A 954,044-nucleotide genomic window follows, 5' to 3' on the forward strand; every position below is an offset into this window, starting at 1 on the left:
AATGTACCACGCACTTGGCTAGCTGAGTAAGCTTACTCAGCTGCCCAATGGAAACGCGCTGGGGAGGGGGTGTTCACATGCAGACCCCTGTCTTCTCCCAGAAAACATGGGCAAGGGAAAGGGCGGGGGTGAGATACCATTCTGTGCGACTTTGCACAGCCACCATCAGGTCTGAATTAGGCCCTGAGTCACACTCACTGCTGATGTGGTGCGATGTTTGTTAGCACAGTTCTGATTCAGAAATGTATTAGTGTGACAGGAGGGTGGCAGTGGGGATGAAAGTGACATTGGAGGTCATATTCAGAATCTGCAAAGTGGGCATCTTAGTCCAGCAAAGGGCTTTGTCGTCGCATTAGCAAAAAGGCGTCTATGTACTAAGCCTTGAAAGAGAAAGTGCATGGAGATAAAGTACCAGTCAATCAACTCCTAACTGCCATGTTGCAACACTGCCAACACAGGATGAGGTTTGAAACAGGACAGTTAGGAGCTGGTTGGTTGGTACTTTGGGGCCAATGTATTAAGCCTGGAGAAGTGATAAAGTGGAAAGTGATAACTCACCAGCCAATCAGCTTCTGTCTAGTTACAGGCTGGGTTTGAAAATGACAGTTCGGAGCTGACTGGCTGGTTTGCTATCACCTTCCACTGTATTACTTCTAAAGGTCTTAATACATCTGCCCCTTTATCTCTTTCCAAGCCTTAGTACATAGACCCCACAGTCAGAGATGTTACAGCAGCAAAAGTCACTGATATGGACAAGGCTGCATCCAACTCAGAGTCAGCCCCACTTTGTCACAGTGCCCACCATGCTGTTGCTGTAACTATATATAGGGCCCCTAGGCAATTGCCCTAGGTAACCTATTGCTAATCCAGCAATGTCAACAGTTGTTTAAAGCTACCATTATTAGCGGCAGATATTGCTGAAATCCAGTAATTGCTGTGAACTACAAGCCATACCAAGTGCCTCACTGATTCCTGGTAAAGAATTAGAAAAAGAAGTTCATTTTGTCCCCTATGTGAAGGCAGAGGGTGTTCTACGTTTCCCAGGTACACAAAATTCCCTCTGTGTAAAGCTGCAAATTTGTTGCACATTTCAGTCTTGGGCCACCCATCATCAGATCCCACCCCCCAAAAAAATAAAATAAAAAAAATTAAATGTCCACCACCCATCTCAGATTTTTACCAAAAAATTTTTAGTTGAGAGGATGTCAAAACAACTATTTTTGCCAAATATCTCTACTGTCTGACAATTAGTTGATTAAATATTGATTTCTCTAACGTCCTAAGTGGATGCTGGGGACTCCGTAAGGACCATGGGGAATAGCGGCTCCGCAGGAGACTGGGCACATCTAAAGAAAGCTTTAGGACTATCTGGTGTGCACTGGCTCCTCCCCCTATGACCCTCCTCCAAGCCTCAGTTAGATCTCTGTGCCCGAACGAGAAGGGTGCACACTAGGGGCTCTCCTGAGCTTCTTAGTGAAAGTTTTAGATTAGGTTTTTTATTTTCAGTGAGACCTGCTGGCAACAGGCTCACTGCATCGAGGGACTAAGGGGAGAAGAAGCGAACTCACCTGCGTGCAGAGTGGATTGGGCTTCTTAGGCTACTGGACATTAGCTCCAGAGGGACGATCACAGGCCCAGCTTGGATGGGTCCCAGAGCCGCGCCGCCGGCCCCCTTACAGAGCCAGAAGAGGTCCGGAAAATCGGCGGCAGAAGACGTCCTGTCTTCAACAAGGTAGCGCACAGCACTGCAGCTGTGCGCCATTGCTCTCAGCACACTTCACACTTCGGTCACTGAGGGTGCAGGGCGCTGGGGGGGGGGCGCCCTGAGACGCAATAAAAACACCTTGGATGGCAAAAAAAAATGCATCACATATAGCTCCTGGGCTATATGGATGCATTTAACCCCTGCCAGAATCCATAAAAAAGCAGGAGAAAAGTACGCGAAAAAGGGGCGGAGCCTATCTCCTCAGCACACTGGCGCCATTTTCCCTCACAGCTCCGTTGGAGGGAAGCTCCCTGTCTCTCCCCTGCAGTCACTACACTACAGAAAGGGTTAAAAAAAAGAGAGGGGGGCACTAATTAGGCGCAGTATTAACTATACAGCAGCTATAAGGGGAAAAACACTTATATAAGGTTATCCCTGTATATATATAGCGCTCTGGTGTGTGCTGGCAAACTCTCCCTCTGTCTCCCCAAAGGGCTAGTGGGGTCCTGTCCTCTATCAGAGCATTCCCTGTGTGTGTGCTGTATGTCGGTACTTTTGTGTCGACATGTATGAGGAGAAAAATGATGTGGAGACGGAGCAGATTGCCTGTAATAGTGATGTTACCCCCTAGGGGGTCGACACCTGAGTGGATGAACTGTTGGAAGGAATTACGTGACAGTGTCAGCTCTGTATAAAAGACAGTGGTTGACATGAGACAGCCGGCTACTCAGCTTGTGCCTGTCCAGACGTCTCATAGGCCGTCAGGGGCTCTAAAGCGCCCGTTACCTCAGATGGCAGATATAGACGCCGACACGGATACTGACTCCAGTGTCGACGGTGAAGAGACGAATGTGACTTCCAGTAGGGCCACACGTTACATGATTGAGGCAATGAAAAATGTTTTACACATTTCTGATAATACGAGTACCACCAAAAAAAGGGGTATTATGTTCGGTGAGGAAAAACTACCTGTAGTTTTCCTGAATCTGAGAAATTAAATGAGGTGTGTGATGATGCGTGGGTTTCCCCCGATAACAACGGATAATTTCTAAAATGTTATTGGCATTATATCCTTTCCCGCCAGAGGTTAGGGTGCGTTGGGAAACACCCCCTAGGGGGGATAAAGCGCTCACACGCTTGTAAGGGCTCTACCTTCGCCTGAGATGGCCGCCCTTAAGGATCCTGCTGATAGAAAGCAGGAGGGTATCCTAAAAGGTATTTACACACATGCTGGTGTTATACTGCGACCAGCAATCGCCTCAGCCTGGATGTGCAGTGCTGGGTTGGAGTGGTCGGATTCCCTGACTGAAAATATTGATACCCTAGATAGGGACAGTATATTTTTGCCTATAGAGCATTTAAAAGATGCATTTTTATATATGCGTGATGCACAGCGGAATATTTGCCGACTGGCATCAAGTCTAAGCGCGTTGTCCATTTCTACCAGTAGAGGGTTATGGACACGTCAGTGGTCAGGTGATGCGTATTCCAAACGGCATTTGGAAGTATTGCTTTATTAAGGGAGGAGTTATTTGGGGTCGGTCTTTCAGACCTGGTGGCCACGGCAACAGCTGGGAATTCCACGTTTGTACCCCAGGTCGCCTCTCAACATGAGAAGACGCCGTATTATCAGGCGCAGTCTTTTCGTGGACAAGCGGGCAAAAGGTTCCTCATTTCTGCCCCGTGACAGAGGGAGAGGAAAAAGGCTGCAGAAATCAGCCAGTTCCCAGGAACAGAAACCCTCTCCCGCCTCTGCCAAGCCCTCAGTATACGCTGGGGCTTTACAAGCAGAATCAGGCACGGTGGGGGGCCCGTCTCAATGAATTTCAGCGCGCAGTGGGCTCACTCGCAAGTAGACCCCTGGATCCTTCAGGTGATATCTCAGGGGTACAAATTAGAATTCGAGACGTCTCCCCCTCGCCGTTTCCTAAAGTCGGCTTTACCAATGAATCCTTCTGACAGGGAGACAGTTTTGGAAGCCATTCACAAGCTGTATTCCCAGCAGGTGATAATCAAGATACCCCTCCTGCAACAGGGAACGGGGTATTATTCCACACTGTTGTGGTACCGAAGCCGGACGGCTCGGTGAGACCGATTCTAAATCTAAAATCTTTGAACACTTACGTACAGAGGTTCAAATTCAAGATTGAGTCACTCAGAGCAGTGATTGCGAACCTGGAAGAAGGGGACTACATGATGTCTCGGGACATCAAGGATGCTTACCTTCATGTCAAAATTTACCCTTCTCACCAAGGGTACCTCAGGTTTATGGTACAGAACTGTCACTATCAGTTCAGACGCTGCCGTATGGATGGTACACGGCACCCCGGGTCTTTACCAAGGTAATGACCGAAATGATGATATTCCTTCGAAGGAAGTGAATTTTAGTTATCCCTTCCTTGGACAATTCCCTGATAAGGGTAAGATCCAGGGAACAGTTGGAGGTCGGTGTAGCACTATCTCAGGTAGTGTTGCGGCAGCACGATTGGATTCTCAATATTCCAAAATCGCACCTGGTTCCGACGACGTGTCTTCTGTTCCTAGGGATGATCCTGGACACAGTCCAGAAAAAGGTGTTTCTCCCGGAGGAGAAAGCCAGGGAGTTATCCGAGCTAGTCAGGAACCTCCTAAAACCGAGCCAAGTCTCAGTGCATCAATGCACAAGGGTTCTGGGTAAAATGGTGGCTTCCTACGAAGCAATCCCATTCGGCAGATTCCACGCAAGAACTTTCCAGTGGGACCTGCTGGACAAATGGTCCGGATAGCATCTTCAGATGCATCAGCGGATAACCCTGTCACCAAGGACAAGGGTGTCCCTCCTGTGGTGGTTGCAGAGTGCTCATCTTCTAGAGGGCCGCAGATTAGGCATTCAGGACTGGGTCCTGGTGACCACGGATGCCAGCCTGCGAGGCTGGGGAGCAGTCACACAGGGAAGGAATATCCAGGGCTTATGGTCAAGCCTGGAGACATCACTTCACATAAATATCCTGAAGCTAAGGGACATTTACAATGCTCTAAGCTTAGCAAGACCTCTGCTTCAAGGTCAGCCGGTGTTGACCCAGTCGGACAACATCACGGCAGTCACCCACGTAAACAGACAGGGTGGCACAAGAAGCAGGAGGGCAATGGCAGAAGCTGCAAGGATTCTTCGCTGGGCGGAAAATCATGTGATAGCACTGTCAGCAGTATTCATTCCGGGAGTGGACAACTGGGAAGCAGACTTCCTCAGCACGACCTCCACCCGGGAGAGTGGGGACTTCACCCAGAAGTCTTCCACATGATTAAAAACTCGACAGGTATTGCGCCAGGTCCAGGGACCCTCAGGCAATAAGCTGTAGACGCTCTGGTAACACTGTGGGTGTACCAGTCAGGGTATGTGTTCCCTCCTCTGCCTCTCATACCCAAGGTACTGAGATTGATAAGATGGAGAGGAGTAAGCACTATATTCGTGGTTCCGGATTGGCCAAGAAGGACTTGGTAACCGGAACTTCAAGAGATGCTCACGGAGGATCCGTGGCCTCTACCTCTAAGAAGGGACCTGCTCCAGCAAGGACCCTGTCTGTTCCAAGACTTACCGCGGCTGCGTTTGACGGCATGGCGGTTGAACGCCGGATCCTGAAGGAAAAAAGGCATTCCGGATGAAGTCATCCCTATCCTGATCAAAGCCAGGAAGGATGTAACCGCAAAAACATTATCACCGCAATTGGCGAAAATATGTTGCGTGGTGCGAGGCCAGTAAGGCCCGACGGAGGAAATTCAACTGGGTCGATTCCTACATTTCCTGCAAACAGGAGTGTCTATGGGCCTGAAATTGGGGTCCATTAAGGTTCAAATTTCGGCCCTGTCAATTTTCTTCCAAAAAGAACTAGCTTCAGTCCCTGAAGTTCAGACGTTTGTAAAAGGGGTACTGCATATACAGCCTCCTTTTGTGCCTCCAGTGGCACTTTGGGATCTCAATGTAGTTTTGGGTTCCAAAAGTCACATTGGTTTGAACCACTTAAATCTGTGGAGTTAAAATATCTCACATGGAAAGTGGTCATGCTGTTGGCCCTGGCCTGGGCCAGGCGCGTGTCAGAATTGGCGGCTTTATCCTAAAAAAGCCCTTATCTGATTTTCCATTCGGACAGGGCGGAATTGAGGACTCGTCCTCAGTTTCTCCCCAAGGTGGTTTCAGCGTCTCACCTGAAACAACCTATTGGTGGTGCCTGCGGCTACTAGGGACTTGGAGGCCTCCAAGTTGCTAGACGTTGTCAGTGCCCTGAAAATATATGTTTCCAGGACGGCTGGAGTCAGGAAATCTGACTCGCTGTTTATCCTGTGTGCACCCAACAAGCTGGGTGCTCCTGCTTCTAAGCAGACTATTGCTCGTTGGATTTGTAGTACAATTCAGCTTGCACATTCTGTGGCAGGCCTGCCACAGCCAAAAATCTGTAAATGCCCACTCCACAAGGAAGGTGGGCTCATCTTGGGCGGCTGCCCGAGGGGTCTCGGCTTTACAACTTTGCCGAGCAGCTACTTGGTCAGGAGCAAATACGTTTGTAAAATTCTACAAAATTGATATCCTGGCTGAGGAGGACCTGGAGTTCTCTCATTTGGTGCTGCAGTCATCCGCACTCTCCCGCCCGTTTGGGAGCTTTGGTATAATCCCCATGGTCCTTACGGAGTCCCCAGCATCCACTTAGGACGTTAGAGAAAATAAGAATTTACTTACCGATAATTCTATTTCTCATAGTCCGTAGTGGATGCTGGGCGCCCATCCCAAGTGCGGATTGTCTGCAATACTTGTACATAGTTATTGTTACAAAAATCGGGTTATTATTGTTGTGAGCCATCTTTCAGAGGCTCCTCTGTTATCATGCTGTTAACTGGGTTCAGATCACAGGTTATACGGTGTGATTGGTGTGGCTGGTATGAGTCTTACCCGGGATTCAAAATCCTTCCTTATTGTGTACGCTCGTCCGGGCACAGTATCCTAACTGAGGCTTGGAGGAGGGTCATAGGGGGAGGAGCCAGTGCACACCAGATAGTCCTAAAGCTTTCTTTAGATGTGCCCAGTCTCCTGCGGAGCCGCTATTCCCCATGGTCCTTACGGAGTCCCCAGCATCCACTACGGACTATGAGAAATAGAATTATCGGTAAGTAAATTCTTATTTTTTCAATGTATTAAATTATTTACTCATTTCGGCTTCTTTATCCAGTTTATTTGAAGTATCACGGGTGTTTATAAGGAATCACCACAAAATTTGGACCCCTAAGGTAACTTTTCCTCCCGAATCCAAACCAAATTACTTTATCTGCCTCATGTTTTGCATTACAGCACAAACGCACGTTTTTCAAATAGAATTATAAATGCTAGGTTCAGTCATCATTAGGGAAACCATTTTTTGGGTGGGTGCTTAAAAAATGTATACATTACGATCACAGGGAAAAAAAATCAGCAATGTACTCAGTTTCATAGTGGAGAAAAAAAAATCATCAAGTTGACGCTTGATTATTGATGTACCTCAAACATAAAATTTACACACTGTTAAAAACCATGCCATACCGCATTTGTAGTGCTGTTGATGATGCAACAGCCCATCTGTATACAACTAAGTCGCAGGCTGAATACCTATGCCAGCTGAAGAAAACTATTCGCCTAGAAACAGAAGCTTTTGTATTACAGGTTGAGTATCCCTTATCCAAAATCCCACATTTTTGGGTCCCCTACTGAGATAATGACATATATATTATGTGTGTATATACTGTAGATATATTATATAGATATAGAATATGCAACCTGTACTAGATTTTGCGGAAAATGATTAATTTGTGTGTCAGGATGCAATTCAAGGATTCAACTGGGACACTTCACAAGCAACACTCCACCCATTTGTTGTATATTTTAGGCAAGATGATTGTGACGCTTTAAACTGTGTGAGCCTGTGCATTATTAGCGATAGCAAATGACCATGTAGCCATAACTGTGCATGCCTTCTTTACGGTAGTTATGAAACACTTAGTGAAACTATTACCAAAATTAGTATGTTCACTACTTTAGTGATGGTGCTAGTGCACAATACAAGAACTGCAAAAACTTTTTGAACTTATGCTTCCATAAGGATGACTTTAACATTTAAGCAGAATGGAATTTTTTGCCACATCTCATGGTAAGAATCCGTGTGATGGCATTGGAGGGACATTTAAACGTCTAGCCACAAACACCAGTCTGGAAGCAGTGGAAACCCATCACATCTTGACACCTTTGGACCTGTATAGCTGGGCAAATTAAAAATGTACATAGCACAAGGTTTTTTTTACGTGTCACAAAACAAAATAGAAGACGGCAAAACCAAGCTGCATAGCAGCCTAGAAACAGCAAAGACTGTGGCAGGAACATGTACTCATCACAGATTTCGGCCTATTAGTAATGATGAGCTACACATATCCCGATTGTCATCAGACAACATGAAGACAGCAGGAACCAGAGTTAGTGTTACTATGACCAGAGTCACAAAAAATTTAGACAAAAGTGATTTGCAATCTGGAACATACATAGCAGCAGTGTATGATAACATCTGGTACATTGGGTATATCATTCAATGTAATTTGGAGGAACTAGATGTGCTAGTACACTTTATGAAATGAAACCAATCAACAAATGTGCTGTCAAGGCCTTCAAGAGATAAGTGCTTTGTTCCTTTTATTTATGTCCTTTATGTAACAAAAGTGCCTACTATCCAAGGAAGTACTGGAAGGCAGTATAAACTTTCTGCTGAAAGTTTAAGGAAAATTACAGACCGTTACAACAGGTTTCAAACAAGGGAAAAATAATGAGATTGTTGACTTAACTTCAGTTATGGACTCAAGTTATGTTAAAGGTTTTAAAATTAAATGTTTTTTTTTTGTCAATTATGAATGCGGTACAACAGCAAATCGAACATCAACTTCATTATTATTTTTTCTCCACTATTAAACAGAGTACCATGCCAATTTGTTTTTATGGTAGTAATGTATCCCTTTTTTAAGCACCCCTAAAAAATGGTATCCCTAATGTCGACTGAACCCAGCGTTTTTAATTCTATTAAAAGAAACATGCATTTTTCCCGTAACGCAAAACATGAGGTAGATAAAGTAATTTGGTTTAGATTTTTGGATTCCCTTCATTGCCCACTTGACTCAATCCCTTCCCACCTCCTCTGTTCTTTTCCTCCAGACCCCTGCTCCCACATTGCCCACCTGCTCAACCATCTTCTCTTTTCAGGAATTTTCACATTCTACATTAGTTTAAGAGGGAGCAAATGAGGACGAGGAAGCAGAAGAGGAAACAAAAGAGGAAGTGTTAGCAAAATAGTAAGAGGGAGTGAAAAAGAGGAAGTGGAAGCAAAGGAAGCAAAAGAGAAGAAGAGGAAGACAAAGCAAGGGGAAGAGGAAGCAAAAGAGTAAGCACCAAAAAAGTGGAAGCAAAAGAGGAAGTGGAAGTGAAGAAAAGTAAGCACAATGCCCCTGCCCCCACATTGTCCACCTGCTCAACCATCTTCTCTTTTCAGTTTAAGATAAGGAAGCAAGAGGAAGAGGGTGAGGAAGAGTAAGCAAAAGAGGAAACAAAAAATGGAGGAAGCAAAAAAGGAAGAGCAAGAAGGAAGCAGGAAGTGGAAGAAGGAAGCAAAAGAGAAAGAGGAAACGGAAGAGGAAGGCAAATAGGAAGCGGAAGCAAAAAGTGAAACAGGAAGTGGAAGACGAAGCAAGGGGAAAGGGAAGCAAAAAAGGAAGAGGAAGCCCCAAAAAAGGGAAGCAAAAGAAAAGAAAGTAGAAGAGGAAGCAAAGTAAGCACATTGCTCCTGCTCCCACATTGCCCACCTGCTCAACCATCTATGCTTTTAAGATGAGGAAACAAGAGGAAGAGGGTGAGGAGGAAGGAGAAGTGGAGGAAAGAAAGCGAGAGAAAGTAGAAGAAAAAAGGAAGAGGAAGCAAAAGAAGAGGAAGTGGAAGAGGAAGCAAAAAGGAAGTGGAAAAGGAGGAGGTTGAGGAGGAAGAAGCAGCAAATGAAAAAGAAAGCAAATGAGGAAGCTCCTTTTCCTCATTTGCTTTCTCTCATTTGCTTCCTCTGCCAGGAGGAAAAAGGAAGCGAGGGAGTAAGTGGAGGAAGAGCAAGGGGTAAGCAAGATAAAAGGAGGAAGTGGAAGAAGGAAGCAAGAGAAGAAAAGCAAAAGAGAAAGTGGAAGCAAATGAGGAAGTCGAGGAAAGAGGAAGCAAAAGAGGAAGTGGAAGCAAAAGGATTTGAAAGCGGCAAACGAGGAAGAAAAAAGGAAGTGGAAGCCATAGAAGAAAAGTGTGAAGATTAAGAGGAAGCAAATGAGGAAGAGTAAGCGGAAGTGGAGGAAAGAGGAAGAGAAAGCAAAAAGGAAGTGAAAGAGGAAGTGGTAGCCAACGAGGAAGTGGAAGACAGACATCCATCCCCCCGCATGTCTGAGAAGTGGAAGAGGATGAAGAGTAAGGAGGAAGTAAAAGATGAAGGAGGAAGTGGAAGAAGGAAGCAAAAATGAAGTAAAAAAAAAAAAGAGGAAGTGGAAGCAAAATAAGAGAAGTGGAAGCAAAAAAGAGAAAGCAAAAAAAGGAAGCAAAAGAGGAAGAGGACGTCTGTGAGACTCAGAAGGTGGCAGGACACGATTAAGCAGTTCACAAAGCCACATACCCTGCACCTCTCCCACCAGTATCTCCAGTAAAACGTTGGCAAGTATGACAAGCACCAAAATAGAAAATAGAAAACCATCATAGAAGTTTAAACATTTATGGCAAGAGGCAGAACTACCAAGGCATTAAAGCATGAATCCGCTACTGTGTTTATAGTTGGGGTTGTGTACATTCCCTTGTCACAGTTCTGTGCAGGAACAGTAGAAATACAGACAACTGACTCATGCAAAAAACAGTTGTACTTGGATATAACAACCAAGATCCCGTATTTATCAAGGACTTCATTGACCCAGCGCAACAAACACAAACTGACACAATGAGAGAACAAGTAAATCAAAACTCTGAGCCGTGAGCTTATTTGTGAGCTTATTTGGAGTTACAAACTCAAGTACAACCAGGATAAACAGGAGACTCTCAAGCAATATTTGCTCACTTGTGCAGATGAAAGCCCACAAAGTATAAATATGGTGTATATTTCTCAAAAGGAATAGTTATAGTGAATTATTAAATAACTAAGCTCATTACAAATGAGATGGGCCTAAAATAAAAAACAATTTATGACTAGTCTTTAATCTGTGTTGAATTCTGCACAAATAGCCAAGTCCTGTTATTGGCTACTTCCATGGAAGGGAAAAACAATTCTAGCTCTACATCAATCAGGTGGTGAAGTTGCCCGAACCCTCTGGAGGTGCTTAGGATAATTTCCAAAGAAAAAGTAAATGTTGCAGTATATAAAGGATACAAATTACACACTAATCTAGCCCCTACCAAACTATTACCTTTGCTTATTTCAATGTTTAGGAAAGAAGTTAAAACCTAAAAATGCCCAGTTAGTCTAAAATGCAACTGGTCTTACGTATAAGAACAATAAATAAAATTTACAAATACAGTATATCATATACAAGTGAAGCAAACTTCATCACAAAAGCAATTTCATTTGATAAAGAACATTAACACTTGCAGATGCACACTACACCTTCCCAAAAATAAATTATTTTAAGACCTCATGTTGTTTACATAAATATTTACCTTAGCAATTGTTCCATAGTAATAAAATAAGAATTTACTTACCGATAATTCTATTTCTCATAGTCCGTAGTGGATGCTGGGGACTCCGAAAGGACCATGGGGAATAGTGGCTCCGCAGGAGACTGGGCACAAAAGTAAAAGCTTTAGGACTACCTGGTGTGCACTGGCTCCTCCCCCTATGACCCTCCTCCAAGCCTCAGTTAGGATACTGTGCCCGGACGAGCGTACACAATAAGGAAGGATTTTGAATCCCGGGTAAGACTCATACCAGCCACACCAATCACACCGTACAACTTGTGATTTGAACCCAGTTAACAGCATGATAACAGAGGAGCCTCTGAAAAGATGGCTCACAACAATAATAACCCGATTTTTGTAACAATAACTATGTACAAGTATTGCAGACAATCCGCACTTGGGATGGGCGCCCAGCATCCACTACGGACTATGAGAAATAGAATTATCGGTAAGTAAATTCTTATTTTCTCTAACGTCCTAGTGGATGCTGGGGACTCCGAAAGGACCATGGGGATTATACCAAAGCTCCCAAACGGGCGGGAGAGTGCGGATGACTCTGCAGCACCGAATGAGAGAACTCCAGGTCCTCCTCAGCCAGGGTATCAAATTTGTAGAATTTAGCACCTGACCAAGTAGCTGCTCGGCAAAGTTGTAAAGCCGAGACCCCTCGGGCAGCCGCCCAAGATGAGCCCACTTTCCGTGTGGAATGGGCTTTTACAGATTTTGGCTGTGGCAGGCCTGCCACAGAATGTGCAAGCTGAATTGTACTACAAATCCAACGAGCAATCGTCTGCTTAGAAGCAGGGGCACCCAGCTTGTTGGGTGCATACAGGATAAACAGCGAGTCAGATTTTCTGACTCCAGCCGTCCTGGAAACATATTTTCAGGGCCCTGACTACGTCCAGCAACTTGGAATCCTCCAAGTCCCTAGTAGCCGCAGGCACCACAATAGGCTGGTTTAAGTGAAATGCTGAAACCACCTTAGGGAGAAATTGAGGACGAGTCCTCAATTCTGCCCTGTCCGTATGAAAAATTAGGTAAGGGCTTTTATAGGATAAAGCCGCCAATTCTGATACACGCCTGGCTGAAGCCAGGGCTAACAGCATTACCACTTTCCATGTGAGATATTTTAAGTCCACAGTGGTGAGTGGTTCAAACCAATGTGATTTTAGGAATCCCAAAACTACATTGAGATCCCAAGGTGCCACTGGAGGCACAAAAGGAGGCTGTATATGCAGTACCCCCTTGACAAACGTCTGAACTTCAGGAACTGAAGCTAGTTCTTTTTGGAAGAATATTGACAGGGCCGAAATTTGAACCTTAATGGACCCTAATTTGAGGCCCATAGACAGTCCTGTTTGCAGGAAATGCAGGAATCGACCCAGTTGAAATTACTCTGTAGGGGCCTTCCTGGCCTCACACCACGCAACATATTTACGCCAAATACGGTGATAATGTTGCACAGTTACATCCTTCCTGGCTTTGATCAGGGTAGGGCTAACTTCATCCGGAATGCCTTTTTCCTTCAGGATCCGGCGTTCAACCGCCATGCCGTCAAACGCAGCCGCGGTAAGTCTTGGAACAGACATGGTCCCTGCTGGAGCAAGTCCTTTCTTAGAGGTAGAGGCCACGGGTCTTCCGTGAGCATCTCTTGAATTTCCGGGTACCAAGTCCTTCTTGGCCAATCCGGAGCCACGAGTATAGTCTTTACACCTCTCCTTCTTATGATTCTCAGTACCTTGGGTATGAGAGGCAGAGGAGGGAACATATATACTGACTGGTACACCCACGGTGTTACCAGAGCGTCCACAGCTATTGCCTGAGGGTCCCTTGACCTGGCGCAATATCTGTCCAGTTTTTTGTTGAGGCGGGACGCCATCATGTCCACCTTTGGTTTTTCCCAACGGTTCACAATCATGTGGAAGACTTCTGGGTGAAGTCCCCACTCCCCCGGGTGAAGATCGTGTCTGCTGAGGAAGTCTGCTTCCCAGTTGTCCACTCCCGGAATGAACACTGCTGACAGTGCTATCACATGATTTTCCACCCAGCGAAGAATCCTTGCAACTTCCGTCATTGCCCTCCTGCTTCTTGTGCCGCCCTGTCTGTTTACGTGGGCGACTGCCGTGATGTTGTCCGACTGGATCAACACCGGCTGACCCTGAAGCAGAGGCCTTGCCTGACTTAGGGCATTGTAAATGGCCCTTAGTTCCAGGATATTTATGTGAAGTGACGTTTCCATGCTTGACCACAAGCCCTGGAAATTTTTTCCCTGTGTGACTGCTCCCCAGCCTCTCAGGCTGGCATCCGTGGTCACCAGGACCCAATCCTGAATGCCGAATCTGCGGCCCTCTAGGAGATGAGCACTCTGTAACCACCACAGGAGAGACACCCTTGTCCTTGGAGACAGGGTTATCCGCTGATGCATTTGAAGATGCGATCCGGACCATTTGTCCAGCAGATCCCACTGAAAAGTTCTTGCGTGGAATCTGCCGAATGGAATCGCTTCGTAAGAAGCCACCATCTTTCCCAGGACCCTTGTGCATTGATGCACTGACACTTGGCCTGGTCTTAGGAGGTTCCTGACTAGGTCGGATAACTCCCTGGCTTTCTCCTCCGGGAGAAACACCTTTTTCTGGACTGTGTCCAGAATCATCCCTAGGAACAGCAGACGTGTCGTCGGAATGAGCTGCGATTTTGGAATATTTAGAATCCACCCGTGCTGTCGTAGTACTACTTGAGATAGTGCTACTCCGACTTCTAACTGTTCTCTGGACCTTGCCCTTATCAGGAGATCGTCCAAGTAAGGGATAATTAAGACGCCTTTTCTTCGAAGAAGAATCATCATTTCGGCCATTACCTTGGTAAAGACCCGGGGTGCCGTGGACAATCCAAACGGCAGCGTCTGAAACTGATAGTGACAGTTCTGTACCACAAACCTGAGGTACCCTTGGTGAGAAGGGCAAATTGGGACATGGAGGTAAGCATCCTTGATGTCCAGAGACACCATGTAGTCCCCTTCTTCCAGGTTCGCTATCACTGCTCTGAGTGACTCCATCTTGAACTTGAACCTTTTTATGTAAGTGTTCAAGGATTTCAGATTTAAAATGGGTCTCACCGAGCCGTCCGGCTTCGGTACCACAAACAGCGTGGAATAATACCCCTTTCCCTGTTGTAGGAGGGGTACCTTGATTATCACCTGCTGGGAATACAGCTTGTGAATGGCTTCCAATACCGCCTCCCTGTCGGGGGGAGACTTTGGTAAAGCAGACTTCAGGAACCGGCGAGGGGGAGACGTCTCGAATTCCAATTTGTACCCCTGAGATACTACCTGCAGGATCCAGGGGTCCACTTGCGAGTGAGCCCACTGCGCGCTGAAATTCTTGAGACGGGCCCCCAACGTGCCTGAGTCCGCTTGTAAGGCCCCAGCGTCATGCTGAGGACTTGGCAGAAGCGGGGGAGGGCTTCTGTTCGTGGGAAGAGGCTGTCTGCTGCAGTCTTTTTCCCCTTCCTCTGCCCCGGGGCAGATATGAGTGGCCTTTTGCCCGCTTGCCCTTATGGGGACGAAAGGACTGAGCCTGAAAAGACGGTATCTTTTTCTGCTGCGAGGTGACTCGGGGTAAAAAGGTGGATTTTCCAGCCGTTGCCGTGGCCACCAGGTCCGATAGACCGACCCCAAATAACTCCTCCCCTTTATACGGCAATACTTCCATATGCCGTTTGGAATCCGCATCCCCTGACCACTGTCGCGTCCATAATCCTCTTCTGGCAGAAATGGACATCGCACTTACTCTTGATGCCAGAGTGCAAATATCCCTCTGTGCATCTCGCATATATAGAAATGCATCCTTTAAATGCTCTATAGTCAATAATATATTGTCCCTGTCCAGGGTATCAATATTTTCAGTCAGGGAATCCGACCAAGCCACCCCAGCACTGCACATCCAGGCTGAGGCGATTGCTGGTCGCAGTATAATACCAGTATGTGTGTATATACGTTTAAGGATATTTTCCAGCTTTCTATCAGCTGTTCCTTGAGGGCGGCCGTATCAGGGGACGGTAACGCCACTTGTTTTGATAAGCGCGTGAGCGCCTTATCTACGCTAGGGGGTGTTTCCCAACGCGCCCTAACCTCTGGCGGGAAAGGGTATAGTGCCAATAACTTTTTAGAAATTAGCAGTTTTTTATCGGGGGAAACCCACGCTTCATCACACACCTCATTTAATTCATCTGATTCGGGAAAAACTACGGGTAGTTTTTTCACACCCCACATAATACCCTTTTTTGTGGTACTTGTAGTATCAGAAATGTTCAAAACCTCCTTCATTGCCGTGATCATGTAACGTGTGGCCCTACTGGAAAATACGTTTGTTTCCTCACCGTCGACACTGGAGTCAGTGTCCGTGTCTGTGTCTGTATCGACCTGAGGTAACGGGCGCTTTAGAGCCCCTGACGGTGTTTGAGACGCCTGTACAGGTATTAACTGATTTGCCGGCTGTCTCATGTCGTCAACAGTCTTTTGTAAAGTGCTGACACTATCACGTAATTCTTTCCATAAGACCATCCAGTCAGGTGTCGACTCCCTAGGGGGTGACATCACTAACACAGGCAATTGCTCCGCCTCCACACCATTTTCCTCCTCATACATGTCGACACAACGTACCGACACACAGCACACACACAGGGAATGCTCTGATAGAGGACAGGACCCCACTAGTCCTTTGGGGAGACAGAGAGAGAGTTTGCCAGCACACACCAGAGCGCTATATATATACAGGGATAACCTTATATAAGTGTTTTTCCCTAATATAGCTGCTGTATATATTTATATGCCAATTTAGTGCCCCCCCTCTCTTGTTTTACCCTGTTTCTGTAGTGCAGGACTGCAGGGGAGAGTCAGGGAGCCTTCCTCCAACGGAGCTGTGAGGAAAAAATGGCGCCAGTGTGCTGAGGAGATAGGCTCCGCCCCTTTTTCGGCGGCCTTTCTCCCGCTTTTTTATGTAAAAATAGGCAGGGGTTAAATACATCCATATAGCCCAGGAGCTATATGTGATGTATTTTTTTGCCAAAAAGGTGTTTTTATTGCGTCTCAGGGCGCTCCCCCCCAGCGCCCTGCACCCTCAGTGACCGGAGTGTGAAGTGTGCTGAGAGCAATGGCGCACAGCTGCGGTGCTGTGCGCTACCTTAGTGAAGACAGGACGTCTTCTGCCGCCGATTTTCCGGACCTCTTCAGTCTTCTGGCTCTGTAAGGGGGACGGCGGCGCGGCTCCGGGACCCATCCATGGCTGGGCCTGTGATCGTCCCTCTGGAGCTAATGTCCAGTAGCCTAAGAAGCCCAATCCACTCTGCACGCAGGTGAGTTCGCTTCTTCTCCCCTTAGTCCCTCGATGCAGTGAGCCTGTTGCCAGCAGGTCTCACTGAAAATAAAAAAAACCTATTTAAACTTTTACTCTAAGCAGCTCAGGAGAGCCACCTAGATTGCATCCTTCTCGTTCGGGCACAAAGATCTAACTGAGGCTTGGAGGAGGGTCATAGGGGGAGGAGCCAGTGCACACCAGGTAGTCCTAAAGCTTTTACTTTTGTGCCCAGTCTCCTGCGGAGCCGCTATTCCCCATGGTCCTTTCGGAGTCCCCAGCATCCACTAGGACGTTAGAGAAAAAGTGTTTAACTTAAGCATCGCTTTGGGTCAAACACAGGATAAAAATAAAATTATTTTAAAGAAATGAGGTCTGTGACAATTAATATAGCTATGCCTCATTTCCCATGTCAAATATGTACTTTATACCCATAGCCATATACATTCAATTCATCCGTTTGTTCATTCTCCATAACATGTCCATTACTGCTCACCCAATACTGTGTTTAAATCAACCTTAATATTGTTAATATATGCAACTGTGTTATGTTATCTGTTACCCTTTAGATAATGTATTCATGTTAGACCTAGTTTCCTATTGTTTTCATACACCACAGTGGACACTCAAAGGGTGAGTCATATAAGGTACCATTGTCCTTTTTTGTTTACTCCCTATTGTCCAACAGTGAGCTGACCAGACATGGTGGCTCTCTGGCTGATGTAATCGCCTTGATTAGAATATGTTTTGTATTCCAGTGCTGTAAGATCCTAAGACAAAGAAGTCACACACACCACTGCAATATGAGGCTTCTGGGGTATAAGTAGAGCTACCCAGAGAGTTGAAGAGTTGAGATTCTCTGCTCCTGACTAAGAAGTAATGCTCTGTCAGAAGTTTGTAGTGGGAATTGTCGTGTGGAATTGGATTACAGAGGTGTGCTGAACGGTTTATAACCCATTCTGTTCAATAAACCACTGTTGGTTTTTCATCTACCACTGTGCCTGAGTGATTTGGAACCCGGTATCTTCACAATTATCATCCATCTTGAGGAGACTAATTCTGCATAAAAACAAATAACTATTAACCATTAATCTGTGTGGGGTTGTCTCCCAACCAGATTAACATACCCCATAAAGTTCTGTGCGTAAAATGAGTAGTCAGACCGGCAATGATCCAGATGTTGGGTGCTTAAACAGGGCTTCCATCAGAAACTGTGGGGCCCGGTACAAAAAATGATAATAGGAAGCCCCTTTCCCCCTCATACAGCATGGTTGTACCGCTTTGAGTCCAGGTGAGAAACACCCGCTCTCAGGAGCGTGACATTTTTTAAGAAACATTTTTTTAAGACACATTTGTTTTTTGTTTTTAACAGTGGCCTAGATACTGCCCAACTTTCTTTTTGGACACAGATAACCTGCTCCACTTGCTGGCTGGACACAGATGACAGCGCTGCCCAGATACTGCACCACTTGCGTACTATACGGAAGGCCTAGTAACACAACGCGCGGCTGCTGAAACGCAGTGAGTGAACGCAGCCAGTCTACTCATAGTTGCCATCAGGAACAGATGTTCTCCCACATCTGTTCCTGTCGGCAACAATGAGCCCTTCATTTTACAGTGGGGGAGGGATCTGCTCTGCCTTCCAGTCTGATAGTACTAGACAGCAGGGAAATTTTGCAGACCAGACTACCTGAGAAATGAAGTGCATGTTGAACACGTGTGTGTGTGTGTGTGTGTGTGTGTGTGTGTGTGTGTGTGTGTGTGTGTGTGTGAATATATATTTTACCCGCACTCAATAGCTCATTAAATAGACATCCAGATGGTGCTCCACTGCAAGTAGATCAATCCATAGATAAAGGCACAATAAAGGAGGGCACTCATCGCATTTCTAAAAAAAAAAAAAAAAAATTAGCAGATAATTTATTCATAGGAGACATTCACAGGTTAGGTTAACGTTTCGATCAATAGCATGATCGTTTGAGACATATTCTCCATAGAATATGCAACCGAGGAATAAATGACCTGCTAAGCTTTTTTTTTTTTTTTTTAGAAAAGCAGTGTGTGCCCTCCGTGAGAGAGAGAGAGAGAGCGAGAGAGCGAGAGAGCAAGAGTATACACACTATATATATATATATATATATATATATATATATATATATATATATATATATATATATATATATATATATAATGCAAAGTAGGACTGGCACTCCAATATAATCCACCACGGAGTAGAGGCCCAGGTGCCCGTGTGAAGAAAATTGAATACGGAAGGCAGGAACACGGCACTCACAGGACTTAATGAACATGCATCAGGCAGGATCAAAGAAGCTGACTGGACAGCATCATTATCGGTGTCAACGTTTCATTTAATTCTAAATTTCGTCATATATATATATATATATCGATCTATCTAATGTTGCGCTCAATGGGCAGACACATAGGGCCTAATTCAGACTGGATCGCCTCAGCGGCAGCGATTGCATTCTGAAGCCCTTTGTGGAGTGCGCACGCACCCTGGGAGCCCAGTGAGAGGCGGTCACAGGGCGGGAGGGGACGTGCCAACGACATTAGGCAGGGTACAGTCCGGACAACGTAGACGTGTCAAGACCGCTGTGGCACGTCACCCAGGACGCGGCTGGTAGCCGCCTGCCAGCGCAGCCGTCGACATTTTAAATGTCGGTATTTTAAATGTCAGTATTTTAAATGTCAGTATTGGACCTTATCTGTATTTTGACTGTCGGTCAATTGTTGCTGGTATTTTGACCATCGGGATTTTGATTGTAGGTATTTCATACTAAACACCCACAAGAAACGTTGGGTAGTTATAATGAATGTTGACATGCTAAGCAGCCTCATGCTAACCTGATGCATATCGACAGGAGAACTGTCTACTTAACATACCACACCCATTCAGTTTAGTACTTAAAAGCTTTTCTTGTATAGATGTATGACTGCTATTAGCAGCTCTTTTATATTTACCAGCGCTTCCAGCAATGACATTCCCAGCAACAGTGTCATCTGTTTATTACCACCTTGGAGCTCCTGTGGGTGTTATGTCAGCTCACTACAAAGCAGAAGACAAAGACTCCTAGCTGTATCCAGCAGTAATGAGGACGGAGGAAGGAAACCTGTAATTCCAGCAGAATATTCATGCGCTACCAAATCAACACTAATTAAAAACAGAACATTATACTGAATTTTTGCAGAACAAAAAAAGAAAAAGACCGCTAGCACATTAAAGCCAATGATTTATTGAACCGGACTTGATTAATTCTCATTATTTAACTAAAATGCAGAAATGCTACATTTGCAACGGTTAACTATATAAATATCACATAGAGGCAATTCTCTGTGTGACGCATGGGACATTTACATACATTCAAGTATGTCAACGGTTTCTATACCACAAGTATTTACAATGTGATCTGGGTACGATATTAGCCCTGAAGATCACATTGCAGAATGTGATCACATTGGGAGAATGCATTATCCTGCACCCACAGGCCTGTCCCTGCAATGTGCTGTAAAGGATGCCGATGCTTCTGAGCATGCGCAGTACTGCTGACTACACATGCACAGCAGCCATTTCTGGTGGAGGGTACCCCATAGGCTATACAACAGGCTACCGCAATCTACAGATGGTGGTAGCTGTGCGGGGGCAATACTGGGAATGCTTTGAGTTCCAGATGTTGGTAAACCTGGCAGCATCGCATCCCCGACAGAAGCCTATGGGGGATGCGGCTGCCAGCGGGAACGGAGTGATTGCAGCAGATACCAAAGATACCTGCTGCGGTCTCTGTTATACATTCAAGAGATACTTAATATTTCCTGTAAACCGATTAAGCAGCATATATACAATAATAAATGGCCTCCTAAGACTTACATACTCCCTTGGTAGAAAATATACAAAAAAAAAACAAAACACATTACAGTAAGTCATTCCTTCCGGAATTTAGAACTCTGTGATGCCAAATAATAAGATTTTAAACCTACCGGTAAATCTTTTTCTCCTAGTCCGTAGAGGATGCTGGGGACTCCGTAAGGACCATGGGCACTATAAAGAACTTTTAAATGGGTGTGCACTGGCTCCTCCCTCTATGTCCATCCTCCAGACCTCAGTTAGAGAAACTGTGCCCAGAGGAGATGGACAATACGAGGAAAGGATTTTGTTAATCTAAGGGCAAGATTCATACCAGCCCACACCATCCACACCATATAACCTGGAATATACGCAACCAGTTAACAGTATGAACAAAACATCATCAGCTAAAGACTTATCTCAACTGTAACATAACCCTTATGTAAGCAACAACTATATACAAGCCTTGCAGATTTTGTCCGCACAGGGACGGGCGCCCAGCATCCTCTACGGACTAGGAGAAAAAGATTTACAGGTAGGTTTAAAATCTCATTTTCTCTTACGTCCTAGAGGATGCTGGGGACTCCATAAGGACCATGGGGTTTATACCAAAGCTCCAGACCGGGCAGGAGAGTGCGGACGACTCTGCAGCACCGACTGAGCAAACGCAAGGTCCTCATTAGCCAGGGTATCAAACTTATAGCAAAAAAAGAGTAACATATTGATAGCCATCTAGTTGCTAAATGATTGGAGAGTTGACCTTCTTAAATGAGTTTCAAATTAGCTTTTATTAGCCACACATGGCAGCACTTCTATTAATGCTATATATAGGATCAACACAGTGGAGGTGGTATACCTTTGAAAAAGTCACGTTAACCGTGACGAAACGCGTTAGGCTCCTCCCCCTTTTTTTACTCTGAATCACCAGCACCGCAGTTTCAAGGAACTCTGTCTACAGCGGTGATCTCCTTAATCTGCATGGTAGCTATACTGCTACCTCTACACGGCACCATCCCGCACTGTTAGACGGCTGCAATCGGCAGCGGGACTCGTCAGCATCTATCATCAGACGGCTGTCCCCGGCAGTGGGAAAAACGACAGCCTACATTACCACTCTAAAGCAACACCGGGTTGTGAGACAGCACCAGCATTTATCACCCAAAACGGCTAATTGGCCGTGGGACAACACTCCAGCTTCACACAAACCAGCACAACGATTCTGGATAACATCTGTGAACCTTCACCGCAATTAGCGGCTTCAGCGTGTGCTTCCTTGATGTCCTGGAAGACGTGTTAATACCTATGCTTAGGGCACAAAAAGGATTTCCACCAGCCCAAGGTAACACACAGGGAATTACCCTGTATCCGGGACTCCTAATATAACAGCTAATCAGCATGATTATTCCTTAATCAAGTCTCTCTTCCTAAAACATCATACGGTGGGCTCCACACAGGACTATACCGAGGACGCTCGGTAGTACCAGCCCACAGGAGAGGTAAAATTGTATACTGCTTATTGCACACCTGACTGCTGGGCCCCTCATTTTTCTGTCTCAGATTATTGGTGAAATAAACCTATAGGTTGCTGTCTCCATCCATATTGCAGATAGTTATATTGTAACCGTTTAGTTACATCGCTGCTACAATTTTTAAAATAAGTTTCAATTCTATACTTAGAATTAGGTGAACACCACACTTAAATCTCTATTGATACTGTGTGTTCATTCTATGGTGTTTCAGAGTACAATTTGTCATTTATTATGTTTTATATGATTTATTTTAAATGTTGTTAATGTATTTTTTATTGTAATAAATCCATTTTATTTAGAAGGTGGTCAGCTCTCCGTGATTTATACCCAATTGTAAAGCACCTTAAGCGCAGCCGATATTTCTCCCTTTTATCAAACTTATAGAACTTTGCAAAAGTGTTTGTACCCGACCAGGTAGCTGCTCGGCAAAGCTGTAAAGCAGAGACGCCACGGGCAGCCGCCCAAGAAGAGCCCACGTTCCTAGTGGAATGGGCCTTTACCGAAATTGGTAACGGAAATCCAGCCGTAGAATGAGCCTGCTGAATCTTGTTACAGATCCAGCGAGCAATAGTCTACTTCGAAGCAGGAGCGCCAACTTTGTTGGTTGCATACAGGACAAACAGTGCTTCTGTTTTCCTAACCCGAGCCGTCCTGGCTACATAGATTTTAAAGGCCCTGACGACATCCAGGGACTTGGAATCCTCCAAGTCACCCGTACCCACAGGCACCACAATAGGTTGGTTCATATGAAATGAAGAAACCACCTTAGGCAAAAATTGAGGACGAGTCCTCAACTCTGCTCTATCCACATGGAAAATCAAATAGGGGATCTTGTGAGACAAGGCCGCCAATTCGTACATTCGCCTTGCAGATGCAAAGGCCAACAACATGACCACCTTCCAAGTGAGAAATTTAAAATTCAACCGTTTGAAGAGGTTCAAACCAATGAGACTTCAGGAACCGTAACACCACGTTAAGGTCCCATGGTGCCACTGGGGGTACAAAAGGAGGCTGGATGTGCAGCACTCCCTTTACAAAAGTCTGGACTTCCGGAAGAGAAGCAAATTCCTTCTGAAAGAAAATAGACGGGGCCGAAATCTGTACCTTAATGGAGCCTAATTTTAGGCCCATATCCACTCCTGCCTGTAGAAAGTGGAGAAAACGGCCCAGATGGAAATCTTCCGTAGGAGCATTCTTGACTTCACACCAAGATACATACTTCCTCCAGATACGGTGATAATGTTTCGCCGTCACCTCTTTCCTAGCATTTATCAGAGTAGGGATGACTTCCTCCGGAATAGCTAGGATTCGGTGTTCAACGTAACCGCGGTAAGTCTTGGAACACGCAGGGCCCCTGTTGCAACAGGTCCTCCCTGAGAGGAAGAGGCCACAGATCTTCTGTGAGCATCTCAATACCAGGCCCTTCGAGGCCAATCTGGAACAATGAGTATTGTTTGCACTCTTTTTTGTCTTATGATTCTCAATATTTTGGAGATGAGAGGAAGAGGGGGGGGAATACATAGACCGACTGAAACACTCATGGTGTCACCAGGGCGTCCACCTCTACTGCCTGAGGGTCCCTTGACCTGGCACAATACCTCCGAAGCTTCATGTTGAGGCGGGACGCCATCATATCTATGTCAGGAATTCCCCAAAGACTTGTTATCTCTGTAAAAACTTCTTGGTGGAGGCCCCACTCTCCTGGATGGAGATCGTGTCTGCTGAGGAAGTCTGCTTCCCAGTTGTCCACTCCTGGAATGAAGACCGCTGACAGAGCGCTTACGTGATTTTCCGCCCAGCGAAGAATCCTGGTGGTTTCCGCCATTGCCACTCTGCTCCTTGTCCCGCCTTGGCGGTTTACATGAGCCACGGCTGTGACATTGTCTGATTAAATCAGAACCGGTAGGTCGCGAAGAAGATTCTCTGCTTGTCATAGGCCGTTGTATATGGCCCTCAATTCCAGTACGTTGATGTGTAGACAAGCCTCCTGGCTTGACCATAGCCCCTGAAAATTTCTTCCTTGTGTGACTGCTCCCCATCCTCGGAGGCTCGCGTCCATGGTCACCAGAACCCAGTCTTGAATGCCGAACCTGCGACCCTCTAGAGCAGGGATGGGGAACCTTCGGTCCTCCAGCTGTTGTTGAACTACACAAACCAGCATGCCTTTCTACAGTTTTGCTATTTGGCCATGCTAAAGCTGTTGCAGGGCATGCTGGGATGTGTAGTTCAACAACAGCTGGAGGACCAAAAGGTTCCCCATCCCTGCTCTAGAAGGTGAGCACTTTGCAGCCACCACATGAGAGACACCCTGGCCCTGGGGGACAGGCTTATCTTCTGATGTATTTGTAGATGGGACCCGGACCACTTGTCCAGGAGGTCCCACTGAAACGTCCTTGCACGAAACCTTCCAAAGGGGATGGCCTCGTAGGCTGCCACCATTTTCCCCAGAACTCGAGTGCATTGATGAACAGACACTCTTTTTGGTTTTAGCAGGTCTCTGACCATGTTCTGGAGGTCCCGGGCTTTTTCCATCGGGAGAAAAACCCTCTTCTCTTCCGTGTCCAGGATCATGCCTAGGAATGATAGTCGAGTCGTTGGAATCAATTGTGACTTTGGCAGATTGAGAATCCAACCGTGTTGTTGTAGCACTCTCAGGGAGAGCGACACGCTCTTCTGCAATTGATCTCTCGATCTCGCTTTTATCAGGAGTTCGTCCAAGTATGGGATAATTGTGACTCCCTGCCTGCGCAGGAGCACCATCATCTCCGCCATCACCTTGGTGGAAATCCTCGGGGCCGTGGAAAGCCCAAACGGCAACGTCTGAAAATGGTAATGACAGTCCTGTACAGCGAATCTCAGATACGCCTGATGAGGAGGATATATGGGGACATGAAGGTATGCATCCTTTATGTCGAGTGACACCATAAAAATCCCCCCTTCCAGACTGGAGATCACAGACCGGAGTGATTCCATCTTGAATTTGAATTTTCAAGTACAGGTTTAGGGATTTTAGATTTAAAATGGGTCTGACCGAACCATCCGGCTTCGGGACCACGAACAGGGTTGAATAGTACCCTTTCCCCTGTTGGCCTAGGGGAACCTTGACAATCACTTGCTGTTGACACAGCTTTTGAATTGCAGCTAACACTACTTCCCTCTCTGGGGGAGAAGCTGGCAAGGCCGACTTGAAAAATCGGCGAGGGGGCACCTCTTCGATTTCCAGTTTGTAGCCTTGGGATACAATATCCATCGCCCAAGGATCCACGTCTGACAGGACCCAGACCTGGCTGAAGAGTCAAAGACGTGCCCCCACCGGTGCGGACTCCCTCAGTGGAGCCCCAGCGTCATGCGGTGGATTTAGTAGAAGCCGGGGAGGACTGTTGCTCCTGTGAACTAGCCGAAGCAGGCGTTCTTTTCCCTCTACCCTTACATCTGGCGAGGAAGGATGAGCCCCGACCTCTTCTGGACTTATGCGACTGAAAGTACTGCATCTGATATTGTGGAGTTTTCTTTTGCTGTGGGGGAACAAACAGCAAAAAGGTAGATTTACCCGCGGTAGCTGTGGAAACCAGGTCCGCGAGACCTTCCCCAAATAAAACCTCACCCTTGTAAGGCAAAACCTCCATATGCTTCTTTGAGTCTGCATCACCCGTCCATTGGCGGGTCCACAGGGCTCGCCTAACAGAAATTGCCATGGCGTTGGCTCTCGAACCTAGCAGACCAACGTCTCTTTGAGCGTCCCTCATATACAAGACTGTGTCTTTAATGTGACCTAAGGTCAATAAAATGGTATCCCTGTCTAGGGTATCAAGGTCAGCTGACAAGGTATCTGTCCAAGCTTCAACCGCACTACACACATATGCCGATGCTATTGCCGGTCTGAGTAAAGCACCCGTATGCGCATAAATAGATTTTAAAGTAGTTTCCCGTCTGCGATCAGCAGGATCCTTGAGGGCTGCCGTGTCCGGAGACGGTAGCGCCACCTTCTTGGACAGGCGCGTTAAAGCCTTGTCCACCCTGGATGAGGATTCCCAACATACCCTGTCCTGTGCAGGGAAAGGATACGCCATAAGAATCCTTTTGGGAATCGGCAGTTTTTTATCTGGAGTTTCCCAAGCTTTTTCAAATAACTCGTTCAGCTCATGAGATGGGGGAAAGGTTACCTCAGGTTTCTTTTCCTTATACATGCGCACCCTCGTGTCAGGGACAGAGGGGTCATCTGTGATATGCAAAACATCTTTTATTGCAATAATCATATAATGAATACTTTTGGCCACCCTTGGGTGTAACCTCACATCATCGTAGTCGACACTGGAGTCAGAATCCTTGTCGGTATCAGTGTCTGCTATTTGTGATAGGGGACGTTTTTGAGACCCAGGAGGGCCCTGAGACCCAGTCGAAGCCGTGGATTGTGCTTTTTCCCTGGCCTCTGCTTTGTCCAGTCTCTTATGTAATAAGGTCACATTTGCATTTAAACCATTCCACATGTCCATCCAATCATGAGTCGGCATTGCCGACGGAGACACCACAATCATCTGCTCCACCTCCTCCTTAGCTGAGCCTTCCGCATCAGACATGCCGACACACTCGTACCGACACCCCCAGACACACAGGGATATAGTTATAAGGAGACAGTTCCCCAAAAAGGCCCTTTGGAGAGACAGAGAGAGAGTATGCCAGCACACACCCAGCGCCAACTGACACTGGAAACAATTTCCCAGATATAGCGCTATATATATATATATATATATATATATATATATATATATATATATATATATATATATATATATATATATATATATATATATATATATACACACACACACACACACACACACATATGCACATCCGGCACTCTGTACAGCAATGTAAATGCCTGGGTGCCCTCCTAAAGATAATGCAGTATCTGTACCTTCCCCACCTGTGGCTCAGGTGTATCTGGCAAAGGACAAGAGGCGGCACTCCAAGGTCTTGAAAAAACTTTTATATGCAAAGCATAGTGCAAAACAAGGCAATAAAGTGCAACAAATAGAGAGACATGGTGGGACATGGTGGTCTTACGACGTTTCAAGGCATCAAGCCTTTTCCTCAGGTAAGGATACCCATGTAGCGTGTAGTGTGGTTCTTTTCTTCTGCACACTACACGCTACATGGGTATCCTTACCTGAGGAAAAGGCTTGATGCCTTGAAACGTCGTAAGACCACCATGTCTCTCTATTTGTTGCACTTTATTGCCTTGTTTTGCACTATGCTTTGCATATAAAAGTTTTTTCAAGACCTTGGAGTGCCGCCTCTTGTCCTTTGCCAGATACACCTGAGCCACAGGTGGGGAAGGTACAGATACTCTAATATATATATATATATATATATATAATTTACTGTGTAATACACTCTCTGCGCCTTACAAGTGCCCCCCCCCCCTCTTTTCAGCCCTGTGTCACCGTGTTCAGCAGGGGAGAGACCGTGGAGCCAGCTTCTCTGCAGATCTCTGTGTAGAAAATGGCGCTGGTTAGTGCTGAGGGACCAAGCTCCACCGCCTCCAGCGGCAGGCTTCGGTCCCGCTCTAAGTATAAAAACTGGCGGGGGATTTATATAATAACTGCCTCCGCAGCCCATAAACTTATAAATGCCAGATTGAGAGGTTTTTATTGCTGCCCAGGGCGCCCCACCTGCGCCATGAACCCATCAGTGCCTGCTAGTGTGTGCTGTGTGTGGGAGCAATGGCGCGCAGCGGCTTACCTCAGGGAAGATCTGAAGTCTTCTGCCGCCTAAGAAGTCTTCTTTCTTCTTATACTCACCCGGCTTCTATCTTCCGACTCTGTGAGGACGACGGCGGCGCGGCTCTGGGACGAACGGCGAGGGGAGACCTGCGTTCCGACTCCCTCTGCTGCTAATGGTGTCCAGTAGCCTAAGAAGCAGAGCCTAAGAAGCAGAGTTTATCACTTAAGTAGGTCTGCTTCTCTCTCCTCAGTCCCATGATGCAGGGAGCCTGTTGCCAGCAGTGCTCCCTGAAAATAAAAAACCTAACAAAATTCTTTTTCAGAGAAACTCAGGAGAGCTCCCCTGTAATGCACCCAATCTCCTCTGGGCACAGGATCTAACTGAGGTCTGGAGGAGGGGCATAGAGGGAGGAGCCAGTGCACACCCATTCAAAAGTTTTTTATAGTGCCCATGTCTCCTGCGGAGCCCGTCTATACCCCATGGTCCTTACGGAGTCCCCAGCATCCTCTAGGACGTAAGAGAAATTCTCTATAAAGCACTACAGAGTATGTGTGTGCTATATATATATATATATATATATATATATATATATATATATATATATATATATATATATATATATATATATATATATATATATCTGGTAATAAAAAATAATAACTGTTCCTACTCAATAGCTATTAGGTTATTAAGCCCAGATAATAATGGATAATGGTAATTGCATTTGGTATCTGTACGGTCAATAGCACAATTCGTCATAATATTACAAGCTGCTTATTTTGCTTAATGGCTTCTATAATGGTTAGGGAAAAAAGGGGATGCTTAGTAAACAGAACCTAAACATAGAAATAAGGTTCTTCTGTGTGCAGATGTGCACAGAAATATCCCCAGTGGTCAAATTATACAAAAATACTTTCATAGCATTTCTAAACCAGTATTATTCCAATGTTTTAGTGCACAAGCAAATATATCCTTCTGTTTCTGCAAAATCCACTACGTAGGTTTACACAGAATGAGGGTCAAATGTATTGACAATTTAAATAAGAGCATTAGTTTACTCTGTGCCCCAAACGTCTGCAGTTGTTTTAGAATTAGTTTCAGTCTATAGCAAAAAAAAAATGTGAATGGAGAACACTCTGATTTTTACAACACATTTAAATAATCATTAAAGTTAACTGTATATATTTCATGCATCATTAAGTAATGAAGGAATAAATCCTCATATGATATCTGGTTGCCAGGCAGCAAAAGAGAATGACTCATGGATTGGCTACATTGGTTTAGTCGACGCAATGATATAGTGACTAAATGGGTGAATATATGGAACCCATAAGGGATATACATTTACAATAATAAAACAAAGATCAGCCCTGTGTAATGTACATATACACAGTGAGGAGTTTTTACAAACATTGCTCAAGTGTACAAATAAGCACTTCAGTTACACAAACCAATGCCACGTTTGTATTCATTGTCTAAAGGCGGGTACACACTACGCGACAGGGAATTGCCAACGGTGAACGGCTATATATTACTGATGATACCGCTACACACTGAACGTTATCATTCAACGAAAACGTTTAGTGACGTCTCCGCCGGCATTCCCGAACATGCAGCTCTGTCCGACATTTACAGGTTGAGCGGCATGTCAGCTCAATATTGGTGAACGCTGAACGGAAGCGTGCAACATTCATTGTTCACCAATAAAACCCCCACAGAGTGGACGATTTCAGGATAATATTAAAATCGATAACGACATACTGTAAATGTCATTATCGTTTATTTTTTAGCCAGAAATCGCCGCCTAGTGTGTAACATGCACAAGCTAGATAATTGTTGTTCGTTACAATAAAGCAGATGTGTACTTCCAGGGAACATTAAAAATAACCCTCAATAACAAGTGTTACGGATTATCCATTGAAATAATCTGTGATTTATGACATTACAGATTAGTTAACAATTTCTAAGAAGATTAACAATGCAATATTTCAGAACACAGTTTTACTATAGTTCTTTGGCCAAATCCACAAAACAATAGCAGAAAACAAAATTTCCTGCTGAAGCTTAATATAATTTTCCAACCAGTAGCTATCATGTCTCAGGAGATTATAAACATGTTGTCTAAATTGTAAAAACTGTACAAGTGTAGTATTAAAAGATAAAGCATCAAATAAAAGTAACGTTGGAAAAGAAAAAAAATCATAAAAACTAGGGAAAATAAGGCAGTGGGAACGTTCCTCAGCAAAGTGAGACACGACTAACAAAGGTTATTACTGTTCTTCATAGAATATCATTTAGAGCTAAGTAAGAAGATTTCACTTTTAACCTTCATTGTATTCCATCTGGAAAGCAGATTATAGGACTAAGCTGTTTACAGAGTGTTTGAAGTTTAAAGATCCAATGACCATACTGTTCCTATGGACTGCAGATAGGCACAAGAAGGTGCTACTCCCAGACACACATGTATGCGTATGTATGTATGTATGTATGTAATAATGTCTTTTTTTTATTTATAGTAACGAGTAGTAGAACTGGACAATGTTAAAAAAAAACAAAAAAAAAACCCCCAAGACTAAGGGGTGTATTCAATGCTTGTCGGATCCATTCCGACAGAAAGGAACCGACAATGCAGTATTCAATTAGCGGCTAAATCAGATACAGGATTTGGTCGTTCCCGACAATGCCAATCAGACTTTTTTTAAAAGTCGGATTGACATTGTCGGAAACGGGGCTAAGACCTGTCGGATTTTGCCGCAAATCCGACAAAACACTTAAGTCGCCGATACACGTGCTTGCCGACAAGTCCGATTTTTTTATTTGTCGGATAAACAGGAGAATGATTGAATAGGTCGAATCTGGATTCAAACCTTAAACTCCCGTTAATACGACAAGTCTGGAAATCCGACTTGAATTGAATACACCCCTAAGGGTATGCATGCTGCACTTTCTGTACAATATAGCTGAACTGCTTCCGCAGTAAACTTGTAACATGGGAACTGTAATGCCCTTCCCTTGCATTTGTCACTGGAGCAGAAAGTTAAAAGGGCCCATATACCAGACAAGTGTCAGGACAATTCCCTGTTGTGCCGAAGCCTGGGTCGGGGGAGCGGGAAAACCCAACATGTTGGAAATCCTTGATTCACGGATTCTCACCAAAAAATGATTATGGTTGGCGATTTAGGGATTTTTAACATGCTGTTTTTGGCGATTCCCCGATGAACCAGTGGATCGAATCACCAGAATGGTTGGGCTGTAGATTTGTAAAGCCCACACTAGCGCCTATGAACTCAGTACATGTCTAGCCTGACCCACCCATACCCAAACAGTACATTTTTAATTAACTACTACAGAGGTGCAGCTAGGGTGGGGGCAGGCAGGGATTGTCAGAAGGAGAAAGATGCTAGCAGGTGACCCAGAGTAGCAGATGCCTAAGCAGAGTAGGTGTGCCAGCCAACAGTTATCCCTTTCCCGTGGCAGTGTTCTGCAACAATTGGTGGCACGACATATGCCTGTCTGTACATGGCCCCACCTCCTCCTCACTGACAACAGCAGCAGCCTCCGTGGGACCTGCCTGTCAGACAGTTGCTTCTTGAGTACTGCTGTGCGGTTGCTACAGTTGAAGGACAGCTCAGCAGAAGTGATCTCCAACAGGTTAGGCCAGTGGTTCCCAAATATTTTTGAATCATGGCACCCTAGAGTATCAGGCCATAAGTTACTTATTGAGAAATTTGGAAAGAAGTATTAAATTAAGTAAATTGTGTTTATATGTCATACGTAGGTTCATCTGTGTGGTGAGGGACAAGATTTGCTTCTGTTTGTCAACATATTTTATGATTGACAGCCACTAGCACTGGTTTTGCCTATTAAATTGCTCATAAACAATTTTAATTGGTCCTGGACCACCAAATCCAGGGTATCCCTGCAAGTTTCCCAAAACACCCCAGGTTGTTAAGGCACACAGATTGAGAACCACTGGGTTAGGGTATGAAGGGGGGCAGGATGGTTTACTATAGTTTATTATAGGTCGTATTAAGAAGTACACGGGTAAAGAGTTATTTAACAGGGTTGAATAGAACTAAAGGGTTTTTTTCTTTTATAATGAGACTGAAAAATTTAATTTGGAGTCTAATGCTGTCTGTAGTATATGGTGGTCCTTGATGCGGTCTGTAGAATATAGCAGTCATTTACTGTAGGTAGCTGATGACTACTATCCACTGGAATGGCAGTGGGGTTTTGGTTTGGTTTGGTGAGGAGGGTGCCGTGTAGTGTTTACCCCAAGTGACAGAAAGGCTAGCATTACCCCCTGCCACATTAAAATTACACAGGGATGGGCTATGAAACGTGCATTTACAATGACAGGCAGAAAAAGGGTTAACTGTTCTTCGGAGCTATGTGTCGCTTCCTTGTATGAAAAAGAAATAAGGTGACATTTCAATAGTGACATTACACTGGGCAAGTAGACATGATGCCCTATGCAGTGCAGCATATTACTTGATATGCATCTAAAAAAGCCCTATATATGAAATGGTGTGTATTCCAGCGCAAGAACCTTCTATGGTAACTGTGTAGGAAAGATAACAAAAATGTATATTATTGTGGTAAATAAAAAGTTTTATTAATTGAACAGATGGCCATCACCTGGTTAATATATGGTACATTGACAACAAGAAAAAGAAGAGATGGAAAAAGGGATAGAACAGAAAAGGAAAAAAGTGAAAGGGAATAAAAAAAAATTCAAATATAAAAAATAAAATAAAGTATATATGAAAATAAAAAATAAAAAAATTCTTTAGATGCTTTCAAAAAATGTCCAGCAAAAAAACTATTGAAACACCAGTATAAAATTCATAGGTGTGAAATAAAAGTCACAATTGATGTACAAATTTTCAGGTATCCTGGTACTAACCGTTTCCCATATAGTAGATACAAATAAAAAATGTAAACATATACGTCACTTGTCCACGTCAGGTTTGTGATACAGGTTGAGTATCCCATATCCAAATATTCCGAAATACAGACTTTTTCGAGTGAGACTGAGATAGTGAAACCTTTGTTTTCTGATGGCTCAATGTACACAAACTTTGTTTAATACACAAAATTATTAAAAATATTGTATTAAATTACCTTCAGGCTGTGTGTATAAGGTGTATATGAAACATAAATTAATTGTGTGACTGTACACACACTTTGTTTAATACACAAAGTTATAAAAAAATATTGGCTAAAATTACCTTCAGGCTGTGTGTATAAGGTGTATATGAAACATAAATGCATTCTGTGCTTAGATTTAGGTCCCATCACCATGATATCTCATTATGGTATGCAATTATTCCAAAATACGGACAAATCCGATATCCAAAATACTTCTGGTCCCAAGCATTTTGGATAAGGGATACTCAACCTGTAAATGGTACAATCCGTACATTGTATGTCTCAATCGACGGAGGGGTGTTTTGCCGGCAAAACTGGTGTCCATATGACCTAAGTCGTGGAAAATCCAAGCTCCTCTCACCAGGATAGTACCATTTTTAAAAAACAGGATTTTAATTACCTACCGGTAAATACTTCTTTCGTAGTCCCTAGGGGATACTGGGAATCCATTTAGTACTATGAGGCGTATAGACGGGTCCACTTGGAGCCATGGGCACTATATAAGTTTGATTAGGTGTGCTGGCTCCTCCCTCTATGCCCCGCCTACCAGACTCAGTTTAGAAAATGTGCCCGAGGAGACTAACATACTTTGAGAGAAGAATATAGCTCAGGAAAGTGGCGAGAATACGAACCAGCACACACAGTACAAAAGGATAGCCATGCTAACCAAACTTGAAAACAGGAACAGCAACAGCTGAACCAAACCAGAATACTTAACCAAGTAACAGTGCAGGAAGAACGAAGCACCGGGCGGGCGCCCAGTATCCCCTATGGACTACGAGAAACGGATTTACCAGTACATAATTAAAATCCTATTTTCTCTTACTTCCTTGGGGATACTGTGAACCCATTTACTACCATGGGGAAGTACCAAAGCTCCCAAACCGGGTGAAAGAGTGCTGAGGGGTTCCTGCATAACTGATTGACTAAACTGAAGGTCACCAGAGGCCAAAGTATCGAACTTGTAGAACTTGGCAAACGTGTTTGAACCCGACCAAGTAGCTGTTCGGCAGAGCTGTAAAGTCGATACCCCCCCGGGCAACCGCCCAGGAGGAAGCCACCGACCTAGTAGAGTGGGCTTGTACCGATTTTGGAATCGGCAAACCTGCCGTGGAATAAGCATACTGGAGAGGGAGCCTGATCCAGCGTGTAAATTGACTGCTTTGAAGCGGGACACCCAAACTTCTTGGGGCCATAAAGAATGAACAGCGAGTCCGATTTCCTGTGACGAGCTGTCCTCTTCACACACACCTTCAAAGCCCTTACAACGTCCAAAGACTTTGAAGTAGCAGAGGTGTCTGTAACCACAATAGGTTGGTTGATGTGAAATGCGGACACCACTTTAGGAAGAAATTGCTGACGACTCCTAAGTTCAGCTCTGCCCTCATGAAAAATCAAGTAAGGGCTCTTGCAAGACAACGCCCCCAGTTCCGTCACACGTCTTGCTGAAGCCAAGGCCAACAGTGTGACTGTCTTCCACGTAAGATACTTTACATCAACCTCCTGTAACTGTTCAAATCATTCTGATTGAAGGAACTGCAGCACCAAATTGAGATCCCAAGGTGCCGTAGGAGGCACAAAGGGAGGTTGGATGTGCAGAACACATTTCAAGAACGTCTGAACCTCAGGGAGAGAAGCCAACTGCTTCTGAAAGAAAATAGACGAGGACAAAATCTGAACTTTTATGGAGCCTAGGCGTAGGCCCACATCCACTCCCAACTGCAGGAAAAGCAGGAAACGTCCCAGATGAAATTCCACCGTAGAATATTGTCTGCTCTCACACCAAGAGACATATTTCTTCCAGATACGATGGTAATGTTTAGACGTTACCCCCTTTCTCGCTTGGACCATAGTCAGGATGACCTTGTCAGGAATCCCTCTCCTGGTTAAGATCAGCCATTCGTTAAACGTAGCTGTGGTAAGTCTTGATAGACAAACGGGCCCTGTTGCAGAAGATCCTCTCGAAGGGGCAGAGGTCACGGATCTTCGATCAGCATTTCCAGAAGATCCGCAAACCAGGCCCTTCAAAGGTTAGTCCGGAGCAATGAGAATTTCTTGAACCTTTTCCCTTTTGATTCTTTTAGAATTCTTGGGATCAGAGGAATGGAAGGAAACAGGTATACCAGCTGGTAGACCCACGGAGCTGTTAGGGCGTCCACAGCCACTGCCTGTGGGTCCCTCAACCTGGAACAATACTGCTTGAGCTTCTTGTTGAGTCAATATGCCATCATGTCAATTTGTGGGAAACCCCACCGACGCGTCAGCCACTGGAACACCTCCAGGTGGAGGCCCCATTCCCCCGGGTGCAGGTCGTGTCTGCCGAGGAAGTCTGCTTCCCAGTTGTCTACTCCCGGAATGAAGATTGCAGACAATGCCACAGCGTGTTTTTCTGCCCAGAGTAGAATTCTTGACACCTCTGACATTGCGGCCCTGCTTTTTTGTTCCGTCCTGTTGGCTGATGTAAGACACCACTGTCACATTGTCCGACTGTACTTGAATGGTCCGATTCTGAAGAGATGAGGCTTGCAAAAGGGCATTGTACATAGCCCTGAGTTCCAGGATGTTTATTGGAAGAACGATTTCCTGACTTGACCATCTTCCTTGAAACTTCAGCCCCTGGGTGACTGCACCCTAACCTCTGAGGCTTGCATCCGTGGTTAGCAGAATCCAGTTCTGAATCCCGAAACTTTGACCCTCCACTAGGTGGGAAGTTTGTAGCCACCACAGGAAGGAAATCCTGGCCTTCTGCAACAGACAAATCTGCTGATGCATGTGAAGATGCGATCCGGACCATTTGTCTAACAGATCCAGCTGGAAGGCCCTAGCATGAAACCTTCCGTACTGAATTGCTTCGTAAGAAGCCACCATTTTCCCCAGAAGGCGGATGCACAGATGTACTGAAATTCGGGTTGTCTTCAAGACAGCCCGAACCATCGACTGTATCACCATTGCTTTTTTCCAAGGGAAGGAACACTCTGAGACTCTGTGTCCAGTACCATTCCCAGGAAATGAAGTTTCTGCGTTGTTTCTAGGTGAGATTTTGGGAAGTTCAGAATCCATCCATGATCCAGGAGTACTCTGGTCGTGAAACCGATGTTCTCCAACAACTGCTCCCTGGACGCAGTCTTTATCAGGAGATCGTCCAGGGAAGAAATTACGTTTACTCCCTGTCTGCAGAACAACATCATCATCTCTGCCACCACTTTGGTGAAAACCCTTGGTGCCGTGGAGAGACCAAATGGCAGGGCCTGAAACTGGTAGTGACAGTCCTGCAGTGCAAATCGCAGATAAGCCTGATGAGGTGGCCAGATCGGAATGTGCAGGTACGAATCCTTGACATCCAGAGACGCTAGGAATTCCCCCCACTTCCAGACCTGAGATCACCGCTCTCAGAGACTCCATCTTGAACACTCTTAATTATAGGCTCAAGGACTTGAGATTCAGAATCGGTCTTACCAAACCGTCCGGTTTCGTTACTGCAAACAAGCTGGAATAGTATCCCTTGTTTGTAGATGGGGAGGAACTGTAACAATGACTTGCGTCTGTAACAGTTTTTGTATAGCTTCTTGTAAGGTTACTCTTGCTTCTTGTGAAACTGGTAAGACCGATTTGAAGAATCGGTGAGGTGGGAGATCCTGGAACTCCAGCCTGTAGCCCTGGGATATAAGGTCTATGATCCAGGGATCCTGGAAGATCTTGTCCAGGTGTGACTGAAGAATTTTAGCCGACCTCCCACCTGCCTGTCTCCCAGGCCTCACGGTCCACAGTCATGTGGAAAGTTGTGAGGAGACAGAGCCTGAGCTCTGTTCCTGTGAACCAGCAGGCGCTGGTTTGCACGGTTTACCTCTAGCACCGCTGGCAGCGGTAGAAGAACCTCTGGCCTTGACCCTAAATTTGGTAGTCTGAAAAGAGTAGGCCTTCCTGGCTGGTGGAGCTGCAGAAGGTAGATAAGTGGACTTACCCGCAGTAGCTCGTGAAAGCCACTTGTCAAGTTTGTCACCAAATAAGGCCTCCTCTATATAATCCCGCCTCCAGGCACTGTGAGCTCAGTTTTAGTTAACCAGTCCAATGCAGAAGCAGGTAAAAGAGAAGGCAGATGTTAGTTAAATAGAACCACGTTCTCACGACAGGAGAAGGGACCAGCGGCTAATGCCATACAAACCCAAAGAAGCAAAGTACGTCATGGTGAGCGCCCTGTGGAACCCAGTGTACCCCGCAGAAAGATTTAACCAGGGTAAGTCTACCATAAATCTCCTTTTCTGCAGCGGGTACACTGTGTTCCACAGGGAATACATCAGGGATGTCCTAAAGCAGTTCCTCAAGGGAGGGGTTGCACCTTAGCGGGTATGAGAACCCAGCATCCAAAGGAAGCAACCTGGGAGGCAGAAGTATCAAAGGCATAGAACCTAATGAACGTGTTCATTGAGGACCACGTAGCCGCCTTGCACAATTTTTCTGTGTACGTGCCACTGCGGGCCGCCCAAGAAGGTCCAACAGACCGAGTAGAATGGACCTTGATAGCAGCAGGAGCAGGGAGCCCAGCCTGTGCATAAACTTGTGCAATCACCATTCTAATCCATCTGGCCAAGGTTTGCTTATTTGCAGGCCAGCCACGTTTGTGAAAACCAAACAGTACAAAAAGGGTATCTGACCTCCTGATAAAGGCAGTCTTCTCCACATAAACAAGGAAAGCCCTTAGCACATCCAAAGACCGCTCTTTGGAGGACAAATCAGAAGAATCTCTTAGTTAGTTAAGGTGAAAAGATGACACCACCTTAGGCAAATAACCGGGACGAGTTCGGAGAACTGCACGGTCATGATGAAATATCAAAAAGGGTGGACAGGACAGAGCGCCTAAGTCCAACACCCTTCTGGCAGAGGCAATAGCCAATAAGAAAAGTACCTTAGCCATAAGCCATTTAAGGTCCACAGACTCAAGAGGTTCAAATGGAGACTCTTGCAGGGCATTCAGACAAACAGACAAATCCCATGGAGCCACAGGAAGGACACAGGGAGGCTGAATCTGCAGTACGCCCTGAGTGAGTGAATGTATGAACGTCCGGTATAGACGCAATTTTTCTCTGAAACCACACCGACAAGGAAGATATGTGAACCTTGAGGGAGGCCAGACAAAGTCCTAAATCCAGGTCTTGTTGCAAAAAAGCCGGAAGTCTAGAAGTACTAAACTTGTAAGCATCGTAATTCTTAGCAACACACCAGGTGAAGTAAGAATTCCAGACCCTATAATAAATCCGTGCAGAAGCAGGTTTGCGGGCCTTTAGCATAGTTTGGATAACTATGCCTCGGAGAATCCTTTGTCTCTCAATAGTGAAGCTTCAAGATCCACGCCGCCAAAGCCAGTCTCGCCAGGTCCGGGTAGACACGAGGGCCCTGAACGAGGAGGTCTGGGCGTTGAAGTAGAAGAGGACGCTCTATCAACAGACCCTGCAGGTCTGAGAACCAATGCAGTCTGGCCCACGCAGGAGCTACTAGAAGTAGTATTCCTCCTTCTTGCTTGAATTTCCGTAGTACGCTGGGCAGGAGTGACACAGGAGGGAACACGTAGGGCAGCCGAAAGTTCCATGGAATTGCCAGTGCGTCCACGAACGCTGCTTGAGGATGCCATGTTCTTGATCCGAAGACCGGAACTTTGTGATTGTCTCAAGACGTCATCAGGTCTACATCTGGTAGGCCCCACTTGTCCACTAGGAGTTGAAAGACTTCCTGGTGAAGACTCCACTCTCCGGCGTGCACTTGCCGACGACTGAGGAAGTCCGCTTCCTAGTTGAGGACCCCCGGAATGAACACTGCCGATATTGCTGGCAGATGGCGTTCCGCCCATCGAAGGATTTTTGACACTTCCATCATAGCCATGCGGCTTTGAGTGCCGCCTTGATGATTTATGTAAGCCACCGTGGTTGTGTTATCTGATTGTACTTGAACAGGCCTGTTCTGTATCAGAGGGAGGGCAAGGGTCAAAGCATTGAACATATATGAAATGTGAATTCTAGTTAATTATATTTCTAGACCTGATGTACAGACTGTCTTGAAAAAGATTTGTGAACGAACCGAAACGTTGACTATGAAGGCACCCTTTGACCAGATTAAACTTTCTGAACTAAAGCATTGAGTGACCTTTTTCTGCGAGAGTGCACCCTCCACAATGTGGTAGATGCGGTATAGAAATGGCCATTGGGAGCACCCGCCTAACTGAACTATATATTGATGTGATTACAGGATACGCCGTGGATTACATACACACACTATATATATATATATATATATATATATATATATATATATATATATATATATATATATATATATATATATATATATATATATATATATATATATGTAGTTGGGGGGAGGGGGTTTAGCGACCAATGGTGTCTATAGGAATCACACTTTAAGTGTATATTTTCAAAGTAAAATACAATTTATTAGTGTGTACAATTTTAAAAAAAAAAATGACAAGAAACTTTTTATAAAAAAATGACAGAAAACTTCTTCTAAAAAAATGGGATAAAAACTATACATACAGAACTATAAAATACATGGTATTTTGGTACCAACAGGAAATGATGTCATAATTGATACCATATTAGTATGGGTATAAATAGATGCCTGGTCCCAGTCTGCCAACACCCCTTGATGAAGTCTTAAGGACGAAACGCGTTGGGCTATCTGGCAGTGACTACATACCAAGTTAAGGAATCTTTTTTACTATTTATTCACTTTTAACTGGTATTTTATAGTTCTGTATGTATAGTTTTTATCCCATTTTTTTAGAAGAAGTTTTCTGTCATTTTTTTATAAAAAGTTTCTTGTCATTTTTTTTTTTTTAAATTGTACACACTAATAAATTGTATTTTACTTTGAAAATATACACTTAAAGTGTGATTCCTATAGACACCATTGGTCGCTAAACCCCCTCCCCCCAACTACATGTATTTTTTTACACAGGGAACCGCCATCCCTGTTAGGGGGTAAGCAGACGCCCTTTTTTAAAATTCTAGGGAGTGTCAGATAAATATTGTCTTTATCTATATCTAACGTTGATGAACACAAGTGGCGCAGTAATTTTTTCTATTTTTATATATATATATATATATATATATATATATATATATATATATATATATACACACACACACACACACACACATACATACATACACACACACATATACATACACACACACACACACACACACATATACTTATATATATATTCAACCCCTAAACGGCAGCCAAACACCGCTGGCCCACCCAGTTCAGATGCTGTGCGAAAACGCACAGCAGCGATCAGGTCTGAATTAGCCCCAAAGTGCTAACATATAAAACACAGCACTGTACATTAACTGGAACATAACACACATATAGAGGCGTATTCAATTATTGCAGATTTTAATCGTCAATTTTTGTCAGTTTTTAGGGCGAATTAGATTCACCCCATTCAATGCCCGTGCCAATTTTTTGACTGGTCCAAAAATCTACAACAGCCAAAAACCAAGTGGATCGGCAAATTTGCCGCCGATCCACGTGTTTTGTCGAATTTGCAGGCAAAAAAAGTGAAATGGCATGAGCGAAAAGGGATTAAAAAATGGGTGAAAATGCTCACTATTGAATACTCAACCTCGAATTGGTGACGTTTTTTCGGCTAGCAAAAAAACGGCACTTAATTAAATACCCCCATACAATACAAAATGAATTTATGTTTGTACACAATGCTAATTTTTTTTGCAACGGAGCGATTATCTGCAGACTGCACATGTGCCGCGAGCACACGGCACACGTGTAAATGTACTTTCTAATTGCACTTGCACTGACATTTCATATGCAGACTGATTGACAGGACGGGACCGTTTGGGAAGAGTTAATGTGGTGGCAGCGAAATCGCAGGCGCATCAAGGCTGTTTTAGGCATGTATCTGCCTTCAGCTGCGACCATCTACTTGGAGAAACATGTTTCGCTACTGCCGTGGCCTGTCTGTGTAGCCATAGTACAAACCCTAGGAGTCGATGTTCCTCGTTATTTCTTCAGTGCTGCGTATAAGTATGTAATTGCAGAGGACTTTGAGATCACTCTGGTGGGATCCATCTTCTTTCCTGGGCGGCAGCTTCACTTGGTGCAACCGAGAAAATATATAGTGTGAGGACTCCTCTTTGGTGTCCATTCAGGAAAAGAGGAATTACAATATGACATTATCTAAGAAATCAACAAATAGAAATTATTTTGGCGCTAACACAAATCTGCAACAATGCACTGAGAACAAAGACATCTACTGATCCTCCAGGAGAGAACCCTTTACGTTTTCCTCTCCTAGAGGATCAAAGAGAAACACGCTCCTCTTATTACTGAATGAAAAGGGCATCTTTATCATGATATATATTTGTATTCAATGTATTATTTATTGCACAATTGCGTTAGCACCAAACAAAATCTCTATTTGTTTCTTTCTTAGATAATATCTCCATTACTTCGGTGAAGATCCTAGAAGGAGGCTGTCCAAATCAGAGACACATGAATTGGAAATGGCAACCAAGTACAAAGAATCCACAAAAGCTTATTATGTTGGAGTTATGAAAGAAATGTGGAGAGAAGCATCTTGTAGATCCACTGAGGTAAGAAAGTCTACTTCCTCTACTCCATGGAGAATGGACTGTACCGACTCCATGCAGAAAGCAAATGATTCAACAACCTCAGATCAAACACTGGGGGTAGTTTAGACCCGATCGCATGCTGGATTTTTTGCGGCGGTGTGATCAGCCCTGAACTGCGCATGCGTATGCGCCGCAATGCGTCGGCCGCCGGCGACGGGGATCACCGGACAGCAACGGATTTTACGAAGAAAGCGATGGCACCGGCAATCGCAAGAAGATTGACTGGAAGAGGCCGTTTGTGTGTGTCAACTGACCATCTCCAGGGAGTGTCCGAAGAAACGCAGGCGTGTCCAGCAGTTATAAAATAAGATTTTACTCACCGGTAAATCTATTTCTCGTAGTCCGTAGTGGATGCTGGGACTCCGTAAGGACCATGGGGAATAGCGGCTCCGCAGGAGACTGGGCACAACTAAGAAAGCTTTAGGACTAACTGGTGTGCACTGGCTCCTCCCACTATGACCCTCCTCCAGACCTCAGTTAGAATACTGTGCCCGGAAGAGCTGACACAATAAGGAAGGATTTTGAATCCCGGGTAAGACTCATACCAGCCACACCAATCACACCGTATAACTCGTGATATTATACCCAGTTAACAGTATGAACATAACAGAGCCTCTCAACAGATGGCTCAACAATAATAAGATTTTACTTACCGATAAATCTATTTCTCGTAGTCCGTAGTGGATGCTGGGGACTCCGTCAGGACCATGGGGATATAGCGGCTCCGCAGGAGACAGGGCACAATAATAAAAGCTTTAGGATCAGGTGGTGTGCACTGGCTCCTCCCCCTATGACCCTCCTCCAAGCCTCAGTTAGGATACTGTGCCCGGACGAGCGTGCATAATAAGGAAGGATATTGAATCCCGGGTAAGACTCATACCAGCCACACCAATCACACCGTACAACCTGTGATCTGAACCCAGTTAACAGTATGATAACAACGAAGGAGCCTCTGAAAAGATGGCTCACAACAAGAATAACCCGATTTTTGTAACAATAACTATGTACAAGTATTGCAGACAATCCGCACTTGGGATGGGCGCCCAGCATCCACTACGGACTACGAGAAATAGATTTATCGGTAAGTAAAATCTTATTTTCTCTGACGTCCTAGTGGATGCTGGGGACTCCGTCAGGACCATGGGGATTATACCAAAGCTCCCAAACGGGCGGGAGAGTGCGGATGACCCTGCAGCACCGAATGAGAGAACTCCATGTCCTCCTCAGCCAGGGTATCAAATTTGTAGAATTTAGCAAACGTGTTTTCCCCTGACCAAGTAACTGCTCGGCAAAGTTGTAAAGCCGAGACCCCTCGGGCAGTCGCCCAAGATGAGCCCCCTTCCTTTTGGAATGGGCTTTTACCGATTTTGGCTGTGGCAGGCCTGCCACAGAATGTGTAAACTGAATTGTATTACAAATCCAGCGAGCAATCGTCTGCTTAGAAGCAGGAGCACCCATCTTGTTGGGTGCATACAGGCTAAACAGCGAGTCAGATTTTCTGACTCCAGCCTTCCTGGAAACATATTTTTCAGGGCCCTGACAACGTCAAGTAACTTGGAGTCCTCCAAGTCCCTAGTACCCGCAGGTACCACAATAGGTTGGTTCATGTGAAAAACAGAAAACACCTTAAGGAGAAATTGAGGACGAGTCCTCAATTCTGCCCTGTCAGAATGAAAAATTAAGTAAGGGCTTTATATATGATAAAGCCGCCAATTCTGACACACGCCTGGCTGAAGCCAGGGCTAATAGCATCGTCACCTTCCATGTGAGATATTTTAAGTCCACAGTGGTGAGTGGTTCAAACCAATGTGACTTTAGGAAACTCAAAACAATATTGAGATCCCAAGGTGCCACTGGGGCACAAAAGGAGGCTGTATATGCAGTACCCCTTTTACAAACATCTGAACGTCAGGCACTAAAGCCAGTTCTTTTTGGAAGAAATTCGACAGGGCCGAAATTTGAACCTTAATGGACCCTAATTTTAGGCCCATAGACAGTCCTGTTTTCAGGAAATGTAGGAAACGACCCAGTTGGAATTCCTCTGTAGGGGCCTTCTTGGCCTCACACCACGCAACATATCTTCGCCAAATGCGGTGAAAATGTTTTGCGGTTACATCCTTCCTGTCTTCGACCAGGGTAGGGATGACTTCATCTGGAATGCCCTTTCAGGATCCGGCGTTCAACCGCCATGCCGTCAAACGCGGCCGCGGTAAGTCTTGGAACAGACAAGGCCCCTGCTGGAGCAGGTCCTTTCTTAAAGGTAGAGGCCACGGGTCTTCCGTGAACATCTCTTGAAGTTTCGGGTACCAAGTCCTTCTTGGCCAATCCGGAACCACGAGTATCATTCTTACTCATCTCCCTCTTATGATTCTCAGTACTTTTTGTATGAGAGGCATAGGAGGGAACACATACTCTGACTGGTACATCCACAGTGTTACCAGAGCGTCCACCGCTATTGCCTGAGGGTCCCTTGACCTGGCGCAATATCTAGTTTTTTTTTGTTCAGGCAGGACGCCATCATGTCCACCTTTGGTTTTTCACAACGGTTTACAATCATGTGGAAGACTTCCCGATGAAGTCCCCACTCTCCCGGGTGGAGGTCATGCCTGCTGAGAAAGTCTGCTTCCCAGTTTTCCACTCCCGGAATGAACACTGCTGAGAGTGTTATCGCATGATTTTTCGCCCAGCGAAGAATCCTTGCAGTTTCTGCCATTTCCCTCCTGCTTCTTGTGCCGCCCTGTCTGTTTACGTGGGCGACTGCCGTGATGTTGTCCCACTGGATCAATACCGGCTGACCTTGAAGCAGAGGTCTTGCTAAGCTTAGAGCATTGTAAATTGCCCTTAGCTCCAGTATATTTATGTGGAGAGATGTCTCCAGACTCGATCACACTCTCTGGAAATTTTTTCCTTGTGTGACTGCTCCCCAGCCACTCAGGCTGGCATCCGTGGTCACCAGGACCCAGTCCTGAATGCCGAATCTGCGGCCCTTTCATAGATGAGCACTCTGCAGCCACCGCAGAAGAAACACCCTTGTCCTTGGAGACAGGGTTATCCGCTGATGCATCTGAAGATGCGATCCGGACCATTTTTCCAGCAGATCCCACGTAAAGGTTCTTGCGTGAAATCTACCGAATGGGATCGCTTTGTAAGAAACCACCATTTTTCACAGGATCCTTGTGCAATGATGCACTGATACTTTTCCTGGTTTTAGGAGGTTCCTGACTAGCTCGGATAACTCCCTGGCTTTCTTCTCCGGGAGAAAACATCCTTTTCTGGACTGTGTCCAGAATCATCCCTAGGAACAGTAGACGTGTCGTCAGAAAAAACTGCGATTTTGGAATATTTAGAATCCACTCGTGCTGTCGTAGAACTACTTAAGATAGTGCTACTCCGACCTCCAACTGTTCTCTGGACCTTGCCCTTATCAGGAAAGCGTCCATATTTCTTTTAAGAAGAATCATCATTTCGGCCATTACCTTGGTAAAGACCCGGGGTGCCGTGGACAATCCAAACGGCAGCGTCTGAACTGATAGTGACAGTTCTGTACCACGAACCTGAGGTACCCTTGGTGAGAAGGGCAAATTTGGACATGTAGGTAAGCGTCCCTGATATCCAGTGACACCATATCGTCCCCTTCTTCCTGGTTCGCTATCACTGCTCTGAGTGACTCCATCTTGATTTGAACGCTTGTATGTAAGTGTTCAAATATTTCAGATCTCACCTAGCCGTCTGGCTTCAGTACCACAATATAGTGTGGAATAATACCCCTTCCCTTGTTGTAGAAGGGGTACTTTGATTATCACCTGCTGGGAATACAGCCTGTGAATTGTTCCCAATACTGCCTCCCTGTCGGAGGGAGACGTTGGTAAAGCAGACTTCAGGAACTTGTGAGGGGGAGACGTCTCGAATTTCCAATGTACACCTGGGATACTACGTGTAGGATCCAGGAGTCCACTTGTGAGTGAGCCCACTGCGTGCTGAAACTCTTGAGATGACCCCCTACCGCACCTGAGTCCGCTTGTACGGCCCCAGCGTCATGCTGCGGACTTGGCAGAAGCTGTGGAGGGCTTCTGTTCCTGGGAATGGGCTGCCTGCTGCAGTCTTCTTCCCTTTCCTCTACCCCTGGGCAGATATGACTGGCCCTTTTGCCCGCCTGCCCTTATGGGGACGAAAGGACTGAGACTGAAAAGACTGTGTCCTTTTCTGCTGAGATGTGACTTGGGGTAACAAAAGGTGGATTTTTCAGCTGTTGCCATGGCCACCAGGTCCGATGGACCGCCCCTTTATACGGCAATACTTCCATGTGCCGTCTGGAATCTGCATCACCTGACCACTGTCGTCTGGCAGATATGGACATCACATTTACTCTTGATGCCAGAATGCAAATATCCCTCTGCGCATCTCGCATATATAGAAATGCATCCTTAAAATGCTCTATAGTCAATAAAATCTTGTCCCTGTCAAGGGTATCAATATTTTCAGTCAGGAAATCCGACCAAGCCCCCTCAGCGCTGCACATCCAGGCTGAGGCGATTGCTGGTCGTAGTATAACACCAGTATATGTGTATATACTTTTAGGATATTTTTCAGCTTCCTATCAGCTGGCTCCTTGAGGGCTGCCGTATCTGGAGACGGTAACGCCACTTGTTTTTATAAGCGTGTGAGCGCCTTATTCACCCTAAGGTGTGTTTCCCAACTCGCCCTAACTTCTGGCGGGAAAGGGTATACCGCCAATAATTTTCTATCGGAGGAAACCCACGTATCATCACACACTTCATTTAATTTATCTGATTCAGGAAAAACTACAAGTAGTTTATTCACACCCTACATAATACCCTTATTTGTGGTACTTGTAGTATCAGAAATATGTAACACCTCCTTCATTGCCCTTAACATGAAACGTGTGGCCCTAAAGGAAAATACGTTTGTTTCTTCACCGTCGACACTGGAGTCGGTGTCCGTGTCTGTGTCGACCGACTGAGGTAAATGGGCGTTTTTACAAGCCCCTGACGGTGTCTGAGACGCCTGGACAGGTACTAATTTGTTTGCCGGCCGTCTCATGTCGTCAACCGACCTTACAGCGTGTTGACATTATCACGTAATTCCTAAATAAGCCATCCATTCCAGTGTCGACTCCCTAGAGAGTGACATCACCAATACAGGCAATTTGCTCCGCCTCCTCACCAACATCGTCCTCCTACATGTCGACACACACGTACCGACACACAGCACACACACAGGGAATGCTCTGACAGAGGACAGGACCCCACTAGCCCTTTGGGGAGACAGAGGGAGAGTTTGCCAGCACACACCAAAAACGCTATAATTATACAGGGACAACCCCTTATACAAGTGTTTTCCCTTATAGCATTTTTATATATGTAATCATATCGCCAAATAAGTGCCCCCCCTCTCTGTTTTAACCCTGTTTCTGTAGTGCAGTGCAGGGGAGAGCCTGGGAGCCTTCCTCACAGCAGAGCTGAGCAGGAAAATGGCGCCGTGTGCTGAGGAGAATAGGCCCCGCCCCCTTTTTGGCGGGCTCTTCTCCCGGAGTTTGTGAGATCTGGCAGGGGTTAAATACATCCATATAGCCTCAAGGGCTATATGTGATGTATTTTAGCCATAAAAAAGGTATTATACATTGCTGCCCAGGGCGCCCCCCCCCCAGCGCCCTGCACCCTCAGTGACAGTTGGTGACTGTTGGTGAAGTGTGCTGACAACAATGGCGCACAGCTGCAGTGCTGTGCGCTACCTTATGAAGACTGAAAGTCTTCTGCCGCCTGTTTCTGGACCTCTTCAACTTCGGCATCTGCAAGGGGGGTCGGCGGCACGGCTCCGGGACGAACCCCAGGGTGAGACCTGTGTTCCGACTCCCTCTGGAGCTAATGGTGTCCAGTAGCCTAAGAAGCAAATCCATCCTGCACGCAGGTGAGTTTACTTCTCTCCCCTAAGTCCCTCGTAGCAGTGAGCCTGTTGCCAGCAGGACTCACTGAAAATAAAAAACCTAACTTAAACTTTTATTCTAAGCAGCTCAGGAGAGCCACCTAGATTGCACCCTTCTCGTCGGGCACAAAAATCTAACTGAGGCTTGGAGGAGGGTCATAGGGGGAGGAGCCAGTGCACACCACCTGATCCTAAAGCTTTTATTATTGTGCCCTGTCTCCTGCGGAGCCGCTATATCCCCATGGTCCTGACGGAGTCCCCAGCATCCACTAGGACGTCAGAGAAAACCCTTTAGTTAACAATAACTATATACAAGTATTGCAGACAGTCCGCACTTGGGACGGGCGCCCAGCATCCACTACGGACTACGAGAAATAGATTTACCGGTGAGTATAATCTTATTTTCTCTGACGTCCTAAGTGGATGCTGGGACTCCGTAAGGACCATGGGGATTATACCAAAGCTCCCAAACGGGCGGGAGAGTGCGGATGACTCTGCAGCACCGAATGAGAGAACTCAAGGTCCTCCTCAGCCAGGGTATCAAATTTGTAGAATTTTGCAAACGTGTTTGCCCCTGACCAAGTAGCAGCTCGGCAAAGTTGTAAAGCCGAGACCCCTCGGGCAGCCGCCCAAGAAGAGCCCACTTTCCTCGTGGAATGGGCTTTTACAGATTTAGGCTGCGGCAGGCCAGCCGCAGAATGCGCAAGCTAAATTGTGCTACAAATCCAGCGAGCAATAGTCTGCTTCGAAGCAGGAGTACCCAGTTTGTTGGGTGTATACAGGATAAATAGCGAGTCAGTCTTCCTGACTCCAGACGTCCTGGAAACATAAATTTTCAAGGCCCTGACTACGTCCAGTAACTTGGAGTCCTCCAAGTCCCTAGTAGCCGCAGGCACAACAATAGGTTGGTTCAAGTGAAAAGCTGATACCACCTTAGGGAGAAACTGGGGACGAGTCCTCAATTCTGCCCTATCCATATGGAAAATCAAATGGGGGCTTTTACATGACAAAGCCGCCAATTCTGACACTCGCCTAGCCGAAGCCAAGGCCAAAAGCATGACCACCTTCCACGTGAGTTATTTTAAATCCACGGTTTTAAGTGGCTCAAACCAATGTGACTTCAGGAAACCCAACACCACGTTGAGGTCCCACGGTGCCACTGGAGGCACAAAAGGAGGCTGAATATGCAGCACTCCCTTAACAAATGTCTGAACTTCAGGCAGTGAAGCCAGTTCTTTTTGGAAGAAAATCGACAGAGCCGAAATCTGGACCTTAATGGAACCCAGTTTTAGGCCCATAGTCACCCCTGACTGTAGGAAGTGCAGAAATCGACCCAGCTGAAATTCCTCCGTTGGGGCCTTCCTGGCCTCACACCACGCAACATATTTTCGCCATATGCGGTGATAATGTTGTACGGTTACATCTTTTCTAGCTTTAATGAGCGTAGGAATTACTTCCTCTGGAATACCCTTTTCTTTTAGGATCCGGTGTTCAACCGCCATGCCGTCAAACGCAGCCGCGGTAAGTCTTGGAACAGACAGGGCCCCTGCAGCAGCAGGTCCTGTCTGAGCGGCAGAGGCCATGGGTCCTCTGAGATCAATTCTTGAAGTTCCGGGTACCAAGCTCTTCTTGGCCAATCCGGAACAATGAGTATAGTTCTTACTCCTCTTTTCCTTATTATCCTCAGTACCTTGGGTATGAGAGGAAGAGGGGGGAACACATAAACCGACCGGTACACGGTGTCATTAGAGCGTCTACAGCTATCGCCTGAGGGTCCCTTGACCTGGCGAAATATTTTTCTAACTTTTTGTTTAGGCGGGACGCCATCATGTCCACCTGTGGCCTTTCCCAACGGTTTACAATCAGTTGGAAGACTTCTGGATGAAGTCCCCACTCTCCCGGGTGGAGGTCGTGCCTGCTGAGGAAGTCTGCTTCCCAGTTGTCCACTCCCGGAATGAACACTGCTGACAGTGCCAACACGTGACTTTCCGCCCATCGGAGAATCCTTGTGGCTTCTGCCATCGCCGTCCTGCTTCTTGTGCCGCCCTGTCGGTTTACATGGGCGACTGCCGTGATGTTGTCTGACTGGATCAGAACCGGCTGGTTTTGAAGCAGGGGTTTTGCCTGACTTAGGGCATTGTAAATGGCCCTCAGTTCCAGAACATTTATGTGTAGGGAAGTCTCCTGACTTGACCAAAGTCCTTGGAAGTTTCTTCCCTGTGTGACTGCCCCCCAGCCTCGAAGGCTGGCATCCGTGGTCACCAGGACCCAGTCCTGTATGCCGAATCTGCGGCCCTCTTGAAGATGAGCACTTTGCAGCCACCACAGCAGAGATACCCTGGTCCTTGGAGACAGGGTTATCAACCGATGCATCTGAAGATGCGATCCGGACCACTTGTCCAACAGGTCCCACTGAAAAGTTCTGGCATGGAACCTGCCAAATGGAATTGCTTCGTAGGAAGCTACCATCTTTCCCAGGACTCACGTGCAGTGATGCACCGACACCTGTTTTGGTTTCAGGAGGCCTCTGACTAGAGATGACAGCTCCTTGGCTTTCTCCTCTGGGAGAAACACTTATTTCTGGACTGTGTCCAGAATCATCCCCAGGAACAGTAGACGTGTCGCAGGGACCAGCTGTGACTTTGGAATATTTAGAATCCAACCGTGCTGGTGTAGCACCTCCTGAGATAGTGCTACGCCGACCAACAACTGCTCCCTGGACCTCGCCTTTATCAGGAGATCGTCCAAGTATGGGATAATTAAAACTCCCTTTTTTCGAAGGAGTATCATCATTTCGGCCATTACCTTGGTAAATATACCCTCGGTGCCGTGGACAGGCCGAACGGCAACGTCTGGAATTGGTAATGACAATCCTGTACCACAAATTTAGACCCGATCGCACGCTGGATTTTTTGCAGCGGTGTGATCACCAGACAGCAACGGATTTTACGAAGAAAGCGATGGCACCGGCAATCGCAAGAAGATTGACTGGAAGAGGCCGTTTGTGTGTGTCAACTGACCATCTCCAGGGAGTGTCCGAAGAAACGCAATCGTGTCCAGCAGTTATAAAGGAGGGTTCCCGACGTCAGCTCCAGGCCGGATCATCGCAGCGGCTGAATAAGTCCTGAGCTGTGCAGAGACTGCACAAACTTTTGTTTGTGCAGCTCTCTGCACATGCATTCGCACCCCTGCACAGCGAATACCCCCTCCCCCTGTAGGCGGCGACTACCTGGTCGCAGCAGTGCAAAAAACATCTGCTTGCGACCAGGTCTGAATTAGGCCCACTAACGGAATCCAGGTGATGCTCTTTCAACCAGCAAAAGCTTGGAATAGAAGCCCTCTGTGTTAAAGGAACAGGAGAAATGATTACCGTACTTCCTCCAGTCTGTAAACTGTTCTGCAATGCCTCCAAGTTTGACCAGAGAGGACAGGATTGTGGATTTCAATAAAAATATTACCTGTATGTACAGAATTAGATTTTGTATCCTTTAATTATGTCACAAACTCAGATCTTGAGTGATGCATGTCTCTATATACTTTTGACATCCTGTCACTCACGTGACTCTGTTTCAAGTACCAAACAGCTGAAAGTGCTTCTGCCCTGGCTGTGATTTCTCTGAAGTGTTTGCGAAGACAAACTTTCAGTATTCCTCCCAGGATGCAGTCAATATACTGGTTGTCGAGATCCCGGCGATCAGGAGACAGATGTCAGAATCCCGACAGACTCCCAGTATTTTCACTCGATTGGTGGGTTCACTCCACCAAGCAAGTTGGAATAGAACCTGTTGCGAGCTAAGTGAGCCTCCAGGCCTGATGCGTGGCAAGTGGATGCCCTGCCAGGATTCCGGTAGACGGGATGCCGCTGTCGGTACAGTGACAGCCGGAACCCAGTCTGCCGTTATATGTATCCCTTCCTCCCTATCCCGTAGCAACTTATGGGATTTTCCTGCACAAAAAGGAAAGTATCCAATAAATAGAAGTGTAGTAAAACGGGGTTTTAACGGTGTGCCTCCATTCATGGCTGCAGCCATAAGCTTCCCTGCCACCAGGTGATTGTTCAAAGTGAAGCGTCACAAAGAAAATAAGAATATTGAAGCAAAAAAAAAAAAAATTAAGTTAACATTGTCTATTTATTGGGTGTTTCTTAGGAAGAGTTTCTATCCCTACTCTAAGTTCCCCGGAGACAGAAGCTATAGCCACTCCAGACTTCAGTATTGTTCCCAAGGAAACGTGAAGTCTCTTAAAGCAGCGTTCCACAGTATTTCCATATCCATAGGCAAATTATCTTGGAATAGAAATACAGAAAGAAGTGATGAATCTCCATTCCAATGTTTGCTACTTGGAAGTAGCAACTAACATCCCCAAATTGCTAGGTCTCTGCCTGCACACTGCTGGATAAAGGGACCACCCAGACTCACTGGGAACAGGTATGTAACTTACTTAGAAAATAACAGAACAATACACACCATGCCTCACTCAGCGAAACGTGATAGAGACACCATAGGGAAGGAAGAGTCACACTAAAGACCTTCTGGTGGTTGGGTACGATATCCTGGCATACGGGATGCCTGTGGTAAGAAGACTGTCCCTGCATCCCGATGTTTAGAATCCTGACAGGGACTAGGTAAGTGTACTTACCTGCTCCCAATGCCCCCTAACCCTCCCTTTCCACAGCCTAAACCTACTTCCCCACCCACCCAGAGCCTAACCCTCCCTGGTGGTGCCTAAACACCTAGCCCCCCCTCCCCGCAGCCTAACCATAAATCTCCCCAGGGGGTGCCTAAACCTAACCCCGCAGCCTTACCCTAACCCCCTCTCCATATCTTACCTGAACTCAGCCCCGGTAAACGCTCTTTCAGGAACCCAGCGGTCGGGATTCCTGTGCCAGGATTGTGATCCCTATTGGGATGCCGCCATCAGCATTCTGAGCAGTGTTGGGAATCTGGCGTCAATATTTTGACTGATGGGATCCTGACCGGATCTTCTGGGGGTGTTTATTTTTCCAGTCTTATTACTCCTCTAAGGTGTTACACCGTTTGGTATGGCTGTGATGGTGTTGAACAGGAAATAGGTCTGTTACATTAATATATATTGCTAGCCAACTATGAACTCTCCTTTGGAATATGATGTTCCATTTAACTTTGTAGGTCTTAAATGTCATTACTCCAAATCTGTTGTTTGTGTTAACAAATTCATGGTATACAGGCCCAGATTTATCATGCCTTGGAGAGTGATAAATAGCACAGTGATAAAGTACCAAGCAACCAGCTCCTAACTGCCATATTACAGTGTTTGAAAAATGACAGGAACTGGTTGGCTGGTACTTTATCACCGTGCTATTTATCACTCTCCAAGGTTGATAACTAGGGCCACAATGTTATTTTCTTATTCCCTGCAATGCAGCTTGCTTTAAAAGTGACACCTTGCTCACCTTAAGTAAATATAAGACAACATGAACACTGCAGACAAATCTGGGGTAACTGGATTGCTTTTAACTGGTCTACACTCACTTTACACAAAACTACCTCGATCACAGTAGCCATGCATTGTACTGTAATAATAACATTAAGGTACATTGTTCTAGAACAGGTCAGTGCCAAAACACACTAACTGTTGCCTGCTGCTGATCTGTCACCCTACCTTTTTTTGCGGGCTGTAATGTTATGCAAAAAATGTTAAAGGGGGGAAAGCCCATAGCAACCAATCAGATGTCTCCTTCCCAAACTGTACAAGAAAATGGACAGTTGGAAACCAACGGATTGGCAAGACTGCATTTACTGCACATACCTGTGGGGTCCCCCTACAATCCTCCAGTCCTGAATCATTATTTTAGATATTTTTTACCAGTGGGGGAAATAAAGTACCAACCAACCAGCTCCTAACTTATTTGTTCAAACACAGCCTGTAACATGGAAGTTATGAGCAGATTGGTTAGTACTTTATCTCTCTCCAACCTTTGCTAAATCTCCCCCAGTGTCTTACACTAACCAGCATCTCCATCATGTAGCGTAACTTGTATTTTATGTATCCCTAGCAGTGTTAAATGTTTTTTGTCCCACAAAACTGTACATGCAACAAACAGAAAAATACCTTTCAGAAGCTGGTTGAGATCCATTGCATCCTGCAAGGTCTTTGGGTCAGCTCTGCCATTAATAACAGGATCTGTAGGCAAAAGGCAGAAAGTACAATAATAGTACACCGTAGACGCATTGCAGCTTACAGCATCAAACAGCAAGTTGATGTCCCATCACTCACTACCAGGGTCTATGTACTAAGACATGGGGGCAGATGTATTAAGCGCGGAGAAGTGATAAACCAGTAATAAGTGCAAGGTGATAACGCACCAGCCAATCAGCTCCAATATGTAAATTGCCAGTTAGGAGCTTATTGGCTGGTGCGTTATCACCTTGCACTTATCACTGTTTTATCTCTTCTTCAGGCTTAATACATCTGCCTCATGGAGAGATATAAACTACCAATCAACCAGCTCCTAACAGTCATTTCTCAACACACAACCTATAACATGTCAGTTAGGAGCTGATTGTCTGGTACGGTATCTCTCTCCAAGGCTTAGTACATAAACCCCTTAATATAACCTCCTACTAAAGGTTGTGTTTCATCATAAACAAAAACAAAGGTCTTGCCTACTAATAGGCACAATTACATGGATGTACCAACATAGAACATGCCAAGTAGAATTACCATATATTTCTTGGCTGACGTTCTCTTGCCGCTTAACTTTACTCTTCAATGCTTCACTAGTGGCTGCTATATCAAATGACTGTATTGGGCTGATGTCAGGCGTGGAAAGAGGAGTAACATCAGTGACGGTGTCCTCTGACTCATCCGTATGGTCCTTTGTAGGTTGCTTAGAGAACCTGCGCTCAGGAGACCCCAGGGAGAAAAGTGTTCTCTCTTTTAACGATATATGAGGTTTTGATTTGTGGTCATCTGATGCAGTATCTGAAAACTCGGTGTCAGAGCTGGAGATGGAAGAAGGAAAGTCCCTGCTGTATTTTGTATTTTTTTTTCCAATGTTGGTTTGCTTTGCAGTTTTGGGCCTTAAACTTCGACTCTCCTCCTCACTGCTGTCATCTTCATCAGGGTAATAATTGTCTTCAAACTCATGCCTTATCTGGGGAATGCCTGTTGGAATTGTTGTTCCAAATCTTGAACTCTGTGCAGAACTTCTTCCGGATTTTACTGCACTACTGGGTCTGGAGGAATCCGGAGAGGACATAGGCTCCTTTGATTTCTCTTTACTCACTTCTTTGCCTGCACCATGATTTGTTTCAGCTACTCTTTTACTCTCCCCTGATCCAAAAGCCTGCGTATGCTCACGCTTGCTGGGTTCTGATGTACTGATAACTTGTCGTCCGGCTTCATCATCTGCATCACTGTCAAAAAAGGAGTGATCGACCTCCCCCTCATCAGAAAGGTTATCATACCGATCCATGATGCAATAATACCTCAGAACCTACAAACAGGATAAAAATAAGAATTTACTTACCGATAATTCTATTTCTCGGAGTCCGTAGTGGATGCTGGGGTTCCTGAAAGGACCATGGGGAATAGCGGCTCCGCAGGAGACAGGGGGGAATAGCGGCTCCGCAGGAGACAGGGCACAAAAAAGTAAAGCTTTACTAGGTCAGGTGGTGTGCACTGGCTCCTCCCCCTATGACCCTCCTCCAGACTCCAGTTAGGTACTGTGCCCGGACGAGCATACACAATAAGGGAGGCATTTTGAATCCCGGGTAAGACTCATACCAGCCACACCAATCACACCGTACAACTTGTGATCTAAACCCAGTTAACAGTATGATAACAGAAAGAGCCTCTTAAAGATGGCTCCTTAAACAATAACCCGAATTAGTTAACAATAACTATGTACAAGTATTGCAGATAATCCGCACTTGGGATGGGCGCCCAGCATCCACTACGGACTCCGAGAAATAGAATTATCGGTAAGTAAATTCTTATTTTCTCTATCGTCCTTGTGGATGCTGGGGTTCCTGAAAGGACCATGGGGATTATACCAAAGCTCCCAAACGGGCGGGAGAGTGCGGATGACTCTGCAGCACCGAATGAGAGAATTCCAAGTCCTCTTTTGCCAGGGTATCAAATTTGTAGAATTTTACAAACGTGTTTTCCCCCGACCACGTAGCTGCTCGGCAGAGTTGTAATGCCGAGACCCCTCGGGCAGCCGCCCAAGATGAGCCCACCTTCCTTGTGGAATGGGCCTTAACAGATTTAGGCTGTGGCAGGCCTGCCACAGAATGTGCAAGTTGAATTGTGCTACAAATCCAACGAGCAATCGACTGCTTAGAAGCAGGTGCTCCCAACTTGTTGGGTGCATACAGTATAAACAGCGAGTCAGACTTTCTGACTCCAGCCGTCCTTGAAATGTATATTTTTAAGGCTCTGACAACGTCCAACAACTTGGAGTCCTCCAAGTCGCTAGTGGTCGCAGGCACCACAATAGGTTGGTTCAGGTGAAATGCTGACACCACTTTAGGAAGAAAATGCGGACGAGTCCGCAGTTCTGCCCTATCCGAATGGAAAATTAGATAAGGGCTTTTATAAGATAAAGCCGCCAATTCAGATACTCTCCTGGCAGAAGCCAGGGCCAGTAACATAGTCACTTTCCATGTGAGATATTTCAAATCCACCTTTTTCAATGGTTCAAACCAATGGGATTTGAGGAAATCTAAAACTACATTTAGATCCCACGGTGCCACCGGAGGCACCACAGGAGGCTGTATATGCAGTACTCCTTTGACAAAAGTCTGGACCTCAGGGACTGAGGCCAATTCTTTTTGGAAGAATATTGACAGGGCCGAAATTTAAACCTTAATAGATCCCAATTTGAGACCCATAGACCATCCTGATTGCAGGAAATGTAGGAAACGACCCAGTTGAAATTCCTCCGTCGGAACACTCCGATCCTCGCACCACGCGACATATTTTCGCCAAATGCGGTGATAATGTGACTTCCTTCCTTGCCTTAATCAAGGTAGGAATGACTTCTTCTGGAATGCCTTTCCCTTTTAGGATCTGGCGTTCAACCGCCATGCCGTCAAACGCAGCCGCGGTAAGTCTTGAAAGAGACAGGGACCCTGTTGGAGCAGGTCCCTTCTCAGAGGTAGAGGCCACGGTTCGTCCGTGAGCATTTCTTGAAGTTCCGGGTACCAAGTCCTTCTCGGCCAATCCGGAACCACTAGTATTGTTCTTACTCCTCTTTGCCGTATAATCTTCAATACCTTTGGTATGAGCGGCAGAGGAGGAAACACATATACTGACTGGTACACCCAAGGAGTTACCAGCGCGTCCACAGCTATTGCCTGTGGATCTCTTGACCTGGCGCAATATTTGTCCAGTTTCTTGTTGAGGCGAGACGCCATCATGTCTACAATTGGTCTTTCCCAACGGTCTATTAACATGTGGAAGACCTCTGGATGTAGACCCCACTCTCCCGGATGAAGATCGTGTCTGCTGAGGAAGTCTGCTTCCCAGTTGTCCACGCCCGGGATGAACACTGCTGACAGTGCTATCACGTGATTCTCCGCCCAGCGAAGAATCTTGGCAGCTTCTGCCATTGCACTCCTGCTTCTTGTGCCGCCCTGTCTGTTTACATGGGCGACCGCCGTGATGTTGTCCGACTGAATCAACACCGGCTTTCCTTGCAGGAGAGGTTCCGCCTGGCTTAGAGCATTGTAGATTGCTCTTAGTTCCAGAATGTTTATGTGAAGAGACTTTTCCAGGCTCGTCCATACTCCCTGGAAGTTTCTTCCTTGTGTGACTGCTCCCCAGCCTCTCAGGCTGGCGTCCGTGGTCACCAAGATCCAATCCTGAATGCCGAATCTGCGGCCTTCTAATAGGTGAGCCTTCTGCAACCACCACAGAAGAGACACCCTTGTCTTTGGTGACAGGGTTATTCGCAGGTGCATCTGAAGATGTGACCCTGACCATTTGTCCAACAGATCCCTTTGGAAAATTCTTGCATGGAATCTGCCGAATGGAATTGCTTCGTAAGAAGCCACCATTTTCCCCAGGACTCTTGTGCATTGATGCACTGACACCTTTCCTGGTTTTAGGAGGTTCCTGACCAGGTCGGATAACTCCTTTGCTTTTTCCTCGGGAAGGAAAAATAAGAATTTACTTACCGATAATTCTATTTCTCGGAGTCCGTAGTGGATGCTGGGGTTCCTGAAAGGACCATGGGGAATAGCGGCTCCGCAGGAGACAGGGCACAAAAAAGTAAAGCTTTACTAGGTCAGGTGGTGTGCACTGGCTCCTCCCCCTATGACCCTCCTCCAGACTCCAGTTAGGTACTGTGCCCGGACGAGCATACACAATAAGGGAGGCATTTTGAATCCCGGGTAAGACTCATACCAGCCACACCAATCACACCGTACAACTTGTGATCTAAACCCAGTTAACAGTATGACAACAGAAAGGGCCTCTTAAAGATGGCTCCTTAACAATAACCCGAATTAGTTAACAATAACTATGTACAAGTATTGCAGATAATCCGCACTTGGGATGGGCGCCCAGCATCCACTACGGACTCCGAGAAATAGAATTATCGGTAAGTAAATTCTTATTTTCTCTATCGTCCTAAGTGGATGCTGGGGTTCCTGAAAGGACCATGGGGATTATACCAAAGCTCCCAAACGGGCGGGAGAGTGCGGATGACTCTGCAGCACCGAATGAGAGAACTCCAGGTCCTCCTTTGCCAGGGTATCAAATTTGTAAAATTTTACAAACGTGTTCTCCCCCGACCACGTAGCTGCTCGGCAGAGTTGTAATGCCGAGACCCCTCGGGCAGCCGCCCAAGATGAGCCCACCTTCCTTGTGGAGTGGGCTTTTACAGTTTTAGGCTGTGGCAGGCCTGCCACAGAATGTGCAAGTTGAATTGTGTTACAAATCCAACGAGCAATCGACTGCTTAGAAGCAGGTGCGCCCAACTTGTTGGGTGCATACAATATAAACAGCGAGTCAGATTTTCTGACTCCAGCCGTCCTTGCAATGTATATTTTTAAGGCTCTGACAACGTCCAACAACTTGGAGTCCTCCAAGTCGCTAGTGGCCGCAGGCACCACAATAGGTTGGTTCAGATGAAATGCTGATACCACTTTAGGGAGAAAATGCGGACGAGTCCGCAGTTCTGCCCTATCCGAATGGAAGATTAGATAAGGACTTTTATAAGATAAAGCCGCCAATTCAGATACTCTCCTGGCAGAGGCCAGGGCTAGTAACATAGTCACTTTCAATGTGAGATATTTCAAATCCACCTTTTTCAATGGTTCAAACCAATGGGATTTGAGGAAATCTAAAACTACATTTAGATCCCACGGTGCCACCGGAGGCACCACAGGAGGCTGTATATGCAGTACTCCCTTGACAAAAGTCTGGACCTCAGGGACAGAGGCCAATTCTTTTTGGAAGAATATTGACAGGGCCGAAATTTGAACCTTAATGGATCCCAATTTGAGACCCATAAATAATCCTGATTGCAGGAAATGTAGGAAACGACCCAGTTGGAATTCCTCCGTCGGAACCCTCCGATCCTCGCACCACGCTACATATTTTCGCCAAATGCGGTGATAATGTTTCACGGTGACTTCCTTCCGTGCCTTAATCAAGGTAGGAATGACTTCTTCTGGAATGCCTTTCCCTTTTAGGATCTGGCGTTCAACCGCCATGCCGTCAAACGCAGCCGCGGTAAGTCTTGAAAAAGACAGGGACCCTGCTGTAGCAGGTCCCTTCTCAGAGGTAGAGGCCACGGTTCGTCCGTGAGCATCTCTTGAAGTTCCGGATACCAAGTCCTTCTCGGCCAATCCGGAACCACTAGTATTGTTCTTACTCTTCTTTGCCGTATGATCTTCAATACCTTTGGTATGAGCGGCAGAGGAGGAAACACATACACTGACTGGTACACCCAAGGAGTTACCAGTGCGTCCACAGCTATTGCCTGTGGATCTCTTGACCTGGCGCAATATTTGTCCAGTTTCTTGTTGAGGCGAGACGCCATCATGTCTACAATTGGTCTTTCCCAACGGTCTATTAACATGTTGAAGACTTCTGGATGTAGACCCCACTCTCCCGGATGAAGATCGTGTCTGCTGAGGAAGTCTGCTTCCCAGTTGTCCACGCCCGGGATGAACACTGCTGACAGTGCTATCACGTGATTCTCCGCCCAGCGAAGAATCTTGGCAGCTTCTGCCATTGCACTCCTGCTTCTTGTGCCGCCCTGCCTGTTTACATGGGCGACCGCCGTGATGTTGTCCGACTGAATCAACACCGGCTTTCCTTGCAGGAGAAGTTCCGCCTGGCTTAGAGCATTGTAGATTGCTCTTAGTTCCAGAATGTTTATGTGAAGAGACTTTTCCAGACTCGTCCATACTCCCTGGAAGTTTCTTCCTTGTGTGACTGCTCCCCAGCCTCTCAGGCTGGCGTCCGTGGTCACCAGGATCCAATCCTGAATGCCGAATCTGCGGCCTTCTAATAGGTGAGCCTTCTGCAACCACCACAGAAGTGACACCCTTGTCTTTGGTGACAGGGTTATTCGCAGGTGCATCTGCAGATGCGACCCTGACCATTTGTCCAACAGATCCCTTTGGAATATTCTTGCATGGAATCTGCCGAATGGAATTGCTTCGTAAGAAGCCACCATTTTTCCCAGGACTCTTGTGCATTGATGTACTGACACTTTTCCTGGTTTTAGGAGGTTCCTGACCAGATCGGATAACTCCTTGGCTTTTTCCTCTGGAAGGAAAACCTTTTTCTGAACCGTGTCCAGAATCATTCCTAGGAACAGCAGACGAGTTGTCGGGATTAAATGGGATTTTGGAATATTCAGAATCCACCCGTGTTGTCTTAGCACCTCTTGAGATAGTGCTAAAGCTGTCTCCAGCTGTTCTCTGGACCTTGCCCTTATTAGGAGATCGTCCAAGTATGGGATAACTAATACGCCTTTTCTTCGAAGAAGAATCATCATCTCGGCCATTACCTTGGTAAAGACCCGAGGCGCCGTGGACAATCCGAACGGCAGCGTCTGAAACTGATAGTGACAGTTTTGAACAATGAACCTGAGGTACCCCTGGTGTGCGGGGTAAATCGGAACGTGTAGATACGCATCCTTGATGTCCAAGGATACCATAAAGTCCCCTTCTTCCAGGTTCGCTATCACTGCTCTGAGTGACTCCATCTTGAACTTGAACTTTTTTATGTAGAGGTTCAAGGACTTCAGATTTAGAATAGGCCTTACCGAGCCATCCGGCTTCGGTACCACAAATAGAGTGGAATAATACCCCTTTCCTTGTTGTAATAGGGGTACTTTGACTATCACCTGCTGAGCGTACAGCTTGTGAATGGCTTCCAACACCCTCTCCCTTTCGGAAGAGACGGTTGGTAAGGCAGACTTCAGGAAACGATGAGGAGGATCCGTCTCTAATTCCAACCTGTACCCCTGAGATATTATCTGCAGGATCCAGGGGTCTACCTGCGAGTGAGCCCACTGCGCGCTGTAATTTTTGAGACGGCCCCCCACTGTCCCCGAGTCCGCTTGAGAGGCCCCAGCGTCATGCTGAGGTTTTTGCAGGAGCCGGGGAGGGCTTCTGTTCCTGGGAAGGAGCTGCCTGTTGGTGTCTCTTCCCTCTTCCTCTGCCTCGTGGCAGGTACGACAAGCCCTTTGCTCTCTTATTTTTGTAGGAGCGAAAAGGCTGCGGTTGAAAGGTCGGTGCCTTTCTCTGTTGGGGAGTGACTTGAGGTAAAAAAGTGGATTTCCCGGCAGTAGCCGTGGCCACCAAGTCTGATAGACCAACTCCAAATAACTCCTCCCCTTTATACGGCAAAACCTCCATGTGACGTTTTGAATCCGCATCGCCTGTCCACTGTCGTGTCCATAAGGCTCTTCTGGCTGAAATGGACATAGCACTCACCCGAGATGCCAGTGTGCAAATATCCCTCTGTGCATCACGCATATAGATAAATGCATCCTTTATTTGTTCTAACGACAGTAAAACATTGTCCCTATCTAGGGTATCAATATTTTCAATCAGGGATTCTGACCAAACTACTCCAGCACTGCACATCCAGGCAGTTGCTATAGCTGGTCGTAGTATAACACCTGCATGTGTGTATATATTCTTTTGAATAACTTCCATCTTTCTATCTGATGGATCCTTAAGTGCGGCCGTCTCAGGAGAGGGTAACGCCACTTGTTTGGATAAGCGTGTGAGCGCCTTGTCCACCTTAGGGGGTGTTTCCCAGCGCGCCCTAACCTCTGGCGGGAAAGGGTATAATGCCAATAACTTTTTTTGAAATTATCAACTTTTTATCAGGAGCAACCCACGCTTCATCACACACGTCATTTAATTCTTCTGATTCAGGAAAAACTGTTTGTAGTTTTTTCACACCATACATAATACCCTGTTTTACGGTATCTGTAGTATCAGCTAAATGTAACGTCTCCTTCATTGCCAAAATCATATAACGTGTGGCCCTACTGGAAAATACGTTTGAATTTCTACCGTCGTCACTGGAATCAGTGCCCGTGTCTGGGTCTGTGTCGACCGACTGAGGCAAAGGGCGTTTTATAGCCCCTGACGGTGTTTGAGGCGCCTGGACAGGCATTAATTGATTGTCCGGCCGCCTCATGTCCTCAACTGACTGTTTAAGGGAAGATAAACCATCACGTAATTCCACAAATAAAGGCATCCATTCTGGTGTCGACCCCCTGGGGGGTGACATCTGCATATTTGGCAATTGCTCCGCCTCCACACCAATATCGTCCTCATACATGTCGACACCACGTACCGACACACACCGCAAACTCACAGGGAATGCTCTAATGAAGACAGGACCCACTAGCCCTTTTGGGGAGACAGAGGGAGAGTCTGCCAGCACACACCACAAAGCGCTATATATACAAGGGATATCCTTATATTAAGTGCTCCCTTATAGCTGCTTTAATATATATATATATAGCCATTAATGTGCCCCCCCTCTCTGTTTTACCCTGTTTCTGTAGTGCAGTGCAGGGGAGAGACCTGGGAGCCGTTCTGACCAGCGGAGCTGTGACAGAAAATGGCGCCGTGTGCTGAGGAGATAGGCCCCGCCCCTTTTTCGGCGGGTTCTTCTCCCGCTATTTTTCCAGTCAGGCAGGGGTTAAATATCTCCATATAGCCCCTATGGGCTATATGTGAGGTATTTTTAGCCTTGTATAAGGTTTATATTTGCCTCTCAGAGCGCCCCCCCCCAGCGCTCTGCACCCTCAGTGACTGCCCAGTGAAGTGTGCTGAGAGGAAAATGGCGCACAGCTGCAGTGCTGTGCGCTACCTTATGAAGACTGAGGAGTCTTCAGCCGCCGGTTTCCGGACCTCTTCACGCTTCAGCATCTGCAAGGGGGTCGGCGGCGCGGCTCCGGGACCGGACTCCACGGCTGGGCCTGTGTTCGATCCCTCTGGAGCTAATGGTGTCCAGTAGCCAAGCAGCAAATCCACTCTGCATGCAGGTGAGTTTACTACTTTCCCCCTAAGTCCCACGTTGCAGTGATCCTGTTGCCAGCAGGACTCACTGTAAAGAAAAAAACCTAAACTAAACTTTCTCTAAGCAGCTCTTTAGGAGAGCCACCTAGATTGCACCCTTCTCGTTCGGGCACAAAATCTAACTGGAGTCTGGAGGAGGGTCATAGGGGGAGGAGCCAGTGCACACCACCTGACCTAGTAAAGCTTTACTTTTTTGTGCCCTGTCTCCTGCGGAGCCGCTATTCCCCATGGTCCTTTCAGGAACCCCAGCATCCACTTAGGACGATAGAGAAACCTTTTTCTGAACCGTGTCCAGAATCATTCCTAGGAACAGCAGACGAGTTGTCGGGATTAATTGGGATTTTGGAATATTCAGAATCCACCCGTGTTGTCTTAGCACCTCTTGAGATAGTGCTAATCTTGTCTCCAGCTGTTCTCTGGACCTTGCCCTTATTAGGAGATCGTCCAAGTATGGGATAACTAATACGCCTTTTCTTCGAAGAAGAATCATCATCTCGGCCATTACCTTGGTAAAGACCCGAGGCGCCGTGGACAATCCGAACGGCAGCGTCTGAAACTGATAGTGACAGTTTTGAACAATGAATTCGCTATCACTGCTCTGAGTGACTCCATCTTGAACTTGAACTTTTTTATGTAGAGGTTCAAGGACTTCAGATTTAGAATAGGCCTTACCGAGCCATCCGGCTTCGGTACCACAAATAGAGTGGAATAATACCCCTTTCCTTGTTGTAATAGGGGTACTTTGACTATCACCTGCTGAGCGTACAGCTTGTGAATGGCTTCCAACACCCTCTCCCTTTCGGAAGAGACGGTTGGTAAGGCAGACTTCAGGAAACGATGAGGAGGATCCGTCTCTAATTCCAACCTGTACCCCTGAGATATTATCTGCAGGATCCAGGGGTCTACCTGCGAGTGAGCCCACTGCGCGCTGTAATTTTTGAGACGGCCCCCCACTGTCCCCGAGTCCGCTTGAGAGGCCCCAGCGTCATGCTGAGGTTTTTGCAGGAGCCGGGGAGGGCTTCTGTTCCTGGGAAGGAGCTGCCTGTTGGTGTCTCTTCCCTCTTCCTCTGCCTCGTGGCAGGTACGACAAGCCCTTTGCTCTCTTATTTTTGTAGGAGCGAAAAGGGTGCGGTTGAAAGGTCGGTGCCTTTCTCTGTTGGGGAGTGACTTGAGGTAAAAAAGTGGATTTCCCGGCAGTAGCCGTGGCCACCAAGTCTGATAGACCAACTCCAAATAACTCCTCCCCTTTATACGGCAAAACCTCCATGTGACGTTTTGAATCCGCATCGCCTGTCCACTGTCGTGTCCATAAGGCTCTTCTGGCTGAAATGGACATAGCACTCACCCGAGATGCCAGTGTGCAAATATCCCTCTGTGCATCACGCATATAGATAAATGCATCCTTTATTTGTTCTAACGACAGTAAAACATTGTCCCTATCTAGGGTATCAATATTTTCAATCAGGGATTCTGACCAAACTACTCCAGCACTGCACATCCAGGCAGTTGCTATAGCTGGTCGTAGTATAACACCTGCATGTGTGTATATATTCTTTTGAATAACTTCCATCTTTCTATCTGATGGATCCTTAAGTGCGGCCGTCTCAGGAGAGGGTAACGCCACTTGTTTGGATAAGCGTGTGAGCGCCTTGTCCACCTTAGGGGGTGTTTCCCAGCGCGCCCTAACCTCTGGCGGGAAAGGGTATAATGCCAATAACTTTTTTGAAATTATCAACTTTTTATCAGGAGCAACCCACGCTTCATCACACACGTCATTTAATTCTTCTGATTCAGGAAAAACGGTTTGTAGTTTTTTCACACCATACATAATACCCTGTTTTACGGTATCTGTAGTATCAGCTAAATGTAACGTCTCCTTCATTGCCAAAATCATATAACGTGTGGCCCTACTGGAAAATACGTTTGAATGTCTACCGTCGTCACTGGAATCAGTGCCCGTGTCTGGGTCTGTGTCGACCGACTGAGGCAAAGGGCGTTTTACAGCCCCTGACGGTGTTTGAGGCGCCTGGACAGGCATTAATTGATTGTCCGGCCGCCTCATGTCCTCAACTGACTGTTTAAGGGAAGATAAACCATCACGTAATTCCACAAATAAAGGCATCCATTCTGGTGTCGACCCCCTGGGGGGTGACATCTGCATATTTGGCAATTGCTCCGCCTCCACACCAATATCGTCCTCATACATGTCGACACCACGTACCGACACACACCGCAAACTCACAGGGAATGCTCTAATGAAGACAGGACCCACTAGCCCTTTTGGGGAGACAGAGGGAGAGTCTGCCAGCACACACCACAAAGCGCTATATATACAAGGGATATCCTTATATTAAGTGCTCCCTTATAGCTGCTTTAATATATATATATATAGCCATTAATGTGCCCCCCCTCTCTGTTTTACCCTGTTTCTGTAGTGCAGTGCAGGGGAGAGACCTGGGAGCCGTTCTGACCAGCGGAGCTGTGACAGAAAATGGCGCCGTGTGCTGAGGAGATAGGCCCCGCCCCTTTTTCGGCGGGTTCTTCTCCCGCTATTTTTCCAGTCAGGCAGGGGTTAAATATCTCCATATAGCCCCTATGGGCTATATGTGAGGTATTTTTAGCCTTGTATAAGGTTTATATTTGCCTCTCAGAGCGCCCCCCCCCCAGCGCTCTGCACCCTCAGTGACTGCCCAGTGAAGTGTGCTGAGAGGAAAATGGCGCACAGCTGCAGTGCTGTGCGCTACCTTATGAAGACTGAGGAGTCTTCAGCCGCCGGTTTCCGGACCTCTTCACGCTTCAGCATCTGCAAGGGGGTCGGCGGCGCGGCTCCGGGACCGGACTCCACGGCTGGGCCTGTGTTCGATCCCTCTGGAGCTAATGGTGTCCAGTAGCCAAGCAGCAAATCCACTCTGCATGCAGGTGAGTTTACTACTTTCCCCCTAAGTCCCACGTTGCAGTGATCCTGTTGCCAGCAGGACTCACTGTAAAGAAAAAAACCTAAACTAAACTTTCTCTAAGCAGCTCTTTAGGAGAGCCACCTAGATTGCACCCTTCTCGTTCGGGCACAAAATCTGGAGTCTGGAGGAGGGTCATAGGGGGAGGAGCCAGTGCACACCACCTGACCTAGTAAAGCTTTACTTTTTTGTGCCCTGTCTCCTGCGGAGCCGCTATTCCCCCCTGTCTCCTGCGGAGCCGCTATTCCCCATGGTCCTTTCAGGAACCCCAGCATCCACTTAGGACGATAGAGAAAAAAGAAATACATAAATGGTCATTCAAATGTTTCTGTACTGTACTGAGATGCAAATTAACTACTCCTCAGAAGAGATGCGGTAGCTTCAATGACAGCAGAAAGCAGAGTCCTCTCTCCTGGGCAATAGTAACCCTAGACACATTTTTAAAGGGACTCTGGGGCTGATTTAGAGGTGGACGCTATAGCTACAGCTGCTGCATCTTTGTACAACACTGAAGGAAATGGCTTTTAATAAAGGAGTGCCCTAAAAGAAGGAAACACTTCCCAACTGCATGGAACCGAGGAGGTCACCACTGGAAAGCTGCCACCATAGTAAAATAATATTTTTGGAATCAGATTGTACATAAGACCCTGCAATCACATACTGAACTTCCAATATTATTAAAATGCAAATAATTTATAACAGATTCACATTAAAAGAATATATATTTTTCTTCTCAAAAGTAAGCTGAATACTACTCCTCACACGTCTGCTACCCTATGCCAGTGTGGCACTTCAGAAAATCCAGGCCTGCCAAACCTGCATGGCTGCCTTCCAGGTACACAGGAGCAACATTTTCTGATGTGCCCTACATCAGTGGCGGGGTTCCCACTAGGAAAGAACCTATGGGCCCCATTACGTGGGGGTGGCAAAGCAGACTGCTCCTTCACCCCTCAGCATCAGAGCAACTATTAGGCAGTGCAAGAAGGGGGGGGGGGGGGGGGATAGCGACATGTTGCCTTCTGCTTGTCTGGACTCCAGAGGCATCTGCTTTGGAACGTCCTACTCCTTCATAGAGGGAGAGGAGCCTGAGCTAGCAGTGACATGATGAATATGTGGTGACTGGTGAGAGGGAGCTCAGCTTGCTGAACTGCAGCGCCTCTGGAGCTAGAATGGGAGTCGCAAGTGAAAGCTTTGGCTAGAAGAATCAGTGATTAGAGTTTACCTGTATTCAAATTGAAATACTGGATTTATTTGGAGGGGATGGTGGGTAATAATGTTGTATCTAGGGGTGGCTTAACCCCTAAAACCACCTCTGCTCTACATGCTGCAAATATAAGTCAATTATTACATTAATTCTAACAAAAGTAATTCAAATGATAATAACTGAATGCCACCTCGATGTAACATGTTAAGAGAGTAACCAGTGTATGATTAGAATAGGGGGAGAGAGAGCGGTGTGTATTATGTGGGCAGTGTGTGTATTATGAGGGCAGCGTGTGCGGGGTGACTATTCCAAATAGATTTTGACATGGACCCAGGGGGTTATGGGAAAGGTCCTTAGCGCGAAAAGAATCTAGACGCTACCGTGCCTGCACTGACAGCAGTCACGCTGCAGCAGCAATGTGGGGACAGGGAGGACGCATCCCGTCACCATGGAGACTACAGCAGTGGAGAGGCGGCGCCGCGTACACTCACTGACACCACAATGATCGTAACCCGAGCCCTGCTCATAGTGTGCACGGCGCTGTGTGCTCCTCATCCCGCCCGTTACCTGCAAAGCCAGCCGATCCGCGACCTCTATATGCGGGAGATGAGGGTGTGCGGTGCCAGGGAGCCCGCACGCTGCTGCTCAGACGCCCGTTGTGCTGTCACCACAACCCTGCTTCGCTCAGCTACATACCGCGGCTCTTGCAGAACCTATCACATTAGCCCCTTAAACACGCTACGCCACTTCCGGACTGTTGGGCGGGGCATAAACGACTGTCACCATTTTTCTTGTGGGCAAAGGCAAACAACCAGTTCCTAAGCTTTCTCTGCGCAGTTCTTCTGGGGCCTAATGGCAAACGGAGTAGTTGCGCTGTAATATTCGCAGTTTTAATTGAAAGTGTGAGTCTGGAATAAGAATAATGGGGCAGCTGTATTAACCTGGAGTAGGCATAAGGAAATGATAAACGCACCAGGCAATCAGCTCCTGTTAATTTACATATTATAATACATGAGTGATGGTAATGTAGGTATTCCCTTCTGCATCTCCCAACAGTCGCCCTTTAGCTGGGAGTGGGACAGTCCTGACTCCTGACTGTATGCGTCTTTGCCCCAGTGGTCTGAATGTTGGACTGTATGGGCTATTTCACACTAGCCGGTTTTGACTGGATAGCAAAAAGCCGGACAAAAGTCAGTTTTTTTGCCGGCCGGCAGTGCCTTTCACATACAATGGTTTGAGTCGAGTTTATTGCTGTGCGCATGTACTGCAGCAGCAAAAAAAAACAAAACCATTGTGTGTGAAAATGGCGATTCATACACATATACTCCACTGCCTTCAGGGATGTCACAGCCGCAGCCTGGCAGCCGTCCTATTCAGTGGATAGATCCAGGTGCAATACAGCGACAGGGCCATGTCCGTGCCGTGTGAAAGGACCCGATGAGCTTAGGGCTATTACACACGCTCCGGGCAGCGCTGGCCGGCAAAATACCGGACGGCTTTTTGCCACGGCCGTGCTGCTGAGACACATGCAGAGCAATGTGTCAATCCACACGGCACGGCCGCGGCACGGCTGCCGGCTTGCAGCTGGAAATATCCACTGAAAGGTCCAGCTGCCATGCCGAGGCTGTGCCGTTCTAACAGGCAGTGAGTTACGTGTGTGAATGGGCACTTCGCATGGGAACAATTTTTTTGTTTACATATTCTAACACATATTAATATTATCCTTTATTTACATAAGAGGAGTATGGGATTTAACCCCATCAGCACCATGCAGGCTGTTCATTTGCACATTGCCTGACAAGTAGGGCTGGTGGGGAAGCAGTTCACTTCCCGACGGACGGGATCCCGGCGGTCAATATACCGACGCCGTGATCCCGAAGAACGCCGCAATTCTGACGCCTAGATTACTGACGCTGCACAGTTTACCGGCATCACAATACCGACAGCTGGAATCCCAAACGTCTATTCAGCATCCTGCCGTGGTGGGAGGTTAGGTTTTGGCATGAGAAGGGGGGTTAGGGTGCAGGGCCGGGAAGGTTAGGGTTAAGTACCGGGGAGGGAGGGTTAGGTTTAGGCACTTAGAAGGGGTGGTCAGGGTTAGGCAGCAAGCGGGGAGGGGGCAGAGGAGGGTTAGGGTACTTTAGAGGGGGCTGCCAGGATTCCGATGGTCGGAATGCCGCTGTCGGTATCCTGACTGCCAGCATCCTGTCCATCAGGAAATCATACTGAACCCGGCTGGTGATAGAGGATGAAGACAGATATATAGCTCAGGATGGGGAGACGTATACATGTCCCAGATGTGTGCAGCTAGGCCAGGGCGTTACACCTCCCACTCAGGATCTTTATTCCCCTCTTGTCTCTCGAGAATTTATTGCCATCTAAGTGACAGATTCCCCTGTTATCTTTGAGAGCGAGCGAGAGATGGAAAATGGATGGATAAATAGTATACTGATAAGACGCCTTGGGCCAGATGCATCATCGCTTGGAAAGTGATAAAATGGAGAGTGAAAAAGTACCAGCCAATCAGCTCCTAACTGCCATTTTTCAAACACAGCCTGTGACATGGCAGGAGCTGATTGGCTGGTACATTTTCACTCTCCATTTTATCACTTTCCAAGCGATGATGCATCTGGCCCATAGTATGATGAGAGGAAGGAGGGACAGGGAAGCTGATGCTGATCATCCCTGCAGCACAGCTACTGGGGTACCACTCTTGGCCATTGTGTGCAGTTTTCTTACTGAAATTGTCACTCTTACTACAGTCGTCACTGCTCAGCTCCCTTTATAGATAGATTAGTATTTCATACACTTAAACCTTACTCGACAAATGTTCTATAAAATTGTGAAAACTGTATCAAAATCTGTCCAGCGGGTCTTGAGATTACCCAAACAGACAGACGTCTACCTGGGACTTTATTTTATATATACAGAGGTTAGAGATGAGCATCTCGGTTCTTGTTCAGTTTTTCCCCGCCTGGTTTGAATACATTCATGTGGCCGCTCGCAGTAGCGGATCTTGCCACGGGCAAGCAGGACTTTTGGAGGGCGCCGCACCATGGCAAGATCCGCCACTGCTGTGCCCTCCGCTGCCCGCTGTGTCCCTCGGCTGTGTCTCCTGTGAAGGGAACTAGACGCATAGCGTCTAGTTTCCCTTCGTGGAGAGGACCTTTGCTGAGCGGTGCGCGATGACGTCATTGCGCACCGCTCAGCATTTAAGCGGCACTACTACTGTACAGGGGGCGTAATTGACCACGCCCCCTCTATTAAGCCACGCCCCTGTTGCCTGCCCAGGGCACAGAGCGGGCTTGAACCGGCCCTGGCTGCTCGTCATCATGGAGATGCATCATCATTGTGGAACTCCCTGCTCTCACTTGATTTAGGTCGCATATGCAATACATGTGATCTAAATCACACTAGAGCCGGGAACTTCATAATGATAACACAGTATCTCAGGAATATGACACGCAAGTCACATGCATGGCTTCAATCCTGGAGTAAAATAACAAACAAAAACCGCCCTCTCATCTCTGTTTATGATTGCAGTCAATTGTGTTGAAACACCCTTCTCATCACTTAGATAAACACAGGGGATTGCAATCATACAGTAAATAAAATGGGAAGTCCAGGAGTACAGGAATTTGAACCTACCTGAAGAGGTCATTATGATGTGACCATATGCCCATTATGATGTTATTAAGAAATAATTAATTCTGTTGTAATTCTGTTGTAAATAATAACAGTATTACAACAAGTTGCATTGTAATTCTTTACAATGTACAAAAACACTGTAGCATGTCTAAGAGGTCAATTCAATTAGACATGGAAGAGTGAGAGTAATCGTAATGCCATGGAAACGCTGCCAATGGCACTGCAACCCACCTCCATCACAGCTCAACCTCACCCCAGACTTGTGGATTTTTGTATGCAGTATTTGGACCAAACATCCTTTAGTCTGGAGGTACTGTAAGTGTGCCATATAGTCACGGATGTGGACAAGAGTAACTTGCACCTAATTGACTTGATCCCTAAATGTTGAAAGGTATGAAATACATAGTATATTTCTCTTACGTCCTAGAGGATGCTGGTGATAATGTCGATATTATCTTAAACCATAAAGCTATACCTCTAAACACACTCTTACCATTGAGCCGCTGCGGCCGCTAGACTTAATACACACGCTACGCACTTCGTACGCTATTTGCGTACAGAGTCCCGTACGTCGTACGTACTTTGCGTACACACGCCGCGCTGGGTGTTCAGAGTACGCACAGCGCGCGCACACTCTTGATAAACTTTAAACCTTATTCGTGATGCAATGCAATGTTATTCTTACACTCTAAACCTTGTGCCGAAAAGCACTGTAATGATGATACACCTTAAACCTTTTACGCAGCGCTGAAGGTATAAAGTACCCGCTATGCGCACACACCTTATCAATACTCTTTAAACCTTATACAGTTAAATACGCTTTAAACCCTAGCAGGGAAATGAGGACACAACACCGATATGTAGTTAACCGCTGGGTTCTAAGGCCACAGTGGATTATTTGAAAGGGGATAACAGTACAAGTTATACACTACAGAGCTAACAAGATAAATCTAAAACAGAATAATGGCTACAGTCAATGTACATACGTGAGAATGTTCGCTTGCGCAACCTGGACCAGTCCTCCGCATATCAGGTAGATAGCGTTCAGAGTCTTCTGACCAGCCAGGCAGCAACAGGCTTTTTATACACAACTTCCATATACAATACAATGGTCACTGTAATCCCTTTGTCTATTGGACACAGAGATGCATCTCTACATTACAGGAGAGGTCATAGGTTGATTTGAAAAGGTGGGCGATGTCTTTCTCAACTGCTCTTGTGGGTGGTATCCTCTGGATTCCCGCCGCATACATAATATACAGTAAATACAGTTTATATCTATATTCTACTTCTGCACATAACTATACGCAGGAACATGCAATCTTTCTCTAACCAACACCAGAATGTTACCCTTAAAATACCCTACAGCTGGATACTAGACATCACCTACCAACCTTTGTCTGTCCCTTCCTATCATGCAAAGGTGAATCCCTTAGTCCTGGAATCATTTAAACTGTTGATACTTGCTGATGTGGTGTAGGGGAGCTATGTGTACAAAATGCACTATTTGGGTTAAATATGTAATGTTCTGATAACCCTCTATGCGCTCACAAACTCCGCCGTAAATACCCATACCACGCGCATGATCGCAGGAGCGATCCTACGCAAATTGCGGATATGTGCACGCACGGTGGAATAAGTGCACGCGCAGCGGGCATGTCTGTGTGGTTAGTAAATGATGTATGCATTACAATATTTTTCGACTTTGACAGTCCACCCTTTGGCAGTCAACAATAACTGCCACTATCTAAACATTAAACAGAAAAATATGCAATACATATCTACAGATGATGAGGAGAGGTGTAGGTGGGAAATGTATGACCTAGTGAGATAGTAAAAGCATGTATGTATGAATCCATGTCTGAGGGGCATGTATCATCGTGCCGTATATGTTCTAGATAAGCTTCGAGGTATTGCGAAGTATACATTAAATCCTTCTCATCCCGTATTAAGGGTCTGTAAGTGGGCCAACAAACACTACCGAGCTCTTTTCGGCTTCTTGTTCCAACAAATGGGGTGCACATTTAGATGATGATACATGGAGGGGGAACATATGTGAATGCTAATATATGTGGATATCACCTGTCGACTATGTGTGTCATTAACTGAAGGTTGTAGAGATGAAGATAAGACACATATGTACAATACATTCACATAACATTTGCATAATCATTCTTGGGTGTTGATCGAAGTCTTTTCCGGATGGGTGTACGTTTGCTGAGGGAGAAACACAGGAAAAACGGGTGAAAGAAAAGGGCCGTGGAATTCATTTGCAATCCTTATCACAACATCGTTTCTATAGATGGGTCATAAATTAAATCTGCTGCTGTACCAATGCCCCCGCTCCTTAAACTCATCAATTTTGTACTGCGCTTGCGCCGCATTAAAATTCGAATACACCTAAATATCAAACCAATAATTATGACGACTCCCAGGATACAAAGGAGAAACTTTCCTACACTCATAATAAAATTTTGAGCCCATTCTCCTAAACCTGAGAACCAATTGCGTGGGTTCAATCATGAGACCCAGCCGGTCAGTTCATTACTCACAGCAGTCAGGGTAAGGTTGTGTCTCCTTCGGAACTCCCACTTTAACTGCAAGATATCGTCCATCTTTTGATCAATGATCTCAGTTGGGTCATCAGTGCTGTTTGTAATATACGTGCAGCACTTCACACCATATTGAGTTGCCAATGTGACACAGTACCCTCCCGTCACGGCTGTGATATAATTGAGGACCATCCTGTGCTGGATCAGTTCCGCTTTGTAAGCTTGCAACTCCCTTCCCGTATACCTGAAGATGTCGTCATACATCTCAGTGATATTATCTATCACGTTCGCTAGCGCATGGATGTACCTATAATTTATAATTCCTCTGGCAGTACGGGTGATATCTAATGCGAGAACGAATTGAATCCCGGTGGATTCGTGGATCAAATCAGAGGCTACGTGCTCTGTCCTATCTATGAGGTGTCTTTTAACGATGTGTTCATAATGAGTATGAGTATAAGGAGCCTGGGCACTGCGGTGAACGTCTTTCATCTTATCATGGGTTATGGTCATAACCTCTGGCAACACTCTTCCAATGTAACACAATCCCTCTGAGTTTGGGGTAAGCCACTTATACGCCTTCCTCCCACATATGAAATAAGCATCATCAGGGAGAACATATGGGACAGAATATGACATTACCATATTGCAAACTTTCCAAGTGAAAAATCCTATCCCTAACTCTCTCATCTGTTCAGTACACGTATTAGGCTGTATGATATGCGCACAATACCCTGGTGATACTTCTCCAACCCGCATGGTCTTACTTCCTTGAGTATACCTGTACCGAAAATACCTTCCACTGTAGGCTATTTGACGTATAAGTTCAGAGTCTACGGGTATCCTATCAGCTCTGTGCGAGAATGCCATGGTTTGGTTATTCCATGTCACCTCCCAATTTCCCGGCTTTCGGGAATTGGAAATGTTGAAACATACTAAGGATCTATCTACATGGTACTGGTGGAGCTTTAAACTAGGGGGCCTAGAAATATTAAATTTCTTGTCCACCGGTCTCCCACCCCGTAATTCAAGTACCTCATCTATTGCTAAAGGATACGGTACTAGTCCTGACTTGCTCTGACCTTGAGGTACTTGTGAGCACACCCAGCATTCTGTCTGGTTTAAGACCTTACCCACTAGTGAGTGTTAGTCACTCAATGGATGACGGTCCATGTTGATATTAAGGCTGGACTGACATCTCTGGATGCACCCATCCTCAACTAGGTTTTCACAATTCCTACAGATGCAATCTTCCTCAGCCAATAACCCTTCACAGTGCCTCCTAGTTTCCTGACTACCAGATCGTTTTCTGATACTCGCCTTTGCTCGATGGACGTGTTGCTCTTGGAATTCTACAAATCTGTCCTTGCCATCAGAACCCATTCCAGATCCTTTCTCGACCTCTCTGGTACTCTCACCGAAACAGACTGATCTCGTCAACAACAGGATTAACAGGAAAACCCGGAACGCAGTCTCTTGCGGTAAGTCCATCTTGTTAAGGGGAGAGAAAGGGAACAAGAAGGGGGAGGAAAGGAAGGTAATGGGAGATGGAGAAAATAATAAAAAGGAAAAAGAAAACTGGTGCGACAACCGCCTCTGATCTTGTTGCTCTCCGCGCTCAGGTGCCATGACAACAGTCCTGCCTCTCAGCCTTCCTGGAACAGACACTCCAGTGATACGATGTTCTCTCCGAGTCAGCGACCTTTCTATAGGGAACATAAATCTTGCATTACAATGTGTTTAACTGTTGTGTATTATCAGTTGTGTGAAGTAAACCATCCGTGGAAAATGAAAAAGAGAGAGGAAATAATAAAAAGAAAATTTGTCAGATTTACGTTCACCATCAGGCTGTCACATCATCAGGTCTATCGGTATCTATGCACAGTCTCCCTTCACCAGTATTTCCACTCTCCACCCTTTGTGCATGGCCAGGCACAGTGATGCTGGTGAGATATACTGGGTTTGGGCAGACCTCTGAAAAGACCGAGTAGACATGTGACGTTTGAGCTGTAAATCTGTCGGTGAACATCAGAGATGAAGAGGAACCTTTGAAGACAAATCACAGAGTTTAGTAACAAAGAAGATTTTACAAAGTTTGACATCTGGATTGGGCACTACGGGGAATGGTTCCCTAATTAGGCTGTTCCCTTAAAAAAAAAAAAAATTCTATGTGTGTTATATCTCTACTGGGACTATCCCAGCCATCAATCCAGTGTCTTGTCCATTCTAAGTTCATAGGGAACCCGGTATCTTTGAGATAATTTCCTCTACCTGTAATGGACATGCTTCTAAAACAGTGAAATGCAATATTAGTCTTCGTGGGTATTTTAACATATTTTGTGCTTCCTGGGTGGGAGCACTCTATATGTATACCATCTCTAACAAAACTCCTGTTAAATTACTTAGAGGTCACTTCTGCTAGAGAAAGAGAAGCAGAAGTTTAGAAGCCTCCTCCTAATCTCCGTAAGTTCTGTCAAAAGGGTAAAGTTGCATTTATTCTGTTCTTCCCATTAACCGAATCTGTGTTTTTCTATACTGTATCGTGATTCCTTACTATATGTCCCTTGATCCCGTCTATGTGTTTAATAACGTGGCTTATTTATTCTGTCTAGGGGTCTATATTGGCTATGTGCTCTACTACTCTTACAATCTTTAGCAAAATGTCCTTCATTTATACAAATGTAACATATCCTCGGTCTTTTGTTACTACTAGGGTTTTGGGGTTTGGGCTGATGAGACTTTGGTGTAAGAGCCTGCATACTTTCAGTCCTCAGCCTCTCCTCTTGCAGTTTTCTACGCCTAGCAATATTCCTATGGTGTTCAATTGCGCACTCTCTAAGGCAAGCTACTGTGACCCCTCTCCAACCAGGCAAAGAGGTTTGTACTCTGTCCCTCACTGTTTTATTGAGTCCGTCCATCAGCGCAGAGACAGCCACCTCTCTGTAATTTTTATCGTTCCCTGCATCCGATACCCCTATGTATCTATCCATTATGTGTAGGGCCCGATGGAAATATTCAGATGCCATTTCATTTTCCCTCTGCTTTATGGAGAAAATTTTCCTCCACTTAGCAGTTGTGGGGAAATCCAACTCTAGTTGTCTGTTAATTCGTTCTATATTTTCCTGATTGTTTCTGTAAGTCATAGGACTATCCGACTCTAATCTACAATCAGTGATGAATTTTTGGGTGTCAATATTAGGGGGTAGGCATGCTTTCAAAAATGTCCGCCAATGTTGGTTTGTCAGTTCATACACATTACCCAGATCTCTGATAAATTTCTGACATCTGGCTAAATGCTTCCGAGGGTCGGGGAATTCTGAAATGATTGATCGCAGCTCATCTCTGGGCCACGGGCAATACATTGCATTATTCTTGGTGAGGACTACTTCCTGACTATCGGTTCCCCCATTGGCAGTTACTATTTCCAAGACAGGGTGTAATCCTACCATTCCGTTCCTAATCTGTTTACTGTGTGGTGTTGTTTCTGTGCAATGAACTGTCTCATACTTACCGGTAGCTGTGACCTCACCCGTTCTTTCATTGGGGAATATTGTTACTGCACTACCTGGTTGGACAGGTCCCACCTGAGTTTCCTGCAACATGAGTGCTTGGAGGAGAGCTGCGATTTGGCTGAATCCTTCATCTTCCTGTGACCTAAAACCTTGGAGAGACTTCAAAACAGGATACATTTTGCAAAAGTTAGGGTTAATACATTGCTCTTTCATATTACTATCATTTACGGATGTATCATTGACTGTAGCCTTCTGTTCCCCTTCGACCTGTGTCGACAATGGTGTGTTTGTGTTCTCATTCCCGCTAGGTTTGGAACCGGCTGCATATGTTAATTTCCCTTGCATATCGCCCTCTTGCTGCCATAAATGTAAACAGTTTGTCTGACCCTTTGTTTTCGGAATTTTATCAGACATATCCTAAACCTTAAATTCTGCAACACCTCTGGTTCAAAACTGCCTACCTTAGGGAATGGTTCCCTATCTTCCGCAGTCATACGTTCCCATTCATTGCAAAAAACTTCAGTGTGTGATCCATGCTTCTCAAACATTATGTACCTCGCTGACCCCCTGGGCCGCGGAATATCAACCTGAACCCTGGTTGAACGTCCCTTACTTGAGCAACTGGCCCCCATATTTTGCAGGTATTGCCTTCTCAGCTAATTCCTACAAAAAACCAAAATACTCAATATAAGGCAACGGTGAAAATTCAACGAGTGCTCTCACCCACTCACGCCCACATTGGCCAATACTACCATACGCTGTTGATAGCGCAGGCAATGTACCCAACCTAGGGCCCCTGTGTAACCTCTATTTACTGGAAGTATATGGGAGTGACTTACCCTTCCCAGTAAATATTGGTTGTTGGAGATTTCCTGAGTGACCAGCGAAACTCCCTTAAAACAATTTTTTTTTTACACAAATCACGCTTGCGTATGCTACACCCAGCGCTAATGATCCCCTCGATTTTACGCAAAGCTCGTAAAAAGGGTATCACGTTGCGCTACGTATTGCACTCACGAACGCGCGGTACAATCGCACAGCGTATAGGTAACTGTTACTTATCCGCCGTACGACCAATGGAATCGTTTTTCAGGCTGCGAAACCTCAGCCGAAGCGTATCAATCAAATGGCCTATATGGGTTTCTTCGCTAACCCCTTTTGGCTGCGGCACCTAAACAAAACCTCACTGACCTTTTGGTCTGTGGTACTCTAAACCTTCGCTGACCTTCTGGCCTGCGGTATCTGCTACCTTGCTTCTTTGTACTTTAATCTATGTTAACGTGAGCAAGCCAGTCTCACGCCACCAAGTGTCCACTCACCTGGTGTGGTCTCCTACGGGATCCCGAATTCCCTGGGTCCACAAAACCTTTATTGTTTGCACACTCACGCTCGTTCACTCAAATACACTTTGATTTTTCTGTACAGAAAATTAACTTTCATTCAGGTGAACAGCCTTAGTACCAGAGGTAATACAGTAAAAAAGGTTTTATTTAAACTAAATCTTGGACACTGAGCAATTTGTGCTATTACCGCGTGGCTACCGTTTCGCGCCTAAACTAAACAATGCTATTGTGTAATTTGTACTTAGTGGCCGTATCCTTACGCACGTTGCGTAAACACGCGATCGTGTGTACGTCTTTACGTTGCATACGCAGTCCCGTACTTTGTCCGAGACACGTGTACAAAGACCGTACGTCCGTAATAGTACAAATCCCACACTTCTATAAATGTAAGCGATATTACCTATAATCGTTTACTTAACACAACACAGTATCTTTCTTTATAAACCTGTTTAACTAGGCCAGACTGTATTTATGTTTTACGTTTCACTCCCTTAATATCTAGTCTATGTTTTAACTAAATAGCAACAAATTTCTCAGCACAGGTCAAAATGGATCTAGTAATCAATACTAATGGCAACAATGCGAGCAGATATGCAAAGTACAAAATACAGGTGTATGCGTGTGATGTGTGCGCATTTGGCGCCAAACAGAAATTCAGACTTTAAAAATAGCTTTGCGTATTTACCTTACGGATCCCACCAGCATCCCTACAAACCATGCAGAGCAGACGCTTATCTTATCAGCAATTGAGATAGGATGTACCAGAGTATCCTACGACCAGGAAAAGGCTTACGTAGGATACCTGTCCGCCCTTTGCTGATAGATAAAGTCTGCTGTACCCTGCTAGGCTGTGGGTATGAGGAAAAACAGGACGAGCCCCCAATTGATAATGTCAATATTATCTTAAACCATAAAGCTATACCTAGCCGCTAGACTTAATACACACGCTACGCACTTTGTACGCTATTTGTGTACAGAGTCCCGTACGTCGTACGTACTTTGCGTACACACGCCGCGCTGGGTGTACAGAGTACGCACAGCGCGCGCACACTCTTGATAAACTTTAAACCTTATTCGTGATGCAATGCAATGTTATTCTTACACTCTAAACCTTGTGCCGAAAAGCACTGTAATGATGATACACCTTAAACCTTTACGCAGCGCTGAAGGTATAAAGTACCCGCTATGCGCACACACCTTATCAATACTCTTTAAACCTTATACAGTTAAATACGCTTTAAACCCTAGCAGGGAAATGAGGACACAACACAGATATGTAGTTAACCGCTGGGTTCTAAGGCCACAGTGGATTATTTGAAAGGGGATAACAGTACAGGTTATACACTACAGAGCTAACAAGATAAATCTAAAACAGAATAATGGCTACAGTCAATGTACATACGTGAGAATGTTCGCTTGCGCAACCTGGACCAGTCCTCCGCATATCAGGTAGATAGCGTTCAGAGTCTTCTGACCAGCCAGGCAGCAACAGGCTTTTTATACACAACTTCCATATACAATACAATGGTCACTGTAATCCCTTTGTCTATTGGACACAGAGATGCATCTCTACATTACAGGAGAGGTCATAGGTTGATTTGAAAAGGTGGGCGATGTCTTTCTCAACTGCTCTTGTGGGTGGTATCCTCTGGATTCCCGCCGCATACATAATATACAGTAAATACAGTTTATATCTATATTCTACTTCTGCACATAACTATACGCAGGAACATGCAATCTTTCTCTAACCAACACCGGAATGTTACCCTTAAAATACCCTACAGCTGGATACTAGACATCACCTTATAACCTTAGTCTGTCCCTTCCTATCATGCAAAGGTGAATCCCTTAGTCCTGGAATCATTTAAACTGTTGATACTTGCTGATGTGGTGTAGGGGAGCTATGTGTACAAAATGCACTATTTGGGTTAAATATGTAATGTTCTGATAACCCTCTATGCGCTCACAAACTCCGCCGTAAATACCCATACCACGCGCATGATCGCAGGAGCGATCCTACGCAAATTGCGGATATGTGCAAGCACGGCGGAATAAGTGCACGCGCAGCGGGCATGTGTGTGTGGTTAGTAAATGATGTATGCATTACAATATTTTTCGACTTTGACACTAGGGACTCCGTAAGGACCATGGGGTATAGACGGGCTCCGCAGGAGACATGGGCACTATAAAGAACTTTGAGTATGGGTGTGCACTGGCTCCTCCCTCTATGCCCCTCCTCCAGACCTCAGTTAGATCCTGTGCCCAGAGGAGACTGGGTGCATTACAGAGGAGCTCTCCAGAGTTTCTCTAAATAAAGAATTTTGTTAGGTTTTTTATTTTCAGGGAGCACTGCTGGCAACAGGCTCCCTGCATCGTGGGACTGACGAGAGAGAAGCAGACCTACTTAGATGATAGGCTCTGCTTCTTAGGCTACTGGACACCATTAGCTCCAGAGGGAGTCGGAACGCAGGTCTCACCCCGCAGTTCGTCCCAGAGCCGCGCCGCCGTCCTCCTCGCAGAGCCAGAATATAGAAGCCGGGTGAGTATAAGAAGAAAAGAAGACTTCAAGGCGGCAGAAGACTTCAGATCTTCACTGAGGTAACTCTGCGCGCCATTGCTCCCACACAAGACACACACGGAACAGGCACTGATATGGGTTCAGGGCGCAGGGGGGGCGCCCTGGGCAGCAATAAACCTCGGGTATGGCTTTTCTGGGTACATTAGGCTGCGGAGTCAGTAAATGTAAAGATCCCCCGCCATTTTTACATATTGAAGCGGGTCCGAAGCCCGCCGCTGGAGGGGGCGGAGCTTGATCCCTCAGCACTAACAGCGCCATTTTCTCCACAGAACGCTGCAGAGAAGCTGGCTCCCCGGACTCTCCCCTGCTGAACTCGGTGACAGAGGGCTGAAAAAGAGGGGGGGGGGCATTTTCTAGGCGCAGTGAGTGTTTTACACATTGTTTGTGAATAAAAAGCGCTATCTGGGTGATCTTCCAGTATTTACTAGGCGCTGGGTGTGTGCTGGCATACTCTCTCTCTGTCTCTCCAAAGGGCCTTGTTGGGGAATTGTCCCCTTATAGATATATCCCTGTGCGGGTGGGGGTGTCGGTACGTGCGTGTCGGCATGTCTGAGGCGGAAGGCTCGTCCAAGGAGGAGGTGGAGCGAATGAGTGGTGTGTCTCCGTCGGCAACGCCGACTCATGAATGGATGGACATGTGGCATATGTTAAATACAAGTGTGGCCTCATTACATAAGAGACTGGGCTTGGCAGAGTCCAGGGAAAAAGCTGGGAGTCAATCCATAGATTGGTCTAGATCACAGGGCCCGTCTGGGTCTCAAAAACGTCCCCTATCCCAAATAGCTGACACTGATACCGACACGGATTCTGATTCCAGTGTCGACTACGATGATGCAAGATTGCACCCAAGGGTGGCTAAAGGTATTCAGTGTATGATTATTGCAATGAAAGAGGTTTTGCATATCACAGATGACCCCTCTGTCCCGGACACGAGGGTGCTCATGTATAAGGAGAAGAAACCTGAGGTCACCTTTCCCTCATCTCTTGAGCTGAACGAGTTGTTTGAAAAAGCTTGGGAAACTCCAGATAAAAAACTGCAGATTCCCAAAAGGATTCTTATGGCGTATCCTTTCCCTGCTCAGGACAGGGTGCGTTGGGAATCCTCTCCCAGGGTGGACAAGGCTTTGACACGCCTGTCCAAGAAGGTGGCGCTACCGTCTCCGGACACGGCAGCCCTCAAGGATCCTTCTGATCGCAGACAGGAGACTACTTTAAAGTCTTTATGCACATACAGGTGTTTTGCTCAGACCGGCAATAGCATCGGCATGGGTATGTAGCGCAGTTGCGGCATGGACGGATACCTTGTCAGATGGCCTTGATACCCTAGACAGGGATACCATTTTATTAATATTAGCTCACATTAAAGACGCAGTCTTATTTATGAGGGACGCTCAAAGAAACATTGGGCTGCTGGGTTCCAGAGCCAATGCCATGGCTATTTCTGCGAGACGAGCTCTATGGACCCGCCAATGGACGGGTGACGCAGACTCCAAAAAACATATGGAGGTTTTACCTTACAAGGGTGAAGTGTTGTTTGGGGAGGGGCTCGCGGACCTGGTTTCCACAGCTACCGCGGGTAAATCTACCTTTTTACCTTTTGTTCCCCAACAGCAAAAGAAAACTCCACAGTATCAGATGCATTCCTTTCGGTCGCATAAGGCCAGAAGAGGTCGGGGCTCCTCTTTCCTTGCCAGAGGTAAGGGTAAAGGGAAAAGAACACCTGCGTTGGCTAGCTCCCAGGAGCAAAAGTCCTCCCCGGCTTCTACAAAATCCACCGCATGACGCTGGGGCTCCCCTAAGGGAGTCCGCACCGGTGGGGGCACGTCTTTGACTTTTCAGCCGAATCTGGGTTCTTTCAGAAGTGGATCCTTGGGCAATCGAAATTGTTTCCCAGGGTTACAAGCTGGAATTCGAAGAGGTGCCCCCCCCCCCCGCCGATTTTTCAAGTCGGCCCTGCCTGCTTCGCCACCGGAAAGGGAGGTAGTGTTAGCTGCAATTCCAAAGCTGTGTCAACAGCAAGTGGTGGTCAAGGTTCCCCTGGATCAACCTGGAAAAGGGTATTATTCAACCCTCTTTGTGGTCCCGAAACCGGATGGTTCGGTCAGACCCATTTTAAATCTAAAATCCCTAAACCTGTACTTAAAAAAGTTCAAATTCGGGGGCGTGGCCTGGCAAGTGAGCTGAGAGGAGGCGATTTCAGCGAGCTCCTGCTGGCCCTGCTCTTTTTCTAGCTTTAAAAAGTGAATTGGGGGCATACACACACCTGCAAGGAAGTGTACCCTCTCCCTATCATACCTGGGACTGGAGGGTCTGGACTGCAGAGCCGGGGAGCCCTTTTCAGGGTTCCTGCAGGTTGCGGCCTTCCCCTCCACAAGAAGCCGGGGACTGAAGTAGGACTCCCTCCCCCCTCCTCCCCCCGCCCGGAGACGCGATTGTGCGGGCTGTCAGAAGAGGGGACCTGGATGTGCACACGCCTGTGAAAACTGAGCACCGACCGGTGATTTCCTCGGAGCCTGAGACGTGCTGATATCGGGACTGAGGGGAGCTGGCGGCGGCGGCTCCGTACGGCGGGTGAGTCCTCTCCTGCGGGCTTACTCCGGCGCAGCATCGGAGAACCTTCCCCCCCCCCCCGCCGCTGTCCCTACCCCCCTCGACTTGCCTGTTACAGCCGGGTACGTGCCGCGGAATCGGGGAGCGGACCCTGGAGCTCCCGCGGTTGGCGGCCTAGCAGCTTCCCACAAGCCGGGACCTGGATTTTACCGCCGGGCCGGCGAGGTCCGCGGTTCAGGCTCCCCACCCTCACCCTCTCTCCTGAGTACCCTCACCTTCGCTCCTGAGCACTCAGCACGCCGCAGCTCACCTTAGTGGAGGCCTCCCTGCTGCCCTTGAACTGGACCACGCCGTAGGCCGTGCGACTTGACGGAGCTGAGGGACGCCCGGCGGCCATCTTGGAGGGGTCTCAGGGTCTCAGATCTCCCCTGGGTTCCCTTAGTAGCACCCTCTGACCCCCGGGACGCCTGTTGGATACCCCAAAGCATAAATATCTCCACACAGCCTCACAATACACTGCTGTGAAGCTCACTGCACTGCTACTGGGAGAATACCCCTGCATGAGCACTCTCTCTCCCCAGCAGTATATCCTCAGATTGAGATCTCACGGGGACAAGCTGCCCATACCAAGTCCTCTCCGATAGGTCTGTAACACTCCAACCTATATCCCTGTGTTTCTAAAAGCACCTCTGTGGTGCTTTCTCTTGCACCTCTGCATATTACAGCGAGGGGACAGCACGGCAGACCCAGAAGACATACGGAAGTACTTACCCCAGAAGACCGGCCCGCTGTGGCCCTATCCCAACATCTGAGCCACACTCAGTGCTCCCCTTGGAGACCCCCCTGACATCAAACGGCGGGTCAGTTCACTGCCGGGTGGATGAGGGAATACCTCACTCTGCTCTCACCTCTACCCCCTGAACACCCAACTAAACACCCTGCGGAGTCGTCGACCCCCCCCTGGCATCCACACACACTACGCCGGCAGGGCCTTGGGCATCCCTAAAAGAAATCCCGGTCCCCGGTGGACCCCAAACCTGCTGGAACCTGAGAGCGTACATTCACTGCGCTGAGGCTCGGCCATTACCTACAGGACATGGCACGCCCGACTGGGCCCGTTTGACCATCCTCTCCAAAGCGTCTAGCATGTGATCTCGATATGTACTACACTTGGTCTCGTGTGTGATCCTAATGATATAGGAGCTTCCCTCATCCTTCCCAGGTGTTGACAAGTAACCTACCCCACCTCCGCCACTATGCCTAAAGGGGGGAAAAAGTCGAACGCCCATAACCTGGTGGGCTACTTCAAGAACCCTGCTCCATCCTCCACCCGGAGAGCAACCTCACCCCCACCCACCCCAGCGATATCTGACAAAGACTCAGACGATGACTCTTCCTCCACTCCCGCCACAAAGGCTGATGTCGCCCTTCTCCTATCCGAGATGCGTAATATTAAAAAATCAATACGTGCAGAGGTACAAGAGGCTATCTCGGGTCTAAAATCGGACGTGGATAGCCTGGGCACCAGAGTAGATGCCATCGAAAGAAAACAGGAAGAGCTTATCGCCTTCCAACAAGAATCAGAACAGGAGATATCTCAAATGCGTACGGATGTTATGCTCCTAGCGGACAAACAAGAAGATTTGGACAACAGGGGGCGCCGGAACAATCTTAGAATTCGTAACGTCCCCGAGACGATAGAACAAAACCACCTCACGGACTATCTACTCCGCCTCTTCCGTTCTCTCGCTCCCTCCGTCCCAGACGATATGCTTCTTTTGGACAGGGCTCACAGGGCTCTACGTCCTAGATCCCAAGATGCTGAAACACCAAGAGACGTAATCCTCCGCTTTCATTATTTCGCGGTCAAAGACCAAGTCTACGCCAAAACTAGGAGGATGTCGACGATTCCGTTCGAAGGCTCCGATCTCTTGATCTTCCAGGACTTGTCGCCGGTCACGCTGAACAGACGGAGGGAATTAAAAGACATAACCAAAGCCCTAAGAGATCATAATATCCGATACAGATGGGGCTTCCCCTTTGCACTCCAAGTTAGAGCAGATGGTAAATTCCTCTCCGCTAGATCTCCAGATGAGGCACTTCAACTACTACACCAACTGAACATCTCCGGCCCCCCGACCACCCCTCATCACTCTCCCCCAGTCAACACCTCCCCTTCTCTCACAGCTCCAGCCTCAGAATGGACCACCGTCAGATCTGCTTCACACACCTCCCCAGATACATGAATTACCATGTATAGATGTCCAGGATAGGACTTGTGACCACACGAGTCCACAACGGACTACAGGGGGTCTTTCCGCACTATGCCAAGATCCCCATACGGTGTAGAGCCTTGGACTAAGATAATGTTTACCATTCAATGCCTTGTTGATCCTGTTGTGGGGGGACCTGTCCGGGCCCTCGGGGCCGGGGTTCTTCGTGGCTGGCCGCGTGGGCTTCGGTCCCGGGAGGCCCGTATGGGGTGAGTTTTGTTTTTTCTTGTTCTCCTTTTTTACCTCACACAGGTCTTAATATTATAGTTGTTAATATGCGTTCAACATGCCATGTTTACCCCCAGTCCTACTAATGCTGTTACCCTCCCCCCCCCTTCCCCCCTTCCCTTTAAGCTCCCCTAGCTTATTGTTCGCACTGCGTACATTTAAATATAGTATGATCACACACGGGACCCGGTCTCCTCTCTGAGCAGCTGGGTTCACCCACCCCCCATTCGACCTCTAGGGTCGACGTCGGACGACCTAGACCTGCGGGTCTGTCTTTCCCTTGGGTCCGACTGACGAGAATGGATTCCCTCCGCCCTTTAACCACTGATGTTAATGTATGCTTGTTCTACATCTGTTCTCCTACCCTCTCTCTTCCCTTCTTCCTGAGCCTCTTTCCTTTTCCTTCCCCCCTATCTTTCGGAACTCCGCTGGCGCGCTTCCACATGAAAAGTGCTCTGCCCTCAAACCATGGTCCTTAGGATAATCACATTGAACACGAAAGGTCTAAATAGCCCACGCAAACGCTCCCTTTTATCTCAATCCCTTAAGCAACTTAAAGGCGATATCGTTTTTCTACAGGAGACCCACTTCTCAGGTAAATCACACCCAGCACTTAAGTCCAAACACTTCCCGCACACTTTCCATGCTTGCGACCCCATACACAAGAAGAAAGGGGTCTCTGTACTCTTTGCTAATCATTTAGATTTCATCCCCTCTGAAATACTGAGCGACCCTGAAGGCAGATACTTGTTGCTTGTAGGGTTGTTAAACGGGACTCCCTATACATTCCTAAATGTCTATGCTCCAAACCAGACCCAGGCTCCCTTTTTCCACTCCTTAAATAGCCTCTTAGCCCTACACAGACGCGGTAATGTGGTATTAGGGGGGGATTTTAATGTGACTTTAGACAGCGCTCTGGACAGATCTAAACCTCTGCCCAGATCCATGCGCCCCTCACACACGCGCAATGCAACTGCTTTGAACCTCCTGCTGTCACGGCACCTTCTCTTCGATGCATGGAGAGTAAAAGAGCCAACTGCCAAAGACTACACTTACTATTCCCCCATATGCGATGTTTACACGAGATTAGACATGATTTTCCTGAGTTCGGAGCCTGCACAAAGTATCATTGACACCTCCATTCACCCCAACACGTGGTCAGATCACGGCCCGGTCACGGTAGATGTCGCAGGCCCACACCCACCCGCTCGCCACCCTGTGTGGAGATTGAACGATAGACTCCTTCTTAATCCCCAAACGAAAGCCCACATAGCCGCCGAAATCTCCCACTACTTTGAGACAAACACATCCCCGTCTGTCCCCCCTATGTTACTCTGGGACGCTCACAAAGCGGTCATACGCGGATACCTGATCAGTGCCTCCTCTTATAACAAGAAGGCCAGATCCAAACGCATCCGGGAACTCACGGACATGCTTGGCTCCCTCTCACTGAAACACAAAAAAACAGGGTCCGAAACGGACCTCTCCGCCCTATCTGCGGTCAGAGGTGAGTTAAACATGCTCCTGACGACGAAGGTGGAGACCAGCTTGAAGTGGCTCAACCAATCCTTTTACGAAAAAGGAGATAAAGCTGATCGGCTGCTAGCCTCTAGGCTCCGGGCTAAACTTACAAGGAATAACGTTATGTCTATTCAGCATCCCTCTGGTGTGAAGACTAGGGACCCCAAACGCATTACTGACACTTTCTCTCGCTTCTACGAGAAACTATACAACGCCCATAAGACCACCCAGACGAAACCAGACTTTATTGGGGCTATCCGTGCCTTCCTATCCCAATGCCATCTCCCTCGTTTAAACCCATCGGTCTCAGCCGAACTGAATTCGGAGATATCCGAAGAAGAAATTGCCACTGTTGTCAAATCCCTAAAACTTAGCAAAGCTCCTGGCCCAGACGGCTTTACGGCCGCATATTACAAGACCTTTCTCCCCCAACTTACCCCTCACCTCTCAGCCCTTTTCAATGCTGTCTTGCAGGGAGCTTCTTTCTCCAAAACGGCACTGGAGGCCAAGATAATAGTCATCCCTAAGGAGGGTAAGGACACATCTATTTGCGCTAACTATAGGCCTATATCATTACTTAACTCAGATATCAAGATCTATGCCAAAATATTAGCTCTCCGCCTAAATAGAGTCTTACCCCACCTTATCCATAACGACCAGGTAGGATTTATCCCCGGCCGTCAAGCACGAGACAACACGAGACGAATTATTAGCCTGACCCACTATATCAACCTTACACACACCCCTGCTCTCTTGCTTTCTCTGGACGCGGAGAAAGCATTTGACAGAATAGGGTGGCCCTTTATGTTTGAAACTCTTGCACATCTGGGCTTTCAGGGGGAATTCCTTACAGGGATACAAGCCTTATATTCGACCCCTTCCGCTAGGGTATCTATAAACGGAGTACAATCTGACCCTTTGGACATCTCCAACGGTACCAGACAGGGCTGCCCACTCTCACCCCTGATCTTTGCCTTAGTGATAGAACCATTAGCAGCCCGAATCCGAGCCTCGCCCGACATCGGGGGACTAGGAGTAGGGGACTCTGTCTACAAGATTTCCTTGTTCGCAGACGACGTCCTCCTATCACTTTCCTCACCTCACACATCTCTGCCGAACCTTTTTACTCTCCTATCTGAATACGGAAAGCTATCGGGCTACAAAGTCAACTGGTCCAAGACGGAAGCTCTCCCCTTCCACATCTCCCCTCCCCAAATAGCTAACATGCAAAACAACTTCAAATTCACCTGGTGCACCTCTAAAATTCGATATCTGGGGGTCTATATTACGAGCCGCTATGGAGACTTGTTTAAGGAAAATTTCTCGCCCTTGCTTAAAAATCTTAAGGCCGATCTCCATAAATGGCAATCACTAATCATATCTTGGTTAGGCCGTATCATAGCTCTGAAAATGAATATTATCCCCCGCCTCCTCTATCTATTCCAAACGCTACCAGTGAAAGTGCCGGACTCGGTACTGGCACAAATTCATACGTGGTTGCTACGTTTTGTGTGGAGAAATAAAACTCCTAGGATAGGGTTCTCTACCCTCCGCAGATCAGTACAAGAAGGGGGGAGAGGATTCCCAGATATTCGTCTTTACTATCTGGCTACCCATCTCAGCCAAGCGGTTGCATGGTTCGCCCCTACGCAGTCCATACGTTGGCTCCAGTTAGAGAGGACACTTAGCCGCACTCCTCTATCGTCTCTACTCCTATCCCCTCCTAAATCTAGGCCTCCCCATTTGCAACTCCACCCGGTTCTGGAATTCACCTGTCAGATCTGGGACTATTGTACACGCCATTTCCACATGCTATCAGCCCCTTCGGCGCTTACTCCACTGTGGGGCAACCCTTCGTTCGTCCCAGGCCATTCCATGGCCCGCTCGCACTCATGGTCGACACATAACATCCGCTTTGTTCTAGATGTATTGTCCGAAGGGGCCTGCACACCCTTACCGGATGCGAATCCTTTTACATATCTCCAGGTGAGACACTTTGTCTCGTCCTTAACAAGCACATCCCCATTCCAACCTCTCTCCACCCTGGAGTCCTATTGCTATTACAAACCGCTCACTCGTGGAATCATCTCCCAACTGTACTCCCTTCTCCAGGTAGGGGATAAGGAGACGACCCCGGCTTTTATACTCAAGTGGGAGCAGGACCTTGGCCCGATACCAGATGATTATGATTGGTCAGATGTCTTTACGGCTGCCGCAAAATCCTCGATTTCAACCCTAGTTAAGGAAAACGCATATAAAATCTTATATAGGTGGTATCTAGTCCCCTCTAGACTTCACAAAATGTTTCCCTCCTCCCAGCCATTGTGCTGGAGAGGTTGCGGCGGACACGGCTCTTTCCTCCATATATGGTGGACATGCCCTAAAATCGAGCTATTCTGGGATTCGCCCACTTGTTGAGCAAAGTGCTCCAGACCCGGATACCCAAAGATCCTTGGTCCTTTCTGCTAGGCCTCCCCATTGCCAATGCACCTCCGAACTCCGGTAAATTACTGACACAGATCCTGAACGCGGCTAGATGCGCAATTGCCCTAAACTGGAAAAAGAAGGAGTCCCCCCCTATACAACAGGTTATCAACAAAATATGGTACTTCGCAAGCATGGAAAAAATCACTGCATACCTCCATAACAGATCTTTTCAGTTCCTTCAAATATGGGAACTTTGGTTTGACTCACAGGCCCCCGCACACGGAGCTCGATCCCCCGGGAGCTCGACGGCCCTACTATTATGACACCTGTACTCTACTAGCCTGACAAGTAGCTCAGAGGATATCCTCAACATATCCTTTTCGTGTTCCCCGAGTAGCACTTTCCATTTAGTACTAGCGCCATGCGCGTACCAGCGCAAATTAGGGGCGTACCAGCGGCATTTCCCTGACCCTGCCACCTCTCCTCCTACTCTATTCCCTCCCCATCTCCCCTGTCTCTTTTTCTCGCCTCTCAGGTTCTATCTCTTTAGTCTCTACCCTCCTACAGTTATAATTACGAACCTGTGTGTCGGTTCCCACCCATCTGAATAGTCTCTGTCTACCCTGAGACATAACTCTTTGCTGTTTTTTTACATTGTGGGAACCACATGTTCTTTATTTTTAAGGTTATGTTTCTGTCATCGGTAATGTAATGTTAGACAGAACAGCCCATCCCATGTAAGGGGGAAGGCTGCAGTAATGTTTGTAACCTGTAAAGTTTATACCCTGAAAATTAAAATAAACAATTTAAAAAAAAAAAAAAGTTCAAATTCAAGATGGAATCGCTCCGAGCGGTCATATCCAGCCTGGAAGGGGGGGATTTTATGGTGTCATTAGACATAAAGGACGCATACCTTCATGTCCCCATATACCCTCCTCATCAGGAGTACCTGAGATTCGCTGTACAGGACTGTCATTACCAGTTTCAGACGTTGCCGTTTGGGCTTTCCACGGCCCCGAGGATTTTCACCAAGGTAATGGCAGAGATGGTGGTGCTCCTGCGCAGGCAGGGAGTCACAATTATCCCATACTTGGATGATCTCCTGATAAAGGCGAGATCAAGAGACAAACTGCTGGAGAGCGTGTCGCTCTCCTTGAAAGTGCTCCAACAGCACGGTTGGATTCTCAATCTGCCAAAGTCACAATTGGTTCCAACGACTCGGCTATCGTTCCTAGGCATGATTCTGGAAACGGAACAAAAGAGGGTTTTTCTCCCAATGGAAAAAGCCCAGGAACTCAAGAACATGGTCAGAGACCTGTTAAAACCGAAGAGAGTGTCGTTCCATCAATGCACGAGTACTGGGAAAAATGGTGGCAACCTACGAGGCCATCCCCTTCGGAAGGTTTCATGCGAGGACATTTCAGTGGGACCTTCTGGACAAGTGGTCCGGGTCCCATCTTCAAATTCATCAACAAATAAGCCTGTCCCCCAGGGCCAGGGTGTCGCTTCTGTGGTGGCTACAGAGTGCTCACCTCCTAGAGGGTCGCAGGTTCGGCATTCAAGACTGGGTTCTGGTGACCATGGACGCGAGCCTCCGAGGATGGGGAGCAGTCACACAAGGAAGAAATTTTCAGGGACTATGGTCAAGCCAGGAGGCTTGTCTACACATCAACATACTGGAGTTGAGGGCCATATACAACGGCCTACGACAAGCGGAGAATCTTCTTCGGGGCCTCCCGGTTCTGATTCAATCAGACAACGTCACAGCCGTGGCTCATGTAAACCGCCAGGGCGGGACAAGGAGCAGAGTGGCGATGGCGGAAGCCACCAGGATTCTTCGCTGAGCAGAAAATCACGTAAGCGCTCCGTCAGCTGTCTTCATTCCGGGAGTGGACAACTGGGAAGCAGATTTCCTCAGCAGACACGATCTCCATCCAGGAGAGTGGGGACTACATCAAGAAGTTTTTGCAGAGATAACAAATCTTTGGGAAATTCCTCAAATAGACATGATGGCGTCACGCCTCAACAAGAAGCTTCAACGGTATTGCGCCAGGTCTCGGGACCCTCAGGCAGTAGCAGTAGACCCCCTAGTGACACCATGGGTGTTTCGGTCGGTCTATGTGTTTCCTCCTCTTCCTCTCATCTCAAAAATGTTGAGACTCATAAGGCAAAGGAGAGTGCAGGCAATACTCATTGTTCCAGATTGGCCTCGAAGGGCCTGGTACTCAGATCTTCAGGAAATGCTCACAGAAGATCCGTGGCCTCTTCCTCTCAGAGAGGACCTGTTACAGCAGGGGCCATGTGTGTTCCAAGACTTACCGCGGTTACGTTTGACGGCATGGCGGTTGAGCACAGAATCCTAGCGGAAAAAGGTATTCCGGAGGAAGTCATCTCTACTCTACCAAAGGCTAGAAAAGAGGTGACGGCAAAGCATTATCACCGTATTTGGAGGAAATATGTTTCTTGGTGTGAAGCCAAGAATGCTCCTACGGAAGATTTCCATCTGGGCCGATTTCTCCACTTTTTACAGACAGGAGTGGATATGGGCCTGAAGTTAGGCTCCATTAAGGTACAGATTTCGGCCTTATCTATCTTCTTTCAGAGGGAATTAGCTTCTCTCCCAGAAGTCCAAACGTTTGTGAAGGGAGTGCTGCACATCCAGCCCCCCTTTGTGCTCCCAGTGGCACCGTGGGACCTTAACGTGGTCTTAAACTTTCTGAAGTCTCACTGGTTTGAACCTCTTCAAACAGTTGAATTAAAATTTCTCACATGGAAGGTGGTCATGTTATTGGCCTTGGCATCTGCAAGGCGGGTGTCCGAATTGGCGGCCTTGTCCCACAAGAGCCCCTATTTGATTTTCCATGAGGATAGAGCTGAGTTGAGGACACAACCTCAATTTTTGCCTAAAGTGGTTTCTTCTTTTCACATGAACCAACCTATTGTGGTGCCTGTGGCTAAGGGGGACTGGGAGGACTCCAAGTCCCTGGATGTGGTCAGAGCCTTAAAGATTTATGTAGCCAGGACGGCTAGGATTAGGAAAACAGAGGCTCTGTTTGTCTTGTATGCAGCCAACAAGGTTGGCGCTCCTGCTTCTAAGCAGACTATTGCTCACTGGATCTGTAACACGATTCAGCAGGCTCATTCTATGGCTGGATTGCAGTTACCTAATTCAGTAAAGGCCCATTCCACTAGGAAGGTGGGCTCTTCTTGGGCGGCTGCCCGAGGCGTCTCGGCATTACAGCTTTGCCGAGCAGCAACTTGGTCGGGTTCAAACACTTTTTCTAAATTCTACAAGTTTGATACCCTGGCTGAGGAGGACCTTGCGTTTGCTCAGTCGGTGCTGCAGAGTCATCCGCACTCTCCCGCCCGGTTTGGAGCTTTGGTATAAACCCCATGGTCCTTACGGAGTCCCCAGCATCCTCTAGGACGTAAGAGGAAATAAGATTTTAAACCTACCGGTAAATCTTTTTCTCCTAGTCCGTAAAGGATGCTGGGCGCCCGTCCCAGTGCGGACTAAATCTGCAAGACTTGTATATAGTTGTTGCTTTCATAAGGGTTATGTTGCAGTTGGAATCGGTCTTTGACTGATGCTGTGTTTTGTTCATACTGTTGACTGGTTGTGTATATTCCAGGTTATATGGTATGATTGGTGTGGGCTGGTATGAATCTTGCCCTTAGATTAACAAAATCCTTTCCTCATATTGTCCATCTCCTCTGGGCACAGTTCTTTAACTGAGGTCTGGAGGAGGGGCATAGAGGGAGGAGCCAGTGCACACCCATACTAAAAGTTCTTTATAGTGCCCATGTCTCCTGCGGAGCCCGTCTATACCCCATGGTCCTTACGGAGTCCCCAGCATCCTCTACGGACTAGGAGAAAAAGATTTACCGGTAGGTTTAAAATCTTATTTTAATTTCTCTTTTTCTCTTACGTCCTAGGGGATACTGGGAATCCATTTAGTACCATGGGGTACAGACGGGTCCACTAGGAGCCATGGGCACTATAGAAGTTTGAATGTGTGTGCTGGCTCTTCCCTCTATGCCCCTCCTGCAGACTAAGTTTAGAAAATGTGCCCAGAGGAGCCGGTCATATCTCTGGAAGCTCCTGATGAGATTTCTACATTTATTTTAAAAGTTTGTTATTTTCAGGCAGGACTGGATGGCACCAGCCTGCCTGCTTCGAGGGACTTAGGGTAGTGGGTCACGGCCCAACCCCACAAAGGGTTAATGATCCCGTTCCCCGCTGACTGGACGCTAGCTCCTGGTGGAACTATTTGCATGCCACACCACGGTGAGCGTACATTCCAGCAGCATGCCGCCACCCCTAACAGAGCCAAAAGAAAGAAGAGTGGTGAGAACTAAGCTGGCATTTCGGTTAGCGGGTCGCTGGCCATTATGGTGGCATGAGGGTACGGAGACGAATGGCTTCTAAACAGGGCAGACTGAGTCTCCCGACGAAGTACACTATAGTGTACACAGTACCCAGACTGGCACTACAGCCATAAAAGGGGGATTACTCCATTTTATGCACACAGACACATAAGCCAGTATAAAGAAGAGCGGGAAGACCGCACACCACTGAAGGGGCGGGGCTTCACTATGAGCGGATCCAGCAGCTCACAAGCACCATTTTCCCTACTGCAGCTGACACAGATGCTGACTGTAAGGGACGCGCAGCTCCTCCAGAAATCCTCCAGTTTACCTCATTGGTACCTGGGGGTTATAGCATGGGGGGAGCGGTTTACTAGTGTACTAAGTCCCTAATCTAGGTACTTAGTCTGCGACCCAGCTAAGCTTGGCATTAATGATAAGGGCGCCATGTGCTGGTTCCATACTCTCTCTGTGTCTCTCTGGAAGGGCTCTTTGTGGGTTAATTGTGCATCTAACCTTTTCCTGTGTGTGTGCTGTTACTACTGCAGGATGTCAGGCAAAGAGTGTGTTTCATGTAAGGCACAGTGTTCCTCTTCTCCAGGGGGTTCACTATTGTGTACTCAGTGTAGTATCCCTTCCCAGGCTAGTGGGGCAGAGCCAGCATGGCTGGACTCCATTAGGGGAATGATTTCCAATATTTCGATAAAATTATCTTGTAATGAGAAAGAGACACAATACTTATGGCAGTCTGTGGATGAGTTTATGAAAAAGGACCCAGACCAGCATCTCAGTCCTCTGCAAAAACGTACTTTGGCCCATATACTGCATTCTAGCTCTGATGATGAAGGGTCAGAAATGGAGGAAGGTGAGGTGGACACAGATGTAGGGGAGGGTACTCTGTCACAGGGTGTAGAGGCTCTCATAGATGCTATCAAAGAAGTTCTAAATATCCCTGATAAGGTGACAGAGGAGAGTGAGGAATCTTACTTTAATATTAAGAAAAAATCCTCAGGCACTTTTCCTGTGTCAAAAGAACTAAATACCCTGTTTGAAGAACCGTGGGTTAATCCAGATAAGAAATTTCAATTCCCAGGCAGTTGTTATCATCTTTTCCTTTTCCCCCTGAGGATAGGAAAAAATGGGAAAGTCCACCGATAGTGGATGCGTCAGTCTCCTGGCTCTCACGTAAAATTGTGCTACCTGTGCCTGGTGCAGCCTCCCTAAAAGATGCTGCTGATCGCAAGATTGAGACTACACTCAAATCTTTGTATACTGCTGCTGGGGTGGCCCAGAGATCTACTATAGCACGTGGGTGGATTACAAGAGCTATTTCTAAATGGTCAGGTAATTTAATTGAGGGGTTAGACACCTTAGCTCCAGAGGAAGTTATTTTGCTCCTGCAATATATACAAGACTCTGCAAACTTAATGTGGAAGCCATAAAAGAAATGTTTGCTTAATGCACGCACTACAGCTATGGCAGTGTCGGTAAGCAGAGGATTATGGCTATGTCAGGGAACTACTGACGCAGACTCAAAGGAAATGAGTGGAAGGCCTACCTTTCACAGGAGAGGCCTTATTTGAAGATGAGCTCAACAAATGGATCTCCCGAGCTACTGCGGGTAAGTCAGTCCACATACCTACTTTCTGCAGATCAGCCAGCTAGGAAGGCCTACTCAGGACCTAATCCACAGTCCTTTCAGACTGCCAAGTTTAGGGGCAAGGCCAGAGGTTCTTCTACTGCTGCAAGAGGTGCTAGAGGTAAACCACGCAAACCAGCGACTGCTGGTTCACAGGAACAGGGCTCAGGCTCTGCTTCCTCAAAACCCTCCGCATGACGGTGACCACGATGCCTGGAAGACATGAGCGTGGGAGCCCGGCTAAAATTCTTCAGTCACATCTGGACAGGATCATGCCAGGATCCCTGGGTCATAGACCTTATATCCCAAGTCTACAGACTGGAGTTCCAGGAGCTCCCACCTCACAGATTCTTCAAATCAGGCTTACCAGTTTCACAAGAGGCGAGAGTAAACTACCACGACGCCATTCAAAAACTGTAACAGACCCAGGTCATTATTGTCTTGATAGAGGTTATTCACCGAAACGCGTTGACACAGGAGTGTGAGTAGCTTCATACCTTCCAGCTGATGTTTGTTACTTTCTTTTGTTTTTAACTTTGCATGTTTTTTGATGTTGGTGCAACTTTTATTCACATTGCGTGTGGATTTTTGTAAGATGTTTTTATACGGAACATTTTATGGATTTTTAATCCAATAAATATTGCTTTTTCTGACTACCATGGACCTGAGTGCTCCAGTGCTTTGTATGAAGATTTTCACCAGCCTTGTAAAAGATACCTTTATGGGAGCACCAACACACTATGAACTGTGAGTTTTGTTATGATTCTGATACTCAGGTCAGGGGTGATCTTATACGGTAGGACCTGAATACCAGAACGTAATGCTGGGAAAGGGGAATGGAAAGGGAATAGCCCCTGGCACCCTATCTCCGTTGTCTCGCCCGTGCTGTCAGTACACTCTTGCGAGACTATGGTTGCTTGAGCCCATGGCAGCCGCGTTTGAAGGGCGGATTACGTCTGCCCAACTCCGATGCCCCCTCAGGTCTTAATGAGAGACAAAGAGTGAACCGAGACAGGGTGATAACAAGGGGCCCTCTAACTGAACAACAAAGCCAGGGGCTACTAACAAAGCTGAAACTAAAGTATGCACGGATTTCCGCCAGGGAAAAGAACAACAAAATACTCCACTTGTCCACTCTCCTACACGGCACCGCCGAGTACCGGAGAGGACTGTGGAAGCGGATACCTCCGCAAATGCTCCAATAACAGAAAACAATATAAAGCAATTTAGGCCGCAACTCGCGGCGGAGCCGCCACTCACGAAACCAAGCAAGATCCTCTATCGACTGCCACAGGTAAACGAGGACCAGAAGAACTCCTTAGGATAGGACGGCTACTCCAAGACTCAGGAACTCAGAGAACTGGAAAGACCGGGCACAGCAGACCAGGAACAGACGTTCACCAAACATGAGCAGCATGCAGGAAGCTATCACCGGCGTCTGTGTGAGGCACTGAGGAGGCTTAAAACAGGGAACCCTCCAATCAGAGTCCAGAGCCTAATTACCCAAAATGTCGTGCAGCTGCCTTGCTGCACGACCAGAGAACACGTGTGAGTGCATATTAATTAAACACCAGCAACGGGGAACGCGGTCCGCCTGTGGCGTCCCCGTTGCTATGGACCCGGCGGCTCGACACGCACGCGTCCTGGTGTTGCTAGGGACCCGGCGGCTCAGCGCGCACGGCGTCCTAGCGTTGCTAGGGACCCGGTGGCTCAGCGCGCACGGCGTCCCTAGCGTTGCCAGGCGCCGTGCAGAAGGGGAGAAGGTGCAGCGGCCGGCTACGGACCGCTGCGCCTAACAGTACCCCCCCCTTGAGGAGGGGTTAAAGAACCCCTAAAGCCAGGTTTCCGAGGAAATTCCTGAAAAAATAATCTCTTGAGTCTAGGGGCATGTAGATCCCCATCCAGGACCCAAGACCTTTCCTCCGGACCATAGCCCTTCCAGTGAACCAAAAAATAAAGTCGGCCCCGAGAAACTTTTGAATCTAAAACCTTTTCAACCAAGAACTCCTATTGCCCCTGAACATCCACTTGAGATCTACCCTGGGAGGTCTTCCGAGGAAATCTCCTGGAAGAAAATATTGTTTCAACAGGGAACAGTGGAAAGTATTTCCAATTCTGAGAGATCTTGGCAAGCGTAGCCGAAAAGCAACTGGGTTGACCTTCTTAATGATAAGAAACGGTCCAATAAATTTGGGTCCCAGTCTAGCCGAGGGTTGTCGGAGCTTGATGTTGCGAGTTGACAACCATACCTTATCTCCCACCTTAAAAGTGCAAGGACGTCGGAGCCTATCAGAAAATGTATTTTCTCGGAAGGCAGCTTTTCTGAGGGCAAGGTGCACTTTTCTCCAAATTGCTCTGAGGTGGGAGGTTAAGGTCAACGAGGAAACTGGAGAATGATGGAAAAAAGAGTTGGCTCTAGGATGAAAACCAAAGACTGAAAAGAATGGGGACTCCTTGGTGGAGGAATGACAAGAGTTATTATAAGCAAATTCGGCCAATGGAAGAAACTCGGACCAATCATTCTGGAGTTTGGCCGAATACAAGCGTAAGTATTGTTTTAATGACTGGTTGACTCGTTCGGTTTGCCCATTAGACTGTGGATGGTAACCAGATGTTAAAGACAGTCTCATCTTCAATGATGCACAAAAACGTTTCCAGAATCGTGCGATGAATTGCGGACCCCGATCAGAGACAATATCAGTGGGCAAACCATGGAGCCTGAACACATGGCGAAGGAACAAAACTGCCAACCCTTGAGCAGAGGGTAATCGGGGAAGAGCAATGAAATGAGCCATTTTACTAAAACGGTCCACCACCACCCAAATGACTCGAAATCCGGCTGAAAGGGGAAGGTCTACCACGAAATCCATGGAAATATGAGACCATGGCCTGAGAGGAATGGCTAAAGGCATGAGTTGCCCAATAGGCAACGAACGAGGGACCTTATGCTGTGCACAAACCTGACAGGAATGGACAAATTCCTTAACGTCTTTAGAAAGACTAGGCCACCACACTGAGCGAGAGACTAACTCCAAGGTTTTAGTGATACCTGGATGCCCCGAGACTTTGTTGTCATGAAACTCAGTTAAAACAGTGCCTCTCAAAAATTCAGGGACAAAAAGACGACCAGCAGGAGTTAGCCTAGGAGCTTGGTGTTGAAGCTGGTTTAACTGAGTAAATAAATCCTGTGTGAGGCCTGCCCGGATGACTGAAGATTGAACTATGGGGGTAGTAACAGGATTGCTATTGTGAACCGGAAGAAAGCAACGTGACAGGGCATCAGCTTTCGTATTCTTGGAACCAGGCCTGAAGGTGATAATAAACCTGAAACGAGTAAAGAACAATGCCCAACGTGCCTGCCGAGCATTAAGCCGTTTAGCTGACTCAATATATTGCAGGTTGTTATGGTCAGTAAATACAGTAATAGTATGCCTAGCTCCCTCCAGCTAATGCCTCCACTCCTCGAAAGCCCATTTTACTGCCAGTAATTCCCGATTACCAACGTCATAGTTGGATTCTGCGGAGGAGAATTTCCTGGACATGAAGGCACAAGGATGTAGTTCTTGAGACTCCGGATCTTCCTGAGAAAGGATAGCCCCCACTCCAACCTCTGAGGCATCAACCTCCACAGTAAAGGGAAGCTCTGGATTAGGATGTCTGAGGACAGGAGCCGAGACAAAGGCCTGCTTCAAGGCCCGGAAGGCAAACTCAGCTTCAGGCGACCAATTGGAAGGATCCGCTCCTTTTTTAGTCAAAGCTACTATGGGAGCGACCAGGTCAGAAAAAGTATGAATGAACCGCCTACAATAATTTGCAAACCCTAAAAAGCGCTGAATTGCTTTTAAATTAGTGGGTTGCGCCCAATTAAGAATGGCCTGGAGTTTTTTCGGTTCCATGCAAAATCCCTGGGGAGCAATAACGTACCCCAAGAAAGACACTTCTGTGATGTGAAAATCACACTTCTCAAGCTTAGCATATAAATGATTCTCTCGTAGCTTTTGAAGAACCAGACGCACCTGGGTAACATGTTGTTCTATAGACTCAGAGTATATCAAAATGTCGTCTAAATAAACGACCACGAACTTCCCAAGGAAGTCACGGAGAACATCGTTGATGAGGTCTTGAAAAACCGCCGGAGCATTTGACAGGCCAAACGGCATCACCAGGTAATCATAGTGACCCGACTGAGTGCTGAATGCCGTCTTCCACTCATCCCCAGATTTTATTCGGATGAGGTTGTAAGCTCCCCTCAGATCGATTTTTGAAAAGATCACGGCGGAGCGTAACTGATCAAAAAGCACTGAAATCAGTGGCAAAGGATAGGTGTTCTTCACAGAGATTTTATTCAGAGCCCTAAAGTCAAGGCATGGTCTAAGCGACCCATCTTTTTTCTCAACAAAGAAAAACCCTGCACTCAACGGAGATTTTGAAGGCCTAATAAAGCCTTTCTTAAGGCTTTCCTGAATGTAATTATTCATGGCCGTGGTTTCTGGTCCGGACAGGGCATATAATCTCCCCTTAGGTAAAGTGGCACCTGGTACTAACTCGATTGCACAGTCATAGGACCGATGGGGAGGCAGAATGTCCGCATTGCCTTTGGAGAACACATCGGCAAAATCCTGATATTCCACAGGAATAAGTTCTGGGACGATTGCCGCAACCCGGACTGGATGAGAAATACATTCCTTAACACAAAAAGGACTCCATTGGGAAATCTCCCCAGACCGCCAATCAATGGTGGGATTATGAAAGGTAAGCCAAGGGTGACCCAAAACTACAGGGACTGCCGGACAATGTGTAAGGTAGAATTCTATATCTTCTGAATGTAAGGCCCCTACTGTAAGTAATACTGGAGGTGTGCGGTGAGTAATTATCCCATTGGAAAGCGGACCCCCATCTAACCCGTGCATGGTGATACGTCTATCCAAGGGAATCTGTGGAATGCCTAAGGCCTTAGCCCAAGCTAAGTCCATAAAATTTCCTGCAGCTCCACTGTCGACGAAGGCCGACACTAATGAACCGAAGCTGCCAAAGGAAATTTTAACAGGAACTAATAGAGAGTCATTTGAGGAGATAAGCTGCAAACCCAAGTGAACCCCCTCACAATTCACTTGGTCAGAGCGTTTCCCGACTTGTTCGGGCAGTTGCGAGCAATATGTCTCTTACCACCACAGTACAAACAGAGACCAGAACTTAATCTTCTGGTTCTTTCCTCTGGGGACAGCCGGGAGAGACCCATCTGCATGGGCTCCTCGACGTCCTCAGGAAAGGTATAAACACTAGGACTAGGCCTAAAAGTTGTTCCTCTTTCAGCCCTCCGCTCTCGGAGACGACGATCTATTTTAATTGCAAGCTCCATGAGTTTGTCGAGAGTCTCAGGAGCGGGGTACAGAAGGAGACTGTCTTTAATAAGTTCTGACAAACCGAGACGAAACTGACTGCGCAGGGCCGGGTCATTCCAGCCACAGTCGTTCGACCAACGGCGGAATTCGGTACAATACACCTCTGCTGGATTTTTACCTTGTTTAAGAGCACGCAGGTGACTCTCAGCTGACGCCTCTCTATCAGGGTCATCATACAACAGGCCTAACGATTTAAAAAAGGCGTCTACTGATAACAAAGCAGGATCTTCCGTTCTTAACCCAAACGCCCAGGTCTGTGGATCACCCTGGAGCAATGACATAACAATCCCAACCCGCTGAGACTCAGTACCAGAGGACTTAGGCTTTAAACGAAAATAAAGCTTACAAGCTTCCTTAAAATTAAAAATATCTTTTCGGTTACCCGAAAAACGGTCGGGTAAATGCATCTTTGGTTCTAGGACCACACTCGGGGAGGCTCGCAAAAGATCTTCCTGCGATCTCACCCGAAGAGAAAGGTCCTGAACCATCTGAGTTAGTTCTTGAATTTGGTTAACCAAAAGCTGACCGGGATTTGGTCCTAACCCTGCCGGATTCATGAAGCCGGATTTTACTCTCACCAAAACAGAATGGGGAAAAATAAAACCCCCTTTTTTTTTTTTTTTTTTTTTTAAGTTCTGGCCGGTGATAATGTTATGATTCTGATACTCAGGTCAGGGGTGATCTTATACGGTAGGACCTGAATACCAGAACGTAATGCTGGGAAAGGGGAATGGAAAGGGAATAGCCCCTGGCACCCTATCTCCGTTGTCTCGCCCGTGCTGTCAGTACACTCTTGCGAGACTATGGTTGCTTGGGCCCATGGCAGCCGCGTTTGAAGGGCGGATTACGTCTGCCCAACTCCGATGCCCCCTCAGGTCTTAATGAGAGACAAAGAGTGAACCGAGACAGGGTGATAACAAGGGGCGCTCTAACTGAACAGCAAAGCCAGGGGCTACTAACAAAGCTGAAACTAAAGTATGCACGGATTTCCGCCAGGGAAAAGAACAACAAAATACTCCACTTGTCCACTCTCCTACACGGCACCGCCGAGTACCGAAGAGGACTGTGGAAGCGGATACCTCCGCAAATGCTCCAATAACAGAAAACAATATAAAGCGGTTTAGGCCGCAACTCGCGGCGGAGCCGCCACTCACGAAAACCAAGCAAGATCCTCTATCGACTGCCACAGGTAAACGAGGACCAGAAGAACTCCTTAGGATAGGACGGCTACTCCAAGACTCAGGAACTCAGAGAACTGGAAAGACCGGCACAGCAGACCAGGAACAGACGTTCACCAAACATGAGCAGCATGCAGGAAGCTATCACCGGCGTCTGTTTGAGGCACTGAGGAGGCTTAAAACAGGGAACCCTCCAATCAGAGTCCAGAGCCTAATTACCCAAAATGTCGTGCAGCTGCCTTGCTGCACGACCAGAGAACACGTGTGAGTGCATATTAATTAAACACCAGCAACGGGGAACGCGGTCCGCCTGTGGCGTCCCCGTTGCTATGGACCCGGCGGCTCGACACGCACGCGTTCTGGCGTTGCTAGGGACCCGGCGGTTCAGTGCGCACGGCGTCCTAGCGTTGCTAGGGACCCGGCGGCTCAGCGCGCACGGCGTCCCTAGCGTTGCCAGGCGCCGTGCAGAAGGGGAGAAGGTGCAGCGGCCGGCTACGGACCACTGCGCCTAACAAGTTTGGGTACGCCATACCTTTAACAGGCCTCCAAAAAGATACCTTGATGTGTTTTCTTCCCCTCCTTCTGTTGTGAGTGTTGGGGTACGCTCCTGAATATTACAAATCCTTGGGTAATACCACTAAACTGGTTTTGCATCTAGAGAGTGAAAGACACCAGAGCGGTTTCTAAAGTGATTGGGGCACTATTTGGTTTTAAAGATACCTTGATGTGTGTACTCCCTCTACCTTCTGTGTGAGTGGGGTACGCCTTTGATTAAGTCCCTAAAACCCCATATTCTTACTCCCTGGTTGTTAAGGATATACTACACATTGTTTTGTTTGTTATCATATCTTTTCATATTGGGACACATGTCCCGGACATACATTATGAGAAAAAGAACCTAGGACAACATTCAACACAAAGATACCTTGATGCGTTTACCACCCTCCCTCTTGCTGTGAGTGTTGGGGTACGCCTTCTAATTATTGTAAGCTGACTACTTTTGGGTAACATCACCTGACTGGTTTGCACTTCAGAGAATGAAAGACACCAGACGGGACTTTTAAAGGAATCAGGGCACTACTCGGTTAAAAGATACCTTGATGTGTATACTCCCTCTATCCTTTGTGTGAGTGCGGTACGCCCTTGAGCAGCTTCTAAAAATCTGTATACTCACCTCGTTACTTGTTTAAGAACAAACTACACATTGTATTTCTTTTGTTATAATTTTTTCTGGGGTACCCATTCCGGATATATATCACCTGAAGAAGAATTGGAAATACGAGAAATTCTCTGCACCTCTCCTAAAAAGGGATGTATTAGCTTCTTTCCTATTAAAAGCACCGTATGTTATACAGGTCCAAAATTTGTGTTGTGTGGCATTATTCCAGTTCTACCTCATCTACACAACAAGGGTTACTATTCCAGCTTGTTTGTAGTACCGAAACCGGACGGTTCAGTAAGACCGATTCTGAACCTCAAGTCATTGAACCCGTACTTACGTGTGTTCAAATTCAAGATGGAGTCGTTGAAAGCGGTAATCTCAGGTCTGGAGGAAGGGGAATTCCTAGCATCTCTGGATGTCAAAGATGCGTACCTTCACATTCCGATCTGGCCACCTCATCAGGCTTATCTACGGTTTGCACTGCAGGACTGCCACTACCAGTTTCAGGCCCTGCCATTTGGTCTCTCCACGGCACTGAGGGTGTTCACCAAAGTGATGGCAGAGATGATGATGTTGCTCTGCAGACAGGGAGTGAACATAGTTCCGTAATTGGACAATCTTCAGATAAAGGCACCGTCCAGGAAACAGCTGTTGTAGAACATTGCATCTCTCAACCAGACTACTCCTGGATCATGTGTGGATTCTGAACCTGCCAAAATCTCACCTAGAACCAACACAAAGGCTTAAGTTCCTGGGAATGATACTCGACACAGAGTCTCAGAAAGTATTCCTTCCCTTGGAAAAGGCAATGGTAATCCAGTTGATGGTTCGGGCCATCTTGAAGCCGACCCGAATCTCAGTGCATCTCTGCATACGCCTTCTGGGGGAAATGGTGGCTTCTTACGAAGCAATTCAGTACGGAAGGTTTCATGTGAGGCCCTTCCAGCTGGATCTGTTGGACAAATGGTCCGGATCGCATCTTCACATGCACCAGAGGATTCGTCTGTCACCAAAAGCCAGGATCTCCCTCTTGTGGTGGCTACAGACTTCTCACCTAGTCGAGGGTTGGAAGTTCGGTATTCAGAATTGGATTCTGCTAATCACAGACGCAAGCCTTAGAGGTTGGGGAGCAGTCACCCAGGGGTGCAATTTCAGGGAAGATGGTCAAGCCAGGAAGTCATCCTTCCAATAAACATCCTGGAACTCAGGGCTATCTACAACGCCCTTCTGCAGGACTCATCTCTTTTTCAGAATCAGGCCATTTAGGTCCAGTTGGACAATGTGACGGCAGTAACATACATACACCGACCGGGCGGAACGAAAAGCAGAGCTGCACTGTCAGAGGTGTCAAGAATTCTCCTTTGGGCTGAAAAACACGCCGTGGCATTGTCGGCGGTCTTCATTCTGGGAGTAGACAACTAGGAAGCAGACTTCCTCAGCAGACACGATCTGCACTTGGGGGAATGGAGCCTCCACCCGGAGGTGTTCCGGTGGTTAACACGTCGGTGGGGGTATCCACAAATAGACATGATGGCCTCTCGACTCAACAAGAAGCTCAAGTGGTATTGTTTCAGGTCGAGGGACCCACAGGCAGTAGCGGTAGACGCCCTGACAACTCCGTGGGTTTACCAGCTGGTGTACTTGTTTCCTCCCATTTCTCTGATCCCAATAATTCTAAAAAGAATAAAAAGGGAAAAGGTTCAAGCAATCCGGACTGGCCACGAAGGGCCTGGCATGCGGATCTTCTCAAGATGCTGACAGAAGATCCGTGGCCTCTTCGAGAGGATCTTCTGCAGCAGGTGCTCGTTCGTCTATAAAGACTTACCACGGCTATGTTTAACGGCATGGAAGTTGAACGGTTGATTCTAGCCTGGAGAGGGATTCCTGACAAGGTCATTCCGACTATGATCCAAGCCAGAAAGGGGGTAACGTCTAAACATTATCATCGTATCTGGAAGAAATATGTCTCTTGGTGTGAGAGCAGACAATATTCTGCGGTGAAATTTCCTCTAGGACGTTTCCTGCTTTTTCTGCAGTCGGGAGTAGATGTGGGCCTATGCCTAGGCTCCATTAAAGTTTAGATTTCGTCCTTGTTTATTTTCTTTCAGAAACAATTGGCTTCTCTCCCTGAGGTCCAGATGTTCTTGAAAGGTGTTCTGCACTTACAACCTCCTTTTGTGCCTCCTACGGCACCTTGGGATCTTAATTTGGTTTTGCAGTTCCTTTAATACGACTGGTTTGAACCGTTGCAGGAGGTAGACGTAAAGTTCCTTATGTGTAAGACCGTCACACTGTTGGCCTTAGCTTCAGCAAGACGTGTATCAGAGCTGGGGGCGTTGTCTCACAAAAGCCCCTACTTAATTTTACATGACGACAGAGCTGAACTCAGGACTCGTCAGCAATGTCTTCCTAAGGTGGTGTCCGCGTTTCACATCAACCAACCTATTGTGGTTCCGGCTGTTACGGACGCCTCTGCTACTTCAGAGTCTTTACATGTCGTAAGGGCTTTGAAGGTCTATGTGAAGAGAACAGCTCGTCACAGGAAATCTGACTCGCTGTTCGTTCTTTATGATCCCAATAAAATTGGGTGTCCTGCTTCGAAACAGTCCATTGCACGCTGGATCAGGCTCACTATCCAGCATGCTTATTCTACGGCAGGTTTGCTGATTCCAAAATCTGTTCAAGCCCACTCTACTAGGTCGGTGGGTTCTTCTTGGGCGGCTGCCCGGGGTGTCTCGGATTTACAGCTCTGCCGAGCAGCTACTTGGTCTGGTTCGAACACGTTTGCAAAGTTTTACAAGTTTGATACTTTGGCCTCTGAAGACCTTCAGTTTGGACAATCAGTTCTACAGGAACCTCAGCACTCTCCCACCCGGTTTGGGAGCTTTGGTACTTCCCCATGGTACTAAATGTATTCCCAGTATCCCCTAGGATGTAAGAGAAAATAGGACTTTAATTACCTACCGGTAAATCCTTTTCTCATAGTCCATAGAGGATACTGGGCGCCCGTCCGGTGCTTCGTTCTTTCTGCACTGTTACTTGGTTACGTAATGTTGTTTGCTTCAGCTGTTGCTGTCCTTGTTTGCAAGTTTGGTTAGCGTGGCTTTCCTCTTGTTCTGGTTGTGCTGGTTCGAATTCTCACCACTTTCTTTTTCTATATCCTTCTCTCAAAGTATGTCAGTCTACTCGGGCACAGTTTCCTAGACTGAGTCTGGTAGGATGGGCATAGAGGGAGGAGCCAGCACACACATTCAAACTTCTGTAGTGCCCATGGCTCCTAGTGGACCCGTCTATACCCCATGGTACTAAATGGATTCCCAGTATCCCCTACGGACTACAAGAAAAGTATTTACTGGTAGGTAATTAAAATCCTATTTTTAGTGGTTCAGTGCATACAGTCTGTAACATACAGTACTGTGCAATCGTTTTATGTAGGTGTTGAAAAAATGCTGCAAAGTAAGAATGCTTTCAAAAATAGAAGTGTTTTAAATATTTTTTTCAATTAACAAAATGCAAAGTGAATGAATAGAAGACAAATCTAAATCAAATCAATATTTGGTTTTACTGCCTCTTTGCCTTCAACACAGCATCAATTCTACTAGGCACACTTGCACACAGTTTTTAAAATAACTCGGCAGGGAGGTTGTTCCAAACATCTTGTTCCAAAGATCTTCTGTGGATCAGGCTTGGTCAAATCTTTCTGTCTCTTTATGTAATTCCAGACTCGATGATGTTGAGATCAGGGCTCTTTGGGGGCGATATCATCACTTCCAGGACTTTTTGTTTTTCTTTAAGTTGAAGATAATTCTTAATGACATTGGATGTATGTTTGGGGTCATTGTCCTTCTGCAGAATAAATTTAGAGAGAATCAGACGCCTCCATGATGGTATTGCATTAAACTTATTTCATACAGCCAGGATGATCCTCTATATAATTCATAGATTAAACATATATATGAGGAGATAGAGTAGAACATATTGGGGGTCATTCCGAGTTGTTCGCTCGCAAGCTGCTTTTAGCAGCTTTGCACACGCTAAGCCGCCGCCTACTGGAAGTGAATCTTAGCTTCTCAAAATTGCGAACGAATAGACACTTCTTAGCAGTTTCTGAGTAGCTCCAGACTTACTCGGCATCTGCGATCAGTTCAGTGCTTGTCGTTCCTGGTTTGACGTCACAAACACACCCAGCGTTCGCCCAGACACTCCTCCGTTTCTCCAGCCACTCCTGCGTTTTTCCCAGAAACGGTAGCGTTTTTTCACACACACCCATAAAACGGCCAGTTTCCGCCCAGAAACACCCACTTCCTGTCAATCACATTACGATCACCAGAACGAAGAAAAAACCTTGTAATGCCGTGAGTAAAAAACCTAACTGCATAGCAAATTTACTTGGCGCAGTCGCACTGCGGACATTGTACATGCGCATTAGCGACTAATCGCTCCGTTGCGAGAAAAAAATAACGAGCGAACAACTCGGAATGACCCCCCTTGTGCACTGTTTTGTTGATTAACACTGCAATACAATCAAAGACTGTGAAAAAAATCCAGCTATAATTAGGAATGCCCCATTAATCAATACTGCAGATAAATAGCAGCAAAAAAAAAAAAAAAAAAAGTACATGAACAGAACAAATAAAGTAGAGCACTTATCTGTCCATAGAGGAATCCAGGTACAGTATCACAATCCCAGTGCGTTTTGTCTACGTGGAAGACTTCAGAGGATAACAGTAAACCTAATGCCTGTATTTATAACAAGCTAAAAAAACAAAACACAAAGTATATTCACATGTGGGCCTATTAGTGACATCACTTCCTGTGATGTAATTTCTGGTGTTAATAAAACATTAGTAGTTAGTCTTCTCTTTGTTGCATTAGTTTCCTCAATAACATACACTGCTCAAAAAAATAAAGGGAACACTAAAATAACACATCCTAGATCTGAATGAATGAAATATTCTTATTAAATACGTTGTTCTTTACATAGTTGAATGTGCTGACAACAAAATCACACAAAAATGATCAATGGAAATCAAATTTATTAACCCATGGAGGTCTGGATTTGGAGCCACACTCAAAATTAAAATGGAAAAACACACTACAGGCTGATCCAACTTTGATGTGATGTCCTTAAAACAAGTCAAAATGAGGCTCAGTAGTGTGTGTGGCCTCCACGTGCCTGTATGACCTCCCTACATCGCCTGGGCATGCTCCTGATGAGGTGGCGGATGGTCTCCTGGGGGATCTCCTCCCAGACCTGGACTAAAGCATCCGCCAACTCCTGGACAGTCTGTGGTGCAATGTGGCGTTGGTGGATGGAGCGAGACATGATGTCCCAGATCAGGGGTGTATCTACCTATTGGCCAGGATGGCACTCGCCAGAGGCGCCAGGCAAGGAGGGGGCGCCGTCTGGCAGTGCCATCCATGGCCAGGGGGTAGAACCAAGTAGTACTGTCAGACTTGATGACTGTCTGTTGGTGCCGGCGCCAGTGTCTGGCACCAGTGCCCTGCACCTTGCTTGTAATCAGACTCAACATAAACTACAGCTCCAAGTAGCCCTTGTTGCTGGGAGCTCCCCTCACCAAGGGGTGCTAGGAGCTGTAGTTTACTTTGAGTCTGATTGATCACTAGTGCGGAGCTGTGCCGCTGGACACTGGCGCCGGCAGTGACAAACAGTCACCATGTACAGTCAGAGCCGGATTATGGGGAGGGTAAGGGGGGTAGGGGGGTTTGAGGCACAGGACTGCACTGCCCTGCATTGGGCTAGGGCAGTGGATGGAGTGGAAACACGGCACTCACTGCCAGGCAGGCCAGCAGCATGGAGGAGAGGGAGAGAGGACAATGAGCTACTAGAGTACATGCAGTCAGCATACCCTGTCTGTAATGTGGGGGCTGGGGGGGATACTATATAGTCTGTCTGTATGTGTGTCTGTGACTGAATTTATGTATGTGTGTGACTATGTATGTATGTACTGTATGTTTGTGTGTGTATAAGTATCTACTGTATTTATGTGTGTATTAGTGTGTGACTATGTATGTGAATAAGTGTGTAACTATGTATGTATGTGACTGTATTTGTATCTACTGCATGTGTGACTGTACTGTATATCATATGTATGTGTTTTGTGTGTGACTATGTATGTAAGTGTATACTGTATGTGTGTGCCTATGGCCAGGATCAGATATACTAATGGCAAATGTGGTTTGACCACATTCCCCATATAAAATAAGAAATATATTTATTAGCACTGGTCCACATTTCCATTTTCTATTTGCATTCCCCATATGCCCTGTATAGATGGTGTTTTGTATAGGGGTACGACTGTGTGGCGTAACGTGAATAAGAGACACTACTGTACGGTGTAATGTGAGTAATGAACACTGCTGTGTGGTGTAATGTGAATAAGAGACACTACTGTGCGGTGTAATGTGAGTAATGAACACTACTGTGCGGTGTAATGTGATACTGTGCATCATAATTTGAATTCGAAGTACTAATGTGTGGCCATGCCCCTTTCCCAATAAGGCCATTCCTTTTTTGACACGCCTTCCTTATTTCAAATATGTGTATGCATGTGTATGTGTGTGGGGGGGGAAGGGGGGTCACTAGCCCCTGACTTTGCCAGGGGCGCTCAGACCCCTAGATACACCCCTGTCCCAGATGTGCTCAATTGAATTCAGGTCTGGGGAACGGGCGGGCCAGTCCATAGCATCAATGCCTTCGTCTTGCAGGAACTACTGACACACTCCAGCCACAATGCATTGTCTTGCATTAGGAGGAACCCAGGGCCAACCGCACCAGCATATGGTCTCACAAGGGGTCTGAGGATCTCATCTCGGTACCTAATAGCAGTCAGGCTACCTCTGGCGAGCACATGGAGGGCTGTGCGGCCCCCCAAAGAAATGCCACCCCACACCATTACTGACCCACTGCCAAACCGGTCATGCTGGAGGATGTTGTAGGCAGCAGAACGTTCTCCTTAGCGTCTCCAGACTCTGTTACGTCTGTCACATGTGCTCAGTGAGAACCTGCTTTCATCTGTGAAAAGTACAGGGCGCCAGTGGCGAATTTGCCAATCTTGGTGTTCTCTGGCAAATGCCAAATGTCCTGCACGGTGTTGGGCTGTACGCACAACCCCCACCTGTGGACGTCGGGCCCTCATACCACCCTCATGGAGTCTGTTTCTGATCGTTTGAGTAGACACATGCACATTTATGGTTTGCTGGAGGTCATTTTGCAAGGCCCTGGCAGTGCTCCTCCTGTTCCTCCTTGCACAAAGGCGGAGTTAGCGGTCCTGCTGCTGGGTTGTTGTCCTCCTACGGCCTCCTCCACATCTCCTGATGTACTGGCCTGTCTCCTGGTAGCGCCTCCATGCTCTGGACACTACGCTGACAGACACAGCAAACCTTCTTGCCACAGCTCGCATTGATGTGCCATCCTGGATGAGCTGCACTACCTAAACCACTTGTGTGGGTTGTAGACTCCGTCTCATGCTACCACTAGAGTGAAAGCACCGCCAGCTTTCAAAAGTGACCAAAACATCAGCCAGAAAGCATAGGAGCTGAGAAGTGGTCTTTGGTCACCACCTGCAGAACCATGGCCGGATTAACAATGGGGCGGATGGAGCTGCAGCTCCAAGCCCCCCATTGAAAATAGGCCCACAGACCTCCCTGCAGTGCAGGCAGTAGCCAGTGCTGACAGGAGAAAAATATTTCCTGTCAGCACATACAGCAGCTCACTCACCTCCGGCTGCTCATTCGTCCCCACCCCAAACTGGTCAGCCTGTGTCCTGACCTCTTCGTGTTGCAAGGCGACGGGGCTTCGGACGGGCACGGGGGTGGAGCCTCGGAAATAGCACCGAGACAGCAGCCTCCTGTCAAGACCCTTCCCCTCTTTCATGAGGGATGTTATTGTTGGAAAGCTGCAGCAGAAATGGTATGCTGCAGCAAAAGCATTTATGTTTTGATGGACGACGGGGCGGGGCTTCGGACAGGCGTGGGTGCGGAGCCTTGGAGAAAGCTCCGAGGCTCCGCCCTCATGTCCGTCCGAAGCCCCGCCCCCTCTTCCATCAAACCATAAATGCTTTTGCTGCAGCTTACCATACCTGCTGCAGCTTCCCAACAATAACATGCCTCATGAAAGAGGGGAAGGGTCTTGACAGGAGGCTGCTGTCTTTTAGGAGAGCTGGGTCCCTGGATGTCAGAGCTGAGAGGGCATGCAAAACCATGTGAGTAGCAGCCCACACCAGGCCATGAGGTCTCCTATGTAAGTGGTGTCTATGTCAGTAAGTTTTGAGGGGTGTGTGTGTGTGTCACTAAGTAAGTAGTGTCTGTCAGTGAGTAGTGTCAGTGTCAGTAGGTTTTGTGTTGTGTATGTGTCAGTAAGTAGTGTCAGTGTCAGTAAGTTTTGTATTGTGTCTGTGTCAGTAAGTTTTGCATTGTGTGTGTCAGTAAGTAGTGTCTGTCAGTAAGTGGTGTCTGTGTAAGTTTTGTGTTGTGCCGTGTGTGTCAGTATGTTTTGCGTTGTGTGTGTGTGTCAGTCAGTCCTGCAAGTGTGGCGGTACGCTCCGGTACGGCGTACCATTAAGAGTGTGTCTGCCAGTACGCCATACCCCCGCCACACTGTAAAACACCACCACCAAGCTCTTAGATCTTGCTCGGAGGCGCCGCCAGCACCTTCTTTCTTTTCCAGGAAAAGGACTGCTGGAAGCATGAAAGTGATGTCATCACCCTCCCGCACCTGGCAGACTGGCAGAGAAAAAGTGACGGTGGGGTGCCGGGCCAGCGGTGTGTGGGTGGTATTCAGTATACCAGTTGTTGGGATCCCGGCGCACAGTATACCGGCGCCGGAATCCAGACAACCGGCATACCGACACCTTTTCTCCCTCTTGGGGGTTCACGACCCCCCTGGAGGGAGGATAGCCTGGCGCTTACGCAAGCCACCGTGCCCGCAGCATGGCGAGCGCAGCGAGCCCTCAAGGGGCTCATTTGCGCTCGCCCTGCTGTAGGGAAGCCGGCGGTCGGGATCCCGGCGCCGGTATGCTGGCCGCCGGGGACCCGGCCGCCGGCAACTCATACTACACCCCGGTGAGTAACTCTAATGGTCGAGACCCCTGCTCACAAGTACAATGAGGCGACACTCCCGAGTTTTGTTGGTGCAGTAAGATTTATTGATCCAGATCTTACTTAATAAATCTTACTTCACCAGCAAGACTCGGGAGTGCAGCCTCATTGTACTCTATCCACAGCTTGAAAAACCTAAGGAGGGCACTGGAGCAAATATTCACATCATAACAGGATGAGTGCTGGGTACACAGCTTATATATAATATTTTTTATTCTATAACCAGTGTCACATCGTGCTGTCCTTGTCTCTGTAGTCCGCAGGGACAGGGGGTGTCTGTGCCATGGATTCACATAATATATAACCACTCCACCTAGTGTCACATGGTCACATCCCTTAATGACAAGTGACCACGCCCACGGCGCGCAGGCACAGTACCACTGAGAAAAAAATTCTGTGTGCAGCACTGGTGTCAGTAAGAAGTGTCTGTCAGTAAGTAGTGTTTGTGTCAGTACATTTTTCATGGTGTCTGTGTCAGTAAGTTTTGGGTTGTGTTTGTGTGTCAGTAAGTAGTATTTTTGTCAGTATGTTTTGCATTGTGTGTGTGTGTCTGTCAGTAAGTGGTGTCTATGTCAGTTAGTTTTGTGTTTTGTGTGTGTGTGTGTGTGTGTGTGTGTGTGTGTGTCAGTAAGTAGTGTCTGTCAGTAGGTTTTGTACTGTGTGTGTCAGTAAGTAGTGTCTGCCAGTAGGTTTTGTACTGTGTGTGTCAGTAAGTAGTGTCTGTCAGTAAGTGGTGGGTGTCTGTGTCAGTAATACCCCTTTCACACCGCAAAAATAACCTGGTATAGACCGGGTATATTGCCGGTTCGACACGTTTCAATGTGCGTTGTGAAAGGGGTCTTGGGCGAATTCCGGGTTGCCTGACCCGGTAATTCAACCCGGGAATAAAGCAACCCGGGACCTGTTCACTGCATAGGGAGTGGCGGCGCGGAGATGATCTCATCTCCCAGCGCCGCCTCCGCACCCGCCCCTGATGCCGACTCCATCTCTGCCCACGGATGACAACCCGACCCAGCAAATTGCCGGGTCGAGTTGGCGGTGTGTAGGGTCCAATGCCGGGTCCCACCCAGGAATGGACCCATTTCCAATTCCCAGTCGGGACCCGGCATTGTGATGTGAGAGCGGTATAAGTATTGTGTTGTGTGTGTGTGTGTCAGTAAGTAATGTATGTGTCTGTAAGTTTATCTGTGTTGTGCGTGTGTGTCAGTCAGTAATATCTATCATTAAGTGGTGTCTGTGTCGGTAAGTTTTGTGTTGTGCGTGTGTGTGTTAGTAAGTAGTGTCTGTCAGTAAGTGGTGATTGTGTCAGTAAGCTTTGTGTTGTGTGTGTGTGCGTGTGTGTGTGTCAGTAAGTAGTGTCTGTCAGTAAGTGGTGACTGTGTTACTCACATGGCATAGGCCACACACCCTATTTAGACCACACCCACACCACACTGATCACACCCCCACATCACTAGTCACACCACTGCAGCGCTTCACACCTCCTGCCGAGGCACACAATAGGCCCTTCCTAAATTTCAGCTCCAGGCCCATATGGACCTTAATCTGGCACTGTGCAGAATAACTCCTTTATTGGGGGTGTCTTGCTAATTGCCTATAATTCCCACCTGTTGTCTATTCCGTTTGCACAACAGCATGTGAAATTGATTGTCAATCAGTGTTGCTTCCTAAGTGGACAGTTTGATTTCACAGAAGTGTGATTGACTTGGAGTTACATTGTGTTGTTTAAGTGTTCCCTTTATTTTTTTGAGCAGTGTATTTTAAACATATGTGTATTAAAACGAAAGCAAAGAATATGGGGGGTAATTCCAAGTTGATCGCAGCAGGAATTCTGTTAGCAACTGGGCAAAACCATGTGCACTGCAGGGGAGGCAGATATAACATGTGCAGAGAGAGTTAGCTTTGGGTGTGGTGTGTTCAATCTGCAATCTAATTTGCAGTGTAAAAATAAAGCAGCCAGTATTTACCCTGCACAGAAATAAAATAACCCACCCAAATCTAACTCTCTCTGCAAATGTTATATCTGCCACACCTGCAGTGCACATGGTTTTGCCCAACTGCTAAAAAGTTTCCTGCTGCGATCAACTTGGAATTACCCCCATGGGGCCTAATTCTGAGTTGATCGCAGCAACAATTTTGTTAGCAGTTGGGCAAAACCATGTGCACTGCAGGGGGGACAGATATAACATGTGCAGAGAGAGTTAGATTTGCGTGGGGTGTGTTCAAACTGAAATATAAATTGCAGTGTAAAAATAAAGCAGCCAGTATTTACCCTGCACAGAAACAATATAACCAACCCAAATCTAACTCTCTCTGCAAATGTTATATCTGCCCCCCCCTGCAGTGCACATGGTTTTGCCCAGTTACTAACAAACTTGCTGCTGCGATCAACTCAGAATTACCCCCATACTGTATATGTATTATTTAGCATTTCATGTAAAATTTTACTTTTTATGTATTGCAAATTTCTGTATATGTACAATTTCACATCTTTATTTTCAGTTACACATTTATATACTTTAAGGGGGTCATTCCGAGTTGTTCATTCATTATTTATTTGTCGCAACGGAGCGATTAGTCGCTAATGCGCATGCGCAATGTCCGCAGTGCGACTGCGCCAAGTAAATTTGCTATGCAGTTAGGTATTTTACTCACGGCATTACGAGGTTTTTTCTTCGTTCTGGTGATCGTAATGTGATTGACAGGAAGTGGGTGTTTCTGGGCGGAAACTGGCCGTTTTATGGGTGTGTGTGAAAAAACGCTACCGTTCCTGGGAAAACGCGGGAGTGGCTGGAGAAACGGAGGAGTGTCTGGGCGAACGCTGGGTGTGTTTGTGACGTCAAACCAGGAACGACAAGCACTGAACTGATCGCAGATGCCGAGTAAGTCTGGAGCTACTCAGAAACTGCTAAGAAGTGTCTATTCGCAATTCTGCTAATCTTTCGTTCGCAATTTTGAGAAGCTAAGATTCACTCCCAGTAGGCGGCGGCTTTGCGTGTGCAAAGCTGCTAAAAGCAGCTTGCGAGCGAACAACTCGGAATGACCCCCTAAGTGTAGTCCTAAAGGGGCCTACACATGGGCCCTCATTCCGAGTTGTTCGCTCGGTAATTTTCTTCGCATCGCAGCGATTTTCCGCTAATTGCGCATGCGCATGCGCAATGTTCACACTGCGACTGCGCCAAGTAAATTTCCTAAGAAGTTTGGTATTTTACTCACGGCATTACAAGGTTTTTTCTTCGTTCTGGTGATCGTAATGTGATTGACAGGAAGTGGGTGTTTCTGGGCGGAAACAGGCCGTTTTATGGGTGTGTGCGATCACCAGAACGAAGAAAAAACCTTGTAATGCCGTGAGTAAAATACCTAACTGCATAGCAAATTTACTTGGCGCAGTCGCACTGCGGATATTGCGCGTGCGATAAAAATATAACGAGTGAACAACTCGGAATGACCCCCTATGTTTGCTACCGATATGAGTAACTTACTTGATGACAGTGGGCCTAATTCAGACCTAATTCACAATTTTCAGCAATCTGTGGCTGCTCAAGGTCCATACTGCGCACACGCAGAACGGGCCTTGCAATCTCATCCGCACTTCCCCTCTGCCACTGCCTGATTGACATGCAGCAGCGTTGGGGGGTGGGGAGAGGGCGGTGGGAGTCCTGCATTCCCAGAAACAGGGGTTGCAGTGCTGGGGATCGCAGCAACATGCAGGAGGCGTCTCTTCTTCTGAGATATCTCCTGCATGCCCCTCCTGGAGATCGGACGGAAATACAAAGCTGATTGCATGCATCATTGCATTTCCATCATCTCTGACTCAGGTCCAGTGTGCAGGTGCCAATACTCTTCTTTGTTGCAGTTGTGTCAACATTGGAAGTCCTGGCAGAGGTGTAACCAATAGAGGGTGCAGGGGCAGTTAGCACTCCCCCAGCTGAATATCTTCCCCTATCTATGCCTGCCCCTGTATTATCAGCAGGGTCGTAAGTAGGTTTGTGTGAGTGGTGATTTTGCCCAGTGTGTATAGCAACGTTGTTGCCCCACGGCACCTGCATTTGGCTTGCAGGGTGTGCAATTATTTCAGCTGTGGGGCCTTTTTGCAGGTTTTGTTGAACTGTCAAGGGTCGCAAGTCGGGAGCCTGGTCACATTCCCCTGTCAGTATGTGTGTAACTGTGTATGTATATATGATATGCACAGTGTTGAATGAGCACCCACCTATGATGTCAGGCATGACACCTGGACTTGCATGGTTCATAAGAAACCCACCCATGTGCACTGTGGTGCGGTTTCTGCCGCGTCAGTTAAAGGGACTGAACTGTATACTTTAAGCTTACAAAAAACATGTTTTGCCCTCCAAAACCTACTAATCCTCAATACAGGTGTGGAAGGGTGGCAAATAACTCTGTGGGGGTGTATGTATCAAATGCAGTCATGTATGGTAGTGGCCATTTGATCGGTTGGATATGGCCTAGAGACTAGATGTAGTCAAGTTGTGAGGGACTTTTTTGCCATCTGTTTGGAGAATGGCTATGGGTTTGAGAGAGTGAATGCCCCTATGCCAGATTTACAATTTGTATTTCCTTATTTGTGATAACCATGTCTATTTATATTGTTTTTGGATTAAAACTTGACCAAACCTTTGCCAATGGGCATTTATTTTTCTCCCACATGAAGTTATATGATCAAGAATACTTCTATACTAAGTATTGCATCTTAATACCTTGAGATGCAATGGCCTATCAATATCTGTTACGCAGCATATAATTGCACATTTATGATTTCCACTTTATTCTCAGTACTACACAATATTGCTTTTTCTCCTTTTACACTCATGAGTATAAACAAGGTTCTTGGAAACTACAATACATAATCCCAATTTATTTCCTGAGAATTTCCATCTACAGTAGGGTGACTGATAAACCTGTTTTCTCTATCGTCCTAAGTGGATGCTGGGGTTCCTGAAAAGACCATGGGGAATAGCGGCTCCGCAGGAGACAGGGCACAAAAGTAAAGCTTTTACAGGTCAGGTGGTGTGTACTGGCTCCTCCCCCCATGACCCTCCTCCAGACTCCAGTTAGATTTTTGTGCCCGGCCGAGAAGGGTGCAATTCTAGGTGGCTCTCATAAAGAGCTGCTTAGAGAGTTTAGCTTAGGTTTTTTATTTTACAGTGATTCCTGCTGGCAACAGGATCACTGCAACGAGGGACAGAGGGGAGAAGAAGTGAACTCACCTGCGTGCAGGATGGATTGGCTTCTTGGCTACTGGACATGAAGCTCCAGAGGGACGATCACAGGTACAGCCTGGATGGTCACCGGAGCCACGCCGCCGGCCCCCTCACAGATGCTGAAGCAAGAAGAGGTCCAGAATCGGCGGCTGAAGACTCCTGCAGTCTTCTTAAGGTAGCGCACAGCACTGCAGCTGTGCGCCATTTTCCTCTCAGCACACTTCACACGGCAGTCACTGAGGGTGCAGGGCGCTGGGAGGGGGGCGCCCTGGGAGGCAAATGAAAACCTTTAAAAAGGCTAAAAATACCTCACATATAGCCCCAGAGGCTATATGGAGATATTTACCCCTGCCTAAATGTACTAAATAGCGGGAGACGAGCCCGCCGGAAAAGGGGCGGGGCCTATCTCCTCAGCACACTGCGCCATTTTCTGTCACAGCTCCGCTGGTCAGGAAGGCTCCCAGGTCTCTCCCCTGCACTGCACTACAGAAACAGGGTATAACAGAGAGGGGGGGCAAAATAAATGGCAATATATTAATATAAAAGCAGCTATAAGGGAGCACTTAATCATAAGGCTATCCCTGTCATATATAGCGCTTTTTGGTGTGTGCTGGCAGACTCTCCCTCTGTCTCCCCAAAGGGCTAGTGGGTCCTGTCTTCGTATAGAGCATTCCCTGTGTGTCTGCTGTGTGTCGGTACGTGTGTGTCGACATGTATGAGGACGTTATTGGTGTGGAGGCGGAGCAATTGCCAAATATGAGGATGTCACCTCCTAGGGGGTCGACACCAGAATGGATGCCTTTATTTGTGGAATTACGGGATAGCGTCAACTCGCTTAAGCAGTCGTTTACCGACATGAGGCGGCCGGACACTCAATTAGTGCCTGTCCAGGCGCCTCAAACACCGTCAGGGGCTGTAAAACGCCCCTTGCCTCAGTCGGTCGACACAGACCCAGACACAGGCACTGATTCCGGTGGTGAAGGTGACGAATCAACCGTATTTTCCAGTAGGGCCACACGTTATATGATTTTGGCAATAAAGGAGATGTTACATTTAGCTGATACTACAGGTACCACTAAACAGGGTATTATGTGGGGTGTGAAAAAACTACCAGTAGTTTTTACCGAATCAGAAGAATTAAATGACGTGTGTGATGAAGCGTGGGGTGCCCCGATAAAAAACTGCTAATTTCAAAGAAGTTATTGGCTTTATACCCTTTCCCGCCAGAGGTTAGGGAGCGCTGGGAAACACCTCCTAGGGTGGACAAAGCGCTAACACGCTTATCAAAACAAGTGGCGTTACCCTCTCCTGAGACGGCCGCACTTAAAGATCCATCAGATAGGAGGATGGAAAATATCCAAAAAGGTATATACACACATGCAGGTGTTATACTACGACCAGCTATTGCGACTGCCTGGATGTGCAGTGCTGGGGTAGTTTGGTCAGAGTCCCTGATCGAAAATATTGATACCCTGGACAGGGACAATATTTTACTGTCGTTAGAACAAATAAAGGATGCATTTCTTTATATGCGTGATGCACAGAGAGATATCTGCACACTGGCATCACGGGTAAGTGCTATGTCCATTTCGGCCAGAAGAGCTTTATGGACACGACAGTGGACAGGCGATGCGTAGAGGAGTTATTTGGGGTCGGTCTATCGGATTTGGTGGCCACGGCTACGGCCGGGAAATCCACCTTTCTACCTCAAGTCACTCCCCAACAGAAAAAGGCACCGACCTTTCAACCGCAGCCCTTTCGTTCCTTTAAAAATAAGAGAGCAAAGGGCTATTCATATCTGCCACGAGGCAGAGGACGAGGGAAGAGACAGCAACAGGCAGCTCCTTCCCAGGAACAGAAGCCCTCCCCGGCTTCTACAAAAGCCTCAGCATGACGCTGGGGCTTCGCAAGCGGACTCGGGGGCGGTAGGCGGTCGTCTCAAGAATTACAGCGCGCAGTGGGCTCACTCGCAGGTAAATCCCTGGATCCTGCAGATAATATCTCAGGGGTACAGGTTGAAATTAGAGACAGAGCCACCTCGCCGTTTCCTGAAGTCTGCTTTACCAACGTCCCCCTCAGAAAGGGAGATGGTTTTGGAAGCCATTCACAAGCTGTATTCTCAGCAGGTGATAGTCAAGGTACCTCTTCTACAACAAGGGAAGGGGTATTATTCCACTCTTTTTGTGGTACCGAAGCCGGATGGCTCGGTAAGGCCTATTCTAAATCTGAAGTCCTTGAACCTGTACATAAAGAAGTTCAAGTTCAAGATGGAGTCACTCAGAGCAGTGATAGCGAACCTGGAAGAAGGGGACTTTATGGTATCCTTGGACATCAAGGATGCGTATCTCCACGTTCAAATTACCCCTCACACCAGGGGTACCTCAGGTTCGTTGTACAAAACTGTCACTATCAGTTTCAGACGCTGCCGTTTGGTTTGTCCACGGCACCTCGGGTCTTTACAAAGGTAATGGCCGAGATAATATTTCTTCTTCGAAGAAAAGGCGTATTAATTATCCCATACTTGGACGATCTCCTAATAAGGGCAAGGTCCAGAGAACAGCTAGAGATGGGTTTAGCACTATCTCAAGAGGTGCTAAAGCAGCACGGATGGATTCTGAATATTCCAAAATCCCAATTAATGCCGACAACTCGTCTGCTGTTCCTGGGGATGATTCTGGACACAGTTCAGAAAAAGGTTTTTCTTCCCGAAGAAAAAGCCAAGGAGTTATCTGACCTGGTCAGGAACCTCCTAAAACCAGGAAAGGTGTCTGTACATCAATGCACAAGAGTCCTGGGAAAAAATGGTAGCTTCTTACGAAGCAATCCCTTTCGGCAGATTCCATGCAAAGGGATCTGTTGGACAAATGGTCAGGGTCGCATCTTCAGATGCACCTGCGGATAACCCTGTCGCCGAGGACAAGGGTATCCCTTCTGTGGTGGTTGCAGGAGGCTCATCTATTGGAGGGCCGCAGATTCGGCATGCAGGATTGGATCCTGGTGACCACGGATGCCAGCCTGAGAGGCTGGGGAGCAGTCACACAGGGAAGAAATTTCCAGGGAGTGTGGTCGAGCCTGAAAAAGTCTCTTCACATAAGCATTCTGGAACTAAGAGCAATCTACAATGCTCTAAGCCAGGCGGAACCTCTGCTTCAAGGAAGACCGGTGTTGATCCAGTCGGACAACATCACGGCAGTCGCCCATGTAAACAGACAGGGCGGCACAAGAAGCAGGAGGGCAATGGCAGAAGCTGCCAGGATCCTTCGCTGGGCGGAGAATCACGTGATAGCACTGTCAGCAGTATTCATCCCGGGCGTGGACAACTGGGAAGCAGACTTCCTCAGCAGACACGACCTTCACCCGGGAGAGTGGGTACTTCATCCAGAAGTTTTCCACATGCTATTAAACCGTTGGGTAAAACCAATGGTGGACATGATGGCGTCTCGCCTCAACAAAACACTGGACAGGTATTGCGCCAGGTCAAGAGATCCGCAGGCAATAGCTGTGGACGCGCTGGTAACACCTTGGGTGTACCAGTCGGTATATGTGTTTCCTCCTCTGCCTCTCATACCAAAGGTATTGAGGATTATACGGCAAAGAGGAGTAAGACTAGTGGCTCCGGATTGGCCAAGAAGGACTTGGTACCCGGAACTTCAAGAGATGGTCACGGACGATCCGTGGCCTCTACTTCTGAGAAGGGACCTGCTTCAGCAGGGTCCTTGTCTTTTTCAAGACTTACCGCGGCTGCGTTTGACGGCATGGCGTTTGAATGCCAGATCCTAAAAGGAAAAGGCATTCCAGAAGAAGTCATTCCTACCTTGATAAAGGCAAGGAAGGAAGCCACCGCGAAGCATTATCGCCGTATTTGGCGAAAATATGTTGCGTGGTGCGAGCAGCGGAGTGCTCTGATGGAGGAATTTCAACTGGGTCGTTTTCCTACATTTCCTGCAATCAGGATTGTCTATGGGTCTCAAATTGGGATCTATTAAGGTTCAAATTTCGGCCCTATCAATATTCTTCCAAAAAGAATTGGCCTCAGTCCCTGAGGTCCAGATTTTTATCAAAGGAGTACTGCATATACAGCCTCCTGTGGTGCCTAAGGTGGCACCGTGGGATCTAAATGTAGTTTTAGATTTCCTCAAATCCAATTGGTTTGAACCACTAAAGAATGTGGATTTGAAATATCTCACATGGAAAGTGACTATGTTACTGGCCCTGGCTTCGGCCGGGAGAGTATCTGAACTGGCGGCTTTGTTTTATAAAAGCCCTTATTTAATTTTCCATTCGACATAGGGCAGAGCTGCGGACGCGTCCGCATTTTCTCCCTAAGGTGGTATCAGCGTTTCACCTGAACCAGCCTATTGTAGTGCCTGCGGCTACAGACGACTTGAAGGACTCCAAGTTGTTGGACGTTGTCAGAGCCTTAAAAATATACATTTAAAGGACGGCTGGAGTCAGAAAATCTGACTCGCTGTTTATACTGTATGCACCCAACAAGTTGGGTGCACCTGCTTCTAAGCAGTCGATTGCTCGTTGGATTTGTAACAAAATTCAACTTGTACATTCTGTGGCAGGCCTGCCACAGCCTAAATCTGTTAAGGCCCATTCCGCAAGGAAGGTGGGCTCATCTTGGGCGGCTGCCCGAGGGGTCTCGGCATTACAACTCTGCCGAGCAGCTACGTGGTCAGGGGAGAACACGTTTGTAAATTTTTACAAATTTGATACCCTGGCATAGGAGGACCTGGAGTTCTCTCATTCGGTGCTGCAGAGTCATCCGCACTCTCCCGCCCGTTTGGGAGCTTTGGTATAATCCCCATGGTCTTTTCAGGAACCCCAGCATCCACTTAGGACGATAGAGAAAATAAGAATTTACTTACCGATAATTCTATTTCTCGGAGTCCGTAGTGGATGCTGGGCGCCCATCCCAAGTGCGGATTATCTGCAATACTTGTACATAGTTATTGTTAACTAATTCGGGTTATTGTTTAGGAAGCCATCTTTCAGAGGCTCCTCTGTTATCATACTGTTAACTGGGTTTAGATCACAAGTTGTACGGTGTGATTGGTGTGGCTGGTATGAGTCTTACCCGGGATTCAAAATCCTCCCTTATTGTGTACGCTCGTCCGGGCACAGTACCTAACTGGAGTCTGGAGGAGGGTCATGGGGGGAGGAGCCAGTACACACCACCTGACCTGTAAAAGCTTTACTTTTGTGCCCTGTCTCCTGCGGAGCCGCTATTCCCCATGGTCTTTTCAGGAACCCCAGCATCCACTACGGACTCCGAGAAATAGAATTATCGGTAAGTAAATTCTTATTTTTTTTTCTCACCTCCTGTTACGCACACCAGTGCTAACAGGAGTATACCGGTGTATGAACAGAGAGGGAAGCGAAGCAAACGAACTCACAGACAGTATAACATAACATACACAGGAGGTGATGGAATAACTAATAAACACAAAGTGAACGGAGAAGCCCAAGGGCTCAGGAATTGGGTGTCTCCCTAGTGTCAGAAATGCTCAGATGGAATAGAGCGGACAATGAAGCGAGGTGTAGTGATTTAACATGTGGAGCACCTGAAATGATGTTGCTAAGAGCAACAGAAAAAACCCCAAAGGGTTACCAACGGGTGTGGGAATAAACTCCTTGGTCAGAGTTAGAAATATAGACACAAGGAGAGTATCCGCAATCCTAACCCCCACTTGCAGGGCACAGGTTCAGCTTACTGCCACTAAACTGACACCTGGACGCCCTGCACAGTGAGGGAGGATTAAGCAAGCAGGTCTGAGAGTACAGCCGCAAACCTGCTGGGTTCACAGAATAGCAAAAGAACCCCAGCAGGTCAAACAACTGACTCCAGTCTTACTGCTAGGTCCGGATTGGCAGAATTAAGTACCGAATCCCAAGGCCTATTCGCAGTAAGCAACAAGTAAATACAAAGTCACACAGTACTAGCTAACTCTCTGGAACTGACTAACAAACAAAGATTCAGCAGCATTTGCCTAGCCTGAGAGGATGGTTTATATAGCAGGTGCTGTCCACGCCCCACTCAGACCTCACAGACTGTGAGCACAAAACCAGCGCCGAATTCCCTGCCGTGCACAGAGCCTGTAACCACTACACAGTAAAAACCCGGACCGGAGTATCAGCTGCGCTCAGGTTACTTCGCTAACACTTGCCTCCCGGTTGCCATGGCGACGTGGCAGCACAGAGCAGGAGATCCTAACAGTACCCCTCCTCTGACGAGGGGTCAAAGAACCCCTACCACCGGGTTTATCGGGGAACTGCGAGAAGAAAGAGCGTATCAGTCTGGGGGCATGAAGATCACAACTGCGCACCCACGACCGCTCCTCCGGGCCATACCCCTTCCAGTGCACCAAAAATGACAGCCGACCCCGAACCATCTTGGAGTCAAGAACCCTTTCAACTACAAACTCCCTCTGACCCCGTATCAGAAGAGGAGAAGGTCTTCCACTGGAAGAAGGATTACTAACCGCCAGTTTTAAAAGGGAACAATGAAATGTTTTATTGATACCCAATGAACGGGGCAGATCTAACTGAAATGCCACCGGATTGATAACCCTGGTGATCTTATAAGGGCCGATGAACCGGGGGCCTAACTTATGAGATGGCTGTCTCAACTTCAAATTCTTGGTGGACAACCAGACGAAGTCTCCTAATTTGAAGCTGCAGGGTCTTCTCCGCTTATCAAAAACCCTTTTGGTCACTAATGACACAGACACAAGGGCTTTCTTCACTTTCCTCCAAATACCCCTAAGGACCGAAACAACAGAGGAACCACCAGGCGTGGAATCCAGGGGGTCAAAAGAATTGGCCTTAGGATGATGCCCATACACACAAAGGAAGGGAGAGATCCCTGTAGCAGAGTGAGCCGCGTTGTTATAGGCAAACTCCGCCATGGACAGATGAGCAACCCAGTCAGTATGACACTTGGAGACATAACACCTGAGGAACTGCTCCAAGGACTGGTTCACCCTCTCAGTCTGCCCATTAGACTGTGGATGGTAGCCTGACGACAAGCTCACAGAAATCTGGAGATCAGAACAAAATGCCCTCCAGAATTTGGCCACAAACTGGGATCCACGGTCAGAGACCACATCAAGTGGCAACCCGTGGAGGCGCACAACATGCTGCATAAATAACTCAGACAGGCGTCTGGCCGATGGCAACCCAACCAGTGGAACGAAATGCGCCATCTTCGAAAACCTGTCAACGACAACCCAAATGGCTCTCATCCCGAGGATTTGGGCAAGTCCACCACAAAATCCATGGAAATGTGGGTCCATGGCTTAGACGGAATAGAGAGTGAATGTAATGGGCCGACAGGAACCCCTCTAGGAGTTTTATTTCGGGCACAAACGTCACATGCCCGAACCCACTGATCCACATCCCTAGCCACCGAGGGCCACCACACCGCCCTAGACAGCAACTCCCGAGTTCTGGCAATACCCGGATGCCCTGCCGACCTCTTGGCATGGAATTCCAGGAACACTCGCTGTCTTAACCTAGGAGGCACAAACAAGAGACCTGCCGGAAGGTCTGGAGGAGCCTGCTCCTGTGCTCTAAGGACTAATGACAAGAGGTCCTGGGTAATGCCCACTTTAATACATGATGGGGACACAATGGGCAATGGCTCCTCGGTGGTCTCTTGAACTGGAGCAAAACTCTGCGAGAGCGCATCAGCCTTGATGTTTTTTGACCCAGGGCGATATGTTATCAAAAAATTAAAGCGAGCAAAAAACAAAGCCCATCATGCCTGCCTGGCATTGAGCCGCTTCGCAGACTCTAAATATGCCAGATTCTTATGGTCGGTGAGAATTGAGACCACAAACTTAGCCCCCTCGAGCCAGTGTCTCCACTCCCCGAGTGCATCCTTTATAGCCAACAATTCCTGGTTACCCACATCATAATTCATCTCGGCAGACGAAAATTTACGGGAAAAGTAAGCACAGGGATGAAGGCGATTATCAGACACCCCCATCTGAGAGAGCACTGCCCCAATACCTATCTCAGAAGCATCCACTTCTACCACAAAAGGACGCTCTGGATCTGGGTGTCGCAGCACCTTGGCCGAGACAAATGCCCTTTTGAGATGGGCAAAGGCCGCTTTGGCCTCACAAGACCAGTGAGCAATATCCGCCCCTTTCTTAGTGAGTGCCACCAAGGGGGCCACTATAGACGAAAATCCAGCGATAAACCGTCTATAAATATTCGCAAAGCCCAGAAAACGCTGAAGCGCCTTCAAACTAGTGGGCTGCACCCAATCCAGGACTGCCTGTACCTTAGAACCCTCCATTTGGAAACCTTCTGAGGAGATAATATACCCTAGAAATGCGATTTGCTGGACTTCAAACTCGCACTTCTCCAGCTTCGCCCCAAGCTGGTGGTCTCTGAGTTTCTGGAGGACTAAGCGTACATGCTTCCGATGTTCCTCCAGGGAATGAGAGAAGATTAGGATGTCATCTAGATAAACAACTAAGAATCTATCCAAATATTTCCTGAGCACATCGTTCATGAATTCCTGGAAGACTGCCGGGGCATTAGAGAGCCCAAAAGGCATCACCAAATATTCATAATGCCCTGAGTGGGTATTAAAGGCAGTCTTCCATTCATCCCCCTCTCTTATTCGGATTAGATTGTAAGCACCGCGTAGGTCAATCTTAGAAGAAATGGTGGCAGTACGAAGCTGGTCAAACAAAACCGAAATGAGAGGCAGTGGGTACGAGTTTTTAATCGTGTGTTAGGGTCTCCTGCTCTGTGCTGCCACGTCGTCATGGCAACCGGGAGACAAGTGCTAGCGGAGTAACCTGAGCGTAGCTGATACTCCGGTTCGGGTCTTTTGCTGTGCAGTGGTTACAGGCTCTGTGCACGGCAGGGGATCCGGTGCTGGTTTTTGTGCTCACAGTCTGTGAGGTCTGAGTGGGGCGTGGACAGCACCTGCTATATAAACCCTCTTCTCAGGTTAGGCAGATGCTGCTGAATCTTTGTTGGTTAGTCAGTTCCTGAAAGCTAGCTAGTACTGTGTAAACTTTGTATTTGTTTGTTGCTTACTGCAAATAGGCCTTGGGATTTGGTATTACACTCTGCCAATCCAGACCTAGCAGTAAGACTGGAGTCAGTCGTTTAACCTGCTGGGGTTCTTTGCTACTCTGTGAACCTAGCAAGTTTGCGGCTGTATTCTCAGACTTGCCTGCCAAAATCCTTTCTCACTGTGCAAGGTGTTCAGGTGTCAGTTTAGTGGCAGTAAGCTGAACAAGTGCACTGCAAGTGAGGACTAGGATTGTGGAGACTCTCCTTGTGTCTATTATTCCATCTCTGACCAAGGAGTTTACTGCCACACCCGTTGGTAACCCTTTAGGGTTTTGCTGTTGCCCTTAGCAACAGCATTTCGGGTTCTCTACGTATTAAATCACTACATCTCGCTTCTTTCCATCTGAGCATTCCTAATACTAGGGAGACACCCAGTTTCTTAGCCTTTGGGCTTCTCTGTTCACTTTGTGTTTATTTTGTTACCCTATCACCTTCTGTGTATGTAATGTCATATTCCCCAGTCTGTCTGTGAGTTCATTTGTTTTGCATCCCTCACCGTTCAGACACCAGTACATTCCTGCTGGCACTGGTGTGCATAACATCGTGATACGGTTCAATTCCCTGAAGTCGATGCAGGGTCGCAACGAACCATCCTTTTTACCCACGAAGAAGAACCCCGACCCAACTGGGGACTGTGAGGGTCTGATAAATCCCTTAGCCAAGTTCTCCTGAATGTACTCTGCCATAGCCTGAGTCTCAGGACGTGACAGGGAGTACAACCTGCTCTTGGGAAGCTTAGCATCCGGCAACAAATCAATGGCACAGTCATAGGGGCGATGGGGAGGTAGTACCTCCGCAACTTTTTTGGAGAACACATCCGCAAAATCTGCATAACATCCTGGCAATCCTGGCAAACTTAGCTGCGAGAGCCTGACTGGAAGGCTCAAGCAACTCCTGAAACAATCACTACCCCAACTAAGAATCTCCCCAGAGACCCAGTCAAATTGAGGGTTATGGGCCCTTAACCAGGGTAACCCCAAAACCAATGGGGCAAAAGAACAGACAGTCACATAAAAAGACAATTTTTCAGAGTGTGTGGCTCCAATAAACAAAGGAATTTGGCTGGTGCAGGAGGTAATTTTACCCTGGGACAATGGTTCCCCGTTTAACCCACAGATCTCAATCTCTGATGCCAAAGGTACTGAGGGAACAGAGTGTTCCAGGGCGAATTGACGGTCCATGAAAACCCCATCGGCCCCACTGTCAACAAAGGCCTCAGTCTTGACAGTTTGACCGAGGATCTCCAAAGTCACCGGAATGAGAAAAGTCTTTTTGGGAAATTCTGACTTCTGGCCTGACAGGATATTTCCCATCACCCTCAGGCCCTGAAGTTTTCCGTTTTTTTCTGGGCATGATACTACAACATGACCTTTATTCCCACAGTACAAACACAAACCCTGATGTCTCCTCCGCGTCTTCTCACGCGAGGAGAGGCGGGTAGCCCCAATCTGCATAGGCTCCTCGGAATATTCCTCAGAGTCTGAGGTTCCCTTGGGAAAAAAGGAAACTGCGGTCTCCCTTTCAAGCCTACGCTCTCTCAGCCGTCTATCCACCCGGATGGATAACTGCATGAGCTGATCTAAGCTATCAGGCGAGGGATATTGTACCAGTTGGTCCTATATCTGGTCAGAAAGGCCCCTTCGGTACTGGTTTCTCAGGGCTGGGTCATTCCACTGGGTATCATGAGCCAACCTCCGAAACTCCGTACTATAAACCTCAGCTGGCCGTCGCCCTTGCTTAAGAACCGTAATCTGAGCCTCGGCTGAAGCCATCTTGTCAGGGTCATAATACAAAATGCCCAGTGCCGTAAAAAAAGCATCAACACTTTTAAGCGACGGACAGTCAGGCTGTAACCCATATGCCCAGACCTGTGGGTCTCCTTGTAGCAAGGAAATCACCATGCCCACCCGCTGAATCTCCGACCCAGAAGACTGGGGCCTAAGCCTGAAATATAGCTTACGGCTCTCCTTGAAACAAAAGAACTGCGAGCGATCTCCAGAAAAACGATCCGGGAGATTTACTTTCGGCTCCTTAATCCCTGAACTTGCCGCTGCTGCTGCGGGAGCTCCGCTAGCGGCCTGCGGGGTGTTCATTTTAATGGACATCTCATTAAATTGTCGAGTCAGGACCTGCACCTGATCGACCACCTGTTGCAAAGTATTTTGAGGGGTATGCTCCATATTCCCACAAAATTTCAACAGGAGTAGGGCTGCTGAATATGTTACGCACACTAGTGCTAACAGGAGTATACCGGTGTATGAACAGAGAGGGAAGCGAAGCAAACGAACTCACAGACAGTATAACATAACATACACAGGAGGTGATGGAATAACTAATAAACACAAAGTGAACGGAGAAGCCCAAGGGCTCAGGAATTGGGTGTCTCCCTAGTGTCAGAAATGCTCAGATGGAATAGAGCGGACAATGAAGCGAGGTGTAGTGATTTAACATGTGGAGCACCTGAAATGATGTTGCTAAGAGCAACAGAAAAAACCCCAAAGGGTTACCAACGGGTGTGGGAATAAACTCCTTGGTCAGAGATAGAAATATAGACACAAGGAGAGTATCCACAATCCTAACCCCCACTTGCAGGGCACAGGTTCAGCTTACTGCCACTAAACTGACACCTGGACGCCCTGCACAGTGAGGGAGGATTAAGCAAGCAGGTCTGAGAGTACAGCCGCAAACCTGCTGGGTTCACAGAATAGCAAAAGAACCCCAGCAGGTCAAACAACTGACTCCAGTCTTACTGCTAGGTCCGGATTGGCAGAATGAAGTACCGAATCCCAAGGCCTATTCGCAGTAAGCAACAAGTAAATACAAAGTCACACAGTACTAGCTAACTCTCTGGAACTGACTAACAAACAAAGTTTCAGCAGCATTTGCCTAGCCTGAGAGGATGGTTTATATAGCAGGTGCTGTCCACGCCCCACTCAGACCTCACAGACTGTGAGCACAAAACCAGCGCCGGATTCCCTGCCGTGCACAGAGCCTGTAACCACGACACAGTAAAAACCCGGACCGGAGTATCAGCTGCGCTCAGGTTACTTCGCTAACACTTGCCTCCCGGTTGCCATGGCGACGTGGCAGCACAGAGCAGGAGATCCTAACACCTACCGTTTGAAATCTATTGCTTCTGCAGTCCGTCATTCAGCTCTGTTTGCAGTTTACAGATAATGCAGCTGTGTGTATGCCCAATATGCGGGTGCCCACAGTCACTAACAAAGTCACCCGGTTTTCTTTCCTGCACGACCAACCGGGCAATGAAGCTAGCAACATGGTTTATGCTAATGAAGGACGGATCAGTGATCGTTTCCATCCTTCATTAGATCGTTCTGATGTGTACCATGGTAACGATATGTTGGCCCGTCAGCCAGCATATTGTCCCCGTACACATCGTCTCAGTGTGTACCCAGCTATAGCCTCTCGGGTTTGGCCACTGTGAGGTGGACATTGAAGGCTTGGAAGAGGTGCTGTGAGCTGGTTATTGTATATTACTATGCTTCCTATGTCTTATATCACTCACTAGGATAGTCTCTGTTTGTCAGACAGGGCTTGCAGGTGATGTAAAAGGAAAGATAGGGCTCAACTGACCAGATGTACAGTTTATCAGCAGCCACTTGTAAAGGGGGATACACACGGAGAGATCCGTGCTTAGTTTCTAAGCAATCTAACTAGATTGCTTAGAAATCAAGCACGGATCTTTCCATGTGTATGCCCCATAGCGATAGCGATTTGCAGTCCCGAGCATCGCTATCGCCGGTACTAGATTGGCCTGCATGCAGAGACAATCTAGTGTCATCGCCAGGGCCATAACTAGGTCTGTGCCAGTGGTGCCTGGCATACAGCGCAGGACCACCGGCAAACCCCGACTGGCTGCTCCGCCGCTGCCACACTTTGGGGTTTGGCCCTCGTCCCCCCGCCGTCACTGCCAGGTGCCCAGCTGCATTGTCCAGCTAGCTCTCACATAGGTAGCTGGGCAGCGCTGCAGCTCCCCCTCCGCTCCCCAGCCCACCCCCAATGCCCTGCGCTGCAAAGAGCGCAGCGTAGGGGTGGAAGAGGAGAGCATAGGTATGCTGGCTCGTCACAGGTGGTGAGTATAACACACACTCACACTCTCTCTCAGAATGTGTAAAAAATAGGAGGACTGCCTGCCATAATGTGTAAAAAATGGGGACTGCATGCCGTAATATGTACAAAGGGGGACTCTGCCTGCCATAATGTGTAAAAGGGAGCTCTACTTGCCGTATCGATCTAAAAGAGGGACTCTGCCTGACGTACTGAGTAAAAGGGGACTCTACCTGCCGTACTGTGTAAAAGGAGACCTGCTGTAATGTGTAAAAGGGAGCTCTGTGGCCACACCCCTTCCCCAGAAGCCACGCCCCTATATTTTTGGTGCGCATCTACGGCTACAGTGCGCACTGGCCCTGGTTTGTATATGGGGGGGGCGGGCACCGATGCTGTATCTTGCACACAGCGCTAAACTGTTACTGCTTGGTGAAATGAGTGTTCCCCTCATCCACCCCCCACCCCTTCGCTCAGCACACATCGTGCTGTGTGCTGAGAAGGGGGGGGGGGGGAGTTGTGTGCTGAGCGTTCGTGCTACATCGCTCAGCACACATCTCTGGGAGAAACTTCCCCGTCTGTACTGGGCTTACGAGATGTATGCCAGCCTCTAAGAGGTTAACACAAAAGAAATATGCAAGTGGCGCTTAATGATACATACATAAAACAATGTATTTAAAAGTATAAAGACATGTATTACAACAATATATTCATAAACCTCCCATACACCATAGCAGCTATTATACAATGGCAACAAATGACACCATATTGTTCTGATATAGGCTGGTGAATTAATATCATATAGACAGTTTGGTGCCTGGATTTAGTTACAAAGGCACCAGCTTAGTAAAACGGTTCTTCTGGTTGACACCTTTGGCTATCCTGTACATTTTCCCTTCCCCCATACTATGTCTTTCATGTGTCCACATATTTTACTGCATCTGTCCCCGATTGATTCTATATTTGTGTCACTAGTCCTATTTAATAAGTTTGCCCCCTAGGCAGCAACATGTATCTATCATATTTTTTGTATCTACACCACCTTTTTCCTTAATCATGTATGCCTGGTGTTTGCCTCATACCAGGCTCCTATTATACCTGAATATTTCCACATTAGGGGGCGTGTCCCGTATCATGTATATTGCTTAATTTATCCATTATTGTGCGCCATTTAAGTATATTTATGGTCCTGTCATCTATGGTGAGTGACCGATTCCTAGTTATGGTTACCCCCGTTGTTGTCATGGTTACTGACTATGTCACGTAACACCAATGGCGGACCATACAACTGTGTTCTATTACACCGTTGCTCTGGTGACCACGGATGCCCATGACGTACTTCCGGTGTTCCTGGAAGTGACGCGCGCCGTTCAAGGCAGTGGAGCGCACAGGCCTGTACTAAGGGACGCGCCTTGCACCTAACCACAGCCTGACCTCCGGTTCTCACACTACTACATTTGAAGGAATACGTAGTGATTATTAACACGTATACCATCAATTTAATAGACGTTATATAGCACTTCCGGACAGACCGGAAGTGACGTTTGCGCTCCAGGCTGTGGAACGCAAGACCGTCCCAGTGGTACGGGCTTGGCACCCATTCTCAGCCTGTACATAGGTATTTTACAGGGGCCTGGGAGGCATAATCCTCAGTTCCAGTCCCACGCTTTGTACCTGTTTAGGTAATTTGGCTTTGACTACCGCATTGACGCTGTTGACTAGCTGTAGTACCTTGAAAAAGGTCCCGGAAGGGGACCGAAATGTTGGTGAGTTTTCATACCTGTGGAACTGTTTGATGATGGGTTTTTTTCATTTTTTTCTATTAAAATTATTTGGCGATTGGAATTCAAGTCTGGAGAGTGCTATCATTTCCACTATTGTGGAAAACACTGCACTGTACTATGGGTCCCTCCCCTATGTGGGTTGGACTCTGATTTGGCACCCTATCTACTGTTCAGGTTCGGTGAGAGTGAGGGATACTCTGCATACATTTAGATATAGCTCAGTATACCTGTGCCATATCTTTTCCTGCACCCACCATCTATCATATTATTGTATTAGTGGTTATTGGTACTATTGTATTTAATCTTACACCAGGATATATATACATAGATACTAGCCTGTTGTTTGTGTTATTGTCTATCTTTCTCACCTCTGGTGTGGTCATTGATGGGTTGCTGACATCCTTAGTTCCACAGTCATACCACACTGGGCATGCCCAATTCCATCTGAACTTGTAAGCTAAGCAGTGTTGGGCCTGGTCAGTACTTGGATGGGAGACCTCTTGGAATACCAGGTACTGTAGTTACTGTTTTGTGGCTTTCTGTCTCTAATATTTTAGACGAAAAACACACTAGTATGGCGCAGAGCCAACTTGGCTTTTTGGATGACAATCAACTCTACCTCTACACAGGCAGAACATGGTGTTATATCCTTAACTGATGATGACGCCAACAAAGTCCTCTTTGATCAATTAGACTTTGACACAATACCTGCTGAGACACCTGCAGACTTATATCACCAGCTTCTCAGATTGAGAAGGAGGGAGGTTGATCTCACCCTACATGGGCAGTTTCTGTCTGAATAGCACAGGAAAAAGCAGATACTGTACCCAGGGACTTCAGGGTCAACAACATTCCCGCACTAGGTAGAAATAGCCCTGCTTTTTTGCAGCCGCTGGTGCAGAGTGTTGAACATATGTTCACTTGATTTGATGCTTCTGGTTGTTGAGGAGGTTGGTTCCGAACTACATAAGGTCAAAACACAAATAGATGCTTTTAATATCACACATTTGGTGACCATTAGGAATGACAAAACCTGCAATCTAATTGAAAAACTAAGGGCGCAGATTGACTCCTATAAAAAAGAATTTTGATTATCAGAACCACACAGTTTATAGGTGGCTACTAGGAGACTCCATACAAAATAGACCCCAGAGACCTTATAGGCAACCTCGACAAGGACAGAGACAATTCCAGACAGTGGACACTGGCTCTACGGCCTCCGCCTCTGACACCGACTACTCAGGCACCCGGCCTTCTCAGAGTTCTTTTTTAGGCCAGTGAACCACCGCAGATTTACTCCCCTCCACAGGGAGCGCAGACCCCACCCAAGGAAGAGGAGACATGTGGTGAAGGTGTCGCAACAAAACACAGACTTAGTGTTTAATCTGTCTAGTAGACAACTTGACAATGCCTCCATTAAACTACTATCCAGGGGGCTCTCCTTTGTCCCCACTTGTCCACATAACCGTTGATACTGCTGTAGACATGTATAAGATTGTCCGGAAACTTAGATTACGAGAACATTTCGCCACTGACATAGGTACCACCACAGCCAGCTTTCCGCAAGCCATCCATGTTTGACCCAACTTCCTCCAATCTAAGCATAAAAACTTTTGTCCTCCTAGTCGAACATGATATCCATTCAGCCATACCCAACAAATGCTTTGACAATCTGTCTAAAGCTGAAAGACAGGCATTGACTACTTTAAAACAAGACACTAGCATTGTCATCAGACCCGCTGACAAAGGGGGTGCTATCGTGGTACAGGATTGGTCAGACTACCCAAGATTCTCAGACAACTATTAGATGACATGACCTACACTTGTCAGAACACTAACCCCATCTTAAACTTCAAAATCCTTGTTGATCGTGTACTACAAAAGGGCATCAGATCTGGATCGATAAGAACACTCTTGATTTTCTTACTGTTGATTACCCAGTTTGTCCCATCATATACACCCTCCCCAAGATTCACAAAACCCTCTCACCCACCTGGCAGGCCGATTATTTTGGCAAGGAACTCATTGTTGCAACCGCTAGCAATATATGTTGATTCCTTTCTACAACCCATAGTACACCAGAAAGATAGCTACATACGGGACATGTCTGATTTTTTACACAAACTCTCTCAGCTCCACCTGACGACGGACAATACCCGGTTAGCCACTATGGACGTCGGCTCTCTCTATACCATGATTCCTCATGAACAAGGCTTGCAATCACTTGAAAGAGCACTAAACCAACAACCTCCCATTGGTCCACCCATTGGATTTATACTTGAGCTGGCAGGACTTGTCTTGAAATACAACCACTTTACATATCAGGATAAGTACTATATACAATGCTCAGGGACAGCGATGGTCCTCAAATCCTGTTCTATAAACGTTTTATTGACGACGTGTTCCTGCTCTGCAAAGGGTCGGTTGACTCATTTAATGAGATGGTCATGACATTGAATGGTCTAGATATCCTGGTTAAATTCACCCACCAGGTTGATGAACATCAGATTAACTTCTTGGATATCACATTAACACTTGAAGGTAACACCATCCAACCCAGACTTTTTAGGAATCCAATGGACAGAAATACGTTACTCTTATCCATCATTCAACACCCACCGGCACTTAAGGACAATTTACCCATTTCGAAATTCTTGAGGGTGATGAGGAATAATTCCAAAAGTGAGACAATGGAAGAACAACTCCAAGAGATGACACTCCGTTTTCACGAGCAAGGTTACAGCATGAAAAATATCCATCAATGGGGGTAATTCCAAGTTGATCGCAGCAGGATTTTTGATAGCAATTGGGCAAAACCATGTGCACTGCAGGGGAGGCAGATATAACATGTGTAGAGAGAGTAAGATTTGGGTGGGTTATTTTGTTTTTGTGCAGGGTAAATACTGGCTGCTTTATTTTTACACTGCAAATTAGATTGCAGATTGAACACACCCCACCCAAATCTAACTCTCTCTGCACATGTTATATCTGCCTCCCCTGCAGTGCACATGGTTTTGCCCAATTGCTAACAAAAATCCTGCTGCAATCAACTTGGAATTACCCCCAATGTCTCCAGAAGGCCAGAAATAAATTTCACTCCTCGACATCCTGTCCAAACCCACCTATGGGACCTGATCGGATGGTATTCACTACCACCTATGACAATTTTTCCAAAACTGGCCGATCATTGCCACTGATGCACACCTCTAGTTGAAAAAAAGTCATCCACCAATGATGGCTTACCGTAAAGCTCCTAACCTTAAGCAACTCCTGCTTAGACCTATGGCTAGTCCTAGCAGGACCAACACTACTACTTAGTTACATGAGAGAAAACCTGGCTGTTTCAAATGCACTGGATGTGTTACTTGTACAAGCATGCTGACAGGCCCTTCTTTTTCACATCCACATTCCGGAAGGCCTATCAATATTACATTTAAACTACATTGCACCATGGACCACGTAATCTACATATTGACCTGTCCTTGTGGTCTCTAGTATGTGGGGATGACCATGAGGCGATTCCGAGACCGGATGGCGAATCACCGGACTTCTATACACCAGGCTTTAGAATCTGCGACAGCGGAACAACCTGCTCCATGGCACTTCTTGAACCATCGACATCAGGTCTCCAACCTGCGCTGTAAACTCATTTGGAGGGAATTCAAATGTTTGAAAAGTCAGTTGGGTGTCTGCTTTTTTGTATCTCATAGACAGGAAAAAACAGACACCCAACCGACTTTTCAAACATTTGAATTCCCCCCATTGACTGGATTTCTCCAGCGACCTGTGGTGGTGATCGTGCCCTTCTGCTGCGCAAGAAGGAAAGCTATTGGATTTATCGACTTGATACAATAGCCCCCAGGGGCATGAATGAGAACAATCCATTATCCATTTTTCTTAAGTAGCGACATATTAGGATCCCAAATGGATCACTCCCGGTCTTGTTTCCCATGATATGAGATATGCTGTTTATTCTGTTTTGCAAAACTTTTACTTCATTTATCCCCATGATTGGATTTTACTCTTTATCTGCATTCTTTTGACAGTTTGGTGCCTGGATTTAGTTACAAAGGCACCAGCTTAGTAAAATGGTTCTTCTGGTTGACGCCTTTGGCTATCCTGTACATTTCCCTTCCCCCATAATAGGTCTTTCATGTGTCCACATACTTACTGCATCTGTCTCCGATTGATTCTATATTTGTGTCAATAGTCCTATTTAATAAGTTTGCCCCCTAGGCAGCAACATATATCTATCATATTTTTTGTATCTACACCACCTTTCGCCTTAATCATGTATGCCTAGTGTTTGCCTCATCCCAGGCTCCTGTTATACCTGAATATTTCCACATTAGGGGACGTGTCCCGTATCATGTATATTGCTTCATTTATCCATTATTGTGCGCCATTTAAGTATATTTATGGTCCCGTCGTCTATGGTGAGTGACCGATTCCTAGTTATATTTATCCCCGTTGTTGTCATGGTTACTGACTCGTTTATTGACTGTCACGTAACACCAATGGTGGACCATACAACTGTGTTCTATTACACCGTTGCTCTGGTGCCCACGAATGCCCATGACGTACTTCCAGTATTCCCGGAAGTGACGCATGCGGCTCACGGCGGTGGAGTGCACAGGCCCGTACTACGGGACGCACCTGACGCCTAACCACTGCCTGAACTATGGTTATCACACTACTACATTTGAAGGAATAAGTAATGATTATTAACACTTATACCATCAATTTAATAGACGTTATATAGCACTTCCGGACAGACCGGAAGTGACGTTTGCGTTCCAGGTTGTGGAACGCAAGGCCGTCCCAGCGGGGCGGGCTTTGTGCCCATTCTCAGCCTGTACATAGGTATTTAACAAGGGCCTGGTAGGCATGATCCTCAGTTCCAGTCTCACGCTTTGTACCTGTTTAGGTCTTTTGGCTTTGACTAACGCATTGACGCTGTTGACTTGCTGTAGTACCTTGATAAAGGTCTGGACGGGGACCGAAACGTTGGTGAGCTTTCATACCTGTGGAACCGTTTGATGGTGTGATTTTTCAATTTTTTTCTATTAAAATTATTTGGCTATTGGAATTCAAGTCTGTAGAGTGCTATCATTTCCACTATTGTGGAAAACACTGCACTATATAGTGCAGGGGTGTCCAAACTTTTTGCAAAGAAGGCCACATTTGGTGAGGTGAAAATGTGTGGGGGCCAACCAGATACACAAATGCCCCCCAGCAGTGCTGCCAGATACACAAATGCCCCCAGCAGTGCTGCCAGATACACAAATGCCCCCAGTGCTGCCAGATACACAAATGCCCCCACAGTGCTGCCAGATACACATTATATGCCCCCAGCAGTGCTGCCAGATACACATTATATGCCCCCAGCAGTGCTGCCAGATACAAATTATATGCCCCCAGCAGTGCTGCCAGATATAAAAATGCCCCCACAGTGCTACCAGATACACATTATATGCCCCCAGCAGTGCTGCCAGATACACAAATGCCCCATTATATGCCCCCAGCAGTGCTGCCAGATACATATTATATGCCCCCAGCAGTGCTGCCAGATACACAAATGCCCCCACAATGCAGCCAGATACACATTATATGCCCCCAGTAGTTCTGCCAGATACACATTATATGCCCCCAGCAGTGCTGCCAGATACACATTATATGCCCCCCAGCAGTGCAGCCAGATACACAAATGCCCCCACAGTGCTGCCAGATACACATTATTTGCCCCCAGCAGTTCTGCCAGATACACATTATATGCCCCCATGGTGCTGCCAGATACATATTATATGCCCCCAGCAGTGCTGCCAGATACACAAATGCCCCCAGCAGTGCTGCCAGATACACATTATATGCCCTCACAGTGCTGCCAGATACACATTATATGCCCCCAGCAGTGTTGCCAGATACACATTATATGCCCCCCACAGTGCTACCAGATACACATTATATGCCCCCACAGTGCTGCCAGATACACATTATATGCCCTCACAGTGTTGCCAGATACAAATTATATGCCCCCACAGTACTGCCAGATACACAAATGCCCTCACAGTGCTGCCAGATACACATTATATGGCCCCACAGTGCTGCCAGATACACATTATATGCCCCCAGCAGTGCTGCCAGATACACAAATGCCCCCAGTGCCAGATACACATTATATGCCCCCAGCAGTGCTGCCAGATACACAAATGCCCCCAGCAGTGCTGCCAGATACACAAATGCCCCCAGTGCCAGATACACATTATATGCCCCCAGCAGTGCTACCAGATACACATTGGAGAACAACTTACAAGTGAGAATGCTTTAGCCCAGAACACCTATGAGGGGGTGAAGCACTGAGCTTATTGAGACCGCTGATCACCGCACACTGCTGCGGAGCTACAGTAAAGATGGCCACCATGATGATCTTCGCTGGTGTCTCCTTTTATAGATCCATACAGACAGGAAGGCTGGATTTGTCTCGGCGGGAGAGGCAACCCCAGCCCTCCTGTCTCACCAGACCAGCCTATAGTCTGCACTCAGAGGAGGGGAAGATAGCTGTCAGTCACTGTGTAGCGCGGCTGACAGCAACAGGCGGGGAGTGTCAGTGTGGCGGGGTGCAGCAGTCTGCAAAGGCAGTGTGCCTGAGAGCTGAGGGTTGCACGTTTGCTGCGGGCCGGTGGAAATGTGAGCATGGGCCGCAATTGGCCCCCGGGCCGGACTTTTGGACATGCCTGATATAGTGGAACAAAGTATTCACTGTCAATTGATCAGCTTAGAACAGTCACTCTGGATGGAAAGAGGTTGGATGGCTATCTCCAACGGTATCCAGTCTCTAGGTCGACCATACTTAGGTCGACAGTCATTAGGTCGACCACTATTGGTCGACATGCATTAGATCGACATGGTTTCTTTGTAAACATAGTCCCTAGGTCGACATGTACTAGGTTGACATGACAAAAGATTGATATGTTTTTCACAATTTTTTTTTTCTTTTTCATGCCTTACGATCCACGTGGACTACAATCGGGAACGGTAACCTGTGCCGAGCGCAGTGGTAGCGTAGCGAGGCATCTTGGGGGTAATTTAGATCTGATCGTAGCAGCAAATTTGTTAGCAGTTGGGCAAAACCATGTGCACTGCAGGGGGGGGGGCAGATATAACATGTGCAGAGAGAGATAGATTTGGGTGAGGTGTGTTCAAACTGCAATCTAAATTGCAGTGTAAAAATAAAGCAGCCAGTATTTACTCTGCACAGAAACAAAATAACCCACCCAAATCTTACTCTCTCTGCACATGTTATATCTGCCCCCGCCCCTGCAGTGCACATGGTTTTGCCCTACTGCTAACAAATTTTCTGCTACAATCAGGTCTGAATCACCCCCCTTGCCCGAAGCAAGGCGAGTGAAGCGAGCCATGTGAGGGCACACCGTGCACTAATTGGGGTTCCCGGTCACTGTACGAAAAAAACGACACCCAATTTAAAAAAAAAAAACCTGTCGACCTTTTGTCTTGTCGATCTTGATCATGTCGACCTAATGCTTGTGTGGACCTATTTTGGGTGTCGACTTAGTCACTATCGACCAATAGTGGTCGACCTAGACACTGTCGACCTAAGTGTGGTCGACCCTATGAACCACACGCATCTCCAACAACGGTATTCAGTTTGTAGTGAAAGTAGTAGATGAATAGTTATCAGTGGACCCTATTCAGTAAGGATTGCAAATTCTGCTTATGGGATCAGTATGAGATCCCAACAGCCGGGATCCTGTCGGCGGGCGCAGCGTGTCCCCTTGTGGGCTAGCTGCGCTCGCCACGTCTCGGGCCCGTTGTGGACCACCACCCAAGTGAGGGAACTAGCCAGCAGTCCGGATTCCAGCGTTGGTATCCTGACCGCCAGGATCCCGACTGGCGGTTAATTGACTGCCTCCCTGCTGTTAATCCCAGGACACCTCCGGCTCCAGACCCAGAAACTGAATGCCAGCCTCCTGCGTTCTGTGACAACAGGTACTGTACAAATATGATGCACAGATCATTGGGAAGCACAGGTGGTGTACATTCAGCACAGTTAGTGTAAGTCAGGCAGGACAGATGGAGTGCAGTCAGACAGCACAGACATTGCACATGCAGGACAGGTGTAGTACATTCAGGCAGCACGGGTGGTGCACAGTCAGGAAGCATGGGTGGTGTGCAGTCAGGCAGCACGGGTGGTGCGCAGTCAGGCAACATGGGTGGCGTGCAGTCAGGCAGCACAGATAGTGCACAGGCAGGACAGGTGTAGTGCATTCAGGCAGCATAGGTGGTACACAGTCAGGCAGGACAGGTGGTGCACGGTCAGACAGCAAGGGTGGTGCGCAGTCAGACAGGACAGGTAAAGCGCAGTCAAGCAGGATGGGTGGTGCACAGGCAGGACAGGTGGAGTGCAGTCAGGCAGAACAGGTGGTGCACAGTCAGGCAGCATGGGTGGTGTGCAGGCAGGACAGGTGGTGCACTGTTAGGCAGGACAGGTGGTGCACAGTCAGGCAGCAAGGATGGTGCGCAGTCAGACAGGACAGGTGGTGCGCAGTCATGCAGGACGGGTGGTGCACAGTCAGGCAGGATAGGTGGAGCGCAGTCAGGCAGAACAGATAGTGCGCAGTCAGGCAGGACAGATAGTGCGCAGACAGGACAGGTGGTGCACAGGCAGGACAGGTGGAGTGCAGTCAGGCAGGACAGGTGGTGTGCACACAGGACAGGTGGTGCACGGTCAGGCAGGACAGGGGATGCACAGTCAGACAGCAAGGGTGGTGCGCAGTCAGAGCGGGATGGGTGGTGCGCAGTCAGGCAGGACAGGTGGAGTGCAGTCAGGTAGCACGGGTGGTGCGCAGGCAAGACAGGTGGTGCGCTTGCTGAACTGGAATTTAAGAATGCCCCCCTGCATATGCAGGATGGCTGCATATGCAGGTGCACCGCCGTCATCTGTTTCTTCGGATCGGCTGCATGTGACGCCCCAAAAACGGTCCAGACATGCATCTGTTGTCCGGACCACACCCCAGCAACGCCACGTCAATGCCCCCCTGATGGGCGTCACTGTCCATCACAGTGCTATCACATCCTTCAGGGATGCAATTGAGCTTTGAAGGTCCGGGAACACGCTTGCACACATTCCCGAAAATTGCTAATTTGCTGAATTAGGCCCATAGTACGCAGACAGGACAGGTGGTGCAAAGTCAGGACAGATACAGTGCAGTCAGGCAGGACAGGTGGTGCACACTGCACAGTCAGGACCAGGGCCGGCTCCAGGCATGTTCGAATAGAGCGGACGCGCAGGGCGCCACCCTTAATGGGCGCCGCGCGCTGGCGCCGCCATATTCGAAGCTGGAGCCGGCCCTGTGCAGTGTTGGCCCGGCCGTGACCTCTTGGGTGCGCTACGCATGCTGCGCGGCGCCTAACGTCAGACGCCGGCGCCGCACAGCGCGCATAGCGCACACAAGCGCCTTGGAGGCCGCCCGCCCGCACGCACCTGCACCCGGACTCGCCCGCCCGCACTCCGACAGCAGTACTCCTCCCCCTCTCAGCGCCGCAGGTATTTGGAGGGGGGCACATTTATGGATGGCACTGTGGGGTCACATCTGCACTGTGGGGGCATTTATCTGGCACTGTGGGGGCATATCTGCACTGTAGGGGCATTTATCTGGCACTGTGGGGGCATATCTGCACTGTGGGGGCATTTATCTGGCACTGTGGGGGCATATCTGCACTGTGGGGGCATTTATCTGGCACTGTGGGGGCATACCTGGCACTGTGGGGGCATTTCTGTATCTAGCACTGTTGGGGCATTTCTGTATCTGGCACTGTGGGGGCATTTCTGTATCTGGCACTGTAGGGGCATTTATGTATCTGGCACTGTGGGGGCATTTATGGCACTGTGGGGGCATTTCTGTATCTGGCACTGCTGGGGGGCATGTCATGTGTAGCTGGCACGGCTGGGGAGCATATCATGTAGTGTTCCCGCTAGGCGTCTGTGGCTAGGCAATGAGTCTCAGTGCTCTGCCTGGCGCAAAGTGTCTAACGTGCTCTGCCTGGCGCAAAGTGTCTAACGTGCTCTGCCTGGCGCAAAGTGTCTAGGAGGTTCTACCTGGTGCAGTGTGTATTAACTGCACTACTGTGTGGTGTAATGCGAATTGCCACTATTATGTGGCCACGCACCTTTCCCACGAAGCAACGCCCCTACATTTTTGCTGCGCGCCTTCGGCGCGCACTGTCCATGCTTTGCCATGTAGGTAGATGAGCACAAAGCATTACAGTATGTACATCATTTTACCCTCCTAACTTAAAAATGTGCCCTCCCTGTGATCAGCACCCTGCCCTAAAAAGTGAACACTATCATGTGTAGCTGGCACTGCTGGGGGGTATATTGTGTGTAGCTGGCACTGCTGGGGGGCATGTCATGTCTATCTGGCACTGCACATTATGTGTATCTGACACTATACTGGAGACATTGTGTGTAAGGAACACTACTGTGGCTGTTATGTGTAAGGCTGCTAATTGTGTGCGTAGAGGGTGTGTGAAAATATATTTATAGTGTAATAATATGAAGTTATGAAGCCACGCCCACTTTCCTGGAGCACGCGCGCCTTCGGCACGCGCATGGGGGGGGGGGCGTTTTTACATGTTCTCGCTCAGGGTACTAGTAGGCCTGGAGCCGGCCCTGGTCAGGACAGATAGTGCGCACTTAGGCAGGACAGGTGGAGTGTAATCAGGCAGGACAGATGGTATGGTAGATGCTAGATAGTGCCCAGTCAGGCAGGACAGGTGGAGAGCACTGCAGGCAGGACAGATGGTTTGCAGTCACGCAGTATTGGTGGAGTGCAGGCAGGCAGGATAGATAGTGCGTAACACACACACACACACACACACACACACACACACACAGTGCCTCCTCCTCACAGCGGGGCTGGGCGGGGAGAGGCTGGAGAACGGCTGACAGACACGGGGCTTAGGGAGGAGACTGCTGCTGCTGCTGGGGAGAGTGAGCGAAGGAGAAGCCGGCTCGGAGCTGCAGCAGCCGCCGCCGCCAGTGGGAGATGAGCCGCTCGGCCGCGGCGGGGGATGGTGGAGCGCTATGAATGTGAATGGGAGCCATGGCGCCGCCGGCGGGGCAGAGGAGCCGGGCAGTGACCCGGGCGGTGACATGGAGCCCGGCTTGGTGAATCATGCCATCTGCAGGAGGAGGGGAGGACCGGGCATCCCTCCCCCGTGCACGCAGCTCATCCTCGGGCCACACTGCTGCGCTGAGGACGCTAAGAAGGCAGCATGGAGCCGGTGCTCACAGAACAGCGCGGACCAGAGCTCAGCGCCCCGCTGCCCCCAGTCTCCGTCCTCTCGCCTCATGCTGGCCGCCGTCTTCGGGCTGCTGCTCCTGTCACTACTACACCTGGGGCAGCAGCAGGCCGGGCAGGGCGGCGGGGCGTCTGGGGGGGAGCTGCGGCTCACTTCCCTGCTGCTGCGCTGCGCCGTCTACATGGGATGCGCTCTGTGCGCTCTGCTGCTCGGCTCCCTCTGCGCCCTGCACTGCTCCGGCCGCCCCACTGCCCTGCCGGACTTCACCCGAGCCAGGACCACGGGACAGGTGAGCACTGCCGGGGATCTGTACACTGCTGCTGGCCTCACTGCAAGGGCTTGACCTATAATTACGCAGTGACCGTAATCCTGTGGCTGTCAGTGTCTACCATTATCATCCTCGTCCCACAGCGAGGGGCTGACTGACGGTCATTGCACGGAAACACAAGAGTGGCATATCATTTATGTGTGTATTATAGATCTATATTACAGCAAAGGGTCGGTGTACTATATGCTGAACTTTAGCCTCTAGTATAGTACACTGACAGCACATGCAGCTGTATCTGCTCATCTAGCGGTGTAGGTGATGGTCTTTGGGATGCTACAGCTTCTGTAGGGTAAAGGCATGCAACTAATAAGGAACACTATTGAGTATACATACTGTGTAGCTAGGGGAAGTGTGAGGTGTGATGAAAGTGATATAACTTCCAGAGGTTGTAATTTATTACATATAAGACCATCCTGTATATTATACATGATCACAGCATCCTTCTATTGCCACTGCTTCTGTGTGACTCCTATTTCTGCCTGTATTCTTGGCACTGGGTTTCTATACTGTACTTGAGTACAGTACTTTGAGTTGTAAAATGTTGCTATGCACATGAGATTTTATAAATATGTAAGATGGTCATAACTTATATAATGATATGTTATATGGTTTCCGGTCTTTAAACAGTGTCTTGAGTTGACCATTAGTGTTTTCCAGCTACATAGCAGTACAAACTCCAGACCTCCGAGTGCTGCTCTGGATGGGTACGTTCTGTATGTGATGCTTTGATGGAAGCTGAGTTAAAGGTATACAGTGTTTGTCACTAACTCATGGCTGCCGTCGATGTCATTAATTAATGACTTTGGGCTTTATATGCTTCAACCAGATGTTGTGACTCTGGGCAAAGCGTCATTGATAATTATGACAGTATTTTTAAGTAATCTCAACAGTTGTGATATCTGATAGTTTTCATTGTGTGAATGTGCTGGAGAATTATTCATGTATTGTATTCCTAATCAATCCTATGCAGGGTTGTTTAACAGATTTGTGTATTCATTACTCGTTGACTGTATTTAAAAATCATTTGTCTGGTATAAAATGACCTCTTATTTACTTCAGAACTGCATAGTAAAGAGATTGTTTAATGTTAGCATCCCTAACATTGCTCATGTCTTTAATGCATGTAATACATGAGGGAGCTTTGGGGTATGTCAGTCATTTTCTGAATGTCAGGACAGCCCTGTGTACAGAGAAAATAATTCAGTTGTTCAGTATTATACCCCTTTCACACCGCACAAATAACCTGGTATCGACCTGGCATATTGCCGGGTCGACACGGGTCGGTGTGTACGGTGTGAAAGCAACTTGGTCGAAATCCCGGGTCGCCTGACCTAGTAATTCAACCCAGGAGTAAAGAAGTGTTATTCCCGGGTTAAATACCGGGTCAGTTGCAGTGTGAACGGGCTCCCGGGTCGATGCGACCCGGGACCCGTTCACTACATAGGGAAGAGGCGACGCGGAGATGAGCTCGTCTCCCAGCGCCGCTACCGGCTCCGCCCCCCACCGCTATGGCAACAGGCCCGGCATATTGCCAGGTCTGGAAGCCAGCAGGTTAGTTCCAATGCTGGATCCCACCCGGAAAGGACCCGTTTCCAATTCCCGGGTGGGATCTGGCATTGGCGGTGTGAAAGGGGTATTACACTTTTCAGACCACCAGCTTAAGGGGTATTACACTTTTCAGACCACCAGCTTGTAACCTGGGTTATTGCACATGACCGTGCATAACCCGGGTTGCTGTGCGGTCTAAAAGGGCCCAGGGGAAATATCCCTGGTTGAGCGACCCGGTATTTCAACCCTGGTAGTGACCCGGGTTGGATACTCTTTAAACTCTGGTCACTGTGCAGTGTGAACGGGTTGCTGGGTCCTTGCGACCCGTTTCCCATTCACACTGTATGGATGGGCAGCGATTGTAGATCATATGATCTCCATGTTCCGCTTCCGGATGAGTCACTGCTGACGTCACCAACCTGGTAATATGCCGGGCTGATGACATCTGTGTGAAAGGGGCCAGAGGTGGGTCGTGCCGAGGAAGCACAGTGTATGGCTCCCTGGTGTGACCCGCTTATTGCGGTCTGAAAGGGGTATATATGAAACCAATATGCCACCATGTTTTACTGCCATTGAGATGTGTAGAATAATAAAATACTGAAAATTATACCAAAACCCACAGTAAGATGACTGTTACTTTACAATTTTTCAAGTACATAAAAATAAGGTAAAATACTGTGAAAAATATTTGGTACTGTCCACTTTCTGTACTGTACGTTATTTATTATTATTAATAATACTGGTCTTTAGAAGTGACATTGTACATTAATTTATGCCTATTAAATAAGGGATTTACGAATGGGAAAATGCGGTAAAACCCCCACGACTCTCTGCGCATGCGTAGACGGACTAGGGACATCGTTGCTTCTATTGATGGTGACTAAATCATTGATGGCAGACAACTATTCTGTGCATTATCATTCACGATTTTACCATCGTTGATTAACAGATGTTTCTGTGTGAGAGCTGGGGGCGGGGATAAGCTGTGAGTGACGGCTCAGCATGTGAAAGGCGAGACATCCCATTCCCGCATCTCACACACAGTGTAAACGGCGTTGGCAGTGCAGGGCTGCTGGCTAATAGTTTTCCTTCTCCTCCCCACTGTTTTCTAGGCTATCAGGCAAACTAGGGATGGTTATCGACCATCGATGATTCCTAATCATTAATGGTTTATGGCTGATGTCGAATGCTTTTGCCACCGATGGCAGAGAACCAGATGGTTTCCCTCCATCGATGGCAAAGCATAAAGGAATATGTATATTTTTTATTTTTTTGCAAGGTGCCGGGACTCAGATCATAGCTCCACCCCTGACACCCGCAAAGCCCCACACCCGGGCTGTGATTGGCCCGCTGGTCATTCACAGAAATAGCAGGGATGACCACCGATGGGTGAAACCATCAAAAGGTCTCCCATAGCATATTTTGCAACCATTGATGATGAGCACACCGATGGCCATCCCTAAGGCAAACAGCTACCATCAGTGGTGTATAACCATCTGGTTGACCACGCCTTTCGGAGATCCTGTCCTTGCATGTGCTGGATTATACATCCAGATGATATGATCGCATATAACAATGTGATCCTGGGTGGTAAGATCCCGCCCAGATCACATTTATTATGCAGTCTATGATAAATGGCCCCCATAGAATTGCTGGGATGGTAAATTCTAGATACATACCACTAGAGCTTTTATCTAGCAATTGACTAAGCGTACATAGGGATTATACTTTCCAATTAGATCTACTTTTCATGTTTAAGAGTATAAAGATGAATTTTCCTTTCATTTGTATTTAATGGACACATAGGCCAGGATGTAATTGGAGCCGATAATAACGCATCACATCAGACATTTATAAATGTGTCTGTCCGAGTTCCGGAAAATAATGTAATGGCGTTTGACCGTTTCCCTTCCTCGGCGTCTCGGATCCAAGGTGTCGCGGTATTTAGACTAGAAAACGGCTGATATTTTCGGACCAACCAAAATGTGTCTCTTACTATAGGAGGACCACAGTGTCAGAGAATGTCACCCATTGTCCCCCAAAAGTCTTATGATTAAAGCAGCACACACCCTAAATAATCCCCAGTCCTCCAGGACGCACAAGCGGTTTATGCTGATTTAAATGATATGCGGCATGGCTATAGTCAGTTTGTTGTGACTGTATTTAATTATGTTAGTGTTTGGCTGGACTACACTGTAGCATAACATGTATGCAAATACAGTTACTATTACACACAGAATATAGGAATGCTGCATGTCATTTTAAACAGTAGGGGCTGCTTATGCGTACTATCCACAGTGCTTCGTTTTAGAAGCAAAATGATGCGAATAGGACGCACAAGCAGCTCTGACTATTTAAAATGATATGCAGCTTGCTTAAATTCTGTATGTAATAACAACTGTATTTGCATACAAAATACTATGCTACAGTGTATTCCAGCCAAACACTGTAACATAATTAGATAGTCACAATTACACTGAATATAGCCTTACCACATAAGCTGCTTTTGTGACTTAGTACAGTCCTTTACGTCTATGACGCATTTTATAACCTTTTCATAACAAACTCGGCTGAAAAACCACCTCTAAATTCTTTGAGAGTTTTAGAGCTGTTTTGTGTCCGACTTGCAATATCGGACTTCATTACATTGGTCAAGTTGTATACCTAACATGGGCAAAACATCTGGATCCGACATTTTATCCGAAAAAGCCGCTATGCGGCCACTAATACATTAGCCGACTTTTCAAAGTGCCCGATGTTTGCAGCAATATCCGCAAACAACACACATTTTGCCGTTATCGTCTCCCATTACTTCTTGGCCATTGAGGTTATTGGGCTGTATTTCAAATTAGATATCCTATTTTTTATTTTATTTTTTAACTGAAATCTTGATTCAAGTGGTTTGAGGTGCAGTTACTTGTATACTTGTGTAAGCAGACATTTCTGTGACACTATTACTGTGAACCGCAACTCCAGTGACTAAGTTCCTGAGACAGTGGATATAGGATAGCTTGTAAAGTCACTGCACTATGAAAACATTAAAGAGGACTGGACAAAGTTGCTATGACAACTAAAAATTGTGCACTGGATAAAGTCACCATGCCAAGGCCATAATATCCCTTTAATTCAGGACACTTATGATTTACACAGGTTCTGTGGCTGGCTGACTTCAAGTCTGCATTTCACCTGGGTTTAATCAGCCTGTGGAAATCTAAAGTGTGCCAGATTAAAGCATTAATATGGCAAGCCTAACCATGCTTATTGTGCTACCTCTTCTCCTTTATCAGAGACAGGCTGTAGATCATAGGCCCAAATGTAGTATGCTTGCTAGCGTTAGAACGAGGTCATGGAATTTTGTCCTAATGTACATACTAACTGCTTCCGTTCCTCCCCTCCAGCAACTGTAAACTCCAATGATATCATAACTGTGGCATCCTAAATACTCTGGCTGTGGCAGTAGCCATATCGGTGCACAGCTCCGGATGTTTTGTCTGTAAGATCCCAGCAGGTGCACTGAGTGGGGGAGTGTTCATTAGGAGGCAGACTGTTGTGATTCTAGTTGTGGGATACAGCCTTGGGCAGAGGTTCCAAAATGTGGTCCTCAAGGCACTCTAATGGTCCAGGTTTTAAATATATCCATGCTTGGGCACAGGTGACTTAAGGGTCAATAGGGTCTTTGTACTAAGCTTTGGAGAGAGATAAAGTGTCAACCATCCAGCTCCTGTCTTTTTTCAAACAGCCTATAATATGGCAGCTAGGAGCTGATTGGCTGGTACATTCTCAGTCCACTTTTTCTCTCTTCAAGACTTAGTAAACAGACCCCTTAATTAGTGCTGAACCATTGATATCTTTAAAACCTGGGGGATCATTTATCAACGAGTAATAAAACTCGTGAGTGATAAACTCGTTGTGTCTGATAAATGGTGCTCAAGCCTATCAACTTCCAAAGCGCACATCGTCGGCGACCTAGTGTGTACACATTGGAAGATTTTAATGATGTGTCGTTCCGATCCATTGGAATCAGCCATATCGTTAACAGTGTCGTCGAGTGTGTACCCGGCATTATCACTCGTTGCTAAATGGCCCTCCTGGAATGTTGGGGTGCTCTGAGGACTGTTTTGGTGGGCGCACAGACTACTGTATTACTTTGTTGTTGTGGTCACAGGGCTGGTGTAACTAATTGTGGGGAATATATGGCTGTGCATTGGACATTGAATATCTGCTATCCTGAAATGCCCAAGAGATTATCAAACTAGGACTCCTGAGAGAACAGACTCCTATTTTCCTTACAGTACACATACCTGCCTGCAAGCTTGGTAGGACGTGTTGTGATTAGGTAAATTGTCATTAGGTATGATGTACCTTAATGAAGCCTGAATGGGTAGGTGGCTGGTAATTAAGATGTATGAATACTGTCATCAAGTTGTGGACACTCATAGGCAAACGCAGGGGGTGGGGGTTTCTGGTTGCCCGCACTACCATGGTAATGCTGACTTTGCCGTGAAACAGCAAATAGCTTTGCATGTAAGAAGCTGCAAGTAAATTTTTCTTATGCCAGTGGGGGTTTTAAAAACAAATTGAGTCACGCATTCAGTGTTTTAGACACCCTCTAACAATGCATACAGTATGCCTAATTTGTCTATACAAAAGGCTATTATTTTAAGCAACAGTGTTTTTAAATTTCCCCCACAAACGCTCTAATACCCCCTTTCCACTGCCACAATATCCTGGGTCACGGCTTGGTGTGGAAGGGTCTCTGGAAAATAAAGGGTAGACTGCAATGTAAATGGGTGAGCCTATTGAGAGCCGGCTCACTGCCATTTGGAGATTACTTCCTCTCCAAGCGCCGGCAGAGGGAACACGTGCCACTTACCCGGGTCCAGCCTGCGGTGTGAACAGGGTTTCAAGCTGCTGTGATACGGCTTGAAACCATGTTCAATTACCCAGGCTGGACCTGAGTTTTTGGTGGAAAAGGGGAATCGGTTAAATAGTTAGCTTGGTTCCAGAAATATCTGCTGTTATGCTGTGGTATTGTCCTTCCCATCAGTGAAGATTGTGGTTTTGTTTCAGCCTGTTTTTTTTTTTTACAGTGGGTAACCAGATTATGGGCCTCTGTACAGTACACTAGCTACGAGGGTATGTGGATCTGCAATAAACTTGCCAGTGGATTAGGGTCCACTGCATGGTACATTAGTATTAGGATTATAGGGCTTGTTCATCAAGAGAGAGAAACATTAGATGATGGGTCTTTAAATGTTATGTTGGTTGTCCAATAGTGGGAATATGATAAAACGGTCCTCTGTTTATGGGATTTTACTCCTTATTCTGGTCTCTAGTTCCTTATTGTGTGGATAGAGAACAGATTTTCAGCGGGATGGCAGAGCCACATAACCTGGTAGCTAGTGTACGGTACAGAGGCCCATAATACTTTACCATGCAAAACATTTAGCAGCCAACGTATGGTCAGGAATGCCCAAAGTAAAGACAAAAAAAAAAAAGTTGCTTTGTTTGCATATATTTTCTTTTTTAAATGTTTTCCTCATTATTTTTCACTTTAGTTTTAGCAAAATGTTAAAAAAAATTTTTTTGCCAGCTCATGCATGTGTTCCTTGACATCTGACTAGCCTGGCAAGTGGTAAGATTACTCTCACTGCTGCCGGGCAGAGAGCAGGGCATTGAGGCCATCAACCATGGTTGTTCTTATTTCATAAAAAGCAGTAAAGAAGACTTTCACTTGCTGCAATAAAGTGTGATAGAAAAATCCTTACATTTAAAAAAACCAAACATCTGCCTATATCTACCTAAAAATACTTGTGCAGGTTCCCTGATGTGCAGGAATCTGCGTCTGAGCTTGCAACTGCTGGTAAAGACTGGATGCCTGTAGCATGTTCTTCCTTGGGGATTCTTGTCCTCCTCTTAAAGCTTCTTCAGTCCTTCCAAGAATAAGCTGTTTAATTTTATTATTATTAATTATTATTAATTTAATTTTCAAGCTGCATTACTTTCCCAAGACAAACATAACTCATTTAATGATACTTTAAAAGATCTTTCATATCAATTAAAGATGTCATAATTTTCTCCTTTGCTTTTTTTTGTTTTGTTTTACCTCTCATTAACCTGACATTACATAGGGGCAAGGTGAGCATACTGTTTTCTCAGGTTCTTTGACACCTTTGAATATATTCCTCCAGAGTAGAGCCCAGCGGTCTCTTCAGTAATGTTAAGGGCCCTACACACTGGCAGATAACACTGCACGATATGAACGTTCTCGTTCATTAATGAATGAGAACTCGTTCATATCGTGCAGTGTGTAGGCACCAACGATGAACGATGCGAGGCCCTGCGCTCGTTCATCGTTAGTGCCACATTGCTTATGCATGAAGGCCAATATGGATGAGATTGTCCATATTAGCATGCATTGCTATGGCGCCAGGTGACGGGGGAGTGAAGAAACTTCACTCCCCCCTGCTGCTGGGTCGCCTGTCTGCCGTATCAGCAGTCGGGCAGCTCGAAGGTGGGTCGCCCGGTCTGTAGGGCCTTTTAGTTTAAACAGGTGTGGATCTAATTTTACCTGGGGCTCATGCAGTGGGCCCCATTTTTGGTCAACCTGTGTAAGAAACATTTTCTGCGCTTTATACATTTGTGGTTCTCCCAGATCTTTGACTGACATATACAGTAATTGGCAGCGCTCGGCTAATGCTGTGAATGTACACATTAACAAGCCAAGAAGCTGTCACTCAGCCTACAGATACCCATCCCTACATTGCACATTAGCTAAGTGCTTTTTCATAATTTTTATCCTTTCTGCTGCAGGGTACACTGGGCTCCACAAGGAATGGACAATGGGGTGTAGAGTAGGATCTTGATCCGAGGCACCAACAGGCTCAAAGCTTTGACTGTTCCCAGAATGCATAGTGCCGCCTCCTATATCACCCCGCCTCCCTGCACAGGATCTCAGTTTTGTAGTTGGTGCTGCAGTAGCAGGCACTTAACAGAGGGGCTGCTCCAGGCAGCCCTAAGCAGAGCTTTTTTTCTGAGGAAAAAAGTAAAGACTTCAAGGGCAGCAGCAGTGTTACATGTCAGTGGACATTCACGGCTGCAGCTCCGGCTCTCCCCAGCGGTGCTGTATACTCCCGAGCCCTGGTTGCCGGGTAACTACAGCAGGAGGCTCCGGTTTTCTTCTTGTCAGGCACACACGACGGGGGCTCTCCGGGATCGCGTGGCCGCGCTTCGGGAGGTGGTAAGTGGGTCCCGTTTGCGGGACCCGGTCTTTATCGCGATCCGGCGCGGTCAGTGGGAGGTGGGCCGCGCACGCAGGCGGTGGACACTGGCAGTACAGGCGATCCCACTAGATCACCAGGGCATGGGACAGGTCAGGTTTTCTCTATAAACCGCTTTATTAGAGCCCGCAGTACCCGGTGGTTTTGCCAGTAGGGGGATAGAGCTTGGACCTGAAGCCCCTTTCCCAGCCCCAGGGCGCCATTTTCTGCAACTGTTACCGCCCTGGAGCTGCATATCTGTCTCTCCCTCACTCCCTGGCAGTGTCTGCGGCGGCTCACTGTTCCTGGGAATGCTTGGGCAAATCCTCCTATGTAAAGCCGCCTGGTTGTCAGTGCTGTGACTTTACAAGACAGTATTCTACCTGCCTTTTTTAGTCAGTGTTAGTTAAGAAAGAGTGCATTTAGTCAGGGTTTCCTAGTACAATTACCCTGTGATATACATCCAGTTCTTACTGTGTACTGTTATATCTATTGTTATATAGCTGTGTAAGCTAGTCCAGTGCAGTATTATTGTTATATTATATTTCTCTATCGTCCTAGTGGATGCTGGGGTTCCTGAAAGGACCATGGGGAATAGCGGCTCCGCAGGAGACAGGGCACAAAAAGTAAAGCTTTAGGATCAGGTGGTGTGCACTGGCTCCTCCCCCTATGACCCTCCTCCAAGCCAGTTAGATTTTTGTGCCCGGCCGAGAAGGGTGCAATCTAGGTGGCTCTCCTAAAGAGCTGCTTAGGAAAGTTTAGCTTAGGTTTTTTATTTTACAGTGAGTCCTGCTGGCAACAGGATCACTGCAACGAGGGACTTAGGGGAGAAGAAGTGAACTCACCTGCGTGCAGGATGGATTGGCTTCTTGGCTACTGGACATCAGCTCCAGAGGGACGATCACAGGTACAGCCTGGATGGTCACCGGAGCCTTGCCGCCGGCCCCCTTGCAGATGCTGAAGTAAGAAGAGGTCCAGAATCGGCGGCAGAAGACTCCTCAGTCTTCTAAAGGTAGCGCACAGCACTGCAGCTGTGCGCCATTTTCCTCTCAGCACACTTCACACGGCAGTCACTGAGGGTGCAGGGCGCTGGGAGGGGGGCGCCCTGGGAGGCAAATGAATACCTATTTTGGCTAAAAATACCTCACATATAGCCTCCGGAGGCTATATGGAGATATTTAACCCCTGCCAGAATCCGTTAAGAGCGGGAGACGAGGCCGCCGAAAAAGGGGCGGGGCCTATCTCCTCAGCACACAGCGCCATTTTCCCTCACAGAAAGGCTGGAGGGAAGGCTCCCAGGCTCTCCCCTGCACTGCACTACAGAAACAGGGTTAAAACAGAGAGGGGGGGCACTAATTTGGCGATATGCTTATATATATATTAAGATGCTATAAGGGAAAACACTTATATAAGGTTGTCCCTATATAATTATAGCGTTTTTGGTGTGTGCTGGCAAACTCTCCCTCTGTCTCTCCAAAGGGCTAGTGGGTCCTGTCCTCTATCAGAGCATTCCCTGTGTGTGTGCTGTGTGTCGGTACGTGTGTGTCGACAGGTAGGAGGACGATGTTGGTGAGGAGGCGGAGCAATTGCCTGTAATGGTGATGTCACTCTCTAGGGAGTCGACACCGGAATGGATGGCTTATTTAGGAAATTACGTGATAATGTCAACACGCTGCAAGGTCGGTTGACGACATGAGACGGCCGACAAACAATTAGTACGGTCCAGACGTCTCAAAAACACCGTCAAGGGTTTTAAAACGCCCGTTTACTTTAGTCGGTCGACACAGACACAGACAGGGACACTGAATCCAGTGTCGACGGTGAATAAACAAACGTATTCCTTATTAGGGCCACACGTTAAAGGCAATGAAGGAGGTGTTACGTATTTCTGATACTACAAGTACCACAAAAGAGGGTATTATGTGGGATGTGAAAAAACTACCATAGTTTTTCCTGAATCAGATAAATTAAATAAAGTGTGTGATGATACGTGGGTTCCCCCCGATAGAAAATTATGGGCGGTATACCCTTTCCCGCCAGAAGTTAGGGCGCGTTGGGAAACACCCTTTAAGGTGGATAAGGCGCTCACACGCTTATCAAAACAAGTGGCGGTACCGTCTATAGATAGGGCCGTCCTCAAGGACCAGCTGACAAGGCTGGAAAATATAATAAAAAGTATATACACACATACTGGTGTTATACTGCGGCCAGCGATCGCCTCAGCCTGGATGTGCAGAGCTAGGGTGGCTTGGTCGGATTCCCTGACTAAAAATATTGATACCCTTGACAGGGACAGTATTTTATTGACTATAGAGCATTTCTATATATGCGAGATGCACAGAGGGATATTTGCACTCTGGCATCATGAATAAACGCGATGTCCATAACTGCCAGAAGATGTTATGGACACGACAGTGGTCAGGTGATGCAGATTCCAAACGGCACAGTATGGCCGTATACAGGAAGAGGACTTGTTTGGGGTCGGTCCATCGGACCTGGTGGTCACGGCAACTGCTGGAAAATCCACCGTTTTTTACCCTAAGTCACATCTCTGCAGAAAAAGACACCGTCTTTTCAGCCTCAGTCCTCTCGTCCCTATAAAATCATATCTGCCCAGGGATAGAGGAAAGGGAAGAAGACTGCAGCAGGCAGCCCATTCCCAGGAACAGAAGCGTTCCACCGCGTCTGACAAGTTCTCAGCATGGCGCTGAGACCGTACAGGACCCCTGGATCCTACAAGTAGTATCCCGGGGGTACAGATGGGAATGTCGAGACGTTTCCCCTTCGCAGGCTCCTGAAGTCTGCTTTACCAAGTCTCCCTCCGACAAGGAGGTAGTATGGGAAAAAATTCACAAGCTGTATTCCCAGCAGGTGATAATTAAATTACCCCTCCTACTACAGAAAAGGGGTATTATTCCACACTATATTGTGGTACTGAAGCCAGAAGGCTAGGTGAGACTTATTCTAAAAAATTTTTTTTGAACACTTACAAAGGTTCAAATTAAGATGAAGTCACTCAGAGCAGTGATAACGAACCAGGAATAAGGGGACTATATAGTGTCCCGGGACATCAGGGATGCTTACCTCTATGTCCCAAATTTGCCCTTCTCACTAAGGGTACCTCAGGTTCGTGGTGCAGAACTGTCACTATCAGTTTCAGACGCTGCCGTTTGGATTGTCCACGGCACCCTGGGGTCTTTACCAAGGTAATGGCCGAATTGATGATTCTTCTTCGAAGAAAAGGCGTCTTAATTATCCCTTACTTGGACGATCTCCTGATAGGGGCATAGTCCAGGGAACAGTTGGAGGTCGGAGTAGCACTATCTCGGATACTGCTACAATCAGCACGGGTGGATTCTAAATATTCCAAAATCGCAGCTGATCCCGACGACACGTCTGCTGTGCCTAGGGATGATTCTGGACACAGTCCAGAAAAAGGTGTTTCTCCCGGAAGAGAAAGCCAGGGAGTTATCCGAGCAAGTCAGGAACCTCCTAAAAACAGTGCATCATTGCACAAGGGTCCTGGTAAAAATGGTGGCTTCCTACGAAGCAATTCCATTCGGCAGATTTCACGTAAGAACTTTTCAGTGGGATCTGCTAGACAAATGGTCCGGATCGCATCTTCAGATGCATCAGCGGATAACCCAATATCCAAGGACAAGGGTGTCTCTCCTGTGGTGGTTATAGAGTGCTCATCTTCTAGAGGGCAGCAGATTCGGCATTCGGAATTGGATGCTGGTAACCACGGAGCCCAGCCTGAGAGGCTGGGGAGCAGTCACACAAGGAAAAAATTTCCAGGGAGTGTGATCAAGTATGGAGACTTTTCTCCACATAAATATACTGGAGCTAAGGGTAAATTTATAATGCTCTAAGCTTAGCAAGACCTCTGCTTCAAGGTCAGCCGGTATTGATCCAGTGGGAAAAACATCACGGCAGTCGCCCACGTAAACAGACAGGGCGACACAAGAAGCAGGAGGGCAATGGCAGAAACTGCAAGGACTTTTCGCTGGGCGGAAAATCATGTGATAACACTGTCAGCAGTTTTTCATCCCGGGAATGGAAACTGGGAAGCAGACTTCCTCAGCACGACCTCCACCCGGGAGAGTGGAAACTTCATTGAGAAGTTTTTTCCACATGATTGTAAACCGTTGGGAAATACCAAAGGTGGACATGATGGCGTCCCGTCTGAACAAAAAACGGGACAGGTATTGCGCCAGGTCAAGAGACCCTCAGGCAATAGATGTGGACGTTCTGGTAACACCGTGGGTGTACCAGTCGGTGTATGTGTTCCCTCCTCTGCTTCTCATACCTAAGGTGCTGAGAATTATAAGACGTAGAGGAGTAAGAACTATACTCATGGCTCCGGATTGGCCAAGAAGGACTTGGTACCCGGAACTTCAAGAGATGCTTACAGAGGTCTTATGGCCTCTGCCGCTAAGAGGGGACTTGCTTCAGCAAGTACCATGTCTGTTCCAAGACTTACCGCATCTGCGTTTGTCGGCATGGCGATGGAAAGCCGGATCCTAAGGGAAAAAAGGCATTCCGGAAGAGGTCATTCCTACCCTGGTCAAAGCCAGAAAGGAGGTGACCGCACAACATTATCACCACGTGTGGCGAAAATATGTTGCGTGGTGTGAGGCCAGGAAGGCCCCACAAAGAAATTTCAACTCGGTCGTTTCCTGCATTTCCTGCAAACAGGAGTGTCTATGGGCCTCAAATTGGGGTCCATTAAGGTTCAAATTCGGCCCTGTAAATTTTCTTCCAGAAAGAATTGGCTTCAGTTCCTGATGTCCAGAAGTTTGTCAAGGGAGTATTGCATATACAAACCCCTTTTTTGTGCCTCCAGTGGCACTGTGGGATCTCAACGTAGTTCTGGGATTCCTCAAATCACATTGGTTTAAAACCAGTCAAATATGTGGATTTGAAGCATCTCACATAAAAAGTGACCATGCTCTTGGCCCTGGCCTGGACCAGGCGAGTGTCAAATTGGTGGTTTTTTCTCAAAAAAGCCCATATCTGTTTGTCCATTCGGACAGGGCAGAGCTGCGGACTCGTCCCCAGTTCTCTCCCTAAGGTGGTGTCAGTGTTTCACCTGAACCAGCTTATTGTGGTGCCTTGCACCTACTAGGGACTTGGAGGACTCCAAGTTGCTAGGAGTTGTCAGGGCCCTGAAAATATGTTCCTGGACAGCTGGAGTCAGAGAATCTGACTCGCTGTTTATACTGTATGCACCCAACAAGTTGGGTGCGCCTGCTTCTAAGCAGGCGATTGCTCGTTGGATTTGTAACACAATTCAACTTGCACATTCTGAGGCAGGCCTGCCACAGTCTAAATCGGTTAAGGCCCATTCCACAAGGAAGGTGGGCTCATCTTGGGCGGCTGCCCGAGAGGTCTCGGCATTACAACTCTGCCGAGCAGCTACGTGGTCAGGGGAGAACACGTTTGTAAAATTCTACAAATTTGATATCCTGGCAAAAGAGGACCTGGAGTTCTCTCATTCGGTGCTGCAGAGTCATCCGCACTCTCCCGCCCGTTTGGGAGCTTTGGTATAATCCCCATGGTCCTTTCAGGAACCCCAGCATCCACTAGGACGATAGAGAAAATAAGAATTTACTTACCGATAATTCTATTTCTCGGAGTCCGTAGTGGATGCTGGGCGCCCATCCCAAGTGCGGATTATCTGCAATACTTGTACATAGTTACAAAAATCGGGTTATTATTGTTGTGAGCCATCTTTTCAGAGGCTCCGCTGTTATCATACTGTTAACTGGGTTTAGATCACAAGTTGTACGGTGTGATTGGTGTGGCTGGTATGAGTCTTACCCGGGATTCAAAATTCCTCCCTTATTGTGTACGCTCGTCCGGGCACAGTACCTAACTGGCTTGGAGGAGGGTCATAGGGGGAGGAGCCAGTGCACACCACCTGATCCTAAAGCTTTACTTTTTGTGCCCTGTCTCCTGCGGAGCCGCTATTCCCCATGGTCCTTTCAGGAACCCCAGCATCCACTACGGACTCCGAGAAATAGAATTATCGGTAAGTAAATTCTTATTATTATAACCTCTGCATTGTACAAACTGACTATTTGTGTGTGCATTTGATAGCTGAGTGGTGTCCATTTCGTGTCTTTCTCTCAACCTGCTATCCCTATATTCTATAACCTGCGGGGGCTTGGTGCGTCAGGTTTTATCTAATATAGGATTTTCACAAAGATATACTGTATTACGTATTTTTCTCTGTGATTTAGTCACAAATATCTCTAATTTATCTCTGCTGGTGCTGACTACACTGCGCAGGGGTTTGGGCTAGGGGTATTGTGCTGCTGACAAATTGTACTGTGTTACCTGATACTGCAAGTTATATCATGTCTGCTTATAAGGGTAACGGTTCTGGGGCCGAACACACTGCCGGTGTTGCTGAAGCCGCAGATACCTATGAGGAGAATATAGCAGCTTTGGGCTCTGGTTCTGGGGACTCCTTGCCCCCCAGTGAGACGGTGGCAAATAATGACCCGCCGTGGGCCGCTTTTTCCACGCTTCTGCATACGCTAGTTCATAAACTAACACCCCCTATGGCACCCCCAATGCCGGTGCAACCATTTGTGGTCCCTGCAGCTAAGCTGCCGTGGGCGGACGATTTATCTGCTCAAATAAAGAAGTTGAACCAGTCCCTGACTACTAAAAAGTCTGACCGTCGCGCGCCTACATCCAGGGGGTCCTCTAAGCGAGCGCTTGTCTCCTCACAATCCACTGCTGTCACTCAGGGGCAAACGCAGGATTTTTACAGGGGGGTTTCCTATATAAATACATATATATATATATATATATATATATATATATATATATATATATATATATATATATATATATATATATATATATATATATATATATATATTTCTCTAACGTCCTAGTGGATGCTGGGAACTCCGTAAGGACCATGGGGAATAGCGGGCTCCGAAGGAGGCTGGGCACTCTAGAAAGATTTTAGACTACCTGGTGTGCACTGGCTCCTCCCACTATGACCCTCCTCCAAGCCTCAGTTAGATTTCGTGCCCGGCCGAGGTTGGATGCACACTAGGGGCTCTCCTGAGCTCTTAGAAAGTTATAGTCTTAGAATTTTTTTTTTCCAGTGAGACCTGCTGGCAACAGGCTCACTGCAGCGAGGGACTAAGGGGAGAAGAAGCGAACTCGCCTGCTTGCAGCCGGATTGGGCTTCTTAGGCTACTGGACACCATTAGCTCCAGAGGGATCGACCGCAGGCCCAGCCTTGATGTTCGGTCCCGGAGCCGCGCCGCCGTCCCCCTTACAGAGCCAGAAGCAGGAAGATGGTCCGGAAAATCGGCGGCATGAAGACATCCTGTCTTCACCAAGGTAGCGCACAGCACTGCAGCTGTGCGCCATTGCTCCTCATACACACTTCACACTCCGGTCACTGAGGGTGCAGGGCGCTGGGGGGGGGCGCCCTGAGGCAGCAATAAAAACACCTTGGCTGGCTAAAATACCTCAATATATAGCCCCTGGGGCTATATATGAGGTAAATACCCCTGCCAGAATCCCAAAAAAAGCGGGAGAATAGGCCGCGAAAAAGGGGCGGAGCCTATCTCCTCAGCACACTGGCGCCATTTTTCCCTCACCGCTCGGCTGGAAGGAAGCTCCCTGGCTCTTCCCTGCATTTCTACAGTACAGTAAGAGGGAAAAGAGAGGGGGGGCACTAAATTGGCACTGTATACAGTATAAGCAGCTATTAGGGACATAACTCAGTTAGTCCCTGTATATATATAGCGCTCTGGTGTGTGCTGGCATACTCTTACTCTGTCCCCCCAAAGGGCTTTTGTGGGTCCTGTCCTCTATTTGAGCATTCCCTGTGTGTGTGGAGTGTGTCGGTACGGCTGTGTCGACATGTTTGAGGAGGATAATGATGTGGAGGGGGAGCAGATGCCTTTAGCAGAGATGTCACCCCCTGCGGGGCAGACACCTGAGTGGATGGTATTATGGCAAGAAATGAGTGCACGTATAGACTCCTTACATAAAAAATTTGACGACATGCCGACTGTGGGACAGCCGAGTCTTCAGCTCGTGCCTGTCCAAGGGTCTCAAAAGTCATCAGGGGCTCTAAAACGCCCGTTATCTCAGGTGGCACAAGTAGATGTCGACACGGATACTGACGCCAGTGTCGACGACGACGAGTCAAATTTAATGCCCGTTAAGGCCATTCGCTGCATGATTGAGGCAATGAAAGAGGTGTTAAATATTTCTGATTTACATCCAGGTACCACAAAAAAGGGTATTATGTTTGGGGAGAAAAAACTACCTGTAGTTTTTCCCCCGTCAGATGAATTAAATGAAGTGTGTGAAGAAGCGTGGGCTTCCCCTGATAAGAAATTGGTGATTCCTAAGAAATTACTAATGGCGTTCCCTTTCCCGCCAGAGGATAGGTTACGTTGGGAAACACCCCCGAGGGTGGATAAAGCGCTCACACGTTTGTCAAAAAAGGTGGCACTACCGTCCCAGGATACGGCCGCCCTTAAGGAACCTGCTGATAGAAGGCAGGAGGCGATCCTGAAGTCTGTATATACACACTCAGGCATTATACTCAGACCAGCAATTGCGTCAGCTTGGATGTGTAGTGCTGCCGCTGCATGGTCAGATAACCTGTCAGAAAATATTGACACACTAGACAGAGACACGATCCTGTTAACAATTGACCATATAAAAGACTCAGTCTTATACATGAGAGATGCACAGAGGGAAATCTGCCGGCTGGCATCTAAAGTAAGTGCACTATCTATCTCTGCTAGGAGATGCTTATGGACTCGCCAGTGGACTGGAGATGCAGATTCCAAAAGGCACATGGAAGTTTTGCCTTATAAAGGGGAGGAATTATTTGGGGATGGTCTCTCCGACCTAGTTTCCACAGCAACGTCTGGGAAGTCAGCATTTTTACCCCATGTCCCCTCACAGCCTAAGAAGGCGCCATTTTATCAGGTTGTCCTTTCGATCCCAGAAAAACAAGCGGGGAAAAGGAGGGTCTTTTCTGTCAAGAGGCAGAGGCAGGGGAAAAAGGCTGCAGCAAACAGCAGGTTCCCAGGAACAAAAGTCCTCCCCCGCTTCCTCTTCCAAGTCCGCCGCATGACGGTGGGGCTTCACAAGCGGAGCCAGGTACGGTGGGGGCCCGCCTCAGGAATTTCAGCGATCAGTGGGTTCGCTCACAGGTGGATCCCTGGATCCTTCAAATAGTATCTCAGGGATACAGGCTGGAATTCGAGGCGATTCCACCCCGCCGTTTCCTAAAATCCGCCTTGCCGATTGCTCCCTCAGACAGGGAGGCAGTGCTAGCGGCAATTCACAAGCTGTATTCCCAGCAGGTGATAATCAAGGTACCCCTACTTCAACAAGGCCGGGGTTACTATTCCACACTATTTGTGGTACCGAAACCGGACGGTTCGGTGAGACCCATTCTAAATTTGAAGTCCTTGAACACATACATAAAAAAATTCAAATTCAAGATGGAATCGCTCAGGGCGGTTATTGCAAGCCTGGACGAGGGGGATTACATGGTATCCCTGGACATCAAGGATGCTTACCTGCATGTCCCCATTTACAATTCTCACCAGGAGTACCTCAGATTTGTGGTACAGGATTGCCATTGCCAATTCCAGACGCTGCCGTTTGGACTCTCCACGGCACCGAGGATATTTACCAAGGTTATGGCGGAAATGATGATACTCCTTCGAAAAAAGGGAGTTTTAATTATCCCATACTTGGACGATCTCCTAATAAAGGCACGATCCAAGGAACAGTTGTTAGTGGGAGTAGCACTATCTCAGGAAGTGCTGAGCCAGCACGGTTGGATTCTGAATATCCCAAAGTCACAGCTGGTCCCCACGACACGTCTAATGTTCCTGGGAATGATTCTGGACACGGCCCAGAAAAAAGTGTTTCTCCCGGAGGAGAAAGCCAGGGAGTTGTCTTCTCTAGTCAGAGACCTCCTAAAACCAAAACAGGTATCGGTGCATCACTGCACGCGGGTCCTGGGAAAGATGGTAGCTTCTTACGAAGCAATTCCATTCGGCAGGTTCCATGCCAGAATCTTTCAGTGGAACCTGTTGGACAAGTGGTCCGGATCGCATCTTCAGATGCATCGTTTAATAACCCTGTCTCCACGAACCAGGGTGTCTCTTCTGTGGTGGCTGAACAGTGCTCATCTTCTGGAGGGCCGCAGATTCGGCATACAGGACTGGGTCCTGGTGACCACGGATGCCAGCCTACGAGGCTGGGGGGCAGTCACAAAGGGAAGAAATTTCCAGGGACTATGGTCAAGTCAGGAGACTGCCCTTCACATAAATATTCTGGAACTAAGGGCCATTTACAATGCCCTAAGTCAAGCAAAATCCCTGCTCCTACACCAGCCGGTGCTGATCCAGTCAGACAACATCACGGCAATCGCCCATGTGAATCGACAGGGCGGCACAAGAAGCAGGACGGCGATGGCAGAAGCCACAAAAATTCTCCGATGGGCGGAGAATCATGTACTAGCACTGTCAGCAGTGTTCATCCCGGGAGTGGACAACTGGGAAGCAGACTTTCTCAGCAGGCACGACCTCCACCCGGGAGAGTGGGGACTTCATCCAGAAGTCTTCCAAATGATTGTAAATCAATGGGATCGTCCACAGGTGGACATGATGGCGTCCCGCATAAACAAAAAACTAGAGAAGTATTGCGCCAGGTCAAGAGACCCTCAGGCGATAGCGGTGGACGCCCTAGTGACACCGTGGGTGTACCGGTCAGTGTATGTGTTCCCTCCTCTACCTCTCATACCAAAGGTACTGAGAATAATAAGAAAGCGAGGAGTAAACACAATTCTCGTGGTTCCGGATTGGCCAAGAAGAGCGTGGTACCCGGAACTTCAAGAGATGATCTCAGAGGACCCTTGGTCCCTGCCGCTCAGACAGGACCTGCTACAGCAGGGCCCCTGTCTGTTCCAAGACTTACCGCGGCTGCGTTTGACGGCATGGCGGTTGAACGCCGGATCCTGAAGGAAAAGGGCATTCCGGAGGAAGTCATTCCTACGCTTATTAAAGCCAGGAAAGATGTTACGGCAAAACATTATCACCGCATATGGCGGAAATATGTTGCATGGTGCGAGGCCAAAAAGGCCCCAACAGAGGAATTTCAACTGGGTCGATTTCTGCATTTCCTGCAAGCAGGAGTGAATATGGGCCTAAAACTAGGCTCCATTAAAGTACAGATCTCGGCTCTGTCGATTTTCTTTCAAAAGGAACTAGCTTCAGTACCTGAAGTTCAGACATTTGTGAAAGGAGTGCTGCATATTCAGCCCCCATTTGTGCCTCCTGTGGCACCGTGGGATCTCAACGTGATGTTGAATTTCTTGAAATCACATTGGTTTGAGCCACTAAAAACCGTGGATCTGAAATATCTCACGTGAAAAGTGGTCATGTTATTGGCCCTGGCATCAGCCAGGCGAGTGTCAGAATTGGCGGCTTTATCATGTAAAAGCCCTTATCTGATTTTTCATATGGATAGGGCAGAATTGAGGACTCGTCCCCAGTTTCTCCCTAAGGTGGGGTCAGCGTTTCACCTGAACCAGCCTATTGTGGTGCCTGCGGCTACTAAGGATTTGGAGGACTCCAAGTTGCTAGACGTTGTCAGGGCCCTGAAAATATATGTTTCCAGGACGGCTGGAGTCAGAAAATCTGACTCGCTGTTTATCCTATATGCACCCAACAAGCTGGGTGCTCCTGCTTCTAAGCAGACTATTGCTCGTTGGATTTGTAGTACAATTCAGCTTGCACATACTGTGGCAGGCCTGCCACAGCCTAAATCTGTCAATGCCCATTCCACAAGGAAGGTGGGCTCATCTTGGGCGGCTGCCCGAGGGGTCTCTGCTTTACAACTTTGCAGAGCAGCTACTTGGTCAGGGGCAAACACGTTTGCAAAATTCTATAAATTTGATACCCTGGCTGAGGAGGACCTGGAGTTCTCTCATTCGGTGCTGCAGAGTCATCCGCACTCTCCCGCCCGTTTGGGAGCTTTGGTATAATCCCCATGGTCCTTACGGAGTTCCCAGCATCCACTAGGACGTTAGAGAAAATAAGAATTTACTCACCGGTAATTCTATTTCTCGTAGTCCGTAGTGGATGCTGGGCGCCCATCCCAAGTGCGGTCTATCTGCAATACTTGTACATAGTTATTGTTAACTAAATCGGGTTATTGTTGAGCCATCTGTTGAGAGGCTCTATCGTTTCATACTGTTAACTGTGTTTCATATCACGAGTTGTTCGGTGTGATTGGTGTGGCTGGTATGAGTCTTACCCGGGATTCAAAATCCTTCCTTATTGTGTACGCTCGTCCGGGCACAGTACCTAACTGAGGCTTGGAGGAGGGTCATAGTGGGAGGAGCCAGTGCACACCAGGTAGTCTAAGATCTTTCTAGAGTGCCCAGCCTCCTTCGGAGCCCGCTATTCCCCATGGTCCTTACGGAGTTCCCAGCATCCACTACGGACTACGAGAAACAGAATTACCGGTGAGTAAATTCTTATTATATATATATATATATATATATATATATATATGTATGTATGTATGTATGTATGTATGTATATATATATATATATATATATATATATATATATATATATATATATGTATGTGTATATATATATATATATATATATATATAAATACATACACTATAAATATATATAGTGTATGTCCCCACGATTCCAGACCAAGGAGTGCTATGTATGTATGTGTGTATATATATATATATATATATATATATATATGGCACTCCCTTGATAGCACCAACCTTCGCTCATACACACAGACACGGCACTCCCTTGATAGCACCAACCTTCGCTCATACACACACACATATAGCACAAATGTATGTCACAAACACACTCCCATATAGCTTTATATAGCACACCTGAATGTCATAAATACACACACACAGTTACAGTATATGCAGTAAATATACATTTATGTTACACACACAGACACATTGTCACACGCACACACCTCTTTCACAATAAGGTTAAAAAAACAAAACAAAGCCACCATCATTTAGAGAAAATAAACCACCATGATTTATTAAAGTAACCCCCCCTCCCCCATAAAACCCCTGCCCACATCCCCAGGCCTCTGATTCTAAATATACTGTACACTCTTTTGCAGAGTGGAATACAGTGTCTGAGCACTGACCCGGCCAGCATCAGACCCCCTTCCACTCCTCCCCCTCGGGACCCATCAGCACCCCCCAACTTGTGAGACACACACCTGGTGGCTTGCTGCAGAGTCCGTGGAGCCTCACCTGGCCAGCTCTCTGCATCAAAGCTCCATGGTAGCTTCCTGATGCTGACAAGAGCTGTGCGCTGCAGCTCCCTCTTGTGTCCATTCAGCCAGCGTCTCAGTGTATTGGAGGAGGTAGCTGCCGCAATAAATAAATATCGGTCAGCGATGCGATGGATCGGTGGGCAGGGGGGGTTTCCAGGTACTCGGAAACCCCCCCTGCGTGCGCGTATGTCACTGACACCTCGTCGGATGAAGACGGCACTTACACTGATCCCACAGGTTCTGACTCAGATACGGCTGATGGGGAGGGTGGTTCACATGTGGATGTTCCTGATCTTTTGGAGGCTATTAAATGAATTTTACAGATTACAGATGATCCCGAGCCATCCGTTCCTCCTAAGAAACCAGATAGGTTCAAGCGTCAGAAGGTGATTAAACAAGTTTTACCTCACTGACCACCTAGTGGATATACGTCAGGAACCCTGAGAAAACTCGGGTACGAAGTTTGTGGCTCAAAAGAAGATGCTGGCTCGCTATCCCCTCGCACCAGCGCTGTCGAAGAATTGGGAAACGCCTCCTCCAGTAGACTCGCATGTGGCTAGGATGGTGGTTTCCTCAGCTCTACCTGTCACTACCGTCACGTCTCTAAAAGAGCCTACGGATAAACGTGTGGATGGTTGTCTGAAAGCGATTTACACTCTTATGGGTGCTGCACAAAGGCCCACTATTGCAGCAACATGGGCTGCAGAGGCCATTGAAGCATGGGCCTTGGAGTTAGATGCTGAAATCTCCTCTGACCATGCTAGACAATGCTTGTCTTATATTGTCACAGCTTCTCGTTATATTAAAGAGGCGGCTTCTGATGCCGGTATCCTGGCAACCAAGGCCTCTACTACGTCAGACCTGGCTCGCCGGATATTGTGGCTGAGATCCTGGTCTGTGGATCTGGACTCTAGAAAATCCCTGGAGGTACTCCCTTTTAAGGGAGATATTCTGTTTGGGGAGGATTTAAATAAGATTGTGGCTGACTTGGCTACTGCCAAAACTGCCAAGTACCGCTCCTTCTGTGTCGAAGGCTAAAGGTACTTCCTTTCGCCCCTTTCGTCCTTCAGGTAAAGCAAAAGGTCAGGTGTACAACAAGCAGGCCCGCACTTCCAAACCTGGTAAGCCTAAGCCCAAAAGAGCCTGGGCCAGCTTCCAAGACAGATAAGCCTGCCGCATGACGGGGCGGGCCTCCCTCTGGGGGATCCCAGGGTGGGGGGCCGGCTTCTAGGGTATACCCAGGAATGGTTGAAGACCACTTCAGATGCCTGGGTACGGGAAGTCGTTACTCGAGGTTACGCCATAGCCTTCAAAAACCGCCCACCTCATCGATTTTGCCAGACAGATGTCCCGTTGGACAAGACAAAGGCAAACACTCTACATTCGGTGGTACAGACCCTCCTGGATATAGGAGTCGTAGTACAGGTGCCTCTTGCGCAGAGGGGCCGGGGTACTATTCTCCGCTGTTTCTAGTCCTGAAACCGAACGGGTCCTCCCTGCCCATTCTCAACCTCAAGGCATTGAACAAGTTTGTGAAGGTTTCCAAGTTCCGGATGGAAACCCTTCGCTCTATAGTTCTGGCCTTGGAACCTGGGGACTTCATGGTCTCCCTGGATATACAGGATGCTTACCTGCATATTCCTATAGCAGTGTCTCATCAGTAATACCTGAGATTTGCGATTGGCAACTGCCATTACCAGTTTCGGGCATTACCTTTTGTATTAACAACGGCTCCGCGAGTCTTTACAAAAGTCATGGCGGTGATGACGGTGGTACTCCGCCATCAAGGGGTCAGGATACTGCCGTTTTTGGACGACTTGTTAATCCTGGCAAATTCCCCAGAACTTCTCCTGCGTCATCTAGATGTGACGGTCCGGTTTCTGCAAGCCCACGGGTGGCTCATCAACTGGAAGAAGTCATCCCTGATCCCTGCTCAGAGCATGGTGCATCTGGGAGCACTATTGGACACTCACAACCAGTGGTTGTTCCTGTCTCAGGAGAAAGTCCTGAAACTTCAGGACATTATTCGTTGCTTCCTATCTCGTCCGCAAGTGTCGATACATTCGGCGATGCAGGTGCTGGGCCTCATGGTGTCAGCATTCGACATGGTGGAGTACGCTCAATTTCACTCTCGCCCTCTCCAGAGGCTGATTCTAGCCAAATGGGACGGCCTGCCTCACCGGATCAGGTCTCAAATGATCCCATTAACTCCGGAGGTCTGTCTGTCGCTGCTCTGGTGGCTCCGGGACCAACAACTGTGCAGGGGCCGTCCGTTCTGGATATCCGACTGGGTCCTGTTGACGACAGATGCCAGTCTAAGAGGTTGGGGCGCGGTGCTGGAGCAACACTCCCTTCAGGGGCGGTGGACCAAGGAGGAGTCCCTCTTCTCGATCAATATTCTGGAGTTGCGGGTGGTCTTCAATGCCTTGAACCTAGCCCAGCATTTAATTCAGAACCGTCCTGTTCAAGTACAGTCGGACAACACCACCACAGTGGCTTACATAAATCATCAAGGCGGCACTCAAAGCCGCCTAGCAGTGAAGGAAGTCTCACGGATTCTACAGTGGGCAGAACGCCATCTACCGGCCATATCGGCAATATTCATTCCGGGAGTCCTGAATTGGGAAGCGGACTTTCTCAGTCGTCAGGACGTGCATGCCGGCGAGTGGGCCCTCCATCTAGAAGTGTTTCAACTCCTAGTGGAAAGGTGGGGCCTTCCAGACGTAGATCTGATGGCGTCTCGACACAATCACAAGGTTCCGGTCTTCGGAGCAAGGACAAGGGATCCTCAAGCAACATTCGTTGATGCGCTGGCGGTACTGTGGAGGTTTCGGCTGCCGTACGTGTTCCCTCCGGTGTCACTCCTGCCCAGGGTAATTTGGAAGTTCAAGCAAGAAAAAGGAATCCTGCTTCTCATAGTTCCAGCATGGCCCAGACGGCACTGTTTCTTAGACCTGCAGGGCCTATCGTCAGAGCGTCCAATTTATTTATTTATTAGCAGTTTTTTTATATAGCGCAGAACAACAGTTATAGAACAATACTGGGCAAAGACAGACAGAGGTAGGAAGACCCTGCTCGCAAGCTTACAATCTATAGGGAAATAGGCATTGATACACAAGGATAGATGCTACCTGTTACATAATGGTTCCCCAGATTGCTAGGTTCTTAATGGGTTGTATGATATGATCACCCAGCAATGTTGGAAGACAAAATGTGAGTTTATGTGGACTGTACAGAGGGGATGTAACTTAATAGGGAAGCATTGAAGGTTATGTGTGTGGGTCTGAAATTTGGTAGGCTTGTCTGAAGAGGTGAGTTTTCAGGGAACGTTTAAAGGTTTGGAGACTAGAGGAGAGTTTTATTGTGCGTGGGAGTGCATTCCACAGAGTGGGTGAAGCCCGGGTAAAGTCCTGTAATTTTGAGTGGGAACAGGTAATACATGTGGATGAGAGACGCAGATCTTGAGCGGAAAGGTCTGGTAGGGAGATATTTTGAGATGAGTGAGGAGATGTATGATGGTGCAGTTTGGTTAATAGCCTTGTATGTAAGTAAAAGTATTTTATATTTGACACGGTAGAATACCGGTAACCAATGGAGGGACTGACAGAGCGGATCAGCAGATGAAGAACGTCTGGCGAGGAAGATTAGCCTTGCAGCTGCATTTAAAATGGATTGAAGTGGTGAGAGCCTATGTTTGGGAAGACCAGTAAGGAGACTATTACAATAATCAATGCGGGAGATGATGAGTGCATGGATTAGAGTTTTTGCAGTGTCTTGTGTAAGATAAGGGCGTATTTTGGATATGTTTTTAAGGTGCATGTAACATGATTTAGAGACAGATTGAATGTGTGGAACAAAGGACAGTTCAGAGTCAAGGGTGACACCTAGGCAACGAGCTTGTGGGGTAGGGTGGATAGTTGCATTGTCAACAGTTATGGAGATATCAGGTTGGTAACTACTCTTAGCTGGTGGGAAAATAATTCTGTTTTGGAAATGTTGAGTTTGAGGTGGCGAGATGACATCCAAGATGAAATGGCAAACAGGCATCCAGTGACACGAGCCAATACAGATGGTGACAAATCTGGGGAGGATAGGTAGATTTGAGTATCATCGGCGTACAAATGATACTAAAATCCAAAGGAGCTGATTAGTTTACCAAGAGAGGAGGTATAGATTGAGAAAAGCAGAGGACCTAAGACTGAGCCTTGCGGTACTCCAACTGATAGAGGTAGAGAAGAGGAGGTAGAATCAGAGAAGTGAACACTGAAAGAGCGATTAGATAGTTAGTATGAGAACCAAGAAAGGGCTGTGTCCTGAAGACCTAGGGATTGTAGTGTTTGTATGAGAAGAGAGTGGTCAACAGTGTCAAAAGCAGCAGAGAGAGCTAGAAGAATAAGTAGTGTGTAATGGCCTTTTGATCTAGCAGTGACTAGATCATTCACTACTTTGGTCCGTGCCATCTCTGTGGAGTGTTGGGCACGAAAGCCTGACTGAAGTGGGTCCAATAAGTTGTGGGAGTTAAGAAAGTGTGTAAGGCGAGTGTAGGCAAGTCTCTCAAGTAGCTTGGAGGGACTGGGTAGCTGAGAAATGGGACGGTAGTTAGAGAGTGTGTTTGGGTCAGAGTTGTGTTTTTTTAGAATGGGAGTAATGACTGCATGTTTAAACAGAGAGGGAAAGATACCAGTAGAGAGAGAGAGAGATTACAGATTTTAGTTAAGGTTGGGATAAGCACAGGAGACAAAGTTTTACTGACCTGTGAGGGTTTAGGATCAAGAGGAGAGGTAGTGGAGTAGGAGGATGAAAAGAGTGTTGATACTTCATCTTCACTTGTGGGATCAAATGAAGAGAAAGTGCCAGAGGGTTCAGGTAGGGAATTGAGCAGGTCACTGGCTGAGTTAGAGCATATCATGTCGTCTCGGATTTTATCAATCTTATCCTTGAAATAGGAAGCAAGTTCTTGTGCACTGATAGTAGCTAGTGGGGGAGGTGAGGGAGAGTAAAGAAGTGATTTAAATGTATTAAAAAGTCGCTTGGGGTTGGTGGCATGACACGAGATGAGAGATTGGAAATATGTTTGTTTGGCAGTGTCCAGGGCCTGACGATAGGAGTGGTAGGTAGTCTTATATGTGAGAAAGTCACTTGGATTCTGAGATTTCCGCCACTGACGTTCTGCTTTACGTGACTGTTTTTGTAGGTGTCTTGTTGATTTAGAGTGCCATGGTTGGCATCTAAGCCTACGTGGAGTGTGATTCTACTTCCACAACGCCCAGACCTCCTCGTTCAGGGCCCCTGTGTCTACCAGGACCTAGCCCGGCTGTCTTTGACGGCGTGGCTCTTGAAGCTTCAGTCTTGAGGGCTAAAGGGTTTTCTGAGGCGGTCATTCAAACTATGTTGCGGGCCCGGAAACCGGCTTCGGCTCGGATTCACTATAGGGTCTGGCATTCTTACTTTGTTTGGTGCGCATTTAACGATTATGACGCTTCCAAGTTTAGTATAGCCAGGTTGTTGGCTTTTCTTCAGCAGGGCCTGGACTTAGGCCTGGGTCTGGCCTCCCTCAAGGTTCAAATATCTGCCTTGTCGGTGTGGTTTCAGAGAAAAATTGCGACCTTACCTGATGTGCATACCTTTACTCAGGGCGTGTTGCGTATCTAACCTCCCTATGTCCCGCCTGTGGCTCCTTGGGACTTGTCGGTGGTTTTGGAGGTGTTACAAGAGTCTCCGTTTGAACCTCTTGGTTTAGCTGACCTTAAGTGGCTTTCCCTTAAGGTGGTGTTTCTGCTGGCTATTGCTTCAGCTATAAGAGTGCCTTGTCCTGTAGTTCCCCATATCTGATATTTCACCGTGACTGGGCGGTTCTTAGGACTCATCCCGGCTATCTCCCTAAGGTGGTTTCTTTGTTCCACCTTAATCAGGAGATTGTAGTTCCGTCACTTGTTTCTCCTGATCTGTCTCCCAAAGAGCGGTCTTTGGATGTGGTACGGGTAGCTATATGAAGAGAACTGCTCCTATTAGGAAATCTGATTCTCTTTTTGTTGTGTTTGGATTTCACAAACGTGGCGGGCCTGCTCACAAGCAAACTTTGGCCAGGTGGATTAGAATGGTGATTGCACATGCTTATGTGAAGGCTGGTCTCTCTGCTCCTGATCATATTAAGGCCCATTCTACTCGGTCTGTTGGACCTTCTTGGGCGGCCCAACGTGGTGCGACCCTTGAACAATTGTGCAAGGCGGCTACGTGGTCCACTGTGAACAAGTTCATAAGGTTCTATACCTTTGATACTGCCGCTTCCCAGGATGCTTCCTTTGGACGCCGGGTTCTTGTACCCGCTACAGTGCGTCCCCTCCCATAAGGAACTGCTTTAGGACATCCCCATTGTCCATTCCTTGTGGAGCCCAGTGTACCCCGCAGCAGAAATGAGTTTTGTGGTAAGAACTTACCTTTGTTAAAACTCTTTCTGCGAGGTACACTGGGCTCCACAAGGCGCCCACCCTGACGCACTTAGCTTCTTTGGGTTGGTATGGCAATAGCCGCTGACACGTCTCCTGTCGTGAGAATGCGGTGTTGCGGCTACTAACCGTTGTCGTCTCTCTTCCTGCTACTGCATTGGACTGGTTAACTAAAAACTGAGATCCTGTGCAGGGAGGCGGGGTGATATAGGAGGCGGCGCTATCCATTCTGGGAACAGTCAAAGCTTTGAGCCTGTTGGTGCCTCGGAACAAGATCCTACTCTGACCCCATTGTCCATTCCTTGTGGAGCCCAGTGTACCTCGCAGAAAGAGTTTTAACAAAGGTAAGTTCTTACCATAAAACTCATTTTATATGGTGCCACAAGGGATCCGCAGCACCCAAATATAGAGTACATAAATATAATCCAAACAGGAAAAGAGTGACTTACAGTTGAAGACAAAATAGGACAAGCACCGGGTTTAGAAAGGGATGTAGTTATGTGACCGGCGGTCACAACACCTCCCCCTCATCCCGCACCCTCACAATCCCAACGGACAGCATGCCGACCAACAGGGACTATTCCCACTAGTGGGTGTCCACAAGGGGCTTGTTGCGCTCGAGCGCCCCCCGCCCCTCTCCGCCGGCATGCTGCTGCTGGGATCCCGCCGGAGGTTACCGCTGGTCAGGCATATCACACCCTTTAGAAACATAGCTGTGTCAGCAGGCGTCACTGACATAAGTATCAGATTGGCAGAGAACTGCGAGATTTGGTGCAGTAGAAGATTATTTAAGTAAGAAAAGGATAAGCACATGAGGGAAGAGGGCCCTGCTCATAAGAGCTTACATGATAAAAAAAAATAATCATTTTTTTTTGTGTATAATTGGTTAATTTGATTGCCCTTTAATATTGAAATGAGGAACACTTGAAGGTCTGCATTTGATGTTGGGATGGTTTATTAAAAAGTATACCCCTGCTTTTCATTTTTTACTTTTATTATGTGAAACAATAATCTTTTCTGCACTTTCTGCCTTTTTTTTTTTTTTTTTAAATAAGAGTATCCCAAAGAGCTAAATTCCGGAGTGTGCTTCTGTATCCTGCTCATCACTCCGCCCTGTTATGTATTTACCCTGTGTGACACACTTAACCCTTTCATATCCTGTGGTTGTTTGCAATTCACTGTTAAGACAATTTTCCACGTACATGAAATGCTTCTGTTGTAGGAATCATTTTTCATTTAGTTTCTAGATCTAAATATATATATATTCTCTCTCTCTCTCTCTCTCTCTCTCTCTCTCATGGTTTATAGGGAAGCCAGTCCCGGGCCATTTTTTTTTTCAATCCCAGGAAAAATTACCTAGGTGGCCGCCCCCTTGCCCTGCCCCGCACATATAACTCACCATAACGGGTGGGCGGGAAACATCGTGTGAACGCTGCTGGTGTCTCCCAGTAGCAGTTAACAGCGCAGCGTGACCTCTCGCGCTGCGCTGGGGACCCGGAAGCAGGAAGCCGGGCAGCGTTTGAGTGTCCTGTGGATGCTCAACGCTGATCCCTCAATCCCCGGGATTGGAAGATACAATCCCGGGATTGAATCCCGGCCATTTTTGGCCCTAAATCCCGGGATCCCGCCGATCCCGATCCTGGGATTGGCCACCATAATGGCTTATCTCCCATAGTGTAACCTTCGCAGTACGCCCAATATGGCTGCCTCACCTGGTGCACTCGTGGATGAAATTAAAAATACAGTACAAGGACCTGATGGTTATGGTGTTACCCCACTAAGCATTAGGATACTGAAAACGGCCATTTTGTGTCATCTCTTCTAGAAGTAACTTGTTCCACCCAGGGCAATCTTACATAGTGCGCCCACCATGGCTGCCTCATCTGGTACCTTTCTTGGGTAGATTAAACTGAATGCACAATGCTTATACTATGCAATAAGGTTTTTGCACGCTCTAGGTTTCTGTTGCTGTTACTTGTGTCTGTGTAGTCTTTTATGTTCTGTAATACCAAATCCTTGTTCAATGTGCCTTGTTTCTGATTCGTGAAAAGCTACGGAGTCCTACGGGAGAAAAGCGCTATATAAATAAAATTATTTATATGTTTTTAAATAAATTGTGTAATATCCTGCAAATTGATTACTAAGTATAGTGATATTTATTATGTGCACTTTAGGCTAGGTTTGAGGCATTCGGTTCTGGTATGAATGGTCGACCACTATTGGTCGACATTCATTAGGTCGACCACTATTGGTTGACATAGTCATGGTCAACATGGATTAATAGTCGACACATGAAAATGGTCACCGTGGGACAGGTCTACACATGAAAAGATCTACATGAATTTTTTAACTGTTTTTGGTGTCATTTTTTTTCTGTAACACGACCAGGAACCCCAATTAGTGTACCGCATCCCCTTGCCTCGCTCCACCACCGTTGTGCTTGGCACAGGTTACCCTTCCCAATCGTAGTTCACATGGTAAAGTATTAAAAAGTTTAAAAAAAAAAATGTTAGAAAAAAAAAAAAGCCATGTCGACCTTTTCAAGCGTTGCCCTGCCATGTGTCGACCATGTTCATGTGTTGACCATTTGTCCATGTCGACCATGTCAATGTCGACCAATAGTGGTCGACCTAATGACTGTCGACCATGCAAACTTAAACCAAGGCAGTCATGGGAATATAATTTTTATTTGTTTGTTTTAATTATATTTTATTGTTTATTTACTAACATTGCATTTCCAACATTTATACTGACATTTATATTTCCTGCAAGGGTTGCTATCATCCAAGAAGTTGTTCATCTAAATGCAACCAGGCTGTGTTACATTTTGTCTGGATCTAATAGGAAAGAAAATGGTAAAATCCACTTTGTGCGGCTCTGAGGTTATAGTAGCGTATTTCATATGCTGATGTTACACAGACCTTAAAACTAAAGTTTCTGATTCTGAGCTGGGAGCAAAGGAAAACAGGTTTCCAGTCTTTAGGTCGACACTCATTAGGTCGAGCACTTTTGGTCAACATGGTCACTAGGCTGACACATGAAAAGGTTGACATGAGATCTAAAATTTTTTTTTTACTTTTTCATTCTTTACGATCCACGTGGATTACGATTGGGAATAGAAAAAGAAAACGTCAACATTTAAAAAAAAAAAAAAAGCAACAACCATGTGGACCTAATGACCGTGTCGACCTAGTCACTGTCGACCTAGTGATCCACACCCGATAAAAGAGTAACCTTGCACTTGGACAAGCCTCGCTGCAATTCGAGGAGTGCAGATACATTTAGTCTTGAATGCAGGGTAAATAACGGCTGTTTTTGCATGTAGCCCACAGATGCTGGACAGCTTTATTTATACACTGCACTGCAGATGTTTCCAAGCTTAGCTTGGCTGCGACTAGGCACATCCGCTATTCGTTTTCTATGGTGCTTGCACTTGTTCATATACATTGCGGGTAAACGGAGCCCGGCTCTTCTGTAGATTTAATTTGGACACCCCCATCCCAAATCTAAATCTCAAGGCACTTTCAAATGTGTCCCAACAGCTGTGTAACATGGTTTCTCTAACGTCCTAGTGGATGCTGGGAACTCCGAAAGGACCATGGGGAATAGCGGCTCCGCAGGAGACTGGGCACAACTAAAAGAAAGCTTTTAGACTACCTGGTGTGCACTGGCTCCTCCCACTATGACCCTCCTCCAAGCCTCAGTTAGATTTCTGTGCCCGGCCGAGCTGGATGCACACTAGGGGCTCTCCTGAGCTCCTAGAAAAAAAGTTTATTTTAGGTTTTTTATTTTACAGTGGGACCTGCTGGCAACAGGCTCACTGCATCGAGGGACTAAGGGGAGAAGAAGCGAACCTACCTGCTTGCAGCTAGCTTGGGCTTCTTAGGCTACTGGACATAATTAGCTCCAGAGGGATCGACCGCATGGAACTGGCCTTGGTGTTCGTTCCCGGAGCCGCGCCGCCGTCCCCCTTACAGAGCCAGAAGCAAGAAGAGGTCCGGAAAATTGGCGGCAGAAGACATCAGTCTTCACCCTAGGTAGCGCACAGCACTGCAGCTGTGCGCCATTGCTCCTCATGCACACTTCACACTCCGGTCACTGAGGGTGCAGGGCGCTGGGGGGGGGGCGCCCTGAGCAGCAATAAAAACACCTTGGCTGGCAAATATATCACAATATATAGCCCCAGAGGCTATATATGTGATAAATACCCCTGCCAGAATCCATAAAAAAGCGGGAGAAAAGTCCGCAAAAAAGGGGCGGAGCTATCTCCCTCGGCACACTGGCGCCATTTTCTCTTCACAGTGCAGCTGGAAGACAGCTCCCCAGGCTCTCCCCTGTAGTTTGCAAGGCTCAAAGGGTTAAAAAGAGAGGGGGGAAGGGGCACTAAATTTAGGCGCAATATTGTATATACAAGCAGCTATTGGGAAAAATTAACTCAATATAGTGTTAATCCCTAAATTATATAGCGCTCTGGTATGTGCTGGCATACTCTCTCTGTCTCCCCAAAGGGCTGTGTGGGGTCCTGTCCTCAGTCAGAGCATTCCCTGTGTGTGTGCGGTGTGTCGGTACGGCTGTGTCGACACGTTTGAGGAGGCTTATGTGATGGCAGAGCAGATGCCGATAAATGTGATGTCGCCCCCTGTGGGGCCGACACCAGAGTGGATGGATAGGTGGAAGGTATAAACCGACAGTGTCAACTCCTTACATAAAAGGCTGGATGACGTAACAGCTATGGGACAGCCGGCTTCTCAGCCCGCGCCTGCCCAGGCGTCTCAAAGGCCATCAGGGGCTCAAAAACGCCCGCTCCCTCAGATGGCAGACACAGATGTCGACACGGAGTCTGACTCCAGTGTCGACGAGGTTGAGACATATACACAATCCACTAGGAACATCCGTTACATGATCCCGGCAATAAAAAATGTGTTACACATTTCTGACATTAACCCAAGTACCACTAAAAAAGGGTTTTATGTTTGGGGAGAAAAAGCAGGCAGTGTTTTGTTCCCCCATCAAATGAGTGAATGAAGTGTGAAAAAGCGTGGGTTCCCCCGATAAGAAACTGGTAATTTCTAAAAAGTTACTGATGGCGTACCCTTTCCCGCCAGAGGATAAGTTACGCTGGGAGATATCCCCTAGGGTGGATAAGGCGCTCACACGTTTGTCAAAAAAGGTGGCACTGCCGTCTTAGGATACGGCCACTTTGAAGGTACCTGCTGATAAAAAGCAGGAGGCTATCCTGAAGTCTGTATTTACACACTCAGGTACTAGACTGAGACCTGCAGATAGTGCTGCTGCAGCGTGGTCTGTAACCCTGTCAAACAGGGATACTATTTTGCGAACATAAGACGTCGTCTTATATATGAGGGATGCACAGAGGGATATTTTGGAATTAATGCAATGTCCATTCTGTCAGGAGGGTATTAGAGACCCGACACTGGACAGGTGATGCTGACTTTAAAAGGCACATAGAGCCTTATAAGGGTGAGGAATTGTTTGGGGATGGTCTCTGGGACCTCGTATCCACAGCAACAGCTGGGAAGAAAATTTTTTACCTCAGGTTTCCTCACAGCCTAAGAAAGCACTGTATTATCAGGTACAGTCCTTTCGGCTTCAGAAAAGCAAGCGGGTAAAAGGCGCTTCCTTTCTGCACAGAGACGAGGGAAGAGGGAAAAAGCTGCACCAGTCAGCCAGTTCCCAGAATCAAAATTCTTCCCCCGCTTCCTCTGAGTCCACCGCATGACGCGGGGGCTCCACAGGCGTAGCCAGGTACGGTGGGGGGCCGCCTCAAAAATTTCAGCTATCAGTGGGCTCGCTCACAGGTGGATCCCTGGATCCTTCAAGTAGTATCTCGGGGGTACAAGCTGGAATTCGAGGCGTCTCCCCCCCCGCCGTTTCCTCAAATCTGCCTTGCCGACAACTCCCTCAGGCAGGGAGGCTGTGCTAGAGGCAATTCACAAGCTGTATTCCCAGCAGGTGATAGTCAAGGTGCCCCTACTTCAACAAGGACGGGGTTACTATTCCACACTGTTTGTGGTACCGAAACCGGACGGTTCGGTGAGACCCATTTTAAATTTGAAATCCTTGAACACATACATAAAAAAATTCAAGTTCAAGATGGAATCGCTCAGGGCGGTTATTGCAAGCCTGGAGGAGGGGGATTACATGGTATCCCTGGACATCAAGGAGGCTTACCTACATGTCCTTATTTACCATCCTCACCAGGAGTACCTCAGATTTGTGGTACAGGATTGCCATTACCAATTCCAAACACTGCCGTTTGGACTGTCCACGGCACCGAGGGTCTTTACCAAGGTAATGGCAGAAATGATGATACTCCTTCGAAAGAGGGAGTTTTAATTATCCCGTACTTGGACGATCTCCTTATAAAGGCGAGGTCCAAGGAGCAGTTGTTGGTCGGAGTAGCACTATCTCGGGAAGTGCTACAACAGCACGGATGGATTCTATACATTCCAAAGTCACAGCTGGTTCCTACCACACGCCTACTGTTCCTGGGGATGGTTCTGGACACAGAACAGAAAAAAGTGTTTCTCCTGCAGGAGAAAGCCAAGGAGCTGTCATCTCTAGTCAGAGACCTCCTGAAACCAAAACAGGTATCGGTGCATCACTGCACACGAGTCCTGGGAAAAATGGTAGCTTCATACGAAGCAATCCCATTCGGCAGGTTCCATGCAAGAACATTTCAGTGGGACCTCTTGGACAAGTGGTCGGGATCGCATCTTCAGATGCATCGGCTGATAACCCTGTCTCCAAGGACCATGGTATCTCTACTGTGGTGGCTGCAGAGTGCTCATCTTCAAGAGGGCCGCAGATTCGGCATACAGGACTGGGTCCTGGTAACCACGGATGCCAGCCTTCGAGGCTGGGGGGCAGTCACACAGGGAAGAAATTTCCAAGGACTTTGGTCAAGTCAGGAGTCGTCCCTACACATAAATATTCTGGAACTGAGGGCCATTTACAATGCCCTAAGTCTGGCAAGGCCTCTGCTTCAAAACCAGCCGGTACTGATCCAATCAGACAACATCACGGCAGTCGCCCATGTAAACTGACAGGGCGGCACAAGAAGCAGGATGGCGATGGCAGAAGCCACAAGGATTCTCCGATGGGCGGAAAATCACGTCTTAGCACTGTCAGCAGTGTTCATTCCGGGAGTGGACAACTGGGAAGCAGACTTCCTCAGCAGACACGACCTACACCCGGGAGAGTGGGGACTTCATCCAGAAGTCTGCCAACTGTTGGTAAACCGTTGGGAAAGGCCACAGGTGGACATGATGGCGTCCCGCCTAAACAAAAAACTAGATATTGCGCCAGGTCAAGGGACCCTCAGGCAATAGCTGTGGACGCTCTAGTGACACCGTGGGTGTACCAGTCGGTTTATGTATTCCCTCCTCTGCCTCTCATACCAAAGGTACTGAGAATAATAAGAAAACTAGGAGTAAGAACGATACTCGTGGTTCCGGATGGGCCAAGAAGAGCTTGGTACCCAGAACTTCAAGAAATGATATCAGAGGACCCATGGCCTCTACCGCTCAGACAGGATCTGCTACAGCAGGGGCCCTGTCTGTTCCAAGACTTACCGCGGCTGCGTTTGACGGCATGGCGGTTGAATTCCGGATCCTAAAGGAAAAGGGCATTCCGGAGGAAGTCATTCCTACGCTGATAAAAGCCAGGAAAGAAGTAACCGCAAACCATTATCACCGTATTTGGCGAAAATATGTTGCGTGGTGTGAGGCCAGGAAGGCCCCAACAGAGGAATTTCAGCTGGGTCGTTTTCTGCACTTCCTACAGTCAGGAGTGACTATGGGCCTAAACTTGGGTTCCATTAAGGTCCAGATTTCGGCTCTGTCGATTTTCTTCCAGAAAGAACTGGCTTCACTGCCTGGAGTTCAGACATTTGTAAAGGGAGTGCTGCATATTCAGCCCCCTTTTGTGCCTCCTGTGGCACCTTGGGATCTCAACGTGGTGTTGAGTTTCCTAAAATCACATTGGTTTGAGCCACTTAAAACTGTGGATTTGAAATATCTCACGTGGAAAGTGGTCATGTTATTGGCCTTGGCTTCGGCCAGCCGTGTGTCAGAATGGGCGGCTTTGTCATGTAAAAGCCCTTATCTGATTTTCCATATGGATAGGGCAGAATTGAGGACTCGTCCCCAGTTTCTCCCTAAGGTGGTATCAGCTTTTCACTTGAACCAACCTATTGTAGTGCCTGCGGCTACTAGGGACTTGGAAGATTCCAAGTTACTGGACGTAGTCAGGGCCTTAAAAAATTATATTTCCAGGACGGCTGGAGTCGGGAAAACTGACTCGCTTTTTATCCTGTAGGCACCCAACAAAATAGGTGCTCCTGCTTCTAAGCAGACTATTGCTCGCTGAATTTGTAGCACAATTCAGCTGGAGCATTCTGCGGCTGGATTGCCGCATCCTAAATCAGTAAAAGCCCATTCCACGAGGAAAGTGGGCTCATCTTGGGCGGCTGCCCGAGGGGTCTCGGCTTTACAAATTTGCCGAGCTGCAACTTGGTCAGGGGCAAAACACGTTTGCTAAATTCTACAAATTTGATACCCTGGCTGAGGAGGACCTTGAGTTCTCTTTCGGTGCTGCAGAGTCATCCGCACTCTCCCGCCCGTTTGGGAGCTTTGGTATAATCCCCATGGTCCTTTCGGAGTTCCCAGCATCCACTAGGACGTTAGAGAAAATAAGATTTTACTCACCGGTAAATCTTTTTCTTGTAGTCCGTAGTGGATGCTGGGCGCCCATCCCAAGTGCGGATTGTCTGCAATACTTGTATATAGTTATTGTTAACAAAAGGGTTATTGTTATGAGCCATCTGTTGAGAGGCTCAGTTATGTTTCATACTGTTAACTGGGTATTGTATCACGAGTTATACGGTGTGATTGGTGTGGCTGGTATGAGTCTTACCCGGGATTCAAAATCCTTCCTTATTGTGTCAGCTCTTCCGGGCACAGTATCCTAACTGAGGCTTGGAGGAGGGTCATAGTGGGAGGAGCCAGTGCACACCAGGTAGTCTAAAAGCTTTCTTTTAGTTGTGCCCAGTCTCCTGCGGAGCCGCTATTCCCCATGGTCCTTTCGAAGTTCCCAGAATCCACTACGGACTACGAGAAATAGATTTACCGGTGAGTAAAATCTTATTTTTGCCAATGGTGCAAAGTGGCTCCTTTTTTTTTTTTGTTTTTTTTGTTTCTGTTCCCAACTCCGAATCATCCCCAAACACTGTGACTGTTCAAATGCATCCTATTCCATCACAAAATAAACATCCCGGAGCTTATAAGGCTCAATAACTAAAGGGATAATATGCGACAAAAGCAGGGTTCCAAAGTTTAGATAGACAATATGAAGGTTTCCCACGTATGGTTGACATGCATTCGGTCGACACTGGGAAAAGTCGACAGGTACAAAAGGTTGACGGGTTCAAATGGTCGACATGGCAATTGTTGACACGCATATGGTCGACGCAACGTTTCTTTTTTCATTTTTATTTTAATACACCTTTCTCATACTTTTCATCCACGTGGACTACGATTGGGAATAGTAACCTGCCCACAGCCGCGAGCCATGCAAGAGGATACTGACACTAATTCCTTGTGCTCTAACTGTGAAGACAACACTACAAAAATGTGTTGACCATTCCCCATGTCAACCTTTTGTACCTGTCAACCTTTTCATGTATCAACCTTTTATCAGTGTCAGTCTAATGCATGTCGACCAAATGACTGCCCACCTAGACACTGTAGATCTTCTATACAACATCCACAAAAGAACAACCAGTAAATGTGCATTGATAAGAAGTCCGTTTTGACTATGTAGTCTAAGGGGGTAATTCAGAGTTGATCGCAGCAGTAAATTTGTTAGCAGTTGGGCAAAACCATGTGCAATGCAGGTGTGGCAGATACAACATGTGCAGAGAGAGTTAGATTTGGGTGTGGTGTGTTCAAACTGAAATCTAAATTGCAGTGTAAAATAAAGCAGCCAGTATTTACCCTGCACAGAAACAAAATAACCCACCCAAATCTAACTTTATCTGCAAATGTTATATCTGCCCCACCTGCAGTGCACATGGTTTTGCCCAACTGCTAACAAATGTGCTGGTGCGATCAACTCAGAATTACCCCCTAAGTCTTTTGTTTCCTTAGTATGATTTGCTGTGCGTTTTTGCATTATAATGAAACATGAATGGATTGTATTCTAGCCGTTATAGGGGTATATGCAATTGCGGTCGAATTTCCGCAAATGTCGAAAAACGGGGCATTTTCGACACAAAAAAAAAAATTCGACAATGCAATACAGTACTTTTCGACAAAAAAACTGACGTTTCAGATTCAACTTTTTGAAATTCGACAGTTGTCAAATTCGACATGTCTGCAATGGTAAAAATGCGGCTTTTCGACAAAAGTATATTCAATTGAAGAACGTCGATTCGACAACAGTGCTTTTCGACAGTAATTTCGTCAATTTCATTCCGCCTCACTTTGCTGGCGGAATCTAATAAAATTTTTTAAAAACATTTTTTTTTTGTGTGTGCGTTTTTTTATTGCTAATAGCATATCTATTTATATTAGAAGGGATTATGTACTTGGTTTGTCTATTAGGGGAGACAAGTATTATTTATATATTTTTTAAAAGAATATATATTTTTTTAACTGACTAAAATAATATGGAGAGATCAGAGCATGGTTTTCAGTGGGAAGGGGTGGGAATGGTTTAAAATCAAGAAAAAAAAATGCGTGGGGTCCCCCCTCCTAAGCATAACCAGCCTCGAGCTCTTTGAGACGGTCCTGGTTGTAAAAATACGGGGGAAAAATGACAGGGGATCCCCCGTATTTTCACAACCAGCACCGGGCTCTGTGTCCGGTCCTGGTGCCAAATATACGGGGGACAAAAAGCGTAGGGGTCCCCCGTATTTTTAACACCAGCACCGGGCTCCACTAGTCGGAGAGATAATGCCACAGCCGGGGGACACTTTTATATCGGTCCCTGCGGCCGTGGCATTAATATATCGGTCCCTGCGGCCGTGGCATTAAATAACTAGTCACCCCTGGCCGGGGTACCCTGGAGGAGTGGGGACCCCTTAAGTCAGCCGCTTAAAGAGCCCGAGGCTGGTTATGCTTAGGAGGGGGGGACCCCACGCAATTTTTTTTCTGGGTTTTTTTAAACATTTTTGTACCGTCCAAAAAGTCGACTACAGGACGCACATATCCGTCAATTGGTCCGTTTTTCGACAGCGGGACTGTCAAATCCGTTTTTTATTGAATATGTCGAATTCGGGTCCCGGCGGGAGGGTATGTGACTGTCGAATTTAAAAACTGTCGAATTCCAGCCGGAATTCGACCGCAATTGCATATACCCCATAGTGTTTGTAAGATATTGGTGTGGATCATTAGATTGACAGGGTTGGAAGGTCGACATGTGCTGGGTCAAAAGGTTGACATGAGTTTCTTTTTTTTGGTGTCGTATTCTTCATAGAGTGACCGGGAACCCCAATTAGTGCTTTGTGTCCCCTCGCATGGCTCGCTTCGCTCGCCATGCTTCGGACAATACCGTTCCAATGGTAGTCCACGTGGATTGTTAAGTATGAAAGTTCAAAAAAATATTATTTAAAAAAACAAACTTGTGTCAACCTTTTGACCTAGAAACCCTGTCGACCTTCCAACCCTGTCGACCTAGTGACTGTCGACCTAAATATTGTCGACCTTAAGACCGGATCCCAGATATTACATAGACCAGCGCTTTAATTCAGCATTTGCTGATTTACATTCCACACACATCGCCTCCTTTCCTTCCCCTCACAAAGGCCTCTGAGTGTTGTGATTAGCATGGGAAGGATTAAGAGGGGCTATCAAGCACTTAAAACTGAAGGAACATCGTGTATTTTGGAAGAAGCAATTGATTTGCAAAAATACTGAAAAAGCATGGAAATGAGCTTGTGCTTAATTTCCCTAGTAAGGATGGCTTCATATCTGTAACCCATAATTACTATTGTAGTGAAATAGCAGTGGGCAGTCCTAGATGTAAAAGCATTTTTTTTCATGTAGGGTTTTCAAATCTGCCACTCCCATTCTGTACAGAAGATTTCCAGGTAATTTACATAGGCAAATTTAGCCGATTCTTCATTGTGTGTTTTTAATATGACAAGGTCTGTGCATTCACAGGGCAGCTGGTTTTGTTCTAAAGTTCTCATTAGAGGACCTGTTAAAAATGATCTCGACTCAAGCATATGCAGAATGAGACCTGGAATTGCTCATGCAGAATTCAGGTTCCTTCTAGTTCAAAAGAGCATTGAAAATAATTCAAAACTTGGCGGTGATTGTATCAAGTGTTGAGAAGCCTTTTTTTTTTTTTTCCCTGCTTTTTTTTTTTTTTTGCTGAAAAATGGTTTTCCTGCTTCTCTGTGTGTAAGAAAAGGCATTTAGTGGAGAAATCAGATGTCTCAAGCAGCGCTTTACTGCGCAATAACGCTGCAGCCGCCATAACAGTCCTGTCATATGCTAAGCAGCGACAAGCTGAGCTTTTTGTTGCTTGTTACAAATACATCTGTGGGTGGAGTTCTGCTTGACATCAGTGCTTCCTTTACACCAGAGCCATTATGTATAAGTGCGCCGTAGTAAAGTGAGCCTGCATGCTTTGTATGTGTGGCTGTATTGTCTTGCAAATGCACATTAGGAATCAGAATTGCTATTACCTAGTAACAGAAGATTGAGTTCTCAGAGGGGTCTATTTATCATTCAATATTTGCAGCATATCCCCAAAAGCACCTGAAAATATTAAGTATCACCCCAGTGTACCAGCAGATATTTCCGGATCTGTCAAGGTCCCTCCATATCAGTCAGCAGCTACATCTATGGTTTCTATGGGGGCTGCGAGGCCGTCATATTTACCCTGCAGCTAACACCATCTTCAGATGGCATTAGCCTTTGTAGCCTATGAGCCACATTTCACAAAAATGACCATCCTGACTGGCAATGGAGAGTGTAATGAGAGTCTCGATAGAACACGTCACAGGCACGAGCATCCTTTCGTAGTCCCTGCGTGTGAGATTTGATACATTCGGGCTGCATATTATTTCTTATTGCAGCAAATAGGAATTGCAATTATCTGTTCTAAAATCTGATAATCGATAAATATGCCTCAGACTTTGTAATGGCACAAGTTGTTAATAGTAAAAAAAAATTTGTTTTACTTTTTATTTTATATTTTGTTTAATTTAATTTTGTTTGGTGGCTTCTGTGATTCAGGGCAATTTCAGATGCCCAATGTGCCCCTTACCTGGTTGCAAGCCAACGGATATGATACTCAATTAGCTACTGGGAAAAAAAAAAAAGACTATGCTTAAAAAGCATCTAAGTAATGAGGGCATTATACAATTGATACAAATATATATATATAACAATAAAACAAACGGAAAAAAATAATATAAAGAAAATTATAAATAAATAAAAGTGGTCCAAATTCAATTGGATACCTTAATTGGAGGTTTGCAGTGTCCACTGTAATGAGATGGAAATAATTTCAAACAATGGTGTAGATGTATTAACCTGGAGAAGGCATAAGGATGTGATAAACCGGTGATAAGTGCAAGCTGATAACACACCAGCCAGTCCGCTCCTAACTGTCAATTTGCATATTGGAGCTGATTGGCTGGTGCATTTATCGCCTTGCACTTATCACTGGTTTATCACTTCCTTATGCCTTCTCCAGGTAAATACATCTGCCCCTCTGTGTGAGAAAAGTCAGTGTGTTCCTGATTGAAAAGTTGCTGCTGTCACCCTGATGTGGGTATTTGGTAATGCTAGGTAAATATCCGCATGGATGAGTTTAATTGATTATACAGGAGCATGTGGGATAAGTGTGATAAATCTGCCACTGTATTTATAGTGGGTAGAGTACAAAGCTCATGCCCAAATTTCTGTAATGTTCTTTCTCCCTGACAGTTGTCCTGGGTGTTCTGGTCATCGGAATAGTCTCTTTAGGAGACTAATGAGGGGGAGCTGGCGCCAAGAGCTACTCTGCTGATAATCCTTTTACTGGATTTACCAGTACCGCTTCAGTGCATGTGCACTGTGGCTCATGCGAGTTTAGTTAAAAGCTGTACTGCCATCTAATTGCAAAGTTTTACTCCCTGGTTCCTACCCTTCTTGAAGTCCCTGAGAATGCATCATGCTACTGGTCTTCCCAAGGCTCCATAGCTTATCTCAAAATCCAAGGCTATGTGATTGTAGTGTGTGCAGGAAGACCGGTAAGCCGCAACAATCACAGATTGCAGCTTCTGGTTGGGCTGTCTAAAGGAGCCCTATGCGGGTACGGGGAACGAGCAGGTGAGGAAAACGTAACAGTAGTGTGATAATGTAGCTTTAAATAGGGAAGTGACATATACTGTGCCAGTAGGTTTGGCAGTGCAGGTAAGCTGATGTCTTATGATGCAGTGTAAAGAACGTGAATATTGAAAGAAAGCAGTTGCAAAGCACACAGGCTGATGCAGTGTTGAACGCAAGTCAGCCATAATTGCTCCAGTAAGTTGGCATGAAGGATCATGGCCAGTTGCTGATTTTTTTCGCTATTAAACCAAAGCGGTTTAGGGCCCGGCAGGGAGGTGAGCTGTCTTGACTAATGAGACAGTGAGAAGACGGTGTTGCGAGTTGTAGACGCAGCCTCCGGGTGATGGAAGCCTCTCCCACAGGGTGACTGTGCAATTGCTCTTCCGGGTCCCACTCTGTGCAGGCAGCTATGAGACATGGCAGCAGCTCCACTGGCTAGGATTCCCATGCCCTGTGCCTGCCTCTTCTGGTACATAGGCGTGTTAGCAGCCTTCTGGTGGGATGCAGTGATCGTATGGTTCCTGCTGTGCGGGGTCTTGGTACTGGGAAGTGGAGTGCAGGTGAGTCTCTCCATGAGGTCAGAGCGGCGAGGTGAGGGGATACAGGCACCCTGAACTGGGGCTTTGGGGATGGGGTGGGAGAGCAGGGAATGAAGCATGGAATCATTGGGGAGATAGGGAGAGACAGACTGGGGGGGGGGGGGGGGGGGAGAAAGGAGATAGGGAGAGGCAGACTGGGGGGGGGGTGGGAGAGAGGGAGAGGCAGACTGGGGGGGGGGTGGGAGGAAGGAGAGAGGGAGAGGCAGACTGGGGGGGGGTGGGAGGAAGGAGAGAGGGAGAGGCAGACTGGGGGGGGGGTGGGAGGAAGGAGAGAGGGAGAGGCAGACTGGGGGGGGGGTGAGGAAGGAGAGAGGGAGAGGTAGACTGGGGGGGGTGGGAGGAAGGAGAGGGGGAGGAGCAGACTGGGGGGTGTGGGAGGAAGGAGAGAGGGAGGGGCAGACTGGGGGGGGGATGTGGGAGGAAGGAGAGAGAGAGGGTCAGACTGGGGGGGATGTGGGAGGAAGGAGAGAGAAAGGGGCAGACGGGGGGGGGTGGAATGAAGGAGAGAGGGAGAAGGCAGACTGGGGGGATGGGAGGAAGGAGAGAGGGAGAGGCAGACTGGGGGGATGTGGGAGGAAAGAGGGAGAGGCAGACTGGGGGGGTGTAGGAGGGAGGAGAGAGGGAGAGGCAGACTGGGGGTGGGGGGTGGGAGGAAGGAGAGAGGGAGAGGCAGACTGGGGGGTGTGGGAAGAAGGAGAGAGGGAGAGGCAGACTGGGGCTGGGGTGTGGGAGGAAGGAGAGAGGAAGAGGCAGACTGGGGCTGGGGTGTGGGAGGAAGGAGAGAGGGAGAGGCAGACTGGGGCGGGGGTGTGGGAGGAAGGAGAGAGGGAGAGGCAGACTGGTGTGTGTGTCTGTCCGGGCGGGTGTTTGGGCAGAGATATCCGTGTATTGGATCCCAACATTTCTGTTGAAGGCCCTGTGCGTGGCAAAGCAAGGTGTTTTTTTTTGGTTAAAGTTTTTATTGGAAACTTTAACAATTCAGATTTTCTTTAAAAAATTATACCATAAGAAATGCCCTAAAGAACCTGCAGGCTGTTGGTTGGTAGTCTATTTAGTTGTAGTACAGATGTATGACGTTAGTGACTTTATAATTTCATCTAGCTGCAAATGTTTTTTCTCTATCGTCCTAGTGGATGCTGGGGTTCCTGAAAGGACCATGGGGAATAGCGGCTCCGCAGGAGACAGGGCACAAAAAGTAAAGCTTTAGGATCAGGTGGTGTGCACTGGCTCCTCCCCCTATGACCCTCCTCCAAGCCAGTTAGATTTTTGTGCCCGGCCGAGAAGGGTGCAATCTAGGTGGCTCTCCTAAAGAGCTGCTTAGGAAAGTTTAGCTTAGGTTTTTTATTTTACAGTGAGTCCTGCTGGCAACAGGATCACTGCAACGAGGGACTTAGGGGAGAAGAAGTGAACTCACCTGCGTGCAGGATGGATTGGCTTCTTGGCTACTGGACATCAGCTCCAGAGGGACGATCACAGGTACAGCCTGGATGGTCACCGGAGCCTTGCCGCCGGCCCCCTTGCAGATGCTGAAGTAAGAAGAGGTCCAGAATCGGCGGCAGAAGACTCCTCAGTCTTCTAAAGGTAGCGCACAGCACTGCAGCTGTGCGCCATTTTCCTCTCAGCACACTTCACACGGCAGTCACTGAGGGTGCAGGGCGCTGGGAGGGGGGCGCCCTGGGAGGCAAAATGAATACCTATTTTGGCTAAAAATACCTCACATATAGCCTCCGGAGGCTATATGGAGATATTTAACCCCTGCCAGAATCCGTTAAGAGCGGGAGACGAGGCTGCCGAAAAAGGGGCGGGGCCTATCTCCTCAGCACACAGCGCCATTTTCCCTCACAGAAAGGCTGGAGGGAAGGCTCCCAGGCTCTCCCCTGCACTGCACTACAGAAACAGGGTTAAAACAGAGAGGGGGGGCACTAATTTGGCGATATGCTTATATATATATATTAAGATGCTATAAGGGAAAACACTTATATAAGGTTGTCCCTATATAATTATAGCGTTTTTGGTGTGTGCTGGCAAACTCTCCCTCTGTCTCTCCAAAGGGCTAGTGGGTCCTGTCCTCTATCAGAGCATTCCCTGTGTGTGTGCTGTGTGTCGGTACGTGTGTGTCGACAGGTAGGAGGACGATGTTGGTGAGGAGGCGGAGCAATTGCCTGTAATGGTGATGTCACTCTCTAGGGAGTCGACACCGGAATGGATGGCTTATTTAGGAAATTACGTGATAATGTCAACACGCTGCAAGGTCGGTTGACGACATGAGACGGCCGACAAACAATTAGTACGGTCCAGACGTCTCAAAAACACCGTCAAGGGTTTTTAAAACGCCCGTTTACTTTAGTCGGTCGACACAGACACAGACAGGGACACTGAATCCAGTGTCGACGGTGAATAAACAAACGTATTCCTTATTAGGGCCACACGTTAAAGGCAATGAAGGAGGTGTTACGTATTTCTGATACTACAAGTACCACAAAAGAGGGTATTATGTGGGATGTGAAAAAACTACCATAGTTTTTCCTGAATCAGATAAATTAAATAAAGTGTGTGATGATGCGTGGGTTCCCCCCGATAGAAAATTATGGGCGGTATACCCTTTCCCGCCAGAAGTTAGGGCGCGTTGGGAAGCACCCCTTAAGGTGGATAAGGCGCTCACACGCTTATCAAAACAAGTGGCGGTACCGTCTATAGATAGGGCCGTCCTCAAGGACCAGCTGACAAGGCTGGAAAATATAATAAAAAGTATATACACACATACTGGTGTTATACTGCGGCCAGCGATCGCCTCAGCCTGGATGTGCAGAGCTAGGGTGGCTTGGTCGGATTCCCTGACTAAAAATATTGATACCCTTGACAGGGACAGTATTTTATTGACTATAGAGCATTTCTATATATGCGAGATGCACAGAGGGATATTTGCACTCTGGCATCATGAATAAACGCGATGTCCATAACTGCCAGAAGATGTTATGGACACGACAGTGGTCAGGTGATGCAGATTCCAAACGGCACAGTATGGCCGTATAAAGGAAGAGGACTTGTTTGGGGTCGGTCCATCGGACCTGGTGGTCACGGCAACTGCTGGAAAATCCACCGTTTTTTACCCTAAGTCGCATCTCTGCAGAAAAAGACACCGTCTTTTCAGCCTCAGTCCTCTCGTCCCTATAAGATCATATCTGCCCAGGGATAGAGGAAAGGGAAGAAGACTGCAGCAGGCAGCCCATTCCCAGGAACAGAAGCGTTCCACCGCGTCTGACAAGTTCTCAGCATGGCGCTGAGACCGTACAGGACCCCTGGATCCTACAAGTAGTATCCCGGGGGTACAGATGGGAATGTCGAGACGTTTCCCCTTCGCAGGCTCCTGAAGTCTGCTTTACCAAGTCTCCCTCCGACAAGGAGGTAGTATGGGAAAAAATTCACAAGCTGTATTCCCAGCAGGTGATAATTAAATTACCCCTCCTACTACAGAAAAGGGGTATTATTCCACACTATATTGTGGTACTGAAGCCAGAAGGCTAGGTGAGACTTATTCTAAAAATTTTTTTTTGAACACTTACAAAGGTTCAAATTAAGATGAAGTCACTCAGAGCAGTGATAACGAACCAGGAAGAAGGGGACTATATAGTGTCCCGGGACATCAGGGATGCTTACCTCTATGTCCCAAATTTGCCCTTCTCACTAAGGGTACCTCAGGTTCGTGGTGCAGAACTGTCACTATCAGTTTCAGACGCTGCCGTTTGGATTGTCCACGGCACCCCGGGGTCTTTACCAAGGTAATGGCCGAATTGATGATTCTTCTTCGAAGAAAAGGCGTCTTAATTATCCCTTACTTGGACGATCTCCTGATAGGGGCATAGTCCAGGGAACAGTTGGAGGTCGGAGTAGCACTATCTCGGATACTGCTACAATCAGCACGGGTGGATTCTAAATATTCCAAAATCGCAGCTGATCCCGACGACACGTCTGCTGTGCCTAGGGATGATTCTGGACACAGTCCAGAAAAAGGTGTTTCTCCCGGAAGAGAAAGCCAGGGAGTTATCCGAGCAAGTCAGGAACCTCCTAAAAACAGTGCATCATTGCACAAGGGTCCTGGTAAAAATGGTGGCTTCCTACGAAGCAATTCCATTCGGCAGATTTCACGTAAGAACTTTTCAGTGGGATCTGCTGGACAAATGGTCCGGATCGCATCTTCAGATGCATCAGCGGATAACCCAATATCCAAGGACAAGGGTGTCTCTCCTGTGGTGGTTATAGAGTGCTCATCTTCTAGAGGGCCGCAGATTCGGCATTCAGGATTGGATGCTGGTAACCACGGAGCCCAGCCTGAGAGGCTGGGGAGCAGTCACACAAGGGAAAAATTTCCAGGGAGTGTGATCAAGTATGGAGACTTTTCTCCACATAAAAATACTGGAGCTAAGGGTAAATTTATAATGCTCTAAGCTTAGCAAGACCTCTGCTTCAAGGTCAGCCGGTATTGATCCAGTGGGAAAAACATCACGGCAGTCGCCCACGTAAACAGACAGGGCGACACAAGAAGCAGGAGGGCAATGGCAGAAACTGCAAGGACTTTTCGCTGGGCGGAAAATCATGTGATAACACTGTCAGCAGTTTTTCATCCCGGGAATGGAAACTGGGAAGCAGACTTCCTCAGCACGACCTCCACCCGGGAGAGTGGAAACTTCATTGAGAAGTTTTTTCCACAGGATTGTAAACCGTTGGGAAATACCAAAGGTGGACATGATGGCGTCCCGTCTGAACAAAAAACGGGACAGGTATTGCGCCAGGTCAAGAGACCCTCAGGCAATAGATGTGGACGTTCTGGTAACACCGTGGGTGTACCAGTCGGTGTATGTGTTCCCTCCTCTGTTTCTCATACCTAAGGTGCTGAGAATTATAAGATGTAGAGGAGTAAGAACTATACTCATGGCTCCGGATTGGTCAAGAAGGACTTGGTACCCGGAACTTCAAGAGATGCTTACAGAGGTCTTATGGCCTCTGCCGCTAAGAAGGGACTTGCTTCAGCAAGTACCATGTCTGTTCCAAGACTTACCGCAGCTGCGTTTGTCGGCATGGCGATGGAAAGCCGGATCCTAAGGGAAAAAAGGCATTCCGGAAGAGGTCATTCCTACCCTGGTCAAAGCCAGAAAGGAGGTGACCGCACAACATTATCACCACGTGTGGCGAAAATATGTTGCGTGGTGTGAGGCCAGGAAGGCCCCACAAAGAAATTTCAACTCGGTCGTTTCCTGCATTTCCTGCAAACAGGAGTGTCTTTGGGCCTCAAATTGGGGTCCATTAAGGTTCAAATTCGGCCCTGTAAATTTTCTTCCAGAAAGAATTGGCTTCAGTTCCTGAAGTCCAGAAGTTTGTCAAGGGAGTATTGCATATACAAACCCCTTTTTTGTGCCTCCAGTGGCACTGTGAGATCTCAACGTAGTTCTGGGATTCCTCAAATCACATTGGTTTAAAACCAGTCAAATATGTGGATTTGAAGCATCTCACATAAAAAGTGACCATGCTCTTGGCCCTGGCCTGGACCAGGCGAGTGTCAAATTGGTGGTTTTTTCTCAAAAAAGCCCATATCTGTTTGTCCATTCGGACAGGGCAGAGCTGCGGACTCGTCCCCAGTTCTCTCCCTAAGGTGGTGTCAGTGTTTCACCTGAACCAGCTTATTGTGGTGCCTTGCACCTACTAGGGACTTGGAGGACTCCAAGTTGCTAGAAGTTGTCAGGGCCCTGAAAATATGTTCCAGGACAGCTGGAGTCAGAAAATCTGACTCGCTGTTTATACTGTATGCACCCAACAAGTTGGGTGCGCCTGCTTCTAAGCAGTCGATTGCTCGTTGGATTTGTAACACAATTCAACTTGCACATTCTGAGGCAGGCCTGCCACAGTCTAAATCGGTTAAGGCCCATTCCACAAGGAAGGTGGGCTCATCTTGGGCGGCTGCCCGAGAGGTCTCGGCATTACAACTCTGCCGAGCAGCTACGTGGTCAGGGGAGAACACGTTTGTAAAATTCTACAAATTTGATATCCTGGCAAAAGAGGACCTGGAGTTCTCTCATTCGGTGCTGCAGAGTCATCCGCACTCTCCCGCCCGTTTGGGAGCTTTGGTATAATCCCCATGGTCCTTTCAGGAACCCCAGCATCCACTAGGACGATAGAGAAAATAAGAATTTACTTACCGATAATTCTATTTCTCGGAGTCCGTAGTGGATGCTGGGCGCCCATCCCAAGTGCGGATTATCTGCAATACTTGTACATAGTTACAAAAATCGGGTTATTATTGTTGTGAGCCATCTTTTCAGAGGCTCCGCTGTTATCATACTGTTAACTGGGTTTAGATCACAAGTTGTACGGTGTGATTGGTGTGGCTGGTATGAGTCTTACCCGGGATTCAAAATTCCTCCCTTATTGTGTACGCTCGTCCGGGCACAGTACCTAACTGGCTTGGAGGAGGGTCATAGGGGGAGGAGCCAGTGCACACCACCTGATCCTAAAGCTTTACTTTTTGTGCCCTGTCTCCTGCGGAGCCGCTATTCCCCATGGTCCTTTCAGGAACCCCAGCATCCACTACGGACTCCGAGAAATAGAATTATCGGTAAGTAAATTCTTATTTTTACACTGGGTACTAGATATCTTTAACATGAGCTGTCTATAGTCCCATAATAGAATTGGTGGTGTTAGTGGCGATAAATTGCAGTACGTGTACAGAAAACAATTTTCTAAAGTTAAACGCAGAGCATTTTATGGCATTCCTATCTGTGTCGACAATATATGTGAAACACTATGAGATCAATAAATCTCTATTATGCCTGGTTTCCCTTGTGGTTATGTCTTGTGGAAAAAACAAAGAGGTTTTGAACAATCCTGGAATCTTAATAACAAAACAAACAAATCAGATGTTCCATGAAAATAAATTCTATCAGTTCCTTGGTCTGGCTGTACTGAGCAAATATTTCATTTAGTTGGTCGTTTCTGCTCCGCAAAAATTGTCACAAATTGTAAATCTTTATTAGAACGGCTGGTTCCTTTTCATGTGATTTCATTTTTGTGTTCTTGGTGCTAGATGACATACATGTTATAGTAGATTTGATTTATTTATATCTCAACACGAAACCACAGATATTTAACTTTCTACCGTCATTGCTATTGTAGTTGATCACCCGGGCCAGGTGGGGCCCAGGCCAGCTGTGAGGTACTAAGCCACTAACTGACCACACAAGGACTTCTACCCAGAAGTATTTATATTTCTCTATCGTCCTAAGTGGATGCTGGGGTTCCTGAAAGGACCATGGGGAATAGCGGGCTCCGCAGGAGACAGGGCACAAAAAAGTAAAGCTTTTACCAGATCAGGTGGTGTGCACTGGCTCCTCCCCCTATGACCCTCCTCCAGACTCCAGTTAGATTTTGTGCCCGAACGAGAAGGGTGCAATCTAGGTGGCTCTCCTAAAGAGCTGCTTAGAGAAAGTTTAGCTTAGGTTTTTTACTTTACAGTGAGTCCTGCTGGCAACAGGATCACTGCAACGAGGGACTTAGGGGAGAAGTAGTGAACTCACCTGCGTGCAGAGTGGATTTGCTGCTTGGCTACTGGACACTAGCTCCAGAGGGACGATCACAGGTACAGCCTGGATGGTCACCGGAGCCGCGCCGCCGGCCCCCTTGCAGACGCTGAAGAGAGAAGAGGTCCAAAATCGGCGGCTGAAGACTCCTGAGTCTTCATAAAGGTAGCGCACAGCACTGCAGCTGTGCGCCATTTTCCTCTCAGCACACTTCACACAACAGTCACTGAGGGTGCAGAGCGCTGGGGGGGGCGCTCTGAGAGGCAAATAAAAACCTTATTAGAGGCAAAAAATACCTCACATATAGCCCACAGAGGCTATATGGAGATATTTAACCCCTGCCTAACTTCAAAAATAGCGGGAGACGAGCCCGCCGAAAAAGGGGCGGGGCCTATCTCCTCAGCACACAGCGCCATTTTCTCTCACAGAAAAGCTGGAGAGAAGGCTCCCAGGCTCTCCCCTGCACTGCACTACAGAAACAGGGTTAAAACAGAGAGGGGGGGCACTGATTTTGGCGATATTGTATATATATAAAAGATGCTATAAGGGAGAAACACTTATATAAGGTTGTCCCTATATAATTATAGCGTTTTTGGTGTGTGCTGGCAGACTCTCCCTCTGTCTCCCCAAAGGGCTAGTGGGTCCTGTCCTCTGTCAGAGCATTCCCGGTGTGTGTGCTGTGTGTCGGTACGTGTGTGTCGACATGTATGAGGACGATGTTGGTGAGGAGGCGGAGAAATTGCCTGTAATGGTGATGTCACTCTCTAGGGAGTCGACACCGGAATGGATGGCTTATTTAGAGAATTACGTGAGAATGTCAACACGCTGCAAGGTCGGTTGACGACATGAGACGGCCGACAATCTATTAGGACCGGTCCAGGCGTCTCAGAAACACCGTCAGGGGTTTTTAAAAAAACGCCCATTTACCTCAGTCGGTCGACACAGACACAGACACGGACACTGAATACAGTGTCGACGGTGAATAAACAAACGTATTTCTCATTAGGGCCACACGTTAAGGGCAATGAAGGAGGTGTTACGTGTTTCTGATACTACAAGTACCACAAGAAAGGGTATTATGTGGGAGTGAAAAAACTACCTGTAGTTTTTCCTGAATCAGATAAAATAAAATGAAGTGTGTGATGATGCGTAGGGTTACCCCGATAGCAAATATTGGCGTTATACCCTTTCCCGCCAGAAATTAGGGTACGTTGGGAAACACCCCTTAGGGTGATAAGGCGCTCACACGCTTATCAAGTGGCGTTACCGTCTCCAGATACGGCCGCCCTCAAGGAGCCAGCTGATAGGAAGCTGGAAAAATATCCTAAAAAGTATATACACACATACGGTGGTTATACTGCGACCAGCGATCGCCATCAGCCTGGAGATGCAGTGCTGGGTTGGCTTGGTCGGATTCCCTGACTGAAAATATTTTATTCATGTACAGCATTTAATAGGATGCATTCTATATATATGTATGTGAGATGCACAGAGGGATATTTGCTCTCTGGCATCAAGATAAGTGCGTTGTCCATATCTCCCAGAAGATGTCAGGGACACGACAGTGGTCAGGTGATACAGATCCCATACGGCAGATGGAAGTATTGCTGTATAAAGGGAAGGAGTTATTTGGGGGTCGGTCCATCGGACCTGGGGACCACAGCAACAGCTGGGAAATCCAACCTTTTTTACCCCAAGTTACATCTCAGCTAAAAAAGACACCGTCTTTTCAGCCTCAATCTTTCCTTTCCCATGAGGGCATGCAGGCAAAAGGCCAGTCATATCTGCCCAGACATAGAGGTAAGGGAAGTAGACTGCAGCAGGCAGCCCTTTCCCAGGAAAAGAAGCCCTCCACCGCGTCTGCCAAGTCCTCAGCATGACGCTGGGGCCGTGCAAGCGGACTCAAGGTGGGGGGGTAGTCTCAAGAGTCTCAGGGCGCAGTGGGATCACTCGCAAGTTGACCCCTAGATCGTACGAGTATTATCCCAGGGGTAAAGATTGGAGAGTCGAGACATCTTCTCCTCGCAGGTTCCTGAAGTCTGCTTTACCAACGGCTCCCTCCGACAGGGAGGCAGCATTGGAAACAATTCACAAGCTGTATATCCAGCAGGTGATAATCAAAGTACCCCTCCTACGACAAGGAAAAGGGTATTATTTTTCCACACTATATTGTGGTACTGAAGCCAGACGGCTTGGTGACACATAGTCTAAATCAAAAATGTTTTGAACACTTACATAAAAGGTTCAAATCGAGATAAAGTCACTCAGAGCAGTGATAGCGAACCGGAAAAAAGGGGACTATATGGTGTCCCTGGACATCAAGGATTACCTCCATGTCCAAATTTTGTCCTTCTCATCAAGGGTACCTCTGGTTCGTGGTACAGAACTGTCAATATCAGTTTCAGACGATGCCGTTTGAATTATCCACGGCACCCCGGGCCTTTTTACCAAGGTAATGGCCGAAAAGATGTTTCTTCAAAGAAAAAAGGCATCTAAATTATCCCTTACTTGCACGACCTAAAAAGGGCAAGTTCCAGAGAACAGTTGGAGGTCGGAAGAGCACTATCTAAAGTAGTTCTTCGACGGCACGACTGGATTCTAAATATTCCAAGAATCGCAGCTGTTTTCCGACGATACGTCTGCTGTTCCTAGGGATGATTCTGGACACGGTTCAGAAAAAGGTTTTTCTTCCCGAGGAAAAAGCCAAGGAGTTATCCGACCTGTCAGGAACCTCCTAAAACCAGGAAAGGTGTCTGTACATCAATGCACAAGAGTCCTGGGAAAAATGGTGGCTTTTTACGAAGAAATTCCATTCGGCAGATTCCATGCAAGAATTTTCCAAAGGGATCTGTTGGACAAATGGTCAGGGTCGCATCCTCAGATGCACCTGCGAATAACCCTGTCGCCAAGGACAAGGGTATATCTTCTGTGGTGGTTGCAAAAGGCTCATCTATTGGAGGGCCGCAGATTCGGCATACAGGATTTGATCCTGGTGACCACGGACGCCAGCCTGAGAGGTTGGGGAGCAGTCACACAAGGAAGAAACTTCCAGGGGGTATGGACGAACCTGGAAAAGTCTCTTCACATAAACATTCTGGTACTAAGAGCAATCTAAAATGCTCTAAGCCAGGCGGAACCACTCCTGCAAGGAAAACCGGTGTTGATTCAGTCGGACAACATCACGGCGGTCGCCCATGTAAACAGACAGGGCGGCACAAGAAGCAGGAGTGCAATGGCAGAAGCTACCAAGATTCTTCGCTGGGCGGAGAATCACGTAATAGCACTGTCAGCAGTGTTCTTCCCGGGCGTGGACAACTGGGAAGCAGACTTCCTCAGCAGACACGATATTCACCCGGGAGAGGGGGGTCTTCATCCAGAAGTCTTCCACATGCTAGTAAACTGTTGGGAAAGACCAATGGTAGACATGATGGCGTCTCGCCTCAACAAGAAACTGGACAAGTATTGCGCCAGGTCAAGAGATCCACAGGCAATAGCTGTGGACGCACTGGTAACACCTTGGGTGTACAAATCAGTATATGTGTTTCCTCCTCTGCCTCTCATACCAAAGGTATTGAAGATTATACGGTGAGGAGGAGTAAGAACAATACTAGTGGCTCCGGATTGGCCAAGAAGGACTTGGTACCCGGAACTTCAAGAGTTGGTCACGGACGACCCGTGCCCTCTACTTCTGAGAAGGGACCTGCTACAACAGGGTCCCTGTCTCTTTCAAGACTTACCGCGGCTGCGTTTGACGGCATGGCGGTTGAACGCCAGATCCTAAAAGGGAAAGGCATTCCAGAAGAAGTCATTCCTACCTTGATTAAGGCAAGGAAGGAAGTCACCGCGAAACATTATCACCGCATTTGGCGAAAATATGTCGCGTGGTGCGAGGATCGGAGTGTTCCGACGGAGGAATTTCAACTGGGTCGTTTCCTACATTTCCTACAATCAGGATTGTCTATGGGTCTCAAATTGAGATCTATTAAGGTTCAAATTTCGGCCCTGTCAATATTCTTCCAAAAAGAATTGGCCTCAGTTCCTGAGGTACAGACTTTTGTTAAAGGAGTACTGCATATACAGCCTCCTGTGGTGCCTCCGGTGGCACCGTGGGATCTAAATGTAGTTTTAGATTTCCTCAAATCCCATTGGTTTGAACCATTGAAAAAGGTGGATTTTAAATATCTCACATGGAAAGTGACTATGTTACTGGCCCTGGCTTCCGCCAGGAGAGTATCTGAATTGGCGGCTTTATCTTATAAAAGCCCTTATCTAATCTTCCATTCGGATAGGGCAGAACTGAGGACTCGTCCGCATTTTCTCCCTAAGGTGGTATCAGCGTTTCACCTGAACCAACCTATTGTGGTGCCTGCGGCCACTGGCGACTTGGAGGACTCCAAGTTGTTGGACGTTGTCAGAGCCTTAAAAATATACATTTCAAGGACGGCTGAAGTCAGAAAATCTGACTCGCTGTTGATACTATATGCACCCAACAAGTTGGGTGCCCCTGCTTCTAAGCAGACGATTGCTCGTTGGATTTGTAACACAATTCAACTTGCTCATTCTGTGGCAGGCCTGCCACAGCCTAAATCTGTTAAGGCCCATTCCACAAGGAAGGTGGGCTCATCTTGGGCGGCTGCCCGAGGGGTCTCGGCATTACAATTCTGCCGAGCAGCTACGTGGTCGGGGGAAAACACGTTTGTAAAATTCTACAAATTTGATACCCTGGCAAAAGAGGACTTGGAATTCTCTCATTCGGTGCTGCAGAGTCATCCGCACTCTCCCGCCCGTTTGGGAGCTTTGGTATAATCCCCATGGTCCTTTCAGGAACCCCAGCATCCACTTAGGACGATAGAGAAAATAAGAATTTACTTACCGATAATTCTATTTCTCGGAGTCCGTAGTGGATGCTGGGCGCCCATCCCAAGTGCGGATTATCTGCAATACTGTACATAGTTATTGTTAACAAATTCGGGTTATATTGTTAAGGAGCCATCTTTAAGAGGCTCTTTCTGTTATCATACTGTTAACTGGGTTTAGATCACAAGTTGTACGGTGTGATTGGTGTGGCTGGTATGAGTCTTACCCGGGATTCAAATTGCCTCCCTTATTGTGTACGCTCGTCCGGGCACAGTACCTAACTGGAGTCTGGAGGAGGGTCATAGGGGGAGGAGCCAGTGCACACCACCTGATCTGGTAAAAGCTTTACTTTTTTGTGCCCTGTCTCCTGCGGAGCCCGCTATTCCCCATGGTCCTTTCAGGAACCCCAGCATCCACTACGGACTCCGAGAAATAGAATTATCGGTAAGTAAATTCTTATTAATGTTTTTAATGTAATGTATTTATAAATAGCAGCCAAGCTGTTTAATTGCAACAACTGTGGGTATGTATCCTATACTTTTCTATCACAATGAATGTGCTCTCCTATCTCCCTTACGTCCACCATGTTAGAAATGTATTCTGCTTCTTTTCTCAATGCCCGTGGCGGTATATGGTGAGCAGTAAGCACGTCAAAACCACTATGTACACAGGCTTCATGCCGATATCCTCACAGTGTCACCATGTGAAATATCAACATTCAGGGATTACCAATGGTTAGGTGCTGCCGGGAGGGTTAGGGTCAGGTAGCAGTGAGAGGCTTGTGTTAGGCTGTGGGAAGGGGATCAGGGTTATGTTGCGGAGAGAGGTCATGATAAGCCTGGGGGTGGGAAAGGAAAGATAGAGGTTAAGATTAGGCACTCGGGGGAGGGATAGGGGGTAGAATACTCACCGGAACATCACTGCTCAGAGGTTGCGTCTAGAACTGCTCCCTGGGACCTGGAAGACTACACTGCCACCCGGACCAAGTAAGTGACTGCTAGGCCACCAGGGATGTTAGGTCATCATTCATGACATCTGTGTAGACATGAATGTTGACATGGTAACTGTCGGAATGTTTATGTTGACCTAATACATGTTGACCTGACATGCCTCATCCGTGACTTGTGATAGCCTGTTACTGTGTCCTATGATTGATTCTTATTTCATACACACCTAATTGTAGGAAGCACATATTTCAGTTGGGTTTTAGGTGGTGTACACACATTTTAAGATCTGTTAGGCTATTTGGTTTAAGTTGGTGTCGTGGGGTGCTGGCTAAATGCGAAGTAGTGCAAAATTAGTACATTTCCTTCTGAAACGGCTAAAATAGATCCTTCCTTGCTCAGGTGTGCAGGTTAGTTTCACTATGCCGAGTGTGTAGAGTCATTCCGATAGACAATGTGGTACGTAGAAGACTGCTCTGATGTCTTGGTACGTTCTTGTGAATAGTCTGGTCACACACACTGCACTATTGTATAAATTACCCCAAATCACAGTGCGTATGGCTGGGCTCTTCACTTTCCAGAGGATAGTATGAGTGAAATATAATGAATTATTGTGGGACATGTTAAAAAAATACTATAGGTCACGTCTACTGACCGTTCAGAACTCCGGTTGCCTAGCCAGGGCACAAGGGGGCAGATGTATTAACATGGAGAAGGCAGAAGGAAGTGATAAACCAGTGATATGTGCAAGGTGATAAAGGCACCAGCCAATCAGCTCCAATATGTAAATTAACAGTTAGGATCTGATTGGCTGGTGCCTTTATCACCTTGCACATATCACTGGTTTATCACTGCCTTAGGCCTTCTCCAGGTTAATACATCTGCCCCTGAGTGACAGAATCTTGTCCAATATGGGCACAAGCCTGGTTACTCTGGGCCTGTTGCTTGGCTCTTTTGCTGAAAGGCTGTGTGTGGTCAGAGTAATAAGTAGAGATAAAAACTAGCAGCCAGGGGTGATTGTTCCCGGGTCTCAGTATTTCCCAATGTTGTATGTGCCCCCTGATTCTTCTACTGACTCTGACCTCTGAAGCCTATAAAAAGATTTATGAAATTAATTGCTTCAACAGTGTCTTTTCAGCACTGAATAGATTACCGTGGTAACCTTAGGGATATTGTATACTCTTATTTTATTTATTTTTGCCACAGTCTTTCAAAGTTCAAAAGAAGGAAAAATCTTTTAGTAAATGTTAAGCTGGCGAGTTTATATAATCAATATAATATATGTAGAATGTACACTAATGTATGACTTTGTGATTTAGTTGACTTTCTTTTTAGACTACTTAAAAAGCAAACTGATTTATTTTATACTAGCACCATGTCCATTTTTGTAATAACCATGAATGATTGATGCCTCTACTTTCCCTGTCCCAGTGTCACGCCTTTCTCTCTTTCTAATCTGTATAACCGCTGTCTGCATTCTTTCCACACTTTATCTGTATATCCTTCACCCATTTATCTTTCAAAGTAGTCTTACTATTCTCTACATATTGGTGTATGTATGTGTGTGTATATATATATATATATATATATATATATATATATATATATATATATAAAAACAATATTATATACACACACACAATTTTTTTTTCTTCAGCCAAATCTATCAGTTATGTATTGTGAGTTTTTCCGTGCTTCCCATAAAGTTGCTCTGCAAAATTGGTGAAGATTGTCTACAGTAACAGATGGTTATATGCACATTTGGATGTTGCTCCAGTATGAATCACTACCAACTTAATCTATAACTTGGTGACCATTTACACTGACTTTAAGGAGGTAATCCTAATAGCCGCAAACAGCTCGCGGGGGTTTGAGTTGCCGTTGCGATGGAGTGTAAACACTGGCACCCGAACTTGCCCCCCTCGCAGCCCCTTCTAGTGCTTAGCTTGCACATTTTTGCTATAGCAACTTACGGGCAAAGCCGCATTTGGGGGTTGTACAGGGGTTAAATACCCCATGCCCCCTTTTTATAAGGGTCCCCCCCCCCCCATCCCTTAAATACAGAACTGCACTGCGAGCTGGAGAAGGGATCAGCTTGCACACGTTGCTCACAGTGATGTGGTTGTGGTCAGACTCTACACTAGCTGTGCAGCTTACCTCTGCCTGGAGGCAGGGCTTAATGCCGGAAGCATCAGGAGGTGCAGCTTAAGGTGAGGAGGTGGGGCATATATCTGGACGGTGCTTACACCAAGCGCAGTCAGGTACGTATTCCATGCGGTTTTCTACCCAGATTCTGTATGTATTTGCTGATACACACTTGGGCTTCTGTTTATCTCCCCATTTTTACTTTCCACTAATCTGTTTCCACTGCCCATTCTCATCTTCCCCTTTATCTTTATCTTTATCCCTTTGTCCTCTGACTCACCCTCACTTCACCTGTACTCTAATTCTTACATTCTCACCAACCAGGGCCGGGACTAGGGTGAGGCAGCAGAGGCAGCTGCCTTAGGCAAAATGGGACTTGTGGGCTCTGGTCCAGATCTGGGTCTTGTAGTGGCAGAACTAGCAGTGGAGCTGGTGCATTGCATCTCAACCTGCCGCCATGAAGGAGCCTACAGCCTCCGTCACTATAATGAGTCATTCTGACTCTATTACAGTACGCCGTCGCTGCACTTTGGGCCATAGCAGAGAAGGGATGCAGGGCCTAATTCAGCATGGAACGCTGCTCCGACAGTGTTAGCATACTGAAGCTTTCTGCAGTGTGTGCTCATGCAGAAGCCGCACTGCGCATGCACACGCAGTGAGATGCAACGGTATTTCTCTAACGTCCTAAGTGGATGCTGGGGACTCCGTAAGGACCATGGGGAATAGCGGCTCCGCAGGAGACTGGGCACATCTAAAGAAAGCTTTAGGACTATCTGGTGTGCACTGGCTCCTCCCCCTATGACCCTCCTCCAAGCCTCAGTTAGATTTTTGTGCCCGAACGAGAAGGGTGCAGTCTAGGTGGCTCTCCTGAGCTGCTTAGAAAAAAGTTTAGTTTTAGGTTTTTTATTTTCAGTGAGACCTGCTGGCAACAGGCTCACTGCATCGAGGGACTAAGGGGAGAAGAAGCGAACTCACCTGCGTGCAGAGTGGATTGGGCTTCTTAGGCTACTGGACATTAGCTCCAGAGGGACGATCACAGGCCCAGCTTGGATGGGTCCCAGAGCCGCGCCGCCGTCCCCCTTACAGAGCCAGAAGGCAGAAGAGGTCCGGAAAATCGGCGGCAGAAGACGTCCTGTCTTCAACAAGGTAGCGCACAGCACTGCAGCTGTGCGCCATTGCTCTCAGCACACTTCACACTCCGGTCACTGAGGGTGCAGGGCGCTGGGGGGGGCGCCCTGAGACGCAATAATAAACACCTTGGATGGCAAAAAATGCATCACATATAGCTCCTGGGCTATATGGATGCATTTAACCCCTGCCAAAATACATAAAAAAACGGGAGATAAGGCCGCCGATAAGGGGGCGGAGCCTCTCCTCAGCACACTGGCGCCATTTTCCCTCACAGCTCCGTTGGAGGGAAGCTCCCTGGCTCTCCCCTGCAGTCACTACACTACAGAAAGGGTTAAAAAAGAGAGGGGGGCACAAATTAGGCGCAGTATTAACTATACAGCAGCTATAAGGGGAAAAACACTTATATAAGGTTATCCCTGTATATATATAGCGCTCTGGTGTGTGCTGGCAAACTCTCCCTCTGTCTCCCCAAAGGGCTAGTGGGGTCCTGTCCTCTATCAGAGCATTTCCTGTGCGTGTGCTGTATGTCGGTACTTTTGTGTCGACATGTATGAGGAGAAAAATGATGTGGAGACGGAGCAGATTGCCTGTAATAGTGATGTCACCCCCTAGGGGGTCGACACCTGAGTGGATGAACTGTTGGAAGGAATTACGTGACAGTGTCAGCTCTGTATAAAAGACAGTGGTTGACATGAGACAGCCGGCTACTCAGCTTGTGCCTGTCCAGACGTCTCATAGGCCGTCAGGGGCTCTAAAGCGCCCGTTACCTCAGATGGCAGATATAGACGCCGACACGGATACTGACTCCAGTGTCGACGTTGAAGAGACAAATGTGACTTCCAGTAGGGCCACACGTTACATGATTGAGGCAATGAAAAATGTTTTACACATTTCTGATAATACGAGTACCACCAAAAAGGGGTATTATGTTCGGTGAGGAAAAACTACCTGTAGTTTTCCTGAATCTGAGAAATTAAATGAGGTGTGTGATGATGCGTGGGTTTCCCCCGATAACAACTGATAATTTCTAAAATGTTATTGGCATTATATCCTTTCCCGCCAGAGGTTAGGGTGCGTTGGGAAACACCCCCTAGGGTGGATAAAGCGCTCACACGCTTGTAAGGGCTCTATCCTCTCCTGAGATGGCCGCCCTTAAGGATCCTGCTGATAGAAAGCAGGAGGGTATCCTAAAATGTATTTACACACATACTGGTGTTATACTGCGACCAGCAATCGCCTCAGCCTGGATGTGCAGTGCTGGGTTGGCGTGGTCGGATTCCCTGACTGAAAATATTGATACCCTAGATAGGGACAGTATATTTTTGCCTATAGAGCATTTGAAAGATGCATTTCTATATATGAGTGATGCACAGCGGAATATTTGCCGACTGGCATCAAGTCTAAGTGCGTTGTCCATTTCTACCAGTAGAGGGTTATGGACACGTCAGTGGTCAGGTGATGCGTATTCCAAACGGCATTTGGAAGTATTGCCTTATTAAGGGAGGAGTTATTTGGGGTCGGTCTTTCAGACCTGGTGGCCACGGCAACAGCTGGGAAATCCACGTTTGTACCCCAGGTCGCCTCTCAACATGAGAAGACGCCGTATTATCAGGCGCAGTCTTTTCGTGGATAAGCGGGCAAAAGGTTCCTCATTTCTGCCCCGTGACAGAGGGAGAAAAAAAAGGCTGCAGAAATCAGCCAGTTCCCAGGAACAGAAACCCTCTCCCGCCTCTGCCAAGCCCTCAGTATACGCTGGGGCTTTAAAAGCAGAATCAGGCACGGTGGGGGGCCCGTCTCAATGAATTTCAGCGCGCAGTGGGCTCACTCGCAAGTAGACCCCTGGATCCTTCAGGTGATATCTCAGGGGTACAAATTAGAATTCGAGACGTCTCCCCCTCGCCGTTTCCTAAAGTCGGCTTTACCGATGTCTCCTTCTGACAGGGAGACAGTTTTGGAAGCCATTCACAAGCTGTATTCCCAGCAGGTGATAATCAAGATACCCCTCCTGCAACAGGGAACGGGGTATTATTCCACACTGTTGTGGTACCGAAGCCGGACGGCTCGGTGAGACCGATTCTAAATCTAAAATCTTTGAACACTTACATACAGAGGTTCAAATTCAAGATTGAGTCACTCAGAGCAGTGATTGCGAACCTGGAAGAAGGGGACTACATGATGTCTCGGGACATCAAGGATGCTTACCTTCATGTCAAAATTTACCCTTCTCACCAAGGGTACCTCAGGTTTATGGTACAGAACTGTCACTATCAGTTCAGACGCTGCCGTATGGATGGTCCACGGCACCCCGGGTCTTTACCAAGGTAATGGCCAAAATGATGATTCTTCTTCGAAGAAAAGGCGTCTTAATTATCCCTTACTTGGACGATTCCCTGATAAGGGTAAGATCCAGGGAACAGTTGGAGGTCGGTGTAGCACTATCTCAGGTAGTGTTGCTGCAGCACGGTTGGATTCTCAATATTCCAAAATCGCAGCTGGTTCCGACGACTTGTCTTCTGTTCCTAGGGATGATCCTGGACACAGTCCAGAAAAAGGTGTTTCTCCCGGAGGAGAAAGCCAGGGAGTTATCCGAGCTAGTCAGGAACCTCCTAAAACCGAGCCAAGTCTCAGTGCATCAATGCACAAGGGTTCTGGAAAAAATGGTGGCTTCCTACGAAGCAATCCCATTCGGCAGATTCCACGCAAGAACTTTCCAGTGGGACCTGCTGGACAAATGGTCCGGGTCGCATCTTCAGATGCATCAGCAGATAACCCTGTCACCAAGGACAAGGGTGTCCCTCCTGTGGTGGTTGCAGAGTGCTCATCTTCTAGAGGGCCGCAGATTCGGCATTCAGGACTGGGTCCTGGTAACCACGGATGCCAGCCTGCGAGGCTGGGGAGCAGTCACACAGGGAAGGAATATCCAGGACTTATGGTCAAGCCTGGAGACATCACTTCACATAAATATCCTGAAGCTAAGGGACATTTACAATGCTCTAAGCTTAGCAATACCTCTGCTTCAAGGTCAGCCGGTGTTGATCCAGTCGGACAACATCACGGCAGTCACCCACGTAAACAGACAGGGTGGCACAAGAAGCAGGAGGGCAATGGCAGAAGCTGCAAGGATTCTTCGCTGGGCGGAAAATCATGTGATAGCACTGTCAGCAGTATTCATTCCGGGAGTGGACAACTGGGAAGCAGACTTCCTCAGCACGACCTCCACCCGGGAGAGTGGGGACTTCACCCAGAAGTCTTCCACATGATTATAAACCGTTGGGAAAAACTCGACAGGTATTGCGCCAGGTCCAGGGACCCTCAGGCAATAGCTGTAGACGCTCTGGTAACACCGTGGGTGTACCAGTCAGGGTATGTGTTCCCTCCTCTGCCTCTCATACCCAAGGTACTGAGATTGATAAGATGGAGAGGAGTAAGCACTATATTCGTGGCTCCGGATTGGCCAAGAAGGATTTGGTAACCGGAACTTCAAGAGATGCTCACGGAGGATCCGTGGCCTCTACCTCTAAGAAGGGACCTGCTCCAGCAAGGACCCTGTCTGTTCCAAGACTTACCGCGGCTGCGTTTGACGGCATGGCGTTTGAACGCCGGATCCTGAAGGAAAAAAGGCATTCCGGATGAAGTCATCCCTATCCTGATCAAAGCCAGGAAGGATGTAACCGCAAAAACATTATCACCGCAATTGGCGAAAATATGTTGCGTGGTGCGAGGCCAGTAAGGCCCGACGGTGGAAATTCAACTGGGTCGATTCCTACATTTCCTGCAAACAGGAGTGTCTATGGGCCTGAAATTGGGGTCCATTAAGGTTCAAATTTCGGCCCTGTCAATTTTCTTCCAAAAAGATCTAGCTTCAGTCCCTGAAGTTCAGACGTTTGTAAAAGGGGTACTGCATATACAGCCTCCTTTTGTGCCTCCAGTGGCACTTTGGGATCTCAATGTAGTTTTGGGTTCCAAAAGTCACATTGGTTTGAACCACTTAAATCTGTGGAGTTAACATATCTCACATGGAAAGTGGTCATGCTGTTGGCCCTGGCCTGGGCCAGGCGTGTGTCAGAATTGGCGGCTTTATCCTGAAAAAGCCCTTATCTGATGTTCCATTCGGACAGGGCGGAATTGAGGACTCGTCCTCAGTTTCTCCCTAAGGTGGTTTCAGCGTTTCACCTGAACCAACCTATTTGTGGTGCCTGCGGCTACTAGGGACTTGGAGGACTCCAAGTTGCTAGACGTTGTCAGGGCCCTGAAAATATATGTTTCCAGGAGGGCTGGAGTCAGGAAATCTGACTCGCTGTTTATCCTGTATGCACCCAACATGCTGGGTGCTCCTGCTTCTAAGCAGACTATTGCTCGTTGGATTTGTAGTACAATTCAGCTTGCACATTCTGTGGCAGGCCTGCCACAGCCAAAAATCTGTAAATGCCCACTCCACAAGGAAGGTGGGCTCATCTTGGGCGGCTGCCCGAGGGGTCTCTGCTTTACAACTTTGCCGAGCAGCTACTTGGTCAGGAGCAAATACGTTTGTAAAATTCTACAAAATTGATATCCTGGCTGAGGAGGACCCGGAGTTCTCTCATTTGGTGCTGCAGAGTCATCCGCACTCTCCCGCCCGTTTGGGAGCTTTGGTATAATCCCCATGGTCCTTACGGAGTCCCCAGCATCCACTTAGGACGTTAGAGAAAATAAGAATTTACTTACCGATAATTCTATTTCTCATAGTCCGTAGTGGATGCTGGGCGCCCATCCCAAGTGCGGATTGTCTGCAATACTTGTACATAGTTATTGTTACAAAAATCGGGTTATTATTGTTGTGAGCCATCTTTCAGAGGCTCCTCTGTTATCATGCTGTTAACTGGGTTCAGATCACAGGTTATACGGTGTGGCTGGTATGAGTCTTACCCGGGATTCAAAATCCTTCCTTATTGTGTACGCTCGTCCGGGCACAGTATCCTAACTGAGACTTGGAGGAGGGTCATAGGGGGAGGAGCCAGTGCACACCAGATAGTCCTAAAGCTTTCTTTAGATGTGCCCAGTCTCCTGCGGAGCCGCTATTCCCCATGGTCCTTACGGAGTCCCCAGCATCCACTACGGACTATGAGAAATAGAATTATCGGTAAGTAAATTCTTATTTTAACATGTGAGAACGCCTCTGCCTGATTGACAGGTGTTGCGGGGTGGGAGGGGCTGTTGTAGCAGCGTTTTAGGTGATCGATCCAGGCAACGCAGGCAAGTCCGGACTGTTTCTAGGGCGGGCTGTGGCGGCTGCATGACACGCAGCCGCTGCAAACCTAAACATGGAGGGTAGCCGTCTGCCTGCCTTTGTGGGGGTGCGGGTTTGGTGGCCAGTAACCGGCATGCGGGGCAGACTTGCCCTATGCTGTGCGTCCCCCCGCATGTCAGAGTAAAGAGTTGTAGGTGTGCGAATTAGGCCCGCGGTCCAGTAGGAGGAAAGGAGCAGGAGGGAATGGTGCCCGAATCTCTTTTCTTCCGAGTCCTCTGCACTTTCTTTCCCTGCAAGGAGGAGCCGTCCTCCATGCTCTGCAGCTGTGCCATGGTCACAGGGAAGTAAATTGTAATATATTTGTCACCTACTGCCTGCCACTCTTTGCCAGTTACCCACTGCCTCTCCCCATTATTCTCTGCCATTCACCCACTGCCTCTCTCCGCCACCCACTGCCTTTCCCTGTCATCCTCTCCTTATCACCCACTGCATCTTCCTGTCACCTACTGCCTCTACCTGTCACTCACTGCCTCTCCCTGTCAGCATCTGCTTCTCCCTGTTAACCCTCTGTCTGTCACTCACGGCCTCTGCTCATCATCCACTGCCTCTGTCTGTCACACTCTGCCTTCTGTCTGTCAGCCTCTCCTTCTTTTCACACTCTCCCTCTCCCCATCACCTGCTGCCTCTACCTGTCACCCTCTACATCTCCTTGTCACTCACTGCCATGTGGCATATTATAAACTTGGGGTAGGGCAGAGGAGGTGGGGTCCAAAGCAGAATTTTGCACCACTGGTGTCATGTCTGCATGTCATAGCTTCTTATGCCCTTTTAATGGGTTTTCTCTGACGTCCTAGTGGATGCTGGGGACTCCGAAAGGACCATGGGGAATAGCGGCTCCGCAGGAGACTGGGCACAAAAGTAAAAGCTTTAAGACTACCTGGTGTGCACTGGCTCCTCCCCCTATGACCCTCCTCCAAGCCTCAGTTAGATTTTTGTGCCCGAACGAGAAGGGTGCAGTCTAGGTGGCTCTCCTGAGCTGCTTAGAAAAAAGTTTAGTTTTAGGTTTTTTATTTTCAGTGAGACCTGCTGGCAACAGGCTCACTGCATCGAGGGACTAAGGGGAGAAGAAGCGAACTCACCTGCGTGCAGAGTGGATTGGGCTTCTTAGGCTACTGGACATTAGCTCCAGAGGGACGATCACAGGCCCAGCCATGGATGGGTCCCAGAGCCGCGCCGCCGTCCCCCTTACAGAGCCAGAAGAGCAGAAGAGGTCCGGAAAAATCGGCGGCAGAAGACGTCCTGTCTTCAATAAGGTAGCGCACAGCACCGCAGCTGTGCGCCATTGCTCTCAGCACACTTCACACTCCGGTCACTGAGGGTGCAGGGCGCTGGGTGGGGGCGCCCTGAGACGCAATATAAACACCTTAGGGGGCAAAAAATGCATCACATATAGCTCCTGGGCTATATGGATGCATTTAACTCATGCCTGTTTTTCCATAAAAAAGCGGGAGAACGGCCGCCGAGAAGGGGGCGGAGCCTATCTCCTCAGCACACTGGCGCCATTTTTCCTCACAGCTCCGTTGGAGGGAAGCTCCCTGACTCTCCCCTGCAGTCCTGCACTACAGAAACAGGGTAAAACAAGAGAGGGGGGGCACTAAATTGGCAGATAAATCTATACAGCAGCTATATAAGGGAAAAACACTTATATAAGGTTATCCCTGTATATATATAGCGCTCTGGTGTGTGCTGGCAAACTCTCCCTCTGTCTCCCCAAAGGGCTAGTGGGGTCCTGTCCTCTATCAGAGCATTCCCTGTGTGTGTGCTGTGTGTCGGTACGTTGTGTCGACATGTATGAGGAGGAAAATGGTATGGAGGCGGAGCAATTGCCTGTATTAGTGATGTCACCCCCTAGGGAGTCGACACCTGACTGGATGGTCTTATGGAAGGAATTACGTGATAGTGTCAGCACTTTACAAAAGACTGTTGACGACATGAGACAGCCGGCAAATCAGTTAATACCTGTACAGGCGTCTCAAACACCGTCAGGGGCTCTAAAGCGCCCGTTACCTCAGGTGGTCGACACAGACCCAGACACGGACACTGACTCCAGTGTCGACGGTGAGGAAACAAACGTATTTTCCAGTAGGGCCACACGTTACATGATCACGGCAATGAAGGAGGTTTTGAACATTTCTGATACTACAAGTACCACAAAAAAGGGTATTATGTGGGGTGTGAAAAAACTACCCGTAGTTTTTCCTGAATCAGATGAATTAAATGAGGTGTGTGATGAAGCGTGGGTTTCCCCCGATAATAAATTGCTAATTTCTAAAAAATTATTGGCATTATACCCTTTCCCGCCAGAGGTTAGGGCGCGTTGGGAAACACCCCCTAGGGTGGATAAGGCGCTCACACGCTTATCAAAAAAACAAGTGGCGTTACCGTCTCCTGATACGGCCGCCCTCAAGGAACCAGCTGATAGGAAGCTGGAAAATATCCTAAAAAGTATATACACACATACTGGTATTATACTGCGACCAGCAATCGCCTCAGCCTGGATGTGCAGTGCTGGGGTGGCTTGGTCGGATTCCCCGACTGAAAATATTGATACCCTGGACAGGGACAATATATTATTGACTATAGAGCATTTAAAGGATGCATTTCTATATATGAGAGATGCACAGAGGGATATTTGCACTCTGGCATCAAGAGTAAGTGTGCTGTCCATTTCTGCCAGAAGAGGGTTATGGACGCGACAGTGGTCAGGTGATGCGGATTCCAAACGGCATATGGAAGTATTGCCGTATAAAGGGGAGGAGTTATTTGGGGTCGGTCTATCGGACCTGGTGGCCACGGCAACGGCTGGGAAATCCACCTTTTTACCCCAGGTCACCTCTCAGCAGAAAAAGACACCGTCTTTTCAGGCTCAGTCCTTTCGTCCCCATAAGGGCAAGCGGGCAAAAGGCCACTTGTATCTGCCCCGGGGCAGAGGAAGGGGAATAAGACTGCAGCAGACAGCCTCTTCCCAGGAACAGAAGCCCTCCCCCGCTTCTGCCAAGTCCTCAGCATGACGCTGGGGCCTTACAAGCGGACTCAGGCACGGTGGGGGCCCGTCTCAAGAATTTCAGCGCGCAGTGGGCTCACTCGCAAGTGGACCCCTGGATCCTGCAGGTAGTATCTCAGGGGTACAAATTGGAATTCGAGACGTCTCCCCCTCGCCGGTTCCTGAAGTCTGCTTTACCAACGTCTCCCCCCGACAGGGAGTCGGTATTGGAAGCCATTCACAAGCTGTATTCCCAGCAGGTGATAATCAAGGTACCCCTCCTACAACAGGGAAAGGGGTATTATTCCACGCTGTTTGTGTTACCGAAGCCGGACGGCTCGGTGAGACCTATTTTAAATCTGAAATCCTTGAACACTTACATACAAAGGTTCAAATTCAAGATGGAATCACTCAGAGCAGTGATAGCGAACATGGAAGAAGGGGACTATATGGTATCTCTGGACATCAAGGATGCTTACCTCCATGTCCCAATTTGCCCTTCTCACCAAGGGTACCTCAGGTTTGTGGTACAGAACTGTCACTATCAGTTTCAGACGCTGCCGTTTGGATTGTCCACGGCACCCCGGGTCTTTACCAAGGTAATGGCCGAAATGATGATTCTTCTTCGAAGAAAAGGCGTCTTAATTATCCCTTACTTGGACGATCTCCTGATAAGGGCAAGGTCCAGAGAACAGTTAGAGGTCGGAGTAGCACTATGTCAAGTAGTACTACGACAGCACGGATGGATTCTAAATATTCCAAAATCACAGCTGATTCCGACGACACGTCTGCTGTTCCTAGGGATGATTCTGGACACAGTACAGAAAAAGGTGTTTCTCCCGGAGGAGAAAGCCAGGGAGTTATCCGACCTAGTCAGGAACCTCCTAAAACCAGGCCAAGTGTCAGTGCATCAATGCACAAGGGTCCTGGGAAAAATGGTGGCTTCTTACGAAGCGGTTCCATTCGGCAGATTCCACGCAAGAACTTTTCAGTGGGATCTGCTGGACAAATGGTCCGGATCGCATCTTCAAATGCATCAGCGGATAACTCTGTCTCCAAGGACAAGGGTGTCTCTCCTGTGGTGGTTGCAGAGTGCTCATCTTCTAGAGGGCCGCAGATTCGGCATTCAGGACTGGGTCCTGGTGACCACGGATGCCAGCCTGAGAGGCTGGGGAGCAGTCACACAGGGAAAAAATTTCCAGGGCTTGTGGTCAAGCATGGAAACGTCACTTCACATAAATATCCTGGAACTAAGGGCCATTTACAATGCCCTAAGTCAGGCAAGGCCTCTGCTTCAGGGTCAGCCGGTGCTGATCCAGTCGGACAACATCACGGCAGTCGCCCACGTAAACAGACAGGGCGGCACAAGAAGCAGGAGGGCAATGACGGAAGTTGCAAGGATTCTTCGCTGGGCGGAAAATCATGTGATAGCACTGTCAGCAGTGTTCATTCCGGGAGTGGACAGCTGGGAAGCAGACTTCCTCAGCAGACACGATCTCCACCCGGGGGAGTGGGGACTTCACCCAGAAGTCTTCCACATGATTGTGAACCGTTGGGAAAAACCAAAGGTGGACATGATGGCGTCCCGCCTCAACAAAAAACTGGACAGATATTGCGCCAGGTCAAGGGACCCTCAGGCAATAGCTGTGGACGCTCTGGTAACACCGTGGGTGTACCAGTCAGTGTATGTGTTCCCTCCTCTTCCTCTCATACCCAAGGTACTGAGAATCATAAGAAGGAGAGGAGTAAGGACTATACTCGTGGCTCCGGATTGGCCAAGAAGGACTTGGTACCTGGAACTTCAAGAGATGCTCACGGAAGACCCGTGGCCTCTACCTCTAAGAAAGGACCTGCTCCAGCAGGGACCATGTCTCTTTTCCAATACTTACCTTGGCTGCGTTTGACGGCATGGCGGTTGAACGCCGGATCCTGAAGGAAAAAGGCATTCCGGATGAAGTCATCCCTACCCTGATCAAAGCCAGGAAGGATGTAACTGTGCAACATTATCACCGTATTTGGCGTAAATATGTTGCGTGGTGTGAGGCCAGGAAGGCCCCTACAGAGGAATTTCAACTGGGTCGTTTCCTGCATTTCCTGCAAACAGGACTGTCTATGGGCCTAAAATTAGGGTCCATTAAGGTTCAAATTTCGGCCCTGTCAATATTCTTCCAAAAAGAACTAGCTTCAGTTCCTGAAGTTCAGACGTTTGTCAAGGGGGTACTGCATATACAGCCTCCTTTTGTGCCTCCAGTGGCACCTTGGGATCTCAATGTAGTTTTGGGGTTCCTAAAATCACATTGGTTTGAACCACTCACCACTGTGGACTTAAAATATCTCACATGGAAAGTGGTAATGCTGTTAGCCCTGGCCTCAGCCAGGCGTGTCTCAGAATTGGCAGCTTTATCCTATAAAAGCCCTTACCTAATTTTTCATACGGACAGGGCAGAATTGAGGACTCGTCCTCAATTTCTCCCTAAGGTGGTTTCAGCATTTCACTTAAACCAGCCTATTGTGGTGCCTGCGGCTACTAGGGACTTGGAGGATTCCAAGTTGCTGGACGTAGTCAGGGCCCTGAAAATATATGTTTCCAGGACGGCTGGAGTCAGAAAATCTGACTCGCTGTTTATCCTGTATGCACCCAACAAGCTGGGTGCTCCTGCTTCTAAGCAGACTATTGCTCGTTGGATTTGTAGTACAATTCAGCTTGCACATTCTGTGGCAGGCCTGCCACAGCCAAAATCTGTAAAAGCCCATTCCACACGGAAAGTGGGCTCATCTTGGGCGGCTGCCCGAGGGGTCTCGGCTTTACAACTTTGCCGAGCAGCTACTTGGTCAGGGGCAAACACGTTTGCTAAATTCTACAAATTTGATACCCTGGCTGAGGAGGACCTGGAGTTCTCTCATTCGGTGCTGCAGAGTCATCCGCACTCTCCCGCCCGTTTGGGAGCTTTGGTATAATCCCCATGGTCCTTTCGGAGTCCCCAGCATCCACTAGGACGTCAGAGAAAATAAGAATTTACTTACCGATAATTCTATTTCTCATAGTCCGTAGTGGATGCTGGGCGCCCATCCCAAGTGCGGATTGTCTGCAATACTTGTACATAGTTATTGTTACAAAAAATCGGGTTATTATTGTTGTGAGCCATCTTTTCAGAGGCTCCTCTGTTATCATGCTGTTAACTGGGTTCAGATCACAAGTTGTACGGTGTGATTGGTGTGGCTGGTATGAGTCTTACCCGGGATTCAAAATCCTTCCTTATTGTGTACGCTCGTCCGGGCACAGTATCCTAACTGAGGCTTGGAGGAGGGTCATAGGGGGAGGAGCCAGTGCACACCAGGTAGTCTTAAAGCTTTTACTTTTGTGCCCAGTCTCCTGCGGAGCCGCTATTCCCCATGGTCCTTTCGGAGTCCCCAGCATCCACTACGGACTATGAGAAATAGAATTATCGGTAAGTAAATTCTTATTTTCTAGTCCTCAGGGAACAGAAAAAAAGTGGTGGCCACACAGCATTACTTCAGTGATGCCATCTGTATAGGAGTAGAGAGGTATGGATGCAGATTAGCATGTTGCTGTCTTTTTACAGCATGGACCATTTCTCCTTTTACCCATATTTTCTTTCCGTTCTCTCCCATTTCTGTTTCTGTCCCTTCTTAGTCTTTCTGATCTCATGTACCCTCATTTTAGCCGAATCTCCTTTATCTTTCCTCGCCTGTGCTTTACTTTTTATCCATCCCCTGAAAGGCTACAGGCATTTAGGGGCTGGATCTGAGCATGTCTCAGAAAAAGGAGATGCGTCGCCTCCATTTCTGGGGCATGCCAAAACCAGCCCTCAGACGCAGATTCACTGGCATTTGGGTTCCCAATGCCTTACTCCAGCACTGCTTAAGATGGCTGTGAACAAAAATCTGTGAGTACAGCGGTAATGTACGTGCGAAATACAGCCACACTTACTTGCACTGGGAGCGTTTTGTGGGCAATTGGATTTCCCCCTAAGAAACTGGACCATTTCTCTTGTAAGATTACAATGTGTGAGACTTTTTTCTAGTTGTAATCCAGTGTCGTTTTGATTGAAAAAACAAAAACAAATAGTCATATGAAAAGTTTATATATTGTGCGAAAAGGTGCAGTAATAGCCTCTTAGAACAGTACATGGTTATGCAAATATATAGCAAAAGTTCCTTGACATTTATAGTAGCCACAAATTTCACACAATAGGCAGTATTCAATTCTTTTCACCCCCTTCCACACGCGTTCTGTTTCTGCTGACAGGCGTGGTATCTTCATTTTGTTAGACAGTAGATCACTCTGCGGTCTGTCTCCATTCCCAGCACTAGAGGCAGCTTCCCTGCTCTAGTGTTTTCCCTCTTAGTGTCAGCTCAGTGCAGGAGGAGGTGCTTAGCTTCCTCACAGTCTGAGAGAGTTTTCCTGGGAGAGACAACTGCACTGACGTGCAGCTTCTGCTCTCCTGGGTGTGTGACCTTGTCTACCCCGCAGACACGCACCCTGTGTGTATGCAGCCACATCCTGTGTGTACTAAATCACTATGTCACCGCTGTACAGCATCACATGTATACTGCGAGTTCCTGCTGCTGCTGCAGAACATCTTCTCTATACTACAAGCTGTTTTCTCTGTTTACTGAATAAACCAATCATCCTGGTTAAGTGCCATTGTGTGGACTAACATCCCTATCCTACACCGCAACACTCTGCCAACACATTTCAGCTTGCTACCTCTGGGGTAGCGAGGCACCAAACCCTTTGTGCAGCTAGTTCTGATTGCTATGGGTGCGATATGTTCAATAATGGGGATCACTTTAGAAAGGAGCTTGGGTGTGATATATCATTTGAATACTGCATTTAAGTAAACAAATTGCAATGCTGGCCAAAATATCTTTCAGGGTTGGCATATATGTTGCAAACGAAAAACATGACATACTGGAAAACATCACATAACAATTGCAGTATTAAGGAGAGAAACCCGAAAATAAGAATTTTTAGCTAAAATCTTGAAATTGAGGTATAAAAGGACCTTTAATCACTTTCTAGGTACTAGTATTGATTTTGTAATGCAGCGGCCAATATTTTGTGCCCTCTAGACAGTAATTTAATGCGCTGTAACATTAGTAAGATCATGAGCAAAGTTCAAAGGGTATGTACAGAAATCTCTTGTCTCATTTCGGTATGGCGTCTGAGTTGCTATGGTAGAAGCTACCAAGCATAAAGTCCACTTTTGATGTGTTTTTTGTTTTGGTAATTATGGTCTAAATGAAGACGTGTTTTTTGGAATTCAAAACCTGACTTAGTAGTCAAACCATCATTGTTATAGTATTTGGTAGTTTCTTAAGACACATTTTTAATAATAAAAAAAATATAATAATTTGCAAACATGTATGCTCCATGTATGTAATCACTTGGCACACATCTATATGAAAAGCAGATTTGCAGCTAACAAATTTGACACCATAGTCTACTATTTTGTGTGTGTGTGTGTATACCAGGCTCGTATCATCAAGGCACTGTAGCCTTGGACCTGGTGTTCTCAGCTTCAGTGTTCTACAACACATTTCATCCGTTTATAATTCTAGGTATTTGGATTATACAAATGAATGGAAGGCAAAGTATGACAATGTGGTAAATAGATAATTTAAATAAACAACTAATGTAGTTTATAAGTCAACAATACAAAAAAAAATAGAAAAATAATTCCAAATGCCTAATGTAAAGCAAAAATTAAGTTATTAAAATACTAAACAAAAAAGGTACAGACTAGAACAACAAATAGAATGGGCAGCACGGATGGTGTACTGGTTAGCATTACTGTTCACCCTGAGGTTATGGGTTCCATTCCCAGCATGACCCTAACTCTGTGGAGTTTGTATATTCTCCCTGTTCTTACGTGGCTTTCCTCCGGCTGCTTTGGTTTCCTCCCAAAGTCCAAAAATATACTGGTAGGCGAATTGGTTCTATCAAAATGAACCCTAGCGTGTAAGTTTGTACGTGTACATGGGCACACTAGATGGGCAGAGTGGTTCTTATCTGCCATCAAATTATGTGTTAAAATGAATTTAAAGTAGTAGAACTTCATTGGTTAGCTGTATGGTCCTAGTCCCACCAATCAATAAGGGTACATATATATGTTAAAGATCAAAATAAATAAAACCTTTTTTTATCTGCAACTTTGGAATGTACCCTGGCTTATGTTAAACATTTGCATGTGACCGCCTTTTGATTTGAAGGGAATATATAAACCAACAACCAGCAACAAAAAAAGGGGGGGGGGGGGTGATAATGATGGAAACTTTAAAATATATAAAAGGTTTTAACAGGGAGCAAAACATTTTTCAAATGAAGTCACTGGAGGAAAATTTGAGGAAAAATTACTTCATGGAAAGGGTAGTGGATAAGTGGAATAGCCTCCGATCAGAGGTGGTACAGGCTAAGATAGTAGAGCAATTTAAACATGCTTGGTTTATAGGCATAAGGATATCCTTACAATGACCTAATGGCGTGTACACATGGTGCGTTGTGCTGTACAGGCCAACATTGACTGTTCGATGTGGCTGGAGCCCGGCCCCACCAATAAAGTCAATGTTGGGCTGCCTGCACAGTATAATTTTCCTTGCGATGCCAATCCCGTGGTACCGCACATCGGCATCACAAGGACTATACACACGGTGCGATATGCACTATATTTTCTTACGATTTTGACTATATTGTCAAAATCGTAAGAAAAATAGCACAGTTTGTACACACCTTATAGATCAAATAGGGTTGAGTTTATTAAGTTTTCTCTTACGTCCTAGAGGATACTGGGGACTCCAAAAGGACCATGGGGTATAGACGGGATCCGCAGGAGACATGGGCACACTAAAAAGACTTTGACTGGGTGTGAACTGGCTCCTCCCTCTATGCCCCTCCCCCAGACCTCAGTTAGATTCTGTGCCCAGGAGTGACTGGACACACACTAGGGAAGCTCTACTGAGTTTCTCTGGAAAAGACTTATGTTAGGCTTTTTTATTTTCAGGGAGACCTGCTGGCTACAGGCTCCCTGCATCGTGGGACTGAGGGGAGAGAAGTCAGACCTACTTCTTAGTTAAGAGCTCTGCTTCTTAGGCTACTGGACACCATTAGCTCCAGAGGGTTCTATCACTTGGTTTGCCTAGCTGCTTGTTCCCGGAGCCGCGCCGTCACCCCCCTCACAGAAGCCAGAAGAAAGAAGCCAGGTGAGTATTAGAAGAACCGAAGACATCAGACGGCAGAAGACTTAAGTAACGGTACAGCGCAGCCATGCTCCCACACACATCACCAACGGCACTTAAAGGGTGCAGGGCGCTGTGGGGGAGCGCCCTGCGCAGCAGTTACTGGGGTCAATTTTACCTGGCAGAAGGCATATTTGGTGCCTGGGCACCGTATACAATATCCCCGCCAGTAAAAAAAAAAATCAAATTTGAGCGCGACTACAGCGCGTCGGGAAGGGGCGGGGCTTAGCCGCACAGCTCTCCAGCGCCATTTTCTCTCTCCACAGCCGCTGCAGAGACGCTGGCCCGTACCTCCAAGCTCCTTCCAAGTAACAAGGGAGCAAAACGGGGGGGGGGGGGGGGCACATGGGCGCTGGGGTGTGAGCTGGCATACTCCCTCTGTGTTTCTCTCTGCAGGCTTCCCTGTGAGTCTGTCCCCTTGATTTGGCTGGTGTGGGTGTGTCGGTACTACGTGTCGACATGTCTGAGGCTGATTGTTCCTCCCCGGAGGAAGTTACTGGGGGCGCAGAAAAGGATTTGGGCATGACTCTGTCGGCACAGCCGACTGCTGATTGGGTGAATATGTTGAGTACACTGAATGCAAATGTGGCTTTATTGTCTAAGAGGCTGGATAAATCTGATTCTCAGACACAAACATGGAGGAAAGCCATGGAGGACGCTTTGGCTCAGGTACAGACCCCCTCAGTGTCTCAGAAACGTTAATTTACCCAGATGGTAGATACAGATACCGACACGGATTCTGATTCCGATGTCGATTTCAATGAGGCTACTTTGCACCCAAGGGTAGTTAGGAGTATTCAGTACATGATTGTGGCTATTAAAGATGTTTTACATATCTCTGAGACACCTGCTGTTCCAGACACAAGGGTTTGCTTATTTAAAGGGAAAAAGCCTGAGGTGAAGTCTCCCCCCTCTCATGAAATGAACGCTCTTCGTGAAAAGGCTTGGGAGTCGCCGGACAAGAGGTGGCAGATTCCCAAGAGAATTTTTATGGCATATCCTTTCCCCTCTGATGACAGGGAGAAATGGGAGTCTTCTCCCAATGTCGACAAGGCTCTGTCCCGATTGTCCTTTCCCGCTACAAAGGGTAGAGGAAGGGGAAAGAGGTCGCCTGCAGTGTCAGGCGCCCAGGACCAAAAGTCCACACCCGCCTCTAGCAAGTCCACCGCATGACGCTGGGGCTCCCCTGCTGGAGTCCGTGCCGGTGTGGGGCCGTCTCCAATTCTACAGTCAGGTCTGGTTTCAATCGGCCCTGGATCCTTGGGTTTTAGACACAGTGTCCCAAGGGTACAAACTGGAGTTTCAGGAGATGCCCCCCTGCCGCTTTTTCAAGACGGCCCTTCCAGTTTCTCTTCCAGAAATAGTAGTAGTAAATGCTGCGATACAAAAGCTGTGTCAACAGAGGGTTGTTGTACCGGTTCCCCCGTCCCAGCGGGGGGGGAAGGGTTCTTTTCGAGCCTCTTTGTGGTGCTGAAGCCGGACGGCTCGGTCAGACCGATTCTGAACCTAAAATCCCTCAATCCATACTTGAAAACTTTCAAGTTCAAGATGGAATCTCTTCTAGCTGTGATCTCCAGCTTAGAAGGGGGGGATTTTATGGCGTCAGTCGACACAAAGGATGCCTACTTACACGTCCCGATATATCCTCATCAGGCCTTCCTGAGATTTGTGGTGCAGGATTGTCATTACCAATTTCAGACGTTGCCGTTTGGGCTTTCCACGGCCCGAGGGTTTTCAGCAAGGTTATGGCGGAAATGATGGTACTCCTTCGCAAGCAAGGGGTCACAATTATCCCGTACTTGGACGATCTCCTGATAAAGGCGAGATCAAAAGAACAATTGCTAAGAAATGTGGAACTCTCCCTGTCTGTTCTGCGACATCACGGTTGGATTATAAATTTGCCAAAGTCTCAGTTGATCCCGACAACTCTGCTGCCCTTCCTGGGCATGATCCTGGACACGGAGCTACGGATAGTGTTTCTTACTGAGGACAAAGCTCTGGAAATACAGACCATGGTCAAGGAGCTTCTGAGACCGACAAGAGTTTTGATTCATCAATGCACTCGAGTGCTCGGGAAGATGGTTGCGGCTTACGAAGCCATTCCGTTTGGCAGGTTTCATTCCCGCGTATTTCAGTGGGATCTGCTGAACAAATGGTCCGGGTCTCACCTGCACATGTACCGGAAAATAAGTCTATCTTCCAGGGACATGATTTCTCTCCTGTGGTGGCTGCAATGCTCTCATCTTCTAGAGGGATGCCGAGTCGGAATCCAGGACTGGGTCCTGCTGACCACAGATGCAAGTCTCCGAGGCTGGGGCGCAGTCACGCAAGGAAGTTTCCAGGGAAAATGGTCAAGCCAGGAATCTTGTCTCCACATAAATGTTCTCGAGTTAAGAGCCATTTACAACGGCCTCCTGCAAGCGAAGAACCTTTTTCAGGGTCTCCCTGTCCTGATCCAGTCGGACAACATAACAGCGGTGGCGTACGTTAACCGCCAAGGCGGAACAAGGAGCAGGGCGGCAATGGCGGAAGCCACAAGAATTCTCCGCAGCACGTGAGCGCTCTGTCAGCAGTCTTCCTCCCGGGCGTGGACAACTGGGAAGCGGACTTCCTCAGTAGACACGATCTCCATCCAGGAGAGTGGGCTCTTCATCAAGAGGTATTTGCAGAAGTGACAAGGCGTTGGGGAATTCCTCAGATAGACATGATGGCGTCTCGCCTCAACAAGAAGCTTCCGAAGTATTGTTCCAGGTCGAAGGACCCCCAAGCCTGTGCGGTGGACGACCTGGTGACTCCGCGGGTGTTTCAGTCGGTGTATGTGTTCCCTCTGCTTCCTCTCATTCCAAAGGTGTTGAGGATCATAAGACGAACAAGGGTTCAGGCTATACTCGTCGCTCTAGATTGGCCACGGAGGGCCTGGTATCCGGATCTTCAGGAATTTCTAGTGGAAGATCCCTGGCCGCTTCCTCTAAGAGAGGACCTGTTACTGCAGGGGCCCTGCGTGTTTCTGGACTTGCCGCGGCTGCGTTTGACGGCGTGGAAGTTGAACGCCAATTCCTGGCTCGGAAGGGTATTCCCGGGGAGGTCATCCCCACTCTCCTTAAAGCTAGGAAGGAGGTCACGGCGAAACATTATCACCGTATTTGGAGAAAGTATGTGTCGTGGTGTGAAGCCAAAGCAGCTCCTGCGAAGGAGTTTCACTTGGGTCGTTTCCTCCATTTTTTGCAGGCAGGCGTGGATGCAGGCCTGAAATTGGGTTGCATCAAAGTGCAGATTTCGGCTTTATCTATTTTCTTTCAAAAAGAATTGGCCGTCCTTCCTGAGGTTCAGACTTTTGTGAAGGGAGTGCTGCATATCCATCCTCCATTTGTGCCACCCGTGGCGCCGTGGGATCTTGAGGTGGTGTTGCAGTTTCTTATGTCCCACTGGTTTGAACCTTTGCATAAGGTTGAGTTAAAGTTGGTGTCTGCCAGACGAGTGTCTGAGTTGGCGGCTTTGTCTCACAAGAGCCCATATTTGATTTTTCATGTGGATAGAGCGGAATTGAGGACTCGTCAACAATTTCTGCCGAAGGCGGTTTCTTCGGTTCACATAAATCAACCTATTGTGGTACCTGTGGCTACGGATGCTGTGGCAGTCCCAAAATCTCTTGATGTTGTAAGAGCTTTGAAAATTTATGTCGCCAGAACGGCTCTTACTAGGAAAACAGAGGCTCTGTTTGTCCTGTATGCTTCCAACAAGATTGGAAATCCTGCTTCTAAGCAGACTATTGCACGCTGGATTTGTAATACGATTCAGCACGCTCATTCTTCGGCTGAGCTACCGTTGCCGAAGTCAGTAAAGGCCCATTCTACCAGGAAGGTGGGCTCATCTTGGGCGGCTGCCCGAGGGGTCTCGGCTCTTCAACTTTGCCGAGCAGCTACATGGTCGGGTTCAAACACTTTTGCTAAGTTCTACAAGTTTGATACCCTGGCTGATGAGGACCTCATGTTTGCTCAATCGGTGCTGCAGAGTCGTCCGCACTCTCCTGCCCGGTCTGGAGCTTTGGTATAGACCCCATGGTCCTTTTGGAGTCCCCATCATCCTCTAGAACGTAAGAGAAAATAGGATTTTAATACCTACTGGTAAATACTTTTCTCCTAGCCCGTAGAGGATGCTGGGCGCCCATCCCAGTGCGGACTGTTCCTTGCAGTTGTATTGATACTGGTTATTTTCGGTTACACGAAGTTTGTGTATCCGTTATGTTCAGCTTGTTGCTGTGGTTAGTTCATACTGTTATCTGGTTTCCTGCTAATCCAGTTGTATGGTATGTTTGTGGTGTGGGCTGGTATGGTTCTCGCCCTTAGTTTAACAAAAATCCTTTCCTCGAAATGTCCGTCTCTCCTGGGCACAGTTCCTATAACTGAGGTCTGGGGGAAGGGCATAGAGGGAGGAGCCAGTTCACACCCAGTCAAACTCTTTTTAGTGTGCCCATGTCTCCTTGATCCCGTCTATACCCCATGGTCCTTTTGGAGTCCCCAGCATCCTCTACGGACTAGGAGAAAAGGATTTACCGGTAGGTATTAAAATCCTATTATAAATGACTAGATTGGCCAAGTGGTTCTTATCTGCCATCAAATTCTGTGTTTCTATGTAAATGGAGATTTCTTCCTGTAGGTGTACTTATCAAGACATGGAGCCCATCACGTCTAGTTTCACTTGATTCTTCCCCTATTCCAATTGCTTTGCATGTTTACCTATTTCAGTGGTTCCCAAACGATGTCCTCAAGGACCCCCAGCAGTTCATGCTTTCCAGATCACCTAGCAGGTGTACTGATGTATTCATTAATCACTGACACATTTTAAAAGAGCCACAGTTGGAGATAATTATTTAACTTATGATTCTGTGAGACTTGAACTGTTGAGGACCGAGTTTGGGAACCACTGGTCTATACCTTGACATTCTTGACTATTCTGTAAACCGTTCCCACTTCATGAACAGTGCTGACAAAACCTGCAAGTTGGCCCCACCAATGCTGCAAGTCCTTGAATTATCACTTGACTTATTTTATTTATAAGCTTTATGAGCCAAAGTCTACTTATCACAAGTTAAAAGGTGGGGTGCACAAATAATAAGAGTCCTTCTTCTTCTTTTCACATTAATCAATGTAAACCAAACACCAGTTATTAATTTACAGTATGCAGTCTAACTACTGTATATGTGTTGTCAGAAATGTTTGTTATATTAAAGCCATCCCATATTGCATTAAGTTCTTACCAAATAAGGTCTAAATGAGAATACATGAGACACACAATGTTCTGGCCTTTTCTCCCATCTCATCAAGCATAACACCTGAAGTCAATTCCCAAACTACTTGGGATTCGCCAATAATGATTTCTATCCTCATCCTTACTTTTATCCTACCACTTTATATGAAACGCCTCTAGCTTAGATCAGGGTGATATAATGTACTTTCGTCCCAAATTTTACATTTACCCAAGTGAGTCTTTCAAGAAAGAAATCATTTCACAAACATTGAAGCAAGAACTGGTTTATACTTCTGTTTGTTTTCAATACTACCATACCTTCTCATCTCAATACAGCACTTTACACTGTGAATTTCCATTATTTTAAATAAACATTTCAATGCCAGCGTTAAAATATACTGCGGACGCATGGTGCATCTTATTACCACATACGATAATAGTGCGCTGAACGTCGCAGCACTATGTCCCTTAAGAGAATGCAAAGTACTCGCACACATGGTTTGCTGAGGTCCAACGCTCAGATATATGTATTGTGTGTATTTGATATTAAAAGTTATGCATACAAAATAACATGTACAGTATATCATTCAGTATAACTTAAATATAAGATAGGGTTACAGTTACATAAAAATCAGTCACACCCAGTATACGTCACCCCATGCTCAGTGGACAGTCGTCTCCATTTTAGAATCGGCACCAACAGAGCTTCCTGGGTGAGGGGGAAAACTGATATACTGTGTATTGGGGAAGGTACATGTCTGGGGCTAAGTCTTCTGCTATTGGTCCAGGGGAGGGAGGTCTCTCATTCATTGTGTGATATTGGTCAGTTCATATGCAAGCAATGTCCAGTTTCAAGATGTAGTAATAGGGGTCAGCCACTGGTTTTCTGCACACATGCTTTCTTCAGTAAGTCCTTTGTTCCCATAAGAGTGACTTTAGATTTCATGCATTTTATCATAACTAATCGTTGCAATGTGCTACAATTTACCCATAGCTATCAAATTAATCCACACATTCTCCTGATCATTTCGACACCAAGCATGATATAATTAACTTGTTCCATCCCAATAATACATATATATCTGGTTTTACACTCTGTTATATAATTACAATTCAATACAAGTCTGGTGCTAAACATGTTTGTCTGTGTTGTGTGAATATGTGTTGAATATGTCTTGTGGCTTCTCTGTGCGAATGCTACCGTATATACTCTTGCCATGCGTTGTTACGCAAGGCTCGTGTACCGTGCGTGTATGCGTACGCACGGCGATTACGCGCACGTACAGAGGCCACTCTGTTTGGAGTTTACATGTACTGTGTATGTAATATTTTTGACTTCGACAACACTTACTGTTAGTCCTCTTAAATTTCGCGCTTACACGTGCCTGAGAAGCAATGGCTTATATTAGACACCCCTTAGTAAATCTATCCATAGATGTCTTTATAGAAGAGCTAATAATAACAGCACACATACATGCAGACCCTGAAAGATCTTCTGAGTCTGTAATATAGCCTACAGTTTGCAGAGTGCAATCAACAAGGGGAAAAGTATGCGGACAACGGCAAGTCAGCCATTATCGCCCAAAAGCAGTGTCCCACCTCATAAAAACATAGAATTTCACAGCAGATGAGAACCACTTGGCCCATCTAGTCTGCCCATGTACACACACACACTTACATACTACAATTTTTGTACCTACCAGTATATTTTTGTACTGTGTGAGGAAACCTGGAGTACCCGGAGGAAACCCATGCAAGCACTGGTGGAGTATACAAATTCCACGCAGTTAGGGTCGTGGTGGGAATCGATGGAAGCACTGTGGGGCAGTAATGCTAACCATTACACCATCCGTATGAATGCAGATCCCTGTAGCCATGTACCCTGTAGCAGCAAAGGAAGGACCAGTTCCATGTTAATGCACCGTGTTTGGATAAAATGTCCAAGAACAAGAACATATGAATGTAATTGAGTGTGCGCAGACTTCTGGGCATGTGATGTGTGTTATGTCAGGTAGGCCATTCCTGTGCTATGCCGATTGCTCCTTTTTAATTTGCATTTTGTGACTTCTGATTTTTGTTTGCAAGTCTATGATTTTAGATATAATTGTTATCACTGTGGCTATAACTCGAATCTCATGCTAGGAGAACATGCACAGCATGGTATTAAATAATGATGGTGTCTAATGAATCCGCTCAGTCAGCAATGTTCTTTAGTTGGTTTTATTAGCATCCCTCGTAGCTGCCATCAGCGTGGCAGGCTTTCTAATTTTGTTGTTGTGCATATATAATCACTGCTCTTTAATTTACGCAGTACGTTTCTAGTTTTTTGTTTATGACCATTATTTTCCACTTGCAGCTTCCGTTTTCCTCACAGACTTTTTATCTGGTGTGAAGAAAAAAAAAATCATATATATTTATAACTTATAATTCGGCATACCTTCTTTTATTAGAAATCATTCTTTGTGTCTACTATTTTACAGACATGGCTGATTTTGGAATTTCCTCTTCTCCAGCTTATTGCTTCTCACTTTTTGCTATGCTATGAACAGTAGACAACTCAATAGCTTGACGTAGTCTGTCTCGTTTTGTGCGCTATTCTTAAAGGGCCTTTCCACTTCATATTTTAACATTTGTTCCCTTTTATTGTATATTGGTCCTACTCTGGGTTCCCCACCCTTACTTGTATCGGACTCTGTCATAGCAGAGACAACTTCCGACCATCTTTGGTGAAACATCATTTTTACGTAGCACCTGATCCTAGTCCAGTATTACACTGGGAATAAACATTAGCTTATGTTCAAATAGTCTGCTGCACATTTGAGTGGGGTAAATGTCAGTAAGGTTTGGAGTAGCAATGTACATTAAAGCTACAATTATACAAGCAAAATTAAACCAGAGGAGGAGATGTACTAAAGTGTGCTCACAAGAGGCCTCATAAATGATAAAACATTATGCTGTTGTACAGGACTGGACAGTCCAGATCGTCATGCACGTTGGCATTGAGCAAAGCATCCTGGCATACATAGCATGCTGTCCTTTTTTTATTCTTCTTGGCTGTGGACAGTAGCTTTACACATAGATTTACACAAGAAAAGCACCGCTTATTGCACAATGAATGTGAAATGGAATCACCAGGAGCCACTTCTAATGGTTACCATAACTTTGCGTTTCATGCCATGTCTGCTCTCTACCTGGAAAGTTTTATTATTAGAGCTAATGGCTACTGCTGGGTTACGTTATGCAATTATCAAGCCGATCCGTTGTTTATTAGTAAATTGGGTCAATAATTAGATAATTTGTGGTCAGTCCAGGCTACACACTATCGGTCTGTTGGACATGCCGAATCTTCCAGCGTGTTCAGCAGATCCGATTATTTGTGTGCTGCAAGCTGGCCGCATAGGGCAGTGTATGCTATTCCCTGCCCAACCGACCAACATTTCTCCTGTTCATTCACCGGGAAGAAAAGGGGAAATGTCTCCTCCCCAGGAGAGGTAAGCATATATATCAAAGTTTGGTGGGAGATAAAGTACCAACCTTTCTCTAACGTCCTAGTGGATGCTGGGGATTCCGTCAGGACCATGGGGAATAGCGGCTCCGCAGGAGACAGGGCACAAAAGCAAGCTTTTAGGATCACATGGTGTGCACTGGCTCCTCCCCCTATGACCCTCCTCCAAGCCTCTGTTAGGTTTTTGTGCCCGTCCGAGTAGGGTGCAATCTAGGTGGCTCTCTTAAAGAGTTACTTAGAAAAAGTTTTTAGGTTCTTTATTTTCAGTGAGTCCTGCTGGCAACAGGCTCACTGCATCAAGGGACTTAGGGGAGAGATTTTCAACTCACCTGCGTGCAGGATGGATTGGATTCTTAGGCTACTGGACACCATTAGCTCCAGAGGGAGTCGGAACACAGGGCTCGCCCTGGGGTTCGTCCCGGAGCCGCGCCGCCGACCCCCCTTGCAGATGCTGAAGATGAAGAGGTCCGGAACCAGGCGGCAGAAGACTTTCAGTCTTCATCAGGTAGCGCACAGCACTGCAGCTGTGCGCCATTGTTGTCAGCACACTTCTCACAGCAGTCACGGAGGGTGCAGGGCGCTGGGGGGGGGGCGCCCTGGGCAGCAATGTATAATACCTGTATGGCGAAAAATACATCACATATAGCCCTTGAGGCTATATGGATGTATTTAACCCCTGCCAGATATCAAAAACTCCGGAGAAGAAGCCCGCCGAAAAGGGGGCGGGGCCTATTCTCCTCAGCACACAGCGCCATTTTCCCTCACAGAAATGCTGGTGGGAAGGCTCCCAGGCTCTCCCCTGCACTGCACTACAGAAACAGGGTTAAAACAGAGAGGGGGGGCACTGATTTGGCGATATGTACATATATTAAAATGCTATAAGGGAGGAACACTTATATAAAGGTTGTCCCTGGATAATTATAGCGTTTTGGTGTGTGCTGGCAAACTCTCCCTCTGTCTCCCCAAAGGGCTAGTGGGTCCTGTCCTCTATCAGAGCATTCCCTATGTGTGTGCTGTATGTCGGTACGTGTGTGTCGACATGTATGAGGTAAATGTTGGTGAGGAGGCGGAGCAAATTGCCTGTAATGGTGATGTCACTCTCTAGGGAGTCGACACCGGAATGGATGGCTTATTTATGGAATTACGTGATAATGTCAACACGCTGTAAGCCGGTTGACGACATGAGAGGGCCGGCGAACAAATTAGTATCTGTCCAGGCGTCTCAAACACCGTCAGGGGCTGTAAAATGCCCATTTACCTCAGTCGGTCGACACAGACCCAGACAAGGACACTGATTTCAGTGTCGACGGTGAAGAAACAAACGTATTTTCCTTTAGGGCCACACGTTAAGGGCAATGAAGGAGGTGTTACATATTTCTGATACTCCAAGTACCACAAAAAAGGGTATTATGTGTGAGGTGAAAAAACTACCTGTAGTTTTTCCTGAATCAGATAAATTATATGAAGTGTGTGATGATGCGTGGGTTTCCCCCGATAGAAAATTATTGGCGGTATACCTTTTCCCGCCAGAAGTTAAGGCGCGTTGGGAAACACCCCTCAGGGTGGATAAGGCGCTCACACGCTTATCAGAACAAGTGACGGTACCATCTACAGATAGGACCGTACTTAAGGAGCCAGCTAATAGGAGGCTGAAAAATATCCTAAAGTGTATACACACACATGCTGGTGTTATGCTGTGACCAGCGATCGCCTCAGCCTGGATGTGCAGACCTGAGGTGGCTTGGTCGGATTCCCTGACTAAAAATATTGATACCCTTGACAGGGACAGTATTTTATTGACTATAGAGCATTTAAAGGATGCATTTCTATATATGCGAGATGCACAGAGGGATATTGCACTCTGGCATCAAGAGTAAATGCGATGTCCATATCTGCAAGAAGATGTTTATGGACACGACAGTGGTCAGGTGATGCAGATTCCAAACGGCACAAAGATGTATTGCCGTATAAAGGGGAGGAGTTATTTGGGGTCGGTCCATGGGACCTGGTGGCCACGGCAACTGCTGGAAAATCCACCGTTATTTACCCTAAGTCACATCTCTGCAGAAAAAGACACCGTCTTTTCAGCCTCAGTCTTTTCGTCCCTATAAGAGTCATATCTGCCCAGGGATAGAGAAAAGGGAAGAAGACTGCAGCAGGCAGCCCATTCCCAGGAATAGAAGCCCTTCGCCGCTTCTACTAAGTTCTCAGCATGACGCTGGGACCGTACAGGACCCCTGGATCCTACAAGTAGTATCCAAGGGGTACAGATTGGAATGTCGAGGCGTTTCCCCCCTCGCAGGTTCCTGTAGTCTGCTGTACCAATGTCTCCCTCCGACAGGGAGGCAGTATTGAAAATAATTCACAAGCTGTATTCCCAGCAGGTGATAATAAAAATACCCCTCCTACAACAAGGAAAGGGGTATTGTTCCACACTATATGGTGGTACTGAAGCCAGAAGGCTAGGTGAGACCGATTCTAAATCAAAAATTTTTTTTGAACACTTACAAAGGTTCAAATTCAGATGGAGTCACTCAGAGCAGTGATAGCAAACAAGGGGACTATATAGTGTCCCGGGACATCAGGGATGCTTACCTCCATGTCCCAAAAAATTTGCTTTCTCACCAAGGGTACCTCAGGTTCGTGGTACAGAACTGTCACTATCAGTTTCAGACGATGCCGTTGGATTGTCCAAGGCACCCCGGGTCCTTACCAAGGTAATGACCGAAATGAGGATTCGTCGTCAAAGAGAATGGACGACCTCCTGATAAGAACAAGGTCCAGAGAACAGTTGGAGGTCGGAGTAGCACTATCTCAAGTAGTTCTACGACAGCACGGGTGGATTCTAAATATTCCATAACCGCAGTTGTTCCGACGACACGTCTGCTGGTCCTAGGGATGATTCTGGACACAGTCCAGGAAAAGGTGTTTCTCCCAGAGGAGAAAGCCAGGGAGTTATCCGAGCTAATCGGGATCCTCCTAAAACCAGGAAAAGTGTCAGTGCATCATTGCACAAGAGTCCTGGTAAAAATGGTGGCTTATTACGAAGCGCTTCCATTCGGCAGATTTCACACAAGAACTCTTCAGTGGGATCTGCTGGACAAATGGTCCGGATCGCATCTTCAGATGCATCAGCGGATAACCCTATATCCAAGGACAAGGGTGTCTCTCCTGTGGTGATTACAGAGTGCTCATCTTCTAGAGGGCCGCAGATTCGGCATTCAGGATTGGATGCTGGTAACCACGGAGGCCAGCCTGAGAGGCTGGGGAGCAGTCACACAGGAAAAAAAAAAAAATTTCCAGGGAGTGTGATCAAGTCTGGAGAATTCTCTCCACATAAATATACTGGAGCTAAGAGCAAATTTATAATGCTCTAAGTTTAGCAAGGCCTCTGCTTCAAGGTCAGCCGGTATTGATCCAGTGGGATAACATCACGGCAGTCGCCCACGTAAACAGAAAGGGCGGCACAAGAAGCAGGAGGGCAGTGGTCAAAACTGCAAGGATTTTTCGCTAGGCGGAAAATCATGTGTTAGCACTGTCAGCAGTGTTCATTCCGGGAGTGGATGACTGGGAAGCAGACTTCCTCAGCAGGCACGACCTCCACCCGGGAGAGTGGGAACTTCATCGGGAAGTTTTCCGCATGATTGTGAACCGTTGGGAAAGACCAAAGGTGGACATGATGGCGTCCCGCCCGAACAAAAAACGTGACAGGTATTGCGCCAGGTCACGAGACCTTCAGGCGATAGCTGTGGACGTCCTGGTAACACCGTGGGTGTAACAGTCGGTGTATGTGTTCCCTCCTCTGTTTCTCATAACCAAGGTATTGAGAATTATAAGACGTAGAGGAGTAAGAACTATACTCGTGGCTCCGGATTGGCCAAGAGGGACTTGGTACCCGGAACTTCAAGAGATGCTCACAGAGGACTAATGGCCTCGGGAGCTAAGATGGGATTTGCTTTCAGCAAGAACCATGTCTGTTCCAAGAGGAACCGTGGCATCTGCCTCTAAGAAAGGACCTGCTCCAGCAGGGACCTTGTCTGTTCCAAGACTTACCGCGACTGCGTTTGACGGCATGGCGGTTTGAACGCCGGATCCTAAGGGAAAAGGCATTCCGGAAGAAGTCATACCTACCCTGGTCAAAGCCAGGAAGGAGGTGACCGTACAACGTTATCACCACATGTGGTGAAAATATATTGCGTGGGTGAGGCCAGGAAGGCCCCACGAAAAAATTTCGACTAGGTCGATTTCTGCACTTCCTGAAAACAGGAGTGTCTATGAGCCTCAAATTGGGGTCCATTAAGGTTCAAGTTTCGGCCCTGTAGATTTTCTTCCAGAAAAAATTGGCTTCAATTCCTGAAGTCCAGACGTTTGTCAAGGGAGTATTGCATATACAGCCCCTTGTGTGCCTCCAGTGGCACCGTGGGATCTCAACGTAGTGTTGGGATTCCTAAAATCATATTGGTTTGAACCGCTCAAATCTGTGGATTTGAAATATCTCACATGGAAAGTGACCATGTTGTGGCCCTGGCCTCGGCCAGACGATTGTCAGAATTGGGGGCTTTGTCTTAAAAAAGCCCATATTTGTTTTTCCAGTCGGACAAGGCAGAACTGCGGACTCGTCCCCAGTTTCTTCCTAAGGTGGTGTCAGCGTTTCACCTGAAACAACATATTGTGGTGCCTGCGGCTACTAGGGACTTGGAGGACTCCAAGTTGCTAGACGTTGTCGGGGCCCTAAAAATATATATATATATATATATATATATATATATATATATATATATATATATTTCCAGGACGGCTGGAGTCAGAAATTCTGACTTGCTGTTTATATTGTATGCACCCAAAAAGCTGGGTGCTCCTGCTTCTAAGCAGACTATTGCTTGTTGGATTTGTAGTACAATTCAGCTTGCACATTCTGTGGCAGGCCTGCCACAGCCAAAATCTGTAAGTGCCCATTCCACAAGGAAGGTGGGCTCATCTTGGGCGGATGCCCGAGGGGGTCTCGGCTTTAAATTTTGCCGAGCAGTTACGTGGTCAGGGGGGAACACGTTTGTAAAATTCTACAAATTTGATACCCTGGCTGAGGAGGACCTGGAGTTCTCTCATTCGGTGCTGCAGAGTCATCCGCACTCTCCCGCCCGTTTGGGAGCTTTGGTATAATCCCCATGGTCCTGACGGAATCCCCAGCATCCACTAGGACGTTAGAGAAAATAAGATTTTACTTACCGATAAATCTATTTCTCGTAGTCCGTAGTGGATGCTGGGCGCCCATCCCAAGTGCGGATTGTCTGCATTACTTGTACATAGTTATTGTTACAAAAATCGGGTTATTATTGTTGTGAGCCATCTTTTTTAGAGGCTACTTCATTGTTATCATACTGTTAACTGGGTTCAGATCACAAGTTGTACGGTGTGATTGGTGTGGCTGGTATGAGTCTTACCCGGGATTCAAGATCCTTCCTTATTGTGTACGCTCGTCCGGGCACAGTACCTAACTGAGGCTTGGAGGAGGGTCATAGGGGGAGGAGCCAGTGCACACCATGTGATCCTAAAAGCTTGCTTTTGTGCCCTGTCTCCTGCGGAGCCGCTATTCCCCATGGTCCTGACGGAATCCCCAGCATCCACTACGGACTACGAGAAATAGATTTATCGGTAAGTAAAATCTTATTATCAGCTCCTGTAATTTTTCAAACACAGCCCGTAAATGACAGAAGCGGATTAGTTAGGACTTTGGGGCAGATGTATTAAGCCTGGAGAAGTGATAAAGCAGTGATAAGTGCAAGGTGATAACACACCAGCCAATCAGTTCCAATATATAAATTGGCAGTTAGGAGCTGATTGGCTGGTGCGTTATCACCTTGCACTTATTACTGCTTTAGCACCGCTTTATTACTAATCCAGGTTTAATACAGGTGCCCCTTTATCTCTCCACTTCATCTTTTACCAAGCATAAATCTCCCCCAGTGTATGGCCACGATATCTGCTGGGTTTCATGCTGTTAAATAACATTTCTGTTGGCGTAAGCCCAGCATTAGGTGGAAAACATTTCCATTACTCCATATTAGCTTTTATACAAATGCTTTTGGCCATAGCTTTTAACTTTTTTTTCTCTGACGTCCTAGTGGATGCTGGGAACTCCGTAAGGACCATGGGGATAGCAGCTCCGCAGGAGACTGGGCACAACTAAAAGAAAGCTTTTAGACTACCTGGTGTGCACTGGCTCCTCCCACTATGACCCTCCTCCAAGCCTCAGTTAGATTTCTGTGCCCGGCCGAGCTGGATGCACACTAGGGGCTCTCCTGAGCTCCTAGAAAGAAAGTTTATTTTAGGTTTTTTATTTTACAGTGAGACCTGCTGGCAACAGGCTCACTGCATCGAGGGACTAAGGGGAGAAGAAGCGAACCTACCTGCTTGCAGCTAGCTTGGGCTTCTTAGGCTACTGGACACCATTAGCTCCAGAGGAATCGACCGCATGGAACTGGCCTTGGTGTTCGTTCCCGGAGCCGCGCCGCCGTCCCCCTTACAGAGCCAGAAGCAAGAAGAGGTCCGGAAAATCGGCGGCAGAAGACATCAGTCTTCACCAAGGTAGCGCGCAGCACTGCAGCTGTGCGCCATTGCTCCTCATGCACACTTCACACTCCGGTCACTGAGGGTGCAGGGCGCTGGGGGGGGCGCCCTGAGCAGCAATAAAAACACCTTGGCTGGCAAATATATCACAATATATAGCCCCAGAGGCTATATATGTGATAAATACCCCTGCCAGAATCCATAAAAAAGCGGGAGAAAAGTCCGCGAAAAAGGGGCGGAGCTATCTCTCTCAGCACACTGGCGCCATTTTCTCTTCACAGTACAGCTGGAAGACAGCTCCCCAGGCTCTCCCCTGTAGTTTGCAGGCTCAAAGGGTTAAAAAGAGAGGGGGGGGGCACTAAATTTAGGCGCAATATTGTATATACAAGCAGCTATTGGGAAAAATTCACTCAATATAGTGTTAATCCCTAAATTATATAGCGCTCTGGTGTGTGCTGGCATACTCTCTCTCTGTCTCCCCAAAGGGCTGTGTGGGGTTCTGTCCTCAGTCAGAGCATTCCCTGTGTGTGTGCTGTGTGTCGGTACGGCTGTGTCGACACGTTTGATGAGGAGGCTTATGTGATGGCAGAGCAGATAACGATAAATGTGATGTCGCCCCCTGTGGGGCCGACACCAGAGTGGATGGATAGGTGGAAGGTATAAACCGACAGTGTCAACTCCTTACATAAAAGGCTGGATGACGTAACAGCTATGGGACAGCCAGCTTCTCAGCCCGCGCCTGCCCAGGCGTCTCAAAGGCCATCAGGGGCTCAAAAACGCCCGCTCCCTCAGATGGCAGACACAGATGTCGACACGGAGTCTGACTCCAGTGTTGACGAGGTTGAGACATATACACAATCCACTAGGAACATCCGTTACATGATCCCGGCAATAAAAAATGTGTTACACATTTCTGACATTAACCCAAGTACCACTAAAAAAGGGTTTTATGTTTGGGGAGAAAAAGCAGGCAGTGTTTTGTTCCCCCATCAAATGAGTGAATGAAGTGTGAAAAAGCGTGGGTTCCCCCGATAAGAAACTGGTAATTTCTAAAAAGTTACTGATGGCGTACCCTTTCCCGCCAGAGGATAAGTTACGCTGGGAGATATCCCCTAGGGTGGATAAGGCGCTCACACGTTTGTCAAAAAAGGTGGCACTGCCGTCTTAGGATACGGCCACTTTGAAGGTACCTGCTGATAAAAAGCAGGAGGCTATCCTGAAGTCTGTATTTACACACTCAGGTACTAGACTGAGACCTGCAGATAGTGCTGCTGCAGCGTGGTCTGTAACCCTGTCAAACAGGGATACTATTTTGCGAACATAAGACGTCGTCTTATATATGAGGGATGCACAGAGGGATATTTTGCCGGCTGGCATCCAGAATTAATGCAATGTCCTTTCTGTCAGGATGGTATTAGAGACCCGACACTGGACAGGTGATGCTGACTTTAAAAGGCACATAGAGCCTTATAAGGGTGAGGAATTGTTTGGGGATGGTCTCTGGGACCTCGTATCCACAGCAACAGCTGGGAAGAAATTTTTTTTACCTCAGGTTTCCTCACAGCCTAAGAAAGCACTGTATTATCAAAGGCGCTTCCTTTCTGCACAGAGACGAGGGAAGAGGGAAAAAGCTGCACCAGTCAGCCAGTTCCCAGAATCAAAATTCTTCCCCCGCTTCCTCTGAGTCCACCGCATGACGCGGGGGCTCCACAGGCGTAGCCAGGTACGGTGGGGGGCCGCCTCAAAAATTTCAGCGATCAGTGGGATCGCTCACAGGTGGATCCCTGGATCCTTCAAGTAGTATCTCAGGGGTACAAGCTGGAATTCGAGGTGTCTCCCCCCCGCCGTTTCCTCAAATCTGCCTTGCCGACAACTCCCTCAGGCAGGGAGGCTGTGCTAGAGGCAATTCACAAGCTGTATTCCCAGCAGGTGATAGTCAAGGTGCCCCTACTTCAACAAGGACGGGGTTACTATTCCACACTGTTTGTGGTACCGAAACCGGACGGTTTGGTGAGACCCATTTTAAATTTGAAATCCTTTAACACATACATAAAAAAATTCAAGTTCAAGATGGAATCGCTCAGGGCGATTATTGCAAGCCTGGAGGAGGGGGATTACATGGTATCCCTGGACATCAAGGATGCTTACCTACATGTCCCCATTTACCATCCTCACCAGGAGTACCTCAGATTTGGGGTACAGGATTGCCATTACCAATTCCAAACACTGCCGTTTGGACTGTCCACGGCACCGAGGGTCTTTACCAAGGTAATGGCAGAAATGATGATACTCCTTCGAAAAAAGGGAGTTTTAATTATCCCGTACTTGGACGATCTCCTTATAAAGGCAAGGTCCAAGGAGCAGTTGTTGGTCGGAGTAGCACTATCTCGGGGAGTGCTACAACAGCACGGATGGATTCTATACATTCCAAAGTCACAGCTGGTTCCTACAACACGCCTACTGTTCCTGGGAATGGTTCTGGACACAGAACAGAAAAAAGTGTTTCTCCCGCAGGAGAAAGCCGAGGAGCTGTCATCTCTAGTCAGAGACCTCCTGAAACCAAAACAGGTATCGGTGCATCACTGCACACGAGTCCTGGGAAAAATGGTAGCTTCTTACGAAGCAAAATTCCATTCGGCAGGTTCCATGCAAGCACCTTTCAGTGGGACCTCTTGGACAAGTGGTCGGGATCGCATCTTCAGATGCATCGGCTGATAACCCTGTCTCCAAGGACCAGGGTATCTCTACTGTGGTGGCTGCAGAGTGCTCATCTTCAAGAGGGCCGCAGATTCGGCATACAGGACTGGGTCCTGGTAACCACGGATGCCAGCCTTCGAGGCTGGGGGGCAGTCACACAGGGAAGAAATTTCCAAGGACTTAGGTCAAGTCAGGAGTCGTCCCTACACATAAATATTCTGGAACTGAGGGCCATTTACAATGCCCTAAGTCTGGCAAGGCCTCTGCTTCAAAACCAGCCGGTACTGATCCAATCAGACAACATCACGGCAGTCGCCCTTATAAACCGACAGGGCGGCACAAGAAGCAGGATGGCGATGGCAGAAGCCACAAGGATTCTCCGATGGGCGGAGAATCACGTCTTAGCACTGTCAGCAGTGTTCATTCCGGGAGTGGACAACTGGGAAGCAGACTTCCTCAGCAGACACGACCTCCACCCGGGAGAGTGGGGACTTCATCCAGAAGTCTTCCAACTGTTGGTAAACCGTTGGGAAAGGCCACAGGTGGACATGATGGCCTCCCGCCTAAACAAAAAACTAGATATTGCGCCAGGTCAAGGGACCCTCAGGCAATAGCTGTGGACGCTCTAGTGACACCGTGGGTGTACCGGTCGGTTTATGTATTCCCTCCTCTGCCTCTCATACCAAAGGTACTGAGAATAATAAGAAAACGAGGAGTAAGAACGATACTCGTGGTTCCGGATGGGCCAAGAAGAGCTTGGTACCCAGAACTTCAAGAAATTATATCAGAGGACCCATGGCCTCTACCGCTCAGACAGGATCTGCTACAGCAGGGGCCCTGTCTGTTCCAAGACTTAACGCGGCTGCGTTTGACGGCATGGCGGTTGAATTCCGGATCCTAAAGGAAAAAGGCATTCCGGAGGAAGTCATTCCTACGCTGATAAAAGCCAGGAAAGAAGTAACCGCAAACCATTATCACCGTATTTGGCGAAAATATGTTGCGTGGTGTGAGGCCAGGAAGGCCCCAACAGAGGAATTTCAGCTGGGTCGTTTTCTGCACTTCCTACAGTCAGGAGTGACTATGGGCCTAAACTTGGGTTCCATTAAGGTCCAGATTTCGGCTCTGTCGATTTTCTTCCAGAAAGAATTGGCTTCACTGCCTGGAGTTCAGACATTTGTAAAGGGAGTGCTACATATTCAGCCCCCTTTTGTGCCTCCTATGGCACCTTGGGATCTCAAACGTGGTATTGAGTTTCCTAAAATCACATTGGTTTGAGCCACTTAAAACTGTGGATTTGAAATATCTCACGTGGAAAGTGGTCATGTTATTGGCCTTGGCTTCGGCCAGGCGTGTGTCAGAATTGGCGGCTTTGTCATGTAAAAGCCCTTATCTGATTTTCCATATGGATAGGGCAGAATTGAGGACTCGTCCCCAGTTTCTCCCTAAGGTGGTATCAGCTTTTCACTTAAACCAACTTATTGTAGTGCCTGCGGCTACTAGGGACTTGGAAGATTCCACGTTACTGGACGTAGTCAGGGCCTTAAAAATTTATATTTCCAGGACGGCTGGAGTCAGGAAAACTGACTCGCTTTTTATCCTGTATGCACCCAACAAAATAGGTGCTCCTGCTTCTAAGCAGACTATTGCTCGCTGAATTTGTAGCACAATTCAGCTGGAGCATTCTGCGGCTGGATTGCCGCATCCTAAATCAGTAAAAGCCCATTCCACGAGGAAAGTGGGCTCATCTTGGGCGGCTGCCCGAGGGGTCTCGGCTTTATAACTTTGCCGAGCTGCAACTTGGTCAGGGGCAAACACGTTTGCAAAATTCTACAAATTTGATACCCTGGCTGAGGAGGACCTTGAGTTCTCTCATTCGGTGCTGCAGTCATCCGCACTCTCCCGCCCGTTTGGGAGCTTTGGTATAATCCCCATGGTCCTTACGGAGTTCCCAGCATCCACTAGGACGTCAGAGAAAATAAGATTTTACTCACCGGTAATTCTATTTCTCGTAGTCCGTAGTGGATGCTGGGCGCCCATCCCAAGTGCGGATTGTCTGCAATACTTGTATGTAGTTATTGCCTAACTAAGGGTTATTGTTGAGCCATCTGTTGAGAGGCTCAGTTATATTTCATACTGTTAACTGGGTATAGTATCACAAGTTATACGGTGTGATTGGTGTGGCTGGTATGAGTCTTACCCGGGATTCAAAATCCTTCCTTATTGTGTCAGCTCTTCCGGGCACAGTATCCTAACTGAGGCTTGGAGGAGGGTCATAATGGGAGGAGCCAGTGCACACCAGGTAGTCTAAAAGCTTTCTTTTAGTTGTGCCCAGTCTCCTGCGGAGCCGCTATCCCCATGGTCCTTACGGAGTTCCCAGCATCCACTACGGACTACGAGAAATAGATTTACCGGTGAGTAAAATCTTATCTTTTTTTATTGGACAAATATGTCCAAACTTGCACATGTATGCCATGCCAGAGAAAACCATGCATTTTTCTTGGCAGGACCAAGATAGGGTTGGGGGTGGAATAGAAATCGGTATATAAATGAAATTGCCTCGTATGAAAAGAGAGTAAGGTAAAAAAAAAATATGTATGTTTAGTAGTAGTAAACAGTAGGGTATTAATAAGCTAAAGAAAGTCACCAGGCTCCTCTTATCACTAATGGGTAATTCTGACATTTTGCTAAAGGCAGAACAAGTAAGTACTGCAAGAGGTATGCAGTAAAGGGTATTTGCATGCCTGCCTCCCATTTCTTCCATCATTTCAACACTGCTCATGAGTTAGGGCGCTCAGTAGTGAGTGTCGACTGCCTGAGCGCATGTCTGTACTGACCATTGGTTGAAACACAAGTCCACCCTTAATATATTCTAACTTTTGACTTGTTGTTTGGTAAATACTCTTGTTTATGTTTTATGGTGATTTCCAGATGCGTCATGTGATGAGTCTATCTCCTCCTGACATCTACAGTATGTCTGTATGGTCAGTTAGTTTCTGTGCTGTTTATTGTCCTAATGTGCTGAAATCATATGTTAGATCAAAGAGCCTGGCAGAGTGCATGATGGAATGTTTTGAGGCTATTTCCATGGAAAACAGTACTACAAAGACATTAACACTGACTAAAGTACAAATGTGTGTAGGACATGTGATTTTGTGTTGAATAACCCGTCTCACACACAGACTGACACAGGGATATATATAGGGGTAATTCAGACCTGATTGCTGGGCTGCAAACTTTGCTGTCCTGCGTTTGGAAAGTCGCCACCCCAAGGGGCACTCTAAATTTGCCGTGCAAGTGTGCGATCCTATGTGTATGCCAAGCTGCTAAAATTCACAGGTAAACCGCCGGAGCGGTTTACCTGAAAGTGCAGTTTAGTGAATTTGTGCAGTCTCTGCGCATCCCAGGACTTACTCCTACAGTACAATGAGAACAGGCTGATCGGGGCCTGAGCTGACGTCAGACACCCTCCCTGAAAACCCTTGGGCACGCCTGCGTTTTTCCGGACACTCCCAGTAGACGGTCAGTTACCACCCATAACTGGCTTCCTCCAGTCAGTCAGCTTGCGAACACCCATGCGATCGGACCAGTGATGCCCTTTGCTGCTGTCCGACGCAGTTAGGACCTGATTGCCCGCTGTGTGAAACCGCACAGCATCGATCAGGTCTGAATCGCCCCCATAGTTTACAATGAACAGTTGTTAGTGAGTTATGCTTTTGGCCAGGCATAGACAGCCTTTGACACTCTGGGCCTCATTGAGAGGTGGAAGCAAAGTGTTTGCAATTCTGATATTTGTATAGTTGAGCCATTATTGTTGTACTGCGCATTTGTCCTGATGACCTTGTGATGGCGATCGCAATGTGAAGTTGTATGCAGAGTGATTGACGAGCAGTGTGTTTCTGTGGAAAGTAGCGGGGAAGGATGGTGCCTCAGAAGCATAAATTTTGGAGGCGTGTCTCAGCCTGTGACTGCGTTGCCAAATGCAGTTGTAAAGGTACCGGCGGTTTACCTGCGACCTGATCAGAGGTCCGATGTTGCGACTGATGATTAGTTTTTGTATGGAAGCGGCGGATCAGAGACTCAGTCAGTGGGCATCTCTGTACAGATTTCTGCAGCTGCATCATTAGCATAATTCCTTTGATCCGTTGCATTCGAGTCATCTCTGAATCAGGCCCTGTCTCTGTACACAAGGCAAGTTATATTTACTATTTGCATGGCCAGATCGCAAAGTGGGCCTATTAGTGTGCTTGACCGCATACAAAGATATATAGTAGTATACCCATACAAACATCAATTTTTGATTGGATTATTTTTTTGCATCAATTGATTAGACCAGAGGTTCTCAAACGTGGTCCTCAAGGCACCCCAACGGTCCAGGTTTTGGGTAAATTCATGCTTGGCCACAGGTGACTTAATTAGCACCTCAGTGAATTTGATTTAACCATCTGTGCTGTGCAATTGCTATACCTAAAACTGGACTGTTGCGGTGCTTTGAGGAGCGCATTTGAGAACACACTGGCCTGAAAATTAATTGGGGAAAATCTCATATTCTTCCTCTTAGGGGCTCCAGCCTGGCTTCTCCTCCTATATCTTTTCCTCTCCGTTGTGGGGACCAATTTAAGTACTTGGGCATTTGGATTACCAATTCTACACAAGATTTAACTTAAATATACATCCCTTGTTTTCATTGCTTCAGGCAAAATCTCGGTTTTGCATTACTGGCCAAGTTACCCTAGTTAAGATGGTGGTCCAAAATAAATTTCTATGTGTACTACAACGATTCCCCATTTTTACATCAATTTCAGTATTTTAGAAATTGCATAGCATGGTCTCCTCTCAGGTCTGGATCGATCGACATCCCCAAATTCAGCTAAATACTATCACATAGGTCCAGGCAAACAGGGTTCTTGGCCCTTTACAATTTTCATCTATACTAGTATGCAGCTCAGTTGGAACACCTGCGGGTGAGGCTGCAGGGTGACCCAGTTAATTATCTGGTGTGCACGTTGGTTTTCCAGGACTCACCGGGTCATAGTCCTTAAAGGACCTGCTTGCGGGGAGATCTCTGCATACAGAGGTATGGTACAAGGCCACCCTTGTTTATTCAGGCAGTAAAATTTGGGGTTTAATTACTAGGTTTATGAAGTATGAGGGGTTGGATACAATGCCGTCATATGGAATTCCAAATCACTGACTGAACTGTCTTCCATACAGACTGATACGGTTTGGGGTCCCAGGGGTGTGTGTTCGTTGGGTCAACTGTACGATAACTTTATCTTGAAACTTTTTACTCAGTTGCGTAGTGAATTCAGTTTACTTTCTTCATATTTTTACAGATGCCTTCAACTACGACATACTTTGCCTACACAGTTCTCTGATGATCCCCAATTTATATTGTAATCCCCTTTTTAACTTTTTTTTTTTCTAGTCTCTCAGTTTGAGTGGAACACTGCTGTATGTACTACTTCCTAATGTCTGCCTATCATTGAATAGATCTTCCACACCTTAAATATTGCTGGGAGGCTGATGTGGGCTCCATGAGTGATGATTCATGGAATTTTGATCTGCCATTAACACACGGTTATACAGCCCCTATCGGGTTCCAGCAGATACAGTTCTTTATACTACATAGGACCTACCACGCTTCCAATAGATTGATGAAGTTTGCTGGACGGGCAACTGATGTTTGTTCCAAATGTAGCAACTCTTTGGGCACTTTTTGGCATTGTGATGAATGGTTTTTGGAATAATGTCACTGAGGCTATTAATCGCACAAGTATGTCTTATTCCATACTCACCTCTAGGGTGTCTGCTCTGGAGATCTTGGTGTCTGACATTCTAGACCAGTAGTTCTCAAACTCGGTCCTCAGGACCCCACACGGTTCACGTTTTCCATGTCACCCAGCAGGTGCACTGTGTATCACCAACTGTCACATTTTAAAAATCTACAGGTGACCTGCGAAACATGAACCGTGTGGGGTCCCGAGGACCGAGTTTGAGAACCTGTGTTCTAGACCAATATACTACCCTATATGTTGCTAATCTTTGTTTGCCTGCAAAGGTGGTTCTAGCCAGATTCTGGATAGCACACTCCAGTCACGATTTTGTGGTTTGGGTATCTACACACTTGGTGGTGTATGGCATTTTCTGTGTGATAAACTGCTATTCTTAGGGATACAGATTATGGCTTCACTGTGAACTAGTGACCCCATGAAGATGTAATGCCTCAATGATTCTTTGTGCATTGTTAGTATGAATAATAGTTTCAGCTGACAATATGGCTACCTCTAATGTGTGTAGGTGACTGGTCCACTTTAACATCACTTGTAGTAGAACATAAGGTATAAGCTGTAATAAAACAGTGTAATCATTCTGTTTCAGATTTTGCATTCGGTGAATTTGCATGAACCCATCCAGCTGAGGCGAGTGGTTTTATGTCACAGCATGGATAAAGCTCTAAAGGAAGGTAAGCAAGGTTCATCTCCCGTTACTCCTTCTCTGGCCTTTTTTATTTTTTTATTTTTTATTTTTTTTAATGTTATCCTGAAGAATTTAATTGGTTCCGATTGCTTCTCTACAGTAGCCTGCAGGCAACTTTATAGCAAGTTGGAAATAGCTCGGTGTGCCCAAACATGTATCACAGTAGCAATGAGGAGACTGGAAAATAAGTTGAGGTGGCATAAAGTACTGTACACATAAGAAAATAAATACATACGGCTTTATTACCGCCAGGTCCTGAAAAACCATTTTATTTATGGGCTCTACACACTGGCCGATTACACTGAAAGATATAAACGATCTCGTTCATTAATGAACGAGATATCGTTCATATCTTTCAGTGTGTAGATACCAACGATCGATGCGTGGCCCCGTGCTTGTTCATCGTTGGTGCCGGCTTGTTTAAACATACAAGCCAATATGGACAATCTTGTCCATATTAGCATGCAGGGCTATGGGGCCGGGTGACAGGGGGAGTAAAGAAACGTCACCCCCCTCACCCCCGCCGCCTGGTCGCCCATCGGCAAGTGTGTAGGGCCCTTTAGTCTAACCCTGTAAACATAACCGGAGACCAGTGCTGCTGAAGAATGACTTTACGCTTTGACCTATGTCTCTAAATTTCATTGTAATTTATCAGACCATGTAATTTAGTGACCTCTGATCTGGAGTACAAAGGCTAATGAAGAATATACAAACTTATAAATGATGATTTAGTTTATACTTGCAACATAATATCAGGAGGCTGAGCTTTGGGTTGCTGGTGGATCATAGGAGCAATATTTGTGCTGAGACAATACATGTCTGTGCAAGTAATTTTGGGGGATGGGTATGAGCATGCCAATTATTTGGTTTCCTATGCCATGTTCTCTCAGTAAAAATGATGTGTACAGGCAAGGCTTGCATCAGAAATTGTCGGGCCCACGACCAACAAAATAGGCAGAGCCCCCCTGGTGGTGAGGAACGGGGTGCAAAGGTGGGCGGAGCTGTGGACATTGTGGGTGTGGCTACTGAGCGCGTCCTTTACAGTGACTATACTACAAGCCCTCATCCCCACGCACTAACAATGTGCTAAGCACACGGACATTGCACTTGTTCTGGGGACCAGTAAGCGGGATGCAGCTAGAGGTTTTATCCCCATACCGGACTGACCTTTGCAAAGGGACGTTTCTCATATATAGGAGATCATAGGCTCTGGGTGTTGACCCTATGTTAAAGGTGTTCCCTAAAAGTTCACCCTATACCCACTCCTAGAGGATACCCCTAATAGTGGGGGTATACTAATGAGGAAGAAGGTATACACTGAAGAGGGTAGTAACAAGTGCCCAACCTGACAAGTGAGCGCTGTGACTCCTCTGATTTTAATAAAATACACTCACATTTCAGTGCAGAATCCGGTGTATTCACTAAAGATTACCATTCACACATGTGACATAACATCACCACTTCCTGCTCTCTCATGTTCCAAAGTCAAACCAAACATTATCAAATTAAATACACTACGGATTAACCTACCAGTAATATATTTTAGCACGCACACAACAGACTTTACTATCCACCCCTCCCCTCACTTCCCTATCCTTGGTTGCGCTGTACCACATTCACATTCTATCTCAAGAAGGTTGGACACCTTCGTGTACAACAGCACCACCAGTCTTTTACTTACCAGTGAGCACAATCCTCTACAACAATAGGGTATGTAAAAGGCAGAAATGCGCACATTAACAGACTAGATAGAAACATAAATATTCTCTCATGCAGCTGCCGTATGTGCTCTCATATAGCAGTACCACCCCATTGATCTCAGTCCAAAGCTCCCGTCAGGACACACTTGCCTACTCTCCTGGAACGGCCAGGAGACTCCCAAAAATCGGGTAGCGCTCCGCTCCCGGCCTCCCGGACGTGTGGTCAAGTCTCCTGGCCAAGCGCCATCAGCCCGCATCCCCCGCTCACCCCCCGCATTGTCCAGTAACCTCCCATGCCACTGGCCAAAGTGGGCGGTCCAGGGGTGCCAGATGATGCGATTCTCGCAGAATCACTGGCAGGCACACGATGACTCAATAACACCCCCGATTCTGCCTTAAGTTGGATCATTTACACCGCCACGTCCCCTGACACCGTGCCTTGCACCTCCCATTGCCTACCTGGCTGTCCACTACCGAGAGAGTGGAGATAAATCCAACCACTCCATGTTCATTAAATCAGGGACACTAGAAAATCTGGAAAAAAATGTACATTGCACTGCCATAATGTCAGCAATGTCTTACAGTGCCTGTAATGCAGATATGGTTGGGAAAGAGTTTATACACAGAGTGGTGGGTTTGGGGGAGCAGAGCCAGTTGAAGGGTATAAATCTAGACCTGGCAGGGCACCTGGGCAGGGTCCCCCTTCCTCCTGTATGGAGCAGCTGCTTGCTAGACTCTGGTGCATGCACTGTGCTTCACTGACACGATTGGCACATCTTCTATTGACACCCACATACCAGATGCACGCTGGAAGTGTATTAACTGAGGCAGTTTGGCTGTAGCGTCCCTAGTACAACTATTCTAACCCCCTGCGCAATTGTGGCCCACTAGGCTCTGTCCCCTCAGGAAAGGGCAGAGCTTTAAATCCGTGAAGCCCTCTGGGGAATAATAAAACCTGATCCAGTCCAACCCTGGACATAGGATATCACCCAGCAGCTGCCATCAGAGACTCCAATCTCTCCAGCACAGCGGGAAGTACTTGCTGGGGAGGAGGAGCTACAGTATGAGGGGGTGGAGTTATCCAGAAGAGTGTAACATCCCGCGTAAGTAGAAGAAATCCGTAATGCTATCTGCTCTTATCTCTATGGGGCGTATTCATTTAGTGCCGGTTCTTTTGTCCAGACGAAAAACGGCACTTTTCGGCTGTTTATAGGTCGAATTTACATTCGACCTATTCAGTGCCCGTGCTGGTTTTTTGACTGGAGGAAAAAACTGTCACGGACGAAAAACACGTGGATTGGCGAATTCACCGCCGATCCACGTGTTTTGGCGTATTTGCGGGTGTTTTCGCCCGTTTTTGGGTCCATTTTCATCCATGCCGATTTGTCCACAAAAAAAAGAAAAGGCATGGGCGAAAAGTGACTCCAAAATGGGCGAAAACGACCGCAATTGAATACCACTAATGTCGAATTACTGCCAATTTTTTGGCTAGCCCAAGAAAACTGCACTAAATGAATACGCCCCTAAGGCTGTGGCTGCCTGCTAGTGCACCTGCTGCAGCAGGCTGGCGGCCCAGCACTAATCCACAGTTTCACAACGCTTCCATTCGGGCACTCTCTCTGTCCGGGCCCGGAACTCTTGTGCTGGCTGTACTCGCTTGATGGCGGCCCTGTTAGAGATTACATTCTGTATAATAGATCAGTAATTAAGTATGTTGCATGAACAATTTCCTATAGTCTGCTGTGCACAGGCATATCATTGTAAATTTGATTGGTGGGTTAATATTCCCAGCAGTGTTCTTAGTTATTGTTCATACAGTATTTGTATTAGGGAAATGATGATCCTTGTGGTGTGTGACATCCCTGCATGTTTCTCTAAGAAAAGTGAAAAGGTTGCGGCTGAGCCCCCCAATTCAATTCAAGCCCATAGTTTTTAGAACACCGGAGAGTCCTTCATATTGTGAGCACATTACGAGAACCAGTGACATTCCCCTTTAGATAAAGAAATTAAAAGCTTGCAACAATATATTTCAAGAGGCATCTGCAAGTGTTTCCATTCACCGACATCACAGTATTTATGCTGCAGCTTTAACTTCGTCAACGTAACGAGGAGATGAAAAATCAGCGGGGTATTGGGGTGGCAGAGGGTAGAAACATAAACAGCAGGCTTGCACTTTAATATAGCTCAACAGAGGAGTAGGACAATGGAGGATTATGTTCTGGAGTGGAGAATTTAAGCAAAATCAGTCCTGTCATGGCGGTGTGAGAAGTGGAGAGTGGTCCTTAGCTTATCACAGGCTTATTAGGTGCATGTGTGTGTTTATGCTTATGTTATTTCTGTGTAGCAATGAATGAGTCCTGGCGTTACACAAGATATGGATCACCATTCATGCCAGAGCTGAGCCTGTAGAGAGAGATGAAACAATGCTCTTGGTGAAACACACTTTGCACACACCCACTCAATACACTTTATTCTCTTGTGCATAACAGAACAGGCTAAATCTGCTGTCATGTGACACATGGTGCTCATTCCCAGGTTTTAGGATTCGTCTGGAGTTTGCTTTGTACATTAAATAACAGTATTTTCTTAGTAGCAAATATAGCAATATAGAAACATTTAATGTTTTATGTTTATTGATTTCATGACCAGGCTAAGCTTGTGTGTTGTGTTTATAGAGATGTGCTCTTCCCACATAAAACCTTTTGAGCGGTGCTGTAGCTTTAAGCTCCCAACTATGTTCTTTCAAGTTGATTGAAATCTTCATTTTGGGTAGGATTGTGAAAGTTTCTGACTTTCCATTATGACGCAAGAAATTGGGAATGCTTTTCAGCAGTGAACAGTATTGGCTATGTTTAGTGGATTGAAGTGTTTGAACTGTGGCGTCATCTCTGCAGCATGGAGTATGTGCAAAGCTCTAATCTGTAGCTCTTGATTGAAGTGTTTCTGTTTGCTGCATCTAGCTCAGGTGTGTCCTGTTTCTACCCCCTGCCTATGAGCTGTTTCCTAGCTGCTGCATGTTGTCTTAGGGTAGTTAAGCCTGACCTAAACAGCGACGCTGTCCCATGGAAAATCTTAATATGAAATAACAGCAGTGACTGCAGATGTTTTTGCAGCGGCACATTTCCATCCACTCACACAGATCTATGTTATTCCATTCAAGGTGTACGGTGGAAAAACTTTTTTTTCTTTTACTAGTGGTAGTAAAATATTTGGGTTCTTACGTTTGAGAGTACAGAAAGTCTAGAAAATATTTGTCGTGTTCCTAATGTTAACCTGTAGACTCAAAGGAGGCATCAAACTGGCAAAGCTTTTATCTTTAATACATATTTGCTTTTACTGTGCTGGTTCTACTACACTTTTTACTTACCTTGTTATGATAGAACAGAAAAACAAAAAGACATTGGCAGTAATGTGTAAGGTCACTTTATTAGGAACCAGTTGTGTTGATGTTGCCATGGACAACGTAAAGCACAGATGATAGACCAACTGCAATGTGGCTCATTCTGAGTTGGGAGTAAAGAATATAAAAAAAAACTCCCTAAGAAACACTGCAAAACCGAGCTGCACTACAGGTGGGGCAGTAACGTTGCAGAACCGAGCTGCACTGCAGGTGGGGCAGTAACGTTGCAGAACCGAGCTGCACTGCAGGTGGAGCGGTAATGTTGCAGAACCGAGCTGCAGTGCGGGTGGGGCGGTAACGTTGCAGAACCGAGCTGCAGTGCGGGTGGGGCGGTAACGTTGCAGAACCGAGCTGCACTGCAGGTGGAGCGGTAATGTTGCAGAACCGAGCTGCAGTGCGAGTGGGGCGGTAACGTTGCAGAACCGAGCTGCAGTGCGGGTGGGGCGGTAACGTTGCAGAACCGAGCTGCAGTGCAGGTGGGGCGGTAACGTTGCAGAACCGAGCTGCAGTGCGGGTGGGGCGGTAACGCTGCAGAACCGAGCTGCAGTGCGGGTGGGGCGGTAACGTTGCAGAACCGAGCTGCAATGCGGGTGGGGCGGTAATGTTGCAGAACCAAGCTGCACTGCAGGTAGGGCAGTAATGTTGCAGAACCGAGCTGCACTGCGGGTGGGGCGGTAACATTGCAGAACCGAGCTGCACTGCAGGTAGGGCGGTAATGTTGCAGTTTTAAAATACACAGAGTTTTAGATTTCAGGGAGGCAGGTCCAGAATCGAATATAAAGTGCAGAGTAGAAATAAAGCTGTCCAGCATTAGTGGGCTGCATGCACAGAAGGGCGCACCTGGCATTGCCATATGGTTTGTCCAAGAACAAAGTTATTTGCTTTTTTATTTCTCTTACGTCCTAGAGGATGCTGGGGACTCCGTAAGGACCATGGGGTATAGACGGGCTCCGCAGGAGATAGTGCACCTAAAAAGAACTTTGACTATGGGTGTGCACTGGCTCCTCCCTCTATGCCCCTCCTCCAGACCTCAGTTAGATCTTGTGCCCAGAGGAGAATGGGTGCACTGCAGAGAGCTCTCCAGAGTTTTCTGTGGAAAAAGAATTTTGTTAGGTTTTTTATTTTCAGGGAGTCCTGTTGGCAACAGGCTCCCTGCATCGTGGGACCGAGGAGAGAGAAGCAGAGCTGGCTTGTCAAGTTGGGCACTGCTTCTAAGGCTACTGGACACCATTAGCTCCAGGGGGAGTCGGAACACAGGTCTCACCTGGGGTTCGTCCCAGAGCCGCGCCGCCGTCGTCCTCCTCACAGATGCCGAAGATAGAAGCCGGGTGAGTATGAGAAGGCAGAAGACATCATAGGCGGCAGAAGACTTCAGATCTCCATGAGGTAAGGCTGCGCGCCATTGCTCCCAGTCACACACACACAGAGCAGCACTGAAGGGTGCAGGGCGCAGGGGGGGGGGGGCGCCCTGGGCAGCAATAAACCTCACATTTGGGCACTGACAAGGTAGATTAGGCTGCTGGGCAGTAATTCTACGATCCCCCGCCATTTTCTATTAAAAAATCACCGGGACCGAAGCCCGCCGTCGGGTTGGCGGAGCTTGATCCCCAGCACTAACCAGCGCCATTTTCTCCACAGAAGCTGCATGAGGAAAACGCTGGCTCCCTGGTCTCTCCCCTGCTGAACTTCACAGGCTGGAAAAAAGAGGAGGGGGGCACATTAGCGACGCAGTGAGTGAGAATTGGCATATTATATATAAAAAAGCGCTATCTGGACATATTTTTCCAGTGTTTTTAAGCGCTGGTGTGTGCTGGCATTCTGTCTCTCCTTAGGACCTGGTTGGGGTTTTGTCCCCTTATAGGTTAATCCCTGTGTGTGTGGGGTGTCGGTACGTGTGTGTCGACATGTCTGAGGCGGAAGGCTTCTCCAAGGAGGAGGTGGAGCAAATGAGTGGCGTGTCCCCGTCGGTTGTGCCGACTCCAGATTGGATGGACATGTGGCATATGTTGAATGCAAGTGTGGCATCTTTACATAAAAGGCTTGATAAGGCTGATTTAGGGGGAACATTAGGGGGTCAATCCTCAGATTGGACCGACTCACAGGGCCCGTCGGGGTCTCAAAAGCGTCCCTTAACACAAGACACTACTACCGACACGGATTCTGATTCCAGTGTCGACTATGACGAAGTAAAATTGCACCCTAGGGTGACTAAAACCATTCAGTGTATGATAGTGGCAATAAGGGATGTGTTGCATATTGTGGATGAACCCTCGGTCCCCGACACAAGGGTACACATGTTTAAGGAAAAGAAACAGATTATTAATTTTCCCACATCTCATGAATTAAATGAGTTCTTTGGAAAAGCTTGGGAGACTCCGGATAAGAGACCGCAGATCCCCAAAAGAATTTATATGACATACCCTTTCCCTAAGCAGGACAGGGAGATTTGGGAATCACCCCCCACTGTGGACAAGGCCCTGACGCGCTTGTCCAAGAAAGTGGCGCTACCGTCTCCTGACACAGCGGCCCTTAAGGACCCTGCAGATCGCAGGCAAGAAACTACCTTAAAGTGTATTTATTCTCATACGGGTGCTGTGCGAAGACCGAAAATTGCGTCGGCATGGGTGTGTAGCGCAATTGCAGCTTGGACAGATGAGCTGACAGATCAATTTGATAATATGGATAAGGATACTATATTCCTAACTCTAGCCCATATTAAAGACGCAGTCTTATTTATGAGGGATGCTCAAAGGGACATTGGATTGCTAGCTTCTAGGGCCAATGCCATGTCTATCTCGGCGAGAAGATCCTTATGGACTCGCCAATGGACGGGTGATGCGGATTCCAAGAAACATATGGAAGTACTACCCTACAAGGGTGATGTATTGTTTGGGGATGGGCTGACGGACCTGGTTTCCACAGCTACAGCAGGTAAATCAAATTTTTTACCATATATTCCCCAACACCAAAAGAAAGTAACACCCTATCAGATGCAGTCCTATCGGTCGCATAAGTCCAAAAGAGGTCGGGGATCCTCTTTCCTCGCCAGAAGTAAGGACAGAGGCAAGAGAGCACCTGCTGCGGCAGGTGCCCAGGAACCAAAGTCCTCCCCGGCTGCTCCAAAACCCACAACATGACGCTGGGGCTCCCCTGAGGGAGTCCGCACCGGTGGGGGCACGTCTTCGACTTTTCAGTCAGGCCTGGGTCAGTTCGGACCTGAATCCCTGGGTGTTGGAAATAGTTTCCCAGGGTTACAAATTGGAATTCGAGGAGGTGCCCCCGCGCCGATTTTTCAAATCGGCCCTACTAGCTTCCACATCGGAAAGGGATGTAGTGTTAGCTGCAATTTAAACGCTGTGTATACAGCAAGTGATAATCAAGGTTCCCCTGCACCAGCAGGGAAGAGGTTACTATTCAACCCTATTTGTGGTCCCGAAACCGGACGGTTCGGTCAGACTTATTTTGAATCTGAAATCCCTAAACCTGTACATAAGAAGATTCAAATTCAAAATGGAATCTCTCCGAGCGATAATAGCCAACATGGAGGAGGGGGAGTTTATGGTGTCTCTGGACATAAAGGATGCGTACCTTCATGTCCCCATATATGCCCCCCATCAGGAATACCTGAGATTCGCTGTACAGGATTGTCATTACCAATTTTAGACGTTGCCGTTTGGACTCTCCACTGCCCCCGAAGATTTTCACCAAGATAATGGCGGAAATGATGGTGGTCCTGCGCAAGCATGGAGTCACAATTATCCCATACTTGGACGATCTCCTGATAAAAGCGAGATCAGGGGAGAAATTGCTGAACAGTGTGGCGCTCTCGTTGAGAGTGCTCCAGCAACACGGTTGGATTCTAAATCTACCGAAGTCACAGTTGATTCCGACAACTTGACTACCGTTCCTAGGTATGATACTGGATACGGAACAAATGAAGGTCTTCCTCCCAATAGAGAGAGCCCAAGACATACAGAACATGGTCAGAGACCTGCTAAAACCGAAAAGGGTGTCAGTTCACCAATGCACTCGAGTTCTTGGAAAATGGTGGCGGCCTACGAGGCCATTTCCTTCGGAAGGTTCCATGCAAGGACTTTTCAATGGGACCTTCTGGACAAGTGGTCCGGGTCCCATCTGCACTTACATCGGAAAATAACTCTGTCCCCAGGGACCAGAGTGTCCCTCCTGTGGTGGTTGCAAAGTGCTCACCTCCTGGAGGGTCGCAGGTTCGGAATTCAGGATTGGATCCTGGTTACCACGGACGCGAGCCTCCGAGGATGGGGAGCGGTCACACAGGGAAAAAAAATTTCAGGGTCTTTGGTCAGACCAGGAGTCCTGTCTACACATCAATGTGTTGGAACTCAGGGCCATTTACAACGGCCTTCGACAAGCGGAGAGTTTTCTTCGAAACCTGCTGGTTCTGATTCAATCAGACAATGTCACAGCAGTGGCTCATGTGAACCGCCAAGGCGGGACAAAAAGCAGAGTCGCGATGGCGGAAGCCACAAGGATCCTTCGCTGGGCGGAGAATCATGTAAGCGCTCTGTCAGCTGTCTTCATTCCGGGAGTGGACAACTGGGAAGCAGACTTCCTCAGCAGACACGATCTCCATCCAGGAGAGTGGGGACTTCATCAAGAAGTCTTTACAGACATAACACGTCTTTGGGGAACTCCTCAAATAGACATGATGACGTCACGCCTCAACAAAAAACTTCAGAGGTACTGCGCCAGGTCTCGGGACCCACAGGCAATAGCAGTGGACGCTCTGGTAACACAGTGGGTGTTCAAATCGGTCTACGTGTTTCCTCCTCTTCCTCTCATCACAAAAGTGTTGAGGATCATAAGACGAAGAAGAGTACGAACGATACTCGTTGTCCCAGACTGGCCTCGAAGGGCCTGGTACTCGGACCTACAAGAGATGCTCACAGGAGATCCCTGGCCTCTTCCTCTGAGGGAAGACCTGTTGCAGCAGGGTCCCTGTGTATTTCAAGACTTACCGCGGTTACGTTTGACGGCATGGCGGTTGATGGAGGTCATCCCTACGTTAATAAAGGCTAGGAAGGAGGTGACGATAAAACATTATCACCATATCTGGCGAAAGTATGTGTCTTGGTGTGAGACCAAGAATGCACCTACGGAAGATTTTCATCTGGGTCGTCTTCTCCACTTCCTACAGACAGGAGTGGATATGGGCCTGAAATTAGGCTCTGTTAAGGTACAGATTTCGGCCCTCTCGATTTTCTTTCAGAAGGAATTGGCTTCTCTTCCAGAAGTCCAGACGTTTGTAAAGGGAGTGCTGCACATCCAGCCCCCTTTTGTGCCTCCAGTGGCACCATGGGACCTGAACGTGGTGTTGCAGTTCCTAAAATCACACTGGTTTGAACTGCTGAACAAGGTTGAGTTGAAATTTCTTACCTGGAAGGTGGTCATGTTGTTGGCCTTAGCATCAGCAAGGCGAGTGTCAGAATTGGCGGCTTTGTCACACAAGAGCCCCTACTTGATTTTTCATGTGGATCGAGCTGAATTGAGGACACATCCGTAATTTTTGCCTAAAGTGGTTTCTTCTTTCTATATGAATCAACCTATTGTGGTGCCTGTGGCTACAAGTGACCTGGAGGATTCCAGATCCCTGGACGTAGTCAGGGCCTTAAAAATTTATGTTGCCAGGACGGCTAGAATTAGGAAAACAGAGGCTCTGTTTATCCTGTATGCGGCCAATAAGATTGGCGCTCCTGCTTCGAAGCAGACTATTGCTCGCTGGCTCTCTAATACGATTTCAGCAGGCTCACTCTATGGCTGGATTGCCGGTACCAAACTAGGAAGGTGGGCTCTTCTTGGGCGGCTGCCCGAGGCGTCTCGGCATTACAACTTTGTCGAGCGGCGACTTGGTCGGGGTCAAACACTTTTGCTAAATTCTACAAGTTTGATACCCTGGCTGATGAGGACCAAGCGTTTGCTCAGTCGGTGCTGCAGAGTCATACGCACTCTCCCGCCCGATTGGATGCTTTGGTATAAACCCCATGGTCCTTACGGAGTCCCCAGCATCCTCTAGGACGTAAGAGAAAATAAGATTTTAAACCTACCGGTAAATCTATTTCTCTTAGTCCGTAGAGGATGCTGGGCGCCCGTCCCAGTGCGGAAACTCTGCAAGACTTGTATATAGTTGTTGCTTACATAAGGGTTATGTTACAGTTGACATCGGTCTTGGACCGTTACTGTAGTTTGTTCATACTGTTAACCGGTTATGTATGTTCCAGGTTACATGGTATGATTTTTGTGGGCTGATATGAATCTTGCCCTTGGATTGCTAAATCCTTCCTTGTATTGTCCATCTCCTCTGGGCACAGTTCTCTAACTGAGGTCTGGAGGAGGGGCATAGAGGGAGGAGCCAGTGCACACCCATAGTCAAAGTTCTTTAGGTGCCCGTCTATACCCCATGGTCCTTACGGAGTCCCCAGCATCATCTACGGACTAGGAGAATTAGATTTACCGGTAGGTTTAAAATCTTATTTTTTGCTTTGCTCACAACTCAGAATCGGTCCCATTGTGTCTTATACAGTAGCTGTACCAAATAGTTTGTTCCATGTTATCACAGACGAGCATGCATGGACATATATTCAAACATCCTTTGTTTTTATTCTACACTTATCTAGGGTACCCAGTGTTATAACCCACTTTACACCACCAGCAGAATCTGCATTGCAGGAGTACGGATTTGTGCAGGGTCAGACTGACCCACTGGTGTAACATAGAAACATAGAATTTGACGGCAGATAAGAACCACTTAGCCCATCTAGTGTACAGGAGAAATACCCTGTAGGCCCCACTGTCCAGATAGTGCGCTCAAATTGTTCATTGTTATCCTATTAGTGGGTTAGATCCATGGTCGAATGGCTGTCCAAGCCTCTGTGCGGGCTGGCCATGCCATTTAAGCATGGTCCCCTATCACTGCATTCCCCTGGTGGGTCCTTAATGCCCTAGTTTGACACAGGATCTGATACTAAGTAGAAGGAAATGATGCTGTGTTTTCCAGTCACGTATTGCATGTGTTCCTTGGCCCAATGGAATGGCACTTTTTGTGGGTAGTTTTGCAGACTTTAGAAGTTTTTTGGTTCATTGGCAGCCACACTTAAGACTTGTGCTGGCAGAACACTAGTACAGGCAGCTGTATCCATTCTGACTCCAGTCATCAGAGTTATGCGAGTCCCATTATATAGGAGATTTTCTTTTGGCCCATCACAGACATAATGCAATTGCTGCAAGTACTGTACTGTACATTGTTACTATAATACAAGTTTCCCCATTCAGAGCTGTCTGTAGCTGTAATGAATAGGTGCAATGTCACGAAATGTAGTAAGTATACTATTTAAGTAATTGGAGAAGGGATCAGTGTAAGAAAAAAAAGGTTCTGCCAAAATCACATGCATAAAAAGGTACCTACAATTGAATAACTAAGAGAAGCCTAAAATTGCATTATATTTTTTTTTGTCTGTGTTAAAACCGAAAAAAAAAAAATGTATTTTTAAATTTGGTGGCATTATGCCTATTAGAGCTACATAAAACTCTGAGTAGAGAAACATTAATTATGACCACGTGGTACGTCAGTTACTTGCAACTGATTAGACAATTATCACAATTCAACTTGGGATGACCATGGGTTCTCTACTGGGGGAGAACGAGGGTCCTGAGGTGGATATATTAGTAGATGGGGTTTAATTCTTTTACAGTGTCATTGAAAAAGAATATTCATAGACTTTGATATATAATCATTAGATACAAAAAGATACTTTATTGATCGGCTCCCTTTATCCAGAGTACTCTTCTTCTCTCTCTTCTGCTCTCTAAAGCGTGCACAGTCCTTGCTGCACACTGAGAACTTGATCTGTACAAGTGGCTCATGTTTGCCAAATGTAATAAAGTTCTGGAAAGATTGTGATTTGTATTCACTTGACATGAAATGACCCAGAGTTATTACTACTTATTAGGAGCATTTGGAGCTTGACAGACTGAATAATTGTTTGTGGAGCTCTCTTACAACATTATACAAGTTGTCATTCAACTTTAACCTAGATTTAGCCAGCATTCAGGAAAGTAGTTCCATAAATGTAGGACAAATGTATTAATATCACCAAAGTATAAATGTAGGACAGGACACAGATGAGTTAACTCTGGCCAGAGAAAAGGAAACTGTATTGTTGAATGAAACGCATAAAGTATTTCTACAGCAGTAGAATACATGATATAATAAGTAACAAATACGGAGAACGCTGTATCCACCATCAAAGTTATTACTAATAAACACTGCACATTATGTCCCTTTGGTGCTAATGTATTAATAATCTTACCACTGCTGCGATTTTTAACAATGCATATCGTGACGGGGGATGCGGTCAATTTACCTACAATCAAAGAACCGACGGTCAAAATCCCAACCACCATTGACCGACTGTCAAAATACCGACATTTACGATGTCGACAAGTCAAAAGGTCAACATGAGTTTTTCATTGAAACAGACTTGTTCATACTTTACCATCCCAGTGGACCTGGATGGGGAATATAATAGCGTGCCAAACGCAGCGAGCCATGCGTGAAGACGCAGTATACTTACAGTATATGGTGTCCATGTCAAACTATGCCGACATACACACCAAAAGACAATGAAAACCTCTTGTTGGCTTTTTGACCTGTTGACATTTTAAATGTCGGTATTTTGACCTTTTCAGCATTCTAAATGTTGGTATTTTGACCGTGTCTTTATTTAGACCTTGTCGGGAATTTGACCATCGGTCAAATGCTGTCGGGATTTTGATTATAGGTAGTTCATACTGATCCCCGTGTTTTCATTTTGTATGAAAATATCCCTGCTATGTACTAAAATTAACTCACAGGGACAACGGTGGTGATAACCACTGTCCCTGTGAGTTCTTTCCCCGCCATATTGGAGGAGTCTTCAACATTTATGAAAGACTCCTCTGAGGAATGGCACTGCACATGGGCACAGCACAGTGTGCACTGCGAGAAGGACTGAAAGGTCCCTTTGCTGCAAGTAAATTTCCATAAGCTTAAAGCTGTTAACACTAAAATGTATTAAACTAACTGGGCCAAACTGTGGTCTGCATTGTTAGTTACTTTTCTAGGAGATTTCTGTGCAAGGCTATTAGTACATAGCAACAAATCCTACAACTATGGAGATACTGCAGGTTTAACCTAATTTTATGAATGAAACACTTGATAAATAGCCTGCTTAGCTCTTAAAGTATCCTCAAAAGCTTTTCAACTGAATAAAATCTGCTGTTCATTGTCATTGCCTGGGATTTGGCACTGCTCTGCTTTGCTCACTGATAGAGAAGTGTGCGAAAAGCAGCAAAAGTAACCCATATTTTCCAATAATAAAAGATGACCTTTTTAATTTTGGTTATGCTGTAAAATACCCTTTTTATCAGTCTAATGGGCCCTACATACGGTGATGTGCCGCCGAGGTGGCCGATATGGCCAACAGGGTGAGTGACGGGGGGAGTGAAGAAACTTTACTCCCCCCCCCCGTCCCGTCACCCGGGTACACAGCACTGCATGCTTATTTGGACGAGATTGTCCATATTGGCCTGCATGCATAAGCGACCCGGCACCAACGATGAACGAGTGTGGGGGCCGCGCGTCATGTATCGTTGGTGCCTGCACACTGAACGATATGAACGAGTTCTCGTTCATTAATGAACGAGAACATTCATATCGTTTAGTAGTATCGGCAAGTGTGTAGGGCCCTTAACTTAACATGAAGCATGTTTAATAACATTCACCATCACGTTGGGTAAACGAAAAATAGAAGATAAATAGACCCATTATAGCAAATCTCAGATTGAGCTGTTGTGTGACTGCCCTTCTAGATATGTCAAAACTGTTCGGAGGAGGCATTTCTTCTTTTAAGCTTTTTCCCTGTGTTGGTTAACCTGCAGTAGCTACCTTTTGCTGCTCAATATTTTATTTCTATTCAGTCAAATGTAGAATTTACAGTGCGTAATGTCAATAGTTGGAATGCAGGTCCAAGACTGTATCTGTGAAACTTGGTACCCCTGCTTTTTGGTCGATAGGCACAATGTCACCGCAGCTTTGCTTATATCTAGCAGCTGACAACAGAAGCAACCTATCAGCTGCTTATTCATGTTCAACAATAAAGAAAGCAGTGTCCGAAGGGTATTGCCACCCCTGACATTCCCATAATGAAAGCTGGGTTTGGCCTTGCTTACTGTTCATATTTCTAGTATAATAGGACAGCATGGAGAACATCTGAGACGAGTAACACTCCCAAGCTTGTTTGAATGATTTCTTGTAAAGATTGCATTCCCATTCTTCTCCGCTGCAGCACAACAACCTTCTGCAGATGAGCTTAATTGAGTTAGAGGAGCAGCTTGCTGACTGTGATACAGTTTTCTTGATGTTGGCGCATAGCTGACATTTTATTTGTAGTTTGCAGAGTAATAGGCAGTGACAGCACTGTGAGGTTGCTCCCGTACAGCTGTGTGTCTCATTCCTGCGCTCATTATATCTTGTTAATTTTACATTCTTTCCACAGTCTTTTTTTTCTTTTTCTTTGTTTACTGTGTAAAACAAATCAAAGCTCAGTGGTTACTGTGAGTAATATTTATACTGTGCTGGTTGTAAATGGGGCCCTCCAAAACACATTGTGGCCCGTTATTTTTTAATCAAGTATATTTATTAGTTACACACACACACACACACACACACACACACACACACACACACACACACACACACACACACACACACACACACACACACACTCCCGTTTAAAAGCCAGAGTCAAACAAACCGATATGAGAGAATGAGCATCGTGACAATAATAATGATAATACCAAAAACCTAGATAAAGACTTGATGACACACTCATAATCTACATTGTGGACAATGCAAAATCCCATGCTCCTCAACACAAGACGTAAAGAAAGTGAGTGGGAAGCCCCACTGGAGTCCATTACACAAGGCAACCTCCTCCATCGCCCCCATATCGACCATAAGATAAATACCATGGCGACTTTTATTGATGATATTTATCCAAGGCTTTCCTAGCGGTATAAAGCTCTCTCTCGTGGTTCATCATATCATTCACTAATGCTATCCATTAATAATGGTCAGGAGGAAGAGTAGCAAACCAGTGTCTAGCCACAAAAACCTTGGCCAGTGTCAGCAGTTTAAAAGCATATCTATAAATAATAACATAAAATGACTTTTCCATGGATACACTAAGACTACATGAGGGTCCAATGGAGGCAGAGCAGGAACAGTATCACCTATGTAACCCCAAACTCTGGACTAGAACAGTTAGACCTCGCCACATTCCCACAAGAGGTGCCAATAAGCAGCATCGGAAACACCACATTGCAGAGAACTGAAGTCTGAATAAAGACCCACAGAGTGGGGTATAATGTATTCTATGGATAACATAGAAGTGTATATGTTGATATCTAATGCACTCCATACCGTTCCTGGTGCAGCCAGCTATCTTGGACCACTGCTCCTACCAGATAGTTGGATGCACCTGGACATAGGACAGAGATGGGCTTTCACCTCCTAGTGAGAAAAGCAGTGTCTTAACGGGAGTAACAGCTACAGGAAGGAATGTGTCCCAAAACTGGGCATGTAAAAGCATGGTATAACTGCAGATAGTTGTGACTTTGGAATTCCAATTTCATTTGCACAAAACTTTTAAGAAGTGAGTCTTGATAAACAGAACCGGAGCTGGCTGGTTGGTACTTTATCTTCATCCACTTTCTCTCTTTCAAGGGCTTAGTATATCTGCTAGTCTTTAGGAACACAAGACACTCAAACTTCCAGGTACTTAAAGCAATCAGACCACTGCAGTGAATCAAGGCAACCGACCCCTAGGAACATCCCCGAAGAGATGTTTTAAAGCGGCAATCATTTGCAAGGCAAAACCATGCCTTGTTAATGACTGTCTCTTTAAAAAAAAAAGTCAGAGTTTGGCCTGCGTCCTGCACCTCCAGCAAACTCGAACGCCATTACATCCTGCTGAAAATATGAGATTTATTCTAATTAATGGTAAGGTCCAAGTAGAAACCAAAAGCATTCACTACAAGCAGAAGATTACTTATTTACTAATATAGTTGAATATACGCAAGTCTTACTAGGTTGCATGTTATGGGATGCTAATTTTGGACACACTTTGCGTAAAAGCTGTTGCATGTGTAAAATGCAACTGATAAAATGTCTAATTTGATGCAGTTCTGCAATGGTAGCATACTGTATGCACATACGTTATAGAATTAGAAAACAATAATTTGTCAGGTTGATGCTAGGATAAAACAGAAGTATATACAATTGTTTAAATCTAGGAGTTATGGCTGGACCGTGTTGGATCAAGATTTTACTAAGCAACGGGTTTGCTGTGGTTTAGAAACAGATGGGACCTGCTACAGATTGATGGGATCTAAGCCAAAATCTAGCATTTACTTAAACCATTATCTCACTGCAAACATGCTGCAGTTTTCAAGCACTGCACAGATTCATAGGATCCATGCAAGCTTCTAGATTCATATATCTATTTAAAAAAAAATAGGGTCCCTCCAAGTTGTTAACCTGCCCTAAGCCTTAAAGCCTAGACTGGTACTTGAAGAATTGGGGGGGACAAAGAGTGTTGTATCCCTATAATTTTCCACTAACCAGCGTTAGGCTTGACCAACCAAGGCTTCTAAAACCATAGAGGGGAGACCTGCAGTGTACAGATCCCCTACCATGGTTCCGGTTAGCACCTGGCTTGGGGAATAGGTAAAAAAATATGTGGGTTCCCCTCTGTGGTATAACCTGCTCTATTGCAGATAGCACTAGGGCTATTCTCCATACCCAAGGGGAGGCGAGAACTAGCATCCTTAACCAATTAACTGACTATTTATTTTGCAAAAAAACACTCTGAAATGTTTTTTTAGTGAGTGAATTAGGTGAAGAACATGAATTTAACCCTATCCCAAATGATTTTAGTTAAAAAAAAAAAAAAAAAAAAAAAAAGAAAGAAAAAAAAAAAGAAACATTTTTTAATTTAGCTTGGGATGGTTAATTTACACTCCCCAGCCGCTGCCGTTGCAGCTGCTGGAGGGGGGGGGGGGGGGGATCCTGCCGTGCTGACTGATCGGCAGCACGGAAATCAGTAGGGGAGAGTGCAGGGAGGCAGAGGGACCTTCCGGTCCCTATGACAGCAGCAGCGGAGGGAAGTTTCTCTTCCCTGCCGCTGTTAACACACTCTATCTGACTGGTCGCATCCTGTGCGACCAGGTCAGATAGAGCACTTGCTGATATGGTCGCATCTGATGCGACCATGCCAGGCAAGTGGTTAAGTAGGATGGGGAGTTTTAATAAACATGACTACTGATTGAACTGGTCTTAACTTAATTTCAGTCTACACTGTATCTTCATTGCCAGTTGGGATTGTATTCATAGGACTGCAATACATCCACAAAGTCAGTGCAGTTCAGTAGATTATCTGATAGTGACCTTTTGAAAGAAAAGTATTTTTGTACTCACTAAAACAAAATTCTAACAAGTTGCTTCCAGTATACCTCCCAACCTTCCTGATTTCGGCAAGACACTCCCTATTAAGGATGGACATTGAAAGCGGATAGCTAGCAACCATCAAATTGTGGGTTTTCGATGGTTGCCAGCCATTGGATGTATCTTTCTGAATTGTCCATCCGATGGTTGACTTTTTTTCAACTGTGGACACCCGGAAGTGGGGTCCATCACTCAGTGTATGTGTGCAATGTAGGAGGCCGCCGGTCACAATACCGACCCCTACATATCGACCCCTGACAATCTCTGCAGTCGGCGTGCCAACTAGCAGGGACTATTCCCACTCGTGGGTGTCCACGACACACACAGAGTGGGAATAGAATCTGTGGCGAGTGCAGCGAGCCCGCAAGGGGCTTTATTGCACTCGCCCCCACCGCCGGCATTCTGCGGCATCGGAATGCTGACCGCCGGGATCCCGGCTGCAATACGTGTGCAAAGCTGTAACTGCTTTTACATACAGCATAGCCATCAATGGATATACCGTCGAATGGTTTTGATGTGATGGCTTCAAGCATTGCTTGATTGATTTGGTAAAGAGTTTTTCTACCAAATGGTGAAAAGGAATCAGGCGCTACTGGATGTTGCGTTTCTAATGCTGCTGCTAAAAAATTGGGATAGTCAAACCCAAAACCACATACAAATAAACAAACACACTAGCAGCGCTAACAGAATAATTGATTAATAAATAACTCATTCAATATGAACAATTAATCAAAAAGCTGCCTATCTAGTGGAGTCCGTTCCTATTTCTCTAACGTCCTAAGTGGATGCTGGGGACTCTGTCAGGACCATGGGGTTTAGCGGCTCCGCAGGAGACAGGGCACAATAATAAAAGCTTTAGGATCAGGTGGTGTGCACTGGCTCCTCCCCCTATGACCCTCCTCCAAGCCTCAGTTAGATCTTTGTGCCCGGCCGAGAAGGGTGCAATCTAGGTGGCTCTCCTGAGCTGCTTAGAATAAAAGTTTAAGTTAGGTTTTTTATTTTCAGTGAGTCCTGCTGGCAACAGGCTCACTGCTACGAGGGACTTAGGGGAGAGAAGTAAACTCACCTGCGTGCAGGATGGATTTGCTTCTTAGGCTACTGGACACCATTAGCTCCAGAGGGAGTCGGAACACAGGTCTCACCCTGGGGTTCGTCCCGGAGCCGTGCCGCCGACCCCCCTTGCAGATGCCGAAGTTGAAGAGGTCCAGAGGTCCAGAAACAGGCGGCAGAAGACTTCCAGTCTTCATAAGGTAGCGCACAGCACTGCAGCTGTGCGCCATTGTTGTCAGCACACTTCATACCAGCGGTCACTGAGGGTGCAGGGCGCTGGGGGGGGCGCCCTGGGCAGCAATGTATTATACCTTTTTTATGGCTAAAATACATCACATATAGCCCTTGAGGCTATATGGATGTATTTAACCCCTGCCAGATCTCACAAACTCCGGGAGAAGAGCCCGCCGTTTTAGGGGGCGGGGCCTATTCTCCTCAGCACACGGCGCCATTTTCCTGCTCAGCGCTGCTGTGAGGAAGGCTCCCAGGCTCTCCCCTGCACTGCACTACAGAAACAGGGTTAAAACCGAGAGGGGGGGCACTTATTTGGCGATATGATTACATATGTGAAAATGCTATAAGGGAAAACACTTGTATAAGGGGTTGTCCCTGTATAATTATAGCATTTTTGGTGTGTGCTGGCAAACTCTCCCTCTGTCTCCCCAAAGGGCTAGTGGGGTCCTGTCCTCTATCAGAGCATTCCCTGTGTGTGTGCTGTGTGTCGGTACGTGTGTGTCGACATGTAGGAGGACGATGTTGGTGAGGAGGCGGAGCAAATTGCCTGTATTGGTGATGTCACTCTCTAGGGAGTCGACACCGGAATGGATGGCTTATTTAGGAATTACGTGATAATGTCAACACGATGCAAGGTCGGTTGACGACATGAGACGGCCGGCAAACAAATTAGTACCTGTCCAGGCGTCTCAGACACCGTCAGGGGCTTGTAAAAACGCCCATTTACCTCAGTTGGTCGACACAGACACAGACACGGACACTGACTTCAGTGTCGACGGTGAAGAAACAAACGTATTTTCCTTTAGGGCCACACGTTACATGTTAAGGGCAATGAAGGAGGTGTTACATATTTCTGATACTACAAGTACCACAAATAAGGGTATTATGTAGGGTGGGAATAATCTACTTGTAGTTTTTCCTGAATCAGATAAATTAAAGTGTGTGATGATACGTGGGTTTCCTCCGATAGAAAATTATTGGAGGTATACCCTTTCCCGCCAGAAGTGAGGGCGAGTTGGGAAACACACCTTAGGGTGGATAAGGCGCTCACACGCTTATAAAAACAAGTGGCGTTACCGTCTCCAGATACGGCCGCCCTCAAAGAGCCAGCTGATAGGAAGCTGAAAAATATCCTAAAAAGTATATACACACATACTGGTGTTATACTACGACCAGCAATCGCCTCAGCCTGGATGTGCAGCGCTGGGGGGGCTTGGTCGGATTTCCTGACTGAAAATATTGATACCCTTGACAGGAACAATATTTTATTGACTATAGAGCATTTTAAGGATGCATTTCTATATATGCGAGATGCGCAGAGGGATATTTGCATTCTGGCATCAAGAGTAGATGTGATGTCCATATCTGCCAGACGATGTTTATAGACACGACAGTGGTCAGGTGATGCAGATTCCAGACGGCACATGGAAGTATTCCCGTATAAAGGGGCGGTCCATCGGACCTGGTGGCCATGGCAACAGCTGGAAAATCCACTTTTGTTACCCCAAGTCACATCTCAGCAGAAAAGGACACAGTCTTTTCAGTCTCAGTCCTTTCGTACCCAAAAAGGCAGGCGGGCAAAAGGCCAGTCATATCTGCCCAGGGTTAGAGGAAAGGGAAGAAGACTGCAGCAGGCAGCCCATTCCCAGGAACAGAAGTCCTCCACAGCTTCTGCCAAGTCCGCAGCATGACGCTGGGGCCATACAAGCGGACTCAGGTGCGGGGGGGGGTCATCTCAAGAGTTTCAGCACGCAGTGGGCTTACTCGCAAGTGGACTCCTGGATCCTACACGTAGTATCCCAGGTGTACATTGGAAATTCGAGACGTCTTCCCCTCACAAGTTCCTGAAGTCTGCTTTACCAACGTCTCCCTCCGACAGGGAGGCAGTATTGGAAAGAAATTCACAGGCTGTATTCCCAGCAGGTGATAATCAAAGTACCCCTCCTACAACAAGGGAAGGGGTATTATTCCACACTATATTGTGGTACTGAAGCCAAACGGCTCGGTGAGATCTAAAAGATTTGAACAATTACATACAAGGGTTCAAATCAAGATGGAGTCACTCAGAGCAGTGATAGCGAACCAGGACGATATGGTGTCACTGGATATCAGGGACGCTTACCTACATGTCCAAATTTTGCCCTTCTCACCAAGGGTATCTCAGGTTCGTGGTACAGAACTGTCACTATCAGTTCAGACGCTGCCGTTTGGATTGTCCACGGCACCCCGGGTCTTTACCATGGTAATGGCCGAAATGATGATTCTTCCTAAAAGAAATATGGACGCTTTCCTGATAAGGGCAAGGTCCAGAGAACAGTTGGCGGTCGGAGTAGCACTATCTCAAGTAGTTCTACGACAGCACGAGTGGATTCTAAATATTCCAAAATCGCAGCTTTTTCCGACGACACGTCTAATGTTCCTAGGAATGATTCTGGACACAGTCCAGAAAAGGATGTTTTCTCCCGGAGAAGAAGACCAGGGAGTTATCCGAGCTAGTCAGGAACCTCCTAAAACCAGGAAAAGTATCAGTGCATCATTGCACAAGGGTCCTGTGAAAAATGGTGGTTTCTTACAAAGCGATCCCATTCGGTAGATTTCACGCAAGAACCTTTCAGTGGAATCTGCTGGGAAAATGGTCCGGATCGCATCTTCAGATGCATCAGCGGACAACCCTGTCTCCAAGGACAAGGGTGTTTTCTTCTGCGGTGGCTGCAGAGTGCTCATCTATGAAAGGGCCGCAGATTCGACATTCAGGACTGGGTCCTGGTGACCACGGATGCCAGCCTGAGTGGCTGGGGAGCAGTCACACAAGGAAAAAATTTCCAGGGAGTGTGATCAAGTCTGGAGACTTCTCTCCACATAAATATACTGGAGCTAAGGGCAATTTACAAGGCTCTAAGCTTAGCAAGACCTCTGCTTCAAGGTCAGCCGGTATTGATCCAGTGGGACAACATCACGGCAGTCGCCCACGTAAACAGACAGGGCGGCACATGAAGCAGGAGGGAAATGGCAGAAACTGCAAGGATTCTTCGCTGGGCGAAAAATCATGTGATAACACTCTCAGCAGTGTTAATTCCGGGAATGGAAAACTGGGAAGCAAACTTCCTCAGCAGGCATAACCTCCACCCGGGAGAGTGGGGACTTCAGCGGGAAGTCTTCCACATGATTGTAAACCGTTGGGAAAAACCAAAGGTGGACATGATGGCGTCCCGCCTGAACAAAAAACTAGACAAATATTGCGCCAGGTCAAGGGACCCTCAGGCAATAGCGGTGGACGCTCTGGTAACACTGTGGGTGTACCAGTCAGGGTATGTGTTCCCTCCTATGCATCTCATACCAAAAGTACTGAGAATCATAAGAAGGAGATGAGTAAGAACGATACTCGTGGTTCCGGATGGGTCAAGAAGGACTTGGTACCCGGAACTTCAAGAGATGCTCACGGAAGAACCGTGGCCTCTACCTTTAAGAAAGGACCTGCTCCAGCAGGGGCCTTGTCTGTTCCAAGACTTACCGCGGCTGCGTTTGACGGCATGGCAGTTGAACGCCGGATCCTGAAAGGGCATTCCAGATGAAGTCATCCCTACCCTGGTCGAAGCCAGGAAGGATGTAACCGCAAAACATTTTCACCGCATTTGGCGAAAATATGTTGCGTGGTGTGAGGCCAAGAAGGTCCCTACAGAGGAATTCCAACTGGGTCGTTTCCTACATTTCCTGAAAACAGGACTGTCTATGGGCCTAAAATTAGGGTCCATTAAGGTTCAAATTTCGACCCTGTCAAATTTCTTCCAGAAAGAACTGGCTTCAGTGCCTGAAGTTCAGACGTTTGTAAAAGGGGTACTGCATATACAGCCTTCTTTTGTGCCCCCAGTGGCACCTTGGGATCTCAATGTTGTTTTGAGTTTCCTAAAGTCACATTGGTGATCCACTCACCACTGTGGAATTAAAATATTTCACATGAAAGGTGAAGATTCTATTAGCCCTGGCTTCAGCCAGGCGTGTGTCAGAATGGGCGGCTTTATCATATAAAAGCCCTTACTTAATTTTTCATTCTGACAGGGCAGAATTGAGGACTCGTCCTCAATTTCTCCTTAAGGTGTTTTCTGTTTTTCACATGAACCAACCTATTGTGGTACCTGCGGCTACTAGGGACTTGGAGGACTCCAAGTTACTTGACGTTGTCAGGGCCCTGAAAATATATGTTTCCAGGACGACTGGAGTCAGAAAATCTGACTCGCTGTTTAGCCTGTATGCACCCAACAAGATGGGTGTTCCTGCTTCTAAGCAGACGATTGCTTGCTGGATTTGTAGTACAATTCAGCTTGCACATTCTGTGGCAGGCTTGCCACAGCCAAAATCAGTAAAAGCCCATTCCACAAGGAAGTGGGCTCATCTTGGGCGGCTGCCCGAGGGGTCTCGGCTTTACAACTTTGCCGAGCTGCTACTTGGTCAGGGGCACACCCTGACTGAGGAGGACCTGGAGTTCTCTCATTCGGTGCTGCAGAGTCATCCGCACTCTCCCGCCCGTTTGGGAGCTTTGGTATAATCCCCATGGTCCTGACGGAGTCCCCAGCATCCACTTAGGACGTTAGAGAAAATAAGAATTTACTTACCGATAATTCTATTTCTCGTAGTCCGTAGTGGATGCTGGGCGCCCATCCCAAGTGCGGATTGTCTGCAATACTTGTACATAGTTATTGTTACAAAAATCGGGTTATTCTTGTTGTGAGCCATCTTTTCAGAGGCTCCTTCGTTGTTATCATACTGTTAACTGGGTTCAGATCACAGGTTGTACGGTGTGATTGGTGTGGCTGGTATGAGTCTTACCCGGGATTCAATATCCTTCCTTATTATGCACGCTCGTCCGGGCACAGTATCCTAACTGCGGCTTGGAGGAGGGTCATAGGGGGAGGAGCCAGTGCACACCACCTGATCCTAAAGCTTTTATTATTGTGCCCTGTCTCCTGCGGAGCCGCTAAACCCCATGGTCCTGACGGAGTCCCCAGCATCCACTACGGACTACGAGAAATAGAATAATCGGTAAGTAAATTCTTATTTTAAAGTGGACTGGTAGAGAATTTTTTGATTAATTGTTCATATTGAATGAGTGGCCATGCTATGGTTTTTTAAATGTGTTTTAACAATATGTCTAATTAAATTGTGATCAGTTTTTTTCTCACTCAATCCTTCTTATTTATTAATCAATTATTCCGTTAGCGCTGCTAGTGTGTTTGTTTATTTGATTGATTTGGTGCCTGAAGCCAGGCAACCATTCGATGCCGGGCTTTCGTTGTCCACCACTATTCCCTGTTTGATCATGGTCCGGGATGTATAGTCCTGATCACAGGTCATTTGGGAAAGTCTGTATGCATTACAGAGCAGCAATGAAAGGGTTACAGGAAGGTAGATGCTAGATCCAAGTGGGCTAAAGGACCTCTGACGTTACAAACTGTGACCCACAAGGGCAGGGGGAGGAGCAAGGTCGTGGGCTAGCAGTTTCTCCATCCATGTCAACATCTATTCCCTTTAGTAACCTGGTGGCAAGCGGAGCAACCAGTCTTGCTCCTCCCCTGCTGTCACTGGTCATGTTGTTGCGACGTCAGAGGTCCTTTAGCTTGGTAGAATTTAGCTTTAACCATTACAGGAGGGAGACTGGCACTAGACATGGTTCAGCACACTCCCCTGGGCATGTGGCCACGCCCCCTCAGTGAGATGGACTCGCTTTACCCTCTGTCATAGCCACACCTCCTTTTCCGAGATGCCCACATCCGATGTAGGGAGCTATGAATTTAAGGTCTGTCCAGCATTTAGGAAATACAGATGCATGTTTCTGACAGCGATCCATAGATTACTTGGTTAAGGACCAACTAAATTGCTATAAACATAGTGTGGTGCACTCTGGTTTGCACGGACTTCTTTCCTGGCTCTGGTGGTATTCTGCTGGGATATGGGATCTGCTAATCAGATGTATATGAAGCAGTGTATAATGAAATGCTTATATGGTCTTGTAGCAATTGGAATAGAGATTGCACTTTACAACATAGGGGTATATGCAATTAGCGGCGAATCGCGGCAATTTTTCGGCCGTTTTTTAATTCGACCGTTGAATTCCGGCAAGTGGGTGCCGAAATTCAACATATTCAATAAAAAACGGATTAGACAGTCCCGCTGTCGAAAAACGTCCGATTTGACGGATTTTGATCCGATTTTTAAAAACCGGGAAAAAACGGTAAACCCGAAAAAAAATGGCGTGGGGTCCCCCCTCCAAAGCATAACCAGCCTCGGGCTCTTCGAGCCGGTCCTGGTTCTAAAAATCCGGGGGGGAAAATGACAGGGGATCCCCCGTATTTTTAAAACCAGCACCGGGCTCTGCGCCTGGTGCTGGTGCAAAAAATACGGGTGACAAAAAGAGTAGGGGTCCCCCGTATTTTTTACACCAGCATCGGGCTCCACTAGCTGGACAGATAATGCCACAGCCGGGGGTCACTTTTATACAGCGCCCTGCGGCCGTGGCATTAAATATCCAACTAGTCACCCCTGGCCGGGGTACCCTGGGGGAGTGGGGACCCCTTCAATCAAGGGGTCCCCCCCCCCAGCCACCCAAGGGTGAAGCCGAGGCTGTCCCCCCCCCCCCCCCCCCATCCAAGGGCTGCGGATGGGGGGCTGATAGCCTTGAGAAAAATGAAAGAATATTGTTTTTCCCCAGTAGTACTACAAGTCCCAGCAAGCCTCCCCCGCAAGCTGGTACTTGGAGAACCACAAGTACCAGCATGCGGGAGAAAAACGGGCCCGCTGGTACCTGTAGTTCTACTGGAAAAAAAATACCCAAATAAAAACAGGACACGCACACCGTGGTAGTAAAACTTTATTACACACATGTCGACATACACATACTTACCTATGTTCACACGCCGACCTCTGTCCACTTGTCCAAGTAGAATCCACGTGTACCTGTGAATAAAATTATACTCACCTCAATCCAGTGTCCAGGTTATAATCCACGTACTTGTCAAAAAAAGAAAAAAAACGAACACCCGGACCAAACGGACTGAAAGGGGTCCCATGTTTACACATGGGACCCCTTTCCACGAATGCAGAGACCCCCTGTGACTACTGTCACAGAAAGGTCTCTTCAGCCAATCAGCGAGCGCAACGTCCTGGCACTCTGCTGATTGGCTATGCGCGTCTGAGCTGTCAGACAGCGCATCGCAAAGCCTCTCCATTATATTCAATGGTGGGAACTTTGCGTCAGCGGTGAGGTCACCCGCGGTCAGCGGCTGACCGCGGGTAACCCCACCGCTACCCGCAAAGTTCCCACCATTGAAACTAATGGAGGGAGCTGTGCGATGTGCTGTCTGACAGCAGACGCGCATACAGCCAATCAGGTGAGTGCCACGAAGTAGCGCTTCCTGATTGGCTGAAGGGACCTTCTGTGACAGCAGTCACGTGGGGTTCCGGCATTCGTGGAAAGGGGTCCCATGTGTAAACATGGGACCCCTTTCAGTCCGTTTGGTCCGGGTGTTCGTTTTTTTTCTTTTTTTGACAAGTACGTGGATTATAACCTGGACACTGGATTGAGGTGAGTATAATTTTATTCACAGGTACACGTGGATTGGACAAGTGGACAGAGGTCGGCGTGTGAACATAGGTAAGTATGTGTGTAATAAAGTTTTACTATCACGGTGTGCGTGTCCTGTTTTTATTTGGGTATTTTTTCCCCAGTAGAACTACAGGTACCAGCGGGCCCGTTTTTCTCCCGCATGCTGGTACTTGTGGTTCTCCAAGTACCAGCTTGCGGGGGAGGCTTGCTGGGACTTGTAGTACTACTGGAAAAACCAATATTCTTACACTTTTCTCAAGGCTATCAGCCCCCCATCCGCAGCCCTTGGATGGGGGGGACAGCCTCTGGCTTCACCCCTGGCCCTTGGGTGGCTGGGGGGGGGGACCCCTTGATTGAAGGGGTCCCCACTCCCCCAGGGTACCCCGGCCAGGGGTGACTAGTTGGATATTTAATGCCACGGCCGCAGGGCGCTGTATGAAAGTGACCCCCGGCTGTGGCATTATTTGTCCAGCTAGTGGAGCCCGATGCTGGTGTAAAAAATACGGGGGACCCCTACTCTTTTTGTCCCCCGTATTTTTTGCACCAGGCGCAGAGCCCGGTGCTGGTTTTAAAAATACAGGGGATCCCCTGTCATTCCCCCCCCCCCGGATTTTTAGAACAAGGACCGGCTCGAAGAGCCCGAGGCTGGTTATGCTTTGGAGGGGGGACCCCACGCCATTTTTTTTTCGGGATTTTACCATTCCATTTAAAAAATAAAAAAATTAAAAATAATAATATTTTTAAAAATATATAAATAATACTTGTGCCTCCAAAATAGACAAACCAATTACCTAATCCCTTCTAATATAAATAGATATGCTATTACCAATAAAAAAAACACCCCAAAAAACATGTTTTAAATTTTTTTTATTAGATTCCCCCACCAAAGTGTGGCGGATTGAAAATGACGAATTTACTGTCTAAAAGCACTGTTGTCGAATTTCCAAACTTCAATTGAATATACTTTTGGCGAATTGCCGCATTTGTACCATTGCAGAAATGTCGAATTTGACAAATGTCGAATTTCAAAAAGTCGAATTTTGAAAGTCCGTTTTTTTTGACAAAGTACTGAATTGCATTGTCGATATTTTTTTTTTGGCAAAAAAGTCCAGTTTTTCGACAATTTCGGGAATTCGACCGCAATTGCATATACCCCATAGTATTGTAATACTTCAAGTGTAAATAGAAATGGTTGATGAGTGTTTATTGTGAGCATTGTCTGGTTGCTGCAGCTATAGTATCCCCAATGGTTAATAGAAGACTGGCCGCTTATTTTAATTAACTACTATTAGAATGAGGCTCAGGTAATGCTGATTACAGTAAGTCGTTGAAGGAAAAGGAAAGGAACAGGTCTTAAAACATAAAGGTCCTGCATCTCTACTGTAGCCCATATCTCCACTAACAGCATTTATGCAGCACAGGACTCATTTTCCAGCAGACGAATCCAATTTGTGTTACTGTGATTATGTAGTGATGTGCACTGAACATCCGTACACGCTGATAAGGATTCCCGACCGGGTTTCTGTCTAAATACCAAGCCACGGCTGGTGCCTGGAATGATGGCATTTCATTCAAGATATAGCTTGTTTTCATCCCAATCTTTGTTTTAGTATGTGATTACTGAATGCGACAGAGAAATGGTCCGTGAACAGAGAGAGTTCATGTAGGAAGCCATAACTATAAATAATCAATTATAAACGTGTGAGCATGTAGTTGTGTGGCACCACAATGATGAAGCCACAAACTGTAGTGTGACTTTTATGCCCCTTCCACCGCTGAATGCATCTTTGGCTGGACACTATTACACTTGCAGCAGGGAAAGCATTAATTGTACCCTGAGTGCTGCCTCTGGCAGGGATACACTGGCCAATCAGCAAAAGGCGTATGGATCCCAGGGAGGAACAGTCGGTTTGTGCTGTGGCAGTTATAGCTGTGTTCTGGGACAGTTGGCAGTTGGGCAGCGGCCATCTTAGGAGGACAGACAGCAGCTCGGAGCAGAGGCAGCTGGTGGTGTGTAACAGAAGTGCTGCGCAATTTACGGAGAGCCATCTTATATTCCCAGTGACCGGAAATCATCACTGTAGCAACTGATCAGTAATACCAGCCTCCTGCGAGATATCGCGCTGTTTTCGGTGGTGCTGGCTGACAGGCATCTGATGGGGCGGAGAAGTGACAGGCTCTACTGACTGTGTGGTTGGGAACTAGGTGACACACCATACCCTCCCTTTTGAAGGACAGCCCTGGAGGTAGCCCTACTTTGAAGTGACAGATGGTGGGAGGAGCAGAGACAGTATCTTGCTGCAGACAGAGATCAGCGCACAGTGATTAACTGAGGCCAACCTAATTCTTGTAACGCAGGTCGGTAACACTGCTGCACTAACAATGCAGCACAAGCTTCCTCAGGGATAGAAAGAGAGGTTCAGCTACAGTTCAAGGCAATGTCATGACTAAGTTGTTCAGGGGTAAGCAGACATTCCCTAGCAGAGCAGCGTGCATCTCCCTGTCAGTCCTCGCACAGAGAACAGTGGCTGCAACTAATTCATTTGACGACCTCTGTCTAGGTGACGCTGGTAGTAGTTTTCGGCCTGAAGAGGGTGCAGGAGTCTGAGGTTCCATCGTTGCCTTGAACTGTAGCTGACAAATACGGTGTAAGTTGTTGTGTGTTCCCGATAAATTGGCTGCTCTGTAAAGTAACTGTTAGTTGAAGCTGCGTTTCTTATGGCACTTAAGCAGTTTACGATCTCTAAATTAATCTTGCTTTGTGTATACACTATCGGATATAATGTACTGTAAGCAGCAATGTAAAACAGTTGCTGTCCCTCTTAGAAGCACTCTCCCTCTCTGTGTATCCCTGTGGAAGCTTGTGATGCATTGTTAGTGCAGCAGTGTTACCCACCTGCATTACAGGGGTTAGGTTGGCCCCAGTTAATCACTGTGCGCTGACCTCTGTCTGCAGCTGCAGCAAGATACTGTCTCTGCTCCTCCCACCATCCTACCACCAGGGCTGTCCTTCAAAAGAGAGGGTATGTGTGTCACCTAGTTTACAACCACACAGTCAGTAGAGCCTGTCACTGCTCCGCCCCATCAGATGCCTGTCAGCCAGCACCACCGAAAACAGCGCAATATCTCGCAGGAGGCTGGTATTACTGATCAGTTGCTACAGTGATGATTTCCGGTCACTGGGAATATAAGATGGCTCTCCGTAAATTGCGCAGCACTTCTGTTACACACCACCAGCTGCCTCTGCTCCGAGCTGCTGTCTGTCCTCCTAAGATGGCCGCTGCCCAACTGCCAACTGTCCCAGAACACAGCTATAACTGCCACAGCACAAACTGACTGTTCCTCCCTGGGATCCATACGCCTCTTCCTGACTGGCCAGTGTCTCCCTGCCAGAGGCAGCACTCAGGGTACAATTAACGCTTTCCCTGCTGCAAGTTTAACAGCATACCCTCTAACATTTTACACATAAAAATCGGTACAAATTAGAAAAGGGGGCGTGGTCACATCCCTTTTCCTATACTTTCAATGGAAGTTTGGAGAGCCAAAAATCTGTACAGACCCTAAAAAAAAAAAAAGGTGCAGTTGGAGGGTATGTAATGGTGTCCAGCCAAGGATGCATTCAGCAGGGGAAGGGACATAAAAGTCGCACTACAGTTTATGCCTTCACCATTGCGGTGCCACAGTTGGTTTCTTATACGGAGCAAGAAACCCCTGTGTTGTGTGAATTTGGCAGCGCTAGCTGTCATGTTGGCAGTTCTTTGTTTTCTGTTACAGGAAATGACTGACACTGAACTGTGTCTTCTAGGAGAGAACTATTCTTTAAGGAACTATGATGCATTGTGTACTGAACTGTGAGCCAGTTAATAGCACATTCAGTCAGTTCACTTAATCAATCATTTCCACCAGCTCATATAACCAATATTGGAAAGACAATGGAAATGCAGCGATTGATGTATTATTCTAGGGTAATATCTTGCTTTCAGAAGATAAATTATCTGCTATGTGACCAAATTAAATTCCAGGCCAGGCTTGTTGCAAAATCGATGAATAATGTACTTCCCGACACAATATGCTTGTATTTTCTTTTTGCTTTGTAATGTTTTATTCCAGTGAAGATGATGCATGCTGTACATTTCTGTACAGCTGCATGCAATTCAAGTTATTATGCTAGGTAAATGCTGACATATTTGCCTTTTACAATGTACAGCACGTTTTTCTGGTAATTTGTATGTAGGGTTAGCTGTCACCCAAGGCAGAATATGGCCTCTGCTGTGTCCAGCCCTGCTATCACTCAAGGTGATGTCACTGTGCTATTTACAACGTCCTAGCAACAGCGATGTGAAATGTCATTTTGTTTGTGAAATAAGGCTTGTGACATTACTGCGGATCCCCTCTCACACAGCCCTCAGCAGTCGCTCCATATTGCTTTCAGTCTGTTGCTCAAGACCTTTACTAGGAGAATGAAGCAAGGGGCTTGATGCATAGTTGGGAAAAAAGCAGTAAAGGCCCATACACACTTGCCGAGAAAATGAGCGATGTTGCTCATTTTCCCTTTTCCTGAGCGACGTTGCTCATTTTCCCTTTTCCTGAGCGATGTTGCTCATTTTCCCTTTTCCTGAGCGACGTTGCTCATTTTCTCAGCAAGTGTGTATGCCGCCAGCAACAATCGATGTGCGTCCTCGCAGGTCAGCAACGATCGTCGCTGTCGGAAGTGCATGGATGCTCTATCTAGACTGTTGTGTACGTGCACGGCCAGCCGCTGCGTGACATCACTGAGTGATATGAAAGGTCAGTGTGTACGGGCGCCCGCCATCCGCCCGGCCCAGGAGGGGAAACACTAGACGACGTCACTCATAGAGCGACGTCGTCTAGTGTGTATGGACCTTAACTGTGCACCTGGACAAAACATGTTACACTGCAAATGTAGCTAATACATTTTATTATTGTGTGCAGGGTAAATACTGGCTGATTTTACATGTAGCCCACAAATACTGGACAGCTTTATTTTTACGCAGCAATTTAAACACCCCTCTAACGGCTAAATGTGCACATTTTACATCTACCCCACCTGACAGTGCATCATAGTTTTCCCCAGGTGCACAGATACTTGCTATTTTTTGTTTTAGGTGGCCCAATGATCGAGCGGCTGATTAGATAAGATAGACAGGGCCAGATAGGTGAGCATGAAGAATTTGCCCGCCAAGCTTTGACTGTGTCGGCGGTCCCTGCAGCCAGTATACGGGTGGTCAGAGGTTTACCCGTACGCACAGCCAAACATGCTGATACACCTAACTGCAGTGAAGAAACGAGAACAGCGCTGCTAAAAGTTAAACTTTTAAAAGTGTATAAATTATAAATAAAATATAAAAAAGGAATTTTAGGATTTTAAAATATCTATACATACGCTTCCTGCAGCTGTAAAATGTCCAGGTACAGTAGTTCCTGGTGAATACCAAATGGAATGAATAAAAAAAAAAAAAAGCCAACAGCACAATGACCATATATTAAATTAGCTCTCTCAAACCGAGTGGGTTTACAAAATTTATTATACTTGTAATTAAAAAAAAGTTTGACCCTTATAGGCAACACATAATGAATTTACAAGCTGGAGTAAGGATTAATTATTAAAAGATATATAGAGATGTACCAGTAATACAAAGTCTCTGCCCTGCCAAAGAAGAGACTTTGTTTTAATGGTACATCTCTATATACATGGACGAGTCACATTATTGTAACCGCTGTGTGCAGCACAGACAGCAGCTTGACGTTCGCTGAACTGTCATTCTAGACACGTCTGGTGGGCCCCAGGTTCATTTTGATGGTAAACTGCTCCACTGTAGCGTGTCGGTTGGCCCTCACGCACCTTCATAGCAGACTTTCACCTCTCGCATCAGTGGCATGTGGTGCTCCGCAGTTTCCACGTCGGTTATTCACAATGGTGCCATTTATCCAGTCACGATACACTTTCACCACTGCAACACTCGAATAGTTCACAATCTGCGCGGTTTCAGAAATTCTGCCTCCTTTGACTCAAAAGCCGATAATCATCCCTATTTCTCATACGTCCTAGAGGATGCTGGGGTCCACTTCATGACCATGGGGTATAGACTGTTCCGCAGGAGCCATGGGCACTCTTAAGACTTTTCAATGGGTGTGAACTGACTCCTCCCTCTATGCCCCTCCTCCAGACCTCCGTTTTAGAAATGTGCCCAGGCAGACTGGATGCACTCTGAGGAGCTCTACTGAGTTTCTCTGAGAAGACTTATGTTAGGTTTTGTATTTTCAGGGAGAACTGCTGGCAACAGACTCCCTGCTTCGTGGGACTGAGGGGGCAGAAGTAGGAACCAACTTCCTGAAGTTTCATGGCTCTGCTTCTGGCTGACAGGACACCATTAGCTCCTGAAGGGAACTGAACGCTAGCCGTGCCTAGATGCTCACTCCCACAGCACGCCGCCACCCCCCCACAGAGCCAGAAGGCAGAAGACAGGGGAGTAGAAGAAGACAGATCTTCTATCAAGAAAAGTGATGGCTGAGGTACAGCACGGCTGGCGGGAGCGCAGTGCGCCATTGCTGCCCACACACACAGGCACTGCAGTGTGCAGGAAGCGGGGGGGGGGGGGGGGGTGCGGCGCCGCTGCCCCGCCGCCCCCCCCGCCCTGGGCAGCAAAAACACCTATAAACAGGCAAAAAAGGGGCATAAGATGCCCAGGCACAGCCCTACCCCCGCCAGTATAAATATTATGAAGTTTCTGAGGTAAAAAGGGCGGAGCTTCTTCCTCAGGCAGCCAGCATACTGCTCAGTGCCATGTTCTCTCTCCTCAGGCTGCAGAGACATCGCTGGTCCTCCTTCACTTCTGACTACAAGTATCATGGTGCAAAACGGGGGTGGGGCACAAGCAAATTTGGTGCTTTACAAGTGTGTTTTACTGTGTAAAAAGCGCTGCATGTCAGTGGGCATTCTGTGTTCACAGGCATTAGATACTGGCGCTTGGGTTGTGAACTGGCTGCTCCTAAACTGTGTCCCTCTGACAGATTTTACTGTGGGTATGTCCCCTATAAGTCCCAGTGTGTGTGTGTTGTACACGTGTGTAAGACATGTCAGAGGCAGGGAGTTCCTCCCCGGAGGAAACCATTTTAGGGACACAGAAGTGTAATGTGGTGGCGCTGCCGGCACACCAAGAGCCTGCATGGGTGAAAGAAATACGTGATAGTATGCATCATATCAATAGGAGATTAGATAAGTCTGAATCTCATGCTGAGTGCTGGAGAATATCTGTGGAGTATGTGATTTTTCAGGGCTCTGTTCTTCCATCCGCAGGCGACCCCTCTGGGTCACATAAGAGACCATTTGCGAATATTGTGAATACTGATACCGACACGGACACTGATTCTTGTCTCGACGATAGTGACTCCAGAGAAATAGATCATAAATTGACAAAGAATATACAATATATGATTGTGGCTATTAGGGAAGTTCTGGAAGTCACAGAAGCCACTCCTGCACCTCAGGAGAAGACTTATTTTTATAAAGAAAAGAAATCTAAGGTCACTTTCCCTCCTTGCCACGAGCTTAATACACTCTTTGAAGGGATGTGGGTGAATCCCGAAAATAAATTTCGTATTCCCAAGAGAATTCAGATAGCTTATCCTTTCCCGGTGGAGGACAGGAAAAAATGGGAGTCACTCCCTGTTAGATAGTGCACTGTCCAGGTTGACAAAGAAGGTAATTCTTCCTGCACCTGTCACGGCTTCACTAAAAGAGCCGGCAGACCGAAAGATGGAAACTACATTGAAATCCATTTATGTTACCAATGGTACGCTGCTCAGGCCCACAATTGCTTGCGCGTGGGTGAGTCGCGCTATTGATAAATGGTCAGAAAGCGTGTAATCAGAAATTGACACGATTGATAAAGATGAGATACTCCTTAAGTTAGGGAATATCAAAGACGCTGCCGCATACATGCTAGAAGCGATGAAAGATATTGGACTCTTGAGTTCACAAGCCGCTACCATGGCAGTATCGGCTCGGCGGGCGTTGTGGATTCGCCAGTGGAACGCGGATGCAGATTCCAAAAGAAATATGGAGGCTCTCCCATATAAAGGTGAGGCCTTATTTGGCGATGGACTGGATGCGTTAGTCTCTGCCGCTACCGCAGGTAAGTCAACGTTTTTGCCCTCTGCGCCTGCACCGGCAAAAAAGACATATCACCCGCACATGCAGTCCTTTCGGCCCAATAAATACAAAAAAGCGAGAGGTTCCCCCTTCTTTGTGGGTAGGGGAAAGGGAAAGAAGTCCACAGCAGCTTCAGGTTCCCAGGAGCAGAAGTCTACCCCTACTTCTGCCAAATCTTCAGCATGACGCTGGTGCTCCTTTGCAGGAGGCCGCTCGGGTGGGGGCACGTCTCCAAACTGTTTGGCCAAGGTTGGATTCTGTCTGGCCTGGATCCTTGGGTGTTGCAAATAGTGTCCCAGGGATACAAGCTGGAGTTTCAAGACGTTCCCCCATGCTGATTTTTCAAATCGACCTTGCCAGCTTCTCTTCCAGAAAGGGAAGCAGTAACAGCGGCAATCCAAAAATTATGTCAGGATCAGGTCATAGTCCTGGTACCTTTGTCACAACAAGGGGAGGGGTTTTATTCAAGCCTTTTTGTAGTTCCGAAGCCGGACGGCTCCGTCAGACCGATCCTAAACCTGAAAAATCTGAATCTCTACTTGAAACGATTCAAGTTCAAAATGGAATCACTGAGGGCAGTGATTTCCAGTCTGGAGGAGGGGGACTACATGGTGTCTGTAGACATAAAAGATGCTTACCTGCATGTTCCCATTTATCCTCCTCACCAGGCTTATCTGAGATTCGCGGTTCAGGATTGCCATTACCAATTCCAGACGTTACCTTTCGGTCTCTCTACGGCGCCGAGGGTATTCACCAAAGTGATGGCGGAGATGATGGTTCTCCTGCGTCAAAAAGGAGTCAATATAATTCCTTATCTAGACGATCTCCTGATAAAGGCGAGATCCAGGGAGCAGTTGTTACAAAACATAACACTCTCCCTGTCAATACTCCAACAACACGGTTGGATCATAAATTATCCTAAGTCACAGTTGGAACCGACGACAAGATTGTCTTTTCTCTGACGTCCTAGTGGATGCTGGGAACTCCGTAAGGACCATGGGGAATAGACCCGCTCCGCAGGAGACTGGGCACTCTAAAAGAAAGATTAGGTACTATCTGGTGTGCACTGGCTCCTCCCACCATGACCCTCCTCCAGACCTCAGTTAGATTTCTGTGCCCGGCCGAGCTGGATGCACACTAGGGGCTCTCCTGAGCTCCTAGAAAGAAAGTATATTTTAGGTTTTTTATTTTACAGTGAGACCTGCTGGCAACAGGCTCACTGCATCGAGGGACTAAGGGGAGAAGAAGCGAACCTACCTGCTTGCAGCTAGCTTGGGCTTCTTAGACTACTGGACACCATTAGCTCCAGAGGGATCGACCGCAGGACCCGTCCTTGGTGTTCGTTCCCGGAGCCGCGCCGCCGTCCCCCTTACAGAGCCAAAAGCAAGAAGATGGTCCGGAAAATCGGCAGTAGAAGACTTTAGTCTTCACCAAGGTAGCGCACAGCACTGCAGCTGTACGCCATTGCTCCTCATGTACACCTCACACTCCGGTCACTGATGGGTGCAGGGCGCTGGGGGGGGGCGCCCTGAGGGCAATATAAACACCTTGGCTGGCAAAATAATCACAATATATAGCCCCAGAGGCTATATATGTGATAAATACCCCTGCCAGAATCCATAAAAAAGCGGGAGAAAAGTCCGCGAAAAAGGGGCGGAGCTATCTCCCTCAGCACACTGGCGCCATTTTCTCTTCACAGTGCAGCTGGAAGACAGCTCCCCAGGCTCTCCCTTGTAGTTTTCAGGCTCAAAGGGTTAAAAAGAGAGGGGGGGCACTAAATTTAGGCGCAATATTGTATATACAAGCAGCTATTGGGGAAAATTCACTCAGTTATAGTGTTAATCCCCACATTATATAGCGCTCTGGTGTGTGCTGGCATACTCTATCTCTGTCTCCCCAAAGGGTTTTGTGGGGTCCTGTCCTCAGTCAGAGCATTCCCTGTGTGTGTGCGGTGTGTCGGTACGGCTGTGTCGACATGTTTGATGAGGAGGCTTATGTGGTGACGGAGCAGATGCCGATAAATGTGATGTCGCCCCCTGTGGGGCCGACACCAGAGTGGATGGATAGGTGGAAGGTATTAACCGACAGTGTCAACTCCTTACATAAAAGGCTGGATGACGTAACAGCTATGGGACAGCCGGCTTTTCAGCCCGCGCCTGCCCAGGCGTCTCAAAGGCCATCAGGGGCTCAAAAACGCCCGCTCCCTCAGATGGCAGACACAGATGTCGACACGGAGTCTGACTCCAGTGTCGACGAGGTTGAGACATATACACAATCCACTAGGAACATCCGTGACTTGATCCCGGCAATAAAAAATGTGTTACACATTTCTGACATAAACCCAAGTACCACTAAAAAAAAAAAAAAAAAAAAAAAAAAAAAGGGTTTTATGTTTGGGGAGAAAAAGCAGGTAGTGTTTTGTTCCCCCATCAGATGAGTGAATGAAGTGTGTGAAAAAGCGTGGGTTCCCCCGATAAGAAACTGGTCATTTCTAAAAAGTTACTGATGGTGTACCCTTTCCCGCCAGAGGAGAAGTTACGCTGGAAGATATCCCCTAGGGTGGATAAGGCGCTCACACGTTTGTCAAAAAAGGTGGCACTGCCGTCTTAGGATACGGCCACTTTGAAGGTACCTGTTGATAAAAAGCAGGAGGCTATCCTGAAGTCTGTATTTACACACTCAGGTACTAGACTGAGACCTGCAGATAGGGCTGCTGCAGCGTGGTCTGTGACCCTGTCAAACAGGGATACTAGTTTGCTAACATAAGAGCATATTAAAGACGTCGTCTTATATATGAGGGATGCACAGAGGGATATTTTGCCGGCTGGCATCCAGAATTAATGTAATGTCCATTCTGTCAGGAGGGTATTAGAGACCCGACACTGGACAGGTGATTCTGATTTTAAAAGGCGCATAGAGATTCTGCCTTATAAGGGTGAGGAATTGTTTGGGGATGGTCTCTGGGACCTCGTATCCACAGCAACAGCTGGGAAGAAAATTTTTTACCTCAGGTTTCCTCACAGCCTAAGAAAGCACTGTATTATCAGGTACAGTCCTTTCGGCTTCAGAAAAGCAAGCGGGTCAAAGGCGCTTCCTTTCTGCACAGAGACAAGGGAAGAGGGAAAAAGCTGCACCAGTCAGCCAGTTCCCAGAATCAAAATTCTTCCCCCGCTTCCTCTGAGTCCACCGCATGACGCGGGGGCTCCACAGGCGTAGCCAGGTACGGTGGGGGGCCGCCTCAAAAAAATAAATAAATTTCAGCAATCAGTGGGCTCGCTCACAGGTGGATCCCTGTTTCCTTCAAGTAGTATCTCAGGGGTACAAGCTGGAATTCGAGGCGTCTCCCCCCCCGCCGTTTTCCTCAAATCTGCCTTGCCGACAATTCCCTCGGGCAGGGAGGCTGTGCTAGAGGCAATTCACAAGCTGTATTCCCAGCAGGTGATAGTCAAGGTGCCCCTACTTCAACAAGGAGGGGGTTACTATTCCACACTGTTTGTGGTACCGAAACCGGACGGTTCGGTGAGACCCATTTTAAATTTGAAATCCTTGAACACATACATAAAAAATTCAAGTTCAAGATGGAATCGCTCAGGGCGGTTATTGCAAGCCTGGACGAGGGGGATTACATGGTATCCCTGGACATCAAGGATGCTTACCTGCATGTCCCCATTTACCATCCTCACCAGGAGTACCTCAGATTTGTGGTACAGGATTGCCATTACCAATTCCAGACACTGCCGTTTGGACTGTCCACGGCACCGAGGGTGTTTACCAAGGTAATGGCAGAAATGATGAAACTCCTTCAAAAAAAAGGGAGTTATAATTATCCCGTACTTGGACGATCTCCTTATAAAGGCGAGGTCCAAGGAGCAGTTGTTGATCGGAGTAGCACTATCTCGGGAAGTGCTACAACAGCACAGATGGATTCTAAACATTCCAAAGTCACAGCTGGTTCCTTCCACACGCCTACTGTTCCTGGAGATGGTTCTGGACACAGAACAGAAAAAAGTGTTTCTCCCGCAGGAGAAAGCCAAGGAGCTGTCATCTCTAGTCAGAGACCTCCTGAAACCAAAACAGGTATCGGTGTATCACTGCACACGAGTCCTGGGAAAAATGGTAGCTTCATACGAAGCAATCCCATTCGGCAGGTTCCATGCAAGAACCTTTCAGTGGGACCTCTTTGACAAGTGGTCGGGATCGCATCTTCAGATGCATCGGCTGATAACCCTGTCTCCAAGGACCAGGGTGTCTCTGCTGTGGTGGCTGCAGAGTGCTCATCTTCTAGAGGGCCGCAGATTCGGCATACAGGACTGGGTCCTGGTGACCACGGATGCCAGCCTTCGAGGCTGGGGGGCAGTCACACAGGGAAGAAATTTCCAAGGACTTTGGTCAAGTCAGAAGTCGTCCCTACACATAAATGTTCTGGAACTGAGGGCCATTTACAATGCCCTAAGTCAGGCAAGGCCCCTGCTTCAAAACCAGCCGATACTGATCCAATCAGACAACATCACGGCAGTCGCCCATGTAAACAGACAGGGCGGCACAAGAAGCAGGATGGCGATGGCAGAGGCCACAAGGATTCTCCGATGGGCGGAAAATCACGTCTTAGCACTGTCAGCAGTGTTCATTCCGGGAGTGGACAACTGGGAAGCAGACTTTCTCAGCAGACACGACCTACACCCGGGAGAGTGGGGACTTCATCCAGAAGTCTTCCAACTGTTGGTAAACCGTTGGGAAAGGCCACAGGTGGACATGATGGCATCCCGCCTCAACAAAAAGCTAAAGTGATATTGCGCCAGGTCAAGGGACCCTCAGGCAATAGCTGTGGACGCTCTAGTGACACCGTGGGTGTACCAGTCGGTTTATGTGTTCCCTCCTCTGCCTCTCATACCAAAGGTACTGAGAATAATAAAAAGGCGAGGAGTAAGAACGATACTCGTGGTTCCGGATGGGCCAAGAAGAGCTTGGTACCCAGAACTTCAAGAAATGATATCAGAGGACCCATGGCCTCTACCGCTCAGACAGGATCTGCTACAGCAGGGGCCCTGTCTGTTCCAAGACTTACCGCGGCTGCGTTTGACGGCATGGCGGTTGAATTCCGGATCCTAAAGGAAAAGGGCATTCCGGAAGAAGTAATTCCTACGCTGATAAAAGCCAGGAAAGATGTAACCGCAAACCATTATCACCGTATTTGGCGAAAATATTTTGCTTGGTGTGAGGCCAGGAAGGCCCCAACAGAGGAATTTCAGCTGGGTCGTTTTCTGCACTTCCTACAGTCGGGAGTGACCATGGGCCTAAAATTGGGTTCCATTAAGGTCCAGATTTCGGCTCTGTCGATTTTCTTCCAGAAAGAACTGGCTTCACTGCCTGAAGTTCAGACATTTGTAAAGGGAGTGCTACATATTCATCCCCCTTTTGTGCCTCCTGTGGCACCTTGGGATCTCAACGTGGCGTTGAGTTTCCTAAAATCACATTGGTTTGAGCCACTTAAGACTGTGGATCTGAAATATCTCACGTGGAAAGTGGTCATGTTATTGGCCTTGGCTTCGGCCAGGCGTGTGTCAGAATTGGCGGCTCTGTCATGTAAAAGCCCTTATCTGATTTTCCATATGGATAGGGCAGAATTGAGGACTCGTCCCCAGTTTCTCCCTAAGGTGGTATCAGCTTTTCACTTGAACCAACCTATTGTAGTGCCTGCGGCTACTAGGGACTTGGAGGATTCCAAGTTACTGGACGTAGTCAGGGCCTTGAAAATTTATGTTTCCAGGACGGCTGGAGTCAGGAAAACTGACTCGCTTTTTATCCTGTATGCACCCAACAAAATAGGTGCTCCTGCTTCTAAGCAGACTATTGCTCGCTGGATTTGTAGCACAATTCAGCTGACGCATTCTGCGGCTGGATTGCCGCATCCTAAATCAGTTAAAGCCCATTCCACGAGGAACGTGGGCTCATCTTGGGCGGCTGCCCGAGGGGTCTCGGCTTTACAACTTTGCCGAGCTGCAACTTGGTCAGGGGCAAACACGTTTGCTAAATTCTACAAATTTGATACCCTGGCTGAGGAGGACCTTGAGTTCTCTCATTCGGTGCTGCAGAGTCATCCGCACTCTCCCGCCCGTTTGGGAGCTTTGGTATAATCCCCATGGTCCTTACGGAGTTCCCAGCATCCACTAGGACGTCAGAGAAAATAAGATTTTACTCACCGGTAAATCTATTTCTCGTAGTCCGTAGTGGATGCTGGGCGCCCATCCCAAGTGCGGATTGTCTGCAATACTTGTATATAGTTATTGCCTAACTAAAGGGTTATTGTTGAGCCATCTGTTGAGAGGCTCAGTTATATTTCATACTGTTAACTGGGTATAGTATCACGAGTTATACGGTGTGATTGGTGTGGCTGGTATGAGTCTTACCCGGGATTCAAAATCCTTCCTTATTGTGTCAGCTCTTCCGGGCACAGTATCCTAACTGAGGTCTGGAGGAGGGTCATGGTGGGAGGAGCCAGTGCACACCAGATAGTACCTAATCTTTCTTTTAGAGTGCCCAGTCTCCTGCGGATCCCGTCTATTCCCCATGGTCCTTACGGAGTTCCCAGCATCCACTACGGACTACGAGAAATAGATTTACCGGTGAGTAAAATCTTATTTTCTCTGGATGATTCTGGACACAGAAGTTCAGAGAGTATTTCTTCCGGTGGAAAAAGCTCTGGAAATCCAGAAAATGGTAAAACAGATATTGAAACCATCGAGTGTGTCGATCCATCAGTGCATTCTGTTGTTGGGGAAGATGGTGGCGGCCTACGAGGCCATACAGTTTGGCAGGTTCCATGCCAGGGTATTCCAGTGGGATCTGTTGGACAAGTGGTCGGGATCCCACCTACACAGGCACCGGAAGATAATCCTGTCGTTCTCACCTATTAGAGGGACGCAGGTTCGGGATTCAGGACTGGCTCCTGGTAACCACGGATGCAAGTCTCCGAGGCTGGGGAGCTGTCACTCAGGGAGAAAGCTTCCAGGGAAAATGGTCAAATCAGGAAGCCTGCCTTAACATAAACGTGCTGGAATTGAGAGCCATTTACAACGGCCTTCAACAAGCAGTACATCTTCTTCAAGATCATCCCGTGCAGATCCAGTCGGACAATGTAACAGCAGTCGCGTACATAAATTGGCAGGGCGGAACGAAAAGCAGAGCGGCAATGTCAGAGGTGACGAAGATCCTCCTCTGGGCAGAAAGACATGTAAAGGCTCTGTCGGCAATTTTCATTCGGGAGTAGACAACTGGGAAGCAGACTTCCTCAGCAGACACGATCTCCATTCAGGAGAGTGGGGCCTACACCAAGAAGTCTTCACAGAGGTGACAAGTCTTTGGGGAGTTCCTCAAGTAGACATGATGGCATCTCGTCTCAACAAGAAGCTTCAGAAATATTGTTCCAGGTCGAGAGACCCTCAAGCAATAGCAGTGGATGCACTGGTGACCCTGTGGGTGTTCCGGTGGGTGTATGTCTTCCCTCCACTTCCGCTGATCCCAAAAGTGCTCAGGATCATAAGATGAACAAGAGTTCGAGCAATCTTCATTGCCCCAGACTGGCCAAGGAGGGCTTGGTACCCAGATCTTCAGGAATTGCTCATAGAAGATCCTCGGACTCTTCCTCTTCACGAGGACCGGCTGCAGCAGGGGCCGTGCGTGTATCAAGACTTACCGCAGCTACGTTTGACGGCATGGCTGTTGAGCGCCGGATCCTAGCCCGAAAGGGTGTTCCTAAGGAAGTCATCCCCACCCTTATTCAGCCCAGGAAAGGAGTAACGTCGAAACATTACCACCGTATTTGGAGAAAATATGTGTCTTGGTGTGAATACAAGTAGGTTCCTATGGAAGAGTTTGAGTTGGGACTTTTTCTCCATTTTCTGCAGGCTGGTGTGGAGGCGGGCCTACGATTGGGATCAATCAAGGTCCAGGTTTCGGCCTTATCAGTGTTCTTCCAAAAACAATTGGCCTCTCTTCCAGAGGTTCAGACCTTCGTGAAAGGGGTTCTGCACATCCAGCCTCCATTTGTCCCTCCAGTGGCACCATGGGACCTTAACGCGATGTTGCAGTTCCTTCAATCAGATTGGTTTGAGCCTCTGCAAGAGATAGAATTGAAGTTTCTCACTTGGAAAGTGGTGATGCTTTTGGCATTATCATCCGCGCGGCGGGTGTCTGAATTGGGGGGCCTTGTCCCACAAGAGCTCTTACCTGATCTTTCATGAAGATAGGGCAGAGTTGAGGACTCGTCAACATTTTCTTCCGAAGGTGGTTTCATCTTTCCACATAAACCAACCTATTGTGGTGCCAGTAGTTACTGACACGTTCACTGAGTCAAAGTCGCTAGATGTGGTTAGGGCTTTGAAGATTTGTCGCTAGAACAGCTCGAATACGGAAAACAGAGTTTTTTTTTTGTCCTGTATGCTCCCAACAAGATTGGGTGTCCTGCTTCCAAGCAGACTATTGCGTGTTGGATCAGAAGTACGATTCAGCATGCTCATACTACGGCTGGATTGCCGTTACCGACGTCGGTGAAGGCTCATTCCACTAGGAAGGTGGGCTCATCCTGGGCGGTGCTGCAGGGTCATCCGCACTCTCCCGCCCGTACTGGAGCTTGGTATAAACCCCATGGTCATGAAGTGGACCCCAGCATCCTCTAGAACGTATGAGAAAACAGGATTTTGATACCTACTGGTAAATCCTTTTCTCCTAGTCCGTAGAGGATGCTGGGCACCCGTCCCAGTGCGTACTTTACCTGCAGTTTTGTTATTAGAGTTACACAAGTTGTATTATATTAGTTTCAGCATGTTGCTGTAATTGGTTCATGCCTGTTGGCGTGTGTCATGTTGAATGCAATATTGTGCGGCATGGTTGAGAGGTGGGCTGGTATGTATCTCACCACTAGTTTAAAGTAAATCCTTTCCTCAAAATGTCCGTCTCCTTGGGCACAGTTCCTATAACTGAGGTCTGGAGGAGGGGCACAGAGGGAGGAGCCAGTTCACACCCAATGAAAAGTCTTAAGCGTGCCCATGGCTCCTGCGGAACCGTCTATACCCCATGGTCATGAAGTGGACCCCAGCATCCTTTTACCCATGACGGCAGAGAGTGATATGTGTACAGACAGCCTATCGCAAACCTTATATACCAGCCAACCCATGACACGTGACATACTTCATGGGCTTACGCGCTGCCGACGTTAATTGTAAGAGGTGGTCATAATAATGTGTCTTGACCTTGTATCTTTTAATAATTAATCCAGCTCATAAATTCATTGTGTATGTATTACCGATAAGGGTGAAACGTTTTTAATTATTACCTTAATACATTTTGGCATTTAATAAATTAATATTTAATTTGCTTTTTTAATATATGCTCATTGCCCTGTTGGATTTTGTTATTTATTCCATGCTGATATATCTGCAAGATATAGAGGCAGTAGTAAAGGGCCGATGGGCAGATATATTGGGTGTATACACCCGGCGTTTGGCTTGCAATACATCAGTCATCAATACGATGACCCAGTTTCCCGGGTGAATGTTGGAATTTGGTCTCTTCCCCCCCAGCCGCCCCCCCCCCCCAAAATAAATAGATAAATGGTAAAAAGAAATAAGGTGTATATGGATCCCATCTCACAGGCAAGCACCAGCGTCGGGTGCATCGTCCCTTGATGCGCCACAGATTGAGCAGTAGCCATCCTGTCCCCTATTGCAGGTGATAGCAGGGCTCCCGGGACACAGCCAATTAACTCTGCAGCGGGTGCACCACAGAGCTCTATTGGAAGAGGAGTGGTCACACTTAGATCCCGCTATGAACCACACAGGTGCTGCTGTACATGCAGATGGCCCTGCAGGGCTTAGAGCCCGGAGGCAGGCGTCTCCGTTTCCTCTGGAAGTTACGCTCCCAGAGTGAGATATCTATCGGTGTGGAATCCCACCTCAGAATCAGGCCCATGATTACATTAACAAATCTGTGCAGTAGAATGTACTGTGTAATTGCATGTGTGTGATATTTGCATTTATTTAATTGCTTCAACCACAGTTAGTAATTACATAAATGATCATGTGCAGATGGCCTACTTTTACTTAATCGGTCCCATTCATTGCCAGGTCAGCAAAACATTAATGCTGAACTTTGAGGTAACGTGTCATCAGGGGGAAAATGTGGGGTAGATACTGTAGCAGTGCAGCTGCATCGCCTTGATGTGCTGAGCGTGTCAGTATTTCCTTATATAAAACCAGTTTTGCTCTAATACCTGTTTAATATTTAATGTGGTTATAAAGCTGATTCAACTACTCTCATTTCCCCATTTGAATTTCCTCTTTCAGAGTGTGAGTGAACATTAATTTTCAGTCATGAACTCAGCCAAGTCTTGCAGTTGTCCCTTGTACAGTATATTTATTTCAGATAATGTACTAGAATATCAAATTATTGTCTCTGCCTCCACTGCTGTTGTGTGGGATATGTTTAGAGCCTTCCTATAGGAGCCTTATTAAAAAGAGTAGCCAAATTAAAATTGTTCTATTGAAGGAAAGATCTTGAACTGTGGGAACTGTGCGGTCAGCGGTGAGGTTACTGACCGCGAGTAACCTCACTGCTGACCACAAAGTTCCCACCATTGAAGACAATGGAGCGGCTGTGCAGTGCGCTGTCTGACAGCTCAGACGCGCATATCCAATCAGGAGAGTGCCACGACGTGGCGCTCCCTGATTGGCTAAAGGGACCCTCTGTGACAGGAGTCACGGGGGGTCTCAGCATTCGGGGAAAGGGGTCCCATGTGTAAACATGGGACCACTTTCAGTGTGTGGATCGGGTATGCGGTTTGTTATTTTGCCAAGTACGTGGATTACAAAAAAGAACAGGACAGCTACACTGGATTTAGGTGAGTATAATTTTATTTTCAGGTACACCGTCAATTCTACTTGGAGAAGTGGACAGAGGTCGGCGTGTGAACATAGGTAAGTATGTGTGTGTCGGCATGTATGTAATAAAGTTTTACTTTCACGGTGTGCGTGTCCTGTTTTTATTTGGGTATTTCTCTGACGTCCTGGTGGATGCTGGGGACTCCGTAAGGACCAAGGGGAATAGACGGGCTTCGCAGGAGACTGGGCACTCTAAAGAAAGATTTAGTACTATCTGGTGTGCACTGGCTCCTCCCTCTATGCCCCTCCTCCAGACCTCAGTTAGAATCTGTGCCCAGCCAGAGCTGGGTGCTCCTAGTAGGCTCTCCTGAGCTTGCTAGAAAGAAAGCAACAGACTCACTGCTACGTGGGACTGAGGGGAGAGAAGCAAACCTACCTGCGTGCAGCTAGCTTGTGCTTCTTAGGCTACTGGACACCATTAGCTCCAGAGGGTTCGAACACAGGGCCTGACCTCGATCGTCCAGTTAGAATCTGTGCCCGGACAGAGCTGGGTGCTTTTAGTGAGCTCTCCTGAGCTTGCTAATAAGAAAGTATTTTAGTTAGGTTTTTTTTATTTTCAGAGAGCTTCTGCTGGCAACAGACTCTCTGCTACGTGGGACTGAGGGGAGAGAAGCAAACCTACTAACTGCGGCTAGGTTGCACTTCTTAGGCTACTGGACACCATTAGCTCCAGGGGGATCGAACACAGGAACTTAACCTTGGTCGTCCATTCCCGGAGCCGCGCCGCCGTCCCCCTCGCAGAGCCAGAAGACAGAAGCCGGCAGAAGCGGAGAAGACATCGAAATCGGCGGCAGAAGACTCCTGTCTTCACATGAGGTAGCGCACAGCACTGCAGCTGTGCGCCATTGCGCCCACACTAACCCACACACTCCGGTCACTGTAGGGTGCAGGGCGCAGGGGGGGGGGGGGGCGCCCTGGGCAGCAATTGATACCTCCTGGCGAAAGCTGCATATAGACAGTGGGACACTGTTATATGTATGAGCCCCCGCCATATATTTTACAAAAAATCGCGGGACAGAAACCCGCCGCTGAGGGGGCGGGGCCTTCTTCCTCAGCACTCACCAGCTCCATTTTCCTTCCACAGCTCCGCTGAGAGGAAGCTCCCCAGGCTCTCCCCTGCAGAATCACGGTAGAAGGGTAAAAAAGAGAGGGGGGGCACATAAATTTAGGCGCATTATTCATAATACAGCAGCTACTGGGTAAACACTAAGTTACTGTGTAATCCCTGGGTTATATAGCGCTGGGGTGTGTGCTGGCATACTCTCTCTCTGTCTCTCCAAAAGGCCTTGTGGGGGTCCTGTCCTCATTTAGAGCTTCCCCTGTGTGTGTGGTGTGTCGGTACGTGTGTGTCGACATGTTTGACGAAGAGGGCTATGTGGAGGCAGAGCAAGTGCAGTTGACTGACGTGTCGCCGCCGACGGTGCCGACACCTGATTGGATGGATATGTGGAAGGTGTTAAATGATAATGTAAGCTCCTTACATAAAAGGTTGGATAAAGCTGATACCTCGGGCCAGTCAGGGTCTCAACCCATGCCTGATCCTACAGCGCAGAGGCCCTCAGGGTCTCAAAAGCAACCCACTATCCAAAGTGGTTGACACAGATGTCGACACGGATTCTGACTCCAGTGTCGACGACGATGATGCAAAATTGCAACCGAAAATGACAAAGGCTATACGTTACATGATTATAGCGATGAAGGATGTTTTACACATATCAGAGGTAAACCCTGTCCCTGACAAGAGGGTTTATATGTATGGGGAGAAAAAGCAAGAGGTGACTTTTCCCCCTTCACATGAGTTAAATGAGTTATGTGAAAGAGCGTGGGATTCCTCAGATAAGAAAGTCCTTATTTCCAAAAGGTTACTTATGGCGTACCCTTTCCCGCCAGAGGACAGGGTGCGCTGGGAATCCTCCCCTAGGGTAGATAAAGCTCTCACACGCTTATCTAAGAAGGTGGCCCTGCCGTCGCAGGATACGGCCACCCTAAAGGATCCTGCAGATAGAAAGCAGGAAAGTATCCTGAAATCTGTTTATACACATTCAGGGACTCTACTGAGGCCGGCAATTGCGTCGGCGTGGATGTGTAGTGCTGTAGCAGCGTGGACAGATAATGTCTGAGGAAATGGATACCTTGGACAGGGATACCATTATGCTGACCCTGGGGCATATAAAAGACACTGTCCTATATATGAGGGATGCCCAGAGGGACATTTGCCTACTGGGCTCTAGAATTAATGCAATGTCAATTTCTGCCAGGAGGGTCCTGTGGACTCGGCAGTGGACAGGTGATGCCGACTCCAAAAAATACATGGAGGTGTTACCTTACAAGGGTGAGGAATTGTTTGGGGATGGTCTCTCGGACCTGGTTTCCACAGCTACTGCTGGGAAGTCAAACTTTTTGCCATATATTACCTCACAACCTAAGAAAGCACCGTATTACCAAATGCAGTCCTTTCGCGCACAAAGAAGCAAGAAGGTCAGAGGTGCTTCCTTTCTTGCTAGAGGCAGGGGTAGAGGAAAAAAGCTGCACCTTACAGCTAGTTCCCAGGAACAGAAGTCCTCCCCGGCTTCCACTAAATCCACCGCATGATGATGGGGTTCCACGGGTGGAGCCAGGAGCGGTGGGGGCGCGTCTCCGACATTTCAGCCACCAGTGGGTTCGCTCACAGGTGGATCCCTGGGCCATACAGATTGTGTCTCAGGGATACAAGCTGGAATTCGAGGTGATGCCCCCTCAACGTTACCTAAAATCGGCCCTGCCAGCTTCCCCCATAGAAAGGGAAGTAGTGGTAGCGGCAATTCACAAGCTATTTCTCCAGCAGGTGGTGGTAAAGGTTCCCCTTCTTCAACAGGGAAAGGGATACTATTCCACAATGTTTGTGGTACCGAAACCGGACGGTTCGGTCAGCCCTATATTAAATTTAAAGTCCCTGAACATTTATCTGAAAAGATTCAAGTTCAAAATGGAATCGCTCAGAGCGGTCATTGCAAGCCTGGAAGAGGGGGATTTTATGGTGTCTCTGGACATCAAGGATGCTTACTTGCATGTCCCCATGTATCCGCCTCATCAGGAGTACCTCAGATTTGTGGTACAGGATTGTCATTACCAATTCCAGACGTTGCCGTTTGGGCTCTCCACGGCACCGAGAATATTTACCAAGGTAATGGCAGAAATGATGGTGATCCTGAGAAAGCAAGGAGTCAGTTAGCCCATACTTGGACGATCTCCTCATAAAGGCGAGGTCAAGGGAGCAGTTGCAGATCAGCGTAGCGCACTCTCAGGAAGTGTTGCAGCAGCATGGCTGGATTCTGAATATCCCAAAGTCGCAGCTGATTCCTACGACGCATCTGCCCTTTCTGGGCATGATTCTGGACACAGACCAGAAGAAGGTGTTTCTCCCGACAGAGAAGGCTCAAGAGCTTGTGACTCTAGTCAGAGACCTCTTAAAACCGAAACAGGTGTCAGTGCATCACTGCACGCGAGTCCTGGGAAAGATGGTGGCATCGTACGAAGCCATTCCCTTCAGCAGGTTCCATGCGAGGATCTTTCAATGGGATCTGTTGGACAAATGGTCCGGATCGCATCTTCAGATGCATCGGCTGATCACCCTGTCCCCCAGGGCCAGGGTGTCTCTTCTGTGGTGGCTACAGAGTGCTCACCTTCTCGAGGGCCGCAGGTTCGGCATACAGGACTGGGTCCTGGTGACCACGGATGCGAGCCTCCGAGGGTGGGGGGCAGTCACTCAGGGAAGAAACTTCCAAGGGTTGTGGTCAAGTCAGGAGGCTTGTCTGCACATAAATATCCTGGAACTAAGGGCCATATTCAACGCCCTGAGTCAAGCGGAGCCCCTGCTTCGCAACCAACCGGTGCTGATTCAGTCAGACAACATCACCGCGGTGGCTCATGTAAACCGCCAGGGCGGCACAAGAAGCAGAGTCGCGATGGCGGAAGCCACCAGGATTCTTCGGTGGGCGGAGAATCACGTGCAAGCACTGTCAGCAGTGTTCATTCCGGGGGTGAACAACTGGGAAGCAGACTTCCTCAGCAGGCACGAAATTCACCCGGGAGAGTGGGGACACGAAGTCTTCATTCAGATTACAAATCGATGGGAATTGCCACAGGTAGACATGATGGCGTCCCGTCTCAACAAAAAGCTACAACGGTATTGCGCCAGGTCAAGAGACCCTCAGGCGATAGCTGTGGACGCACTAGTGACACCGTGGGTGTTCCAGTCGGTGTATGTGTTTCCTCCTCTTCCTCTCATACCCAAGGTGCGGAGAATCGTAAGAAGAAGAGGAGTGCGAACAATACTCATTGTTCCGGATTGGCCAAGAAGGCCTTGGTACCCGGAACTGCAAGAAATGCTCACAGAGGACCCATTGCCTCTGCCTCTCAGACAGGACCTGTTGCAACAGGGGCCCTGCCTGTTCCAAGACTTACCGCGGCTGCGTTTGACGGCATGGCGGTTGAACGCCGGATCCTAGCGGAAAAAGGCATTCCGGAGGAAGTTATTCCTACGCTGATAAAGGCTAGGAAGGACGTGACAGCAAAGCATTATCACCGCATATGGCGAAAATATGTTGCTTGGTGTGAGGCCAGGAAGGCCCCTACAGAGGAATTCCAACTGGACTTTCTACAGTCTGGAGTGACTGGGCTTGAAGTTGGGATCCATAAAGGTCCAGATTTCGGCCCTATCCATTTTCTTTCAAAAGGAAGTGGCGTCTCTTCCTGAAGTTCAGACGTTTGTTAAGGGAGTGCTGCATATGCAGCCCCCTTTTGTGCCACCAGTGGCACCTTGGGATCTCAACGTGGTGTTGGGTTTCCTAAAATCCCACTGGTTTGAACCACTTAAGATCGTGGAGCTAAAGTATCTCACGTGGAAGGTGGTCATGCTTGGCATTAGCTTCGGCTAGGCGTGTGTCAGATTTGGCGGCTTTGTCATGTAAAAGCCCCTATCTGGTTTTTCATATGGACAGGGCAGAATTGCGGACTCGTCCCCAATTTCTGCCAAAGGTGGTGTCATCTTTTCATTTGAACCAACCTATTCTAGTGCCTGCGGCTACTCGTGACTTGGAGGATTCCAGGTTACTAGATGTAGTCAGGGCTTTGAAGGTTTACGTAGCCAGAATGGCTGGAGTCAGGAAAACTGACTCGCTGTTTATCCTATATGCCCCCAACAAGTTGGGTGCTCCTGCTTCAAAGCAAACCGTTGCCCGCTGGATCTGTAACACGATTCAGCAGGCTCATCCTGCGGCTGGATTGCCGCATCCAAAATCAGTGAAAGCCCATTCCACAAGGAAGGTTGGCTCTTCTTGGGCGGCTGCCCGAGGGGTCTCGGCATTACAGCTTTGCCGAGCTGCTACTTGGTCGGGTTAAAACACATTTGCAAAATTCTACAAGTTTGATACCCTGGCTGAGGAGGACCTTGAGTTTGCCCATTCGGTGCTGCAGAGTCATCCGCACTCTCCCGCCCGTTTGGGAGCTTTGGTATAATCCCCATGGTCCTTACGGAGTCCCCAGCATCCACTAGGACGTTAGAGAAAATAAGATTTTACTCACCGGTAAATCTATTTCTCGTAGTCCGTAGTGGATGCTGGGCGCCCGTCCCAAGTGCGGACTTTCTGCAATACGTGTATATAGTTATTGCTTAATAAAGGGTTATGTTATGTTGGCATCCATTGTTGATGCCCTGTTGTTGTTCATACTGTTGACTGGATAAGTGTATCACAAGTTATACGGTGTGGCTGGTATGAGTCTTACCCGGGATTCCAAAATCCTTTCCTTATGATGTCTGCTCTTCCGGGCACAGTTTCCTTAACTGAGGTCTGGAGGAGGGGCATAGAGGGAGGAGCCAGTGCACACCAGATAGTACTAAATCTTTCTTTAGAGTGCCCAGTCTCCTGCGGAGCCCGTCTATTCCCCATGGTCCTTACGGAGTCCCCAGCATCCACTACGGACTACGAGAAATAGATTTACCGGTGAGTAAAATCTTATTTTTTTTGCAGTAGAACTACAGGTACCAGCGGGCCCGTTTCCCCCCCGCATGCTGGTACTTGTGGTTCTCCAAGTACCAGCTTGCGGGGGAGGCTTGCTGGGACTTGTAGTTCTTCTGCAAAAAACAATATTCTTTTATTTCTCTAACGTCCTAAGTGGATGCTGGGGACTCCGTCAGGACCATGGGGAATAGCGGCTCCGCAGGAGACAGGGCACAAAACAAAGCTTTAGGATTAGGTGGTGTGTACTGGCTCCTCCCCCTATGACCCTCCTCCAAGCCTCAGTTAGGTTTTTGTGCCCGTCCGAGCAGGGTGCAATCTAGGTGGCTCTCTTAAAGAGCTGCTTAGAAAAAGTTTTTTAGGTTTTTTATTTTCAGTGAGTCCTGCTGGCAACAGGCTCACTGCATCGAGGGACTTAGGGGAGAGAATTTCAACTCACCTGCGTGCAGGATGGATTGGATTCTTAGGCTACTGGACACCATTAGCTCCAGAGGGAGTCGGAACACAGGTCTCACCCTGGGGTTCGTCCCGGAGCCGCGCCGCCGACCCCCCTTACAGATGCTGAAGATTGAAGGTCCGGAAACGGGCGGCAGAAGGCTCTTCAGTCTTCATGAAGGTAGCGCACAGCACTGCAGCTGTGCGCCATTGTTGTCACACACTTCACACCAAGCGGTCACGGAGGGTGCAGGGCGCTGCTGGGGGCGCCCTGGGCAGCAATATTTTAATACCTTAAGGCAAAAGAATACATCACATATAGCCATTAAGGCTATATGTATGTATTCAACCCATGCCAGTTATCTAAATCTACGGGAGGAAAGCCCGCCGAAATAGGGGGCGGGGCTTATTCTCCTCAGCACACAGCGCCATTTTCCTGCTCAGCTCCGCTGTGAGGAAGGCTCCCAGGACTCTCCCCTGCACTGCACTACAGAAACAGGGTAAAACAGAGAGGGGGGGCATTTTTTGGCGATATATTGGATATATTTAAGCTGCTATAAGGAACAACACTTATATAAGGTTGTTCCCATATATATTATAGCGCTTGGGTGTGTGCTGGCAAACTCTCCCTCTGTCTCCCCAAAGGGCTAGTGGGGTCCTGTCTTCGATAAGAGCATTCCCTGTGTGTCTGCTGTGTGTCGGTACGTGTGTGTCGACATGTATGAGGACGATGTTGGCGTGGAGGCAGAGCAATTGCCGATAATGGTGATGTCACCCCCCAGGGAGTCGACACCGGAATGGATGGCTTTGTTTATGGAATTACGTGATAATGTCAGCACATTACAAAAATCAGTTGACGACATGAGACGGCCGGCAAACCAGTTAGTACCTGACCAGGCGTCTCAGACACCGTCAGGGGCTGTAAAGCGCCCTTTACCTCAGTCGGTCGACACAGACCCAGACACAGACACTGAATCTAGTGTCGACGGTGATGAAACAAACGTATTTTCAAGTAGGGCCACACGTTATATGATCACGGCAATGAAGGAGGCTTTGCATATCTCTGATACTGCAAGTACCACAAAAAGGGGTATTATGTGGGGGGTGAAAAAACTACCTGTAGTTTTTCCTGAATCAGAGGAATTAAATGATGTATGTGATGAAGCGTGGGTTAACCCAGATAGAAAAATGCTAATTTCAAAAAAGTTATTAGCATTATACCCTTTCCCGCCAGAGGTTAGGGCGCGCTGGGAAACACCCCCTAGGGTGGATAAGGCGCTCACACGCTTATCAAAACAAGTGGCGTTACCGTCTCTTGATACGGCCGCCCTCAAGGATCCAGCGGATAGGAGACTGGAAACTACCCTAAAAAGTATATACACACATACTGGTGTTATACTGCGACCGGCCATCGCCTCAGCCTGGATGTGCAGTGCTGGGGTCGTCTGGTTGGATTCCCTGACTGAAAATATTGATACCTTGGATAGGGACAGTATTTTATTGACTATAGAGCAATTAAAGGATGCTTTCCTTTATATGCGAGATGCGCAGAGAGATATTTGCACTCTGGCATCGAGAGTAAATGCGATGTCCATATCTGCCAGAAGGAGTTTATGGACGCGACAGTGGTCAGGTGATGCGGATTCCAAACGACATATGGAAGTATTGCCGTATAAAGGGGAGGAATTATTTGGCGTCGGTCTATCGGATCTGGTGGCCACGGCAACTGCCGGAAAATCCACCTTTTTACCTCAGACCCCCTCCCAACAGAAAAAGACACCGTCTTTTCAGCCGCAGTCCTTTCGTTCCTATAAGAACAAGCGGACAAAAGGACAGTCATATCTGCCTCGGGGCAGAGGAAGGGGTAAGAGAGGGCAGCAAGCAGCCCCTGCCCAGGAACAGAAGCCCTCCCAGGGTTCTGCAAAGCCCTCAGCATGACGCTGGGGCCTTACAAGCGGACTCAGGAGCGGTGGGGGGTCGACTCAAGAATTTCAGCGCACAGTGGGCTTGCTCACAGGTGGACCCCTGGATTCTGCAGGTAGTATCTCAGGGTTACAGGTTGGAATTCGAGAAGTCTCCCCCTCGTCGGTTCCTAAAGTCTGCTTTGCCAACGTCTCCCTCAGACAGGGCGACGGTATTGGAAGCCATTCACAAGCTGTTTTCTCAGCAGGTGATAGTCAAGGTACCCCTCCTACAACAGGGAAAGGGGTATTACTCCACGCTATTTGTGGTACCGAAGCCGGACGGCTCGGTAAGACCTATTCTAAATCTGAAATCTTTGAACCTGTACATACAAAAATTCAAGTTCAAGATGGAGTCACTCAGAGCAGTGATAGCGAATCTGGAAGAAGGGGACTTTATGGTGTCCCTGGACATAAAGGATGCTTACCTGCATGTCCCAATTTGCCCTTCACATCAAGGGTACCTCAGGTTCGTGGTGCAAAACTGTCATTATCAGTTTCAGACGCTGCCGTTTGGATTGTCCACGGCACCTCGGGTCTTTACCAAGGTAATGGCCGAAATGATGATTCTTCTGCGAAGAAGAGGCGTATTAATTATCCCTTACTTGGACGATCTCCTGATAAGGGCAAGGTCCAGAGAACAGCTGGAGGACGGAGTAGCACTAACCCAAGTAGTGCTGCAACAACACGGGTGGATTCTGAATTTTCCAAAATCTCAGTTGACCCCGACAACACGTCTGCTGTTCCTGGGAATGATTCTGGACACGGTTCAGAAAAAGGTGTTTCTTCCGGAGGAGAAAGCCAGGGAGTTATCCGAACTTGTCAGGAACCTCCTAAAACCAGGGACAGTGTCTGTGCATCAATGCACAAGAGTCCTGGGAAAGATGGTGGCTTCTTACGAAGCGATTCCATTCGGCAGATTCCACGCACGAACTTTTCAGTGGGATCTGCTGGACAAATGGTCTGGATCGCATCTGCAGATGCATCAGCGGATAACCTTATCGCCACGGACAAGGGTGTCTCTTCTGTGGTGGTTGCAGAGTGCTCATCTGTTAGAGGGCCGCAGATTCGGCATACAGGACTGGGTCCTGGTGACCACGGATGCCAGTCTGAGAGGCTGGGGAGCGGTCACACAAGGAAGAAACTTCCAGGGAGTATGGTCAAGCCTGGAGATGTCTCTTCACATAAATATACTGGAGCTAAGAGCGATTTACAATGCTCTAAGTCTGGCAAAACCCCTGCTTCAGGGTCAGCCGGTGTTGATCCAGTCGGACAACATCACGGCAGTCGCCCACGTAAACAGACAGGGCGGCACAAGAAGCAGGACAGCAATGGCAGAAGCTGCAAGGATTCTTCGCTGGGCGGAAGATCATGTGATAGCACTGTCAGCAGTATTCATTCCGGGAGTGGACAACTGGGAAGCAGACTTCCTCAGCAGACACGATCTACACACGGGAGAGTGGGGACTTCATCCAGAAGTCTTCCACATGATTGTGAACCGTTGGGAAAAACCAATGGTGGATATGATGGCGTCCCGCCTCAACAAAAAACTGGACAGGTATTGCGCCAGGTCAAGAGATCCTCAGGCAATAGCTGTAGACGCTCTGGTAACACCGTGGGTGTTCCAGTCAGTGTATGTGTTCCCTCCTCTGCCTCTCATACCAAAAGTACTGAGAATTATACGGCAAAAGGGAGTAAGAACGATACTAGTGGCTCCGGATTGGCCAAGAAGAACTTGGTACCCGGAACTTCAAGAGATGCTCACGGAGGATCCGTGGCCTCTACCTCTAAGACGGGACCTGCTTCAGCAGGGACCGTGTCTATTCCAAGACTTACCGCGGCTGCGTTTGACGGCATGGCGGTTGAACGCCGAATTCTAAAGGAAAAAGGCATTCCGGAAGAGGTCATTCCTACACTGGTAAAAGCCAGGAAGGAGGTGACTGCACAACATTATCACCGCATTTGGAGAAAATATGTTGCGTGGTGTGAGGCCAGGAAGGCCCCCACGGAGGAATTTCAACTGGGTCGATTCCTACATTTCCTGCAAACAGGATTGTCTATGGGCCTCAAATTGGGGTCCGTTAAGGTTCAAATTTCGGCCCTGTCGATTTTCTTCCAGAAAGAATTGGCTTCAGTTCCTGAAGTCCAGACTTTTGTAAAAGGAGTACTACATATACAGCCCCCGGTTGTGCCCCCAGTGGCACCGTGGGATCTTAATGTAGTCTTGGATTTTCTCAAATCCCATTGGTTTGAGCCGCTCAAATCGGTGGAGCTGAAGTATCTTACATGGAAAGTAACCATGCTACTGGCCCTGGCTTCAGCCAGGAGAGTATCAGAATTGGCGGCTTTGTCATATAAGAGCCCATATCTGATTTTCCATACGGACAGGGCAGAACTGCGGACGCGTCCTCATTTTCTGCCTAAGGTGGTGTCAGCGTTTCACCTGAACCAGCCTATTGTGGTGCCTGCGGCTACTAACGAGTTGGAGGATTCCAAGTTGTTGGACGTGGTCCGGGCATTGAAAATATATATTTCAAGAACGGCGGGAGTCAGAAAGTCTGACTCACTGCTTATATTGTATGCACCCAACAAGATGGGTGCTCCTGCTTCTAAGCAGACGATTGCTCGTTGGATTTGTAGCACAATTCAACTTGCACATTCTGTGGCAGGCTTGCCACAACCTAAATCTGTCAAGGCCCATTCCACAAGGAAAGTGGGCTCATCCTGGGCGGCTGCCCGGGGAGTCTCGGCATTACAACTCTGCCGAGCTGCTACTTGGTCAGGGGCAAACACGTTTGCAAAATTCTACAAATTTGATACCCTGGCTGAGGAGGACCTTGAGTTCTCTCATTCGGTGCTGCAGAGTCATCCGCACTCTCCCGCCCGTTTGGGAGCTTTGGTATAATCCCCATGGTCCTGACGGAGTCCCCAGCATCCACTTAGGACGTTAGAGAAAATAAGAATTTACTTACCGATAATTCTATTTCTCGTAGTCCGTAGTGGATGCTTGGCGCCCATCCCAAGTGCGGATTGTCTGCAATACTTGTACATAGTTATTGTTACAAAAAAATCGGGTTGTTATTTGTTGTGAGCCGTCTGTTCAGAGGCTCCTACGTTTGTCATACTGTTAACTGGGTTCAGATCACAAGTTATACGGTGTGATTGGTGTGGCTGGTATGAGTCTTACCCGGGGTTCAATATCCTTCCTTATTGTGTACGCTCGTCCGGGCACAGTATCCTAACTGAGGCTTGGAGGAGGGTCATAGGGGGAGGAGCCAGTACACACCACCTAATCCTAAAGCTTTGTTTTGCGCCCTGTCTCCTGCGGAGCCGCTATTCCCCATGGTCCTGACGGAGTCCCCAGCATCCACTACGGACTACGAGAAATAGAATTATCGGTAAGTAAATTATTATTTTTACACAAGGCTTTCAGCCCCCCGTCCGCAGCCCATGGATGGGGGGGACAGCCTCGGGCTTCACCCCTGGCCCTTGGGTGGCTGGAGGGGGGGACCCCTTGATTTAAGGGGTCCCCACTCCTTCAGGGTACCCCGGCCAGGGGTGACTAGTTGGGGATTTAATGCCACGGTCGCAGGGACCGGTATAAAAGTGTCCCCCGGCTGTGGCATTATCTCTCCAGCTAGTGGAGCCCGGTGCTGGTGTTAACAATACGGGGGACCCCTACGCTTTTTGTCCCCCGTATTTTTTGCAGCAGGACCGGACGCAGAACCCGGTGCGGTTTCTAAAAATACGGGGGATCCCCTGTCAATTTCCCCCCGTATTTTTACAACCAGGACCGGCTCAAAGAGCCCGAGGCTGGTTATGCTTAGGAGGGGGGACCCCACGCATTTTTTTTTCAGGATTTTAACCCATTCCCACCCCTTCCCACTGAAAACCATGCTCTCTCTATTATTAGTCCGTTAAAAAAAAAAAAATCTTTTAAAAAATATATAAATAATACTTGTGTCTCCTAATAGACAAACCAAGTACATAATCCCTTCTAATATAAATAGATATGCTATTAGCAATAAAAAAAAACACACAAAAAAACATGTTTTTAACATTTTTATTAGATTCCGCCAGCAAAGTGAGGCGGAATGAAATTGACGAAATTACTGTCGAAAAGCACGGTTGTCGAATCGACAGTCTTCAATTGAATATTCTTTTGTCGAAAAGCCGCATTTTTACCACTGCAGACATGTCGAATTTTAAAAATGTCGAATTGCAAAAAGTCGAATCTGAAACTTTTTGTCGAAAAGTACTGTTATTGCATTGTCGAATCCAATTCGACATGTTTTTTTTTGTCGAAAATGCCCCGTTTTTCGACTTTTGCGGCAATTCGACCGCAATTGCATATACCCCAGTGTATTTACTCCTCTGGGTTATCCCAGGGCAGCAACTTGGGGGGCTAAGGGGGCATGCGCCCCGGGTGCAGCATTTGAGGGTGTGCTGAGGAGTTACAGAGGAGCATGTGTGTGTGTGTTTTTTTTTTTTTACCGGCAGTGCTTTCCTGCTCCAGTGAGAAAGCAGATGGCTCCCGGGGCAATGTCTCTGACCCACCTGTCTGCCCACAGCTAGCTCCAATGCTTTGTGGGTGAACTCCAGTACCTGGGAACTCTCCTATTCTGGCTACTGTCTTAAACTCTCTTCTTTGTCATGCAGTGCTGCAACTAGCGTGCCAGTGCACCATGCAAGCTATAGAAGCGAGCTGTTGGTGTTGTGTTTTGAGCAGGCTATGATCCCGGCTGCATGCCCTGCACCAACCGATAACAAGCTGCTGGCTACACACCACTGATAGGATATGTTGCCCCAGGTTTTGCTTGTTAACAGGTGCAGTCACCGATGTTACAGAGAGCAAAGACTCACTTTGACAGTGGAAACTAACAGCCTGGACAACCACCAACTCTCAGAGAATCACTACAGCAGCTTTGTGGTGAATTTAAAGACGGACTTTATTAGCGGCACTATGCTCCCAGTTAGCAGTATCAACCACCGCTTTGCCTCCCAGATGGGGGGATTTGGTGTAGCACTGTAGCTTATAGGTGAATGTAGTGTACTATATAGGATATGTAGTGTATTAATGTATTGCAGTTTATAGGGGCCTGTAGTGCACTGATGTGGTGTAGCATATAATGGGATGTAGTGTAGCATATAGGGTATGTAGTGCAGTGTATAGGGGCAATTAGTATAGTGATTGTAGTAAAGTGGATAGGGAAATGTAGTGCAGTGATGAAGTGTTTTTACAGTAGGGCCAAATTACTGCCTTGCCCCGGGTGACGAAAATCCTAGTTTCGGCCCTGGTTATCCTGTGACTTATAGATTGGTAAATGCTCAATTAGCTTAGTGATATCATTCAGGTGCTCGAAAGGAAGGGGTATTTCTGAGCAAGAAAAAAAGCAATTGTTTCCCCAGCACACTGAATGGATAACAGTAACCAGATATAAATCCCACATGATAATAGAATTCAGAGATCTTCGTTACACATATTTGCGCAAATGTGTGGTTAAGCCCCAAAGCCGCATCAAGGCCTCTCTGTATATTTGGGGTCCCTAGCGCTATATCTAGGTGCAGGGTGTGGCACCCCAAAACACCAGAATGAGCCAGAAAGCACAGCGTGACATACCAGTGTAAAAAACTATAGTGTTAATAAATTAGTATTTAGGAAGCCGAAGCTATAGAGGGGGTGATACAAACATGAAATGTAATTAAAATAGAGAAATAGTGTTAGAAAATTAATAAGTGAAAAGTGTTAATAGAATGTAAAGGTATGCCACACTAAAGCCATCCAGCTCAGCCAGTCCAGAGGCACCACACCTCACACCTCCATTACCCCAATCTGGGTCTAATATTAACCAGCAAGGAGTCACATGATAATGGCTCCTTACTAAAATATGTCTAAGCTAAGAGCTACTTACCTTGGAGCAACCCCATAATGCTCCATGTGGCATGTCAGGGCCTGCACCTCCTCCTAATGCAGAAACCTCTCTGCCTCTCACAACAGACATATAGATTGGTAAATGCTCAATTAGCTTAGTGATATCATTCAGGTGCTCGAAAGGAAGGGGTATTTCTGAGCAAGAAAAAAAGCAATTGTTTCCCCAGCACACTGAATGGATAACAGTAACCAGATATAAATCCCACATGATAATAGAATTCAGAGATCTTCGTTACACATATTTGCGCAAATGTGTGGTTAAGCCCCAAAGCCGCATCAAGGCCTCTCTGTATATTTGGGGTCCCTAGCGCTATATCTAGGTGCAGGGTGTGGCACCCCAAAACACCAGAAGCCGAAGCTATAGAGGGGCTTCCTAAATACTAATTTATTAACACTATAGTTTTTTACACTGGTATGTCACGCTGTGCTTTCTGGCTCATTCTGGTGTTTTGGGGTGCCACACCCTGCACCTAGATATAGCGCTAGGGACCCCAAATATACAGAGAGGCCTTGATGCGGCTTTGGGGCTTAACCACACATTTGCGCAAATGTGTAACGAAGATCTCTGAATTCTATTATCATGTGGGATTTATATCTGGTTACTGTTATCCATTCAGTGTGCTGGGGAAACAATTGCTTTTTATCCTGTGACTTAACAGATTTTGTCACAGCTGCTGGTCTTCCAACTTTTTCTGCAGGGTCCAGAGATTTTTTAGATGCACCCCTTACGACAGAGGAAATACACCTAGCAATAAAATCTTTCACTGGTGGCAAGGAACCGGAGATTGATGGCATCACCCTAGAGGTCCACAAAAAGAATGTTGTTTTTATCTCTAAATAAATGCATCTTTTTAATACCCTGTTTGAGGACATGTTTTCTGAATCTATGTCTGAGGCAGTAATTGTGGTACTCCCCTTTTGGGATTTGTCCTAGCTTCATCAAGTGAGTCCAATTACCCTTTAAGGCTCCTAGTTCTAGTAAACTGTTATGTTTCCCACTCCTTTCCTCTGTTTTGGGTGACGACACCAGGATTTCCCTGGTCAACGGCTCTATTTGCCCTGGCAATTGAACCGTCGGCATGTATCTTACACTCACTTCCTGATGTAGTGGGTCTCTGAGTAGGAAACAGAACGGATACTGTAACTTTATATGCCGACGATCTATCCCACATTCTTCCACTTCGGGGATCCTGCCCAGTTTCACCTAGTGTTTCACTTCCTCTTACATGGGTTGACCATTTTATCTCCGCATCTGGGTTACTAATGCTCCTCAGGATTTTGTGCCCTTAATGTCCAACCATTATTGGTATATATCTGTGTGAAATTTTGTTTCTGGATTAAATTACCCCTCATGATAACTGTGCGAGTTAATTATATCAAGATAGTGGTCCTGCCTAAATTTTTTTATGTGCTCCTACAGTCTCCCATTTCTTTTCCTATTTTTAGTTTCTCTAACGTCCTAGAGGATGCTGGGACTCCGTAAGGACCATAGGGATAGACTGGCTCCGCAGGAGACACGGGCACTTTAAGAAAAACTTTGACTCTGGGTTTGCACTGGCTCCTCCCTCTATGCCCCTCCTCCAGACCTCAGTTTGATACTGTGCCCAGTGGAGACTGGGTGCATTTCAGGAGCTCTCCTGAGTTTCCTGTAAGAAAGCATTTTTGTTAGGTTTTTTATTTTCAGGGAGCCTGCTGGCAACAGACTCCCTGCATCGAGGGACTGAGGGGAGAGAAACAGACCCACTTCTCTGAGTTCAGGGCTCTGTTTCTTAGGCTACTGGACACCATTAGCTCCAGAGGGATCGGTACGCAGGTCTCACCCTCGCCGTCCGTCTCAGAGCCGCGCCGCCGTCCTCCTCGCAGAGCCGGAAGAAAGAAGCCGGGTGAGTATGTGAGGAAAAGACCCATCTGAGGCGGCAGAAGACACTTGAATCTTCACTGAGGTAACGCACAGCACTGCAGCTGTGCGCCATTGCTCCCCTTCACCTCACACACTCCGGTCACTGTAAAGGTGCAGGGCGCGGGGGGGGGGGGGGCGCGCCCTGGGCAGCAATATAAACCTCTCTTATGGCACAGATGTATATATACATGTACAGCTGGGCACTGTACATGTAAACAAAGAGCCCCCGCCATGTATTAAAAAAATTGAGCGAGACAGAAGCCCGCCACCAAGGGGGCGGGGCTTCTCCCTCAGCACTCACCAGCGCCATTTTTTCTCCACAGCACCGCTGAGAGGAAGCTCCCTGGACTCTCCCCTGCTTGACACACGGTTACAGAGGGTTTTAAAGTAGAGGGGGAGGCACATAATTGGCGCAGATACATAAAACAGCGCTGCTGGGTAAACATTAATTTACTGTGTTATTCCTGGGTCATATAGCGCTGGGGTGTGTGCTGGCATACTCTCTGTCTCTCCAAAGGGCCTGGTGGGGAACCTGTCTTCAGAAAAGAGCTTCCCTGTGTATGTGTGGTGTGTCGGTACGTGTGTGTCGACATGTCTGAGGTTGAGGGCTCACCTAAGGAGGAGGGGGAGTTTATGAATGTTAGGTCTCCGTCGGCGGTGCCGACGCCGGACTGGATGGATATGTGGAATGTTTTAAGTGCAAATGTTAATTTATTGCACAAAAGGCTAGACAAAGCCGAAGCTGGGGCACAGTCAGGGAGTCAACCCATGCCTGTCCCTGTGTCGCCGGGACCTTCGGGGTCTCAGAAGCGCCCACTATCCCAAATAGTTAACACGGATTCAGACTCCAGTGTCGATTACGATGATACAAAATTACAGCCAAAGGTGGCTAAAGGTATTCGATATATGATTATCGCAATAAAAGATGTGTTGCATATCACTGAGGAACCCCCTGTCCCTGACACGAGGGTACACGTGTAAAAGGAAAGAAACCTGAGGTCTCCTTTCCCTCCTCACATGAGCTGAACGAAGTATGTGAAAAAGCGTGGGAAACTCCAGACAAAAAACTGCAGATTCCCAAAAAGATCCTAACAGCGTATCCTTTCCCGTCGCAGGACAGGATACGGTGGGAATCCTCCCCTAGGGTGGACAAGGCCTTGACGCGCTTATCAAAAAAGATAGCGCTTCCATCCCAAGATACGGCTTCCCTCAAGGATCCTGCTGACCGCAAGCAGGAGGTTACCCTGAAGTCCATTTACACACATTCTGGTACGTTACTCAGACCGGCTATTGCGTCGGCCTGGGTTTGTAGTGCTGTAGCAGCTTGGACAGATTCCTTATCAACGGATATTGAGACTCTTGATAAGGATACCATTTTATTGACCCTAGGGCATATAAAAGATGCGGTCTTCTATATGAGGGATGCTCAAAGAGACATTAGTTTACTGGGTTCCAGGACAAACGCTATGTCTATTTCTGCTAGGCGTGTCTTATGGACCCGACAGTGGACTGGTGATGCCGACTCCAAGAGACATATGGAGTTGTTGCCTAACAAGGGTGAGGAATTGTTTGGAGAGGGACTCTCTGACCTCGTCTCCACGGCTACGGCAGGTAAATCAAAATTTTTGCCATATATTCCCTCACAATCTAAGAAAGCGCCTCATTACCAAATGCAGTCCTTTCGTTCCAATAAAAGCAAGAGAGCACGTGGATCGTGCTTTCTTGCCAGAGGTAAGGGCAGAAGGAAAAAGCTGCATACCACAGCTAGTTCCCAGGAACAGAAGTCCTCCCCGGCCTCTGCAAAATCCACCGCATGACGCTGGGGCTCCCCTGAGGGAGTCAGCTCCTGTGGGGGCACGTCTTCGACTGTTCAGCCACGTCTGGGTCCACTCACAGGTGGATCCATTAGCAATAGAAATAGTTTCCCAGGGTTACAAGCTGGAATTCGAAGAAGTGCCTCCTCGCCGGTTTTTCAAATCGGCCCTACCGAAACAACCCCTGGAAAGGGAGATAGTGTTTACATGCGATTCACAAATTGTGTCTTTGACAAGTGGTGGTAGAGGTTCCCCTGCTTCAAAGAGGGCAGGGGTACTACTCAACTCTGTTTGTGGTTCCGAAACCGGACGGTTCGGTCAAACCCATTTTAAATTTAAAATCCCTGAACCTTTACTTAAAACGGTTCAAGTTCAAGATGGAATCGTTCAGGGCGGTCATCGCCAGCCTAGAAGGGGGAGATTTTTTGGTATCTCTGGACATAAAGGATGCATACCTGCATGTCCCCATATATCCTCCTCATCAGGCATACCTGAGATTTGCGGTACAGGATTGTCATTACCAATTTCAGACGTTGCCGTTTGGGCTTTCCACGGCCCCGAGTATTTTCACCAAGGTAATGGCGGAAATTATGGTGCTCCTGCGCAAGCAGGGTGTCACAATTATCCCGTACTTGGACGATCTCCTCATAAAAGCGAGATCACGGGAGAAGTTGCTGAACAGCGTATCACTTTCACTGAATGTGTTACAGCGACACGGTTGTATTCTCAATATTCCAAAGTCGCAGCTGAATCCTACAACTCGTCTGCCCTTCTTGGGCATGATTCTGGACACAGACCAGAAAAGGGTTTTTCTTCCGACGGAAAAAGCGCAGGAACTCATGACTCTCATGAGTTCTTATATATACTTTCAGTTATATTATATTGCTGCTTAGATGGCTCATTTGCAGATTTTGCTACAGGGTGACCCAGTAAATTGATTTTGGGGACTATTTACCAGTGGCAGTTCCAGAGGTGGGGCTGCAGCGCAATCCGGAATTTAAATAAGGGAGCCACACCAACTGCCACTCCAAACACTGTCAAAGATCGCCGACCGCTACACACTGGCAGGTGGTGTGACTCCCCTATTCAAATTTTGGACAGCACTGCAGCCCCACCTCTGGAGCCGCCACTGCTATTTACGAAATAGAACAAAAAAGAGATGGGGGCGCCGCTGGTATACTTTGGAACAAATATTAATCTTTTGTATAATTAACACTCAATTAGCGGTATTCATTACTAAAAAATTTTTTTCATCAGATCATAAAATCAAAACAATAAAATATAATATATAAAAAGGGGGTAACCATGTGAAATTTCACTCAATAAAAGCCTTTTCTTTAGGCTACACAATTGCCTTATTTCATCACATATAATGCATAAAGTAATCCGGATAGTGAGTTTATAAGGGCCAGAAAAATAGTTCTATTTGCGCATTGAAAAAGTGAAAAATGCTCCTTAGTTCTGTTTCTTCACAGGTGCCGCTGTATAATGTATTAGAACAGCTGAATCAATGACCTTTTGTTAGATGTTTAAAAAGTCTGATGATCACACAGTCTTTCTTTTATAATGGTTACCTGGGTCCCCACAACACTGTTGCTTTCCTCTTTACCCACTCCTACTGGTCCTGCCAGCATTTTACAGCATTGGAGGAGGGGGGAAATGTTAGTGTTATCCGTGGTCCCGGTCTCTTCACTGACGTCGGCAATCTTTGTAAGACTTATCTGCACAGCAGCAACACGTTCAGCCTCTCGTAACGCGTTTCTCTGCCTTTTACTTCAGCGGCTTCCTCAGACACTAGACTCTGATGCATTGGAACCAAATCCAAATGTGAACTTCTCTCACTACAGCTTTCCAGCTCATATTTTGTAAGTTCTGTGTTGTTCCCTTTCTGTTTCTTGGGACTATTTGCATTTATATATCTGTGTCATTTTGTAATAATTATTGTAATTATTATGCTTTGGAGATCAGTTTAAAATCCTTAATTTTAATGTAATTTTTGGTGGTTCTTTCAATTAACCTGTAAGCCTGTAGGATTGCTAAAGTACATGCTACATATGTGTGACATTGAGTAGTAATGATTGTGGTAATATAATCGTCGACTGTAATGGCTTCAAATTAACCCTTCACTATGACAGCGAAGTTGTGTCTTTACCATGAGTGCTGATGTGCACATAAGCTCAAGCAGCGGTTTCAGATTGCCGTATCTGGGTACTGGCTGGATTTGTAATACAAGCAATTTATTGCATTAAATGTCTAAAACACTATTTTTTGAGGGGGTTATGACATGGTACAGATGTGTTCTCATACACCTAGACTCAATACACCATGCAGCACAAGCAACTGGCGTGAATGAGACGTCAGATACCATGGTGGCTTGGCTTGCTCCGAACAACTTTTTTTACCCTAAAATGCGTCTTATTTGCCAGTGGGTGCGTCTTCACTAATTTATTTGATATGCACTACGAATTGTTTTCGAAGCACAATGGAACTTGGCGTGGGAAAAACGCAGCCACTGCATCTTAGTACAGATTCACACTCTGTCACATACAAATACTGTATACAAGTGTCGCATATTAAATTAATCATTGCAGTCCCATGAAGCGGTTTGTCCCTTGAAGATGCTTAGCTTGACTTGCCGAGAAGGGCTGTTTGGCATGACTTCTCAACAGTGAATGCGTCTGCTACGAACATGTATACAGCAATTTAGGGTTTGGTTTGCACACATTTTCATGGTTTAGTAATGAAGGTAATTATTAAAGGTGTAATTAGGCAACTCTGGTGCTGTTGGCAAAAGCAGTTTCTTTGGGAAATCTGTATCAAGTCAAAATCCCGCTTAAACATTTCCAAGGGAATCCCATAAATCTGAGCACTCTAAAGATATAAGACAGATATTTGATTAAAAACACTTTCTCTGACGTCCTAGTGGATGCTGGGAACTCCGTAAGGACCATGGGGAATAGCGGCTCCGCAGGAGACTGGGCACAACTAAAAGAAAGCTTTTAGACTACCTGGTGTGCACTGGCTCCTCCCACTATGACCCTCCTCCAAGCCTCAGTTAGATTTCTGTGCCCGGCCGAGCTGGATGCACACTAGGGGCTCTCCTGAGCTCCTAGAAAGAAAGTTTATTTTAGGTTTTTTATTTTACAGTGAGACCTGCTGGCAACAGGCTCACTGCATCGAGGGACTAAGGGGAGAAGAAGCGAACCTACCTGCTTGCAGCTAGCTTGGGCTTCTTAGGCTACTGGACACCATTAGCTCCAGAGGGATCGACCGCATGGAACTGGCCTTGGTGTTCGTTCCCGGAGCCGCACCGCCGTCCCCCTTACAGAGCCAGAAGCAAGAAGAGGTCCGGAAAATCGGCGGCAGAATACATCAGTCTTCACCAAGGTAGCGCACAGCACTGCAGCTGTGCGCCATTGCTCCTCATGCACACTTCACACTCCGGTCACTGAGGGTGCAGGGCGCTGGGGGGGGCGCCCTGAGCAGCAATAAAAACACCTTGGCTGGCAAATGTATCACAATATATAGCCCCAGAGGCTATATATGTGATAAATACCCCTGCCAGAATCCATAAAAAAGCGGGAGAAAAGTCCGCGAAAAAGGGGTGGAGCTATCTCCCTCAGCACACTGGCGCCATTTTCTCTTCACAGTGCAGCTGGAAGACAGCTCCCCAGGCTCTCCCCTGTAGTTTGCAGGCTCAAAGGGTTAAAAAGAGAGGGGGGGCGCTAAATTTAGGCGCAATATTGTATATACAAGCAGCTATTGGGAAAAATTCACTCAATATAGTGTTAATCCCTAAATTATATAGCGCTCTGGTGTGTGCTGGCATACTCTCTCTCTGTCTCCCCAAAGGGCTGTGTGGGGTCCTGTCCTCAGTCAGAGCATTCCCTGTGTGTGTGCGGTGTGTCGGTACGGCTGTGTCGACACGTTTGATGAGGAGGCTTATGTGATGGCAGAGCAGATGCCGATAAATGTGATGTCGCCCCCTGTGGGGCCGACACCAGAGTGGATGGATAGGTGGAAGGTATAAACCGACAGTGTCAATTCCTTACATAAAAGGCTGGATGACGTAACAGCTATGGGACAGCCGGCTTCTCAGCCCGCGCCTGCCCAGGCGTCTCAAAGGCCATCAGGGGCTCAAAAACGCCCGCTCCCTCAGATGGCAGACACAGATGTCGACACGGAGTCTGACTCCAGTGTCGACGAGGTTGAGACATATACACAATCCACTAGGAACATCCGTTACATGATCCCGGCAATAAAAAATGTGTTACACATTTCTGACATTAACCCAAGTACCACTAAAAAAGGGTTTTATGTTTGGGGAGAAAAAGCAGGCAGTGTTTTGTTCCCCCATCAAATGAGTGAATGAAGTGTGAAAAAGCGTGGGTTCCCCCGATAAGTAACTGGTAATTTCTAAAAAGTTACTGATGGCGTACCCTTTCCCGCCAGAGGATAAGTTACGCTGGGAGATATCCCCTAGGGTGGATAAGGCGCTCACACGTTTGTCAAAAAAGGTGGCACTGCCGTCTTAGGATTCGGCCACTTTGAAGGTACCTGCTGATAAAAAGCAGGAGGCTATCCTGAAGTCTGTATTTACACACTCAGGTACTAGACTGAGACCTGCAGATAGTGCTGCTGCAGCGTGGTCTGTAACCCTGTCAAACAGGGATACTATTTTGCGAACATAAGACGTCGTCTTATATATGAGGGATGCACAGAGGGATATTTTGCCGGCTGGCATCCAGAATTAATGCAATGTCCATTCTGTCAGGAGGGTATTAGAGACCCGACACTGGACAGGTGATGCTGACTTTAAAAGGCACATAGAGCCTTATAAGGGTGAGGAATTGTTTGGGGATGGTCTCTGGGACCTCGTATCCACAGCAGCAGCTGGGAAGAAAAACTTTTACCTCAGGTTTCCTCACAGCCTAAGAAAGCACTGTATTATCAGGTACAGTCCTTTCGGCTTCAGAAAAGCAAGCGGGTCAAAGGCGCTTCCTTTCTGCACAGAGACGAGGGAAGAGGGAAAAAGCTGCACCAGTCAGCCAGTTCCCAGAATCAAAATTCTTCCCACGCTTCCTCTGAGTCCACCGCATGACGCGGGGGCTCCACAGGCGTAGCCAGGTACGGTGGGGGGCCGCCTCAAAAATTTCAGCGATCAGTGGGCTCGCTCACAGGTGGATCCCTGGATCCTTCAAGTAGTATCTCAGGGGTACAAGCTGGAATTCGAGGCGTCTCCCCCCCGCCGTTTCCTCAAATCTGCCTTGCCGACAACTCCCTCAGGCAGGGAGGCTGTGCTAGAGGCAATTCACAAGCTGTATTCCCAGCAGGTGATAGTCAAGGTGCCCCTCCTACAACAAGGACGGGGTTACTGTTCCACACTGTTTGTGGTACCGAAACCGGACGGTTCGGTGAGACCCATTTTAAATTTGAAATCCTTGAACACATACATAAAAAAATTCAAGTTCAAGATGGAATCGCTCAGGGCGGTTATTGCAAGCCTGGACGAGGGGGATTACATGGTATCCCTGGACATCAAGGATGCTTACCTACATGTCCCCATTTACCATCCTCACCAGGAGTACCTCAGATTTGTGGTACAGGATTGCCATTACCAATTCCAAACACTGCCGTTTGGACTGTCCACGGCACCGAGGGTCTTTACCAAGGTAATGGCAGAAATGATGATACTCCTTCGAAAAAAGGGAGTTTTAATTATCCCGTACTTGGACGATCTCCTTATAAAGGCGAGGTCCAAGGAGCAGTTGTTGGTCGGAGTAGCACTATCTCGGGAAGTGCTACAACAGCACGGATGGATTCTATACATTCCAAAGTCACAGCTGGTTCCTACAACACGCCTACTGTTCCGGGGGATGGTTCTGGACACAGAACAGAAAAAAGTGTTTCTCCCGCAGGAGAAAGCCAAGGAGCTGTCATCTCTAGTCAGAGACCTCCTGAAACCAAAACAGGTATCGGTGCATCACTGCACACGAGTCCTGGGAAAAATGGTAGTTTCTTACGAAGCAAAATTCCATTCGGCAGGTTCCATGCAAGAACCTTTCAGTGGGACCTCTTGGACAAGTGGTCGGGATCGCATCTTCAGATGCATCGGCTGATAACCCTGTCTCCAAGGACCAGGGTGTATCTACTGTGGTGGCTGCAGAGTGCTCATCTTCAAGAGGGCCGCAGATTCGGCATACAGGACTGGGTCCTGGTAACCACGGATGCCAGCCTTCGAGGCTGGGGGGCAGTCACACAGGGAAGAAATTTCCAAGGACTTTGGTCAAGTCAGGAGTCGTCCCTACACATAAATATTCTGGAACTGAGGGCCATTTACAATGCCCTAAGTCTGGCAAGGCCTCTGCTTCAAAACCAGCCGGTACTGATCCAATCAGACAACATCACGGCAGTCGCCCTTGTAAACCGACAGGGCGGCACAAGAAGCAGGATGGCGATGGCAGAAGCCACAAGGATTCTCCGATGGGCGGAGAATCACGTCTTAGCACTGTCAGCAGTGTTCATTCCGGGAGTGGACAACTGGGAAGCAGACTTCCTCAGCAGACACGACCTACACCCGGGAGAGTGGGGACTTCATCCAGAAGTCTTCCAACTGTTGGTAAACCGTTGGGAAAGGCCACAGGTGGACATGATGGCGTCCCGCCTAAACAAAAAACTAGATATTGCGCCAGGTCAAGGGACCCTCAGGCAATAGCTGTGGACGCTCTAGTGACACCGTGGGTGTACCAGTCGGTTTATGTATTCCCTCCTCTGCCTCTTATACCAAAGGTACTGAGAATAATAAGAAAACGAGGAGTAAGAACGATACTCGTGGTTCCGGATGGGCCAAGAAGAGCTTGGTACCCAGAACTTCAAGAAATGATATCAGAGGACCCATGGCCTCTACCGCTCAGACAGGATCTGCTACAGCAGGGGCCCTGTCTGTTCCAAGACTTACCGCGGCTGCGTTTGACGGCATGGCGGTTGAATTCCGGATCCTAAAGGAAAAAGGCATTCCGGAGGAAGTCATTCCTACGCTGATAAAAGCCAGGAAAGAAGTAACCGCAAACCATTATCACCGTATTTGGCGAAAATATGTTGCGTGGTGTGAGGCCAGGAAGGCCCCAACAGAGGAATTTCAGCTGGGTCGTTTTCTGCACTTCCTACAGTCAGGAGTGACTATGGGCCTAAACTTGGGTTCCATTAAGGTCCAGATTTCGGCTCTGTCGATTTTCTTCCAGAAAGAACTGGCTTCCCTGCCTGGAGTTCAGACATTTGTAAAGGGAGTGCTACATATTCAGCCCCCTTTTGTGCCTCCTGTGGCACCTTGGGATCTCAACGTGGCGTTGAGTTTCCTAAAATCACATTGGTTTGAGCCACTTAAAACTGTGGATTTGAAATATCTCACGTGGAAAGTGGTCATGTTATTGGCCTTGGCTTCGGCCAGGCGTGTGTCAGAATTGGCGGCTTTGTCATGTAAAAGCCCTTATCTGATTTTCCATATGGATAGGGCAGAATTGAGGACTCGTCCCCAGTTTCTCCCTAAGGTGGTATCAGCTTTTCACTTAAACCAACCTATTGTAGTGCCTGCGGCTACTAGGGACTTGGAAGATTCCATGTTACTGGACGTAGTCAGGGCCTTAAAAATTTATATTTCCAGGACGGCTGGAGTCAGGAAAACTGACTCGCTTTTTATCCTGTAGGCACCCAACAAAATAGGTGCTCCTGCTTCTAAGCAGACTATTGCTCGCTGAATTTGTAGCACAATTCAGCTGGAGCATTCTGCGGCTGGATTGCCGCATCCTAAATCAGTAAAAGCCCATTCCACGAGGAAAGTGGGCTCATCTTGGGCGGCTGCCCGAGGGGTCTCGGCTTTATAAGTTTGCCGAACTGCAACTTGGTCAGGGGCAAACACGTTTGCAAAATTCTACAAATTTGATACCCTGGCTGAGGAGGACCTTGAGTTCTCTCATTCGGTGCTGCAGAGTCATCCGTACTCTCCCGCATCCACTAGGACGTCAGAGAAAATAAGATTTTACTCACCGGTAAATCTATTTCTCTATCGTCCTAGTGGATGCTGGGGTTCCTGAAAGGACCATGGGGAATAGCGGCTCCGCAGGAGACAGGGCACAAAAAGTAAAGCTTTAGGATCAGGTGGTGTGCACTGGCTCCTCCCCCTATGACCCTCCTCCAAGCCAGTTAGATTTTTGTGCCCGGCCGAGAAGGGTGCAATCTAGGTGGCTCTCCTAAAGAGCTGCTTAGGAAAGTTTAGCTTAGGTTTTTTATTTTACAGTGAGTCCTGCTGGCAACAGGATCACTGCAACGAGGGACTTAGGGGAGAAGAAGTGAACTCACCTGCGTGCAGGATGGATTGGCTTCTTGGCTACTGGACATCAGCTCCAGAGGGACGATCACAGGTACAGCCTGGATGGTCACCGGAGCCTTGCCGCCGGCCCCCTTGCAGATGCTGAAGTAAGAAGAGGTCCAGAATCGGCGGCAGAAGACTCCTCAGTCTTCTAAAGGTAGCGCACAGCACTGCAGCTGTGCGCCATTTTCCTCTCAGCACACTTCACACGGCAGTCACTGAGGGTGCAGGGCGCTGGGAGGGGGGCGCCCTGGGAGGCAAATGAATACCTATTTTGGCTAAAAATACCTCACATATAGCCTCCGGAGGCTATATAGAGATATTTAACCCCTGCCAGAATCCGTTAAGAGCGGGAGACGAGGCCGCCGAAAAAGGGGCGGGGCCTATCTCCTCAGCACACAGCGCCATTTTCCCTCACAGAAAGGCTGGAGGGAAGGCTCCCAGGCTCTCCCCTGCACTGCACTACAGAAACAGGGTTAAAACAGAGAGGGGGGGGCACTAATTTGGCGATATGCTTATATATATATATTAAGATGCTATAAGGGAAAACACTTATATAAGGTTGTCCCTATATAATTATAGCGTTTTTGGTGTGTGCTGGCAAACTCTCCCTCTGTCTCTCCAAAGGGCTAGTGGGTCCTGTCCTCTATCAGAGCATTCCCTGTGTGTGTGCTGTGTGTCGGTACGTGTGTGTCGACAGGTAGGAGGACGATGTTGGTGAGGAGGCGGAGCAATTGCCTGTAATGGTGATGTCACTCTCTAGGGAGTCGACACCGGAATGGATGGCTTATTTAGGAAATTACGTGATAATGTCAACACGCTGCAAAGTCGGTTGACGACATGAGACGGCCGACAAACAATTAGTACGGTCCAGACGTCTCAAAAACACCGTCAAGGGTTTTAAAACGCCCGTTTACTTTAGTCGGTCGACACAGACACAGACAGGGACACTGAATCCAGTGTCGACGGTGAATAAACAAACGTATTCCTTATTAGGGCCACACGTTAAAGGCAATGAAGGAGGTGTTACGTATTTCTGATACTACAAGTACCACAAAAGAGGGTATTATGTGGGATGTGAAAAAACTACCATAGTTTTTCCTGAATCAGATAAATTAAATAAAGTGTGTGATGATGCGTGGGTTCCCCCCGATAGAAAATTATGGGCGGTATACCCTTTCCCGCCAGAAGGTAGGGCGCGTTGGGAAACACCCCTTAAGGTGGATAAGGCGCTCACACGCTTATCAAAACAAGTGGCGGTACCGTCTATAGATAGGGCCGTCCTCAAGGACCAGCTGACAAGGCTGGAAAATATAATAAAAAGTATATACACACATACTGGTGTTATACTGCGGCCAGCGATCGCCTCAGCCTGGATGTGCAGAGCTAGGGTGGCTTGGTCGGATTCCCTGACTAAAAATATTGATACCCTTGACAGGGACAGTATTTTATTGACTATAGAGCATTTCTATATATGCGAGATGCACAGAGGGATATTTGCACTCTGGCATCATGAATAAACGCGATGTCCATAACTGCCAGAAGATGTTATGGACACGACAGTGGTCAGGTGATGCAGATTCCAAACGGCACAGTATGGCCGTATAAAGGAAGAGGACTTGTTTGGGGTCGGTCCATCGGACCTGGTGGTCACGGCAACTGCTGGAAAATCCACCGTTTTTTACCCTAAGTCACATCTCTGCAGAAAAAGACACCGTCTTTTCAGCCTCAGTCCTCTCGTCCCTATAAGATCATATCTGCCCAGGGATAGAGGAAAGGGAAGAAGACTGCAGCAGGCAGCCCATTCCCAGGAACAGAAGCGTTCCACCGCGTCTGACAAGTTCTCAGCATGGCGCTGAGACCGTACAGGACCCCTGGATCCTACAAGTAGTATCCCGGGGGTACAGATGGGAATGTCGAGACGTTTCCCCTTCGCAGGCTCCTGAAGTCTGCTTTACCAAGTCTCCCTCCGACAAGGAGGTAGTATGGGAAAAAATTCACAAGCTGTATTCCCAGCAGGTGATAATTAAATTACCCCTCCTACTACAGAAAAGGGGTATTATTCCACACTATATTGTGGTACTGAAGCCAGAAGGCTAGGTGAGACTTATTCTAAAAAAATTTTTTTGAACACTTACAAAGGTTCAAATTAAGATGAAGTCACTCAGAGCAGTGATAACGAACCAGGAAGAAGGGGACTATATAGTGTCCCGGGACATCAGGGATGCTTACCTCTATGTCCCAAATTTGCCCTTCTCACTAAGGGTACCTCAGGTTCGTGGTGCAGAACTGTCACTATCAGTTTCAGACGCTGCCGTTTGGATTGTCCACGGCACCCCGGGGTCTTTACCAAGGTAATGGCCGAATTGATGATTCTTCTTCGAAGAAAAGGCGTCTTAATTATCCCTTACTTGGACGATCTCCTGATAGGGGCATAGTCCAGGGAACAGTTGGAGGTCGGAGTAGCACTATCTCGGATACTGCTACAATCAGCACGGGTGGATTCTAAATATTCCAAAATCGCAGCTGATCCCGACGACACGTCTGCTGTGCCTAGGGATGATTCTGGACACAGTCCAGAAAAAGGTGTTTCTCCCGGAAGAGAAAGCCAGGGAGTTATCCGAGCAAGTCAGGAACCTCCTAAAAACAGTGCATCATTGCACAAGGGTCCTGGTAAAGATGGTGGCTTCCTACGAAGCAATTCCATTCGGCAGATTTCACGTAAGAACTTTTCAGTGGGATCTGCTGGACAAATGGTCCGGATCGCATCTTCAGATGCATCAGCGGATAACCCAATATCCAAGGACAAGGGTGTCTCTCCTGTGGTGGTTATAGAGTGCTCATCTTCTAGAGGGCCGCAGATTCGGCATTCAGGATTGGATGCTGGTAACCACGGAGCCCAGCCTGAGAGGCTGGGGAGCAGTCACACAAGGGAAAAATTTCCAGGGAGTGTGATCAAGTATGGAGACTTTTCTCCACATAAATATACTGGAGCTAAGGGTAAATTTATAATGCTCTAAGCTTAGCAAGACCTCTGCTTCAAGGTCAGCCGGTATTGATCCAGTGGGAAAAACATCACGGCAGTCGCCCACGTAAACAGACAGGGCGACACAAGAAGCAGGAGGGCAATGGCAGAAACTGCAAGGATTTTTCGCTGGGCGGAAAATCATGTGATAACACTGTCAGCAGTTTTTCATCCCGGGAATGGAAACTGGGAAGCAGACTTCCTCAGCACGACCTCCACCCGGGAGAGTGGAAACTTCATTGAGAAGTTTTTTCCACATGATTGTAAACCGTTGGGAAATACCAAAGGTGGACATGATGGCGTCCCGTCTGAACAAAAAACGGGACAGGTATTGCGCCAGGTCAAGAGACCCTCAGGCAATAGATGTGGACGTTCTGCTAACACCGTGGGTGTACCAGTCGGTGTATGTGTTCCCTCCTCTGCTTCTCATACCTAAGGTGCTGAGAATTATAAGACGTAGAGGAGTAAGAACTATACTCATGGCTCCGGATTGGCCAAGAAGGACTTGGTACCCGGAACTTCAAGAGATGCTTACAGAGGTCTTATGGCCTCTGCCGCTAAGAAGGGACTTGCTTCAGCAAGTACCATGTCTGTTCCAAGACTTACCGCAGCTGCGTTTGTCGGCATGGCGATGGAAAGCCGGATCCTAAGGGAAAAAAGGCATTCCGGAAGAGGTCATTCCTACCCTGGTCAAAGCCAGAAAGGAGGTGACCGCACAACATTATCACCACGTGTGGCGAAAATATGTTGCGTGGTGTGAGGCCAGGAAGGCCCCACAAAGAAATTTCAACTCGGTCGTTTCCTGCATTTCCTGCAAACAGGAGTGTCTATGGGCCTCAAATTGGGGTCCATTAAGGTTCAAATTCGGCCCTGTAAATTTTCTTCCAGAAAGAATTGGCTTCAGTTCCTGAAGTCCAGAAGTTTGTCAAGGGAGTATTGCATATACAAACCCCTTTTTTGTGCCTCCAGTGGCACTGTGGGATCTCAACGTAGTTCTGGGATTCCTCAAATCACATTGGTTTAAAACCAGTCAAATATGTGGATTTGAAGCATCTCACATAAAAAGTGACCATGCTCTTGGCCCTGGCCTGGACCAGGCGAGTGTCAAATTGGTGGTTTTTTCTCAAAAAAGCCCATATCTGTTTGTCCATTCGGACAGGGCAGAGCTGTGGACTCGTCCCCAGTTCTCTCCCTAAGGTGGTGTCAGTGTTTCACCTGAACCAGCTTATTGTGGTGCCTTCCACCTACTAGGGACTTGGAGGACTCCAAGTTGCTAGAAGTTGTCAGGGCCCTGAAAATATGTTCCAGGACAGCTGGAGTCAGAAAATCTGACTCGCTGTTTATACTGTATGCACCCAACAAGTTGGGTGCGCCTGCTTCTAAGCAGTCGATTGCTCGTTGGATTTGTAACACAATTCAACTTGCACATTCTGAGGCAGGCCTGCCACAGTCTAAATCGGTTAAGGCCCATTCCACAAGGAAGGTGGGCTCATCTTGGGCGGCTGCCCGAGAGGTCTCGGCATTACAACTCTGCCGAGCAGCTACGTGGTCAGGGGAGAACACGTTTGTAAAATTCTACAAATTTGATATCCTGGCAAAAGAGGACCTGGAGTTCTCTCATTCGGTGCTGCAGAGTCATCCGCACTCTCCCGCCCGTTTGGGAGCTTTGGTATAATCCCCATGGTCCTTTCAGGAACCCCAGCATCCACTAGGACGATAGAGAAAATAAGAATTTACTTACCGATAATTCTATTTCTCGGAGTCCGTAGTGGATGCTGGGCGCCCATCCCAAGTGCGGATTATCTGCAATACTTGTACATAGTTACAAAAATCGGGTTATTATTGTTGTGAGCCATCTTTTCAGAGGCTCCGCTGTTATCATACTGTTAACTGGGTTTAGATCACAAGTTGTACGGTGTGATTGGTGTGGCTGGTATGAGTCTTACCCGGGATTCAAAATTCCTCCCTTATTGTGTACGCTCGTCCGGGCACAGTACCTAACTGGCTTGGAGGAGGGTCATAGGGGGAGGAGCCAGTGCACACCACCTGATCCTAAAGCTTTACTTTTTGTGCCCTGTCTCCTGCGGAGCCGCTATTCCCCATGGTCCTTTCAGGAACCCCAGCATCCACTACGGACTCCGAGAAATAGAATTATCGGTAAGTAAATTCTTATTTTCTCGTAGTCCGTAGTGGATGCTGGGCGCCCATCCCAAGTGCGGATTGTCTGCAATACTTGTATGTAGTTATTGCCTAACTAAGGGTTATTGTTGAGCCATCTGTTGAGAGGCTCCGTTATATTTTATACTGTTAACTGGGTATAGTATCACAAGTTATACGGTGTGATTGGTGTGGCTGGTATGAGTCTTACCCGGGATTCAAAATCCTTCCTTATTGTGTCAGCTCTTCGGGGCACAGTATCCTAACTGAGGCTTGGAGGAGGGTCATAGTGGGAGGAGCCAGTGCACACCAGGTAGTCTAAAAGCTTTCTTTTAGTTGTGCCCAGTCTCCTGCGGAGCCGCTATTCCCCATGGTCCTTACGGAGTTCCCAGCATCCACTACGGACTACGAGAAATAGATTTACCGGTGAGTAAATTCTTATTTTTGGCTTCGAGTGCTGGTACCAATGAAGATAAACATTTTTTATTAATAGTATATATTAGGTCAATCGTACAATTGGTTTAATCAGGACTTGTTGGCTAAGGATGATATAAACTAAATACTGGGTGAGTAGAGAAGGGAAAATTAAGGAGCACTATTCATGAAGCAGTGAAAAGTGTGGAGAAGTTGCCCATGGCAACCAATCAGCGTTGAGGTAACATTTTATAAAATGCATTCTATGAAATTATACGTAGCAGCTGATTTGTTGCTATGGGCAACTTCTCTACTGGATCACTTCTCCACACTTTTCACTGCTTCATGAATTAGACCCCTTTGTCTGTTTGGCAACTCCAAATTTTGAAATATTTAATAATGAGATTCAAGTCTTCAGCTTGCATAAAGTTTATTCTGTGCTTCACAATTACCACTATCATGTTAGAAAGACTTGTTGCCATATTGAAAAGAAACCTGTAATTTATTGTTGACTAATTACTTGAAGAAGTGTTCAGTTTCTTGCATTATTGTGGTGTCAGTTTGATGGGGCCTGGCGTTGAGGATTTCAGGGCTTTATGATTCTCAAATAATTTCTGCAGTAAATTATGAATAAATAAGAGTCCATCTCTTTGAAAGCAGTTTCAAAGGGGTCAAATAATATGAAGAACTTGTATAGTTTTTCATAATAGTCCTCTATTCTATGCGAGTTGTAGGTTTTGACATTTCCTACATTTTTCTTTTTTTTTAATCACCCAGGCATTGGCATATCTATAATGGGTGCAAAGTACACCCATAAAATTATACCTGCACCTCTGGAGTCCCGCAGCGGATAGCGCTGCAGACAGAAATCACCAGGAAAATGGTAGCCACTTTCTTGGTGATTTGCACATGTGCATTAGAGATGTCCCCAGGAACAAAGCACAGCATCATATTCCCGGAGACCAGCGCAGTAGACACTGGCACAAAGCCAGAGTGTACAGCGCTGTCCGAGAGGAGGGGGCCTGCACACAGGCCCTCTCCTCTCTTATAACGCCCCTGCTTCCAGTGGCAGTTAATCTCAACTCTGGTCTTCAGCGGGGACGGGGCATAATCAGGGCAAAAAAACATAGTAAGACATTAGAAAGGGAGATGGTGCAAACCGAAGTGGGGGAATAAAATAAAATAAAAAGTAGTGTAAATAAAATAGTGAATGAAAGGAAAGAGTAACGGACAATAAAGTAGGACAGTAAACAAAACGAGATCACAATAAACAGAATTCCAATCAGATCAACAGTCCCTTCACCCTGTGAAGATCACAAATCAAAGAATCCCTTCCAACTTTCTTCAGGTCCATGTTGGCAAATATTGAATGCTTGCTCTGCTAAGCAGAGCAGAGAGTGAGAGGGACCTCCCAACCTTCACACCCATCGCATTACAGTGCCCGAAAAGCGGCACTCTTTTGCCAGAACCTGGAGGTATGCTCTGTAGCCAGATCTTTATATAAAGGCAGACACTAGACACACCTGCTATCACCCTTGATGCTACTGGGAACACATGACCTACACTAAACTCTACCCACAGCCTTCAGATTTAGGCCTAAATTTATCAAGCCTTGGAGAGTGGTAAATTGCACAGTGATAAAGTACCTGCCAATCAGCTCCTAACTGCCATGTTACAGGCTGTGTTGGAAAAATGACAGTTGGGAGCTGATTACGTTGGTACATTATCATTGTGCAATTGATCACTATCCAAGGCTTGATAAATAAGGGCTTTAAGACCTTATTCAGTAAGGATTGCAAAATTTGCAAATCACAATCTGGCTAATTTGCAGCATTCGAAATTGCGCACATGCGAATAATAGCGACAGAAAATGCATACACATCGTGATTGCAATGCAGACGGTTTGACTAACAGGAATCCATCGTTTCTGGGCGGAAACCTGCAGTTTTCTGGGTGTGTCTGAAAAAACGCAAGCGTGCCCAGGCGCTTTTAAGGAGGGCCTCTGATGTCAGCGATAACCACTTCCAGCCTCTTGTTTAGCAAAAATTGAGGACGACCTTGCCTGGCGCAGATAGGAAAAATCTTCGATGTTTCGGTAATTGCGTATGGTTTTGCGATCAGCCCACATATTGCAATGCATACGCAATTTCTGCAATGGGCGTTTTTTCTCTATTTCTGGCAAGCAACTACTTGAGCGCAGCAACTGCTTTTTAGCAGAAATTGCAATCCTTACTGAATAAGATCCTTAATCTCTGTTTCATTTCAATCATTCCGTTGTACTTAGTGGTGGAGATGCACATTATGGCCCAGGTTTATCAAGCCATGGAGAGTGATAAATCACACGGTGATAAAGTACCAGCCAAAATCAGCTCCTAACTGCCTTGTTACAGGCTGCGTTTGAAAAATGTCAGGAGCTGATTGGTTGGTAGTTTATCTCCGTGCTATATATCACTGTCCAGGGCTTGATAAATGAGGCATATGATATATGTCTAAATTAAAAAATGCTGTATTTCTTCTTATTTAAGGTACTTTTATTTATTTAATTTTTTATATGTTGTACTGTCCATGATTAAAGTCTTAATAAAAAAACATTGAAACATTGGGTAATCTGTGAGTGCTACCTTATATACAGTGTGTGCGTAGATATATTAAAGAAAAATGTGTATGCATATTCATAAATAAAAGAAAGATACAAAAATTTCCCCCACATCATAATGCAGAAATACACGATAAACCACTGGCCATTTCACTGCATTTCTAATAACTATGGACCTACCACTGAACAATGAGTGTCCTTGTATAGGTTCAAACATTCATGTGTTTTTAAGTTGAGAACCGTTGTACCAGTGAGTGTACTTTACAGCATTCCCTGCCAGTTTCTACTCCATTCTTAATTTTTTTTTCCAGAAACTATGGTGCTTTGTGTAATTCAGGGCCACCACTGTTCATTCTAAATGGATAGCCTTCTGTTTGCGTTCCCATTGTAAAGATTGCTGTTGATTGCTGTTTGAATATAATCTTTCTCTAACGTCCTAAGTGGATGCTGGGGACTCCGTCAGGACCATGGGGAATAGCGGCTCCGCAGGAGACAGGGCACAAAAATAAAGCTTTAGGATTAGGTGGTGTGTACTGGCTCCTCCCCCTATGACCCTCCTCCAAGCCTCAGTTAGGTTTTTGTGCCCGTCCGAGCAGGGTGCAATCTAGGTGGCTCTCCTAAAGAGCTGCTTAGAAAAAGTTTTTAGGTTTTTTATTTTCAGTGAGTCCTGCTGGCAACAGGCTCACTGCATCGAGGGACTTAGGGGAGAGAATTTCAACTCACCTGCGTGCAGGATGGATTGGATTCTTAGGCTACTGGACACCATTAGCTCCAGAGGGAGTCGGAACACAGGTCTCACCCTGGGGTTCGTCCCGGAGCCGCGCCGCCGACCCCCCTTACAGATGCTGAAGATTGAAGGTCCGGAAACAGGCGGCAGAAGGCTCTTCAGTCTTCATGAAGGTAGCGCACAGCACTGCAGCTGTGCGCCATTGTTGTCACACACTTCACACCAAGCGGTCACGGAGGGTGCAGGGCGCTGCTGGGGGCGCCCTGGGCAGCAATATTTAATACCTTTATGGCAAAAGAATACATCACATATAGCCATTGAGGCTATATGTGTGTATTTAACCCATGCCAGTTATCTAAAACTACGGGAGAAAAGCCCGCCGAAATAGGGGGCGGGGCTTATTCTCCTCAGCACACAGCGCCATTTTCCTGCTCAGCTCCGCTGTGAGGAAGGCTCCCAGGACTCTCCCCTGCACTGCACTACAGAAACAGGGTAAAACAGAGAGGGGGGGGGGGCATTTTTTTGGCGATATTTTGATATATTTAAGCTGCTATAAAGAACAACACTTATATAAGGTTGTTCCCATATATATTATAGCGCTTGGGTGTGTGCTGGCAAACTCTCCCTCTGTCTCCCCAAAGGGCTAGTGGGGTCCTGTCTTCGATAAGAGCATTCCCTGTGTGTCTGCTGTGTGTCGGTACGTGTGTGTCGACATGTATGAGGACGATGTTGGTGTGGAGGCAGAGCAATTGCCGATAATGGTGATGTCACCCCCCAGGGAGTCGACACCGGAATGGATGGCTTTGTTTATGGAATTACGTGATAATGTCAGCACATTACAAAAATCAGTTGACGACATGAGACGGCCGGCAAACCAGTTAGTACCTGCCCAGGCGTCTCAGACACCGTCAGGGGCTGTAAAGCGCCCTTTACCTCAGTCGGTCGACACAGACCCAGACACAGACACTGAATCTAGTGTCGACGGTGATGAAACAAACGTATTTTCAAGTAGGGCCACACGTTATATGATCACGGCAATGAAGGAGGCTTTGCATATCTCTGATACTGCAAGTACCACAAAAAGGGGTATTGTGTGGGGGGTGAAAAAACTACCTGTAGTTTTTCCTGAATCAGAGGAATTAAATGATGTATGTGATGAAGCGTGGGTTAACCCAGATAGAAAAGTGCTAATTTCAAAAAAGTTATTAGCATTATACCCTTTCCCGCCAGAGGTTAGGGCGCGCTGGGAAACACCCCCTAGGGTGGATAAGGCGCTCACACGCTTATCAAAACAAGTGGCGTTACCGTCTCCTGATACGGCCGCCCTCAGGGATCCAGCTGATAGGAGACTGGAAACTACCCTAAAAAGTATATACACACATACTGGTGTTATACTGCGACCAGCCATCGCCTCAGCCTGGATGTGCAGTGCTGGGGTCGTCTGGTTGGATTCCCTGACTGAAAATATTGATACCCTGGATAGGGACAGTATTTTATTGACTACAGAGCAATTAAAGGATGCTTTCCTTTATATGCGAGATGCGCAGAGAGATATTTGCACTCTGGCATCGAGAGTAAATGCGATGTCCATATCTGCCAGAAGGAGTTTATGGACGCGACAGTGGTCAGGTGATGCGGATTCCAAACGACATATGGAAGTATTGCCGTATAAAGGGGAGGAATTATTTGGCGTCGGTCTATCGGATCTGGTGGCCACGGCAACTGCCGGAAAATCCACCTTTTTACCTCAGACCCCCTCCCAACAGAAAAAGACACCGTCTTTTCAGCCGCAGTCCTTTCGGTCCTATAAGAACAAGCGGACAAAAGGACAGTCATATCTGCCTCGGGGCAGAGGAAGGGGTAAGAGAGGGCAGCAAGCAGCCCCTGCCCAGGAACAGAAGCCCTCCCAGGGTTCTGCAAAGCCCTCAGCATGACGCTGGGGCCTTACAAGCGGACTCAGGAGCGGTGGGGGGTCGACTCAAGAATTTCAGCGCACAGTGGGCTTGCTCACAGGTGGACCCCTGGATTCTGCAGGTAGTATCTCAGGGTTACAGGTTGGAATTCGAGAAGTCTCCCCCTCGCCGGTTCCTAAAGTCTGCTTTGCCAACGTCTCCCTCAGACAGGGCGACGGTATTGGAAGCCATTCACAAGCTGTTTTCTCAGCAGGTGATAGTCAAGGTACCCCTCCTACAACAGGGAAAGGGGTATTACTCCACGCTATTTGTGGTACCGAAGCCGGACGGCTCGGTAAGACCTATTCTAAATCTGAAATCTTTGAACCTGTACATACAAAAATTCAAGTTCAAGATGGAGTCACTCAGAGCAGTGATAGCGAATCTGGAAGAAGGGGACTTTATGGTATCCCTGGACATAAAGGATGCTTACCTACATGTCCCAATTTGCCCTTCACATCAAGGGTACCTCAGGTTCGTGGTGCAAAACTGTCATTATCAGTTTCAGACGCTGCCGTTTGGATTGTCCACGGCACCTCGGGTCTTTACCAAGGTAATGGCCGAAATGATGATTCTTCTGCGAAGAAGAGGCGTATTAATTATCCCTTACTTGGACGATCTCCTGATAAGGGCAAGGTCCAGAGAACAGCTGGAGGACGGAGTAGCACTAACCCAACTAGTGCTGCAACAACACGGGTGGATTCTGAATTTTCCAAAATCTCAGTAGACCCCGACGACACGTCTGCTGTTCCTGGGAATGATTCTGGACACGGTTCAGAAAAAGGTGTTTCTTCCGGAGGAGAAAGCCAGGGAGTTATCCGAACTTGTCAGGAACCTCCTAAAACCAGGGAAAGTGTCTGTGCATCAATGCACAAGAGTCATGGGAAAGATGGTGGCTTCTTACGAAGCGATTCCATTCGGCAGATTCCACGCACGAACTTTTCAGTGGGATCTGCTGGACAAATGGTCCGGATCGCATCTGCAGATGCATCAGCGGATAACCTTATCGCCACGGACAAGGGTGTCTCTTCTGTGGTGGTTACAGAGTGCTCATCTGTTAGAGGGCCGCAGATTCGGCATACAGGACTGGGTCCTGGTGACCACGGATGCCAGTCTGAGAGGCTGGGGAGCGGTCACACAGGGAAGAAACTTCCAGGGAGTATGGTCAAGCCTGGAGATGTCTCTTCACATAAATATACTGGAGCTAAGAGCGATTTACAATGCTCTAAGTCTGGCAAAACCCCTGCTTCAGGGTCAGCCGGTGTTGATCCAGTCGGACAACATCACGGCAGTCGCCCACGTAAACAGACAGGGCGGCACAAGAAGCAGGACAGCAATGGCAGAAGCTGCAAGGATTCTTCGCTGGGCGGAAGATCATGTGATAGCACTGTCAGCAGTATTCATTCCGGGAGTGGACAACTGGGAAGCAGACTTCCTCAGCAGACACGATCTACACCCGGGAGAGTGGGGACTTCATCCAGAAGTCTTCCACATGATTGTGAACCGTTGGGAAAAACCAATGGTGGATATGATGGCGTCCCGCCTCAACAAAAAACTGGACAGGTATTGCGCCAGGTCAAGAGACCCTCAGGCAATAGCTGTGGACGCTCTGGTAACACCGTGGGTGTTCCAGTCAGTGTATGTGTTCCCTCCTCTGCCTCTCATACCAAAGGTACTGAGAATTATACGGCAAAAGGGAGTAAGAACGATACTAGTGGCTCCGGATTGGCCAAGAAGAACTTGGTACCCGGAACTTCAAGAGATGCTCACGGAGGATCCGTGGCCTCTACCTCTAAGACCGGACCTGCTTCAGCAGGGACCGTGTCTATTCCAAGACTTACCGCGGCTGCGTTTGACGGCATGGCGGTTGAACGCCGAATTCTAAGGGAAAAAGGCATTCCGGAAGAGGTTATTCCTACACTGGTAAAAGCCAGGAAGGAGGTGACTGCACAACATTATCACCGCATTTGGAGAAAATATGTTGCGTGGTGTGAGGCCAGGAAGGCCCCCACGGAGGAATTTCAACTGGGTCGATTCCTACATTTCCTGCAAACAGGATTGTCTATGGGCCTCAAATTGGGGTCCATTAAGGTTCAAATTTCGGCCCTGTCGATTTTCTTCCAGAAAGAATTGGCTTCAGTTCCTGAAGTCCAGACTTTTGTAAAAGGAGTACTACATATACAGCCCCCGGTTGTGCCCCCAGTGGCACCGTGGGATCTTAATGTAGTCTTGGATTTTCTCAAATCCCATTGGTTTGAGCCGCTCAAATCGGTGGAGTTGAAGTATCTTACATGGAAAGTACCCATGCTACTGGCCCTGGCTTCAGCCAGGAGAGTATCAGAATTGGCGGCTTTATCATATAAGAGCCCATATCTGATTTTCCATACGGACAGGGCAGAACTGCGGACACGTCCTCATTTTCTGCCTAAGGTGGTGTCAGCGTTTCACCTGAACCAGCCTATTGTGGTGCCTGCGGCTACTAACGATTTGGAGGATTCCAAGTTGTTGGACGTGGTCCGGGCATTGAAAATATATATTTCAAGAACGGCGGGAGTCAGAAAGTCTGACTCACTGTTTATATTGTATGCACCCAACAAGATGGGTGCTCCTGCTTCTAAGCAGACGATTGCTCGTTGGATTTGTAGCACAATTCAACTTGCACATTTTGTGGCAGGCTTGCCACAACCTAAATCTGTCAAGGCCCATTCCACAAGGAAAGTGGGCTCATCCTGGGCTGCTGCCCGGGGGGTCTCGGCATTACAACTCTGCCGAGCTGCTACTTGGTCAGGGGCAAACACATTTGCAAAATTCTACAAATTTGATACCCTGGCTGAGGAGGACCTTGAGTTCTCTCATTCGGTGCTGCAGAGTCATCCGCACTCTCCCGCCCGTTTGGGAGCTTTGGTATAATCCCCATGGTCCTGACGGAGTCCCCAGCATCCACTTAGGACGTTAGAGAAAATAAGAATTTACTTACCGATAATTCTATTTCTCGTAGTCCGTAGTGGATGCTGGGCGCCCATCCCAAGTGCGGATTGTCTGCAATACTTGTACATAGTTATTGTTACAAACAAATTCGGGTTGTTATTGTTGTGAGCCGTCTGTTCAGAGGCTCCTACGTTTGTCATACTGTTAACTGGGTTCAGATCACAAGTTATACGGTGTGATTGGTGTGGCTGGTATGAGTCTTACCCGGGATTCAATATCCTTCCTTATTGTGTACGCTCGTCCGGGCACAGTATCCTAACTGAGGCTTGGAGGAGGGTCATAGGGGGAGGAGCCAGTACACACCACCTAATCCTAAAGCTTTATTTTTGTGCCCTGTCTCCTGCGGAGCCGCTATTCCCCATGGTCCTGACGGAGTCCCCAGCATCCACTACGGACTACGAGAAATAGAATTATCGGTAAGTAAATTCTTATTTTTTTGGTATACAGTCCAGAGACTTGAAGAGTATTGTGCTTAGTCCATTTTATAGGTTGTCTTTCATCATAAACCGGCAAAGTCGAATAATATTAGTGAACGTTTCTTTTTGGTGGTCACAGCAATCCACACGGAAGGAACTAGGTTTGTTTTCTGTATATTTTTTAACTGAAGGACGATGTTTGGAAATGTACATAGTGTGATGCTAAGCTTCTTGTCTGTTCAGGGCGGAGTTCCTACAGTATATAAAATTCTGGCTAAAGTAACGCTCACAATAAACATTATGCGCTTTAGCTGCATTATCTCAGTGCTGAGACACATCATGTATCGCAGCGATATAGGTTGTGCTGGAAAGTTTCAAAAGTTCAGTCACTTTAGAGGTCTTGTGGTAATTTGCCTCTGCAGTAACCTATGTGTCTCTGTATCGCATCAGCACATGTAACGCATCTGTAGTGGAGAGGTCTTGTGGTAGTTGGCCCTTCCAGTAATCTGTGTGTCTCTGTATTACATCAGCACATGTAATGTGTTCTGTAGTGGAGAGGTCTTGTGGTAGTTGTCCCCTCCAGCAATCTGTGTTTCTCTGTATCGCATCAGCACATGTAATGCGTTCCGTAGTGCATAGGTCTTGTGGTAGTTGGCCCTTCCAGTAATCTGTGTGTCTCTATATCGCATCAGCACATGTAATGCGTTCTGTAGTGGAGAGATCTAGTGGTAGTTGGCCCCTCCAGCAATCTGTGTTTCTCTGTATCGCATCAGCACTAGAGATGAGCGGGTTCGGTTCCTCGGAATCCGAACCCGCCCGAACTTCATGTTTTTTTTCACGGGTCCGAGCGACTCGGATCTTCCCGCCTTGCTCGGTTAACCCGAGCGCGCCCGAACGTCATCATGACGCTGTCGGATTCTCGCGAGGCTCGGATTCTATCGCGAGACTCGGATTCTATATAAGGAGCCGCGCGTCGCCGCCATTTTCACTCGTGCATTGAGATTGATAGGGAGAGGACGTGTCTGGCGTCCTCTCCATTAGAATAGAGATAGATTAGATAGAGAGAGAGAGATTGTGCAGAGTCGCAGACAGAGTTAGTTTACCACAGTCAGTGACCAGTGCAGTTGCTAGTTAACTTTTATTTAATATAATATATCCGTTCACTTCTCTCTGCTATATCCGTTCTCTGCCTGAAAAAAAAAACGATACACAGCACAGTCAGTCACACAGTGTGACTCAGTCTGTGTGCACTCAGCTCAGCCCAGTGTGCTGCACAGTCATCAATGTATAAATTAAAAGCTTATAATTAATTGTGGGGGAGACTGGGGAGCACTGCAGGTTGTTAGCAGGAGCCAGGAGTACAATTATATTAATTAACAGTGCACACTTTTGCTGCAGGAGTGGTGACCAGTGCCTGACCACCAGTATAGTATTGTTGTATACTACTAATATCTCTTTAAATATCAACCAGTCTATATTAGCAGCAGACACAGTACAGTGCGGTAGTTCACGGCTGTGGCTACCTCTGTGTCGGCACACGGCAGGCAGTCCGTCCGACCAGAATTGTATTATTTATTATTATATACCTACCACCTAACCGTGGTTTTTTTTTCATTCTTTATACCGTCATAGTGTCATCCTAATTGTTACGAGTATACTACTATCTCTTTATCAACCAGTGTACAGTGCGGTAGTTCACGGCTGTGGCTACCTCTGTGTCGGCACACGGCAGGCAGTCCGTCCGACCAGAATTGTATTATTTATTATTATATACCTACCACCTAACCGTGGTTTTTTTTTCATTCTTTATACCGTCATAGTGTCATCCTAATTGTTACGAGTATACTACTATCTCTTTATCAACCAGTGTACAGTGCGGTAGTTCACGGCTGTGGCTACCTCTGTGTCGGCACACGGCAGGCAGTCCGTCCGACCAGAATTGTATTATTTATTATTATATACCTACCACCTAACCGTGGTTTTTTTTTTCATTCTTTATACCGTCATAGTGTCATCCTAATTGTTACGAGTATACTACTATCTCTTTATCAACCAGTGTACAGTGCGGTAGTTCACGGCTGTGGCTACCTCTGTGTCGGCACACGGCAGGCAGTCCGTCCGACCAGAATTGTATTATTTATTATTATATACCTACCACCTAACCGTGGTTTTTTTTTCATTCTTTATACCGTCATAGTGTCATCCTAATTGTTACGAGTATACTACTATCTCTTTATCAACCAGTGTACAGTGCGGTAGTTCACGGCTGTGGCTACCTCTGTGTCGGCACACGGCAGGCAGTCCGTCCGACCAGAATTGTATTATTTATTATTATATACCTACCACCTAACCGTGTTTTTTTTTTCATTCTTTATACCGTCATAGTGTCATCCTAATTGTTACGAGTATACTACTATCTCTTTATCAACCAGTGTACAGTGCGGTAGTTCACGGCTGTGGCTACCTCTGTGTCGGCACACGGCAGGCAGTCCGTCCGACCAGAATTGTATTATTTATTATTATATACCTACCACCTAACCGTGGTTTTTTTTTTCATTCTTTATACCGTCATAGTGTCATCCTAATTGTTACGAGTATACTACTATCTCTTTATCAACCAGTGTACAGTGCGGTAGTTCACGGCTGTGGCTACCTCTGTGTCGGCACACGGCAGGCAGTCCGTCCGACCAGAATTGTATTATTTATTATTATATACCTACCACCTAACCGTGGTTTTTTTTTTCATTCTTTATACCGTCATAGTGTCATCCTAATTGTTACGAGTATACTACTATCTCTTTATCAACCAGTGTACAGTGCGGTAGTTCACGGCTGTGGCTACCTCTGTGTCGGCACACGGCAGGCAGTCCGTCCGACCAGAATTGTATTATTTATTATTATATACCTACCACCTAACCGTGGTTTTTTTTTTCATTCTTTATACCGTCATAGTGTCATCCTAATTGTTACGAGTATACTACTATCTCTTTATCAACCAGTGTACAGTGCGGTAGTTCACGGCTGTGGCTACCTCTGTGTCGGCACACGGCAGGCAGTCCGTCCGACCAGAATTGTATTATTTATTATTATATACCTACCACCTAACCGTGGTTTTTTTTTTCATTCTTTATACCGTCATAGTGTCATCCTAATTGTTACGAGTATACTACTATCTCTTTATCAACCAGTGTACAGTGCGGTAGTTCACGGCTGTGGCTACCTCTGTGTCGGCAGTCGGCAGGCAGTCCGTCCATCCATAATTGTATTATTATTATAATATATACCACCTAACCGTGGTTTTTTTATACCACCTAACCGTGGCAGTCCGTCCATAATTGTATACTAGTATCCAATCCATCCATCTCCATTGTTTACCTGAGGTGCGTTTTAGTTCTGCCTATAAAATATGGAGAACAAAAAAGTTGAGGTTCCAAAATTAGGGAAAGATCAAGATCCACTTCCACCTCGTGCTGAAGCTGCTGCCACTAGTCATGGCCGAGACGATGAAATGCCAGCAACGTCGTCTGCCAAGGCCGATGCCCAATGTCATAGTACAGAGCATGTCAAATCCAAAACACCAAATATCAGAAAAAAAAGGACTCCAAAACCTAAAATAAAATTGTCGGAGGAGAAGCGTAAACTTGCCAATATGCCATTTACCACACGGAGTGGCAAGGAACGGCTGAGGCCCTGGCCTATGTTCATGGCTAGTGGTTCAGCTTCACATGAGGATGGAAGCACTCAGCCTCTCGCTAGAAAACTGAAAAGACTCAAGCTGGCAAAAGCACCGCAAAGAACTGTGCGTTCTTTGAAATCCCAAATCCACAAGGAGAGTCCAATTGTGTCGTTTGCGATGCCTGACCTTCCCAACACTGGACGTGAAGAGCATGCGCCTTCCACTATTTGCATGCCCCCTGCAAGTGCTGGAAGGAGCACCCGCAGTCCAGTTCCTGATAGTCAGATTGAAGATGTCAGTGTTGAAGTACACCAGGATGAGGAGGATATGGGTGTTGCTGGCGCTGGGGAGGAAATTGACCAGGAGGATTCTGATGGTGAGGTGGTTTGTTTAAGTCAGGCACCCGGGGAGACACCTGTTGTCCGTGGGAGGAATATGGCCGTTGACATGCCAGGTGAAAATACCAAAAAAATCAGCTCTTCGGTGTGGAGGTATTTCACCACAAATGCGGACAACAGGTGTCAAGCCGTGTGTTCCCTTTGTCAAGCTGTAATAAGTAGGGGTAAGGACGTTAACCACCTCGGAACATCCTCCCTTATACGTCACCTGCAGCGCATTCATAATAAGTCAGTGACAAGTTCAAAAACTTTGGGTGACAGCGGAAGCAGTCCACTGACCAGTAAATCCCTTCCTCTTGTAACCAAGCTCACGCAAACCACCCCACCAACTCCCTCAGTGTCAATTTCCTCCTTCCCCAGGAATGCCAATAGTCCTGCAGGCCATGTCACTGGCAAGTCTGACGAGTCCTCTCCTGCCTGGGATTCCTCCGATGCATCCTTGCGTGTAACGCCTACTGCTGCTGGCGCTGCTGTTGTTGCCGCTGGGAGTCGATGGTCATCCCAGAGGGGAAGTCGTAAGCCCACTTGTACTACTTCCAGTAAGCAATTGACTGTTCAACAGTCCTTTGCGAGGAAGATGAAATATCACAGCAGTCATCCTACTGCAAAGCGGATAACTGAGGCCTTGGCATCCTGGGTGGTGAGAAACGTGGTTCCGGTATCCATCATTACTGCAGAGCCAACTAGAGACTTGTTGGAGGTACTGTGTCCCCGGTACCAAATACCATCTAGGTTCCATTTCTCTAGGCAGGCGATACCGAAAATGTACACAGACCTCAGAAAAAGAGTCACCAGTGTCCTAAAAAATGCAGCTGTACCCAATGTCCACTTAACCACGGACATGTGGACAAGTGGAGCAGGGCAGGGTCAGGACTATATGACTGTGACAGCCCACTGGGTAGATGTATGGACTCCCGCCGCAAGAACAGCAGCGGCGGCACCAGTAGCAGCATCTCGCAAACGCCAACTCTTTCCTAGGCAGGCTACGCTTTGTATCACCGCTTTCCAGAATACGCACACAGCTGAAAACCTCTTACGGCAACTGAGGAAGATCATCGCGGAATGGCTTACCCCAATTGGACTCTCCTGTGGATTTGTGGCATCGGACAACGCCAGCAATATTGTGTGTGCATTAAATCTGGGCCAATTCCAGCACGTCCCATGTTTTGCACATACCTTGAATTTGGTGGTGCAGAATTTTTTAAAAAACGACAGGGGCGTGCAAGAGATGCTGTCGGTGGCCAGAAGAATTGCGGGACACTTTCGGCGTACAGGCACCACGTACAGAAAACTGGAGCACCACCAAAAACTACTGAACCTGCCCTGCCATCATCTGAAGCAAGAAGTGGTAACGAGGTGGAATTCAACCCTCTATATGCTTCAGAGGTTGGAGGAGCAGCAAAAGGCCATTCAAGCCTATACAATTGAGCACGATATAGTAGGTGGAATGCACCTGTCTCAAGTGCAGTGGAGAATGATTTCAACGTTGTGCAAGGTTCTGATGCCCTTTGAACTTGCCACACGTGAAGTCAGTTCAGACACTGCCAGCCTGAGTCAGGTCATTCCCCTCATCAGGCTTTTGCAGAAGAAGCTGGAGGCATTGAAGGAGGAGCTAACACGGAGCGATTCCGCTAGGCATGTGGGACTTGTGGATGCAGCCCTTAATTCGCTTAACAAGGATTCACGGGTGGTCAATCTGTTGAAATCAGAGCACTACATTTTGGCCACCGTGCTCGATCCTAGATTTAAAGCCTACCTTGGATCTCTCTTTCCGGCAGACACAGGTCTGCTGGGGTTGAAAGACCTGCTGGTGACAAAATTGTCAAGTCAAGCGGAACGCGACCTGTCAACATCTCCTCCTTCACATTCTCCCGCAACTGGGGGTGCGAGGAAAAGGCTCAGAATTCCGAGCCCACCCGCTGGCGGTGATGCAGGGCAGTCTGGAGCGACTGCTGATGCTGACATCTGGTCCGGACTGAAGGACCTGACAACGATTACGGACATGTCGTCTACTGTCACTGCATATGATTCTCTCAACATTGATAGAATGGTGGAGGATTATATGAGTGACCGCATCCAAGTAGGCACGTCACACAGTCCGTACTTATACTGGCAGGAAAAAGAGGCAATTTGGAGGCCCTTGCACAAACTGGCTTTATTCTACCTAAGTTGCCCTCCCACAAGTGTGTACTCCGAAAGAGTGTTTAGTGCCGCCGCTCACCTTGTCAGCAATCGGCGTACGAGGTTACATCCAGAAAATGTGGAGAAGATGATGTTCATTAAAATGAATTATAATCAATTCCTCCGCGGAGACATTGACCAGCAGCAATTGCCTCCACAAAGTACACAGGGAGCTGAGATGGTGGATTCCAGTGGGGACGAATTGATAATCTGTGAGGAGGGGGATGTACACGGTGATATATCGGAGGGTGAAGATGAGGTGGACATCTTGCCTCTGTAGAGCCAGTTTGTGCAAGGAGAGATTAATTGCTTCTTTTTTTTTGGGGGGGGGGTCCAAACCAACCCGTCATATCAGTCACAGTCGTGTGGCAGACCCTGTCACTGAAATGATGGGTTGGTTAAAGTGTGCATGTCCTGTTTTGTTTATACAACATAAGGGTGGGTGGGAGGGCCCAAGGATAATTCCATCTTGCACCTCTTTTTTCTTTTCTTTTTCTTTGCATCATGTGCTGATTGGGGTGGGTTTTTTGGAAGGGACACCCTGCGTGACACTGCAGTGCCACTCCTAGATGGGCCCGGTGTTTGTGTCGGCCACTAGGGTCGCTAATCTTACTCACACAGCTACCTCATTGCGCCTCTTTTTTTCTTTGCGTCATGTGCTGTTTGGGGAGGGTTTTTTGGAAGGGACATCCTGCGTGACACTGCAGTGCCACTCCTAGATGTGCCCGGTGTTTGTGTCGGCCACTAGGGTCGCTAATCTTAATCACACAGTCAGCTACCTCATTGCGCCTCTTTTTTTCTTTGCGTCATGTGCTGTTTGGGGAGGGTTTTTTGGAAGGGCCATCCTGCGTGACACTGCAGTGCCACTCCTAGATGGGCCCGGTGTTTGTGTCGGCCACTAGGGTCGCTAATCTTACTCACACAGCTACCTCATTGCGCCTCTTTTTTTCTTTGCGTCATGTGCTGTTTGGGGAGGGTTTTTTGGAAGGGACATCCTGCGTGACACTGCAGTGCCACTCCTAGATGGGCCCGGTGTTTGTGTCGGCCACTAGGGTCGCTTATCTTACTCACACAGCGACCTCGGTGCAAATTTTAGGACTAAAAATAATATTGTGAGGTGTGAGGTATTCAGAATAGACTGAAAATGAGTGTAAATTATGGTTTTTGAGGTTAATAATACTTTGGGATCAAAATGACCCCCAAATTCTATGATTTAAGCTGTTTTTTAGTGTTTTTTGAAAAAAACACCCGAATCCAAAACACACCCGAATCCGACAAAAAAAATTCGGTGAGGTTTTGCCAAAACGCGTTCGAACCCAAAACACGGCCGCGGAACCGAACCCAAAACCAAAACACAAAACCCGAAAAATTTCAGGCGCTCATCTCTAATCAGCACATGTAATGCGTTCTGTAGTGGAGAGATCTAGTGGTAGTTGGCCCCTCCAGCAACCTATGTGTCTCTGTATCGCAGCAGCACATGTAATGCGTTCTGTAGTGGAGAGATCTTGTGGTAGTTGGCCCCTCCAGCAACCTATGTGTCTCTGTATCGCATCAGCACATGTAATGCGTTCTGTAGTGGAGAGATCTTGTGGTAGTTGGCCCCTCCAGCAACCTATGTGTCTCTGTATCGCAGCAGCACATGTAATGCGTTCTGTAGTGGAGAGATCTTGTGGTAGTTGGCCCTTCAGTAATCTGTGTGTCTCTGTATCGCTTCAGCACATGTAGTGTGTTCCGTAGTGGAGAGATCTTGTAGTAGTTGGCCCCTCCAGTAATATCTGCGTCTCTGTATCGCTTCAGCACATGTAATGTGTTCCGTAGTGGAGAGGTCTTGTGGTAGTTGGCCCCTCCAGCAACCTATGTGTCTCTATATCGCATCAGCACATGTAATGCGTTCTGTAGTGGAGAGATCTTGTTGTAGTTGTCCCTTCCAGTAATCTGTGTGTCTCTGTATCGCATCAGCACATGTAATGCGTTCTGTAGTGGAGAGGTCTTGTGGTAGTTGGCCCCTCCAGCAACCTATGTGTCTCTATATCGCATCAGCACAAGTAGTGTGTTCGTAGTGCAGAGGTCTTGTGGTAGTTGGCCCTTCCAGTAAACTGTGTGTCTCTGTATCGCTTCAGCACATGTAATGCGTTCTTTACTTTTCAGAGCATGGCCCTGATGCACATATAAAAGACAATACAATCTGGTTGGACATAGGATATTATGTTTTGGGAGCATTATCAATTTTTTAAAGCAGCTTTTTGTATATAGGTAAAAAGCAGCATACAGTATATCATATGTTGATTCGTATAGCTGACTAGTTGTTTCCTAGGGTGGTGTGTAATTTGTTGATATGGTCGTAGTCGTCAGTGACCACTTTGACATACATCATGTCCACTTAAGACTGTCAGCAAACGGTCCCTGTTGGTCTAGAGGTGACTTACCTGGTATGGCGGCGCCAGCGTTTTATTCTGGTCCGGTTGTGACGTCATGATTACTTCCACCAGTCAGTATACCTAAACCCTAACCGTCCTCTCCTGTAGTCTAACCTTTCGCAGCGTAAATGTATAACTTTGGTCCCTGCAGACTGTTGACCTTGTGGACATGTTCACACTCTGGAGATACTGATACATGTTGACAGCATAACTGTTGGCATTGACTGCATCCCTCTTCCATTGCTTCCCCTGAGTATACACTGTCAGACTGCCAGCATTATGTGTCATCCTGACACCTATCCGATATTATGGCCAGATCTTCCACAGTGTAAGACCACAGGATATCTGTGCTCCTCCCCTGGGTAGGAGACATTTCCCTGTTCCACCGCTGTTAAGGAACAGGGCTAATGTCCGCTGGTCAGTCTGCTGCAGCAGCAAATACACTACCCTATGCGGCTGACTTGACACTTGAAATTATCGGATGGATGTGCTGGACAATCCGACATGTCTGACCGATCAATATTTTCGGATCATTTGCTTAAATACACTACACAATTATCATATCAGGCGGATCAGCCAAGTAACTGTGTAGTGTATACTCAGCATTACAAATGTCGACTGTTACGTTTTACCTAGCAGATGGAAAAACAGAAGTTGTTGAAGTAGCTCTTTCCCTTGCAAACAAATGTGAGAGTGTTTGTAAGCCCAAGAATACCACTGCTTCAGATATACAAGTATAGCAACAGCCTTGGGCTGTTAACATGAACCCCACAGACCACAGAATTATTTGCCTGGATCAAGTTAACGGTCAGCAGTCAGTGTGACGTTTCAGCAACACCCCCAAACACATGGGCAATGCAGTGATTATAGTGGAAGGGCCATCACCAGCTGCTTGTCATGGGGCACCTTCCAATCTTAATCAGAAAATAGAGGGACTATGGTAAATAGGCTACATTTAATGACACCTTCCCTGTACTTTATAGAGCAAGTTTACTATGGTGTTAAACTACAAGAGTAGCCAATGGTATGATAATCTACTGGTTGAATCTGTGCAAAAGCACATAGCCGTGAATTCTGTGATGAGTTGCAAAATAAATTGTTAGAGAGAGATGCAATCTGTTATCCATGCTGTTATGTAGTACATAAATATTGAAAAGCAAAAATATAAAACTGTCCTATAATCTACAGTTATGCACAGATCTTAGAAAGTGAATCCTACATACATAATCGTTTACATGTTTCTATAAACAATTTCAAGACCATGCAAAAAGAGAGAAACCACCTAAGTGGTTTATTACTGGTGCTTGATAGGGAGGTTCACCACAGCAGCTAAACACAAGGGGTTGGTCAGACCCCACAGAAATGATATACAAGCACAAAGAAATGTAGCGCTAATTGGTCATTAATGAGAAAGGTTGGTCACAATATCCACATGATTTAATATTAATAAGAGCAGAGTTCATAGAACATAATAGTGCACAATCAATATAAATAATAGTAAAATCAATTCTAATAAAAAGAGTGCTACTCCCATTCATTGGTATGAAGATCGAGAAACTTGAAAACGTTGCGTGAACGCAACGAAACGCGTCGGTGAGACCTACTGCTGTGTGTCTACTCCCACCATTTGGAAGCTTTGAGGATCAAGACCTGAACCAAGTCCGTGGATATTCACTTCCCAATTGGATCCATTCTTTGAGGGACCTTTTACACCGTGGAAAAACGGAACCATCACCACCGTAAAGGGACTGCTCTCTGCGGACGCTGATCCGCTTAAACGCCTTCAAAAAGACATTGGTGGTAACTATACAAACACGGTTGTGATTTGCCTTGGCCATTTTGGGACCCTCAGGGACTGCTTTAAAAGGAACAGGTCTAATCAACTATATAGTTTCTCGATCTTCATACCAATGAATGGGAGTAGCACTCTCTTTTTATTAGAATTGATTTTACTATTATTATTTATATTGATTGTGCACTATTATGTTCTACTATTATGTTCTATGAACTCTGCTCTTATTAATATTAAATCATGTGGATATTGTGACCGACCTTTCTCATTAATGACCAATTTCAAGACCATATGAAACTAGAACTGTTCTTGTGATAGGCATAAAACTCACCTGGGAAGGGACTGATGGGTGTGGTATAGCACACAGACAGTTATTAGGTAGACACCATATGGTCATAAGTCAGACAATAAAAAATATATACTTTTTTTTGTGTTTTCAAACATTTTTAACCCAAATTTGGTGAAATTCGTCCCCTCGCGGGTTCGCTGCGCTCGCCGGGCTTTGGGCTCGGTGTCTCGCTTCGCTTGCCACAACTTTAGTAAAAGGTGATGGTTTGTGACATGGATGGTAAATGAGGCAAAAGTTGTAAAAAAAAAAACCCCACAGACCTAATGACTGTCTGTCTTTTAACTGTCTATCTATAGACTGGAACCCAGGACTGATATGAATGATAAATTATACTCTATACAACGCTGCATAAATTGGTAAGAATAATATTAACATACAAATAATGAAGACAGTATTTGCATCTAAGATATAAAGCAAACAATTTAACCTTGTGCACACAGAACACATCACAGTAAAAATGGTTAAATGTAGTTCTCCTACAGAATAAACAAACATGAAGGCAAATACACATCTATTAAAGCAGGTTTCTTTGCAGATGACAGTAGGTTACTTAAGGAGGGTTATAACAACGAGATTTATGGTAAGAACTTACCTTTGTTAAATCTCTTTCTGCGAGGTACACTGGGCTCCACAAGGATAGACATTGGGGTGTAGAGTAGGATCTTGATCCGAGGCACCAACAGGCTCAAAGCTTTGACTGTTCCCAGAATGCACAGCGCCGCCTCCTCTATAACCCCGCCTCCCTGCACAGGAGCTCAGTTTTTAGTTAACCAGCCCAATGCAGTAGCAGGAAAAGAGACGACAACGGTTAGTAGCCACATACACCACACTCTCACGACAAGAGAAGTGTCGGCGGCTAATGCCATACCAACCCAAAGAAGCTAAGTGCGTCAGGGTGGGCGCCTTGTGGAGCCCAGTGTACCTCGCAGGAAGAGATTTAACAAAGGTAAGTTCTTACCATAAATCTCGTTTTCTGCTGCGGGGTACACTGGGCTCCACAAGGATAGACATTGGAGATGTCCTAAAGCAGTTCCTTATGGGAGGGGACGCACTGTAGCGGGCACAAGAACCCTGTGTCCAAAGGAAGCATCCTGGGAAGCGGCAGTATCGAAGGCATAGAACCTTTTGAACGTGTTCACAGATGACCACGTAGCCGCCTTGCACAATTGTTCAAGGGTCACACCACGGCGGGCCGCCCAAGAAGGTCCCGCAGACCGAGCAGAATGGGCCGTAATGTGAGCAGGAGCCGACCGACCAGCCCTCACATAAGCATGTGCAATCACCATTCTAATCCATCTGGCCAAAGTTTGCTTGTGAGCAGGCCAACCCCGTTTGTGAAATCCAAACAGCACAAAGAGAGAATCAGATTTCCTAACAGAAGCAGTTCTCTTCACATAGATACGGAGAGCCCGTACCACATCCAAAGTCCTCTCTTTGGAAGACAGATCAGGAGAAACAAGTGCGGGAACCACAATCTCCTGGTTAAGGTGAAACGAAGAAACCACCTTAGGTAACTTTCCGGGACGAGTCCTAAGAACCGCCCGGTCACTGTGAAATATCAGATATGGGGAACTACAGGACAAGGCACCCAAATCCGACACTCTTCTAGCTGAGGCAATAGCCAGCAGAAACACCACCTTAAGGGGAAGCCACTTAAGATCAGCTGAACCAAGAGGTTCAAACGGAGACTCTTGTAACGCCTCCAAAACCACCGACAAGTCCCAAGGAGCCACAGGCGGGACATATGGAGGTTTGATACGTAACACACCCTGAGTAAAGATATGCACATCAGGTAAGGTCGCAATTTTTCTCTGAAACCACACCGACAAGGCAGATATTTGAACTTTGAGGGAGGCCAGACGCAGGCCTAAGTCCAGGCCCTTCGGAAGAAAAGCCAACAACTTGGCTATACTAAACTTGGAAGCGTCATAATCATTAGACGCGCACCAAACAAAGTAAGAATGCCAGACCCTATAGTAAATCCGAGCCGAAGCCGGTTTCCGTGCCTGCAACATAGTTTGAATGACCGCCTCAGAAAACCCTTTAGCCCTTAAGACGGAAGCTTCAAGAGCCACGCCGTCAAAGACAGCCGGGCTAGGTCCTGGTAGACATAGGGGCCCTGAACGAGGAGGTCTTGGCGTTGTTGAAGTAGAATTGGACGCTCTGACGATAGGCCTTGCAGCTCTGAGAACCAGTGCCGTCTGGGCCACGCTGGAGCTATGAGAAGCAGATGTCCTTTTTCTTGCTTGAACTTCTGGGCAGGAGTGACACCGGAGGTAACACGTGCGGCAGCCGAAACCTCCACGACACCGCCAGCGCATCCACGAATGCTGCTTGAGGATCCCTTGTCCTTGCTCCAAAGACCGGAACCTTGTGACTGTGTCGAGGCGCCATCAGATCTACGTCTTGAAGGCCCCACTTTTCCACTAGGAAATGAAACACTTCTGGATGGAGGCTCCACTCGCCGGCATGTACGTCCTGACGACTGAGAAAGTCTGCTTCCCAATTCAGGACTCCCGGAATGAATATTGCCGATATGGCCGGTAGATGGCGTTCCGCCCAATGTAGAATCCGTGAGACTTCATTTATTGTCAAACGGCTTCGAGTGCCGCCTTGATGATTTATGTAAGCCACTGTGGTAGCGTTGTCCGACTGTACTTGAACAGGGCGGTTCTGAATTAAATGCTGGGCCAGGTTCAACGCGTTGAAGACCGCCCGCAATTCCAGAATGTTGATCGAGAGGAGGGATTCCTCCTTGGTCCACCGACCCTGAAGGGAGTGTTGCTCCAGCACCACGCCCCAACCTCTTAGACTGGCATCTGTCGTCAACAGGACCCAGTTGGATATCCAGAATGGACGGCCCCTGTACAATTGTCGGTACTGGACCCACCAGAGCAGCGACAGACGGACCTCCGGAGTCAATGAGATCATGTGAGACCTGATCCGGTGAGGCAGGCCGTCCCACTTGGCTAGAATCAGCCTCTGGAGGGGGCGAGAATGGAATTGAGCATACTCCACCATGTCGAATGCTGATACCATGAGGCCCAGCACCTGCATCGCTGAATGTATCGACACTTGCGGACGAGAAAGGAAGCAACGAATCCTGTCCTGAAGCTTCAGGACTTTCTCCTGAGACGAGAACAACCGCTGGTTGTGAGTGTCCAGTAGCGCTCCCAGGTGCACCATACTCTGAGCAGGGACCAGGGAGGATTTCTTCCAGTTGATGAGCCACCCGTGGGCTTGTAGAAACCGGACCGTCATATTTAGATGACGTAGGAGAATTTCTGGGGAATTTGCCAGGATTAACAAGTCGTCCAGATACAGCAGTATCCTGACCCCTTGACGGCGGAGTACCACCGTCATCACCGCCATGACTTTGGTGAAGACTCGCGGAGCCGTAGTTAAATCAAAAGGTAACGCCCGAAACTGGTAATGGAGGTTGCCAATCGAAAACCTGAGGTATTGCTGATGCGACTCTGCTATAGGAATATGCAGGTAAGCATACTGTATGTCCAGGGAGACCATGTAGTCCCCAGGTTCCAAGGCCAGAACTATAGAGCGAAGGGTTTCCATACGGAACTTGGAAACCTTCACAAACCTGTTCAATGCCTTGAGGTTGAGAATGGGCCAGGAGGACCCATTCGGTTTCGGGACTAGAAACAGCGGAGAATAGTACCCCCGGCCCCTCTGCGCAAGAGGCACCTGTACTACGACTCCTGTATCCAGGAGGGTCTGTACCACCGAATGTAGAGTGTTTGCCTTTGTCTGGTCCAATGGGACGTCTGTTCAGAAAAATCGATGAGGGGGTCGGTTTTTGAAGGCTATGGCGTAACCTCGAGTGACGACTTCCCGTACCCAGGAATCTGAAGTAGTCTTCAACCATTCCTGGGTAAACCGTAGAAGCCCGCCCCGTCATGCGGCAGGCTTATCGGTCTTGGAAGCTGGCTGACGGGCCGCCCATGCTCTTTTGGGCTTTGGCTTACCAGGTTTGGAAGTGCCGGCCTGCTTGTTGTACGCCTGACCTTTTGCTTTACCTGAAGGACGAAAGGGGCGAAAGGAAGTACCTTTAGCCTTCGACACAGAAGGAGCGGTACTTGGCAGATAGGCAGTTTTGGCAGTAGCAAAGTCAGCCACTGTCTTATTTAATTCCTCCCCAAACAGAATATCTCCCTTGAAAGGGAGTACCTCCAGGGTTTTTCTAGAGTCCAGATCCACAGACCAGGATCTCAGCCACAATATCCGGCGAGCCAGGACTGACGTAGTAGAGGCCCTGGCTACTAGGATACCGGCATCAGAAGCCGCCTCTTTAATATAGCGAGAAGCTGTGACAATATATGACAAGCATTGTCTAGCATGGTCAGAGGAGATTTCAGCCTCTAACTCCAAGGCCCATGCTTCAATAGCCTCTGCCGCCCATGTTGCTGCAATAGTGGGCCTTTGTGCAGCACCCGTGAGGGTGTAAATCGCTTTCAGACAACCTGCAGGGACCACATATGGCTGTACCGGCATAGGGGGTCCCATAGGGGGTGTTAGTTTATTAACTAGCGTATGTAGAAGCGTGGAAAAAGCGGCCCATGGTGGGTCATTATGTACTCCCATTGCCACAGTCCCACTGGGGGGCAAGGAGCCCCCAGAACCAGAGCCTCCAGCTGCTATATTTTCCTCATAGAGGTCTGTGGCTTCGGCAACACCTGTAGTGTGTTCAGCCCCAGAACAGTTACCCTCAGAAGCAGACATGATATAACTTGCAGTATCAGGTAACACATTAAAATTATCAGCAGCACAATACCTCTTACCCAAACCCCTGCGCAGTGTAGTCAGCACTAGCAGAGATAAAGGAGAGATACGGTGACAAAATCACAGAGAAAAATACATATTAAAGTATATCTTTGTGAAAATCCTATATCAATATAAAACCTGACGCACCAAGCCCCCTCAGGTTATAGAATATAGGGATAGCAAGTTGAGTGAAAGACACGAAATGGACACCACTCTGGTAGCTAATGCACACACAGATAGTCACAGTTTGTACAATGCAGAGGTTATTACTAACCATAATACTGCACTGGACTAGCTTTTATATATAAATATATATATATATATATTATAGTCAATAGATATTATAGTCAATAGATATAACACTGCACAGTAAGAACTGGATGTATATCACAGGGTAATTGTACTAGAAAACCCTGACTAATTGCACTCTTTCTTAACTAGCACTATCTAAAAAGGCAGGTAGAATACTTAAGTGTCATGTAAAGTCACAGCACTGACGACCAGGCGGCTTTACACAGGAGGATTTGCCCAAGCAGTCCCAGGAACAGTGAAGCTGAGAGAAATGGCGCCCAGACACGACAGGGAGTAAGGGAGAGACAGATATGCAGCTCCAGGGCAAGAACATTTGCGGGAAATGGCGCCCTGGGGCTGGGGTAGGGGCTCCAGGTTTAAGCCTTATCCCCCTGCTGGCAAAACCACCGGGTACTGTGGGCTACTATTAAAATGGCTTTAAGGGAAAACCTGACCTGCACCCATGCCCTGGTGATCTAGTGGGATCGCCTGTACTGTCAGTGTCCACCGCCAGCGCGCGCGGCCCGCCTCCCACTGACCACGCCGGATCACGATAAAGTACGGGTCCCGCAAGCGGGACCCACTCACCACCTCCCGAAGCGCGGCCACGCGATCCCGGAGAGCCCCCGTCGTGTGTGCCTGACCATGGAAGAAAACCGGGGCCTCCTGCTGTAGTTACCCGGCAACCAGGGCTCGGGAGTGTACAGCGCCGCTGGGGAGAGCTGGAGCTGCAACAGTGAATGTCTCTGACATTTACACACCGCTGCTGCCCTTGTAGTCTTCACTTTTTCTTCAAAAAAGCTCTTCTTAGGGCTGCCTGGAGCAGCCCCTCTGTTATGTGCCTGCTTACTGCAGCACCAACTACAAAACTGAGCTCCTGTGCAGGGAGGCGGGGTTATAGAGGAGGCGGCGCTATGCATTCAGGGAACAGTCAAAGCTTTTCAGCCTGTTGGTGCTTCGGATCAAGATCCTACTCTACACCCCTATGTCTATCCTTGTGGAGCCCAGTGTACCCCGCAGCAGAAATTATTGATTAAAAGTTAGCGGATGCCCTTCTTCCAAAATACCCAATAACTACATTGTTGTACACTTTCCCGAAGATACATAAGGGGATAACCCCTCCCCCGGGATGTCCGATCGTCTCAGCAAAGGGGTCTTTGTCACAACCAGCTTCTATTTACTTGGACTCGGTATTACAGCCTTTGGTCCAGCAGAATAGAAATTTTATTTTGGACACAACCATGTTTCTTAACAAACTGGCCACACTGCACGATGTTCCAGATGGTTCCTGGATGATTTGTGCAGACGTGGACAGTTTGTATACGGTGATACCTCTTGAAGCAGGTTTACGTGCTCTTAAAGTTTTTTTTGCCGAAAGTGGTGTCTATGATGATGCATTCATTGCATTTTGTGTGGTCCTTTTGGAATTTATTCTTAAGAAAAAATATTTTCTGTTCGATAGAAAGTATTATATACAGTTAAGTGGATGCTCAATGGGCTCGGCGGTAGCCCCGGTAGTTGCTAATATTTTTATGTTTTATATCGAGCAGAAGATATTTTTTTCTAATCCTAGTGTATTATCACATATCATCTTATACACTCGTTTTATAGACGACCTATTCATTGTTTGGACAGGGTCTGAAGATACATTTCGTAATCTGATTGAAACTAATAACATTAGTGATTGCCTGATTAAGTTTACACTTAGAATGAGCCAGGACCACATAGACTTCCTAGATGTTGGTATCAGGTTAAGGTGTAATCAATTCATAACGTCTGTATATGTGAAATCTACAAATCGTAACACATTGTTACAATATAACAGCTGTGATCCTTCTAATCTGAAAAATTAATTACCATATTCACAGATGCTTAGAATATGGAGGATTAACTCTGATATTGGTACAGCTAATTTACAGATAGATACATTGATCGAGAAACTGATAGCAAGGGGTTACCCTAAAAAAGATCTTATGCAGACCAAGTATAGAGTGCTGGAAATAGACTGTAAAACACTTATGCAGAAATCCAATACTAAGAAAACGAATGCCACAGTGTCCACCGCAAGCGGGACCCCCTTACCACCTCCCGAAGCACGTCCACGCGATCCCGGAGAGCCCCCGTCGTGTGTACCTGACTGTGAAGAAAACCGGAGCCTCCTGCTGTAGTTACCCGGCAACCAGGGCTCGGGAGTGTACAGCGCCGCTGGGGAGAGTTGGAGCTGCAGCAGTGAATGTCTTCTGACATTTACCACCACTGCTGCACTTGTAGTCTTCACTTTTTTCTTCAAAAAAAACTCTTCTTAGGGCTGCCTGGAGCAGCCCCTCTGTTATGTGCCTGCTTACTGCAGCACCAACTACAAAACTGAGCTCCTGTGCAGGGAGGCGGGGTTATAGAGGAGGCGGCGCTGTGCATTCTGGGAACAGTCAAAGCTTTGAGCCTGTTAGTGCCTCGGATCAAGATCCTACTCTACACCCCAATGTCTATCCTTGTGGAGCCCAGTGTACCCCGCAGCAGAAAGAAAGATAATGCACCATTTGCCAGCTCTGTCACAGAACATGTCATGGTATTACAATGAGGGGGTGGGTCTACAAGGGACCAGGAGACAGTGTGGCTCTGTTGTGGCTTGCTTTCGGCACTACAACCTTGGTGCTCGGACTCTCAAAGTAGATTTTTTAGGCAACAGTGCAATGTTCCAAGCACCCTGCTTGCCAAATACAGGTGCCTCAGGGCTGCGAGGGAGCCACCCATAGTCCCTTAGTGGTGGCACCGCTCGCCCCCCTTCCCCTTCTATTTATGGCCCTGTAGTTAGGTCTTGGATATGGTGCTGCCTTTGCATTCTTTATAAACATTGAGTACTAAATCTAAACATAAGAAGCATAGACTTAATAGTTAGGCAGAGCAGATGAACATGACCTGAAAAATAAATTGTATTATATTTTATGAATTTTATTAGATCTTTTCTACACACTCCAGTCCACAGTAATAGCTTTAATAAAGTACATTAGACCGCAGTCTTCATTTATTGTTTATGGAAGCTGATTGTGGCATATAAAAACAAGATTTGTTGTACAGACTCTTCCACCACCTTGCCAACCAACCACCAATCAAATACAAGATTCAAAATGATTACTGAACTATTAAGAGCTTAATGTTGGCTGTAGAAATTTGCATTCTGAGCATTCTGTGCTCTTCTTATTCCTTTTTACACAGCAGTTACCGCAAGTGACCTCAGACCAGAATTACTTTGTCATCTCCAGTCCTAACCTTTCCAAGATAGTGCATGTCTGATTTCTAACCACTGCTCCAGATACTGTCACCTTGACATTTTAAATAATAGCAACATGTTTTTGGTAGTGATCAAGTTCCAAGAGACTGTCAGATCTTGATAATATTAAACTCCATGAAAGTGTGTTCTTGTACTGTTAAAAAATGTAAATGGAAATGAATATATGAATCCAGTAGTACTAGTTTTCTTCTCTCCCCATTCCTAGTGGTTTTCCATGGGCCAACATGTCCTGTTGGAGCACCACTAAGGTATGTCATGTACACAAATGCCACATGGGACCCTAGTGCCCCCCACAGTCTCTTATTCCCGTCTCAGTGATAATGCTTGTAACTAGTGAATTGATCGTTTAAACGCCGATAAATATTATTTCATCCTATGGTTTCCTTAGCTGGAGAGGGGGCTACTTAAAGAGCAACTACATTTCTTTAAATTAAGACAGAACACGTTATTTTATTACCCTGTGCATCCCAGGTCAGGAAAAAGCTAGTTTACCGTGTTTTAACTTAATGGACGCCACCCAATACACAGTCTTTAGGTGGAGCTTCTCTTTGTAAGTTTGAGTATTCAATAATTTTAGCAGCCATATGAAAAGCTTAGATATGATATGGGTTAACAAATAAGTGCACATGTTCTTTTTCTTCTTAGTGAAGAATATATCTTATTTTGGTCTTGCTCTGTATAGCTGGTAAGCTGGGCGCCGGGATCCCGACAGCCGGCCAAGCATAGTAGACCTGTGCTGGGTGGAACACGATATACGGGCTTTTCGGGATCCCGGCGCTCAGCATACCAGCGCCGGAATAATGACAGCCGGTATACCGACGACTGTTCTCCCTCTTGGGGTGTCCACAACACCCCTGGAGGGAGAATAAATAGTCTGGCGCGCCACCGCCCCGCTGCCGGCATTCCGGCAGTCGGGATCCAGGCGCCGGTAAGCTGTGAGCCGGGATCCCGACAGCCGGCCAAGCATAGTAGACCTATCTGTGCTAAGTGTCAGTGTTTTACATTCATCTGTTTGTATTTTCCAGTGTTTGACTACAGCTACCGGGACTATATTCTATCATGGTATGGAGATCTAAGCAAGGATGACGGTCAGCTTTACCATCTGCTTTCTGATGACTTCTGGGATTTGGCCAGACAAGTGCGCAGCCGGCTTGCTCACATTGATATTGTAAGAGTGGTCTGCAACGATGTGGTGAAAAATCTGCTTACACACTTCTGTGACCTCAAGGCTGCAAACACTAGGTAACAAACTGGAGTTGAACACCTCTTGTACATGTTATATCGGCGTGTAGCAATGTAGTCTGGTCTGTGGAGATGACACTAAAGGAGTTTTCTCTAACGTCCTAGTGGATGCTGGGACTCCGTCAGGACCATGGGGAATAGCGGGCTCCGCAGGAGACAGGGCACATCTAAATAAAGCTTTTAGGATCACATGGTGCGTACTGGCTCCTCCCCCTATGACCCTCCTCCAAGCCTCAGTTAGGTTTTTGTGCCCGTCCGAGAAGGGTGCAATCTAGGTGGCTCTCCTAAAGAGCTGCTTAGAAAAAGTTTTTTTAGGTTTAAATCTCAGTGAATCCTGCTGGCAACAGGATCACTGCATCGAGGGACTTAGGGGAGAGATTTCCAACTCACCTGCGTGCAGGATGGATTGGAGTCTTAGGCTACTGGACACTTAGCTCCAGAGGGAGTCGGAACACAGGTCCTCCTGGGGTTCGTCCCGGAGCCGCGCCGCCGATCCCCCTTACAGACGCTGAAGACGGAGGTCCGGAAAGCAGGCGGCAGAAGACTCCTCAGTCTTCATGAAGGTAGCGCACAGCACTGCAGCTGTGCGCCATTGTTGCTACACGTCTCACTGATTCAGTCACGGAGGGTGCAGGGCACTGCTGGGGGCGCCCTGGGCAGCAATATTAAATACCTTTAGTGGCAAAATAAATACATCACATATAGCCATTAAGGCTATATGTATGTATTTAACCCAGGCCAGTTTTCTTAAAACCCGGGAGAAAAGCCCGCCGAAAAAGGGGCGGAGCTTATTCTCCTCAGCACTCAGCGCCATTTTCCTGCTCAGCTCCGCTGGTGAGGAAGGCTCCCAGGACTCTCCCCTGCACTGCACTACAGAAACAGGGTAACAAAGAGAAGGGGGGCATAATTTGGCGATATTGATATATTAAAAGCGCTTATATCAAAAACAACACCTTCTAGGGTTGTTTATATACATTTATAGCGCTTTTGGTGTGTGCTGGCAAACTCTCCCTCTGTCTCCCCAAAGGGCTAAGAGGGTCCTGTCTTCGATTAGAGCATTCCCTGTGTGGCTGCTGTGTGTCGGTACGTGTGTGTCGACATGTATGAGGACGATGTTGGTGTGGAGGCAGAGCAATTGCCGGTAATGGTGATGTCACCCCCTAGGGAGTCGACACCGGAATGGATGGCTTTAGTTATGGAATTACGTGATAATGTTAGCACATTACAAAAGTCAGTTGACGAAATGAGACGGCCGGAAAACCAGTTAGTACCGGCTCAGGCGTCTCAGACACCGTCAGGGGCTGTAAAACGTCCCTTACCTCAGTCAGTCGACACGGGTACCGACACAGATGAATCTAGTGTCGACGGTGAAGAAACAAACGTATTTTCCAATAGGGCCACACGTTATATGATCACGGCAATGAAGGAGGCTTTGCAGATCTCTGATACTGCTGGTACCTCAAAGAGGGGTATTATGTGAGGGGTGAAAAAACTACCTGTAGCTTTTCCAGAATCAGAGGAATTGAATGACGTGTGTGACGAAGCGTGGGTTAACCCAGATAGAAAACTGCTAATTTCCAAGAAGTTATTGGCATTATACCCTTTCCCACCAGAGGTTAGGGCGCGCTGGGAAACACCCCCTAGGGTGGATAAGGCGCTCACACGTTTATCAAAGCAAGTGGCGTTGCCGTCTCCTGATACGGCCGCCCTCAAGGATCCAGCAGATAGGAGGCTGGAAACTACACTGAAGAGTATATACACACATACTGGTGTTATACTGCGACCGGCAGTAGCCTCAGCCTGGATGTGCAGTGCTGGGGTAGTGTGGTTGGATTCTCTGACTGAAAATATTGATACCCTGGATAGGGACAGTATTTTATTGACTCTAGAGCAATTAAAGGATGCTTTTCTTTATATGCGAGATGCTCAGAGGGATATTTGTACTCTAGCATCAAGAGTAAGCGCGATGTCCATATCTGCCAGAAGAAGTTTATGGACGCGACAGTGGTCAGGTGATGCGGATTCCAAAAGGCATATGGAAGTATTGCCATATAAAGGAGAGGAATTATTTGGGGTCGGTCTTTCGGACCTGGTGGCCACGGCAACTGCCGGCAAATCCACTTTTTTACCTCAGACCCCCTCCCAACAGAAAAAGACACCGTCTTTTCAGCCGCAGTCCTTTCGCTCCTATAAAAACAAGCGACCAAAAGGACAGTCTTATCTGCCGCGAGGCAGAGGAAAGGGTAAGAGAGGGCAGCAAGCAGCCCCTGCCCAGGACCAGAAGCCCGCCCCGGGTTCTACAAAGCCATCAGCATGACGCTGGGGCTTTACAAGCGGACTCAGGAGCGGTGGGGGGTCGACTCAAGATTTTCAGCAATCAGTGGGCTCGCTCACAAGTGGACCCGTGGATCCTGCAGATAATATCTCAGGGTTACATGTTGGAGTTCGAAAGGTCTCCCCCTCGCCGGTTCCTAAAGTCTGCTTTACCAACGTCTCCCTCAGAAAGGACGTCGGTTTTGGAAGCCATTCACAAGCTGTATTCTCAGCAGGTGATAGTCAAGGTACCCCTCCTACAACAGGGAAAGGGGTATTATTCCACACTATTTGTGGTACCGAAGCCGGACGGTTCGGTAAGACCTATTCTAAACCTGAAATCCTTGAACCTGTACATACAGAAATTCAAGTTCAAGATGGAGTCACTCAGAGCAGTGATAGCGAATCTGGAAGAAGGGGACTTCATGGTGTCCCTGGACATAAAAGATGCTTATCTGCATGTCCCAATTTACCCCTCACACCAAGGGTATCTCAGGTTCGTGATACAAGACTGTCATTATCAGTTTCAAACGCTGCCGTTTGGTTTGTCCACGGCCCCTCGGGTCTTTACCAAGGTAATGACCGAAATGATGGTTCTTCTACGAAGAAAAGGCGTATTAATTATCCCTTACTTGGACGATCTCCTGATAAGGGCAAAGTCCAGAGAACAGCTGGAAGTCGGTGTAGCACTATCCCAGGTAGTGCTTCAGCAACACGGGTGGATTCTGAATCTTCCAAAATCTCAATTGACCCCGACAACTCGTCTGCTGTTCCTGGGAATGATTCTGGACACGGTTCAGAAAAAGGTGTTTCTCCCGGAGGAGAAAGCAAGGGAGTTATCCGAACTTGTCAGGAACCTCCTAAAACCAGGAACTGTCAGTACATCAATGCACAAGAGTCCTGGGAAAGATGGTGGCTTCTTACGAAGCGATTCCATTCGGCAGATTCCATGCACGGACATTTCAGTGGGATCTGCTGGACAAATGGTCCGGATCGCATCTGCACATGCATCAGCGGATAACACTGTCACCAAGAACAAGGTTGTCTCTCCTGTGGTGGTTGCAGAGTGCTCATCTGTTAGAGGGCCGCAGATTCGGCATACAGGACTGGGTCCTGGTGACTACGGATGCCAGCCTACGAGGCTGGGGAGCAGTCACACAGGGAAGAAACTTCCAGGGCGTATGGTCAAACCTGGAGACGTCCCTTCACATAAATATACTGGAGCTAAGAGCGATCTACAATGCTCTAAGCCTGGCAAAATCGCTGCTTCAGGGTCAGCCGGTGTTGATCCAGTCGGACAACATCACGGCAGTCGCCCACGTAAACCGACAAGGCGGCACGAGAAGCAGAAGAGCAATGACAGAAGCTGCAAGGATTCTGCGCTGGGCGGAGAATCATGTCATAGCACTGTCAGCAGTGTTCATCCCGGGAGTGGACAACTGGGAAGCAGACTTCCTCAGCAGACACGACCTTCACCCGGGAGAGTGGGGACTTCATCCAGAAGTCTTCCACATGATTGTGAACCGTTGGGAAAGACCAAAGGTGGACATGATGGCGTCTCGCCTCAACAAAAAATTGGACAGATATTGCGCCAGGTCAAGAGACCCTCAGGCAATAGCTGTGGACGCTCTGGTAACACCGTGGGTGTACCAGTCAGTGTATGTGTTCCCTCCTCTGCCTCTCATACCAAAGGTACTGAGAATTATACGGAAAAGAGGAGTAAGAACAATACTGGTGGCTCCGGACTGGCCAAGAAGAACTTGGTATCCGGAACTTCAAGAGATGCTCACGGAGGATCCATGGCCTCTACCTCTAAGAAGGGATCTGCTTCAGCAGGGACCTTGTATGTTCCAAGACTTACCGCGTCTGCGTTTGACGGCATGGCGGTTGAACGCCGGATTCTAAAAGAAAAGGGCATTCCAGAGGAAGTTATTCCTACCTTGATTAAGGCTAGAAAGGAAGTGACTGTACAACATTATCACCGCATTTGGCGAAAATATGTTGCGTGGTGTGAGGCCAAGAAGGCTCCAACGGAAGAATTTCAATTGGGTCGATTCTTACATTTCCTGCAAGCAGGATTGTCTATGGGCCTAAAATTGGGGTCCATTAAAGTTCAAATTTCGGCCTTATCAATCTTCTTCCAGAAGGAATTGGCATCAGTGCCTGAAGTACAAACTTTTGTCAAAGGTGTACTACATATACAACCCCCAATAGTGCCTCCAGTGGCACCGTGGGATTTGAACGTAGTTTTGAATTTTCTCAAATCTCATTGGTTTGAGCCTCTAAAATCGGTAGATTTAAAATACCTTACATGGAAGGTAACCATACTATTGGCCCTGGCTTCAGCCAGGAGAGTTTCAGAGTTGGCGGCTTTATCATACAAAAGCCCATATCTGATTTTCCATTCGGACAGGGCAGAACTGCGGACACGTCCTCATTTTCTCCCTAAGGTGGTTTCGGCTTTTCACTTGAACCAGCCTATTGTGGTGCCTGCGGCTACTAGCGACTTGGAGGACTCCAAGTTACTGGACGTTGTCAGAGCATTAAAAATATATATTTCAAGGACAGCTGGAGTCAGAAAATCTGACTCGTTGTTTATATTGTATGCACCCAACAAGATGGGTGCTCCTGCGTCTAAACAGACGATTGCACGTTGGATCTGTAGCACAATCCAACTTGCACATTCTGTGGCAGGCCTGCCACAGTCTAAATCTGTAAAGGCCCACTCCACAAGGAAAGTGGGCTCATCTTGGGCGGCTGCCCGAGGGGTCTCGGCATTACAACTTTGCCGAGCAGCTACGTGGTCAGGGGAGAACACGTTTGTAAAATTTTACAAATTTGATACTCTGGCTAAGGAGGACCTGGAGTTCTCTCATTCGGTGCTGCAGAGTCATCCGCACTCTCCCGCCCGTTTGGGAGCTTTGGTATAATCCCCATGGTCCTGACGGAGTCCCAGCATCCACTAGGACGTTAGAGAAAATAAGAATTTACTTACCGATAATTCTATTTCTCATAGTCCGTAGTGGATGCTGGGCGCCCATCCCAAGTGCGGATTGTCTGCAATACTTGTACATAGTTATTGTTACAAAGATCGGGTTATTACTATTGTTGTGAGCCATCTTTTCAGAGGCTACTTCGTTTTTTGTTATCATACTGTTAACTGGGTTCAGATCACAAGTTGTACGGTGTGATTGGTGTGGCTGGTATGAGTCTTACCCGGGATTCAAGATCCTTCCTTATTGTGTACGCTCGTCCGGGCACAGTACCTAACTGAGGCTTGGAGGAGGGTCATAGGGGGAGGAGCCAGTACGCACCATGTGATCCTAAAAGCTTTATTTAGATGTGCCCTGTCTCCTGCGGAGCCCGCTATTCCCCATGGTCCTGACGGAGTCCCAGCATCCACTACGGACTATGAGAAATAGAATTATCGGTAAGTAAATTCTTATTTTACCCCAGCCTGCCTCTTGTACTCTACAGAATAGGGGTCTGAGCCTTTCAGCTCTTGCTGGACTTGAGGCATGGGGTTTGGGGGGTCCTGGGCTGGGAGTCTGAGCCTGAATCTCAAACTCTCCTCATTGTTGTCTTCCACTTAAACAGAGTTTTGTGAAATAATTCTGCCCAGTGATGCCACTCCCTACATTGTAGTAATACTGTATATTATGAATTTAGTTTATTTTTTATAAGGCTTATCAGACATGGACAAATTTCTACTTCGAAAACGCAGAACAAAAAAAAGGCTGTATTGGTGTTTTAATTCTATTTGAGTTAAAATGATGTGAAATTGATCCACACACTCATTATAGACCGCAGCGAAACAGAGATTAAAATGACAGACATAACATACATTAAAGTGCAAATGTGAATGTGCATACATTAAAGTGACTAATTTTGTATTAATGAAGCAATAGCAATGATTATTCCGCTCTCCACAACTTATCTGAAGAATAAATGATTTTGATGGTGACATATTGAACACCTTTGATGAATTGGTGAAGTTCACGCTTAGATAAAAGGAAATATATGGACGCCCAAAACATGATGCATATTTAATTGGTCTAGGATTCCAACACTCATACACTAATGTGGGGTTATTGATAATTAGAACTCATTATACTCCCCCGTAGGATAATATTGATTGGTATTACTGGGGTCACCTTAGCTTGTATCATTAACCCACAATAATGAAGGTGCCCTCCTTCTAGGGAATATTCTATGAACACTAGCCTCAAGGTGACCAGTAACCAACTAAACCTTGTTTCACTGCAGTCTATGATCAGTGTGTGAATCAATTTCACATCATTTTAACTCAAATAGAATTAAAAGTAAAATTTTAAAGAAATAGGAGCATTTGTTCTTTGTGCACCGACAATACAGCCATTTCGTTGTTCTGTATATGCTATTGCTGCAATTGGTAAGCACCCCTGATGTTGGCAATTACAAACTATTGTGATCGGAGCACTATTCTAAAATAAGTGTTTTGGTCTTACCACAGTTTAATCTCACTAATTGTGAGTGTGCAGATACAACATCATATCCTGTATGTAGAAAATGCACAGTATAAGATGATGACAATGGATCAGTAATAACTGGCCCTAGTTCTGGTACAGGTAAGGGGCATACACACGGTGCGATTTTAACTACCGATATAGACTATATAGTCCATATCGGTATTAAACATAGTGCATATCGCACCTTGTGTATACAGCTTGCAGTGCCGATGCACCATCCCACGGGGTCTGCATCGCAAGTAAAATTAGACTGGGCAGGTAAGTCAGTTTTGACTATAAAGTGTACAATCTATTGTATAGTCAAACTGACCATAGCAAAAATCGCACAGAGCCAAAATCACACCGTGTATATAGTCATTATCAGTGGATTTGGTCTCTGGGGTGATCAAGGGAAATCGCATAGTGCAAATCTGCCAGATGGGCAGAATCTCACCGTGTGTATGCACCTTTAGTGTTCGTTCTAAAACCATTGTGCACCAGTACAATGAAGACTGCTTTTTGTGTTCGTATTCATTTAACTGTTGTAATGATAAAACATCTCCTTAAAAAACAAACTGATGGCGTGCCTTGCCAATTGTGTGCCAAGAGTTTAGAAAGGTTGAAAATCACTAGGTCTACGCTGTCGATCAGCCATTTTAAAGGAGCAATGGATCATGCGCTAAGGCAATGGTTCCCAAACTTTCTTGGCAACCTAGAGTATCGGCATTTTTTTTTCACGGCATCCCTAGGATAAAACCTTTTTTATTAATAAATTAATCAATTTATTTAGAAATTGTAATACATGTATTTCAGTATTTAATTTATTTAATGCAGTTATAAATAAAACTGTCACTGGTGTCTGATCACTTGTACAGATGCTAAAATCACATTAGCTGTGAGGCTGTGTGGATGATTTGCCATAATGCTACATGACAATAACAGAATGTGAAACCTGTGCACTGTCTGTTCATAATTACCCTTTCCCTACACGCACGGCTGATTACGTAGTGACTTAGTGCCTGGGTTCCCTGTGTTTACATGACCCAAATCACCAACAGTAGCAGCCATAGGAGGAAAAAACCTGTCCTCCTTCCCCACAACAGGAAGGCACAGGCGTCCTGGGTCTCGCATACATACAGTACAGGGTCCCCTCCGTGTCTTAGGTCTCATTATTTTAAACTTTCTAACTACAGGAGATGATTTCTCATGATCTTGTCTATAGCAATTAAATGTCTGTTCAGTGACTAGATGTACTGTATGTATTTATGTAGTCAATTATGGATAGATTGTGCTAAAGATAATACGTTGTACTTAACATTTAAATGTGTAAAAAATACTGTGTATCTGTTGCCATAAATATAATATATATAAAACCAGTATGATATGAAAGTACTGGTGTGAAAAATTGTTTAGAAACATACAAAGGTTTTACATAATTACCGTAGACCAGGGGTGGCTGGACTTTTGGAGTTGGCAATCTACTTTGATCTGTGGAAAAAATGGATAATAGTAACTTGCGCCCCAACAACTACTCAGGCTCCGATCCTAAGATCACTACTTAACATAATCAGAACAACAAGAAAAAATGGAAAGGCTCCTAAAGCGCTGTTTTCTATGTGTACAAGTTTCTTTCTGTTGATATTTTTGAAGCCTGCATCAGGATCCACTAGCCAGGACATTATTCACAGCCAAGGGACACTTTTATCTAGGTCCTTGCGGCCATGGTATTACCCCCCAAAACTAGTCACCCCTGGCTAGGGTTCCCTGGGGGGGTGGGGACCCCTAAAATCAAGGTGTCCCCCCTCCAGGCACCCAAGGGCCAGGGGTGAAATTCTAGGCTGCCCCACCCATCCCTGGGTGGTGGATGGAGAGCTCATAGCCTTTAAAAGTGTAAACATTTTTATAATGTCTTTTGCTGTGGAACTACAAGTCCCAGCAAGCCTCCCCCCACATGCTGGTACTTGGAGAACCGCAAGTACCAGCTTGCGGGGAATTAGCGGGCCCTCTTGTACCTGTAGTTCCACAACGAAAAAAATACCCCCCCCCAAAAAAAACAAACAAACCCAAAACACACACCGTGAAAGTACAAGTTTAATACACAACCATGCACACTTATACACTCACACGTACTTACCTAGTATTCCACGGAGCCCATCAGTCCCCTTGTCAACATAGAATCCATTGGGTTACCTGAGATAATCCCAACAATATACTCACCTATAACCCAGTGCAGATCGGTCCTCTTCTGTCCATGTAGGCATCCGCAGGGTTAAAAAAACAAACAAACCCCAAAAACTCGGTCAACGCCACTAAAGGGGATCCATGTTTACACATGGATCCCCTTTCCCCGAATGCTCGGACCCCCCATGACTGCTGTCACTAGAGGACCCGGCAGCCAATCAGGGAGCGCCACGTCATAGCGCTCTCCTGATTGGCTGTGCGCTCCTGGCCTGTCAGTCTGGCGGAGCGCATCGGCTATAATGGAGGATCGCGGTCCTCCATTATAGTCTATGGTGGGAAAATTGCGGTCTGCGGCTAACTGCGAGGTTAATAACTCTTGTGGGTGTTTTTGTTTTTTTAACCCTGTGGATGCCCACACGTACAAAAGATGACCGATCTTCACTGGATTATAGGCGAGTATATTGTTTTTTTTTTTCCACTGGTACCCCAATGGATTCTACGTTGACAAGAGGACCGATGGTCTCTATGGGATACTAGGTAAGTATGTGTGACTGTGTAAATGTGCATGTTTGTGTATTAAACTTGTACTTTCACGGTGGGTGTGTGTGGGTGTTTTTTTTTTTTTTTGGGATGGGGGGGGGATTTCTTTTGTTGTGGAATTACAGGTACCAGCGGGCCTGTAAATTCCCTGCTTGCTGGTTCTTGTGTTTTGCCAAGTACCAGCATGCAGGGGAGGCTTGCTGGGACTTGTACAGCAAAAGACAATATTCTATTTTTTACTCTTTTGAAGGCTATCGGCCCTCCATCCCCCACCCAGGGATGGGGGGGGCACAACAGCCTCAGGCTTCAGCTCTGGCCCTTAGGTGACTGGAGGGGGGACCTTTGATTTAAGGGGTCCCCACTCCCCCAGTGAACCCTAGCCAGAGGTGACAATTTGGGGGGGAAGGGGTATAACACCACGGCCGCAGGGACCTACATAAGTGTCCCCCAGCTGTGGCATTATCTCCCTGGCTAGTGGGGCCCGGTGCTGGTTTTAAAAATACGGTGGACCCCTACGTCTTTGTCCCCCGTATTTTTGGATCCGGGACCGGTCCAAGAGCCTGGTGCTGGTTGTGTAAATATTGGGGAACCATACTCAATTTCCCCCCAGTATTTTAACAACCAGGACTGGCTCAAAGAGCCCGAGGCTGTTTAGGCTTAGGAGGGAGGACCCCACGCAATTTTTATTTCACCTCTTTCGCACGCATTTGCATAGAGAAGCATGCATGGATCTCACTGATCCGTGCATGACTATCAAAACACGCCAGCAAAAAGTAGGTCTATTTGAAGGCTCCATTTCTGTACGAATTCCATCCTTTCCCGGCTGTGTGGATATTGTCGGCAGTGATTGAGAATACAAATTCTTAGTAAATTCCCGTGTTGTATAAAATAACAGCCGCATTTGACCGATGGTCTATTGATTCGTATTTGTGTGATCGGCGGTGTATCTCAATACGAATAGCCCCAACACTGCCGAGATTTGAGTTTACTAAATTCCCAAAATGACACTTCTAAAAAAAAAAAAAACTTGAATGGAATTGGGACCTTAGTAAATTTCAACCGATGTATCTGTTTCTGTCTCAATGCACAAGTTGCAGATCTTGCTTTAAGCTTAGCTTGATTGTCAGTACAGTAATTACACACATACAAAATTGTTTTAATGAGCCATAGCGTATATCTGATGCTAATATTTCTATTTCTCTAACCAAGTAGGAATTTAAAATAAAGTGCTTTTTCCCATGATTGCGAGAAATCTAATCAATAATGACCTTTACAAACTATTTCAGACGAGACGTATTGCTTCTTTTCCTTCTATTGATCTCTGGTTCTCATTAGCTGAAGTTAGTATTTATGAGTGTTTATGACATTTTACAGCGAGAGAGTAGAACCAATAGGCTTTTTATTTCCCCCTCAAACACACAGAAAATTATTCCTATTTACATTGTCCTGCTAATACAGTGCCGTATCTTTATGCGTGATGGCTTCATCATGATTAGACTCTGGAAAAAACTGAAACGAACACAAAATAGAACAGAAATACTGCATCCATCGTAATAGCCGTGCCCCATCATAAACACATCACCCCCATTTATTACCATGCATCCATAAACAACGCACTCTGCCATCTCTTAAGTTGAGTTCACAACTAAACGACTGTGTGACTCGGGAATGCGATGTAACAATTTATCGCATTTTCATACACACTACACAATTTACTGTACGACAACACTATATATCATTACATGCATAATGTAACAACACTGCTAATCCCACAGCAGCATCACAGTTTATATGCAGCACATCAGATGGGACGATGGGACCACCCAGGGTGGATTAGAGGGTACACACTATACGCTGGTATTTATGAGCCGTTGCGATCGCAACGTCGTTCAATATATTGCATAGTGTGTATCCTGCTTTAGATTGTGAGCTCATTGGATCAAACAACCTTCTGCTTCACATCATCGTATGTAATTTGTTTGACCATGAGCCCCTTACTGTACAGCATTGTGGAATATGTATGCGCTGATGTGAATATAAATATAATAATGGCAATGTACATATGTACGTATAGTAGAGAATATAGTTTGTAAGCTCCCCTAGAGCAGGGGCTGCTGTGAATGGCTTAAGTATTCTCTGTAAAGTCATGCGTGCTATGTGCATGCTATATAAATGACAAATAATAATAATATTAAATAATAAGTTTAGATTTTCTAATAAAATTAACCACTCTTGTTTGTTTTAATAATATGGTAATTCATTTTTAGGTATTTTTATTTTAGTTTTTTGTCCGTAACCCACACAGTTCCAAATTGCCTTTTGCACAATGTTTCTCTATCATCCATAAGGGATACTGGTGACCTTAGTACAATGGGGTATAGAAGGGGTCCAAAGGAGCTGGTGCACTTTAAATTTCTCCCACAGGGTATGCTGGCTCCTCCCCTCTATGTCCTCCCTTACAGCTCAGTTTAGAAAAATGTGCCCTCGGGAGAGGATGCACACTCTGGAGCTCCAGAGAGTTTTTCTTCAGGTTAGTTTCTGTTTGTTATTTTCAGGTAAGCTGTTTGGGCAACAGCTTACCTGCACCGAGGGACACTGGGGGATGACCGATACTGGCCTCGTTTAGAGGTGCTGACAGGGTAACGGTCCTGAGGGTCGGTATACCGCAGGCATTGCGCTCTCGTGCACACACCCGCAGCACGCCACACTCCCCCAGTACAGAGCCTGAAGGTCGGCAGAGTGGTGAGTGACAACTGGGGACCCCGCTAGGGGGGAACTGGTTCCTATGTGCAGCATGAACACTGGGCAGGCATATGGACGCCCCTGTCAGTGATCCCATAACCCCCTTGCGTACACTGGCAGCTATAGTGAAAATTGGTGATTGTTCCTTATTCTACTCACTTTGGGAACATTTGCCAGTATAAATATCAGCATAGCTCCGGCACCATTATAAGGGGCGGAGCTTCCTCAGAGCGGGACCAGTGGCTTCTTCGCCCAGTTTTCCACACACAGCGCTGCTGCAGGACTGCCAGCTCCTCCAAGGGATCCTCCACGGTCAGACACTGGTACAGGGGTGTAGTTAAGGGGTAGAGCCCGCTGTAAGACCTATATATTAGTCTCCTCAAGCACTATATACAAAATTGCCTCACTTCGAACTATATAATTGTTAGTTCTCAGGCTGGTGCTGGTCCCTCCTCTCTGAGTAGCTCCACACACAATAGTCTGGGCAGGCTTGCTTGCACCTGTTGTACTCTGTTTGTGTGTGAATGTTAATGTCCTCTGTCAGCATGGCGAAAAAAAGCTGTGTGCACTGTTTGTCACACCAGGTTTTCCCCCTCTCATACAGTTTCTCTCATGCAGTCAGCCCTCACAAGATAGTGGTGCTTCAGGGGGTGATTTGCAGGAGCCTGCGTGGCTCAGCTCTATAAGATCTGTGATTGCTGACATGTCAAATGAACGGACTACTGCTAGACCAGAAAGGTAGCAGTTACAACAGGCTATGGCTGCTCTGGCAACAGATAGGGCAGACAGTAGATGTTTCCCCCTCTATCAAATCCGTTACCCCACAAAAGGGCGTTACCTGATATCCTCTCAGAATCTGAGGAGGAGCTACCAGAGGTAGAGGAGGGGGAAGAGCTGGAATCTAATACTGAATTAGATGATTCCTCTGCAGCACAAGGAGTAGACTTAATTATCATTGCTATAAGGGATTTCTTAAATATTCCTGGGAATGAGACAGATGTGCAGCAATCCTTTTTTCTCATCACAGAAAAAGCTACAGGTCACATTTCCTGACTAAGGAACTGGGTGATCTTTTTAGAGAGCCATGGGCAAACCCTGATAAGAAATTCCAGGTATCAAAGAAATGGATGGCCACCTTCCCTTTTGCACAAGAGGGGCAAAAGGTCCGGGTAACGCCCCCCTGCTGTCAATACATCAGTATCGCATCTGTACTGCCGGTTCCTGGGGCTACGGCCTTTAAAGGAACCCGCAGACAGGAAAATAGAAACTACTTTAAAATCTATTTATGTTGCAGTGGGGACCTCCCAGAGGCCTGTTATTGCAGGTTGTTGGGTGACACATGCCATTCATACTTGGGCCGGTAACATCCAAGAGGGCCTTGCTGGGGACTAGTCCCTAGCTGATACGGTGATACTAATTCAGCACATACAGGAGTCTGCCCGCTTCCTCTGTGATACCATCAAAGGTATTGGGATAATAAATGCCCTTACTGCCACCATGGTGGTTTCCGCACGTAGAGCGTTGTGGTTACGTCAGTGGGTGGCAGTTGCGGAGTCAAAAAAGAGTGTGGAAGCCTTACCCTTCACAGGAGATTGGCTGTTTGGGGGGGTGAGTTATACCTGGATTTCGGAGGCTACTACTGGTAAGTCCATGTACCTTCCCTTGGCTGCTCCACCGGCTAGACGTTCTTACACTGGGCCGTCTCTACAGTCCTTTCAGACACCGCGCTTTAAAGGTAAGGCGCGAGGTTCCTCAAATGCCGGCACAAGATTCAAGAGCCAAGTCCGTAAACCTGCCACCTCCGCTTCCCAGGAACAGGGCGTCAACTCTGTCTCCTCCAAACCCTCGGCATGACGGTTTACCTCTACTCCATGGGAACCTCAGGGCGGGAGCTCGTCTGAAATTCTTCAGCTCCTGCCAGGACGCCTGGGTAAAAGATCTGATCTCCCAAGGCTACAAGCTGGAATTCGAAAGTCTTCTACCAATCAGGTATTTCAAGTCGGGTTTTTTTACCAGCTACACGAGGCCATTTAAAAGTTAGCCCAGACCCAGGTCATTGTTCCTGTGCCACCTCAACAACGCGACGAGGGATACTACTGAAGCCTTTTTGTGGTACCAAAACTGGACGGTTCAGTAAGACCCATTTTCAACCACAAATCGTTAAACCCATGTCTGCGGGTTTTCTGGTTCAAAATGTAGATTCTGAGAGCAGTGATCTCAGGTCTGGAGGAGGGAGAGTTCTTGGTCTCCCTGGATATAAAGTATGCGTACCTCCATATACCGATATGGCCGCCTTATCAAGCTTACCTCAGGTTTGCTCTGCTGCAGGAACATTACCAGTTCCAGGTGCTGCCCTTCAGCCTATCCACGGCCCCAAAGGTTTTCACCAAAGTGATGGCAGAAATAATGTTCCAACTCAGGATTCAAGGTGTGAACATTGTCCCCTACCTGGACGATCTGCTGATCAAAGCAAGATCGAAGGAAGTATTGCTGGACAGCATCTATCGCACTACATCCCTGCTATCATGCCACGGGTGGATTCTGAACTTTCAAAAGTCCCACCTGGAGCCAACCAAGCATCTCCACTTTCTCGGAATGATCCTGGACACGGTGGCTCAGAAGGTCTTCCTCCCTATGGACAAGGTGAATGCAATTCAGGAGTTGGTTTGGGCCGTTCTGCAGAAGCACCGGGTCTCGCTACATCTCTGCACCCGTCTGTTGGGGAAGATGGTGGCCTCCTTCAAGGCCATTCAATTTGGCAGATTCCATACGAGGGTATTTCAACTGGATCTCCTGAAGAAATGGTCGGGTTCACATCTGCAGATGCTCCAGGTCATACGTCTCTCACTGCAGGCCAGGATCTCCCTCCTGTGGTGGTTACAATCCTCTAACCTCTTGGAGGGGCAGAGCTTCGGATTCTCTAGACCACAGATCGGGTTTTTTACCAGCTTCAAGAGGCTGGAGCCTTTGGGGCTGGGGAGTGGTAACCCAGGGACAACAGTTCCAGGGCCGGTGGTCACTCCTCGAAAGCCACCTCCCTATAAACATACTGGAACTCAGAGCAATCTACAATGCTCTCTACAGGCAGCTCATCTGCTCCAAGGCCTGGCCATTCAGGTACAGTCGGACAACGCTATGGCTGTGGCTTACGTCCTCGGCAAGGTGGAAAAAAGAGCAGGACCTGCATGAGGGAGGTATTCAAGATTCTCCGCTGGGCCGAACAGAATGCAAGGGCGGTGTCGGCCATATTCATTCCAGGAGTCGACAACTGGGAAGCAGACTTCCTCAGCCGTCACGACCTCCACCCAGGAGAATGGGGTCTTCACCTTCAGCTGTTTCAACTGATAACAGATCTGTGGGGCTGTTCACAGATCGATCTGATGGCTTATTGGCTCAACAACAAGCTTCAGTGCTATTGTTCCAGAGCGAGGGACCCTCTGGCATTGGCAGTGGATGCGTTGACGACTCCATGGGATTACCAGCTGGTGTACCTGTTTCCTCTGATTCCGTTGCCCCCCAAGGTTCTAAAGCGAATCAAGAGAGGGAGCTCAGGTGATTCTCATCTCCCCAGACTGGCCTCGGAGGGTTTGGTACGCGGATTTTCTGGAGATGGCCATAGAAAAACCCTGGCCCCTTCCGCGAAGGGAAGATATTTTTCAACAAGTACCGTTTGTCTACCCGGACTTACGGCGCTTCGTTTGACGGCATAGCGGTTGAGCGGAACATTCTAGCTGAGAAGGGCTTTCCGGGCAAAGTTATTACCACCATGATTCAAGCCAGAAAACCGGTTACGTCAAAGCAAAACCACCATATCTGGAAACGATACGTCTCCTGGTGTGAGGGCCGAAAGTATCCTCTTGCGGATTTCAACATGGTGCGCTTTTTGCGCTTATTACAGGCTGGTGTGGATATGGGCCTGAGGTTGGGCTCCATAAAGGTCCTGATCTCGGCATTTTCCATTATCTTTCAGAAGAAATTGTCTGCTTTGCCTTTAGTCCAGACCTTCCTGCAGGGTGTACTGCACATCCAACCTCCTTTTGTACCGCCCATGGCACCTTGGGATTTAAACGTGGTTTTGTCCTTTCTACAGTCCTCTTGGTTTGAACATCTGATGTCGGTGGAGGACAAATACCTTTACATGGAAGAAGGTTATGAGCCTAGCCTTGGCTTGCGCGAGGCGTGTCTCCGAATTTTGTGCTTTGTCCTGTAAAAGTCCCTACTTGGTCTTTCATGAGGACAGAGCGGAACTCCAGACTCGACAACAGTTCCTACCTAAGGTGACATCTGCATTCCACTTGAATCAGCCTACTGTGGTTCCGGCGGCTTAAGCCTCTTCCTCAATTCCTGAGTCATTGGATGTGGTGTGAGCCCTAAGAATTTATATCAAGAGGGCTGCTGCTGTCAGAAAATCGGATTCCCTCTTTGTGCTGTATGATGCTCTCAAAAAGGGTCGTCCTGCTTCAAAGCAGTCCATTGCCCATTGGATTAGGCTTACTGTTCAACAGGCCTACGCTTCGGCGGCCTTGCCTATTCCTCGGTCTGTCACGGCCCACTCCACAAGGCCTGTGGGTTCCTCCTGGGCGGCTGCCCGGGTAGTTTTGGCCCTACAACTGTGTCTGGCCGCTACCTGGTCATGAACAAACACGTTTTTTAAGCTTTACAGGTTTGATACCCTGTCTGCAGAGGATGTCCAGTTTGGATGTACAGTGTTGCAGACAGTCTTAGCACGTTCCCACCCTGTTTGGGAGCTTTGGGACGTCCCCATTGTACTAAGGTCCCAAGTATCCCTTATGGATGATAGAGAAAGGAGGATTTTAATTACCTACCGGTAAATCCTTTTCTCGTAGTCTTTCCGGCAAGGTTTTGTTCTTGTGTGAAGTTGTTTCAACAGCTGTTTCTGTTGTGTTTTGCTAGTTGTTGCTAGCTCATTGTTGTGTTGTGTGCTAGTTCGTTAAGTCTCACCACTCGTTTGTCATGTATCCTCCTCTCAAGTATGTACATCTCCTTCGGGTACAGTTTTTCTAGACTGAGCTGTAGGAGAGGGCATAGAGGGGAGGATTCAGCACACCCTGTGAAGACATTTAAAGTGCATCAGCTCCTTTGGGCCCCTTCTATACCCCATTGTACTAAGGTCCACAGTATCCCTTATGGACTACGAGTAAAGGTTTTACCGGTAGGTATTAAAATCCTCTTATTTTCTGCAATGAGAAATGCGATTGTAGAGTTTATAATGGAGTATTATCTGTGTTTTTCATTTAACTTCAGTTTCTTTGCTTTCTCTTTTGTTACTTTTTCTTTCAGACAGGATGAACAGCCAAGACCCTTTGCCCCTTCATCCCTGCTTAAGAAACACAGAGGAAGAGCTGCGGTACCTGCAGAAGTGTGCACAGGTGCTAGTTCTCTGCTTGGTGCCCACTCGGGATGCCCAGTCTCACAGCTTACGCATAGTTCTTTCTGAAATACTTGCCACTAAGGGTATGTTCCAGGAAGAAAATCCATTGCATGTGTTCTTTCCCAAAATATAACCATCATCAAAGATTATAAGGTGCACAGGTTCTGCAGTGTCATACACAGTCATAGTATACACAGATATATGAAATAGGGATGAGGACAGAGTTTTCACAGTAGTCATTAGTATGGCATAACTCTTGAAAGGTTACTTTCTGAACAGTCTGAAGTGTGTGTTTTAACCCGAGGGAAGTCATGGTTGTCTATATTTTTCCAATATAGACGCATTTTATCTTTATTTCAGTTCTTACCTACTGTACTTAATACAGTGTCCAAACATTTACAAAAGTGTGCTTACGTCTACTGTGTTGAATATCTCCAGTGTATAATTGGGCAGCATTGTGATGTATGTAGCGATATCTGTAAATCGGGCCAGTAACGCTATCAGTTGCCCCCAAATTATTTAAGTTTTCAACAAATAGATCATTTTTGGAACAGCCTCTGAGGCAGAATGACAGCATAGAGCTTGAGGCAATTAGCCTAGGCAAAAAAAAAAAGCTTTTCTGTATTTTTAGGGCGATTGGGGATTCGCCCTATCCAATAGCAGGGCCGGATTTTCTCCTAGGCAAAATATTCAGCAGGAGCGAAAAATATGTGGATCGGCGGATCCATTTATTTTCGCACGTGCGCCGGCAATAATGCGGGCTGTTTTTACCAATTTTGAGGCATTTTTCGCAAATACCTTTTCACTTAAAACAAAAAGATGAAAAGGCATTGGCGATAATGCCTTAAAAATGGGCGAAATATGTCTGTAATTGATTCAATTCAACAGCTCCAAAATGATTGGCGCCAATTGCACACCCCACATAGTATTCTGAGTATCTTTTCTTTATACAGGTTGAGTATCCCTTATCCAAAATGCTTGGGACCAGAAGTATTTTGGATATCTGATTTTTCCGTATTTCGGAATAACTGCATACCATAATGAATTATTGTGGGGATGGGACCTAAGTCTAAGCATGGAATACCTTTATGTTTCATGTACACCTTATACACACAGCCTGAAGGTCATTTTAGCCAATATTTATAATAACTTTGTGCATTAAACAAAGTTTATGTACATTGAGCCATCAGAAATCAAAGGTTTCACTATCTCACCCTCACTCCAAAAATTCCGTATTTCGGAATATTCCATATTTCGTAATATTTGGATATGGGATACTCAACCTGTAATGTGTTTCTATTTTCTGCATTGGGGTCAGTTCAATTACCCGCAAAGTACGCATGTCATCTTCGCAGTGGCAGTTTCCACTGCGCTGCTGGGACCGCAACTCGTGCCCCTCGCAGCCTGGACTAGCGCATTTTTTAAAACTGTGACTCAGATGGTGCCTTGAGTAGTGTGTGTGTGTATAATTGAATAAACCCTATAGAGCATAACAATAATGTGTGCATATCCTGAAACTGGGACGTAACCGTGATTACAGTTCTAATTCTAGGCTAGTGATATTCAACTGTATGTTGAATATCACTGCTGTGAAACTACACATCCCACCATGCCTTACCACCGTTCGGGTGTTAGGGCATGCTAAATCTGTGGCAGGGCATGTTGTGCAGCTGCACATTTAATACTACTGTCCTAGACTGTCTTACCCAGTTGTGTTTTGTTATTACACTTGGCTACTCCAACCATCCTTTGCTAGGTTAGAGATTTTTAGCTGGTACTAAGAAGGTCAAGACTTTTCAAGTATGTATCTCAGGTGACCTTCATCTTGCTGTGTCCTGATTTTGTTTCTTTAGTGCTGAAGCCCTTGGTGGAGCTGCTGAGTGATCCGGATTATATTAATCAGATGCTGCTCAGCCAGCTGGAATACAGGGAGCAGGTGAATGAACGTCACAAGAAGACCTATACATATGCCCCATCTTATGAGGAATTCATCAAACTGATCACAAACAGCTCTGACATTGAGTTCCTGAAACAGCTAAGGTACCTGGCTCTCAGAATGATTTAAAACGCTTTTAAATTGAGGTATACGGAAGATATTGGCATGAAACAGAAAATGGTGGCTAAAAGTAATGGGGACACCACTGTACACTGGGGAGCAAGCAAGGTCTTCCACAGGTGTGGTTTTAGTAAATGTCATTCCAGCACACGTCATGAAATGTCCATTAACTGGTAATTACAACTATTGTAACCAGTTCATTGCTGGATGGTTCCCCTCAAGTTTTACAATTTGATGCTATTTACCTGGTTAACAAGGAAAAACTGTTGTTACAGTACATGAATAAAAATATTTTTATTTTCTGTGTCCAATATAGTGAAATACAGACAAAATTAGGAAACATTATTACAGGTCTAGTTACATTTCCCGCCGTTACTCAGCAATTTTAACCATTCTCTGAAATGTGTCCCCTCCATAACTATCCCAAGTTCTTGCTAACAGAAATACAGATAAATGTACCACCAGGGGCAGCCTTGGGGTAAACTACAAGGATAACCTGAAATCCCAAACAGAAATGATATATGTGCAGACAGTGTGTATAAAACCCTTGGCGCCAACCATGTATAAAAGATATAAAAACAATATACTTCTGTCTTTGTGCACTTTTCAGAACAGCTTTTTCATGAATTTCTTCTATGTCTTAAGTGGTTTGCATTTACAGTATGTGTGTCTTATCTTTCTCTTCTATGCACAAAATAAACAGTTTACTATTCTGAAAAGTGCATTGAGAGAATTCTATAGTTTTTCTTTTAGACATTATTTGGCGCCAAGGCTTACATACACACTGTCTGCATACCTTGTCCAAAGAGATTATCTACATTATTATCTCTGCATTATTTATTTATTTTTCAGTAGCATTTTTCTTAATTGATGCATGAACATAAAATATTGAAGCATCACAGATGTTATATAGACAGCTGAATGTTAGAGTACATCAGGAAAAATAAAACATTCAAATACAGTACATAAGTAATTGCTATGCATATATTTAAGGACAAGAAGGATAAGGAATTTAATCCCAAACCCACCTAAACCAGAGTAGTGTTGACATTAATCGGAGGTCGGAAGAGCACATTCGTGTCTCCTACCATAGCGTATGTTTGAAGCAATTCCGAAGCTGGTTTTTGAGCATAGGGGACAGAGTATCAATGTAACTCTCCCATGTATTGAAGAAGCGTTCCGTAGATGTTTCTTTTTTTAGGGAGGCCTCCAGCCAGTCCATCTAAAATATATAGAATAGTTTCACCATAAAAAAGAGAAAATGGTGGTATGGGGTGGGTTGTGCATTATTTTTATAATAATCCAAGTAATACCACATGAGGTGCATGAGAAACCAGAATACCAGTCTTGCCAATACAACAAATTATCTTGACCAAAAATGAAGTTATCTAATGTGTTTGGCAGTGAAGGAGTCAAAAATGTACCTAGAGCCCAGGCACAATTGTGGGATTTCTAAAGAGGGGTTTCATAACTTTCAGAGGTGATGGGGCCAGCACATATAGGGTTGTTACTTAAACAGGTGCTAGACCTCCTCCTGCCCACTCCATTCTCTCTTGCAATGACGTATGCATCCCTGTTTTCTGCCTGCGGTTTACCTTTTGTGCTTTGCTGCATTACAGAGTAGTAAAAGAGGAGACGTATCTCTGCTGTCTAGACAAAGTTCTGCCTATGTAGGAGAGTGAGACTAAAAAAAAAAAATGTCTCTTCCCTGTTATTCATTTGCTACTCTACCTCTTCCATGCAAAAAAAAACCCCTGCAGATATTATCGTTCTCTTCTGTTTACATTATATTCAAGCCAGATTTCAATGTTCTTTCATTTTAAGGTGGCCTGTAGAAATGTATGATTAATTGTATGACTATATGGGGTCAATTCAGTTACCCGTGAAGGGCTCGAGTTGTCTTTGCAACTGCGTTTTGATGCCGTTGCCAGCACGGCATCTCACAGCCTGGACTTGCACGTTTTTGCTTGCAGTTCTTTTCTGCTACGACCAACAATCCGCGAGTCCAGGGGCACTATAAGTGTGGCAAAACGCCACTTTTACTTTAAGACACGAGAGGATTGTCCATAATTGAATCGACCCCTATGAGTGTATGAATAACTTTCTGTTAGTGTATATGTACAAGGCAATGCCCACTACATGCATTGTACTGACTAGCACATCCGGTCCACCAGGGACACCCCTGTTACATTACTGGCAATTTGAAAACTGTGCCACTTTGTTTTCAGGATAGACCACTGATAAGGGGGGTCGTGCTAAGGTGTATACTTTTTTCCTTTGCTATTCCCGTCCTTTTCTCTGTCTGATTCTATTGCTTGTATTATATTACTATATTTCATATCTTTGAAGCAAATGTATAATTTTCCTTTTATAAGCAAACCCGCAGAGGTTGCATCTAGACATATATATCTTTAAGTCATTAGGAATATTCTGTTCATATAAGAATGCACGCCAGTCATATAGAATGTAAATCATAAGAATGTATTTCAACAAACAATTGCTACACATAGAATTCACTTTTATCATTAAACAGTATTGGTCAAATACAATGCAAGTCACCATATAATAGTTTCACAGATTCAAACTATATAAGAAACAAATAGGATGAAAGGAGTGTGAGAGATGTATGTACTGTACTGTATGTGTATTTATTACTGGGGAGATATTTACTCAAAGCACTCGGCTAAATCCGAGATTTATTGATATATATTGGACAATATATATCTTAAATAAATACCTTATGGTATTGGTTTTGGTATATGTATGTATGTGTGTGTGTGTGGGTGGGTGGGGGAGGGGCAGCATGTGGCTGCATTGTCCACAGACCGCATGGGACAGAAGCTAGACTCCATTTTGGGAAAACTCCCATAATTCCAAAGTCTGTAACATATGGTTCAAAAGGGAATGGCAGCAGCCATTTTAGATTTGCAAGTCCAAACACATGGCATTCTTTGTTACACCATAATCACATAGCAGAAGCCATAAGACTCCACTATATTGCAAAACGTATAAGCTTCAACATAATGCATATGTGCTGATATTACAATTCCAAGCCATCTAATCACCTTTCACAATTCCAAGCCAAAACAGTATCTCAATAACCAGAGCATATTGTATGCTGTCCATATTATATGAACCATCACAAGACCAGATCACCAGGTAACCACAAGTATCAGCCTGCCATTGCTACAAGCACATGCTATATTTCAGCAAGATGCACTATATAAAACCACTACAATCTGTTATAAATCACCATCCACAAATGTATACCAGGAATGCTATGCTACAGATTGTCTACTGTTCCAATTCATTACAGATTTCATAGAGTATTATCACCAACACATAACAATCACATGATTGCACAAGTACTATTAACCTTAAAGTCAAATGTATTTACATATTTAACTATTCTATGCCAATAAGCCATGTGTATACAATACTTAGCCTTAGTAAGGAGATCAGTCCTGGTGATGAGCAAGCCATGCTTCTGAGAGCTAGATTGATTCTGAGTGAGTCTGTAGCAGTGTGTGTGCCAGTGTGGGAGTCTGGAAAGAGAGTGAGCTCTGTGATTTCAAGTGGGTACAGTATATCATACCTGTAGGTGTGTCTTTCACAGCATGTGGGCTAGCTGTATCAGTGAGCTGAGCTGGCCATGTGAGCTTGGTTATTTAAATGCTAATTAGCCAAGGCTACAGTGTAGGGATGTTAATTCGGCTTCAGGTTACAGTAGCCAATATTATCAATTCATTCCTTCCTTGTATGATAATATTGTCCCTAAAATGTATATAATGGAGTTACTCTGTAACAACCACTGATCGTAAAAAGATATTCCATCACCCCCGTCCTATCCTCCTATAATGATCCATATACTGTAGTTTTTCTTCATCCTCGTACACTATTTATTGCATTTACATCCATGGATTAGACTCAAATCAGGGCAGTATATATGAGTGGTTTGTATGTTATCGTAGTCACTGCCATTTCTTGCTGTGGACGAGCAGCACTTTGTCCCCTTACTGCTCCTCTCCTCCCTCCTCTTCCCAAGTACTCCACTCAGGTGGTGGAATTTCGAGGAATGACTCGGTTCCGTCATGACGTCACGATGCTACAGTGTCATTCCGTGATATCTCCCCCCATCCCGATCGGCGTACTCTGGAAGAGACCGCCAGCATTGCCCTTGACAAAGAGCACTCCCCTTGACAACGAACACTCCCCTTGGCAACGAGCATGGATCTCAAAGCATAGCGCCCCCCAGCATTCCCCTTGGCAACGAGCATTCCCCTTGGCAATGAGGACTTCCCTTGGCAACGAGCATGGATGCCAGAGCATAAAACCATTGGCAACGAGCATGACACCCAGATTGTGAAACCCCTGGCAACAAGCATGACACCCAGCGCATGATACCCCTGGCAATGAGCATGACACCCAGCGAGTGAAACCGCTGGCAATGAGCAGGTAATTTAAAAGTAATTAGGAGCTTTACTGTAGGGCATAGTTTATTACGGGCATTGCGGTGTATGGCATAGTATGGTGCAAAGGGCATTACTGTGTAGGGTTTAATATGGTGGAATTTTTTTTTATTCCCGTGGTGGCCGAGGTCTGTTGTTGCAGGGTGAAAAACTGGGGTGTAAGGTCGTTGCAAGGCAACACACTTTTTTTTTTTTTACAGAGGCTATGCCCATTTTAATGAGAACACGCCCCCTCACGGGGTTCGCAAATTCTTTATGCCTAGGGGAGGGGGAGTGGGGCAGGGGCATTTTTAATGTCCTATATGGGGGGGGGGGGAGTACAAATTTTTTACTTTTCGCAATGGGAGCCAAATTGTCTAGAAACGGCCCTGATCTTAGTTTTGCTCTCACAGCAAACAAAAAAAACATACTGGTACATTAATTAGCTATGGACAAAACGAACCGTAGTGTGGTAGAGTCTGTCATCTTTACTGGAGAAAGGACTAAGGCGAATTAGTGAATAATTAATAAGCATTATTTGTGAAGCGCTTGCAACATGTTGGTGTTCTAGAAATAAAGTGTGCATATATACCACACACATAAATAAATACCACACCTGCCTTCTGTCTCTTAGGGCAACGGTCTTAACCCTGCAGCTCTCCAGCTGTCTTAGGGTCTTGTGTTGTGTCAGATATAACTGATACGTATGCTGCCCGTTTATTGGTGATAAAAGCATTTGCGCTCCATGTACTGATGTGTTGATATTGTCAAGTAGAATGTGATTACATTGCTCTGTGATTTTCATTTGAGGTAAAACTAGCGGCTGTGTCCAGAGCTGCTGATGGCAGTAATCATCTTTCATTTGTCTCCTTCAAAGGTTTGATTTGATATAACTATAATCTGAGAGGCGCACACAAAGACTGCCGCTGTTCAGTATATACACCTACAGTAAATAGCATTTTTTCATTATTACCCAACTGCTCAAAATTTACAACACATTCATTTTGAGGTAATCTGTCAAAAGTGCTACTTAAATTGCTGTTGGTTTTAAGACACAATTTGATTTGCTGGATTTATGTTGTCCTAGTTACTGTCTTCTTACATGGAGGCAAATATTGGACCTTGTGTATTGAGCTGCACATTCTGTTCTTTGGCGGCCCAGCCACTGTTTCAGTCTTGTCCCTACTCCTGTGGGAAATTTGTCAAACCTTCAAAACAGGACAAGTTTAAGTATTGCCCATAGCAACGAGCCAGAGTTTAGCTATCCTTTATCTACTGTATTTAATACAATGATAGCTAATATTTGATTGGTTGCCATTGACAACACATTTACTTGTTTTTAGAAGGTTTGACACTTCTACCCTTATTTGTCTAGCTAGACTCGAAAATGAGGATTTTTGGTGGTCAATATCTGTATCTATAGCTTGAAAAAAATATTTTAGAAAAATGTTGACGTATGTCCCCGTGAAACTAGCCCCATTCACTTCTATTGTTTGTCAAATTCATGGGAGAAAGTAAAAATGTACCTATTGTAGACAAAGTTGACCTCGTCTAGCATTTGGAGCATAGCAAAAAAAATAAAACTCGGTAAGGCTAATGGGGGGATGGGATGGGATCTGGGGAAGGGGGGGGGGGCGGTGGAGGGGGGGATTTGTTTCCTTGGCAACAGTCTTTCTTTAGGAGCAAGTACTATTTTTATTTACTTTTTTCTCCGGCAGGGTCTACAGTTTATCCACAGGATAACTTTGGGATATGATCACGCGACAGCGGATTTGCACCAAACTGTCAAAGTTTTCGGCCTCCCAGCATGCAACGGGCCCGTCTTCTGGTTCAGATAAATCAGTTTTTTGTTTGGTGCGGCAGGAGCCGGACCATGGTCAATGGACTGCTGGTTTTTAGCAGCCATAAGCTTTATTATTTTATTTTTATAGTCTTACTAATTTTCTGGAGCGATCTTGTCTAAAAAGCGTCTTATACGTACCTTAGAAAGAGTCGCTCCAACAACGCTTACCCATGTGTACAGTGCTGTTTTGGCGGGCGTCTGTGTAGGATGTACTAGCAAGTCCAGCAGACCAGGCTGTGGCTGGAACATGGGGAAGAAGGTAAGGCATCGGTTCCTCTTAGTAAGGGAACATGGGCACAGCTGCACTGTTTCGGGAGGAGACTACGAACAGTCGCTGACGTGGCTGCCACCTCGGGTGCCTTAGGGATCATAGGCTCCAGGGGCGGAATGAGGTAGCTATCCCTAGGGTTGATGTCGGCAGTGGGGAGTAAAATGCTTCCTTGGTCGTCCCTCCACCTGGGTCATGACCAGTTTCCTCTGAGTTTCCCGCCATGAACTGAGTTCCTGCTTCCGCCTGAGACGCTGTGTATCTAAAGGACCCAGTCGCAGCATAGGCGGCTGTGTGACTGGTGCGTCAGTGTTCACTTGGGTGTCTGCATTCACTAGGTTCATGGGGCGAGTTAGACACTAATAGCGTCTGGATCCACTCAGCGTTCGCTAACGTGTTGATCAATTTTGGAAGTGGGGTGAAGTCTCCCTGTATCCCACTCTCCTGAGCCGGGTGATACAGCACTAAGTCTCTATCTACCTTTGAGTACAAATAGTTGGATAAGTGCCTGATGCATACGAGTCTGAAAACTATTGCTGCTGTTTTTTTTCGCTGTGCAACCGAATACGTTTAAAACTCCTATATAAGGTAATGCAGTAATATGTCTCCTACATACTTTGAAATGTATTTGTAGTTGATTATGTGTTCATATTGCTTATTATACTAATGTATAACCTGGGACTTATTGCTAGTGTGTTTGCTTACTTTACTATAATTCTGTCAGTTTTCTGTGTATTCCTTTCCTCAATGCTGGTGTAAAGCAGGGTAGGGTCAGATTGTATGTTACTTTAACAAATTTTAAAGTGATTACAGTCACAAATTGTGTAGTTAACACTGTACAGGTGGGTGATTTATTTATCATGTATAAGAGCGGCAAGGGTGAGGAAAATACACTTTCCATAGCAGCACCAACACTCATTTCATGTTTGCCTTGCAAAACTGGGTTAACCTCTCAGGATCTGGTTCAAAATGGACTATGTGCAAATTGTTTTAGCTTTCACTGGAGCCTCTTAAATAATCTGAGGCAGGCACAGAATCAAGTTGAACCCCCATGGGCTACTTTTGCACATACATTATCCAGTATAGCTGAGCGGATAATGCCAGCTCCTATACCAGGGATAGGTTACCCTGTTAACCCCTACATGCAATTTTCCACCTGGGGTTTATTACATCCAGCAGGGAAAGCGGCAGCCTCTCAACAAAAACGGGCTGAATGGCCGGTGGTAAGTAAATCATATAGATATGAAACAACTTCTTCACAGTCTACACATTTTTCAGATGAGTACTCGTCGGAGGATGAGGACCCATCAACTCTGGGTCTGCATACGGAGACGAATAGGAAGGCCTCAGCTCAGTGGACATACCTGAGCTGATTAGTGCGATGAAAGCCATTCTATCCTTAGAGGAGGCTGCAGAGTCTGTGTTTAAAATCTAAGGCACCTGTGTTTAAACATCCTAAAACAGTTATGACTGAGTTTCCTGGGTCAGAACAGCTGACGGAAATTATGCAAGAGGTTTGGGTTATGCCCAGTAAGAAGTTAAGAATTCCAAGGAAATGGAATTCCAGTTATCCTCTTCCGGCTGGGGACTATTTGAAAATGGAGGTGGCTCCCAAAGTTGATACGCATGTCATTCGACTGGTGCGAAAATCTACATTTCCTCTGCCATCAACATCATTAAATGATGTCATGGATAGGAGAATCGATGGTTTTCTGAAAACCATTTTTTCCATGTTTGGGGCAATCATTAGACTAGCCATGGCTTCAGCCTGTATGGCAAAAGCAGTGGCAGCCTGGGCTGATGCTTTAGAGGAGGATCTTTCAATAACATCTAGAGAGCAAAAATCTCATATTGCACATATCAAACAGGCATCGTCGTTTATGGAAGAAGCAGCCTTGGATATGGGTACAATTGCCTCTCGGGCATCAGCCTCAGCAGTACCAGCTCGCAGAACGGTTTGGCTGCATACATGGAAAACTGACTCAGAATCCAAAAAGGTTATGGAGTCTTTGCCTTTTACTGGAGATATTCTTTTTGGTAAAGAATTTTAACAGTATTTTGGAGTCAGAAGCAGACACATTCAAGCGTAGATTTCCTGCTTCTCTGCCCTTTCGAAATCAAGAAAAAGCAAAAGGAAAGGGTGATGGCAAACAGTCCCAATCCAACAAATCTAGTAAGACTAAAAAGCATTGGGCTACCAGAAGACCGGCTTCCAAATCAGTACATAAGCCATCAGCCTGATGGTGCAGGCCTCCACCTGGGGGAACCCAGGGTGGGAGGCCGACTTCTTCAGTTTGCATAGATCTGGCAGCAGTCTACCACAGATGCCTGGGTGCAAGAAGCGGTATCTCACGGTTACGCACTTACTTTCAAGAAACACCCTCCTCAAAGGTTTTTTTGTACCAGCCCGTCTTCAGTAGAATCGAAGGCCAGGGCTTTGCAAGATGCAGTTCAGAAGTTGCTTCAGTCAGGAGTGATAATTCCAATTCCCCCTGCACAACGAGGACAAGGTTTTATTCCAACCTGTTTCTGGTCCAGAAGCCAAATGGTCCATTCCGGCCCATACTCAATCTCAAAGTACTGAACAAGTACATTTGGTGCCTCAGTTTCATATGGAAACTTTACGTTCCATCATTTTGTCCATGGAGCCGGAGGATTTTATGGTATCCCTGGATATACAGGATGCTTACCTACATGTTCCTATAGCACTGTCCCATCAGCGCTATCTCAGGTTTTCTATCCGCAGCATCATTTTCATTCAGGCCCTACTATTTGAACTGGCCACAGCTCCCAGAATATTCACCAAAATTATGGTGGTGATGGCATCTTATCTCCGTCAGCAGGGGCCAAGGATTTTTTCATAGCTCGACAACTTATTAATCCTGACACTCTCAGGAATTGCTTCAGTGTCATCTACAACAGACAATAGCTTGTTTACAGAGACACTGTTAAATTGGGCAAAGTCGTCCCTGGTTTTGTCACAACGGATGACTCATTTGTGGGCTGTACTGGATTCAAGTCTTCAGAGAGTATTTCTACCTCTGAACAAAATATCCAAAATTCAGTCAAGGATTCAGGATGTGCTACACAGTCAAAGGGTATCCATTCACGCCGCAATGCGTGTGATGGGGTTGATGGTGTCAACATTTGACATGGAGTATGCTCCGTTCCATTCAAGGCCTCTCCAACGTCTGATCTTTTCCAAATGGAATGGTTGTCATCAGACCATAAAAACGCAGACTATGGTCCTTCCTCTGGGAGTAAGGAGGTCATTAGCCTGGTGGCTACAGACATGCCATCTGGACAAAGGGAGACCCTTTTGGATATCAGACTAGGAAATTCTGACCAATGGATGCCAGTCTTCAGGGTTGGGGAGCAGTGGCAGGAAGGAGTTGCTTCCAGAGGCAGTGGACCAAGGAAAAAAGTTCCCTGCCAATAAATATATTGGAACTTTGGGCCATAAATATGGCACTTGTTTAGGCAAATGATTTCCTTCAGGGGAAACCAGTCCAAATCCGCTCTGACCATGCAATTGCAGTAGCATATCTCAATCATCAGGGAGGATCTCGCAGCCAGAATGCAATGAAGAAGGTAAGTCACACATTAAAGTGGGCAGAACTTCATCTTGCAGCCTTGTCCACAGTGTTCATTCTGGGAGTCCTAAACCGGTAAGCGGATTTTCTCGGTCGACACGCCATTCATGCAAACGAATGAGCTTTACACCCAGTGGCCTTCCAAAATCTGGTAGACAAATGGGGGGAATAGTTCTCATGGCGTTATGCCAGAACAACAAAGTTCCCGCATATGGGTGAAGAACAAAGGATCTCAGAGCAATCTTTGTGGATGCCCTGTCGGTGAGGTGGGACTTTCGTCTGGCCTATGTGTTTCCACCAATCGCCCTGTTACCCAGGGTAATGCGAAAGTTAAAACAAGGAAAGGGCGCCGTGATACTAATGGCTGCGGCTTCGTCCAGAAGACTTTAGTACACAGATCTGCAAAGGATGTGGATGCTCCAGTCTTACTCAATCAACGTCCAGATCTACGGTCTCAGGTTCCTTGCTATCACAAGCACCTGGATCAACTGTCTTTGATGGCGTGGCTCTTGAGACTTCCATCCTGAAAGCAAGAGGATTCTCACAACAGGTAATTCAAACAATGCTCAGAGCAAGGAAACTTTCCTCAGCTCGCATTTATCACCAAATATAGCAAGCCTGTATTCAATGGTACAGTGACCGGAAAATTGACCCTAGGGCGTTTTAGAGTTTCCAGGGTCTTGGCATTCCTTCAGGCAGGAATGGACAAAGGTCTAACGGTGGCTTCCTTGAGAGTGCAAGTGTCAGCATTGACTGTATGGTTCCAAAAGAAAATAGCTAACCTACAGGATGTACACACTTTTTTTTCCAGGGAACGCTGCACATTCAACCTCCTTTTGTTCCTCCTACAGTACCTTGGGACATAAGTTTAGTCCTAAAGGCCCTTCGAGTTACCGTATTTGAACCACTTAAATGAGTGGATCTTAAATGGTTGACAGCTAAAGTACTCTTTTTACTAGCTATTGCTTCAGCTAGAAGAGTTTCAGATTTAGGGGCATTGTTATGTTGCCCTCCTTTTCTGATTTTTTTTTCTTCCCCAGATAGAGCGATTCTCAGAACCAAATTCGGGTATCTTCCTAAGGTGGTGTCTAAATTCCGCCTTAACGAAGAAATTGTAGTTCCGGCCTTCCAAGGGCTGGACATTTCTGTGGGAGATGCATCGTTGGACGTAGTCCATGCCTTAAGGATCTACGTGGATCGTACCAGTGCCATCAGAAAGACAGATTCTCTCTTCATTCTCTACGGATTTCACAAGAGAGGATGGCCAGCTGATAAGCAGACACTGGCGAGGTGGCTTCGGATGACAATTTCAGAAGCATACTCTCAAGCTGATCTCCCTGTTCTGGCTAATGTCTCTGCTCACTCTACTCGTAAGGTAGGTCCGTCATGGGCAGCACAACGTGGTGCTTCAGCAGAACAAATATGTAAGAAAGTCATATGGTCTTCCGTTAACACATTCATTATACATTATGCCTTTGATACCTTTGCCTCTCAGGATGCTGAATTTGGGCAAAGGATTCTCCTATCTAATCAGGAGCGTCCCCACCACTAAATTGCTTTGGGACATCCCAATGTTATCCTGTGGACCCTGCCGGGGAAATAATCGTTATGGTAAAACTTACCGTTGATAATGCTATTTCTGCTGCGGGGTACACTGGGCTCCACAAGGAATCGACAATGGGTGTAGAGTAGGATCTTGATCCGAGGCACCAACAGGCTCAAAGCTTTGACTGTTCCCAGAATGCACAGCGCTGCCTCCTCTATAACCCCGCCTCCCTGCACAGGAGCTCAGTTTTGTAAGTTGGTGCTGCAGTAAGCAGGCACTTAACAGAGGGGCTGCTCCAAGCCCTAAGAAAAGCTTTTTATGAGGTAAAAAGTGAAGACTTCAAGGGCAGAGGTGGTGGTAAATGTCTTGTGACATTCACTGCTGCAGTTCCAGCTCTCCCTAGCAGCGCTGTACACTCCCGAGCCCTGGTTGCCGGGTACCAACAGCGGAGGCTCCGGTTTTCTTCACGTTAGATACACACGGCTGGGGCTCTCCAGGATCGCGTGGCCGCGCTTCGGGAGGTGGTAAGTGGGTCCCGCTTGCGGGACCCGGTCTTTATCGCGATCCGGCGCGGTCAGTGGGAGGCGGGCCGCGCGCGCTGGCGGAGGACACTGTGGATACAGGCGATCCCACTAGATCACCAGGGCATGGGCGCAGGTCAGGTTTTCTCTCTAAACCAATTCTTATATCGCCCACAGTACCCGGTGGTTTTGCCAGCAGAGGGGATAAGGCTTAGACCTGAATCCCCTCCCCCAGCCCCAGGGCGCCATTTCTAGCAAGTGTTCCCGCCCTGGAGCTGCATCTCTGTCTTTTCCACACTCCCTGTCAGTGTCTGCGGCGCCATTATCCCTCAGCTCACTGTTCCTGGGACTGCTTGGGCAAATCCTCCTATGTAAAGCCGCCTGGTTGTCAGTGCTGTGACTTTACATGACATTTAAGTATTCTACCTGCCTTTTTTAGTCCGTGTTAGTAAGAAAGAGTGCACTTAGTCAGGGTTTTATAGTACAATTACCCTGTGATATACATCCAGTTCTTACTTTGTACTGTTATATCTATTGTTATATAGCTGTGTAAGCTAGTCCAGTGCAGTATTATTGTCAGTAATAACCTCTGCATTGTACAAACTGTGACTATCTGTGTGTGCATCTGATAGCTGAGTGTTGTCCATTTCGTGTCTTTCACTCAACTTGCTATCCCTATATTCTATAACCTGAGGGGGCTTGGTGCGTCAGGTTTTATCTAATATAGGATTTTCACAAAGATATACTGTATTACCTATTTTTCTCTGTGATTTAGTCACCATATCTCTCCTTTATCTCTGCTGGTGCTGACTACACTGCGCAGGGGTTTGGGTTTAGAGGTATAGTGCTGCTGATAATTGTACTGTGTTACCTCATACTGCAAGTTATATCATGTCTGCTTCTGAGGGTAACGGTTCTGGGGCTGAACACACTGCCGGTGTTGCTGAAGCCACAGATCCATATGAGGAGAATATAGCAGCTGTGGGCTCTGGTTCTGGGGGCTCCTTGCCCCCCAGTGGGACTGTGGCAACGGAGGCACATACTGACCCACCGTGGGCCGCTTTTTCCACGCTTCTGCATACGCTAGTTCATAAACTAACACCCCCTATGGGACCCCCAATGCCGGTACAAACGTATGTGGTCCCTGCAGCTAACCCGCCGTGGGCGGACGATTTATCTGCTCAGTTAAAGAAGTTGAACCAGTCCCTGACTACTAAAAAGTCTGACCATCGCTCGCCTAAGTCCAAGGGGTCCTCTAAGCGAGCGCTTGTCTCCTCACAATCCACTGCTGTCACTGACACCTCGTCTGATGAAGACGGCACGTATACTGACCCCACGGGTTCTGACTCAGATACGGCTGATGGGGAGGGTAGTTCACATGTGGATGTTCCTGATCTTATGGAGGCTATTAAGTTAACTCTACAGATTACGGATGATCCCGAGCCATCCGTCCCTCCTAAGAAACCAGATAGGTTCAAGCATCAGAAAGTGGTTAAACAAGTTTTACCTCACTCTGACCACCTAGTGGATATACGTCAGGAACCCTGGGAAAACCCGGGTACGAAGTTTGTGCCTCACAAGAAAATGATGGCTCGCTATCCCCTCGCGCCAGAGCTGTCTAAGAATTGGGTAACGCCTCCTCCAGTGGACTCGCATGTGGCTAGGATGGTGGTTTCCTCAGCTCTACCTGTCACTACCGTCACGTCTCTAAAAGAGCCTACGGATAAGCGTGTGGAGGGTTGTCTGAAAGCGATTTACACCCTCACGGATGCTGCGCAAAGGCCCACTATTGCAGCTACATGGGCTGCCGAGGCTATTGAAGCGTGGACCTTGGAGTTAGATACTGAAATCTCCTCTGACCATGCTAGACAATGCTTGTCATATATTGTCACAGCTTCTCGCTATATTAAAAAGGCGGCTTTGGATGCCGGTGTCCTAGAAGCCAAGGCCTCTACTACGTCAGTCCTGGCTCGCCGGATATTATGGCTGAGATCCTGGTCTGTGGATCTGGACTCTAGAAAAACCCTGGAGGTACTCCTTCAAGGGAGATATTCTGTTTGGGGAGGACTTAAATAAGATAGTGGCTGACTTGGCTACTGCTAAAACTGCCTGTCTACCAAATACCGCTCCTTCTGTGTTGAAGGCTAAAGGTACGTCCTTTCGCCCTTCAGGTAAAGCAAAAGGTCAGGCGTACCACAAGCAGGCCCGCACTTCCAAACCTGGTAAGCCGAAGCCCAAAAGAGCCTGGGCTGCCCATCAGCCAACTTCCAAGACCGATAAGCCTGCCGCATGACGGGGCGGGACTCCCCCTGGGGGTTCCCAGGGTGGGGGTCCGGCTTCTAGGGTATACCCAGGAATGGTTGAAGACCACTTCAGATGCCTGGGTACGGGAAGTCGTCACTCGAGGTTACGCCATAGCCTTCAAAAACCGACCCCCTCATCGATTTTGCCAGACAGACGTCCCGTCGGACCAGACAAAGGCAAACACTCTGCATTCGGTGGTACAGACCCTCCTGGATACAGGAGTCGTAGTACAGGTGCTTCTTGCTCAGAGGGGCCGGGGGTACTATTCTCCGCTGTTTCTAGTCCCGAAACCGAATGGATCCTCCCGGCCCATTCTCAACCTCAAGGCATTGAACAGGTTTGTGAAGGTTTCAAAGTTCCGTATGGAAACCGTTCGCTCTATAGTTCTGGCCTTGGAACCTGGGGACTACATGGTCTCCCTGGATATACAGGATGCTTACCTGCATATTCCTATAGTAGCGTCACATCAACAATACCTGAGGTTCGCTATTGGCAACCTTCATTACCAGTTTCGGGCGTTACCTTTTGGTTTGCAACGGCTCCGCGAGTCTTCACCAAAGTAATGGCGGTGCTGATGGTGGTACTCCGCCGTCAAGGGGTCAGGATACTGCCGTACCTGGACGACTTGTTAATCCTGGCAAATTCCCCAGAACTTCTCCTGTGTCATCTGGATATGACGGTCCGGTTTCTACAAGCCCACGGGTGGCTCATCAACTGGAAGAAATCCTCCCTGGTCCCTGCTCAGAGCATGATGCACCTGGGAGCGCTATTGGACACTCACAACCAGCGGTTGTTCTTGTCTCAGGAGAAAGTCCTGAAGCTTCAGGACAGGATTCTTTGCTTTCTTTCTCGTCCGAAAGTGTCGATACATTCAGCAATGCAGGTGCTGGGCCTCATGGTCTCGGCATTCGACATGGTGGAGTATGCTCAATTCCATTCTCGCCCCCTCCAGAGGCTGATTCTAGCCAAGTGGGACGGCCTGCCTCACCGGATCAGGTCTCACATGATCTTATTGACTCCGGAGGTCCATCTGTCGCTACTTTGGTGGCTCCGGGACCAGAGTTGTGCAGGGGCCGTCCCTTCTGGATATCCAACTGGGTCTTGTTGACGACAGATGCCAGTCTAAGAGGTTGGGGCGCGGTACTGGAGCAACACTCCCTTCAGGGTCGGTGGACCAAGGAGGAGTCTCTCTTCTCGATCCACATTCTGGAAGTGCGGGCGGTCTTCAATGCGTTGAACCTGGCCCAGCATTTAATTTAGGACCGTCCTGTTTAAATACAGTCGGACAACGCCACCACTGTGGCTTACATAAATCATCACTCGAAGCCGTTCAGCAATGAAGGAAGTCTCATGGATTTTACGTTGGGCGGAACGCCATCTACTGGCCATATCGGCAATATTCATTCCGGGAGTCCTGAATTGGGAAGCGGACTTTCTCAGTCGTCAGGACGTGCATGCCGGCGAGTGGAGCCTCCATCCAGAAGTGTTTCAACTCCTAGTGGAAAAGTGGGGTCTTCCAGATGTAGATCTGATGGCATCTCTACACAATCACAAGGTTCCGGTCTCCAGAGCAAGGACAAGGGATCCTCAAGCAGCATTCGTGGATGCGCTGGCGGTGCCGTGGAGGTTTCGGCTGCCGTACGTGTTCCCTCCGGTGTCACTGCTGCCCAGGGTAATTCGGAAGTTCAAGCAAGAAAAAGGAAATCTGCTTCTTATAGCTCCGTCGTGGCCCAGACGGCACTGGTTCTCAGACCTGCAAGGCCTATTGTCAGAGCGTCCACTTCTGCTTCCACAACGCCCAGACCTCCTCGTTCAGGGCCCCTGTGTCTACCAGGACCTAGCCCGGCTGTCTTTGACGGCGTGGCTCTTAAAGCTTTAGTCTTGAGGGCTAAGGGTTTTTCTGAAAAGGTCATTAAAACTATGTTGCGGGCCCGTAAACCGGCTTCTGCTCGGATTTACTATAGTGTCTGGCATTCCTACTTTGTTTGGTGTGCATCTAATAATTATGACGCTTCCAAGTTTAGTAGAGCCAAACTGTTGGCTTTTCTGCAGCAGGGCCTAGATTTAGGCCTGCGTCTGGCCTCCCTCAAGGTTCATATTTCTGCCTTGTCGGTGTTTCAGAGAAAAATTGCGACTTTACCTGATGATCATACTTTCACTCAGGGGGGTAAATTTACTAAGATTCGTATTTTCCCGTTTCAGGTCAAAGTTCAATCACGAATGACATCGACAGTGTAAAATTGCAACTTTTTGAATTGATTACGTCTAATTTACTAAGCTGCCGTATTTAGCCTTTTCGGGTTTTCCGATGTCGATGTCATTCGTTTTTTTTTTCTGTTTTTTACGGCAGTGATTAGCAAAACACTGCCGACTTTTTTACAATGAATCTCGGCCGGATCTGTGTGATCCGTGCTGGGGTTCATTTTTTTTTTTTTTTTTAAATTAAACACTGTAAAATCCAAAAAAAAAATTGCGTGGGGTCCCCCCTCCTAAGCATAACCAGCCTCGGGCTCTTTGAGCCGATCCTGGTTGCAAAAATATGGGGGGAAAAAAGACAGGGGTTCCCCCATATTTAAGCAACCAGCATCGGGCTCTGCGCCTGGTCCTGGTTCCAAAAATACGGGGGACAAAAAGAGTAGGGGTCCCCCGTATTTCTAAAACCAGCACCGGGCTCCACTAGCTGGACAGATAATGCCACAGCCGGGGGTCACTTTGATATAGTGCCCTGCGGCCGTGGCATCAAAAATCCAACTAGTCACCCCTGGCCGGGTGGGAACTTTCTGCTCAGCGGTGACGTCACTTTAGGTCAACCGCAGGGCAGAAAGTTCCCACCATTGGTTACAATGGAGCGCATAGGCGCTACATTGTAACACTGCCGTGTGCCGCCTGTCAGACAGTACAGGAGCACACAGCCGATCAGGAGGGTGCTACAACGTAGCGCTCCCTGATTGGCTGAAGAAACCCACTTAGACATCAGTCAGAGTGGGTTTCTGGCATTCGGGGAAAGGAGTCCCATGTGAAAACATGGGGCCCCTTTCAGTTCGTGGCTCGGCTTTCCGTTTTGTTATTTTATTCAAGTACCTGGATTACAAATGGTTGCCCCGAGGACCCTGGGACCCGGGATCTGGTGAGTAGAATTTATTCAACAGGTACCCCTTGGATTCTACTGGAGAAGAGGACAGACCCTCGTGTGAACATAAGGTAAGTATGTATGTATGTTTGTGTGCATGTATGTAATAAATCTTTACTTTCACGGTGTGTGTGTCTTGTCTTTTTTTGGGTATTTTTTTAGTAGTAGTACTACAGGTACCAGCGGGCCTGTTTTTCCGCCGCATGCTGGTACTTGTGGTTCTCCAAGTACCAGCATGCGGGGGAGGCTTGCTGGGCCTTGTAGTACTGCTACTAAAAACAATATCTTTTCATTATCACAAAAGGCTATCAGCCTCCCCATCCGCAGCCCATTGGATGGGGGGGGGACAGCCTCGGGCTTCACCCCTGGCCCTTGGGTGACTGGGGAGGGGGGGACCCCTTGATTGAAGGGGTCCCCACTTCCCCAGGGTACCCCGGCCAGGGGTGACTAGTTGGATTTTTTATGCCACGGCCGCAGGGCACTATATAAAAGTGACCCCCGGCTGTGGCATTATCTGTCCAGCTAGTGGAGCCCGGTGCTGGTTTTAAAAATACGGGGGACCCCTACTCTTTTTGTCCCCCGTATTTTTGGAACCAGGACCAGGCGCAGAGCCCGATGCTGGTTGCTTAAATATGGGGGAACCCCTGTCAATTTTTTCCCCATATTTCTGCAACCAGGATCGGCTCAAAGAGCCCGAGGCTGGTTATGCTTAGGAGGGGGGACCCCACGCAATTTTTTTAAATAAAATAACCACTTTCCCACCCCTTCCCACTGATATACATGCACGGATTTCATGGATCCCTGCATGCCTATACAATCACGGATTAAAAAAGCAGGTCTGTTTTTTTTTTTTTAGCACTTTTTCTCTGACGTCCTAGTGGATGCTGGGGACTCCGTAAGGACCATGGGGGAATAGCGGCTCCGCAGGAGACTGGGCACATCTAAAGAAAGCTTTAGGATCACCTGGTGTGCACTGGCTCCTCCCCCTATGACCCTCCTCCAGTTAGATTTCTGTGCCCGACGAGAAGGGTGCACACTAGGGGCTCTCCTGAGCTCTTTGTGAAAGTTTTAGTTTAGGTTTATATTTTCAGTGAGACCTGCTGGCAACAGGCTCACTGCATCGAGGGACTAAGGGGAGAAGAAGCGAACTCACCTGCGTGCAGAGTGGATTGGGCTTCTTAGGCTACTGGACATTAGCTCCAGAGGGACGATCACAGGTTCAGCCTGGATGGGTCACCGGAGCCGCGCCGCCGTCCCCCTTACAGAGCCAGAAGAGCGAAGAGGTCCGTAAAAATCGGCGGCAGAAGACGATCCTGTCTTCAGATAAGGTAGCGCACAGCACCGCAGCTGTGCGCCATTGCTCTCAGCACACTTCACACTCCGGTCACTGAGGGTGCAGGGCGCTGGGGGGGGCAGCGCCCTGAGACGCAATAAATCGATAAAAAACCTTATATGGCTAAAATAAATGCATCACATATAACTCCTGGGCTATATGGATGCATTTAACCCCTGCCAAAACATGCAGAAAAAGGATGATAAGGACGCCGAGAAAGGGGCGGAGCCTATCTCCTCAGCACACTGGCGCCATTTTCCCTCACAGCTCAGTTGGAGGGAAGCTCCCTGGCTCTCCCCTGCAGTCACTACACTACAGAAAGGGGTTAAAAAAGAGAGGGGGGCACAAATTAGGCGCAGTATATAACAATACAGCAGCTATAAAGGGAAAAACACTTATATAAGGTTATCCCTGTATATATATATATATATATATATAGCGCTCTGGTGTGTGCTGGCAAACTCTCCCTCTGTCTCCCCAAAGGGCTAGTGGGGTCCTGTCCTCTATCAGAGCATTCCCTGTGTGTGTGCTGTGTGTCGGTACGTTGGTGTCGACATGTATGAGGAGAAAAATGATGAGGAGACGGAGTAGAGTGTCTGAAATAGTGTTGTCACCCCCTAGGGGGTCGACACCTGAGTGGATGTACTGTTGAAATTGCGTGACAGTGTCAGCTTTGTATAAAAGACAGTGGTTAACATGAGACAGCCGGCTACTCAGCTTGTGCATGTCCAGACGTCTCATACAGGGGCCCTAAAGCGCCCGTTACCTCAGATACAGACGCCGACAAGGGTACTGACTCCTGTGTCGACGTTGAAGAGACAACCGTGATTTCCAATAGGGCCACACATTGCATGATTGAGGCAATGGAAAAAGTTTACACTTTTCTGATAATATGAATACCACCAAAAAAAAAAAAAAGGGGGTATTATGTTTGGTGAGGAAAAACTTCCTGTAGTTTTCCTGAATCTGAGAAATAAAATGAGGTGTGTGATGATGCGTGGGTTTCCCCCCGATAACAATTGATAATTTCTAAAAAGTTATTGGCAGTATACCTTTTCCCGCCAGAGGTTAGGGTGCGTTGGGAAACACCCCCTAGGGTGGATAAAGCGCTCACACGCTTGTAAAAACAAGGGCTCTACCCTCTCCTGAGATGGCCGCCCTTAAGGATCCTGCTGATAGAAAGCAGGAGCGTATCCTAAAATGTATTTACACATATATGCATGATGCACAGCGGAATATTTGCCGACTGGCATCAAGTATAAGTGCGTTGTCCAATTATTCCAGTAAAGTGGTCAGGTGATGCGGATTCCAAACGGCATTTGGAAGTATTGCCTTAAAAGAGGGGATGTACCCCAGGTCGCCTCTCAAAATAAGACGCCGTATTATCAGGCGCAGTCCTGGTTGGCAAGCGGACAAAAGGGTTCCTCTTTTCTGCTCGTGACAGAGGGAGAGGAAAATGGCTGCAGAGATCAGCCAGTTCCAAGGAACAGAAACCCTTTTCCGCCTCTGCCAAGCCCTCAGTATGACGCTAGGGCTTTACAAGTTCAGGCACGGTGGGGTCCCGTTCTCAATGAATTTCAGTGGGCTCACTCGCAAGTAGACCCCTGGATCCTTCAGATAATATTTCAGGGGTACAAATTGGAATTCGAGACGTATTCCCCTCGCCGTTTCCAAAAGTCTGTTTTACCGACGTCTCCCGCTGACAGGGAGGCAGTTTTGGAAGCCATTCACAAGCTGTATTTCCAGCAGGTGATAATCAAGGTACCCCTCCTGCAACAGGGAACGGGGTATTATTCCACACTATTGTGGTACCGAAGCCAGACGGCTCGGTGAGACCGATTTTAAAATCTAAAATCTAAAATCTTTGAACACTTGCATACAGAGGTTCAAATTCAAAATTGAGTCACTCAGAGCAGTGATTGCAAACCTGGAAGAAGGGGACTACATGATGTCTCGGGACATCAAGGATGCTTACCTTCATGTCAAAATTTACCCTTCTCACCAAGGGTATTTCAGGTTATGGTACAGAACTGTATCAGTTCGGACGCTGCCGTAGGGATGGTCCACGGCACCCCGGGTCTTTACTGAAGTAATGACCGAAATGATGATATTCCTTCGAAGGAAGGGAATTTTAGTTATCCTTTACTTGGACGATTCCCTGATAAGGGTAAGATCCAGGGAACAGTTGGAGATCGGTGTAGCACTATATCAGGTAGTGTTGCGGCAGCACGATTGGATTTTCAATATTCCAAAATCGCAGCTGATTCCGACGACTTGTCTTCTGTTCCTAGGGATGATTCTGGACATAGTCCAGAAAGAAGGTGCTTCTCCCGGAGGAGAAAGCCAGGGAGTTATCCGAGCTAGTCAGGAACCTCCTAAAACCGAACCAAGTCTCAGTGCATCAATGCACAAGGGTTCTGGGTAAAAATGGTGGCTTCCTACGAAGCAATCCCATTCGGCAGATTCCACGCACAGTGGAACCTTCTGGACAAATGGTCCGGGTCGCATCTTCAGATGCTTCAGCGGATAACCCTGTCACCAGGGACAAGGGTATCCCTCCTGTGGTGGTTGCAGAGTGCTCATCTTCTAGAGGGCCGCAGATTCGGCATTCGGGACTGGGTCCTGGTGGCCACGGATGCCAGCCTGCGAGGCTGGGGAGCAGTCACACAGGGAAGGAATTTCCAGGGCTTATGGTCAAGCCTGGAGACATCTCTTCATATAAACATTCTGGAACTAAGGGCCATTTACAATGCCCTAAGTCAAGCGAAACCCCTGCTTCAGGGTCAGGCGGTATTGATCCAATCGGACAACATCACGTCAGTCGCCCACGTAAACAGACAGGGCGGCACGAGAAGCAGGAGGGCAATGGCAGAAGCTGCAAGGATTTTAGCTGGGCGGAAAATCATGTGATAGCACTGTCAGCAGTGTTCATTCCGGGAGTGGACAACTGGGAAGCAGACTTCCTCAGCAGACACGACCTTCACCCGGGAGAGTGGGGACTTCACCCAGAAGTCTTCCACCTGATTGTAAACCGTTGGGAAAAACAAAAGGTGGACATAATGGCGTCCCGTCTAAACAAAAAACTAGACAGATATTGCGCCAGGTCAAGGGACCCTCAGGCAATAACGGTGGACGCTCTGGTAACACCGTGGGTGTACCAGTCAGTGTATGTGTTCCCTCCTCTGCCCCTCATACCAAAAGTACTGAGAATCATAAGAAGGAGAGGAGTAAGAACTATACTCGTGGTTCCGGATTGGCCAAGTAGGACTTGGTATCCGGAACTTCAAGAGATGCTCACGGACGAACCGTGGCCTCTACCTCTAAGAAAGGACCTGCTCCAGCAAGGGCCTTGTCTGTTCCAAGACTTACCGCGGCTGCGTTTGACGGCATGGCGGTTGAATGCCGGATCCTGAAGATCCCTACCCTGGTCAAGGCCAGGAAAGACGTAACCGCAAAACATTATCACCGCATTTGGCGAAAATATGTTGCGTGGGGTGAGGCCAAGAAGGCAAGATTGGTTGGGTTTGGAGAGCGGACACAAATGGGCGCAAATGCAGCCAAGGTATTAAAAGGCCTAGATAAATGTCACCACATTTAAAGTAAGAGATATTCAATAAAAAAGTTTAAGCCTTTTTACACCCTTAGCGCAATTCACAAAATAACGTCCCTTCTTATCTTTTTTGGATGTCAAGCTTCCTCCTCGTTCTTCTTCTAGGGAGGAGACTCTGATCCGTGTATTCCAGCACAATATGAAAGAAAAAGACAACCACCAATGTGCAGGATCTTCTTTCACAGATAGTCTCTATATATAGTGTCTCTATAGTAAGGTACAAGCTTCAGCATACCAAACATCCGTTTGGACAAATAGCAATATGTGATTTAAAAATCTTTTATCTTCTGTTTCTTTTATATTCGTGTAGTATAGTGATTTAAAGTGAAGGATAGTCCAATCTGGAACGTACCCAAAACTCACACATTAAGTGTAGACCATAAACACATCTAGGTATCTTTGGGGTATATTGCGTACCCGAACTCACAGTGTATAACGTGGAATCACTCGTATAAAGGTATCTTTTAACAGGGATGATTCGATATTCCTTTTCTCTCTTGGAGATCTCATGTGCTCAGTGTAGATATAGAAAGAAAAAGAAAATGCAATTTTCGTGCAGAATATTTTTGATAAAAGTGAAAAAAAGTGCTCAAAGGGTAAGTCCTTCACCACTTTCCTTTATGTGTGAGATCCACCCCAAAAAAAAGGGGGAGGGGAAATTAATCAGTTTAACGACCCATGAAAGGGAGTCCACTGGAATGCGTACCCAACACTCACACAGCCAATGCTGGTTCTAAACGTATCTAGGTATCTTTGGGATCAATTCATATAGCGTACCCGAACTCACAGTGTAGAGCGTCTGGTGGTTCGTATAAAGGTATCTTTAGGGGCCCAGTAATGCTCTTCCAATAAATCTTCAACCATTCATGGAGTCACTCGAGCAGGAAAGTAAAATAAAACAAAAAGAAAATACTGTGTAGTACGTTCTAAAAGAAATGGATTTAATGGTATCGCTAAAACTGAAGCGTACCTCACTCACACTTCATAAGAGTATTATATACACATCAAGGTATCTTTAAACACTTCTCATATCGATTAGGTGCATTCAAACCAGAAATAGGTGCTCAAGAGAGAAGCTGATCATGGGGAAGTGCGTACCAACACTCACAAGGAAAATGAGGGAATCAAGCATATCAAGGTTTCTTTAACATATGAAGTCTCTTCAAACATTCCGTACCCCAACTCACACTCTGTGATGTAGTGCTGCTCCTATCAAGGTATCTTTCTCAGATGGTCAAAAAAATGCCCCCTTCTCCAATGATTTTCTTCTGACACAACATATGTCCACCATTTGTTCCATAAAAACCAGTAATTTATTTAAACAGAATGAAAAATCCAAATTCCAAAAAAGGACAAGATATCCCAATAAAGACAGAACAATAAAAATAAAAATAAAAAATAAAAAAATAAAAAAATTAAAAAACAGTTTTCCAGCTAAAATAGCTAATGGCTACTCACACTCCTGAGGCAGTATCAACGCGTTTCGGTCATGTGACCTTTATCAAGATAAAGGTCACATGACCGAAACGCGTTGATACTGCCTCAGGAGTGTGAGTAGCCATTAGCTATTTTAGCTGGAAAACTGTTTTTTAATTTTTTAATTTTTTATTTTTATTTTTATTGGCCCTCATTCCGAGTTGTTCGCTCGGAGTTTTTCATCGCATCGCAGTGAGAATTCTCTTAGTGCGCATGCGCAATGTTCGCACTGCGACTGCGCCAAGTAACTTTACTATGATGAAAGTAAGTTTACTCACGGCATTTTCATCGCTCCGACGTTCGCATTGTGATTGACAGGAAATGGGTGTTACTGGGCGGATGCACGGCGTTTTAGGGGCGTGTGGCTGGAAACGCTACCGTTTCCGGAAAAAACGCAGGAGTGGCCGGAGAAACGGTGGGAGTGCCTGGGCGAACGCTGGGTGTGTTTATGACGTCAGCCAGGAACGAAAAGCACTGAACTGATCGCACAGGCAGAGTAAGTCTGAAGCTACTCAGAAACTGCTAACTCGTTTGTAATCGCAATATTGCGCGTACGTCGGTCGCAATTTTAAGAAGCTAAGATTCACTCCCAGTAGGCGGCGGCTTAGCGTGTGTAACTCTGCTACATTCGCCTTGCGAGCGAACAACTCGGAATGAGGGCCATTGTTCTGTCTTTATTGGGATATCTTGTCCTTTTTTGGAATTTGGATTTTTCATTCTGTTTAAATAAATTACTGGTTTTTATGGAACAAATGGTGGACATATGTTGTGTCAGAAGAAAATCATTGGAGAAGGGGGCATTTTTTTGACCATCTGAGAAAGATACCTTGATAGGAGCAGCACTACATCACAGAGTGTGAGTTGGGGTACGGAATGTTTGAAGAGACTTCATATGTTAAAGAAACCTTGATATGCTTGATTCCCTCATTTTCCTTGTGAGTGTTGGTACGCACTTCCCCATGATCAGCTTCTCTCTTGAGCACCTATTTCTGGTTTGAATGCACCTAATCGATATGAGAAGTGTTTAAAGATACCTTGATGTGTATATAATACTCTTATGAAGTGTGAGTGAGGTACGCTTCAGTTTTAGCGATACCATTAAATCCATTTCTTTTAGAACGTACTACACAGTATTTTCTTTTTGTTTTATTTTACTTTCCTGCTCGAGTGACTCCATGAATGGTTGAAGATTTATTGGAAGAGCATTACTGGGCCCCTAAAGATACCTTTATACGAACCACCAGACGCTCTACACTGTGAGTTCGGGTACGCTATATGAATTGATCCCAAAGATACCTAGATACGTTTAGAACCAGCATTGGCTGTGTGAGTGTTGGGTACGCATTCCAGTGGACTCCCTTTCATGGGTCGTTAAACTGATTAATTTCCCCTCCCCCTTTTTTTTGGGGTGGATCTCACACATAAAGGAAAGTGGTGAAGGACTTACCCTTTGAGCACTTTTTTTCACTTTTATCAAAAATATTCTGCACGAAAATTGCATTTTCTTTTTCTTTCTATATCTACACTGAGCACATGAGATCTCCAAGAGAGAAAAGGAATATCGAATCATCCCTGTTAAAAGATACCTTTATACGAGTGATTCCACGTTATACACTGTGAGTTCGGGTACGCAATATACCCCAAAGATACCTAGATGTGTTTATGGTCTACACTTAATGTGTGAGTTTTGGGTACGTTCCAGATTGGACTATCCTTCACTTTAAATCACTATACTACACGAATATAAAAGAAACAGAAGATAAAAGATTTTTAAATCACATATTGCTATTTGTCCAAACGGATGTTTGGTATGCTGAAGCTTGTACCTTACTATAGAGACACTATATATAGAGACTATCTGTGAAAGAAGATCCTGCACATTGGTGGTTGTCTTTTTCTTTCATATTGTGCTGGAATACACGGATCAGAGTCTCCTCCCTAGAAGAAGAACGAGGAGGAAGCTTGACATCCAAAAAAGATAAGAAGGGACGTTATTTTGTGAATTGCGCTAAGGGTGTAAAAAGGCTTAAACTTTTTTATTGAGGCCAAGAAGGCCCCTACAGAGGAATTTCAACTGGGTCGTTTCCTCCATTTCCTGCAAACAGGACTGTCTATGGGCCTAAAATTAGGGTCCATTAAGGTTCAAATTTCGGCCCTGTCGATTTTCTTCCAAAAAGAACTGGCTTCAGTGCCTGAAGTTCAGACATTTGTAAAAGGGGTGCTGCATATACAGTCTCCTTTTGTGCCTCCAGTGGCACCTTGGGGATCTCAATGTTGTGTTGAGTTTCCTAAAGTCACATTGGTTTGAACCACTCACCACTGTATACTTAAAATATCTCACTTAATATTTCATTCTGAAAGGGCAGAATTGAGGACTCGTCCTCAAATTTTCTACCTAAGGTGGTTTCTGCATTTCACATGAACCAACCTATTGTGGTGCCTGCGGCTACTAAGGACTTGGAGGATTCCAAGTTGCTTGACGTGGTCAGGACCCTGAAAATACATGTTTCCAGGACGGCTGGAGTCAGAAAATCTGACTCGCTGTTTATCCTGTATGCACCCAACAAACTGGGTGCTCCTGCTTCTAAGCAGACGATTGCTCGTTGGATTTGTAGTACAATTCAGCTTGCACATTCTGTGGCAGGCCTGCCACAGCCAAAAATCTTAAAATGCCCACTCCACAAGGAAGGTGGGCTCATCTTGGGCAGCTGCCCGAGGGGTCTCGGCTTTACAACTTTGCCGAGCAGTTACTTGGTCAGGAGCAAATACGTTTGTAAAATTCTACAAATTTGATACCCTGGCTAAAGAGGACCTGGAGTTCTCTCATTCGGTGCTGCAGAGTCATCCGCACTCTCCCGCCCGTTTGGGAGCTTTGGTATAATCCCCATGGTCCTTACGGAGTCCCCAGCATCCACTAGGACGTCAGAGAAAATAAGAATTTACTTACCGATAATTCTATTTCTCGTAGTCCGTAGTGGATGCTGGGCGCCCATCCCAAGTGCGGATTGTCTGCAATACTGGTACATAATTATTGTTACCAAAAAATTCGGGTTATTGTTGTAGTGAGCCATCTTTTCTAGAGGCTCCTCTATTATCATGCTGTTAACTGGGTTCAGATCACAAGTTGTACAGTGTGATTGGTGTGGCTGGTATGAGTCTTACCCGGGATTCAAAATCCTTCCTTATTGTGTACGCTCGTCCGGGCACAGTATCCTAACTGAGGCTTGGAGGAGGGTCATAGGGGGAGGAGCCAGTGCACACCAGGTGATCCTAAAGCTTTCTTTAGATGTGCCCAGTCTCCTGCGGAGCCGCTATTCCCCCATGGTCCTTACGGAGTCCCCAGCATCCACTACGGACTACGAGAAATAGAATTATCGGTAAGTAAATTCTTATTTTTACGAGTTGTAATTTTTCACGGCAGTGTTTTTTTTTTTTTTTGCTTTGCACTTCTTAGTAAATTACCGAGATTCATACTTAAACAGCCGCGTTTTGACCGATGGCGTATTCATTTGTATTTTTTTTGTTGGACTTCCATAAAATTACGAATGCCCTCATCACTGCCGTGATTATTGCTTAGTAAATTACCGAGATGACACTTTGATGAAAAAACGGCATCTCGGTCAAAATCGGGACCTTAGTAAATTTACCCCAGGGTGTGTTGCGTATCCAACCTCCCTATGTCCCGCCTGTTGCTCCTTGGGACTTGTCGGTGGTTTTGGAGGCGTTGCAGGAGCCTCCGTTTGAACCCCTGGGTTCAGCTGACCTTAAGTGGCTTTCCCTTAAGGTGGTGGTCTTGCTGGCTATTGCCTCTGCTAGAAGAGTGTCGGATCTGGGTGCCTTGTCTTGTAGTTCCCCATATCTGATTTTTCACCGTGACCGGGCGGTTCTTAGGACTCGTCCCGGATATTTACCTAAGGTGGTTTCTTCGTTCCACCTTAATCAGGAGATTGTGGTTCCGGCCTTTGTCTCTCCTGATCTGTCTCCCAACGAGAGGTCTTTGGATGTGGTACGTGCTCTCCGTATCTACGTTAAGAGAACTGCTTCTATTCGAAAATATGATTCTCTCTTTGTTTTGTTTGGATTTCACAAACGTGGCTGGCCTGCTCACAAGCAGACCCTGGCCAGATGGATTAGAATGGTGATTACACATGCTTATGTGATGGCTGGTCTATCAGCTCCTACTCACATTACGGCCCATTCTACTCGGTCTGTTGGACCTTCTTGGGCGGACCAACGTGGTGCGATCCTTGAACAATTGTGCAAGGCGGCTACGTGGTCCTCCGGGAACACGTTCATAAGGTTCTATGCCTTCGATACTGCCGCTTCCCAGGATGCTTCCTTTTGACGCCAGGTTCTTGTGCCCGCTACAGTGCGTCCCCTCCCATAAGGAACTGCTTTAGGACATCCCCATTGTCCAATCCTTGTGGAGCCCAGTGTACCCCGCAGCAGAAAACGAGATTTATGGTAAGAACTTACCTTTGTTAAATCTCTTTCTGCGAGGTACACTGGGCTCCACAAGGCGCCCACCCTGACGCACTTAGCTTCTTTGAGTTGGTATTGCATTAGCCGCTGACACTTCTCTTGTCGTGAGAGTGTGGTGTATGTGGCTACTAACCGTTGTTGTCTCTTTTCCTGCTACTGCATTGGGCTGGTTAACTAAAAACTGTGCTCCTGTGCAGGGAAGCGGGGTTATATAGGAGGTGGCGCTGTGCATTCTGGGAACAGTCAAAGCTTTGAGCCTGTTGGTGCCTCGGATCAAGATCCTACTCTACACCCATTGTCCAATCCTTGTGGAGCCCAGTGTACCTCGCAGAAAGAGATTTAACAAAGGTAAGTTCTTCCCATAAATCTCGTTTTCTCCTAAGTCCACAGGATCCACAGGAATCCCACCCTGACGCACCTGATTTGAGGATCCTTTTCACTCACTAACCTCTTCCTTCTTGTACGGAAGGGTGTGCATGTGTGTTCTTCTCTCCTGATTAGGGTTATCTATGGTGCTCGTGCCTTGAGCTTTGGAATACAACGGATTTTGGTGAGCCAGGAGATGGGGATATATGGACGGGTCCGTTGCATGCTGGGAGGCCGAAAGATTTGACCATTTGGAGTAAATCCGCTGTCACGTCATCATATCCCAGTGTTATCCTGTGGATTTAGTAGAAATACCGTTATCAACGGTAAGTTCTTAACATAATTTATATATAAGCTTCTGTTGTGTGCACATCTAAAATTGAATGTAGCATCATCAACGGTAAGTTTTACCATAACTATTATATTTTGATGCCCCTCTTACTCTAAATAAAGCACCTATACCCTGAGTACATAAATATTAAAGAGAATTATGCCTATTAATTCACGAAAAGCATCCTGAAACATATGCCTTACCGGTTCCTAGTCAGTGGGTCGGCTGAATTTTGATTCTCCTTCACAAATCCCCACCTCCACAGTGTACAGGCAACTTGTATAATTTTTAATTTTGTCTTCTTTTTTTTTATTGCTACTTTTGCTTTTGTGTGTTTTGTTTCTTCTAAATAAATTATTTTTTTATTTCCTTCCCAGTATATAGTACTTTGTCATATTAACAATGGTGGTTTTAATCACCTTGGTTAATTGATTACAGTTGTAGTCGTGGAAACTGCTCACTGATGAAAAAGCAATGCAGATGTTCGTTAGTCATAGGAGGCTGTGTTCCATAGTGCTCAGTAGTTTTCTGTAAGGTTATAGGTACACTGTATTTAAATCTTGGCTAGGTCTTCTGTAAAATGACAATAATAAACACTATTTGAAGCACTTTTTTTTAATTTTTTTTTAGGTTTAGTGTCATACAAGGCACTATAAGGGCTGATTCTGTCTTATGCTAATGCCACGGCTGATTTAATGAATACGAAGATGCCCACTTGCAGCATTTCAGTTCAGTCTCTGTTTGTCTGTAGACACACCATTATACTCACAATCAAAACTTGCATTAGCGCCATGGAAGGTACAGATTTTCAGCCTGCCGAGGGCTGCCGGAGTGAGCGTTCATGCGTTTTTGGACGCAGCTGCTTACAGGGTTATACCCAGTCTGCTAAGCCACCCCCTTTTACCATCCAGGAACGCCAACTGACTTCCATAGTCCGTGCGTCCGATTCTATTTCTCTTACGTCCTAGAGGATGCTGGGGTCCATATTAGTACCATGGGGTATAGACTGGTCCACTAGGAGCCATGGGCACTTTAAGACTTTATTAGTGTGGGCTGGCTCCTCCCTCTATGCCCCTCCTACCAGACTCGGTTTAGAAAATGTGCCCGGAGGAGACAGTCACAGCTAGGGAAGCTCCTAGAGCTTCTTTAGTTGTATTTTTTTTTTTAAAGTGTAATAGCACAGGGAGGCTGCTGGTAACATCCTTCCTGCGTCGTGGGACTTAGGTGGGGAGTAGTGTCCAACCCTCAGAGGTTAATGGCCACTATCTCCGCTGCAAGGACACTGAGCTCCTGAGGGTGTTGATCGTTAGCCCCCAAGGCGACCGCTCACTCCCGCATCATGCTGCCACCCCGTAACAGAGCCAGAAGATTACTGTGGTGAGTGTGTCACTGGTGACCTGACAAGCAGGGAGCTGGTGTGTATGGTGGCATCAGGGTGGGAGCGCAGTACTGACACTGCGCTCTGGAGGATCAGCGGTACACAGGTGCGGCGCTGTGAGTGGCGCCCTGGGCCAGTGCTATACCCTACAAAACTGGTCACTCAGGCTAACAGGGACATATGTACTACTGCTAGCGCCATTTACCTCAGGCCAGTATAAACATCCAAAGTGCTTTGAAGGATCCGGCAGACCGCAAGATTGAAACTATGCTTAATTCCATATACACTGCTTCAGGAGTGGCGTTAAGACCCACTATTGCCTGTGCATGGATTTCTAAAGCCATAGTTAAGTGGTCAGGCACATTACTAAAGGATTTGGATGCAATGGATAGAAGTGACATTGAATTGTTTTTTACGTCACCTACAGGAATCTGCGGGTTTCATGGTGAAGGCCATGGAGGACCTGTGTTATCTGACTGCAAGGACATCGTCCATGGCTGTCTCAGCACGCAAGGGACTCTGGCTACACCAATGGTCTGCAGACGCGGAATCCAGGAGAAGTGTGGAGAACCTACACTTCTCAGATCAGGCTTTATTTGGGGAAGCATTGGATGCGTGGATCTCCACGGCAAACTCTGGTAAGTCAGCCTTTCTTCCGTCAGCCCCTCAGACGGCGAAGAAACCTTTTTCTACGTCCTTTCTGCAGTCCTTTCGGTCTGCAGAACCTAAAAAGTCCAAGACTCCTACCACTTTCTGGGCGAGCAAAATCCAAACAACCGGCACCTGCAGGTTCCCAAGACCACAAACCTGCCTCTGTGACCTCACAATCACCAGCATGACGATGGACCTCCCTGCCTGGAGAACGGGCAGGTGGGAGCGAGGCTCAGACGTTTCAGTCACGTGTGGGTGTCATCCGGTCTGGATCCCTGGAAACAGGATATTGTGCCCCAGGGGTACAAACCGGAGTTTCAAGAACTCCCACCCCACAAGTTCTTCAAATCAGGCCTGCCAGCTTTGCTGACTGGAAGGGCTATCCTTCAGGAAGCCATTCACAAATTGGAAAGGTCAGATGTAATTGTTCCAGTTCCACCTCATCTGGTAAACCAGGGTTACTATTCAAACCTGTTTGTGGTACCGAAACCGGATGGTTCAGTCAGGCCAATTTTGAACCTGAAGTCGCTAAAGCCTTATCTGAGGGAATTCAAGTTCAAAAATGAGTCTCTGAGAGCGGTGATCTCCGGTCTGGAGGAGGGAGAGTTTCTGGTGTCCTTGAACATCAAGGATGCGTACCTCCACAGGCCGCCACACCAGGCCTATCTCAGATTTGGACTGTCAGTATCAGTTCCAGTGCCTGATACTGACAGTCCAACAGCACTGCATTCGGCCTCTCTACAGCACCAAGGGTATTCACCAATGTAATGGCAGAGATGATGATTCTCCTCCGCAGGCAGGGGACGATCTGCTGATAAAGGCATCTTCCAGGGAAAGGTTATTGCAGTCCATTGCTCTCACGACTCGACTGCTCGGGAATCATTGCTGGATCCTGAATCTTCCAAAGTCACATTTGGAGCCGATAAGAAGATTGTCTTTCCTGGGGATGATCCTCGACACGGAAGTGCAGAGGGTATTTCTACCGGTGGAAAAGCCGTTGGTGATCTAAACTATGGTCCGGGATGTCTTGAAGCCTACCCGGGTATCGGTTCATCAGATGGTTGCCTCCTATGAGGTTTTGCAGTACGGAAGATTTCATACACAGTCCTTCCAACTGGATCTTCTGGACAAGTGGTCGGGATCTCATCTGCACATGCACCAGAGGATTCGTCTGTCGCCAGAAGCCAGGATTTCACTTCTATGTTTACTACAATTGCCTCACCTTCTTGAGGGCCGCAACTTCGGGATTCAGAATTGGATCTTTCTAACCACGGATGCAAGTCTCAGAGGTTGGGGCACAGTCACTCAATGGGAAACCTTCCAAGGAAGGTGGTCAAGTCTGGAAGCCGGCCTGCCGATAAACATTCTGAAACTAAGAGCCGTCTACAACGGTCTTCTCCAAGCGGCCCATCTTCTGAGAAATCGGGCCATTCAAGTGCAGTCGGACAATGTGACAACGGTGGCTTACATAAACCGACAGGGCGGAACGAAGAGCAGAGCTGCAATGGCAGAGGTAACAAGAATCATCCCTTGGGCTGAAAAGCACGCTTTGGCGCTGTCAGCAATCTTCATTCCGGGAGTAGAAAACTGGGAAGCGGACTTCCTCAGCAGACACTATCTCCATCCAGGGGAGTGAGGCCTCCATCCGGAGGTGTTCCAGGAAGTAACAGATCTTTGGTGCGTACCCCAGATCGACATGATGGCCTCTCGTTTCAACAAGAAGCTTCGGCGGTATTGTTCCAGGTCGAGGGACCCGCAAGCAGTGGCGGTGGACGCCCTAGTGACTCCGTGGGTGTTCCAGTCGGTGTACGTGTTTCCTCCACTTCCACTCATCCCAAGAGTTCTAAAGCTAATAAGGAGAACAAGGGTTCAAGCGATCCTCATTGCTCCAGACTGGCCAAGAAGGGCTTGGTACGCAAATCGTCTGGATCTACTGCAAGAAGAGCCGAGGCCTCTTCCTCTTTGGGAGGACCTGTTGCAGCAGGTGCCGTTCGCCAATCAAGACTTACCGTGGCTACGTTTGACGGCATGAGGTTGAACGCCTGATACTAGCTCGAAAGGGCATTCCGAACAAGCCTATTCCTACCCTGATACAGACTAGGAAAGGAGTAACGTCTAAACATTACTATCGCATTTGGAAAAAATATGCATCTTGGTGTGAGTCCAAGAAATTTCCTGCGGTGGAGTTTCAACTGGGACGGTTTCTCCTCTTCCTACAACCTGATGTGGATATGGGCCTGAGGTTGGGATCTGTGAAGTTCCAGATTTCGTCCCTATCCATTTTCTTCCAAAAACAATTGGCTGCCCTCCCTGAGGTTCAGACCTTTTTGAATGGAGTTCTGCACATCCAACCTCCCTTTCTACTGCCTACGGCACCTTGGGACCTTAACGTGATGTTGCAGTTCCTCCAATTGGACTGGTTCGTTCCTCTACAGGAGGTTGAGGTCAAATTTCTCACGTTGAAGGCTGTCATGTTGTTGGCTTTAGCTTCTGTTAGACGTGTCGGAGTTGGGGGCTTTGTCCTGTAAAAGCCCATACTTGATCTTCCACGAAGATAGAGCTGAGCTCTGGACACGTCAGCAGTTTATTCCGAAGGTTGTGTCGGCATTTCATATCAACCAACCTATTGTGGTGCCAGTGGCTACTGACGACTCAATTTCATCAAAGTCCTTGGATGTTGTAAGGGCTCTAAAAATCTATGTGAAGAGGACTGCTCGTTACAGAAAATCGGACTCTCTGTTTGTCCTGTATGATCCCAAGAAACTTGGGTGTCCTGCTTCTAAGCAGACGATCTCTCACTGGATTAGGTTCACTATCCAGCATGCGTATTCTACGGCAGGCTTGCAGTGTCCTACGTCTGTCAAGGCCCACTCTACTCGTACGGTGGGGCCTTCCTGGGTCGCTGCCCACGGTGTCTCAGCGTTACAACTTTGGCCTCTGATGATCTGAAGTTCAGTCAATCAGTTCTGCAGGAGCCTCCGCGCTCTCCCTCCCGTTCTGGGAGCTTTGGTACATCCCCATGGTACTAATATGGACCCCAGCATCCTCTAGGACGTAAGAGAAAATAGGATTTTGGTTACCTACCGGTAAATCCTTTTCTCGTAGTCCGTAGAGGATGCTGGGCGCCCACCCAGCGCTTCATTTTCCTACAATTGTTATATGGTTCAGTACAACTTTGTTTTTAGTTAAGTACTGCATTGTTACTTGGTAAGTAATGTTTTCAGCGGTTGCTGAGTTTTCAAGATAAGCTTGATGTGGCTTGTATGTGTGAGCTGGTATGAATCTCGTCACTATCTGTGTTAAATCCTTCTCTCGAAGATGTCTGTCTCCTCGGGCACAGTTTCTAGACTGAGTCTTGTAGGAGGGGTTTAGAGGGAGGAGCCAGCCCACACTCCCAAACTAAGTGCCAATGCCTCCTGGTGGACCCGTCTATACCCCATGGTACTAATGTGGACCCCAGCATCCTCTATGGAATATGAGAAAAGGATTTACCAGTAGGTAACCAAAATCCTATTTTAATTACCTACCGGTAAATCCTTTTCGCGTAGAGGATGCTGGGTGCCCGCCCAGCGCTTCGTGATCCTGCAGTGATTACTTGGTTCAGTACTGCTTTGTTCGTGGTTAAGTACTGTTTGTTACTTGGTTAAGTATTCTCGTTCAGCTGTTGCTGAATTTTCAAGCTGGTTAGCTAGGTTTGCCTTGTATGTGTGAGCTGGTGTGAATCTCGCCACTATCTGTGTAAAATCCTTCTCTCTAAGTTGTCCCTCTCCTCGGGCATAGTTTCTAGACTGAGTCTGGTAGGCGGGGCATAGAGGGAGGAGCCAGCCCACACTCTTAAAGTCTTAAAGTGCCCATGGCTCCTAGTGGACCAGTCTATATACCATGGTACTAATATGGACCCCAGCATCCTCTACGGACTACGAGAAAAGTATTTACCGGTAGGTAATTAAAATACTATTTTCGCATCTCTGACGCTATTAGGGCTCATGTGCTGTGTGACTGGGAAGCATGTGCAGACCTTACAAATTGGCTAACAGCGTGGTTCTCCGTGTCAGGCCCTATGTGTGTAAGTCCTTCATGAACTTTAGTCTTTTCCTTTTCTTAACAAAATACCATCTTTACATACAGTACAGGAAGACCCATACTTTAGCAATGGTGCATGCAAAAGACAAATAGTAACGTGACTTAGAATGAAAAGGATTCATTCAGTTGATCTTTGGTCTTTTGAAACCATTGATGCCATGCACTGGTCCATTCTGCATATGTAATGAGCTATTTAATAATTGTATGTTTTATATACAATTGCGTGTTAATCACATAAATACTGTTTCTTCTAGAGCAGTGATTTTCAACCTTTTTCAATTCGCAGCACACCGAACAAGATCTGAAAATTGCCAAGGCACACCATCTGTACCCCACGGAAAAACAACACACACAAGGGGAAATAAAACAAACATATATTGGTCCCCAAGGGGAAAAACACACATCCATTGTCCCCAACAGTAATTAAAACACACTGCCCCCCTGCAGTAATGCCACCACACACTGTCCCCCTGCAGTAATGCCACCACACACTGCCCCCCTGCATTAATGTCAGCACACACTGCCCCCCTGTAGTAATGCAAGCACACACTGCCCCCTTGTAGTAATGCCAGCACACACTGCTCCCCTGCAGTAATGCCAGCACACACTGCCCCCCTGCAGTAATGCCAGCACACACTGCCCCCCTGCAGTAATGCCAGCACACACTGCCCCCCTGCAGTAATGCCACCACACACTGCCCCCCTGCAGTAATTCCTCCACACCCTGCAGTATTGCCACCACACACTGCCACCCTGCAGTATTGCCACCACACACTGCCACCCTGCAGTAATGCCAGCACACACTGCCCCCCTGTAGTAATGCCAGCACACACCGCCTCCCTGCAGTAATGCTACCACACACTGCCCCCCTGCAGTATTGCCACCACACACTACCACACTGCAGTATTGCCACCACACACTGCCACCCTGCAGTAATGCCAGCACACACTGCCCCCCTGCAGTAATGCCAGCACACACTGCCCCCCTGCAGTAATGCCAGCACACACTGCCCCCCTGCAGTAATGCCACCACACACTGCCACCCTGCAGTATTGCCACCACACACTGTCACCCTGCAGTAATGCCACCACACACTGCCACCCTGCAGTAATGCCACCACACACACTGTCTGCTATATTGAAAAAGCACTGGCTAGTAAAAAAAAACCACTGGTCCAAACCTTTTAATGTTTTTTTTCCCCATCAGCGGTGGGAGTGGCGGGAGCAGTGAGGAGCGGATTCAGCGGAGCAGCATGAGCGGGATGGCGGCACGGTGTATGTGACCTATGAATCACACCACGTCGTAGGGGTCACTGGCCGGGCCACAGAAGAGCTGCCTGTGCTGCCTAATAGTGATACTGTTAGTGTATTGTATCACTATTGGGCAGCTCAGCGGGCACATCACAGTGTATATAGTGCAGACGGCAGCTGCTGGGTGCGGGCAGAAGGCGTTCCTGGCGGCGGCACATCTGATAACCGCTGGTGGCACACCAGTGTGCCGCGGCACAGCGGTTGAAAAACGCTGTTCTGTTCTTTGTGTTTCAAAATAGTTTGTTTTATGAGTAATAAATGTATTTTTGCATATAGTAGAAGATTTGTAATGATATTATCATTGTATGACTTCTCTACAAAACTCAGCGCTGTTTTTTCTGTTTTTGTTTTTACTGGTGGGTTAGCAACCTTTATTGTTTTAATTTTTTGTACATTTTCCTTGTGTCCAGCACCTTGTGGTTTCTTTGGTTGTTTGCACTCAAAATCATAGCGTCTAATTTAACTTCATATGCTGGTTGCTGAAATTGATTGTCGCAACCCATGATAATTTGAATAGAATTTTTCTTTGAAATAGTCTGTAAAAAAACTCAATAACTAACTTTGCTTAACTATAAGTGTTACCATGGAACTTCTGGTCTGCACTAATTGTTTCTAGGGTTACAGGTCTTGTTACAGCCTGGTACTAAGTGGTGGTAGCAAACATATTACTACAGGTTTTAACGCTAGTAAAACATGTGATTTCTGCTGCGGGGTTCACTGGGCTCCACAAGGATTAACATCGGGTGTAGAGTTGGATCTTGATTCGAGGCACCAACAGACTCAAAGCTTTAACTGTTCCCAAGATGCACAGCGCCGCCTCCTCTATAACCCCGCCTCTGTGCACAGGAGCTCAGTTTGTAAGTTGGTGCCATGCAGTAAGCAGGCATATCAACAGGAGGGCTGCTCATGCAGCCCTAAGAAAAGCTCATTTCAGATGAAAGAATATCTGATGACTTCAAGGGCTGCAGCAGTGTTAGATGTCAGTCAGACATCCCCTGCTGCAGCTCCATCACTCCCCCAGCGGTGCAATATACTGGTTGCCGGGTCACTGCAGCGGAGGCTCCGGTGTTCTTCATATGTTAATCACACACACGCCGCTGTCTCCCGGATCGCGTGGCCGCATTAGAAGGGGAGGTAAGGGTTCTCTTTGGAACGCTGTAATCGCGATCCAGCACACCCGTGGGAGGTGGGCCGCGCGCTAGCGTGGACACTGTAAAGGGCAGCCGCTCCACTAGCCTTCGGGACACAGGGCACAGGTATGGTTTTTGTCTCTGTGAAAAACCTTTTCATTACAGCCCGCAGCTCCCGGTGGGGAAGCAGGCAAGGGGATAAGGCCTGGCCTATAGCCCCTCCCCCATCCCCAGGGCACCATTTATGTAAATGTTCCTGCCCTGGAGCTGCATGTATATCTCCCTCCCTCCCTGTCAGCTGCCATTACACGGAGCTGCGCTGTTCCTGGGACTGCTGGGGCAAATCCTCCTCCGTAAAGCGCCTGCTCGTCAGCGCTGTGCATTTTACAGGACACTTAAGTATTCTACCTGTCAGTGAACAGTGTTAGTTAAGAAAGCGTGCATACAGTCAGGGTTGTGTGGTACAAACACCCTGTGATATATATCCAGTACTTACTGTGTTATGTTATATCTACTGTTTACATATATATCTATATACTGTAGCTATACTGAGTATCACTTTGTATTGGTAGTCCAGTGCAGTTTTATTGTTTGGAATAACTTCTGCATTGTACATTTGTGACTATGTGTGTGTGTGCATGTAGCTGCTGCGTGGCTTCCATCTCGTGTATTTCACTCAGCTTGCTACTCCTATATCCTGTAACCTGAGGGGGCTAATTGCGTCAGGTTTATTAACTGGTATAGGTATTTCACAAGATATACTTATTGTGTGTTTTTCTTTGTGATTTATAGTAACCATATATCTCTTGGATTCCTGGTTTGTGCTGACACACTACACTGGGAGTTCTTGCTAGGTATATTGGGGGTCATTCAGAGTTGATCGTAGCTGTGCTAAATTTAGCACAGCTACGATCATGAACTCAGACATGCGGGGGGACGCCCAGCACATGGCTAGTTCGCCCCGCATGTTAATGCCGCCTATCCCCCGCAGAAGTGCAAAGGCATCACACAGTGGTGATGCCTTTGCACTTCAAGAGTAGCTCCCGGCCAGCACAGCTTTAGTGTGCTGGCCGAGAGCTACTCTTCGCTCCCCGGCCCACAGTGGCTGCGTGTGACGTCCCACAGCCGCTGCGGGCCACTCCTCGCACGGTCCGGCCACGCCTGCGTTGGCTGGACCGCACCCACAAAATGGCGGGCAAACACTGCCGTTTCGCCCCCTCCCGCCCATCGACTGCCTCTGCCTGTCAATCAGGCAGAGGCGATCGTAGCGCAGCGACAGGCGGTGACGGTGCATGCGCATTTCTGACCCGATTGCTACGCTGCGAAAAACTGCAGCGTGCGATCGGGTCAGAATGACCCCCATTGCTGCTACTATTGTACTGGTTTGCCTGATATTGAACTTATCATTATGTCAGGCAACGGAACTGGGGCTTCTCCCACATTGCATCGTGGTGATGCTGCAGACACTTTTGGGGACAACATGGCAGCAGAGAGTTCAGGTTCAGGGGGGTTCCTTACCTCCCAGTGGTTCTTTAGCACCGGGGGCCACTAATGACCCATCTTGGGCTACCTTCTCCACGTTATTAAATACGCTGGTAACAAAACTTACGCTCCCTGTGGGACCTCCTATGCCAGTACAGCAGTTTATGGTGACTGCAGTCAATTCGCCATGGGTAGATCAAATCTCATCTCGGTTACAGCACTTGAACCGATCACTGACTAAAAATAAGTCTCACTCTCGCCCGCCTAAGACTAAGAAGTCTTCTAAATGTTCCGCTACGTCCTCACAATCCACCGCTGTTCCGGACACATCCTCTGAGGAGGATGGTGCATATACTGACCCCACAGACACTGACTCAGATGCTTCTGATGGGGAAGGGAAGTCACTGGTGGATGTCCCTGATTTGATTGAGGCTATCAGGCTCATTCTTCAGGTCTCTGATGATCCTGAGCCTGAGACTGTCTCTAAAAATCCGGACAGATTTAAACGTAACAAGGTGGTTAAACAAGTTTTACCTCATTCTCAACACCTGGCTGACATACGTCAGGAATCCTGGGAAAATCCGGGAACAAAATTCACACTGCATAAGAGACTGTTGTCTCGCTATCCTCTCTGCGGAGCTATGTAAGAATTGGGAAACTCCTCTGCCTGTAGATTCTCATGTTGCACGCAAGGTAGTTTCCTCAGCTCTGCCAGTGACTACCGTCACCTCTCTGAAGGAACCGATGGATAGACGTGTGGAGGGTTGTTTGAAAGCGATTCACACCCTAACGGGGGCTGTGCATAGACCAACCATTGCAGCGAGATGGGCTGCTGAAGCTGTTGAAGCATGGGCTCAGGAGCTGGAGGCGGAGCTGCCTTCCAACGCTTCTGATCATGCCAGACAATCTCTCTCATATATTGCCACGGCTTCTCTTTATCTTAAGGAGATGGCTTCCGATGCCGGGGTGCTGGCGGCCAAGGCTGCCACTACGTCCATCTTGGCTCGACGTATCCTTTGGTTGAGATCCTGGTCGGTGGATATGAATTATAAGAAAACCCTGGAAGTGCTTCCTTTTAAGGGAGACATTCTTTTTGGAGAAGACCTCAATAAGATTGTGGCTGGCCTGGCTTCTGCTAAAACAGCTTGCCTACCAAGTACGGCTCCTTCCGCCTAGAAGGCTAAAAGTACTTTCTCTCGGCCCTTTCGTCCTCCAGGTAAAGCAAAAGGTCAGGCGTACCCAAAACAAGCTCGTACTTCCAAACCTGCCAAGCCCTGACCAAAGCCTGCCTGGGCCGCCCGTCAGCCTGCTTCCAAAACTGACAAGCCTGCCGCATAACGGTGCGGGCCTCCCCCTGGGGGATCCCAGGATGATGGGCCGGCTTCTAGGTTTTGCCCGGGAATGGTTGAAGACCACTTCCGATGCCTGAGTAAGGGAAGTCGTCACTCTAGGTTACGCCGTATCCTTCAAGAATCATCCCCCTCATCGATTTTGCCTGACAGATGTCCCTTTGGTACGGGTGAAGGCAAACACTCTTCATTCGGTTGTACAGTCCCTCTTGACCACAGGAGTGGTAGTACAGGTGCCTCTGGCTCAGAGAGGCAAGGGGTTCTATTCACCGCTGTTTCTAGTCCCAAAAACTAACTGGTCCTCGCGGCCCATTCTCAATCTCAAGTCCTTGAACAAGTATGTGAGGGTCTCCAAGTTTCGTATGGAAACTCTACGCTCTATTGTTCTGGCCTTGGAGCCTGGGGCATATATGGTCTCCCTGGACACACAGGATGCCTACCTGCATATTCCTATTGCAATTTCACATCAGCAGTACCTGAGGTTTGCGGTGGGCAAACTTCATTACCAATTTTGGGCGTTACCTTTTGGTTTGACAACGGCTCCGTGAGTTTTCACCAAAGTAATGGCGGTAATGACGGCTGTACTCTGCCGTCAAGGGGTCAGGATCCTGCCGTACCTGGACGATTTGTTGATCCTCTCAAATTCCCCTGGAATTCTCCTGCGTTATCTAGATCTGGCTGTCCAGTTCATGAAAGCCCACGGGTGGCTGGTCAACTGGAAGAAATCTTCTCTGGTTCCTGCTCGGAGCGTGGTGCACCTGGGAGCATTATTGGACACACTCAACCAGTGGTTGTTCTTGTCTCAGGAGAAAGTCCTGAAGCTTCAGGACAGGATTCGATGCTTCCTATCTCGTCCGCAAGTGTCAATACATTCGGCAATGCAGGTGCTAGGTCTCATGGTGTCGGCTTTCGACATGAAGTATGCTTAATTCCATTCTCGTCCTCTGCAGAAGTTAATTCTTGCCAAGTGGGACGGCCTGCCTCACCGGATCAGATCTCAAATGATCTCCTTGTCTCCTGAGGTCCGCCTGTCACTGAGCTGGTGGCTTCAGGACCATCGATTGAGCAGGGATCGTCCCTTCTGGATATCCAACTGGGTCCTGCTGACGACGGATGCCAGTCTGAGAGGTTGGGGCACGGTGTTGGAACAACGCTCCTTCAGGGTCGGTGGACTGAGGAGGAGTCTCAACTCCCGATAAACATTCTGGCACTGTGGGCGGTGTTCAATGCACTGAACCTGGCCCAGCATTTGATATAGAACAGACCAGTTCAAGTACAATCTGACAACGCCACCACGGTGGCGTACATCTATCGTCAAGGCGGCACTCGAAGCCGCGTGGCAATGAGGGAAGTATCACAAATTCTTCAGTGAGCAGAACGCCATCTGCCGGCCATATCCGCAGTGTTCATTCCAGGGGTCCTAAACTGGGAAGTGGACTTTTTCAGTCGTCGGGATGTACATGCCGGAGAGTGGAGCCTCCATCCAGAGGTGTTTCAATTTCTAGTGGACAAGTAGGGCCTTCCTTATGTGGACCTGATGGCGTCTCGACACAATCACAAGGTTCCGGTCTTCGGAGCAAGGATAAGGGATCCTCAAGCAACGTTAGTGGACGCCTGGAATTCCATGGAACCTTCGGCTGCCGTACGTGTTCCCTCCGGTTTCACTCCTGCCCAGAGTAATAAGGAAGTGCAGAGTACAAAAATGAATAAAACCAGTGGCGCAAACAGAGATGAACATGCATGGGTTTATAACACCACAACCTGATTCGCTTCTCTACGGATGTGATTGTCGATTCCTTAGTGTTATTGTATCTGCTCCCGATATTTACCTCAAAAGAGAAGGATTATAGTGCAACACTGTTTGGTAAAAAGAAATCCCAATTTATTTATATTCCACTCACATGAAGGAATTAAAACAATACGTATATAGGGTTTCACGATGCAACCAGAACAGTGGTCCCTTCCCATATTTCTCTGGATCAACACCTCGGAGGAAATAGATTTAGTGCAACACTGCGGGATTTTTTCTTACAGTTTTAATAAAATCACACTCACATTTAACAAAAGAAATCACAGCATAAAAGCATAGGGGATTTCTGGTCCTCACAAACTCCGGAAATGAGTTCCAAAAAGGCCTGGATATCCACATCCGATGGTCGAGTTCCAGTTCCACCCCTCAAAAGTTCCATGATAAAAGGCACCTTGCTTAACGCGTTTCGGACCTACAAGTTTATGGTCCTTCCTCAGAAGCATGGTGCACCTTATGTCCAACTCGGTATTTATACCTTAAAACCAATTAGTTGCTCCTCCAGGTTCCTGTGTTTCTGGGCGCCAAAACGAGCCGCGATCGCTCTCCTCCGTCACTTCCGTGCGTTCCACCGCGCACTTCCGGCGGTGGCGGAAGTGACGTATCGTCTCCACATGCGTTCCACCAGCGAGCGGAGAATCCCGTATTTTACGGAAGAGAGGCTCTTTTCTCAAACACTGCGGCTACTTAGAGATCATTTCACATCACTCGTCCCAAGTTGTTAAGAGGCACAATCCAGCATCACAGGAAGCGGTGGTCCTCAAAAAATAATAAAAAAAGTTACATATTATGACAAACTTAAACACGAGAGAAGAGGAATATATAGATAATATAATAAGACAAAAAATAAATCTAAGAAGGGGATAACTTTCTAAAGGGAAAACACAATCACAAGAAATGCTTCAACTCGAAGTCTCTATTGAGACCTTGGGGTACTAATGTTTTTAATTGAAATATCCACCGCATTTCGGCTTTAGACAATCTCAAATCTATATCTCTACATTTCCATGTTGGTTTTACTTGTTGTATTCCCCAAAACGATTTAATAAAGCATTCCTTCGATTTATGTTTTTCTTTGAAATGGGCAGATAGAGTATGCGACTCAAGCCCTTTTTTCACATTATAGATGTGTTCAGCCATCCTTGTTTTCAAAGTTCTCGTGGTTTTACCTATGTACATTAAATTACATGAGCATTTTACTGCATAGATAACGTACTTCGAGTTACAAGTAATAAAATCCCTGATTGGGTATATTTTCCCATTAACATTAAACTCTTTAATTTTAGAGGGATTATTTTCTGTTAGTCTACACATCGCACAGAGACCACAGCGATGGAAACCTTGGATCCTAACACTTGTACTTTTCTCATCTTCAACCGAACTGCGGACTACTTTGCTCTTAATGTTCGGTGCTCTACGGTATATAAAGGAGGGTTTTTCAGGAAGTTCTTTACCAATTATCGGATCCCTTTGAAGTAGTGGCCAATTCTTTCTATTACAATTTTCAATCTCCCTAGAATTGGAACTAAATCTACTTATAAAGGACCAGTTACACTTATTCTTATTTGTCGCTTTCTTAGCATTTATCTTAAGTAAAGACGATCTTTCCACTTCATCTAATCTCTTCTTCGCCTTTTCTAAAGCCTCCTTTTATAACCCTTTTCTAGAAATCTATTTCGTGTTTCTTCTATTTGTTCTTGACACACTTCAGGTTCTGAGCAGTTTCTTTTTATTCTACTTTACTGACCAAAAGGAATCCCACTCAGCCAGCTCTCATGGTGTAAGCTATCTCTCTCTCTCTCGCTCTCTCTGTGTGTATATATATATATATAACTATTACAATCAGTGGATTTTCGATAATTCCTTGAATGTATAGCTCCATTTTTTATATAGATACACAAATCCAGAAAAGCAATATCACTCTTACTTTTTTGGAAAGTTGGGGATATATTAAAGTCATTGATATTCAACGACTCACAAAAAGTATTCAATTCCTCATCTGAACCGTTCCAAACAAAGAAAATATCGTCTATTAACCTTTGCCAGGATACCAGGCCTGCCCCGCCCCCCTGCTGGCCCCCAGGCCATATATAATTGTCCTCCCAGTATGACATGAAAAGGTTAGCATAACTGGGGGCATTCCTGGTACCCATGGCGGTTCCTATAGACTGAACATAGTAGACCCCATCAAAGAAAAAATAATTATTTTTTTTTAAATAAACTCTATTCCTCTCAGAATAAAGTCTTTAGTGTTCATATCAAGAGTACTTTTGTTAAGCAAGAAAGAAACCGCTTCTGAACCCTTCTCTGCATTAATAACAGTTTAGAGTGTGCTAACATCAGCACTACAAAGGGTGTAATTCTCGCTCCAATCCATATTTCCAATTCTATTTAAGACATCCTTGGTGTCCCTCAAATAGGCTCGTGTCTGTTTTACTAAGGGATGTAAAAAACCATCGATAACTGCAGACAGGTTACTCGTAATGCTATTTGTTCCGGAGATTATGGGTCTGCCGGGGGGGTGGGGTGGGGGGGGGGGGGGTGTTTAGGATCCTTATGTAGTTTCGGGAGAACATAAATAGTGGGTATGGAGGGGGTCTTGATATTTATAAAGTCCGACTCACTTTGGGTTATGACTCCCTTTTCTACTGCTTTCGAGGTAAAATCTAGGAGTGTTTTCATAATTCTATCTGTAGGGTCCCCTTTTAATTTCATATAGGTGTTCCCACCTTTTAATTGTTTAAAAATCTCATCCATATAGACCTCTCTATCTAAAAGAACTATACAAAGAAAATATAGTGGTCGACCTAATGACTGTCAACCATAACATGGTCGACCATGTGAACGGATACCTTTTTTCACATTATAGATGTGTTCAGCCATCCTTGTTTTCAAAGTTCTCGTGGTTTTACCTATGTACATTAAATCACATGAGCATTTTACTGCATAGATAACATACTTCGAGTTACAAGTAATAAAATCCCTGATTGGGTATATTTTCCCATTAACATTAAACTCTTTAATTTCAGAGGGATTATTTTCTGTTAGTCTACACATCGCACAGAGACCACAGCGATGGAAACCTTGGATCCTAACACTTGTACGTTTCTCATCTTCAACCGAACTGCAGACTACTTTGCTCTTAATGTTCGGTGCTCTACGGTATATAAAGGAGGGTTTTTCAGGAAGTTCTTTACCAATTGTCGGATCCCTTTGAAGTAGTGGCCAATTCTTTCTAATACAATTTTCCATCTCCCTAGAATTGGAACTAAATCTACTTATAAAGGACCAGTTACACTTATTCTTATTTGTCGCTTTCTCTGCATTTATCTTAAGTAAAGACGATCTTTCCACTTCATCTGGTGATAAAACCGGCGTATAAAGGTCGACACATGAAAAGGTCGACATGAGTTTTTTTACTTTTGGGGAAGTTTTCCATACTTTACGATCCACGTGGACTACGATTGGAACGGTAATCTGTGCCGAGCGAAGCGGTAGCGGAGCGAAGGCACCATGCCCGTAGCATGGCGAGCGAAGCGGTGCACTAATTGGGGTTCCCAGTCACTTTACGCAAAAAACGACACCAAAAAAAAGGTAAAAAACTAATGTCGACCTTTTCACGTGTCGACCTTTCATGCGTCGACCATTTTCATGTGTCGACCATGTGTCAATGTCGACCATGTCAATGTCGACCAATAGTGGTCGACCTAATGACTGTCGACCATAACATGGTCGACCATTCATACCGGAACCGTGAAAAAAGGGCTTGAGTCACATACTCTATCTGCCCATTTCAAAGAAAAACATAAATCGAAGGAATGCTTTATTAAATCGTTTTGGGGAATACAACAAGTAAAACCAACATGGAGATGTAGAGATATAGATTTGAGATTGTCTAAAGCCGAAATGCGGTGGATATTTCAATTAAAAACATTAGTACCCCAAGGTCTCAATGGAGACTTCGAGTTGAAGCATTTCCTGTGATTGTGTTTTCCCTTTAGAAAGTTATCCCCTTTTTAGATTTATTTTTTGTCTAATTATATTATCTATATATTCCTCTTCTCTCGTGTTTTAGTTTGTCATAATATGTAATTTTTTTTTTATTTTTTGAGGACCACCGCTTCCTGTGATGCTGGATTGTGCCTCTTAACAACTTGGGACGAGTGATGTGAAATGATCTCTAAGTAGCCGCAGTGTTTGAGAAAAGAGCCTCTCTTCCGTAAAATACGGGATTCTCCGCTCGCTGGTGGAATGCATGTGGAAACGATACGTCACTTCCGCCACCGCCGTAAGTGCGCGGTGGAACGCACGGAAGTGACGGAGGAGAGCGATCGCGGCTCGTTTTGGCGCCCAGAAACACAGGAACCTGGAGGAGCAACTAATTGGTTTTAAGGTATAAATACAGAGTTGGACATAAGGTGCACCATGCTTCTGAGGAAGGACCATAAACTTGTAGGTCCGAAACGCGTTAAGCAAGGTGCCTTTTATCGTGGAACTTTTGAGGGGTGGAACTGGAACTTGACCATCGGATGTGGATATCCAGGCCTTTTTGGGACTCATTTCCGGAGTTTGTGAGGACCAGAAATCCCCTATGCTTTTATGCTGTGATTTCTTTTGTTAAATGTGAGTGTGATTTTATTAAAACTGTAAGAAAAAAATCCCACAGTGTTGCAGTAAATCTATTTCCTCCGAGGTGTTGATCCAGAGAAATACGGGAAGGGACCACTGTTCCGGTTGCATCGTGAAACCCTATATACGCATTGTTTTAATTCCTTCATGTGAGTGGAATATAAATAAATTGGGATTTCTTTTTACCAAACAGTGTTGCACTATAATCCTTCTCTTTTGAGGTCAATATCGGGAGCAGATACAATAACACTAAGGAATCGACAATCACATCCGTAGAGAAGCGAATCAGGTTGTGGTGTTATAAACCTATGCATGTTCATCTCTGTTTGCGCCACTGGTTTTATTCATTTTTGTACTCTGCACTTTTCTTCGGCTTTGGGGAACCCTTTGTTTAAAACTTGGCTGCACCTAGAGTGTTTATTGCGCAAAAATCAGGTTTCTCCCTCTACAATAAGGAAGTTCAAGCAAGAAGGAGGAATCCTAGTTCTGATCGCTCCAGCGTGGCCCAGACGTCATTGGTTCTCTGATCTACAAGGCCTCTCGCTAGATCGTCCCCTTCTACTTCCACAACGACCAGACCTCCTCGTTCAGGGCCCTTTTGTTTACCAGGACTTGGCCCGTCTGGCTTTGACGGCGTGGCTCTTGAAGCTTCCGTCTTGAGGTCCAAGGGTTTTTCTGAGGTGGTCGTTCAAAGTATGTTGAAGGCCCGTAAGCTGGCTTCTGCTCGGATTTACTATAGGGTCTGGAATTCTTACTTTACTTGGTGTGCGTCTCATAATCATGACTTTTTCAAGTTTAGTATGGTCAAACTGTTGGCCTTCCTACAACAGGGCCTGGATTTAGGCCTTCGTCTGGCCTCCCTCAAGGTTCACATTTCTGCCTTGTTGGTTTGGTTTCAGAGAGAGATTACTACCCTACCGGATGTTCATACTTACACTGTTGGGTGTGTTGCGGATTCAGCCTCCTTATGTACCGCCTGTGGCCCCTTGGGATTTGTCGGTGGTTTTGGAGGCTTTGCAAGAGTCTCCGTTTGAACCTCTTGCATCTGCAGACCTTAAGTTACTTTCCCTTTAAAGTTTTGTTTTTGCTGGCTATCGCGTCAGCTAGAAGGGTCTCGGACTTGGGTACCTTGTCCTGTAAGTCCCCCTATCTGATTTTTTCACCGTGACCGGGCGGTTCTTAGAACGTGTCCGGATTATCTACCCAAGGTTGTGCCTTCCTTCCACCTTGATCAGGAGATTGTGGTTCCGGCCTTTAGTTTTACTGAGTTGTCTTCCAAAGTGCAGTCTTTAAATGTGGTTCGGGCTCTCCGTATCTATGTGAAGCGAACTGCCTCCATTAGGAAGTCTGATTCTCTCTTTGTGCTGTTTGGATTTCACAAACGTGGCTGGCCTGCTAACAAGCAGACCTTGGCCAGATGGATTAGAATGGTGATTGCACATGCTTATGTACAGGCTGGTCTGCCAGCTCCTGCTACCATCAAAGCCCATTCTACTCGGTCTGTTGGACTTTCTTGGGCGGCCCGCCGTGGTGTGACCCTTGAACAATTGTGCAAGGCGGCTACGTGGTCCTCAGTGAACACATTCATAAGGTTCTATGCCTTCGATACTTCCACCTCCCAGGATGCTTCCTTTTGACGCCGGGTTCTTGTGCGCGCTACAGTGCGTCCCCTCCCATATGGAACTGCTTTAGGACCTCCCTGATGTTAATCCTTGTGGAGCCCAGTGTACCCCGCAGCAGAAAACGAGATTTATGGTAAGAACTTACCCTTGTTAAATCTCTTTCTGCAAGGTACACTGGGCTCCACAAGGCGCCCACGCTGACGCACTTGGCTTCTTTGAGTTGGTATGGCATTAGCCGCTGATACCCTCTCCTGTAGTGAGCGTGTGGTGTATGTGGCTACTCACTATTGTCGTCTCTGGTACCTGCTACTGCATTGGACTGGTTAACGAAACTGAGATCCTGTGCATGGAGGCGGGGTTCTAGATTAGGCGGCGCTGTGCATCTTGGGAACAGTCAAAGCTTTGAGCCTGTTGGTGCCTCGGATCAAGATCCTACTCTACACCCGATGTTAATCCTTGTGGAGCCCAGTGTACCTCGCAGAAAGATTTAACAGCGGTCAGTTCTTACCATAAATCTCATTCCCCCCCCCCCCAACGTTATACTTCAGACACTTGTTTTTTTGGTAGACATATTGTTTACTTTAGTTTTCTTTACCTCAAACATCAGATCTGCTGTGTAGGTACAACTGTATAACTCTACCTTAACTTTTGTATTTAGTGATGTTATTTTGTATAATATTATATGTGTATGAAAAATGAAATCTCTTAAGGTGGGTACACACTGGCCGATATATCGGCCGTTCTATTCAACGTCCGATATATCGCGGGTCCGTATGCCAATGTGAACGGGCGATATGTCTGTGAACTCCGTCGTTCACAGACATATCACGTCGGCCCCGCAGCACAGCCGACGGGCAATATATCTACTGATGTATTGGCGCATCGCTGTGTGTGTGTGTACGGGCGACCATCCGGCCGCCCGTACACATGGTGCGGTGGCCGGCAGTGATTGGCAGCTGAACTGGGCGGCTGTGTATACACGCCCGCCCAGTTCATGATATCAGTCCCCGACGGATCGGGCAGTGTGTATGCACAGCACACTGCCCGATCCGTCCATAGATATATCTGCAGATCAATTGATCTGCAGATATATCTATCAGTGTGTACCCACCTTTAAAGTGGTCTACAAACACTGAATTAAAACATGTAACCACAATATTTTCTTACTGCTTTTTAGGTATCAGATTGTTGTTGAAATAATTCAAGCAACTACAATCGGAAGCTTTCCACAGATGAAAAGACAAAAAGGTGAGACGTTTATTAATAGTAATATTAGCTACATCTTCTAATTGGCAAAAACCCGTTAACCATTTGTGAGTTAAGAGATTATGGTGGACAGTTACCAAACCACCTAAAGAGGACAAGGGGAGGTGTTGGCTATAGCAAGTAATCAGATTCTAGCTATCATTTTATATCATGTAATAGATAATTTTGGGATCTCTTCATGAAGCAGTGAAGAGTGGAGAAGTGAGCCTGTGGAGAAGTTGCCCATGGCAACCAATCAGCTGCTCCGTACAATTGTGTAGTATGCAAATTACGACTGTTACTTCAATGTTGATTGGTTGCCATGGGCAACTTCTCCACTGGCTCACTACTCCACACTTTTCACTGCTTCATAAATAGACCCCTTATTGCTAGAATCTTATTGGTTGCAAAAGGCAGCATCTCCTCTTGTCCTCTTTAGAAGGTGTGACAAATCTCTTCTATGTCTGGCCATGCACCTTGAGCAAATAAAATGACTGAAGTGGATTTTGTCTTCAGTAAATGTCACTGTGCCTGTATGAAAGCCGGTAGATGACAATGTATTACATATGCTGCTTGTAAGGTTACATATGTTTTATCTACGAGACTGTCAGTTTATATTAAGGGTTTGTTGGGGACATACTGCATTTGCTTATTTTGTAAATAGAAGAGTTGAGAAAGAGAGAGGGTATAACTCTAGAGCAGGGGTGGCCAAACAGTCGATCGCGATCGACTGGTCGATCGCGGACATGCGACCAGTCGATCGCGGACATGCGACCAGTCGATCGCGATCCGCCGCCCAGCCACCCGAAGCCGCGCCTCTCCTGCCTGCCGCTCTGCCTCCTCAGTCTGGTCTGCGGCATGACCTTCAGGCTGTGTGTATAAGGTGTATATGAAACATAAATGAATTGTGTGACTGTAGATACACTTTGTTCAATGCACAAAGTTACAAAAAATATTGGCTATAATGACCTTCAGGCTGTGTGGATAAGGTGTACATGAAACATAAATGCATCCTGTGCTTAGATTTAGGTCCCATCACCATGATATCTCATTATGGTATGCAATTATTCCAAAAGACGGAAAAATCTGATATCCAAAATACCTCTGGTCCCAAGCATTTTGGATAAGGGATACTCAACCTGTACATTGTTTTAGGTGTACACAAATGGTTCCTCTTCTGTGTTGAGGAGGCATACATACTCTAAAGGTGCATATACACTGGGCATTTTTATCCCAGCGTGCCAGCGATGTGTCCACGGTGGTGGTGGTGGTGGTGGGGGGGGGGCGGAGCGGGGGGGGGGGGGGGGGGGGCGGAGCACGGAGCACTTTCCACAGTAGAAGACTGTACAGCCCAACAGACGGCTGCGGCCAGCGATGATGCTGGAGTGCGCATCACCGCTTACCGCCCGGCCATACACACTGACCGAATTTGAGCTCAAAGTGGCTGAAAATACCAGAAGTGATCTACTTTGAGCTCAAAATCAGCTAGTGTGTATGGTCCTTTATACATTCTGTTCTGAAAGGGATTTGAACACTGAGGGCCTGATTCTGATTGGGGAATGAAGTAAGGAAGAGCAAGTAATTGTGTATGTGGGTAAAACCATACTGCACTGCAGATGAGGCAGATTTAAAACGTGCTTAGAGATTAATAGGCCCTACACACTGGCCGATCCGCCGCCGAGCTGCCCGGCGGCGGATACGGCCGACGGGCGACCCGGCGGCGGGGAAGCAGTGACGGGGGGAGTGAAGTTTCTTCACTCCCCCCGTCACACGGCTCCATAGAACTGCAGGCAAATATGGACGAGATCGTCCATATTGGCCTGCATGTACAGCCAACGGGGGACCAGCGATGAACGAGCGCGGGGGCCGCACATCGTTCATCGCTGGAGCCTCCACACTGCACGATATGAACGTTATCTCGTTCATTAATGAACGAGATCGTTCATATCGTGCAGTCATGTCGGCCAGTGTGTAGGGCCCATTAGTTTTGAGAGGCGTGTCCAAACTGAAATCTGTTAATTATTAATATCTATATTACAATTGCAGTGTAAAAATAAAGCTTTCCAGTATTTTTGGGCTTTATGCAAAAACATCCAGTAAAAGACATTCATGTATTTGCACCATTTGCATTGTCCAGGTGCACAGTTACTTTCTCTTTCTTACTTTATTCACATATCAGAATCGGGTCCTGAGTTCCTCATGTCTCATTAGAGATTCATTGTTGTGAGTTATTTTACAACAGATTTGTTAGGGAAACCTTGTTTTGTGGGGGTAATTCCAAGTTGATCGCAGCAGGATTTTAACAGATATAACATGTGCAGAGAGAGTTAGATTTGGGTGGGTTATTTTGTTTCTGTGCAGAGTAAATACTGCCTGCTTTATTTTTACACTGCAATTTAGATTTCAGTTTGAACACACCCCATCTAAATCTAACTCTCTCTGCACATGTTATATCTGCCCCCCCCTGCAGTGCACATAGTTTTGCCCAACTGCTAAAAAAAATTCCTGCTGTGACCAACTTGGAATTACCCCCTATGAGAGGTGAGTGTATTGAGATGTTTGCTGTTTACCAATAGTTAAACCTGTGTTTTAAGTGCAAATCTACAAATCTGAGGGCGTCTGTACATGATCAGATGTAGCTGGACCTCAGGGTCTGGGTCTATGGCCAGTTTGGACACAATAAACACATAACACATCTGTTTGTTTGAAACCTGTCCTAGTTTCATTAAAGTAATATCAGAGCATTAGCTTGTCTGACTCATGTGTAGGGTAAATGCAATAAGTATGGAGTTAGAATCATATTTGTAATATTTATTTCTAGTACTCCACAAGGCATACTTGCCAACTCTCCTGAAATGGCTGGTAGGCTCCCGAAAAACCGGTGACGCTCCTGACCCCATAGAAGTGGGCATGTCTCCCGGACAGCTGTCACCTGCCTGTACCCCACTGCAGCCGCACACAAGCTCCCGCAGCCGGGAGGTTGTGTGCGGACGTTTGTGTCGTACCACGCCCCCCCCGCCATGCCTAGCTGGCCACCTTCTCACAGGGCGGGCATCCAGAATATCGGCAAGTATGCCACAAGGGATCTGCAGTGCCGTACTAAGAACATACAGTACTATATAAGCATAGGACATAAAGTGCATACGAGAGTACAGACATTATAGGACAAAACCAATATTTCCATGGCAATTACTAGCAAATTCGTGCTTGCTGCATCTGTACTCCACTAATAACATACATACTTTTATCTTTTTACATAAGTTTCTCTTACGTCCTAGAGGATGCTGGGGTCCACATCAGTAGCATGGGGTATAGACTGGTCCACCAGGAGCCATTGGCACTTTAAGAGTTTGAGAGTGTGGGCTGGCTCCTCCCTCCCCCCAGACTCAGTTTAGAAAATGTGCCCAGAGGAGCCGGTCACAGCTAGGGGAGCTCTACAGAGCTTCTTTAGAAAAAGTTTTTTTTTTGTTTTTTTTTTAGTGTTTGTTATTTTACAGGGAGTCTGTTGGCAACAGCCTCCCTGCTTCGTGGGACTAAGGGGGGGAGGGGGGGGGGGAGTAGTGTCCACCCTGTGGGGTCTGAGCCAGTATCTCCGCTGAAAGGACACAGCTCCTGAGGGGATTGATCGTTCCCCACCACAGGGGATCGCTCACCCCAGCAGCATGCCGCCACCCCCTGACAGAGCCAGAAGATTGGTGGCGAGTGAGTCACCGACCCCCCCCTAGCAAGCGGGGGGCCAGTGTGAAGATGGCGGCAACAGGGTATGGAGCACAGTACTAACTGCGCTTCGGGGCTCAGCGGTACATAGTGCGGCGCTGTGAGGGGCGACCTGAGCCAGCGCCTACACTGGTCACACAGCCTGTCGGGGTCGGGATCTCTGCCAGCATAATACCTCAGGCCACTATAATCCTATGAAGAGCGGGAAGACAGTGCCATTTTCCTGCCTGCACAACGCTGTCAGTGAAGAGCAAGTCCCTCCTGAACAACTCCAGCTATCTCTCACTGTACCAGGGGGTTGTAGAAGGGGGGAGGCTGTATACAGTCTGTGTAACCTATTAAGGTGCACAGTCAGCGCTGGTTGGGGTCTCCCTTTACCTTAAAAGCGCTGTGTGTGGGTTGGCTCTAATCTCTGTCTCTCTCTTGCCATTCTTGGGGTGAAATTCTGTCTGCCCTTCCGTGTGTGTGTGTGTGTGTGTGTGTGTGTGTGTGTGTGGAGTGTCTGTGGTCTCCATTAAGCTATGTCCAGGGACTCTGTGTCATATGCCGCAGAGGATATGTCCTCTCAGGATGATCCCATTCCATGTAATCAGGATTGCACTGTTTTAGCACAGTTACCAGCAAGGGAGCCTGAGTGGTTATCCTCTATCAAATCTATGATTTCTCCAATTTCTACAAGGGTTACACACAATGAGTCTGCAACTCAGGCTTTACAGAGCTCTATGGCAGTCTGGCCCAGTTCTGTTACCTCAGGGCCCCCTGCTGTATATTCCCTAAAACGTGCTCTTGCACAGATTATACAAGATGACACGGATACCGATTCTGACACTGAGGATGGTGATGGGGATGTGTTGAGGGGGGCAGCATGTCTTGCAAAAGGGGTGCAGTTGATGAAAGAGGCCATTAGGGATGTGTTGAATATTACTGATGCAACACCTGTGCAGGTTGAGGAGGCTTATTTTACTGAAAATAAGAAAGCCTCGCTAACCTTCCCTGCATCCAAAGAATTAAATGCTATATTTGAAAAAGCATGGGAAAACCCTGAGAAAAAATTCCAGATCCCTAAAAGGGTCCTGGTGACGTTTCCTTTCCCTGTGGAGGATAGAAAACAAATGGGAGAACCCGCCCATTGTTGGACGCGTCTGTATCCAGACTCTCAAAAAAGGTGGTTTTACCTGTTCCAGGATCCACCGCCTTGAAAGTGCCGGCTGATCGTAAAATTGATAATACGCTCAAATCCATGTACACGGCTTCAGGGGCTATATTACGTCCCAATATTGCCAGTGCTTGGATTGACAAAGCTATAGTAAAGTGGTCAGGCACATTACTTGAAAATTTGAATACTATGGATAAATCTGATGTTGAATTGTTTTTTCGTAACATTCAGGATTCGGCAGGATTTCTCGTAGAATCCATGAAAGACCTGGGTTCCATGGCTGCGGGAATTTCTTCCATGTCTGTCTCAGCTCGTCGAGGACTGTGGATGCGACAGTGGTCTGCCGATGCGGACTCCAGGAGAAGTGTGGAGGCCCTACCCTACACAGGTCAGGCTCTATTTAGGGAAGCGTTAGATGCGTGGATCTCCACGGCTACGGTGGGTAAGTCACCTTTTCTTCCCTCAGCTGCACCTGCTACAAAGAAACCCTTTTCTTCAACTGCATCACAGCCCTTTCGGGCTGCCAAGCCACGAAAGGCAAGACCGTCCAACACCTTCTTTAGGGGAGAAGAACAGGAGCAGGAACAGAAACCTGAAGCAGGAACAGAAACCTGCTTCAGGTACGCCGAAGTCCTCCGCATGACGGTGGACTGCACTCCCTGGAGGTGGGGCCGGTGGGAGCGAGACTCAGGCTTTTCTGTCACGTCTGGTTGTCGTACAGCCTGAATCACTGGTTGCAAGATATCGTGACCAAGGGGTATAGGCTGGAATTTCAACATCTCCCTCCTTACGGATTCTTCAAATCAGGCTTACCAGCTTTGCTGGCAGACAGGGCTGTTCTGCAGGCAGCCGTCCAGAAGTTGGTGGAGGCACAGGTTATTGTACAGGTCCCTCCTCATCTGCAAAACAAAGGTTACTATTCGAACCTTTTTGTGGTACCGAAACCGGATGGTTCGATCAGGCCCATTCTGAACCTAAAATCGCTAAATCCCTTTCTGAAGGAGTTCAAGTTCAAAATGGAATCTCTAAGGGCGGTGATATTAAGTCTGGAAGAGGGGGAATTCCTGGTATCCCTGAATATCAAGGATGCGTACCTCCACATTCCGATTTGGCCACCGCATCAGGCTTATCTCTGATTCGCACTGTTGGACTGTTACTATCAGTGTCAGGCTCTGCCATTCGGCCTCTCCACAGCACCGAGGGTTTTCACTAAGGTGATGACAGAAATGATGGGTCTCCTCCGCAGACGGGGTGAACATAATTCCATATCTGGACGATCTGCTGATAAAGGCTCTGTCCAAGGAGAAGCTGTTACACTCCATCCTTCTCACGACCCATCTACTCAGGGAACACAGTTGGATCCTGAATCTTCCAAAATCAAATTTGCAACCAACCAGGTTGTCCTTTCTGGGAATGATCCTTGACACGTAAGTGCAGAGGATGTTTTTTCCAGAGGAAAAAGCGTTGGTGATACAAGCAATGGTCCGGGATGTCCTAAAGCCAGCCCGGGTGCCGGTTCATCAGTGCATTCGCCTTCTGGGGAAGATGGTGGCCTCTTACGAGGCTCTACAGTATGGGAGGTTTCATGCTCGGTCTTTCCAATTGGATCTCCTGGACAAGTGGTCGGCATCCCATCTACATATGTACCAGAGGATAAGTCTGTCACCAAATGCCAGGATTTCACTCCTATGGTGGTTGCAACTACCTCACCTTCTGGAGGGCTGCAGGTTCGGGATTCAGGACTGGGTCCTTCTAACTACGGATGCAAGTCTCTGAGGCTGGGGCGCAGTCACTCAAGGGGAGACCTTCCAAGGAAGGTGGTCAAGTCTGGAAGCCGGCCTGCGGATAAACATTCTAGAACTAAGAGCCGTCTACAACGGTCTTCTCAAAGCCGCCCATCTTCTGAGAAATCAGGTAATTCAAGTGCAGTCGGACAATGTAACGACAGTGGCTTACATCAACCGACAGGGCGGAACGAAGAGCAGAGCTGCAATGTCAGAGGTAACGAGAGTCATCCTCTGGGCAGAAAAACACGTGTTGGCGCTGTCAGCAATCTTCATTCCGGGAGTAGACAACTGGGAAGCGGACTTCCTCAGCAGAAACTATCTCCATCCAGGAGAGTGGGTACTCCATCCGGAGGTGTTTACGGAGGTAACAGATCTTTGGGGTGTACCTCAAATCGATATAATGGCCTCTTGTCTCAACAAGAAGCTTTGGCGATATTGTTCCAGGTCGAGGGACCCGCAAGCAGTGGCGGTGGATGCCCTGGTGACTCCGTGGGTGTTCCAGTCGGTGTACCTGTTTCCTCCACTTCCACTCATCCCAAGAGTTCTAAAGCTCATAAGGAGAATAAGTGTTCAAGCGATCCTCATTGCTCCAGACTGGCCAAGAAGGGCTTGGTACTCGGATCTTCTGGATCTACTGCAAGAAGAGCCGAGGCCTCTTCCTCTTCCTCTGTTGCAGCAGGGGCCGTTCGCCTATCAAGACTTACTGCGGCTACGTTTGACGGCATGGAGGTTGAACGCCTGATACTAGCTCGGAAGGGCATTCCGAACAAGGTTATTCCTACCCTGATACAGGCTAGGAAAGGAGTTGCGTCTAAACATAAACATCGTATTTGGAAAAATTATGTATCTTGGTGTGACGCTTCCTACGTTGGAGTTTCAACTGGGACGTTTTCTCCTCTTCCTGCAAGCAGGTGTGGATATGGGCCTGAGTTTGGGATCCATAAAGGTACAAATTTCGGCCCTATCCATTTTCTTCCAAAAACAATTGGCTGCCCTCCTTGAGGTTCAGGCTTTTTTTGAAGGGAGTTCTGCACATCCAACCTCCCTTTTGTGCCACCTATGGCCCTCTGGGATCTTAACATGGTGTTGCAGTTCCTCTAGTTGGACTGATTTGAGCCTCTACAGGAGGTTGAAGTCAAGTTTCTCACGTGGAAGGCTGTCACTTTGTTGGCCTTAGCTTCTTCTAGACGGGTGTCAGAGTTGGGGGCTTTGTCCTGTAGAAGCCCATACTTGATCTTCCATGAAGATAGGGCTGATCTTCGGACACGTCAGCAGTTTCTTCCGATGGTTGTGTCGGCATTTCATATCAACCAACCTATTGTGGTGCCAGTTGCTACTGACTCCTCAATTTCATCAAAGTCCTTGGATGTTGTAAGGGCTCTGAAAATCTATGTGAAGAGGACTGCTCGTTACAGAAAATCGGACTCTGTTTGTCCTGTATGATCCCAAGAAACTTGGGTGTCCTGCTTCTATGCAGACAGTCTCTCGCTGGATCAGGTTCACTATCCAGCATGTGTATTCTATGGCAGGCTTGCTGTGTCCTACGTCTGTTAAGGCCCACTCTACTCGTAAGGTGGGTTCTTCCTGGTCGGCTGCCCGGGGTGTCCTGGCTACTTAGTCTGGGTCGAACACGTTTGCAAAGTTTTACAAGTTCGATACTTTGGCTGCTGAGGACCTAAAGTTTAGTCAATCAGTTCTGCAGGAGCCTCCGCACTCTACCTCCCGATATGGGAGCTTTGGTAAATTCCCATGGTACTAATGTGGACCCCAGCATCCTCTAGGACGTAAGAGAAAATAGGATTTTGGTTACCTACCTGTAAATCCTTTTCTCGTAATCCGTAGAGGATGCTGGGCGTCTGCCCAGCGCTTCGTTTTCCTGCTATCGTTATTTGGTTCAGTACAACTTCGTTTTAGTTGAGTTCTGCATTGTTACTTGGTAAGTAATGTTTCAGCGGTTGCTGCGTTTCAAGCTAGTTAGCTTGATTTGCCTTGTATGTGTGAGCTGGTGTGAATCTCGCCACTATCTGTGTTAAATCCTTCTCTCGAAGATGTCCGTCTCCTCGGGCACAGTTTCTAGCATTCTTATGGGGAGGACATATAAAGTCCAAAGGACACTGCACAGGCATGGAGAAACCAATTAAGGAATAATAATGAAACCAACCATTCAGAAAAGGAATTTATTATCAGGACCGAAAAGGGTCCTTTATAAGATAGATAGGGGTTGGAGGTGCGCCACTAAGCTAAGTTGCAGTATTTTTTTCTAGAGGTTATTAGTGTTAGCCACTAGTGGGCCTGTCACTAAAAATGGGGCTTAGTGTGTGGCGCACTCTTTTGAAATAATTGTTCTATATATAAAACATATTAACTTTTATTTCCATAATTAAAAATAATCACCATAAACAGGCATAATGTTTGATCTGATAGCCTGAAAGTGCAAGGATTGATAAAGAAAGAATTGCCTATAAGACTAGAACCTCAAAAATGGTATCAACGTCCAGTAATTTTATGTTACTGGGTCAAAAAATGGTATTAACATACAATAAATGTTATGCTAGGCAAGAAAAGTACAACCAATTTAATAAGCCAAGTGAAATATTGTTAAAATTAATCAGTGCTATTTAGCTACTGTTAAGCTCCCTTTAGATTAAGTGATACTTTCTATAATATTATCGTCCAAATAGCTTTCTAAAAGAGGAGTTCATATTTTCACAGAGATCCTCTATATGTGCCTTTCCAAGTAATTCCCGTGTTAATTCCAGGGAGTAAAAGGAGAAAAGAAAGGAGCCCAATAGGTAAATTCAAGGTTTTGTAACATTCAGTCACCCTTTACACCAGTCTACTGTTCAAGACTGCAGTAACAGTGTTTATGTAGTTTGATACAATTTGCATCCACCATTCTGCAACAATGTGTGGCTGACAAGACAGTGCATATAGGAGACCAGATATTAGATAAACTGTCTCAAATATTCACGTCCGAGGAGCGCCTATCTGTGAGAATATTCAAAATATGTATGTATGAATATCTCATACATCCGTGTCACAAAGGAAGCTGAGGGTGCAAAAGAAATGTATAAACACACATATAAATCTCTATGATACATTTCTACCAATTTGTCATTGCGGCCCACATGCATCTAGTACAGATTGAAAAAAAAAAAGGAAAAAACAGAAGCGCTAATAGATTCCTTGTTAAAAGAATTTTTATTTTTTGACTTTTTACAGCTATTGCTAGATAGCTTTTTAACTTACCTAAATATCTAATTATACATTAAAAATATTACTTTTTATATATATATTATAAAATATCTGGCCAGTTTTATAAAACAACAAAAATGACAAAACAATATTAACACATACACAATTGGATGCTCTTCTCCGTGCGGAGAGATGGACAGTTAAATACAATTAGATCACACTGTTTCCTTCTGATATTAGCAGGTTAACCAGCCTCAGGAATGATACATAGTTGCTCATTCAGCTTGTGCTTTAGAGCCTTTAGGATTTTGTAACTGTGTTACAGATGGATTTTTAGTACACAGTTTCTTGCTCAGAGTGTTAGCTATTATTCACAAGTCCACGCTCTTATAGATTGTGATACATCTTTGCTTTCAAATGTATTGAGCCATGTATACAGTCTCTGTAGCTGTTCCTTTCCACTTAAATAGTATAGATGATTTTAATACACAACAGTGATGAATAAGTTAGTTGTAATTTAGCATGTAAAGCCAAAATGTAAGCTTCATTCACGTCAGTATGGAGTTTTTACAGCTCAGCTGATGTTTTTAGAGCTGATACACAGCAACGACCACTTAATTGCTCATAAGTTGCGGTGATAGAAACTTTTACTGCACTTCCGCTGATATTATAGCATGGCCATGTTGTATAGAAATAGTTACCACACAGCCTCCTGGGTTAAAGTCCTTGTCGCTCCCGGCTCTGGTACTCGAATACCTTTTCAAGAGCCTTATCCGGAGGTCTCTGGATATTTCCCAGCGTAGTGAGGCAAGTTCGTGGTATAGTTCTCTTAAGTAAGTAGAAACCAAACGATGAGACGCGTTTCTCCGCCTTTAAAACTCAGCGGCTTCCTCAGTCAGATATTTTTAATCACTGCCGCTCTGCTCGTTTTTATCCCCGGCATCTCTCAAATGCGCCTGCGTGTATTACCTGCGCTCCAAGCCTCATTTGCCGTCTTACAGCTGTAAATCGTTTCACGGGGCTGACGCAGAGTGCTCAATCACACTCCCGAATCCATTGCTATACGGGTATTTAACAGCTGTTGATGAAACTCATTTGTGTCCGCACACATATTTCAGTCCTTTGCTTATAACAAGTATACTATTTATACACATCTCATATGGACCATCAAATGCCGGTAATCAGAGCGGAGTCCTAGTAAATTTTAAATCATACATACATATATACCTAAAAAATATAAATATATAGGAATAACTATAAGACCCATTCTCTAGCCAAACTCATATATACTAGAGAGAAACCTTTTAAAGAAGGAGGGCACAACATATACCAATATAATTTATTTATTATTGATTTATTTTTTATCTATTATCTATATTTCATTTTATCAATAATTTTCTACTGTTTGATGCATTGTTCTAAAGAACCATTTGTATTGTATTTAATAATATAGACACTACATTATAATGTTTAAATCTAATTAACAAATCCAGAGTAAATATATATACAGACTAATCTCAGAGACATTTCTTATCTACATAAATAGCTGTCTAGCATATCACACAAGGGATACTCCATTTATGTATACACATGGGGTAGATACACACATACTATGTATATAGTGCATCAGCACTACCCTTCTGTCATATTTTAATGTTACCCCAAATACCTTACCTACTGCTTATTCTATGGGTTCTAACCCCCCCATTTAACAAGTATTACATAATGAATCTGATCACCATGTTTTAACTAATATGGTTCAACTCAACAGTATCGTTTAAGCCATCAGGAACTAACGTAGCTAGTCTAAATATCCAATATGCTTCCCTACGACATAGGGTATTAAATCTATCTCCCCCCGTGCAGTGCATCTAATATGTTCAATACCTAGTACTTTAATATTGCTAGGTGTATAGAGCTCACAATGTGCAGTATGGTTGGACAGAGGATGTGTTCGCACATTTTTGTTTATATTTCTCCAGTGCTCCATAAATCTAGTGTGGAGCATCCTGGTTGTGCGCCCCACATATTGTTTGCCACAACCACACTGGACCATATATATCACAAACTTAGATCTACAATTTATAAAACTTTTTATTTGAAATTTTTCCCCATTCTGGTTTGAAACAAATTCAGTAGTTTTTCTATCCGTATGTACACACGTATTGCACGTAGAACTCCCACACTTGTGAAAGCTTAAGGGTCTAGTGGGTATCCAAGTATTCCCTGCCTGTGTATGCTCTAGCTTCCTCTGATTAAAATGACTAGTAGTTAATCTCCTTTTTCATAGTCTATTTTGTCTCTGTTCATTTTCTGTTCTTTTCTGTATATAAGGGTCTGTTCAAACTCCTCAATTTTCTTATTTACTTTTAGATCTCTATTTTTAAATTCTGGATGTGTCTCAAAATCCTTCAACAAATTTTGTGTCTGTTCTATTTCGACCTGAAGGTTCTGAACTTTTTCTTCTCTATATTTAATCAACAATTTCATAAGGTTCTTAGAACATGCATCCAATATTTGATTCCAGTCATTGGTGAATTTAGGGTCCTCTCCAAAGGTTGAATTTTTTAGAATTCTCAAACCCCTTGGAATTATATCACCATCCAAATATTTTATAGAAAACAAGTGGATCAATTGTTTGATTCATTCTTAGAACAAGGTTATCCCAAAGAAGTTCTAAATAGGGCCTTAAGGGAAGTAGAAGGTATGGAAAGAAGTACATTGCCGAGTATGGAGAGTAAAAATTCTAAATCTACACATGAAAAGATGGATATAGATAATGGGGCTAAGCAAGATAGATCATCTGTATTTATAACAAAATTTAATAATTATTCTTATGATATAAAAAAAATAATCAAAAAGAACTCTGAACTTTTGAAGCTGGATATAGTACTTAGAAAGTCAGTTAACCTTGAGGGGAAAGTAATCTTTAGGAAGTCGGACAATCTAAAACAAAGATTAACTACTAGTCATTTTAATCAGAGGAAGCTAGAGCATACACAGGCAGGGAATACTTGGATACCCACTAGACCCTTAGGCTTTCACAAGTGTGGGAGTTCTACGTGCAATACGTGTGTACATACGGATAGAAAAACTACTGAATTTGTTTCAAACCAGAATGGGGAAAAATTTCAAATAAAAAGTTTTATAAATTGTAGATCTAAGTTTGTGATATATATGGTCCAGTGTGGTTGTGGCAAACAATATGTGGGGCGCACAACCAGGATGCTCCACACTAGATTTATGGAGCACTGGAGAAATATAAACAAAAATGTGCGAACACATCCTCTGTCCAACCATACTGCACATTGTGATCTCTATACACCTAGCAATATTAAAGTACTAGGTATTGAACATATTAGATGCACTGCACGGGGGGGAGATAGATTTAATACCCTATGTCGTAGGGAAGCATATTGGATATTTAGACTAGCTACGTTAGTTCCTGATGGCTTAAACGATACTGTTGAGTTGAACCATATTAGTTAAAACATGGTGATAAGATTCATTATGTAATACTTGTTAAATGGGGGGTTAGAACCCATAGAATAAGCAGTAGGTAAGGTATTTGGGGTTACATTAAAATATGACAGAAGGGTAGTGCTGATGCACTATATACATATTATGTGTGTATCTACCCCATGTGTATACATAAATGGAGTATCCCTTGTGTGATATGCTAGACAGCTATTTATGTAGATAAGAAATGTCTCTGAGATTAGTCTGTATATATATTTACTCTGGATTTGTTAATTAGATCTAAACATTATAATGTAGTGTCTATATTATTAAATACAATACAAATGGTTCTTTAGAACAATGCATCAAACAGAAAATTATTAATGAAATATAGATAATAGATAAAAAATAAATCAATAATAAATAAATTATATTGGTATATGTTGTGCCCTCCTTCTTTAAAAGGTTTCTCTCTAGTATATATGAGTTTGGCTAGAGAATGGGTCTTATAGTTATTCCTATATATTTATATTTTTTATGTATATATGTATGTATGATTTAAAATTTACTAGGACTCCGCTCTGATTACCGGCATTTGATGGTCCATATGAGATGTGTATAAATAGTATACTTGTTATAAGCAAAGGACTGAAATATGTGTGCGGACACAAATGAGTTTCATCAACAGCTGTTAAATACCCGTATAGCAATGGATTCGGGAGTGTGATTGAGCACTCTGCGTCAGCCCCGTGAAACGATTTACAGCTGTAAGACGGCAAATGAGGCTTGGAGCGCAGGTAATACACGCAGGCGCATTTGAGAGATGCCGGGGATAAAAACGAGCAGAGCGGCAGTGATTAAAAATATCTGACTGAGGAAGCCGCTGAGTTTTAAAGGCGGAGAAACGCGTCTCATCGTTTGGTTTCTACTTACCTAAGAGAACTATACCACGAACTTGCCTCACTACGCTGGGAAATATCCAGATACCTCCGGATAAGGCTCTTGAAAAGGTATTCGAGCACCAGAGCCGGGAGCGACAAGGACTTTAACCCAGGAGGCTGTGTGGTAACTATTTCTATACAACATGGCCATGCTATAATATCAGCGGAAGTGCAGTAAAAGTTTCTATCACCGCAACTTATGAGCAATTTAGTGGTCGTTGCTGTGTATCAGCTCTAAAAACATCAGCTGAGCTGTACAAACTCCATACTGCCGTGAATGAAGCTTACATTTTGGCTTTACATGCTAAATTACAACTAACTTATTCATCACTGTTGTGTATTAAAATCATCTATACTATTTAAGTGGAAAGGAACAGCTACAGAGACTGTATACATGGCTCAATACATTTGAAAGCAAAGATGTGTCACAATCTATAAGAGCGTGGACTTGTGAATAATAGCTAACACTCTGAGCAAGAAACTGTGTACTAAAAATCCATCTGTAACACAGTTACAAAATCCTAAAGGCTCTAAAGCACAAGCTGAATGAGCAACTATGTATCATTCCTGAGGCTGGTTAACCTGCTAATATCAGAATGAAACAGTGATCTATTTGTATTTAACTGTCCATCTCTCCGCACGGAGAAGAGCATCCAATTGTGTATGTGTTAATATTGTTTTGTCGTTGTTGTTTTATAAAACTGGCCAGATTTTTTATAATATATATATAAAAAGTAATATTTTTAATGTATAATTAGATATTTAGGTAAGTTAAGGAGCTATCTAGCAATAGCTGTAAAAAGTAAAAAATAAAAATTCTTTTAACAAGGAATCTATTAGCGCTTCTGTTTTTTACTTTTTTTTTTCTTCTAAGAGTATTATGTTAAGGAGGTAGAGAAGCCCCCTTTATTTACAGTTGAGCTGCTTCTAGATTCTTATAAGAAAATTAAGTTTATAAGGTCAAAAAATACTATAAGACATATATATGCAGTAATTGTTAATTACCAATCAGCGCCAGGGGGTCACTTTGCTGTGCCTTCTTTTGTTTGTTGTTTAATAAGTAGTACAGGTTGAGTATCCCTTATCCAAAATGCTTGGGACCAGAGGTATTTTGGATATCAGATTTTTCCGTATTTTGGAATAATCGCATACCATAATGAGATATCATGGTGATGGGACCTAAGTCGAAGCACAGAATGCATTTATGTTACATATACACCTTATACACACAGCCTGAAGGTAATTTTACCCAATATTTTTTACAACTTTGTGCATTAAAAAAAGTGTGTGTACATTCACACAAATCATTTATGTTTCATATACACCTTATACACACAGCCTGAAGGTCATTTAATACAATATTATTAATAACTTTGTGTATTAAACAAAGTTTGTGTACATTGAGCCATCAAAAAACAAAGGTTTCACTATTTCACTCTCACTCAAAAAAGTCCGTATTTCGGAATATTCCGTATTTCGGAATATTTGGATATGGGATACTCAACCTGTATCAGAACAGTGCATAAGGAGACCAGATATTAGATAAGCTGTCTCAAATATTCACGTTCGAGGAGCGCCTATCTGAGAATATTCAAAATATGTATATATGGATATCTCATACATCCGTGTCACAAAAAAAGCGAAGGGTGCAAAAGAAATGTATAGACACACATATAAATCTATATGATAAATATTCTACCAATTTGTCATTGCGGCCCACATGCATCTGGTATCAGAACATATATGTGAGCACAGATGGCAGTTCTGTGTTCTGATAAAATTAAGACCTGACAAAATGGAAATGATCTGTTTTTTTAGCTCCAAAATACCATTATAATTCCTTCCTTTGGATGGTAAAGATTGTATGGCTAATACTTATATTCGTGCGGAACTGTAGGAATTTCTCTCCTTAGAAATTAATCTCTTTGGTACAAGAAGTATCTATGACAAATAATCAACAATTGCAGTTATTCTCTGGCTCACTTATTTGAATTAAATGTCAGCACGTCAAATTTAATTCAATTGTCCTTGAGTGATAACTCCAGCTTTATATAGGCACATTGGCTACAGAGTTGAATTTAAGCATATTATGCCCTATCCTTGCCAGACCACTGTAGTAATAAAATTATATGAAAAACAAAATTTCACCAAGAGGTCTAAGACCTAGATTGTTCCCGGCGTTCAATCTGATTTCGGATAATTTGAATAAAGAATGGGAGAATTGTCTGCTTAAATGTTCTCAGGAATTGATGAACATACTGGCGAAACATGACAACCTGGTCTTGGAAGAGTGTGATAAGGAAATAGAAAGACTTAGTAAAAGTCTGAAGGTCTGGGAAAAAGACACTCAGTTTCAGAAGTTATTTGAGAAACAAGAGAAGGAATTGGAAAGCTATGAGGACACTATTATTGAAAGGAAAAAGAACAAATACCTACGGGATAAAAGGGACTTTCTGAGTAATAACATCTTCAAGTGGAATAACAAGAAATTGAGAGCTGCCACCCCCAAACCAAGGTATCAGTAAATGTATACATCATCAGAAATAGAGTCCTCAGGAGGGGAGGACACCTATGAGTCCAGTAATACAGACCTCAGAAAACAATTCCATCCTGAACAGGACCCTTTTTTAGGGGCTACGAGGGGGGCCAGGGGCCGCCCCGCAAAAGGAAGACACGGAGGGGGACAAAGGGGAAATTACGATCCCCAAAGATGGGAAACTCCAATCACACACAGATACCCGAGAAGGAAGATAAACAACAGGAAATACTGACGGAGGAATCTTCCCTCAAAATTATCAACCTCTCGGAACACACACCAACAGAAGATCAGAATGCTGTCCTAAGGAAAGGTCTATCCTTTGCCCCACAAAAGAGCTTTAACCGCTTTCAGTGGGAAAAAGATACTAAACTATTCTGCCGAAAGTTATTATTGACCAAGTTCTATGCCAATAAAACAATGGAACAAACAGAAAGACTGACCACATCCTCATCTTTAGTATCGCAAGGTATACATAATACTCGGGATCATGAGGGGATGGATGTCTCTGAGGAACTCACGGAACAAGATCAAGAAATGATCTCGATACTAGAAGAGCTTTCCATGGAAAGTACTCCGAGAGAAACCCAAACAGGAACCAGAACCATCTGTAAGAAAAGATCAACCTTCTTCCCACAAGACCAGATATGTCCAGAGGTGAAGATCTTTATGGATATGGTCAGCAGAGATCTGGATGGGATACGTAAAAGGGGATCCAGATACAAGGATAACCTTACTAAAGGGGAGCGTAGAGCCCTTAATGAGATCAACAAATGGGAGGATGTGGTCGTAAAACCCTCCGACAAAGGGGGTAATATCGTCATATGGCCGAAAGAAATGTACATCCGGGAGGCCATGAAGCAACTCAGTGATTCTCGATGTTACATTAAGACACTATTTAATCCCACTGACAACTGTAAGATAACTCTAAATCGAATCATTGAGAAAGCTTTGAAAGACTGATCACACAACAGGAATATGATTTCCTGCGGGTGGACCATCCTAGGACTCCGACGTTCTACCTCCTACCTAAGGTGCATAAAGACCTAAGTAACCCCCCAGGAAGACCAATAGTATCTGGCATAGGTGGTGTATCAGAGAAGGCTAGTATCTTCATTGATACTCACTTGCGGAAACATGTAACTGCTCTGTCCTCCTACACACGTGACACGGGTGATGTAATTGCGAAACTACATGATGTAAAATTAGAGGATAATTATCTTTTGGTTGGTCTTGACGTGGAGTCACACTATAGCAGCATTGACCACGCAAAAGTCCTCGCTGCGGTGGAATACTTAATTCAAATGGAGGGACCTAGTGACTTCAATTCCTTCCTATTGCAATTACTGCATTTTGTTCTTCACAAGAACATCTTTACATTTGCCGACGCTTTCTTCACCCAGATACGTGGAACAGCCATGGACGCAGCGTGCGCACCCACTTACGCCAACCTATATCTGGGCTGGTGGGAGAAGGAGGTTGTGTTCAATGAGATTAATGAACCTTTTACCAGGAAAATAATAACTTGGATGCGTTATATAGACGACATTTACATTATCTGGGAGGGTGACGATAAGACACTGAAAGAATTCATTCAGCGGTTGAATAACAACGATTTGAATCTCAAACTCACATATAAAATTAGTAGAGAATCTATTCCATTCCTGGACCTCAGAATCTATAGGGACAAAAATGAAATGCTGGCGACAGAACTCTATAGGAAAAAGACCGCTACCAATAGTTTATTACTCAGTACCAGCTCACACTTACCAGCTACTGTCCAGAATATCCCTAGGGAGGAGTTCCTTAGATTGAGACGAAACTGTTCAGATAATGATACATACAAAATCAAAAGTAAGGAACTGACTGGAAGACTAAGAGAGCGAGGATACAGTATGAGGTGTATTAAAAAAGCCAGCAGACACCTTCTTAACATTGATAGGCAATCTATCATCTTCCAAGAGAGTAAAAGATCAAAACAATTGAAAGACTCTTCGATCAAACCCGAAATACGATTTGTAGGTGACTTCTGCCAAGAATGGAAGGAAATTAGAGGGATCATTAACAAACATTGGCCTCTATTGCTCAACGACTCAGATTTGGCTAATAATCTTGGTCCAACAGTAGCGATGAGCTGGAAAAAGTCACCCAATATTGGGCACAAATTGGTTAGAAGTCATTTTTGTCGTCTTCCAAAACGAGAGGATAAAATCAAAGGCACGTACCCATGTGGATCATGTGCAGTGTGTGCACATGTAGAAACAAGGCCTGTTGTTAAGGATAGAGATGGAGAGAAGCTACAAATGAAGGAGTTCTCCAATTGTCAAACTACTAATGTCATTTACTGCATCCAATGCCCATGCAAGATGTTGTACGTAGGTATGACCACTAGAATGGTCAAAATACGTATAATGGAACATATAGGCAATATCAGGAACGTTGAAGCAGACTCAATGAGATTTAGGAGAATTACCTCCGTTGCAAAACATTTCCAACGTAAACACTCCAAGTCTCCTCAAGAATTGAGATTCTTCTGTCTTGAGAGATTGCGTATGGGCATTAGAGGTGGAAACATCCCCAGAGAATTGCAAAAATTGGAAAGCAAGTGGATTTTTAAATTGAATACAATGGCACCAAAAGGCCTAAACGAAAACATCAATTATGGGGTCTTTCTTCCAACTTGAATTCCACGTCTCCTCTATCTTCAGGAACTTATTAACCAGACACACACTTTTTGGCCTTTTGTTCCCTTGAATCCCCTATAGCCTTCCTCCTTTACTCTCTTTCCGCCATCTCTTTTTCTGTCTATCATATCATATATATCTGTTACAGTTACTAATAACATTTCCTCTCCTTCTTTATCTTATTATATTATGTCTCCTTCCAGTCCCTATGATGGGAACAGCAATAACTCCAAACAAATATCTCTTAAAGCTTTTTAGCGTATCTTATTATGAGTACTGTATATAGTCCTACTTATCTCTAATCTGATCTAATTTATAAATGACCCAGTTGGGCTATGCTTATACTCTATGTAATAACTGATCTCTATATTAATACATGCTGCAATTTTGCCCAACCATTGGTCTGTTTAAGTATATCTTAGAGCATATTTGTTATAATTATTAGTCTAATTATATATCTATGCTGACAGCTGTTTAATGATATATCCCTTTAGCTGAGTGTAAGCACCGTTTGTAAAACTAACACCAAGTCTAATCAATTGACGAACACAGTTAGACCATAACATATATCCTTTAGCTTAATGTAAGCACTACCTGTAAAACTAATACTAAGTCTAATCAATTGACAAACACAATTAGCCCATAACATGTAATTGAACTCAGGAATATATCCTAGTATCGGGGTATTAGTAAAAAAAAAATTTCCCTTCCCCCCCTTCCTTTTCCTTCTTTCCTTCAAATGGTCCTGTTTCCAGTCAATTTTACGATTCTCATGACATAGTCCAATATTTCAACAACAATCTATATAATGTATTACTAATAGTTTAGATTTGTTAAACATATCTCACACTCTTTTGCTTTTATTACATATTTTTATTATATTCTCAATTTATTTAGTTTTTGAATGGTAATTTTTAATTTTAAACAACCAATTTTTATTCTATATTACTAACTCAATTACATTAAGATAATCAAATTATATTAGTCCTTACCCCTCCTGTCCCTTTATTATCAATTTAATCATCACATGCCCCATCCCCCAATAAACAACATGTCTCTAATGAGCAACTAATCAATACAGTCAGCACTTCTATGTCATCACTAACAGGGATATATTATTCATATCCCTTTGTTTACACACTCAAGTTATCACAAAAGTGATCACTGTATTTAGTTACACCACAGTCATGCTATCACAATTCTTTATATAATCACATCCTTTCATAGTAATGCATGGTAATTTCTCTTTACTCACCCAGCACTAACACTATTATATATATATATATATATATATATATATATATGTATAATGTTTGTGTGTTTCTTTTTGAGACACATTCTTACTACACTGTTTTTCAGAGGGAGGCTTGAGTATTAGGCTCATTTAGCACGTCACAGCATTTCCACACACTCTGTACTGACTTAATTATTATATGTGCATATGATTAATATGTGTTATTCTTAAACACACCCTTTTTAAATGTTTCATTCCGGAGGGTGATGGGATTACTAAATTTAATCAGCCTGTCCCAGAGTTTCAAATGACCCTCTTACCATATCTATTTTTATTACAAGAGAATTGTCAGTCTTTCTATTCTCTCCATTATCAAATTAGACACAGATGTATGAATTTTACTTTTGACTAAAGAGTATAATTATACCATCTGGGACATACCATTCACATATTTAACACTTAATAAGTCGTTCGCTTATCTGTGCTAGCATCGTATTGATGGCTTTCTTATATTTAATTACCTATGGACTATACACTAACCAACTATTGGTAAATTGCATATTATGCTACTAATTTAACAGTTGAAATGACATTTACAAAAAGAGTCAGCTCCTAGGATATATAAACTTAACATCTTTTCAGCCTTCCCACCTGACTCATAATGTTTGAGCGATAGGAAATTGACTAATTGCCCCCAGACCTTTAGCTGTCAGTCTAATTAGATTATCCTAATTACTAGTTAATTATGACATTCACAATGCTGGCTTTAAATGAGACGCTCACCCCACTGACGTCACTGATGTGAACAAGCCAACTGCGAAACGTACGTCATCATCCTCTTACTAGCGGGACGTGGGCGCGCAACTAATACAGAGGTACGGGAATTCTACCCGACCCGGCGTCCGGCTCCTGCAGCAGCTCCCTGCCAATACACAGAGATCTGACTCTATCTTGGATCGAGGCGCAACCAGCACACGGAGGGGACCACTAACCAATTAACGGGACGTGAACGCACATCTAATACTGAGGTACGGGGATTACACCCGACCCGGCGTCCGGCTCCCGCTCCCTGTAAACACACCAAGTTCTGACTCCACCTTGGATCGAGTTGAATCCAGCATACAGAGGGACAGGAACTCTATCACCTGACGTCCCTTGGAACCTCTCTTTCGCCCAAACCACCGGAGGAATTGATCTCTTAAAGGCACATCAAGTGGCAATTATCAGGTATTCAGGGTGCTCTCTTATCCACTGTATAACACCTGCAGGCCCCCCTGCAATGCACCAATGCAACAGGGGTGTTAGACGTGGACAGCAGAAGCAGCACGCACTGCTCTTTCCTTCCAGTTCCAGGTGGACGGTACTTCCCCGCTCTCATCGTTCCTATTCACTGCTCATAGTGGCACATGGGACGAAAGTAGAAAGGGAATCCGTTCTCACACACCTGGCACTCTTTTGCACTTTAGTTTAAAATCTTGCAGAAAGTACTATATGGTCATATATGTGATTTATTACTACAGTGGTCTGGCAAGGATAGGGCATAATATGCTTAAATTCAACTCTGTAGCCAATGTGCCTATATAAAGCTGGAGTTATCACTCAAGGACAATTGAATTAAATTTGACGTGCTGACATTTAATTCAAATAAGTGAGCCAGAGAATAACTGCAATTGTTGATCATTTGTCATAGATACTTCTTGTACCAAAGAGATAAATTTCTAAGGAGAGAAATTCCTACAGTTCCGCACGAATATAAGTATTAGCCATACAATCTTTACCATCCAAAGGAAGGAATTATAATGGTATTTTGGAGCTAAAAAAACGGATCATTTCCATTTTGTCAGGTCTTAATTTTATCAGAACACAGAACTGCCATCTGTGCTCACATATATGTTCTGATACCAGATGCATGTGGGCCGCAATGACAAATTGGTAGAATATTTATCATAGAGATTTATATGTGTGTCTATACATTTCTTTTGCACCCTTAGCTTTTTTTGTGACACGGATGTATGAGATATCCATACATACATATTTTGAATATTCTCACAGATAGGCGCTCCTCGAACGTGAATATTTGAGACAGCTTATCTAATATCTGGTCTCCTTATGCACTGTTCTGATACTAGATGCATGTGGGCCGCAATGACAAATTGGTAGAAATTTATCATAGAGATTTATATGTGTGTTTATACATTTCTTTTGCACCCTCAGCTTCCTTTGTGACACGGATGTATGAGATATTCATACATACATATTTTGAATATTCTCACAGATAGGCGCTCCTCGGACGTGAATATTTGAGACAGTTTATCTAATATCTGGTCTCCTATATGCACTGTCTTGTCAGCCACACATTGTTGCAGAATGGTGGATGCAAATTGTATCAAACTACATAAACACTGTTACTGCAGTCTTGAACAGTAGACTGGTGTAAAGGGTGACTGAATGTTACAAAACCTTGAATTTACCTATTGGGCTCCTTTCTTTTCTCCTTTTACTCCCTGGAATTAACACGGGAATTACTTGGAAAGGCACATATAGAGGATCTCTGTGAAAATATGAACTCCTCTTTTAGAAAGCTATTTGGACGATAATATTATAGAAAGTATCACTTAATCTAAAGGGAGCTTAACAGTAGCTAAATAGCACTGATTAATTTTAACAATATTTCACTTGGCTTATTAAATTGGTTGTACTTTTCTTGCCTAGCATAACATTTATTGTATGTTAATACCATTTTTTGGCCCCGTAACATAAAATTACTGGACGTTGATACCATTTTTGAGGTTCTAGTCTTATAGGCAATTCTTTCTTTATCAATCCTTGCACTTTCAGGCTATCAGATCAAACATTATGCCTGTTTATGGTGATTATTTTTAATTATGGAAATAAAAGTTAATATGTTTTATATATAGAACAATTATTTCAAAAGAGTGCGCCACACACTAAGCCCCCTTTTTAGTGATAGGCCCACTAGTGGCTAACACTAATAACCTCTAGAAAAAAATACAGTTTCTAGCATGTCTGGTAGGGTAGAGTCTGGTAGGAGGAGCCAGCCCACACTCTCAAACTCTTAAAGTGCCAATGGCTCCTGGTGGACCCATCTATGCCCCATGGTACTAATGTGGACCCCAGCATGCTCTACGGACTACGAGAAAAGTATTTACCAGTAGGTAACCAAAATTCTGTTTTTTTTCTACACAGTACTGAGGTATGTGATATTTTTCTGTTATGCAGAAAGCTTCATCATTTATATTATGTGTAATTGTACTGCTGAGATTTAGATAAAACAAATTGTGCCAGGCCCCCGATGTAACAATCCATGTAAAGCCAATCAAACTTTAATGAATATCCTGAACCACACAAGGAATTATGGTTTACAGCTGTGTATTTTATCTGTACCTGGTTTTCTGGCCCATGTTCAGCACAATGACGACTGTCCGTATTTACCATGAGTCTGAATTACTGCTCATGATTAAACAAGTGGACAATTGAGGATAATGAAACGGAGAAGCTGCATTTTATTTGTTTCCCACATACGCCACAGTCACGTTACCCTGCTGGGCCAGCTCACTCTCTGTGGGGACATAATTTATGTTGCTACAATAGATTCTGGGCTCTGTCATTATCTGCAAACCAGTGACAGACCTTTCTCCTGAATCTTCTCTACAAAGTAAGAGCGAAAATTGCACAAACGAGAATTGCACATGTGGAGAAATGTTACAACATGGAGCTACTATGTTTTTAAATTCCGGCCTAGGGGGCTGCCACGGCTGCAGCTTAGGTCAGCACTGACCAAGTTGGGCTCAGGGAAGAAATAAAGGGGAAAAAACAAATGCTCATGCGTCGCTGGAGGGAAGAAGTAAAGGGGTAAAAACAAATGTGCATGCGTAGCTGAAATATAACGGCGTCTATCGGCTGCATAGTGTGCAGCCAATATAAGCACATTACAGACAGTGATCAGTAACACAGTGCAGGTTTCCTGCTGGCAGCTCTGTGCTAACCACACTCCAGACTGGCAGTCCCACTGTCAGGGTTGAGGTTCCTCCCTTGAGACTGCAAGCCCTGTGTGAGATTAGAAAGTAGGGCTTCCAATTGGAAGCCACTACACTGCCAGTATATGTAGGTCAGCTCCTGTTCCCTGCTGTGCCCGCCACCCACCACTGATTTATACTAGAGGCTAAATACAGAGGGTTTTTTTTCTTTTTTACATTCTCAGAGTATACTTTTTTCTTTTTTTGCTTCAACTTAAAAACTTGTTTTGCCTGACATTCCCAATATTAAGCAGCAATTTAATTGTCTGAGCAATACAAATTAGGTACGAAACAGAGTTAAAATAAGATTTTACTTACCGATAAATCTATTTCTCGGAGTCCGTAGTGGATGCTGGGGTTCCTGAAAGGACCATGGGGAATAGCGGCTCCGCAGGAGACAGGGCACAAAAAGTAAAGCTTTTCCAGATCAGGTGGTGTGCACTGGCTCCTCCCCCTATGACCCTCCTCCAGACTCCAGTTAGGTACTGTGCCCGGACGAGCGTACACAATAAGGGAGGATTTTGAATCCCGGGTAAGACTCATACCAGCCACACCAATCACACCGTACAACTTGTGATCTAAACCCAGTTAACAGTATGATAACAGCGGAGCCTCTGAAAGATGGCTTCCTTCAACAATAACCCGAATTTGTTAACAATAACTATTTACAATTATTGCAGATAATCCGCACTTGGGATGGGCGCCCAGCATCCACTACGGACTCCGAGAAATAGATTTATCGGTAAGTAAAATCTTATTTTCTCTATCGTCCTAGTGGATGCTGGGGTTCCTGAAAGGACCATGGGGATTATACCAAAGCTCCCAAACGGGCGGGAGAGTGCGGATGACTCTGCAGCACCGAATGAGAGAACTCCAGGTCCTCCTTAGCCAGAGTATCAAATTTGTAAAATTTTACAAACGTGTTCTCCCCTGACCACGTAGCTGCTCGGCAAAGTTGTAATGCCGAGACCCCTCGGGCAGCCGCCCAAGATGAGCCCACCTTCCTTGTGGAGTGGGCCTTTACAGATTTAGGCTGTGGCAGGCCTGCCACAGAATGTGCAAGTTGGATTGTGCTACAGATCCAACGAGCAATCGTCTGCTTAGACGCAGGAGCACCCATCTTGTTGGGTGCATACAATATAAACAACGAGTCAGATTTTCTGACTCCAGCTGTCCTTGCAATATATATTTTTAATGCTCTGACAACGTCCAGTAACTTGGAGTCCTCCAAGTCACTTGTAGCCGCAGGCACTACAATAGGCTGGTTCAGATGAAATGCTGACACCACCTTAGGGAGAAAATGCGGACGAGTCCGCAGTTCTGCCCTGTCCGAATGGAAAATCAGATATGGGCTTTTGTAAGATAAAGCTGCCAGTTCTGACACTCTCCTGGCCGAAGCCAGGGCTAGAAGCATGGTCACTTTCCATGTGAGATATTTCAAATCCACCTTTTTTAGTGGTTCAAACCAATGAGATTTTAGAAAGTCCAAAACCACATTGAGATCCCACGGTGCCACTGGAGGCACCACAGGAGGCTGTATATGCAGCACTCCCTTAACAAAGGTCTGGACTTCAGGGACTGAAGCCAATTCTTTTTGAAAGAAAATCGACAGGGCCGAAATTTGAACCTTAATAGATCCCAATTTGAGACCCATAGACAATCCTGATTGCAGGAAATGTAGGAATCGACCCAGTTGAAATTCCTCCGTCGGAGCACTCCGATCTTCGCACCACGCAACATATTTTCGCCAAATTCGGTGATAATGTTGCACGGTTACTTCCTTCCTTGCTTTAATCAAAGTAGGAATGACTTCTTCCGGCATGCCTTTTTCCTTTAGGATCCGGCGTTCAACCGCCATGCCGTCAAACGCAGCCGCGGTAAGTCTTGAAACAGACAGGGACCCTGCTGAAGCAAATCCCTCCTTAGAGGTAGAGGCCACGGATCTTCCGTGATCATCTCTTGAAGTTCCGGGTACCAAGTCCTTCTTGGCCAATCCGGAACCACTAGTATCGTTCTTACGCCTCTTTGCCGTATAATTCTCAATACTTTTGGTATGAGAGGCAGAGGAGGAAACACATACACCGACTGGTACACCCAAGGCGTTACCAGCGCGTCCACAGCTATTGCCTGCGGATCTCTTGACCTGGCGCAATACCTGTCCAGTTTTTTGTTGAGGCGAGACGCCATCATGTCCACCATTGGTCTTTCCCAACGGGTTACCAGCATGTGGAAGACTTCTGGATGAAGTCCCCACTCTCCCGGGTGAAGATCGTGTCTGCTGAGGAAGTCTGCTTCCCAGTTGTCCACTCCCGGGATGAACACTGCTGACAGTGCTATCACATGATTCTCTGCCCAGCGAAGAATCCTTGCAGCTTCTGCCATTGCACTCCTGCTTCTTGTGCCGCCCTGTCTGTTCACATGGGCGACTGCCGTGATGTTGTCCGACTGGATCAACACCGGTTTTCCCTGAAGCAGAGGTTCTGCCTGGCTTAGAGCATTGTAGATTGCTCTTAGTTCCAGAATGTTTATGTGAAGAGACGTTTCCAGGCTCGTCCATACTCCCTGGAAGTTTCTTCCTTGTGTGACTGCTCCCCAGCCTCTCAGGCTGGCGTCCGTGGTCACCAGGATCCAATCCTGTATGCCGAATCTGCGGCCCTCCAATAGATGAGCACTCTGCAACCACCACAGAAGAGACACCCTTGTCCTTGGAGACAGGGTTATCCGCAGGTGCATCTGAAGATGCGACCCTGACCATTTGTCCAACAGATCCCTTTGGAAAATTCTTGCGTGGAATCTGCCGAATGGAATTGCTTCGTAAGAAGCCACCATTTTTCCCAGGACTCTTGTGCATTGATGTACAGACACCTTTCCTGGTTTTAGGAGGTTCCTGACAAGCTCGGATAACTCCTTGGCTTTTTCCTCCGGGAGAAAAACCTTTTTCTGAACCGTGTCCAGAATCATCCCTAGGAACAGCAGACGAGTTGTCGGCATTAACTGGGATTTTGGAATATTCAGAATCCACCCGTGCTGTTTTAGCACTTCTTGAGACAGTGCTAATCCCATCTCTAGCTGTTCTCTGGACCTTGCTCTTATTAGGAGATCGTCCAAGTATGGGATAATTAATATGCCTTTTCTTCGAAGAAGAATCATCATCTCGGCCATTACCTTTGTAAAGACCCGAGGTGCCGTGGACAATCCGAACGGCAGCGTCTGAAACTGATAGTGACAGTTTTGTACAACGAACCTGAGATACCCCTGGTGTGAGGGGTAAATTGGAACGTGGAGATACGCATCCTTGATGTCCAAGGATACCATAAAATCCCCCTCTTCCAGGTTCGCTATCACTGCTCTGAGTGACTCCATTTTGAACTTGAACTTCTTTATGTACAGGTTCAAGGACTTCAGATTTAGAATAGGCCTTACCGAGCCATCCGGCTTCGGTACCACAAAAAGAGTGGAATAATACCCCTTCCCTTGTTGTAGAAGAGGTACCTTGACTATCACCTGCTGAGAGTACAGCTTGTGAATGGCTTCCAAAACCGTCTCCCTTTCGGAGGGGGACGTTGGTAAAGCAGACTTCAGGAAACGGCGAGGTGGATCTGTCTCTAATTCCAACCTGTACCCCTGAGATATTATCTGCAGGATCCAGGGATCTACTTGCGAGTGAGCCCACTGCGCGCTATAATTTTTGAGACGAACGCCCACCGTCCCCGAGTCCGCTTGAGAAGCCCCAGCGTCATGCTGAGGCTTTTGTAGAAGCCGGGGAGGGCTTCTGTTCCTGGGAAGGAGCTGCCTGTTGCTGTCTCTTCCCTCGACCTCTGCCTCGTGGCAGATATGAATAGCCCTTTGCTCTCTTATTTTTAAAGGAACGAAAGGGCTGCGGTTGAAAAGTCGGTGCCTTTTTCTGTTGGGGAGTGACTTGAGGTAGAAAGGTGGATTTCCCGGCTGTAGCCGTGGCCACCAAATCTGATAGACCGACTCCAAATAACTCCTCCCCTTTATACGGCAAAACTTCCATATGCCGTTTTGAATCCGCATCGCCTGTCCACTGTCGCGTCCATAAAGCTCTTCTGGCCGAAATGGACATAGCACTTACCCGTGATGCCAGTGTGCAGATATCCCTCTGTGCATCACGCATATAAAGAAATGCATCCTTTATTTGTTCTAACGACAGTAAAATATTGTCCCTGTCCAGGGTATCAATATTTTCAATCAGGGACTCTGACCAAACTACCCCAGCACTGCACATCCAGGCAGTCGCTATAGCTGGTCGTAGTATAACACCTGCATGTGTGTATATACTTTTTTGGATATTTTCCATCCTCCTATCTGATGGATCTTTAAGTGCGGCCGTCTCAGGAGAGGGTAACGCCACTTGTTTAGATAAGCGTGTTAGCGCCTTGTCCACCCTAGGAGATGTTTCCCAGCGCTCCCTAACCTCTGGCGGGAAAGGGTATAATGCCAATAATTTCTTTGAAATTATCAGCTTTTTATCAGGAGCAACCCACGCTTCATTACACACGTCATTTAATTCTTCTGATTCAGGAAAAACTATAGGTAGTTTTTTCACACCCCACATAATACCCTGTTTAGTGGTACCTGTAGTATCAGCTAAATGTAACGCCTCCTTCATTGCCAAAATCATATAACGTGTGGCCCTACTGGAAAATACGGTTGATTCGTCACCGTCACCACTGGAGTCAGTGCCTGTGTCTGGGTCTGTGTCGACCGACTGAGGCAAAGGGCGTTTTACAGCCCCTGACGGTGTTTGAGTCGCCTGGACAGGCACTAATTGATTGTCCGGCCGTCTCATGTCGTCAAACGACTGCTTTAGCGTGTTGACACTATCCCGTAGTTCCATAAATAAAGGCATCCATTCTGGTGTCGACTCCCTAGGGGGTGACATCCTCATATTTGGCAATTGCTCCGCCTCCACACCAATATCGTCCTCATACATGTCGACACACACGTACCGACACACAGCAGACACACAGGGAATGCTCCTAACGAAGACAGGACCCACTAGCCCTTTGGGGAGACAGAGGGAGAGTTTGCCAGCACACACCAAAAGCGCTATATATAACAGGGATAGCCTTATAATAAGTGCTCCCTTATAGCTGCTTTATATATATAAAAATATCGCCATAAATTTGCCCCCCCTCTCTGTTTTACCCTGTTTCTGTAGTGCAGTGCAGGGGAGAGACCTGGGAGCCGTCCTGACCAGCGGAGCTGTGAGAGGAAATGGCGCCGTGTGCTGAGGAGATAGGCCCCGCCCCTTTTTTGGCGGGCTCGTCTCCCGCTATTTAGTGAATCCAGGCAGGGGTTAAATATCTCCATATAGCCTCTGGGGGCTATATGTGAGGTATTTTTAGCCTTTATATAGGTTACATTTGCCTCCCAGGGCGCCCCCCCCCCCAGCGCCCTGCACCCTCAGTGACTGCGTGTGAAGTGTGCTGAGAGGAAAATGGCGCACAGCTGCAGTGCTGTGCGCTACCTTTAGAAGACTGCAGGAGTCTTCAGCCGCCGATTTTGGACCTCTTCTGACTTCAGCATCTGCAAGGGGGCCGGCGGCGCGGCTCCGGTGACCATCCAGGCTGTACCTGTGATCGTCCCTCTGGAGCTGATGTCCAGTAGCCAAGAAGCCAATCCATCCTGCACGCAGGTGAGTTCACTTCTTCTCCCCTCAGTCCCTCGTTGCAGTGATCCTGTTGCCAGCAGGACTCACTGTAAAATAAAAAACCTAAGCTAAACTTTTTCTAAGCAGCTCTTTAGGAGAGCCACCTAGATTGCACCCTTCTCGGCCGGGCACAAAAATCTAACTGGAGTCTGGAGGAGGGTCATAGGGGGAGGAGCCAGTGCACACCACCTGATCTGGAAAAGCTTTACTTTTTGTGCCCTGTCTCCTGCGGAGCCGCTATTCCCCATGGTCCTTTCAGGAACCCCAGCATCCACTAGGACGATAGAGAAAGATAAATTTTATTATTATTATTATTATTATTATTACTACTACTACTATTATTAACGGTTATTTATATAGCATGTACAAATTATTCAGCAATTTACAGAGAGTGTTAACCATTCACATCAATCCCTGTCCCAGTGGAGCTTTCAACCGATTTTCCCTACCTCATGGACACGCACATACTAGGGATAAATTTGTCCATGCCTTGTTCCCAGAGACTTTTCTACTCTTCAAATCTCTGCAAAATGGCCGCCACACAATTCCTTTTGATTTGTGCTGCTGCAGCGCCGATGCCGGACTTTGCAAAGGTAAATATTTAAATATGAGTGCAAGGTGTGTGGAGTGGGCCCCCATGGACCCAGGGTCCCGTGTGCACCACTCGCCCTGCACCTGCTATAGACACACCAATGGTTACAGCACTGAAATCAATCTGTGTATTTGAGCATTCACATGTATATAGGATGTGTGAAGAACTGGACCGGTTGAAAGCAACCAATCAGCTTTGAGAGAGTATTTATCAAGTACATTCTATAAAATGATAGGCTGATTAGTTGCCATGGCAACTTCTCCACTGGTCCACTTCTCTACTATTTCCACTGCTTAATACTTCATCTCTTTAGACCTGTCTTTGATTTAGAAAGTTCACAACACAAACCTTAATACTGTATATCCAGGAAATATCCGAGGGAAGAACATATCTTTATGAAATGACTTTATATATCCGACTTGTTTTAGTTCAGTAGATTTGTTTTTTTACTGTTATGTTTTGATATGACTTTTGTTGGGAGGACAAATTGGGCAAAATCACTACAGTATTTAATTACTTTTAATAATGGTTTATAAACATTAATGCCAAGATGAAGATCCACTTCTGCATTTACTTTTAAAATCATATTTAATAATTGCATACAGACAGTAATAAAGAAACACTTAAGTGCAATTAGCAGGGTTAAAATGCCACTGTGTAAATGACGTCAAATAATTTACAGCTTGTTCAGATGTAATATGGTAATAGCAATGTGAAGCTGACAGCTACATTAATCTGCATAATAGTTATTCTATTTCTGCATACTCCATAATTAGTCATTTTCCATGTTACGTATGCTATACACAAACAGCATATGGAACCATATATAAAAAGGTGTTCATGATGTAACTGCCAGGAAAAGGATTTTAAGCACTAGCATTAAATATTACAGATCTGATCAAAGTAAATAATGCTAACCCTTATCAATATACGTATAGTTGTAGTAGAATAGCTTGTGCAACCATTATTCCAACGATGGTATACTATGCTTGAAGCTACATTGTCACAGACAGTGTGCTGTGCAATCCATTTAATGTACACCAAAGTGTAATCTATACAGTACCTAGCTATTCTCGTTAGAATAAATTATAGACCTTTTTGTCTATGGAAAACAGAGCTGTTGCCTGCAACTTGGATCACGACTAGGGTGTGCTTCCCAACCACTAGGTATGTTTAGAACAGATAATGCACCATAGACTGGTTTTAATTGTTGCCTCCACTGTGTGTACCTGTTGTATACAGGCAGGTGTCACTCAGAAGTCTCTCAGGTAATCTATTAATTTTTTATTAATAAAATTAAATAACAAATTTACATTTCAGTCAAAATGTGAAAAAAAACCTCCACAGCAAACAGAATTCACTTGTGAAACCCCTTATGCCAGTAGTTCTCAAACTGTGTGCCGCGGCACCCTGGGGTGCTGCAAGGCTGTTGCATGGGTTCCTTGGGTTGGTGGTCAAGGACCAAATCAAATTATTTATGGCTAAAGTGATGGGCAAAACCATTGCTGGTGGCTGCCAATCATATAACATGTTTAATAACAGAAGTACAACTGTACACATTGGTGTTTCTATAATGGGTGCAGTGTGTGCGGTGCACACTGGCCCCTGAGTCCAGGGGGGGGGGGGGGGGGCATACCGCGCACCACTGCACTAATTTCTCCTATACTTGCCTTTCCGGAGTCCATCGCTGACCGTGTGTGGGCCCCCTCCTCTCTCGTAGCCGTCGCTGCTAGCGCATTGACCACTAGAGACTCTGGCACAGTGCCAGAGTCTACAGCGCATGCGGAAAAATGTGCGGCGGCGCCCAGAGTCTACAGAGCTCAGAGCGCTAGCAGCGGCGCGACGGCTACGGGAGAGGAGGGGACCCTCACACGGAGTCTGCCCACAGGTCCCCTCCTCCCTAGAGACGCCCCTGACTACACCACCACATAACTTAACCTAAGGATGACAAGTATGCACAATTTACTTAATTTTATATATTTTTTTTCCAAATATATCAATAATAAACTTTTATCCTAGGGGTGCCATGAAAAAACATGCTGATACTCTAGGGCAGTGTTTTTCAACTACTGCGCCGTGGCACACTAGTGTGCCCTGAGCAGTTTCCATGTGTGCCGCCATAAAGCACAGCCAGGCACGTCAGTGTTTTGCCGCTACTGAGCCCCTGGAACGACCAATACTGGTGGGTTTAGTGGTTGCAGAGCCAGTTCTAATTTTGGGCCCAAGCAGTGTTGAGGTCTTCTGGCTTTCACAGATGTGGCTCAGGCGTTACCTATGGAGAAGCTGCGACATGACATCCTAGGACACGCAACTGCACCATGCATCACCATTATATTTGAGTGTGCCTTGGTAATTTTTAAATCCTGTTCAGGCAGAGCCGGCCCTAACCAATATGATGCCCTAGGCAAGATTTTGGCTGGTGTCCCCTAGCACCACCGCTGGTTCTGCCTCTGACCTTGCACCTCTTTCCCAGCACCATCACCCCTCACCCATAGCAGTCCTTGTACCCCCTATATTTTAAATAGGAACAGTTCGCACATTTGACGCACAGCCCAAAAAGGGGCATCTTCTTGCTGGGAAGGGGCATGTCCACACAATAGTAACCCCAATTCCAATTACGCCACACAGTACTGCAACTTTATTCACATTTTATCTTGTTATAGTGTCCATAATTCATATTACATCCCACAGTAGTATCACTTTACCTTATAAACATTACTCCTCACAGTAGAGCCCCTTCACATTACGTCACACTGAATTGCTCCTTATTCACATTACACCACACCATATTGCTCTTTATTCACATTAGACGACACAGTAGTGCCCTTTCTATATGCAACGCCACATAGTAGAGCACCTTATACACATAATGCCACACATTAGTAATGCATTTATACACAATTCCACACAGTAATGCCCCTTACACATGAGACACATTAATGTCCTTATAAACATAATGCACCTTACACATTATGACAACCTTTATTAATGCCCTTTTACACATAATGTCCCTTACACATATGCTGCACATTATTAATGCCCCTATACACATAATGACACACATACAGTAGTACCTGTTACACACATGCCACACATTATGAATGCCCTTATACACATAATGACACACATAGTGGCTCTTTACACATATGTTGCACATTATTAATGCATTTTTACATGACACACATAATGCTCCTTACACATATTCTGAACACTACTGCACAACCAACCCACTCACATGCACACAGCACTCACATTTCCACTAACACTGTCACCTCTGCCTCTGCTTGGACACTGATGTGTCCTCACAAATCTTGCATCAATGCTAACGTCGGGCACCTTTTTTTTAATGAAAATGCATCTTATTTGCATTGCTATGTGGCTAGGATGCACAAGCAGCTTCTGCTGATTAAACTGATATGCAGCATGGCTATGTACTGTGTGAGACTGTGGCTGTATCTGCATATGAAATGCTACATACAGAATATAGGCATGCCACATATCATTTTAATCAGCAGAAGCTGATGATGCCCCTAGGCATTTCAAATGCCCTAGGCAATTGCCTAGTTTGCCTATGCCTATGGCTGGCTCTGTGTTCAGGGTGCCGCGAGTTGTGAAAGGTTGAAAATCTCTGCTCTAGGGTGCCGTGATTCAAGGAAGTGTGGAAACTACTGCCTTGTGCACTTGATCGGTGTTTATAATACAGTAAATGCCAGGACATGTGAATGTAAAGGGCTTTGCTCTCAGCCAGTTTTGCCCCAGAATGGTTCTTCTTCGGGAGAGGAGTGTGGGAATCATAGTTCAATGGGAATGTGTAGCCCATCCGTAGCATAGTCCCCTTGTCTGTCTACTTAGTAAGCAAGGTTTTTATTGCGTGTAAGAACCGCTGGCTTTTGTGAGCTAATTCCACACGAGACACTCTAGATTTTATTTTTACCATAGAAGTTGGTTCGACCTTGTTTGGCTGCTTTACCAATAGCTTCTTTACAAACTATAGATAGAAAAGTAATCATGATTGTGATCATCAATGCTGGTAGCCGGTAGTATGGGGTTATTTATTGTGTCAGTCATTTTCATAACCCCATCTTTATTATAGAATTTACCAAAACTTTCTTCAAGATCTTTGTAGATCTCAAAATCATTCAGCATCCAGTAAGGGGCAAAAGAAAGGCTTTTCAGGACATACAGTTAGAGAATGGGCTGTGGATGCACTGAAGGACTTCATTATCTGTCTCCGTTGAGTTTAGGTTCTTTGGTTGAGGGTATTGCCTGTTCCTTGTCTACCTCTGTGTCGTTTTTTAAGGGGAAAAAGAGTAGAAGACAGTAGAATAAAAAGATGGACAAATTTCCTCCTATTTTGATCGTATGTTGCTGTGTTTTGTTGGTGACGGAATAAGTTTTAGTTGTATTAATGTTCTCCTAATGATCAATCTTAGAATTTTGAACCTGGATACTTAAAATCTGTGTTTTGACTTAATAATTCTTATAGATCTAGTTGGTGAAGTTAAGTTGTTATTTCTCTTACGTCCTAGAGGATGCTGTGGTCCATATTAGTACCATGGAGTATAGACTGGTCCACCAATGCATATTAGTACCATGGAGTATAGACGGGTCCTCCAGGAGCCATTGGCACTTTAAGAGTTTAACAGTGTGGGCTGGCTCCTCCCTCTATGCTCCTCCTACCAGACTCAGTTTAGAAAATGTGCCCGGAGGAGCCGGTCACAGCTAGGGGAGCTCTACAGAGCTTCTGTAGTAAAAGTTTTTTTAGAGTTCGTTATTTTACAGGGAGGCTGTTGGCAACAGCCTCTCTGCATCGAGGGACTGAGGGAGGGAGCAATGTCCGCCCTGCGTGGTCTGAACCACAGTCTCCGCTGACTGGACACTGAGCTCTAGAGGGGATAGATCGCTCCCCGCCGCAGGGGAACGCTCACCCTGGCCGCATGCCGCCACCCCCTTGCAGAGCTGAAGTGTGGCGAGTGAGTCATCGGCTCCCTGGCAAGCGTGGAGCCGATGTGAAGATGGCGGCTACAGGGTAGGGAGCGCAGTACTGACTGCGCTCCGGGGGCTCAGCGGTACATGGTGCGGTGCTGTGAGGGGCACCCTGAGCCGGTGCCTTAACCCTACACTGACCACAAAGCCTGTCTAGGTCCTCGGATCTCAGCCAGCACAAAATCCTCAGGCCAGTATAATCTTTGAAGAGCGGGAAGACCGCGCCATTAAGGGGGTGGAGCTTCTCAGAGCGGACCCAGCAGCATTCAGCGCCATTTCCCTGCCTGCAGACATTCTGCCTGTGAAGAGCAGTCCCTCCAGAGCAACTCCAGCTATCTGTACGGTACCAGGGGGTTGTAGAAGGGAGGGGAGGCTGTGTATAGGCTGTGTCACCTATTAAGAGACACAGTCAGCGCTGGTTAAGGGTCTCCCTATACCTGTATAGCGCTGTGTGTGGGTTGGCTCCAATCTTTGTCTCTCTGCCATTCTTGGGGGGGAAACTGTGTCTGCCCTGTAACCTGTGTGTATCAGTGACGTACGGTGAGGTGAGGCAGAGCCTTTCCTGTCATACTTAAAATTTGTACCAGAGTTTTGATTGTATAAAGTATATGAAAAATACAAAGAATATGTTTGAAATATCTTCTTTGTATTATTCTAATCATTTTTATAGCCAAAACTCTGGAGTAAAAAGTCTATGGCAGGTGAGGCAGTGCCTCACCTGGCTAACTTTTCCGCACATCTCTGATCAAAACTCACCAAATTTCCAGGAGTTTATACTGCTGCACCTGCGTATAATGCTCAGATGTACCCTTTGGCTCATATTTTGTGTGTAAATCTAGCACTGGTGCTAGCTAGTGCCTCCTTAGCCTTTTAGCTCACCGCACGTCACAGGTGTGTATGTGGGGTGTGCAAGCAACCATGTCTAGAGTCTCATATGCTGCAGAGGCTATATCTTTTCAGGAAGATCCCATCCCATGTAATCAGGATTGCACTGTTGTAGCGCAGATCCCGGCTAGGGAACCGGAGTGGTTAGCCTCTCTTAGGGGGGCTATTTCTCAGATTTCTTGAAAGGGTTGCAAGGACTGAGCATGCAACTCAGGTATTGCAGTCCTCTATGGCAGTATGGTCCGATACTGCTCCCCCGGGGCCCCCTGCGGTGCATTCTCACAAACATGCTCTTGTCCAAATTACGCAGGATGACACGGATACCGATTCTGTCACAGCAGACGGTGATGGGGATGTGTCATGGGAGACGGCATCACTTGCTAAGGGGGTGCAGTTGATGATTGAGGCCATGCGGGATGTGTTAAATATTTCTGACGCACCTCCTGAGCAGGTTGAGGAGGCTTTTTTCACAGACAGTAAAAAAGCCCTTCTCACCTTCCCTGCTTCTAAGGAATTAAATGCCGTTTTTGAAAAGGCCTGGGAGAACCCGGAGAAAAAATTCCAGATCCCTAAGAGGGTTCTGGTTGCTTTGCCCTTCCCGGAGGACGATAGAAAAAAATGGGAGTCCCCGCCTATAGTTGACGCCTTTGTTTCCAGGCTGTCAAAACAAGTGGTTTTGCCTGTCCCGGGAGCTACCGCGTTGAAAGACCCGGCGGATCACAAGGTGGATGCTACGCTCAAATCCATATACACGGCTTCAGGGGCGATACTGCGGCCTACTATTGCCTGTGCATGGATTTCAAAAGCAATAGCAAAGTGGTCAATCACTCTGCAGGAGGACTTGACTACGATGGATAAAGGTGACGTTGATTTGTTTTTACGTAACTTACAGGATTCTGCAGGGTTTCTGGTGGAATCCATGAAGGATCTGGGTTCCATGGCTGTGGGGATCTCCTCCATGTCCGTCTCTGCTCGCAGGGGTCTCTGCGCCAATTGTCTGCGGACGCTGAATCCAGGAAGAGTGTGGAGAGCCTACCCTATACAGGTCAGGCTCTGGTTGGGGAGGCGCTGGATGCGTGGATTGCCACAGCTACAGCGGGTAAGTCTCCTTTTCTCCCCTCAGCTGCACCGGCTACGAAGAAGCCTTTTTCTCCCAACACGTCAGTCTTTTCGGCCCACTAGGACTAGAAAGAACAAGCCCTCTCACACCTTCTTTAGAGGTGGTCGGGCCAAATCCAAAAAGCCTGCTCCCGCAGGTTCCCAGGACCAGAAGCCTGCTTCTGGTGCCTCAAAGTCCTCAGCATGACGGTGGACCGCACAGCCTGGAAGTAGGTCAGGTGGGAGCGAGACTCCGGCATTTCAGCCACGTCTGGGTGTCGTCCGGCCTGGAAACAGGATATTGTGTCCTGGGGGTATAGGCTGAAGTTTCACTCTCCCACCTTACAGATTCCCCAAATCAGTCTTGCCGGCAGGCAGAGCTATTTTACTGGACGCTATCCGAAAATTGGTATTGTTGGAGGTCATTGTTCCAGTTTCACCTCCTCGGTTGAACAAGGGTTACTATTTGAACCTTTTTGTGGTACCGAAGCCGGATGGTTCAGTCAGGCCAATTCTGAACTTGAAATCATTGAACCCTTATCTCAGGGACTTCAAATTCAAAATGGAGTCTCTGTGAGCGGTTATCTCAGTACTGACAGAGGGGCAGTTCCTGGTGTCCCTGGACATCAAGGATGCGTACCTCCACATTCCCATTTGGTCATCGCATCAGGCTTACCTCAGGTTCACTACCAGTTCACTATCAGTTTCAGGCACTGCCATTCGGTCTCTCCACAGCACCGAGGATTTTCACCAAGGTGATGGCAGAGATGATGGTTCTCCTCCGCAAGCAGGGGGTGAACATAATTCCGTATCTGGACGACCTGTTGATCAAGGCATTGTCCAGGGAGAAGTTATTAAGATCCATTGCTCTCACGACGCATCTGCTCAAGGAGCATGGTTGGATCCTGAACCTTCCAAAGTCTTATCTGGAGCCGACAAGAAGGCTGTCTTTCCTGGGGATGATCCTCGACACAGAGTTGCAGAGGGTATTTCTATCGGTGGAGAAAGCGTTGGTGATTCAAACAATGGTCCGGGATGTCTTGAAGCGGGCTCGTGTATCGGTTCTTCAGTGCATCCGCCTTCTGGGGAAGATGGTTGCTTCCTTTTTTTTTTTTTTTAATTCAACAATTTTTATTAGATTTTTTATAGAAATACAAGAACAGGGAAGACCTTCATGATACAGACATACCAAAAACCGGAGAGAAACCGGTATAGTTACAATAATCCATCGTAAAGTGCTTTTAAGCCACATCAGTGAAATCACAGATACATAGTCGGTAATTGTAGGCTTGAGTGAGAGGTAAAGGATAAACAATCGTAACCTACATGAGGTCTAGGAAATGATGAAGACATTACCGACGTGCGTCTCAGCGTAAGAAATCACCATATACCTAAGGCTAAGCATACAATTCTACCTGAGGATTCACAGGACATCAGTATACCCGAGAGGTCAGTAAAGAAGACAGACAGGGGGGGGGGGAGAAACAAATGGGGAAAACAATACAAGTATAATCATATCATGAATGAGTAGCGGCCAAAGAAGTCTTAAGTAAAAATATTAAAGAAGTAATTCAGGCATGGTTAGCCATTCTAACCAAAGAGAAGGTTCAGTACCCATATGGCATCAGACTAAACATACAGCATGGGGTATTAAAATTAATATAATTGCATTTCCTAAGAAAACAGCAGGAGGTCCCAAAGGAACAGTACATGGGCCTAGGTTGTCAAGAGGCCCTATCAATTTGTCTATATAGATACCACGTTGTGGTCTCAAAAAGTTTATAAATGAACGACTGTACATTCGGGTCTAGAGTATCAATATACTTCTCCCACTTCTTGGCAAACCGCCTGACCCCCAATTCAATATCAGGAAGAGTAGCACGCCTCTCAAAATAAATAATCCGGAGGGTCATGTGTTTCACAGCCATCAAAGAAGGGGTGGACGGTTTGATACAATTATTAAGAATTTGTTTCTTGGCAATTGTCAGGATAACAGAGAGTACCGGAACAATATCTATATCTTCAGGCCCAAGAGACCACTCCCTAAAATCAAGTAGCAAACAAGCCTTCAGGCGTTTTATTAACCGTAAGTTAAATACTGTGTTGAGATAAGCGACAACCTTGTACCAAAACTTAGATATTTTCCGGCAAGACCACATATTGTGGTACAAGGTGGCACTCTGCGCAGTACATTTGATGCAACAGCCAGTGTCGTCTGGGACCATGTGTGCCCTCTGATTAGGTGCTATATATGCCCTTTGGAGCGTCTTCAAGTGAACCTCTTGCAAAGAGGCAGAGTATAAGAACCTAAATGTGGGTAAAATGTTATCTAACAATTCAGCGCACGATCCCATATTGGGGATATCTCTGGACCATGAAGACAACGCGGAATTCCAGAGCCGGTCTCTATATGAGACCCTAGAGGTGTTTCTGAAGTAACTAAGATGGTAAGGACAATCTTTAGTAATCACCATTAAGGTGCGCAGCGGGTCTGTGGTAGCCTCAGAAATCATTGGGTGAGACTGGGATTGAGCAAAGTGTCTAGCTTGCAAGTACATAAAAAATTCCCAGTGGGAAATACCGAATTTTATCTGGATATCAGAGAAAGAAAGCACTGCGTTGCCTCCTGGGTCGTATATGTCTCTAATAGCTGCGATCCCCTTTTCTCTCTAACTCAAAAATTGTGCGTTATCAAGGCCAGGAAGGAAACATGGGTTACCCCAAAACGTAGTGTGAAGAGAGGTGTCAGGTTTTCTGTTTTCTCTGGGCTGTAGTGTGAGTGGCCTGCCATGCTCGATATGTATGCCAAAATAAAACATTATGTTTTATCTCAGATGGGAGACGGGAGTTTGGGGTGTGTAAGAGTGCAGCAGGGGAGAAAGGATGGAATACGGCCAGTTCAAGTGGCAAGTTCGTAAATACTGATCTGCCCCAAAGCCAGTCTGTGATATACCGGTAAATCGCTGCTCTACTAAATAGGACAGGATCCGGGATTCCCATACCTCCCTCTTCACGTAATAGCTGCAACCTAGCATAGGGGACTCTTGGTCGTTTACCTGCCCATAGAAATCTAGTGAAACACTGTTTAAGAAAAAGGACATCCTTCTCAACAAGGGCAATAGGGAGCATAAGAAGAAAATAAGCAATCTTGGGAAAAACAACAGATTTAATAACTTCTGCGCGATTCATAAGAGACAAGGGCAGAGACGCCCAGTCTGTGAGGATTTTAGACACCTTGGACAAAATAGGACCAAAATTAACCGCATATAGGTCCGGGAGGGAAGTAGGGATCGGAACCCCTAAATATCTAAGACTATCTCGAGCCACTGGAAATCGGGACAGGACCGGGTGTAATGGAAAGAGGGAAGAGTCTCCTGAAAGGAGGAGAAGCTCGGATTTAGATATATTAATTTTGTATCCCGCAAAGGAACCAAATTGTTCAATCAGGGAGAAAATCGCAGGGATGGACGTATCAGGATGAGAAATAAATAGAAGCATGTCGTCAGCATACAGTGATAATTTTACCGTGGTGTCCATTATTTTTATGCCTGTAAATCTGGGAGAATTTCTCAGGGAGACAGCTAGGGGTTCTAAAGCTAAGGCAAATAATAAAGGTGACAAGGGGCAGCCCTGACGTGTGCCACTCTGGATAAGAAAAGGGGATGAGAGGATACCATTCCCCAAAACTTGAGTGGAGGGAGATTCATATAATCGGGAAATAAGAGAGACAAAGTCCTCAGGTGCACCAAAGCGGTGGAGCGTTTCATACAGATGGTCCCAGGTGACCAGGTCGAACGCCTTTTCGGCATCAAGTGACAATAATACATTAGTGTTAGTGGGTTTGGAAAGCTGAAAGGCCTGCATAACAGTCAAGACCTTTCGGATATTGCTCACTGATTGCCGACCCCAGACCAATCCAGTCTGGTCTGTATGAACTATATCAGGGATTATGAATTTGAGTCTATTAGAGAGGATTTTAGTGAACAATTTATAATCCGTGTTTAGAAGGGAGATCGGACAATAACAACTGGGAGACTCAGGATCCCGGCCGGGCTTCGGGATAACCTTTATGACTGCGGAATTCAAATATTGGGGCAAGGAAGCACCCCTGCATAAAAGAATTAAATAATACAGAAAGAGGTTCGCACAGTCTAGTAGATAGAATTTTATAGTAGTCATTGGCGAAACCGTCAGGGCCCGGAGTCTTCCCAGTTTTCAGTCCAGCTATTGCTAGAGAAACTTCCTCAGTGGTGATAGGTGCAAGAAGAGAGGTACAGTGCTACTCTGACATTTGAGGCAGATCAGTAGAAGACCAAAAGCTAGACTTGTGGGTCTGGTTAATAACAAGACGTGCATAAAGAGTAGTATAAAAAGACTGTAGCACCTCAGCAATCTCGGCTGAGGTCCGTACTCTGTCCCCACCTTGGGTGAGCAGAGAGTGAATGACCACTTTAGGGTGTCTGCCTTTTAACAAACGGGATAACAGTTTGCCAGACTTGTTGCCATATCTGTAAATGCCACAGTCTCTTGAAAATGAATATTTAGCTTCCATTTGAGAAAGGAGGGTATCAAACAGTGTTTTTTGTGTAAGGTACCGTTCCCTAGTAGAAGGGGAGGGGGAGGATTTAAATTCCTGAAAAGAGTGAGTAAGAGCCGCCTGGGCTTCCAAATATTGTGAGTTTAAATCTAAATCCCTTTTTTTACTATAGGACATAATGTGCCCCCTAATAACTGATTTTGACGCCTGCCAGAAAAGAGCAGGATCATCGCTCAGAGTTTCTCCATTGTGCGTAAGATAATCCAGCCACGCTGCATCTAATGAGGAGTGGAATTTCAGAGAGCCGCTTAAATGAGAGTGGAAGTGCCAGGAGCGAAAAGGGGATTTTTCTGAGAGGAGCATCAATTTCATCCAGCATAAAGCATGGTCCGAAATACAGATATCCTCAATTTTAGAGTCAGCCACTTTTGAGAAAAAGGAGTCGGATAACAGCAGATAATCAATCCTCGAGAACGTGTGGTGTGCAGCTGAGAGGCATGTAAATTCTCTTTCTAATGGGTAGCATGCGCGCCACACATCCACTAAGGACAACTGCGAGCAAATATATGGGATACCAATACGTGGTAACGAGGGGGGAGCACGAGGGGGGAGCGCGAGGGTGGGGGGGTTTATCCAAGGTTGGAGAGGAATATAAATTAAAATCTCCACCCAGCATTATGGGAATTTCAGAGTAGCTTAGTAGCTTAGTGACCATACTCGTATAAAATTGCTTAGAGTACTGATTGGGGGCATAAATATTACAAAGTAGGAACCTGGATGCATACAATGTGACATCTGCCAGTACATACCGACCCTGAGTGTCATCTAAAATCGCATGGACAGAGATAGGGACCGTGTGCCGTGCTAAAATAATCACTCCCCTAGCCTTAGAAGAGAAGGAGGAAGAGGCTACCACAAACCAACCCATAGTGTTCAGTTTTACCACCTCATTTGGCATAAGGTGAGATTCCTGAATGAAAACAACATCCATCCCCACTTTCCGAAGAGAGAGCAAAATCTTTCTGCGTTTAGCTGGGGAGTTGATCCCTCCCACATTCCACGTGCCGACACTCAAACTAGCCATGCATCAAATGAACTGGGAAAACCTGAAAACCTGTGCAGTAACCATAATATCTACAGTCGCCGAAAAACAGATACAAAACATAACGGGGTGGACACATAGGGAGAAGAAAGGGAGGGTTAGAAGAAAAGAGGGACAGAGACATAGAAAACACACAAAATATAACATTAACATTGTGAAAGAAAGTCCTGCTAAGGACAATCATAACTTCAGAAAACGAGAACAACCGGTTCAAGCAAGCACAGAGGCCGTCATAGACCGCCAATGAGCCAGCCAGAATTTGAAAACCTGAGGAAAAAATGAGGGAGGGGGCGCCCTTACCCACCCTCGGCAACATAATATATGAAAATATACATAGGAAAAATAACAAGAATGTATCAGAGAACACAGAGCATGTTACAGAAAAAGAAAAACGCAGCCTGTCACATAAGAAGAAGGGGGAGATATCTCCGCTAAGCATATATAAGCATTCTAGAAAGTGATAAAGCCTAATATTTATCCTATATTAAACACTATAAAAGGTTAAGAGACACAGTACGCAATTGGCGTATGGGGTACCGTAAGGGTACGTATTTAGCGTAGCATACGCTTGGCCGTGATCGAGACGCACATGCGGCACGCTCGCTCACAGCTTAATGCGTGGTGTCGAGCACGCTATAGGCGAGCGACAACCGTAATTCTACGCTATCAGCGTAGCGGACGCTCGAGACCACGAGGAGATCACGAGCGGCGCTGACGCTCACAAGATGACAATCAGTAAACCTTGAATGTAACACACAGAAAGGATACCCTTATACTGTAAATCTTGTACTGAAACACTGTAGCGATATAACGCTGCTTAACCTTGTATACACTAAAGCTGTTTGAGCGATCGAGACGCTCCTATTACCCACTGCAATGTAATGAATACAAGATACCGTGCTAAGGATCCAACACCTTTACTAACGAGCTTTTAGTTATATTGAAAAGAGAAACAGTTAACAAGTCATACACTACAGGCTAACATATAATTCTAACAGGATATCTAGACAGAAATATACGCAAATAGTAAACGATCGCAAATACAAATACATAGACTAAGAATGAATGGCTAACATTACACGGGTAACAAAGTGGCAACAGAGAAACATACCATACGGGGAACACTCGCAGGCGCAACCGGAATCCAGTCCTTCAATTATCAGCAATAACTGTTGAAGAGAGAGTACTGGCCGGTCTGGGGACAATGACCCTTATATACACAACATACAGTGTACTTCAAAGGGGCCTACAATCTCATTGTTCATTGGACACAGGAATGTCTCCTCGCATCATATCAAAAGGTCATAGGTTAGTTTGAACAGGTGGGCTGTGACTATTTTAAACAGCTCAGGTGGGTGGGAATCCCTGGATTCCCGCCGCATGGATAATGAACTGCAAATATAGAATATGTCCAGAAACTACTAATGGTCATAACTACACGCAGGAGCGATTAATCTTTACCTAACCAACACCGGATTATTGCTACTAAAATACTCTTCGGTTAGGTACCAGACACAGCTGTTCAACCTTAATCAGACCCCTTGTACCACGTAAAGAGGGATTCCCGAGTCCGTGAACAAGTCACATTAACCAAACTTACAGTTATCATTAAGGGGAACATTATCTATAAAACGAGCTATTTGGTTCTATTATTAAACGATTGAGTCGCCCGCTAGACGCACACAAAGTCTACCGTAAATGCACATACCACGCGCTCGAGCGCATGGCCGAGGCGCCATCACGCGGCAGCGTATATCCACACGCACGGGAGAGAATGTGCACGTGCAGCAGGCACGCGCATGAGGTGCATATATGGCAACGTGCAGCGTGATATTTTTCTGACTTTGACAAAAGATTACATAGCCACAAAAAGATAACAGTTGAATAAGAAAAATCTAACATATAAAACAAGGCAAAAAGGTTCAGCACGCTGTATAAGACAAAAGTCTCTTTTTTTGGGGGAAAAACACCTGCAGTAGATTCTACAGCAATAATTAAATTGGCAGACCTAACCGGAAACAGAGAAGTCCAGGAGCAATACTCGGCCATCTCGATCCAGGGTGTCATCCGCCTGAGAGAAGTCGTCATCTGCCTTGGATGCCTCGGAAACATAAGCCTCTGCATCTGCAAGATTTGTATAGTCCCGGAAAGAATTTCCATCAAACAGGCGTAGTCTTGCAGGGAAGAGCAGAGCAAATTTTTTATTCGTTTTACCAAACGGGAGCAAAGGGGGGTAAATTCCCGACGTGCCCGGGAAACCTCCGCGGAGTAGTCCTGGAAAATGGCCAACAGTGTTTTTTGTGTAAGGTACCGTTCCCTTGTAGAAGGGGAGGGGGAGGATTTAAATTCCTGAAAAGAGTGAGTAAGAGCCGCCTGGGCTTCCAAATATTGTGAGTTTAAATCTAAATCCCTTTTTTTACTATAGGACATAATGTGCCCCCTAATAACTGATTTTGACGCCTGCCAGAAAAGAGCAGGATCATCGCTCAGAGTTTCTCCATTGTGCGTATGATAATCCAGCCACGCTGCATCTAATGAGGAGTGGAATTTCAGAGAGCCGCTTAAATGAGAGGGGAAGTGCCAGGAGCGAAAAGGGGATTTTTCTGAGAGGAGCATCAATTTCATCCAGCATAAAGCATGGTCCGAAATACAGATATCCTCAATTTTAGAGTCAGCCACTTTTGAGAAAAAGGAGTCGGATAACAGCAGATAATCAATCCTCGAGAACGTGTGGTGCGCAGCTGAGAGGCATGTAAATTCTCTTTCTAATGGGTAGCATGCGCGCCACACATCCACTAAGGACAACTGCGAGCAAATATATGGGATACCAATACGTGGTAACGATGGGGGAGCGCGAGGGGGGGGGATTTATCCAAGGTTGGAGAGGAATATAAATTAAAATCTCCACCCAGGATTATGGGAATTTCAGAGTAGCTTAGTAGCTTAGTGACCATACTCGTATAAAATTGCTTAGAGTACTGATTTGGGGCATAAATATTACAAAGTAGGAACCTGGATGCATACAATGTGACATCTGCCAGTACATACCGACCCTGAGTGTCATCTAAAATCGCATGGACAGAGATAGGGACCGTGTGCCGTGCTAAAATAATCACTCCCCTAGCCTTAGAAGAGAAGGAGGAAGAGGCTACCACAAACCAACCCATAGTGTTCAGTTTTACCACCTCATTTGGCATAAGGTGAGATTCCTGAATGAAAACAACATCCATCCCACTTTCCGAAGAGAGAGCAAAATCTTTCTGCGTTTAGCTGGGGAGTTGATCCCTCCCACATTCCACGTGCCGACACTCAAACTAGCCATGCATCAAATGAACTGGGAAAACCTGAAAACCTGTGCAGTAACCATAATATCTACAGCCGCCGAAAAACGGATACAAAACATAACGGGGTGGACACATAGGGAGAAGAAAGGGAGGGTTAGAAGAAAAGAGGGACAGAGACATAGAAAACACACAAAATATAACATTAACATTGTGAAAGAAAGTCCTGCTAAGGACAATCATAACTTCAGAAAACGAGAACAACCGGTTCAAGCAAGCACAGAGGCCGTCATAGACCGCCAATGAGCCAGCCAGAATTTGAAAACCTGAGGAAAAAATGAGGGAGGGGGCGCCCTTACCCACCCTCGGCAACATAATATATGAAAATATACATAGGAAAAATAACAAGAAAGTATCAGAGAACACAGAGCATGTTACAGAAAAAGAAAAACGCAGCCTGTCACATAAGAAGGGGGAGATATCTCCGCTAAGCATATATAAGCATTCTAGAAAGATTACATAGCCACAAAAAGATAACAGATGAATAAGAAAAATATAACATATAAAACAAGGCAAAAGGGTTCAGCACGCTGTATAAGACAAAAGTCTCTTTTTTTGGGGAAAAACACCTGCAGTAGATTCTACAGCAATAATTAAATTGGCAGACCTAACCGGAAACAGAGAAGTCCAGGAGCAATACTCGGCCATCTCGATCCAGGGTGTCATCCGCCTGAGAGGAGTCGTCATCTGCCTTGGATGCCTCGGAAACATAAGCCTCTGCATCTGCAAGATTTGTATAGTCCCGGAAAGAATTTCCATCAAACAGGCGTAGTCTTGCAGGGAAGAGCAGAGCAAATTTTTTATTCGCCTTTACCAAACGGGAGCAAAGGGGGGTAAATTCCCGACGTGCCCGGGAAACCTCCGCGGAGTAGTCCTGGAAAATGGCCAAACGAGCTCCCTCCCATTGTAAATTCCTATGCCTCCTGGATGCCGTCCATATTGCCTCCTTATGGAGAAAGTTCAGACATTTAAATATAACCACACGTGGTCTGCTATTAGGTGAAGAACGTGGGGGACCCAGTCTGTGGGCTCTCTCGATAACTAAGCCAGTGCATTCATCTCGGATATGCAGTAAATCAAGGAGGGACGTTTGTAAAAAAGAGTCAAATCAGGACCTTTCAGTGACTCAGGGAGCCCCAGCACCCGAAGATTCGATCTCCTCGATCTATTTTCAAGATCGTCAACCTTGTTCAGCAGCTGGAAGTGAGATTTCTGGAGCTCATCATATCTGTGCTTAAGATCCCCAACATCCTGAAAAGTCTCCCCCAGCCTTTGTTCATTTGTAAGAACAGTCTTAGATAACTGCTTGATTTGGGATTTTAGATCTTTTACTGCCTGCTGCATTTTAGCAGCATGTGCATCCATGATAGGCTCCATGGCATCCCTAACAGCTCTCACTACATCAGCATAAGTCACTGGAGAGGCAGGGGAACAGTCAGGCTCACCTGAGGGAGAAATGTGTTTTGCAGAAGCCTGTTTAATGCTGCCAGCAGCCTGCAGACTCGTTTGTGTTAGGTGCGGCGGCCATCTTGGATTCCCCCGGTCGTTTTTCAGACCTCGATCTCTGAGCTTTAGGGGGCATGGGGGAGGACAGAAACCTTTCCATCCAATCCCCAGCACCTTCCCACAGGTAGTGTGCGCCAGGCGCGGAGAAAAGCAGCGAGCGGGAGGCGCTGTGTGCTCCGGTTACCGAGGGTGCAGGAGAGCTGCAGCAATCAGCTTCTCCTCACATGGGCGCCGGAACCGGAAGTCCCCCAGATGGTTGCTTCCTACGGGGCTCTGCAGTACGGAAGGTTTCATGCTCGGTCCTTTCAACTGTATCTCTTGGACCAGTGGAAAGTGGTCAAGTCGGGAATCCCTTTTTCAGATAAACATCCTGGAGCTAAGAGCCGTATACAACGGCCTTCTTCAAGCGGCACACCTTCTACAGGATCGGGCTGTTCAGGTGCAGTCGGACAACGTGACCACAGTGGCCTACGTAAACCGACAAGGCGGAACGAAGAGCAGGGCTGCAATGTCAGAGGTGACAAGAATCCTCCTCTGGGCAGAAAGGCATGCTGTAGCGATGTCCGCAATCTTCATTCCGGGAGTAGACAACTGGGAAGCGGACTTCCTCAGCAGACACGATCTCCATCCAGGAGAGTGGGGCCTCCACCCGGAGCTGTTCGAGGAGGTAACCGGTTGGTGGGGGGTTCCTCATATAGACATGATGGCCTCCCGCCTCAACAAGAAGCTGCGGAGGTACTGTTCCAGGTCGAGAGACCTACAAGCAGTGGCAGTGGACGCACTGGTAACACCGTGGGTGTTCCCGTCAGTGTATGCGTTCCCTCCACTTCCTCTCATTCTAAGAGTTCTACAGCTTGTAAAAAGAATAAAAGTTCTGGCAATCCTTATTGCTCCGGACTAGCCAAGTAGGGTTTGGTACGCGGATCTACTGGATCTCCTGCTTGAAGATCCAAGGCCTCTGCCTCTTCGGGAGGATCTTCTACTACAGGGGCCATTCGCTTATCAAGACTTACCACGGCTACATTTGACGGCATGGCGGTTGAGTGCCAGATCTTAACTCGGAAGGGTATTCCGAGCGAGGTTATTCCTACCCTGATACAGGCTAGGAAGGGGGTAACGTCTAAACATTACCATCGAATTTGGAAAAAGTATGTGTCTTGGTGTGAATCCAAGAAGTTTCCTGCGCTGGAGTTTCAACTTGGACGGTTTCTCCTTTTCTTGCAAGCAGGTGTGGATGTGGGCCTGAGATTGGGCTCCATCAAGGTCCAGATTTCGGCCTTATCCATTTTCTTCCAGAAACAATTGGCTGTCCTTCCTGAGGTTCAGACCTTTTTGAAAGGGGTTGTGCACATCCAGCCCCCTTTTCTGGCGCCAATGGCTCCATGGGATCTGGATGTGGTGTTGCAGTTCCTGCAATCGAATTGGTTTGAGCCTTTACAGAAGATTGAAATCAAGTTTCTCACGTGGAAGGCGGTGACTTTGTTGGCCTTGGCTTCTGCTCGACGTGTGTCGGAATTAGGGGCTTTGTCCTGTAAAAGTCCCTATCTGGTCTTCCATGAAGATAGGGCGGAACTCAGGACTCGTCCACAGTTCCTTCCTAAGGTTATGTTGGCCTTTCATGTCATCCAACCTATTATGGTGCCAGTGGCTACTGACTCCTCAATTGCTTCAAAGGCCTTGGATGTTGTGAGGACTTTGAAGATTTATGTGAAGAGGACTGCTCGTCTCAGAAAATCTGACGGGTTTGAACATGTTTGCTAAGTTTTACAAGTTTTTGTTACTTTGGCCTCTGATGACCTCAAGGTTGGTCAAGCAGTTCTGCAGAAGCCTGCGCGCGCTCCCTCCCGTTCTGGAAGCTTTGGTACATCCCCATGGTGCAAATATGGACCCCAGCATCCTCTAGGACGTAAGAGAAAATAGGATTTTAATTACCTACCGGTAAATCCTTTTCTAGTAGTCCGTAGAGGATGCTGGGCGCCCACCCAGCGCTTCTTTATCCTGCAGTGGTCATTTGGTTCAGTACTACCTGGTTCCTAGGTAAGTTCTGTGTTCGATCCTGTTTCAGTACTGTTGCGGAGTTCTCCGGCCTATTGGCCGGATTTGCCTTGTTGTGTGAGCTGATATGAATCTCACCACTATCTGTGTATTTCCTTCTCTCGAAGTATGTCGTCTCCTCGGGCACAGTTTCTAGACTGAGTCTGGTAGGAGGGGCATAGAGGGAGGAGCCAGCCCACACTCTCAAACTGTTCAAGTGCCAATGGCTTCTTGTGGACCCATCTATACCCCATGGTACTAATATGGACCCCAGCATCCTCTACAGACTACGAGAAAAGTATATACCGGTAGGTAATTAAAATCCTATTATCTCTTCTCCCCATTTGAACTGATTTTGTCCCTTAAAGTGCTACTTTATTGATATGATTTGTCTTAAAGTTCAGTTATCTATTTGGCTTCTATATTGTACTTTTTCATTTAATAGGGTAATGTCTGTATTACCCACGGAAAGAAAGAATGGAGATGCACTCTCCAAACAATAATAAGAATTTAAATTAATTTTGCAATTAAACGAGCCTACCGGGCCCAGGTAACTACATCATTGGGTAAGACATTCTAAAGGTTCAAGGACACCCCCAAACCAGCCCAGTCAAACCACCGCAAGGCATCACACTAGTGAGAGATAGCAAGTAAAGTGCTAGATACGAGAGAGCAACTAAGTGTGTTAGGCATATTATGTGCATTTGTGGCATTGTCTGTCCGTTTCTTTTATGCTGTATGTTATTTTATACCCTTTTGTATGGCATTTGTTTGGCACTATGGAACTTTGTGGCACATTATACATAAAATAATGTTAATATTGAGTTGTAAAAGGTAAGCCAGAATTGGTTTTGGTTTTGTGATGGGTTTGCCATGTTATTAGTTTAGTACTTAATGATTTTGATTAAACTTTTTTTTTTTTTTTTATGTTACGAAGTGTGTACTGTATATGATTTCAGTTCTTTGTCTCAAATAAATCTTGTGAGGTTTATAAAGCAATTTTCAATGATTTCCCATTTTTGAGTGATCTTTGTATTATCAGTGTTGTGAGATGGTGATTTAGTTATACCCCATTCCCTGGAAACACTATTTACATTTAATGTATTCTAGAATTATAATGTTCTACCATAAACAGATTTATTTTGTAATAATGTGCTAAGCTGATTGATGTTCGTAATTATGCCAGTATCAGAGATGGCATAGTAGGAAGCAGATTTCTGAAATACGAATGCAATCTTATCACTGCTGTCATTTCCAGAACTTAAATATATAAGCAGCTGACTTACACCAGGATCCGTGAAAGGACAGTATTTCACAAACAGCAGTGTTCACAAAATACAAAATACAATATGCAATATTCTAACTTTTGCAATAGCATGTGGTGCGATTGCTGAGGGCACGTATGACTCGTTAGTAGTAATGTTCACAAGCCAACCACATTAATATGCAAGAGAATATTAATGATTAATTACCCTTTTGAGTGGCAAAAAAGTGCTTGTAAAATACACTAAAAATGCAGAGAATGTATTTAAATATAAACCTATATAGTAAGGTAGTGCGCTCTTGAGTATAAAAGTCACTTGGGTTAGAGTTATGTTTCCACCTATGGCTTGTTGTCTTTTTCTGCTTTACTCAATGAAATCCAGTGGAACAATTGATGACTTGTATATTAAGGTGTTTTCAGTTATGCCGGGTGTAGGTGGGGGTAAGGTTAATTCTATGCTTCTCGATTTCTGTCTTAGTTTAAATACACACTTGGTGATTTTGTAAAATACGGAACTGAAAAAGCGGTGTCTGCCTTTTGTATTAATGTGATATTACTGCCAGGTATGCCTGTGCCCCACATGGCAGAGCATGCAAATCTAATCTCTATATTAAACTGTGTTCAGCTGTCCATAATCACATTCCAAATGGCACATCGCAGCACAGGCGACCAGATGTCACTTTCTAATGAATTAACATAGAAAACCATAGCTGTAATAGACATTGAAAGCATCCTCATTAGATGCGGAGAGTAAAGTCAATTGAACATTTCTGCCTAAAGCAAGTCTTCTTGATTACTTACAAATATTGTATGTTAGTGAGTGTAATAAACAGGATGTACATACTTGAAAACCATTTACAGGAACACTTGGCTTTAAGGCTGGTGTGGATCTTTGTGTTATGTGGACGTCCTTTTAAATACTTTGTGTTATTTTAACTTGCCCAACAAAGAGAATAAATATAAAAATAACATTTTGTATTTGTAAGCCAAAACAAGAAAAGACAATTGGCAACTTAATGATGTTTAAAATCGGATCTAGCCTACACAGACGTTCCAGTGTACAAATAAGGCGATCGGGGCAAATGCCATAATAATCCTGTGGCATTAGAGGATACCTACATTGTGAATTGGGCCTGGAGGAACAGCCATCGATAAACCCTGGGAAAGCAGTAATAATGTGCTACGGGATCAGTATGGGATCCGGCCATACGGGATGCCGGTTCTCACTATACCGACAGCAGCATCCTGTCCGCCAGAATGTTGACAGCATGGCGAGTGCATCGAGGCCCCTTCACTCGCCACGGGTTACACTCTCCCTCTGTGGGTGTCGTGGACACCCACAGAGGGAGAATCACCTACCTCACCGGTATTCCCTGTTGGGATTTTGGCGTCTGTATTGCGACCACCGGATACAGAGGCTTTTTTTTAAACGCAAACCAGTGCTACTCGTACCCCAAGTTTTCAAAAAGTTTTGGGAATCATTTTAAATTTGGTGTGCTGTGTTTTTGCTACTGTCATTTAAACCCATGCACAGTATGCACACTGTTCTTCAAGATTTCTTTGAATATTTTCCATAATATCCCTCAGGACATACGGTAACGCTAGGCTTTACTCCTGATGCACCCTTTTAGCTGGTATGTTGAAGAGTGTGCTGCTGGTATGTTAAAGAGTGTGATCAATTTTAACAGTTTTATTCAGTTTTATTCATTCAGGTAGTATGCAAGACTCTAAAGGCACACTCAAGACTTGCAACTTGACCTGTGTAACCACTTTCTACTTCATTCACAAAGGAACAAACTCCTATCTTAATGTCTAGGGCACCTCTACATTTTTATTGCCCATTTATGATACTCTCTAGAGAATGTCACATCTTGGGTGAACCTGAAGAGAATGTTGCAAAGTGCCACCTAAAAGCAAAAGGCTGTGTCACTCAGTCTCACCATAATGTGGCTCCAAGGCTTCTTGGGTTTAATTAGAAAATAGAGGCATTAGACATATTAAGGTATAAAGTGATCACCTTCTTTGTCACAGACTGTGGTGCTCAGGGCAGATGGCGCTTTATCCTTTCTCTGACTGCACTCATATAGCTGATGCCTTTCAGCCTACATGATAGCTGGTGAGCATTGCAATAACTGTTAACACCTTTCCTCTTGTGGCCACTACTGTACATCAAAGTTCTTTATAGGTGCTCCAGTCAGTTTTCCAAGTGTGACTTCCATTCTACCTGCTTTTCAGACACTTTGAATTGTGACCAATAGTTCCTACATCTCTCTCATTAAGGATATTAACTTGAGCCAGTCCCTCAGAGGAACTTGTGAGAATCATCTTTTGGCGACCATTTCACACCTCCGAGGCATCACAGTTGCAATCAAAGTTATTTCTGTTGCACTATTTTAAACAATATTTCCTTTGCTTTTATCTCAGTGTTAGTGGAAAGGTGCATGTAAGTAACTGGCAGACCCAGTCGGCATTAACCACAAATTACACTAATGTTTTTGCCAACTTAACTCATGTTGAGCGCCAGTTAAACTCTATTATGGGTGGTCAGGTGTAGGAAGAGTGTAGGGAAGTACGGGGTGGTGTAATGGAGTGTAGGGAAGTACGGGTGGTGTAATGGTTAGCATTACTACCTCACACCGCTGAAGTCATGGGTTTGTTTTCCCATCATGGCCCTGTGTGAAGTTTGTATATTGTCCCCGTGCTTGCGTGGGTTTCCTTTGGGTACTCTGGTTTCCTCCCACACCCCAAAAATATACTGGTAGGTTAATTGGATGTCAACAAAAATTAACCCTAGTTTGCGTGTGTACATGTGCTTAGGGCAGACTAAATGGGGCAAGTGGTTCTTATCTGCCATCAAAAGTCTATAATTAAAGCTGCAGTTACAACGATTTTTAACCAAGTTGTTTAACAATAAAGATATAATGGATAAAAAAAATCTATGATTTTATTCTAAGAGGGCTGCACTGTGATTCTCAGCTGTAGGCCCACATACTTCGTCCGTCGATTGCCAACATTTTCCAAGCCTCACTGGCTGGGTTGTGTGAATCGGGAATATTAAACATGTTTAAAAATTCTGGTTCCCTGATCTTGACCAAAAATGGTCCGGATTGGCAAACTGGGGATTTTTAATATGTTTAATTTCCTAGATTCCCCGACAGATCCACTATCATCACTGGGTGTTGGTGAAACAGGTCCACTGATGTATGTTTAATCAGGATGTTTCCACCAGTAGATGTCACAGTGTGATGTGAGAGGAAATAAGAGACGTTCACTTAGATATCATTTCCATGCTTTACTAAACATGATAATAAGGTAAGAGAGTGGATTTGGCAAACTGACAATTGTTTTCTCTCCTTGTGGCTTTGTCTCCAAACTGCAGTTAGTAGAATGAGCTTGCAATAGTATACCACTCACCTACTATTTGCGGCAGCCTAATCTGGCTTCTAGGGGCTGCAGCAGATGCAGTCCCAAGAAGCTGACTTGTTGTTCTGTGTGCATGCAGACATTTGCAGACCACCCTGCCACACAAAGTAGGAGCTGCCACTGCTTGGACATCAGGAATAAAACTTACTCTCACCAGGAGTCTACAGGACAGGACCCAGTACAGCTAGTCGAACCTCCATTTTAAAACCTGAGGTGCTGCTTTATAGATTTTTTTTTTTTTCTGAAGGGTGCACAGGTCCTACAAGGGTCACTGCACCTGACATATTTAGATGCACCTGGTCCACAACAAAGTGGGCCTGGAAATTGTTTAGCTATATACAGTATGTTACTGTTATTATTACATCATGCTTTAGTCACCCAGATACAGGTATAAGAAAGGTAAAATTCCAGTGTTAGGTTCTGTTTTTTAACTGTAGACAAGTCACTTTGGGGAAGATTTACTAAGCAGTGATAAAAATGGAGAAGTGAGCCAATGGAGACGTTGCCAATGGCAACCAATCAGCATTGACGTAACACTTATAATTTGCATACTATAAAGGTATACAGAGCAGCTGATTGGTTGCCATGGGCACGTCTCCACTGGCTCACTTCCCCACTTTTACCACTGCTTAGTACATGTCCCTCTTTGTCTCCCACTGTCAAAGGAAACAGAAAACTAACCTGTAAACTCAAACTGAAAAAAAAAAAAAAAAAAACATACCAATTCTTTAAGCTGTGCTTGATAATATAACAGGCTGTGTATACAAAATAAATTAGAATGTTTGTTCTCTTGATGTCGGCTAACAATTCATTGGTCAGTGGATGGAGCTGCATTAACCACAGTGTAGGTCTCTCATGTACAGTGCATGCAGCTGTATTATTGTCAGGAAAAACAAACAACTGCATAAATGGTATCGTACTATTCAGAGCAATGTGTGTTTCTGGTACTGAGCTTTAGTGACAGAACATTAACGTTCAAGTAAGGGGATGTAGTTCTTTCATGATGCCTATATTAGCTTTATTGCCAGATTCTCGGAACTTCCCTGGAATTAAAACTTTTTTTGTGCCAGCACTTTTCTAGTATATGTATGGTTTTATGGAGCTTGTATCAGTAAGTTTGAGACAGTCATACACTGTGCAATTATCTGGATGATTAGCCAATTATCTGCTGATATAGCCTATGGCCATTAATTGCACAGTGGCCGAAATCGAGCATCAATTATCAGTCTGATGGCCATGAAAAATCTTTCAGATACAATAATTGGTGTTCGGATCTGACCGTGGATACACTCCCCATCAGACAGATCATCTAACCGTGCATGGCAAATGTCAGATAATTGGTCTGTCTGTCTAATGGTGAGTTTGATCTTACAGTGTATGTTCAGCATAAGCGCCCAAGTTGTGTGCGTGTCACATTACAGACAACTAGTGATGGCTGAAAGCTTTTTTTATTTTTTTTATTTCCTGTTTAAAATAAAATCAAGGACCAGGCTGCCCAATAAGATCTAAAATTTGAACAGACTCTAACATGCTACTGCATTTCTCATACGTCCTAGAGGATGCTGGGGATGCTTCAAGAACCATGGGGTATAGACGGGATCCGCAGGAGACATAGGCACACTTTAAGACTTTGGGTGTGAACTGGCTCCTCCCTCTATGCCCCTCCTCCAGATTCCAGTTTAAGTAACTGTGCCCAGGGAGACGGACATTTCGAGGAAAGAATTTGTTAAACCACGGTGAGCATTATACCAGCTCACACCTCAGTATGCCTCCGAACGTGGCATTCAATAGAACGCCAGTCGACGGCATGAAGAATATGCAGCAATACGCTGACATAAAGCGTAACACAACCTGTGTGTGTAAACACAACCAATAACAGCAAAACGCATGCCATGGCATGAACATCATCAGCAACGGGCTGACTTAAACACAACACACCATGTGTGTAAACATACCCAATAACTGCAGATATAGTACGCACTGGGACGGGTGCCCAGCATCCTCTATGGACTAAGAGAAAAGGATTTACTGGTAGGTATTAAAATCCTATTTTCTCATACGTCCTAGAGGATGCTGGGGATGCTATAAGAACCATGGGGTTTATACCAAAGCTCTAGAACGGGCGGGAGAGTGCGGACGAACTGGTTCCTCCCTCTATGCCCCTCCTCCAGACTCCAGTTTAGATTCTGTGCCCAGAGAGACTGGTCACACACAGGGGAGCTCTACTGAGTTTCTCTGAAAAGACCTTTATGTTAGGTTTATTATTTTCAGGGAGACCTGCTGGCTACAGGCTCCCTGCTTCGTGGGAGTGAGGGGAGAGAAGCAGACCTACTTCTTCTGCGTTCAAGGGCTCTGCTTCTTAGGCTACTGGACACCATTAGCTCCAGAGGGTTCGATCACTTTGTATGCCTAGCTGCCTGTTCCCGGAGCCGCGCCGTCACCCCCCTCACAGAGCCGGAAGAAAGAAGCCGGGTGAGTATAAAGAAGAAAAGAAGACTTCAGTGACGGCAGAAGACTTCAGTGTTGAGGTACCGTGCAGCGGTCGCGCTGCGCGCTATGCTCCCACACACACAGCGGCACTGGCAGGGTGCAGGGCGCAGGGGGGGCGCCCTGGGCAGCATGGACACTGAAGCTTCTTAAACTGGCAAATATGTGTATTATACGTGCCTAGGCACTAAATATAGACCCCCGCCAGTATAAATGTGAATTTGAGCGGGACTGAAGCGCGCCGGTGAGGGGGCGTGGCTTAGCCCTCACAGCACTTCCAGCGCCATTTTCTCCTCACAGAGACGCTGGTCCTTCCTGAACACTAATGTATAGATCAAAGTGGAAAACGAGGAAGGGGGGGGGGGGGTACAGTGGTTTGGTGTAATATAAATTGAATAAAAACACTTTATCATGGGCGCTGGGGGAAATGAGCTGGTAAATCTCCTTCTGTGTTTCCATGGCATAATGTACTGGAGTCTATCCCTTATAGCCAGTGTAATGTCGGTGGGTGTTGGTACATGTGTGTTGGCATATTTGAGGCTGGGGGCATGACTATATCGGTGCTGTCGACTCCAAATGGTACTTGATACATGTAAATATGTCAACATGTCGGTAGTGGTATATTTTTCCCCAGAGAAAACTATATGGGAGACACAGACGTGGGGGGTGTCCCTGTCGGCACCAACAATATCTGACTGGGTGGATATGGACATGATAATATGATGTATATCAGATAGATCTATACCTATATGTAATATGTTGTATAGTATGATTATATAGGTCTGTGGCACGAGCACAGTCGTGATAATATTTATGGAGGGAGTCCTATTCATAGAATTGATTTCTCTCAGACCCCACAGGGTCGCAAAAATTTTATTTTGCCAAGTTCTACTCCCTGGGATCGACTCGAAAATCTTTCTTAGGTCGACCATAATGTTTCCTGATCAGATCCTCAAAAATTGGCATTCAGTACCTGTTCATACACATTAGAATGTATTGATGTCACTAGGGACCTTGCTGTTCCTGACAAAAAACATATATATGTAGGTATGTGTATATATATATATATATATATATATATATGTGTGTGTGTATATATATATATATATATATATATATATATAGATATATGTGTGTGTATAGGTGCATTGGACGGTATATATGATGTATATAAAGATATTTATAATGAATGCTGAGGTAAAGTTGTCCTTCTCAATGGATAGAAGGTGAGAGTCACCCCCTGTTCTGCACGGGGCCCTGTCACAAAGGATCGTATGCAGGAAGATATGCGATACTCTGTGTCTGCATGTACGTTGTTTATACTTGCATTACATGCGCATGGGGGAGTAGTTGTATGCAACTTAAGTTGAGTCATGTCTATATCATTGCAGCATACTGCCGTGCGACTACAGGGGATATAGGACTCTTCTTTTCGCGGGCCACTTCCATGGCGGTCTCGATTAGAAGGGCGTTGTGAATTCATCAATGGAATGCTGAGGCTGACTCTGAGAAGAACTGGAGTATCTTCCCTATGAAGGTGAAACCTGGTTTGGGGATGGCTTTGTTAAGTTGATCTCGGCAGATACTACTGGTAAGTCTACCTTTTGACCGATGTTCCCTCACGACGGTTGGTGACGCATTTTTGTAGGATGCAGTCATTTCGACCGAATGGATACTGTTTTCCCTTTCTTTGCAGGTAGAGGAAGGTGAAAAAGGTAAGAGGTCAGCAGACTTTTCAAGTTCGCAGAAACAGAAATCATTCTCTGTTTCTTCCACATCCACCGCATGTCGCTGGGTCTATCTTGTGGGAGCCCACACCGGTGGGACCACGTCTAATACTCTTCAGTCAGTCCTGGAACGGATATGGACCAGTGAGTTTAAGAATAGAGTCCCAATGGGGACATACTGGAGTTTCCAGACCATTCTCCTCACTGATTTTTTAAAATAAACCTTTCCAATTCTCCCCTGGACTGGGAGGTAGTATGCGACGCCATACAAGAGTTGGGTCAGGATCAGGTCATTGTCCTGCTGTCCCGGTCAAAAAAAAAGGATAAAAGCTGTTGTTCAAGCTTTTTCGTGCTTCTGAGGGCGGAAGGCTCGGTCAGAACAATTCCAAACTATTTCTACTTAAGAAGTGGAACTACATGATGGAATCTCTCTGGACAGGGATCTCCAATCTGATAAGGAGAAAGTGGGTCTAAATACAGTTCTTCCGCATTAGGCTTACCTGGTTTGCTATTCGGGAGTCCGTTCCAATTCACCGGAGTGATGGCGGTATGATAGTTTTCTTCAATAGTAAAAGAATCATTATTACTCGGTACTGGGACGTTCTCCTGCGTACGGGGAGGACAAGAAACAAGTGGTGCAAAACGTTGTTTTTTTCCTGACGGATCTTCAACAAAGTGGTTGGCCCCTGAACTTGCCAGTATCACGGTTGATCCCAACGGCGCGGTTGTAGGCGTTGGGAAAAATGTTAGATACAAAACTGTTGAGAGTTTGTTTCTTTCAATGAAAAGAACTCTGAAGATCCGGAATCGGGTCAGCTCTACAACAGTGTCAATCCATCAATACGTTCCATGGATGAAAAAGAGGGTTGCGGCCTACGAGGCCATTCAGTGAGCAGGTTAAATGCCAGAGTGGTTTTTAGCTGGACCAATTTGTACATGTGGTCCGGGTCTCGCCTGCACATACACCGGACAATATTCTTATCTTCCAAGACCAGAATTTCTCTCCTGTGGTGGCTGCTCAGTTCTCACCTCCTAGAGGGACGAAGGTTCGCGATCCAGGATGGGATCCTGGTGTCCATGGAGGCAAGTCTCCAGGACGGGGGAGCAGTCATTCAGGGGGAAACGAATTTTCAGGGAAAATGGTCTAGCCCGGAAGCTTGTCTGCACATAAACATTCTGGAACTTGTTCGTGGTCTGCCCGGATTAATTCAATCGGACAACATACAGCAGTGGCGTATATACACCGTCAGGGCGGATCAGATGCAGAGCGGAGATGGCAGAAGCCACAAAAGTTTTCCGCTGGGCGGAAAGGCATGTAAACGCTCTGTCAGCAGTCTTCATTTCGGGTGGGGACAACTGGGGAACAGGCTTCCTCAGCAGACACGATCTCCATTCAGGAGAGTGGGGTCTGCAGCAAGAGGTCTTTGCAGAGGTGTCAAGGTGTTGGGGAATTCCTCACATAGACATGTTGACGTTTCACCTCAACAAAAAACTTAAAAGATATTGTTCCAGGTCGAGGGACCCTCAAGTAATAGAGGTGGACACCCTGGTGACACCGTGGGTGTTTTCAGTCTGTCTAGGTGTTCCCTCCACTTCCAATCAATACAGATCATAAGAGGAACAAGGGTTCAGGTGATACTCATTGTTCCAGACTGGCCAAGGAGGGCCTGGTATCCAGATTTTCAGGAGTGGCTCATGGAAGATCCCTGGCCTCTTCCTCTTCGAGAGGTCCTGTTACAACAGGGACCGTGCGTATATCAAGATTTACCGTGGCTGCGTTTGACGGTGTGGCGGTTGAACGCCGAATCATAGCCCAGAAGGGTATTCCCAGTGAAGTCATTCCCACACTTCTTTAGGCTAGAAAAGAAGTAACGGCAAAGCATTACCACCGTATTTGGAGGTAATATGTGTCTTGGTGTGAATCCAAGAAAGCTCCTACGGAGGATTTTCAGCTCGGGCGGTTGCTTCATATTTTTTACAAGCAAGTGTGGATGCGGGCCTAAAGTTAGGCTCCATTAAAGTACGAATTTCGTCTCTATCAATTTTCTTTCAGAAGTAATTGGCCTCCCTTCCAGAAATACAGACCTTCTTGAAAGGCGTGTTACACATCCAACTTCCCTTTGTGCCCCCCTGTGGCTCCATGGGATCTTAATGTGCTGTTGCAGTTCCTGCAATCTCATTGGTTTGAACCTTTACATAAGGTTGCATTAAAATTCTATACTTGGAAAGTGGTCATGATTTTGGCCTTAGCATCCGCAAGGCGCGTATCTGAATTGGCGGCTTTGTCTCACAAAAGCCCCTATTTAATCTTCCATGCTGATAGAGCGGAGTTGAGAACTCGTCAGCAATTTCTACCAAAAGTGGTTTCACGTAAACCAGCCTATTGTGGTGCCAGTGACTACTGACACCTTGGCGAAATCTAAGCCTCTCGATGTGGTCAGAGCTTTAAAAATCTATGTAGCCAGAACTGCTCATATTAGGAAAACAGAGGCTCTGTTTGTCCTATGGGCTCCCAACAAGATTGGGGCTCCTGCTTCCAAGCAGACTATTGCGCGCTGGATCTGTAATACGATTCAGAGGGCTCATTCTACGGCAGGATTGCCGTTACCAAAATTGGTGAAGGCCCATTCTACTAGAAAGGTGGGCTCCTCCTGGGCGACTGGCCGAGGGGTCTCAGCATTACAGCTTTGCTGAGCTGCTACTTGGTCGGGATCAAACACCTTTACGAAGTTACAGGTTTGGTACCCTGGCTGATGTGGACCTCTTGTTTGGTCAAACGGTGCTGCAGAGTCGTCCGCACTCTCCCGCCCATTCTAGAACTTTGGTATAAACCCCATTGTTCTTATAGCATCCCCAGCATCCTCTAGGACGTGTGAGAAAATAGGATTTTAATACCTACCGGTAAATCCTTTTCTCTTAGTCCATAGAGGATGCTGGGCACCCGTCCCAGTGCGTACTGTATCTGCAGTTATGGGGTATGTTTACACCCATGGTGTGTTGTGTTTAAGTCAGCCTGTTGCTGATGATGTTCATGCCATGGCATGCGTTTTGCTTTTATTGGTTGTGTTTACACACAGAGGTTGTGTTACGCTATATGTCAGCTTATTGCTGCATATTTTTCATGCCGTTGACTGGCGTTCTATTGAATGCCACGTTCGGAGGCATACTGAGGTGTGAGCTGGTATATTGCTCACCGTGGTTTAGCAATAAATTCTTTCCTCGAAATGTCCGTCTCCCTGGGCACAGTTACTTAAACTGGAGTCTGGAGGAGGGGCATAGAGGGAGGAGCCAGTTCACACCCAATCAAAGTCTTAAAGTGTGCCTATGTTTCCTGCGGATCCCGTCTATACCCCATGGTTCTTGAAGCATCCCCAACATCCTCTACGGACTAAGAGAAAAGGATTTACCTGTAGGTATTAAACTCCTATTTTTACTATCTTTAATTGTAAACTGTACATACATTTTACTTCATCCTTCACAATCCTTCCCTTTAGCCAGATTGGAAGGAGAACGTTTTCTATGTTTACAGGACAACTGGATAAGACGGCTCATCACTGACCTAAAGCACAGTGCTTTGAGGGGTTTTTTGGGGAGTGGTAGAAAACTTGGATGGAGACATTGTTGACAAGATTGCGAGAATTAAACTGAGAAAACATTACAGGCTTGAGTATGTCTGTAGTAGTGGATTGGCCCTCAGAATTCTGCTATGAGGCCCTATAATTTATTGTGGTTCTGTCTTCTGATTTTAGAACCCCAGCTTCCAGTAATGTCCTTTAGATTGGGTTATTTGTGTGTCATACATTTATTTTTTGTCAGAAGAATTTCTTGTTTAAGATTATTTTCAGGATGTTTTAATGATGGTGTTTTTCTCTTCACGTAAACCTGATTGAAGGTCAATTTTAATTAGAAACATTTTTGCTTTTTAATTACGCTCCAATCTATATCGCTGTCTCGTTACTTTTAAATTAGATCTAGAGAACATTTTCTACAATGTACTGAGCTAATTTCTGATGGCTTAATTTTATCATTGCCTTCCAAAGCCAGCTGCTGCCCTTTCTAATGGTGTCTCCACAGTATACCAGCAACATTATGCAAGTGCTCCCACATTCCAGTCAGTGACCCCCACAGCTCCTGTGCCTACAAATACCAGCATATGGCCCCAAAACAGTGTGCCTGCAACAGTGCCCTACATCCCAGGCTGCACCCATACAATATTTTTTTTGTTGTCTTATTTGAATAAAAAAATAAAAAAAATTATTATTATGAGGCTTATGATATAATTGAGAGTATCCTAAAATAAGTTTTAACACTTTTGCTCAGAAAAATAAACACCAACTACCATAGTGGAATTTTAAAATTGTTTTATCTGCAGGCCCAGAACTACTTTTGAGTTGAGTCATTTCTGACAAGCCTCAATATAGGGTTTAGTATTCACACTGTGCCAGACTCAAATCTGTTTAGTCGACACCATGGGATTCTTATGAGATGGTTTGAGGGGGGGGGACCTTTAAGAGACTGTCCTCCTTTCTCCCAGGCACTTTCATTACCACTAGAAGTCATATCTGCCTCTTGTCACCTAAATAAGCTAATGTGACTGACTTGTCAGCTTGTGGCAAATTGGAAACTTCCCCATCATTGCAGACTTTTTCAATGGAGTCTATTATATCTATTCGAAGTTTATGACTAGCATATTCCGTCACTCTTCAAAGACCTTCACTGAGGTTTAGCAATGAGCTTTGTGTTTCAATAACTTGCCTCCCATTTTCTTGGTCCATCCTCGTTTTATGCAGTCTGCTACTGTGTGTTAAGCCATATAGTTAACCTGTTCCATGTCTACTTAACCTTAACCGGTATGTAATGACACTGTCCCATCCCCTTTATTTCTCTTTCCACCCCACCCCCCATTCCTTAGAAAGGCTCTAATAAAATGTAAAAAATTAATAGCATATACCTTTGCAGTTATTCACTGATGCCTTTTCAACTCGTTCATGACACCCTGATCTTGTTGACATGTTTCTCATTATACCATACATGGAATATAGAGTTTCTATAGGGCTCTATCGTTTGCTGATCAGCTTTTGAATAAATTCTTTAAAGAAAATTTTTTTTATTTTGAGGAGCCCTAAAGCAGTGAGAATGCTGGTTACCTTAAAGTAATATACTACTACCTTCATTCTCCTGAATGTAATATTTATAACCGCAAACATAAAATGAAGCCTATTATAGTGGATCTAAGAACTGTTATGAAAGCTTCCCATAATTTTTTTTCTATTGGCTCCTAATACCTTTTTTGTTCCCATAGACTTGTTAGCGACTTATATAATAACATTGAATTTTAGATGTGCCTCTTGGTTGGCAAGATTGAATGGAAAGTTTGACCTACAGTAAATAAACTGAATATCTCTTATTCTTCTATAAACCTTTTCCAGCAACTTCTAATTTCAAGTATCAAAAACAGGTTGAATCTCCAATATCCGATAAAACCAATATCCAAAATATTCAGAAATCCAAACATTTGAAGATAGAAATGTTCTGTACTTTTATTGCATACATATTTTAGCTATACATTTAGATTGTAAGAAATGCCAGATTAACAATGAGCTGGCCGAGACTACAGCTAAACATATAAATATAGGCCCCCCACCTCACCCACTTTCTTTCGCTATGTTCAAAGAGAAATTATTTTATGGTTTTAAAATGGATTGGGTAGAATCTTCCCTCTATAAGATATTTAGACAGAACAGTTTTTCTCAATTTGGGAGGTTTAAATATAAAATATTAAATATTAAATATAAACAACACTTTAAATATTGATATTAAAAGACAAGTCCAACATTGTTTTTAATAAACACAATGGTACAAAACAAGACTGGTATTACAAGACCCCCCCAATTGTTTACACTTGAGATACGGTTGGTGCAGAGCCTAGACAAACATGGCTCCTTTCGTTTCCCACCTTTTTCCCCTTTTCTTACCTCCCTTCTCTCCTATTCTTCCTTTTATTTATTTTCTTTTTTTATTGAAGTCATTACTTCATTTTTCTTTTCATACTGGTGTGAAAATAAGTTGTGAAGTGTCTGCCTTAACGCCTTAAGTTAGGTGCATGCACTGGCTTAATTGATGATGTTGAAGGAGACCCTAAGACAGATAACATTGCCTTTGAACTTCGCTTATTCAGCTTTTACTGACCAAACCATGTTGGGTATAAATAGGCCCATTATGATTAGAGCTGGATGGCCACCAGTCACACAACTAGCCACACAGTCTGCCATAAATCATTTGTACTATCTGTTTAACCAATAAATGACGCAATTTTTCTACTGTAACATTATAAGCACCAATGTCTCACTAAATATGTAAGGGATGTACATACCCACATGGCACTGGCCACACCCACACAGCACTTTTTACACCTCTTCTGCTAGTCACAATAGGCCCTTAGTCATTTCCAGCTCCAGGCCTTTGTGGCTCTTAATCCTGCCCTGATTGTAAACTTGCCAGCAGGACCAGTTTACAGCTAAGTGTGGAATTCAATTAGCCCTTATACTTTTTTTGGGCGCAAACAGTTTTTGCATTTTTAGTTTTTAGCTTTGGGCAATTCAATTAGAGTCCATTTTTGCACCCAAAAATGTTTTGCTTTCAAGCGAAAACACAGAATCCGTGATAAATTCACGGATCTATGTGTTTTCACTGCGCGTTTCGCGAAAACGGAATCATTATCTGGGATTTTTTTCAGAGCTGCTAATTGAATTCCCCCATAGTCTGTCTGTTATTACCCAGTCTTGTTTTATACCCAGTTGTAACATGCAACAGATTATGGTGGTGCTCTATAAAGAACTGTTAATAATAAATGTTAATAAGTATCTGGATACTGGAGAAAATTTGCCTTCCCTCTATTATCACAGTATTTTTGGAAGCAGAGAATTTGTGAGTGCAGGAGACTTGCACACGTCTTTCAGAGACTCCTGAAAGTCACAGTATGTAATGCCAGAGCCTATGGAGAATATGCAGGCAAAAAAACGTTTATGAAACTACTTTTCTATTCGAATAACAAAAACAAGGTTTCACCACTCCAAATAACACACACGTGTGTATGTGTGTGTGTGTATATATATGTATATATATATATGTGTGTGTGTGTGTGTGTGTGTGTGTGTATATATATATATATATATATATATATATATATATATATATATTCTGTACGTATATTTTCAGTTTATATTGCTATCAGAGTCGAAGGATGTTTTCATAGGTTTTGGGTGGGACTTAGCAAACCTTCTAAAGAGGGCTAGCGGAGACGTTGCCCATTGCAACCAATATCATTCTAGCAATCATTTAACGGTTACTTTCTATAAAATGATAGCTAGAATCTGATTCGCTGCTGTGTGCTGCTTTTCCAGATGCCTTCCTTATAAGATTTGGTAAATCTTTCCCCTTTTGAGACAGCTTTTTAACACCAAAAGGTAATGCTAGAGTGTACAAGGCTTGAATGAAGAAAGCCTTTCTGGAGCATGGAAATTCAAACCAAAAGGCTGAGACCAGGAAGCATACACTAAAGACAGCTAAAGCTGGCTACACACTAGAGCAGTGGTTCTCAAACTCAGGGGCAGATGTATTAACCTGGAGAAGGCATAAGGAAGTGATAAACCAGTGATAAGTGCAAGCTGATAACGCACAAGCCAATCAACTCCTAACTGTTAATTTACATATTGGCGCTGACTGGCTGGTGCGTTTATCACCTTGCACTTATCACTGGTTTATCACTTCCTTATGTCTTCTCCAGATGAATACATCTGCCCCTCAGTACCCCAAACAGTTCATGGTTTTCAAGTCACCTAGCAAGTGCGCAGGTGTATTCATTACTCACTGACACATTTTAAAAGATCCACAGGTGGAGCTAATTATTTCACTTGTCATTCTGGGAGGAAACCTGGAAAACATGAACTGTTTGGTGTCCTGAGGACAGAGTTTGAGAACCTATGCTCTATAATGATATATAGTTTATTTGAGTGCCAAACGATATAGGTGTTGCGCCGGCATGTGTGTACACCTGATATGTCTGTAAACAATGTTATTCACAGACTTCTTGCGTCGACCATGCAGCACAGCCAATGACGATGTACAGTATCTGAAAGATGTATTGGTTCATCTGTATGAGTGTACAAGCGACGCTGCGACTGCCCGTACACTGGCTGCAGGGACCGTCAACACTGACATCACAACTGGGTGGGTAACTTCAAATACCTGCCCAGTTGTGATGTCTGTACAGACGCATCGAGCGGCCGGCTGGTAAATGTATATGCTTACCAAGGCTGCTATGTAGGCGATCTGTTGGCTTATTGTGTACCCACCCTTATTGTAATCTAGAATTTGTAATGTTTGTTAAAATAATCCCATGTGTTAACCTTCCTCGGTACTCAAAGGACCACTTAACCATAAAATTGAAATGTTTATGTATGAGCCATTTCGCTGCTGAGTTTTTCAACTTGTTAACGCTCGTCACATTCCCAATATCGCTGATTTTTATGCTTTTTTTCAGAAAATACAGGTCTTTTTGCTAAATCTAACACATCAAGTAAAATGTAACCAATGTGGCCTAAAAAAATGTATTTGTATTTTTTTTACTGAAATTTTAAGTCAATCAAAAGCAAACATTATTTATTTATTTATTTATTTCTTAAAAACACAACAAAGAAATCAGTTTTTTTGTTTCTACAGTAATCACCTTTCCAAAATAGCAAACAGCAGGTGTCTTCATGTAGGTTTACAGCCAAAAAAATCTGCACTTGATTTTTTTTTCTTTTATCTATATCTTTTGTTAATTTAAACTCTTGAATAATACTGTAGAGTGTAGACCAACAACATTTCCCATTTTGTAAAATAGATAGCCTGCTGCATTAAATGAGGCCACATTTTTCATATAATACAAGATAAGGGAGATCTGGGCTTTAAATCTCCCTCAACTGTGGATAATTTTATATTTTTTGTGTGGAGGGTACCTTAGTATTTGAAAGATGAGTCTACCCAAAGCAATCTTTTTTGTGTTTCTATAGCGCTGGGCAACATAAGCTAGTGATCACCAGATAATAGTTGTTAAGGGGGCCACATCATTTGAAAGAGGGGACTTGCCTCTTTCATATGTTGCTGCTGCCACATTTAGAGATGATTTTTTTGGCGTGATAGGTATGTAAAGCCCTCCCACCAATATATACGGAAAATGTCTACTTTCTATACCACAGTGTAACATTGTCACAGATAAGATAATAGCTATTAGTGGTCCACATAATTTGTGGGGAGGGGACTTACGGCTTAGTATCTGGTGTCATTAGTATCTGGTGATCACCAGTCTATAATTACTAAGGGGCCACATAATTTGAAGAAATGGATCCTCCTCTTTCTAAAATGAGCAACTCAATTATTGATAACCATGTTGTCGAAAGAGGTTCTCCCATGCCTGGACTACATCGTAATGTGTAGTGCAATCTTCAGACTTTAACTTTTTCTGAGCACACCATTTGAAAGTAGACAATATTTCATTTTGCAGTGTGGCAGTATTTTCACATTACAATGCGTTTTAGGGGGTTTCATCACCTGTAGCTATTATCATTCATAGTGAGTATTTGCAGTAGCCCAGTAGGAACCTGGCATTTACACTGCCTGCCATGTAAAGGAGAGGTATTAGGAGAGGGTAAATGCTTCCTGGGGCAGGTATAAGCTGGGAGCAGAAAATAACCATGTGACACCACCATCGCCTACTCCCCCACTATGTTTTCAGGCGTTGGGTATGGGATGCCGGCAGCCGGGATCCCGGCAGTCAGTATACAGACGCTGGAATCCCGACCGCTATAATGCCGGCAGGTGGGGTGAACGCAACAAAGCGCTGCGGGCTTGGTGGCTCACGGTGCTCGCCACAGGTCCTATTCCCACTCTGCGGGTGTCGTGGACACCCACGAGTGGGAATAGCTCATTGTTAGCCGGGATTCTGGCTGGCGGCATTGTCATTGGTCAGGATTCCTGACCGCTGGGATCCCGACTGCCGGCATTGTAACTACATAGCCTTTTCAGTTGTCAGTGTTGCAGTTAAATCTGGAGGAAACTCTTCCTGTGCGAAACTCGCTTGACTGTCCAAAAATGAATAGATGTGAGGATTTTCCCAGGGTAGTTTTGGCATTCCAGCCTGATAAAGGTGAGTGACGTAGTCTGGAATGGGCAAGGTTTGGGCAGATGGGATTGTGGTTTTGGTGGATATGGGTGTTGGCTGACTTATGGCTCGCACATGTAACTTTATGTACTGTATGCTGTGTTTGGATGCTATCAAATTCACATTGCTTGAATAAAAGGGTCAGTATTAGCTTTTATTAGCCATTTTTCTGTTTTAAATATGTTTTTTTTTTGTTTTGTTATTTTTTAGAAATACACCAAGTTAGCAGTGTATGCAAATACAAGTTAAAGCATGTGTGATATCACTACTACTGACACTCTAGTAAGTTATGTGCACTTGTGAGTTCCGGTGTGGGGCACACAGCGTATCATTTGCTGCTGCACATAATGCATGAGTTTCAGCGCAGACTGCATGGATTCGGTGTTGAACATAGACATTTATTTTTGCAAAGCTGTTGGCATACTGTAGTTAGTGCATGTAACACTAATAAAATCAAATGTCTGCATGGACACTGTAAAGCAGCAAATGTGGTTCTCAAGGCACCTTAACAGTTCAAGTTTTAAAGATATCCATGTTGAAGCACAGGTATCTTAATTAGTGCCTTACGCTGTTTGATTCTAACATCTGCACAATAATGGATAGCCTTAAAACCTGTACTGATAGGGTGCCTTGAGGACAGAGAAGAACAGCATACTGTAGGTATGGTTTTTGCATCGCATTGTTAAATAAACCCATAATATTTTTTTCTAATATATATAAAACTAGACAACCGAAATGTCTTCTTGCATCTCTGTGAAAGAAAGATCGAACCTCGGATTAATCAAATGTTCATTATGCAGTTTGTTGAAGAGAGAGAGATGAATTAGGATGAGAACAGGCTGAATCTGCCTTTCGCCCAGGTTTGTGAGAGTCAGGCAGACATAGTCCTGCCAGCAGTCTGTGCAAATCACGCACCAGTGGCTACCAACAGCTAAACGTAGAGGGGTGAGCAGAGGCCATGATTGATGCAAACACATCACATTTTCTTTCTGTGGGCAGTAAGCTACAGTACACATCAATCACTACTGCTGCTGCTGCTCCTCCTCTTATTTTACTGTGGGTTGTTTTGTTTTTTTTGTAGAATGGTGCACTGAAGGCATTTATAGCAATAGATAACACAATACACAAAGCCATAATAAACAAAACATTAGTAAACAACATTGCATGCAGTCTCAGACATTGTAACCTGTAACAGGAAAGTGAATTAACACTATTGGCGAAGTTATTCGTCAGTCAACTTTTTCCCATGTTTTAAGGTGAATTATCGGAATACGGTTAAGATGCCGGCTGGCGGTATCCCGGCAGTGTGCATACCAACGCCTGAATCCCTACAACCATCAAAATGCTGACTGCAGAATCCCGATAGGGTCAGGAGACCTGTGTCGGAATCCCGGCAACTGGCATCCCAACCATCAGTATGGCAGTTGGTAGCGTGCGGTATAGAACCGTAAGGGGAAGGGGGGTAGGTTTAGGCACCACCTGGGGGCGTTAGGTTTAGACTGTGGGGGGCTCGGGGTTTAGGGTTAGGTACCACCGTGGGGGAAGGTTAGGTTTAGGCACTAAGAGGGAGGGTTAAAGTCAGGCTGTGGGGAATGGGGTTTAGGTTTAGGCTCCACGTGGGGGAGTTTAGGGTTAGGCTGCGGGAAGGGATGGTAAGGGGGGGTAGGGTAAAGGGGGGTAACAGCCTTGCCTCGCCCCTGGCGGGATTTCACAGATCCCAGCATCAGTATTGTGACTGCCAGCAGCTTGTCTGGCAGTCAATCATACTGAACCCGAGTTAAGGGTCAACAAAAGAATCAAGTAGGACCAGGGATATGGGGGAGCAGAATGACATACATCCACTAGAGTGGGTTCTGTAAGCGAGTGTTATTATTGGCATTACTTTTTAACATAACAAGGGTCATCCTAGAAGAGGGTCAAGTTTACAGCATAATCAAAGGTTGGTTGTGAAGAGAATTGAGAGCGTTCCTCAGGACACTAGTAATATATTCCGTTTGGTACACATGCCAGACGTAGGTGCTTACCATCGCTAGTATTGAAGAATGAGGCGTTTCCAGGGCACTGCTATCTGGCATGTGACCTCACTAATAACATGCCTGAGGTCGCCAGGGGGTAATCAAATGTTTTTTAGGTCATATGGGCGTAAAACACGGAGATGTGATAAAGTGGTGAGGAGATAATAACTAAATAACTAAACCTTCCCTGCACTAATTTGTACACTTAGACTAAATTTAAATAGTATATTTAGAATCTTTTTAGATTATTGCTGCACGCAGGTTTGTGGAATTAGAAACCATTTTGGATGGAATCAGTAGAAATGTTCCATCTCCAGCTTCAAATAAAAACGTATAATATTATATTAATATCGGTGATCACATCAGCTCATGTACAGGCGTCTATGACTCATCGTTTCCTAGGCACTCCCCCAGATCAGTCTCATTGAGAGCTGCCACACTGACCAAGCAGACAGTTGTTAATTTCCCTATTTTGAGCATACGGTTCATATTGTAACAAGTTGGAATCCGTTATTAAATAGAACAGAGTGATTCCGTAAAGTGGAGAGTCTGGTCTTCTTCTTAGTCTGGGTAGATAGCCGGGCTCAAATTCAATATAATATCCTTACCCGATCTAGGGTGGTTGGGGTATTGGGGTTACCTCAATTTAGATTCTGTTATTATGCAGCCCAATTGTCAGACTTATAGCTTAGGTTGCAGGATACCTCCGAGGATACTTTACGCTTGTTACTCATCACTCAAGTGGCAACTGGACACATGCTCTTACAGGCACTTCTTAGCAGCAGAGAGCTTCGGTCATGTCCCCTGTTGGTTATGCAGTTAAAATTTGGACTTTAGTCAATAAAATATTGCTTTTTCAGGTCAATGACACCAACGCTCCGCTATGGAACGCTAGGCCACTGCTGGAATTATACTCCCTACAGTAGAGTATTGTGGGGGTAGTAGAGGTGTGTTGACGTTGAGACAACTGTATGATGGCAATTTGTTTACGGTCTTTACTCAGTTGTGTCCTGAATATCCGCTTCCTTCCACGCTATTTTATGGCTTACTGCAACTCAGACATGCGTTAGCAGCCGTGTACTCTCGGGGGAACTTCCTCGTATACAAGACTCCCTGCTTAGATTGTATGTATAATACTGGTCTAAGACCAAATATACTTGTGTAAGATTTTTTTCATTATTATATTAAACCTATTTTATAGCATATATAGCTGCAATTTATCATATTGTCTATATGAGTGCTACTTATCCCACCTTGTGCGTTTTCTTTCCAGTTTATCATAGCTGGTTCCAGACTTTTTTGTAGCTGCTGATATTTAAATGCTAAAAAATACTCCACCTACCTACTTTATCACAGATTGCATGCTTTGCGCACTCTCAGGTTCATTATTTTTCTGTTGGACTGGAAGAGATAGGGCTGTTACACACTACCCGGTTTACACTTGATGGCAAAAAGCCAGACAAACTTTGTCCGGCTTTTTGCCATCCAGCAGGATCTTTCACATACAACGGCTTTGAGCCGTGTGTAATGCTGTGCGCATGCACAGCGGCGGCGGCTAAAAAAAACTGTTGTGTGTGAAAGCTCCCCTTCACCCACGGTTCTCTGCCAACAAAGATGGCATGGCCCCGGCCCGGCAGCCGGACCTTGCAGTGGATATTTCCGGCTGCAACCCGGCAGCCGGGCCGTGTCGTGTGAAAGGACCCTACCCCTTACACTGTTAATTACAATACTGGCACAGGAAAAAGCCATCCGGCTTTTTCCCGCCCGGCAAAATCCGGCGAGTGTGTAACAGCACAAAGTGTTGTTGACAAAAGAAACAAAGACCAGCACAGCAGCATTTGTTCTCTGTTCTGAAAACAATAACGTTTTGTTCAAGATGGGGGGAAAATATAGCTGGAAGTTTGTCATTACTAATCAGTATACATGTGCTATTTATGAAGGAGTCTGACAGTAGTACAAAAACAGAAGGTTACAGTAGGTGTACTGATTCCACAGTCTTGGTATGTATATTATAAATTACTAATTTATGATTAAACCATTTATCATTATTAATGCCTGTTTAATAAATGCATAGCTGCGAACAGTCCCAGATTTGAAAGATCTGTTCTTTGAAATGTCTTTTTTTTTTATATTTTTTTTTTATTTATTTTTTTATAGTATAGCATTACAACTGTCAAAATGCATCTCTGTTTGCATGGTAGATTTCATTCTTATCATCTGATCCTACTCTCCAGGTTTAATAGTCTAAAATAATAAATTCATGAATTTTGTAGTTTGTTCTTTTGTACCTTTTATTTATTGTACTGTCAGCAAACCCATTCCAGCAACAAAAGTAGTGAATAATACATGTCAAACTAGTTCAGAGCATCAAGAACCCTGTGAAAAGACATTAGAGTACTATAGTGGAAATGTTGATTTTTCTTCCCTTTATAGAGGGGATTAAGGTGCAGACTAAAATATAACTGTATGGTTAGACACTTAAGGGGGACATTTACTAAGCAGTGATAAAAGTGGAGATGTGAGCCAGTGGAGAAGTTGCCCATGGCAACCAATCAGCATTGACGTAACATTTATAATTTACATACTATAAAAGTATACAGAGCAGCTGATTGGTGGCCACGGACAACTTCTCCATTGGCTCACTTATCCACTTTAATTACTGCTTAGTAAATGTTCCCCTAAATATGTTAAGCTATTTTTCTTTTTGTTGGGTCTGCATACAACATTGTAGGCTACACAGACATTCTAATAAAGTAAATTGTGCTTTCAGTGTTACATGATATGTTGTCCGTGATTTTGTATTCTTATTTCTCTGACGTCCTAGTGGATGCTGGGGACTCCGTAAGGACCATGGGGGATAGACGGCTCCGCAGGAGACTGGGCACAATTAAAGAAAGATTCAGGACTATCTGGTGTGCACTGGCTCCTCCCCCTATGACCCTCCTCCAGACCTCAGTTAGATTTCTGTGCCCGGCCGAGCTGGATGCACACTAGGAGGCTCTCCTGAGCTCCTAGAAAGAAAGTATAATTAATTTTTTTTATTTTACAGTGAGACCTGCTGGCAACAGGCTCACTGCAACGAGGGACTAAGGGGAGAAGAAGCGAACCTACCTAACTGGTGGTAGCTTGGGCTTCTTAGGCTACTGGACACCATTAGCTCCAGAGGGATCGCACACAGGACCCGACCTCGTCGTCCGGTCCCGGAGCCGCGCCGCCGTCCCCCTTACAGAGCCAGAAGCAAGAAGTGTCCGGAAAATCGGCGGCTGAAGACTTCTGTCTTCTCCAAGGTAGCGCACAGCACTGCAGCTGTGCGCCATTGCTCCTCATGCACACCACACACTCCGGTCGCTGATGGGTGCAGGGCGCTGGGGGGGGGGCGCCCTGAGCAGCAATATTAACACCTTGGCTGGCAAAACTGACACCATATATAGCCCTAGAGGTTATATAGGTGTAAATTACCCCTGCCAGATTTACACAAACAGCGGGAGAAAGCCCGCCGAAAAAGGGGCGGAGCCATCTTCCTCAGCACACTGGCGCCATTTTCCCTCACAGCTCCGCTGGAAGGATCGCTCCCTGGCTCTCCCCTGCAGTCCTGCACTACAGAAAGGGTAAAAAGAGAGGGGGGGCAATAAATTTAGGCGCAGTATATAAAATATAAGCAGCTATAGGGGAAAACACTCTGTATAGTGATATCCCTGTGTTATATAGCGCTCTGGTGTGTGCTGGCATACTCTCCCTCTGTCTCCCCAAAGGGCTTTGTGGGGTCCTGTCCTCTGTCAGAGCATTCCCTGTGTGTGTGCTGTGTGTCGGTACTGATGTGTCGACATGTATGATGAGGATAATGATGTGGAGGCAGAGCAAATGCCTGTGAATGTGATGTCACCCCCTGCGGGGTCGACACCTGTGTGGATGGACTTATGGAAGGAATTACGTGACAGTGTCAGCTCCTTACATAAAAGGTTTGACGACATAGGACAGCCGGCTACTCAGCTTGTGCCTGTCCAAGCGTCTCAAATGTCATCAGGGGCTTTAAAACGCCCGCTACCTCAGATGGCAGACACAGATGTTGACACGGATACCGACTCCAGTGTCGACGACGATGAGACTAGTGTACCTTCCAATAGGGCCACCCGTTACATGATTGAGGCAATGAAAAATGTGTTACACATTTCTGATAGTACCCCAGGTACCACAAAAAAAGGGTATTATGTTTGGTGAGAAAAAACTACCAGTAGTTTTTCCTGCATCTGAGGAATTAAATGAGGTGTGAGAGGAAGCGTGGATTTCCCCCGATAAGAAATCGATAATTTCTAAACGGTTATTGGCAGCGTACCCTTTCCCGCCAGAGGATAGGTCACGTTGGGAAACACCCCCTAGGGTAGATAAAGCGCTTACACGTTTATCAAAAAAGGTGGCACTACCGTCTCCGGATACGGCCGCCCTAAAGGAACCTGCTGAGAGAAAGCAGGAGGCTACCCTAAAAGCTATATATACACACACGGGCATTATATTGCGACCAGCAATTGCATCGGCATGGATGTGCAGTGCTGCTGCTGCGTGGTCAGATTCCCTGTCGGATAATATTGATACTCTGGATAGGGACAATATTTTGCTGGCAATAGAGCATATAAAAGACGCTGTGATGCACAGAGGGATATTTGCCGGCTGGCATCAAAAATAAGCGCAATGTCCATTGCCGCCAGAAGGGGGTTATGGACTCGGCAGTGGTCAGGTGATGCCGATTCAAAAAGGCACATGGAAGTTTTGCCTTATAAGGGGGTGGAACTGTTTGGGGATGGTCTTTCAGATCTCGTTTCCACAGCTACGGCTGGGAAATCGACATTTTTGCCACAAGCTACCCCACAGCAAAAGAAAGCACCGTATTATCAGGTACAGTCCTTTCGGCCCCATAAAAACAAGAGGGCTAGAGGCGCATCCTTTCTGCCGAGAGGCAAAGGTAGAGGGAAAAAGCTGCAGCATACAGCCAGTTCCCAAGAGCAGAAGTCCTCCCCCGCGTCCGGTAAGTCCACAGCATGACGCTGGGGCTTCACGGGCGGACCCGGGTACGGTGGGGGCCCGTCTCAGAAATTTCAGCGCACAGTGGGCTCTCTCACAGGTGGATCCCTGGATCCTTCAAGTAGTATCTCAGGGATACAGGCTGGAATTCGAGGCGTCTCCCCCCCGCCGTTTCCTAAAATCTGCCTTACCAGCAACTCCCTCTGCCAGGGAGGCAGTGTTGGTGGCTATCCAAAAACTGTATTCACAGCAAGTGATTGTCAAGGTACCCCTCCTTCAACAAGGAAAGGGTTACTATTCCACAATGTTTGTGGTACCGAAACGGACGGTTCGGTGAGGCCCATCTTAAATTTAAAATCCTTGAACACTTATGTCAAAAGGTTCAAGTTCAAGATGGAATCGCTCAGGGCGGTTATTGCGAGCCTGGTCGAGGGGGATTACATGGTCGCCCTGGACATCAAGGATGCGTACCTGCATGTCCCCATTTACCCTCCTCACCAGGAGTACCTCAGGTTTGTGGTACAGGACTGTCACTATCAGTTCCAGACGCTGCCATTTGGGTTATCCACGCCACCGAGGGTCTTTACCAAGGTAATGGCCGAAATGATGATACTCCTTCGGAAGAAGGGGGTTTTAATTATCCCGTACTTGGACGATCTCCTGATAAAGGCGAGGTCCAAGGAACAGTTGTTAGTGGGGGTAGCACTTTCTCGGGAAGTGCTGCAGCAGCACGGCTGGATTCTCAATATCCCAAAGTCACAGCTGGTCCCGACGACACGTCTTCTGTTCCTGGGAATGATTCTGGACACAGACCAGAAAAAAGTGTTTCTTCCAGTGGAAAAAGCCGAGGAGTTGTCATCTCTAGTCAGAAACCTCCTAAAACCAGGACAGGTGTCGGTACATCAATGCACGCGAGTCCTGTGAAAAATGGTAGCTTCGTACGAAGCAATTCCATTCGGAAGGTTCCACGCAATGATTTTCCAGTGGGACCTGTTGGACCAATGGTCCGGGTCGCATCTCCAGATGCAGCAGCGGATAACCCTGTCGGCAAGGACCAGGGTGTCACTACTGTGGTGGCTGCAGAGGGCTCATCTACTAGAGGGCCGCAGATTCAGAATACAGGACTGGGTCCTGGTGACCACGGATGCCAGCCTTCGGGGCTGGGGAGCAGTCACTCAGGGAAGAAATTTCCAAGGGCTGTGGTCAAATCAGGAGATTTCACTACACATAAATATCCTGGAGCTAAGAGCCATTTACAATGCCCTATGCCAAGCAAGTCCCCTGCTTCAAAACAAACCGGTTCTGATCCAATCAGACAACATCACGGCGGTCGCCCATGTAAACAGACAGGGCGGCACAAGAAGCAGGAGGGCAATGGCAGAAGCCACAAGGATTCTCCGATGGGTGGAAAATCACGTGCTAGCACTGTCAGCAGTGTTCATTCCGGGTGTGGACAACTGGGAAGCAGACTTCCTCAGCAGACACGACCTTCACCCGGGAGAGTGGGGGCTTCATCCAGAGGTCTTCCGATTGATTGATTGATTGTAAACCGTTGGGAAAGACCACAGGTGGATATGATGGCGTCCCGCCTCAACAAAAAGCTAAAAAGATATTGCGCCAGGTCAAGGGACCCTCAGGCGATAGCTGTGGACGCTCTAGTGACACCGTGGGTGTACCAGTCGGTTTACGTGTTTCCCCCTCTGCCTCTTATTCCCAAGGTGCTGAGAATAATACGAAGGGGAAGAGTGAGAACTATACTCGTGGTTCCGGATTGGCAAAGAAGAACTTGGTACCCGGAACTTCAAGAGATGCTCTCAGAGGACCCATGGCCTCTACCGCTAAGGCGGGACCTGCTGCAGCAGGGGCCCTGCCTGTTCCAAGACTTACCGCGGCTGCGTTTGACGGCATGGCGGTTGAACGCCGGATCCTGAAGGAAAAAGGTATTCCGGAGGAAGTCATTCCTACCCTGATCAAGGCCAGGAAGGATGTGACTGCAACCCACTATCACCGCATTTGGCGGAAATATGTGGCTTGGTGTGAGGCCAGGAAGGCCCCAACGGAGGAATTTTAACTGGGTCGTTTTCTGCATTTCCTGCAAGCAGGGGTGACGATGGGCCTCAAATTGGGGTCCATTAAGGTCCAGATTTCGGCTCTGTCGATTTTCTTTCAAAAGGAACTGGCTTCGTTGCCTGAAGTTCAGACTTTTGTCAAGGGAGTTCTGCATATTCAGCCTCCTTACGTGCCTCCTGTGGCACCTTGGGATCTCAATGTGGTTTTGGGATTCCTGAGGTCACATTGGTTCGAGCCACTTAAAACCGTGGATTTGAAATATCTCACGTGGAAAGTGGTCATGTTGTTGGCCCTGGCTTCGGCCAGGCGTGTTTCAGAATTGGCGGCTTTGTCGTGTAAAAGCCCTTATCTGATTTTCCATATGGATAGAGCAGAGTTGAGGACTCGTCCTCAGTTTCTCCCGAAGGTGGTATCAGCGTTTCACTTGAATCAACCTATTGTGGTGCCTGCGGCTACTAGGGACTTGGAGGATTCCAAGTTGCTGGACGTAGTCAGGGCCCTGAAAATTTATGTTTCCAGGACGGCTGGAGTCGGGAAAACTGATTCGCTGTTTATCCTGTATGCACCCAATAAGCTGGGTGCTCCTGCTTCTAAGCAGACCATTGCTCGCTGGATTTGTAACACTATTCAGCTTGCGCATTCTGCGGTAGGACTACTGCAGCCAAAATCAGTAAAAGCCCACTCCACAAGGAAGGTGGGCTCATCTTGGGCGGCTGCCCGAGGGGTCTCGGCACTGCAACTTTGCCGAGCGGCTACTTGGTCAGGGTTTAACACTTTTGTTAAATTTTACAAATTTGATACCCTGGCTGAGGAGGACCTTGAGTTTGCTCATTCGGTGCTGCAGAGTCATCCGCACTCTCCCGCCCGTTTGGGAGCTTTGGTATAATCCCCATGGTCCTTACGGAGTCCCCAGCATCCACTAGGACGTCGGAGTAAATAAGAATTTACTCACCGGTAATTCTATTTCTCGTAGTCCGTAGTGGATGCTGGGCGCCCATCCCAAGTGCGGATTGTCTGCAATACTTGTAAATAGTTATTGTTCCACAAATCGGGTTGTTATTGCGAGCCATCTGTTCAGAGGCTCCGTTGTTATCATACTGTTAACCGGGGTTCATATCACGAGTTGTACGGTGTGATTGGTGTGGCTGGTATGAGTCTTACCCGGGATTCAAAATCCTTCCTTATTGTGTCAGCTCTTCCGGGCACAGTATCTTAACTGAGGTCTGGAGGAGGGTCATAGGGGGAGGAGCCAGTGCACACCAGATTGTCCTGAATCTTTCTTTAATTGTGCCCAGTCTCCTGCGGAGCCGTCTATTCCCCATGGCCCTTACGGAGTCCCCAGCATCCACTTCGGACTACGAGAAATAGAATTACCGGTGAGTAAATTCTTATTTTATTTTGCTTTGGCATAGTGGTTAGAATTGATTTTGGTATTTTTAGCACTTTTACCCAGTCTTTAAAAAAAATATACAATATAAACACACAGAGGGAACACATATCCGATCATTGTCAGGATTCATATAAGCTGGACCGAGCAGTGTTATACATTTTATTTAATAAGAAGTTGAATTTTGATGTGTTGTGTAAACCGCATTGGCTGCCACAGCTTCAATGTGGCTGTTGTCTACCTTAGAATTGGTGTGAGTGCTACTGTATGGCCATGTAATAAAAATCTTGGAAGGAATAGCAAAATGACAAAGTCCTCAAGATTCTTGTAAAGCGTTTTAGTGGTGATAATCACCTACTTAAGGTATTTGATTTGGGCCCACTAGTCCTTCCAAAGTCTTCAGAGACGCAGCACTCGCTTTGGGTATGTGATTGCGTTCTAACACTGATCTGCTACAGAAGAGTTTCCCAAACTCAGCCATTACAGTCCAGGTTTTAAGAATATCCATACTTGAGTCCAGATGGTTAAATCAAATTGACTGAGGTACTGATTAAGTCACCTGTTCTCTAGCATGGATATTCCTAAAACCTGGATTGTAATGGCAGAGTTTAGGAAACACTGGGTAATTCAGACATGATCGTAGCAGCAAATTTGTTAGCAGTTGGGCAAAACCATGTGCAATGCAGGGGGTAAGGGGGGGGGGGGCTGATAGAACATGTACAGAGAAAGTAAAGGCCAATATACACGGGAGAGATGTGTGCTGAGCGAACCGCTCAGCACACATCTCTCCCGCCCAGTGGTGCAAGTGTGTGGGTACGGCGGACCCTTAAGAATTTAGCCGTGGGTACGCTGTACCCACACCGACGGGCTGCCGCTCCCCGTCCCTCCCTCCCTCTGCTGCTCCTCGCTGCACTGCCGCTGATGTGAGGGGAGGAGAGCGCAGCCTGCGCCTCTCCTGCCCCTCAGTGTCTTCGTTTAATTCAACGCCGCCCGTGAGCCAATCCGAGCTCACGGACCGGCAGCCAAGGCTGCCGGACCGCAAGCTTTGATTGGCTCACGGATCGGCGCTGAATTGATCTGAGCCCACCCGCACCTGCCGGACACTGAGGGGAAGGAAAGGCGCAGGCTGCGCTCTCCTCCCCTCACACACACAGGAAAGCAGCAGCGGTGAGCAGCAGGGGAGGGTTGGGGGGAAGCTTCTTGTACACCTGGCACTGGGGGGATATCTGGCAATGGGGGGCATATCTGGCAATGGGGGGGGACATGTGTATCTGGCACTGGGGGGGGCATATCTGGCACTGGGGCCATATCTGGCACTGCGGGGACATGTGTATCTGGCACTGTGGCCATATCTGGCACTGCGGGGACATATGTATCTGGCACTGAGGGCATATCTGGCACTGGGGCGACGTGTATCTGGCACTGTGGGTGCATTTCTGTATCTGGCACTGGGGGGCAATGTATATCTGACACAGTGGGGGCATTTGTGTATCTGGCACTGTGGGGCAATGTGTATCTGGCACTGTGGGGCAATGTATATCTGGCACTCCGGGGGCATTTGTGTATCTGGCACTGTGGGGCAATGTGTATCTGGCACTGTGAGGCAATGTATATCTGGCACTCTGGGGGCATTTGTGTATCTGGCACTGTGGGACAATGTGTATCTGGCACTGTGGGGCAATGTGTATCTGGCACTGTGGGGCAATGTGTATCTGGCACTGTGGGGCAATGTGTATCTGGCACTGTGGGGCAATGTGTATCTGGCACTGTGGGGCAATGTGTATCTGGCACTGTGGGGCAATGTGTATCTGGCACTGTGGGGCAATGTATATCTGGCACAGTGAGGCAATGTGTATCTGGCACTGTGGGGCAGTATATATCTGGCACTGTGGGGCAATATATATCTGGCACTATTGGGGTCATATGTGTATCTGCCCCTCCCCCCATACGTGTATCACACCCCCATTTTCATTGGCCACGCCCATGTGGCATTTGGCCACACCCATTTTTGGCGCACGCGCCTTCGCGCCCGCATACAGTACCCGTAAGACATTTTTTCTACTTGCACCACTGCTTCCGCTGCTCAACACAGCGCGATGTGTGCTGAGCGATGCGGGGGAGGACGGGGTGAAATGAGCGACGTGCTAGATTGAGCCTGCATGCAGGCTCAATGTAGTCAGATTGCTTAGATTTTAAGCATGGAACTCTCCGTGAGTACCTCCCTTTAGATTTGGGTGGGGTGTGTTCAAACTGAAATTTAAATTGCAGTTTAAAAATAAATCAGGCAGTGAGATTGTTTGTCTTCTACTTTTTATTTTTGCTGCTTTTTCTTTGAGAGTAACAGGGAGTTAGACCTTACAAACAATATGGGAGGGGCTGTGATTGGGGACCTCACTCAGTGCATGTCGTGCAAGATGTATGCACACCTGGAGCTATCGGCCCAGTGTGATTACATCTGCACGAGGTGTGTGCGAACTGTTGCCCTGGAAGCCCAGGTAACTGATCTAGAGCAAACCGTTACGCGACTGTGGGAGATTCACAATCTCGAGCGTAGTTTAGACAGAACGGTGGAGGAGTTGCAGGAGGGGTCACTGGTAGAAGAGGATGATGATCAGGTAGCCAGTTGGGTCACAGTTAGAAGGAAGAAAAAGAGGGGGAGGCTCCACATCTCCGAACTATCAAACCCGAACAAATTTGCCCGATTGGACGAGTAATCGGAGGATGATAGTGAAGAAATGACGGTGCCGGAGGAGACTGCTCCCTCTAGCATCCAGAGGAGCGGTCCCTCTGGCGCGGTTGGGATAAAAGATAAAGAGGTACCTAGTCAGATGGTGGTGTTAGGGGATTCTATCATCAGGAAGGCAGATAGGGCAATCTGCTACCGGGACCGTGATCGCCGTACAGTCTGTTGTCTCCCGGGTGCTCGGGTACGGCACATCGCGGACCGGGTAGATAGATTGTTGGGAGGGGCTGGGAAAGACCCGGCGGTCTTGGTGCACGTTGGCACCAATGACAAAGTTAGCGGAAGGTGGGATGTCCTTAAGAAAGACTATAGGGACTTAGGAAAGAAACTGAAGGCAAGGACATCTAAGGTAATATTCTCGGAATTATTACCCGTGCCACGCGCTAGTCCAGGGAGGCAGTGGGAGATTAGGGAGGTAAATGTGTGGCTTAGGGATTGGTGCAGGAAAGAGGGGTTTGTGTTCCTGGAACACTGGGCGGACTTCTCAGTCAGGCACCATCTCTTTTGTCATGACGGATTGCACCTGAATGAGGAGGGGGCAGCGGTGCTGGGGGGAAGGATGGTTAGAAGGTTGGAGGAGATTTTAAACTAGGAGCCTGGGGGGAGGGTTTAGCTAGAAACTACGGGTCATGCAGTGAGAATAGTGGGGATGGCGGTAGTAAACGAAATGGGGGAGAAGTTGGGGGGAGGGTAAGAGCAGGCGGTAAGGTTACTAACATGGTGTCACAACTGAGGGCCTGAGCTGACGGGAGGCAGCCTCAGTTGTAGGGGCTGAGGTGTAGTGAAACCTGGGAGGTTGTATCAGACCCCTGGACATGTAAGTTACACGTAGAGAGATTGCCCGAAGGCGTGACCACGACAACCAAGATAAAAGTCAATCATGTTTATTTGACAAACTCCATGCAACACAGCAGTAATAAAAGAGAAACGTAAAATCAGCAGTAATATAACACAGTTCCTGGGTACTATAGGATGGCAATGGCCACAGGGCTCTGGTAGTATGGGTACAGTTCTTATTGACCTCTAGATGGAAAGTCCTTACCAGACCCGACTGTAGTAATGGAGATAGCCCAGGATCATACCAGCTGATGTTCCATGGGAAGCTGGGCTGCTGTAGATAAAGTGGCTGCTGTGGGTACTGGTTGGAACCAAACAGATGTAGACACGGAGTGGATACTGGATGGAACCAGCCAAATAATAAATGAAGCTTGAGAGCGATGAAATACAAATGATAAATGAAGCTTGAGAACGGTGAAATATTAGTACCGGTGGTAAATGGAAATCTGCAGAAATGGTACCGGCACTTTAAGAAGAGCTGATCTCTGCTGGAAGCTAAATGCTGGAAGCAGGTGAATCTGTAGCTGGAAACAGATGAGTCCCAGAGGACTGGAGAGTCAGGCTGCACTGCAGGTGGTAGACTGGAGCAGGTCTCTTTAGTGGAAGCTTGGAGACAGGAACTGGAACCTGGAAAACAACCACAGGAGAGAGACAGACTGGAACAAGGTATGACAAACAAAGCACTGACGATTTCCTGGCCCAGGCACAGGATACTTATACCTGCAGCAATGCAGGCATTGGCTGGGCAATTATGCAGATTTCCAGAGGCAGTGGATTGGTGGAACTGAGACATGTGATGGGATCCAACATGGCTGCGCCCATGTTAGAACTTGGAGGGAAAGCTGGTTTGGAAACCATGTGGAACATAACAGTAATGGCGGCGCCGGCCGCAGAGGACAGGAGACGCCATGCAGGATTCAAACACGGCGCCGCTGTGACAGCGTCTCAGCGTGACAGGAGGGATATGCAGAATGTGGACACAGATGAGATCCGGCCTTGGAACGCTGAGCCAGCCTCAGGAGACATCTGAAAGGCAAGTAATGGCGTCCAGATACCCGGATCGTGACACATGGGTACTAAAAGTGATTTTACCAAAGCACTAACCAATGACGATTACAGGTCATCATTGCTACATAAGGTGAAAGATGTCCCTAACGCAAGGGAAAATACTTATCTTAGTTGTATGTATGTAAACGCCAGAAGCATTACTGGTAAAAAGGGTGAACTAGAAATACTTGCAGCAAGCAAACAGTATGATATTATAGGCATTACTGAAACTTGGTGGGATGAATCTCATGATTGGACAGTCAATCTGGAGGGCTATACACTGTTTAGGAGAGACAGACTAAATAAAAAGGGTGGAGGGGTGTGTCTTTACGTAAAGCCGTTTTTAAAACCTGATATACGGGAAGATATTCAGGTGGGGACTGTAGACACTGTCGAGACATTATGGGTAGAAATTGCATGCGGGGAAAAAGGAATAAAAAAGTTAGTATTGGGTGTATGCTATAGGCCGCCTGGTATCAACGCATCTGATGAGGAATTGTTACTAAAGCAAATTGAAAGAGCAACAGGAGTAGGAGACATAGTAGTGATGGGAGATTTTAACTATCCAGAGATAAACTGGAAAAACGATTCATGTGATACTGCTAGGGGAAATATGTTTTTAAACACACTTAATGATAACTACTTAGTCCAACTAATTGAGGAACCAACTAGGTACAATGCAATCTTAGACCTGGTATTAACAAACAATGGGGATTTGGTATCAGGTATTATAAGGGGAACCCATAGGAAACAGCGACCACAATATGGTCACATTCAATATCAGTTTCCATAAACAGCCCTATACTGGCTCAACTAGGACTCTAAACTTTAGCAAAGCAAATTTTGAAAAGATGAGGGTATTTTTCAGGGATATTGAATGGGAAGGTTTGTTTTTAGGAAAAAATACTACGGAGAAATGGGAGGTACTAAAATTCCTGCTAGCTAAAAATACACTCAAATTTATTCCTATGAGTAGCAAAAAAAGGAATAAAAATCATAAACCGATGTGGCTTAACAAAAAGATTAAGGAACTTATGGGCAAGAAAAGGCGAGCATTTAAAAAATACAAATCTGACGGGGAAGCAGAGTCATTTCAGCACTAAAAGGAATGTAACAAAATTTGCAAAAAGGAAATAAGAGCGGCTAAAGTAGAAACTGAAAAACTAGTAGCAAAGGAAAGCAAAGCGAATCCCAAAAAATTCTTTAAATACATTAATAGCAAGAGATTAAAGAAGGAGAGTATAGGCCCTTTAAAAGACAAGTTGGGAGTCTTAAGCAAAAATGATAATGACATAGCGGACACACTAAATTAGTTTTTTTCAACAGTATTCACTAGAGAGGACCCATTTCAGGGACTGACACACAATCTCAATAATGAAAATATCCCACTGATAGGTACTTATTTAAGCGAGGAAGTAGTCTGTGACCGATTAAAACATTTAAAGATTAATAAATCACCAGGGCCCGATGGTATTCACCCAAGGGTTCTAATGGAGCTTCACTCTGAACTGGCAAAACCACTATCTTTGATCTTTAAGGATTCAGTTATATCAGGTATGCTTCCCAAAGACTGGCGTATAGCGGAAGTAGTGCCTATATTCAAAAAGGGAAGTAAAGCTGAACCAGGTAATTATAGACCAGTTAGTCTTACATCTATAGTGGGGAAAGTATTGGAAGGTATTCTAAGAGATAGTATTCAGAAGTTCCTTGAAGTCAATAAGGTCATTAAAAGGAATCAACATGGGTTTATGAAGGACAGATCCTGTCAAACCAACTTACTTGGCTTTTATGAAACAGTAAGCGCAAACCTAGATCAGGGTAAAGACGTGGATGTAATCTTTTTAGACTTTGCCAAAGCGTTCGATACTGTACCACACATGAGACTTATCTACAAGCTACAAGAATCAGGGCTAGGAAGCACAATATGCACTTGGGTCAAAAACTGGTAAGATAATAGGGAGCAGCGCGTTGTGGTTAATGGATCTTTTTCAACTTGGACTGAAGTGCTAAGTGGTGTGCCGCAAGGCTCAGTATTAGGACCGCTATTGTTCAATATTTTCATTAACGACCTAACAGAAGGTCTAGAGAGCATGGTGTCAATTTTTGCAGATGATACTAAATTGTGTAAGGCTATAAATACAGAGGAGGATGCCGAGTCTCTTCAGAACGACTTAGTTAAATTAGAAGCATGGGCAGCCAAATGGAGAATGCGCTTCAACACAGACAAGGTAATGCACTGTGGTAACAAGAACAAAAATTACACCTACCTACTAAATGGGGTAAAATTAGGGGATTCTGTACTGGAAAAGGACTTAGGTGTCCTCATAGATAGCAAGCTAAGCAGTAGTACCCAAAGTAGGACTGCAGCAAAGAAGGCTAATAAGATATTAGCATGCATAAAACGGGGTATTGATCCTAGGGACGAGAGTATTATACTCCCGTTATATAAATCACTAGTGAGGCCACACCTTGAATACTGTGTACAATTCTGGGCACCGTACTACAAAAAGGATATCCTGGAGCTTAAAAAGGTACAGAGGAGGGCGACCAAACTAATTAAGGGCATGGAGACGATGGAATACAAGGAAAGGCTTGAAAGACTAGGCATGTTTACATTGGAAAAGCGGAGACTAAGAGGGGATATGATCAACATCTACAAATATATAAGGGGACAATACACAGAGCTTGCGCGAGACCTGTTTTTGGTTAGATCAACACAGAGGACTCGTGGACACTCGTTCAGGTTAGAGGAGAGGAGATTCCGCACAATACGGCGTAAAGGCTTTTTCACGGTAAGGACAATACGTGTTTGGAATTCCCTGCCCGAGGGAGTTGTAATGGCGGAATCTGTCAACACCTTTAAGAATGGGTTAGATAAATTCCTAATGGATAAGGATATCCAGGGGTATGGTGCATAGTCATGCATTATAGTTACTATAAATAGGGATAAAATGCAACGGCTGACAGCAGCATCAGTCAGAAATTTTAGTCAAATCATCATGCATAGGAGACCACAAATAGGTTGAACTCGATGGACAATTGTCTTTTTTCAACCTCAGATACTAGGTTACTATGTTACTATGTATTTACTCTGCACAGAGACAAAATAACCCACCCAAAACTAACTCTCTCTGCAAATGTTATACCTGCCACACCTGCAGTGCACATGGTTTTGCCCAACTGCTAACAAATTTGCTGTTAGGGTCAGGTCTGAATTACCCCCACTGTGCTACAGTAATCATCAGATAGTTGATCACCAAGGGCACATACTGTACAATTTGTACCAACTCAATTAATCGGGATCAGTACTAAATCCCACTGGACGGGATCCCGGCGGTCGAAATACCGACGCCGGAATCCCGACCACACAATCCCGACAGGAGTGGCGAGCGGAACGCATCCCCTTGCGGGCACACTATTATATTCTCCCTCTATGGGTGTCGTGGACACCCACGGAGGGAGAATGTCGGGATTGTGCCGGTTGGGATTCCGGCGTCAGTATTTCGACTGCCGGGATTCCGTCCGGCGGGATCTTGACTGCATCCCAATTATTCCTATCTACTTATGCTTCTTTAGGGTGCAATGTTCTGTGCTTCTTTGTTCTGTCAAGAATATGTTCTCATAGTTTGCCATCATGTTGGCTGAGCTGTAGTAGAATATGTAGTGGTACTTATGGTGCCTGTAGGCTTAAAGCACTTGAAGCAGGTATTTAAATCACATATATCACACACAGTATGTGACATTGTGCTCACTATATTAGTGGATTCACTTGTGGTTGTTTTTTTTTTTTTTTTTTTGCTTCTGTGTTTAATTTTGGGAGGGCCAAATGTTCTTTGGGTCATATCATGCATTGTTAGTAATGGAGTGTGGACAATCAGTATGGTGGTGTGTTTAGATCTTATACGTCTAATCCCTAAGTGTTTTGCTGTTGTCTATTAGATCCCAAGGGTAAAGAGACAGCAGCCATGAAAGCAGACCTCCTGAGGGCGCGTAATATGAAGAGGTACATCAATCAGCTGACTGTGGCCAAAAAGCAGTGTGAGAAAAGAATCAAACTCCTTGGTGGTCCAGCTTACGACCAGCAAGATGATGGAACAGCAGACGATTCAGATTGTCCCCAAAACCAGAAGGTACAATTAGACATTCAAGATTTATTAAATCATTGTGTAGTTTACCAGACACCTAATAGACAGCAGTCATTTTATAGTTGGTACTAATACACAATTCAGTTTCAAAATAAAAATAAATAAAAACAGAAGTCTTAATAATTTGCAACCAGAATATACTCCCCTAAACCAATAACACCACCAGTATCCCCTCCCCAGCACCCTGATAGTTAATACATACAGTATCCGTATCCAAGTATAGCCTGACACAACCATTCTCCATGTCACAGAACATTTTTGTAAATACAGTAAGTATTAACACAACAGATGTATTATACCCATACATATCATGCGGGTGTAACGCTTCCTGCTTCATCTCTTTCCTGAAAGGAAGCAGAAAGCACTAGTGATGAGATGTATACATAGCTCTCTTTGTGCATGGCTCCTCTTTCTTTTTCCCCTTATTGCACCTGTCCGTTCCTATTACATATATAGGTGTATTTAAACACCCAAAACTCCCGGCGTAATAGATTATAAATTAATTTCACTTGTGTTCTAGAATCACTAGCAGCATAGACCAGGCTTTGCAAGAGCCTGAATAGAAAACTAAATAAATAAAGAAAGTGTCAATGCGCTTCAGTGCGTAACAACACAATGATTAATAAATGGATGTCTGTTTTCACTCAGAAAAACCAGGAGACTTGTTTATAATATAAAAAATATTTTACTAATACAAAATATCACATTTAATAATGTAACAGTAATCCAAAAAATGTAACCATAAAAATTTTAACAGTTCTAAGCTGTCACCTATCATTTAATATGTTGCAGTATATACTGGTTCTAATAAAATTGAATTCAGCCGTTAGATACAAATTGTGATATCCTCTTATTATATAGAGAGTATTCAAATAGCTCTTCTAATTGCCGCTAGGGCCATAGATTGAATTCTAATTGTTGAAGCAAAGATATATAACATTGTCTCCAATATACTCTAACACTGGCGTCCCAGTGCAGAGTGTGTTCTCCCTTGTGTTACCCGATCAAGCGGGATTATATTTACCCCCTTTGTGGAAATGTCCTCTGGTATTGCACTATAGCACAAGTGCAAGCATGTAATCCCCGAGGATCCAGAGAGTCCAGCTGGTGGGCAGCGTATAAGCACACAGTGGGAGACAGCGGAGAGAGTGTACCTGGTGGTCGGCACTACACCAAGCGCAGTCCAAAGACCACCGCACTCGGACAGCCTCAGATGTATCGGGTGTCCTCAGTGAGCGGCACACGTCACAGGTTGCAGCGGCTCAGCAAAGACGGACACGGCACAGGCAGCACAGGTCTGGATACCAACAACGGCTGATTTGTTCAAACTAACGAGACACCGGCAAGTGATGACATCAGCGCATTTCGTCCCGTTAATTCTCGGGACTTCCTCAAGACTACCTCATCAGTAGGGAGCAGCCCTTTTATCTACCCCCTGACGAGCAACTGAAATCACCGGTGTAACACAATCGATCATTAAGCTTAATGCACGTTTTAAAATTGGTTTAACATCTTTACATATGCTGATGCTTTTTACACTTATTACTGTTATTATTTATTAAATAAAAATAATAATAATAAAAAGAAATTAGAATTGAATAATAACCATAACAAGTCTCCTGGATTTCATTCAATAGGTATCTATATATATATATATATATATATCTATATTTAAATAATTGGGGGTATCCCTGAATAGTTTTATTGTATTTTACCTATTGAATGAAATCCAGGAGACTTGTTACAATGCACAAGCCCACTTTCCTGCAACACTTAATTATTGTACTTTGCTCTGGATCATCTGGGGAAAAAGGTGTATTAATCAAGACTGTCCATCTCCATGCTGTTATTATTATTATTATTATTATTATTTTCTTCTGTTATTACAAAGAAAAAAAGAGATGCTTATGACATGAGAAGTGCTGCGAGGTGATGGACTGCACACAGTGTACCCTAGAGAATAAAGTCATTAGATTCTGTCTGATGTGAAAAAGCACTATTTGTAGCTGCACAAAATAATGTTCGTAAAAAGAACAGAGATTGTCATGAAATTCCATAGAGGGCAGAAACTGCATTGCCACAAATAGGTCATAGAACCCACAAATGGGCAGTATTGGCTGCTATGACGTCAGCATGTTAGAAGGTGTTTGAACAAGTAATAACCACTCAGGTAACCTTAAAGGGATATTCACGTCGGACAGATTTTAATATCCATTTACCTATTAACACTCTCCTGATTAGTTGGACTTTATTCTATACATTACTGTTGAAATGTGAATCTTTTTATGGCCTAAGGCATTTCTATGGCATCAGAGTTTTCAGCAAACCCAGCTAAGGCAAAAACAAAATTGCAATAGCAACCCTTGCATAGCATTGAGTCTGTGTGCAAATGTGCAGTGTTTACTTGTCTAACGCTAAATGGAACTGATGCAGATTTGGTTGCACAGTGGGTGTAAATGACTCTAAAAAGAAGCACATACAAGAATAGTGCAATTCCACCCACACGCAGGGCTTGAGATGCATTCTGGTTAGGAACCGTAGCATACGCTAGGTACATGTCAAACTTTTATGTCCCATTTACAGTGGCATAGCGAGGCCAGGGTGAGCAGGGCGCGTTCCCTGGGCACCAGGACAGAGAGGGCGCTTACTAGGGAAGATGGCGAGCCGCCCAGGGCTAAGTGGGAGAATGATGATTGAGGCGACGTGCCATGAAACCACGCCCATTCCCAGCCAGCCACACCCTCTTTCAATGCACACGCGCCTTCATTGCGCACAAAGATATTCATATTTCTCTGACGTCCTAGTGGATGCTGGGAACTCCGTAAGGACCATGGGGAATAGACGGGCTCCGCAGGAGACTGGGCACTCTATAAGAAAGATTTGGTACTATCTGGTGTGCACTGGCTCCTCCCTCTATGCCCCTCCTCCAGACCTCAGTTAGATTTCTGTGCCCGGCCCGAGCTGGTTGCACACTAGGAGCTCTCCTGAGCTTCTAGAAAGAAAGTTTAAATTAGGTTTTTTATTTTACAGTGAGACCTGCTGGCAACAGGCTCACTGCATCGAGGGACTAAGGGGAGAAGAAGCGAACCTACCTGCTTGCAGCTAGCTTGGGCTTCTTAGGCTACTGGACACCATTAGCTCCAGAGGGATCGACCGCAGGACCCGTCCTTGGTGTTCGTTCCCGGAGCCGCGCCGCCGTCCCCCTTACAGAGCCAGAAGCATGAAGATGGTCCTGAAAATCGGCGGCAGAAGACTTCAGTCTTCACCAAGGTAGCGCACAGCACTGCAGCTGTGCGCCATTGCTCCTCATACACACTTCACACTCCGGTCACTGAGGGTGCAGGGCGCTGGGGGGGGGGGCGCTCTGAGCAGCAATAAAAACACCTTGGCTGGCAAAATAGCCACAATATATAGCCCCAAAGGCTATATATGTGGTAATTACCCCTGCCAGAATACAGAAAAAAGCGGGAGAAAAGTCCGCCGAAAAAGGGGCGGAGCCATCTCCCTCAGCACACCGGCGCCATTTTCTCTTCACAGTGTAGCTGGAAGACAGCTCCCCAGGCTCTCCCCTGTAGTTTTCAGGCTCAAAGGGTTAAAAAGAGAGGGGGGGCACTAAATTTAGGCGCAATATTGTTTATACTAGCAGCTATTGGGGAAAATTCACTCAGTGATAGTGTTTATCCCTACATTATATAGCACTCCGGTGTGTGCTGGCATACTCTCTCTCTGTCTCCCCAAAGGGCTGTGTGGGGTCCTGTCCTCAGTCAGAGCATTCCCTGTGTGTGTGCGGTGTGTCGGTACGGCTGTGTCGACATGTTTGATGAGGAGGCTTATGTGGAGGCGGAGCAGATGCCGATAAATGAGATGTCGCCCCCTGTGGGCCGACACCAGAGTGGATGGATAGGTGGAAGGTATTAACAGACAGTGTCAACTCCTTACATAAAGGCTGGATGACGTAACAGCTATGGGACAGCCGGCTTTTCAGCCCGCGCCTGCCCAGGCGTCTCAAAGGCCATCAGGGGCTTAAAAACGCCCGCTCCCTCAGATGGCAGACACAGATGTCGACATAGAGTCTGACTCCAGTGTCGACGAGGTTGAGACATATACACAATCCACTAGGAACATCCGTTACATGATCCCGGCAACAAAAAATGTGTTACACATTTCTGACATTAACCCAAGTACCACTAAAAACAAAAAAGGGTTTTATGTGTGGGGAGAAAAAGCAGGCAGTGTTTTGTTCCCCCATCAAATGAGTGAATGAGGTGTGAAAAAGCGTGGGTTCCCCCGATAAGAAACTGGTAATTTCTAAAAAGTTACTGATGGCGTACCCTTTCCCGTCAGAGGATAAGTTACGCTTGGAGATATCCCCTAGGGTGGATAAGGCGCTCACACGTTTGTCAAAGGTGGCACTGCCGTCTTAGGATACGGCCACTTTGAAGGTACCTGCTGATAAATAGCAGGAGGCTATCCTGAAGTCTGTATTACACACTCAGGTACTAGACTGAGATCTGCAGATAGTGCTACTGCAGCGTGGTCTGTAACCCTTTCAAACAGGGATACTATTTTGCGAACATAAGACGTCGTCTTATATATGAGGGATGCACAGAGGGATATTTTGCCGGCTGGCATCCAGAATTATTGCACTGTCCATTCTGTCAGGAGGGTATTAGAGACCCGACACTGGACAGGTGATGCTGACTTTAAAAGGCACATTAAGCCTTATAAGGGTGAGGAATTGTTTGGGGATGGTCTCTGGGACCTCGTATCCACAGCAACAGCTGGGATGAAAATTTTTTACCTCAGGTTTCCTCACAGCCTAAGAAAAGCACTGTATTATCAGGTACAGTCCTTTCGGCTTCAGAAAAGCAAGCGGGTCAACGGCGCTTCCTTTCTGCACAGAGACGAGGGAAGAGGGAAAAAGCTGCACCAGTCAGCCAGTTCCCAGAATCAAAATTCTTCCCCCGCTTCCTCTGAGTCCACCGCATGACGCGGGGGCTCCACAGGCGTAACCAGGTACGGTGGGGGGCCGCCTCAAAAATTTCAGCGATCAGTGGGCTCGCTCACAGGTGGATCCCTGGATCCTTTTCAAGTAGTATCTCAGGGGTACAAGCTGGAATTCGAGGCGTCTCCCCCCCGCCGTCTCCTCAAATCTGCCTTGCCGACAACTCCCTCAGGCAGGGAGGCTGTGCTAGAGGCAATTCACAAGCTGTATTCCCAGCGGGTGATAGTCAAGGTGCCCCTACTTCAACAAGGACGGGGTTACTATTCCACACTGGTTGTGGTACCGAAACCGGACGGTTCGGTGAGACCCATTTTAAATTTGAAATCCTTGAACACATACAAATTCAAGTTCAAGATGGAATCGCTCAGGGCGGTTATTGCAAGCCTGGAGGAGGGGGATTACATGGTATCCTTGGACATCAAGGATGCTTACCTACATGTCCCCATTTACCATCCTCATCAGGAGTACCTCAGATTTGTGGTACAGGATTGCCATTACCAATTCCAAACACTGCCGTTTGGACTGTCCACGGCACCGAGGGTCTTTACCAAGGTAATGGCAGAAATGATGATACTCCTTCAAAAAAAGGGAGTTTGAATTATCCCGTACTTGGACGATCTCCTTATAAAGGCGAGGTCCAAGGAGCAGTTGTTGGTCGGAGTAGCACTATCTCGGGAAGTGCTACAACAGCACGGATGGATTCTATACATTCCAAAGTCACAGCTGGTTCCTACCGCACGCCTACTGTTCCTGGGGATGGTTCTGGACACAGAACAGAAAAAAAGTGTTTCTCCTGCAGGAGAAAGCCAAGGAGCTGTCATCTCTAGTCAGAGACCTCCTGAAACCAAAACAGGTATCGGTGCATCACTGCACACGAGTCCTGGGAAAAATGGTAGCTTCTTACGAAGCAAAATTCCATTCGGCAGGTTCCATACAAGAACCTTTTAGTGGGACCTCTTGAACAAGTGGTCGGGATCGCATCTTCAGATGCATCGGCTGATAACCCTGTCTCCAAGGACCAGGGTATCTCTACTGTGGTGGCTGCAGAGTGCTCATCTTCAAGAGGGCCGCAGATTCGGCATACAGGACAGGGTCCTGGTAACCACGGATGCCAGCCTTCGAGGCTGGGGGGCAGTCACACAGGGAAGAAACTTCCAAGGACTTTGGTCAAGTCAGGAGTCGTCCCTACACATAAATATTCTGGAACTGAGGGCCATTTACAATGCCCTAAGTCTGGCAAGGCCTCTGCTTCAAAACCAGCCGGTACTGATCCAATCAGACAACATCACGGCAGTCGCCCATGTAAACCGACAGGGCGGCACAAGAAGCAGGATGGCGATGGCAGAAGCCACAAGGATTCTCCGATGGGCGGAAAATCACGTCTTAGCACTGTCAGCAGTGTTCATTCCGGGAGTGGACAACTGGGAAGCAGGCTTCCTCAGCAGACACGACCGACACCCGGGAGAGTGGGGACTTCATCCAGAAGTCTTCCAACTGTTGGTAAACCGTTGGGAAAGGCCACAGGTGGACATGATGGCGTCCCGCCTAAACAAAAAACTAGATATTGCGCCAGGTCAAGGGACCCTCAGGCAATAGCTGTGGACGCTCTAGTGACATCGTGGGTGTACCAGTCGGTTTATGTATTCCCTCCTCTGCCTCTCATACCAAGGGTACTGAGAATAATAAGAAAACGAGGAGGAAGAACGATACTCGTGGTTTCGGATGGGCCAAGAAGAGCTTGGTACCCAGAACTTACAGAGATAATATCAGAGGACCCATGGCCTCTACCGCTCAGACAGGATCTGCTACAGCAGGGGCCCTGTCTGTTCCAAGACTTACCGCGGCTGCGTTGGACGGCATGGCGGTTGAATTCCGGATCCTAAAGCAAAAGGGCATTCCGGAGGAAGTCATTCCTACGCTGATAAAAGCCAGGAAAGAAGTAACCGCAAACCATTATCACCGTATTTGGCGAAAATATGTTGCGTGGTGTGAGGCCAGGAAGGCCCCAACAGAGGAATTTCAGCTGGGTCGTTTTCTGCACTTCCTACAGTCGGGAGTGACTATGGGCCTAAAATTGGGTTCCATTAAGGTCCAGATTTCGGCTCTGTCGATTTTCTTCCAGAAAGAACTGGCTTCACTGCCTGAAGTTCAGACTTTTTTAAAGGGTGTGCTACATATTCATGCCCCCTTTTGTGCCTCCTGTGGCACCGTGGGATCTCAACGTGGTGTTGAGTTTCCTGAAATCACATTGGTTTGAGCCACTTAAAACTGTGGATCTGAAATATCTCACGTGAAAAGTGGTCATGTTATTGGCCTTGGCTCCGGCCAGGCGTGTGTCAAAATTGGCGGCTTTGTCATGTAAAAGCCCTTATCTGATTTTCCATATGGATAGGGCAGAATTGAAGACTCGTCCCCAGTTTCTCCCTAAGGTGGTATCAGCTTTTCACTTGAACCAACCTATTGTAGTGCCTGCGGCTACTAGGGACTTGGAAGATTCCAAGTTACTGGACGTAGTCAGGGCCTTAAAAAATTATATTTCCAGGACGGCTGGAGTCAGGAAAACTGACTCGCTTCTTATCCTGTAGGCACCCAACAGAATAGGTGCTCCTGCTTCTAAGCAGACTATTGCTCGCTGAATTTGTAGCACAATTCAGCTGGAGCATTCTGCGGCTGGATTGCCGCATCCTAAATCAGTGAAAGCCCATTCCACGAGGAAGGGGGCTCATCTTGGGCAGCTGCCCGAGGGGTCTCGGCTTTACAACTTTGCCGAGCTGCAACTTGGTCAGGGGCAAACACGTTTGCTAAATTCTACAAATTTGATACCCTGGCTGAGGAGGACCTTGAGTTCTCTCATTCGGTACTGCAGAGTCATCCGCACTCTCCCGCCCGTTTGGGAGCTTTGGTATAATCCCCATGGTCCTTACGGAGTTCCCAGCATCCACTAGGACGTCAGAGAAAATAAGATTTTACTCACCGGTAAATCTATTTCTCGTAGTCCGTAGTGGATGCTGGGCGCCCATCCCAAGTGCGGATTGTCTGCAATACTTGTATGTAGTTATTGCCTAACTAAGGGTTATTGTTGAGCCATCTGTTGAGAGGCTCTGTTATATTTCATACTGTTAACTGGGTATAGTATCACGAGTTATACGGTGTGATTGGTGTGGCTGGTATGAGTCTTACCCTGGATTCAAAATCCTTCCTTATTGTGTCAGCTCTTCCGGGCACAGTATCCTAACTGAGGTCTGGAGGAGGGGCATAGAGGGAGGAGCCAGTGCACACCAGATAGTACCAAATCTTTCTTATAGAGTGCCCAGTCTCCTGCGGAGCCCGTCTATTCCCCATGGTCCTTACGGAGTCCCAGCATCCACTACGGACTACGAGAAATAGATTTACCGGTGAGTAAAATCTTTTTTCCAATATGGAGGGGGTGCGGCACTGTTTTCCAGAGTGCCCTGGATGTCAGTAGCCCCTGTTACACCTCTGCCCACTTGTGCTTTTTAAACTATTTCTGTTTTAAGTAATTCTTCTAATAGCAAGAAACAACTCCCTGTCTGATGTATGCAAAAAAATAAAAGTGCTTATATAAGCTCACAAAAGCACAACCTATGCCCAAGTAAAGTAAAACACGCCAGTTGATGTTAGTGGAGCATTTGTAGACAGCCAATCACTAGTTTTGATGACTGTCATCCTCCGCTATTTTCACGCGCCCCTGACCACAAGCGCGATATGCTAAGGACTATGTGCATTTTTATCCTGGTTTGCAAGTGTTTGCTGTTACATAAAACTTCTTACTGTATTTGTCCTATTTTAGAACAACCATATTTGGCCCATCCAGGCACAGAATCTGTGGCAGAATCACACAAATCTGCATAGGTGTATATGCATACTGATAAAGTTCCTTTTTAATAAGAACTTTTTTTTTAACCAAATTAAAACATTTATATTTAAACCTCCCCTCCCATTACCTTATTCGTTCTTACGTGTTTTCACACTGTACTATCTAAGGCCAGTGTTTTTCTTCTATGTGTTTTTACTTTAAATTCAGGGAATTTGGAACCTATCTATTCCTCCTTCAGGTGTTAACAGAAGTGATACCTGAACTTAAAATCTGACCAAAATCGTGTTCCGTGAAGGTACAGTACCCCACTACTTACATACCCCACAAAAGCAGGTTCACCTAACATACACTCAAGCATTCATATGATGATTAACAAGGTTGTAACAGTTTCAGTAAAAAGAGCAGCAAAAGGAAACATTGTAAATAAATAATTCAATATCCGGTCAAAAGTATATTTCTCTGGCTGGGTCCACAGGATTATCCACAGGATAACATTGGGATATGGTTGAGCAACAGCGGAAATGGCACCAACACGGTCACAAGCTTTCTGGCCTCCCAGGATGCATTGGGGCCTCACCATATAGTCCCACTCACTGACTCAGTCAAATCAGTTTTTTGTTTGGTGCGGCAGGAAGCCGGACCATGGTCACAGGGCTGCTGAGATAAAGCAGCCTGAAGCTTTTATTATTTTATTTTTATAGACTTACTATGTTTTTTTTAGAGCGACGTTTCCTAACAGCGTCTTAAACGCATACTGGGAAGAGTCGCTCCGACAACTCCCCACCGGGTCGCAACAACGCTTACCTTCGCGGTAATAGTGCTGTCTCAACGGGCGTCTGTGTCGGATGTTCTAGCAGGTCCAGCAGACGTAACCAGGCTGTGTCCGGAGCATGGGGGGGACGGTAAGTCTATGGATTTCCTCTTACTAGGGGGGTCCGGACACAGCTACACTGTATTGGTGGAGACTACAAACAGTGTGTTGATGCGCCGAACATCTCGAGTGCGACAGCGCTACGCTCTAGGGATCATAGGCGCCAGGACTAGGTATAGGCCGCGATCCTTAAGGTTTAAGTCAACAGGGGGATTCAGATGCTCTCCTGGCCGCCCCTCCTCCGAGTTCATGACCTGTTACCGCGCATCTCCCGTCCATGAATTAAATGACCTCACTTCCGTCTCAGACGCTACCACGAGGGTACTCGGTCGCAGCTTAGACGCTGCGGTTGTGTACATTAGAGATCCCACCTAGACCGAGTCGCAGGCCTTAGCGTCTGCATACACGTGGAAGTCGCTGAGCGTCCGTGTTCGTCAGTGAGCGACTGTGTCCGTTATCAGGAGCGGTAGTGTACATCAGTAGCGTCTGAATCCACTCAGCGTCTTACGAGCGCATTTGCTTGGATATGGAAGTGTGGTGAGTCTCCCTGTATCCCGCTCTACAGAGGAAGGGTATACAGTATTGTTAGTATGAATTGTTAATTTTTAGTACATATTGCATATGAGATCTGTGTATTACTGTGTTTTCTGCATGTTATGTTGAAAAAAGAACCAGTTAAAAACAGAAGTACAATTTTCCTACTTACTTGTAAGTTGTTATGGGGGTTGTATTCTCATATGACAATGTCTAATGCCTTAACATGTGACTGACTGCTAGTATGTGTGCTGACTTTTCTATGTAACGTCAGTCCTGTTCTGACCCTCAATTCAGGTGCACGGCTTTGGTCAGATTGATTTCACTTCTATATACTCATATATTGGTGATTTTCAGTCACAAATTGTGTAGTCATTAACAGATTATTACCATGTCTGTGAGCGGCAAAAGTGACGAGGAGAATTTATCAAGCACTCCTACATCCCTAACATGCTTATCTTGTAAGACAGGGTTAATTGGTATGGACCAATTGGTCACTTATATGGGGTTGTGTGCAAACTGTTTTGCTTTTCAGCAAAGTAAAAAACAGGATTTGGTTCAACCACCAACAGAGCCACAATGGAATATGTTCACAAAGACTTTATCCTCAATAGCGGACAGGTTAACTCCGGTAACACCACCTCAAGGGTTAGGTTACACTATTAACCCATACATGCAGCTTCCTACAGCTTGGTTCCAGTAGCCTCTACAAGCAACCAAGAGACAGGTAAGACTAAGACAGATACGTCTATGTGGCAGATTACACAAGATGATACAACAGATGATGATACAGTATATTCAAATACTCCGTATGATGATCAGTCGCAGAGTTTTAGTTCAGAGGATGTAGCTGAACTTATTGATGCTGTGAAGGCTGTTCTCTCTTTGCAAGAGCCAGCCAAGGCAGTGTTAAAATCTAAAGCACCTGTTTTTAAACGAACAAAATCAGTTAAAACTGAATTCCCAGCGTCAGATGAGCTGACTGAAATGATGGATGAGTCTTGGGCGATGCCCAGTAAGAAATAGAAGATTCCGAAAAGGTGGAATTCTTATTATCCATTTCCAGCTGCGGATTGTTCAAAAAGAGAAGTTCCTCCAAAAGTAGATGCACATGTTCTGCGACTTGTGCATGAATCTGCTTTACCACTGTCATCTACCTCACTAAATGATGTCACAGACAGAAGGGTAGATAGTTTCTTGAAAAATTTATTTTCTCTAGTAGGAGCAGTGGTAAGACCTGCTATGGCTTCGGCCTGGGTAGCAAAGGCAATGGGCGAATGGATAGAGGAACTAGAGAATGACATCTCTTCTCCTAATAGGGAGCAAGAGTATCATTTAAGCCGTTTAAGACAATCTGCCCAATATTTGGAAGAAGCAGCAATTGATATGGGTACAGTTGCTTCTAAAGCTTCAGCCTTGACAGTAGCCGCTTGCAGAGCAGTTTGGCTACGTACCTGGAAAGCAGATGCGGAATCCAAGAAAGAATTGGAAGCATTGCCTTTCATTGGTAATATATTGTTTGGGAAACCATTATCTGATATCCTAGAATCAGAGGCTGAATCAAAGAAGGTCAGATTTCCGGCTACTTATAACCCTAAGTCTAAGGGTTCAAAGTTTTGCTCATTTCGTTGGCAAAGCAAAAGCTAAAGAGGAGCCTAAGCAACCCCAGTTCAAAACCAGGGATAGGAAGCAGTGGGCTAGCAAAAAGCCAGCTTCCAAGCCTGAACAGTAACCATCAGCCTGAAGAGACGGGCCTCCGCCTGGAGGATTCCAGGGTTGGGGGCCGACTTCTTCATTTTGCACACATATGGCAACAGTCAGCAACAGATGCTTGGCTGCAGAAGGTGGTATCTCAGGGGTATGGGTTTCCATTCAGGAGGCAGCCTCCTCAAAGATTTTTTTGTACTAACCCATCTCGTATAGAGTCGAAGGCCAATGCCCTGCAAGAAGCAGTCCAAAAATTGCTGCAGTCAGGTGTGATTGTCCCAGTACCTCCATCACAAAGGGGACAGGGGTTTTACTCCAATCTATTTCTAATCCAGAAGCCAAATGGGTCATATCGACCAATTCTCAATCTGAAAATGTTGAACAAATACATTTGGATCCTAAGGTTCCACATGGAGATGTTACGCTCCATAATGTTGGCTATGGAACTGGGAGATTACATGGTATCTCTGGATGTATGGGATGCTTACCTACATGTTCCTATAGCACTGTCTCATCAGTGTTACCTCAGGTTTGCCATCCACCAGGAACATTTTCAGTTCCAAGCCTTGCCCTTCGGGCTATCAACAGCACCCAGGTTGTTTACCAAAATTATGGTGGTTATGGCAGCTTGTCTGCGCAAACAGGGGATAAGAATATTCCCATACCTCGATGACCTGTTAATCTTAGCACATTCGCAAGATTTACTGTTGAGCCATCTTCAACAGACAATAGTTTGTTTACAGAGACACGGGTGGCTCATAAATTGGGAAAAGTCGTCTCTGAATCCGTCACAGCGGATGGTTCATTTGGGGGCCATATTTGATTCAGACCTACAGAAAGTTCTCTTACCAGAGAAAAAGATAGTCACGGTGCAGGTCATGGCTCGGGAAGCGTTGCACGCCCAGACAATGTCAGTCCATGCAGTAATGCGACTGCTGGGTCTGATGTTATCAACCTTCGACATGGTGGAATATGCGCAATTCCACTCCAGACCATTGCAGCACTTTATTCTGACCAAATGGAACAGAAATCATCAGACAATTAAAAAGCAGATGATAAAGTTTCTAGTAAACGTAAAAAGGTCTCTAGCGTGCTGGCTACAGACAGACCATTTAAACAAGGGGAGACCCTTTTGGATAAAAGAGTGGCAAGTCCTGACAACAGATGCCAGCCTGCAAGGCTGGGGTGCGGTACTCGGAAGCCTTTGGTTCCAGGGAAAATGGACCGCAAGGGAAAGTCGCCTGCCAATAAATCTGTTGGAAATAAGGGACATTTACTTGGCTCTAGTTCAGGCAAAGGACAGTCTGCAAGGAAGACCGGTCCAGATTCGCTCAGACAATGCAACAGCAGTAGCGTACCTCAATCATCAAGGAGGAACTCACAGCAAAATATTGATGGAGGAAGTAACTCCCATTTTAAGATGGGCAGAACTCCAACTTCCAGCATTGTCAGCAGTGTTTGTCCCAGGTGTACTGAACTGGGAAGCGGATTTTCTTAGTCGACACACCATTCAGGAAACCGAATGGGCAGTACACCCAGAAGTGTTTCAGGTAATAGTGAACAGATGGGTTCTACCAGAGATAGACCTCATGGCATCTCGTCTAAACAACAAAGTTCCGAAGTACGGATCGAGAACAAAGGATCCCAGACCGGTCTTTGTAGACGCACTGTCAGTAGAATGGAAATTTCATCTGGCATATCTGTTCCCTCCAATATCTCTGTTACCCAGAGTAGTGAGAAAAATAAAGCAAGCAGAGGGAGCCATAATTCTAATAGTTCCAGCTTGGCCAAGAAGGCATTGGTACACAGATCTATTGAGGATGTCCGTGGAAGCACCGTTACTGCTCCCTCAACGTCCAGATCTGCTAATACAGGGTCCTTGTTGTCACAGTCATCTGGATCGCCTGTCTTTGACGGCGTGGCTGTTGAAACCTCTATCTTAGAAGCTAGAGGAGTTTCGAAACAAGTAATCCAAACTATGCTTCTTCAGCTCGTGTGTATCATAGAATATGGCAAGCCTATATTCATTGGTCTACTGAAAAAAGTTTTAATCCAAGATCTTTCAAAGTATCCAGGATTTTGGATTTCCTTCAAGCAGGATCGGATAAAGGTCTGAAGGTAGCTTCCTTGAGAGTTCAAGTATCGGCATTGACGGTATGGTTTCAGCGAAAGATAGCTGAATTACAGGATGTACGTACTTTCTTTTCAGGGAGTTGTACATATTCAATCTCCATTTGTTCCTCCTGCAGCTCCCTGGGATTTGAATTTAGTTCTTAAATTCCTCCAGGGTCCTCCGTTTGAACCGCTTAAGAGAGCAGATCTTAAATGGTTAACGGTTAAATTACTTTTTCTACTGGCAATGGCGTCAGCCAGAAGAGTGTCAGGAAAGGAGACTTACACGATAACGCTCCTAAATCTTAAGTTTTTTTCCAGACAGAGCAGTTCTCAGAACGAGATCTGGTTATCTTCCAAAGGTAGTTTCAAAGTTTCACCTGAATGAAGAGATTGTAGTTCCAGCTTTTCAGGTATCGGGACTATCTGCGGGAGAAGCGTCGCTGGACGTAGTCCGAGCTTTAAGAATCTACATAGATCGTACTAGTGCCATCAGGAAAACAGATTCTCTCTTCATCCTCTACGGATTTCATAGAAGAGGATGGCCTGCTAGTAAACAGACGCTGGCGAGATGGCTCCGAATGGTAATATCAGAAGCTTATTCTCATGCGGATCTCCCTACTCCGGCTAATGTCTCTGCACACTCTGCACGTAAGGTAGGTCCTTCATGGGCAGCACAACAGGGCGCTTCAGCAGAACAGATATGTAGGGCAGCCACATGGTCTTCCATAAACCCATTCATTAGACATTATGCCTTGGATACTTTCGCCTCTCATGATGCAGACTTCGGGCGAAAGGTCCTCCTGTGTAATCAGGAGCGTCTCCACCACTAAAATTGGCTTTGGGAATCCCATTGTTATCCTGAGGATAATCCTGTGGACCCAGCCAGAGAAATAGACGTTATGGTAAGAACTTACCGTTGATAACGTGATTTCTCTTATGTCCACAGGGATCCCTCCCTGACGCACCTGATTTGAGGATCTTGCCAATCACTAAACCTCTTCCCTTGTGTATGGAAGGGTGTGCATGTGTGTTCTTATCGCCTAAATAGGTTTCTCCCTGATGCTCCTGCCTAAATCGCTGTGGAAAGAACTGTTTGGACTGAGTCAGTGGGCGGGACTATATGGTGAGGCCCCGATGCATCCTGGGAGGCCAGAAAGCTTGTGACCGTGTTGGTGCCATTTCCGCTGTCGCTCAACCATATCCCAATGTTATCCTGTGGATACCTGTGGACATAAGAGAAATCACGTTATCAACGGTAAGTTCTTACCATAACGTCTATTTTACTTATAAGTAATAATTGAATTAACATAAAAAAATTAAGAGTTCAAGTACAAAATAATACAAAGGAAAAAGTTAGAATTGTGTGTGTCTGCAGTATGCCATCTAGAACTTCCCTCTAAGTTCTTCTTCTCCCCTCTCAGCCCACTTTTGTAATATTGTTACTTGTTTGTCCGATTCATAACCTTGGCAGCAGAAAAGCCTCAAAATAAACTGGCAAGAGGGGATATAAGTGCCTAGGCACTGTCCTAACCCCCGCCAGTATATATATATATATATATATATATATATATATATATATATATATATATATTTAAAAAAAGCGGGACTGAAGTGCCCCATTAAGGTATATGTATTCAGTCGGTATATGTATTCCCTCCGTTTTCTCTCATTCCAAAAGTTCTGGGATCATAAAAAGTACAGAGATTCGAGCGATCCTCATTGTCCCAGACTGGCCAAGGAGAGCTTGGTATCCAGATCTCAGGAATTACTCATAGGAGATCCCTGGCCTCTTCCTTTGCGCGAGGACCTGTTGCAGCAGGGGCCGTGCGTGTATTTGGACTTGCCGTGGCTACGTTTGACGACTTGGCTGTTGAACGCCAAATCCTAGCTCGTGGGGTATTCCCAGTGAAGTCGTTCCCACACTTATTCGGGCTAGAAAAGGGGTAACGTCTAAACATTACCACCGTATTTGGAGAAAATATGTTTCTTGGTGTGAATCCAAGAAGGCTCCTACGGCAGAGTTTCAGCTAGGACGTTTTCTCCATTTTCTACAAGCAGGTGTGGATGCGGGCCTAAAATTGGGCTCAATTAAGGTACAGATTATAGCCTTATCGGTTTTCTTTCAGAATCCATTGCCTCCATTCCAGAAGTTCAGACTTTCGTGAAGGGTGTGTTGCACCTCCAACCTCCATTTGTGTTCCCAGTGGCACCATGGGATCTTAATGTGGTGTTGCAGTTCCTTCAATCACATTGGTTTGCACCTTTACGTAAGGTGGAGTTGAAATTCCTCACTTGGAAAGTTGTCATCATGTTGGCCTTGGCATCTGCAAGGCGGGTGTCTGAGTTAGCGGCCTTGTCTCACAAGAGCCCTTATTTGATTTTGCATGAAGATAGAGCAGAGTTGGGAACTCGTCAACAATTTCTACCGAAGGTACTTTCTTCCTTCCACATGTACTAACATTGTGGTGCCTGTGGCTACTGACGCCTTCGCTGAGTCAAAGTCTCTGCATGTGGTCAGAGTGTTGAAAATTTATGTCGACAGAACGGCTCCGTTTGGGAAAACAGGCTCGGTTTGTCCTGTTTGCTCCCAATAAGATTGGGTGTCCTGCTTCCAAGCAGAACGTTGCGCACTGGATCTGTGGTACGATTCAGCATACTCATTCCACGGCAGGATTGCCGTTATCGAAATAGGTGAAGGCCCATTCTACTAGAATGGTGGACTCGTCCGAGACGGATGCCCGGGGGGTCTCGGCATTGCAACTTTGCAGAGCAGCTATTTAGCAAACACTTTGGCTAAGTTTTACAAGTTTGATACCTTGGCCGATGTTGACCTCAAGTTTGGTCATTCGGTGCTGCAGAGTCGTCCGCACTCTCCCGCCCGTTCTAGAGCTTTGGTATAACCCCATGGTTCATAATGTGACCCCAGCATCCTCTAGGACGTATGAGAAAATAGGATTTTAATACCTACCGGTAAATCCTTTTCTCTTAGTCCGTAGAGGATGCTGGGCCCCCGTCCCAGTGCGTACTGTATCTGCAGTTATAACTTGTGGTACACACATGTTGTGTACGGTTCTGGTCAGCATGTTGCTGCAATTGTTCATGCCATTGGCTTGTGTTCTATTGAATGCCACGGTCTGCGGCATGCTAAAGGTGTGAGCTGGTAAGATGCTCACCTTGGTTTAACAATAATAAATCCTTTCCTCTAAATGTCCGTCTCCCTGGGCACAGTTCCTTAAATTGGAGTCTGGAGGAGGGGCATAGAGGGAGGTGCCAGTTCACACCCTTTGAAAGTCTTAATGTGCCCATGTCTCCTGTGGATCCCGTCTATACCCCATGGTTCTTAATGTGACCCCAGCACCCTCTACGGCCTAAGAGAAAAGGATTTACCGGTAGGTATTAAAATCCTATTTCTCTGACGTCCTAAGTGGATGCTGGGACTCCGTAAGGACCATGGGGAATAGCGGCTCCGCAGGAGACTGGGCACAACTATAAAGAAAACTTTAGGTCTAACTGGTGTGCACTGGCTCCTCCCACTATGACCCTCCTCCAGACTTCAGTTAGAATCTTGTGCCCGGCTGAGCTGGATGCACACTAGGGGCTCTCCTGAGCTCCTAGAAAGAAAGTATATTTAGGTTTTTTATTTTACAGTGGGATCTGCTGGCAACAGACTCACTGCAGCGAGGGACTAAGGGGAGAAGAAGCGAACCTACCTAACAGGTGGTAGTTTGGGCTTCTCCGGCTACTGGACACCATTAGCTCCAGAGGGATCGACCGCAGGACCCGACCTTGGTGTTCGTTCCCGGAGCCGCGCCGCCATCCCCCTTACAGAGCCAGAAGCATGAAGAGGTCCGGAAAATCGGCGGCAGAAGACTTCGGTCTTCACCAAGGTCGCGCACAGCACTGCAGCTGTGCGCCATTGCTCCTCATGTACACCTCACACTCCGGTCACTGATGGGTGCAGGGCGCTGGGGGGGGGGGCGCCCTGAGGGCAATATATGACACCTTGGCTGGCAAATCTACATCATATATAGTCCTAGAGGCTATATAGATGTAAAAATACCCCTGCCAGTATTCCAGAAAAAGCGGGAGAAGTCCGCCGGAAAAGGGGCGGGGCCATCTCCCTCAGCACACTGGCGCCATTTTTACCTCACAGCTCCGCTGGAAGGAAGCACCCTGGCTCTCCCCTGCAGTCTGAACACTACAGAAGGGTAAAAAAGAGAGGGGGGGGGCACTAAATTTAGGCGCAGGATAGATAGATATATATATTGATATATAAAAAGCAGCTATAAGGGAAAACACTCATTTATAGTGGCATCCCTGTTATATAGCGCTCTGGTGTGTGCTGGCATACTCTCTCTCTGTCTACCCAAAGGGCTTTGTGGGGTCCTGTCCTCTGTCAGAGCATTCCCTGTGTGTTTGCGGTGTGTCGGTACGGCTGTGTCGACATGTTTGATGAGGAGGCTTATGTGGAGGCGGAGCAGATGCCTGTAAATGTGATGTCACCCCCTGCGGGGTCGACACCTGAGTGGATGGTGCTGTGGAAGGAATTACGCGACAGTGTCGACTCCTTGCATAAAAGGTTTGACGACATACCTAATGTGGGACAGCCGGCTTCTCAGCCTGTGCCTGCCCAGGCGTCTCAAAAGCCATCAGGGGCTCTAAAACGCCCACTACCTCAGATGGCAGACACAGATGTCATCACGGATACTGACTCCAGTGTCGACGACGATGAGACTAATGTAACTTCCAGTAGGGCCACAAGTTACATGATTGAGGCAATGAAAAATGTGTTGCACATTTCTGATGTTACCCCCGGTACCACAAAAAAGGGTATAATGTTTGGAGAGAAAAAACTACCAGTAGCTTTTCCTCCATCTGAGGAGTTAAATGAAGTGTGTGAAGAAGCGTGGGCTTCCCCTGATAAAAAGCTGGTAATTTCTAAGAGGTTACTAATGGCGTACCCTTTCCCGCCAGAGGATAGGTCACGCTGGGAAACATCCCCTAGGGTGGATAAAGCGCTCACACGCTTGTTGTCAAAGAAGGTGGCACTACCGTCTCCGGATACGGCCGCCCTGAAGGAATCTGCTGATAGAAAGCAGGAGGCTATCCTGAAATCTATATATACACACACAGGTGTTATGCTGAGACCGGCTATTGCTTCAGCCTGGATGTGCAGTGCTGCTGTTGCATGGTCAGATTCCCTGTCAGAAAATATAGATACCCTAGACAGGGACACTATATTGCTAACCATAGAGCATATAAAAGACGCACTTTTATACATGAGGGATGCACAGAGGGATATTTGCCGGCTGGCATCCAAAATTAGTGCAATGTCCATTTCTGCCAGGAGAGGGTTATGGACTCGACAGTGGACAGGAGATGCAGATTCCAAAAGACACATGGAAGTTCTGCCTTATAAGGGTGAGGAGTTGTTCGGGGATGGTCTCTCGGACCTCGTTTCCACAGCAACAGCTGGGAAGTCTACATTTTTACCCCATGTTCCCTCACAACCAAGGAAAGCACCGTATTATCAGGTACAGTCCTTTCGGCCCAATAGGGGCAAGCGGGTTAAAGGCGCGTCCTTTCTGCCCAGAGGCAGAGGTAGGGGAAAGAAGCTGCAGCATACAGCCAGTTCCCAGGAGCAAAAGTCCTCCCCCGCTTCCTCTAAGTCCACAGCATGACGCTGGGGCTCCACAGGCGGAGCCAGGTACGGTGGGGGCCCGTCTCAAATATTTCAGCAATCAGTGGGCTCGCTCACGGGTGGATCCCTGGATTTTTCAGATAGTATCTCGGGTACAAGCTGGAATTCGAGACGTCTCCTCCCCGCCATTTCCTTAAATCTGCCTTGCCAACCACTCCCTCAGGCAGGGAGGCAGTGTTACAGGCAATTCACAAGCTGTATTCACAACAGGTGATAGTAAAGGTACCCCTACTTCAACAAGGAAGGGGTTACTATTCCACAATGTTTGTGGCACCGAAACCGGACGGTTCGGTGAGACCCATTTTAAATTTGAAATCCTTGAACACATATATAAAAAAATTCAAGTTCAAGATGGAATCGTTCAGGGCGGTTATTGCAAGCCTGGATGAGGGGGATTACATGGTATCACTGGACATCAAGGATGCTTACCTGCATGTCCCCATTTACCATCCTCACCAAGAGTACCTCAGATTTGTGGTACAGGATTGTCATTACCAATTCCAGACGTTGCCGTTCGGTCTATCCACGGCTAGGAGGGTCTTTACCAAGGTAATGGCCGAAATTATGATACTCCTTCGAAAGAAGGGAGTTTTAATTATCCCGTACTTGGACGATCTCCTGATAAAGGCGAGGTCCAGAGAGCAGTTGTTGGTTGGGGTAGCACTATCTCGGGAAGTGCTACAACAGCACGGCTGGATTCTAAACATTCCAAAGTCACAGCTGGTCCCTACGACACGTCTACTGTTCCTGGGGATGGTTCTGGACACAGAACAGAAAAAAGTGTTTCTCCCGGAGGAGAAGGCCAAGGAGCTGTCATCTCTAGTCAGAGGCCTCCTAAAACCAAAACAGGTGTCGGTGCATCACTGCACGCGGATCCTGGGAAAAATGGTAGCTTCCTACGAAGTGATTCCATTTGGCAGGTTTCATGCAAGAACCTTTCAGTGGGACCTGTTGGACAAGTGGTCCGGATCGCATCTTCAGATGCATCGATTGATAACCCTGTCTCCAAGGACAAAGGTGTCTCTGCTGTGGTGGCTGCAGAGTGCTCATCTTCAAGAGGTCCGCAGATTCGGCATACAGGACTGGGTCCTGGTGACCACGGATGCTAGCCTTCGAGGCTGGGGGGCAGTCACGCAGGGAAGAAACGTCCAAGGACTATGGTCAAGTCAGGAGACTTCCCTGCACATAAATATTCTGGAACTAAGGGCCATTTACAATGCCCTAAGTCAGGCAAAACCCCTGCTTCAAAACCAGCCGGTACTGATCCAGTCAGACAACATCACGGCGGTCGCCCATGTAAACCGACAGGGTGGCACGAGAAGCAGGACGGCGATGGCAGAAGCCACAAGGATTCTCCGATGGGCGGAAAATCACGTGTTAGCACTGTCAGCATTGTTCATTCCGGGAGTGGACAACTGGGAAGCAGACTTCCTCAGCAGGCACGACCTCCACCCGGGAGAGTGGGGACTTCACCCAGAAGTCTTCCTAATGATTGTAAACCGTTGGGAAAGGCCACAGGTGGACATGATGGCGTCCCGCCTAAACAAAAAGCTAGAAAAGTATTGCGCCAGGTCAAGAGACCCGCAGGCGATAGCTGTGGACGCTCTAGTGACACCGTGGGTGTACCGGTCGGTTTATGTGTTCCCTCCTCTTCCTCTCATACCAAAGGTACTGAGGATAATACGGAGAAGAGGAGTAAGAACTATACTCATTGTTCCGGATTGGCCAAGAAGAGCTTGGTACCCGGAACTTCAAGAAATGATGTCAGAGGACCCATGGCCTCTACCGCTCAGACAAGACCTGCTGCTGCAGGGGCCCTGTCTGTTCCAAGACTTACCGTGGCTGCGTTTGACGGCATGGCGGTTGAACACCGGATCCTGAAGGAAAAGGGCATTCCGGAGGAAGTAATTCCTACGCTGATTAAGGCTAGGAAAGAAGTAACCGCAAACCATTATCACCGCATATGGCGAAAATATGTTGCGTGGTGTGAGGCCAGGAAGGCCCCAACGGAGGAATTTCAGCTGGGTCGTTTCCTGCACTTCCTACAGTCAGGGGTGACTATGGGCCTTAAATTGGGTTAAATTAAGGTCCAGATTTCGGCTCTATCGATTTTCTTCCAGAGTGAACTGGCTTCACTACCTGAAGTTCAGACTTTTGTTAAGGGAGTGCTGCATATTCAGCCCCCTTTTGTGCCTCCAGTGGCACCTTGGGATCTCAACGTGGTGTTGGATTTCCTAAAGTCACATTGGTTTGAGCCACTGAAAACCGTGGATTTGAAATATCTCGCGTGGAAAGTGGTCATGTTGTTGGCCTTGGCTTCGGCCAGGCGTGTATCAGAATTGGCGGCTTTGTCACATAAAAGCCCTTATCTGATTTTCCATATGGATAGGGCAGAATTGAGGACTCGTCCCCAGTTTCTCCCTAAAGTGGTATCAGCGTTTCATCTGAACCAACCTATTGTGGTGCCTGCGGCTACAAAAGACTTGGAGGCTTCCAAGTTGTTGGACGTAGTCAGGGCCCTGAAAATATGTTTCCAGGACAGCTGGAGTCAGAAAGACTGACTCGCTATTTATCCTGTATGCGCCCAACAAGTTGGGTGCACCTGCTTCAAAGCAGACTATTGCTCGCTGGATCTGTAGTACGATTCAGCTTGCACATTCTGCGGCTGGACTGCCGCATCCTAAATCAGTGAAAGCCCATTCCACGAGGAAGGTGGGCTCTTCTTGGGCGGCTGCCCGAGGGGTCTCGGCTCTTCAACTTTGCCGAGCAGCTACTTGGTCGGGGTCAAACACGTTTGCTAAATTCTACAAGTTTGACACCCTGGCTGAGGAGGACCTAGAGTTTGCCCATTCGGTGCTGCAGAGTCATCCGCACTCTCCCACCCGTTTGGGAGCTTTGGTATAATCCCCATGGTCCTTACGGAGTCCCAGCATCCACTTAGGACGTCAGAGAAAATAAGAATTTACTCACCGGTAGTTCTATTTTCTCGTAGTCCGTAGTGGATGCTGGGCGCCCATCCCAAGTGCGGATTGTCTGCAATACTTGTATATAGTTATTGCTTAACTAAAGGGTTATTGTTGAGCCAAACCCTATTGAGAGGCTCAGTTGTTATCATACTGTTAACTGGGTATTGTATCACGAGTTATACGGTGTGATTGGTGTGGCTGGTATGAGTCTTACCCGGGATTCAAAATCCTTCCTTATTGTGTAAGCCCTACCGGGCACAGTATCCTAACTGAAGTCTGGAGGAGGGTCATAGTGGGAGGAGCCAGTGCACACCAGTTAGACCTAAAGTTTTCTTTATAGTTGTGCCGAGTCTCCTGCGGAGCAGCTATTCCCCATGGTCCTTACGGAGTCCCAGCATCCACTACGGACTACGAGAAATAGAATTACCGGTGAGTAAATTCTTATTTTTCTTTATTTTTCTGTTCTTCAATATCTATCCTTTTATTACCACATTCCTAGCCATAATTGTTTTTACTGTTAAATTATAATTAATATTTCTATTTCTAATACATACTATCATAAAACGTACCAAAGCATATCTTTTAACATCAATGCTTGTTTTTATCACCATGTATATATTCATATGTATTTATGTATCTAGGTGTGTATATACTGTGTGTGTGTGTGTGTGTGTGTGTGTGTGTATGTATGTATATATATATATATATATATATATATATATATAGTTGCTGGATTCTTATGAATAAGAATAAAGGGCGGCACTCCAATAGTTGCGTAGAAAAGTTTAAACTTTAGTGAATCATCTCGTCATTGTCAACGTTTCAAGACCCGTGGGCCTTTTCATCAGGACATTTACAAGCTGTAAAACGTAGATCAGAGTGAAGCATACAGACCTGACGAGATGGATCACTAAAGTTTACACTTTTCTACGCAACTATTGGAGTGCCGCCCTTTATTCTTATTCATAAGAATCCAGCAACTATCTTATCTATCTGGGAAGGCACCAGCTATTTTATGCTTTTTCATCCAGAGTGCCAAGCAACAGTACGTGTGTTTTTATATATATATTACTAAAAAAATCTTTTTCAAATCTAAGCATACTTTACCAACGCACTTATTTTTAATCTTAGTTTAAACGGAACTCTATATCATGACACCCACTCTGTGGAATGTTTAAGATCATGGACATTTTGATTATGGTTTATAGGTGTCATTCTAGATATTTTTAGTATTATATTGTATGTAGGCACTTTGTATTAGTAATGCACACTGTGATATATATGTAATTTTTGGATATGACTTGAAATGTTATATATACTTCCTCCATTAGGTCTCCTACTGACCCCAGCACCTATTCACTTAGTAATGATATTTTTTGCTTAGAAAAGGGGTCAATAATTATTGACAGGATCAACACTCCGTTTTTTCATATATTGGTACCTTTACATTCAGTCACCTGGATGTGGCTCTATATTGCTATACAATAATATACTTATGAGGTATAGGATATGTAATAATGTGTACATGATGGATATACACGTATACACCATTTTTCACTGTAGCCATGACAACCGAGCCCTGATTACAAACATTGTTTAGCAAGACCGTAAGATCGTAACCGGAAGTGACGCGTCTACAACAGGATGTCCTGTGCGTTCCAATTGAGCTCAGTGGAACGCAGAGTGACATTTCCTGCTTGCTCCCCGAACGGACGCGGCTATCACGAGCCGTGACGCGGGGACCACCCGTGCAGCACACAGGAAACACGATGTGTCCTGTTTGGACAAAGTGGAACGCACGCCAACACACCTGATGGCTGGTATTAATAACTAACGCGGTACCACTCCGGTCTCGGGTAAGTACCAAGTATATGAGGGGTTTCTTTTGGTGATCCATTATTGTAGAGAAGGCTGGTGCATTCCTTCTCCCCCTTCTTTTTCATACTTTTCCAGGCATTTAGTTATGGTATGCCTGTGATTAATTAGGTTGATTTAATTGCATGTGCTGTGGGTATATTAGGAGGCCTATTAGGCATTGACTACTAGACACTGGTGTATATGTACAGATGCAAATCTCTGTACTTGCTGCTATCGCTGTATTTTCCTGACGATGATCCTGAGGGATCGAAACGTTGAAGAAAGAAATTTTGTCTGAAATCGCCTTGTTAAGTATGAATTAAAGTTTACAATTTTACGTGCAATACTCTGGTGAGTGCCCCTTTACATTGTCTTTCTATAAGTTGATGCCCGGACTGATACTCTGGACTTCTTGGGAGTCACCCCAGTTGATGTCATATATCTTTATGTGCGAGTGCGACCTCTTCTGGAACTGTATTTTGAACAAAGTCTTCGGTACATGGACATTGTTTTAGGTCTGTCACCCACACTTTTTCTGCCTTGGATGACATTCACATATCACCGTCAATCTAGTGGTTTTTATGTGGAAGTTTCCCCTGAAGCATTTTTTAAGGGGTATACCTCCTTTTTAATTGTGTTTTTTTCTTTTTTGTCACTTATGAGTGCGTTGGCTTATATGCTCCTCGGTGCCTCATCACATTATATGTTACTTGGTGAGGTTTGATAGTGGTTGATTTATGATTCTATGTTGATTTGCTAGTACCCAATGAATTAGTGACATACTCTGGGTAAAGATATTTTCAATCTGTGTTTTGAAACAGTATATCAAAGTATTAGACATTGCTGGTATATTTAGGTCCATGTCTCAATCAACCAATATTGCCTTTGATGAGAATTTATTACAAGCAGCTGAGAGTGGTCTTGTGTCCTTGACCGATGAGGATGCTGATAAGATCTATTTTGATCACTTGGATTTCAAAAAATTACCAACTGAAAAAACAATTGATATATATCATAAATTGCTCAGATTGAAACGGAGAGAGATAGAACTGACCCTGCACGGTCAGTTTCTATCGGAGTATCATAGAACTAAAAAGATACCACGTGGTTTTCGGGTAGCTAATATACCCACCATTGGCCGCACCAGTGCTCTCTTTTGCAGTAAATGGTGCGGCGTATTGAATAAATGCTCCTTGGATCTCATCCTTCTAGTAATAGAAGAGGTGGGATCTGAGGTGGCTAAAGTACGTGAGGAAATTTCAGTTCTAGATAAAGCTAGCCTAGCCACGTTTAAAGCAGATAAATCTGACAATTGGTGTGACAAACTTAAAACCTCCGTCGAATCCTTTCGGGACGAGCTAGTAGCCTTTAAGAGAAAAAAATTGCAGACAGTCACCAATGATTATGCCAATCATCAGGTATACCGCTGGTTGACTGGCAATATTCAAGGCACCCGCCGCCAGAGGTCTCAGAGATATTTTAGACAAAGGGGCTTTGATAGGTTTGAAGCTACTACCTCGCCCTCTACCTCTGAGACTGACAATTCCACCACTCGCCCTCCAAGTGGTTTTTTAGATCACCATACAGTAGGCACGGCACAACGAGGAGGCCCCACCCGAGGCGAGGGAGTTATAAAGAGAAGAGGAAGGCGGAGACGCCGGAATTAAATTTAGTCTTCAATTTGTCTTCCCATGCATTATCCTCAGGTGAAGAGTCACTGCTCTCCTTAGGTATGTCATTCGTCCCCACATCAAAACATGATAGTTTTAACCTATCAGTAGACCAATATAAGTTTGGGCGCAAACTAAGACTAAAAGAATTTTTTCGCAATAACCAAGGGAACTCACTGGTAGAGCATGATGCTAGTATCTTACGTAAGCCTAGCCTATTTGATCCCCAATGTTCCAACTCGAGTATACGCACTTTTTTGAGATTAGTCGAATTGGACATTGATAATGACAAAGACACACTAACTCACAGTAATTTGTCACCTAACCAATGGAAGGCATTGAGAGCACTTAGGGATAATCCATCAATTGTTATACGTCCCGCCGATAAGGGCGGGGCGGTTGTTGTTCAAAACCTTTGTGATTATGATCATGAAATTAAACGTCAATTATCTGACACGGCCACATACACTAGATGCACTGGCAATCCCATCCCCCGTATCAAGAGGATGGTTGACAACTGTCTGGATAGGGCTGTCAATTACGGTTGGCTTACTGAACAGATCGTAGGTTTTCTTAAGGTTGACCATCCGGTCTGTCCAGTAATATATACTTTGCCGAAAGTGCACAAAACCATGACAGATCCCCCTGGCAGACCTATCATCTCTGCCAGGGGTTCCCTGCTGCAGCCCCTGTCTATGTTTGTAGATAGTTTCTTGCAAGGACTTGTCCAGTTTATCCCAAGCTACCTAAGGGACACGGGGGACTTTCTGGACAAAATCCTGACCTTAGATGACTTACCGGATGACACACTATTGTGTACACTAGATGTGTCATCCTTGTTTACTATCATTCCGCACCAACAGGGGATCGAAGCTGTTAGAAAATTTATGACGATTCATAGACCATGTGGGCCCATCGGGCCACCGGTAGAATTTATTCTAGAGCTACTGGAACTTATTCTTGTACATAATCACTTCATGTATGATAATACCTTTTACATCCAATGTGCAGGGACGGCTATGGGGTCCAATGTGGCCCCAATCTATGCTGGAGTATTTATGCATGAATATGAGACAAAGCATATCATTCCAAATTTTGGTGAGAATATTCTTTACTATAAAAGATACATTGATGATGTCTTTCTCTTGTGGAGAGGCACTGAGGAGCACTTTCATAGTATGCTTAGTACACTTAATTCATTAGATAGTAGTGTCCGCTTCACTGGACAATGTAGTCGCATCAAGATTCAATTTCTAGACGTGATGATTGAAAGAGATGGTCTCAGATTAAGTACCACCCTTTACCGTAAAGACACGGATAGAAATACCATATTACACGCCAAGAGCAATCATCCACCTCATTTGAAGAACAGTTTGCCGATTTCACAATTTATGCGTGTCATTAGAAATAATTCCGACCCGGTTGTTGCAGAAACACAGCTGGTGGAAATGAGTCAACGTTTCTTTGAAAGGGGCTATGACCGTAAAACCATCGAAGGATGCCTCACCAGAGCACGTAAAAATATACGCAAAAAGAAACAGAAACAAGGTGATCGTATGATTTTTGTGACACAATATGACCAGAAATCGTCTAATGTTGCCAAGACGATCAAAAAACACTGGCCGATTGTCTCTACAGATCCCTCATTAACCACCTTCAACACTGGAAGCCAAATAATGGCGTACAGGAGAGGAAGAAACCTTAAACAACTCCTGATGCACCCCAGTAGGTCGACCTCTGTGAATGACAACACGTGGCTGATGACCCAGAAACCAGGTTGCATTAAATGCACAGGATGCACTACATGCCGTTCAATGGTCCCTGGAATTAATTTCCCACATCCTCATACAGGAAGGCCTATCCGAATACGTTACAAATTACATTGCCGTATGGATCATGTGATTTACCTTCTCACCTGCCCATGTGGACTGGCATATGTGGGAATGACATCTTGTATGTTTAGGGAACGGATGGCCAACCACAGGATGACGATCAGACAGGCTTTGTCTACAGGGACGACGGATAAGCCTGTTGCGCAACACTTTATCACTGCTGGACATCAATTGGCCACATTACAATGTCGCATAATAGATTGGGTACCACCCCTGCCACGAGGTGGTGACAGGGTGCTGATCCTTAGAAAACTGGAAGCAAGATGGATCTATCGTCTGGGCACCATTTCGCCCAATGGTCTGAATGAAAACAACCCCCTAAGCGTTTTCTTACGCTGACCCAAAGATCCTATTCAGTTTTAGTATTACTAAAAAAATCTTTTTCAAATCTAAGCATACTTTACCAACGCACTTATTTTTAATCTTAGTTTAAACGGAACTCTATATCATGACACCCACTCTGTGGAATGTTTAAGATCATGGACATTTTGATTATGGTTTATAGGTGTCATTCTAGATATTTTTAGTATTATATTGTATGTAGGCACTTTGTATTAGTAATGCACACTGTGATATATATGTAATTTTTGGATATGACTTGAAATGTTATATATACTTCCTCCATTAGGTCTCCTACTGACCCCAGCACCAGCAGTTATTCACTTAGTAATGATATTTTTTGCTTAGAAAAGGGGTCAATAATTATTGACCGGATCAACACTCCGTTTTTTCATATATTGGTACCTTTACATTCAGTCACCTGGATGTGGCTCTATATTGCTATACAATAATATACTTATGAGGTATAGGATATGTAATAATGTGTACATGATGGATATACACGTATACACCATTTTTCACTGTAGCCATGACAACCGAGCCCTGATTACAAACATTGTTTAGCAAGACCGTAAGATCGTAACCGGAAGTGACGCGTCTACAACAGGATGTCCTGTGTGTTCCAATTGAGCTCAGTGGAACGCAGAGTGACATTTCCTGCTTGCTCCCCGAACGGACGCGGCTATCACGAGCCGTGACGCGGGGACCACCCGTGCAGCACACAGGAAACACGATGTGTCCTGTTTGGACAAAGTGGAACGCACGCCAACACACCTGATGGCTGGTATTAATAACTAACGCGGTACCACTCCGGTCTCGGGTAAGTACCAAGTATATGAGGGGTTTCTTTTGGTGATCCATTATTGTAGAGAAGGCTGGTGCATTCCTTCTCCCCCTTCTTTTTCATACTTTTCCAGGCATTTAGTTATGGTATGCCTGTGATTAATTAGGTTGATTTAATTGCATGTGCTGTGGGTATATTAGGAGGCCTATTAGGCATTGACTACTAGACACTGGTGTATATGTACAGATGCAAATCTCTGTACTTGCTGCTATCGCTGTATTTTCCTGACGATGATCCTGAGGGATCGAAACGTTGAAGAAAGAAATTTTGTCTGAAATCGCCTTGTTAAGTATGAATTAAAGTTTACAATTTTACGTGCAATACTCTGGTGAGTGCCCCTTTACATTGTCTTTCTATATATATATATATATATATATATGTATATACATACATACACCCACACACAAACAAAAAAACAATTGCGCTTAGTGTGTAGCTTTATAGAATTGCTTGAATTTTATTTTTAATCCTCATATGTGTTCAATGGATATTCCTCCACGGTGTGGGTTAATATATACGTTGTCACCTGTAACTATACCCTCACACCAGAAATACACTCCAAAAGAATGGCCGAATGGCCTGAATGAAATGATACCAAATATTTTTATTAAAAAAATACATGATAAAATTTCATATGTTCACATGAACATTGTAAAAATACATCGAGATACAGCCAAGGAATTTTGCCAGTTTCAACAGTTGAAAGTATCAAACCACCCACTTGTGAGCTCAACAGGGTGTGATGGTGAACTGAACAAGACACTGTAATTGATTTAACCCAACGCGTTTCGTCAGAACGACTCCTCAGGGGTTTATATATGGTATCACTATAAAATAAAGCGGGTGGTCAGATAATCCATTAAGACTTAATAGTCTGAAGAAGTTTTTGTAAAAATGGGAGGGGGGGGGGAGAAATACATACCAAAGACAGGAAGATATAAATCCTTCATGGATATAAACATTCATATTCCTTATATATATATATATATATATATATATATATATATATACAGGTACACCACCGATTTTCCGGCAACCGATGATCCGGAACCTCTTTTAATCCGGACAATTTTGATTTGTCCGGATTACAGGGGGTTAGAGACCTCCTTTAATCCGGAACATTTTCTGCGCATGGGCGTAACACGCAATACGCGCAAGTGTCAGTGGGTACAGCTTCCACGGACACTGCAGGTGACACAGCAAGCATCAGTGGGGCTGTTATGGCGTCCAAGGTCACAGCAAGTACCGCACATGGGCGGAAGACACAGCGCACACAAGTGTCAGTGAGTACAGCATCTGAGGGCACTGCAGGTGACACAGCAAGCATCAGTGGGCCTGTTATGGCGTTCAATGTCACAGCAAGTACCGCACATGGGCGGAAGACACAGCGCACACAAGTGTCAGTGAGTACAGCTTCTGAGGGCACTGCAGGTGACACAGCAAGCAACAGTGGGGCTGTTATCGCGTCCAATGTCACAGCAAGTACCACACATGGGCGGAAGACACAGCGCACACAAGTGTCAGTGAGTTCAGCTTCTGAGGGCACTGCAGGTGATACAGCAAGCAACAGTGGGGCTGTTATGGCGTCCAAGGTCACAGCAAGTACCGCACATGGGCGGAAGACACAGCGCACACAAGTGTCAATGAGTACAGCTTCTGAGGGCACTGCAGGTGACACAGCAAGCAACAGTGGGGCTGTTATGGCGTCCAATGTCACAGCAAGTACCGCACATGGGCGGAAAACACAGCGCACACAAGTGTCAGTGAGTACAGCTTCTGAGGGCACTGCAGGTGACACAGCAAGCAACAGTGGGGCTGTTATGGCGTCCGCAGACAGTTCAAGTGACAGTAGTGCTGCTATGCCTTCCAAGAACAGTGATTGTATAATAGTGGTATAAAGCGTAAACACAAGTCTATATCGGTGCAGGCAAAAGTTGAGATATTACGAAAACTGGACCGCAGTGTTTCAGTGAAGAAGCTGTGTGATACATACGGTCTCGGTTCCTCAACAGTGTATGACATAAAAAAACACAGGGAGAAAATATTACAGTTCTTTGCAGAAAGTCAATCTAAGAAGCAAATGAGCATTAGGAAAACTATGAAATCTGGTAAAAGCACTGAGCTTGATCGAGTGTTGTTGGAATGGTTTCGACAACGTCGGAGTGATGGTGTAGACTTGTCAGGCATCATGGTACAGGAACAAGCTAAGTTGTATCATAAAGCACTAAAACTTGACTATGAGTGTGATTACAGTGAAGGATGGCTGCATAGGTTTAAGTCACGTCATGGAATTTCGATGCGCAAAGTGTGTAGTGAAAAACGGTCTGCAAACCATGAAGCAGCTGATGACTATGTGGATGAGTTTGCAAAGCTTGTGGCTGATGAAAACCTCTCCCCCCAGCAAGTTTATAATGCCGATGAAACTGCACTGTATTGGCGATGTACCCCTAGGAAAACTTTATCAATGGAGGATGAAGAAGCCCCCACAGGGTTTAAACAATCTATGGACAGAGTTACTGTCCTAGGTTGCTCCAATGCTGCCGGAACTCACCGATGCAAGCCACTAGTGATCGGAAAAAGTAAATGCCCTAGGGCTTTAAAAGGTGTTAAAGTGTATCCTGTAATTTATCGTGCAAATAAAAATGGATGGATTACCACCGAGTTAATGCTAGAGTGGTTTGAAAAGTATTTTGTGGCAGAAGCCAGAGCACACTGCACATCTGTAGGCCTATCAGAGGACTGCAAAATACTTCTTATTCTGGACAACTGTTCAGCTCACCCTAGAGCTGAACTGCTGCGCAAGAATAACGTGTTTACAGCATACTTACCACCAAACTGTACATCTCTTATCCAACCACAAGATCAAGGAATATTGCGCTCTATGAAGGCCAAGTATCGTACACTTTTCATGAAACGCATGCTAGATGTGGTGAATTCAGGCAAGCCTATTGAGTCGTTTATCAAAGACTTTAACATGAAAGGTGTACTTTGGTTTGTTGCTAGTGCCTGGGAGAATGTAAATTCGTTAACACTAAAGAATGGTTGGCATAAGTTGTGGCCTGCCATGGTGTTTGAAAATGCACCTGATGAAGATCCCAGTATTGCCTTCACAGGATTTCGTGTAGCAAATGATGATGAATGTGTTCTTGAGTTACTTGAATATGCAAAAACTTGTACTGCAACTGCTGCCAACAACCTATCAAGTAGGCTGAACGAAGAAAATCTGGCAGAGTGGATGGAGGTTGACGTTGAAACACCTGTTGTGCGTCACTGTACTGACTCTGAAATTATAGATATGGTTTTGAATCCTGCAAAAATCACTGAAAGTGACGATGGTGACAGTGAAGACGAAAATGTTATTGAAATCCCCACTGGTATTGACAAGCTGATTGAGATGATAAGTGAGCTAATCAAAGGACTAGAACAACGTAACTTTGTGACAGAACAAGAGCTAATGCATTTTCACTTGATGAAAGAAAAACTGTACAGGGAAAGGTCAAAACTTATGAAACAACCTCGCCTTGATGTCATGTTTAAGAAGCTATGCAAGAATGTGCCTAAGAGCAGTACCTGTTCTCTAGCATCTCCAATTCCTCCAAGTTCTAGATCAGGTCCCTGTTCCCCAGACATCCCATGTGCAACTGTCCCACCTGAAATACTTCTTCAAGACCACGCTGATGATTAGGTTGTAGTGGGAGTTGGACTGTGGAAGGTTTAGAGTTGGGCTGTGGAAGGTATAGGGTAGGTTGTTGGGCTGTGGAAGTTATAGGGTAGGTTGTAATAGGAGTTGGGCTGTGGAAGGTTTAGAGTTGGGCTGTGGAAGGTATAGGGTAGGTTGTTGGGCTGTGGAAGTTATAGGGTAGGTTGTAATAGGAGTTGGGCTGTGGAAGGTTTAGAGTTGGGCTGTGGAAGGTTTAGAGTTGGGCTGTGGAAGGTATAGGGTAGGTTGTTGGGCTGTGGAAGGTATAGGGTAGGTTGTTGGGCTGTGGAAGTTATAGGGTAGGTTGTAATAGGAGTTGGGCTGTGGAAGGTTTAGAGTTGGGCTGTGGAAGGTTTAGAGTTGGGCTGTGGAAGGTTTAGAGTTGGGCTGTGGAAGGTATAGGGTAGGTTGTTGGGCTGTGGAAGTTATAGGGTAGGTTGTAATAGGAGTTGGGCTGTGGAAGGTTTAGAGTTGGGCTGTGGAAGGTTTAGAGTTGGGCTGTGGAAGGTATAGGGTAGGTTGTTGGGCTGTGGAAGGTTTAGAGTTGGGCTGTGGAAGGTATAGGGTAGGTTGTAGTGGGAGTTGGGCTGTGGGAGGGTAAGAGTTAGTGTCATTTTGCATGAGGTTTAGTACTTTCCTTGTAGTTACTGTTTCACTTACTGTTAATGGTTGTTCAAAACGAACCTGATACCTGTTTTGCTTATAAACAGTTTTGCATACACTACTGTGTTTATTCATTCATTAACATTATACTGTAGCATATATTTATTGCTTTAGAAATGTTCTGAAGGTGCAAAATTAGTTTCCACCGTTAATCCGGCAAAATTGATAATCCGGCACGGCACTGGAACCGAGGATGCCGGAAAATCGGTGGTGTACCTGTGTGTGTGTGTGTGTGTATATATATATATATATATATATATATATATATATATATATATATATAGTAAAAATCTCTGCTAAAGAGTTGCAATGATTAAATCCAATGGTCCACCCAAAATGGTTGTAGAGCAGTGGAACCTACGAATATTATTAAAATTAATATCAGAGCATATTCTTACTGGGAGCTATCAGATACGGTGTCTTTTGGATGATTTTATACATACCATGCATAAAGACCTTTCTTATGAATATTCGGTTCTTTACATTGAGACTAATTGTGATTTCTCTAACGTCCTAGTGGATGCTGGGGACTCCGTAAGGACCATGGGGAATAGACGGGCTCCGCAGGAGACAGGGCACTTTAAGAAAGAATTAGGATACTGGTGTGCACTGGCTCCTCCCTCTATGTCCCTCCTCCAGACATCAGTTTGAATCTGTGCCCGGACGAGCTGGGTGCACCTTAGTGAGCTCTCCTGAGCTTGCTAAAAAGAAAGTATTTTGTTAGGATTTTTTATTTTCAGAGAGATCTGCTGGCAACAGACTCTCTGCTACGTGGGACTGAGGGGAGAGAAGCAGCCCTACTCACTAGAAGATAGGTCCTGCTTCTTAGGCTACTGGACACCATTAGCTCCAGAGGGATCGTACACAGGAACGCACCCTTGGTCGTCCGATCCCGGAGCCGCGCCGCCGTCCCCCTCGCAGAGCCAGAAGACGGAAGACGGCGTGAGAAGCAAGAAGACTTCGAAATCGGCGGCAGAAGACTCCAGTCTTCATATGAGGCAGCTGTGCGCCATTGCTCCCACACTAAACCCACACACTCCGGTCACTGTAGGGCGCAGGGGGGGGGGGGCGCCGCGCCCTGGGCAGCAATTGGGAACCTCTTGGCAAAAAGCAGCATATGTACAGTTGGGCACTGTATATATGCATGAGCCCCCGCCATTATTTTACACACAAAACGCAGGACAGAAGCCCGCCGCTGAGGGGGCGGGGCTTCTTCCTCAGCACTCACCAGCGCCATTTTCTCTCCACAGCTCCGCTGAGAGGAAGCTCCCCAGGCTCTCCCCTGCAGAATCACGGTAGAAAGAGTGTAAAAAGAGAGGGGGGGCACATAAATTTGGCGCAAAAAGCAGTATATACAGCAGCTCCTGGGTTAACACTAAGTTACTGTGTGATTCCTGGGTCATATAGCGCTGGGGTGTGTGCTGGCATACTCTCTCTGTCTCTCCAAAAGGCCTTGTGGGGGAACTGTCTTCAAATAGAGCATCCCCTGTGTGTGTGGTGTGTCGGTACGCTTGTGTCGGCATGTTTGACGAGGAAGGCTATGTGGAAACAGAGCGGGTGCAAATGAATGTGGGGTCGCCGCCGACACCCGATTGGATGGATATGTGGAAGGTTTTAAATGATAATGTTAATTCCTTGCATAAAAGGTTGGATAAAGCTGACTCCTTGGGACAGTCAGGGTCTCAAACCATGCCTGATCCTACAGCGCAGGGGCCGTCAGGGTCTCAGAAGCGCCCACTATCCCAAATTGTTGACACAGATATCGACACGGATTCTGACTCCAGTGTCGATGGCGATGATGCAAAGTTGCAGCCTAAAATGGCTAAAGCCATCCGCTACATGATTATAACAATGAAAGATGTGTTACACATCACAGAGGAAACCCCAGTCCCTGACAAGAGGGTTTATATGTATGGGGAAAAAAGGCAAGAGGTGACCTCTCCCCCTTCACATGAGTTAAATGAGTTATGTGAAAAGGCTTAGGAATCTCCAGATAGAAAACTGAGGATTTCCAAACGGTTGCTTATGGCGTATCCTTTCCCGCCAACGGACAGGTTATGCTGGGAATCCTCCCCTAGGGTAGACAAAGCTTTAACACGCTTATCCAAGAGGATAGCCCTGCCGTCACAGATGCTGCGGATAGAAAGCAGGAGGGTATCCTGAAGTCCATTTATACACATGCAGGTACCCTACTAAGGCCGGCAATTGCGTCGGCCTGGATGTGTAGTGCTGTAGCAGCATGGACAGATACCTTATCTGAGGAACTTGACACCGTGGGTGTTCCAGTCGGTTTATGTGTTTCCTCCTCTTCTTCTCATACCCAAGGTGCTGAGAATCATAAGAAAAAGAGGAGTGAGAACAATACTCATTGTTCTGGATTGGCCAAGAAGGACTTGGTATCCAGAGCTGCAAGAAATGCTCACAGAGGACCCATGGCCTCTGCCTCTAAGACAGGATCTGTTGCAACAGGGGCCCTGTCTGTTCCAAGACTTACCGCGTCTGCGTTTGATGGCATGGCGGTTGAACGCCGGATCCTAGCAGAGAAAGGCATTCTGGATGAGGTTATTCCTACGCTGATAAAGGCTAGGAAGGACGTGACGGCTAAACATTATCACCGTATATGGCGAAAATATGTTGCTTGGTGTGAGGCCAGGAATGCCCCTACAGAGGAATTCCAGCTGGGCCGTTTCCTTCACTTCCTACAGTCGGGAGTGACTTTGGGCCTAAAATTGGGGTCCATTAAGGTCCAGATTTCGGCCCTATCCAAGTTCAGACGTTTGTAATGGGAGTGCTGCATATTCAGCCCTCGTTTGTGCCTCCAGTGGCACCTTGGGATCTTAATGTGGTGTTGAGTTTCCTGAAATCACACTGGTTTGAGCCACTTAAATCCGTGGAGTTAAAATATCTCACGTGGAAGGTGGTCATGCTATTAGCCTTTGCTTCGGCTAGGCGTGTGTCAGAATTGGTGGCTTTGTCACATAAAAGCCCCTATCTGGTTTTCCATATGGACAGGGCAGAATTGCGGACACGTCCGCAATTTCTGCCAAAAGTGGTGTCATCTTTTCATATGAACCAACCTATTGTGGTGCCTGTGGCTACTCGTGACTTGGAGGATTCCGAGTTACTAGATGTAGTCAGGGCTTTGAAGATTTATGTAGCCAGAACGGCTAGAGTCAAGAAAACTGAGTTGCTGTTTATCCTGTATGCATCCAACAAGCTGGGTGCTCATGCTTCAAAGCAAACTATTGCTCGCTGGATCTGTAACACGATTCAGCAGGCTCATTCTGCGGCTGGATTGCCGCTGCCAAAATCAGTGAAAGCCCACTCCATAAGGAAGGTGGGCTCTTCTTGGGCGGCTGCCCGAGGGGTCTCGGCATTACAGCTTTGCCGAGCGGCTACTTGGTCAGGTTCAAACACTTTTGCAAAGTTCTACAAGTTTGATACCTTGGCTGAGGAGGACCTTGTGTTTGCTCATTCGGTGCGGCAGAGTCATCCGCACTCTCCCGCCCGTTTGGGAGCTTTGGTATAATCCCCATGGTCCTTACGGAGTCCCCAGCATCCACTAGGACGTTGGAGAAAATAAGATTTTACTTACCGGTAAATCTATTTCTCGTAGTCCGTAGTGGATGCTGGGCGCCCGTCCCAAGTGCGGACTTCTTCTACAATACTTGTATATAGTTATTGCTTAAATAAGGGTTATGTTATGTTTGCATCAGGGTTTATCTGATGCTCTGTTGTTGTTTATCACGAGTTATACGGTGTGATTGGTGTGGCTGGTATGAGTCTTACCCTGGATTCCAAAATCCTTTCCTTGTACTGTCCGCTCTTCCGGGCACAGTTTCCTTAACTGAGGTCTGGAGGAGGGACATAGAGGGAGGAGCCAGTGCACACCAGTATCCTAATTCTTTCTTAAAGTGCCCTGTCTCCTGCGGAGCCCGTCTATTCCCCATGGTCCTTACGGAGTCCCCAGCATCCACTACGGACTACGAGAAATAGATTTACCGGTAAGTAAAATCTTATTTTCTGCACGGGCAAATATCCTTTCTGGACAGGGTCCTTATACTGAGCACTAGAAAGTATTCAACAATTTTTCTCTTATTATACATCAACTACTATACATAGAGATTGTTCTTATTGTAGTGTGGAAATTCGATATACAGATGGAGCCTCAATTATCTTGGCTGGCTAAGGCGTTAGACGCGATCAGGCATACGCAGCGTGCCTGGGCGCAAGGAGGCGTGCCTAGTCTTAGGGAGGTGCTCAGAGCATTTGGCTTTACCTTTAAGGGGTATATTCAATTGAAGCTATTCAATGCCTATCTCAATTCGACTTTAAAAAGTCGAATTGAGATGGACTGAAGAGGGGGGAGACTAGCGGGCAAACGGGGGACAGCTGCGCTGCAGGAGGATGTGGCACAGCTGCCAGACCTCACGGCAGCGTCCCTGGCTCCAGCATGCGGGACTCCACTTGCTGGAGCCGGGTGGACGCTGCCGTGAGCGGCGGCTTTGCCACATCCTCCTGCAGCGTTGTGCTGTAGCACTGCTGTCCCCTGTCTGCCCTCGACTCTCCCCCCTCTCTTCCTTTCAGATCCCTCATATCAGTTCGACTTTTTTTTTAAGTCGAACTGATATGGTCGAAACAGGTTTTGGCCCCGTTTTCGACAGAAGCACACGGATCAGCAGCTATTCCGCCGATCCACGTGCTTTTCGACAAGTTGAATTCCTCGACTTGTCGAATAATTTGGGTTTAGATTGAATAGGGCGGTACCCCTTCCGACCTAAAAAAAAGTCAAAAACTGCAGTCTTGTCGACAGACGGCAGCTTTCGACTTCAATTGTATGTACCCCTAAGTGTAATACCTGCGATCATCCACCAGATGTCTCTTTTTAAAATCACCATTACGCATGCGTGTGGTCTCCATTAAAATACAATACCAAAACACATAGTAAGAACTACTTTACTGGTGCGTCTCATTACGCTACAATATGCTACAGTATGTCATACAGTATATTACAGTGTACAGACATAAATACAGTAGTGCAGTATATACAGACGCAAACGAACGTGATAAAGCCATAGTATAGTCCATTGACGTTAGGAATATGTGAGCGTCCAAGTCCCGCAGGCAAATCGACAAATAAAACCAGTAGTGTACACAGACGCAAACGAACGTGTTACAGGTACATTGTGGTCTGTTGATGTTAGGGATATTGTATGTTAGCGTCCAAATCCCGTAGCCATTTTGGCATAATCAAAACCAACTTACTCCTCTGTCATTTGGCGGTGGCATGTCCGAGTGGTGAAGTGTTCCGCTTCCCTTGCTTAGAGTCCCGGGTTCGATTCCCAAAGTGTGAATGCATGGTAATTTTTTCCAGACACTTGATTATTATTTTTTATTTTTGTATCTATTGTACTGTACTATACTTACACATTCAATAGAAGTATGCACACAAGTTTTACATAAATCAGGGCAAAGCTGCAGGAGCGTATATACTGTAAAATACACAGCAGCTACGAGGATGAGGTTCTGTGCACCGTACGGTACACATACAATTCTGTAGCAGGGCAAACTCTATTGAAGTGGCTACCACCCGTGACCCCTTGCCTCGTAAAAGCCCTCCGCTATCGTGCCAATGACTGCATAGGTTTTGCAAGTTACAGGGCAATGCTGTAGGAGCGTCACAATACCCTAGTTAAAATACAGAGGGGCGATCGGGATAAGCGAGCTCTACTGTATGCACATTATGATACACCGAACTCGATCGCATAGGAAGTTGACAAAATGGGTGTCGCCCGACTCCCCTCGCCTCGTGGCAGCCCTCTGCTATGGAGCGAATGACTGCATAGGTTTTGCAGGCTACAGGGTAATGTTGAAGGAGCGTCTGAATGCCCTATCTAAAATACACAGGGGCGATAGGGCTAGGCAAGCTATATGCACATTACGATACACCGGACTTGAACGCATAACAAGTTGACAAAATGGCTGCGGCCCGACTCCCTCGCCTCGTGGCAGCCCTCAGCTATGGCCCCGCCCTGACGTGTTTCGCCACGTCAGAGGGTGTGACCTAGTGCGCGCTAAGCTTCCCTTATCAGTAGCCTGTTAGCCAATAATGAAGCCACATAGCCATTGATTGACAGACGTACTAAAGCACATCCATTTAACATTATAGGCGTTCTCAAGACGCCAACAAAAGCATTTTAAAAATAAGACAATATATATTTTTATATATATATATATATATATATATATATATATATATATATATACCAGGTGTGTTGGAGGATCAGTCGACCCCAACAGAGGGCACTCACCAGTCCATATAGATTTTAAAAGCTTTATTGATACATTACAGTCTCCAGTAGTGTGTCGACGTTTCGGCCCCTAGGGCCTTTCTCAAGACAGTCAGAAAGGACATCCAAACAGCATGCCAGTTACACACATACTGACACTGCCTACCGGGTCCCCTTATATAGCACATCATATTCCAATCAATAATGCAATCAACCCAAACAGGTCACATGCTGTGTAATTCAGACCCATACTCTGCATATAGTATAACATCAAAACTCACAAAACATCATAGAGACCATAATCCATATTGCCGGGGTAGACATAGTCAGCACAGATCAGCAATTCAAAACAGCTGAGGACGCTGAGCCGCGCCCGGAACTACTGGAAGCGCGTCATACGCGTCACTCGTTGTCATAGCTACAGTGATCGAGTCATTCGTGTCATCAGTAACCAAGGCAGCGCAACGCACATCTATCCACACCATGGACACTGATCACGTGCCCACCGTTCATGGGAACACACCATATGTGTCACCCGTTACCAAGGTAACCCCAACACACTGTGGAGCGCAAACCCGGAAGCGCCGAACAACCAACGTGCGTTCCACCAGTGCTCCTAGCCGCGCTCCACAGTGCTGGGCTCCAACCAGCCTAGAGCCAGCAATATATCACAATCCACTATAGAGGTTAATAAGTAACACAAAGACTAATACCTTATAGACCCATAAACTCAACTCTATTTATATACTGAACCTCCGATGCGGTATAGCAACATATTAATCAGACATAAGATATAAACTTTATGTCAGCAGCAGAGTAATAAGCATAGATGGTCTTTAGTTAACACTATAGGCACGGATCATCTATACAAATTAATCCAATATTACATTCACACCACATCGATGATTACGGCAATATCATACTACATCAATTAAATATTAGAATAAGAAATGCAGGAGCAGGGATATAGCAGTACTTATGAGCTGTAAATGTAAACAATATATTAGAGGTAGTCTGCCAAATATCGTACACATCTTACCAATTATCATATCAATCCTATACTCCCTCGGCGAAATCCCACCAATCGGATATAGGGATTGAATATAGGACACATCAATATAATTATATAACAGACAACCAAAAATATGATGCTATAGAAGAGGACCCGGCAAAAGCAATACACCCATTAGTACCCCCAACATAAAATCTCCATATATGGTGATCAATATCACCCAAACAGAGAATAGCAACGTTAAAAAAAACACACAATATACCAATACCAATAACCCTGTGCCTCTGGAAAAAGGGTCACAAATTGACCCATAACAAATGCTATCTAATGAATGAATATACTAAGTGGGTTATGTTCATTAAGACCGCACGGGGTGATAGTGTCCAACCTATGGATCCACCTCGCCTCACACTTCAGGGTCAAAACACGATCTCCACCCCGCAGGGGTTCAGGAATGTGGTCAATGACCATACAACGTAATGAAGCTACTTGATGATTTGCAAGGAGGAAATGTTTGGCGACTGGTTTGTCGGTCACACCTGATTCAATGGCCTGTCGGATGGAATATCTATGGTTTGCCATCCTGTCCCTGAAGGATCTCTTGGTCATCCCCGTATAGTAGAGTCCACAGGGGCAGATAACTATATAGACCACAAAGGCACTAGTGCAGGTAAGGTTATATTAGATGGATATTCTAGTGCCATTATGCGGATGGCGAAAGTCCTTACCACTGATCATAGAATTACAAGTGGTGCACCCCTTGCATTTAAAGCATCCAGTCCTCCCAGAGCGTAACCAACTTGAGGGCCCAACATTGGGTTGCAAAGTGGGGCGCATCAAGAGTTGTCGCAAATTAAGACCTCGTTTATAAGCGCACATCGGGGGTTTAACACCGCGTAATTTCAAACTCGAATCAGTGGTTAGTAGTGGCCAATTCTGTTCATATATCTTCTTAGTGATCTGTGAAGTATGATCATATGTACTCACATGTATCATGCGATTATCAGTAGCCTTCTTGGGCAATTTATCCTTTGGGTGATTGAAGCGATGGTATGCTTTATTAATACATCTCTCGAGTGTATTAGGTGAGTACCCTCGTTGTAGAAACCTGGATTTCATCTCGTTGATCTGTAACTGAGCAAGTTCACTTGAAGAGTTAATCCTGAGCACCCTCAAGAACTGGGAAATCGGTAGACTTTCCTTCAGAGTGGGAGGGTGTTGGCTCGTAGCCTGTAACAAAGTGTTCCGATCCGTTTGCTTACGGAACAGAGTGGTACCCAGTCGGTAACCCTCCCTCCAGACCGTTACATCCAAAAAATTAACGGAGTGTAGATCCACACTATAAGTAAACCTAATTGGTTCGTCTAGCGCATTGAGTTTCAGCCATACTAGTCACTTCGTCCCCAGTGCCAGACCACAGCAGAAAGACGACATCAATAAATCTGACATATATCAAACATTTATGTCCAAATTGGCGAAAGATGTAATTACGCTCATATGTGGCCATGTACAAATTGGATTATGCCGGCGCCAGATTGGAACCCATGGCCGTGCCATTGATTTGGGAAAAAAATGTTGAACCATACATGAAGTAGTTCTGCTTCAATACCAACTCAACCAAGCTAGTCAGAAATTCAATAGGTGGTTGTCTATGGGCAGCTTCAATCAAGTGACGTCTAATAGCATCAATACCTTCCCTATGTGGTATTACTGTCAACGGTTACCAACCATACTTCACCATCAGGGAATACAAAATCTTTTATCTTATGAAGAAAATCGGTGGTATCACGAACATAGCTAGTGGTATTGAGCACTAAAGGTTGCAAGAATTGGTCCACATACACCGCAAGCGGCTGTAAAAGAGACCCCCGGGCAGATATAATTGGTCTGCCCGGAGAGTATTCAAGTCGCTTGTGGATTTTAGGCAGTGTATGACGCGCTTCCGGTAGTTCCGGGCGCGCGGCTCAGCGTCCTCAGCTGTTTTGAGTTGCTGATCAGCACAGATGATGTCGACTATGTCTACCCCGGCAATATGGATTATGGTCTCTATGATGTTTTGTGAGTTTTGATGTTATACTATATGCAGAGTATGGGTCTTAATTACACAGCATGTGACCTGTTTGGGTTGATTGCATTATTGATTGGAATATGATGTGCTATATAAGGGGACCCGGTAGGCAGTGTCAGTATGTGTGTAACTGGCATGCTGTTTGGATGTCCTTTCTGACTGTCTTGAGAAAGGCCCTAGGGAGGGGCCGAAACGTCGACACACTACTGGTGACTGTAATGTATCAATAAAGCTTTTAAAATCTATATGGACTGGTGAGTGCCCTCTGTTGGGGTCGACTGATCCTCCAACACACCTGGTATATGTGAAACCTCTTGGGGTTATCATGAGGAGCACCCCACGCTGATGGCTTATGGGACGTGAGTGCGGATATCTCTATGGAACGGTCTATGGATCCAGTGCTACGAGCTAGGATTCCTTTGTCAAGCACCCGTTATCTTATGATGTGTCTTTGGATTGGTGACTATATTTGATTTATTACTGCTTTTTCAGTGGGACATTCTAGTATGCCTAATGTTTAGCATACTGGCATCATTAGCCACCTATTGTACCTACTTCTGTAGGTTTAAAAAAAAAAAAAAATTTTTGGTATAAACCCTGTGCCTCTTGGTTTTGTCCTTACCAGTGCCAGACTACAGCAGAAATATTAAAGTGTTGTTGTTTGTTTCCTACTTTTTCTTCTCTTCTCTTCTCTTGCTTCCCTCTTCTCTTGTACTTTAAATATTGTGTAATATGTCGCAAGTAGGGACTAATGTGGTCGATGAGGACTTGTTGAGAGTGGCTGAGAGCAACTTTTTATCCCTCACAGACGATGATGCTGAGAGGATCTACTTTGATCATGTTGAATTCACTGAATTACCAGCTGAAACCCCAGCTGATTTATAAGCGAAATTGTTGAGAATGAGGAAACGTGAAACTGACCTTGTATTACATGGTCAATTCCTTAGCGAATACCATCGAGCCAAAAGGATACCTAGGGGTTTCAGGGTACAGAATGTACCTACGCTGGGTCATAATAACTCAGCTTTTTGTGCTAAGTGGTGCTCAGTCCTCAACAAGTGTTCATCCGACCTTATTTTATTGGTCATTGAAGAGGTTAGTACAGAGTTAAAGAAATTACGTGGTGAGATTGAAACGTTTAAGGGTCTATACATTAAGAAGCTGACTAGTGATAAAACTGAACCATGGCTTGATCGCCTGAAAAGTCAGATTGATGTATATCAGCAGGAACTGTTACAGTTCAAGAGGAAAAAACTTGAAACTGTCAACACAGACTATAAATTACATACAGTATACAGATGGTTAACAGGCAATCATGGTGACTCAAGGGGTAGGCGGTTTTTCCGCCAATATAGACCGAGAGATTTCACACAGGGAGGTGTCACTTCAGCACAATCATCTTCTGACGGTGAGACTACTGACTAATGATGGTAGACGATTTAGACAACAACATTTTTTAGAGACAGGTACACATGTATATCCCCCCTCCCGAAGAAGAGGCGGGTCCGGAGCCACCAGAGGCGGGGCAGACACCATAAGAAGAAGTGGCCGGAAACCCAAGATTCCAGCCTGATCTTTAATCTCTCATCACATACACTCACTGAAGCTGAATCCTCTGTTTTGTCATTAGGTTTGTCTTTCATTCCTACGACTACACATGATCCGTTTTCCTGGACTGTTGATAACTATAAATTTAGTCGTAAGTTACGCCTCAGGGAACAGTTTGGCACTAATTCTTTACAGAATCAGGTAGCTTTATCAAAATGTAAGAAACCTAGCCAAAATGATCCTAGGTCTTACAATGCTAGTATTAAGACCTTTATACGGATGGCAGAAACTGAGAAACAAGCTATTACTGATATGAGACCTAAATATTACAATCTGTCCATTTCCCAGAGAGAAGCACTTAAATCTCTCAAGAATAACAAGGATATCACCATTTGCCCCGCTGATAAAGGCGGGGCAGTGGTGATACAAGATTGGGTACAATATGATAAGGAAATTCGACGTCAATTAGCTGACAACACCACATATATGCGTCTAAGTGGTAACCCTACTAATAAAATAAAATCGCTTATTGATAATACCATCGATCTTGGCTTGCAGGCAGGGTGGATTGATAGTGATACAGCTGGTTATTTAAAGGTTGAACATCCTATAACCCCTATTATTTATACACTGCCTAAAATCCACAAGCGACTTGAAGACCCTCCGGGCAGACCAATTATATCTGCCCGGGGGTCTCTTTTACAGCCGCTTGCGGTGTATGTGGACCAATTCTTGCAACCTTTAGTGCTCAATACCATTAGCTATGTTTGTGATACCACCGATTTTCTTCATAAGATAAAAGATTTTGTATTCCCTGATGGTGAAGTATGGTTGGTGACCCTTGATATACAGTCTTTATATACAGTAATACCACATAGGGAAGGTATTGATGCTATTAGACGTCACTTAATTGAAGCTGCCCATAGACAACCACCTATTGAATTTCTGACTAGCTTGGTTGAGTTGGTATTGAAGCAGAACTACTTCATGTATGGTTCAACATTTTTTTCCCAAATCAATGGCACGGCCATGGGTTCCAATCTGGCGCCGGCATACGCCAATTTGTACATGGCCACATATGAGCGTAATTATATCTTTCACCAATTTGGACATAAATGTTTGATATATGTCAGATTTATTGATGATGTATTTCTGCTGTGGTCTGGCACTGGGGACAAAGTGACTAGTATGGTTGAAACTCTTAACGCGCTAGACGAACCAATTAGGTTTACTTATAGTATGGATCTACACTGCATTAATTTTTTGGATGTAACGGTCTGGAGGGAGGGTTACCGACTGGGTACCACTCTGTTCCGTAAGCAAACGGATCGGAACACTTTGTTACAGGCTACGAGCCAACACCCTCCCACTCTGAAGGAAAGTCTACCGATTTCCCAGTTCTTGAGGGTGCTCAGGATTAACTCTTTAAGTGAACTTGCTCAGTTACAGATCAACGAGATGAAATCCAGGTTTCTACAACGAGGGTACTCACCTAATACACTCGAGAGATGTATCAATAAAGCATACCATTGCTTCAATCACCCAAAGGATAAATTGCCCAAGAAGGCTACTGATAATCGCATGATACATGTGAGTACATATGATCATACTTCACAGATCACTAAGAAGATATATGAACAGAATTGGCCACTACTAACCACTGATTCGAGTTTGAAATTACGTGGTGTTAAACCCCCGATGTGCGCTTATAAACGAGGTCCCAATTTGCGACAACTCTTGATGCGCCCCACTTTGCAACCCAATGTTGGGCCCTCAAGTTGGTTAAGCTCTGGGAGGACTGGATGCTTTAAATGCAAGGGGTGCACCACTTGTAATTCTATGATCAGTGGTAAGGATTTTCGCCATCCGCATAATGGCACTAGAATATCCATCAAATATAACCTTACCTGCACTAGTGCCTTTGTGGTCTATATAGTTATCTGCCCCTGTGGACTCTACTATACGGGGATGACCAAGAGATCCTTCAGGGACAGGATGGCAAACCATAGATATTCCATCCGACAGGCCATTGAATCAGGTGTGACCGACAAACCAGTCGCCAAACATTTCCTCCTTGCAAATCATCAAGTAGCTTCATTACGTTGTATGGTCATTGACCACATTCCTGAACCCCTGCGGGGTGGAGATCGTGTTTTAACCCTGAAGAAGTGTGAGGCGAGGTGGATCCATAGGTTGGACACTATCACCCCGCGCGGTCTTAATGAACATAACCCACTTAGTATATTCATTCATTAGATAGCATTTGTTATGGGTCAATTTGTGACCCTTTTTCCAGAGGCACAGGGTTATTGGTATTGGTATATTGTGTGTTTTTTTAATGTTGCTATTCTCTGTTTGGGTGATATTGATCACCATATATGGAGATTTTATGTTGGGGGTACTAATGGGTGTATTGCTTTTGCCGGGTCCTCTTCTATAGCATCATATTTTTGGTTGTCTGTTATATAATTATATTGATGTGTCCTATATTCAATCCCTATATCCGATTGGTGGGATTTCGCCGAGGGAGTATAGGATTGATATGATAATTGGTACGATGTGTACGATATTTGGCAGACTACCTCTAATATATTGTTTACATTTACAGCTCATAAGTACTGCTATATTCCTGCTCCTGCATTTCTTATTCTAATATTTAATTGATGTAGTATGATATTGCCGTAATCATCGATGTGGTGTGAATGTAATATTGGATTAATTTGTATAGATGATCCGTGCCTATAGTGTTAACTAAAGACCATCTATGCTAATTACTCTGCAGCTGACATAAAGTTTATATCTTATGTCTGATTAATATGTTGCTATACCGCATCGGAGGTTCAGTATATAAACAGAGTTGAGTTTATGGGTCTATAAGGTATTAGTCTTTGTGTTACTAATTAACCTCTATAGTGGATTGTGATATATTGCTGGCTCTAGGCTGGTTGGAGCCCAGCACTGTGGAGCGCGGCTAGGAGCACTGGTGGAACGCACGTTGGTTGTTCGGCGCTTCCGGGTTTGCGCTCCACAGTGTGTTGGGGTTACCTTGGTAACGGGTGACACATATGGTGTGTTCCCATGAGCGGTGGGCACGTGATCAGTGTCCATGGTGTGGATAGATGTGCGTTGCGCTGCCTTGGTTACTGATGACACGAATGACTCGATCACTGTAGCTATGACAACGAGTGACGCGTATGACGCGCTTCTGGTAGTTCTGGGCGCGCGGCTCAGCGTCCTCAGCTGTTTTGAATTGCTGATCTGTGCTGACTATGTCTACCCCGGCAATATGGATTATGGTCTCTATGATGTTTTGTGAGTTTTGATGTTATACTATATGCAGAGTATGGGTCTGAATTACACAGCATGTGACCTGTTTGGGTTGATTGCATTATTGATTGGAATATGATGTGCTATATAAGGGGACCCGGTAGGCAGTGTCAGTATGTGTGTAACTGGCATGCTGTTTGGATGTCCTTTCTGACTGTCTTGAGAAAGGCCCTAGGGGCCGAAACGTCGACACACTACTGGTGACTGTAATGTATCAATAAAGCTTTTAAAATCTATATGGACTGGTGAGTGCCCTCTGTTGGGGTCGACTGATCCTCCAACACACCTGGTATATGTGAAACCTCTTGGGGTTATCATGAGGATCACCCCACGCTGATGGCTTATGGGACGTGAGTGCGGACATCTCTATGGAACTATATATATATATATATATATATATATATATATATATAAAATAGAGTGCAATAGAGCGCCTGATAGTGTTTATATATTAAAATATTATTGTACAGCCAGTTCACCCTGTGAGGTGTGTAAAGTGCAAATTTAAAAAAAAAAGAACAACTTAGCTCCTTGGAGGCAGCTTCGATCAGATGACGCTTTAGAACATGTAAGTTAAAAAACAAAAGAAGAACATAGTGTGTATTGTTTTTACAGAGTTAAAAAAGCACCTTGAAGAAGTCCTCTGCTAAAGGACGAAACGCGTTGGGATTGGGATTTGCTGCTCACCTGATACTTCTAACATTGGACAGATAAGCCGTTTTTATGTTTTTATCTCGTACGTATGATACCTGCATTTGCTACAGGATTTTAAATTGAATCTCTGGCTACGAAATTGCTGTTTATACGACATTTCCAATCATGGATAGATAAGATACCTAATTGTTTTTATCTTGTACGTTTGCTACCTGCCTTTGCGTCAGGATTGTTATAATAAATTGTGTTTTTTATTTGTATTCTGACAAACTTCTGTATGGCTATTGGGACCAGCAAGGTTCCTACTTTAAGAGTTTTATGTGCATTTTTAACTCTGTAAAAACAATACACACTATGTTCTTCTTTTGTTTTTTAACTTACATGTTCTAATATATAAACACTATCAGGCGCTCTATTGCACTCTATTTTTTATCTATTTCCCCTGTACTGGGCATGAGCTGCCACCCATTGATTTATGGGGTGTGTTACAAATATCTCTAACTAATTCCATAACAATTTATTAGTGTGTCATACTTAGGATTGGTCTAGGCGCTATTCTTCATTTGTTTTATATATATATATATATATATATAGTTTGCATGTCTAAATAATACCCCTTTCACACCACACAAATAACCCGGCATCGGTGATCGTGCGGTGTGAAAGCGCCATGTCGGAAATCCCGGGTCGACTGACCCGGCAATTCAACCCGGGAATAAAGCAGTGTTATACCCGGGTTGAATACCGGGTCAGTGGCAGCGTAAACGGGCTCCCGAGTCGATGCGACCCGGGACTAGTTTACTACAACAGGGAGAGGCGGCGCGGAGATGATCTCATTTCCCAGCGCCGCCCCCGCTGCTATAGCAACCTGCCCGGCATATTGCCGGGCCGGTGAAACCAGCAGCAGCGTCCAATGCTGGTTCCCGCTGGGAATTGGTAACGGATCCTTCCCGGGTGGGATCCGGCATTGGCAGTGTGAAAAGGGTATAACTTAGAGACGATATACGTCTTATATCAAAGCACATACAAATTAGTTTTTACAACAATACATAAAAAATAAAAAAACAAGTCAAAGGTCACACAAAAACATATCTTGAAAACTGCTTCATGTTTCATGTATTACAGAGGGGTAAACAGTTCTAGGTTTCATTGTTTAAGCAAAGCATCCAATTAAACTACTTATGAATATTACCCATCTATTAGAAAAAGCCACAAAGTTTATAATACACAACATTTAATTACCGTATATACTCGAGTATAAGCCGACTTTTTCAGCACTTTTTTTGTGCTGAAAAAGCCCCCTCGGCTTATACCCGAGTCAGTGGAAGGAGGGACACGGAGGGCACAGCGTGCGGCTCTCCTGTGTCCCTCCTGCGTCTCGGTCGGCGTGTCTGTGTTAAATGAACTGCCCGTTCGTGAGCTCTGATTGGCTCACGAACCGGCACTTCATTTAATACACACACGCCACTGGAGACAGAGACGCAGGAGGGGACACAGGAGAGCCGCTCGCTGTGCCCTCCGTGTCCCTCCTTCAGAAGACAACGCGGGAGCGATGGAGGGTAAGTACCCTTCCTGGCACTGTGGGGCATATCTGGCAGCATGAGGGCACAGTGGGGCATATCTGGCAGCATGAGGGCACATCTGGCACTATGGGGCATATCTGGCAGCATGAGGGCACATCTGGCACTGGGGCATATCTGACACTGTGGGGCATATCTGGCACTGTGGGGCATATCTGGCAGCATGAGGGCACATCTGGCAGCATGAGGGCATATCTGGCACTGTGGGGCATATCTGGCAGCATGAGGGCATATCTGGCACTGTGGGGCATATCTGGCAGCATGAGGGCATATCTGGCACTATGGGGCATATCTGGCAGTATGAGGGCATATCTGGCACTGAGGGCTGTGTACGGCTAGAGCTGCATTTCCCACCCTAGGCTTATACTCAAGTCAATGAGTTTTCCCAGGTTTTTGTGGTAAAATTAGGTGACTCGGCTTATATTCGGGTCGACTTATACTCGAGTATATACGGTATCTATGAAGGGTGTTATTTTATAGCCTTCATTTAAACCTGCAGGGGATAGAGTATTGAGAGTCGGTATCCAATAAGTCTCTTTTCAACAGTTGTCTTTCACGATCACCGCCTCTTTTGCGAACAGCTACTAGCTCAATGCCTTTTATTTTTAACCCATTAGGGTTCATATTATGGCATAGTTTGAAATGCCTAGGGACACTATGTGTTAGAACACTATTCTTTAATATTACTCAAATGTTCTAATGCTCTTATTTTCAGGGGACATTTTGTTTTCCTATATATTGACTATTACAGGGACACGTCAACATATATATACAACAAATGTTTTACAGTTAATAAAACTCTTGATAACAAGCGGGTTCTTATTTCTTACTCCATGATTAGTGATTTGAGACCCCATAATTAGCGATTTGAGGCGGGACCGAGGCACATACCTGGATCGGCTCCAGCAGTACACACTGGTAAATCACGAGTCGCGACCCGTGATTGGTTGTTAGCGGGACGAGTTTGCCTGGGTCTTGTTTGTTACAAACGATGTACTATGGAGCGCCCCCTTTCCTGTTGTCTTTGACTATATATATATATATATATATATATATATAATGAGAGAGAGACGGGTGGTAGGCGGCTCTCCTGGGACTTTTAAATGAAAGTATACTGGAAACCAAATAAAGCTTTATCTGGTTTCCAGTATACTTTCATTTAAAAGTCCTAGGAGTGCCGCCTACCATCCAAATCTATTCACAGCAGCTCCCTGCATAGGAGGGCACCGGGCACCTCAAACACCTTCACCGGGAGTGCCGAGCAACAGTTGTTTGTAATATATATATATATATATATATATATAATAAAATAAAAAAAGTTTATAAGAAAATCAAGTTTTATTTCTTCATTCCATCCAGGAATTCTGTTCTCCGTATCTGAGCTTCTCAGGAAGACGTGCCCACTCTGGACATGTTATGTTTAAATACTGTAGACAAAATGAATTTTCTTCTCAAGATCTCGTAGAACACAATATCTATCCATGTCTTCATACATTTCAATTAAGTATATCAATATTCCCAAGAGGTTGTTGGTACCATTTTTACAAATGTAACGGTGCAGTATCTGCCCTCCTCTCCCCATTGTGTCTACCAATATACCCTATAGATAGGTTCAGTATGGTATGCTGGCGGTCGTGCTCCCGGCGACCAGCATACCGGCGCCGGGAGCCCGACTGCGGGCTTACCGACAGTGTGGCGAGCGCAAATGAGCCCCTTGCATGCTCGCCAAGCGCTCCACACTATTTTATTCTCCCTCCAGGGGGGTCGTGGACCCCCACGAGGGAGAATAAGTGTCGGTATGCCAGCTGTCGGGATTCCGGCGCCGGTATACTGTGCGCCGGGATCCCGTCAGTCGGCATACTGAAGACCACCCCTATAGATTGTAAAGTCATGTGAGCAGGGGCCTCTCCTTTTTCTCTAACGTCCTAAGTGGATGCTGGGGACTCCGTAAGGACCATGGGGGAATAGCGGCTCCGCAGGAGACTGGGCACAAAAGTAAAGCTTTAGAACTACCTGGTGTGCACTGGCTCCTCCCCCTATGACCCTCCTCCAAGCCTCAGTTAGATTTTTGTGCCCGAACGAGAAGGGTGCACACTAGGTGGCTCTCCTGAGCTGCTTAGTGAAAAGTTTAGTTTTAGGTTTTTTATTTTCAGTGAGACCTGCTGGCAACAGGCTCACTGCATCGAGGGACTAAGGGGAGAAGAAGCGAACTCACCTGCGTGCAGAGTGGATTGGGCTTCTTAGGCTACTGGACATTAGCTCCAGAGGGACGATCACAGGCCCAGCCATGGATGGGTCCCAGAGCCGCGCCGCCGGCCCCCTTACAGAGCCAGAAGACAGAAGAGGTCCGGAAAATCGGCGGCAGAAGACGTCCTGTCTTCAACAAGGTAGCGCACAGCACTGCAGCTGTGCGCCATTGCTCTCAGCAAACTTCACACTCCGGTCACTGAGGGTGCAGGGCGCTGGGGGGGGCGCCCTGAGACGCAATAAAAACACCTTGGATGGCAAAAAATGCATCACATATAGCTCCTGGGCTATATGGATGAATTTAACCCCTGCCAGAATACATAGAAAAACGGGAGATAAGGCCGCCGATAAGGGGGCGGAGCCTATCTCCTCAGCACACTGGCGCCATTTTCCCTCACAGCTCCGTTGGAGGGAAGCTCCCTGGCTCTCCCCTGCAGTCACTACACTACAGAAAGGGTTAAAAAAGAGAAGGGGGGCACTAATTACGCGCAGTATTAAAGATACAGCAGCTATAAGGGGAAAAACACTTATATAAGGTTATCCCTGTATATATATAGCGCTCTGGTGTGTGCTGGCAAACTCTCCCTTTGTCTCCCCAAAGGGCTAGTGGGGTCCTGTCCTCTATCAGAGCATTCCCTGTGTGTGTGCTGTATGTCGGTACGTTTGTGTCGACATGTATGAGGAGAAAAATGATGTGGAGACTGAGCAGATTGCCTGTAATAGTGATGTCACCCCCTAGGGGGTCGACACCTGAGTGGATGAACTGTTGGAAGGAATTACGTGACAGTGTCAGCTCTGTATAAAAGACAGTGGTTGACATGAGACAGCCGGCTACTCAGCTTGTGCCTGTCCAGACGTCTCATAGGCCGTCAGGGGCTCTAAAGCGCCCGTTACCTCAGATGGCAGATATAGACGCCGACACGGATACTGACTCCAGTGTCGACGGTGAAGAGACAAATGTGACTTCCAGTAGGGCCACACGTTACATGATTGAGGCAATGAAAAATGTTTTACACATTTCTGATAATACGAGTACCACCAAAAAGGGGTATTATGTTCGGTGAGGAAAAACTACCTGTAGTTTTCCTGAATCTGAGAAATTAAATGAGGTGTGTGATGATGCGTGGTTTTCCCCCGATAACAACTGATAATTTCTAAAATGTTATTGTCATTATATCCTTTCCCGCCAGAGGTTAGGGTGCGTTGGGAAACACCCCCTAGGGTGGATAAAGCGCTCACACGCTTGTAAGAAAAGGTCTCTACACTCTCCTGAGATGGCCGCCCTTAAGGATCCTGCTGATAGAAAGCAGGAGGGCATCCTAAAAGGTATTTACACACATACTGGTGTTATACTGCGACCAGCAATCGCCTCAGCCTGGATGTGCAGTGCTGGGTTGGCGTGGTCGGATTCCCTGACTGAAAATATTGATACCCTAGATAGGGACAGTATATTATTGCCTATAGAGCATTTAAAAGATGCATTTCTATATATGCGTGATGCACAGCGGAATATTTGCCGACTGGCATCAAGTCTAAGTGCGTTGTCCATTTCTACCAGTAGAGGGTTATGGACACGACAGTGGTCAGGTGATGCGGATTCCAAACGGCATTTGGAAGTATTGCCTTATTAAGGGGAGGAGTTATTTGGGGTCGGTCTTTCAGACCTGGTGGCCACGGCAACAGCTGGGAAATCCACGTTTGTACCCCAGGTCGCCTCTCAACATGAGAAGACGCCGTATTATCAGGCGCAGTCTTTTCGTGGGCAAGCGGGCAAAAGGTTCCTCATTTCTGCCCCGTGACAGAGGGAGAGGAAAAAGGCTGCAGAAATCAGCCAGTTCCCAGGAACAGAAACCTTCTCCCGCCTCTGCCAAGCCCTCAGTATGACGCTGGGGCTTTACAAGCAGAATAAGGCACGGTGGGGGCCCGTCTCAATGAATTTCAGCGCGCAGTGGGCTCACTCGCAAGTAGACCCCTGGATCCTTCAGGTGATATCTCAGGGGTACAAATTGGAATTCGAGACGTCTCCCCCTCGCCGTTTCCTAAAGTCGGCTTTACCGATGTCTCCTTCTGACAGGGAGACAGTTTAGGAAGCCATTCACAAGCTGTATTCCCAGCAGGTGATAATCAAGGTACCCCTCCTGCAACAGGGAACGGGGTATTATTCCACACTGTTGTGGTACCGAAGCCGGACGGCTCGGTGAGACCGATTCTAAATCTAGAATGTTTGAACACTTACATACAGAGGTTCAAATTCAAGATTGAGTCACTCAGAGCAGTGATTGCGAACCTGGAAGAAGAGGACTACATGATGTCTCGGTACATCAAGGATGCTTACCTTCATGTCCCAATTTACCCTTCTCACCAAGGGTACCTCAGGTTTATGGTACAGAACTGTCACTATCCGTTTCAGACGCTGCCGTATGGATGGTCCACGGCACCCCGGGTCTTTACCAAGGTAATGGCCAAAATGATGATACTCCTTCAAAGGAAGGGAATTTTAGTTATCCCTTACTTGGACGATTCCCTGATAAGGGTAAGATCCAGGGAACAGTTGGAGGTCGGTGTAGCACTATCTCAGGTAGTGTTGCGGCAGCACGATTGGATTCTCAATATTCCAAAATCGCAGCTGATTCCGACGACTCGTCTTCTGTTCTTAGGGATGATCCTGGACACAGTTCAGAAAAAGGTGTTTCTCCCGGAGGAGAAAGTAAGGGAGTTATCCGAGCTAGTCGGGAACCTCCTATAACCGAGCCAAGTCTCAGTACATCAATGAGATGGTTCTGGAAAAAAAAATGGTGGCTTCCTATGAAGCAATCCCATGCGGCAGATTCCACGCAAGAACTTTCCAGTGGGACCTGCTGGACAAATGGTCTGGGTCGCATCTTCAGATGCATCAGCGGATAACCCTGTCACCAAGCACAAGGGTGTCTCTCCTGTGGTGGTTGCAGAGTGCTCATCTTCTAGAGGGCCGCACATTCAGGACTGGGTCCTGGTGACCACGGATGCCAGCCTGCGAGGCTGGGGAGCAGTCACACAGGGAAGGAATTTCCAGAGCTTATGGTCAAGCCTGGAGACATCACTTCACATAAATATCCTGAAGCTAAGGGCCATTTACAATGCTCTAAGCTCAGCAAGACCTCTGCTTCAAGGTCACACGGAGTTGATCCATTCGGACAACATCACGGCAGTCACCCACGTAAACAGACAGGGTGACACAAGAAGCAGAAGGGCAATGGCAGAAGCTGCAAGGATTCTTCGCTGGGCGGAAAATCATGTGATAGCACTGTCAGCAGTATTCATTCCGGGAGTGTACAACTGGGAAGCAGACTTCCTCAGCAGACACGACCTCCACCCGGGAGAGTGGGGACTTCACCCAGAAGTCTTCCACATGTTTATAAAACTCGACAAGTATTGCGCCAGGTCAAGGGACCCTCAGGCAATAGCTGTAGACGCTCTGGTAACACAGTGGGTGTACCAGTCAGTGTATGTGTTCCCTCCTCTGCCTCTCATAACCAAGGTACTGAGAATTATAAGATGGAGAGGAGTAAGCACTATATTCGTGGCTCCGGATTGGCCAAGAAGGACTTGGTAACCGGAACTTCAAGAGATGCTCACGGAGGATACGTGGCCTCTACCTCTAAGAAGGGACCTGCTCCAGCAAGGACCCTGTCTGTTCCAAGACTTACCGCGGCTGCGTTTAACGGCAGGGCGGTTGAACGCCGGATCCTGAAGGAAAAAGGCATTCCGGATGAAGTCATCCCTATCCTGATCAAAGCCAGGAAAGATATAACTGCAAAACATTATCACCGCATTTGGCGAAAATATGTTGCGTGGTGCGAGGCCAGTAAGGCCCCGACGGAGGAATTTTCAACTAGGTCGATTCCTACATTTCCTGCAAACAGGAGTGTCTATGGGCCTGAAATGGGGGTCCATTAAGGTTCAAATTTCGGCCCTGTCAATTTTCTTCCAAAAAGAACTAGCTTCAGTCCCTGAAGTTCAGACGTTTGTGAAAGGGGTACTGTATATACAGCCTCCTTTTGTGCCTCCAGTGGCACCTTGGGATCTAAATGTAGTTTTTGGGTTCCAAAAGTCACATTGGTTTGAACCACTTAAATATGTGGAGTTAAAATATCTCACATGGAAAGTGGTCATGCTGTTGGCCCTGGCCTGGGCCAGGTGCGTGTCAGAATTGGCGGCTTTATCCTGTAAAAGCCCTCATTTGATTTTGCATTTGGACAGGGCGGAATTGAGGACTTGTCCTCAGTTTCTCCCTAAGGTGGTTTTCAGCGTTTCACCTGAATCAACCTATTGTGGTGCCTGCGGCTACTAGGGACTTGGAGGACTCCAAGTTGCTAGACGTTGTCAGAGCCCTGGAAATATAGGTTTCCAGGACGGCTGGAGTCAGAAAATCTGACTCGTTGTTTATTCTGTATGCACCCAACAAGCTGGGTGCTCCTGCTTCTAAGCAGACTATTGCTTGTTGGATTTGTAGTACAATTCAGCTTGCACATTCTGTGGCAGGCCTGCCACAGCCAAAATCTGTAAAAGCCCATTCCACAAGGAAGGTGGGCTCATCTTGGGCGGCTGCCCGAGGGGTCTCGGCTTTACAACTTTGCCGAGCAGCTACTTGGTCAGGAGCAAATACGTTTGTAAAATTCTACAAATTTGATACCCTGGCTGAGGAGGACCGGGAGTTCTCTCATTGGTGCTGCAGAGTCATCCGCACTCTCCCGCCCGTTTGGGAGCTTTGGTATAATCCCCATGGTCCTTACGGAGTCCCCAGCATCCACTTAGGACGTTAGAGAAAATAAGAATTTACTTACCGATAATTCTATTTCTCGTAGTCCGTAGTGGATGCTGGGCGCCCATCCCAAGTGCGGATTGTCTGCAATACTGGTACATAGTTATTGTTACCAAAAAATCGGGTTATTGCTGTAGTGAGCCACCTTTTCTAGAGGCTCCTCTGTTATCATGCTGTTAACTGGGTTTAGATCACAAGTTATATGGTGTGATTGGTGTGGCTGGTATGAGTCTTACCCGGGATTCAAAATCCTTCCTTATTGTGTACGCTCGTCCGGGCACAGTATCCTAGCTGAGGCTTGGAGGAGGGTCATAGGGGGAGGAGCCAGTGCACACCAGGTAGTTCTAAAGCTTTACTTTTGTGCCCAGTCTCCTGCGGAGCCGCTATTCCCCCATGGTCCTTACGGAGTCCCCAGCATCCACTACGGACTACGAGAAATAGAATTATCGGTAAGTAAATTCTTATTTTTTCTTCTCTGCATAATTATACTAACTGTAAACTGTAATGATGAATGTGTATGAACTTATATACTGTCTGCCTTAGTCTGTCCTTATGTATCTTATTGTTAGGTTTTTTCTCTTGTATGGTGCTCTGGAAACCTTGTGGTGACTCTTAAATAAAAGATGATAAGAATAAAGTGGTATCCTATTTTTTGGGTTGGACCCCAAATGGGCATAGGTGAGTAGTTAGGGTTGGATTCAATAAGCCATGGTAATTTAAATGCAGGCTAATTGGTCTGCTAGGGATATTCATTTACAGCCCACGATAAGCTTGCAGGTTGCACTTAGCGCAGATTTCTGTTCAAGCTTAAGGGAGGCCTGAACAGAAATCTGCGGTAAGTGCCATTTATCACGGGTGCAGCAAATGTGTTAACCCATTGCTGAACCTATGAGTCAACGTGTGTTAGCAGCAAATTTACTGCGCTTGAAAAAATGGGTTGGAATTAAATGGCCTCAGGCATAAAAACTACATAATAGAATCCAACCCTTAACCTCTCTCTGCTCAGAAATAAATGGTGACAAAACAATAGTGCTTTCGCTGCTTGTATAGAAGAAGGGGACCGGTATATATTTGCGTTGGTCAAGGTATTACTTTGGGATGAGTATATAATACAAAGTTGCTAAGTGTTTTCAAAAAATGTCTATTTTTTATTTTTATTTTTATTTTCAAAATGTTTACTTGGTCAACATCCAGTTAACTTTTTTTTGCCACGAAATGTAAATGAGTAAGCGAAGGGCTCTAGATCTGGGTGATTGCTATTTAAGTCACTATAATAATATACAGTAGTGGATGACCTTGCTGGTAAGAAAGTGGAATGTTTGTGTGTTTATTTACTGTAATAATGCTTCTCATGGGGATTTTGTTAAGTCTGTGCAGGTGTATAGTGGAATGATACTACCCTTATTGGATAGTTGCGACATGGTATCTGGAGACATTGCAGTAGCAATGACGTCAGAGAAAAAGACCCCTTCTCTTCTTGGGGCAGTTATGATTTGAAGACTAAAATGTTCATTATTAACTAACCTTTGCATATAAATGTGTAAAATGAATTGATAACTGAGAATCCTGGATTATCCTGATTTAAATGCATTTTCTTGGTTGTGCATGAACTCTCTTGCTGAAGACTTTTTTGTGTGTGTGTTAATATTTCAGATTATTCAGTTTGATGACATTTTGGCTAATCCGTCATTCAGAGATCATTTTAGAACGTACATGGAGAAGATTGATAAGAGGGTTCTAATCAGCTTCTGGGAGTCTGTGGAATACTTGAAGAATGCAAACAAGGTAAAATTAGCAAATATCTCATGGGCTAATTGGAACAATATTATGGGAGGCATGTAAGTCACGTGTACCTAGTATTTTTTTTTTTTTACATTTTTGCAGGATCGCTGTTAAAAGTGGAAGAATTTGAGAATGTTCTTAAAAATATCAATGTCAAAACTACTATGGAATTTTACTACATTTATTGGTAAACATATTGGCCACTGTAGCGGCAACTTTTTGTGGCACTGAATTGTCCCGCAAGCAATTGCTTGTGCGTGGTGGAGCTTCTGTCACTACAAGCACCAGGATACCTGTGGCTGCCAGCATCCACTGTTGAAGATCCAGATAGAAACCCTCACACACCCCCCCTCCTTCCCTCCCCAAACAATAACAGACACACACAATGGGGGTAAAAAAAAAATAGACACTCCAAATCCGTTTTTTCACCACTTTATGAAATCACTAAGGGGGGTATCCGATTACATCCGTTAAATCATCGGGTTTTAAAAAAGCCAATTTTTCACTTTTTCCCAATGTTTCACCAATATATTTGTACAGGCTGTCCTATTAGAGCCTCTGTAAAAAAAAAATATATATATTTTCTCCCGAAAACACATAGGTTCATTGAAATCTGTGTGTTTTCGCTGGCCGCAGCAATCGGGCTGCTTTTTAAGGATTTGGTTTTGCTGCCTGAGACAGGTTAAACAAAATCCCTGATAAGCTGTCTCGCTGCTGTTTATCGGGCCAATTGGATAGCACCGGGCGACACAGTTACCTGCGGTAATTAAATACTGCACTAAATCTTTCCAGGTTTAGGTGTACAGTACTTCCTGTGGTGTTTGCCTGTACTTTACTGATTCCAGTAGAACATATTTACGGTACATTAACAGAATGCACCAACATTACTTCTCTGTACTAATCTCAAATATCTAAGCGAACTGCTTGCTCTACACCAGCAATGCTTCTCTCCCACATCCTTTACTTGCTGCTGACCCCGTAACAAGACTATTTTCTTTGTTCAACCTGCGTCCACTTTGTTGAATTGCCCTTATTGTACAAGACTTGCACCTAGCAACCAGTAGTCCTTGAAAATGTACTGTTTTGGGCAATCTTCCAAATTATATGAAACAACCTCCTCACTTCCTCAAACTTACATTTATATATTTTTATACTCCAATGGCCCTCTGACTTCTAAGCCAACATTAATATGTAATTGGGTCGTATAGCCCAGGTATGCACTTTTTCCCATTGTAATCTGTCTGATCCAATGTAAAACCTGTAGAATATAATCTCATGAATCAAATCCCTATTGTGTTACAGATTCTCTACTGGGATCCTTTAACTCTTAGGGGCTGATTGTGAGTTGGACGCAGTGATATCGGGCACAGTAGAGCGATGTTTTTCACCTGTGCGTGCGTCTGAGTTGAACCGCACATGCTCACCAATTTTATACGTACACTGGCAGTACAGATTTGGATGCGCAGTAGCAGAAATGTTAGGAGAATGGGATGTAACAGGCTTGCTAAAATCATGCACAGAGGTGCATCTGCGTGTCAGAGAAGTGTCATGGAAAGTGGTTGTGTACAAAGACGCTGACCCCTCACATAGGAGGACATACGCAGAAGAAGAAACGGCAGTGTCGTTGTAATTGCTGCAGGCTCTAACACACAACGCATGAAGTTGATTAGATTGTTTCCTTTTTTTCTCTTTATAGTCTGAAATACCTCAATTAGTTGGTGAAATTTACCAGAACTACTTTGTGGAGAGCAGAGAAATCCAAGTAGAGAAAGCACTTTATAAAGAAATCCAGCAGAGTCTTGTTGGGAACAAGGGGATTGAGGTGTTCAACAAGATTCAGGCTGATGTGTATGAGATGCTGAAGGACCGGTTCTACCCCTCATTCATCGTTAGTGATTTGTATGACCAGCTGATTCGGAAAGAAGACAAGTTCTCCTGCTTATGTGTCTCGGACGATAAAGATGAATCAGTGAGTCCAGTATAATATAACATAAATGATTATCACCAACTTTAATCACAGATGGCAGCTCTGACTAGTTTTGAGTGGAGAATTTATGTTCATTCATCAGTTAAACCATTCTGTACAGATGAAAAACAGATTAAATATATTATTATTAGCAGGCTGTTAGTGTAATTTAGTTGTATCCATGAAACACTTTGAGATAATGTACATTTGCTGCTATACAAGGATTTTATCCAACATGTTCACCTGTATAGTTGTAATTGCCACCTGGTGGTAAACTCTTTTTCTAGGTTCCCAGGGTAGTTCTTTCTCAGGCCTAGCTGTTGTAACTGTCTTCATGCACTAAAGCTGTAAATCTCAGATGCTTCACTAATACCCCTTTCAGATCTCCAATGCCGGATCCCACCCGGGAATTGGAAACGGGTTCTTCCTGGGTGGGACCGGCACTGGCGCCTCTGCGCTGGCTTCCCGACTCTGCAATATGCCGGGTCGGTTGCCATAGTGGCAGGGGCGGAGTGGAGGCGGCGCTGGGAGATGAGCTCATGTCCGCGCCGCCTCTCCCTATGTAGTAAAAGGGTCCCGGGTTGCATCGACCCGGGAATCCATTTGCGCTGCCACTGACCTGGTATTCAAACCGGGAATAACCCTTCTTATTACCCGGGTTGAATTACCGGGTCAGGCGACCTGGGAATTCTCCTCTAAGGCCCCTTTCACAACGCACACTGCCCTGTGTGAACCCGGAATATGCCGGCTCGATACCGGGTTATTTTTTGTGATGTGAAAGTGGTATTAGTTTAAAACTACTGTTTTCTCTAATACAAGTAGAATTGTTCACTGTTAACTCGACCATCTACTGACAGGTAATTGATCAACTGCATAAAAGTAGAAGGGCAAAGACACCTTAGGTTAAAGAATTAATTTGGTAGTGGAAGCATAGTTTCTACCTTCTACCGTATCTTACTAAGATCAAACAGGTTGCACCGCAGATTAATCGGCCTTTGAAATCTCTATCCTTCACATTCAAGGTCGCTGTTTGCTTTTGTAGTTTTGTATTTTTCTTATCCTCACTTCACACAGTTCTCCTTTAATAAAAAAAAATTTTTCTTCAAAATGTTGAAATCATATAAAGATCTGTACTGATTGGTACACATACTGTAGAAAAACACCAGGAGATGGGGCATTACAGCACAAATAAAATGTGCTCTGTTCCTCAAATAACTCTTCAAATCACAGCAGCTGCCCTGGCACTGGCTATAGACGCAGGAAAGTCTTTTCACAGAGTGGCCTAGCCCTTTATGTTTCAGGTTCTTTGCGATAAATGGTAACTTCTTTAGCGGTATCACAATGCTGTATCATAAGTCCTTTGTCACAGGCTTTCCTATAGGATTTGTACTATCATATCTGCAGTGGCACTAGAGAGGACTGACCTCTTTCTGGGGTATTATATTCACTTAAAATGGAACCACTGACAAAAATCCTGTTTTAAGAGGAACTACAGCTGGCCTTCAGGAGCACAAGATGTATTGCTTCTCATAGCTAAACCTACGTATATTCTTCCCTACTATACGCAAAGAGCTCCATAAGTTTAGGAAGCTTTGAGATTTTGGAATAGATTAATTATAGCCTACCTAACATTTTGTTACTTTCAGATACAACATCCTTATTCTAATATTTATGCATTTCAAACGTACTGTATACACAACCAAGTACACTACTATTCCATAAACAGCCTGTCAAGGACCCACATGAGATTCAATGGGGAGCAGACAAAGGGGAGACTACCCTGAAGATAGGTCAACTTTCAGGCACAATGTTGTGGAAAGCTAATTTTCGGTTCATATAAATTAAAATTCATACAAAATATTTCAGGGTTGTATCCCATTGTATTTAAACATCTTTTCTCTTACGTCCTAGAGGATACTGGGAAACCATTTAGTACCATGGGGTATAGACTGGTCAACTAGGAGCCTTGGGCACTTTAAGAATCTTATAGTGTGCGCTGGCTCTTCCCTCTATGCCCCTCCTACCAGACTCAGTTTAGAAAATGTGCCCGGGGGAGCCGGTCACGTCGCTGGAAGCTCCAGAAGAGTTTTCTGCATTTATTTTGTTTGTTATTTTCAGGCAGGCTGGGTGGCACCATCCTGCCTTCTTTGTGGGACTTAGGGGGGGGAACGGCCCAACCTCTTGAAAGGTTAATGGTCCCATTTCCCGCTGACAGGACACAAGCTCCTGAGGGAACTATTTGCACGTCCCACCACGGTAATGGTACATTCCCGCAGCACACCGCCACCCTTAACAGAGCCAGAAGATAGAAGAGTGGTGGAGTACTAAGCCAGCGTCCCGGTTAGCGGGTCGCCGGTCATTATGGCGGCATGAGGGTATGAAGACGCACAGCTTCTACGGGGGCGGCGGAGTCTCCAGACTCAGTACACAGTGCGAACGCACCGCTTCTGAGGGAGGGAACTGAGTCTAAGTACACTACGGGTGTACACAGTACGCAGACTGGCATTATAGACTTAAAAGGCGTCTGACTCCATTTTAAACACTAAAAATCACTTCAGCCAGTATAATAAAGCGTGAAGACGGCGCGCCATTGACGGTGCGGGGCTTCACTATGACCGGATCCAGCAGCTCACCAGCACCATTTTCCCTCTGCAGTGGACACAGACGCTGACTGACAGGGACGCGCAGCTCCTCCGGAGAGACTCCAGATTACCTCAGCGGTACCAGGGGGTCATAGGAGGGGGGAGCGCTTACTAGTGTACCAAGTCCCTAATCTGGGGACTTAGTCTGTGGCCCAACTAAGCTTGGCATTAGCAGTAAGGGCGCTGTGTGCTGGTTCCAGGCTATCTCTGTGTCTCTCTTGAAGGGCTCTTTGTGGGTTAATTGTGCACTTAACCTGTTCCTGTGTGTGTGTGCTGTCACAGTATGTTAGACAAAGAGTGTGTTTCATGTAAGGCACAGTGTTCCTCTTCTCCACGGGGTTCCCTACAGTGTACCCTCCCAGGCTAGCGGGGCAGAACCAGCTTGGCTGGATTCCATTAGGGGAATGATCTCTAATATTTCTACTAAATTGTCCCGCAATGAGAAAGAGACGCAATACTTAAGACAATCGATGACTGAGTTTATGAACAGAGACTCAGTACCCAAACCAGCGTCTCAGTCCCCCGCCATTTGTCCGCAAAACGTCCCGTGGCCCATATCCTGCAATCTGACTCTAATGAGGGGTCAGACATGGAGGAGGGGGGAGGTGGACGAAGAGGTGGGGGAGGCTACTCTGTCACAGGGAGTAGAGGCTCTCATAGAAACAATTAGAGAGGTTCTGCATATCCCTGATAAGGTAACAGAGGAGACTGAGGAATCTTATTTTAATATAAAAAATAAATCCTCAGCCACTTTTCCTGTGTCAAAGTAACTAAATACCCTATTTGAAGAACCGTGGGTTAATCCTGATAGGAAATTTCAAATCCCTAAAAGGTTGATATCATCTTTTCCCTTTCCTCCTGAGGACAGAAAAAAAAATGGGAAAATCCACTGATAGTAGATGCATCAGTATCTAGGCCGTCACAGAAAATTGTATTGCATGTCTCTGGTGCAGCCTCCCTAAAAGACACGGCTTATCGTAGAATTGAGAATCGCCTCAAATCTTTGTATACAGCTGCTGGGGTTGCCAGGAGATCCACTATAGAATGTGGGTGGATTACTAAGGCCATCGCAAAATGATCGGTTAACCAGCCACCAGTAATAATAACAATAAGCAGTAACTACACTAGTAAGCAGCCATCAGTAGTAATAATAATAAGCAGTAATTTTCCTAGTAATCAGCCATCAGTAATGGTAATAAGCAGTAACTATCCTAGTAATCAGCCACCAGCAATAATAATAAGCAGTAACTATCCTAGTAATCAGCTACCTGTAATAGTAATAAGTAGTAACTATCCTAGTAATCAGCCACCAGTAATAGTAATAAGCAGTAACTATCCTAGTAACCAGCCACCAGTAGTAATCATAATAAGCAGTAACTATCCTAGTAATCAGCCACCGGTAATAGTAATAAGCAGTAGCTATCCTAGTAATCAGCCACTGGTAATAGTAATAAGCAGTAGTTATCCTAGTAATCAGCCACCAGTAGTAGTAATAATAATAAGCAGTAGCTATCCTAGTAATCAGCCACCGGTAATAGTAATAAGCAGTAGCTATCCTAGTGATCGGCTACTGGTAATAGTAATAAGCAGTAACTATCCTAGTAATCAGCCACTGGTAATAGTAATAAGCAGTATCTATCCTTGTAATCAGCCACCAGTAATAGTAATAAGCAGTATCTATCCTAGTAATCAGCCACCGGTAATAGTAATAAGCAGGTAGCTATCCTAGTAATCAGCCACTGGTAATAGTAATAAGCAGTAACTATCCTAGTAATCAACCACTGGTAATAGTAATAAGCAGGTAGCTATCCTAGTAATCAGCCACTGGTAATAGTAATAAGCAGTAACTATCCTAGTAATAAGCAGTATCTATCCTTGTAATCAACCACCAGTAATAGTAATAAGCAGTATCTATCCTAGTAATCAGCCACCGGTAATAGTAATAAGCAGGTAGCTATCCTAGTAATCAGCCACTGGTAATAGTAATAAACAGTAACTATCCTAGTAATCAGCCACTGGTAATAGTAATAAGCAGTAACTATCCTAGTAATCAGCCACTGGTAATAGTAATAAGCAGTAGCTATCCTAGTATATCAGCCACTGGTAATAGTAATAAGCAGTAACTATCCTAGTAATAAGCCACCGGTAATAGTAATAAGCAGGTAGCTATCCTAGTAATCAGCCACTGGTAATAGTAATAAACCGTAACTATCCTAGTAATCAGCCACTGGTAATAGTAATAAGCAGTAACTATCCTAGTAATAAGCCACCGGTAATAGTAATAAGCAGGTAGCTATCCTAGTAATCAGCCACTGGTAATAGTAATAAACCGTAACTATCCTAGTAATCAGCCACTGGTAATAGTAATAAGCAGTAACTATCCTAGTAATAAGCCACCGGTAATAGTAATAAGCAGGTAGCTATCCTAGTAATCAGCCACTGGTAATAGTAATAAACAGTAACTATCCTAGTAATCAGCCACTGGTAATAGTAATAAGCAGTAACTATCCTAGTAATCAGCCACTGGTAATAGTAATAAGCAGTAGCTATCCTAGTATATCAGCCACTGGTAATAGTAATAAGCAGTTGCTATCCTAGTAATAAGCCACCAGTAATAGCCACTGGTAATAGTAATAAACAGTAACTATCCTAGTAATCAGCCACTGGTAATAGTAATAAGCAGTAACTATCCTAGTAATCAGCCACTGGTAATAGTAATAAGCAGTAGCTATCCTAGTATATCAGCCACTGGTAATAGTAATAAGCAGTTGCTATCCTAGTAATCAGCCACCAGTAATAGCAATAATAAGATTTTACTCACCGGTAAATCTATTTCTCGTAGTCCGTAGTGGATGCTGGGACTCCGTTAGGACCATGGGGAATAGCGGCTCCGCAGGAGACTGGGCACAACTAAAGAAAGCTTTAGGACTACCTGGTGTGCACTGGCTCCTCCCACTATAACCCTCCTCCAGACCTCCGTTAGGATACTGTGCCCGAAAGAGCTGACACAATAAGAACAGAGACTCAGTACCCAAACCAGCGTCTCAGTCCCCAGCCACACCAATCACACCGTATAACTCGTGATACTATACCCAGTTAACAGTATGAAATATAACTGAGCCTCTCAACAGATGGCTCAACAATAATCCTTTAGTTAGGCAATAACTATATACAAGTATTGCAGACAATCCGCACTTGGGATGGGCGCCCAGCATCCACTACGGACTACGAGAAATAGATTTACCGGTGAGTAAAATCTTATTTTCTCTGACGTCCTAAGTGGATGCTGGGACTCCGTAAGGACCATGGGGATTATACCAAAGCTCCCAAACGGGCGGGAGTGTGCGGATGACTCTGCAGCACCGAATGAGCAAACTCTAGGTCCTCCTCAGCCAGGGTATCAAACTTGTAGACTCTTGCAAAAGTGTTTGAACCCGACCAAGTAACAGCTCGGCAAATTTGTAAAGCCGAGACCCCTTGGACAGCCGCCCAAGAAGAGCCCACTTTCCTCGTGGAATGGGCTTTTACAGATTTAGGGTGCGGCAGTCCAGCCGCAGAATGTGCAAGTTGAATCGTGCTACAGATCCAGCGAGCAATAGTCTGCTTAGAAGCAGGAGCACCGAGCTTGTCGGGTGCATACAGGATAAATAGCGAGTCAGTTTTCCTGACTCCAGCCGTCCTGGAAACATATTTTTCAGGGCCCTGACTACGTCCAGTAACTTGGAATCCTCCAAGTCCCAAGTTGCCGCAGGCACCACAATAGGTTGGTTCACATGAAAAACTGATACCACCTTAGGAAGGAATTGGGAACGAGTCCTCAATTCCGCCCTATCCATATAAAAAAATTAGATAAGGGCTTTTGCATGATAAAGCCGCTAATTCTGATACACGCCTGGCCGACGCCAAGGCCAACAGCATGACCACTTTCCACGTGAGGTATTTTAGCTCCACGGATTTAAGTGGCTCAACCCAATGCGACTTCAGGAAATCCAACACCACGTTGAGATCCCATGGTGCCACTGGAGGCACAAACGGGGGCTGACTATGCAGCACTCCCTTAACAAAAGTCTGAACTTCAGGCAGTAAATTCAGTTCTACTTTTGAAGAAAATCGATAGAGCCGAAATCTGGACCTTAATGGAACCTAATTTTAGGCCCATAGTCACCCCTGACTGTAGGAAGTGCAGAAATCGACCTAGCTGAAATTCCTCCGTTGGGGCCTTCCTGGCCTCACAGCACGCAACATATTTCCGCCATATGCGGTGATAATGGTTTGCGTTCACTTCTTTCCTAGCTTTAATTAGCGTAGGAATAACTTCCTCCGGAATGCCCTTTTCCTTCAGGATCCGGCGTTCAACCGCCATGCCGTCAAACACAGCCGCGGTACGTCTTGGAACAGACAGGCCCCCTGCTGCAGCAGGTCCTGTCTGAGCGGCAGAGGCCATGGGTCCTCTGAGATCATTTCTTGGAGTTCTGGGTACCAAGCTCTTCTTGGCCAATCCGGAACAATGAGTATAGTTCTTACTCCTCTCCTTCTTATTATTCTCATTACCCTGGGTATGAGAGGCAGAGAAGGGAACACATACACCGACTGGTACCCCCACGGTGTTACCAGAGCGTCCACAGCTATCGCCTGAGGGTCCCTTGACCTGGCGCAATATCTTTTTAGCTTTTTGTTGAGGCGGGACGCCATCATGTCCACCTGTGGCCTTTCCCAACGGTGTACAATCATTTGGAAGACTTCTGGATGAAGTCCCCACTCTCCCGGGTGGAGGTTGTGTTTGCTGAGAAAGTCTGCTTCCCAGTTATCCACTCCGGGAATGAACACTGCTGACAGTGCTAACACATGATTTTCCGCCCATCGGAGAATCCTTGTGGCTTCTGCCATCGCCATCCTGCTTCTTGTGCCGCCCTGTCGGTTTACATGAGCGACCGCCGTGATGTTGTCTGACTGGATCAGCACCGGCCGGTGTTGAAGCAGGGGTCTAGCCTGACCTAGGGCATTGTAAATGGCCCTTAGTTCCAGAATATTTTTGTGTAGGGAAGTCTCCTGACTTGTCCATAGTCCTTGGAAGTTTCTTCCCTGTGAGACTGCCCCCCCAGCCTCGAAGGCTGGCATCCGTGGTCACCAGGACCCAGTCCTGTATGCCGAATCTGCGGCCCTCTAGAAGATGAGCACTCTGCAGCCACCACAACAGCGACACCCTGGCCCTTGGAGACAGGGTTATCCGCCGATGCATCTGAAGATGCGACCCGGACCACTTGTCCAACAGATCCCACTGGAAGATCCTTGCATGGGACCTGGCGAATGGAATTTCTTCGTAAGAAGCTACCATCTTTCCCAGGGCTCGCGTGCATTGATGCACCGACACCTGTATTTGTATTAGGAGGTCTCTGTCTAGAGACGACAACTCCTTGGACTTCTCCTCCGGGAGAAACCCTTTTTTCTTGTTCTGTGTCCAGAACCATACCCAGGAACAGTAGACGCGTCGTAGGAACCAGCTGCGACTTTGGAATATTCAGAATCCAGCCGTGCTGTTGTAGCACTTCCCGAGATAGTGCTACTCCGACGAACAACTGCTCCCTGGACCTTGCCTTTATAAGGAGATCGTCCAAGTACGGGATAATTATTGGTAAATACCCTCGGTGCCGGGGACAGACCAACGGCAACGTCTGGAATTGGTAATGACAATCCTGGTGAAGAGGGTAAATAGGGACATGCAGGTAAGCATCCTTGATGTCCAGTGATACCATGAAATTCTCCAGGCTTGCAATAATCGCCCTGAGCGATTCCATTTTGAACTTGAACCTTCGTATATAAGTGTTCAAGGCTTTCAATTTTAGAATGGGTCTCACCGAACCGTCTGGTTTCGGTACCACTAACATTTTGGAATAGTAACCCCGGCCTTGTTGAAGGAGGGGTACCTTGATTTCACCTGCTGGAAGTACAGCTTGTGAATTGCCGCCAGTACTACCTCCCTTTCTCCGAGGGCAGCAGGCAAGGCTGATGTGAGGTAACGGCGAGGGGGAGTCGCCTTGAACTCCAGCTTGTATCCCTGTGATACTACTTGCAGAACCTAGGGATCCACCTGTGGGCAAGCCCACTGGTCCCTGAAGTTCCCGAGACGCGCCCCCACCGCACCTGTCTCCACCTGTGGAGCCCCAGCGTCATGCGGTGGACTCAGAGGAAGCGGGGGAAGATTTTTGATCTTGGGAATTGGCTGTCTGGTGCAGCTTTTTCCTTCTTCCCTTCTCTCTGTGCAGAAAGGAAGCGCCTTAGACCCGCTTGCTTTTCTGAAGCCGAAAGGACTGTACCTGAAAATACGGTGCTTTCTTAGGCTGTGAGGAAACCTGAGGTAAAAAAAAATGTATTTATTTTTTTTCTTCCCAGCTGTTGCTGTGGATACGAGGTCCCAGAGACCATCCCCAAACAATTCCTCACCCTTATAAGGCAGAATCTCCATGTTCCTTTTAAAGTCAGCATCACCTGTCCACTGCCGGGTCTCTAATACCCTCCTGGCAGAATGGACATTGCATTAATTCTGGATGCCAGCCGGCAAATATCCCTCTGTGCATCCCTCATATATAAGACGACGTCTTTAAAATGCTCTATGTTAGCAAAATATTATCCCTGTCTAGGGTATTTTATCTGACAGGGTATCGGACCACGCTGCAGCAGCACTATTCATGCTGAGGCAATTGCAGGTCTCCGTATAGTACCTGAGTGTGTATATACAGACTTCAGGATAGCCTCCTGCTTTTTGTCAACAGGCTCCTTCAAAGTGGCCGTATCCTAAGACGGCAGTGCCACCTTTTTTGACAAACGTGTGAGCGCCTTATCCACCCTAGGGGATATCTCCCAACGTGACCTATCCTCTGGCGGGAAAGGGTACGCCAGCAGTAACTTTTTAGAAATTACCAGGTTCTTATCGGGGGAACCCACGCTTCTTTACACACTTCATTCACTCATCTGATGGGGGAACAAAACACTGGCTGCTTTTTCTCCCCAAACATAAAACCCCTTTTATGTGGTACTTGGGTTAATGTCAGAAATGTGTAACACATTTTTCATTGCCGAGATCATGCAACGGATGTTCCTAGTGGATTGTGTATATGTCTCAACCTCGTCGACACTGGAGTCAGACTCCGTGTCGACATCTGTGTCTGCCATCTGAGGTAACGGCCGTTTTTTGAGCCCCTGATGGCCTTTGAGACGCCTGGGCAGGCACGGGCTGAGAAGCCGGCTGTCCCACAGCTGTTACGTCATCCAGCCTTTTATGTAAGGAGTTGACATTGTCGGTTAATACCTTCCACCTATCCATCCACTCTGGTGTCTGCCCCACAGGGGGCAACATCCCATTTATCGGCCTCTGCTCCGCCTCCACGTAACCTTCCTCATCCAACATGTCGACACAGCCGTACCGACACACCGCACACACACAGGGAATGCTCTGACTGAGGACAGGACCCCACAAAGTCCTTTGGGGAGACAGAGAGAGAGTATGCCAGCACACACCAGAGCGCTATATAATGCAGGGATTAACACTATTACTGAGTGATTTTTCCCCCAATAGCTGCTTGTATACACATATTGCGCCTAAATTTGGTGCCCCCCCTCTCTTTTTAACCCTTTGAGCCTGAAAACTACAGGGGAGAGCCTGGGGAGCTGTCTTCCAGCTGCACTGTGAAGAAAAAATGGCGCCAGTGTGCTGAGGGAGATAGCCCCGCCCCTCTTTCAGCTGACTTTTCTCCCGCTTTTTTCATGGATTCTGGCAGGGGTAATTTATCACATATATAGCCCTGGGACTATATATTGTGATGATTTGCCAGCCAAGGTGTTTATATTGCCCTCAGGGCGCCCCCCCCCCCCCCCAGCGCCCTGCACCCATCAGTGACCGGAGTGTGAGGTGTGCATGAGGAGCAATGGCGCACAGCTGCAGTGCTGTGCGCTACCTTGTTGAAGACAGAAGTCTTCTGCCGCCGATTTTCCGGAACACTTCTTGCTTCTGGCTCTGTAAGGGGGCCGGCGGCGCGGCTCCGGGACCGAACATCGAGGTCGGGTCCTGTGGTTGATCCCTCTGGAGCTAATGGTGTCCAGTAGCCTAAGAAGCCCAAGCTTACCACCAGTTAGGTAGGTTCGCTTCTTCTCCCCTTAGTCCCTCGCTGCAGTGAGCCTGTTGCCAGCAGATCTCACTGTAAAATAAAAAACCTAAATATACTTTCTTTCTAGGAGCTCAGGAGAGCCCCTAGTGTGCATCCAGCTCAGCCGGGCACAAGATTCTAACTGAGGTCTGGAGGAGGGTCATAGTGGGAGGAGCCAGTGCACACCAGGTAGTCCTAAAGCTTTCTTTAGTTGTGCCCAGTCTCCTGCGGAGCCGCTATTCCCCATGGTCCTTACGGAGTCCCAGCATCCACTTAGGACGTCAGAGAAAAGCAGTAACTATCTTAGTAATCAGCCACCAGTAATAGAAGTGATCTGAAACTACTGGGCAGTACGGACGGTGTGATGGTTAGCATTACTGCCTCACAGCACTGAGGTTATGGGTTCGATTCCCACCATGGCCTTAACTGTGTGGAGTTTGTATATTCTCCCCGTACTTGCGTGGGTTTCCTCCGGTTTCCTCCCACAATCCAAAAATATACTGGTAGGTTAATTGGCTATCGACAAAATTAACCCTAGCGTGAATGTGTCTGTGTGTATATGTGATAGGGAATATAGAATGTAAGCTCCACTGGGGCAGGGACTGATGTGAATGGGCAAAATATTATCTGTACAGCGCTGTGGAATATGTGTGCGCTATATAAATAACTGGTAATAAATAAATAAATACTGTAGATGTCAGCTCTCCCTTTCTCCTAGTGTTACTACTGGCTAGTTACTGGTCATTACTCTCAGTGGTGCCTTGCTACTAGTTGTGTCTGTTCAGTGTTGTTCGATCAATGTCACGTTGCCTAACATCAGCGGAGTGAGATGAGACATTTTAGCATTGCTTTGAGTATAGCCTTTAAGCATATGTAAATCAATACAAGATAAACCCATTGTGTATGCCACCTAATAGTTCATCCCTGTAATATATTCTGCTTTTTACTTGTTTTTCCAGTGTGTAAATACTGTAGGGTTTTTTTTTATGATAATGTCATAATATAACCAAGTAAATGATTTTCATCCAGACTTGCATGCCATTGTGAGGGTGAAATTAAGGAGTTGGAACTGATAGTACAGGATTGCTTCATTATGTTAACATCAATATAGAATACGATACAGTTATGCTATGTGGATAAAGGTTTTCTGTTGCCCTGTCTCCTGGTCCAGTTGCAGGTGTGTGAAGGTGGAGAAGAGCTGCTGGGCGAATGCACTAGTGGGATCACTGAGCAGGCCAGCTATGCGGTCAACAAACTGCGCCAGCTCACAGAGAAACTGGACTATAAGAGACAAGCGCTCAGCTCCATTATAAATGCTCCAAAACCTGACAAAAAGGTACAATCAACTGTCTTCTTCTCAGTCTTCTCTATGGGGGGTATTCCTTTGTTAGTGACGGCCACAGAGTGACTCCTGAAGGGATGGGATGCAGGGGCGCCCCATAGAGAATACCTATTATTTTGTATAGTAATATATGGTAATGTGCATAGCGTCCCATCGCTAGTAAATGAATTCTCCCCATATATGTCTTATTATTGTTTCTTATTCTTTATCAGAAGCACTAAACACCTGCACTGCACATACAGAGTAGGTACTGACAGCTGGTGATAAACCTCTCTGCAGCAAATGTAATGTAAATTAGGTTTGCTTCACATTTTCCCTATACTGTATGCTGAAAGAAGCCTGGAAACTATAAATAGTCTGAGCTGTTTAATAAAGATGAAGAATGAAGCTATTGAAACATGTTGTTTTGATGTTCTGTGTCTTTTGGAGCTAGAATAAAATGTTCATGATTAGGCAGGGGGAATGCAAAGTGGATAAATATTACTCAGTGTCATGGAAACTGCAAGATTGAGGCCTGCTAATGAACATGTAATTAGGCATATTTCTGGTAACCATGTTTCTGTAGTGTTTGATTAGCAGTGGAAATCCTATTTAGATCTGCTTAGATTACGGTGTGTGTCTAAAGTGTGAGCTCTGCTGTCGGCTGAGTTCTAGGTAGTTGTGATCAGTCTCTATATGTTCTTGTGATATGGCATATATCAGATGGCAGGACGTGTTACTGCTTTCTATATAGTGACACACGAGGTGATATACTACACCTTCAAAAGTGTGCAGAACCTGTCCATATCAACCATTCATATTTTACTTATTTTATAGTCTCTGAATGACAAATGCTAGCTGGAAGCGGATTGGTTACTCTGGGCAACTTCTTCACTTGTCCACTTCTCCGCTCTTTAGAAGGTTTTATACAGAACATTTGCCCCGTAATGTGGTTTTACAGAAACATTTGGTGGTGGCTTATGATAACAAACATACATACAGCACAGCGATACATTTGTGCTAGAACCAATAATCCAGTCTGTTCAGGAGCGAGTTTCTATTTGAAAATAAACATTTTACTGCATTGCCTATAAAGTCTGTCTTTTTAGTGGCTTTTGAGCTTGTTTGTAAACTGGTGGTTCTTTTTCTTTCTCCTTTCTGCCTCCCAGGAATCCACCCTAGGCGATAGGTTGTAATCTTATGAATACATAGCTTACATACTGTGGAACCTAAAATAAAGTAGCTAATTTGTAGCATATGAGCCTGGATATATATTATAGTATAAAGCAGACTGAATACAGAGACGCTTAATTGACCATAACTGTTCAGCTTAACCTTTAACGTATAACACAATTGTCAAGAAAGCAAAATGATCAAAAACCCAAGGCACAATCTCACTTATGCAGCTGATTGAGCAAGTGAAGGCCACTAAACCCTCATACAGATACAACAGACAAATGAAAAAAGCTAAAATAAAAGCGCTCAGCGTGGTTTCATATACTGTAACTGAAATGATACTTAATGTCCATATGATTATGTATGTAGTGTTCACTCTAGGAGTGAAAAGGGGCAGGGCGCCTGACTCCGGGGGCACATGTGCGCGCGGCTTTGCCGCGCGCGTCCGAAATGGGGGCGCGACCACGCAAATTAGGGGGCGTGGCCACGCCTCCGTCATTTTAGGGGGCGGTGCGGCCCACAGACGCTACTATAGAGAGCGTCTGTGGCCGGCGACGTCACTGTTGGGGGCGTGCCCAGCACCTCCGTCGGTGCTGGGCTTCCCCCAGCCCTCTCCCAATGCGTGAATGGATGCCGCGCGCATGCGCACGGCATCTATACACGCCGGGAGGGCAGGGAGCGGGCGGCTGTTCTAGCAGGGCGCCGCAAAAGGGGCAGGGCGGGTTTTGCCTGTTAAAAAACGGGCAGGGCGCGGCGCCCTGCTAAAACAGCCTAGAGTGAACACTATGTATGAATAAAGTCCAATCTCAAGATGATTCCTCCTGTTGTGGTCTGAGGACGATCAAATCTCCCACTCCATATGACGTATCAAAGTGATATGTAACAAAAGCAGAAATAACACATTATGGTGTAGTACGTCTTTAAATGCTGAAAATGAACAAAGCAGCTTGAAACACCAAATTTTCAAAGGAGATGGCGTACCCCACTCACAATCAATATAGCTAGTCTCCGCACATAAAGGTATCTTTCACTCCACCAAAAACTGTAAGTCAACCATATATATAGTACGATGCGTACCATTACTCACTCAGAACAAGACGCAAATCCTCACATAACGGTTTCTTTGTGTGTAGCTCCAAGAATATTCATAAAAAGTGTTATAGTTAAAAACACTTTATTACAGAATTAAAAGATTATGTTTATACAAACAGTGGGCCTTAACACAAAATGGCTCAGGGGCGGACAGTGAAGAAGCTGATATGGCCGCCGGCCGAAAACAGCACTAACCAGCAAGATGGTAATAACACAAATCCAACCTCAAGAAACCAAGTCATGCAGGAACCACCTGTAAGCACTCATCCAACGCGTTTCTCACCGCAAATGGGGCTTTTTCAAGGATCAAGAGTGCTCTACTAACAATTATATTTATAAAGAAAAAACGCAAATTGAAACAATTAACCAGCTTGGTTAAACTAATAAATTAAGTAAGCCGGTTGCCATGGTAACACGTCTCCACGTGTACCCGGCATGCAGTGCATAACTGTTTTACTGTATTACCTCCGGAACTTCAGTGCAGACGGACACTTCCGCCCACACTGTGTTAACTTCCTGCCCGCGTCTCCATGGCAACCGCCAGTGCACGCGGACAGACCCACGTCCTCGTATATGATGCAGACGCTGACTTCTGCCTATCGGAGCCAGCGTCACGTTGCCATGACACCTTACTTGGCAATACGGGAACAAAGCAAACTGGCTTGTATATATCAATATCAGAGCCAGCATAACGTTTCTGTGACAATTAACTCGGCAATACGAGCAGCCACATCACCATAATCTTATAGTCAAACCAAACTGGTTAATAAATGAGGAATAATTTAAAGGGCCAGATAAGTATAACACAATTGTAACTACAAAATAAATACACGTTTATAGACCTTAATAATGTGCGTATTATACAAAATATAATAAGTTATATATTTCTATAAGCAACAGAGTGATATGTGTTAGGGGTAGCATACCCTAAAGTGTCCGTTATAAGAATTATTTAATCACTTTGCACTCCATTGTTCTTTATCTTTGTGGTCTTATAGCTATGTAGTGATTTTACTACAATATTATTATTCCATTATAAACTATTTAAACTGTGGGATTATGGGAAATCAGCAACCCAGTGTGTACTGCATTAACTTTTAGACACTTGCACAGTAGCTAGTGCTGCTAATCAGTGGGGTGATGATTATGCATAACCTTTTAATTAGAGGTCACCAATATCATGTAACCCCTTTCTGTGCTGTGATTTATGTCTAATTACCGGATAGTCTGGTTCCACTGTGCAAATTGATGCTTACAAATGTACTTAGAGACTTGTGTAACTAGAACTTCGTGGGCACCGTAGCAACATACATATTGGAGGGGTCCATGTCCGAAGGCTTCTTGAGAGACACCTCTCCACAGCAGCTATTCATTTTATACTCCATAACAGTGCCCTAGTTAATTTTCTGAACCATAGTATTCTCCTAGTTAATATTATGTCACATAGAAGTGTCCTAGTTTTTGGTATAAAGCATCAAAGTCCCCCAGTTTACATGATAGGGCTCCCAGTACACATTATGCTACACATTATCCATAATTCACATTTTTCTTACGTCCTAGAGGATGCTGGGGACTCCGTAAGGACCATGGGGATAGACGGGCTCCGCAGGAGACATGGGCACTTTAAGAAAGACTTTAGGTATGGGTGTGCACTGGCTCCTCCCTCTATGACCCTCCTCCAGACCTCAGTTTGATACTGTGCCCAGAGGAGACTGGGTGCATTACAGGGAGCTCTCCTGAGTTTCCATTCAGAAAGTATTTTAGTTAGGTTTTTTATTTTCAGAGAGCCTGCTGGCAACAGACTCCCTGCATCGAGGGACTGAGGAGAGAGAAACAGACCTACTTCTGTGAGTTTCAAGGCTCTGTTTCTTAGGCTACTGGACACCATTAGCTCCAGAGGGATTGGTACGCAGGTCTCACCCTCGCCGTCCGTCCCAGAGCCGCGCCGCCATCCTCGCAGAGCCGGAAGATAGAAGCCGGGTGAGTATGAGAAAAAAAGAAGACTTCAGAGGCGGCAGAAGACTTCTTGATCTTCACAGAGGTAACGCACAGCAGTAAAGCTGTGCGTCATTGCTCCCATACACCTCACACACGACAGTCACTGTAAGGGTGCAGGGCGCAGGGGGGGCGCGCTGGGCAGCATATAAACCTCTCCTTTGGCAAAAATACATATATACATGTACAGCTGTGCACTGTACATGTATATAAAGTGCCCCTGCCAGTTTTTTATGATTTTTGAGCGGGACAGAAGCCCGCTGCCGGGGTGGGGCGGTGCTTCTCCCTCAGCACTCACCAGCGTCATTTTCTCTACAGCGCTGAGAGGAAGCTCCCCGGACTCTCCCCTGCTTACTCAAGGTTGACAGCGGGTTTTTCAAGATAGGGGGGGGGGGGGGGGGGGCACATAATTGGCGCATATACATATAAAAGGCGCTACTGGGTAAACATTTTGTGTTTCTTCCTGGATCATATAGCGCTGGGGTGTGTGCTGGCATACTCTCTCTCTGTCTCTCCAAAGGGCCTGGTGGGGAAACTGTCTTCAGATAAGAGTTTCCCTGTGTGTGTGGTGTGTCGGTACGCGTGTGTCGACATGTCTGAGGTAGAAGGCTCGCCTAGGGAGGAGGGGGAGCGCATGAATGTGAGGTCTCCGTCGGCAGCGCCGACACCTGACTGGATGGATATGTGGAATGTTTTAAGTGCTAATGTAAATTTATTGCACAAAAGATTAGACAAAGCTGAAGCTAGGGAACAGTCAGGGAGTCAACCCATGTCTGTCCCTATGTCGCAAATAGGAGACACAGATACCGACACGGATTCTGACTCCAGTGTCGACTACGATGATGCAAAGTTACAGCCAAAAGTGGCTAAATGTATTCGTTATATGATTATTGCAATAAGAGGTTTTGCATATCACAGAGGGTACACATGTATAAGGGAAAGAAACCTGAGGTAACTTTTCCCTCCTCACATGAGTTGAACGAATTATGTGAAAAAGCTTGGTAATCTCCAGGCAAAAAACTGCAGATTCCCAAAAGGATTCTTATGGCGTATCCTTTCCCGCCAATGGACAGGATACGGTGGGAATCCTCCCCTAGGGTAGACAAAGCATTGACACGCTTATCAAAAAAGATAGCGCTGCCATCCCAAGATACGGCTACCCTCAAGGATCCTGCTGACAGCAAGCAGGAGGTTACCTTGAAGTCCATTTACACACATTCTGGTACTTTACTCAGACCGGCAATTGCGTCGGCCTGGGTTTGTAGCGCTGTAGCAGCATGGACAGATTCCTTATCAGCGGAAATTGAGACCCTAGATAAGGATACTATTTTATTGACCTTAGGGCATATAAAAGATGCTGTCTTATATATGAGAGATGCTCAAAGAGACATTAGTCTACTGGGTTTCAGAATAAACGCTATGTCTATTTCTGCTAGGCGAGTCTTATGGACCCGGCAGTGGACAGGTGATGCCGACTCAAAGAGGCATATGGAGGTTTTGCCTTACAAGGGTGAGGAATTGTTTGGGGAAGGTCTCTCGGACCTCGTCTCCACAGCTACGGCAGGTCAATTGAATTTTTTGCCTTATGTTCCCCCACAGCCTAAGAAAGCGCCACATTATCAAATGCAGTCCTTTCGGTCAAATAAAAGCAAAAGAGTACGTGGATCGTCCTTTCCTGCCAGAGATAAGGGCAGAGGAAAAAAGCTGCACAACACAGCTAGTTCACAGGAACAGAAGTCCTCCCCGGCCTCTGTAAAATCTACCGCATGACGCTGGGGCTCCACTGAGGGAGTCCGCCCCAGTGGGGGCACGTCTTCGACTTTTCAGCCACATCTGGGTTCACTCACAGGTGGATCCCTGGGCAATGGAAATTTCTCAGAGATACAAGCTGGAATTCGAAGAGGTGCCTCCTCGCCGATTTTTCAAATTGGCTCTACCGACATCTCCCCTAGAAAGGGAGATAGTGTTAAATTCTATTCACAAATTGTGTCTTCAACAAGTGGTGGTCGAGGTTCCCCTGCTTCAACGAGGGAAGGGATACTACTCAACTCTGTTTGTAGTCCCGAAACCGGACGGTTCGGTCAGACCCATTTTGAATTTAAAATCCCTGAACCTATACTTAAAACGGTTCAATTTCAAGATGGAATCGCTCAGAGCGGTCATCACCAGCCTGGAAGGGGGGGATTTTATGGTATCTCTGAACATAAAGGTTCCCATTTATCCACCTCACCAGGCGTACCTGAGATTTGCAGTACAGGATTGTCATTACCAATTTCAGACGTTGCCGTTTGGGCTTTCCACGGCCTTGAGGATTTTCACCAAGGTAATGGCGGAAATGATGGTGCACCTGCGTAAGCAGGGTGTCACAATTATCCCATACTTGGACGATCTCCTCATAAAAGCGAGATCACGAGAGAAGTTACTGAACAGCGTACCACTTTCACTGAAGGTGTTACAGCAACACGGCTTGATTCTCAATATCCCGAAGTCGCAGCTGGTTCCTACGACTCGTCTGACCTTCTTGGGCATGATTCTGGACACAGACCAGAAAAGGGTTTTTCTTCTGATAGAAAAAGCTCAGGAACTCATGACTCTAGTCAAGAACCTGTTGAAGCCAAAACAAGTGTCAGTACATCATTGCACTCAAGTCCTGGGAAAGATGGTGGCAACATACGAAGCCATTCCCTTCGGCAGGTTCCATGCAAGGACTTTCCAATGGGACCTATTGGACAAGTGGTCCGGGTCACATCTACAAATTCATCAGCTGATCACCCTGTCCCCCAGAGCCAGGGTATCTCTCTTTTGGTGGCTGCAGAGTGCTCACCTTTTAGAAGGCCGCAGGTTCGGCATTCAGAACTGGATCCTGGTGACCACGGACGCGAGCCTCAGAGGGTGGGGAGCAGTCACACAGGGAAGAAACTTCCAAGGACTTTGGACAAGTCAAGAGACTTGTCTTCACATCAACATCCTGGAACTGAGGGCCATATACAACGCCCTACGTCAAGCGGAGAACTTACTTCGCGACCAACCAGTTCTGATCCAGTCAGACAACATCACCGCAGTGGCTCATGTAAACCGCCAAGGCGGCACAAGGAGTAGAGTGGCAATGGCGGAAGCCACCAGGATTTTTCGCTGGGCGGAAAATCATGTAAACGCACTGTCAGCAGTGTTCATTCCGGGAGTGGACAACTGGGAAGCAGACTTCTTCAGCAAACACGACCTGCATCCAGGAGAGTGGGGACTTCATCAGGAAATCTTCGCACAGATTGCAAGTCAGTGGGGACTGCCTCAGATAGACATGATGGCGTTCCGCCTCAACAAAAAGCTACAGAGGTATTGCGCCAGATCAAAAGACCCTCAGGCGGTAGCTGTAGACGCCCTAGTGACACCGTGGGTGTTCCAGTCGGTCTATGTGTTTCCTCCTCTTCCTCTCATACCCAAGGTGTTGAGAATAATAAGAAAAAGAGGAGTGAGAACAATTCTCATTGTTCCAGATTGGCCACGAAGGGCCTGGTATCCGGATCTGCTGGAAATGCTCACGGGAGATCCGTGGCCTCTTCCTCTGCGACAGGACCTGTTGCAACAGGGGCCCTGTCTGTTCCAAGACTTACCACGGCTGCGTTTGACGGCATGGCGGTTGAACGCCGGATCCTAGCGGAAAAGGGCATTCCGGATGAGGTTATTCCTACTCTGATAAAGGCTAGGAAAGACGTGACCGCAAAACATTATCACCGGATATGGCGAAAATATGTTTCTTGTTGTGCGGCCAGGAATGCTCCTACGGAATAATTCCATCTGGGCCGTTTCCTTCACTTCCTACAGACTGGAGTGAATTTGGGCCTAAAATTAGGATCCATTAAGGTTCAGATTTCGGCTTTATCCATTTTCTTTCAAAAAGAATTGTCTTCTCTCCCAGAAGTACAGACTTTTGTGAAGGGAGTGCTGCATATTCAGCCTCCTTTTATACCTCCGGTGGCGCCTTGGGACCTTAACGTGGTGTTGAGTTTCCTTCAGTCGCACTGGTTTGAACCACTTCAAACGGTGGAGTTAAAATATCTCACTTGGAAGGTGGTCATGTTATTAGCCTTGGCTTCGGCTAGGCGAATGTCGGAATTGGCGGCTTTGTCTCATAAAAGCCCCTATCTGGTTTTCCATATGTTTAGGGCGGAATTGCGGACCCGTCCTCAGTTCTTGCCTAAGGTGGTGTCATCTTTTCATATGAACCAACCTATTGTGGTGCCTGTGGCTACGCGAGATTTGGAGGATTCAGAGTCCCTTGATGTAGTCAGGGCTTTGAAAATTTACGTGGCCAGAATGGCTAGAGTCAGAAAAACAGAAGCACTGTTTGTCCTATATGCAGCCAACAAGGTTGGCGCCCCTGCTTCAAAGCAGACTATTGCTCGCTGGATCTTTAACACGATTCAGCAGGCGCATTCTACGGCTGGATTGCCGTTGCCAAAATCGGTCAAGGCCCATTCCACTAGGAAGGTGGGCTCGTCTTGGGCGGCTGCCCGAGGGGTCTCGGCACTACAACTGTGCCGAGCTGCTACTTGGTCGGGTTCAAACACCTAAGTTTGATACCCTGGCTGAGGAGGACCTCCTGTTTGCTCAATCGGTGCTGCAGAGTCATCCGCACTCTCCCGCCCGTTTGGGAGCTTTGGTATAATCCCCATGGTCCTTACGGAGTCCCCAGCATCCTCTAGGACGTAAGAGAAAATAAGATTTTAAACCTACCGGTAAATCTTTTTCTCGTAGTCCGTAGAGGATGCTGGGCGCCCCTCCCAAGTGCGGACTACTTCTGCGAGACTTGTATATAGTTTTGCTTACATAAGGGTTATGTTATAGTTTCATCAGTTTTGGACTGATGCCAAGTTGTATTTTCATACTGTTAACTGTTTAATGGATACACAAGTTATACGGTGTGATTGGTGTGGCTGGTATGAGTCTTGCCCTTGGATTAACAAAAATCCTTTCCTCGTACTGTCCGTCTCCTCTGGGCACAGTTTCTCTAACTGAGGTCTGGAGGAGGGGCATAGAGGGAGGAGCCAGTGCACACCCATACCGAAAGTCTTTCTTAAAGTGCCCATGTCTCCTGCGGAGCCCGTCTATCCCCATGGTCCTTACGGAGTCCCCAGCATCCTCTACGGACTACGAGAAAAAGATTTACCGGTAGGTTTAAAATCTTATTTTTGACAGTGTCCCCAGTTCATGTTATACCATATTACCGTGCCCTCCAGTGCAAATTATGCCATGTTACAGTGTCCCAGTTCTTATTGTGCCACACTATAAAGCACCTCCATTTCATGTTGTGCCACATTAGTGACCAGTTCTTATTATTTAACATTACAGTGCCCTCCACGTTACAGTGAGCAGATTCTGACACATTAAGAGTGCCCTCCAGTTAATAATGTGCCACATTGCAGTGGCCCCCAGTTCAAATTATTCCACATTACAGTATCGGGTTGTAAAACCCAACGCCTCTGATCGTGTTTATGCACGATATTTAAAAGGATAGTGCTTTTACTAGCAAGGCATGTCTAGTGAAAGCATTGACATGTTAAATATCGGGCATAAACATGATAAGAAAGCACAGGGTTTTACAACCGACGCTTTGTAAAAAAAAAAAAAAAACCTTACCATGTTTTCATTGTTAGTAAAAATACTGTGTATTCTATATTGTTACCCTTTTGTGGCAAGTTCCAACACAAGACTGTTACGCATTTTGTTATCGTCACGCATTCACACCTTTCATGGCATGTGGATAAAGTAAACTATAGAAGTACTCACTGAAAGGTGTGCCTTCATCAAACATTTTTTTTTTTTAAATCTGTAAAATATAATTGAACCATACATTTGATTATCATGTTTATTGCTGTGTTTCATTGTCAGTTCTTAATGAAAAAAATATTGAGGTTTTTACAAAATTAGGATCGGGGGTGGAACAAAAATAGGATGGGTGGGTGGAATCTGGTGCAAATAAACATCTGCTGCAGAAGCCATTGCAGCTGGTTAAGTGCATCGAAAAGCAGTTTGACTGGTGTGCCAATGGATGATGATGATGATTATTATTACTAGTTATTTATATAGTGCACACATATTCCGCAGCGCTTTACAGAGAAGATTTGGCCATTCACATCAGTCCCTTCCCCAGTGGAGCTTACAATCTATATTTGATCACAATATTGGTCAAAGTGCTTAACGCCATGTACCAGGTAAGGAGAGTGAGGCAGGCATGGTGGTATTGGCAAGGGAATAAGGGAGAGGGTTTGTCAGTTTATCAGAATGGTCAGCCCATACACCCTAAACACCCTAAAAGCAGAGAACGTGGGACGATCTGGATTTTCCAACGGGAGTTTTCCAGATACCGGGTGGTGGCAGTGAGTGCATGGTAAATGAGTTTGTAAGTGCACTCAGGGAGAGGAGGAGACCTACAGTCTGTGATGGTGATAAGGTCTTGTACCAAATGATGAATTACTTGGGTCATCAACACCCAATGTGGGGCAGGAGTCGTCACTGCTTTTACAGAATGGCTGTCTAAAATGTGTTTTAATAAAGAAGCAACATTTAAAGGTCTTCGCTGTAAATTTAGATGTCTTTGGGTATAAATAATTATTTTGTTTCTTACAGATTATTTTGAAGCTGAAGGATGAAATTACGCTGATGGAGAAAGAGCAAAGTGATCTCGATCTCCACATTTCTCGGACGGATGTTTGGTGTGAGAACCTAGGCATGTGGCGGGCTCTTATCAACATTAGTGAGGTAAGCCACGTGTTGCCAGTGCTGTAACATGAAATGGTCGACTTGATGTTTTTCTTCACTGTTTTTGGTGGTGTATTTTCCGTAACATGACCAGGAACCCCATTAGTGCACCGCTTCCCCTCGCTCCGCTACCACTGCGTTCGGCACAGGTTACTATTCCCAATCGTAGTCTACTTGAATAGGAAAGTATGAAAAAGGTAAATGTAAAAAAAAATTCGTAAAAGACTAATTTTGACCTTTTCATGTGTTGACTTGTCCCACGTCAACATATTCACGGTGTCGAGCAATAGTGGTCAACCTATTGACTGTCGATCTACCATCCAGATACCTATAGATGGCCACTGTTAGTCACTGGGTAAGAGCCTGTACGCATTATATAGTCATCCTAATCAATATTACTATAATGTGCAGTGGATTTTAGTCTGTTTAGACTTACGCTGGGTGCACCGTATACAATTATTGGGCACATCAGTCATAATTTGTATAAACTGTCTGAAAATTGTGTAGTGTGTGTGCGGAAGCATTCAAGAGCATTAATGAGAGCCGTCCCCTGGGTATGTAAGCACAGTGCTCACATCTGGTGTAGTAATGAGAGCCGTCCCCTGGGTATGTAAGCACAGTGCTCACATTTGGTGTAGTAATGTGAGCTGTCCCCTGGGTATGTAAGCACAGTGCTCACATCTGGTGTAGTAATGTGAGCTGTCCCCTGGGTATGTAAGCACAGTGCTCACATCTGGTGTAGTAATGAGAGCCGTCCCCTGGGTAGGTAAGCGCAGTGCTCACATCTGGTGAAGTAATGAGAGCCGTCCCCTGGGTATGTAAGCGCAGTGCTCACATCTGGTGTAGTAATGAGAGCCGTCCCCTGGGTAGGTAAGCACAGTGCTCACATCTGGTGTAGTAATGTGAGCTGTCCCCTGGGTAGGTAAGCACAGTGCTCACATCTGGTGTAGTAATGTGAGCTGTCCCCTGGGTATGTAAGCACAGTGCTCACATCTGGTGTAGTAATGTGAGCCGTCCCCTGGGTTGGTAAGCACAGTGCTCACATCTGGTGAAGTAACAAGAGCCGTCCCCTGGGTATGTAAGCACAGTGCTCACATCTGGTTTAGTAATGTGAGCTGTCCCCTGGGTATGTAAGCACAGTGCTCACATCTGGTGTAGTAATGAGAGCCGTCCCCTGTGTATGTAAGCACAGTGCTCACATCTGGTGTAGTAATGTGAGCCATCCCCTGGGTATGTAAGCACAGTGCTCACATCTGGTGTAGTAATGTGAGCCGTCCCCTGGGTAGGTAAGCACAGTGCTCACATCTGGTGAAGTAACGAGAGCCGTCCCCTGGGTATGTAAGCACAGTGCTCACATCTGGTTTAGTAATGTGAGCTGTCCCCTGGGTAGGTAAGCACAGTGCTCACATCTGGTGTAGTAATGAGAGCCGTCCCCTGTGTATGTAAGCACAGTGCTCACATCTGGTGTAGTAATGAGAGCCGTCCCCTGGGTAGGTAAGTGCAGTGCTCACATCTGGTGTAGTAATGAGAGCCGTCCCCTGGGTAGGTAATCACAGTGCTCACATCTGATGAAGTAACGAGAGCCGTCCCCTGGGTATGTAAGCACAGTGCTCACATTTGGTGTAGTAATGTGAGCTGTCCCCTGGGTATGTAAGCACAGTGCTCACATCTGGTGTAGTAATGAGAGCCGTCCCCTGGGTATGTAAGCACAGTGCTCACATCTGGTGTAGTAATGAGAGACGTCCGTATCATGTCTTAAGCTGAACCCTCGCTAAAGCTTTCCTCCGGAGCTAGTGATTTCACAACATGCTGGATGGTTTATATGTATTGTGTACAGTATGTTTTACTTCTGTTTTGCCATTAATGATAAGCTGACCAAATACTGATTTACACTAAAGGGGGAATTCAATCCCCCCCCCCCCCCCGTGGCTTTCCAATTAGCCCCGAAGTTAGCCCGATGTCACCACTTATCAGGGAATATTTCTCATACGTCCTAGAGGATGCTGGGGACACTTCAAGAACCATTGGGGGTATAGACGGGATCCGCAGGAGACATGGGCACTTTAAGACTTTGAATGGGTGTGAACTGGCTCCTCCCTCTATGCCCCTCCTCCAGACTCCAGTTTTAGAATTGTGCCCAGGCAGACTGGATGCACTTGGAGGCGCTCTACTGAGTTTCTCTGAAAATACTTTGTTAGGTTTTTTATTTTCACGGAGGACTGCTGGCAACAGTCTCCCTGCATCGTGGGACTTAGGGTAGAGAAGTCAGACCTACTTCTAGTGAGTTTAAAGGCTCTGCTTCTTGGCTACAGGACACCATTGGCTCCTTAGGGTTTGGAACACTAGGTACGCCTAGGGGTTCACTCCCAGAGCCCGCCGTCACCCCCCTTGCAGAGCCAGAAGTCAGAAGACAGGTGAGTAGAAGAAGAAAAGAAGACTTCAGTGACAGCTTCTGAGGTACCGCACAGCGATCGTTCTGCGCGCCATGCTCCCACACACAGCGGCACCACGGGGTGCAGGGCGCGGGGGGGGGGGCGGGCGCCCTGGGGAGCATAAAACGCCTCATTAAGGCTGGCAAAGTGGAAATTAAGTGTTTAGGCACAAAATCCTAACCCCCGCCAGTGTGATTACATTAAAAAAATAGCGGGGCTGAAGCGCGCCATTAAGAGGGCGGGACTTAGTCCTCACAGTTCTCATCTGCGCCATTTTTTTTTCACAGCTGCAGAGACGCTGGTCCTTCCTCCACACGGCTGTACAAGTAACAGGGAGCAAAACGGGGGGGGGGGAGCACAGTTATTTGGTGCAAGTATAAGTATTATAAAAGCGCTACAGGTCTGAAGCTTTATATTAACGTTTCGGAACCGGGATTGAGCATTGGGTTGTGAGCTGGTAAACTCCCTCTGTGTTTCTCTGACAGGCTTTACTGTGGGTCTGTCCCCTATCTGCCCAGTGTGTCTGTGGGTGTCTGTACACGTGTGTCGGTATGTCTGAGGCGGAGTGCTCTTCCCAGGAGGAGACTGTGTTAGGGACAGAAACGGCTGTGGGAGTGACCCTGTCGGCACCACCGACTCCTGATTGGGTAAATGTGTTGAATGCCTTGAATGCTAATGTGGCTCTTATTAATAAGAGATTAGATAGATCTGATTCTCAGAACCAGGCATGGAAGAAATCTGTGGAGGATGTGTTATCACAGGTTCAGACCCCTCGGGGTCACATAAACGTTCGTTTGATAAGTTGGCAGATACAGACACGGACACTGACTCCAGTGTCGACTATAGTGATGCCAGATTAGACCCAAAATTGGCAAAGAACATTCAGTACATGATTGTGGCAATAAAAGACGTGTTACATATCACTGAAGACCCTGCGGTTCCTGATACTAGGGTCTGTATGTATAAGGGAAAGAAACCTGAGGTAACGTTTCCTCCCTCTCATGAACTGAATACTCTGTTTGAAAAAATGTGGGAAAATCCTGACAAAAAGCTTCTGATTCCCAAAAGGATTCAGGTAGCGTATCCGTTCCCCTCTGGGGATAGAGAAAAGTGGGAGTCATCCCCCATTGTGGACAAGGCTCTATCAAGTTGTCTAAAAAGGTGGCTTTACCATCTCCTGACACGGCAGCCCTTAAGGATCCTGCGGAACGTAGACAGGAAAATACGTTAAAATCCATTTACGTCACCACAGGTACACTGCTCAGACCAACCATCGCATCTGCGTGGGTGAGTAGCGCTATCGAAAAGTGGGCAGAGAACTTGTCATCTAATATAGATACCCTAGCTAGGGATAGCATCCTGTTAACTCTGGGTTATATCAGGGACGCTGCGGCCTACCTAAAGGAGGCGGCGAGAGATATTGGCATTTTGGAATCAGAAGCCAATGCCATGGCAATTTCAGCTAGGAGGGCATTGTGGATTCATCAATGGAATGCTGATGCTGACTCTTAAGAAAGCTATGGAGTCTCTCCCATATAAAGGTACTGTCTTGTTTGGTGAGGGTCTCACTGATCTGGTATCTACGGCTACCGCGAGTAAGTCGTCATTTTTGCCTTGTGTTCCTCCACAACAAAAGAAAGCTCACCACTTTCAGATGCAGTCCTTTCGGCCAAATAAATACAAAAAGGCCGAGGTTATTCCTTCCTTGCTAATAGGGGAAGAGGAAAAGGTAAAAGATCTCCGGCCGTGGCAGGTTCCCAGGAACAGAAGTCATCCCCGGCTTCTGCCAAATCCACCGCATGACTCTGGGGCTCCTTTGCGGGAGTCCGCACCGGTGGGGGCACGTCTCAAGCTCTTCAGTCAATTCTGGGCTTGTTCGGCCCTGGACCCATGGGTTGTAGAAATAGTGTCCCAGGGGTACAAATTGGAGTTTCAAGACGTTCCCCCTCACCGATTTTTCAAATCGGCCTTATCAGCTTCTCTTCCGGACAGGAAGGTTGTATGCGATGCAATACAAAAGTTGTGTCTAAATCAAGTCATTATCAGGGTTCCCCCGTCACAACAGGGAGAAGGCTTTTATTCAAGCCTGTTTGTGGTCCCGAAACCAGACGGTTCGGTCAGACCAATTCTGAACCTTAAGTCCCTCAATCTTTATCTAAGAAAATTCAAATTCAAGATGGAATTTCTCCGAGCAGTGATCTCCAGTCTGGAGGAAGGGTATTTCATGGTGTCGGTCGACATAAAGGATGCCTACTTACACGTCCCATATATCCTCTGCATCAGGCTTACCTGAGGTTTGCTATTCAGGTTTGTCATTACCAATTTCAGATGTTGCCGTTTGGTCTGTCCACGGCTCCGAGGATTTTTCACCAAGGTAATGGCGGAAATGATGGTTCTCCTTCGCAAACAAGGAGTCACAATTATCCCTTACTTGAACGATCTCCTGATAAAGGCGAGATCCAAAGACAAGCTGGAGCAGGACATTGCGCTATCCCTGACAGTTCTACAGCAACATGGTTGGCTCCTAAACTTGCCGAAGTCACAGTTAAATCCGACGAAACGGCTGTCGTTTTTGGGAATGATTCTGGACACGGAATTACAGAGAGTTTTTCTTCCAGAAGAGAAGGCTCTGGAAATTCAGAGTTTGGTCAAACAAATTCTGAAACCAGCGAGAGTATCAATCCATCAATGCACTCGATTGCTGGGGAAGATGGTGGCGGCCTACGAGGCCATTCAATTTGGCAGATTCCATGCTAGAGTGTTTCAGTGGTACCTATTGGACAAGTGATCCGGATCCCATCTGCACATGCACCGGAAAATAATCCTGTCCTCCAAGACCAGAATCTCACTCCTGTGGTGGCTGCACCTCCTAGAGGGACGCAGGTTCGGGATCCAGGACTGGATCCTAGTAACCACGGATGCGAGTCTCCGAGGCTGGGGAGCAGTCACACAGGGGGAAACCTTCCAGGGAAAATGGTCAAGCCAAGAAGTTTGTTTACACATAAACGTTCTAGAGTTAAGTGCCATTTACAATGGCCTACTTCAAGCGGAACATCTTCTTCGCAACCTGCCCGTCCTAATACAGTCGGACAACATAACAGCAGTAGCACACATAAACCGCCAGGGCGGCAATGGCAGAGGCCACAAAAGTTCTCCGCTGGGCGGAAAGACATACAAGCGCTCTGTCAGCAATCTTCATTCCAGGAGTGGACAACTGGGAAGCAGACTTCCTCAGCAGACACGATCTCCATCCAGGAGAGTGGGGTCTTCAACAAGAGGTCTTTACAGAAGTGTCAAGTCTTTGGGGAATTCCTCAAATAGACATGATGGCGTCTCGCCTCAATAAGAAACTTCAGAGATATTGTTCCAGGTCGAGGGACCCTCAAGCAATAGCAGTGGACGCGCTGGTGACACCATGGGTGTTTCAGTCGGTGTACGTGTTCCCTCCGCTTCCACTCATTCCAAATGTCAAAGTCAGAAAAATATCACGCTACACATTGCCATATTTGCACCTCATGCGTGTCCCCGCTGCGCGTGCATGAGCTCTCCCGTGCGTGCGCATACTCGCTGTTGCGTGCACCCGCGGGCGCACGGTATGCGCATTTACGGTAGAGTTTGTATGCGTCTAGCGTGCGACACAGTCGTAACATATTTTAACCATATAATGTATTTTGTAGATTATGGTCCCTTTGATAGAATCTGAAAGTTTAGTTAATGTAGCATGTTCATAGACAAAGAGATCCCTCTTTGTTTGATACGAAGGGTCAGACAGGGGTTATACAGTGGTGTTTAGTATCCATCGGAAGAGTATTTAATTAGCAATATTCCGGTGTTGGTTTGAAGCGGATTAATCGCTCGTGCGAATAGTTATGGACATAAGAAGTTTATGAACATTTACTGTATTTGCACTTTATTACCCATGCGGCGGGAAACCCAGTTTCCCACCCACCTGAGCAGTTAGGAATAGTCACAGCCCACCTGTATGAATCAACCTATGACCTTTTGTTATAATGCGAAGACGAATTCCTGTGTCCAATGAACAATAAGAATGTAGGGACCATTGTACTGTATTGTGTGAAGTGTATAAAAGGACAAGCCGATCTGGGCCAGCTCTCTACTCTCTTCAACGGTTCTCATTGCTGATAATCGGGAGCTGGACATCCAGAAGGCGCATGCGATTGTTTCCCTTTGTGCGTAAGTTTCTCTGCAATCATATTGTCTTTATTGTTATAAGCCATTCTCTCTCGTTCTCTCTCACTTTCTCTTTCTCTCTCTCTCCTTCCCCTTTTAAAAGTAATTGTATCTTTATTGTATTTTATGTGTAGTTACTTGGTTAGATATTCTATGTTATTTTGGTAGTGTATAACTTGTACTGCATTATACTTTTTGAAAGTTCATTCATTTCCTTAAAAGGCGTTAGACCCTTAGACCGGTATTTGAGTGTTCATTATATTGCAGAGGGTAATAGGAGCGTCTCTATCGCTCAAACAGCTTTAGTGTAAGCAAGGTTAAGCAGCGTTATATTGCTACAGTGTTTCAGTACAAGGTCTACAGTATAAGAATATCCTTTCTGTGTGTTACATTCAAGGTCTACTGATTGTTATCTTGTGAGCGTCTGCGCCGCTCGTGATCTCCTCGTGGTCTCGAGCGTCCGCTACGCTGATAGCGTAGCATTACGGTAGTCGCTCACCTATAGTGTGCCCGATACCAACAGCGTGTTCTCGCGAGCGTTTGTGTCGCTCGAGCGGCTCGCTCCCGATACAGCGTCCGCTACGCTAAGAGCGTACCCTTACGGTACCTCGTACGCCAATTGCGTACTGTGTTCTTTAACCTTTTTAGAGTGTTTTAAATAAGATAAATATTAGGCTTTATCAATTGGCGGCTCGTCCGTCCTTCACATATCTGCATTAGGTAATTTCAGCAGACATTATCGGTCAGCAAAGGGCGGGAGGTAATATTCCTCGTAGTGCTGACCAGATAAGCGTCTGCTCCGCTTAGTAAAGGGTGCTGAAGGAATCCGGAACCGGAGGTAAGAATAATACGCTAGTGTCTTTTAAAAACTGGTTTTTTTTCTGTTCTGTCTTGCGTACGCACGCACGCATATATCTGCATTTCTTTTAATTCGTGTATTTTCACATATCACTCTCCTGGTTGCCATTTCACAATTGATAACGTGCTAAGAAAGATTTGTTGCTATTAGTAGTTAAAGAGTAAAAGTAATACATTAAGGGGTAATTTGTAAAGCACGCACACAGCTTTGCCTAAGATACAAGGAGAGACCTGTGTGGTGCTCGGTAGATGAATACAATTAAAGATCATCTACATTGATAAACGTGTTAATTGTATTTCTGTGGACATATCTGGCTGGCATACACGTGTTTCTAACAAAAGGGTGAGTCTAGTGTACGCAACACAAAGGCCGACGCACGTAGCGTATATTACGCAACGGAGCGTCCGGGTACGCCCACATAATTCAAAACACGCGACAGTATTATTTTTAACAGGCGAAAAGGAGGCAACGCGATAAATAGCGCAAGTCAATTTTAGTGTCCAAAATTTTAAGCTAATAGATCCTTCTCCAATTTGCGACTCATCTGGTCTAGACTGTTTACTGAATGAAAGGAATTTCTGCGCAGAAATAAAATTAAAGTGTACATGTGGTGAGTGTTTGTATATATAAGTTTTTACAATTTTTGGGTTGAACCACAAGAAGTCGAGTTCTCGTGAGGTACATACATGTAAGTGACGTGCATGGTGGCTTGGGGAGGCATCCCTTGTTAAACATAAATTTGAGCATTAGAGTATAGCAGACCAGGAGGTCTACTGTAGCACAGACCAGGAGGTCCGGAACAGACCAGGAGGTCTAGGTACAGCAGACTAAGAAGTCCGCTATAGAGAAAAGTAGCACAACACCAGGAAGGGTTGGTGCGGAACCCATATAGGCCATTAAAGCTCTGGCTGAAGGAATTCGCAGCCGTAATTTTCGATTCCACTGGTCGCTCCGCACATAAGATTAGTTGCTTATGTGCAGAACGATTGTACCGCACGTAATTGTGTGCATTAGTTAGTAACCTGACCAGTACCATTTGCGTACGAAAGGGGTCATAAACGCTATTTGTACACTCTAACGTGATTTGTGTAATTTTTTTTATTTTAAGGGAGGTTCGCTAGTCACTTGGGAACTATCCAACAACCAATAGTTACTGGAAAGGGTTAAGTGCTCTTCGGATCACACTCGCATGTTCCAGTAAATAGCGGTTCAGGTCGCAGGGGCCCTAGGTCGAGTACGCCAGCGCTAAAGTAGTGTGTGGGCGTATTGGTCGGCGTGGGCGAGTGAGTGGAGTACTCGGTAAACTGCCACCGTCGGCCTACCCCGAACATCTTGGTTTTGTAAGGGTTCGCTGAAGACCCTGATTTGAAGGTCAGAGGTAGTGAAAGCAACACCTGCAAGTATGGGGCCAATAGAGTCGGCAAGGTATGTAATGTATGAAAAATACGGTTCACACACAGAGGTTTTATGTGATGAATGGGAAAGGATGACTGTGCATGACGGGGAAAAGTTTCCCCGGGTAGGTAGTTTTAGCCCAGATGTGTTACAAAATCTTAGGAGAAGGATATGTCTCATTAAATCAACAAAGAGACGGATCAAACATTATGACTACTTACAGTTATGGCAACAGGAGGGTGAAATACTGAGAGGATTGGCTCAGGCGGCTGGATCTAACCCTATCAGGAAACTGATAGCTACGGCACCACCGCCACCTTACATAACGGGAGAGAAGTTGGTTGCAGAGAATGACGCACTAATGTGTAATAAACAGGCACTTAGTAACTGTATAAATGTTAAGGATAATATGAATAAGATGAGTAATGCAAATATTAACCCGTGCAAGTTGTACCCTGTTTTAAACTTTCCCCAGGAGTGTGATCAAGAGGACGAGTCAACAACACTATCGGCACTCTCTCTAGCAGCCACCATATCAGAATCAGCAGTGGGCACGACCCAACCCGTAAGATTAGTATCCAAGGCCCCTAGCGGAGGGACAGGTGAGGTCGTATCAACGGGTAAGTACGGCACCATACACTATGCTGAAACCATTTCACCACAGGCTGTAGAATCTACTCAGAATGATGTTATAAGACCTAATCCCGTTAGGGTAATAGCAGTGCCAAATGGGAAAACGGATACTTCAGGAGTCACTCCTGTCAGAAACATTGCCATGCACTGCACGTTTTCCCGAATGGAATTAAGAACAATAGTGTCTGAATTCCCTGATCCTAGGAAAGATCTAGTTGCTAGTCAGAAATACATTAGAGAGCTAGGGAATACTGTGGAGCCCAATAACAAAGACTGGCAGATATTGCTGAGGGCATGTTTACCCTCCAATGTCGACTCAGCAAGATTTTTAACTGACTGTAAATTAGATGAAGATGTACCCCTTACGGATGTGTACAACCAAGACAATGTAAAGAGGATAAATTTACAGTTAAAAGAGTATTTCCCAGCTGTTGTCAAATGGAACAAGATTTTCTCCATTAAACAAAAAGAGGCAGAAACAGCTGCTGACTATTTTCACAGGGCAATACAGGAAATGGCCTGGTATACAGGCATAGAAGACATTAAGACAAATGTAAATCATAGAGAAGTAGCAGTCTCGGTGTTAATGGATGGTTTAAAGGAGGTATTGAAGACAAGGGTACAGACCACGCAACCATGTTGGCGAGGTCTGTCGGTGGCTACTTTGAGAGAGGCTGCTATTGATCACGATCGGAATATCACCAGACACAGGGAGTCACAAAGTGATAAGTTAATGGCCGTAAGTATACAGGCCCTGACCACAAGGCAACCTTTGTATAAATCTCCAAACCCTGTGGGTAAGTCAAATGTGGTAACTTGTTATTCCTGTCATAGAGAGGGACATTTTGCACGAGACTGTAGAGTGAAAAACACACAAAAATCATACCAACCCCCTAGACAACGACATGACACACGAAATTGGGATCAGGGACCGCAGAGACGGAGTCATGAGCCACATGCAGGGGAAACAAAAAGGTATCCCCCAAAAAGAGACTGGCAAGTCTCTGGTAGTTCCCATTTACCCCCTTCTCAAGTAGTTGCTGCCAGCGCGATTCAGGGAGGTCACCATACCCAATAGGGGTGTGGCCACACCTGTAATCTGCAGCCAGTGAAATTGATTGCAAGCCTTGGAAGTGAACCCGAGGTCACAATCGATGTAGCTGGTAAATCATTAAACTTCCTTGTAGATACGGGGGCGGCCAAATCAGTGATAAATTCGACAGTGGGCATGAGAACCACTGGTAAGACAATTTTAGCCATGGGAGTAACGGGAGTAGTCCAGCACTACCCTGTTAGCAAACCAGCAGAGATTACAATAGGGCCTTTGCATACCAAGCATTCCTTTTTGCTGGCGGCATCTGCACCGACTAATCTTCTGGGAAGAGATTTATTGTGTAAAATGGGGTGCGTCATTTATTGTACTCCTGAAGGTGTATTCTTAGACATACCTGAGAATCACGCTCAGGAAGTGCGAGACATGCTAGACTCCCCATCAAAATTAATGTCACATACTGTTATGATAAATAGAAATCCATCCCAGGTAGAAGAAATGACATCCCAAATACCAGAGTCACTTTGGACTAAAGATGGACAAGACACTGGATTAATGGCAAACGTAGCTCCAGTAGTTGTGCAAGTAAAAGATGGTAGGATAGCTCCAAAAATCCCACAATACCCTCTGAAGCCAGAGGTGGAGTTAGGAGTATACCCCGTAATAGAGCGCTTGCTACAACAGGGCATTCTGGTAAGAACATCCAGCACTGCCAATAGTCCCATCTTCCCTGTGAAAAAGAGTGGGGGAGGGGTTACAGGCTAGTACAGGATCTAAGGGGGATTAACAAAATAGTTGAGTCAGTTCCCCGTAGTGCCAAATCCACCTGTCATCCTTATGCAAATCCCTCCCACTGCGAAATTTTTCACTGTTATTGACCTCTGCTCCGCCTTTTTCTCGGTACCCCTGCATCCTGACAGCCAATATTTGTTTGCATTTACATACAGAGGAGTCCAATACACATGGACTCGATTACCGCAAGGTTTCATAGACAGTCCAAGTATATTTTCACAGGCTTTGCATGATTGTTTACAGTCTTTCCAACCAGAGAGTGGATCAATATTGATACAGTATGTGGACGATTTACTCTTGTGTTCAGACTCACTGGAAGCGTCCCTGAAAGATACGAAACAGCTCCTGTTTCATCTTTCAGACACAGGACACAAGGTTTCCAAAGACAAATTACAATTATGCCAGCCTAAAGTAAAATATCTGGGACACTGTCTAACACAAGGACTGAGACACCTGACCGCTGATAGAATTCAAGCAATTAGAGACATGACTCTGCCACAAACCCAGCAACAGATCAGAACGTTTTTAGGAATGTGTGGGTATTGCCGTAACTGGATCCCAGGGTTTTCCATTCTAGCATTACCTTTGCAGGAGATGGTTTCATCAAACAAACCTGATCGGATTTCGCATACAGACGAATCCGAGATGGCATTTGAGAGACTTAAACAGTGCCTAACGCAGGCACCAGCATTAGGTATGCCAGACTATGGGAAACCCTTTGAGCTGTACGGAACAGAAAGTGCTGGTTGCGCGGCAGGTGTCCTAACCCAAAAGCACGGTGATGCCAGCAGGCCGGTAGCATACTACAGCGCTCAGCTAGACACGGTAGCGCGATCCCTCCCCACATGCTTGCGAAGTGTTGCAGCGATAGCATTGCTAGTTACAAAAAGCGAAGATGTAGTGCTAGGACACAACCTCACAATTCATACACCACATGCAGTGTCAGCCTTGCTGAATTCGGCCCAAACCAGGCACGTCTCATCAGCGCGGTTTACAAGATGGGAATTGGCATTGATGGCCCCCGTAAACATCACCATTAGGAGATGCAGCGCATTAAATCCTGCAACATATCTCCCAGGTGTGCCTGGACAGGCACAAAGGGTGGAGGATGAGAGTGATGGGGAAGGAGGATTTAATACAAGGGATGACACATGATTGTATGGAATATTTGACCCAAAATTTCACGGCAAGGCCTGACATCAGTGACAACCCACTGGAAGATGTAGATTTTACTTTCTACACTGACGGTAGTTGTCACAGACAGACGGACTCGGGAGACTTGTGTACTGGATACGCAGTCGTAGATGACCAAGGCACCATAGAAGCAGAACCGCTAGGCCCACCTCACTCAGCCCAGGTTGCTGAACTGGTTGCCCTAACCAGAGCATGTGAATTGGCTAAGGGAAAGTCAGCCAATATCTACACCGATTCTAGATACGCCTTCGGGGTAGTCCATGATTTCGGAGCCCTATGGCGCCTCAGAAATTTCATGACGGCAGCTGGTACACCGATAGCTCATGCAGCTCACATCAAAAGGCTTCTAACAGCGATACAGGAACCCGACAGAGTGGCTGTTATCAAGTGTAAAGCACATACATATAGCCAAGACCCAGTATCACTTGGTAACAGCCGAGCAGACGAAGCTGCTAAATTAGCAGCTGGTACCCCCAGACAGACAGACACCACACAATTGATGGTATTCAATACCATCAACACACTGAGTTGTGTGAAATGCAAAATTTGTGTTCCACACAGGAAAAGGCAGTTTGGAGGGCAAAGGGATATGGCCAGGAGTCCTCAGGACTCTGGACAGATGGACAGGGTAAACCAGTGGCACCCAGAGCATACCTTCCATGTTTAGCTGAAGCAGCACATGGGCTGACTCATCTGGGCAAGGAAGGAATGTGCAAGTTGGTAAGAGCATATTGGTGCGCCCCAGGATTTTCTTCCCATGCGGGAAAGAGGGCAATGTCATGCCTCACCTGCTTGAGGAAGAACATCGGAAAGGCAATACCAACAGAACCATCTCATATCCCACCTACAGGCGGCCCTTTTCAGGTAATACAGATTGATTTTATACAATTACCCCCTTGTCGAAATTTGAAATATGTACTTGTTTGTATAGATGTGTTTTCAAATTGGGTCGAAGCATTTCCTGAGGCCACAAATACCGCTATGTTTACTGCTAAGAAAATTGTGCAGGAATTTGTGTGTAGATACGGTATCCCTAGAATAATTGAAAGTGATAGGGGTACCCATTTTACAGGTGATGTCTTTCAAGGAATGTGTAAATTGATGGGAATTGATAGTAAGCTGCACACTCCGTACCGCCCCCCAGGCGAGTGCGAAAGTAGAAAGAGTGAACAGCACTATTAAAAATAAATTGAGCAAAGTTATGGCAGAAACAGGATTAACATGGCCAGAAGCTTTACCCATTGTATTATACAGCATCAGAACCACTCCCAGGTCCCCTCTTAATCTGTCCCCCTTTGAAATTCTGTTTGGTCGACAACCGCATGTTATGATTAACCCTCAGGATGATTTGAAGTGTAACAATGAAGTGACTGTAAAATACCTGGTTAACATGAGTAAACAGCTAAGGAATCAGAATGACAATCTGAAGTTAATGATTCCTGATTTGCCAGATAGTAATTGTCATGACATTGAACCTGGGGATTATGTAATGATACGTAATTTTCTACGCTCAGGTTGCCTTATTGACAGATGGGAAGGACCATACCAAGTCTTATTGATTAGCACGACAGCATTGAAGGTTGCCGAGAGAGAGACTTGGGTTCATTCGTCCCATTGTAAGAAGGTTGCTGATCCAGAGAGGTCCCGTGATAAAGAACAGACGGTAGAGGAAGTTGTATCACTGGAGTGTCTGTTTCAGGAGGATTGAGACGGCACCTGAGCATTGAAAATAATAAGATCGGAGGCAGTTGTCGATCCCCTGTTCCCTTTTATTGTTTTTCTCCACTTCCCATCCCATCTCCCTCAATTATTTCTTTCCCCCTTCTCATTCTTCTCCATTTCCTCCTATAAGATGGACTTGCCCCAAGAGACTGTGATCCGGATTTTCCTGTTGACCATGATGTTGACCAGAGCAGTCTGTTCCGGCGAGAGTACCATGGAGGTCGAGAGAGGTTCTGGAATGGGTTCTGATGACAAAGATGGAGGCGTATTTTTCCAAGAACAACATAATCAACAAGCAAAGGCGAGTAACAGAAAACGATCCGATAGCATTGACCATAGAAGGAATTGTGAAGGATTGTTAGCTGAAGAAAATTGTATCTGTAGGCATTGTGACAATGTAGTTGAGGATGGGTGCATCAAGAAATGCCAATCCAGTTTTAATACCCATATGGATAGGCATCCATTGAGTGACTATCACTCCTTAGTGGGTAAAGTACTAAATCAGACAGACTGTTGGGTATGCTCTCAAGTACCTCAAGGTCACAGCAAGTCAGGACTAGTACCATTTCCTTTAACGATAGGGGAGGTACTTGAGTTAAGTGGTGGGAGGCCGGTGGACAAGAGGTTTAATATCTCTAGTCCTCCTAGTTTGAAGCTCCACCAATACCATGTGGATAGGTCTTTAGTGTGCTTTAACATTTCCAATCCCCGAAAGCCAGGAAATTGGGAAGTGTCATGGAATAACAAAACCATGACATTCTCACATAGAGCCGACGGATTGCCTACAGATACAGAACTTATACGCCACTTAGCCGGTAGTGGAAAATATTTCCGATATAGGTATACCCTAGGAAGTAGGACCATGAGAGTTGGAGAGGTATCACCAGGATACTGTGCACATATCGTACAAACTGATACGTGTACTAAACAGATGGGAGAACTAGGGTTAGGAGATTTCATATGGAAAATGTGTAATATGGTAATGTCCTACTCCGTCCCATATGTTCTCCCCGATGATGCATATTTCATATGCGGGAGGAAGGCGTATAAGTGGCTTGCCCCAAACTCAGAAGGGTTGTGTTATATTGGAAAAGTACTGCCTGAGGTAATGACTGTATCACATACTAAAATGAAAGATATTCACCGAGGTGCCCAAGCTCCTTATACTCACACTCATTACGAGCACATCGTTAAACGTCACATAATAGAAAGAACAGAGCATCCGGCCTCTGACCTGATCCATGAATCCACCGGGATTCAGGTTCTACTCGCATTCGACATCACTCGCACCGCCAGAGGAGTGTTGAATTATAAATACATATCAGCGCTTGCAAATTTATTAGACTATATCACTGAAATGTATGACGACACTTTTAGGTATACCGGAAGGGAGCTCCAAGCTTATAAAACAGAACTGGTTCAGTATAGGATGGTTCTTAATTATCTCACAGCAGTGACAGGCGGATATTGTGTCACACTGGCAACGCAGTACGGCGTAAAATGCTGCACTTATATTACGAATAGCACCGAGGACCCGGTCGAGGTCATAGACCAAAAGATGGATGACATTCTCCAATTAAAGTGGGAATTCCGCAGGAGACACAATCTCACCCTTGCTGCTGTGGGTAATGAGCTGACCGGTTGGGTGTCATGGTTGAACCCACGAAATTGGTTCTCTGGTTTAGGAGAATGGGCTCAAGGAATTATAATGGATGTAGGGAAATTTCTTCTGTGTATCTTGGGTGTTGTCATATCGATTGGTTTGATATTCAGATGCGTTCAGGCTTTAACGAAGTGTAAACAAAGTACTAAGGTGATGAGTTTAAGGAGTGAGGACATTATAATTCCAATGGATTTGATTTATGACCCAACGATAGAGACAATGTTGTGATGAAAATGTGATTCCACGGTCCGTTTCTTTCACCCGTTTGTCCTTTGTTTCTCTCCAAGGTGAAAAGACATCCGCTTGGAAGAAGAATTTGACAACCTTTTACACAGACAACTGATGGACTATGCCATAGACCCCCCATATCCCTAGTACCTTTAATTTTACGCTAGCCCAACATTTTTTGTAAGTCTATGGACATTGATAAAGCTTTGCTTGCGTTTATTGGCAAAAGCACAAAGAGACTACAGTCAACATGTACATCAAGACTAGACTTCAGACAAGACTTCAATCAACAAATGCATATTAACCTCACATAGAATATCACTGCATTTACCATAATTGTTTCTTATCTTCATCTCTACAACCTTCAGGTAATGACACACATAGTCGATAGGGAATACAGGCACAGATATCAGCACTCACATATCCCCCCATTCATGTATCATCAACTAAAATGTGCTCCCCCATTTTGTTGCAAACAAAGGCCGAAAAGAGCTCGGTAAAGTTTGACAGCCCATCCACAGACCCTTAATACGGGGTAAGAAGGAATTCAAATGTATACTTCGCAATACCTCGAAGCTTGATTTAAAACGCGTACGGCACGATGATACATGACCCCCCAAACATGGATACATACACACATGCTTCTGCTATCTCACTAGGTCATACCCTTTTCCCACCTTCTCCTCTCCTCCCCTACCCAACCATAGAAATGTATTTACACATGACATATATTTTTCTCTTTTTGAAATGTTTTAGAAAGTGGCAGTTATTGGTGACTGCCAAAGGGTGGACTGTCAAAGTCAGAAAATATCACGCTACACATTGCCATATTTGCACCTCATGCGTGTCCCCGCTGCGCGTGCATGAGCTCTCCCGTGCGTGCGCATACTCGCTGTTGCGTGCACCCGCGGGCGCACGGTATGCGCATTTACGGTAGAGTTTGTATGCGTCTAGCGTGCGACACAATCGTAACATATTTTAACCATATAATGTATTTTGTAGATTATGGTCCCTTTGATAGAATCTGAAAGTTTAGTTAATGTAGCATGTTCATAGACAAAGAGATCCCTCTTTGTTTGATACGAGGGGTCAGACAGGGGTTATACAGTGGTGTTTAGTATCCATCGGAAGAGTATTTAATTAGCAATATTCCGGTGTTGGTTTGAAGCGGATTAATCGCTCGTGCGAATAGTTATGGACATAAGAAGTTTATGAACATTTACTGTATTTGCACTTTATTACCCATGCGGCGGGAAACCCAGTTTCCCACCCACCTGAGCAGTTAGGAATAGTCACAGCCCACCTGTATGAATCAACCTATGACCTTTTGTTATAATGCGAAGACGAATTCCTGTGTCCAATGAACAATAAGAATGTAGGGACCATTGTACTGTATTGTGTGAAGTGTATAAAAGGACAAGCCGATCTGGGCCAGCTCTCTACTCTCTTCAACGGTTCTCATTGCTGATAATCGGGAGCTGGACATCCAGAAGGCGCATGCGATTGTTTCCCTTTGTGCGTAAGTTTCTCTGCAATCATATTGTCTTTATTGTTATAAGCCATTCTCTCTCGTTCTCTCTCACTTTCTCTTTCTCTCTCTCTCCTTCCCCTTTTAAAAGTAATTGTATCTTTATTGTATTTTATGTGTAGTTACTTGGTTAGATATTCTATGTTATTTTGGTAGTGTATAACTTGTACTGTATTATACTTTTTGAAAGTTCATTCATTTCCTTAAAAGGCGTTAGACCCTTAGACCGGTATTTGAGTGTTCATTATATTGCAGAGGGTAATAGGAGCGTCTCTATCGCTCAAACAGCTTTAGTGTAAGCAAGGTTAAGCAGCGTTATATATCGCTACAGTGTTTCAGTACAAGGTCTACAGTATAAGAATATCCTTTCTGTGTGTTACATTCAAGGTCTACTGATTGTTATCTTGTGAGCGTCTGCGCCGCTCGTGATCTCCTCGTGGTCTCGAGCGTCCGCTATGCTGATAGCGTAGCATTACGGTAGTCGCTCACCTATAGTGTGCCCGATACCAACAGCGTGTTCTCGCGAGCGTTTGTGTCGCTCGAGCGGCTCGCTCCCGATACAGCGTCCGCTACGCTAAGAGCGTACCCTTACGGTACCTCGTACGCCAATTGCGTACTGTGTTCTTTAACCTTTTTAGAGTGTTTTAAATAAGATAAATATTAGGCTTTATCACAAAGGTGCTAAAGATCATAAGAAGAACAAAGGTTCAGGCGATCCTCATTGTTCGGACTGCCCAAGGAGGGCTTGGTATCCAGATCTTCAGGAATTACTCATAAGAGATCCCTGGACTCTTCCTCTACGAGAGGATCTGTTACAGCAGGGGCAGTGCGTATATCACGACTTACCGCGGCTACGTTTGACGGCTTGGTGGTTGAATGCCGGATCCTAGCCCGAAAAGGGTATTCCCAGTGAAGTCATTCCCACATGTAACGTCTAAACATTATCACCGTATTTGGAGGAAATATGTGTCTTGGTGTGAATCCAAGAAGGCTCCTATGGAAGAATTTCAGCTAGGGCATTTTCTCCATTTCCTGCAAGCAGGTGTGAATGCGGGCCTAAAGGTAGGCTCGATTAAAGTACAAATTTCGGCCTTATCGATTTTTTTAATTTATTTTCTCTAACGTCCTAGTGGATGCTGGGGACTCCGTCAGGACCATGGGGATTAGCGGCTCCGCAGGAGACAGGGCACAAAAATAAAGCTTTAGGATCAGGTGGTGTGCACTGGCTCCTCCCCCTATGACCCTCCTCCAAGCCTCAGTTAGGTTTTTGTGCCCGTCCGAGCAGGGTGCAATCTAGGTGGCTCTCCTAAAGAGCTGCTTAGAAAAAGTTTTTAGGTTTTTTATTTTCAGTGAGTCCTGCTGGCAACAGGCTCACTGCATCGAGGGACTTAGGGGAGAGAAGTCAACTCACCTGCGTGCAGGATGGATTGGCTTCTTAGGCTACTGGACACCATTAGCTCCAGAGGGATCGAACACAGGCCCAGCCATGGAGTCCGGTCCCGGAGCCGCGCCGCCGACCCCCCTTGCAGATGCCGAAGATGGAAGAGGTCCAGAAGCAGGCGGCAGAAGACTTTTCAGTCTTCCTGAGGTAGCGCACAGCACTGCAGCTGTGCGCCATTGTTGTCAGCACACTTCACACAGCAGTCACGGAGGGTGCAGGGCGCTGGGGGGGCGCCCTGGGCAGCAATGTATAATACCTTTTTATGGCTAAAAAATACATCACATATAGCCCTTGAGGCTATATGGATGTATTTAACCCCTGCCAGATCTCACAAACTCCGGAGAAGAGCCCGCCGAAATAGGGGGCGGGGCTTATTCTCCTCAGCACACAGCGCCATTTTCCTGCTCAGCTCCGCTGTGAGGAAGGCTCCCAGGACTCTCCCCTGCACTGCACTACAGAAACAGGGTAAAACAGAGAGGGGGGGCACTTTTTTTGGCGATATTACTATAATTAAGCTGCTATAAGGATACAACACTTATATAGGGTTGTTCCCATATATATTATAGCGCTTGGGTGTGTGCTGGCAAACTCTCCCTCTGTCTCCCCAAAGGGCTAGTGGGGTCCTGTCTTCAATAGAGCATTCCCTGTGTGTCTGCTGTGTGTCGGTACGTGTGTGTCGACATGTATGAGGACGATGTTGGTGTGGAGGCAGAGCAATTGCCGGTAATGGTGGTCACCCCCCAGGGAGTCGACACCGGAATGGATGGCTTTGTTTATGGAATTACGTGATAATGTCAGCACATTACAAAAATCAGTTGACGACATGAGACGGCCGGAAAACCAGTTAGTACCTGCCCAGGCGTCTCAGACACCGTCAGGGGCTGTAAAACGCCCTTTACCTCAGTCGGTCGACACAGACCCAGACACGGACACTGAATCTAGTGTCGACGGTGAAGAAACAAACGTATTTTCCAGTAGGGCCACATGTTATATGATCACGGCAATGAAGGAGGCTTTGCATATCTCTGATACTACAAGTACCACAAAAAGGGGTATTATGTGGGGGGTGAAAAAACTACCTGTAGTTTTTCCTGAATCAGAGGAATTGAATGATGTATACCCTTTCCCGCCAGAGGTTAGGGCGCGCTGGGAAACACCCCCTAAGGTGGATAAGGCGCTCACACGCTTATCAAAACAAGTGGCGTTACCGTCTCCTGATACGGCCGCCCTCAAGGATCCACAAGAATTTCAGCGCGCAGTGGGCTTCCTCACAGGATAGGACCCCTGGATCCTGCAGGTAGTATCTCAGGGTTACAGGTTGGAATTCGAGAAGTCTCCCCCTCGCCGGTTCCTAAAGTCTGCTTTGCCAACGTCTCCCTCAGACAGGGCGACGGTATTGGAAGCCATTCACAAGCTGTTTTCTCAGCAGGTGATAGTCAAGGTACCCCTCCTACAACAGGAAAAGGGGTATTACTCCACGCTATTGGTGGTACCGAAGCCGGACGGCTCGGTAAGACCTATTCTAAATCTGAAATCTTTGAACCTGTACATACAAAAATTCAAGTTCAAGATGGAATCACTCAGAGCAGTGATAGCGAATCTGGAAGAAGGGGACTTTATGGTGTCCCTGGACATAAAAGATGCTTACCTGCATGTCCCAATTTGCCCTTCACATCAAGGGTACCTCAGATTCGTGGTACAAAACTGTCATTATCAGTTTCAGACGCTGCCGTTTGGATTGTCCACGGCACCTCGGGTCTTTACCAAGGTAATGGCCGAAATGATGATTCTTCTGCGAAGAAGAGGCGTATTAATTATCCCTTACTTGGACGATCTCCTGATAAGGGCAAGGTCCAGAGAACAGCTGGAGGACGGAGTAGCACTAACCCAAGTAGTGCTGCAACAACACGGGTGGATTCTGAATTTTCCAAAATCTCAGTTGACCCCGACAACACGTCTGCTGTTCCTGGGAATGATTCTGGACACGGTTCAGAAAAAGGTGTTTCTTCCGGAGGAGAAAGCCAAGGAGTTATCCGAACTTGTCAGGAACCTCCTAAAACCAGAAAAAGTGTCTGTGCATCAATGCACAAGAGTCCTGGGAAAGATGGTGGCTTCTTACGAAGCAATCCCATTCGGCAGATTCCACGCACGAACTTTTCAGTGGGATCTGTTGGACAAATGGTCCGGATCGCATCTGCAGATGCATCAGCGGATAACCTTATCGCCACGGACAAGGGTGTCTCTTCTGTGGTGGTTGCAGAGTGCTCATCTGTTAGAAGGCCGCAGATTCGGCATACAGGACTGGGTCCTGGTGACCACGGATGCCAGTCTGAGAGGCTGGGGAGCGGTCACACAGGGAAGAAACTTCCAGGGAGTATGGTCAAGCCTGGAGATGTCTCTTCACATAAAAAATATACTGGAGCTAAGAGCGATTTACAATGCTCTAAGCCTGGCAAAACCCCTGCTTCAGGGTCAGCCGGTGTTGATCCAGTCGGACAACATCACGGCAGTCGCCCACGTAAACAGACAGGGCGGCACAAGAAGCAGGAGAGCAATGGCAGAAGCTGCAAGGATTCTTCGCTGGGCGGAAGATCATGTGATTACACTGTCAGCAGTGTTCATTCCGGGAGTGGACAACTGGGAAGCAGACTTCCTCAGCAGACACGATCTACACCCGGGAGAGTGGGGACTTCATCCAGAAGTCTTCCACATGATTGTGAACCGTTGGGAAAAACCAAAGGTGGATATGATGGCGTCTCGCCTCAACAAAAAACTGGACAGGTATTGCGCCAGGTCAAGAGACCCTCAGGCAATAGCTGTGGACGCTCTGGTAACACCGTGGGTGTTCCAGTCAGTGTATGTGTTTCCTCCTCTGCCTCTCATACCCAAAGTACTGAGAATTATACGCAAAGGGGAGTAAGAACGATACTCGTGGCTCCGGATTGGCCAAGAAGAACTTGGTACCCGGAACTTCAGGAGATGCTCACGGAAAATCCGTGGCCTCTACCTCTAAGACGGGACCTGATTCAGCAGGGACCGTGTCTATTCCAAGACTTACCGCGGCTGCGTTTGACGGCGTGGCGGTTGAACGCCGAATTCTAAGGGAAAAAGGCATTCCAGAAGAGGTCATTCCTACACTGGTTAAAGCCAGGAAGGAGGTGACTGCACAACATTATCACCGCATTTGGAGAAAATATGTTGCGTGGTGTGAGGCCAGGAAGGCCCCCACGGAGGAATTTCAATTGGGTCGATTCCTACATTTCCTGCAAACAGGATTGTCTATGGGCCTCAAGTTGGGGTCCATTAAGGTTCAAATTTCGGCCCTGTCGATTTTCTTCCAGAAAGAATTGGCTTCAGTTCCTGAAGTCCAGACTTTTGTAAAAGGAGTACTACATATACAGCCCCCGGTTGTGCCCCCAGTGGCTCCGTGGGACCTTAATGTAGTTTTGGATTTTCTCAAATCCCATTGGTTTGAGCCACTCAAATCGGCGGATTTGAAATATCTTACATGGAAAGTAACCATGCTACTGGCCCTGGCTTCAGCCAGGAGAGTGTCAGAATTGGCGGCTTTATCGTATAAAAGCCCATATCTGATTTTCCATTCGGACAGGGCAGAACTGCGGACGCGTCCTCATTTTCTGCCTAAGGTGGTGTCAGCGTTTCACCTGAACCAGCCTATTGTGGTGCCTGCGGCTACTAGCGATTTGGAGGATTCCAAGTTGCTGGACGTTGTCAGGGCATTGAAAATATATATTTCAAGGACGGCTGGAGTCAGAAAATCTGACTCGCTGTTTATACTGTATGCACCCAACAAGCTGGGTGCTCCTGCTTCTAAGCAGACGATTGCTCGTTGGATTTGTAGCACAATTCAACTTGCACATTCTGTGGCAGGCCTGCCACAGCCTAAATCTGTCAAGGCCCATTCCACAAGGAAGGTGGGCTCATCCTGGGCGGCTGCCCGAGGGGTCTCGGCATTACAACTCTGCCGAGCAGCTACGTGGTCGGGGGAGAACACGTTTGTAAAATTCTACAAATTTGATACCCTGGCTAAAGAGGACCTGGAGTTCTCTCATTCGGTGCTGCAGAGTCATCCGCACTCTCCCGCCCGTTTGGGAGCTTTGGTATAATCCCCATGGTCCTGACGGAGTCCCCAGCATCCACTAGGACGTTAGAGAAAATAAGATTTTACTTACCGATAAATCTATTTCTCGTAGTCCGTAGTGGATGCTGGGCGCCCATCCCAAGTGCGGATTGTCTGCAATACTTGTACATAGTTATTGTTACAAAAAAATCGGGTTGTTCTTGTTGTGAGCCGTCTGTTCAGAGGCTCCTACGTTGTCATACTGTTAACTGGGTTCAGATCACAAGTTGTACGGTGTGATTGGTGTGGCTGGTATGAGTCTTACCCGGGATTCAAAATCCTTCCTTATTGTGTACGCTCGTCCGGGCACAGTATCCTAACTGAGGCTTGGAGGAGGGTCATAGGGGGAGGAGCCAGTGCACACCACCTGATCCTAAAGCTTTATTTTTGTGCCCTGTCTCCTGCGGAGCCGCTAATCCCCATGGTCCTGACGGAGTCCCCAGCATCCACTACGGACTACGAGAAATAGATTTATCGGTAAGTAAAATCTTATTTTTTTTAAACAATTGGCCTCCCTTCCAGAAGTTCAGACTTTCGTGAAAGGACTTTTGCACATCCAACCTCTATTTGTGACCCCAGTGGCACCATGGGATCTTAACGTGGTGTTGCATTTCCTTCAGTCACATTGGTTTGAAACTTTACAGAAGATAGAGTTGAAATTTCTCACTTGGAAAGTGGTCATGCTATTGGCCTTAGCATCCGCAAGGCGGGTGTCTGAGTTAGCGGCTTTGTCTCACAAGAGTTCTTATTTAATCTTCCATGAAGATAGAGCGGAGTTGAGGACTCGTCAGCAATTTCTGCCGAAGGTGGTTTCATCGTTCCTCATGAACCAGCCTATTGTGGTACCGGTGGCTACTGACACCTTCGCGGAGTCAAAATCTCTCTGTTGTCAGGCATTAAAGATTTGTGTCACCAGAACGGCTCAACTTAGGAAAACGGAAACTCTCTTTGTCCTGTATGCTGCCAACAAGATTGGGACGCCTGCTTCCAAGCAGACTATTGCGCGCTGGATCTGTAATACGATTCAGCATGCTCATTCTACGGCTGGATTGCTGTTACCGAAATCGGTGAGGGCCCACTCTACCAGAAAGGTGGGCTCATCCTGGGCGGTTTTCCCCGTCTGCCGAGCAGCTACTTGGTCGGGTTCAAACACTTTTGCGAAATTTTACAAGTTTGATACCCTGGCTTTTGAGGACATCATGTTTGGTCAATCGGTGCTGCAGAGTCATCCGCACTCTCCCGCCCATTCTAGAGCTTTGGTATAAACCCCATGGTTCTTGAAGTGTCCCCAGCATCCTCTTGGATGTATGAGAAAATAGGATTTTAATACCTACCGGTAAATCCTTTTCTCTTAGTCCGTAGAGGATGCTGGGCGCCCGTCCCAGTGCTGACTCTATCTGCAGTTATTTGTTATTAGTTATGTTTACACACAGGTTATGTTTCTGTTATAGTCAGCCTGTTGCTGACATGGTTCTTGCCGTTGACTGGAGTTCTGTGAAATGCCATGTTGTACGGCGTGTTTGTGGTGTGAGCTGGTATGTATCTCTCCTTAGTTTAACAATAAATCCTTTTCCTCGAAATGTCCGTCTCCCTGGGCACAGTTCCTATAACTGGAGTCTGGAGGAGGGGCATAGAGGGAGGGGCCAGTTCACACCCATTCAAAGTCTTATAGTGTGCCCATGTCTCCTGTGGATCCCGTCTATACCCCCCATGGTTCTTCAAGTGTCCCCAGCATCGTCTACGGACTAAGAGAAAAAGATTTACCAGTAGGTATTAAAATCCTATTTTTCTTGGGACCTGCCAAGGTTTAAATCGATCTACAGGTATAACATTAAGATATATACCCATGAACGTGGGAAAGTGCGCCACAAACCTAAAGGAAAAACCACCTTTTGCCCATATTGAATCATGGGGGGAGGACACCCCTCATTAAATGCAGAACACCCAGTACACACATCAAGTAATCTCAGTGCGCAAATCTCCCTGTATTCCATAATAGACTTAATAATTATTATATACTGAAGAGCAAAACAGGGAAATGGTGAAGGGTGTGGGCATGATATCAAATAAAGGAAGACAATAGTTCAGTGGTTCTCACTGTGCGTAGGTACCGCGTGGCTCTTGTAGGAGTTCCTGTTGTCGATGGTCCAGGACCAAATCAAATTTTTTATGGTCGAAGTGATAGGCAATACCAGTGGCTTCCAGTCATAAAACATGTGGACAAGCAGAAGCACAAATGTTCACCACCACATAACTGACCCGAGTAAGGATGGCAGGTAGGCACCATATACTTAATTGAATATTTTTTTCCAAATATGCTGTATCAGTAAAAAAACGTTTATCCTAGGGGTTACTGTGAAAAAAAATGTTGATACTCTAGGACGCAGTGATTCAAGAAAATGTGGTAACCACCGCAGTAGTTGGTGTATGTGATGGCATGCTAATTGGGGTTTCTATGTTTTACATTTGTATTTCATATAACTTTTGGGTGATTTCATTGTAGCAATAAATCATGTTCTATTCCTGACAGATTGTATTACATTTTCCTCCACTTGGCTGTGATACAGCAGGCTACATTAATTATATGCATGATTATTTAATCCATGTATTTACCAAAGGATTTAACATTTTAATACAGTGGTTCTCAAACTCTGCCCTAAAGTCACCCTAACAGTCCAGGATTTAATGATATCCACGCTTGAGCACATATGGCTTAATTAGGACCTCCGTCAATTTAATTTAACTATCTGTGCTCAAGCATGTACTGTATGTCATAAAAACCTGGACTGTTAATGTGTCAGGTGAGTTTGAGAACCACTATTTTAGTAAATATGAGACTGGGTCTATGAGTATCTCTATGAGGGTTGTTATTTTCCTCCACAAAATTGTAATTATTGGGTATCTCTTAAATAATAAATTCTGAAGTAAACCTAATTGTCTACGTACTCTCCTACAAGTATGTACAAGTATACGGAATATTGTCTTAGACATTCATTATTGTGTATTTCGTGTAAAATCAGATTTCTCTAGTATCCATAAGGGTTATTGGGGGAAACTAGTACTATGGGGGGTATAGATGGGGTCCAAAGGAGCCAGTGCACTTTAAATTTCTTCAACTGGGTGTGCTGGCTCCTCCCCACAGGTAGTTTTAGAAAAAAGTGCCCTCAGGAGAGGATACACATCTCTGCAGCTCCAGAGAGTTTTCTTCAATTTCTTTTAAAACTTTTGTTATTTTCGGTATGCTGTCTGGGCAATGGCATACCTGTGCTGTGGGGTTGGGGGGGTAGCTAACTCGCTGCAGGACCACCGTCCTGAGGGGTTGTTTGTTCAGCGGGGCACTGCGCCTTGGATGTCACAGCCACAGCACGCCGCACACCCCTAACACTGTTGGAAGGTGACATCGGTGGTGAGCACAAAGTGGGGCCCCGCTAGGGGTATCCCCCGGTTCAAAGTGCGGCTAACCACAGGCTCTGCGTACAGGACCATCCCTGGGGGTCCCGCTAGGATCCCCCGTGTGTAAACTGACACAAGTTTGCTGTTAAGAGACTTTTCCAGTATAAATAATATGTACAGCTCCGGTGCCATTGAAGGGGGCGGAATTTCCTCAGAGCGGGACTTGGGGCGTTTTGGCACCTTCCTCTGCTTACAGCAGCCATCTACAGCACACACTCAGCACATCCTGTCTCACAGACACGCTGGAAACTGGCACAGGGTGTAGAAAAGGGGAAGAGCCGCTTGTGTAAACTATCCTGAGCCTATTTAGGACTGCATTTGTTAATGTTTACTGTGATTTACAGAGCTGAGTCTCACTGGGGCTGTGCAGCTCAGGGTGTGCTGGTATTATCCCTCTCTCCGTGTCTCCTCTCACAGTAGGGCAGGCTTGCAGTGTAACTGTCTGTGTGTATGTTTTTGCACTTACTGTGAATATGGGTAAGCACAAGCTGTGCAGTATATGTCGCACCAGTTTCTCTCCATTATCTAATGACTCTGTTTCCTGTGAGCAATGCAGTCAATCTTCACATATTAGTGGAGAGGGTCCAGAGCCCCACTGGTTAGGGTTACTTTAAACTATGATGTCAGATATGTCATCCCAGCTCACTGCTAATGTGCAGAAAACTCAGCTGCTGCAACAAGCTGTTGCAAATTTAGCTGCTAGGGCTGATGCACAGTTTCCCCCCTCCCCTCTCATGCAGGTCCCCAGAACCCCAGAAGCGTGGTTTACCTGCGCTGCTCTCTGATACAGATGATTTTATACAAGATGATGGGAATGACCTGTATCCCATTAAGTGGTGATCCCGATTCTACTCAGGGTATTGAGCCCCTCATTTTGGCTATATGGGGTGTTAAAGCTCCCTCTAGAGGACCCTGCATCACAACAGTCGTTTTTCTTCGCACAAAACAAGCCCAATGTCACTTTTTCCCTGATTCTCCAGAGTTAAATGACTTTTCTGCTGCGGGGTACACTGGGCTCCACAAGTCTGGACAATGGGGTGTAGAGTAGGATCTTGATCCGAGGCACCAACAGGCTCAAAGCTTTGACTGTTCCCAGAATGCACAGCGCCGCCTCCTATATCACCCCGCCTCCCAGCACAGGAGCTCAGTTTGGCAGTTGGTGCTGCAGTAAGCAGGCACTTAACAGAGGGGCTGCTCCAAGCAGCCCTGAGAAAAGCTTTTTATGAGGTAAAAAGTGACGACTTCAAGGGCAGCAGCGGTGGTAAATGTCTTGTGACATTCACTGCTGCAGCTCCAGCTCTCCCCAGCGGCGCTGTACACTCCCAAGCCCTGGTTGCCGGGTACCTACAGCGGAGGCTTCGGTTTTCCTTCATGTTAGACACACACGGCTGAGGCTCTCAAGGATCGCGTGGCCGCGCTTCGGGAGGTGGTAAATGGGTCCCGCTCGCGGGACCCGGTCTTTATCGCGATCCGGCACGGTCAGTGGGAGGCGGGCCGCGCGCGCTGGACACTGTGGATACAGGCGATCCCACTAGATCACCAGGGCATGGGCGCAGGTCAGGTTTTCTCTTAAAATCTATTTTAATATCGCCCACAGTACCCGGTGGTTTTGCCAGCAAGGGGGATAAGGCTTAGACCTGAAGCCCCTCCCCCAGCCCCAGGGCGCCATTTCCAGCAAGTGTTCCCGCCCTGGAGCTGCATCTCTGTCTTTTCCTCACTCCCTGTCGTGTCTGCGGCGCCATTACTCCTCAGTTCACTGTTCCTGGGACTGCTTGGGTAAATCCTCCTATGTAAAGCCGCCTGGTTGTCAGCGCTGTGACTTTACATGACACGTAAGTATTCTACCTGCCTTTTTAGTCAGTGTTAGTTAAGAAAGAGTGCATTTAGTCAGGGTTTTATAGTACAATTACCCTGTGATATACATCCAGTTTCTTACTGTGTAGTGTTATATCTATTGACTATATAGCTGTGTAAGCTAGTCCAGTGCAGTATTATTGTCTGTAATAACCTCTGCATTGTACAAACTGTGACTATTTGTGTGTGCATTGATAGCTGAGTGGTGTCCATCTCGTGTCTTTCACTCAACTTGCTATCCCTATATTCTATAACCTGAGGGGGCTTGGTGCGTCAGGTGTTATTTAATATAGGATTTTCACAAAGATTTACTTTAATACGTATTTTTCTCTGTGATTTAGTCACCATATCTCTCCTTTATCTCTGCTGGTGCTGACTACACTGCGCAGGGGTTTGGGTTTAGGGATATAGTGCTGCTAATAATTGTACTGTGTTACCTCATACTGCAAGTTATATCATGTCTGCTACTGAGGGTAACGGTTCTGGGGCGGAACACACTGCTGGTGTTCCTGAAGCCACAGGCACATATGGGGAGAATATAGCAGCTGTGGGCTCTGGTTCTGGGGGCTCCTTGCCCCCCAGTGGGACTGTGGCACATACTGACCCTCCGTGGGCCGCTTTTTCCACGCTTCTGCATACGCTAGTTCATGAACTAACACCCCCTATGGGACCCTCAATGCCGGTACAACCGTATGTGGTCCCTGCAGCTAACCCGCCGTGGGCGGACGATTTATCTGCTCAATTAAAGAAGTTGAACCAGTCCCTGACTACTAAAAAGTCTGACCAACGCTCGCCTAAGTCCAAGAGGTCCTCTAAGCGAGCGCTCGTCTCCTCACAATCCACTGCTGTCACTGACACCTCGTCTGATGAAGACAGCACATACACTGACCCCACAGGTTCTGACTCAGATACGGCTGATGGGGAGGGTAGTTCACATGTGGATGTTCCTGATCTTTTGGAGGCTATTAAGTTAATTCTGCAGATTACGGATGATCCCGAGCCATCCGTTCCTCCTAAGAAACCAGATAGGTTCAAGCGTCAGAAGGTGATTAAACAAGTTTTACCTCACTCTGACCACCTAGTGGATATACGTCAGGAACCCTGGCAAAGCCCGGGTACGAAGTTTGTGCCTCAAAAGAAGATGCTGGCTCGCTATCCCCTCGCGCCAGAGCTGTCTAAGAATTGGGAAACGCCTCCTCCAGTAGACTCGCATGTGGCTAGGATGGTGGTTTCCTGGAAACGCCTCCTCCAGTAGACTCGCATGTGGCTAGGATGGTGGTTTCCTCAGCTCTACCTGTCACTACCGTCACGTCTCTAAAAGAACCTACGGATAAACGTGTCGAGGGTTGTCTAAAAGCGATTTACACCCTCACGGGTGCTGCACAAAGGCCCACTATTGCAGCTACATGGGCGGCAGAGGCTATTGAAGCATGGGCCTTGGAGTTAGAAGCTGAAATCTCCTCTGACCATGCTAGACAATGCTTGTCATATATTGTCACAGCTTCTCGCTATATTAAAGAGGCGGCTTCTGATGCCGGTATCCTAGCAGCCAAGAAAGAAGCGGTCGGGAAGCAGGAGCGGGGCAGTGGTAAGTATTGTTTTGTGTGTGTTTGTAAGTGGCGATGGGGGCACAGCAACAGGGGGCAAAGAGAGAGGGGGCACAACTACTGGGGGCAAAGAAAGGGGGCACAACTAAAGGGGGCAAAGAAAGAGGGGTCATAACTACTGAGGGCAATGAAAGAGGGGGCACAACTACTGGGGGCAAAGAAAGAGAGGACATAACTACTGGGGGCACAACTACTGGGGGCAATGAAAGAGGGGGCACAACTACTGGGGGCAAAGAAAGAGGACATAACTACTGGGGCAATGAAAGAGGGGGCACAACTACTGGGGGCAAAGAAGGGGCATAACTACTGGGGGCAAAGCAACGGGGGCATGTTTTTATCTGTCACTGGGGGTATATGTGGCCCTGGGAGCACAACCCTAGCAACAAGCATTACCCCCTGGCAACAAGCATAACACCTACCGCATGAAACCCCTGGCAACGAGCATGACACCCTGAGCATGAAAACCCCTGGCACCGTGCATTTCCCACCCTATGCTTATACTCGAGTCAGTAATTTTTCCCAGTTTTTTGTGGTAAAATTAGGTGCCTCGGCTTATATTCGGGTCGACTTATACTCGAGTATATACGGTATATATATATATTTTTTATTTTTATTGTTTTTAATTCATGTATTATATTAAAATCCATTTACAATGGTTTGTAAAGTTGTGGAACACCAATCCTCTAATAATTATTAGTTACCTATACGATGTTATCTGTGTGGACTTTCAGTATGTCTAGAAGTTTCACTACTAACTCTGTTTCCTGCAGGTGTCTGAGGAGAATGGAGAACAGATGCCACTGTATTTTGTACTTGTGAGTTTGCCGGATTCTGGTGATTCAGATAATAAGAACTGGACTGTACTAAGGAGGTTAAGTGAATTTCAGAATCTACACCGGAAGCTGAGTGAGGTAAGTGTCCACAGAATCTGCACTTATGCTGCTGTTACACTGCACCCATAGGGGGTGATTCAGACCTAAATCTAGCACATCTACGATCAGCTTCCCTGACATGCGGGGTGATGCCCAGCACAGGGCTAGTCCGTCCTGCATGTCAGGCCCTGCCCTGTCACACACATACAAAAGCATCGCACAGTGGCGGTGCTTCTGTACTGGTAGAGTAGCTCCCCACCATTGCTGCTCCTAGCAAGGAGCTACTCGTTGCTGCTCGGGTCGCAGCAGCTGCGCGTGACGTCACGCAGCCACCACGGCCCCCCCCCCCAACGATCCGGGCACGCCTGAGTTTCCCGGACCGCGCCCTTAAACGGCGGCCAAACACCGCCAGCCCGCCCCCTCTTACCCAGTGAATGCCTCTGCCTGTCAATCAGGCAGAGACGATCGTTGGGCTAAGACAGCTGTCGGCTGTCTGGCATGCGCAGTTCAGACCTGATCGCTGCTGTGCGAACACGCACAGCAGCGATCAGGTCTGAATTAGCCCCATAGTGAGGTGCATCACCTCTCACATACTGTATTTTCTCATACTACTTTCTGTATGCTATATGAGACGTGTATTATGGACATGTTAGAAGCCACTTGTGGTTAGCCAGCATTTCCATGCACTTCAGTTTCTTAAATACTTTCCAAGTATTTGTAGTGTACAGTACATCGAATTTATGCAAAGTAACCTGTGTTTGTTAGGTTTCTCCATTGACTCCAATAGATTGATACATGGCAATAGGACATGCTCTAATCAAAAAAACAAAACAAAAAAAAGCAGAATTTGTTGCAGGGCATCTGAAACATGTAAAAACACATGTACTTCCCAATACATGTCTATACTTTACAGACCAGTGCCCTGACATGTATTCCAAACATATATAGAAGAATTCAGAACACAACATATGCGTGCCTGTGTGTATGAGCCGTGCAGCTAAACAGGCTTTATATGTAAGGTTTACATTCCATGTGTTTTGTCCAGTGTGCATATAAATGTTTTGAGCACTCTCTAAAGCTGTGTACACATGGTGAGATTCGGGCTAACCCCAATTCTCACTACGTGACAGGGGCTATGTCGGTATCACAAGCACATAATGACTGTGCTTGCGATACTGACTATGTGCGATTTTGGCTAAGTGTCCGTTTTGACTATCTCTTCTACGAGATAGTAAAAATTGACTTTTCTCTAACGTCCTAAGTGGATGCTGGGGACTCCGTAAGGACCATGGGGAATAGCGGCTCCGCAGGAGACTGGGCACATCTAAAGAAAGCTTTAGGACTATCTGGTGTGCACTGGCTCCTCCCCCTATGACCCTCCTCCAAGCCTCAGTTAGATCTCTGTGCCCGAACGAGAAGGGTGCACACTAGGGGCTCTCCTGAGCTTCTTAGTGAAAGTTTTAGTTTAGGTTTTTTATTTTCAGTGAGACCTGCTGGCAACAGGCTCACTGCATCGAGGGACTAAGGGGAGAAGAAGCGAACTCACCTGCGTGCAGAGTGGATTGGGCTTCTTAGGCTACTGGACATTAGCTCCAGAGGGACGATCACAGGTCCAGCCTGGATGGGTCCCAGAGCCGCGCCGCCGGCCCCCTTACAGAGCCAGAAGGCAGAAGAGGTCCGGAAAATCGGCGGCAGAAGACGTCCTGTCTTCAACAAGGTAGCGCACAGCACTGCAGCTGTGCGCCATTGCTCTCAGCACACTTCACACTCCGGTCACTGAGGGTGCAGGGCGCTGGGGGGGGCGCCCTGAGACGCAATAATAAACACCTTGGATGGCAAAAAATGCATCACATATAGCTCCTGGGCTATATGGATGCATTTAACCCCTGCTAAAATACATAAAAAAACGGGAGATAGGCTCCGCCCCCTTATCGGCGGCCTTATCTCCTCAGCACACTGGCGCCATTTTCCCTCACAACTCCGTTGGAGGGAAGCTCCCTGTCTCTCCCCTGCAGTCACTACACTACAGAAAGGGTTAAAAAAGAGAGGGGGGGCACTAATTACGCGCAGTATTAAAGATACAGCAGCTATAAGGGGAAAAACACTTTTATAAGGTTATCCCTATATATATATATATATATATATAGCGCTCTGGTGTGTGCTGGCAAACTCTCCCTCTGTCTCCCCAAAGGGCTAGTGGGGTCCTGTCCTCTATCAGAGCATTCCCTGTGTGTGTGCTGTATGTCGGTACATTTGTGTCGACATGTATGAGGAGAAAAATGATGTGGAGACGGAGCAGATTGCCTGTAATAGTGATGTCACCCCCTAGGGGGTCGACACCTGAGTGGATGAACTGTTGGAAGGAATTACGTGACAGTGTCAGCTCTGTATAAAAGACAGTGGTTGACATGAGACAGCCGGCTACTCAGCTTGTGCCTGTCCAGACGTCTCATAGGCCGTCAGGGGCTCTAAAGCGCCCGTTACCTCAGATGGCAGATATAGACGCCGACACGGATACTGACTCCAGTGTCGACGGTGAAGAGACAAATGTGACTTCCAGTAGGGCCACACGTTACATGATTGAGGCAATGAAAAATGTTTTTACACATTTCTGATAATACGAGTACCACCAAAAAGGGGTATTCTGTTCGGTGAGGAAAAACTACCTGTAGTTTTCCTGAATCTGAGAAATTAAATGAGGTGTGGGATGATGCGTGGTTTTCCCCCGATAACAACTGATAATTTCTAAAATGTTATTGGCATTATATCCTTTCCCGCCAGAGGTTAGGGTGCGTTGGGAAACACCCCCTAGGGTGGATAAAGCGCTCACACGCTTGTAAGGGCTCTACCCTCTCCTGAGATGGCCGCCCTTAAGGATCCTGCTGATAGAAAGCAGGAGGGTATCCTAAAATGTATTTACACACATACTGGTGTTATACTGCGACCAGCAATCGCCTCAGCCTGGATGTGCAGTGCTGGGTTGGCGTGGTCGGATTCCCTGACTGAAAATATTGATACCCTAGATAGGGACAGTATATTATTGCCTATAGAGCATTTAAAAGATGCATTTCTATATATGCGTGATGCACAGCGGAATATTTGCCGACTGGCATCAAGTCAAAGTGCGTTGTCCATTTCTACCAGTAGAGGGTTATGGACACGTCAGTGGTCAGGTGATGCGTATTCCAAACGGCATTTGGAAGTATTGCCTTATTAAAGGGAAGAGTTATTTGGGGTCGGTCTTTCAGACCTGGTGGCCACGGCAACAGCTGGGAAATCCACGTTTGTACCCCAGGTCGCCTCTCAACATGAGAAGACGCCGTATATCAGGCGCAGTCTTTTCGTGGACAAGCGGGCAAAAGATTTTTCTGCCCCGTGACAGAGGGAGAGGAAAAAGGCTGCAGAAATCAGCCAGTTCCCAGGAACAGAAACCCTCTCCCGCCTCTGCCAAGCCCTCAGTATGACGCTGGGGCTTTACAAGCAGAATCAGGCACGGTGGGGGGCCCGTCTCAATGAATTTCAGCGCGCAGTGGGCTCACTCGCAAGTAGACCCCTGGATCCTTCAGGTGATATCTCAGGGGTACAAATTAGAATTCGAGACGTCTCCCCCTCGCCGTTTCCTAAAGTCGGCTTTACCGATGTCTCCTTCTGACAGGGAGACTGTTTTGGAAGCCATTCACAAGCTGTATTCCCAGCAGGTGATAACAAGGTACCCCTCCTGCAACAGGGAACGGGGTATTATTCCACACTGTTGTGGTACCGAAGCCGGACGGCTCGGTGAGACCGATTCTAAATCTAAAATCTTTGAACACTTACATACAGAGGTTCAAATTCAAGATTGAGTCACTCAGAGCAGTGATTGCGAACCTGGAAGAAGGGGACTACATGATGTCTCGGGACATCAAGGATACTTACCTTCATGTCAAAATTTACCCTTCTCATCAAGGGTACCTCAGGTTTATGGTACAGAACTGTCACTATCAGTTCAGACGCTGCCGTATGGATGGTCCACGGCACCCCGGGTCTTTACCAAGGTAATGGCCGAAATGATGATATTCCTTCGAAGGAAGGGAATTTTAGTTATCCTTTACTTGGACGATTCCCTGATAAGGGTAAGATCCAGGGAACAGTTGGAGGTCAGTGTAGCACTATTTCAGGTAGTGTTGCGGCAGCACGATTGGATTCTCAATATTCCAAAATCGCAGCTGGTTCCGACGACTTGTCTTCTGTTCCTAGGGATGATCCTGGACACAGTCCAGAAAAAGGCTTTTCTCCAGGAGGAAAAAGCCAGGGAGTTATCCGAGCTAGTCAGGAACCTCCTAAAACCGAGCCAAGTCTCAGTGCATCAATGCACAAGGGTTCTGGGTAAAATGGTGGCTTCCTAAGAAGCAATCCCATTCGGCAGATTCCACGCAAGAATTTTCCAGTGGGACCTGCTGGACAAATGGTCCGGGTCGCATCTTCAGATGCATCAGCGGATAACCCTGTCACCAAGGACAAGGGTGTCCCTCCTGTGGTGGTTGCAGAGTGCTCATCTTCTAGAGGGCCGCAGATTCGGCATTCAGGACTGGGTCCTGGTGACCACGGATGACAGCCTGCGAGGCTGGGGAGCAGTCACACAGGGAAGGAATATCCAGAGCTTATGGTCAAGTCTGGAGACATCACTTCACATAAATATCCTGAAGCTAAGGGCCATTTACAATGCTCTAAGCTTAGCAAGTCCTCTGCTTCAAGGTCAGCCGGTGTTGATCCAGTCGGACAACATCACGGCAGTCACCCACGTAAACAGACAGGGTGGCACAAGAAGCAGGAGGGCAATGGCAGAAGCTGCAAGGATTCTTCGCTGGGCGGAAAATCATGTGATAGCACTGTCAGCAGTATTCATTCCGGGAGTGGACAACTGGGAAGCAGACTTCCTCAGCACGACCTCCACCTGGGAGAGTGGGGACTTCACCCAGAAGTCTTCCACATGATTATAAACCGTTGGGAAAAACTCGACAAGTATTGCGCCAGGTCAAGGGACCCTCAGGCAATAACTGTAGACGTTCTGGTAACACCGTGGGTGTACCAGTCAGTGTATGTGTTCCCTCCTCTGCCTCTCATACCCAAGGTACTGAGATTGATAAGATGGAGAGGAGTAAGCACTATATTCGTGGCTCCGGATTGGCCAAGAAGGACTTGGTAACCGGAACTTCAAGAGATGCTCACGGAGGATCCGTGGCCTCTACCTCTACTACCTCTAAGAAGGGACCTGCTCCAGCAAGGACCCTGTCTGTTCCAAGACTTACCACGGCTGCGTTTGACGGCAGGGCGGTTGAACGCCGGATCCTGAAAAGGCATTCCGGATGAAGTCATCCCTATCCTGATCAAAGCCAGGAAGGATGTAACCGCAAAAACATTATCACCGCATTTGGGGAAAATATGTTGCGTGGTGCGAAGCCAGTAAGGCCCGACGGAGGAAATTCAACTGGGTCGTTTCTTACATTTCCTGCAAACAGGAGTGTCTATGGGCCTGAAATTGGGGTCCATTAAGGTTAAAATTTCGGCCCTGTCAATTTTCTTCCAAAAAGAACTAGCTTCAGTCCCTGAAGTTCAGACGTTTGTAAAAGGGGTACTGCATATACAGCCTCCTTTTGTGCCTTCAGTGGCACTTTGGGATCTCAATGTAGTTTTTGGGTTCCAAAAGTCACATTGGTTTGAACCTCTTAAATCTGTGGAGTTAAAATATCTCACATGGAAAGTGGTCATGCTGTTGGCCCTGGCCTGGGCCAGGCGCGTGTCAGAATTGGCGGCTTTATCCTGTAAAAGCCCTTATCTGATTTTCCATTCGGACAGGGCGGAATTGAGGACTCGTCCTCCGTTTCTCCCTAAGGTGGTTTCAGCGTTTCACCTGAACCAACCTATTGTGGTGCCTGCGGCTACTAGGGACTTGGAGGACTCCAAGTTGCTAGACGTTGTCAGGGCCCTGAAAATATATGTTTCCAGGACGGCTGGAGTCAGGAAAACTGACTCGCTGTTTATCCTGTATGCACCCAACAAGCTGGGTGCTCATGCTTCTAAGCAGACTATTGCTCGTTGGATTTGTAGTACAATTCAGCTTGCACATTCGGTGGCAGGCCTGCCACAGCCAAAAATCTGTAAATGCCCACTCCACAAGGAAGGTGGGCTCATCTTGGGCGGCTGCCCGAGGGGTCTCGGCTTTACAACTTTGCCGAGCAGCTACTTGGTCAGGAGCAAATACGTTTGTAAAATTCTACAAAATTGATACCCTGGCTGAGGAGGACCTGGAGTTCTCTCATTTGGTGCTGCAGAGTCATCCGCACTCTCCCGCCCGTTTGGGAGCTTTGGTATAATCCCCATGGTCCTTACGGAGTCCCCAGCATCCACTTAGGACGTTAGAGAAAATAAGAATTTACTTACCGATAATTCTATTTCTCGTAGTCCGTAGTGGATGCTGGGCGCCCATCCCAAGTGCGGATTGTCTGCAATACTGGTACATAGTTATTGTTACCAAAAAATTGGGTTATTGCTGTAGTGAGCCATCTTTTCTAGAGGCTCCTCTGTTATCATGCTGTTAACTGGGTTCAGATTACAAGTTGTACGGTGTGATTGGTGTGGCTGGTATGAGTCTTACCCGGGATTCAAGATCCTTCCTTATTGTGTACGCTCGTCCGGGCACAGTATCCTAACTGAGGCTTGGAGGAGGGTCATAGGGGGAGGAGCCAGTGCACACCAGATAGTCCTAAAGCTTTCTTTAGATGTGCCCAGTCTCCTGCGGAGCCGCTATTCCCCATGGTCCTTACGGAGTCCCCAGCATCCACTACGGACTACGAGAAATAAAATTATCAGTAAGTAAATTCTTATTTTCTGCACAGTCTATCTAAGCTTGCGATGCCGACCGCACATCGACATTGCATCGGGATCGCAAGGTGACTTTCACCTTGCGATCTGCACTAACTTTTCTTACGATTTTGACTATATAGTCAAAATCGTAAGAAAATGTATCTTACGTCCTAGAGGATGCTGGGTTCCACATTAGTACCATGGGGTATATACTGGTCCACTGGGAGCCACTGGCACTTTAAGAGTTTGAGAGTGTGGGCTGGCTCCTCCCTCTATGCCCCTACTGCCAGACTCAGTTTAGAAACTGTGCCCGGAGGAGCCGGTAACAGCTAGGGGAGCTCCTAGAGCTTCATTAGTTTTATTTATTTATTTTCTAATGGTTAGTTAGGCACATGGAGGCTGCTGGAAACAGCCTCCCTGCTTCGTGGGACTAAGGGGGGTGTAGTGTCCGCCCTGAGAGGTCCGAGCCACTATCTCCGCTGACAGGACACTAAGCTCCTGAGGGTGATGATCGTTAGCCGCCCCAGGCGACATCTCACTCACGCAGCATGCCGCCACCCCCTTACATAGCCAGAAGATTCAGTGGTGAGTGAGTTACCTGGCAAGCGGGGAGCCGGTGTGAAGATGGCGGCAACAGGGTGGGAGTGCAGTACTAACTGCGCTCCGGAGGCCCAGCGGTACATAGTGCGGCGCTGTGAGGGGCACCCTGAGCCAGCGCCTATACCCTACACTGGTCACACGGCAGTCAGGGACCTCGGTAATGCTGCCAGCAATAATCCTCAGGCCAGTATAAAGAATGTGAAGAGCGGGAAGCAGCGCCATGTTCAGGGTGTGGAGCTTCTCAGAGCCGACCCAGCAGTGTTCAGAGCCATTTTCCTGCCTGCAGTTCCTACATAGAGACGCTGACAGGGAGAGCTGTGCCTCCAAGCAGCTCCAGCTATCCTGTGCGGTACCAGGGGGTTGTAGAAGGGGGTCTGTGTAACTTCTATGTAGTCTATTAAAGTACACAGATAGCGCTGGTAGTTGTATTATTTCTACCTCAGAAAGCGCTGTGTGTGGGTTGGCTCCAATCTCTGTGTCTCTCTGTGGCATACTTGGGGGGGAAACTGTGTCTGACATTTCCCTGTGTATGTGTGTGGGTGTTTATCTCCCATAGCCATGTCTAGGGACTCTGTGTCATATGCTGCAGAAGATGTTTCCTCTCAGGAGGAATCCATTCCATGTACACAAGAATGTAATGCCTTGTCTCAGAACCCTATTATTGAGCCTGAGTCATTAACCTCTATTAAAGGAATTTTCTCTCAGATCTCTACTAGCAAATACTGAGACTGAAACTCAGGTGTTAAAGAAATCTATGGCAGTTTGGTCAGGTTCTGTTCCTATTCCTGCAAAATCCCCTAGCATGTTCCCACAGAAACGTGCACTTGCCCAAATTATGCAAGATTACACGGATACCTACTCTGATGCTGCAGACGGTGATGGGGATGTGCAGAGGGGGGCGGCATCCCTTGCAAAGGGGGTGCAGCTCATGATTGAGGCCATTAGAGATGTGTTAAACATTACGGGCACGCCACCTGAGCAAGTTGAGGAGGCTTACTTCACTGACAATAAGAAAGCCTCGCTAACCTTCCCTGCGTCTTAAGAATTAAACGCTATATTTGAAAAATCCACGGAAAACTCTGAGAAAAAATTCCAGATCCCAAAAAGGGTTCTGGTTGCTTTTCCCTTCCCTGAGGAGGATAGGGAAAAATGGGAAAACCAACCCATAGTGGACGCATCTGTCTCCAGACTGTCTAAAAGGGGGATTTTACCTGTGCCAGGATCTACCGCATTAAAAGAACCGGATGATCGTAAGATTTACACTACGCTCAAATCCATTTACACTGCTTCAGGAGTGGCGTTAAGACCCACTATTGCCTGTGCATGGATTTCTAAAGCTATAGTAAAGTGGTCAAGCACATTACTAGAGGATTTGGATACAATGGATAGAAGTAACATTGAATTGTTTATACGTAACATACAGGATTCTGCGGGGTTCATGGTGGAATCCATGAAGGACCTGGGTACGCTGACTGCGCGGATAATTTCCATGTCGGTATCAGTTCGCAGGGGACTCTGGCTACGCCAATAGTCTGCAGACGCGGAATCCAGTAGAAGTGTGGTGAACCTACCCTACACAGGTCAGGCTCTATTTGGGGAAGCATTGGATGCGTGGATTTCCATGGCAACCGCGGGTAAGTCACCTTTCCTTCGCTCTGCTACGCCTCCTACGCAAAAACCATTTTCAGCTGCATCGCAGTCCTTTCGGACCGCTAGGGCAAAAAAGTCCAAGCCTCCTACCACCTTCTTTAGAGGTGGTCGTGCAAGATCCAAAAAGCCTTCTCCCGCAGGCTTCCAGGACCAGAAACCTGCTTCTGGTTCCTCAAAATCCTCAGCATGACAGTGGACCGCACAGCCTGGAGGACGGGTTGGTGGGTGCGAGAAAGTAGAAAAAATGTGTATTAATTTCTTAATACACATTGTGGTGCTGCGACTGAGCTGGTTCCTCAAGCTGCTGTAGAGTGAGAGATAGTCAATCTCTCATAAGACTGAAGATAACAATAGAAAAGGTAATAACAGCACTCAAAATAAATCTAAAACAGGTGGTCAAATAAGAAAATTTTCATGTTTTTAATAAACACACTATAAACACATTAAATGATAATGCTCATATACAACTGATAAAGCTAAATATTTATCGTATATAAAACACTTTAAGAGGTCTAAGAACACTGTACGCTATCTACGTAAGAAGTACCGTAAGGGTACGCCAGTTGCGTAACGATCGCTCAACCGTAGTCGAGACGCTCAAGCGTCACGTTCGCTTACGGCCCAGAGATCACAGGCAGGCACGCTATTGGCTGCCGACTAACGTAATGATTCGCTATAGCGTAGCGGACGCTTGGGACCACGAGGAGATCTCCAGCGGTGCAGACGCTTACGACGTTAAACCTTTATATCTATACCATTAACAACGAAATATACAGTAAACCTTAGTGTGGTGATAGAGTGTAAATGCAACCTGGTGTAACCTGATTAACTACAAAGCTGCTTGGAGCGTCACCGACGCTCAGGGAATACTTAACACTATAAGAAATACACAGATACCTGGGCTTAGGGTCCAAAACCTATTATATGTATTATGACTATTATACTTGCAAAAGAATCACAGTACAAAGCATACACTACAATATAACATAGACTAACTAACCAGATAATTACACAGGAAATACCATACAATACAATACAATACAATCAAGGGAAAATAAGGGAAAAAGAGAGGAGAGAGAGATGGCTCATAATAACATCAAGACAATATGACTGCGGAGAAAACTTACGCACAAGGGGAAACGATCGCATGCGCCTCGATATCCAGCTCCCGATTATCAGCAATGAGAACCGTTGAAGAGAGTGAACTGGATACGGTCGGCCTGCCTATTTATGCCCCACACACAATACAATTCAATGGTCCCTACAATCTCATTGTTCATTGGACACAGGAATTCGGCTTCGCATTATAACAAAAGGTCATAGGTTGATTCATACAGGTGGGCTGTGACTATTTCCAACAGCTCAGGTGGGAGGGAAACTGGGTTTCCCGCCGCATGGGTAATAAAGTGCAAATAAAGTAAGTGTTCATAAACTTCTTATGTCCATAACTATTCGCACGAGCGATTGATCTGCTTCAAACCAACACCGGAATATTTCTAATTAAATATTCTTCCGATGGATACTAAACACCACTGTATTACTCCTGTCTGACCCTTCGTATCAAACAAAGAGGGATTTCTCTGTTCATGAACATTCTATATTAACCAAACTTTCAGAATCTATCAAAGGGACCATGATCTACAAAATACATTATTACTGAAAATATGTTACGATTGAGTCGCACGCTACGATCACATAAACTCTACCGTAAATACGCATACCGTGCGCCTGCGGGTGCCCGCGACTGTGAGTATGTGCACGTACGGGAGAGCGTACGCATGCGCAGTGCGGACCAGTATGAGGTGCAAATATGGCAGTGTGTGTAGAGATATTTTTCTGACTTTGACACAACCGTAGATAGAGAGCCTCATTGCCAGTCTCTGAATCTCAATTGATTATTCGTGAAGGCACACCTGACATAGTTGACGTTCTTGTGACCGGTCACACTATTGGCAGAGTCTTTTTGAAATATGCAGATGCATCCAATCTATTTGGTATAAATTTACCGATTTCCTCATAGATTGGCCGGGTATCCCACCTAGCAAGGGTCCAAATGCTGTTTCCGATCCTGCGCAGAATGATTGGTGGCTCTCCCTTTATTAAATGTCCACGGTGTTGTGCTGGAAATATCCAAAGAGGGAGCAATTGCAAACAACGTCCTGTGAGGTGACCTTATGATGTCTGGGTCAGAGGCTGACTCCCTTACGCGTTTCGCTGGCGTTTGGCAGCTTTATCAAAGGTACATCCAGGAGAGTGGGGCCTCCATCCGGAGGTATTCAGGGAGGTGACAGATATTTGGGGTGCACCTTAAATAGACATGATGGCCTTCCATCTCAACAAGAAGCTTCGTAGGTACTGTTCCAGGTCAAGGGACCCGCAAGCCTTGGCAGTGGACGCCCTGGTGTCTCCGTGGGTGTTCCAGTCGGTGTAGATATTTCCTCCACTTCCACTCATTCCAAGAGTTCTGAAACTCATAAGGAGAACAAGAGTTCAGGCAATCCTCATTGTTCCAGACTGGCCAAGAAGTGCTTGGTACGCGGATCTTCTGGGTCTTCTGCTAGAAGATCCGAGGCCTTTTCCTCTTCGGAAGGACCTACTGCGACAGGGGCCATTCGCTTATCAAGACTTAACGCGGCTATGTTTGATGGCATGGAAGTTGAACGCCAAATATTAGCTCGGAAAGGCATTCCGAACAAGGTTATTGCTACCCTGATACAGGCTAGGAAAGGAGTAACATCTAAACATTACCATCGCATTTGGAAAAAGTATGTGAATCCAAAAAGTTTCCTAAAGTGGAGGTTCAACTGGGACAGTTTCTCCTCTTCCTGCAGGCAGCTGTGGATATGGGCCTGAGGTTGGGATCCGTAAAGGTCCAGATTTCGGCCCTATCCATTTTCTTCCACAAACAACTGGCTTCCCTCCCTGAGGTTCAGACTTTCTTGAAAGGGGTTCTGCACATCCAGCCTCCCTTTGTGCCACCTCTGGCACCCTGGGATCTTAACGTGGTGTTACAGTTCCTCCAATCGGATTGGTTTGAACCTCTACAGGAGGTTAAGGTCAAATTTCTCACGTGGAAGGCTGTCACTTTGTTGGCCTTAGCTTTTGCTAGATGTGTGTCGGAGTTGGGTGCTTTGTCCTGTAAAAGCCCCTACTTGATCTTCCATGAAGATAGAGCTGAGCTTGGAACACGTCAGCAGTTCCTTCCAAAGGTTGTGTCGGCTTTTCAGATCATCCAACCTATTGTGGTGCCAGATGCTACTGACTCCTCAATTTCATCAAAGTCCTTGGATGTTGTAAGGGCACTGAAAATCTATGTGAAGAGGACAGCTCATCACAGAAAATCGGACTCCCTGTTTGTCCTGTATGATCCCAAGAAACTTGGGTGTCCTGCTTCTAAGCAGACGATCTCTCACTGGATCAGGTTCACTATCCAGATGCAGATTCTACGGCAGGATTGCCATGTCCAAGATCTGTTAAGGCCTCTACTCCACTCAACTAGTAAAGTGGGTTCTTCCTGGGCGGCTGCCCGGGGTGTCTCTGCTTTACATCTTTGCCGAGCGGCTACCTGGTCTGGGTCGAACACATTTGCTAAGTTCTACAGGTTGATACTTTGGCCTCTGAGGACCTAAAATTTGGTCAAACAGTTCTGCAGGGGCCTCAGCGCTCTCCCTCCCGTTCTGGGAGCTTTGGTACATTCCCATGGTACTAATGTGGACCCCAGCATCCTCTAAGACGCAAGAGAAAATAGGATTTTAATTACCTACCGGCAAATCCTTTTCTCGTAGTCCGTAGAGGATGCTGGGTGCCCGCCCAGCGCTTCGTTAACCTGCAGTGGTTATCTGGTTCAGTATGACTGTGTTCTTAGTTAGGTACTGCCTTGTTACTTGGTTTAGTAATGTTTCAGCTGTTGCTGAGTTTCAAGCTTAGCTTCAGTGGCGTGCGGTGAGGGCAGTGACTGGTGAAGCACTGCAGCCATAATGTCCACCGAGTCCCGCCGATGACCCTTACCACCGCCAAGCCAAAGCCTGCTACTGCCCCCAAGCCAATGCCCAATACCACCACCACTTATGGCCTCTGCCCAAGCCATTGGCCGCCACCTTCATGCCCTGTCTCCCTCCATTGCCACCATCCTGCTCTGTCTCCCTCCAGTGCCACCATCCTGCCGTCTCCTTCCACACCACCATCGTGCCCTGTCTCCCTCCATGCCAGCATCCTGCCCTGTCTCCCTTGATACCAGCATCCTGCCCTGTCTCCTTCCAGCGCCACCATCCTTCCCCTTCTCCCTCCATGCCACCATCCTACCCTGTATTTCTCCACGCCACCATCCTGCCCTGTCTCCTTCTACGCCACCATCCTTCCCCGTCTCCTTCCACGCCAGCGTCCTGCCCTGTCTCCTTCTACGCCACCATGCTGCCGTATCCCCCTCCAGTGCCACCATCCTTCCCCGTCTCCCTCCACGCCAGCGCCCTGCCCTGTCTCCTTCTACGCCACCATGCTGCTGTATCTCCCTCCAGTGGCACCATCCTGCCCTGTCTCCCTCCACGCCACCATCCTGCCCCGTCTCCCTCCACGCCAGCGTCCTGCCCTGTCTCCTTCTACACCACCATCCTTCCCCGTCTACCTCCACGCCAGCGTCCTACCTTGTCTCCTTCTACACCACCATGCTGCCGTGTCTCCCTCCAGTGCCTCCATCCTGCCCTGTCTCCTTCCACACACCACCATCCTGCCCTGTCTCCCTCCATGCCACCATCCTGCCCTGTCTCCTTCTACGCCACCATGCTGTGCTGTCTCCCTCCACGCCAGTGTACTGCCCAGTCTCCTTCTACGCCACCATGCTGCCGTATCTCCCTCCAGTGCCACCATCCTGCCCTTTCTCCCTCCATGCCAGCGTCCTGCCCTGTCTCCTTCTACGCCACCATACTGCCCTGTCTCCCTCCATGCCACCATCCTGCCCTGTCTCCCTCCATGCCACCATCCTGCCCTGTCTCCTTCTACGCCACCATGCTGCGCTGTCTCCCTCCATGCCAGCGTACTGCCCTGTCTCCTTCTATGCCACCATCCTGCCCTGTCTCCTCCTACGCCACCATCCTTCCCTGTCTCCATCCACGCCAGCGTACTGCCCTGTCTCCCTCCACGCCACCATCCTTCCCTGTTTCCCTCCACGCCACCATCCTTCCTTGTCTCCCTTCACGCCACCATCCTTCCTTGTCTCCCTCCACGCCACCATCCTTCCCTGTCTCCCTCCACGCCACCATCCTTCCCTGTCTCCCTCCACGCCACCATCCTTCCCTGTCTCCCTCCACGCCACCATCCTTCCCTGTCTCCCTCCACGCCACCATCCTTCCCTGTCTCCCTCCACGCCACCATCCTTCCCTGTCTCCCTCCACACCTCTAATTCAAAGTACTTGACTCCTGGTGGGTATTTGTACAGACAACACTATTAAGCAGCATAGATTAATTATTATGGATAGTTATAACCACATTTGTATCTTGGTATTGTGAGAAATATACAGTACACTGTATGTAAATAAACAAAAAAACTTTTTTTTAAGGGTTTGACTAACGTTAGGGCAGCCTTAGTATGCTTTATCATGTTCTGCATGACAGCAGTGGCACACAGGGGAGATGCAAGCAACCATGCCTAAAACGCTCCCCTTTTGTGGCACCCCCCTCCACCCCTAGAAAACACAGTGGGGTAAGTACAGCTTTGCAGCTTTGCATCTAGACTCTCACTGGGAGGCACACTGCTGTAACAGCACCACAAAAAACCTCAGCATAGCAGGATCCTACCGCAGCGCACTGTCTTCACCTCCCCCTTCCGCACTGCAGCGGCTAAATGTCACACCAAGTGAATGTCGCGGCCACCCCTTCCCCACCGCAACCCTCCCAGACAGTAACTCACCAACTTGTATTCTCTTGTAACCTCTCTGGACACCTCACTTCTGGCTTTACGGCTCCTCTCACTGACCATGTAACGTAACGTGTCACACAGGGCTGGTGCTAGGGTGTTCGGCGCCCCCCTGCAAACTATAAATTTTCCCCTCCCATACTTTACAAAGGGACAGCGCGTGTCGAAAAAGGGATGTGGTGTCACAAGGAAGGGGCGTGGCTACACAATTGTACCCCCATTTTAAACGCCCCAGTAGTGGCGCTGCTTACACATAACACCCTTGTTGTAGCGCCGCTTACACATAACCCCTGTAGTAGCGCAGCTTACATGTAACGCCCCAGTAATAGCGCAGCTTACACGTAACGAACCCAGTATTAGCGCCACTTACACGTAGTGCAGCTTACACGTAACGCCCCAGTAGTAGCGCAGCTTACACGTAACACCCCAGTAGTAGCGCAGCTTACACGTAACACCCCAGTAGTAGCGCTGCTTACACGTAACACCCCAGCAGTAGCGCAGCTTACACGTAACACCCCAGCAGTAGCGCAGCTTACACGTAACGCCCCCAGCAGTAGCGCAGCTTACACGTAACGCCCCAGCAGTAGCGCAGCTTACACGTAACGCCCCAGTAGTAGCGCAGCTTGCATGTAACGCCCCAGTAGTAGCGCAGCTTACATGTAACGCCCACAGAAGTGCAGTTTATTCACATTCCCCCCCCCCCTCTCCCCCGCACACATACATAAATGCACATACATACATATACACACATACATACAGTACACACACACACACACACAGACTTTCTCACTTACAGTACTCTCCCTGGCTGGCAGGATCTGGAGCAGCATGTCCTCCTCTGTGGTCCCATGTAGCTCCACCCCCTCCATCCGTGTAGCTCCGCCCATCCAACCGTGTAGCTTCGCCCCCTCCATACGATCAGTCACTGCACTGTCACAGGATGGGAGGGGGAGAGGAGGCTTTCAGCGGGGAGCGCCGGCCTGCTGTCACACGCAGCATGACACAGTGCTTTAGGAGAGGGAATTTCTGCCCCTCCACCCTCTCGGGTTGGACTAAACTTGGCAGCAGCAACTGGGGGACGGGCAGGTATGTAAATGTTCTCTAGTCTAAACATAATAGTTGGTGCACGCTCCCGGAATTGCTCACAGGCCAATCACATGAGACTCAGTGCCTGCATGTGCTTGCTGTCAGCATGCCCCTGTGAAAGCGGCACTGCTAGAGGTGCCGCTTCTAGTGTTTTTTTTTATGGGATATGACTGCCCTATGGCTGGCCCCGCCCCCCCGCTTCCAGACCTGTATCACTGACAGCGGGAGGCACCAAGAACGGTGCCTCCAAAACCTGTTTAGAACAGTTTTGTAGTAGGTAAAAAATTATTAAAATAATGCAAATGCTAAAGTATATACTTATAACACAAAATATGTGTCATAAGTATCTACTTTGTTTTATTTTAATAATTAATGACAGGGGAGGCATTGCCTCCCCCGACTGCACGTTCCTGGTTAGCTTGGTTTGCCTTGTTGTGTGAGCTGGTGTGACTCTCGCCACTATCTGTGTATAATCCTTCTCTCGAAGATGTCTGCCTCCTCGGGCACAGTTTCTAGACTGAGTCTGGTAGGAGGGGCAGAGAGGGAGGAGCCAGCTGACACTCTCAAACTCTTAAAGTGCCAGTGGCTCCTAGTGGATCCGTCTATACCCCATGGTACTAATGTGGACCCCAGCATCCTCTACGGACTACGAGAAAAGGATTTACCGGTAGGTAATTAAAATTCTATTTTCTCTTATGTCCTAAAGGATACTGGAGTTCCATTTAGTACCATGGGGTATAGACTGGTCCACTAGGAGCCATGGGTACTTTAAGAATTTGATAGTGTGGGCTGGCTCCTCCCTCTGTGCCCCTCCTACCAGACTCAGTTTAGAATATGTGCCCGGCAGAGCCGGTCACGCTTATGAAAGCTCCTGAAGAGTTTTCTGCATTTATTTTATATGTTTGTTATTTTCAGGCAGGGCTGGTTGGCACCAGCCTGCTTGCTTCGTGGGACTTAGGGGGGGGAGACAGCCCAACCTCTTGAAGGGTTAATGGTCCCATTCCCTGCTGACAGGACACTGAGCTCCTGAGGGAACTATTTGCAAACCCCACCACAGCGAGCGTACATTCCCGCAGAACGCCGCCACCCCTAACAGAGCCAGAAGAATGAAGATGGGTGAATACTAAGCCGGCATCCAGCTGTTGAAAAACTACACATCCCAGCATGCCCTGACACAGCTTCAGCATTCTCTGACAGCAAAACTGTGTCAGGGCATGCTGGGATATGTAGCTTCACAACAGCTGGAGGGCCGCAGTTTGGACATGCCTGGTCTAAATATTACCACCGTATTTGGAAGAAATACGTCTCTTGGTGTGAGAGCAGAACTTATTCTGCGGTGGAACTTCACCTGGGACGTTTCCTGCTTTTTCTGCAGGCAGGTGTTGATGTGGGCCTACATCTGGGCTCCATAAAAGTCCAGATTTCGGCATTGTCCATTTTCTTTAAAAAAAACAATTGGCTTCTCTCCCTGAAGACCAGATGTTTTTGAAAGGTGATCTGTGCATCCAACCTCCCTTTGTGCCTCCAACGGCATTTTGGGATCTCAATTTGGTGCTGTAATTCCTCCAATCGGACTGGTTTCAACCATTACAGGAGGTGGACGTAAAATATCTTGCGTGGAAGACCGTCACACTGTTGGCCTTGGCTTCAGCAAGACGTGTGTCGGAGCTAGGGGTGTTGTCTCACAAGAGCCCCTATTTAATTTTCCATGAGGGCAGAGCTGAACTCGGAACTCGTCAGCAAGTTCTTCCGAAAGTGGTGTCTGCATTTCACATCAACCAACCTATTGTGGTTCCGGTTATCACCGACACCTCCACTACTTCAAAGTATTTGGATGTTGTGAGGACTTTGAAGGTATACGTAAAGAGGACAGCTCATCACAGGAAATCCGACTCGATGTTCGTCCTATATGATCCCAATAAAATTGGGTGTCCTGCTTCAAAGCAGACAGTTGCATGCTGGATCAGGCTCACTATCCAGAATGCTTATTCCACGGCAGGCTTGCCGGTTCCAAAATCTATACAGGCCCACTCTACTAGGTCGGTGGGTTCTTCCTGGGCAGCTGCCCGGGGTGTCTCGGCTATACAGCTCTGCCGAGCAGCTACTTGGTCAGGTTCGAACACGTTTGCTAAGTTCTACAAGTTTGATACTTTGGCCTCTGAGGACCTTCAGTTTGGTCAATCAGTTCTGCAGGAACCTCAGCACTTTCCCAACCGGTTTGGGAGCTTTGGTACATCCCCATGGTACTAAAAGGAACCCCAGTATCCTCTAGGACGTAAGAGAAAATAGGATTTTAATTGCCTACGGGTAAATCCTTTTCTCGTATTCCGTAGAGGACACTGAGCACCCGCCCGTTCTTCCTGCACTGTTACTTGGTTAAGTAATATTGGTTCAGCTGTTGCTGTTCCTGTTTAAAGTTGGGTTAGCATAGCTTTCCTCTGTCATTGTGTGAGCTGGTTCGTAATCTCACCACTATCTTTATCTATCCTTCTCTCAAAGTATGTCCGTCTCCTCGGGCACAGATTCCTAGACTGAGTCTGGTAGGAGGGGCATAGAGGGAGGAGCCAGCCCACACTATCAAATTCTTAAAGTGCCTATGGCTCCTAGTGGACCCGTCTGTACCCCATGGTACTAAATGGAACCCCAGTATCCTCTATGCACTACCAGAAAAGGATTTACCGGTAGGTAATTTAAATTCCTATTGTCTCCCTTCAGTGTGTACACACCATAAGAGGGAAATGTTTCGAAGTTTGGAGAGAAATATAGTACCAGACAGTCAGCTCCTAACTGCTACTTTATAGGCTGTGTATGAAAAATTACAAGATCTAATTGGTTGGTTACTTTATCTCTCTCCAAGCTTTGATAAACACCTACCTAAGTGCTTAGGATATTAAGACTCATTGTAGTCATAAAAGCCACATAGTTCCCTCTCCTTTGGTGCTCTCTCTCTATCTCTCCCCCATTTTAAAGCACACAAGAGCGAGGCGAAGGAACACCAATATTTCTCTATCGTCCTAGTGGATGCTGGGGTTCCTGAAAGGACCATGGGGAATAGCGGCTCCGCAGGAGACAGGGCACAAAAAGTAAAGCTTTAGGATCAGGTGGTGTGCACTGGCTCCTCCCCCTATGACCCTCCTCCAAGCCTCAGATTTTTGTGCCCGGCCGAGAAGGGTGCAATCTAGGTGGCTCTCCTAAAGAGCTGCTTAGAAAAGTTTAGCTTAGGTTTTTTATTTTACAGTGAGTCCTGCTGGCAACAGGATCACTGCAACGAGGGACTTAGGGGAGAAGAAGTGAACTCACCTGCGTGCAGGATGGATTGGCTTCTTTGGCTACTGGACATTAGCTCCAGAGGGACGATCACAGGTACAGCCTGGATGGTCACCGGAGCCTCGCCGCCAGCCCCCTTGCAGATGCTGAAACAAGAAGAAGGTCCAGAATCGGCGGCATGAAGACTCCTCAGTCTTCTTAAGGTAGCGCACAGCACTGCAGCTGTGCGCCATTTCCTCTCAGCACACTTCACACGGCAGTCACTGAGGGTGCAGGGCGCTGGGAGGGGGGCGCCCTGGGAGGCAATGAAAACCTATTTTTGGCTAAAAATACCTCACATATATCCTCCGGGGGCTATATGGAGATATTTAACCCCTGCCAGAATCCGTTAAGAGCGGGAGACGAGGCCGCCGAAAAAGGGGCGGGGCCTATCTCCTCAGCACACAGCGCCATTTTCCCTCACAGAAAGGCTGGAGGGAAGGCTCCCAGGCTCTCCCCTGCACTGCACTACAGAAACAGGGTTAAAACAGAGAGGGGGGGCACTAATTTGGCATTAGAAATATATAAAAAAGATGCTATAAGGGAAAACACTTATATAAGGTTGTCCCTATATAATTATAGCGTTTTTGGTGTGTGCTGGCAAACTCTCCCTCTGTCTCTCCAAAGGGCTAGTAGGTCCTGTCCTCTATCAGAGCATTCCCTGTGTGTGTGCTGTGTGTCGGTACGTGTGTGTCGACATGTATGAGGACGATGTTGGTGAGGAGGCGGAGCAATTGCCTGTAATGGTGATGTCACTCTCTAGGGAGTCGACACCGGAATGGATGGCTTATTTAGGGAATTACGTGATAATGTCAACACGCGCCAAGGTCGGTTGACGACATGAGACGGCCGACAAACAATTAGTACCGGTCCAGACGTCTCAAAAACACCGTCAGGGGTTTTAAAACGCCCGTTTACTTTAGTCGGTCGACACAGACACAGACAGGGACACTGAATCCAGTGTCGACGGTGAATAAACAAACGTATTCCTTATTAGGGCCACACGTTAAGGGCAATGAAGGAGGTGTTACATATTTCTGATACTACAAGTACCACAAAAGAGGGTATTATGTGGGATGTGAAAAAACTACCGTAGTTTTTCCTGAATCAGATAAATTAAATGAAGTGTGTGATGATGCGTGGGTTCCCCCCGATAGAAAATATGGGCGGTATACCCTTTCCCGCCAGAAGTTAGGGCGCGTTGGGAAACACCCCTTAGGGTGGATAAGGCGCTCACACGCTTATCAGAACAAGTGGCGGTACCGTCTATAGATAGGGCCGTCCTCAAGGAGCCAGCTGACAGGAGGCTGGAAAAATATCATAAAAGGTATATACACACATACTGGTGTTATACTGCGACCAGCGATCGCCTCAGCCTGGATGTGCAGAGCTGGGGTGGCTTGGTCGGATTCCCTGACTAAAAATATTGATACCCTTGACAGGGACAGTATTTTATTGACTATAGAGCATTTAAAGGATGCATTTCTATATATGCGAGATGCACAGAGGGATATTTGCACTCTGGCATCAAGAGTAAGTGCGATGTCCATATCTGCCAGAAGATGTTTATGGACACGACAGTGGTCAGGTGATGCAGATTCCAAACGGCACAAAGGTGTATTGCCGTATAAAGGAAGAGGAGTTATTTGGGGTCGGTCCATCGGACCTGGTGGCCACGGCAACTGCTGGAAAATCCACCGTTTTTACCCTAAGTCACATCTCTGCAGAAAAAGACACCGTCTTTTCAGCTTCAGTCCTTTCGTCCCTATAAGAGTCATATCTGCCCAGGGATAGAGGAAAGGGAAGAAGACTGCAGCAGGCAGCCCATTCCTAGGAACAGAAGCGTTCCACCGCTTCTGACAAGCTCTCAGCATGACGCTGAGACCGTACAGGACCCCTGGATCCTACAAGTAGTATCCCAGGGGTACAGATTGGAATGTCGAGACGTTTCCCCTGCGCAGGCTCCTGAAGTCTGCTTTACCAAGGTCTCCCTCCGACAAGGAGGCAGTATGGGAAACAATTCACGAGCTGTATTCCCAGCAGGTGATAATTAAATTACCCCTCCTACAACAAGAAAAGGGGTATTATTCCACACTATATTGTGGTACTGAAGCCAGAAGGCTAGGTGAGACCTATTCTAAATCTAAAAAAATTTGAACACTTACAAAGGTTCAAATCAAGATGGAGTCACTCAGAGCAGTGATAACGAACCGGGAAGAAGGGGACTATCTGGTGTCCCGAGACATCAGGGATGCTTACCTCCATGTCCCAAATTTGCCCTTATCACTAAGGGTACCTCAGGTTCGTGGTACAGAACTGTCACTATCAGTTTCAGACGCTGCCGTTTGGATTGTCCACGGCACCCCGGGTCTTTACCAAGGTAATGGCCGAAATGATGGTTCTTCTTCGAAGAAAAGGCGTCTTAATTATCCCTTACTTGGACGATCTCCTGATAAGGGCAAAGTCCAGGGAACAGTCGGAGTAGCACTATCTCGGATACTGTTACAACAGCAGGGGTGGATTCTAAATATTCCAAAATCGCAGCTGATCCCGACAACAAGTCTCCTGTGCTTAGGGATGATTCTGGACACAGTCCAGAAAAAAGGTGTTTCTCCCGGAAGAGAAAGCCAGGGAGTTATCCGAGCTAGTCAGGAACCTCCTAAAATCAGTGCATCATTGCACAAGGGCCATGGTAAAAAAATGGTGACTTCCTTCGAAGCAATTCCAGTCGGCAGATTTCATGCAAGAACTTTTCAGTGGGATCTGCTGGACAAATGGTCCGGATCGCATCTTCAGATGCATCAGCGGATAACCCTATATCCAAGGACAAGGGTGTCTCTCCTGTGGTGGTTACAGAGTGCTCATCTTCTAGAGGGCCGCAGATTCGGCATTCAGTTTTGGATGTTGGTGACCACGGAGGCCAGCCCGAGAGGCTGGGGAGCAGTCACACAAGGAAAAAATTTCCAGGGAGTGTGATCAAGTCTGGAGACTTTTCTCCACATAAATATAGCTAAGGGTAAATTTATAATGCTCTAAGCTTAGCAAGACCTCTGCTTCAAGGTCAGCCGGTATTGATCCAGTGGGATAAAACATCACGGCAGTCGCCCACGTAAATAGACAGGGCGGCACAAGAAGCAGGAGGGCAGTGGCAAAAACTGCAAGGACTTTTCGCTGGGCGGAAAATCATGTGATAGCACTGTCAGCAGTGTTTCATTCCGGGAATGGAAACTGGGAAGCAGACTTCCTCAGTAGGCACGACCTCCACCCGGCAGAGTGGGAACTTCATGGGGAAGTTTTCCACATGATTGTAAACCGTTGGGAATTACCAAAGGTGGACATGATGGCGTCCCGTCTGAACAAAAAACGGGACAGGTATTGCGCCAGGTTAAGAGACCCTCAGGCAATAGCTGTGGACGTTCTGGTAACACCGTGGGTGTACCAGTCGGTGTATGTGTTCCATCCTCTGCTTTTCATACCTAAGGTACTGAGAATTATAAGACGTAGAGGAGTAAGAACTATACTCATGGCTCCGGATTGGCCAAGAAGGACTTGGTACCCGGGACTTCAAGAGATGCTCACAGAGGACTTATGGCCTCTGCCGCTAAGAAGGGACTTGTTTCAGCAAGTACCATGTCTGTTCCAAGACTTACCGCAGCTGCGTTTGACGGCATGGCGGTGGAACGCCGGATCCTAAGGGAAAAGGCATTCAGGAAGAGGTCATTCCTACCCTGGTCAAAGCCAGAAAGGAGGTGACCGCACAACATTATCACCACATGTGGCGAAAATATGTTGCGTGGTGTGAGGCCAGGAAGGCCCCACGAAGAAATTTCAACTCGGTCGATTCCTGCATTTCCTGCAAACAGGAGTGTCTATGGGCCTCAAATTGGGGTCCATTAAGGTTCAAATTTCGGCCCTGTCGATTTTTCTTCCAGAAAGAATTGGCTTCAGTTCCTGAAGTCCAGAAGTTTGTCAAGGGAGTATTGCATATACAACCCCCTTTTGTGCCTCCAGTGGCACTGTGGGATCTCAACGTAGTTCTGGGATTCCTCAAAACACATTGGTTTAAAACCAGTCAAATCTGTGGATTTGAAGCATCTCACATGAAAAGTGAACATGCTCTTGGACCTGGCCTGGACCAGGCGAGTGTCAAATTGGTGGTTTTTTTCTCAAAAAAGCCCATATCTGTTTGTCCATTCGGACAGGGCAGAGCTGCGGACTCGTCCCCAGTTCTCTCCCTAAGGTGGTGTCAGTGTTTCACCTGAACCAGCTTATTGTGGTGTCTTGCGCCTACTAGGGACTTGGAGGACTCCAAGTTGCTAGATGTGGTCAGGGCCCTGAAAATATAGGTTCCAGGACGGCTGGAGTCAGGAAAACTGACTTGCTGTTATCCTGTATGCACCCAACAAACTGGGTGCTCTTGCTTTTAAGCAGACTTTTGCTAGTTGGATGTGTAATACAATTCAGCTTGCACATTCTGTGGCAGGCCTGCCACAGCCAAAATATGTAAATGCCCATTCCACAAGGAAGGTGGGCTCATCTTGGGCGGCTGACCGAGGGGTCTCGGCTTTACAACTTTGCCGAGCGGCTATTTAGTCAGGGGCAAACACGTTTGTAAAATCCTACAAATTTGATACCCTGGCTAAGGAGGACCTGGAGTTCTCTCATTCGGTGCTGCAGAGTCATCCGCACTCTCCCGCCCGTTTGGGAGCTTTGGTATAATCCCCATGGTCCTTTCAGGAACCCCAGCATCCACTAGGACGATAGAGAAAATAAGAATTTACTTACCGATAATTCTATTTCTCGGAGTCCGTAGTGGATGCTGGGCGCCCATCCCAAGTGCGGATTATCTGCATTACTTGTACATAGTTACAAAAATCGGGTTATTATTTGTTGTGAGCCATCTTTTCAGAGGCTCCGCTGTTATCATACTGTTAACTGGGTTCAGATCACAGGTTGTACAGTGTGATTGGTGTGGCTGGTATGAGTCTTACCCGGGATTCATAAATCCTTCCTTATTGTGTACGCTCGTCCGGGCACAGTATCCTAACTGAGGCTTGGAGGAGGGTCATAGGGGGAGGAGCCAGTGCACACCACCTGATCCTAAAGCTTTACTTTTTGTGCCCTGTCTCCTGCGGAGCCGCTATTCCCCATGGTCCTTTCAGGAACCCCAGCATCCACTACGGACTCCGAGAAATAGAATTATCGGTAAGTAAATTCTTATTATTACAATATGAAGGAGATATTAAAGCCCCTAAAGGGTGAATAAGTGGAGACATTACCCATAGCAATTAATCAATTTCTGCCTATCATCATATAGAATGTATTTGATAAATGTAAGCTACAGGTCTGTCCTCATACCCTGTGGCTCTAGTTGTGACGCATAGCCCTTCTCGCCGTAGCATCCCTGGCACACTGTGAGTGCACCACAGTCCAGCATCCCTGGCACACTGTGAGTGCCCCACAGCTTAGCATCCCTGGCACACTGTGAGTGCACCACAGTCCAGCATCCCTGGCACACTGTGAGTGCCCCACAGCCCGGCATCTCTTTATTATTTATTATCCTTTGTAATTGGGCGCTGCTGATCCCTTGTGGCGCGATATAAATAGAGTACATAAATTAAAAATCAAAACCAGACAATAGTGACTTACAGTTGAAGGCAATATAGGACAGGTACAGGGTAAGTAACACTGACATAAGTATTAGAGTGGCAGAAAACTGCGGGATTAGGTCGTCGAGGATGGTTTAACAAAGAGAAGGATAAGCACATGAGAGTTTAGGGCCCTGCTTGTGAGAGCTTACATTCTAAGGGGGAGGGGCAGACAGACAGGGGTGGCACAGATGGGGTACATAGAGAGCATGGAACAGAGGGTTAGTATGAGATTAGGCTGGGTTTGGTGAAGAAGTGGGTCTTGAGAGTCCGTTTGAAGTTTTGTAGAGAGGTGGAGAGTCTGAGGAGGAGAGCGAGGGAATTCCAGAGAAAGGGAGCAGCACGTGAAAAATCTTAAAGGTAGGAATGGGAGGAAGTAATCAGTCGGCAGGAGAGTCGGCATGCATTAGCAGAGCGAAGTGGACAGGTGGGAGTGTAAAGAGATGTAAGGCACACTATGAGTGGTGTTTTGTTGCGTCTTTAATGCAGATAAGATGCAAAATATACACCTCTTGGAATATCTCAGTCACTCTAGGTGTCTTGCACTGTATGCCGTTGAGCGCTAAGTGTATGAGGACACATATTGGTTGCTATATGTAACTTATCCACTCTAATCCAACTACCCCAAGGTTCCTTACCCACCACTGTAGCTTATTTTTGGAGGTCATGATTGAGTTTCAGTACATTGACACCTGCAGCACTTTAATGGTGACAGAGATCTGAAATATCTAGCGTAACGTCACTTACAGTATTTAGGGGTCATATTTCTGTACATTATTCACAATGGAAATGCGTGACGCTGTCTTTTATGTAACCTCCCAGTGTTTCCCTTCTCTGAAGAAAGTACAGTTGCCTTCTGTCAGTAAGCTGCCCTTCAAGTCTGTGGATCAGAAATTCCTGGAGAAGTCCAAACTCCTATTAAATAACTTCCTGCAGGTAAGTGTTTATTTCCCCCCTAGTAGTACTCTCACTTTCCATTGTGCAGCATCATATATCATCTAGTGTTATCAGCACGCCATTTTCATGTAATTGCCTTTTCACTGGTGCTCCTGCATGCTGAGCAACGCAGTTACTACCATCTTCCATCCTAACCCACCACTCTCACCCAGCTAGAGTTGGCAGGGTGGATATAAAGGATGGGGGTGCTTGTTGTGGAGAAGGTGGGAGGATTGGATGAGGCTGGCCATGGTGACAGACTGGTATGAGGCAGGTGGTAGAAAGACAAGGGGTGAGGCTGGAGAGACACTTGGGGATGGTGGTGAAGACACTGGGATGGGTCTGGAGAGATACAGAATAAGCCAATGGGCGGCCGGACTTTGCTTTCCGGGGAGGGATGGGGCCCCAAAAACATGAGTACGGTGACTGTGTATTCTGTAACGTTTATATGTCTTGTATCCTCCCATATCCTGCTTTTTTTTTTTGTACAATTTGTTTCTTACTCTGTTTCCTTAGAGTTTGCATATGCACTTTGTATTGGACTGCAGTCCTCTTGTGGCACCATATAAATGATAGTAATACCAATTTAATTATTTGATAGATATTTTTCATGTATCACCTTTAGTGGGATTACTATTTAATAATCCTTTTTCTTAGGGTCCGTACACACTATGCGATATCATCCCGTGTGTTTGCTACCGACAAGGGGCCTAATTCAAAGTTGATCACAGTATCAAATTTGTTAGCAGTTGGGCAAAACCATGTGCACTGCAGGGGGGCAGATATAACATGTGCAGAGAGAGTTAGATTTGGGTGGGGTGTGTTCAAACTGAAATCTAAATTGTAGTGTAAAAATAAAGCAGCCAGTATTTACCCTGCACAGAAACAAAATAACACACCCAAATCTAACTCTCTCTGCACATGTTATATCTTCCCCTGCTGCAGTGCACATGGTTTTGCCCAACTGCTAACAAATTTGCTGCTGCGATCAACTCTGAATTTCCCCCAATGAACGATGCATGGTCCTGTGCATCGTTACCGTCCCCCTCCAAAGGCTGTGCATGCAGCTCAATTTGGACTTATCAGACCAAAACGGCATGCACGGGCCAGCTGCAGCGTGATGTCACTGAGTGATATCGCTCAGTCTGTACACACAATGTCAGTGGCTGGGAGGGGGCGAAACGCGTAGTGTGTACCTTTATAGTCCTGATCACATAAGGACAGGGCCTGTGTAGGTTTAAGGGATCTGAGGCAACCGCCATAAACCCCATATTCAGCAAGCATTCGGCATATAAAAGTCAAGTGGCTTTATTGTATGTATATGAATTTGTAGTAGTACCTGCTTGTGGTATCCAATATTGTAGCACTTATACCCCCCCCTACACACACACACACACACACACACACACACACTTGTCTGCTTCCAGTTGTGCTGGAACTGAATCAGGTGTTTCCTAACAGAAGCACAGGACTCTAGGGCTGAGCAGTGATTGGACACCTCCATATTCACAGTGTTCTATTACGAATCACTGTGTACATGATTCATGCACACACATTGTACAATACTATATACAGTACATACACATGCAGATCTCACTACTGGGAGCCAGGCAATTGGTTTCTTGCATAAGCCCTGGTCTTTGGGCTGGATATGTGTATGTTTTTCTGGCTGTCATAGCCCCTGCAACCTATAACAGCATAAACTCATGTGTGGTTTAGCGGCCATCTAGTATATTACACTGCATATGCTGGAAAATGAATGCAGCCCAAGCCCATGTGAAAATAGTGCTTATAGATCATTCTGATAATCATTCTAACATTGCAGTCTGGTCCATGAATGCAACCAACAACTTTATGGGTAAATATGAAATATAATAGCATTTGCCACAGTGAAGAGCTTCTTTCGAAGACTGTAGAGATGAGGTTGTCTCCATAGGAGGGGATGATCTCGGGAAAATGGCTTGCAAGTAGGAATTAGACCACAGCACTTGCATGTGAGAAAAGGTGAGCATAGAAGAGAGAGACTTCAGTGAGAGGCAAACGAGAGCACAGGGGACAGCACCAACACCTGCTGATAGCCATGGAGACGAGAAAGACCTCACAGAGAGGCAAATGATAATACAGCAATGGATTAGGGAGCCTGTCCTCTGTAGATCACCACTAAGGGGAGACTATGATATAAATATAATTTGATATTTGTTTTAGCACTAGGGAAGCCAATCCCGGGCCATTTTTTCAATCCCGGGTATCGGGATTGAAAAAATGGCCAATTCCGGGATTCCTGGGATTGGCTTTTAACTATGTGACCGCCCCCTCGCTCCGCTCCGCACACACAACTCACCATATACCGGGGGCGGGCAGGTGGGGAACATCCTCCGCTCTCTCCTGGCAGCTCCCAGCAGCGTGTGACGGCGCAGCGTGACCTCTCACGCTGCGCTGGGAAGCCGGAACAAGGAAGCCGGGCAGCGTCTGAGCGTCCTGTGGATGCTCAATGCTGATCCCTCAATCCCCGGGATTGGAGCTTCCAATCCCGTGATTGAATCCCAGACGTTTTTGGCCCTAAATCCCAGGATCTCGCCGATCCCAATCCCAGGATTGGCCACCATTATTAGCACCTTTATTAAAATAAATAAAATGTTTCACTGAAGATTTTCTAATGATACCAGGTTCAAAAGAATTTGTATGGTCTATCCACCTCTCTGAAGTACCTGCAGTGGCCTGTTACCAGGATGCACAGATAAGCCACTAGTTATTTACATTGATGTATGTGCAATATGATGATTTTGTATGAATAAAAATGTTGTGTGAATATGACACCATGGGGAAAACACATTGTGATTAGCAGACATGTACTTTTGTGTGCACAGCAGAAGTCACCATTGTTATATACTGTAGCGTCTCTTTTTCTGTTTGCTGACATACATAAATGTTTGTCTCCTAGAAGCTGCTGTCTGATGAAAGACTGTATCAGAGTGAGGTGCTTTATGCCTTTCTGAGCCCATCTCCTGCACACCTCAAAGTCATTGATGTCCAGGGCAAAAAATCTTCGTTCTCACTCTCCTCATTTTTGGAAAGACTTCCTGGAGATTTCTTTTCCCACCAAGAGGTTAGTGCTCTCTGGTGCTATAGTGTTTGTGGATTTCAGTCATAATGATGCATACAGTAGGTTCGCGGACATATATTGATGTACACAATGTTCGCTGGCATGCTATTTGCTGCATGATACATTGTCTTTCCACCCCTATTTCTCATACGTCCTAGAGGATGCTGGGGGCACTTCAAGAACCATGGGGTATAGACGGGATCCGCAGGAGACATGGGCACTTTAAGACTTTGAATGGGTGTGAACTGGATCCTCCCTCTATGCCCCTCCTGCAGACTCCAGTTTAGAATTGTGCCCAGGGAAACTGGTCACACACAGGGGAGCTCTACTGAGTTTCTCTGAAAAGACTTTGTTAGGTTTTTTATTTTCAGGGAGAACTGCTGGCAACAGTCTCCCTGCTTCGTGGGACTTAGGGGAGAGAAGTCAGACCTACTTCTAATGAGTTCAAAGGCTCTGCTTCTTGGCTACAAGACACCATTAGCTCCTGAGGGTTTGGAACACTAGGTACGCCTAGGGGTTCACTCCCAGAGGCCGCCGTCACCCCCCTTTCAGAGCCAGAAGACAGCTGAGTAGAAGAAGAAAAGAAGACTTCAGTGACGGCTTCTGAGGTACCGCACAGCGATAGCGCTGCGCGCCATGCTCCCATACACAGAAGCACTACAGGGTGCAGGGCGCGGGGGGGGCGCCCTGGGCGGCATAAAAAATCCTCATGTAAGCTGGCAAAGTGGATAAGATGTGCCGAGGCACAAAATCCTGACCCCCGCCAGCGGTTTTTTATTATAAAATAGCGGGCTGAAGCGCGCCATTGAGGGGGCGGGGCTTAGCCCTCACAGCTCTCATCGCCATTTTCTCTTCACAAGAAAGCTGTAGAGACGCTGGTACTTGCCTCCACACTGCTGTACCAAGTAACAGGGTGCAAAACGGGGGGGAGGCACAGTTAATTTGGCTTATATAAGTTATAAAAGCGCTAGAAACAGGTCTGGGCTTTAATATTAAGGTTTCAGTACTGGGTTTGAGCGCTGGGTTGTGAGCTGGCAAACTCCCTCTGTGTTTCTCTGACAGGCTTTACTGTGGGTCTGTCCCCTATCTGCCCAGTGTGTCAGTGGGTGTCGGTACACGTGTGTCGGCATGTCTGAGGCTGAGTGTTCTTCCCAGGAGGAGACTGTGTTAGGGACAGAAACGACTGTGGGAGTGACCATGTCGGCACCGCGACTCCTGATTGGGTAAATGTGTTGAATGCTAATGTGGCTCTTATTAATAAGAGATTGGATAAATCTGAATCTCAGAACCAGGCATGGAAGAAATCTGTGGAGGATGTGTTATCACAGGTCCAGACCCCCTCGGGCTCACATAAACGTTCATTTGCTCAGTTGGCAGACACAGATACCGACACGGACACTGACTACAGTGTTGACTCTAGTGATGCCAAATTAGACCCAAAGATGGCAAAGAATATTCAGTACATGATTGTGGCAGTAAAAGACGTGTTAAATATCACTGAGGACCCTGCTGTTCCTGATACTAGGGTCTGTATGTATAAGGGAAAGAAACCTGAGGTAACGTTTCCTCCCTCTCATGAACTGAATACTTTTTTTGATAAAATGTGGGAAAATCCTGACAAAAAGTTTCTGATTCCCAAGAGGATTCAGGTGACGTATCCATTCCCCTCTGGAGATAGAGAAAAGTGGGAGTCTTCCCCCATTGTGGACAAGGCTCTGTCACGGTTGTCTAAAAATAAGAATTTACTTACCGATAATTCTATTTCTCATAGTCCGTAGTGGATGCTGGGGACTCCGAAAGGACCATGGGGAATAGCGGCTCCGCAGGAGACTGGGCACAAAATAAAAGCTTTAGGACTAGCTGGTGTGCACTGGCTCCTCCCCCTATGACCCTCCTCCAAGCCTCAGTTAGGATACTGTGCCCGGACGAGCGTACACAATAAGGAAGGATTTTGAATCCCGGGTAAGACTCATACCAGCCACACCAATCACACCGTACAACTTGTGATCTGAACCCAGTTAACAGCATGATAACAGAAGGAGCCTCTGAAAAGATGGCTCACAACAACAATAACCCGATTTTTGTAACAATAACTATGTACAAGTAATGCAGACAATCCGCACTTGGGATGGGCGCCCAGCATCCACTACGGACTATGAGAAATAGAATTATCGGTAAGTAAATTCTTATTTTCTCTAACGTCCTAGTGGATGCTGGGGACTCCGAAAGGACCATGGGGATTATACCAAAGCTCCCAAACGGGCGGGAGAGTGCGGATGACTCTGCAGCACCGAATGAGAGAACTCCAGGTCCTCCTCAGCCAGGGTATCAAATTTGTAGAATTTAGCAAACGTGTTTGCCCCTGACCAAGTAGCAGCTCGGCAAAGTTGTAAAGCCGAGACCCCTCGGGCAGCCGCCCAAGATGAGCCCACTTTCCGTGTGGAATGGGCTTTTACAGATTTTGGCTGTGGCAGGCCTGCCACAGAATGTGCAAGCTGAATTGTACTACAAATCCAACGAGCAATCGTCTGCTTAGAAGCAGGAGCACCCAGCTTGTTGGGTGCATACAGGATAAACAGCGAGTCAGATTTTCTGACTCCAGCCGTCCTGGAAACATATATTTTCAGGGCCCTGACTACGTCCAGCAACTTGGAATCCTCCAAGTCCCTAGTAGCCGCAGGCACCACAATAGGTTGGTTTAAGTGAAATGCTGAAACCACCTTAGGGAGAAATTGAGGACGAGTCCTCAATTCTGCCCTGTCCGTATGAAAAATTAGGTAAGGGCTTTTATAGGATAAAGCCGCCAATTCTGATACACGCCTGGCTGAAGCCAGGGCTAACAGCATTACCACTTTCCATGTGAGATATTTCAAGTCCACAGTGGTGAGTGGTTCAAACCAATGTGATTTTAGGAATCCCAACACTACATTAAGATCCCAAGGTGCCACTGGAGGCACAAAAGGAGGCTGTATATGCAGTACTCCCTTGACAAACGTCTGAACTTCAGGAACAGAAGCTAGTTCTTTTTGGAAGAATATCGACAGGGCCGAAATTTGAACCTTAATGGACCCTAATTTGAGGCCCATAGACAGTCCTGTTTGCAGGAAATGCAGGAATCGACCCAGTTGAAATTCCTCCGTAGGGGCCTTCCTGGCTCGCACCACGCAACATATTTACGCCAAATACGGTGATAATGTTGTACGGTTACATCCTTCCTGGCTTTGATCAGGGTAGGGATGACTTCATCCGGAATGCCTTTTTCCTTCAGGATCCGGCGTTCAACCGCCATGCCGTCAAACGCAGCCGCGGTAAGTCTTGGAACAGACATGGTCCCTGCTGGAGCAGGTCCTGTCTTAGAGGTAGAGGCCACGGGTCTTCCGTGAGCATCTCTTGAATTTCCGGGTACCAAGTCCTTCTTGGCCAATCCGGAGCCACGAGTATAGTCTTTACTCCTCTCCTTCTTATGATTCTCAGTACTTTTGGTATGAGAGGAAGAGGAGGGAACACATACACTGACCGGTACACCCACGGTGTTACCAGAGCGTCCACAGCTATTGCCTGAGGGTCCCTTGACCTGGAGCAATTTCTGTCCAGTTTTTTGTTGAGGCGAGACGCCATCATGTCCACCTTTGGTTTTTCCCAACGGTTTACAATCATGTGGAAGACTTCTGGGTGAAGTCCCCACTCCCCCGGGTGAAGATCGTGTCTGCTGAGGAAGTCTGCTTCCCAGTTGTCCACTCCCGGAATGAACACTGCTGACAGTGCTATCACATGATTTTCCGCCCAGCGAAGAATCCTTGTCACTTCCGTCATTGTCCTCCTGCTTCTTGTGCCGCCCTGTCTGTTTACGTGGGCGACTGCCGTGATGTTGTCCGACTGGATCAATACTAGCTGACCCTGAAGCAGAGGCCTTGCCTGACTTAGGGCATTGTAAATGGCCCTTAGTTCCAGGATATTTATGTGAAGTGACGTTTCCATGCTTGACCACAAGCCCTGGAAATTTTTTCCCTGTGTGACTGCTCCCCAGCCTCTCAGGCTGGCATCCGTGGTCACCAGGACCCAATCCTGAATGCCGAATCTGCGGCCCTCTAGGAGATGAGCACTCTGTAACCACCACAGGAGAGACACCCTTGTCCTTGGAGACAGGGTTATCCGCTGATGCATTTGAAGATGCGATCCGGACCATTTGTCTAGCAGATCCAACTGAAAAGTTCTTGCGTGGAATCTGCCGAATGGAATCGCTTCGTAAGAAGCCACCATCTTTCCCAGGACCCTTGTGCACTGATGCACTGACACCTGGCCTGGTCTTAGGAGTTTCCTGACTAGGTCGGATAACTCCCTGGCTTTCTCTTCCGGGAGAAACACCTTTTTCTGTACTGTGTCCAGAATCATCCCTAGGAACAGCAGACGTGTCGTCTGAATCAGCTGCGATTTTGGAATATTTAGAATCCATCCGTGCTGTCGTAGTACTATTTGAGATAGTGCTACTCCGACCTCTAACTGTTCTCTGGACCGTGCCCTTATCAGGAGATCGTCCAAGTAAGGGATAATTAAGACACCTTTTCTTCGAAGAAGAATCATCATTTCGGCCATTACCTTGGTAAAGACCCGGGGTGCCGTGGACAATCCAAACGGCAGCGTCTGAAACTGATAGTGACAGTTCTGTACCACAAACCTTAGGTACCCTTGGTGAGAAGGGCAAATTGGGACATGGAGGTAAGCATCCTTGATGTCCAGAGACACCATGTAGTCCCCTTCTTCCAGGTTCGCTATCACTGCTCTGAGTGACTCCATCTTGAACTTGAACCTTTTTATGTAAGTGTTCAAGGCTTTCAGATTTAAAATGGGTCTCACCGAGCCGTCCGGCTTCGGTACCACAAACAGCGTGGAGTAATACCCCTTTCCCTGTTGTAGGAGGGGTACCTTGATTATCACTTGCAGGGAATACAGCTTGTGAATGGCTTCCAATACCGCCTCCCTGTCGGGGGTAGACGTTGGTAAAGCAGACTTCAGGAACCGGCGAGGGGGAGACGTCTCAAATTCCAATTTGTACCCCTGAGATACTACCTGCAGGATCCAGGGGTCCACTTGCGAGTGAGCCCACTGCGCGCTGAAATTCTTGAGACGGGCCCCCACCGTGCCTGAGTCCGCTTGTAAGGCCCCAGCGTCATGCTGAGGACTTGGCAGAAGCGGGGGAGGGCTTCTGGTCGTGGGAAGAAGCTGTCTGTTGCAGTCTTTTTCCCCTTCCTCTGCCCCGGGGCAGATATGAGTGGCCTTTTGCCCGCTTGCCCTTATGGGGACGAAAGGACTGAGCCTGAAAAGGCGGTATCTTTTTCTGCTGCGAGGTGACTTGGGGTAAAAAGGTGGATTTCCCAGCCGTTGCCGTGGCCACCAGGTCCGATAGACCGCCCCCAAATAACTCCTCCCCTTTATACGGCAATACTTCCATATGCCGTTTGGAATCCGCATCCCCTGACCACTGTCGCGTCCATAATCCTCTTCTGGCAGAAATGGACATCGCACTTACTCTTGATGCCAGAGTGCAAATGTCTCTCTGTGCATCTCGCATATATAGGAATGCATCCTTTAAATGCTCTATAGTCAATAATATATTGTCCCTGTCCAGGGTATCAATATTTTCAGTCAGGGAATCCGACCAAGCCACCCCAGCACTGCACATCCAGGCTGAGGCGATTGCTGGTCGCAGTATAACACCAGTATGTGTGTATATACTGTTAAGGATATTTTCCAGCCTCCTATCTGCTGGCTCCTTAAGGGCGGCCGTTTCTGGAGACGGTAACGCCACTTGTTTTGATAAGCGTGTGAGCGCCTTATCCACCCTAGGGGGTGTTTCCCAACGAGCCCTAACCTCTGGTGGGAAGGGATATAGTGCCAATAATTTTTTAGAAATTAGCAGTTTTTTGTCGGGGGTAACCCACGCTTCATCACACACTTCATTCAATTCATCTGATTCAGGAAAAACTACGGGTAGTTTTTTCACACCCCACATAATACCCCTTTTTGTGGTACTTGCAGTATCAGAGATGTGCAAAACCTCCTTCATTGACGTGATCATGTAACGTGTGGCCCTACTGGAAAATACGTTTGTTTCTTCACCGTCGACACTGGAGTCAGTGTCTGTGTCTGGGTCCGTGTCGACCCACTGAGGTAACGGGCGTTTAATAGCCCCTGACGGTGTTTGAGACGCCTGGACAGGCACTAACTGAGCTGCCGGCTGTCTCATGTCGTCAACAGTTTTCTGTAACGTGCCGACACTGTCACGTAATTCCTTAATTACGGCCATCCATTCAGGTGTCGACTCCCTAGGGGGTGACATCACCATTATAGGCAATTGCTCCGCCTCCACATCATTTTCCTCCTCATACATGTCGACACACACGTACCGACACCCAGCACACACACAGGGAATGCTCTGATAGAGGACAGGACCCACTTAGCCCCTTGGGGAGACAGAGGGAGAGTTTGCCAGCACACACCAGAGCGCTATATATGTATAGGGACAACCTTACAATAAGTGTCTATCCCTTATAGCTGCTTATATCTGTTATTTTGACAAATAAGTGCCCCCCTCTCTTTTTTACCCTGTTTCTGTAGTTGCAGGATGCAGGGGAGATTCTGGGAGCCTTCCTACCAGCGGAGCTGTGTGGGAAAAATGGCGCTGTGTGCTGAGGAGATAGGCCCCGCCCCCTTTACGGCGGGCTCTTCTCCCGCTTTTTTCTGGAAAACTGGCAGGGGTTAAATACATCCATATAGCCCAGGAGCTATATGTGATGTATTTTTTGCCAAATAAGGTAAATTCATTGCTTCCCAGGGCGCCCCCCCCCAGCGTCCTGCACCCTCAGTGACCGAAGTGTGAAGTGTGCTGAGAGCAATGGCGCACAGCTGCAGTGCTGTGCGCTACCTTATGAAGACAGGAAAGTCTTCTGCCGCCGATTTATGGACCTCTTCTTGCTTCAGCATCTGTAAGGGGGCCGGCGGCGCGGCTCCGGGACCCATCCATGGCTGGGCCTGTGATCGTCCCTCTGGAGCTAATGTCCAGTAGCCTAAGAAGCCCAATCCACTCTGCACGCAGGTGAGTTCGCTTCTTCTCCCCTTAGTCCCTCGATGCAGTGAGCCTGTTGCCAGCAGGTCTCACTGAAAATAAAAAACCTATTTAAACTTTTACTCTAAGCAGCTCAGGAGAGCCACCTAGATTGCACCCTTCTCGTTCGGGCACAAAATCTTAACTGAGGCTTGGAGGAGGGTCATAGGGGGAGGAGCCAGTGCACACCAGCTAGTCCTAAAGCTTTTATTTTGTGCCCAGTCTCCTGCGGAGCCGCTATTCCCCATGGTCCTTTCGGAGTCCCCAGCATCCACTAGGACGTTAGAGAAAAGGTGGCTTTACCGTCTCCTGACACGGCAGCCCTTAAGGATCCTGCAGATCGTAGACAGGAAAATACGTTAAAATCCATTTACGTCACCACAGGTTCACTGCTCAGACCAACCATTGCATCGGCGTGGGTGAGTAGTGCTATAGAAAAGTGGGCAGATAACTTGTCATCTGATATAGATACCCTAGATAGGGATAGTATCCTGTTAACTCTGGGTTATATCAGGGACGCTGCGGCCTACCTAAAGGAGGCGGCGAGGGATATTGGCATTTTGGGAGCAATAGCCAATGCCATGGCAATTTCAGCTAGGAGGGCATTGTGGATTCATCAATGGAATGCTGATGCTGACTCCAAGAAAGCTATGGAGTCGATCCCATATAAAGATGGTGTCTTGTTTGGTGACGGTCTCACTGAATTGGTATCTACGGCTACCGCGAGTAAGTCATCTTTTTTGCCTTATGTTCCTCCACAACAAAAGAAAGGCCATTTTCAGATGCAGTCCTTTTCGACCAAATAAATACAAAAAAGGCCGAGGTTGTTCCTTCCTCGCTAATAGGGGAAGAGGAAAAGGTAAAAGATCTCCAGCCGTCGCAGCTTCACAGGAGCAGAAGTCCTGCCCGGCTTCTGCCAAATCCACCGCATGACGCTGGGGCTCTACTGAGGGAGTCCGCACCGGTGGGGGCACGTCTCAAGCTCTTCAGTCGATTCTGGGCTCGTTCGGCCCTGGACCCATGGATTTTAGAAATAGTGTCCCAGGGATACAAACTGGAGTTTCATGATGTTCCCCCTCACCGATTTTTCAAATCAGCCTTACCAGCTTCTCTTCCGGACAGGCTGGTTGTATGCGATGCAATACAAAAGTTATGCCTAAATCAGGTCATTATCAGGGTTCCCCCGTCTCAACAGGGAGAAGGCTTTTATTCCAGCCTGTTTGTGGTCCCGAAGCTGGACGGTTCGGTCAGACCAATTCTGAACCTAAAGTCCCTCAATCTTTACCTAAGAAAATTCAAATTCAAGATGGAATCTCTCCGAGCAGTGATCTCCAGTCTGGAGGAAGGGGATTTCATGGTGTTGGTCGACATAAAGGATGCCTACTTACACATCCCCATATATCCTCTGCATCAGGCTTACCTAAGGTTTGCTATTCAGGATTGTCATTACCAATTTCAGACGTTGCCGTTTGGTCTGTCCACGGCTCCGAGGATTTTCACCAAGGTAATGGCGGAAATGATGATTCTCCTTCGCAGGCAAGGAGTCAAAATTATCGCTTACTTAGACGATCTCCTGATAAAGGCGAGATCCAAGGACAAACTGGTCCAGGACATTACGCTATCCCTGACAGTTCTACAACAACATGGTTGGATCCTAAACTTGCCAAAGTCACAGTTGAATCCGACAAAACGACTGTCGTTCATGGGAATGATTCTGGACACAGAATTACAGAGAGTGTTTCTTCCAGAAGAAAAAGCTCTGGAAATTCAGAGTTTGGTCAAACAGATTCTGAAACCGGCTAGAGTGTCGATCCATCAATGCTCTCGTTTGCTGGGAAAGATGGTGGCGGCCTACGAGGCCATTCAATTTGGCAGGTTCCATGCCAGAGTGTTTCAGTGGGACCTGTTGGACAAGTGGTCCGGATCCCATCTACACATGCACCGGAAAATAATCTTACCAGAATCTCACTCCTGTGGTGGCTGCACAGCTCTCACCTCCTAGAGGGACGCAGGTTTGGGATACAGGACTGGATCCTGGTAACCACGGATGCGAGTCTCCAGGGCTGGGGAGCAGTCACACAGGGAGAAAACTTCCAGGGAAGATGGACAAGCCAGGAAGTTTGTCTACACATAAACGTTCTAGAGTTAAGAGCCATTTACAACGGTCTTCTTCAAGCGGAACATCTCCTTCAAAATCTGCCCATACTAATCCAGTCGGACAATATAACAGCAGTAGCGCACATAAACCGCCAGGGCGGAACAAAGAGCAGAGCGGCAATGGCAGAGGCCACAAAAGTTCTCCGCTGGGTGGAAAGACATACAAGCGCTCTGTCAGCAATCTTCATTCCAGAAGTGGACAACTGGGAAGCAGACTTCCTCAGCAGACACGATCTCCATCCAGGAGAGTCGGGTCTTCATCAAGAGGTCTTCGCAGAAGTGACTAGTTTTTGGGGAATTCCTCAAATAGACATGGTGGCGTCTCGCCTCAACAAGAAACTTCAGAGATATTGTTCCAGGTCGAGGGACCCTCATGCAATAGCTGTGGAAGCGCTAGTGACGCCATGGGTGTTTCAGTCGGTGTATGTGTTCCCTCCGCTTCCACTCATACCAAGGAAGCTAAAGATCATAAGAAGAACAAGGGTTCAGGCGATCCTCATTGTTCCGGACTGGCCGAGGAGGGCTTGGTATCCAGATCTTCAGGAATTACTCATAGAAGATCCCTGGCCTCTTCCTCTACGAGAGGATCTGTTACAGCAGGGGCCGTGCGTATATCACGACTTACCGCGGCTACGTTTGACGGCTTGGCGGTTGAACGCCGGATCTTAGCCCAAAAGGGTATTCCCAGTGAAGTCATTTCCACACTTCTTCAGGCTAGGAAAGATGTAACGCCAAAACATTATCACCGTATTTGGAGAAAATATGTGTCTTGGTGTGAATCCAAGAAGGCTCCTACGGAAGAATTTCAGCTGGGGCGTTTTCTTCATTTTCTGCAAGCAGGTGTGGATGCGGGCCTGAAGTTAGGCTCCATAAAAGTACAAATGTCAGCTTTATCAATTTTCTTTCAATAGGAATTGGCCTCCCTTCCGGAAGTTCAGACTTTCGTGAAGGGCGTTATGCACATCCAACCTCCTTTTGTGCCCCCAGTGGCACCATGGGATCTTAATGTGGTGTTGCAGTTCCTTCAATCTCATTGGTTTGAACCTTTACAGAAGGTAGAGTTGAAATTTCTCACTTGGAAAGTGGTCATGTTATTGGCCTTAGCATCTGCGAGGCGGGTGTCTGAGTTAGCGGCTTTGTCTCACAAGAGTCCTTATTTAATCTTCCATGAAGATAGAGCAGAGTTGAGGACTCGTCAACAATTTCTGCCGAAGGTGGTTTCATCGTTCCACATGAACCAGCCTATTGTGGTGCCGGTGGCTACTGACGTGTTTGCTGAATCAAAATCTCTCGATATGGTCAGGGCTTTAAAGATTTATGTCACCAGAATGGCTCCACTTAGGAAAACTGAAGCTTTGTTTGTCCTGTATGCTTCCAACAAGATTGGAAATCCTGCTTCCAAGCAGAGTATTGCGCGCTGGATCGGTCATACGATTCAGCAGGCTCATTCGACGGCTGGATTGCCGTTACCGAAATCAGTGAAGGCCCACTCTACCAGAAAGGTGGGCTCATCCTGGGCGGCTGCCCGGGGGGTCTCGGCATTGCAACTCTGCCGAGCAGCTACTTGGTCGGGTTCAAACACCTTTGCGAAATTTTACAAGTTTGATACCTGGCTGAGGAGGACCTCATGTTTGGTCAATCGGTGCTGCAGAGTCATCCGCACTCTCCTGCCCTTTCTAGAGCTTTGGTATAAACCCCATGGTTCTTGAAGTGTCCCCAGCATCCTCTAGGACGTATGAGAAAATAGGATTTTAATACCTACCGGTAAATCCTTTTCTCTTAGTCCGTAGAGGATGCGGGGCGCCCGTCCCAGTGCGGACTCTATCTGCAGTTATTGCTTATTAGTTATTGGTTAGGTTACACACAGGTTGTGTTTCTGTTGTAGTCAGCCTGTTGCTGACATGGTTCATGCCGTTGACTGGTTTTCTGTTAAATACCATGTTGTACGGCGCGTTTGAGGTGTGAGCTGGTATGTATCCCACCTTAGTTAACAATAAATCCTTTTCCTCGAAATGTCCGTCTCCCTGGGCACAGTTCCTATAACTGGAGTCTGGAGGAGGGGCATAGAGGGAGGAGCCAGTTCACACCCATTCAAAGTCTTAAAGTGCCCATGTCTCCTGCGGATCCCGTCTATACCCCATTGTTCTTGACGTGTCCCCAGCATCCTCTACGGACTAAGAGAAAAGGATTTACCAATAGGTAGTAAAATCCTATTTTTCCGTCACTGTTGACAACTGTGTGTGTGTGTGTGTGTGTGTGTGTGTGTGTGTGTGTGTGTCACATACAGTATATAGAAACTTGAGAATTTAAAAACTGGCACTTATTAGCAACCCTAACACACTAGTACTGCCCCTAACCACCACCAATATCCACTTTCCTGCCCTTCAGATGAAAGTGTGATTAATAGGTTCCACAGACACCACTTCCATCAAATACAACAATGTTTCTTTTAGAGATATCCTTCATTTTGTGATAGGCAGACTCTGTGCCTCCCCCCCAGAACCCAGCGCCCTAGGCAGCTGCCTAATCGCAGAGCCGATTCTGCTTATTATCTGTGATTGTATACATTTCACATAAATTACATGTGATGGCTTAAGTAGGAAGTAGAAGTATGTTACAGTTTCAGCACTTGTAGTGTATCATTAGCACTCATTGTGCTTACTGACTGTACAGGTCTGTATCTGTCTTCTATAGTAACCTCTTCCCCGTTGCATATTACACTCACACACTGAGCATCTTAACATTTTCTTCTTTACATATGTTCATCTATAGTATTGCACTAAGACAGTTGTCCTATAGTGGTCTGTATTTTCTTTTTTGCTTGCAGGATGAAGCTGAGGAAGATGGTGACTTATCTGACTATGGGGATGATATGGATGGGAAAAAAGATGCCTTGGCTGAGCCGTGCTTCATGCTTATTGTGGAGATATTCGAGCTGCGGGGAAGTGAGTGTTATATGTTTAGTAAATGTCCTTAAGCCCCTTTATGGCTTGCTGTATGTAATACTTTTGGTCCTAGACCCAATATTCTTCAGTGTGTTCCATTGAAAAATGGTACCACTATTGCTGTGTGACACGTTAACAAACTCACTGTTTAGTCATTTACTAATTGGAGTAGTATTTTCACGTTCAGCACATTACTATTTCCATTGGCTTTCATAGTACTGTATGTAACCACTGCATATGTGACAGTGGCTCCTAACCAGCATAGGGTGCACCCCACTGTGCAATAGCTTGAACAGAGTTTACTGTTTATTTCTACAGGAAAAACGCTGAGATTTGCCGGAGAAAAATAATACAAACATATTCAGGTTCAGTGCATGGAACTAATGTCAGAGTCTACTGACAGCACATTTCCCATAAAGAGCGATTATGGGGTATATGCAATTGCGGTCGAATTCCCGAAATTGTCGAATTTAGGGTATTTTTCGCCAAAAAAAAAAAATCGTCAATGCAATTCAGTGCTTTCCGTCAAAAAAACGGACTTTCAAAATTCGACTTTTTGAAATTCGACTTTTGTCAAATTCGACTTTTGTCAAATTCGACTTTTCTGCAATGATACAAGTGCTGCAATTCGACCAAAGTGTATTCAATTCAAGTTTGGAAATTCGACAACAGTGCTTTTAGGCAGTAAATTCGTCATTTTCAATCCGCCACACTTTGGAGGGTGAAACCAATAAAAAAAAATTAAAACATGTTTTTTTTGGTGTTTTTTTTTTTGTTGTAATAGCATATCTATTTATATTAGAAGGGATTAGGTACTTGGTTTGTCTTTTTTGGAGGCACAAGTATTATTTATATATTTTAAAAAAAAATTATTATTATTTTTTATTTTATTTATTTTTTTATAGCTGGAACGGTAAAATCAAGGAAAAAAATGGCGTGGGGTCCCCCCTCCAAAGCATAACCAGCCTCGGGCTCTTCGAGCTGGTCCTGGTTCTAAAAATGCGGGGGGAAATTTGACAGGGGATCCCCCGTATTTTTAAAACCAGCACCGGGCTCTGCGCCTGGTGCTGGTGCAAAAAATACGGGGGACAAAAAGAGTAGGGGTCCCCCGTATTTTTTACACCAGCATCGGGCTCCACTAGCTGGACAGATAATGCCACAGCCGGGGGTCACTTTTATACAGCGCCCTGCGGCCGTGGCATTAAATATCCAACTAGTCACCCCTGGCCGGGGTACCCTGGGGGAGTGGGGACCCCTTCAATCAAGGGGTCCCCCCCCCCCCAGCCACCCAAGGGCCAGGGGTGAAGCCCGAGGCTGTCCCCCCCCATCCAAGGGCTGCGGATGGGAGGCTGGTAGCCTTGAGAAAAATGTCAGAATATTGTTTTTCCAGTAGTACTACAAGTCCCAGCAAGCCTCCCCCGCAAGCTGGTACTTGGAGAACCACAAGTACCAGCATGCGGGAGAAAAAACGGGCCCGCTGGTACCTGTAGTACTACTGGGGAAAAAATACCCAAATAAAAACAGGACACACACACCGTGACAAGTACAACTTTATTACATACTGCCGACACACACATACTTACCTATGTTGACACGCCGACTGCCACAGTCTCCGACGATCCGAGGGTACCTGTGAAAAAATTATACTCCCCTTCCAGCGTCCAGAGATAAATCCACGTCCAGAGTATAATCCAGGTACTTGGCAAAATAAAAAAACGCAGAAACCCGTGCCAGCGGACTGAAAGGGGTCCCATATTGACACATGAGACCCCTTTCCCCGAATGCAGAGACCTCTCCGTGACAGCTGTCACTGAAAGGTCTCTTCAGCCAATCAGCGAGTGCAACGTCCTTGCACTCTGCTGATTGGCTCTGCGCGTCTGAGCTCAGACAGCGCATCGCAAAGTCTCTCCATTTTATTCAATGGTGGGAACTTTGCGGTTAGCGGTGGGGTCACCCGCCGGTCAGTGGCTGACCGCGGGTAACCCCCCCGCTGACGGCAAAGTTCCCACCATTGAATATAATGGAGAGAGCTGTGCGATGCGCTGTCACAGCACAGACAGCGCACAGCCAATCAGGTGAGCGCCACGTAGTAGCGCTTCCTGATTGGCTGAAGGGACCTCAGTACAGACCTCAGGACAGGAGTCACGTGGGGTCCCGGCACATTCGGGGAAAGGGGTCTCATGTGTCAATATGGGACCCCTTTCAGTCCGCTGGCACAGGTTTTTGCGTTTTTTTATTTTGCCAAGTACCTGGTTTATACTCTGGACGTGGTTTTATCTCTGGACGCTGGAAGGTGAGTATAATTTTTTCACAGGTACCCTCAGATCATCGGAGACTGTGGCAGTCGGCGTGTCAACATAGGTAAGTATGTGTGTGTCGGCAGTGTGTAATAAAGTTGTACTTGTCACGGTGTGTGTGTCCTGTTTTTATTTGGGTATTTTTTTCCCAGTAGTACTACAGGTACCAGCGGGCCCGTTTTTTCCCCGCATGCTGGTACTTGTGGTTCTCCAAGTACCAGCTTGCGGGGGAGGCTTGCTGGGACTTGTAGTACTACTGGAAAAAACAATATTCTGACATTTTTCTCAAGGCTATCAGCCTCCCATCCGCAGCCCTTGGATGGCTGGGGGGAGGGACCCCTTGATTGAAGGGGTCCCCACTCCTCCAGGGTACCCCGGCCAGGGGTGACTAGTTGGATATTTAATGCAACGGCCGCAGGGCGCTGTATAAAAGTGACCCCCGGCTGTGGCATTATCTGTCCAGCTAGTGGAGCCCGATGCTGGTGTAAAAAATACGGGGGACCCCTACTCTTTTTGTCCCCCGTATTTTTTGCACCAGCAACAGGCGCAGAGCCCGGTGCTGGTTTTAAAAATACGGGGGATCCCCTGTCAATTCCCCCCCCCCCCCCCCCCCCCCCCCGCATTTTTAGAACCAGGACCAGCTCGAAGAGCCCGAGGCTGGTTATGCTTTGGAGGGGGGACCCCACGCCATTTTATTCCGGGTTTTTCCCGTTTTTTTAATTCGCGGCAAAATCCGGCAAATCGGCTGTTTTTCGCCCGCGGGAATGTCGAATCCGTTTCTCATTGAATATGGTGAATTCCGGCAGCCACCTGCCGTAATTCACCTGTCGAATTGTGTCGAATTAAAAAAACGGCGATAATTTGCCGTGATTCGCCCGCAATTGCATATACCCCTATATCTATAATTTCTCTGACGTCCTAAGTGGATGCTGGGACTCCGTAAGGACCATGGGGAATAGAGGCTCTGCAGGAGACTGGGCACAACTAAAAGAAAGCTTTAGACTAACTGGTGTGCACTGGCTCCTCCCACTATGACCCTCCTCCAGACTTCAGTTAGAATCTTATGCCCGGCTGAGCTGGATGCACACTAGGGGCTCTCCTGAGCTCCTAGAAAGAAAGTATATTTTAGGTTTTTTATTTTACGGTGAGATCTGCTGGCAACAGACTCACTGCAGCGAGGGACTAAGGGGAGAAGAAGCGAACCTACCTGACTGGTGATAGTTTGGGCTTCTTAGGCTACTGGACACCATTAGCTCCAGAGGGATCGAATACAGGACCCGACCTCGATCGTTCGGTCCCGGAGCCGCGCCGCCGTCCCCCTTACAGAGCCAGAAGCAAGAAGTGATCCGGAAAATCGGCGGCAGAAGACTTCGGTCTTCAACAAGGTAGCGCACAGCACTGCAGCTGTGCGCCATTGCTCCTCATGCACACCTCACACTCCGGTCACTGATGGGTGCAGGGCGCTGGGGGGGGCGCCCTGAGCAGCAATATAAACACCTTGGCTGGCAAATCATCACAATATATAGTCCCAGAGGCTATATATGTGATAAATTACCCCTGCCAGAATTCCTGAAAAAAGCGGGAGAAGTCCGCCGAAAAAGGGGCGGGGCTAACTCCCTCAGCACACTGGCGCCATTTTTCCCTCACAGCTCCGCTGGAAGGATCGCTCCCTGGCTCTCCCCTGCAGTATCAAGCTACAAAGGGTAAAAAAGAGAGGGGGGGGCACTAAATTTAGGCGCAGTATAACTTATATAGCAGCTATAAGGGGAAATAATTCAGTTAATCCCTGTATTATTATAGCGCTCTGGTGTGTGCTGGCATACTCTCTCTCTCTGTCCCCCCAAAGGGCTTTGTGGGGTCCTGTCCTCTGTCAGAGCATTCCCTGTGTGTGTGCGGTGTGTCGGTACGGCTGTGTCGACATGTTTGATGAAGAGGCTTATGTGGAGGCGGAGCAGATGCCTATAAATGTGATGTCACCACCTGCGGGGCACAACTAAAAGAAAGCTTTTGGTCTAACTGGTGTGCACTGGCTCCTCCCTCTATGACCCTCCTCCAGACTTCAGTTAGAATCGTGTGCCCGGCTGAGTTGGATGCACACTAGGGGCTCTCCTGAGCTCCTAGAAAAGAAAGTATATTTTAGGTTTTTTATTTTCAGTGAGATCTGCTGGCAACAGACTCACTGCTACGAGGGACTAAGGGCAGAAGAAGCGAACCTACCTGATTGGAGCTAGTTTGGGCTTCTTAGGCTACTGGACACCATTAGCTCCAGAGGGATCGAACACAGGACCCGACCTCGATCGTTCGGTCCCAGAGCCGTGCCGCCGTCCCCCTTACAGAGCCAGAAGCATGAAGATGGTCCTGAAAATCGGCGGCAGAAGACTTCGGTCTTCAACAAGGTAGCGCACAGCACTGCAGCTGTGCGCCATTGCTCCTCATGCACACCTCACAATCCGGTCACTGATGGGTGCAGGGCGCTGGGGGGGGGGTCGCCCTGAGCAGCAATATTCATACCTTGGCTGGCAAAAACTCACAATATATAGTCCCAGAGGCTATATATGTGATAAATACCCCTGCCAGAATCCATAAAAAAGCGGGAGAAAAGTCAGCCGAAAAAAGGGCGGGGCTATCTCCCTCAGCACACTGGCGCCATTTTTCCCTCACAGCTCCGCTGGAAGGATCGCTCCCTGGCTCTCCCCTGCAGTTTCAAGCTTCAAAAGGGTAAAAAAGAGAAAGGGGGCACTAAATTTAGGCGCAGCAATATATATATATATATATATATATATATAAGCAGCTATAAGGGAAAACACTCAGTTATAGTGTTAATCCCTGTGTTATATAGCGCTCTGGTGTGTACTGGCATACTCTCTCTCTGTCTCCCCAAAGGGCTTTGTGGGGTCCTGTCCTCAGTCAGAGCATTCCCTGTGTGTGTGCGGTGTGTCGGTACGGCTGTGTCGACATGTTTGATGAGGAGGCTTACGTGGAGGCGGAGCAGATGCCGATAAATGTGATGTCACCCCCTGCGGGGCAGACACCTGAGTGGATGGTTATGTGGAAGGAATTACGTGACAGTTTCGACTCCTTACATAAAAGGTTTGACGACATACCAAATATGGGACAGCCGGCTTCTCAGCCTGTGCCTGCCCAGGCGTCTCAAAAGCCATCAGGGGCTCTAAAACGCCAGCTACCTCAGATGGCAGACACAGATGTCGACACGGATACTGACTCCAGTGTCGACGACGATGAGACTAATGTAACTTCCAATAGGGCCACACGTTACATGATTGAGGCAATGAAAAATGTGTTGCATATTTCTGATGTTACCCCAGGTACCACAAAAAAGGGTATTATGTTTGGAGAGAAAAAACTACCAGTAGTTTTTCCTCCATCTGATGAATTAAATGAAGTGTGTGAAGAAGCGTGGGCTTCCCCCGATAAGAAACTGGTAATTTCTAAAAGGTTACTAATGGCGTACCCTTTCCCGCCAGAGGATAGGTCACGTTGGGAAACATCCCCTAGGGTGGATAAAGCGCTCACACGCTTGTCAAAGAAGGTGGCACTACCGTCTCCGGATACGGCCGCCCTAAAGGAACCTGCTGATAGAAAGCAGGAGGCTATCCTGAAGTCTGTATATACACACACAGGTATTATACTGAGACCAGCTATTGCTTCAGCATGGATGTGCAGTGCTGCAGCTGCGTGGTCAGATTCCCTGTCGGAAAATATTGATACCCTGAACAGGGACACTATATTGCTAACCGTAGAGCATATTAAAGACGCAGTCTTATACATGAGAAATGCACAGAGGGATATTTGCCGGCTGGCATCTAAAATAAGTGCAATGTCCATTTCTGCCAGGAGAGGGTTATGGACTCGGCAGTGGACAGGTGATGCAGATTCTAAAAGGCACATGGAAGTTTTGCCTTATAAGGGTGAGGAGTTGTTCGGGGATGGTCTATCGGACCTCGTTTCCACAGCAACAGCTGGGAAGTCTGCATTTTTACCCCATGTTCCCTCACAGCCAAAGAAAGCACCGTATTATCAGGTACAGTCCTTTCGGCCCAATAAGGGCAAGCGGGTTAAAGGCATGTCCTTTCTGCCCAGAGGTAGAGGGAAAAAGCTGCAGCATACAGCCAGTTCCCAGGAGCAAAAGTCCTCCCCCGCTTCCTCCAAGTCCACCGCATGACGCTGGGGCTCCACAGGCGGAGCCAGGTTCGGTGGGGGCCCGTCTCAAAAACTTCAGCAATCAGTGGGCTCGCTCACGCGTGGATCCCTGGATCCTTCAAGTAGTATCTCAGGGGTACAAGCTGGAATTCGAGACGTCTCCCCCCCGCCGTTTCCTCAAATCTGCCTTGCCAACCACTCCCTCAGGCAGGGAGGCAGTGTTAGAGGCAATTCACAAGCTGTATTCCCAGCAGGTGATAGTCAAGGTGCCCCTACTTCAACAAGGACGGGGTTACTATTCCACAATGTTTGTGGTACCGAAACCGGACGGTTCGGTGAGACCCATTTTAAATTTGAAATCCTTGAACACATATATAAAAAAATTAAAGTTCAAGATGGAATCGCTCAGGGCGGTTATTGCAAGCCTGGACGAGGGGGATTACATGGTATCTCTGGACATCAAGGATGCTTACCTGCATGTCCCCATTTACCATCCTCACCAGGAGTACCTCAGATTTGTGGTACAGGATTGTCATTACCAATTCCAGACGTTGCCGTTTGGTCTATCCACGGCTCCGAGGGTATTTACCAAGGTAATGGCCGAAATGATGATACTCCTTCGAAAGAAGGGAGTTTTAATTATCCCGTACTTGGACGATCTCCTGATAAAGGCGAGGTCCAGGGAGCAGTTGTTGGTCGGGGTAGCACTATCTCGGGAGGTGCTACAACAGCACGGCTGGATTCTAAATATTCCAAAGTCACAGCTGGTCCCTACGACACGTCTACTGTTCCTGGGGATGGTTCTGGACACAGAACAGAAAAAAGTGTTTCTCCCGGAGGAGAAGGCCAAGGAGCTGTCCTCTCTAGTCAGAGGCCTCCTAAAACCAAAACAGGTGTCGGTGCATCACTGCACGCGGATCCTGGGAAAGATGGTAGCTTCCTACGAAGCAATTCCATTCGGCAGGTTCCATGCAAGAACCTTTCAGTGGGACCTGTTGGACAAGTGGTCCGGATCGCATCTTCAGATGCATCGGCTGATAACCCTGTCTCCAAGGACCAGGGTGTCTCTGCTGTGGTGGCTGCAAAGTGCTCATCTTCGAGAGGGCCGCAGATTCGGCATACAGGACTGGGTCCTGGTGACCACGGATGCCAGCCTTCGAGGCTGGGGGGCAGTCACACAGGGAAGAAACTTCCAAGGACTATGGTCAAGTCAGGAGACTTCCCTACACATAAATATTCTGGAACTGAGGGCCATTTTCAATGCCCTAAGTCAGGCAAAACCCCTGCTTCAAAACCAGCCGGTACTGATCCAGTCAGACAACATCACGGCAGTCGCCCATGTAAACCGACAGGGCGGCACAAGAAGCAGGACGGCGATGGCAGAAGCCACAAGGATTCTCCGATGGGCGGAAAATCACGTGTTAGCACTGTCAGCAGTGTTCATTCCGGGAGTGGACAACTGGGAAGCAGACTTCCTCAGCAGACACGACCTCCACCCGGGAGAGTGGGGACTTCATCCGGAAGTCTTCCAACTGATTGTAAACCGTTGGGAAAAGCCACAGGTGGACATGATGGCGTCCCGCCTAAACAAAAAGCTAGAAAGATATTGCGCCAGGTCGAGAGACCCTCAGGCGATAGCTGTGGACGCTCTAGTGACACCGTGGGTGTACCGGTCGGTTTATGTGTTCCCTCCTCTTCCTCTCATACCAAAGGTACTGAGGATAATAAGGAGAAGAGGAGTAAGAACTATACTCATTGTTCCGGATTGGCCAAGAAGAGCTTGGTACCCGGAACTTCAAGAAATGATCTCAGAGGACCCATGGCCTCTGCCGCTCAGACAGGACCTGCTGCAGCAGGGGCCCTGTCTGTTCCAAGACTTACCGCGGCTGCGTTTGACGGCATGGCGGTTGAACACCGGATCCTGAAGGAAAAGGGGCATTCCGGAGGAAGTCATTCCTACGCTGATTAAAGCTAGGAAAGAAGTGACCGCAAACCATTATCACCGCATTTGGCGAAAATATGTTGCGTAGTGTGAGGCCAGGAAGGCCCCAACGGAGGAATTTCAGCTGGGCCATTTTCTGCACTTCCTACAGTCAGGGGTGACTATGGGCCTCAAATTGGGTTCCATTAAGGTCCAGATTTCGGCTCTATCGATTTTCTTCCAGAGAGAACTGGCTTCACTACCTGAAGTTCAGACTTTTGGTAAGGGAGTGCTGCATATTCAGCCCCCTTTTGTGCCTCCAGTGGCACCTTGGGATCTCAACGTGGTGTTGGATTTCCTAAAGTCACATTGGTTTGAGCCACTTAAAACCGTGGAATTGAAATATCTCACGTGGAAAGTGGTCATGTTGTTGGCCTTGGCTTCGGCCAGGCGTGTATCAGAATTGGCGGCTTTGTCATGTAAAAGCCCTTATCTGATTTTCCATATGGATAGGGCAGAATTGAGGACTCGTCCCCAGTTTCTCCCTAAGGTGGTATCAGCTTTTCATCTGAACCAACCTATCGTGGTGCCTGCGGCTACAAAAGACTTGGAGGCTTCCAAGTTGTTGGACGTAGTCAGGGCCCTGAAAATTTATGTTTCCAGGACAGCTGGAGTCAGAAAGACTGACTCGCTATTTATCCTGTATGCGCCCAACAAGTTGGGTGCACCTGCTTCTAAGCAGACTATTGCTCGCTGGATCTGTAGTACGATTCAGCTTGCACATTCTGCGGCTGGACTGCCGCATCCTAAATCAGTGAAAGCCCATTCCACGAGGAAGGTGGGCTCTTCTTGGGCGGCTGCCCGAGGGGTCTCGGCTCTACAACTTTGCCGAGCAGCTACTTGGTCGGGGTCAAACACATTTGCTAAATTCTACAAGTTTGACACCCTGGCTGAGGAGGACCTAGAGTTTGCCCATTCGGTGCTGCAGAGTCATCCGCACTCTCCCGCCCGTTTGGGAGCTTTGGTATAATCCCCATGGTCCTTACGGAGTCCCAGCATCCACTTAGGACGTCAGAGAAAATAAGAATTTACTCACTGGTAATTCTATTTCTCGTAGTCCGTAGTGGATGCTGGGCGCCCATCCCAGTGCGGATTGTCTGCAATACTTGTATATAGTTATTGTTTAACTAAAGGGTTATTGTTGAGCCATCTGTTGAGAGGCTCAGTTGTTGTCATACTGTTAACTGGGTATTGTATCACGAGTTATACGGTGTGATTGGTGTGGCTGGTATGAGTCTTACCCGGGATTCAAAATCCTTCCTTATTGTGTCAGCTCTTCCGGGGACAGTATCCTAACTGAAGTCTGGAGGAGGGTCATAGAGGGAGGAGCCAGTGCACACCAGTTAGACCAAAAGCTTTCTTTTAGTTGTGCCCAGTCTCCTGCGGAGCCGCTATTGGAAAGTTCTCAGCAGGGGGCTGTTGTGTTGGCGACTGCACGTCTCTACGTGGCTTTTATCCCCAATTAAAATTTACCTACGCATCAAGCCTACTATTTATTTTTCTCTAATATGTACATAAAGGGCCTATATATATCTGTGTATGTTATTTTATTCTTAACAAAAGCACATTAGGGTGCTACTACTTTTTCTATAATAATGGTACCGTCATATATTTTGTCTCCCCTTAGTGGAATATATAGGGTTGTGGCTTCTTGCGGAATGAGCATGGCCACAGAATAGTGCCAATTCACATTACACTGCACAGTGGTGTCCACTATTTCCATTACACCACACAGTAGTACCCCTTATGCACGTTACACCACCCAGTAGAGCCGCTTATACATGTTACGCCACAGCAGAGCCCCTTTTATTCAATATGTCATGGTAGAACCCATTATACATGTTACACCACTGTGCAGCCACTCATACTGTACATGTTACACCACCATAGAGCCCCTTATACACATTATGCCATGGTAGAGCTCCTTATACATGTTACACCACAGTATTACACACACATCTTCATGCATGTTTATGTGCACGGTACGCATGCATGGAGTTTCTATTCAGCAGCCAGAGGCCTGCTGCCCCCACTTCCAAGTCCTATGTCCCCCGCTTTGCTTCTCCCTCCCTGCAGAGGCCCAGAGCCTGCTCACATTGGCTCGGGCTTAGAGGAGTTGGAGCATCTGTCTCCCTGGGGCTGGCAGCTGCATAACGACGAGGTCCATGCACATACCCCAACACCACCAATTTACTGTGTACACCACACCACCACACCGTTAATACTGTTTTTATACACTCCTCCTGTACATACACATACCTCCCCATATTCATATATACACCACTCCTTTAAATACATCTAAGGTAACCCCCAATATACATTTATACACTCTTCGATATGCATATACATATATACATCTCATATATATATATATATATATATATATATATATATATATACACTGCTCAAAAAAATAAAGAGAACACTTAAACAACACATCCTAGATCTGAATGAATGAAATATTCTTATTAAATACTTTGTTCTGTACATAGTTGAATGTGCTGACAACAAAATCACACAAAAATGATCAATGGAAATCAAATTTATTAACCCATGGAGGTCTGGATTTGGAGTCACACTACAGGCTGATCCAACTTTGATGTAATGTCCTTAAAACAAGTCAAAATGAGGCTCAGTAGTGTGTGTGGCCTCCACGTGCCTGTATGACCTCCCTACAACGCCTGGGCATGCTCCTGATGAGGTGGCGGATGGTCTCCTGAGGGATCTCCTCCCAGACCTGGACTAAAGCATCCGCCAACTCCTGGACAGTCTGTGGTGCAACGTGGCGTTGGTGGATGGAGCGAGACCTGACGTCCCAGATGTGCTCAATTGGATTCAGGTCTGGGGAACGGGCGGGCCAGTCCATAGCATCAATGCCTTCGTCTTGCAGGAACTGCTGACACACTCCAGCCACATGAGGTCTAGCATTGTCTTGCATTAGGAGGAACCCAGGGCCAACCGCACCAGCATATGGTCTCACAAGGGGTCTGAGGATCTCATCTCGGTACCTAATGGCAGTCAGGCTACCTCTGGCGCGCACATGGAGGGCTGTGCGGCCCCCCAAAGAAATGCCACCCCACACCATTACTGACCCACTGCCAAACCGGTCATACTGGAGGATGTTGCAGGCAGCAGAATGTTCTCCTTGGTGTCTCCAGACTCACGTCTGTCACGTGCTCAGTGAGAACCTGCTTTCATCTGTGTAGAGCACAGTGCGCCAGTGGCGAATTTGCCAATCTTGCTGTTCTCTGGCAAATGCCAAACGTCCTGCACGGTGTTGGGCTGTAAGCACAACCCTCACCTGTGGACGTCGGGCCCTCATACCACCCTCATGGAGTCTGTTTCTGATCGTTTGAGTAGACACATGCACATTTGTGGCTTGCTGGAGGTCATTTTGCAGGGCTCTGGCAGTGCTCCTCCTGTTCCTCCTTGCACAAAGGCGGAGGTAGCAGTCCTGCTGCTGGGTTGTTGCCCTCCTACGGCCTCCTCCACGTCTCCTGATGTACTGGCCTGTCTCCTGGTAGCGCCTCCATGCTCTGGACACTACGATGACAGACACAGCAAACCTTCTTGCCACAGCTCGCATTGATGTGCCATCCTGGATGAGCTGCACTACCTGAGTCACTTGTGTGGGTTGTAGACTCCGTCTCATGCTACCACTAGAGTGAAAGCACCGCCAGCTTTCAAAAGTGACCAAAACATCAGCCAGAAAGCATAGGAGCTGAGAAGTGGTCTGTGGTCACCACCTGCAGAACAACTCCTTTATTGGGGGTGTCTTGCTAATTGCCTATAATTTCCACCAGTTGTCTATTCCATTTGCTCAACAGCATGTGAAATTGATTGTCAATCAGTGCTGCTTCCTAAGTGGACAGTTTGATTTCACAGAAGTGTGGTTGACTTGGAGTTACATTGTGTTGTTTAAGTGTTCCCTTTATGTTTTATATATATATATATATATATATATATACCCTTCCCCAATCTACATATATACACCTCTCCTATACATGCACATACTCCCTAATATACATACATATACACATACCCCTCCCCAATGTACATAAATACACCCTCCTGTACGTGCGTATCCCCCTACACATATGCATATATACACATACCCCTCCCCAGTATACATATACACAATATACACTCCGCCTCCTTTATATAACTTTCCCCCAATATACACACACATGCCCCACAGGATGTAGTTATGTTTCCGGTGGTCAGCATACTGACGCCAGGATCCCCGTCACCAGAATGCCGGCAGGGGGCACAGGACTATTCCCACTCATGGGTGTCCACAACACCCATAGAGTGGTAATAGTACCAGTGGCGAGCGCAGCAAGCCCGCAAGGAGCTTTGTTGCTCTCGACCCCCTGCCAGCATTCTGGTGTCCGTATGCTGACCGTCAGGATCTCGACCGCCGGGTAACCCGATCCCAACCCCTCTCTCCTGTACATGCACCCCCCCCCCCCCCCCCCCCCACACACACACACACACACACACACACACACACACACACAAACATCCCTGTGTATACACATATCCCCCTAATAAAGACACACCCATGGTACCAAACATATGTAAGTGTATGTGTATATAAACAACAGGCGGCATCAGGAAAAACACTGCCACTCATCCAGCCACTTCAGCAGGACAGGATTTACACATAAGGATCAATAGCCACCGTGACATCACACAGCTGGGCCCCTCCATGCAGTTGCTGTCAGCAGTTAGGTTACCTCCAGCGTGGCTGTGGGTGGTGGAGTACAGAGTGAGTGACAGTGACTGCAGCAGTACCCTCATAAGTCTGGAGCTTTACGCAGCTGCGTACTTAGCGTATGCGTCGGGCTGGCCTTGGGTGTTGTACTGTATTAGTGGAAATAAAAAAAAACTGAAAGAAGTGTTTTACTATAGTTATATATTGAGCTTTTGTTATATATAATTTAAATGACATGTTTTTATTATAATTAAAAAAAAGTAGCTAGTTTTTTTCCCCCCCCCCATATAATTAAAAAGGTATTATTTTTATTAAAAAAAATACAATATTTTAATAAATGGTTAATTTTAAAGTGGAAATGTTGTTATTTTATTTAAAAAATTGTTGAGTATCCGTTTAATTTACTTATGGATAAATATAAAATTTGCTTATAGTTATAAATATATTAGAAATATTACTGTCTTCTGTCCAGCTCTTAATATGTGTCCTGGGAATATACACTCTACATAACGTCTGTTACTGTATATGTTATGGCTTTTTTTATTAATAGCATCTAATATGATGCTACAGCTAATTTCTACACCGCCTGCTCATTAGTATTTTCTGGTGCTAGTGATTAGACTCCCTTTGTATCATCTGTATGTCAGACTAATTAAATTACTATTTCATATCTCTTTATGAGCAGTATGCCCATCACATACTTCTAACTGGACAATTTGGATCTTGCTGTCCTTGTGAATATCACATTGTATCTTGGCCATGTGTGTAATCTCCCCATAGGGGAGCCAGTTTAGATTTTTCAATTTCAGACTGTATTCATCTGGAGTATATTATAGTGATATTAATCTTATACTCCCTTACAGACCTTTTTTCTCTTACTTCCTAGAGGATGCTGGGGTCCACATTAGTACCATGGGTTATAGACGGGTCCACCAGGAGTCATTGGCACTTAAGAGTTTGAGAGTGTGGGCTGGCTCCTCCCTGTATGCCCCTCCTACCAGACTCAGTTTAGAAAATGCGCCCAGAGGAGCCGGTCACAGCTAGTGGAGCTCTCCAGAGTTTCTCTAGAAAAGTTTATTTTAGAGTTTATTATTTTACAGGGAGTCTGCTGGCAACAGGCTCCCTGCTTCGTGGGACTAAAGGGGAAAGTAGTGTCCGCCCTGCGGGGTCTGAGCCACTATCTCTGCTGACAGGACACTGAGCTTCTGAGGGGATAGATCGTTCCCCCGCCACAGGGGATCGCTCACCGCAGCAGCATGCCGCCACCCCCTTACAGAGCTGAAGATCAGTGGCGGCTTCAGGATAGGAGCACAGTATTAACTGCGCTCCGGAGGCTCAGCGGTACATAGTGCGGCGCTGTGAGGGGTGCCCTGAGCCAGCGCCTACACCCTACACTGGTCACACAGCCTGTCGGGGTCCCGAGATCTCAGCCAGCATAAATTCTCAGGCCAGTATAATCCTATGAAGAGCGGGAAGACAGCGCCATTTTGGGGGCGGAGCTTCTCCTCAGAGCGGACCCAGCAGCGTTCAGCGCCATTTTCCTACCTGCACAGCGCTGTCCAGGAAGAGCAAGTCCCTCCACAGCAACTCCAGCTATCTCTCACGGTACCAGGGGGTTGTAGAAGGGGGGAAAGGCTGCAAAACGACTGTTCTTGGGGGTGAAACTCTGTCCTCCCCTGTGTGTGTTTGGAGTGTCTGTGGTCTCCATTAAGCAACGTCCAGGGACTCTGTGTCATATGCTGCAGAGGATATGTCCTCTCAGGATGATCCCATTTCATGTAATCAGGATTGCACTGGTTTAGCACAGATTCCAGCAAGGGAGCCTGAGTGGTTATCCTCTATCAAATCTATGATTTCTCAGATTTCAAATAGGGTTGCACAAAATGAATCTGCAACTCTGGCTTTACAGAACTCTATGGCAGTCTGGCCCAGTTCTGCTACATCAGGGCTTCCTGCTGTATATTCACATAAACGTGCTCTTGCACAGATCATGCAGGATGATACCGATTCTGATACTGCAGACGGTGATGGGGATGTGTTTTGGGGGGGACAGCAACTCTTGAAAAGGGGGTGCAGTTGATGATAGAGGCTATTAGGGATGTGTTGAATATTGCTGATACAACACCCGAGCAGGTTAAGGAAGCTTACTTCACTGAAAATAAGAAAGACTCGCTAACCTTCCCTGCGTCAAAGGAAAGAAATGCTATTTTTGAAAAGGCTTGGGAAAACCCAAATAAAAAATTCCAGATACCTAAAAGGGTTCTGGTAGCGTTTCCTTTCCCGGTAGAGGATAGAAAAAAAAAAAAGGGATAACCCGCCTATTGTTGACGCGTCAGTATCCAGACTCTCAAAAAAAGGTGGTTTCACCTGTTCCAGGATATACCGCCTTAAAAGAGTCGGCTGATCGTAAAATTGATAATACGCTCAAATCCATGTACATGGCTTCTGGGACAATACTACGTCCCTCTATTGCCAGTGCTTGGATTGACAAAACTATAGTAAAGTGGTCAGGCACGTTACTTTAGGACTTGGATACTATGGAGAAATGTGATGTTGAATTGTTTTTACGTAACATTCAGGATTTGGCAGGATTTCTGGTAGAATCCATGAAAGACCTGGGTTCCATGGCTGCGGGAATTTCTTCCATGTCAGTATCACCTTGTCGAGGACTTTGGTTGCGCCAGTGCTCTGCCGACGCGGAATCCAGGAGAATTGTGGAGACCCTACCCTACACAGGTCAGGCTCTCTTTAGGGAAGCGTTAGATGCGTGGATCTCTGCGGCTAGGCTGGTAAGTCACCCTTTCTTCCCTCAGCTACACCTGCCCCGAAGAAACCCTTTTCTTCAGTTACATCACAACCCTTTCGGTCTACCAAGCCCAGAAAGGCCAAGCCATCCAACACCTTCTTTCGGGGAGGTCGTCCCAAGTCCAAGAAACCTGCTGCTGCAGGTTCCCAGGAACAGAAACCTGCTTCAGGTACACCAAAGTCCTCCGCATGACGGTGGACTGCACGCCCCGGAGGTGGGGCCGGTGGGAGCGAGACTCAAACATTTCAGTCATGTATGGGTGTCCTCCGACCTGGACCCCTTGGTGCAAGATATTGTGTCCCAGGGGTACAGGCTGGAATTTCAAAATCTCCCTCCTTACCGATTTTTCAGATCAGGCTTGCCAGCTCTATTGGCAGACAGGACTGTCCTGCAAGAAGCCATCCAGAAGTTGATGGAGGCACAGGTCATTGTGCCAATACCACCTCATATACAAAACAAAGGTTACTATTCAAACCTTTTCATGGTACCGAAACCGGATAGTTCGGTCAGGCCAATTCTGAACTTAAAATCACTAAACCCCTTTCTGTGGGAGTTCAAGTTCAAAATGGAGTCTCTAAGGGCAGTGATATCCGGTCTGGAGGAGGGGGAATTCCTAGTATCCCTGGATATCAAGGATGCGTACCTCCACATTCCGATTTGGCTGCCGCGCCAAGCTTATCTTCGATTCGCACTGTTGGACTGTCACTTTCAGTTCCAGGCCCTCCCATTCGGCCTCTCAACAGCACCGAGGGTATTCACTAAGGTAATGGCGGAAATCATGATTCTCCTCCACGGACAGGGGGTGAACATAATTCCGTATCTGGACGATCTGTTGATAAAGGCATCGTCCAAGAAGAAGCTGTGTTACGGTCCATAGCACTCACGACCCAGCTTCTCAGGGAACATGGTTGGATCCTGAATCTTCCAAAATCACATTTGGAACCAACCAGGAGGTTGTCCTTTCTGGGAATGATCCTCGACACGGAGGTGCAGAGGGTGTTTCTTCCAGAGGAAAAGGCATTGGTGATTCAAACAATGGTCCGGGATGTCCTGAAGCCAGCCCGGGTATCAGTTCATAAGTGCATTCGCCTTCTGGAGAAGATTGTGGCCTCTTACGAGGCTCTGCAATACGGGAGGTTTTATGCTTGGTTCTTCCAACTGGATCTCCCGGACAAGTGGTCGGGATCCCATCTACACATGCACCAGAGAATACGTCTGTCGCCAAAGGCCAGGATTTCACTTCTCTGGTGGCTGCAATTACCTCACCTTCTGGAGAGCCGTAGGTTTGGGATTCAGGACTGGATCCTTCTAACCATGGATGCAAGTCTCCGGGGCTGAGGCGCAGTCGCTCAAGGGGTAACCTTCCGAGGAAGGTGGTCAAGTCTGGAAGCCGGCCTGCCGGTAAACATTCTAGAACTAAGAGCCGTCTACAACGGCTCCATCTTCTGAGAAATCGGGCCATTCAAGTGCAGTCGGAAAATGTGACAACAGTGGCATACATAAACCGACAGGGCAGAACGAAGAGAAGAGCTGCAATGGCAGAGGTAACAAGAATCATCCTCTGGGCAGAACAACACGCTTTGGCGCTGTCGGCTATCTTCATTCTGGGAGTAGACAACTGGGAAGTGGACTTCCTTAGCAGACACGATCTCCATCCAGGGGAGTGGGGTCTCCATCCGGAGGTGTTCAAGGAGGTAACAGATCTTTGGACCGTACCCCAGATCGACATGATGGCCTCTCATCTCAACAAGAAGCTTCGGTGGTATTGTTCCAGGTCGAGGGACCCGCAAGCAGTGGCGGTGGACGCCCTAGTGACTCCGTGGGTTTTCCAGTCGGTGTGCGTGTTTCCTCCACTTCCACTCATTCCAAGAGTTCTAAAGCTCATAAGGAGAACAAGGGATCAAGCGATCCTCATTGCTCCAGACTGGCCAAGAAGGGCTTGGTACGCGGATCTTCTGGATCTACTGCAAGTAGAGCCGAGGCCTCTTCCTCTTCAGGAGGACCTGCTGCAGCAGGGGCCGTTCGCTTATCAAAACTTATCGCGGCTACGTTTGACAGCATGGAGGTTGAACGCCTGATACTAGCTCGAAAGGGCATTCCGAACAAGGTTATTCCTACCCTAACACAGGCTAGGAAAGAAGTAACGTCTAAACATTACCATCGAATTTGGAAAAAATATGTATCTTGGTGTGAGTCCAAGAAATTTCCTGCGGTGGAGTTTCAACTGGGACGGTTTCTCCTCTTCCAACAAGCCGGTGTGGATATAGGCCTGAAGTTGGGATCTGTGAAGGTCCAGATTTCGGCCCTATCCATTTTTTTCCAGAAACAATTGGCTGCCCTCCCTGAGGTTCAGACCTTTTTGAAGGGAGTTCAATACATCCAGCCTCCCTTTGTACCGCCTAGGGACCTTAACGTGGTGTTGCAGTTCCTCCAATCGGACTGGTTCGAGCCTCTACAGGAGGTTGAGGTCAAATTTCTTACGTGGAAGGCTGTCACGTTGTTGGCCTTAGCTTCTGCTAGACATGTGTCGGAGTTGGGGGGCTTTGTCCTGTAAAAACCCATACTTGATCTTCCACGAAGATAGGGTGAACTCCGGACACGTCAGCAGTTTCTTCCGAAAGGTTGTGTCGACATTTCATATCAACCAACCTATTGTGGTGCCAGTGGCTACTGACTCCTCAATTTCATCAAAGACCTTGGATGTTGTAAGGGCTCTGAAAATCTATGTGAAGAGGACAGCTTGTCACAGAAAATCGGACTCCCTGTTTGTCCTGTATGATCCCAAGAAAATTGGGTGTCCTGCTTCTAAGCAGACGATCTCTCACTGGATCAGGTTCACTATCCAGATGCGTATTCTATGGCAGGATTGCCGTGTCCAAGATCTGTTAAGGCCTCTACTCCACTCTACTCGTAAAGTGGGTTCTTCCTGGGCGGCTGGCCGGGGTGTCTCGGCTTTACATCTTTGCCGAGCGGCTACCTGGTCTGGGTCAAACACGTTTGCTAAGTTCTACAGGTTCGATACTTTGGCCTCTGATGATCTGAAGTTCAGTCAATCAGTTCTGCAGGAGCCTCTGCGCTCTCCCTCCCGTCCTGGGAGCTTTGGTACATCCCCATGGTACTAATGTGGACCCCAGCATCCTCTAGGACGTAAGAGAAAATAGGATTTTGGTTACCTACCGGTAAATCCTTTTCTCGTAGTCCGTAGAGGATGCTGGGCGCTCGTCCAGCGCTTTGTTTTCCTGCTTTCATTATTTGGTTCAGTACAACTTCCTTTTAGTTGAGTACTGCACTGTTACTTGGTAAGTAATGTTTCAGCTGTTGCTGAGTTTTCAAGCTAAGTTAGCTTGATATGCCTTGTATGTGTGAGCTGGTGTGAATCTCGCCACTATCCGTGTTAAATCCTTCTCTCGAAGATGTCCGTCTCCTCGGGCACAGTTTCTAGACTGAGTCTGGTAGGAGGGGCATAGAGGGAGGAGCCAGCCCACACACTCAAACTCTTAAGTGCTAATGGCTCCCGGTGGACCCGTCTATACCCCATGGTACTAATGTGGACCCCAGCATCCTCTACAGACTACAAGAAAATGATTTACCGGTAGGTAACAAAAATCCTATTTTCTTATATACAGGTACTGGTTTTTCTTAACTCCATAGTCTAAGTTAGTCAGTTACAGTAGTTACTGCACTATTATGTATTCTGCTTAGGTTGAGTCTAACACTGATACACAGAATGGAAGTAACTTTAAATTAGTTTATAGGCCCATCGCAGGTGCATGAATGGGAGAGGTTAATCTAGACAACAAAAAGTAGCAGCAAATTTCCCCAGCCCCATGCAAATAGGCACCATAAAGAGACATACATTCTACATGATAATAGCACCATTATTAAGTCATATACTGTACTTTTATGTATATCTAAATTGAGAGCTAACTTACCTAGAGGCACCCCAAGATCCTCCCAAATGGCACTACAAGGATCAGCATATCCTCCAGCCACTGATCCCCATCCATGCCTCACAGAACCATACATTCTACCTGATGATAGTAACACTGGTAGGGCAATTCAGTTAGGAGCTTTACAGTTTCACATCGCGAACCATTTTCCTGTACTGAAAAACCTTGAACTTGTTGAAAAGTCCATGGTTGAGGGCTCTGTCTCTCTTTCACAATCAGGAATAAATTGCCCCAATATCTGGGCAGTTGAGAGGTATGTCCGTTCACTGCAGCTTTTCATAGCAGAGAAGTGGTGATCAAGTGCCATAGACACTTGCCACTGTTGGAAGTTGCAGTGAATGGTTGGTAGGAGAGGGACAAAGGGCATCCTTTCACTTTTGAGCATTAGGCATAGTTTCAGGTGAGTGCCTATGCCCCTTAAGCAATGTACAGTAGTCACACCCACTGTCCCAATCAGCTCATTTTCAGTGTTGGAAGGTATACATTCCAGAAAGTGATTCACAATACAGAAAGTAATGCAGAGATTAAAACATAATACAGAGGACATCAGTTTGATATTTTATATTTTTAAAGGTTATTTACTGGTATTAAATGCAATCCAGCATCTCAGGCACTTTGCAAGTGTTTTATTATTTATTTATTTATTACCAGTTTTTTATATAGCGCACACATTTTCCGCAGCACTTTACAGAGAATATCTGGCCATTCACATCAGTCCCTACCCCAGTGGAGCTTACAATCTATATTCCCTAGCACATTTACACGCACACACATTCACACTAGGGTTAATTTTTGTCAGGAGCCAATTAACCTACCAGTATATTTTTGATTGTGGGAGGAAACCTGAGTACCCGGAGGAAACCCACGCAAGTACGGGGAGAACATACAAACTCCACACAGAGCCATGGTGGGAATGGAACCCATGACCTCAGTGCTGTGAGTGCTATCTGTACACACAATAGTCTTCTTCCATTGTTCCTCAGCTTCTTGTCTTTTTGTCTACTTGTCTAATTTGCCTGTGGAGGCATAATATTAATTTTAATACAGAACATAATTTTTGCATTTTCACATAAATGGAAACAGCCAAACAGTATTGGGTTACAATATCTTCAACTAAAAAGATCTTGCTAAATGATGATATGAAGACTACAATATATAATACTGTATAAACACAAACCTTTTTGTGCAACTTAAACTCAGATGACATAACTAGGATGCCCACTGGCAACGAAGACAGTAAAGTAGAGGGGTACATCTTCAAAGCATATGGGGCCTTCTGCCATTGCAGCCATATTTTTTAAAAATTTTGGAGATACTTTCTGCGATCATATAAGAAGCGTCAGTGACCAATTGTAGAGTTAACTAGAGCCACCCATTCTGATAGGGTTGTGCAGGAGCCATACAACTCCTGGCTATGCAGAATTTTGCCAACATACAAAGCTTGGTAACTTAAACTTAGAGCACGGAAATCATAGTCTGCCATGCAAATTCTAAATATATAGCCCCGGCTAAAGAAGAATACGTACAACGTCTACAACTGAAGACCAAAATTGGGAGCTCTCAGGATAGGACCATAGCAATGGGTTGTGGTATATTATTTAGATCATGGGTCTTCGACTTCTGCCCTCCAGCTGCTGTGGAACTACACATCCCAGCATGCCCTGCCTCAGTTTTAGCATGCCTTAATAGCAAAACTGTGGCAGGGCATGCTGGAATGTTTAACTCCAGGGCAGCTGGAGGACCGAGGTTGAAGACCCATGATTTAGATGATCAAAATCTAGCCAATCATAATCTAGAGACCATAATGTAGGCAGGTACGTTATGTAGAAAACCAAAATGTCAGCAATCAGTATTTAGACTTTAAAAATTTCGACATAGACATAAGGTAGACAAATAATATATAGGGGGAAATCAATCGAACGTATTTTCCTGGCCGAATCCACACGACACCCGCCGTACTTTACGGCGGAAGAATTTCACTCAAGTGTTCTCTCTAGGGCAGTGAGCACTTTTGAGCGAATAGGGGAGTAAATTGCCCTGGGAGCGGTGTGTTAAATTGCGCACAATTCTACCTTTTCACCGGCACTTGGATTTCCCCCATAGACGCAATAAAATGTTGAAAGAAGAAAAAAATTACAGTTAAAAAGTAAACAGAGTCAAAATGTTGACATTTAAAATAGAGACAAATCATAGGGTTGACAGTCCTAATATCAGCATACAGAAAATAGTAAGTGATGGTGACCAGTCATAATGAACAAATGTATCTCACTGAAGGATGTGCGCTGTGCGTACACAAACACTGAGCCTGTCATGTCATCCACATTGTCTAAGATATGACCTGTGGCAGCTGCTGTGGTATAGATTTCCTAATGGCATGGGGGAGAATATCAGTAACACTTTACCACATAGTAAAGAAAATGTTTGTACGAGTTTCCTTCTGGAGAGATGCCTCCAACCAGTCAATCTAAAACATAAAAAAAAAACGTCTTCCTTACATAGCTCCAGAGAAGGTGGAGAACTCTGGATACATAAAGAGATGGGCAACATTAATTTCTTGCAATCAGTGGCGGCTCCATATTTGCGGTTGCAGCACAGTCCAGAGTTCAAGCAGCGGAGCCACACCAACTGCCAACTTCACTCCCCCCGTCATCCATCTCCCTCCCCCACCCCATCCCCCGCCGCCAGGTCGTGCGTATTGCCCGTCGGGGACCTCGGTGGCACATTGCGCTGTGTGTAGGTCTTATTAGTGTTTTTGTATTTATATAAGGTTATAGATTTAGTTATGATAGTTAACAATAGGATTCAAATATGGCATAAGTCCTATTCTATTTACTGATTATTACAATTAAGTTGCAAAACAAAAAAACAATAGAGTATTATTTTGGTACTGTCCTGCTGGCGCAGCCTTTCAATTGAATCAGTTATACACTACACCAGTGGCTCTCAAACGTTTTTGAATCACGGCACTCTAGAGTTTCATAATTTGCTTCACGGCACCCCTAGGCCAAAAGTTTCTTATTGAGAAATTTAGAAAGAAATATTAAATAAATTGCGTTTATATGTTCCTTAGGTTTCATTGTGTGGTGAGGGACAAGATTTGCTTCTGTTTGTCCACATGTCATGATTGACGGCCACTATCACTGGTTTTGCCTATTGCATTGACAATAAATAATTTGAATTGGTCTTGGACCACCAATCCAGCGTGCCACGGCGCATAGTTTGAGAACCACTACATTACACACTTTCTGTTATTACTTAGTGTTTTATTCTTTCTATTGTAATACTAAATACTAATTTTGATATATTCTGTGTATGTGTGTGTGTATTTATGTATGTGTGTGTGTGTGTGTATGTATATATATATATATATATATATATATAAAAACAGTGAATTGCTCTACAATTTTCTAAAAAAGTATATTTGTTCCATCGTAGTGTTTAAGTGGGTGAGGAAGACACTGATTGCACTGGTACAAATCACATTTGGAAGAACCATAAACAAGTAAGTTAATATAATTCACTTTCAGAATTTCGCTTCTTGCACTGTTACCAAGAATGTTTAAGTAGTTCATGTCGTTACCATTGCCAAATAAATGTTTCAATATTTTTTGTTAGGCATTAGCGCTTTACTCACTTGACCACTGATATTTTTTTTATTATTATCATCTTCGTAAAATATAAACAGATAATTGAGATTTACCCATGATGTATAGACTATACATCAAGAGGATCCTAATACCCCTTTCACACTGCCAATGCCAGATCCCACCCGGGAATTGGAAACGGGTCCTTCCTGGGTGGGATCCGGCATTGGACCCTATCTGCTGGCTTCCTGACCCAGCAATATGCAGGGTCGGTGGTCATAGCGGCAGGGGGCTGAGCCGGCACTGGGAGATGAGGTCATCTCCACGCCGCCTCCTCCTTATGTAGTGAATGGGTCCCGGGTCGCATCGATACCAGGTTATTTGTGCGGTGTGGGGGCAGAATACTGTAGCTATTGCTTATGAGAGCTGAGCCACATCATCCCTTGTGTATGTACAAGATGAGGCTCTCTCTCTTTTATGGTTTTTTTATATTAAATCTGCTTAGACTTTGGATGGAAAAAACTTATTACCGATTAATATAAAAATAGCAGAAAAACATAAACATTGTTCTAACTATTATGGTGTAAACTACATCTGGTCATACGTATAAAATATGTTCTGTATGTGGCTTTTAAAGTATAAGCATAGTTCTTATTACACTACAGTAGAAACAATGGAAACTGTTGAAACAAAAGTAAAAGGAACTCAGATAGTTGGAAAGGTCACAGAATTCCACTGGGTAGAAGCCTAGAATGTTTTATTGTCTGGTGCTTCTGCTGTGATTTACACTGTTTGCTTCTAAATGTAATTTCCTGCAGACAGATCCGCGACACAGTCAATTGGATTTTCAGTGAGCAGATGCTGGTTTACTATATGAATGTCTTCAGAGATGCCTTCTGGCCAAATGGAAAATTAGCACCTCCAAAAACCTCAAGAACCGAGCTACAGTGTCAGGAAACAAAACAGAGAGCGCAGCAGAAACTACTTGAAAACATCCCCGGTGAGCCAAGCTTGTATGCTGCATTTATACTTGTCAGTGCTCTGCTCACTGTCATTACGATGTATTCTTGCAGAGCCCAGGAAGCTTTCAGCCAATTAACAAGTTGGGAGACTTGCATGCACTTTGGGGTCTAGTCACTTAGGGACGAGCATGGAAAAGTTACATGGCTCCTCATCCCACCCACATCTCACCGCAGACCCGTGGTGCTGCTGAAAGTGCAGCATGTAACCTCCCAATGTGTTGTAAAATATTATTTTACTTTGTATGTACTATTGTTGGCTTTAGTACTCAATGAACACCCCCCAACTGTGGCCCATTACAGACTTTTAGTGGGCAATTGAATTCCGAGGTCTCACAATGTGTGGCTGTGCACATCACTTTTCGTACTTTAATAATATTCAACTGCACTAACTCCAGCAGTCTTCTGCCACCTGATACTTATTCCAGTGTCATCTGCTGATGTAGCTATGTTTATTTACCCTGTACTTGTCCTATATTGTCGTCAACTGTAAGTTGCTGTTTTCCTGTTTGATTATTTGTTTATGTACTCTGTAATTGGGCGCTGCGGATCCCTTGTGGCGCCATATAAATAAAGGATAATAATCACTGGGAATCACGTTGCAGCAAACACCCTCATCTTACTGTGTACTCAAAGGAGTGTGAGGTAAAATGAGTGATGCTGTGGTTGAGATATGCCCCCACCCAGCCTTCCCACGCCATCAGAATTGGCTGAACCCCTTAAAGTGATCCAGCAGTGCTTATACCTTATTCACACTTTAAATGGGTAACTTCTTATCCAAGCATTGTGTGTTCTTCCCATGAATTCAACAGGTTTCGCTGTTGGTCGTAATTATTGTGTAACTGTTGCTGACTGCTATTGGGCTGTGAAGTGTTTAAAGGCTGGTTTTATATTTCTCGAATAAGTTTCTGCAGTTATATTTTGATCATAAATGCACCTGTAATGATGGCCAAGGATCATTTACATAAGTGGCCAATTTTTCCATACTCACTGGGACCCGTGGCTACAGTCTGAAGACGACCACACACACACACACACGGCGATAGTGTACACATATATATATATATACACACGCACAAACACACACACACTACAAATGAAGATAGCCTTAATTATATGTGGAATGTAAGTATTAGCTGAATGGTCCACTGAGAGCAGCACCAAGTGGCTTTTATTATTACTCCCAACCCTATTACTTTGTATTTACATTCTTTAGCACATCATCAGCCATCTTGGTTATGTGGTCTATCCTACCTGTTTTGCTTTCACGACATGGGTAACTCCCAGTATATATTTTTCTATCAAATATCAAACGACACGGAACCATCAGTGTGTGTTTGTATATGTATAATGTGTATATACACTGTACTTTGAATATGGCTGGGGTTTTCTTTTTTAACAATATATAAAGACAGCATTTTAAATACTGTTTAAAAGGTTTTAAAAATGTCAGGCAGGCACCTTTTTTTAATTACAAAATCCTTACATATTTTATTTATTTTAGGGATTGTGATAATACATTGTACTTTATCCGACACTGTTGGTCATTACTGTTAACCACCCATGTGAATATGGCCTTAGCTTTGTGAGGAGAGCAGCCATTTTATTTACGATGTGTGCTTATAACAATAAAAGCTGAGATGTGCCGTCTGTATTAATAACTGATTATTTTATTATGTTAGTTTAACAGAGTGTAAATACAGGAACCATTAAGTTCCAACATTAATTAAAACCACGTTACACAAGTTAGAAGCTGCGTCCTAAAGCGTGGAACCCATTGTAACTTGAATTAAAAACAGATTAAGTGCCATCTATTTTCCATTTTCCTCTCCTCTATGAAATGAAAACACAATTGCTGCCATTATAAGTCAGACTTTGAGGGCTTGTTCATACAGTACCTATAGTATCTGCTGATAAAATGCTTGTCAGACATAACGTCTGAAATCTGCAGTAGAACTAGAAATGAGACAAATTATTACAAATAGTATATTGTGTTAAATAATGCTTTTAAAATGTTAGAACGAGGCTCAACCTATTTCACGTTATTTTTCGCCACCAGTACAATAGATGTTTTTTTTCTAGAAGTCCAACAAAGGAAACAAATTCTGAAATCATTATAAACACTTGACAGCTGCAACACCAGCTGAGGTTTTAATCCATTTCTAACCCTTTTTTCCATATTTTCTGTCTGTTTCAGATGCACTTCAAAACTTGGTTGGACAACAGAATGCACGTCATGGTATAATTAAAATATTTAATGCACTCCAAGAAAACAAAGCCAATAAACATCTACTTTATGTAAGCAAACTATTTCTCCTTATCTTATGCACTTCATTAATTATTCTTGTTTCATAGTATTGGTGCGTTAATAAATTATTTAGAATCCATTTACAGGACCTCCATCAGCCTGTAGTAAGGGTATAGACATGCTTTAGATAGATTATTGTTCCTTAAATGTTAATTTAAATAGAGAGACTGAGCATACAGTATATTGCACAAAAAATACACTGTAAAATTTCCATTTACTAATATGAGTTGCTGGGCTTTAGGGTGGTAACAATAGCTGGGGGGGCGGGGGGGCGGCATTAATGGCACTTCCTGTATACAGGTGTCCTTGAATACAGTATTTTAGATACAGTAGTTTGGACGACTGTATTGTGTGCTAGGACAGTTCTCAAGGGGATTAATACTCTTTAAGAATGTCTCAATCATTAGCTGAGTCCTCATTAATTAAACATGTTCCCATCTGCAGTAAATAGGTGTGTCCCATTCCACCTCCCCTTTAGCTAAAGCTAAGAGTTGAATCATATGGAGTTGTGCTTGTACTGTATTTGCTGCGTATACAAGCACACTGCAGATCCAGCCATAGCTCTCAATAAGCGTCAATGAGTATTTTCCATATTGCTGTAATGTATTTATGGAGGGACTTAGTCCACCTGCAGTGATGGCTGGGGCGTTTGCAAGCACTAGATGTCTGGTAATGAGGGCATGGAACCTGCTTTACGTGGGTAGCATATCTAGTCAATGAAAGCTCTGCTAAAAGTGGAGTTGTCTGTTTAATACCATTACATTGCACAATTGGTTATTAAGGATAATTCCAGCTAAAAGTAAATACAATAGCTTTGGTTGGAATTAGATGACATATGAAAGCAATAGTCATTACCTGTACCCCATGGATTCTCCAGTCTGAAGGGTTCCGCAATGCTTCTAAAATCGCCAGCAGTGGGGTTGGGTTTATATTCAGCATCCCCTAGGAAACTCTGGATTAAGGAGTTCAGGTTTGTTTACATTTGGGTGGAACCCCTTTGGTCACGACTTACATTATGCTCTCAAAATAAAGGACCAGTGAGGCTGTGATTAATGGAACTGTTTGTTTGCTCTCCTCAGGTGCTGATGGAAGTGCTTCTTGTAGAACTATGTCCAGAAGTGAGGACTCATTTAGAGCAGCAGAAAGCTGGCACAGCCTGTGACAGCACAAAGTGAACCACTACTTCTAATGTCTGTTTAACAATAGACATGTTAATTATTTTCCTCTTTTCCATAGAGGGCTGACTGAGAACTACGTAATCTCCCGTGTCCTTTTTTTTCTTTTTTCTTTTTTTCTTCTTCTTTATTTTATGTGACATTTACAGATTGGGGAGGCCCTGCCTGTAGTAAGTGTAGAGATAAGAAGATAATGCTGCACTGTTATCAGTTTTATTTAAAATGTTCTTGGTTACTGTTCTCTCTAGAATATGACCTACAATGTTAATGTACTGTAAGGACAGGGGGCATCTTTTAACCAGTTCAGTGATGTGTGGGGCTGTTAAGACGCTGGACGTACATGATGCTGATAAGAGACTGAATGTTGTACAGATCATTTCCTCATTGAGGATCCTGAACATTCCTTTATTTCCGGTGTATTGAAGAATGTTTTGTGCAATACTTTATGTAATGTTATTGTGAATATTTTATTCTTTATTGCTTTTATTTTTACCAAAGACTGCCCATTATTTAAACTATTTGTAAGCAATAAATAAAAAAAAAGAACTAACTAATGCTTGCTGTCTGCTTAATAACAAAGACTAAGCCTAGAGGAGCAGATAACATTGCTCATTGTATGGGGGCTAGATGATTCCTGTCACCTATTCATAGTGTGGGCATATGTTATACTTGCTAACCAGTACACTTAAGGGGGGTACTGACGGGAGAGATGTGTGCTGAGCGATCTTAAAGGGGTGTACTGACGGGAGAGATGTGTGCTGAGCGATCTTAAAGGGAGGTACTCACGGAGAGATCCATGCTTAAAATCTAAGCAATCTGACTAGATTGCTTAGATTTTAAGCACAGATCACTCGTGTGTACCCCCCACAGCGATAGGGCCGTGCATCGCTATCGCCGGTGCTAGATTGAGCCTGCATGCAGGCCAATCTAGCACGTTGCTCATTTCACCCGCTGGGTGAAATGAGCAGCCCCCCTTCCTCCCCCGCATCGCTGTGCTGAGCGGCGGGAGAGATGTGTGCTGAGCGGTTCGCTCAGCACACGTCTCTCCTGTGTATACCAGCCTTAACACATACCGCTCAGCACACATCTCTACCCCCACTCAGCACAGTGCGATGCGCTGAGTGAGGGGGACCGATGGACGGGGGGGCGCTCACTTCACACAACGGTGAAGTGAGCGACCCGCTAGATTGAGCCTGCAAGCAGGCTCAATCTAGCACCGGCGATAGTCAGATTGCTTAGATTTTAAAAACAGATCTCTCCGTGTGTACCCCTCTTTAGGGTGGTATCCAATTATTGACAAAAATCATTGGGTGCAAAAAATGGGCAATTTTCTCATACGTCCTAGAGGATGCTGGGGTCCACTTCAGTACCATGGGGTATAGACGGTTCCGCAGGAGCCATGGGCACTTTAAGACTTTTCAAGGGTGTGAACTGGCTCCTCCCTCTATGCCCCTCCTCCAGACCTCAGTTTAGAAAATGTTCCCAGGCAGACTGGATGCACTCCAGGGGAGCTCTACTGAGTTTCTCTGAAAGACTTTGTTAGGTTTTTTATTTTCAGGGTGGACTGCTGGCAACAGTTTGTGCTCACTCCCACAGCCCGCCGTCACCCCCCTTACAGAGCCAGAAGTCAGAAGACAGGTGAGTGTACAGAAGAAAAGGATCTTCAGTCAACGTGATGGCTAAAAGGTACAGCGCAGCGGGTGGGAACACTGCGCGCCATGCTACCCTTCACACCCAGGCAGTACAGGGCGCATGAAACCTAATAAAAACTGGCAGATAAGGGGCATAAGATGCTGAGACACAGTCCTACCCCCGCCAGTATAAATATTAGTATTGAAAGGTCTGAGGGGAAACGCGCCATTACGGGGGCGGGGCTTCCTCCTCAGTCAGCCAGCACACTGGTCAGCCCCATTTTCTCTCCTTCCAGGCTGCAGCGAAGAACGCTGGTCCTCCTCCACTTCTGAATCAAGTATCAGGGTGCAAAACGGGGGGCTCAGTGAAATTTGGTGCTGTATTGTGTATTTATCATTATAAAAGTGCTGCAGGTGTGTGGACATTTTGTGTTTCACAGAAAATGTATTACTGGCGCTGGGTTGTGAACTGGCAAATCCTATCTGTGTCATTCTGACAGATTTTACAGTGGGTCTGTCCCCTATAAGTCCCGGAGTGTCTGTGGTGTGGTTGTGCACGTGTGAGACATGTCTGAGGCAAGGAGCTCTTCCCCTGAGGGAGCCATTTTAGGGACACAGAGTTGTAATGTGGTGGCGCTGCCGGCACACCATGAGCCTGAATGGGTGAAAGAATTACGTGATAGTGTGAATCATATCAGTAAGTGATTAGATAAGTCTGAGTCTCATGCAGAAAACTGGAGAGAAATCAGTGAAAGATGTTATATTTCATAGTTCTGCCTTTTCATCCACAGGCGACCCCTCTGGGTCACATAAGAGACCTTTTTTCACAAATAGTACAAACAGATACCAACATGGACTCTGATTCCTGTGTTGACATTAGTGATTCAAGAGGAATAGATCCTAAATTAGCAAAAAGCATTCAATACATGATTGTTGCTATAAAGGAGGTTTTGGAAGTTACGAAAGCTCCTCCTGTACCTCAGGAGAAGGCTTATTTTTATAAAGAGAAGAAAATTTAATGTAACTTTCCCTCTTTCTCACAAGTTGAATACTCTCTTTGAGGGAGTTTGGGCAAAACCTGAAAAGAAATTTCAGATTCCCAAAAGGATTCAGGTTGCTTATCCTTTCCCGGCAGAGGACAGGAAAAGGTGGGAGTCACCCCCCGTATTAGACAGTGCCCTGTCACGGTTAACTAAAAAGGTGATTCTCCCTGCTGCTGGGACGGCTTCACTAAAGGAGCCGGCAGACCGAAAGTTGGAGACTACGTTAAAATCTATTTATGTGGCCAATGGTACGCTGCTCAGGCCCACTATTGCTTGCTCATGGGTGAGTAGTTCTATCGAAAAATGGTCAGATAACTTGTCATCTGAAATTGACACGATAGAGACGAGATACTTCTAAAGCTAGGTCATATAAAAGACGCTGCTGCATACATGCTAGAAGCCATGAAAGATATTGGGCTCTTGGGTTCAAAAGCCGCTACCATGGCAGTCTCAGCACGGAGGGCGTTGTGGATTCGCCAGTGGAATGCTGACGCAGATTCCAAAAGAAATATGGAGGTTCTTCCGTATAAAGGTGAGGCCTTGTTTGGAGATGGGCTGGATGCGTTAGTCCCTGCGGCTACCGCAGGTAAGTCGACATTCTTGCCTTATGCTCCTGCACCTGCAAAAAAGACACCACTCTCAGATGCAGTACTTTCGGCCCAACAAATACAAAAAGGCCAAAGGTTCCCCCTTCTTTGCCAGTAGAGGGAGGGGAAGAGGAAAAAAGTCAGCAGCGTCTCTAGGATCGCAGGACCAGAAATCAACCCCTGCTTCTGCCAAATCTGCAGCATGACGCTGGGGCTCCCTTGCGGGAGTCCGCTCAGGTGGGAGCACGTCTGAAACTTTTCAGTCAGATCTGGGCTCAATCTGGCCTGGACCCATGGGTCTTGCAAATAGTGTCCCATGGATACAAGCTGGAGTTTCAGGACGTCCCCCCATGCCAATTTTTCAAATCGACCTTGCCAGCTTCTCTTCCAGACAGAGAAGTCGTAAAGGCTGCAATTCAAAAATTATGTCAGGATCAAGTCATTGTCCTGGTACCCCTGTCACAACAGGGAGAAGGTTTTTATTCAAGTCTCTTCGTAGTTCTGAAGCCGGACGGCTCGGTCAGACCAATTTTAAACCTGAAATCTCTGACTCTCTACCTGAAAAGGTTCAAGTTCAAAATGGAATCTCTGCGGGCAGTGATTTCCAGTCTGGAGGAAGGGGACGTCATGGTGTCAGATGACATAAAAGATGTTTACTTACATGTTCCCATTTATCCTCCTCATCAAGCTTATCTGAGATTCGCAGTACAAGATTGCCATTACCAGTTCCAGACATTGCCGTTCACTCTCCACGGCACCGAGGGTATTCACTACGGTGATGGCAAAGATGATGGTACTCCTTCGGCAATAAGGAGTCAATATAATTCCTTACCTGGACGATCTCCTGACAAAAGCGAGATCCAGGGAATGGTTTGATAATGTCGATATTATCTTAGACCGCAAAGCTATACCTCTAAATACACTATTACCGTGGAGCCGCTATGGCCGCTAGACTGAATGCACGTGCTACGTACTTTGTACGCTATTTGCGTATAGAGTCCTGCACGTGGTACGCACTTGGCGTACACACGCCGCGCTGAGTGTACAGAGAACACACAGCGAGCGCACACACAATTGATAACCTTTAAACCTTGTTAATGATACCATGTAATGATATGATCACACTTTAACCTCTTAGCAGCAAAGTACTGCAACGATGTTATATCTTAAACCTTAAGTAGCGCTGATGGTATAAAGTACTCGCAGTGCGTACACCTTATCAATGCTTATACACCTTATACAGGTAAATCTACTTTAAAGCCCATGCAGGAAAGTGAAAACACAACACCGATTTGTATTTGAAACCACCGGGTTCTAAGGCCACAGTGGATTGATTCCAAAAGATAAAAACAATACAATTTATACACTACAGGCTAACAAGTAAATCTAAACAGAATAATGGCTACAGAGAATGTACATAAGTGAGAATGTTTCGCAAGCGCAACCCGGCTCGGTCCTCCGCTGGTCATACAGATAGCGTTTAGAGTCTTCTGACCGGCCAGGCAACAATGGTCTTTTTATACACAACATGCATACACAATACAATGGTCACTGTAATCTCATTGTCCATTGGACACAGGAATGTGTCTTTACATTACAGAAGAGGTCATAGGTGGATTTGAATAGGTGGGCGATGTCTTTCCCCAACTGCTCTTGTGGGTGGTATCCTCTGGATTCCCGCCGCATACATAAAATACAGTAAGTACAGTTAAAGTTCATATTCTACTTTTGTACATAACTATACGCAGGAATAAGCGATCTTTCTCTAACCAACACCGGAATGTTACCCTCAAAATACCCTACAGCTGGATACTAGACATCACCTTCCAACCTTTATCTGACCCTTCCTATCATGCAAAGGCGAATCCCTCCGTCCAGGGACTGTTTAAACTATTCCTACTCGCTGACATGGTAAAAGGGAACTATGGGTACAAAATGCACTATTTGGGTTAAATATGTAATGTTCTAATAACCCGCTACGCGCTCACAAACGCTGCCGTAAATACCCATATCATGCGCATGATCGCCGGAGCGATCCTACGCAAATTGCGGATATGTGCACGCACAGCGGACTGAGTGCACGAGCAGCGGACATGTGCATGGGGTTAGTACAAGGCATATGCATTATGATATTTTTCGACTTTGATAGTCCACCCTTTGGCAGTCAACAATAACTGCCACTATCTAGACATTAAACAGAAAAATATACAATACAATATCTATAAAATAATTGGATGGTAGGAGGAGAGGAGTAGGCGGGAAATGTATGACCTAGTGGGATAGTAAAAGCATGTATGTATGAAATCCATGTCTGAGGGGCATGTATCATCGTGCCGTACATGTTCTAGATAAGCCTCGAGGTATTGCGAAGTATACATTAAATCCTTCTTATCCCGTATTAAGGGTCTGTAAGTGGGCCAACAAACACTACCGAGCTCTTTTCGGCTTCTTGTTCCAACAAATGGGGTGCACATTTAGTTGATGATACATGGAGGGGGAATACATGTGAATGCTAATATGTGTATATATATATCACCTGTCGACTATGTGTGTCACTACCTGAAGGTTGTAGAGATGAAGATAAGACACGTATCACAAATACATTCACATAACATTTGTGCAATCGTTCTTGGGTGTTGGTTGAAGTCTTGTCCGGATGGGTGTATCCTTGCTGTGGGTGATAATCAAAAGTCTTTAAAAGTCTTTAGAGTGTCCATCAAAGTCTTTAGAATGTCCATCAAAGTTTTCTTCCGAATGGATGTATTTTTGCTTGAGGGGAAAACAAAGGAGAAACGGGTGAAAGAAACGAACCGTGGAATCACGTCTTATCACAACATTGTCTCGATTGATGGGTCATAAATTAAATCAGTTGTTGTAACAATGTCCCCGTTCCTTAAACTCATCACTTTGGTACTATGCTTGCGCCGCTTTAAAACTTGAACACATCTAAATATCAAACCAATCATTACGACGACTCCCAGGATGCAAAGGAGAAACTTTCCTACACTCACGATAACATTTTGAGCCCATTCTCCTAAACCTGAGAACCAATTTCGTGGGTTCAACCATGAGACCCAGCCGGTCAGTTCATTACTCACAGCAGTAAGGGTAAGGTTGTGTCTCCTTCGGAACTCCCATTTCAACTGCAAGATATCGTCCATCTTTTGATCTATGACCTCGGTTGGGTCATCAGTGCTGTTTGTAATGTACGTGCAGCACTTCACACCATACTGAGTTGCTAGGGTGACACAATACCCGCCTGTCACCGCTGTGATGTAATTGAGAACTATCCTGTGCTGGATCAGTTCCGTTTTGTAAGCTTGCAACACCCTCCCAGTATACCTGAAGGTGTCATCATACATCTCGGTGATATTATCTATCAGGTTCGCTAGCGCATGAATATACCTAAAATTGATAATTCCTCTGGCGGTACAGGTGATATCTAACGCGAGTAGGAATTGAATCCCGGTGGATTCGTGGATCAAATCAGAGGCTGCGCGCTCTGTCCTATCTATAAGGTGTCTCTTAACGATGTGTTCATAGTGAGTGTGGGTGTAAGGAGCTTGAGCATTGCGGTGAACGTCTTTCATCTTATTATGGGTTATGGTCATAACTTCTGGCAACACTCTTCCAATGTAACACAATCCCTCTGAGTTTGGGGCAAGCCACTTATACGCCTTCCTCCCACATATGAAATATGCATCATCGGGGAGAACATACGGTACAGAATATGACATTACCATATTGCAAACCTTCCAGGTGAAAAATCCTATCCCTAACTCTCTCATCTGTTCAGTACACGTATCAGGCTGTATGATATGCGCACAGTACCCTGGAGATACTTCTCCAACCCGCATGGTCCTACTTCCTAGAGTATACCTGTACCGAAAATACCTTCCACTGTTGGCTATTTGGCGTATAAGTTCAGGGTCTATGGGCATTCTGTCGGCTCTGTGTGAAAATGCCATGGTTTGGTTATTCCATGTCACTTCCCAATTTCCCGGCTTTCGGGGATTGGAAATGTTGAAACATACTAAGGACCTATCCACATGATATTGGTGGAGCTTCAGACTAGGGGGCCTAGAAATATTAAATTTCTTGTCCACCGGTCTCCCACCCCGTAATTCAAGTACCTCATCTATTGCTAAAGGATACGGTACTAGTCCTGACTTGCTCTGACCTTGAAGTACTTGAGAGCACACCCAGCATTCTGTTTGGTTCAAAACCTTACCCACTAGTGAGTGATAATCACTCAATGGATGACGGTCCATGTTGATATTAAGGCTGGACTGACATCTCTGGATGCACCCGTCCTCAACTATGTTTTCACAGTTTCTACAAATACAATTTTCCTCAGCCAATAACCCTTCACAGTGTCTCCTAGTTTCTTGACTACCAGATCGTTTTCTGATACTCGCCTTTGCTCGATGGATGTGTTGCTCTTGGAATTCTATCAATCCGTCCTTGCCATCAGAACCCATTCCAGATCCTTTCTCGACCTCTCTGGTATTCTCACCGAAACAGACTGCTCTGGTCAACAACAGGGTCAACAGGAAAACCCGGAATGCAGTCTCTTGGGGTAAGTCCATCTTGCTAAGGGGAGAGAAAAGGAGCAAGGAAGGGGGGAAAGGAGGGTAATGGGAGATGGAGAAAATAATAAAAAGGAAAAAGAAATTTTGTGCGACAACCGCCTCTGGTCTTGTAGTTCTCTGTGCTCAGGTGCCGTGACAACAGTCCTGCCTCTCAACCTTCCCGGAACAGGCACTCCAGTGATACGATTTCCTCTACACTCTGCTCTTTGTCACAGGCTTTCTCTGGGTCAGCAACCTTCTTACAATGGGACGAGTGGACCCAAGTCAACCTTTAATGCTGTCGTGCTGGTCAGTAAGACTTGGTACGGTCCTTCCCACCGGTCAATAAGGCAACCTGAGCGTAGAAAATTTCAAATCATTACATAATCCCCAGGTTCAATGTCATGACAATTGCTGTTTGGTAGGTCAGGAATCACCAGCTTTAGATTGCTGTTTTGATTCCTCAATTGCTTACTCATCTTAACCAAATATTTTACAGTCACCTCATTATTGCATTTCAAATCATCCTGGGGGTCAATCATTACATGGGGTTGTCGACCAAAAAGAATCTCAAAGGGTGATAGGTTACGGGGGGACCTGGGAGTGGTTCTGATGCTGTACAATACAAGTGGCAAAGCTTCTGGCCACAACAATCCAGTTTCAGCCATCACTTTGCTCAGCTTGTTCTTAATAGTGCTGTTTACTCTTTCCACTTTCGCACTCGCCTGTGGGCGGTACGGAGTATGCAGCTTACTATTAATTCCCATCAGTTTGCACATTACCTGAAAGACTTCACCTGTCCCTCCGCTAGGGGCCTTTGCTACTGCTCTTACTGGTTGGGCCGTGCCCACTTGTGTGTCTTGTATGGTGGCTGCTAGAGAGAGTGCTGATATCGTGCTGGGCTCATCTTCTTGGTCGCAGTCCTGAGGGAAGTTTAAGATGGGATACAACTTGCACGGGTTAGCATTAACACATTTATTAAGTTCACTCTTATTATATATTAGTATGCCATTATCTGTAGCCATTTTCTTTCCTGTAATGTACGGTGGTGGTGGTGCAGTTGCTATCAGTTTCCTGCTAGGGTTGGAACCAGCTGTTTGAGCTAATCCCCTTTGCATATCACCCTCCTGTTGCCATAAATGTAAACAATCTGTATGTCTAATCCTTTGTTTTCTGGATTTTATTAGACATATCCTTCTCCTTAAATTTTGCAACACCTCAGGACTAAAACTGCCTACCTTAGGGAATGGTTCCCTATCTTCCGCAGTCATACGTTCCCATTCATTGCATAAAACCTGTGCGTGTGATCCATATTTTTCACACATTATGTACCTCGCCGACCCTTTGGGCCGCGGAATATCAACCTGAACCCTGGTTGATCGTCCCTTACTTGAGCAACTGGCCCCCATCTTTTGCAGGTATTGCCTTCTCAGCTAATTCCTACAAAAAAACAAATTACTCAGTGGTAAGGCAACGGTGAAAGTTCTCAGAGCGCTCTCACCCACTCACGCCCACGTTGGCCAATACACCTAAGCACTGTCGTCAGCACTGGTCGTACCCAACCTATGGCCCTATGTAACCTCTATTTACTGAGAGTGTGTGGGAGTGACTTACCCTTCCCAGTAAATATTGGTCGTTGGAGATTTCCTGAGTGACCAGCAAAACTCCCTTAAAATAAAAAAACTGTTACACAAATCACGTTGCGTGTGCTACAATTAGCGTCTATGATCCCGCGATTTTACGCAAATGGCGTAATGGGTATCAAGTTGAACTAAATATTGCACAAAGTAACGCGCGGTACAATCGCACGGCGTATAAGTAACTGTTACTTATCCGCTGTACGACCAATGGAATCGTTTTTCATGCTGCGAAACCTCAGCCGGAGCTTTTCAGAACAGGCCTATATGGGTACTACGTCAACCCCCGGGGCTGCGCTCTCTATACAACTCGCCGCTGACCTTTTAGGCCACGGTATTCAGAGCTTCGCTTGACTTTGTCAGCGGTTTTCTGACTTCGCTGACCTCTTGGTCTGCTGTTATACTAATTGCTCCTTTATACCTTAATCAATGTTAACGTGAGAAAGCCACTCCCACGCCACCAAGTGTCCACTCACCTGATGTGGTCTCCTACGGGATCCCGAATTCCCTGGGTCCACAAAACCTTTATTGTTTGCACACTCACGCTCGTTCACTCATATACACTTTGTTTTTTCTTCTGTACAGAAAATTAACTTTCATTCAGATAAAACAGCCTAGTCCCAGAGGTGACACAGTAAGAGAAAGTTCTTTTAAACTAAATATTGGAAACTTTACAAATTTGTGCTATTATCGCGTGGCTACCGTATCGCCTAAACTGAAACAATGCTATTGTGTGATTTTGTATTTAGTGGGCGTACCTGTACGCACGTTGCGTAAACACGCCACGTGTGTAGGCCTTTACGTTGCGTACGCAGTCCCGAACGCTGTCCGAGACACGTGTACAAAGGCCGTACGTCCGCAGTACTACAAATCCCACACTTCTATAAATGTAAGCGATATTTAACTATAATCGCTCACTTAACACTACACACAGTTTCCACTGTATCAACCTTTACAACTAGGCCCGGCTGTGTGTGCGTCTTACACTTACTCCCTTAAATATTAACTCTATATGTTAACTAAATGGCAACACATTTTCCAGTACAGGTCAAAATAAATCTAGTAATCAGTAATTATGGCGATAGTGTGAGCAGATATGCAAAGTACAAAATACAGGTGTGTGATGTGTGCGCATTTGGCGCCAAACAGAAATTTCACAGATGTAAAAATAGCTTTTGCGTTCTTACCTTACGGATCCCTCCAGCATCCCTTCAAACCATGCAGGGCAGACGCTTATCTAATCAGCACTTATTATATCCCCCGACCAACAGAAGGTTTACAGGGGATACCTCTCCGCCCTTTGCTGATAGATAAAGTCTGCGAAAACTCTGCTAGGCTGCGGGTATGAGAAGGAACCGCACGAGCTCCCAATTGATAATGTCGATATTATCTTAGACCGCAAAGCTATACCTCTAAATACACTATTACCGTGGAGCCGTTATGGCCGCTAGACTGAATGCACGTGCTACGTACTTTGTACGCTATTTGCGTACAGAGTCCTGCACGTGGTACGCACTTGGCGTACACACGCCGCGCTGAGTGTACAGAGAACACACAGCGAGCGCACACACAATTGATAACCTTTAAACCTTGTTAATGATACCATGTAATGATATGATCACACTTTAACCTCTTAGCAGCAAAGTACTGCAACAATGTTATATCTTTATACCGTCAGCGCTACTTAAGGTTTAAGTACCCGCAGTGCGTACACCTTATCAATGCTTATACACCTTATACAGGTAAATCTACTTTAAAGCCCATGCAGGAAAGTGAAAACACAACACCGATTTGTATTTGAAACCACCGGGTTCTAAGGCCACAGTGGATTGATTCCAAAAGATAAAAACAATACAATTTATACACTACAGGCTAACAAGTAAATCTAAACAGAATGGCTACAGAGAATGTACATACGTGAGAATGTTTCGCAAGCGCAACCCGGCTCGGTCCTCCGCTGGTCATACAGATAGCGTTTAGAGTCTTCTGACCGGCCAGGCAACAATGGTCTTTTTATACACAACATGCATACACAATACAATGGTCACTGTAATCTCATTGTCCATTGGACACAGGAATGTGTCTTTACATTACAGAAGAGGTCATAGGTGGATTTGAATAGGTGGGCGATGTCTTTCCCCAACTGCTCTTGTGGGTGGTATCCTCTGGATTCCCGCCGCATACATAAAATACAGTAAATACTGTTAAAGTTCATATTCTACTTTTGTACATAACTATACGCAGGAATAAGCGATCTTTCTCTAACCAACACCGGAATGTTACCCTCAAAATACCCTACAGCTGGATACTAGACATCACCTTCCAACCTTTATCTGACCCTTCCTATCATGCAAAGGCGAATCCCTCCATCCAGAGACTGTTTAAACTATTAATACTCGCTGACATGGTAAAAGGGAACTATGGGTACAAAATGCACTATTTGGGTTAAATATGTAATGTTCTAATAACCCGCTACGCGCTCACAAACTCCGCCGTAAATACCCATATCATGCGCATGATCGCCGGAGAGATCCTACGCAAATTGCGGATATGTGCACGCACGGCGGACTGAGTGCACGAGCAGCGGGCATGTGCATGGGGTTAGTACAAGGCATATGCATTATGATATTTTTCGACTTTGACAGGTTGGTGCAGAACATTACACTCTCCCTGTCAGTACTCCAACAACACGGTTGGATCATGAATTTTCACAATTGGAACCGACGACAAGAATGTCCTTTTTGGGAATAATACTGGACACAGAAGTACAGAGGGTATTTCTTCCAGTAGAAAAGGCTCTGGAAATCCAGAGAATGGTCAAACTAATTTTGAAACCAACAAGAGTGTCGGTCCATCAATGCATTCGGTTGTTGGGAAAGATGGTAGCGGCCTACGAGGCCATACAGTTTGGCCGATTCCATTGCAGAGTATTTCAGTGAGACCTGTTGGACAAGTGGTCCGGATCCCACCTACACATGCACCGGAAGATAATCCTGTCCTCCAAAACCAGGATTTCACTCCTGTGGTGGTTAAACAATTCTCACCTATTAAAGGGACGCAGGTTCGGGATTCAGGACTGGGTCCTAGTAACCACGGATGCAAGTCTCCGAGGCTGGGGAGCAGTCACACAGGGTAAAAGCTTCCAAGGAAGATGGTTAAGTCAGGAAACCTGTCTTCACATAAACATTCTGGAAATGAGAGCCATTTACAACGGCCTTCTACAGGTGGTGCATCTTCTACAAGATCAACCCGTGCAGATCCAGTCGGACAATGTAACAGCAGTCACGTACATAAACCGTCAGGGTGGAACGAAAAGCAGAGCAGCAATGGCAGAGGTGACAAAGATCCTCCTCTGGGCAGAAAGACATGCAAGAGCTCTTGTCGGCACTTTTCATTCCGGGAGTGGACAACTGGGAAGCAGACTACCTCAGCAGACACGATCTCCATCCAGGAGAGTGGGGCCTCCACAAAGAAGTCTTCGTAGAGGTGACAAGTCTTTGGGGAGTTCCTCAAGTAGACATGATGGCATCTCGTCTCAACAAGAAGCTTCAGAGATATTGTTCCAGGTCGAGAGACCCTCAAGCAATAGCAGTGGATACACTGGTGTCACAGTGGGTGTTTCAGTCGGTGTATGTCTTCCCTCCACTTCCACTGATACCAAAAGTTCTCAAGCTCATAAGAAGAACAAGGGTTCGAGCGATCCTCATTGTCCCAGACTGGCTAAGGAGGGCTTCGTATCCAGATCTTCAGGAGTTGCTCATAGAAGATCCTCGGCCTCTTCCTCTTCGCGGGGACCTGCTGCAGCAGGGGCCATGCGTGTATCAAGACTTATCGCGGCTACGTTTGACGGCATGGCTGTTGAGCGCTGGGTCCTAGCCCGAAAGGGTATTCCCAAAGAAGTCATCCCCACCCTTATTCAAGCCAGGAAAGGAGTAACGTCTAGACATTATCACCGTATTTGGAGAAAATATGTGTCTTGGTGTGAATCCAAGAAAGCTCCTATGGAAGAGTTTCACTTGGGACGTTTTCTCTATTTTCTGCAGGTGGTTGTGGATGCGGGCCTAAGATTGGGTTCAATCAAGGTCCAGATTTTGGTTTTATCAGTTTTCTTTCAAAAACAATTGGCCGTCCTTCCAGAAGTTCAGACGTTCGTGAAAGGGGTGCTGCACATCCAACCTCCATTTGTGCCTCCGGTGGCACCATGGGACCTTTAATGTGGTGTTGCAATTCCTTCAATCAGATTGGTTTGAACCTCTACAGGAAATAGAATTGAAGTTTCTCACTTGGAAAGTGGTCATTCTACTGGCCTTGGCATCCGCAAGGCGAGTGTCTGAGTTGGGGACCTTGTCTCACAAGAGCCCTTACCTGATCTTTCATGAAGACAGGGCAGAGTTGAGAAGTCGCCAACAATTTCTTCCGAAGGTGGTTTCGTCTTTCCATATAAACCAACTTATTGTGGTGCCAGTGGCTACTGACACCTTCACTGCGTCAAAGTCTCTTGATGTGGTTAGAGCTTTGAAAATTTATGTCGCAAGAACAGCTAGGATACGGAAAAATAGGATTTTGGTTACCTACCGGTAAATCCTTTTCTCGTAGTCCGTAGAGGATGCTGGGGTCCATATTAGTACCAGGAGCCATTGGCACTTTAAGAGTTTAATAGTGTGGGCTGGCTCCTCCCTCTATGCCCCTCCTACCAGACTCAGTCTAGAAACTGTGCCTGAGGAGACCGACATACTTTGAGAGAAGGAATTACACAGATAGTGGCGAGATTCATACCAGCTCTCACACACATGAAAATCCGGCCAACATGCCGGAACAACTCAGCAACAGCTGAAACAGTAAATAACGCAGTACTTACCTAGGAACCAGGTAACACTGAACTAACCAATGCAGGAAATGAAGCGCTAGGCGGGCGCCCAGCATCCTCTACGTACTACGAGAAAAGGATTTACCGGTAGGTAACCAAAATCCTATTTTCTCTAACGTCCTAGAGGATGCTGGGGTACATATTAGTACCATGGGGATGCACCAAAGCTCCCAGTACGGGAGGGAGAGTGCTTAGGCTCCTGCAACACTGCCTGACCAAACTTGAGGTCAAAGTATCGAACTTGTAAAACTTGGCAAACGTGTTCGACCCAGACCAAGTAGCTGCTCGGCAGAGTTGTATCACCGAGACACCCCGGGCAGCCGCCCAGGAAGAACCCACTTTACGAGTAGAGTGGGCATTTGCGGATTTCGGACACGGCAATCCTGCCATGGAATAAGGATGCTGGATAGTGAATCTGATCCAGCGTGAAATCGACTGCTTAGAAGCAGGACATCCAAGTATCTTTGGATCATAGAGGACAAACAGAGAGTCACTTTTCCTATACCCCAGAAGGCGTATGCATTGATGAACCGATACCCGGGTAGGCCGTAGGACATCCCGGACCATTGTTTGAATCACCAACGCTTTCCGCCGGGAGAAAAACCCTCTGCACTTCCGTGTCGAGGATCATTCCCATGAAAGACAGCCGCCTTGTCGGCTCCAGATGAGACTTTGGAAGATTCAGTATCCAACCGTGCTTCCTGAGCAGCTGCGTCGTGAGTGCGATGGACCGCAACAACCTCTCCCTGGATGACGCCTTGATCAGGAGATCGTCCAGATATGGAATTTTGGGGGTAATTCCAAGTTGATCGCAGCAGGAATTCTGTTAGCAATTGGGCAAAACCATGTGCACTGCAGGGGAGGCAGATATAACATGTGCAGAGAGAGTTAGATTTGGGTGTGGTGTGTTCAATCTGCAATCTAATTTGCAGTGTAAAATAAAGCAGCCAGTATTTACCCTGCACAGAAATAAAATAACCCACCCAAATCTAACTCTCTCTGCAAATGTTATATCTGCCACACCTGCAGTGCACATGGTTTTGCCCAACTGCTAAAAACTTTCCTGCTGCGATCAACTTGGAATTACCCCCTTTGTTCACCCCCTGTTTGCGGAGGAGAACCATCATCTCCGCCTCTCCGCCATCACCTTGGTGAAGATCCTTGGTGCTGTTGAGAGGCCAAACTGCAGCGCCTGGAACTGATAGTGCAAACCTGAGATAAGCTTGATGCGGCGCCCAAATTGGAATGTGGAGGTAAGCATCCTTGATGTCCAGGGACACCAGGAACTCCCCCTCCGACAGCCCTGAAATGACAGCTCTCAGAGATTCCATCTTGAATTTGAACCCCTTGAGATAAGGGTTCAAAGATTTTAAATCCGGTTTCGGTACCACAAGAAGGTTCGAATAATAAGAAAAAAAGAATACTGGCGCCGGCTGAATTTCAAATAATGAATGGTAACAAATTTATCAATAAGAAATTATTCATACATTTGCAGGAAAAAAGAATACTGGCGCCGGCTGAATTTAAAATAATGAATTGTAACAAATTTATCAATAAGAAATTATTCATACATTTCGAATAATAACCCTTGTTCCATTGTAGAAGAGGGACCTGAACAATGACCTCTGACACCACCAATTTCCTGATCGTTTCCAGAAGAATTGTCCTGTCCGCCAGCAGAGCTGGTAAGCCTGACTTGAAGAAACGGTGAGGCGGGGGCTCTTGAAACTCCAGTCTGTAACCCCTGGACACTATATCCAGAACCCAGGGGTCCAGACCCGACGACACCCAGACGTGGCTGAACTGCCTGAGTCTCGCCCCCACCTGACCTTCTTCCAGGCCTAGCTGTCCACCGTCAGCAGCCCGAAAGGACTGTGACGTGTTAGATGAAAAGGGCTTCTTCGTAGCCGGTGCAGCTGAGGGGAGAAAAGGAGACTTACCCGCGGTAGCCGTGGCAATCCACGCATCCAGCGCCTCCCCAAATAGAGCCTAACCTTTGTACGGTAGGCCCTCCACACACTTCCTGGATTCCACGTCCGTAGACCAGTTTCGCAGCCAGAGACCTCTGCGAGCCGAGACTGAAATGGAGGAGATCCCCGCAGCCATGGAACCCAGGTACTTCATGGAATCCACCAGGAATCCTGCAGAATCCTGAATATTAGCAAAAACAAATCAACGTCACCTTTGTCCAGTGTAGACGATTCCTCCTGCAGAGTGATCGACCACCTGGCAATAGCTTTAGCAATCCAAGCACAGGCTATAGTATGCCGCAGTATAGCCCCCGAAGCCGTGTAAATGGATTTCAGCATAGCATCCACCTTGCGATCTGCCGGGTCCTTTAACGCGGTAGATCCCGTGACCGGTAAAACTAACTGTTTGGACAGCCTGGATACAGAGGCGTCGACTATCGGCGGGGATTCCCACCTCTTCCTATCTTCCTCTGGGAAGGGAAAAGCCACCAGCACCCTCTTGGGAATCTGGAATTTCTTTTCCGGAGTTTCCCATGCCTTTTCAAAGATAGCATTCAATTCATTGGATGCCGGGAAGGTGAGGGGGGGCTTCTTATTATCTGTAAAGAAGGCCCCCTCCACCTGTTCCGGAGCTGTGTCTGAAATGTGTAAAACATCCCTAACAGCCTCAATCATCAACTGCACCCCCTTGGCAAGTGATGCCGTCCCCCGCAACACCTCCCCATCACAGTGTGCAGCGTCAGAGTCTGTGCCCGTGTCATCCTGCATAATTGCAAGCGCACGTTTATGAGAATGTACCGCTGGGGACCCCGAGGAGGCAGAATCAGACCATACCACCATAGAGGACCGGAGGACCTGAGTGGCGTGCTCAGTCCTAGCAACTCTATCAGAAATCTGGGAAATAGTCCCCCTCAGAGAGACTAACCATTCTGGCTCACTAGCTGAGATCTGCGCTAAAACTGTGCAATCCTGATTACATGGTATGGAGTCCTCCTGGGAGGACAAATCCTCTGCAGCATATGACACATTGTCCCTAGACATGTTACCACACACACAACACCCCACAAACACACAGGGTATTATGCAGGCAGAGTTTCCCCCTGAGAAAGGCAGAGAGACAGAGATTGGAGCCAACCCCCACACAGCGCTTTGTAGTCAAAGGGAGTCCCTTGCCAACGCTGATTGTGCTCCTTAATAGGTGACACAGCCTATTATGCAGCCTCCCCTCCCTTCTCCAGCCCCCTGGTACCGTACAGACTGCTGGAGAAAGCTCTGGAGAGACCTGGATCCAGTGGATAGAGACTGCAGGCAGAGAAAATGGTGCTGAACACTGCTGGGTCAGCTCTGAGGAGAAGCTCCGCCCCTTCAATGGCGCCGGCTTCCCGCTCTCAAGAAGATTATACTGACCTGGAGGATTTGGCTGACCTGGATCCGCAGACCCCGACATGCAGGAAACGACCAGTGCAGGGTACGATGCTGGCCCAGGGCGCTCCCCCCCCAGAGCCGCACATGGTACCGCTAAGCCTTCCTACCCCTCTAGCCGCCCACTTCACACTGTCCCCCCGCTTGCAAGGGGGGACAGTGACTCACTCGCCATCTTCAGCTCCTGAGGGGGTGGCGGCTGGCTGCCGGGGCAAGCGTTCCTCTGCGGCGGGGTGCGATCGGACCCCTCTGGAGCTAGTGCCCAGTCAGCGGGAGCAGTGGCTCAAGACCCCGCGGGGCGGACACTGCTCTCCCCCTCAGTCCCCCCCTCAGTCCTGTAAAATAAAAAAACTGAAAAAGAAGAAATAAACTCTTTTACTAAGAGAACTCTGTAGAGCTCCCCTAGCTGTGACCAGATCCTCCGGGCACATTTTCTAAACTGAGTCTGGTAGGAGGGGCATAGAGGGAGGAGCCAGCCCACACTATTAAACTCTTAAAGTGCCAATGGCTCCTGGTGGACCTGTCTATACCCCATGGTACTAATATGGACCCCAGCATCATTGCTATTTGGCCTCTCCACAGCAGAGATGATGCTCCTCCTCCGCATACAGGGAGTGAACATAATTCCATATCTGGATGATCTCTTGATAAAAGCATCTTCCAGGGAGAGGCTGTTGCAGAGTATTGCTCTCTCAACTCAACTACTCCAGGATCATGGGTGGATCCTGAACCTTCCAAAGTCTCATTTGGAGCGGACAAGGAGACTGCCCTTCCTGGGGATGATGTCACAACTGAGGGCTGGTGTCGGTAACTGGAAGCCTCAGTTGTAGGGGCTGACAGGTACCGGAATTTAGGAGGTGAGGGAGGACTCCTAGATATGCGCTTAGACAGTAATACCAGATGCCCGAAGGCGTGATCACGACAACAGGAGATGCCTTTTTATTAAATCATAAATGTCACAAATGGATAACAAGCACACAACTGGTTAAGACCAGTAATCCGGAGTATGAGTGGGAGTGCTGTATATTACTTGGGAGCCCAGGTGAGGTATAAGGTGATGCTGAGGATCGTAGATAAAGCTGAGAGTGAAACTGGGATTCGCAGGTAAACTGTGAATGAAGCTAGGGTTCGCAGGTAAGCTGTGAATGAAGCTGGGGTTCGCAGGTAGACTGTGAATGAAGCTGGGGTTCGCAGGATTTGTACTCCACAATAATGATGAGTACCGGCAGGAAGATACACAGAGGACTGCTGGAAAGCCGGAGTCATACACTCTACTAGTGCTGGGTGCAGGAACAAGAGAGGCAGGTTGCACCACAGGGCACTAGTACAGGAGAGCTGGAACTGCACCGCAGAGGGAAACCACCAGGGAGTCAGGCTACCCTACAGGAAAGGTCCACAGGAGAGTCCACAGTAAACTGCACACTGGAATCGCTGGAGAGACAATTGAAGCACTGACAACCTTCTGGGTGCTGGGACAGGATATTTATACCTGCTGGATAGCAGGGATTGGCTGACAACTATGCCCTGGCTCCAGCAGCACTGTGGATAGGTGAGAATGGTGACGTGATCCAAGTCCAAAATGGCTGCGCCCATAGGTGGAGATTGAAGGGGAAAGAAGCACTCTGAAACCATGTGTTAAACAACAATGGTGGCACAGCGGCCACAGGAATGGAAGCGGCTGCCGGAGCACACAGAGTACGTACATCCAGCAGAGGACCACGGGCGCAACAGTGACAGCCGCGACGGGGCTAAGAGCGCCGCACCACCGTAAGTGCATACACTGAGGAGGCTGCTAAAACCAGCGCTGCAGGCAATAACCGAAAACATCGTTATAGCCCGGCCCTGGCTCGCTGAGCCAACCTCAGGAGGCACCTAACTGGTAGGAACCGGCGTCTAGTTACCCGGATCGTGACAGATGACACTAGATACGGAAGTGCAGAGGGTTTTTCTACTGGCGGAGAAAGCGTTGGTGATTCAATCAATGGTCCGGGATGTCTTGAAGCCAGCCCGGGTATCTGTTCATCAGTGCATTCGCCTTCTCTGTACAGTTCTTCCCGCTGGATCTCCTGGACAAGTGGTCCAGATCACATCTTCACATGCACCAGCGGATACGCCTGTCGCCGAAAGCCAGAATTTCACTCCTTTGGTGGTTGCAGACTTCTAACCTACTCGAGGGCCGCAGGTTCGGGATTCAGAATTGGATCCTTCTAACCACGGATGCAAGTCTCAGAGGTTGGGGAGCAGTCACCCAAGGAGAAAACTTCCAAGGAAAGTGGTCAAGTCTGGAATCCATCCTTCCAATAAATGTTCTGGAACTCAGGGTCATATACAATGCCCTTCTACAAGCGGCACATCTTCTGCGAGATCAAGCCATTCAGGTTCAGTCGGACAATGTCACGGCAGTGTCCTACATAAACAGGCAGGGTGGAACGAAGAGCAGAGCTGCAATGTCAGAGGTAACAAGAATCCTCCTCTTGGCAGAAAGACACAGTGGCGCTGTCGGCGATCTTCATTCCGGGTGTAGACAACTGGGATGCGGGCTTCCTGAGCAGACACAATCTCCATCCAGGAGAGGTATCCGGACTCCAGGTCGACAACAAAAAGGTCGACGCACCTTAGGTCGACACCAATTGGTCGACACACCTTGTGCCGACGTGGGCAAAAGGTCGACATGGAAAAAGGTCGACATAAGTTTTTCACAATTTTTTCTTTTTTGGAACCTTTTTATACTTAACGATCCACGTGGACTACGATTGGAACGGTAATTTGAGCGGAGCGAAGGCACCATGCCCGAAGCATGGCGAGCGAAGCGGTTCACTAATTGGGGTTCCCGGTCACTCCACGAAGAAAACGACACCAAAAAAAACAAAAAACTCATGTCGACCTTGTTCCATGTCGACCTTGTTCCTGTCGACCTTTTGTCCATGTCGACCTAAGGTGTGTCGACCTTTTTGTTGTCGACCTGAAGTCCCAGACCCCCAGGAGAATGGGGCCTCCACCTGGAGGTATTCGCAGAGGTAACACGCCGATGGGGTGTACCTCAGATAGACATGATGGCATCTCATCTCAACAAGAAGCTTTGGAGGTACTGTTCCAGGTCAAGGGATCCTCAAGCAGTGGTGGTGGACGCCCTGGTAACTCCGTGGGTGTTCCAGTCAGTGTATGTGTTCCCTCCGTTTCCACTCATCCCAAGGATTCTCAAACTAATAAAAAGCACAAGAGTTCAGGCGATCCTCATTGCTCCGGACTGGCCAAGAAGTTCTTGGTACACGGATCTTCTGGAATTACTACTGGAGGATCCGAGGCCTCTTCCTCTTCGCAAGGACCTTCTACAACAGGGGTCGTTCGCCTATCAAGATTTACCACGGCTACGTTTGACGGCATGGAGGTTGAACGACAGATCTTAGCTCGGAAAGGCATTCCGAACAAAGTCATTACTACTCTGATTCAAGCTAGGAAGGGTGTAACATCTAAGCATTACCATCAATTATGGAAAAAGTATGTGTCTTGGTGTGAATCCAAGAAGTTTCCTACGGTGGAGTTTCAACTAGGACGGTTTCTACTCTTTCTACAAGCAGGTGTGGATGTGGGCCTACGCTTGGGCTCCATAAAGGTCCAGATTTCGGCTTTGTCCATTTTCTTCCAGAAACAATTGGCTGCTCTCCCTGAGGTTCAGACATTCTTGAAAGGAGTTCTGCACATCCAACCACCTTTTGTGCCTCCTACGTCACCTTGGGATCTTAATGTGGTGCTGCAGTTCCTACAATCGGATTGGTTCGAGCCTTTACAGGATGTAGACGTAAAGTTTCTTACTTGGAAGGCGGTCACACTGTTCGCATTGGCATCTGCAAGACGTGTGTCAGAATTGGGGAGCCTCTACTTGATTTTCCATGAGGATAGAGCTGAGCCAGCAATTTCTTCCAAAGGTTGTGTCGGCTTTTCATATCAACCATCCTATTGTGGTGCCAGTGGCTACTGACACTTCACTTGCCTCAAAGTCCTTGGATGTTGTGTGGGCTGTGAAGATATATGTGAAGAGAACTTCTCGTCACATGAAGTCGGACGCACTATTTGTCCTTTATGAACCCAACAAGATTGGGTGTCCTGCTTCTAAGCAATTTCTTGCTGGATCAGGCTTACTATCCAGCATGCTTATTCTATGGCAGGATTGCCGATTCCAAGATCAGTTCAAGCCCACTCTACTCGTAAGGTGGGTTCTTCCTGGGCGGCTGCCCGGGGTGTCTCGGCTTTACAGCTTTACCGAGCAGCTACTTGGTCAGGTTCGAACACGTTTGCTAAGTTCTACAAGTTCGATACTTTGGCCGATGAGGACCTCACGTTTGGTCAATCTGTTCTGCAGGAAACTAAGCACTCTCCCATCCCCATGGTACTAAATGGACCCCAGCATCCTCTAGGACGTAAGAGAAAATAGGATTTTATATACCTACCGGTAAATTCTTTTCTTGTAGACCGTAGAGGATGCTGGGTGCCCGCCCAGTGCTTCGTATTCCTGCATTGTTACTTGGTTAAGTATTGTTGGTTCAGTTGTTGCTGAATCGTTTCAAGTTGGTTAGCTTGGCTTTCCTTATGTTGTGTGTGAGCTGGTGTGAATCTGTGTATTTCCTTCTCTTAAAGTATGTCTGTCTCCTCGGGCACAGTTTCTAGACCGAGTCTGTTAGGAGGGGCATAGAGGGAGGAGCCAGCCCACACTATTAAACTCTTAAAGTGTCCCTGACTCCTAGTGGGCCCGTCTATACCCCATGGTACTAAATGGGCCCCAGCATCCTCTGCGGACTACGAGTAAAGGATTTACCGGTAGTTATATAAAATTCTATTTTCTGCAGCAGGAAACATTGGTTTCCACAGGAAAACATCGGGGTTGTAGAGTGGATCTTAATCCAGAGGCACCAACAGGCTAAAGCTTTAGGCTGTCCCAAGATGCATTGGGTCCTCCCCTATAATCCCCGCCTCCAGGCACTGAGAGCTCTGTTTTGAGCCCTAACAGGAGGGCTGCACTGGGCAGCCCTGAAATAGCTTTTCTAACAAGATTTCTTCAACTGGGCTGTCAGCGCTGCATGTCAGGGTGACACTTCAGCGCTGCAGCTCCATCGCCTCCCAAATGGCGTTGCATACTCCCGCGGCTCTGTTCCTGGGTACCTGCGGTTGAGACGCTCCAGCTTAGGCACACAGTCGCAGACCACTCTCCTGGATCGCGTGGCTGCTACGGGGAGGAGGTAAGATGGTCCCCCAGACAGGACTCGCCATTAAATCGTGTTCCATACGTGACCTAGGGAGTCACGGCGCTAGCGTGGACACTGTCACCGAGAAGGGACCCCACTAGACCACCAGGGCCTAAGGTCAGGTGTACTAACGCCCCATTTAATAAGGCTCTGTAGTGCCGGTGGTGGAAGTCCAGCTTAGGGGAATCGGTGCTTGTTCTGTAGCCCTTCCCCTGGCCCAGGGCGCCATCTCCACATAGATTTCCCTCCCTAGAGCTGCCTCACACACTCCCTCATTCCCTGACAGACGCTGGGTGCCATCTTCTGAGCATAGTTGCTACTGGTCTCTGGGATTCTGGGGTCTCTAGGTCGTAGGGCAAAGTCTCCCTTGTAAAGCCGCCTGTATACTGCGCTGTGACTTTACAAACACTTAAGTATTCTACATGTTTTTATACAGACCGCGTTAGTTAAGAAAGAGTGTACCTGTTACAGAATATATTGTGCGAGCATTCTGATATATACCTCCGTTCACTGACCGCGCTGTGAGATATGTATGTGTATGTGTGTGTGTGTATATATATATATATATATATATATATATATATATACATACATAGGACCGGCACTCCATGATGAGAATCTTTACCACGCTGGTGCCCTCACATATTCGGCTGCATAGTGTATAGATATAAAATTGCAATGGTGCAGCACTCAGCTCAAAAGAATACTCAGTAAACCAATGTAGTTTACAACGTTTCAGTGCCTTTATGCACTATTGTCAGGTTATAAAGCACACATAGAAAGTTACATACCTTTTATAACTGCACACCCAGTGAAGAAAACCGCGCCAGGAGTCCAGTCGGAACTTCCTCCCCGGCAGCGGTAACTGATGACATCATTACATCTGTGACACCCATCACCATAACAACAAATAAACTTTAAGCAGCGATTCTAGGGAATGGAACAATATTGGGGTAATGGTATCAATTATACAGTTACATCATCACATAATGAACCATCAAGTGCTTATACATTAATCATTGTTATTGAAAGCAGTTAAAGCTCAAATATTCATTTAACCCTCGAGGGGATAATACACGTAATCAGTGGATCCACTGTGCTTCTTGCTGCAACAATAACCGACTGCGATCACCTCTTCTTACTGGTTATTTTACCCAATCAATCATAAGGTACCTAATACTCGCTATATTGTGTTTCAATTCCACAAAGTGGCGTGCAACCAGTTGCTCAGATTTTTTTATCACTGGTTAATTCAGCTCTAATAGAATAGCGATGCATGGACATCCGATCTTTAAATCTACCCTGGGTCTTTCCTACATAGGAAAGACCACAAGGACAGATAATTTGGTAAACTACATAAGTTGAATTACATGTAAGGTGGTGTCTAATCAAATACGTCTTACCAGTGTGCGGGTGATAAAATGAGTCTCCTGGTATTAGGAAACTGCATGTTGTACATCCGCACTTAAAACAACCGAGACCCCTCTTAGACAAAAAATGCACTGGTTTATCACCATCATAATTACCAATGTTAGCATGCACTAGAAGGTCCCTCAGGTTCTGACCACGTGTATAGCACGGCATAGGATTCACATCATTAAATGGCAGATGACGCTCAGTTTTAATGACATGCTAATGTTTCTAAATAACTGAATTGATCTCACTAGATTGTGTATTAAACTGGTTGACTATTGGAATCCGGTCATTAGTTTTCTTAGTATTGGATTTCTGCATACAGTAAGTGTTTTACAGTCTATTTCCAGCACTCTATACTTGGTCTGCATAAGATCTTTTTTAGGGTAACCCCTTGCTATCAGTTTCTCGATCATTGTATCTATCTGTAAATTAGCTGTACCAATATCAGAGTTAATCCTCCATATTCTAAGCATCTGTGAATATGGTAATTCATTTTTCAGATTAGAAGGATCACAGCTGTTATATTGTATCAATGTGTTACGATCTGTAGATTTCACATATACAGACGTTATGAATTGATTACACCTTAACCTGATATCAACATCTAGGAAGTCTATGTGGTCCTGGCTCATTCTAAGCGTAAACTTAATCAGGCAATCACTGATGTTATTAGTTTCAATCAGATTACGAAATTAATCTTCAGACCCTGTCCAAACAATGAATAGGTCGTCTATAAAACGAGTGTATAAGATGATATGTGATAATACACTAGGATTAGAAAAGAATATCTTCTGCTCGATATAAAACATAAAAATATTAGCAACTACCGGGGCTACCGCCGAGCCCATTGAGCATCCACTTAACTGTATATAATACTTTCTATCGAACAGAAAATAATTTTTCTTAAGAATAAATTCCAAAAGGACCACACAAAATGCAATGAATGCATCATCATAGACACCACTTTCGGCAAAAAAAACTTTAAGAGCACGTAAACCTGCTTCAAGAGGTATCACCGTATACAAACTGACCACATCTGCACAAATCATCCAGGAACCATCTGGAACATCGTGCAGTGTGGCCAGTTTGTTAAGAAACATGGTTGTGTCCAAAATAAAATTTCTATGCTGCTGGACCAAAGGCTGTAATACCGAGTCCAAGTAAATAGAAGCTGGTTGTGACAAAGACCCCCTTGCTGAGACGATCGGACGTTCCGGGGGAGGGGTTATCCCCTTATGTATCTTCGGGAGAGTGTACAACAATGTAGTTATTGGGTATTTTGGAAGCAGGGCACCCGCTAACTTTTAATCAATAATTTCTGCTGCGGGGTACACTGGGCTCCACAAGGATAGACATAGGGGTGTAGAGTAGCATCTTGATCCGAGGCGCCAACAGGCTGAAAAGCTTTGACTGTTCCCAGAATGCATAGCGCCGCCTCCTCTATAACCCCCGCCTCCCTGCACAGGAGCTCAGTTTTGTAGTTGGTGCTGCAGTAAGCAGGCACATAACAGAGGGGCTGCTCGAGGCAGCCCTAAGAAGAGCTTTTTTGAAGAAAAAGTGAAGACTACAAGGGCAGCAGCAGTGTGTAAATGTCAGAGACATTCACTGCTGCAGCTCCAGCTCTCCCCAGCGGCGCTGTACACTCCTGAGCCCTGGTTGCCGTGTAACTACAGCAGGAGGCCCCGGTTTTCTACCATGGTCAGGCACACACGACGGGGGCTCTCCGGGATCGCGTGGCCGCGCTTCGGGAGGTGGTGAGTGGGTCCCGCTTGCGGGACCCGTACTTTATCGTGATCCGGCGTGGTCAGTGGGAGGCGGGCCGTGCGCACTGGCGGTGGACACTGTGGCAGTACAGGCGATCCCACTAGATCACCAGGGCATGGGTGCAGGTCAGGTTTTCCCTTAAAGCCATTTTAATAGTAGCCCACAGTACCCGGTGGTTTTGCCAGCAGGGGGATAAGGCTTAGACCTGGAGCCCCTCCCCCAGCGCGCCATTTCCCGCAAATGTTCCCGACCTGGAGCTGCATATTTGTCTCTCCTTTACTCCCTGTCGTGTCTGGGTGCCATTTCTCTCAGCTACACTGTTCCTGGGACTGCTTGGGCAAATCCTCCTGTGTAAAGCCGCCTGGTTGTCAGCGCTGTGACTTTACATGACACTTAAGTATTCTACCTGCCTATTAGACAGTGTTAGTTAAGAAAAAGTGCATTTAGTCAGGGTTTTCTAGTACAATTACCCTGTGATATACATCCAGTTCTTACTGTGCAGTGTTATATCTATTGACTACATAGCTATATAAGCTAGTCCAGTGCAGTATTATTGTTAGTAATAACCTCTGCATTGTACAACTGTGACTATATGTGTGTGCATTAGCTTGCTGAGTGGTTTCCATTTCGTGTCTCTCACTCAACTTGCTATCCCTATATGCTATAACCTGAGGGGGCTTGGTGCGTCAGGTTTTATATAGGATTTTCACAAGATATACTTTAATACGGATTTTTCTCTGTGATTTTAGTCACCATATCTCTCCTATATCTCTGCTTGTGCTGACTACACTGCGCAGGGGTTTGGGTAAAGGTATTGTGCTGCTGCCAATTGTACTGTTACCTGATACTGCAAGTTATATCATGTCTGCTTCTGAGGGTAACGGTTCTGGGGCGGAACACACTGCAGGTGTTGCTGAAGCCACAGATCCATATGAGGAGAATATAGCAGCTGTGGGCTCTGGTTCTAGGGGCTCCTTGCCCCCCAGTGGGACTGTGGCAACGGAGGTACATAATGACTCACCATGGGCTGCTTTTTCCACGCTTCTGCATACGCTAGTTAATAAACTAACACCCCCTATGGGACCCCCTATGCCGATGTAACCGTATGTGGTCCCTGCAGCTAACCCGCCGTGGGCGGACAATTTATCTGCTCAATTGAAGAAGTTGAACCAGTCCCTGACTACTAAAAAGTCTGACCCTCGCTCGCCCAAGCCCAAGGGGTCCTCTAAGCGAGCTCTTGTCTCCTCACAATCCACTGCTGTCACTGACACCTCGTCTGATAAAGATGGCACTTACACTGACCCCACAGATTCTGACTCAGATACTGCTGATGGGGAGGGTAGTTCACATGTGGATGTTCCTGATCTTTTGGAGGCTATTAAGTTGATTTTACAGATTACGGATGATCCCGAATGCTGGCTCGCTATCCCCTCGCGCCAGAGCTGTCTAAAAATTGGGAAACGCCTCCTCCAGTAGACTCACATCTGGCTTGGATGGTGGTTCCCTCACCTCTACCTGTCACTACCGTCACGTCTCTAAAAGAGCCTACGGATAAACGTGTGGAGGGTTTTACACCCTCACGGGTGCTGCTCAAAGGCCCACTATTGCAGCAACATAGGCTGCAGAGGCTATTGAAGCATGGGCCTTGGAGTTAGAAGCTGAAATATCTTCTGACCATGCTAGACAATGCTTGTCATATATTGTCACAGCTTCTCACTATATTAAAGAGGCGGCTTCTGATGCCGGTATCCTAGCAGCCAAGGCCTCTACTACATCAGTCCTGGCTCGCCGGATATTGTGGCTGAGATCCTGGTCTGTGGATCTGGACTCTAGAAAAACCCTGGAGGTACTCCCCTTCAAGGGAGATATTCTGTTTTTCAAGGGAGATATTCTGTTTGGGGAGGACTTAAATAAGATTGTGGCTGACTTGGCTACTGCCAAAACTGCCTGTCTGCCAAGTACCGCTCCTTCTGTGTCTAAGGCTAAAGGTACTTCCTTTCGTCCTTCAGGTAAAGCAAAAGGTCAGGCGTACAACAAGCAGGCCCGCACTTCCAAACCTGGTAAGCCAAAGCCCAAAAGAGCCTGGGCGGCCCGTCAGCCAGCTTCCAAGACCGATAAGCCTGCCGCATGATGGGGCGGGCTTCCCCCTGGGGGATCCCAGGGTGGGGGGTTGGCTTCTAGGGTATACCCAGGGATGGTTGAAGACCACTTCAGATGCCTGGGTACGGGAAGTCGTCACTCGAGGTTACGCCATAGCCTTCAAAAACCGACCCCCTCATCGATTTTGCCGGACAGACGTCCCATTGGACCAGACAAAGGCAAACACTCTACATTCGGTGGTACAGACCCTCCTGGATACAGGAGTCGTAGTACAGGTGCCTCTTGTGCATAGGGGCCGGGGGTACTATTCTCCGCTGTTTCTAGTCCTGAAACCGGATGGGTCCTCCTGGCCCATTCTCAACCTCAAGGCATTGAACAGGTTTGTGATGGTTTCCAAGTTCCGTATGGAAACCCTTCGCTCTATAGTTCTGGCCTTGGAACCTGGGGACTACATGGTCTCCCTGGACATACAGGATGCTTACCTCCATATTCCTATAGCAGCGTCACATCAGCAATACCTGAGGTTTGCAATTGGCAACCTCCATTACCAGTTTCGGGCGTTACCTTTTGGTTTAACTACGGCTCCGCGAGTCTTCACCAAAGTTATGGCGGTGATGACGGTGGTATTCCGCCGCCAAGGGGTCAGGATACTGCCGTATCTGGACGACTTGTTAATCCTGGCAAATTCCCCAGAACTACTCCTACGTCATCTGGATATGACTGTCCGGTTTCTACAAGCCCACGGGTGGCTCATCAACTGGAAGAAATCCTCCCTGGTCCCTGCTCAGAGCATGGTGCACCTGGGAGCGCTATTGGACACTCACAACCAGAGGTTGTTCTTGTCTCAGGAGAAAGTCCTGAAGCTTCAGGACAGGATTCGTTGCTTCCTTTCTCGTCCGCAAGTGTCGATACATTCGGCGATGCAGGTGCTGGGCCTCATGGTATCAGCATTCGACATGGTGGAGTATGCTCAATTCCATTCTCGCCCCCTCCAGAAGCTGATTCTAGCCAAGTGGGACGGCCTGCCTCACCGGATCAGTTCTCACATGATCTCATTGACTCCGGAGGTCCGTCTGTCGCTACTCTGGTGGCTCCAGGACCGACAATTGTGCAGGGGCCGTCCCTTCTGGACATCCAACTGGGTCCTGTTGACGACAGATGCCAGTCTAAGAGGTTGGGGCGCGGTGCTGGAACAACACTCCCTTAAGGGTCGGTGGACCAAGGAGGAATCCCTCCTCTCGATCAACATTCTGGAATTGCGGGCGGTCTTCAATGCGTTGAACCTGGCCCAGCATTTAATTCAGAACCGTCCTGTTCAAGTACAGTCGGACAAAGCCACCACAGTGGCTTACATAAATCATCAAGGCGGCACTTGAAGCCGTTTGGCAATGAAGGAAGTCTCACGGATTCTACATTGGGCGGAACACCATCTACCGGCCATATCGGCAATATTCATTCCGGGAGTCCTGAATTAGGAAGCGGACTTTCTCAGTCGTCAGGACGTACATGCCGGCGAGTGGGGCCTCCATCCAGAAGTGTTTCAACTCCTAGTGGAAAAGTGGGGACTTCCAGACGTAGATCTGATGGCGTCTCGACACAATCACAAGGTTCCGGTCTTCGGAGCAAGGACAAGGGATCCTCAAGCAGCATTCGTGGATGTGCTGGCGGTGCTATGGAGGTTTCGGCTGCCGTACGTGTTCCCTCAAGTGTCACTTCTGCCCAGGGTAATTCGGAAGTTCAAGCAAGAAAAAGGAAATCTGCTTCTCATAGCTCCAGCGTGGCCCAGGCGACACTGGTTCTCAGACCTGCAAGGCCTATCGTCAGAGTGTCCAATTCTACTTCCACAACGCCCAGACCTCCTCGATCAGGGCCCCTGTGTCTACCAGGACCTAGCCCAGCTGTCTTTGACGGCGTGGCTCTTGAAGCTTCCGTCTTAAGGGCTAAAGGGTTTTCTGAGGCGGTCATTCAAATTATGTTGCGGGCCCGCAAACCGGCTTCGGCTCGGATTTACTATAGGGTCTGGCATTCTTACTTTGTTTGGTGCGCATCTAACGATTATGACGCTTCCAAGTTTAGTATAGCCAAGTTGTTGGCTTTTCTTCAGTAGGGCCTGGACTTAGGCCTGCGTCTGGCCTCCCTCAAGGTTCAAATATCTGCCTTGTCGGTGTGGTTTCAGAGAAAAATTGCGACCTTACCTGATGTGCATACCTTTACTCAGGGTGTGTTGCGTATCCAACCTCCCTATGTCCCGCCTGTGGCTCCATGGGACTTGTTGGTGGTTTTGGAGGCGTTACAAGAGTCTCCGTTTGAACCTCTTGGTTCAGCTGATCTTAAGTGGCTTTCCCTTAAGGTGGTGTTTCTGCTGGTTTTTGCTTCAGCTAGAAGAGTGTCGGATTTGGGTGCCTTGTCCTGTAGTTCCCCAGATCTGATATTTCACCGTGACCGGGCGGTTCTTAGGACTCGTCCCGGATATTTACCTAAGGTGGTTTCTTCGTTCCACCTTAACCAGGAGATTGTGGTTCCGGCACTTGTTTCTCCTGATCTGTCTCCCAAAGAGCGGTCTTTGGATGTGGTACGGGCTCTCCATATCTATGTGAAGAGAACTGCTTCGATTAGAAAATCTGATTCTCTCTTTGTGCTGTTTGGATTTCACAAATGGGGCTGGCCTGCTCACAAGCAGACTTTGGCCAGATGGATTAGAATGGTGATTGCACATGCTTATGTGAGGGCTAGTCTATCAGATCCTGATCACAATACGGCCTATTCTACTCGGTCTGTTGGACCTTCTTGGGCGGCCCGCCGTGGTGCAACCCTTGAACAATTGTGCAAGGCGGCTACGTGGTCCTCTGTGAACACATTCATAAGGTTCTATGCCTTCGATACTGCCGCTTCCCAGGATGCTTGCTTTGGACGCAGGGTTCTTGTGCCCGCTACAGTGCGTCCCCTCCCATAAGGAACTGCTTTAGGACATCCCCTATGTCTATCCTTGTGGAGCCCAGTGTACCCCGCAGCAGAAAATTAGTTTTATGGTAAGAACTTACCTTTGTTAAAGCTCTTTCTGTGAGGTACACTGGGCTCCACAAGGCACACACCCTGACGCACTTAGCTTCTTTGGGTTGGTATGGCATTAGCCGCTGACACTTCTCCTGTCGTGAGAGTGTGGTGTATGTGGCTACTAACCGTTGTTGTCTCTTTTCCTGCTACTGCATTGGGCTGGTTAACTAAAAACTGAGCTCCTGTGCAGGGAGGCGGGGTTATAGAGGAGGCGGCGCTATGCATTCTGGGAACAGTCAAAGCTTTATAGCCTGTTGGTGCCTCGGATCAAGATCCTACTCTACACCCCTATGTCTATCCTTGTGGAGCCCAGTGTACCTCGCAGAAAGAGTTTTAACAAAGGTAAGTTCTTACCATAAAACTCGTTTTTATTTTGCACTACTTGTGTAAGAATAACTCCCAATTCTTTTTGAAAAGTATCAACAGGATCACAGGACAATTCCTTATACGTCTTCCCATCATTCAATTGACGCAAAATTTCATTACGATAGTCCTGAATGTCTTGTAGTACTATTGCCCCGTCCTTGTCCGCCAGTTTAATGATTAAATTTGTATTGCTGGACAAGGTTTTCATAGCTCTCCTCTCTCCTGGTGATAAATTAGGATGGACCACATTTGGGCGTGAGGTGACTGTGTCCACTTCCTTGTCCACTAAGCGCATGAAAGTCTTTAAACTTGGATTGTTAGTATTTGGATCAAATGATGATTTTGGCAGAATTTTCCTAAGTTGTTCCGGGATTGGTTTAGATTGAGCATCTGACTCAAACATCCCTGGTTAATTAAATAATTCTTTAATTTTAAGTTTTCTAAACAACTGATTTTTTTCTTGTTGCCACTTAAAGTCATCAAAATATGTCGTCGGGATATAAGACAATCCCTTTTTTAATAGGGATAATTCAGTATGAGACAACTCATAGGAGGACAAGTTAAAAATTATTTCCTCATGCTACTTGTGGTTTCTTTCCATGGTCCGTTCCTTTTGTTTTGGCCACCCCTCCTTGTTGCTTTCCACTTTTTGCTAATAATTTTGCATGTGTTTGGGTCCCTAAAGGGGCCATCCCAGAGGTAGACGGTTCAGAGTCACTGTTCGTACTCGTATGTTCCTGTGATGATAATGCACCATATCTGTCAGTTCTCTGGGTACGGCGGAAAAATGGACGTTTATTAGTTTTCCCCCTGCCACCTGAGATCCACTGATAGTCAGTGTGCTGCTCATAATCTAGTTGGACTTCGTTAAATTTTTCTTTTTTGAATTTGAATAAATCACGGCGATATGTAGCCACTTGCTTCTCCAATTTGCTCATCCATTCACCATTTGGATTAGTCAATACAGGTGAATGTTGAGTTTCAAAGGCTTTAATCTTTTCCATAAGCAATAATTGCTCTTTTTTTGCAAATTCAATTATTAATCGCATCAAATCAAATGAACAGCGGTTTAATATACCAATCAATTTTTTACAGAATTGTGGATCTTGTCTCCCCACTGTAGGGCCATTCTTCATGCGTAACTCACGCGGGATGACCTTAGCTCGATAGTGGTCACTGATAGTCAATCTCCTTCCTCTTTAATTTCCACAATTCCTTATATAAAATATCACCTGCTGAAGCCTCTGGTTGTGCATTTAAGCATTGTGTCTCCAAGATTGCCTCAGCTTCTGCATCCGAAAAGCCAAACACTTCACTCCCAGAAAACAACGCAGGGTTAGATGGAAAATCAGCCTCAGTATCACCACCTTCAGCCATATTCGGTTAAACTTAGCACATAAAGGCACTACGTTGATCAATAAATTAAACCGCTCTCAATCTCTACAGCTGTCAGCCAGGCAGAAAAAACTGCCAGCTCTCAGTCAGTAACTCTGTCAGCCAGACAAATACAAGAACCGCTGCCAATAATTATCACAGCAACCCGCGAAATGCACATGAAAAAAGATTTGCATAGATTCATAAAAAGATATTTAAATAAAAAATCAGGTGCCTTGTCAAATTAGGAATGTAAGCACAATCCACTTTATAAAGAAGCATAGGACCGGCACTCCATGATGAGAATCTTTACCACGTTGGTGCCCTTACGTATACGGCTGTATAGATATAGAATTGCAATGGTGCGGCACTCAGCTCAAAAGAATACTCCGGAAACCAATGTAGTTTACAACGTTTCAGTGCCTTTATGCACTATCGTCAGGTTATAAAGCACACATAGAAAGTTACATACCTTTTATAACTGCACACCCAGTGAAGAAAACCAGTCGGAGCATCCTCCCCGGTGGCTGTAACTGATGACGTCACTACATCTGTGACACCCATCACCATAACAACAACTGGGTGTGCAGTTATAAAAGGTATGTAACTTTCTATGTGTGCTTTATAACCTGACGATAGTGCATAAAGGCACTGAAACGTTGTAAACTACATTGGTTTCCCGAGTATTCTTTTGAGCTGAGTGCCGCACCATTGCAATTATATATATATATATATATATATATATATATATATCCTATATATTTGCCCAACTCTGTGACTCTGTGCTGGCCGTAACGCTGGGCGGAGTCACAGGCACAGATCTGGCCAGGAACAGTCCCCTCCCTCTCTCCGCCCAGTCCCCTCCCGATCTCCGCCCAGTCCCCTGTCTCCCTTCTCCCCGTACACTCTCTGGTGACAGAGCAGCCGCTGACTGTGAGCGGAACTCACATTACCCGCCTCACAGTCTTGCGGCTGCCACTGAGTCAGGGAGACATGCTGAACAGTGACTCACCCTCCCGCCCGCGGCAACCACCCGCATCTTCCCCCCTCCCGCGGCACTCCCGTCCCCTCCCCCTCCCGCAGCACCAACATCCGCAGCACTCCTGCCCAGAGTCTTCACTTTTCTAACACCCGCTGCGGTCGCGGCCGAAAAGGGGGCGTGGCTTCGCGGAAGGGGGCGTGGCTTCGCGTCCCGATCCCCGTTTTCGGCACGTTGTGGTTCGGGGGACACTGCTGAATCTGCAGTGCTGGCTTCTGCGCTGTGACAGGAGCCGACACTTTGGTGTCACCCCTCAGAGGGTAACACCCGGGTGCGGGCCACACTCCCCGCACCCACGTTGTGGCGCCACTGCTCCTGCCCCCTCCCCCACCCATAGCACAAACACCCACCGTCTCCACCCACCACCCACGGCACTCCCGTCCCCTCCCCCACCCAGAGCACAAACACCCACGCAACCCACCCGCGGAACTCCCGCCCCCTCCCCCACCCGTAGCACCAACACCCGCGGTAACCAACCGCATTCGCCCCCCACCCGCTGCACTCCCACCCTCTCCCCCACCCGCAGCACCAACTCCCGCGCCACCTACCCGCAGCACCCACCGCATCCACCCACCACCCGTGGCACTCCACCCCCTCCCCCACCCGCAGCACCAACACCCGCGGCACCCACCGCATCCACCCACCACCCGTGGCACTCCCCCACCCGCTGCACCAACACGCGCACCACCCGCGGCACTCCCGTCCCCTCCCCCACCCAGAGCACAAACACCTGCGCCACCCACCCGCGGAACTCCCGCCCCCTCCCCCAACCCGTAGCACCAACACCCGCGGCAACCAACCGCATTCGCACCCCACCCGCGGCACTCCCACCCTCTCCCCCACCCGCAGCACCAACACCCGCGGCACCCACCGCATCCACCCACCACCCGTGGCACTCCCCCCCCCCCCCCTCCCCCACCCGCTGCACCAACACGCGCACCACCCGCGGCACTCCCGTCCCCTCCCCCACCCAGAGCACAAACACCCGCGCCACCCACCCGCGGAACTCCCGCCCCCTCCCCCAACCCGTAGCACCAACACCCGCGGCAACCAACCGCATTCGCACCCCACCCGCGGCACTCCCACCCTCTCCCCCACCCGCAGCACCAACACCCGCGGCACCCACCGCATCCACCCACCACCCGTGGCACTCTTCCCCTCCCCCACCCGCAGCACCAACACCCGCGGCACCCACCGCATCCACCCACCACCAGGGCCGGCAACAGAAATCTTGGGGCCCGGTACACTGATTTCTATGGGGCCCCCCATAACCACCGAGTCCCCCCCACACTTTTCATCCCCTCCTCCAAGCATTGCATGTACATTTAAGGTACTATAAACATAAAAACTATAGATCATGTATAAAAACAGGTTCCACGCTATGTGGGGGGTCCGCTGTGTTGGGATTGTGCTGCAATACAGGTGTTGGTGCAGTCACTAAGTGGCTCCCTCCGCTGTGCCTGGGTTCTGCTGCCAGACAGGTGGAAGTGCTGTACAGTAACTGCTGCGGCTTCTTTCCTCAGTTGCACCAAGCAGTACTAGCACAGATGAGGATGATGCGGCAGGGCATGGTGTTGTGTACAGTATACAGAATAACACTGTAATCTGAGTATATCAGATCACTGTAATCGTAGGGGCATAATTATTATTATTAATATTTTTACAAGGCAGGTTGTTGTGTGACTTGTAGTGCTGCTACATGTGGGTATAACGTGGTGCATAGTGTGCACCAAGTTATACTCACATGTAGCTGCAGCACAAGTCACACAACAACCTGCCTGATAATAATAATAATTCCCCTTCCATTAATATGATCTGATATACTCAGTGCCGTCCTAATCTCTCTGTGTATTACATGATCATCTGACATGCATGCATGTATGCAGATGCATCCATGATATGTGCCTGCCTGCAGCCCGCCCCAAACTAAACCCAAAGCCCCAAACAAACTGAGTCTGTTCTGCTGGAGAGCCGAGCGCGCCTGCAGTGCACTGTGCACACACTTGGCTTACCAGTCCAGCAACACACAGGCACAGCCGTCGGCGTCGCTAATCAACCAGGCTCCGTGTGATCAGTCACCTCTATGCCACAACAAGGTGCCAACAGTCCCGCTCCTGCTTGGCCACGCGCTCCTCACACAGCAGAGACAGCTAGGCGGGCAGGGAGGACTCGGAGGGGAGGTCCAGACGCTGCGTCATGTGCAACGTCATTGCACTGCACACGGGGACTGGCTGACAGCTGATCTGGGGCACTGACAGGTGACCACAGGGCTCGGGGGGGGGGGGGGGGGGGGGGCGCTGAACAAAAAAAAGGCACTGTCTGATTCCTTTTGACTATATGGCGGCGGACCGCGCGATGCAGAAATTTATAGAATTATTTAAATCTATGGCATGATGCTGCCACCGCTGAACCTTGGGGCCCCTCACAGCGTGGGGGCCCGGGATGGATGTCCCCTTTGACCCCCCCCCCTGTCGCCGGGCCTGCCCACCACCCGTGGCACTCCCCCCCCTCCCCCACCCGCTGCACCAACACCCACACCACCCGCGGCACTCCCGTCCCCTCCCCCACCCACAGCACAAACACCCGCACCACCCACCCGCAGAACTCCCGCCCCCTCCCCCACCCGTAGCACCAACACCCGCGGTAACCAACCGCATTCGCCCCCCACCCGCTGCACTCCCACCCTCTCCCCCACCCGCAGCACCAACACCCGCGCCACCTACCCGCAGCACCCACCGCATCCACCCACCACCCGTGGCACTCCACCCCCTCCCCCACCCGCAGCACCAACACCCGTGGCACCCACCGCATCCACCCACCACCCGTGGCACTCCCCCCCCTCCCCCACCCGCTGCACCAACACGCGCACCACCCGAGGCACTCCCGTCCCCTCCCCCACCCAGAGCACAAATACCCGCGCCACCCACCCGCGGAACTCCCGCCCACTCCCCCAACCCGTAGCACCAACACCCGCGGCAACCAACCGCATTCGCCCCCCACCCGCGGCACTCCCACCCTCTCCCCCACCCGCAGCACCAACACCCGCGCCACCTACCCGCGGCATCCACCCACCACCCGTGGCACTCCACCCCCTCCCCCACACGCAGCACCAACACCCGCGGCACCCACCGCATCCACCCACCACCCATGGCACCCCCCCTCCCCCACCCGCTGCACCAACACCCGCGGCACTCCCGTCCCCTCCCCCACCCAGAGCACAAACACCCACGCCACCCACCCGCGGAACTCCCGCCCCCAACCCGTAGCACCAACACCCGCGGTAACCAATTGCATTCGCCCCCACCCGCGGCACTCCCACCCTCTCCCCCACCCGCAGCACCAACACCCGCGGCACCCACCGCATCAACCCACCACCCGTGGCACTCCCCCCCCCTCCCCCACCCGCAGCACCAACACCCGCACCACCCGCGGCACTCCCGTCCCCTCCCCCACCCAGAGCACAAACACCCGCGCCACCCACCCACGGAACTCCCTCCCCCAACCCGTAGCACCAACACCCGCGGCAACCAACCGCATTCGCCCCCCACCCGCGGCACTCCCACCCTCTCCCCCACCCGCAACACCAACACCCGCGGCACCCACCGCATCCACCCACCACCCGTGGCACTCCCCCACCCACAGCACCAACACCCGCACCACCCGTGGCACTCTGCCCCCTCCCCCACCCACAGCACCAACACCCACTGCCCCCCCCCCAGCGGCACCCAACGCATCCCCCACATCCGCTCCCACCCGTAGCTCCCACACCTGCAGCACCCCCCGCCCCTCCCCCACCCGCTGCAACCCTGCCCCTCCCCCATACCCACCCTCTCCCCCACCCGCAGCACCAACACCCGCGCCACCTACCCGCTGCACCCACCGCATCCACCCACCACCCGTGGCACTCCACCCCCACCCGCAGCACCAACACCCGCACCACCCGTGGCACTCTGCCCCCTCCCCCATCCACAGCACCAACACCCGCGGTAACCAACTGCATTCGCCCCCCACCCGCGGCACTCCCACCCTCTCCCCCACCCGCAGCACCAACACCCGCGCCACCTACCTGCAGCACCCACCGCATCCACCCACCACCCGTGGCACTCCACCCCCTCCCCCACCCGCAGCACCAACACCCGCGGCACCCACCGCATCCACCCGTGGCACCCCCCCTCCCCCACCCGCTGCACCAACACCCGCGGCACTCCCGTCCCCTCCCCCACCCAGAGCACAAACACCCGCGCCACCCACCCGCGGAACTCCCGCCCCCAACCCGTAGCACCAACACTTGCGGTAACCAACCGCATCCACCCACCACCCGTGGCACTCCACCCCCTCCCCCACCCGCAGCATCAACACCCGCGGCACCCACCGCATCCACCCACCACCCGTGGCACTCCCCCCCCCCCCTCCCCCACCCGCTGCACCAACACGCGCACCAGCCGTGGCGCTCCCGTCCCCCCCCCCACCCAGAGCACAAACACCCGCGCCACCCACCCGCGAATCTCCCGCCCCCTCCCCCAACCCGTAGCACCAACACCCGCGGCAACCAACCGCATTCACACCCCACCCGCGGCACTCCCACCCTCTCCCCCACCCGCAGCACCAACACCTGCGGCACCCACCGCATCCACCCACCACCCGTGGCACTCCACCCCCTCCCCCACCCGCCCCTGCAACCATAGCACCCTCACACCCACCCACCCCCAACCGCACCACCCCGGCTAACTGCCCCCTCCCCCACCCACGGCAAAGCCGTGCAGAGGTTAACGGGGCGAAGCCCCTAACGACGGTGTGAAGAGCGCCCGTAGGGCGCGATGAATCGCCTAGTATATATATATACACTGTATGTGTAGACTAGTTCAGTGCAGTTTTATTGTGATAATTTCTGCGTTGCCTATGACTGTGTGTGCCTGTATCTACTGTGTGGTTTCACTCTGTGTTTCCCAGATATAACTGTCACTATATTCTGTACCCTAAGAGGCTAGGTGCGTCTGGGTCTGCTAGTATAGTACGTCACAGTATTTATCCAATACGCATATACTACTGTGTACTCGGTCACATAATACCGTATTTATTCGCAGGTATTGTACTTTGTCTGGCAATATCGTACTTAGTCGCTCTGTTGTTGCATTCTCACATGTCTAACAGAAATGGCAGTAAATCAGTTGAAGCTCCTGCATCATGCAGAACATGCTCCAGGGATTTACCAGAGGGGGAAGTGTTATATGACGGTCTTTGTACTAAATGTCATACGCCTCCCAGTCAGTCCACAGCTCATGCAATGGAGCATCCTGGGCTGCGTTCACCAACCTACTGGATACTCTGGTGGAACGCATTGCGCCTCCTATGGGACCACTGGTGCACTGCATCTCATATTGTCCCTATGGTTAATCCGCCTTGGGCGGAAAAATTGTCTAACTGCAGCAATGTATCAGTCTTTGGAAAGACAGAAACCTACATCAGGTCACTCCCGTGTTTCTGGGTCCTCTAAGCGGGCTGCTTCCTTCTCAGAATCCAAAATACTCTGATGTTTCATCTAAAGAGGAGGGGGTGCATACGGTCCTGTCAGATACTGAATCTTGTGTTACTGATGAGGATTCTCCCTTGCAGGTTGATGTCCCTGCCTTAGTGGATGCTGATAAGCATTTCCTTCAAGAGGAGGATTCCACTACTGTGGCAAAGAGAACTGATGAGTTTAAACAGCAGAAGGTGGTTAAAACTATATTAACCCATTTTGTGGACATCAGACGGGAACCCTGGTTTAATCCAGGGAGGAAATTCCCTGTGCCAAAACTGCCTTGGCTCACTATCCTTTCCCTGCAGAGTCATGTAACACTGGGAAACTCCACCGCTGGTGGATTCTCACGTCACTCGCTTTGTGGTGTCATTCACTCTGCCTGTCACCTCATTGAAGGAACCGACAGATAAGCGTGTGGAGGGATGCCTGAAGTCTGTATACTCCTGGGCTGCAATTGAGGCATGGGTTCAGGCATTAGAGGAAGAGCTGCCCAAGGATCTATCTGACAATGCCAGACAATACCTGTCTCACAATACCACCGCCACCTGATACGTTCAGGAGGCGTCCTGTGAGGCGGGTGTATTGGCAGCCAAGGCTTTCGACTACGTCTGTCCTGGCTCGCTGCATACTGTGGTTGAGGTCATGGAAAGTGGACTTGAACTTCAAAAGACCTCGGAGGTACTCCCCTTCACTGGGGAAATTATGTTTGTTGTAGACCTAAATAAAATAGTGTCTGAAATAGCAGCCGATAAGACGGCTTTTCTCTCCACTACTAATCCTTCTGCACAGAAGGCAATAGGTACCACTTTCCGTTCCTTTCAGCCTCAAGGGGAATGCAAAACATTAGGTATACCCAAGACAATCTCATGCTCCCAAAACCACGAAGCCCAAGGCCAAACAATCCTGGGCAGCCTGTCAGCCTGCTTCAAAACATGACAAGCCTGCTGCATGATGGGACGGGCCTACCTCTGGGTAATCCCAGGGTGGGAGGCTGACTTTTACAGTTTACCCAGATCTTTTTAAAGACCACTTCAGACGCATGGGTACTGGAAGTTGTCTCTCAGGGGTACTCTGTCTCGTTCAAAAGACGTCCCCCTCGCCAGTTTTGCACTACGGCTCTCCTTTCAGATCCGTTAAAGGTGCAAACTCTACAAACTGTGGTGAGTTTCCTCCTGAGTACAGGAGCGATTGTGCCGGTACCTCAGTCCCAGAGAGGTAGAGGTTAATATTCGACCCCGTTTCTGTCCCAAATCTCAGTGGGTCCTTCCGGTCTATACTAAATCAATCTTTGAACAAATTTGTAAGTGTGTCCAGGTTTCATATGGAAACACTGTGCTCCACTGTACTGGCTAGGGAACCTGGAGAATATATGGTATCCCCGGATATACAGAATCCGTACCTGCATATACCTTTTGCCATATCGCATCAGCAGTTTCTGCAGTTTGCTAACGGCAACCTCCATTCCAATTCCAGACTCTACCATTTGGACTGGCTACGGATCCTCGGATCTTCACTAGGTTATGGCTGTTATAATGGCTCATCTCCATCGCCAGGGAGTCAGCATCTTGCCGTATCTAGACGTCCTGATGATTCTGGCAGATTCCCACAAAGTCCTCGTTGGTCATCTGCAACTGAAGGTAACATTCCTGCAAGCCCATTGTGGCTTATCAAATGGAAGAAGTCCTCGCTGGTCCAGCTCAGAGCATGGTGCACCTGTGGGGCACTCCTGGACACACAGTCAGAAGTCTGGTTCTGTCTCCAGAAAAAAAAAAGTCCTAAAGGTTCTGCACAGGATAATATTCTTTCTCAGTTGTCCTAGAGTGTCTGTACCAGGGGTGGCCAAAAGGTAGATCACGATCTAAAGGTAGCTCGCAGAGCATCTGCCGGTACTTTGCGACCAACTTAACTAAACAGCTCCCAGTAGTGCAGCATGCCGGTGATGTCATGATGTCACCTCAGAGGCGGATTTGCCGCTAGGCAACCTAAGTGGTCGTCTAGGGCCCAATGGGTCCCATGGCGCTCGAAAATTCCTCCCTGAAAAGCAGCTGCAGTCACAACAAGCCTAGATCGGACATAGAGAAATGAAGGCAGACACCGTCAGTGTCATCCACTGCTTCTCAACACTTTTTTTCAGGCACCAGCAGGGATAGCTTACCTGCAGGCATGGGATCCGCGGTATCCCGCTGACTGCTCACTCAGCTCCCCGCACTGCTTCTTGATGATCATCATTCACGGGGCCCTGTCATGATAATGTGCTGGCCCAGGCTGCAGGGTACATGGAGAAAGTGTGCCGCCGCCAAGAGGACACCGCGGGATCATGTGTAGCGGTGGCCGCCAGCTCGCAAGGTTATCCAGCAGGAAAGTGAGCCCCCTGTGTGATAGAGCACCCTGCTAGCAGCTTTGGGTAGACCCAGGTACCTGCGGGTGTCTGTGAGGTATGGGAGCCAGCCACTTCACAGTGATCCTTGTGGTTGCGTCAGTGGATAGCGGACGCAGAATCCAAGCGTAGTGTTGAATCCCTCTCCTTTTCTGGGGATTGGCTCTTTGGGGTCGAGTTGGATACGTGGATTTCCAAAGTCACTGCAGGGAACTCTATGTTTCTCCCCTCTGGGGCCCCGCTGGCTAGGCATTCCTACCCAGGGCTGTCTGTTCAGTCCTTTCGGTCTAACAGATTTCGATCTAGGGCTAGGGGTGCCTCCAATGCGAAGAGAGGCACCAGAGGTAAGACAAAAAGACCTGCAAACGCCGGTTCTCAGGAACAGAGCACCTAATCTGCTTCCACTAAGTCCTCAGCATGACAGTGCCCACTCACCCCGAGGGGATCTCGAGGTGGGAGCTCGACTGCATCACTTCAGCCGCGTCTGGGAAGTTTCCTGCCAGGATACCTGGGTCAGGGACCTCATTTCTCAGGGCTACAAGCTGGAGTTCGACAGTGCTCCTCCCCAACACTTTTTCAAATCACGCTTACCAGCTTTGGAGGATTCGCAAGTTAAGTTGCAACAGGCCATCCAAAAGTTGGTTCACTCCCACGTCATTGTTCCAGTATCAATACCACAATGAGGCAGGGGTTATTGCTCCAACCTGTTTGTGGTACCGAAGCCGGACGGCTCGGTAAGGCCCATTTTGAATCTAAAGTCCTTGAACCCTTACCTAAAGGTTTTCAAGTTCAAAATGGAATCCTTGAGAGCAGTGATTGCGGGCCTGGAAGACCAGGAATTCATAGTTTCCTTGGATATCAAGGACGCCTAGCTTCATATTCCTATTTGGTCACCTCATCAGGCTTATCTGAGGTTTGCTACCAGTTCCAGGCACTGCCCTTCTGCCTATCTGAGGTTTGCTACCAGTTCCAGGCACTGCCCTTCTGCCTATCTACAGCTCCCAGGGTATTCACAAAGGTAATGGTGGAGATGATGTTCCAGCTACAGTCCAGGGGGTCAATGTTGTCCCTTACCTGGACGATCTTCTGATAAAAGCAAGATCCAGGGAACTTTTATTGCTCCATATCGACCGCACTATCCAACTTCTGTTCACACCATGGGTGGTTTCTCAATTTACAGAAGTCCCACCTGGAGCCAACTCAGCGGCTCCTGTTCCTGGGGATGTTACTGGATACTGTGGCCCAGAAGGACAAAGCGAGAACACTTCAGGAGATGGTCCGCATGTGCTCCGACCTGCTCGAGTTTCAATACATCTCTGCATATGATTGTTGAGGAAGATGGTAGCCTCATACGAGGCGATCCAATATGGGAGGTTCCATGCCAGAACATTTCAATTGGATCTCCTGAGCAAGTGGTCCGGATCACATCTACAGATGTACCGGATGATACGGCTGACACCTCAGGCCAGGATTTCCCTCCTGTGGTGGCTGCAGTCCTCCAATCTCCTGGAAGGCCGGAGTTTCGGGATTCAGGATTGAATCCTCCTCACAACGGATGCGAGTCTCAGGGGATGGGGAGCTGTCACCCAAGGGGGCACAGTTCCAGGGCAGGTGGTCAGCCCATGAAGCCCTCCTTCCGATCAACATTCTGGAACTTCGGGCAATCTACAATGCTCTGCTTAAGGCCTCTCCTCTGCTCAAGGATCACGCTATCCAAGTACAGTCAGACAACGCCACAGCAGTGGCATACATCAATTGTCAAGGAGGGACAAAAATCACAGCCTGCATGCGCGAGGTGTTAAAGATACTCCTCTGAGCAGAAAGAAATGCAAGAGCAATGTCGGCAATGTTCATTCCCGGTGGTTAACTGGGAAGCGGACTTCCAGAGTTGTCACGATCTCCACCCGGGGGAGTGGGGGCTCCGCCATCAGGTGTTTCGGCAGATCATCGACAGGTGGGGCTGCCCACAAATAGACATGATGGCTTCTCAACTCAACAAGAAGCTTCACTGGTATGGCTCACGAACCTAGGACCCTCAGGCAAGGGCAGTAGGTGCACTGACGTCGCCTTGGCCTTACCGGCTGGTCTACCTGTTTCCTCTGATTCCGTTGCTCCAAAGGGTGCTCAAGCGAATCCGATATCAAGGAGTCCATGCAATTCTGATTGCCACGGATTGGCCTCGAAGGGCGTGGTACGCGGATCTTCTGGACATGTCCGTCGAAGGCCCTTGGCCTCTACCACTAAGAAGAGATCTTCTTCAACAGGGGCCGTTTGTCTACCCGGACTTACGGCGACTTAGTTTGACTGCATGGAGGTTGAGCAGAACATCCTAGCTCACAAGGGCCTTTCCAAAAAGGCTGTTGCTACCATGGTTCAGGCCAGGAAACCTGTGACATCAAAACACTATCATCATATCTGGAGAAGATATGTCTCCTGGTGTGAGGAACGCATGTATCCACCTGCAGAGTTCCACTTGGGACGTTTCTTATGTTTCCTGCAGGCTGGCGTGGATAAGAGCTTACGTCTGGGTTCCGTTAAGGGGCCTAATTCAGAGTTGATCGCAGCAGCAAATTTGTTAGCTACGATCTTCCCTGACATGCGGGGGGACGCCTAGCACAGGGCTAGCCCGCCCCGCATGTCAGTCCAGCCCCTCTCGCAGAAGTGCAAAGGCATCGCACAGCGGCAATGCCTTTGCACTTCAAGAGTAGCTCCCGGCCAGCGCAGCTTTAGCGTGCTGGCCGGGAGCTACTCATCGCTCCCCGGCCCGCAGCGGGTGTGTGTGACGTCACGCAGCCGCTGCGGCCCACCCCCCGTTCGGTCCGGCCATGCCTGCGTTGGCAAACACCGCCGTTCCGCCCCCTCCCGCCCAGCGATTGCCTCTGCCTGTCAATCAGGCAGAGGCGATCGCATCCCTGCTACGGCCATCTGGCATGCGCCGGCGCACTACGGCGCATGCGCAGCAGGGACCCATTCGCTCTGCTGCGTTAAAACACAGCGAGCGAATGGGTCAGAATGACCCCCTATGTAAACTGCAGGGGGGGCAGATATAACGTGCAGAGAGAGTTAGTTTTGGGTGTGGTGTTTTCAAACTGAAATCTAAATTGCAGTGTAAGAATAAAGCAGCCAGTATTTACCCTGCACAGAAACAAAATAACCCACCCAAATCTAACTCTCTCTGCATATGTTATATCTGCTACACCTTCAGTGCACATTGGGGGTCATTCCGAGTTGATTGTAGCTGTGCAAAATTTAGCACAGCTACAATCAACTTTCCTGACATGCGGGGGGGACGCCCAGCATAGGGCTAGTCCATCCCGCATGTCAGTCCGGCCCCCCTCGCAGAAGTGCAAAGGCATCACACAGCGGCAATGCCTTTGCACTTCAGGAGTAACTCCCGGCCAGCGCAGCTTTAGCGTGCTGGCCGGGAGCTACTCCTCACTCCCTGGCCTGCAGCGGCTGCTTATGATGTCACGCAGCCGCTGCAGCCCACCTCCAGTTCGGTACGGCCACGCCTACAAAACGCTGGCCAAACGCCACCGTTTCGCCCCCTCCCGCCCATTGATCGCCTCTGCCTGTCAATCAGGCAGAGGCGATCGCTGTCCTGCTACGGCCGTCCCGCAGGCGCACAAAGGCGCCGGCGGGACCCATTTGCTTTGCTGCGTGAAAACACAGCGAGCGGGTCGGATTGACCCCCATGGTTTTGCCCAACTGCTAACAAATTTGCTGCTGCGATCAACTCTGAATTACCCCCAAGGTCCAGATTTCAGCACTCTCCATTTTCTTCAAGAAGAAATTGGCACTGTTGCCAGAAGTTCAGACCTTCTTGCAAGGGGTGCTCCACATACAACCACCTTTTGTGCTGCCTATGGCACCCTGGGATTTGAATGTGGTGTTAGAATTTCTAAAGTCATCCTGGTTTGAACCTCTGATGACAGTAGAAGACTAGTACCTCACGTGGAAGACGGTGATGTTACTGGCCCTGGCTTCTGCTAGACGTGTCTCAGAATTGGGGGCTTTATCGTGTAAAAGTCCATACTTGGTCTTTAACGAGGACAGAGTGGAGCTCAAGACTAGGCAGCAGTTTCTGCCGAAGGTTGTCTCTGCATTTCACCTCAATCAACCTATTGTGGTTCCTTCCAGTTCTGATGCTTCTGCTCCTCCGGAGGCATTGGATATTGTGCGAACCTTGAAGATTTATGTCAAGCGGACGGCTCGGATCAGAAAGACTGATTCCTTGCTCTATGATGCACAGAAAAAGGGTTGTCCTGCTTCAAAGCAGTCCATTGCTCGTTGGCTTAGGCTTACTATCCAGCAAGCCTATGTGTCGGCAGCCTTACCTGTTCCTAAGTCTCTGAAGGCCCATTCTACAAGATCGGTGAGCTCTTCCTGGGCAGCTGCCCGTGGAGTCTCGGCCTTGCAACTATGCCGAGCTGCTACTTGGTCGGGGAAGAACACTTTGGTAAAGTTCTACCAGTTTGATACCCTGTCCAAAGAGGATACCCAGTTTGGGCAGGCGGTGCTGCAGCAGTCTCTGCGCGTTCCCACCAGTTCTGGAAGCTTTGGGACGTCCCCATCATACTAAGTCTCCCCAATATCCCTTATGGATGCTAGAGAAAATAGGATTTTAATTACCAACCAGTAAATCCTTTTCTCGTAGTCCATAAGGGATATTGGGCGCCCGCCTCAGTGTGTTGACTTTTCTGCAGGTTCTCTTTTAGGTGGTTACCTATTCAGCTGTTGCTGTTGTTACCAGCCGTTGCTAGTTGTTGTATGTTAGTGGTGTGCTGGTGCATAAATTTCACCACTTCTTGTTGTTATGTTCTTTCTCTCAAGTATGTCCTTTCTCATTCGGGCACTGTTTTACCTATAACTGCCTGTGGGAGGGGGCATAGAGGGGAGGAGCCAGCACACCCAGTGAAGAAATGTAAAGTGCACCGGCTCCTTTGGACCCCGTCTATACCCCATCATACTAAGCCTCCCCAATATCCCTTATGGACTACGAGAAAAGGATTTACCGGTAGGTAATTAAAATCCAATTTTTTTTATTGAAATATTTTAATTAAAAATGTACTTATTTAAATGTTATTTATACTAGGGACTAAAGATGAGCAGTTTACAGTTTTGATAGTGAGGCAAGGATGTGCCGCTGAGAGTGAGGTGGGGATGCGCCGATGTCAGGGATGCGCTACTGTCAGTGAGGCAGGAATGCGCTGCTGTCAGTGAGGCAGGAATGCGCTGCTGTCAGTGAGGCAGGAATGCGCTGCTGTCAGTGAGGCGGGGAAGCGCTGCTGTCAGTGAGGCGGGGAAGCGCTGCTGTCAGTGAGGCGGGGAAGCGCTGCTGTCAGTGAGGCGGGGAAGCGCTGCTGTCAGTGAGGCGGGGAAGTGCTGCTGTCAGTGAGGAGGGGATGCGCTGCTGTCAGTGAGGCGGGGATGTGCTGCTGTCAGTGAGGTAGGGATGCACTGCTGTCAGTGAGGCAGGAATGTGTCCAAAAATCTGAAAACTGCCATTTTTGGAATTTGGCTGCATTTCCCATATGTACTTTGTTTGCCATGAGTTTTGGACCCAAAGGGTAACACCAGTGTATGTACCCTATAAGTGGCGGGATGTGTCGGTGCAGGTGCAAGTGCACGGTTATCCTAGATAGTGTGCAATACTTATTATTACACCCATTAGTGTGACTGCATTATACATGTTATTGAAGTGTTATATAGAGAAGGGGGAGGGAGCAGGAGCGGGGGCTAAGCCAATTTTAATATATGGGCTTTTTGTGTTTGTAGGGGACAATTTTTTTACTTGTATGGAGCAATGTATTTGTACTACTGTGTGGGGGCCATTGTGTTTTTACTCCTGTGTAGGGGTCAGTGTGTTTTAATCCTGTGTTGGGGGCCAAAGTGTTTGAGGTTTTACCTGTGGAGGCCAAGTTGTGATTTCGGGTGAGACAATCCCTACACCCTGTGCAGTGAGGAGGTCACATCCCTTTTTTGTTATGCCATGCCCTTTTTGGTGCGTGCACCTGTGTCACGCACTATTGTCCCACCTAGGTAGATCACAAAAGCTATTCAGCTTTCAAATTAGATCGCTAAAAGTCTGGCCACCCCTGGTCTATACACTCGGCAATGCAAGTACTTGGTCTGATGGTACCAGCCTTCGACATGATAGAGTACGCTCAATTCTGTTCCCGCCCACTACACAGGTTAATCCTGTCCAAATGGGACGGCCTGCCTCATTGGATCATATTTCACATGATCTCTTTGACTCCAGAGGTTCACCTGTCACTGACCTGGTGTATCCAGGACCAGCAAGAGCAGGGGCCATCCCTTCTGGGTCCCCGAATGGGTTCTGCTGACAACGAACGCCTTTCTGAGGGGATGGGAAGCGGTGTTGGAGCAACACTCTTTTCAAGGTCGTTGGATCAAGGAAGGTATCACTCCTTCCAATAAATATTCTGGAGCTGAGGGCAGTGTTCAACGCATATTTCTCGCCCTACCTCTAGTACAGAACAGGCCTGTTCAAGTACGATCAGACAATACCACCACAGTGGCATACATAAACCATCAAGGCGGCTCTGGAAGCCTCATGACAAGGATGGAAGTGTCAAAAATCCTTTGTTGGGCGTAACGCCATTTGCCAGCCATATCGGCAGTGTTCATTCCGGGTGTCCTGAATTGGGAAACGGACTTCATCAGTTGCCAGGACGTGCACGCCGGAGAGTGGAGTCTTCATCCAGAAGTCTTTCGACTCCTAGTGGACAGGTGGTGTCTACCTAACTTAGACCTCATGGCGTCTCGACACAATCACAAGGTTCCGATCTTCGGATCAAGGACCAGGGATCCTCAAGCAGTGTTCATGGATGCACTGGCAGTTCCATGGAACTTTCAGCTGCCCTACGTGTTCCCTTCAGTGTCTCCTGCCCAGGGTACTACGGAAGTTCAATCAAGAAGGAGGAATACCACTTCTAATCGCTCCAGCATGGCCTCAACGGCTATCGTCCTCAGACCTGCAGGGTCTATTGACAAAGCATCCCCTTTTACTTCCTCAGCACCCGGACCTCCTCGTACAGGGACGCTCAGTGAACACAGACGCACCAGTCACACAGCCGCTTGACTGCACGTCCCTGGCACTTAGCACATATAAACAAATATACATGTTAAGATGTATGTAATACTTGTGCTGGCTTGTTTTATCCCGGAACAGCTGCGCTGTGTATAACAGCCGTCGTGCGCACCTGGGGCACAGCATTAGGCATCACTTTCCTAAGCCCGACTCCAGACTCCCATTGGCTAGGTTTCACAGGAGTCCTGGATCTGGCTTGAAAGGACAGTGATGCCAAATACTGCGTCCTGGGTGCAGCGTTGGCTGTGATAGACCCAGCACTGCCGATCCTTGGGGACCTACAGCCAGCATACATCTCATTTTCAGCATCAGACACAGAAATTTTTCGGGTTTTGTGTTTTGGTTTTGGGTTCGGTTCCGTGGCCGTGTTTTGGGTTCGAACGCGTTTTGGCAAAACCTCACCGAATTTTTTTTGTCGGATTCGGGTGTGTTTTGGATTCGGGTGTTTTTTTCAAAAAACCCTAAAAAACAGCTTAAATCATAGAATTTGGGGGTCATTTTGATCCCAAAGTATTATTAACCTCAATAACCATAATTTCCACTCATTTTCAGTCTATTCTGAACACCTCACACCTCACAATATTATTTTTAGTCCTAAAATTTGCACCGAGGTCGCTGGATGACTAAGCTCAGCGACCCAAGTGGCCGACACAAACACCTGGCCCATCTAGGAGTGGCACTGCAGTGTCACGCAGGATGGCCCTTCCAAAAAACACTCCCCAAACAGCACATGACGCAAAGAAAAAAAGAGGCGCAATGAGGTAGCTGTGTGACTAAGCTCAGCGACCCAAGTGGCCGACACAAACACCTGGCCCATCTAGGAGTGGCACTGCAGTGTCACGCAGGATGGCCCTTCCAAAAAACACTCCCCAAACAGCACATGACGCAAAGAAAAAAAGAGGCGCAATGAGGTAGCTGTGTGAGTAAGCTAAGCGACACTAGTGGCCGACACAAACACCTGGCCCATCTAGGAGTGGCACTGCAGTGTCAGGCCGGATGGCCCTTCCAAAAAATACTCCCCAAACAGCACATGACGCAAAGAAGAAAAAAAGAGGTGCAATGAGGTAGCTGTGTGACTAAGATAAGTGACCCTAGTGGCCGACACAAACACCTGGCCCATCTAGGAGTGGCACTGCAGTGTCAGGCCGGATGGCCCTTCCAAAAAATACTCCCCAAACAGCACATGACGCAAAGAAGAAAAAAAAAAAGAGGCGCAATGAGGTAGCTGTGTGACTAAGATAAGCGACCCTAGTGGCCGACACAAACACCTGGCCCATCTAGGAGTGGCACTGCAGTGTCACGCAGGATAGCCCTTCCAAAAAACACTCCCCAAACAGCACATGACGCAAAGAAAAATGAAAGAAAAAAGAGGTGCAAGATGGAATTGTCCTTGGGCCCTCCCACCCACCCTTATGTTGTATAAACAGGACATGCACACTTTAACCAACCCATCATTTCAGTGACAGGGTCTGCCACACGACTGTGACTGAAATGACGGGTTGGTTTGGACCCCCACCAAAAAAGAAGCAATTAATCTCTCCTTGCACAAACTGGCTCTACAGAGGCAAGATGTCTACCTCATCATCATCCTCCGATTCATCACCGTGTACATCCCCCTCCTCACAGATTATCAATTCGTCCCCACTGGAATCCACCATCACAGCTCCCTGTGTACTTTGTGGAGGCAATTGCTGCTGGTGAATGTCTCCATGGAGGAATTGATTATAATTCATTTTAATGAACATCATCTTCTCCACATTTTCTGGAAGTAACCTCGTACGCCGATTGCTGACAAGGTGAGCGGCGGCGCTAAACACTCTTTCGGAGTACACACTTGTGGGAGGGCAACTTAGGTAGAATAAAGCCAGTTTGTGCAAGGGCCTCCAAATTGCCTCTTTTTCCTGCCAGTATACGTACGGACTGTCTGACGTGCCTACTTGGATGCGGTCACTCATATAATCCTCCACCATTCTTTCAATGGTGAGAGAATCATATGCAGTGACAGTAGACGACATGTCCGTAATCGTTGGCAGGTCCTTCAGTCCGGACCAGATGTCAGCATCAGCAGTCGCTCCAGACTGCCCTGCATCACCGCCAGCGGGTGGGCTCGGAATTCTGAGCCTTTTCCTCGCACCCCCAGTTGCGGGAGAATGTGAAGGAGGAGATGTTGACAGGTCGCGTTCCGCTTGACTTGACAATTTTCTCACCAGCAGTTCTTTGAACCCCTGCAGACTTGTGTCTGCCGGAAAGAGAGATCCAAGGTAGGTTTTAAATCTAGGATCGAGCACGGTGGCCAAAATGTAGTGCTCTGATTTCAACAGATTGACCACCCGTGAATCCTTGTTAAGCGAATTAAGGGCTCCATCCACAAGTCCCACATGCCTAGCGGAATCGCTCAGTGTTAGCTCCTCCTTCAATGCCTCCAGCTTCTTCTGCAAAAGCCTGATGAGGGGAATGACCTGACTCAGGCTGGCAGTGTCTGAACTGACTTCACGTGTGGCAAGTTCAAAAGGTTGCAGAACCTTGCACAACGTTGAAATCATTCTCCACTGCGCTTGAGACAGGTGCATTCCACCTCCTATATCGTGGTCAGTTGTATAGGCTTGAATGGCCTTTTGCTGCTCCTCCAACCTCTGAAGCATATAGAGGGTTGAATTCCACCTCGTTACCACTTCTTGCTTCAGATGATGGCAGGGCAGGTTCAGGCGTTTTTGGTGTTGCTCCAGTCTTCTGTACGTGGTGCCTGTACGCCGAAAGTGTCCCGCAATTCTTCTGGCCACCGACAGCATCTCTTGCACGCCCCTGTCGTTTTTTAAATAATTCTGCACCACCAAATTCAAGGTATGTGCAAAACATGGGACGTGCTGGAATTTGCCCAGATTTAATGCACACACAATATTGCTGGCGTTGTCCGATGCCACAAATCCACAGGAGAGTCCAATTGGGGTAAGCCATTCTGCGATGATCTTCCTCAGTTGCCGTAAGAGGTTTTCAGCTGTGTGCGTATTCTGGAAAGCGGTGATACAAAGCGTAGCCTGCCTAGGAAAGAGTTGGCGTTTGCGAGATGCTGCTACTGGTGCCGCCGCTGCTGTTCTTGCGGCGGGAGTCAATACATCTACCCAGTGGGCTGTCACAGTCATATAGTCCTGAGTCTGCCCTGCTCCACTTGTCTACATGTCCGTGGTTAAGTGGACATTGGGTACAACTGCATTTTTTAGGACACTGGTGAGTCTTTTTCTGAGGTCTGTGTACATTTTCGGTATCGCCTGCCTAGAGAAATGGAACCTAGATGGTATTTGGTACCGGGGACACAGTACCTCAAACAAGTCTATAGTTGGCTCTGCAGTAATGATGGATACCGGAACCACGTTTCTCACCGCCCAGGATGCCAAGGCCTCAGTTATCCGCTTTGCAGCAGGATGACTGCTGTGATATTTCATCTTCCTCGCAAAGGACTGTTGGACAGTCAATTGCTTGGTGGAAGTAGTAAAAGTGGTCTTACGACTTTCCCTCTGGGATGACCATCGACTCCCAGCAGCAACAACAGCAGCGCCAGCAGCAGTAGGCGTTACACTCAAGGATGCATCGGAGGAATCCCAGGCAGGAGAGGATTCGTCAGAATTGCCAGTGACATGGCCTGCAGGACTATTGGCATTCCTGGGGAAGGAGGAAATTGACACTGAGGGAGTTGGTGGGGTGGTTTGCGTGAGCTTGGTTACAAGAGGAAGGGATTTACTGGTCAGTGGACTGCTTCCGCTGTCGCCCAAAGTTTTTGAACTTGTCACTGACTTATGATGAATGCGCTGCAGGTGACGTATAAGGGAGGATGTTCCGAGGTGGTTAACGTCCTTACCCCTACTTATTACAGCTTGACAAAGGCAACACATGGCTTGACACCTGTTGTCCGCATTTCTGTTGAAATACTTCCACACCGAAGAGCTGATTTTTTTGGTATTTTCACCAGGCATGTCAATGGCCATATTCCTCCCACGGACAACAGGTGTCTCCCCGGGTGCCTGACCTAAACAAACCACCTCACCATCAGAATCTTCCTTGTGAATTTCCTCCCCAGCGCCAGCAACACCCATATCCTCCTCATCCTGGTGTACTTCAACACTGACATCTTCAATCTGACTATCAGGAACTGGACTGCGGGTGCTCCTTCCAGCACTTGCAGGGGGCGTGCAAATGGTGGAAGGCGCATGCTCTTCACGTCCAGTGTTGGGAAGGTCAGGCATCGCAACCGACACAATTGGACTCTCCTTGTGGATTTGTGATTTCGAAGAACGCACAGTTCTTTGCTGTGCTTTTGCCAGCTTAAGTCTTTTCATTTTTCTAGCAAGAGGCTGAGTGCTTCCATCCTCATGTGAAGCTGAACCACTAGCCATGAACATAGGCCAGGGCCTCAGCCGTTCCTTGCCACTCCGTGTGGTAAATGGCATATTGGCAAGTTTACGCTTCTCCTCCGACGATTTTATTTTAGATTTTTGAGTCCTTTTTTTACTGATATTTTGTGTTTTGGATTTTACATGCTCTGTACTATGACATTGGGCATCGGCCTTGGCAGACGACGTTGATGGAATTTCATCGTCTCGGCCATGACTAGTGGCAGCAGCTTCAGCACGAAGTGGATCTTGATCTTTCCCTATTTTTGGAACCTCAACATTTTTGTTCTCCATATTTTAATAGGCACAACTAAAAGGCACCTCAGGTAAACAATGGAGATGGATGGATACTAGTATACTTATGGATGACGAGTGACTGACGACACAGAGGTAGCTACAGCCGTGGACTACCGTACTGCGTCTGCTAGTATAGAGATGATAATGATATAAAAAAAATATATATATCACTTATGCAGGTATATATAATATAATGACGGACCTGCTGGACACTGTCAGCAGACTCCTAAATTACTAGTATGAAGAAGATAGAAAAAAAAAACCACCACAGGTAGGTATACAATTATGGACGAGCACTGATGACACAGAGGTAGCCACAGCCGTGGACTACCGTACTGCGTCTGCTAGTATAGAGATGATAATGAAATAAAAAATATATATATATCACTACTGCAGGTATATATAATATAATGACGGACCTGCTGGACACTGTCAGCAGACTCCTAAACTACTAGTATGAAGAAGATAGAAAAAAAAACCCACCACAGGTAGGTATACAATTATGGACGAGCACTGACGACACAGAGGTAGCCACAGCCGTGGACTACCGTACTGCGTCTGCTAGTATAGAGATGATGATATAAAAAATATATATATATCACTACTGCAGGTATATATAATATAATGACGGACCTGCTGGACACTGTCAGCAGACTCCTAAACTACTAGTATGAAGAAGATAGAAAAAAAACCCATCACAGGTAGGTATACAATTATGGACGAGCACTGACGACACAGAGGTAGCTACAGCCGTGGACTACCGTACTGCGTCTGCTAGTATAGAGATAATGATATAAAAAATACATATATATCACTACTGCAGGTATATATAATATAATGTCGGACCTGCTGGACACTGTCAGCAGACTCCTAAACTACTAGTATGAAGAAGATAGAAAAAAAAAAACACCACAGGTAGGTATACAATTATGGACGAGCACTGACGACACAGAGGTAGCTACAGCCGTGGACTACCGTACTGCGTCTGCTAGTATAGAGATGATAATGATATAAAAAATATATATATATCACTACTGCAGGTATATATAATATAATGACGGACCTGCTGGACACTGTCAGCAGACTCCTAAACTACTAGTATGAAGAAGATAGAAAAAAAAAAAACACCACAGGTAGGTATACAATTATGGACGAGCACTGACGACACAGAGGTAGCTACAGCCGTGGACTACCGTACTGCGTCTGCTAGTATAGAGATGATAATGATATAAAAAATATATATATATCACTACTGCAGGTATATATAATATAATGACGGACCTGCTGGACACTGTTAGCAGACTCCTAAACTACCAGTATGAAGAAGATAGAAAAAAAAACCCCACCACAGGTAGGTATACAATTATGGACGAGCACTGACGACACAGAGGTAGCCACAGCCGTGGACTACCGTACTGCGTCTGCTAATATAGAGATGATAAAGATGATCGAGATGAACAAAAAAAATATAACACTACTGCAGGTAAATATTTATATAATATAATGAATGACGGACCTGCTGGACACTGTCAGCAGAATGCGTTTATAAAATAAATAAAAAAAACACCACAGGAGTGTTTAACTTTTTCAGGCAGACAATATACTGGTGGTCACTGGTCAGTCACACTGGCAGCAAAAGTGTGCACTGTACTCCTGCTATAACTGCACCCCAGTCTCCCCCACAATTCAGCTGTGTGAGCAGTGAGCACTCAGCACAGTCAGATATACATAGATGATATTATCATGCAGCACACTGAGGCTGAGCACAGATATGGTATGTGACTGTGTATCGTTTTTTTTCAGGCAGAGAACGGATTATATTAAATAATAAATAAAACTGGTGGTGGTTACTAGTAACTATCAGCAAAACTCTGCACTCTGAGTACTCCTAATGCTCCCCAAAATTACTAAGTTAGTAGTAAATCAACTCAAGTGTCTCTATCTATTCTAACGGAGAGGACGCCAGCCACGTCCTCTCCCTATCAATCTCAATGCACGTGTGAAAATAGCGGCGACGCGCGGCTCCTTATATAGAATCCGAGTCTCGCGATAGAATACGAGCCTCGCGAGAATCCGACAGCGGGATGATGACGTTCGGGCGCGCTCGGGTTAACCGAGCAAGGCGGGAAGATCCGAGTCTGCCTCGGACCCGTGTAAAAAGGCTGAAGTTCGGGGGGTTCGGATTCCGAGGAACCGAACCCGCTCATCTCTAGATTATACTGTAGGAGTCTATTTATTAAGCCTTGGAGAGAGAAAATGAAGAGTGATAACATACCAGCCAGTTGGCACCTAAATGCCATTTTTTTTTTTTTTTTTTTAACAAAGCCTGTAACATGGCATTTAGGAGCTGATTGGCTGGCTTTATCTCTCTCCACAACTTAGTAAATAGACCCTTTTATCTGGCCTTAGATATTTTTAATGCCTGTAGAGTGAAAGTTTATATTTTTGTTGATATACAGTAGTGTTTTACTAGATGGCAGTGTTTAATTGTTACAGTATTTATAGATATATGTAAAAACATAAGACCCGATGCTGAGTTGACCCTTTAGCTTTTTAGCTAGCTAAAAATATGTAAAGTCTCTGCATGCATACAGAACAGGGGGCAAGCACAGATTTTCTGGTATTGGACACGTGTGACTGAAGGAGTGGTCCTGCACAGAGATGAATGTACTGTATGCTTGTCATTTGCTGGTGCATGAAGGCAGGTGTAAATGTACTTATTGTAGATGATACCATGATGGTCGCTGCTGACTACAGATTCACCTCTGAAGCTTATAGGTGCTTTCCTCATTGCCCGTGAATGTTTTATCAATGTCAGTGTATTTTATTATTTTTCTACACAAGAAGAGTAGTGGAGAAGGTGCTGTTTTTTTCCCATTGTATTCCAATAGGGAATGCATATTTCTCTATAAAAAAACAAATGTTTGGTGCAAATGTATTTATGCCTGTTGCAAACCTGGCACATATACTATTGATACAGAGCTTTCACACGTTATTAGTCCATTTGTTAGTTAGTGAAAGCATTTTGCATCTGTGAAGTTTGGCGCAAATCCAAAGGAAATCAGCACTAGCTCTCATAACCAGATTAAGGTGGGTTGCTGGGCATACTGTACCCTGGGGTCCCCTTTTGTCAGGCCCCCCCACCGGCCAGACCACACTGACATCACTGGCTTTTCCTCTTATGCAACAGAACCAGGCAGCCAGAATGGGAGCAGGACAGTATGCAGTGCAGGCAAAACACAGGAGTATGAGGCTTCATGAGATACCGACCAGAGTAGAGATATGAGGGTGGAGAGAACTATAAGTGACACAGCACAGGGATCCCAGCTTCTCCTCTTCCCTGCCTGTGAGTCTGGATCCTCTGTAACCTGCTATTTAATGATATGCTAGACAGAGACACACACACAGAGTCCTCCTGCGTCCTGTCCCAGTGTGCAAGTAGCACAGAGGATACTGATATTCTTGCATGTGAAAAGATAAATTATAGATTTTATTTTTCCATGTGCATTTTAAGGTTGTTTAAATTGCCTTTATTGTACTACAAGTACATTTTATAAAATAGTTGTCTTTCAATTAGTTGGAGTTATAAACAGTACCCAGGCTGCATTAAAGTATTAGTTTATATCTAATATACACCATTGGTTAAAATGTAACATACACAATCCATACATCCCAACATGACAAAATGCTCTCTACCTGGACTTCCTTCTTAAGTTATAATTGCAATCACCTGTGTTGAAACAATTTCTCATTAATTAAATAGTTTAACACAGGTGACACCGGTCATATATGCACAATCTAATATGCATCCCCCTCTCCACCAGCGCCCCCTCTGTCTTAAGTGCCCCCGGCTCCCCCAAGGCTTAATCCAGCCCTGCTAGCTCTTAAATTAGTAGGTTTCTTGTTCTAAAGGAATAGAATGCAGTGGCATAGCCAAGGAGGAGCGACCGTTCCCGTGCTGGAAAACTTCTCGGATTCTGAGGTGGATTAATAATGAGGTGATTGGTGCTTGCCTGGAGCTTTAGACAGTCCCTCAGAAATGCACTGTTTTTTAATTATTTTTAAGTAAGAAGACCGAATGCAGTAATATAGGAGATAACATCAGTGCAGCAGGCCCTTGCTGTGTTTGCTGCAGCTCCATGTAATGTCACACGCTACCTGCCGCGGGCATACAACTCTGTGCAGACATAGACACAGCCAGCACAACTGAGGAACAGAGGCACTTCATCATGGAAATAAAAATAAGATTTTACTTACCGATAAATCTATTTCTCGTAGTCCGTAGTGGATGCTGGGGACTCCGTCAGGACCATGGGGAATAGCGGCTCCGCAGGAGACAGGGCACAAAAAGTAAGCTTTTAGGATCACATGGTGTGTACTGGCTCCTCCCCCTATGACCCTCCTCCAAGCCTCAGTTAGGTACTGTGCCCGGACGAGCGTACACAATAAGGAAGGATCTTGAATCCCGGGTAAGACTCATACCAGCCACACCAATCACACCGTACAACCTGTGATTTGAACCCAGTTAACAGTATGATAACAACGAAGGAGCCTCTGAAAAGATGGCCCACAACAATAACAACCCGATTTTTGTAACAATAATTATGTACAAGTAATGCAGACAATCCGCACTTGGGATGGGCGCCCAGCATCCACTACGGACTACGAGAAATAGATTTATCGGTAAGTAAAATCTTATTTTCTCTAACGTCCTAGTGGATGCTGGGGACTCCGTCAGGACCATGGGGATTATACCAAAGCTCCCAAACGGGCGGGAGAGTGCGGATGACTCTGCAGCACCGAATGAGAGAAACTCCAGGTCCTCCTCAGCCAGGGTATCAAATTTGTAGAATTTTACAAACGTGTTCCCCCCTGACCACGTAGCTGCTCGGCAAAGTTGTAAAGCCGAGACCCCTCGGGCAGCCGCCCAAGATGAGCCCACCTTCCTTGTGGAATGGGCATTTACAGATTTTGGCTGTGGCAGGCCTGCCACAGAATGTGCAAGCTGAATTGTACTACAAATCCAACGAGCAATAGTCTGCTTAGAAGCAGGAGCACCCAGCTTTTTGGGTGCATACAATATAAACAGCAAGTCAGACTTTCTGACTCCAGCCGTCCTGGAATTATATATATATATATATATATATATATATATATTTTCAGGGCCCTGACAACGTCTAGCAACTTGGAGTCCTCCAAGTCCCTAGTAGCCGCAGGCACCACAATAGGTTGTTTCAGGTGAAACGCTGACACCACCTTAGGAAGAAACTGGGGACAAGTCCGCAGTTCTGCCCTGTCCGAATGGAAAATCAAATATGGGCTTTTGTAAGACAAAGCCGCCAATTCTGACAATCGCCTGGCCGAGGCCAGGGCCAACAGCATGGTCACTTTCCATGTGAGATATTTCAAATCCACAGATTTGAGCGGTTCAAACCAATATGATTTTAGGAATCCCAACACTACGTTGAGATCCCACGGTGCCACTGGAGGCACAAAAGGGGCTGTATATGCAATACTCCCTTGACAAACGTCTGGACTTCAGGAACCGAAGCCAATTCTTTCTGGAAGAAAATCTACAGGGCCGAAACTTGAACCTTAATGGACCCCAATTTGAGGCTCATAGACACTCCTGTTTGCAGGAAGTGCAGAAATCGACCTAGTTGAAATTTCTTCGTGGGGCCTTCCTGGCCTCACCCACGCAACATATTTTCACCACATGTGGTGATAACGTTGTGCGGTCACCTCCTTCCTGGCTTTGACCAGGGTAGGTATGACCTCTTCCGAAATGCCTTTTCCCTTAGGATCCGGCGTTCAACCGCCATGCCGTCAAACGCAGCCGCGGTAAGTCTTGGAACAGACATGGTACTTGCTGAAGCAAGTCCCTTCTTAGCTCCCGAGGCCATTAGTCCTCTGTGAGCATCTCTTGAAGTTCCGGGTACCAAGTCCCTCTTGGCCAATCCGGAGCCACGAGTATAGTTCTTACTCCTCTACGTCTTATAATTCTCAATACCTTGGTTATGAGAAGCAGAGGAGGGAACACATACACCGACTGTTACACCCACGGTGTTACCAGGACGTCCACAGCTATCGCCTGAAGGTCTCGTGACCTGGCGCAATACCTGTCCCGTTTTTTGTTCGGGCGGGACGCCATCATGTCCACCTTTGGTCTTTCCCAACGGTTCACAATCATGCGGAAAACTTCCCGATGAAGTTCCCACTCTCCCGGGTGGAGGTCGTGCCTGCTGAGGAAGTCTGTTTCCCAGTCGTCCACTCCCGGAATGAACACTGCTGACAGTGCTATCACATGATTTTCCGCCTAGCGAAAAATCCTTGCAGTTTTGCCACTGCCCTCCTGCTTCTTGTGCCGCCCTTTCTGTTTACGTGGGCGACTGCCGTGATGTTATCCCACTGGATCAATGCCGGCTGACCTTGAAGCAGAGGTCTTGCTAGGCTTAGAGCATTATAAATTTGCTCTTAGCTCAGTATATTTATGTGGAGAGAATTCTCCAGACTTGATCACACTCCCTGGAAATTTTTTCCCTGTGTGACTGCTCCCCAGCCTCTCAGGCTGGCCTCCGTGGTCACCAGCATCCAATCCTGAATGCCGAATCTGCGGCCCTCTAGAAGATGAGCACTCTGTAATCACCACAGGAGAGACACCCTTGTCCTTGGATATAGGTTTGTCCGCTGATGCATCTGAAGATGCGATCCGGACCATTTTTCCAGCAGATCCCACTGAAGAGTTCTTGCGTGAAATCTGCCGAATGGAATCGCTTCGTAATAAGCCACCATTTTTACCAGGACTCTTGTGCAATGATGCACTGACACTTTTCCTGGTTTTAGGAGGATCCCGATTAGCTCGGATAACTCCCTGGCTTTCTCCTCTGGGAGAAACACCTTTTTCTGGACTGTGTCCAGAATCATCCCTAGGACCAGCAGACGTGTCGTCGGAACAACTGCGGTTTTGGAATATTTAGAATCCACCCGTGCTGTCGTAGAACTACTTGAGATAGTGCTACTCCGACCTCCAACTGTTCTCTGGACCTTGTTCATATCAGGAGGTCGTCCATTTTCTTTGAAGACGAATCCTCATTTCGGTCATTACCTTGGTAAGGACCCGGGGTGCCTTGGACAATCCAACGGCATCGTCTGAAACTGATAGTGACAGTTCTGTACCACGAACCTGAGGTACCCTTGGTGAGAAAGGCAGATTTTGGGACATGGAGGTAAGCATCCCTGATGTCCCGGGACACCATATAGTCCCCTTCTTCCCGGTTCGCTATCACTGCTCTGAGTGACTGCATCTGGATTTGAACCTTTGTAAGTGTTCAAATATTTCAGATTTAGAATAGGTCTCACCTAGCCTTCTGGCTTCAGTACCACCATATAGTGTGGAATAATACCCCTTTCCTTGTTGTAGGAGGGGTAATTTTATTATCACCTGCTGGGAATACAGCTTGTGAATTGTTTTCAATACTGCCTCCCTGTCGGAGGGAGACATTGGTACAGCAGACTACAGGAACCTGCGAGGGGGAAACGTCTCGACATTCCAATCTGTACCCCTTGGATACTACTTGTAGGATCCAGGGGTCCTGTACGGTCCCAGCGTCATGCTGAGAACTTGGTAGAAGCGGTGGAGGGCTTCTGTTCCTGGGAATGGGCTGCCTGCTGCAGTCTTCTTCCCTTTCCTCTATCCCTGGGCAGATATGACTCTTATAGGGACGAAAGGACTGAGGCTGAAAAGACGGTGTCTTTTTCTGCAGAGATGTGACTTAGGGTAAAAAACTGTGGATTTTCCAGCAGTTGCCGTGGCCACCAGGTCCCATGGACCGACCCCAAATAATTCCTCCCCTTTATACGGCAATACATCTTTGTGCCGTTTGGAATCTGCATCACCTGACCACTGTCGTGTCCATAAACATCTTCTTGCAGATATGGACATCGCATTTACTCTTGATGCCAGAGTGCAAATATCCCTCTGCGCATCTCGCATATATAGAAATGCATCCTTTAAATGCTCTATAGTCAATAAAATACTGTCCCTGTCAAGGGTATCAATATTTTTAGTCAGGGAATCCGACCAAGCCACCTCAGCTCTGCACATCCAGGCTGAGGCGATCGCTGGTCGTAGTATAACACCAGCATGTGTGTGTATACTTTTTAGGATATTTTCCAGCCTCCTATCAGCTGGCTCCTTAAGTACGGCCCTATCTGTAGATGGTACCGCCACTTGTTCTGATAAGCATGTGAGCGCCTTATCCACCCTAAGGGGTGTTTCCCAACGCGCCCTAACTTCTGGCGGGAAAGGGTATACCGCCAATAATTTTCTATCGGGGGAAACCCACGCATCATCACACACTTCATTTAATTTATCTGATTCAGGAAAAACTACAGGTAGTTTTTTCACATCCCACATAATACCCTTTTTTGTGGTACTTGTAGTATCAGAAATATGTAACACCTCCTTCATTGCCCTTAACGTGTGGCCCTAAAGGAAAATACGTTTGTTTCTTCACCGTCGACACTGAAATCAGTGTCCGTGTCTGGGTCTGTGTCGACCGACTGAGGTAAATGGGCGTTTTACAGCCCCTGACGGTGTTTGAGACGCCTGGACAGGTACTAATTTGTTCGCCGGCCGTCTCATGTCGTCAACCGGCTTGCAGCGTGTTGACATTATCACGTAATTCCATAAATAAGCCATCCATTCCGGTGTCGACTCCCTAGAGAGTGACATCACCATTACAGGCAATTTGCTCCGCCTCCTCACCAACATTTTCCTCATACATGTCGACACACACGTACCGACATACAGCACACACATAGGGAATGCTCTGATAGAGGACAGGACCCACTAGCCCTTTGGGGAGACAGAGGGAGAGTTTGCCAGCACACACCAAAACGCTATAATTATACAGGGACAACCTTTATATAAGTGTTCCTCCCTTATAGCATTTTAATATATATTCATATCGCCAAATCAGTGCCCCCCCTCTCTGTTTTAACCCTGTTTCTGTAGTGCAGTGCAGGGGAGAGCATGGGAGCCTTCCCACCAGCATTTCTGTGAGGGAAAATGGCGCTGTGTGCTGAGGAGAATAGGCCCCGCCCCCTTTTCGGCGGGCTTCTTCTCCGGAGTCTGTGATATCTGGCAGGGGTTAAATACATCCATATAGCCTAAAGGGCTATATGTGATGTATTTTTCGCCATACAGGTATTATACATTGCTGCCCAGGGCGCCCCTTCCCCCGCGCCCTGCACCCTCCGTGACCGCTGTGTGAAGTGTGCTGACAACAATGGCGCACAGCTGCAGTGCTGTGCGCTACCTGATGAAGACTGAAAGTCTTCTGCCGCCTGGTTCCGGACCTCTTCAATCTTCAGCATCTGCAAGGGGGGTCGGCGGCGCGGCTCCGGGACGAACCCCAGGGCGAGACCTGTGTTCCGACTCCCTCTGGAGCTAATGGTGTCCAGTAGCCTAAGAAGCCAATCCATCCTGCACGCAGGTGAGTTCACTTCTCTCCCCTAAGTCCCTCGATGCAGTGAGCCTGTTGCCAGCAGGACTCACTGAAAATAAAGAACCTAAAAACTTTTTCTAAGCAACTCTTTAAGAGAGCCACCTAGATTGCACCCTGCTCGGACGGGCACAAAAACCTAACTGAGGCTTGGAGGAGGGTCATAGGGGGAGGAGCCAGTACACACCATGTGATCCTAAAAGCTTACTTTTTGTGCCCTGTCTCCTGCGGAGCCGCTATTCCCCATGGTCCTGACGGAGTCCCCAGCATCCACTAGGACGTTAGAGAAATAATGAATAAATATATTAGATACAATTTTGAGCATTGTTGTCCGTGTCCATAAAGCCATTAGCTATTCTGGTTGTGTTGTTTGAAAGGTACACAATCATCTAAGCTGTGCGTAAAATAGACAAAATTTACACAGAGTTGCTTCATGATTTCCTCTTGTGCATCTGAAAGTTGTGTAGAGGACCACGAAGGTTTATATACACTGCTCAAAAAAATAAAGGGAACACTAAAATAACACATCCTAGATATGAATTAATTAAATATTCTTATTAAATACTTTGTTCTTTACATAGTTGAATGTGCTGACAACAAAATCACACAAAAATTATCAATGGAAATCAAATTTATTAACCCATGGAGGTCTGGATTTGGAGTTACACTCAAAATTAAAGTGGAAAAACACACTACAGGCTGATCCAACTTTGATGTAATGTCCTTAAAACAAGTCAAAATGAGGCTCAGTAGTGTGTGTGGCCTCCACGTGCCTGTATGACCTCCCTACAACGCCTGGGCATGCTCCTGATGAGGTGGCGGATGGTCTCCTGAGGGATCTTTCATCTGTGAAGAGCACAGGGTGCCAGTGGCGAATTTGCCAATCTTGGTGTTCTCTGGCAAATGCCAAACGTCCAGCACAGTGTTGGGCTGTAAGCACAACCCCCACCTGTGGACGTCGGGCCCTCATACCACCCTCATGGAGTCTGTTTCTGATCATTTGAGTAGACACATGCACATTTGTGGCTTGCTGGAGGTCATTTTGCAGGGCTCTGGCAGTGCTCCTCCTGTTCCTCCTTGCACAAAGGCGGAGTTAGCGGTCCTGCTGCTGGGTTGTTGCCCTCCTACAGCCTCCTCCACGTCTCCTGATGTACTGGCCTGTCTCCTGGTAGCGCCTCCATGCTCTGGACACTACGCAAACCTTCTTGCCACAGCTCGCATTGATGTGCCATCCTGGATGAGCTGAACTACCTGAGCCACTTGTGTGGGTTGTAGACTACGTCTCATGTTACCACTAGAGTGAAAGCACCGCCCGCTTTCAAAAGTGACCAAAACATCAGCCAGAAAGCATAGGAGCTGAGAAGTGGTCTGTGGTCACCACCTGCAGAACAACTCCTTTATTGGGGGTGTCTTGCTAATTGCCTATAATTTCCACCTGTTGTCTATTCCATTTGCACAACAGCATGTGAAATTGATTGTCAATCAGTGTTGCTTCCTAAGTGGACAGTTTGATTTCACAGAGGTGTGATTGACTTGGAGTTACATTGTGTTGTTTAAGTGTTCCCTTTATTTTTTTGAGCAGTGTATTTGTCTCCACTCCAACTAATGGATGGAAATAAATGGTAAAAGTCCATACTAAGGGCACAAATAATCCAGCCAGGAATGGTAATTTGTACATTATTGCCTGACCATGCTACTGTAGTTTCAGTGAAGAAACAGTCTTACAGAAACAGTCTTTCTCTGGATCACTGAATGTAATGCTGCTACAATTAGTTTCTCTGGGTGACGTTATTAATGCAATTACAACCACACACTGCAAACTTAGCTGCGCCCACTTAGAGTCCTTTGTAAAAAGTGGTGAAATGTGTCGAGAGCTATATTACTATAAATGGTGTAAATTGGGCACAAAAGTTTCACTTTTCTGCCACAGAGCTCACAGGTTCTGATTCTAACTGTGGTGCTATCTGTGTACAGTTTGTATGTTCGTACAAATAGATACAGTGACCTTACTTGTGTCAGGGAATGTTCCAGCTGGTAATCTTTTTATCTGCAGTGTTCCCAATTCTCACATGGTTCCACTTGACAATTCATTTCATATACTGTAAATAAAGAAAAGAAACGCACATAATGGTGTAATACTGTTTAGAGGGTTAAGTGTCCAAACAGAAAATTGCGAAAATGGTGTCCAAGTCCCTTTCCAAAGTCCTGACTGTCCCACTTCCGTAATGTCACCTGAATGTGATGGATATGGAACACAGTGCAAACTCTTACATGTCCTGTATGCTTACACGTAACAGAGTGGTGAAAAGCTTATAAAGGTTTCTTTATATCACTGTGATTCGCTCCAGAATTGAACATGTGGTAGTGTAATTCCTCCAATGGAAATATAGAACAATAAAAATAAAAGCTATAATGAAATAATAAGATGCACAAACACGTTTTAATTCTTAAAATATATAAGGGGGAGTATCCAAACGGATGTAAAAATACAACACACCACTGCAGTGCGTAAGATTGAACCTGGGTATTTATGCAAATGGTATGGTAAAAAATGCATAAGACCTCATTCCCCAAAACGCTCTACACTCCTTAAACATGTTTCGATGCAGTTCAACACCTTTATCAAGATAAGTGGGTAAACTAGTAAGAACACATTTGCATACCGTCCAACTTTCATGTTGCAGGAGGCCGGACGAAAGTGATCATGGGGAATGCTGACCCTGTGAGTAACGCCCTGTTTTCGTCATGCTGGGGGCTTGCATAGTACTCCTGGAACTGCTGAACAGCCCCCTGCCTCTCTCAGAGCTGGCTCTGTGTATGTCATACTTGCCTACCTGACCCTCTCCATGAGGGAGAAAATGCTCTGTTCCTGGACTTTCCTGGTAATGTATGATTGCCATCACCTGTGGTGAGCTAGTTAATTGATAAGAAAGGTGTTTCACCACAGGTGATGGCAATCATACATTACCAGGAAAGTCCAGGAACAGAGCATTTTCTCCCTCATGTAGAGGGTCAGGTAGGCAAGTATGGTGTATGTGTGTGCCCATCATCAATTCTCATTTTGTCTGGTAACAATAAAAATTATCAGGCTCTGTGTTCCTGGATAGGTATGTACAATACATTGTAAGCTCATTATTGTTTTACTTTAATTTTCTTTAAGGGAGACTGGACACTAGCAGGTTCACAAAGACTCTTGGGGATTTATTTACTAAGCGTGGGTTCTAAAACTTGGCGCTTTTAATAGTGTTTATGCCGTGTTTTGCTAGTAAATGCATTGCCCTTTTACATTTCAGGCTTAAACATGATTGTAGTTGCCAGGTTTTGGAACCTGGCACTTAGTAAATAAACCCCTAAGCATCAAATCGTAATTATATGGAAAGGTGGTATTATTTTCGTTTACTCCATGATCTGCCTCCCACAGATTAAAGTGAAATCTGCAGAAAATCCACACTTTAGAATAGGCTGACTATCTAAGGACCATCAATGTTTCTTCTGTTACAACCCCAGATTTACTAACGGGTCTGGATAAGAACCAACTGCAAACCTGCCAAATACATTACCTGCCTTTGGCAGGCGTGTTTGTAAAAGGCGCTGCAGACATGCCTAAAAGAAAATATAGGCGCATGCACAGATCCCAGTGATCGTGCAGTGCATGAAAACTGCAGGGTTGTGGAAGGATCAGGTTTGGAATCAGAAGAACAACTACATCGGCTTTCAGTATTGATCGTTAGTAAGTGCAATATGTTGGCCCCCAGATTGGCCAGTGGTGTCATCAAAGCTGCTGCTTAGTAAATGTACTGCTCTGTTAACCTGTCACTCGCAGATCCCCAAATATCTGGAATCTGGGGCTGCGCAAGGACCTTTCTGCAAATGTGTATAACAGGCCTTGCAATGTCGCCCGTAATTCACCCTCTGCCCCTGCCTGATTGACAGGCAGTGGCATTGAAGGAGTGGGAAGGGGGGGAGGTCTGCATTCCCGAAAACGGAGGTGTGTCACCCCCATTTTCTGGGAGGGTAGAGTCCAGGGTCTGCATGTCACCACGCAGACTTCCTGGCCTTGCAGGCTGGCTGTCTGCATGAAAAAAATGTTGGATCCCAGCTGCCCTCTCCTGACTGTCCTTCTACATCTGACAGCTCCTTCTCGGTCTACTCTCAAGACTCCTCTCTTGCACTTCTTCTAACAGTAGGTGTTCTGATCTTGGATCTCTCCATTTCTCTCTCTATACATCCTCTTTAGGTGAGCTCATTCACTCTTTCGACTTACAATATCATTCCTATGCTGATGATACACAACTCTCCCTTTCCTCCCCTGACCTTTACCGCTCTTTCATCACTCATATCGCCAAATTTCTCTCTGCTATCTCTTCTTGGATGTCCTAGCACTTTCTTAAACTTAACATGTATAAGACTGAACTGATCATCTTCCCTCCCTCCCAAACAACCTGATAATTTAATTATCAGTTGATGCCACAACTATCTCCTCCTCTCCCCAAGTGCGCTGTCTTGGAGTTATCCTTGATTCCTCCCTCTCCTTCTAACCACACACACATTCAGTACATCTCGCAGTCCTGTCATTTCCATCTCAAAAATATTTCCAGGATCAGACCCTTTCTTATCCTGGATGCTACTAAGACCCTTATCCACTCACTGGTCATCTCCAGATTGGACTACTGAAATCTCCTTCTATCTGGCCTCCCCGACAAACAACTCTCTCTACTCTCCAATCTATCCTCAATGCTGCTGCCTGGCTCATCTTCCTCTCCAAACGTACGTCCACCTCCCCTCTCTTACAAGCCCTACACTGGCTCCCCTTCCGAGTCCAAACAAGCTTCTTAAAGTCACTTACAAAACCATATCTGACCTTATCTCCTTCTACACTCCCACCCACCCTATTTGCTCCACAAATGCATGCTGCCTCTCCTGCCAACTTATTACTTCCTCTCATTCAATCTAGGTGAAGTCAGTGAAGCCAAAGGAGCTGTGGATTCTTTTATTAGCCACAGTCTTTCGGAGAAGCGGCCCTTAATTGATCATGTGTTTAAACAAGATGAGTCTTGTTCATGTGAAACATAATCAGTTGAAAATAAAAGCCCCAGCTATAGTCAACCTAAGGGCAGGATGTACTAAGATGTTACGCTGCGCTAATAGCCCTCTTAAGGCTCCGAAGCATGTTAAAATTCTCCTCAGCCTCCCGGCGCTGTCATTCTTTCCAAGCAGTGTACGCATCCCGTTTCCTCCCTTGTTAGGTTACAGGTACCGTTGGATAGTGCATAAAGTGCCTGCAGAGGACCAGTAGGCATCCAATGGAGTCAAGAAATGTGACAAAGGTATCACGTGATGCGGAAACTGCTTGGAAAGAATTACAGCGCCAGGAGGCTGAGGAGGATTGTAACATGCTTCGGTGCGGTGAGAGGGCTATTAGTGCAGCGTAACATCTTAGTACATCCCGCCCTAAGACATTTAGGGGGCCCATTTATCATTTATTGCACGTACAGTGGGATCTGGGCCCGATATTAGTGCCTGAGATCTCATTGCAGAATACGATCACGTGTCGAGTGAGTGGTGGCGGGTGGTGGGGGGGGGGGGTCTTGCCTACATACATTCTGGTGATACTTATTATTTGCGGCTAACCCACTGGTTGATGAATGGGCCCCTTAGTAACTTCAGCCAAGTCTTGTCTTTTTTCATTTTTGTAAAGGTACACATTGTCAAATATTGATATAAAGTTATCTTTTCCAGGGAATCAGTGAGTAAGATTAAAGCTGTCACCTTTATGATCTGAGCCACGGTTGCTGGTCTTCCGGATGAGAGTCATGTCCTGGGGACCCTGTGATAGATGAAGGTGAAAGTTCACATTTAGCCTTCTTCACAAAGAATCCAAGTACACTATATTAGGTTGAGTGAGTTTCTCTTGTCTAGACGGGATGTATTTATGTGATCACAATACCTCCACCTGCATCCTGACCAATGAAAATCCAGACAGTCGGCATGCCAACTAAAAGGGACTATTCCCACGTCATTCCTACCGATGCCACAACCCATCGGGGTCCCGGCCGTCAGTAACACAGCCTTGATATGTAAGGCGACAACAGATCAAGGCTAACATGAAGAGGAAAATGTATAGAAATATATATTAGAAAGGCAATACTATCTCATGGAGACTGATATCTCTTTTTTCAGTTGCCAGGGTACAAAACCATATGAGAAAATTGCCTATAAGGAATCAGCTTCTTCTTGGGTCTAAAAAATCAAATCCAATGGTATTTGTTGAACGCAGCAAGCAATTTTCTGATGACAGCAATTCTTTAACACTGTTTTTCAACCACTGCGCCGTGGCACTCTAGTGTGCCCTGAGCAGTCTCCAGGTGTGCCGACATAGAAGCACAGCCAGGCCCGTCAGTGTTTTGCCGCTACTGAGGCCCTGGGACGAGCAATACTGGTGGGTTTAGTGGTTGCAGAGCCAGTTCTAATTTTGGGCCCAGGCAGTGTTGGGCTCTTCTGGCTTTCTCAGATGTGGCTCAGGCGTTACCTATAGAGAAGCTGCGACATGACATCCTAGGACACGCAACTGCACCATGTATCACCATTATATTTGAGTGTGCCTTGGCAATTTTTAAATCCTGTTCAGGGTGCCGCGAGTTGTAAAAGGTTGAAAATCTCTGCTTTAACAGCAGGCAAGAAAAATCACTGCTCCGAGTATTACAGGTGGCTGAGGACCTCTAGTGACCAAAGTTGGCATAGCTTGTACAGTACACAGAGAAATAGAAATGTAGCAGACCAAGTTAAGAGAACAAAGTTACTGAGACATTTGGAAGAATATAAATTGCAATATTCAATTCTCTGTTTAACCACTTAACTGAAGGTTTTTCTCCCCCCCAAAAAACGCTCCGAAATTGTCGGGTATTTTTTTATGAGTGAATTAGGTAAAGAACATGAATATAACCCTGTCCAAAATGATTTTAGTTAAAAAAAAAAATGAAGACTTTTTTTTAATTATTATTATTTTGAAACATCGATCGGGAACATCGCGACCATCGCGACTTTAGTTTTTAGATCCCGGACAGCTGCCAGGTACAATGGGGGTGGCTTGGGAGGGTTGTTTTACACTTACCAGCGGCTGCCATTGTCTGCAGCTGCTGGAGGGGGGGATCCTGCCATGCTGACTGATCAGCAGTGATCGGCAGCACGGCAGACACAGGGGGAGGGTGCAAGGAGGCAGAGGGATCTCTGACAGCAGCAGCGGAGGGAATATTCTCTTCCCTGCCACTGCTAACACTGTTTATCTGACTGGTCGCATCCTTCTGCGACCAGGTCACATAAAGCACTTGCAGGCATGGTCGCATCTGATGCGACCATGCCAGGCAAGTGGTTAAGGAGAAAGTTAAGAAAATGGCAATAACTTGGGAAGCCCCACTATAATGTTGGAAAAGTGCAGACCACAGGTGATTAGGGAAAACCCCTAAGAGTGGTTGTGAGTTCAGCACCTGTGTGTATTGCAGTGGCAGAGGACGTTCTCAAGATAATAACATTGCATGTAGGACACCACAAAATCCCTTTGGGAGCCATTGAAAGCGGAATTCTGGGATCCACGGAGTACCAGATATAAACTGCAGAATTTGGAACAGCCAGGTAAGTAAAATCAATGCGTCTGGAATACAAGCAGTATCCAATTTGGTGGGGGGCGGGGGGGCGCATGGGGCACTTAAGACAGAGGGGCCCAGGTGAAGAAGAAGTGTATATTAGATTATGCATACCTCCCAACATGACCCATTTCAGAGGGACAAAATGCTCTTTACCTGGACTTCTCTCTTAATAAATGATTGGCGTAACCTGTGTTGAACTATTTCACTGATCAGAAAGGTATTTCAACAGAGCTGATTACAATCATATATTAAGAGGGAATTCCAGCTAGAGAGCATTTTATCCCTCCTGGGATGGGTCATGGTGGAAGGTATGGATTGTGTATATAAAATATAAACCACTGGTATATATTAGATTTCAACTTATAGTTTAATAATGCCTGGATACTGTTTATAGCTCCACCTAATTTAAAGACAACTATTTAATAAAGTTTTCCTGTAGTGGAACAAAGACAACTTAACCTTAAAATACACATAGAAAAATAAAATCTATAATTTATTTTGCAAAAAATGCAATAGCAGCAGCCTCTGTACTACTTACACACTGGGACAGGACTCAGGAGGACTCTCAGGTATATTTACTAAAGCGCAGGTTTTTAAAAGTGGAGATGTTGCCTATAGCAACCAATCAGATTCTACTTATCATTTATCTTGCACCTTCTAGAAGATAATAGCTAGAATCTGATTGCTACGGGCAACACCTCCACTTTTAAAGCTCCACTCTTTAGTAAATATACCCCCCTGTGTATCTCTTTCTCTAGACCCGAATGCTCCTGTTAGATAATAGGTTACACAGAACCCTGACATCCAGACAAGGAGGAGAAGCACTTACAGCCCCCCTCCCGGACCCTGCTATCTCTCCTCTGGTCGGGAAGCTCCGTCAGTGTCTCATGGAACCTGATACTCTTGTGTGTCTACCTGTAATGCATACTGTTCTGATCACATTCTGGCAGCCTGGTTCTGCTGCTGCACAAGAGGGAGAACTAATTATGTCAGAGTGCTCCTGTCGGGGGCCCTGGGTACAGTGTGCCCTGCACCCCTTCCTTAATCTGGCTATACTTCGAGCAGCAGTATAGCACTGGGTAAGCAGGCTTGGACTGGCCCACAGGGATACAGGGGAAACCACCGGTGGGCCCCACTGCCTGGGGCCCCACCTCCTGCTCTAAAGATCAGGTTTCAGTCTGTGCATTTGAATTATACATTATACACATTACCTTATACTGGACTATGGTGTATTTTCTACAGTGCACTGCTGTTATTAATCTGTTATTAATCTAATTAATTTACTGTATATATTTATGAATGGGCCCAGACATCTCACTCACTAATGGTTAGTCAAACCAATGAGGTGGCAGACCACACCCCCTCTGCAGACTGGCCACACCCCTAACATGGGCCCCTACCACTGCATTCCCCCAGTGGGCCCTACATGCCCCAGTCTGACACTGTACCTGAGTCTCTAATATACACCCTTTCAGTGCTGAGTGTTACCTGCATCCCTAGTATACACCCTTCCAGTGCTGAGTGTTACCAGCATCCCTAGTATAGACCCTTCCAGTGTTACCAGCATTCCTAGTATAGGGGGTCATTCCGAGATGATCGCTCGCTAGCAACTTTTTGCAGCGCTAAAAAATAATACCAATTCATATAACAGTGCACAGTAGTCTCCATTATTCAAATTACGCCGCACAGTAGTGCCACTACACCAGGTAGAGCCCCTTTTACACATTACGGCAGACAGATTCCCCTTTTACACATTACGGCAGACAGATTCCCCTTTTACACATTACGGCAGACAGATTCCCCTTTTTACACATTACGGCAGACAGATTCCCCTTTTTACACATTACGGCGGACAGATTCCCCTTTTTACACATTACGGTGGACAGATTCCCCTTTTTACACATTACGGCGGAGAGATTCCCCTTTTTACACATTACGGCGGAGAGATTCCCCTTTTTACACATTACGGCAGAGAGTTTCCCCTTTTTGCACATTATGGCGGACAGATTCCCCTTTTTACACATTACGGCGGAGAGATTCCCCTTTTTACACATTGCAGCAGACAGCATCCCCTTTTTACACATTACGGCAGTCAGTCCCCTTTTTTACACATTACGGCAGACAGCGTCCACCTTTTACACATTACGGCAGCCAGTCCCCTTTTTTACACATTACGGCAGACAGCATCCCCCTTTTTACACATTACGGCAGACAGCGTCCCCCTTTTTACACATTACGGCAGACAGCATCCCCCTTTTTACACATTACGGCAGACAGCGTCCCCCTTTTTACACATTACGGGAAACACCGTCCACCTTTTACACATTACGGCAGACAGCGTCCCCTTTTGTACACATAACGGCAGACAGCGTCCACTTTTTTACACATAACAGAGAGAGAAAGAGGGAAAGACACAGTGCCAGGGAGAGAGAGACAATGTATCACTCATTATTCACATTACACTACACCGTATTCACCTTATTCACATCAGGTGGCTCAGCAGCTCCCCCACACACTGAATATAAAAATGTAGACTCACCAGTGCCAGGGTATGATGAAGGAGGCCAGGAGAGAGCAGCCGCAACAAGCCCCTATGTGTCCTGCAGCCGGAGAATGACGTCAGGGTCAGGTCCTGCCATCAGCCCTCCTGTACCCTCAGATGTGTGGCTGGCTGCTGGCTGAATACAGTTATAGTGCGAGGACCGTGTCTGGGCACTACAGGTCCATCCCTACTTTGTGCATGGCTCAGCGTGCATATAATGCCACCCGCCGCTTGCCCCACGCACTGTCTTTCCCGGCTGCTAAGGCACGCCCCTCACTGCTGCCTCCGCACAACGTCCAGGGGCCGGCTCTTGCAGCTGCCGGCTCATATGTATGCGCTGTTACCCAATCGGAGCTGAGAGCTCAGATCGCGGAAAGCAGCTAGAGCAGCGGTAGGCAGCTAGAGCCGCTGGCGCAAACCTCTGTTCACTGCCGCGATTTGCTCCTCTTCCAAGTTGGCGGCGGCGCCTCTCTTATCTTTGGGGGGGGGGGGGGCGAGCTCCCCCTTCCCCGACCCCCATTCCGATGCCTCTGGCAGCATGTCAGTTTGACTCATTACATGCCGCGCTGCCTTTGGGCCTCTTGACAGTGGCGGGCCCCAGTGCAAGGCACAGCTTGCACTGGCGGTAGTTCCGCCACTGGTCGGAGGTGAGATGGAGGAGCTCCGTAGGTTGTGTGCGGTGTGCACGGCAGCGGTCTACTATTTTAGACTGACAGAGCCATAGGTTGGCTGAGGGAGCTCCTCTCAGGAAGTTATCATTGGGAGAGCTGGTCAGGTGATTCCACATACTCTACTGCAGCAGCAAACAGGTGTATGTATCTCATGTCCAGGGTGCCAGGTGGGGGGGGGAGGGAGGGTGTCTGTGATGCTGGCTGGGTCTCTGTATTCCTCTCATGTCTGAATCTCATGCTTGGAGATGTGGTGGAGTCTTTAATAAAGGATGTGTGTGAGTGTGTATGACGTGTGCTACTATATACTGTTTATAATGTAGCTGTGTATGTGTGTGTTTATGACATACATGTGTGCTATATATGGCTATTTCTGCTGCGGGGTACACTGGGCTCCACAAGGATTCACATCAGGGTGTAGAGTAGGATCTTGATCCGAGGCACCAACAGGCTCAAAGCTTTTGACTGTTCCCAAGATGCACAGCGCCGCCTCCTCTATAACCCCTCCCCCATGCACAGGAGCTCAGTTTGTAAGTTGGGGCCATGCAGTAAGCAGGCAATCAACAGGAGGGCTGCATTAGGCAGCCTATTCATTGCTTTAATTGAAAGAAAAGAACTGAAGATTCTTCTGTCAGACTACAAGAGCTGCAGCAGGCAAAGTCTCATAGACTTTCCTGTATGCAGCTCCGTCACCCCCAGCGGCGCTGTATTCTCCCGCTCCCTGGTTGCCGGGTCACTGCAGCGGAGGCAGATTACTGGGCAGCCGCTCCACTAGCCACCAGGGACACTTAATGGGCACAGGTCTGCGGGGCTTTTACTGTACATAAACCCCATTTTTAATTGCCCTCAGCGCCCAGTGGGGATGCCAGCTGGGCGAGCAGGTCGGACCTGTGGCCCCTCCCCCAGCCCCAGGGCGCCATTTCTACAAATGTTCCCGCCCTGGAGCTGCTTTCCTCTCCTTCACTATCACTGATAGAGCTGTGCTGTTCCTGGGACTGCTGGGGCAAATCCTCCTCTGTAGAACCGCCTGATTGCCAGTGCTGTGCTTCCTACAGGACACTTACAGTAAGTGTTCTACCTGTCACTGGGACAGTGTTAATTTTTAGAGATGTGCACCGGACATTTTTCGGGTTTTGTGTTTTGGTTTTGGATTCGGTTCCGCGGCCGTGTTTTGGATTCGGGCGCGTTTTGGCAAAACCTTCCTTAAAATTTTTTGTCGTATTCGGGTGTGTTTTGGAATCGGGTGTTTTTAAAAACAAACAAACTCAAAAACAGCTTAAATCATAGAATTTGGGGGTAATTTTGATCCCATAGTATTATTAACCTCAATAACCATAATTTCCACTCATTTCCAGTCTATTCTGAACACCACACACCTCACAATATTATTTTTAGTCCTAAAATTTGCACCGAGGTCGCTGGATGACTAAGCTAAGCGACCCAAGTGGCCGGCACAAACACCTGGCCCATCTAGGAGTGGCACTGCAGTGTCAGACAGGATGGCACTTAAAAAAATTGTCCCCAAACATCACATGATGCAAAGATAAATAAATAAAAAAAGAGGTGCAAGATGGAATTGTCCTTGGGCCCTCCCACCCACCCTTATGTTGTATAAACAGGACATGCACACTTTAACAAACCCATCATTTCAGCGTCAGGGTCTGCCACACGACTGTGGCTGAAATGACTGGTTGGTTTGGGCCCCCACCAAAATAGAAGCAATAAATCTCTCCTTGCACAAACTGGCTCTACAGAGGTAAGATGTCCACCTCCTCCTCATCATCCGATTCCTCACCCCTTTCACTGTGTACATCCCCCTTCTCACAGAGTATTAATTCGTCCCCACTGGAATCCACCATCACAGGTCCCTGTGTACTTTCTGGAGGCAATCGCTGGTAAATGTCTCCACGGAGGAATTGATTATAATTCATTTTGATGAACATCATCTTCTCCACATTTTGTGGAAGTAACCTCGTACACCGATCGCTGACAAGGTGACCGGCTGCACTAAACACTCTTTCGGAGTACACACTGGAGGGGGGGCAACTTAGGTAAAATAAAGCCAGTTTGTGCAAGGGCCTCCAAATTGACTCTTTTTACTGCCAGTATACGTACGGACTGTCTGACATGCCTACTTGGATGCTGTCACTCATATAATCCTTCACCATTCTTTCAATGGTGACAGAATCATATGCAGTGACAGTAGACGACATGTCAGTAATCGTTGGCAGGTCCTTCAGTCCGGACCAGATGTCAGCTATCGCTCCTGACTGCTCTGCATCACCGCCAGTGGGTGGTTTTGGATATTTTATCCTTTTCCTGGCAGCTCCAGTGGCGGTAGAAAATGAAGGAGGAGCTGTTGGCGGGTCACGTTCCGCTTGACTTGATAAGTGTTTTACCAGCAGGTCTTTGAACATCTGCAGACTTGTGTCTGCCGGAAAGAGAGATACAACGTAGGCTTTAAACCTAGGATCGAGCACAGTGGCCAAAATGTAGTGCTCTGATTTCAACAGATTGACCACCCGTGAATCCTGGTTAAGCGAATGAAGGGCTCCATCCACAAGTCCCACATGCCTAGCGGAATCGCTTCATTTTAGCTCCTCCATCAATCTCTCCAGCTGCTTCTGCAAAAGCCTGATGAGGGGAATGACCTGACTCAGGCTGGCAATGTCTGAACTGACTTCACGTGTGACAAGTTCAAAGGGTTGCAGAACCTTGCACAACGTTGACATCATTCTCCACTGCGCTTGAGTCAGGTGCATTCCCCCTCCTTTGCCTATATCGTAGATGGATGTATAGGCTGAATGGCCTTTTGGTGCTCCTCCATCCTCTGAAGCATATAGAGGGTTGAATTCCACCTCGTTACCACCTCTTGCTTCAGCTGATGGCGGGGCATGTTCATTAGTGTTTGCTGGTGCTCCAGTCTTCGGCACGCGGTGGCTGAATGCCGAAAGTGGCCGGCAATTCTTCGGGCCACCGACAGCATCTCTTGCACGTCCCTGTTTTTAAAAAAATTCTGCACCACCAAATTCATTGTATGTGCAAAACATGGGACGTGCTGGAATTTGCCTACATGTAATGCACGCACAATATTGGTGGCGTTGTCCGATGTCACAAATCCCCAGGAGAGTCCAATTGGGGTAAGCCAATCTGCGATGATGTTCCTCAGTTTACGTAAGAGGTTGTCAGCTGTGTGCCTCTTAGGGAAAGTGGTGATACAAAGCGTAGCCTGCCTAGAAACGAGTTGGCGTTTGCGAGATGCTGCTACTGGTGCCACCACTGCTGTTGTTGCTGCGGGAGGCAATACATCTACCTAGTGGGCTGTCACAGTCATATAGTCCTTAGTCTACCCTGCTCCACTTGTCCACATGTCCGTGGTTAAGTGGACATTGGGTACAACTGCATTTTTTAGGACACTGGTGACTCTTTTTCTGACGTCTGTGTACACAGAGCCGGCCCTAACCAATATGATGCCCTAGGCAAGATTTTGGCTGGTGCCCCCTAGCACCGCTGCTAGTTCTGCAGGAGATGCCTGGCATGATTCAGCTGGCAGCTCTGCCAACGTCGGTCACCTTTTGTATATGAAAATGCATCTTATTTGCATTACTATGTGGCTAGGATGCACAAGCAGCTTCTGCTGATTAAAATGATATACAGCATGCCTATATTCTGTGTGCGACTGCGGCTATATCTGCATACGAAATGCTACATTACAGTGATTTTGTCACGATCCGGGTATCTGGATGCCATTTCTTACCCATCAGATGCCTCCTAAGGCTGGCTCAGCGCTCCAGGACCGGATCCCATCTGTTATCCTAATGTTTACATTCCTGTATCCTCTCCTGTCACTCTGAGACGCTGTCACAGTAAACACCATATTACACCTGGCATGGCGTCTCCCGCGGCCTCCGCCGCCGTCCCTGAGCTTCTGCATGCAGAGTGTCTGAGTGGCGATTACGTCAGCCGCGGCCTCCGCTGTGTCCGCGTGGTTGGATGTGCACTTGTCAGTCTGGCGTCTCCTGTCTCCGGTGGCCGGCGCCGCCATTACTGTTTTCATTACCACATGGATTACAAACTTCCCTCCAAGTGTCTGCATGGGCGCAGCCATCTTGGATTCTGTCAGCTGATCATTTCCTCCAATCTGTTCTCAGTATTGATAATCTGCATAATTGCCTAGCCAATCCCTTCCTTGCTGCAGGTATAAATACACTGTGCTTGAGCAAGGAAGGCGTCAGTGCTTTGGTTGTCAAACCTAGTTCCTGTTTGTCTCTCTCCTGTGATTGTCTTCCAGGTTCCAGCTCCTGTCTCAAGACTTCCACCATAGAGACCCGCACCAGCATTCCACCTGCGGTGTAGCCTGACTCTCTGATCCATTGTGGATTCATCTGTTTCCAGCTTCAACGTTACCTGCTTCCAGCCCAGCTTCCAGCAGAGTACAGCTTCTCTTAAAGGGCCGGTGTCCTTTCTACACTTTACCACTCTCCACCGGTATTATTATTTCTCCGCTCTCAAACTCTACATTTTACTCATATTGCATCGCTCTCAAGCTTCATTTATTATTTAACTGGTTCCAGCCAGTATCCACTCCGTGCTAACAACAGTCTGGTTCCAGCCAGTAGCCACAGCAGCTGTTTTATCTTCAGCAACCCAGCTTTTCCTGGAACACCAGCTGGTACAATCCTGGGTTATCTCCATTGCTACAGTCGGGCCTGGTAAGGACTTTCCATCTAGAAGATTATAAGAACTATCTCACACTACCAGTGCCCTGTGGCTCCTGCCACCCTGTAGTACCCAGGAACTGTATTTATTCTTTGCTGACTTTTATGTTTTCTTTTACTGCTGCTGTGTTGCGGAGTTGTCATAATAAACATCATTGACTTTTATCCAAGTTGTCGTGGTCACGCCTTCGGGCAGTTATTATTCATGTTACTTACATGTCCAGGGGTCTGATACAACCTCCCAGGTTCCGGTACATCTCAGCCCCTACAACTGAGGCTGCCTCCCGTCAGCTCAGGCCCTCAGTTGTGACAGTAAGCACTGACCTAATGAATCCAGCCGGAGACCAGGATCAAGCGGCCAGGCCGATGCAAGAACTGGCAGCCCGACTAGAACATCAGGAGGCTGCACAGGGCCACATCATCCGCTGTCTCCAGGATTTCTCTACTCGGCTGGATGGGATTCAGACAACTCTCTGTGGATCAGGCGCGTCTGGTGCATCAACCACAGTGACTCCAGCTATAACCCCACCCACCTTACCCATTTCTGCTCCACGTCTTCATCTTCCAACGCCAGCAAAATTTGACGGATCTCCAAGATTCTGCAGGGGATTTCTCAACCAGTGTGAGATTCAGTTTGAGCTACAACCTGGCAATTTTCCCAGTGACCGTACAAAAATTGCCTACATTATTTCTCTTCTCAGTGGCTCAGCCCTTGATTGGGCATCACCGTTATGGGAGAGGTCCGACACCCTGCTATCTTCCTACACTGCCTTCGTGTCAACATTCAGGCGCATCTTCGACGAGCCAGGCCGGGTAACCTCAGCTTCATCCGAGATTCTCCGTTTACGCCAGGGGTCACGTACTGTAGGACAATATCTGATACAGTTCCAGATCCTGGCATCCGAACTGGCATGGAACGACGAGGCCCTGTATGCTGCATTCTGGCATGGCTTATCTGAGCGTATTAAAGATGAGTTAGCTACCAGAGACTTTCCCTCTAAGTTAGATGAGCTAATCTCACTCTGCACGAAAGTTGATTTACGTTTCAGAGAGAGAGCAATTGAGCGTGGAAGATCATCTGCTCCAAAATCTTCTGCTCCTCCTCCTCGCCAACTGTCACCAACTAAAGATGAGCCCATGCAAATTGGCCGTTCCCGTTTAACTCCTGCTGAGCGCCGAAGACGTCTCTCCAAGTCTCTCTGTCTTTATTGTGCAGCTCCGTCTCACACCATTAATGCCTGTCCCAAACGTCCAGGACTCCAGACCCTAGCTCGCCAAGGAGAGGGCCGGCTAGGAGTAATGATCTCCTCTCCATCTCCTCAAGATTGTAATCTCCCAGTCTCGCTTCAAGTTGCTCAACGTTATCGGAACGTCATTGCCCTCCTTGATTCCGGAGCAGCTGGGAACTTTATTACCGAAGCCTATGTTAAACGGTGGTCCCTACCCACCGAGAGACTTCCTGCGTCCATCTCCTTAACTGCCGTGGATGGCAGCAAGATCTTTGAGGCAGTTATTTCTTTAAGGACTCTACCAGTTCGTCTGAGAGTGGGAGTTCTTCATTCCGAACTTATTTCTTTTTTAGTGATTCCAAGAGCCACACATCCTGTGGTTCTGGGCCTTCCATGGCTCCGTCTTCACAATCCTACAATTGATTGGACGACTACGCAAATCCTGGCATGGGGTTCCTCCTGTGCTGAGACATGTTTGTTTAAAGTATTGCCTGTCTGTTCTTCCTCCCCTAGGTCGTCTGATGTTCCACCTCCTCCATATCAAGATTTCACGGATGTGTTCAGTAAAGCTTCTGCTGATATCCTTCCTCCTCATAGAGAATGGGACTGCCCGATTGATCTCGTTCCAGGGAAGGTTCCACCTCGAGGCCGAACTTATCCGTTGTCTCTGCCTGAGACGCATTCTATGGAGGAATACATTAAAGAGAACCTAGCAAAGGGGTTCATTCGACCTTCTTCTTCTCCAGCCGGCGCAGGCTTCTTTTTTGTAAAAAAGAAAGATGGTGGTCTGCGGCCGTGCATCGACTACAGAGGTTTGAACGACATTACCATCAAGAACCGTTATCCTTTACCCCTGATTACTGAGCTCTTTGACAGAGTTAGCGGAGCTACCATCTTTACAAAGCTGGACTTGAGAGGTGCATACAATCTCATCCGGATCCGTGAGGGTGACGAGTGGAAGACCGCCTTTAACACCCGTGACGGACATTATGAGTACCTCGTCATGCCCTTCGGATTGAGCAATGCTCCAGCTGTCTTCCAGCATTTTGTCAATGAGATCTTCAGAGACATTCTATACCGTCATGTCGTGGTCTATCTAGACGATATCCTCATTTTTGCCAACGATTTAGAGGAACATCGTTTTTGGGTTAAAGAGGTTCTGTCCCGTCTCCGTGTCAATCATCTCTATTGCAAATTAGAGAAATGCGTCTTTGAAGTCAAGTCCATTCCGTTTCTAGGGTACATTGTGTCCGGTTCCGGACTAGAGATGGATCCTGAGAAACTACAAGCAATCCAAAATTGGCCGGTACCCTTAACCCTCAAAGGGGTCCAGAGGTTCTTAGGGTTCGCCAACTATTACCGAAAGTTTATACGAGACTTTTCCACCATTGTGGCGCCTATTACTGCTTTCACTAAGAAGGGTGCTAACCCGTCCAAGTGGTCTGAAGAAGCCATGCAAGCATTTCATCTTTTAAAACAAAGGTTCATCTCTGCGCCTGTCCTGAAACAGCCTGACATCGACTCTCCTTTCATCTTAGAGGTGGATGCCTCCTCCGTTGGAGTAGGAGCGGTGTTATCTCAGAGGGCTAAAGATGGCCATTTACACCCTTGCAGTTTCTTCTCCCGGAAGTTCTCCCCAGCTGAGCGCAACTATGCCATTGGCGACCAGGAGTTGTTAGCCATCAAGCTCGCTCTAGAAGAGTGGAGGTATCTGTTGGAGGGAGCTTCTCATTCAATCACCATACTTACAGACCACAAGAACCTTTTATATCTGAAAGGCGCACAATGTCTCAACCCTCGTCAGGCCAGATGGGCACTTTTCTTTTCCAGGTTCGACTTTAAACTCCAGTTCTGTCCGGGCTCTCAGAATCGCAAGGCCGATGCCCTTTCCCGCTCATGGGAGCAAGAAAATGAGTCAGAGTCTTCAGACAAGCATCCTATTATAAATCCGTTGGCATTCTCCACGGTAGGGATGGACTCTACGCCCCCATCAGGGAAAAGTTTTGTGAAACCGATGCTAAGGAAGAAGCTCATGCATTGGGCCCATGCTTCCCGTTTTGCCGGACATACAGGTATCCAAAAAACCCTGGAGTTTATCTCTAGGTCCTATTGGTGGCCAACTCTGAAAAAGGACGTCTTGGAGTTTATTGCATCTTGCCCAAAGTGTGCTCAACATAAGGTATCCCGCCAGTCGCCTGCGGGGCAACTGGTTCCACTATCTGTTCCCCGTCGACCTTGGACCCATTTGTCGATGGATTTTATTACAGAGTTACCCATGTGCAACAAGTTCAATACCATCTGGGTGGTAGTTGACCGGTTCACCAAGATGGCACACTTCATTCCTCTCACCGGTCTTCCGTCAGCTTCCAAGTTGGCTCAAGTATTCATACAAGAGATCTTCCGACTCCACGGTCTTCCTGAAGAAATTATCTCAGATCGAGGAGTTCAATTCACAGCCAAATTCTGGCGAAGTTTATGTCAAGTCCTCCAAGTCAAGCTAAAGTTTTCTACGGCTTACCATCCTCAGACCAATGGTCAAACCGAGAGGGTGAATCAGGACTTGGAGGCCTTCCTCCGCATCTATGTGTCCTCCTCTCAAGATGACTGGGTTCAATTACTTCCCTGGGCCGAGTTCTGTCATAACAACCAGTATCATTCTTCATCTGCTTCAACACCATTCTTCACTAACTTTGGATTCCACCCTAAAGTCCCTGAGTTCCAACCGCTTCCAGCAGCTTCTGTTCCCGCAGTGGATATCACCTTGCATCAGTTTGCCAATATCTGGAAGAGCGTACGATCAGCTCTGCTCAAGGCATCGTTCAGGTACAAGAAGTTTGCGGATAAGAAGCGTCGAGCAGTTCCTGCTCTCAAGGTGGGTGATCGGGTATGGTTATCCACGAAGAATTTGAGGTTAAGAGTTCCCAGTATGAAGTTTGCACCTCGCTATATCGGTCCTTTCAAGATTGAACAAGTCATCAATCCTGTTGCTTACAGACTTCAGTTGCCTCCCTTCTTAAAAATACCCAGGACATTCCATGTTTCCCTGTTGAAACCGCTGATCTTGAATCGGTTTCATTCCTCACTTCCTCCAACTCCGAAAGTCCAAACTCAACGAGGCGTTGAGTATGAAGTAGCCAAGATCCTGGACTCACGTCACCGTTACGGTCAACTACAATATCTTATTGACTGGAAGGGTTATGGCCCTGAGGAACGTTCACGGACCAATGCTTCTGATGTCCATGCTCCTGCCTTGGTCCGGAGATTCCATTCCAAGTTTCCTCAAAAGCCAAAGAAGTGTCCTGGGGCCACTCCTAAAGGGGGGGGTGCTGTCACGATCCGGGTATCTGGACGCCATTTCTTACCCATCAGATGCCTCCTAAGGCTGGCTCAGCGCTCCAGGACCGGATCCCATCTGTTATCCTAATGTTTACATTCCTGTATCCTCTCCTGTCACTCTGAGACGCTGTCACAGTAAACACCATATTACACCTGGCATGGCGTCTCCCGCGGCCTCCGCCGCCGTCCCTGAGCTTCTGCATGCAGAGTGTCTGAGTGGCGATTACGTCAGCCGCGGCCTCCGCTGTGTCCGCGTGGTTGGATGTGCACTTGTCAGTCTGGCGTCTCCTGTCTCCAGTGGCCGGCGCCGCCATTACTGTTTTCATTACCACATGGATTACAAACCAAACTTCCCTCCAAGTGTCTGCATGGGCGCAGCCATCTTGGATTCTGTCAGCTGATCATTTCCTCCAATCTGTTCTCAGTATTGATAATCTGCATAATTGCCTAGCCAATCCCTTCCTTGCTGCAGGTATAAATACACTGTGCTTGAGCAAGGAAGGCGTCAGTGCTTTGGTTGTCAAACCTGATTCCTGTTTGTCTCTCTCCTGTGATTGTCTTCCAGGTTCCAGCTCCTGTCTCAAGACTTCCACCATAGAGACCCGCACCAGCATTCCACCTGCGGTGTAGCCTGACTCTCTGATCCATTGTGGATTCATCTGTTTCCAGCTTCAACGTTACCTGCTTCCAGCCCAGCTTCCAGCAGAGTACAGCTTCTCTTAAAGGGCCGGTGTCCTTTCTACACTTTACCACTCTCCACCGGTATTATCATTTCTCCGCTCTCAAACTCTACATTTTACTCATATTGCATCGCTCTCAAGCTTCATTTATTATTTAACTGGTTCCAGCCAGTATCCACTCCGTGCTAACAACAGTCTGGTTCCAGCCAGTATCCACAGCAGCTGTTTTATCTTCAGCAACCCAGCTTTTCCTGGAACACCAGCTGGTACAATCCTGGGTTATCTCCATTGCTACAGTCGGGCCTGGTAAGGACTTTCCATCTAGAAGATTATAAGAACTATCTCACATTACCAGTGCCCTGTGGCTCCTGCCACCCTGTAGTACCCAGGAACTGTATTTATTCTTTGCTGACTTTTATGTTTTCTTTTACTGCTGCTGTGTTGCGGAGTTGTCATAATAAACATCATTGACTTTTATCCAAGTTGTCGTGGTCACGCCTTCGGGCAGTTATTATTCATGTTACTTACATGTCCAGGGGTCTGATACAACCTCCCAGGTTCCGGTACATCTCAGCCCCTACAACTGAGGCTGCCTCCCGTCAGCTCAGGCCCTCAGTTGTGACAGATTTCCAGGAATACACTGCAACATAGCATTTCGTATGCAGATACAGCCGCAGTCACACACAGAATATAGGCATGCCGTATATCATTTTAATCAGCAGAAGCTGCTTGTGCCCCTAGGCATACCAGATGCCCTTGGCATTTGCCTAGTTTGCCTATGTCTAAGGCCGGCTCTGTGTGTACATTCTCTGTATCGCCTGCCTAGAGAAGTGGAACCTAGATGGTATTTGGTACCGGGGACACCCTACCTCAAGAAATTCTCTAAGTCCCTGTGAATTAACGGCGGATACCGGATGCACGTCTAACACCAACACAGTTGTCAAGGCCTGAGTTATCCGCTTTGCAACAGGATGACTGCTGTTATATTTCATCTTCCTCGCAAAGGACTGTTGGACAGTCAATTGCTTACTGGAAGTAGTACAAGTGGTCTTCCGACTTCCCCTCTGGGATGACGATCGACTCCCAGCAGCAACAACAGCAGCACCAGCAGCAGTAGGCGTTACACTCAAGGATCCATCGGAGGAATCCCAGTTAGGAGAGGACTCGTCAGACTTGCCAGTGACATGGCCTGCAGGACTATTGGTGTCCCTGTATAAGGAGGAAATTGACACTGAGGGAGTTGGTGGTGTGGTTTGCAGGAGCTTGGGTACAAGAGGAAGAAGGGATTTAGTTGTCAGTGGACTGCTTCCACTGTCACCCAAAGTTTTTTAACTTGTCAATGACTTCTGCTGAATGCGCTCCAGGTGACGTATAAGGGAGGATGTTCCTAGGTGGTTAACGTCCTTACCCCTACTTATTACAGCTTGACAAAGGCAACACACGGCTTGACACCAGTTGTCCGCATTTCTGTTGAAATAATTCCACACCAAAGAGGTCATTTTTTTTGTATTTTGACCAGGCATGTCAATGGCCTTATTCATCCCACGGACAACAGGTGTCTCCCCGGGTGCCTGACTTAAACAAACCACCTCTCCATCAGAATCCTCCTGGTCAATTTCCTCCTCAGCGCCAGCAACACCCATATCCTCATCCTGGTGTACTTCAACAGTGACATCTTCAATTTGAATATCAGGAACTGTACTGTGGGTGCTCACTTGCAGGGGGCATGCAAATGGTGGAAGGAGCCACCTCTTCCCGTCCAGTGTTGGGAAGGTCAGGCATCGCAACCGACACAATTGGACTCTCCTTGGGGATTTGTGATTTAGGAGAACGCACAGTTCTTTGCTGTGCTTTTGCCAGCTTAACTCTTTTCATTTTTCTAGCGGGAGGATGAGTGCTTCCATCCTCATGTGAAGCTGACCCACTAGTCATGAGGAACATAGAGGGCCTTAGCCGTTCCTTGCCACTCCGTGTCGTAAATGGCATATTGGCAAGTTTACGTTTCTCCTCAGACGCCTTTAATTTAGATTTTTGGGTCATTTTACTGAATTTTTGTTTTTTGATTTTACACGCTCTCTACTATGACATTGGGCATCGGCCTTGGCAGACGACGTTGATGGCATTTCATCGTCTCTGCCATGACTAGTGGCAGCAGCTTCAGCACTAGGTGGAAGTGGATCTTAATCTTTCCCTATTTTACCCTCCACATTTTTGTTCTCCATTTTTTAATGTGTGGAATTATATGCCAGTAATATATCTGGAATTAGACGGCAGTAATGTCTGGAATTAGATACCACTAGATAGATACCAGATACCACTGTGACTGGAATGATGATGACCTATGCACAGTGACAGGACACTACCACAGCACCCTACAGCAGCAAGATGCAGCACAAGACACTGGACTTTTAGTCACCACAATGCAGCACTGATAATAATGAGCACAGATACACTGTGCACTGTTCATGATAATAGAACTGAGTGACACTAGGCAGCGAGAACCTCACTGGACTACTGTACTGTACTACCATATACTGGTCAGTGGTCACCACAATGCAGCAATGATAATATAATGAGCACAGATACTGAGCACTATTCAGGATAATAGAACTGACACTGGGCAGCAAAATACAGCACTGGACTACTGTACTGTAATACCATATACTGGTCTCCCTCCACAATGCAGCACTGATACTGAGCACAGATATTGAGCTGAGATTTGCTGATATTGGGCCACGTCCTCTCTCTATCTCGACAATGCACGAGTGAAAATGGCTGCGACGCACAGCTCTTTATATGGAATCCGAATCTCGCGAGAATCTGACAGCGGGATGATGACGTTTCCACCCGTTCGGGTTTTGCGTGTTAGGCGGGAAGAACCGAGGCTGTCTCGGACCCGTGTAAACCACGTGAAGTTCGGGGGGGTTCGGATCTCGAGGAACCGAACCCGCTCATCTCTAGTTAAGATAGAGTGCATACATTCAGAGTTGTGTGGAACAAACACCCTGTGATATACAGATGTGTCCACATACATCTTTGCTAAATCCCGCCATGTATGGCACAGTTTTGCATGCCATAGGCTCAGAGATTTAGCCATGCCTTGTGATTTTTCTTAAGTTGCTTCTTTAATATGTTACTTTATACATATTCTATCATGGCAAACAAAAATTTTAAAATTCATACACTCTCTACTCGTGAAAAACAGCTTAGCCGTGTTTTGCATGTTGTGCCATATTTGTAAAAAAGCAAAGATGTAAGTGGACACATCTGTACATCCAGTAGTTACTGTGATTTGTTATATCTATTGTTAACACATTGTCACGATCCGGGTATCTGGACGCCATTTCTTACCCATCAGATGCCTCCTAAGGCTGGCTCAGCGCTCCAGGACCGGATCCCATCTGTTATCCTGATGTGTACATTCCTGTATCCTCTCCTGTCACTCTGGGACGCTGTCACAGTAAACGCCATATTACACCTGGCATGGCGTCTCCCGCGGCCTCCGCCGCCGTCCCTGAACTTCTGCATGCAGAGTGTCTGAGTGGCGATTACGTCAGCCGCGGCCTCCGCTGTGTCCGCGTGGTTGGATGTGCATCTGTCAGCCTGGCGCCTCCTGTCTCCGGTGGCCGGCGCCGCCATTACTGTTTTCATTACCACATGGATTACAAACCAAACTTCCCTCCAAGTGTCTGCATGGGCGCAGCCATCTTGGATTCTGTCAGCTGATCATTTCCACCAATCTGTTCTCAGTATTGATAATCTGCATAATTGCCTAGCCAATCCCTTCCTTGCTGCAGGTATAAATACACTGTGCCTGAGCAAGGAAGGCTTCAGTGCTTTGGTTGTCAAACCTAGTTCCTGTTTGTCTCTCTCCTGTGATTGTCTTCCAGGTTCCAGCTCCTGTCTCAAGACTTCCACCATAGAGACCCGCACCAGCATTCCACCTGCGGTGTAGCCTGACTCTCCAATCCATTGTGGATTCATCTGTTTCCAGCTACAACATTACCTGCTTCCAGCTCAGCTTCCAGCAGAGTACAGCTTCCCTTAAAGGGCCGGTGTCCTTTCTACACTTTACCACTCTCCACCGGTATTATTATTTCTCCGCTCTCAAGTTCTACATTTCAGTTCATATTTCATCGCTCCCAAGTTCATTTATTATTTAACTGGTTCCAGCCAGTATCCACTCGGTGCTAACAACAGTCTGGTTCCAGCCAGTATCCACAGCAGCTGTTTTATCTTCAGCAACCCAGCTTTTCCTGGAACACCAGCTAGCACAATCCTGGGTTATCTCCATTGCTACAGTCGGGCCTGGTAAGGACTTTCCATCTAGAAGATCATAAGAACTATCTCACACTACCAGTGCCCTGTGGCTCCTGCCATCCTGTAGTACCCAGGAACTGTATTTATTCTTTGCTGACTTTTTACGTTTTCTTTTACTGCTGCTGTGTTGCGGAGTTGTCATAATAAACATCATTGACTTTTATCCAAGTTGTCGTGGTCACGCCTTCGGGCAGTTATTATTCATGTTACTTACATGTCCAGGGGTCTGATACAACCTCCCAGGTTCCGGTACATCTCAGCCCCTACAACTGAGGCTGCCTCCCGTCAGCTCAGGCCCTCAGTTGTGACAGTAAGCACTGACCTAATGAATCCAGCCGGAGACCAGGATCAAGCGGCCAGGCCGATGCAAGAACTGGCAGCCCGACTAGAACATCAGGAGGCTGCACAGGGCCACATCATCCGCTGTCTCCAGGATCTCTCTACTCGGCTGGATGGGATTCAGACAACTCTCCGTGGATCAGGCGCGTCTGGTGCGTCAACCACAGTGACTCCAGCTATAACCCCACCCACCTTACCCATTTCTGCTCCACGTCTTCATCTTCCAACGCCAGCAAAATTTGACGGATCTCCAAGATTCTGCAGGGGATTTCTCAACCAGTGTGAGATTCAGTTTGAGCTACAACCTGGCAATTTTCCCAGTGACCGTACAAAAATTGCCTACATTATTTCTCTTCTCAGTGGCTCAGCCCTTGATTGGGCATCACCGTTATGGGAGAGGTCCGACACCCTGCTATCTTCCTACACTGCCTTCGTGTCAACATTCAGGCGCATCTTCGACGAGCCAGGCCGGGTAACCTCAGCTTCATCCGAGATTCTCCGTTTACGCCAGGGGTCACGTACTGTAGGACAATATCTGATACAGTTCCAGATCCTGGCATCCGAACTGGCATGGAACGACGAGGCCCTGTATGCTGCATTCTGGCATGGCTTATCTGAGCGTATTAAAGATGAGTTAGCTACCAGAGACTTACCTTCTAAGTTAGATGAGCTAATCTCACTCTGCACGAAAGTTGATTTACGTTTCAGAGAGAGAGCAACTGAGCGTGGAAGATCATCTGCTCTAAAATCTTCTGCTCCTCCTCCTCGTCAACTGTCACCATCTAAAGATGAGCCCATGCAACTTGGCCGTTCCCGTTTAACTCCTGCTGAGCGCCGAAGACGTCTCTCCGAGTCTCTCTGTCTCTATTGTGCAGCTCCGTCTCACACCATTAATGCCTGTCCCAAACGTCCGGGAAACTCCAAATCCTAGCTCGCCAAGGAGAGGGCCGGCTAGGAGTAATGATCTCCTCTCCATCTCCTCAAGATTGTAATCTCCCAGTCTCGCTTCAAGTTGCTCAACGTTATCGGAACGTCATTGCCCTCCTTGATTCCGGAGCAGCTGGGAACTTTATTACCGAAGCCTATGTTAAACGGTGGTCCCTACCCACCGAGAGACTTCCTTCGTCCATTTCTTTAACTGCCGTGGATGGCAGCAAAATTTTTGATGCAGTTATTTCTTTAAGGACTCTACCAGTTCGTCTGAGAGTGGGAGTTCTTCATTCCGAACTTATTTATTTTTTAGTGATTCCAAGAGCCACACATCCTGTGGTCCTGGGCCTTCCATGGCTCCGTCTTCACAATCCTACAATTGATTGGACGACTACGCAAATCCTGGCATGGGGTTCCTCCTGTGCTGAGACATGTTTGTTTAAAGTATTGCCTGTCTGTTCTTCCTCCCCCAGGTCGTCTGATGTTCCACCTCCTCCATATCAAGATTTCACGGATGTGTTCAGTAAAGCTTCTGCTGATATCCTTCCTCCTCATAGAGAATGGGACTGTCCGATTGATCTCGTTCCAGGGAAGGTTCCACCTCGAGGCCGAACTTATCCGTTGTCTCTGCCTGAGACGCATTCTATGGAGGAATATATTAAAGAGAACCTAGCAAAGGGGTTCATTCGACCTTCTTCTTCTCCAGCCGGCGCAGAAACAAAAAAAAGAAAGATGGTGGTCTGCGGCCGTGCATCGACTACAGAGGTTTGAACGACATTACCATCAAGAACCGTTATCCTTTACCCCTGATTACTGAGCTCTTTGACAGAGTTAGCGGAGCTACTATCTTTACAAAGCTGGACTTGCGAGGTGCATACAATCTCATCCGGATCCGTGAGGGTGACGAGTGGAAGACCGCCTTTAACACCCGTGACGGACATTATGAGTACCTCGTCATGCCCTTCGGATTGAGCAATGCTCCAGCTGTCTTCCAGCATTTTGTCAATGAGATCTTCAGAGACATTCTATACCGTCATGTCGTGGTCTATCTAGACGATATCCTCATTTTTGCCAACGATTTAGAGGAACATCGTTTTTGGGTTAAAGAGGTTCTGTCCCGTCTCCGTGTCAATCATCTCTATTGCAAATTAGAAAAATGCGTCTTTGAAGTCAAGTCCATTCCGTTTCTAGGGTACACTGTGTCCGGTTCCGGACTAGAGATGGATCCTGAGAAACTACAAGCAATCCAAAATTGGCCGGTACCCTTAACCCTCAAAGGGGTCCAGAGGTTCTTAGGGTTCGCCAACTATTACCGAAAGTTTATAGGAGACTTTTCCACCATTGTGGCGCCTATTACTGCTTTCACTAAGAAGGGTGCTAACCCGTCCAAGTGGTCTGAAGAAGCCATGCAAGCATTTCATCTTTTAAAACACAGGTTCATCTCTGCGCCTGTTCTGAAACAGCCTGACATCGACTCTCCTTTCATCTTAGAGGTGGATGCCTCCTCCGTTGGAGTAGGAGCGGTGTTATCTCAGAGGGCTAAAGATGGCCATTTACACCCTTGCAGTTTCTTCTCCCGGAAGTTCTCCCCAGCTGAGCGCAACTATGCCATTGGCGACCAGGAGTTGCTAGCCATCAAGCTCGCTCTAGAAGAGTGGAGGTATCTGTTGGAGGGAGCTTCTCATTCAATCACCATACTTACAGACCACAAGAACCTTTTATACCTGAAGGGCGCACAATGTCTCAACCCTCGTCAGGCCAGATGGGCACTTTTCTTTTCCAGGTTCGACTTTAAACTCCAGTTCTGTCCGGGCTCTCAGAATCGCAAGGCCGATGCCCTTTCCCGCTCATGGGAGCAAGAAAATGAGTCAGAGTCTTCAGACAAGCATCCTATTATAAATCCGTTGGCATTCTCCACGGTAGGGATGGACTCTACGCCCCCATCAGGGAAAAGTTTTGTAAAGCCGATGCTAAGGAAGAAGCTCATGCATTGGGCCCATGCTTCCCGTTTTGCCGGACATACAGGTATCCAAAAAACCCTGGAGTTTATCTCTAGGTCCTATTGGTGGCCAACTCTGAAAAAGGACGTCTTGGAGTTTATTGCATCTTGCCCAAAGTGTGCCCAACATAAAGTATCCCGCCAGTCGCCTGCGGGGCAACTGGTTCCACTATCCGTTCCCCGTCGACCCTGGACCCACTTGTCGATGGATTTCATTACAGACTTACCCATGTGCAACAAGTTCAATACCATCTGGGTGGTAGTTGACCGGTTCACCAAGATGGCACACTTCATTCCTCTCACCGGTCTTCCGTCAGCTTCCAAGTTGGCTCAAGTATTCATACAAGAGATCTTCTGACTCCACGGTCTTCCTGAAGAAATTATCTCAGATCGAGGAGTTCAATTCACAGCCAAATTCTGGCGAAGTTTATGTCAAGTCCTCCAAGTCAAGCTAAAGTTTTCCACGGCTTACCATCCTCAGACCAATGGTCAAACCGAGAGGGTGAATCAGGACTTGGAGGCCTTCCTCCGCATCTATGTGTCCTCCTCTCAAGACGACTGGGTTCAATTACTTCCCTGGGCCGAGTTCTGTCATAACAACCAGTATCATTCTTCATCTGCTTCAACACCATTCTTCACTAACTTTGGATTCCACCCTAAAGTCCCTGAGTTCCAACCACTTCCAGCAACTTCTGTTCCCGCAGTGGATATCACCTTGCATCAGTTTGCCAATATCTGGAAGAGCGTACGATCAGCTCTGCTCAAGGCATCGTTCAGGTACAAGAAGTTTGCGGATAAGAAGCGTCGAGCAGTTCCTGCTCTCAAGGTGGGTGATCGGGTATGGTTATCCACGAAGAATTTGAGGTTAAGAGTTCCCAGTATGAAGTTTGCACCTCGCTATATCGGTCCTTTCAAGATTGAACAAGTCATCAATCCTGTTGCTTACAGACTCCAGTTGCCTCCCTTCTTAAAAATACCCAGGACATTCCATGTTTCCCTGTTGAAACCGCTGATCTTGAATCGGTTTCATTCCTCACTTCCTCCAACTCCGAAAGTCCAAACTCAACGAGGCGTTGAGTATGAAGTGGCCAAGATCCTGGACTCACGTCACCGTTACGGTCAACTACAATATCTTATTGACTGGAAGGGTTATGGTCCTGAGGAACGTTCATGGACCAATGCTTCTGATGTCCATGCTCCTGCCTTGGTCCGGAGATTCCATTCCAAGTTTCCTCAAAAGCCAAAGAAGTGTCCTGGGGCCACTCCTAAAGGGGGGGGGTGCTGTCACGATCCGGGTATCTGGACGCCATTTCTTACCCATCAGATGCCTCCTAAGGCTGGCTCAGCGCTCCAGGACCGGATCCCATCTGTTATCCTGATGTGTACATTCCTGTATCCTCTCCTGTCACTCTGGGATGCTGTCACAGTAAACGCCATATTACACCTGGCATGGCGTCTCCCGCGGCCTCCGCCGCCGTCCCTGAACTTCTGCATGCAGAGTGTCTGAGTGGCGATTACGTCAGCCGCGGCCTCCGCTGTGTCCGCGTGGTTGGATGTGCATCTGTCAGCCTGGCGCCTCCTGTCTCCGGTGGCCGGCGCCGCCATTACTGTTTTCATTACCACATGGATTACAAACCAAACTTCCCTCCAAGTGTCTGCATGGGCGCAGCCATCTTGGATTCTGTCAGCTGATCATTTCCACCAATCTGTTCTCAGTATTGATAATCTGCATAATTGCCTAGCCAATCCCTTCCTTGCTGCAGGTATAAATACACTGTGCCTGAGCAAGGAAGGCGTCAGTGCTTTGGTTGTCAAACCTAGTTCCTGTTTGTCTCTCTCCTGTGATTGTCTTCCAGGTTCCAGCTCCTGTCTCAAGACTTCCACCATAGAGACCCGCACCAGCATTCCACCTGCGGTGTAGCCTGACTCTCCAATCCATTGTGGATTCATCTGTTTCCAGCTACAACATTACCTGCTTCCAGCTCAGCTTCCAGCAGAGTACAGCTTCCCTTAAAGGGCCGGTGTCCTTTCTACACTTTACCACTCTCCACCGGTATTATTATTTCTCCGCTCTCAAGTTCTACATTTCAGTTCATATTTCATCGCTCCCAAGTTCATTTATTATTTAACTGGTTCCAGCCAGTATCCACTCGGTGCTAACAACAGTCTGGTTCCAGCCAGTATCCACAGCAGCTGTTTTATCTTCAGCAACCCAGCTTTTCCTGGAACACCAGCTAGCACAATCCTGGGTTATCTCCATTGCTACAGTCGGGCCTGGTAAGGACTTTCCATCTAGAAGATCATAAGAACTATCTCACACTACCAGTGCCCTGTGGCTCCTGCCATCCTGTAGTACCCAGGAACTGTATTTATTCTTTGCTGACTTTTTACGTTTTCTTTTACTGCTGCTGTGTTGCGGAGTTGTCATAATAAACATCATTGACTTTTATCCAAGTTGTCGTGGTCACGCCTTCGGGCAGTTATTATTCATGTTACTTACATGTCCAGGGGTCTGATACAACCTCCCAGGTTCCGGTACATCTCAGCCCCTACAACTGAGGCTGCCTCCCGTCAGCTCAGGCCCTCAGTTGTGACACACATATAGCCATACTGTGTATTACTTTGTATTGCTAGTCCAGTGCAGTTTTATGGTGCATAATTTCTGCATGGTACGCTTGTGACTATATTTGTGTGTGTGCATGTAGCTGCTGCGTAGTTGCCTTATTAAAGGGTATTTCACTCAGTGTGCTACTCCTATATTGCTATACTTGAGGGGGCTAAGTGTATCAGGTTTCTTTCTGTATAATATAGGATTGTATGACAAGATATACTTGCTGTGTATTTTTACTTGTAAATCATAGTCACCCTATATATCTCTTGAACTCCCGGTTTGTGCTGTCATAGTCACACTTCACCGGGTGTTCTTGCTAGGTATATCGCTGCTACACCTTGTACCAGATTACCCTATCTTGTGCACATTCTTATATCTGCTACACGTGGCAATGAACCTGGGGCTCCTCCCACATTGCGTGGTAGTGATGCCGCAGACGTGATGGAGGAAAATATGGCAGCTGAGAGTTCAGGTTCAGGGGGTTCCTTACCCCCCAGTGGGTCGGTAGCACCTGGGGCATCTCAGGACCCACCTTGGGCTACGTTTTCCATGCTGTTAAACACGCTTGTAACTAAATTGGCACCGCCTGTGGGACCACTTGTGCCAATGCAACAGTTTATGGTCCCTGCTATTAATCCGCCATGGGCAGATCAAATCTCCACTCAGTTACAGCATTTGAACAGGGCACTGACTAAATCTAAGTGTCACTCTTGCCCGCCTAAGACTAAGTCGTCTTCTAAACGGGCCATTACCTCCTCCCAATCCACTGCTATCCCTGACACGTCCTCTGAGGAGGATAGTGCATATACTGATCCCACAGACACCGACACAGATGTTTCTGACGGGGAAGGGAAGTCATTGGTGGATGTCCCGGATTTGATTGAAGCGATTAGGCTCATTCTTCAGGTGTCTGATGATCCTGCGCCTGAGGCTGTCTCTAAGAAACTGGATAGGTTTAAACGTAAGAAGGTGGTTAAACAAGTTTTACCTCATTCTGAACACCTGGTTGTCCCGGATTTGATTGAAGCGATTAGGCTCATTCTTCAGGTGTCTGATGATCCTGCGCCTGAGGCTGTCTCTAAGAAACTGGATAGGTTTAAACGTAAGAAGGTGGTTAAACAAGTTTTACCTCATTCTGAACACCTGGTTGACATACGTCAAGAATCCTGGGAAAATCCGGGGACAAAATTCACACCAAATATGAGACTGTTGGCTCGCTATCCTCTCTCTGTGGAGGTATGTAAGAATTGGGAAACCCCTCCGCCCGTTGATCCTCATGTGGCATGTAGGGTTGTTTCCTCTGCTCTACCAGTAACTACCGTCACCTCTCTGAAGGAACCAACGGATACACGTGTGGATGGTTGTTTAAAAACGATTTACACCTTGATGGGGGCTGTGCATAGGCCAACCATTGCAGCAACTTGGGCTGCTCAAGCTGTTGAGGCGTGGGCTCAGGAGCTTGAGGCGGAACTGCCTTCCAATGCTTCTGAGCATGCTTGACAATGTCTCTCATATATTACCACGGCTTCTCTGTACCTTAAGGAGACGGCCTCTGATGCCGGGGTGCTCGCGGCCAAGGCTGCTACTGCGTCCGTCTTGGCCAGACGTATCCTTTGGTTGAGATCCCGGTCGGTGGATATGGATTACAAGAAAAGCCTGGAGGTGCTTCCTTTCAAGGGAGACATTCTCTTTGAAGAAGACCTCAATAAGATTGTGGCTGATCTGGCTACTGCTAAAACAGCTTGCCTACCTAGTATGGCTCCTTCCGCACAGAAGGCTAAAAGTACTTTCCCTTGGCCCTTTCGTCCTCCAGGAAAAGCAAAAGGTCAGGCGTACCCAAAGCAAACTCATGCTTCCAGACCTGCCAAGCCCAGACCGAAGCTTGCCTGGGCCGTCCGTCAGCCAGCTTCCAAAACTGACAAGCCTGCTGCATGACGGGATGAGCCTCCCGCTGGGGGATCCCAGGGTGGGTGGCCGACTTCTAGGATTTGCCCAGGAATGGTTGAAGACCACTTCAGATACCGGGGTGAGGGAAATCGTCGCTCGAGGTTACGCCATACCTTTCAAGAGTCGTCCCCCGCATCAATTTTGCCTGACAGATGTGCCTCTGGATCCGGCAAAAGCAAACACTTTGCACTCTGTGGTACATTCCCTCCTGACCACAGGACTGGTAGTATAGGTGCCTCTGGCTCAGAGAGGCAAGGGTTACTATTCACTGCTGTTCCTAGTCCCGAAACCGAACGGGTCCTCATGGCCCATTCTCAATCTGAAGTCCTTGAACAAGCATGTGCTGGTCTCCAAGTTTCGTATGGAAACACTGCGCTCTATTGTCCTGGCCTTGGAGCCTGGGGACTATATGGTCTCCCTGGACATACAGGATGCCTACCTACATATTCCTATTGCGGTATCTCATCAGCAGTATCTGAGGTTTGCGGTGGGCAACCTTCATTACCAATTTCGGGCGTCACCCTTTGGTTTGACAACGGCTCCCTGAGTTTTCACCAAATTTATGGCGGTCATGACGGCTACACTACATGAAAGCAGGTTCTCACTGAGCACATGTGACAGAGTCTGGAGACGCCAAGGAGAACGTTCTGCTGCCTGCAACATCCTCCAGCATGACCGGTTTGGCAATGGGTCAGCAATGGTGTGGGGTGGCATTTCTTTGGGGGGCCACGCAGCCCTCCATGTGCTTGCCAAAGGTAGCTTGACTGCCATTAGGTACCGGGATGAGATCCTCAGACCCCTTGTGAGACCATATGCTGGTGCGGTTGGCCCTGGGTTCCTCCTAATGCAAGACAATGCTAGACCTCATGTGGCTGGAGTGTGTCAGCAGTTCCTGCAAGACGAAGGCATTGATGCTATGGACTGGCCCGCCCGTTCCCCAGACCAGAATACAATTGAGCACATCTGGAACATCATGTCTCGCTCCATCCACCAACGCCACGTTGCACCACAGACTGTCCAGGAGTTGGCAGATGCAGGTCTGGGAGGAGATCCCTCAGGAGACCATCCGCCACCTCATCAGGAGCATGCCCAGGCGTTGTAGAGAGGTCATACAGGCACGTGGAGGCCACACACACTACTGAGCCTCATTTTGACTTGTTTTAAGGACATTACATCAAAGTTGGATCAGCCTGTAGTATGTTTTTCCACTTTAATTTTGAGTGTGACTCCAAATCCAGACATCCATGGGTTAATAAATTTGATTTCCATTGATAATTGTTGTGTGATTTTGTTGTCAGCGCATTCAACTATGTAAAGAACAAAGTATTTAATAAGAATATTTCATTCATTCAGATCTAGGATGTGTTATTTTAGTGTTCCCTTTATTTTTTTGAGCAGTGTATATATATATATATATATATATATTTCTTCGTACCAGATGGTAGGCTTAGTCGAGCATATCAAGATTTTGCAGTCTCTAATTTTCCAGACCATCTGCAATCAATACAAATGACAGAGGCTCCTCATGGTGCAGTAATTTTCCAGTAGGATAGGTAGACAGACAACACTTTTATATAAATTTTCTGCATACCAGATCAGGTAATTAATCTAGCATATCACCATTATGGACCTCATCCTCTCATAGGCATCCACCATACATAAGATCTGGCACAGGAGGAATCGGGCTGCTGCTGCTCTTGCTGCAATCAGGATACACGCAGCTCTACTACGGGTATATATACAAATACAACATCATTTATCCGGCACCTCTTTTAATCCGGACACATCAGGTGCCGGGGGAGGTGAGGCTGCGGGTGGGAGTTAGGCTGCGGGAGGGTTTAGTTAGGCTGTGGATGAGTTTAGTTAGATTGCAGGAGGCTTAGTAATTGTTATGCACACCAGTGCCTGCAGGAATGTACTGGTGTTTGAACAAATGGACTCACAGACAGACTGGGGAATATGACATAACGTACACAGAAGGTGATAGGGTAACAAAATACACACAAAGTGAACAGAGAAGCCCAGAGGCTAAGGAACTGGGTGTCTCCCTTGTATTGGTAATGCTCAGATGAGAAAAGCAAGATGTTGTGTTTTAATACGTAGAGAACCCGAAATGCTGTTGCTAAGGGCAGCAGCAAAACCCTAAAGGGTTACCAACGGGTGTGGCAGTAAACTCCTTGGTCAGAGATGGAATGATAGACACAAGGAGAGTCTCCACAATCCTAATTCTCACTTGCAGTGCACAGGTTCAGCTTACTGCCACTAAACTGACCCCTGACACCTAGCACAGTGAGACAGGATTAGACAGGCAAGTCTTAGAATACAGCCGCAAACTTGCTAAGTTCACAGAGTAGTAACAGAACCCCAGCAAGCTAAACGACTGACTCCAGTCTTACTGCTAGGTCTGGATTGGCAGAGTGTAATACCAAATCCCCAGGCCTATTTGCAGTAAGCAACAAACAAATACAAAGCTACACAGTACTGGCTAACTTTCAGGAACTGACTAACCAACAAAGATTCAGCAGCATCTGCTTACCCTAAGAAGAGGCCTTATAAAGCAGGTGCTGTCCACGCCCCACTCAGACCTCACAGACTGTGAGCACAAAAACCAGCACCGGATCCCCTACCGTGCACAGAGCCTGTAACCACTGCACAGCAAAAGACCCGAACCGGAGTATCAGCTGCGCTCAGGTTACTCTGCTAGCACTTGTCTCCCGGTTGCCATGACGACGTGGCAGCACAGGGCAGGAGACCCTAACAGTAATGCTGCTGGGGGAGTCGGGCTGCTGGAGCTGTAAGTGCTGCGGAGGAGATTTAGGCTACGGGAGGGCTGCACAGCAAAATTAGGGAGGGAAGTCCGGATGCATCCGATGCCACCACCGACGATAACACTGATAGTCCGCCAAAACTGGTAATCTGGCACTGTGGCGGAACCAAGCATGCCGGATTATCGGTGTTGTACCTGTGTGTGTGTATATATATATATATATATATATATACAGTACATATCAAGGGGGTGGGGGCCCCCAGAGATATCAGTGTATGGGGCACCAAGATTTTTGTCGCCGCCCCTGGCTATACTATAATGTTTTTATCCTTTCTCTTTGATTCCTCCAGTATATCCTTGTCACACAACTAGCCACAGATATCTAAAATCTGTATTTGGGGAGATAGGACACACTATCATTAACTTATGAACGGTAAGTAAATGTATTTACATTTTTTGGGCCTACTTTTACTCTACATTGATGGTTTTTTTGGGGGTGGGTTTATTGTATTTTCTTAGGACCTTAGAAGTTCCCAGTATACAATACCACATGTAGATGGTTTGGTAATTCACATGGAAATGGGAAAAAGCTACATAAAGATACCTTCAAAGCGACATAATGAGGTAAGTTAAACAAATTACTTTGATGTTTTGTCTTCTACAGCATTGCTTTTGTCTCCAAGGAGTATATTTACCAAAGTGCGGGTTTATTGAAGTGGAGATGTTGCCCAGAGCAACCAATCAAATTTTAACTATTATCTTTTAGAAGGTGCTAGATAAATAAGTAAAATCTGATTGGTAGCTATGGGCAACATCTCCACTTCTATAAACCTGCACTTTAGTAAATACACCCCCAAGAGTTTCTTACACAACATTGCCTAGCAAATAATAGGGAGCGATTCCTTCTACTATTTAATGATTAGTATCTAAATTCCCACTTGCTTCCATACTCCTCCTCACATTATGGCACTGCCCTTATCACATGTACTGTAGCCCTGTCTTACTCCATTACACAACTGGAAACGTCACTGCCCCTTACATTATTGATACACTTCTCTCCAGTAATACTTTGTGCTGCTGTGATAATTCTACTTTTATGATTGGCTACAAGTGTTACAACAAATACAAACGTTGCTCTGAAGAAACTCAAAAACAAACAAAAAAAAACTTTTCTCTGACGTCCTAGTGGATGCTGGGAACTCCGTAAGGACCATGGGGAATAGACGGGCTCCGCAGGAGACTGGGCACTCTAAAAGAAAGATTAGGTACTATCTGGTGTGCACTGGCTCCTCCCTCTATGCCCCTCCTCCAGACCTCAGTTAGAATCTGTGCCCGGCCAGAGCTGGGTGCTCCTAGTGGGCTCTCCTGAGCTTGCTAGAAAGAAAGTATTTGTTAGGTTTTTTATTTTCAGTGAGATGTGCTGGCAACAGACTCACTGCTACGTGGGACTGAGGGGAGAGAAACAAACCTACCTGCGTGCAGCTAGCTTGTGCTTCTTAGGCTACTGGACACCATTAGCTCCAGAGGGTTCGAACACAGGGCCTGACCTCGATCGTCCGTTCCCGGAGCCGCGCCGCCGTCCCCCTTGCAGAGCCAGAAGACAGAAGAAGGAGATGAAATCGGCGGCAGAAGACTCCGGTCTTCATTAAGGTAGCGCACAGCACTGCAGCTGTGCGCCATTGCTCCCACTGCACACCACACACTCCGGTCACTGTAGGGTGCAGGGCGCTGGGGGGGGGGCGCCCTGGGCAGCAATAAGAATACCTTTTGGCAATATATACACACAATACAGTCTGGAAAACTGTATATGTGTAAAAAAAAACGCCATTAAGCCATACAAAACGCAGGAGAAGCCCGCCGCTGAGGGGGTGGGGCCTTCTTCCTCAGCACACCAGCGCCATTTTCTCTTCACAGCTCCGCTGGAAGGACGCTCCCCAGGCTCTCCCCTGCAGTATCCTGTACAAGAAGGATAAAAAAGAGAGGGGGGGCACATAAATTTAGGCGCAAATAGGATGATAAGCAGCTATTGGGAAAAATCACTCATTATAGTGTAAATCCGTGTGTTATATAGCGCTGTGGTGTGTGCTGGCATACTCTCTCTCTGTCTCCCCAAAGGACTTTGTGGGGTCCTGTCCTCAGTCAGAGCATTCCCTGTGTGTGTGTGGTGTGTCGGTACGGCTGTGTCGACATGTTTGATGAGGAGGGTTACGTGGAGGCGGAGCAAGGGCAGATAAGTGTGGTGTCGCCCCCGACGGGGCCGACACCGGATTGGATGGATATGTGGAAGGTCTTAACAAACAGTGTCAACTCCTTACATAAAAGGTTCGATGACGCAGCAGCCTTGGGACAGCCGGGATCTCAGCTTGCGCCTGCCCAGGCGTCTCAGAGGCTCATAAACGCCCGCTAGCTCAGATGGTAGACACAGATGTCGACACGTAGTCTGACTCCAGTGTAGATGAGGATGGACAAATGCACAGTCTACAAAAGCCACCCGATGCATGATTACTGCAATGAAAAATGTATTGCACATTTCTGATGTTAACCCGGTTACTACCAAGAAGGGTATTATGTTTGGGGAGAAAAAGCAGCCAGTGACTTTTCCCCCATCTGATGAATTAAATGAATTGTGTGAGGAAGTGTGGAGTTCCCCCGATAAGAAACTAGTGATTTCTAAGAGGTTACTGATGGCGTACCCTTTCCCGCCAACGGACAGGTTACGTTGGGAAACATCCCCTAGGGTTGACAAGGCGCTCACACGCTTATCAAAAAAGGTGGCACTGCCGTCTCAGGATACGGCCGCCCTAAAGGAGCCTGCGGATAGAAAGCAGGAAGCTATCCTGAAGTCTGTGTATACACACTCAGGTACTATACTGAGACCTGCTATTGCTTCAGCATGGATGTGTAGTGCTGCAGCCGCATGGTCTGATACCCTGTCAGACAACATTGATTCCCTCGACAGGGATACTATTTTGCTAACCATAGAACATATAAAAGACGTCGTCTTATATATGCGGGATGCACAGAGGGACATTTGCCTGCTGGCATCTAGAATTAATGCAATGTCCATTTCAGCCAGGAGAGTATTATGGACTTGGCAGTGGACAGGTGATGCTGATTCTAAAAGACACATGGAGGTTTTGCCTTATAAGGGTGAGGAATTGTTTGGGGACGGTCTCTCGGACCTTGTATCCACGGCAACAGCCGGGAAGTCAACTTTTTTACCTCAGGTTCCCTCACAGCCTAAGAAAGCACCGTATTATCATGTACAGTCCTTTCGGCCTCAGAAAGGCAAGCGGATCAGAGGCGCATCCTTTCTGCCCAGAGGCAGGGGTAGAGGAAAGAAGCTGCACCAGACAGACAGTTCCCAGGAACAAAAATCCTCCCCCGCTTCCTCTAAGTCCAGGGCCTCCACAGGCGGAGCCGGGTGCGGTTGGGGCGCGTCTCCGAAACTTCAGCAACCAGTGGGTTCGCTCACAAGTGGATCTCTGGGCTGTACAAATTGTATCTCAGGGATACAAGCTGGAGTTCGAGGCGACTCCCCCTCGCCGTTACCTCAAATCAGCCTTGCCAGCTGCTCCCAGGGAAAGGGAGGTAGTACTGGCGGCAATTCACAAGCTGTACCTCCAGCAGGTGATAATCAAGGTTCCCCTCCTTCAACAGGGACGGGGTTACTATTCCACAATGTTTGTGGTACCGAAACCAGACGGTTCGGTGAGACCCATTCTGAATTTAAAATCCTTGAACACTTATATAAGGAAGTTCAAGTTCAAAATGGAATCGCTCAGGCCGGTTATTGCAAGCCTGGAAGAGGGGCATTTTATGGTGTCGCTGGACATCAAGGATGCTTACTTGCATGTCCCCATTTACCCACCTCACCAGGAGTACCTCAGGTTTGTGGTACAGGATTGTCATTACCAATTCCAGACGTTGCCGTTTGGTCTGTCCACGGCACCGAGAGTATTTACCAAGGTAATGGCCGAAATGATGATACTCCTTCGGAAGAAGGGAGTTATAATTATTCCGTACTTGGACGATCTCCTTATAAAGGCGAGGTCCAGAGAGCAGTTGTTAGTCAGCGTAGCACTCTCCCGGGAAGTGTTGTAACAGCACGGCTGGATTCTGAATATCCCAAAGTCGCAGCTGATTCCTGCGACGCGTCTGCTTTTCCTGGGCATGATTCTGGACACAGAACAGAAGAAGGTGTTTCTCCCGGTGGAGAAGGCCCAGGAATTGTCCTCTCTGGTCAGGGACCTCCTGAAACCAAAACAGGTGTCGGTGCATCACTGCACGCAAGTCCTGGGAAAGATGGTGGCTTCTTACGAAGCAATTCCCTTCGGCAGGTTCCATGCAAGGATCTTTCAGTGGGATCTGTTAGACAAATTGTCCGGATCGCATCTTCAGATGCATCGTTGATCAGCCTGTCCCCAAGGGCCAGGGTGTCTCTGCTGTGGTGGCTGCAGAGTGCTCATCTTCTCGAGGGCCGCAGATTCGGCATACAGGACTGGGTCCTGGTGACCACGGATGCAAGCCTCCGAGGATGGGGGGCAGTCACTCAGGGAAGGAACTTCCAAGGACAGTGGTCAAGTCAGGAGACTTCACTACACATAAATATACTGGAACTAAGGGCCATTTACAACGCCCTGAGTTAAGCAGAGCCCCTGCTTCAAAACCAACCAGTGCTGATTCAATCAGACAACATCACGGCGGTCGCCCATGAAAACCGCCAGGGCGGCACAAGAAGCAGGATGGCGATGGCAGAAGCCACAAGGATTCTCCGATGGGCGGAGAATCACGTGCTAGCACTGTCAGCAGTGTTCATTCCAGGAGTGGACAACTGGGAAGCAGATTTCCTCAGCAGGCACGGCCTCCACCCGGGAGAGTGAGGACTTCATCCAGAAGTCTTCACGCAGATTGTAAACCGTTGGGAACGGCCACAGGTGGACATGATGGTGTCCCGCCTCAACAAAAAGCTAAAAAAATATTGCGCCAGGTCAAGGGACCCTCAGGCGATAGCTGTGGGTGCACTAGTGACAACGTGGGTGTACCAGTCGGTTTATGTGTTCCCTCCTCTTCCTCTCATACCCAAGGTACTGAGGATAGTAAGAAAGAGAGGAGTAAGAACTATACTCATCGTACCGGATTGGCCAAGAAGAACTTGGTACCCAGAACTACAAGAAATGATCTCAGAGGACCCATGGCCTCTGCCTCTCAGACAGGACCTGTTACAGCAGGGGCCCTGTCTGTTCCAAGACTTACCGCGGCTGCGTTTGACGGCATGGCGGTTGAACCAGGGACGTGCAGTCAGGGGAGGCAGGGGAGGCAGTGCCTCCCCTGTGATTAATTATTACAATCATACAATGAAGATACTTATGACACATAGTCTGTGTCATAAGTATCTTCTTTATTTAATTGTAATAATTTGATGCATGTAAATGCATTTGGGAGGCACTGATAGCAGTGCCTCCCGTGGATAATGAGAACGGGGCAGAGCGGGGGGCGGGGCCAAGCACTGGGCTGTATAAGCCCATTCAAATAGATAGGGAAAGCGGCACTGAAAGAAGTGCCTCGCTGACAGGGACACCACCCCCATGTCAGCGAGGCACCTGTGATTGGGCAGCGGATCAAGTGCTGGATCCGCTGTCCAATCACCCACGCGACGCTGGAGGCGGAAGAGGCGGCGGGACACGGCAGCTGTGACCGGCGTTGGAGTGTCGGGGCTGAAGCAGGAGTGAGGGGTGAGTTAGTTTTCTATTTGTTTTGTGTAAAATGTCCCCGCAGTGCTCACCTCTCCACTGGGCCTGCCGCCTCCAGATCCCATCCGTCTCTGCAGCCGTCCGCCTCCATATCCCGTCTGTACAGCCTCCGCTCAGACTGCTTGTTGTTGCCAGGCGTCCCGTTACTAAGCAACGGGCCAGAGCGACAAGTGAGCCTCTCTCTTGTGCGGCTGTTCTCTCTCTCTCTCTCTCTCTCTCTCTCTTGTGCGGCTGTTCTCTCTCTCTCTCTCTCTCTCTTGTGCGGCTGTTCTCTCTCTCTCTCTCTCTCTCTCTCTCTCTCTTGTGCGGCTGTTCTCTCTCTCTCTCTCTCTCTCTCTCTCTAACTGCTACCCGTATTGGATTCTGATTCTGCTGGACAAGTGGACGTGATTCTCGGCGTGGGATGTAGGTAAGTCATCTCTCATTTTTTTACAGGTCCGCTATAGGATTCTACTGGACAAGTGGACGTGATTCTCGACGTGGGATGTAGGTAAGTCATCTCTCATTTTTTACAGGTCCGCTATAGGATTCTACTGGACAAGTGGACGTGATTCTCGGCGTGGGATGTAGGTAAGTCATCTCTCATTTTTTACAGGTCCGCTATAGGATTCTACTGGACAAGTGGACGTGATTCTCGGCGTGGGATGTAGGTAAGTCATCTCTCATTTTTTACAGGTCCGCTATAGGATTCTACTGGACAAGTGGACGTGATTCTCGGCGTGGGATGTAGGTAAGTCATCTCTCATTTTTTACAGGTCCGCTATAGGATCCTACTGGACAAGTGGACGTGATTCTCGGCGTGGGATGTAGGTAAGTCATCTCTCATTTTTTACAGGTCCGCTATAGGATTCTACTGGACAAGTGGACGTGATTCTCGGCGTGGGATGTAGGTAAGTCATCTCTCATTTTTTACAGGTCCGCTATAGGATTCTACTGGACAAGTGGACGTGATTCTCGGCGTGGGATGTAGGTAAGTATGTGTGAGCGTGTAAGTGTGTTATAATAAAATTTTACTTTCACGGTATGTGTGTTGTGTTTTTATTTGGGTATTTTTTTTGTTGTAGAACTACAAGTACCAGCGAGCCCCTTATTTCCCCGAATGCTGGTACTTGAGGTTCTCCAAGTACCAGCAAGCGGGGGAGGCTTTCTGGGCCTTGTAGTTCCACAACAAAAAACAATATTCTTTTTTTAACACTCATGATTATCAGCCTGGCACCCACCGCCCAGGGGTGCTGGGGACAGCCTCGGGCTTCACCCCTGGCCCTTGGGTGCCTGGAGGGGGGGGGGACCCCTTGATTTAAGGGGTCCCCACTCCTCCAGGGAACCCCGGCCAGTGGTGACTAGTTGGGGGGGTAATGCCATGGCCGCAGGGACCTACGTAAATGTGTCCCCCGGCTGTGGCATTATGTCCCTGGCTAGTGGAGCCTGGTGCTGGTTTTAAAAATACGGGGGACCCCTACATCTTTTGTCCCCCGTATTTTTGGAACCAGGACCGGACTAAGAGCCCGGTGCTGGTTGTCTAAATACGGGGAACCCCTGTCCAATTTTTCCCCAGTATTTAAACAACCAGGACCGGCTCAAAGAGCCCGAGGCTGGTTATACTTAGGAGGGGGGACCTCACGCATTTTTTTTTTTACATTTTTTAACCCATTCAGACCCTTCTCCATTAAGTTAATGGAAGCCCTGGACAACAGAATTGCATTCATGTCCTCCTCCCACTCCCTTCCCAGTACCAAACACTCATTTTTTTTCTATAAAAATGTACAATATATCAAAAGTATGATGAGCAGGCAGGCAGCGGGCATTGGCGGCATCGGACTGAGATGCAAATTAGTGGCGGAGGGATGGGTCAGTTTATGGTGGCCGAGTTTGTAAGCCAGTGGCGGTGGCAGCGGGGATCGACTCAGGGGCAGTAGCGGGCATTGGCTCGGCGGCGGTAGGGGTCATCGGCAGATTCGGCGGACATTATGGCTGTAGTGCCTCACCAGCCACTGACCTCACCGCACGCCACTGGGTTGAACGCCGGATCCTAATGGAAAAGGGCATTCCAGATGAAGTGATTCCTACGCTGATAAAAGCTAGGAAGGATGTGACAGCAAATCATTATCACCGCATATGGCAGAAATATGTTGCCTGGTGTGAGGCCAGGAAGGCCCCAACAGAGGAATTCCAGCTGGGGCGATTTCTGCACTTCCTACAGTCAGGTGTGACTATGGGCCTAAAATTGGGGACCATAAAGGTCCAGATTTCGGCCCTATCTTTTTTCTTTCAAAAAGAACTGGCTTCACTGCCTGAAGTTCAGACGTTTGTTAAAGGAGTGCTGCATATTCAGCCCCCTTTTGTGCCTCCAGTGGCACCTTGGGATCTTAACGTTGTGTTGGATTTCCTGAAATCCCAATGGTTTGAGCCACTTAAGACCGTGGAGCTAAAATATCTCACGTGGAAAGTGGTCATGCTATTGGCCTTAGCTTCGGCTAGGCGTGTGTCAGAATTGGCGGCTTTGTCATGTAAAAGCCCTTATCTGATCTTCCATATGGACAGGGCAGAATTGAGGACTCGTCCCCAATTTCTCCCTAAGGTGGTATCAGCGTTTCATTTGAACCAACCTATTGTGGTGCCTGCGGCTACTCGGGACTTGGAGGACTCCAAGTTACTGGATGTAGTCAGGGCTTTGAAAATCTACGTAGCCAGGACGGCTGGAGTCAGGAAAACTGACTCGCTGTTTATCCTGCATGCACCCAACAAGCTGGGTGCTCCTGCTTCAAAGCAAACTATTGCGCGCTGGATCTGTAACACGATTCAGCAAGCTCATTCTGCGGCAGGGTTACCGCATCCTAAATCGGTAAAAGCCCATTCCACAAGGAAGGTGGGCTCTTCTTGGGCGGCTGCCCGAGGGGTCTCGGCTTTACAGCTTTGCCGAGCTGCTACTTGGTCGGGTTCAAACACATTTGCTAACTTCTACAAGTTTGATACCCTGGCTGAGGAGGACCTTGCCTTTGCTCATTCGGTGCTGCAGAGTCATCCGCACTCTCCCGCCCGTTTGGGAGCTTTGGTATAATCCCCATGGTCCTTACGGAGTTCCCAGCATCCACTAGGACATCAGAGAAAATAAGAATTTACTCACCGGTAATTCTATTTCTCGTAGTCCGTAGTGGATGCTGGGCGCCCGTCCCAAGTGCGGACTCTCTGCAATACATGTATATAGTTATTGCTTAACTAAAGGGCTATTGTTATGAGCCATCTGTTACTGAGGCTCAGTTGTTGTTCATACTGTTAACTGGGTATGGTTATCACAAGTTGTACGGTGTGATTGGTGTGGCTGGTATGAGTCTTACTCTGGATTCCAAATCCTTTCCTTGTTGTGTCAGCTCTTCCGGGCACAGTTTCCTTAACTGAGGTCTGGAGGAGGGGCATAGACGGAGGAGCTAGTGCACACCAGATAGTACCTAATCTTTCTTTTAGAGTGCCCAGTCTCCTGCGGAGCCCGTCTATTCCCCATGGTCCTTACGGAGTTCCCAGCATCCACTACGGACTACGAGAAATAGAATTACCGGTGAGTAAATTCTTATTTTTATTTTACAGTTATTTCAGAATGTTTTTGCTTTCATAAATAAGTCAAGATTTTCATCCATCTGAAAACAATCCACAGGGGATCACAGCAAAATTCTTATCGGACCATGTTATCCCTATTTTTCTGAGTAAATTATAAACCTATACAGGTTGAGTATCCCTTATCCAAAATTCAAAATCCCCCATTTTTGGGTCCCCTACTGAGGTAATAACATATATGTTATATATTATGTGTATATATAGATATAAAATATAATATCTATATATATGTGTCACTTTCTCAGTAGGGAACCCAAAAATGTGTGATTTTGGATAAGGGATACTCAACCTGTAATACCTTTTGTTTTTCAAAAAGTCATAAAGCATATTAAAAAAAAGTAATGGCTAAAGCACAATATACATCTATAACACCTCTGCATATTAAAAAAACTGGAACAGTCCACATACTGGGACTTAGGAGGCGGGGCATAATGGGACATAGTGCCATCCAGAGCTCATGAAACATCTCAAAACAGATGTCTCAGATAATGGCCATATTGTGCCATCCAGACATGTTCTCCTAACATTTCCAAACAGAGGTCCCAGATGCAGCCCTAGGAGCTGCTGAGTATGGTACTGCCCCAGTAGGTGTGAGATTTTGTTTTTATCCAATACTGTCCTGTCCTCAAGGTAATAATTCCTATATTACAGTAGTCACTCCTCAAGTCTGCCGCCGCATCACACTAATCTGTACTTATATCTGTCCAGTCACTAACCATATGCGAGTATCTCCTTTGGTTGGTGATCTTCGCATTGCTAGAGCCCAGGAGGTGTATGAGTGATGCAGCAACAGCACAGCCTTGATCTAGGCAGCCACCATTATGACATCATAGCATGACCTCATAGTCGCCACCAGACAGGCCAGGACTGGATGTTTTGTCTTCTGTAGCATTGCTTTTGGCTCCAAGGGGTATATTTACCAAAGTGCGGGTTTATGGAAGTGGAGATGTTGCTGTTAGCAACCAATCAAATTTAAGCTATTATCTTTTAGAAGGTGCTAGATAAATAAGTAAAATCTGATTGGTTGCTATGAGCAACATCTCCACCTCTATAAACCTGCACTTTAATAAATATACCCCCGAGAGTTTTACACAACATTGCCTAGCAAATAACAGGGAGCGATTCCTTCTACTATTTAATGATTAGTATCTAAATTCCCACTTGCTTCTGTGAAGGGGATTGCAACCTTCCCCTCCACGGAGCGACGAGCGGCGACGCGGCGGGCTGTTTCCAGTCTGGAGGGGCTTGCATCCGAAAGGATTCAAGCCCCTCCAATCCCAGCGGCGCATTTCAAACGGCGCGCCAAGCGCGAGCCAATCAGGGCTCGCGCCTTGGCCGCCAATCAGAGCTCGCCGCGGCGAGCCAATCGGGGCTCGCCGCGTCATAGCTCCGCCCGCTCCCGGCGCCATATAAGAGGCGCTGCGGAGCGGGAACAGTCAGTCGGACGGCGGACGGGAACAGAAGAGGAAGAAGAGCTCCAGCGAAGAGAGACGGCGGCCGAGCAGCGGAAGAAGACGTCGGCGGAGCAGAAGACATCGGCAGTGCGGAAGAAGACGTCGGCGGAGTCACGCAGGAAGACAGAAGACGGCGACCAGCGGCGGAAGTCCGGCGGAGAGTGCTGCAGCATGTGGAGAGCAAAAGAGTTAACGAAGCTCCCCGCTGCAGCCTCTCCCTCCGCGACAGGTAGGCGGCCTTGGGCCACCTCTACCTACCTATAATCCTCCCTAGAGCACCAGGGACAGGCACTAGGCCTGCGGGCAGAGTCAGGCCCTGTCGGCCTGTGCGCACGTTAGGCAGGCTCCGGCCTGTGCCCACTCCAGGCCTCCGGCCTGTGCCCACTCCAGGCCTCCGGCCTGTGCCCACTCCAGGCCTCCGGCCTGTGCCCACTCCAGGCCTCCGGCCTGTGCCCACCCCAGGCCTCCGGCCTGTGCCCACCCCAGGCCTCCGGCCTGTGCCCTCACTCCAGGCTTCGGCCTGTGCCCTCACTCCAGGCGTCGGCCTGTGCCCTCACTCCAGGCGTCGGCCTGTGCCCTCACTCCAGGCTTCGGCCTGTGCCCTCACTCCAGGCTTCGGCCTGTGCCCTCACTCCAGGCTTCGGCCTGTGCCCTCACTCCAGGCTTCGGCCTGTGCCCTCACTCCAGGCTTCGGCCTGTGCCCTCACTCCAGGCTTCGGCCTGCGCCCTCACCCAGGTCACCGGCCTGCGCCCCTCATTCAGGCTCCTGCCTGCGCCCCAGGCTCCTGCCTGCGCCCCTCATTCAGGCTCCTGCCTGCGCCCCTCCGGCTGGAAGTGGGCTGTGTAGCAGCTCTTGAGGGGTCAGTGGCTGTTGTTTGAAGCAGACCGGCCCCACGCGGTGTATGACCCAGGGGATTGGAAGTGTGGAGTAACGTTCCCGTCCCACACGTCGCCATCCCCCGGTCATCGGAAGTGGGCCACCATCTGTTCCAGACCCCCGTCCTTCATTGTGAGCCAAAGGCACCGGCTGGTGTCCAACATCCGGAAGGTAGGACTGGTAAATCGGGGTATACTGTTAGGCCGGGGAATTGTTCCACTGACTTGCCGGGTAGTGAACGTGTTAATTGGTCCAGTCTCCGTTTGATTGGGGTAGAACCAGTAGCCTCCAGTTGTTTAAGTTAGTTTGTTAGGCAGGCGTAGTTGGCTGTATCGTTGTTAGCCGTAGAGTAGCCTGCAGGTAGGGAGGTTGTTCTTCTTGTCCCAACAGGAGCGGAGAGGTGCGACAATCAAGGTGACCCGCAAGTTGGAAGTGAGTATCACCCTGTGTCTGTCTGTCTGTCATCCCCCCTGTATACCGGTCCGGAGGGTTTGCTCGCGGACGCGAGGACCCCCCTCTCACCACACAACGTGCGAGAGTGCAAGTGTGTGAGAATTGGGTAGCTGAGGCCTATTGGCCAGTGATGACCTTCCGCCCAGCCGGTGAAGGTCGCGGCTACCCCTGACGTGTCCCGTACTCTAGGCGGAGGTCGGGCGTACGTCTCAACCGACATATTCCTCTCTTTCCAGACCCCCTTCGTCCGCGGTGAGGTGGTGTCCGCCCCGAGGAGTGGTCTCGAGAGTGAAGTCTCTGACGCGTCTGGATATCGTCTGTGGCGGCGTTGCACAGGTGGGTGGAGTGACGACACCTGCACAGCAGCAGGCGGTACATCCTTGTTAGCCGCTCACATTTGGCGTAGTCGGCAGGATGGACGGAGATCAGTCACTACCCACAGCCGAGAAGCCGTGGACAGATGCGCCGAAACTACCCACTCGGAGAGGCTCGACTGCCAGCTCCACTGATGTGGTACCGAGGGGAACGGACGACGAGCGACGAAGGTCATCGCGTCGACTCAACGTCGGACCAGCCCTCGCCCACCTACCCCGTTACGACGGTCGCAACATGACATTAGAGGACTGGAAGGCCCGACTAGAGGCGACGTTTCTCATCTATCGGGTGCCCGACGACCTGCAGGTGCCCCTCGCCCTGAATTCTCTGGAAGGCGAGGCTCGTCGGACGATTCTCTTGCGGCCCGACGATGAACGCGATGAGCTGGAGGAGATCTATAATATCCTGGGGGATATTTATGGGGACACCTCCTCGGCGGGGACCCTCCGGCAGCGTCTGTTTGGCCGGTTCCAGAGGGAGGATGAGTCCATCCCCCAGTATGCAAACGCGCTCCAGGAGATGATGGGAGAAGTACGTCGGAAAGACCCCGATGGGTTTGGGGCGCTCACCAACACCAGCCAGATATTGCGGGATCAGTTCGCCATGGGACTCCGGAACGTGCCCCTGAGGCAGGTGATGCTGGATAAGATATCCCAGGATGACACCCTGACCTTCCATCAGGTGGAGATCGACGCCGTAGCCAGGGACCGCAATGCCAATTACGGGCCACACGCCGTTTTCCCCCAGTGGGTGCAGCCGATCTCCGCGCCCGTGGCTAGCAGGGAGACCAATCCCTTAGAGACCTGTGTGCAAGACCTGAAAGAGGCCTTCCTCCGGGTGACCAAAGAAATGAGGGAAGAGGTCTCCCAGCTGAGGGAGGAGGTGTACCGGCGTGACCAGCGGGGCACGGAGTCCCGTGAGCGGGACACAAGGCGGCCCCGTGGACGAGGCACGGAACCGGACGGCCGTCCGGGAGAGGGCCGAGGCCCTCGTTGTTACCGATGCCATCGGTATGGGCATATTGCGCGGACCTGTACCGAAGCAATCCCGGAGGCGCAGTTAAACTGACCTCCCTCGCGGTAACGGGACCACCCGTGGGGGGGAGCGATGAGGGGAGATCAGCCATTAACGAACAGGCTGAATTGGTAGGAGAGTGTCCCGTGGTAGTCAGCCGCCTCGGTGGGAAAGAGCAGTCTTGCCTGTTGGATACCGGCTCTCAAGTATCCACCATTTCCGAGGCCTGTTTCCTTGAACATTACGCCCATCTTAAAAGTGAGGTGTCCGAGAGCTTCATTACCCTCACGGCAGCTAATAACCTACCCATTCCCGTGGTGGGGGTGGTGTGGATGGAGATGGTAGTTTGTGGCCGAGAGCTGGGTAGGAAGGGGCTGCTGGTAGTCAGCAGCCCGGGGCTGAGCCATGGCCCAGTGATCCTCGGGATGAATGTACTCCGACATCTCGACCAGCTCTTGTTCCAGGAAAATGGGCCACAATATTGGAAGAACCTGGGAGTCCGGCGCCCCGTCCAGCAGGCACTCCAACAGGTGGGACGACGGGGGACCAGGGCCCTAGGGGCAATCGATGAGCACCTGGGTCTTTTGAAGGTCGGTCACCACCAGCGCCTGGAGTTGCCACCTCGCCAAGAAGTCCTGATCCCTCTGGAAGTACGGACTCATCAGAGCCTAAATGGCATGGAGGTGATGGTAGAGCCCACTGATGCGCTGAGGGTAGGGTCTGGAGTGATGGTGGCACGGACTGTGTCGGTGGTGACCGGGGGAAAGGTCTCCGTCCGCTTTTGCAATCTCACCGACCAGCTTTGCCGAGTCCCGGCTGGGACGGTCATCGCTCAGGTGGTGGCGATTCACGAGGATAGCGTTCAGGGTATGCGAAAACTCTCCCTACAGCCAGAGGCTTCCGAGGCATGGGCATTATCTGTTCAAGTGGAGGAGCAGGAGGGGCCCTGCCCCGAGTGGAACGGCACCATGATCCGTACGCAGATGGACGTGTCGCTGGAAGAGTGTGCGGCCGGGGACGTAGCCAAGCTGGACCAGATGCTCTGGAACCGTCAGAAGGTGTTCTCCCGGCATGAGGAAGACTTCGGGTATACGGAGGACCTGCAGCATGAGATCCGCACCGGAGACGCCCCCCCGGTTCGGGAGCGGTATCGGCCGATACCGCCCCAGTTGTACCAGGAAGAAAAGAGCATGTTGCGTCAGATGCTGGACAACCATGTGATCCAGGAGAGCAAAAGTCCCTGGGCTGCACCCATTGTCTTAGTCCGGAAGAAGGACGGGACTATCCGGTTCTGTGTGGACTACCGGAAGCTGAACAGTTGCACCGTCCGGGACGCTTACCCTCTCCCTAGGATCGAGGAGTCCCTAGCTGCACTGGGCAATGCAAATTTTTTTTCGACCCTGGACCTGGCCAGTGGGTACTGGCAAGTGCCGGTGGCCCCCCAGGATAGGGAGAAGACCGCATTCGTTACTCCCATGGGGTTGTTCGAATTTTGCCGCATGCCGTTTGGGTTAAACAATGCACCCGCCACATTCCAGCGGATGATGGAGAGGTGCTTAGGAGACTTGAACTTTGAAGCTTTGCTGATTTACTTGGACGACATCATCGTGTTCGCCGCGACCTTGGAGGAACACTTTGCTCGACTCGACCTGGTTCTTCAGCGGTTGGAAGCATACGGCCTGAAGCTCAAGCCCCGGAAGTGCCACCTGTTGAAATCCAGCTTGGAGTACCTCGGGCATGTGGTGTCACGTGATGGGGTGTACCCAACCCCCAGCAAAGTGGCGGCCGTCCAGGAATGGAAGGTGCCCACCACCGTCACGGAATTGCGGGCATTTCTGGGTTTGGTGGGGTACTACCGGCGCTTCATCAAGGATTTCGCCCGGATTGCGGAGCCCCTACATGCCTTGCTTCGAGGGATTGCGACCACTAAGAAAGCTGCCCTGGAGACTTGGGGAGAAGCGCAGAACCTGGCCTTTGACCAACTGAAAGGAAGTCTCACGGAAGCTCCGGTGTTGGGATACGCAGACTTTGAGAAGCCCTTCGTCCTATACACGGATGGGAGTCTGCAGGGGTTGGGCGCGGTCTTGGCTCAGGTCCAGGATGGGCAGGAGCGGGTGATTGCTTACGGCAGTCGTAGCCTGCGAGAGACCGAAAGGAACCCTGACAACTACAGTTCCTTCAAGTTGGAACTACTGGCAGTGGTGTGGGCCGTGACCGAGAAATTTGCGGAGTACTTGACCGCCGCTCACGTGGATATCTTCACGGATAACAACCCCTTGGCGTACCTGGAGACCGCCAAGTTGGGTGCCTTGGAGCAACGGTGGGTGGCCCGGTTGGCCAAGTTCTCCTACAAGATCCGCTATCGATCGGGGAAGAGTAATACCAACGCAGATGCCCTGTCTCGCTTTCCGGTGGAAACCCCCGAACCTGGTGGGGAAGAAGAGGACTGCGGCGAAGAAATGCCGGATCTCACTCGTGTGCGGCAGGCCACGGCCGGAGGGTTGTACCGACAAAACGCCCAGACTGCCTTACTTAGGTACACGGAGATGGACTGGGCACAGGAACAGCAGGCCGATGAGGATTTGGACCTCGTTCGACGGTGGGTACAGGGGAGTCATGTGCCATCCCGCCGAGAGCAGGATGGACTGACCGGGTTCTGTAGGAAGGTGGTACGTCGTTGGGACCAATTGCGGGTCTGCGCTGGTACCCTGCGGAGACGCTGCTACTTGGAACAGGAAATGCGTACTGTCGAGCAGGTGGTCGTGCCAGAAGCCCGGGTGCGGTCGCTGGTGGAAGAGGCGCACGAGCAAGGGGCCCATTTGGGACCCTATAAAACATACCATTGGTTGAGACGCCAGTATTTCGCCCCCCGGCTGCAGGCAGTCGTGGACCAGGTGTGTCGTGAGTGCAGGCGGTGTGCGGTAGTCAAGCCACCGGAACAGCACGTGCCCATCCAGACGATCCGGACCAGTCGGCCGCTGGAGATGCTGATGATCGACTACGTGTTGATCGGGGAATCTGTAAGTGGGCACCAGTATGCCTTGGTAATGACTGACCACTTCACTAAATTCACCGTAGTGGTTCCCACCCGAAACCAGACCGCGGAGTCAGCAACACGAGCGATCGTCGAACATTTCATTCGGCAGTACGGTTGTCCCGAACGGATCCATTCGGATCAAGGTGCCTGTTTCCAGGGGCAGCTGATGGAGCGCCTCTGCCAGCTTTATGGCGTTCAAAAGTCCTGCACGACACCTTACCATCCGCAGGGGAATGGCGCCTGCGAGAGATTCAACCGGACTCTGCTGCAGATGCTCCGCGTGTTGGAGCGTGCCGAGAAGCAGCGATGGCCCGAACGTGTTCAGGAGCTGGTCTGGACCTACAACAACAGAGTTCATCACACCACGGGATTTTCCCCTTTTTTCTTGTTGTTCGGCCGACCCGGACGGGAGGCACACGACTTACAACTGTCCGGGACTGAGGGGGTAACGCCCCTCGCCCCTGCCGAATGGGTCGAGGACCATCGCCTACGTCTGAAGGCGGCACACGAGTTGGCTGGGAGGCTGATCGCAGACCACCAGCATCCACCTGTGAGGTCCCACGAGCCTGGGTCGTTGGCCGTGGGCCAGCGAGTGTTGGTGCGAGAGGTTCGCCCAGGGGGGAAATTGTCTGAACGGTGGGAAGTTACCCCATACCTTGTTCGCCGTCGCTTGGACCCAGGTGGACCAGTGTATCAAGTAGAGTCTACCGATGGGACGGGACGCCTGCGCACGCTACATCGGAGTAAACTGCGACCTTGTCCGTTCCCGGATCCGGTGAGCAGGGCTGAGTCCCCTGTAGCGGAGGACGGGTTGGGGGCCCCTATCGGGGAAGCTCTGACCCCTCTGTCAGACGAGGAATGGTGGTTGCCGGTTGAGGAGAATCAGCCGGAGGAGGCATCAGAGCCTCAAACCCCAGCCGAAGTAGTGGCCTCTCCCCTGCCAAGACGCTCTCTGCGTTCAAATAGGGGCGTCCCGGGCCCTCGCTACGCGGATCCGAACTTTGTATGGTCGGATTCTTGCTTTGCGGGGACCACAAAGGACAAAGGGGGGGGAAATGTGAAGGGGATTGCAACCTTCCCCTCCACGGAGCGACGAGCGGCGACGCGGCGGGCTGTTTCCAGTCTGGAGGGGCTTGCATCCGAAAGGATTCAAGCCCCTCCAATCCCAGCGGCGCATTTCAAACGACGCGCCAAGCGCGAGCCAATCAGGGCTCGCGCCTTGGCCGCCAATCAGAGCTCGCCGCGGCGAGCCAATCGGGGCTCGCCGCGTCATAGCTCCGCCCGCTCCCGGCGCCATATAAGAGGCGCTGCGGAGCGGGAACAGTCAGTCGGACGGCGGACGGGAACAGAAGAGGAAGAAGAGCTCCAGCGAAGAGAGACGGCGGCCGAGCAGCGGAAGAAGACGTCGGCGGAGCAGAAGACATCGGCAGTGCGGAAGAAGACGTCGGCGGAGTCACGCAGGAAGACAGAAGACGGCGACCAGCGGCGGAAGTCCGGCGGAGAGTGCTGCAGCGTGTGGAGAGCAAAAGAGCTAACGAAGCTCCCCGCTGCAGCCTCTCCCTCCGCGACAGGTAGGCGGCCTTGGGCCACCTCTACCTACCTATAATCCTCCCTAGAGCACCAGGGACAGGCACTAGGCCTGCGGGCAGAGTCAGGCCCTGTCGGCCTGTGCGCACGTTAGGCAGGCTCCGGCCTGTGCCCACTCCAGGCCTCCGGCCTGTGCCCACTCCAGGCCTCCGGCCTGTGCCCACTCCAGGCCTCCGGCCTGTGCCCACTCCAGGCCTCCGGCCTGTGCCCACCCCAGGCCTCCGGCCTGTGCCCACCCCAGGCCTCCGGCCTGTGCCCTCACTCCAGGCTTCGGCCTGTGCCCTCACTCCAGGCTTCGGCCTGTGCCCTCACTCCAGGCGTCGGCCTGTGCCCTCACTCCAGGCGTCGGCCTGTGCCCTCACTCCAGGCGTCGGCCTGTGCCCTCACTCCAGGCTTCGGCCTGCGCCCTCACCCAGGTCACCGGCCTGCGCCCCTCATTCAGGCTCCTGCCTGCGCCCCTCATTCAGGCTCCTGCCTGCGCCCCTCATTCAGGCTCCTGCCTGCGCCCCTCCGGCTGGAAGTGGGCTGTGTAGCAGCTCTTGAGGGGTCAGTGGCTGTTGTTTGAAGCAGACCGGCCCCACGCGGTGTATGACCCAGGGGATTGGAAGTGTGGAGTAACGTTCCCGTCCCACACGTCGCCATCCCCCGGTCATCGGAAGTGGGCCACCGTCTGTTCCAGACCCCCGTCCTTCATTGTGAGCCAAAGGCACCGGCTGGTGTCCAACATCCGGAAGGTAGGACTGGTAAATCGGGGTATACTGTTAGGCCGGGGAATTGTTCCACTGACTTGCCGGGTAGTGAACGTGTTAATTGGTCCAGTCTCCGTTTGATTGGGGTAGAACCAGTAGCCTCCAGTTGTTTAAGTTAGTTTGTTAGGCAGGCGTAGTTGGCTGTATCGTTGTTAGCCGTAGAGTAGCCTGCAGGTAGGGAGGTTGTTCTTCTTGTCCCAACAGGAGCGGAGAGGTGCGACAATCAAGGTGACCCGCAAGTTGGAAGTGAGTATCACCCTGTGTCTGTCTGTCTGTCATCCCCCCTGTATACCGGTCCGGAGGGTTTGCTCGCGGACGCGAGGACCCCCCTCTCACCACACAACGTGCGAGAGTGCGAGTGTGTGAGAATTGGGTAGCTGAGGCCTATTGGCCAGTGATGACCTTCCGCCCAGCCGGTGAAGGTCGCGGCTACCCCTGACGTGTCCCGTACTCTAGGCGGAGGTCGGGCGTACGTCTCAACCGACATATTCCTCTCTTTCCAGACCCCCGTCGTCCGCGGTGAGGTGGTGTCCGCCCCGAGGAGTGGTCTCGAGAGTGAAGTCTCTGACGCGTCTGGATATCGTCTGTGGCGGCGTTGCACAGGTGGGTGGAGTGACGACACCTGCACAGCAGCAGGCGGTACATCCTTGTTAGCCGCTCACACTTCCATACTCCTCCTCACATTATGGCACTGCCCTTGTCACATGTAGCCCTGTCTTACTCCATTACACAACTGGAAACGTCACTGCCCCTTACATTATTGATACACTTCTCTCCAGTAATACTTTGTGCTGCTGTGATAATTCTACTTTTATGATTGGCTACAAGTGTTACAACAAATACACACGTTGCTCTGCAGGAACTCAATAAAAAAAAAAAAAAAACTTTTTATTATTTTAAAGTCATTTTAGAATGTTTTTGCTTTCATAAATAATAGTCAAGATTTTCATCTATCTGAAAACAATCCACAAGGGATCACAGCAAATTCTTATTAGATCATGTTATCCCTATTTTTCTGAGTAATATATAAACCTATAACACCTTTTTTGTATATGCTTTATGACTTTTATAATTTCCAGTCTCCATTCCAGTAAATCTATTATGTTTTACTGGTATAATATCTAATGTACAGTATATTGTATGTCTAGCACCCACTCTTCATAACTATTATGGGGTCAGTTTAAAGGCCCTTTGGTAGAGTCTTCTCTATCTCTTTGTTCTACGCCATTCTTTCTACAGAGCTGTTGCCATATTCTGCTTTTATGGTGCAGCAAATTCTCTCCCCTGCTAACAATGGGCCTAATTCAGACCTGATCGCTGTTGTGTGACTTTGCATGATGGGTGATTATCGAACAACTACGCATGCGTATGGATTGCTGATTGACAGGAAGCGGACGTTTGGGGGTGGTAACTGGGCGTTTTCTGGGAAGGTGTGTGATGTCAGCTCTGGACCCGATCAGCCTGTTTGTACTGCACTGTAGGAGTAAGTCCCGGGCTATGTACAGACTGAAAAAATCATTCTCTGGAGAGTGAGTTGCAAACGGATTTGCAGATGTCCGCTGTCTGGCGAAGTTTTCACACGGCGTACGCATGCATACGCACACTTGCACGGTGCAGGTTTTCACTATATATGGGTGGCAGCTATCTGATCGCAGACCTAGCGATCGGGTCTGAATCAGACCCAATGTCTGTGAATACCGGTGGCCTCTTCATTCCCTGCTATCTGGTGATTGTTGAGTATTTGTTTTATAGGAGCATAAGCCCCATTGATGGGCAGTCAGTGGAAGGAATTCCAAGTGAAAGGATTTGTCAGGAAACTGATTTTGAGTCTCATGATAAAACGGTGAAATGTACAGAGGTAAAACTCTTCCAGTCATCTCTCTTATAGACTGTATCCCTTCTAATGGTCTAATGGAGGAAGGCACTGTGAGCTGCTCACCAGTCTGCTGTACATAATTGTATCGGGTCATTTTAGTGCTCCGTAATACACTTGGCAGAGTTTTGTATACCTAGGCTAAAATGACATATCAATATGAATTATTAACCAAATGCCAGTTATAATTTACGACTGTAAAGTTATTAAAGACCGTCAACAATATCTGTTAGTCAGTTTCCTCATATATGCCTATAGGCAGGGGCGTCACTGCCCCTGGTGACACCCGGTGTGGGAGGCCGTGAAACGGGGGCGTGGCCTAGCATGAGGGGGCATGGCCTCGCGGGCGGGCCCCATCTTTGGCACTCCAGGGGGTTAAGAATATGTTGGCTGCCCCCCAGAGAGTGCCTCTTTGCCTCATACAACCCCACTCTGTCCCTTCCTCCTTCCTACCTCCTTCCCTCCTAAGCCTGCAGCCTGGGATCTCCTGATACTGTGAGTCTCTCACCTGCGTCCGGTGTGCATGTCAGCGCGCGGCGCTGCCGATGTCTGACTCTCAAACCGTGGGTGAAGCAGCGGCAGGTCTCTCGCACAGAGGCTGAATGAGGAATGCAGTGCCGGCTCCTACACAGGGACAGGAGCCAGGTGCTGCACGTATTGTTACAGTGCAGCACCTGGCTCCTGTCCCTGAGCAGGCGGGTGGCACCTGGGTGCGGCCCGCACCCACATTGTGACGCCACTGCCTATAGGCACGGGCATACATATGCCCCTTTCATATCTGACCAGGAAACTATGGCATAAAGGACACACTCAGCATATCATGAAGGTGAATTGGGAACTGTGTTCTCCATTCAGATTCATTATATGCCTAGTGATTGTGTCCTTGCTGTAGCAGAACACTGTGGTTTCTTCCTGGTAAGAATGTAAGTGTTTTAAGCACTTTGCTGACCTGCCCTTATGTTGCAGAGGCTGGCGGTGACTGACATCACAACTGGGCGAGCAAATGTAAATGCCTGCCCAGTTGTTGTGATGTCAGGCACAACACAACAGGCTGACAATCAGTAAATGTGTATGCATGATCCATCAGCCTAGTGTGTACCAGGGTCGGTTCTAGCCCTTGTGGTGCCCCGGGCGAAAAAAGGGGCATGGCTTCATAAAGGGGCGTGGTCGGTTATGCCCCCTGTAAAGTTGTGCCCCCAGTAGTATTGCCCCCAGTAGAGTTGTGCCCCCATTGGTGCCCCCAGTAGAGTTGTGCCCCCGTTGGTGCCCCCAGTAGAGTTGTGCCGCTTACAAAAAATAAAATAATTTTTGTTGGTTTATGTAGTATAGTGCTCATTATATAATGGGTGTAATGGGTGTAAGCAGAAGGACCAATAAGAGGTTGCAAGCCCCTCATAGGCTGTAGTGCAGCATCAGTTTTCAGGGCTTTCTACAAAAATCGTGAAGCCATGGGAAAAACGGTGTCATAGTGTAGCTGCTGGGGCTCTACTAAGAGGAAGGAGCCAGTTAGGAGAAGTGTACGATTTACCAGTATTGCAGCTTTAACAGTGTTTATCGGCAAACTTAAATGTCAACAGAAAATTGATATATAGGAAGAGAACATCTACACTTTACACGCCTCTAATGACATTTCAGCTGCTAAATCTATATCAAAGATGTTTATGGTCATATTTTTCTTATTGATGGTCATATTTTCTTACTGATTCTTATTGATTCTCAAGACAGAGGGGCAGATATATTAAGCCTGGAGAAGTGATAAAGTGGACGGTGATAATGTTTCAGCCAGTCAGCTTCTGTCATGTTTCAAAACCAGCCTGTAACTTGGCAGTCAGCAGCTGATTGGCTGGTGCGTTATCACCTTCCACTTTATCACTTTTCCAGGCTTAATACATCTACCCCAGAGTGCCAAACGGCTCATTTTTCATAAATACATAGTTATTTCACACAGGTACCCTTAGTTCTCTACGTTGTAACATTTTATTATGTGTGTTACTTTTAACACTAACCAATTTATACTGGTATACAATCAGTCCTGACACACCTGTTATAAAACATGATCGGTGTAGCATCACCAAGCATTAACAGAGTAATCTAAGCTGTAACAAACCAGCACACTTCATTCATTTTCTTCCTGTATTACTATATCTAACAACACATCACTGCATGAACAGGTATTTGTCAGCAGCTCTGTGTGTGTTGGATCTGGCTATTTAAAGTTAGCATTTTACATAATTATACAGTAGCCCTTCAACATTTCTTCTTTTGTCATCCCATGTGTAGGTGGAGTATCTGGCAGGATCGGGGGGGGGGGGGACAGCCTCTCCCACAACTCTCTGATCCCAGTCATTCACAGCAGGACATCAGACACCAGCATTTTACCTCTGGTGATGGAACTGATCTTTCACTTGATAGAGAGCCTCAGTTAGTGTGCGCCTCCACTGCTCGGTGGTATCTGCATGGGGGCTGGCCGAGTCACTGAAAATTTGGTAAAATAATCAACAGATTTAGGAGAGTGGGGTCTATTCATGTAGAAAACGAAAACATAATTGCTACTTATCACTCTACATCGCATCTCTTCGATGCGATGTATAGCTGTGATAAGTAGCAATTCATGTATACTCACCCTTCCGACGATGCGCTGCGGTGTCTGGGGCTCCTGATGTGAGGTCTTCTCCAGCGGTCCCTCCCTGCGATGCGCGGAGTCCAGCGGCGGGTCCCTTTGCGCATGCGCAGCTTGATGACCTCCCGGCAGGCCGCAGTGGTTGCTGGGAGGTCGGGGGGCGGAGCCAGCACGAGGTGCCGAGTAACGATCAGGGAAGCATTGAGCTTCCCTGACGTCTCCGCACTGCAGTTCAGGTTACGCCGTCCTCAGATGGCGAACCTGAACTCCATGGAGAAGCGGAAAGCAGAGCTTTCCGCACCTTCATGAATCGCACTCACCATACAAAGGTATGGTGATGCGATTCAGCCACAGAGCGGGGGTGCCGCTGGGGAAGTCAGAGACTTCTCCACGGTAACCCGCTCTGTGAATTGCGGTAAGCAGAGAAAAGCCCTGTTTAACGCAAAACAGGGCTTTTCTCTGCTGCATGAATAGACCCCTAAATGCTTATAGACAGAGTATTATAATATTATTCAGTGATCGCAAAATACGTGATATAGCGCGTTTTTACGCGCTATGGGCAGCAAAGGACTCATTTTTTAAAAAATTAGCGGGTCCTGCAGGATGCACTCGGCTCTGAGTCCCACCTCAGCCAATTCCCATCGAGGTGCCTGTAGCAAGGGCCAGTGTACTTGTGCGGTCACTGGCCCTGCTACTAGCCTGCGCGACCCTCCTCACCTGGGACGGCCCGGCGACGTCCCAAGTGGCCGGAGGTAGCGCGGGCTTCGGGCGGTGCTGGGGACCGGATCTGGTCCGGTCTCCACCTGCCCCGCTCAACGCAGAGTTCGGGCGTGGGGGCGGCGGCGCATATCCACCGCCGCTCCACGCGGGTGATGGCGGCGGGCCTGCATCCTCCGGGACGCAGACCCCGCCAATCGCCGCCCGGCACTTTGAATTTGGCGCCAGTCGCGAGCCAATCACGGCTCACGAGCTGGCAGCCAATCAGGAGTGGCGGCGGCGAGCCAATCCCGGCTCGCCGCGTCATAGCCCCGCCCCCCGGCACTGGCTTGTATTAGCCAGCGCCGGGCGCGGGAAGTCTGTTCGGGGACGGAGGAGGAGCGGAGAAGAGCTCCTGAAGATAGAAGAAAGAAGACGGCGTCGGAAGTCCCGGAGGGCGGCGGTAGTTGCAAAAGAGCTGAGACACGCCGCCGCCCGCCGGGTGAAGTACAAAGAGCCGACACCCGTTGGTGAAGTCGTCGGAAGCCCTGGGCCAGCGGTGTGCAACGCAAAAGAGCTTGCACCGGCCACCGCTGCCCAGGTGAAGTCTCCAGGAAGCCCGGAGGTGGTGGGAGCCATCCCGCCTCCGGCGAAGAAAACGCGGTGGGCGTGGCTGGACCAGGCTTGGTCCAGCCGGGGCCCTCTGGACGCGTAAGTGCAGAAGCCCCCCCTCCCCTAGACCACCAGGGATCGGGCATTAGGCCCGTGGGCATAGTCAGGCCCTTCCGTCCTGTGGGCATAAAGTCGGGCCCTCCCGGCCCGTGGGTATTTCTGGACTGGCCCGTGGCACCGTTGAGCGGGCATTAGGCCCAAGGGGATAGTCAGGCCACCGGCCTGGGCACCAGTAGGCGGGCACTAGGCCCGTGGGGCAAAGCAGGCACTAGGCCTGAGCAACAGAGGGCGCAAGGCCCCATTACCCCCCAGATAGACAGCCATAGGTAGGGGGCCTCCAGGGCAAGGAAGCCCAACACAATGGTGTGTATCTGAAGTCGGCGTTAGGCCGCAGGTTGCTGAAGTTGGCGTTAGGCCGCAGGCTGCTGAAGTCGGCGTTAGGCCGCAGGTTGCTGAAGTCGGCGTTAGGCCGCAGGTTGCTGAAGTCGGCATTACGCCGCAGGTTGCTGAAGTCGGCATTACGCCGCAGGTTGCTGAAGTCGGCGCTACACCGCAGGTTCGCGTAAGTTGGCGCTACGCCGCATGTGTGATGAGTTCTCAGTTTTCCCCACAGCCAGGCCCCCATGAAAGGTAGGCTGTCGGAAGTACGCGTTGGTGAGTACCACAAGGTTGAAACAGTATTACGGTGTTGTGCTATAACCTTTGTATAAGTGTCTCTCCGTCATAAAGCGTAAGCAGCGCCACGTTCCGTGGGCTGTGTTGTGTGTTCTCTTACAGGAGCAAAGAAGAAGGGCCAGTCGTCTGGCGGAAGCCGAGTATATAGCTGGTGAGCATAAAGGTGTTTCGTGTGTGTTCGTGGTGTATGTTGCCCCTCCCCCACTTCCCCTTTGGGCGTTTTCGTTCAGGGTCGCCCCTGGTGCGCCGCACCACTACGGGGGCACCCAGTCTGAGGCCACAAGTGCCAATGATGACCCTTCACTGAGCCCAGTGTAGGCCACCCCAGTGTAGTGTGCCCCCCACCCCCCCCCCCCCATTCGTTTCAGGTGACCCAGGAAGTCCTTCTCCGTGTCTGAACGTGTGCCAGTATCGTCTGAGCTACCTCGACGGACTGAAGGTGGAGGACGGGAGGCGTGAGGTACGTAGGCCTGGTAAGTGAGCGCGCAAATTCTGTTCTCCAGGGCCCCACCCCCGTGCCCCTTATATTTGGCGTAGCCGGCAGGATCTGCGGACGACAGACACGATGTGGAGGACGCCACCAGAACGGATCCACCCCCTGGCATGTGAGGATAGAAGCAACTGGCCCGTCCTCACGTCCGCTGACCTACTACGGGCCGTGCAGCAAGCTGTAAAGCGTAACCGAGAGGAGCGCCGCCAGAAGAAGCGTCAGCAAGCCACCACCGACCCCTACCAGACGGGCCAGCAGACGGAAGAGTACCCCCGGCCACCTGCTGCTAGAGTGGTTGTCGAGACGCAGCCGTTGGTCGCAGGGATCCATAGCGGCGGGCATTACTTCACAACCGAGCCCCCAAGATCAACGATCCCCGTGGAACATAGGGATTGGCCCCGAGAGTGCAGCGACCAAGCCGTCCAATCGGAGGGGCCACACTGGACCCAGCAGAGCTTGGACGAGCCCTGGTGCGCGCTCTGTGGAGAAGTGGACCATGAATCGCCAGATTGCCCACACGCCTCAGCCCGTGCGATTAGGAATTAACGACAAGGACAAGCCGAGAGGAAGGGAGCGTCGGACAGGCGCCAGGAGGAGCGTCGGATGCAGGAGGTCAACTGGTCTGCCTGTGACGACTACGACGGCGACCACAAGGACTGCACCTGGGACGACGACCGGAGCGAAGGGGAGGTAGAGAGATGTACGGGCTGCGGCGATCCCGACCACGAACGGCCTGAGTGCCCCTGGCCTAGGGATGACCTGTCCTCCAGCTGGACCGACCTGGAGAACCCCGACGACGACGGGTGGGAGACTATGTCATTTGATGAGGAGTCCAGTGTCTACGACCAAATTACGGATATCCTTGAAGAATCCAACAACGACGAGTGGGAGACCATGTCATCAGATGAGGAACCCAGTGTTGCTGACCAACCTGCAGACAACCCGGATGACGACGACGGATGGGAGGATATGCCATCCGATGGGGAACCCAGTGTCCTAGAGAGCCGGAACCAGCTCCAGGAGGCCACCACCATCACCAAGGAGGGTCTACCACCCACGGTGGTCCCCGAGGGGATAACACCCCCAGGCCAAGGAGGGAAGGTGAGTTTTTCCTCCACAGATGCAAGCGCAGATGCACCGGATGGGGCACCTGAACAGGGGCCAACCGCCAAGACAGGTGATGGAGGCCCCGACGCCAGAACCAGGGTGATGGCCAGCTTTGTGGGGACCACAAAGGAAAAAGCCTGGAGGAATGTAGCAAGGGCCAGTGTACTTGTGCGGTCACTGGCCCTGCTACTAGCCTGCGCGACCCTCCTCACCTGGGACGGCCCGGCGCCGTCCCAAGTGGCCGGAGGTAGCGCGGGCTTCGGGCGGTGCTGGGGACCGGATCTGGTCCGGTCTCCACCTGCCCCGCTCAATGCAGAGTTCGGGCGTGGGGGCGGCGGCGCATATCCACCGCCGCTCCACGCGGGTGATGGCGGCGGGCCTGCATCCTCCGGGACGCAGACCCCGCCAATCGCCGCCCGGCACTTTGAATTTGGCGCCAGTCGCGAGCCAATCACGGCTCACGAGCTGGCAGCCAATCAGGAGTGGCGGCGGCGAGCCAATCCCGGCTCGCCGCGTCATAGCCCCGCCCCCCGGCACTGGCTTGTATTAGCCAGCGCCGGGCGCGGGAAGTCTGTTCGGGGACGGAGGAGGAGCGGAGAAGAGCTCCTGAAGATAGAAGAAAGAAGACGGCGTCGGAAGTCCCGGAGGGCGGCGGTAGTTGCAAAAGAGCTGAGACACGCCGCCGCCCGCCGGGTGAAGTACAAAGAGCCGACACCCGTTGGTGAAGTCGTCGGAAGCCCTGGGCCAGCGGTGTGCAACGCAAAAGAGCTTGCACCGGCCACCGCTGCCCAGGTGAAGTCTCCAGGAAGCCCGGAGGTGGTGGGAGCCATCCCGCCTCCGGCGAAGACAACGCGGTGGGCGTGGCCGGACCAGGCTTGGTCCAGCCGGGGCCCTCTGGACGCGTAAGTGCAGAAGCCCCCCCCCCCCTCCCCTAGACCACCAGGGATCGGGCATTAGGCCCGTGGGCATAGTCAGGCCCTTCCGGCCTGTGGGCATAAAGTCGGGCCCTCCCGGCCCGTGGGTATTTCTGGACTGGCCCGTGGCACCGTTGAGCGGGCAGTAGGCCCAAGGGGATAGTCAGGCCACCGGCCTGGGCACCAGTAGGCGGGCACTAGGCCCGTGGGGCAAAGCAGGCACTAGGCCTGAGCAACAGAGGGCGCAAGGCCCCATTACCCCCCAGATAGACAGCCATAGGTAGGGGGCCTCCAGGGCAAGGAAGCCCAACACAATGGTGGGTATCTGAAGTCGGCGTTAGGCCGCAGGTTGCTGAAGTCGGCGTTAGGCCGCAGGTTGCTGAAGTCGGCGTTAGGCCGCAGGTTGCTGAAGTCGGCATTACGCCGCAGGTTGCTGAAGTCGGCATTACGCCGCAGGTTGCTGAAGTCGGCATTACGCCGCAGGTTGCTGAAGTCGGCGATAGGCCGCAGGCTGCTGAAGTCGGCGTTAGGCCGCAGGTTGCTGAAGTCGGCATTACGCCGCAGGTTGCTGAAGTCGGCATTACGCCGCAGGTTGCTGAAGTCGGCATTACGCCGCAGGTTGCTGAAGTCGGCGCTACGCCGCAGGTTGCTGAAGTCGGCGCTACGCCGCAGGTTCGCGTAAGTTGGTGCTACGCCGCATGTGTGATGAGTTCTCAGTTTTCCCCACAGCCAGGCCCCCATGAAAGGTAGGCTGTCGGAAGTACGCGTTGGTGAGTACCACAAGGTTGAAACAGTATTACGGTGTTGTGCTATAACCTTTGTATAAGTGTCTCTCCGTCATAAAGCGTAAGCAGCGCCACGTTCCGTGGGCTGTGTTGTGTGTTCTCTTACAGGAGCAAAGAAGAAGGGCCAGTCGTCTGGCGGAAGCCGAGTATATAGCTGGTGAGCATAAAGGTGTTTCGTGTGTGTTCGTGGTGCATGTTGCCCCTCCCCCACTTCCCCTTTGGGCGTTTTCGTTCAGGGTCGCCCCTGGTGCGCCGCACCACTACGGGGGCACCCAGTCTGAGGCCACAAGTGCCAATGATGACCCTTCACTGAGCCCAGTGTAGGCCACCCCAGTGTAGTGTGCCCCCCCCCCCCCCCATTCGTTTCAGGTGACCCAGGAAGTCCTTCTCCGTGTCTGAACGTGTGCCAGTATCGTCTGAGCTACCTCGACGGACTGAAGGTGGAGGACGGGAGGCGTGAGGTACGTAGGCCTGGTAAGTGAGCGCGCAAATTCTGTTCTCCAGGGCCCCACCCCCGTGCCTCTTACATGCCTCCCGGGACATCCCTCCTTCCTGCCCGCCAGCACGCTGCTCCAATGATAACTTGAGCAGCATCTGGCTAACCCTGCCCGCAGAGTGGTGCGGCCACGTACAGCAGATCACAGCAGCTTTGTCAGAGCCGGCGTTACCCGGGAAGTGCACAGAGGAGACCCGAGCGCAGAGAGGCCGCCCCAGCCCAGCACAAGTTACATTGGCAGTGGAGGATTTGGCCCCGGTTGAGGAGCTGCTCTTGCCTGAGGAAGGTCCCTGGACTCCCCAGCTCCGCCATCTGCGGACATGGAGCAATGTGTGACAGTGGAGCGGAAGCTGGAGAAGGCACTGCAGAAGTTCATCGGGTATCAGCAGCACTGTGAGTGGAGCATGGAGTAGCTGATCAAGTACAGGGGGGGCTGAGGAGGGAGATTCTGCAGGCAGCCGGTAAGGTCAGGGCCCAGGAGTAACGGGGTATGGCCGGGGGGAAGGGGCAGCAATATGACAGACTTGTGTGTGGGGGGGGATTTACAGAGACGGGTAGGAGAGGAGTTCTGTGAGGGCAATATGACAGCTTGAGGGGTGCTCTCAGAGCAGTATTACAGGCCTGTGGGTAGGGGTCACCAGGTACAATACAGAGTTCTCCCTGGGCTGTATTTTTCTGGCAGTTAGCCCAGCAAAGATCCCCTGCTGTCTGTCACCGGCACTCAGCCCGGGTTCAGTATGAATGACTGGCGGCCAGGATGCCAGGGCAGTCAATATACAGACAGCGGCATTCCGGCCAAGAGTATGCCGACAGCGGGGCAAGCGCTAGAAAGTCCATTGCGGGCTCGCCACGATGCAGGCCTGGTGGCATGCTACGCTCGCCACTGGTTATACTCTCCCTCTATGGGTGTCGTGGACACTCATAGAGGGAGTATCACCTACTTCGCCGTAATTCCGGCGGCAGCATTTCATCGCTAGTCGGGATTCTGGCTCCTGCTTTGTGACCAACGGGATCCCAACTAGCGGTATTTTAACGGCTTTCCCTCAACCCTCCTAGCATAGAGACGCGTCCGAAAGTTGCACCACACTGACGTCAGCACGGCGTGTTTTTCGGACACGTCAAGTGTTTGTTACTGGGGGGCATTCTGTGTAGCTGGCAAGTGGGGGCAGTATAGGGGCTGGCTATCAGTCAAGCAAGCAAGTGGGGACAGTATCTGGGAGCTGTTAAAAAAAAATATTTGTATCCACAAAGCAACTGGGCAGTATCTGTGCGCTCTTTAAAAACACAAGTGTCCACAGAGCAATGTGGGCACGGTTTAAAAAAATATGCAAAGGCCCCCACCCAGCGATTTCTTATGCCACCCGGCTGGAAAAAATTCTGGAGAGAAAATGTATATATATACACAAATACAACTCGTCCGGCCTCAATTCAACTCCAAACAGCATGCCCCGGTCAGAGCCGGCCCTAACCAATATGATGCCCTAGGCAAGATTTTGGCTGGTGCCCCCTAGCACCACCGCTGGTTCCGCCTCTGACCTTGCACCTCTTTCCCAGCACCATCATCCCTCACCCATAGCAGTCCTTATTTTGGTGTTTTGGTGTTTGTACCCCCTATATTTTAAATATGAACAGTTGCACATTTGGCGCACAGCCCAAAAAGGGGTGTGTTTTTGCTGGCAAGGGGCATGGCCACACAATAGTAACCCCAATTCCAATTACGCCACACAGTACTGCAACTTCATTCACATTTGATCATGCGATAGTGTTCATAATTCATATTACATCCCACAGTAGTATCACTTTACCTTATATACGTTACTCCTCACAGTAGAGCCCCTTATTCACATTACATCACACCCTATTGCTCTTTATTCAAATTAGACGACACAGTAGTGCCCTTTCTATACGCAACGCCACATAGTAGAGCACCTTATACACATAATGCCACACATTAGTAATGCATTTATACACATAATTCCACACAGTAATGCCCCTTACACATATGAGACTCATTAATAATGTCCTTATAAACATAATGTGCCTTACACATTATGACAACCTTTATTAATGCCCTTTTACACATAATGTCCCTTACACATAAGCTGCACATTATTAATGCCCTTATACACATAATGACACACATAGTGCCCCCCTACACATTTGCTGCACATTATTAGTGCCTCTATACACATAATGACACACATACAGTAGTACCCTTTAATGCATTTTTACATGACAAACATAATGCTCCTTACACATATTCCGAACACTACTGCACAACCAACCCACTCACATGCACCCAGCACTCACACTGCCACTAACACTGTGACCTCTGCCTCTGCTTGGATACAGATGTGTCCTCATAAATATTGCCTCAATGCTAACATCTGGCACCTTTTTTAAATGAAAATGCATCTTATTTGCATTGCTATGTGGCTGGGATGCACAAGCAGCTTCTGCTGATTAAAATGATATGTGGCATGCCTATATACTTTGTGCGACTGTGGCTGTATCTGCATAAGAAATGCTATACACAGAATATAGGCATGCCGCATATCATTTTAATCAGCAGAAGCTGCTGATGCCCCTAGGCATATCAAATGCCCTAGGCAATTGCCTAGTTTGCCTATGCCTAAGGCCGGCTCTGGCCCCGGTGCCATAATTCAAAATGATGCATACAACTCCAAAGGCGGACAATAAGGCACTCCAGAGGCTGAATCCAAAAGTAAAAAGGTATATTTGTACGTGACGTTTCGGGGAAAACCCCTTCCTCAAGACATACCTGACCATATGACCTCTGGCTCTCCGCTATGCTGCATAATATTCAGATAAGCCTATCTATATTTTAAGCATTGTACAAGTTTAATTTTACTGTTTTTTGTCCTGCTGTGTGTAATAAAAATATAAACTAAACGATATTACACTATCAGAGGCTTTTTTCCCCTTGGGGAGATCTTTCTGGTTTTAAAGTTTCCGCTTGGAGGAACGGCTGTGAGGAATCCACCAAGACATTACTTCTTACAAGGAAGTGTGAGTGGCACCTCAAATATTCTAGAGCTAATTCTCTCCATTATTGGGGAATTTAATATCCCCCTAAACTGGCATCTAGAATACTTCCATTTTTTGCACATATTTTTTGCACATAAAGCACTTAAGCACTTTTCCATGCATGCAGGCACTAAGTCACTTTATTGTGAAAGTGCACTTTATTTATACATGGTCTCCATCCTCCTACTATGTGATCTGAAAAACCTCTGAGAAACGTGAGGAAGGAGGAGGTTATTAAGGAAGACTACCTGTAAAAGATACCCTTACAAGCTGACCGTCATTCTATGTCTGGTACGAGAATTTGGTTGTCACTTTGGATAAGAGTCTGTCACGTATATGGTTTTTAAACTGAACACTGATGACGCAGCTGGTTTATTACTATAGAACATTTTATTTGTCTTATCGGAGATTGGACATTTTTGAAATCGGACTGCGGCCACTTTATATAATTTGGAGTGTTCCACTTATATGTTTGGAGCCACAAGGAATTTGGCCATTGGTTAATGGTTATTGTATATTGAATAATTCATCTTAAGGTATTAGCGCTACTTGCACCCCACAGAATATAAATATATATATATATATTTATTTATATTATACCCCTCCTTTTCCCCCAGCCTTGTCCCAACTGCTGCCTGCCCTCACCCCCCAATAGTATGTGGTGGGACCCCAATTTTTAAAAGTGATAATTTTTTTGCTGAGCGCGATCACTGATTATTTTACGCAAACCAGCTGCTGTCTTGTCCTTAAGCCAAGCTTTGAGATTTGTATAGGACTCCCACCGTGGAGCATGCCGTGAAATTTAATGCAGAGTCTTCCCAATACAGTTCGCTTATATGGGCAGAAATGTTATTGAAAACTTACAGATGGTGCATTCCCTATATAAATATAAAATTCAGGTGTTGAGTTCTTGCCTGGGACTTGGTGTTTGCACACTGCAGTGGATTTTGAGGCCTCATATGATCCAGCAGCGGTCTCCTGCATGTCCATCTTAACAGAAGTGTAGGCCCTTGGTCAAAGCAATGCACTGGTGCCCCTGTCCATCCTCCAGGGGTAGAAGCGGTGGGTGCTATCAGCGGCAGCTTTGATGTCCTGCGGGCTGTAGAGGGTGTTCTTTCTTCCGCTCAGCATGTAGGACCTGGAGCAGTAATTTCTGCTAATTACTCCTTTACTGCACAGATGGGGAGGGAGGGAGAACACTAAACTGTAGAAGGGAGCATTGGACTGAATGAAGGGGCCCTGGTACATGACTTCCATGGTGGTAGGGGGTGTTACATATGTAGGGGAGGGGTGGATAGTGGAGTGTGCATAATATTAATCATTTTCTGGTGGGAGGGCAGCGTGCTTGACAGCAGATATCTCCAGTTCCTGGAAATAGATTTCTCTTATGTCCTAGAGGATGCTGGGGACTCCTAAAGGACCATGGGGTATAGATGGGATCCGCAGGAGCTTGGGCACACTTAAAAGACTTTAACTGGGTGTGAACTGGCTCCTCCCTCTATGCCCCCCCTTCAGACCTCAGTTAGACTTTGTGCCCAGGACTGACTGGACACTCACTAGGTGAGCTCTCCTGAGTTTCTCTGGAAAAGACTTTGTTAGGTTTTTTATTTTCAGGGAGACCTGCTGGCTACAGGCTCCCTGCATCGTGGGATCGAGGGGAGAGAAGCAGGACCTACTTCTTCTTAGTTTAAGGGCTCTGCTTCTCGGCTACTGGACACCATTAGCTCCAGAGGGTTCGATCACTTGGTGCGCCTAGCTGCTTGTTCCCGGAGCCGCGCCGTCACCCCCCTCACAGAAGCCAGAAGAAAGAAGCCGGGTGAGTATGCAGAAGACAGAAGACTTCAGTGACGGCAGAAGACTCCAGTAACGAGGTACAGCGCAGTGGTAGCGCTGCGCTCCATGCTCCCACACACTTCACCAACGGCACTCACAGGGTGCAGGGCGCTGGGGGGGGGGCGTCCTGGGCAGCATGTTACTGGGTCTGGGAGCTGGCAGAAGGCAGTTCGGTGCCTCTGCACCGTTTTTCAGACCCCCGCCGGCATTTTCGTCAGCGCCATTTCCTCTCCTCCACGCCGCTGCAGAGAACGCTGGCCCAGGACCTCCAAGCTCCTCTAAAAGTAACAGGGAGCTGATGGGGGGGGCACAGTTATTGGTGCATAATGCATAGCAGCGCTGTCAACATATATTTTGTTTTGGGATATATGGGCGCTGGGGTGTGAGCTGGCATACTCCCTCTGTGTTTCTCTATCTGGGCTTCCATGTGGGTCTGTCCCCTAGCTGAGGCGATGTGTGTCGTGTGTCGACATTCTGTGTCGGCATGTCTGAGGCTATGTGTTATTCCCCGGAGGAGGTTGCTGGGGGAGCAGATGTGGGTCTGGAGTTGGCCTGATTTACCTACAATGTTAAGTACGCTTAATACAAATGTGGCCTCTTTGTCTAAAAGGTTGGATAAATCGGAGTCTCAGACTCAGGTATGGAGGAAATCCGTGGAGGATGCTTTGTCTCAGGTGCAGACCCCATCAGGGTCGCAAAAGCGGCCTTTACTCAGTTGGTAGATACGGATACTGACACGGATTCTGATTCCGATGTTGATTTCACTGAGGCTGCTTTACATCCACGGTCAGTTAAGAGTATTCAGTACATGATTGTGGCTATAAAGGATGTTTTACATATTTCTGATGAACCTGCGGTACAGGAAACAAGGATTTGCTTGTTCAAAGGGAAAAAAACCTGAGGTGAAGTTTCCCCCCTCTCATGAAATGAATACTCTTTGTGAAAAGGTTTGGGACTCGCCGGATAAGAGGTGGCAGATTCCCAAGAGAATTTACATGGAGTATCCCTTCCCCTCTGATGACAGGGAAAAATGGGAGTCGTCTCCAAATGTCGACAAGGCTCTATCCCGGTTGTCTAAAAAGGTGGCGCTTCCGTCCCCTGACACGGCAGCTCTCAAGGATCCGGCGGATCGCAAGTTGGAGACGTCTCTGAAGTCCATTTTCGCTAATACGGGAGCATTGCTCAGACCTGCTGTGGCGTCGGTATGGGTGAGTAGTGCTATTGCTAAATGGGCTGAGAATTTAGCGGCTGATATGGATACGCTTGATAAATATAATGTTCTTTTAACTCTTGGTTGTATCAAGGACGCTGCAGATTACCTGAAGGATGCGGCGAGGGATGTAGGTCTCTTGGGATCAAGATCCAATGCCATGGCGATCTCGGCCAGGAGAGCGCTGTGGATTCATCAATGGAATGCTGATGCCGACTCCAAGAGAGCTATGGAAGCTCTCTCCTTCAAGGTAATGTCTTGTTTGGTGACGGCTTGGCTGATCTGGTGTCTACCGCGACGGCGGGTAAGTCATCTTTTCTTCCTTATGTTCCCACACAACAGAAAAAGGCACCACATCAGCAGATGCAGTCCTTTTGTCCCAATAAATACAAGCGTGGGAAAGGTTCGTCCTTCCTCGCTTCAAAGGGTAGAGCAAGGGGAAGAAAGTCGCCTACAGTATCAGGTGCCCAGGACCAATAGTCCTCCCCTCCCTCTACCAAGTCCACCGCATGATGCTGGGGCTTCCCTTGGGGAGTCCGGACCGGTGGGGGGCCGTCTGCGGATCTTCAGTCAGGTCTGGGTTCAATCAGGCCTGGATCCTTGGGTCCTAGATATAGTATCTCAGGGATACAAGCTGGAGTTTCAGGAGGTGCCCCCTCACCGGTTCTTCATTTCGGCCTTACCAGTGTCTCTTCTGGACAGGGAGGTGGTGAAGGCAGCAATACAAAAGTTGTGTCAACAGAGGGTCATTGATCCCGTTCCCCCGTCCCAACGGGGGGAGGGGTTCTACTCGAGCCTCTTTGTGGTACCGAAACCGGACGGTTCGGTCAGACCGATTCTGAACCTGAAGTCCCTCAATCCATACTTGAAGGTTTTCAAGTTCAAGATGGAATCTCTTCGAGCTGTGATTGCCAGCCTAGAAGGGGGGGACTTTATGGCGTCAGTCGACATAAAGGATGCCTACTTACACGTCCCGATATATCCTCCGCATCAAGCTTTCCTAAGGTTTGCGGTACAGGATTCTCATTACCAATTTCAGACGTTGCCGTTTGGGCTTTCCACGGCCCCGAGGATTTTCACCAAGGTCATGGCAGAAATGATGGTTCTCCTTCGCAAGCAAGGGGTTACCATTATCCCGTACTTGGACGATCTCCTGATAAAGGCGAGGTCCAGGGAACGGTTGCTAGGAAATGTGGAATTGTCTCTGTCCGTTCTGCGACAACACGGTTGGCTGCTAAATTTGCCAAAGTCTCAGTTGATTTCGACCACTCGGTTGCCCTTTCTGGGCATGGTTCTGGACACGGGCTTACTGAAGGTGATTCTTCCGGAAGACAAAGCTCTGGAACTCCAGACGATGGTCAGGGAGCATCTGAGGCCAAAAAGTGTGTCGGTTCATCAATGTACTCGGGTTCTGGGGAAGATGGTTGCGGCGTACGAAGCCATTCCGATTGGCAGGTTTCATGCCCGGGCGTTTCAGTGGGATCTGCTGAGCAAGTGGTCCGGGTCTCACCTGCACATGCACCGGAAGATAAGTCTATCTCCCAGGGCCAGGATTTCTCTCCTGTGGTGGCTACAAAGTTCTCACCTCCTAGGTGCCGATTTGGTATCCTGGATTGGGTCCTGTTGACAACAGATGTAAGTCTCCGAGGCTGGGGCGCAGTCACCCAGGGAAGAAATTTCCAGGGAAAATGGTCGCTCCAGGAATCTTGTCTCCACATAAATGTTCTCGAGTTAAGAGCCATTTACAACGGCCTGCTACAAGCAAGAAGCCTTCTTCAGGGTCGGCCTGTCCTGATACAATCAGACAACATAACTGCGGTGGCGCATTTAAACCGTCAAGGCGGAACAAGGAGCAGGGCAGCTATGGTGGAGGCCACAAGAATCCTTCGCTGGGCGGAACAGCACGTGAGCGCCCTGTCAGCAGTCTTCCTTCCGGGAGTGGACAACTGGGAAGCAGACTTCCGCAGCAGACACGATCTCCATCCTGGAGAGTGGGCTCTTCATCAAGAGGTATTTGCAGAACTGACGAAGCGTTGGGGAACTCCACTGATCGACATGATGGCGTCTCGCCTCAACAAGAAGCTTCCAAGGTATTGTTCCAGGTCAAGGGACCCCCAAGCCAGTGCAGTGGACACCCTGGTAACTCCGTGGGTCTTTCAGTCGATGTATGTGTTCCCTCCGCTTCCTCTCATTCCAAAGGTGCTGGGAATCATTCGACGAGCAAGAGTGCAAGCAATTCTTGTCGTTCCAGATTGGCCAAGAAGGGCCTGGTATCCAGATCTTCAGGAATTACTTGTGGAAGATCCTTGGCCACTCCCTCTAAGAGAGGACCTGTTATTGCAGGGACCATGCGTGTTTCCAGACTTACCGCGGCTGCGTTTGACGGCATGGAAGTTGAGCGCCAAATCTTAGCTCAGAAAGGTATTCCCGGGGAGGTCATTCCCACTCTCCTTAAGGCGAGGAAGGAAGTTACGCCGAAACATTATCACCGTATTTGGAGAAAGTATGTTTCATGGTGTGAGACTAAAGCTGCTCCTGCTGAAGAATTTCACTTGGGTCGGTTTCTCCATTTTTTGCAGGCAGGCGTCGATGCCGGCCTGAAATTGGGTTCCATCAAGGTGCAGATTTCGGCTTTATCTATCTTCTTTCAGAAGGAATTGGCTGTTCTCCCTGAGGTTCAAACTTTTGTGAAGGGAGTGATGCATATCCATCCTCCGTTTGTGCCCCCGGTGGCACCATGGGATCTTGACGTGGTCTTACAGTTTCTTATGTCTTCCTGGTTTGAACCTTTGCGTAAGGTTGAGTTAAAGTTTCTCACCTGGAAGGTGGTCATGCTGTTGGCTCTGGCATCTGCCAGGCGGGTGTCTGAGTTGGCGGCCTTGTCACACAAGAGTCTGTACTTGATCTTCCATTCGGATAGGGCGGAATTGAGGACTCGTCAACAATTTCTGCCGAAGGTGGTTTCTTCATTTCACATTAACCAACCTATTGTGGTACCTGTGGCTACAGATGCTGTGGCAGTTCCAAAGTCTCTTGATGTTGTGAGAGCTTTGAAGATCTACGTTGCCAGAACGGCGGTGGTCAGGAAAACAGAGGCGCTGTTTGTCCTGTATGCTTCCAACAAGATTGGTCATCCTGCTTCGAAGCAGACTATTGCACTCTGGATTTGTAGTACGATTCAGCAAGCTCATTCTTCGGCTGGGCTACCGGTGCCGAAATCAGTGAAGGCCCATTCTACCAGGAAGGTGGGCTCATCTTGGGCGGCTGCCCGAGGGGTCTCGGCACTTCAGCTTTGCCGAGCAGCTACGTGGTCGGGTTCAAACACCTTTGCTAAGTTTTACAAGTTTGATACCCTGGCTGAGGAGGACCTCATGTTTGCTTAATCGGTGCTGAAGAGTCGTCCGCACTCTCCCGCCCGTGTTGGAGCTTTGGTATAGACCCCATGGTCCTTTTGGAGTCCCCAGCATCCTCTAGGACGTAGGAGAAAATAGGATTTTAGTACCTACCGGTAAATCCTTTTCTCCTAGTCCATAGAGGATGCTGGGCGCCCATCCCAGTGCGGACGGTTACTTGCAGTGTGTTCTTATTAGTTGCATTGGTTTACACACAGGTTGTGTATTTGTTGTTTCAGCTTGTTGCTGCAGTTAAATTCATACTGTTATCTGGTTTACTGTTACTCCGGTTGTACGGTAAGTTGTGGTGTGGGCTGGTGTGTTCTAGCCCTTAGTTTGAACTAAAATCCGTCTTTGCTGGGCACAGTTCCTATAACTGAGGTCTGGAGGAGGGGTATAGAGGGAGGAGCCAGTTCACACCCAGTTAAAGTCTTTTCAGTGTGCCCAAGCCCCTGCGGATCCCAACTATACCCCATGGTCCTTTTGGAGTCCCCAGCATCCTCTACGGACTAGGAGAAAAGGATTTACCCGTAGGTACTAAAATCCTATTTTCTTCACTTTTAATGAGGTAAAACATTAGAGAGTCCCACCTTTCAGGAGGTTCTGGCAACCTGGGGATCAGAGTTCAGGAGCCAGAGCAATCCATCAATGAAAATATAAAACTGTATATTAGGTGTGTGGAGCTGAAGCAGGGGCCAGCTGCTGGAAGGCTGATATCTCTGGTTCTGGGCATAGTAGAGACAAGCTGTCAGTATCCACTGACAGGGGAGAGTCTCGGCTTTTGGAGTATACTTTCAGAAACACTCTAAGTTAGACAGAACCCAAGATATCTGGCTGTAAAGATAAATTAACAGGCTTAGATGGGGACCACTGCTTTGAAGTCAGATATCTCCGGTTCCCCAGGTCCGATTTTCAAAAACCAGGTAACCCTTCGAAAGAGGGAACCCTCAGCTATCAGCCTAGCGCCCTTATACTCCTGGGGCCCTTGGGCAAGAGCCCATTGAGCCCATACGAAAAGACGGCCCTGGTGCTTTCTGCACTGACTTGAATCAAATTCCCCGGGGAGGTATATTCATACCACTGTGTCACATTCACATGCACTACGAGGTTCACAGGACATTGAATGAATAGCTTTAAATGTAGTATTAGGTGTTGCTTACTATGTTTTGGGTGGAGACACCATATTGGGAAAGCTAAATACAGTAGTTGCACTTAAAATGATATAAGCTAGAGTGCAGAATGAAATGGTTATCAGTGCACTGACTGTCAGGGGGTTTAAACATGTAAGTGTAAGAATATGAATCTCATACCGTAACCTGTGTATAGATCAGGAGACTCTTGCTGTACCCTCCATATCGTCACCAGCACGGTACACTTGGTGTACTGACATTATTTGTGATAAATGCAAATTCATTCATAAGCACTGAAATGTACTGAAATGTACTAGACTCTGAATGACATTTGGTTCAGTGTTAGACACACTGATTTAAAAACACTACAGTGGCACAGCCCACATTGTGCTAATTATTAGAGATGAGCGGGTTCGGTTTCTCTGAATCCGAACCCGCACGAACTTCATGTTTTTTTTCACGGGTCCGAGCGACTCGGATCTTCCCGCCTTGCTCGGTTAACCCGAGCGCGCCCGAACGTCATCATGACGCTGTCGGATTCTCGCGAGACTCGGATTCTATATAAGGAGCCGCGCGTCGCCGCCATTTTCACACGTGCATTGAGATTGATAGGGAGAGGACGTGGCTGGCGTCCTCTCCATTTAGATTAGGAGAGAGAGAGAGAGATTGACCTGAGGCTGATACTGCAGAAGAGAGTGCAGAGTTTAGTGACTGACCACAGTGACCACCAGCAGTGCAGTTGTTTTATTTAATATATCCGTTCTCTGCCTGAAAAAAACGGTACACACAGTGACTCAGTCACATACCATATCTGTGTGCACTGCTCAGCCCAGTGTGCTGCATGCCTGCATCATCTATGTATATATTATATATCTGACTGTGCTCAGCTCACACAGCTTATAATTGTGGGGGAGACTGGGGAGCACTGCAGTGCCAGTTATAGGTTATAGCAGGAGCCAGGAGTACAAGACAGTCACATACCATATCTGTGTGCACTGCTCAGCCCAGTGTGCTGCATCATCTATGTATATATTATATATCTGACTGTGCTCAGCTCACACAGCTTATAATTGTGGGGGAGACTGGGGAGCACTGCAGTGCCAGTTATAGGTTATAGCAGGAGCCAGGAGTACATATTATATTAAAATTAAACAGTGCACACTTTTGCTGCAGGAGTGCCACTGCCAGTGTGACTGACCAGTGACCTGACCACACTGACCACCAGTATAGTTAGTAGTATACTATATTGTGATTGCCTGAAAAAGTTAAACACTCGTCGTGTGACTTCACTTGTGTGGTGTTTTTTTTTTTATTCTATAAAAAACTCATTCTGCTGACAGACAGTGTCCAGCAGGTCCGTCATTATATAATATATATACCTGTCCGGCTGCAGTAGTGATATATATATATTTTTTATATCATTATTTATCATCCAGTCGCAGCAGACACAGTACGGTAGTTCACGGCTGTAGCTACCTCTGTGTCGGCACTCGGCAGTCCATCCATAATTGTATACCACCTACCCGTGGTTTTTTTTTCTTTCTTCTTTATACATACATACTACTACATCTCTTTATCAACCAGTCTATATTAGCAGCAGACACAGTACAGTACGGTAGTTCACGGCTGTGGCTACCTCTGTGTCGGCACTCGGCAGTCCGTCCATAATTGTATACCACCTAACCGTGGTTTTTTTTTCTTTCTTCTTTATACATACATACTACGACATCTCTTTATCAACCAGTCTATATTAGCAGCAGACACAGTACAGTACGGTAGTTCACGGCTGTGGCTACCTCTGTGTCGGCACTCGGCAGTCCGTCCATAATTGTATACCACCTAACCGTGGTTTTTTTTTCTTTCTTCTTCATACATACATACTACGACATCTCTTTATCAACCAGTCTATATTAGCAGCAGACACAGTACAGTACGGTAGTTCACGGCTGTGGCTACCTCTGTGTCGGCACTCGGCAGTCCGTCCATAATTGTATACCACCTAACCGTGGTTTTTTTTCTTTCTTCTTTATACATACATACTACGACATCTCTTTATCAACCAGTCTATATTAGCAGCAGACACAGTACAGTACGGTAGTTCACGGCTGTGGCTACCTCTGTGTCGGCACTCGGCAGTCCGTCCATAATTGTATACCACCTAACCGTGGTTTTTTTTTCTTTCTTCTTCATACATACATACTACGACATCTCTTTATCAACCAGTCTATATTAGCAGCAGACACAGTACAGTACGGTAGTTCACGGCTGTGGCTACCTCTGTGTCGGCACTCGGCAGTCCGTCCATAATTGTATACCACCTACCCGTGGTTTTTTTTTCTTTCTTCTTTATACATACATACTACTACATCTCTTTATCAACCAGTCTATATTAGCAGCAGACACAGTACAGTACGGTAGTTCACGGCTGTGGCTACCTCTGTGTCGGCACTCGGCAGTCCGTCCATAATTGTATACCACCTACCCGTGGTTTTTTTTTCTTTCTTCTTCATACATACATACTACGACATCTCTTTATCAACCAGTCTATATTAGCAGCAGACACAGTACAGTACGGTAGTTCACGGCTGTGGCTACCTCTGTGTCGGCACTCGGCAGTCCGTCCATAATTGTATACCACCTAACCGTGGTTTTTTTTCTTTCTTCTTCATACATACATACTACGACATCTCTTTATCAACCAGTCTATATTAGCAGCAGACACAGTACGGTAGTTCACGGCTGTAGCTACCTCTGTGTCGGCACTTGGCAGTCCGTCCATAATTGTATACTAGTATCCATCCATCTCCATTGTTTACCTGAGGTGCCTTTTAGTTGTGCCTATTAAAATATGGAGAACAAAAATGTTGAGGTTCCAAAATTAGGGAAAGATCAAGATCCACTTCCACCTCGTGCTGAAGCTGCTGCCACTAGTCATGGCCGAGACGATGAAATGCCAGCAACGTCGTCTGCCAAGGCCGATGCCCAATGTCATAGTACAGAGCATGTCAAATCCAAAACACCAAATATCAGTAAAAAAAGGACTCCAAAACCTAAAATAAAATTGTCGGAGGAGAAGCGTAAACTTGCCAATATGCCATTTACCACACGGAGTGGCAAGGAACGGCTGAGGCCCTGGCCTATGTTCATGGCTAGTGGTTCAGCTTCACATGAGGATGGAGGCACTCAGCCTCTCGCTAGAAAAATTAAAAGACTCAAGCTGGCAAAAGCAGTAGCACCGCAAAGAACTGTGCGTTCTTCGAAATCCCAAATCCACAAGGAGAGTCCAATTGTGTCGGTTGCGATGCCTGACCTTCCCAACACTGGACGTGAAGAGCATGCGCCTTCCACCATTTGCACGCCCCCTGCAAGTGCTGGAAGGAGCACCCGCAGTCCAGTTCCTGATAGTCAGATTGAAGATGTCAGTGTTGAAGTACACCAGGATGAGGAGGATATGGGTGTTGCTGGCGCTGGGGAGGAAATTGACCAGGAGGATTCTGATGGTGAGGTGGTTTGTTTAAGTCAGGCACCCGGGGAGACACCTGTTGTCCGTGGGAGGAATATGGCCGTTGACATGCCTGGTGAAAATACCAAAAAAATCAGCTCTTCGGTGTGGAACTATTTCAACAGAAATGCGGACAACAGGTGTCAAGCCGTGTGTTCCCTTTGTCAAGCTGTAATAAGTAGGGGTAAGGACGTTAACCACCTCGGAACATCCTCCCTTATACGTCACCTGCAGCGCATTCATAATAAGTCAGTGACAAGTTCAAAAACTTTGGGTGACAGCGGAAGCAGTCCACTGACCAGTAAATCCCTTCCTCTTGTAACCAAGCTCACGCAAACCACCCCACCAACTCCCTCAGTGTCAATTTCCTCCTTCCCCAGGAATGCCAATAGTCCTGCAGGCAATGTCACTGGCAATTCTGACGAGTCCTCTCCTGCCTGGGATTCCTCCGATGCATCCTTGCGTGTAACGCCTACTGCTGCTGGCGCTGCTGTTGTTGCTGCTGGGAGTCGATGGTCATCCCAGAGGGGAAGTCGTAAGCCCACTTGTACTACTTCCAGTAAGCAATTGACTGTTCAACAGTCCTTTGCGAGGAAGATGAAATATCACAGCAGTCATCCTGCTGCAAAGCGGATAACTGAGGCCTTGACAACTATGTTGGTGTTAGACGTGCGTCCGGTATCCGCCGTTAGTTCACAGGGAACTAGACAATTTATTGAGGCAGTGTGCCCCCGTTACCAAATACCATCTAGGTCCACTTCTCTAGGCAGGCGATACCGAGAATGTACACGGACGTCAGAAAAAGACTCACCAGTGTCCTAAAAAATGCAGTTGTACCCAATGTCCACTTAACCACGGACATGTGGACAAGTGGAGCAGGGCAGGGTCAGGACTATATGACTGTGACAGCCCACTGGGTAGATGTATGGACTCCCGCCGCAAGAACAGCAGCGGCGGCACCAGTAGCAGCATCTCGCAAACGCCAACTCTTTCCTAGGCAGGCTACGCTTTGTATCACCGGTTTCCAGAATACGCACACAGCTGAAAACCTCTTACGGCAACTGAGGAAGATCATCGCGGAATGGCTTACCCCAATTGGACTCTCCTGTGGATTTGTGGCATCGGACAACGCCAGCAATATTGTGTGTGCATTAAATATGGGCAAATTCCAGCACGTCCCATGTTTTGCACATACCTTGAATTTGGTGGTGCAGAATTATTTAAAAAACGACAGGGGCGTGCAAGAGATGCTGTCGGTGGCCAGAAAAATTGCGGGACACTTTCGGCGTACAGGCACCACGTACAGAAGACTGGAGCACCACCAAAAACTACTGAACCTGCCCTGCCATCATCTGAAGCAAGAAGTGGTAACGAGGTGGAATTCAACCCTCTATATGCTTCAGAGGTTGGAGGAGCAGCAAAAGGCCATTCAAGCCTATACAATTGAGCACGATATAGGAGGTGGAATGCACCTGTCTCAAGCGCAGTGGAGAATGATTTCAACGTTGTGCAAGGTTCTGATGCCCTTTGAACTTGCCACACGTGAAGTCAGTTCAGACACTGCCAGCCTGAGTCAGGTCATTCCCCTCATCAGGCTTTTGCAGAAGAAGCTGGAGACATTGAAGGAGGAGCTAACATGGAGCGATTCCGCTAGGCATGTGGGACTTGTGGATGGAGCCCTTAATTCGCTTAACAAGGATTCACGGGTGGTCAATCTGTTGAAATCAGAGCACTACATTTTGGCCACCGTGCTCGATCCTAGATTTAAAGCCTACCTTGGATCTCTCTTTCCGGCAGACACAAGTCTGCTGGGGTTGAAAGACCTGCTGGTGAGAAAATTGTCAAGTCAAGCGGAACGCGACCTGTCAACATCTCCTCCTTCACATTCTCCCGCAACTGGGGGTGCGAGGAAAAGGCTCAGAATTCCGAGCCCACCCGCTGGCGGTGATGCAGGGCAGTCTGGAGCGACTGCTGATGCTGACATCTGGTCCGGACTGAAGGACCTGACAACGATTACGGACATGTCGTCTACTGTCACTGCATATGATTCTCTCACCATTGAAAGAATGGTGGAGGATTATATGAGTGACCGCATCCAAGTAGGCACGTCACACAGTCCATACTTATACTGGCAGGAAAAAGAGGCAATTTGGAGGCCATTGCACAAACTGGCTTTATTCTACCTAAGTTGCCCTCCCACAAGTGTGTACTCCGAAAGAGTGTTTAGTGCCGCCGCTCACCTTGTCAGCAATCGGCGTACGAGGTTACATCCAGAAAATGTGGAGAAGATGATGTTCATTAAAATTAATTATAATCAATTCCTCCGCGGAGACATTGACCAGCAGCAATTGCCTCCACAAAGTACACAGGGAGCTGAGATGGTGGATTCCAGTGGGGACGAATTGATAATCTGTGAGGAGGGGGATGATGAGGTGGACATCTTGCCTCTGTAGAGCCAGTTTGTGCAAGGAGAGATTAATTGCTTCTTTTTTAGGGGGGGGTCCAAACCAACCCGTCATATCAGTCACAGTCGTGTGGCAGACCCTGTCACTGAAATGATGGGTTGGTTAAAGTGTGCATGTCCTGTTTTGTTTATACAACATAAGGGTGGGTGGGAGGGCCCAAGGACAATTCCATCTTGCACCTCTTTTTTCTTTTATTTTTCTTTGCGTCATGTGCTGTTTGGGGAGGGTTTTTTGGAAGGGACATCCTGCGTGACACTGCAGTGCCACTCCTAAATGGGCCCGGTGTTTGTGTCGGCCACTAGGGTCGCTAATCTTACTCACACAGTCAGCTACCTCATTGCGCCTCTTTTTTTCTTTGCGTCATGTGCTGATTGGGGAGGGTTTTTTGGAAGGGACATCCTGCGTGACACTGCAGTGCCACTCCTAAATGGGCCCGGTGTTTGTGTCGGCCACTAGGGTCGCTAATCTTACTCACACAGTCAGCTACCTCATTGCGCCTCTTTTTTTCTTTGCGTCATGTGCTGATTGGGGAGGGTTTTTTGGAAGGGACATCCTGCGTGACACTGCAGTGCCACTCCTAAATGGGCCCGGTGTTTGTGTCGGCCACTAGGGTCGCTAATCTTACTCACACAGTCAGCTACCTCATTGCGCCTCTTTTTTTCTTTGCGTCATGTGCTGATTGGGGAGGGTTTTTTGGAAGGGACATCCTGCGTGACACTGCAGTGCCACTCCTAAATGGGCCCGGTGTTTGTGTCGGCCACTAGGGTCGCTAATCTTACTCACACAGTCAGCTACCTCATTGCGCCTCTTTTTTTCTTTGCGTCATGTGCTGATTGGGGAGGGTTTTTTGGAAGGGACATCCTGCGTGACACTGCAGTGCCACTCCTAAATGGGCCCGGTGTTTGTGTCGGCCACTAGGGTCGCTTATCTTACTCACACAGTCAGCTACCTCATTGCGCCTCTTTTTTTCTTTGCGTCATGTGCTGATTGGGGAGGGTTTTTTGGAAGGGACATCCTGCGTGACACTGCAGTGCCACTCCTAGATGGGCCAGGTGTTTGTGTCGGCCACTAGTGTCGCTTAGCTTAGTCATCCAGCGACCTTGGTGCAAATTTTAGGACTAAAAATAATATTGTGAGGTGTGAGGTATTCAGAATAGACTGAAAATGAGTGGAAATTATGGTTTTTGAGGTTAATAATAATATGGGATCAAAATGACCCCCAAATTCTATGATTTAAGCTGTTTTTTAGTGTTTTTTTAAAAAAACACCCGAATCCAAAACACACCCGAATCCGACAAAAAAAATTCGGTGAGGTTTTGCCAAAACGCGGTCGAACCCAAAACACGGCCGCGGAACCGAACCCAAAACCAAAACACAAAACCCGAAAAATTTCAGGCGCTCATCTCTACTAATTATCCTACATAAAATAAAACACAGGTCTGTAAGGTATATTCTGTGTAAGGCCTGTAGTATGGCATGACACGCAGTGCTTAGTCAGTGACCAGTTGAGGAGATTTGCCATTGCAGTGCTGTCTCATACAACACTGGTGTAGTTTTTAGTATGAAGTAATACTAGTATGTAATATTTACTTTATATCAATAATATGAATACCCGTTCTAACCTTATTATGTGGCTGCATCACTTTCCTGCACCAAAAAGCTGGGCTGGTAAGTCTGGCTCAGGTTAAAGTTTTGTTTTCTCACCAGTTACAACTAGAAAAAGTGTTGTATGTATTAATCCAAGCTTAAAGTCCTATTCTGGTTCTAGATCTGAGTGGCGTAAGCTCTCCTAGACCACTCATCTGATGTGTATATTATGTATTTTGATTTCTTTATAGTCTTAACATGTATCCTTTAGAAACAACCTCTGTAGAACGGTAGTGTTCTTTTTAATAACTTTATATTCAGAAAAGCTATATTTAGGTACAATGTTGAAGTATGGCATAGATGACAAGTTACTTCTATATATATATATATAATTATATAAGCAATAATTTAGAAAATGCACACATATATTTTTCTATGACATTAGATACATTATGTAATGAAATGTAGTGTAATCTTATCTGTAACATATATAATAAAATACTGCATATGCAAAGAGTCTGTAGGAGCTATGGGAGTTGATATACAGATGTAGCATTTCCACACACACATTTTGTGTTTCAGGTGTGTGCTGTGCATGCCCTTCTATAACTTACCGTATATACTCGAGTATAAGTCGACCCGAATATAAGCCGAGGCACCTAATTTTACCACAAAAACCTGGGAAAACTTATTGACTCGAGTATAAGCCTAGGGTGGGAAATGCAGCTCTAGCCATACACAGCCCTCATAGTGCCAGATATGCCCCCACAGTGCCAGATATGCCCTCATGCTGCCAGATATGCCCCACAGTGCCAGATATGCCCTCATGCTGCCAGATATGCCCCACAATGCCAGATGTGCCAGGTATGCCCTCATACTGCCAGATATGCCCCACAGTGCCAGATGTGCCAGATATGCCCCACAGTGCCAGATATGCCGTCATGCTGCCAGATATGCCCCACAATGCCAGATGTGCCCCACAGTGCCAGATATGCCCTCATGCTTGCAGCTATGCCCCACAGTGCGAGATATGCCCTCATGCTGCCAGATATGCCCCACAGTGCCAGATGTGCCAGATATGCCCTCATGCTGCCAGATATGCCCCACAGTGCCAGATATGCCCCACAGTGCCAGATATGCCCTCATGTTGCCAGATATACCCCACAGTGCCAGATATGCCCGACAGTGCCAGATGTGCCAGATATGCCCCACAGTGCCAGTTTGTTACTTACCCTCCGTCGCTCCCGCGCTGTCCCGTTGCTCCCGCGCGGTCTTCTGAAGGAGGGACACGGAGGGCACATCGCGCGGCTCTCCTTTGTCCCTCCTGCGTCTCCGGAGGCAGCGGCGTGTGTGTGTTAAAGGAAGTGCCGGTTCGTGCACTTCCTTTAACACACACACGCCGCTGCCGCCGGAGACGCAGGAGGGACACAGGAGAGCCGTGCGCTGTGCCCTCCGTGTCCCTCCTAAATACTCACTCGAGTATAAGCCGAAGTGGCTTTTTCAGCACAAAAAAAAGGTGCTGAAAAAGTCGGCTTATACTCGAGTATATACGGTACTAAATGCATTCAGTCAGCTTTCTGAAGTCCTGTGCTTGTGAATGTGAGTTTTGTTGTGTTGGAAAGCTCTTTTTAAACATTGACCTGGGCAACGTGTGTCTCTCCAGGAGTCCCAGCTATCAACTATTTGAATTGTAGTTTCCCAACCGCTGTCCAGGCATTATTTCCTGCATTGTGCGTGGTTTATACTTGCCTTACATCAGTGGCGGAACTAGCAAGCGGTGGGCCCAGGTGCGACAAAATGCTTCCCCCCCCCCCCCCCCCATCCCATCCAAGTCCACCCCCTCACTCCTTGAGAGGATCTGGTGAGGGGGACCTGCTCAGGGCCAGAGAAATGGATACCTAGCAACAGTGCCGTAACTAGACATTTTAGCACTGTGTGCAAGAAACGGCATCGGAGCCCCACCCCTGCATGCAAAACAGGGGCAGTGCGCGCCGTAGGCGCGCGCAAAAATACATAGTGGCGTGGCTTCGCGGGGAAGGGGTGTGGCCACAAAATAATACCAATTCCTAAAACGGTGCACAGTAGTCTCCATTCTTCAAATTACGCCGCACAGTAGCACCACTACACCAGGTAGAGACCCTTTTACACCTTACAGCGAACAGATTCCTCTTTTTACACATTACGGCAGACAGCGTCCCCTTTTTACACATTACGACAGACAGCGTCCCCTTTTTACACATTACGGCAGACAGCGTCCCCTTTTTACACATAACGGCAGACAGCGTGCCCTTGTTACACATAGCGGCAGACAGCGTGCACTTTTTACACATTACGGCAGACAGTGTGCACTTTTTACACATTACGGCAGACAGCGTACACTTTTTACACATAACGGCAGACAGCGTGCCCTTGTTAAACATAGCGGCAGACAGCGTACACTTTTTACACATAACGGCAGACAGCGTCCCCCTTTTTACACATTACGGCAGACAGCGTCCCCTTTTTACACATTACGGCAGACAGCGTACACTTTTTACACATAGCGGCAGACAGCGTGCCCTTGTTACACATTACGGCAAACAGCGTGCCCTTGTTACACATTACGGCAGACAGCGTGCCCTTGTTACACATTACGGCAGGCAGATTCCCCCTTTTTACACGTTGCGGCAGGCAGTCCCCCGTTTTTACACATTGCGGCAGGCAGATTCCCCATTTTTACACATTACGGCAGGCAGATTCTCCCTTTTTACACATAGCGGCAGGCAGTGTCAAAGTCAGAAAAATATCTCTATGCACACTACCATATTTGCACCTCACACAGGTCCGTGCTGCGCATGCGTACGCTCTCCCGTACGTGCGCATACTCACAGTCGCGGGCACCCGCAGGCGCACGGTATGCGTATTTACGGTAGAGTTTATGTGGTTGTAGCGTGCGACTCAATCGTTACATATTCTCAGTAATAATGTATTTTGTAGATCATGGTCCCTTTGATAGATTCTGAAAGTTTGGTTAATATAGAATGTTCATGAACAGAGAAATCCCTCTTTGTTTGATACGAAGGGTCAGACAGGAGTAATACAGTGGTGTTTAGTATCCATCGGAAGAATATTTAATTAGAAATATTCCGGTGTTGGTTTTGACAATGCTAAATTCCTTTGTCGTATAAACAACCCTTTATGAAGCTAAGAACACTGTACGCTGTTTACTTAAGAAGTACCGTAATGGTACGCTATTGGCGTAGCGATCGCTCAGCCGTAGGCGAGACGCTCTAGCGTCACGTTCGCTCACGGCCCAGTGATCACAGGACACGTTATTGGCTATGACTAGAGTAATGATTCGCTATGGCGTAGCGGACGCTCGAGACCACGAGGAGATCACCAGCGGCGCAGACGCTCACAACGCTATACCTTAATGTTTAAACCTTATACCAAAGAAACACAAAGAATACCTTAATGTGAGTACGGGGTGTAAGTGCAACCTTGTGTAACCTGACTAACTACAAAGCTGCTTGAGCGTCACCGACGCTCAAGTGAACACTTAACACTATAGAAAATACACAGATACTGGTTTAGGTTCCAAAGCCTATTAACTGTATTATATCTAGTATACTTGTAAAAAGGGGATAACAGTACAAATGATACACTACAATATAACAAAGACTTCCTAACCACAGAACTAAACAATAAATACAAAAAGACAATATTACACTGACCTAAATGCAATACAATACAATACTATCTAATACAATACAATACTAGCCTAGTCTAGGGGAGATATGAGAGAACGGAACAGAGAGAGAGAGAGAGAGAGAGAGAGAGAGAGAGAGAGAAATTGGCTCACAGAAAGACAATGATAACGGAGAGAAACTTACGCACAAAGGGTATGATCGCCTGCGCCTCGATATCCAGCTCCCGGCTATCAGCAGATAACCGTTGATGAGAGAGTGAGAGCTGGATGTGGTCGGCCTGCCTATTTATGCCCCACACACAATGCAATCTCCTGGTCCTACAATCCCATTGTCCATTGGCCGAAGGAATTCGGCCCTGCATCATAACAAAAGGTCATAGGGTGATTCATACAGGTGGGCTGTGACGATTTCCAACAGCTCAGGTGGGTGGGAAACTGGGTTTCCCGCCGCATACCTGAGTATGTGTAATTAATAGAAATGGACATAAACTTCTTATGTCCATAACTATTCGCACGAGCGATTAATACGCTCCAAACCAACACCGGAATATTGCTAATTAAATACTCTTCCGATGGGTACCAAACACTGCTGTATGATTCCTGTTAGACCCTTCGTACGATATAAAGAGGGATTCCTCAGCTCTGGGACATTGTATTTTAACCAAACTTTCAGAATCTATCAAAGGGACCATGATCTATAAACTACATTAATTGTGAACATTTGTAACGAATGAGTCGCACGCTACGACTACATAAACTCTACCGTAAATACGCATACCGCGCCTGCGAGTGCACGCTATTGCGGGTATGCGCCTCCACGGGAGAGCGTACGCACGCGCAGCGCGGACCAGTGTGTGGTGCAAATATGGCAACGTGCATTGGGACATTTTTCTGACTTTGACAGTCCACCCTTTGGCAGTCAATAATAACTGCCACAAAACATTTAAGGAGAAAAATGTAAGTCAGAGGTTAATTGATTTCCATGGTTGGGTAGGGGAGAAGAGTGGAGTAGGTGTGAAGAGGGTATGACCTAGTGAGAAAGCAGAAGCATGTGTGTATGAGTCCATGTTTGGAGGGTCATGTATCATCGTGCCGTACGTGTGGTAAATCAAGCTTCGAGGTATTGCGAAGTATACATTTGAATTCCTTCTTATCCTGTGGTACAGGTCTGTGGATGGGCTGTCAAACTTTACCGAGCTCTTTTCGGATTTTGAACAAAATGGGGAGCACATTTTAGTTGATGATACATGAATGGGGGAGGTATGTGGTTGCTGATATCTGTGCCTGTATTCCCTATCGTCTATGTGTGTCGTTACCTGAGGGTTGTAGAGATGAAGATAAAGAACACTTACGAAAAATGCAATGATATTCTATGTCAGGGAAATGTACATCTGTCGTCGAAGTTGTGTTCGGTATCTGTTGAGAGTCGTCTTCTTTGCGCTGTATTGCTCCTTGGGCATGAGCAAATAGCTTTGTCTGAGCCATCAGATTTACAAAAAAATGTTGGGCTAGCGTGAGTTTAAAAATACTAGGGAAACTGGGGATCCATGGCAAAGTTCATCAAGTGTCCATATTTAAAGTTGTCAAATCTTCTTCTTTGGTGCTTGTCTGTTGTCTGTATAGCGTCTCGTCAACTTCCTCGTCCAAGGGGGTCTTTGTATCTTGGAGAAAAGCAGAAAAACAGGTGAAAGAAACGGACCGTATAATCGCATTTTCATCACATTCTGGTTTCTATCATTGGGTCATAAATCAAATCCAGGTTAATTACGGTTTCCTCACTCCTCAAGCTCATCACTTTTGTACTTTGTTTGCACCTCATTAAAGCCTGCCCGCATCTAAATATCAATCCAATCGATATAACGACACCCAAGATACATAGTAGAAACTTTCCAACATCCATTATGACTCCTTGAGCCCATTCTCCCAAACCGGAGAACCAATTTCGCGGGTTCAACCATGACACCCAACTAGTCAGCTCATTACCTACAGCAGCAAGGGTGAGATTGTGTTTTCGACAAAATTCCCACTTCAATTGGAGAATATCGTCCATCTTTTGGTCTATGACCTCTACCGGATCCTCGGTGCTATTTGTGATATACGTGCAACACTTTATGCCGTACTGTGTTGCCAATGTAACACAATATCCGCCTGTTACTGCTGTAAGATAATTAAGAACCATCCTATGCTGAACTAGTTCTGTTTTATAAGCTTGAAGTTCTCTTCCAGTGTATCTGAACGTGTCATCATACATTTCAGTGATATTATCTAACAAATTGGCGAGTGCGGAAATGTATCTATAATTCATCACTCCCCGAGCGGTACGAGTGAAATCTAACGCTACCAGAACCTGAATCCCGGTGGATTCATGGATAAGATCAGAGGCCGGATGCTCTAACCTTTCTGACAGTTGTCTTTTAACTCGGTGCTCGTAATGAGTGTGAGTATAAGGAGCTTGGGCACCACGGTGTATGTCCTTCATTTTGTCATGTGTAACAGTCATCACTTCAGGCAATACTTTTCCAATATAACACAATCCTTCAGAGTTTGGGGCAAGCCACTTGTACGCCTTTCTCCCGCATATGAAATATGCATCATCGGGGAGAACATAAGGGACGGAGAAGGACATGACCATGTTACAAACCTTCCAGGTGAAATCTCCTGACCCTAATTCTTCCAACTGCTTAATGCACGTATCAGTTTGTACGATATGTGCACAGTATCCTGGTGATACCTCTCCAACTCTAGTAATCCTATTTCCTAAGGTATATCGATACCGAAAAGATTTTCCTCTACTGGCTATATGGCGTACGAGCTCTGTATCTGTAGGCATTCTATCTGCTCTGTGTGAAAAGGTCATGGTAAGGTTGCTCCATGACACTTCCCAATTTCCCGGTTTTCTGGGATTGGAGATGTTAAAACATAAGAGGGACCTATCCACATGGTATTGGTGGAGCTTCAAACTAGGAGGGCTGGAGATGTTAAACCTCCGGTCCACCGGTCTCCCACCACTTAGCTCAAGTACCTCCCCTAACGTTAAAGGAAATGGTACTAGCCCTGATTTGCTGTGACCCTGAGGTACTTGAGAGCATACCCAACAATCTGTTTGGTTTAACACGTTACCCACTAAGGAGTGATAGTCACTCAATGGATGCCGGTCTATATGGATATTAAAACTAGATTGGCATTTCTTTATGCATCCATCTTCAACCAGATTATCACAGAGCCTACAGATACAATTTTCTTCAGCTAACAATCCATCACAATTTCTTCTATCGGATCGTTTTCTGATACTCGCCTTTGCTTGTTGGTTCGGTTGATCTTGGAAAACTACGCCTCCATCATCATAATCGGAACCCATTCCAGAACCTCTCTCGACCTCTATGGTACTCTCGCCGGAACAGACTGCTCTGGTCAACATCATGGTTAACATCAAAATCCGGATCACAGTCTCTTGGGGCAAGTCCATCTTTGAGGAGGAAATAGAGAAGAATGAGAAGGGGGAAAAAGAAATTTTAAGGGAGAGGGGCTGGGAAGTGGAGAAAAACAATAAAAGGGAGAAGGGAGTCGACAACTGCTTTCGGTCTTCAAGGCTCAGGTGCCGCCTCAGTCCTCCTGGAACAGACACTCCAGTGATACAACCTCTACCGTCTGTTCCTTATCACGGGACTTCTCTGGATCGGCCACCTTTTTGCAGTGGGATGAATGGACCCAAGTCTCTCTCTCAGCAACCTTCAATGCTGTGGTGCTAGTCAATAAGACCTGGTATGGTCCTTCCCATCTATCAATAAGACAACCTGAGCGTAGAAAATTTCGTATCATTACATAATCCCCAGGTTCAATGTCATGACAATTACTATCTGGTAAATCAGGAATCATCAACTTCAGATTATCATTTTGATTCCTCAACTGCTTACTCATGTTAATCAAGTACTTTACAGTTACTTCATTGTTACATTTCAAATCATCCTGAGGGTTAATCATGACATGCGGTTGTCGACCAAACAAGATTTCAAAAGGAGACAGATTAAGAGGGGACCTGGGAGTGGTTCTGATGCTATACAAAACAATGGGTAAAGCTTCTGGCCACGTCAATCCTGTCTCTGCCATTACTTTACTCAATTTATTTTTAATAGTGCTGTTCACTCTTTCGACCTTCGCACTCGCCTGTGGACGGTACGGAGTGTGCAGCTTGCTATCAATTCCCATCAACTTACACATTCCTTGAAAGACATCACCTGTAAAATGGGTACCCCTATCACTTTCAATGATTCTAGGGATACCATATCTACATACAAATTCCTGCACAATTTTCTTAGCTGTAAACATAGCGGTATTTGTAGCTGCTGGAAAAGCTTCGACCCAATTCGAGAAAACATCTATACAAACAAGTACATATTTCAAATTTCGACATGGGGGTAATTGAATGAAGTCAATTTGTATTACCTGGAAAGGGCCGCCGGCAGGTGGGATATGGGATGGTTCTGTAGGTATTGCTTTTCCAACATTCTTTCTCAGACAGGTAAGGCATGACATTGCTCTTTTACTCGCATGAGAGGAGAATCCTGGGGCGCACCAGTATGCTCTTACCAATTTGCACATCCCCTCCTTGCCTAGATGAGTCAGCCCGTGAGCTGCTTCAGCCAGACATGGAAGGTATGCCCTGGGGGCCACTGGTTTACCATGTCCATCCGTCCAGAGCCCTGAGGACTCCTGGCCATATCCCTTTGCCTTCCAGACTGCTCTCTCCTGTGTGGAACACAAATTCTGCATCTCACACAACTTTTGTGTGTTGATGGTATTAAATACCATCAGTTGTGTGGTGTCTGTCTGTATGGGGGTAGCAGCTGCAAGCTTTGCGGCTTCGTCTGCTCGGCTGTTACCAAGGGATACTGGGTCTTGGCTATATGTATGTGCTTTACATTTGATAACAGCCACTCTGTCGGGTTCCTGTATCGCTGTTAGAAGCCTTTTTATATAAGCTGCATGCGCTATCGGTGTACCAGCCGCCGTCATGAAATTTCTGAGCCGCCATAGCGCTCCGAAATCATGGACTACCCCGAACGCGTATCTGGAATCGGTGTAGATATTGGCTGACTTACCCTTAGCCAATTCACATGCTCTGGTTAGGGCGACCAGTTCAGCAACCTGGGCTGAGTGAGGTGGGCCTAGCGGTTCCGCTTCTATGGTGTCTTGGTCATCTACGACTGCGTATCCAGTACACAAGTCTCCCGAGTCTGACTGTCTGTGACAACTACCGTCCGTGTAGAACGTGAGTTCTGCATCTTCCAGTGGATTGTCACTGATGTCAGGCCTTGCGGTAAAATTTTGGGTCAAATATTCCATACAATCATGTGTATCTTCCTTTGCATTAAATCCTCCTTCCCCATCACTCTCACCTTCCACCCTTTGTGTCTGACCAGGCACACCTGGGAGAAATGTTGCAGGATTTAATGCGCTGCATCTCCTTATGGTGATGTTTACTGGGGCCATTAATGCCAATTCCCATCTTGTAAACCTTGCAGATGAGACGTGTCTGGTTTGGGCAGAATTCAATAAGGCAGATACCGCATGCGGTGTATGGATTGTGAGGTTGTGGCCTAGCACGACATCTTCGCTTTTCGTCACTAGCAATGCTATCGCCGCAACGCTACGCAAGCATGTGGGGAGGGATCGCGCTACCGTGTCTAGCTGGGCGCTGTAGTATGCGACTGGCCTGCTGGCGTCACCGTGTTTTTGTGTTAGTACACCTGCTGCGCACCCAGCACTTTCTGTTCCGTATAGTTCAAAGGGTTTCCCATAGTCTGGCATACCTAGTGCTGGTGCCTGCGTTAGGCACTGTTTGAGTCTCTCAAATGCTGTTTCAGATTCGTCTGTATGCGAAATCCGATCAGGTTTGTTTGAAGAGACCATTTCCTGCAAAGGTAGCGCCAATATGGAAAACCCTGGGATCCAATTACGGCAATACCCACACATTCCTAAAAACGTCCTGATCTGTTGCTGGGTTTGTGGCAGTGTCATGTCTCTAATGGCTTGGATTCTATCAGCGGTCAGGTGTCTCAGTCCTTGTGTTAGACAGTGTCCCAAATATTTTACCTTAGCTTGGCATAATTGCAACTTGTCTTTGGAAACCTTGTGACCTGTGTCTGAAAGATGAAACAGGAGCTGTTTCGTATCCTTCAGAGATGCTTCCAGTGAATCTGAACACAGTAATAAATCGTCCACATACTGTATCAATACTGATCCACTGTCTGGTTGGAAAGACTGTAAACAATCATGCAAAGCCTGAGAAAATATACTTGGACTATCTATGAAACCTTGGGGTAACCGAGTCCACGTGTATTGGACTCCTCTGTATGTGAATGCAAACAAATATTGGCTGTCAGGGTGCAGAGGTACCGAAAAGAAAGCGGAGCAGAGGTCAATAACAGTGAAAAATTTGGCAGTGGGAGGAATTTGCATTAGGATGACAGCTGGATTAGGCACTACGGGGAACTGACTCTCAACTATTTTGTTAATCCCCCTTAGATCCTGCACTAGCCTGTAACCCCTCCCCCCACTCTTTTTAACAGGGAAGATGGGACTATTTGCTGTGCTGGACGTTCTTACTAGAATGCCCTGTTGCAGCAAGCGCTCTATTACTGGGAAAACTCCTAACTCCACCTCTGGCTTCAGAGGATACTGTGGGATTTTTGGAGCTATCCTACCATCTTTTACTTGTACAACTACTGGAGCTACGTTTGCCATTAATCCAGTGTCCTGTCCATCTTTTGTCCAAAGTGACTCTGGTATCTGAGATATCATCTCTTCTACTTGGGATGGATTCCTATTTGTCATAATGGAATGTGACATTAATTTTGATGGGGAGTCTAGCATGTCTCGTACTTCCTGAGCGTGATTCTCAGGAATGTCCAAGAATACACCTTCAGGAGTACAATAAATGACGCAACCCATTTTACATAGTAAGTCTCTCCCCAGGAGATTGGTTGGTGCCGATGCAGCCAGCAAAAAGGAATGCTTGGTATGCAAAGGCCCTATTGTAATCTCGGCTGGTTTGCTAACAGGGTAGTGCTGGACTACTCCTGTTACTCCCATGGCTGGAATTGTCCTACCAGTGGTTCTCATGCCCACTGTCGAATTTATCACTGACTTGGCCGCCCCTGTGTCTACAAGAAAGTTTAAAGTTTTACCAGCCACATTGATTGCAATCTCTGGTTCGCTTCCAAGACTGGCAATCAACTTAACTGGCTGCAGATTACAGGTATGGCCACACCCCTATTGGGTATGCTGACCTCCCTGAATCCCGCTGGCAGCAACTACTTGTGAGGGAGTTAGCTGGGAACTACCAGAGGCATGCCAATCTCTGTTCGGGGGATATCTTTTTGTTTCCCCTGTATGTGGCTCAAAACTCCGCCTCTGTGGACCCTGCTCCCAATGTCGTGTGTTGTGTTGTTGTCTAGGGGGTTGAAAAGATCTTTGTACATTCTTTGTTCTACATTCTCGTGCAAAGTGTCCCGGTCTGTTACAAGAAAAACATGTTATTACACTTGCCTTACCCACAGGATTCGGTGGTACATACGCAGGCTGCCTTGTGGTCAGCGCCTGTATACTTACGGACATCAACTTATCACTTTGCGACTCTCTGTGCCTAGTGATGTTTCTGTCGTGATCAATAGCAGCCTCTCTCAAGCCGGACACTGACAGACCTCGCCAGCATGGTTGCGTGGTCTGAACCCTAGTCTTTAATGTTTCCTTTAAACCATCCATCAGTACAGATACTGCTACTTCCCGATGGTTTGGGTTGGTCTTAATGTCTTCTATACCAGTGTACTTTGCCATTTCTAATAGTGCCCGGTGAAAATATTCTGTTGCCGTTTCGGACTCCTTTTGCTTAATGGAAAATATTTTATTCCATTTAACAACGGCTGGGAAATACTCCTTTAGCTGTAAATTTATCCTTTTTACATTATCCTTGTTGTACACGTCTGTAAGCGGTACATCTTTATCCAATGCACAGTCAGCTAAAAATTGAGTTGCGTCAACATTGGAAGGTAAACAAGCTCTTAGCAGTATCTGCCAATCCTTGTTGTTGGGTTCTACAGTGTTACCTAGATCCCTGATGTATTTTTGGCTAGCAACTAAATCCTTTCTGGGGTCAGGAAATTCGGACACTATTGTTCTTAATTCCATTCTGGAAAATGGAGTGTACATGGCAATGTTCCTTATGGGAGTGGCTCCAGACACATCTGTTTTTCCATTGGGAACTGCTATTACCCTTACAGGAGCAATTCTAACAGCCTCTTCCTGTGTAGATTCTACAGCTTGTTGTGGTACAATTGTTTCAGTGTAGTGCATGGTGCCGTACTTACCCGTTGACACGACCTCACCTATCCCTCCGCTAGGGGCTTTCACTAATCTCGTGGGTGTCGCTGTGCCTACTGTGGTTTCTGCTATGGTGGCTGCAAGAGAGAGAGCTGAAATTGTTGCTGAATCGTCTTCTTGATCACACTCCTGAGGAAGGTTCAAAACAGGGTACATCTTGCACGGGTTAATACTTGCATGAGTTATTTGGTTAACATCATTAACATTTACAGGGTTACTAAGAGTTTGTGTTTTACAACCCAGTGCGTTTCTCTCCGCAATCAACTTCTCTCCTGCAATGTATGGTGGAGGAGGAGCTGTGGCAATCAACTTCCTGACTGCCCCAGATCCTGCCGCCAGAGCCAAACCTCTCTGTATCTCACCTTCCTGGTGCCATAACTGTAAATAATCATGATGCTGAATTCGTCTCTTTGCTGATTTTACGAGACATATCCTCCTCCTTAAATTTTGTAACACTTCTGGACTAAAGCTACCTATTCTTGGGAATTTGTCCCTGTCTTGTACAGTCATTCTCTCCCATTCATCACATAAAGATTCGGTGTGAATTCCATATTTTTCACACATTACATATCGTGCCGACCCAACTGGTCGGTTCACAGAATCAACCTGAACCAGGGTTGATCGCCCCCTACCTGAGCAACTGGCCCCCATAGTCTGCAGGTGTTGCTTAGTTCTCCTTGGATCTCTGTATCAAGGTTTTCAGCAAGCCTTTACAGACAACCAAATTACTCCACAGTAGGCCGGCGGTGGCGGTTTACCGAGTACCCCACTCACTCGCCCACCTCGACCAATACGACCTGATCACACCGATATGGTGCTGGCGTACTCGATACAGGGCCCCTATGGAACCTTCAGTTTACTGGAACATATGAGGGTTACCCGCAGGACACTTACTCTTTCCAGTAAAGTTGGGGTTGTTAGATAGTTCCTGAGTGACCAGCGAACTTCCCTTCCAAAAATAAAAAATTACACAAATCACGTCAGAATGTACAGATAGCGTTTGTGACCACTTTACTCTAATGGTATTAGGTCAGATTACTAACTACTGCACACAATTACGTGTGGTCCAATCGTTCAGTACACAAGCACTACTTGTCATGTACTGAAAGATCAATGGAATCGATGTTTCCGGCCGCGATTCCTTCAGCAAGAGCTTATGGCCTATATGGGTTCTGCACCAACACCCCAGGCGTTGTGCCACTGGACTTTTATAGCGGACCTGTTACCTTATGACCTCCTGGTCTTGTTACCTTATGACCTCCTGGTCTTGTTACCTTATGGTCCGCTATACTCTAATGCTCAAATATTATTTAACCAGGGATGCCTCCCTAGCCACCGTATATGTCACTTACACGTATGTCCCTTGACGAGTACCCGGCTTTCCTTTTGGTTCCACCTTAAAGTTATATAAACTTTTGTATACAAAACACACTCACTCAACACATGTACACTTTTGTTTCTATATCTATTTCTGCGCAGAAATTGTCTTTAGGCCAAAAGTGTTACCAATTAGGAGCAGGATCTGTTAAACTAAATTTCAGATTTTTTTTTTTTTTTTTCAAAAATAGATTTGCGTTATTTACCGCTTCGCGTTATCTACCGCTGTGCGTTAATTATCGCCTTGCGCTAATTATCGCTTTGCGCTAATTCAACTTTTCGTGACTTGAGCTACGTTGCGTAACCAGACGCTACGTTGCGTAATGTACGCTGCGTGCGTCTGCCGTTTGGATTGCGTACGCAAGTCTTTTGTTAGGGACACGTGTACGCAAAACAAAGATCCACCGTAACACAATTTCTACCTTTATCAATGTAGGTGATCCCTGATCATCTACCGCACACCACACTGACTGTCTTATCTCCCAGACAAGCCGTGTGTTGGTCTATACTTTAACTATTACCTCTACTATGAAATAACAGCAAATCTCTTTTTGCACTTTCTATCAACTATAAAACTTGGCAAACAGGAATAGTGATATACGAAATTTGAAAAAGAAATGCAGATATATGTATGCGTGCGTGTATACGCAAGACAGAAGAGAAATAAAACAGTTTTAAAAGACACAAGCGTTTTGTTCTTACTTCCGGTTCCCGGATTCCTTCAGCACTCTTTATCTAAGCGAAGCAGACGCTTATCCCGTCAGCACTGTGAGACAACCTCCCACCCTTTGCTGGAGGGATAATGTCTGCTGATCTACCTAGTGCAGATATGAGAAGGATAGGACGAGTCCCCAATTGACAATGCTAAATTCCTTTGTCGTATAAACAACCCTTTATGAAGCTAAGAACACTGTACGCTGTTTACTTAAGAAGTACCGTAATGGTACGCTATTGGCGTAGCGATCGCTCAGCCGTAGGCGAGACGCTCTAGCGTCACGTTCGCTCACGGCCCAGTGATCACAGGACACGTTATTGGCTATGACTAGAGTAATGATTCGCTATGGCGTAGCGGACGCTCGAGACCACGAGGAGATCACCAGCGGCGCAGACGCTCACAACGCTATACCTTAATGTTTAAACCTTATACCAAAGAAACACAAAGAATACCTTAATGTGAGTACGGGGTGTAAGTGCAACCTTGTGTAACCTGACTAACTACAAAGCTGCTTGAGCGTCACCGACGCTCAAGTGAACACTTAACACTATAGAAAATACACAGATACTGGTTTAGGTTCCAAAGCCTATTAACTGTATTATATCTAGTATACTTGTAAAAAGGGGATAACAGTACAAATGATACACTACAATATAACAAAGACTTCCTAACCACAGAACTAAACAATAAATACAAAAAGACAATATTACACTGACCTAAATGCAATACAATACAATACTATCTAATACAATACAATACTAGCCTAGTCTAGGGGAGATATGAGAGAACGGAACAGAGAGAGAGAGAGAGAGAGAGAGAGAGAGAGAGAGAGAGAGAGAGAATTGGCTCACAGAAAGACAATGATAACGGAGAGAAACTTACGCACAAAGGGTATGATCGCCTGCGCCTCGATATCCAGCTCCCGGCTATCAGCAGATAACCGTTGATGAGAGAGTGAGAGCTGGATGTGGTCGGCCTGCCTATTTATGCCCCACACACAATGCAATCTCCTGGTCCTACAATCCCATTGTCCATTGGCCGAAGGAATTCGGCCCTGCATCATAACAAAAGGTCATAGGGTGATTCATACAGGTGGGCTGTGACGATTTCCAACAGCTCAGGTGGGTGGGAAACTGGGTTTCCCGCCGCATACCTGAGTATGTGTAATTAATAGAAATGGACATAAACTTCTTATGTCCATAACTATTCGCACGAGCGATTAATACGCTCCAAACCAACACCGGAATATTGCTAATTAAATACTCTTCCGATGGGTACCAAACACTGCTGTATGATTCCTGTTAGACCCTTCGTACGATATAAAGAGGGATTCCTCAGCTCTGGGACATTGTATTTTAACCAAACTTTCAGAATCTATCAAAGGGACCATGATCTATAAACTACATTAATTGTGAACATTTGTAACGAATGAGTCGCACGCTACGACTACATAAACTCTACCGTAAATACGCATACCGCGCCTGCGAGTGCACGCTATTGCGGGTATGCGCCTCCACGGGAGAGCGTACGCACGCGCAGCGCGGACCAGTGTGTGGTGCAAATATGGCAACGTGCATTGGGACATTTTTCTGACTTTGACAGTTTGAAGCAGATCAATCGCTCGTGCGAATAGTTATGGACATAAGAAGTTTATGAACATTTACTTTATTTGCACCTTATTACCCATGCGGCGGGAAACCCAGTTTCCCTCCCACCTGAGCAGTTGGAAATAGTCACAGCCCACCTGTATGAATCAACCTATGACCTTTTGTTATAATGCGAAGCCGAATTCCTATGTCCAATGAACAATGAGATTGTAGGGACCATTGAATTGTATTGTGTGTGGGGCATAAATAGGCAAGCCGACCATATCCAACTTCACTCTCTTCAACGGTTCTCATTGCTGATAATCGGGAGCTGGATATCGAGGCGCATGCGATCGTTTCCCCTTGTGCGTAAGTTTTCTCCGTAATCATATTGTCTTACTGTGAGCCATCTCTCTCTCTCTCTCTTTCTCTACTCTTTCTCTCGTATTTTCCTTTAATTATATTGTATTGTATTTCCTGTGTAGTTTATCTGGTTAGTTGGTTTATGTTATATTGTAGTGTATCATTTGTACTGTGATTCCTTTTGCAAGTATAATAGTTATAATACATATAATAGGTTTTGGACCCTAAGCCCAGGTATCTGTGTATTCTTTATAAGGGTTAAGTATTCTCTGAGCGTCGGTGACTCTCAAGCAGCTTTGTAGTTAATCAGGTTACACCAGGTTGCACTTACACTCTGTCTCCACACTAAGGTATACTGTGTATCTCAGCGTTAAAGGTATAGATATAAAGGTTTAAACGTTGTAAGCGTCTGCACCGCTGGTGATCTCCTCGTGGTCCCGAGCGTACGCTACGCTATAGCGAATCATTACGTTAGTCGGCAGCCAATAGCGTGCCTGCCTGTGATCACTGGGCCGTAAGCGAACGTGACGCTTGAGCGTCTCGACTACGGTTGAGCGATCGCTACACAACTTGCGTACCCTTACGGTACTTCTTACGTAGATAGCGTACAGTGTTCTTAGACCTCTTAAGGTGTTTTATATACGATAAATATTTAGCTTTATCAATTGGCGGCTCGCCCGTCCTTCACATATCTGCACTAGGTAGATCAGCAGACATTATCCCTCAGCAAAGGGCGGGAGGTTGTATCCCTCGTAGTGCTGACAGGATAAGCGTCTGCTTCGCTTAGGTAAAGAGTGCTGAAGGAATCCGGGAACCGGAGGTAAGAACAAAACGCTAGTGTCTTTTAAAACTGTTTATTTTTCTGTCTTGCGTACACACGCACGCACACATATATATATCTGCATTTCTTTTTCTTTTTCATTTTCGTATATCACTCTCCTGTCTGCCAGTTTTATAGTCGATAGAAGTGCTAAAAGAGATTTGCCGTTATTTCATAGTTTAAGAGTAAAGGTAATATAGTTAAAAGATAGACAAAACACACAGTTTTGCCTGGGAGATAAGGCGAAGTCAGTGTGTTGTGTGGTAGATGATCAAGGATCATCTACATTGATAAAAGTATAAATTGTGTTACGGTGGATCTTTGCTTTGCGTATACGTGTCTCTAACAAAGACTTGCGTACGCAATCCAAAGGCCGACGCACGCAGCGTACGTTACGCAACGGAGCGTCCGGTTACGCCCACGTAGCTCAAGTCACGATAAGTTGATAAATAACGCAAAGCGATAAATAACGCGAGGCGAGAAATAACGCAAGTCTATTTTTGGGTGTCCGAAATTTAATTAACAGATCCTGCTCCTAATTGGTAACACACCTGATCTAAAGAAAAATTTCTGCGCAGAAATAGAAATAGAAACAAAAGTGTACATGTGATGAGTGAGTGTTTTTACAATTTTTAAAGGTTGAACCACAAGAAAAGTCGAGTACTCGTGAGGTACATGCGTGTAAGTGACGTGCACGGTGGCTAGGGAGGCATCTCTGGTTAAATATACAATTTTGAGCATTAGAGTATAGCAGACCAGGAGGTCATACTGTAACAAGACCAGGAGGTCATAACAGACCAGGAGGTCCAGGTACAGCCGACAAGGAAGTCCGCTATACAGTTCACAGGCACAACACCGAAAAGGGTTGGTGCAACACCCATATAGGCCATATAAGCTCTGGCTGAAGGAATTCGCAGCCGTAAGTTTCGATTCCATTGGTCTTTCCGTACATAAGCTTAGTTGTTTGTGTACTGAACGACTGGACCGCACGTAAGTGTGTGCAGTAGTTAGTAATCTGACCTAATACCATTAGAGTAAAGGGGTCACAAACGCTATCTGTACACTCTAACGTGATTTGTGTAATTTTTTTATTTTAAGGGAAGTTCGCTGCTCACTCAGGAACTATCCAGCAACCAATAGTTACTGGAAAGAGTAAGTGTTCTTCGGATAACCCTCGCAGGTTCCAGTAAATAGAGGTTCAGGTCGCAGGGGCCCTAGGTCGAGTACGCCAGCACCATATCGGTGTGATCAGGTCGTATTGGTCGGCGTGGGCGAGTGAGTGGGGTACTCGGTAAACCGCCACCGTCAGCCTATTGTTGACATTTGGTTTTGCGTAAAGGGTTGGCTAAATAAAGCAACACTTTCGAACTATGGGGGCCACTTGTTCAGGTAGGGGGCGATCAACCTCGGTTCGGGTTGATTCAGTGGTCCGACCAATTGGGTCGGCCAGGTATATAATGTGTGAGAAATATGGAAGTCACACAGAAACTTTATGTGATGAATGGGAGAGAATGACTGTACATGACGGGGAGAAATTCCCAAGAGTAGGTAGCTTCAGCTCAGAAGTGTTACAGAATTTAAGGAGGAGGATATGTCTCATAAAATCAACAAAGAGACGAATCCAGCATTATGATTATTTACAGTTGTGGCAACAGGAAGGTGAGATACAGAGAGGTTTGGCTCAGGCGGCGGGATCTGGCTCTAACAGAAAACTGATTGCCACGGCCCCACCGCCACCATATATATCAGGAGAGAAGTTGATTGCGGAGAAAGACGCACTAAGGTGTAACACAAAATCACTTAGTAACTGTGTAAATGTTAATGATAATGTTAACCCATTAACCCATGCAAGTATTAACCCGTGCAAGTTGTACCCTGTTTTGAACTTTCCTCAGGAGTGTGATCAAGAGGACGAATCGGCAACGATTTCAGCGCTCTCTCTAGCAGCCACCATAGCAGAGACCACAGTAGGCACAGCTCCACCCACGAGATTAGTAAAGGCCCCTAGCGGAGGGATAGGTGAGGTCGTATCAACTGGTAAGTACGGCACCATGCATTATGCTGAGACTATTTCACCACAGCCTGTAGAATCTACACAGAATGAGGTTGTTAGAATTACACCTGTTAGAGTAATAGCAGTGCCAAATGGGAAAACAGACGCATCAGGAGCCACTCCCATTAGGAACATTGCCATGTACACTCCATTTTCCCGAATGGAATTGAGGACCATAGTGTCTGAATTTCCTGACCCTAGAAAAGACTTAGTTGCCAGTCAAAAATACATCAGAGACTTAGGTAACACTGCAGAGCCCAACAATAAAGACTGGCAGATATTGCTGAGAGCATGTTTACCCTCAAATGTCGACGCAACTCAATTTTTAGCTGATTGCGGACTAGATCATGATGTCCCTCTTACAGATGTGTACAACCAAGATAATGTGAAAAGAATAAACTTGCAGCTAAAAGAGTATTTCCCAGCAGTAGCTAAATGGAATAAGATATTCTCCATTAAACAGAAGGAGTCAGAGACAGCTGCAGAGTATTTTCACAGAGCATTATTAGAAATGGCAAAATACACAGGCATAGAGGACATTAAAACAGACACAAACCATCGGGAAGTAGCAGTATCGGTACTGATGGATGGTTTAAAAGAGTCATTGAAGACTAGGGTACAGACCACACAACCATGTTGGCGAGGTCTGTCTGTGGCTACTTTGAGAGAGGCTGCTATTGATCACGATAGAAACATCACCAGACACAGGGAACAACAAGGTGATAAATTAATGTCAGTAAGTATACAGGCTCTGACCACAAGGCAGCCTTTGTTTGTATCACCAAATCCTGTGGGTAAGTCAAGTATGGTTACTTGTTATTCTTGTCACAAACAGGGACACATGGCACGAGATTGTAGAGTAAAGAATCCACGAAACTCATACCAACCCCCTAGACAACGACACGACACACGACATTGGGAGCAAGGTCCGCAGAAACGGAGTTATGAGCCACATACAGGGGAAACAAAAAGATATCCCCCAAACAGAGACTGGCATGCCTCTGGTAGTTCCCAACTATCTCCCTCACAAGTAGTTGCTGCCAGCGGGATTCAGGGAGGTCACCATACCCAATAGGGGTGTGGCCATACCTGTAATCTGCAGCCAGTAAAATTAATTGCCAACCTTGGAAGTGAACCCGAGATCGCAATTAATGTAGCTGGTAAAACTTTAAACTTTCTTGTAGACACAGGGGCGGCCAAGTCAGTGATAAATTCGACAGTGGGCATGAGAACCACTGGTAGGACAATTCCAGCCATGGGAGTAACAGGAGTAGTCCAGCACTACCCTGTTAGCAAACCAGCCGAGATTACAATAGGGCCTTTGCATACCAAGCATTCCTTTTTGCTGGCTGCATCGGCACCAACCAATCTCCTGGGAAGAGACTTACTGTGTAAAATGGGGTGTGTCATTTATTGTACTCCTGAAGGTGTATTCTTGGACATACCTGAGAAACATGCTCAGGAAGTGCGAGACATGTTAGACTCCCCATCAAAATTAATGTCACATACCATTATGACAAATAGGAATCCATCCCAAATAGAAGAGATGACATCTCAGATACCAGAGTCACTTTGGACAAAAGACGGACAAGACACTGGATTAATGGCAAACGTAGCTCCAGTAGTTGTACAAGTAAAAGATGGTAGGATAGCTCCAAAAATCCCACAGTACCCTCTGAAGCCAGAGGTGGAGTTAGGAGTTTACCCAGTAATAGAGCGCTTGCTACAACAGGGCATTCTGGTAAGAACGTCCAGCACTGCTAATAGTCCCATCTTCCCTGTGAAAAAGAGAGGGGGGAGGGGTTACAGACTAGTGCAGGATCTAAGGGGGATTAACAAAATAGTTGAGAGTCAGTTCCCCGTAGTGCCAAATCCAGCTGTCATCCTAATGCAAATCCCTCCCACTGCCAAATTTTTCACTGTTATTGACCTCTGCTCCGCTTTCTTTTCGGTACCTCTGCACCCTGACAGCCAATATTTGTTTGCATTCACATACAGAGGAGTCCAATACACGTGGACTCGATTACCCCAAGGTTTCATAGATAGTCCAAGTATATTTTCTCAGGCTTTGCATGATTGTTTATAGTCTTTCCAACCAGACAGTGGATCAGTATTGATACAGTATGTGGACGATTTATTACTGTGTTCAGATTCACTGGAAGCATCTCTGAAGGATACGAAACAGCTCCTGTTTCATCTTTCAGACACAGGACACAAGGTGTCCAAAGACAAGTTACAATTATGCCAAACTAAGGTAAAATATTTGGGACACTGTCTAACACAAGGACTGAGACACCTGACCGCTGATAGAATCCAAGCAATTAGAGACATGACTCTGCCACAAACCCAGCAACAGATCAGAACGTTTTTAGGAATGTGTGGGTATTGCCGTAATTGGATCCCAGGGTTTTCCATTTTGGCGTTACCTTTGCAGGAAATGGTCTCCTCAAACAAACCTGATAGGATTTCGCATACAGACGAGTCCGAAACAGCATTTGAGAGACTCAAACAGTGCCTAACGCAGGCACCAGCACTAGGTATGCCAGACTATGGGAAACCCTTTGAACTATACGGAACAGAAAGTGCTGGTTGCGCGGCAGGTGTACTAACCCAAAAACACGGTGATGCCAGCAGGCCAGTTGCATACTACAGCGCTCAGCTAGACACGGTAGCGCGATCCCTCCCCACATGCTTGCGAAGCGTTGCTGCGATAGCATTGCTAGTGACAAAAAGCGAAGATGTCGTGCTAGGCCACAACCTCACAATCCATACGCCACATGCAGTATCAGCCTTATTGAATTCTGCCCAAACCAGACACGTCTCATCAGCGAGGTTTACAAGATGGGAATTGGCACTAATGGCCCCCGTAAACATCACCATAAGGAGATGCAGTGCATTAAATCCTGCAACGTATCTCCCAGGTGTGCCTGGTCAGGCACAAAGGGTGGAAGGTGAGAGTGATGGGGAAGGAGGATTTAATACAAAGGAAGATACACATGATTGTATGGAATATTTGACCCAAAATTTTACCGCAAGGCCTGACATCAGTGACAACCCACTGGAAGATGCAGAACTCACGTTCTACACGGACGGTAGTTGTCATAGACAGTCAGACTCGGGAGACTTGTGTACTGGATACGCAGTCGTAGATGACCAAGACACCATAGAAGCGGAACCGCTAGGCCCACCTCACTCAGCCCAGGTTGCTGAACTGGTCGCCCTAACCAGAGCATGTGAATTGGCTAAAGGTAAGTCAGCCAATATCTACACCGATTCTAGATACGCATTCGGGGTAGTCCATGATTTCGGAGCCCTATGGCGCCTCCGAAATTTCATGACGGCCGCTGGTACACCGGTAGCGCATGCAGCTCACATAAAAAGGCTTCTAACAGCGATACAGGAACCCGACAGAGTGGCTGTTATCAAATGTAAAGCACACACATATAGCCAAGACCCGGTATCACTTGGTAACAGCCGAGCAGACGAAGCTGCTAAGTTAGCAGCTGCTACCCCCATACAGACAGACACCACACAATTGATGGTATTTAATACCATTAACACACAGAAGTTGTGTGAAATGCAAAATTTGTGTTCCACACAGGAAAAGGCAGTCTGGAAGGCAAAGGGATGTGGCCAGGAGTCCTCAGGACTCTGGACGGATGGACATGGTAAACCAGTGGCCCCCAGAGCATATCTTCCATGTCTGGCTGAAGCAGCTCACGGGCTGACTCATCTAGGCAAGGAAGGGATGTGCAAATTGGTGAGAGCATATTGGTGCGCCCCAGGATTCTCCTCTCATGCGAGTAAAAGAGCAATGTCATGCCTTACCTGTTTGAGAAAGAATATTGGAAAGGCAATACCTACAGAACCATCCCATATCCCACCTGCCGGCGGCCCTTTCCAGGTAATACAAATTGACTTTATACAATTACCCCCTTGTCGGAATTTGAAATATGTACTTGTTTGTATAGATGTTTTCTCAAATTGGGTCGAAGCATTTCCTGCGGCTACAAATACCGCTATGTTTACTGCTAAGAAAATTGTGCAGGAATTTGTATGTAGATATGGTATCCCTAGAATAATCGAAAGTGATAGGGGTACCCATTTTACAGGTGATGTCTTTCAAGGAATGTGTAAGTTGATGGGAATTGATAGCAAGCTGCACACTCCGTACCGTCCACAGGCGAGTGCGAAGGTCGAAAGAGTGAACAGCACTATTAAAAATAAATTGAGTAAAGTGATGGCAGAGACAGGATTGACATGGCCAGAAGCTTTACCCATTGTATTGTACAGTATCAGAACCACTCCCAGGTCCCCTCTTAATCTGTCTCCCTTTGAAATCTTGTTTGGTCGACAACCGCATGTTATGATTAACCCTCAGGATGATTTGAAATGTAACAATGAAGTAACTGTAAAGTACTTGATTAACATGAGTAAACAGTTAAGGAACCAAAATGATAATCTGAAGTTGGTGATTCCTGATCTACCTGATAGTAATTGTCATGACATTGAACCTGGGGATTATGTAATGATACGGAATTTTCTACGCTCAGGTTGCCTTATTGACAGATGGGAAGGACCATACCAGGTCTTATTGACTAGCACTACAGCACTGAAGGTTGCTGAGAGAGAGACTTGGGTCCATTCATCCCACTGCAAGAAGGTTGCTGATCCAGAGAAGTCCCGTGATAAGGAACAGACGGTAGAGGTTGTATCACTGGAGTGTCTGTTCCAGGAGGACTGAGGCGGCACCTGAGCCTTGAAGACCGAGAGCTGTTGTCGACTCCCCACTCCCTTTTATTGTTTTCCTCCACTTCCCATCCCCTCTCCCTCAAATTTCTTTTTCCTCCTTCTCATTCTTCTCCGTTTCCTCCTATAAGATGGACTTGCCCCAAGAGACTGTGATCCGGATTTTCCTGTTGACCATGATGTTGACCAGAGCAGTCTGTTCCGGCGTGAGTACCATGGAGGTCGATAGAGGTTCTGGAATGGGTTCTGATGATAAAGATGGAGGCGTAGTTTTCCAAGATCAACCTAACCAACAAGCAAAGGCGAGTATCAGAAAACGATCCGATAGCATTGACCATAGAAGGAATTGTGACGGATTGTTAGCCGAGGAAAACTGTATCTGTAGGCTCTGTAACAATGTCATTGAAGATGGGTGCATTAAGAAATGCCAATCCAGTTTTAATATCCATATGGACCGACATCCATTGAGTGACTATCACTCCTTAGTGGGTAATGTGTTAAACAAAACAGATTGTTGGGTATGCTCTCAAGTACCTCAAGGTCATAGCAAATCAGGGCTAGTGCCATTTCCTTTAACGATAGAGGAGGTACTTGAGTTAAATGGTGGGAGACCGGTGGACAGGAGGTTTAATATCTCCAGCCCTCCTAGTTTGAAGCTCCACCAATACCATGTGGATAGGTCCCTATTATGTTTCAACATCTCCAATCCCAGAAAGCCGGGAAATTGGGAAGTGTCATGGAGTAACCACACCATGACCTTTTCGCATAGAGCAGATAGAATGCCCACAGATACAGAGCTTGTACGCCACATAGCCAGTAGAGGAAAATCTTTCCGGTATAGGTACACCTTAGGAAATAGGATTACGAGAGTTGGAGAAGTATCACCAGGATACTGTGCACATATCGTACAACCTGATACGTGTATTAAGCAGATGGAAGAATTAGGGTTAGGAGATTTCACCTGGAAGGTGTGTAATATGGTTATGTCCTTCTCCGTCCCATATGTTCTCCCCGATGATGCATATTTCATATGCGGGAGAAAGGCGTACAAGTGGCTTGCCCCAAACTCTGAAGGATTGTGTTATATTGGAAAAGTATTGCCTGAAGTGATGACTGTAACACATGATAAAATGAAGGACATACATCGTGGTGCCCAAGCTCCTTATACTCACACCCATTACGAGCACGTTGTTAAAAGGCACCTGATAGAGAAGACAGAGCATCCGGCCTCTGATCTGATAAGTGAATCCACCGGGATTCAATTCTTAATCGCGTTAGATTTCACCCGCACCGCTAGAGGAGTGCTAAATTATAAATACATATCGGCGCTCGCAAATTTGTTAGATAATATCACTGAAATGTATGATGACACGTTTAGATATACTGGAAGGGAACTTCAAGCTTATAAAACAGAACTGGTGCAGCATAGAATGGTTCTTAATTACCTCACAGCAGTGACAGGCGGATATTGTGTTACATTGGCAACACAGTACGGCGTGAAGTGTTGCACGTATATCACGAATAGCACCGAGGATCCGGTCGAGGTCATAGATCAAAAGATGGACGATATTCTCCAATTGAAGTGGGAATTTCGCCGAAAACACAATCTCACTCTTGCTGCTGTAGGTAATGAGCTGACTGGTTGGGTGTCATGGTTGAACCCGCGAAATTGGTTCTCTGGTTTAGGAGACTGGGCTCAAGGAGTCATAATGGATGTTGGGAAGTTTCTCCTATGTATCTTAGGTGTTATCATAACGATTGGCTTGATATTTAGATGCGGTCAGGCTTTAATGAAGTGCAAACATCGTACCAGGGTAATGAGTTTGAGGAGTGAGGAAACTGTAATTAACCTGGATTTGATTTATGACCCAATGATAGAAACAATGATGTGATGAAAATGCGATTTCTACGGTCCGTTTCTTTCACCTGTTTTTCTGGTTTTTCTCCAAGATAAAAAAGACCCACTTGGACGAGGAAGTTGACGAGACGCTATACAGACAACGGATAGACCAAAGAAGAAGTTTTGACCACTTGAGATATGGACATTTGATGAACTTTGCCATGGATCCCCAGTTTCCCTAGAATTCTTAAACTTACGCTAGCCCAACATTTTTTGTAAATCTAATGGCATTGACAAAGCTTTTTGCTCACACCTAATGGGCAACACAGCGCAAAGAAGACGACTTTCAACTGATACCGAACAAAACTTCAACCGACAGATGTACATTAACCTGACATAGAATACCACCACATTTACCGTAATTATGTCTTTTCTTCATTTCTACAACCCTCAGGTAATGACACACATAGTATAGGGAATACAGGCACAGATATCAGCAATCACATATTCCCCCATTCATGTATCATCAACTAAAATGTGCTCCCCATTTTGTTCAAAATCCGAAAAGAGCTCGGTAAAGTTTGATAGCCCATCCACAGACCCGTACCACGGGATAAGAAGGAATTCAAATGTATACTTCGCAATACCTCGAAGCTTGATTTACAACACGTACGGCACGATGATACATGACCCTCCCCAAACACGGATTCATACACACATGCTTCTGCTATCTCACTAGGTCATACCCTCTTCACACCTACTCCTCTCTCCTCCCTTACCCAACCATGGAAATGAATTAACCCCTAACATATATTTTTCTACTTTTGAAATGTTTTCAGGAAGTGGCAGTTATTATTGACTGCCAAAGGGTGGACTGTCAAAGTCAGAAAAATATCTCTATGCACACTACCATATTTGCACCTCACACAGGTCCGTGCTGCGCATGCGTACGCTCTCCCGTACGTGCGCATACTCACAGTCGCGGGCACCCGCAGGCGCACGGTATGCGTATTTACGGTAGAGTTTATGTGGTTGTAGCGTGCGACTCAATCGTTACATATTCTCAGTAATAATGTATTTTGTAGATCATGGTCCCTTTGATAGATTCTGAAAGTTTGGTTAATATAGAATGTTCATGAACAGAGAAATCCCTCTTTGTTTGATACGAAGGGTCAGACAGGAGTAATACAGTGGTGTTTAGTATCCATCGGAAGAATATTTAATTAGAAATATTCCGGTGTTGGTTTGAAGCAGATCAATCGCTCGTGCGAATAGTTATGGACATAAGAAGTTTATGAACATTTACTTTATTTGCACCTTATTACCCATGCGGCGGGAAACCCAGTTTCCCTCCCACCTGAGCAGTTGGAAATAGTCACAGCCCACCTGTATGAATCAACCTATGACCTTTTGTTATAATGCGAAGCCGAATTCCTATGTCCAATGAACAATGAGATTGTAGGGACCATTGAATTGTATTGTGTGTGGGGCATAAATAGGCAAGCCGACCATATCCAACTTCACTCTCTTCAACGGTTCTCATTGCTGATAATCGGGAGCTGGATATCGAGGCGCATGCGATCGTTTCCCCTTGTGCGTAAGTTTTCTCCGTAATCATATTGTCTTACTGTGAGCCATCTCTCTCTCTCTCTCTCTACTCTTTCTCTCGTATTTTCCTTTAATTATATTGTATTGTATTTCCTGTGTAGTTTATCTGGTTAGTTGGTTTATGTTATATTGTAGTGTATCATTTGTACTGTGATTCCTTTTGCAAGTATAATAGTTATAATACATATAATAGGTTTTGGACCCTAAGCCCAGGTATCTGTGTATTCTTTATAAGGGTTAAGTATTCTCTGAGCGTCGGTGACTCTCAAGCAGCTTTGTAGTTAATCAGGTTACACCAGGTATCTCAGCGTTAAAGGTATAGATATAAAGGTTTAAACGTTGTAAGCGTCTGCACCGCTGGTGATATCCTCGTGGTCCCGAGCGTACGCTACGCTATAGCGAATCATTACGTTAGTCGGCAGCCAATAGCGTGCCTGCCTGTGATCACTGGGCCGTAAGCGAACGTGACGCTTGAGCGTCTCGACTACGGTTGAGCGATCGCTACACAACTTGCGTACCCTTACGGTACTTCTTACGTAGATAGCGTACAGTGTTCTTAGACCTCTTAAGGTGTTTTATATACGATAAATATTTAGCTTTATCAGCAGATTCCCCATTTTTACACATTACGGCAGGCAGATTCTCCCTTTTTACACATAGCGGTAGGCAGATTCCCCATTTTTACACATTACGGCAGGCAGATTCTCCCTTTTTACACATAGCGGCAGGCAGATTCCCCATTTTTACGCGGCAGGCAGATTCCCCATTTTTACACATTGCGGCAGGCAGTCCCCCCTTTTTACACATTGCGGCAGGCAGTCCCCCCTTTTTACACATTGCGGCAGGCAGTCCCCCATTTTTACACATTGCGGCAGGCAGTCCCCCATTTTTACACATAGCGGCAGGCAGTCCACCCTTTTTACACATTGCGGCAGGCAGTCCCCCCTTTTTACACATTGCGGCAGGCAGTCCCCCATTTTTACACATAGCGGCAGGCAGTCCACCCTTTTTACACATTGCGGTAGGCAGTCCCCCATTTTTACACATAGCGGCAGGCAGTCCCAACAAATAAAGAAAGAGACCGAAAGAAATAAAGAAAGAAAGAGACAGAAAGAAAGAAAGAAATAAAGAGAAAGAAAGTAGAATCATACTTACCCTCTCTGCTGGCTCAGGCTCCTCGTGCAGCTTGACGATTCCCGGGCAGTAGACGAGGTGAAGGAGGGAGCCGCAGCAGCGCTGTGTTATTGGTGGAGGCGCTGCTGCCCCCCTGCTTCACTATAGGCTGTTCTCGGAAGACAGCCTATAGTGAAGCAGAGGGGCAGCAGCAGCAGCGCCTCCACCAGTAACAAAGCGCTGCTGCGGCTTCCTCCTTCACCTCCGTCCTCCTCCTTCCCCCGTCCGTGCCGCTGCTCTTCTCCTCTGTGGGCGGCTGTGCGCTGTGGGCAGTGGTTGCCCGCAGCGCACAGCGGCATGTAATGAGTCAGTTTGACTCATTACATGCTTGGGCCCCTGGACAGAGGCGGGCCCCAGTGCAACGCACTGCTTGCCCTGCCGGTAGTTCCGCCTCTGCCTTACATATACGCTATATACAGTATAACTAGTATGAAGCTACATGAATGATAATACATAGTGCGTCTCCCCTCTTATGTACCTGGTGCGGTAGGGGGCGTTGCTTTGCGGAGGGGGTGTGTCTTCATGGGCCTACCGGAGCGAGGGGCATGGCTTCACTGGAGGGGTGTGGCTAAGCGCCCCGACCCACGTTTTCGTCACTCCGGGGGTCCGCGAGTTGCTGCCTGCCTACGGAGACTGGCGTGTCTGCAGTGCCAGCTCCTACATGGTGACAGGAGCCAGATTGCTGCACGTAATGTTACAGTGCAGCACCTGGCTTCTGTCACTGAGCAGGAGCTGGCACTTTGGTATCACCCCTCGGCGGATGACACCCGAGTGCGGGCCACACCCCCCGCACCCACCTTGTGACGCCACTGCGTCTGTGTGGAGTAGCTGTGTAACTATGTAGCTGAGTTCTACATATCTGACATTAACTGGTGTGATTTGCACACACAGAATAGTGAGCTGTCCCAAAATTCACAACCGCACAAGTTATATGCTCATTATAAACCAATGACGTCATTGAGGCACGAGGCACGAAGTGATGGTGCGTGTTAAAGCCATGTATAATATAATTGTACTTATTTTTAGACAGGATAATGCTTTGTCCATGTTTATCTGATGTATTTCATTCTAGATGATTCATGAGTGTGTTGGCTGTAACTGTTGCAGTAGCTCTGTGTCCACATTTGCTCTGACGTTTTCTGTGTCAGGTAATGGATTTATTCTTATACTGTAATTTGAGTTGTGCAGAGCAAACTTAACACACAACTTTAGTGGCGGAACTAATGCAGGAGTTCCCAAGGGATGTAACTAGTGCCTAGGGAATTGATAAGGCAGAATACTGGCTTAGGGGGTCCATACATTAGGGGAGCAATTCCCTGTTCTCCCAATGCCTGGGTCAGGGGATCGAGGAAAACCAACATGTTTGAAATTCTCGGTTGGTTGATTACAACTATAAATGACCAGGATCGATGTGTCAGGGATTTTTCACATGCTGTTTTTTGCCGATTCCCCAAGGGATCACCAGTTATCATTGTTCGGCATCTGCAGAATGGGTAACCGAGCCATATATGTATGTCCTAAATTAGCCCCCGTAAGGGCTGTTCTCATTTTGTGTAGGTGACCAGTACATATTAAACCCTTTTGTGAATTGTGCTTCACACTTACAGACGCAATATATTGTCAAATTTCATGTTCGCTTCTTGTTATACTTAAAGTCTACAACAATGAACGGTTATCAGCTCAAACTCGCCTTTACACTTCCCCTATTGGCGTTACACCAGATCACATGACCATAATTTTTAGGAGTAATTGTAGAAGAGAGTTAATGTTGTTTGTTAGGGTAATGTGGAAACTTGGGGGCAATTAACTTTTTTCTTTTTTTGTGCACCCAAAGTAATGGGCACCCATCAGAGCAATTCAATTGTTTCAAATGGGTGGCCATTACTTCTTAAGCACCCAAAAGCAGAGGGTTTAGCTGCACTAAGTGGCTAAACCAGACTAAATTAGTGCCTGCAATGCAAAAAGACTCATTTCGGTGCCCAAACAGGACACTTCGCACATTTGTGATCGCCACCTGAGGATGCCTCAAGCCGAAATGTCAGCACTGGCATTGACTGTGCCCAAACTTGCCGACATCAGGCGCCACCTGGATACCAGCGCCTAAAAAACAATTGAATAGTCCCCTTGGTGCCTGCATTCCAATAATGTGGAAACTTGGTGCCTGCATGCTAATTGTTTTGTGGGTTCTGTGTATAGAGACAATTGAACTTGGGATAATTTATTTTACTATTCTGTGTAAAAAAACAAAACAAATATATGCAAGCTAACAGCTTTGATACTCTACAGAGTCAGGAGGTCACAGCCTGCACAGTAAGTTATTCAGAGTGAGCCGGCTACTTTTTTACATTATATCTACAATGGGTGAAAAGGAATCAAATTCTGCAAGTATGTCTATGCAAGGTGGTGAGAACCTATGAAAGAGGAGACTGATAGGCCTTGACACAAGTTACTATTTGGTACGCAACCTTTGTTATCTGCTTGTGTAGAGCACACCTTGTAAGAACTTACTACACCATAAGGCGCTTGTTCTTCTCCTCTATTTTCACCGAACCTTTGTTGCCATATGTACCTTATGGCATTTTGAAGAACTGAGCAGCCGCCCAGAGGAGTGGAGGGTGTTTACACAGGACTAAATAGTCTGGATTCTCATTATTTCCCCGTGGATTATATATCAGGGCATATAAAGTGAGACTTTGAATTCACTTCTTTCCAATTGTGATACCTGTTGGATTGTGCACTGGAGTACGGGACTACAGAGTCGGAGATAAGCACACTGATCTATACGATTTGTTTTGTAACAGCTTTTTATGTTTTACTTTCACATGATAATTCTCTAAATATTATGATTGTAGGTGCTGTATAATATTACAGTAAAAAAACTTTATATTTGTTTTTTTCTGATACGGTATATATGATTCTCTGTGATGAAATTGTATAATGATTGATGTATGCATAAGCAGCACGTATATTACTTCATTTTATTATTCCTTATTCTTTTGGCAAATTTGAATTAATGTCAGGTTTTTTTTTTAGGGCTTCATTCTCTGGGGTCGATCCGGCTATCCGTGAGTAAGTATGTGCATAGGCCGCACATGAGGTGCCGTTGCTGCCTTTCCAACTGCATTGTAACCTCACCTTGTGGGGCTTGCACCTAATTTAATCGACCCCTCAGCGTTCTACTTAAGTGTTTAATTTGCCCCTACATAATGATGGCAGGAAACAAATTGTTGTATTGGTAAACTCAGTTATAGGGGTTCCTATGTTGCCTGACCTAGAATGGACACTAATAAAACACATTAAGAGGCGGAACCTATTTGGAAAGTAAAACTCATGCTTTTCCAGAATAGTGATGAAATCACATTGATATCCTACTTTAACAGTAGTGATCACTTTCTCTGTAGCGTTTCCCTATTTATATTATGTTAGATGTCTGTGAAGCTAGTCCAATGAAAGGGCTATAAATGTATCATCAGCATGCTCTGATGTTTTCCTGTGCAGATTATATACTAATAATGCTACACATGCCTTTTCCCGACGCAAGGGATTATTTGCAGTTTTTCGCCCATGTTGTGATAATGTCCACACCTCCTCTCACACCCAGAGATGCGGGTTCTGTGGTAAGAACTGGACATCCCTTTATGGGACTTCTGATGGGCCACATTTTGAGGCTCCAGTAATGCTACAGCCTAAGCAGGAGCCATGGGGTTTGGTATATTCAGCCTGCAGAAAGGAGTTAGTGCTGCAGAAAGCCTTATGTGTCCGCATTTTGCTGTGTCTTTGTGAGTCTGTGTATTTGTGAATCAGTCTAGGTGTCTGTATTATTTTTTTATTTATTTTTTTGTGGGTATTTTTTTTTTACTGACTTATTATAAAGACTATTATACCCCCTTCTGTAGATACTAGAAGTCACTTTGGTTTTTGCATGCCCTGTTTGAAAGCAATGGATCTCCGTCTCATGCATTGTCACCAAACCACTTGGTATCTTCCAATATAAGTTACAGGAAGGGTACATTCTCCCTCATTAAGATTTGGGTATTGCCTGTGAAAGTACATGTATATCATATTTATATGCTCCTTGACATTTAGACTAACTAAGGTCAAGCAAAGTGGTTGCCTGCGCAGTCTCAGATTCTGAGCACTATTTATACAAAATGTCCCTATTGTATTTAGAATGGACACCGTGGGGGTAGGTAACAGAATTTGAATTTGTTGTGCATGAAAATGCTGCATGTACCAAAGACTCCCTATAGGCATGACTCGTTAGGATCAATGATTCTACATGTAATTTTACTATATGAACTCAACCTTTATGGTGGGTACACACTGCCTGTTGTGGACTAGACGGGAGTGCGCATCGCAAGGGACAATACACACGGTGCGATTTGAACAAGACGCAATGCTATTTTAACTAAAAAGATCAAATAGCATGCGAGAATCGCACAGTGTGTGGGCACCATTACAATAACATAAAAGTGATTCGTACAGTATATCAGGGATATCCGTTTTATTAAAGCTCAGGACTTTCATAACTTAAACCTCTTTTGCGAGAGATTTGCTGGATTTGCAAAGATACAAAGCAGTTCTGAAGCGCTGATAAATGTTGTTAATGCAGAGCTGCAGGCCTATTTTGGGGTGTGTATTGGGTCACCATATCGATGCCAGGATCCTGGCATTGAGATGCTCGGTGCAGGGAAGGGGGGAGCCCAACAAAGCCCCTTGCAGGCTCCATGGCAAGCTACGCTCGCCACAGGTTCTATTCCCACTCTATAGGTGTCGTGGACCCACGAGTGGGAATAGCCCCTGTTAGTCATCATGCCGACTGTCAGGCTTGTGGGTTGTAGGTGTCTGTATTATTATTATCCTTTATTTATATGGTGCCTCAAGGGTTCCGCAGCGCCCAATTACAGAGTACATATGCACATAATCAAAACAGGAAAACAGTGACTTACAGTTGAAGACAATATAGGACAAGTACAGGATAACTAAGCATAACTACACCAGTAGATGACCTAGAGAGAAGTTTCAAGGTGCCAAAAAACTGCAGGATTTGCCCAGTTGAGGATTATTAAAGTAAGAAAAGGATAAGCACATGATGGAAGAGGGCCCTGCTCGTGAGAGCTTACATTCTAAAGGGGAGGGGCAGACAGACAGGGGTGACACAGATGGGGTAGACCAAGCATGGAACAGAGAGTTAGGATGAGATTTGGCTGGGTTTGGTAAAGAAATGGGTCTTAAGAGCCCATTTGAAATTCTGTAGGGAGGTGGAGAGTCTGAGGGGGAGAGGTAAAGAATTCCAGAGAAAGGGAGCAGCACATGAAAAATCTTGGAGATAGGAGTGGGAGGAAGTAATCAGAGGACAGAAGAGTCGGCGTGCAGTAGCAGAGCGAAGAGGACGGGTGGGAGAGTAAAGGGAGATAAGGTCAGAGATGTAAATGGGAGAAGAGTTGGGTGAGTGATTTTTAAGTGAGTGTGAGTAGTTTGAATTGGATTCTGAAAGGGAAGGGAAGCCAGTGAAGGGCTTGTATGAGAGGGGAGGTGGACGTAGTGCGTTTGGTGAGGAAGATGAGCTGGGCTGCAGCATTGAGGATAGATTGGAGTGGAGAGATGTAATTGTCAGGGAGGCCGATTACAGTAGTCCAGTCTGGAAATAATCAGTGAGTGAATAATGGTTCTGGCATCCTTGGTGAGAAAGGGTGTGATCCTGGAAATGTTTTTGAGATGAATGTGACAGGTTTGTTAGAGGTGCTGAATGTGTGGTTTGAAGGAGAGGGAGGAGTCAAGGATTATGCCAAGACAGCGTACTTGGGGCGCGGTTTCCTGACCGCTGGTCATATAACTACATCCCCTACTGTAAAGTATGTTATCCTAAGATACAAGAACCTGCACTTCTCAGACTAATTTGCATTTCTCATCTTAATCACATTATTGTGTGAAATTGTGTTTCCTTTTTCAAAATGTTTTGTGCATTTTTTTGTATTTTGAGACATCTGCTGCATTATTATAAATCTCACTCTTCAGGCTTTGATTAATCACACGCAAATGCTAAACTTTGAAGTAACATACTTTTTGTATTGCTTACTGTCAATTTTAGTAACTTGCCCTGGATAGTATCAAAATGTGGCTCCTTATCCGTCATCTCAAAGAAATATAACAAAATTCTCTATGCTAGCGTCCATAAGGTCATTAAGCATATAACTCTGTAAAGTACTGTTGATGTAACCCTGCCTCTCTTTATTCATGTAAGAGAAATACTGTACTTTTACTGTAAATTAAATATTACACATGCCCACTCTGTATGTGACTATCCCCTGTACGTTGCAGAAGAGGGGGAACAATATTATTCTATTGGGGTTTTTCTTTCTGTAGCCTTTGTCTTCTGATTTTTGAATTTGTAATGTCTAATTGAGTGTACGATAAAGGAATTTGTATTCAATAAAGTTCGTATGTTATTCTGACCAATCCATTTTTTTCTTTTTAGTTTTAGCTCATATGTTAAAGGACCTACTGTTGCAATTCATGTTACCTAAAGAACTATTACATAACAAAACTACGTATATATACACAATGCTATATATCCCTGACTGGCAGCTCTTCATAGACTGGTTGACTCAGTTTTTCGGGAATCAATATAAAATACTTATAATATTTTTATGTCCTGGACAAAACTGCATCAACCTACATCTCTTCACTTTTCTCAAGTATCTTCCAACTTGCCCCCTCCTCTGTGTACAAGGTCTGTCTCTCTCATCTACACCTGTTCCCATTTGTTTTTTGGGTGGGCTGCAACCATTCTGCCGAATGCCCTCCCCACACAACAGGACTTTCTTCCAGACTATAATGTTCTCTGACCACTAATCTCTTGCACACTCGTATCTTGTTGGTATATTTACTGTATATCTGCTGTATATACACAGATTCCATTATATTCCTAAATCTTATCCCTAATCCCACTTCCGTCTCTTCACTCATCTCCCCTTCATACTCACAGAGCTGGGTTCATCCAAAATGATCTGCTAGAAGGTCTAGACAGCTCTCAAAACAGCCACAGCAGCTCCTCACATATAGGTAGAATTATATCATAAGGAAGACTGGCCTTTGTGCATGTTCCCCAGGGAGGAGGAAAAGGATATCAGGGGATAACAAAGAAAACAGAAGGGGGAGATAGATAACAGCAGTTTGATGCAATGCCCAACTCATTTAACCCTAAACACAACCAACACACCTACAAAATGCGCATGTGCATCTACCTGTGCCACCAGCCCTTATATCCTGTGATTTTATTTCCAGCATGGAAGTGGTCTCTTTTGTGTGTTATATTACGTCTCCTCTTATTTTCTCACTTACCTCATATCTAAATCACACTTTTCTGATCAACCAGTTACACTGGGGCAGATGGTTTAAGCCTGGCGAAGTGACACAGTGGAAGATAAGGCACCAGCCAGCCAGTTCCTAACTGTCATTTTTCAAACCCAGCCTGTAGCTTGACAGTTAGGAGCTGATTGTCTGGAGAATTATCCTTCCACTTTATTACTTCCCCAGGCTTAATACATCTACCCTGGACCCTCTTTTACTCTACCCCTCCCCCCTTCCCTTTGCAAGTTAGCTGTGGGGTATGTAATATCAGGGCCGTAACTAGGTGTGTGCGGAGGGGGCACCGCACATAGCGCTGCAGGGTAGGGGGCGCAATTGGTGGCACTTGTCAATTATTTGTTTTAATTGCTTTCACTTTGAGCTTTCCCCTTTTTGAAGCCCAGCATCTCCTGACCACCACTGTCTCCTACCCCCACCCCTTCTGTCACTAATACCTATACAACATTCAGGAACTCAACTTGAGATTTCTTTGTTATTCAGTCACATTGTCCTTTATTACATTTGAATGCTGATATACCCGGGATTTGAGCCCATTGCATGTATCATTGCAGTCAGACAATCTATTCATTGAGCTATCTGCCCTTACATAGAAAGCTAGAGAATTCTAAGAGAGAGAATTCTAATAAATTGAAGCTTACCTTGTACTTTGTGAAAAAATGATCAGCATTGCAGCTGAGCAGATCTATTTATTGTGTGACTGTAAGAGATTGGATGTGTGCCTGCACACTACACAGATCTGCTGAATTGCAATACTGATTATTTTTTTTTACAAAGTACCAGTAGCTTCATATAGTGTTCATAGTATTTATGCAGGATCAAATAGCTAAATGAGTGAGATGTTTGGTTACAGTTCAACAGGTTATAGGTCTGAATCCCAGGTATGGCAGTATATTGTAACTGAATATTAATGACAGGGCCGTAACTAGGTGTGTGCAGAAGGTGCATTGCCCACAGCGCACTTGCCCTGTAGCGCACCTTCTACATACACCCTGAGTGGCTGCATATCCCTCCCACTGATGGCCATCCTCCTGCCTCCCTGTACTTGGCACCCGCAGCAGCCCCAAGCTCCGACCAACTGGAGCCGCTGATCGCTGTGTAAAGTCAGCAGCAGTGCTGGACAGGATATCCCCCCTGTGCTGCTGCGCTCCTGTGGCCTGCCCCCTCTCTGTCTGTAAAGTGTACAGACGCTGCAGAGGAGTCAGTTCTGTACAGGAGCCGGCAACAGCGCAGGAAGAATGTAAACCTGACGTAAGTGCCTACACAGACACTACACTCTACACTATATTACACTACACTTCACTACAGTACACTTCACTACAGTACACTACAGTACACTTCACTACACTACATTCTACTACACTCTAAGGGCAGGGGTGATGTAAGGGGGAATCTGCCTGCTGTAATGTGTAAAATGGGGACTCTGCCTGCTGTACTGCATATAAGGGGGACTCTGCCTGCCATAATGTGTGAAAGGGGGACCTATCCTGCCGTAATGTGTATAAGTGGGAATCTGCCTGCCGCAATGTGTAAAAGGGGAAATCTGCCTGCCACAATGTGCAAAAGGGGACCTAGTCTGCCGTAATGTCAAAAGGGGGACTCTGCCTGCCGGAATGTGTAAAATGGGGACTCTGCCTGCCGTAATATTTGTAAGTGGCACTACTGTGTGGCATATTATGAATTGGTATTATTTTGTGGCCCCGCTTCTTCCCCATGAAGCCACACCCCTATATTTTTGGCACGCGCCTACGGCGCACACTGGCACTATTTTAAATATGATGTGGGAGGGGGGGGCGCCAATGCTGTTTCTTGCACACAGCGCTAAAATGTCTAGTTACGGCACTGTGTAATATTATGGTAAACATGTAAGTTTATTAAACAAGTGTGATTTCAGTATATTTCTGATGACTTTTAAGTGACAATATGTAATATAATGACAGTAGTGTAAAACTCATCAGACTCACGCGTCAATCCATCTCCCACTGCAATGTACGGAAGTGCTTCCCCAGCCCCCAGCACATCTCAATCCACTGTGGAGGCTAGCAGTATAATTAATTATGCCCGCACCCACCCACCCGCCCATACTTTACTGGGACTGCGCCCAGGAGACTCCTGGCAATGCACAGTAAACCCCTGGCAACAGACATTTAACCCTGGTAACACGCATGAAACCCCTTGTGACGACACAGCCGGCATGTCATGTCGCACAGTCGTAAAATACATGCGGTTACTTTCCTAGCCCTGGTCCTACCCATGGACTCCACTAATTGTCAATATTTTATTAGTCATATGCTAGGCAATATTGTATTGTATTGTGTTGTTATTATATTGTACAGTTGTGTTTTATCTGTTATATTAGGAATATGCAGTTTATTTGGTTATACTGTGTTCAATGTGTGTGATTGTATGCCAGAGTGTTAAGGGGGGTACTCACGGAGAGATCCATGCTTAAAATCTAAGCAACACAAAATAAAAATTAGCGCTAGAAAACTGGATATTACATTTATCACAATTTTAATAAATTGATTTAAAAAATAGTACTGTTGCAACAGATTATTAAAACACAATATATATGATTGAATTTAGGGCATATCTTAGCACTGCAGATAATGAAAAGTTCCATAAACTTTATATATTGCAAGTTTTTTTTTCCGGTTCTCAAATGAAACAGTTCATCCCCAGGAATGCTGCCACAGTCCAGGAACAAATGTAAGCGAATGGAATATTACCAACTGCTGTTGGAGGTGACCTTACGTAGCTTGGTTCAAGATGCTGCTTGGTCCAATTAATTGCTCAGGTCCATTAGTGCAGGTATCCAATTCGCAGATGAAGGGTTCCTATATCAGACTTCCAGGCTTTTAGTCTGAGGATGATGAGACAGAGTCCAGCTATTCCACCGACGCGTTTCGCTGTTTCACACAGCTTTTTCAAGGTGATATACTACAGTGACTGAATGCCCTTTTTATAGCAGTGCTAATAGCCCATACATTACAGGTGTGACAAACTAAAATCACATTAAAAATCCTAATATTATAATTATATCCAGTTTTCATGTTTAGTGACAGACACTGAGACCATATTAGATAATCTAAATCATGATTTAATATTTACAAAGCCTTTAATTTGAGGTTGGTAGCAAAAAAAAACGGTTCCCGATCACATGATCCCGGGACCCGCTTCCTGTATATGGAACGCAACTCTACTCCCATTCGTTTACATCATGGTCACGTGACCGGAACCCGGCCAAACCTCCGACGAGCCTGGCGTCTTGTTGCCAAGAGACGGACCGCAAGAAGCGACCTGTTCCGGTCACATGACCGGAAGCCGGACGACACGTGAATAGTCACATGGGTTCCTAATATTTGTGAACATTTCCCTGTCACATGATCGTCCGGACCAATGAAAACCACATAGGATTTCACCTCGATATTTTTAACAATCAACTGACCGTCAGTCTCTACAATAATTGCTTACATATTATTCTTCATAAAATATAAATATATGTATTTTATATTCACAACACAGAGTGATACATATATTTAAATTTATACTATTTCCATATATGGTAGACTATAATAATTTATTAGTCTGGTGCCATCTTGTGGTGAAATAATATTATGGCACTCAGTTCATTCTAATTATTGGTTTGGTCATTACCCTTCATCCAGTACATAATTTTTACTGACAAACAGATAATAAAGATATATACAAATACATACATAGATCTACACATATAAATCATAAAAGACTAGAATAGTAAATAAATATACCATATATAAGGATCAATTAAAAATTAATGTATAAAGTTAGAGAACAGCATTCAACTCGAGTGCTTCATTTAAACCACTTGGAAAAAGTGTATTAAGCTGGAAAGTCCAAAAGATTTCCTATCTGCATAGTCTAGTAAACCTATCACCCCCCCCCCCTAGTAGTTTTAGGGATATATTCTAGCCCCGTGATACTCAAAGAGGATGGATCTCTATTGTCTCGAAGAGCAAAGTGCCTAGAGACACTGTTTAGTTACCCCGTTAATAATATTTCTTCTATGCTCCATGAACCTCGTTTTCAGCATCCTAGTCGTTCTACCTACGTATTTTAAATGGCAATCACATTGCAAAAGATACACTACCCACATGGTATTACAATTAATGAAACTCTTAATCGAAATATTTTTCCCCTCCATAGGTAGGGGGTATCGTAGTGGTTTTATTACACGTATGTGTACACATTGTGCATCTTGTAGCCCCACACTTATAGAAGCCTTTGATATTACTTTTTAACCATGTTTTATCTTCAACCCTTGTTTTTTCCCCGGTTCTTAATTGGCTTGGTGCCAATATAGTTTTTAAGGATTTATTTTTTCTGAAGACAAAATCAGGTTTCAGTGGTAAGATATCACACAGAACTGGATCACTCCTAAGCATATGAAAGTTACGTTTTACTACAGATCTAATATCGTTAGATCTGGAATTCAATTTCGAAATAAAGGCCCACTCTTTATTCTCCGATTTCAATTTACTTTTATCCTTCAAACCCAATAGGGATTCTCTATCAATGTCCAATACTTCTTTTAGAGCTTGATCTAACAAATGTTGGGGATAGTCTTTACATTTAAAGGTCTTTATTAGTATTTTCGCTTGTTCAGTAAAGGACTCCATAGAAGAGCAATTTATACGTAATCGTAGTAATTGCCCTTTAGGTATATTGTTTTTCCATGCCACATGATGTGCACTTCTGTAATTTAAATAGGCATTACTGCCCACATCCTTCACAAAATTGGAAGTATGTATTTGACCATTCACTATTTCGATAGTCAAATCCAAGAAGGTAAGTTTGCTAGTGCTAAAATTAGACGTGAAAACTAAATTAAAAGTGTTGGTGTTGAGATAATTAACAAAATCAGTGAAAGAAGTTTAAATCAATTTATTAAAATTGTGATAAATTGAGGACTTCCGGTGGGTGGCGCATCCAAGATGGCCACGTTTTAACAGAGCTCCGTTCACCCCCACTCCATCTATCGCCATCCACTTAAATATGAACTATGTGGCATAGCTTTTCATGAAGGACTCGCTCCCTGATCACAGCTGGAGTCCAGCGATACCTTAATCGGAGGGGTGAAGGGACGGGAGGCCTTATTCCCCGGAGTCCGGCCCGTGCTCGGGCCGCCGCATGGTGACGACGCATCTGCTGCCTTTCCACCTGGTTGCCTTACCTTGGTCGTTCCGGAGCGACGCGGACCCAGCTGACTGTGACTGCTTGCCCGCTGTGGCTGGTGTTGAGGCTGCCCCCGCTTGGATCGCCTGACTCGTGGCGGGACCATCAGCTGCAGTGAGACGGAGCTCCTCCGACGTCTTGACCTGACCGGGATTCCTCCCGCCGCTGCAACGTGTATGCTGAGACGACGGCACTGCCCTTGTGTACCCGCGATCTGAAGGTACTGTGCTGGGGAGGGGATTGCTCTGAGAGAGAAGCTGTCCGCCCGCCGAGCTACCCGTGACTACATCCGGACCGGCGGTGTGGAGCACCCGTGACCCGCTCGTGCGCCGTGGCTGCGTTTGGACCGGCCAGTGAGGAGTGCCCGTGACCCGTTCGTGTACCGTGGCTGCATCCGGACTGGCTGTTGTGGAGTACCCGTGACCCGCCCGTGTGCCTGGACCGACTGGCGTTGTGTGTCTGGCTGCCTGGTGCCCTCGTTTGAACGGACGGATTGCAGCCGTGCACCTTCAGGCTGCCTTTATTTGTCTCCCCTTGGCAGTCAGCTTTAAACACTGGATGACTGGCTGAGTGGTAAACATTAAGGGAATTAACTGGGGGAAACGATGTGGCTGCATGGAATTGAAGATCCCATGTAATACTGATACCCCCTGTGTTCTTGGAGTGGGCACTAAAGGATAGCTCTTGCTCTCATTGTGGCTGACATTAGATGAACTTGCTAATCAGCCCCTGAACATAAGCCATCTACTGAGACCTATTGTGATCCCTTCACAATTGACTGTTTAGTGCATATCCAGGTTGCTTTCAGCACACATAGCTGGAACATTAAATGCGCATACTGCCTCTTCTACCACACTTCTATACTACTCTCTATTCTCTCCTCTATATATTCCTTTCCTTGTACATCCTATTCTTTACATATACTCATCCCATTCTTACTCTACCCTACACTCTTGAACAGCCTATGTCTCCCTTTATTATCCTCTCTGTCACCTACCTACAGACGCCATCTGGTGGCCATTTTCTTGAATTACCCTATCCCCAACACACAATCTTATATTTCTGGTGGTGATGGCTGGTAATCTGATCTGTCACTGAGTGTTTTATAAACACACCTTTTATTTTTATTTTTATTTTTTGTATCTTTCTTTTTCTCACCCTCTCCCTCTTAATTGCTTTAATTTCACCACATAATCTCACATATCTATTGGTGGTATCTGGCACTCTGATTTATTACTGAGCGTGTCTTTTTTCTTTTTTTTTCTTTTCTCCTCTCCCCCTCCCCCATTATTGATCATACCGATATTAATAGGTTGTTTGCCCTTACTGTTATACTACAAACAACTACCTTCTAGGAAATTACATTCGTATGATTTTTTTTTTTTTTCTCTCCCTCTCCCCCCCCCCCCATTATTGATTTTACCCATATTAACAGATCCTTTGCCCTCGCTGTTATACTACAACACCTGCATAAGGTTTGCTGTGCACACATATTGGCTATAAAAAGCCATCTGGCGGTCATCTTGTTGAATTGCTTTAATCTCACCACATAATCTCACATATCTATTGGTGGTATCTGGTACTCTGATTTATTACTGAGTGTGTTTTTTTTTTTTTTCTCTTCTCTCCTCTCCCCCTCCCCCATTATTGATCATACAGATATTAATAGGTTGTTTGCCCTCACTGTTATACTACAAACAACTACCTTCTAGGACATTACATTCGCATGATCTACTTGAGAAATTGTGCTTTTCATTAGATTATTTTAGACATCCTTCACTTAGGATAACTTTATCTAATAATCATAATGTGATCTTTTTTATTTTTATTCTTTTTTCCTGAATATATCCTTTAGGGGGATTGTACCCTATTTTTGGAAATGTATTTGATCTTCTAATAATACTCTGCTGGTGAGCTCTCCTCGAATGTAATAGATTTAAATTGTCCGATTTAACTAATTCATGGAGAAATTTTTGACCTCTCATTGTCAAACTAGATCTACGCTCAGAAACACCCCAAATACAATGGGTAAAACAAAAGCTAACAAACAGGGTGGATCGTCTTCCCAAGATTCACAATACTCAGACTCGATGGCTGAGGTCCTTGATCCAATTACACAACTGGATTCCCCAACCCCCATCTCTCAAACTGCCCAAGAAATCTTGTCCGTACTCATGCCACACATTGATAAAAAAATGGACGAATTTAAAGACTCGTTCCAATCTACTTTACGCGAAGTAGCTTCTAATACCTCAAGAATTTCAGAATTGGAACAGAGGGTGAGTGACGTTGAGGACTCGGCCCTGACCGTGCAATCCTCGGCTGACTCTTCCGTCACTATGATTAGGGAACTCCAGGAAAAATTAGATGACCTTGAAAATAGGAATCGTAGAAATAATCTGCGATTTATTGGCATCCCCGAACAAATAAAACAATCAGCCCTAGGAGATTTTTTGTCGTCCAAGCTGACCCGAGCATTACACATCTCTGATGCAATAGAATTCCCTCAAATTGAACGGGCACACAGAATAGGGATAGAGAGAGAGGACGCCACCACCCGTCCAAGACCAGTGGTAGCCAGGTATTTTGATTATAGAACCAAAGAATTGATCTTAAGATCATATAAAAGACCAGGCCAACTGGTCATCGATGAAAACCGTATACTTATATTTCAAGACTTCTCATTGGCAGTGACTCAAAAGCGAAAAGCTTTTTCCCCAGTTTGTAAATTTTTAGTGGAATCACAAAAACGATTTGCGCTCCTTTACCCTGCCAAATTACGAGTCACGGACAATGGACGTACCATGACATTTGATGACCCTGATGATGCTCGTAAACATTTTCTATCTTCTCCCATATCCCAGAGCTCACCAGCGCCCCTTTCCACAAAATCGCCCACTAGATGAGGTAACTTGATATGTTCCCAACACATGTCGTTAGTGTAACATTTGACAACTTTTCCTTGCTGCAATATCACTGCACCTCATCTTGCACCATGTTCCCCCCTAAAGTGATTATTCTTTTTTATTTTTCTTGTTGTAACACAGTTCATGTTTCCGCAACTATGTTTATTTCATCTGTTCATTTTATATATTACGAAAGTATCTCAGGTTGACCTCGGTAATCCCACCGAGGCCCACCAAGAATGTTTATGGTTTGAGAAAAATTGGAAAACAATATTGAAGCATACCTTTATTAATTTTTTCTTTATATATTGTACATTCAGAGTAGTGATAACACGCAAAGTGCTCCTTTTTTTTTATATTACCATGCCCATGGTGTGGAGTCAGGGGATCATGGTGTCGTCCAGGGGGTTGCCCTCCACTTGCTGGGATGGGGGGTCCTCTTTTTGGGATCTGAATCCTAGAACTAATCTTTGGATCAAAATTGGGACTGGATAATGCCCCATAGTGCACAGTCATTACCATACTTGTCTCCCTGTGCATCACTTAGTTGCGTTTCATGGAATATTGGAGGACTCAATTCTCCTATCAAACGTAAAAAAGTGCTAACACATTTACACCGATTTGACCCAGACATTAGTTTTTTACAGGAGACACACTGGAGGATTGGGGATGGCTCATCTCTTAGAGCTACCTGGATTGGTGATTGCCTCTCGGCCTCTTATACCAAAAAGACCCGAGGTGTTGCAGTTCTATTTGCACGTCGCCTGTCATACACTATCTTAGACACAGTTTTAGATCCCAATGGGAGATATATTTTAATTGATGTCAAGATTGGCGATACTCCATATACAATTTTGAATATATATGCCCCAAACACTAGGGTGTCAGAATTTTTAAACAAAATTACACTCTTACTGCAGCAACGTGAAACTTTTACTCTCATCATTGGAGGAGACTTTAACACAGTTAAAGACCCGATGTTAGACAAGTCCCCTATACCCCCTTCCTTACACGCCCCTTCCTGGACAGCTCTTAACACATTCATGTTGAAACTACAACTAACTGACGTTTGGAGACTATTCCACCCCTCGGACAAAACTTTCACTTTTCATTCCGGCGTGCATCACTCAGTCTCTCGAATAGATTATTTCCTGGTCGCTAATAGCTTGATCACGGAAATATCATCTGCCAACATAGCGGAAATAGTAATTTCTGATCACGCACCTATTGAGTTTTCATTTAAACTGCCGATTATGGGTCCCTCACATCGTTCATGGAAATTTCCAACATACCTCTTTCACTCTGAACACTTCCGTGATTATCTAAAAAACCACTGGTTGGATTATGTGGATAATAACATTGGCCACTGGGATACCCCTATTTTATTTTGGGAAGCATCCAAATCGGTAATGAGAGGTCATATCATTTCGTATGTCTCCCAACGTAATAAATCGCAGAAAAAACAATATGACACCCTATATGCGGCCTTGCAAAACTCATTTTCGTTATATGTTGATAACCCTTCAGAGGAAAAATTCTCTATATATACACAAGCCAAAGCTTTACTAGACAACTTCTTGCTGGCCCAAGCACAATTACGCATAGACTTTACAAAAAATAGATACTACCGATGGGGAACGCAACCAGGACGCTTATTGGCTTCTTTAACTAAAACACATAAACGAAAAAATCATATAGTCTCGATAAAAAAAGATGCCACCTCCCTTCTAACACGGACTTCTGATATTTCAACGGCCTTTCATGAATATTATAGTAAATTATACTCGGCGGACCCTTTGATCTTAGACTCCTTAGAAGAAATTATTCAAGAAGCCAAATTGCCAACTTTGACAAACGACCAAAGGGAACTTTTAGATTCTGACATAACTGAAGAGGAAATTAGCTTGGCGATATCCTCCCTACACACCTGCAAATCACCAGGCCCAGATGGTCTATCTGGCGAATACTTTAAGCTCTTAAAAATGGACATTACTCCTGCTCTATTAGAACTTTATCGAACTATACATAAATCTTGTCCAGTCTACCCTTCTTTTAATAATGCATTCACCACTCTAATCCCGAAACCGGACAAAGATCTAACACTGCTTGGATCTTACCGTCCCATTACTCTGTTAAATGTGGATTTTAAAATTCTTTCAAAAATATTTTCCACTAGATTACAATCATTTTCCTCTACCATATTCACTTCACATCAATTAGGATTTACTCGTGGCAGACATTCGGTTAAAGGTATCCGCACGGCTATAGCTTCCATAGTAGCGGCTAATACTAATCCCACTATTCCCAATATGCTATTGAGCCTTGATGCTCAAAAGGCATTCGACACAGTATCATGGCCTTTTTTATTTAAAATCCTTTCAACTAGGGATTTTGGCCCCCATTTTATTAATTTAATTACCTTTTTTTACAACTCTCCTACTACCTCTCTCCTGATTAATGGTACAAGATCTGACCCGATAGTTATGTCCAGAGGGACTCGCCAGGGATGCCCCCTTTCCCCGATACTATTTAATCTATCACTAGATCCCTTGCTTAGGATAATAGATTCTTGGCCTATATTACAAGGTATACGTGTAGGAACCTCTGAAATAAAAATCACAGCTTTTGCTGATGATGTCCTCATCCATATATCAAATCCCAAACACTCCCTACGACCTCTCTTGCACTTAATTGATAGGATAGGTTCAACCTCTGGTTTTCTTGTTAATTTCGAAAAATCACAAGCGTTTTATTTAAAACAAGGATTCCATCGTCCAAAATGGGCTGGAAAATTGTCTTTGAAATGGGCAAAAACGAAACTTCCGTACTTGGGTATTCTTCTTCCCAAGAACATATCTAATCTATATGATATTAATATTAAAAAAACAATTTCACAGATTAAAACAGGGGTCGAGGGGTTGAGCCACCTCCAGTTATCCTTCTTAGGCAGAGCTAACATACTTCGTATGATCTATTTTCCTAAAATATTATACCCATTACAGGTTCTTCCCATATTATTGTCCCGACACGATCTGCTGCAGTTAACCTCCCTTTTTAGAAAATTTATTTGGAATAACAAACGGGCACGCATTGGATTAATTAAGCTATGTCAACCCAAATCTAATGGAGGAATTAACTTTCCTGACATTTTAACATACAATTATGCTGCCCATATCCGTTACATTAAGGACTGGTTACATCACGAGCAAACATACACTGACACTTCTTTAGAACAACATTTCATACCAACACTATCATTGGCAGCTTTTTTACACACAAAAGACACAGAACTGCCTCTGGATTTGACCAACAACCCTCTCCTTCTCACCACTAGAAAAGTTTGGCTGCTATTACGACATAAATACAAAATTCATCAAAACTTCTCCATACATCTGCCCTTTTTACTGAATCCAAACTTTCAACATGGTAATGCTGCTCACCCATTCTATGAATGGTACCTAGAAGGACTTTGTAGAGTAGGCCAACTGATCAATCATAAAACTCATAAGCCGCTCTCATACTCAGATGCAGCGACTAAATTCACATTTATAGGTCCTCACAACTTCATATTTTTTCAAGCTCAACATTATGCTAACCAAATCTCTAAATCAATCCCGGCGGGCGATTGGGGCAACCCTCTGGATGACATGCTGTTAAAATCACCTCTATCTAAAGGGGCTATTTCCTCTTATTATAATTATCTTAGAACTTCACTGGACCACTCATCCCTTAAAACTGGTATTACTAAATGGTTAGAACAGTTCCCATCCCTCACAATCGACATTTTGTTAAAAATGTTACAGACCTCGATTGCTACATTCCCAGCGTCTAAGTATACAGAGATGTACCTTAATATTTTTCATCGATCTTACATTTCACCACACAGGGGCTACATAATAGGTCTGTTGGACAATCCTTGTTGCCCTAAATGTGGACATCAATCTGCTGACCTTTATCACTGCTTTTGGGCATGTCCTTCCCTAAGAAAATTTTGGCTGATGGTATGGCGCTATGCCTCTCAACATCTAGTAAATTATATTCCCCATACGCCGGAATGGGCAATATTTGGTCTACTACCACCGAACATCCGAGTATCCAAACCGGTCAAGAAATTATTATTAGCAATATCATCTGCAGCCCGTAAATCAATCCTACACATGTGGATACAAAGTTCAACACCTACGTTAGACATGTTTACAGATAAATTATTTTTTATTTGTCACATGGACTGGTTGGAGGCCTCTCTCCAAAAAGAATCCCGTACTGAAATTTTTTTTGCTACTTGGGAGAGTTTCATTGAGGTTCTCCCTATATCCACTAAAGAAACCATTATTAAATGTTTTCGTGACACCTTATGGTATGAAACTCGTGTCTTCCTTCGGGACCCTCCAATCACTATTTGATAAGATTGGTTATATTTCCATGGTCTCAGGCTCCTTTCACCGCACATATATTTACCGTATTTATCTTTATCTCTTATTCATATAATATACCATATGTATAATATTTACAATGTTTGATCCCTTCTTTCTGCACATACTGTATTGAGCTCTCTGATGTACTTTATTTTTGTGTTTAATGGATTACAATTACACACATGTATCTGTTGTACTTCACTTTTAATTGCTTCAATAAAAAGAAAAGTTAAAAAAAAAAAATTGTGATAAATTTAATATCCAGTTTTCTAGCGCTAATTTTTATTTTGTGTTGTTCTAGTTGTGGGGCCTAACTAACCCCGGTATATTAGCAGCTTTTTAGTCAAGCAGCTCATAGCTAGCGCCAAAGGCATTACTTAGTAATCCATTTCTCACGTAAAATCTAAGCAGTCTGACTAGATTGCTTAGATTTTAAGCACAGATCACTCGTGTGTACCCCCCTCAGCGATAGCGACGCGCGGCCCCGCACATTGCTATCGCCGGTGCTAGATTGAGCCTGCATGCAGGCCAATCTAGCACGTCGCTCATTTCACCCGCTGGGTGAAATGAGCGGCCCCCGTCCTCTCCCGCATCGCTCAGCACACATCGCGCTGTGCTGAGCGGGGGGAGAGATGTGTGCTGAGCGGTTCGCTCAGCACACATCTCTCCCGTGTATATTGGGCTTTAGTAACATAGTTAAATCAGTTCATTGTAATGTAAGTCCCCTAGCTGTATTATCAGATGTGATTAGGATGAGTAGGTTCAGTAGTAAACAGATTATGTATGGAGCTGCAGGTAATCTGATCCTATGCACCCCATTGTGTACAGGAGCCCAGACACCTCATCTCCACTCCTCTGTGACCTCCTCACTGACCTGCTTGTGTGATGAATAGACAAGGGAGGGTATAACAAGAGGAGTGAGCTCTTCTGGTGAGAGAGAGATCTGGACAGAAGGGTCAGAGAATGGATGTACTTCTGAAGTGCAGACTCTGACTAGGTATTGCGGTGCCGTCAGTGGCGAGAATCCGTGGCGATCGACGCTGTGTGAGCTGGTATCCCAGGCTAGGAGACACAGAACTACTGCTAGCAGGTAACCTCAGGAGACTGTAATCCTAAACTACTGTGGGGATTTAGTAAGTAAGATACCATCCTGGCTTGCAATTGTTAATGTTATAGTGGACTGTGTGTGTATATTTACAATAAAGCACATTTGCCACTTTACTAAACTGTTTACCTGAGTGATCAGAGAATCCGTATCTTCACCCCCCTAGCAACGGACATTAAACCCCTGGCAACGGACATTAAACCCCTGGCAATGATCATGAAACCCCTGGCAACACGCACGCAACCCTTGGCAATGGACATTCAACCCCTGGCAATGGACATTAATCCCCTGGCAATGCGCATGAAACCCCATTGCAATGGATATTAAACCCTTGGCAAAGCGCAGGAGACCCCTGACAACAGGAAAGTAATTTAAAAGTAATTAGAAGCCATACTGTGTGGCATAGTTTGTAAGGGGCATTATTGTGCGTGAGGCATAAAATGGTGTCAGGACACCCTTCCCTACCCGCAGCACCTCCGGAACACCTCCCCCATCCACAACCACCCCGCACCTGCCCCTCCGCCAACCGCGGCACCCCTACCAATGACCCTCCCCTGCATCGGGGCGGTGATAGAGTGTTAGCTGTACATCGGTTAGAATCTAGGTGGATTTTTAAATTAAATTACGATGCAACCTCAGGGCTTGAATGAAAAGACAAATTGGAATGCTCTTCAGTTTACTTAATTTGGTACTTGGATCTCTAGTTGGGTATTGTATATATAAGTAATTTTGTTCCAAACTGTATTTCTCCTTTATATAATATTTATAAGTAGATTATTACCTCTTTTATACCGAGATCGCAGGTCGCAGCCGGGAGCCTGACACGAGTGCTACCCAGCTGCGACCCGCGTCAGCCCCCTTTCCCACTGCCGTCTCCAACCCGGCTTATTGCTGGGTTGGTGATGTAGCCGATGATGCGGCGGGAGTGGCGCTTGGAGATCACATGGTTCTCTCCTTATATGTTTTTTCATGTTTTTGTTATATATAGCATCCATGTGCAGATATGTCGCTTTAGATTTATCATTGTAACTTGCTGCATTATGGATTCCATGCAGGGCCGGACTGGCCATCTGTCACTTCTGGCAAATGCCAGAAGGGCCGATGGCCACGTGGGCCGGTCCAGCGCTCACTGAGACACGCTGCCGCTCAGTCCGGCGGCAGCGTGTCTCAGCTGTCAGGAAAGGAGAGCGCGCCAGCGCCGCTATGTCTGGCGGCGTATAGTGGACTTCAAACCAGCCGCCGGTTCGTGAGCCAATCAGAGCTCGCGGACCGGCAGCCAATCAGAAGCCGCCGGTCCGCGAGCTCTGATTGGCTCACGAACCGGCGGCTGGTTTGAACGAAGTCCGCTATACGCCGCCGCGCCAGACAGAGCCGCGCTGGCGGGCACTCTCCTCTCCTGACTTACCCGTCCCTCACAGCCGGAGCCCGGAGGAGGAGCAGCAGCAGCAGCAGCAGCAGTGCAGCAGCAGCACTGGCTGCTGTGGGGGCAATTGTATACCTGGCACTGTGGGGGCAATTGGCTGGCACTGTTGGGCATTTGTATACCTGGCACTGTGGGGGCAATTGGCTGGCACTGTTGGGCATTTGTATACCTGGCACTGTGGGGGCAATTGTTTACCTGGCACTGTGGGGGCATTTGTATACCTGTCAGGTATACAATTGCCCCCACAGTGTCAGATCCACAGTGCATTACCTGACACTGTGGGGACAATTGTGGATCTGGCACTGTGGGGGCATTTGTATACCTGGCACTGTGGGGGCATTTGTGGATTTGGCACTGTGGGGGCATTTGTGGATCTGGCACTGTGGGGGCATTTGTGGATCTGGCTCTGTGGGGGCATTTGTATACCTGGCACTATGGGGCATTTGTATAACTGGCACTGTGGGGCATTTGTATACCTGGCACTGTGGGGGCATTTGTGGATCTGGCACTGTGGGGGCATTTGTGGATCTGGCACTGTGGGGGCATTTGTGGATCTGGCACTGTGGGGGCATTTGTATACCTGGCACTGTGGGGCATTTGTATACCTGGCACTGTGGGGCATTTGTATACCTGGCACTGTGGGGGCATTTGTATACCTGGCACTGTGGGGGCAATTGTGGATCTGGCACTGCACTATTGGGGGCATATAATGTAAATTTCGGCTCATACCGGGTGCTATAATGTAAATTTCGGCTCATACCGGGTGCTATAATGTGAATTTTGGCTCATACTGTGTGGTATAATGTGAAAGAGGCACCAGTATTAGATAGTATAAGGGGTCCTACTATTGTGGTGCATAATGCGTATAAGGGGTGTATGGTGTGGTAAACTACACTGAAGTCCACGCCCCCTTTGAGTGGCCACGCCCCCTTATCCAGAGTGCGCGCGCTTAATTACAAACTTCACATTTCCATACCCCCACTTAAAAATGTCCACTTCAACCACTGGTTGTGTGTATTTTAATAGAGAATGATGTACGCTTGTATGTTGTTAGAATATTAATTATATTTGTAAGAGCATAGACTAATAAGTGGGAGGAGTCAGGAATAGTAAGGGGAGGAGTCACAGAGGTGGGCCTGTGTGCTTCAAAAATGCCAGGGCCTATTTTTTGTCCCAGTCCGGCCCTGATTCCATGGATGCTTATTATATGTGGGTTATGTTTCTACGTAAGTTTAATAACCTCAGAGTGTATTGATGTTTTATTTTATCATAGTGTCCCTCTGTCCTGGCTGACAGGCCTGTGACGACACAGGAGTGCTATGTGTGGTCGGGTTGCTATGGTTACCGTCGCTTCCCGATGATGTCATCAGCATTGCACCTTCGGGAAACTGGAAGCTTCACGTTGTACTGGGGCCCTGAACGCCGGCATGGGGACGCTATTTAGGTGAGGTTTATGTTATGTATATTGTGTCTATGTTTGTCCGATCTGAGCACTAGCAGAATCTGACGAAGGGTACCGTTGTGGCACGAAATGCTGCATAGTTACTACGCTTGTGCTGATGCATATGTTTGTAATGCATGAGATGTACTTCTAGATTCGCAACTCTGGATAAGCATGTATGTATTCATGCTTTGATCTTGTAGACATAAAAACTATTTATATATGGAGACCTGTAGTGCCGTGTCTGTTCTGAATGAGCAATTGTTCTGAACCAGCTATGTATTGACTATTGGACAAGGGCACACAGGCAGTTGAAATTTTCTGTGAGTGCTGGATTTTCCAGTGACTATATATATATATATATATATATATATATATTTTTTTTTTTTTTCTTATTAAATACTTTGTTCTTTACATAGTTGAATGTGCTGACAACAAAATCACACAAAAATGATCAATGGAAATCAAATGTATTAACCCATGGAGGTCTGGATTTGGAGTCACACTCAAAATTAAAGTGGAAAAACACACTACAGGCTGATCCAACTTTGATGTACAGTAATGTCCTTAAAACAAGTCAAACTGAGGCTCAGTAGTGTGTGTGGCCTCCATGTGCCTGTATGACCTCCCTACAACGCCTGGGCATGCTACTGATGAGGTGGCGGATGGTCTCCTGAGGGATCTCCTCCCAGACCTGGACTAAAGCATCCGCCAACTCCTGGACAGTCTGTGGTGCAACGTGGCGTTGGTGGATGGAGCGAGACATGATGTCCCAGATGTGCTCAATTGGATTCAGGTCTGGGGAACTGGCGGGCCAGTCCATAGCATCAATGCCTTTGTCTTGCAGGAACTGCTGACACACTCCAGCCACATGAGGTCTAGCATTGTCTTGCATTAGGAGGAACCCAGGGCCAACCGCACCAGTATATGATCTCACAAGGGGTCTGAGGATCTCATCTCGGTACCTAATGGCAGTCAGGCTACCTCTGGCGAGCACATGGAGGTCTGTGCGGCCCCTCAAAGAAATGCTACCCCACACCATTACTGACCCACTGCCAAACCGGTCATGCTGGAGGATGTTGCAGGCAGCAGAACGTTCTCCTTGGCGTTTTCAGACTCTGTCACGTCTGTCACATGTGCACAGTGAGAACCTGCTTTCATCTGTGAAGAGCACAGGGCGCCAGTGGCGAATTTGCCAATCTTGGTGTTCTCTGGCAAATGCCAAACGTCCTGCACGGTGTTGGGCTGTAAGCACAACCCCCACCTGTGGACGTCGGGCCCTCATACCACCCTCATGGAATCTGTTTCTGATCGTTTGAGTGGACACGTGCACATTTGTGGCTTGCTGGAGGTCTTTTGCAGGGCTCTGGCAGTGCTCCTCCTGTTCCTCCTTGCACAAAGGCGGAGGTAGCAGTCCTGCTGCTGGGTTGTTGCCCTCCTACGGCCTCCTCCACGTCTCCTGATGTACTGGCCTGTCTCCTGGTAGTGCCTCCATGCTCTGGACACTACGCTGACAGACACAGCAAACCTTCTTGCCACAACTCGCATTGATGTGCAATCCTGGATGAGCTGCATTACCTAAGCCACTTGTGTGGGTTGTAGACTCCGTCTCATGCTACCACTAGAGTAAAAGCACTGCCAGCTTTCAAAAGTGACCAAAACATCAGCCAGAAAGCATAGGAGCTGAGAAGTGGTCTGTGGTCACCACCTGCAGAACAACTCCTTTATTGGGGGTGTCTTGCTAATTGCCTATAATTTGCACCTGTTGTCTATTCCATTTGCACAACAGCATGTGAAATTGATTGTCAATCAGTGTTGCTTCCTAAGTGGACAGTTTGATTTCACAGAAGTGTGATTGACTTGGAGTTACATTGTGTTGTTTAAGGGTTCCCTTTATTTTTTTGAGCAGTGCATATATATATATATATATATATAATGTGGGGTAGTCCGGCATTACCTAATAATCTGAAGAAGCTGCCCAAGTGCCCTCCGTCAGGTAAAGTGCATAAAAGAAAGAAGAAATAGCGGCACTCCGGGTCTTGTGTCAGCAAATCGTGTTGTATTCAAGCATTTGGTGAAAAATGCATAACCAACGTTTAAGGGCTACGAGCCCCGAAATGTCGGTTATGCATTTTTCACCAAATGCTTGAATACAACACGATTTGCTGACACAAGACCCGAAGTGCCGCTGTTCTGTTTCCTCTTCCTTTTTTATATATATATATATATATATATATATATATGATAATATGTGTGTGTGTCTGTGAAGATATATATATTTAAATATGTGTGTATATGTCAGTGGCAAAAGCAGGATTTGCAAGGGGGAGTTTTCATATACACACACATAACCGTATATATACACACACACATGCACATGTGCATAAGCAGGGGCAGTTGAAGTACAAATATTGGGTCTGTGTGCAAATAAAATATATATAATATACCTTCATGTCCCTCCAGGGTCGGACTGGCCCACAGGGGAACAAGGGAACCCCCCGGTGGGCCCCACTAAATGTGGGCCCACCTCCTCCTCTAGGGTTCAGGTTCCAGTGCACTTGAATTATTCATTACACATATGTTACATGTGTTACATTATAGGACTATGATGCACTTTCTACAATGCATTGCTGTGCGCGTGGTCAGGGGCAGATTGGGAAACAAAAGTGGCCCTGGAAAAATTTCTATAAGTGGTCTCATGTGGGTGGCACCAAACCAACTGTAGGTGGAGCCAATACCTAAGTAGACGGGATTACTTCAAAATGTAATGTAGGCGGAGTTGCACCAACAAAAGGCAGAGTATGTCAAATTAGCTGCAATTATTGTGTTGTAGCAGGAGTAGTTAAGAAATTTACACTGGGGTGACATTTAATCTTCTGCACACTCACTAAATATCTCAGTCCATTTCCTGAAGGCTTTTCATCTCTCTCTGTCCATCTCCTTCATTTGTCTCTCTGCTTCTTAGGGGTCGGTTCAGTTCAACGCGGATTGAATAGTGCTGGGAGGGAGCTCCCGGAGCTATTCAATTCAGAGCGATGCTGTCCCTGACTAGAGTATTTACAGCGGTGCGAGCAGATATCCAACAAAACTAGGTCCGCGATGCTGTTTTGTGACCTAACACCGTGCAAACAGCACCACGGCGAGGCAGTTTAGTCGGAGAATGCTCGTTCTTGTGACTAAACACCTTGTTTAGTCCGGGAATACGGGCATTCTCCAACTTAGCATCGCGCTGAACTGAATAGCTCCGGAATCTCCCTCCCGGTGCTATTCAATCCACGTTGAATTGAATTGACCCCTTAGTCTATCTCCCGCACTAAGTCCATCTTCTGCATGTGTTTCCTCTCTCAGTTCATCTTCTGCATGCGTCTCTTCCTCCCTCTCAGTCCATCTCCTGCATGTTTCTCCCAGCACCTCTTTTCTCATTTTCACACCTATATCATTCTCCCTTCTGCATGTTTCTTTCTGTCTATATTCACATATATAGCTCACCGGGTCTGCATACTGCTGTTGTCGTTTATGGATAATGTTGTAATGGACTGATTAGGAACATTGCCCTGTCCTTTTTTGTATAAAAAGTTTTTATTGTATATACTGTTTTCTCCCGTTACCAGGCAACAGGATGTTGTACGGCGGTGACACGCATCATGCGTGCGTTCCAGCGTGTGATGTCATTGTTAGCCGCCGGCGCCCTGTGTACGGAAGGGCGGGAGGAAGCGAGGTTGGCGTCTTGGGTGATGGTGAGCTATATATGTTTGTTTGTCTTATTGCATTTCATATCTTGATGACGATTTGAATAAAATCGAAACGTTGATATTATGTTCTCTACGCTTTGAAGTCCTTGGAGTGCCGCCCGCTACTTTCGATATATATATATATATATATATATACTATATTTTTAAAGCCCCCCTCCTCTGCCAAGTTAAGGAGCAAGAGTGTAGCTACCATAGGTGCCGGTAGTGCAGCTGCAATCGGGCGCAGAGCTGTGGGGGGCCCATCTGCCCAGTCACAGTTACGTGTGTTGTATACGTTTTCACCATTAGTAGATAGACAGGAGCCCTTACAAACTTTTGCCTTGAGGTCTACAATATATCTAGTTACACTCCTGGACCTGCTCATTGTAATGTGGTATAAAATGAACTAGTGGGCATTATAATGTTACATAACTATGTGGAGTTTGTATATTCTCCCCGTACTTGCGTGGGTTTCCTCCGCGTACTCTGTTTTCCTCCCACAATCCAAAAATATACTGGTAGGTTAATTGGATCCCAACAAAATTAACCCTAGTATAAATGTGTGTGGTGTACATGTGGTCGGGAATATAGATTGTAAGCTCCACTGGGACAGGGACTGATGTGAATAGTCAAATATTCTCTGTAAAGCGCTGCGGAATATGTGTGCGCTATATAAATAACTGGTAATAAATAAATAATAAATAACTGGTGCACTGTAATGTGGCACAATATGAAGTGGACGCATTATAGACTAGAGTGTGGCATAATCAGTGCCAGATTAAGGTCCACATGGGCCTGGAGCTGAAATTCATGAAGAGCCTATTGTGTGTCGCTGCAGTAGAGACGGCTTAAAATGGAGGGGAGGGGCAAGAGATACATTGGGGCAGATGTATTAACCTGGAGAAGGCATAAGGAAGTGATAAACCAGTGATATGTGGAAGGTGATAAATGCACCAGCCAATCATCTCCAATATGTAAATTAATAGTTAGGATCTGATTGGCTGGTGCCTTTATCACCCTCCACATATCACTGGTTTATCACTTCCTTATGCCTTCTACGGTTTAATACATCTGCCCCATTATTTCTTGGGGGCCCGCTCGTGCCTGCTGTCAACCATCGGATGATTTTTTTTAATGAACACATTCAATGGCCTTAGGACCAGGCCCAGTGGTGCAAGTAGAAATATTTTCTTATGGGTACTGAGGGGTGGTAGTCATGTGACCGCTGGTCGGCTGACCGACAGTCACATGACCTCCTCCGTGAGCCCGACGGCTTACTATCCCGATGGTCGGCATGCCGACCAACAGGGACTATTTCCACTCGTGGGTGTCCACGACACCCATAGAGTGGGAATAGAATCCGTGGCGACCGCAGGTCGCCACCGAGCCCGCAGCGTGGCGAGCGCAGCGAGCCCGCAAGGGGCTTGCTGCACTCGCCCCTCCCCGCCGGGATCCCGGCGTCGGTATGCTGCCGTGATCCCGGCGTCGGTAAGGTGACCGGCAGTCAGGAGACCGCCGGTCACCCGTACTACACCCGTACTGAGTGGTGAAAAATGTGCGTGGTCATGTGTTGTGATGGGGCGTGGCCACATGCTGCTAATGGGAGTGGCTACATGACACAGCCCCTTTTTGGGGGGATTCTGGAGGCATGGCTAAAAATATATAATAATGCCTCCAGTATAATAGAAATATGAAGTGATACCTCCAGTATAATAGAAATATATAGTAATGCCTCCAGTATAATAGAAATATATAGTGATACCTCCAGTATAATAGAAATATATAGTAATGCTCCCAATTTAATAACAGTATATAGTAATGCCTCCATTATAACAGGAAAATGCAGCCACTGTTGCACTCCCAGTAACCCTTACAAAGTGGGAGGAGCCGTCATGCTGCCAAGCACCATGGTCTTGTTGCTTTATGGCACATTATAATTGTGGTAATGGCAAAGTGTGTGGCAGGTGGTACTGCGTACCCGCTGCCAAAATCTTAAGGGTACTCCGTAGCCGAGCGTACCCGCATACTTGCACCACTGACCAGGCCCCTATGTGTTCAGTGGTTTCCCTAACTCTTCCATCATGCATTTTGAAGATGAGTACCCAACGAGCACAACTCACATCCAGAGCCGGATTAACAATGGGGCGGATGGAGCTGCAGCTCCAGGCCCCCCATTGAAAATAGGCCCAAGGAGACTGACAGTGGTGACAGGAAAAAATGTTTTCCTGTCACAAGCTGCCAGCGACCGCTGTGCTAACCTCCGCCCCAGCGGCGGACTCAGTGACACCCAGGCACGCGTCGTCACTTGTCCGCCCACTCCCCCCCCCCCCCCCCCCCGTGATTTTAAATTTGCAGCAGTAGGCTCCTCCCCTGCACCGGCAGTAGGCTCCTCCCCCGCACCGGCAGTAGGCTCCTCCCCGTGCATCCAGGGTTGAGGGTGTCCAAGTCCCGCCTCCAGCTTTCTGCTCTGGCCTGTAGCCGGGCTAGGCATCATAGTGGTTGGACGGACGAGGGGGGGGCAGGAGGTCAGGCTGCAAATATGTCACAGATGGCCATCCGCGGCCACATGTGCATGGCTGGCTGCGGACGGCACTTGTACCCGGCCGCTTTGTATTGTGGCCGAGCAGCTCCGCCTCCCTTTTCTCCACTCTTCCTCTGCAGCGTTACGTCAGGTCAGGCTGCCGGGGGACCTACTGCATGCGCTGCCTCAGAGGCTTTTAGAAGGTACTGTTATTGTTTCCTGTAGGGAGAACACTGTGTGAAGTATGCAGTGAACTACTACTGTGATGTGGTGGAGAATACTGAAGGGGGGGTTAGTAATGAGAGGTGAATATTAGGGGGTGGGGGTTGCTATAAGAAGACAACATGGAAGGGGGGGAGGGGGAGGCTATGCCCAGACCTGCCTGCACAATTCTCTCACTCTGAGCCCCTACCAGATCTGTACCCGCACCCTCTCCCTGTCCTCGACCTGACCAGACCTGTCCCCTACCACACCTGTCCCAGCACCCTGTCCCTGACCAGACTTGTCCCACTTCTAGCATCCTCATCCTGTCCCCGGCCAGACCTGTCCCAGCACCCTGTCCCTGACCAGAATTGTCCCACTTCTAGCATCCTCACCCTGTCCCCGGCCAGACCTGTCCCAGCACCCTCACCCTGTCCCCTACCAGACCTGTCCCCGCACCCTCACCCTGTCCCCTACCAGACCTATCCCCGCACCATGTCCCTGACCAGACCTGTCCCCGCACCCTCACCCTGTCCCTGACCAGACCTGTCCCAGCACCCTCACCCTGTCCCTGACCAGACCTGTCCCCGCACCCTCACCCTGTCCCCTACCAGACCTGTCCTCTCACCCTGTCCCCTACCAGACCTGTCCCCGCACCCTCTCCCTGTCCCTGAACAGACCTGTTCTCTCATCCTGTCCCTGACCAGACCTATCACCGCACCCTGTCCCTGACCAGACCTGTCCCCGCACCCTCACCCTGTCCCTGAACAGACCTGTTCTCTCATCCTGTCCCTGACCAGACCTGTTCCCGCACCCTGTCCCCGACCAGACCTGTCCCATCACCCTCGACCTGTCCCCTACCAGACCTGTCCCAGCACCCTCACTCTATCCCCTACCAGACCTGTCCTCTCACCCTGTCCCCTACCAGACCTGTCCCCGCACCCTCTCCCTGTCCCTGAACAGACCTGTTCTCTCATCCTGTCCCTGACCAGACCTGTCCCCGCACCCTGTCCATACCTGTCCCATCACCCTCGACCTGTCCCCTACCAGACCTGTTCCAGCACCCTCACTCTATCCCCTACCAGACCTGTCCTCTCACCCTGTCCCCTACCAGACCTGTCCCCGCACCCTCTCCCTGACCAGACCTGTCCCAGCACCCTCTCCCTGTCCCCTACCAGACCTGTCCCCCGTACTCTCACCCTATCCCCTACCAGATCTGTTCCCTCACCCTGTCCCCTACCAGACCTTTCCCTGCACCCTCTCCCTGTTCCCTGTCCCTGACCAGACCTGTCCCACACCCTCACCTTATACCCTACCAGAACTGTCCTCTCACCCTATCCCCTATCAGACCTGTCCCCGCACCCTGTCCCTGACCAGACCTGTCTCAGCACCCTCAACCTATCCCCTACCAGACCTGTCCTCTCACCCTATCCCCTACCAAACCTGTACGCTCACCCTGTCCCCTACCAGGCCTTTCCCCGCACCCTCTCCCTGTCCCCTACCAGGCCTTTCCCCGCACTCTCTCCCTGTCCCCTACCAGGCCTTTCCCCGCACCCTCTCCCTGTCCCTGACCAGACCTGTCCCCACACCCTCACCATATCCCCTACCAGACCTGTCCTGTCACCATATCCCCTACCAGACCTGTCCCCGCACCCTGTCCCTGACCAGACCTGTCTCAGCACCCTCACCCTATCCCCTACCAGACCTGTCTTCTCACACTATCCCCTACCAGACCTGTCCGCTCACCCTGTCCCCTTCCAGACCTGTCCCCGCATCTCACGGTAACAGTATGAGATAACCATAGACCATCACCAGTCCACATCCACAGTGGGGCCCACACACCATTGGACATGCCCCCACAAACCCCCCCTCCCGCAGAATTGGCCACACCCCCTGCAGCGGCACACATTAGGCCCCTCATGAATTTCAGCTCCAGGCCCATGTGTACCTTAATCTGGCACTGCTCACATCAGTGGTGGGCGCTGATTTACATTTGCCATTTGAGAAGGCTATCACACAGAAGGAGCAGTGTAGGACGGCTGTGCTCTTCTGCTGCGTAAGTGAGTTATGCAGCAGGAGAGCAAGCCCAGCTGTCACGTAACAGAAGACTCATTGCAGCCCCAGCGGCGGACACCCACCTGCACTGACCAAAGGCTACAAGTGCAGCTCCGTGACGTCTCTATAGAACAGCAAAGGACTTAAAATGTAGGCAGGGCCGTCTTAACAGCAGTGTAGGCCCCTGGGCACAGCAATGCACTTGGGCCCCTACCAATCCTCCAGCGGTAGGAGCGGCAGGTGCTATCAGCGGCAGATTTGATGTCCTGCGGGCGGTAGAGGGTGTTCTATCTTCCGCTCAGCATGTAGGACCTGGTGCAGTAATTTATGCTAATAACTCCTTTACTGCACAGATAGGGTGGGAGGAAGAACACTAAACTGTAGAAGGGGTCATTGGGCTGAATGAAGAATCCCTGATACATGACTTTCAGGGTGGTAGGGTGTGTTTAATACGTAGGGGAGGAGTGGATAGTGGAGTGGGCTTAATATTCATCATTTTCTGGTGGGAGGGCAGCTTGCTTGACTGCAGATATCTCCAGTTCCTGGAAATAGATTTCTTAGCATTTAATGGGGTAAAATACTAGAGAGTCCCACCTGTCAGGAGGTACTGGGAACTTGGGGATCAGAGTTCAGGAGCCAGAGCAATCCCTAATGAAAATATAAAACTGCATACCAGGCATGTGGAGCTGGAGCAGGGACCAGCTGCTTGAAGGCTGATATCTCTGGTTCTGGGCACAGTAGAGGCAAGCTGCCAGTGTCCACCAAAAGGGGAGAGTTGCAGCTTTTGGAGTATGCATTAAGAAAAAATCTAAGTCAGACAGAACCCAAGATATCTTGCTGGGAAGATAAACTAACAGGCTCGGATGGGGACCACTGCTTTGAAGTCAGATATCTCTGGTTCCCCAAGGCCGATTTTCATAAACCTGGTACCCCTGGAAATAGGAGACCCTCAGCTATCAGCCTAGGGCCCTTATACTCCTGGAGCCCTTGGGCAAGAGCCCATTGAGCCCATACGAAAAGACGTCCCTGAATGTAGGCTCTCTCTATGGAGGGCATATATGGTGCTTACCTTCAAATACCTTATAGTGTAGCTATAACAAGAAAAAGTTTTTGTTGTTCTGTGTGTGAAAGGGTGAGAACTGTATTGTCTGCCTTCCTTGAGTGCTAGAATAGTTTTAGAAAAAAATCCTAAATTGTTCACTGATTATTGCCATATTTATTGAAGTGTTCATTCCACATTTATAGCCACTGCAGTAAATTATAAAATCAACTTCTTCGTAGTTGTTGCCTTTTTAGAAAAATAAATAGCTACAACGGCAATACTGCACCAGGGTGGTAAGGGTTAACTTAATGCTTTGCAGATGTGCATGCACAAGACGGGGTTGGGCTCTCAGTTTAATTTTTTTTTATTAAAAAATACAAATACATTTTTAAATAAAAAATATTTAAGATGATAAAAAAATCTTAAACTTTTTAGATACAAAAATATATTTAAAAAAGTTTCAACTACAATACTAGTTAAATACACTTACTAAGCAAAGGCTGTGGGAAGCCTTCATCAGATAGCAGTGTAATTACCTCCCAGTGGTACATTTTATGTTTGTTTTATGATTATTGTTATTATTATTATTATTATTATTATTATTATTAGAGATAGCTAAAACTTTTTTTTAATAACCTTATACGAATATGGCAAAGCGAAACTATGCCTTTGAAAAATCAGCTCTTTGTACCTTGAAATCACAGTCTCTGCAAATGTTCTTCATTTTCGAACTTTGTATGATGATATGTTTAGTATAATACATATGGGGGGTCATTCCGAGTTGATTGCTAGTGAAAAATGTTTGCAGCGCAGCGATTAAGTGAAAAAGCGGCACTTCTGTGCATGCGTATGCGGTGCAGTGCGCATGCGCGACGTACTTTCACAACGGGCTATGTATTTTTACACAAGGTCTATCAACGCTTTTCAGTCGCAATGGCAGCCGCAGAGTGATTGACAGGAAAGGGGCGTTTCTGGGTGTCAACTGACCATTTTCAGGAAGTGTTCGAAAAAATGCAGGCATGCCAGGATAAAAACGCAGGCATGGCTGGCCGAACGCAGGGCGTGTTTGTGACGTCAAATCCGGAACTGAATGGTCTGAAGTGATCGCAAGCGCTGAGTAGGTCTGGAGCTACTCAGAAACTGCACAATTTTTTTTTGCAGCCGCTCTGCGATCCTTTCGTTCGCACTTCTGCTAAGCTAAAATACACTCCCAGAGGGCGGCGGCTTAGCGTTTGCACGACTGCTAAAAACTGCTAGCGAGCGAACAACTCGGAATGACCCCATAATACAGACATCACCACAATGACCCCCATATATTACAGAAAGCATTGCAGTGACCACCGTATATTACAGAGAGCATCAGTGACCACCATATATTACAAAGCGTATTGGTGACCACCATATATTAGAGAGCATTGCAGTGACCACCGTATATTACAGAGAGCATCAGTCACCACAGTATATTACAGAGAGCATCACTGACCACCATATATTACAGAGAGCATCGGTGACCACCATATATTACAGAGAGCATCGATGACCATAGTATATTACAGAGAGCATCGGTGACCACCATATATTACAGAGAGCATCAGTGACCACCGTATATTACAAAGTGTATCGGTGACCACCGTATATTAGAGGGCATTGCAGTGACCACAGTATATTACAGAGAGTATCAGTGACCACCGTATATTACAGAAAGCATCAGTGACCACTGTATATTACGTAGAGCATCGGTGACCACCGTATATTACAGAGAGTATCAGTGACCACCGTATATTACAGAAAGCATCAGTGACCACTGTATATTACGTAGAGCATCGGTGACCACCGTATATTACAAAGCGTATCGTGACCACCGTATATTAGAGAGCATTGCAGTGACCACCATATATTACAGAGAGGATCAGTGACCACCATATATTACAGAGAGGATCGGTGACCACCATATATTACAGGGAGCATCGATGACCATAGTATATTACAGAGAGCATCAGTAACCACCGTAAATTACAGAGAGCATCAGTGACCACCGTATATTATAAAGCGTATCGGTGACCAACGTATATTAGAAAGCATTGCAGTGACCACAGTATATTACAGAGAGCATCAGTGACCACTGTATATTACAGAGAGCATTGGTGACCACCATATATTACAGAGAGCATCGATGACCATAGTACTGTATATTACAGAGAGTATCCGTGACCACCATATATTACAGAGAGCATCAGTGACTATCGTATATAACAGAGAGCATCGGTGACCACCGTGGCAGAGAGTGCCACATGATACATAGAACTCCGACCACCACAAAATACATGGGACATCACAGTCACACATGGCCCCTGGAATGGGATAAGTCAGATAGCAAGCTGCAGGCAGATCTATATAGACAGACAGGGAGGTACAAAGGAGCAAAGTTACCTCTAAACACAGAACACTCCCTATATTACCTGTGTAAGGATAATTTATGAACCACCAAATAATATGCACAAATTATACAGAACTTTTTCCCAGAGATGCCTATTTTAGGAGCACACTCCATTGCACTCCATAAGTATGGCCCATTAACAACATATTTTACCTGTCATTATGTTCTGCTCTCCTCTAACAGTGCCTCAATAGTTATATTTACTGCTATGTATAGGCGTAACTAGGGTTGATGGCACCCAGGACAAATAAAAAACTGTCACCCCTGCCAACTATATAGTACCCAGAACATCCTACTGGGACACACACACCGGACACAGGGCAATTGTCATTCCTGTTAAAAGCCCTGACATACAGAGCATGGAGCCTCCAATCGGTGAAGACAACAAAGATGCCTGGGAAAGAGAGAGAGAGCAAGCAAGAAACATCTGGGACAGAGAGAGTGAGAGACAGTTGGGGCAGAGAGAGAGAGCAAGAGACACCTGGAGCAGAGAGAGAGGTGTGGAGCAGAGCGAGAGATGTGGAGAAGAGAGAGAGCGAGAGACAGCTGGAGCAGAGAGAGAGAGCGAGAGACACCTTGAGCAGAGTGAGAGAGACGTGGAGCAGAGAGAGAAAAACAGAGCTGTGGAGCAGAGAGAAAGAGACACTTGGAGCAGAGAGAGAGAGAGACCTGGAGCAGAGATAGAGACCAGGGGCAGACAGAGAGAGAGAGAGAGGCAGTGAATGAGGAAATAAATCTTTGGAGTATATCTGAGGCAGTGAATGAGGGATGGGATAATGAGAAGTGGCACAGCAGGCAGAGCGGTACTGATGATGAGGGGAGGATGACAGGCTGGGTGGAGTACACGGGACACCGGAGGGGGTGACCACTGTATGGGGCTGATGGCGTTGCATGAGGCCGGCGCAATGCATACCCCAGCTTACTGCTTTGTGCTGGCCTGGGTATGCGTAACAAGCCTTGCTCCAGCGCCCCACACAGGCCGGCTCCCAGGGAACATGCCCTGCTCGCCTCGCCATCATTATGCCACTGCTACCATGATGTTGCTACCAGATACCACTCTAGATGTGGAGCATAGAGCAGCCAATGACAAACAGCAGCTGTAGAACACTTCACGCCACTGCTAGTCGGCATTTTTAATCTTTTGAAGTACAGGACTGGCATCTCTAACAACCAGAAAACCCCAATAGTGCAACCACAAGCAGCTACAGTATTCCAAGGAGTGTGTTAGGCTACTTAATATATATGAGAAAACTGTGAACAAGTTGAATAGTGCTTTAGGTTTAAAGGATATGTATAAAATAATATATATACACAGTGAGTAATGTTAAATTACTATTTTTGTATATTTGTTAAAAATGACAATTGAAAATAACCTGCATGCAAAAGTAGCACAAATAAAAATGAATCTCAAACTCAGTTATTGATATGTCTGTCTGTAATTAGAAGTTGAATGTAGTAAGCTCCGTTCCTATTAACTGGTTAGGAGCACTGGGGAAACATTCCCCTTTAAAGAAGCATAGGTCACTTTGAAACAAACAGTTCACTATGCAAATTGAGAGTATTACCCAATCACTTGTACTGTAAGTAGGGCTGGCAGCTGAAGCAGCAGCAGGACTTCAGATGAAGCAGGGAGAATTGAGACACTGCACACCATCCAGTTGGCATAGCTTCAGGTAACTAATGGGGAGTTCAGGATCACAAAGACTGGGGGTGGGGCTTAGCATTGCCCGGGGTGGAGCTTCAGGTTACTGGTGACTCAGGAGTGGAAGGACCAGCGGGCAGAGCTTATAATGGTCTTTGGACAGATCTTGGGAAGCTATGTGAGAAGAACTTTGGACTATCAGGTACAGCTGCAGACGGGCTAGGGGCGGAGCTTATCACAGGCTGGGGATGGAGCTTATTATTGCGGCGCTGAGGAGGAGTTTCGTCCGACACAGGTCGGGGGGAGGTCAAGTGTTCTGCAGGCTGCTAGCTAGCGGCTTGGGAGGGATAGGCAAGGCTTTGGCCAGTCGTTTCTGGAGACGAATGGGGGAATGCTATTTGTGATGACAGGAAAAAGTTTTTTTTCCTCCTGTCAACACTATCTGCACAGAAGTGAATCCTGTGGGCCTATTTTCAGTGGGTGGCCTGGGGCTGCAGCTCCATACGCCCCATTGTTAATCCGCCCCTCAGCATAATATAAAATGGGGACACTGTATGTCATAATGTGAATTGGAGGTACTGTATTATATAAAATGTAATTTCAGCCCTACAATGTGACATAACGTGAACTAGGGCACTACTATGGTTCAGAATATGAACTAGAGCACTATTATGGGACATAACCGTAACAATTGCTGCAGAGAAGTGTCTCTTCAAAAGCATTGGGACAAGGGCCCCTTTAAAATGTTGCTATGGTACCCGTAAAGTTCTGGCTATGCCCCTGTCCCAGATATATCAGTGTACCGGGCCCAAAGATTTCTGTTGCTGGCCCTGACCCTAACTCAGGACCCTGGACTAACCCCAATGCCTTAACCCTATAGGCCAGACTGGATGGGCCATGTGGTTCTTATCTGCAGTAAAATTCTATGTTTCTATGTATACAGTGTATTGCAAGAAAATATCTGTGAATCCAACGGTACCGTAAGTGCGGTATACACCTGCGGGGCGAGAACTTTTCCCCTAATTTAATTCAGCCCTATGAATAGAGGTTATATGATCTCTGCGCAGCAGCCACAGAATGGGTTAATCTCAGCAGCTGGTCACTCAAATTACATTGTTGCATTTTTTTTGCAGAAGTTGAGCTGGGAACTGTATCCTAGAGATGAGCGCCGGAAATTTTTTGGGTTTTGTGTTTTGGTTTTGGGTTCGGTTCCGCGGCCGTGTTTTGGGTTCGACCGCGTTTTGGCAAAACCTCACCGAATTTTTTTTGTCGGATTCGGGTGTGTTTTGGATTCGGGTGTTTTTTTCAAAAAACCCTAAAAAACAGCTTAAATCATAGAATTTGGGGGTCATTTTGATCCCAAAGTATTATTAACCTCAAAAACCATAATTTACACTCATTTTCAGTCTATTCTGAATACCTCACACCTCACAATATTATTTTTAGTCCTAAAATTTGCACCGAGGTAGCTGTGTGAGTAAGATAAGCGACCCTAGTGGCCGACACAAACACCGGGCCCATCTAGGAGTGGCACTGCAGTGTCACGCAGGATGGCCCTTCCAAAAAACACTCCCCAAACAGCACATGACGCAAAGAAAAAAAGAGGCGCAATGAGGTAGCTGTGTGAGTAAGATAAGCGACCCTAGTGGCCGACACAAACACCTAGCCCATCTAGGAGTGGCACTGCAGTGTCACGCAGGATGGCCCTTCCAAAAAACCCTCCCCAAACAGCACATGACGCAAAGAAAAAAAGAGGCGCAATGAGGTAGCTGACTGTGTGAGTAAGATAAGCGACCCTAGTGGCCGACACAAACACCGGGCCCATCTAGGAGTGGCACTGCAGTGTCACGCAGGATGTCCCTTCCAAAAAACCCTCCCCAAACAGCACATGACGCAAAGAAAAAAAGAGGCGCAATGAGGTAGCTGACTGTGTGAGTAAGATAAGCGACCCTAGTGGCCGACACAAACACCGGGCCCATCTAGGAGTGGCACTGCAGTGTCACGCAGGATGGCCCTTCCAAAAAACCCTCCCCAAACAGCACATGACGCAAAGAAAAAAAGAGGCGCAATGAGGTAGCTGACTGTGTGAGTAAGATAAGCGACCCTAGTGGACGACACAAACACCGGGCCCATCTAGGAGTGGCACTGCAGTGTCACGCAGGATGGCCCTTGCAAAAAACCCTCCCCAAACAGCACATGACGCAAAGAAAAAAAGAGGCGCAATGAGGTAGCTGACTGTGTGAGTAAGATAAGCGACCCTAGTGGCCGACACAAACACCGGGCCCATCTAGGAGTGGCACTGCAGTGTCACGCAGGATGTCCCTTCCAAAAAACCCTCCCCAAACAGCACATGACGCAAAGAAAAAAAGAGGCGCAATGAGGTAGCTGACTGTGTGAGTAAGATAAGCGACCCTAGTGGCCGACACAAACACCGGGCCCATCTAGGAGTGGCACTGCAGTGTCACGCAGGATGGCCCTTCCAAAAAACCCTCCCCAAACAGCACATGACGCAAAGAAAAAAAGAGGCGCAATGAGGTAGCTGACTGTGTGAGTAAGATAAGCGACCCTAGTGGCCGACACAAACACCGTGCCCATCTAGGAGTGGCACTGCAGTGTCACGCAGGATGGCCCTTCCAAAAAACCCTCCCCAAACAGCACATGACGCAAAGAAAAAAAGAGGCGCAATGAGGTAGCTGACTGTGTGAGTAAGATAAGCGACCCTAGTGGCCGACACAAACACCGGGCCCATCTAGGAGTGGCACTGCAGTGTCACGCAGGATGGCCCTTCCAAAAAACCCTCCCCAAACAGCACATGACGCAAAGAAAAAAAGAGGCGCAATGAGGTAGCTGACTGTGTGAGTAAGATAAGCGACCCTAGTGGCCGACACAAACACCGTGCCCATCTAGGAGTGGCACTGCAGTGTCACGCAGGATGGCCCTTCCAAAAAACCCTCCCCAAACAGCACATGACGCAAAGAAAAAAAGAGGCGCAATGAGGTAGCTGACTGTGTGAGTAAGATAAGCGACCCTAGTGGCCGACACAAACACCGGGCCCATCTAGGAGTGGCACTGCAGTGTCACGCAGGATGGCCCTTCCAAAAAACCCTCCCCAAACAGCACATGACGCAAAGAAAAAAAGAGGCGCAATGAGGTAGCTGACTGTGTGAGTAAGATAAGCGACCCTAGTGGCCGACACAAACACCGGGCCCATCTAGGAGTGGCACTGCAGTGTCACGCAGGATGGCCCTTCCAAAAAACCCTCCCCAAACAGCACATGACGCAAAGAAAAAAAGAGGCGCAATGAGGTAGCTGACTGTGTGAGTAAGATAAGCGACCCTAGTGGCCGACACAAACACCGGGCCCATCTAGGAGTGGCACTGCAGTGTCACGCAGGATGTCCCTTCCAAAAAACCCTCCCAAAACAGCACATGACGCAAAGAAAAAAAGAGGCGCAATGAGGTAGCTGACTGTGTGAGTAAGATAAGCGACCCTAGTGGCCGACACAAACACCGGGCCCATCTAGGAGTGGCACTGCAGTGTCACGCAGGATGGCCCTTCCAAAAAACCCTCCCAAACAGCACATGACGCAAAGAAAAAAAGAGGCGCAATGAGGTAGCTGACTGTGTGAGTAAGATAAGCGACCCTAGTGGTCGACACAAACACCGGTCCCATCTAGGAGTGGCACTGCAGTGTCACGCAGGATGGCCCTTCCAAAAAACCCTCCCCAAACAGCACATGACGCAAAGAAAAAAAGAGGCGCAATGAGGTAGCTGACTGTGTGAGTAAGATAAGCGACCCTAGTGGCCGACACAAACACCGGGCCCATCTAGGAGTGGCACTGCAGTGTCACGCAGGATGTCCCTTCCAAAAAACCCTCCCCAAACAGCACATGACGCAAAGAAAAAAAGAGGCGCAATGAGGTAGCTGACTGTGTGAGTAAGATAAGCGACCCTAGTGGCCGACACAAACACCGGGCCCATCTAGGAGTGGCACTGCAGTGTCACGCAGGATGGCCCTTCCAAAAAACCCTCCCCAAACAGCACATGACGCAAAGAAAAAAAGAGGCGCAATGAAGTAGCTGACTGTGTGAGTAAGATAAGCGACCCTAGTGGCCGACACAAACACCGGGCCCATCTAGGAGTGGCACTGCAGTGTCACGCAGGATGGCCCTTCCAAAAAACCCTCCCCAAACAGCACATGACGCAAAGAAAAATAAAAGAAAAAAGAGGTGCAAGATGGAATTGTCCTTGGGCCCTCCCACCCACCCTTATGTTGTATAAACAGGACATGCACACTTTAACCAACCCATCATTTCAGTGACAGGGTCTGCCACACGACTGTGACTGATATGACGGGTTGGTTTGGACCCCCCCCAAAAAAGAAGCAATTAATCTCTCCTTGCACAAACTGGCTCTACAGAGGCAAGATGTCCACCTCATCATCATCCTCCGATATATCACCGTGTACATCCCCCTCCTCACAGATTATCAATTCGTCCCCACTGGAATCCACCATCTCAGCTCCCTGTGTACTTTGTGGAGGCAATTGCTGCTGGTCAATGTCTCCGCGGAGGAATTGATTATAATTCATTTTAATGAACATCATCTTCTCCACATTTTCTGGATGTAACCTCGTACGCCGATTGCTGACAAGGTGAGCGGCGGCACTAAACACTCTTTCGGAGTACACACTTGTGGGAGGGCAACTTAGGTAGAATAAAGCCAGTTTGTGCAAGGGCCTCCAAATTGCCTCTTTTTCCTGCCAGTATAAGTACGGACTGTGTGACGTGCCTACTTGGATGCGGTCACTCATATAATCCTCCACCATTCTTTCAATGTTGAGAGAATCATATGCAGTGACAGTAGACGACATGTCCGTAATCGTTGCAAGAAAAAAAGTAATTGTTTCCCCAGCACACTGAATGGATAACAGTAACCAGATATAAATCCCACATGATAATAGAATTCAGAGATCTTCGTTACACATATTTGCGCAAATGTGTGGTTAAGCCCCAAAGCCGCATCAAGGCCTCTCTGTATATTTGGGGTCCCTAGCGCTATATCTAGGTGCAGGGTGTGGCACCCCAAAACACCAGAAAGAGCCAGAAAGCCCAGCGTGGCATACCAGTGTAAAAAGCGAATTAAGGGCTCCATCCACAAGTCCCACATGCCTAGCGGAATCGCTCCGTGTTAGCTCCTCCTTCAATGTCTCCAGCTTCTTCTGCAAAAGCCTGATGAGGGGAATGACCTGACTCAGGCTGGCAGTGTCTGAACTGACTTCACGTGTGGCAAGTTCAAAGGGCATCAGAACCTTGCACAACGTTGAAATCATTCTCCACTGCGCTTGAGACAGGTGCATTCCACCTCCTATATCATGCTCAATTGTATAGGCTTGAATGGCCTTTTGCTGCTCCTCCAACCTCTGAAGCATATAGAGGGTTGAATTCCACCTCGTTACCACTTCTTGCTTCAGATGATGGCAGGGCAGGTTCAGTAGTTTTTGGTGGTGCTCCAGTCTTCTGTACGTGGTGCCTGTACGCCGAAAGTGTCCCGCAATTCTTCTGGCCACCGACAGCATCTCTTGCACGCCCCTGTCGTTTTTTAAAAAATTCTGCACCACCAAATTCAAGGTATGTGCAAAACATGGGACGTGCTGAAATTTGCCCATATTTAATGCACACACAATATTGCTGGCGTTGTCCGATGCCACAAATCCACAGGAGAGTCCAATTGGGGTAAGCCATTCCGCGATGATCTTCCTCAGTTGCCGTAAGAGGTTTTCAGCTGTGTGCGTATTCTGGAAACCGGTGATACAAAGCGTAGCCTGCCTAGGAAAGAGTTGGCGTTTGCGAGATGCTGTTACTGGTGCCGCCGCTGCTGTTCTTGCGGCGGGAGTCCATACATCTACCCAGTGGGCTGTCACAGTCATATAGTCCTGACCCTGCCCTGCTCCACTTGTCCACATGTCCGTGGTTAAGTGGACATTGGGTACAGCTGCATTTTTTAGGACACTGGTGACTCTTTTTCTGAGGTCTGTGTACATTTTCGGTATCGCCTGCCTAGAGAAATGGAACCTAGATGGTATTTGGTACCGGGGACACAGTACCTCCAACAAGTCTCTAGTTGGCTCTGCAGTAATGATGGATACCGGAACCACGTTTCTCACCACCCAGGATGCCAAGGCCTCAGTTATCCGCTTTGCTGTAGGATGACTGCTGTGATATTTCATCTTCCTCGCAAAGGACTGTTGGACAGTCAATTGCTTGGTGGAAGTAGTAAAAGTGGTCTTACGACTTCCCCTCTGGGATGACCATCGACTCCCAGCAGCAACAACAGCAGCGCCAGCAGCAGTAGGCGTTACACGCAAGGATGCATCGGAGGAATCCCAGGCAGGAGAGGACTCGTCAGAATTGCCAGTGACATGGCCTGCAGGACTATTGGCATTCCTGGGGAAGGAGGAAATTGACACTGAGGGAGTTGGTGGGGTGGTTTGCGTGAGCTTGGTTACAAGAGGAAGGGATTTACTGGTCAGTGGACTGCTTCCGCTGTCACCCAAAGTTTTTGAACTTGTCACTGACTTATTATGAATGCGCTGCAGGTGACGTATAAGGGAGGATGTTCCGAGGTGGTTAACGTCCTTACCCCTACTTATTACAGCTTGACAAAGGGAACACACGGCTTGACACCTGTTGTCCGCATTTCTGTTGAAATAGTTCCACACCGAAGAGCTGATTTTTTTGGTATTTTCACCAGGCATGTCAACGGCCATATTCCTCCCACGGACAACAGGTGTCTCCCCGGGTGCCTGACTTAAACAAACCACCTCACCATCAGAATCCTCCTGGTCAATTTCCTCCCCAGCGCCAGCAACACCCATATCCTCCTCATCCTGGTGTACTTAAACACTGACATCTTCAATCTGACTATCAGGAACTGGACTGCGGGTGCTCCTTCCAGCACTTGCAGGGGGCGTGCAAATGGTGGAAGGCGCATGCTCTTCACGTCCAGTGTTGGGAAGGTCAGGCATCGCAACCGACACAATTGGACTCTCCTTGTGGATTTGGGATTTCGAAGAACGCACAGTTCTTTGCGGTGCTACTGCTTTTGCCAGCTTGAGTCTTTTCATTTTTCTAGCGAGAGGCTGAGTGCCTCCATCCTCATGTGAAGCTGAACCACTAGCCATGAACATAGGCCAGGGCCTCAGCCGTTCCTTGCCACTCCGTGTGGTAAATGGCATATTGGCAAGTTTACGCTTCTCCTCCGACAATTTTATTTTAGGTTTTGGAGTCCTTTTTTTACTGATATTTGGTGTTTTGGATTTGACATGCTCTGTACAATGACATTGGGCATCGGCCTTGGCAGACGACGTTGCTGGCATTTCATCGTCTCGGCCATGACTAGTGGCAGCAGCTTCAGCACGAGGTGGAAGTGGATCTTGATCTTTCCCTAATTTTGGAACCTCAACATTTTTGTTCTCCATATTTTAATAGGCACAACTAAAAGGCACCTCAGGTAAACAATGGAGATGGATGGATACTAGTATACAATTATGGATGGACTGCCGAGTGCCGACACAGAGGTAGCTACAGCCGTGGACTATTGTACTGTACTGTGTCTGCTGCTAATATAGACTGGATGATAATGAGATGTAGTATGTATGTATAAAGAAGAAAGAAAAAAAAACCACGGGTAGGTGGTATACAATTATGGACGGACTGCCGAGTGCCGACACAGAGGTAGCTACAGCCGTGGACTACCGTACTGTGTCTGCTGCTAATATAGACTGGTTGATAATGAGATGTAGTATGTATGTATAAAGAAGAAAGAAAAAAAAACCACGGGTAGGTGGTATACAATTATGGACGGACTGCCGAGTGCCGACACAGAGGTAGCTACAGCCGTGGACTACCGTACTGTACTGTGTCTGCTGCTAATATAGACTGGATGATAATGAGATGTAGTATGTATAAAGAAGGAAAAAAAAACCACGGGTAGGTGGTATACAATTATGGACGGACTGCCGAGTGCCGACACAGAGGTAGCTACAGCCGTGGACTACCGTACTGTACTGTGTCTGCTGCTAATATAGACTGGATGATAATGAGATGTAGTATGTATAAAGAAGAAAGAAAAAAAAAACCACGGGTAGGTGGTATACAATTATGGACGGACTGCCGAGTGCCGACACAGAGGTAGCTACAGCCGTGGACTACCGTACTGTACTGTGTCTGCTGCTAAAATAGACTGGATGATAATGAGATGTAGTATGTATAAAGAAGAAAAAAAAACCACGGGTAGGTGGTATACAATTATGGACGGACTGCCGAGTGCCGACACAGAGGTAGCTACAGCCGTGGACTACCGTACTGTGTCTGCTGCTAATATAGACTGGTTGATAATGAGATGTAGTATGTATAAAGAAGAAAGAAAAAAAAACCACGGGTAGGTGGTATACAATTATGGACGGACTGCCGAGTGCCGACACAGAGGTAGCTACAGCCGTGGACTACCGTACTGTACTGTGTCTGCTGCTAATATAGACTGGATGATAATGAGATGTAGTATGTATAAAGAAGAAAAAAAAAACACGGGTAGGTGGTATACAATTATGGACGGACTGCCGAGTGCCGACACAGAGGTAGCTACAGCCGTGGACTACCGTACTGTGTCTGCTGCTAATATAGACTGGTTGATAATGAGATGTAGTATGTATAAAGAAGAAAGAAAAAAAAACCACGGGTAGGTGGTATACAATTATGGACGGACTGCCGAGTGCCGACACAGAGGTAGCTACAGCCGTGGACTACCGTACTGTACTGTGTCTGCTGCTAATATAGACTGGATGATAATGAGATGTAGTATGTATAAAGAAGAAGAAAAAAAAACCACGGGTAGGTGGTATATAATTATGGATGGACTGCCGAGTGCCGACACAGAGGTAGCTACAGCCGTGAACTATTGTACTGTACTGTGTCTGCTGCTAATATAGACTGGATGATAATGAGATGTAGTATGTATGTATAAAGAAGAAAGAAAAAAAAACCACGGGTAGGTGGTATACAATTATGGACGGACTGCCGAGTGCCGACACAGAGGTAGCTACAGCCGTGGACTACCGTACTGTGTCTGCTGCTAATATAGACTGGTTGATAATGAGATGTAGTATGTATGTATAAAGAAGAAAGAAAAAAAAACCACGGGTAGGTGGTATACAATTATGGACGGACTGCCGAGTGCCGACACAGAGGTAGCTACAGCCGTGGACTACCGTACTGTACTGTGTCTGCTGCTAATATAGACTGGATGATAATGAGATGTAGTATGTATAAAGAAGAAAAAAAAAACCACGGTTAGGTGGTATACAATTATGGACGGACTGCCGAGTGCCGACACAGAGGTAGCTACAGCCGTGGACTACCGTACTGTACTGTGTCTGCTGCTAATATAGACTGGATGATAATGAGATGTAGTATGTATAAAGAAGAAAGAAAAAAAAAACCACGGGTAGGTGGTATACAATTATGGATGGACTGCCGAGTGCCGACACAGAGGTAGCTACAGCCGTGAACTACCGTACTGTGTCTGCTGCGACTGGATGATAAATAATTATATAAAAAATATATATATATCACTACTGCAGCCGGACAGGTATATATTATATAATGACGGACCTGCTGGACACTGTCTGTCAGCAGAATGAGTTTTTTATTTTATAGAATAAAAAAACACCACACAAGTCACACGACGTGTGTTTAACTTTTACAGGCAGACATTCACAATACAATATAGTATACTATATACTGGTGGTCAGGTCACTGGTCAGTCACACTGGCAGTGGCACTCCTGCAGAAAAAAAGTGTGCACTGTTTAATTTTAATATGTACTCCTGGCTCCTGCTATAACCTAACTGCTCCCCAGTCTCCCCCACAATTAAGCTGTGTGAGCACAGTCAGATATTATACATAGATGATGCAGCAGCACACTGGGCTGAGCACAGATATGGTATGTGACTGAGTCACTGTGTATCGTTTTTTCAGGCAGAGAACGGATTATATTAAATAATATAAAACTGCACTGGTGGTCACTGGTCAGTCACTAGTATAACTAACTAATACTATCAGCAAAATTCTGCACTCTCTGTCTGAGTACTCCTCCTAAGCTCCAGTAAATGAAGTGTCACTGTCTCACTCTGTCACTAGTATAACTAACTAATACTATCAGCAAAATTCTGCACTCTCTGTCTGAGTACTCCTCCTAAGCTCCAGTAAATGAAGTGTCACTGTCTCACTCTCACTCTCCTATCTATTTCTTCTCTAAACGGAGAGGACGCCAGCCACGTCCTCTCACTATCAATCTCAATGCACGTGTAAAATGGCGGCGACGCGCGGCTCCTTATATAGAATCCGAGTCTCGCGATAGAATCCGAGCCTCGCGAGAATCCGACAGCGTCATGATGACGTTCGGGCGCGCTCGGGTTAACCGAGCAAGGCGGGAAGATCCGAGTCGCTCGGATCCGTGTAAAAAAAGCTGAAGTTCGGGCGGGTTCGGATTCCGAGGAACCGAACCCGCTCATCACTACTGTATCCCACAGACTGGCTGCAATAATTAAGCTGGGTACACACTAGACCAGTGGTTCATAAACTCTGTGCCATGGCACCCTGGGTGCCTCAGGACACTTGCATGTGTGCTTTGGATTCGTGGTATTTATAGTCAATGTTATAGGCATAACCAGTGCTGGTGGCTGCTAATCATAAAATATGTGTATAAACAGAAGTAAGTCTTATCCCCCACCATATAAATGAATCTAATGGTGGCCATACATTAGTACGACCAGCATCCAATCCGATTCCTCATATGATTTCCCTTCAATCCCCCGTGGAACCCATCGCACGTAATTTGGCGCTTTTTTTTTTTTTTTGCATAAGATGAATCATACGATCACTAAATAAAAAAGTAATTTAAAAGGACGCTGATCATATGCACCATCATACAATGCATCGTATGTGCATAACATTACGGCAGAATATATGGGCTGCACAAATGATCATTTGGTGCAACATTCAGCCAACGGGGACGCGCATCGCATCATAAGCCAAGAGAAAACACATACGATGTGCACATAATGCATCATACGATGCGTGTCCTTAAGTGTACTGTACCATAGGCTCCAATTCTGTGGGTGGTCCCGGGCCCGAGCACCCACGGACAATGAGGAGAACCCACAGAACCAGCCGCTGCCCCAGTAGTTACCGCTAGCCACTGCCCGCAACCCCCGCAGTGGATTGAGATGCACTGGGGGCTGCGGAAGCGCTTCCTTACAGTGTAGTGTAAAAAAAACCCCACCAAAAATGGCCACCACCAAGGAGAAGACAGGCGTTAGAAGTCACATTTGACCTCCCTGGCGGCAGACATTTTAAGGTATTTTTTACACTGCAATGTACGGAAGCGCTTCTGCAGCCCCCAGTGCATCTCAATCCACTGCTGTGGCTGCGGAGGCTAGCAGTATATTTAGTGATGCCCACACCCACCCTCCCATACTTTACTGGACAAATGGCAAAGCGCAGGAGATCCCTGGCAACACACACAGGAAACCCCTGGCAATGCGCAGGAGACCCCTGGCAATGTGCATAAAATTCCTGACAACGCACATAAAACCCCTAGAGCCTGCTGGGGCTGCGGAGGCTAGCAGTATATTTAGTGATGACCACACCCACCCTCCCATACTTTACTGGACCACTGGCAACGTGCATGAGACCCCTGGCAACGCGCATGAAACCCTTGACAATGAGTATGAGACCCCTGACAGCAGGTAGGTAATATAAAAGTAATTAGAAGCCATACTGTGTGGCATCTGTAAGGGGCATTATTGTGTGTGGGGAATAAAATGGTGTCAGGGCCTTAACTGTGAGTGGCATAATATGTAATTGACAAAACAGTGTGTGGCAAAATGCATATTGGGCATTACGGTGTTTGGCAAAATGCATAATTGGCATTACTGTGTGTGGCATAATGTTTAATAAGCATTACAGTGTGTTGCATAATGTGTAAAGGGCATTACGGTGTGTTACATAAGGTGTAATGGGCATTAGTCACTGCCGCTTCCCGCCCGTTCATTCCCGCTGCTGCCTCCTGCCAAGCACCTACCAGCAAAAATATAAATCGGCACCTATGTACTATACCACACAGTATACCCCTCATACACATTATGCACCACAATAGCAGGACCCCTTATACTATATATACTGGTGCCACTTTCACATTCCGCCACACAGTATCAGCCAAAATTCACATTACACCATACAGTATGAGCCAAAATTCACATTACGCCACTCGGTAAGAGCCAAAGTTCACATTACACACATGCAATGAGCCAAAATTCACATTAAACCACAAGGAATGAGCCAAAATTCACATTACACCACGCTAAATGAGCCAAAATACAGGGAGAATGACAGCAGAGACAAAGGGACAGAGAGATGACAGATGGACAGGGAGAGTGACAGTAGTGACAGACAGATGACAAGGACAGGGAGAGTGACAGCAGGGACAAAGAGATGACAGAGGGACAGGGAGAGTGACAGCAGGGAGAGTGACAGGGAAAGTGACAGCAGGACAGGGAGCGTGACAGAGAGAGGGACAGTAAGGACATACAGTAGGGAGTGAGAAAGGCAGCAGGTTGATTACCTAAAGGCCATTTGGTTCCCCCAGCACCCTGAATGATAACAGTAACCAGATATGAATCCCACATAATAATAGAATTCAGAGATCTTCGTTACACATATTTGCGCAAATGTGTGGTAAAGCCCCAAAGCCCTATAGCGCTAGGGACCCCAAATATACAGAGACGCCTTGATGCGGCTTTGGGGCTTAACCACACATTTGCGCAAATATGTGTAACGAAGATCTCTGAATTCTATTATTATGTGGGATTCATATCTGGTTACTGTTATCATTCAGGGTGCTGGGGGAACCAAATTGCTTTTTTTCTTGATTACCTAAAGGCGGCAGTGCAGAGGAGGAGGATGAGGAGGCTGTTGTTGGCGGCAGCAGTACGGAGGAGGAGGCTGTGGTCAGCTGCAGTGGTGGTGTGGAGGAGGAGGAGGCTGTGGTCGTCATCGGTGGTAAGGAGGAGGCGGCTGTGGTTGGCGGCGACGGCTGCTGTGGCCTTCAGTGCAGCTCTGGTTGTGAAGCCCCCCTTGCATCCAGTCCGCCTATGATTCCAAATCTGTTGCGGACCGGCAGACAATCAGGAGCAGCCGCGCGGCTGCTCCTCATTTGCTGCCGGTTTGAGAGCTCCAATTGCCACTTGAATAGCGTTAAATTTGAAATGATAGCGGCGGGGGTCTTCAGCGGTCTGTGCTCGGAGTGCCAGTATGCCATACCAGTGTATACCAGCCCACTTCGAGCACTGCATATATATATATATATATATATAAATTGATGCCGTTCTTATAGCGAGGGGTATGTGTCCATCCACTCCTGCTATAAAAAAGAACAGGCGGCACTCCAAGGTCTTGGTGAAAGAAAATGGTGTATTGAAAAATCAATAATATAAGTGGCACATGACGCCAACGTTTCAGCGCCGCGCAGGGCGCTTTTGTCAAGGCTGTGTGCAAAGACTTTTTTTTGCAGTCTTTGCAGACAGCCTTGACAAAAGCGCCCTGCGCGGCGCTGAAACGTTGGCGTCATGTGCCACTTATATTATTGATTTTTCAATACACCATTTTCTTTCACCAAGACCTTGGAGTGCCGCCTGTTCTTTTTTATAGTAGGAGTGGATGGACGCATACCCCTCGCTATAAGAACGGCATCAATTTCTATTGGACTTTAGGATGGCACCAAGGCAGCTGTTAATTTAAGTGAGTGCCGACCTCACCAGTTTTGTATATATATATATATATATATATATATATAAAATCTATATCAAAGTCCATGTCCACCTGAGCCGTTGGAGGTACAGAAGAGCACGGGATATTATTAAATATTTTTATTGTATTAATTGGTGTGCTGGCTACTCGTGCTCTTCTGTACCTCCAACGGCTCAGGTGGACATGGACTTTGATATGATAATTCTTTAACCGGCACCCCCCATACTTATATTAAACGTGTGCGGCTCACACAAGTGTGTGTGTGTGTATACATATATATATTCATTAGGGATGAGCAGGTTCGGTTCCCTGAGAACCGAATCGTACCGAACTTCACGTCCCGAGCCCGGCTCAGGTTTTCCCGCCAGACTGAGAAACCAAAACCAGGCAAAACATCATCATCCCGCTGTCGGATTCTCACGGGTTTTTGATTCCATATAAGGAGCCGCTTGTCACTGTCTTCTTCACTCCAGTCCTGGAGAGTGTAGCGAGTGGCGCGTGGCGTGGCGACCTGCTCTTACGTGTCATGCCAGTGCTGTCTTGTGCTGCATCAGTCCAGTGGTGGTGTCTTGTGCTGCATCAGTCCAGTCACAGTGGTGGTGTCCTATGCTGCCATAAGTCCAGTGCTGCTGTATAAGTCCACTCCAGTGCAGTGGTGCTGTGTTGTGCTGCATCAGTCCAAAGGTGGTGTCCTGTGCTGCCATAAGTCCAGTGGTGCTGCTGTATAAGTCCAGTGCAGTGGTGCTGTGTTGTGCTGCATCAGTCCAGTGGTGGTGTTCTGTGCTGCCATAAGTCCAGGGATGGTGTGCTGTGCTGCCGTATAAGTCCAGTGGTACTGCCGTGTAAGTCCAGTCCAGTGGTACTGCCGTATAAGTCCAGTCCAGTGGTACTGCAGTATAAATCCAGTCCAGTGGTACTGCCGTATAAGTCCAGTGGTACTGCCGCGTAAGTCCAGTCCAGGGGTACTTCCGTATAAGTCTAGTGATACTGCCTTATAAGCCTAGAGGTACTGCCGTATAAGTCCAGTGGTACTGCCGTATAAGTCCAGTCCAGTGGTACTGCCGTATAAGTCCAGTCCAGTGGTACTGCCATATAAGTCCAGTCCAGTGGTACGGCTGTATAAGTCCAGTGGTGCTGCCGTATAAGTCCAGTGGTGCAGTCCTGTGCTGTATATTATTTACTCCAAATAAAGGGGTTATTAATATTTAATCCAAATAATTTTTACAGGGTTTGCCCTGTGTGGTGTAGGGGTACGCTCTCCTGTGCCGCATATTGTGTTATATAACTCCAGAAAAATAATGGAGAACAAACATTTGGAGGATAAAATAGGGAAAGATCAAGAACCACTTCCTCCTAGTGTTGAAGCTGCTGCCACTAGTCATGACATACAGTAGACGATGAAATGCCATCAACGTCTTCTGCCAAAACCAATTCCCAATATCATAGTAGAGGGCATGTAAAATCAAAAAGCCAAAGTTCAGTTAAATTACCCAAAAAAATAAATTTAAATCATCTGAGGAGAAACGTAAAGTCGACAATATGCCATGTACGACTAGAAGTGGCAAGGAATGGCTAAGGCCCTGGCCTATGTTCATGACTAGTGGTTCAGCTTCACATGACGATGGAAGCCCTCATCCTCCCGCTAGAAAAATGATAAGAGTTAAGCTGGAAAAGCACAGAAAAGAACTGTGCATTCTAAGATGGTATCACAAATCCCCAAGGAGAGTCCAAGTGTGTCAGCAGTTGCGATGCCTGACCTTCCCAACACTGGACGGGAAGAGGTGGCTCCTTCCACCATTTGCACGCCCTCTGCAAGTGCTGGAAGGAGCACCCACAGTCCAGTTTCTGATATTGAAATTGAAGATGTCACTGTTGAAGTACACCAGGATGAGGATATGGGTGTTGCTGGCGCTGAGGAGGAAGTTGACGATGAGGATTCTGATGGTGATGTGGTTTGTTTAAGTCAGGCACCAGGGGAGACAGTTGTTGTCTGTGGGATGAATAAGCCCATTGTGATGCCTGGGCAAAATACCAAAAAATCCACATCTTCGATGTGGAATTATTTCTCCACAAATCCTGACAACAGGGTAAGGACGTTAACCACCTAGAAACATCCTCCCTTATACAGTATGTCACCTGCAGCGCATTCATCAGAAGTCATTGTCAAGTTCAGAAACTTTGGGTAAAAGCGTAAGCAGTCCACTGACACCTAAATCCCTTCTTCCTCTTGTACCCAAGCTCCTGCAAGCCACACCACAAACTCCCTGAACGTCAATTTCCTCCTCAGTCAGAAACGTCAGTAGTCCTGCAGGCCATGTCACTGGCATGACTGACGAGTCCTCTTCTATCCGGAATTCCTCCGGAGGATCCTTGAGTGGTACACCTGCTGTTGCTGCCGCTGCTGCTGTTGTTGCTGCTGGGAGTTAATCGTCATCCCAGAGGGGAAGTGGGAAGACCACTTGTACTACTTCAACTAAGCAATTGACTGTCCAACAGTCCTTTGCAAGAAAGATGAAATATGACAGCAGTCATCCTGTTGCAAAGCGGATAACTGAGGCCTTGACAGCTATGTTGGTGTTAGACGTGCGTCCGGTATCCACCATTAGTGCAGTGGGTTTAGACAATTGATGGAGGGAGTGTGTCCCCGGTACCAAATCCCATCTAGATTCCACTTCACTAGGAAAGCGATTCCCGGACTGTACAGGGACATTAAGAAAAGTGTAGTGTCCTGAAAAATGCGGTTGTACACAGTGTGCACTTAACTACGGACATGTGGACAAGTGAAACAGAGCAAACTAAGGACTACATGACTGTGAAAGCCCACTGTATAGATGTATGGCCTCCCGCAACAATAACAGCAGCGGCACCAGTAGCAGCATCTCACAAATGCCAGCTCGTTCCTAAGCAGGCTACGCTGTGTATCACTGGTTTCCATAAGAGGCACACCGCTAACAACCTCTTACGGAAACTGAGGAACATCATCACACAATGGCTTATCCCTCTTAGACTCTCCTGGGTAGTTGTGTTCTCGGACAACGGCACCAATATTGTGCGTGCATTACAAATTCCAGCACGTCCCAAGACCTGCTGGTGACACAATTGTCAACTCAAGCGGATCGTGACCCGTCAACAGCTCCTCCTTCATTTTCTCCCGCAACTGGGGCTGCGAGGAAAAAGACAAAATTTCCGAGCCCACCCGCTGGCAGTGATGCAGGGCAGTTAGGAGCAAGTGCTGACATCAAGTCCGGACTGAAGGAGCTGCCAACAATTAGTGACTTGTCTACTGTCACTGCATATGATGCTGTCACCATTGAAAGAATGGTGGAGGTTTATATGGGTGACAGCATCCAAGCAGGCATGTCAGTAGGCATGTATGTATACTGGCAGGAAAAAGAGGCAATTTGGAGGCCCTTGCACAAACTGGCTTTATTTTACTTAAGTTGCCCCCTCGCCAGTGTGTACTCCGAAAGAGTGTTTAGTGCAGTCAGTAACCTTGTCAGCAGTCGGCGTAGGAAGTTACTTCCACAAAATGTGGAGAAGATGATGTTCATCAAAATTAATTATAAATTCCTCCAGGAAGACCTTTACCAGCAACTGCCTCCAGAAATTACACAGGGTCCCTGTGTGATGGTGGATTCCAGTGGGGACGAATTAATACTCTGTGAGAAGAAGGATGTACACACTGAAAGGGGTGAGAAATCGGAGGATGAGGATGAGAATGACATCTTGCCTCTGTAGAGCCAGTTTGTGCAAGGAGAGATAAATTGCTTCTTTTTTTTGGTGGGGGGATTAATTGCTTCTTTTTTTTGTGTGCATGTCCTGTTTATACAACATAAGGGCGGGTGGGAGGGTCCAAGGACAATTCCATCTTGCACCTCCTTTTTTTTCTTTGCATTATGTACTGTTTGGGGCCTAGTTTTTAAAACTGCCATTCTTGACTTCCGGGGGCGGAGCCAGCGAGTATGGCTGCCTTTTAATGTGGCTCCCTGAGCTGAATTGAAATCCACAACGATCCCCTAATATTAACAAGAATTGGGACTTCAAACAATTATATGTTCGTTGCTGACACCTGAGGGATCTCAGGACTGCACAATTATTGGGGAGACTTGCCAAATACCCCGGAGTCAGGCCATCGGAAGAGACGGCCGGCAGGCTTGCCAACACGGCGTGGGCGCGAAAATGAGACTGCCTATGTGAACGTGCCCTGATGCTTGAGCCCACTTGAACTACAACCCCTACAGACCTGGATGACGGCGGCGCTGTGAGCGGTGAGCCCGTGGAGCGGAGCTGAGAGGGAAGGAAAGACGTCTGATCGGAGGACGCTGTATGTGTGTGCCGCGTCTTGGACGGGTGCCCGGCCACTGAAAACAGCTGCAGGTGCGAACCTCCCAGCGGGACGCCAGAGCCGCTTGCGAGCACGGAGGAGGAGGAACTGCCGGCAGCCTTGTCCCTACTGAGCCCGCGACACGCTGGCTGGACCGGAGGGCACTTCAAGGCAGTGGACAGCGGAGTTTCCCGCACGTCACCCGCAGCGCGATGATCGGAGCCTGGACAGGAGTCTGAAAGCGGAGACCACAGGACCACACACACACAGCTCCCAGCAGTGCCCCTCTAAGATCCGCGCCTTTTGTCTCTTCTACCCACCCAGGTACTAATTCTGTGTGTACACCCCTTTTCTCTACTTATTAACATTCCTTATAATTACCTACACCTTTCCCATACTTGAATCCGCCCCCCCTTATGTGTTTCCCACATCCCCCCCTTCCCATATTTTCCCTCCCCACTCCATGATCCCTTCTGATATCTCCCTCCCCTCTACTCTGCACATTTCTCCGGGACAACAAGACGTGGGCTGTGATCAGCCGTTTGCCACACCGTATAATAACCACAGGGCACAAGGTGGACTGCTCTAATTTGATTTACGGACAGTTTATGGACTGGTTCTAATTGGCTCCCACACCTATCAGAGAAAGTGGACGATCCTATACACTGGGGAGGTTCTTTGATAGAGAACTTCTGCGATCCCCCTTGTCCCCCTGTTTCACATTTCTTGCCTCCACACACAGTACAGGTTTTCAGACTTTCCACAGAGTTAGAAACGTTGTATATGTGCCTGTAGTGACACCTGGTGGCGGGATTGAAAATATCTCTTAAAATCTAACTTGCAGGCTGCTGCCATCGATTTAACATACTTACTTGTTGTAGGATCCGCACAGGTTCCACTACGCTTGGTTCTGCTACGGGTTTAAATTTTCTTTTTATTTCTAATTTTTTTTTTTTTTTTTTTTCCTCTTCTTTTTCCCCTCCCTTTATTTATCTGCTGCGGATTTGAATTTAATTTTTATTCTTATTTGATTTATTCATTTAATTATTGATTATATTTTCTTTATTTTTTTTTTTAATTTTTTTTTTCTTTATTTTTTTTTTTTTTTTTTTTTTTTTTTTTTTGGCTTTTTGTTTTTCTCTCCCTTTCCCCTTTTACCACAAAATGCTATGATCTTTGCATACACTATTGAATTCCGTGACAGAGATATGATATTTATTTTGTGAGTGGCAACTGCTACGTTTCTTATTTACCATTCATTTGCTTATACACGGCTCCCGGGACAGGTGAGACCGATGGTCTTTTAGCCTCCGGTTTTGTATATCTATCAGGTACTTTTCTAAGCACAAATTACCCACTTCGTGAGAATATGTAGTCAATGTTTCACTCTCAGGGTCTAACGTACACACTTCAGTAGGACTTATATTTGCTTTATAGAGGTTACTATACCATAGCGGCCATTATTGGTCACATCTGCTTTGTTCTTAGTGCTGGTATACCGTGGTATGGACAAGTATTTGGCTAAAAACCAAAATACATCCGCAGACATGCCTAGTTCCGCGGCTAAATCAGGCTACAAACGCCAAACCAACCAGAAAACAAATGCGTCTCAATCATCTTCGCCTCCTTCTCCATTAGCAGGAGGAATTGAGGACACACATCATGTCCATATGGCAATTCCGTCACCAGCGGATAACGCCAAAGAAGTAATTAACATGTTAATGCCCCTAATTGATAAAAAATTTGAAGATTTGCATGCGCGACTAGACACATCGCTAGCAAAGATAGAATCAAATACTGCTAGAATAGACACTTTAGAACAACGAACAAGCGAGGCTGAAGACTCAGTTCACGCCTTACAACAAGAACTAGCGATTAAATCTCAAACTATACACACCATGGTCGAGAAACTAGATGACCTTGAAAACAGGAATAGGAGATGTAATTTACGCTTTATCGGCATTCCTGAAGAGGTTAATGACACACAATTACAGGATTACGTTGGTAAACTTATCCCGTCTGCTCTGGGTATGCTAGAATCTGACCTGCCACTGCCGGTGGAGAGGGCGCATAGGTTAGGCGCAGTCCGCAGGGATAGGGGCAATCAATCTAGGCCCACTATTGCTAAATTCTTAGATTACAGAGACAAAGAAAAAGTACTGCAGGCTTACCGTGCTGCCCCAGAGCTGCGAGTGGGGGGCCACAAAATCCTGGTGTTCCAAGACTTTTCAGCCTTGGTATCACAGAAACGTAAGGCATTTTCGGAGGTCTGCAGGTTTTTGGTGGACAAAAAGATAAGATTCGCTTTACTCTATCCAGCCAAATTGAAAGTAACGGAAAATGGCCGTACTCAGCTTTTCACTGATCCCCAACAGGCGAAGTCCCATTTCCTTAGACATGGCCCTCCTTCGCCTGCCCGCTCTAATGCCAGTTCACGAGAATAAATAAGTCACGCTAATATGACCTCTATCTATAATATTTTATCGGAGGGGGGGCGCCTGGCCTGAACCCCCTCGATAGCCCTACCCCTACAATTTTCGCCCATTTCTATGCCACCGTGCCAATGAATAGGGGGGCTCTGGGGGGGTGGAGGGCCAGACATACTTCCCCCATATATTAGGTCTTACCCAAGACTGTATCATTTATCTAGACCCTGACTGAAGGCAAAAAATTTTCTTTTCTTTTTTTTTTCTTTATATTCTTTGTTCTTCATTAAGGATGTTTAGTAGGTTTTCTACACCTGCATTACAATGTTTGTTGTTTGTACTGTTTTTGTTTAAAAAACGGAGCATTCCCTCCATTACGGTCGGGAATCCTCAGTTTGTTGACATGGGTCAATCAGATGACCCACGTTTAGTTATAGTTCTAAAAAATGGAAATGCATTACTTCACCTGAATTTATTGAATGCGATGGCCTGTTCTGTCTCCTCATCAGCCTCCTGGGGTTGTGTAGCGGGGGGAGAGGGCCGGGACCTAAGCGCTAGAAATTTAAGGACCCATGCTGTTCTACTCTCCGATGGGGGACAGTTGCTGCCAATTGGGAATGTTTGGGATACATCGGGGCATCTCCTTCAGCTCTTTACCACAAATGATGGCGGATGATAATAGATGCACATCTACGGGCCGGGAGACCGCCCACTGTTCTATAATATCTTGGAACGTGGACGGACTTAACACCCCAATTAAGAGAAAAAAAGTACTCATTCACCTTCGTCGGAAAAAACCCTCTATCACCTTCCTCCAGGAAACTCATTGGAGGCTCGGTGACGAATCTACTTTACGAGCCCCCTGGTTAGCGGAATGCATACAGGCCTCTCACTCCTCAAAATCCAGAGGAGTGGCAATCTTGTTCCATAAACACTTGAGATACAAGATTCTACACACACTAGCAGACCCTGAAGGCCGCTATCTGATTCTTGACGTGGAAATTGAGGGCAGAAAATTTACCTTAGTAAATTTATATGCACCCAATGTGGCAACCGGGGAATTTCTACGTCACCTTATGCAGATCTTAGCCAGCAGAACCAATTACTCTTTAATAGTTGGAGGCGACTTTAACGCGGTTGATGACCACACACTAGACAAGTCATCTTCTGTCGCCAGACCGACCTCCCCATGTTGGCAATTTATACAGGAAATGAAGGAACTGTTAGAATTGAGCGACCCATGGCGTTTACTAAATCAAACGGACAGGTCTTACAGTCACCTATCTAGGGTACATGGTACTATGTCCCGAATAGATTACATATTGCTGGCCAATCATCTACTGGACCAGGTGAAAAATACGACATTGGACGATATCGTTATCTCGGACCATGCTATTGTACGGTTAGAGTTATATGTGGACTCCCGGGGGGGCGTGGACCGCCTTTGGCGTTTCCCAGATCACCTTTCCAATTCAGAAGATTTTAAAAAATTTCTATTACATTCATGGCACAATTATGTAGATGACAATATAGAACATTGGGATGATACGGTGCTCTTTTGGGAGGCGTCAAAGGCGGTGATACGAGGACACATAATAGGTTATGTGGCAAAACTGCGGAAAGACAGCTCAAGGCAATATCATACATTACATGACGCTATGTCACATAGCTTCAACATTTATAAAGCCATTCCCACAGAGGAACATTTGGAGAGATATGTCAGGGATAAAAAATTACTTGATGCCTTCTTGACGGCTCAAGCTCAACAACGCTTAGACTACACCAAATTCCATTATTATAAATGGGGCAACAGAACTGGTAAACTACTAGCCACTATGTCTAAAACGAGACGGCAACGCTCCTTTATAACAGCGTTGAGAGACGATTCCCAGAACAAGACCTACACAACGACAGCTGACATTTTAACACATTTAAGTGATTATTACACTGCCCTTTATAGCCCCATATCGCCACATGAGGAATTACAGAGGGAATTCTTATCTATGGCGAACCTACCTCATCTGAGTGCCGACCAACGGGAGGCGCTTGACGGGGACATCAGGGAAGAAGAAATACGGGAGGTCATTGCCTCTCTACAGCCACACAAATCGCCGGGACCCGACGGATTCACAGGGGCATACTATAAATTGTTACAAAGAGAACTAACACCGACGTTACTAGAATTATTTAATAACATCTACAGGGAGCACCCAAGCTACTCTTCCTTTTCACAAGCATACACGACACTGATCCCCAAACCGGATAGGGACTTAATGTCTGCTGACTCATATAGACCCATTACTCTATTAAACTCTGATTTTAAGATCTTTACGAAAATAATGGCCAATAGGTTACAATTGATTCTCCCTGACTTATTGACGGAACATCAATATGGTTTTGTTCGGGACCGTCAATCGGTTAAAGCCATCCGAACAGCCATAGCGGCCACAATTGCGTCCAGGAACTCACCCCTATCAGAACATATTCTCTTAAGCCTAGACACACACAAAGCTTTCGACACTGTGGCGTGGCATCATTTATTTAATGTGTTGGAGTGTAGGGGCTTCAGCGACCGATTTGTAAACCTCATAAAGTATCTATATACTGCCCCGAAAACTTCGTTACTGGTTAATGGCAAACGAGGAAATCAAATAATCATGCAAAGGGGCACTAGGCAGGGCTGCCCACTGTCCCCTCTTCTTTTTAATCTGTCTATAGATCCCCTATTTCGAGTTCTTCAAGACTCAACAGTTTATAAGGGTATTCCCATTGGAAACATGGAGATAAAAATATCGGCTTTTGCGGATGATGTCCTATTATATATGGGGAACCCTAAGGAGTCCTTAAGGGATACATTGAGATTATTAGATGATTTCGGTAAAATATCGGGCTTTCAAGTTAACCTTAACAAATCAGTGGGTTTATGTTTAAAAACTGGAATAAAAAGTCCAGGATGGGGCCGCCAATTACCCATTAAATGGGCCCCCACATATATCACATACTTGGGAATCAAACTCCCCAAATACCCAGCGGATTTGTATCGGCTAAATGTTAAAGCGGCGATCGACAACATAGCAAAGGAGTTGGAGGCTTGGAAAAGCTTGCTGCTCTCATACTTAGGAAGAGCCAATTTAATTAAAATGTGCACATTCCCCAAACTGCTGTACATCCTGCAATCCCTCCCTGTACTGCTTAGTAGAGCTGACGTAACATACATAACCACACTGTTCCGACAATTCATATGGAAGGGCAAAAGACCGCGCATTGCAATGCACAAATTACAGCAACCCAAAGCTAACGGGGGCATTAATTTTCCAAACATCCAGAAATATAACCATGCTTCTTTATTGAGATTTTTAAAAGACTGGTTACACAATAGTAACACTTATGCTAATACACAGCTGGAGGCACAATTTGTGGGGTCCAGAAACCTAATATCTTTCCTTCACGGGGTGGAAGCGGAATTCGACCAGGAATTGAAGGATAACCCACTTCTATGGACGATATATAAATTATGGCATATTCTTAGACGCGCTAGGAATTTAGGTGGGCACAAGTCCTTGTTCCTGACGTTCCTGGGCAATCCGGAGTTCCAACATGGGGAGGCGGTCTCTCCATTCACGCTGTTCAACAAAGAGGGCCTGAAAAACATACGTCACATAATTGATGAGGGTAGAAGGAAGCCATTGACATTTACAGAGGCGAGGGAAATATACCCATTTATCTCTGATTTCCCGTTAGCATTTTTTCAGATGCAACATTATGCTAGCTCAGTGCTCAAGTCTCTTTCGGAGGCGGATTTCACTAATGATTTAGATACTATGCTATTGACTGTGCCTGCCACGAAACGAGCTATGTCAATACATTATAGAAAACTTACTACTCTACTCGACCATTCTGCATCACAATATGGGATGCAGAAATGGATATCTGATTTCCCTAGGCTTACGTGTGAAATAATTTTAAACAGCCTGATTCAATCATGCAAACTATTACCTTCGGCACAGTATCAGGAAATGTTCTATAATATCACCCATAGGACTTATTTCTCCCCATATAAGCAATATTTGGCAGGCATGACTGATTCGGACAGGTGTCTTAAATGCCATACACCCGAATCCGATCTCATGCATTGCTTTTGGACATGCCCGATGATCCGCCATTTCTGGCTGCAAGTACGGCAATATGCCATGGCAGAGCTGATTAATTTTATTCCCTTTACAGCGGAATGGGCAATTTTTGGAATTCTTCCGTCAGGGCAGAGAGTTACGAAGGGATGCAAAAGGCTACTTCTGGCGATAAGTGCGGCTGCGAGAAAGGCCATTCTACAGGCCTGGATCCTTGAAGATCCACCTACATTACCTCTATTCAAAGGAAAGTTACACCACCTATTTCAAATGCACTGGATAGAAACCACTATACAAAAAGATAAATTAGTGGGGCAATTCTTTGAGTCTTGGGAGAGCTATATCGCCACCCTCCCTACTGATTTCCAAATTAGAATAAAAAATTCATTGAAAGAAACACTATGGTATGAGACTAGATTGGCAGTTGGTGACCCTCCCATAGCAATAGCAAATTGACGGCTAGTGGCGTTGTATGGTCCCGGCCCCCTCATAACCCCATGGTATGGAGACTAGCAGGGAATTGTTCTCTTTTCCACGAATCTTTCTAATTTTATTCTTATTTTTATTCAGGGGTGCTAGCGCTTATAACCTGTTTACACTAAAGGATACTCAATTAAGTTATGATGTGTACATGCCTTTGCTCAACACTACTTGTGATAATATAATGAAGACCTGGTGTTAATATCTGCATGTATATATATCTTTATAGTAATGAACCTGACATCTTTGTACTGTGAAGTGATGCATTGACAATAAAATGATTACGTTAAAAAAAAAAAACTGCCATTCTTTCTGACACTGCAGTGCCACTCCTAGATGGGCCAGGTGTTTGTGCCGGGTTCACTACGGCTGGCCGGCGGTCGGGCTCCCGGCGACCAGCATCCCGGCGCCGGGAGCCCGACCGCCGGCTTACCGACAGCTTGGCGAGCGCAAATGAGCCCCTTGCGGGCTCGCTGCGCTCGCCACGCTACGGGCACGGTGGCGCGCTACGCGCGCCACACTATTTTATTCTCCCTCTATGGGGGTCGTGGACCCCCACGAGGGAAAATAAGTGTCGGTATGCCGGCTGTCGGGCTCCCGGCGCCGGTATACTGAGCGCCGGGAGCCCGACCGCCGGCAAACAGAAGACCACCCGTTTGTGCCGTCCACTTGTGTCACTTAGCTTAGTCATCCAGCGACTTCGGTGCAACCTTTTGGCCTAAAAACAATATTGTGAGGTGTTCAGAATAGACTGGAAATGAGTGGAAATTAATGTTATTGAGGTTAATAATACTATGGGATCAAAATTACCCCCAAATTCTGTGATTTTAGCTGTTTTTATGTTTTTTTCAAAGATCATCCAGATCTAAAACCAAAACCCGAAAGGGTGGTTTTGGCAATACCAATCCAGATCCAATCCACGAGCGAGGATCCAGATCCAAAACCAAAACACAAAACACGAAAAGTGCCCGCCGCACATCTCTAGTTTACAGGTGAGCACTTACCATATCTCATCTCACTCACAGAAATATCCTATCTAAATCTAAAGGCACACTCACAAAAAGGGCCGTAAACGTGAATTACACCCCAGTTGCACATAATTTGAGGGATGCTGGCCTAGCCGCAGACTCCTTTGGCATTGTTTTAAATGCTATGCAAAGCACTGGTGAGAGAAAACTACCCCCCCCCCCCCCCCTTCCCCACCTCCACGAGAAACACTGCAGCCGTTGGGGGTGACAATGGAACAGTGCCTGAAAACCAGGACTGTCACGCCAAAATCATGGGGACGGTTGGGAGGTGTGCTTTATTGTGCTCCCCAGATCCCCTCTATATGTTCATTATTGTGTTTACCCCCCACACACACACAGTTTATATGTCCTAGCAGGGGTTTCTGACTGGTCGCATAAAATGCGACCACACCAGGCAATTGGTTAATGCTAAGCATACACAACTCAGATTGAAATAAGGGTGCCTGGGCCACGCTTAAGACAAAAACACCTTTTATATAATTTAGTGAGGCTGTGTCAGTGGACTTGTAAGCTATACAGAGCTGTGTGCAGGTGGAGATACTGTATACCTGATTTCAGAGTGATCTCTTAAAGTAAGCATTGGGCTGGTGCAAGTGCTCATTGACAGTTCTAAATTCAGAGTATGGACCTTGGGGGTGGTCACATAGACGATTGTAACTCAGTATGAGTATCAGTGATGTGCGGTGAGGTAAACATCTGGCGAGGCACTCCACATATTATATATAAGCATCCCCCCAGCCCTCCACCTGCCGGGCTCCCTGCACCCCCTAGTCCTCCACCCGTCAGCATGTCAGCACATGTGTATATCAGGTAGGGGGAGTTTGAGCGGTGGCAGCGCTGCTTACCTTGGACGCTGCTCAGACTTGGGCCCCATGGCTGTACAGAGGCGAGTAGACACAGCCATACTGATCAGGTGCAGCTTGTGGGTTTGGCTGTGGAACTGTCGCTTGCCCGGTGCTGCCTCTCTGCTCACGTGAGTTTGTAGGTACGGCCCCCACAGTGAGGCATGCCTTCAATTATGCTTTTCTTCAGTGGGGTTTTATTGCCTATAGCGCGGCCCCGCTACCAGCTTCAGGCAGTTTCTGACTGAGAGGGGAGGCTGCTCTGTCGCTGCCTCACATCGTCTCTTCTTGTCATATGCTAATGATAAAAGCAGATTTATATAATTCTAACACCGACTTTTATATATATTGTAAATATAACACCAATCAGTGGGTGCACCCAGCCACACTGTACGTCCCCATAGAAATGGCCCTGCTCTGGGGCCATACAGGGGCAAGTGTGATGGGCTGGAGAGCTGCGCATCCGGCACAGCCACAGAAGGCCCCCTTCCTGTAAGTTATTGTGGAGTGCCGGCCACGTGGGATCCTCTATCTGGGGAGAGAGCAGGCAATGCCTCATACCTGTTCATTACAGCACTCCTCTGGTACACCCACACAAACCTGCCCCCTACACAACCTATATCGCTCTCCCCCGGCACACCCGCATACACCTGCCCTGTAAATGACCCTTATCGCACTCCCCTGGCACACCCGCACACATTTACCCATACTCCTTCAGGCTCATAGATTCTGGGCACAGTTGCCCCAGGTCCCGAACCCAACAGAAGAGGCAGCTCAGGTGCTGAGGACATCTGTGGGGGCCTGTACCTGGATCTGCCAGCCTCCCTCTCCGACATCTGCAGCTCAACCAAGGTGTATTCGAGCACAGTGGTGAGTGCCTGGGGAGCCCTGTGCCCCTCTACCCCAGTATGTGTGTGACACCCTGTACCCCCCTACCCCTGTGTGTATGACACCCTGTGCCCCCCTACCCCCCTGATGTTTGACACGCTGTACACTCCCTACCCCTGTGCGTGTGTGTGCCACCCTGTACCTCCCCTCTTTGTAGAAGGGGGGCCTTTTCAAAAGTTTGCTATGGGGCCCACAAAGTTTAGTTACGCCCCTGACACCGATCATTGGAAAAATCTGTTATTTTCATTGGAGTATGACAGGAGAGGCTCTGCCTACCTTGACTGCACATCCCTGGTGAGTATACACATTTTTCTTTGTGCATGCAATGCAGATGTAATTACAGATGGCATGTGCTCTAATCTGCATCAGACAGTTACACTAAGGGGTACATTACTAAAGGCCGTACCGACAGGGAGATGTGGAGGGAGATGTGTGCTGAGCGAGGGGAGACGGCTGGGAGGGGGAGGGCGCTCATTTCACACAGCGGTGAAATGAGCGACCTGCTTAATTGTGCCTGCATGCAGGCCAATCTAACACCGGCGATAGTGACGCGCGGGACCGTGCATCGTTGTCGCCGGCACTCCTACACACGGAGCGATGTGTTCTTAATTTCTAAGAAATCTAGTCAGATTGCTTAGAAATTAAGTGAACATCGCTCTGTGCGTACCCCCCTTTACATTACAAAAGTGGAGATGTTTCCCAAATTCGTTTAGTTATGGCAGCACCTCCCTCCGATCAGAAAAGATAACAAAATTAACTATATTATTTAGTTAAGGTATATTATCTATCTATCTATCTATCTATCTATCTATCTATCTATCTATCTATCTATCTATCTAATCTGCTCTACCTTCTCTTTAACATAGCTTGAATTATAGCTGTACTTATTTCAAACACAGAGCTAAAGTCAATGGGGGTCATTCCGAGTTGTTCGCTCGGTAAATTTCATCGCATCGCAGCGATTTTCCGCTTAGTGCGCATGCGCAATGTTCGCACTGCGACTGCGCCAAGTAAATTTGCTATGCAGTTAGGAATTTTACTCACAGCTTTTTCATCGTTCAGGCGATCGTAATGTGATTGACAGGAAGTGGGTGTTTCTGGGCGGAAACAGGCCGTTTTATGGGCGTGTGAGAAAAAACGCTACCGTTTCTGGGAAAAACGCGGGAGTGGCTGGAGAAACGGAGGAGTGGCTGGGCGAACGCTGGGTGTGTTTGTGACGTCAAACCAGGAACGACAAGCTCTGAACTGATCGCAGATGCCGAGTAAGTCTGGAGCTACTCAGAAACTGCAGAGATGTCTTTTCGCAATATTGCGAATCTTTCGTTCGCAATTTTACTATGCTAAGATTCACTCCCAGTAGGCGTAGGCTTAGCGTGTGCAAAGCTGCTAAAAACGGCTTGCGAGCGAACAACTCGGAATGAGGGCCAATATCTCCAAAAAAAAAAAAAGGTCATTATTGGTGATTAAACCTAATGCTGTGCTGTGTTGTTTTAAAAGGACCAGATACAGTGTTACCCCTTTCCTGCAGCAGATGGTACATAACCATTAATTAGCTGGATTAGACGGGTTCGGTATGATTTACTGTTGGCCGGGATGCTGGCCGTCAATATACCGACAGCGGCGTCCCGGCCACCAGTAGCGCAAAGAGTCCCCTTTCCGACTCATTGCGCTTGCCACAGGTTCTAGTCCCACTCTATGGGTGTCATGAGTATTCCGGCTGCCGTCATTGCCAACTGTCAGGATTACGGCGTCGGTATCCTGCATGTTTTCTGAATAGACATAGGTGTAAATTTACTAAGATGGGAGTTCTATTTAAGATGGGATGTTGCCCATAGCAACTAATCGGATTCTACTTCTCATTTATCTAGCACCTTCTAGAACATAATACCTGGAATGTGATTGGTTGCTATGGGCAACATCCCATCTTAAATAGAACTCCCAGTTTAGTAAATTTACCCCATACTTTCCAAGAAAAGAGCTTACTAAGGGGCATATTTATAAAATGAATTTTGCATGATGGCGCTATGTGCTACTGGCCAAGTGATGAGAAACGCTGCTTTTTGTTGTTTAGTAAGTGCCGATCACTATTTTGTGTTATTACCAGAAGATAAAGGCCTCACTGGATAAAGCTTTAATTTTTCCACGGTCTGTATTCTAATATGTTTTGATAAAAAAACATGTTTCAGCAAGAATGCGAGACCAGAAAATAGGGGTTACTACTGTTTCATACATTTACCACTTAATATATCACTTACAGAACCAAATGTATTAGCCCGCAATTTGCGGGCGCCAGTGTTATTCCGGCGAGATAGTCATCATCACTGGAATCATTATCACTGGAATTGCTCCAGCTCCCGCAAATTGCAGGGTATTACATTTGTCCCAAAGTCTCTTAGCACTTGATTATTTTGTGCAGATTATTACATTCAAAATTCTTTTTTGAGAGCTACAATAAGTCGAAAAAGATGGAATACTCTCTGTATATATTATTTCTGGTTTAAGGGTAGCATGTATCAAGTATGAATTACTGTATTCCTTTAAAATATTATCTTAATGTTGTTATATTATCAGTGGGCCTGATTCAGAGGTGGGCGCTGTAGCTGTGTCTTTGTACGCAGGAGTTGTGTTTAAATACGCTAATACCGCAAGAGGAGTGTTGTATTAAACAGACGCCCACTGCTGGCATCTCAACCATCGGTCGAAGCATTGGCCATCTGAGTAACCTAAGGCTACTCAGAACGGCTGCTACATCTCTGCTGCTGAGGCTAGTAAATCTGCATTGGAAGAAGCAGTCACTGGCTGCAGCATTCCCACAAAATGTTGACTACACAGCAAGTTGTACTGCATCTGCTGATTATCTCAAATAAATACCATGATTGCATAGTTTAGGTACGATTCGTGGAACTACACATACCAGCAAGTTGTACTGCATCTGCTGATTATCTCAAATGAATACCATGATTGCATAGTTTAGGTACGATTCGTGGAACTACACATACCAGCAAGTTGTACTGCATCTGCTGATTATCTCAAATGAATACTATGATTGCATAGTTTAGGTATGATTCGTGGAACTACACATACCAGCAAGTTGTACTGCATCTGCTGATTATCTCAAATGAATACTATGATCATCAGTGGGCATGATTCAGAGGTGGGCGCTGTAGCTGTGTCTTTGTACGCAGGAGTTGTGTGAAAATACGCTAATACCGCAAGAGGAGTGTTGTATTAAACAGACGCCCACTGCTGGCATCTCAACCATCGGTCGAAGCATTGGCCATCTGAGTAACCTAAGGCTACTCAGAACGGCTGCTACATCTCTGCTGCTGAGGCTAGTAAATCTGCATTGGAAGAAGCAGTCACTGGCTGCAGCATTCCCACAAAATGTTGACTACACAGCAAGTTGTACTGCATCTGCTGATTATCTCAAATGAATACCATGATTGCATAGTTTAGGTACGATTCGTGGAACTACACATACCAGCAAGTTGTACTGCATCTGCTGATTATCTCAAATGAATACTATGATTGCATAGTTTAGGTACAATTCGTGGAACTACACATACCAGCAAGTTGTACTGCATCTGCTGATTATCTCAAATGAATACTATGACTGCATAGTTTAGGTACGATTCGTGGAACTACACATACCAGCGAGTTGTACTGCATCTGCTGATTATCTCAAATGAACACTATGATTGCATAGTTTAGGTACATTGAGAAAGAGTTCATTTTTTTGTTTGTTTTTTAACTCTGTAAAGATTTAGTTGGCTGCCTTATTGGTATGTAATGCCTGTTTGTGTAAGCTAATTTATTGCCTTAGTTTAAAGTGGGATTGTATCGGGAGGAGTTTGCAATCATTGCATTCACATGGAAAATGTTCCTATTTAATATCTAGTCTAAGGCTGGAAGCCGTCGGCTGGGAGCGCTTCCATAGAAGTGCTGACATAAAAGTGTTATTATAATATTAGCGTTATACCTGCGTTAAACCGAAGGAGAAAAGAAGGAAAACAACAACACACCAAAACTATGACATATGGACTGCCTTAATGCCTCAAAAGTATGTCATTCATCTTATGCATATTATCTGTCTTTTAAACTAAGAAAAGACATCCTCAATCTGCTCACTACAGTTCTCTATTATGCAAACTCATGTATGTTCTTGATGTAATGAATTGCTTGTAATTGGCATTGCATGTGTGGGGAAGTTGTTCAGTGAAACCGTTTTTTATTACTGCATGCTGTCTGGTGTTTACCTCCTTTGACCATTTGTGGACAGGTGTACTATATCTTTTCATTTAGTGAGGTGTAGTCGTGGTGTTAAGGAAAGAGTGTGATTCCTGATTGGGGGGGATGGGAAACAAACAAACACTGAACAACATCACCAAACAGGTAATTTCAACTTTAAACTTGTTATTTTTTTGTACTGTCTGGACATGGCTACTAATAACAGATGCACAGACAAAATTCTTAAAGCTATGTGTGCAAATGCTAGGAGCTTAGGAGACAAAATTCCAGAGCTAATTGCGATAATGACAAGGGATAACCTGGATATTGTCACAATTACTGAGTCATGGTGCAATGAGAATCATGACTGGGACATAGCTATACCAGGATACAATTTATTTAGGAAGGATAGAATGGGAAGAATAGGAGGAGGGGTAGCAGTGTATGTGAAAAAAAAGCATAAATGCTACTTTAATACAAAATGTTGAGGACAAAACTGAGGCCCTTTGGGTCCCCACGGAAACTGGGGAGAAGGACATTATTCGCATTGGGGTGATCTATAGACCACCAGGGCAGGGGCAGGATTTGGACAGGAGCCTATGGTTGGACATCTCTAAAGTGGCTTTAAAGGGAGAAGTCATAATCATGGGAGACTTTAATTTACCTGATGTCAATTGGGAGGGGTCCTTTGCAAGTTCAGCTACAAGTGGCAAATTTCTAAATTCCTTACAGGGAGCATCTCTCAAGCAATTGGTGAGGGAGCCCACTCGCAAAGACTCAATATTAGATTTAATTCTTACAAATGATGACAGGATATCAGACATATATGTGGGTGAGCACCTGGGATCCAGTGATCATCGAGCAGTATGGTTTAGTATAAAGACAGGATCCAACTCCTGTCACACAAAAACAAAGGTGATGGATTTTAGAAATGCTGACTTTACAAAAATGGGGAGATGTTTAAGTGATTCATTGGCGGACTGGAGGAACTTGGAAGGGGTCCAGGAGAGATGGGAAAAACTGAAAAGTGCAATACTAAGGGCAACAGACCTTTGTATCAAAAGGGTTAGGAAAAGCACCAGGAAAAGGAAGCCAGTGTGGTTCACAAAAGAAGTATCAACTAGTGTGAAAGCAAAAAAGATGGCTTTTAGGAAATACAAGCAGACTCAAAATAATAATGACAAAGAGGTGTATCTTGACAGACGGAAGAATGCTAAGAAAGTGATCAGATGTGCAAAGCAGAAGCTGAGGAGAAAATGTCCCAGTCAGTAGATAAAGGGGGCAAAACTTTTTTTAAGTATATAAATGAAAGGAGAAAATCAAATGGAGGAATAATAAGACTTAAGACAGAGAGTGAGAATTTGGTGGAGGGAGACAAGGCAATAGCAGATCACCTAAATAATTATTTTTGCTCAGTATTTACTACAGAAGGCGAAGGGAAGGGGCCCCAGTTATGCTGCAAGGACATTCATAAAAATAAGGTAGATGAAAGTACATTTACAGAGGAGAAGGTCCTAACTGAACTTTCAAAACTAAAAGTGGATAAATCAATGGGGCCAGATGGGATACACCCAAGGATACTAAAAGAGCTAAAAGATGTGCTGGTGGCACCATTAACAGAATTATTTAACCAGTCACTAAATACAGGTGCCATTCCAGAGGACTGGAAAAGAGCAAATGTAGTTCCACTGTACAAAAGTGGAAGCAAGGAAGAAGCAAGTAACTACAGACCAGTAAGCCTTACATCAGTAGTAGGGAAAGTAATGGAAAAACTACTAAAAGAAAGAGTTGTGGAATATCTTAAATCAAACAACTTACAGGATCCAAAACAGCATGGATTTACTGGTGGGAGATCATGCCAAACAAATCTTATTGACTTTTTTTACTCTGTGATGAAAATAATAGATCAAGGGGGAGCTGTAGATGTAGCATATCTAGACTTTAGTAAGGCATTTGACACTGTCCCACATCGCAGACTGCAAAATAAACTTGAAAGTGTGGGGGTGGATTATAAAATAGTTAAATGGATAAGAACCTGGTTGCAGGATAGGAAACACAGTTGTAGTAAATGGATTGTAATCTATGGAGGGAAATTTTTACCAGTGGAGTACCCCAGGGATCTGTACTCGGACTAGTTCTCTTTAATATCTTTGTTGGTGACATTGCAAATGGTATTGAAGGGAAAGTATGCCTTTTTGCAGATGATACAAAGATATGCAACAGGGTAGACACACCAGGAGGGGTAAAACAAATGATTGATGACCTAGCTAGGCTTGAAAAATGGTCAAGAACATGGCAACTACAGTTTAATGCTAAAAAATGCAAAATCATGCACTTGGGTCTCAAAAACCCAAAGGCTAAATATAGTAACAAGGGTACTATAATGGAAACTACTGAGGAGGAAAGGGATTTAGGAGTCACTATTTTAAATTTTCAAGTGACTTAAAGGCAGGAAAGCAATGCAACAGAGCAATGAGAAAGGCAAGTCAGATGCTTGGTTGCATAGGGAGAGGAATCAGTAGCAGGAAAAGAGAAGTAATAATGCCACTGTATAGGTCATTTGTGCGGAGTCAACTGGAATACTGTATCCAGTTCTGGAGACCATATCTCCAGAAGGATATAAATACATTAGAGAGTGTACAAAGAAGGGCAACTAAAATGGTGCATGGCCTACATCACAAAACTTACCCGGAAAGGCTAAAAGATCTTAACATGTATAGCAGTGATTTTCAACCTTTTTTTACTCGTGGCACACCGAACAATATTTTAAAATTGCCAAGGCACACCACCAGTTCCCCACAGAAAAAAACAAAACACACACATTGGCCTTCACAGTAAAAAAAAATCCACACATACATTGGCCTACACAGAAAAAAACAATCACATTGCACCCCACATAAATCCTATTGCTCCCTACATGAATTATTCACATTGTTCCTCCCATAAATCCATATAAATCCTTATTCTCCCCACATAAATCCTATTGTTCCCCACAGGAGAAATAAAATAACAAATATTAGCCCATACCGGTCAGCTGTCCTCCTCCCTGTCCCTCAGTGGTGGGGTTTGTTCATAGTGGAGTTCTGCGAATACTGAGCAGCGGACGGTCGGGCAGGTGTGGATGTGGGTGGGCAAGGAAAGCAGTGTATGCAGGCAGGAACTGGAAGATGTGCATGCAGGCGGGTGGGCTGGCTGGGTGGTGAGACGCGGCGGGCGTAACTTATGATATCACACCGCCGCGTTTTCAAGGCATAGGTCACAGCCGCAGCATGACTGATCCTCTAAGAAGAGCCCGGGCCAACAGTTCACTCTGAAGGTGCAGGAAGCTGCTCTAGCTCCGCGGCACACCTTGCAACTGGTCGCGGCACACTAGTGTGCCACGGCACACTGGTTGAAAAAGCCTGATGTATAGTATGGAGGAGAGAAGGGAAAGGGGAGACATGATAGAAACTTTCAAATATACCAAAGGTTTTAACAAAGTTCAGGAGGGAAACATTCTTCAAAGGAAGAGATGTATTAGAACTCGAGGACATACACTGAAACTGGAGGGAGGCAGGTTCAGGGGAAATTTATGGAAAAATTATTTCACAGAAAGGGTAGTGGATAAGTGGAATAGCCTCCCATCAGAGGTGGTAGAGGCTAAGACTGTAGAGCAATTTAAACATGCTTGGGATAGGCATATGAATATCCTTACAAAGAATTAAGGTTCAAAAAGGGTTGTGATTACCTAAAGGATAAAAAAAAATGGGCAGACTAGATGAGCCAAGTGGTTCTTATCTGCCGTCAAATTCTATGTTTCTATGTTACACACCTCCAGTTTGTGAAACTGACTCAGTCTCCTCCTCCAAAAGGCTGCAGCCTGTCAATCAGGCTGCCATGTCCAGCGCTCTACGATTGGGGCTGCAGTGACATTGCAGCATATGAGCACTGTGGCCCTCGGTGCATGCGCAGTCTTAAAAACATTAGTCAATTGTGTCTGATTGGGGACTGCGCACAATTCAGCCCCCCGGGAATTAATACATAAAATCACTCAACTCCATGTCTATCAGCATTGCATGCAAATTAGGCCTAGCATCTATATTTATCATTATATAAGATGTATTAATACATATTGTCGATGTCCCTTCCTGCTTTGCCTCGGTAATGAGGCGAAGCAGGAAGTGTTATAGCGGCACGATCCGTGCCGCTATAATACATTTACCCAAAAAATGGTAAGCTCCTCTAGAGCAAAGACTGAATTGAATAACTTGAAATATTCTTTGTAAAGTGAAGTGTCATTTGTGTGCGCTGTATTAAGAACTGCTAATAAATACACACAAAATGTTATCTCTTCAAGTTTCTCTTTGACATGTTATTTTCAGCAGTTAAATGTGCCTTTGAGTAAAAATAAGATTAGATAACACGTTTATCACCATCTCTTTTTTGTCATTTCTGTGTATGTCATTGGCATTCTCCTGCTTTTGTGTGTAATTGAATAGTTACGGCTACAGTGAAAGGTGTTCAGTCATCGCTGACAGGGACTTGCGCTGAAGATCACCCATCCTCCCATAAATTAATAACTATATCACATGGACAGCTTAGTCAGCTTAGGAATTGTGTGTAGAGTAATGGTTATCTTTCAGTCCATTCATAAATGATTTTATTAAAAGTTTTTATTTATTAACATTTATATAGCGCTAGCATATTCTGTCATGCTTTACAATTTGGAACAAAACTGTAATAAAATGAGACTGAGCATTAACAGATATACTGTATGTAATGTAATAGCCTGCAAGAATCAGGTACAGGCACATTTCTGGCAGGTTAGGCCATATATTTGGGTTCGGTATAGATGACCGGCTGTCAATATCCCCGACATCGGCATCCCGCCCGCCAGAATGCCGGCAGCAGGGCGAGCGCTAAGAGTCCCCTCGCTGCGCTCGCCACAGGATCTATTCTCACTCAGTGGGTGTTGCACTGGGATTCGGGTGGCATTGTCAGCTGTTAGGATTCTGGCATCGGTATCCTGACCGCCGGGATCCCGACAGCCGGTACATTAAACACATTCCACATTTAAAGTGGCAACAATTTAAAAGCCAAAGCCAAGATGATATAGGGCTTCATTCAGACCTGATCGCTGTGCTGCAAATGACACTGTCCTGCAATTAGATAGTCGCCGCCCAGGGGGAGTGAAAATTCGCCCCGTGCAAGTGTGCGATTGCATGTGTATGCTGTGCAAAAATTCCCCTCAGTCAGCGGACAGCTACAAAACCGTTCGCATCACACTCACCATCGAATGTTTTTCTCATTCTGTGCAGTCTGTGCATAGCTCAATACTTACTCCTCCAGTGCAAAGAAATCAGATTGACAACGTCCGGAGCCAGGGGCGTCGGAACTGGGGGGTCAAGGAGGCAGCCCGCCCCCGCCCCCCCCCCCCCCCCCAAACTTAGAGAGGCGCCGATCAACAGAGGCGTAACAAGGGCAGGGTGAGCAGGGTTCATTCATGCCCTGGGCGCTATGGCAGACCTTGCCCAGTGGAGTGTCATCCCAGCAAATCCCTGAAAGCCTGTAGCAGCCTATTAGCAGTAGCAGGCTACAGCAGCACACACTCCTCCACTTCCTCTCTCCCTCTAGTAACATACAGGAGCCGTCGCAGTCCCAGCGCTGGCCGTGTTTCATTATCGCTGACTGCCACATTATGGCACCCCGCCGGGAGATGAGAAGATGGATGCAGGAAGCCAGCCACGAACAATTGCTGTGGTTCCTGAAGTTGCTGAGCTCTGGGCAGGGGGACGATCTGCTGGGGCAGCACAAGCGTTTAGATCATCAGGAACTCCGGCAGCCTGAATGATTAGATATGCCCAGGGCCAGCAGAGTTCCTGGGCGGCACTAGGAACTGGCGGAGTCACCCAGCCTGAATAGCTTAACTTCTGGGAGGAAGAGGGTGAAAGCTCTGCATCAAGATTTGGGTGAGTAAAGCGCCAGGAGACTTACCACCCACACTCCGTGTATAGTGCATAGGTGCCTGGCTGTAGGATTTGCTTTTTATTTTTAGCAATTAAGATAATAGGATTTTAATTACCTACCAGTAAAACCTTTTCTCGTAGTCCGTAGAGGATGCTGGGGTCCACAATACCATGGGGTATAGATGGGTCAACTAGGAGCCACTGGCACTTTAAGAGTTTGAGAGTGTGGGCTGGCTCCTCCCTTTATGCCCCTCCTACCAGACTCAGTCTAGAAACTGTGCCCTAGGAGATGGACAACTTCGAGAGAAAGATTTTACACAGATAATGGCGAGATTCACATCAGCTCACACATACAAGGCACCTCAAGCTAACTAGATTGAAAATTCAGCAACGGCTGAACAAGATTACTTAACCAAGTAGCAAAACAGTACTTAGCCAAGAACTAAGCAGTACTGAACTAAGTAACCACTGCAGGATCACGAAGCGCTGGGCGGGCACCCAGCATCCTCTACGGCCTACGAGAAAAGGATTTACCGGTAGGTAATTTAAAATCCTATTTTCTTTTACGTCCTAGAGGATGCTGGGGTCCACATTAGTACCATGGGGATGTACCAAAGCTCACAGAATGGGAGGGAGAGCACGGAGGCTCCTGCAGAACTGATTGACCAAACTTAAAGTCCTCAGAGGCCAAAGTATCGAACTTGTAGAACTTAGCAAACGTGTTTGACCCTGACCAAGTAGCCGCTCGGCAAAGCTGTAAAGCCAAGACACCCCGGGCAGCCGTCCAGGAATAACCCACCTTATGAGTAGAGTGGGCCTTAACAGATGTAGGACACGGCAATCCTGCCATAGAATACGCATGCTGGATAGTGAACCTGATCCAGCGAGAGAGAGTCTGCTTAGAAGCAGGACACCCAAGTTTCTTGGGATCATGCAGGACAAACAGAGTCCGATTTTCTGTGACGAGCAGTCCTCTTCACATAGATTTTCAGAGCCTTACAACATAAAAGGACTTTGATGAAATTGAGGAGTCAGTAGCAGCTGGCACCACAATAGGTTGGTTGATATGAAATGCCAATACAACCTTCGGAAGGAACTGCTTCCGGATCTCAGCTCTATCTTCATGGAAGTTCAAGTAGGGGCTCTTACAAGACAAAGCCCCCAACTCCGACACACATCTAGGAGAAGCTAAGGCCAACAAAGTGACAGCCTTCCACGTGAGAAACTTGACCTCAACCTCCAGTAGAGGTTCGAATTAATCCGATTGGAGGAACTGCAACACCACGCTAAGATCCCAGGGCGCCGTAGGCGGCACAAAGGGAGCCTGGAAGTGCAGAACCCCTTTCAAAAAAAGTCTGAACCTCAGGGAGGGAAGCCAATTGTTTCTGGAAGAAAATGGATAGGGCTGAAATCTGGACCTTTACGGATCCCAACCACAGGCCCATATCCACACCTGCTTGCAGGAAGAGGAGAAAACGTCCCAGTTGAAACTTCTTGGACTCAAACCAAGATACATACTTTTTCCAAATGCGATGGTAATATTTAAACGTTACTCCTTTCCTAGCCTGTATCAGGGTAGGAATAACCTTGTTCGGAATGCCCTTCCGAGCTAAGATCTGGCGTTCAACCACCCTGCCGTCAAACGTAGCCACGGTAAGTCTTTATAAGCGAACGGCCCCTGCTGCAGCAGGTCCTCCAGCAGAGGAAGAGGCCTCGGCCTTCCAGCAGTAGATCCAGAAGATCTGCGTACCAAGCCCTTCTTGGCCAGTACGGAGCAATGAGGATTGCCTGAACTCTTGTTCTCCTTATGAGTTTGAGAACTTTTGGTATGAGTGGAAGTGGAGGAAATACGTACACCGACTGGAACACCCACGGAGTCACTAGGGCGTCCACTGCCACTGCTTGTGGGTCCCTCAACCTGGAACAATACCGCTGAAGCTTCTTGTTGAGACAAGAAGCCCCAAAGATCTGTTACCTCCTTGAACACCTCCGGATGGAGACCCCACTCCCCTGGATGGAGATCGTGTCTGCTGAGGAAGTCCGCTTCCCAGTTGTCTACTCCCGGAATGAAGTTTGCTGACAGCGCCAACGCGTGTTTTTCTGCCCAGAGGATTATCCTTGTTACCTCTGACATTGCAGCTCTGCTCTTCATTCCGCCCTGTCGGTTTATGTAAGCTACTGTCGTTACATTGTCCAACTGCACTTGAATGGCCCAATTTCTGAGAAGATGGGCCACTTGGAGAAAACCGTTGTAGACGGCTCTTAGTTCCAGAATGTTTATCGTCAGGCCGGCTTCTAGACTTGACTACCTTCCTTGGAAGGTTTCCCCTTGAGTGACTGCGCCCCAGCCCTGGAGACTTGCATCCGTGGTTAGAAGGATCCAGTCCTGAATCCCGAACCTGCGGCCCTCCAGAAGGTGAGGTAATTGCAGCCACCAGAGGAGTGAAATCCTGGCCTTTGGCGACAGATGTATTCTCTGGTGTATGTGTAGATGGGATCCCGACCACTTGTCCAGGAGATCCAGTTGGAAGGACCGAGCATGAAACCTCCCGTACTGTAGAGCCTCATAAGAGGCCACCATCTTCCCCAGAAGGCGAATGCACTGATGAACTGACACCCGGGCTGGCTTCAGGACATCCCGGACCATTGTTTGTATCACCAACGTTTTTTCCTCCGCAAGAAACACCCTCTGCACTTCCATGTCGAGGATCATTCCCAGAAAGGACAACCTCCTGGTTGGTTCCATATGTGATTTTGGAAGATTCAGGATCCAACCATGTTCCCTGAGAAGCTGGGTCGTGAGAGCTATGAACCGTAACAGCTTCTTCTTGGACGATGCCTTTATCAGCAGATCATTCAGATATGGAATTACGTTCACCCCCTGTCTGCGGAGGAGAACCATCATTTCCGCCATCACCCTCGGTGCTGTGGAAAGGCGGAATGGCAGGGCCTGGAACTGAAAATGACAGTCCAACAGTGCGAATCGGAGAAAAGCTTGATGTGGCAGCCAGATCGGAATGTGGAGGTACGCATCCTTGATATCCAGGGATACCAGGAATTCCCCTTCCTCCAGACCTGATATCACTGCCGTTTGAACTTGAACTCCCTCAGAAAGGGGTTTAGTGATTTTAAGTTCAGAATGGGCCTGTCCGAACCATCCGGTTTCGGTACCACAAAAAGGTTCGAATAGTAACCCTTGTTTTGCGTCTGGGGAGGAACTGGTAAAATAAATATGCCTCCACCAACTTCTGGATGGCACCCTGTAGAATATCCCTGTCTGCCGGCAAAGCTGTCAAGCCTGACTTGAAGAACCGGTGAGAAGGGAGATCTTGAAATTCCAGCCGGTACCCCAGGGACACAATATCTTGTACCCAGGGATCCAGGCCGGACGACACCCAGACGTGACTGACATGTCTAAGTCTCACCCCCACCCATCCCACCTCCAAGCGGCACGGTCCACCGTCATGCTGAGGACTTTGGCGTACCTGAAGCAGGTTTCTGTTCCTGGGAACCCGCAGCCGCAGGTTTCTTGGATTTTGGTCGACCTCCTCCAAAGAAGGTGTTGGACGGTTTGGCCTTTCTTGGTTTAGCAACCCTAAAGGACTGTGATGCAGGTGAAGAAAAAGGTTTCTTCATAGCAGGTGCTGCTGAGGGAAGAAAAGGTGACTAACCCGCTGTAGCCACGCATCCAACGCTTCCCCAAAGAGATCCTGACCTGTGTAAGGTAGGGTCTCCACACCTCTCCTTGATTCCGTGTCGGCAGGCCACTGGGACAGCCACAGTCCTCGACGAGCTGAGACAGACATGGAAGAAATTCCTGCAGCCATTGAACCCAGGTCCTTCATGGATTCCACCATAAATCCTGCAGAATCCTGAATGTTACGTAAAAACAAGTGAACGTCACTTTTATCCATTGTATCCAAATCCTCAATTAATGTGCCTGACCACTTTACTATAGCTTTGGAAATCCATGCACAGGCAATAGTAGGACGTAGTATCGCCTCTGAAGCCATGTATATGGATTTGAGCGTAGTATCAATTTTGCAATCAGTCGGCTCCTTTAAGGCAGTAGAGCCTGGAACAGATAAAACCACCTTTTTCGAGAGTCTGGATACAGACGTGTCTACTAGGGTGTGGTTCGTTTTATCGACAGTGTCTAGGTCGACAATGTTTAGGTCGACCACTATAAGTCGACAGTCACTAGGTCGACATGGATGGAAGGTCGACAGGGTTTCTAAGTCGACATGTCTAAAGGTCGACATGATGATTTTTTTTTTGTGTCGTTTTCTTCGTAAAGTGACCGGGATCCCAAATTAGTGCACCGCGTCCCCTCGCATGGCTCACTTCGCTCGCCATGCTTCGGGCATGGTGCCTTCGCTCCGCTACCGCTTCGCTCGGCACACTTTACCGTTCCAATCGTAGTCCACGTGGATCGTTAAGTATGAAAAAAAAAAGTGAAAAACTCATGTCGACCTTTAGACCTGTCGACCTAGCACATGTCGCCCTAGAAACCCTGTCGACCTTCCATCCATGTCGACCTAGTGACTGTCGACCTATAGTGGTCGACCTAAACATTGTCGACCTAGACACTGTCGATCTTCAGACCGGATCCCGTCCACTATGGGTGGGTTTTCCCATATTTTTCTATCCTCCTCAGGGAAGGGGAAAGCAAACAGAACCCTTCTAGGGATCTGGAATTTTTTCTCCGGGTTTTCCCATGCTTTTTTCAAAAATAGCATTTAATTCTTTGGATGCAGGGAAGGTTAGCGAGGCTTTCTTATTGTCAGTGAAGTAAGCCTCCTCAACCTGCTCAGGTGTTGTTTCAGCAATATTCAACACATCTCTAATAGCCTCTATCATCAACTGCACCCCTTTAGCAAGAGATGCTGCCCCCCTAAGCACATCCCCATCACCATCTGCCGTGTCAGAGTCGGTATCCGTGTCATCTTGCATAATCTGGGCAATAGCACTTTTGTGGGAACCTACAGAAGGGGACCCTGAGGTAACAGAACCGGACCAAACTGCCATAGAATTCTGTAAAACCTGAGTTGCAGACACACACACACACACACACACACACACACACACACGGATAGACAGAGTTTCCCCCCTGAGAATGGCAAGGGAGAGACAGAGTTTGGAGCCAACCCACACACAGCGCTGTTTAGATAAAGGACAACCCTTACCAGCGCCCACTGTGTACTGTAATAGTTACACAGAACTAATTCACCGCCTCCTCCCCCCTTCTACAACCCCCTGGTACCGCACAGGATAGCTGGAGTTGCTTGGAGGGACAGCTCTGTCAGCGTCTGTGTACAGGAACTGCAGGCAGGGAAATGGCGCTGAACGCTGCTGGCTCCGCTCTGAGGAGAAGTTCCGCCCCTTGAAGATGGCGCATCTTCCCACACAAATTCTTTATACTGGCCTGACGATTCTGTCGCTCGGTGGGGGATTCCGTCCCCTGTTAGCGTCTGAGTACGGAGGATTGTGACGCTAGCCTGGGGATTCAGTCTACGATTAGCGTCTGTGACCAGTGTAGGGTATTAAGACGCTGGCTCAGGACGCCCCTCATAGCACCAACACTGTGTGCCGTTGAGCCTTCCCGGAGCGTAGCCGCTCAGAACTGCGCTCCTACCCTTGTGCCGCCATATCTCGCCTGTTCTGATTTTCTGGCTCTGTAAGGGGGTGGCGGCATGCTGCTGGGGTGAGCGATACCCTGTGGCGGGGAACGCTCGAGCCCCTCAGGAGCTCAGTGTCCTGTCAGCGGAGATAGTGGCTCAGATCCCGCAGGGCGGACACTACTCCCCCCCCCCCCCTTAGTCCCACGAAGCGGGGAGGCTGTTGCCAGCAGCCTCCCTGTAAAATAATAAACCCTAAAAATAGGATTTTAATACCTACCGGTAAATCCTTTTCTCCTAGTCCGTAGAGGATTCTGGGGTCCACTTCAGTACCATGGGGTATAGACGGTTCCGCAGGAGCCATGGGCACTTTAAGACTTTTCAAGGGTGTGAACTGGCTCCTCCCTCTATGCCCCTCCTCCAGACCTCAGTATAGGAACTGTGCCCAGGGAGACGGACATTTCGAGGAAAGGATTTACTTTTAATTTAACGGTGAGATTCATACCAGCTCACACCTCAACCATGCCGCACAACATGGCATTCAACATAACACACGCCAACAGGCATGAACCATTTGCAACAACATGCTGAAAATAATTGTAACACAACACTTGTGTAAGTACAACAAAGTAACTACTGCAGGTAAAGTACGCACTAAAATCCTGTTTTCTCATACGTCCTAGAGGATGCTGGGGTCCACTTCAGTACCATGGGACTATACCAAAGCTCCAGTACAGGCAGGAGAGTACAAATAACCCTGCAGCACCGATTGAACAAACTCGAGGTCCTCGTCGGCCAAGGTGTCAAACTTGTAGAACTTTGCAAACGTGTTTGACCCTGACCAAGTAGCTGCTCTGCAAAGTTGTAAAGCTGAGACCCCCTGGGCAGCTGCCCAGGATGAGCCCACCTTTCTAGTAGAATGGGCATTTACCGACTTCAGTATCGGCAATCCTGCCGTGGAATGAGCGTGCTGAATCGTCCCTCTGATCCAGCGCGCAATAGTCTGCTTAGAAGCAGGACACACAATCTTGTTGGGAGCATACAGGACAAACAGAGCCTCTGTTTTCCTTATCCGAGCTGTTCTTGCGACATAAATTTTCAAAGCTCTGACCACATCAAGAGACTTTGACTCAGTGAAAGTGTCAGTAGCCACTGGCACCACAATAGGTTGGTTCATGTGGAAAGACGAAACCACCTTTGGAAGAAATTGTTGGCGAGTTCTCAACTCTGCCCTATCTTCATGGAAGATCAGGTAAGGGCTCTTGTGAGATAAGACCCCCAACTCAGACACCCGCCTTGCGGATGCCAAGGCCAAAAGCATCACCACTTTCCAAGTGAGAAACTTCAATTCTATCTCCTGTAGAGGTTCAAACCAATACGATTGAAGGAACTGCAACACCACATTAAGGTCCCATGGTGCCACCGGAGCACAAATGGAGGCTGGATGTACAGAATCCCTTTCACGAACGTCTGAACATCTGGAAGGGCGGACAATTGTTTTTGAAAGAAAACTGACAAGGCCGAAATCTGGACCTTGATTGAACCCAATCTTAGGCCCGCATCCACACAAAGAAAGTAATCTATCAAGTGTGATAAATAGATCGGGCGCTTAAAGGTGCTGTTGCTCAAACAGCTGCTGCTATAAGAATTGGGTTAGTCACCCCCAATTTAAACACAACAAAGGAAAAGAACAATTAGCAGCGCTAATAGATGTATATAAACATAAAAATATAATAGAAGGATTGGGTGCTGATATAAAATAATTTAATCAATTTTGATCATTAACACACTATAAACACGATAAAATATAAAATGGATAATATAATACTAAATAGTATTAGCTAAAAAATTGAGGGATCACAATATTGCTGCCTGCTGTTAATGTAGTCCGTTCCCAATTAATATGGACTGGATAGTGCAATGGATGAACTACTCTGGACTGACGGCGCAGTCTCTGGATGATATTTAGTTACCACAGTTGTACCGCTGGAGGAATTGATGTCCCTTCAAGATGTTAATTATGGGTCCTCACTGCATCGCGGTGTCTCCTTAGTTGCCAAGGAGTGGTGGTGGTTCAGTTGGATGGAGTGTTCAGAAGGTCCAAATGATAAGCACAATGTCCAGTCCTGGTCCGGATAACGTGGCAGCAAATTTCCAATAGGTGATGGCCCCCAAAAGATTGGTCCCTAGGGAACACTCCATCCAACTGAACCACCACCACTCCTTGGCAACTAAGGAGACACCGCGATGCAGTGAGGACCCATAATTAACATCTTGAAGGGACATCAATTCCTCCAGCGGTACAACTGTGGTAACTAAATATCATCCAGAGACTGCGCCGTCAGTCCAGAGTAGTTCATCCATTGCACTATCCAGTCCATAT

At 46.8% G+C, this 954,044-nt stretch overlaps 2 protein-coding genes and 1 pseudogene across 4 annotated transcripts in view; 2 read left to right on the top strand and 1 right to left on the bottom strand.

The window, feature by feature from the left end:
* Positions 1 to 68,102, bottom strand: part of CFAP97 (cilia and flagella associated protein 97) — a 170,509-nt gene extending 102,407 nt beyond the window's left edge. Inside the window, exons 1-3 of one of the 3 annotated variants that reach the window (XM_063920746.1) lie at positions 67,929 to 68,097; positions 54,355 to 55,129; positions 53,743 to 53,814 (exon numbers count right to left, since the gene is read on the bottom strand). In XM_063920746.1, the coding sequence (XP_063776816.1) occupies positions 53,743 to 53,814; positions 54,355 to 55,108 (826 nt within the window). In that variant the 5' untranslated portion in view covers positions 55,109 to 55,129; positions 67,929 to 68,097. Of the gene's footprint in view, positions 1 to 53,742; positions 53,815 to 54,354; positions 55,130 to 67,928 lie in introns of all 3 variants that reach the window. The other 2 variants (XM_063920749.1, XM_063920750.1) reach the window with 2 other exon arrangements.
* A 65,339-nt stretch (positions 68,103 to 133,441) lies between these two features.
* Positions 133,442 to 133,559, top strand: LOC134935913 (5S ribosomal RNA; annotated as a pseudogene).
* Positions 133,560 to 143,920: 10,361 nt separating this feature from the next.
* SNX25 (sorting nexin 25) lies at positions 143,921 to 696,178 on the top strand. Its single transcript, XM_063920745.1, is given in 20 exon segments — positions 143,921 to 144,646; positions 244,811 to 244,895; positions 352,452 to 352,668; positions 370,233 to 370,260; positions 370,262 to 370,406; positions 372,177 to 372,363; positions 422,247 to 422,317; positions 510,978 to 511,168; positions 570,066 to 570,197; positions 571,891 to 572,163; positions 584,115 to 584,279; positions 595,155 to 595,286; positions 626,241 to 626,381; positions 652,206 to 652,319; positions 655,261 to 655,425; positions 667,509 to 667,626; positions 690,974 to 691,040; positions 691,941 to 692,122; positions 694,339 to 694,439; positions 695,529 to 696,178. Coding segments are annotated over 20 exon segments (3,117 nt in total). The 5' UTR covers positions 143,921 to 144,139; the 3' UTR covers positions 695,625 to 696,178.
* The last annotated feature ends 257,866 nt before the right edge of the window (positions 696,179 to 954,044 follow it).

The sequence above is a fragment of the Pseudophryne corroboree genome, chromosome 1, assembly GCF_028390025.1.
Source record: "Pseudophryne corroboree isolate aPseCor3 chromosome 1, aPseCor3.hap2, whole genome shotgun sequence".
Taxonomy (NCBI): domain Eukaryota; kingdom Metazoa; phylum Chordata; class Amphibia; order Anura; family Myobatrachidae; genus Pseudophryne; species Pseudophryne corroboree.